This window comes from Lissotriton helveticus, chromosome 8 (assembly GCF_964261635.1).
Source record: "Lissotriton helveticus chromosome 8, aLisHel1.1, whole genome shotgun sequence".
Lineage (NCBI taxonomy): Eukaryota > Metazoa > Chordata > Amphibia > Caudata > Salamandridae > Lissotriton > Lissotriton helveticus.
The window spans coordinates 909,253,003-910,324,281 of record NC_136069.1 but is presented as its reverse complement, the minus strand read 5'-3'; the positions used below and the strand labels follow the sequence as shown (position 1 = coordinate 910,324,281).

Sequence of the window (1,071,279 nt, the reverse complement as noted above, 5' to 3'; positions counted from 1 at the left end):
CAGCAGATTTGAGCACCTCTGCACCTGCTTCACAATTTCTACACACCTCGCACTTTAAATCAAGAGAAGTTTCAGCAATTAAAATACACAGACCAGTCAGCTGATGAGTTTTAAAACTAACAGCATCCAAAACTGATGGCTCTCATTTAGTTATGAAGTTTCCACCTTTGGGAGGCTACTGGTGGTTGACAAATGAATGGTGAATGTGTGCCCCAACTTCCGGAATTTGTTAATGTCTGACAACTTCCAAATTCCGAAAGTATGCCTCAGCTGACTCTTGGGCTGTAGTGAAAGTTTGTGACTGCTCCTTGGACGGCCCTTCACTGCAGGTGTTCAAACTTTTTTGATTAGCATTTTTAAAGACAAAAACACGTCTCTAAAAATGCATTCAACAGCGCAGTTTCATCACTACGTATTTCAAAGGCCCCATTTAAGCTCTTCACAAGTGCAGAGGAATCCTTTGTAGCGTGCACTGTTTGTAGGTCTCTGCGAGGAGAGAAATCTACGTTTCCGTGACCATTCAAGTGCCCAGTTTAGAGGGAACTATGGTCTTGGGCCCATCAATTGAATTAACCCCTAGAGTGGCCATTTAAGGGCTGGTGGAGGAACTGGGGGGCCACCGCGTTGAGCGATTGCTCATGGGCCTGGCATGCCTGGTGGTAAAATGAGATATAGCGTGCCTGTGGAAGTCATTTGCGACACCCTCATTATCAGTTTGGCATACAGGGATGGACTTGTGTGAGCAAAAGGAAAAACCTATATATGAGGTTTGTGGATGTCTTCAAAAACATGAGAGTGAGGGGGAAATGGTGGGTTTGCCATGGCTTACCTGTAAAAGGGACTGGCCCCTGCGTGGGCTGATGCTGATGCTGATGTTATGACTGGTCGGTCATAATCCCACCCTTCTTCTTTTTCTTTCATGAACTGTGATGTGCTGAATTGCTCCCTGTCTCTACAAATGCAATAAATATGGTTATAAAATAAAAAATGACAACTTCATAATGACCAGTTTCAAATGGCCACATTACGGGATGCTGTGAAGTAGCAGTTGTCAGATAAACAAAGGACACTCCAAAAGGTATTTACAACACCATTAGCAGGAGACAGCAACTAATAAAGCTAGAATGTGCCCTGTGCTGAACATATTGTAGATCTGGTAGAAAGCAGACTACTATAACATCAGACTCTAAACACAAATGCCATACCAAAGTAATAAAGTAAAAACGGAAACACTGACACTGAAGGGAACAACTTTGTGTGTAGACTTGCTCCTCGTACAAGAGCAAAATGCAATCACTCAAAGTGAAGTTAACCAGAGGCTGCAGTGGGCTGACCCCCTTCCCCATGCTGTAGTTGGTGGATGCAAAATGTACCCAACAGCAGACTAATGGATTATCGACAGCTGGGCTGAAAGCCTGTGTAAGTAAATATGTTTATATTAATATATATATATATATATATATATATATATATATATATATATATATATATATATATATATATATATATATATATATATATATATATATATATATATATATATATATATATATATATATATATTTTTTTTTTATTTTTTTTTTTTTATCTAAAGGTCTTAGCAAATGCCAGACCTAAAAATAAAAAACTGGAAAGTTCTTTTGTGGAATGCTCAAAAGTAGTATTATTGGTTTGCAACAACACAGCATAGGAGTGGCATCAGCGAAGAGACGGCTACCTACTGAAAAATATGCTGGCAGACAGGAACAACCAAGTGCAGTAATTTATCAAAATGCTGTAGAGAGAATCTCAATTTAAATATGGCCATGGGAGTAGGGGAGACATCCTTTGTTGTTTTCTGGTTTGCCCAGAGTAGGGTGGATAGCATTTTCACCCACCTCAGCTAAATCCGGTCTAGGTCTATGAGACGGTAGGGGTTCATGTTCAAGACCTTGGGCAGTGCTTTACTGCTCTACTGTTGACATATCTGTTTGAAGTTTTTTAGGAAAACAAGGGGGACCCAAAAGGTAGCTAAGGACCAAGGGTATATGCTATTTCAAGAGACAAGGGTCCTAAGCACATTAGAAAATATAAACATATATGATATAGAACACAATAGTTACTATATAGTTCTCCTGTCCAGCCGGACCAGGGATTTATCTAGAAGAATAAAATTGAATACAAGACAATAATTACTGGAAGTAGGGCACAGTCCTGTACCGTACTTGTGAGGAAGACAAGAGTAATAGAGAGAATTCTAGAGAGAATTCAAAGAAAGAGTTACAGGCAAAGAAACTGAGCAACCTGGACACTTTTAAATCAGTGTAGGTAGTGTTCTCCAGCGTAGACTATACACAATAATAAACAATAGTTACATGTATGTCCACTTAAAAAAGTCGACGACGTTTCGATCCATTGCTCTAATAAAAACGGATCATCATCAGGACTAGAGATAAATTATTTTGCCTGGTTTAAATAGTACGCCGAGAATTCAAACGATCTGCAGTAAGTCGAGAGATGTGGTAGAATTGCACGTCCTTCCGGGCGGTCTTAAAATAAGAAGATCCGTACGTTCTGAACAATGTCAGGTTGTATAGGCAAGGACAGTGAGAATCCGCCAGGGTACTCTTGCCGCTCGATTTTCGCGAATCGAGCGGCAAGAGTACCCTGGCGGTACGGTACAGGACTGTGCCCTACTTCCAGTAATTATTGTCTTGTATTCAATTTTATTCTTCTAAATAAATCCCTGGTCCGGCTGGACAGGAGAACTATATAGTAACTATTGTGTTCTATATTATATATGTTTATATTTTCTAATTTGCTTAGGACCCTTGTCTCTTGAAATATCTGTTTGAAGTGCCACACATCTTGAGTGATGGATTTCCCCAGACGTGCCGTAGTCACCATGTGTTTTTTGTATCCTACCACTTGTAGTGGGACAATGGCAAATGGGGTGTCAGCCTTCCATCGTTGTTTTTGTCCGACTACCAACCAATCTTCTTTCCCAAGTTTGCTATCTTGTGTCTTTCTCCTGGTGTCAGTGTACATCTTTGTCTTCTCCTTCTTGGCGGCATCTGTGACCTGTAGTTTGTGAGCGTTCAGTTGGCAGTGTGCCATCTATCGGGGAAGTTTTGTTTGAATTGCGTGCACAAACATGACAGTGGCTGGGCTTTCTCCTGTCGTCAAGTTAGGAGTCATTCGATAGGCGCTTAGGACTTGACATATCACCTGGGTAATAGCCATCGCTCAAGGAGGCTCTCTGCACCCTTCTTTTGAGGGTGCCCATGAAGCGCTCAGCCATAGCCTTGCGACGACAGCGGTGGGATCGGTTGATGCTAAACATCAGAATGTGCTAAAAAATCTTTGAATTCTGTCCTAGTGAATGACGGGGCCATTAAAACACTTAAGGACTTTTGGAATTCCCCATTTTGCAAATATGTCATCCAGTATCTTATTACTTTCTCAAGTCCTATGGATGAAAGCCTTGTTACTAGTGGATGTTGAATCATTGTTGTTGATAGGCAATTACAGATGTGACATTCTTTCAATTCATAATATTCAGATTATATGAAGAAAAGACATTTTAAGACTCCCACACTTTAATTTTGTTTCAATTCACATGAATTTGATATTGTTTATAATTTATAAATGTACTATTTTGGTTATATGCTCCTTTTCATTATTTCTTTATTCTAAGAGAAGTTCCTTCTAGTATAGTGTGACTTCTATAGCAGCGGGGGTTACAAAAAGTAGAGAATTAAGATTTAAACACTTTATGAGAACTAATATACTGGTACAGCCATTTAAGCCCACACTGAGGTTTCTTAAAAAAATAGTTCTTTCAATTCATCCTTTACTCTTTCATCTAGTTTTGGAACCCACAGCCTGCCTCGTAGGGGTCTTTTGGTGACAATTATGCCACCATGTCCTTTTTTAATGTAAATGAATTTTATTGGCATTTGTCTTATTTGCATACAATTATAGCATCAAAGCAAGGCAATTATCATATTACGACATGGTGCGCAGGTGATGACATTTCCTGGAGATTAGCACAAAGTGGGCAACAGTATATAACATTACTATCAGTGTCAGCCTATGGTCCATAAGCAGGCCATGAAGTAGGTCCACAAGAGCAACAGCAGTGAAAGTATCAATCGGTAGTCTGAAAATGAGACCAATGCTGAGGGTAACGGAAAAAAAAGGTAAATTATCAACCATTAAACCCAGAGGGGATCAACAGGATTGTATTCGGCTGTGCCAAATAATGGATAATACACAAGCATTCCCACAGCCACACAGCACAGTGGATTGGGGGAGAAGAGAGAGTACATGTCGCATGAGCCGTCAGGTGGGATATGGGGCCACTGTCGCACCTCGCAAAATTAGTTCAAAAGAGCATCCCATGTAGCTGAGATAGGGTATTTGCAGAGCACCCTTCACCTTTTCCCCACGCAGCAGTGTGCTTGCCACATGGGCTCACGCCAGCATAGAAAGAACACACATGGAGGTCATTTATGGGTTATCAGTCTTTTCGCTAAGAGTGAGGTCAGCGAAGCGTGTGGCTGCCCTTCACTTTTTAACCTGGCAGTAAAGATCCAGGATGCACACCTCCCAACTGTAAGTCTAGACTGATCCCGTGCAACAAGTCAGGTTTATAGCTTCATCATTCCAGTAACTTGCCAGTGCCGGACAGGACCAAATCTTATGCACCAACCCAGTGTCATACAACTGCAGGTGGGGAAACACAGAATCATTGCGGTTAATGTAACAGTCAATGTTGTGTGGAGTCAGATTGGCACAACGTAGTATATTAAATTGGATCAACTTAAAACTGGCATTTCAGGACACCAACAGGGGGTAGGCCAAAAGCAGTCGTCACTCACCATCGGTGCATGCATGACCAAGATCCGTGTCCTAGTATCTCCTCAGCTTGGAAAGTGGCACTGCTGTGTGTGCGTGCATGGTGGCCATCAACCACTGGGTCTGATGTCTTCCCCTACCTAAGACATGTAAATACTGGATGAAAAGGTGTTGTGGGGGTTCTTGCTGTATCTCTCCCCAGGACTGCCATAATATCCCAAAGGAAGAAGCATGCAGTAGCAATTGGCCAAGCAGAAGTTCAGAACTAGCCAGTAAGTCCTCCATGGAGAGGAGAGCGCAATCGCATTATAGGTCACCTAAGGTGTGTAAACCAGTTACATGCCACTGTGTTAATTCCCTGTGGGTGTTGGAGAAGTGTCCGTGTGGCATCCCAAGCATGGCAAGGCAAGAGCATATGGTCTGGTTGACCCGGTTATAAATAGGGCCCTGCGGTGACATCGGTAAGCTGTGCGGAGGAGGGGGATGTCAGATAGTGGTGTCCTAGCAAGGGGGGGGACAGGGCAAGTATTCTCTCTAAATCCCAAGGAGGCAAAAGTATTGTAGTGTCTGCCATGTTATCACCTGCAAACCAATGGGGCATCCAGTGGAGTTGGGAGGCTGGCTACTATCGTTTGAGGTTGGGCACATTAAGCCCGCCATGATCAGTTTGAAGGTAAAGCTAATGACACTCAATGGCATGTGTTGTGCCAAATAAACGCTCCCATCATGCGCTCTAAAGAACGGAAGAAGGGACGATGAAGAAACAGAGGGAGATTAGTGAAATAGCAGCCAAGGTAAGACCACCATTTTTGTCAGGGCCACTCTCCCTGCCACTGATAGCGGTAAAGCCTGGTAAAAATATATGTGTGCCCGTAGCGCAGTGACAGCACATACAGGTTGCCCTCTAGAAGATCCTCGGGCTTGTGCTAAACCCGTATCCCTAAACATTGAAAAGTGGATGGTTGCCACGCAAGGGCAACATCGTTCACCACACAACAAGGTTCTGGAGTATTGATATTGAATGGAAAAAGCCATGACTTGGTCCAACTGACTTGAAGAACGGAGATAGTAGCAAATTTGGACAGATAATGAAAGGTGTGCAGCAGACATCCCAGTGGTAAAGCAGCATGTCATCTGTTTAAACGAAGCCTGAGTGTGTCCTGTCTCCCAAAGGGATCTCCCAGTGTTGACCCTAGGTGCGCAGGTGATGTGCCAGTGGTTCCAGCGCAAGAGTGAACAACAGGAGAGGCAGCGGGCTTCCCTGGTGAGTCCCCCATTGCACTGCAATAAGATCCTAATATGACAACCAATTTTGACTCTGGCTGTTGGACCAGAATACAATAATTGGACCAGACGTAGGAAATTGGGCCCAAGGCAATATCCTTAAGGCACTTCAAACAAAAGGGGCCCGTCAAGAGAGTCATCATCAATATCATCATCATAATCTTTATTCGATTTTAGAAATAAAATCATGAACGACAAATAGGTTAAAAAGAACAGAAAATGACATCCACATATTCACACAAGCTATAGAACCCACGATAGATATCATACAAGAAAGAAACAAACTGTGAGTGAATTTAAAAACTGTAAATACAGGAAAGCTGGCATGACCTGAGTAAAATGTATTGATTTTAAAATTGGTTGCAAAAACTTATATCGTAGGGTATTATATTTTGAACAGATCATAACAATGTGTAATGTATCATGACCAAGACATTGTCACTGTCACATAGGGAAATTTCTGTATCCCTAAAACAACCATCATTTAAAAAAAACTAAATGCGGAAATAGATTCAACCTAAAATAAATCAATAAACGTTGCTGATGACACGTCATGTTCAAAGTCAAATAGGGTTCTACATTACTAACAGTTTTCACTAAGATCGCATGTCGGACTGAGAGTTTCAATATTGCAGACTCCTCCTGGTCCGCTGCCATCTTGCCCATAAATGCAGCCGCAACCCATTTGTTATCAGAGCTAACTATGCTGCTGGAATTAGCATATAAATCAGGCCTCCCTAAAGACATAATATTAAGAGAGATATAAGCCAGCCACGGGATCAGAAAGGGCTTGTCCAATTTTAAACAATCCTGTAATATTAATCTATTAAAACCAATATTCTCCTTTGGCCAAATTGATAACCAAAGTTTTAAGGGGCAAAATTGGATCTGGTCGATAATGTAACCTAATCGCAGTTCTTCGTGATCGATTTCATAGGGTACACTTTGGGGGACTCCCAGGAGGCCGCTTAAAAATGTATTTTCTGCTACTCGAATCGGGGAGACCGGGCCATAGCCCCATATTCGACTGCCTTAACTGGCTAATGGGATGCACTTAGCCCTGAAAATTTACAAGACATATTTAATGTGGGTGTGCCAAGCCGAAGTGAGAAATCGCCAATACCAAACGTGACTCTATTGAAGGACATCCCATTCTGAGATATATGTGGGTGCCAGTTTAGACCTGAACCAACTGGACTCCTAAATATCTGAACTTATCTACCTGACTGACGTGGTATCAGTCTACTACAAATTTGATAATTTTCGTGTAGGATGGACCAAACTTCATTACATATGATTTCGAGAAGTTGGTAGAAAGGTCAAGGTTATTCATAAAATCAATAAAAAAAGGTTAAGAAGTTTTTGTAAACTTGACTCTTCGAGCAATGAAAACTGTGTCATCTTCGTAAAGCAGGGTTGGAATAGAATTGCCTCCTACTTTGGGGACATCAACAGCCGGGTCTGACAAAGCTTGTTTTATTTGGTCAATATAAAAAATAAATAAAAACGGTGCTAAAATACAGCCTTGACGAATTCCAAGCAGCAGTTTATAATGCACAGTTAGGACCAAACCTGACACAAGCAGAGAGATCTTTGTGCAAATCATACAGCAAATTAATTAATGCAGAGTCTACTACCATCTGAGCCATCATGGACCAAAGTTTACAAGGATTGACTCTGTCGAAGGCAGAGCTAAGGTCCATGAAGGCCAGATGGATTGCCCCCTTCTTGACCTTAGTATAGTTACAAATCAGTAGGTAAATGATAAGATTTTTGCTCGATAGTACCCCAACCTGACCTAAACCCATACTGAGGGTCAGATAAAAAGCCTCTCTCCTCTGCCCAGTCTGAGAGACGGTCTAGTAGAATCCGACCAATAATTTTCACCTCTGAGTCAATCAAAGAGATGGGCCTGAAACAAGAGGGGTCAGATCTGTTGCCCTTTTTAAAAACAGGGACTATTATTGATTGAGACCAAGTTAGTGGGAAACGCCCATTGACTACTGTACTGAGTTTAAATGCATCGTTAACAAGGGAGCCCACAAGTCTATAACAGTTCTGAAAAGATCCCCAGGCACCCCGGCATGCTCTATTTGATGGTAGTCGAGAAATAGCTGCTACGACCTCAGATAGTTGGGAAACAATTTGCTGATTACTCCTCGTAACCTTCAATTCCCCATCCTCAATCTCAGATTTGTAGATGGCCTTAAAGTGATCAACCCCGGCGTGTGATGTGATAGTACAAGCCTGGTTAGAGATGATTGTTGCTAAAAAGAGGGCAGTTAACCACTCTCCAAAAGGGGGTACTGTCTCGCTGCAACCTAGCGATTAGTAACTTGTGCCATGCCTCCTCTTTGAGCTGGGTTTTACGATCCTTACAGGCCAGTCTATATATAGCCCTAGCTCTTTTTATCTTCTCTTGGCCTCGAAGCATCACATGGAAAAGGTCCTTGTGTGCTTTGGAACAACGTCCGTAAAACCGTCTTGTTTCACAGATCACAGGGAGTGCACCTGCTTTACAGAGCGCTGTTTTAGTGAACATACTAATGTTTAAAAAGGACTTTGGGATACCCTGACTGACTCTTCTTCAGATAAACAGGAATAAAAATCGGCTCGACAAGTGGAAGCCAAATTTTGCACAAAAACGGAGGGAACGATAGAGGCCCACCTCACCCTTCGTCCCTGATCCATCGGAATGATTGGCTCCCTATATAAAGATATTTCTCCTATGGATTTTTTATCCCAGTGAGAAACATCCATCATTGGATTATGATCGCTCAGGGTGTGCCTTCATACTTTGAATTCTGAAAGAACTGAGCATAAGCAGAGACAGACAAAATTATAATCAATTACAGGACTATGTCCTCCCCCCTTAAATGTTGGTGTTCTCTCAGTCGGGTTATCCTGATGAAGATCCATCAAGTTAATCAGGGAAAACTCAGAAATTAAACTCTTAGCAGCATCGCCTTGGTGAGTATGTTTAAAATGCACCAGGTTAACAAATTAGTGCTCAGAGTCTAGGTCATTATACTTTATACATGAATAACAAGGATGCAAATTAAAACCCCCAGCTAGCATGGTCATAGTAAATGGGGATTCAGATTGAAAGAAGTCATTAATAAATACTTTGAGCCTGGTGACAGCATTGGGCTCATTCTTCAGCATGACTGCTTTATAAAAGTTAATTAAAAGCAATCTACACGTGGTAAATAATAAAAGAATACCCAGAATGGTCTTCAACTTTGACTTCAGAACCTCTACTTAAAAACTGAGACCTAGCTTTACTAAGGTGGTAAGGCTGCCACTGGCATGACCACTGGCGGAACGAGTTGCTGGTACTGAGTATGAAGCAAAACCATCCAGGTGTAAACATCCCTTTACGTTCAACATTTCCTACAAACAAATAATGTCAAAATTCATCAGCATGCTCAACCATCCAGCGTCTGAAAGCTTGCTCTGGACCCCAGCTATATTCCAACTGAGAACTCTAAGGGTCCAATGTCTATAGATCTCAAGTGCCATGCTCTGGACATCAGCAATAGGGGCAGGAACCAGTCAATCAGGGTCTTCCAGCTCACTCAAGGGTGAAAAATGGTTACTAAGATGGAGAGTTGTAGTGCTGTTCTAAAAAGGGAGATTGGTCGGGTCACAGCGCGATTTGGTCTGGATCGTGCGCCAACCTCTCCTGAAATGCTTCGGGGTTGGGTGGCAGATAGAAAAAAACCCTGGGGAAGAGCAGATATACGATCCATTGATGCACCATTTCCCCCCAATGCACGTAAATTAAAGCCAGCTCAAAAAGCATTGTTGAAATTGACTACAATGCAGTCACCCAGCGATGTTTTATGAGACTGACCAATACAGCCCAACCTACGGACCACTATGATCTCTTCTGCCAGGATCGGAGATGGAGGGTGGTAGGCATTCATCCTGGTTGTAAGCCAGTGAACTACTTTACTCTTGTGTTAATTTTCCTGAGTGTCCTTCCTTAAAGGGGACACATCCGCCATTATAAGAATATATGGAGTTACCACAGGGGGTAGCTGAATGGTAGTATGACAGGGGTGATCAGCCAAGGAGATTCTTGTGGAAGTACAGGAAGCTGCCATTGCAGGGATGATGTGATTGCTTTGACTATGCAACTGGGCAGAAGCAGGAGCTGGCCGACAAGTAACATCGCCATTGTCTGAAGGTGGAATGATTTGTTGATGTAAGCAGGCATTTGGAAGTTGGGGTAATGAAATTCTACGTGTAGCCTGGGACTGGGGGGATACTCCACTACCCAGATTGCCAGTGAAGTCACTTATAGGGATTCTATCTCCTAGTTTAGGTGTAAATCTCAAGGGTAGATTACTAGGCCGGTTTTTAATAAACAGTTGGAGATTATCCACAGACCTTTCGAGAGTTCCCACTACCAGCCCCAATGCAGTGATGTAGGTGCTAAAGTAATTTAAGCCTGAAGAAATCTTAAGTTGCAGCTTGTCAATAAGTTCCACAAGGAGGCTCTCTGTTATTTCATGCCGTGGGGTTGCATTAATGTCGTGTGCTCATTTAGGTGGGATCTTCCTAGGGCCGGTTGTGGGCTCCCTAGTTGGTTTGGTAGAGTGAAACTGTCCTGGGTTTGTTGTTTTGCGACGGACACTAATTCTTTGGATTTTACCAACAGACTTATTTGTGTTATTACTAGCTTTGGTATGGTGAGCCTTTGTGTTTGGGGGATTAGACATTGGGACTTGAGAAGGGGATGGCGGCGTAAGAGGAACACCGATGGGGGCGCTGACAGAACCAGCAGCCCCCTCAGTTACTGCATTTTCGTCTTGAATAGTAGCATGATGATTGACCGCAAGCTCTATCTCAGCACTAGTGATCTGGAACGAGAGCATCCCAACAGCCTGATTTAAAAAGAACAATATGGTCTTGGCAGCTCTAGGTCTCTGCCCCACAGGAGGTTTCTGCTTTTCTCTTCCCCATGCTCAAATATCTTAGTTCAACAAGAGTATAAGGCCATACAGAGAAATACCACTCCGAAATCAAGAAGGCCACAAAGATATAAAATGAATATAAAATAAGCACCAATTCACCACCTCCAGGATGGCACTGTAATCCAAAAGTAAGAGGGGGGCTCAGCCCAGTCTCTTCCGGGTCATGACGGATGCAGGACGGGCCCGCTCTTAGCCTGGGTGCAACCCTTGCACGTCCCGTGCTACGGGACTTGCACCAGCAAGTAAAGCGCCTCTGGACGCCGCAGTGATGTGCACAGAGGATCGGGGGGTCTGGGGAATGCAGTCCTCTCCCCCAACACAGTCACAGCAGGCTTCCTGAGGAGCAGAACCCGCACCAGCAATTAACCCCTTTGCCGCGGGGGTAATTCCCCCACGGCGTCAGGGGGCCGCAGCGCCGCAGTGCTCCTGACAAGCTCAGTTCATCATGAGTCACAGTAGAGCTGTGCTCATGACGAGCTGGGCTCATCACAGCCCCACCCTCTGATTAATTCTCCCGCACAGGCGGGGAATTAATCGCGAGTGGGCGCGCCGCGGCAGTTATGACGAGCCCAGCTCATCATGAGCACAGCTCCACTGTGCCTCATGACTAGCTGGGCTTGTCATGAGCATGGAAGGGGTTAAAGCACCTCTTGGTGCAGAGGGGACGTGCACAGAGAACCGGGGTGTCTGGGGAAAGCAGTCCACTCCCCCAACACAGTCACAGAGGGCTTCCCAAGGAGTAGAACCCACACCAGCACTTAAAGCACCGCCGGGCATGGTGGTGATGTGTACAGAGGACCAGGGAGTCTGGGGAATGCGATCCGCTTCCCCAACACAGTCACAGTGGGCTTCCCAAGGAGCGGGACCCTCACCAGCAATTAAAGCGCCTCCGGGTGTGGCAGTGATGCGCACAGAGGACCGGGGAGTCTGGGGAATGCAGTCCTCTCCTCCAATACGGTCACGGCAGGCTTCCTGAGGAGCGGGACCCGCACCAGCAATTAAAGCACCTCCTGGAGCAGTGGTGACGTGCACAGAGGACCAGGGATTCTGGGGAATGCAGTCCTCTCCCCAACATGGTCACAGCAGGCTTCCCAAGGGGCAGTACCCGCACCAGCAATCAAAGCTCCTCTGGCACATTGGTGACATGCACAGGGGACCAGGGAGTCTGGGCAATGCAGTCCTATTCACCAACATGGTCACAGCTGGCTTCCGTCAAGAAAGTTGAAGGTTTGTTGGAAATCTAGGGATAAGCGTCCTGAGTAAGGGTAATGTATCAGACGTGTTAATACATAAAATAAAGATGCTAGAGAGTTACGGAGGTGCTCCTGGTTCGTACAAAACCCTTTTGGTCAAAGTAAATGAGATGTGGTACCAGAGGACCCGCCTGTCTGCCAGCAATTTGGCTAATATCCTACAGTCTGTGTTTAATAGTGCATGAGGTATGTAGGATCCTGGCAAAGCACATTGCTATCCATTTTAGGCAAGGAAAAGAGGAGGGCGTCCTTCAAAGTAGGCAACAGCGATGCAGTGGTAAAGGAGGTGTCATATAACTTGTGAGGCGGTCTTGTCTAGCGTTAGAGGTGCAGACCAGCTCTTCGAGATCTAAAAGTCTACCATCTAGCTGTGAGATATCAGTGATAAGGTGGCGGTACAGGTTAAGCTGGTTGCCCACACAGTGTCCCCTAGTATACCACCATGTCCTAAATGAGCCAGTTTAATGGTCCGCGGTTGTAGATTTTTAGGGAGTACAATTTGTGACACTCTCAGTATGGTCCCTTCCTGGGTGACTGCTAGTTCCTTTTGAATGTTGTGGAACTTTTTGAGTTCTTCCAAGTCCCCTCCCCTTTGTGTTTATTTGTCCCCATGTTTGCGTGTCAATTAGACGTTTGACCAAGGTCATATCTCCATCTTCCTGAGTGGCAGCAGCAACCTGAGCAATGGACAATGCTGGGAGAGTGCTTAAACATATTATGAAATGGAGATAGTCTTCCGTTACAGACTGGTTTGACTTTGTCAGTTGCAATAGAACTCTGGAAAGTAGATAGTAGAACTGTGTTCCTTCCCCAGTTTGTATACAATGTCATAGTCATATTCTTGTAACTGCAGCCTCAACTTTCACAGAGGCATCTTTACTTTAGGGTTGCCAAAGAGAGCCTGATGGTCTGTGATACTGTGATTCTTTTACTGTATAGAAAAATGTGAAAATGTTCACATTGCCCAGAAAACTGCCAGATCTTTCCTTTCTGGTTGTGCGTAGGCTCCTTCAACATCGGACAGGCTGCGGCTTAGTTACTCAACAATGTATCTTTGAGCATTGGGATGGCCACTGTGCCTTTTCTAGGACGGCTCCTAACCCTACCGGGCTAGCATCCAGTGAGACTTCCGTGTAGAGTTTGTGTCAAAATATGCAATGACTGACTGTCTTGATGTACACTCCCAAATAAAAGAAATTCTACACTCCCCAACCGAGGCACTCAGTAAAGCAAGGACACACCTGGAAAGGGGGCACTTAACTCATGACATGAGGCACATCAAAAGACAGTTTTCAGAATAAAGTGTGGGTTTTTATTAGTGCAATACTCTCTAACAGAAAGCTTTTCGCAGGTGTCAAACGAATCAGGTAAAATAACATGCACATTCAGAGACATTTTAAGGCATGGGCAAATTGGGCTCTGGCCCAGGGCCTCAGCCTTTTAGGGGGCCTCCTGATAGAGCCAGCTCTGTTCTGCAAAGAGTCTTGCCCCAATGATCGTGGATATTTCTTCAACAAATTATTTTAAATACCATTTTCAATGTGTGTGATATGTGGGACTATATTCCAGACATTTTGCAGAGAAATTTTGTTTTAATGTTTCGAGCAACATCCATAAAACTTTCTTTCAGAAAAAAATCTATAGGATATGAGTTCTAAGTTTGGAGTATTTGGTTTGCTGTTATCGCTTTGGGTTATTTGGTATTTGCTGATGTTTAATTGATGGTCAATAAGTATGTTTCTCCTCTGGGCTCCCCTTTTTTGCTCCTTCCTCTTTAGGATGGATATTTAGACAGGGAGTGACCATGGGCACTCGGGAAGTGGGAGGCATCACATGGGTCTGTGGACCTATTTTGCCTTTTTTTGGGTTGGGGATGGGTCTGGGGTAGGGTGGGGGGAGGGGGGTTCTTGGGTGGGGGCGGAGCTGCGGGAGGGGGCTTGTAAAGGACTTGAAGTTACTTTTGGAAACAAGCGACATGAAGCAGGATTGTTCCAAGGGATTTGATTTGTTTTTTGCTTTCTCCTTTTTCTCTTCTTCCTTTTGTAATTCCTTTGTAGGTATAGCTGCTAAGAAGTATGGCTAATATCCGGATAGCCACCATTAACATTTGCGGGCTTAATGACCCTGTCAAAAGGCGTCGGGTTAGAGAAGATTTGCGCTTCCTGCGGGCAGATATTCTCTGCCTTCAGGAAACGCACATTGAGGCTAGACGCCATAAACTTTTGGATTTTGATGGGTATCAACTGGTGTCTTGGACGAGACTTGAGGCTAAAACTAAAGGAGTGGCAATTTTGGCACGGAGGGGGATGGTGAGCATCACTCGATCCTCGGTAGATAGTCGTGGTCGGTGGGTTATAGTTCATGGGAGGTTTATGGATAAAAATGTCACGTTATGTTCCATCTATGGCTCTATACTTGATCACCCTGAATTATACAAGTGGTTGAGTTTGGAGCTGGTTGGCTGGCCCTCATCGTTTATTATCTGTGGGGATTTTAATATAAATTTAGGCTGTGAATGGTTGAATCAATCCAGGGTGTCTTATTCAGGGAGAAAACCCAAAGTTTATCAGGCCCTGTGATGTCTTATCGAGCTACATGGGTTGATCGATGTTTGGGCAGTATTGAAGCAGAAGGATCCAGGATTTACTTTTTTCTCAGCACCTCATAAGACCAGCTCCAGGCTTGATTATTTTTTTATCTCAGCTGCCCTTATCTCTGGCTCTAGTATCACTAGGTTCCCAAGAGTCATGTCGGATCATAATCCGCTTGTTCTTGAGGTTAATGTGCGAATTTGTCAGAATAAACCTGATGCTTGGACCTTTAATAGAGGATTGTTTATGGATAATAAATATATTGAAGACATGGCTCTCTGGATTTTGACATTTCTAAACGAAAACTTAAATAGCACTGGGATACAGAATGTATGGGATACTCTCAAGGTAGGGGTTAGGGGGAGACTACTCGATATGGGTGGGAAAGGCAGAGAGAAGAGAAGGTGAAAATGCAGAGATTGTATAAAGATTTAGAAGACGCTGAGATTTCACTGACTCAAGCAATACCACAGGGTGGAGACATGGATATTGTAGCCAAGTCAGCTATAATAGAAGTATCACAGGCTAAAGCCGCTGGTAAATTTATGGCATGGCGATCCAGAATGTTTGAAAACAGTGAAAGAGTGGGACAGGTGCTAGCTGCAAGAATTCGAGAAAGAGAGTCTGCCACCCGGATGAATGCTATTCTGGATCCGGAGACCGGCCTGGTGACAGAGGAGCGGGCCATCGCTCTAGCATTTCAAAAATACTACCAAAAACTGTATTATGAGGATATTATCGATGATGAGACTTTGCAGTCCGAGATCCAGGAATATCTAAAAGAAGTTGAGGTTGAGGCTTTGTCCCCTGAGGAACTTGGAATATTGGATGCCGAAATAAGAATAGACGAGCTGTGGCAAGCGATAGACTCTCTGCCGGCGGGCAAAGCGGTAGGCCCGGATTTTATACCGGGCGAATTGTATAAAATTTTCCGATCACAGCTTACTCCTGTTATGCTAGAGTTTTTTCGTGGCGTTCAAAGGGGGAGGTTCCTCCGGAATCATGGCGAAAGGCCAGAATTGTTGCCTTTTTAAAGAAAGGCAAAAATCCAACTGATACGGGGTCTTACCGACCTATAACGCTCATAAACAGCGATATTAAAATTTATGCTAAGATTCTCGCCAATCGGCTCTCCGGGGTGATTAAGAAGTTAGTATCCCCACAACAACACGGCTTTGTGCCTGGCAGAGAAACTATTGACCACATACGTCGCACTATTGCTCTTTTTGATTTTACTAAGGTTTCAGGAGACCCTATGGCCGCAATCCTGCTGGATGCCGAGAAGGCTTTTGATAGGGTCTCCTGGCCGTTTTTATGGGCAGTATTGCGACATTATGGTCTAGGTGATAGATATATTTGTGCTATCCAGAGTATGTATCAACAGCCTACAGCTCAAATATCGGTCATGGGAAATCAATCTGGCACAATTTCTATTCTAAGAGGTACTCGGCAGGGCTGTCCCTGTTCCCCCTAATTATTTGCCATTTATATTGATCCTTTAATTAAAAAATTCCTTTCTAACATTTTGATTCAACCGGTTAGAGCCAAAGGAGGAGACACCAAAATCTTAGGGTATGCGGATGACCTTGCCATATTGACGGATTCCCCGCAGATTGCTTTGCCAGTAATTCAGAGCTTGACGTCAAAATTTGGCAAGATTTCAGGATATCACCTAAATGATCCCAAAACGCAAATAATTTGCAATGAGAAAATTAATCTGATAGATCCACGTGTGATTGACAAGGCAAAATATTTAGGGATTGAGCTAAGATCCAAGCCATACGAGATTGTCGAGATCAATCTTTCCCCTTTATTAAGTAAAATTGATATTGAGGCACGTCGGATAAACAATTTACATTTAACTTTGATGGGGAGATGTAATGTGGTCAAAATTATTTTTTTGCCTAAGATTTTGTATGTGTTTAGAGCTATTCCTTTGTTGGTGGACTTGATTTGGTTTAAGAAGATAGAGCAAATCATCTCGAGGTTTGTTTGGGCCGGCAAAAGACCCAGACGAGCTATGAAATATATGATGCTACCAAGGGAGAGGGGAGGATGGTCGCTACCAAACTTTCAATGCTATTATTGGGCAATCACGCTGCGACATATAGGTTTACTATTGGATGGTTTGGAACCTGTTGGTGCTGACATGTCTATTTATCGTTTAATTTTTGGGGAAGAAGCTAAGGGCCTCCTTTTTAGACATATTGATTTTGCATATTTTAAACGGGTAAGGTTTAAGACTTTGCTGGCTGCCTTCAAGGTTTGGACACCCGTTAGAAAATTATTAAAAATTGGGAGATTACATGTATATACTCCTGTTATAGACAATACTCTCTTACCGGAAATCTTCAGGGATGGCTATTTCAGAGAATGGAATATGCAAGAAGTCCTGGTAATAGGGGATATTGTTATGGAAACAGGGATCATGTCTTTTGAATGTATTAGACAGAAATTTGGTATCAGCAACCGGCATTTCTTTAAATTTTTACAGATACGAGACTTCTTGAGCCGGAAAAGGGTTAGTTGGGATCATATTTCACTTGTAGAGGCGATTCAGGGTGGTCAATCAACTATTTCTACGATGTATAAATTGGTAAATGAAACTAGAAGCGACGACCTGGATAAACATTTTGGTCGCTGGTTGAATGTTGTACAGGCAGGACAAGACACATGTGAAGAGTCTTTAGCCCTTTCTCAATCGGCTACAATGTCAGCAAACCTGCAGGTTCAATGTTTTAAGACATGGCTAAATCTTTATGTTACCCCACATCGTATACAACAATGGGGTGGGGTGGATGGAGTTAATTGCCCTAGATGTGGTGAATTTGCGGTAGATAGTGTCCACATGTCAATCAATCAATCAATCACAGCATTTGTATAGCGCGCTACTCACCCGGAGGGTCTCAAGGCGCTAGGGGAGGGGGGGGGGTCCGCTACTGCTCGAACAGCCAGGTCTTGAGCTGCTTCCTGAAGGTGAGGTGGTCCTGGGTCAGGCGGAGGTGGGTAGGGAGGGAGTTCCAGGTCTTGGCGGCGAGGTAGGAGAAGGATCTTCCCCCTGTGGTGGCTCTTCGGATGCGGGGGACGGCGGCGAGGGCGTGGCCGGTCGATCGAAGCTGGCGTTTGGGAGTGTAGAAGTTGAGGCGGCTGTTGAGGTATCCTGGGCCTTGGTTGTGCAGGGCTTTGTGTGCGTGGGTGAGGAGACGGAAGGTGATTCTCTTGTTGACCGGGAGCCAGTGCAGGTCCCTCAGGTGTCCGGAGATGTGGTTGCGACGGGGGATGTCCAGGATGAGACGTGCTGAGGCGTTCTGGATCCGCTGGAGTCTCTTCTGGAGTTTGGCGGTGGTTCCGGCGTAGAGGGAGTTGCCGTAGTCCAGTCGGCTGGTGACGAGGGCCTGGGTGACCGTCTTCCTGGTCTCGGTGGGGATCCACCGGAAGATCTTGCATAGCATGCGTAGGATGTTGAAGCACGACGAGGAGACGGCGTTGACTTGTCTGGTCATGGAGAGGGAGGAGTCCAGGATGAAGCCCAGGTTGCGTGCGTGGTCTGTTGGTTTGGGTGCACTGCCTAGGGCGGGGGGCCACCAGGAGTCGTCCCAGGCGGAGGGTGAGGATCCCAGAATGAGGACTTCCGTCTTGTCTGCGTTCAGTTTCAGGCGGCTGCTCTCCATCCATTCGGCTACCTCTTTCATCCCTTCGTGTAGGTTGGCTCTGGCGGTGGCGGGGTCGTTGGTGAGGGAGAGGATGAGCTGGGTGTCGTCCACGTAGGAGATGATGTTGAGGTTGTGCTGGCGTGCGATGGCTGCGAGGGGACTCATGTAGATGTTGAAGAGGGTTGGGCTGAGCGAGGAGCCTTGAGGGATGCCGCAGATGACTTCGGTGGCTTCTGATCTGAACGGGGGGAGGCGGACTCTCTGAGTCCTTCCGGCGAGGAAGGAAATGATCCACTCCAGTGCCTTCTCCTGGATTCCGACGTTGCTGAGTCGCTGTACTAGGGTACGGTGGCAGACAGTGTCGAAGGCCGCGGAGAGGTCTAGGAGGATGAGGGCCGCTGTTTCTCCGTTGTCGAGCAGGGCTCGGATGTCATCGGTTGCTGCGATCAGGGCAGTCTCGGTGCTGTGGTTGGCCCGGAAGCCAGACTGCGAGGGGTCGAGGGATCCGTTCGTCTCGAGGAAGGCGGCCAGCTGCTTGTTGACGGTCTTCTCGATGACTTTTGCGGGAAACGGGAGCAGCGAGATGGGTCGGTAGTTCTTGAGGTCGGTGGGGTCGGCTGATGGCTTTTTTAGTAGGGCGCTGAGTTCGGCGTGCTTCCAGCTCTCTGGGAAGGTAGCGGTGTCGAAGGAGGTGTTGATGATGTCCCGCAGGTGGGGTGCGATGACAGCGTCGGCTTTGTTGAAGACGTGGTGAGGGCAAGGGTCGGTCAGAGATCCGGAGTGGATGGAGTTCATCGTGCGGACGGTGTCTTCGATGCTGATCGGGGTCCAGGCGCGGAGGGTGGTGGTGGGGGGCGGTGGTTTGGTCTTTGCGTGCGTCGGTTGAGAGCTGAAGCTGTTGTGTATGTCCGTGATCTTGTTGTGAAAGTAGGAGCGAGGGAGTTGCAGAGGTCTTGCGAAGGGGTGATGTCGTTGTTTCCGGCGTTGGGGTTGGAGAGCTCTTTGACGATGTAGAAGAGTTCCTTGCTGTTGTGTGCGTTGTTGTCCAGTCGTTCCTTGAATGCTGGGACATGTTTGCCTTATGTCCCAGTTTAACCCCATTGCTGGATGCGGTTGAGCAACGGATGAAATGGCTGTTTGGTTATATGGTCAAACTCTCACCGCAGCTAGTAATGCTGGGAATTTCGGATATCTATATGAATGTTCCAGAAAGAAAGCTATTATTTATTGCGATGGCCACACTTAGACTGTGTATAGCCACGGTTTGGCTGGATCCTGTCCCCCCGACCCCCCACGAATGGTTTAGTAAATTGATAAATGTCGGGAAGTGGGAATTGCTGATCTTTAAAAGGAGAGGCCCGAGGGCTCGGAGGGAGGGGGAATGGATCTGGGAGCCCCTTACAAATTGGCTGAATCCTGAGAGTTAAAGTGCGCAATTTATTTATTTATTTATTTTTTGCCCTGTTTTGTATAGTTTATAAGTTCTGTAATGTGATTTTGTTTAGGTACTCCATTTTTCTCTGTTTTGTTATACTCCTGCAGCCCCTGGGGGGAGGCAGACAACATTGGAAAACGTGGGGAATGACAAAGATATAATGTATGATGGTATTTGTTATTGTATTTTTTTTCTTTTGGAGTTTGCTCTTATGTCATTTTCCCAATAAAAATATTTTAAAAAAATAAAAATAAAATCTAGCCTGCTCATAGGAGAAATGGGAGTGGGTCACTGATATTATTTGCAATAATATTAGTAAGCCTCCACTGTGTTACATTTTTAAAAACACGTCACTATCCCTCAATATTAGATGTAGACACGTTTAGAATTTGTAACAATGTGCCTGTGCACTGTCAGTGGCATAGCCAAAGAGGGCATGAAAGAGGTTGAAACTGGACCATAAATCCAAGCTGTTACCAACAGAGGCCCCCAGAAGATGTTTGACCCAGGGCCCCCAAAATCCTTAAGATGTCCCTGTGCACATGTAAATATACTTATATATATATATATATATATGTGTGCAAGCAAATAAGAATTAAACTCTCAAAATAATCAAATGCGTCGGATAAAACACAAGCAGATAATAATGGTAAAATACATGCAAATAATAAACACTTACAAGTCAGATAATAATGAAACGTTCGCAAATAAAATGCAAGGAAGTAAACCACCAGCAAATAATAAATGTATAGGTGAATAACTGTAAGTACATAAATGCATAGCTAAGAACAGAAGTACTTCACAGACTGGTTACTCAGCACACAGACAAAAACAAATGTGGAAACAACTATATACATCTATACACATATCTCAATACCAATGATCAGAGAAAATACCTCACCAGCTGCAATATGTTCATCTTAGCCCTCACAAGACTGGGGAGTCCCAAATTTCAGTCCTGGGGTCAAGAGACTCCTCAAGCCAAGAAATGCAGCACTGACCAGATGCGTCCACCTCTCAGGAGAGAACCTGTCTAAGAGCCAAGAAATCACGGGGGCATATCATCAAGGGGGTTTATCTCCGCTTTTTTGGCTTTAAAAGCCAAGAAAGCGGAGATAAAATTATCTCCCTATTACCTAGCTGTCGCTAACACCAGTTAGCGACAGCTAGTAGGAGATAGCGACCATCTTGGGCCCCACTTTGCATGTCAGTAATATTTATCACTAATGACATGCAAAGTGGGCGTGCCAAGATGTTAGCGACTGGAAACAGTCGCTAACATCGCTATCTCCTATTACCAACTTTTGGAGATATTCGCGCTAAGCGCGAATATCTCCAAAAGCTAACACCTGCCCTGAGCAGTTCTTATGGATGAAGAAGGGTTCTGCACTCGTATGTTTATGCGTTTTTTTATGTATTTGAAACGATAGGTGTGCTGTACTAGATTAGTGCCTGCCCACTGATAAATATGTATAAAGCCCAGTGTAGTGAAACACTGGGACTCTAGTACGCACAACAAAAGCAGTATTCCATTAAACCATTTTAATTATTTTTTCATTTCATGATACCAAAAATTTCTGAATTAGTTCTGATATTCATCAAACATATCATTAATAAACTGATGTAATATTTTTTCACAATAACATAAATTTCATGATACGATATTATGACAACACAGGATTACAAACATAAGATTAAGAAAAAACAACCCAATGCATTTCGGGGCGTAATAGCCCCTTCGTCCGGGGTCTAAATCATAGGGGACAATGTTTATCCTGCGGTCTATTTACTTAGATGTTTTGAACAATTTGTCTGCAAGAGCGTATTCTGGTAGCGGTTCTGTGTGAAATGCGAGTCTTGTTATCACAGGGAAACAACCTGCGAGTCTACCGAACGGGCTTCGATCTCGCTGACGTTTTTCCCACAGCAATACGTCTTTAAGGTATAGGGTTCTTATCTGGTATTTCCTCCGTCGCCTTGCTTACAAGCTAAAAACCTCCACCGCTACCAGAATACGCTCTTGCAGACAAATTGTTCAAAACATCTAAGTAAATAGACCGCAGGATAAACATTGTCCCCTATGATTTAGACCCCTGACGAAGGGGCTATTACGCCCCGAAATGCATTGGGTTGTTTTTTCTTAATCTTATGTTTGTAATCCTGTGTTGTCATAATATCGTATCATGAAATTTATGTTATTGTGAAAAAATATTACATCAGTTTATTAATGATATGTTTGATGAATATCAGAACTAATTCAGAAATTTTTGGTATCATGAAATGAAAAAATAATTAAAATGGTTTAATGGAATACTGCTTTTGTTGTGCGTACTAGAGTCCCAGTGTTTCACTACACTGGGCTTTATACATACTGAGCAGTTCTTAGCCATGTTATCCAATGGGAGGTGGATAACATGGCTAAGAACATTAGCTCGGTAATGCATGAATATCGCTGACTTTTCAGCGATATTCATGCATTGCGGCCGTTTTTTATCGCATTTGCGATAAACCTTGGTAATACCAAGGTTTATCTGCGATAAAAATCGCCTCAGCTCAGCGGTAAAATTTTGTCTCTAACCAAGCAATAGCGATAATTATCGCTATTGCTTGGTAATATGCCCCACAGTTTTTATAATATTCTCAATGCGCGTGAAGGTTTGAAAAGGCACTCTCTACGTCAAGGAAACTTACTGGGGCTGGCCAGGCTCCTGCAAGCATTCCAAGGCAAAGGATTCCTTACACATTCTCTTCGTGCTCCCACAATACATGTTCTTAGTGAAGCTCGAGAAACTAGAAAACATCTCAGAGTATAAAACATTCTCAAAGAAAAAAACCATTTTGCACGCAAATGACCTGAATAACAGTGAGTAACCTGGGTCCTGCTTGTGTGTGCAGACCTAAAGCCACACATAGTCAGAATTCACGATAGAGTTAGAGCAAGCTAAAGTCAATGGTCAAAACTTAAATTCCATTGTACAACATAATGCAATCTGTGCACCACTGCCTCTAGCATTAGACGGTTGCTGTTTCATTTGCAGATTTAATTTTGTGGAAGCTGTTCACACGCTGGCGATCACTAGAATTCTACACAATTATTTGTCAGGTCGCATTGGGGCGCACTTAAGGTGGAATTGTCACGTATGTGGTCAACAAACTTGAGTTTGGCTTTCTTGAATTCACATTTCCAGCATTGAGTGTGAGTCAAATGTCTGTCAGTAGCTGACATACTTTTAGGAGCTCCTTGTCATGCTCTCTTGAGTGCTTCTGAAAATTAATATATCATCACTGTAATCGAGAGAGTTTGGTACTGGTTCCATGACTTAATGAATGACATATTGAAAACCTTCTGCTGCCAAGGAGATGCCAAACCTCAGCTGTTATATCTGAAAAGGCCTACATGTGTAGAAAACATGGTGTTATAGCTGCAATTTTCTTCCGACTCAGGCTGATACCCTTTATTTAGATTGAGCTTGGAGAAAACTTTGGCAGCATTCAGTCGAGTTATCATGTCAGCTATGTTATGCCCAAAATGTCTTTCTCATTCTATTCCTCTGTTTGGTTGATGAATGTCACATGTTCTTTTTTTGGCACCACTATTATAAGCAAGACCAACAGGGTGGGCCCTTTAAAAGGTTAAAACTTTTCAAATTACAGTAAATTTGGTATTTCATTTTCCACAGTGCTTGGGAGATAAAAAGTGACACTTCAGTCCTTTGCGACACTGGTAGAATGTCCTCATTGATATGAAGTTGGTCTCAAATACTTTTTAGTTTTCCTAATCTGCGAAACAGTGTGGGAAATGTTTGTGTAATCCTGGATCAGAGTGTATGTGGTAATTGATTGCTATCAGTCCTATTTCCACTGTCGTTGCAAAACCGAGGAGACAAGCACCAGGTGCGTTCTGATTTTTTATATGATCATTTGTTTGAACAAACCTCATCCTGTGTAGTTTCATCACAGTGAATGAGCTCCATAGTTGCTTGGATGCAGCCCAAATGTACACTCGTATATCCGATGGCGTGAGGTCCTGGTGTCAGCTTGAGTTCTGTAAGTTGGCCAAAAGGCATTGATGCTTCACTGTCAGTGATAAACCGTATAAGATGATTGTTTATGTCTAGTTGAGCAAAACCAAAGGTGGTGATGGACGGAGCGTTGACAATACAAGCACTCACCCCCAGTCAACTGATCTGGGTTTAATCCATCACCGTTCTTTAGCCCACTCTGCCACCCCAGTTCAGACATGGCCATATGCAAATCAGTCTGACCCTGTGCCTCATGGGAACAGTCCAGTCCGAACTGCCAAGCCATGCCTTCCCTGGACCGGAAACAAGCTTCCGAGGACCGGTTTCTGGCATATGGTTATGTCTAGTTGAACCATTGGGAATTTGCTTTCTGCTCTTGCTTGCCTCACTTGCATTGCCTCTTCACCACCTACGTCGATGGTGACTATGCCTAGTTGTTCTGTCATGTCTAGGCACATGATGTTTGGTGCAGTCATTTGTCCACCACAATGTGACCATCTGTTTTTGTTTCTCCCTATTAGCATTGAAACATCATCTTAAAATTCCTGGTGCATCTCATAAGACCAGCTTCCTCTCACATGTAGATTCTCTTTCAGGACTTCTGTATCAGCAGCTCAGGGTGTATGCATCTAGCTCTTGCGGTCCCACCATGTTCACTGATGCCCTACTGACCACTATAAAGTCTACCATCTGGTCCCCCAGTTTTACTTTGACTGGAGCCATGCAAGGTTCAGGCACATATGCTGACATCAGTAGATATCCGTTCTCATCACCCTCACTGAACATTGATAATAAAGATTCACTGGAACATTTCCTGAATGACTTTTGGCCACGGGAAGATTCAACTTGTCGCACATGGTGCTTCCTCTTCCTCTTTGACCGGTGATGTTGCCTTTGCATGTCTTTCCCTATTTCTTTCTTTCCTCGATGGTAGGACTTCACTTTACTATCCTGAGCCGCACGGCTTCTTCATCATTGAAATCACTAAATTTGCTGTGTTTAAGGAGGGTCTCAAGTTGCTCCACAAATTAGCCCATTGTTTCTCCAGGCTGATGTGCTTTGTAGAAAAATATAAATCAGGTAGTCAACATTTGGTGTTGGATCCTTTGTAAAAAATATAAATCTGGTAGTCAAGATTTGGTGTTGGATCAAACTTTTTTGACTTTCTGGTAAGACGCTGCATCCTCCCTCACTAGTTTCTTCAGGATCAGGACTTCTTTGACTCCATCACCCGCCAAGTTATTGAGGTATTTGATGATCTTCACATCGTCCTCCTCTTCCAAGGCATCAGTGAAGTCATCAAAGTTTCAATCCAGGCAGCTCATCTTGCACCAATGTGTTTGCTGTGTTCCCTGGCAATCCTGAGCTTTTCTTGCCTCCCAGCCAGTTCATCCGGCCAAGTGGAGAAAAGCGCAAACACGCGAGAGTCCGCGTGGGGTACATCGGTAACTCGAGGCACCAGTAGGGGGGATGTGCACTGCCTTACATAGCGCTTTCATGGAGTATGCATGTTGTTGTTCCTCCTCGTCATCAGCTGTCTCGGGGTCCTGTGAGTCGGGTTGAAGCAGGTGCCACATGGGCGTCTGCCTTTAGCGCATGTGTGACTATAAGCCACCGCCCCCGCCAGGATCCATGATGTAAGGTCTCCTACATTATATGGTCATGTTGCTTTCAGAAAACCAGAGGGCTTCCTAAACCGCGAGTTGTGCGGAATTTGATGTCACAGGTTAGGATCCACCTTAGCATGTGCACCCGTGACATTGGTCTTGAAGAAACCCTCTCTATTGGCATGAGTAGGCTGCAACATGTAGACCATTTTCTTTACTATCACTTTGTGATGTGACTGGCCAATCTAACCAGTTTTACACATCTACCTCACCATTTTTTAATCTTGCCTTAATTCTCCACAAATACATATTTTTTAGGACAAATGAAGGCAATTTTAACATTTGCACCGGCACGATTTTGCACTTTCCAGAATCAAAAAACCTGCTTCGCTGTAATCAGGCATTGTAGCACACCAGAGGGGCACTCGGCCTCTCTGGTGGGAACCCAATGATGAAGCATCTCACCAACTAGGTTGGTGATTGAGGACTTTTCTTAACACAGTAGTGACCTCTCCTGCCAGCTCTTCTTGCACGAAGGAATCACTCTTTTGTTGTTTAATTGTTTATCTAATACCCAGGGGACCATGAGTGGCTCCAATTATTTTCTCTTGCTCTCCTTGTATTTTGTTGTCACTCTCATCGGTAACCACCAATGAGAGGTGTGAGAAGTTGGCCTGATATGTGATGTCCACTATTTTAGTGGGCACCCTGTATCAGTCCAAACAACCCTTATGGTGATGGTTGTAAAGTCAACCTTATAGACCAGCTATCCTAGTGGTAGCATGGACAAAGCAGTCTTAGGCTAAACTCAAGAGGGCATGTGAAGCCAGCTGTTTTACCATATGTAACCCCTTTAATACCAAATGAAAGGACACCACACAGGTTATATATAAAAATATATATGTATTTAATACTAACACCACCCTCTGAACTCTTTATGAGGTCAGAGGCATAAGCACATAACAAGATACTCAATTATCATACAATAAGTTACACAAAATACAGTAGGGCCCTAGGGGCACGTAAAACCATATACTACAATAGTGGTATAAGGACCACGTCACAAACAAAGGATAGGCCTAGGGCCTAGGGAATCGCTGGGGCTACGCTGTACTACCAAAGGATAGGAGGCAGGAGGCCCATGGGAGGCGTGTGCAGTGTCTTAACACACACGCGAGTTACCATAGAGTTATAATGGGAACCAAAGAAATGGAAACTAGTTCTTTTAGGGCACTTCCGGATGGACTAGGAGAAAGCTACTGAAAACTAGAACACTAGGATAGTCAATACCCACAGGGGCACCGAAGTACTCGCGTTACCTCACCCACAGGAAGCGGGTGCATAGGTGTCAAAGTGTGTCGGGTTTCGACGCTGAATCCTATGGATCCTTGGACAAAGATGCTGCAGGTGACCAGGAGAGAAGTGTCCGGGTGGATCCAAGGGCGGATTGAGGATGAAGAGTACCTGAAAGCAGAGGGGACAGAGTCTGGGTCACTAGCCAGTGACCAGGAAGGAACCAGGCGATGTCGTGAAGCAATCAGGTGATGTCGTGAAGCTTGACTCTGCAGCCACGTGGACCAGGAGGCATCGACGACAACCAGGAGCTGGATACGGTCTGTCCCACAAAGGATCTCGCTGTTGGCAGCATCGGCTTCCGGATTGGAGTCAGCAGGCCTTGGCAAATGCAACCCACGCAGGAATCGAATATTCACTTTGGGTTAGACCAGCAAAGTCTATGGGGCTTCTCCTTTGCAGGGAAGCAGGGGCTCACCTGGAGCAACCAGGCAGGTGGTGTAGATTCAAAAGTTCCTCGTCACAGAGGCCACTAGCCAATGGGCAAGTAACCGGACAGACGCGTCAAGCAGGAAAATGCAGAAGGGCCCCACGCAGAACTCGTGGAGTGTGGAGGGCTGATCTTCGGTGCAGTTGATGCTCGAGGGTGGGGCTTCTCAATCCCCAATGCACAACTTCAAGGGTGCCTCAGAAGCTGCACAAGTAGCAAAGAGCAGGCTTTTCGAGATGGCCGGTCCCACGTCTCTCGTCGCCTCCACGGGTCTCAGCTTTGCAGGGACTGTGGATCGGGGTCAGAGAAGTCTGGAAGTCTGGCTCTCATCGGACTCTGTGCTCGGGATCCCGCAAGAGCGTCGACAAAGTAATCCGCTGATTGCTGGATGGTGCCTGTTTGCACAGGGTGGTCACTTCTTGACCACAAGGGAGATTCTTCAGTCGTCTTCTGTGAAGGAGATCGTCGAAGGTCCAGAGTTTTGTTTCAAGTTTCAGTTCAGGATAAATCTAAAGTCTCTTGACTCAGCTCCTACCTATATACTAATCTGAGGGGCTGGATTACCTGCTAGGTCCCTCCTATGGGTGGGACAAGGGAAGAGGGTGGTTACACTCCTTACCCTTTGTCCAGTTTCGCGCCAGAGCTGGGGCTGGAGTGCCCCAGCAACTGGTTTGAACCGGGCTATGCATGGGACACCTTGTGTGCCCCAGGTAGTGCCTCATTTCATTCAGCCCTCCCTGCCCCAATACACTATGGCCTGTCTGGGGTGGTGCTAGCACCTCCCAAGACAGGAAACCTATTGTCCAAGCCTCCCTCGCTGGAAGGACTCCCAGCAGCAGGAGGTCAGACTTGTGTCTGTGGCAGCAGCATCCATTTTGTGATGCTGAGGCTCTGGTTAACTTTAACCGGGATTAACAGGAACAACATATCTTCTCCCTCTAGAAGGCTGGAATCCTACCCCCGTCACCAGAACTGGCGAGGGGTAGTATTCCAAAGCGTATGACACCTTACACGACATGTTTTGATAAATCCAAACCAGAGTTAGCATTTAACCGCGAGGAATATAATGCACTTAAGAGTATATGGTATGGCTATATCATAGAACAGCTATAAGGACATGGTTCCGAAACTGCAGACAGGCTCAGCTCATGCTAGAGCCTCATCTCACATAAAACCAAGCACTCTGCCTTCAGGATTGTTAAGGCCTGCCATAGGAGTGACTTATAGGTATATATGTGTCTATATATAATAGTACGTATAGGAATACTATACCTAAGCAAGGGGTGATTACACAGCTTTGCCCCAGCTGAGTGATCAGCCAGTTGTGTCAGTTTGGATGGCCAGCCAGGGGTGGCAAAAGATATGCTGAAGCCCCTGGTAGGCCTTGGATGCACCTATGCCCTGGGTAGCTATAGTACATTATACTGGGGCTCTTAAGGTGACCCAATACCCAATTGGAGATGTACCTAAAGTACATGGAGTCCATTTTACAGTAAGAGCTGATAGCCTGGGGCCCCGATTAGCAGGATCCCAGGCCAACTAAGTCAAAAACCAGCTAAACACAAGGCAAAAAATCTGGGGTAACCATAGTCATGTATCCACCTTCCTACAAGAAGGTCAAAGATTCAGTACACAGGTCGGGGGTTACAAATGGTCTTTATTCCTTTCTAATGCGTGGGCTACTTTCACTTGTGATGCCTCGCGTCTCCTCCTCTAACCCCGCTCAGCCATGACAGGCTACCTGTGCCTAACACCACACATGGATAGGAGGCAACAAGTGAGTCAATACATCTTTCACAATAAAACTATACAAATGAGTGGCCTCCTTTTTATATATTCCCTTATTAACGTTTGTATTTTATTTCCGATAACAATAAGCCTTAGACCTAAGTAGCAGTGAAGTGCACAGGAAGGCTGAAGAAGACATTGCTGTGAGGAGCTGGGAGAGCCATTTTAAAGAGTGCGTGCTAGTGATTGTGGGGGTGACAGGACGGAACACTTTCATCTTTAGGCTAATTGACGTGACTGACTTCTGGGACCTGAGAGTGGAATTGTCAAGTAAGCTGTGTGTATACATTTTGTGGGTTTGCAGAACCAGGCATTCTTCTATGATAGTGCCACACCACCGTGCTGCTGGATTATGGATTAAATGAGTCCGCAAAATCTTTTGTAGTATTGAGCAAACAATTAAATATACAGCTGAAATTGACATTTACAGGGGGAAATCCGGTTTATCCAACTACCTCCAGCTCACTACAAAACCTCCCAGGACTTGCTGTAAGGCTGATGGAAAAGAAAAGACTACACAATTGCAGATTGTGCACCATATTGTGCAGACTCCTTTGTACTGTTATCATTTGTTTCTATTTTATCAGACTTCTATAGCTTTGTCTTGAAATTTTATGTCAAGACGGAAGGCTCCTATTATACTTTCTAATCTTGCCTGAAATTTAATAGCAGCCTAGATAAACAACAGAAACTACACCTCCCAAAAGGCCAAGCGGCAAGCTGACCAATGGGAGAACATGGAATCCAGAACTAACACCAATCAATAAGCAGTGCCATGTATAACCCTTATGTTGACTGCGAACAGCCCTCTTTTCTTTTCTTGCTACTCGCAGTCCAGATAAGTACATGTGCTAAATTTTTACTACTGTTTCATGTTATATTGCTCTATTTGTCAGTGTGCTGTTATATTGGTTTTTTATAGTCTGTGCCTCTCGGGCTTAGTGCTCCTTCCCCGCCGCTCCTTCCCTGCCGCTTGCGCGTGTTGTCCGTTCCTCAATGCGGTTCTAGTCGGCCATTTTATTTCGTCTCACCTCAGCTGGTGCATTTGCATATGCAAGAGCTCCTCAGTATTGCTGCTGCGTTTCCCTCACCACAGCTTGTTTTTTTAGGTCTCGCGTGGAAGTGGCAGGGCAGAGCCCTGCTCCGCCTCTGCGAGGAACTTGTGTATACAAAATTTGTAAAAGGGACTCCAAGCCCGCCCCTCTTTTCCATTGGGTAGCGTCAGCGTTTATGGTAAACGCTGGCTTACCATTGGAAAAGAGGGTTTTGGGTTGACACCCTGTCCGATTTTCGGACTGCCCCTCCGGACACGATAGCCTGCTTCATGGCTGTCGGGAAGACTTTTCTTATCTGCTTGTTTATTTTAACAAACAGATAAGAAAAGTCTTCATGACGGCCGTGAAGCATACGAGACTGCGCGCGTGCCCTGTGCATGCATCCCGCGTGCCCTGAACCCACTCCCCATTCCCCCGTCCTCGTGCATTAAATCAGGCACTTAACAGAAAAAAGAAAAGAGATAACCCTTTGTTGTGGACGCGCTTCTGCCCAGCCGCTCGCTTTCGTTTTTTATTTTCATATTTATTTTTCACTTTTCTTTCAGGCGGATTCTATAGCGGCAGCTGCGGAATCATAAACTGGGGCACTGCTTTATTTATGCTAACTGCTGAATTTAACTTGAAATCTGTGTCGCATCGCATCTTGTGGTCCGCACGTTACCACGTGATTGATGGTTGTCAGGCCAGGCAGCCCTGGCAGATTGCGCTGGGTGGAGGAGAACCGTTTTCCTTGTATAAAGAGTTTTTTTCTCTCTAGGTAAATGCTCTGCCTGGACACCCATTGTGAATTTGCCGTTGAACTGCTAATTGTACTGAATTTCACCCTAGCGCCTCCTGCACATTGTGGCACTGACACGGACACTGACCCAGACCTGCCAGAGGGGGAAGGGAGCCAGAGGGGGCTCATTTGTCCTGAGAGACTGAGATTCGGTCCGATGGGTTTCAGGGGAGTTGGCCTAGAGATTTATTTAAGGTGACCTACGTCCGCATCTGGCTACAGGCCTTTGTATCCCCTTTCTCGCATCTCCTACTCAGACTCTCTTCTCCTAGGCCCATCTCTGTCACTCTTTCTCTGTCTTTTTCCTTCACCTGCCTGAAAGAAGCCTCCTCACCCCCCACGTCCTGTGTCTCTTCCCCTCATCCTCCCACCTCTTCTCTTCTCCCCAGTTCCCCTCTGTATCTTGTACCTTTGCTTCCCCTCTGTTCCACGCACCTGTCTCCATTTCCTCTTCCTCTCCCCTCTGTCTCTTTACATTGGCTCACTCTCTCTCTTCTGTTCAGCTCCCTCATCACTGCTCCCCAGCTGCGGGTTGCCCTGCCCCTCCCTCTGCTATTCTTTTCCACCCCCTCAACCTCCCCTTGCTCAGGCTTCTCCGTTCTCCCCCCTCCTTGTCTACCACCCTCTCTGTCCTATCTCTCCTACTTCCTTCTCTCCTCTTTTCCTCTAACCCCTCCCTTCTCTTCTACTCACTTCACATCTCTCCTCAGTTTTCCAGTTTCTCTGCTGCTGGCCGAGGCCCTCGCAGGGGGCAACTAGAGACGTCAGCACTCTGGTGTCACCTGGGCACCCCACACCCTCCGCCCGCTTCTAGGTGAAGTCCCCCTAGCCTGTTTGCGGCACGCAAGGCCCGTCACTTCCTGGGTGCCACGACTTGGCGAGGGTATATATTCCTCCCCCACCATTTTGGTGCCCTCTTTTGCGTGCCTGACACGCCGTCTTGTTGATCGTTGTCGTGACACGTCGTCGTTTGGTTGTTGTTGCTAACGAGGTGTGTCTCAATGACCTCGGGCCCAGCCCACTTGGGTGCGTCAGCCCCTGTGCCTAAGGCGGTCAGCCCGGCGTGGGCTGAGGCTTCACCCGTCTGTTGAGGCTGGCCCTGTCCCGCAAGCATCGAGCGCACAAGGCCTCAAGCGGACTCACCAACCCCGACCCCCTGCCTGCTCCGTCTAGTGTGGCGGCCGACGGAGCAGGGCATCGATAGTCCGACTTAATATTAGGCGAGCCCCGGCGAGCTGGCTCTGAGCATGTGTATGGCCGGCTGCGCGGCTTGGGGGCAAGTTGGGCCCGGGGGCACGTATTTAATGCGTTTGCACTATCGTGCACAAGCATGGGGTGCAACAGGGGAGGTGTGTAGCTCCCTGGTGGCGCAGCTGACTTGTGTCCGGGGGGACCCGGGTTCGAGCCTCGATGTGGGTGTGACGTGGGAGTCTCTTTGGCTTGCCGTCCTGTGTCCCATTAAGCTTCCCACTAGCGCACAACTGGCTCTGGAACGAGGCCCCGGACGAAATGCAATACAAACAAAACATTGCCTCCCTTTAACGGGCGCGTAACCGGGTGATGCCACCAGGGTCTACGATTTAGCTGTGCATGTCCCGCAACCCCCCCGTACATATGGTCTAGGGGCTTCTATGGCCGTCCCGCTGTGCTCGGCAGGCCCCTGCTCCCCACATGGGGAGCGGGCATTTAGTCCAACTTTGTCATACTTATTTTAAATGTTGGCTGAGGAGCAATAGTGTAGAGGTTAGGTCGTTTGACTCCAGTGGCACTGGCTCTCACAAGCCGGAGTCCGGATCCCGCGGTGGGAGCCGCCATCGTGATTCGGGTCTCCACCATGGCATGTGTTTTCTCTAATAATGGTCTGTGATTATCAGATATACATGTGGGCAGGTTCCTCCCCTCTTCCACCTAGCAGATTTGCCGGGGCTTTAGTCAAAAGTGTGAATAACTCAGGAGTGAAGGGAAGCCCTTAACTGCTCATCCAATGCATCATTCGCCAAGTACGAGGTTTCTGCTTCCTTACTGAGGGCAATTTGCTGCAAAGCTTTCTCTCTGGCTCGGTGCCAGCATTATTATTAAGCTTGGTAGCATGCTCTGTGTTAATTACCTTGTGCCCTCTCCGATTGTAGGACTGGGACAGTGCGTTAACCCGGTAATTGCAACGAGGATGTGGAACTTAAGGGCTTGCCCTCTTTCTCCCCGGCCCACCCCTAGAGGGCATTGTCTGTGGGTGGACCCCTCCTCACCAACATAGACCCCCCTCCTGATCTTTACCGGGTGCCCACCGTTTAATATGTCACTTTCACCCGTAAGTGATGAATGTCCCCGCCTTGCTGGCGGCAGAGGGGTGAAGGGCGGAGGGCGGCAGGCTTGGGTTTCACGGGCAGCTCCCAGAAGAATTATGTTACGGTCCCGATTTCCCGCCTCCCCCTCATCATATTTTGCGGTGGTTATCCTTTGTGCCCCGGGTCTATGAGGCGACGGGAGTTGGTTCAGCTCCCCGGTTCCTCGGCCATTGTGCCTGCTATGATTGGAGGATTGGGTTCCAGCCATCATAGGAGTGGCCATGCCCGTCCCCGGTTTTGTTCATCGGTCGTTGTAGTGGGGGCTGGTCAGGCAGGAACGCGGTCCCAGCCCGGCTCTGTTTGCGGAGCAGGGGACTGCGGCCGGCCAAGCAGGTTTGGGCGGGGGGTTTGGGGGGGGGGATATCGTCCGGACGGCGGTGGATGGGCGGGGGAGCCCATAAGCATTAGGTGGCAGAGTTAGCGAGCGGCCGTCCCCTTCCTCAGCGCTGCAGAAACAGGCACCATAAGGGCATGCGGCTGAGAAGGGTGCCGTCAGTTGGTGGAGGGCTTGGTCCCCCCCTCGGTTTTTCCGCCGTCGGGTTGTGGCTCCAACTTCGGGTTGTTTACTCTTGTCCCTTAACATCAACCTGTCCTGTCTCCATTTCAGATGTCGCTAAACTGCTTTAGCGAACTATCCGCCAGTCTGCTGTAGTGCTTGAATTATGGAAGGGAGATTCCGTTTCCTGTGGTAGCTCGTCAAGTCTTAGCACACCCACCCTTCTCAGTTGTCGCGAGGGCGAGCACCACCCGGCCATTGCTTGGGTTGGGGCCTGCATGGAAGGGGGTAATGCTCCAATTATGGCCTCCTGCGGTGGCATGCAGCTTGGCTAGGGGGAAGTTATAGGCAGATCGGGCTTTGGCCGGTCCACCCACCCGGAGGCCGCATGGCCTGGGTTTACCGGCGTGCCGGACGTCGAGGCCCATTTGGGGAGCACAGCAGAGTGGGCAGGCGCATTCGCTGCGGTCGGAGGCACGGGGGCCACTGCCCATGTCTTCCTATGGTGAATCTTGGGCCTGTCGTTTCGCAGTTGCGGGCTGGAGGGCGCTGCCACACACTGATGGACACGAGACACTGCGCATGCCGTTGGAAGGAATGGCAGCGTCGGTGTGTAAGAGGCGAGTCGGGGACTCATGTGGGCTGTGCTTTGGTTTCCTCACATCTACCCTCCCCCCGTTTGAGACCGGAGTCTGCAGACAGGGCCTTATTAAGGTGTGAGTCGGCTTTCTGCAGTGAACGCTGTGGCACGGTTTTACCCCTCCACCTCCTCTCTTGGAGCAGTCTACATTTTGTATCCCTTCTCTCCTCCGGGGACCCACGGCGGGGAATGGGGGTGGTGCTCCCGAAGCCCAGATGGATTGCGTGAGGGTGCGAGTTCACTGGGTTTGCGTGCTCCAGGTGAGCACGAGTCGGGCCATCAGCTTCAACCTGGTGGTCTCTGGGCAACGTGCCGTGGTCGATGGCCATGTGTTGATGGGTTGTCGGGGATAATTTTGTTTGACGCGGTGTCTATGGGCGTCACGCTTTCTGCCTGTGGGTTGCTGCTCCGAAGTGGTGGCAAGGTGCAGTGGCCTGGTGGTGTTGCGTGGTTTCGGTGGCACACATGCTTGCCCGGCACCGGAGGTTGTAAATATGCGCAGGGTGAGTTAGCCTGGTTTTCACGGACGGCGACAGCGGCGTCAAATCATGTGAGCGCAAGCGTGCAGGGGACATGGTTGGGGTCCCCCCTTTTCCCCTAGGCATGTGGCAGAGGAACGGCGGGCGCAGGGGCACCCTGCCAGGGTAATCTTTCGAGCCTTAGTGTAAACTTGTGTGGATGTGGCTCAACTACCAGAAGCGCGCTTTGTGGAGAGGGGAAGCACAGTCTGAGCTTCAGGGTCAGCTAGCCATCCAGTGAGGGTGAATATTGCAGCCATTCTCCGCGTGCCTATCTCCAGAAGATTAAAGGTTGCAGGAGTGTCTGATGAGGTGAACTATGGAATTCTGAGACCAAGGGTGTAACGTATTCCTCATTTAGACTATGATTAGTTGGTATCCTGTAAACCGGCTTATTCGGTGTAGCACATTTATGTGCTAACACGACAACCTCCTCGAGGTTTTGTCTGTTGGGAGAGGTGACTGTTTTGGTTACACTTTTGATGGTACAAGGGCAGGGCCCAAGTCAAGTCAAGTTGGGCATCGTTCTTTATATGGAGTGAATATTGCGAGGCTGATTGATTAAGCAACTGCGTGCTTGGGTGTACGGATGCTCCAAATTTGACCACTCCTTCCTGGTCCCAAGGGTACTATTTAGCCCTGGGACTTTAGGTTGTCGCTCAGATACGCGCAGCAAGGGCCTGGTAATGCACCAGCTTCCCCTAGCATAACAGCGCAAACAGTTTCAGTGTGTTGCCTCTGTAAGGTATGGTCAGTCACAATTCCAATGCTTGGCCCGGTAGTGAGAATTCCACACCTACACCATCCACAGCAATAGAGTACCTTGACTACACCAGGTATAGGTGCACTGCCTGGGGTGCCTTTCCTTTAGTGTTGGGATGTTCGGTGTAATCCTCTGTGTCCTGTTTGGCGCCTGGGTGGCGTGCGCTGTGAGAAGTCTGTTTCGTAATTTTGCATGGAGCGAAGATTTCGCTGCTTGGCCAACATGGTCCTTTGGCCACCAGGAGTTATGCATGTGGCCCTTCTCAGTGTCCAATTGTTGAATGTGCTACTGATGACAAATGGCAAAAGGGTTGCCGGTTCTGGCCGGGGCTCGGCAAGTATGGTTCCATCTTCCTCACCTAATACTTGTGCATTATCGGACATGAAGCCAAGTATACTTCACGGGGCTCTGCTCACACCAAGGTGGGCCAAGATCACACAAAGCACAGGATGAGAGTGCGATGTCCGTCATATATGGCAAATTATGTGAAATATGCCAGAGGCAGCAAATATGACTTCACAGACTAGATCAGTGATAATATCATGGTTCATCTTTTGTCCCGAGATAGACAAAAGTTAAGGACAGGCTCTGTTTTGCAAAGAATAGTATTTTGTCTCCGCATGTGCCTCTTTCATGGTACAACAAGGTACATTTTGTTTCCAACGCGGGGATTGTGCGCCGCTATTCCGTTTCCAAAGGGCTACCTCCTCCTGGTTTTGGCACCTGGCCTACGTGCAGGTGACCTTTCTGTCTCTTGCGGAAGCTGATTAGTGTAATGGTTCCAATTGTGGTTGAGTTTGCCACTCATTGAAGGGAGACACTTAATGCAATGTAAACACGTTAGGGTGACAGTCCCACCAGTTCCAAATGGATGCATTTTCAATATGCTACGCAGCAAAGCCAGAATTGTGGCTTGAGTAATCTTATGCAACTAACTAGCATTGTTAAAGCCTATGGTACTGGCGGGTTGTAGATGTACTGTGGTTTTGTAGTATATATCCAGAAGCAATGTCAGAAGCCACAAAATAACAATCTGCCTTTGCCACCGGTTACCAGCCCAATGGTGGGAAAGTATAATTGTACACTTACTCAGGAAATTTCAATGCAAAGAGAGGTACTGCGAAATGCAGAGACTGCTTTTTGCAATAGGCTACAAAAGCCTTCATGGGGAACACCTGCGGGCACCATATAGAATCAGGTACCATGTACACTAGTTGGGAATTTCTCTGCAGCCAAAGGCAGGTATCAGGTCGCTTCTGTTAAGACATATTCACCCGCGCTTTAACCAGGGCAGCAGGCGGGTGTTGGTATCTAACAAGTGTACTGTGGTGCAGAAAAGGTTGGTAAACACTGCGTTAGAGCCAAATGGCGACAAATAATTTTAGACCTTTAGGCGTCCCAATATTCAGGAAAGGGCAGGTTCTGGCGCAGAATGTTCCCCCTGATTCCCACAGACTTGTCTGCTCCCTGGTTATCCTTCTATGGGCTAGAACCTGAGATTGGAAGGGGCATCTTCTGCGACCGGTGTCCCAAATACGTTGATAGTCAATGCTGGGGTAGATGTACCTTGAAGGGCATGATTACTTCTTGGCCTGTCCCAAACTTGGGGTCAATCTGGGTTGGAGTATTAAGTCCACAGTCCTTAGGAATCATACAGCATTTCTCCAATCCAAATAAGGGCAGTTAGCGAAACAGCAGCTAGTGGGTAATATACGCCAGTTATCAGCGACAACATGCCCCGGGGGCATGCGCGCTTCACACAAACACAGAGCTGCAACAAGTAGGCTACCAAGTGGCAAAAACCAGTAAATAGATTGAATATATATCTTTCTGGCCTTACAACTGTGTGGAGTCGGTCTCATTGAGGGGTACGCCCAGGTGAAAATGTGGTGCTTCTTAAGGTTCTCATGACCAATACACTTTGTGGTAGCACACCAAGCTGATGGTTTAAGGTCATCCTGGGCCGCATTTACACAGCCCAGTAGGAGCGTTACAGCTGGGTGGAGCCAGTTCCACGACCTAGACTGTGGCATCTCCCACATCAAATATTAGGCACCATGTTACAGACAGTGCGCCCTGGATCGTTTCAGACAGATTCTCTAAGCGGGTATGCCTAGGGGGCTTCACCAGAGAGAGCTGAGTGGGCGAAATTCCCATAAGGAAGAAGGGATGCAGGGCAAGTGCTGGAGGGCAGCCTTGCTCATTGTCTCATACACCTAGTTATGGACATTCCTGTGCACCTTGATTTAGCAATAGGGTGAATAGTGCTCGGGCACATCTTCACAGGCCAAAAGGGGTGTTTGTTTAATCAGACACTAGCTGATCCAAGCTAACGTCAAGGGTGCACTGTTTAAATCAGACAGATTATCTAAGCGGTATGCCTTGGGAGTTCCACCACAGAGAGAACGGAACGGGCAAAAGTCCCATAAAGAATAAGGGATATATGGCAATAGTAGGAGGGCCCCTTACCCATTGTCACACACTTCTAGTGATGAACACTCCTGTGCGTCATAACTTAGCAAGCATAGGGACTGTTCAAAGGTATATTCCTTCTCGCCATATTAGCCAAAGTAGGCAGGCGGATGAGGGACTGGTCCCCAGCAAGTGGGCTGCTGTCCCATAGTTGGGGCACACAGGTGTTCAGGCCAACATGGGGCTAGTAGGACGGCAGCTAGGTTAGATCAGCAAATAGATGGGGCAATATGAGCCATGGTGTCTGCATTCGTCCAGCCCAGAGTTCACATGGGGCAGAGGCATGCGATGCAGTGGAACTTTCCTGCTTGAGGGTGAATAGTTCTTGGCACAACTTCACAGGCCAAAAGGGCCTTTTGTTTCATCAGACACTAGCTGACCCAGGCTAACTTCAAGGGCTATTGGGATATAGATGGGGTCATCTATAACCAGTAGGGATGGTGCTCTTTCGTCTAGATTTGCAGGAGGCTCTAGACAGGAGAGGTTGCGGGTAAGACTATAGCTGTTTTGGTGGGGGGCTCTGGCAGCGACGATGGCCAACTCCAGAGCTGTGGCAGAGTTACAGGGCGATCTGGAAGCAGACCGGTACGGAAGGGTACCTCTGCACCATGAGGGGTGCCAGAGCCAAGGCCCAGGAGCCTCATGGGAGATTCCTGGAGAACAGTGTTGGCGCCCCGTTAGTCCTTCAGACGGTTGTGGGCCTGAACAACTGGGGGTTTGCTATGCTACGCTCTGCCCTGAAAGGGGCGTGAGTTAGAAGGAACGGTACATGATCCGGGAAGAGGATCACCACAAGTGGCAGCACAGATGGGGTTCGCCTCAGTGCTGCTTGGCTCATCAGGCGGGCAGGCGGCCCAGATGGCTGCCTACCCTTGGATCGCCCGTATGATAACCCACCTATTACATAACGGTGTATGTAATAAACCTGCAGCAACTTTACCCAAACAAAAATGTGTGTTGTTTGCTTGTTTATTGGCATGTATGTTATGTTGGAGGGGTGGGAAAGGATGCCAATGACGACACTATTTCCCTCCAGAAACTGTCTTTGTTTGTTTCCAGTTTCTCCAGTCTCTCTCGTCCCATCTAGTTCCCTCTGTGAAGCTCCTCAGTTCCCTCTTGCCCTTTCTCCATTTCTTCCCTGCATCTCTCCTCATCCTCAAGTCTCTCCCCTCCAAGTAGCTGTGCGTTCCTCCACACCCCTCTCCCCCTCCTCTTCTACCCCCCATGATTTTCAGCTCTTGCAGACTCTTTCCTCCTCTGTGTCTGCCTGAATGTTCCCTCTTTGAACCACCACGGAATGTTCCCATGCAGCAGTCTGGGAGACAGGCAGCTCCTCCGATGCAAACGGTCCAGCTCCAGGTTTCAAATTACCACTCCAGATGTGGGCTGATTAACTGTGCCTTAGGTTGACTAGCTCGGGAGGCTGCTCGAGACCATTTTGGAAAGCCATAATTCCGACGAGAACAGTTTTTAATGCAGGCTCATTGCCCCACTTTTGGGGGGGTTTCTTTCCTCACTTGTTGAGATTTCTTTGTATTCATCTTCGGAACCTTGATGCCGATGTACATCCTGGGGCAATGCGTAATCATTTGAATGTGGGAGTTGCATGTGGGGGGGTGGGGGACGCAGTGAAAACTAATGGTACCCCTCATTGGCAGTCCCAACCTTCTGTACCTCTTGCCCCAGCCATGTTCCAACACCCCCCTCCCCCCAACACAAGGCTGAAGACAGGGTCGCACAATGTGAGACTAGGGCTTCAGCCCCAAGGCCTACGCTGGTAAACTGAGTGAGCCTCTGCCCGACCAGCATAAATACCTTTCAGAATAAGGATTACTTCCAGTGAACTCAGTGCTGTCCTATTAAAGTAATTGACGGAGAGTACATCTGACATCTGTCCTTGAAATCATTTACTGTTGCATGATGCCACTATCACAGCTGCAGCTTCTGAAATGTAACAATCTCATCAAGTTGCAAGAATAAGGGGCTGAGTGGGTGGAATTTTCACGCAGTTGTATTCTGACGCGATGGCGCTGCGCCTCACTCCGGTCCTGATGTCACTGTGGCCACTCAAAAGTGGGCATTGAGACCGGAAGTGACAGGCACGTCAATAGAATTCCTCCCTCCCGTCATGCGACCTGAGAGACGAGGACAAGGAAGTTGCAGCTGTGCTGCCTCAGGCCAAAGAATCATGGACGCAGGGGAGAGGAAGGGTCTCTGTGGGCTAGCACCACCCCCCCCCCCACATCCCTCCCCACGGGGGTGCAATCTTTTTATTTGTAAAACATCAGGCCAAAGCATCAAAGTTCAGGACAAAGGTTTATGACAAAAGGTCAATGGTACTGAAATCTGTGGAGAAATCTTTCTTGCAAAGAAGCAACAGTGAAGCATTCATTATATTTTAAGACATTTTAAACGGATGGCAAGCAGTTTTGGAAACTTGAGGTAAGTGTCATCTTTGTCTTGTGCTAAGCAAAACAAGTTGAGCAACAACATTTGGCTCGGCTCACCTTCCATTGGAAGTCAAACCCAAAACGTATGAGAAATAGAAACGGAGCAGATACAACAATCAGACAAAATCTAAAACGTACTACTCGAGCATGAGCTTTGCGAGGGTCAACAGGAGTTAAAAGGCATTGTCGTTTACAGCACCATTTACTACGCCAATAGCTCTTTAGAGCGAAGAGTAGAGAAGGTGCTATAGTACAAATGGAATGCAATAGATTTCGCAATTACAACAAAGTGAGCTATTGCCATTTTCAATTACACCATTTGATTAATGTTTCACAAAGGGAAAACCTATAACACTTTCAATGCCAATACCTCAAAACAATGTAATTGTGAGACCTATTGCATTGTAAATGCTTGTCTTTTGTGCCCATAGCGTCCTGTCTCTGGATAGCGGCCAGCCTCCTTGGGTGTGGTTTCTCCTCCTGGTCTCAGTCTCCTTGCCTTACTCACGCCCAGGGGTGGGGCCTTCCTCTGGTTTCCTCTGTTAACCCTTTCACTGCCTTTTTTCCTAACTGAACATATTTTCACTATGGAGAATGATAGTTCTCCATGTTCTGATATGCAAAATGATAAAGGTGAGGCATTCAAAAATTACTTGAATGTTTTAATTAATAATTCTGTTGAACATGCAGTGGAAAATCCCACTAACATTAGTTGCCATTGATGCTGCCAAGGCTTTTGACCAGGTGAGCTGGTCATATCTCTGGGAAACTCTTTATAGTTTTGGATTTCCCAGTAATTTTGTTTCAGCAGTTAGATCTCTCTACTCTGGTCCCCAAGCGAAGATTTTAATCAATGGAGCCCTGACAGATTGGGTCACCATCTCCCGTGGCACTAGGCAGGGGTGCCCTTTGTCACCTCTTTTGTTCAACTTATATATTGAACCTTTTGTGTGCCGGCTCAAGACTGATTTTCAGATTAAACCTTTTAAAATATCGGATCTGGAGTTAAAGTTTGCCTTGTATGCAGATGATCTGCTTATGTATTCAACCAACCGTGTAGAAGCCATTCCTAGATTAGTAGAGCAGGCCGGATTATTCGGGGAAATCTCGGGTTATAGGATAAATAAAGACAAGACCGAGATTATGGAATGGAATCAAGGCATCGGAACACAGGGGACTAAGCCCTGAATGAGGTATCTTGGGATCCAATTAGCACAGAAGATAGATGATATTCCCAAGATCAACTGGAGCAGGGCCTTTAAAGAGGTCTGTAGCCAACTACTCCGGTGGTCAAGCTTCCCTCTGAATATATTTGGGAGAGTAAATCTTATAAAAATGATTATCCTGCCAAAGATAACCTTTCTATTTAATTCAATCCCATTGTCCTTCAACGCCTTGGATATCGCAAAACTGCAGGGAAAAATCGTCTCTCTTATTTGGAATACCAAGTCCAGTCGAATTTCTTGGGAAAAAGCTTAGGAGAAATCTAAATAGGAGTGGTCTAGCTTTACCAGATTTACTTAATTACTGCCATGCGTTCCATTTAAAAAACTTTAGAATCCTGGCTAATAAGACTGTTCCGTCCTCATTGGGCCTACTATTTCAGGCACTACTACAGGATATCCCTCAAGGACAGGAGTTTTTTCTTTTTAAATTCGGGGACCCCAAGTTCTACAAAATAGTCATGCTTAAGGTCCTGGGGGCTGCATTAAAGAACTGGATGTTTGTTAGGAAGAGCCTTAAAATCCCTTATTATACATGTCAGGCTCCAAATTGGGACTCCCGAGGTACCCCGGTCTGTCTTAGAGATCAACTCTCCTAGCCTCTGAAATCGGCAGGTATTCAATCTTGGGGTGATCTCCAGAAGGACTCACAGATGATGAGCTGGGAGTCTCTTTCTGGCATAACAGGTGGCACGCTCACGAGATTTAAATAGTATCAACTGTCGGGGTGGTGGGCAACTCAGTCCTGGGACCATGAAGAGCGAGCCCAAGATTCAATTTGGTTTCTAGAAGGGGAGGCTGGAAACGGATCTCGTTTTGGTATTGGGCCCTTCTAGAAGATGGTGGAGCAGCCGAGACTAAATTTCAAAAACTCTGGGGCATTGTTCTTGGCTCCAATACTCACAATTTAGGAGACGTCTGGGATGACTCTTTTACTATGCTACGGGCAGTAGTTAAACCAGCTGCTCTCAAGAGAAACCATCTTTACATGGCCTATAGGGTTTATTGGACCCCAGCTAAATTAACCAAGGCAATAGGGTCTGAATATCTTTGCCCTAGATGTAGGCACCCACTGCGGATGACCGCTGCGGAGACTGTCCGAAGATCATCAGCTATTGGTTGGAGGTAAAAAAATATTTTAGAAGATGTCCTCCAGCAACAAGTGGAGGTCAATACCAGGACAATTTTCCTCGGCCTGACGACAGACGATTGCTTGAAAGATCTAGCCTCTAAATTCATCTTTTATGTTACAATTCTGGTGAGGAGAGAGATATGTAGGGCCTGTAAATCTGCAAACCCTCCAACGTTTGCGGAATGTCTGAAACATATTATCTTTACTAGTGAATCAGACATAGCCTGTGACAGCACGAGCCTAGATAAGATTTGGGCGCCCCTACTGGCCTGGCGGAATCGGTAAAATCGGTAAAAATAGTCCTATGATTTTGCCTGGGTTCTGTTGGTCCTTCTCTCCTAAGTAACATATGGTTACGAAGTTGGTGTGACCAGGAGTGGAGCAAGGAAACCGTAATGGCTTGAGGGAACCCCATCTCTCTATCGTCGTAGGCCAATCAACTGGGTCGGAACGAGCTGGCCAGATGAGAAGAGCTGGAGGAATCCCATCTAGAATGCCCAACATGGTGTATGAGGACTAAAAAAAAAAAAAAGAACATGCTGTGGAAGCTTCCATGAAAGATTTTTCTAAAAATATGGAAAACTCAAAGCTTTGGCCCATTTGCGGGGGATAGCAGAAAGAGAAAATTGGTACCTTCCAACACTAAAGATAATGTCCCACATAACGAGGTGTCACAAATTTTGAGTGAGGTTTCCTCACATAAGAGTGAGACCACTGACCTTTGGTCTCTGGCCTGCTCTCTCACCAACAGCTCCGCTCTACCTTCCCTGCCGCTGAGCCTTCTGGCCCCTCCTGCAAGGTGTTTTCGGCCACTGTAGGCCTGTGTCTCACTGCCTCCTGCCTCCTACCTCCTGCACATTCTGCCCTTCACCTGTTAATTGTGTTGTGGTGTTCCAGCAATTGTACTGTATTGTGGCATTGTATTCTGTTTTATTCTGTTTCATTTGTCTAGTATTATTGTGCTAATTTTAATGTTTTTGTAGCTCGTGTTTTCATCCCCCATCTCTGCGCCCGTCTCATTCTTCTCCCGCTCCCCGCACCTTCTGCTGCTGCCCCGCTGCCCCTCCCCTCTGTTCCCGCCCATTTTCCTCCTCCCAGCTGATTTTCCCTCCTACCTCCCCTTACTAAAGGTGGCCGCTGCGTGGTGGCACAGCACAGCTGGCACGCTGAAGGCGCTCCAAAGGCAAGCCTGTTTGCGACCCGACCTCGACAAGCGCCAGGGACCCTGGATCTCCGGAACTACACTGATATATCTCTGCCGCCCTCCACGCACTCAACTACAGAAGACACGCCGACTGCCAAAAATCCTCACCTAACACCACCCATGGATCATTCTCCTGCAGGCACTGCCGACAGTCCTTCACCATCAACCCCGCAACCATGACCGCCGAAAGCCCAATGGGCTTCAGCACCACCTAAGCCCTGACATGCATCCTCCTCAACATACGCTCACTACACCAGCACGCCGTACAGATCTGGGACCTGCTTACACCCTCTTGCCTGACATTGCCTTCTTCACGGTAACCTGGACCAACGCAACCTCCTGCCCTGATACAAGCTCCAGAGAAGGGACCACCCCCACCACCCAGGAGGGGGACTCGCCATAGCACACAAGACCTTCCTCCGACTCTCCACTTCCAGCACAAGCGACCCCCCACTCCAATACATAACACCTCCACTTCCAGATCCAGGACAGCCCCAGGATCACCCTAAACGGCACCCTCGCCTACAGACCCTGCACCCAGGCCGCAACCACCATTGCCGACCTCGTCGCACCCACGTCATCACATCTACTGACTACATCCTACTCGGAGACCTTAACTTCCATCTTGACAAGCACAGTGACCCCGACTCCTTCACCCTCCTTGACAACCTCTCCAACCTCGGACTGAATCAGCTTGTCACCACCCCCACTCACTGGGCAGGACAAACCCTTGACCCAGTCTTCACAGGATGGTCAAACATCCACTTCAGCCACACCACGCAGCCCCTCTGGATGGACCACCATTGCGTACACTTCACCTTCAACACCACCACGGCACCTAAACCCGCCCTGCGCCCGCTGCAAAGGAACTGGCACAAGATCACAGAGGACCACCTCAACACTACCCTCCTCCTAGACCCCCCCTGCACCACGACCGATGTCAACTCTGCAGCCAAAGAACTCCACCTCTGGATCTCCAGCTGCGTTGACAAGCTCACATCCCTTCGCCACCCCGGCAAAGAACACCCCTGAAGGCCGCCTGGTTCACCACAGAACTACAAGAAGCCAGGCGCCCCTGCAGACACCTTGAAAAAACCTGGCGGAACCAGAGAACCACGGAAGACCTGAACAACTACAGGAGCGCCCTGAAGGAATACGACCAGCACATAAGAGTCACCAAGAGAACCTTCATCAAGAAAAAGATCCACACCAACGCAACCAACATGAAAGAACTTTTTAACATCTTACAACAACTCACCGAACCCCCAGCGAAGCCACAGACATCACACCATACCCAGGAACTCTGCAACATGCTCAGCTCCTACTTCCACCTGAAAATCAAGGCCCTCTACGACAACTTCAGCGAACAGACACCAGACACCCTCCCTCTCCCCCTCCCCTCCATCAACGACAAGCCAACCATCACAATGTAGCATCCTACAACTGTTGAACAGACCACCGTGACCATGAAACACACAGGAGCCCCCACGGACCCCTGCGCACAGCACATCTACCACAGGGCCTTCACTGCCATCGCACCCAAACTAGGACGGACCATCAATGCCTTCTTCAAATCTGACATCTTCCCAGACGACTGGAAGTGAGCTGAGGTCCAACCCTTCCTCAGGAAACCCACAGCCGACCCGACGGACCTGAAAAACTACCGGTCCATCTCGCTCCTCCCCTTCGCTGTCAAAGTCACAAAGAGAATCGTAAACGATCAGCTGACCGCCTTCATCGAAGAGAACTCCATCCTAGACTCCTCCGAGTCCGGATTCAGCAGCAACCACAGCACCAGGACCGCCCTCTTCGCCGTCACAGACGACATCCGCCTGCTACTAGACCAGGGCCACACCACAGCCCTCATCCTACTAGACCTTTCCGCAGCCTTCAACACCATCGCACTCTCGCAACCAGACTTCACGACGCTGGGATAAGAGAAATCGCCATCAACTGGACCCAAACCTTTCCTCTCCAACCGAACCCTGAGGACCAGACTCCCTCCCTTCCTTTCAGAGCCCACATAGATCAACTGCTGAGTACCCCAAGGATCATCGCTCAGCCCCAAGCTATTCAACATTAGCGAGGGGGCGGAGCTAGCCATGAAGCGAGATGGCCGCTGCCTGAGCGAGCTCCTCGCCTGAGCCCCAACTATTCTCTAAATACCATCCTTTTCTCCCAGCCGACCGCGCACTTCCACAAACCGCGAGCAGTTGAGACTACAGGGCCATCGCAAACGGGACAAGAAGCGACGATTGAAGCCCCAGGACCCCAGATTGCTGGCCGCGGAACCGGGGGCCTGACGACGTCGGAGCGGGCCTGAAGCCACGGCCTCGCGTGAGAGACAACCTGAGATGCGAGTCGCGCACGGCGGCCGCACAGGAAGACGCGTCCCGCCCGGCACACCCACCGACCTGAGCCAAGCTGTTCTGTGTCATGGTGGGCTCCGAGGGCTCCGGAACTGAGACGCTCTACCCCAAAGGCGATCCCGGTGGAGCAGAGCCGCGGAGGTGCTGGTGAGGGCCCGAGCCGCTACTCGAGAGGTAGGCCTATCGACTTGGGAGCCGGCTCTGGGGTTGGGGCCGCCGGGCGCGGTGCTCCCCCTCACCCCCCTACCGCCCAAACCTCCACCGCAGGACCTTGAGGCGGGCTGCATCGGGGGCTGGTTGTGGTCGTGTGGACCCTGAGTGGCGGGCAGCGGCCTGAGGGAACGCCTGGAGAGCTGGTTGCCGGGTGCGAGGAAGAGGGGCCCTGTACCAACGGAGCAGAGGGGCACTAGACACTGGCACATGGGCCCGCTGGCCCCAACACCCCCGCTGACCCTACTGTGGCGAGGGGCAATCTGTGGTGGCTGGGGCGGCACCTCATTGCAAGGCTAACAGTTCCTGGTGCACAGACGACGCCGTTGGGCCGCTGTGCTCGCTGACCGCCAACCAGTGGGACTCTAGATCTGTGGCGGAGCCGTGCCACCAACATAAGCAATCACAAGGTGTGTGGCACATACCCTGGAGCAGGGCAGAGGGCAGGTACTGGCATACAATAGGAGGAAGTGGCGTAGGCACATGTGAGTTGGCGCCGCAACAGAACGAGAAAGGCGCTGCAGGCGTCGGCCGCCCTATCGCTGCATTCACACACTGGAAACATAGCCCTGGCTCACCCCAGACATAGCCTTGGCTGGCGCATTGGCTCCACAGAGATCCTCCTCTACTGAGACCACCTGATCTGATCCACTACAGTACACCGCAGCGGAGTCATGGGGAAACCGGACCGCAACCAGCCGAAGATAACCTTTGACCAGACCAAAAACCATCAGGATACCAACACAGAGGTGCAGGCCCCACCCACGCTCCCATCACCAAAGGCAGGAGCAATCACAAATGATGCAATACAAACCATGTTCCATACTATACAGACCTCGCTCACGAATATAGATGGGAAAATAGACTCTTTAACATACAGGGTTGATAGAATGTCTGAACGCTTAGATAAACACACGGAGCGCCTAGACTTGGCGGAACGACGGATTTCCGAGGCCGAAGACTCCCAAGTACAGATGGACGCGAAACAATCAAGGATAGAGAAACAGCTGGCGGTAATGGCGTCCAAGACGGAGGATTTGGAGGCCAGATCTCGGAGGAGTAACATACGCCTGATGGGTGTTTCCGAGACTACCAACACGGGCCCAATGGAACACTATGTAGAGAAACTACTCATCTCGATGCTAGGCCGGGACAACTTTTCAGAAGTGTTCATTGTAGAAAGAGCGCATAGGACATTGGCGCCAAAACCACCTGCTGGGCCCGGACCGCGGCCCATCATAGCTAAAATACTAAAATATAGAGATCGAGACGCGGCGCTACGGAAAGCCAGGGAATTTGGCACGCTCACCCATGAAGGGATGAAGATCTCTCTATACCCAGACTTCACCTCTGTGGTGCAGGAAGCGCGAAAAAAGTTCATGGATGCAAATTACGTGAGCTCCACATACCCTATGCAATGCTTTATCCAGCAAGGCTCAAATTCACAACTGAGGGCAAAACCTGGATTTTCAACGACACACCAGAGGTGAAGAAATTCCTAAAACAAAAGGAGAAGCAAAGCGTGAGGAGAAGATCACCGAGAAGCGAACAAGGAGAACAACCCGCAATGTCTGATGTCGAATAGCTTGTGTTTCGGTAGAGTGGGGACTGGGGGAGGAGGTTTGTGGACACTGGCACGACACAAGGATCGGTAGAAGCTGGACACTGGTACCTGAATCTTAAGACTGCAGCAGACAGCGTTTCCAGATAAATGGACACTTGCTACATATTTCACATGCTATGACCGCTGCCGGCAAACATGGGGGGATCGATGCTAGAAATGTAATACTGTTCTATATTATTGCCCAACGGCTTCGTATAAGTGGCCGAAAAGAAGTGAGTGCGGGTACGTTGGTAATATGATGCGGTTGGCTCAGACTCATGTAACTTTGGTTGCAGGAAAGAGGTTGGCAGCTCTGACCCCCATGCGTGAATCGCACAGTTCTTTGCATGATGTTTTTTCTTTGTTGTTTTTCATTATGTTGGTTGTGGGACAAGGTGATGAACGTTGTAAGGGATGTCTCCACTAGTTTTGGGGTGGTGGAGTGGGTGGGGGTGGTAGGGGGTAAACCGAAAACTCTGACTAGCAGATCGAAAGCTGACACACCTTAAACCGACACTCTCCGACAACGAACACACAGGGAACTGACGCTAGTCTCAACTACACGAGATGGGAGGTCCCTTTAAAGATTACAGGCCTCTGAATCTCCTCACATGGAATGTGCGGGGCCTCCACAATCCACAGAAAATACGCAGGATGATAGCGTATCTAGACAGACACAAAATAGATGTAGCTTGCCTGCAGGAGACGCATCTCACTGACACTCGGGAACAACATATCGGAAAACGATGGGCCTCATTCATACTGGCATCCTCCTACTCGTCTTATGCCAGGGGACTCTTGATATGGGTAAAACGCACTGTCCCCTTCACTCACCTTAAATCAATAAGGGACGACCAAGGGCGCTTTGTAAAACTACAGGGAAACTATGGGGGCTCTTTCTTGACCATAGTGAATGTATACTGCCCGAACATAGACGACCCCTCTTTCTATGCTAAACTCTGGTCGACACTGAGGGAGATGCAACCAGGCACTATAATTTGGGGAGGAGACTTTAACACCTGCTTAGACCCAACATTGGACAAGTCAACTGGGCTGGATAGGTATGGCAAACGCTCGGCCAAGGTATTGCGGGAAGGGATGTCTGAATGGAATTTGCTGGATATGTGGAAGCAGAGACACCCAGATAAATTGGAGGACACATGTTTTTCGTCCACGTACCTCACATGGTCCAGACTTGACTACTGGCTAGTAACACAAGATGCTTGCACTTGGACTACAGAGGTGGCACACATGCCTAAGACATTGTCAGACCATGCACTGGTCATACTCAAGCTTGAAATACCAACGCACACCCCACGGCAGTTTACTTGGAGATTGAAGCATACAGCACTGCAGGATTAGGTATTCAGAGAGGGATTGAGACAGGCCATAGTTAGCTTTTTTGAGCATAACACGGGCTCAGTCCAGACCACGAAAAATCTATGGGAGGCATTTAAGGTGACCATACGCGGCTACTGCATTAGCACTGTAGGAGAGTAGGGTCTGCTTTCCTATGGTCACCCCAATTTTTGCTTTTTGCTTCACTGGTTTTCGACTTAATGTGGCTGTGGGCCTGCTAATCAGACCCACAGCCTTCGGTTCTATCTCTAAATTCACATACATGTACTATAGGTACATCACCAATTTGGTACTGGACACCTTATCAGCCCCTGTACAGTGTACTATAGGTACCCAGGGCATAGGTGCATCCAAGGCCTACCAGGGGCTGCAGCATATCTTTTGCCACCCCTGGCTAGCCATTCAAACAGACACAACTGGCTGATCACTCAGCTGGGGCAAGGTCGTGTAATCACCTCTTGCTTAGATATAGTATACCTATATCTAAACTTATATCTGGACATATATATACCTATAAGTCACTCCTATGGCAGGCCTTAACAATTCTGAAGACAGAGTGCTTGGTTTTATGTGAGATGGTGCTCTAGCATGAGCTGAGCCTGTCTGCAGCTTTCGTAACCATTTCCTTATAGCTGTTCCAGGGTATTGACATACCATATACTCTTAAATGCATTATAATCCTCGCGGTTATTGCTAACTTTGGTTTGGCTTTATCAAAACATGTCGTGTAAGGTGTCATACACTTTGGAATACTACCCCCTCGCCAGTTCTGGCGACGGGTGTAGCATTCCACCCTTCTAGAGGGAGAAGACATGTAACTTTACTTAAACGCGGTTAATTCTAACCAGAGCCTCAGCATCACAAAATGGATACTGCTGCCACAGACACAAGTCTGGCTTCCTGCTGCTGACTGAAACGTGGCAGGGGAGGCTTGGACAAAAGGGTTCCTGTCACAGGGAGGTGTTACACCACCCCATACAGGAGATAGTGGTTCGGGGCAGGGAGGTTTGAATGAAACTAGACACTGCCTGGGGCACACAAGGTGTCCCATGAAAAATCCAGTCAAACCGGTTCTGGGGCACTTCAGCCCCAGCTCTGGTGCGAAACTGGACAAAGGGAAAGGGGTGTAACCACCCCCTTCCCTGGTCCCACCCATAGGAGGGACCTAGCAGGATATCCAGCCCCTTGATTTGGACTAAAAGTAGGAGCTGTGCCAATACACATCAGATCATCCTGACTGAAACTTTGAAACACAACTCTGGACCCTTCGACATCCTACTCGATGTGGAATACTGAAGAATCTCTCTTGTGGTCAAGGAGTGACCACCCTGTGCAAACAGGCACCATCCAGCGCCCAATGGTTTGCTTTGTTGCAGTTCCCGCTAGAACTCGAGTGACAGAGATCAACAAGACCCAACTTCCCTGACTTCTAACAACCCGATCCACAGTCCCAGTGAATCTGAGACCCGTGGAGGCGACGTGAAGCGTGGAGCCGGCCATCTTGGAAAAACTATGAAGTGCTGACCGTGCAGCTCCCGAGGCTCCCTCGAAGCTGTGCATTGGGGTTTGAGAAGCCCCAGCCCCGAGCAGCTTTTGCACTGAAGATCTCTCCTCCATACTCACCGAGTGCTGTGTGGGGCCCTTTTGCATTTTCCTGCTTGACGCATTGGTCCAGGCACTTGCCCATTGGCTAGTGGCCCCAGTACCAATGAACCTTCAAATTTACACTGCTGGTCTGGTTGCTCCAGACTGGCCCTAGCTCCCCTGAAATGGAGCCCCCGCTCTGACCTTGCTAGTCCGAGTAAGAAGCGATCTTCAAATCCTGTGTGGGTTGCATTTGCCAAGGCCTGTTTACTCTGATCCGGAAGCCGACCCCGCCGACAGTGAGAGACTTTGTGGGACAGCTTGTGATCCACTTCTGGTCATCCTTGATGCCCCCGAATCCACGTGGCAGCCGAGACAAGCTTCATGACAACCACCTGATTGCGCCCAACATTGCCTGGTTCCTTCCTGGTTCCATCCTGGTCACTGCAAAGTGACCCAGACTCTGTCCCCTCTGCTTTCAGGTACTCTACATCTTCAATCCACCCTTGGATCCAACCGGACTCTTCTCTCCTGGCCGCCTGCAGCATCTTCATCTCCAGGCTCCATAGAACTCCATGACGAAACCCGACACACTTTGGCACCTATGCACCCGCTTCCTGTGGGTGAGGTAACGATCTAACACCGGTGCTCCTGTAGTGGTTTACACCTCTAGTGTCCTAGTTCAAAGTGGGTTAATTCTATTCCAGTCGGAAGACTTCCAAAACAGTAACTTTATAACTTTTACGCACCATTGACTTTGCATTGGTGCATGCGTGTGCTTTTAGCGCTGCACCCGATTCCCGCGGGCTACTTCCGTCCTAACTGCTGTTAGTCCAGTGTAGTCCAAGAGATTCCCAAGGCCCTAGGCCTTACCACTGTTCGTAAAGTGATACTTATACCACTTTTTTGATATATGGTTTGAGTGGCCACCGGCCCTATCCATAACTGTGCAACTTTTGTATCTTTAATTGTGCTTTTGTTTAAACGCTTGTGCCTCTGCACTCATAAAGAGTACAGAGGATTATTCTAGTTTAAATACATATATTTGTATAATATATAACTTGTGTGGTGTCCTTTCATTTGTTATTACAGGATTGCATATGGTAAAACAGCTGGCTTCACATGCCCTCTTGAGTTAAGCCTAAGACTGCTTAGTCCATGCTACCCCTAGGATAGCTTGTCTATAAGGTTGACTTTACAACCACCACCATAAGGGATTGTTTGGACTGATACAAGGTGCCCACAGAACTGTGGACATCATACATCAGGCCAACTTCTCACATTGGTGTGCAGCGGTTGGTATTTTGAATCTGCTGTTGTTTTACCTTTGCAATCTTATATCATTTGAAAGATCACATTAAGTACCCTAGGTACATATAAACAAAGCTTAATATACTTAAGTTCTACTGAACTTAGTAGTTGTAGACCAAAGGGCTTAGCACACCCTGACTACAACTCACTAGCAAGGTTCCAGTAGGAAAACACTTAGTGTAGGTAAGTGCACCACTTACACCTCACTAGAGACATGTCTGGCACAGGTGAGCAACCAATTGCTCTGCCTGTGGCAGGTGACCTTACCAAGGCACCTTCCAGCTATGACAAACTCAGCTTCAGGGACTTAAGTGCCTTGTGCCATAACAGGGCGCTGGAAAAGGGTCACAACCCTACTATCTCAATCCTGATAGGAATCTTAGAGACAGATGATCTTGAGAAGGCTAAGGCAGGCCCCTCAGGTCCTTCAGGAGAAACAGCCATCCTCCCAGATGAGACCCTCACCCCAGTGGTGGTGGATTCAGAGGGTGACAATGATCAAGACACAGATCAAGAAACTGGTCAGGTTCAGGTCAGTAGACTTAGCAAGGCTAGTGCCAGCTTACATGGGAATGGAGAAGGGAACCACCTTCCCAGACCTAATGGCAGAATACTCCCAGGTAATAGAAGAGATAGATCCCTTTCCAGGGGCTCTAACCATTCTAATACCTCAAGAGCTTCTCAGAGGGGGATGACTTCACCTCAGAGGAGAGATCATAGGGCTAGAATGAGGGCTGTTGGACTCCAGATAGAGAGAGAGGAGGTGGCCCTGGTCCTAGCTAAACTTGCTTTAGCAAGGGAGAAACAATTGAGTGGACCAGATTCCACTGGTGGCAGCATTATTCCTAAAGAGAAAAACAGGTCCTATGATAATAGAAACCTGACAAAGATTGTGCCCCCTACAAGGAAGGGGATGACATCCACAAATGGATAACTGCTCTGGAGAGAGCCTGCATGGTACAGCAGGTCCCTCAAGACCAGTCGGCAGCAATCTTATGGTACTCCTTTTCTGAGAAAGGGAGAGATAAGCTCCTCACAGTTAGACCTGAGGATGCTAAAAACTACACTGTCCTGAAGAGTGCTCTTATTGATGGGTTTGGCCTAACCACTGAGCAATACATATTGTTGTTCAGAGATACCCAAAAAGCTCAGACTCAGGACTGGACTGATTTTGTTGATTGTGCCACTAAGGCTCTGGAGGGTTGGTTGCTGGGAAGTAAAGTCTCAGACTATACAGGATTGTACAATCTAATAATGAGAGAACAGATCCTTAATAATTGTCAGAACCAGCAGTTGCATCAACACCTTATTGACTCAGATCTGACCTCTCCCCAAGAATTGGGTAAGAAGGCAGACAAATGGGTCAGAACGAGGGTTAAGCAGAAACCCCAGAACCATGGAGGTGATCAGAAAAAGGCAGACCAGAAGGGTGGAGAACAGAAACAAAAAGACCAGAAGTCTTCTCCAGGCCCCCAAAATACTCCTAAGGAGGGTGGGTCCCAAAATGGAAATAAAAAGAAGAAGGTTGAAGGCCCAAAGAAACCTTGGTGCAATAAATGTAAATCAGTTTCACACTGGGGTAGTGAATGCACCAAGAGAGGAACAGTTCCTACCGCTGCAGCCCCTAAGGCACCTGCATCCCCTAGTACAGTTAGCAGTGGTAGTGCACAACCCAAGGGGATAGTGGGGTTGACCCTGGGTACTTAGATGGAGTCTGGCCTAGTCAGAATTCCAACTCAGGCAGTTCTGATCTGTGATGTGGACATGGCTATGTCCACCACCATAAGTCCCAATACTTTGGGCAAGTACAGGCAGACGCCTTTGATAAATGAGAAAATGGCTCAGGCCTACAGGGACACTTGTGCCAGTGTCACCATGGTGACACCTAACTTTGTGGACCCTGAACAGATTGTACTAGGTGAGAACTACCTAGTGACCAATGCTAGCAATGCTACTACTACACATAGTGTGGCTGATGTTAACTTCTCCTGGGGAGGGGTAACTGGCCTAAAAAGAGTTGTTGTGAGTGCAGACCTCCCAGTTGACTGTCTTTTGGGCAATGATCTAGAAAATTCTTTATGGTCAGAAGTGGAGTACAGGCCTCATGCAGAGATGTTAGGTATTTCAGCACATGTCCTTGCTGTAACCAGGTCTCAGGCCAAGAAGTGCCTACCTGAACCTGTGGTGGATCTTGAAACAATAGACCAACCACAACCCAAGAGAAAGAGCAAGAGGGTTAGGGCAGTGCCTTCCACCTTGCCCCAGGTTGAGGATCAGACCTCACAGGAGGATGATTCTATGATCCAAGAGGAAACTGTCCTGGAAGAACTTGAACCTGATCAGGTTGAGTTTCTGGGGACAGGGGGACCCTCAAGGGAAGATCTGGGGCAGGCTCAGTTAACTTGTCCTTCTCTTGAACCCCTCAGACAGCAAGCTGCTGCTGAGGCTGCTGGGAATGCTCAAGGTACCCATATAGTGTATTGGGATGATGGACTCCTTTATTCAGAGGCTAGAGACCCCAAGCCTGGTGCTACCAGGAGGTTGGTTATACCTCTGCAATTTAGGGACTTCCTATTGACCTTGGCCCATGAAATTTCCCTGGCAGGACACTTAGGCCAGACTAAGACTTGGGAAAGACTTGTCCCACACTTTCACTGGCCTCACATGTCAGAGAATACAAAGGAGTTTTGTCGCTCCTGTGACACCTGTCAAGCCAGTGGCAAGACAGGTGGCATCACAAAGGCCCCCCTGATACCACTACCTGTGGTGGGGGTACCCTTTGAGAGAGTTGGAATAGACATTGTTGGACCAATGGTTCCCCAAACAGCATCTGGGCACAGATTCATACTGGTGGTAGTGGATCATGCCACCAGGTATCCAGAGGCAATTCCCCTAAGGACCACAACAGCTCCTGTTGTGGCAAGAGCTCTGCTTGGAGTTTTCTCCAGAGTGGGCATTCCAAAGGAGGTCCTTTCAGACAGAGGTACCAACTTTATGTCTGGATATTTGAAAGCAATGTGGAAAGAGTGTGGAGTGAACTATAAGTTCACCACACCCTACCATCCACAGTGCAATGGGCTTGTTGAAAGGTTCAACAAGACCCTAAAGGGAATGATAAAAGGGTTACCTGAAAAGCTTAGGCGAAGATGGGACATCCTTTTACCCTGCTTACTCTTTGCTTACAGAGAGGTCCCACAGAAGGGGGATGGCTACAGCCCTTTTGAACTTTTGTTTGGCCACCCTGTGAGGGGTCCATTGTGTCTTGTGAAGGAAGGATGGGAGTTACCTCTCAAAAAGCCTAAACTTGATGGTGTGGACTATGTACTTGGTCTCCGCTCCAGGATGGCTGAGTACATGGAGAAAGCAACCAAAAACCAGGAGGCCAGCCAAGAATTGCAGAAAGCTTGGCATGACCAAAAGGCTGTTCTGACTGAGTACCAGCCAGGGCAGAAGGTGTGGGTGTTGGAGCCAGTGGCCCCAGCAGCCCTCCAAGACAAATGGTCTGGACCCCACACCATACTTGAGAAAAAGGGAGAGGTCACCTACTTGGTGGACCTTGGCACCCCTAGGAGCCCCACAGGGTGCTCCATGTCAACAGATTGAAGGCATATGTGGACAGGGCAGACATGGGCTTGCTCATGGCAACAGATGGGGAACAGGAGGAAGAGAGTGACCCTCTCCCAGACTTGTTGTCCCAAGACCCTGATGATGGTTCAGTGGATGGAGTAGCCTTGGCAGGCAGCCTTTCTGACCAGCAACAATGGGACTGCAGACAGGTGTTGCAGGCTCATAGACATATGTTTTCTCTTACATCCAGTCAAACTAACTGGTGCCCCCATGAGGTGGACACTGGTGACAGTCTGCCTGTGAAGAATAAGCTCTACAGGCAACCTGACCATGTCTGGGATTGTAATGTGTGGAAGAAAAGGGGCCCCTGCCTAAAAGGATAAACCCTGGCAAGGTAGCTATATTTTTAGAAGGAAGAAAGGTTAGCACCAGGTTCTGTGCATATTTTAAAGAATCTTACTAGACGTTGTATAAACTGACTGAATACTACTGTGAATAGTATTGATTTTTCCTTTTATTATTATTGCATTCTTATATTGAGAATATTTGTTCAAACTTTTTTCATTTTTTTTACTGTAGCAAATTTACAATAGATAATTTTTCAAACAATCATTATTCTGTACATAAATCTATTCTCAGTGCTCACAGAATACAAAAAGTATATAATACAATTAATTAATCAATGTTCATATACAGAACCAAAATTCCATTCAACGCGTTTCGGCGTATGCCTTCCTCTGGAATTCTGTATTTTTGTCACATAAGTGGTTACTATAAGAAAAAATTATTTCAATCAGTTATTCATATTTTTTTACAAGTTTCAAATATCAACGTCTAATAGATTGCAATATTTGTATTTCTAAGAACTTTATTTCTGTACTGTTTCTACTGGGAACTTCTCTAGCATCGTCAGGTTAAATTCCAACTCTACCACAGTTTATTAACACCATATTTACATTCCATTTCTATACATATTTTCAATACGAATATTTATCTCACTATCTATACAAATTATACACTATTTACATATTAACAAGATTATATACAAATCTTCACCTTTTCATGTATTTGTAGCACTGTAATTCCACCCACCGATCGGTCAATAAGTGTAACAAAATTGTGACAACAATTTGTCATATCAGTTTACTAGATGATTCTGCATAGAATAAAAAGAAGGAAAAAAAGGATGGGAAAACTTTTTCAGATTGGATCTAAGAATTGGTAGACTCATATTGGTAATATCCATAGGCAATAGAGCTGCTAGATCAATTCAATGGTAAGTATAAGATGGCCACTAACTCATAGTCCTAAATTGAATGGTTAGACTAAGTATTTACATCTAATTTAGGGTGTTTGCATTCTATCAATTTGACTGTACCTGTAGGTGACCAAGAGGGATGTCCCTGACGACAGGTAATGGCGAAACAAGAAACAGAGCCGTCCACTCGTAAATATGTCTCCAATTTGGGGACTACAGGATAAGTTTATTTCCTAAATAGAAGAACAGTAGGTGTAACGGATGCTCAGTATGTTTATCCAATATTAAGTTCTAACTGCCCAATAAAAAAGTAAGTATACTGTAGTGTAGTTCCTATATTCCCAATAGGCTCTGCGCATTGGAATAATATAAACAGCAGTGTAGACGTAGGACTGAGGTCGACTAGGTCTCTACTGACTATATTAGACTTAATTAGTTTTGCCAGCTAGCTCAGAGGTCACTAGAAACTTTCTCGAATAAACAAGGAGGAGTTTAACTTCCCTGGATAGACAAGAAGGGATTAGCTTCTGACAACCATATAACATGACAACTTTGCTCCCTCAGAATAAGAGTGTATCTCTAGAGTCGTGTTAAAACCATAGACAGCTATTTCGCTCAGTCAATCGTGCATACTTAGTTTCACCAGAGTGCAGAGAAATAGAGAGACGGGCGTTTTCAATATTAGGTGTTATTTATTGAGCAGTCTTCTTTCTCATGCAAGAGAAATGAATTGCCACAATTGCAATACTTAACATGAAGTAAAGTGCGTACAGTAAAAGGAGTATTATGAAATAATACTGTAAAAGCATTGATATGGTTTCTTAGCCATATGATACTTTAAAATAGATAAAATATATACATAAATAAATACATTGACTAACGTACTCAACTGGTGCTTCTAATCTACGTCTACCCCGGTGTACCTGACCTAAACCTAATACGTGGGAAGGAGTAAGTAAGTAGCAGTTTAAGCTAAGTTGGTTTTGCCAAGAATCTGAATCAAGAATTCTCTTTAAGGGTTTAGTCAGCTCCGTACCTGGGTAATAGAAAGCAGGAGGTCTGGTATCTCCCTCTCAGGACTCGATATCCTAGCAACCCGCAAGGGTGGCTGAAAACACCGGAGCTGGATTTTCTCGGCTGGAGAAAAAGACAGCGTCTCTCTCAGTGCATCAAAGGGGAGGGGCGGCGTCCGTGGGCTCTCGCATCAGCTGGGCTCTCGGGAAAGTAGATAGCCGCTCTGCTCCAAACCACCGTGTGTTTGCTTAAGGCAACGTTGGTATATTTATACCTGAAAGGTGCCGGGTTTGACGTAAGGTTGGACATAAGACGTCAATAAAGATGTCACTAAGAACTGCCCTTTCTTTCAGTGCTCGCAGGAGTTCTAGGACAAATCAAAACAGAAGCATGGGGATTTCCCAGGTTGCTGGAGGTTTGTTTTGTTTAAAGAACTTGTTGTACTCTCTAGGAGTCTGGGGAAGTAGCCTTGCTTAATTTGGGCTGCATGGGCTACGACTAAATATGGATATGATTCTTATGCCTTTATAAGGATATTATTTATTATAACCACATAAGGGCATAAATCAGGAATATCGAATTAGGGTCCTAGATAGAAATACAACACCCACTCCACGATCTACTGTCCCTCATTACTAAAACTAAGCAATAGTAAACATATAATGGTGCATGTGTTTTCCAACCCACCCCAAATACATAATTCGCATTTGAAATGGTATATGGTAAATACACGAAAATGAGTATTGGTACTGTACGCTTTTCAAGCAGTGGTATCATTCAGCTAAAAATGCATATATATCAGCTGAATGAATTGCGAAAATTACACATGAAATGGCTCTTAATACAGAAGAGAAGGTCGAGACCATTCCATCACATAATAATACAAATGCTGTACATGTGCTAGAGGCTGAGGTAAAATATTGTCTCTAGAGTTCCTAAAGTAGAAGCTCTGTTCTCTAAGAATAGTTTTACTTAAAGCAGAGTACTCTGTGCCAGAAAAATGTAAATATTTTGGAAGTGAAAAAAAATAATTTCGCTTTCAGGGGAAAAAATAGTTCCAAATGTTTTCAGTTGCTTTTGTTTATCAAAGCTGAAGGACGAATTCAGAGTTCAGGGAATGCTGTGTGCTCGTTGCTTTAAAGGTTATTCTTTCTGTTCAGGGGAGAACATCATTTCAGACAGACTCGCAACAAATTGGTCCACGACATCAGGTGAAAGTTCGACCAAGTTTGAAAATGCCGAAATAGTGCATGTGTGAGAATGATTGCTATCATCCATGTCAGGATCAGCAATGCTCACAGAAGGTTGTACCTGTGTGATGCTGCTCTCATCTCGTACTCCACTGCCACATACTCGTAGTGGTAAAGTCTCAACGAATGCCGTCATCTGAATGGGTAGCAGCTGGGGACAACACGATGCATGAGCCGTTACAGGACCTAGCAAGGTATCTGTATCCATTGGTACTGCTGATGGTAGTGTAAGACAGACGTCCAACATGCATTCTTCTCCGCATAGCATACATCGAAGCACAGGTAAGATGCAATTTTGCCAGATAGGTCTGAATGAAAGAAACCAGGTCATATTCAGATCTCTTAGCCGAGCTAATCCGAGGACTTTAGTTATGCGGTCCCGATAGCGTATAGCTAGGATCGTTTCTTCCATCGTTGCTGGAGTCTTGTCTGCGACTTGGCTTGCCATATCGGAGCAGAAGGATCAAAAACAAAATTCCTGCCACGAGTCCCAAAAGTAGAGGTAGGCCGCCAAAGACAGGATGGACAAAATTGGGAAAAATACCCAGAACTGTTTCGAAGGGTGTTAACAGTCCCGAAAAAATTGTCTTAAATACATGTGCGATGCCACTGGTATCTGACATGTTTAAGATTTGGCTTAGCATTTCTACGAAATGCACGGGGCAATTTGTTGATAAAAGGGTATGTATCTCTGTATCTCTGCCGTTGTCCTTGCAACTTGCAGATCATACGTTTCTTTGGACGAGGTCAAAGGCACAGTTGTCTGTAAAAGAATAGACTTCATTCTGCTTAAAGTATCAATTCGAATAGAAGAGATATTCAAATAAGGCCATATTGCCTCCTCCAGGTCTGGAGTGCTGTTTGGATACAATACTTGCATACAGCAAGTGACCATGGAACTAACGCTCACGAGATAGGCTTTCCCTGGCACCATGCCACAACAGCTGTGGTCATTTATTAGAATATAGCTACCGTTAGAAAGCTCTCTAAAGAATGGCTCTATCTGTGTTGCAGGAGTGCCGTGCAGGTGACATGAAAGGTTATTCGAAGACCCTTCGCAGGCCCCATGCAAGTTAATACCTTGACACAGAAGTGTTCCGCTTAGTGATCGTTTACAGTTTTTACCACTAAGAAATACATTCTTTTTCTTTTCACTGTAACATGTGTGTGTATAAGGTAATTTCCATGTTGACTTGATGTACCCTTTACCCAACCTTTCATACTGGCCCGCTGGTATATACTCTTGGCAATATTTAAATTGGAAAGTTGTTATCGGGATTGTAATTATTCCGTGTATTATCCATTCAATGACCGGTCTTTCTGACATTGTCAATGGTAATCTCTCAAGTTTTTCAATGCTCAGAATCGTATAGTCTGCTCCTTTTTGTGCCAAACTGATTTGTTTATCAGTAAGGTTAAAGATAGAGAATAATGACGTTGTGTTGATTAAACGCCATGGTACGTAGCCTGAACGCAGATTTTCCAACGTCCAGCCAAGCTGTACAATAGAACGTATTTGGGACTGGCCATGTTGTAACATTAGTAAGTCCTGCTCTATTATATCAATAGCAGATGATACAATACTGTCCAGTGAATATATTCTGGATGACAGAGTCGTTAACCCATTGTCCACAACAGAAAGTGATTTTTCCAAATTAATACGATCAATTTCTCGTATTTTTTCTGCTGTTTCAATTTGCATTACTTTCCAAGCTTCGTTGTACACAGCGTATATACCGGCCGCTATGAAACGTTTTTGACGCGGTTTGCGTGGTCCCAGTATGAAATCATGCAAGTCAGCACCGTCTTTAAGTAAAGTCAATTGTTGCTTAATTTCAGCCAGTGTGGATTTCTGTAGCCATTCGAGGCAGAGTTTCCCTACACTGTATGTTGTAACTATCCCTGGATGTGGTCTCTGGGAGTATCTAGGGTCTGGCCTGTTCAGTTCTAACCCCTGTATTTTGTTCAGGAATCTATCTTGACAGTTATTTGTGTCTGTGGGCCAGATCAACCATTTTTTCCAATCAGGATGTGTTCTGTTTTGGTATAAAATATGGGATAAATCTATCTCCATATCAGTAGGGCTATTACTATCAGGTATGGGCTTTGGAATAGACGTTTTGTTTAAGTCTTTAATTTTGGCTAGGCCAAGACAGGTAGTCTGGTGAATGATGTCATTCAAGAATATTAATTGTTCTGGGATCATGCAGGCTCTAAATAATGCTTCTAAACCTTGAACCTGCCATTCTTTTGTACCCCAGATGGTTTTTGTTTCAATGTTGTTTTTCCAGAAATAAAAAACAAATGTAATAATTTTTTCATAAAATGTTTCAGAATAGATCAATTTAGTATTTGTCAGCATTGTTTTAATTCCTGTCTTATTTAACATTTTAAAATAAAACGTTTCAGCATCACTTGTGTTAAACCCTGAGAAGTATGGGAATTTCTCATAAAACGTTTTTGAGCTGCTTTTAGGTGGTGTTGCACAATGTTCCCATTGGTTATAATTAAAAACATTTCTAGGTTGAGCAGATTTATGCAAATAGTGATGGCCAAAGTGATTATAACAGTACATTTCTTCATAATTTCATGAACCCTGTAAGTAATCATGTTCTGTAAATTTTGCTGACATTACTAAATCTGACATCATATTATTTATATTTTCAAAGTCCCAATCATCAGAGAAAGTACTTGGTGTTACAAAGTCACTTAATGAAACCTTGAACTGATGTAGATATTTCAAGAGCTCAATCGGGCCAAAAATGTCAAATTCAGTTCTGTCCCATGCTATCCCACCGGGTATTTGATTGGCTGTGACATGCACTGATGATAGTTCTCTTTTCTCGATGTGAGATGACTTGTGAGGCTTTAGGACCAAGTTGATGTTCTGACTTGCTGTGTCCATTGTACTGTATTTTCCTTCAATGAATTTTCCCAAACAAAGAACCATGATGAGCCAAAGCAGGAGGAACAGTACACCTAACACAACCAAAATTCAATCCATGGAGAAATCAAATAGGTTTCTTTGAGTTGATGAAAGAGTTCAGTTCCTTTGTCTTTGAAAGTTTTTGTTGCTGGCGTTTCTTCAGGTTCGCTTGGATTTTTCAGAAAAGTCATCGAAATTGATGAAGTAGCCAGATGCAGTTCCGTCAATTGTTGGAATTGCTTCCGGATTTTCATTTGCTTTTGGATTTTTCTTTGTTTCATTAGCATAGTCTGAGGCTACATCGTTGTAAACTGGTGTTTCTTGACGAACTGTTGCAATTTGGGTTTCAAGAGGCATCAGTTCCATGGCTTTGTTGCATAGTCCTTTTTTATTCACTGCATGTTTATCGAATGTGATTAGTCTCTCAGTTTGAACCTCTTGTATTGTAGCAAATTTTGGTACTCTGCTATTTCTTGGGAGTCCACTGGGCCTATTACTTATTATTGGCCACATGATTGTGGTTTTACCAGTTCGATGGATACAACTCAGTTCTCCTTTTTATCAGCAAGGGGCGGTAGTACAACTGATCTTGTTCCGCCGACAACTAGGACAGGTACTGCTTTTCTGTAAGAAGGCCCAAATTCCTTCTTTACCGCGATCTTCTCTCTGACCAGATCCCCAATCTTTGGAATCCAGACAGGTCTTGCTGGGACAGGTGGTTTTTCTTCAGTGGCTGTTGGCTGTTGCTTTAACTTTATGTTGCTCAGGTTTCGTCTTGTTTCATTTAAGTCCTGTAAAACAGCCAAACGGTCTTTGATATCAAAGCATTTTTCTTCTACCACTGAAGTGTGACTATCAAGGTCCTGAATGTGCATTCTAGTACCGAACAATAGTTCGCACGGACTTAGACCTTTTAGAGAATTTTTGGCAGATTATTAAGACTATGTTGGACACTTGTTAAATGTTGGACCCACCCATCACCCGAACCTAATACCCTCGCCGTTATAGATTGCTTTATGTCCCGTTTTTTTCTTTCCACTACCGCATTTCCCTCAGGATGGAAGGGACAAGAGTACCGCAATGCAATGCCCATGCTGGTCATGGCCTCCTTATAAGCCCGAGAGCTAAAAGCAGGACCCTGATCAGAATATAGCATGCCAATTGCGTATGTGCCGATAAAGACTCGCATATATTTTATAACCGTTCTGGCGTCAGCCGAGCGCTGGGGCCACATTTTAAGTGAATCTAGTCTTAAACATATATGGGACGCATTTCTCCTGCTGGATTTTTGTGTATAGATAGCCTTATGCTTTCTAATAGAAGGGTCCTGGCATTACTCAGGTCGGTTCGCGAATGCGATCTCTGTTGCAGTTTGGACAGCCCATTGCAAATTTGTAATGTTGCAGGCTCATCCCCGGCCACCAGTATTCTGATTGTAATTCTTTCTGAGATTCCTTGATCTCTCGGTGCCTTAGACCCAATCCCATGTGTGCGTCTGCTATCAAAAAGACTCTCCTGTTCGTGTTTGGAATTACTCTATCCCCCACTCCAGGGATTTGAGCAAAGGAACGGAGTTTGCATCAATTATGTATGTATTACTGAGTGGATAGTTAAGAGGTAATGCTGCATAGTCGCCTTTTAAAGACGCTTTTACCGCCAGCATGGTTTCTCCGTCTATGTATTTTTCTGAACGCTTTTTTGTGGCTACGGAAGCCGGTTGAGCTGTTTCCGCTGTGGCTCTGTGACCCAATGAATTCCCTGCAACGTGAACGCCATCACGTTGATGACTCAGTGTATGTATCACGTGAGTCTTTTGTAGTTCTTTCTGTAAAAGAACTACCTGTTCCCAAAGCTTTTTATGCTTTATTGTGGCACCTGTGTCATCTTTGTAATCGTTTTGAACCCAGTTCTGCAAGTCATTATTCTAAGACCTGATGCAGTAATGTGAATCGCACACTATTAGTGTGGGGAATTCGCGATCGGCAATATCAAGCGCCATCTTAAATGCTAGTAGTTCAGTTCGTTGAGCCGAACAATCTTTTACAGATTGAGTTATAGAGACAAGTGGTCTCAATTTTCCTTCGTGCCACCGGCATTTAACAACCGCGCACGCAGCACTGTAAGCTTGTTTACCACCCACTGCGGGTTGTGCTGATCTGTCTGTATATATTATACAGGTGTAATGTTCTAGAGGCAGAATTTCGATTGGCATAGGATATTTTTTTTCATATTCTAGATTTTCTAGTTTTTTCATTTTTCGGGTCAAAATAGTATTTCACGTCTTCTGCAGCAAGAGAATTTTCCCATTGTATCCATTTTGGATCTAATGCCACAGCAGTCAAATTGCGTGGGCTTGTTAATGCCTCAAGGGCTGATTCTGCTGTTAAAACAGTTAATCTTCTGCCTTGGGCTTGGGCTCTTTCCTTTGCTACAGTAGTTTGAACCGCTATTAGAATTTTTTCAGTTGAACTGAATTTCATTTCAGCTTGTGTGTACAAGTGTGATTTGTACGCTATTGGTACAGTTTCTCCCTCATTAGAGGTCAGGTACGTGAATCCGCAACTTCCTGGGATGACTCGGATTACAAGGTTGCGTATGTTTTCGCGAGTTTGTAATTTTGTTTTAGCTAACATGTCTGTTTGCAATGATCTTAAAATTTTTGTGTGTTTCTGAGTCCAATTGATTGGATTGAAATCAGGTTTTATTAATTCATAGAGAGGTTTAACCCTCTCCGCCTAATTTAGAATGTATGTTCTTCCAAAATTCAGGAAACCTAGTATTGATTGTAAGTTCTTCAGCGTTTTAGGTGCTTGGAGTACAGCACACTTCTCCAAGAAGTTGTCTGCTAGGCTTTTGCCTTCACTTGATAATTCATATCCTAGAAATAGGACAGTTAGATGGGCAATTCGTGACTTTTTAAAGTTGAATTTGTAACCCTCAGCTGCGAAACCAAGTATTATGGTGTTCACTCTTTTCAAGTGAGTCTCCAGGTCATCATCTGTTAGATAGATGTCATCGACATAAGATAATGCTTCATCATCATATATTTGTAGTAACTATACTCTTGCTGAGAATAATCCTGGGCTATTCTTGAATCCCTGTTGGAGTCGACAGAAGTGTTTTTGCGACCCCATTATTGAGAAAGCGGTCAAATACCTGCTTTCAGATGCCATGTTTTGACAAAAGAATCCATTAGAGATGTCTAATGTCGTTTTGTATTTTTTGCGCACGATGTTATTCATTAGTGCTGCACTGTGTGAGTTTTGTACTGCAAATGTTTTGCAACAGGAGTTTAAGTGTCTGTAGTCCAAAACTAGACGATATGAATCGTCTGGCTTGGAGACAGGAAACAAAGGATTGTTCATTTGTGAGGTACATGTTTCAATCACCCCCTGATATTCAAGTTGATCTTGTTTAACTGGGTACTGCCTTTGTGGAGTGGCTTGACATTTTAACTGGATTTTGTGAGGAGGAGAGTCCTCATTCCATCCTACATGATTTTTATATAATGCAGGAGCTTGGGCTACTGCCCATTTTCTTGCAAGTGTATATTTTTTATGAATTGGAATATGATTTGAGAAGGCAGGCATAATCATTTCTTCGCCATGAAGGCACTCCCTGACAAACTCTGGTGGCCAGTCTTTCTCAGCTAACAGGATGTCATAGCCTTTCGAAAGGTTATCCCAAAAGAGACCCCTTACTTTCCTAGTCTTATCTCCCTCTATACGTAATGTTATTTCGTATATTTTAGGAGGTTTGCTAACTCTGGTATCTGCAGTTTCCACTTGAATGTATTCATTCGTGTCCACTGTCTCCAGAAGATTCATCAGGATCTTGCGAGCTATGGTCACTTCTGCTGCGCTGTCTAGCATTGTCTGGGCCCACTCTCCGTTTTTCAGTTGTGTCCTCAGTATCCTCGGCATGTTTAATTATTTTAATACTGGCTACTTTCTTTCTTAGAAATTGTAATTTTTTACTTTGATGAGCAGGTTCCTTGTCTTTGGACTTGACATGCTCTTCTTTGTGTTCTGACCGTCCTCTTCTTTCCGATTTCTGTGAGGAAGTCTGAAAAGATCGAGAGGGACGAGTATCAATATCTTGATATCTATCAGGTTTTCTCAATTTATCCCCATCTCTAAGGTTGTATCTTTTCTCAGAGGGCTCCCTCTGGGGAGACTTGTTTCCTTGGTCCGGAGATCTTTCTCTCCGTTGAGGAGACCTTCCTCTGGACTGGAATCGTTTTTCTTTGGGAGTGGATTGTTTATTACCATCCCAACTCTTTTTTGGAGTATTTAGATTATTTTTAATCAAAGTTTTTTCACGATTTTCAGTTAGTTGGGGTTATACTGGTTTCCCACCCAAACTATCTCTACCTAGTTCTTCATAGGATTTTTCTATGATTCTGGCAAGTTCAAAAGGTTGTTCTGCTATAACTGTTTCTTTCAATTTCTGGCGGACCACCACAGATGCTGCTTCTCCTTTTATGTTGGCTAATAATATAGCCGAGACCTGCTTGAAGTCTTTCAGTAATTTCATACCCAGAGTTAAAGCAGGTTCTGGACCGTATTCATTTGAATCCGTCTTAGCACATCTGGTATAACCGCCATGGACGGAACACCATGTGTTTTTGTGTAAATGGAAGCAAAGACTGTGCCCCAAGTGTCACAGTCCTCCACATGTGGTGCGATCCCCATTGGAAGACAGATAGTCAGAATTCTGTGTTTCTCAGTAGGTGTAGTATCAGGAAATACTGCCTCTATTTGAGTGATTTTTTGTGCTAACCAGAATGGAATTTGTTCCCGTTTTGCGGGTGTTTTACCAAGACATGATTGTATGTTCTGTGGTGTAATTTTGTTTGTGTTCCCCTGATGAGGGGTCAGCTGTGGAATGTTAATAGCTGGTTGGACTGTTGAAGTCCGCATTACATATTGGACTAATTGTCTATGTATTTTAATCAGTATTTTTAGCTGAGCTAAAAGTTCCTGGTCTGACATTTTATCAATGTCTGGATGTGGTGTGTAGCTGGCTAGAACCGGCCACGTTGCTCCTGGTCTACCTAGTGGACCGAGCCTGGTGATGTGATTTTTATGTTTTAGGGCGCCTTTAAACCAGAGCAGGTGCTCTTGGTAATTTAGTGGGATTTCAACCTCCTCGAAAGGAGTGTGTTCATCCGGAGGTTCCTCTATTTTGTAATAGTGGAATTCTTTTGTTACAGCGTTTGCTGCTGGAAAGTGTATCCATGAATAGAATACCTCTGTCTGCCGATATTCATTGGCCTCTACCACGAATATGACTGTACCACCTCGTGATGATAGTCCATTTTCTATAAGTTTAATAGTTATAGTTCTTCTTATATTTGCCGGAATGTAAATAGCATTCCGGTCATTCTGTTGGACATTCGTGTCATCCAACAACTGTTGAGACGCTGTAGCATCTCTTTCTTCGTCACCTTCCGGCATTTTACTGACAGAAAGTTTTTTGTTGCAGAGCAAGTTTCAAGGAAACAAAGATTAGGTGTACAATATTTTGGAACACTGTATCCTTCAACGTTGACTAAACCAAAAACTATACATAGGAATCTCTTCCTACTAAGTTCTGGCGGATTTTAACCTTTTACCCACTCCAAACGTCTTTTGGAGTTTTTACTGGAAAAGGGTTCTGTGTGAAAAAGCACGACTGAGTTACTCTAGTGTCTTGCGTTAGATTATCGCCTTACCAAACATTGGGCGCCATGTAGTGTAGTTCCTATATTCCCAATAGGCTCGGCGCATTGGAATAAAATAAACAGCAGTGTAGACGTAGGACTGAGGTCGACTAGGTCTCTACTGACTATATTAAACTTAATTAGTTTTGCCAGCTAACTCAGAGGTCACTAGAAACTTTCTCGAATAAACAAAGAGGAGTTTAACTTCCCTGGATAGACAAGAAGGGATTAGCTTCTGACAACCATATAACATGACAACTTTGCTCCCTCAGAATAAGAGTGTATCTCTAGAGTCGTGTGAAAACAATAGACAGCTATTTCGCTCAGTCAATCGTGCATACTTAGTTTCACCAGAGTGCAGAGAAATAGAGAGACGGGCGTTTTCAATAAAAGGTGTTATTTATTGAGCAGTCTTCTTTCTCATGCAAGAGAAATGAATTTCCACAATTGCAATACTTAACATGAAGTAAAGTGCGTACAGAAAAAGGAGTATTATGAAATAATACTGTAAAAGCATTGATATGGTTTCTTAGCCATATGATACTTTAAAATAGATAAAATATATACATACATAAATACATTGACTAACGTACTCAACTGGTGCTTCTAATCTACGCCTACCCCGCTGTACCTGACCTAAGCCTAATACGTGGGAAGGAGTAAGTAAGTAGCAGTTTAGGTTAAGTTGGTTTTGCCAAGAATCTGAGTCAAGAATTCTCTTTAAGGGTTTAGTCAGCTCCGTACCTGGGTAATAGAAAGCAGGAGGTCTGGTATCTCTCTCTCAGGACTCGATATCCCAGCAACCCGCAAGGGCGGCTGAAAACACCGGAGATGGATTTTCTCGGCTGGAGAAAAAGACAGCGTCTCTCCCAGTGCGTCAAAGGGGAGGGGCGGCGTCCGTGGGCTCTCGCATCTGCTGGGCTCTCGGGCAAGTAGATAGCCGCTCTGCTCCAAACCACCGTGTGTTTGCTTAAGGCAACATTGGCATATTTATACCTGAAAGGTGCCGGGTTTGACGTAAGGTTGGACATAAGACGTCAATAAAGATGTCACTAAGAACTGGCCGTTCTTTCAGTGCTCGCAGGAGTTCTAGGACAAATCAAAACAGAAGCATGGGGATTTCCCAGGTTGCTGGAAGTTTGTTTTGTTTAAAGAACTCATTGTACTCTCTAGGAGTCTGGGGAAGTAGCCTTGCTTAATTTGGGCTGCATGGGCTAAGACTAAATATGGATATCATTCTTATGCCTTTATAAGGATATTATTTATTATAACCACATAAGGGCATACATCAGGAATATCGAATTAGGGTCCTAGATAGAAATACAACAATACCTGCAGTAGTAGATTCTACTGTCGATATTCCATGCGCCGGGATATGGTAATTGGTGCCCCTGCTGTAAATACTCTATATTCAATAGTGCCATGATTCACTACATGGGTAAAAAATAGAAAAGTATTGATTCTGTCAATTGCGTCTATACCTATTATGTGCTAATCAAAAAGAAGGCTGAATCTTCACGATCTTTCAACATACCTTAGCGTAAAACTTTTCGTAGATACAGGTGGCATGCTTATTGCTTCCCTTCGTTGTAGGTGTCTTTCACCATCAATTCGGTGGTGTGGCCTGAAAGATGTAAAAGGTTGCTCCATGACAATTGGTAGCTGTTACCAGTCATAAAAAGCTACCTTCTATCAACCCGGTTAGCAAAATAATAAATGCCCAAACCTACTTTAATCACGATAAGAAACCCTATGGCGGCTGCAGACTGATAGGAGTTAATGCTAAAAGTCTAGAAACTGAACTCACATCTACCCCATGTCCCTCGTAACTATTTACGCCGAGTATACAAGCAGTAATGTATGTCACTACCTACGACTAAACCAAAATTCTAGATATGCTAGAATTCGCCACATATCCTAAACAAAAACGAATGTTCCCATCGTCTACGCAATGAATTCGATCTAAATATACTACATGCAACCAGTGGGGATCCTTTATCTAACCCCGGTAACCAAGGAATGCTTCGCTCCGCCATCTCAACTTTAAGTTCAATCTAAATTTACTGTGTGTACCCCGTGGGGATCCTATACCTAATCCTCGATTGCCAATACATACTTCCCACTACCTAAATTACGCAAACACTTACTTGTAAAGAAGGAGTTTCGCAGAAACGATGTGTCTTCTCTCAGGTCTCTTTCGATAAACGCTATACTAATGCTTCCGGTTTAAATTGAGACCCGATCTCGCGCTCATTTCGAAGCAAGTATCGCGATATAATGTAGTCAGGGGCGTTTGCGACATATGGAGTTCCGCTATGTATAAAATTTGATAAATAGACCGCCATCTTGTAGTGGACTGAAACCACGCTTTCAAAATATAGATAAAAGACGATTTATCACTTATATTGAAGATGAAATATCAAAACAAATTCGAAGTTGGGTCCTGTTCTAATTACCAGTGTTAAATGCCGAGTTTATTTTCAGATAGTTTCTAGAACTAGTTGGATGTCTTCAACTACTCAGGTAATACAGTGATAGTGAGCTTGTCTATAAACACATCTCGAGACCACTAAGTATGTGAATAATTAAAATTACATCAGCTATCTACATTAGGGCGGTACAACGACGACTTGTAATCTAACGAGAACCTCCATCTTGAGAAGGGATATCATCTGAATATAAAAAATAAATGTGAAAGATAACTCCAATCTTCAAAAACAAGAACGTATAGAGGGAAACTATACCCAGGGGGGAATTATATGTGTCAAATAACGGGTGTAACATTAATGTAGTAAAAATGACCTGAGTCTTATTTTCACTTCTAATAATATCCTGTAATTCAACTAAAAAAAAGGGGATCACACTGAATTCTGATTCTATCTCTTGGTGTAGAATATGGAAGTTAAAATATACTGAATCATCTGCAAGTATAGACCGATCGGGGGTGGGGGTTATGTACTATATGGGTAATTATATCAGACAAGCAGAACATACCAATACAATACATTTCTATACATTACATAATTGCCTGCTCCCATGGTATTTCCGCGTTTAATCCATGTATCGCTGTCCCCAAAATAAAGATCCAGTACACCTCCCGCATTTTTCTAATTTTATCTAGATCACATCCTATCTTATGGTATATTCTTTCCAAGATATACCAAGTCATATCCTCAGGTGCATGGTTCTGCTCTAAATAATGACCAACCATAGGGGCTATCAGTTTTCTTGTTCTTATCACTGACCGGTGTTCAGTCAATCTGACATTCAGTGCCCGGCTTGTTTCTCCCACATAACCTTTCTGACAGGGACAAATTATCAAATATATGACATTCGAACTTCTACAGTTATTGAGATCTTGAGGTTTAATCATCTGTTTATTAAACTGTAATGTGGGGCCCTGTATAGCAGTATCACAGGATTTACAGTTGGAACATTTGTACGTTCCTTGTACTGGTAGCATACCTGTGAGTGCTAGTTGGCTACCTAATGTTCTGGATGTCATACGTGATCTAACGATATGATCTTTTAAAGATCTGTTTCTTTTGTAGGCAAGCATTGGTTTCGGCACCTGGTTTTCTTTGGGGATGTTCACATTCAGTATGTGCCAATTGGCATATACTACTTGTCTGATTCTGTCATTCAGGACAGAATGTTTGGTAATAAATACCAAGCTAGGAGCTTTTTTGTCTTTACTAGGTTGCAGGAGATGCTGGCGATCATAAAAGCGAGCCCGCTTATATGAATCCCGAACTATTTTTCTTGGATAACCTTGTGCCAGAAATGTAGCTTTCATCATAGCTGACTTATCATCGTAATCGGATAAATTAGTGCAATTGCGTCTCAATCGCAAAAATTCACCGAATGGGACACTGTTTTTCTGTATAGTGGGGTGATAACTATCGTAGTGTAGTAAAGTGCTTCTTGCTGTGGGTTTAACAAATAAATCCACAGCAAGAACCCCATTTTGATGTTTGATGATAACGTCCAAATATTCCACTTGTTTGTTGTCTATGTGGTGGGTGAACTTTATGTTTATATCACACACATTTATCCATTGGATGAACTGGTCAAGGTTATCCTCATTGTCTATCCATATAAAGAACACATCGTCTATGTATTGTGACCAGGAGGTCACAGATTCAAAGAACGGTGTGACTTCATTGAAGATGAACTGATTCTCAAAATGGGACATGTATATATTTGCAATGGTAGGTGCGCATGATGCCCCCATACTGACTCCCTATTGTTGTTTAAACAAATTGCCATTAAATTTAAAGATGTTGTCCATCAAGAAAATTTTTAAACATTCCAAAATAAAAATGGTGGGACATATTATATTGTATTTCTGCATGAACCAGCGAGTCGCTTCTAGAGCTCCCATAATTGGAATGTTGCTGTATAGTGCTTCTATGTCCATTTTTACTAGAAACTGAGAGGTGTTGAACAATTTCAACTACATTTATAATGTGTCTAGTATCCTGGATATATCCTGGAATAAGGGAGATGTGTGGACATAAAATAGCATCTATATACTTAGCTAATGGCTCCATAACCGAGCCAATTGTTGTCACTATGGGTCTCAAGGGCGGATCCTGAATGTTTTTATGCACCTTGGGTATCCCATAAATGCTAGCCAATTTGGGATTGATGACATTTAGATATTCCCATTCTTTTTTTGCAGATTTCCCCTTCCCTTAGGGCTTTGTCTGTTAATTTTCTGTTTTTGGTCTTTATTTGTGCAGCAGGGTCTCTGGCTACAGGGGCATAGAATCGTGTGTCACTCAGCATATCTTCCATTTTTGTAATATAGCTAGATGCATCATACACTACAATCCCCCCACCCTTGTCACATGCCTTCACTACCAAGCTCTTGTCCTCTTTGATTTCATTGAGGGTCTTGTATTGAGCTTGATTAAGATTAAATGGTGTTCTAGGAGTAAAGTTGGTAATATTCGTAAATTTATCGGACACGATTTGTTCAAATATAGCAACCTGGGGTGGTAATTGATCCACCGTGGGTGTAAAGAGGGACTTGGGTCTTAAGCCTGAACGATTTACCTCCTCTGGATGTTCTTCCTGTCCTTGAAAATAGAATTTTAATCTAACCTTGCGAAAAAAGGACTGTAGATCCCTAAATAAGTCAAATTTGTTTAATCCCGAGTGTGGGGCAAATGTGAGGCCTTTGGATAAAACAGAGAGGATGTCTTTTGATAGATCCTTTTTACTGAGGTTAAATATGGGCAGTAGTTCTAATTTCTCCAGTATCGGTTGTTTCTTGTTTCCAAATACTGGTTGTACATCATCAGTTGATTTGCCGGGAACTGGCTGAAATCCTGATGAGATGTGTTCTGGAAGCGTGGTTGGTATTGTGGCCTCCAGTTGCCGCGTCTCATCTGGCGGTGCCCTAAAAAATGCGGCCTATTTTGATATCTAGTATTAGCTCTAGGATTTTGATAACTGCCTTCATAGAAAGTCCCTTCTCCATCAGAACCTGATGACTCTGAAAATGTGTTAATTCTTTTGCCATATTTATTAGCTTTGTTTCCCCAGTTGTCTGTAGGGACCTCAGCATTTGTATAGAAATTGTCAGATAGATAAGGGTATGTAGTTTCTTTCTTAAAGAACTTAATGTCCTTTTGTAGTTTCTCTGTTTTTCTCTTGATTAAATAATCAGAGTAGGAATTCAGGTCCTTTTCTATTTCATCCAACTTTGTCTTAACATCTTCCACCACTCCTGAGTTTTTAATGTTATCCTCTAGCTCTGCTATTTCTTTAGCTAGTTGCTGTAAAATGTCCCTTGAGGTTTCTACTATTAACATCATGTAGTCTCTGGAGCACCGGTTAGAGATCAAAGCCCAGCGCTCCAGAAACTCCCTGATGTGTACAAATAGACCTGGTATGTTTCTAACCCTAAGGCCCTGAGGTATTACTCCCGCCTTTAAGTATTGCAACATGAAATGTCCGTGTCGCTCAATACGTTTCAGTTTTTTTCTTAACCCTAGTAGGGTATTAACATCATCATTCATATCTTGTCCCAGAGTGGAGGATTCACCAAAGGAGACTGAACTTCCTACCATATTGGCATATTGTTCGTCTGAAAACCCAAATGTAGGTAATTTAGCCATGATTAAGGTGAGATATATTGTTAAAAATTAAAACTAAAATGTATGTAACTAGGGGCAAAGTCAAACTAAACCTAACAGGTGCACCAAGAGGTCCCTCTATGATGCTATGATTTCTACGACCCGGTCGGTCAGTTGATATATGTATATCTAGTCCCCTCACGGACCAGCCGCGAATCTGCTATGTGTGGAAGAAAAGGGGCCCCTGCCTAAAAGGATAAACCCTGGCAAGGTAGCTATATTTTTAGAAGGAAGAAAGGTTAGCACCAGGTTCTGTGCATATTTTAAAGCATCTTACTAGACGTTGTATAAACTGACTGAATACTACTGTGAATAGTATTGATTTTTCCTTTTATTATTATTGCATTCTTATTTTGAGAATATTTTTTCAAACTTTTTTCATTTTTTTTACAGTAGCAAATTTACAATAGATAATTTTTCAAACAATCATTATTCTGTACATAAATCAATTCTCAGTGCTCACAGAATACAAAAAGTGTATAATACAATTCATTAATCAATGTTCATATACAGAACCAAAATTCCATTCAACGCGTTTCGGCGTATGCCTTCCTCAGGAATTCTGTATTTTTGTCACATAAGTGGTTACTATAAGAAAAAATTAATTCAATCAGTTATTCATATTTTTTTTTACAAGGTTCAACTATCAACGTCTAATAGATTGCAATATTTGTATTTCTAAGAACTTTATTTCTGTACTGTTTCTACTGGGAACTTCTCTAGCATCGTCAGGTTCAATTCCAACTTTACCACAGTTTATTAACACCATATTTACATTCCATTTCTATACATATTTTCAATACGAATATTTATCTCACTATCTATACAAATTATACACTATTTACATATTAACAACATTATATACAAATCTTCACCTTCTCATGTATTTGTAGCACTGTAATTCCACCCACCGATCGTTCAATAAGTGTAACAAAATTGTGACAACAATTTGTCATATCAGTTTACTAGATGATTCTGCATAGTTTAAAAAGAAAAAAAAAGGATGGGAAAACTTTTTCAGATTGGATCTAAGAATTGGTAGACTCATAATGGTAATATCCATAGGCAATAGAGCTGCTAGATCAATTCAATGGTAAGTATAAGATGGTCACTAACTCATAGTCCTAAATTGAATGGTTAGACTAAGTATTTACATCTAATTTAGGGTATTTGCATTCTATCAATTTGACTGTACCTGTAGGTGACCAAGAGGGATGTCCCTGACAACAGGTAATGGCGAAACAAGAAACAGAGCCGTCCACTCGTAAATATGTCTCCAATTTGGGGACTACAGGATACGTTTATTTCCTAAATAGAAGAACAGTAGGTGAAACGGATGCTCAGTATGTGTATCCAATATTAAGTTCTAACTGCCCAATAAAAAAGTAAGTATACCTGCAGTAGTAGATTCTACTGTTGATATTCCATGCGCCGGGATATGGTAATTGGTGCCCCTGCTGTAAATACTCTATATTCAATAGTGCCATGATTCACTACATGGGTAAAAAATAGAAAAGTATTGATTCTGTCAATTGCGTCTATACCTATTATGTGCTAATCAAAAAGAAGGCTGAATCTTCACGATGTCTCAACATACCTTAGCGTAAAACTTTTCGTAGATACAGGTGGCATGCTTATTGCTTCCCTTCGTTGTAGGTGTCTTTCACCATCAATTCGGTGGTGTGGCCTGAAAGATGTAAAAGGTGGCTCCATGACAATCGGTAGCTGTTACCAGTCATAAAAAGCTACCTTCTATAAACCCGGTTAGCATAATAATAAATGCCCAAACCTACTTTAATCACGATAAGAAACCCTATGGCGGCTGCAGACTGATAGGAGTTAATGCTAAAAGTCTAGAAACTGAACTCACATCTACCCCATGTCCCTCGTAACTATTTACATAGGAAACGCCATGGGCGCCGAGTATACAAGCAGTAATGTATGTCACTGCCTACGACTAAACCAAAATTCTAGATATGCTAGAATTCGACACATATCCTAAACAAAAACGAATGTTCCCATCGTCTACGCAATGAATTCGATCTAAATATACTACACGCAACCAGTGGGGATCCTATATCTAACCTCGGTAACCAATGTATGCATCGCTCCGCCATCTCAACGTTAAGTTCAATCTAAATATACTGTGTGTACCCCATGGGGATCCTATACCTAATCCTCGATTGCCGATACATACGTCCCACTACCTAAATTACGCGAACACTTACTTGTAAAGAAGGAGTTTCGCAGAAACGATGTGTCTTCTCTCAGGTCTCTTTCGATAAACGCTATACTAATGCTTCCGGTTTAAATTGAGACCCGATCTCGCGCTCATTTCGAAGCAAGTATCGCGATATAACGTAGTCAGGGGCATTTGCGACATATGGAGTTCCGCTATGTATAAAGGCTGAGGTGCAGAAAATGCTTGAACTTGGAGTTATTGAGCCATCAGAGAGCCCCTGGGCCAGCCCAGTAGTCCTTGTGCCAAAACCTCATACCAAAGATGGAAGGAGAGAAATGAGATTTTGTGTGGACTATAGAGGTCTCAATGCTGTCACTAGCACAGATGCTCATCCTATTCCAAGGGCAGATGAGCTCATAGATAAGTTGGCTTCTGCCAAATTTCTGAGCACATTTGATCTGACAGCTGGCTATTGGCAAATCAGGTTAGCTGAGGAGTCGAAGTCCAAAACAGCATTCTCAACCCCCGGTGGACATTATCAATTTTTGGTAATGCCCTTTGGTTTGAAGATTTCCAAAAACTCCTGAGGGATCTCTCTTACTCTTAGTTAGGAACCTCCCCCATATGGACTCTGTTGGGCACAGCCAAACCTGGGACCTAGTGGCCCCAAACCTAACCTGTCCCTCCAGTAAGCCAACAAAAGGGACCCAGTCAGAGGTTGACCTTGAGAGCACAGTGCAACTCAGTCACGGAAAGAAAGGCATACATGGTGTAGAGATGTTAGAGGAAGCTGAGCCCTACATTAGTGGAGCCTCACTTCAGTACTCTATCCCAACACCAGCCTCTTACTTTGCCAAAACACACCACAGGTAGAGATTCCCTATTGTGGAGACCCTCTGATACCCCTAGGGCGAGGGATTGCTTAGTGGACCATGAGACAGGGGGTAACCATGCTAGTGCAGGTACTTCCTTATATGGCCACTTAGGCAATATAGGCTTACCTGGTCAAGGATAGCCTCATCTCCTTTCGTTTGGGGGAGGGTTGTGTAGGAAGGTGGATATCTGACTATATGGTTACCCCAACTTTTTGCCTAGTGTTTAGCTGGTTTTCGACTTAGTTGGCCTGGGATCCTGCTATTCAGGGCCCCAGGCTATCTGCTCTCTCTGTAAAATGGACTCCATGTGCTTTAGGTACATATCTAATTGGATATTGGGTCACTTTGTGAGCCCCTGTATAGTGTACCATAGGTACCCAGGGCATAGGTGCATCCAAGGCCTACCAGGGGCTGCAGCATGTATTATGCCACCCCTGGCTGGCCATCCAAAATGACACAACAGGCTGATCACTCAGCTTGGGCAACGTCGTGTAATCACCCCTTGCTTAGATATAATATACCTATATCTACCCTTATATATAGACACATATATACCTATCAGTCACTCCTATGGCAGGCCTTAACAATCCTGGAGGCAGAGTGCTTGGTTTTATGTGAGATGGTGCTCTAGCATGAGCTGAGCCTATCTGCAGCTTTCGGAACCATGGCCTTATAGCTGTTCTATGATATAGCCATACCATATACTCTTACGTGCCTTATAATCCTCGCGGTTATTGCTAACTTTGGTTTGGCTTTATCAAAACATGTCGTGTAAGGTGTCATACGCTTTGGAATACTACTTCCCCCCCGCCAGTTCTGGCGGCGGAGGTAGCATTCCACCCTTCTATAGGGAGAAGACATTCAAGTTCTTCTTTAGTCGGTTAAAGTTAAACAGAGCCTCAGCATCACTAAATGGATGCTGCTGCCACAGACACGAGTCTGAACTCCTGCTGTGGGAGGAACCTCCAGCAGGGGAGGCCTGGACAATAGGTTTCCTGCCTTGGGAGGTGCTGGCACCTCTCCAGACAGACTTTAGTGTATTGGGGCAGGGTGGGTTGAAAGAAATGAGACACTGCCTGGGGCACATAAAGTGCTCCACGCATAGCTCGGTTCAAACCAGTTGCTGAGGCACTCCGGCCCCAGCAATGGCGCGAAACTGGACAAAGCGAAAGGGGTGTAACCACCCCCTTCCCAGGTTCCACCCACAGGCGGGACCTAGCAGGTAATCTAGCCCCTTAATTTGGTATAAAGATAGGAGCTGAGTCTAGAGACTTTAGATTTATCCTGGAAAGAAACTCTGATATGAACTCTTGGACCTTCGACGTTCCATATCGACTGGAAGACTGAAGGCATCTCCCTTGTGGTCAAGGAGTGACCACCCTGTGCAAACAGGCACCAACAGTAACTTGCCGGTTTGCTTTGTTGATGCTCCAGCCGGATCCTGAAGACTTAGGGATGCAGCCTTTGGACTTCAAGACTTCTCTTACTCCGACCCACACCCACAGCAAAGCTGAGACCCGAGTCAGACACGAGAGACATGGGACCGGACATCCTGCAGTACTTGCTTTTTGCTACTTGTGCAGCTTCTGAGGCGTCCTTGAAGTTGTGCATTGGCGATTTAGAAGCCCCATCCCCGAGCAGTAAGTACACCGAAGCTCAGCTCTCCACACTCCACGAGTGCTGCGTGGGGCCTGTGCCTGCATTTCTCCTTGACACGTCTTTGCGGTTGCTAGCCCATTAGCTAGTGGCCCTACTGAAGACATCCTTTTGAAATCACAACACTTGCCTGCTTGCTCCAGTCTTGCTCCTGCTTTTCTGTAAAGGGGAAGCTCCCCAGACCTTGCTGGTCCGAACAGAAGCCATTCTTCCCTTTCTGCGAGGGTTTCCTTTGCCAATGCTTGTTGGGTCCAATCCGGATTCCGACACCGCCAACAGCTAGATCCTTGGTGGGACAGTCCGTATCCAGCTCCTGGTTGCCGGCGACACCTCCTGGTCCACGTGGCTGCAGAGATAAGCTTCACATCCTCACCTGATTGCATCTCAACATCGCCTGGTTCCTTGCTGGTTCCTTCCTGGTCACTGGCTAGTGACCCAGACTCTGTCCCCTCTGCTTTCAGGTTCTTCTCGACTCCGATCCACCCTTGGATCGACCCGGACACTTTCCTCCTGGTTGCCTGCAGCACTTCCTTGCAGCTCTCCATAGGATTTAGCGACAAAACGTGACACGAAAGAACACCTATGCACCCGGCTTCCCTGGGTGAGGTAACTTGAGTACCCTGGTGCTCCTTCAGGTAACAACTATCCAAATGTCCTAGTTTAACAGGGTTTTCCCGTAGTCCACCCGGAAGTGTCCGAAATCAACTACTTTGTAACTTTTACGTTCCCATTAATTCTCTATGGTAACTCGCGTGTGTGTTTAGACACTGCACACACATCCTGTGAGTCTCCTACGTCCAGTCCTTTAGTTGATCAGTGTAGCCCCAGCGATTTCCTAGGCCTACTCACCTTTCCTGAAGTGGTTCTTATACCACTTCTTTAGTATATGGTTTGTGAGGCCCCTAGGGCAGAATTGTATTTGTGCAACTTATAGTATGCTTATTGAGTAACTTGTGCTGTATCTCGAACTCTGACCTCATAAAGAGTGCAGAGGGGTTGTTAGTAATAAATACATATATATTTGACATATACCTTGTGTGGTGTCCTTTCATTTGGTATTCAATGGATTGTAATTGGTAAAACAATTGGCTTCACATGCTCTCTGAAGTATTAGCCTAAGATTGCTTTGTCCATACTACCACTAGGATAGCTGGTCTATAAGGTTGACTTTACAACCATCACCATAAGGGTTATTTGGACTGGTGCAAGGTGCTCACTAGAATAGTGAACTTCATATACCAGGCCAACTTCTCACACCCGCTATGGCCAGTCCGGACCTGCACCCAGCTACTACCGTTGCACTATTTCAATCACGGATCCACTACCCTTGTAGTTATGTAATCACTGAGCCAGTAGTCATGCTGTTAAGAAATCACCCAGGCACTACATTTGCACTCCTGTAATCACTCAGGCACTACCTCATTAGTCCTGCAATCACCTAAAAAAAAAAGTACCCATGGACTTATAAAATGACCCAGTCACTTCCTATTTAGTTATGTAAATCCCCAGGTATTATACCTGTAGTCATGTAATCACCCAGGTGTTACCTATGTGCTCCTTTAATCCCACAGACGTTACCGCTGTACTCATGCAATCACCAATGCATTAGGCATACAGTGCTTCATTCAGCCTGCCACTATCTTTCCACTCTATCAATCACACAGGTACTACTTTTGTACGTATGTAATCACTCAGCCAGTACTCATGCACTTATAAAAATCACCCAGGCACTTCCTTTGCACTTCTGTAATCACTCAGGTATTATCTTAGTACTTCTGTAATCACCCAGGCAGTACTCATGGCCTTATAAAATCACCCATTCACTTTCTAGGTATTCCAGTATTCCTCCAGATATTACTCCTGCAGTCATACATTCACCCAGGCACTAGTTATGTACTATGGGGAATGGTGTTGAGTGTAGCTTCCTCCTTCTCTTATTGTTTGTCGAAAAACACGAGGAGATCTCAATTCCTTGTTGAAGAATTATTTTCTATTATTATTTTTAGTACTTGTTTAGAAAAATGCTTTGTGGAGTTCAGTACAGTCCGTGATAACATCCTTGTTTATCAGAAAATCCTTAACAGCGTTTAACTAGAGCTTCGCCCTCAGTGGTCAATTGGACTTGGGCTTTCTCAAGGCTTCTTAAGTCATCAATACCATACAATCTGGTTTTTATAGTCAGTAACAACATTTGTCATTTTCACTTTTGCATTATTGGTGTCAGAGTTTCTCTCTAGTTGTTAAAGGAGTGTACGTCCAGGGTCAATCCCTCTTCAGGTAGTATGCATGGTATTATGTACTATCCCTGCAATCATGCAGGCTGTACCAATCTTGATAAGAATTGAACCAGGCAGTATGCTTGCACTCCTTTATTAACTCAGGCACTAACTCTGTAGTCCTGCAATCACCCAAGAAGTAGTCATGCACTTATAAAAATCACCCAGGCACTACCTTTGCACTGCTGTAATCCCTCAGGTAGTACTTTAGTACTTCTGTAATCACCCAGGCAGTACTCTTGGACTTATAAAATATTGTATACGTATTTCTTTCAGATATGAGGTTTGTTCGAAAATGTAGAGACATATGTATGCATACTTCTAACAATATGGAGATACTTGTTTTTGAGTGCTGCAATAGTCTTCTGCTTTATATTTTGCTAGGCCCAACACTTATGCAGTTATAAAAACACCCAAGTCCTATCCATGTAGTCTTCTAATGTTCCAAGCACTACATATGCACGTTTGTAATCACTCAGGCATTACTGCTACACTCATGCAATCACCCAGACTCTACCTATGCACTCATGCAATCACTCAGGCATTTCCCATGCACTCTTTCAATTACTTAGACAGTACCCATGGATTCTGTACCTCTGTTCCTTCTTTTTGCACTTCTTTTGAGTCTGTCTTTCTGCACCTGTCGCTTCTTTGTGCATCCCATTTAGGTCTTTCTGCACCCCCGTTTCCTCTTTCTGCATCTCTGTTACCTCTTCATACACCTCCATTCCTTCTTTCTGAACTTCTTTTGTTTCTTTCTGTACCCTTTATGCCTCTTCCTGCACCCCTCTTGCCTCTTTCTGCACCTCTGTTGCTTCTTTCTGCATTCCACTTGCTTTGTACACCTCTGTTGCTTTTTTCTGTACCCTGTGTGTCTTTCACACCCCTCTTCACTGTTTCTGCACCCTTCTTGCCTCCTTCTGCACCTGAGTTCCTTTTTGCTGCACTTCTGTTTTTCTCTGCACCTCTCGTTTGTTTTTGTATCCCTTTTGCGTCTTTCTGCACCCCACTCCCTCTTTTTGCATGTCTGTTATTTTTTTCTGCACTTCTCTTGCTTCTTTCTGCATCTCTTGTTTCTTTTTGCACCCCTCTTCTCTCTATGTTCACCCCTCTCCTCTTTCTGTATTTCTTTTACTTCTTTATACACTTATTTAGCTTCTTTCTGTACCTCACTTGCCTCGTTCTGTAGTTGTCTTGCCTCCTTATGCAGTTTTACTACCTCTTTGAGTATCTCTGTTGTTTCTTTCTGCATTTCTGTTTCTTATTTCTGCACCCCTTGTACCTCTTTCTGCTCCTTTTTTGTTTTCTTGCATGTGTATTTGTTCTTTCTGTAGTTTTCTTCCCTCTTTGTGCACATCTCTTTCCTTCTTCTGTATCTCTGTTGTTCTTACTGCACTGCATTGTTGTTGCAGTCTATTTGCTCATATGTCTTAAATGTCAGTTTTGTCCTGCTGCTTTAGCATTCTAGTAATGCTGAGAGTTTTGGGGCTAGGTAAATATAAAAAAAATATATAAAATGTCTCAGGTATAAGTTTCACCATACGTCAGGATCCATCACTCAGACTCTGCTATAGTACTATTCTAATCACCCAGGCAGTACTCATACAGTTATACAATCACCCAGGCACTTCCTATATTCTTTTGTAATCCCCTAAACATTACCCTTGCATTCATGCAACCACTTATGCTTTAGCTGTACAATGATTGAATCACCCAGAAACTATCCTTCACTCCTCCAATCACCCTGTCAGAACCTATACACTCCTCCAATCACTTAGGTAGTACCCAGGCACCTATAAAATCATTGAGGCACTTCATATGTGTTCTTGTAATCCCTCAAATATTATCCCTCACCTTATGCAATCACACACACATTATGTATGTAGTTCTCAAATCATCCAGATATTATTTATGCAATCACCAATGCATTAGCTGTACAGTAGTTCAATTACCCAAGCACTACCCTTGCAGTCTTGCAATGTGACTGTGTTGTGATCCATGCATTCCTTTAATCACTTTGCTAGTACTCATGCTGTGATAAAATCACTGAACCACTACCTATGCACTTATGCAATCGCCCAGGCAGTACCCTAGTGGTCCTCCAATCATCCAAGCATTACCTTTGTTCTCATGTAATCATCCAGGGACTACAGAGTGCACTTCAAATTAATTTGTATAGCAGAAGAGAAATATTTTAGTTGTGCTCTGTGGTTCTGTTGTGTAGGTTGTGATGTCTTCTAATTGTAGGAATTTTACAGTGTGTGACACCTTTGGAATTCAATTAAAAATATTTTTTTATTTATATATGAGAATATTTGTATATAATTATTTTAATAATATTAAATGATTTAAAGAACGTATTTAAACTTTTCTTTCTTTTCAGATACGTAGCATTATTATTAATAAAGATTGAATATGGCAAGAAAAGATCAAAAAAGAAAAAAGACAATACTATTTAAAGGAAAGAGAAAAGGAGAATTTAGATAAAGTATAACATGTGACATTGAGGAACAAGGCTTCTGGTAAGAGAACTAAAGAATTTGTTAAATGAGTTTTAAAGAAGATAATCAATTTTCAAAATGAAGAAAAGAGAAAGAAAAGTACTACAAGCAATCAGATGCCAAATAAAAAAAGGACAAATCAATGGAAATTCAGGTTATGGGAAAACAATCTATGTTGGAAGAAGGAAAAAAGAATATAAGGACATTAGGAAGCGAATGTATAAAAATCTATTGAAAGATTGCAAAACATAAATAAAATCTGCTTTTTACAAGAAAAACAGCACATTGAAAGTGTAGTTGAAAACGCTTTTGAATGAAAAAGAAGATTGTTTATATTAGTTTTGAAGAGAATGCAAACATTGAATAAACCAAGGCATTCTATGAAGGAGAAAAGTAAAAGGAAACAACTGATTAATAGAATTAACTGTAGTAAAACAAGTTGGGGTGAATGGAAGCACACCTCTAGTTCAGAACCTTTTTTTTAATGAAGAGAGCTATTTTCAACAGAATACATTAGTTCATGTAGTTGATACCTGTGGTCGTTCTTATGAGGTGAAGAACGGTTGCCAATTTGAAACAAGCATTGCCATAGCCAATAGGTCTCTCCTTTGTTTAGTTATCCAGCACAATATCCTTGGTGCAACAACATCAAGCGTTGCATGGCTAAACACTTCTAAGGTCCCAAAGGCGAAACCTATTGGCTATGCCAATGCTTGTTTGCGTAGCAGTCATAATATGTATTACAAAATAGATTTGATAGCCTTCCGTAAAGTCACACTGTCAGTGAGTCAGTGCGAGTATTTCATGCTAACAACTCTTCCTTAATGGAAAGTCAAGCTAACACGTTCTCTGATTAATTACAGCTGGTCTCTATATATTGTGCAATTCCTTTTTAAGAAAGGTTGAAAATGTGGTATAGGTCAGCAAATTGTGCCTCCTTTGAATGAGCCCAAAAAATGATCCAACAACATATTTCTTTGTACAGATGCCTCCACCTGTCCGCAGAGACCAAAAGTCCACAAATCTATTGGGAATAAAGGCACTCGCTCAGTAGGCAATGTGGCAAGTATGAGTCTTTCTTGCCATAAACAAAAGTGGCAGACAACAAGGCTTCAGCATAAAGTAACTCAGTGACGTCAGATATACAATCTATTCAGATTAATGTATAGACATGAGTACTGAACACAACCATTCGACTTGCCAGGCGGGTCTCAGTAACCATGAATCCCTCAAGCAGGACACCGTACATCTGCCTTCTCATTTATTCTTGCAACTATTCACTATCTATTACTCCAAGATGAGGCTTTATATTGAATCAGTTCAGGACTGGAATACTTCTACCCACCATACAGATTACAGGAGGATATTCCTCCCTAGGATGAGCACAAAAAATAGAGGAGAGTAAGGAGTTATGCGATTTGGTGAGCTCGAGTAACTCCCTCCGAAGTCCTTCACAGTCCACTGAAATAAATCTGCATGCTGAACTTCCTGTGTGAGAATCATACCTTGTGGATGTTCACACGTTCTGGGGCATATCTGCAGTCTGGGGTGTGAAAGTGGGGGCTTACCAGTGCATGTTCTGGCCCTGTAAGGTTCCCTCTATTAGTGACCTGCCATCTTTCACCCACTTAATGTTTGAAGGAATTCAGTGGATTCAGGCTTAGGGTGACTTATCCCGATCTCGAGCCTGGTACTTGACTGCAGACTGCGCTGTACAGGACAATGTTCTATCTTACGGGTATGGGAAGACTTGCCAAGTTTGGGTCTTCAAGGACTCATCACCAGACAACCACCACATACGGGACAGGCCTGTAGCCCAGCACTACAGGAATGCAAGTAAACACTCTTACCTCCACATATGTCTGCGATAGTAGACACCAAACTTGTGGCTGACTTCAGCTGGTTTATTCAAAGGGGGTAATTAGAAACCAATAGGAAGCTGGTAGAGATGAAGAGGCTCTCCAGAAAACAAAGCTTTTTATACCGAGTGGGGGGGGGAGGGGGAGGGGGACTGCACTTGGCAACCTTTCCTCAACAGTACATGTGCCAATGAAGCATAATAAGACGCTGACACTATTCTTTTTTACATTTTTAATTAAATCTTAAGCCAGGTCGGACTGGGGCAAAAAGTAGGCAGTGCCACAAAAATAGAAGTGGGCCCCATTAGCAAATCAGTTGCTTAAAACATTTATAAATAGGTCAGTTTTGAACTGTATACATGCTTTATAGGTGTTTTGCAAGCTATGTGAAACTGCATGGATTTGTGCTTGCTACAGACAATGTTTGTTGTAATATCCGGAGAATCAACAGCACAAACCGACAAAGCAGACTATAAAACAGGTCTTTAAATCTCAAAAAACACGACCCACACAACGCCAGCACTAAAAGCATCCGCCATAAGAGCTTCAACGACTTGAGCTGAACTGCATTTAAACGAAGATTTTGTTTTTATAGGTATCGGTATAAACCGCACAGACAAGTGAAGAACAGAAAAACTGTCATGGGCACGTACATCACTGCAGGCCAAACATTAACAATAATTATTAAACTGACATCTCGCTGGCAGCCAGCTGTATACTTGCAGAATCCACAAAAAAAGGTAATCTATGCAAAGAACAAGTGTGTACTCTTCATCGGCAACAAACATGAATAATCCATGAAGAGAAAGAAAACTGCAGTTTCAGGAGAACTCGGTACAACGCCACGGAGAAGCGAGTAGAGGGAGGAAGGAGGGGGCTTGTTGCCAGTGCCTGACCACGCTTGGGGAGTAACATGTGACCCTCAATATGCAAGTTCATCCCCCAAATGTAAATGTAAATGTAAATGTAGTATACTTGTAAAGCGCACAGCTGCCCCAGCAACGGGGCGTCCCGGCGCTGTATAACTCTGGGGAACCCGTCCTGGCTTTCCCTGTGGGATGGTCCCTTGCTGGGAGTCCCCAAGGTGGAGCCAGGCATCCCCGGAATTGGTGGGGCCCTTGTGGAGATTAGGCAAGCTAATGCCCAGAGTTGCCGAGTGGAACCCCTGATTAGAGTAAGCACCGAAGCGAGAATTATCGAGTCCGCGACCAAGGTCCACGACCCTGCCGCATCGGGAATTGAACCCTGGTCCCGGGCCGACTTCTGCTCTCAGGCCTGCCGCCTCTAACCAGTGAGCCACACTACTCCACAATGAAGCACGCATTCAAGTGCTGTCCACTGGTTCTACCGCAACCAAGGATCGTCTGCATGGTTGATTAGACACAATTATATAGTCACTATAATACCCAGTTCTGGGTATGCCAGGGAAAAAGAGGGTTCGAAAACCTCAATAAAAAAAAATTCTTATTCACGTTGCGAATGAGTCACAAATATGTTTATCTGAGTAGGTACGACTAGAAGCAAGTCACACCCATAAGCAGTTCACAAATCGGTATTCCAAGTCTTAACAGCCGACTTTGAAGATGGGGAACCAGGTTCGAGTCTCGGCGTCGGCTCAAACATGCATCCTGTGATTCTGGGCAAATCGCCTAATCTCCTCGAGCCTAAAAATGAATGCGTCTGTCTGCAATGCACCAGGTGCTAATGTAAAGCGCTCCGATACCTTCGGGTCACGCTATATAAAACAGCAACAGAAAATAAAATATATATATTGTAATCGCTGGAGCGAACTCTGTTTACTAAGAGGCATTTTATTGAAATAGGGTGCGAACACCAGGGGTGCCCCAAGGCAATCCCTTGCCAATAGGAAGCGTACCTCGTAACAACTATTCAAGAAAATAAAATAAAAACTTTGTGACCAGGGTGCTTAGCTACGATTTCTATGTTAATCTGAAGTTAATTAGATGAGTTCTGATTTCTTGTCAGACAGTGTCAATGACCTAAATGGGTTAGTGGGCTGGGCAGTTTTTTTATGTTCCTACTTTAGCACAAGAAAGCTGAATTAGCTTGTAAAGCATGTAATGTGACCAGATCTCTTAATGTGACCAGTTTCCTTAACGTGGAAAGGGCCTAAGGCTCAATGGTTACAACTATGAAGCTCCAATGGGGTGCCAATGATGTACCTGATCTGGCATTAAAGTACATATCTTCCAGTGCTAAAATAAAGGAACCAAAACTTCATATGCATTGATGTAGTGTACAATGACATTCTTCTACCTTCCTTTCTAAGTCAAGTCATTGTACAGGAGTCACCTACAAATATAACTGCTTCGATGGGCACTGCCTTAAAAAAATAGGCATAAGAAAGATTTTTAAAAATTGCGTCTCACTCTCGGCATAGCCCGCTGATACTAGGTAAACAAGTGGGAGTGGTGGGGGTAGTGCAGCCGAGAGCAGGGACACGCAGCGTTTACCTTGCGGGAGCGAGCGCACTAACTGGTAACACATGGCGCCGCTCGCTCCCGCAAGCGATTCACCAAACGTGCACGCATTGCCATTGAAGGCAATGCAACTCGTGCACGTTTTTAAGCGGAAAAACCCAACCGATTTCAAGAGGTCTCCTCCCTATGCAGCACAAGCGTGCTGCGTAGGCGAGACCTAAAAAGAAAAGATGGTTGCTAGAAATGTGGAAGAAGTAATTGCTGAAGAAGTTCAAGAGAGACGTTCACAAGCTCCAGTGTATAGGTGGGATTGTAGTAGTATTTGTAGTATACTACAGGAATTTACGAAATTTCTTACAAGACTATAGTAAAGAAAGTATTAAACAGAATATTAAGATGTTGCAAGGACTAGATCTTTGTAAAGTGAGAAAAAATACTGGCTTACAAGGTCATTCTTTAGCTTGTCTTTCTAGAAAAGTGTGTCAAAGTAGCTTTCATTTGAGAATATTGGCAGTACATCACTCAGGAATGCGTAAGTTAGTAAGAAGAATGTACTATGTTAAAAGTCCTGCATTATCTTTAAGTGAAATAACCCCTGCTCTATTGCATGGTTCAGTGTTGGATGTAAAAAAAAAAAGTTTGAGATGATGTAGTTTAATTTCATTGGTACTGAAGAAGAGTGCAGAGAAAGTGAGAGTTTGGTAAGTGTAGGTGTTGAAGAAGAGATGGAAGATAGTACTACTGAGAAGTTTGTAGAAGAAATTACAAAGTTTAAAGTAGTTTGTTGTGAAAAACCAAACTATGTTTGTATTTGCTGTCGACGTAGTCACTATAGAAGTCAAACTAGGAATGTTGATGTGTATTTAAAAAGTGAAAAAGAAAACAATGATAAGTGGCAGTAATTTGGTGCTTATATGTTGGTGGAAGATCGTTTTGAGTTGCGTAGTGATCTACGTATTTGTTAATATTGTTACAGCAAACTAGAAGAGAACAAAATGCCAGCTAGAGCTCTACATAATAACCTAGAGTTGGTAGCTATTCCTTCAGAACTGGTAGATTTAAATACGTATGAGTCTATTCTTATTCAATCTGTATACCCGTTTCAGGCTATATTATGGAGCCTAAAAAATGTAAGCTGCCTCCAACAGATTTACAAAGAGGTTTAAAAGGAAGAGTTGTGTATTTACCTTTACATTTTAAGAAAAATATTGAAACTGTTGGTATAGAGCGAGAGGAAACTGATTCGGACTTATTCTAGTTAATAGTGTACCTGCAAAGAGTCAGAAAATAACGCAAGAGATAGTAGATGTCACCAAAGTTCAAAAGGCTAAGTTCTACCTCATAGAAAACAATATTTATTATACAAATGTATATCTTGAAGAACAAGAAATATCTTTGGAAGATGTTAGAGAAATTTCAACTGGACAAATCGAAAAAGTGGACAACTCCAGGAGTGAAGAAATGTATGAACATTATAGTATACATCCTTCACATGCAAAAGAAGCGATTGGAAATACTATTGAATTATTCCAAATGAAGAAAGCGAAGGGAACTCCCATGAGTGTTTGGGAAAGACGTTTAGAGGCCTATTGTTTACCACAGCTCTTCCCTACTGGAAAAGGTGGACGATATGATGAACAACCAGTATAGATTCCAGCTTCAGAATACCTTTCAACAAGATTGTATTCAGAACATCCAAGATTTTGACAGTGTGTTCCATATTTATTTCACCTTCTGTTCGAAAGTGACTTGTCTGGACTTTCATATGCAGTGAACTACATAATAAAAACAAGAGTTCAACATTACACATCTTTCTGCAAAGCAATTTTTGGTCAAAGTTCAACAACGGGACGATCATTTAGAATCTCAGTTAATTAATTTGATGGTGTGTCAATGTGGTACTAATGAGTATTGGTATAGTCGCCATGGAGAACTAAACTGTATGTTAAGGAATTTAGGAACCCCTACGTGGTTTGTTACGCTTAGCTGTGCTGAGTACGCATGGGACGATTTACTTGAATTTCTACGAGAAGCAAATTCAAATGTAAAAAACACTGAATTGAAAACAACTGGAGAACTATGTTCCTTGGATCCTGTAAATGTGTGCAGATATTTTAATCATAGGTTTCAAGCTATGATGTCTTTCATCTGCAATAAAAATAATCCACCTCTTGGAGAAGTTATTGATTTCTTTTGGAGAAAGGAGTACCAAGCCAGAGGTGCACCTCATATTCACATGCTGTTATGGATCAAGAATGCACAAAAGTTTGGAACTGATGAAAGTGTTTTGTCTTTCATTGAAGAATATCTTACCTGTGCCATACCAAAAGAAGGACAAGAATACAGCTTGAGACAACAAGTTTCACAGTTTCAAAGTCATCAATGTGGAAAATATTGTCTACGAAAATACAAGTCAAAGGGAACATTTTATACAAAATGTCATTTAGGATTCCCAGGTCTAGTAATTTCAAGAGGAACAGTGAACAGTTTCATGTCGGCAGTAAGACATACAATAACTCTGAAATCTCCGAAGAATACTTACAACCTAAAAAGAACTGAAGATTCAAAGTATATTAACTGCTTCAGCGCTACCGCGTTTTCCCGCTGTGCGCTGGAGAAGTAGAAAAAGGCTTGTTCATGACAAAGCCAGCTGGTCATGAGTCCACCATAGGTAAAGCCCATGACGAGCTGGCTTTGTCATTAGCGTGCAAGTGGTTAATGACTACAATCCAGTGATTTTGATGATGAGGAATGCAAATATGGATATACAGTATGTTGCTGATAATTCGATTGCTGTTGCTTGCTATGTTACATCATATATAACCCAATCTGAGAAGACGTAGTTGAAAGAAATGTGGCAAGAAATTTCACAAGAGAAAACTCTTAGTAACAAATTGTACAGCTTTAGTTTGAAGATGCTTTCCCATCAAGAGATTGGATCATACGAATGTTCGGATCGGTTGATCTCTGCAAGTTAAGTCAAGAGGAATCATTTGGGTAAGTCTAGGTCTTGCTGCAAAACAAAATCGAATATTGAAATCTGTACAAAAAATGGAATGCTAGCATTGAATGAACCAGAAAGTACAGATATTGTTAAAACACATATGTAGGATACGTTCTATCCTAAAACAAGTCCACATATGGAAAACATATGTCTCTATGAAGTACTGCAACATTGCAGTTTTAAGAGAAATGTTACAGAAAATATAAATGAAGAAAAATATGCAGTAATTGCATGTGATGGATGTTTGATAAAATATGCCAAAGGAAATCTTATTAATCACAGGAAACTCAGTTGTGATACTCCAGATAAAAGAGAATGCTTCCATTTAGCACTTCTGCCACTCTTTAAGCCTTGGCGTACTGAAATGGAATTACTTGGAGATTTTGAGTGCTATGAAGATTCTTTTAATGCATGTAAAGATAACATTGATGCACAATTTCTCCAAGTTATCTACAAATGTTGAAAGAATAAATTGAACAAGGTACTAGTATTGCAGCTGAGATTGCAGGAGACAGTTCTCAAGATAGTCAAAGTTCAGCTCCACTAAGTCAAGATCCACTAGGACAACCAGTTCTTGAAAATGAAGCAGCAATAGCCATGAATGAGGTAGAAACAGCAATGCAAAAAACGCAAGAGGATAATATTGAGTTGGAAAAGTTAGAACAACTAAACATTGAACAGAAAGAAATATATCAGCAAGTGACACAACAGATACAGCATGGTTTACTGCATGAAGCAAAAGTATTGCCAATGCATGCCATTTAAACCTATTCGAATATATAAGGGGGCAAGCAATAACAGGAAAAAGCTTCTTAATTAAAGTTTTGACGAGTTATCTACATAGAACCACTGAATCACATTTATCTTGTGTTGTAACAGCTCCAACTGGGTTAGCAGCATAAAACATTTAAAGGATTACATTACATCGATTACTCATGCTACCAGTTGAACATGAAAATAGGTTGGAATATCACAAGCTATCTGGAGAAGCTTGTTAAGAAGTTTCAAGGGTACTCAAGAAAATGAAACTTCTGATCATTAATGAGGTGACTATGGTCTCAAACTTAATGCTTGCTTTTGTACATTTAAGAATGCAAAAGATTTAAAAAACAGATTATGAGGTTTTATTTGGAGGAAAACATATAATTGTATTTGGCGATCTATTACAACTTACTCCTGTGAAAGGACAACCAGTTTTTAAAACACTTTTTCATGAAGACACTAAGAAATCTTTGGGAAGTATTGTAAATGTGAACATTTGGTCTCTTTTTGAATATAAAGAACTTAATAAGAATATGCAACAAGCAAGTGATGAACATTACGGAAACATTCTTCAAGATTTTAGAATTGGTGTTTTGACAAAACATGGTAAAGAAGCTTTACGAAGTCGGCTACTAACAAACTTGTTTCCAAATGAAAATATTGCACCTGAAATAATGTACAAAAAAATTGAGAAATGTCTATAGCTTCCCTAATGCCAACACTGCAAGAGTGTTCTACATTCAATCAAGAACTTTTGAAACTGGAGAAACAACCAATTGTGAAAATGGAAGCCATTGATAAAATGGAACATGAAGGAGTTACTATTCTTTTCTCAGAGAAATTACAGTAAAAATTGGATTCTTTAGAAAAGTCTGTATCTAAGACTGCTGGTTTAGAAAAGACTTTATATGTATGTGTAAACTGTCAGGTAATATTACGGCATCATTTGGATGTAGAAAAAGGTTTTGTAAATGGAGCAATGAGAAAAGTTGTTGATTTTGTTAATTATGAGAAGAGAGATGGAATTGAATTTTTGAAGATTAAATTTGATCAGATTGAAGAGGTAAAGCAGATTGGACGTTATGCTGTTCGTTTTTTGGTTGTAAAAGACTTGTATGTTCATAGAAAACAGTGTCGTCTTTCTATAGCATATGCTGCAACCATTCATTAATCTCAAGGTTTAAGTGTAGAACATGATTTGGTAAATGTTGGAAGTACATTGTTTAAAGAGGGCATGGCATACGTTGCATTGTCTCGAGTAAGAACAGTATCTGGTTTGTATTTGATTGATTTCGATGAGAAAAAGGTTAATGCTGATGCAAATTGTGTGAGAGAGTATACTAGGTTAAGAAGACTGTATGCTCCCGATTGCACACTGAGAGGAAAACTCCCAGGAAAATCTTAGTCAACTTTCACCCATATGCAACAAAGGAGTTGATACTGGGGAGAGCACTGACGGACACCACACTTCAGATTGACTCAGCAAAATACCTAATTCGTTCTGATGTAGCTAAAGCCACAGCGCAAAGGCAGTGGGAGTTAGGGAATAGGATTCCTGATCCGAGAAGTATGGGCGCACAGGTCCAAATGAAGTTTCTGGCCTTCTTAAAGGTAGTGTGGAGGAATAAAACGCATAACTTTTTCTCGCCTCAAGAAGTTGATACTTTTCTCATCTTAATGAGAGAAAACTCTCAGTAGAGTGTCCTCCTCTTTTCTCCTCTTCCTGTTCTGTATCTAATTACAAGTTATAGTATAGTATAGTATATCAAGTGGAAAAAAAAAAAGAAATCATAATACACACTTAATGGGGGAAAAATAGATGGAGGAAAAAAAAAGAAATATATATATATATATACACATAAGACGCTACACTTAGTTGCCTACTCTCTACAATGGGGGTAATCCTGACCAGATCCTGTGAGTCCCCAATAGGCGACAGGATCGCCAAAGTAGGTAGGGGGGGGTTCCTCATGGGAGGTGGGCGGTTTGTTGGGTGGCAGGGGTAAAAAAGGAAAAAATAAATCCTCATATACACATGAAGAAAGATAGCTTTTTTGGGCGGGAGTCAGGAGGTGGTTCATCCAAAGAAATGCTGAGATGACCAATATTTCCAGTAAGATTAAGATCATTAGCTGGAATGTTAACGGTCTGAGGGATAGGAGAAAGATGTCCAGGGTGAATGAATATCTGCATAACTCAGGGGTCCATATCTGCCTACTTGAGAAGACCCATCTAGAGATGCCAGAGTGCAAGTCAGCGTTTGGTAAATCTCGGTGGGTTCAAGATATTCTCTGTTCGGACCAAAGCAGCAGTACAAGAGGAGTGGCAATATTGATCAGAATTAATGCTGGGATCAGGGTGGAGAAGTTTGAGACAGATCACTCTGGGAGGTGGTTGGTGGCCTCATTAATAGTGGGTAGCACTCCGTTTGTATGTGCAGTTTACTATGGGCCCAACCAAGATGCCCCGGGGGCTCTCCTGAAGCTAAAAGCCAGCATGGCTGATTTGGCAGGACCTGTCATTTTAGGGGGGGATTTTAACTTGATTTTCGATTGAAAAATTGGATCGTACGTCAAGGGTCAAGTTTACACCCCCTCTCAGATCTCGAACTGAGCTCAAGAATATTATTAAAGATTTCAATTTAATAGACATATGGAGAGCCAAAAATAGCAGTAAAAGGGATTTTTCCTTTTATAGCCAAAGATATGGACATCAATCCAGAATTGATTTTTTTTTTATTAGATCAGTCTTTCTTTTCTGCAGTGGAATCCATTTCCTATATCCCGGTCCTTCTGTCTGATCATTCTGTTGTGGAGCTGCTTATTCATTTTAAACAGAGGGTGCAGCAGAGGAGGTGGACTTTGGATAGATCTTTTTTACTCCAAGACGAGGTTAAGCTAGATATAGTAACACAGACAGAGGAGTATTTTAGGCACAATAATGGCTCTACAAGCGATCAGGTGGTATGGGAGGCATTCAAGGCCTTTCTCAGAGGCCTACTGATCACCCTGATGATTAGAAGAAACAAACTTAGGAGGAGGATGGAGGAAGAGTGTCTTCTAAAGCTTAAATTAAAAGAACAGGAGCTCCAGAGAGCATCAGTAGATCAGCTAAACACTATACCACGCCTACAAAAGGAGTTAGATGGCCAGCGGGCAGAGTTTCAAGCAAGCCTTGTAAGATCTTAAAGGATAGATGGGACGCTAGCAAGCTTCAAAATTTTTCGTATGGAGAAAAATGTGGCCGTCTCCTGGCCTGGAAATCCCGGGTAGATAGGACTAGAAATCAGATTAATAGCTTATCTCTCTGTAGTACAGGAACTGTCACCCATGATGAAGATTTAATCAGGGAATAGGCTAGACTATTCATGCAAGACCTATACAAGGCTGACACTTGCCACACTCCACAGAGAGCTGAAGATTGGCTAAACCAGTTAGAGCTCCCTAATATATCGGATGTGGATAGAGCTTGTCTTAGCTCTGGTATCAGTGAGAGTGAAGTTAGAATCCAGATCAAGAAAATGACTAGGGGAAAAGCAGCCGGCCCGGACGGACTTCCAGTAGAGCTGTACCTGATAGTTTCAATCAAGTTGTATCTGTCCTGACGATACTGTTTAATAAGATATTTTTAGGAGGGGAGATGGCCCCAAAATCATGGTCTGAAGCCACTGTTACCCTATTATTGAAGTCCACAAAGATCCTCTAAGAATCGAGTCTTATAGACCGATTTCTTTATTGAACTCTGACTACAAGATTTTTGCGGGGGTTCTTGCAGCTAGAATGGCTAGAGTGATTAAAACTATTGTTCACCATGATCAGAGGGGCTTTATTCCTGATAGGCAACTAAATGAACTCACATTCCAAGCTATTGCTGCAATTGATGTTGCAATTGATAAGAAGCTTCCCCTGACTTTGGTAGCGATCGATGCCGCTAAGGCTTTTGACCAAGTCAACTGGTCATATTTGTGGAAGGCCCTATCGGGGTTTGGATTCCCAACTAACTTTGTGACAGCAATCAGGTCCCTCTACTGTACCCCGCGTGCAAAGATTTTAGTCAACGGATCTTTAACAGATTGGGTAACTATCACTCGTGGAACTAGGCAAGGGTGCCCCCTATCGCCTCTATTGTTTAATTTGTATATAGAACCTTTTGTTTGTCAGCTTAGGTCCGATCGTGCAATTAAGCCTTTTAAGATCTCAGATCTGGAATTAAAGTTCGCTCTGTACGCTGACGATTTACTTCTGTTCACTTCAAATTCAGCTGAAGCTATCTCAAGATTAATAGATCAGGCCGAAGCCTTTGGAGATATCTCAGGATACACTATAAACAAAGACAAAACAGATTATGGAGTGGCATCAAGATGAAGGGACACCATGAGTTAGGACTCGAATGAGGTATTTGGGGGTACATCTGGCCCAAAAAAATCAAAGATATACCAAAAATAAACCTGGACAGAGTCTCAAAGGATGTCTGTGCCCTGCTCCAGCGGTGGTCAAGCCTCCCATTAAACATCTTTGGTAGGGTTAACCTGATCAAGATGACCATCCTCCCAAAAATAACATTTTTATTTAATACTATTCCTTTATCCTTTCACACACCGGCTATCAAAAAATGAGAAGGAAAAATAGGATCCTTTATCTGGAACACCAAGTCCCCAAGAATCTCCTGTAAAAAGCTAAAGAGAAGTTTAAAAACAGAAGGGCTGGATCTTTCAGACATACTTGTTTACTGTCATTCATTCCATTTTAAAAATTTCAGATTATAAGCAGAATAGACTCCTCTATAGGCATACTTTTCAAAGCATTATTGCAAGACATACCACAGGGACAAGAGTTCTTTCTTTTTAAGTTCAGGGACCCGAAGTTTTTTTTTAAAGTGAGGCTCAAGATTCTAGGGGCAGCATTGAAAAATTGGGTATATGTTAGGTAAAGTCTTAATATTCCCTATTATACATCTCAGGCCCCGATCTGGGACTCTCCCGGTACACCAGCTTGTCTTAATGATCAACTGTCCCTTGAGGATGGCGGGACTGGAATACTGGGGAGATCTCCAGAAAGATTCACAGCTTCTCAGTTGGGAGGCTCTTTCTAGTTTGACCGGGGGGACACTCACCAGATTTAAGTATTATCAGTTGACAGGATGGTGGGCAACCGGATCATGGGACCTCGAGGAATCAAACCTAAAATTTGACTCAGTATCTAGGAGGGGTAGATGGAAGCGTCCAATCTCGTTCTGGTACTGGGCCATATTAGAGGCTGAGAATGTCACATATCTTGAGTTACAAAAAGTTTGGGGTAATCTTCTGAGTCCAAACATCGACAACATCAAAGATCTATGAATTGACTCCTTTACCATCTTACAAGCAGCGGTTAAGCCCGCCGCGTTAAAAAGAAACCATCTATATACCATGTATAGGATCTATATAACCCCTAAAAAACTAGTCAAGTTTACTAACATGGAATATTTCTGCCCAAGATGCAGGCACCCTGCCGCAGATGATCTCCACATGTTTGTTGACTGCCCAGAGATAACAAACTATTGGATTGAGATTCAGGACTTTTTGGAAGATGTTCTCCAACAACATTTGGTAGTCACCTCAAGAGCCATTTTTTCCGGATTGAGGCCGGATTACAATCTTAATGAGCCCTCCATAAAATTCTTCTTTTATGTTATTCTCCTTGCAAGGCGTGAAGTATGTAGAGCCTGGAAAGATGCAAATCCCCCAACCTTCTCAAAATGCCTAAAACATATTATTATCATGAGTGAATCTGATATGGCGTGTGACAGCACAAGTTTCGATAAAATCTGGGCGGCCCTTGTGGCTTGGCGTAATAGGTAAATGGTCTTCCAATGATTCTTCTGGGTACTGTTGGTTCTCCTTTCTCCAAAGTAACACAGGGTCCACATTGCGGTGTGAAATGGAGTGGATTGGGAAAACAGTAGCAACTTGAGGGATCTGGTCACCCCTTCATATGCATTGGTCCATAACATCAGGGTCAGAATAGGATGACCAAGTGTGAAGGGACATGCTATTTCCCGTCAAGATCCCCAATATGGTATATGAGGAAAACCAGAAAAAAAGAAGACTGTATGCTCCTAACTTAGGTGAATATCCTGTATATGAAAAACGTATAGTGTGCCCAAAACGGAAATATGACGAACATTCTACTGAGATTCAAAAAAAGAAAACAATTCAAGAGAATGATGAAGCTGCAAAAAAAATAGGAATGGACACTGTTGATGATATTGTAGTATATCAGTTAGAAAATATTTCAGGAATCAACTGCTATGCTGATGTAATTGTGAATGTCTTATCTAGAAGATCTTCAGCTTAAAATTATGTAAAATTGAGAAAAAAGATTATGTTCTTCACTACATTATATTTTTCAAAAGTTAGTAACTGATAGAACTAAAATCCATACTGCTTCTGGCATTCAGCATCTTTTGGATAAATGTGCTGGTTCTTTGCAATTTACACTTAATTTACAACAAGATGCACAAGAATTTCTTAAGTTTATGCTTGCAGTATTGGAAGATGAAGGAATAGAAACTGAACATTTCTTTGGACTAAGTTACAAATGGGATCATAAATGTGAAGAGTGTTAATTTTCTTATACCACTGAATGATTCATATATATGACAATACCAGATTGCAAATCAGTGTCTTTTAACAAATTAGTAAGAACAGCTAATCAAGATATGACATGCTCTCATTGTAAATGAGAAATGTTGTCAACATTAGATATAGAAAGATTTGGAAAATATGTCATTTTAATGCTACAGCGTTGTAGAGCAGATGGAAGAAAATTGTAAACCAACATTAAAAGTCAACTATCAATTTCAGGAAGAACTTTTAATGCATTGTTATTTTCCATGATGGACCTACTACTACATCTGGACACTATACTGTGCACTTAAAGTGCAATAAGGATGGACACATTGCAATGATGCACATTTGGAATTCAAATGTAGGTTGCCTTTCGAATTATGAGATTCATATCCGATATTTTTGAAGCCAAAGTTTTGAAAACATTCGGCCTTTTGGGAAGATGTGAACACAAATGCACAAGTTTATTTTGGATATTTTCAATACGAATGGTTTTGGAAACATCATACAGCCTATTGGGAATATGTGAACAATTAGTATTTGGATTATTGTTTCTGCTATTTATTATTCCATTTGCAAAATAGTGTTTGAAGGAAGTAGTAGATATAGTTGATCTTTATTTTATATACGATGTATATGAGAGTGTATATTTTAAAAATTGTACTTTAGAGTAATAAATGATTGAATGTAGTTGAATAATATAATATAATGTAGAAACTATAGATAGGTAAACATATAGTTGAATGTGTGTGAATATTTTCAACGTAGATTTGTTGTTTTTTTACAATCATATTGAATGCATTTTTCCCTCACTGTTATATGATCTAAATTGAAATCACTGAGAACAGCAAAAAAGAGAACCTGAATATGTTATCTAATTGTAAAATTTTGTTGTGTTCTTATAACCATAATATTTTATGTAATAACAATTTTTCTTCTTTTTTATTACAGAAAATAATAGTAAATCTTGCAAAGATTTTAAATTCAGTTTACAACAAAACAACTGTAAAATAGTTTCACTGACTTTGGTTTCTACTTTAAAAAAGAAGGTAAGATGAAATAATGTAATAAGCATAATAATATGATGTTATATTTAAAGTCCCTTCAATTGTACTCATCCATTACTACCCATGCATTGATGTATATAATTAGGCACTATTCTTATACTCTTGCCATCACCCAAGCACTATGGAAGCATTTGTTGATTCACCAAGCCTGAATCCATATACTTATATTATCACCCAGATATTATATATGTACTCTTTCAATCACCCAGGTACTACCGATGCACTCCTGAAATCAGTCATATACTATCCATGGAATATTTTAATCAGCTAGTCTTTACCCTTGCAGTCTTTTAATAATCCAGGCACCTACTGCTTTATTCATATAATTACTTTGGCAGTATTCATACACTTATACAAACATGCAGACACTACCTATGCACTCATGCAACCACCCAAGCACTACCTATGCAGTCTTCCAAGCACCCATGTACTACTAATGCAAAAACCCTCCTACTACTTACTTGGGCATTACCCTTGCACTCATTCAATCATCCAGACATTACCCCTGCACTCATACAATCACACAGGCATTGCCCATGCACTCCTTCAATAACTCTCGCAGTGCCCATGCAGTCATATGCTCAGTCACTTCTGTGGCACTCATGCAATCCCTGAAGCACTATCCATGTCGTATTCCAATCATTCAATCACTATTGCTGCACTCATGCAATCACCCTGCTACTACTCAGGCACTCCTCCAATCACCCTGGAACTACACATGCAGTATTACAATCATCCAGGTACTAGTGTTGCACTCAGGCAATCTCTGTGCTACTACTCATGCACTCCTCCAATCATCCAGGAACTACTGATGCAGTCCTACATGCAGACAGGCGCTACGCATGCAGTCTTGCATGCTCTCAGGCATTACCAATGCACTCCTTCAATCTACCAGAAAATATCCCTCCACTCATACAATTACACAGACATTAGCCATGCACTTGTTCAATCACTCAGGGACTAACTCTGCAGTGATGCAATCACCCAGGCACTACTTTTACACTCATGGAATAATCTAGGTACTACACTACCAGTCATCCTGGCACTATCCATGCACTCCTGCAATCACCCAGGCACTATCCATGCACGTGTAAAATCACCAAGGCACTACCTATACAGTTGTCTAATCACTCAGGCACTACCTATGCACTCCTTCAATCATCCAAACATTATCCCTGCACTCATAAAATCACATAGGCATTGCCCATGCAGTCATACAGACACTAAGGCAGTTTTGTGGCACTCATGTGATCACCCACGCACTACCCAAGCAGTATTCCAATCATCCACACAGTGCTACTGCACTCATGGAATCTCCCAACTACTACTCATGCACTCATCCATTTACCAAGGAACTATCCATGCAGTCCTACATGCATCCAGGCACTACCCATGAACTCTTCCATGCACCCAGGCATTACCCATGCACTCTTTCAATCACCCTGACATTACCCCTATGCTCATACAATCACAAAGGCATTGCTCATGTGTTCCTTAAATAACTCACACAGTGCCCATGCAGTCATACATGCACTCAGGCACTTCTGTGTCACTCATGCAATCACCCAATCACTACCCATGCAGTATTCCAATCATTCATACACCACTACTGAACTCATGGATTCACCCTACTACTACTCATGCAATAACCCAGTCACTACCTTTGCACCCCTCCAGTCATCCAGGCAATATCCATGCACTTACCCAATCACCCAGGCACTATCTATGCACTTATAAAATTGCAAAGGCACTACCTACACACTCATCTAATCACCCAGACATTATCCCTGCATTCATACAATCACCCAGACATTACCCATGCACTACTTCAATCACCCAGGCACTGTTCATGCAGTTATACATGTGCTCAGATACTGCTGTGGCACACATGGAATCAACCAAGCACTACCCATGCAGTCTTCCAATCATCCACGTCCTACTCATGTAATAAACCCGCAACTACTTATGCACTCCTCCAATCGCCCAGGAACTACCCAGGCAGTCCTACATGCAGCCAGCCATTACCCATGCGCTCTTTCATTCACCAATGCATTACTCATGCACTCCTTCAATCCCCTAGACATTACTACTGCACTCATACAATCACACAGACATTAGCCATGCACTCCTTCTATCACTCGGGCACTACCCCTGCAGTCATGCAATCACCCAGGCACTACATATGCACTCATGGAATATCCCAGACACTAACTACGCTTGCACTCCTCCAGCCATCCAGGCACTAGCCCTGCACTCATAAAATCACATAGGCATTGCCCATGCAGTCATACAGACACTAAGGCAGTTTTGTGGCACTCATGTGATCACCCACGCACTACCCAAGCAGTATTCCAATCATCCACACAGTGCTACTGCACTCATGGAAGCTCCCAACTACTACTCATGCATTCATCAATTTACCAAGGAACTATCCATGCAGTCCTACATGCACCCAGGCACTACCCATGAACTCTTCCATGCACCCAGGCATTACCCATGCACTCCTTCAATCACCCGGACATTACCCCTGCGCTCATACAATCCCATAGGCAATGCTCATGTGCTCCTTAAATAACTCACGCAGTGCCCATGCAGTCATACATGCACTCAGGCACTTCTGTGGCAATCACCCAAGCGCTACCCATGCAGTATTCAATCATTCATACACTACTACTGCACTCAGGGAATCACCCTACTACTACTCATGCAATAACCCAGTCACTACCTTTGCACCCCTCCAGTCATACAGGCAATATCCATGCACTTCCCCAATCACCCAGGCACTACCCATGCACTTATAAAATTGCAAAGGCACTACCTACACACTCATCTAATCACCCAGGCAGTCCTACATGCAGCCAGTCATTACCCATGCACTCTTTCATGCACCAAGGCATTACTCATGCACTCTTTCAATCCCCCAGACATTACTACTGCACTCATACAATCACACAGACATTAGCCATGCACTCCTTTAATCACTCGGGCACTACCCCTGCAGTCACGCAATCACCCAGGCACTACGTATGCACTCATGGAATATCCCAGACACTAACTACCCTTGCACTCCTCAAGTCATCCAGGCACTAGCCATGCACTCATCCAATCACCTAGGCACTACATATGCACTACTAAAATCACCAAGGCACTACCTATACACTCAACTAATCACTCAGGCACTGATCATGCACTCTTTTATGCACCCAGGCATTACTCCTGCATTCATGCAATCACCCAGGTATTATCCATGCACTACTTCAATCACTCAGGCACTGCCCATGCAGTCATACATATGATCAGGTATTTCTGCCTTTCTCATGGAATCAATCAAGCACTACCCATGCAGTATTCCAATCATTCACACACTACTACTGGACTCATGGAATCACCCTACTACTATTCATGCAATAACCCAGTCACTACCTTTGCACTCCTGCAGTCATCCAGGCAATATCCATGCACTTCTCCAATCACCCAGACACTACCTATGCACTTATAAAATTGCCAAGGCACTACCTACACACTCATCTATACACCCATACATTATCCCTGCATTCATACAATCACCCAGACATTACTCATGCACTACTTCAATCACTCAGGTACTGCCCATGCAGTCATACATGTGCTCAGGCATTTCTGCAACACTCGTGGAATCAACTAAACACTACCCATGTGGTCTTCCAATCATCCATGCACTACTCCTGCACTCATTTAATCAGCCTACAACTACTTATGCTATTCTTCAATCACCCAGAAAATACTCAGGCAGTTCTACATGCAGTCAGGCAGCACTATGCATGCACTCTTCCATGCACCAAGGCATTACCCATGCACTCCTTCAATCACCCAAATATTACTTCTGCACTCATAAAATCACACAGACATTATCCATGCACTCCTTCAATCACTCAGGCACTACCACTTCAGTCATGCAATTACCCAGGCACTAGTTATGTACTACTCCTGCAGTCATGCAGGCACTACTTATGCACTCATGCAATAACACAGGCACTACCCTTGCACTCCTCCAGTCATCCAGGCAATATCCATGCACTTCTCCAATCACCCAGGCAATACATATGTACTTACAAAATCACCAAGGCAGTACCCATACACATCACTTAGTCACTGCCCATGCACTCCTTTAATCATCCAGACATTATCCCTGCATTCATACAATCACCTAGGCATTACATATGCACTAATTGAATTACTCAGCCACAGTTCATGCAGTCATACATGTGCTCAGGCACTTCTGCAGCACTCATGCAATCACCCAAGCACTACCCATGCAGTCTTCCAATTATCCACACAGTATTCCTGCACTCAAGCAATCACCCTGCTACTACTCATGCACTCCTCCAATGACCCAGGCAGTCCTACAAGCAGCCAGGTACTAGCCATACACTCGTCCATGCACCTAGGCATTACCCATGCAGTCCTTCAATCAGCCACACATTACTTCTGCACTCATAATTACACAGACATTAGCCATGCTTCACTCAGGGACTACCGATGTAATGACGCAATCACCCAGGCACTACTTATGCACTCATGGAATAACCGAGACACTACTCTTGCACTCCTCCAGACATCCAGGTACTATATATTCAATCCTGCAATAAGTCAAGCACTACCTATACACACATGCAATCAGGCAGGGACTACTATAGCACTCATTCATTCCCTCAAACACCATCAATGCACTCATTCAATGACTCAGGAAATACTGCTGCACTCATTCATTCACTGGGGCAGTACTTATTCACTTATACAATGACTCAGATATCACCATAACAGTCATTCATAGAACACATACAAGTTTGTGTATTTTTAACCAATTAGGCGGTTTTGAAAAGAACCATTTTTTCTCCTTTTAGATTTTTTTAACCTTTTTTTATTTTTATTTATTTTTTTAAACAGAAAAGAAAAGAACAGAACCAACAGGGAACATGAAGAACAAATTGTGGAATAATAAACTCATTGCATAGCAGAAAAAAACCTAACAGTGGTGATTTCTTATAGCAAACAGGACAGCGTCCAGAGATTGCTCACAATAACACAAATCTTTATTTGCATTTTATGCAACGCTGTCCCACTCGAGCGAGATCAGGGAAGATGTTGGCTGTGGTCGAAGATGTTGAAGCATTTGACGTGCTAGATCCAGCAGCGTTTTTATAATTTCTTTGCCTCTCTTGTTCCCGTCTAAGCTGTTCCTTAGTTAGACGTCGAGGATGCGTTGTTTGGAGATGTTTCAACATAGACGACGTCCTACAGGAATATTGTTTTTCATAACTCATGAGAGGACATTTTGGCAAATAGTGCACATAACTTAACGGGCATTTACTTATTTTTCTCCTGGAGGAATAGAGAAATATGCCCATACAACACATGCTTACCTTTTTTTCTTCACAGGTTCCTCCAGGTCTTCTTCTTTTTCAGGAGGAAGCTGTACAGGTACACCACCAGCTGCCGTTTTCAGTTCTGTTAAAGTAAAAAAAAAAAAGAAAAAAAGGCAAGCAAGAACAGAAGGCAATAGGTGTGTCTCCTAAGGTGCTGTTCAAGGAATGAGAAAAAATGGGTGGGGTCATTCATGTTCTAGAATCAAACTGTTCTTAACCAATTAAATGCTTTTTTTGAAGTCACATGGGATTTGCGTACCCAGCACGCACCAGACGCTATTCCCGAAAAATACATTCAACCATAATATATCTTTATTCCTGTTACAAATATATATTATTTACAATTATCTTAAATAATGTCTTGGTATCATTTATATAATAAAAGTATATACATATACTCTTAAAACGTAAAGATTTGCAATGGATTCGCACACCCGGCGCAACCCCCGGAACTACGTACACATTACGCGGGGCTGAGATCTGCGCACCTGTCACTTATCGAACGCACATCCTACACGACTTAACCAATATGGCGGCACAATACTTGGATTTGTGCACCCACCGGGACAGGTACACGATTGGTTTGCGAATCCACATAAAAAAAATTATATTTACATTTTAAAACAGAGAAAACATTATATTATTTTTATAACTATTAAAAAAACTAAAAAAATATTTTTGGGACATTATACTTAGAAATTAGAATTTGAAAAACCTTTGAAATTCACTGAAAAAAACATAGGATTCAGGGAAGTTACAGCTAGAAATTAGCATTTAAAAAACCCTTGAAATTCACTGAAATAAACATAGGTTTCAGTGATGATATAGTATGAAATTAGCATTTAAAAAACCTTTGAAATTTACTGGACAAAACACAGGTTTCAGGGACGTTATAGTTAGTTGAACATTTCACTTATACAAAACCAGAGACCAGTTACTACATACCCACTCACTGATTCCTAGGTCTACACACACACACATCCACTCATCCATATAGTTACTCATACATGCAGTCACTCATCAATACAGCACTATCATATGCACTCATACTCCTATATAGACACTCACACACTGCCACTCATTCATGGAGTTACTCAAACACCTAGTCAATCAAGCAAAGTATCAATCACCTCACTTAATGATAGATACTAACACATACTTACTCTTATACAATCACTAATACAAGCACACACTCATCCATACAGCCACTCTCACATTCACTCTCACATAGGGATGTATGACATTACAACGCATGCTTTTACCACGCATGCCTTTACAACGCGGTTTTTACAACGCAAACCTTTACAACGCACAGCGCTTTGGGGTGATGGATAGTGAATAGTTTAATTTACTATTCCAACTCCAGTCCCCGTGGACACTAGGGAAGGTGTTGGATAGTAAATTAAACGTATTCCCTATCCTAGAGCACCCCCCAGCGCAATGCGTTGTAATGGTTTGCGTTGTAAAAGTTGCATCGTAAAGGCACTGCATGGTAAAAGTTGCGTTGTAAAGGATGTTTCCCTCACATAGTCATTTATATACTCCAACACTCACATATACTGCCTTTTACAGATGTAGTTACTCACACATGTACCAATGAGACATCCATTCACTAACCAACACACCTATACACACTCACCCACCTATACAGCCCTTCACGGAGGCAGTTATAAATATGCTGCAATCATGCTCATTTTAAATCATTAATATATATCAATGAAAAATGTTTAATGCGATACAAATTTTAGGCAATGTTTTTTACTGAAAACACTTAAGTTTCTAGTTTTTTACCTGTCAGTATTTCTTCACTTTCAGTTGTATTGGTAGTTTGAATGTCACGTGATTCTTTACACATGTGTATTTAATGCAAATTTTTGAGCAACGCGAGTATGTGAGCAAGGCCACGCTGTTGGCCGAAACGCGTCATCCTGTCAGTTGCATTTGCGCTCTTGGCTAAATAAAAAGTCACTGTTTCCTGCAGTGGGAGAAAGTTATTCCAGAGTCCGTGTTTCTCTTTATGGTGGATCTACACACCGGAGCGGTAATTGGATATATATATATATATATATATATATATATATATATATTCACTGAAAAAACCATAGGTTATAGACCATATATAGTTAGGAATTAGCATTTAAAAAACCTTATTTTACTCACACAAAACCATTGAAATTCCATATATAGTTAGTTGCACTAACTATATATCGCGCACCCGCAATCCACTGCTGATCATGTCACATATTACATCATTCATGACATGGTCAGTGACATCACTGATGACATCACTGATGACATCTCACATGACATCACTGATGACATCACTGATGTCATCTCATTTGACATCATTCTTGTGCTAATACGATAAACCTCTTCAGACTCTAATAAAACCTTAGATACACTCAGTGTATACAGACACTCACACACTGTTACTCATCCATGGAGTTACTCACACACCTAGTCAGTCATGCAAAGAATCAATCACACCTCTATTTCCTCAACTATACAGTTATACACACCTTACTTATTCAAACATATACTAACACATATTTACTCTCTTATACAATCCCTGATACAAGTTCACAATGATCCATACAGCCACTCACACATTCAGTGGCTCTCATGCACAGTTATTTATATATGCCAACTCTCACATGTACTGTGTTTTACATATGTACTTACTATGACATGTAGCATTGACATATCCATTCACTCATCAATACACTCATGCACACAGTCAACCGCCCATGTAGCTGTTTCCACATGCACTCTTGAACTCATACACCTAGTGAATCAACTGCTCACACATCTATGCACAGAGTCACACACCTCCCAGCCACCCCCACACAAACTCAATCTCCCATACAAATACTTGGGCAACCAATCAATAACATATGTAGCCTCTCGTATAGCTAATGATCCACACATGCAGCAGTTTACATCACAACAGACATACTGAAGCAAACATTCAGGCAGTTTAGTCACTAACCCATGCATTTAGTACGACACATTTATTCACTCACTCATACAGTCAGTCACGCACCTACTAAATCCTTCATCGAGACACTTATACATCCACTCATTCTTCAATATATTTAACATATTTAAACTTTACAGAAACACACAGTCACTGGATGATGTCATCAGTGATGTCATCAGTGATGTCACTGACCATGTCATGAATGATGTAATATGTGACATGATCAGCAGTGGATTGCGGGTGCGCGATATATAGTTAGTGCAACTAACTATATATGGAATTTCAATGGTTTTGTGTGAGTAAAATAAGGTTTTTTAAATGCTAATTCCTAACTATATATGGTCTATAACCTATGGTTTTTTCAGTGAATTTCAATGGTTTTTTAATAGCAAATATCATAAGCTGTCGAATGTCAAGTACGTGGTAAGTAAAAACATTTTCGTGTTTATGCACACTGATCTGCTTTGAATGCTGCCCCCCACCCCTCATTTCTATTAGGAGTACTCTCTCTTTGCAGATAGTGAAGGGTAGTTAACGCAGGCCTTTGCCCCCGTTGTAATCCGTCGTGCCTACTTCTCTCTCCATTTGATTGATTGTTCTCTTTGGTTCATTCTCTATTTACAAACAAGCACAGAGTCGCAATACTCTGTTTAGTCTTTGCAGATAGCGAAAAATCGTGTAAAAAAAGAAAAGGAATCGAGCAAAATCAGTAGGCCGCTAATGGGATCTCTTTTCGACCTCCCTAAAATAGAAACATTAAGAACAACCTGTTGATAATACCAATGTGTATGTACATAAGCGGCGTTCATTTGTGTTCACAGTACCCCTTCTTGATTGTTTGAATCGAGCATTGAATTGTTCGAAGTTGGTTCTCTTAAGAATCTTCTCTGCCTGCAAACGAGGAAGAATAGGAATATTCTCTCTCCCTTTGCAGATAGTGAAGGGTAGGTAACGCAAACCTTTAACACGTCGTGCCTATTTCGTTCCTCATTGATTGATTGTTTCCCCAAACATTGACTGTTTGGGAATTGGTTCTTTTTGGAGGTATTCCCTGTTTGCAAATATACGTAGGAAAATCTTTGCAAATAGTGAAAGGGTACGTAATGCGGACCTTTCTCCCCCGTTGTAATCTGTCATGCCTATCTACTCCCCACTGATTGATGCACCTGTTTCACCCGGACCATTTACTAGAGATACGTCATCTGGCCCGACCAGAGAGCACCCCTAGTGAAAAGGACATATGCAATAATAACGAAGTGATCACTGTATCCTGTTAACAGAAACTTTAGCATGAAACAACCTGGAAAGAAAAGAATAGGAAAACGAAAATCAGTAGGCCACTGATGAACATAAACTTTTATTAAACAACGAACAAAGAAACGATAACATAACGTAATGATAAAACCTATTAATGTCCTAGAAACAAGAAAACGTTAGAAATATGCCAGTGGTGAGAGACCAGAAAAACAGTAAGAGAAACCAAATCACCCCTCGCTGTCCCACCGCCTGCCACGCCAAAAAAATCGATAGACTAGGGAAAATGCAAGTCAGTAGAACATCCGCCCCCACTCTGGAAACTTCCAAGGTGGGGCAGGGTTGCGGCTACGCCCAGCCGGGAGCAGCCCATATAAGGCGGATCCTGCTGCCACGCCTCGGCCAGGAGATCCTAACGTAGGGTGTAGCCGGAGGAGAGGCCGAGGCCAGCGGGACCCGGCCAGGGGATTGCCTTTACAACGCTGAAGAGTTTCAGGGGGGGGGAATGTCTCCTCGACCCTCCCCTCTCTCTCCCAGTCCGGCCGCGGTGGCCCTTGAGAGTTGCAGGTAGTCCCGCCACATGCTCATCCGGTCCGGCCACCAACGGTCGGGGGGCCGAGGCCGACGAGATCCGGCTGCAGCCGATAAACCAAGAAACCCGTTCATGGGGCCAGAGCCAGGGGCGTCCGGCCGACATCCACCGGAAGCCCGGCCCGAAGACGGACGGGACACTTCTTCTCTCTTGAATAATGGCTGCGACAACACTGGGGGGGGATGTCTTGCACATGCCTCCGACCCCCCCCCCCCTCGTCCTCATCGCCTGGTCCGGCCATAACAAATCTCAAGCGAGACGCCGTGGGGTGCACTGGGAGGGAGAGACGATGCGAACAGGCCTCTCCCGCCTCCCCAGTGGAGGCTTCCCACCTGCACCCTCGGCGCTCCAAGCGCCCGGAAAAGGGTTCTTCCACTGTGGCGATGCTGCAACGTCTCGCCCGGCAGGGTGGAGCCCGTCCGCTCATTTGACCCCGCGATCGCCAGTAGCTACCGAACTCTCAAAATGGCGGTCGACCTGGCAAGAGCGGGCCCAGCATAAAGAAATGGCCCGGTCACTGGTTGACTCCACCACCGTAGTCCTCCACGACCTTGAAGATTCTACAGGAGCCGCGGGAGTCTCCGACCCCCGCAGACACCCCCGATGGGGAATGACTGCCATAATCGCCCGTGGAGTGACGAAACTGTATCCGCGGGACGTCGGCGCTCCCATGCTGGCGCCAGCCTCACTTTGAATTACTAGAATCCTGCAGACCTCAGTTCCGGTGAAAGCACAGTGTGACCCGGTAGGAAAAATTGTTGCACCCCCTCCCCTTTTTGACTGATAGTTCAAACCACCGATCCTTTCCTTTGCCCTTTTAACGGAACTTTGGACTGCCTCCCCCTCTTTTACATTTTCTAGAGAAAACAAAACATTAACCACTACATTAGCATAGCAGTTGACACCAGAACTGTTTTCAAATTGAAAACCAACAACATCTTCAACAGAATCCTTTTTGTTTCTGCTGTGACCCTGCTACAGCACAGGCATTGTCCCCAGCAGTAATTCTGCAATGCCGGTAAGAATAGCTGTGGTGCCTACTGGACTCACTCACCCCCGCGGCGCCCCACGCCGTTATTTGCTGGGCGGCAACTTACTAGACATCACTTTCGTGCCATCTAGATTTCAGCGCGTTCTGCTGCCTTGGAACTATTCGCACAACAGACTGCTACTGACGACCCACCCCCAGGCAACATCTTCTGAATTTTCATAATTTGAAAGAACTAGTAACATGTCCTCATCAGGAATTCAAAAGAAATTGCCACGGTCTCTTCGTTGTTTAAATGTTTTTACTGTTTTTGTTTTGTTGTATATATTTATATGTTATTAAAGTTTTATATTCCTACTACTTTGTTGGAGTGCTATATATTTTTAATGTGACACATAATTGTAAAAACTTTGATGTACAAAGAGTCATTCCTGGAATCTTCCGCTTCAGGCTCGGTCCCCTCCACAATCACAATACAGGATGGTTTTCAGATAGTAGGAACACGTGTGGTGTGACGGATCTCATCGGGTGTGGGCCTTGATCTACTATAACTCCTTTAAAGAGGGGTGATTCTTTACAGCTGGAGCCATAAACTACATCTGCAGGGCTAGCTGATAGCCTGGACAATCGGACACAGAGGAAGAGGAGTGTCAGAGGGTGCGGTAGTGAATAGGGCGAAAGGGAGGTGTCGGGCGGGCACAGAGTGTGATTCTCAGGGAAGAGCAGCGCAGATGGGGGGAGGTTTATTGCCCATGCATAAGACAGAGAGCGGGGGTGACCAGTGCCTGGGGAAGATGCTTGCGAGGTTGGGGAGCCATGCTACGAATCGACAGCGTGCAGAGAGTGGGTCTGGTCAAGGCATCTAAAATGGCTGCCGTGCACGACAAAAGTGTGGCATTTCAAAAAAGGCAAGATGGCGCAAACAATGTTTTTCAACACTTCCTCATTTCCTTCGAATCGAACGTTAACAGACGTTGGTGCATATTACCAAAGTTAAGCGATACTTATCGCTAACGATGCTTACCAACGAATTTTTTACCGCTAAGCATCGTCAGAAATTATCGAAGATAAACCTTGCTATTATCAAGGTTTATCGCAAATGCGATAAAAAACGGCCGCAATGCATGAATATCGCTAAAAAGTCAGCGATATTCATGCATTACCGAGCTAATGCTCTTAGCCATGTTATCCACCTCCCATTGGATAACATGGCTAAGAACTGCTCAGGGCAGGTATAACTTTTTTGAGATATTCGCGCTTAGCGCGAATATCTCCAAAAGTTGGTAATAGGAGATAGATATCTTGCATGTTGTAATGCAAATTATTGTGGTATATGGAACTCATACCATAATCTCTCAGGAAAGCAGAAACTGATCCTTTTGGGACCGCCTGAAAAGGCCTACGGGGTGAGGGGTACTCTACTTTGCCCCCTTTTCACGTTCCGAACTATTTTATTTTACTCTCTTCTGTAATTACACAAAATAGCAGCGATAAGATGCATCGGAGACACACAGTGAGAGAAAGGAGGCCGGAGATGAAGAAGAGATGTCAAATACACATTGGAGATAATATAGTGGCAGAAGGGAAGTAAATATGAGTAAACTTACCATGTAACATAAAAATGTTGCACTCTATACTATAAGTCTCATTTTATACTACAATCACTTCGCTACAACCTCATAAATTAAAAATAAAAATGAATAATGTCTCAAACAATTTTTGATTTCTAAATATAAATTTATTCTTCAGAATTTTCTAAATTTGAAAGAACTAGTAACATGTCCTCATCAGCAATTTCCTCATGAAAAGTCTGCAATGATGATTCTTGTAACTCTATGGTCTCCAAACATTCGATAAATTCGCCATCAACAGATTGATCAAAAAAATCATTCAAGTCATCTCCTCCTTGTGACAATATTTCATTATTGGTGCTCTCAATTTCAATCAATGTAGTGGAATCATTCAAGTCATCTCCTCGTGACAATATTTCATTATTGGTGCTCTCAATTTCAATCAATGTAGTGGAATCATTCAAGTCATCTCCTCCTTGTGACAATATTTCATTATTGGTGCTGTCCATTTCAATCAATCTAATGGAATCATACAAGTCATCTCCTCCTTGTGACAATATTTCATTATTGGTGCTCTCAATTTCAATCAATGTAGTGGAATCATTCAAGTCATCTCCTCCTTGTGACAATATTTCATTATTGGTGCTGTCCATTTCAATCAATCTAATGGAATCATACAAGTCATCTCCTCCATGTAACAATATTTCATTATTGGTGCTCTCAATTTCAATCAATGTAGTGGACAATTCAAAAGAAATTGCCACGGTCTCTTCATTGTGAGCCATTTTATTTTGAAATTGCTTGCTGTAAATTGCAGAAAAAAATAATCACTTTCATTTATCGTTTTTAGTAATACATAATATAAAACTAACTTTATCAAGTATTTAGTATAACAGAAAGGACTGCAAATAAATAACAGAAAACATTTTTCAAATTATCTTCAAGTGTACAACATAGTTCCCCTTACAAATTAACAACTCACCCTTTTAAAAGTAGGAGAAGTGTTAGTACTGTGTAAATCAAAAACCAGAAATTCACCACCAAAAATTCCTCACAAATGTACCTCAGACAGTAGTATCACAAAATGGCTGTGGTTTCCTCTCATTTGACATATATACATAACCAATTAACTTTCATCACACACAAATACAAAACCAAAGTAACATTTTAATTGGTTCTAAATTTCAACACTTTCAAATGTGTTTTCCCCATGCAATTTTCCATAGGACATTTACATACGTCTACAGCCTGAATGGCTGAACGGAATTACACCAAACTTGGCAAAATGGTACATCAAACCTAAGAGGTCAGGAAGGATCTACTATGCCCCCTTATGGTCATTTCCCCCTTCGCTTTGGCCTCCTCTTGTCTCTCGATCCTACCGAGAGACAAGATGGCGGCCGCTACGGACTGTTTGGAATGTTGACAGACGCCGGAGAACCAATCAGCTTCGCAAAGCTCCGTAACGCGAAAAGTACGCGAAGCGGAGCGCTGTTACAGATATATATCTTTTTTTGAACGTTAATTTCTCAAAATCCACTGGAGCACATATATTGAGACCTAGCAAAGGCACATCGGGCTACCAGTCCCTAATATTTTGCCAAGTTTCGTGCAAATCCATTCAGCCGTTCGATTATTGACATTTAGATACGTCTACAGCCTGAATGGCTGAACGAAATTACACCAAACTTGGCAAAATGGTACATCAAACCTAAGAGGTCAGGGAGGATCTACTATGCCCCCTTATCGTCATTTGCCCCTTCCCTTTCGCCTCCTCTTGTCTCTCGATCCTACCGAGAGACAAGATGGCGGCCGCTACGGACTGTTTGGAATGTTGACAGACGCCGGAGAACCAATCAGCTTCGCTTCACAAAGCTCCGTTGCGCGAAAAGTACGCGAACTGGAGCGCTGCCCGGTCCGCTGTTACAGATATATATCTTTTTTTAAACGTTAATTTCTCAAAATCCACTGGAGCACATATATTGAGACCTACAAAAGGCACATCGGGCTACCAGTCCCTACAATTTTGCCAAGTTTCGTGCAAATCCATTCAGCCGTTCGGGCTAAAAGTGAGGCCAACCGCCCTATGGAAAACTCAATGTTAAAAACACGTTTTGGGACCCCCCTTTTTTCTCGACCCCCCCTGGACGAACCCCCCCCCCAATTTTCAGGGGCTGCTCAGAAACAAAATGTGCCATTTTCCTGAAAATTTCAGCCAATTCCGTCCACAAACGCCAAAGTTATTAGACATAGAATTTTCAAAAAACCCATAGAGAAAAAATCCTAACTATATATACCTACTGGCGACCGCCAGTAGGTAATATATATATTACCTACTGACGGTCGCCAGTAGGTATATATATAGTTAGGACCTAGTTTCCATAGGAAATCCTCAACATTCTATTGGGAATAACTTTGGCGCCGCTTGATGAATCTATGTGAATTTCTCAAAGAAGATGGCCTGTTACGCTCCGCGGGGGGGGGATTTGTCAAGTGGGGGCTGAGAAAAAAGGGGGGTCCCAAAACGTGTTTTCCCCATGTTATTTTCCATAGGACGATTAGACACGGCTACAGCCTGAACCGCTGAACGGAATTACAAAATGGTAGGGACTGGTACGCAGTATGCCCTTTTGTTTAAATGGTCTAAATTCCTCCAGTAGTTGTTGAGAAAATTGAATTTGGAAAAATGTATATATCTATAGGCGCGCACCTTGCTCGCACCTTCCCGTGCGCAAGCGGAATTTTGATTTGCTGTTGGACGTCTGTCAACATTCGAATCGGTCGAAATCAGGAAGTGTTGGCCGCCATCTTGTCTTCAAGGCAGAAGGGAGCCTTAAAAATAGTGGGAAACATGAAAAGGGGCCAGGGTGGAGTCGTCCTGACCCCTAGGCCTTCTCAGGGGGTCCCTGAAGGACCCCTGAAAGCCCCAAAAAACTTTTCTTTTTTTTTTTTTTTAAATCGCAAGGTGCGCGCACCCTTCAGACGCCATTTTGTGTATTTTAAGAGAATAGTGCAAAACAAAAGTGGAAAACATGAAAAGGGGACAGGGTAGAGCCTTCCTGACCCCCTAGGCCTTCTCAGGGGGGTCGCTGAAGGCCCCAAAAATCTTTTTTTTTTCAAAAAATATACGAGGTGCGCGCACGGTGCTCGCACCCTTTGGCTGCCATTTTGTTATTCTGAGGTAAAAGAGAACCGAAAACAAAAGTGGATAATGTGAAGAGGGGCAAGGTAGAGACTCCCTGAACCCCTAGGCCTTCTCAGGGGGTCCCTGAAGGACCCCGAAGGCCAAAAAAAATTTATTTTTTTTTAAATCACGAGTGCGCGCATGTTGCGCGCACGGCGGAAAAAAAAGAAAAAAAACACTTAAATTACAAGTTTGAGTGTTTAGATGCTGGTTGTCTCTAAAAGAACAGTTGTGTTTTAAAAATAGGAGTTTAGAAAAAAATGTGGATGAGATTCAGTGCACTTGAAAAAATAAAATGATTGGTGATTTCTAATAATTGAACATTGAAAACTAGGGTGCATAGTACTGTTTTTTAAAAGGAATAATACTATTGGTTTAGAAAAAGTAATTGAAAAGTGTCTAAGATCACAGTGTTCCTTGCTCTCTGTCTCTTTCCCTCTGTGTCCTTTACCCTTGATTTCCTTAACGTCTCCGTTTCTACGACGCCTTCTCTCTCCATCACTCACTTTCCCTCTCTGTTAATTTTTAACCTTTTCTGTCATTCTCCTTCCCTCATCTTTATACCCCTTCCCTAACTGTTATTATCCTTTACTCATGGTCACTCCCCTTTCCCCACTACACTTCTTCCTGTCTGTATGTCACACCCCTTCTCTTTTTCGCATTCTTTCCCTCACTCTCCCTCACTCTCCTTCCCTAACTGAAATCCTTACTCCCCTTCTTTCACTCCAGTTTCCGAACTCCCTTCATCCCTTCACTCCACTTATCTCTCCCTCACTCCCCATCTCTCACTTTACCTTACCCCTCTTTTCTTATCCTCATACCCCTTCTCTCACCATCACTCCAGTTCTCTTACTTCAACCCCCTTTACCCTGCTCTACTTCTTCCTCTCAATCTAACTCCCCTTTCCTGTCTCCGTCACCTGCTCCCCTTCTCTTACTACCCCTCCCTCACTCTCCTTTCCTTACTGCCATTCCCTTACTCTTACAATCCCCTTACCTTTATTCCCTACCCTTAGTCCCTTTTTTTCAGTCACTCTTTGACTCCCCTTTCCTCACTCACCATACTACCCTTTCCACACTCATTCTATTAGTCCCTTCCTCCCCTACACTCAGTCATGTCAGTCATTCATTTATACTCTACTCATTCATTCCAAAAAAGTATGACACAGTGTATAAGAGATATTGCTCTTCATGGAGAAGTGAAGTGAGTTCTGAAAATAACTTTATTTTTGTCTTTTTTGTTTTGTAGTTTTTTTGGAGTTCTTTAACAATTTTATATTGGTTTTTTTAACAAAACTAAAAAACAGTTAACAATAAAGTGCTCAACAGGAACCAAAAAAAATTACATGAAATTAATTATTGCCGGGAGCATTGGTGCTCGGTAATTTTCAGCTCCATTAGATTTCGACTTTGCTCACCATAGCAAAGAATTTTATTGCATTTGTTGCAACGGAGGTGGACCTTGCTGAAAAGTGGCCGGATATTAAGAGCAGAGTCCTTTGACTTCTTGGCAGGTGGCTGGTGTTGCTGCACATCGGAGTCAGAGGAGGAGGAATCCTGCTGTCTGTCTGCCATCTTTTGAAATCACGAACAAAAAACAAAGTCCAAAGGAGGAACACAGCAGTAAAGGTGCTTCTTCCAAAAAAGTGAAAGAGATAGTGAGGAAAGTGGGTGGGGTTTTTGAAGATTCTGGAAAAGAAACTACTAATAACCAATCAAAAGTGTTGTTTTAGAGTCACATGACTTTGTTTTCAAGTCGCATGTCTTGACGTGCGCGCACGCATCGCAAATGAATGACATTTTACCCGATTTTCGTAAAACGTGAAAAGGAGGCAGGGAAGAGACTCCCTGACCCCCTAGGCTTTCTCAGGGGGTCCCTGAAGGCCCTCAAAGGGCAAAACAAAATTATTATTTTTTTAAAAATCGCGAGGTGCTTGCACCCCTTAGCCGCCATTTTGTGTTTCTGGAGCAAAACAGCCAAAAACAAGAGTGCATAACGTGAAAGGGGGGCAGGGTAGAGACTACCTGACCCCCTAGGATTTCTCAGGGGGTCCCTGAAGGACCGACAAGGGCAAAAACCCCATTTTTTTATTTTAAAAAAAACGCGAGGTGCGCGCACCCCGAGACACAAGACTATGAAAAATAATAGTGGAGAATGTGGAAAGGGGGCATGGTAGAGACTCCCTGACCCTCTAGGCTTTCTCCGGGGGTCCCTGAAGAACCTCGAAGGGCAAAAAAAACATTTTTTGTTTTTTAAGGGCGCACGGTGCGCGCACGTCAGGTAAAAAAAGAAAAAAAAATACAGTTAAATAACAAGTGTGATTGTTTAGATGTTGGTTGGCTCTAAAAAGAGCCGTTGTGTTAATTGACTATGTATATATATTAAATGTATATATATTTATATTCACTAAAAAAAACATAGGTTTCACACACGTTATAGTTAGGACTTCGCATTTAAAAAACCTTAGACATTCACTGAAAAAACCATAGGTTTCAGGCCTTATGTAGTTAGGAATTAGCATTTAAAAAACCTTGCAAATTCACTGAAAAAAACCATAGGTTTCAGGCCTTATATAGTTAGGAATTAGCATTTAAAAAACCTTTGAAGTTCACTGAAAAAACCATAGGTTTCAGGCCTTATATAGTTAGGAATTAGCATTTAAAAAACCTTTAAAATTCACTCAAAAAACTATAAGTTTTAGGGGTGTTATAGTTAGCTGGACATTTCACTCATACAAAACCATTGAAATTGCTCCTATATAGTTAGTTGGACTAACTATATTTCGCGCACCCGCAATCCACTGCTGATGATGTCACATATTACATCATTCATGACATGGTCAGTGACATCACTGATGACATCATCCAGTGAATGTGGTTTGCTTCGTTATTTAAATATACATTTTATACATTTATATATATATAGCAATTTGCATTGAAGAATGAGTGGATATATAAAAATAAATATTTGGATGGAGGATTTAGTAGCAGTGTAATTGACTGTTTACTTTAACAATTTCTAGTGTCTCACTAAATATAGTGGATAGTGACTAAACTGTGTGAATATCTGTATCACTTTGCCGCAAGCAGCCAATCAGTGTGCGCCCGGAGGCGCTGATAAGGAAGGACTGCCCTCACAGAAGCGGGAGGTGTCTACAGAAGCGGGAGGTGTTTTCAGCGGACAGAGAGCTGCCATTACCTTGTGCCCTGTGCTCCTGGGTCCGAGCGATCCTCCAGCCCCGCCATTCCCGCCATTGCCGCCGCTGCCAGGACATCGCAGCGCGGCCGTCGGGAGAGGGAACTACATCCCCCAAGATCCCTAGCGGCTGGACGCCGCAAGCAGCCAATCAGTGTGCGCCCGGAGGCGCTGATAAGGAAGGACTGCCCCCCGCTATGCGGGAGCGCGCGGGCAGCGCCGGGCGAAGCCCGGGCAAAGGGCGGGCCCTCTGTGGCCCTCAGAGGCCAGAGGAGGACGGGACGGGCCACTCCCCTTGGCCTACAAGAAGGAGGAGGTAAAGCCACTGAATGACTATTCCACTGACTATTACTTCTGGCTAGAAACAGTTACTTAGACCCCTAAGGGAGTAGTCACACAATATATTTCTTTGGTTGAACCTATGCCTTAAGATACAAGACGGGCACGCTATTGACAATTCGGTACTAACGAACATATTGCACAGTCGTTATACCTATTTTTACTGCTCAGTTTAAATATATCCCTACTAGCATGGAACCCCCTTGTAAAACATCTAATACTGCGCCTAATCTCCCTTGGCTAGATGAATTAAACAGTATGTGTAATATTAAGTATATCTTTGTTACATCACCACATCCGGTAACAAATACTAGCCCGCTAGCCCGCAGCGTTAGTATACAGGGGCCTCTAACTACATCCATAAAAGCAAGTGCCCACAATACAACTCCCGTTAAGGTCACATCTTTTTCAAGGAAACATGACGGGGTTGGAGAAAGTGGGTCCCAAATCAAAACACCAAAATTGCAGAATGCGTCCTCAGATATAAACCCGCCTATTATCACTGCTCTGTTAACTCCAGAGGTGGGCAAAAAACTAGACGATTCAGCAAGCTCTTCCCATTTGGCTCTACTGGCCACGATCGAACAAATGCTTAAAACCATTATCCATCCCCTGATCGAAAAAATAAATACTCTGGGGGATAGACTGACGGGGATTGAGGAAACTGTTAAACTCAATCTAGCACAATCCTCCCACATTGTAACATCTAAGCGTTCACCTCATGCTGGCTCTTTTAATCCGCCCAAACAAACTAAGCAAAACACAGTTCCTCTAACACAAGTAACATTCCCTACTACTGTGTGCCCACCTGTCCCTAAGGCACCACCCATACTTATACCTGCCATAGATCGCAATACCGAGCCTAGATTAAAATGTATTAACAATCCTCGTATCAATCTTCCCCCAGAGGCCGCTCCATTTGTGTCCATCCTCTCGGGGGTTCCCCCACTGAAACATGGAAAACCTGAGAGAACCACCGACCTCCTAAACAAAGTTAAGTTTTGGCTATCGAAAAATAGACCCTTACCCCACAACTTTGATGGTAGGATAGTCAGTGTGAGGAGAGTGGGTTGGTTGGGTCCCCTACGAAAAGATATCTGTGGCGACCTGGTTCTAATTAGATTTAGGAGCAGACAAGTTGTTCCCTATCTCCAGTCCTGGCAGCCCCAAGAAGGTGATGGTCCTATAACAACTTGGGATTTACATGATTTTTACCCAAGTGAATCTTACTTCCCCTTCTGGAAACAAACCGTCGATAACAACATTAAGTTGGGTTACAGATCTCGCTCATCAAATGAGCATAGTATCTCTCCCTTTAGTCGATTCCTTTTATCGCAAAGTACTTTTAAGTATAGGAACTTTCCTCAATCTAACCCTCTCACATTACATAAGAACTGTCAATATTAGGCTGGTGTATACCGTGTAAACTATTCAGATAATTAGAATCATAGGGTTATCTATTTCTGTTAAATCTATTGAGAATAAGTTGCTTTTTAAAAATGCATGTTGTTTGTTAAATTATGATTGTTATTAGATCAGCTCTGGTGATTAGAAATAGATATTGATGGTATCTGGTTTTAAGAAAAACTATGTAAACACGTATTGTGATTGATTAATTTTACTGTCTTTTTAAAATTGTTTATGTACACTTTTATGGTTTCTATATGAAATCGAAATAAAGTTTTTGAAACGAAACGAAACGAGTGAATTTCAAAGGTTTTTTAAATGCTAATTCCTAACTATGTAAGGCCTGAAACCTATGGTTTATTCAGTGAAAATGCTAATTCCTAACTATGTAAGGCCTGAAACCTATGGTTTATTCAGTGAATATATATATATATATATATATATACACACACAAAATATATAAACTTTACAGAAACGCAGTCACTGGATGATGTCATCAGTGATGTCATTTGAGATGTCAGCAGTGATGTCACTGACCATGTCATGAATGATGTAAGATGTGACATCATCAGCAGTGCATTACGGGGGAGTAAGTTATAGTTAGCTCAACTAACTATAACAGCCGAATCTTTCTGGTTTGTATGAGTGAAATGTCCAACTAACTATAACGTCCCCGAAACCTGTGTTTTTTCCAGTGAATATATATATATGTATATATTACCTACTGGCGGTCGCCAGTGGGTATATATAGTTAGGATTTATTCTCTATGGGATTTTTGAAAATTCTATGTCTAATAACTTTGGCGTTTGTGGACGGAATTGGCTGAAATTTTCTGGAAAATGGAACATTTTGTTTCTGAGCAGCCCCTGGAAATTTGGGGGGGGTTCGTCCAGGGGGGGGTCGAGAAAAAAGGGGGGTCCCAAAACGTATTTTTAACATTGAGTTTTCCATAGGGCTGTTGGCCTCACTTTTAGCCCGAACGGCTGAATGGATTTGCATGAAACTTGGCAAAATTGTAGGGACTGGTAGCCCGATGTGCCTTTTGTAGGTCTCAATATATGTGCTCCAGTGGATTTTGAGAAATTAACGTTTAAAAAAAGATATATATCTGTAAGCGCGCTCTGGGCAGCGCTCCGGTCCGCGGACCTTAAGCGTACCGGAACTTCGCGTAGCGAAGCGGATTGGTTCTCCGGTGTCTGTCAACATTCTAAACAGTCCGGAGCGGCCGCCATCTTGTCTCTCGGTAGGATTGAGAGACAAGAGGAGGCCAAAACAAAGGGGGAAATAACCATAAGGGGGCATAGTAGATCCTCCCTGACCCCCTAGGTTTAATGTGGAGGCTTTAAAAGGGCCCCGCGGGGCAAAAAAAAAAAATGAATGATAGACTTTTTAAATGCTGTATGTTAATTGATTGTTGGTTTTGTTGATTATTTTTTATTTTCTTTAATTTTTTAAGCATTTTTTTTTATTGTGATTGTGTTTCATAATTTATTAAACTTTCTAACATTTCATTGTCAGAAATTTCATAATTATCATTGAATATACATTGTAGTCTCTGAGGGTGTAAAATGTCCTCATTTTCAAGGAGGTTATCTACTGCTTGTACACATTGCAGTAGTTCTTTGTCCCAAGTTTCATCGAAAAATTCAATATCATTTTCATCAATGATTTCTTGGCTGCTCTCTTGCAGGACAATTTGAAATTCAACTTTCTGTTCGCCTTCCATTTTGCCTGAAATTTAGATTAAAAATATATATATTAGTAGAGATAGGGCACTGTTGGGATTAATTTTAGATAGGCAGTTTTTATCAGTGAATTTATCTTTGGGCAGTGTATAGTATCAGAGTGGAAGTAGGAATATAAAAAAGTGTATGTGATTTAACGTAAGTAAATTCATAATTATACAAGAGAAGCCTAACTCCATCCATAACTATAACAGAGAAGTCTATCTAAATCTATAACTACTACAGAGGGATAGTATATAACTATCAGAAAAAGTTTACCATATTAACTTATAGTGCACAATATACTTCAGTTTTAAAAATAAAAACTTACCTTTAGAAAGAAGTTGAAGGAATTAGTGAAAATACTATTGAAATGTACACCAAGAAGTAGTAGTCAAAATGGCTGTGTTTTCTTCTCTTCCTTTATATATATATTCAGGTATATAACCAATGAAATGTCAGGTAAAAAAAGTAGAAAATGAAAGTAACATATTAATTGGTTGTCAATTCCAACACTTCAGATGTGTTTTGTGAAGTAATTTACCTCAGGGTATTTAGAGAGGTCTACAGGCTAAATGGCTAAATGGAATTCCAATCAAATTTGTGAAAATGGTAGGGATTGGTATGTAGTATGAGCTAATCTATATTTGGTGAAATTGTCTCCAGTGGCTTTTCTGTGAACTACTTTCCCACCTTTTTTGATGGTGCGCTTCCCAGGGAGCGACCCGGTACGCGAACCGTTGAGCGCCCCGGTTCGCGAACCTTAAGCGTTACGGGAGTCCACCATTTTGTGTTTCGGTCGAATTAAGATACAAAAATGGAGGGCAAATAATGTTCAGAATGGGTAGAAGGGGGCACGGTAGACTTATCTTGACCCCCTAGGTTTTGTGAGGGTGGCTGAGGAGGCTTATATGTGCGAAAAAAAAACATTTTTTTTAAAAATTTCGCGAGGTTAGCTCCCGGTTCGCGTACCGGGTAGCGTCCCAGGGAACGTACTTTGTTGAAAATTAGTGAAAAAAGTTAGAGGAAAAATAACAATTGTGAGTGATCAGATGTAGGGTAGCTCTGAGAAGAGCTTTTGGGTTTATGGTACATTTAGGTACTTATAAGTAGGTACCAATGCACATTCTTAAATTCAGAGTGAACATTCTGTTGCCCTCATCTGAGAAGTGTACTCCATCTCCTCTGTAGATATCTTGCATGTAGTAATGCAAGTTATTGTTGTACAGGGAGCCCATTCCATGGTCTCTCATGTAAGCTGAAACAGATTTGTTTACATGCTTCCTCGACTTCTCAATTTGTGGACAAAATTGGTTTGACCACCTCCATTTCTGTCTTTGGCATATATTTGAATATACCAAGGCAGTCTGAGGAAAAAGTGCCATCAATTGCTCAAAGGTGTCCTTTAAAAGCATTTCCAGACCTACCCCAGTCAAAGTGCCCAAATCATTACCTCCACAGTGCACAATTAACAGGTCAGGTTTGGGCAAATGCATAAAGGTTTTCACCAATGGTATCAATTGGTGACATTTTAATCCTCTATGGCCAAACCACTTAATTTCCACATCTTGTAAATTGAGGTTAGGTAATTTTCTGTTCTCAGCATACCTGTGAGCCCAGTGAATATAACTATGTCCAACAATCCAGACAGAAAACATGGTGAGAGGAGGTTCTCCTGCAGTCAGATGAAGTGTGGCAATGAAATGGCAGTTGAAAAAATGAGAGTTTAAAATGAAAAAAACTGTGGAGTTTCTGTGTTCATGAAGCAGTAACAGTGATTGGTGGATTTTGATTGCTGAAAACAGAAAGTTAGGGTGCATGGGTGAGTTCTTTGAAAGATGTATTTTGAGTGGTCAATAAATAATCATTAAATGAAAGATTGCAGTGGATATGCAGGTGCACTGAGAGTTCAGAGTTCAATTGCAACATTGTTGTGTGAACTTGCAAACACCAGAAGTCTTCCAAGAGGTGGTTGCCATGCAGAAAAGGCATGAAATGGCAGAGGGGGGAAGGGTTTTCATTTGAAAAAAAGTGAGGGAAGAGTTTTGATTGGGTGACATGAGAGATATGTGTGAAGAATTACAGCATTTCTGTGCTTTTGATAGCTGCAGACTCTGGAGTGCATACCTTTTGCTCTGCTGAAGACAAATTGGTGTGTTTCTGAGACTGTTTTCAAACTCAAAGTATTTGCTAAGGTGAGAAAATATTTCTTTAATTTAGATAGAGAATAGTGTGCTTTAAGGAGAAAATTATGAATTATGTGGCGCAAATGCTTGTAAATATGCTCCCACCTGTGCATGGAAAATTTAGATTTTGAATGTTTGTGTTACATAGCCATGTTAAAAGTGATACAAACATGCTGCAAAGGCAATCAAAAACCGCTTTTATGTGTCTTAAGGACATTTTAAGTAATTTTCCCATGTGCAGTGTTTTGAAATTATGATTTGAAAATCGTTTTTGGGGAAAAGGAATTGTTTTTAAATTTATGACAAGGACATAATGGTGTATGCTTCTTTATAAGGCAATTGACTGTCCCTGATGTTATTTTTCCCATTTTAATGTAAGACCTTTCTCTGTGGCGCAAATTGCTTGTAAATATGGTCCCACCTGTGCATGGCAAATTTAGATTTTAAATGTTTGTGTTACATAGCCATGTTAAAAGTGACCCAACCATGCTGGAAAGGCAATCAAAAAACACTTTCATGTGTCTTAAGGACATTTTAAGTCATTTCCTCATGTGCAGTGTTTTCAAATTATGATTTGAAAATCGTTTTTGGGGAAAAGGAATGGTTTGTAAATTTATGACAAGGACATAATGGTGTATGATTCTTTATAAGGCATTTCAGTGTCTCTGATGTCATTTTTCACATATTACATTAAAAGACCTTTCCCTGTGGAGCACATTCCTTGTAAATATGCTCCCACCTGTGCTTGGTAAATTTAGATTTTGACTGTTTGAGTTACATAGCCATGTTAAAAGTGACCCAAAAACTTGCAAAGGCTTTTAAAAAAAACTTTCATGTGTCTTAAGGACATTTTAAGTAATTTCCCTGTGGGCAGTGTTTTCAAATTATGAATTGAAAATCGTTTTTGAGGTAATGGAATGTTGTTAAAATTTATGTGCGCCATATGCCCCCAAATTTATTTTTCAGGGGTGCAGCAGGGTGTTCTTGAGACACCCCTGCACCTTTGGAAAAATTCCTAATTTGCGATGAGCTAATTGCTAATCGCAAATTGCACCTTCATTCATATGGGCATCCTGGCCCATGGAAATGAATGGGTAATTTGCAATTAGCAATTTGCTCATCGCAAATTTGGAATGGTAAAGAATCGCTATTTATTCCTTAAAATTCGCTATTTTGGAAATGCAAAATAGTTATATGATACATATGGCGGTTGATGTCTAACAAGATAAGAAGCTTAGGGATACATTTATGATGACTGGCGCAATGAAGTGGACATCACTTACTTCATTGGTAGAGCTTTACATGTATTATGTCCTCTGTATTCTTCATCAAGCGTAACTTTAATCTGCAATCCTGAGTAGGCCTCACCTTAAACAAACCTCTGGATAGGCCACACCTTATCGTCATCATGAATTAATCATTTAAAATGCTAGGGACAGATTTATGATAGGTGTATGCCTCTTTTGCGCCACTTACAAAACACTGTCCACGGGGAAATGACTTAAAATGTCCTTAAGACACATGAATGTGTTTTTTTAAAGCGTTTGCAATTTTTTTGGGTCACTTTTAACATGGCTATGTGACTCAAACAGTCAAAATCTAAATTCACCATGCACAGGTGGGAGCATATTTACAGGGAATGTGCTCCATGGGGAAAGGTCTTATAATGTAATATGGGAAAAATGACATCAGAGACACTGAAATGCCTTATAGAGAAGCATACACCATTATGTCCTTGTCATAAATTTGCAAACCATTACTTTTCCCCAAAAACGATTTTCAAATCATAATTTGAAAACACTGCACATGTGGAAATGACTTAAAATGTCCTTAATTCAAAATTTGCTATTCCTTATTTTGCGATTGCACTGAAGGATTTGCAAATTTTGCGATTCCTTAAATGTAATGTATCAAACAAAAAATATGTAAAAAATGACATTAAGGATTTGGAAACTACCACCAACTTCTAGTTGGTGGTAATTTGTGAATTCTTTTCAAAAAGCTTTTTTTCCAAAAAACAAAAGGTCCCATATGACGCCAACACATGCCCTTAGGGCATGTATGTGTGCCATATGCCCCCAAATTTCTTTTTCAGGGGTGCAGCAGGGTGTTCTTGAGACACCCCTGCACCCTTGGAAAAATTCCTAATTTGTGATGAGCAAATTGCTAATCGCAAATTAAACCTTCATTCCTATGAGCCTCCTAGCCCATGGAAATGAATGGGTAACTTGCAATTAGCAATTTGCTCATTGCAAATTAGGAATGGTAAAGAATTGCTATTTATTCCTTAAAATTCGCTATTTAGGAAATGCAAAATAGTTTGATGGTACATATGGCGGTTCATCTGTAACAAGATAAGAAGCTTAGGGATAGATTTATGATGACTGGTGCATCACCAGGGATGTGTCAGTCATCCTGCGCCGCTGTTCCGCCACCCATGGTGTGCTGCATTTACAATGCGGGGCATCATGGGGCAAAAATGGCACAGATGCGTGATGTATCTGTGCTGTAAAGGTAGTGATTGCTGGAGTTGTATCGCAAGTGCGATGCAGCTCAAGCAAGGCTCAGGGGTGCCCCATCTCCACAATGTTGCGTCAAGACCTATGCCTGCTTAAAGCAGGCGCAGGGTTTTGACGCAGCTTTCTCCTATCTGATTGTAAATACGGCACACCATGGGTGGCAGAGCAGCGGTGCATGCCTGGGGATGTGCCATTTAACATAAATCTGCCCCTTTACATTTAAGTATGTGCAGGACACACAGAGTCAGTGAGGCTTATCCAAGGTTAAGAAGAGATGAGTCCTGTTCACTGAAAAATTAGACATAGTCTTCACCTGATCAGCATTGCTGGACATGGCTAAATAATAGCTGCAAAATATTACTCTTGTTAAACAATTTTACTATTATAATCTCTGAGATTTGTCTCTTACTCTGCAACATCTCATTGTTGTTATCTTTCTTTAAAGATAAAGACAACATCAACATGAGCGACAATCTGCAATCAGTTGATTTTGACCTCATCATTGAACTTGTAATTGAAACATCAGTGGATGTTGATCCATTGGATGATTTAAATCCTGAGGATGAAGAAGAGCGTGATGAGGATGCAGATTTGTCCGAATTATATGACATAGGGTGGGAAGCTGACCTGCTTGAGCCTATGGAAATATAAACATTTATTTTTAAAATTTATAATTAATAAAAAGTAAAAATGTAAACCGTTTAATTTAAAAATAAAGACACCTTCAAAAACAGGTTATGTGTAGTGTCTTCAATAAAATATTAAAATATGCTCATAAAATTAGATCAGATTCACATATAAAATAGCACAGGTAACATGAATATAAATTCCATTTCTTTTCTGCTATTTCTGTATTGTAAATTTGCCAAGGACTAAAAAATCTTCTATTTAAAATGTCAAGTAGTGTGTTAAGTTTTTGATCACTGTTATTGATTTACTGTTTGGTAATAGTGGTTAATAACATTTTTTAATATATTTTACCACAGATTCAACTGCAGATCATTTCAACATTTCACCATGCCAACGAAAGAAAGAGAGAGAAAGGCTGCAAAACGTCAAAGACAGCAGGTGAATCAAAAGAAGCAGCAGTCCTCTAACAAAAAGATTTGTCAAGTCACGAAGAAAGCACCGGGTAAGAGTACAAAAACAATCATAAGAAATATGTGTAGTAAAAAAAATATTACTACAGAAAATGTTTCAGTCCATAAAAAGAGAAGCAATTCAAATGGAAAGGAAAGGCCAATCAAAAATGTTACTGCTAGAGCAAGAGATAACTCTGTGCATGATAGTAGAAGGAAACAACAGTTTAGGGACATTCGTAAACAAATGTTCCGCAACAGGATAATTGGCAATTTGTTAAAAAATATTAAGAAAGGTCAACAGAAAGTGGTTTTTTATAAGAGAAAAAAAATAGTTGAGAAAGTTATTGACCAGGCATTTGAAATTAAACGTAAGTTATTTATTTTGATAATCAATAGAATTAGGAAGCTAAACAAGGCAATTTATGATTTCAAAAGAAATAGTAGATGGAAGAGAATAGTTAATCGTAGTAATTTTTGTGAAGTTTTTTCTGGAGAATGGATGCATAGTTCAAGCTGTGAGGCATTTTTTAATGAGGAGAGTTATTTCCAGGATAATGATTTGGTGCATGCAGTTGACACCAGTGGTCGTGCTTATGAAGTGAAAGATGGTTGTCCAGTTGAAAAAGAAAAACTTGTGACAACAGAGACAGAAGAGGTGTTAGGTAATGAGGTTTTAGGAAGACGTGCTAAGGGTCCTGTCTACACCTGGAAGTGTAGTAGTATTTGTAGTGTGCGACAGGATTCCATCAATTTGCTTTGTGATTTTGTACGGTCATTTAATAAGAAAAGTTTGAAGCAGAAAATAAGGTTGTTGCAAGAATTAGATCCTTGCAGAGTGAGAGAAGTGACAGGTTTGCATGGTCATTCACTGGCTTGTCTTTCCAGGAGAGTATGCCAGAGTGTTTTTCATCATTTCAGGATGCTAGCAGTGCATCATAATAAAGTGAGGAAATTAGTTAGAATGTTGTATTATGCTAAGAGTCCAGCAATTATGCTTAAACAATTATGCGCTGCTCTTTTGCATGGTTCTGAAATAGATGTGAAGAACATATGTGAAGAAATTGAGTTTTGTTACTTTGGAAGTAAAGAGGAGAATGTTGAAATTGACCCAGAAGAAGAGGGTAATGTGGAAGATAGTGTACAGGTTTCCAGTACAGATAATTTCCAGAGGGAAATTGCGACGTTTCAGGTGAAATCAAGTGAGAGGCCTAATTTCACTTGTGTGTGTTGTCGACGCACTTATTATAAGAATCAGACTAAGTTAGTGGATTTATATGCAAAAAGTGAAAGGGAAAATAATAGTGAATGGAAGGATTTCGCAACATACTTGATGGTAGAAAATTGTTTTGATTTGGGATTGGATCAACGTGTGTGTACTTATTGTTGTTGCAAATTAAATCAAAACCAGATGCCTGCTAGAGCAGTTCATAATAATCTGGAATTGGTTGAGATTCCTTCTGAATTGAAGGATTTAAATACTTATGAATCTATTTTGATTCAAAGTATCCATCCCTTTCAGGCTATTGTAAGAATGGAGCCAAAGACAGGGAAATTGCCTCCATCAGATTTACAGAGAGGATTAAAGGGAAGAGTTGTTTATTTGCCTCTAGATTTGAAGAAAAACATTAACACAATTGGAGTAGAAAAAGTGGAAGAGGAACCTCTTGTTATCTTAGTTAATGGGGTTCCGACAAAGAATAAGAAAATATGGCAAGATTTAGTAGATGTTAGGAAAGTCAAAAGGGCAACATTGTATTTGAAAAAATATAATAAATACTATAAAAATGTATATGTTGCAGAAGAGGAAGTAAGTGAGGAAGAGGATAGCGATTTGTGTGCTGGTCAAATTGAGAAAGTAGAACCCTCTACTAGTGAAGAAATATATGAACATTATAGTGTTCATCCTTTGCATTCCAAGGAAGTCATGGGGAATGCTATTGAGTTGTTTCAAATGAAACAAGCCAAAGGGAGTCCCATTAGTGTTTGGGAGGAAAGTTTGGAAGCTCGGTGTTTCCCACAGCTTTTTCCAACAGGTCAGGGAGGAAGATATGATGAGCGACCTCATCAAATTCCTGCTTCTGAATACCGGACTTTGCGATTGTATGCAGGAGATGCTAGGTTTCGACAATGCATTCCTTATTTGTTTCATCTCCTGTTTGAAAGCGATCTGTCTGGACTGTCATATGCAGTGAACCACATCTTGAAAAGTGGTATACACATGCAAAACATCTCGGCAAGTGACTTTATGGATAAAGTCAATGTCCAAGACAGTATTTTGGATTCTCACCTGATTAATCTCATGGCGTGTCAGCGTGGTACTAATGAGTACTGGTACCGTCGTCATGGTGATTTAAAATGTATGCTGAGGAACTTAGGTACTCCCACATGGTTCCTCACTCTGAGCTGTGCCGAGTATGGCTGGGAAGACTTACTTGAATTTCTACGAGAGGCAAATGCTAACGTAGATAACATCGAATTCAAGACACCCGGAGAACTGTGCTCTTTGGATCCAGTCAATGTATGTAGGTACTTCAATCATAGATTTGAAGCTATGATGTCTTTCATCATGAATAAGAAGAATCCACCTCTTGGAGAGGTGTTGGATTTCTTCTGGAGAAAGGAGTACCAAGCAAGAGGTGCTCCTCATATACATATGTTGCTGTGGATCAAGGATGCACCTAAATTTGGAACGGATCCAGAAGACTCAGTGATGAGTTTCATCCAACAGTATTCTACGTGTGTTGTTCCAAACGCAAAGGAGAAGAAAAGCCTAAGAGAAAAAGTTCTGCGTTTCCAAAGCCATCGATGTGGAAAGTACTGCCGTCGTAAATTCCGAAACAAGGACAAGTTCTACACAAAATGTCGTTTCGGCTTTCCACGACCGGTGATTTCTAAAGGAAGAGTAAACAGTTTGATGTCTTCGCTGCGACACAATGTCATGAAGAAATCACCTAAAAACACATACAATTTGAAGAGGAACGAAGAGTCCAAGTACATCAATGACTACAACCCGGTGATTTTGTCCATGTGGAATGCTAACATGGATATACAGTTTGTGGCTGATAACTGTATGGCTGTGGCTCGGTATGTGACGTCTTACATCACCAAAAAAGAGAAGACAGAATTGAAGGATATGTGGGAGGACATTTCCCATGAAAAGAGCCTCAGCAAGAAGTTGTACAGTTTCAGTCTGAAGATGTTGTCGCATCGAGAAATCGGAGCGTACGAATGTTCTGACCGGTTGTCTTCAGCAAGTCTCTATGCCAAGTCCAGGAGTATCGTTTGGGCGAGTCTTGGTCTTGCTGCAACGCGTAATCGAGTTCTCAAACCTGTCCGGGAAATTGAGTATTTGGCGGAAAAGGAGCCAAACAGTACCGACATTTTGAAGACCAACATGTTGGATACATATTATCCAAATCGAAGCATTCACCTCGACAATGTTTGTCTGTATGAGGTTCTTCAAAATTACATATTCAAGAGGAACATCAAAGAAGATACTGAGAAAGGAGTGTATGCTGTAATAGGAAGTGAGGGATGTCTGGTCAAGCAAAGAAAATGCCACTTGGTAAACCATCGAAAATTGAGTGGCGAATCTCCTGAAAAAAAGGAGTTTTTCTATTTAGCACTTTTGCAACTTTTCAAGCCTTGGCGTGCAGAAGAGGAACTGCTTGGAGATTTCCTCTGTTACGAAGACTCTTTCAATGCCGCCAAGGAGACCATAGAATGTCCTGCTTTTCCCAAATATGTAGAAATGTTGAATGCGGAAATTGAGCAGGAAGCAACGATTGCAGCCGAGATTGCCAGAGACAGTTCTCAGGACAGTCAGAGTTCTGCTTCATTGAGTCAGGATCCACTAGGAGGACCTCTTATCGAAAATGAAGCTGCCACTGCTATGAATGAAGTGGAAAGAGCCATGGCACATGCTCAGGAGGATGTGGTTAACTTAGAAGAGTTGGAAAGACAACTCAACGTTGAGCAGAGGAAAATATATGACGAAGTTACCATGCAAATTGATCATGGATTAAGTCATGACAAGAAAGAGTGCTCATGTACACCGTTGAAGCCTGTCCGACTGTACGTGAGTGGAGAAGCGGGAACTGGAAAAAGTTTCCTCATTAAAGCAATTTCATGCTATTTGCAGGAAAGGACAGAGTCATCGCTGTCTTGTGTTGTCACCGCTCCAACTGGACTGGCAGCACATAACATTAAAGGGATTACTTTACATCGTTTACTGATGCTGCCAGTGGAGCATGACAACAAATTACAATATCACAAGCTATCTGGAGATGCTTGTTTTGAAGTTTCAAGAATCTTGAGGAAAATGAAACTTCTTATCATTGACGAAGTAAGCATGGTTTCCAATGTCATGCTTGCCTTTGTGCATTTGAGAATGCAAGAAGTTCTCAAAACAGAGTATGATGTGTTATTTGGTGGCAAACACATCATTGTTTTCGGAGATCTTCTGCAGCTGACACCAGTGAAAGGGCAACCTGTGTTCAAAATGCTCACGCATGAAGATACCAGGAAGTGCCTAGGCAGCATTGGCAACGTCAATATATGGTTAAACTTCAATTATGCTGAACTGCATGAAAATATGCGTCAGGCGAAGGATGAAGTTTACAAGACTATTCTACAAGATGTTAGAATTGGAAAAGTGACCGAGCATGGGAAAGAAGCTTTACATGCACGATTACTGTCAAATTTATATCCAGAACAAGATGTTGTGCCTGAGAATATTTTTCAGAAAATTACTGAGAAGAAATCTGGAATATGTTTGATGCCAACTCTTGCAGAATGTGCCAAATTTAACAACAAAATGTTGCATTTAGAAAAGCAAGAGATTGTGAAACTGGAAGCTATTGACAGAGTAGAGCATATGGGATCAACAATTATTTTGTCTGAGAATCTGAAAACAAAATTGGATTCATTAGAGAAGAGTATATCTAAAACTGCAGGTTTTGAAAAGACTCTGAATGTGTGCTTGCACTGCCGTATAATTTTAAGAAGGAATTTACATGTTGAAAGAGGTCTGGTAAATGGATCAATGGGTAATGTTGTTGATTTTGTGAAATACAGAAATAGAGATGGAATTGAATTTTTAAAAATTAAATTTGATGGCATTGAGGAAGTACAGCTAATTGGTCGTTGTTCTGCTAGATTTTTGCTTGTAAAAGACTTATATGTTCGCCGTAAGCAGTTTCCTGTTTGCTTGGCATATGCGGTGACAATCCATAAATCGCAAGGTTTAAGTGTAGACTGTGCATTGGTGAATATTGGCAGTTCTGTGTTCAAGGAGGGTATGGCATATGTGGCATTGTCACGAGTTAGAACTTTATCGGGATTGTACTTGATTGAGTGTGATGTCACAAACATTTGTGCGGATCTAGATTGTGTTAAGGAATACAATAGGTTAAGAAGAGAGTATGCGCCACATTTGCTTCAGTATCCTTTGTTTGAGAAACGTGTGGTAGGCCGGAAACGAAGAAATGTGACCAATACTGGGGAGGTTGTAGCAAAAAGACGAAAAGTCGATGAACCTAAAATTACAAGCAGAAACAAAAAGGATTCTGTTGAAGATGTTGTTGGTTTTCAATTAGAAAACAGTTCTGGTGTCAACTGCTATGCTAATGTAGTGGTTAATGTTTTGTTTTCTCTAGAAAATGTAAAAGAAGAGATTGTGGTCAATTCTGATCAAGGATTTTGCAGTTTGTTAAATTCTGTGTTAGAGAAATGTAGCACTGATAGAAGAAACATAGAAAGTGTGTCTGAAATTCGAAATCTGTTAGACAGATGTTCAGGCCAAACACAATTCTCTCAAAATATTCAGCAAGATTGTCAGGAGTTTTTAATGTATATGCTTGATGTATTGCATGCTGAAGGTGTAGATGTAGATCAGCTGTTTGGGCTTTCTTATCAATGGCAGCATGACTGCGAGAACTGTATGGTATCAAGTACTACTAGTGTAGACTCAGAAAGATTTATATATTTAACTTTGCCAGACAGTAAATCAGTCTCCTTTAATAAGCTAGTAAAAGCAGCTGATCACAACATGGAGTGTAGCCAATGTAAATCTGAAATGATGTCCACATTATTTATACGAACATATGGCCAGTATGTCATTTTAATGTTCCAACGATGTAGGCCTGATGGAACAAAATTGACAACTTTAATTAAATATTTTGTAGCTTCGCAGTTGTCAATATCAGGAAGGACTTTTGTAACTGCAGCAATTATATATCATGACGGCCCTTCAATAACATCAGGACATTACACAGCTTATTTAAAGTCTAGAAATGGCTGGTCATTCTGCAACGATTCTGTTTTAATTTTCACAAAAAAATTGCCGTATGACCTTAAAAACTCTTACCTGGTGTTTTTAACCCCTTCAGTGCTAATGACAAGGGTAACTCGTCATGGAGTTTCCATTGATTTCAATGGAAAGTCAATGGACCTACTCACACACCCCTTAGCATCCAAGTGGTTAAAACCAACATTTTAGGGAAATAATCTCGGGATGTGCTCTGTGGAATTTCAAGAAGTTCTAATGGCTCCTACACAATTTGGCCTTGAGGATAAGTGTAGTTCAGAGACATAACTTCTAACCATAAGACTGGACGTCATGGAGAAATAAGTGCACTTTGAATGAGTTCAGAAAAACTATTTCTTTTTATAAGCTAATTGAAGCAGCCAATCAAAACATAGAGTAGAGGGAATGTAAGTCTGCAACGCTGTCTACTGTTTTACATTGCTTTGTGATTGAAAGTGATGTAGAGAATTAAATAATTGTAGTAGTCATAGAGTTAGTGTAAGTCTGCTTCATAGTAAGCAGTATCAGTGTCATAGGAAATGTAGAACATGACTGAGCAAGAAGGGGAAGATATTACTATTCCAGGATTGTGAAAATGATCTTCAACATTTTAATTCTGAAAGTTGCGGAAATGCCAAATGACGGGATTGGCTTACAAGAAATCCAAGAGTTATAAATGGGTCTGACAAGATTTGGCCTTGTGGAAACTTGTGGTAGAGAGCAAGAAGTCATTTATTGCATGTAACATGTTTTTAAAAACAATGGAGATTTTCTTTCAGAAAGTGGCGGGCTGAAAGTAATAACAGCACAAAAGAGTGTAAGCTGTTCATAGGACATCCTTTGACGTCATGGAAAGTAAGTTAACTTTAAGGAGTTCTGAATTCTGATTTCTTATGTTGTATGGGTTTTTTAAACACAATCATTTTGATTGTGGTTTTTTTTCCCCGCTGTTATATGATGAATACCTTCCAGTCACTGTTTTTAGTGAATTTTGATACATTCTGAGAACAGCAAAAATAAACCATTTAACATGTATAATTAATTCTGTACTGTTTGCATTTATGATGTATATGTAGAACTGTGTAGGAGGCATGGAGAAGGTGAGGCTTCTGTAAGTGTCAAAGTTGTTGCATGCAGTGCTGCACTTCTGCGTATTCTTTCATATGCTAGACTACATCTGCACAATGAGATACCTAAGCAAAGGAAACACAAGTGATGTGATTGTGAAATGAGCAAAATAAATTGCACGTATTTCAATTACATCACCTGTGTTTCCTATCATTACGAATCACATTGTGCAGATCAAGTTTAGGTCTGTCCAGGGAAACATAGGAGGTTTGGACTTTGTTCAAGAGTGCAGTGGACATGACTCACTTCATTGGTAGACCTTCACATGTATTATGTCCTCTATTCTCTTCAACAACTCGAAATTTCATCTGCAACCCTGAGTAGGCCTCACCTCAAACAAACCTCTGGATAGGACACATCTTATTGACATCCTGAAGCAATTATTTAAAATTTTAGTGTCTTGCGACACTTTTCTGAGACAACAGCAATGCAAAAGATGCACCATGTTTTAAGATAGGCCTCACTTCATCTGCATCAAGATACTGTTAGTTTAAAATGTATATCTTTAGGACTGTGTAGGGGGCCTGGAGAAGCAGAAGCTTCTGTAAGTGTCAAAGTTGTTGAAAAACTGTTTGTCCTTCAATCTTTTCCCTTGTCTTTTTTAATTTTTAAATACATGTTTTAATATTTTTGAAATGTTTGTTCTCTCTTTCACAGATTGAAAGTATAAAAACAAAAAGTGAGTAATTTAACGACAATTATAAGGTAAATGCTTTGTACTCTTTTCGTTACATTTCTATCACATTCACCTACTATTAGTTCCACTGCTTCATTTCTTTAACCCTCAGTTTCCTGCCTTTGCTACTTCCCTCATTCCTTTCTCTATTACCTACTTACTCAACTCCTTCCACTCTTTTTCTCAGTCCCTCTCTTCTCATAGTTCCTCACTCTTGTTCACTCACTCCGTCTCTATTACTCTTAGTGTCTTTGACTGATCACTCTATCACTACTTGTTCATAATGCTTTCTCTGTGTAGTTGAAGCACACTAAGGGGCATATTATGAACACAGCCAATAAAATTATTGCTCTTTTTATTGGCAGAAAACTGGTGCAAAAGTGGTTTTAGCTCCAGTTTTCTGCCGCAAAAGCAGCTTTAGCGACACATTTCTGCCAATAAAAGCTGCAAAACTTTTATTGCCTATGTTGATGATATGGCTCTATGTTACTTACATTTCTTTGCTGTTTCAATTAATCTTTTTCTGTTATTTTTTGTTTTCTGTTTTCTATTTTTTCTCTCTGTTATTCCTCATGTTTTAATCTTATTTTGAACATTCACTCACATTCTCCAAGAAACTCTTCTTTGTTAATGTTATACTCTCTTTTTTTTTCTTTCACTTCGTTATCTATTTTGTTTTTCACAATTATACCCTCTTCCGTCTTTTCTTCGGTAAATAGATCTATTAAACAGTATCTCTTCTTTACTCCCTATAGCTGTCTTTCTTTTAACATCACTCTCTGTTTACTTTCCTTATACTTACTCTTTTTTTTTTTTTTTTTTTTTTTTTTTGGTTAGCTCCCGGTCCGCGTACCGGGAAGCTAACCGGGGAGCGAACCAAAAGAAATAGAGCTTGCCAGAGTGCTAAACATTCTAGCAATTTTTTTTGAAAGGGAAGGTAGTTCTGAAAAGAACTTTATTTTTTATATTTTTGTTGTTTTATATATTTTTTTTATTTTTTGAACATTTTTTGTTTTTTTTGTATTTTTTGAACGATTTTATATTTTTTTTGGGTTTTTTTGGGGGGGGAAACAACAAAAAACAGGCGTTGAAAAGGGCTCAACAGGAGCAAAAAAAAAATTACTGGGGGCGGTTAGGGCATTTATGCTCATGTTGCCACATGCTAACAACGCACGACAGTGCATACAAGAGTGTATCATGTGGCCAAAATGTTCTTGTATATTTGGCACAGTTTCCCGTGCCTCTTCTGGTGTTAATGAAATTGGTATTCTTGGTCTGGCCACAGGAGTTGATCTTGGATTGTCCTGCAAATCCCTTATTTCCGCCCGGCTGTAATTGAGTGGATGCTTCCTTGTCATGTGCCTGTGCATTGTGTGATTTCCGTAACTATATTTCTTGTCCGTCCCTCTGGATAATTGTTCTTTGCATATGAGGCAGGTGACATACCTCGCATTGACTTTTTTTTGGCCACGAGGGATCGAATAAAACTGCCAGATGAAACTGGCTTTCTTTCTGGAAACCCGGGGCACCTCTTCTAAGAACTGTGGTTCTTCTCCCTCCTCATCCATTTCTTCTTCTTCCTCCTCAGTGTTGGTCATGACCTGGGGAGGTGGTCCTCTCTTCCCATGAGGAGGTGGAGGTGGTGGTGGGGGTGCACCAGCTGAAGCTACCAATGAAGCCATTTCTCATATAGTAGTAAAGGTCTTCCTCTCACAATGATGAAAGTCAGAGTGAGGAAAGAAGGAGGGGTTTTCATCATTTGGGAAAAACAATACTTCTCAACCAATGAAAAGTGTTATTTTTAGGTCACCTGACCTAGCCTTACATCATTATGAAACCAAAAGTGAAATGAACCAATGAAAAGTTTTATTAACAAGTCACATGACCTCTCACGCTCATGTTACGCGCTGCGGAACGCGCCCCGGTTAGCTTCCGGGTCGCTGCGCTTCGCGCCTCGGTCCGCGCCCCGGGACACTTCCGGGTGCGCTAACGCGGTACGTCACAAGACGCATTACGCGGCAACGCGATACGTCGCGCTTTCGCGACGCGCCGCGGATCGCTTCCGGGGAGCTGCGTTTCGCGCCTCGGTCCGCGCCCCGGGGCACTTCCGGGTGCGCTAACGCAGTACGTCATAAGACGCATTACGCGGCAACGCGATACCGTCACTATGTTGATATCTTACCGGTTCGCGGACCGGGTCGCGGCATCAATTTGAGCTAACGGAAAGCTTCCCGGTTCGCGGACCGGGAGCGAAACAAAAAAAATATTTTAAAAAAATTATTAATAAATATATAAAATATATTTTTGGATTTAAAGAAGAATACATTTTACAGCTATAGATATTAGCTTTTAAAAAACCAATGAAATTCACTGAAAAAAACATAGGTTATAGACCATATATAGTTAGGAATTAGCATTTACAAAACCTTGAAAATTCACTGAAAAAACCATAGGTTATACACCATATATAGTTAGGAATTAGCATTTAAAAAACCTTATTTTACTCACACAAAACCAATGAAATTCCATATATAGTTAGTTGTACTAACTATATATCGCGCACCCGCAATCCACTGCTGATCATGTCACATATTACATCATTCATGACATGGTCAGTGACATCACTGATGACATCACTGATGACATCTCAAATGACATCACTGATGACATCTCATTTGACATTACTGATCACATCACTGATGACATCATCCAGTGACTGTATGTTTCTGTAAAGTTAAAATATGTCTTACATATTGAAGAATGAGTGGATGTAGAAGTGTCTGAACAAAGGATTTAGTAGGTGCATGACTGACTGTATGAGTGAGTGATTAAATGTGTCTCACTGAGTGCATGGGTTAGTGACTAAACTGTCTTAATTTGTGCATCATTATGTCTGTTGTTCTGTAAACTGCTGCATGTGTTGATCAGTAGCTATATGATTAACTATATGGGTTATTGATTGGTTGCCCAAGTATTTGTATGGGAGACTGAGAGTGTGTATGGGTGGCTGGGAGGTGTATGACTCTCTGCATAGATGTATGGGTTCAAAAGTGCATGTGGAAACAGCTGTATGGGTGGTTGACTGTGTGCATCAGTGTATTGGTGAGTGAATGGATATCTCAGTGCTACATGTCAAAGTAAGTACATATGTAAAACACAGTACATGTGAGAGTTGGCATATATAAATAACTTTGCATAAGAGCCAGTGAATGTGTGAGTGGCTGTATGGATGATTGTGAACTTGTATCAGGGATTGTAAAAGAGAGTAAATATGTGTTAGTATATGTTTGAATAAGTAAGGTGTGTATAACTGTATAGTTGAGGAAATGGAGGTGTGATTGATTCTTTGCATGACTGACTAGGTGTGTAAGTAACTCCATGGATGAGTGACAGTCTGTGAGTGTCTGTTTACACTAAGTGTATCTAAGGTTATATTAGAGTCTGAAGAGGTTCATCGTATTATCACATGAATGATGTCATCAGTGATGTGATCAGTAATGTCAAATGAGATGTCATCAGTGATGTCATCAGTGATGTCATTTGAGATGTCATCAGTGATGTCATCAGTGATGTCATTTGAGATGTCATCAGTGATGTAACTGACCATGTCATGAATGATGTAATATGTGACATGATCAGCAGTGGATTGCGGGTGCGCGATATATAGTTAGTACAACTAACTATATATGGAATTTCATTGGTTTTGTGTGAGTAAAATAAGGTTTTTTAAATGCTAATTCCTAACTATATATGGTGTATAACCTATGGTTTTTTCAGTGAATTTTCAAGGTTTTGTAAATGCTAATTCCTAACTATATATTGTCTATAACCTATGGTTTTTTCAGTGAATATATATATATATAACTCCAACTCCAGTTTCCTCAATCAGAAACATCGACACAGGTGCTAGATTTTTAATCTGTCCTGTATTTATTCATTTTGCTGTTACATGTTTCAGCATTTCCTGCCTTGCTCAAACAACGAACGTTAGCCATTAAAATGTTTTTGTAACCTTTGTTTTTTTTGTAAATAAAAGATATATATTTATTATATATATTATATACATATATATATGTATATATATATATATATATTATAGATCACCCAGACTGTACCAGTCTACTAGCCTGACTGTAACGATAGTACTATACCAGCACTCTTGAGATTATTGCCCAAGCTGAATTAGTCAAAAAGCAAGTTGCACACAGGAAGGTGCTATACCTTTACATGCGGACCCGTCCTCCCCTTTTAAAGGGGACACAATTTAATACCTCACCCCTGTCACACAGTATGTGAGATGAGCACATCTGGGACACTGCAAAAGCACTGACCCTGGTAAGACCCACCGCACACCATTGATTAACACAACTGCCTCCCTAATTTTGCTGCATTGGTCACACGACGGGGCGCACACATTTAGGTGCTAGACCCTACGTGCAAACCCGCCCTCCCCTTTTCAAGGGGATTCACCACATTAACTCACCCATGTCAGGTAACACGGGAAACTGGCATTCCCAGACAATTGTAAACAAGGCTCACATTTTTCTTTAACCTTGTGGTACACCAGATGTGATTGAACATCCTCTTTAATTTAATTTAACATTGAAGGACTCTGTATTATTTTGATTGATGAAATCCACAATGTTGCAATCTTCACTTATTCTAAATTGACAGATATTTCTTTTGTGTTTAGTGTCACTTGATGTTTGACCATGAGTAAGGTGTACAACCCAGGATGGGGTCATGTGATCAAGACCACGGACGTGGTCGAAACGCGTTCGTTTGTCACGAGAAAATAGACTTCTGCGTACCTGATTGAGTGGGCACGTGGATTTGCTTCCTCGATATCCTGTTTCGTGTGGAATGTGTATATATATATAAAGATCGAAAATATTTACAATGAAAATATTTTTTAAGAGAGGACATTGTTGCACAAGATGATGACGCTATATCATTATGGTTATCAGAAATATCATTTACTGATCAATACCTGCAAATAACTGTATTTACCCTGCAAGGCATTAAGGCTGAGAATGTAGTACTGGTGAAACGTTAACACCGCAATGGCATTGTATTTAATTTAATGTTTAAAATGATGTGTTAAAGAAGTTCATTTCACTTTAATGTTATTTAATTTCCTTTGGATTTTCTCATTTGAGTAACAGCCATGAGTCTGCTTTCTAGCTCCCTTTGAATTGCACTTTATGGGAGTCTGTTTATGTCTACACGGGTTGAAATGTCACATGATGTATATATACCTTTATTGAACCCTATACTCGCACTTGTGAACAAGGAGACTAGATCTCTCAAACGCGTCGAGTGAGCTGCAGTAAATAAACGCACGCTGAAACTAAGGATTGGTGGCCTGGACTTCGGTTTTTCAAACTTTGAAACGAGGATTGTTGGAATATTGGGAGTTGCGACCCCATCCCGGCCCGCCGCTGTGAGTGGCTGTGGGCGTCCTTGCTGAAACTGAGTTGGTATATATATATATATATATATATATATATATATATTTCAAAACACCTCCTTCCTAGTCAATGAAGGAAACCAGACTCTCAGAGTGCTGCAAAGGTGTCCAATTTAATGGCAAACAACGACGCGTTTCGGATTGCTCCTTCTTCACGGTCATAGACTTAATTCACAAAGTGCACTTATAAAATACTTCACATCAAAACGGAAAAGGGACTGTGCTCATCACTGGTGTTATCACAGTGCTTAACTGTGGCGGCCATCTTACAATATCGTGCTTGACAAACAAATCATATATTGAAATGCACTAGTTAATGTATTTACATGCAGACAATGTTGTTGCCAAGATCTTTACCATAATATTTTCAACAGTCAAGTACTTAATATTACATTTCCATTTTCAAATATACTTTGTCAAAAATAAAATGAGCATAACATCAATAGGTACCAGATTCATTTGTTTGTGATACTCCGCAATTCATGCATATGTGGAATTAATGCCCCCATATTGAAACACCACACCAGGCTATTATATGCGTGAGTCATTGCTTTAAAACAGCGGCTACTGATAAAGCATATTCAAAGGTAACACCCAAGTGGGCGGGTGCTATCGCTATTAACCACACAAAGGATCTTTGCTTGGAATCACCGATGTCAATAAAGCAAATGTCCACTTGTGATTGAATTTAAATTGATTTTGCGGTGAATATAGATTGCACTCGCCCACTGAGGCATAATTGTGAATGTGTTTTATTGACATTGGTGATTCCAAGCAAAGATTGTGAATGAAGTCTATGACCGTGAAGGAGCAATCCGAAACACGTCGTTGTTTGCCATTAAATTGGACACCTTTCCAGCTCTCTGAGAGTCTGGTTTCCTTCATTGACTAGGAAGGAGTTATTTTGAAATATTTGGGGTTATGGGGTAACTCGAACCAGACCGCCCGATCTGACAGCTCCAACCAACCGGAACTGATATTACTTGTAATTTTGCATGCTGGAGCTGACCCCCGAGTAGGGCTAGTGGACACGTTGAGGGAACGATTGGTTGTGGATACACCGATCGTCAGACGGATTATAGCTGTGAATGGAACACTGAGACACAGCTTGTCAACCCAGCGAGAGCCGATTTAATTAAACAGCTTGACGGGACTGGCTCACGGAGCGCCCGTGCTGGGAGTGCCCTTGCAGAGTGTTCGCGAGCAGGAAACGTCGGAGGAAGTGGACCGCCGGCGAACTACAGTTAGTGGTATCTCCTTTGCATTTGTGGCGCTTACGCGTATTCATTGCCCGATATTGCTATAAGCCAACTAGGGGACGGGAGCAGCTAATATTGCAAATACAACACTTCTTAGCAGTGCAGAGTGCTTTTGAGTTACAATCTACAACAAAGATCAATCAATCAATCAATCAATGCATTTGTAAAGCGCGCTACATACTCGTGAGGGTCTCAAGGCGCTGGGGGGGCTGCCACTGATCGAAGAGCCAGGTCTTGAGAAGTCTTCTGAAGGCCAGCAGGTCCTGGGTCTGTCGTAGGCTGGTAGGGAGATCGTTCCAGGTCTTGGCGGCGAGGTAGGAGAAGGATCTTCCGCCGGCGGTGGTTTTTCGGATACGAGGAACTGTGGAGAGGGCGAGGATGGCAGAGCGGAGGTTGCGTGTGGGGGTGTGGAAGCTGAGTCGGTTGTTGAGGTATGTTGGTCCGGTGTTGTGTAGCACTTTGTGTGCATGGGTGAAGAGTTTGAAGGTGATTCTCTTGTTGACAGGGAGCCAGTGTAGGCCTCTCAGGTGGGGTGTGATGTGGCTGAGTCGGGGGACGTCAAGGATCAGTCATGCCGAGGCGTTCTGGATTCGTTGTAGTCGTCTCAGGAGCTTGGTTGTTGTTCCTGAGTAGAGGGCGTTCCCGTAGTCGAGTCTGCTGGTGATGAGGGCCTGGGTGACTGTTTTTCTCGTGTCGGGAGGGATCCATTTGAAGATCCTGCGGAGCATTCGGAGGGTGTTGAAGCAGGACGCGGAGACGGCGTTGACTTGCTTGGTCATGGAGAGGGTGGAGTCGAGGATGAACCCCAGGTTGCGTGCGTGGTCGGTGGGTTCCGGGGCTGTGCCTAGCGATGTGGGCCACCAGGAGTCATCCCAGACTGATAGAGTGAGTCCGAGGATGAGGACCTCCGTCTTGTCTGAATTCAGCTTCAGTCTGCTGTCCTTCATTCAGTCGGTGACTGCCTTCATTCCTCTGTGGAGGTTGGCTTTAGCGGTGTGGGGGTCTTTGGTGAGGAATATGATCAGCTGGGTGTCGTCGGCATAGGAGATGAAGTTGAGGTTGTACTGTCGTGCGACGTGGGCGAGAGGTGCCATGTAGATGTTGAACAGCGTCGGACTGAGGGAGGATCCCTGTGGGATGCCGCAGATGATCTAGGTGGTTTTTGTGCGGAAGGGTGGGAGGCGGACTCTCTGGGTTCTGCCGGAGAGGAAGGATGTGGTCGAGGCCAGGGCCTTCTCTTGAATTCCGGCATCATGGTGGCGCGCTGATAGGGGGCGGTGACAGACCGTGTCGAAGGCAGCTGACAGGTCCAGGAGGATGAGGGCGGCTGTTTCTCCTTTGTCCAATAGGATCCTGATGACGTCGGTGACGGCGATGAGGGCGGTCTCTGTGCTGTGGTTGCTGCGGAAGCCGGATTGGGAAGGGTCCAGGATGTTGTTGTCTTCAAGGTATCGGGTTAGCTGTTTGTTGACAATCTTCTCTGTCACTTTTGCCGGGAAGGGGAGCAGGGAGATGGGCCGGACATTCTTGAGGTCCTTGAGGTCCGCCTTGGGTTTCTTCAGAAGGGCGTTGATTTCGGCGTGCTTTCCGGGAAGGCTGCTGTCTCGAAGGAGATGTTGATTGTTTTCCGGAGGTGGGGTGCGATGGTTGTGCTGGCTAAGTTGAAAACGTGGTGAGGGCACGGGTCGGATGGGGATCCGGAGTGGATGGAGTTCATGGTTTTGATGGTGTTTTCGTCGCTGGCGTTGGACCAGGCAGTCAGGCGACTCGTGTGGGTGGAGGTCGTGGGGATGGTGGTCTTGGTGGTGGGTGCGGGGGTGTCGCAGTTGAAGCTGTCGTGGATGTCGGTGATCTTGCTTTGGAAGAAGGTGGCCAAGGAGTCGCACAGGTCTTGTGATGGTGGAATGCCGTTGGTGTTGGAGCTGGGGTTGGAGAGTTCTTCCACGATGCTGAAGAGCTCTTTGGTGTTGTGTGCGTTGTTGTCTAGGCGGTCCTTGAAGGCGGTCCTGATGAGTTGGTGGTGTCTGCGGGTGGCGTTCTTGTGGGCTGTGATCGGTCGCAGAGCCATTTCTTCTCCAGCTTTCGACAGGTGTGCTTGGAGGTCCGGAGGTCTTCGGTGAATCAGGCGGCTTTCTTGTTGGTGTGGTTGGTTGTGGAGATCTTGAGAGGGGCGAGGGTGTTGGTGCAGTCATTGATCCACTGTTTGAGGTTGGTAGCGGCGGTGTCTGGGTCGATGGGGTCAGCAGGTGGTCTCAGTGCAAGCAAGGGTGGTGGTCAGTTGGTCCTTGGTGACCTTGCCCCAGCTGCGGCGTGGCAACTGTTGGGTGCTGTGTTGTGTGGTGGGTTTCCTGAAGGTGAAGTGGACGCATCTGTGGTCGGTCCAGTGGGGTACGGTGGTGTGGTTGAAGGAGACGTTGGGGCTTGCGGAGAAGATGGGGTCCAGCGTGTGTCCAGCGGCGTGGGTGGGTGTTGTCACGAGCTGTTTGAGTCCGAGGTTGGCGAGATTGTCGATCAGGGCAGTGGAGTTGGCATCGTTGTTGTTCTCGAGGTGGAAGTTCAGGTCCCCGAGGAGGATGTAGTCCGTGGAGGCGAGGGCGTGGGTGCTGACGAGGTCGGCGATGGTGTCACTGAACTATGGTCGTGGTCCGGGTGGTCTGTTGACGAGTGTACCTCTGAGGGTCGTGTTGGGGTCGGTATGGATATGAAAGTGCATGTGCTCGGCAGTGGTGAGGGTTTCGTCTGTGTTGGTCGAGACTCTGAGGGTGTCTTTGTGGACGATGGTGATTCCCCCTCCAACTCCGATGGCGCGGTCTCTGCGGGAGATCTTGTAGCCCCGTGGGATGGCTATGGCGATGTCAGGTGCTGAGGTGGCGTTCAGCCAGATCCCCGATGTCGGGGACGGTAGAGTCTAGGAGGTCCCAGAGTTCGATGGTGTGCTTGTGAGCGGAGCAGGTGTTGAGGAGGATGCATCTGAGGTGGTTGGGTTCTCTGGTTGGTGGTTTGGCAGGCTGGATGCTGGTGTATCTGCAGTTCCGGCAGGTGAAAGGCCCTTGGGTGTGCTTCGGGATGGTCTGGCAGCAGGGGTGGTGTCGTCTGGGGTTGAGTGCGTGGAGGGTGCTGGAGTCGTAGTGCAGTCTGGAGTTGCGGGGGGCGCAGGGTACAGGGGTTCTGGCGCTGGGCGTGGTCCAGGCGTGGATGGGCACAGACAGGCTTGCCTTTGGCGCGTCCGCTGCGCTTCCGCATCGCGCCCTCCATAAGAGGCGACGTGGAGGGAGGAGCAGGTGGGAGCGGGGCGGCCAATGGGCGAGGGGACATGACACAGAAGGCAAAAGGGGGCAGGGCCGCAGGGGAGCAGCGGCGGGTAGCGTGGAGCGGGGGGGCACAGAGGGCAAGGGGCGCAAAGGAACGCCAAAACAGAATATAAAAACAGAGTATAAATACAAAAAAACAAATGCCAAGGTTGTTCTTATCTGCTTTTAAAACATTGCAAAACTTACTACAGCCTCTTGCCACACCCGCTGTCCTGTCCACCGGCTCCCCGTTCCACCACGGGTCTTCCCGCTTGATGTGGAGGGAGTGAAGGCGGGACAGTGACATAGTCACGGGTTAGAGGTCGGGGGCGGGAACAACACGGCTGGAGCTCTACTTAGTCGGCTATGTGCACGTGGCGGCACGCCAAAGGCAAGCCCGTCTGCGCCCGGCCGGGCCCAGGGGTCATCCCCCCTGCCCAAATTCCAAAAACACATATATACTCACGTAATGATTTGCGCAGTCTAAGGCCTAAATGCAACTCACACTGCAAGATATTATCCTTCGAGTACCCACCTCTCCATTGCCCCGAGTGTGACTTCTCCCTCTCCCACTTTCAGTTAGGAATAACAGGGGAGAATGGAGGATGCACGTGTGCCACGACTGTGACAAAGACGAAGTTACGCTTTTTAACTTTATAAGTACCAATTGTAGATCGCTCCCCAAACACAAAGAGGACATTTTTAATTTATTAAATGATCAAAAACCAGATGCGCTGTTTTTAACAGAAACCTGGCTCAATGCCAGTTCAGGCCCGCACATTGCCACAGCCCTACCCTCGAATTACACTCTAGTTAGAAAAGACCGATTGAATCAAAGTGGGGGAGGTATAGGAATCATTTTAAAAAAAGATTTTAAATGCACATTGGAAGAACTTACCATGGACAAATGTGAAGCCGGACTTTTTAAATTTACCCTCACTCCTCAAATCACGTTCACCGGAATCTTGATTTATCGACCACCAGGTGCGGCAGGGGAATGGGTGGCGGCTCTTTCTGAGTTTATCATCCCACCCCTGCTGGAGGCCTCCATGTTCTCTATCCTTGGCGACCTTAACTTACATTTAGAGGACTATAACAGCCCTATGATTCTCAATCTTCTATCGATTTAGAAGCGCTTAATCTCCAATTATGTAATAACGGCCCAACACACAAAGCAGGTCACTTATTAGACCCTATCTTTGCTAATTTTAATAATCTAAGATGTGAGCCCGCAGTTCCTATTCCCTGGTCCGACCACTATCTAATTCATTTTTCGATATGGGCACCGACTACATAAGACAAGAACAGAGGTTTGGATCAGAAATTGAAAAAAGTTGAACCTAGACGATCTAAACTCTCAGCTCATACGGTCTAAACCTAATATCACTCCGAATGAGCTCAAAATTATAGATCATAAAGAAATTAATTTCTGGCTAACTAGGGCCGTACAAACTGCTATTCCACTCACGCTGAGTAAACGGAAGTCCTGCAACCCCCCGGTCCCTTGGTTCTCTGAGCAATTGAAGGAAGAAAAAAGTAACTGCAAAAAGATAGAGAGGCAATGGAGACGAAATTATGACGTAACATGCAAAGAAATCTACAAACATGCGCTTAATGTTTATCACCTGTCATGCAAGATAGCAAAGGGGGACCATACTAAAAATATCATCTTAGAGGCACAAAGCAATCCTGGTGCTCTGTTTAAAGCCCTGAAAGACTTAGCCGGAGGTGCCCACCAACCTGAACCCCCCATACTATCCACCACACAAAGTAATCTCATTGCGGACTACTTTAATGACAAAACATCCAATCTTTACTCAAACTTCAATGGAGGATGTGACTCTAAGGCAACCCCGTCGTCTTCTCCAAGTCCCAATGTAATTGACGAGCGGGATATTACCCCTGTGAACATGCTCACTGCCTGGCAGCCTTTAGACCCCATTACGTTTATGGAAGCACTTAATAGTATTAAATCAGGCTCACCTCTGGACCCGATACCAGCCCGCATTTTAAAACAGCTTGACTCTTGCATTCTGGACGTAATCAGAACACTCTTAAATGCATCTCTAAATGAAGCAATAGTACATGAAGACTGGAAGCATGCAATGGTAATGCCTCTGCTTAAAAAGGCGAATGGAGATCCAGAGATCTTCTCCAATTTTCGCCCTATATCGCTCCTATCAATATTTTCCAAAATTCTGGAAAAACATGTAAATAGACAGCTAGCAGACTTTATCAATATAAATAAACTACTACATCCCTCACAATCGGGCTTTAGAGCTGGCCACTCCACGGAGTCCACCCGACTAGGGGTAACGGAAGCTATCTGGCAAGAGCTAGATAGCGGTGGCCCAGTGGCACTCATTCTCTTAGATTTGAGTGCCGCTTTCGACACCATCTCCCATAAAACCTTGATCCAGACCCTAGATGACATAGGGGTGAGAGGGAAAGCGCTAGAGTGGTTAAATCAATTCCTCCTACATCGGACTTTCCAGGTCTTCTCCAAAAAGAATGCCTCCAATATTCTTAACTCCCTTTGCGGAGTTCCCCAGGGCTCCATATTGAGTCCACTACTTTTTAATATTTACATCATCCCTCTGGCAAAAATAGCTGAGGAAATGGGCCTCACAATATACTCCTATGCGGATGACACACAATTAGTGTTCTCCCTATCCACACCCGACAAAACCAACACTTCCTCTCTCCGCTCTGGATTATTGAAAATGGCAAATTGGATGCACACCAAGAAATTAAAACTAAACGGGGAAAAAACTGAGTAAATCATTTTTGGAGAGCACAAGGAACTCTGGGGACCTACCCATTGGCCCACAGAAATGGGCCCTACCCCGGTAGCGGTACCTTCTGCACGCAACCTAGGAGTAATAATCGACGACAAACTGTCCATGCGTGCGCACACAGCTAAAACTGCCTCAACCTGCTTTGTCATTCTTAAATGGCTGAGAAAAATCTTGTGGCAACTTCCGGAAGGGGCTCAGAAAACTGTAATACAGGTCTTGATCGGCTCAAGACTTGATTATGGTAAAATCTTATATCTAGGAGCCAATAAAGAGATCTTACATCGACTCCAGATCGTCCAAAGCACGGCTGCTTCTCCATCTCCCCGGCCGGACGAGTGTTTCTGCACATCTAAAAAAGCTACACTGGCTCAATATAGGCAATAGAGCCAAATTTAAAGCACTATGCTACATGTTCAGGATAAGCACAGGGGAAGCGCCTGCCTATTTATGTAAGCTGGCGCTCAAATACACACCTTCCCGAAACCTTCGATCCCTGCATTAGGCAAAATTTGTCGTCCTCAGGTTTAAACGGGCGCGACTGGGCAGCCGCTCCTTCACCTATCTGGCCCCGGTCCTATGGAACTCACTGCCGGTGAATCTACGTCTGGAACCAAACTACATCAAATACCGGAAAGGCAATAAAACATGGTTATTCAACCAATAAAATTTCATTTTTATAACCCATCTCCTCTGGCAAATCTCGGATCCAAGGTGCCGGGAAACCCTCAGGGTAGCTGTTGCGCCATACAAATTTAATGAATAAATAAATAAATCAACTTAGCAGGACAGTACAGTGGAGAACGCAAAGACAGTCACCAGGGGCACACCAGCGGCGAACTCCCGGCAGCGGCAGCAGAGGGGAGAGTCACGGGCGCACAGGAGGAGCCGTGTGGCCTGGGGAGCGACCTTAGGTCAGGTCACAACTACTGCCGCGCGGCGACCTCCATAAGAGGCCAAGTGGGAGGGAGGAGCAGCTGAGAGGCGGAAGCGGGGCGGCCAATGGGCGAGGGGACGGGAAACAGAAGGCAAAAGGGGGCGGGCCACAGGGGAGCAGCGGCGGGAAGCATGGAGCGGGGGGGCACAGAGGGCAAGGCGCGCAAAGGAACGCCAAAACAGAATATAAAAACAGAATATAAAATACAAAAAAACAAATGCCAAGGCGATAAATCAACTTAGCAGGACAGTACAGTGGAGAACGCAAAGACAGTCACCAGGGGCACACCAGCGGTGAACTCCCGGCAGCGGCAGCAGAGGGGAGAGTCACGGGCGCACAGAAGGAGCCGTGCGGTGTGGGGAGCGACCTGAGGTCAGGTCACAACCCAAAGATGGCAGCAGGTCTAGATGAGAAGTGAAACGAGACTGCCAATTAACTATTTTCTATACAAATGGGTGGTGCAGGCAGAGGCACGATCAGCTCAACAATGAATACCACAGATAAATTCAAGGCACAATGATTGTATGCACTATTGGAAAAACTCCACAAAAAGGAGCTTTCTAAGTGGTGGGAAGCGGAGTCGCTCCAAAGGTACATTGAAGTTGGACAAGTGCCAAGGGGTTTACGGATCTTTACGATCCCAACATACGAAGACCCGGATCCAGAGATGCTGGAGGAGTGGTCAGGCAATTCTAGTTCCTGCTCAATGACTATGATGAGAATATTGGTCAAGTATGCACTAAAAGATAGGAGCAAACTATTAGAAGAAATTGACAAAGTGACTGCAGAATTAACTAAATTGGTATTAAAGGAAGCTATAGAAGAATTCATGAAAAATCTACTTGTGCGGATGACCAAATTGGAAGAAGAAATTACAGCTAAAAACAGCGCAAGTTCCTCCTCGACTTCAAGGATTATCAAGCAGGCCGCACATTAACTTTTCAAAAAAGTTTGATCATCTTTTTGAAAATAAAACATTGGGGCAAGTGGAACAAAATGTGATTGTTAGTCATACCGTGGAAATAAATGAAAGGGACACCTCTGATGGAAGCTTATCGGATACATCAGTTACAGCTTTAAGTCAAAATACAAACTTGGATATACAAAAAAAGAATTTAAGACAATTCCAAGTATTAAATAAGGGAAGGACAGAACAATATCACGACCACAGTGCTCATAGAGGTCGAGGTCACGGAAACAGAGGAAAAACCAGAGGAACAAGCAGGCAAAAGAAAGAAGGAAAAAACGAAGAATCAAAGCCCGTGAGAATGTTGACAAGGAGCAAAACCGGACAACAATGAATGTTGTAAATTTATAAGCAAGAATATTGACCCTGGAGGAAGAGAATTTACTTTCTTTAGGTTTGGCCTTCTTCTAATCCAAACTACACCAAAACTAGGATTGATTTATTTTACTTCTCTAGAAAACTTAAACTTAAAAAATGGTTTGAAACACAAGTTAAGAATAGAATTTCAGACAAAACTGTCAAAATATAAAGTAATTTAAACACTGATGATGCTGAATTGTTGCATTCTATAACATCCATGAATATGTTGAACGATCATCATGAGGATATGATTCTTAATCTTGACGGTTGCGATTTAGAACATGATATCAATCCTGGTAGCAACTTGAAACCTAAATCTACATTTACCCCCAATATACAATGTGATGCTATTGAAATTTTTAAGAAGGGAGTCTTAAAGTATTTAAAGAAAATCAGGTATAAAACTTTACCGGTATATAATAAAAACATCTCGATTGCCCAATCATTAGCACTAGAAGCTCTGAAAAATGATAATAGCATTGTCATCCATCAATCGGATAATGGTGGAAATGTAGTTGTACAAGATAAGACCAAATACTTAGCTGAAGGTTTACGGCAGTTAAGGGATGTCAATTGCTATCGTACCTCAAATCTTAGAGATTACTAGCTCCAACAAGAGTTTTGGTGAGATGTTGGTAGACTGGAAAGAGAAGGGACTTTTGGAGTGGGAAGAATTTAATAATCTCAAATGTACCCACCCAAAGACACCTGTCCTATATCTCTTACCTAAACTTCACAAGGATGCTGAGAATCCACCGGGGAGGCCCATAGTATCATCCATTGGGTCTCTCTTGTTAAACACATCGAGATTTATAGATCATTATCTCAGACCATTTGTGGTGGGACTCCCATCATATCTACGGGATACCACTAATTTTTTTTACAGTAATAGATGGTATTCACTGGGAGGAGGACTATACACTGATAACTACGGACGTGCAAAATTTATACACTTGCATCCAACATGAAAAAGGCATAGAGGAAATACGAAATTTTTTAAAATCACGGTCACTGTCCGTACTTTGTCATTCCAAAATGCTGGTTGATATGATCCATTTCTGTTTGACGAACAACTTTTTTCTCTTCAATGAATCATTTTACAAACTGTCACAGGGCACGGCGACGGGCACCTGCTTCGCCCCCAGCTACGTGAATTTATTCGCGGGCTGGTGGGAGGAGCAGGTGTCCACCCTAATTGAAGAATTTGACAGCTGCGTTGTCCTGTGGCTAAGATTCATTGATGACGTCTTCTGCATTTGGAAAGGGGATATCACCTCCGCTAAGAACTTTATGTTAAAATTGAATAATAACTTGCTTAACTTGGTTTTTACTGAGAATATAAGTAAAACAAGGATTGAATTTCTTCATGTGGTAGTAGAAGTAGAGAATGGGAAACTGCTGACCAAGTTGCATAGAAAAACCACAGCAGGTAACAGTCTTTTAAATGCTAAAAGAGCCCATCCATCCCAAATCGTCTATGGTATTCCGTATGGGGAATTACTACGGGCGAAAAGAAATTGTAGTACAGAGGTTGCTTATATAGCGAAGGAGAATACCATGTGTGAACGCTTTGCAGAAAGAGGGTACAGTAAGAAAATGATCTTACAAGCCAAGGAGAGGGTCAAGCTGAAGACTAGAACAGAATTATTACACCTGCAGAAAGTAAAGGAGGATGACAACAATGTAAGATTCATCACTCAGTTTTAAGCACAAGCGCAGGATGTTAGGAAAATATTCAAGAAACACTGGCATGTGCTGAGAACTGATGATACACTAGCTAAACATCTCAATGATAATACACAAATAACTTTCAAGAAATGTAAACCTCTACAGGATGATCTGAGTAACAACATGATAACAGATTTAGAGACACCTAGAGAAACAGGCTGTAAAGGCTTTTATTGTTGTAGAAATTGTAAAGCATGTAGCAATAGCACGGACTGTGCCTCATTCCAGTTACCTAATTCCAAGAGAACATTTAACATCCAGAAACACCTGAATTGCAACACTACCCATTGCATTTATGTCCTCATATGTCTGTGTGACAAAATGTATATAGGGAGCACAATCCATCGTGCTAAAAAACGTGTGTTGGAACATGTAAGGGCCATCAGAAATCATGATAGGCATTACTCTGTGGCACGCCGCTTCTTTGAGAGTCATTCCCAAAATGAAAAATTGTTACGCATGATGGTTATAGACTCAGTAACTGTGAGTAGCAGAGGTGGAAATCGTGAGCTAGCCCTGCACAAATTGAAATCTAGATATACAATAGATCTTGAGACCATGGGGCCTCTGGGCCTCAATTCCAGTGAAGAATTAGCCATCCATTTGTATACATAATTATGTTGTATACAATTTATGCAGTGGAGTAGTTTTCTTTCGCCAAGCAATTCTTTTAATATCAAGTTTTTTAACCGTTTTTTTCTACAGATGCAGGGACTGTTTCCATCTAGTGATTAGTGAGTACCATTGCTTTCATTCATCAACAATATGGACTTACGCCCACTTGGGCCGGGCTTGGAGTTTTGTTTGGATTTTGATATTTTGTAATGTCCAATTGTGATTGAATTTAAATAGATTTTGCGGTCAATATAGATTGCACTAGCCCACTGGGGCATAATTGTGAATGTGCTTTATTGACATCGGTGATTCCAAGCAAAGATCCTTTGTGTGGTTAATAGCGATCGCACCCGCCCACTTGGGCGCGACCTTTGAATATGCTTGATCAGTAGCCGGTGTTCTAAAGCAATGACTCATGCACATAATAGTCTGGTGTGGTGTTTCAATATAGGTAGCATTACTTCCACATATGTATCATTTTAAGCTAAAAAAAATGAAATTCACCAGTTCTAGTTATCTCAAGTAACTATAACTCAGGTCCTCGCCATGCAGTCTTGTCATCAAAGATGTCATTTCAGATGTTGCAGTCAATTTATCCATCATGTCATAGACCATTTCATGACAGATATAAGATGTGGGTGAATTAGAAGTGCATGACAAGGGTGTGAGATATATTTACTTTAGGAAACGAGTTATAGCTACTTTATAGTAACAGAATGTTTTATTTTTTCACAACATAATTTTATAGTTGTCAGTAAAAGTCTGGTGCCACTAGGAACACCAGTCCTATACAGGTATTGACAATAATGCTGATCTAAACATTTTCAGTATTGCTGTAGCATAGTTTGTGGAATAAACGTCTTTGTATATAACTATTTACAACAAACAAAAGTGCCATACAAATCTTGCAGAGTGACAAGTAGGTCTTAAATACAGGGGTTGAAACCATTAATTTTGAAGACAAATACAGTCAGCATCTAAGTCACAGCATAGTACAATCATCCTGACAATTCCTCAATAACAGAAACGGGCGGGACAGGTTCTAGATAAAGCTCTCTATAGTCCGCCCACCTTTTCCAAATTGAAAATGTTTGAGGGCACCCTCTTGCCTTAAAAACTGGCATTTTCAGACCCATGGAAAAATCTAGGCTTTTCTTCCATATTGCAACCGATGGCAGGGACTCATCCTTCCACGCCCTGGCAATATCTTGTTTAGTCAAAAGGAGGCCAAGGAATAACAGGTGGCACTTGTATCTGTTGCCGCCCAGGGCCTCAGTGATGTGTAGCATAAACAATTGTGGCGAAAGCGGGATATCCCACTCCAGGACTTTCGATAAACATGTGGTCACACCTCTCCAGAACATCGATAGATACGTACACTGCCATACGGTGTGCAAGAAGGTACCCTCTGCAGCACCGCAGCACAGGCAGTGAGGGGAGTTGAACAGGCCAGCACGCCACAGCTGGAGTCTGGTGTAGTAGACCCGGTGTAAATGCTTGCATTGGATAAGTTGTAGGTGGGCCGCAATCGCCGCGTTGCACGGGGACTCCAATGCTTCCACCCAGTCATCTTTATCTAGGGGACCCAGATCCAGCTGCCTCGCATCACAAGTTTTATGCAGTGTTGCAGGGCTATTGTTTAGGAGTGTGCGATATATTTTAATTATTTTATGATCCCCACAGCTCCCCCATGAAGACTTAGCCTCTATGGGATTAAATTTGGGTATATCGGCTTGTTGTGCTAGGTATGGGGAGAATCAAACAACAAAATTGCCTGTACCACTACTATTTTAAGCTCGCATTATTCTCGCTTATTGGTCAAACACAACTGATTCTTGTTTGCACCTGTATTTTATTTATACCTTTTTGATTTGAATTTTTTTTTTATTTGTATTTACCAAACTTTATATAAGAAAAGAAGAAAAAAGATTTATTTTGTGCAACATTTACAAACACATATCCAATTATTTACAACACTAATTCAAGTCCACATTATCAATAAGACATGCTTCACATACTACATTACAAGTACAAAACTTTACACAAGAAAAAAACCTTACACAAGAACACATTTTTACATAAGAAAAGACATTAATTATCTTTGATTATCACTGAATAAATCAAAATCCAAATTGCAACATAAACGTATGTAATCTAACGAAGCAATTTGACTAAAAAGTCTCAAATTTTCTCGAAGCAAGAAATTATTTTCCTTATACTATTATGCTCCTTTGTTGTGCCAACGCGTTTCGAATCTAGGGAACTGAATACCCAGATTCTCATCAGGGCTTCCTTGGTTTTCTGTACAAAAATGTAAAAAACAGAAAGGTATCTACATGTTTCGACAGCTGCCTCTCTTTCAATACATCACACTATCACTTTATTAACCTTAATAATTATACCGGGTGTAGTGCAAACAAATCTTCTTTTATTTGAACTTCAAATGGAAATTCCAGGCTCTACTCAGGTTATCTCTAGCCTCTCTGATTTATTTGCAATGCTAGGTTCGCATCAAGATGTTGGGGGCGCCTTGTATAATCCTACAAGAGATACGAATTCGTATTTATGGGCACCTCTATGGATCTTACATGGTCATACTGACCACATTGTTGGAAGGAACGCCTACCTCAGTTCTGTTATCTTCTTTATTGAGCCGCTTTATTTCTCACGTACAGCTCTCTTCCTTTATCAGTGTATCTACCAACAAATGCGTGCTGTTTTTAGTTAAAAACTTCAGTTCGTACTGATGCAAACTCTGTTATGTTTATACACAGCGTAACACATACCTTACGGGTTGCCGTGCCTCGCATGCTCGACTTTTAGCCCCGTATTTCCAAAACGCATTTGTTTATCTTCATAATGCTTGGTGGTGCCCTGTTCCTTCTAGGAACATCAAGCTAAAAGAAAAACAGCACTTGCAAGGCACTATGGGGAGCTCCTTCGAGAAGTGCCCACCCGGGACACCCATGTGTTTAATTTTAGAGTTGGGGGGAGTCCCAGGACCCCAGTCAGCTGGCACACTTTTTAGGTCTCGCGACCTGTCAATTCGCATGCGCATTGAGCAGAGCGAGACTATAGCGACTTATACAGACTTTACCCAACTGGGCGATTTGGTGCTGTGCCCTTGCGCTTTTAGGTCAATGCGCAAGCGCATTGACCTAAAATGCGCGTGCACATCATCAAATCGCCATCTGTTCCCTCAGCCGCACTCCTCCCACACCTTTGAAGTGAAGCTTAGCTTCACTTCAAAGGCCCCTGCTGCTTCACACCCTCATCGCCGCTCTGCCCCCTCCCCTGCCCGCCGTGTCGCATTTCTCCTCCCCCTCCCCACAGCAATGCCCTCCGCCGGCCGTACTTTCACTTTGACGGCCGCAGGCCGTCTCTCGTGTTTCTCCTCCCCCACCCAGTGTACTTTTTTTTTTTTAAACTTGTTTTCTTTTACAATTATAAAACACAGTCTTTATTTTTCATAATTGGTGCCCCTTGCAGAGCTGATCACTGCTCGTTAACACGCCTTTACTACTGCACGATGTCTTGCAACTCCTCCCTTGTTAACTGCTTTCCATTCCGAGCAGCTGCTCTTCGCTCCCTCTCCTCGGCCACAACTGCCTCCTCCCTATGCTTCTCCTGTGCCATTGGAGCTTCAAAAGGATGTGACGAGAAAGCTGGTAATTATTTTTTTTATCAACTTCATTACTGTTGCCTAAGATCAGCGCAATGCTCGACTAGTTATGTGGCAATTGATTACTTAAAATGTGTCTCCATTGAACGCATGCTCATTTGCTTCCTATTTTCTGCCAGAGTCAAGACATTGTGTTTTCTGTGTGGGATAATGATGGTGAGGCTGTTGCTTTGTATATCCAGTGTTATTGAGGGGTCAGATCCTGGTTTAATGCAGCACGACTACGATGGCACCAGTGTGAGCACTACTCATACCACCACTGCTTTCCACTGTGTTGCTCGCCATCCCCTTTCCTATATATCTAGTGCTTTTAAGCTTGTTACAGCGCCTCCTCCAGGACAAGCAGTGTGGGATTCTGGGGCTTGTTTTCGTTGCTGTTGTTAGGGCTGGGTTAGGGATTTTTGTTCTGGCTGCATGTCTTCACCACTCACTGACCTGTGTTTATTAGGGCGCCATCCTTAAGGTGACATCATATATCCATCCAGACAAAAGGCAACAGATCTCACTCAATCTGCATTACTCTGCACACCACTGTCTACGATCCCGCTGCCGACATACATCTTTAATATATGTGCACATTCCTGAAAGGATTGAACGCACACCCAGCCTGGTAAACATATTAATGCTAATGAATGCATGCAGACCTATGCATATTACGGAGTAATGATACAACAAGCGTGGCATGCCTTGCTATTGAAATATGTGCACATGTTCTGCTATGTGCAGTTGCCTAGCGCCTACTTCTCATGTATAAGGCCTCGAAGGGCATTTGGATTTTTAGCGCTCCTCTGTGTCCTGCTAATCGTTATTGTAAAACATAAGTAACAAGCAGTGGCATAGCCAATAGGTCTCGCCTTTGGGACCTTATAATGTTTAGCCATCCAAAAGGTGATGTTGTTGCACTAAGGATATTGTGCTGCATAACTAAATACTTATAAGGTCCCAAAAGCGAGACCTATTGGCTATGTCAATGCTTGTTTTAAGTTGGTGCCCAAGTGCCTACCCAGGGCACCCACCGCTCCATTTTTTGTTGGGGGTCGCATGGGAGTCCAAAGGCCTTCCCTGCTCATGACGGAACCACGCCGTCATGAGCCATGGGCGGCGTGAGCTCATGACGGCGTGGTTCCGTCATGCTGCGGCTGCTCCGCCCACGCGGCACTGATTCCCCGCCTGACCGGGCGAATTAGTGAGTGGGCGGAGTCGTGACGGAACCACGCCGTCATGAGCACAGCTCGCCCGTGGCTCACGACGGCGTGGTTCTGTCACGAGCATGGCGACGGCGCCACACTTCCCCCTACTCCCCAGCACCGTGGCAGAATTACCCCCTCAGCCAAGGGGCTAAGTGTTGGTGGGTGCCCCAGTGCCTATTTGTGCACCAATAATGCTGGGGCTGTTCGGAGCCATGGGGGGGCGGGGATCCATAAGACCACCCACTCAGCCAGCACAATGCTGGGTGCTGACTGAGCCTGATTATTTTGCAACCGCTCGCACTGGGCAGGAGCAAAGTTGAGTTCTCTTCCCAGGAAAATGCAGGCAGGAAATGCATGCACTCTCCCCTCAAGGGAACCAGTGTCTTAGGAGTGGGCTCCCTGGAACCCTTTAGTGTTCTCCTTTTAAAAATATGTTGGGCCCTGTTGGATGGGGTCCTTGGGGCCGTATTCAGGGAAGGGGGTTCCACGCATTACCCCCTCCACAAATACGAACACAATTTTGACCCCTGGGTCCTGGCCCATCCCAAGGGTAATTTTAAGCAATATAAATAAGCAGCCACCATTTTTTTGCCTCAATTTTACAAGAGTAACATACAATTGCAACTAAAAAAACTATTTGTTTTTTAAATTGGCCCCACCATCTCACAATGGCTATAAGTGAACAATCTCTACCATGCCACCTATATTGTATTTTTTTAAATATATTTTCAGGGTATGTGACTAAGTGCCTGAAGTCCGGTAATGGCCGCTGGAAAATTTTCTTTCATGTTGCAGCCAGACAAGCAGTGTGTTTGCTCCCATGGGCGCAAGCTGGCCAAGGAAAAAAAAACCTAGGCCAATCAGAAGGTCTATTTTTTATTAAGCTGAGCGAGAGAGTCCCTCAAACCCAATAGTCCAGATATACAAATATTTTTGATGTCTAATTTCTCAAAAACTATTGAACGTATTAACTCCAAATCACAACAAGCATTTGCAATGCGTCTTGCATTTACGCAAGTTTGAGCTATTGGCATTGTAAATGACAATGCCTTTCTTATATGTTTTTGTTTTTAAAACAAATAAAAGACATGGTAATTTACAATGACCTATTGTATTGCAAATGCTTGTTTCATCCCAGCAACTTGGTGCTGCCCTGCATGGGAATTCCTACCTGGAGAATGATAATGCTGTCCAGAACTGCCCATTCCTTCCTGACTTCAGAGACCTTGCATGGTCTCCACTTTTACCCTTACCACAGAATCAGTACTTCGAGGTCATTTTTTGCCCAAATATTCTTCCGGGGGACCATTCCATTGATTTACAACACAGTTATTAAATCAAGGCAATTACACTATAAGTCTTTGCTAATAGGCAGGACCACTAGAATAACCCAATATTGTGGCCGCCGCGCTCTCGGAGTATTTACATATTTTCCACACTTGCCGAATGATTCAGATCTTCTGTATCAGTTGAAAACATTGATTCTAGCTCAGATGGATCAAAAGAGGCTTTAAAAAGCATTGGCCGTGGTCCCCCGGGGCGACAGACGCTTTGTAAAGATTAACTGTCACCATTTAGTTGCCGATGGCTGTAGTCGGGTGTTAGAGTGCTGCTAATGAGGAGAAACTTTTGACCAGACAGTACTACTGTGTTGTAAAATGACAAAATTAGCAAAATATTGTGACAGAATGGGCCACATTACGCTGCATCATTGCACCTCTTCTGTGTTTGATTAAGTTTGTACCTCTCCAGTCCCTGCAGCACCTGTTCTGACCTGGGTCTCAAGCTTAACAACAGCTCTGCTGACCTGTTTCTCTGGCTCTACAGCGGCTCTGCCGACCTGGTTCTATGGCTCAACAGCAGCTCTGCTGACCTGGTATTTTGGCTCTATAGCCGCTCTGCTGACCTGGTTCTCTGCCTTTACAGCAGCTCTGCTGACCTGGTTCTCTTGCTCAACAGCAGCTCTGCTGACCTAGTTCTCTGGCTCTATAGCACCTCTGCTTACCTGGTTCTCTGGCTCTACAGCACCTCTGCTGACCTGGTTCTCTGGCTCTACAGCACATCTGCTGACCTGGTTCTCTGGCTCTAGACCAACTCTGCTGACCTGCTTCTCTGGCTCTAGAGCAGCTTTGCTAACCTTGTTTACTGGCTCACCAGCAGCTCTGCTGACCTGGTTATTTGGCTCTAGAGCATATCTGCTGACCTGGTTCTCTGGCTTTACACCAGCTCTGCTGTCCCGGTTCTCTGGCTTTACACCAGCTCTGCTGTCCCGGTTCTCTGGTAATACAATGGCTCGGCTGACCTGGTTCTCTGGCTCTACAGCAGCTTCCCGACCTGCTTCTCTGGCTCTACAGCAGCTCAGCTGACCTGGTTCTCTGGCTCTATAGCAGCTTGCTGACCTGGTTCTCTGGCTCTACAACACCTCTGCTGACCAGGTTCTCTGGCCATAGAGCAGGTCTGTGGACCTGGTTATAAGGCTCTACAGCATCTCTGCTGACCTGATTCTCTGGTTCTACAGCAGCTTGCTGACCTGGTTCTCTTGCACTACAACACCTCTGCTGACCAGGTGCTCTGGCCAAAGAGCAGCTCTGCGGATCTCGTTCTCTGGCTCTAGAGCAGCTCTGCTGACCTAGTTCTCTGGCTCTAGCACAGCTCTGTTGACCTAGTCCTCTGGCTCTACAACGGCTCTGTTGACCCAGATCTCTGGGTCTAGAGCGGTTCTGCTAATCTGGGTCTCAGGCACTACAACGGCTTGGATGACCTGGTTATCTGGCTCTACAGCGGCTCTGCTGACCTGGTTCTCTGGCCCGACAGCAGCTCTGCTGACCTGGTTCTCTGGCTCGACAGCAGCTCTGCTGACCTGGTTCTCTGGCTCGATAGCAGCTCTGCTGACCTGGTTCTCTGGCTCTACAGCAGCTCTGCTGACCTGGTGGTTCTCTGGCTCTAGAGCAGCTCTGCTGACCTGGTTCTCTGGCTCTAGAGAAGCTCTGCTGACCTGGTTCTATGGCTCTAGAGCGGTTCTGCGGACCTGGTTCTCTGGCTCTATAATGGCTCTCTGGTTCTATAATGGCTCTCCTGACCTGGCTCTCCGGCTCTACAGGAGCTGTGCTTACCTGGTTCTATGGCTCTACAACAGCTTCCTGACCTGCTTCTCTGGTTCTACAGCAGCTCTTCTGACCTGGTTCTATGGCTCTACAACAGCTTCCTGACCTGCTTCTCTGGCTCTAAAGCAGCTCTGCTGATCTGGTCCTCTGACTCTACAGCAGCTTTGCTGACCTGGTTCTCTGGCTCCACAGCAGCTCTGTTGACCAGGTTCCCAGCCTCTAGAGCAGCTCTGCAGACCTGGTTCGCTGACTCTAGAGCAGTTCTGTTGACCTGGTTCTCTGGCTCTTCGTCAGCTCTGCTGACCTGGTTCTCTGGTTCTAGAGCAGCTCTACTGACCTGGTTCTCTGGCTCTAGAGCAGCTCTGCTGACCTGGTTCTCTGGCTCTAGAGCAGCTCTGCTGACCTGGTTCTCTGGCTCTTGAGCAGCTCTGCTGGCCTGGTTCTCTTGGTCTACAACGGCTCTGCTGACCTGGTTCTCTGACTCTATAGCAGTTCTGCTGACCTGGTTCTATGGCTCTACAGCAGCTCTGCTGACCTTGTTCTCTGGCACTACAATGGCTCTGCTGACCTGGTCCAAAGGCTCTACAGCAGTTCTGCTGACCCGGTTCTCTGGCTCTACAGCAGCTCTGCTGACCTGGTTCTCTGGCTCTATAATGGCTCACCTGACCTGGCTCTACAGCAGCAGCAGCTCTGCTGACCTGGTTCTATGGCTCTACAGCAGCTTCCTGACCTGCTTCTCTGGCTCTACAGCAGCTCTGCTGACCTGGTTCTCTGGCTTCACAGCAGCTTCGTTTGACCAGGTTCTCAGGCTCTACAGCAGCTCTGCTGACCTTGTTCGCTGGCTCTAGAGCTGCTCTGCTGACCTGGTTCTCTGGCTCTAGAGCTGCTCTGCTAACCTGGTTCCCTGGCTCTAGAGCAGCTCTGCTAACCGGGTTCTCTGGCTCCACAACTGCTCTGCTGACCTGGTTCTAAGTCTCTACAGCGGCTCTGCTGACCTGTGTCTCAGGCTCTACATCGGCTCTGCTGACCTGGTTCTCTGGCTCTTCAGCGGCTCTGCTACCCTGCTTCTCTGGCTCTACAGCAGCTCTGCTGACCTAGTTCTCTGGCTCTGCTGACCTAGTTCTCTGGCTCTGCTGACCTAGTTCTCTGGCTCAACGGCAGCTTTGCTGACCTGGTTCTCTGGCTCTATGACAGCTCTGCTGACCTGGTTCTCTGGCTCAACGGCAGCTCTATTGACCAGGTTCCCAGGCTCTACAGGAGCTCTGCTGACCTGGCTCGCTGGCTTTAGAGCAGCTCTGCTGACCTGGTTCTCTGTTTCTAGAATAGCTCTGCTGACCTGTTTCCCTGGCTCTAGAGCAGCTCTGCTGACCTGGTTTCCTGGCTCTAGAGCAGCTCTGCTGACCTGGTTCTCTGGCTCTACAACTGCTCTGATGACCTGGTTCTAAGGGTTTACAGAAGCTCTGCTGACCTGGTTCGAATGCTCTACAGCAGCTCTGCTGACCTGGTTTGAAGGCTCTACAGCAGTTCTGCTGACCTGGTTCTCTGGCTCTAGAGCATCTCTGCTGACCTGGTTCTCTGGCTCTATAATGGCTCTGCTGACCTGGTTCTCCGGCTCTACAGGAGCTCTGCTTACCTGGTTCTATGGCTCTACAGCAGCTTCCTGACCTGCTTCTCTGGCTCAACAGCAGCCCTGCTGATCTGGTTCTCTGGCTCTACAGCAGCTTTGCTGACCTTGTTCGCTGGCTTTACAGCAGCTCTGCTTACCTAGTTCTCTGGCTCTACAGCACCTCTGCTGACCTGGTTCTCTGGCTCTACAGCCACATCTGCTGACCTGGTTCTCTGGCTCTAGACAAACTCTGCTGACCTGGTTCTCTGGCTCTAGAGCGGCTCTGCTAACCTTGTTTACTGGCTCACCAGCAGCTCTGCTGACCTGGTTCTCTGGCTCGACAGCAGCTCTGCTGACCTGGTTCTCTGGCTCGATAGCAGCTCTGCTGACCTGGTTCTCTGGCTCTACAGCAGCTCTGCTGACCTGGTGGTTCTCTGGCTCTAGAGCAGCTCTGCTGACCTGGTTCTCTGGCTCTAGAGAAGCTCTGCTGACCTGGTTCTATGGCTCTAGAGCGGTTCTGCGGACCTGGTTCTCTGGCTCTATAATGGCTCTCTGGTTCTATAATGGCTCTCCTGACCTGGCTCTCCGGCTCTACAGGAGCTGTGCTTACCTGGTTCTATGGCTCTACAACAGCTTCCTGACCTGCTTCTCTGGTTCTACAGCAGCTCTTCTGACCTGGTTCTATGGCTCTACAACAGCTTCCTGACCTGCTTCTCTGGCTCTAAAGCAGCTCTGCTGATCTGGTCCTCTGACTCTACAGCAGCTTTGCTGACCTGGTTCTCTGGCTCCACAGCAGCTCTGTTGACCAGGTTCCCAGCCTCTAGAGCAGCTCTGCAGACCTGGTTCGCTGACTCTAGAGCAGTTCTGTTGACCCTGTTCTCTGGCTCTTCGTCAGCTCTGCTGACCTGGTTCTCTGGTTCTAGAGCAGCTCTACTGACCTGGTTCTCTGGCTCTAGAGCAGCTCTGCTGACCTGGTTCTCTGGCTCTAGAGCAGCTCTGCTGACCTGGTTCTCTGGCTCTTGAGCAGCTCTGCTGGCCTGGTTCTCTTGGTCTACAACGGCTCTGCTGACCTGGTTCTCTGACTCTATAGCAGTTCTGCTGACCTGGTTCTATGGCTCTACAGCAGCTCTGCTGACCTTGTTCTCTGGCACTACAATGGCTCTGCTGACCTGGTCCAAAGGCTCTACAGCAGTTCTGCTGACCCGGTTCTCTGGCTCTACAGCAGCTCTGCTGACCTGGTTCTCTGGCTCTATAATGGCTCACCTGACCTGGCTCTACAGCAGCAGCAGCTCTGCTGACCTGGTTCTATGGCTCTACAGCAGCTTCCTGACCTGCTTCTCTGGCTCTACAGCAGCTCTGCTGACCTGGTTCTCTGGCTTCACAGCAGCTTCGTTTGACCAGGTTCTCAGGCTCTACAGCAGCTCTGCTGACCTTGTTCGCTGGCTCTAGAGCTGCTCTGCTGACCTGGTTCTCTGGCTCTAGAGCTGCTCTGCTAACCTGGTTCCCTGGCTCTAGAGCAGCTCTGCTAACCGGGTTCTCTGGCTCCACAACTGCTCTGCTGACCTGGTTCTAAGTCTCTACAGCGGCTCTGCTGACCTGTGTCTCAGGCTCTACATCGGCTCTGCTGACCTGGTTCTCTGGCTCTTCAGCGGCTCTGCTACCCTGCTTCTCTGGCTCTACAGCAGCTCTGCTGACCTAGTTCTCTGGCTCTGCTGACCTAGTTCTCTGGCTCTGCTGACCTAGTTCTCTGGCTCAACGGCAGCTTTGCTGACCTGGTTCTCTGGCTCTATGACAGCTCTGCTGACCTGGTTCTCTGGCTCAACGGCAGCTCTATTGACCAGGTTCCCAGGCTCTACAGGAGCTCTGCTGACCTGGCTCGCTGGCTTTAGAGCAGCTCTGCTGACCTGGTTCTCTGTTTCTAGAATAGCTCTGCTGACCTGTTTCCCTGGCTCTAGAGCAGCTCTGCTGACCTGGTTTCCTGGCTCTAGAGCAGCTCTGCTGACCTGGTTCTCTGGCTCTACAACTGCTCTGATGACCTGGTTCTAAGGGTTTACAGAAGCTCTGCTGACCTGGTTCGAATGCTCTACAGCAGCTCTGCTGACCTGGTTTGAAGGCTCTACAGCAGTTCTGCTGACCTGGTTCTCTGGCTCTAGAGCATCTCTGCTGACCTGGTTCTCTGGCTCTATAATGGCTCTGCTGACCTGGTTCTCCGGCTCTACAGGAGCTCTGCTTACCTGGTTCTATGGCTCTACAGCAGCTTCCTGACCTGCTTCTCTGGCTCAACAGCAGCCCTGCTGATCTGGTTCTCTGGCTCTACAGCAGCTTTGCTGACCTTGTTCGCTGGCTTTACAGCAGCTCTGCTTACCTAGTTCTCTGGCTCTACAGCACCTCTGCTGACCTGGTTCTCTGGCTCTACAGCACATCTGCTGACCTGGTTCTCTGGCTCTAGACAAACTCTGCTGACCTGGTTCTCTGGCTCTAGAGCGGCTCTGCTAACCTTGTTTACTGGCTCACCAGCAGCTCTGCTGACCTGGTTCTCTGGCTCTAGAGCGGCTCTGCTGGCCTGGTTCTCTAGCTCTACAACGGCTCTGTGGTCCTGGTTCTATGGTAATACAATGGCTCAGCTGACCTGGTTCTCTGGCTCTACAGCAGCTTCCTGACCTGCTTCTCTGGTTCTACAGCAGCTCAGCTGACATGGTTCTCTGGCTCTATAGCAGCTTGCTGACCTGGTTCTCCGGCCATAGAGCAGGTCTGTGGACCTGGTTATAAGGCTCTACAGCATCTCTGCTGACCTGATTCTCTGGTTCTACAGCAGCTTGCTGACCTGGTTCTATTGCACTACAACACCTCTGCTGACCAGGTTCTCTGGCCATAGAGCAGCTCTGTGGACCTCGTTTTCGGGCGCAGCTCTGCTGACCTAGTTCTCTGGCTCTAGCGCAGCTCTGGTGACCTAGTTCTCTGGCTCTACAACGGCTCTGCTGACCCAGATCTCTGGGTCTAGAGCGGCTCTGCTAAACTGGGTCTCAGGCACTACAGCGGCTCGGATGACCTGGTTATCTGGCTCTACAGCGGCTCTGCTGACCTGGTTCTCTGGATCGACAGCAGCTCTGCTGACCTGGTTCTCAGGCTCATGTGCAGCTCTGCTGACCTGGTTCTAAGGCTCTACAGCAGCTCTGCTGACCTGGTGGTTCTCTGGCTCTACAGCAGCTCTGCTGACCTGGTTCTCTGGCTCTACGGCAGCTCTTCTGACCTGGTTCTAAGGCTCTACAGCAGTTCTGCTGACCTGGTTCTCTGGCTCTATAATGGCACACCTGACCTGGCTCTACAGCAGCAGCAGCTCTGCTGACCTGGTTCTATGGCTCTACAGCAGCTTCCTGACCTGCTTCTCTGGCTCTACAGCAGCTCTGCTGACCTGGTTCTCTGGCTTCACAGCAGCTTCGTTTGACCAGGTTCTCAGGCTCTACAGCAGCTCTGCTGACCTTGTTCGCTGGCTCTAGAGCTGCTCTGCTGACCTGGTTCTCTGGCTCTAGAGCTGCTCTGCTAACCTGGTTCCCTGGCTCTAGAGCAGCTCTGCTAACCGGGTTCTCTGGCTCCACAACTGCTCTGCTGACCTGGTTCTAAGTCTCTACAGCGGCTCTGCTGACCTGTGTCTCAGGCTCTACATCGGCTCTGCTGACCTGGTTCTCTGGCTCTTCAGCGGCTCTGCTACCCTGCTTCTCTGGCTCTACAGCAGCTCTGCTGACCTAGTTCTCTGGCTCTGCTGACCTAGTTCTCTGGCTCTGCTGACCTAGTTCTCTGGCTCAACGGCAGCTTTGCTGACCTGGTTCTCTGGCTCTATGACAGCTCTGCTGACCTGGTTCTCTGGCTCAACGGCAGCTCTATTGACCAGGTTCCCAGGCTCTACAGGAGCTCTGCTGACCTGGCTCGCTGGCTTTAGAGCAGCTCTGCTGACCTGGTTCTCTGTTTCTAGAATAGCTCTGCTGACCTGTTTCCCTGGCTCTAGAGCAGCTCTGCTGACCTGGTTTCCTGGCTCTAGAGCAGCTCTGCTGACCTGGTTCTCTGGCTCTACAACTGCTCTGATGACCTGGTTCTAAGGGTTTACAGAAGCTCTGCTGACCTGGTTCGAATGCTCTACAGCAGCTCTGCTGACCTGGTTTGAAGGCTCTACAGCAGTTCTGCTGACCTGGTTCTCTGGCTCTAGAGCATCTCTGCTGACCTGGTTCTCTGGCTCTATAATGGCTCTGCTGACCTGGTTCTCCGGCTCTACAGGAGCTCTGCTTACCTGGTTCTATGGCTCTACAGCAGCTTCCTGACCTGCTTCTCTGGCTCAACAGCAGCCCTGCTGATCTGGTTCTCTGGCTCTACAGCAGCTTTGCTGACCTTGTTCGCTGGCTTTACAGCAGCTCTGCTTACCTAGTTCTCTGGCTCTACAGCACCTCTGCTGACCTGGTTCTCTGGCTCTACAGCACATCTGCTGACCTGGTTCTCTGGCTCTAGACAAACTCTGCTGACCTGGTTCTCTGGCTCTAGAGCGGCTCTGCTAACCTTGTTTACTGGCTCACCAGCAGCTCTGCTGACCTGGTTCTCTGGCTCTAGAGCGGCTCTGCTGGCCTGGTTCTCTAGCTCTACAACGGCTCTGTGGTCCTGGTTCTATGGTAATACAATGGCTCAGCTGACCTGGTTCTCTGGCTCTACAGCAGCTTCCTGACCTGCTTCTCTGGTTCTACAGCAGCTCAGCTGACATGGTTCTCTGGCTCTATAGCAGCTTGCTGACCTGGTTCTCCGGCCATAGAGCAGGTCTGTGGACCTGGTTATAAGGCTCTACAGCATCTCTGCTGACCTGATTCTCTGGTTCTACAGCAGCTTGCTGACCTGGTTCTATTGCACTACAACACCTCTGCTGACCAGGTTCTCTGGCCATAGAGCAGCTCTGTGGACCTCGTTTTCGGGCGCAGCTCTGCTGACCTAGTTCTCTGGCTCTAGCGCAGCTCTGGTGACCTAGTTCTCTGGCTCTACAACGGCTCTGCTGACCCAGATCTCTGGGTCTAGAGCGGCTCTGCTAAACTGGGTCTCAGGCACTACAGCGGCTCGGATGACCTGGTTATCTGGCTCTACAGCGGCTCTGCTGACCTGGTTCTCTGGATCGACAGCAGCTCTGCTGACCTGGTTCTCAGGCTCATGTGCAGCTCTGCTGACCTGGTTCTAAGGCTCTACAGCAGCTCTGCTGACCTGGTGGTTCTCTGGCTCTACAGCAGCTCTGCTGACCTGGTTCTCTGGCTCTAGAGCGGCTCTTTTGACCTGGTTCTCTGGCTCTATAATGGCTCTCCTGACCTGGCTCTCTGGCTCTATAATGGCTCTCCTGACCTGGCTCTCCGGCTCTACAGGAGGTATGCTTACCTGGTTCTATGGCTCTACAGCAGCTTCCTGACCTGCTTCTCTGGCTCTACAGCAGCTCTGCTGACCTGGTTCTATGGCTCTACAACAGCTTCCTGACCTGCTTCTCTGGCTCTACAGCAGCTCTGCTGATCTGGTCCTCTGACTATGGCAGCTTTGCTGACCTGGTTCTCTGGCTCCACAGCAGCTCTGTTGACCAGAATCCCAGGCTCTAGAGCAGCTCTGCTGACCTGGTTCTCTGGCTCTAGAGCAGTTCTGTTGACCTGGTTCTCAGGCTCTTCGGCAGCTCTGCTGACCTGGTTCTCGAGCAGCTCTGCTGACCTGCTTCTCTGGCTCTAGAGCGGCTCTGCTGGCCTGGTTCTCTGGCTCTAGAGCAGCTCTGCTAACCTTGTTTACTGGCTCACCAGCAGCTCTGCTGGCCTGGTTCTCATGCTCTAGAGCAGCTCTGCTGGCCTGGTTCTCTGGCTCTCGAGCGGCTCTGCTTGGGTGTTTCTCTGGCACTACAATGGCTGTGCTGACCTGGTTCCCTGGCTCTACAGCAGCTTCCTGCCCTGCTTCTCTGGCTCTACAGCAGCTCTCCTGACCTGGTTCTCCGGCAGCTCTTCTGATCAGGTTCTCTGGCTCCACAGCAGCTTCGTTTCACCAGGTTCCCAGGTTCTACAGCAGCTCTGCTGACCTGGTTTGCTGGCTCTAGAGCAGCTTTGCTGACCTGGTTCTCTGGCTCTAGAGCTGCTCTGCTGACCTGATTCTCTGGTTCTAGAGCAGCTCTGCTAACCTGGTTCCCTGGCACTAGAGCGGCTCTGCTGACCTGGGTCTCAGGCTCTATATCGGATCTGCTGACCTGGTTCTCTGGCTCTATATCGGCTCTACTGACCTAGTTCTCTGGCTCTACCGCAGCTCTGCTGACCTAGTTCTCTGGCTCTACCGCAGCTCTGCTGACCTGGTTCTCTGGCTCTACGGCAGCTCTGCTGACCTGGTTCTCTGGCTCAACGGCAGCTCTATTGACCAGGTTCCCAGGCTCAACGGGAGCTCTGCTGACGTGGCTCGCTGGCTCTAGAGCAGCTCTGCTGACCTGGTTCTCTGGTTCTAGAATAGCTCTGCTGATCTGGCTCCCTGGCTCTAGAGCAGCTCTGCTGACCTGGTTCCCTGGCTCTAGAGCAGCTCTGATGACCTGGTTATCTGGCGTCACAACTGCTCTGATGACCTGGTTCTAAGGGTTTAGAGCAGCTCTGCTGACCTGGTTTGAAGGCTCTACAGCAGTTCTGCTGACCAGGTTGTCTGGCTCTACAGCAGCTCTGCTGACCTGGTTCTCTGGCTCTAGAGCGGCTCTGCTGACCTGATTCTCTGGCTCTATAATGGCTCTCATGACCTGGCTTTCTGGCTCTATAATGGCTCTCCTGACCTGGCTCTCCGGCTCTACAGGAGCTTCCTGACCTGGTTCTATGACTCTACAGCAGCTCTGCTGACCTGGTTCTATGGCTCTACAAAAGCTTCCTGACCTGCTTCTCTGACTCTACAGCAGCTTTGCTGATCTGGTCCTCTGACTCCACGGCAGCTTTGCTGACCTGGTTCTCTGGCTTCACAGCAGCTCTGTTGACCAGGTTCCCAGGCTCTGCAACGGCTCTGCTGAGCTGGTTCTACAGCAGCTCTGCTGAGCTGGTTCTACAGCGGCTCTGCTGATCTGGTTCTCTGGCTGTAGAGCAGTTCTGCTGACCTGGTTTTCTGGCTCTCCAGCAGCTCTGCTGACCTGGTTCTCTGGCTCTCCAGCAGCTCTGCTGACCTGGTTCTCTGGCTCTCCAGCAGCTCTGCTGACCTGGTTCTCTGGTTCTAAAGCAGCTCGGCTGACCTGGTTCTCTGGCTCTCCGGCAGCTCTGCTGATCTGGTTCTCTGGCTCTAGAGCAGCTCTGCTTACCTGGTTCTCTGGCTCTAGGGCAGCTCTGCTGACCTGGTTCTCCGGCTCTACAGGAGCTCTGCTTACCTGGTTCTATGGCTCTACAGCAGCTTCCTGCCCTGCTTCTCTGGCTCTACGGCAGCCCTGCTGACCTGGTTCTTTGGTTCTAAAGCAGCTCTGCTGACCTGGTTCTCTGGCTCTAGAGCAGTTCGGCTGACCTGGTTCTCTGGCTCCCCAGCAGCTCTGCTGACCTGGTTCTCTGGCTCTCCAGCAGCTCTGCTGATCTGGTTCTCTGGTTCTAGAGCAGCTCTGCTTACCTGGTTCTCTGGCTCTACAGCAGCTCTGCTGACCTGGTTCTCTGGCTCTAGAGCAGCTCTGCTGACCTGGTTCTCCGGCTCTACAGGAGCTCTGCTTACCTGGTTCTCTGGCTCTACAGCAGCTTTGGTGACCTGGTTCTAATGCTCTACAGCATCTCTGCTGACCTGGTTCTCTGGCTCTACAGCAGCTTGCTGACCTGGTTCACTGGCTCTACAGCGGCTCTGCTGACCTGGTTCTACGGCTCTCTAGCAGCTCTGCTGGCCTGGTTCTCTGGCTCTACAGCGGCTTTGCTGACCTGGTTCTCTGGCTCTAGAGCACCTCTCCTGACCTGGTTCTCTGGCTCTAGAACAGCTCTGCTGCCCTGGTTCTATGGCTCCAGAACAGCTCTGCTGGTCTGGTTCTCTGGCTCTACAACAGCTCTGCTGACCTGGTTCTCTGGCTCTATAGCAGCTCTGCTGACCTTGTTCTACAACAGCTCTGCTGGTTTGGTTCTCTGGCTCTACAACAGCTCTGCTGACCTGGTTCTATGGCTCTACAACTGCTCAACTGACCTGGTTCTCTGGCTCTACCGCAACTCTGCTGACCTGGTTCTCTGGCTCTAGAGCAGCTCTGCTGTACTGGTTCTCTGGCTCTAGAGCAGCTCTGCTGACTTGGTTCTCTGTCTGCACAGCAGCTCCGGTGACCTGGTTCTAAGGCTCTACAGCATCTCTGCTGACCTTGTTCTACAACAGCTCTGCTGGTTTGGTTCTCTGGCTCTACAACAGCTCTGCTGACCTGGTTCTCTGGCTCTACAACTGCTCAACTGACCTGGTTCTCTGGCTCTACCGCAACTCTGCTGACCTGGTTCTCTGGCTCTAGAGCAGCTCTGCTGTACTGGTTCTCTGGCTCTAGAGCAGCTCTGCTGACTTGGTTCTCTGTCTGCACAGCAGCTCCGGTGACCTGGTTCTAAGGCTCTACAGCATCTCTGCTGATCTGGTTCTACAGCAGCTTGCTGACCTGGTTCTCTGGCCCTATGACACATCTGCTGACCTGGTTCTCTGGCTCTAGAGCAGCTCTGCTGCCCTGGTTCTCTGGCTCTAGAACAGCTCTGCTGCCCTGGTTCTCTGGCTCTAGAACAGCTCTGCTGCCCTGGTTCTCTGGCTCTATAGCATCTCTGCTGACCTGGTTCTCCGGCTCTATAGCAGCTCTGCTGGCCTGGTTCTCTGGCTCTACAGTGGCTCTGCTAACCTGGTTCTCTGGCTCTACGACACATCTGCCGACCTGGTTCTCTGGCTCTATAATGGCTCTCATGACCTGGCTCTACAGGAGCTTCCTGACCTGGTTCTATGGCTCTACAAAAGCTTCCTGACCTGCTTCTCTGACTCTACAGCAGCTTTGCTGATCTGGTCCTCTGACTCCACGGCAGCTTTGCTGACCTGGTTCTCTGGCTTCACAGCAGCTCTGTTGACCAGGTTCCCAGGCTCTGCAACGGCTCTGCTGAGCTGGTTCTACAGCAGCTCTGCTGAGCTGGTTCTACAGCGGCTCTGCTGATCTGGTTCTCTGGCTGTAGAGCAGTTCTGCTGCCCTGGTTTTCTGGCTCTCCAGCAGCTCTGCTGACCTGGTTCTCTGGCTCTCCAGCAGCTCTGCTGACCTGGTTCTCTGGCTCTCCAGCAGCTCTGCTGACCTGGTTCTCTGGTTCTAAAGCAGCTCTGCTGACCTGGTTCTCTGGTTCTAAAGCAGCTCTGCTGACCTGGTTCTCTGGCTCTAGAGCAGTTCGGCTGACCTGGTTCTCTGGCTCTCCGGCAGCTCTGCTGATCTGGTTCTCTGGCTCTAGAGCAGCTCTGCTTACCTGGTTCTATGGCTCTACAGCAGCTTCCTGCCCTGCTTCTCTGGCTCTACGGCAGCCCTGCTGACCTGGTTTTTTGGTTCTAAAGCAGCTCTGCTGACCTGGTTCTCTGGCTCTAGAGCAGTTCGGCTGACCTGGTTCTCTGGCTCCCCAGCAGCTCTGCTGACCTGGTTCTCTGGCTCTCCAGCAGCTCTGCTGATCTGGTTCTCTGGCTCTAGAGCAGCTCTGCTTACCTGGTTCTCTGGCTCTACAGCAGCTCTGCTGACCTGGTTCTCTGGCTCTAGAGCAGCTTTGCTGACCTGGTTCTCCGGCTCTACAGGAGCTCTGCTTACCTGGTTCTATGGCTCTACAGCAGCTTCCTGCCCTGCTTGTCTGGCTCTACAGCAGCCCTGCTGACCTGGTTCTCTGGCTCTAGAGCAGCTCTGCTGAACTGGTTCTCTGGCTCTAGAGCAGCTCTGCTGACCTGGTTCTCTGGCTCTACAGCAGCAGCTTTGGTGACCTGGTTCTAATGCTCTACAGCATCTCTGCTGACCTGGTTCTCTGGCTCTACAGCAGCTTGCTGACCTGGTTCACTGGCTCTACAGCGGCTCTGCTGACCTGGTTCTCCGGCTCTCTAGCAGCTCTGCTGGCCTGGTTCTCTGGCTCTACAGCGGCTCTGCTGACCTGGTTCTCTGGCTCTAGAGCACCTCTCCTGACCTGGTTCTCTGGCTCTAGAACAGCTCTGCTGCCCTGGTTCTATGGCTCCAGAACAGCTCTGCTGGTCTGGTTCTCTGGCTCTACAACAGCTCTGCTGACCTGGTTCTCTGGCTCTATAGCAGCTCTGCTGACCTTGTTCTACAACAGCTCTGCTGACCTGGTTCTCTGGTTCTACAGCGGCTCTGCTTACCTGGTTCTCTGGCTCTACAACTGCTCAACTGACCTGGTTCTCTGGCTCTACCGCAACTCTGCTGACTTGGTTCTCTGGCTCTAGAGCAGCTCTGCTGTACTGGTTCTCTGGCTCTAGAGCAGCTCTGCTGACTTGGTTCTCTGTCTGCACAGCAGCTCCGGTGACCTGGTTCTAAGGCTCTACAGCATCTCTGCTGATCTGGTTCTACAGCAGCTTGCTGACCTAGTTCTCTGGCCCTACGACACATCTGCTGACCTGGTTCTCTGGCTCTAGAGCAGCTCTGCTGCCCTGGTTCTCTGGCTCTAGAACAGCTCTGCTGCCCTGGTTCTCTGGCTCTATAGCATCTCTGCTGACCTGGTTCTCCGGCTCTCTAGCAGCTCTGCTGGCCTGGTTCTCTGGCTCTACAGTGGCTCTGCTAACCTGGTTCTCTGGCTCTACGACATCTGCCGACCTGGTTCTCTGGCCATAGAGCAACTCTGCTGACCTTGTTCTCTGGCTCTAGAGCGGCTCTGCTGACCTCCTTCTCTGGCTCTACAGCAGCTCTGCTGAGCAGGTTCCCAGGCTCTACAGCAGCTTGCTGACGTGGTTCTCTGGCTCTAGAGCAGCTCTGTTGACCTGGTTCTCTGGCTCTACAACGGCTCTGCTGACCTGGTTCTCCGACTCTAGAGCGGCTCTACCAACCTTGTTCTCTGGCTATACAGCAGCTCTGCTGAGCTGGTTCTCTGGCTCTACAGCAGCTCTGCTGACCTGGTTCTCCGGCTTTCTAGCAGCTCTGCTGGCCTGGTTCTCTGGCTCTAGAGGGGCTCTGCTGACCTGGTTCTCTGGCTCTACAGCAGCTCTGCTGACCTGGTTCTCCGGTTCTACAGGAGCTCTGCTTACCTGGTTCTATGGCTCTACAGCAGCTTCCTGCCCTGCTTCTCTGGCTCTACAGCGGCTCTGCTGACCTGGTTCTGTGGCTCAAGAGCAGCTCTGCTGACCTGGTCCTCCGGCTCTACAGCAGCTCTGCTGACCTGGTTCTCTGGCTCTAGAGCGGCTCTGCTGACCTGATTCTCTGGCTCTATAATGGCTCTCATGACCTGGCTTTCTGGCTCTATAATGGCTCTCCTGACCTGGCTCTCCGGCTCTACAGGAGCTTCCTGACCTGGTTCTATGACTCTACAGCAGCTCTGCTGACCTGGTTCTATGGCTCTACAAAAGCTTCCTGACCTGCTTCTCTGACTCTACAGCAGCTGTGCTGATCTGGTCCTCTGACTCCACGGCAGCTTTGCTGACCTGGTTCTCTGGCTTCACAGCAGCTCTGTTGACCAGGTTCCCAGGCTCTGCAACGGCTCTGCTGAGCTGGTTCTACAGCAGCTCTGCTGAGCTGGTTCTACAGCGGCTCTGCTGATCTGGTTCTCTGGCTGTAGAGCAGTTCTGCTGACCTGGTTTTCTGGCTCTCCAGCAGCTCTGCTGACCTGGTTCTCTGGCTCTCCAGCAGCTCTGCTGACCTGGTTCTCTGGCTCTCCAGCAGCTCTGCTGACCTGGTTCTCTGGTTCTAAAGCAGCTCGGCTGACCTGGTTCTCTGGCTCTCCGGCAGCTCTGCCGATCTGGTTCTCTGGCTCTAGAGCAGCTCTGCTTACCTGGTTCTCTGGCTCTAGGGCAGCTCTGCTGACCTGGTTCTCCGGCTCTACAGGAGCTCTGCTTACCTGGTTCTATGGCTCTACAGCAGCTTCCTGCCCTGCTTCTCTGGCTCTACGGCAGCCCTGCTGACCTGGTTCTTTGGTTCTAAAGCAGCTCTGCTGACCTGGTTCTCTGGCTCTAGAGCAGTTCGGCTGACCTGGTTCTCTGGCTCCCCAGCAGCTCTGCTGACCTGGTTCTCTGGCTCTCCAGCAGCTCTGCTGATCTGGTTCTCTGGTTCTAGAGCAGCTCTGCTTACCTGGTTCTCTGGCTCTACAGCAGCTCTGCTGACCTGGTTCTCTGGCTCTAGAGCAGCTCTGCTGACCTGGTTCTCCGGCTCTACAGGAGCTCTGCTTACCTGGTTCTCTGGCTCTACAGCAGCTTTGGTGACCTGGTTCTAATGCTCTACAGCATCTCTGCTGACCTGGTTCTCTGGCTCTACAGCAGCTTGCTGACCTGGTTCACTGGCTCTACAGCGGCTCTGCTGACCTGGTTCTACGGCTCTCTAGCAGCTCTGCTGGCCTGGTTCTCTGGCTCTACAGCGGCTTTGCTGACCTGGTTCTCTGGCTCTAGAGCACCTCTCCTGACCTGGTTCTCTGGCTCTAGAACAGCTCTGCTGCCCTGGTTCTATGGCTCCAGAACAGCTCTGCTGGTCTGGTTCTCTGGCTCTACAACAGCTCTGCTGACCTGGTTCTCTGGCTCTATAGCAGCTCTGCTGACCTTGTTCTACAACAGCTCTGCTGGTTTGGTTCTCTGGCTCTACAACAGCTCTGCTGACCTGGTTCTCTGGCTCTACAACTGCTCAACTGACCTGGTTCTCTGGCTCTACCGCAACTCTGCTGACCTGGTTCTCTGGCTCTAGAGCAGCTCTGCTGTACTGGTTCTCTGGCTCTAGAGCAGCTCTGCTGACTTGGTTCTCTGTCTGCACAGCAGCTCCGGTGACCTGGTTCTAAGGCTCTACAGCATCTCTGCTGACCTTGTTCTACAACAGCTCTGCTGGTTTGGTTCTCTGGCTCTACAACAGCTCTGCTGACCTGGTTCTCTGGCTCTACAACTGCTCAACTGACCTGGTTCTCTGGCTCTACCGCAACTCTGCTGACCTGGTTCTCTGGCTCTAGAGCAGCTCTGCTGTACTGGTTCTCTGGCTCTAGAGCAGCTCTGCTGACTTGGTTCTCTGTCTGCACAGCAGCTCCGGTGACCTGGTTCTAAGGCTCTACAGCATCTCTGCTGATCTGGTTCTACAGCAGCTTGCTGACCTGGTTCTCTGGCCCTATGACACATCTGCTGACCTGGTTCTCTGGCTCTAGAGCAGCTCTGCTGCCCTGGTTCTCTGGCTCTAGAACAGCTCTGCTGCCCTGGTTCTCTGGCTCTAGAACAGCTCTGCTGCCCTGGTTCTCTGGCTCTATAGCATCTCTGCTGACCTGGTTCTCCGGCTCTCTAGCAGCTCTGCTGGCCTGGTTCTCTGGCTCTACAGTGGCTCTGCTAACCTGGTTCTCTGGCTCTACGACACATCTGCCGACCTGGTTCTCTGGCTCTATAATGGCTCTCATGACCTGGCTCTACAGGAGCTTCCTGACCTGGTTCTATGGCTCTACAAAAGCTTCCTGACCTGCTTCTCTGACTCTACAGCAGCTTTGCTGATCTGGTCCTCTGACTCCACGGCAGCTTTGCTGACCTGGTTCTCTGGCTTCACAGCAGCTCTGTTGACCAGGTTCCCAGGCTCTGCAACGGCTCTGCTGAGCTGGTTCTACAGCAGCTCTGCTGAGCTGGTTCTACAGCGGCTCTGCTGATCTGGTTCTCTGGCTGTAGAGCAGTTCTGCTGCCCTGGTTTTCTGGCTCTCCAGCAGCTCTGCTGACCTGGTTCTCTGGCTCTCCAGCAGCTCTGCTGACCTGGTTCTCTGGCTCTCCAGCAGCTCTGCTGACCTGGTTCTCTGGTTCTAAAGCAGCTCTGCTGACCTGGTTCTCTGGTTCTAAAGCAGCTCTGCTGACCTGGTTCTCTGGCTCTAGAGCAGTTCGGCTGACCTGGTTCTCTGGCTCTCCGGCAGCTCTGCTGATCTGGTTCTCTGGCTCTAGAGCAGCTCTGCTTACCTGGTTCTCTGGCTCTAGGGCAGCTCTGCTAACCTGGTTCTCCGGCTCTACAGGAGCTCTGCTTACCTGGTTCTATGGCTCTACAGCAGCTTCCTGCCCTGCTTCTCTGGCTCTACGGCAGCCCTGCTGACCTGGTTTTTTGGTTCTAAAGCAGCTCTGCTGACCTGGTTCTCTGGCTCTAGAGCAGTTCGGCTGACCTGGTTCTCTGGCTCCCCAGCAGCTCTGCTGACCTGGTTCTCTGGCTCTCCAGCAGCTCTGCTGATCTGGTTCTCTGGCTCTAGAGCAGCTCTGCTTACCTGGTTCTCTGGCTCTACAGCAGCTCTGCTGACCTGGTTCTCTGGCTCTAGAGCAGCTTTGCTGACCTGGTTCTCCGGCTCTACAGGAGCTCTGCTTACCTGGTTCTATGGCTCTACAGCAGCTTCCTGCCCTGCTTGTCTGGCTCTACAGCAGCCCTGCTGACCTGGTTCTCTGGCTCTAGAGCAGCTCTGCTGAACTGGTTCTCTGGCTCTAGAGCAGCTCTGCTGACCTGGTTCTCTGGCTCTACAGCAGCAGCTTTGGTGACCTGGTTCTAATGCTCTACAGCATCTCTGCTGACCTGGTTCTCTGGCTCTACAGCAGCTTGCTGACCTGGTTCACTGGCTCTACAGCGGCTCTGCTGACCTGGTTCTCCGGCTCTCTAGCAGCTCTGCTGGCCTGGTTCTCTGGCTCTACAGCGGCTCTGCTGACCTGGTTCTCTGGCTCTAGAGCACCTCTCCTGACCTGGTTCTCTGGCTCTAGAACAGCTCTGCTGCCCTGGTTCTATGGCTCCAGAACAGCTCTGCTGGTCTGGTTCTCTGGCTCTACAACAGCTCTGCTGACCTGGTTCTCTGGCTCTATAGCAGCTCTGCTGACCTTGTTCTACAACAGCTCTGCTGACCTGGTTCTCTGGTTCTACAGCGGCTCTGCTTACCTGGTTCTCTGGCTCTACAACTGCTCAACTGACCTGGTTCTCTGGCTCTACCGCAACTCTGCTGACTTGGTTCTCTGGCTCTAGAGCAGCTCTGCTGTACTGGTTCTCTGGCTCTAGAGCAGCTCTGCTGACTTGGTTCTCTGTCTGCACAGCAGCTCCGGTGACCTGGTTCTAAGGCTCTACAGCATCTCTGCTGATCTGGTTCTACAGCAGCTTGCTGACCTAGTTCTCTGGCCCTACGACACATCTGCTGACCTGGTTCTCTGGCTCTAGAGCAGCTCTGCTGCCCTGGTTCTCTGGCTCTAGAACAGCTCTGCTGCCCTGGTTCTCTGGCTCTATAGCATCTCTGCTGACCTGGTTCTCCGGCTCTCTAGCAGCTCTGCTGGCCTGGTTCTCTGGCTCTACAGTGGCTTTGCTAACCTGGTTCTCTGGCTCTACGACATCTGCCGACCTGGTTCTCTGGCCATAGAGCAACTCTGCTGACCTTGTTCTCTGGCTCTAGAGCGGCTCTGCTGACCTCCTTCTCTGGCTCTACAGCAGCTCTGCTGAGCAGGTTCCCAGGCTCTACAGCAGCTTGCTGACGTGGTTCTCTGGCTCTAGAGCAGCTCTGTTGACCTGGTTCTCTGGCTCTACAACGGCTCTGCTGACCTGGTTCTCCGACTCTAGAGCGGCTCTACCAACCTTGTTCTCTGGCTATACAGCAGCTCTGCTGAGCTGGTTCTCTGGCTCTACAGCAGCTCTGTTGACCTGTTTCTCTGGCTCTACAACAGCTCTGATGACCTGGTTCTCCGGCTTTCTAGCAGCTCTGCTGGCCTGGTTCTCTGGCTCTAGAGGGGCTCTGCTGACCTGGTTCTCTGGCTCTACAGCAGCTCTGCTGACCTGGTTCTCCGGTTCTACAGGAGCTCTGCTTACCTGGTTCTATGGCTCTACAGCAGCTTCCTGCCCTGCTTCTCTGGCTCTACAGCGGCTCTGCTGACCTGGTTCTCCAGCTTTCTAGCAGCTCTGCTGGCCTGGTTCTCTGGCTCTAGAGGGGCTCTGCTGACCTGGTTCTCTGGCTCTACAGCAGCTCTGCTGACCTGGTTCTGTGGCTCAAGAGCAGCTCTGCTGACCTGGTCCTCCGGCTCTACAGCAGCTCTGCTGACCTGGTTCTCCGGCTCTAGAGAAGCTCTGCTGACCTGGTTCTCTGGCTCTACAGCAGCTCCGGTGACCTGCTTCTAAGGCTCTACAGCATCTCTGCTGACCTGGTTCTCTGGCTCTACAGCAGCTTGCTTCCCTGGTTCTCTGGCTCTACACCGGCTCTGCTGACCTGGTTCTCCAGCTCTCTAGCAGCTCTGCTGGCCTGGTTCTCTGGCTCTACAGCGGCTCTGCTGACCTGGTTCTCTGGCTCTACAGCGGCTCTGCTGACCTGGTTCTCTGGCTCTAGAGCACCTCTGCTGACCTGGTTCTGTGGCTCTAGAGCAGCTCTGCTGACCTGGTTCTCCGGCTCTACAGCAGCTCTGCTGACCTGGTTCTCTGGCTCTAGAGCAGCTCTGCTGACCTGGTTCTCTGGCTCTACAGCAGCTCTGGTGACCTGGTTCTCTGGCTCTACAGCAGCTTGCTTCCCTGGTTCTCTGGCTCTACACCGGCTCTGCTGACCTGGTTCTCTGGCTCTACAGCAGCTTGCTTCCCTGGTTCTCTGGCTCTACACCGGCTCTGCTGACCTGGTTCTCCGGCTCTCTAGCAGCTCTGCTGGCCTGGTTCTCTGGCTCTACAGCGGCTCTGCTGACCTGGTTCTCTGACTCTACAGCGGCTCTGCTGACCTGGTTCTCTGGCTCTACAGCAGCTCTGCTGACCTGGTTCTCTAGCTCTAGAACAGCTCTGCTGCCCTGGTTCTATGGCTCTAGAACAGCTCTGCTGGTCTGGTTCTCTGGCTCTAAAATGGCTCTGCAGACCTGGTTCTCTGGCTCTAGAACAGCTCTGCTGCCCTGGTTCTATGGCTCTAGAACAGCTCTGCTGGTCTGGTTCTCTGGCTCTAAAACGGCTCTGCAGACCTGGTTCTCTGGCTCTATAGCAGCTCTGCTGACCTGATTCTACAACAGCCCTGCTGACCTGGTTCTCTGGCTCTACAGCAGCCCTGCTGAACTGGTTCTCTGGCTCTAGAGCAGCTCTGCTGACCTGGTTCTCTGGCTCTACAGCAGCTCTGGTGACCTGGTTCTAAGGCTCTACAGCGGCTCTGCTTACCTGGTTCTCTGGCTCTACAACTGCTCAGCTGACCTGGTTCTCTGGCTCTAGAGCAGCTCTGTTGCCCTGGTTCTCAGACTCTAGAGCAGCTCTGCTGGCCTAGTTCTCTGGCTCTAGAGGGGCTCTGCTGACCTGGTTCTCTGGCTCTACAGCAGCTCTGCTGACCTGGTTCTTTGGCTCTGCAACGGCTCTGCTGACCTAGTTCTCTGGTTCTACAGCGGCTCTGCTGACCTGGTTCTCTGGCTCTAGAGAAGCTCTGCTGCCCTGGTTCTCAGGCTCTAGAACACCTCTACTGGCTTGGTTCTCTGGCTCTAGAGGGGCTCTGCTGACCTGGTTCTCTGGCTCTACAGCAGCTCTGCTGGCCTGGTTCTGTGGCTCTGGAGCAGCTTCCTGCCCTGCTTCTCTGGCTCTACAGCAGCCCTGCTGACCTGGTTCTCTGGCTCTAGAGCAGCTCTGCTTAACTGGTTCTCTGGCTCTAGAGCAGCTCTGCTGACCTGGTTCTCTGGCTCTACAGCAGCTCTGGTGACCTGGTTCTAAGGCTCTACAGCATCTCTGCTGACCTGGTTCTCTGGCTCTACAGCAGCTTGCTGACCTGGTTCTCTGGCTCTACGACACATCTGCTGACCCGGTTCTCTGACTCTAGAGCTGCTCTGCTGCCCTGGTTCTCTGGCTCTACAGCGGCTCTGCTGACCTGGTTCTCCGGCTCTCTAGCAGCTCTGCTGGCCTGGTTCTCTGGCTCTACAGCGGCTCTGCTGACCTGGTTCTCTGGCTCTAGAGCACCTCTGCTGACCTGGTTCTCTGGCTCTAGAACAGCTATGCTGCCCTGGTTCTCTGGCTCTAGAACAGCTCTGCTGCCCTGGTTCTCTGCCTCTAGATCAGCTCTGCTGGTCTGGTTCTCTGGCTCTACAACGGCTCTGCTGACCTGGTTCTTTGGTTCTACAGCGGCTCTGCTGACCTGGTTCTCTGGCTCTAGAGAAGCTCTGCTGGCCTGGTTCTATGGCTCTACAGCAGCTTCCTGCCCTGCTTCTCTGGCTCTACAGCAGCCCTGCTGACCTGGTTCTCTGGCTCTAGAGCAGCTCTGCTTAACTTGTTCTCTGGCTCTAGAGCAGCTCTGCTGACCTGGTTCTCTGGCTCTACAGCAGCTCTGGTGACCTGGTTCTAAGGCTCTACAGCATCTCTGCTGACCTGGTTCTCTGGCTCTACAGCAGCTTGCTGACCTGGTTCTCTGGCTCTACGACACATCTGCTGACCCGGTTCTCTGACTCTAGAGCTGCTCTGCTGCCCTGGTTCTCTGGCTCTACAGCGGCTCTGCTGACCTGGTTCTCCGGCTCTCTAGCAGCTCTGCTGGCCTGGTTCTCTGGCTCTACAGCGGCTCTGCTGACCTGGTTCTCTGGCTCTAGAACAGCTATGCTGCCCTGGTTCTCTGGCTCTAGAACAGCTCTGCTGCCCTGGTTCTCTGCCTCTAGATCAGCTCTGCTGGTCTGGTTCTCTGGCTCTACAACGGCTCTGCTGACCTGGTTCTCTGGCTCTATAGCAGCTCTGCTGACCTGATTCTACAACAGCTCTGCTGACCTGGTTCTCTGGCTCTACAGCAGCCCTGCTGACCTGATTCTCTGGTTCTACAGCGGCTCTGCTTACCTGGTTCCCTGGCTCTACAACTGCTCAGCTGACCTGGTTCTCTGGCTCTAGAGCAGCTCTGCTGACCTGGTTCTCTGGCTCTAGAGAAGCTCTGCTTACCTGGTTCTCTGGCTCTACAGCGGCTCTGCTGACCTGGGTCTCCGGCTCTCTAGCAGCTCTGCTGGCCTGGTTCTCTGGCTCTACAGCAGCTCTGCTGATCTGGTTCTCTGGCTCTAGAGCACCTCTGCTGACCTGGTTCTCTGGCTCTACAACGGCTCTGCTGACCTGGTTCTCTGGCAGCTCTGCTGACCTGATTCTACAACAGCTCTGCTGACCTGGTTCTCTGGCTCTACAGCAGCCCTGCTGACCTGTTTCTCTGGCTCTACAGCGGCTCTGCTTACCTGGTTCTCTGGCTCTACAACTGCTCAGCTGACCTGGTTCTCTGGCTCTAGAGCAGCTCTGTTGCCCTGGTTCTCAGGGTCTACAGCAGCTCTGCTGACATGGTTCTCTGGCTCTGCAACGGCTCTGCTGACCTGGTTCTCTGGTTCTACAGCAGCTCTGCTGATCTGGTTCTCTGGCTCTAGAGCAGGTCTTCTGACCTGGTTCTCTGGCTCTAGAACAGCTCTGCTGCCCTGGTTCTCTGGCTCTATAGCATCTCTGCTGACCTGGTTCTCCGGCTCTCTAGCAGCTCTGCTGGCCTGGTTCTCTGGCTCTACAGTGGCTTTGCTAACCTGGTTCTCTGGCTCTACGACATCTGCCGACCTGGTTCTCTGGCCATAGAGCAACTCTGCTGACCTTGTTCTCTGGCTCTAGAGCGGCTCTGCTGACCTCCTTCTCTGGCTCTACAGCAGCTCTGCTGAGCAGGTTCCCAGGCTCTACAGCAGCTTGCTGACGTGGTTCTCTGGCTCTAGAGCAGCTCTGTTGACCTGGTTCTCTGGCTCTACAACGGCTCTGCTGACCTGGTTCTCCGACTCTAGAGCGGCTCTACCAACCTTGTTCTCTGGCTATACAGCAGCTCTGCTGAGCTGGTTCTCTGGCTCTACAGCAGCTCTGTTGACCTGTTTCTCTGGCTCTACAACAGCTCTGATGACCTGGTTCTCCGGCTTTCTAGCAGCTCTGCTGGCCTGGTTCTCTGGCTCTAGAGGGGCTCTGCTGACCTGGTTCTCTGGCTCTACAGCAGCTCTGCTGACCTGGTTCTCCGGTTCTACAGGAGCTCTGCTTACCTGGTTCTATGGCTCTACAGCAGCTTCCTGCCCTGCTTCTCTGGCTCTACAGCGGCTCTGCTGACCTGGTTCTCCAGCTTTCTAGCAGCTCTGCTGGCCTGGTTCTCTGGCTCTAGAGGGGCTCTGCTGACCTGGTTCTCTGGCTCTACAGCAGCTCTGCTGACCTGGTTCTGTGGCTCAAGAGCAGCTCTGCTGACCTGGTCCTCCGGCTCTACAGCAGCTCTGCTGACCTGGTTCTCCGGCTCTAGAGAAGCTCTGCTGACCTGGTTCTCTGGCTCTACAGCAGCTCCGGTGACCTGCTTCTAAGGCTCTACAGCATCTCTGCTGACCTGGTTCTCTGGCTCTACAGCAGCTTGCTTCCCTGGTTCTCTGGCTCTACACCGGCTCTGCTGACCTGGTTCTCCAGCTCTCTAGCAGCTCTGCTGGCCTGGTTCTCTGGCTCTACAGCGGCTCTGCTGACCTGGTTCTCTGGCTCTACAGCGGCTCTGCTGACCTGGTTCTCTGGCTCTAGAGCACCTCTGCTGACCTGGTTCTGTGGCTCTAGAGCAGCTCTGCTGACCTGGTTCTCCGGCTCTACAGCAGCTCTGCTGACCTGGTTCTCTGGCTCTAGAGCAGCTCTGCTGACCTGGTTCTCTGGCTCTACAGCAGCTCTGGTGACCTGGTTCTCTGGCTCTACAGCAGCTTGCTTCCCTGGTTCTCTGGCTCTACACCGGCTCTGCTGACCTGGTTCTCTGGCTCTACAGCAGCTTGCTTCCCTGGTTCTCTGGCTCTACACCGGCTCTGCTGACCTGGTTCTCCGGCTCTCTAGCAGCTCTGCTGGCCTGGTTCTCTGGCTCTACAGCGGCTCTGCTGACCTGGTTCTCTGACTCTACAGCGGCTCTGCTGACCTGGTTCTCTGGCTCTACAGCAGCTCTGCTGACCTGGTTCTCTAGCTCTAGAACAGCTCTGCTGCCCTGGTTCTATGGCTCTAGAACAGCTCTGCTGGTCTGGTTCTCTGGCTCTAAAATGGCTCTGCAGACCTGGTTCTCTGGCTCTAGAACAGCTCTGCTGCCCTGGTTCTATGGCTCTAGAACAGCTCTGCTGGTCTGGTTCTCTGGCTCTAAAACGGCTCTGCAGACCTGGTTCTCTGGCTCTATAGCAGCTCTGCTGACCTGATTCTACAACAGCCCTGCTGACCTGGTTCTCTGGCTCTACAGCAGCCCTGCTGAACTGGTTCTCTGGCTCTAGAGCAGCTCTGCTGACCTGGTTCTCTGGCTCTACAGCAGCTCTGGTGACCTGGTTCTAAGGCTCTACAGCGGCTCTGCTTACCTGGTTCTCTGGCTCTACAACTGCTCAGCTGACCTGGTTCTCTGGCTCTAGAGCAGCTCTGTTGCCCTGGTTCTCAGACTCTAGAGCAGCTCTGCTGGCCTAGTTCTCTGGCTCTAGAGGGGCTCTGCTGACCTGGTTCTCTGGCTCTACAGCAGCTCTGCTGACCTGGTTCTTTGGCTCTGCAACGGCTCTGCTGACCTAGTTCTCTGGTTCTACAGCGGCTCTGCTGACCTGGTTCTCTGGCTCTAGAGAAGCTCTGCTGCCCTGGTTCTCAGGCTCTAGAACACCTCTACTGGCTTGGTTCTCTGGCTCTAGAGGGGCTCTGCTGACCTGGTTCTCTGGCTCTACAGCAGCTCTGCTGGCCTGGTTCTGTGGCTCTGGAGCAGCTTCCTGCCCTGCTTCTCTGGCTCTACAGCAGCCCTGCTGACCTGGTTCTCTGGCTCTAGAGCAGCTCTGCTTAACTGGTTCTCTGGCTCTAGAGCAGCTCTGCTGACCTGGTTCTCTGGCTCTACAGCAGCTCTGGTGACCTGGTTCTAAGGCTCTACAGCATCTCTGCTGACCTGGTTCTCTGGCTCTACAGCAGCTTGCTGACCTGGTTCTCTGGCTCTACGACACATCTGCTGACCCGGTTCTCTGACTCTAGAGCTGCTCTGCTGCCCTGGTTCTCTGGCTCTACAGCGGCTCTGCTGACCTGGTTCTCCGGCTCTCTAGCAGCTCTGCTGGCCTGGTTCTCTGGCTCTACAGCGGCTCTGCTGACCTGGTTCTCTGGCTCTAGAGCACCTCTGCTGACCTGGTTCTCTGGCTCTAGAACAGCTATGCTGCCCTGGTTCTCTGGCTCTAGAACAGCTCTGCTGCCCTGGTTCTCTGCCTCTAGATCAGCTCTGCTGGTCTGGTTCTCTGGCTCTACAACGGCTCTGCTGACCTGGTTCTTTGGTTCTACAGCGGCTCTGCTGACCTGGTTCTCTGGCTCTAGAGAAGCTCTGCTGGCCTGGTTCTATGGCTCTACAGCAGCTTCCTGCCCTGCTTCTCTGGCTCTACAGCAGCCCTGCTGACCTGGTTCTCTGGCTCTAGAGCAGCTCTGCTTAACTTGTTCTCTGGCTCTAGAGCAGCTCTGCTGACCTGGTTCTCTGGCTCTACAGCAGCTCTGGTGACCTGGTTCTAAGGCTCTACAGCATCTCTGCTGACCTGGTTCTCTGGCTCTACAGCAGCTTGCTGACCTGGTTCTCTGGCTCTACGACACATCTGCTGACCCGGTTCTCTGACTCTAGAGCTGCTCTGCTGCCCTGGTTCTCTGGCTCTACAGCGGCTCTGCTGACCTGGTTCTCCGGCTCTCTAGCAGCTCTGCTGGCCTGGTTCTCTGGCTCTACAGCGGCTCTGCTGACCTGGTTCTCTGGCTCTAGAACAGCTATGCTGCCCTGGTTCTCTGGCTCTAGAACAGCTCTGCTGCCCTGGTTCTCTGCCTCTAGATCAGCTCTGCTGGTCTGGTTCTCTGGCTCTACAACGGCTCTGCTGACCTGGTTCTCTGGCTCTATAGCAGCTCTGCTGACCTGATTCTACAACAGCTCTGCTGACCTGGTTCTCTGGCTCTACAGCAGCCCTGCTGACCTGATTCTCTGGTTCTACAGCGGCTCTGCTTACCTGGTTCCCTGGCTCTACAACTGCTCAGCTGACCTGGTTCTCTGGCTCTAGAGCAGCTCTGCTGACCTGGTTCTCTGGCTCTAGAGCAGCTCTGCTTACCTGGTTCTCTGGCTCTACAGCGGCTCTGCTGACCTGGGTCTCCGGCTCTCTAGCAGCTCTGCTGGCCTGGTTCTCTGGCTCTACAGCAGCTCTGCTGATCTGGTTCTCTGGCTCTAGAGCACCTCTGCTGACCTGGTTCTCTGGCTCTACAACGGCTCTGCTGACCTGGTTCTCTGGCAGCTCTGCTGACCTGATTCTACAACAGCTCTGCTGACCTGGTTCTCTGGCTCTACAGCAGCCCTGCTGACCTGTTTCTCTGGCTCTACAGCGGCTCTGCTTACCTGGTTCTCTGGCTCTACAACTGCTCAGCTGACCTGGTTCTCTGGCTCTAGAGCAGCTCTGTTGCCCTGGTTCTCAGGGTCTACAGCAGCTCTGCTGACATGGTTCTCTGGCTCTGCAACGGCTCTGCTGACCTGGTTCTCTGGTTCTACAGCAGCTCTGCTGATCTGGTTCTCTGGCTCTAGAGCAGGTCTTCTGACCTGGTTCTCTGGCTCTAGAGCAGTTCTGCTGACCTGGTTCTCTGGCTCTCCAGCAGCTCTGCTGGCCTGGTTCTCTGACTCTCCAGCAGCTCTGCTGACCTGGTTCTCTGGCTCTACAGCAGCTCTGCTGACCTGGTTCTCTGGCTCTAGAGCAGCGCTGTTGACCTGGTTTTCAGGCTCTACAGCCACGCACAAAAACCTTGAATACAAATACCAGGCAAGCTGTCGCCATTGTGTTTTTTTTTAGTGCTTACCGAATAATGAAGGAGACAGTGTAACGCCACAAGTAAAAGATCCAGTCCTGATGGGCGGTCCCAAAAGGAGACAGGACGGTGACAAGGAGGGACTAAGAAGCCTCATGGACAATGACGCCAGCCAATGAAAAATATGAGCGGGACTTCCACACCACTTTTAAAACATTGCCCTAATACAGCATGCCTCGCTGCAACGCTAGGCTCGACCTAAAATGTACACTTTCTGGACTAAGATCTACCTTCCTGCAAAATATGGTGTAATTGCCTTCACCTGTTTTGGCTGTAGCCATTTCTAAAAACCACTATGGAAAGTGCATGGGGTTCTGTGTTTTGGGACCCCCACATTTTCTCAGACACGCTTGACAGATCACATCAAAACTTTCCATGAAGGAACTTCACAAAAAAAGAGCACTTGGATAGTTTGGTGAAGATTCATTAAACAAACTTAAAGATATTAGCAAACCAGAAAAAGTTATTGTATATGGAAATGCAGACCTGTTAATCCATTCAGTCATTTTCAGGAAATTTGTGTTTAAAAAATTTGCTCAGGTGTACATGAAGTGATTGAAAAATATTGAAAAAATAGGTATATCTGGACGGTTGGTCCCAAGGTACCGAAAATCAAAAGCATAGGGCTCTCTGATTAGCAGAGAAAGCTTTTTCTTCTGTAGGCCTTTATGACACTTGGGATCAGAGGGACTCCCCACCTCCAAGGGGACAAAATGTTTAAAAAATAATTTTCGGTACCATGGGTAGTGTGGACCCAGAACAGCCCTCCCATGAGGTACTGTGGTACTGGCCCCTAAGCTTCCCCTCACGGCACTGCAACACCTAGGATGCATGCATGGTTGTGTGGTACAATGGAAGTGAAAGTTGGACACTGGAGGCTGTGCACAGCTAGGGAAAAGGCTGAATATGATCAAAATGTGTAATATGTGAGGTCATATGGCAGTGCATGGCAGGGGTGCTAGTTATAGTTATCTCAGCAATTTATGACTGGTGATTTTCAGTGATTTTTTCTTTTTCAAACATTAGTATTTATCTCATTTCAATACCCAACTAAAAAGTCACTTTTTTAGTTTAATTTCAGTTTTTCTTAACATCAAGGAAGACCTTATTATCATACCCAACTATAGCATCACCTTAACCTTAGTTTTTTCAGCTAAAAAAAACAGATGGCACAGTTAAAAGAATCAATAATGGATGAAAAAGGTATACTTTCAGTATTTCTCTTCGTACCCTTGCTGAAACAGACTAAAATTTTAAGTTTGGGATTGTCAGTTTGCCTTGATACCCTGTTGAATTTTGCTTAGAGCGGAATTGACTTGTTAACATTTGCAAACTGAAAGTGCGGAAAAATCCCTTGATGGGTGAAAACAAAACTTTATCTGACGTTATCATCCGTTGAAATATGAAATCTATTAATTGTGTATATTAAAACACTACATATGTTGTATAATTTAAATCATGAGAATAACAAAAGTAATATAGAATCCCCTAATCCTTTTGACCTGATTCATAAAACTAAGATGTTCAGTGAATATGGTATCAGAATTTATTTGATGGCACAGACACATGTTTACCCTAAATCTAGATAAGTACCTTAACACCGAGGGTCAATATTGACTAATTTTGTGATTTAGTCATCAAAAATCTTACATATCTATGTAGCAAGGCACACAAAAATAATCACAAACAGCCCCACACAACAAAAAGCACTAATATTGCTAAAAAATGACATGTTAATTGATACAACCATCTTATAAAGGGGACAACACTGCGCTCCTGTCCAGGGAGAAATATGTTGAGAAGGCATACAAACAACTAAATCTTGCTGAATGTTATCAAAGAATAGATAAGAAATATTATATAGCTTTTCAAAACAGTTATCGAGCAGGGGGCGCTAAGGAGCCGACAACGAAGATGGCCGCCTGAATTGTAAGCTCTGGTGGACACAAAGACAGCAGCACCTGCACTGGTCCCGAAGCAGTTGGGAGACGCCGAACTGAGCCCCGGGAACCGAAAGAGCCCTAGAATTGACTGCTGCTCAGGGTCCCTTGGTTTTTGCAGGGGTTGAAGTGGATGTGTTGAGTGGTGAGTGAGCGATGTGCAGCCTTCCCTGACAGTGCGGCAAGCCTGCTTATGGGCTACGCCTGATTGATTCCTCCCCTCTGCCTGAAATTGCTCTTGCTGACCCCGGGTCTGGAGTCTTGCTCTGCACCGGGAGTCCTGCTACAGCCTGCATCCCTGCAAATATCCTGGGGTGTTTTGCCTGCCAGGGGGACTCTGCAGCCATGAGTGCTGAAGGCTGCGCGGTGCTGGTAGTGCGGAGCCTAGGGAGAGCCTGCGCTGCCTGCAGCTGTCCTGACTTGGAACCCCATTGCCAGAGACAGGGGAGAATGGAGGGCTGCACCTGTGCTTGGCTGTGGGATAGTTACTGTGACGACAAAGCTAGTGCCTGTCAGTGTGGTGACGGTCTAGTGTTTCGCGCAAGGGGCGGACCGGAACCGGAAGAGCGGCCATTTTAGATAGCGGCCGAGCCCGATTTGTAAAGCGCGTTTTCCCCGGCGCTCCGAGATTAAAGGAACTTGAAATATACTCCTGGTCCCTGTGTCCTTATTTATTGAGCTAAGGGGCAACTTCCACAGTCGGGGCCTTGTACCGGCGTCAGACGGCTAGCCAATTTCACTTGCAGGTCCTCTGCTGCCGCTATTGCTCCGCTTAAGTGGCCCTTCGCTGGGGGCCCTTCCAAACTCCAGCACGCTCCTCTCCTTTAGAGGCGCAGCCCCCAGCACTACCCTTAATGAGGACATGCACCTGTTCTACATTGTGGCATAGCCATCGGAAGCTAGAGCCTGTCAAGGCCTTGCACCGCTGTCACATGGCAAGCCAGTCGCAACTGTGGGCCCCCTGCTGCCGCTAGTGCTGCGCTTATGCAGCCATTTACCGAGGGCTCTGCGAGGGTTAAGCATGATCCCCTTCAACAGGGCCGTGCCGTGCCATGCCAACTGCGGTCTGAGAGGAATGATGACACCCTAAAGGTCTCTGCACTCTGGGGTCAGACCTGGCGACTGCACATACAACTGTGATCCCTGCTGCCCTGCTGCGTCTGCCCATAGGGTACTTCGGGATTTAGCCCCTACCTCAACAGCTGACCTGCTGTTGTCCTGCTGTGTCCACTGCAGCTGCACATTTAAGCATCTCTTGTACGCTTAACATTACCCGCCAGTAACCATACAAGCCATACCGCCTGATTTCTCGTACATATTCCAAGGCATAACTATACACTGTCAGATTGGGCAGGTTTCAAGAACGATTTGACAAGCATTTACAATGCAATAGGTCTTGCAGTATTAAAGTTTGAGTTATTGGCATTGTGTATGACAATGCGTTGCATTAAATTTTTAGCAAACTTTTAATTAGTGAGCAGTGAGAGTGTGTGCAAGAGTGTGCTGTTCTTGAAAGCAGTGTGGTAGAGCAGAGTTGAGCCCTTTAAAAGTGGGCGACCCCCCACTCCAGTGACCCTCACTATGTCCCGTGATGTGCTGCGGGAGCCGGACTGGGTTCCCTGCGCCCCGATGTTCTGCTTCTCAGCGCTGGACTTCTGGCGATTTGAGCATGGCTTGGTCTTCCATTTATTTCTCGCTGCCACTCAGGACGAATGACAGGCAGCAGAGTAGCCTCGTGCAAGAGCCCTGTGCCACAGTACTAGCTGCACTAGTGGAAGCGGCAGCTCTGGGCTGGGCTCGGCAGGCCACAGGCGGAGATAGTCGAGTCAGTTTTAAGGCAGCCTCCCCAAAACACCCGACTTAATGGAAATTGCATGGGAGAAGTGGCATTGTGGTTGTCGGGAAAACGTCCATCATCCTTTGCGGAATGTTTTTTTAAAATGTTGTTTCAGCTCCTATTTCACCCTATAAGAATAAACAATGGTCCAGAACCTATTTCTTAATAGGCTGATTCAATCAGTACATATTCAAATATTTATATGTTCATGAGCGTTCCTCACAGATGCGCTCCAAACCATAAATGAGCCGAGTTACTCAGAATAAAAAGAATATCACTACAACAACAATATATCAAAGAAGGGGGGAGAAAAACAATGTTTTATTCATTGTCTCTTATCACAAGGTTGATATTCCACAAGGTTTTCAATATTTTTAGAGTAAAAAGGTTGCCCGGAAGAGCGTGCACAAAAGGGAGTGATCAAAGATGTGTATAGTGAATCAAGAAAGAAAGGAAATTCAAAGAAAATAGACAAAATATTCACATTGATTTGCTGTAATTACGGTCTTACAATTTTTCCGTAACAAAACAACCTGGCCCACATAAAAGTCAATAACACCTATGTGGTATTCCATGACATGACATGTTAGAACTTATGATGTCAGTGGAACCTCTGTGTGGAATCAGGGATTCGTTCTGGGCTGCTGTTGGAAGAAGACGTGTTTCTTCCTGTGGGTGTTAAGCTGTTCCGCGATCCAATAAATCAACACCTTGGAACCTAACCAATATCTTGTGTTCATTTATAACACAAATACTGGGGACGATAGGGATCTTCAATTCTGAATCAGTCTTACAGCGGAATTTCACGGCGGAACAGCGTTCACATGATCAACTGCCACCTTCATAGGGAATTAACGGCTTTTCGCCGGTTTGGGTAACGTACTGCCACTCGATTGAGTTTTTTTTTCTCTCACTTGCTTGTTTAGCGGGGTTTCTTTGACAATTCACCCGTAATTTCAACCCGCTCACCTGCTCACCGTTGAACCATTCAAATTGGCTGAGCGTTCCAGCGCGGCTCGAGGGAGACTCTCTTCTCGTCATTGCCTGACGCTCGCCTCTCTCTGCCTCGCAATCAAGACGCTAAGCATTGTGGGTTCCAACCTTCAACCCTAGTGACGCGCTGACGTCACAAGCGTGCCGCCATCTTAAAATTCATCGGGGAAAACAGAAAATCCATCGGAGATCACAAGTTTTTACTTCTTTGTGTGTCTAAATCACAGTTTCTCTTCGAGTGGGCAGTTACTCAACAACGAATTGTAGGTACTTAAAATATACAACTTTTACATACTTTTGGAATCCATATTGATTAATAACAAATTCGAAGAAAAAAAAAGAAATGTCGAACATTGCTGCTCCCCCTCATTTTCTACAAACAGCTGGAGATCCAAACATTGAATGGGACTTGTGGTTCCCTATGTTTATTGCTTATGTAGACGTCCTGGAAAAGGAAGGGTGTTCTGCTAAACGCAAACTAGCCCTTTTACGACATTGTTTGGGAGGGGCAGGAATTAAAGAATTTGACAATCTTCCTCCGATCGAAGATGCTGGTGACATTGATGTTTTTGAAAAAGCAACTAGGCAAATGAAAATCCGTTTTGGCAGGAAAATAAATACTGTCATGGAGAGGTTTAAGTTTTACTCTCGCATTCAAAAACAGGATGAGTCCATAGAAGACTATGTTTCGGCACTACGCTCCTTAGCCTGTTATTGCTCATTCGAAACAATTTCCTATGAACAGGTTCTTAGAGACCAGATTATGATGCGAACTAAGAGCAAGAAAATTCAGGAGAGACTTTGGCTTGGAACAGAAACCACTCTTAATGCTGTTATTAACATAGCCAAGGGTATAGAACAGTCAGAGTTGTTTGTATCAGAAATTAGAGGTTCAAATGTCAAATCCTTAGTTCCTGAGCCTGAAGTCTCCTTGGTTAAAAACCAATCTAACCCTAATTTTTCTTCCAGGAATGTTTTGAAGAAAGATAGTGAGAAAAAATCTGGTGAAGTCAAAAGCTACCCAGATAATAGATTTGGCCAAAGGAAAAATATTTCATGTTACCGTTGTGGTAGTCCCAACCATGTCGGCAATTATAAAGGTTGCCCTGCTTGGGACAGAGTATGCGTCAAGTGTAAACGTAAGGGTCATTTTGGCAATGTTTGTCGTTCAACACAAAGAGTGAATTATATTTCACAAGAGGAAGAGGAAGTTCTCAATAGCTTCAATTGCATTCTTTCTGTAGATGAGGTTGAACTGGATGAATTTCCCTCTTATCCCATTCTAGTGGATGGAATGTCCATTGAGCTAATGATGGATTCGTGTTCACGGTATTCTATCATTGGGTTAGATTTGTTTAAAAGTTTCTGGGACAACAGGGAGCTTTGTGTTCCAGACATTCATCCTGGAGGTTACTCAGGCAAAAAATAGAATTGGAAGGGTACTTCTGGGCCAAACTTCAAGTTAAAGATCGTGTCACCAATGGCAAGGTGTATGTAGCCACTAAAGGGGTAGCTATTTTAGGATGGCCACACCAACGTGAATTAGGCATCAAACTAGATCCTAATGCCAACCCTGCTGTGTGTTTCATAGAGCCAGAGGTGAACTTACTTTCCGATATGAATGATTCTTGTTTTATAGGCAATATTAAAAACAAGTTTCCCAATGTCTTTAAAGATACACTTGGCAAATACACAGACTTCAAGCATAGGATAATACTCAATGAGAATGCTGTGCCAGTTAGACACAGAGTAAGAAATGTCCCTTTAGCTTACAGAGATAAGCTCAAAGAAATTTTAGATGATCTTGTTTTAAAACATATCATCAAACCAATTGAGTCTTCTCCCTGGGTTTCCCCCGTTGTTTTATCACTCAAGAGTTCTGGGGATCTCCGTCTCTGTGTGGACCTTCGTAGCCTAAACCAGGAAATATGGGTTGATAAACATCCCTTACCAAATATCCATGAATTGATTTCCTCCTTGTCTGGTGCCTCTGTTTTCTCTACGATAGACTTGGCGAGTGCATATCACCAAGTGGAGCTCCATGAAGAGTCCAAGAAATTAATAGCATTTGTGACTCCAGAGGGCATGTTTCAATACTTGAGAACGCCCTTTGGACTAGCAGTGATGCTTCGGTCTTTCAAAGACTGATGCGAGATGTACTAAAGAATTGTAGTGGTGCAGTGGCTTTCCAAGATGATATTTTGATTTTTGGTAAAGACTGTGATGAACATGATTTGAACTTGTATTCTGTTCTTAATTGTATCCAAGAGAAAGGTTTAACCTTAAAGTTTTCAAAATGTAAATTTAGACAGTCTAAAGTTGAATACTTAGGCCATGAGATTTCGGAGAATGGTATTAAGCCCAAACTCTGCCATGTTAAAAGTATTCTGTCTGCTCCTTGGAACCTAACCAATATCTTGTGTTCATTTATAACAACCTAATATCTGGATCAACTAAATACAGTCATGTCAAATGCGTGCACTTTTTCATATATGGCAGAAATAGGTCCAAGGTAGAGTTAATATCGTCGACGTATTCGACTGGACTTAAGGTCATCCGGTGAGTTAAACCTGGACCGTGCGAGTCTTCATCAGGACACCCTATAACACCCTAGCTTTTATTTTTTTTAAGTTTTATATAGCGCGTACTAGACCCGTAGGATCAAAGCGCTTTACATGAGCACCAGTTGCGCTACATGAGGACACACATTTATCGATTGTGTTAGGCAGGGGGGGATTAAGTGATTTGCCCATGAGCGCCACTGCCGAGGCTCGAACCCGGTTCCGCCACTCTGATGTCGACGCTCTAGCCATTAGGCCACATCCCCTCGCCTTAGGAGTGGGATGGAGTTTGAAAAAAACAAACCGTTGAGTAGGTGGAAAATATGTTGTTGTTAATAGTAGGTGTCAAGCAATGCCCACGTTTTGCGTAGTGGGTGCTTTTAGAGGTGACATTGTTGTTTTCCTCACGCTGTGGGATTTGCAGCTCCTAGGGGCTGTGCAGTGGAGTGCTGGGGGAGTTGATGGAGCTTCCTCTGTGTTTTAATGCTGCTGTTTAGGTATGGGCCCTGCTCACGTTGGGTCAAGTCTGTTTGTACTGCATTGTTTATGAGAGTGCATGAGCTTTGGCATGGGGGTTGCAGCATAGTTCTGCTTGGTTGACCATGTGATCCTCCTTGCTTTCCTTACTGGGACACCCAGAGGCAGTCTGCTTCTGTCAGCCTCTTTCTTGGGCTCCGAGCCTTGCAGCCGACTTTACAGGCACACTCTGGGTGAGAAACAGGGTTACCTGTGAGATAACTTCAGGCTCCGTGCTGTGATTTACCACTAGGTGGCGCTGCAGTCACCTTCTTAGCCACCTCTCTCTTCTCTGAAATTACAGGCCACTCTCTGATTAGAGCTGTTGCTGCGGGAGTGCCGTGCAGTGCTGGGAGGCGCATTTTGTTGACCCCAGTTGGATGATCGCATGGAATGAGTCCGGTAGCTTTTGACTCTTCACTCAGACTGCTTTTGAATGAGGTACTGGGTTTTCTTCTTACTTTTCCTCGTTGCTTCTGCTGCGGACGAGATCGCGGGGGCGCTGCAGATACTTCTTAATGCAGGGAGCAGGGCCGGCCTGTATTTTGCAGAGAGGGAGGACGCTTCACTGGCAGTCTTTTTTTCGACCCTTTGCGGTGCAGCACCACCTTGACCACACTATTGCCCTCACACATGCGGGCGGGCAGAAGGCGGAGGCAGGCGTCTCTTCGCTCATTCATAGGTGGCAGCGCTGTGGGCTGGAGCCCACTTTACGGATGCGGGTGAGAGGCCCGGGTTCTTTGCTGGAAGCTGGTGACCGCTGGCAGTGCTAGGGGAAGATGCACTTACTGGCAGGTATGGGCACAGCGTCGGTTGCAGAGCGCTTCTCTGGACTTCGGTCGCCAGTACGGCATGGTCATGCGGCTGCTTGGTGGCACTGCCTGCTGGATCACTCTTCATCGGCCCCTCAACCACATGCTGCCTGTTGTGATTTACATGGCTGTGGGGCTGCGGAGGTGGCCGCCTGGGTGCCGCTCCGGGCATATGTCCAGCATTGTAGCAGGGGGGGTATTTTTGGCGCTCTCCCGGGACTCGGGCAATTGCTGGGAGCAGTCTCCCGACCCTTTTCACTCCGTCTCGGATCAGCTGAGATAACCCATTTCTCCTGACTGCAGTGGGGAGGAGGGTCCTCGGTGTGGGGGCCGTGGGTGGGGGGGGCATGTGGGGGGGGGGGGGGTTTGCTGTGTGAAAGGAGCACTCCTGTGCGCGGTGATGGGCAGTGGAGCAGACGGCGGAGGGGGGAGGAAAAGTGAAGGTAAGCAGGAGGCTTGCAGGGGAGACAGGAGATGGGTGTGCGCGCGTGTGTTTCAGGCATGCTGTCTGTGCGCGGCCCGCGCCGATCCGATTCCTGAGGGTGCGCGTGCCCATCTCCTGGGAAGAAGAGCCAGTGACTATAGGTCTCGCAGCGAGACAGCGCTTTTGCGCTGTAATCACAGGCGCGCCCTAATAAACGGGATACCTAATACACGAGGATGTGTGAATTTCAGATTCAGAGGACATGCAAAATGGTATCAGTCACGATCTAACCACCGCAATGCGCGAGTTAAGGGCTGTCAAAGCCAAAAATGAGAACTTGGAACGGCGGTCAAGAAATAACATTGCTAATGGGGATATCTGAGGCAGCTACTGCCACCATATGGAAAACTTTGAGAAAAGCCTACTGGATATTTTGTTATAAAGCAGTAAGTTCTCGAATGTCTTTATTATTGAGAGGGTGCACTGCACTCTGGCACCTAAACCTCTGCCAGGCCAGTACTCACGGCTGATAATTGCGAGGCTGTTTAACTACAAAGACCAGAACATCATTGTAAGATTTAACAGAGAAACCCCAGATCTACAATTTGAAGGATCAAAAATCTCCATTTACCCGGACTTCAGGAGGCTTGAAGGTCCTTCAGGGAGGAGTAAAAGAGCCTCAAATTCAGAGTGGCAAAATATTTTATACTGTTCCCAGCAAAACTTTGCATTGAAAACAGGGGTAAAACCCATGTTTTCTTTCAGCCTGACTCCGCCCCAGGCCCGGCTCCAGGAATTTTTATTTGGGTGGGCCAAGGGTGCATTTGCGTGGGCCACTCACTGCGGGCTCGATTTGTCGCATATATGTCTAGGCAGACCTGCTTCAGGGCCCTCCTTTATCTCTTCTTAGTCTTACACTGCCCAGTAAAACGCACTCTTTTCCAAATCTCTTTCCATATATTATCACTCTCAAAAGTGCTTTTTCCATGTAATGGTCCTTTGATGGGAAGAGGGGATTTCTGAGGTGGGAGTATCAGGCAAGTGACCCTTCACGGGCTTCCTCTGTGGGAGCCTTCAAGGAGAATCCCTCTTCATACCTACTTCCACCTGACCCTGGACTCTGCAACGCACTCCCTTACAGGCTTGATTATACCCACTCCTCCCCAATGCACCTTATCTGACAGCTGACCTTGGGCCCCAGCCCCATATCAGGCACCATTGGGCTCCACTTTCATTTTTCCCCGTAAAAACATTATTAAAATCACCTTCAAACTTAAAACATTGACTATAGCAGTAAATATAATTAGCACGCACTTTAAAGTATGTTCCACAGTAGCCCTTATGACCCCACCTGCTAATTAAATAAATAAAAATAGAAAGGCCATGACAGGCCATGAAGTCTTTTTTGGCGCCCCACCACGGACCTCTTTCTCCGTAAATACCTTTACTACCACCTTCCAACAGTGCCCCTCATCCCTCCATGGCCCCCCTATTGACCTCCTCCTCGGATTTCCTCACTGCCACGCCACAAGTGCCCCTCATCTCCCCATAACCCCTCCCCCTTATGACCTCCTCCTCGGATTCCCTCACTGCCACCCTCCACCAGTACCCCTCATCTCTCTGTAGCCCCTCCCCCTCATGACCTCCTCCTCAGACTCCCTCAGTACCACCCTCCAACAGCGCCCGTCATCTCTCCCTAGCTCCCCCTCCATCCCATGACCTCTTTCTCGCATTCCTTCACTACGGCCCTCCACCAGTGCCCCTCATCTCTCTGTAGCCCCTCCCCTCATGACCTCCTCCTCAGACTCCCTCACTACCACCCTCCACCAGTGCCCTTAATCTTGCCCTAGCTTCCCCCTCTACCCCATGACCTCTTCCTCGGATTCTCTCACTGCCACCCTCCAACAGTGCCCCTCATCGCTCCATAGCTCCTCCCACTACCTCCTACTCGGATTCCCTCACTGCCACCCTCCACCAGCGTCTCTCATCTCTCCGTAGCCCCCCGTGGACCTCCTCCTCAGATTCCCTCGCTGCCACCCTCCTCCAGTGCCCTCATCTCTACGTAGCCACTCTCTCATATGCATTTCATTTATTGTATAGCGCTACTAATATCAGTGTAGTGTGTGTCAGTACTTTAAACCACGCACACATTAAACAGAGACAATGAATCATACAAGTATGTAAATCAGTCTACAGGGAATGTCACATTAGCCAATGAGTATTACAAGGTGTAGGAATCACATGTCATTCATACTGGTGGGCAGGATATCTTAAAAGGGTTTGGTCTGGAGAAACACAACCTTAGGATTTAAAAAGTATTCCATGGGGGTCAGCTTTACTGATAACAATGTATATCTGCCCAAACATACTCAGTTTAGCAACATTAGAATAATGAAAGACTAAGGAAGTTCTAACTATATCACAAAACAAAAAAAGCGAAGTTCTAACGATACCATTCATGTTTGTATGCAGTTCTTTGGTGACAATTCATTGGTCACTGTCCTATGTTAGGATTCTAACTTCTGAACTGCAAGTAACACAAGGATCTCTGTGACAGAGGCAGTAATCCACTGAGCTATCACACAAAATACAGTTCATCTGCATTTAAAAATGAACAGACACATGATTGCTCTCCAGCAGGATAAGTAATCACGAGCGTTATCTGGGCATTTTGTATTGTCGAATTGTTATCCTGCATCAGCCATGATAATGATAAAAACTGTTTAAATGAAGGGCACATGAAGTATGTGTGGTGCTGGGCCTGTGCAGATTTTTAAAAGAAAAACAAATAGTAACACATTCTCTTACCTACTCTATTAGTCAAACTTTATGTCACAGGTAGCCTGATGTGATAAGCAGCTGCAGGGGTCAGGAAAGGTGAATAGGAATAAACAAACGTATTTTCTCCTGCGCTGCAGAGAAAAAGAAATATCCACACAGTAGAACAAGAGGCAAGGGTTACCCATGTCAAAGAAAGGATTTGTCGCCTTTCGCCATGTGGAGATGAAGGGGTGTTAAAATAAACAAAGCCTCGTTCATATGTAAATGGTCTTAAAGACCTGTGAAGTACTCAGGGCAGCTGCGATAATCTCAAAAACTGTGTGTGTGCGCGCCCCGGGAAGCTGTCTCAGCCCGGGCGCACACACACACAGACACCCTTTGAGGTCAATGCCCTTGAACGCCTGCCTTCAAGCCCTCACTGCGAGGGCCAAGGCTCCTATTTGGGTGGGCCAGGCTCATGTTTGGGTGGGCCTGGCCCACCCGCTAGTACCGGGCCTGCTCAGCTCTCCAATTTATTGAAGTAGCCCCCATCTCCATCCCCTCCACACCCACCGGCACAGGTGCTTCAGGCTCTACAAGCTCGGTCTCATCCAAAGAATGGATGGCCTCAGTTTCCCTGCCCGAAACGGTCGAAAACTCTACCTCCAGCAAGCGGGAGCTGTTTGACAGAGTTTGAAGAGTTAGTGTTTGCTCTCGCTTGATGGGAGCTGTCACAGCTCCTGCCAAGCAAAAGCAAACAACTATGTCCCGAGGCTGGGCAACTTGAGAGATTGCAGGCGCTGGTCCCTAGGGCCATTAATGGCTCCAGAAGGGGGGGCTGCGTAGCCCCCATCTTTAGTATGCATGGGCTGACCCTGGGGCCACATGATCCCCCTCCCAGTTGTTAAAGTAGTATTTGGCCCCTGGGGGTCTGCACAGCTCCCCAGCAAGTTTATTAATTGAGCCCAGGGAGGAGGTGGCCCCCGAGGCACATTAAAGCCCCTGAGGTGGCCTGTGCAGCCCCCTCCTTTTCAATCATTTGCACTCTTCTGTGTTGAAATACGCTCAGTGTTGCTTAGTTGGTTGATAGCATGAAACAACCGGCGTCACAGTCAGATCGCCCCAGTGGGCTTCCTCGTGGTTAAAACTATGAATTTCAAAACCACGTTAGTTCGTTAAGGCGCAATATGCCAGCAGCTTGAAAATCAGCCACGTCTTGCCTTGAAATAATTATTCAAAATCGTATTCCGCATGTGTGCAGCCCTTGAGGGCACATTTATCCAACTAATTGAAGTGATTAGTCACTTACCCAGCAATAACATAGTGTGACAAACTAAGGACACTGCTGAATTATACAAATACTGAACTATGGGGTTTACCCACTAGGGCAGTCCGATTGACAATACTGCTAAAAATGTGAGAATGATTTAAATGGCATATGTTATTGAGTGTGACCAGGCTGTGAATAAACAACACGCTGGAAAGGATTAAGTGGCTTAGACATCGTTTTTGGGAAATTGCATTTACGATTTGTTGGAATATTTATATTTTTTTTCTCACCGTCCTTTGATCCCAAAAGACAAACGAGGTCGCACTCTTGCAGATTTTTGTTTTTTCGCACAATTCATTTATTCTTAAATCCATTTTTGAAAAAGGGAACAGGCGATTAACCAATGCGTTTCGGTATAGCCTTAAACTGTGGTTACGGTCGATTTCCCCACAGCTAGTACGTTGTTTTGTAATACAAAAATCATTACATCATTTCCTGTTCAGTTCAAAACTATGCACATAGAATTCTGGGATCTGTAGTCCCTCCTAATATGCCATCTAATTATCGCAATCTTAGATGCAACAGATCGCTTAGTACATCATAAATCTGTACAAACTAATCAATAATTACCCTTTTAAAACAATTTCACCAAACTTTTTGTATAATTATTTACACATATTTTCAAATGGACCCGCTGTTGGGTATCCGTGTTTAGATACAACTTTATTGTCCAGTTTCACTCTTTAGACCCTCCAGTGGGGGGGATTTGGTTATTTTTAAATGTAACGTTTACATTACTTTTAACCCTCCAGTGGGTTGTCCATCTCTTTTTTGACCCTCCAGTGGGCAGTCATATGCATATCACGTTGGGGCCCATGTGATGTTTTCATTCTTTCTGCTTGTATGTTTAGGTCATGATAGTTTATTTGATAAAAAAGCATGAACAGTTTTCATTTCCCGGAGGATCAAAGATGTATGTACAACACTTCCGCTTGATTTAATCCATAAGGGAACAGACTTCTGAAATTAAGAATGTGTTGGGATTCTTTCTGCTGTAATGTTTTTTCTCTATTTCCTCCTCCTTCATTTATGGGAACAGTTTCCATACCACAAAACTTCAAGGTTTTACAATCTCCATTGTGGTGTGACTCCATATGTTTTGCCACAGCATTATTTCAGTCCTTGTTCTCTGTGGCCCATACATGTTCCAGCACTCGTTTTTTAAGTTCACAAAACGTGCTGCCCACGCATTTTAATTTGCATGGGCACTCAATTATATACACTGTGTAATGGCTCTTGCAGGTTATAAGTTCGCGAATCCTCCAAATTTTTCCATCTGCCATTTAGATCTCTGTCATTGGTTTCGCAATCTGACACACTTTACAACAATGGCATTTCACAAGGCCCTTTGTTTTCAACCACAAATCCTTTTTGAGTTTACTTTTCAGGTGACTATGTACAAGTCAGTCCTTGAGATTCTTGGCTCTGCAATAAGTAATGGTGGGGTGATTTCCCATTAATTTTCCCATTGTGCCATCAAGCTTCAAGATTTTCCAGTTTGTTCTTAAAATGTTGGCAATATCTTTGGATTCTTGAGTGTAATCCAAAATTAGGTTTATTGGTTCTTGTTCCACGCGTTCCTGTAGTTTCTTTGGGGTTAAACATTCCTATCGTGACTTCTCATTTGCCTTTGTCCAACACCTTTTCACAATTTTTTGGTTATATTTTCTCCATGAGAATCTTTCCATTGTTGTTGCACTGTGTTGCTTCCATTCTTCCTCCTCACTGTAAATTTGACGCAGGCAGAGGAATTCCCCGAATGGGATGCTAGATATCAGTGCTGGTTGGTGGCAGCTGGTAGCTTCCAGAGTTGAGTTGGTGGCTGTTACTTTTCGATGGAGGGTGGTTTCAATCTTCATGTTTTTGACATACATTTCTCTGTCGAGGAATATTACTCTCTCACTGCTGATATAATACGTGAATGTTAGGTTGGTTACACTGGATTTGCAAAGTAATCCTGAAAATCCTCCACACTCCCATCCCAGATGATTAGCAAGTTATCTATGAAGCGTGTCCAGCTTACTATTTTGTTCACTCCTTTTTTTGGGTTGGGTTCCACACCACTTACTTCTCCCACCAACCCATTACCAAACAGGCGTAACTAGGGCTAAAAGAATACCCCATTGCCGCACCATTACATTGGCGGAAAACTTCATTTCCAAAGACAAAGCAATTTTTTGTTAGACACAGTAAGATCATTTCAATCAGCATCTCATTATGGTTTCTATAATGAATGTTTCTTTCTTGTAGGAAGTAATGTACAGCTTTTGTGCCTAAGGTGTTGTCTATGTTGGTTTACAACCCTATTACATCCATTGTAATCAGTTGGTAGTTGTCGTGCCACAGAATATCCTGTAAGATTCCAAGCAGATCGCTTGCGTCCTTTATGTACGAGCTTAGGTCCATTACATAGGGTATAAGGAAGAAATCAATATAGTTTGCTAGTGGTTCTAGTAAGGAGCCTTTAGCAGACAGAATGGGGTGTCCCGGTGGTATTTTTGAGATTTTATGTAGTTTGGGTAGGAAGTAGATAGTCGCTATGACTGGGAAATCTACTGTCAAATATTTAGATTCTTCTTCATCAATTAGATTTTTCCGTGTCCAGATTTTAATTTTTTCATCAATTTCCTTTTTGATTTGCATTGTTGGATCATTTTTCAGTTTCTTAAAGAATTGATGATCTTCCAATTGTCGGTGTGCTTCTGTCAGATCAGCAGAGCAGTCCCAGATGACAATATTGCCGCCCTTGTCTGCTATTTTTATTACAATTTGTTGGTCATTCATCAGATTTTCTAGGGCTTCTCTCTCCGGTTTTGATAACTTGTCTTTATATTTGGATCTTTTCAGTTTATATAGATCTTGCACCACAGCTTCCTGCAAGATATCTATTTTGTTTCCTGTAGGGAATTGAGGATAGAATATTGATTGCAGATGTTTTTTGCTTAGACCTGCTCCTAATTGGGGACAGGCTGATTGTAAGGACACTTCTTCTCCTTCTTCTGCGTTTAGGTTCAATAATAATAGGAAGTCTTTTGATTCCTTTGCTAATAAAGTGGACACTGGTTTTACTGTCTCTTTAGCTGGTTTTGGTCTATCGTTCTCCAAGAAAAAGTTTTCCAGTTTGATTTTCCGTACATATAGGTAATGATCAATTCTTGCTTGGGCTAAATCTATTCTCTGTGTTGGGCAAAAAATTGATACCTCGTTTTAATAATGAAGTTTCTCCCTCCGAGATTTCTCGTGTTGATAAATTGATGATTTGTAGTTCATCTATTGCTGTGCTTTCCTTGGTCTCATACTCCTCGTTGTCGCACCTGCCCTTTCTGATGACCAGTTTGTATCTCTGTCTTCTTCTTCGTGGTTTCTCTGGTGCCATTATTTTCCCCTTACTCTGCCTCGTTGTTGAAATTGCGACATACGGCTTTATTCCCATTGGTGTTGCTGCAAAACCAGTCGCATACCCCCTAAAAAAGTAAGACTAGCACTTTTGGCAGAATTTTCCAGTTCTCCACAGCTTAAATCCGTGGATGCTAGGGAGGAGAAACTACTTGATGCACTTGCTGTGTTTCCCTGGGGTGCGAATTGTTTGAAGGGGTCGAACTTTCGAGCAAAGGGAAAAATACGGCCTTCGGCATAATCAATGGTATCACTTACAAATTTGTTATGTTTTCGTTGCCTCACCACCCCTTCATGTTTTTCTATTTGCATTTCCAGATCGTCTCTGAACTTTGTTATTTCCACGTTCAGTTTTTGTGCCATTAGATCTTTTTCCACTTCTTGCAATTGTTTATTTTTATTTTTTGTAGTGCTATTTCTATATGCTTGACTAGTATTTTGATTAGGCCCAAAGATGAGTTTAGGGTATATTCACCACATTCCTGTAGTAATTCATTTGTAGCATCCTGTTGACTTGGCATCAACATGATTCTCAATCACCTAGGGACACTGCACTTCCAAATATTTATTTAAAGTGATCATTTCCCATGGTTTGCTTATCTCTTTCAACTTAATTTTTCCCATAATCATTTGTTTTTGATGTCAGTTTTGCCTGTTGTATTTTGTTTTTCTTGTTCCCTTTTTCAAACATTGTTGCCAAATGTTCTTGCCTTTTTGCCTCCAGTTTGTCCATTTTCGCTTGTATTTTCTTATTTTCCCTTTGGTTGTTGTTATCGTTTCATGTAGATTTGACTATCCAAAACCAACAAAATCGGTGCTTTTGTGCTGCAATTGGGATTCGTGTTAACTGGCAAAACTCTGCAGCTATTTCAATTGCTGGTTTTCATATAAAACTTTATTGCAGAGACCTTTAAAGCTGCGTGCCTCACGTTACCCACTAATAACCGACTGGCCGTTAATTCGGCTCCAAACTCTATTCCATGTCTCACTCTTTACAATCTTTTCAGGCACACACGCTTACCTCGGAAGAGGAAAAACCCAAGCGGCGTGTTTCCTTCTCGATCGTTTCTTTGAAACAGGAAAACTCTTCTTTTACGTCGGTGAGCACCGCAATCTAAACTGTTTAAATCCACCCTGTCGGTTCACTATTGTTAGATTGTATGGCGCTCGCTTAGGTGCGGAACCTCCCAGTAGAACCACAACCGTAAATAATTTCTCACCGTCCTTTGATCCCAAAAGACAAACTAGGTCGCACTCTTGCAGATTTTTGTTTCTTCGCACAATTAATTTATTCTTAAATCCATTTTTGAAACAGGGAACAGGCGATTAACCAACGCGTATCGGTATAGCCTTATAGGCTCGGTTAAGAGTGACTACTTTTGCTAGAACATAAATACATATATATATATATATATATATATAGAAGCACGTAAACTCCCTCCCGTCCTGGAAAAGAGGATGAAAGCACTCCAGGTTAAGACAAGGTTGTTTATTCCTCACACGGCAACGAAGAAAACAGACGCGTTTCGGACAAAAGTCCTTCCTCAGTGTCGCCGGCATATAATCAATGACGCTCATTTAAAGCAACTCATAGAAACAAAAGGTGGACTGTAAATATGTGCACCATCGAGTTTAACGTAATTTCAGTGTTTCAAACCGTGATCAAAAAATGGGTTAACTATGGCAGCCATATTGGACTATGCAAAATCAACGAAGATATATATACTGAGACAAAATAATGTATATCTTGATACTCTCAGGACAATATTGCCATATGCATCGTTATCAAATTTACATAAAAAATATATTAGCATAGTACATACTAATTACCATTGCCAGAGACTTTCATGTATATTGCCGTGGATCGGCGTTGCACTGGCATTGTAACCCAAAAGAAATAGTTCTCGTGGCCCCTCTTGCCACAGCAGCTTCCAACAATATGAGAGATTCAAACAATATATATACACATACATACACACACACACATACTTTTCTCCCACAAACTGAAGCATAACTGTTTTTCGAAAAAAAGTATTACACTTGCACGAGGTCAGACAAAACAAACTTGGTGGACTGCTGGGGTTCTTTTGCCAATTGGCATGCAATTCAGTAAAGAGGCAGGAAGCTAATGTCGGTTGAAACAAGGGAAACTTCCTGATTCACTGCTTCCTTAAGAGTACCTCACCAGATATGTGTTCTCTGCTCCATCTTCGTTCTGCCCTGATTAACACTGGATCTTGCCAGCCAATCAGAGACTTGGAGAATAATGAACAAGTTACTTACCTTCAGTAACAATGTAACTGGTAGAAACATGGGCCCTCCGAGTCTGGGCCAAAGCAGACAGTGTCAAACGCCTAGGGCCGTCAACAGACTCTGTGAAAATGAGGTACAGGGCCTCATAGAACTTCTGGGTCTGGGCAGATGGCGTTTCGGCTCCCGGAAAAGCAGGGAGGCGCGGAGTCATCTCCAAAGGAGGCTCCGGGGAAGGAGCTTTCAAGTGACGATGCTCAGAGTCCCGCAGCGCATCAGCTGGCGTGAAGTCAAAGAACGGCTGTGCTTCTTTGACTTTTTTGGGTCCTTACCTGAACTCCCTGAAGACTTGGAATGCGACGAGGAGTGCAGACTCCGTGACAGTCCTCTGGACCTTCCTCTCGAATGAGAGCGTCGCGCAGCCAAGCGCTGGGGCTCCAACAGCTTTCGTACTGCACTCGCAAAGCCTTCGAATTCATGGCCCGCCCCTCTGACCATGACTTCAGGTCGTAGTCGTGCTCCAGAGGGACAAGAGGTAAGCATCCGTCATGGACATCATCCTGTGACAGGAGCAGCAGGGCTTGAAGCCGGGCCTACGCTGGGATATCCTGGGCGCACCAGGAGTCCAAGGCTCAAAAAAGAAGTTGACAAAAGCTGAAAAAAATGGCTAAGGAGTAGCTCTCTCGGGATCCGCACATAGGCTGGTGCAGAAAAAGAAAGAACTGAATTCAGCATGCATGGGCGTTCTATATAGGTACTGCAACATCATTCCGGCGCCTACAACGCCCACAACAGATGAGGAGCCGACCAACGCCACCTACTGATGCACAGGGGTATTGCTGTTGGAAAAATCTCCTGATCCAGACTGAAGCCAGGGGAAAACTCTAAAGGTAAGGAATCTACAACTAGAAGTTTCTATCAGATATTCTTTTTTGTGTTGTAAAATGTGAAAACTGCCCTTTTGCGGTTATATGTGGCTCAATTAGAGGGGTTTCCAAGTTCAAATCTACATTTAACAACTGGCCGAAGTAGTGTCCCTTTCTACCCGACCGGTTGCAGCCCGTACCTCATCAAAGTCTCCATTTTAGTCACTGTTTTTCCAGTCAATCCTAAACAGGCAAAATAAAGCAAGGCTCCACAAATGTCATCAGAGAAACTCTCAAACTGCCCAGGAGGAAAGGGGTCTTCCTACAGGCTTTGCTCTGGACAATACTTGAAGTGGAAGGAACGATGACAACCTCCTGTGCTTAACTAGAAGAGAGAGTGCACCCAGTCACTCTAAAAACCAAGTAGCACCCCCTTAGACTACATAGTGGTGAGTAGACAAAAGTGGAAGGCAGACAAAAACATTTGGTGCCTTCTACCAAAAGTAAGTTACCCTCCTGGATCCTACAGCAGGATAATGTCATGTTGTATGACAAAGGGGGGGATAAACTGTGACTGAACAACACCAGAAAGGAGTACATCCTTTTTTGCATTTTTTTTTACTTTCTCCTACATGTCAATACAATAAAAATGAGCTAACAGTATGCAGCCATGGCCAGCACGTCATGTTTATTTACCTAGCAACACGTTTATTTTAAATAACTCATAGCAAATTTGGTATTTCTCACTCAAAGTTCTACTCTTAATGCTCAAATTCATGTTTACCTCACAAAAAACAAGGCCCTGTGACTGGATACGAAGAAGGTAACTGCATAATGGCAGAAAATGTACATGACGATGAAAGGAAACAACTGTAAAAATTGTTTTGTTGGGTCACATGTTAAAAAAGATAAAACATTTTTGTGAGAAACAGCCAAAATATCAGTATGAAATTCAGCCTAGGATATCAATTGCATGCAATCAAGAGGCGCAGGTAGTCATTAGTTGTCAACTGCAGTGATAGGAATCAGATTTAATTAAAATTATTTAGTGGTGTTAATTCTCCATTCAAACATCAGATTAAGGTTTCATAGGCACGTTGAGAGGGGAAAAATACAAAAAGAAAGACACATGACATCTCCTGAGTCCCTATGCAGCATCTATATAATATGGGCTGCTTTAAAACTCATGGCTTAACATAATAAATAAATAAAGATTCTACGGTGCCATCCATTGCTCAGTGAAGTGCCATTCCCCATTTGTAACACATTTTTAATACTGTTTCTTTATTTAAGTTTGATTCTCACGCAATAATATATCAACTCGCAACAGGGACTATGTGGACTTCAAGGTTGGAGGGTCGTTCTATTTCGTGCACACCATAATTCATATTCGCTTTCTTGTGCTTCATGTAGTTCATGGCAACTGCTTCATAGCCATGTAATGCTCTGGCTGAGTCATAAACACTAAGTAACTTCTTCTTAACACAAAATCCAAGTATTGGAAGGTGAAAGGAAAGAGGATCAAGTAAGAGCAGGGAAATAACTTTTTTTTAAAATTGTTTCTCGACACGGTTCATATCCCCTTCTGAGACATTAGTGGCAGGGCCCATTATCTCAAAGAAAACCTTCGAGATGCCAAAAGTAGGACTGCGACAGGATTTCCAAAGATGACTGGAACAGATGTACAGGATTTAAGGGATGGCACTGTGAAAACTGCAGTCTATAATTTTTTGGAACAAAAATAAACAAAGTTCGGCATTTGAAACTTATTTTCTTGGTTCATTTACCGGATTAAGGAAAAAACAAAAATAAAAAGGTGTTCTTCCTTCCAGACATGGCATTTCGATCACTCTGGATGAAAATGAATCAAATATTGTTGACAACTCGCTGCGAATAACGCCTGTGCCGGGTATTACACTGTGGAGAACAACACATTTTGAAAACTTAACACATCCAAGGTGTCGCTTCAAATCTTTCCTTTTTCATTTTCTCTATGGTTTCGCCAGGACAACAACGATCGTTCAACATTGCTTAACAAGAACTTGCAAAGGTCCCAAACGTTCTTCGCTGTGTCCTTTGCACTTGCCTCAATTTTCATTTCCGTTATTTCTACAGCAGAGAGCACGAGATCGGCGGGAATCTGTCAAACACCCTCATGGATGCATCTTTCTTTCTTCCATGGTTTTGATACCCGTGCATTGCACTTAAAAATGAATGTATAAAAATACAACTCTTTCATATGTTTATGGTAATATCTCAGTATCATAAATTCTCAGGTCAGTGTGGTGTCAAATTTATAACAGTCTTTTTTTCCACCAAGTCCTTCAGAAGCATCTGTTCTGCAGTGATGTTATGATATTCAGTCTAGTGAGAGAGAAGAAAAGTAGGTTAGGACAGGCAAAATATTACAATATTGCTGGCACTCCACAAACATTATACCATTTTTCATAGTTTTCTAGGGGACAGCTGGATAGCTTACCAACTGATTGCACAGTTAGTGATGCACTGTCTAGAGAAGCCATACAGCCAGTAAAATGGTTCACAAGAAAACTACTCGTGTAGAATTAAAATTATTTCTAGTTTGAGCTACATTTGAAATTTTGCATTAAGAAGGATTACCTACCTTGTGACTACTATTACTAATACCATGAAGAGCTAAAAAAGAGGACAACAGAAAAGCAGCATCTTGAAGGAATGCAGTACTAAAAAAAGATAAAACAAATTGCAAAGCTACAACACACTTGTCAAAACAAATGGCAATCAAGACAAACTTCACCTACACAAACTTAATATATAACAAGTTAACAATCAAAAAAGCTAATAAAAAACACTATTCAGACAGTATTCCAAATATGAAATGTGCAAATAAAGAGTTTTATAAAATGATCACTGAATTTCGAAACCTAAATGCACAGAAGGAACTCATCCATTACTCAAAAATGTACTGACAAACTGGCAAATCATTACACAACCACAGCAGACTATTGGACTCCTATTTAAAGCACATGAAAAACACCAGCACCAATCCATTTACAACAGTTCCCTCCAAGGGTAGGCTAACCCAGCTTTTGCATTCCTTTCAACAACTATCAAAAAGCAAATTTATTAATGTCAAAACAAGCAGGCCAGCAGTAGGCTGCCTTTGACCACCAGAAATCTCCAAGAACATTCTTTAACTACCACTGCTGCCACACCACTAAGAAGAATCATTAGCAATTTTTTAACTACAGGAATCTTTCAAGAAGATTTAAAAAAAGGCAAACATACACTCATTATTAAAGACAACAAACCTGGACAAATATGACCCAAACGACTACAGACCTGTTATAAATGGACCTTTCCTGGGCAAACTGATAGAAAGAGCAGCAATCGCCCGGAGGTCACAATTTATTGAAGATAACTCCATACTTCCCGAATTGCAAACAGGATTCAATCCAGGAAGAGGCACATAATCTGCCCTTGTTGCCATCTGGGAACACCTTAAAAAGACTAATCCAGAGAAGGGTCGCTGCACTACTTTTCTTAGACCTCTCAGCTGCCTTCAACACAGTTGGCCTTGACACTCTAATCCAAAGATTCTTCTAAGCCGACATGGAGGAGACTGCTCTCAACTGGATCACATATTACCATCAAAATGGAACAAATGTCAACCATACTCACCTTTCTCTTCCAAACCGCACTTCACAAAGGCTCAAGGCTCTATTATCTCACCTATGGGTTTCAACAACTAAATGCAGCAATTACCAGCAATGATCAATGAATTTCAGCTCACCTCACATGCTATAACTATGCAGATGACCAACAAATGCTTCTTAAACTAGAAAGCCCAAAAGACATTGGAAACTCAAACATCTTCAGTTGATTCAGAGCTGTTGATCAGTGGATGACATGGAGCCATCTCAAATTGAATGTTTCTAAGACTGAAATATTCACATGTGGCGACTGGAAACATTAAGACCCACTCTGCATCTAGCCTGATAATATGGGACCAACTTCTTAAGTATCTAAGGAAGTAAGAAACTGTAAAATTGCGATGGACTCCAAGTTACTAATGAATGCCAAGTGGACAAATTAGCAAGATCAAGATTTATTACTATGAATACTCTGCAATGAATCTTCCCACACCTAGGATTTTCACACAATCTCCAGGCTACTATCTCTGTTGTACTGCCTAAACTTGATTACGCCAAAAGCCCCTACGACAGATCATCTTTATCAACTATGAAAATACTTCAACAATTTCATAACTCAATTGCCATACTACTCCCACATGTAAAGTCACAAGACCACATCTCACCTGACTTGAGGGCCCTACATTGGTTATCTGTTGCTGGAAGATCCACCTTCAAGCTGCTTTGTATCACCCACAAAGCAATACATGGAACAAGATCACTTTTCATCAGGAATAAAATCACCAAATAGATACAACAAAGGAATCTCCGCCTCCAAAAAAACACGCGTGGAACACCTTCTCTGTTCAAGCAGCCAAACTATGGAATCCATTAACTCACACAAGATCCACGGAGAACTATCGTATTTTCTGACGACTACTCAAGAGTTTTCTCTTTCCTACATAACCACCGTACTCAAACACAAATGTACAGCATATGCCTGTGTATGTAAACATGTATACTTTGAATTAAATGTATGTATGTAGATATGTGCATTTCTTTGTACAAATATATAACCTACCTATGGTTTAAAATATATATATTCTTTAGGTCTGCTTAACAAATTTATATACTACTTATGATATATATATATATATATATATATATATATATATATATATATATATAGGAGCGGTCCACGCCAGTCATTCTTCAGGCAGCAGGGAAGGACACACCGCTATTTCCACTCTGGTGTTGGGCGCTGAAGAAGGCAGATAGCCGAAATGCATTCGCCGCCACCGGAGCTATGCTGATGTCAATAAAGCCTTTCCAACTGTTCCTCGCCTGGGCTTCTGCTTCTTTCGTTGGAGGAAGGTACTGTGGAGACATTTTCTGCGCACATCAGAAGCGCAGTTCAGAAGTCCCTGCTAATTTTGGGTCCGGACTAATTCTGGTACGCCTCACGGCTTTTTCTTATTGCTCCAGGTATGGAGACTGTCCGGCCCCCCGCCCCTGACTACGGAGGACTCGAGCAGTTGGGGTATTAACCCCTCTTGTGGCAATTTGCATTGCATTTGTCCCTGCATAAAGGACTCTTGTGATTGAGGGCGGTGGCAGTAACGACGGGGACTCGAGGAGAGACTTGAAAGACTTTGGCGTTTGTTTCCCTACCCTGCTACATCATGGGCCCGACTACTAACATCGTGAATTCCACCCCCATTGTCACCGGCCCGAGGTGCTGTGCATTAAGCATCCTGGGAGTTGTGGTTCAGAGCATATACAATGAACTACAACAGGTGAGCCCAATGGTGAGGGGGAGGAGCGGTCCACGCCAGTCATTCTTCAGGCAGCAGGGAAGGACACACCGCTATTTCCACTCTGGTGTTGGGCGCTGAAGAAGGCGGATAGCCGAAATGCATTCGCCGCCACCGGAGCTATGCTGATGTCAATAAAGCCTTTCCAACTGTTCCTCGCCTGGGCTTCTGCTTCTTTCGTTGGAGGAAGGTACTGTGGAGATATATATATATATATATATATATACACACATATACACACACATAATATTATTCTAAACATTTTTATAGGTTACTGCATAGTTTTCATATACGTTATTTGATTAGATGCCTATGGGTCTCTGTTTTAATTTACCTATCACAATATGTAAATATGATCATAATTTTATTCATAAGAGCTTCACTACTGAAATATCTTGCGGAAAATAAAAAACATTAATAAATAATATTTTTTTTCTAATAAAAATACACAAATAAATTAGCTTCATGAACAGCAAAACATGAAAGTCTGAGTTTCTTACTAGCTATCCAACAATGCACATATGGGACTTGATAAAATAAAGTAAAGCAAGCGAGGGACTAGGAGCTGATGAGCAGGTCCAGCACCAAAGCTCCTTAAATATCATGGTTAAACAAAAGAAGGATGCTGCTACTCCAGAACAGGCAAGAGAAAGAAATGAGAAGCTGCCAGTCGGGAGCAGGAGAGGGGCTGAACAACTGAATCGGGGGCTCCGTGTGATCAGACGTGATGCTCTCACACACTCAGATGGGTGTCATGCATCATCATTGGTCTGCTCCTCGTTTTGCTCGTGCGACAAATTGGAAACTGACTCTTTTTCAGAGATCTTCTGATTTTTGGCCTTATTGATGAATGGAAGCAAGATGTAGTGAGTGGCGGGTGGTGTGTTAGGTCATTTAAAACTGTTTAAGGGGTATAGAGAACCGTTTTTATAAGGTGGTCCCCATGACAGGAGTAAAAACGAAAGAGCGCTGTCACAGGCGCCAATGAACCTTGACAGCTCAAAATATGTGACATAGGGTCAACATGTTTCATGCGTGTTAAATAGAGTTGCCCATCAATATTTGTTAAGTATACCGGCTACAGTATAGGACAGCGAAGTTCTGACCTGTAAGGGAGAAAAGAGACAGCTAATCGGCAGTGCCATCACTGACTGAATGAGTTGATACTTCCTTAATACATTTAGCATGCCTTTGAGCAAAAACAAATGCTGCAGGATCATTGCCGCCCGCAGTGAAGTGTGCACAGTGAAGTAAACAAATAATTGAAAGGTGACCACGTGGAAAACACAGCATAACACAAACACAACACCAATATGTGGTGTGATACATTGTAGGGTAGCATATCCCAAAAGTAAGGAATATGGATCTTACCCTATTTGAGTGGTTACTGTGTAGTATTCTCTAGATGGGTGCTTGGCTATCCCAGCACCCATACTGTGATCCTTAGAAATAGGCAGCAGACCGTGCTTAGCTGAAGGGATAAACTGGTAAAAACAGGTGTACCATTTAGGAGGTCCTCCAAAACACCATACTTCTACAACTTTCCAAACTATATAAAGGGGCGACCCCGCCCGTGAAACCCATTGTGTCAGTTGTCGTACCCCTCATGGAACCATTGAGCAAATTCTGCAATCATTTCCTGCAAAAACCCATTACGAAGTACCCATCCTTCCTCAAGGAAACCAGGGACATCCTGAACTTAACTGAAGAAGCTAGCCAACTGTATGTGACTGACCTCTTGGTCACCCTCGATGTTGAGGCACTATATACCAACATTCCCCTTGACACCACCTTCTTGGTTGTACAGAACAGCCTCCTGTCAGAAACCTGGACCTCAGCAACACCGATGAGCTTCATTACAGAGTGCGCAACCATCTAACAAAAAGAAAATTACTTTCTGTTCATGGATTAACTCAACTACCAGATACAAGGTACCTTGATGGGGAGTACCTTCGCATTCAGCCTAGCCTGCCTGTACATGGCTGATTTTGAGAGGGAGCACATCTATGCCAATACAAACCCCTACAATACCAACATCATATTGTGGCGATGCTGCATAGACATCATCTTTTGGCATGGTAATATTGACTTTTGCCATGAATTCTACATCTGGATTAACTCGCTCAACCCGTACCTCAGGTTCACCAAGACGATCTCAGAAAGAGAACTTCCTTTTTTGGATCTCCTGATCTCCCTCAAGAATGACAAGCTGTCTACCAGCACATTCAACAACAACGAAAAAAGATAATGAAAAAAACAGACTGCAATAGTTTCCTACTTTACAATACCCATCATCCGAAAGCCCTCCAGAAAACCTCCCTTAAGGGCAATTTCTTAGACTGAACTGCAGCAGTGTTGGTGACTATGATGTACAGGCCAATGAAACCAGCACCAAAGTCAGAGCCCACAACTGCACCGAACCCCCCAACCCCCCCCCCCCCCACCCACAGGACCATGTCTCAGGCACGGAAGAGGGCTGGAAAAAAACAAACAGGGGCGCACTGTTAGAAGCCAAAACCAGGTCCAATGACATCATCAATGGTCACCACTTTCACTCCCAACTCGAACTGTATACTAAGGATTATACGAAAACACTGGCCGATACTACACTCTGGTTCCCTCAATAGCTCCCTTCCACGCTTTGCATTTAAATGCACACAGAACCTAAGAGACATGGTGATACTCAAGAAACCCTAGGCAATTCCTACGTCATAACAATGCTCACTTTGGAACCTCTCCCCAGTTACTGGACACTACCCGTGTGGGTCATGTGGAGTATTCCACCTCCCAAAAACAATAAAAGAAATCAGACAAGATCATACACATATATGGACACCGACCGTACCAACTGCAACACAAAGAACTACGTATATCTCATCACCTGTCCTTGAATGCTTAAAGACGCTGGCATGACAAGACCAGCAAAGGCTAGGATCAAAGAGCACCGCAGCAACATATGGTGCAAACAAAGGATGACCAAGATGAGCACACATTTCCTGGCCACCAACCACATCACTGATGACCTCCAGTGGACCATCCGGTAAGCACATAATCAGTGGGACAAACAGACCCTGTTCCGGAGGGAACAACACTGGGTCTTTTGTCTAGCTCCCCATGTTACAGACTTTAACTACGACAATCCCTGTAGTGAATTAAGGCACTTAGACTGCAGTTGCCACTCTTCTGCACATGGCTCTCAGGAGGCAAAGTAATCTTCCCTCCGTAAACAACCTGTGGCACTTTCTGTCAACCCGACTGCTTTTCAAAATCTTCAAGTGGCTCGCCATCATCACCAGAAAGACGGTAACTCATGCCCTTATCACCAGCCCAGTGGACTACTGCAACGCACTCTATGAAGGCACCACCACTGAGCTCATGCAAAGACTCCAAACGATCCAGAACGCAGCCCCCAGACTGATCCTCAATCTGCCCAGGAGAACCCACATCACCCAGCACCTGAAAGACCTCCACTGGCCCTAGGCCCAGAAGAGATGCCATTCAAACTCCTAACTCATGTCTACAAAGCCCTCCATGACTTAGGACCCACATACTTGAACCACCATCTGCATTTCCACGGTCTCCCCAGGAACCTCCAATCCACATACCTCGCCCTTGTGCTGATCCCTTGTATACGCCACTGCCGTGCCGGAGGACGCTCCTTCTCCTTTCTCGCCGCCAAAGCCTAGAACACCCTCCCTCACCACCTCCGCACCGCGCTCTTACTGACCAACTTCAGGAAGAGGCTCAAGACTTGGCTCTTAGTATGAGACCTACAGCACATTCGATACCCTCTTGGTTGACAAGTCGCGCTTTACAAATAATGAGTGATTGATTTTACTACAGTACAACATGAGACACAGCCAGCAAATGTCTACGTGACATTCTCCTGTACCATCACTGACCTGTCCCCTACTTACTATTATTTGATCTTTTAACCAACCATACAAACATATCTGCTGCTCTCTACAACTGCCATTAAAGGGCCACATGATAAACAGCAGAGGGTCACGCGTACTCACTCCGTGTGTACGGTGTTTTGCTGCATTTTCCATGTTTGGCAATTTGCCTATTTGTTTGGCTCACTGTGCACAGTTCACTGCGGGTTGACAATGCGCCCTCAGCAGGCTTTCTTTACTCAAATAAAGGCATACTACATGTACTAAAGGAGTGTCAACCCATTCAGTCAGTGGTGACACCACATAATCTGCCTCTTTTCTCTCTTACAGGTCGGAACTTCGCTATTCTGTATCATAGCAAGTATAGATGACAAATAATAAATAATTGGGCACACTTATTTAACACACCTCCTCTTCCAATAAGGTGTAGGGTAGGCGCCAACAAATTGGCCTTGAAGAAATGCCTATGATCCAGTTGGACCATAAGGCATGAAACAGGTTTACCTTATGTTACATCGAGCTATCAAGGTTCATTGGCTCCTGTGACAGCGCTCTTTTGTTTTTACTCCTGTCAAGGGGACCATAATATTAAAACCGTTCTCGGAACCCCTTAGACAGTTTTAAATCACCTAGCACCCCATCCTACACTCACTACATCCTCATTTGGATTCATCATTATTAAAAATTCTGAAGATCTCTGATAAAGAGACCCCTGAAGGGGACCGTTGGACATTGCAGTGCCAGCCCAATGAGGAGCAGCTAAATGATGGAAGCATGATGCCCCTCTGGGTGTGTGGGGGGAAACAAGTTAGATCACATTTATTCTCATTTATTCACATTTATTATATTCAGAGCCTCTACATCATATGTAGAATTCCGCAAACTCCTCAAAACTTTTCTGTTTCCCAACCCCCCAGCAGTTTAGTTTTGTTCCCTACTTCCTCTGGTTCTCCGCTACCTAGCGCCAGGAAACCGCCCCGGTAACAGTGCGCTTTATAAATTTATTAAAATTCAAATTCAAATTCAAATCACATGGATCTCCCCCCAATCCAGCCCATCAGCCCCAATCCAGGTCCTGACTGACAGCTTCTCATTTCTTTCTCTTGCCTTTTCTGAATGAAGGCATCCTTCTTGTGTTTAACTTTATACAGCACAACTTTATAACTTGACATATATTATTTTCCTTATACATGTATATCCTTTCTATGTAGTTATATATCTGTATTACATTACTCCAGCTGTAGAGAAAAAAACAAAACAAATAACCTTCGACTTTCTTCAATACATCACTCCCAAATAAATCTTACTAGACTAGCTCTAGGACACCCCCGCACCGCACGGCCACCAGCTGCTGCGTGCGCCTCCCTGCCCGTGTGCCTCGATTCCGTCGCGTGACCGCGCCCCCTTCCTTAGAGCGGCGTGGTCCGTGCTCGCTCGAACTGCCCTTGTTGTTTCTGCATTGTATGGTATTTTCTGTATTTATTGTTTAGTAGTTTTGACAGTCTGTATTGCCTGTATTTTTCCCAGTAATTCGTTGTTTCCTTCCTGTGTTGCCTTTCTCTGACCCTCGTCCCCCCTCCCCGCCACCGCCGCTAACCCCGCCCCTTTTTCTTGTGTACCCTCCCCGCTCCCGCCTCCCAGCTGCTCCGCCCCCGCGCACTTGGCCATATATGGCGACTGTGCGAACGCGCAGCGTTGACGCGCAGCGGGCGCGCCGATTGTGCGCCGAAGGCGCGCCAAAGGTAAGCCCGTCTGCGCCCGTCCACGCCTGGACCGCGCCCAGTGCCAGGACCCCTGGCCCCCACCGACGGAAGCCGACCCGACGAACCTACAACGCCGCCGAACTCATCACACTCAACACCGGCGCCATCCCGGGATGTCACCGAGCCACCCCGAAGCACACCCACGGACCCTTCAGCTGCCACGCCTGCAAGTTCACCTGCATCCGGACCAACCCCGCACCAACACCCGCCAAGCCTAACACCAGCAGCAACCACCTCAAGTGCATCCTGCTCAACACCCGCTCCGTCCACAGACACGCCATCGAACTCTGGAACCTCCTCGACACCACAGCCCCTGACATCGCCTTCCTCACGGAGACCTGGATGAACGCCTCCTCAGCGCCCGACATCGCCATCGCCATCCCAGAGGGCTACAAGATCACCCGGAGGGACCGCACCACCAACCAGACGGGAGGAGGCATCGCCATCATCCACAGAGACACCATCCGCATCACGACCAACACCGACGACACCCTAACCACCGCCGAACACCTGCACTTCCAGATCCACACCGACCCGAAGACCACCCTCAGAGGCACCCTGATCTACCGACCCCCGGGACCACGCACACGATTCAGCTAGGACATCGCCGACTTCATCAGCCCGCATGCCCTCCCCTCCGCCGACTACATCCTCCTGGGAGACCTCAACTTCCACCTGGAGAACAACAGCGACCGCAACACCATCACCCTGCTCGACAACCTCGCCAACCTCGGACTCAAGCAGCTGGTGTCCACCCCCACCCACCTCGCCGGACACACACTCGACGCCGTCTTCTCATCCAGCAAAGACATCGCCTTCAGCCACGCAACAGGACTCCACTGGACGGACCACAGCTGCGTCCACTTCACCTTCAAAAGAACGACGATCCACCACCACCAGCAACAGGTTGCCCGAAGAAGCTGGAACAAGATCACAGCCGACCAGCTCACCGCCTCCCTGAGCCAGCACCCTCCTGCCGGCTCAGCGAACCCCAGCCAGGCCGCCGACAACCTCACGAAGTGGATCAGCAACTGCGCGGACGAACTCGCCCCTCTGAGGACCCCGCCCAGCAGACCCGGCAGCAGAAAAACCCCATGGTTCACCGACGAACTCAAGAGCTCCAAGAAGAACTGCCGAGCCCTCGAGAAAGTATGGAGAAGGGAACCAACAACGGACAACATGACCACCCTCAAGCTCGCCACCCGGAAACACCACCAACTGATCCACGCCACCAAGAAAAACACATACAAGGACCGGCTGGACAACAACGCACACAACTGCAAGGAACTCTTCAACATCGTGAAAGAGCTCTCCAACCCCAACGCCGGAAACAACGACATCTCCCCGTCGCAAGACCTCTGCAACTCCCTCGCGTCCTACTTCCACAACAAGATCGCGGACATACACAACAGCTTCAGCATCCAACCAACGCACGCCACAACCGCAGCAACGCCACCCACCACCACCCTCCGCACCTGGACTCCGATCAGCACCGAAGACACCATCCGCACAATGAACTCCGTCCACTCCGGATCTCCGACTGACCCCTGCCCTCACCACATCTTCAACAAGGCCGACGCTGTCATCGCACCCCACCTGCGGGACATTATCAACACCTCCTTCGACACCGCCACCTTCCCGGAGAGCTGGAAGCACGCAGAACTCAGCGCCCTTCTCAAGAAACCTACAGCGGACCCCACCGAACTCAAGAATTACCGTCCCATCTCGCTCCTCCCGTTCCCGGCCAAAGTCATCGAAAAGACCGTCAACAAACAGCTGGCCGCCTTCCTCGAGACGAATGGATCCCTCGACCCCTCACAGTCTGGCTTCCGAGCCAACCACAGCACCGAGACCGCCCTCATCGCTGCCACCGATGACATCCGAACCCTGATGGACAACGGAGAAACAGCGGCCCTCATCCTCCTGGACCTCTCCGCGGCTTTCGACACTGTCTGCCACCGCACCCTAGTGCAGCGCCTCGGCAACATCGGAATCCAGGAGAAGGCACTGGAATGGATCACCTCCTTCTTTGACGGAAGAACACAGAGGGTCCGCCTACCACCGTACAAGTCAGAGGCCACCGAAGTCATCTGCGGCGTCCCTCAAGGATCCTCGTTGAGTCCCACCCTCTTCAACGTCTACATGAGCCCCCTCGCGGCCATCGCACGCCAACACAACCTCAACATAATCTCCTACGCCGACGACACCTAGCTGATCCTCTCCCTGACCAACGACCCCGCCGCCGCCAGAGCCAACCTGCACGAAGGGATGAGAGATGTAGCCGAGTGGATGACGACCAGCCGCCTGAAACTGAACTCAGACAAGACGGAGGTCCTCATCCTGGGCTCCTCGCCCTCCGCCTGGGACGACTCCTGGTGGCCCCCCGCCCTGGGCACCGCACCCAAACCGACGGACCACGCACGCAACCTGGGCTTCATCCTGGACTCCTCCCTCTCCATGACCAGACAAGTCAACGCCGTCTCCTCGTCATGCTTCAACATCCTACGCATGCTACGGAAGATCTTCTGGTGGATCCCCACCGAGACCAGGAAGACTGTCACCCAGGCCCTCGTCACTAGCCGACTGGACTACGGCAACGCCCTCTACGCCGGAACCACCGCCAAGCTCCAGAAGAGACTCCAGCGGATCCAGAACGCCTCAGCCAGACTCATCCTCGACATCCCACGAAACAGCCACATCTCCGGACATCTGAGAGACCTGCACTGGCTCCCCGTCAACAAGAGAATAACCTTCCGTCTCCTCACCCACGCACACAAAGCCCTACACGACCAAGGCCCGAGCTACCTCAACAACCGAATCAACTTCTACGCTCCCAAGCGCCACCTCAGATCAACCAGCCACGCCCTCGCCGCCGTCCCCCGCATCCGAAGAGCGACAACAGGAGGAAGGTCCTTCTCCTACCTGGCCGCCAAGACCTGGAACTCCCTCCCGACCGACCTGCGCCTGACCCAAGACCACCTCGCCTTCAGGAAGCAGCTCAAGACCTGGCTGTTCGAGCAGTAACGGCACCCCCCCCTCCTAGCGCCTTGAGACCCTACGGGTGAGTAGTGCGCTCTATAAATGTCTTGATTGATTGATTGATTGACTCTTCCCTCCTCTATCTCTCCATGACCCACCCCAACTCTCATTTTGCTATTATGATCTTGTGGAAAAGTAAATTTTGCCAAGTTATATGTGCCTACGTGTTCCCCATCTTATGCTATATGTGCATGATCGATATGCATGTATTCCCCTCTAATCGATTAAAGACGCAATTATAGTTGTGTCCATCTTTAGTATGCCAGTTTCCAGTCCTCATGAAAACAACGAATATTAGGCCTATGTAAACCTACGTTGCCACATTTTACAGTGTGCACGTTAATTCATTGAATTGTCCCCGTTTCTAGGCCTCAAAAGGGCCCGGACACCAGATTCAGCTCCAGTCTTCTGAACCCTCTCCGAGGAGCGATACAGCCCCCACCTGTATCCCTGACCCTTCGCTTACTTCATGCCTCGCAGTGCCCGGCCCGGCCTGGCTCTGCCTCCCAATCTGCCAAGAGTATGTTATGCTTCTAGTTATCAGTCCAGCCCTCCTTCTCTGCATTCTTAAGCTACTGAATCGCATCAATAGTTTCAGTCATGGTCTAGCCTTTATGTCTCCATGTAAGAGAAATACTGTATTAATATTCATAGAATATTCCTCGCACACGCAATACATGTAGAATTATGCACGCATCAGTCCCAATGTCTAGTAGCCTTTGCCCTGATAACTTTTGGATTCTATCAATATGTACTCCAAACACCAGATACTAGATATGCTTTGGGTACATGTCGCTCTGACACTCCAGACTTTAGTCTCCTCTTCTAGCGCAGAAGTCATAGGCCCCAGTTCTCCCTGGTAACATTGCCCGTTTGCGCGCACCACTAGGTTAGAGGTCCCAGCTGCTCCGGTAGCCCCCTCCATGTTTCCGCCCCGTTTATGACACTTCTGTTACGTTTACATCACATGTCTATGTTTACGCCCTGTACACGCCTTCTTGTTACATCATTTTGCCCTTATCTTTCGCAACTGCTACGAGTCACGCCTACTGTATTGAATGTAATGCAATTGTTTTGATATATATACTGTGAACTGTTACAAAAAGTTACGACGCCCCCCATTATTCCCAGATCCTGTCCCCGGCAGCTGCCTTCATTTTATTCCCGTGCAGGCTGTCCTGTTCCTGTCCTTTATGCCTGATTAAAGCCTGTCGACTCAAGATACCTCGAATCCTGACTCTTATTTATTGAGCTACCTGTTTTATTGATTGTATTGAAAAATAGTACCGGTAATTAATTATTTATTTACCACATAATGGCGCCAGAACAGGGACTTGCCCTTTCCCCACGCGCCGGAGAAGCCACGCAGGCCCCCTGATCCTCTGCAGCCGTGACGGAACCATACCGTGCACGTGCAGATATTTCTGCTTCAAGTATCCCTCAGGCCAACGGAGGAGACGGAGGTTGCGGTCCAGCATCCAGACGAGGCGGTGAGGAACGCGGCGAGTCCCGACCAGAGCCCAAGCCGAGAGTCCAAGGTCCGAGGTATCCGGAGGCCCACCTGTAACTGAAGTCCGAAGTTCGTTGTCCGTCGTCTTAGCAGTCCAGTCCAGTCCGAGGCCTTCCGTTCTTGCTGCCCGGTGAGTACCGTTGCTGGGGTAGTATCTAGACAGGGTCAATTAATTTGTCTCTGGTCCGTGGGTTTGGGTACACAGATCCAACACGAAGTGTCCACCTAGGTGGATGCGGGTCCTGACGTGTCTCTTTATGGGACCGGTAAGTTTTCGTACTGTTTTAGCAGTGCATCTAGTCATTCTAGTAAGTTCTGTTCTCGAGAAATTCATGTGTTCTGTCCAAACTGTTATTCTAAATGTTATTCCATGTGTTTTCAATGTCGTGGTATGAGTGATTTGTTTTTTCCAGTCATTTTTGTGTTTATCGTGTATTGTATTGTGTTCAGTATTCCAGCCTAGACAATGCCTCTATTCTCTAAGTTACGTCAGTTAAAAACCCGGAAAGGGTTGCTCGAGGAAGCAGTTCCTGTCCCGCCTAGGGATAGTCCAGGTCATTTTATGTATCATAAGCATGGCTTAAGTGCCATATTATATCTAGACTTATGGGTGGATTACACCAAGGAATTAGAAGAAAAATATAGATGGCCCATGTCAGGTACATGGGATGCCGAGTGCATCATGCGGGTAGAAGAAGCATTATGGAAAAAGAAATCCAGACAGTCCCAGAAAGATGCCATCGAGTTATGGCGTAAAGAATCTCACAGAAGAACCGAAAAAGAAATCAGAAAGACAGAATTAAGTAGGGAATCCTCAGAAAAAGCCCAAGAAAGGGAATTAATCGAAGTAGGTGAACGAGTTAAAACCGAACAGTCAGACAGACAGAGAAATGCCCTTATTATGTAATTTTCCGCCGCCATTAGTTCCGATTAAGTTATGTCACAAACCGACCGCAGCTGATATTTTTCTCTCGTCCTATTTGGACGACACAGTCCCAGCATATGCAAATCCTGTTCCGCCAGCTCTCGTAAATAATGTAATTCCTGTTCCTCCAGCCACCGGGGCACCCGTTGCAGCACCTGTTACGGCACCCCCGGTCCAGCTTGCAGTACATGTACCCGCTACATCAGTCACTCTCCCAGCACGTACAGTACCCGTTGACGATTCTAGTCTAGGAGCTACGGGGGGAAGTCCTCCTGGAACCCCGCCTCAACACAGACGTATGACAATACTTGAGCTACATGAACGAGCGTTACAGCGTTCGCCAAAAATTCAGACATTTACAGATATCAAGCGAGCACTCACCGAATCAAGCCAGTCATCCTGCAGCTCCCGTTAAAGAGACCTGCAATTACTGTAAACAGCCAGGTCATTTTATAAACGAGTGTGCAGTTCTGAAACACAACATAGCTACTGGTAAGACTAAAGAAAGACCACGTCCGCCTAGACAAGAACAAGTTTCACAGACTTCTCAGCCACCCCAGAATGCACAACAGACAGTTCCAGCATCGCAGCCTATCGCTGCAACACAGCATGTTACACAGCAGATGTACCAGTATGCCCAGACAGAGTATCCAGAGTATCAACAGTATTCATGAAACAGCCTAGAGAGGGAGGTAGGCTTGCCTCTCATCGAGATACCTGTAGATCAAGAGGGTCCCTATGTACACAGTCAAGTATTAGGGAAAGACAGAAAGTTTTTGATTGATACAGGGGCAAGTAGGACTACTATCAGTCATGACGAGGTTCCAGGGGCTCCGCTCTCAGGCTCTAAAAATGTTTCCCTTGGATTTTCAGGAAAGCCGATTGTTAATGAAATTTCGAAACCAGTTACTCTAGAAGTTGGTCCATTGTCCCGAACAACTGATTTGTTACTCACGAAATCATGTCCAGAAAATTTGTTAGGCATCAAGACATTAAAAGAATTAGGTGCAGTAATTTGCTGCTCTCCAGAAGGGGTCCGATTGTTCCTGAGAGACTTTAAAGGTCATTATGTATTACGTGATTTTGATCCAAGATTATTGAATGTACCACAGCATTTATGGGCGCAAGGTCCAACTGATGTAGGTTGTATGCATATCACACCCCATCGTGTGACTCTCAAGCAAGGTATAGTTTTGCCACGAATAAGACAGTACAGATTGCCACCTGAGGCTGTAGCAGCCTTATCCAGAATTATTGATGAACTTATTGCTCAAGGAGTGGTTGTAGAAACTGACTCCAATGTATGTAATTCTCCTATCATTCCAGTCCTGAAACGTACTGATCCAAATGCTCTGCTCCAGTATGTCGATGATCTACTGATCACAGCCCGTTCTGAACGTGACTGCGAGCGAGCGTCACTTACGGTTCTGTATTTTCTGGCTGAGCAGGGGCACAAGGTGTCCCCTTCCAAATTACAATTCTGTGTCCAGCAAGTGGTATACTTAGGACACTTACTGTCCAAGTGGGGTAGGCAGTTGACACCAGACCGTATCCAGTTAATAGCGAGTCTTCCACAGCCCAAGACACAGAAGGAGGTACGAGCTTTTATCGGCCTCACTTCTTACTGCAGACAATGGATTCCTCAGTATGCATTTCTAGCCAAGCCACTGATACAGTTAACGACACAGGAGGCAGCCGTATCGACTGTCCTCCCTTGGACCCAGGAACATACACTTGTATTCAATGAATTAAAGAAAGCCCTATGTCAAGCACCTGTTCTAGCGACACCAAACTACAGTAAGCCTTTTACACTTTTTGTCACAGAACGCGATGGTACTGCATTATCTGTTCTCACACAAGATCAAGCAGGACAATACAAGCCCTGTGCTTATTTTTCTAGCACATTAGATCCAGTAGCCCAGGCGCTGCCTGCGTGCCTCAAGTCAGTTGCAGCCACAGCTCTAGCGATCAGACAAAGTGATTCCATAGTGTTAGGACATTCCCTGACAGTACAAGTTCCACACTCCGTGGAAGTTCTTTTAAACCGAACCCAGACTCAGCACTTGACAGTTGCACGTTTAACAGGTTATGAACTGACACTGTTCCAGCCACACACAGAAATCAGACGCTGCAACATTCTAAATCCTGCTACACTGTTACCGTCAGTTACTTCAAATCCGGCCACACATGACTGTGTGGAAGTTGTCAACACTATGACAAAGCCAAGACAAGACCTGACAGACATTGCATTACCTAATCCCGACCTGACACTTTATGTGGATGGTTCATGTATGAGAACAAGTACAGGAGAACTAGTAGCCGCGTATGCAGTGACTACTGAAATCGAAGTTATAGAAACACATCGTATTGACACCCTGTCTGCTCAAGCAGCAGAGCTAGTCGCTCTGACCCAAGCCTGCATACGTGCCAAGAACCTGAAAGTAAACATATATACAGATTCACGATACGCATTCGGAGTCGTACACGACTTTGGAGTGCTCTGGCAGGAGAGAGGTTTCATGACTTCTCATGGAACCAAGATTCAGCATGGTCTCCTCATTCAAGCTCTGTTAGATGCAATACATTTACCGACAGCTATCGCTATCATGAAGTGCAAGGCACATACGAAAGTTACTGACATCATTTCCCAAGGTAACGATCTAGCAGATCGAACAGCCAAGCTTACAGCTCAGGCTCCAGACATTCCAGTTAATACGACACAGACACCCACTCCAGATCAGACTACTTGTATGACAGTCAAGGACCCTACACAAGATGTCATAGACATACAGTCACATGCTACCCCAGATGAAATCAAGAAATGGTCCGAACAAGGAGGGGTCCAGACAGATCAAGGATGGTTGACGAAGGGAAAAGCCACATGGTTTCTCCCCGACTCTATGGTTCAAGTCATTATTAATACCGCACATAGTCCAGCACATCTAGGAGAAAAAGCTATGTTAGACAGTATTCAGAACCTTTGGTTCAACAAGCATTTACGAGCTGCAGCCAAGCAGAAAGTCCGTACCTGTATGATATGTTGTCAGTTCAATCCAGGTAAAAGTGTCCCGGTGGAGGAAGGTGGATTCCAACCTCCTGACCACCCTTTTGAAGTCTTCCAGATGGATTATATTCAGATGGAGCGATGTCGAGGTTTCAAGTATGTTCTCGTAGTTGTATGCGCTTTGTCCAGGTGGACAGAAGCATATCCAGTTCCAGATTACACAGCCGTGACCACTGCTAGGCAGTTGGTTCGTGAATTCTTTCCCCGCTATGGACTCCCTAGGGTCGTGTATTCAGACAACGGCCAGCCATTCTCATCTGAGCTTATGAAACATGTTTCCCTTCTGTTAGGGTACCAGTGGAAGTTCCATTGTGTGCGCCATCCTGAAGCGGCCGGTCTCGTAGAGAGACATAATCAGACTCTGAAAATACGCATTGCAAAAGTATGTAAAGAAAAAGGTGTAGACTGGCTAGTTGCCCTGCCAGTTGCTTTATTTTATATGAGGATGGTTGCACATTCCAGATCAGGTCTGTCCCCGTATGAGGTCGTATTCGGCCGCCCCCCAAACATGTGGGGTACACCTAGACCCCGCAGTATTACAGATGTTTCCAGTAATATGCTGACAGATTACCTAGCTTCCTTGATGTCTGCCCTACACTCTTGTCGTTCACAGGTTGCCGCCGCATTTCCAGACAACACCGAGGTGAAACCGCATGAAGTCGTTCCCGGTGACCTGGTATTCATCCGAAATTTTGATCGTTCAAGTCCGCTGGAGCCCCGCTGGAAGGAGCCTCGCATGATCTTGCTAACAACAAGGACCGCCGTAAAACTCGAGGGCAGGAAGGGGTGGGTCCACCTGAGCCATATTAAGAAGTTCCATGGATTACGAGAAAAGACTTTTGCTAAGGACTGCCTAAAAACAGACTCTGAACTCAAGCCTCCCCCGTTAGAGAAAACTCCGCAACAGGAGTATAAAGAGAAACTACGGTCTAGTAAAATAAGTCAGCCAGTTTAATTGTCTAAGTCCCTCTCGGGTGAAACGGTTAGACAGGTTCCTGACATGTATGAGATAGACCCCCATAGTGAGAGAGTTAGTCAAAACTCTAAAAGATGTATTATTGTTCTAAGTTTCTTGTTATTTTTGAGTCTTATGGTTACATGCACAAGTTATGCTTTACATTTATGTTTTCCAGCTTCACATGTAAATATGTTTTCTAATGCTACAGTAGAGCACACATTTAGTGATCTGCCTCCTCACGAGCTATCCTATCGTCTTGCTATGCGAAATAATACATTCATTCGAATGTTGCATTATTCACACCAGACCAGCAATGCCACTAATTGTTGGGTGTGTGGTCGACTCCCCCCTTTCCAGACACCGAAGGGAGTTCTGCCACTCTTTCCTTATCCGTTTTCACATAATGGTTCGTGTGGAGCATGGTCCACGTTAACATCATCCTCCAATGATATGTCCCTTCTGAATAGAACATGTTTTCCAGACAAGCAGGGTCTCTCCCATAGAACAGGGTTAGATCTAGAAAATGAAGTATATAATTTAGGTAATTATTCTTCGAATTTCATGGTCCTGAATGTTCAGTCCGATACTACTCCAGATTTGCCTGCCATTTCAGTACTACCTGTCAAAGGCGAATTATGTATCAGAAAGAATGGTTCCGCACATGTAGGACATAGTGATTGTACTACTACTGTCAAGTATAGTGACAGTGGGAAATCTATTTTCAAAGTCTCACGTCATTCTTATTTTGTTTGTGGTCAGACCGCATATGTTCGTCTGCCCCTCGATTGGGATGGAACATGTTACATTGCCTTCCTACTGCCACCAGTTTTTCTAGCCCCATCTGATTATCACAGAAACACACATCTAGTACACATTAGACATAGAAGGGAGATCGAGTTCCCAATTGTTGATCAAACTGAAACTACTCTAGAACAGTATCAAGACTTCAATAAAGGTTTCTTCTTTTTTATAGGACCTATCCAGAATAGTAAGTTAATACGTAGGTTAACCAGAACCCTTGAAGCAGTAGTGAATGAGACTACTTCTGCTCTAGGTAACTTAACTGAAGAGCAATCTGCTATGAGATTTGTCGTGCTCCAAAATCGTCTCGTTCTTGACGTCATATTGGCCGATAGAGGAGGAGCATGTAGAGTCATCGGATCTAGTTGCTGCATTTTCATTCCTAATAACGCGCCGTCTGTTTATTCAGCTATAACCAGACTTCATAAAATTGCCCATCAGTTACACCAGAATCCAGGCACCTGGACATGGTCCGGTTGGCTCTGGAGTATCATATCTGCTTGGGGATGGAAAGTATTGTCATTCCTAGGTATAGCAGTAATGATCATATTCAGTTGCTGCCTCTGTTTACAATGTGGCCCTGCGATTTGCGGCATGTGTGCTACCTCTTGTATTCCTAGTCCTAAGTCCCGTTCCAAGACAATTCGAGACGAGCAAATGATGCTACATGAAATGATAAACGGTATCATGAATATTGATGTTTCCTGATGGAAACTTAGGGCACAAGGAGGGAATGTGGAAAAGTAAATTTTGCCATGTTATATGTGCCTACGTGTTCCCCATCTTATGCTATATGTGCATGATCGATATGCATGTATTCCCCTCTAATCGATTAAAGACGCAATTATAGTTGTGTCCATCTTTAGTATGCCAGTTTCCAGTCCTCATGAAAACAACGAATATTAGGCCTATGTAAACCTACGTTGCCACATTTTACAGTGTGCACGTTAATTCATTGAATTGTCCCAGTTTCTAGGCCTCAAAAGGGCCCGGACACCAGATTCAGCTCCAGTCTTCTGAACCCTCTCCGAGGAGCGATACAGCCCCCACCTGTATCCCTGACCCTTCGCTTACTTCATGCCTCGCAGTGCCCGGCCCGGCCTGGCTCTGCCTCCCAGTCTGCCAAGAGTATGTTATGCTTCTAGTTATCAGTCCAGCCCTCCTTCTCTGCATTCCTAAGCTACTGAATCGCATCAATAGTTTCAGTCATGGTCTAGCCTTTATGTCTCCATGTAAGAGAAATACTGTATTAATATTCATAGAATATTCCTCGCACACGCAATACATGTAGAATTATGCACGCATCAGTCCCAATGTCTAGTAGCCTTTGCCCTGATAACTTTTGGATTCTATCAATATGTACTCCAAACACCAGATACTAGATATGCTTTGGGTACATGTCGCTCTGACACTCCAGACTTTAGTCTCCTCTTCTAGCGCAGAAGTCATAGCCCCCAGTTCTCCCTGGTAACACGTCATTGCCCGTTTGCGCGCACCACTAGGTTAGAGGTCCCAGCTGCTCCGGTAGCCCCCTCCATGTTTCCGCCCCGTTTATGACACTTCTGTTACGTTTACATCACATGTCTATGTTTACGCCCTGTACACGCCTTCTTGTTACATCATTTTGCCCTTATCTTTCGCGACTGCTACGAGTCACGCCTACTGTATTGAATGTAATGCAATTGTTTTGATATATATACTGTGAACTGTTACAAAAAGTTACGACGCCCCCATTATTCCCAGATCCTGTCCCCGGCAGCTGCCTTCATTTTATTCCCGTGCAGGCTGTCCTGTTCCTGTCCTTTATGCCTGATTAAAGCCTGTCGACTCAAGATACCTCGAATCCTGACTCTTATTTATTGAGCTACCTGTTTTATTGATTGTATTGAAAAATAGTACCGGTAATTAATTATTTATTTACCACAATCTCCCAAATAACACTTTCTAGACTCTTCCCTCATGTATCCTTCCTTGGACTCATCTCAAACCTCATCTTACTACTATGATCTCCCAAATAACTCTTTTTAGACTTTTCCCTCCTCTATACCTCCATTACCCTAGTCAATCAAACAAGCAGACCCATATGTCGCCAATCAAATGAACAACTTGTATTTCCCTATACTAGTCCACCACTTATCCTTTATGGGTTCTACTCACCGAAAATCACTTTAAAACCCGTCACAGGTAGTAATGCAGTGACAATTACTATTCTTTTAGTTTGCAGGTTCATCCACATGACTGTACTAAAGAATGGAAACAAAAAAGCTGGCATGAATCTTGGAAAAAGGGATTTCTCACTGCAAGTCTCTGGAGTACTCTGCCATACAAGGTTCAGTCCAATTCAGACTGTTAGTAATTTTGCTATGTGCTAGGTCTTATGTAGAGAATGATTTAACCGTATCCTTCATCAACGTTCTCGCTAGGATGCTCTCTTTCCTACTCAGCATTGTAACTTCCTCAAATACTGAAGGTATCTTCCCAGAAGCTCACAAGGCAGATCAGATACTTAGACTCAAAGAATCCTACACTAGAACATGATCACCTTGCCACTACTATTCCTCGGCAAGATCATTGAAATAGCAGTCTATATTAAACTCGGTGATGCATTTGGTGCAAACCATCTCCTACCCAGCTACCAGTCTGGCTTCAGATAACATGCAGCATTGAAACTGCTGACTTGCACAGCGTAGGTGATACCCTCCTGGCCACAGATGAAGATGACGGACCTGACCTCATGTTGTACATTGTACTTCTCAGCTAAGTTTGACACAGTCGTCTTGCTCATCCTTGTATGCACCATGGATTTTCAAATGAGGTTCACCAGCAATGTTCTTTGTTCAAACCAACAATATTATGGAGCCACCTAGTGTTCCTCTCACAGTTAACAGCATCGAGATTCCCCACTATGCAGATAATATACCATTACACCTCAAAGTCCTCTCTTTTTTGCCTCAGACATCCAATGCCTCAAACACTGCCTGCAAACCATCCTGATGTGAATGTCTAAAGAGTAACGAAAGCTCAATTCAACCGCAACAGAATTTCAGTTATTTGAGAAGCCTAACAAGCACGGATCCATGCAAACCTGACTCAATGACATGAACATTGGCAACTTCGATCCCCACGTTTTACTAAATGCCAAGTCACTTGGATTCACCACGGGGAACCAACATCACCCTCAAAAAACATATTGCAAAAAACTCAGCCTGATGCAAGCTCTGGCTTCTAGAGAAACTGAAACTGTATACTCTAGAAAACTATTTCGGTCTACTGTTCAAGCACTCGTACTCTTGCATTTGAATGGTTGTAACTCTCTGCTCCAAGGCCCACCAGACTCCACACTGGCACCCCATAAGGGCACCCTACACACTTGCAAGCTTTGCTCTACTACTGGACTGATGCCCCCAGAGGAGCTAATCATCCAAGTAGGTGTACACGAAGTTCCTTCTCTTCCCAGATGGGGTATGACTGGAATCAAAGAATCACAAAACATTGGTATCAGCCTGAGCTAAAACTACTGAAGTGTCTTGAACTTGTTTCTAATCTTGAAGAATAGTTATTTTGTGTGCTTCAGACTACTGAGCATGCAGAAATAGGTGTAATTTAAATCCACTGAGCAAAGGAAATGTATTTGATGTAGAAGAGACATTTTCTTCAGTGTCACTTTATTAAAACATTTTGATTGGAAATTTATTTCAAAGCCAGGATTAGCCTCCATCCTTCATATTTCAACATTAGGTTGTAATTGTAATATACTCCCTTCCATTGGCTCTTGAAGTAGAACCCTCCTCCCTTCTCTGGTCACCTTGGTTAGCACGAGGCTTTACTGAGCAGACAGCAGAAAGAAGGAGAGCATTGCCCGCTCCAATATTTTTTTCATATACTATGCAGGCTCTAGACCTCTATGGTTTTCGGAAACCAATACAGAAGGCTAGCGAAACATGGCAAATTGTAATTTCGGATCATGTTATGTTATGTTATTTTTATTTGTACCGCGCACAGCTGCCCCAGCAAAGGGGCGTCCTGGCGCTTTGCAAAGGTAGACATAACACAGCATTAAGTGCAGATAAAAGGAAAAAAAAGGCACCGCAAGGGACTAGATAAATAGAATCATGAGTACTCCAAGGCATATTTTGCTCCGTATAATAGAATCACGGAGGGAACGGTATGAAAATTAACACAATATAGAAGGGACAAATGCAACTGTGGTTAATTAATTTGGAAAAGACTGCAGATAGTTAGAAGTGAGCCTGTTTTGGAGGAAAACGAATTTACAATATAACATTGAAAAAAGCACTGAAGGAAATTGTAAGATGAGTAAGCCACGCCTTGGATTTAAAACACCTGCAGCAGAAAAAGTATAACAAGTTTAGGGTCTCTCCCTATGAGCAGGTCAATAACCCCTTTACTTAAATTCACACCTTTGTAGTAAAACAGGTCATACATTTACTGGGCTTCGATTCTTTTTGACCTCACTGCCAGATGTTAGAGGATCATGGTGTACAGAACTGTAGGTTGTTCAACTATCTATCATAGGGAGACAATCATTTACATCCTCTGTACATGCCCACTTTTATTGGAAGTAAAAAGAAATATCCAAAGAGAATTTTGATGGAGAGCAAAGCATACACTGAAGAATATTGTAATTTTGGTATTAAGTGTAAAAGAACATTTTTATTGATTGACTGATATCAAGCCCATAGACGCAAAATTGTGATTTTTGTTTTTGTATGCATGGGCTATGGCTTGTGCTTTGGTGTGTTTTAAAAATATATTGTATCTGCTTATTCTTCATTTTAATTTGTTATGATTGTAGTTAACTAATGCAATAAACCTTTGTCCTCAACAGTGGTAATCTGCTGTGAATTGGCAGGCCTAAGTTATTTGATTAATATGTGCATCGGTGTTTCTGCACGACAAATCATGCTTCACAAAGACGACCATCTATCCATTCAGAAGCAGGATGGGCTGCATCACCCACAGAAAGATTCCGTAGGGTGTTCAAACACAGAACACACGCTATTTTCAGTTTTTTTTTTTTAGAGTTGTCAGGATTTGTTTATAGCTTTTTACAGCATTAAAAAAATCTAAATGATAGTGAGGTGAAGCAAATGGGGACCAAAAGCACCGCACACGTTTATACAGACCCAGGTGGTGCACTATCACAGCCTAACAAAGTATGAAGCAAAGAGTCACTGGATAGCTTTGCCATCGATGCTACATCTAGAGCAAATTGGTGTAAATAGTGAAGGAGAGAGTGATCAGACCGGAAGAAGGGAATTACACTGCAAGTTCTGGAGACAGTCAGCTGTGGGTCCCCACTGGGGTTCCCAGAAAACTAACCGAATATTTGTATACTTTTAACTTAATGTATAAAATGGTAACACATGAAAGGGTGTATATGTACTGCTGTACATTAAATAACGCATACCAAAAACCAAGATGAACAAGAAATCCCCAATGGAACGAGGTAATTACAGAGGACTACTTCACCAGCAATGACTTAGGAAATAACCAGCACCTCAGCTCACATGGTCAAGAATATATGATGATACAACGAATTCCGTTGCAACGCATGCCTTTACCACGCATGCGTTACAACGGAATTCGTTTAGCACGCATAAACCTTTCACTGACTATTTGCGTGGTGACGTCATACGTCGTTAAAAGAAAACAGCATTTTTTTACCGATTTCTCTTAATCGACTCTGATGCCGACGTGACTTATGGTGAGTTGTTTTATTTGGGGGGAGACCCCCCCAAACCCCCCCCCTTTTTTTTTTTACTTTTACCACATATGCCTTTACTACAAACATCGTAGTAAAGGCATGCGTGGTAAAGGCATTAGTTGTAACCACGCATGCGTTGTACTGCATACTGCATGCGTGGTTAAAGATTTCGTGGAAACGGCTTCGTTGTAAAAGCCGTTTCCCCATGGTCAACTGTTCAAGCCCAGCCTGGTTCGAGTCAGACTGGTACAGCCCCAGTTGAAATGTTAGTCTTGGCAAAGGAAGAAAAAATGAATGACCTCTATATAACGCTGTGCATAAACTCACTTAAAGGCATGGCAGATCCAGGTATGCTGGGTTTCAGTTAGAAATTAGAATTTGTCTTGCAGCAACAATTGCAAACAATTACTTGAGGGCCCTCTCCATGGAGTGAAACCCTCAAGAATTGGCAAGCAAAATGGCACCACTGCAGCACAAAGTAAGTAACAGTAAGCTGCTGACGGAAACTTCTAAGTACCTAGAGCTGAAGTGCTGGTCAGCTCCTGCCTGCCTCAGAGTCTCGCCGGTGTGATATCACACGCCACACCTCTGCGATGCACGAGAAATGGCACACCAGGGATAGAAATGTACAGTAGACTGACTGCTTCAGCCTGCAGCACATTACTGTTCCACATGTCCTAAGAGGAGTACTAACAACTGCCTAATAGAGTCTGACAACCGGGTTTCAATCAACACTAGACAGAAAATGCATAGAAGACCTACATTTTGGTTAACCTTCTCTTGCCATGGACATGCTGTTGCTCGGGCTTTTTTGGGGGTGGAGGGCTGGTCTTAGTTCAGAAAAATGTGTCAACATTCTGAAAACGGTTATTTTCTAGTAGTATTGTGCTAGTTTGCCTTATTGTGACATCAGCCACTAAATTACAGCAATCCTAAACAGTTATCGCCATCACTTCCTCAACAAGAAATCAATATTAAGAATATTAAGAGAGTGCAGCAAAAAGTCACCAATATTTAATGACTAATCACCAACTACATTTTTAAGCCTTAATGGTCTAAACCATTCTGCCCCATCTATATGTTTAAAGCATGAAGTGCTTTAATGAAGCGCAGGGTATTTGCTTGGTTGCCCTGTGCCCCTGTGCCACAACGTACTACTATCTGCGTTCACGTGCACATACAAAACATAGTTTAAACAGGTTCGGCATTCGAGATGGAACAGCCATAACCAGTTAAGTGGGTCGCTTTATGTTGATTGTTAGCAGTTATGGTATACCACTTTCAACTAAGCCAGTTTCCCTATTTTACGTAAAAGAAAGGAGTACCTAACAATAAGTCAATAACCACAATTACAGGACAACACAGGCAGTGCCAATAAAGCCCACCCTTGCACCACCACCACAATACTCATCCAATGAGCATTAAGCTGAAGCTCTGAAACTAGCACAGAAGCCAGGATATTTACAGCTGCATCTTCATTATCTCTTGGACCTCTTTTGATATCCACCTCAAAGTAGCAGATAAGCCTAATTTTGATATGCTTTTTGTACACTCTCCCATTCACCACTCACTTGCTCGATACTCTAAACTTGTTTCGCATAATTCACCAAACTTGCAACAGCTTATACTTGCTTACTTTCTACCAAATTGGAGATGTACACTATTGTAATTTTGCCTATGAGATTTCATGCAGGTGACAAACGTCGCAATTCGCAAAGACTGCAATGTTGGTCTAATTTGTAAAACTTCACATTTAGCCAAAAATCTCACAAAAAAGTTGTATTTTCAAATGTTCCCACTAAAACTGATTTGCAAAACATTTCTCCAGATAAGTGTTTTCCTCAGCAATGTTTCCCCCCCAAAGCAGACTTTGTTCAGACTTTCTACCTTACCTATAACCTTCATGAATGTTGTGAAGTTTAAAAAAAAATAAACGTCAGTAAGTTTGTTGACCTCAATGTTCATAACTTTCCACACCTTTTACCAGATAAGTATTCTGAACACAGAAAACGTGGGCGGCGAACATGCCAAACTATCCTTCAAGATTAGTGGTGAAATATTTACAATACTTGGCCTGACACCACAAATCACAGTGTGGTCACCTGAAAAACGTAAAGTCTTCTTCAATGAAAACAAGAAAGAAATAACAGCAGTGAATACTCATTTATCTGAAGGTCCTAGTACCTTTGCCATGGACGTCATGGTGTCGCTTCCATAATAGTGTAAGGAACTGTTTTGAGACGTCAGGTTGTACTTGAAGCCCGCAATGTGGACTTCGCTGCAAATATGAAATGCAAATGTGATGCCGATCAAGCCAGTTGTCGGATGCTTGGGTTTCTAGAAAACAAAAGAGCACATTTAATGGTTTACCCAGTATACCAAACATCATATACATAATTCCAGTTCATGTCTGGTCAAACACCTGCTTTTTTGCCATATATCTATGTTTTTATGTGTGGAACCAAGATCAGGGCAATTTCGCATATTCAATAAATGGGGAAGGGAGTTAGAGGGTTATTAGCTAGGCTCGCCCTCCAATAATTTAAGTCAAACAGAAAAGGTTTCTGTTTCCAGATACCTTAGAGCCTTGCTAGAAGAAAACACAGCCAGCACTCACTGGGGTTGACTGTAGGAATTGTGTATAATGTATATAAAAAAGGAAAAGTTGTTCCTTTTTTAGGTGTCCCCTCACTCACCGGGGTTGCCCCACAGTGACATGCTTCATCATTGGGGCCATCCCAGTCCTCTACGGGCTGGGGCGTGCTACGACTTGCGAAGTTACGTAGGAGCACTTTTATGGACTATGTGTGGTGCATGTGTATTTGTGGGGAGTGGACTATGTGATGTGGGTTAAAAATACCTGCCCAGTAGGTTTTCAATAAACTTTATTCTGACCTCTAGGTGGTAATATTAAAAACGGGGTGGGGAGATAGGCTGCCCTAAACTTAATGTGTCCAGATGTACCTATCAACTCCTAAGTCGACATGTTTCGTGCATACCCCAAGCACTTCTTCGGGACTACACAGGGACCAGCCCTGTGTTCGCCACTCCTTAGCTCTTTCACTGAGATATTTATAGAAAAAGACTTTCAACTGCAGCAAACTCTACTAAGTGCATGCATTAATACCTACGTATTTTGTTCCAAAAAACACGTGGTTCCTGAAAGATAAAAAACAACTTGAAAGGTCACGGGGTGATTAGCCCCATATGTTATCACACACAGTGTTTATGCAGAAAATGTGATGGTTTTCTGTGATCCGAAAGCGGACTCATTGGCCGTGGTTGTTTTCATGCACAAAAACGTGATTCATTTCGTGCATTTTTGAACGTGATTTAAAAACACCTCGCTCAGTGACACACCCAAGCATTCATCAGTCATACACACTCATACATACTTTTCACGAGACCTAACTGGGCCCCATGGAGTCGGAGGGGTATCGGTATCCTAGCAACTCTAATGGGAGAGAAATCGAGTTGTTAAATCAACCAGCAATGCGCGTTTCTTGGCGATGTTACGAAAAACCCATTGGCGGTCCTTGGTGCCCTGTTTTCACTTACTTGTGCTCTGGTTACCTCCTACATTCAGGCACCTACTTGTCTCCCTCCGGTCCGGATGTTATCGGACTGGGGGTTTCAGTGATGTTTATAAGGAGATGCCGTTCGCGGTTTGTTAGTGCTGGCGTGGGAACGCCCTTACGCAAACTAGAGCGTGTGGTTCCATTCCTGTTTCACGCCTACGTGGCGGCCATCTTGGGGGTACCGATTTCGTCCTCTGTTATAAAAAAAGGTTCAGTTGGGACTGTTATGGGCATAAACACACCTCAAAAGTAATTTGGGGTGTTGTATATAAAATTCAGCGTATTTTCAGGGTATAAATTGGCCAGGTTATTTTCGAAAAAAAGTTGTTAGAAAATTATTAAGAATTTATCTGACGCACCAGGTTCACCAGAAATGCCCTCTGGGTTACTTATAATTTCTCACATCCATTAATTAATTAGCTATGACTGGCAGAAAAACCTTGATATTTCATCAGGGATCACGCAATCAGTTCGAAAAGATGGTAGTATTTATATTCGTGAAACTCATGAGTTTTATACACTATGGATCTGTTCACGTGTAGTACATGTTTACCATTTAGGTAAACTGTCCCCAGGGAATATCGTCATTCAGTCCCACAATATGCGAGCGGAGTTTGAACACCCAACGTTGCTCTTTTTCCAGTAGTTTCTTTTCCATGTCAGCATGGGGTTGTTGAATTTCCAGCACTACCCAACGCATATCATTGGGTGTGTGTGCCTTTTCCAGGAAGTGTGTTGTCATTTTTGTATTTGAGTGTTTACACCTGAAGTTACTGCGATGTTCAACCATTCTTGTGTTTACCTTTCTGGTTGTCATTCCTATGTAGTGCAAATTGCACACACATGTGATCATGTAAACGACCCCTGATGTGTTACAGTTTGAGAAGTTTTTCAAATCCCATACGAGGCCTGTGTTACAAGTCACCTGTTTGGTGGTTTCAGTAAGGTGGCACACACTACAATTGGAACATGGGTGGTGTCCCACTGGCAAAGGATGTAAAAGTCGGATAGGGCCTTCCGTATTCCTAGGACGTGTATGTACCACTAAATCTTTCAGATTTTTCCCTTTCCGATGACTGAACATCGGTTGGGTGATGTTCAGACCTCCACTGTTCAATGTTCTCCAATGTTTCTTTATGATTTTTGTCACCTGCTGTGAAGCTACGGTGTATGTAGTGATACAAATTGGTCTTCTTTCAGAGGTGTCTGATGGTGGTTCCTTGGGTTTTGACTCCAGCAGTGCATCCCTGTTATTATTGGATGCCCTTTTCTTTGCCTTCTGGACAATCCTTTTGGGATACTGTCTTTGGTATAGTTTATCGCACAGCTCCTTGGCCTGCACTTCGTAGTCACATTTTTCAGAGCAGTTCCTTCTTAGTCTTAGAAACTGTCCAAAAGGCAGATTTTCACGAAGTTGGCGTGGGTGGAAGCTCTCAAAACTCAGTAGACAATTCCTTGATGTTGGTTTAAAATGTGTAGTGGTTGTTAGTGTCCCTCTTTCAGCCTTAATGTTTAGATCCAGGAAGACCAGTTGTTCACGACTCATTGTAGAGGTGAACTTCAGAAAAGGGTCCTGTAGATTTAGCCACTTTAGGAAATCATATGCCTCCTGCTCATTTCCATTCCAGATGAGGATGACGTCATCGATGTAACGTCTCCACATCTGGATTTTGGTGGAGTGGGGATTGTCTGTACTCAGGATCTTCTTTGTCTCTAGCCAGTGCACATACAGTCCCGCCACGCTCGGCGCGAATGTGCTTCCCATGCTAGTTCCATGGGTTTGTTTGTATATGGTTTGCTGGAAGAGAAAGAAATTCTCGGTTAATGCAAGGCGGCAACATTCTAGCACTACATGCCTTGGTGTTTTGTAATCCCACTGGTTCTCAAATAGGATGTCCTCCAGAATTTGTAGTGTCTCTCTGTGTGGCAAGCTTGTATAGAGGCTTTCTACGTCGAGACCAATTAGTATCTGTGTGGAGGGGTCAAAAGTAAGGTCCTTTAAGAGGCACAGTACTGATTTTGTGTCCTTTAGGTATGTCTCTGTTTTCTGTACTAATGGTCTCAAGAAAGCGTCTGCAAACTTGGACAAGGGCTCTAGTATTGATCCTATGCCTGAGACGATTGGTCTCCCGGGTGGTTTTTCCAATCTTTTGTGGATCTTGGGGATCGTATAAAAATACGGAGTCCTTGGGTGTTTATTCTCCAGAAAGTCTGCTTCCTTTTTAGTTAACCAGTCATTGACCAGACATTCTTCCACCATCCCCGCGATCTCAATTCTTAGACGTTCTGTCGGGTCCGCCCTCAGAACCTCATAATTCCTTTGGTCAGCTAGTAATCTCAGACATTCATTCTTATAGTCTGCTGAGTTTTGTATCACAATTGCCCCGCCCTTATCGGCTGGCTTTATTGTGATTGTTGTGTCATTAGCTAGTTCATAGATGGCTTCCTTTTCAGCTCTACTGGTGTTATGAAATGTATTCAAAGACCCAGTGTCCAAATCCATTACATCCTTCAGGATTGCCTTTTCAAAAGCCAGTAGTTCTACTGGTAGGCTATTGGTAGGGGGGGTGAAAGATGATTTTTTCTTTAGTCCTGTGTCACTCACAGTTCCCATTGGTTGTGGTTTATCTTTAAAATAGACCTGTAATTTAATGCTGCGAACGAATTCCTTTAATTCACAGTGCAGCTTGAATTTATCCAAGGTTGTAGTGGGGACAAATCCTAAGCCTTTTTCCAAAACTCTATTTTGAACAGGTGTCAAAGCTTTGTCAGAGAGGTTTACCACTAGGCTTAGATGTTGCTGGTTGATGGTGTTGTTATCGGTCCTTGGCTCCTTGTGTGTGTTCTGTTGGTTTCCAGAGGTTGGGCCCATTGTACTTGCTGTCCTCTGGTTTTGCCTCGGCCTGGCCTTTTGCCCCTCCCTAAAAAAGGCTGTTGTGGTATTCCTGACATCTGGGTATTGTCCCAAAATGGGAAAGGTTGTTGTGGATATGGTTGTTGGAAAGGGGGGTGTCCGTAGAAGAACTGCGGTGGCGGTCCTTGGTAGGGTTGCCAAGGGTTTCCCCTGTTCATTCTCCTTCCCGCTCTGCCTCGTCTATTTCGCGGTTGATTGCGATTGTAACTGCTGTCAGAAGAGTCGGATCCCGTGTCCGAAGCCCCGCTGTCACTGTTGTAGCCTGGGTTCCTTCCAGAAAGTACATACTCGGCTTTGATGTATGGGTACACCTTTTCATGAGAGAAGGTTTTTTTATCTTTATAGAATTTTGCATATTTAGTATCTTTCAATGATACCTCGAATTCGGTCATAGACTTGTTCAGTTCGTCCAGTCTTCTCTTGAGTTCAGCTGGTGATTGGTACGATTTCAATTTAACTTCCAAATCCTGAATCTGCACCTTCAGTGCCTCAGCTGTGCGTGCAGCGGTTTTGACAATAAGGACTATCCAGTCCCTGGTGCAGTGCCAGCTGATCAGTGACCAGTCTTTTTTAAAAATGAGATCGTCTTGGAAGATAAATGGTTCGTTGTTCACTATAAGGCCGCGCGGTGCTGCGTTGGCCCTGTGATACTCACTCATCATTACCCCATGAATTATGGTTTTGACTAGGTTGCGCTTGAGTTCTGTTACTTCATCCCAGCTCTGTTGGGACTCACTAGTATCTTTGTAGGTAGTGCTTGAATGTGGAAGCATGGAGGCTATTATCCTATCTGCCTCATCTTCTGTGAAGGAGAGCCCTGTGATCTCTGCCATTTTGATCTTGTTCAGTTTGTACTCGTGTTTAGACTCGAAAGTGGGTGTGTGTCACTATGTAGGTGTCTTAATAGACTCCCGCAGCTGCGCGCTGCAACGTGTCAATAAATGGGGAAGGGAGTTAGAGGGTTATTAGCTAGGCTCGCCCTCCAATAATTTAAGTCAAACAGAAAAGGTTTCTGTTTCCAGATACCTTAGAGCCTTGCTAGAAGAAAACACAGCCAGCACTCACTGGGGTTGACTGTAGGAATTGTGTATAATGTATATAAAAAAGGAAAAGTTGTTCCTTTTTTAGGTGTCCCCTCACTCACCGGGGTTGCCCCACAGTGACATGCTTCATCATTGGGGCCATCCCAGTCCTCTACGGGCTGGGGCGTGCTACGACTTGCGAAGTTACGTAGGAGCACTTTTATGGACTATGTGTGGTGCATGTGTATTTGTGGGGAGTGGACTATGTGATGTGGGTTAAAAATACCTGCCCAGTAGGTTTTCAATAAACTTTATTCTGACCTCTAGGTGGTAATATTAAAAACGGGGTGGGGAGATAGGCTGCCCTAAACTTAATGTGTCCAGATGTACCTATCAACTCCTAAGTCGACATGTTTCGTGCATACCCCAAGCACTTCTTCGGGACTACACAGGGACCAGCCCTGTGTTCGCCACTCCTTAGCTCTTTCACTGAGATATTTATAGAAAAAGACTTTCAACTGCAGCAAACTCTACTAAGTGCATGCATTAATACCTACGTATTTTGTTCCAAAAAACACGTGGTTCCTGAAAGATAAAAAACAACTTGAAAGGTCACGGGGTGATTAGCCCCATATGTTATCACACACAGTGTTTATGCAGAAAATGTGATGGTTTTCTGTGATCCGAAAGCGGACTCATTGGCCGTGGTTGTTTTCATGCACAAAAACGTGATTCATTTCGTGCATTTTTGAACGTGATTTAAAAACACCTCGCTCAGTGACACACCCAAGCATTCATCAGTCATACACACTCATACATACTTTTCACGAGACCTAACTGGGCCCCATGGAGTCGGAGGGGTATCGGTATCCTAGCAACTCTAATGGGAGAGAAATCGAGTTGTTAAATCAACCAGCAATGCGCGTTTCTTGGCGATGTTACGAAAAACCCATTGGCGGTCCTTGGTGCCCTGTTTTCACTTACTTGTGCTCTGGTTACCTCCTACATTCAGGCACCTACTTGTCTCCCTCCGGTCCGGATGTTATCGGACTGGGGGTTTCAGTGATGTTTATAAGGAGATGCCGTTCGCGGTTTGTTAGTGCTGGCGTGGGAACAGGGCACCAAGGACCGCCAATGGGTTTTTCGTAACATCGCCAAGAAACGCGCATTGCTGGTTGATTTAACAACTCGATTTCTCTCCCATTAGAGTTGCTAGGATACCGATACCCCTCCGACTCCATGGGGCCCAGTTAGGTCTCGTGAAAAGTATGTATGAGTGTGTATGACTGATGAATGCTTGGGTGTGTCACTGAGCGAGGTGTTTTTAAATCACGTTCAAAAATGCACGAAATGAATCACGTTTTTGTGCATGAAAACAACCACGGCCAATGAGTCCGCTTTCGGATCACAGAAAACCATCACATTTTCTGCATAAACACTGTGTGTGATAACATATGGGGCTAATCACCCCGTGACCTTTCAAGTTGTTTTTTATCTTTCAGGAACCACGTGTTTTTTGGAACAAAATACGTAGGTATTAATGCATGCACTTAGTAGAGTTTGCTGCAGTTGAAAGTCTTTTTCTATAAATATCTCAGTGAAAGAGCTAAGGAGTGGCGAACACTGGGCTGGTCCCTGTGTAGTCCCGAAGAAGTGCTTGGGGTATGCACGAAACATGTCGACTTAGGAGTTGATAGGTACATCTGGACACATTAAGTTTAGGGCAGCCTATCTCCCCACCCCGTTTTTAATATTACCACCTAGAGGTCAGAATAAAGTTTATTGAAAACCTACTGGGCAGGTATTTTTAACCCACATCACATAGTCCACTCCCCACAAATACACATGCACCACACATAGTCCATAAAAGTGCTCCTACGTAACTTCGCAAGTCGTAGCACGCCCCAGCCCGTAGAGGACTGGGATGGCCCCAATGATGAAGCATGTCACTGTGGGGCAACCCCGGTGAGTGAGGGGACACCTAAAAAAGGAACAACTTTTCCTTTTTTATATACATTATACACAATTCCTACAGTCAACCCCAGTGAGTGCTGGCTGTGTTTTCTTCAATTTCGCATATTCTCAGAAGGTAAAGGCTCAAACGGAAGGTGATGAGGCGAGAATGCGCGGATTACTTCCTGGTAATTTTTGTTACTCCAGTTCTCCCTCCCCGTTCTCAGTGCACAAGATCATTGCTTCCTCTTCTACTGCTTTCCCTCTCTAATGAAGGTACTGCTGTCGGCATCCAAGGTTGTAATGGCAAGTTACTCTTGAAAACTGGAGTGCGGCACATTAGCTGGTGTCCGGACCAGTGCCATGGGAGAGTGTTGCCTTGCTTTCTCGAACTTCTGTCTTGTAATCAGTTGTAGACACATCTTCAAAATGTACTGAAAAATGTAAAGTAATCAAGTTTACAGGTAAGTAATCTGAGCATCACTAGGATAATGGAAGGAACGCCATCAAGCCAGCAGCAAGTGAAAAAAAGATTGATAAGAGGTTATAGATGGATGCTCTCATTATATAAATAATCGCTGAATTCCACTGGCTCAAGTCAACTTCGGCGAAACAGAAGAGTTGCCACACAGCTCAAAGTGTTGGTAAGTACAATCAATGGAAGGCAGTAACCGTAGGATAAAATACATTGTGTCACATTTTGGGACACTATGCATGCTTGGTTGAAATTTGCAATTCTTGCCATATAAGTAGCATTTCAAGTAAAATCAAGCAGGCCTGAAAAGGCACTAACCAAGTGGTTACCATCTTACCTTGCACTGTAGACTTCGCTACCATCAGCCTATGCAATTGCTCAGGTCGGCATATCAAGCTTCGCTATCCCTCATATCCGCACTTCCAGATTTGGAGGCAGGTCCTTTGCAAATCTTGCCCCATGTCACTGGAACAAGCTTCCTTTGCATATCAAGTTGTGTCAGGATCTGTCTAAGTTCCAAAAACTTCCAAAGACGTGGATGTTCTAACAGCACTTTGCTGACTCTGAGTTGCAAAGCGGCGAGATGTACCTTTGGGTGTGAGGTGCTGCGCAATAGCATATGCCCATAACATAACGTAACAAGCTTCATACTACTAGAGCTTATCTGAAGGACCAAACAATGCTTCTAGTTAATGATCTTTTCAGGCAGGATTTGGGTAAAGCTGGGCTTCCAATAAACACTTTAGGTCACTATATGTAGCTTTGATGGCAAACACCTATTTTTGAGAACTTGTGTTCTTTTCGAATACGTATGTTCATGGGTGTTCCCTTTTTGCCAGTACAGTACATGCCTATTAGGCGAAAAAAATGGAATACCTCTTTTCGAAATGGCAAATTTCCATGCCCTGCAGAGGATCAATATGTATGCATTTTTTCTCTACTCGTGCAGTCTAGTACAGACTGTTCACATAGTTCATCCTAAATGATACCATCACAATAATAGCTACAAGATTTAAATGAAAAAATAAAAAAACAACCTACGGATTTGCTCTATGACTCTAAAGGGAAAATTGCAAAAATGCAGGAATACAACATAGGCATCCTTAATGCCAATAAGGCAGGTAAAACCACCACCTATTTTTATGTAACAAGGCCTGTTATGATAGAAACATGTTGTCACCACACCTTAACTTGTTTGAGTGGCGCAGTCTTTCTAGATAAAGAAAACTTTTTTTTACCATGACTGCTGGTATCTTCTTTAGGACATGGGCCACAGTTCCCTTTGCTACTTCTTTGTGGATAATCCACAAACAAGATCTAGGTTTTGATTTGGTTAATTCATTTTCATCCACTGGCTACTGCTTATTTTGTACTGTTTTCTGGTGTTCGGCACTGGCACCTATTTTTAAAGACTACCAGTTATTTATGAGAGTAGCCCACATGGTGGCACTCTCATCCATTCTTTATTAGCACACACAAATGTTTAGCAATTCAATGTATCACAAAACAATACAAGTCACACTTCCAGACCATCCCTACAGCTTGGAGTGACCTACAATAGTCTAAATGTCACCGTTTTTTTTTTTTTGTAATTGTGATGGTTCCGTAGGTAATGCTGGAATTTCCATGCGGCTGTGGGTGGTGCCTTCTGCATTGGAATACCTTGGGCCCTGGCACTGCTATTTTTACAAATAAAGCACTGACATTAGCTCATCAAAAGCATACTATCTGAGATACTTTGCCAGTCGTTGTACCTTGTTAGTTGCGCAAGTATCGTATGTCTGCATAAAACTAATGAATAAGCATAAAAGATCTGCAATAGAAATGAAACAATAATTCAGATGCATGCGCAATACCTTAAGACATCTTCTACATCGGTGCCTTATGGATGGACTTTGCCTTATTCTTCCCCACTCCAGTAGGAACGATTCAACTCAGGGAAGAGTGCCACCCTATGTGGGCAACTCCTGGCTGTCTATGGAGCCAAAGACAGCTGATGACTGATAAGAACTGTAAACCCTAAACCTGTTGTTGTCCCTATCTTTATTCCAACGCCATTCCATACACCAAGAAGAATGCACACATTCTTTCTGGAAGGAACCCTAAATACACACCACCAAGCATCTATACAGATTTGGAATACTTCTGGATATACTTAGTGACAATCAACTCACTTAGTTTGGAGGGACAGGGCAGTTATGCCTCTGATGTGCAATTACCAGTGTTTATTTAGGGACGTAACCCTTTCAGTCGTGGCCTAATTACACAAAAAAGTTGAGGTGAAATTTGTACGACTATTTGCTGCGGAACACAGAGCTCAGTATCTCCTGATGACCACAGACAGGATAATCTCCTGTTTGTCTGGTAGTTTCAGCATTTGATTTTACTGAACATAGTTAATGAAAATGCCTCCCAATTGTTCTGCCCTTAGAATGATTTACCGATGTCCTTAATAAAATCCAGATTTTCTGTCCAGCAGGCTGTGAAAAATCTAAATTGTTGTGCCAGCCTTGAAGTTATCTTAGCATCCATTTTAAGTCACTTTTGTTTTCACTGACCTTTGCCCTGTCAATGTGGATATAAAGTCGAATGAGCGTTTGTTCCCCCTATCTTCAGAACTGACGTGGCATAACACTGTTGTTTTCAATCCCTGAAGTAGTTTTCAAATGTTGAAGACTTTCTGCTGTTAAATATTACCACTCCCCCAGCTGGATCTCTGTATGCACTGCTACTTAATGCTATTTGAAGGAGCAGGTTCTGAATAACAAGACCTTCAGACAAAATATTTAGAACAAGTGACTGGATCGACAATATTATTTTCAGCATAAATAATGGATTCGGTACTGGGATTCAATTTATGTGTTCAGCAACTGTATTGTCCTAAAATTATCCGGAAACTACACCAAGGACGGCTACGTGTTTCCAGGCGGAGTTTAGACTGGCATCTGGTGTGCTAATAATTTGGGGCGGTCTTGGACATGCGTTTTGCTGTGAAATTTGCATATAGACCGCAATGCCTGCATATCACTCAAAGTGAAATCATATAGTGTACAAATCAATTAAAAGGCACATGAATAAAGGGATGACTTTTCTGGCAGGCGGACATGCACCATAATTATATAAATACCGTATAGGTAGAACTACACTTTCCATCTGGCAAACAAAGAAAATGTAAGCACATCTCACATACTGGCCCTACTTACATATTTAATGGCCCTGTTAGCAAAAGTTCTTGGAAGAAAGAAAATAAAGATTTAGGACAAACGTAAATAGTGCTACCTACAGTGATTAATTTGTTAAAAATAAGTGCAGCAGCTCAACGTTGCTGCTAAATAATAAGGTTTCAGACTACCAAGGACACCCTATCTTAATCCCATTTCATGTCTCTTTCTGCCATCAGTTCACGCCTCCTGTTTTCATCTCTCACGTTCACAGGTTCTTTTAGACCCTCTCTTCTCCTTTTCTCACTCTTTTCTATTTTTTGCTTGCTCAGACTATCGCCCTTTTCTGGCATTCTTTTTTTAATTTCAACATATTTTTATTGATTTTTTAAACATATAATCATCAAAGCTTTGTCGTTACAGGGTGGCAGCCCACACTGGCTGCGCTTTTTAGGAATACAGTTACACTGTATATATGGTTGGTTGCCCCCCTTCCACTGTCCCGTTAAGAGAATAGGAAAGAGTGAAAGATGAAAGGATAGGGAATAAGAAGAGAGAAGAAGCCTTATTGTGCCATAAGTCTGCGTCCCTCGAGTTTGTGTTGTGATCTCGTGGGGGTGTTGTGTGGGGCCCTTTGGTCCCTTTTGCTTGCTCCGTTCAAGGGGGTTCGTATGGGTCCAGGAATTTGTCCAATGATGCCCACATTTCCCTGGAGGTTTGCTTCCATGGTGAGTTCCGCAGGGTAGTGCTATGCGCACCTCTCAGGTACGTCACCCAGTTGAGTATCTGTCAAACTGTGATAATGAAAACATAGATTCCAACTGTCTTGCTTTACTGTATAAAAATAAAATCCGAATTCTGAATTCCACAGGCCAACCCCTTCTTCTACAATTACTCTAGATGTCTCTAAGTCACTCCCCTTTGTAGACTGGGTGACCTCCCTACCGTCTACGACAAAACGAGTTCTCTCTCATGCTAGGGTTAAAGTCAGAGGGTTTAGAAGGGCTCTGGAAATGAAAAGATGGCGATCCTGACAGTCCCCTTACCAACGAGGTAGTTTAAATGCTGCAATTTGTTCAGCAAGATACTCTGCCCCTCCCAGATGGCTAATCACAGTCAAGTGGCTGGTTGTTGACAACAGCCCTATATTCGTCTCCAGATCCTAGGCTTCTGTCCTCTGACGACGAAGGTCACTAAGTCTAGTCAGAAATGTATATTCGGGCTCTGGGGTTGAGATGAGGGGCAAAACAGGGTCTACACAAGTTTTGGCTTAGGCAGTACCAAAATGCATTTTTACAAATATCTTTTCCACTAAAATAATCAAAATCAGATTTTTCACCATTAATTAAGATTTTAAAAACTAAGTGGAAAATAACCTTCTATGATTTTACTTACAATTTTCCAGGTGAAGATAATTCCAATTTTACTAAGGACTACCGACCGCAAAAGTGGACCACAAATAATCCAAGCAGAAAGGGGCTGAAGGTGATCTGCCAGAATTGACCTGTAAACCATCAGATGGCAACACAAAGACCGCAAGCAGCAGCATCCCGGTCATTTCAACTAACTATAGGCATGCATCCCCAGTTTCTACAACAAAAATAATCTCCACCATTAAGGAAGACCATGTAATCCAAGCGACTCTCCAAATTCTCACTCCCAATTTAAAAGCTGCACTATTCTGCTCATTCCTGAATATAAGTCCAGAGGCCGTGGGGACGTCCTCAGGGAACATTCTATTATTACTTCAATCAATCAGTAGCTTGGCGGACATAAGGTCACACGACCCAAAAATAATGGAGTTAAAAATCTTCAAACAACTCTCAGATCATGAGGTAAAAAAGGAAACTTGGTCCTCAGACGAAACATTGAGGATAATTCTGGAAGAAGAGGATCAGCTAAGGGCCTGGGGAATTAAGCTCTCTCAAAAGCCAAGCTCGCCAGATCCCTTGCTACCAATTAGACCTGAGCAAGCAACCCCATGTATTTAATCTCTGGGTAAGAAGACTCAATACGTGCTTAAAGGGGCACGCAGCACAGATGCACTTCTGACAGATTCAAAAGATCGGAGCCTAGCGGCCCGACTGGAAGACTGGACCTAGCTAGCCAGGTCAATAAACCAATATGGCAAGAGCACTAGACACATAACTTCCAGTAGGCGACCACCAACTACGACTATGCTTGAGGAATATAAACTGGCTAGGAAACAAAACAACAGACAGAGAGCTTCTGGTTTACTTCCAAGACTTCAACCTCATTCTATTACAAGAGACCTGGCTAGACAAACCTTTTCATTTACATGGTTTAAAAACACATTATTTGCCAGTAGTAAAAAGTGTCAAATTCGGGCACCTGAAGGGCGGATTAACAATCTACTCGTCAATTAAGAGCATAACAGCGACCAAGGATGTAAATACTAATATAACCTCAACAAATGCAATAAAAGCTCTCAGAGTGGATATAGGTGATGGCAACCACCTTTTAACATGCATCTATTAGGGCCTAGAGAAGGGATGAACTACTGGAGGAACAACTTATGGCATGGAACATCCCCCGCCAGGAAGAGAGCAAATGGAGGAGTCAATCAAGACTAGCTAGAAATTTCGTAAGGGATATGGAACACTGAAGCTTTGTGGCACTCAATGGCATTTTCCGGGAGACCATCCCCCGGCGGCTATATTTCACAATGCTGCTGCCAGTACCCTAATAGATGACACCTTTGTAACCCTAGCGCTTATCAGCAACATTGCAGACTTCCAGATAGGGACACAAGACCAAAGTGACCATCTACCACAGGAAATTACTTTGAACACATTTAGCTCGATACTAGCCCAGCCAGTGGAAGATCCAGACTCCATTTATACAGTGAACTGCAGGAGGATAAAAAGTAAAAACAACCAACCTGGAGGAGGCAGTTACAAATGTGTTAACACGCAGGGAACTTTTTACCAAAAAATTAGGAAAAATGCACTCTGCAAGGGAAAGGCCCCGCTCAACATCTAGGGAAACTCTTCAAAAGTGGATCTCCCCTCAATTACCAGACAAACAACATAATCACCTCTCCATCTCTAAGAACTCAAACTTAAGGGAGCTTAAGAAAGCAATAAACAAAACATTACGTAGGCTCTGACGAACATGATCAGATCCCACCACTGACAAGGAGCAAACGAAATTAAAAGCTAACAAGAAAAAGGAAATCTGGCAAGCTAAAAGGGAAATGGATGATAAACTGTGGGCCAAGCTACTGTAAGACTAACAGCGCAAGATTCTGGCGCACAATAAACAAACGCACAAAGAGTCAATTCACACCTAATGGAGAAGCCTGGGAAACTCACCTTCTGCAACATTTCAAATCAAAACAGGAAGGTTTTAGGATCGGCAAGCCTAGGCCCAGCTACATTCCAGGAGTAACATTTCCCGATCAAGCTAATCCATTAGTAACTGATTCGCTCTCATTTTCAAACAATCAGATCAAGAACAGGATGGCTAAAGGCAAGCAGGAGGGCGCACCAGGTCCTAGCGTGATTCCACCGATCCTATTAAAAAAAGAACCGGACTACTGGGCGGCTGCACTACTACTGCTGTTTGGAGAAACCATATCAGATTCCTGCAGGGGGTCCATCATATCCCCAATATACAAGAGAAGCGATAAGAACGAAGCAAAAAGCTACAGGTTGGTAGCATTGATTGAGAACGATGCCAAATACTAAGCCGGCCTTCTCATGGATGATCTTAGAGAGTGGGCTACCAATCAACCAACCCCATCACTCAGACGGGCTTCTGCAAGTGCATGGGAACTACAAAGAACATATTCACCCTGTCTTTACTAATAGACGCTGTCAAAGCAGCAAAACTATCACTTTTCATGTGCTTTATCGACTACTGATCGGCTTTCGACAACATAGACAGGAATACATTTTGGGCCAAACTTGATAAAAGGAATATACCATCTGCTCTCTTAAACCAGCTGATACTTTTACTCACTGATATGTGGGTTCAAGTGAAGCTAGGAGACGGCAGCTCTGTTCAGGAAAATACCAACCACAAAGGGCTTGACACAGGGGTGTGTGCTGGCCCCGACGCTGTTCAATCTATTTATGGCTGATTTATCGACGGAATTGGACAAATACAAATCACACGCCCTAAGGATGGGAGGGCTTTCACTTTACAATTTACTGTACGCTGACGATCTTGTTCTGCTTAGCCAAACACCGATTGGACTTCAAAATCTGCTAGACGCAACCAACAGCTATTCTGCTAACAAAGGTCTAAGCATCAACCTAGATAGATCCAAGGTAATGCGACTAAATCCAAAAAAGAACGCACTGAGTCACCGTTGGCATTTGGCCGGTCAAACAATAGAAGTAGTTGAGTAATATAAGTACTTGGGGGTGATAATAGATAAAGGCATGTTCAAAGCACAAAAAGAAGCCATCAAGAGAAGAGGCAACTCAATCGCGGTACCTTTAAAAACCATCAAATATAAAACTGACGGTCCAAGCCTCAGGCCACTGCTCCAGGTACTAAAAGCAAAGCTTTTCCCAACTATTACCCATGGAAGTGAGTGCCTGAGGGGAAGAGACGCGGGCATTTTGGACAGCATAGTCTTAAGATCAGTATGAATGATATTTAATCTACCTAAATGCCTGGGCCGCCCAAATCAGGTTGGAATTTGGTCTGCAAATCCAAGAAATCGCTTGCAAAGGTGCCTATGTCAAATGCTAAAAACACAGTTGATGGACAGAATGTAGAACAATGTCATACATTCTCCCCAGTACAAGGATCTGGGCCTTAATCCATCAGTTTTTTTTGCACTCCACACCACCCTGGGTTAGACACTGGCTATATGCAAATCAGCTCTGACCCTGTGCCTCATGGGAACAGTCCAGTCCGAACTACCAAGCCATGTCTTTCCCAGACCGGAATCAAGCATCCAAGGACCGGTTTCTGGCTATCAGCCTTCATCAGCCTGGATAGCTTGACTCCAGTGGTGTGGAGAGCCTGGGACTCACGTCTGAGCATCCCCAGCACACTCAGGGTGAAATTGCAAAAAACACAGTTGATGGACAGAATGTAGAACAATGTCATACATTCTCCCCAGTACAAGGATCTGGGCCTTAATCCATCAGTTTTTTTTGCACTCCACACCACCCTGGGTTAGACACTGGCTATATGCAAATCAGCTCTGACCCTGTGCCTCATGGGAACAGTCCAGTCCGAACTACCAAGCCATGTCTTTCCCAGACCGGAATCAAGCATCCAAGGACCGGTTTCTGGCTATCAGCCTTCATCAGCCTGGATAGCTTGACTCCAGTGGTGTGGAGAGCCTGGGACTCACGTCTGAGCATCCCCAGCACACTCAGGGTGAAATTGCAAAAAACACAGTTGATGGACAGAATGTATTACAATGTCTTACATTCTCCCCAGTACAAGGATCTGGGCCTTAATCCATCAGTTTTTTTTGCACTCCACACCACCCTGGGTTAGACACTGGCTATATGCAAATCAGCTCTGACCCTGTGCCTCATGGGAACAGTCCAGTCCGAACTACCAAGCCATGTCTTTCCCAGACCGGAATCAAGCATCCAAGGACCGGTTTCTGGCTATCAGCCTTCATCAGCCTGGATAGCTTGACTCCAGTGGTGTGGAGAGCCTGGGACTCACGTCTGAGCATCCCCAGCACACTCAGGGTGAAATTGCAAAAAACACAGTTGATGGACAGAATGTATTACAATGTCATACATCCTCCCCAGTACAAGGATCTGGGCCTTAATCCATCAGTTTTTTTTGCACTCCACACCACCCTGGGTTAGACACTGGCTATATGCAAATCAGCTCTGACCCTGTGCCTCATGGGAACAGTCCAGTCCGAAATACCAAGCCATGTCTTTCCCAGACCGGAATCAAGCATCCAAGGACCGGTTTCTGGCTATCAGCCTTCATCAGCCTGGATAGCTTGACTCAAGTGGTGTGGAGAGCCTGGGACTCACGTCTGAGCATCCCCAGCACACTCAGGGTGAAATTGCAAAAAACACAGTTGATGGACAGAATGTAGAACAATGTCATACATTCTCCCCAGTACAAGGATCTGGGCCAAATGAGTCAAATGCTGGCACAGAAATAAAAGGACTGACCCTGGAACACTGAATGCCTACTTATGGAATGATGCAACAAAGAAACAATGTCCTGAGAGGTAAAGATATGTAGACAATTAAACATGCATGCATACAGCATTACTTGTTTCGATCCTCATTGGTTAGGATCGTCATCAGGACTTGGTTGTCTGATTAGGGGCGTGCTTGATAGGTAGTCCGGAGACCCGAAAGGGGGGTGGCTAGTTAGCAAACCATCACGATAATGTGGGGCCGCCTGCGATGCATGGGGTCGGTCCGATCACAGGGTGTCTGGGACCTGCTTGTGGGCACTTGTATGAGTCTGTGCCTGAGTAGGCCGTCTGGGATCTGGCCGTGGTTCAGCACGTAATCTCAATAATTTGGCGTGCCGGTGCAGGAATAAATCTCCGCGTGTGAAAGCCGGACAAAGTTTTCGCGAAGTGGAATGGTATATGGGTTACACTCCTGTAAAGTTTACATACTTATGGAATGAAATACACTCAAAGAAGGAATGGGCAGCCATGTCCTATTTGACAGCTTCGATGAATTGTCTAGGCCTTGCGGATCTTTGGGAGGCCTCAGGGATGCAAAACAGCTTCAAACAACTTGTAAACAAGACAGTGAATAGGCGGTCTATGGTGGAAGACAAGGCAGCGCTCAAAGAAAGGGCCCACGGATAGTTCGTCCTGCAGAGCTACACTAAACCCTCCCCACAATCTTGTTTAGGTTCTGGATTTACCAGGAGAACGAATGAAAAATATCTTCATTTTCAAATGGGCGTTCAACTGCCTCTGGCTGCACCTCCCACAATGGAAACGATCACAGACACTGACTACCTGCCGCCTATGTGGGAAAGCAGAAGAGAATGTCTTACACCTACTGTGCATTTGCGGGAAACTGCAATTTGAACACCAATTGCTACTAAAGCCCATCTTTAAAATCAAGGGGATAAGATATGGTAGGCAAGCAGTGAACGCATGCTTTGGAGGTGGAGATGTGCAGCTGTCCTGCCACTTTGTACGATTCATGGCGGCGGCGGGGGAAAAAATCCTAAGAACAAGTAGCTAGTAATTTCCGTCAATGCAACCAAAAGATGCCCCAGTGTTGGTGCTCTGGTAACAACAAGCAATTAAACGGTAAGCCCTATATAATTCAAATCCATTCCATGAGCGGCACATCTTTTGCCTCGTATCGATCGCACAACCTCTGCAAAGCTGGAAACCTCCCCCTCCATCATTTGGGTCCTCTCAGTTTTATATTTTTTACACTTGTGCTCTGACCGATTCACTTTGAAAATCGGAACGATCTGGACCCGGTACCAAAAGCTTGTGGTACAATGGCCACCAGTAAAACACCATCCCGGCTGTCTAGAGAACAATCATGTATACTGTTGCCTACCCTTTCTTTTAGAATGACCAGTGTTGACCTTTATACCACTGAAATATGTTTCGTTGAACCCTATGCCACTTTTTACACTCTTTTTAAGCAAAAAAACTATTTTAAAATATAACATCTCATTGCAATGGTTTTAATTAACCACACAAATAAAGTTATCAGTCATCTTGCAACGCGCTACGCACTTTATGTGCTAGTAACAGCATGCAATTTAAAAATATCTGAAACTAAGAATGGAGTTTATGTTTACCTCGCTGTTCCTTGCACATTGAATCAGCTCATAGACGATCCATTTGCTATGCTGGAATGTAAGATTAAAATCTGTGTGACAATTCTAGTTAGCAAATGCACCTAGGGTTTTAGTTAACCAGGACAGTGTTTATATTGCTCATTTTGCACATTGAATCAACTGCCTGATTTTGCGCATCTAACTAACTTCAGCCAAAATGTTTATGTTCCATCTTAAGAATGAAGACTGCGCTTTTAAACATTCTAAATAACAATTACTATATGCTGTTCTGACTATCTCGACACAAGGAATTAACGTTTTATGATATGTTAATCAAGTTTCTTTTAATTATGAAACCTGCTGTACCATGTTATTATGCCAAAATTGTTAAGGTTTTTATTAACTAAACAAAAAAAATCTACTACGACTGCTGTTAATTTTAGCAAGAATATTTAGGGGCAACTTTTTCGGACGCGGCAAAGGCATTTTTCGTTTCCATGTATTATGAAAGCGCTTTTAAACTGCAACTCATCCATAGCGCAGTAGTGCTCCTCTTTATGACAAATATGTGGGTGGTGTCAACAGCCCACATGCAACATTAAACTTCCACACCGCTAGTGCACTTTATGTGTTAGCTAACAATGGCTTTACAGGACAAACAGACTAATTGGGTGAAATTAACAGTAGCATTTTAAGGACAGAGCACATGCATTGTGGCACTGATTGGCAGTGTCGCAGCACAGGGAGTCCTAATACCAGCAAAAAAAGGGCTCGGAAAAAGGTAAAAGATGAAAAATATTGCATGATTTTTCAGAAATTATTAATTGTTTACTGTGTGTTGCCCTGGTTAAGCATTAGGACGAACAGTCACTATCAAACCTGACATAAAAGGTACAGGATATGTTTCCCAGAACACTGATTAGGATTCCTCTAGGGCAGTGAAGGAACAACAACACTACACACCATTTAGGCAAATGACCTTAATACCCCAGTTTGCTTCTAAATAGGGCTTTGGAAAAGTAGACCTTACCTCTACTAAGCAGAAGTACTTGGTTGGAGCACTTTAGAAAAGCACAAAGTGACAAAGGAAAATGCTTGAATCTATCTAAAATACGAATATTTACTCTGGGCACATTTCTTTCCATCATGTTAGCCTTTGTCGTTAGCCATTGAAAACTAAAGTGAACGATCCATAGTTTGACTGATACATCTTTATGATTCATCTTTGCTCCAGAGACAGGTGATGAACTTATGCTTCCAGGTGGAGGCAGTAAGGTTTACAGGAATGTAACAAAGGGCTATTACACAACTTATCCACCAAGGACTATCTGAAGAATGCTCTAATATGATTTTCAGGGGATGCTTACTTTGGACCCAACTGCTGGGATACATAACAAGCGCAATCGAGTTGGTCTTATTCCACATATACTGATGGTAAAGAGAGCTTCATGGAATAGAGTCTTGTGTGTTCACTTTAGCATTAAAATGAAAAGTCTTAAAAACAGATATAGACAACAATATTGGCTAGAAATTAAAAACAACAGTTAAATAAGGAACTTACTTCATTTTTAGGAAATAGTTTGGGAAAATTCAGAAGTCCATGGGCTATTTCTCTAAATATAACTGGATTTAGTATCCTGATTTGTTGAGATCCATACATCATCTTCAAGGGAGGTTTTCGCCAAAAACCAAAGGTGCTCTGGAACAGATACAGAAATGTATAATACATTCTTTGAATTCTCTTTACATACCAAAGGAGGAGGATAAAAGAAGTAAAGAATGCTTAATGAAACTTGGATAAAAAATGTATTTCCAAAACACCTTTTTAGAAACTGTTCTTGGGCGCTTTCACATTAGCTATAATGTGGACTAACTAATACAGTCACATTACCAAAATAGAATATAAAAACAAAGTGTTGCAGGGAATGTTGCAATGTGCCGGGGATTTCAGTGAGTACCAATTACTTAACTTCACATGGACCCCAAAAGTTGCAAATCGAGATATGGATCCTACAATTGGTCATACAGTTCAACAGATGTTGAAACGAAATACTCTGGTGACACAGGTTATTAAAAAGAATATGGGTACTCACCTTTGCAATAACATTTGTATTTTAACGCCTGGCATAACCCAAATGAAAACATTAAGGCACAGCAAGACATACTACTCTGTACCACAATTCGTGGCTCACCCAAGTAAAGGGAGGCTACTGGGCAATGTTCATCTCTCACTCACAGCATTGTACTAGTCTCACAATATTTCTAACCATCAACCAACTATTCTGTCCATTTAACTAATGTTTTTGTGTCAAGTAAATGCACAAGACAACCACACAGACCCAAATACATGTATACGTGTGAACAAAACGTATCCTAATAGCTTTACAGCGAATCTGATATTTAAAGAGAATCTACTTCCAACACTTTTCTATATCTATCGTCCACCAAGCTCAATATTAAACTATGGAGCGGAGCAAGACAACATTATCATGCAGTTGCATTCACTTTGGTGTAGTGGCACAGCAAAGCATATTTCCATCACTTCCCAAACATGAATTTCACCAAAATGGACAATTCATTTCTTCTACAGTACACTTCTCCTACATTACGAATGAGAGAAGTGTGCTTAAATATTCTCCAATACTTGCCTATTTTGCTAGAAATGCCACAGCAACAATTTCTCATGGCAGTCTACCAGCTTTCAACAGTGCATGGCACATTTTACAGAGCTTATTTCTGTCCATTTGTACTGCAGGCCTGCCAAATAAAAATCAATTGGTCTTTAAATACAACGCCATGCAGGATATTCTAGACCTACCTGAAAAAAACATACCAGTATGTTCAGGCTATTCAACATTCAAAGGTGTGAGTTAGTTTCTTTCTTATTAAATCTTTTAAGTTATATCTCAGAATATTTCTTGTACGTCCTGGCAAGCGCGTTTGAAGCTTAAGTCTGCAGAGGTTCTAAAAAACCATCATCGATGTACGAATATAGACCCATCAAAAATAATTTCAAAAATATTTGTTCATAGTTCAGGGTCATGCTGCACATTTTTGTTTCAAAGACTATCCTCTTGTCTACCCGTCATTGAGTGCAACACGTTACGAAAATCAGCAAGAGAAACCAGATTTGCTGATCTACCTTCAATCCATTATTTTCCCTTTCATCTCCTTGTAAGGAAAAAAAATAGTTCGCTCCTAACCCCACTACCTCGTCTAAAGTCTCAAAAAGAGACCAAATGGCCAGAGTTGCCAACGTTGGAAACTGGAGAACCAGGTTTAACTCCCAGCATCTGCTCCACATCTATGGTAGACTCAGGCTTCAAGGTATGCCATCTCTATCTCTTGCTCAACCTAGATATTGAGCAGTTACCACTAATGGGCTGATAAGTATGGGGAATTATACTCTCCCTTGTTCACTGACATTCTAACGGTCCTAAGTACAGCCCTTTACTTTTGTCATTTGAAATAAGGTTCATAAGGCAACATTAGGGTCCTTAATTTAGGTTTCAGAAATTGAAATAGGGAGCATTGATAAAAATAGATGGGGAGGGGGTAAGTTCATCCTTATAGATGTTATGCACTGAATTCTGAACATTTTCAAAGTCCTAGACTGGTTTTGCATGATCTTGATGATCTGTACCTTCTATGCCACCCATCCCAGCCTTTCACCCTAATAAGGAATGCCAGAAATATCTAGAGCAAAATATACACTATCTGCAAAATTTACAACTATGGCTGAGTTGAGAATTTCTGGATTCATATATATATATATATCAAAGAAGACAGTATCTGCAAAGAGGCGCAGTACAATGAATTTACTTTAAGAAATCTCTTCTGTTGCTTTAATTTGCCTAAATAGTGCACATTATTCATGGTTATAACACAGGGGAAAGAGGACAGCCTTGTCTCATTTATTTGTTGAACAAGAAAAAGGACATCCTTGTCTCATTTGCCTGTTGAATCATAAAGTCTCAGATTACATTAACTATCACCCTTGTAGGTGGCGCAGGTAGGTAGTAAGGGAGACACAATAACTTTTAGATTAAAAAACAAAGAGGCTCATTCAACATGATTGAAAGCCTTCTCTACATCCAAAGATACTAGCAGCACACGTATTGCTCCTTCGAAACCATCTGCTTTTATCCATTTGCAATATAATCTCCTGTATGATAGAGTGTATCGTCCCTTTGCTCCTGCCTTTACTTAGCAGCAATTACAAAAACATGGATCAACCCTTAAAATATAGCAACATCAAAATAACTGTACAAGAGAAAAATCCATCCTCCGAAACACAGAAGTTGGCTATTTTCATAAATTCCTCATGACTATATAAGGCTTGCCCAACCCCCCCCCCCACTTCAATTCAGTATATTGATACCATTATACTTGCAGCTATCAAACACGTCATGGTTCCATACTGGTGTCCCATTACAACTGGCTCATTTTTTGACCGTACGGATGTAGTCCTTAACCAGGAACATGGCTTGAATCCTGATGTTCTCAAACTTAACCTACAAATCTCACTTTATACCTGCATACTTCACCCAAATGCAACATAATCTGACCCCTTGTGTTGCCACCTTCCATATCTCTTTCTATTACACTTTCCACCCAACCTTTAAATCATTACTCCCACTGTAGCTTTCGACTTGCCACACTTCATTCCCAGCTAGACCAACTGAGACATCCATCAATTACAGATAGGAACATGTACCTCTCTTTAGAGGTTGAGAAATTGCCAATCCATACTCAATGATGACTACAAACTGGTCTTAAATGAGTTTGTATCAGATCTTAACACTGCAAAATCAGCTTACCTCCAACACCTCTTTGCCTCCTTTGAACTTAATCCCCAATGCAGCATCAAGTCTTTATTTGCACCCTCTTGTACTACGAGAACCCATTATAGCATTTATGCCATTGACCTTCTAGTTTTCTACATAAAACATCTGTGGGGGGAGTACAATTATTACTCTTCATACTGCCCTCTACCCTCTTATCTTATACTCTTCAGCCTTCTCATCTGCACGTTACTCAACTAGCTACCTTTTCCACTGCTACACAAATATAACCAATCCTAAGAGTAGTCAGATTACCAGGTTTTGTTACTTTATGAATCAACAAGATGTTCATGTTCCAACTTTCTACTGATATTCTTTTTCTACAGACTCTTGACATTTCTCACAAATGAACTACTGTGATCAGTATCTCCAAAAATAAGAAATCGGAATGAATGACAAATAGTGGTTAATAGAAACCTTAACAATGAGCAATGCAATGAGAAATGCTCATAAAATCACAAAAATAGCCAACCCCAGTCTAAAGCTTCTCAGAGTAAAAGAAGGAATAATCACAGGGGTTGGCATACATGCCAGCAATAAAACGTCTTTAGCAATACTACATTGAGGGGTTTGTTGCTGAAGAATGAAACAATCACAAAACTGATGTTGATATCCAACATTTACAGTAGTTAATAAACTGCAAAATTTTAATATAGGGACTCAGGAAACAAGATGACACAGAAATAAATTAGGTTAAAACTTTGTGCCCAGCACTTTCAGAGAAATGTCAGTAAAAACCACCGTACCAGTTATGATCAAATTGTGCCCTCGTAGGATAGGTTGCATTTTATCCTGGCATGCTCTAAGATTCTGGACTTTCAAAATGTCTTTAAGAAAGAAAATTCTCTCTAATTCCAGGCAGGTAGTAATGCACAATAAATGTACTAAGGTTTCATTAGATTGCAAACAAAAGTGAAGGCCTCAATGCAAACGAAGAAAGTGTAAACCAGCTAACTCTTAGCTCGCAAATAGGGAGCAATAAAAGTGTTAACAGATAAAACGGTGTCTTATACATCTGCTCAAAGAGGAGTACAAACACAAGATCATCAAGAAAATGACATTGTTCTCTTCCAATTATATAGTGACCTTCATGATATGAAAATTCCAAATCATGGGAGCAAGATAAAATGCTCACTATGATTTTATTGCAGCTTTCAAGTCCTGAACTAAAGAAGTGGTTTCTCACAGATCTGCAAATGTCATGTAGTAAGACAACCGTAACAATAAGAAAACAACGCAAAAGCGGACTTATTTGAGAGTATGTCTCCGATAAAATTGCTTTCAATTTGTTGCCAGAAGATTGAGGAAATATAAGATAAATAGCTTATAAGTCAGTAATGTTTATAAATGTTGTACAGTAGTGAACAAATCCCCCAAACACCATTCACCAGGTAGTGTACTTCAATATGCATGTGTAGTGAAAATCCGGTATCACTGGGTTGGTTAGGACCAATTTCAGCTCTAAAAGGGTCCAAATTATTTATCATAATCCCAGATCTCCTACAATTTCTAACTCCTGGTTCTCCCTTCCAAAAGGTTTAGGGTCTTCAAAAACAGGCAGTAATTGGTTATAAGGAAGCGAATTAAGGAAATCCAATCCAACAAGCTTTATTCAACAGATAAATCATAACAGCACAATACATAAAACTATTATTTCGTAAAAAACCAATATATAAGCACAGTTAAGACCATTGTTAAAAGAATCTGTCGTCAAGAATAATAAAACACCAATTATAAGGTGTAAAACGACTGGATATGCTAAAAACATATAAAACAATTGCAATTCAGAACATTAAATGATTCACGAGTAATTAACATGTGTCCAATTATACCGGCCAATTGATACAGTAGCTAATACTTACATAGCCAGCTTCATGTTTACATGTTCAGTAGAAATGGTAAATTAAAACCTTCAATTTTCAATGAGTGACTGTGACCTTATAGCCCACGTCCATCCCAAGAATTTTGCTAATGCAATAACAATGGGGGTTGATGTATCCATGCACAATATTCTTTGCGCATGACCACTCCTTCTGATGCCCAACAGCCTACAAATTGGCCTGAGCCATGCTCAACGAGGGGCAGCATATGCTGGACAAATGAACAATATGTGGGCCGATGACTCCATTGTGCCAAACAGGTGGGGCATGTACTATCTCCTGAGTTGACCATCTTGCTGTGTAAGATCTTATTGGTAGTGAGCCCACCCTAAATTGAAAGTATAACTTCCAATCGTGTGGTTTGGTTATTATGTCCCAATATTGCTCCAGGCTTGGGGATAGTTTAACTTCTAAAAATCCTCCAGTTCGTGAAGACGTATCACTGTTTCTGTATGTGTTTTGAACCACCAAATCCCAATATTTTTCTATAATGATTGCCTTTGAGGGGAACAGGGCACCTGATGGATTTTCCCACAGGGTTATCATGCCAATGTTTACTAAGGAGGCTCTTACCTCCGGGAACCATTTGATTTTGTGAGAGCAGTCTGCTTTGATTAAATCTTTAAGGCCGGCGGCATATGTTGCCAATTCAGGCGTGCACCAGATTCTACACCAGTATAATATAGGGCGCAATCTCGCTATGTCAAGCCAGTGCTTTTCTACCTGGATCATAAAGCAATAGACGCACTGGGGTGTTTTGCGGGAGACTGGTGATCTTACGTTAAGAACCTATTTTCTGCTTCAGTTAGTATGGACAAGTTCTCATACCAACAGAGCTATGCCCTGTACAGGACAGAGCTCACAACTTTCATATCGTATATGTGCAGCATCGGACTAACTGGCTTTGTGAAAGACGTGTTAAACTCAATTTGTAAGGCTCCAGATAGTTGGTGGTGCTTCAATGTGGCCGTATCAAGCAGGCGATTCCACCTCGAATAATTTTGTATGATAACCCCCAGATATGTAAAGGCGCTAACCTGTTCCAGAGGATGGTTATTCATAGTATACCTCCTCTAAATCCTCTATGCAGGTTGACAGACATTAATTTTGGTTTTGAAATGTTAATTTCCAAGCCCCGTAAGAGGCAGAACTCCTCGAAGAGTAGCAAGGCTTGCTGAAGGCCACTCGGAGTTTTTGAGATAATTAACCGGTCATTCGCAAACATTAAAATAGGGATTTTGCACCTGCTAAGACTGGGGGCATCTGTGGGAGTAGACTCCAAGAACTTTGCAATCCTGTTGATGAAAAATGAAAATAGGGTGGGCGTCATAACACCGCCTTGACGCAGGCCTTTCTCTATGGGAAAGGGATTAACTAGCTTTTGCACAATACCTATTGCTGTGCCAAAGTCATCATACTTTTTTGTTTGCTACTGTGTGCGTCAGGAGTATCTACAAGAGAGATTTTTGAATGGCTGATTTAATATAACTCATGCAACCCTTGTTTGTGCATGTGTAGTTTGTGTTGATCATGATCATGATCAATGCCTCACTCCAACAGGGAGTTGTACCCCCGAGCTGGAAGAAGGCCGTCGTAAAAGCCTTACTCAAGAAACCCTCCCTCGACCCCGGAAATTTGGCCAATTACAGGCCTATTTCCCTACTCCCTGGAGTAAGCAAGATCGCCGAAAAGTTGGTCAACAGGAAGCTCTCCCAGTTTTTGGAGAGCAACAACAAATTAAAGAGCTCACAGACGGGCTTTCGTCCAGGACAGGGCACTGACATCGCCCTCCTGGCCGCGGTTGAGGAAGCCAGAACACTGCTTGACGACGGAGGATCAGTGGCAGTGATCCTCCTCGACCTCAGCGCGGCATTCGACACCGTCAACCACCAACTTCTCATTAAAAGACTCAAGAGAGTAGGTGTGGAAGGCTCCGCCCTTTCCTGGATCTCATCCTTCTTAGATCAACGGACCTATCAGATCTGGGGAAAAAACGCCCGCTCCTCCGAAATTCCCCTCCAATGTGGCGTGCCCCAGGGCTCCTCTCTGAGCCCTACTCTATTCAATATCTACATGTCCACATTGGAGGAGGTTATCACCCCTTTCCGAGTGAGCGTCGTCAGCTACGCCGACGACACACAACTAGTGGTGTCTCTATCCCACCCCAGACAACAATCAGCAGATCTATTTAACTGCCTTTCACAGGTCCACCTCTGGATGAACAACTCAGCCTTAAAATTAAATGGGACAAAAACCGAAGTTCTGCTCCTCGGTCCAAAAGGGCTCTCACTCTCCCCGAACATCTGGCCAGCCTGTATGGGCCCCCCCCCTGACCCAAAAGTAGAGGTAAAAAGCCTAGGGGTATGGCTCGACTCGGACCTCTCATTCACTGCGCAGGCAAACAAAGTAGCCGGGACCTGCTTCGGGCTCCTGAAATCACTGAGGAAAGTCCTGCCCCTCTTGCCCTTCAACTCCCAAAAATTGCTTATTCAAGGCTTGATAATCTCAAGGCTTGACTATAGTAATGTGATTTATCTAGGTGCCCCGGAGGCGACCCTCACCAAGCTTCAAAGAATCCAGAATACTGCGGCCCGGATTATCACAAACACCCCTGCTAGAACCTCCGCCAAACCTGCCCTCAAACTCCTCCACTGGCTTCCCATAAGGGAGCGGGTCAAATTTAAGGCCCTGTGTCTAGCTCACAAACTACTTCAAAAGCAAGGCCCCCCCGCTCTCAGTAAACTGATTACACCCTACAGACCCACGAGATCCCTTCGGTCGGACACAGAAAACCTCATCACCACTCCCAGATTTAAGAAAAGCCGCTCAGGCGGAAGACGCTGCTCAGTCCAAACTGCACACCTTTGGAACTCGCTCCCCCGCGACCTGAGACTTGAAACACGGTACCTTCACTTCAGAAAGCGGCTCAAAACTCATCTTTTTCCCCAATGACTCACGCCTACTCTAAACAGTTATCCCCTGCCCCCCCCGTTCCTTCTTTAACCGTCCTGAACCAGCCCAAACCAAAGAGATAGGGTGCCTAGCGCTGGGATACCTTATGGTGACTATGCGCTCTACAAAAATAAATAATAATAATAATAATAATAATCATCTTCTGTAGATAGAAATGCATGTAATTTTTATTAATTTGTTCAATTTCCATTCAGTATAGGAACTTGTTTCATTCACAATAAGGATATTTGAGTGGACATTGATCACATTTTGGTTGGGCTGGGAGCGAGGTCTGGCTCCTTCCTAAATTAGACCTCCAAGTGGAGCTTCAAGTGTTTTTGGTTCTATTTTCTTCTCAGCAGGGCTGCAGACAGACACGTTGTAAACCTGCTAATTAGCTCCTTTAGTAAACAGTTAAGGACATTTAATTAAAGTGTACAATGCTAAAGAGTAGTTAAAGAGTGTTTTAGTTTCTTATGATGTTGTTTCCTAACTGTTCTAGTCTAGCTCCGTCCTACGCCCTCGTTGTAATGTTTTAATATGTTCCTTGCTAAGATTAATACAATGGTGGTGTTATGGTTAAAATGTTTTAGTGTTAACTAAAATTGTGTCTCTTCCACATCTCTGATTAGTATTGAATTACAGCGTCTGAGTTGAAACAGATACTTGGTTATATGAAATGTGTGTTCATATGTAACTCATGAATCATAGGGGACGTTACAGGATGTTCTGCCAGTTTTGGTGTATGGACCAAAACAATATTGGCATTTTGTTATGGAATCACTAGACCTATCTTTAAAATGTACCAGAACTAGTATCTGTAGGATTGTGCTCTTACAAAATGTAATGTCAAGTGAACGTTTATCTGCTTTTATTAAGGATTAAACTAATGCCGAACATTATGTTTTATTAATTTCAATGAGCACCATCTAATAGGCAAACCGGAATGAATGCCTGTTTTTTATAGCGCTTACTAACATCAGTAGTATGAAGCGCTAGAGAAAGTTATAATTACTATTATTGTTAATATTAATATTATGTGTGGCTAATTTGATGATAGTATAGACCACTGCAGTTTATACGTTGAGCCTCCCAGATAGCAGAAGCTGTCTGGTTGCAAACGTCCAATTGCCAGCTTTCCAAGAACTTACAGTCGACTTAAAGCCCATCCATTGCTTACCTCTTGTTTGCTTTATTGTCACTCATTTGTTTGCTTCTCATTTGACGGTTTGACTAGTTCATCTTTTGTTTGTCTTCCCTGTAGCATAGTCTATATCCCTGTGTCCTTCCTCGGCTCACTTTTGAGGAAGTATGTTTTTCTAGTTTGCTACCGCACTCCATGAGCGCATGTGTTTTCCAACGGTCTTCCTTTTGTGTTTCCTTAACCACTCCTGCTCCATGTTGATCTGTCTCATCTGTGTGCTTCTCTCCAAGCACCCCCCAGCTCTGCCATCTCTAATACCACTAAAGTGTTCTCTTCCTGTTATGCTTTCCCTGACCCCGCCGTCTTTGTGAAGCTTTTCACCTCCCTCCCCACCAGCTCCTCCAATGACCCCCTGCCCCATTCTATTTGTTTTTTAATTGGTGCTTTTATGCTAATAGAAAATATATATTTTTTCATTGATCCAAGCAGCATCTGCCATCTTGGATTAGGAACTAAAAAATAAAAGCAAATGGAGCTAGTGTCATTCGGCTGGACGGTGCATGTATTCTGATGCATAAGTCCCAAAAGCGAGACTTATTAAGGTTACCATTCTTGATAGATTTTCTTAATTATTTAGATGTGCTTTTAACAATTAGGGAATTTATGTATGTTTGTTTAAATGTATAATGATATTTCAAATATTGCATACCACCCAGTATGTTTGTTATAACCTTTTACAAATTTCTTGCGGTTTCAGCTCAAATTTATTAAGAGGTTTCCCAGGCACACGATAGTGAATTGACTGAGTTTCAGGGTCAAGCAAAGCTTCGTCTACATTTTTATGCCTTTACCAGAATTATTCAATCAGAGCGTTTTAATGAAAAGAAAATAATGCTGGATTTAAATTGCGTTTTGGTTAGGATAACCAGGCTTCAATTGACACGAGTAGGACGAAGTTAACATGCACGGTCATTTTACAGTAACAGAAAGAAATGTGCTTTTTTTAAATTATACGAAGGAGCTTTCTACAGAGATGTTTCTCTGTAGTACCTGTCCATTCCAGAATATAAACAAAATAGAATTCATTTCATGGTACTGTTTGTCGAGCTAAAATTTATGGATTTGTTGTCCTAGAGTAAGCCATGTGCAGAATGTTCTTGTATCTGCAACAAATTCAAGGGTCTTCGTCAGGGCATTTTTAATAAAAACAGAAAATAATGCTCCATTTAAATTTATTTTAGTTAGCATGACTAGGCTTCAGTTGACAAGACTAGGCTAAAGTCAGCCTATAGTGACATTTATTTTACAGTGACTGAAAGAAATGGCTTTTTAAAATTATTTGAATGATCTTCCTACCACAAGTTTCTCTTCTGTGTTTTTCCCTTTCAGAAAATAAGCGAAACAGAATTCACTTCATGGTACTGATTATTTGTCGAGCTGAAATGTATTCATTGTAGTTCTTTGAAAAGGAAGCCATGTGCAGAATGGTCCTGTATTTGCAACAATTCAAGGCTCTATACCGGATTCTATTCTATGCTGTACTGTCTATTGTTTTAATTTGTTGCACAAATGTGTTATTTCCTTCATTTCCTATCTGCACCTGATTATAAATATGCACAAACATAGGTGTTCCTTAATGGGTCTCATTTGATGTATCATACTTTCGTTTTTTACTACTGGTTATGTGTTCATAACTTGATCAGTACAGCTCATGATGTCAGATCGCTCAAGTCGAGAGTGTAATAGTCATTGCCTACAACCTATAATATGTGCCCTTTTTGGGAGACATACTAAATCTAATTTGCCTTTCTAACTGGGCAGTCTCTATGTCATTATGCTTGCTGATTTATACTTATGCGTTTTGCTTACTTTCATGAAGACAGACTACACATCTGTCTGTTTATCTTTCGATTTGTCTTGCTTTCCGAACTGTGCGGACTCTACGCTAGTCTGTCTTTGACTTGATACATAAACTATTTGAGCAGATTCCATGTTAGTCCTCTTGCTGAGTCAATTTTGGTCTCTGGGTAGCTATTTGGAAGTTACCTTCTGTTGATTCCTATTGCATTTTTAATATATGATGCCTTATTAATATAAATTTCACTAAATACTTTTTGCCTTCTGTAATTATTCTTAAATTCGGAATAAGCCTTTTTGGTTATGACTTTGAGACTCACATGGCCCTGATCACGTTAAAAGAGGTAAAAAAATGTTGTAGTAGTAATGTAGGCAATGTTCTAATTAGTTTGCATAAATATTGCTTGCTTGCTTGATAACTTTATTTCAGTCAATAGACCATAAAAGTGCACATAAAATACATTAGCACAACCAATAAAACAATAAATAATCATAAAATGTTAAAACTGCATTAAACTGTAAGTTATCAGGGTACAAGGATAAAATCAGTGAATATAACAATTGATTTAGTTTAAAAAAGTTTGTCTCCTACGCCACATGCCTAAAAGATAGCGTGAGACCGCAAACACAATCGGGGGCAGGTGTCATAAGTTAATATCCTGCAAGCCTGTGAAAAGTGCAAAAATCCCAAGTTCTTACAAATAGGGGTCAACCAGCATTTCTAATGGCAGAATAGGCAGGGCAAAACAGCAGTACATGGCTTACATTCTCTTTTTTGTAATTACATGCAGGGCAAACTTCGATGTTAGTTTTTGCCCACTTAGATGTAAAGGATCCAATAGGTAGAGTACCATGCCTTAGCTGAAGATATAATTTTCGAGCAAGCGGGGGTTCAATTATGTCCAAGAATTCCTCACGTTTGGATTCAAGTTTCACTTGGAGGAATTCAGAAGTTAACCTACCCAATGATGTAGAGCTCGCTAGCATCTGAGCACTCTGCTTGCTTATATGGAATAAAAGTTCCTTCTTGGATATCCCTGGGCAAAAAGTCTCTGGGTTTTCCCACAGATCCGATAGACCTAGCCCGGTACTAACTGCACGGATGTGCTGAAGCCAAGGCATCTTTTTGTGTATGAGAAGGGACAAAATCTCAGAGAACTCCGCTCTATATGCGGCCAGTTCAGGAACTGACCACAGCCTCTTCAAATACATGATTGGTCTTGCACTAATAATCTCTTCTAAGGGACCATGCCCAGATCGAGCCTAAGAGGAATCAAAGGCGTACTGGGCGGTAACCCAACTAAGTTTCTAAAAAAAAAACTGTTCTGCCTTTTTGAGGTTCAGTACCTGCTTGTGCCCCCAAAGTTCAGCCCCGTAAATTGCAGCCATTCTCGCCTGGCGGCAATATATCTCTAGAGCTGGGGACACTGGCCTAAATGTTGACTCCCTAAAAACTTTACTTATACCCCCAGCAAGCTGGGATAGCTTAAGTGTAGATTTGGCAATCTGGGTGTTCCAATCAAAGTTCTCATTTAGAGTAACACCCAAATAAACAAATGTTTTTACTCTTTCAAGGGGGGTACCATGTAGGACTGGGTTTGGACGTACCCGCTTAGGGGGATTAAAAACCATAAACTTAGTTTTTCCCAGATTGATTTCTAATCCCCGAAGCTCACAGAACTCAACAAATCCATCAAGAGTTTTTGAATGCCCGATGATGTTCTAGACAACAACAATGTGTCGTCTGCGAACATCAGAGCGGGCACTCTGCCCGTGACCAGTTTGGGGGCATCGTTATTAACCACACCATTTAAATGTTCCACAAGGCCATTGATATAAAGGCTAAAAAGTGTGGGTGCCAGCACGCACCCAATGCGAACTCCTTTTTGGACTAAAAACTGGTCTGTGAGATATTTAACTTGTATAATTAACTTACAAAATTGGGGAAAATGTTTGACCCGAAAATTGTCAGACGTTTGAGAATCCTGGAATTGTTTGGATTAATGCCGGTGTACCTGTTGGTGTTGTAAGGAGCTAAATAACATGAACATTAATAGGACCATGAGTAGAGTTGTCTTACTTCGAGTGTGTTGTCTTGTGACATTTGATTTGGAGTAAAATCATTTGTTTTGTAGGAGTGCCACACAGGGTGTATTATTTTGAGCATGTATCGAAAACTGCATTGCATTTTAATGTGTTGCAGAAATAGCTAAAGCTATTAAAATTGTCCTTTTGACAGAGACATTAGGATTTTATGTGGTCTATGTACTAAGGCTTTTGGATATATGTATAAGGGTTACGGATTCATGGAAATCTAAGATCTGCAGATTATATAAGGTAGTCTGCGGAAACAAAAAATGTGTGGCGTCACGCCAGGTTATAAGTTAATGTCTTATGAAATCCTTACTAGTCTAGCTGTGTATGAGAATGAATCCTGGTTAGTTGTGTTCATTCTGTGCAACAGTATAGACTCCAGGCAGTGGTCTGAAAATGCCTCTACAAGAAGGTGCAAGAATGCAACAGACAGCCGAAAACTTGCCTTTTGCTATAGAAGGGAAATATCCAAAGAGCAAAACTTTGTTTTGCCTGAATCTTTAAAAATCCTTGCCTTGACTGGTGTCCAAACGTATTACACAGCTACATATTCCTGAAGAAACAACTGAGGGAACCTGTTGGCAACACATTTTTTAGGTATAGTCTCCATAAAGTGGCTTTGTGTGAGATGGCAAAAAGAAAAATTGTATTTGGAAAATCTCCACAAAACATTAGGAAAGGGCATTTTGTCCTCACGTGTCCCATTACCACTGAAACAAGCATTTGCAATGCAATAGGTCTCGCAGTTGTTAGAGTTCGAGCTATTGGCATTGTAAATGGCAATGCCTTTTATTTATGTGTTGGTTTTTAAAACATTAATAAAAGGCATTGTCATTTACAATGCTAATAGGTTAAACTCTCGTAAATGCGAGACCTATTGCATTGCGAGGATTTCAGAGCTTCCCTGAAAAAGGTTTCTGATTGAATAAAACGTAGGTGATTGGGCAGTTGGTTCCAGGCCTTGGTCCATATCACTGCGATTGATTTCCACCCTTTTGAGGCACACCTGAAAACAGGGGGTTTTAGTAGGTTAGCATTGGATAATCTGAGGGTGCGGCGTGGCACATACCATGCGGACCTAGGCTGAAGATAGTGAGCGCCTGAGGAAAGTGGGTACGGAAGACCAAAGAGTATTTGAGTCCTGTTTTTTTCCACATGAAAATGGGCACAGTAATTTTTCAACCCTGTAGCAAGCCAGGACACATTTAAAGCTTTGAAAGAAAAATCATAACGCCGAGAAATCACAATGAGTATCTTTGTTCGTAATCATCTATACTAAGAAATGACAACCATTAAGGCACATTATTTACATTACATTTGCTAGACTATTACAAGTTATGTTTTTTGTATTTGTATTTTTGTTTAATTTCAGGATTTATTTTATTTAGGAGTGGATGTTGGAGATCAGTTATTAACTTCATAGGTTACTTTATTTCAGTATATCTTATGGGTTTATCACAATAGTAATGCAATGACTGTATCCACGTAGGTCTCTGTAGATGGTACATTCAAGTGGATTGAGGGAGCACTGTTGGATGGCGGTTTGGTGGTGACGGAATTGCCACTGGCCTAAGTAATGATTTTAGGAATAAAAAAGAAAGGCGTCTTTTGTATAGATTGGCTGGAAGTATGTGGACAATACGTGTTTGTGTATGACGACCTAAGAAACTTAAGTTATAGGCAACAGAACACATAAGAAAATATCATAAGCAAGTCCATCGCCACTCAGAAATGCCACAAGGCCAGCAACACAGCACACATGTTAAACTGCAATAGACTTTCAACCAACCTAAAAATAAACCAAATGTTAATAAAAGCCTTCAACCTTCTTTATTCCCCAAAACTAGAATCATACAACATTGTTTAATAATACATCGCCACTCAATCACCATTTATAATTTTGAAGCAAAATGTTCAAACTTTCTAACAAACAATGGCAACACCAAAGTCCCAAGATGAACCAGACTACCAACAGACGGAGTCGTACCAAAAAAGTACTGCTGTATTACAGGGCCATACTACTAGCACACGTGTGTTATACAAATACTCATAACACTTGGAAAAGTTGCTGTATATAACAAATGTAACACAATTCACTTGAAGCATGAGTGGTAAACGTGATCAATGTGACGACATACAGCACTCTGTCTAACGATACACAAGCAAAACAAAAGTACAACACATATTTTAAGTTGGAATAAACAAAGTCTGAACTCAAAATGGTTCAGTAAGTCTCGATTTAGTAATGGTCGTTTATAATGCGCATAAACACGATGTGTATGCTCAATCGTTGAGGACGTCGCATACAAAGGGTGTATACAAGTGGTGCCAATCCAATTCTAAATAATATTAAACTGCCGCTTAGTAAGGCAAGTTAAAACCGAAGGACAGACTAGCACAACATGCGTAATAAGGCTCGGACTTAAAATCACTGTGTAGACGCCATTGGAAGTGGTGGGTGAAATAGGTGGGCATCTTTTACGTCTACCAAAGAGAGAGAAGCCATGTTCTGGCCGGGATCCAGACACAAAGTGGGAAAGAGACTCGCTGGTAAAGGTATAAACACAGAGAAATAAATAGTAGGCGAAACACTTGGACACAGAGCCCCTTGCCATCCTCAAAACAAATCATAACAGAATGAAAACAAATAAACATAGGAGTGAACTAAACAATTACAAATTCCACATTCGATCATTTCGGCCCTATCTTCGCAAAAGTGCACAGTACCTGGAGGCTCTCTGATCGTATCTCGAGAGAAACAGAGACCAGCTATCTCTGAGAAGCTGACAGTTCACATCTCTAGTGTAACACAGATTTCTAGCAATGCCCAGGTTCTGCTGTGTGGACACAGGTGACACTAGCAACACTCACCTGCGACTCCGCCGAGCCATCCTGCAGTGCAGTTGCATGACAGCCTGGTGTGTGGCGTGGGGGTCCCCAGTCCTACAGGGGTCACTCCCGACTCTACTCAGGAGTCGCCCGCTCGCTTTTCATTTCTATCTCGTGCCAACTTGTTCCAGCTGCCCCGGGAGGGTGCGCGCGCAGCAAGGAGGAGGGTCCAAGTGGTAAAGGACTGGGAGACAGGCAGCCTGCTGAAGTTTGCAAGAGAGTTTCAGAAGACGGCCCCCGAACACGTCCCTAAACCGGATGGTCGAGAAGGGGACTAGGGAATTTCTGTGCTAAAAACAAGGCGATAGATACCAGAAATGGGATTTTAAAAGCAGAGAGAGGATGCCTATGGGGAGGGTGAGTTGCGCAGTAAAACACTAGACAGTAAGGATAGCACAAATGGTAAAAGAAAGTTAGTTACCCCTACAGCTCCAACCCAGCTTGCACCTGGAAATGGGCAGCAGCGAAACGGACAGGCTGTGTCACCCAATGGCGCTGATGGATACAACGGGTGAGAGCGGGCTGAGTCGGAGAACGTGGGCTGAAACGCCGGAGGGAGGGAAAGCGAAAGCGGGTGGGGTGTGTGTGTGTGTGTGTGTGTGTGTGCGCACGCACTTACTGCATGCGAGCCTAATTAACGTGCACCAGCAGTACACACTTTCGAAGCAAGCGCGTCAAGGCAAACGCGTCCACAGACCCCAATCGCGCTGCGTCGCCAGGTGCGAGACCTAAAAAGCACTGGTAAATGACAGAAAATGCACCAGCAATTAATAGCAAAGTAATGTTTATACTCTGAAAATATAGGTTTTTGTATTTACATATGGCTCTAAAGATTAGGTTGCTCATTCACAGAGTTCTTCCGCGTCCCATCTTTTTGCAATAGTAAGTTTAAAGATAGCTCCACCTGTGCTGTTTCTGCTTCAGTGCCTTTGGAAATTCGGAAGCTACCCATTCTAGGAAGTCTAGTACTATTTCTAAATATCAACAGGAAAGGGAAATGCATATTAGGGCATCCTTTCCCCACAAACGTACTCCTGCATGTGGAAGGCACAATTTGTATGAAATAAAATTAAAAAAGAAACCGCAAGATCTCTAGCCAGCCAGATATGAGCAGGAGGATTTGGCACCAGCCAACATATTCCACGCCAAGCAGTTAACTCAGCTGTTCCAAAAGGATTTTTTCTAGAAAGTCAAAATTCTAACTATATACAGCTTCAGTTTTGTGGAGTACAAGACAGATAATACATCACAACATTACAAAGATGGCCCTACATGTGAACTCGGTTATTTGGCTGCACTTACCGCTCTTTTATTCAATAACAACTCAGACAGCCACTTTACGTCATGTGGCTTGAAAGCAAGAAGTACAATGGTTGAGTTTGGATCATAATGAAGCGGATCAGACATTACGGACTCTGGATAACAAAACCGGAATGTGGTTTTTCTCCCGACATCCTCTTCATACCCTACAACTGGGGCATCATTCATTCTGTGGGATCAAAATGCAAATTAAAATGGGGTACCTTAGTAAATTATGATAACACAGCAAAGATGACAACTCACTTTTATTAAAATTCATGGAAAGGTGTAAAAAAAACACCAAAAGGTTGGGGAAGAAAGAAGAGCAACTGCATTGCATCCTGATGTTCTGCACTGTGATAAAATGACCAAACAACTGAAACCATAACAATACATGGAAATTCATTTAAAAAAACAAAACTTTTTATGCAATCATATTAAGGCCGCATTCATTTTTATCAGAATAGGAACCAGCCTCATACTCTTGACAAGAGATTACCAGAATGATGAAACGCGGATAAATTCATATAATTGGATGTAATAATAGTTATTCATTAGTTATTTAAAACAAAACATTTACCATACAATAAATTCGCTTAAAACATTATACCTTATTTAAAACAACGTTCACATCAACAAAACATTTAACAGCAGTTGACAAATTATTATGCCCGTCCACGAACTTAATTTGCAGCAAAAACATAGCCGATTCATATGCCAATGAAAGATTGCATGTCAGTGTGTGAGAGAAAATATTGCTCTATTTGTGTTGGTAAATGCATCCTAACTCTGTGGTGCAATAGTGTGTTTTGGTGCAGGAAGGGCGCATTTGGATTGTTAACTAAAACTCGATAATGACAAAGAATGCAAAACAAATCAGAATAAATTATATGGATTCCACCTGAAACACAAAGCCTGGGTGGGTGTGCTCCACCCACTCTACTGCGTCAATGGTCTGTTAAGAGGCCCTTTGTAATGGTGAGTTGGTGCCAGTGTTTTTATATCGATGTACTTTTGTATATAATGTCCGTTTTTGTACTTTCATTAAGATATATTGATTCAGTCATATATGCTAAAAACAATACGCCTGTATAACCATACATGAGTGATTTGCGATGGAAAAAAGAGGGGGATCATTTTTTGACTTATTAATTACTGAGTGATGTATAAAACAATTCCTCCAGGAACATTTCTGCTTGTAGGCTATAGTACCAAGTTCCCTAGGGAAGATTGGGTCGCCCTATTGTAGAACTGCTAGTGGGCCAGCAGCCCTGATCGTCCCACCCACAGAAGTAGCCTTTCAAACCTGTTTCAGGTCTGCCACTGCAGGGCCTGTGTGGGCAGTTTACTGCCAACTCTACTTAGCATTTAAAACCGCTTGCTAACCCTTAAACCCCCCTTTTATTACACATAAGTCACCCCTAAGGTAGCCCTAAGTGCAGAGTGCTGTGTAAGTAAAACTTTGGACATGTACCTTTATGTTTTCCGTGTCCTGGTAGTGACAAACACCTTATTTTGTGTTCACTACTGTGAGGCCTACGCGTTTCATAGGTTAGTATTGGAAATTCCTTACTACACTTATAAGCTATAATTCCTGATCAGAGAAGAATCGTTTTTTCATGTTTCATTTGTTTGGAATGGTAATGACAAATCCTCCTTATTGGTAACGCTGGATTTGGCATTACTATTTTAGAAATGTCACTTTTAGAAAGTGGACATTTCTCTGTGCTCATAACTCTCTGTGCTTTGCGGCTTGTCTCCAATACACGTCTGAACTGGATGACAGCTATAGTTTGTGCATTCCCTCTAGATAGCCACAACACAGGAAGGATACTGGACTCGAAAAATCTACGCACCCACTCGCTAAGGCGAGTCAGATTTCATCAGGTCGAGCTATTTTTAGCACCTACTCGTCCCTTCTGGTGAGTGAACCTAAGCTGGAAGGAACAGGTGTTCTATTTATTTAGACAGTGAATGAGCAATAAAGACACCTTTAAATCTTGACGTAACTGCTGCCTGTTCAAGGACAGGGGTCAAGTGCCAGTATGTCTTTTTACAAATTGTTTCTTATCTTATCCAGAAAAATGTTTTTTTACTTTTCTTTCTTTTATTACAGGTAGAGGTTTTTGACAAGTGAGCTGTCTGACAATCATTGTGAAACAAAAGGCTGTAAGGTGTCAGTTATTTTACTAACACTTAAACAGCTTGTAATTGAATAGTACAAGTATTTCAAAATATATCAGTAATTACTGAAGAACTTGTTTTTGTAATTCAGTAGTGTGATGCAACATTTTACATATGAGCAAAAATATCACAACACTTTATTTGGTGTTCCTCAAATGCAAATATTTGCAGAAACGTGATTTCCAAACATTACACACAATTAGTTTTATCAGCAAAACCACATCAGTGGGAAATGTTGTAGCCATTTCAATGGAAAGTCTGCTGATTGCAAATAAGTGGGCTAACACTTCATGTCTCAGGTATGTATTTAATATAAATGATAGTTTTTAAACGTGATTTGAGAAACATTGCAGTACCCGCCCTGATGACAATTCGGGTAATGAACTAAGAGGTAAGGCAGCGGTCAGGTGTATCCTATATAGATTTCTATTAAATTTGGAGCAAATGTTTAGTCTATTAAATCTAACAATAGTGTTGTACAGCAGACATGCTGAACTCACGTATTTGACGGTGGTCTGACACGTGATACAGAAGAAAATGGTGGCTCAGTGAATTAAAATATTTGCCCAGGACCGGATCATTTGAAGCCAGTGTATGGGTCAAGAGCATTATAATTAAGTGGAGTATAATAATTAAATGAAAAGACCTGCAGGTCTAGAAACATTTTTATAATTATTTGAGTACTGGGATAGGTGTGTCTGAGTACTCCTATACATGGATGGCTGGCCCAGCTGGCTGCAGAGGAAAGAAGAGCTGAGGCTGACAAAGCCCTGGCTGAGGAGAGGATGGCTGAGGGTGAAAGGGCCTTAGCCAGCGATAACCTAGCCACGGAGGAAGCTGAGGCGGAGAAAGTCATGGAAAAGAGAAGGCTTGTGGGCAAATAAAGGGCCTTGCAGATAGGGTCCAGCAGCAACAATATTGGTGGCAACAAAACTACTGTGTCCAGTGCTGAAGACACAGCCCACATACCCAGAGACTGGGTACCTAGCTTTAAGGAGGGGGCATGACATACACCTGTGGTTTCAGGTATATGAGGTAGCTCTAGAGGTGTATAGGATCCATGAGGAGGATTGGGGAGTTGGTATATGGAGTTGAATTCCTGGTGGTGGGAAGGCCGCCCTACTGGCCCTCGAAGAGGGTGACAGGTTGAGGAATACACCTACGAAGGTGGCCCTGTTTAAGAAGTATGAATTCACCTCAGAAGAGTGTAGTTTGAGGTTCATGGGCAGTCCGAAACTGTCCCGCCAGTCCTGGGATGATTTTGTGGGGTACTTTCACAGAGCACTGGATGGTTGGGTTAAGGGTAGCATGGTAAACACTTTTGAAGAGCGGTAAAAGTTGATTGACAGAGAGCACATGTTCAGTTATTGTTTTCCAGGGCTAGGTTGAGTCTAAGTTTTCTGCCCCCAGGGAACTTGCAAAGGATGTAAACCTCTGGGTGAGTACCATTGTGTCTGAAAAGGCATTTGGTAGTTGTTGGACTTGGCCCTTTTTGCAGGGTCATCCCTGAACTTTTTGCCTTCCTCCAGTATTGTTTCTGACCTGTTTATGTTGGTTTTAGGACTCTGGGCACTTTACTACAGCTGATCAGTGCTAAAGTGCATATGCTCTCTATGTAAAGTGTTATGGTAATTGGTTGTCCATAATTGGTATGTTTGCCTTACTAGTAATGTCCCTCGTAAAGTGCACTATGTGTGCCAGGGGAGGTAATGCAAATGCTACTAGTGGGCCTGCAGCACTAATTGTGCCACCCACACAAGTAGCCCTAAAGAGAGAACTCAGGCCTGCCACTGCAGTGCCTGTGTGCAGTTGGGTAACTGTCATGTTGTCCTGACAAGTGCACCCACTTGCCAGGCCTTACCCTTCCCTTTCCATGCACATCAGACACCCCTATGGTAGGTCCAAGGTACCACCCTGGGCAGGGTGCAGTGTCTGTGAAAGGGTAGGACATGTACTGAGGCGTGTACCATGTCATGACAGCGAAATACTCTCAGTTTAGTTTTTCACTGTTGCAAGGCCATCTTCCCCATAGGACAAAATGGGGAAGGCTGTGTAATGTTTCCAGCCTATCTTCTCATAGGCTTAAGATGTTGAGGTGAAGTTTAGTGTGCCTGAACTCACAATTTAATAACACATCTTTTGGTGAAGGTGGTTTTTGCATTGTGTGTTTAGAAACCGTGCTTTTAGAAGTGGCTGGTTTCTTTGTTCTATCAATTCTGTGTGTCTCTGCCTGGTTGTGGATTGACTGTCTGGATTTGAATGTGATAGGATCTGGGAAATGTCTTGACTCAGGGGAGGAGTAGGAAACAGTAACAGGCTGACCTGCGTCTGGAGTGTAGGGGGGAGGAGTAGCCCCTGGAGGTGAAGAGGCCTGGGCTGCTGCCATAAAAGAATGGCTCCACCTCCTGCTGAGTAATTGAGAAACCAGACCCCACTAATCACAGGAAGAAGATGTCACTGGCAGGGAGACACCCAGAGCTGGTTTGGACAGGGGTCAGTGCCCCCACTGAACAGAAAGACTTCAAAGACATTTAAGGGTATAACTATGAGAGCTGAAACCCCTGAACGTTGGACTGAACAAGAATGAAAAGGACTGAAACTACTTCGTGGCCAAGGACAGCTGAAGAGACTGAAGAGAAGGACTGACCCTTGCTGTGTGTTCTGGGGCTGACCTGTAGTTTGCTGATTTAACTGAGGAGAAGCTAAGGGACTTTGCTGTGTCTCCCTGTTTGAAAGGACTTTGCCGTGTGCTGTGTCCCAAAGTAACTTGTCCCCCAGGGCCCGAGGAGAGCTGGCTCCCTGTTGTGGAAACTCAGGAACATCGAAGTTTCCAAGTGTGTCTCAGCGGCGCTGTGTGCGTGTGCTTTTTGCAGCCTGAGACCTTTGTAAGCATTGCCCCGAGACTGCGTGGCCCGAAACCCAACCGAGTGTCAGCGATGCTTAGAGCGTGTGCAGCCAGAGACTGCCGTTGGGGTCCGTGGTGTTGGTTGGAAAGTGCCCTGTGACTGCAGTGCCCCAGCAGTGTGAATCATTGTCCACGCTGCTGTGAAGTTGTTTGTGGAGCCCAGCAGGACGTCCGACGAGCGGGGAGAGAGAGTGAGGCAGCGCATCCCCCAGGTAAAGCTTGGACTCCGGACGGTAGCCGCAAGCCTGTGGCCTGGGGAGGTGCGCAGGAGAAGTACAAGGGTGCTCCCGTCTCTCTCCCGCTGCATCGCGTTAGATGCGCTGAGTCCTCGAGCGGCCCAGACCTACCCACCCTGGGAAGTTCAGGACTGTTGTCTGTGGTTGGGGCCTAGTGGTGCCCGTGCTAATTGCGTTAATTTGCCTGTATTATTCCTGCATTACGAACTGCCTTATTACTTGCATTAGGGATTTATTATCCCTGAATTACGAACTGGCTTATGTGCATGGAAGATTTAATTATTCTCACATTACGAACTGCCGTATTACTTGCATAAAGGAGTGCGTTATACCTGGATCACAAACTGCCTGATTACGTGCATTGAGAATTGCATTATTCTTGCATTACGAACTGCCTGATTACGTGCATTGAGGATTGCATTATTCTTGCATTACGAACTGCTTGATTACTTGCATTGAGGATTGCATTATTCTTGCATTACAAACTACATTAGTCTGACTATAAGAACTGCATTACGAACCGCATAGCATTGCATTAGGACTGCATTTGAACATCGTGAACTGCTCATAAATACCGTAAGAACCTACAAGTGTTTGTTGGCCTAGTAACCGGCAAAATGAAATATTACGAATACGCATATGTTGGATTTTTATCATTTGGTCTTACCGTATTTTTCTTCTTGATAAAGATGCCGCAATTTTCATACATCAGTGTGGTGTCCATTTGTGGTGCTATCACGGTGTCACTGGGAGTGTGGTTGCAAATACTTTACAGATTGCCTTGAAGATAAGCCTGTCTGCTCACGCCAAGCTACCAGGGGGTGAGCAGGGGTTATAAAAGAGGGTGTCCCTCCTTTCCCTGACTAGAAGCAAGGTTCCCTATTTGGCCTAAGGTAACTGCCTCAGCCAACTAGAGACCCCCAAGTTCTAACAGAAGAGATCCTTAAGGGGATTGATTGACTCCGGTTCCCCCCAACCGAGGGCAGGGGAGGTTTACAGTGATCCAGATAGGTCCCAGTATAGGGGGCGTGTTAGAAGGGAGTAAAGGGTCCCATGTCCCTTCTCAGAGTAGAAGGAGAGGTGGGGTGGGCAGAGACCCAGGGTGCCTTATTCCCAGCCCCAGAGTGCCTTATTATCAGCCCCAGGGCTTGGATAGCTCCCAGATGGAGCACCAGTAGAGGAGCCTAGTGTACTGAGGGACCATCCACTAAAGGGAGCCCTACAGTGTCAGGAGAACTTGGGGGTCAGGGTAAGAATTGGCAGCTGCCACAAGCGTTCAACAAGTTCTGGTTTCTGACAGTAACACTCCACAGAGGAAGGTACAGAAGCCCAGATGGAGAGGTAAGAAGGTGACAGTCCCCAGAGGGAGGACTGGATGGTCAGGGGTTGCCAGCTCTGAGATCAGAGCACCCCAAGACTAATACTGATGAGTCCACTTGTGGACTGGGGGAGGGGGGTCTCCATGCTCTGTCACATAGACAAGGGTCGGGATTCCTGCACCAGGCAGACTCTTGTACAACACATGCAAAGTGTGTTTCCCTTGGGAGAAGGTGTACTCCCCTGGAAGTCCTGGCTTGCCAGGCAATTGTGTAGCCTAAGGGTACAGACCCTGGGCTGGAGGACCGGTTTTAGGATATCACGCCTAAACTAGTAGGAGAACTGGGTAGGGGGTTGCCAAAAGAGCCCTGACAGTTCAGCTTTCACGCAGTATCACTCCTAAACAGAGGGTACAGAACCCCAAAGGAAGGAAGGACTCACCCCGACTCCTGTCAAGCCAAAGGATATAAACCCAAATACTTTAAACATAGGGTTGACACAGGTAAGTGTGTATCTAACTTACACTGACTAGAGTGGTAACTCCTGCCTGGCCTGTGTGCCTACCTCAGCTAAGCAGGAATCCAACTCCTAACATTTCCCAAGAATGAGTACCGGTGGCCCCCACCGGCTTAAATCAAGCACTGCTTGTATCATCCGTAATTGTAAGGACATACCCAAGCTATCCGAGCAATTTCAGAACAGTTCAAAGATGTATACACAATGATAAATTGCAGAAAGCCCTATATTTAGCAGCGATCATACACTGATGAGTAGGCCGAACATTCTCACCAATGACCTGAACCAATGAGGTAAGCATCCAATACCCCCACAGCCAATCTGCACAGGGAGGTAAAAGCCCACAATAGAGAGTCCTTCAGCCTTCAGACCTGAAATGGCAAAGTCCTGCCACACAGTGTAGGTCAAGCAAACAGAATCCATTAACCTATAAAACAGAAGAGGATCATTGAGAGTGTTGAGTTGCAAAAAAGATGGACCTCCCTTGAAGTGCAGTGCGGACAGCAAACGTTGACAGCCAGGCACACATCCAGAGAATACAAGGCTGGCTAGTCAAGAGACACCAGAACAGGCTGTAATACAGCGCATGGAAACTTGGCGAGAAGCAAATTAGAACTGCCCTTGATACACAGAGTTTTCTGCTTGTACATCAGGGCCATTTACTTTGCTTGCCTGGATACATGATGTCTCACATGGCGGTTTTGAACGGAAAAACAACTTCTGCCACCACAGTGTTCCACAGCCATGTGGTGAGCAGCCCACCGGTTCAAGCAGTCCCCCTAGTGAAGGCTCCGCCACAGGAAACTCAGTGGTTTCCCCTCTCTAAATAGGGCAGGGACCCACAGGTTTGGATGAGTAGAAATTCTCCCAATTTAAGGAGCATCTTATGCTCTGAATGATCTCCTTTATTCTGAGCAAAATCTCTGAGCCCTGTTCCACATCCAGCTCAATTTAATTAGGGTCAATCTTCCAGATGGCAGAAATATTGCAAGAAAATATTCACTTGCACAAACAGTATTCTGAACAACAATTATAGGGAGTTTGGAACTGGATATATCACCTGACCAAAAGAATGAAAATGACACATGAGCAACTTAATAGGTGTCCTGGGGCCGTATTATGCACCAGGGGCGCACTGTTCATGTCTGTGCAACGGCACAGCTTTAAACAGGCTACTTTAATCATCCGCTCAGTGTTTCACTTTGCAGATGGGACCTGCCTGCACTTTTGAGAGGGAACAGAAATCCCCCTGTAGGCAGTTGTAGAGAGTGAATGCATCCGCATGCAGAGGGATGTCTGGAGGAATGATGGCACTCCTTTCCCCATCCAAAAGGCTGATTTTGGGAGGTGCACTGAGTATGCCTCTTAAGGGCCTGTTTTCGCCTGCATCTTTAATATGGTGCAGGGGCACAGAGATTCCCTCATTTGCATGGGGCCACGTCCCCATTCAAATGAGGGAACACACTGTTATGATAGCGCTGGAGCTACATGTGCGACAAAGCTACCAGTATTACAGAAGGGGCCGCACAAGCTTCTGGGGCCCCTTCTGCAATGCAATTGTACCACAGGGGTGCACAAAGCGGGTGAACATGTCAGTTGCGCCCCCGGGACAACGTAGAATACGACCCCTAGAGTCCATTGTGAAATAAATCCCCAAGACATCAAGATATATGCTCCATAAACTCTGCCCACCATTGATATGAGGTGCTGATTCAGATTGCAGTCAATACCTATAGTTCATTTTCACTCTCTGGGAAGATTCTGAAAAGAACATGAACTACTAACTGTAAACATAAAAGGTTTCTCTGCCCAAAGACATGCAAAATGGGATAAATCTTGACACAACGTATAGTTGTCAATTGTAATTTTTCAAACAAAGAATGAAGTTCAAGCACAGAAAACACACCGATGATCTCTGAAAGTCAACAGAAATTCTGCTGAAAGTAAAAAGCAGGCAGTGTTACTGACAACAATCATCAATAACTGCTTAGGTTTAAAGAGAAAAACTTACCTTATTACAACATCATAGGAGTCAATTTTGCTCCCAAGTGTTTTGTTTCGAAGTACTCCACCACTTCCAACAACAATACACTTTTTACATGAATTGCTAGAAAAAAATTAAGACAATACCAACGTTAGTTTGAAACTATATATAGATCACATTATACATTTATGTGTATCACCTCATTAGCAATTTCAAAATAACTTACAAAAAGACGTTGCGGCATTCTACTGTGGGAACCTTCAAAATTCATAACAAACTATTGCAGTCCTTATTGGTGGCACACATGTATTTAGACTTCTTTACCGTAAGACCTGATTCTTATTCATACAACTCAGGTGGACCATAAATAAGGTTGTTTCTCTATCAGCCCCTGACCGCTTTTTTCCACCCTTAGTTGTCAACGATGAACACCTGCTCTTTACAGATGCCCCCGCACATTCCCATCCTTCCCTTTAATACCCTCCATTATTTATTTCCTCAATATTATATGTACCTAAAATGTTCAATGGTCGTGTTCGAGAAGACAAATATATGGGAAACAAATCAAATAATTGCACATCCGAATTTAACAAAGCAGAACAATGTGATGCAAGTACAATTATTGACAAAGAATTACAGAAAAGTGCGTTGGGGCATTGCCAGAGGTTCTGCGCGCTGCACAAATCCTACAATTCTTCAGGCTTCTAACCAATCTGTGTTCTGATAGCGTGGTAATGCTTCAACCTTACAGCCTATTAAGAAATAGCAGCAGTCTTAAAAATACTCAAACCAAGGAGACATTTTTGCTCCCTTCCTGCTATTGCTCACCTGTGCATTTTCAGAGACAACCGTTGCCATGTCCCTAAGAAGTTGCAGTTGCTAAGAAGGAATTCTAATTGAGACAAAACTTAGTGACGGTCGAATGGGTGGGAAAAAAGGATATCTGGCAGCTGCCGGATTCTGGAAGAACTGCTACAAAGGGGGTGCCTCTATGGGCTCCATCTGATATCTGCAGAAGCCCTGTATATTTTGTCTGCAGTGCCTTTTTAGGTCGGCCTGGGCAGCGCGTGAGCTGCTCTGGCAGCAGCCATGCTGTATTCAAATATGGTCTTGAAGCCCCGCCCACTCTCTGCCCATATTTGTCATTGGCTTGTGTCATTGTCCTTTGTAAATGCTGACTTGTGATTTGTTAATAGGCTTGTTAGTCCCTCCTTAGTATCTCCTTGTCTTCATTGTACCCTTCCATGAGGACTGGCCCTTTTACCTTTCTTGTTACACAGTATATCTTTTTTAGTCAGTAAGCACTATTTTCTTTAACAAGTTTCTCCTACTGCAGGCACAACATGCTTTCCTGCAACATTCAGCACGCCATGCGTGCTTTCACTTTCCAAGCAGCCGAGGATAATGGATGCTGCTTCTTTGAAATGCAATAGGTCTCACAGTTATAAGAGTTTGAGCTATTGGCATTGTAAATGCGAGACCTATTGTATTGCAAATGCTTGTTCATGAAAGTAAGGACTATGGCTTTTGGCAAGGAGAAACCCCGTACAGCATTAATACCCAAGCCTTTTTAAGAAGCCATGTTTTCCAATCAGGCAGTGGAAAATATGGTAAGATGGATGATTCTTAAGGAAACTGCCTCACAAGAAAGTGGAACTGCCTCACAAGAAAGTGGATTCACTTGCCTATAAATGCAAATTCATGTGTGCCTTAACGTGTGCTGATATTTCCACAATGAATTGCAATTGTTTGTGAACCTGCTCGAAGCCCACTCAAGCCTTAGCATTACTGCACATTTACAGAGATTTTAAACGGGTTTTAGGTTAATGATCCCGTGTTGTACACAGCACAACTTAGCTAAACCGTTCTAGTAAGTGTAGCCTCGTTCTGATATTGGCACACCAAAGCCAGGATTTCTGAAATAGCAGTGTCAACTCTTGCTGGTCGTACATGTATCTCCTTTCTTACGGTCTTCTCGCATTCTTCCCCTGAGAAGAGCCGGCATCTGCTCATTACTGCCTCTTTGTTGGTTCCTGTTTTATCACATGTTACTGCTTCAATCACTTGCACTGGGAAAAAGGTATATACGTGTAGCACGAAAATACATGGATTTTAGCATTACATGTTCCAACATATCGGGGGTAAAACTCTGGTCTGGTGATTGGGCATCAGCTTGGCTATTTTTAGGTCTCACCTGAGCCAGTGCATGTGCTGCTCTGCGAGACATTTAGTAAGTGGATTTTTAAAAGTGCTACCACCCGCTTTTGCTGGCCTCAAGCTTGCGGTTACGCACACGCGTGCACACGCGCAGCCGCCCTCTGGCTTTTTGTCATGGCTCATTAAGCCTTACAGCGCGCCAATCACGTTTTAATGCTCCTCCACCCCCTTGCTCTCTGCTTTCACTACCCCCTCCTTCTTCCCCTCTCTCCCTCTCGCTTTCCCCTTCCTCCTTGTTCGTCACCGGGCTGAATTTGTGCATCTGATGTTTCTTAGTGTTGCATTAGGTCCGTTGCCGCTTCCGCTCTCCGACCACCCTCTGCCAGAAGCATAGTATTTGGCCGTCCCGCTTCTTTTCATTTGAATTTATTATTTACATTTCTGCCTTCCGCCAGATTGCGCCGCCTCTCAAACTATTTTGGAGCGGCAGTGATGGTGCATGTGCTCGCTTCTCGGAGGTAGACCTATGGCTGTCCAACTGCCGCTCCCCTGCTGCAATCTGAAGCTCTCTCACCAGGGAAGGGTCCACCACATCACCGCCCAATCTTCAAAGAGGCCTGTGAGCACTAATTTAAATGACTCGCAAACACGTCCCCTCGAAACCATGGTCCCACGTAGTGCCTAGTAGAGGCGCTTTAAACTTTACCAAAAATGACTGCGCACCTCTTCTCTCTGGTGGGAGAAGGTGTTACTATTCCTTTCCCCATCGCTTTCTGCCCTACCTCTCTCTCAATCTAATTTCCGCTCCTGACTCCCTTCCTTTCCCTCTTTTGGAAAAGGGGGGTGGTGATGGACAGAGTTTCTGAATGATGCAGAATACTCTTACCAAGTCAATAGATCATGGTTTTAATCCATCACCGTTTTTTAGCTCACTGCACCATCCCAGCTCAGAACCTGGCTATATGCAAATTAGTCTGTTCCTGTCCCAGTGCATGATGGGAACAGGGCAAACCAAACTACCAAGCCAATTCTTATACTGGGAAGGAAACAAGCTTCCGGGGACCGGTTTCTGGCATCACAGCCTTCTTCGGCCCGGCTTGCTTGAATCCTGATGGTGCAATGAGCAAGGGACTCACGTCTGAGTATACCCTCCCACACATAGTGTGGATAAAACCGATTTTGGAAAAGGGGGGTGGTGATGGACAGAGTTTCTGAATGATGCAGAATACTCTTACCAAGTCAATAGATCATGGTTTTAATCCATCACCGTTTTTTAGCTCACTGCACCATCCCAGCTCAGAACCTGGCTATATGCAAATTAGTCTGTTCCTGTCCCAGTGCATGATGGGAACAGGGCAAACCAAACTACCAAGCCAATTCTTATACTGGGAAGGAAACAAGCTTCCGGGGACCGGTTTCTGGCATCACAGCCTTCTTCGCCCCGGCTTGTTTGAATCCTGATGGTGCAATGAGCAAGGGACTCACGTCTGAGTATACCCTCCAACACGGGACTCCGCCCTGACGTCGTCCGCGCACATGACGTCAGTGAGGTCACAGAAGTACCACCCCAGCGCGCTGACATCAGTTTTCTTTGGAGAACTTTTCTGCGCCGCAACACGGAGCCATCAGAAACAATACTGTGAGAGCATGGGAACAGTGTGCGAAAAAAGCAGTGAAAAAGAAATGTCATGACAGACGACAGAAAGTCTGCAACCACTGTCGACAGTGAAGGAGCCACAGGCCGGGACAGATGAGTAACAACAAGACACCTCACTACAACACCACCAAGGAGTGTTGCACCCCCTGCAAAGGGCTAACGGGGGCTGAAGCACAGCCAAGAGACCCCAACCCAGAGGAGTCCGAAGCCTGAAGCAATGAAAAAAGAGATAAGATTAGGAGTAGGCCCCACACTGAAATAACCAGGATGTAGGGGAGAGGATAGGGGTTGGCCTAACGGCTAAGGCGCTCGACCTCGGAAACTGGGTTCGAGTCTCGGTAACGACGCCAAAAAACCCCCTGTGATTCTGGGAAAATCACTTAATCTCCCCGTGCCTAAAATGAAAGTATCCTCATGTAACGTAACTGGTGCTATGTAAAGCGCTCTGATAACTGATTCGGTTCGGTTCTAGTTTGCGCTATATAAAACTCTGCAAAATAAAAAAAATAAAAAAGTAGGGAAGCAGAAGTACACATGAACCCACCGTCAAAGTACTAGAAAGAAACACAAAAACAGAACGAAGCACCCTATCAGAGAGGAAGTGAAAGAGGGCACTCGCAGAAGGCAAGCCACCTGGAGGGAGGTGAGTGCCGAAGACCAAGCAGAAGATCCTCGCAGAACGGGGAGGAAGGGCGGGTTGTGAAGGAATATGCGGCTAGAATCATCTCTACCAGATACAGCGTTCCCAAAGGTAAGTAACTTGTACATCTGATAGGCTACTAGCCGCAGATGCCTTAACGTAGAATAGATACCCTAGCCATACCCAGAGGGGAGGAGGGTCCGCGAGAGAACCTCACCGGCTTGGAAGAACACAGCGCCCCAACAGGGGATGTGTCATAGGGACAGGGAGGACAGCCCAGCCCCCATCAAGCAGAGATAAGCAAGAACAAGGAGAAGGGAAGGCCAGGATACCCCAAGCCTACCTGGGGGCAGGTCGTGCCCCAGTAACCCTGGAGGGACCAACTTCACCACGAGAGTACCAAGGAAGAAGGAACCACCCGCGAAGCAGAGGTGGAAACGGAGGCAGAGCCCACCGCAGGAAAACACACACACAGCAAAGGGGACAGTGGAACTGGCACCAGCCCCGAGGCAGCAGACAAGGTAGAAACAGCCCCACAGCCGAGAAGCGCAGACGTGAGGAGGACTCCGTCGCCCAAAGCCCCGGCAGAGCACAGGACAGGAGCCCACGTATACTCACGAGGGCCACGGAGGTGGACCAGAACGAGAATACATGCGCAGCAGTCAACAGGTACATACTAAGAAGTAGTGCACCCAGAACAAGCCAAGCGCAATACAAGACAGAGGCAAAAGAACCCCAGAACAAGCTCCAGAAAGGGGCTGTCCCAGTGGCACAACCCGACCCACGAAAAGAGGTGGGACTGCCCAGAAGATAAAAAAGAGAGATATGGAGTTCAAGCCTAACCCCATCAACCAGAACACAGGAGAACACCGGAATAAAAAATAGGTGATGGATTAAAACCATGATCTCTTGACTTGGTAAGAGTATTCTGCATCATTCAGAAACTCTGTCCATCACCACCCCCTTTTTCCAAAATCGATTTTATCCACACTATGTGTGGGAGGGTATACTCAGACGTGAGTCCCTTGCTCATTGCACCATCAGGATTCAAGCAAGCCGGGCCGACGAAGGCTGTGATGCCAGAATCCGGTCCCCGGAAGCTTGTCTCCTTCCCAGTATAAGAATTGGCTTGGTAGTTTGGTTTGCCCTGTTCCCATCATGCACTGGGACAGGAACAGACTAATTTGCATGTAGCCAGGTTCTGAGCTGGGATGGTGCAATGAGCTAAAAAACAGGTGATGGATTAAAACCATGATCTCTTGACTTGGTAAGAGTATTCTGCATCATTCAGAAACTCTGTCCATCACCACCCCCTTTTTCCAAAATCCCTTCCTTTCCCTCACCTCCCCAGGGTCGTCGCCCAGCGCCAAAGGAGATGCCGGACAGGCCCTAGCCACATCACATGGTGCAGGAGACCGGGGCTCGGCCGTAGCCGAGGCGGCTACGGGACAGCGCCAGAACAGCGCCGACTCGACCTCCGACGAGGCAGCCGCCTGCATGGAGGTACGAAAGGCACCCGTGGAGTGACAAAGAGTCCCCCGCCAGCCTCGACCCATGAGGGGACGAGAGGGGCCCGCCGACCCCCATGGCAGCGCCAAGGCCGACTCGACCTCTGACGAGGCAGCGTCCTGCGTGGAGGGATGAGAGGGGCCCGGGGAGGGACGGGGGGGTCCCCCGCCAGCCTCGACCCATGATGGGACGAGGGGGGTCCGTCGACCCCTGTGGTGCCGCCAGGGTCAGCAGCTGCTGGCGCCAAAAAGGCGTCACCTCGGCTTCAGACAAGATCGCCTGTCCATTGGGCAGAGAGGGGCTTGGGGATGCGACCCGAGCCCCAGCGACCTCCCGCGACACCACAGGGACTCCCGCAGGAGTTTGCAGCGAAGCCAGGCCGCTGTGGTCCGAAGGAAGGACCCCCGATGGGCCGCACCCAACGGCACCACATCCTCCGAGCCTTGATCCGAACCAGTCGGCGCCGGCGACGCCACGGAGGGCCCTGCACACTACAAGGGATTCGCTGATGTCCCAGGAGGGGAAGGAGGAGGAGAAGCCAGCGAGGCCTGCACACCCGCTGCATATATCTCCATCTGGGCTCTCGACAGCCCCTCACCGGGAAACGGTGGATAGGGGGACGATACGTGGGGCAGCATCACCCGCGGAGAGCCCTCGGGGACAAACTGCAACACTTACCAACAGGGGAGAGACGCTCTTTTTTTTTTTTTTTTTAAATATATCTTTATTGTTTTCACACAATGAAAAGAGAAATACAAAACTGTGCATCATTCTGTAACTTACATTGAAACAATGTATGGCATCTCCACAGGGTCATTTCATGCATTACAGGGTTACTACACATTTGGTGTAGCACCAGGTTCATGGCGCATGCAATCGTTCTGTAGTGGTGCACGCGTGATCCCCATATTTATGCAACGTGTGAGGTAGTGTGGTCCCTACTCCCTGTGTCCGTCACCGGGTCTCAATTGTTGGGGGGGGGGGGGGGAGCTGTCTGGCACCGCATGCTTTTATGGTGGTGTTGCAGATAGTGCGTTATTGCTGCGACAGTTGCTGGGTCGGGACGTGGGACTATCACGTCATGCTCATGTGTCGGGGCAAGCAGGAGAACCTGTCGTCGCCGCAGTATGATCCTAAACCTGGTTGCCAGTTGTGATCAACACCATGCCAGTTGTGATAGCGTGTATTTCCCCCGTTCCGGTGAGTCAGTGCCTATCCATCTCTGTGTGGGAGCGGTCGGTGGTGTCAGCCGCCTCATAGGTTGTTATAGCCCATGGCAGGGGAGCGACGCTCTTGCGGCTTAGGAGAGGGATTAGGACGGCGGCGACGATGACTGCTGCTTCGAAAACCTTCCGCAGAAGCTGAACCAGGTGATGAAGCCGATCTGGACATGCGAGCCAATAGAAGTTTAATCCGTCGCTCCCGCTGTGACTTCGGCTTCAACTGCTGGCACGCCTTGCAATAAGAGTTGTCGTGATGTTCCCCCAAGTACCACATTCAAATGAGGTGAGGGTCTGTAGCAGACATCAGCCGTCCACAAGACGAGCATGTCTTAAAGCCCGAAGGCATCCGCACACTGTTCCCATAAACACACGCAATAGCGAAAGGGAAATGCCTAAACAGGCCCGGAGTACGAACCGGATCCGAGTTGCATGCAGAAAAGGACGTATGTGACCTCGCTTACGTCACGTAGACGGACAACACCTGGGCAGAGTCGCGTGATGCCATCCCCCCCGGCGCGCAGGGATGCTGTGGCAAAAAATGTTACGGAGCCAGTCTCACGCCTGGGGATAATTCTACGTTAAGGAATCTGCGGCGAGTAGTCTCCATCAGATTCACAGTTTTTGCGTCAACCACATTACTTTCCCACAGGTGGGGTGATGTAGCATATACCTCATCTGAAGAAAAAAAAAACCACATTTCACCTTCATGAAGAGTCATGTAGATTCTACGCTTTTCTACACCACAAGGCAGGATGATGACAATAAGACGCATAGTACATGTCACATTATGAAGAAGCCCCTCAACCGGTCTGTCAAGTACCTGTGAGTGTTTATAAGGTGCGCTTAACGCACAAGTTACTACTTGTGTAACGATATATCTGTAAGAGACATTAGTTAGTGATAGATTCCTTACCTTAGAATATCCAGAAAGTTTTTTGTCAGCAGTACCCCCGCTCGTCGGCAGGCATCGCCATGTGGCTCCGCGTCCGTCGCTGGTGTTGTAAGTGCTGAGATGACTTCACGGAGACTACTTACCATGGGCGCTGACTTCAGTTCTGTACACTACTTTCCGCGCCAGGAACGCAGAGCCATGCAAGAAACTGGCCACTGGTGCCATGAAACTAGGGCCCTGAAAGGGATTACCTTAACCCTAGAAAACAGTTCGCAGAACGGGGAGGTTGGATGGGGCGGTAAGGAATCTATCACTAACTGGGGGGGTACACTCGAAGGGGAGGGAGTAGCCCCTCGGACGATTTGCAGCACCCACCTGTCTGGAGTGACAGAGTGCCAGTGGGGGAGGTGATAATGAATCCTGCCACCCACCGGTGTGGGGTGCACCCCAAAGCTTGGCTAGGAAGGCTTAGAGGCAGATGCTGCGGGAGCGGAGGTGGACTGACCCGCTTGCCGGCCCCCTGTACCGCCACGGCGGCCACCACGCCCGCCGTCGCGCTGAGGTTGGTTCTGTGCAGGCTTCTAGCTGAACGCACATATAGGGGCGCCCCTTCTGTGGCCACGAAAGGTAGACATGGCAGGGCGTGTGGTGGAGAGACCCAAGGACTTGGCCGTAGCCCCAGAGTCCTTGAAACGCTCCAGCGCACTGTCTGCCTTATTGCCAAACAGGCGAGTACCATCAAAAGGCATGTCCATGAAGGAACTCTGGACAACCCCCCGAAAACCATGTGGACCGCAGCCAGGCATGGAGACGCAGGGTCACCGTCGTGGAGATGGCTCTCCCCAAAGTGTCTGCGGTGTCCAGCCCCACTGAATGGCGAACTTCGCGGCATCCTTCCCCTCCTCAACTGCTTGGAAAAGTACAGCCCAAACCTCCTCAGGGCACTGGGGCAGAGTTTGGGCCACTGTGTCCCACACAGCGTGAGAGTAGCGGCCCAAGAGGCATGCAGTGTTGACTGACCGCAGCCCCAGCGTGGCAGAGGAAAAATACTTATTGCCAAACTGCTCCAGCTTTTTCGATTCCTTATCCGACGGGGCGGTAGGGAATGCACTTTGGGAAGTGGAGGCCTGAATGACCAGGTTCTCCGGGGTCGGATGATTCGTTAAAAAGGCTGGGTCACCCGGTGCCGGGCGGTGACGCCTGGACACGTTTTTATCCACAGGAACCCCTGTGGCTGGTCTAGACCAGGTGCCAATCAAAACATCCGTCAAGGCCTCATTGAAAGGAAGCAGAGGTTCCATAGAACGTGCTGCCGGCTGAAGCACTTCAGTAAGGAGGTTCGTCTTGACAGTAACAGCAGGCAGATCAAGGTCAAGAGCCTCAGCTGCTCTACATAGCACCATAGTGTATGTGGCGCCTTCCTCCATGACAGCGGGAGGAGACACAAACCCAGGCTCAGAGGAAAGGTCAAGGCCACCTGCATACTCCGAGTCCTCCCCCCACTCATGTTCAGACTCACACTGCCGTGCAAGAGGGTCCTCCGACTCCTCCCAGTCATCCCCGTCCTCCATGGCTCAAGGCAAAGTCTGCAGCAGCAGGGGAGGCACAGGTGAAAAGAAATGCTCCAACAGTGCCGGGAACGGCGCCAGTCGGTGCAAATCTGGCTCCATTTCCCAATTAGGGTCCCAAGCCGGAGCAAGGGCGGAGGTGAGATGAACGGAAGCCATTGCGGCGCAGGGAACGGAGCCGCAGGGGGCGCCGGGGCCGGAGCCACCGGCTGAGGACCTTGCGGCGCCAGGGCTGGAGCCACCGGCGGCGCAACCGGTGGCAAGTAAGGGCCCTCAATAGGGACCGTGGGGCCCGAAGGCGCGCCGGCGGCAGCCCTTGGCCTGAAAAGGTGGTCCATGGCGGCAAGGAACTCTTGCACCTGGGCCAGAGTCGCAGACGGACCCAGGTAGGGCAAGTAGGCCGCAGGACTATAAGGCTCCAACGGAGCTGCAGGGGAAGGACCCCTGGCCCTCTCGTCCGCACGGGGGGAGGTCAGAGAGCGTACACGCTTCTTCAACTTTTTCTTATGAAGTCTATTACCCGATTCCGAGGGTGAAGACTTGGACCCCGAGAAACGATGATGATGGTTCCGCAGTCGGTCCCTCGAGAGACCCCTGGACCTTGAACGGCGCGGAGACAACTGCCGGGCCTCCAGTAGCTTTCGGGACCACTCCCGCAAAGCCTTCGGAGCCATGGCCAGACAGTCGGAACATGACCTGGGGACATGGTCACACTCCAGACAGTAGAGACAGACGCCATGGGGGTCGGCCACTGACATCGTGCGGCGGCAGGCCCCGCAGGATTTAAACCCAGGCATCCCTGCGTGGCACCAGGAGTGAAAGACTCAAAAGAAGTAGAGGCAAAAATTCCCCAAAACGTTTGTCAAAAGTGATTAGGGTACGTGCTCTAACTGGATCTGCGCTTGCTGTTGCGGAAAAAGAAAGAACTGACATCAGCGGGCATTTGTGGCGCCTAAGTAGTCTCCGTGACGTCATCTCGGCGCTTACGACGCCAGCGAAAGACACTGAGCAGCACAGCATCGCCTGCCGAGGCGCTGGGGTACTGCTGACTAAAAACTTTCCGGATCCAGTCGGACGCCTGGGGATACTCTAAGGTAAGGAATCTATCACTAATGTGTCTCTTTCAGAAAGCAACTCCAGCTGGGCCATGTATCTGGCCCCCCAGTGTTGAACCTCCTTCCCTAGGTGCTCCCCAAAAAGTCACGGAAACAGTTTGCTTTTTTGAGTATAGATGCCTTCCTTTTAAATGTGACTTCATTTTGAGGTGAGTAGAGCAGTGAATCCACACAGGTCAAGACTAACAACTCTTTCGCACCCTGAATTTCCTGTCTTCCATAGGCCTGGGATGATCAACATTTTACAACCTCGAAATTGCACTGCATTGTAAAAAGATTGCCATACTTGTGGTACTGACTTTTTATGTAGTGAGGCCCAGTTCCATCAACAGAGATCCAGCCTCAAGTCACTGGACTTCATGTTTTAAGTCTTAGAATGCTAGGATATTAAATGTCTCCGGGCAGAGTCTCCATAATACCTGTGTAGCAAACTAGAGCATGAGTGATTTTACATCCTCCAATTTGAGAATCGGTGGGGGTGAGGGGTAGTGAATGTGCCAGGGCTAGACCCTAACTAGCAGCCCTTAACCCCTTCCATGCTCATGACGAGCCCAGCTCGTCATGAGGCACAGTTGAGCTGTGCTCATGACGAGCTGGGCTCGTCATAACTGCCGCAGCGCACCCACGTGCAATTGATTCCCAGCCTGTGCAGGAGATCAGTGGGCAGGGCTGTGACGAGCCCAGCTCTTCATGAGCATAGCTTTACTGTGACACATGACAAGCTGGGCTCATCATGAACACCGCGGCCCCACGCCCATTCCTCCCCCCACGCTGTGGGGGAATTACCCCAGCGGCAAAGGTGTTGACACGTTTTGAATCAATCGCACCAATTGCTCAAGTCACACCATAATTTTTATCATCACTATTTTAAAATGTGGCATGACTATCTGTGTTTTGGGACGGTGACCCCAATAATGCTTCCTTCCGGTCCAGCAAAGCAATGTTTTTTTCTAAGCCGTTTGCATTTGAATGTGCACTCCTTTAAACTTACCACATATGTGACCTTTTGATCTAGGTTCTGTGTGGTTTCTCACAAATTATTTACGACATTTATTAGTAGTGACACCAAATGAATGTCATTGAGATTTTCTTTTTAGTATCTTTGGGAGGAATATTGAGATATGGTGACCTTCCACCCCACAGTTAAGAAACTACTTCACCCAGACAAAAATTGCCAGCCTCGAAATGTGATTGGGCTCAGCAGGACCAACAGAAGTCCAATAGGGGGGATTCGTCAGAAAATCCAGTTCATGAACTCCCCAGGCTCTGGTTCCCTAGCACCTCCTTAGCATGCTCCACCTCTCCACCTACTCTGAGCAATGTTCAAAGCAAGGATCTCGGTTTTGTAGTAAGAGGTTCCCTGGCCCTCGTTCACCTCTGGTAGTGCCACACACTCTGATAGCCCTGTGTCTGTGCAATGCGTTTGATCATTTAAACATCTGAGCAAGCTGGTACCCTCTGGAAGGACATTTCCAGTGCGGGGTCGCGCGTCTCCTCTCCGATTTCCCTGGCTTAAACAGCGTCTCAGTTCCCCATGACCAGGCTGCTACACTCACACCGGTTCCTGTACCTTCACCCTGAAATTTCGGAGCACACTTTTGTCGCAGACTGCCAAACCTGCCCCAGAATCTAGTCTTCCCAAAAGACTCCGACAAAGGGTCCCCTGCATGTCCGACAGGGTCCTTTCCCTCTGGCATCAAATGTAAACATGAGACTGCATAATGGGAGTTTGGACTTGTTAATCTCTAGAGGAGAACAGTTCATGATCTAGTTAGTGTCCATGCATGCCAGATGAACTGAATGACTTGAGGTAGCATAATGAAATATTTTCACTGGCTCGTTACAAAACATTGTATTAGCATATGTGCAGAAAGGTCTGTACTCTCTGCTGGACCCCAGAGGGCAAACAAAAGAGAGGGAGGCCAAAGAACACCTGGAGCAGTACTGTGGAAAATCAAATGAAGACTGTGAGCCAAAGCTGGGGCACCATACAGAAACTGCCCATGACAGGCAGACATGCCAGTCAGCACAACAGGCAGTAAATAAGTAAGACAGGTCTGTAAGTGTAGTGAAAGCCGTTTGCAGTGGGCAGCCATATCAGCCACCTGATCAGGTGAGATCAGGCATACAACTTTCAAGTACAGATGCACTGCTTTCATTGACTCAGTAAAAACATCTGGGCTTCACTGAGGCCCCAAACAGTTACTTTTAACTACTAATATTGCATCCCGGTGCTTCGAATTTCCGATGTAACACCTGTTAAATATATATTCACCATGTCTAGAGGTCGGCAGTTTAGCATAGGTCATCATTTTGAATATATGCAACAGAAAATGGTCTGGCTACAAAGAATCTGAGGAATATATGATCTTTATTCAGATGTTTTCATTGCTGGGATAGAGAATTTCACTTTGTTTCTTCTGAGATGGTCTACAAAGCAAATATTTTATGAATTTATGAGCTTTCTGCAAGAGATAAAGCATCCTTATGATTCACAGGGATGTGGAATCACATCTGTGCAATAATATGAAAAAGGTCAATCTTATTCAAACCAGCCCAATGAATGATGTTAAGACAATATTGCCCTTCCCATATAAATATGTGGTTGAAGTATCAATCCACCATCATTTAGTGGTAATGTAATCTCTCAAGCAGAAAGAAAATTGCATAGCATACACTATGTAAGGCTTAATACTTTTTTAAGACTAACATGCATCATTGATTATATATTCTTAGAGTTTCACTGTCAGTATTTGCAGCCAAACTCAATTTTACATTTTAAAGTGTATGGCTGCTTTCTAGCATCTGATTATTTTCTTGATCTCTGAAACATCAGTAGGTGGACAAGAGAAATCTGGACATCCTAAGATGGGTTGTAGAAGTTCTTGCATATCTCCTTCATTAAGTTTACTTAATGAAGGCTGCTGGTCATCCTTAACTAGCCAATAATGTGCGATCCCCTACTTCATAGGACAAAAATTGTTGTAAGAAATCTACTTAGTTATAAAGCACTACCTGTGGACAAACTGTGACAATGCAACTGGAGGAAAGCCCTGATCAGATAACTGTTCTACACAGTCACACAAAGAGTAGTAGAGGTAGCTGTAGTTTGTTGCTCAAGGAGCTTCATCAGAATGCGTCATCCCAGCTATGACGAGGAGGTTAATTCATAAATTAACAAGGCAGAAAAATATTTATAAGTTGTTATGTCTCCTGTATGTATGCAGGACACATTTCTGTATTTCATTATTTTATGGAGTTTTATAAAGTGCCAATGATGTCACCTTACGTGTCAAATAGGTGGCCTTAAGAGAAGTCCAAATCACTCATGACACAACGGAGAAACCTATCTTTGAGTCAACTGGATAAGTCATTAGGCAACAGAGCAACCGCATAACTGATGTGGTAGGAACAAATTCAAGCATACTGAGAGACTCAGCAGCAGATGTATTGAGGATGTTAAGTCAAGATAAACTTTATTCGGCCACAGGCCATAAAAGCACACAAAAGCCAGAGCACATATTTATAAAAATAAGGTAAATAAAAACACATCACTGAGCCAGATAAAATCAAGGATATTCAGTACAATTCATAACATTTCAGGAGATTAAAAAGCGTTGTCAGCAACCGATTCATACAGAAACAGCATATTTTAAGGTTCATAAACCCTCCTAATATGAAATGCTGCTTTTATAAAATTGAGAACTGCGCAGCAAACTTCGAAAGAGCCTAGTGCCTGCATAAACAGTAGCCCTTCCTTGTACTGTCTCGTCTCGTATTGGCCTTCCATGAAATGGATGCCAAGAAATGAATGTAGTGAGGATGTCACCATGGAAGACATTTTAAATCATGAAGTGAATACATCCTTTTAAAGACGTGTGCGATAAATAGACTGCAGAAAAAAGAATACATTGATAAATGCTAACGTGATCTTTCAAGTCTTACTCCCACTATTCAGATGATGCCATTACATAAAAACAAGGATAAAACACTTACTTAATGTTAAAGGGAAGTCCGCAGTTTTTCAGTTTTGAGAATACCATTCTGAGGTATCTTTCTATAAAACAAAATCAAAATAAATCCTATTACAATAAATGGGTATTCGTCACACAGAAACATAACAGCATTTTTAATTCAGTAACGATTATAACCAGCATTGGCAAAGCCTTTGGACCCATAGGCTTTGCCAGTGCTTTCTGCCAATGCTATTCAGCATTGGCAAAAAGAGAAAACAAGCATTGGCATAGCCAACAGGTCTCGCTTTTGGGACCTTATAAATATTTAGTTATGCAGCTCAATATCCTTGGTGCAACAACATCAACTGTTGCATGGCTAAACACTTATAAGGTCCCAAAGGCGAGACCTATTGGCTATGCCAATGCTTGTTAAACAAAGTTGCATGTCATTAGCCCTTTTGTGCATGCCTAATCCTTGGTAGCGCTGCAGATAGAAATATTTATCAATTGCAAACTGATAATTAGGACTATGCAGCTAAAAGTGAGACACATATAAAGAAGCGTTCATTGTGACTGAAATTAGAGAAAGCGCTAGGGTTTGGCGGTTTATACAGGAGGGGCCCAAGTACTAACATAGTTTCAAGACTACTGTAAGCCATGATTGAAGCCTCCCCATTCCTGCACTGCAAGTGTTAAGCAAAGGGTGTGGACAATGACGCCGCTGTTGGAGAATTGGCGCTCACGCTCCTGTCTTGGTGACACACTGAGCCGAGACACGAGCGATGCTTCAATCATCTGAAAGTTTATATAACTGTGGCATGAAAATACACGCCTGCTGCAAAAAAGGAAAATTAGCAACCAGTTTAGGAAAAGAATAAAGTAGTTGTGAGGGAAGGTAATCAGAGAGCGCCCTCCAATCATTCACAGAACGTATTAGTTAATTTGGAATATCTTAACAACTGTGTGTGAATGCAGGCCCTGTTTTAAACCGAGCTTACGTGGAGCCACGCTTGTAACAGCACGAGGAGGTCAGCATGCCCACTGCTGTTAAAATAATAACAATCAATTAAAAAGTATGAAATTACGTCTGCTTGATATAACTTGCCTTTACTGGTTTGCTGCACCAATAGTTAAAATGCTCTGTAGGCAGAAGTTTAACAAGTAACCCAGCAAACACACAACACTGCCTGCTGTCAAAATCTGGTCATGATGACAACAAATTCATTCGAGCTTCCCTCGCTTCTCATTTCATGGCGTGGAGCTCAGCAGGCTGGCAGGTCTAGCGCGAATAGTGTAAAGCAAACTAATGATTTCAGCTCTCCTACGAGCGGCTTGCTGCTGGGTGCAGCTCTGCTCTCAGGACCTGATCATTATTCTTAGAATGGTCTTGAAAACAAGCCGAATACACAAATAATAGACTGAAATTACTCCACTGCTGTCTGCAAGGATAACAAGAACACAAGTACGGTTGTAACATCAGCAACACTGACGGGCTAACACAATGGGCAAAGCCTCGCAAGATGAAAACATTTCTTTTTGCTTTTGTGAGGTTCTCCTTAGTGACTGACGCATGGGACGGGGGAGGGAGTGTCAAATATAGAGTGGATGGAGTGCCGAGAGAAGTGAAAGAAAGAGTAACAAGTACGGGAAATGCAAGCGGCGGGGGGGTGGGTTGGGTTCACAAGGGAGAGAACAACACGAGTGGTGGGGGAAAACCACGAGGGAGACAGCAACACAGCAAGAAGTACACGAAGGAGGCAGCAACGAGAGAAGCACACAAGGGAGACATGGGGGAAGCTGGTAATTAGGGGAGGAGAAGCCGCAGAGCGCACGCTGGGCGAAGCCCTTTGATGTGCTGTGCGGCCGTTAAAAAAAATGCAATTAGGAGGGAGGGAGGCTGATGCGCGTGCTTGTTTGGTCACGTGATTCACGTGAACTCAAACAAAACCGCAGCAAGAAGCCCTTGGTTTGACGAGGATTTCGAGCACTTGAATATGTCCAGAAAAGACTGTCATATTTTGTGTTTTTTAATTTACTGTTCCCAAAAGGCAGCTGCTAATATTGGTGCAGTAAATACAAAACATACTTTAAATATACAATAAACTACATTCTGACGAATGGGCAGCCCGGCAGCACACAACAGCTGTCAGCCCATCACAAAATACAAAAAGAAAAGTATTTACATAAAGGCTGCAAAAACGGTGACAACAGAAACACAAAAAGCAAGGTAGGTGGGAGAAGCAAGCAACAAACGAGTTGGGGAGGGAGGCGAGGAACCAACGTTGAGATCAAAGGAGGCCAGTGTATGATGGGGGATGAGGCAACACAAGGCGGGCCCGATTCACAGAACTAACTTAAGACAAAATCCTAAACTTACTACCATTTTCGTAGTCACAGAAGGCACTTACTCATTTCGGTATTCACAGAAGTTAGGAGTCCTAACGTTAGGACTCCTAAATGCCTTCTGTGAATACCGAAAGTCTTAACATTAGGATTTTTCTCAGTTTAGTAGTAAAGTTGAGAAAAATCCTAATTTTAAGACTTTCGGTATTCACAGAAGGCATTTAGGAGTCCTAACGTTAGGACTCCTAACTTCTGTCCCCGCACTATGGACACATTTAGAATTACAACTATTTTTTCGGTTTGTTTTGAAAGCTTGGTGTTTGCCAGACCTCATGTCAGTCTGCACCTTGCACACAAGAGACAACACAGAAGTTACAGAGGGGGCTTTTAGTCAGCCTCCTGCAGCCAATGGCTTATTTGAGGGGGCGCTTTTAGGCGCTGGTTTGCCTGTCATGTTTTAAACTCCGCACTGGTGACTAGGAGGGAAAGTTATCCGTTTCCAAAATCTCAGGTGGTCCGCCCCCACAGACGACGTCAATGAAGCTCGGAAAGAGAAATCTTCATGAAGGGGAAGATGGGGTGCGCATGCAACTGGGCCTTAAGTTCAAGGATTCAACGGCGGCTTCAGCCAGAGCTCACTCCTTGGCTGCTCCGCTTGAGGCAACAGATTTGTTTCCTCAGGTCCACAGTATCCTCTATCTATCAATTAATCTATTTATAAAGCGCACTACATACCCGTGAGGGTCTCAAGGCATTGAGGGGAAAGGTGTGCCGCTACTGCTCGAAGAGACATGTCTTGAGGAGTCTTCTGAAGGTGAGTAGGTCTGCGGTCTGCCGTAGGTGGGAAGGGAGGGTGTTCCAGGTCTTGGCTGCGAGGAAGGAGAAGGATCTGCCGCCGGAGGTAGTCCGTTGGATGCGTGGGACCGCGGCGAGGGCGAGGCTGGCGGAACAGAGCTGGCGGGTGGGGGTGTAGAAGCTGAGTCGGCCGTTGAGGTAGGCTGGTCCGGTGTTGTGGAGGGCTTTCTGTGCGTGGGTGAGTAGCTTGAAGGTGATCCTCTTTTCGACAGGGAGCCAGTGTAGGTCTCTCAGGTGAGGGGTGATGTGGCTGTGGCGAGGGACGTTGAGGATCAGTCGGGCGGAGGCGGTTTCAATGCGTTGCAGCCGTCATAGGTGCTTGGCAGTGATGCCTGCGTAGAGTACGTTGTCGTAGTCCAGTCTGCTGCTGACGAGGGCCTGGGTCACCTTTCTTGTTGTTTCGGTAGGGATCCACTTGTAAATCATGCGAAGCATGCGGAGGGTGTTGTAGCAGGAGGAGGAGACGGTGTTGACCTGCTTAGACATGGAGAGAGAGGAGTAGAGGATGAATCCCAGGTTGCGTGCGTGGTTGGTGGGTATCGGTGCTGTTCCCAGCGTGGTCGGCTAGAAGGAGTCGTCCCAGGCTGAGGGGATGGTTCCGAGGATGAGGACCTCCGTCTTGTCCGAGTTCAGCTTCAGTCGGCTGTTCCTCATCCATTCTGCGATGGCCTTCATTCCCTCATGGAGGTTGGTTTTGGCGGTGTGTGGGTCTTTGCTGAGGGAGATGATGAGCTGGGTGTCGTTGGCGTAGGAGATAATATTGAGGTCATGCTGGCGGGCGACGTGTGCGAGGGGGGCCATGTAGACGTTGAACAGCCACCTCACAACTATAGGGCTCAGCGCAACTAAGTGCAGGGTTGTTTCAGGGATGTTAGCACATTGCTGCATTTCGGTATTTTCAACAATATTTAAGTTGGTAAGAGACCATTCCGAATATGATAAACAAGCACTGAACATACAGCCGACAGTCTTCATTACAATCACTCATGTTTAAATGCATCTTACAATGCTACATAACTTTTAAAGGGAACAATTGTTTATACTTCCACCATCCGCAACTGTGAAGAATGAGAATGTTCAACTCTGCAGTGTGTGTATGTAATACGTACACCAATGAGCAGTGCACTATCACGTTTACTTTCAATGCTGTGAGACCTGAGGTGCTGAAGCTCATCAGTGGGCTTAGAGACGTGTATACACTCATATCGAATATGGCTTTTTTTGCATGCATGTTTCTCTATCAGTCTCTATGTCAGGCTGTCTGTGTGCCTGTCTCTTTGTCAGTTTAGTTATCAGGGTCTATCTAGACCTACACACAGACACAAACACGTTTAATTGTTGCTGGTCACCTTCGCTCTACCTTCATCACAGAGGTAAAAATAAAGCATTAATATCTGAGGAAAAAACGGAGAGTTAAATGTATACCCATTTAGTGGATTGTCTGTGCAAAGTGGAACCACAAGACCTGGACCAATCACAGCTTCCCTCTTAACCAAATAGTGTGATCGTAGGCACATATTTTATTTTCCTGATCCTTCGTTTTCTTCACTTTAACTTATGAAGGTACCTTCAAATACGTGATTGAGTTCAGTACAAAAACATTTTGTGTTTGGTTTAACGGACTATAATGTTACTCGTTCTATAACAAACTGGACCACATACAGGGTTCACATGACAACCGTCTTGCCTCTTAGTAGGCTAATGGCACTGTCAATGGGGCGGGTGGGGGCAGGATAAAAAGTATCAGTTTAACAAGTACTTCTAGGTGCAGTGCTATAACGTGATGTATTAATGTCAACGCTTCTACATGTTAAAGAAATACACTTTTTTGAATTACGAAGAGACGTAATATTTTATGTGATGTCAGTCTGATTTACATGGCGAACATTTCCAGTGCTTGGTTTGTGTGCACGCTCCAAGAGCCAAGCCAAATCCTTGAATCAGCTCTGGGGTCGGCTCACCCTGTTAACGTGTTGGTTCGCCCACCTCCAGGCTCTCCCCTGAAGCCTATGCAGTGCCCCAGGCCTGGAGGCAAAAGCACTTCAGGTGCAGATTGTGGGATGGACTGTTCGGAAGGTGTAGCCAAAGAACGGAGGGATTTCATTGTATTGTAATTTCTGTTTCTGCCAAAAAGTTTTTCAACATTTCCAGTCAATGGAGAATGAATTGCATGATTAGAATGACCAGTGTGCACTAGTCCCAGAACTGTGTAATACCGCACTGTACCCTGCCAGACAAATTCTTTGTGCTGGAGCCTTGGATGGATTTCCCCCTCATTTTTTGAAAAGTAGACTTTTTTTAATAGCCAGAGATTTCCGGTCTGTCTATATGTATATGTTATTTCATTTACACGACCCTAGCCAAAAGTCAGAAGAGTATTTAACACAGTCAAAGACAAAATGTGTCTGTAAATAGGTCTCCAATTATTGAGGGGCATATTTACTAAAACTTCACGCAACACAGCACAGCAAGTGAAAGGGAAAGAGAGGAATAGCACCATATTTCCAAAGACAGAGCACTGGAATTGGAATTGGAAACTCTAACATGCAAGTTACACAATGAACTCTTACATAATCTCTGTCCACTCTCTATACAACCTCTTCCTCTCTCACTTACCTTTTCTCTACCTGTTCCCGCATCTCTACACCTTGCCATTTGTCCGCCTTTCTCACTCCCCACATGCTTTCTCTCGATCCTCCACCATGCCTTTTATATGCCCCCTACCTTTTTCCTCTTTTCAACCTTTTCTTTGTCATCCTCAGCATCTTTTTATGTCAGTTGTTCTCCTTTCCCTGCCCATATTCCTCTGTGATCCTCTTTTCTCTTTTTTCACTGTCTGTTCTCAGCTGGTAGATCCTCACATGCTTTCAACTTCCTTCACTGTTCTAACTTTCTGTCTCTTCATTTCTGTTTGTAGCCCTCTCTCCTTTCACACTCTCTAGTAGTACTATTGCCTGTGAAGTATAAGTCTACATTCTGCAGCACAGAGCTGGTACAGGGTAGAATTGTGAAAACTGCCCTTTATGTTGGCTGTTAAATTCTGCATGGAGTGTGTATGTTTGCTAGTTTTGGCGTCTTAAAATACGTCCAGCTATGTGTGAAGGTTTCCTTAGTACTCTAACGTGTAAATTAAATAAAATAACAAACCTATTTTGGCTAGTACTTTTGGCAGCTATTTGAAAATCGTGCAACATCCTCAGATTTGTCTGTAAAATTGACAATTTGTCCCAATTTTTTGCCCTGAATTCTGGCCCTTTGCCCTGATTAGGTCGAGCCTAGCGCAGCGCGCATGCGATGCTCTATGGGAGGCTTCTTGTGAGTACTCCAAAACTTTGTCGTGTGGGTCTGGCAACTCCCGCACATTTGATTAGCCTTTGCGTGTGGCTTTCAATAATGAAAGCACGAAATTGCCAAAGGCGGACGCATGTCCCACCTCTTTGTTTACTGGTCACTCCCACAGCGTTTTGCTGTCGGGAGCAAGCAGCGGCACGCAGGGTGGTATATGCATTCCTTCCTCATCGTGGATCATGTTACTAATTAAACACAGCGCAGCGGCAGTCGCTTTCGCGGCCGTGCTTGTTATCTCTAGATTTCTCTTTTACTATCCTCAACTGATATCCGTATTAATGCTCGCCCCGATTTTTCTTCCACACTTGTCTGTGATTCTTCCTCATGTTTATTTATTTATTTTGAAGGTCTTATAGAGCGCGAACAAGATCCTTACGGATATCAGAGCGCTTTACATTAGGTCAGGCTAATTATACAAATGGATACATGCAGGTAAATCACATATACATAACAATTTGTGCAAAGGGGAAGCAGCAGGGTGCAAAAAGCACAACATATCCAGTGAAACAGGTCGCGGTCAGATAAAGTGACTAGAGTGTCTGGATGGACCCTTGTCGTAGTAAGGATTACTAATAAGGGTACGATTGATCTCTGAGTTTCTTTAGTCTATGATCAGATACATTTTGCCAGGAGAATCACTTTTACTTCCTTTTTGCAAGATGCGGAAGAGGCATTCAGTCTAGTTTCTGGGGGAAGTGTGTTCCATATCCTTGGTTCCAAGTTTTTTGGGGCGATTTCTTGCTTGGTCTAGCTGGTGGCTGAAAAAGTCAGCCTTCGTGCGCTTTATCTTTTTATAGTAAGCATTTCTCTTTTTCCTTAGTAGTCTGAGGTGATTAGAAGATGGAACAGATGTCCAAATGCGTTCATGAGATCTGAGAGACAGTCTGTCCTCGTTAAGAAGACCGTTGCACCAGGACTTAGAGTCTTTAGTAGATACTCTCTTTAGTTGCAGTGGGGCTACCTGGTTAATTATCGAGGTCATAGAGTTGAGGTAGTGGTTGGTGAGATCATGGACGTCAGAAGATCCTGCAGAGGGGAGCAGAAGGTTGTAGCTGGATGAGGGAAATGTGTTGGGGTTGAGTTTTTTCAATTCTCTTTCCCAAATCTTTGGTTTAGTCGAGGAACGCTGACCACTGTGTCCCATGGGGCCCAAAGGCGATCCAACGGGGCCGCACGGGCTGAAGATACATGCCATTGCAGAAACGAACTCTTGCAATTCGTCTGGAGTCGCCGATGGACCCGGGAAAGGTGGGTAAGCCAACGGTAACTACTCATGCTCCTTTGGAGCCGCAGGGGAGGTGCCACTTGCCCCCTCAACTGCGTCCCGCGACCGGCGCAGGGATGACGAAGAGTAATGATGCTTCTTCGACTTTTTGTGCTTCGCCTTACCTGACTCGAAGTGCAAAGACTTCGAATAATGGTACTTGCTCCGCGACCGGGTCCTTGACCTCCCATGAGACCGGGAACGACGTGGGGACGACACCCGGGCCTTCAGCCACTTTCTGGACCGCTCCCGCAAAGTTTTCGGGGGCCATGGCTCGGCAGTGGGAACACAACTCGGTGTCGTGGTCACGCCCCAGGCAGAAGAGACACTCACGGTGCGGGTCCGTCAGCGACATCGTGCGTGGACAGGCCTCGCAAAGCTTGAAACCAGGCATCCCTATGCACCAGGAGTAAGTTTTATTTACTATTTAATCAAACAACACTTTAGTCAACAAGTTGACGGGGTACCGCTCTCTCCCGATCTGCGTTTGCTGGCGCGGAAAAAGAAAGAAGTGACGTCAGCACGCATGGGCGCGGCTAAGTAGCTCCTGTGACATCTCGGCGAATACGACACCAATGACGCATGCGGAGCCGTACGACAACGCCTATCGACGCACAGGGGTACAGTGGACGAAAGCTTTCGTGATCCAGTCTGACGCCTGGGGATATTCTAAGGTAAGGAATCTATCACTAACGTGTCTCTTTCAAAGAAACACTTATAAGGCCCCAAAGGCGAGACCTATTGGCTATGCCAATGCTTGATTTTTTACGGTCACTGTCCAGACTTTGTTTTCTTGACAGGTGGTCACCCTACCCCAGGAACAATGCATTACAGTAATCCAGGCAGCTCATAAAAGTATATGAACCACTAACGGATGTGTTATCATTGGAAAATAAGACAAAACATTCCAAAACAATGTCATTAAGCACAATCTCATTAAGCCAAAACAGGCAGAAGAAAGCTTATTCATATGTGCTGAGAAAGATCAGAATCAACTTGAACTTTCATATTACACAGAGATGTTGCAGTTTCAGGCCTCGCACTATCCGCTAGTGGCCAGAAACTTGAAGGTAATGACGGTGCTGGTCTATCAACTGAGCAACATTCACTTTTCATACACATCTAAAAAATGTTTGACACAAGATGATCCCAAAAGACATGAAATGGTAAACAAGATACATGCCTTTGGACATCATTAACAGGGTGAAAAGAAACAACAAATTAAAAATAATTAACAAAAGGAAAAAAAAAAATCTTATTTTGCTTTAAATTATGGCATCGCTTTTGAGAATGGAAGAAAATCTTGTTCTGCTTTGCATTCTCATCACTTATTAGAAAGTTGCAGCTCTATGTATATAAGTAATATATATAATCTATACATATAATATATATAACATCCATAATAACAATTAAATTATGAATAAATTGTATACAATGTCATCTTTTATACATCGATTCTTCCACAGTGTCTGGCTTAAAAAAATATACTGCTCTTTCGCGAAATCAACAGCTTGGATTGAAGAAAAAAATTCTACGTTCTCAAAACAATCCCTTGACTTTATAATTAATTGTGCATGTAATTTTAACTATTGCACTTATTTATGCTTAATTATATGATTTTAAAATTAAGGTAATCGTCGGTTACAGTTTATGTATGTTACAGCTGCAATAGGTTTTGAAGCGTCAGGAAGAAGCGAATTAATTCGAGGCACTGACGTTTTGAAATAAACTCAGACGGACTATGCCCACTCAATTAGGAAGGTAGTAGTTTGGCAGTTTGCATATAAATACATAGCAACAAAGACATTGATTTGAACGGAGTTGATTGTGAAATCACTTGCTGCACAACTGAAGTAACCACGTCAGAACATCCTGTGGGTGGAACATTTGATAAAGAAATCGTTTCCTATGTTAAGTTAAACACTGGTTCCCTTGGTGACTGACGATATATATATTCACTGAAAAAAGACTAAAGGTAAATTAACGTTATAGTTAGGAGAATAGGTCAGCGATAACATTAAAGTTTTGAACTAAACAAAACACAGAAATTGACCAGTTATAGTTAGAAGAGCTAACTACAACTTGCGCCCCCCATTCACTGCTTATGACCTCTTATACAACATTGCTGATTACATGTTCTATGACATCATTAATTACATCAGTGACGACATTCAAGTGACATCATTGATGACATCACTGATGACATTAACAAACTTCGGTTTCCCGCATATTTGTTTATACATTACTGTGTCTTTAGAGGCCCAACAGAAACAACAAAATAGCTTAGGAGGATATCAGCCATCATTACTGCCATCATAGACAAGACTCCCTTAGGTGTAGAAAGCATGCATTATGTGCAACATTGACCGTATACCATACACTGTACAGCTAGCATTGTTCACATTATTGAACCATAGATATATAGGAATACCTCATTGAGTATGGTGTTCAATCTTTATACAGTCAGAGGAAGCTAAGTTCCTAAAAATAGTGAATGTCAGTTCTAAAACGACCTACTGCAGGCAGGTTTTATCTGCATCAAACACATGACACTCACCGAACTGACATTGAGAAATGCAGTTAATATCAGTAGGAAACTGGGTACTGTACTCTAGGGAGAGAGTTTATTTTATAGCACCCTGTTTGCAAACAGTGAAACTTTCATAAGAAATATACCACAGAGTATTACAAATTATCTACTAAGAACAGTGTACACACACTGCAGCAGTTGTAAAAACAAAAAACAAAAAAAAAGATACTATTTGTTAAAAAATAACCACGATCCCAAGGTGCTAAACATGTTACTACCTGCACCCTTTATACTGCCGTGACATTTTTACAGATATTCTACCTTCTCAAGCAGAAGAAGCACATGTATATAGGTTAGTAGCTTGTGCACACAGTTTTCTCAGTTATGTAGAAACTGTCATGCTGACACAATTCTGTCTAATAACTCAAGGCTGCTGACAAAAGTTTGTATCTACTACATAGAATCTTACTCCTGTTGAAAACCTTTTCTGCAGTATCTAAAAATGTGTGACACATAATGGACACAAGCCACCAACTGTCACCTGCACACAGAATACAATACAAAGAATACAAAGATTTATAACATGTTCAATACCTCTACAAACCTGTGGTGCATTAGGAGCAGATGTGTTTTGTAAATACTTACAAAGGATTACGAAGGAGTACCCAGTCACGCAAAGCCCCGGCAGAGCACAGGACAGGAGCACACGAATACTCACCAGGGCCACGGAGGTGGACCAGAACGAGTATACATGCGTAGCAGTCAACAGGTACATACTAAGAAGTAGTGCGCCCAGAACAAGCCAAGCGCAATACAAGACAGAGGCAAAAGAACCCCAGAACAAGCTCCAGAAAGGGGCTGTCCCAGTGGCACAACCCGACCCACGAAAAGAAGTGGGACCGCCCACAAGATAAAAAAGAGAAATATGGAGTACAAGCCTAACCCCATCAACCAGAACACAGGAGAACACCCGGAATATCCCAGCCCCCCTCAAAGACAGGGCAGAGGACCCATCGGAAGCACCGGATAACCAGGTGGAAACACCACGCCACGACCCCGTAGGTTGCCCAACAACCGGTCCGGTGCTCCAGAGGCTGAAGAGGGCCCAGAAGTAGACATCCCGCAGGGCAAGGACAAAATGCACGACAGGGAAGCGCTGTAGATGAAGGATAGAAACACCATCGCATACTAAGCAGGACAAGATCTGGAGCAGCCCAAGCTGCGCTGAGGCGGAAGAAAAAGGACAGCACCAGGCAGCATACAGTGACACCAGGAAAAGCGAGGAACCGAAAGGGCATCCACACCCACCCAGGTTAGTGCAGAGCCATACAATAGCCAACAAGTACCCCACCTAGGGTATGACACGTCCCAACAAAACATGGGAACACCTCTTAGGGAAAAAAAACGGCAGCAGAGAACAAGAACATAAAGAACCTGTGGGTAGCACCACAGACAGCTTACCAATCAGCCAGAAAACACACAGATGGTCCAACCTGAGGACCTATACGGCTCCACCAACAGCCAAAAACACATCCACTACAAAAATCAAAGGGCTGAACCAGCAGCCAACAAGACAGATGGGCTAACTTAAGGACCTTGAGGGACACCAAGCCACACCGAACACACAGACAGGCCAACCGAAACCCTAGGCCCAAAGAGAAGGTGGATAACGCCTCCCATAAGTCACCTGAAGACCGACAAGCCAAAGCTTACGGATGGGGACGGAGCCCCGCAAGGAGTCGTTGAAAAGGGGGGGTCCGCATGGGTGTTAAATAAAAGAATCCCATCAAAAGGCAGGTCAACAAGACGCTCCTTAACATTCTCGGGAAAGATACCATCCCACAACCAAGCATGGCGGCGGAGAGCCACAGAACTCGCCATAGTGTGGCCGCGAGAATCAGAAGCATCCAAGGGCGAAGGGAGAATAAATGCGGCTAACTCCCGTCCATCTAGCACATGGTGCCACAGATCAGCTCAGACACCTCCATGGGAGGGACGAGGCAGAAGGGATTCCGCGGAATCCAACAGGGTGGAGGTATCCCTGGCCAACACACAAAGTGTGTTGAGCGTGCGTAAAGCTGCACTAGTGGAGGCAAAGATGTTACACCCCCAGGAGTCCAACCACTGGCCCTCACGTGACAGAGGGAGCAACATCGAAGGCAAGGAAGAGAAGGCCGACTGCAGGACAGGACCCTGGGCAGAAGGGTGGAAAGAAAGGCAGACTGGATCGTTCGGAGCAGGACGATGGCGATGGAGGAGCGGTTGAGGCACCGGATCTCCCGTAGCAGGACACCCCCAGGCCCCAAAAGAGAGTTGTGGAGCAAACCTTCGAATAGAAGAAGCAGCTCCCCTCCACCAGAGCCCTGATGGAGAACCTCCAAAAATGGTCCTTGGAGTGACCGGGGAGTCCATGCGCAAAATACCAGCGGCTGTAGAAACGGCCCGGACAAAAGCCACAACCCGCCTCCGTAGGGCGTCGCTGGGAAGAGCAACTCGTCTGTGGGCGAAGGCTGCAAACTAAGCCGCCCATCTCAAAGTCCAGCTGGAGGAGGGAACAGCCAGCCCCTGTAGGATGGAAGACCCATGGAAGAATGAGGGGCCTGAAGGGTCTCTGGAGAAGGCGGAGAAGCCTGCGGGGCAACCAGCGAGGTGCGAAAGATAGGGTGCGGGATCTGCGGCCGCGGAGACAGCGTAGAGCCCGCCCTGGAAGATGCAGAGGAAAAAGCAACGACACGGCGTCCAGTCTCCAGTGAAGAGGAGACAAGGAGATGACAAACTTCCGGAGAGGAAGCGACCTCCAGAGACGAGTCAACTACTCGACACCGGGACGGCGCTGTGGAGTCCACAAGGGACACATGTGTGTCCTCGATCGGCGCCGGAGCGGCCCCCAGAGGCACCGAGTCGACCTCCGCCACCACGTGCTGCACAGGAGAAAGGGGCGGTGTCGGAGCCAAAGCGGCCAATGAACGGCACCGAAAAGACGCCGACTCTACCTCCGACGAGGCAGCCGCCTGCGTAGAGGGTCGAGAGGGACTCGGGGATGCGCCCTGGGTCCCGGCCTCCACCCGTGGCGCCGCTAGGACCGGGGAGGAATGCCGCCGGCGCCAGAAAGGCGTCGGCTCGGTCTCCGGTAAGACAGCCGCCTGCCCAGAGGACCAAGAGGGACTCAAGGACGAACCATGAGTTTCGGCGACCTACTGCGATACCACAGGGACCCCCGTGGGGCTTTGCGACGAGGCTGGGGCGCCGTGGGTCGAAGAGGGGAACCCCATAGTGCCTCACTTCGACAACACCACACCTCCAATACCTGAAGCAGAACTCGTCTGCGCCGGGACCGAAGCTGCCGGCGAGACCGCGGAATGCCCCACGCATGGCGAGGGATCTGCTGGCCTAAAGAAGCATGCAGAGCCGCAGCATAAGCTTCCATCTGGGCCCTAGTTGCTCCAATGCCAGGAAACGGTGGATAGGGTGGCGACTGGGGAGGGCGCACGTCCCGGGAGGAACCTGCGCCCTCCGCAGAGCGAAGACAAGGCCTCGGTGACAGACTGAGGGACTTACCGGTGGGCGAGTGACACCCATGAGGCCTTGGTGAGGGACGATGCCGTTACCGGAATCGGTGGCTTCTGGACTATTCCGATGTAGGGGCGGACACAGGGACGATACCCATCTGGACAAGCGTGCCGAAAGCAATTTCATTCGGCGCTCCCGCCGGGACTTCGGCTTAAGATGCTGACAAGCGTCTTAATCCGTGGAATCATGGTGCTCGCCCAAACACCACATGCAAGTAGGGTGAGGGTCCATCGCCGATATCTGATGCGTACAAGAAGTACACGTCTTGAAACACGAAGGCATTCGCAAACTGTTCTCAACGCATGACGTTAAAAGAAGGCCTGAAACAGTCCGAGGCACACAATCCGGATCCGTGTTGCACGGGGAAAAGAAGGAAACTAATGTCAGCGCGCTGGGGTGGGACTTATGTGAACTCGCTGACGTCATGTGCGTGGACAACGTCAGAGCGGAGTCACGTGTTGCTGTTCCCCAGCGCGCAAAGATGCTGTGGCAAAAGGATACATTTTCTGGATCCAGTCTTATGCCTGGGGATAATTCTACGTTAAGGAATCTGCGGCTAGTAGTCTCTATCAGATAATTATGTAATTTGAGATGTCATCAGTGGCATCATAAATGTCATAGAACATGTCATAGTGATATAATATGTGAGGTCATAAGCAGTGCACGGCGGGGGCACAAGTTATAGTTTCTGAAGGCTGTGCGCAGCAGGGGGTTGGTCACAGGGTTTTAGGTTGGAGCGGGGCCACCTGTCCCCATTCCCTGTGCCTGATTAGGCCCTGGGAACCCAATCTTCTAGGGGTCCTTTTTTATGTAAAGTGGCGGCGGTCTAAGTGACCCCCTCGCACCTGAGCCTCATTAGGACCTTGGGACAACATCCTCTAGGGCTTTTTGTGGTTTTAATTTTTTTAAAAGGGGAGCAATGCTGCATGTCTCCCCTCCCCGCACCTCATTGGGTCCTGGGCTGGGAACCTCATCCTCCAGGGCTCTATGTATTTTCAAGGGGAGGGGGCCAAGTGGACCCCCCCCTCCCGGAGCTTTATTAGCCCCTGGGGACCCCATCCACCAGGGCTGTTCTTTTAAATTAAACAAGAGGGGGGCATGTGGCCCCCCTTCCGAGCCATATTAGGCCCTTAGGGCCCCATCCCCAGGGTCTTTCTTTAAGGAAAGGAGAGAGGCTGAGTGCTCCTCTCCCTGAGCCTTGTTAGGCCTTGGGGACCCCATCCCTCAGTGCCACTACTAAAATTAAAGGGGAGGGTGGTCCCTGCTCCCCAGGCCATTTCCAGTCCCAGGAACCCCACTGCCCAGGGTCCACATCATTAAAGGTGAGTGTCCCGGTGCCTACACATGGCACCCACCATACATTCATTGGGGGCCATGGGGGAGTCCTAGGGCCCAGGCGGCCTCTGCCGGTATTGCTCCTACCCATAGGGAGTAGCTACTAATGCTGCTCCTTCCGGGCTGGAGAAATATTTTAAGCTGTTTCCACGCTAGCTTCACTGAGAGCAGAGAAACAGATCAAAAGCCTGCTCCCAGCCAGCAGGAGCAATTTTAAATCTCCCGCCTGCTGGGAGCAGACTTTACGTCTTCTCATGCTTGGCAGGAGATTCAGCGAGCATTTGTAATGCAAAAGGTCTCACATTTGAGAGAGATAAAAGCTATTGGCATTGTAAATGACAATGCCTTTTATTTATCCGTTTTGATAATTAACACATAAATAAAAGGCATTTTCATTTACAATGCCAATAGCTCAAACTCCTGTGATTCTGAGACCTATTTAATTTCAAAGAAGCAGCTGCCATTGTCCCGGGCTGCTTGGAAAGTGAATGCGCCCATGGCACGCTGAATGCATGTCGTGCCTGCAGGAGAAGAAACTCATTGAAGAAAATAGTGCTTACAGACTAAATAAGACATTGTGTAACAACAGAAGTAAAAGGACCATTCCTCATGGGAGAGTACAAATTAAGATAAGGCAGTACTAAAGAGAGACTAACAAGCCTATTAACGAATCAGAAGCCAGCATTTACAAAGCACAATAAAACAAGCCAATGAAAAATATGGGCAGAACTTCATGGCCTACTCTAATACAGCATGCCTCACAGAGCAGCGCATGCGCTGCCCAGGCTTGACCTAAAAATGCTCCTGCCAAGCGGAAGTAGACACAGGATTCCCTGCCCACACCTGTGCGGGCAGCGAAACTGCTATTTACCGGGGGTGGGCTCCCTGGGACATACCTAGTGAGCCGGCCCTATGGGATTGGGTCCCTGTGGCCATTAATGGCTCAGGGAGGATGGCTGCACGGTCCCCCTCCCTTTTACTTAGTTTAGCAGCCCTGGGGATGGGGTTACCGGAGCCCTTATAAATAGGCCCTACCTTTTTCACAAAGTTTGGCCCCATGGGTGGACTTCCCGGGACCGTTGATGGCTCCGGAAGGGGGGCTGCGTGTTCCCCGTCCCCATTTTGAAAGGTTTCGGCTGAGGTGGGTTCCCTGGGCCTCTGATGGCTCAGCAAGGGGATCTGTGCATCCCCACTCCTCCACACATAAATTCATGTTGGCCCAAGGAGGGGGAGGCTTCCAGGGGCCTGTAATGGCTGGGGAGGGCAGCCACACCCCCTCCCAATAATAAAACAAAGTGGTTACAGTCGCCATTTTGTTGTTATTAACGATTTTGTGGGATTGCTGCAATTTTGCTTTTCATGGCCCCAGTTTGGGTTCCTCTGGGTTGCCCCCATTGGCCTTAGAGGTCAGTGTATCCCTACCCTACCTGCCCCCCCCCCCTTATATATATTTTTTTTAACATGTTCAGGACAGGGGAATATGTTCCTCAGTCCTGTGATGGCTGCCAGCAACATTTTTCTCATGTTGTTGGAAGTCAATCGGAACGCTGCTCCCGTGGGAGTCTGACTTCCCCTGGAGCAAATAGGCCCAAAGGGAAACAAGCATTTGCAATCCAATAGGTCTTGCATTACGTAAAGTTTGAGCTATTAGCGTTGCAAATAATAATATTTTGTTAGATTGTTTTTGTGCAGTACCGTATGTGGCTAAGAGGTCCCTTCACAAGTCCACAGGGACATGGCGCGTAACAGCCTGTGGTATTGAACTATTTTCTTGCTTCGTGGATATGATTTTATTACTTATTCTACTGCTGGGCTCTTTTTTATTTCAACATCTTTTTATTAAGTCTCAGTTTGAGACACACATAAGAAAAGGGTCACATTGACACAGCGATAAGCCTACAACCCTCATGGGGCCGGCCGCGTGAAGGAACTCATGGTGCGAACTCTGTGTGGGTCGACATCTCCAATCACCTATGCCGATCTGCACGTCAAAATCATCAAGATCCCCTCCAGTCGTTCAGGAAGGGGGCTAAAAAAGCGCTGTCCAGCACACTCCAGTGATACCCCGCCTTATATATCTTCCCGCGAGGCGGGCAAGCACAAACATACCAAACAGAAACAAATAACCGGCCCAAGGGGCCCAACATTCAACCAAAGGCCTAGTAGAAGGCAGTCAAAAGAGGAGAGCAGAGGTTATAGGGAGCAGAGAGGAAGAGCAGAGGAAGAGCAGAGGGAGTTAGGGGGGATAAGCACAGCAGCGAGGGCGTTACAGGTTGCGAGGGGTAAAGGGGAGCACCGCATCTTCCACCAATTGCAATGCTCGCAGCGCTGGGGGCAAATTCCTAGCAAATTCGCTCTTGCAGAGATAGGCCACTAGTGGCCGCCAAACCTTTTCAAAGCGGGTCGTGCGAGACTGCAGCCTAGCCGAGAGCAATTCCATAGTGATGACTTGCCACAGCCTGCCGAACCACACAGCTAGAGGGGGGGCCTCCACCTTCTTCCAATACAGAGCAATAAGTTGTCTGGCGGCACCCAACATTTGCATCGCTAAGGTCCAGTCACTGCGGGTCAGGGCCAGCAAGTCAACAGGTTTGAGTCCCAGCAGTATTGTGCTAGCAGCATCAGGCAGAGGAAATCCCAGCACCCCCCGAATGTGGCTCAACACCTCCTTCCAAAAGATAGCGATCACAGGGCAGGTCCACCAGATGTGCATGAAGTCGTTCGGCACATGATGGCATCTCCAACAACCGGGCGGTACAGAGGGAAACATCCTGTGTAGGCGTTGAGGCGTATAATACCACTGCGTCATTACTTTGTACGCGTTTTCTTGTTGCGGCACACTGCGATACACCTTAGGAACATCCCTCCAGAGGCGGGTCCACTGCCCATGATCAATATCAGCACCTAGAGTCTCCTGCCAGTGTCGCTGATACGGGTGAGCAGGGGGAGTAAGAGGATGCTGCAGAATCTGATAAATTTTTGAAATAAGGCCCTTCGTGCCCGCACCAGAGCGGGCCAGTCTCTCGAACGGGGTGAAGGCCCGAGTGGCCCCAGGGTATATCGCATCCGACAGGGCCCAGTGACGCAACTGCAGAAACTGCAATTCAGCCTCCGGGGGAAGATGGAACTCCTCCCGACAGTGGGCAAAGGACTTAATGGAGCCTCCGTCAAAGAGATCCGTAAGGACTTTGCAGTCTTCTCGTGTCCACCTGCGAAAGGCGGGAGTGTGGTTAGCCGGTGGGAACCATGGATTATCCTCTATGGGGGTGTGCGGTGAGGGGGAAAGTCGTCAGGCCTTTCCGCACCGCCACCTTGTCCCACACGTCCAGGACCGTCCTTGTGGGGACCGCCAAATAAGCACTAGGGGACCGTCCCGCCCTATGGGTCCAAGCGAGGTTCCAGATCGTGCGACCCGTGACCGCTCGGTCTAGATGCAGCCACCCCTTCTCACTCGTCTAATACCCCACTCGATTACAAACCGCAAGTGAGCGGCCCAATAATAGTTCACCAGATTTGGACATCCCAGCCCTCCACGATCTCGCGGGGCCATAAGGAGTGACTGAGAGAAGCGAGGTCTCTTGCCCCCCCAGATGAATTTAGTACAGTCCCTTTGCAAGGCTCTAATCTTCGGCAGAGGGATAGGTGTAGGAAGGCATTGGAACAGATAGAGTATTTTAGGCAATATAGTCATTTTGATCGCGTTCAGTCTACCCAGCCAAGAGGGGATAAGAGGTTTCCACCGTTGTAGATCAGTGAGAACGGATTTGCGACATTCCGCCCAATTGAGCGCCGACCAGTCCTCCAAAGAGGGAGTCAGGGAGAGGCCGAGGTATCGGATATGTTGGTCCGTCCACCGGTAGGGGCACAGCACTTCCAGGGGAGGAACATCGGCCTGGGGGATCGTGAGATTAAGCACCCACGACTTATCGTGATTAATTTTCAAGCCAGAGGCGCTTTCGAAGGAGCAGAGCACCTCATGAAGCGCCGGCAAGGACTGTCGCGGTTCCGTCAGAGTGAGGATGAGGTCGTCTGCGTACAACGACACTTTATGAGTTTGCCCCCCCATCTGAACACCGCAGATGTCCGGGTTTCGCCTGATCAGGTCCGCCAGTGGTTCAATCGCCAGGGCGAACAGCAATGGCGATAGAGGGCAGCCTTGCCTCGTCCCTCTGCCAATGGCAAACGGTCCCGTCAACCTCCCGTTCACCCTGACCCTCGCCCTCGGCTCTGCATAAGGTGCCATGATCCTGGCAACCATCCTTGGGCCGAGTCCTATCCTACAGAGGACCGCTCGGAGGAACCCCCAATCCACGCGGTCAAACGCTTTCTCAGCGTCTAACGACAGGAGGCACACCGGGATGTGCCAGTGATGCACCTTCCCTACCAAATGTGCCAGTCTCCGCACATTGTCTGCCCCTTGACGGCCCCGGATGAAGCCCGCCTGGTCAGGGTCAACTAGGTCCGGCATGTGGGGATCAAGTCTCTTAGCCAGCACCTTCGTGTAAATTTTAAAATCAGTATTAAGCAGCGCAATCGGGCGGTAGGACGAGCAAAGCGCCGGATCTTTCCCGGGCTTAGGGACTAGAGCTATTTCCGCCATTCCCATGTCCGGAGAGGGGCCCTGGCCACCATCGAAGGAAGCAAAGAGTCTGAGGAGATAAGGACCTAGCTGATCCTGGAATAGGCGGTAAAAGGAGAGCGGTAAGCCGTCAGGGCCCGGCGTCTTCCCCATGTGCAGATCTTTGATGGCCTCAGTCACCTCGGCAAGCGTAAGTGGCTCCTCTAACTTTTCCGCCGCTTCGGAATGCAATCGCGTCCCGCCATAGTGCTCCAGAACCTCCTCTGGCGGGGTAGCGCCAGTCGGTGCCGCCGTGTACAAGGAGGCGTAATAGTCTTGGAACGCCTTCATTTTAGCCTCCATCGCCGTTGCTCGAGACCCGTCTGGGAGCATCACGTTCGCTATGTGGGATCTGGCCGCCTTGACCCTCAGTCGCCTCGCCAGAAGCTTCCCCACCTTGTCCCCCCCGTCGAAATGCATGCGCTTTAGTGCCAAGAGGGATTTCTCCGCCCGGTTCGCACGTAGCATGCGCAATTGCCCCCGCAGGTTCGCTAGGCGTCTCCGCGTCTTCAGAGTGGATTCCACTTGATTCTGCGCCTCTGCCCCCCGCAAGTCAGCTACCAGGCCCTCCTCCACTGCCCTCCGCTCACGCGCTCTCGCAATCTCGAGGGAGGTGATGTGACCCCGGATTGTAGCCTTGAAGGCGTCCCACACCACCGGGAACGGCGTTTCCGGCAGATCGTTGAACTCAAAGTAGGAGGTGATGGCCGCGCGGATGTCATCAACCGACGCTGTATCTCTGAGGAGGTATGGGGGCAGATACCACTTACTTTCCCTAGGGGGTCCACTCCGCAGATCTCTGAGGTTCAACTCCACATGCGCATGGTCCGAGATGGATATGTCCGACATTTCCACATCCAACACATCACAAATCAGGTCATGCGAGAGGAACAAATGATCGATGCGGGAATAAGAGCGATGAGCACTAGAATAAAAAGAGTAGTCCCTTTTGTCGGGGGAGAAGTAGCGCCATGCGTCAAAGAGACCTAAATCGCCTATCTGTTTGCGCAGCGCCGAGGACATCGCCCCCGCCCCATGAAAGGAGCCCGCACTCCGGTCCATCGTAGGGCACCATACCAGGTTAAGGTCGCCCCCTAAAATAATCGAGGGTCCACCCCGAAGGACATGAGCACTCAAAAGATCCCGAAGGAAGCGATCCTGTGCCAGGTTGGGTGCATACACATTGCATAACGTAAGACGGCGGGAGCCCACCTCGACCGAAACCTTGAGGAAGCGACCGTCACCACCCCGGAAGAGCTTGTCAGAACCCCGCCTGATGCCAGCTTTGCACAGAACCGCCACCCCAGCCGTTTTCGTATCTGCTGCAGCCCAGAATTGGAGGGGGTATCTAGGGTGTGCCATGCGCCTTGTATCTGCCTGGAGAAGGTGGGTCTCCTGCATGAAAATGATGTCCGGGTCATGCTGCAGGAAGTAATGCCAGAGCTGTTGGCGCTTATTAGGGGAATTAAGGCCTTTAACATTGAGCGATAAAATCTTAAGGGGTCTGGCTATATCACTCGCCATCTTGGGGGTCTCTAAGGATAGTACGCAAAGCTTCGCGCAGCAGAGCACCCACCAGCTCAGAGTCCCACCCAGAGGGCCCACCCCCGCTCCCCGCAACAACCCCCATCCCCAGCCCCCCATAGCAGACAGAGAGAGGAAGGAAAGATAGAAAAAAGAGGAAAAAGAAAGTCAAATGAGAAAGCCAAATTGTCAGAAGTCTGAAGGGTTGACGGCCTAGGCCGTAAAGACGTGGCCAACTGGGCCAAAGTACACTGTCTCCAGAGTAGGGCATCCTACACCCACGGGTTTGAATGTCCATCGGGATGTCACTCCCCAGGAGACAGTCTCGGTGGGACATGACTGGCCGGGAACACTAGAAGGTATGGAGCCCCCACCTTCCTAGGCCCAGCACAAGGAGATCAGGAGTCTAATCAACCTCCCACCCGCCCCACCGCCATCCCCGCCCTCCGGAGGGGTATAAGAGAACAGTACCTCAAGCAGGGAGACATAGGTATGCTGTCTATCTCACGATGTGGAGGACCGTCCCGTAGGGGAGCGGTCTGCACGGTCCATCTCCGACTCCTCCAGCGCTCTAATGTGGGCGATGACCTCTTGCCTGGCTTGGCTCGTCGTTGGCACGTCAACAGGCGTCGCACGTTGTCTCCTCGGCACCGTGGTCCAGTCCGGGGTAAGCTGTGTCCTCTTGCTCGGAGGACGCCTGGAGGGGCTCCCCGGAGGAGAGCCTGCAATGTTGAGGAGTCGTGCCGCCTCATCGTAGGATCGCAAGGATTTGCGCTTACCCTCCCATTGAAAGATAAGTGCAAAGGGATGGCCCCATTGGTACGAGATATTCAGGGACCGCAGTTTCTCCGTCACTGGGCGGAAAGCGTGTCGCCGCTTCAGGGTGTTGGGCGCCAAATCCTGAAAGAGCTGAATCTTGTGGCCCTTGTATTGCAAGTCTGGCTTGTCCCTAGCACGCTTCCAAATCTCCTCCTTCTCCACAAAGAAATGCACCCGCGTGATGATGTCCGGGAGAAGCCCCGATCTCCCCGCAGGCGCCGCCACTCGATGAGCCCGGTCCAGCGTGGGAGGTGACACATCTTCATCGCCCCGCACCTCGTGGAGGAGTTGCGCCACAAAGTCCATCACGTCCTCCCCTTCTTCTCCGAGCGGCACGCCGCGGATGCGGAGGTTGTTCCGTCGTCCCCGATTCTCCAAATCCTCCTGCTTGATTTGGAGTTCAATGTTCTGTTGTTCCAAGGCCGTTAAGCGCTGCCACAGATGTTCCTGGTCCTCGGTGCGCGTGTCCGCCGTCCTCTCCAGGCTGTCCACACGGTCCCCCAATTCCGTGACTTCCTTCCGGAGTTCCGTGACACACGAGTGGACCTCCGACCTCAGGGATCCGATCTCAGTCTTAAGTTCGGTCATGAAGGCGGCCATGAACGCTTGTGTGACCGGGGGGGGAGTCCGCCATCTCTGCAGATGGGCCACCACTGGCCGCCGGCGCTCCTACCTTGCCCCACATGGCCGTCACCGGGTTTCCCTTGGGGGTCGGCGCTGGTTCCGCCTTGCTGTTTCTGTTCGTGCGCGTCATCCTCCGCGCGGTCCACAGGGTGTCTCCCAGGCCGCGTCAGGGCCCTCGCTCGATGTAGGCCGCCCGGATGAAAGCACAAAACACAAAGGGGGGTGATGGGGAGCACCGGCGCAAAATCACAGCGCACTCCGGGGCCCTGGCCTCGTAACGGTACACCCCGCAGTAGCGAGCACCCAGCACACACCCCACGTAGCGGAGCAGGCAGTCCAGGGATCTCTAGGCCACAGCGCCTCCGCTCTCACTGCGCGGCCAGTCAGGTATAGGAGCAGGTCCGCTCGTCTCCAGTGGGGGCCACTAGTCCCCTAGAGGGGGTCAGCACCAGAGAGTGTCACACACAATTGCCCCAGGACTGCACTCACCCCCAAGGAAGGGCCGCTGTGTTTTCGCGCTGTTACGGCGTTTCCCCGCAGGCTGGCGTCGTCCGCTCTCCAAAGCGCCCCAGGGGCACCGTCTGCCGCAGCTCGCCGCTCCGGCCGTCCTCTCTGCCTCCTGCCGCGGCTCCGCAGGGCCGGTCACTCTTAGCAGCCCGCTGTGAAGGGGAGGCTAGCAGTGCCTCCGACACTCGCTGGGGCCAGATACCGGGTCCAGCAGCCTCCCAGCTATACTCCGCAGCGCGGGAAACGGGGCGCTCCGGACCCAGAAGCCGCTCCGGGGCCCCGCTCCAGCCACCCTGCCACACCGCCGCTGCCACAGGTAAGGGCATCGCTAGGTTTCAATGTGTGAGGGGAGGGGGTCACTCTAGTCAGCGGCCGCCGACTGCCCCAGGGTCCGCCAAGCTCCGCCGCAGACCGCCTCCGCAGCGGACACAAGAAGGCGGGCGGTCCGATCGGGTCTATTCGCAGCAGGCCGGCTGCTCAGTCCTGCCGGCGATCAGGCGGAGCACGGAGATCTCGCGCCCAGATACTCCGCTCAGCTGGTCAGGGGCACCAGGGAGGTGTGTGGCGGGTCCGGACCCCTGAAATCCGCACAAATAGCCTATGATGGGCCCAACGGCGGTGGGAGCTCCGCAGTCACGCGTCTGCTCACATCGCCGGTCAAGCCACGCCCCCCGCTGGGCTCTTTTTTAACAAAAAAAAAAAACATTATTATTTGCAACACCAATAGCTCAAACTTTCAGTAATGCGAGACCACACCAATAGCTCAAACTTTCAGTAATGCGAGACCTATCACACTGCAAATGCTTGCATTTAATCAAGCATGTAGCAAAACATCAATTCCTCTAATGAGGTTCAACAAGTTTGGGTTCATTTAATGGACCCATCAAAAACCAAAATACAAATAAAAGGCAACTGGCTGGTAGATGTCTATTTGTTGGAGACAACGGTGGTAGCAGGAACACTGACCTCCAGGTGGCAGATGTCTTATTTAGTCTGTAATCACTATTTTCTTTATAAGTAGTTTCTCCTACTGCATGCACAACATGCTTTCCTGCAACATTCAGCTCGCCCTGCATGCTTTCACTTTCCAAGCAGCCCAGAACAATGATGGTCCCTTCTTTGAAATGAAAAAGGTCTTGCATTTACAAGGGCTTGAACTATTGGCAATGTAAATGACAATGCATTTTATTTATGTGATAATTATCAAAACAGATCAATGAAAGGCATTGCCATTTACAATGCCAATAGCTTAAACTCTCGCAAATGCGAGACCTAGTGCAGTGCAAATGCTTGTTAAATAAAGTAACACTGTATTGGCATTGCTTGTACATTATTGGTACCAGTTTAACACCCAAATACAGCAATAAGCAGCAGAAAGGTGACTAGTCCTGGTTTGTAAAGAACCTTCCACTGCAGCAACACGTGTAGCTGCTTTCAGTAACTTTGACCCGTTTGAGCTATAAACAATTAAAATCTGCAGATTATGCGTAGACAATGGATTATGTTGCAAATGCGGCAAATGTATAATTATGCGAAAATCTGTGCAGCCAAACAATCACATAATTCTAGTGGCCCTGCTTATAACACAGAAAAAGGATTGGTAATAAATTTCACTATTTACACCCATCTTCTGCAGGTGAGAACCCCTAGCTAAATAAAGCAAACAAAACAAAAGGAATCAAAACTTGCCTATACAGTTCTATTAAACAAATATTATCATGACCTCGCCAATACATTTTCCTCCCACTAGTGGACCGGGTTACTGAACATGCATATAGGGGCAGGGACAGTAAACGTCCTGTTCATAAGTGAAAAATCTAAGAAAGTTTCAAAAGAGCAACCTGTGCCCGACAGGCACTTCAAATTTAGCAGTCCGCCAGGAAGTACGTAGAAGAGCAGAGCCCTCCACACCTGCAAGTAGCTGATCTGAAGGCCCAAAGGAACATTTTGTATGCGTGGTGTACATTTATCTGGAGTTCGCCACCAAACCGGTTACACTGTAATCAAACATTCCTCCGTACATCCAGGCCAAAGACAGTCAGCAGAAAACACGTGTCTTCTGCCTCACAGAAGTCCAAGGAGAGGCCTTAAGGTGGGGCCGACAGAATGAATCCATAGGCACAGATGTGCGCGTGCGAAGCCCCCAAGGATGTGGAGGGCCAACAACTAATAGCGGACAGCACATAGCCTTCAGCGAAACCTATACTAAATTAAAACAGGAAGCTGTGAAAGAAAAACTATGTACATCAAGAAGAGAAGTCTTGGGTCGAAGGAGTTATTGTAGCATAAGAGGCGAGTCACCCAGATATTGTGAGCTCTAGTGCCAAGCTACAACTCACAAACCTTAGAATACCCATCGCCCCACAATACATGATTCTCAACAGAAGGACAGTACCCTCCAACACTCCCTGAGTCCATGAACAACATTATGTGGCCATTACAACCAGGTCTTCCCAAGGAGCACTCTTAAGACAACAAACAGCACACGTCTGCTCTGCGGACCAAAGAGTGGCACAACAAACGAGAACTTTCTGTTAAGCAGGTCCAGCCCAGCCTGATGATTCTCTCTTTTTCTTACACTTGGGTTTGTCCATAAGCGGACTGGGGAATGAGCATGTGACAATGCTGCTCGTAGTGACCAAACACTTTACAGAGCACAGGTCTCACATCTATCATTGTTAAGAGCAGGATATTCATAAACTAGACCATAGTCCATGCTATACATTGTTATATCGAGGCACAGCCTAGGGTAAACTGTATACTCTGATGATAAAGTATTCATTTTTAATCTTACATGCTACCACTTCTAGCTGAAGTGTGCAGCCAGTGGATTACAACGTTTTTTAAATTCTCTATAAAATACTAATGTAGGGTTTTACGAAGAAACTACATCCACTACTTGCAGTGGGCAGTGTGAACACAAGATCATCCCTTAAGCGGAAACACGCTTGTATACGTGGGGTGCGGAAGCGCACAGAGAGGAAGGTGCCTTGAAATATGGGACCATTAAAATAAGCCAAGAGTAAGTTCCTGAGTGTACTTTTAAAAGCGAATGACCTTGAAATGTACACTTTGTCATGTGTCAGTCTTGGTATGCTGCAGCAGCGACGCTGCCTATCCACTTCTTGGCACGTCTTCCCTGCCGTACTTCTCAACATATACCAAAACTGGGTTTGGGCTCCAATCAGTAAGGCTGAGCCTCAATTGAACAAAGAACAGAAGAAATGCCAATACTGATGCCTATTCACTCAAACTTATTGGCAAGAAACCACATTGAAATTAAACATGTTCAAAGACCTCTTTTTCAGTCTGAGTAAATCCAAAATGTCTTTATTTTTTGATTATCGAATCACATTTTTTAGGTTAAATAACACAATTACTCAAAAACCCTTAAAAAATTCAACCACTTTCTTGCACATCACACCACTCCCATCATTCGATTCAAATATACATCTTACTACCATTCCTCATCACTTATAACCCATTACACAAATCCATGTATTCCCATCCACCCACGTTTTTAGTCACCACATCATCCAGAAACCATACTCCCCAACACCACACAATACCAAAAAACAATTCTTAGGAAATCTTAAGTTCATTCAACATAGGCCACAGCAAAACAGTTTGAACAATATATACACAAAATCAAATGTTAACTGAACAATTCACAATTCTTATGGCCCAAATCAGGTCTACGCGTTTCAAACCCCCCTCAAATCTCAGGGTTCTCATCAGGACCTCCTAGCTCATTCGTATTCTAGATCAGCCGATCTAGCAATTTCAAAGGTGACATCTATTTTTTCACAGTGTTGAATGTTCTTCTGAATTCTGTTATACAACTTCAGACGTTGACTTAAAGGATTCCTTCTTGAAAGATCACCACAGTCCGCGGTCCAAGGAGAGTAAGTGAACCACGGAGCATTGAACACCCGTTCCAAGACGTCGCAAGACTAAACCACGAAAAAATCACGAGAAAGGAACAGTGGAAATTTCAGTCCACTCCTTCGATCTTTCAAGAAGGAATCCTTTGGGTTGTCGTCTGAAGTTGTAGAACAGAATTCAGAAGAACATTCAACACCGTGAAAAAATAGATGTCACCTTTGAAATTGCTAGATCGGCTGATCTAGGATACGAATGAGCTAGGAGGTCCTGATGAGAACCCCGAGATTTGAGGGGGGTTCGAAACATGTAGACCTGATTTGGGCCATAAGAATTGTGGTTTGTTCAGTTATTAAGGTTTGATTTTATGTCTATATATTGGTCAAACTGTTTTTCTGTGGCCTATGTTGAACGAACTAAGATTTCATAAGAATTGTTTTTTGGTATCTAGTGGTGTTGGGAGTATGGTTGCTGGATGATGTGGTGACTGAAAACGTGGGTGAATGGGAATACATGGATATGTGTAATGGATTATACGTGATGAGGAATGGTAGTAAGATGTATATTTGAATCGAATGATGGGAGTGGTGTGATGTGCAAGAAAGTGGTTGAATTTTTAAGGGTTTTTGAGTAATTGTGGTATTTAACGTAAAAAATGTGATTCGATAATCAAAATTTCTTTCTTTTTTTGGATTTACTCAGACCGAAAAAGAGGTCTTTGAACATGTTTAATTTCAATGTGGTTTATTGCAAATAAGTATGAGTGAATAGGCATCACTATTGGCATTTCTGCTGTTCCTTGTACTTCTCAACATGGCAGGCTGCAGCACTGGGGACAAGGGGTGGTGGTGGTTTAGCGGCTTCTGATGGTGTGAAATGCTCTCTAGATGCCAAATGAATGAGAAACGTTCAAAGTGATTTACACTGTTCTCCCATTCGACTTGTGAAATTGGGAAAGGGAGGGTATTCAGTATGCGAGAGGAAGCAACAAGTGAACAGTGCAACGCTCTCCACCTACTTTAAAACGTGAGAGCGGAGGCACTGTAAAGACAAAGTGACTCCATGGTACTCACATCCCTAGTTGAGTCCATTTCCGTTTATAGGGACGTTGCGGATCGAATGGCACCTGGTCAGCAGTCAGTGAAAGACCGAACATTGCTAGACTAACTGCCCTTGGGAGGACACCTGACACCGGCACTCCTCGCCGCATAAGCGCTGGTAACTTTTCCAACATTAAGAAGAAGTAGTATCAGTTGCTTGTTTTGCACTTGTAGGGAATGGCGGGCTCCCCGTGGGGTGGTGAGGATGGGAGGGAAGGGGGTGTTGAAGCAAGGAAAGGCACGCAGAGTGGCAATAACGTGCATACAAAGCATCATCGTTTCATGATGCTAGTTTTTTATATCGAATTTTTTCTCAAACATGTTGACGAACGGCCTACCTTTCCGTTCGTGTACTGCCTAAATGTGTGATGTTCAAAATGCTTTTCAGAGTGATACCGCTTGATGGTGGTCAGTGATTTTCTGCAAGAGAAACACAATGGATCCAACCTCTTGCCTCGCCTCCAAAAGTAACATTTGAACAGCAGAGCAAATCTTCCTCAAACTTGAAGAATGCTGCCATCCGTAGAGACAAAAGCAGGTCCTGGAAATGAAAGTATTAACCAGATGGCAACCAGTGGTGCACGCGCACCACAGAGGAGCCGACGCGGGAAACGAAACCAGTGGTGCGCGCGCACCACAGAGGAGCGGGGGCGAGGGAGCCCGTTGTCTGTGCTGTGCTGATGTGCGTGCTAGACACCGGAGGGAATGGGCAGAGCAAAGGCGGGACATGCGCCCGCCTTTGCCCAATTGCGTGATGTATTTATTTAAAAGAAAGCACGCTACAACCAATTGCGGCATGCGAAAGCAAAACCACACGCAAGAGCGTGTGGGGAGCTTTCTGAAGTCCATACAAGAGGTATCGATCTGCGCAAACAATGCTACGCACTGCAACGCTAGGCGCGAGACCTAGAAAAGGTCACTGGAAGTGTAAGGAAAAGGGTAGCAAGTAAATATACATAAATATGGCTACAACTGCATATTTAATTTATGTACAGAGGAATGGTGCTCGCTATTTCCTCTGGTTATTTTCAATAAATTGTATTAGCAAATAGGAGTTTTTGCAATCTGTCAAGTAACCCAACTTACTTGGCAGTTCGTAAGAAATCGGCAGTCCCAGCCAGACATCTCCAACATGGGGGACAATTCCCAGCAAATGTACCATGATTTCGTGCAGGTATAGTACACATGATGCAGATAATTGAATTATATCAACCCATAACTGGTTTATTTCTCCATGTCATCAATATCTCCTGCCATGCGGAATCGTCCATCTGTCCCAGATCTATTTCCCATTGTGTCCATAGGTCTACAAACATGTCTGGGGTATGTATGACCAACGTTTTATTTTATGCAAAACATATCTGGAAGTGAGGCTATGGTGAATTTAGCTTCCAGTGGGCTAAATTCTGGTAAATCCTCCAAAGTGCACACGAATGGTGATGTAGTGTGTCTGGGTTGCAGACAATGAAAGAACTGGGTTTTGAGCAGCTCAAGTCTTCCAGAAAACAAAGAATGTCTTGAACTGAGTGTTGTTCATAGCACTGCCAAGTAAACCAATTCCCAGAGTGTCCCAGTCAGTGAAGCCTTCCGATTAATTTATCTTTGGTAAAAGTGACCCACCCCTCCATGGAGACTGTGATGTTAATCGGGTCCCTCACTGCGAAGGCCCACTGCAGCACTGCTCTGAGTACATCACCCTTTGGCTGAATTACACGGCTATATAGTTTGTGGTAATTTGGACCATCATTATTGATAATCAATTTAGGTGGGTAATTCATCTTGGGCATCCCAATTTTACTGCATAATTTGAAGTGACGATATTTCCACACAAGCAAAACTTTGTTGTAAATTATTTTCACCCACCGGGGAGACTGTTGCATTCTGCACAGTTAAACTGAACAATCAATGACATCGTATACACACAGTGTTTAACTTTTTTCCTAAAGTTTCAATTGAATACATAGGTGGCTTTTCCTGATGAGCAAAAGGCACACTCCACTCTGAACATTGGTTTGCGTCAGTGTTGAAGCACGTCCTATGATGAAGAACGTCACGATCAAGTGTGTGAGGGCAGGTTTAAAACCATGAAGGTTTTCCCATTTGGAAACTAAACTCCTACAAATACATTTGGGTTATTTCCACTTCCTTTCTCTTGTGTGGTACATTCTTATAGTGCATGCATATCTCTTATTTAGAGCGACTGAAAAAAGTCAAAAGCGTGCTTCTCTTAAGTACTTGTGAAGTAATAACAAGCTGGGTGCCTTTGCTTCCCCCTCTGTTGCATCAAAATGTGAGGCTCCAGATAGCTCCCAGCCAGGATACTCCCAACAAAAGGAGGGCTGATAGTCCCTTAAATTCGGACTCTGTTTTGGACCCAGCTACAATATAAAATAACAAAGCCCCCTCGCCTGCACGTTGCTATTCGGGACAAAAGCAGATGATGTGCAGGGGCTGCTAAATGTGTCCCAGTGCCTGAAAATGACACCGGGAAGAGTTTAGCTTATTTCTGTGGAGCTCAACTACATGGCAGGGCCCGAAAAGACTGGGCAGGGTCCGTCGACCTACGTGTACGCTCGACTTGTCCCCTGCTTAGCGCAAATAAATGCAGGGGTCCTATTATTCTATAAAAGGTTCGTCTTTTAAATTTCAGAGTTTGAAGAACTGCAGTGGCCCATTATGTGGAATGTTCTGGAGTGTGTACAATATATGGGGCAGGACGACCATTTAAAAGAGAGTGACTATTCTGATAAGCGATATCTGGAGGGTTGTTTAATGTGCAAGTTATTTCCCAATACTCCCTAAAAGAGAGTGCATACTTCATTCCCGCGTCTGTGTAAGGTGTTCTGATATAAATATACCTAGATATGATATATTTAGTCACTACGGGTATCGAGAAGTGGGAACTCCATTCCCTCCGCCCCCCATCTTATGCAGTGTCCACAACTGGATATATGAAAGACTTGTCCCTGTTCACTCGTAGGTCACTTGACTCTCCAAATTCATTAGGTAGTTGTACTAACTTAGGGCCAGATGAGTCAGGTTGGCCAAAGTATATAAGTGGATCATCAGCACAAAACGAACCTTCATCTACTACAAAAGTGGCCCAACTGAATCCCAGTCACCTGTGTGTCCAATCTGACCGATGTGGCCAGTGCCCCTATGAAAAGGGCAAAGATCAGCGGTGAAAGAGGGCAATCCTGCCTGGTACCAAATAAGAGACAAAGGGTTCCGTACGAAGTTATTAGCCCATACTGGGGCCTTGGGGGTAGCGTAGTGCAGTTTAGACTATAAACACTGGGCAAAGATGCAGCTTTTCTAGCAGATCAAACGGATGTCTAATCTAGCTTCTCAAAGGCCTTTTCTAAAACAATTTGAAATATTACTGCAGCAAGTTTTTAGTATCTACTGAGCGAGAAGGCATTGCGCAAAACGCCATAAGTTATGCATTGATGCATGCCGGGGCTCAGGGATAACTCCATTTTTGTGTATTAAGGCGCCAATTACATCAACGAGGCAGATTCTAAAGATTTTGGCTAAAAGTTTTAGCGTTGATATTAAGGAGCAATATAATTCTATATGATCCACAACAATTGCCAACTTAACCTGGTTTTGGTAACACCACTTTCATCGCTTTTTTGATCGCTCTTGGCAAAAATTTAACAATAGAGATTTGATACCTTTGACAACGTGGTTAAACCCTGTTACTCAGTATATATCCTGTCAGTAAGGCAACCCTGGTATCTAGGGACCTAGGGACCGAGGGCAAGCATTTACATTAGCACATCGTTTTTTTTGTTGTCCAGCAGGGAGCAGTGTCAATTAATCAGCACCTTTCATACTTTTTGAGAACTGGCTATTAAGGTGTTTACCCTAAAGAAATGTCTCGCTTCGTGGAAGAGAGGCAGAAAACATTTTGTGCTTCAAATAATTTTTAAATCTCACATCATAATGCGGTGACAATTTTGATGGCAACTTCTGTTCTGCTTGCTATGAAAGATGTGTTTCAATATGCCCTTCCTCATTGGTGAGCTATATTGTCCATTCTGGCGCCCTGCAGAACTGTGTGGCCTGGTGCAACAAGGTGCAGGTTCAGTCATCAGAGATTGCCTGACCCTGAAATGGCACAGAATTTTATTAAACAAGAATTGCCCGCCACTGGTCGTTTCCATGCCAGCCTTCGAAGCCAGAAGCTTACCTGGGATTTCCCTGCCAGCTGGTACAAAAGCTGCAGCGTCACTGGCTTTTATTATTTATGATCCACTTTCCAGTTGGCTCACATAGGAAGGGGACTTAAAGATGTTTTAATGTGTAATGAAATATTACTTAAATTGAATGCATGCCCTTTGAAGAATGTAGAGAAGGTGGCACAATGTCATATAAATTGTTGAAAGTGCTGCGACTGCATATATAACCACACATACACCGGAGTGGATGGTTAACGATTTTACTACGAGTTTTTTTCTACTGGTGCTTGTCCCTTTTTGATAAAAGGGTCAGTTCGCAAATAAGCCTTCAAAATGTTTATCCTCCAAGTTAAATGAGTGTCCTTTTTTACCCACGATATGGTACTGAGAGTCTGTGGTTCCCACGAGGAATGGGATAAAACTGCTACAATGTTTCAAGCTTTGTACTTTTGGGAAATTCTGAGAGAGTGTCTTTTTTCTAGAAATGGCATCAACAAAACACCTGTCATGCTAAGAGCACCCTCTTCCCAGCATTCAAAAACAGGCAGAGTTGAAAAAAGGCTTGGAATAAAAATAAAAAAAACTTTTCATCACGGTTTTAGCACATTTGTAAGCGGTGGTCAGGATTCCTTGTTTTTGTGGTTTCTGCTTTATTGTAGTTTGTGAAGAAAAGTGGTATGTAATCCATGGGGAAATTCGGAGACCTATAGATTTCTTCAAAGTAAACAAAATTATGAATGCAGAGGGAGGTCATCAGTGCAGACTGGTTTCCCATATAAACTAATATTGTTTTTATGACACGAGTTGTCGAAATAAAGTTTTTTACAAACAAACTAATCGTTGAAATGAAAAAAATAGTCAAAGTAAGTAGGAAAAAATAGAAACGGGTAATGTTTAAATCTGTACATTTCTGCACTTCGAACTATAAAAGTAATATACTGTTATGTCCGTCCGACCCTTCGGATCACAGGGATATATAGTGCTTTCTTTTCAGTTGCCAAAAAATACATGATAACCAAAGCCATCAATCAAGCTCCGTCTCATAATAATTTTTTCATTTTGTATTGACCATGCAAAAACTCATTAGGCAAAATCTAATGAATGAAAAACGGGAATGAAAGAAAGCGAAGTATCTTTAAAATACCACAGTTTAAGAAAAGGGGTTATTTCTACCAATATGAATTTGGGATTACCTATAATATCTGGTGATTTTGAGGCATTTTACTGAACGTGTTTTTGTACATGTAATTCATACTGCTTTTTAACATGTACATCTTTTAACCTGCCAAAATCTGAGCAAATAATCTTGCTGATTTCAATGTTTTATTATCAGTACCAATATATCTGTACATTGAGTACAATGATGCATCAACGGCACTGAGTCCTAACTACTTGCCTGGACCGGACACAACCACCAAACCTGGAGGCAAATGTGCGGAGCGTGGGGCCTGCAGGGTGAGTGACAACTTCAAGTGGCGTCACTAGGGTTGGTGTCACCCGGTGCGAGTAACTCATGGTGTCACCCCCTCACGACTTACCGCATGGACCTCCTCCGCTCCGAGTCCGCCAGTGGACACATCGGCTGGAGGGACACTAGAGGACGGCTGGCTGTAGGGACACAGGAGCACAGTGGCTGTAGGGACACAGGAGCACAGTGGCTGTAGGGACACAGGAGCACAGTGGCTGTAGGGACACAGGAGCACAGTGGTTGTAGGGACACAGGAGCACAGTGGTTGTAGGGACACAGGAGCACAGTGGCTGTAGCGACACAGGAGCACAGTGGCTGTAGCGACACAGGAGCACAGTGGCTGTAGCGACACAGGAGCACAGTGGCTGTAGGGACACAGGGGCACAGTGGCTGTAGGGACACAGGGGCACAGTGGCTGTAGCGACACAGGGGCACAGTGGCAGTAGCGACACAGGGGCACAGTGGCTGTAGCGACACAGGAGCACAGTGACTGTACGGACACAGGAGCGCAGTGGCTGTAGCGACACAGGAGCACAGTGGCTTTAGCGACATAGGAGCACAGTGGCTGTACGGACACAGGAGCACAGTCCACAGTGGCTGTAGGGACACAGGAGTACAATGGCTCTAGGGACAGAGGTGCACAGTGGCTGTAGGGACACAGGAGTACAGTCCACAGTGGCTGTAGGAACACAGGAGCACAGTGGCTGGTTGAAGGCTTCGAGCCCACGAAGGGCGAGGAGCACTGCTGACGTACGGTGCGGAGCCCACATGCGCCCAGGAGCGAGGCTGGTAAAGTGTAGGACCCATCAACGGCCCGACGTGCGGCTGCTGCAGGGTCTGAAGTCCACGTGTGGCCAGGCGCACCACTGGTGGAGGGTTTGGTGCCCACAAAGTCACAGGCCCACACAGAAAAGCTGTCTTTGAGCACTGTGGCCGGAGGACATTGTACCTGTGTGAGGCCAGGGTACGGTGGGGAATTGTGTGGATTCTCAGCATGGTCAGGAGCAGAGGGGACCAAAGCTGCGGATCCTGAGTGTCGCCGGCAGCCAGTGTGGTGGACTGGAAGAGAAGAGTGGGACCTGGATCCTGGAATATTGCTGTCTGTACAGGGCCAGGAGCACAGCTCGTGGAGGCCTTGGAGGCTTCAAGGGCCCGGAGCAGTGCAGGCCCTACAGATTTGGGCCTACACGGCGACGGGGGCAGCAGGTGCGTCCCCACGCTGCCCCCAGGATGTGGTGGAGCCGCATCCCACAGCTGCTGCCCCTGAAGACGCTGAGGAGGCGCTTTCGAACGGTTGTGGCGCTGGGCCTGCTGATCCTAGGGTTTTGGACTGCCTACCTGCACCTGGTGGCATCACCCCATGAACCACAGTGAGTACCGAGGGGTGGGAAGAGGGCCCACATGTATGTATTGTGCCATATAAATAACTTTGTGCCTACTGCTGAAGGTTTTTTCTTCATGTTGTTTAGGTCATCAGGAGGAAGGTCTTACCTTGGGGCACCAAAAAACTCCCAGAGGCAATGTCTGCTCAATAACATGTTGCTTTATTGTGGAGGCACATGCAGACATGCAGCATTATATGCTTGGCATTCGTCATGTTCTAAAGCTGAACGTACCAATGCACACCGACTCATCTTAGAAAATGCTTCCTTGTTGTGGCCTTATGTCACCAAATCACACTGTGCCCACTGCACTCAGTGAGATGTCACAAAACCCCATTCTTATTGTTTGTTTTCTTTGGGTGTCATTTTAGTTTGTCCATTGAAATGGCCACTAAATTTGCACAGACATTCAGTTTTACTGATAAAACTGTATTGGTGACAAATGATGATGTGTGGAGCTTGGGTTTCTGTGACCATCCGTCATTTGTGCATCAATAAGTTGAGTGTTCTGATTTGTTTTAACCCTATTCAAATCTGCGTTTCCATAACTCTTCAGAACTAAATGGGCTTTGTGCTTGTTTCTCTCACAGGTGAATGGGTACATTTAATTTACAGGTATCTACATTTTGTTGTGGGTTACAAAAAATGACAGCCTTCCCTTTTGCACTCCCTGTGCCTGGCAAGATTGTCATATAATTCACTTTACTTTCTCTGACCACAAAGGGAGAGAAGTTTGTAAATACCAATCCTCCACGTTGAAAAAAACATAAGCAGCAATTTGTCAGAAGTCAAATGTCAGGTCCTGTCCTCTATCTTTGAAGCATATGAAATGTGACAAGATAAATACAGAATGTACAAGCATCTTGGTTTATTGCTCGGACTTACTTTCAAGACCCACCAAAAGTAAGCTAGACCCTCCAGTGGGTCCTGAGCCACAGTTTGGGAAATGCTTTGCTGCCAAGGCATGCAACCACAGGTAGGTAAACACAAATGCCAACAGACTATTTGTGCGGTGCCTCTGTGTAACCTTCTGTTTGTGTTTTTGTCTGTGCCCTGGATTTTTTGTCCTAAACATCTGCTGCTGCTTTTGTTTGTTCCTCAGTTTACAGTGCAAGTACCTTGCCACATGATGGCGTTGGGGTGAATACCTAGTGGAACTGAGCTGCTGACCTAGGGAGCAGGGGTTGAATCCTCGTCTAGGCTTAGCAGCCTGTTTTTGTGGGCAAATCACTTAATCTTTCGCTGCTTAAAAAATGAAAAAATGTGCAGGTAGTATGGTTTTGTTGTTAAGTGCACTTATGTCCTTGGGACAGTTTCGCGCTATAAAAAACTGCATAAAAAATGTCCAGTCCGAGGTGACCTAGAAAGAAGCAAGCTCCACTGAGAGACCGTATACATTGTCTGTGTTCGTTTATGCATGCCTCTGTTTACATATGTTAGCTAGTTCTAATCAGACTTGCTGACTTTCTCAACGCTCGTTTTAATAGGCCCAGCAAAAGTAAAGGAACTGACTTGAAAATGAAATTTGCTGGAAACCCCATATATGCATGTGGTTACTCACGCCATAAACCCCTTAGGTATGCGGTGTTTACGTTTAAAAGGCATACGTTTCATGACGTTTTTACAGTGGTAAGTTTAATAACGAGGTGCATGTCACAGTGGTGCAACCGCCCTGACCTTTCTCAGTATCTATCAGCACATGTGATGCAGCGTACTTGTGAGTGGGTGGATGCAGGGGTACTCGTGAGTGGGTGACATTGCCTTTTTCCGACAGCAGCCCTCGTGCTTGCATCTCTTCCCAGGGGCATCCAAGCTGACTCCAGGTGAATCACTGTAATGTTACATGAACTGTAACTGCAGTGTGTGTGGTCTTCCGGGTACTACGAGCAGCCTGATTGGATTATAATAAATATCTTACCTTTTCAGACTCCACTGTGGTGGTGGCTGGGCCCCTACCATACGGGTTCTGCTTCTGCAAATCCCCCAGCCGCACTCCTCCCCTGCCGAGACCGTCTCTGTTTAAGTGCGTGGTGGTGGCGCACGTTAGAGGAGAACAGCGCGGGGGCAGGCCCGGGGCCGTCATTGGTAGCGCTAGTAGATTGACGGCCCTGGGACCCACAAACTGGGGACGCCGTCGCCGTGCATCGCACCATCACCACTATGGTGGTAGGTGGTACGTGCGTGGCGCTGGCGTGCACTGCAGTATTTGTTTCTCCTGATTATAATTAAAGCAGAGCAGAGGCGAGGCTCTAGAGCTGTGCGTGTAAAACAGATTGGTGTCACCCCCATATCATGGTGTCACCCAGTGCGGACCGCACCCCCCCCGCACCCCCCTAGTGACGCCGCTGAGTGACGGCTACTCTCCCCTCCCCTTGTGTACAATGCTTTCACTCTGTGCATGAGGGGGAAAGCATCGCCATCACGCCCCTATTAACGAAACATGACCAATCACTAGGTGACTTTTAAAATAAAACCACAGTGTGAATGTGCTTCAGTCATGCTGCCACGGCGCTGCCTCAGAAGCGAAGGACCGCAGGGACAGGTGACCTGCCCACATGGTCAGCGACTAGCTGCCGCCCCCCCCCCAATCCGGCACCCAACACCAAGGAACGTGGACACGAGACGTGTTTACTCTTTGGAAGGCGGGCGCTAGTCGCCCGGCCGTATTTATTAAAGTATGAAATTAAAAAAGGGTTTTAATTGCATAATCACAATGAAATACAAAAATCAGCAGGACATTCAGTTATACAATCGTTATCAACAAGTTTGAGAGCCTGACCTTAACAAAACTCTAATACAAGTTGTTCCTAGCTTAACTAAACATCCTATCTTGATTTTTGTACATTTCTGGCCATATGGCAGGGTCACTACCGGTGTCAGGTCCTACAAGCGGCGCCTTCCCCTTAGAAGTGCGCATGCGCAGTGTTACCCCGGGAATTGCCCGGTCTACGCCCCAAACTCCATTTACCCACTAAAGGAGGGCCCTTACTCTGCGCCGGTGGCGTCATGAGTCCACGCGCGCGGGGTGGCTACCAGCCTAAGGAAAGCGTGAACTACTCCTACCCGCGCTCCTTTGCATATTACCTTGCCCCTGGAGTACTGGGAGTGGCCCGCAGGCTCCTCCCCCTGGGCGGGAACCTCCATAGGATGATGCCCGCCCCCTCAGACCTCAAATATGTGCTCACCGATAATGACCTTACCGCATGTCCCATACCTAATAAATACGACGACCTATGGAAAAAAGTCTAAAGGACAACTACACTGGCTAATAAAGAACAGTATCCACGCGTAGCTAAAGGGGAAAAAAGGCCTAACGACACATGGCATAAAATTACAATTCGGTTCACGCATGTTGCTCATAATCACAATAACTACGTATATCTACAAAGGGAAAAAAGGCCTAAAGACACACATCTTCAAATATAGTTCACTTCACACATCATTTTCTACAAAGGGAAAAAAGTCCTGACAACAGATCACAAAATACCACAACAACCTACTCTCTCCCGCGGTCTATACCTATGAAACTTACCATTAGACCGGACATAACGCTGCTTAAACTTTGTACCAAGGGATGGTGGGTGGGAAACAAAGAAGCCCCGAACGCGGGGCACAACGTTCAGCGAGGGAGCGTCCAGGGACAAGGGAGTCTCCTGGGCGCTCCCTACCTCTTATTCCCGAGGGGCCGGGTGGCCCCTCCTCACGCCCGCCCCCCCCGACCCGGAACCAGTCCATTGATTCCGGGTCAGGAGGGGCGCCGGCCAATCGGCGGTGGGCCGCGCCCCCAGGGCACGCCCCCACCGTCGAAGGACCCGAGGGGAGAAGGGGTGAGGCGGTCGCCGCGCCGCCATGCGTGCGGGGGGGCCGAGGGCCCCCCCTTTTCACATGGTCAGCGACTAGCTGCCGCCCCCCCCCCAATCCGGCACCCAACACCAAGGAACGTGGACACGAGACGTGTTTACTCTTTGGAAGGCGGGCGCTAGTCGCCCGGCCGTATTTATTAAAGTATGAAATTAAAAAAGGGTTTTAATTGCATAATCACAATGAAATACAAAAATCAGCAGGACATTCAGTTATACAATCGTTATCAACAAGTTTGAGAGCCTGACCTTAACAAAACTCTAATACAAGTTGTTCCTAGCTTAACTAAACATCCTATCTTGATTTTTGTACATTTCTGGCCATATGGCAGGGTCACTACCGGTGTCAGGTCCTACAAGCGGCGCCTTCCCCTTAGAAGTGCGCATGCGCAGTGTTACCCCGGGAATTGCCCGGTCTACGCCCCAAACTCCATTTACCCACTAAAGGAGGGCCCTTACTCTGCGCCGGTGGCGTCATGAGTCCACGCGCGCGGGGTGGCTACCAGCCTAAGGAAAGCGTGAACTACTCCTACCCGCGCTCCTTTGCATATTACCTTGCCCCTGGAGTACTGGGAGTGGCCCGCAGGCTCCTCCCCCTGGGCGGGAACCTCCATAGGATGATGCCCGCCCCCTCAGACCTCAAATATGTGCTCACCGATAATGACCTTACCGCCACAGGCCAGTATTGTTAACCGACGATCTGGCCTCCCCCTCTAGCCCCTATCTAAGGACATATCCTCCTACCCCAGCCCTCCAGCCAAGCCCAGATATTGTCAGCCCATAGGACATTACCCTCTTCTGTCAGATGAACCCCGTCTTTCAAGTAATACTTTTGACCCCAGATGCACCCGTGAGGTATTGACTGTAACACGGGGGTTCGGAACAACCTATCCAGCCGTGTGTTGATCCTCTTTACCGAGTGATTCAACGCCCTGACTGAATCGCCCCCCCGCCACTGAAGTCGAGGTATTAGTTGTGACCATACTAGTGTGCACCCGGGGCAGGTCCTAGCTATCCAACCCGCTGTTGAGATAATCTCCTCAATCAAGGTGCGCCTGCCCAGTGTTGCCAAATCGTTCTCCCCAAGGTGAAGTATCACCACTGACGGTGGAGCCCGCTGGCGTGCTAACAGTCCTTGGAAGAATCCCCTAAACTCGTGAAGACACAACCCTCCTCTGCCAAAGAACGTGATATTCAACCCTAGTTGTGCCGCCCTTTCCTTCTTGTCACCTGACAGGAAAACACATTCCGCTCGCTTAACATATGAATGACCAACAATCCAGACATTGTTCTTTGTTGTTTCCTGGTCGCCGCTCCGTGCCGATGAATATTGGCGGTGCCCGACGACAAATTCCTCCCCTGCGTAACAGGTCTGAGAAACTGTAAGAGAGCGGAAAAGAGACCAAGCGTGAGTGACAGGTAATCATAGCATGTCAATCCGAACATAACGTTTATAGCAGTCTGACGACCACCTCCCAATTGTCTTCACTCTTTCCACTGGGAGGCCCCCCGCCACCGCCTCAGTTGCTGCCCCAATCCTGAAGGAATGAGATCCAAAATCTCTAGGATCAAGACCCGCTTTCGTAATCCCTATTTCGAACACTCTCCTAAATTGATACCTGGTCAAGGGGCTCCCGTCGGCGTGACAGAGCAACGCCCCGCCTACTGAACCGACCAACAATCCCATGAGTGATTCCACGTGCCTCACCGGGCAGCACGGGTTGGCGGGGGCCCGTCGCAGAACTATGGTGTGACCCCTAGCTTCTTGATCGGTCTATGATTTCTGGATAATCACCCACATGGTGTCACCCCTTATCGTCACCCCAGCCTTCTGCAAGCCACCTAGCATGTCAGCCTTAGATCCTGCCACAAGTTCACTAATTCTCAGTGCCCCATAAAATGCCAGGGAGAATGCCGCCCTAAAAAGAAGCACTTCCCACTCTGAGTCACAAACAATCTCCAGTGTGCCCAGTAAGGCTGTTAGCCGGGCCAACCCCATGGGCTTCCTTTTATCCTTCTGGTGTCCTTGAATACGGCGCCATCCCCTTAAAGCCTTGCGTATCATAAAGGTATTGGTGGGATCCCGGAAGCCCCTAGCTTGAGCGAAGAATGACACTGCTGCCCTATGTCTGGTTGCCGCTGCTACTGAGCCCCCCTCTTTGTGCATCCATTCTAAATAGGCTGCAAACCCATCCTCCTTCGCCCAAAGCACTTCCCATTGTGGCCCCAAAAAAGAACAATAAGACAGAAACGCCCCTTCGTAAGCCGTCTTGGTCCTGGGGGCTAGGCTAGCGACCACGAGGTCTTGTAATCTGGGGCACCAATCTGCCAAAGTACTGCTGGGAAGTGTGCTGGCGAGGGGTCTGCTGTGGGGAGATGTTCCCTGAAAACCTGCATTTTGAAGCGAGAAAGGGCGTCAGCAGCATTGTTTAACACACCAGGGACATGTTTGGCTCTAAAATTAGCATTCAGTTTAAGGCAACGCAGAACAATTTCTTTGATCAAACGAAGTATAAAAGGACACCGCGCCCCCTGCTGATTGATACATTCCACCACTGTCATGTTATCCGACCAAAACACCACTGATTGGTTACATAGGTGTTCGGGCCAAACCATCAGTGCCACCCATATCGGAAAAAGTTCCAGGAAGCCAATGTTGCCGAGCAAACCCCATGTGTTCCATTCTTCTGGCCATTGTTGAGCGACCCACCCATTCCCTAGGATGGCACCAAAGCCCACACTACCGGCCGCATCGGTCCATAGTCCTAACTCCGCTGATGTAGTGAGCGGGCCGGGCCAGACCACCCTACCGTTAAAATCCTCCAGGAATGCCATCCAAATAAGCATATCCTGGCGAATTTCAGACGATAGGCGCGTGCGGTGGTGCTTTTCCCTCAGCCCCTGCATCGCGTGCGCGATGGAGCGAGAGAAGGGGCGAGCCATTGGGATGATTCTTAGTGCGAAATTCAGTTGCCCTACCACCTCCTGTAATTGCTGCAAAGTGACCTTCTCCCTCCGGAGGCATAACTGTAGCGACGTCTTGAATTTGCGCACCTTGTCCTTAGGTAGTCTAAAACATTTCTCCATCGAGTCAATCTCTATGCCCAGAAATTCCAAGCAGGTGGTCGGGCCCACCGTCTTCCCAGGCGCAAGCGGGACCCCAAAAGCCCGCATGAGCACGCAAAATTCCTGCAATGCTAGAGCGCACTCCTGAGAACCCGCTGTACCGAGGAAGAGGAAATCATCTAAGTAGTGCATGACCCGTTGGTGGCCTGTCACCTGTCTCATGGCCCATTCAAGAAATGAACTAAACATCTCAAAGTAGGCGCAAGAAATAGAACAACCCATAGGCATGCATTTGTCCATGTAGAAGCTATCCCTAAAGGTGAAACCTAAAAGATGTTGGTCTGCTGGGTGGACTGGGAGGAGGCGGAAGGCGGACTCTATGTCTGATTTCGCCATCAGCGCCCCGGGTCCAGTGGACTGTAATAAGGTCACAGCCTGATCAAAAGAGGCGTACTTAACACTACAGATACCTTCGTCAATGGCATCATTCAGTGAGGCCCCCTTTGGCGCTGACAGGTTATGAATCAATCTGAATTGCCCCTTCTCTTTCTTGGGGACAACTCCCAGTGGGGAACATACAAAGTTGTGTACTGGCACTGCAGAAAAAGGGCCAGATATCCTGCCTAAGGAAAGCTCCTTGTCAATTTTAGCGGCCACAACAGCCGGATTGTGTGTGACTGATAATTGATTTCTACAGTGCGCACTGCCTGTGTATCCCCCGGCCGGGATCCTAAAACCTTTAGAAAAACCTTCCTGGAGTAGGGTGGCCGCTTTGTGGTCAGGGTATCTGTTCAGAATGGAATCATTGCCACCACATCCACTGGAGTGGGGGGGCGTGACGTGTCTGACCTATAGTGGCTTTCCCCTACCTCTCTGTCCCGTGTTACCTTGCTTGGACCTACAGGTAGATTCTGGATGAGAGGGGTGCCCACAGGAGGCACATGTATGCCTAAACTTACACGCGGCCCGTGTGCAGGTACGCTTATTAAAATCCCAGCACACTCCTTTCTTCTCTGGCCCACCTGCCCTAAATTTCCCAGGTACTTCACCCGTTTGGGGGGGCCGAAAGGGCTGCTGCGGTCTAGTGAACACCCTGCCCGCACCGAACTGAGGGGGAGGTGCAGTGTCAGAGAACTGTTTGTGCCAGGCCATGGAATCTACCGAGTCCCATGGTAATGCTCTATTGAATTCCAATGCCTTCCTAAAATTTACATCATAACCCTTCCAAGCTTCCCCAGAATACTGCTGACTCCACCCCACAATCCTGCTCGAGTAGCAAGCCAATGCAGCCTGCAGATCTGGAGGACGCTCAGCCTTAACTGCAGTGAAAACGGCCCATGCTTGCATCCAATTATTGAGATTTTCCTCAACCCTGAATCTAGTACACTGCGCCCTCCATTCACTTGGGAGCATCCACTCTTTCAGTGCTTTCGCCTGCTCCATTTCCCTATTATCCAATAATAAAGAATAAATGTACACGTACTTGTCAGCCCAAATCATTTCTTTAACAGCTAAAGACACATGTTGAGCTAGATTTTCGCTCCTGGAAGGTACTACACCGTCCCCCAAGAGCGGCAATGCCACTTCCTTACCAAGCGCGGGCACCGGGGGCGGCTGCCCTTGTACTCCGTCCAGCTGGGGAACACTTGGACCTGCAAGGGGAGAAGAAATTGGCAATGCAACACTGTCGGCGATCGGTGCCGATCTAATTTTTTCTACGAACCTTGCCGCCTCTGCCGCATGGTCTGCAGAATTCGGGAAGGCTCCTCCTTTTTGGAGCCATGGCATCATGGCCGTTAACTGAGACAACAATTCGGGTGGCATTGAATCTACGTTACCCCCCGGGACAACAGGTACCCCTGGGGTTATGCCCAGTGGTCCTGGCACAGCTGGCAGAGCGGGCGCCGGGTGTGGCCCGCCTGTACCCGGGATTGTGGGCACCGGTGCGGAAGCAGCCCCAGCGTCTACTGGTTGACCTGTCGGCACCGGCACCACAGGGGCAATGGGCGTAGGCACATGCGGCGGTGGGACCACCGCGGGGGGTGGGGCGGGTAATGTATCCCCTGGGCCCGGGATGGGGACCGCCTCCCTGGGTCTTTTGGACCTAGGTTTCCCTTGCGGGGTGACAAATTCCCCTCTTGGCACTGGTGCCACCCTCTTGCGGACCGGTCTCCCGGACGGGCCCGGTGCCTCGCCATCTCTATCCTCCAACCGGGCTTCCCGCTCCTTAATTTGTCCTAGCTGTTGTTTAATGTCGCTCATCTCCCGCATCATAGCCCGCATCATAGCCTCCATGTTGGACCCCCTTTTTCCACCCCTTGGACCTGGCATGATGCTAACCCCCAAAAAAACACCCGCTGCCTACTTAGTTCCCAACAGGTCAGCTGTGTGTACCTTACAGATGGAGGGTCACCAGGGGGCTTTCAGCACCATGCAACGGCGACCGCAACACTAGCGGCTTGTCCGCTTATGTAAGGGGTGAGTAAACCTAATGTAGACCCACCCGGCGGCCACCAGGAGCGATGAGTGCTAGCCCCCCGTACCCCTCTTACCGATCAGTCCTGCGTCCTCGCTGGCGGTAGGTCAGTGGTCCCCGTCCACACCACGTTGCGTGCTGGATGGCCCTAGGTCCTGTCCGCTAGAGAATCGTACCCCAAAATCTCGTTAAATTGCCTGGAATTGAGATATGTATTAGCACCGTGTAATGAAACAAGGGCAAATGTAGGGAAACCCAGTGTGAGTACAAGGAGACAATTGAACCCCCCAGTTCACCTCACTGTTGCTGTGCACCACAAAAATTAATATCAGCACAATCACCCCAAATCACCACAATATCCCTCCTATAAACGAACTTTTGCACCATTAATGTCGTTAAATGTCTGCATAGAGATACGTATCACCAGCACTGGCGGCTTGTAATTAAAAAGCAGTGTGCAAGCATTCAAAGATCTATAAACCTTAATTCACTTTGTGTAAGGATATGCACAATTGATCACTTAAATATTAAAACAATACATTAGTGAAAAACATTCCAGAAATGTCACCTCGTTTTTCAGTAAATTGCACACTTTGTGTTACCTTTAGCACAATGAATTATAAATAAACACTGCAATATAGCGTGAAAAACAGTCACATAAATGCCACTTCGTTTTGTAACCTTGCAAGGGGTCTCCCAACCAGGTGCTACCCTGGTGGACCCTGCTTACTTTGTTTATGCGCTAGTGAGAATGCGCGAGACTGCGCGCCCCAACAATTGTCTAATCCACCTAACACAGCTATCTCTTGCTACACGTACTGCCACTAATGCGCGTGAATGCGCGCCAAAATTAGGTAAGCAAGTTTTCTTTTTGTTTAAGCGCGAGCGTGACTGCGCGCCAAATCGGTAAGGAAGCAAGGTCTTCGTTATCGGCCACAGACTGCGACGGCAATTGCCCGCTCCCGGTCGCTTGTTCAGTCAGCGCCTTGATCCCTGCTACCCCCGTCCCCACACGATACGATACCTTAAAGGCCTCCCCCACGGGCCGCACCACGCTTCGTCAGCCGCTCGCGGCGCCTGCGGCGCGGCACCTGACACGCTTCCGCAATCCGCTTCACCAACCTGCGAAGCGATGAACCTCCTCTCGTCCCCTGCTAAAGGAAAGCGAAAAATAATTAAACCACGCGTTCTCCGCCCGAATGACGCGGCTGGCCCAACACGGCGGCTCCGGCGATCAGGTTCGGGAATCCCGCGCTGCTCCACGCTCTTCACCGCACACCTGGAAAATAAACGAGAGGAATCACTAAACAAAGAAGCCCCGAACGCGGGGCACAACGTTCAGCGAGGGAGCGTCCAGGGACAAGGGAGTCTCCTGGGCGCTCCCTACCTCTTATTCCCGAGGGGCCGGGTGGCCCCTCCTCACGCCCGCCCCCCCGACCCGGAACCAGTCCATTGATTCCGGGTCAGGAGGGGCGCCGGCCAATCGGCGGTGGGCCGCGCCCCCAGGGCACGCCCCCACCGTCGAAGGACCCGAGGGGAGAAGGGGTGAGGCGGTCGCCGCGCCGCCATGCGTGCGGGGGGGCCGAGGGCCCCCCCTTTTCAGAAACAATTTACGCTCCGCTCGCACGAGATGTATACTCAAAACTGCATGAGAACAAAGCAAGGATTGGATGAGGCAGGTGAAACCTGAGCTCCAAAGGGGACCAGTGGGGGTGTGTTGTGTGCCCACGGCTCCCTAACAGATTGGGGGTTTGAGGCCTGAAGTGCGCATACCGAATTTTCCACAGTCCGACACCTGTCCAACCCAACATGCGCACTGGACTTCAGTTGATACTGGCATTGCCAATCATTAGGATTGGCCACACCCAGCAATGCCTTGTAACACTGCTCCGGCAACACTGGCTGCACTGAATAACACATGTAGCAGCAGGCCAGTCCTTGAACACTGGCAGGTCGGGGACTTTAAATTATGAACAGACACCTCTCTGGAGTACAACGCCCTAACGCCCCAGAGGAGAAACTTCCCCTCCATCTGGTTCAGAAAAGGCCTAATCTGCAACACGGAAATAACACGATTTTCTTTCAATTATAACAATTCTTAGGATGTGGGTATGCCGTATTTGGGCCTGGGATCAGCCGGTACACTGGGAAACTTCCCAACTACAGTCGATAATGAAAACTAGAGAAGTCCAGGGAGGAGTGATTTGCATGAATCTGCTACTTTTTAGACGCAGAATGCCCTGCAAATATCAAACTTTAGCTAAAATCACAGATGTTCTCAGATTTATGCGAGGGAAAGTTACAGTAACGGTGGCAATTGACAAAAGTCCTACCACCAGTGTTTTCGCACTTCTCCCAATAAAAATGGTACCACACTGCTGGGGTTAACATTTGCAACATGAAAAACCTAAAATGCAATGTGGAAACCTAAAGACTTTTCCTTTGAATTTTACTTATTCCGGGACGTGGGTAGGGCTGTTATTTTGGCCATGGGCTGGCTGACACCCAAGGAAACCTACCAGTACCAGATGTTTCTGAAAACTAGACACAGGGGAGTCAAAGGTGAAGTTGCGTGTATATATTCCGCTACATTTTCTTAACCAGAATCCCCTGCAAACATCCATCGTTGGCTAAAATGACTCAATTTTCTCACATTTCTAAGAAGGAAAGTTCCATGGTCTGCTTGGACCAACAAATGTCCTACCACCCTGCACTCTCCCATACTTCTCTCGATAAAAACTGTACTAGATAACAGGGGCTGTCCAGAGTGCTGTGACTTGTGTAGATCACAATAACGTTTCATAACTATTCCTAAAATTACACAAACTCTTCCCACTATCCATGAGGAGTGGCAGCAGTATTTGAGCCTAGAGTTGGCTGGTATTCAAGAAACCCTATTACCACTTTTTTTTTTTTAACTTGAGACCCAGGGGAATAAAAGGTGGTATGGCGTTCATGTATACCAGCAAGTTTTCTTACCCAGTGTCATGCAAATTAAAAAAATATGCCTAGAAGAATCCAAAGTCTCACACGTTACCTGGGGAATGGCTGCAGCATTAAGCCAGTAGTAGGGTGGGTACCCATGGAAACCTACGAACCCTACCTCTTTCTTAAAATGATAAATCAAGGAAGTCCGGTATGGTGTGGTGTTTTTGACCAGGAATGCCCTAAAAATGTCAAAATATCAGTGAACAAGCTCAATATCTTAATTTTCAGGAACTCGCAGTCAACTGCAAAAGCCCTACTTCCCGCATTCCCACAGTTCTCCCAAAGAACGGCATTTAACACTTGTAGGTGGACTTATAGTACTGGACAGGAACAGGTCAAAACGCGGGCACTGTGAAGTCAATGTAGAGTCAATGTGATCTTCAATTGACTGTTTTGGCCCATTCTGTTACTTGTGTTAGGCCCACCCAACACATGCGGGCTACCAACTTTCTCACCTGCCTGGAAAAATCCATTATGGGCATGTTCTAGCCCAGTTGCAAAATGTACATAATGTATCTTTATGCTTGTTCATTTCAGTCCCTCTGCAGCACTCCTAGCGACTGGGCTCTGCTCTGAATGTATTCTGAATAAACAGTTATTGGTTTGTATTCTCTACTGTCTGACCGACTCTTCATTTGGTATGGAAGGCAGAGAGGTGGTCATTAGTGACCCGAATTGGGGCACTTCCTTTAATCTTCTACACATTTTTACTCAGAGGAATTTAGGTCGATATTGCACCATTTTGTCATTCTTACGTGACTAAATTTTAGGGGTCAGTACGGTTCCCTGAGTGCAAACCCAAGCTCTTTTTTTATGTTTCTAAGGACTAGGAGTCATGGATAGCACTTTTTAATCAGGGCCGGACTGGCTGTAGCAGGCACTGGGCGTTTCCCCGGTGGGCCGCTAGGGTGGGGCCGAAGTTGGGCCCCTGGGGGCCATTTTTGTTACAGAGCCGTTTTTGCAGCATAGCTGCAAAATCGGCCGAAACTGGCCCTGGCAAACAGCTTGGCCGCTCCCAGTGGGGCAGGCCGAGCTATTTGCCAGGGCCTGTTTTTGTTCCCAGTCCGGCCTTGTTTTTGATCAGACTTTAACAGCGTTCCAGACATGATGAAAAAGTCTCCCTTTCTTTTACCGTTCAAGTCTACACTGAGAAATTGCCGGAGGGCGAATTATCTCACTAGACTCTTTGGGGGAGATCGTAGGAGTGAATTACCCTCTGTTTTGCGATTTGAATGTTCAAGTCAACGTAATTCATTTGTGTTGCACTGTATTAATGAATAAAGGTTATTCTGCCAACTAATGGGAGTTTCAAGAACGAGAATCTTTTCTACAGATTTACCTGCAATCTTTAGTTTTCTTTCAGAGGACAGATCCTCTTGTCCGAAATGGTCAACAATAATGTTATAAACTTTACCAGCAATTTCAGCCTGTATATCTTTCTGGTAAGACTGAATTCTAGAGCCATCAGTTCTGAAGCTGGTGGGCACTTGGCAAGGAGCAGTTCACCACTTCAAGGTACTTCGAATGATAAGGCTGGCCAGATGCTAGGGAATGTGGTTATATAGTGACTGTCAACTGTGGCCAAAATGTCCGAATTTGAGGAGACCTTCCACCAATGTTATGAAATCCTTGCTATCCCTAACAAAAAATCTGGGTTTCAGGTGTATCAGGAAGAAGGCACCATGGCTCAAAAACATATCCACACACTGCCACCAGAGGCTGACAAAGTAGAGTTTGATTATTTGTGTGCATTTGAGGTAGTATGTACATACATGGGATGTGTGTATTTTTATTGGGGAAGTCATGCTCTTTCTGACTCATCCAACACGTATTTCAAGCACAACATGCAAGGTTGATGATAGACGGTAATAGATTAAAGAGTTCTGGTAGTGCTCCACGTTTGACAAATGTTGCTTTGCTTCTGCTTCATAATCAGAAGTGTCCTGTATTACAACTGCCCTAAACGTTGATAATGGGGTTGGTGAATATTTCATGGATATTTTGTAAAACTACCCAACAATCTTTTCCCACCGGCTATAGTATGGTGATATGAAGAGAGCCCTGTTTCATTTAATGTATAAATGGTTACTTATTGCACCTCACAGGCATACTCTGTTTCATGAGACATCCCTCAACTGCACATTGATGTTGTTCTTCTTAATGCTGCACGGATATACATTCTAATTATAGGCTGTTCTTTATTAATTTGTTTATATATTTCTAATTGGAAACTTGCAGCCAATTTTACTTTATACTTTCAGATAATTTAAAATTAATATTTTATTCATTAATATATATAGCCATTCCCAGCATCCAATTTGGTTTTTATTATCTTTCTTCTCACACTGAATTCAAGACCCATTTTGAGACTGGCATTTATTTTAATATGCAACTAGGTTGCTATAATATATCGATGTACTTCATATTCAAGGATCAAATAAACGTTATAATAATAATTTTTTTATTCAGAAGCAGTCTCTGCTCCTTATTTACTGAAACAAAGGGTATCTGTAGGAATTCCCACAAAGTAGCTAATATTGAAAATAAATATTGAAAATCAGTCGCAATTATTTCCATACACGCCACGGTCTTTTCAGTATTGTATCTACCTGTACACCATTCGAAATAAGCATTTCCAATGCAATAGGTCTTGCATTTGCGAGAGTTTGAGACGCGGCTCGCCTAAAGAAAGTGGCGCTGCGCCACTTTCTTTAGGCGAGCCGCGTTAAAGTGAAAGCGCAGCATGGGGTGCTTGTACAAAAAAAAAAGCATTTGTTTGGCAAGTTGACAAATGCTTTTTTTTGGTAGAAGGGCCCCAGTCCGCGCTTTCATTTTAATAGCGACCTCGCACCATTCTTTAGACAAGACGTGTCTAAAAAAAGGGGAGCGGTCATCATTCAAAAGAATGCATGAATGGGGTGCTTTAAAACCAAAAAGTTAAAATTAGGAAGAACATGCCGCAGCGTTCGGCGCCACAAACAAACTAACGGCATGGCCGCCATTATATCAACTGAGCCGTGCTAGTCTAAGGCAATGTAAGTAACAGCATTGGCAATGAAGCAGAAAAGGGCCATTAGGCATCACCATTTCCTGAACTGTCCCTTGACTGAATGGGTTTTCTAGAGGAAACGCTGTAACGAAGGAATGCAAATATTTCTGAAGCAGTAAATCAATGTTTTTTTAAATTCTGGATCGATGTAGAAGATGGAAAGGGTTAACATTTGACACACAGGTGTGCTCCTCAGCATTATTGTTTTTTGTTCAGGCCATACAGGCCACATTTATTTATCTGTAACACAGCGTTAAGCCTACAACCTCTTGTAGAGGCCGGCCGCGTTTGCCATAGTTCTTATGCTTGCGTATCAACTGGAGCCGGCTCAAAGCCTTAACACAGCGCCATGCCTACAACTCTCTCAAGAGAGCCGGCCGCGAGGCTTATGGAGGAGTAAACAAAAGCTCTTTACACGCAGGCATACGCCCGTTATGCATGGGGGGTAGGTGGCAGGCAACTCGCCCAACTGTAGTAAACAGCCCAACAGGGCACATCTGTCTCAGAGCGAGACGAAGGCCAGAGTGGCAAGTAGGAAGAAAGAAAATAGACGGAGCAATAGAATCAGAGGTCAGGGAGTAGAGAGAGGGGAAGGGATAGTGGCTGTGGGTGACGTGTCTGGGGGCAAAGTGGGGGGGGGCATGCGCTGCAGCGCTGGGCACCGTTGTGTGCCTAACACTCAATGACACAGCCTGGCAGGATCCGCAGGGGCAATAGCGTCCTCAAAGAGGCGTAGCGTGCGGAGTCTAGGGGGCATGTATCGTGCATGTTGTACCGAACAGAGGTATCGCACTAGGGGTTTCCAAACTGCTGTAAAGCGTGTGTCTCTCAGCTGTAGCCTAGCCGTGAGCAGTTCCAGCGCGAGTACCTGCCAAAGGCGTACAAACCAGGATGCTATGGGCGGCGCTTCAGTACGTTTCCAATACAGGGCTATGAGTTGCTTAGCCGCACCTAGCATGTGGAGTGCGAGTACCCAGTCGCTGCGGGTAAGTGCCTTAAGTGTGTTAGGGTGAATGCCGAGGAGTATTGTGGACACTTCTTCAGGTAAGGGGAAACCCAGCACCCCTCTGATATGGCTAAGTACCTCCTTCCAAAAGATTGTCAAAGTTGGGCACACCCACCATATATGCACAAAGTCACCAGTCGCAGAGCTACATCTCCAGCACATCGGCGAGACTCTAGGGAACATTTTGCTAAGGCGCAGCGGAGTGTAGTACCATTGGGTGAGCAATTTATAGGCATTTTCCTGCTGCGGGACGCTGCGGTAGATTTTGGGTATATCGCGCCACAGCCTGCTCCACTGGGAGGGCTCAATGTCTGCTCCTGCCGTCAGCTGCCATTGCTTCTGGTACGGGTGCGCAGGGAGTGACTTAGGGTGTTGTAGTATGTGGTATATTTGCGAAATTAGTCTCTTCAGCCCCCCGAGAGAGCGCGCCAGCTTTTCGAAGGGTGTGAAAGCCCTGGTGGCTGCCTGGTATACTACGTCGCCCGCAGTCCAATGACGTAGCTGGGTGTGCTGGAAACCAGCTGACGGGGGGAGTCTGAACTCCTCCTTGCAGTCCTCCCAGGTCTTGGGCAGGCACCAGAGGAACAGGTCCCCAATGACTTTGCAGTCTCCCTGCGTCCACTCATCAAACGCACGGGTTCTGTGGGCTGGAGGAAATTGCGAGTGACCCGCTATCGGCGTGTGCGGAGACGGGAACGTTGTGAGGCCCCTAGGCACGGCAACAGTGTCCCATATGTCCAGGACCGTTTTTGTAGGGACTGCTATGTAGGCACTCCTGGAGCGTGCCGCCCGCGGAAGCCACGGCAGGTCCCATATAGTGCGTCCCGTGACCGCCCGGTCCATGTAGAACCAGTGCTTGTCACTTGCACGTGCACCCCACTCTACTACGAAGCGCAGGTGTGCTGACCAATAGTAATGAACCAAGTTGGGGCATGCCAGGCCGCCCCTGTCCCTCGGCTCCATAAGGATTTTCTGCGAGAACCGGGGGCGTTTCCCGCCCCAAATGAAGGAAGTGATCTCTCGCTGGAGGCTCCGGATGCAGTGAAGCGGAATCGGGGTGGGCAGACACTGAAAAACATACAACATTTTTGGCAGAATCGACATTTTGACCGCGTTTAGGCGCCCCAGCCAGGAAATCATCAGAGGTCTCCACCTCCGGAGGTCCCCCAGAACCGCTTTACGACACTCCGTCCAGTTTACCGAAGACCAGGAGTCCAGGTGGGGGGTCAGTGTGAGGCCCAGGTATTTGATATGGCTCTCCGCCCACTGGTAGGGCACCGTCTCCTTCAGCGGTTGGAGCTCATCCACGGGTATAGTGAGGTTGAGTGCCCAGGACTTGGTATGATTTATTTTGAGGCCCGATGCCTGTTCATATAGACACAGAACCTCGTGAAGCGCCGGCAGGGATTCACTGGGGTGTGTGTGAGTGAGGATCAAGTCGTCGGCAAATAGCGCCACTTTGTTGTCCCTCCCCCCGTGGGCTATTCCATGTATTCTGTGGTCGCGCCGTATCATTGCCGCTAGTGGTTCCACCGCGAGGGCGAACAAGAGCGGCGAGAGCGGGCACCCCTGCCTCGTACCTCTATGTATCTGCAGCGGCGGTGTTAGTTGGCCGTTCACTCTGACCCTGGCTTGCGGCCCAAGGTACGGGGCCATAATGCTAGTTATCATTCTAGGACCTAGACCGAGCCTCTGGAGCACCGCCCTCAAGAAGGTCCAGTCCACCCGGTCGAAGGCCTTCTCCGCGTCAAGCGAGAGAAGGCAAGCCGGAATGTCCCAGTGTCGTGCCTTGCCCACCAGGTGCGCCAGTCGGCGTACATTGTCCGCCCCTTGTCGGTACCTGATGAAACCCACCTGGTCCGGGTCCACAAGCCCCGGCATGTAGGGGTCCAATCGCTTGGCCAGGATCTTGGTATAGATCTTCAGATCTGTATTTAAGAGGGCGATAGGTCTGTAGGAAGTACAGAGCGCAGGATCTTTTCCGGGTTTCAGAATCAACGCAATCTCCGCCATTCCCATGTCGGAGGACGGACCAGACGTGTCGGAGAAGGAGTGATAGAGCCTGAGCAGATAGGGACGGAGCGGGGTTTGGAACACTTGATAAAAGATCAGCGGGAGGCCATCCGGTCCTGGGGTTTTCCCGATGGGGAGTTCCTTAATGGCCGCCGAGACCTCCTCTTCCAGTATGGGCTCCTCCAGTTCCGCAGCACAAGCCGGCGGCAACGGAGTCCCCTCGTAGTCGTCGAGGACAGCTGCTCGCGCCACCCGCGAGGTGGGTGCCCCCGCGTACAGGGAGGTGTAGTAGGCCACAAAGGCGTCCCGTTTTGGCTTCTCCATGACGGCCGTGGAGCCATCTTGACAGTGGAGTTTAGCGATATGGGCTCTGGCTGTTCTCGCTCTCAGCCGTCTGGCCAACATACGCCCCACCTTGTCTCCGCCCTCATAATATTTTTGCTTCAGCGCTAATAAGGAGTACTCTGCCTTGTTAGTGCGTAGAAGACGCAATTGTCCCCTGAGGTTAGCTAGCTCCCTTCTGGACGCTAGGGAAGATCGAGTCCTGTCCTGTGCCTCCGCCTGCTTGATTTCGCCCGTAAGCTTAGACTCCAGCTTGTGGGCCTCCCGTCGTCTTGCGATCGCTAGGGACGTGATGTGTCCCCGTATGGTGGCCTTAAAGGCGTCCCACACTACCGGGAGGGGTGTCTCGGGTAGATCATTGACGGTGAAATACGAGTCTATGGCTTCGCGGATGCTATTCACATCGTCCGGGTCTCGGAGGACACCCGGTGGGAGGGTCCAGCGTCGCTCCCGAGGGCCGCACGCCAGGGGGTCCTGCAACGTAAGCTCCACATGTGCGTGGTCCGACAGCGAGATATCCGAAATGGCAGCTTGTAGCGTGTCCCGGGCAAGGTCTAGGGAGGTGAAAATGTAGTCGATGCGCGAGTATGTTCGGTGGGAGTGGGAGTAAAAGGTGTAGTCTCGGACCCCCGGGTTGTGGTAGCGCCATGCGTCGACCAGTCCCAAGTCCGTGATCTGTGACCTGAGCGTAGAGGACATCGCTCCCGCGCCGCCGCACGCGTTTTCCCCGCGATTTATACCTGGGTCCCACACTAGGTTAAAATCTCCACCCAGGATTGTACGCTGTTCATCAGACTTGAAGTGGGCCCTCAGGAGTGACTGGAGATATTGGTCCTGCGACTGGTTGGGTGCGTATACATTACCTAGGGTGTACTGTATCCCCCCCATCTGCACCGCAGCCCGAATGAAGCGCCCATCACTGCTCTTGTATGGTTTGGTGGGCCCCTGTCTACAGCCCGCTCTACACCGGATTGCCACCCCTGCCGTCTTGGTGTCAGCCGATGCCCAAAATTGTGTGGGGTATCTAGGGTGTGCCATGCGCTTAGTGTCCCCCCCGTAGGAGATGTGTCTCCTGTAAAAATATGATGTCGGGGGAGTGATGGAGAAGGTAGCGCCATTCCTGGTTCCTTTTGATGGGGGAGTTCAGCCCCTTGACATTGAGCGATAGGATCTTCAGGGGCCTGGGAGCAGTCACCGCCATAACACTAGGGGGGATGTTGCCGCTTTATCACCCAGCACCCTCCACCCCGCAGAAGTGGGAATAACCACCTCCCTCCGCCACCCCTGCTGCAGTTCCATGTGTGCATCCGCAAGAGCCTCGGGACTGCCACCCCACCCGAGGGCAAAATGGGGGATAACATAGGGACAGCTCGGGAAAAAAGTAGGAGAAGTAGACAGAGTGGGAAAACAAAGAGAACAGAGAGAGTAAGGAACCACGACGGGCCAACAGGGCCCTAGCACAATGTCCCATGTTCCGGACATCCTCTACCCAAGGGTTTGGATGGTCTCAGGAATGTCACTTCCTACGGGACAGAATGGGGGGGGTTCTGTTGAGAATATAGGTCCCGGTAGTCACGGAGCCCGTCTGCCCCGCTGCCCAGGGCGAATTCGGGGGAAGTGAGTCTAATGTATCTCAAAAACGGGGAAGGCGGAATAACTTCTACAGGAGTACCTGGGTCCAGCGACGGGGGCAAGTTCCTGTAGCAAAAGGCCGCTAGGACGTATCCTCGCGATCACCCCAAGGGGCCCAACAGCTGACCATGGCATCATCAGCCCCTCCGAGCCGCGCCTATCGTTCAGTTGTCCCCCTGTAGAGATTCGGCAGGATGTAGGGCTAAGCATGCGCTTCCCCCTTGTTGCCGGGGTGCGGGAGTTCGTGCAAGCTGCAGGAATGCTGGTGGCGCCATAACGCCCATCAGTGAGCGTACGGTCGCAGAGGTTCCCATTCCCGCACAGGTGTTTGTAGTGGCAGTTCCCTCGGCGATCGGTGGTCATCTAAGCGTGGAGACTAGCCAATCGGGGGTCACGGTGTATGAGGTTTCGCGGGGTGCTCCTCGCGGTCGCTCTCAAGGGAGCGAATGTGGTCTATGATGTCTTGCTTGGCCTGGGATGTGGAGAGGTCGTCCTTCGGGGTCGTCCGGCGACGCCGGGTCACCGTGGTCCAGTCCGGTCGAGCCGGGGGTCTCTCCTGTCGCCTGGGGTGGGATGGGCTATGTTCGGGGGATTCCGAGAGTCCAATCAGTTGCGCCGCCTCATTGTAGGAGCGGAGTGTTCTGCGCTTGTCACCCCAGCGAAAGATCAGGGCGAAGGGGTGCCCCCACTGATAGGGGATGTCGAGAGCCCGTAGTTTTTCTGTCACAGGGCGGAAGACTCTCCTTCTATGCAGCGTGTTAGGTGCCAGATCTTGGTAGATTTGGATCTTATGCCCTCCGAATTGTAGGTCCTGCTTGTCCCTTGCCGCTTTCATTATAGCCTCCTTCTCCGTGAAGTAGTGTACTCGGGTAATTATATCCGGGAGAAGGCCCGTCTTGCCTCCCGCGCTGAAGACTCGATGTGCGCCGTCCAGAATTGGTAGGGAGGCCCCCTCTCGGCCTCGCACCTCGTGCAGGAGCTGAGCCGTGTAGGCCATGATGTCAGTCCCTTCCTTTCCGAGTGGTACGCCACGGATTCGGAGGTTGTTGCGGCGCCCCCTATCCTCAAGGTCCTCCTGTTTGATCTGGAGCTCGATGTTTTGCTCCTCCAGGGCCGCCACCCTCTGCCACAACTGCTCGACATCCTCAGTGCGCGTGTCGACAATTTTTTCAAGTCCATCGACCCGGTCTCCCAGTTCCGTGACATCTTTGCGCATTTCTTTGACGCAGGTATGCACCTCCGCCCGCAGGGACCCTATCTCGGATTTTAAGTCTGCCATGAAAGAGGACATGAAGGCCTGGGTCACCGGGGGAGAGTCGGTGACAGGTGGCGGCGTTTCTTCGTTTAGGGCCGACGCCCCTGCTTTGCCCCACATGGCAACCACCGACGTGCCCTTGGATGCCGTCGCCGGGTCCGCCTTGCCCCCTCCTCTGCCTCGGGTTATCGTCCACCCGGAGCGTAGTGTCCCTCGTCGCGGGCACGGCTCCTCGCTGGCGTCGCCGGGGTGTGGGGATAGTAGCGCCACCAGTCCTCCACTCCCCACCCAAGTACTCCCCCACGTGCAAGCTCGCTCTGTCCGTAAGGTGGGGTGTAGATCTGGGTCCTCCTGTCGCCACCAGCACGCCGCACAGACCAGCCCCCCCCTCAGGCTCCGGGTGTCACTCCTCTCGCCCCTCGGGGAATGGCGTCGCCCTCAGGGAGTGGCGCTGGTCACCCCGGGGCCCCACAGTCAGCGCAGGCGTACTCACGGGTCTGCCGCAGCTCTGTTCCCTCGCTCCAGTCCGGCCGGTCCAGCCCCGGGGGCGCAGATGCCTGTGGCCGCAGCGGCCGGGGGGACCGAGATGCAAGGCAGGGCCCAGTCCAGGAGGCTCAGGACGGCAGGCGGCGCGAGCAGCGGCCCCCGCCGCAGTCCAACAGCGCCAGGCAGCGGTGGCGCTCCAGTCCGCAGGTAGGGGGTGGGGAAGTTCTGGCGCGGGAAAGTTCGCTGGGCTCACCGGCCTCCGCTTCTGCCGGTCCCCTGTCACCCCCAGCTCGGTCGCCTGGGCAGGTCCAATGGGCCTCCCTCCTCGTGCAGGATGGGCCGGAGGGGCGCCTCGAGCGCTGTGTTTGAAGCGCTAGTTGCAACGCTGCAGACCACCGCGGGTCTCGGGGACCGCCGCCATCTTAGAGTCAGGCAAATCCTGGTCAGCTCCGGCCCTCCGCGGCAGCTCACTCCAGGGACTCTCACCCCAGGGACGAGTGGAGGTGTAGGCCGGGCGCTCCGCTCCTCCCCGCAGTCTCGCAGGAGGTTCTCGCTGGTTTGGGGGGTCCAGTGCAGCCCTTGGCGTCAGGCTAGGCTACAACGACGGGGCGGCGCCATCTTTGGCCTCATGCAATGCCGGAGCGCGCTCCGCGAGGAGGCTGCAGGTCGACTCCCAGGCATCCACGGGCTCAAGCCCGGTAACCGGAGGGCACCCCGCGGGGTGAGGCAGCACAGTCCATGATCCCCAGCCGCTGCCAGGGGATAGGGCATCTGCAGAGGCGCAGTCACCCAGGCGCCGGTCCCCCGTCACAGGACCAAGATGGCGGGCGGGCCCCCCGGCGGCAAGACGTCCAAGCCCTCCGGTCTGTGCTCCCCGGTCTCCCTCGCCGGTTCTGCCTCGCCAGTGGCCGCCCCATGCTCCAGACACCAGCAGCTGTGCAGGTACTCCTTTCGGTAGCCCCCGAATGTCGCTTTAATAGGCTAATGCAGGCAACGGGGCGACAGAGCTCGCCCGTGGCACGTCCGATCACATTGCAGTCTTGGCCACGCCCCCCAGCGTGGAGAAGTGTGGCTCACTGGTTAGAGGCGGCAGACCCGTAAGCAGAGAACGGCCCGGGACCAGGGTTCGATTCCCGACGCGGCAGGGCCGTGAACCAGGGTCAGCGGACTCGATAATTCTCGCCTCGGTGCCAACTCTAGTCAGAAACCACACTCGGCAACTCTGGGCATCAGCTTGCCTCATCTTCACAATGGCCCCCCCAGACCGCCGGGGATGCTTGGTCGCACCTTAGAGATACCAATCAGGGACCATCTCTCAGGGTGAGCCAGGACGGGTTCCCCAGCGGTCGAAGCGTGGAGATACTCCTCCGGGAGTCGATTCCTAGCGCTATATAAACCCACAATAATAATAATAATTATTGTTTTAACAACCCCTCTAGGAGTAAGGGCTTTGTTAAACGTATACAACATACATGATAAGTTGATTAATAGGGAATGTTCTTTTAACATTCCTATTGTATACCTTATACAACCTCCTTCCTGAGTCCTTGTTTCTGCTCGCAAGAACGTGTCACTTGAAGCAGCACAAGTTGCCACTACATTGTCACACAAAGGCAATTTAGAAACTTGGCAGCCTGGCGTTGCACTAAAACCAACATTATTTCGCGACTTCCAGATGAGCTTCATTAGAAAGCTTTCGAATTGCATCTTTTGCAGAACAACTTAATTATTTCCACCGGTTTAGGATTAAATTACAGGTTTAATATGCTTATTTTCTGTTATCAGTCACGACCCCTAGTGCTTAATTTAAAAAAAAAAAAAAGGTCAGTGGCCCAAGATCATTATAGAAGCCCACTACCAGCGTTACCAGAGGCTGCCAGGTATGAGTTCCTTCTCATGCCTCTTTCTTTCACCACCACACAGTTCCTGTCGCTTGCAAGTTGTTCATTCTTTCGGAGTTCTGCTCTTATTATTGTTTTCCCGTCTTTTACCTTCCTCACACGTTTGTATTCCTCTCTCTTGCTCAAAGTCAAAGCCTGATAATGTAAAATAAGTCCCGGTCCACAAAACTGAGTGCGGGTGCTCACCATCTGCAACCACTTGCAGAAATTAAGCAACAACTGCACTTTCACAATGCACTGGTGTCATAATATCTGAACACTGTAGAATGTTTGTCCCTCACTCCTGCACCTCAAATGTTAGTCTCTGAAAATGAATCTTTTTTTAATTAATGTGAGAAGAGAGCTATGAGAAATATACACCTCTGGAAATAAGTATTCTAAGTAAAATACAGATTTAAGCCACCCTTTCTGGTTAAAAGGCAGAGGGGAACATACTAACCTCCATTATGGATTCCATACGGTAAATCCATCCGTCTACTGTTTTCTTCAGTAGTCTGTTTCAAATATTCCGGACAGAGGAATGGGTTAATCACTGGCATCCTGAAAGAAACAGACAGCAAGACAATTTGGATGGTAAAGACTACGGTGATACTTTAAAGTTTCAAGGCTGTTGGCTTATCTGTGGCTACAAGAAAGAGTTTTGGAAAACATTGCCTTTTACTTACATCTTCCAAACATCAAAGGGGAATCTTGTAAAAAATGAGCTTCTTAAAATGAAGGCTTAACTCATAGAAAATACTATATGCAGGTATGTTTCATTTATTGACTATATCAGCATAAGAAGCTACAGCTTTAAAGTCTGCCAAATTTGAATAGAGAAAATCTCTATTTTTAAAGCACTGCAGTCACAAGATCCTCCTCAAAAAGTGGTGAAGAACAAGTTACTTAACTTTGGTAACACCTTATCTGGTGGGAACTATCTAGGCGAAGATTCTTCACTTTAGAATTACCTCCAGATGTCAGACTGGATATGTACCTTTTCGAGCAGTACCACTGCACACAGGTGGGGTGTCTTTATAGGCACCACCGAAGCGCTCTGACATCAGTTTCTTTTCGTGACCTTTCCGTGCCATAGGTGCAGAGCCACAAATAATTCTGATGGACTGGTGTGCATCACTACGGACCTCAGTAGGGTGACCCTATGCAGAAATAAGTTTGCAGAGCGGGGAGGATCAGTAAGGAATCTGCAGCTACATAGAATATCTAACAGATTAGGCATTACTGAAGTTAAGTGACTTGTTTATCTGTTAGAGACTTCTAGCTGCAGATTCCTTGGCCTAGAATAGATACCCAGGAAACACCTCCCCAGAGATGGTTCTGCGAACAGACTACACCAAAAAGTCCTGCAGGACTGAACTGGCAAAGGGCTTCTCTCAACGAACCTGACTGTCCAGGCAGTAGGGCATGGTGAACATGTGTAAAGACGCACACGTTCCTGCCTGACAGATGTCCAGGACAGGGACTCAGTGAGCTAACGCAGTGGTTGCAGCCTTGGCTCTGGTGGAATAAGCACACAAGCCCTCAGGGGGTTGCTTCTTAACCAATAAGAAGTACATTTAAATGCGAGCAAATTCCATCGTAAGATTTGGTTTCTGCACAGTCTAGCTTTCTTTTCCCCGACATACCCAACAAAGAGCCGATTGTTCATCAGAACTTTGGTTTGATCAATCAACTCTTTTTTTGTGTGCAGACGATGGAGTCTCTTTTTCTTAAAAATGGTGAGGCAATACAAAGTAAACAGGATTTTTGATATTTTGGCCTGAATGGAAGGGTGACAGCACGTTCAGAAGGAAGGAGGCCTGGGTTCTCAGAACCAGTTTATCTGGGTAGAATGTGATGCAGGGAGAATTCACAGAGAATGCCTGGGTTTGCTGACCATCCTGGCTGATGTTATGGCCACCAGAAAAACAAATTTAATGGTTAATAGTCAAAGTGTTCAATATTGCAGTGGTTCAAAGAATATGCACATAGGGAAAGTTAAAATGTAGGTCCCCTTGAGGCATGATGAAAATATCTTGGGGAAGACAGATGTTGGAGTCCCTTAAGAAATCTAATCACAACAGGTGACTTGAACAAGGAAGGTTGGTCAGGCCACCTCAAGAAAGGCCCCTAGCAGAGCCCTGTTAGGCAAAGGAAGAACAAATAGTAAAACTTGGGATAACGGTGCAGAAAGAGAATCAATGTTCTTAGATGCACACCATGTTACGAACTTGTCCCAACAGCAGAAGTATACCGTCTAGGTGGAGGGACGCCTGGCTACCATATTAACATTACAGATTTCAGGACAAAGGTCAGAGGGTGTCAACTGACAGCTGTGCAACATCCATACATGAATGTGAAGGGAGCACAGGGTAGGGTGTTAGACCAGCAGATCCTCCTGAAGGGGAAGCCTGATCGGAGGTCCGATACACAAACCCAGGAATTTGAGACTACTATACTCTCCGTGCCCAATCCGGAGCTACAAGAATGACATGGTTCCAGTTGTTCCAAATCTTCTGGAGAACTTTGAGGAGGAGCTAAATCCGGTAAAAAGGCATAGCAGAGGCACTTTGAGACAAAAAGCGTCTCCGAACAAGAGTCCACAATCCCAGAAGAGACCTTGCACCACCTTTGGATGGAGACGCCATTCGTGATCTGCTAAGCATTGACAGTGGAGTTCACCCACTCTGGAGTTTGGAGAGCCCGCAAGTTGTTGAACCGTCTGAAAAAAGCCCTGGAGTTCCAGGCATGTCCAGAGACGCAGGGCCTCTTGACACAGGGTCCATGACCCAACACCACTCTGTTTGTTGCAGTACTACACATCAGTGGTGTGGTCAGTGGACACCTAAACCAGCCTTCCCTTGACCGGAGGAAGAATTACGTTTAATGCCAGTCAAATTGCCTGCAGCTCCAGCAGGTTGATGTGGAGCTGGGACTCCACTACAGATCAGAGTCCTCTGATCTCTATCCCTCCCATATGGCGCCCCAATCCATGAGTGACGCATCTGTCACTACAGTCAACTCTGGGTGTAAAAGGACGAGGATTCTTTTGCTGACGCATTTGCAGTTCACCAGGGACAATATCAGCTCTTTTGCAGTTCCCTCCGAGATCTGGATCATGTCGGAGACATTTCCGTGATTCGGTGCTCATTGGAACATCAGTTCCCACTGCAGAGCCTATATACGCCAACACGCCTGTGTTACCAGTATGATGCAGGATGCCAGGAGGCTCAACAGCCTCAGAGTCATTCTCACCAAAATCCAGGCAAGAGGATGAAACATTAGAATCATAGCCTGAATATCCTGGACTCACTGTTCGGGAGGATAGGCACAAAACTGCACTGTGTCCAAAACAGCTCCAATCCAAGGCAGCATCAAAGAGACAGTCAGGTGAGACTTCGAGACATTGATAGCGAACCCCAAAGAGTACAGGAGGTCCACTATAGTCGGGAGGTGGGATACTACAGCCTGGGGTGGGTCTGCCTTCAATAGCCAATCGATGTAGGGAAAGACTAGAACCCCAGAATTCCGCAGATGTGCTGCAATCACTGCCATCACCTTGGTGAACACCAGAGGGACACTGGGAAAGCCAAATGGGAGCACAACAAACAGATAACGCTTGAGGTCCAACACAAACAGCAGATAACGCCTGTGGGCAGGCAGGATGGGGATATGGAAATAGGTGTCCTGGAAGTCCAGCTGTACCATCCAGTCTACTGGATCAAGAGCAGACAGGACCTGAGTTAACATGAGCATCTTGAATTTCTCCTTATTCAGGCAAAAGCTGAGATGTATCTAATATGACAGAGGCTTCCATCCTTTTTGGGCATCAGAAAGTAGTCAGAATGGCAAACATGACTTCATTTTGAAGAGGACACCCTCTCAATGGCTGCCTTTGGACAAAAGAGCCAGTACTTCCTGACTAAGCAAGGAGAGATGGTCCAACATCAATGAGGAGCTCTTCAACTGCATTCAAATCCACAGAAAGAAAGGAACTGATGTTATCGCGGAGGAGTGGCATTTTATGCAGCTATGCTCCATCACATTCGGGGCAGAATTAAGCCAACATACATAAGCATGAGAGTGAGGCGCGAGAAAGCACAGCTGAGAAAATTACCAGATCCAGTCTGGTGCCTGGGGTTATTCTAAAAGAGGGGAATCCGCGATAATAAGTATCCATCGAAAAGTAGAATTACCTTTAGAAAACAGAAACAGAACAAGTAAATTTGAACACTGTTGAGGAACACAATGGGTCAGACTTTTTTTTATCTCAATAGGCATGGCTGGACTATTCTTAATGTGTTTCTTTGAACCTGTACCTGGTTATAGTCAGGTTACAAAAGTTATGGTAAAAGAATTGGTTCTAATTGGTTACATTTATTTGTTTCAAATACACAATCACAGTTAATATACGTTTTAGAAACATATTTTAAGAATATAAATTCAATTGTAATCTGTCTGAATATGAACACTTTCTCTAGTTAATGTGCATTTTAAAGCATTGTGGTTGATTGCACTTAGAGGGACTTATTTATGTAAGGCAGGTTCTTTACTGATTCAGGCAAACACAATAACTACTTTATCTTTATCTACACCATATGAAAAGTCTATTGTCCTAGTATTCTGATAGTGCACCTCTTGGCAATGCTTCCTGAAATCCTCCATAATCTGAATCTGCCTTAGGTCTTGAAACGTAGATGACTGTATTTTAACTCCCTAGGTGGTTTCTGGGTGGTCACATTTTACAGTTTCCATGCACGAACTGTACTGCGTCATCTGGGGCAAATTGTTATTCCCACAGATCTATTTCTGGGGTTACCAATGTCTCCTTCTGTTCTTATTGAGTTTTCAGCTTAGTGGATTAACGCTCCCAGACTTTGTTTGAGATCCCAACATGTGGTGAAAGAATCTTCCCTCAGGGTATTCTTCATTTTAGCGTATTCTTACACCTTTGGAATCCGGGACTGTACTCAGCAAAGGCCATATTTCTTCTTGCCATTTAAGAGATTATTACTACTTTCTCCCACATCCACCTTTTTTCATGTGGTCTTTCTCAATGTCTTTCCTCAACATTTGTCCTGAATCTCTTCATATATCCTATCTATCTGTCTTTTTACTACAACAGAGATTTCACTATTTAGTGTATTGAGTCTCTTTATCTGAGCTCCATGTGCCAGTCTATGCATTCTTTGTCTATCATTCCCCCATGAGTCTGGGTAGTATTACTTCAACATACAGCATGTAATTGGTATTTAGCTCTCAGTAGATAAATATTTCTTGAGCGTTGGCTTTAACTTTGGCGGGAAGCATTTTGTTATTCATAATTAATCATAGATGGTCACTTCCTGGGGAGCATGATAAAAGTGAGTATTATTATGTTGTGAGAGAAGATGGTACTATTAAGTAGTCACCCAGGATTAATATGTTAACTAAAGTGTTTGTTTAATTTATAGGGAAATGTGATTAGCACTAAATTGTGATGTTCTTACAAAAGAGATGACTAACTTACACTTAAATTATGTTTTGTTAGAGTTAAGTGTTGTCACCGTTAGTGAACGCCATTAGGAATGCACAATTAATCTGTTTCGGATATGCTTATTAGGCCAAACCTCTCAGATACTACAAGCTGCTGTCTGGTTGTGTAAGACACATTGGGCGCTTACCAATAATGTAGAGGGACTTACAGACCATCCCACTGCTTACCATTGGTTAGCCTTACCGTCACTCATTTATATACTTCCCAGACGATGGCCTGTCTTGTCAGTCTTGTGTCTGTCTGTGTCTCGCCTGGAGAATTGGCAATTTACTAGTGTCCCTTCGACTGCTCACTTTTAGGAAAGACTTTTTTTCTTTTCAGTCAAGCTCTCTACAAGAGTGCATATGTTATCCAGTTGTCTCCTAGTATGTTTCTCTTCCACCATCCATGCTGTGTTGCTCTCTGTCGTCTGTGTGCTTCTCTCCACCGCCCTCCTCCATGATGCACTCATCCTTCTGTGCTTCTTTCCTACAGCGCCACATTGCTCTCTCTCTCGCCGCTTTGCTTTTCACCCCTGCACTCCATGCAGCTTTCTCTCTCTCCATTTCCTTTTTTCCACTTTCACCGCTCCTTGTGTGTTGATTCCCCCAACCACACCCGCTGTGTTCCATCTCCTCCACCGGCTCCTTCTCTATTGCTTCTTCCCAACCGCTATAACATTTTAAAAAAAAAATCTGTTCTTTATCACATTTTTTTTTATTTACTGATCCAAATCACATTGGTAAAAAAACAAACCCTGCCTCAATTTTAAAGCACACACATGCATAGTGCACATGCATACAAAATTACATGGTCGGTCATGTCATATAGGCTCTTTAGGCCTTGTCTGCAGGCAGCACGCATGTGGTGTTGCTTCATGATATATTGTTTCTTTAAAAAAAGAAAAAAAGAAAAAGGGGCATTTAGCTCACTCATTACTTACCAATGGTTGGCTTCTTTGTCACCTTAATTTCCTTGCTTCAATTCGTCAGTGACTGGCATGTTCACTTCCTGTTCACTTCCTCTTTGTGCCTCTTTCTTCGATGGATCACGGACCAAGTGCTAGATCATTCGTTTGTTGGTATCTTTCTTCGGTTCACACTGTGACTGAGGTACTTCTTTTCATGCACTGTTGTTGTAGCTTGTCATTCTTTTTGTTGTTGTAACTAGTCTCCTCCTGTCGCTGTTGCAGCTTGCCCTGTTTTTTGTTGCTGTAACTTGCCTCCTTCAGTGTCCACTGTTGCTGCCATCTGTCCCAATGCCGTTGACGTAGCTTGCCCCCCATTACCACATCTGTTGTTGCAGCTTGAGCTATTTGCATACGTTTGCATAATATCACGCTACATAGTTTCTATCTGGTAGCCCTTTAAGCAAAAATAGTTTTTACTGCTACCGATGAATACTCATTTTATCACAGATGGAGACAAAGGACGGGTTTAGTCTTTCCAAAATCGCTATGACCTACAGGTACTGCACGGCTCTCAGCAGCAGGCACATTAACAATTTTTCCACAAAATGTCATATTCCCGAGATAGTTTTCGATAAAAGGTCATACTGTGCCTCTTAGGCACCACACTCAACACCTCACATCACTTCAGCAGAGATCAGTGTGACCACTCAGCGCTGCGCCCACACAGTGAAATAGGGTGACATTTATAGTGAATTGTCACTCAGCATCAACTGAATGGAAATGTTCTTTTCTCCTAAGGATGAAAAGGGGAGCCAATACACCACCACTTAAGCACGCGGTCCCAGTGTTGTACACACATTTCATCCACTCATTAAGATACTCCCCTAACTTACTAGCACAACATGTGCAATAAATCAATAAACAGATGGGTGGGGGCAATATCGATCCTAAAAAGGGGTGGAGAGTTGTGCACTTTGACATCTTCACATGTAGGTGTTTTCTGCAAAAGTAAGGTGGAGGCTTCAGTAGAAGTCACTATTTAAATAAAAGGCACATGTTTCTTTTGGATTAAAGAAAGGCAGTCCCACAAAACCGGGGTACATCCATTTATCAAAGTACTAGCCTAACTTACTACTCTGTAGGCTATAAATCGAAGTGTATTTCACGCGCATCGCAGTGGGGACTCACATATTGTGGAAGGGATTGGGGGAGTTACAACTGGGCTAAAAATGAGACGGTAAAATACATTTTTGAAAGAATTGCCTTAGATTAGAGCTTAGATTATGATAAAAATAAATGAATACAGTACTCTGTAAACAATAGTGCATTAAATACGAGATGCAATGATGGAGTTTATTGCTGGGTAATGAAATAGTGTATTATTGTCAATTAAGTACTGTGATTTCTGTTGCATAAATAGATACCCATTAACGATTAAAGACTGGGCTTTTATATAATGTGTTTACAATATGTTATGCTTACATGTTTTCTATAGTTGAGGGACTAAATCAGTGGAAGAGTTGTCAGGAAGATGGTCCCATGAATTTTTTGAGCCGGTGGTAGTCCAAAAGGTCAGAGATATATAGGGGCTCATTAAGAGTATGGCAATCCTGGGACTGCTGTACTCGCGGTGGCGGTCCAACCACCATGACGGGTCTGCTTGCTGTATTAGGAGTGTGGTAGTGGGACCGCTACGAGACCGCCCCCCTCAGCGGGAATCAATGCTCTCACTGCAGTGGTAGCCTGCTTTGGATTCTATCAACTGCCCTTTTCATGGCGGGCACCCTGCCATGAAAAGAGTGGCAGACATGCAGGTAAGGGGGCCCTAACATGGCCTCAGCAGAACTTGGCCTGTGGTGAGTGCAGGGGGGCATGTTTCCCCTCTGGAATCTGTTTCCTGCACGGTGTGGCATGCACTACATGGTGCATGCCACACCGTGCAGGAATGTGCAGTAGGCACTTTCACAGCGGTGGTCTGCTTGTTGGACGCTCCTATGAGCCTAACAGACCACTGCTGTGACACCGCCACACCACCCGAATGTCCTGGATTCAAGTCATAATCCTGCAGGCGGGCTAACCATGGGCTTGGCGGTCCCATTGGAAGACCACCAATCTTGTAATAAGGCTCTTCATGGTGTCTAGGCACTGAGGAGAATATTGCTAAAACTTTGTTGCCTCAAATATTAAGAATGCAGGGTTGAGTAGCTGGTATCAATCCCCACCTATGGTATTCTATTTAAAATATGTTTCAGGGATTTCTGGAAATAAAACCCTATGGGAGTGTCAATAGTCCGATTCCCCATTGCTTAAGTTTAAGAATTCATATTTTTTCCATTCCTTTGTGATAACATTTGATATTAAGATTAAGTTTTTACCATGCTACGCATTTCAAAACTGGATAAAGTAATTAGTATATTTGAGTGGGAAAGTATTTTGGCTAAACACTTTTTTTGATGTAAGGAATGTTAATTGAAAGTAAAAGCATTGGCAAAGCCTATATGTTTCACCTATGCAAGAGCTATTGGCTTTGCCAATTAATTTAAGCCATGCTGTACATCAGCGTTGCTGTTCGGCATGACAAAAAGTTAGTTTTGTAGTGGAGGGTGATGTGGGGGGGTGCAGAGTGGCGTGTTAGAGTGGAATATCGTAGAGTGGAGGAGTCGTCGTCTAGTGGAGTGTAGCGGAGTGATGTGGAGTGGCGTAGATTGGAGTGACGTGTTTTAAGAGAGAGACATGTCATTGAGGGACGTGGAGTGGCGTGGAGTGGAGTAGAGTAGAGTAGAGTGGTATGTCAGAACAGAGGCTTGTAGAGTAGAGTTTAATGGAATGACATGCTGTAAAGAGGAGTTGAGTACTGTAACGTAGAGTAGAGTATTTTAAGTTAAGTGGTGTAGAGAGGAGTGGTGCAGTATGGAGTATGCATGGCGAGGTAGCGCACGGACATTAGAGACATCATATTTTCAACCGAAATTATTATTACATTTGCACAGTCATACAGTTTTACTAATAACACTATACAGCACACAAACAATGTGCGAAATGCCATCACTTAGTATATTGATGTTTTTATCATATAAAAATATTTGCTTCAACAACTTCAGAATTACAAATAAATGTGCTCCATATGTGATTTTCTAAATCTGATATATATGCAGAGTTCATTTATAGACATTTAAATGTTATGTGCTATAAAAAGCCTTTCCTTTGACAAACCCAGTATCCAGTAAAATAGTCACATAAATCCTCGCACTTCGAAATCAGAAAACGAAAATGAGACACCAGGCTCCCAGGAAGACCGAGTCAGCCATCTGTCTTTGAATGCACAGCACATTTTAAAGGCCTGTATATAAAAAGTGAACACTCATGGAAGAATACAAGGAAGGGTGGTGAACAAGTTATGCTCCAGGGAAAGGACTAACTCAGATGGACAGCCTAAAACAAATAAAGTCAGCAAATAGAAAGCAAGAGACTGAGTTACAAAACACAAAGCCAATGGTAAGGAATGGGCAGAATGCATTCCAAGGGAGGCATTCATAATTTCGCCAACAGGTTTTTAGCAAAGAGGAAGCTGTCACTCTCGTGGGCTTCAACCCAAAAAAGGTGAGAGCTCAAAGTTAATTGCTCTGGGGACACTTGCCCCCTTCCTTAACAGAAATGGCTTATACTCAACTGCCTCTCAAGTGCCACCACTCCTTAGCTTCCTCCTGATGTCTAAGTGACTCATGGGTAAAACTGCTGCATACCTGGATTCTTTAGCTACTGAACTCATCATACTGCTAGCTCTTTGGTCCCCCTCAACACTACCTCTAGACCCATCTTGCTGCCTGGCCCCTTCCTAAGGTAAGTATGGACATTAGGCCAGGATTTGACCCCACAAACCACATAAACAAACTCTCATAGGGTTATGCATGAGTTAATTGAAGCAGATTATGAATTCTTGAAGCTGATTATGAATTCAGAGACAGCTTTATCACTGGCTGTACTTAAACACAACTAAGTATTATAAGTTAATGAGCTAATTAAATTAAAAACACATTCCCCCCCATAATATCAGTCATGTGACTTACTGCAGAAGAGATTTGTAATTTAGATTGACGCAAGATTCATTGATATGGACTTCTTTTTGATCTCCCGTGGGAACCCTGTTAGAGCAAACACAAAAAAATAATATAGGTAAATGCATGAAAAACACATGTTTTATAGGTGTAAAGTGACATTTACCCAAACAATGATGAAAATTGATATAATCTGAATAGGAATGGGAAATTGAATTGCCAATCCAGAAATAAAATGCTGTATATTTTCATTTTTTTTGTGAGGCCTGTTTCCATATTACAAAAGCAGTATTCATTTGCATACTTGGTTAGGTTTTATTTTGTACCACAAGTAACACATCCTACCAAACAAATTCCTTTTTAATTGATAATTTAAGCAATACAAGTGGTTTATCATGGAAAGAAACTCCTGGCCATACAATATAATATGCATAGATTTATTTCACAGGCTACTTCACATATAGCTTCAGCTTTTTTCTAGAGCACTTTTCAATACTGAATTACAGAAAAAGTGGTACAATTCGCAGATATCGACTTCTTGCTCATTCATGTACTATCTTCCAATATGTATGCATTCAATAGGTCTGTGGCTATTCAGTCACAGTAGTACAGAATATTTAGTAAGTTTGTACAGCCAAAAATGTACAAAACGGGACTTGCATTTAGCTCCAGTACAACAATTGTCAAAGCCCCAGGCAATGTGACCGTTTACCATGGACGTGAACCTTTTCTCTTTGCATGAAATCTATTTTTAGGCCATTTGTTGGTTTTGTTACTTTTTTACAGCGCTCTGTACTGGCCCAGTGTTGTATTCTACCTGTTGCATATTCCTATGCATGCCTTTACCTACTTCAAGCCTTCTAGTAGAATGCCTCTGCACTGTGATGCACCATGGAATGTTGGGTGCTGATTGAAGATGAGCCACAGTTATGATGGGGCTGAGCTGCCTGCTGGCTGCTCCTGGTGGGGTTTGATCTGGACTACTTGACATCTCTAAATAAATACTTCTTGAATACCTCAACTCGGCTGGACTCACCGTGTCACCGTCATCCTCCTCTATGATGTGAGTCAGCCAGCCTTTCTACCACCTCTGAATCTCCTTGAAGCACGCTGACACCGAGAGCCACCCGGCACCTCTCACGTCGACGTGCAGCCATTTTTGATTGATCATCTCATGTGCAGTCTTCTTTTTTTCATCTCCCTTCGTCATTTCATTATCCTCATTACAGCGATAGGCACGCTTTATTTTGGATTTGCCTATTTCACATCAGCATTATCTACAGCGATAGGCACGCTTTCACTATTTTTCTAGCCAGGTTTTCCACAGATCTCAGGCATGCCTTCCTGTTTATACATCAATTTTTCTCAAGACCATCAGAGATTAGTATTAAATCTTCCACAGGTACTGAAATCGCTCTTCTTGAGCACTTTCCTCATGACATCGATCTGCTGTTTCTTCAAGTACAGTACTTTATGTGTTTCAACACTGCCATCTAGCGGTTACTTTTCACTACCGCATTTTCTCAAGGAAACAATATTCCTTGCAATACATATGTTCATGTGTTCATTCCGTAATTTTAATTGAAGTAATTTTATCAAACTCAGCTTTGTATGAAATTACACACAAGGTTCTCACAATAACAATTGGCATTCACTATTTTTATTACCTTGATTTAATTTTCATCTTGGTTATCATACGTGGTTATCTCTTCAAATCAAATTGTATTACAAATTGTATTTATGTCTGTTTCTCTATTTACATTTGGCTTGGTACTGTTATACATTTTGATGTTACAATTTCTCAATTATTAACTTTTGCAGATTTGCATACGTACCATTTCAATCTATATCAATGATGAACATGTTTGACATTAGTTATACATTCCTCATGTGACTTCTGCTCGATATTGACCAGGGTGCACATTTTCAAAGTTGCACATTTTCAAAAGTTCTATTACTCTATTTTCTCAACATTTTCCATTAGTGCAATATTATTCAATTTCAATTTATGCAGTATTGCCTGGCAAAGATTTCAAAATTTGATTACTCAATTATCTCTTTATGTTCATTATCAATGTACATTCATATGTACAATTATCTAATGCATGCATACAGTATTCCTGTTTTGGGGATGTATATCAATTTCTACTTATCAATGTGCATGCATACCAGTAGTATTCCCAGGTTGGGACTACATCGTGTTGTACTTATCGACGTACTCACGTATTTTCAAATGGTCACTTTCAATCGTTCAATTTCTCAATTTTTCAAGTTTTCAAAGTGTGACCTTTTACGAGGTTGTATTTATATGAGTGTTTCACTCTTAATTACTCAGTACACTTTATATTTTTAATTACTATGTCTTCAGGGTAGTATGAAAGATCTCTTGTTATACTTTCTTCTGCTTCTCTATTTACTATTCTTATTTATTCAATACCTATCTCCTTTCATACTTTTCCTGAAGAAGGATGTGTCTGGAGTAATTCTTGGATGAATCTTTCTATTCTCTTTTTCGTGTGTATGGAGAAGAGAAGAAGAGTACCTATTTATATGTTAGTAACTTTCGGTATTACTCTTCTAATCTTATTGCTTCACTTTATGTATTCTTCATTTTAGGTATTTCTAGAAAAGAAAATTTTCTGATCTTTATTCGTTCTTCCCTTTTCTACATTTTCTACGTCTCATGCTGTGCGGTGCCTTCTGCCACATCTGTCTGGCCAGTGGATGTCTCAGCGGGTATTGATCAGTACGCTTTCTCCTTCTTTTAGTTTCTATACTTCTTTAATCATTGTTTTATTTTGGAAGAAAAAGAGGTATGTTGTATTCTACCTGTTGCATATTCCTATGCATGCCTTTACCTACTTCAAGCCTTCTAGTAGAATGCCTCTGCACTGTGATGCACCATGGAATGTTGGGTGCTGATTGAAGATAAGCCACAGTTATGATGGGGCTGAGCTGCCTGCTGGCTGCTCCTGGTGGGGTTTGATCTGGACTACAGGACATCTCTCAATAAATACTTCTTGAATACCTCAACTCGGCTGGACTTAGTTACTACACCCAGTAAGACAGCTGCCAAAAGAGGCACAGGGGACGCGCTTACCTTATTGCTGGTGCCGTGAGTTGAATGGCTGCATCTTTGCATATCCCGCCGTGAGGTGAATGGCTGACACTGGAGAATCCCGCACCTTGCCATCTTGCTTCCACGTCGTGAGGGGAACGGCAGCCCATATCTGGACTACAACTCCCAGCAGCCCCAGTCTATCAGGCCCTGGGCAACACGGCATAAAAGCCGCGTAGGGTCTCTAGCGCGGGACGCATGCGGGCGGCACCAGGCGAAGCCCGGGCCAAGGGCAGGCTCGTCTGTGCCAGTCAGGGGCCGGAGGAGGCTGGGCCAGCCCTCAGACATCATCATAAGGTACAATCCTTACGTTTGTGTTTTAAGGTAATACGAATTCAATTGTTATACATTGTTTGACAGTGTGCCATCTTGCGGTGTCATAATTGGATCATTTTGAGTTCTTGGAATGATGAGTAAACGCAAAGGAGTAGCCGGGACAATAGGCGCTTTTATCGTGAGGGCAGAGTCCCCGCTGACCCACGAAAGTGAATTGACAGAGCGACGCCTATCCTTGGACCCTGTAACATTACATTCCTGTCTATCAATAGGCGGCTTGATCACCTATAGTGCAACACGTTAAACCCCTCAAAAATCACTGCCAATGGAAGTATGCTCCGTTCCCTTAGATTCATCATCGCCAAGTCTGGGAGCACTTGATACGGACGTCCCGGGTGCACCAGGCATCAACACTAGAGCACGGGCGGCATGTCCACAACAGAACGCTAAAGTGAAAACACAACCTGTAAAAAGAAAGAGAAATGTAGGGATGACTAAGTCTAAAAATCTCAAAGGTTGTGAAACAGCTAATAAAGCAACAAATCAGGTGGCTATTCCCACTGTTTCAGTAGGCACACAGACTGATGCCTCTTCCAACCTTGCACATAATGACAATAATATAGGTATTGCGGGAGATGTTGTTGCCTCCCCCACATCAACACTTATCGAAAATGCCTTGGATGACATTAAGAGTGTAATTGATATTAATTTCAATCTAATGTGGGGAAAATTGGAATGTTTGAACTCTGAAATGGCTAACTTAACGGGCAGGAATGTGAACTTGGTTCAAAACATTGGCGGGTTGGAATACCTTCATCTTCTACGGGTAACACATTTGGGCTAGAGTCATTTCCTAGCTCTGACTTGCATCAAAGATATTACTCCCGTTATTCCGCATACAAATCTCAGTAACACAAATGTATTTTCAGGGTTACATTTTAATAGTGAACAAAGGGAAAGACAGGATGTCCCCCGAGAAAACACAAACAATTCAAACCCAGCTTTAGGAAGAAGTCGTCTTACTCAGTTACGACCTAGTGCCCCTGCAAGTGATATAAGTCTAAGCACGGATATTCTCAGTTGCCCTAGGACGCCTGCTCGAGACCAAATACCTACGTGCTAAGTTTACACCCTGCCTCCTGTCTTATGTGTTTGCATGGGGTTCCCAATTTAGTTGGGGATCAAAGGAAGTCCTGGGCAGATTTGTGTAATAAGTCCGTAGATTGGCTTTGTAAACATAGGGGGTTCCACTCTTCCAATATGAATGATATTCTTATGGTCAGAACAGTAGGGTGGGTTGGTCATTCTGCTAAGAACATAAATGGCGATTGCATTGTCCTCAATTTCCGTAGACCCCATACGGTTCGCCGTTTTTTTGAAGGTCTTCGAGCAACCCTCCACACAAAATACCTGTATCAGTGTGCTCCCCTTGGGTTATTTTTATAAGCCATCTCCTAAACCCTTTAGGAATGCCCACGTCCTGCCTTTGTCAACCAATAGGTTCAATGCACTTTCTAGTTTAGACCAACAGGATTGACCACTACCTTTGATGGTTGTTCAGCAGCATCAGCAGCACTATTTGGAGGATTCTTCTGCAACCATAGTAACAACCGATAATGATAATGACAAGCAATCTCTAACCAGAGTTAACAGTGGAGCAGATTTGAACATTCTTAGCTGGAACGTAGCAGGGTTACAGTCCAAGCTTGATGACCAGGATTGGCTGTGCCTAGTGAAAGAACAAGACATGGTAATGTTTCAGGAGATTTGGGCTACACATGATTTGCATATCGAGGGGTTTCACTGCATCAGTGTAGAGGCATTTTGCCACAAATTGGGCCGACCATGGGGGGTGGGAGGTGGGGGGGGGGGGGGGGAGGGGGGGCTTTTTATCGGCTTAATGTAGCAGCTGGAGGAAGTTTTAAGATACTATCAACCAACAGCTGCAACTTTCAAATTGTACTTTACAAGAGAAGAGTTTCTTTTTATTTGGTAATTTTTTATAACAATTATTTCCTTTCCATCCCCAACAAGAATTGTATTGAGCTTTTCGATTTTATTTCTAATTTAGACTGTCAGCAATGTTCGGGTAATACTATTGGGATCATTTTAGGAGGAGACTTCAATGCAAAAATTAATGATACGCACTTTGGTGCAGAGACATATAATTTAGGTCCTTCCTCCCGTAGGGGTGTAGAGCTGGCTGTTTTTTGAGCTCCCATAACTTGGTTAATGTCATGGATCAGATGGGCACATTACACACGATTAATAATAATCATCCGACATTCAGAGGTAGAGGCCATTTGTCTACAATAGATTTTGTTTTTATCGCCCCTCTGCTCATGGATTACTTAATTACTGCAGAGGTTGTTGCTACTATCCATGGGGATCATAACCCTATTGAAATAACATTGATATTGGCTTCACAACCCACGTTTTTATCTGAAGGAGGGGCCAGAGATCTAACGCCGTCAACTGATAACTTAAGATTAATATGGAGGGGCGTTGATAATGGTGATCTGTTTAAGTCACTAGCGAAGGATAACTTGCACCTCATTAATTCTTGTTTGTCATTTCAAACGCGACATCCAGAGGTAGTCCATGATTTTTCTAAACTTTGTTTGACTATTAAATCTCTTTTGTCGAAGCCTGCCTCTCTGAAAAAGCAGGGCCATAATTGGTTTGACGATGAATTTTCACTGGCTAATAAGAATTTGCGTAGGGTATTTTCAGTTAAACCTAGGTGTAATTCAGATGAGAAACTGGTTAGGCAGAAGTACAATATAGCAGTTAATAACCGGAAAGAAGTACTTTTAAATGATCGTTGGGAAACCCTATCACAGGCTGAAACTAATAAAAATGGTAAAACATTTTGGTCTGCTGTAAGGGATCTACGATCCATGGGACAGCTATTAACCCCCATTAGCTGCACTATTTCTAGTCAATTCTGGGAAACTCACTTCTCTAAAATGTACGCTACTCCCCCATCGGAGACCGACCAGTATGAACATGGTCCATTTACCAGTATTCAGATAACCCTTTTTGACGTAGAAGAAGCTATTCACCAGAGCATTGGGAATAAGGCCCCTGGCCCTAATGGGCTACCAATTGATCTTATATGAATGAAAACAGGATTTTGGGGCCCCGCTCCTTCTGAATGTTTTTAATAATTTAATGTATGCTTTGCTACCTGATACCTGGGCAAAGAGTATTATTGTCCCAATATTTAAAAAGGGGACTAAGTCGCAGCCCAGTAATTATAGACCTATTTCATTGATCGACAACACCCTTAAAATATTGGGCAGATATATAATAAGATCCTGGAATGGTCAGAGGAATGTAGCATTTAAGAGCCCTGACAGCTAGGCTTTCATAGCAAGGTTGGGACTAATGAACAATGTCTCAACCTTAGCCTTGTAATTGGGAAATATACCATCGCACGGAACTCTCCAGGCTATTTGGCCTTCATGGATTTGTCCTCAGCATTTGACTTTGTTAATAGGTCAAAGCTGTGGGCTATCCGGTTGGCCTATGGACTGGATGAGCCTCTAGTCCATTTTCCGGCATATCTTCATAAAGATCTTCAGGCACAGGTGAGGATTGGCAGAGGTGGAGAGGTTTCAGGACCCATTAAGGTTGGAAGGGGGATCAGGCAGGGGTGTGTCTTGGCCCCTTCTTTTCATCATCTATATTAACAGATTGAATAAATGACTAGTATCTATGACCCAGGATGTTCCTATGATTCATGGGAAACCCCTCCCTGTGCTTTTATACGCAGATGATGGGGTTCTTATATGCCGCACCCCAAATTCTCTGCGCATTCTAGTACAGTCTTGTTAAATACATGGAAAGTTTGGACCGAAGTGTTAATTTTAATAAATCATTTCTAATATCCTGTGGCCCTTGGAATCGCCAGCTTAGCTCCATGGTTGTTGGCAGTCAAAAATTGTTAAGCACCTCTAAATTCCCCAATCTTGGGGTGGTTTTTGCTGCAAACAGCTCCTGGACTGAGCATCTCACCCATTTCAGGAGCAAGGTCTCAAAGACCATTAATTCAATTTTTAGTTTTCCCCGCCTAAAGAATACAGGTGCCATTTTAGCTATTTACATTTTTTTTAAACTACAATGTGTTCAAGTGGCCACTTATGGAGCCAAGATTTGGGGTACTGTAAATAGTTCCTGCATTCAGCAGGAAGAAAACAGGTTCTGTAGGAAACTGCCGGGTGTCCCAATCTCCACCCCACAATACATTTGCCACAAAGAATTACATTTGAAAACGTAACTGATTTTATATGTGCCCGACCGGCCCTTTTTTGGTTATCGGTCTGGCAGAATCAGGCAGCGACTCTTAACTAGAGACGTTATTATTGATTGTTTGAAGTGTGTGAAGGGATGGATATTCCTTGGCAATCTAGAGTGTATCAGAGTTTATGCAGCGTCAATAACGGCTGTATTTTCTTGAATTTCAGTGAAGCCGAAACTCTGCACAAAAAAAACCTCAGAAGCGCCCTTTATCCGTCATATAGCACAGAAAGAATCTCGCTGGAATCGAAGAAATTCTCTGTTTCCAGTTATATGTCTCTTGACCTGCACTGCTACCCCTTACCAAATTATCTTACTTTACCTTTGAGCTACTGGGAAAGGAGCCTCCAATTCCGCTTGAGAGCAGGGACAGTAAAATTTGCATTGTGTTTTCCCCTTGGCTACCACCCGAAACTCGATTCAGTACCCTGTCCATGTGATGGGGTGAGTGGCCAATCAACCCTACACTTTTTGTTTTTCTGCAAATATTACATGAAATATATTAAAGGGCTCCTTCACCCTTTCTTTAATAGTAGCAGGCCCATTAGTTTGGATTCTGCCTATTTAGGTATGCTTGCCCTGACCGATGAAGAGCTGGTTTTTCGCACAAGTACATTTCTGAGAATTGCTACTCGGGCACGTAAGACAATGCTCAACCCTTGAGTTTTTAGTCATGTATGGATAAGCTTATAATTGTTGGATAGATTGGTTTTTATATTTTAGCGACATATTTATCGATAATGGATTTTCCATCTAAAACTTGTGATATTGTGTCTTATAAATTGTACATCTTTATTAGCATTTATTGTTACTCTGCTTTTGTCACATTTTATTATGCTGTACTTTTATGGATACAATGTTTATCTGAATAAAGTTTACGAAATGAACTGACCCTTCTTACATGAAGAAAATGTAGCCTAACAATAGTGAATACAGCCCTATTGCTAAGGAGTAAATTCAACTCCAGTTTATTGCGTAATTATTACTCTCCTTAGAAGTAAATGAATTGGTAGTAAACAACTTTTTGTATTAGTGGAGAGTGATCTCTTCACGATGCACTCTCCATGGGCCTCATTAAATACATTTTAGAGTCTTTATGATAGGCTTGCCCTTGGCAGTGGAAGATGAATAAGGATGTGATTTATCAAGGACGTAGAGTTGGAATGCCCACGAAAAGGATTTTATTAAATATGTGAATTGCGTGGTTTTTTCCTTCTGATAGTTATTCCAGTTAAAATGGGACGGCTGTAATGGTTTCTAAACATAGTTATAACTTTAAATACTACTAGAGAATATTGTGAATCAGAGAGCTATACACTACAAAAATGCAGCATTTTGATTGGCTCCTCGTTGGTCAGTATCTACCCAGAAGATTTGTATCTAGTAGCTGCACCAGCCCACATATCACTAGGCCTTCTTCCCATAACTGCTGCCTATCAACAAAGAACAAGAGTATTTACCTAGCTTGCACAATGTGTCTGCACTGGGAGACATCCTGATAGTGGAAACATACCGGATTCATTCATTTTCATGCGCAGAAACCCCCCCTCACCATGCACTGCTAAGTACCCCATATATTACGTCACTCATGACATTTTATTTGATTTATTTAAAAGGTTTTATATAGCGCTGGCTAGACCCGGAGGTATCAGAGCACTTTACATGGGTATCAGACAATACATTGCAGGTTACATCTTTACAAAGGTTACACAGTTATTAGAGCATGGCAATTTTAGTTAGGTTGAGACAAAAAACAAAAAAAAAGGAACATATAGGTAGGGGAAAAAGCAAGGGGAGATATTCCGGGGAGTGGGGGGTAAGAGTAGGGGAAGTAGACAGAGTGGAGGAGGGAAAGAGGAGGGGAGGGTTAGAGACACAGCATGGCAAGAGGAGGGGGAGGGTGACAGGGACACAAACCGGTAGGCAAGTCAAAGCTGCAAGTCCAGAAGCTGTGATCCCAGGGGGAGTGGTATCATTTCCCCATCTCTGTTGTGAGAGGCTCCCTAAGCGCAGTGGACTCTCTCAGAGGGGTCTCTGAGACGCCAAGGCCTACTTTACTGGATCCTTCCCCAAAAAGGGGAGAGGGAGTGCTTTGGCAAGGGGTGCCATACAATACCTCAATTATGAGTGGCTCCCTTGGCGCTGTGGACTCTCTCAGCGGGTATGCTGAGACTCCAGCGTATATATCTTGGATCTTTCCCCAAAAAGGGGAGAAGGAGTGCCTAGTCAAAGGGCACAAAAGGACATGGGGCTAGGCGGTGAAGCGGGCAAGGGGAAAGACTCAGGTGAGAGGGGATAGGAGCAAGGAAGTAGACAAAGAACAAAAGAATGTTGAATAGGGATAGATAGGAGACAAGGAAAAAGCAGAGTCACAGAAATGCGATGGGGTGGGCAAGACAGGGAGATGAGGAGAAAAACTGTGCCCAAAGTACGGCTGGGTAGGTGATGGTCCGGGGATGAACCAAGGCCGATCCCTTCAATAGTTGAACAGAGCAGTTCCACCGGGGGGCGTCAGACATAGTGCTCGGACTCCGCTGTCAGGATGGGGATCAGGAGTATGCTCAGAGATTGTCATTGTGGGTTGATTAGATAGTGGTCACTACCACCCCTCGCTCACCTTAGCTCCATTGCTGCCTCTTTGGTCATTTTACTCTTGTATTCAAAGGCCAAGCCGAAGGGGAACGACCAGCGATAGCAGATGTATTCATCTCTCAGCTTGGAGGTGATGGGCCTCAGGAGTTGTCGTCGTGCGAGGGTGGCAGGCGCCAAATCATTTGAATATGGAGCACTTGACGTTCTGGAAGGAGATGTCCGCCTTCTTCGCTGCACTTGCCATGCTAGATACACTGGATAAGGAGGGGTGTAGAGACTACTCTCAGCCGGCCCACGCCGGTCTCGAGGGATGTAGAGGGTGCAGAGAGTATCTCCCCCTGCTCAGTGGACGCTAGCGAGCAAGCCCCCTCAGGCCAGATCCCATCCACCCTCACCGAGGGTCCCAGGAGGTCGGGGTGTGCAGAGGACCCACCAACGACAGGGGGGTCAGCTACTGGAGGCCCCTCCTCGTCGGGGTCCGTCAAACTCCCAGTCGCACAAGGGGCAGTCTGCTGGGGTAGACCTCAGGATACGGCATGCTGAAAAAACAGAGTCTAACAAATCCAGCGGACCGCGATGGTCCGGGCCCACTAAAATGTCGACAGACTCAAACACAGTACCTTTTCCTTGAGGCGGCCGGCACAGATGTGCGAGCCGGTTCCGGGGGTTGTCACGGGGTACCAAAAGAAAGCGTTGCAGGTCACGGTGTCCCTTCCGTCGCGGTGCAGGCTATGGCTCGTTGACAGCGTCGGTGAGCTCATAGCTGGCGTTGTTCGGGGCGGACGTTGCTCGTTGTGGTGCTTCCAGCTTTACGTTCCGGCGTTCGAGCCGGAGTTCGGGAGCTGGTGTCGGTCAGTCCGGACAGCGGTGCGAGTCGGACGGTGCGTTGCGAAGTGTGCGAGGCCGTGCCCAAGTCTGGTGCGGTCACAGGACTTGAAGTCAGCAGTGGTGACGCGTCGGTCAGACCAGTTCGAGTTGGTGTAGTGAGGCGTTGGACTTTGCGGTGTCCTTCCTGTCACGATGCAGGCTACGGTTCGTTGACACCGTCGAGACGGAGTTTCTGAGCGCAGAGCTTGCGTTGTTCTAGGATGACGTTGCTCAGTGCGGTGCCAACAGGACACCGGGCCGGTCGTGAGAGTCGGTCACAGCTCCCTGCCTCTGTAGCCACTGGAACAGCAGCAATTCACAAAGGCTGATAAAGTCCACTGGTCCTGGGACTTCGGTCAGGGGGCAAGCTCTCTTCCAAGCCCTTGGAGATCTTTTTAGCACAAGTTGAAAGCAAAGGTAAAATCCACAAAGTCCTTTCTCCTCTCTAGGCAGCCAGGCAACCACTGCAGGCCAATCCCCCCCGCAGCACTTCAGCTTGGGAATAGTCTCTCCTCAGTTTCTTCAGGTTCCTTCTCCTCAGCAGAGGTTTCTTCTAGTCAGTTCCAGGAGACATTATTTATCATATCACCCCAACATTTGCAATGAAATGGAAGACAAAACTGTGCATGACGGGGGCTTCAGTTACATTAGGGCACGTGTTATAGTTACTTGAGATAACGATAACTGGTGATTTTCAGTGGATGTGTGCATTTAGGACTGCACGTTTTAACTGACATTTTCAGCTAACTAGAACATCAATTTAACCTTTGTTGTTTTCATTGAGTATGTATTTTGTATATAAATATGTAAATTCACTGAAAAAACAAAGGTTAAAGTAATGTTCTAGCAAGGTGAAAATTTCAGTAACAAAAGCACTGAAATTTACCAGTTATTGCAGGGGTGTTATAGGTCGGAAATGAAATTAAATAAAACCTCAGAAATTCACTGAAAAAACCAAAGGTTACAGAGATGTTATAGTTAGGCTGACATTTCACTCGTACAAAACCAGAGGAATTCAGCACTTCTAGTGCAGTGTTTCTGACCTCACATATTACATCACTCATGACATGCTCAGTGACACCACTGATGACATCATTCATTGACTGACTGTTTTAAACAGTTTATGAATGTTAAAAAAATATATCTATATATAATATACACTGTAATCTACGTTTATTCCGAATCTTTTTTTCCGCGGACTTTGAGTCCGCATACCATTACTCCGCGAGGTCTTTGACCCCCGCATGCCATCACTCCGCATTTTTTCGCAACGCGTGTGCATTTACCGCGCATGCCTTTACAACGAATTACGTTGTAAAGGCATGTATGGTAAATGCACTCGCGTTGTGAAAAAGAAAACAGAATTCATGAAGATGGAACCAGGAGGAGAGTGGAACCACGACGAGAGAGAGGTAAGGGGGTTTGGGTTAATTTTTAGAGGTGGGGGGGGTCGTGCTGGGGTATTGATTTTATTGTGTAGTGTTGTGGTGGTTGTGTAGTGTAGGGTCGTGCTGGGGGTAGTGTTATAGGGTTTAGGGTAGTGTTGTAGTGTCATGCTGGGGGTAGTGTTTTAGGGTAGTTTTGTAGTGTTTGTGTAGGGTAAGGTCATGCTGGGGGTAGTGTTTTAGGGTTCAGGGTAGTATTGTAGTATTTGTGTAGTGTAGGGTCATGCTGGGGGTAGTGTTTTAGGGTTCAGGGTAGTATTGTAGTGTTTGTGTAGTGTAGGGTAGTGATGTGTTTGGTCGTGCAGGGGTAGTGTATTAAGGTAGTGTTGTAGTGTTTGTGTAGGGTTAGAAAAGTGGTTTATGGTAGTGTTGGGGGTCGTGCTGGGTAGTGTAAATATAGGAAAAGGACTGTGTCGAGGGTGGATTGTGCATTGGTTCTACATTAGCGGGTAGTGTAGTGTAGGGTAGGGTACTATCACTTACCTTTTAAACTTTTACAACGAGTATACCTTTAACGTGCATGCCTTTGTGTTGCAGTGGCATGGGTGGTAAAGGCATAGTCGTTGTAAAAGTTTGCGTTGTGATAATTTGCGGGGTGATTGTATTTGCGGTGTAATAATTGCCGAGTGATGATATGCGGGGTAATTGTGTCAGTAGTATATGGGTGTGTAACTGCATATGGGAAAGGCAGTGTAGGTGAGTGCTGGAGTATATGAGTGACTGTATGTGTGAGTGACTGACTGAGAGTGGCTTTATGGGTGAGTGCGTGCCTGTGTCCGTGACTGTATAGGTGAATATGTGTTAGTATTTGTATGAATCATTGAGTGTGCGTGGATGTGATACAGCGTTGTCCCCTGCCTCAGAACCCGACCCTGTAGCATCCCTGACAACCAGGACTCCACCCCTCTGTCCTTTGTTGCAGGACCCAATCGAAACTGGGGTGAGACCGGAAGCACAATCCAATGACCCCGGAAGTCCCTCCCTAATCCAGGAGCCGGAACACGGAAAAGACGGAGCCGAGGAGAGAGGAGTGTTCAACGCGGCAAACTCATGGCAGGAGGCTCGAACGAACACAGAACCAGAGAAGGCGACCCCGGAAGAGGAGGAAGACGTTTGGAGCGAGGACTGGTGGAGTCCACAGGAGGTGGCTGGGGAGCGGCCGCAACTCACGGAAGAGTTGCGGCGGGGCATGTGAGTAACATATCTCCAAGTCTATTGTCTATAGCACTGTAGCAACTTAGGTGCTGTGTATATATCTGTGTACATAAAAAAGCATCACCTTGGGCTTAGAACTGCCCTGTATTAAACCCTGTATAGCATCGCTGGAGCACACGGACACTGTTGTAATTAGACTTTTCACCTACCCCTTACTTCCAACCCCCCCCCGACTTTTTCTCTCTCTCTCTCTGCCTACCTACCCCTATCCAATCCCCCTCCTTCCTCACGGTCTCTTTTCAATCCCTCACACCCCGGTGTCGGTAGAAAGACTCTAGAATTCCGGTCCAGGTGGACTAATAGCCCCTTTGTTTCTTGTTTCCCTCCAACCTCCGAGGACCCCATCCAGAACAACCCAGACCGAAGATCCGACTTCCCGGTTCCATCTCATGGAGAAAACCCAGACACTCCTCGCATCAAGCTCATCTTTGTGTTTCAGTTATTTCACCATACGAACTGTTGTATAAGAATAATAAAACAAGGGAAAACATCGCCCACTACATACGGCCTCCACGCCTGTTATTCCGGTCCACCACAACCCCACGATCACAGTGTATAAGTGTATAGGTGAGTAAGTGGCTGTGTGATTAACTATGGGTGAGTGAGTAGGTGTAGGAGTAGCCCTATGGGTGACTCAGTGTTTGAGTGGCTGTATGAGTGGATATATTAGTGGCTGTATTAGTCAGTAAGTTGGATTAGGAGTGGCTGTTTGGGTGGCTTTAAGGATGGATGAAACAATGAGTGGGTGTGTAAGTACTGGTATGGGTGTGTCATTTGAGAATGGCAGTGTGGAAGTTGGATTGGGTGTATGAAAGGTTGTATAGGGGTGTGAGTGAGTGCATCCGAGATTCTGTGCATGATGTCACCAGTGATATCATTTGAGATGCCATCAGTGATGTCGCTGACCACGCCATGGGTGATGTCATATGAGAGGTAATAAGCAGTGTATTGCGGGGGCACAAGTTATAGTTATACTTATTGGAGATAACAGGAGAGTTAGTTGGCCACCAAAGACGTCCTTGGGGGCAACTACCCCTCCTATTACCTCTAGGAAGTCCCACACAGCAGGAATGTTGAGACCTGGTAGGAGGGACAACCCCTTTCTCCACCACTCTGCAAACGCACCTCTTGTCCCACTACTAGTAGGGGGATTAAGTCCCCTTGGCTCTTGAGGGTCCTTGGGGGCCAACTATCCCTCCAGTAAGACACACAGGTAGATTGCTGAGAGGTGGACAGAGGCCACACCGCCTTTCTCCACCACTCTGAAAACTCGCCTTTTGGGGCACTAGTCATTGAGGGAAGAAGTCCACTTTAGCCCTGAGGCCGTGTTCCCCCACCAGCAGTGCAATGAGAGGTGCATTTGCAGAGTGGTGGGGAAAGAGGGCATGGCCTCCAACCACCTCTCAGCAATCCAACTGTGTGGGGCTTATTGGAGGCAATTGGAGGTCCCCAAGGCCATCTAGGTCCTCCCTCTTTTGTTCAAATTTGCCCCGGAGAAGTGGTGGTCCCCGCGGCCAGGGTCTGTAGCATACCCCCTAATAATTTAATTTGTACACTGGGGAGGTGGCGGTCCTCTGTGCAGCGGAGGAGGCACTACAGCCTCCCCGCATTAATACAAAAAAACTAAAGTGTGCAATGAGGAGGTCGCTGTCCACTGGGTGGGGTGGGGGGGTGGGTGCGCAAGGCCCTTCCCATATTTTTGTAATTAGCCCCAGGAGGTGGCGGTCCCTGAGGCGGGTTCGCGTGAGGCTCCCCTACACATATGGAATTAGCCCCGGGGAAGTGGCAGTCCCGGGCTGCGGGTGGGCCTATTCATATTTAAAAGTGCCCCGGGGAGGTGACGGTCCCCAGTGCTTTGATAAACCTAAGGAAGGGCATATTTCCCCGGGACCTGGCCCACCGGGGGTTATTGTAAAGCAAGTACGGGAGCCCACACTTGCTTAAAAACCAAAAACAAAAACATGAATTTGCAGCAAAAATAAAAACAAATAAATGCTTTTATGCTGTGGCGGAGTTCCAGGGGGACCCCAGCACTACGGTTTTGGGATCAGGGTATTCCTACCCTGCCCTCTTTATTTTTACTTTTTTGGGGGACTCAGTGACGCAAAGCGCCAAGATGGCTGCCAACATTTCCTATTTGAAGTGTTGGCAGCCTATCAGAGCACTGCATTTCCCTGCACAAGCTCCTCTTTTTTTGTGAAGGCTTCGTTACTAGAGATATCACTATAATTTTTAACTTACATGTCCGAAAAACTGAACAGATTTACACCACATAACAAATTGTTAATGTTGGTGTAATTCCGTTCAGTAGTTCAGGCTGTAGGTTCGACAATGAGTTCCTATGGGAATTAGCATTACAAACGCACCCTTATTTCGTGCCTCTATTTCTCGTGCCTCTATTTCTCGGTCTTTACTGCACGGATCGCCCCAAAACTTTGCATGACACACAAAACCTACTTTGACACTTTTTTGGGAACATTTTATTAAGATTGGTCAAACGACACCAAAGTTTTAGGCAAGTCAAAATATGCTCTTCCTATGGAAACTCAGTCCCAATTATAATTACCTACTTGCGACCTACACCAAAGCGTTTATTTTGCTTCTAGTAAGGCTGAAAGAGTCTCTCCTTATGCATTTCGGCTTTCAAACCTTGATCACAGGAATAGAAGTGTTCACTAACAAGACACAGGTGTGTTAAATACATTTCATCACATAACCAAACCGCATCACTCCAAGTCCCAAGATGCATCTGTATTGTCATCACAAAATCAGAACTGTAGCGCTTAATAGCTTTTTGTCACCACTCGCAATTTGTAATTTGTCATTGTACAGTGCATCCTGTTAAATGAAATGGCCGCGTGCAGGTTTAAAAATCAGTCTTGGTAAACCTTGGTGTTAATTTTGCTGCCACAGTGTAAAATATCAGAAAAGTGAGGAGTCAGGAATCGCCAGGGAGAGGAAAACCCCTCCAATCTCCCTTTCTCACCTCCATATCGTATAAGATCTGGATAATCCTGTATTTCTTACGGAGGCAAGCGGACCATGCCCCCCATCCCAAACTGCAAAAAATATCTCCATCGTTGGGGGCCCTCAACCCTGCAGGGCGGTCTCAGCAAACGGGGACACAGCATCCGTAAATTGAATACCAAAGAAAGATTTGCTGAAGCTAATTCATGGATACACCACAGAGTTTATTTTGCTTCTAGCAAGGCTGCAAGAGTCTCTCCTTACGCGTTTCAGCTTTCACGCCTCGGCAAGTTTACTGGGTTTCTTTATGGAACACGTCTTGATTGCTAGTTTCTAATCTTTCCTATTTCGGTCAATTGCTAAACTGAATAAAGATATTTGCGATTCTAACCTTATAGGTAAAAATATAGCCTTTAAAACTCTCCTAACCACTCGTAATTGACTCATCAAAAATTATAAATGTCCATGATGTTTTGATGACTTTTTCCTTAAGGAGCTCAAATTCTCTTTACGGTGGAAAAAGATCCATCGACCTCTTGGGAGATTAAGGATTCCCATGGTGATATTTGCAAGTGAGAGTAGGTCAAGGTTTGAACAATCGTGGAGAGTCCCTTGGGCTCCAGCACAATTTCCATTGGGATTTTTGGAATGCGCTACAGGGGAAACGGCTTATAGATCAAAGGGATGGTATAGTTGGGTGAAAATGTCAGTTAAAACATTGTTTCAAACAAACAAACAAAAATTGACCAGCTCTTGTTATCTGAAGTAACTATAACTTGTGCCCCAACTTAACTACAACTCGCCATCACCATGCACTGCTTATGACCTCATATATTACATCGCTCATGACATGTTCTAGGACATCACTGATAACGACTGCAACATCTAAAATTTCTTAATTGAAGACAACAATGTGCATGGCAAAGACGCGGGTTATAGTTACTAGAGAGTTATAGCTGGTGAATTTTTTTGGGATGGTTTGTTTAAAATTCTATGTTTTACCTGACCTTGTCACCGAACTATAATGTCACTTTACCATTTGGGTGCGTCAGTGAATGATATAATTACCTTTTTTATTTAAAAATATGTTTTTAATTAATTACCTTTACAAGATATTCAGAGTAAACCTTTAATACACAACATATATGAGAAATGGGTTTAACATTTCCTTATATTTAACTCACATTAAAATGATAATGAAGGCAATACACATTCATGCAGGGAGCTACTTTCTAGTGAGACATGGAAGAGAGAGAGCAAAATGAAACATAAAACGTCCAAACAATAAAGCATTAAAATGGCCTCACTACCCAGAGCTTCACAAATGTAGTCCATCTGAATATGAGAAAAGTCTGAACCATTTCCATTGCCTCTAAAAATCTACAGCGATACATTTACGCTTCAATAAGGTTTTTATTCTGAAAAAACGTAATTGGAAGGCCTACACAATAATATGCAATCTAAAACCCGCCCTCACAGCAGTCCCACACTGACGACAATCAATAACGCTTTGCCAGTGTGGATCGCTATGAACATTACTGCGAGTTCTGGAACTAGAGAGCTACTCTATCCTAGTGTTATCACAAAGTTGGTCCTCAGTCAACTCTCCATCTGGATGCCTTCAAGCTTACAGCGTTTCAGAATGCCTAATGCCCTGAGTCACTGCAGGCAATGTAGCTCCTTGAAGCTTCTGGCTGCATAAGAAAAAAGCATGCGTTACAGAATAAGGGTTCACCCAACTGTACTGGGACCTGGGTCGTTGAAGAAAAAAGCATGGGCCATCGTTTTTGGAAAGCGTGCCGGCTATGCCACTTAGTTTTCCCTTTGCCAGAAGCTACCAAATCTTTTGCTACTATGCCTCTTGTGATGGAGCACCACCATGCCCCATCTCACCAATATCATCAATTTAGCTGCCACCAGCATACACAACACAATCGTTCCCCAACTAGACTATTCTGCAGCAAATGGGCAACCCAATAGAATTATACCAGTGCAGGTGAGCAACTCTGAAGGAGTGGCATCTTATTTTTTTTTTTTTTTATTGTTGACCAGAAAATGGCGATACATAACAAGACCACAGAACAGGAGGGAAAGTGCCTGTACCCGCCCTAGCCCCCCACACAACCCCACGCACCACCACACCCAGTTCCACCAACATTCACCACCTCAGTGCTGTCAATGGCATGGAGGGAGTTCAGGTTACCGTACCATCCATATAATATTTTGTATATGGTCTCTGACGTTTAAGTGGAGAAAATGTTAGTTCTCAACAAAGCCTTCTCACTGGTCAGTATTGAAATTAATTATCAATTCCTTTTTCCCCGTTGCATAATATTTACGCTCGTGGTCCCACCCTTTGAGCTACAAAGATGGGATTTAGTTTCAAGAGGGTGGGTGTCCAGTCAGCCAAATGAGTTGGCAATTTTTCAGAGGGTTAAGTCTTCTAGTAGCTTCATTGATAACGAATTGCTGCTGTACCCCATGGTGAAGTTGCATATATTGAAGCCGGTCCTTTTCCTCTAACCCAAAGTTGTCCTTCGTCTGTTCAGAACTTTACAACCCCTGTCTCTACATTTCTCTAAGGCAAGCCTGTCCATAATGGGCTGAAATACAAGTTATCTCAAAGGGGTCTGAAGAGAGTGGGGAAGGAAATGATGCCAAAACATTTGTGTAGTCAGTCCCTCTGTCTCCGTGTTGCCCTCCAGGGATATATACAGCTTTGGGTATCTCTCATTTTTAGGCAGCCACATCACCACCCAGAGAGATCTCCTGGTTAATATGTGATCATAATGAACCACCTCTTATCTGTCTCTTAACAGACTCATTCATATCAGTATTGTAGCAGTGCACCTTGGTGATAGTTGACGACTACATCACGGATGAGGACGCGGAGTATATTGTTGCAAGCAGAGTCTTGCTCTTTTCCCCACCAGAGGAACACACACTAATCGATCTGGAGCTGCATGAGCAACTCCTCCAAGAACCTCAGGACAATTTCCTGCAATGTATACAGGATTGTCAATAGAAAGAAAATGTTAAAGCAACGCTATGAAAACCACTAGAGACAACTGCTGGAGTTTCCAACGCGTTACCTATGACAGGATGATAAACAGAAGTTTCTCATTAGTGTCCCTTGTTCCCATCAGTGTGGGCATCAAAACAATCCACAGATATTGAACGGAGTAATGAGGTCCAGCAGAATGAAGTAGTCTCTGACTGGGAGCGCAGTGCAGCTGTAGTTATCTTTAACCCGTGGCCCAAGGATTTGGTTAGGTTGACTTTGAATACCAATATAGTTCCGACAGGATGACTGTCAAAGAAGTATCCAGTCAGAGACTATCAACAAAATGTCATCAGCAAACATCATTAATTTAAAATTGCTGTACCCAATATCAGTGGAGGCTGGCGATATTTGAAAGTGGTGTGGTGCAGTAATTCGGGATGAGTGCCCTGTGGAGAGCAAGCATCGCGAGTGAGACCGACTGTCATAAGGGGGCTCAGGGGGGTACTCTCACTGGGAAAGAGTGGGCAAATTGTGCATTTTCAGGCAAATTTGAGAAAGCAAGAAGGTTAATAAAGCAATTGTTAAACTGTAGTTATGACATCAATAAAGAGATTAAGACTAAGAAAGTGGGGTAGTGCACAGCGAACTAAATGTAGTTAAGGATGAAGTTCCAAATAAAGTTTGGGGTGCGCCCGTGGGGTTGTGTTCCCGTCTAGAACACAGGCGAATAGGACAAGAGTAGTGTATGCATATTTAAATGCAGATACATCCCCTCACGAGGCACTCAGGAAGAAGTTCATAAAAGTTGTATTCACTTTTAGTGCTTTTATTAATTTAGTGGTATATCATCAGAGATATCACGATATTCAATTCATATCTGCAAAAGGTTTAACGAGGAATAGACGACATGAGTGACTCCAATGCATTTCGGGCGGAGCCCTTTGTCAAGGAGCGCTAGAAAGAGAAAGACGTATAAGGGTGAGGAAGTGCTTGTATGAATACGTGCCATATAAAATCATTAAGTGTAGATCAAAGAGTGCTGTAAATACTAACGTGGGGCGTGTGTGAGGCTCTGATGGAAACCGGACTAAGTCAATGTTAGCTGACGCTAACAGGAGAGTGCTCGTAATATTAACAGGTCGTGAGGTAGTACCTTAAACAAGAATAAAATCAACATGCAATTCGTTAGAAGCTTATAACTTACTGCTATTGCGTTGTAACGCGACACGTTACTTCAAAGGTCAGGGTCTGTTTGAAGACGCTGGCAAGACGGTGACTGTGAGCCGGTAAAGTGAAAACAAGTGAAAATAGTAGTAGGACTAAGCCACAAGGTACAGTGGTGCAGCGGTGGCCATCTTGGAGTGGTACAAAGTGAACGTGGGGAAAATCAGATTGTGAGAAAGGTGAACAAGTACATAGGTGTGAAAAATTAATTAGTTAAATAACGTGAGGTTAAACAATAGAAGAAGCAATGCTAAGTCAATTACAGGTAACAGCTGTATTCGATTCGATCATTTAATCCGTAAGGTTTCTGCGTCTGAAGGCGGAATATCCATTCCAGTTCTCTTTGTAACAGCAGTTTGTTATTGTCAATGCCTTCTCTTTTGGTTACTATCTCCAAAATGATGAACCGCAACTGGGCAATGGTGTGACGAGATTCATGGAAGTGAGTAGCGACGTTTGATTTCTCATTTTTGAGTCTGATGTTTGACTTGTGTTCGTTCAGTCGGGTTTTAATTTTCCTTTCAGTTTTTCCGACGTATAATTTGATTTGGTTAGGTTGACTTTGAATACCAATATAGTTCCGACAGGATGACTGTCAAAGAAGTATCCAGTCAGAGACTATCAACAAAATGTCATCAGCAAACATCATTAATTTAAAATTGCTGTACCCAATATCAGTGGAGGCTGGCGATATTTGAAAGTGGTGTGGTGCAGTAATTCGGGATGAGTGCCCTGTGGAGAGCAAGCATCGCGAGTGAGACCGACTGTCATAAGGGGGCTCAGGGGGGTACTCTCACTGGGAAAGAGTGGGCAAATTGTGCATTTTCAGGCAAATTTGAGAAAGCAAGAAGGTTAATAAAGCAATTGTTAAACTGTAGTTATGACATCAATAAAGAGATTTCATATGACAATGACGTAGATAACTGCTTATTCAGTGTAACACTTTCTTATAGCTGGAAAAATCATCAGAAGTTAGGCATCAGATAGTCTTAAACATGTTATTTGCCGCTGTTCATTATCCTTACATTAGGGGCATAATATTATCTCACGGTTATTATCACATTAAACCTTTGGTCAGCATATTTTCCCATTTTCATGAAATTCAATGAACCGAAAAGAGTAACAGCTATGTGAACTCTCAGTGGATACACTACATTTAGGGTTAATACTCAAATAACAATTACTCCTAAACAGACTATTAGACTAGAACTCGGCTGCACTGAAAAAGACACATTTTTCTGCTATTATCACAGGATTCTCAAAAACTTCTTTCAGAGTACCATAAGAATACCCCGCTAATGTAAAAATAAACGTATCCAGTGCCCTAAAAAATTTGATCATTCAACAAATAATGATAAATTGCCCATAAACCCAATGCAGGATCCCATGCTTTGATCATGTTCCTATCAATGAATATCATTGGTGATACATTAAGACAAACTGAATTTATCTGCAGTATAATGTTCGTAATATAAGTATACAACTCAGTAATGCAACCGCTATTTACCATGGTGATCCTTAGGGTGTTTCCTGCTGTATTTTGCCCTTCTAAGTGGCACATAAAGGGTGCTATGGGCCCTAATTCAAGCAAGGAAAAAGATTCCCAGCAGTTCAGATGTTGGTAGTAAGACACTAATAATTGGGGCCTGTAGTGGCATTACGTATTTTTTCCTTTTTCAGAAGGAATAATCAGAAGAAAAATCAGAAAAATGCATTGTCCGCGGTCTCACGCAGCTCGCAACACTTTCCGGCTGGCCAACAGTTCACTTGTCATGCGCGAGGCTGTCTATTCCTTGATAACCATGGCGAGTTTTATAGCCTTTGCAACACAAATCAAGGAATATTATTATTCAGAGCAAATAGGGTGACAAAGATAACCATGTGCTTCAGAGATAAACTAAAAACCTTGCGAGTTAGCAATTTCATTATTGTCGGGCTGATGCACTTTCAAGTCTAGTAGCAGCACAGTAGTTTAACCAGCATTAGAACATTGGAATGTAGGGAGCTCCATTGAAATAAATGGAGTGCTCCATGCTTTTACGGGCCGGTAAAGGCCCGCAAAGCAACATTCCAATGTTGCTTTCAAAGGCCTCTCGGAGCCAGAGGGAATCTAAACCCCTCAAACACCGAGGCCTTTGTTTTATTTGTTGGAACATTCTGCCCTTTAGTGGCAGAATGTTCTAATAGCCTTATAGCCCTTCGTAGATGGGCTATACCGCTATTAAAGTCCCACTCCCTTGTTAATGTCTCTCGCCTTATGCTTGGGCCTTTAATAGCCGGTATAGCCCGCTACGGCGGGCTATAAGGCTATATTAATACCTATCTGTCCCACTACTTGAAGCGGTCTCGTGGTGGCTTGAAGAGTAATGACTGCGAGATCACAAAATCAGAGAGCTTGCACTCAGTGCAGCAGCACAGATCAGCAGTAGCTAGGAAGCAAGAATGTTCAAATTCCACACACAGTCAAATAGGCTATTTTTTATTCGACAATTTAATTTATTTGTATACACGTAAGTATTTGAGGAGAATTTCTGAGCAACCTACAGAGAAGGAGACGGAGTGCTAAACATATGGTAATATAATGATCAGAATTCTTTTTTCCACTGTATTCATTAAGGAATGGCATTAATAGTGAAACCTTGCAATTAAAATGCCACTAATTAACATGGAATTTACCCGCAGTAATTTCGTTACCACAAATTATTTTACACAATGCTTCTAAATACATTGTCAATACTATGCAAAAAATGCTATGACCGCTGCTGGGAATTACCACTGTATTTAGTGGAATTTTTTAGGTAACTAATTTGTTTGAGTGCCTAAGGTTTGGGATACTGCTAAAAAGTAAATATACATCGTTAATTTACAATAATCACCACTCAAGGCAACCATTTATTTCGGTGCAACTTTAGCTTAGAAGAGATGCTGAATGTTAATTTAATCAGCTATGCTCTGCTTAGCCTCTTAACAGAAGTTTATTTAATTTGTTAATGCATTTAATGAAATGTGACATGGCAGTGTTTTAGCGCACTGTGCTGTGACATCAGTTACCATTTAACTGTCTGAGAAAAAATTAACCTGTAATTGTGGTCTCCAGCGAGTAGCTCGAGAGCTACTGGTAACTTGCCAGTACCTTCAAAGTAGCTCTCTGAGGTGAAGCAAAGCCCATTATCAAATTCAGAGAGTAGGTGCCTATTAAAAAAGGCAGCACCGCACATCTCAAGACCCTTAGAGTGACAGCCAGCCACATTTATGGCAGTAATTCATACTAACACTCAAACACAGACTGTGTCAGCCTATATAACCTGCGACAAGACAGTCTGTATTCAATTTCAAAATAATTAAGCCACAAGGAGATTGACCATATTGCAGTCCCTCAGTCACAACAAAGCACAATCAAAGAGGTATGGCAGTAGCAGCCTGAGCAATAATTAGTGCTGACCCTCCAAAGTGTAGGACTGCAGGAGTTAGAGTGAAAACATGTCAGCTGGATGCATGATCCGCCCAAGAACTGAGGAGAACAGGATATGGTCCAGACCAGAGAAAAGTAAGAGATTCTTCAACATTTATGTGTGTCCATAATAAACACTATTGCTTCCTGAAACTATGCCTGGTACCGAGAACCGCAAAATGTATATGTTAGCCCCCATCATGAGTGTCATCTCTGGCATAATTGATTCCATTCCTGGCATAATGGTGCCAATGGCATAATAATGGTCATCCTCGACTATTGTAGTATTTTTGGTCTAGTTGTGGTATACTGGCAGCCATCATTAACATTCTAAGAGCATGACTGGCACATATGTACCTATTCTTGGCATATTAATGGTCATGACTGATACATGGTCTCATCCCTGATCCTTATGGTTAACAGCCTTGTCACAACTGTGGCCCGAGTACAATGGAGGGCATTACTGGCATAATACAGGCATCTGGGGTGCTATGGTGAGAATCCATGGCATAATGTAATACCTGGGAATTCAAAGTAGTCTGTCGATATGAGGCATTTGTACATGAGAGTACACGATGAAAATGTTTTGGGATTGCGCATTTGCTAAACACTGAAAATGGATATTTTAAAGGCAGTTTTAGTTTTCAAAAATGGGTGTCCTTCTGGAAAATTGAGTTTGTTTGCCCACAGTGGAAAGTGGTATTACATAGAAAAAGTGAATTTTCAGAGACTGGTGAATGTTAATTCAAGCTGAGATGGGGAGACGTACTGCTGTGCTTATGTCCTTTGTGCCACAGGGTATGTCAAGATTTGAATGTTACTTCATAAGTCAAGGGGAGGCATTTAATATTGATTTACTTTTTCCCCGCATTCCTGCTGGTAACCTCACTTGATATACTTGTGTGGTAACTACTGCAAGTCCTGCTTTGGGTGGTCAAATAGTAGTCACTATTTTACGGTTAGATCTCACTTCAGAAAAGGTTGGAGACCCCTTACCTAAGCAATTGACTGGGGCAGCCAACCAATTGCACAATAAAATACTGGCCTTTGTAGATTACTTTGGCCGTGTACTAGATGTGATAGTGGTTTAAGTAAAGAGGCAGTGGGATGTTAACATTAAGAGAGGGATTAGGGAGCCAGAGAACTAGATAGGGAAAGAGAGGGAGTATAAAGAGAGGGAGTGTCACAGTGCTGGGAAATGAGGGCACCAACAAGTGGGTTAGAGAGCTGAAGGGAGGATGGAAATAGCATGCCCACATGAGTGAGGGCTAGAAGGAAGGCTGGGGAGAGTACAAGAGAGTGGAATGGGGAGTGGCCTAGGTGCTTGCTTCAGTACAAGTCCCTTTGCCCCACTTCTTCGAGGGAGCATTTTGCTGTCTTGCAGTGCAGAGGAATCCCTTTGCACGAAACCGATCTGGGAACACAAGGAGGAAGCTGGAGCTGTGCCACAGCCCAGTTCCCTCTTAACAGGAATATTCCCCCACACAGGTAAGCCTGAGCAGGCCCTCCTAAAAAGGGCCCATTCCACAGCAACGTCTAGGGTTTCCATACGAAAACGGGATGGGGACCGACCCTACGGGAAGTGTTTCACAGCACAGTCCCAGGGCTCCACTTTATGTAAATGGAGTAGGAGAGGGCAGATGCAGTGCACTATGGGGCAGAGATATCAATGCAGAGCACTGTCTCAGGTTCTCACAGTATGTGAGTGAGGGTATTCCTGGCTGGGAAGCTTTTCCATCTGTTGAGATCTCACATGAGAAATGCTGTCGTATGGACATTTGAACTGTCAATTTTCGCAAGGAAGTAGGGCGGTTTCCTGGGCTTTGGAGCTAGCTTGTCTGTTGACAAGACTTGAGTTTACTAGTGGTCAAAATGCTGACTCCAGAAAGCAGAGTACTCCCATGAAGTACAAGTTTTATGTAACAACCGCAGCAGCATGAAGTCCCACAAAGACCAGCCACAAATAAAAGTGTTTTTCAGAGTGTTTGTAATGACAGTTCAAATACTAGAGACTAAATGTTAATATTTGTGCGGACTGTTAAATTCTGAATGTACCTGTGGGCAACGACAGTTCTACCTTCTCCGAGGTTGTTACTGTCTGGTCGAGGTCAGACGGAAGAAACTTTCGGTTAACACCAACGTGAACCTAACCAATCCTGCAGCTGCTCTCATGTTATTTTCGGCATGAGAGATGCAGCAGAATTGGACAGAGCAGGCTAACCCAGTGCGTATTAAATAGAAAAGAGTTAACCCTGCCATAAGGATATAGACGGTCCTGTTACAGGATCCAATCGATAACAGATGGGGTGAGCATGAAAACCAGAGCCATAAACTTCACTGTTGCTTTTTTATTTTTTACATGATATTTTTATTTCTTAATACATGTTTTTATCTTTTCACAAAGGGTTCTCAATTAGGCATACTATTGATACATAATACACTTAAAAAGAATTACATCTGGGGAAGAGACATATTCCGTCCAGGATACAGGGGAAATAGATACGAGGCTAACCCAGTGCTCCGTTTGAGACTAGGGGGTCTGCAATCCCTCAGCGGTTTAACAGCTGCTGGATTAGATGCGGGCAGAAATGAGCGTGAAAAGACTGCTGGCAAATCTGACATGCTTACTCTGCAGCAGGGCCGGCTCTAGGCTCATGGTGGCCCTGGGCAAGGAGCGTAGGTAGGGGGTCCGGAAGAGGGGGTCCGGGCGGGGCGGAGCACGCAGGCCAGTAAAGAGGGGAGGGGGTCAGGGTGTTTAGTAGTGGAACAGAGCCGGAGGCCGCCAAATCCCTGCAAGGGGCCACCACGCAAATATGTATCCATCCTCAGAGGATTAATATATTAAGGATATATATTGGCGTGGTGGCCCCTGGGGTTTGGTGGCCCTGTGCAGGTGCACAGCTTGCACATGCCTAGAGCCGGCCCTGTCTGCAGTTTACGGTGTCATCCCTGCTACGCGATTCATACAGTAATCACCACTGCCCCCACCCTTACACTCGTGCATTATGGTCATAAGGAGATGATTATATTTACCCTTGGTTAATGCTGCGCACGCAGCAGGCGGGGGCGAAGCTCCACTGCCCTAAAGGAGGTACCGCCCTTGCCTGATATAATGCTCTCATTAGATCCAGGAAGTGTGGCCAAGGTCCCAAAGACATGGACGAACAAAAGGTTCAAAAGGAGACATTCCTGTCTACTCTTTCTACCAATACTAATTCACTCAAAGAAGCGGTCATTCAGTCTGAACCTGGTTTTTCCGTTCGGATGCACCCCGCCCCATACCAATGATAAGAATCGTACCCCAAACCAATTTCTAACAAGGTGTCGCATAAAATGCCCCAATCAATGAGGGCAAAAGATTTCTAGGCAACCAGAGACAAAAACATTGTTCAGAGCAGATTGTCTGGGTGTCTACCCTCCTTCTTACTTTTAAATGGAAGATTGTTTTTTAAAAAAAACACGTTTATCAAAATGCTCCTATTTTGAAATGAAGGTTACATTAACCTACACAGGGAATACCCTGAGGAAACAGATGTAAAAAATGCGTGAAGGACGTGGGTAAGAATCTCTCCCATAAACTATTGTTAGCTCTTTAAAAATATATTATGCTATAAATGACTAAATATCCATACTTTAACTATCCGGTGTGATATCTACATCAATTCCTTAATGATCATTTACTTCAGCCTGTCACATAGGAAAGGTTTAAAATTCAACATCACCTATTCCACCAAAATGGAATTCAGGAGGGCCTCACATTTGTCTTGCATTTACAATGTCAGTATTCTAGTTGTTCATTGGAAACTTATGCTGATGTTCCAGTAAAATACTGTAGAATCAACTGTCAGAGCACCCATGCTGCTGCTGAAAATCGAGGTTTCACTCGGCATGCCAGTTTTTTTTAGTTTTTTTTAGTTTTTTAACATGAACAAATAATATATTTTAGATGTATTCGAAAATGCGCCCTCGTTTTAGCTTTCGTAAATACTATCCTAAATGTATAAATCTAAAGGAAACCCCTCATATTGGCCATTGCAGGCTACCCATAGCAAAGGATTTCAACTGTATAGCTCCTATTACAGTGACATGGCATTCAGGTGTGCTTCACATTTATCATGAATATACAATTTTGATACTGTAGTTCATTAGAACTCTACGCTGAAGCTGTGCACAACAATGGGGAACCACCTTAAATGCTGCTCATGAAGTACACGTTTTACTCAGCATGACAGGCTTCATGCTTGTATGAAGGAGAAATAAATCGTGAATTTATAGAAGCTGTGTCCTCACAGGTTACCTTCTGCAGCACTTAACATAATTTTCACAGGAACATCATAAAAGAAAATATTTTCTCAAGTATGGTTCATCAAATACAAAGGAAGAATAGAATTTTCTCAGGGTGAAATCACCTTAGAATTCACCATCATTTCTAAAGTAAGTACAGCACCACCAAGAAATTGGTGGAAAAGTATGAAGTTTGCAAGAGCTTCTTGGTAAGAAAACCTGGTGAAAGCCATGTGAGTCACCCCAACCTGGAATATTCCGGGTGTCTTGTTTTAAAAAATGTGCAGGTTTACTAGGTTTCCCTAGGTACTGGCTGAGCTAGGGCCCAAAATCCACAGCTACCCACATTGCATAAAATTGTCAGTTTTCAGTGGAAAAATGTGATATGTCCATGTTGCAGTTTGGGGCCTTTCCTGTTGCAGGCAGTAGGCCGACCCTGACAAGTGGGGTACCATTTCTTCTTGGGGAACACAGAATAGTACAAATGCAAACTAATGTGTAAGAAAGAAGACATTTCGAGAAATGCCCTCTGAATCACGTGGTAGTAAGTGGTCTAACAAATTCAGAGATATACAAATAACCACTGCTCCTGTACTCCGCATCTGGTGTCCATTTCAGAAATGCATAGGTTTCCTTGATATCCATGTTTCACTCTTTATATTTTAACATATCAATTGCTCTATACCTGGTACACAGTGAAAGACCATAGTGCTATGCAGCTCAGTTGTTGGATCTGTGCATCTTAGGTTCTTGGAAACCTTACAAATCATATATATCTCCACAACCAGAAGGGTCTAGGACATAGTGGTATATTGCTTTTGTAAATCAGCCATTGTGACAAGAAGTTACAAATGAAAATGTCACAAATTGACATTTTTGCTACGCAATTTTGATATTTTCTTTATTTTAAGTGTTCGATTCTTTGGGAAAACCTCAAGGGATATACACAAATGATCCCTTGCTAAATTCAGAATTGTGTCTACTTCTAGGCTAAAGTTTTCCAGGATCACCAATAGGTTTCACAGCAGTTTCCACCACAAACAGGAAGTAGCTGAAAGGTAAAATAATTCGGAAATATGGGCTACATCCTTGAAGAACTACGAAACAATAGGCAAGAAATGCTTTTCTTTATCTTTCAGCTCTGCATGTTCATGAAAGCCAGGAAGATGATGACTTAAACAGCAAATATTTAGTTGATGCAATTTTTATGGAAAAACAGACACTTTTTTTTAGAAGCACTTTTTCCCTATTCCCCCCCACCACCAAAAAAAAACAAATTTAGCTATACTTTACTTATTTTCTGAGGCCCATCGAGGGGAATCTGCAAATCCTGGGTATCTTTAGAATTTCCAGGATGTTGGAAAGGAGGACTCAAATTTGGAAACGATACCGTATGTGGAAATAAAGTTATGGAGGCCTAAGCATGATCTACCACAAAAAATAAGTAGGCCTTAGCATTACCAGGGGGAAAATGCATAGCAGCAAAAGGGTAAAAATAATAATAATTTGGAAAATATTATGCAACTCCATAAATTTACTGATATGCAGGTTATTATTAATATCTACTCAAACAAAAAAACGGAACTAGGGACTTACAGGCATCAAGAAACCAAAATTCACCTACAGTTACTTTTGAGGGGAAATAACCTTGCATTTCGGTGGTTTAAGGGCAGAAGTGTTACCAGTAACCATAACTGGCCAATGTCAGTGTTTTTGGAGTTAAAAAAGATCACAACAGAGGTGTGGCTTACGCATCCAACAAGATGGCGGAATCCTGCTGAGCTCCGTCAGTCCACGGAGCAAAGAATTTAAATTTCGCCAACATTGAGACCATGCCCAGCGCACTTAAAGCTGGTCTCCAACGTCTCTTCATTGTGGCAGTCTCTTGAGTGAGCGGAGCTGTAATTATACCAGTTTTTTTGTCGCATTCAGCACAATGCACAACATTCCTTCAGGTACCGAGCGGCCGCCATTTTGTGCATTCCGGCACTCGTGCTCCATTGCTTCCACCTCAAATATTTGACATTTGGTAGTGCATATACTAGACATCTTGAACAGTTTGCAAACCCAATCACAGACTTCATGGAGCTTCAATTTTCATGATATTTTCATGATATAATGCATTTTTCACAAACGTGCAGGGCAAGGAAAGTAAGTTGCGTTATACTTTGAAATTAAAGACAATGTTCTTCAGTGTTAAATGTGAAAGGTCCCAAAATGGTCTTTGTCTGCCCTCTAGTGGAATTATAAAGCATTGCGGTTCTATAAGCATTTAACAATTCGCATTTTCAACAAACCTCAGACTTTTCTTCAACAGCACAACTATTCCTGGATCTATTTGTCACAGAAAGTAAGATTCCATTTCTGTCTCGGTTCACTTTTTGTTTGCGACTGTCAGGTCTGGGATTTCAATGTGAAAATGCGCACGCTAGGCCCCAAGAAATCAGAGGGCACAGAGAAAGCCTTGCGCTACTACGATACCAGAAAGTATCAGTTAAAAAAATGAATTGTGGGTGACGTAGCCTGCGCTTCCGACAAGATGGCGGCATCCGGCTGAGCTCTGTCCATCCACGGAGCGAAGAATTAAAATTTTGCCCACATTGTGACCATGCCCAGCACATTCAAAGCTGGTCTCGAACGTTTCTTCATTGTGCAAGTCTCTTGAGCGAACAGGGCTGAAAGTATTCCAGCTTTTTATCGCATTTCAGCACAATGCGCAACTCTTTGAAGTACCCAGTGGCGGCCATTTTATGCATTTTGGCGCTCGCGCTTCATTTCCTCCACAGAATCCACATGTGACTTTGCCTTTTTTTTTGGGCTCTCTTCAGGATTGCAACTTTCCTTCATCCTACGGATCCCGCATTAATGCAGAAGTTACTACTTGTGTAACAATATATCTGTAAGAGAAAATAGTTTGTGATAGATTCCTTACCTTAGAATATCCCCAGGAGTCAGACTAGATCAGGAAAGTTTTGCATAGTAGTACCCTTTCGCGTCAGTAGGTGGCGTCCTGCGGCTCCGCGTCCGTCACTGGCGTGGTCAGCGCAGAGATCACGTCACGGAGAGTATCTAGGCGCCACCCATGCGTGCTGATGTCAGTTCTGTACATGACTTTCCGCGCCAGGAACGCAGTCATGCAAGATACTGACCACTGGGGCATAGAAACTAGGGCCCTAAAAGGGGATGACCTTAACCCTAGTAATTAGTTCGCAGAAAGAGGAGGATGGGCGGGGCGGTAAGGAATCTATCACTAACTAATGTCTCTTACAGATATATTGTTACACAAGTAGTAAATTGTGCATCTGAAAGAGACACGTTAGTGATAGATTCCTTACCTTAGAATAGATACCACAGCACTATCAACCCCGGTGGTGGGTCTGCGAACAAATAAAACTAGGAAATCACGGAGAACAGAACGGCCAAGGAGCCATCTCTCCGGACTTGACTGTCAAGTCAGTAGTGCTTTGTAAATGTGTGCAACTAGGCCAACGTAGCTGCCTGACAAATGTTCTGCAAGGGAACGCCGTGTCCGAAGGCAGTAGTGGCTGCAGTTGCCCTGGTGGAATGGGCATGCAGCCCCACAGGAGGCCCCTTCTTGGCCAAGGAGTTACATGCTTTGATGCACAGAACGACCCACCGAGAAATGTACAGTTTGTGCACAGCCCAACCTTTTTTGGCGCCCACGTAGCCAACAAAGAGCTGATCATCCACCCGGAACTGTTGTGTATGCTGCAGATAGAAAGCAAGCGCACGTTTTGGGTCCAGACGGTGGAGCCTCTCCTCTTCCCTGGAAGAATGGTGGAGGCGGAAAGAAGGTCGGCAAAGTGATGGTCTGCCCGGTGTAGAAGGGAGTGACAACCTTTGGCAAGAAAGAAGGACTGGTCTTCAAAACCACCTTGTCCTGATGAACAGAACGGAAAGGAGGTTTAGAAGAAAGAGCCTGGAGCTCACTCACTCTTCTGGCAGAGGTGATAGCTACCAGGAAAGTCGTCTTGAGAGTAAGAAGACAAAGGACAGTTATGAAGGGGCTCAAAAGGAGCGCACATCAGAAAAGTTAAGACAAGATTTAAGTCCCATTGAGTCATTATAAAAGGCAAGGGAGGAAAAGTGTGTGTAATGCCTTTGCGGAAACGGTTAAAAACCGGGGACTTAAAGAGAGAAGGCTGATCAGGAAGCCTCAGAAAGGCGGAGATGGCAGAAAAATAACCTTTGATAGTGCCCAGAGCAGAGCCCTGCTGGGCCAAGGACAGAGGAAACAAAAGAACCTTAGAAAGAGGGGCAGAAAGGGGATCCACAGCCTTTGCTGTGCACCATGCCACAAACTTGTTCCATCGGCAGGCGTATACCGTTTTAGTGGAGGGACGCCTGGCTGTCAGAATGACATTACAGACCTCGGGAGGAAGGTCAAAAGCAGTCAACTGTCGCCCCTCAATCTCCATGCTGGAGGTGAGGGCTTGACAGGTTCGGGTGGAGGACGGTCCCCTGCTGCTGTGACAGAAGGTCCTCCCAAGGAGGCAGACGGATCGGGGGATCAATACACATACTGAGTAGCTTCTGATACCATACAGTCCGGAGCCACAAGAATAACTTGGGCCCGGTCGTGCCTGATCTTCTTCAGCACTTTAGGCAGAAGTGGTATAGGCGGAACATAATACAGTAGACGGCAGCTCAACTCGAGACGAAAAGCGTCTCAGAGCGAGTGCGGCCTTGGAAATACGCACAGAACTGATGGCATTGCGCGTTCTCTTCGGTGTAACGTAACTGGTTCTTTGTAAAGCGCTCTGATACCCGACTCTGGTCAAGTTTGCGCTATATAGAAACCCTGCAAAAAAAAAAGACGCCATTCGTGATCCATCAAGCACTGGCGGCTGAGTTTGTCCGCCCTGGCGTTCAGAGAACCTGCCAGGTGATGAACCACCAAGGTAATGCCTTAAAGTTCCAGCCATGTCCAGAGGCGCAGAGCCTCCTGACATAGGGTCGAGGACCCCACCCCGCTCTGTTTGTTGCAATACCACATGGCGGTGGTGTTGTCCGTGAACACCTGCACCTGCACTACACTTCCCCGAACAGAGGGAAGGAATGCCTTCAGTGCAAGTGACAGGATAGGTTGCCCTGATGCTGTGCCCACTGGAACTTCAGGTCCCACTGCAGAGCCCGCATATGCCATCTGGCATGTCGCACTAGCAGGATGCAGGAGGCCTTCATGTCCAGGAGCCGGAGGGTCATCCTGACTGAAACCCGGGATAGAGGCTGAAAGATCGGAATCATTGCCTGAATATCCCGGACTCGCTGCTCGGGAGGATAAACCCGAAACTGAGTTGAATCCAGAACTGCTCCGATGAAGGGGAGCTTCTGAGAGGAACTCCGGTGCGACTTCGGCACGTTGAGGGAGAACCCCAGCAAATGCAGGAGGTCGGCCGTAGTCTGAAGGTGGTTGACGATGGTCTGAGGCGAGCCCGCCTTCAACTAACCAGTCGTCGAGGTAGGGGAAGACTGACACCCCTGACCTGCGCAGATGAGCTGCGACCTCCACCATCATCATCGTGAACACCCGAGGGGCGCTGGTAAGGCCGAAGGGGAGCACGGTAAACTGAAAATGCTCCTGGCCTACAGTGAACCGCAGGTAACGCCGGAGGGCCGGCAGGACGGGGATGTGAAAATATGCGTCCTGCAAGTCCAACGCTACCATCCAGTCTCCAGTGTCGATATCAGTCAAGACCTGAGCCAGGGTTAGCATCTTGAACTTCTCCTTCCGGAGGAAGCAATTCACCTCTCGGAGGTCCAAGATAGGACGCAGATCCCCTTTGTCCTTCTTGGGGACCAGAAAGTAGTGGGAATAGCAACCACTTCCTACTTCTGGTGCAGGAATGCACTCAATGGCCCTCTTGGCCAAGAGGGCCGCAACTTCCTGTTGGAGAAGAGCCAAATGATCCCCAGACATGTGGTGGCACCGAGGTGGCATGGCTGGGGATGGGGACTGAAAGGGAAGGGAGTAACCCTTGCAGAGTAAATGCAGCACCCATTTGTCTGATGTAATCTTGCGCCAGCGGGGGAGGTGGCGGCGGAGCCTGCCACCCACCGGCGTAGGGTGCTCCCTGAAGCTCGGATTAGGAGGTTTTAGAGGTGGAAGCAGCGGTGGTGAAAGTGGATGGACCTGCACGCTGGTTCCCTGTCCCTGCAGAAACCACCACCGGGGCCTCGCTGTCGCTGGTTCTGCACAGGTCTGGTGGAGGGGCGCGGCTGGGCGCCTCGACCCTGGTTATGAAAGGAACGAAAACCAGGAGTGGCCGGGCCTTAGTAGAAAGACTCAGGGACTTCGCCGTAGCCCGCGAGTCTTTAACCACTTGGATGCTAAGGCACTTCTGGATATTTACCTTCATTTCCATTGAAATGAATGGGCACTCCATGACGAGCTGAGCTCGTCATGAGCGTCCAAGGGGTTAAAGCGCTCCAGTGCACGGTCAGCCTTGTCGCCAAACAGGCGGGTGCCATCAAAGGACTTGTGCATGAGCGAACTCTAGACATTGGCCGAGAACCCACTCCAACGCAACTAGGGTGGCGCCACAACCAGGGTTGTAGAGATCGCACTGCCCAAGGAGTTGGCGGTGTCTAACCCGCACTGGATGGCAAACCCTTGCCCTAAGCAATCGCCTGAGAAAGGGTAGCCTGCACCTCCTCAAGACACTGAGGCAACACCTGAGCAACAGCGTACCTCTCCGTGAGGGAGTAGCGGCCCAATAAGCAGGTGGTGTTCATCGACCGCAGCCCGCGGCTGGCCGAAGAGAACAACCGCTTCGCAAACTGGTCCAACCTTTTAGAGTCCTTATCCGGCAGAGCCGTGGGAAAGGCACTCTGTGACGTCGAGGCCTGAATGACCAAGCTCTCAGGTGTAGGGTGAGTGGTCAAGAAAGCAGGGTCACCGTGCGCCGGTCGGTGGCGTCAGGCGACGTTCTTATCCACCGGGGCCCCCGTAGCCGACCTCGACCAAGTGCCCAAGAGGACCTCTGTAAGGGCGTTATTAACTCCTTCCACGCTGATGACGGAACCGCTCCGTCATCAGCCGCGGTAGCGCTGTGCTGATGACTGAGCGGTTCCGTCATGGCCCGCTCGACGCTCCTGCGCGGCGCTGATTTCGCGCCTGCGCGGCGCGTTCTATTGAGCGTGCGGGGCCATGACGGAACCGCTCCGTCATGAGCACAGCTCAACCGAGGCTGGTGAAGGAGCGCCGGGGCTGAAGCAGAGGGTGGCCCCGGAGCCGGCAACGTCGCACCTCGTGGCGCCGGAGTCAGTGGTGCAGGATCCTGTAGCGCCGGGGCTGGAGACTATAGCGGAGCCGCAGGGCCTGCAGGGAGCCAGAGGCCTGTAAAGGTGGTCCAAAGCAGCAAGGAATTCTTGCATCTGTTCGGGAGTCGCCAACGGACCCGGGTATGGCGGGTAGGCCGCGGCACTCTCCAGCTCCAGAGGAGCGGCAGGGGCGAGGCCCCTGTCCCCCTCGTCCGCCTCCGAGGAGCGACGAGGGGACATCGGAGAGCGAACACGCTTCTTCGACTTCTTTTTATGGCGACGCTTACCGGAATCCAAAGGTGAAGACTTGGAGTCCGAGGAGCGACATCTCTGGTCCCGCGCGCAGTCCCGAGAACTGACCATAGACCGGGAGCGGCGACGCGACGAATGCTGGACCTCCAGCAACTTCCGACGCTGCTCCCGCAAGTCATTGGGGGTCATGGCATGGCAGTCCTGGGAGTCGTGGCCAGCCTCCAGGCAGTAGAGGCAAACATCGTGGGAGTCCGCTACCAACATGTTTCGGCGACTGGTCACACAGGACTTAAAGCCGGGCATCCCTACGTGCACCAAGAGAAAGGAGGGGAGACAAAAGTCCCAAAATAGGGGTCAAAAAGAGACCAAGGTACGTGCTCAATCCGGATCTGTGCTTACTGGCGTAAAAAAACAAAAAACAAACTGACGTCAGCGGGCATGGGTGGCGCCTAAGTAATCACTGTGATGTCATCTCGGTGCTGACGAAGCCAGTGACGGACGCGGAGCCGCAGGACGGCACTTACTGACGCGCAAGGGTACTGCTAAGCAAAACTTTCCGGATCCAGTCTGACGCAAGGGGATATTCTAAGGTAAGGAATCTATCACTAACGTGTCTCTTTCAGATGCCACATTATAATGCTCTACTTTATTGTATTAAGCACGTCAATTGAATTTGTATCCTTTTGGTGCTTACTGAGCAAATGATTTCAGAACTAGCTTTTTAGTGACTGCATTTACTGCTACACGCTCTTCATATTTCTCAGTAACATAAAATGTAGTGGGATTATTTATACCTCTAATATCTTCTGTGTACGTTTTTGAGGTATTAGCGTATATACATTTGCAGTGTGCTTCACTCTTACGATTACTTAATTACACCCTTTTTGTAAGAGCAGAATTTCTCCAGCTAAAAAGCATCTTCAACCACAGACATACATATTTAAAATGTCTACTGTATCATTTAGCCTCTCTAAGGCTTCCTCCTCTGGCACCAAACCTAAAACAGTCAAGAATGATCCGCTTTTCTCCGATTCAGTTATCCTCAAATCTGGTCCTGGATACAATTCTGGACAAATTATGTGCACTCAAACCCTTCATGAGTGCTACTAACGAGAAACTATAGTTGATTGAAGATAGATGGATCAGCATGGAAGGTAAAGTCCCCAAAATGTAACAACGTGTGGGCCACATTCCAGACTTGATAACCAAGATTCCTATGTTGGAACAAGAAATGCAAAAGCTTAAGCTTCATACCGAGGACCTTGAAAATCGAAACAGAAGGAACAATTTATGCATTTATGGTCTGCCAGAAAATATTGAGGGCCCGAACCTTTCCTTCCTGAAGAAATTTTTACCTGAACTCTTGAATCTTCAGTCTTCTGCACCTCTAAACATTCAAAAAGCACATCGGCTTGGTCGCCTTCAACATCATTCCACAAGACCGCGAGGTATCATATTGCTCTTCCTAGAATTTACTGACCTAATGCGAGTACTGAAATGTGCAAGAGAGAAACGTAGTCTTGTCTGGTGTGGTCATAACATCTTTATTTCCCAAGATCTTATTAATGCGACCAATGCTCGGCGTAGGGAATTTCTGGCACTACGTCCTCAAATGAGATCTCAGAATACTCGCTATTGTATACTACATCCCTGCCTCAGCAAAGTTACTCATGAGGGTGTTTCCTGCTCTTTTGAAGATCGGACCAAATTAAAATTATTCCTGCAATCTATTACCAGATCATTTATGGACACAAATGTCTAATGTACACTGTTCTCATTTTATTTCAATGCGATTACTACTTTTTAGGTTTCTAATTTTCCGGTAAGCGTCGCAATAAAAATAAGTTGAAGAAGCGTGTTCTCTAATTTTTGGTTACGTGTTTCGAAATGTTCTTAATATATTACCTTCTTTTCTCTCCGATGTTGCTTCTTGTTTATGGATGCTTACTTGCCTTTTTCTCTTCTTACTCTTTTTTTCTCTCAGATCTGACTAATGGTTCTTGATCTGTCTCTTCTTTTTCTTATCTTTCTTATTTTTGTCTCATTCTTTCTTGTTATTTCCTACCCTTCCTATTTCTGTTTTCCCCTTTTTATTTCCTTTTGTCCTTTATCTCCTTTATCTCTTCATACTCTTAACTATTTTGTTGTTTTATCTATTATTGACAAATGGTGTCTTTTTTTCATTGTTATTTTTGCAATGTGTCATCATCTTGTGTCCCCTTTTATCTCATCCTTTTCCCTCCTTTTCCTTTTATCACTCATTCTCTTCTTCCTCTCTTTATAAATGTTTATGGATTTTCTCCTTTTCTCTCCTCATGTTCTTTATAATTCCTATGTATTACCTCGTTATTGACAAATGGTGTCTTTTGACTTTTATTGTTGTCTCTGCAGTGTGTCATTATCGTTCCGGTACCCTTGTCTATATACTGTTAGATGCTTAATGTTGTGTCTGGAATGTCCGTGGTTTGGGTCCTCCTGTCAAGTGTCAGAAGGTACACTCACTTTTTTGCAGGAAACTCACTGCAATGATGTTGAATCTCTTCAGCTTAAACACCAGTGGGTGGGCCAGGTTGTTTTTTTCAACTGCGGTCAACCGCAAGGGTAGGGTTGCAATTCTATGTCATAAATCTTTGCAAATTCAAGTTTTGTCTACTGAAAATGACACAAGTGGACGATGGGCAATACTTCAGGGCAAGATCCATAATAAAACGATCACTATCTTCAACATATATGGACCAGTTAAACCTGACCCTGATTTTTGGAAAATGATTAAATTAAAATTATCTTCCATTACCAACCCCAATATTATCGTTGCTGGAGACTAACGATTGGCTTGATCCTTTTTACGACAGAAAACCAAAATGGCAATTTAAACTTGATAAGTCTCACAAATCATTTCAATCGGCTATTGCCTCTCGTCCACTTTTTGATGTATGGAAAACCTGTAATCCTGATAAATATAAATTTACATTTTTCTCAAATGTTCATCATACATATTGATTATATTTTGGTTTCAAAATCCCGATTACCCTCTTTTCAAGCTTCAGAAATTGGATCCATTTTTATTTGTGATCATGCCCCGGTCTCCTCGTCATTTGATTTATCCCATACCAACTCTAAACATGCCCGGTCGAGATTCAACAACTCACTCCTGTCTGACCAATCCTACATGTCTGAGGCTACCTCTTTCATAAATTAGTTTTTTCTGTTTAATAAAGCCAGTGATACTTCTATCCATAACACCTGGGACACATTTAAGGCTTTCACCATTTCATATATGGCCAAACAGAAGAAATTACTGAACTCCCGATATCTCTCTATTCTTTAACATATTAAATGTTCGAACACTCTTTCTTCACAACTAATTCTCCTTCACATCTCCGAGACCTTATTAAGGCGAAGTCAGATTTAAATAAACTAGCTACAAGTGATGCTTTCAATATTTTACTTAAAATAAAATCCAAATATCACGGGGGTCAAAATAAAGCAGGTAAAATGTCGGTCAACTATTCAAAAATCAAAACGGAAAAGAAAAACATCGGTCCTCTCCGTAACACTACCACTAATAAATTACTTCATTCTGATTCTGACATTGTTAATGCTTTCAAATCCTATTATCATTCTCTATATATTGATGATACACATCCTTCTGAATGTGATACTCAGTCTTTTTTTGACGATCTTTCCTCTCCTCCGTCTGTGCCTGATGCTATGTCTCTCCTTAAAAAAAGATACATCTCTTCAGGAGATCCTTGACGCCATTAAACCTTTGAGGAGGGCCAGGGCCCCAGGTCTGGACGGTTTTTCTATTGAACTAATTTCTTCTTTCTCCTCTACTTTTGCTCCTCATCTACTTGAACTTTTTAATTCCTTCATATCTAAATCAAAAACTGAGGCATCCTTTTGAGATGCTCTTATTATCATCATCCCTAAACCAGATAAAGATCATACCCTATGCCAAAATTTTCGCCCAAACTCAATCAATTCTGAATGTGAAATTTTTGAGAAAGTTCTTGCTTCTAGATTAGATAACGTTATACCCCTGCTAATCAAACCTGACCAATCCCGCTTTATTAGAGGTCGACTTACCTCTGATAACGCTAGGATGTTCTCCAATGTTTTTGCGTTGGGGAAAAGATATCCTGATCCTCAAGCTGCATTAATTATGGATTCAGAAAAAGCAGTTGATTGTGTAAATTGGCAATTCATGTTCAAAACTTTTCATTGGTTTGGTTTCTGTCTCAAATTTTTTTCACTTATTAAATTATTATTTCTTGAACCCTGGGCATCTGTTTCTGTCAATGTTCTTTTGTCCACATATTTTAATTTACATAGAGGTACTAGACAAGGTTCAATCAATCAATCAATCATAGCATTTGTATAGCACGCTACTCACCCGGGAGGGTCTCAAAGCGCTGGGGGAGAGGGGACGTTACTGCGTGAACAGCCAGGTCTTGAGTTGTTTCCTGAAGAGAAGATGGTCCTGGGTCATCCGCAGGTGGATGGGGAGGGAGTTTCAGGTCTTGGCTGCCAGGTAGGAGAAGGATCTGCCTCCGGCGGTGGCTCTGTGGATGCGTGGAACGGCGGCGAGGGCGAGGTTGGTCGATCGTAGCTGGCGGGTGGGCGCGTAGAAGGTCAGGCGGTCGTTGAGGTACTTGGGGCCCAGGTCGTGGAGCGCCTTGTGTGCGTTGGTGAGGAGCCTGAACGTGATCCTCTTGCTGACGGGGAGCCAGTGCAGGTCTCTCAGGTGGCCGGAGATGTGGCTGCGTCGGGGGATGTCCAGGACGAGTCGTGCGGAGGCGTTCTGGATGCGTTGGAGCCTTTTCTGCAGTTTGGCTGTGGTTCCGGTGTAGAGGATGTTCCCGTAGTCCAGTCGGCTGGTTACGAGTGCCTGGGTGACGGTCTGCCTGGTCTCGGTGGGGATCCAGCAGAAGATCTTACGGAGCATACGCAGGGTGTTGAAGCACGATGAGGAGACGGCGTTGACTTGTCTAGTAATCGAGAGGGAAGAGTCCAGGATGAAGCCCAGGTTGCGTGCGTGGTCTGTTGGCTTGGGAGTGGTGCCCAGGGCCGGGGGCCACCAGGAGTCGTCCCAGGCGGAGGGCGATGATCCCAGGATGAGAACTTCCGTCTTGTCTGAGTTCAGTTTCAGGCGGCTGTTCTTCATCCACTCGGTGACGTCTTTCATCCCTTCGTGTAGGCTGGTGGTGGCGGGGTCGTTGGTGAGGGAGAGGATCAGCTGGGTATCGTCAGCGTAGGAGATGATGTTGAGGTTGTGTTGGCGTGCAATGGCTGCGAGGGGGCTCTTGTAGACGTTGAAGAGGGTCGGGCTGAGTGATGATCCTTGTGGTACGCCGCAAATGACTTCAGTGGCCTCGGATCTGAACGGGGGGAGGCGGACTCGCTGGGTTCTTCCGGTGAGGAACGAGATGATCCACTCTAGGTTGTCCACTTTCCCCTCATTTCTTTTATGTCTTGAACCTTTCCTTGAATGTATTCGTCATAACCCTTTAATAACTGGTTTTCAACATAAATCCCAAGAAATCAAATGATCTGCCTATGCAGATGATATCTTGGTATATCCTTCTAACCCGCCTACCTCTCTGCCTCCTTTCTTACAAGAAATTGATTTATACTCTAAAGTTTCCAGCTATAAACTACATTTTTCCAAAACTGAGGTCTTACCTTTAATCTCCACCTGTTATCAATACATGTTTTCTGACACCAACTTCAAGTGGTGTCCCTCTAAAATTAAACACCTGGGTGTATGGTTTTCCTCTAATATCCCCCACACTCTTTCACACAATTTTAATGCACTAAAACTTAAGATTCAAAACTCATTTAATTCTTGGTCTCCTCGGTTTCTATCTTGGCGGGGTACATTGGATACCATCAAAAGGATGATTGTTCCCTCATTCTTTTTTTACTTTCTATGTTAGCATTTAAAATTCCCAATTGCTATTTTAAACGACTTGATTCTCTTTGTATTAAATTCTTGTGGAATAATAAACCATCTCGTAGTGCCTTATCTAAATTAATTAAACCAAAAACTGAAGGAGGAGTACGATTTCCTAATTTTAAATGATATACTGTTTTTTTACTTGGACAATTCGATGCTTTTAATAAGCAGGATCATGACTCACTGATACCCAGATGGATTGCTTTTGAGCACTCCTTACAACACGATTTCTCCTTTTCCGACATCTGCTCTATGTCCAATTGTACCTTCATTTCTCAATAAACCATTTTAAAATACTCCCAGCATTTGATACATTCACTGTTTACAGATGGTGCTACCCTTTAGCAAGCATTTCTTGTTTCTTCCCTTTGGTATAATAAATTAATTAAATTCCGACATAAATCATTCTACTTCAAACATTGGAAAGAAAAGGTTATTTTTAATGTTCATCAATTATATCCCATAACTCTGTCATACCCTTCACTGCATTACAAGAACATTACAATTTAGCTCTATCCTACTTTCCCCAATACTCACAAATATCTAATGCCCTACGCCATTCTTGTCATCCAAACAATTTTCTGATGACACCACTCCATTTACATCCCTGACCCCTTAGAACACAATTCTCCCCGACTCCACTCCCAAAGCTTCTGTTATATATAAGCTTTTGTCTACTCCCATATCTGATATATCAAAACCCACTATAGAATTTGCTTGGGAACAAGACATCTCTATATCCCTTTCCACTAACAGATGGAATAAACAATGGCATAACATTTTCATTACCTCAAAAGCTGCTAATATCACTCAATCTTTGTTTTTTCTCTACAACAGAGCGGTTTGCACTCCGGTTCATATTCATAAGATTAGTCATTCTCCCTCGCCCCTTTGTTGGTCTTGTCTCTTCTCGGGTGGCTCAGTGTTACATTTAATATATTACTGTCCTAATGTTCTTAAATTTTGGAAATCCACTTGGTCTATATCCTCTAGGATAATTAATTGTAACATCCCCATATCAATTCAAAATGTATTTCTTGGGTCCATGTCCGATGATCTTTCTGACTCCTCACCAAAGTGGAAACTGTTTGACCTTTTCATTTAACTTGATTTAAAGATATTTTAACTTGTTGGAAAGATAATTCTAAAGTTTATATGTTAATGTGGTGGAACCTTATTTGCAATGAACACAGAATCTCTACTGTCTCATCATCAACGTTATCTCAGAAAATCAAGTCGGACTTATTCTGGATTCCCTTTACTACTTTCCTATCCTCCCACCCTTCCATACATTAATTACTTTTTTCATCTTTCCCCCTTCCCCTCTTCTCTCCTTTTCTTTTCTTCTCTCTTACCCCATTTATCTTTCTCCCTACTCCTTATTTTTAATTGTTTTTTATTCCATTACCACCTGTTTTAATATGTACCCATAACTTTTCTTACTTATTTTCTCATTCTTAGATGGTTTCTTTACCCCTTTTTCTCGTTATCTCTGTATCAGATTGTTCCTTGCTATAATATCTTTTGATGATGTACGTTTTATCACTCTACTGGTCCATCTCATCCTTTTCTGATAACTTTTGTATTTTATTGCATTACCAATAAAAATTATTTTTAAAAAAATCACAACCATGTGACAGAGTACTGCCATACTCCATGATGTTCCCCGCTAAACTGCGGATAGTGGCGGAGGGAAAGACTTGGTTCTTCGACACACCTGAGGTAGCGCAGGAATGGCTGGAAGGCTGGAGACCTGCGGGGCAGAGACACCGCTCACAGCGTGACCGACCGCGACATCGTCCTGAGAGGTCGCCGCCCAGCCTGTCTTCCCAGCAGCCGCTGCAGAGAGGCGGAGAGGAAATAGAATCGGACCTTGAGAGAGACCCTTTGGACTCTGGACAATCGGCTCCGGTATGACACTGTACTACATGGACTTCGAGACTGTGTGGGCCGCGGATGCCGTGGCTCGGACAAAGCTGAGTAGGGTGGGCACAGGCAGTGCCCGAAGGGGACTCACCAACCCCACGAGCAAGTAAGATGTATGGGGGAGGGCAAAAGCACTCTGCACAGTTGGGGAAGCGGGCGGGGAATTGTCCGTGGAGCAGGGTAGCAGGGAGGGGGGATGGGATCGAAGTTTTCGAGTTGAACTGTTTAATTTTGTTTGTAGTCATCGCTCACCACCTACAATGTGCTATTACCCCGACATCAGTATGTCTCCTCCACAGCACGACACACACCGGCGCATGGGCTCCGCCACAGCACACGTCGTGTGCAACATTCCCTCATCTCCTTAATGGCCGGGCCGCTTAATCACACGCCCGCCGAGGGCTCCTCCACGGCCGGGAAGGTTCCCCCACTACGCATACTGACATGGAATGTCCGGGGCCTGGGGGACAAAATTAAGAGAGGCTTAGTCCTACAGGCCATAAAACGGCAAAACCCAGATATAATACTCCTACAGGAAACCCACCTCACAGGGTCCACCTGCAGGGCCCTAGACAGGAGAGGCTACACGATGGCTGTGCATGCCGACTTCACATCTGGCTCCAGGGGAACGGGCATACTGATGAGAAAGTCGTCCCCCTTTATAGTAACACGCCGGGTGGAAGATGACCAGGGTCGCTTTGCCGCGGTACATGGGCAGTGGGAGGGCAGGGCTCTAAATGTAGTATCAGTATATATTCCCCCAGCCCTACACTCTGTGGCCCTTCCGGCACTGGGCAAATTCCTTCTAGATCTCCCTGATGGTGCAACAATTGTTGGGGGGGACTTCAATGCAGTCATGGACCCGATGGTGGACACCTTTCCCTCTAGAACCCGGCCACGCGGTACGGCTCCACTGTCGGACTTTGCGGAAGCCCTGGGTCTCGTGGACCTCTGGCGACAGCTGAACGCCGAGACCACTACATACACCTATTATTCAGCGGTACACAATAGCCTTTCTCGCATAGACTACTTCATGGCCCTGGGACTGGGACTGGACATGGTGGACAGGGTGGACACACTACCCAGGGGTATCTCAGATCATTCTCCGGTTGTCCTAACACTCGCCGCTGGGGGTACACGGAAGGCCCGAATTTACCCTATCTACCCCAACTTTCTGAAAATCCCCAAGATTAGAAAAAGGCTTCAACTGGTAACCACGCAGTACTTTGCTGAAAACACGGGCTCGGTGGAATCACCCTCAACCCTATGGGAGGCGTACAAAACAGTCCTCAGGGGGGCGGCCATTGCAGCAATTACGGGTCACAAACGAGATTCACGGAAGGTCCTCACAGACCTGGAACTGGCGCTCGAATTGGCCAACCAAGCACATATGTCAGATCCGTCCCCATCCACGACGCACACCCTCATGCTTAGGCAACAACAACACCTGGCGCACCTCAAAACGACCGAAAAGGGTTATATCGCGAACACTAGACATAGAATTTACGACGTAGGCGACAAAGCGGGCCGTATGCTTGCGTGGCTGGACAGGAGAGGGACTGGGGCTAGAGGCATTCAGAAACTCAACACAGAGGAGGGGCGAACACTGATACACCCAGAAGAAATAGTTTGCGAACTAGCACGACACTATCGGGCAGTGTATACACCAGAACGGAGAGTCACTAGACAAATGGCGACGGCGACACTCACTGACCTTGCCATCCCCAGCATTTCTCAGGAAGATAGAGACACCCTAGAACTGGACCCAACGGGAGAGGAAATCCAGCTGGCAATCCAGGCGTTGCAATCCGGGAAAGCTCTGGGCCCTAACGGGATACCGGTGGAATGGTACAAGTCCATGGCTCCGGACCTCAGTGCCCCATTGCTGGCCATGTTCTTGGAAAGCAGGGACAAGCTAGAACTACCGTTAGATCAGCGCACGGCCACGATCGTGACGATACCCAAGCCAGGGAAACCCCCGACAGAATGCAACGCATACCGCCCGATATCGTTACTGAACATCGAAGCCAAGATACTGGCTAAACTGCTGGCTGCCCGATTGCTACCCCACCTCAGTACCCTGATCCACCCTGACCAGTCGGGCTTTATGCCCCACCGGAGCACTGCGATGAATCTTAGAAGGGTCCATGGAGTACTAGCCAGAGCGCACCTCCTTGCGGAGCAGGCGGTGATTCTCTCTCTCGACGCCAAAATGGCATTCGATCTGGTGGAGTGGGAGTATCTCTTCGTGGTACTGGAACGTATGGGGTTTGGGCCGAAATACATACAATGGATACGGCTACTGTATGCGAAACCCGTGGCACAGGTGGTGGCCAACGGCCACATATCACCAAGCTTCCCACTGAGCAGGGGGACTAGACAGGGCTGCCCCCTGTCCCCCCTGCTCTTCGCACTGGTGCTGGAACCTCTGGCCATCCAGATCAGGACCACGTCGTTGTTCGCAGGCATCACGTGGGAGGAAGGATGGGAGGACAAAGTCTCGCTATATGCAGACGACATGCTTATCTACATGTCCGCACCTGATACAGGCATCCCAGCTCTGCTTGCCCTTTGTGACGCGCATGGGCGCGCGTCGGGCTACACTCTCAACTGGTCGAAATCCACGATATTCACGTTGAGGGGCCCGGCTCCGACATTGCAGGCGAACTGTCCATTGCTGACGGTGTCGGCCTCTTTCAAATACTTAGGCATTGTCATAGCAGGTGGAGAAGCGGAGTTTTTTGTCAACAACCTGAAGCCACCCATAGATCGCCTGCGAGCCGATGTTAAATATTGGGCAACCCTGCCCCTGACCCTTCTGGGCAGAGCGGCTCTCTACAAGATGATGGCCCTCCCACGACTCCTCTATGTCCTCGAAAATACTCCGTATTTGGTACCGCCGAGATACTTTAAACAGATCGTGGCGCTGGTCACGGTCCTGCTGTGGAATGCTGGTCCGGCGCGTATAGCATACGACAAACTAGTGAAAAGCTGGTACGAAGGGGGCATAGCGCTCCCCAACATCCAGCTATATTACTGGGCGGCCCAGCTCAAAATTGTGAACTATTGGATCCATGCCCCAAGAAACGACCCGGCCTATCGGGCGGACTGGTCCCAACTTGGGACGGAGGGTATGCTGTCTGTACTTTATAACAAATCCCAACTAAAAACACTGGTTGGCCCGACCAAACATACGGCGACATTGTGGCACGTGGCACAGGCCCGTCTGGGTTGGACAGGTCGGATCACTAAAATGACACCCTTATGGGACACGAAGGCATTGGGAAACCTGAGAGGCTGTAAGGGGTTTGAGCGATGGGACTCCATAGGCATATCTACAGTGGGAGACTTGTGGGATACTGACTCAGTGCTACCTTTCACGCACCTACAACACCAATACAGTCTAGGGCCCACAGAGACGTTTAGATATGTCCAAATTAGACACGCATTGCTGCAAGCAATCCCTGCAGGCACCACCCTGCCGGATTCCTCCCCGCTGGAGGATAGGCTGCTGACAGAATACATGCTCCAGAGCGCCACCTCCCTTACCTATAAAAAACTGCTAAACAATCTCCGAGACCCGACACTAAAACTTAAAGAAAAATGGGAAGGGGAGCTAGGTGGAACTGACGAATTCGAATGGAATGAGGCGCTGGCCTCCCCGAGGGAGGTTGGGATCTCGAGTAAACTCAGGCTAGTACAACTTAAAATCCTACACCGCGTCTACTACACCAGGCCGCTGTTGCACAAAATTGGGAGAGCACTACACCCCTTTTGCTTGAGAGGCTGCGGGGAGGAAGGGACACTGATACACACACTATGGGAATGCCCGCACATTTGTGAGTTCTGGAGGCGGGTACTCCGCTCACTCTCCCAGGCCCTTAAACTGTCCATATTGCCGGAACCACGTAAATGCCTTCTGAACATCTGGGACCCCAATGATCTGGGCAGGTACGAACTAATTTGGGCTTCGTTGGCTATGACAGTGGCTAAACGGGACATAGCGCAGAAGTGGGGGGCGCCGGAAGTTCCCACCGCTAGTAGGTGGGCCAAAAACATGGACATTCTCATGGTGACAGAAAGAGCTGTATACGTGCTCCGAGCGGCGCCCCGGAAATGGAACAAAGTCTGGGCGGCATGGAACAAATACAGAGGGGACATCTGTGAACCCTTGCCGGAAGGGGAAGACTCAGATTCGGAGGGGGAGGAGGAGTAACCGAACGGTCACGGGGTGCTGCCTCGTGACCAAGACAATGCTACTATAGCGGCGCTGGCCCGGCCACGCGCCACGGTGCGTGGAGAGGCACTGACTACTGTACCACGGGGGTGGGTGAACTAGGTTGCGATGACACATGTTTAAGGGGGGTAAGTTGGGAAGTTTGTTCACACTGTTCAATGCACAAATGACTTCGCCATCACTGACACTGGAGGGAGGGAGGGGTTTTCAGGGAACTCACTCCTGCACGGTGCAACTCACAAATGATGTATGTAATGTACCTGAGCAATACAGGCACCGCAGTTCATGTTACGAAAAATCGCTCGTCACTTTAGAAATGTTATATTGAAATGCTATATGGGGATCGCCCACTGGAATGTATGTAAATGATGAACCGCTATTCCTTCCTTCAATAAAGTTTAAAAAAAAAAAAAAAAATCACAACCATAATATTCCCTAAAATAAGTTTTGCTTAGTTATATGTTTCTTGTCAAAGCTCATCAGGGACTCTGTAAAGAGCCACATAATTTTTTAGGTTCAGAAAAGAAGATCTAAACAATGTCAGATTGATAATACTTAAAAATGAACAGTATCTAACATCGCAGTTAGATACTGACTGCAGGTTGAGCAGAAGTTGGTGGCTAGGGCGAAAGATCAACCTGTCCAAATCAAGACATTTCTCCAATGCTTCGAGTGTGGCTACTCCAATTAAATTTGAGAACCTAGGAGATATGCAGAAATCCTTATTTTTAAGTCCACTGGTTACTTAAAATAACACTTGATTCCATACTGCCTGGTGAAAATGGTAAAGTCTGCTGATCATGTTTTTTTTAACATAGCGCAAAAAGTCATAAGAGCAAAGGCGACTGACCACAAGATTCCCTAACATCACTAGCATACACAGGAATCCTCTAACTGACTATCTATGACCTATAACCTTGTTATTTCCTGAAGGGCCTAAAGACCATCCTGTTCGAGTAATTCACTCACAGCAGGTATATATAAACCGTTGACATTGGAAATATGCCTTATTGGCAGAAAATAAGTGTGAGCGTTCGACCTATATTCTACATTGAATGTTTACCACTGTACACATGTTGTGAATGAAATTAATATTCACTTGACCCATGAAACACAACCTCTTCAGGCACATATGTGAACTTTCACTCATAATAGTTTATTATATATGCATCTCTCAATATGTTGTATGCAAGGAGTATGGAATATATCAAATATACTCAAAACAAATCATTATTTAAATTGAGGTAGACGTACCTATGAATAATAATGTCCACATTGATTTCACCCTGAAGCTGACCCTCCTGAAACCTTGCTGAGTTTGGGAGTGTAATTGTATACTTTCACGTTGATTTAGTGAAGGATTGATTGTAAGGTAATCAATATTTCAACATCTAAGGCATCCGTCGCAACTTGGCAAAGCGAATAGTGCGAGTCAAAAGAATATATATCAAGGCATTATTAAGTTTGGCAAAAGATAATGTGTTTTGCAGGGGTGTAATGATATTACGGATTTGGCTGAAAAATGCTTGAAATATATGTGGGCTGTGCTTCCACCATTGGAAGACAGGGTGTAGGTAAAAGGGGAAGAGCTGAACGTATACATAGGACGTAGGACAGCAAGATGAGAGGGGACAGTAGCAGTGGATAGTGAGACAATGTGTTGAATATCAATGAAAGGATCCGTTTTTCATTTAGGTTATGCATTGCTGTTGAGTGTGTGTGTATTCGAGAGTCATCTAGGAGGAACTGTGAGAATGGTAGTGTGTTGTGGTTGACTGATGACGTTCAAACTTAAAAATGAATGTAGAAGTGGATGTAAAGTATTGAAGGACAGTGCTGAAGGAAGAGAGTTTTATAATAATGACACACTTTGCTTTTAGGTGGTTGATGACTTAGGTGGGACAATGTTCAAAAGAGGATGGGAAGCTGTTGAAAAAGGTGTGGTATATAGTGATTTGTTGAGGTGAATGCCTACCTTTCCATCATAGCAGTTTATGCAAGACGTATGAAAGATATGGCACCGTTGGTAAGAAGAGCTTTTAGGCTCTATATTGGGCTCTAAAACTTTAAGTGATCGGTGATGCAGGCATCTTATTACAGACAGAGTGGCCCTTCCAACAACAAATGGATTCCGTGAAGTACATACATAAATAAGAGTTTAAGTTTGTTTAGCAGTTAACCTTAGGTAAAGTGATTTGTGTTTGGTTTGAAAGGGAGCTAAAGCAGTGCTTAATTTGTGCCTGTGTTTTCCGGTGTTCTGCATCAAATTCTTAGCACTGAAACTTGCTTATGTCTGTCTACCACATGGTGGTGCTGTATGGCTATATTCAAACTGGGGACATAAGCTCAGTGATTATCAATTCAATATCAGTGCACACAGGACTACATTATGTGACCTGAAATAGTTCAAATCTTCACGATTGTAGAAACAAGTTGGCATATGAATGTACTGGCAGGTGCAGAAGGTGATGAAATCTGCAGCGGCTTCCTATAAAAACACCTTGGGCCCTGGCACCTATTTTTCTACAAAGTAAGTACTGAGCTGATGTAAGGAAAAACATGGTGAATTTGCGTGTAGGTGAGGTATTATGAACATACACATGGGAGGGTTTTAGGTTTAGGAAAGGGCAAAATAGAGAAGCAGTAGGGATATAGTAGAAGGAACATGATAAGAGAAGTGGTCGACGGGCTAATATTGCCGTAAAAAAATTCCGGGAAACAGCCATTACAATGCTGTCATAACCACATGTGACCATTACCACAAAGCCTTTACCACACATGATTTTACCACAAATATGCCTCTACAATGAATTTCGTTCTAAAGGTATGAATGATAAAGGCATATGAATGGTAAAGGTTTTACAGGCGTATATATATATATATATATATATATATATATATATATATATATATATATTGAAGCTCTGAAAGCACCAAAGCGTCGCACTCACAGGCGGGTGCTCCCGTTGCGAGGGTGCACTCGCAAAACCAGTACCGCTCTGCCTCCCAACGCGGCAATCACCCGCAGGACGTAGGAAGCACTCGCAGGGGTATCAATCAAAAAGTTTATTTTTCCACAGCACACTGACGCGTTTCGGTCGGAACCTTCCTCGAAGTTTACCGAACCGACAGAGGCGTCCACCATATATTGCCAAATCAGGGTCAAAGCCATAGACATAGGACTAGCCTATGATGCGGGGAGGGTAACACAGAAAGTGTAAGCGCCATCTTGGAATGTCTAAATATCACAGTACATCAAGACATGGATACAAAATAAAGCCCTGGATGGGCATGGCTGGCAGTACAAGAAATATATATGTAAAACACAGTTTCTCACTGTTATACCAATGAAAAATTAATAAAATTAAATAAACAGTATTAACTTAAAAATGAAGAAATACAAATGTACTTGTCATTCCAATACATCTGCTATACATACTCCCTCCCCCCGCACAATCTCAAATTCGTGATCATACGCACCAATATATATATATATATATATATATACACATATATACACACACACACATTGGGTTTTTAAGGAGTAAATGTGTAAAATGATCATGCGGAGGCTATTGGGAAAAAAACACTAGATGGAGCTATGGGAGTAGAAAGAAAAAAGAAGCTAAAGATCGATATCAGGCAAATGATAAGGCAGGAAAACCCGCAGTGCTCGGGCTGGAAAGGAAAAAATGCAAACATAATATACGTAAATAATTACTAAATATACATGTATATATATATATATATATATTTTTTTTTTAAAACCTTTATTGTACCTTTGATTTGTACACAGCTGTTGGCCCACAACCCGTAGGGTCGGCCGCTATCACTATCTTACATCCACAGTGCAATAAGGTGAAGTTGTAATCTAAATGCCATTCTCTAGCAGTACTTTTCACCACCTAAATTCCAAAAAAGGTACAGTGCTTGCAATATTCTGCTGATCAATACAGGTTTTTGGTTTTCTATTTTTTAACAAAAACAACAATACAGAAACAAAAGGAATCACATTGCGGTCATTCATTTCAGGTTATTGTCCCGCATTAGCTGAGTCAAGAAGCACTCCTCCAGTGCAACTCATCCTAAGTCCCTCCAGGACTGCGCAAAAATGTGACGATAGGAGTAAGTGAACTGTCCTGGAAGCAGCTCCCTAGGTGTCCCCCCCTTCAGGTCCCTTGATTACGTCATCTAAGTCCTAGGTCTGCCCCGCGACCCGTGGTCACTCTTCCTTTGGAATCAGTGGAAACTGCTAGTCCTCCTCCCCCTCCTCATCTGATGTGTCTTGTTCGTCCTCTGGCAAGGGATCGCAGATCCCCCCTCTATACACATTCCACGGAGTCCAAATTTTATTCCATTTCCCCGGACAGGCCCGGCCAGAGTACACCGCTCTTTCCGTCACCATCACCCTGTCCATGTTTAAACACCATTGTGTTGTCGTTGGCACCTCCGCTGCCCCCCAGCGCTGTGCGATGTCTCGCTTGGCGATCATCATACCTAATGTAGCCCAGAGTTGACCTTGCCTGGACAAATCGTTAGGATCCCAAACATTTAGTAGGCATTTTCGTGGTTCGGGGACTAGGGAGGTCTCTAGTGTCTGTGATATCGTTCGCATTATTTGCCTCCAGTATTCCTGGATATGCGGGCAGTCCCATAATGTGTGGAGGAACGTGCCCTCCTCTCCACACCCGCGAAGGCAGTAAGGATGTTGTGCTCTGTGTATGCGGTGTAATGTGGGCCTTGTGTAATAAACCCTATGTAAAATTTTCAGTTGTACAAGTCTTAATCTTGCGGAGATACCCACTTCTTTGGGCGACGCCAACGCCTCATTCCATTCGTGTTGGTCCATTACATCAACGTCCCCCTCCCATTTCTCTTTCAATGGTGTCATCGGGTCTGGTAAGTTGTTGAGCAGTTTACGGTATGTAAGTGACGTCGCGCGTTCAATCATGAAGTCTGTGAGGAGGCGGTCCTCAAGCTGGGACGACTCCGGCACCTCCGTTTCAGGGGGGATAGCAACGAGCAATGCGTGCCGTATCTGAACATATCTGTACAATTCCCTCTCTCCCAGGTCATACAGTTCCCTCAATCTGACGAATGGAACCACCTCTCCCCTTTCCCATAGGCCACCTACCGTAGATATCCCTATACTGTCCCAGTGTGAAAAGCCTCTACTGTTTCTCAGGTTTCCCAGGGCCTGAGAGTCCCACAGCGGTGTGAGCTTGGTTATTCTCCCCTTCCATCCTTGTGCTGCTGTCGCTGTATGCCACAGCGCCGCCGTGAGTCTGGTGGGTACTTCTAATCTACGCACTCTTCTCTGATCGTACAGCGGGGCCAGCAGGCTATTGACGCCTAATTGTGCCCTATCAGCTTGAAATGCTGGATCATTGTGGGGAGCATGGATCCAGTGATTAATGGGTTTCAACTGATATTTTTTTTTTAAATGGTTAAAGACTAATACATTCAACAAAGGGCACTTATTTTTTAAGAAACAGAAATGTTCTTAACAGATACCAGGATCGAATGATGGACTTTATTTATACATGAGAAACACACTCAGTACCATCGTGTCACAGCCAATACAATCGAAACAGAGAGAGGAAGTTATCAATGTGGGGAATAAGCTTACCAATTTTTAATTTTAACAACGCAAATGCATTTAACAACCATGCCGGTACAACAAAATGTTTGTGGTAAAGGCATGTGCGCTGTAAAACATTACGATGTAAATGTCTGCGCGGTAATGATCCGTGTGTGGCACTGATGACACTGTAAATGCATGCACAGTAATTGCATGCGTAGTTCTGTCATAAAACCAGAATTACCAAATTGTTGTCATACAGTTCCTACGAATTAAGTAGAACTGTGTATCCGGACAACATATCAGAATATGGGGATTGAGTCCATACATCAGAGTATGTTGACCCAATTCTTAGATAGTGCACAGTGCCCCATTCGAACCCCTAACCATACCAGAGTACCAGTTGGTATCTGCAACGTAAAACATAACCACTCTAATTCTCAAAGGAAATTATGTAAACAGATCTACGCTTTCGTTGTTATTCGGGCATGCCCAAAGGAGACACGAGAAAGATACTAATTGGCTTTTCAAACATTTATTGAAGCAACTATTTTCTTGTATAAAAAGCGTGAGCTACAATTATTAGTACAATTAAACAAAGGATTCTAAACAGCATTACAAGAATGGTGAACAGGATAAACAGTTAAGCCATTATGACATTATTGTGTGAATATATGATTATAGAATTGTAGTCATATTTCTACTCCTATCACCTACCTACACTAGCGAGAGCATAGTGGGAGTATCCCCTGCAAGATCTCTTGGGAGAACCCAACATCCCCGATCTGTGCATGATGTATCTGAAAGCTGATTGGTGTAGAACAGGCTATCGCCCTTTGCAGGTATGGTTAAGAGTCAGCAGGGCTGTATCTTACACACAGTGCACAGCGTTCCAGGACAATCCCAGCAAAGAAGCGCTCCTCTGCACAATCTGGCTCAGAGGCAGTTTATACAACAACAACACTGTTCCAATCGCACTGTGTCAGGGGTGCAGTGCTGATGTGATTGTCTTGAGACTCAGAGCTGTCTCCAATCGGGCAACTAAATGCAAGGGCATCACCTTCAATGTTCCTAGCTGTGGACACAGTGTATGGGCAGCACAGTAGTACGGTTATTAAAAAATGTGCTGCATGCTAAACAATTTCAAAGTATGCTATCATGCAAGTTCAAAGCATGTAAAAAGTCAAAGTTAGAAAAATAGGTCAAGTATAACGTGTAGTTCAAAATGGAGACTTTCTGCCCGGGCCCCACTGAACCTTACACCACTTGTAAAATTGTATTCTTGCCATACATTTGCATGGTATTGCCAATAAAAAGGAACGATTATGCCCCCATTCTGAGAGGTCTGCAATTAGCTTATCTATGGCGCAAATTGCGCAACCAGTAAATATTGAACATGCAGAGTTCAATATTTAGTGGATTAACCACTTATACATACCATTATAATGTATGCATCATGGAATAGTGAAAACTGCTAACAGAGCATGTTGACCTACGTTTGGTGCTGTTCAAACTGTGTGTGCACTATTTTCCAAGCATAATTTGCGCCAGATAGTTTATAATTAAGGCTTGCACCTCAACATGGATTCAGGCCCACATTGGATAGAGTGTCTTAGTGCTAAGTAAATAAATCGGATTTAGATTGCTTCCCACAAATGCCCCATGAAACGAGGCCACTTACCAATTAGGCACAATACGTAAAAAGGATTTTTAATTCATGCCCATCAACCTTTTATAATGTCTGAAATAGACCAAACAGCTTGGTGCATTTTTTAAAAGCAAACACATTTCTTATATATATATTTCATATATATATATATAATCATATATATATATATATATATTACCTACTGGCGGTCGCCAGTAGGTATATATAGTTAGGATTTTTTCTCTATGGGTTTTTTGAAAATTCTATGTCTAATAACTTTGGCGTTTGTGGACGGAATTGGCTGAAATTTTCAGGAAAATGGCACATTTTGTTTCTGAGCAGCCCTTAAAAATTTGGGGGGGGTTCGTCCAGTGGGGGCCGAGAAAAAAGGGGGGTCCCAAAACGTGTTTTTAACATTGAGTTTTCCATAGGGCGGTTGGCCTCACTTTTAGCCCGAACGGCTGAATGGATTTGCACGAAACTTGGCAAAATTGTAGGGACTGGTAGCCCGATGTGCCTTTTGTAGGTCTCAATATATGTGCTCCAGTGGATTTTGAGAAATTAACGTTTAAAAAAAGATATATATCTGTAACAGCGGACCGGTTAGCGCTCTGGTTCGCGGACTTTTCGCGCAACGGAGCTTTGTGAAGCGAAGCTGATTGGTTCTCCGGCGTCTGTCAACATTCCAAACAGTCCGTAGCGGCCGCCATCTTGTCTCTCGGTAGGATCGAGAGACAAGAGGAGGTCAAAACAAAGGGGGAAATAACTATAAGGGGGCATAGTAGATCCTCGCTGACCCCCTAGGTTTGATGTGGAGGTTTTAAAAGGGCCCCGCGGGGCAAAAAAAAAACAAAATAATAATAATCGAACGGCTGAATGGATTTGCACGAAACTTGGCAAAATATTAGGGACTGGTAGCCCGATGTGCCTTTGCTAGGTCTCAATATATGTGCTCCAGTGGATTTTGAGAAATTAACGTTGAAAAAAAGATATATATCTGTAACAGCGCTCCGCTTCGCGTACTTTTCGCGTTACGGAGCTTTGCGAAGCTGATTGGTTCTCCGGCGTCTGTCAACATTCCAAACAGTCCGTAGCGGCCGCCATCTTGTCCCTCGGTAGGATTGAGAGACAAGAGGAGGCCAAAGCGAAGGGGGAAATGACCATAAGGGGGCATAGTAGATCCTTCCTGACCTCTTAGGTTTGATGTACCATTTTGCCAAGTTTGGTGTAATTCCGTTCAGCCATTCAGGCTGTAGACGTATGTAAATGTCCTATGGAAAATTGCATGGGGAAAACACATTTGAAAGTGTTGAAATTTAGAACCAATTAAAATGTTACTTTGGTTTTGTATTTGTGTGTGATGAAAGTTAATTGGTTATGTATATATGTCAAATGAGAGGAAACCACAGCCATTTTGTGATACTACTGTCTGAGGTACATTTGTGAGGAATTTTTGGTGGTGAATTTCTGGTGTTTGATTTACACAGTACTAACACTTCTGCTACTTTTAAAAAGGTGAGTTGTTAATTTGTATGGGGAACTATGTTGTACACTTGAAGATAATTTGAAAAATGTTTTCTGTTATTTATTTGCAGTCCTTCTGTTATACTAAATACTTGATAAAGTTAGTTTTATATTATGTATTACTAAAGACGATAAATGAAAGTGATTATTTTTTTCTGCAATTTACAGCAAGCAATTTCAAAATAAAATGGCTCACAATGAAGAGACCGTGGCAATTTCTTTTGAATTGTCCAACACATTGATTGAAATTGAGAGCACCAATAATGAAATATTGTCACAAGGAGGACATGACTTGTATGATTCCATTAGATTGATTGAAATGGACAGCACCAAGAATGAAATATTGTCACAAGGAGATGACTTGAATGATTCCACTACATTGATTGAAATTGAGAGCACCAATAATGAAATATTGTCACAAGGAGGAGATGGCTTGTATGATTCCATTAGATTGATTGAAATGGACAGCACCAATAATGAAATATTGTCACAAGGAGGAGATGACTTGAATGATTCCACTACATTGATTGAAATTGAGAGCACCAATAATGAAATATTGTCACGAGGAGATGACTTGAATGATTTTTTTGATCAATCTCTTGATGGCGAATTTATCGAGTGTTTGGAGACCATAGAGTTACAAGAATCATCATTGGAGACTTTTAATGAGGACATTGCTGATGAGGACATGTTACTAGTTCTTTCAAATTTAGAAAATTCTGAAGAATAAATTTATATTTAGAAATCAAAAATTGTTTGAGACATTATTCATTTTTATTTTTAATTTATGAGGTTGTAGCGAAGTGATTGTAGTATAAAATGAGACTTATAGTATAGAGTGCAACATTTTTATGTTACATGGTAAGTTTACTCATATTTACTTCCCTTCTGCCACTATATTATCTCCAATGTGTATTTGACATGTCTTCTTCATCTCCGGCCTCCTTTCTCTCACTGTGTGTCTCCGATGCATCTTATCGCTGCTATTTTGTGTAATTACAGAAGAGAGTAAAATAAAATAGTTCGGAACGTGAAAAGGGGGCAAAGTAGAGTACTCCTCACCCCCTAGGCCTTTTTAGGCGGTCCCAAAAGGATCAGTTTCTGCTTTCCTGAGAGATTATGGTATGAGTTCCATATACCACAATAACTTGCATTACAACATGCAAGATATCTATCTCCTATTACCAACTTTTGGAGATATTCGCGCTAAGCGCGAATATCTCCAAAAAGTAACACCTGCCCTGAGCAGTTCTTAGCCATGTTATCCAATGGGAGGTGGATAACATGGCTAAGAGTATTAGCTCGGTAATGCATGAATATCGCTGAGTTTTTAGCGATATTCATGCATTGCGGCCGTTTATTATCGCATTTGCGATAAACCTTGATAATAGTAAGGTTTATCTTCGATAATTTCTGACGATGCTTAGTGGTAAAAAATTGGTTGGTAAGCATCGTTAGCGATAAATATCGCTTAACTTTGGTAATATGCCCCAACGTCTGTTAACGTTCGATTCGAAGGAAATGAGGAAGTGTTGAAAAACATTGTCTGCGCCATCTTGCCTTTTTTGAAATGCCACACTTTTGTCGTGCACGGCAGCCATTTTAGATGTCTTGACCAGACCCACTCTCTGCACGCTGTCGATTCGTAGCATGGCTCCTCACCCTCGTAAGCATCTCCCCCAGGCACTGGTCACCACCGCTCTCTGTCTTATGCATGGGCAATAAACCTCCCCCCATCTGCGCTGCTCTTCCCTGAGAATCACACTCTGTGCCCGCCCGACACCTCCCTTTCGCCCTATTCACTACCGCACCCTCTGACACTCCTCTTTCTCTGTGTCCGATTGTCCAGGCTATCAGCTAGCCCTGCAGATGTAGTTTATGGCCCCAGCTGTAAAGAATCACCCCTCTTCAAAGGAGTTATAGTAGATCAAGGCCCACACTCGATGAGATCCGTCACACCACACGTGTTCCTACTATCTGAAAACCATCCTGTATTGTGATTGGGGAGGGGACCGAGCCTGAAGCGGAAGATTCCAGGAATGACTCTTTGTACATCAAAGTTTTTACAATTATGTGTCACATTAAAAATATATAGCACTCCAACAAAGTAGTAGGAATATAAAACTTTAATAACATATAAATATATACAACAAAACAAAAACAGTAAAAACATTTAAACAACGAAGAGACCGTGGCAATTTCTTTTTAATTATCCAATAGATTTATTGAAATTGACAGCACCAATAATGAAATATTCTTGTCAGTAGCGGTCTGTTGTGCGAATAGTTCCAAGGCAGCAGAACGCGCTGAAATCTAGATGGCACGAAAGTGATGTCTAGTAAGTTGCCGCCCAGCAAAAAACGGCGTGGGGCGCCGCGGGGGTGAGTGAGTCCAGTAGGCACCACAGCTATTCTTACCGGCATTGCAGAATTACTGCTGGGGACAATGCCTGTGCTGTAGCAGGGTCACAGCAGAAACAAAAAGGATTCTGTTGAAGATGTTGTTGGTTTTCAATTTGAAAACAGTTCTGGTGTCAACTGCTATGCTAATGTAGTGGTTAATGTTTTGTTTTCTCTAGAAAATGTAAAAGAGGGGGAGGCAGTCCAAAGTTCCGTTAAAAGGGCAAAGGAAAGGATCGGTGGTTTGAACTATCAGTCAAAAAGGGGAGGGGGTGCAATAATTTTTCCTACCGGGTCACACTGTGCTTTCACCGGAAGTGAGGTCTGCAGGATTGTAGTAATTCAAAGTGAGGCTGGCGCCAGCATGGGAGCGCCGACGTCCCGCGGATACAGTTTCGTCACTCCACGGGCGATCATGGCAGTCATTCCCCATCGGGGGTCGGAGACTCCCGCGGCTCCTCTAGAATCTTCAAGGTCGTGGAGGACTTCGGTGGTGGAGTCAACCAGTGACCGGGCCATTTCTTTATGTTGGGCCCGCTCTTGCCAGGTCGACCGCCATTTTGAGAGTTCGGCAGCTACCGGCGATCGCGGGGTCACATGAGCGGACGGGCTCCACCCTGCCGGGCGAGACGTTGCAGCATGGCCACAGTGGAAGAACCGTTATCTAGGTCGTTCCGAAACTGTGCAGCACTGTAGTTGTTAGGATGCCACCGCCTGGAGCGCTGAGGGTGCAGCTGGGAAGTCTCCACCTGGGGAGGCGGGAGAGGCCTGTTCGCACCGTCTCTCCCTCCCAGTGCACCCCACGGCGTCTCGCTTGAGATTTGTTATGGCCGGACCAGGCGATGAGGACGAGGGGGGGGTCGGAGGCATGTGCAAGACATCCCCCCCCAGTGTTGTCGCAGCCATTATAAAAGAAAGAAGTGTCCCGTCCGTCTTCGGGCCGGGCTTCCGGTGGATGTCGGCCGGACGCCCCTGGCTCTGGCCCCATGAACGGGTTTCTTGGTTTATCGGCTGCAGCCGGATCCCGTCGGCCTCGGCCCCCCGACCGTTGGTGGTCGGACCGGAAGAGCATGTGGCGGGACTACCTGCAACTCTCAAGGGCCACCGCGGCCGGACTGGGAGAGAGAGGGGAGGGTCGAGGAGACATTCCCCCCCCCTGCAACTGTTCAGCGTTGTAAAGGCAATCCCCTGGCCGGGTCCCGCTGGTCTCGGCCTCTCCTCCGGCTACACCCTACGTTAGGATCTCCTGGCCGAGGCGTGGCAGCAGGACCTGCCTTATATGGGCTGCTCCCGGCTGGGCGTAGCCGGAACCCTGCCCCACCTTGGAAGTTTCCAGAGTGGGGGTGGATGTTCTACTGACTTGCATTTTCCCTAGTCTATCGATTTTTTTGGCGTGGCAGGCGGTGGGACAGCGAGGGGTGATTTGGTTTCTCTTACTGTTTTTCTGGTCTCTCACCACTGGCATATTTTAACGTTTTCTTGTTTCTAGGACATTAATAGGTTTTATCATTACGTTATGTTATCGTTTCTTTGTTCGTTGTTTAATAAAAGTTCATGTTCATCAGTGGCCTACTGATTTTCGTTTTCCTATTTTTTTCTTTCCAGGTTGTTTCATGGTAAAGTTTCTGTTAACAGGATACAGTGATCACTTCGTTATTATTGCATATGTCCTTTTCACTAGGGGTGCTCTCTGGTCGGGCCAGATGACGTATCTCTAGTAAATGGTCCGGGTGAAAAAGGTGCATCAATCAGTGGGGAGTAGATAGGCATGACAGATTACAACGGGGGAGAACGGTCCGCATTACGTACCCTTTCACTACTTGCAAAGATTTTCCTACGTTTATTTGCAAACAGGGAATACCTCCAAAAAGAACTAATTCCCAAACAGTCAATGTTCGGACAATCAATCAATCAATGAGGAATGAAATAGGTACGACGTGTTAAAGGCTTGCGTTACCTACCCTTCACTATCTGCAAAGGGAGATAGAATATTCCTATTCTTCCTCGTTTGCAGGTAGAGAAGATCGTTAAGAGAATTAACTTCGAACAATTCAATGCTCGATTGAAACAATCAACAAGGGGTACTGTGAACACAAATGAACGCCGCTTATATACATACGCATTGCTATTTTCAACAGGTTGTTCCTAATGTTTCTATTTTAGCGAGGTCAAAAGAGATCCCATTAGTGGCCTACTGATTTTGCTCGATTCCTTTTGTTTTTTTACACGATTTTTCGCTATCTGCAAAGACTAAACAGAGTATTGCGACTCTGTGCTTGTTTGTAAATAGAGAATGAACCAAAGAGAACAATCAATCAAATGGAGAGAGAAGCAGGCACGACGGATTACAAAGGGGGAAAGGGCTGCGTTAACTACCCTTCACTATCTGCAAAGAGAGAGTACTCCTAATAGAAATGAGGGGTGGGGGGCAGCAATCAAAGCAGATCAGTGTGCATAAACACGAAAAAAAAAATTCTTACCACGTACTTGACATTCGACAGCTTATGATATTTGCTATTAAAAAACCATTGAAATTCACTGAAAAAACCATAGGTTATAGACCATATATAGTTAGGAATTAGCATTTACAAAACCTTGAAAATTCACTGAAAAAACCATAGGTTATAGACCATATATAGTTAGGAATTAGCATTTACAAAACCTTGAAAATTCACTGAAAAAACCATAGGTTATAGACCATATATAGTTAGGAATTAGCATTTAAAAAACCTTATTTTACTCACACAAAACCATTGAAATTCCATATATAGTTAGTTGCACTAACTATATATCGCGCACCCGCAATCCACTGCTGATGATGTCACATATTACATCATTCATGACATGGTCAGTGACATCACTGATGACATCACTGATGACATCTCAAATGACATCACTGATGACATCACTGATGACATCTCATTTGACATCAATGACCACATCACTGATGATATCATTCATGTGACAATACAATGCATCTCTTCACACTTTAATATAACCTCTGTTACACCCAGTGTTAAATACAGAGTATAATTTTTGAAACCATTGACACACCAATACTAGTTACTACATACGCACTCAGTGATTCCTATGTTTACACACACATTCACTCATTTACCCATACAATCATTCATACATACAATCACTCATCTTTACAACACTATCATATGCACTCATACACCTATACAGACTCTCACACTCTGTCACTCATCCATGGAGTTACTCACACACCTAGTCAGTCCTGTAAAGAATCAATCACACTTCCATTTTCTAATCTATACAGTTAAACATAGAGCACCTTACATTTTGAAACATATACTAACACATAATTACTCTCTTATACAATCATTGATACAAGTACACATTGATCTGCACAGAGTCACACACCTCCCAGCCAGCCACACACACACTCAGTCAGTCTCCCATACAAATATTTGGGCAATCAATCAATAACCCATATAGTTACTCATATAGCTACTGATCAACACATGCAGCAGTTTACAGAACAACAGACATAATGATGCACAAATTAAGACAGTTTAGTCACTAACCCATGCACTCAGTGAGACACATTTAATCACTCACTCATACAGTCAGTCACGCACCTACTAAATCCTTCATCCAGACACTTCTACATCTACTCATTCTTCAATATGTAAAACATATTTAAACTTTACAGAAACACACAGTCACTGGATGATGTCATCAGTGATGTCATTTGAGATGTCATCAGTGATGTCATCAGTGATGTCACTGACCATGTCATGAATGATGTAATATGTGACATCATCAGCAGTGGATTGCGGGTGCGCGATATATAGTTAGTGCAACTAACTATATATGGAATTTCAATGGTTTTGTGTGAGTAAAATAAGGTTTTTTAAATGCTAATTCCTAACTATATATGGTCTATAACCTATGGTTTTTTCAGTGAATATATATATATATATATATATATATATATATATATATATATATATATATATATATATATAGGCTAATAAATACTAACTACTTAGGTAAGGAAGAGGGTGTAGACTGCCTTCTTTCAGCTGGAGATGCAGGTCCCACCTGTCCACCACTGACACCTGATGCAAGCTGAGCCTGGTGGACCTCAGAACATCTTCAAAGTTGACACTGCCTCAGCAACCAGCATATTTTCTAAATAGCGTCTCAATACATAAATCTCAGACTGCCTTCAGCAGTTGTTTCAGTATGTAGAATGACAACTCTGCTTAATCAGCAGAGCACCACACGTCAACATTCCAGCCCGCGATCCCAGGTGGTTGAATGCTCCAGGCTTTTTTGGAACGTGGCAGCATTATTAAGCATTTTCTTCACCGGTGAGACTTCAATTTTAGAGCATTAAATTGGAGTTAGCAAAACCGGTAACTACCGTGGACTTGCAGCAAATTCTAATGACTCAATATCGCCCCATTTAGAAGTACAGCCAAGAGCAGATCATTTGTATCCTTAGGAGCAGAGAAATGTTCAGGGAATCCAGGGGCGCGCTAAGTTGAGAGAAGGGGCACCAGTAATTACTTAAAGTGCTAAGACCTGGTGTTGTTTGTGATCTCCCAGCCACAGAACTGATGAAAGATGCTTGTACGCCTGAATATTCACATATAGGGTCCTCAGCAGACTTTTTACGGAAAAGAGGATGCCACCAACTGGTATATCCAAAGGTACGTTGGCAGTCTACTGAAGACATCAGCAGATGCGTAGTAATAAGAATACGGAGATACTCAAAGATTATTATTGCATAATGACAATTTTAGATCGATTACGATGTTAATGGTATTAAGTGCTAAATGTAAGTCTCCCTAACCTGAATGGGTGTCCCCATAAACTGCGTATTCTTCTGCTAATGTCCTTTTAACTAATATAGTTAATACGCTTTAAAAAGTCAGAACACTACAATGGTCCTTCTACTGTGCTACCACTCTGGAGATAAAGACAGATTTCCTTGTGCTGTACTCCCACACCACAATTCGGGACTACGCGAGATGGACATCAAAGAGAAGCAATGTTCGGATGATGGAATAAATCAACTGTATCTATGCGTGGCCCTTGAGCATCAGTTTCTGATGCACATCAGTATGTTACAAGGATTCTCCACAGAGCTTGTGCATGACACACAGCTAGCATTACTCTAGGTTCTACAAGGTTATCAGTTATTCTATTCTTCAGCATCAGAGTGATTCAACTGCAGGCCCTGGTTGCTTGTTGTGATGCTATTCCCAAGAATATTGGCGATGTGGCTTTGACTTTATCTTTTCCAAGAACCTTTACAACTCCAAGTCAGATTTCAGTATTCCCAAGCCATAACAGCTCCACACTACATTTTCATGAATGTTAAAATGATGCTGGATTTTACATCACAATAAGACCTACCTGCACTACACAGGTGCAGAGTACATACAATGCAAGGTATAAAATATCCGTAAATACTGTACGTTAATGTACAGCTGTAAACTTACTACTACCTTCACTCGAATTCCAGATTCACTGCCTTGACATGGCACTACGCTAGTGAATATCAAAGGCCCCCTGAATTCTGGGTAAATCAACTCCTAGGACAGGGAAAATACATATGCGTAAACATCTCTCCTAGGCAATACCAACAATATACAAGCAATACTTTGTGGAGGACTCAGGAAGGAACAAAGAACTATAGAAAGATTAAACAAGCATTTGCAATGCAATAGGTCTCGCATTAGGAAAGTTTGAGCTATTGGTATTGTAAATGACACATTTTTTATTTATGTGTTGGTTTTGAAAATAGCGAAAATAGCTTTGTCATTTACAATGCCAAAAGTTTTAACTTTCGCAAATGTGACACCTATAGCATTTGTAATGCAATATGTGTTGTATTTACGTGACTTAGATGTATTGATATTACAAATAAAAAGGGTGCAGTGTGTGTGTGAGGGTGCAGTGTGTGTGTGTGAGGGTGCAGTGTGTGTGTGTGAGGGTGCAGTGTGTGTGTGTGAGGGTGCAGTGTGTGTGTGAGGGTGCAGAGTGTGTGAGGGTGCAGAGTGTGTGAGGGTGCAGAGTGTGTGAGAGTGCAGAGTGTGTGAGAGTGCAGAGTGTGTGAGAGTGCAGAGTGTGTGAGAGTGCAGAGTGTGTGAGGGTGCAGAGTGTGTGAGGGTGCAGAGTGTGAGGGTGCAGAGTGTGTGAGGGTGCAGAGTGTGTTAGGGTGCATAGTGTGTGAGGGTGCAGAGTGTGTGAGGGTGCAGAGTGTGTGAGGGTGAGTCTCCTGGGAACATAAACTATGGGAAAATGAATATTGGGAAACATTACATACGTGCAGGAGTTTGCATGGCAATATACAAAATAAAGAAACATAGAGGTAAATACCAGCTTTAAAAAATCCATTAAGTTGCTAGAGACGCACAGCAGCTGTGATTTCATGTAAATAAAATAAAACAAGTCACTGCGAACACGCTGTGTAGCCAATAAATTATATGTCTGCCCACAAGGCTGTAGTCAGACACCCTTTCATGCACAGGACTTAAGTCTCAAACAATCTCTTGCCAGTGTTGTCAAAGTCAGGACTAGCTCCCCCTGGATGATTTCTAAAGCAGGCCTTTTGAGTGTAAATATTGGCGCTGGGGGGTTAAGTGTCGCTGGAGATCCTTCAAATCTCAGGCAGGAATCCCTGCAGGGCTGGCTCCGCTTTTCATCCTTCAAGCGAGGCTTACATTACACATAGCTCTGAGAGGCTATTAGTTAGTTGGTGCGCGCTGCCTAACTGGTCTAATCAATGGTCAACAGGGGAGAGGCAGATTCTGTATCTAAAGGAAGTGTTCATATAGTCTGTCTGCAGGGAAAAAAGTCGAGGTGCTGCAGCGACATGTTCAAGATCACACAGTGTGCCTCTCTGATAGCAGCCATAGCATTTCCAAAACTGTTTTATGTTTAAAAAAATCTTAATGGGCGTAGGATGATAACATATTCAGAAGTGGGTGCTTGAACAATATATCCAAACTTTTAGCACTGAAAACATCTATGTGTGTTTTTAGGTGTTTTAGTGGAAGAAATAATGGATGGTGCTATGAACAAAGTTTCTGGCAAAGGAGTTAGCTGATTCTTCTAAAGTAAAGGGATTACATTCAATTACTTGCTGACAGTACCAGGCGTGGTAGCATGTCTTCATCCTTTGAAAAAAGTACAGTGATCGAATGCTGCACATAGAGGGCATAGGGTAGACCTGTGTGCCAGCATTTGCGAAATGTACCGTAATTTTACTCTAGCTTTACTGGCTGCCTCTGTGAGAGTTCATCTCCTTAGGTCTTATGAGCCGCGCATGTTTGTCTGGCCATTAGGATGAAAGCTATGCCAGAATGTCTGGGCAAAACATCACACGTTCAGCTCTTGGTACTGCACGCAAAGCCTGGGCGTCGATGGACTGCACCTCTTTGTCAGGGGTGTTAAAAATGTGATAGGTATACTTGAGGCTGTGTGCATTAAACGTATCTTTTTTTGCATTTGGAGGCTAAATAACTACAATACAGTGTGACAGTTCGCAGAAGGAGGGGTAAATGTACCTGTACTGCCAGCCTTTGCCACCGCTACAGCCAGTACCCCCTGGCCCTCGAGGCCCGGGGTCGCTCTTGTTCGGCAGCCCCAGAACCTCCAGCTTGTTCTCGGTGTCGCAGACCCTGACCGGGGTGGTCTCCCCCTGCATGGCGACTCCGTGGACGCTGACCACACTGCAGCCCCCACCCCCGGGAGCTACAGCCTCCCGTGGTCTGCTCCTTGCGGTCTCCTCCTCGTCCTCTTCATTCCCAGGGCCTCTACAGTACAGCAGCTCAGAGAAGGGTCCCGGAGGTAGGATATTGCCTCCTTTCCTAAGTCCGCCCCGGCTTGGCGAACTCTACACCCGCCTCCCAGGGAGACACAGGGAAAGCAGGAGGCGGGACAAGTGATGACACCACAGCCACTACGCTTCCGGGGCCCTGCAGAACAAACGCTGGGATACCCTTCTGAAGTCAACATAGCGCCATTTTGGTTAAGGAGCAATACATGAACAATAGAACCAAACAATACTAGAACGTCAAGGTTCAACGGGAAGATCAGAAACCAAACTTGAAAAACACCTTCTGTAAGAGTAAACTATTGAAAATAGCAGAAAACGCAAACTGTAATGGAAGCTACGAATGAGACAATGTGAGCGTAGGCATTTCTTAATATTCTTATATTATTATATTAAATCAATCTCCTAGATTTGTTAAAAAATATTTACATTTTAAAATTGATATAGTACAAACCTAATACATATGATGACAAACATTATTGTTATTCCTATGTTAAAAGTCCTAGGAACATCGTGCGGTCTCCATTTAAAGATGGCCGCTTTTTCGTATTCACGCAGGAACATTTACAGACAATCTTCCGAAAGAACAGTCAGGAGGCGACCGCCTGCAGTGTGCAAAGGGCCGCTCACTCCGAAAACGGTTTGCTATTCGTAGACTCGCAGACCGAAAACTGCCATCACCTAAACATTTGCTGACATCTTAAACAGGTATAATTTCTCATTCTTTAAACTGCTACTACTACAAAAACAAAGGTGATTGGCCCATGCTGCCGTTTTTGCTGGGGCCACGACGCACCCTGCAGTTAGAAATGATAGCGGACCAGAGAGGGAGCATGTCTAAAAGGAGTACTGCCTCCTGATTGGCTGAGGAGCCGACGCGGGAATCGAAACTAGTGGTGCGCGCGCACCAGAGGAGCGGGGGCAAGGGAGCGCGAAGACGCCGAGACGAGGTAAGGGATGTGTGTGTAAGCGCCGGGGGTTCTCTGTGTATGTGTGTGCGTGCGTGCGTGTGTGTATGCGGGGGGTTCTGTATGTATGTATGTATGTGTGTGTGTATGCGTGGGGGGGCTGTATGTGTGTTGTGCATGTGTTGTGAAGAGCCTGTTGATGCGCGCGACCTGATCCCGGCAGGCTGCTGCTGCTGCGTGCGCGTGACAGTCTGTTGTCCTCTCCGGCTCCCTTTGAGTCCTTGAAAGCCGGAATGATAACAATAGTCTCGCTCTGCGACAGCAGGCCTTTGGCCTGCAATCGCAGGGCGAGACCTAAAAAGGGAAGTTTTATTCGGTGTCACAAATGTATATAATAAAAATTCAGTAAAACTGAACGGTACATCAATACTGCTGGTTTGTTACGAAGGATATTTTTAATTTATTTGTTATGTTTTCTGTCATAAGGACCAACTGATTGTTGTTGATTATTATGAAGTATCGATGTACCGTTCAGTTTTACTGAATTTTTATTATATACATTTGTGACACCGAATAAAACAATACACTTCCCTTTTTTAATCTTTCTATAGTTCTTTGTTCCTTCCCGAGTCCTCCACAAAGTATTGCTTGTATATTGTTGTAGTTGACATGGCACTACTGCACATCTTTATGACCACCTTCTGTATATATCTTTGGTATCGAAGACATTACTGTAGCTTTGCTTTTTTATCTCAAGTCTCCTAAGGACTTTGTGACTTCATTGGCTAAAAAACCTGCCAAGCCTTTCAAGAATGGACACTAAGCTTTTGACCATTTCCGCTTAACGTGGTTGAGGTGCATAAAAACTGGCATATTCTGGATCTAGCTGGTGGCCTATTTAGTGTAGTCTGAGTGTGACTAAACTAGGTAGGACTGTTCTTATGTATATCGCCTTAATCTGAAGGAGTTTCCTATTTTGCCATCTACCACAACCAGAAGAAAAAGAAATGTGGACATTCATAAATCATACATTTTAGCATACTAGGCATTGGTTCACTGGGCCGGCAAAGAGACAACTTCATCAGGCCAGAACAAACGGACCAATAGTTTTAGCCTGCCATGTTGTTACTCATCGCTCATCAACTTGCCCCCTTACAAAGACCCATTTATCCAATGTGGGATCAGAACCTTGAAACTTTAGATCTTTAAGAAATTCGAGGCTCCCTAGACATTACATGTCATCTCCTTGTCCTGGCCGTCATTCTGCACTGTAGTAGTGGAAGGGGAATGCCTCCATCCCAAACAATTATCAGTCAACGAATACCTGCTTTGTGCGGCAAATATCAAAGAAACTGTCCTGAAAAGAGATAGGTAGTGCTCTGAAGTTCGACCACGGTTAGCATTGAAGAAGAGTTAAAAATATTAGACTGCCAAGTATTTCTCTAGACCCTAGGTCGATGAGAAAACCTACCCTTGCTTCTCTAGAGGACATTCAGCTTAATTTTTCTGGTCACGTTTTACTGTTCTGGACAGCGAGGGTAGTACTAATGCAAAAATAATCTGGACAACTGATGTGCGTCACTTGTGCCAGCACTTAGTCTTCAGAGAACCAGCTTATCTCAGAGATCTGAAATTTCGGAGTCAAGTTCGTTGGTCAATAATATAAGTCCAAACCCAGTTCCCAAGATGGTCTGTATGAGTGAAAGTTGGCTACTACCTATTGTGGTCCTCGAGGCCCGGGGTCGCTCTTGTTCGGCAGCCCCAGAACCTCCAGCTTGTTCTCGGTGTCGCAGACCCTGACCGGGGTGGTCTCCCCCTGCATGGCGACTCCGTGGACGCTGACCACACTGCAGCCCCCACCCCCGGGAGCTACAGCCTCCCGTGGTCTGCTCCTTGCGGTCTCCTCCTCGTCCTCTTCATTCCCAGGGCCTCTACAGTACAGCAGCTCAGAGAAGGGTCCCGGAGGTAGGATATTGCCTCCTTTCCTAAGTCCGCCCCGGCTTGGCGAACTCTACACCCGCCTCCCAGGGAGACACAGGGAAAGCAGGAGGCGGGACAAGTGATGACACCACAGCCACTACGCTTCCGGGGCCCTGCAGAACAAACGCTGGGATACCCTTCTGAAGTCAACATAGCGCCATTTTGGTTAAGGAGCAATACATGAACAATAGAACCAAACAATACTAGAACGTCAAGGTTCAACGGGAAGATCAGAAACCAAACTTGAAAAACACCTTCTGTAAGAGTAAACTATTGAAAATAGCAGAAAACGCAAACTGTAATGGAAGCTACGAATGAGACAATGTGAGCGTAGGCATTTCTTAATATTCTTATATTATTATATTAAATCAATCTCCTAGATTTGTTAAAAAATATTTACATTTTAAAATTGATATAGTACAAACCTAATACATATGATGACAAACATTATTGTTATTCCTATGTTAAAAGTCCTAGGAACATCGTGCGGTCTCCATTTAAAGATGGCCGCTTTTTCGTATTCACGCAGGAACATTTACAGACAATCTTCCGAAAGAACAGTCAGGAGGCGACCGCCTGCAGTGTGCAAAGGGCCGCTCACTCCGAAAACGGTTTGCTATTCGTAGACTCGCAGACCGAAAACTGCCATCACCTAAACATTTGCTGACATCTTAAACAGGTATAATTTCTCATTCTTTAAACTGCTACTACTACAAAAACAAAGGTGATTGGCCCATGCTGCCGTTTTTGCTGGGGCCACGACGCACCCTGCAGTTAGAAATGATAGCGGACCAGAGAGGGAGCATGTCTAAAAGGAGTACTGCCTCCTGATTGGCTGAGGAGCCGACGCGGGAATCGAAACTAGTGGTGCGCGCGCACCAGAGGAGCGGGGGCAAGGGAGCGCGAAGACGCCGAGACGAGGTAAGGGATGTGTGTGTAAGCGCCGGGGGTTCTCTGTGTATGTGTGTGCGTGCGTGCGTGTGTGTATGCGGGGGGTTCTGTATGTATGTATGTATGTGTGTGTGTATGCGTGGGGGGGCTGTATGTGTGTTGTGCATGTGTTGTGAAGAGCCTGTTGATGCGCGCGACCTGATCCCGGCAGGCTGCTGCTGCTGCGTGCGCGTGACAGTCTGTTGTCCTCTCCGGCTCCCTTTGAGTCCTTGAAAGCCGGAATGATAACAATAGTCTCGCTCTGCGACAGCAGGCCTTTGGCCTGCAATCGCAGGGCGAGACCTAAAAAGGGAAGTTTTATTCGGTGTCACAAATGTATATAATAAAAATTCAGTAAAACTGAACGGTACATCAATACTGCTGGTTTGTTACGAAGGATATTTTTAATTTATTTGTTATGTTTTCTGTCATAAGGACCAACTGATTGTTGTTGATTATTATGAAGTATCGATGTACCGTTCAGTTTTACTGAATTTTTATTATATACATTTGTGACACCGAATAAAACAATACACTTCCCTTTTTTAATCTTTCTATAGTTCTTTGTTCCTTCCCGAGTCCTCCACAAAGTATTGCTTGTATATTGTTGTAGTTGACATGGCACTACTGCACATCTTTATGACCACCTTCTGTATATATCTTTGGTATCGAAGACATTACTGTAGCTTTGCTTTTTTATCTCAAGTCTCCTAAGGACTTTGTGACTTCATTGGCTAAAAAACCTGCCAAGCCTTTCAAGAATGGACACTAAGCTTTTGACCATTTCCGCTTAACGTGGTTGAGGTGCATAAAAACTGGCATATTCTGGATCTAGCTGGTGGCCTATTTAGTGTAGTCTGAGTGTGACTAAACTAGGTAGGACTGTTCTTATGTATATCGCCTTAATCTGAAGGAGTTTCCTATTTTGCCATCTACCACAACCAGAAGAAAAAGAAATGTGGACATTCATAAATCATACATTTTAGCATACTAGGCATTGGTTCACTGGGCCGGCAAAGAGACAACTTCATCAGGCCAGAACAAACGGACCAATAGTTTTAGCCTGCCATGTTGTTACTCATCGCTCATCAACTTGCCCCCTTACAAAGACCCATTTATCCAATGTGGGATCAGAACCTTGAAACTTTAGATCTTTAAGAAATTCGAGGCTCCCTAGACATTACATGTCATCTCCTTGTCCTGGCCGTCATTCTGCACTGTAGTAGTGGAAGGGGAATGCCTCCATCCCAAACAATTATCAGTCAACGAATACCTGCTTTGTGCGGCAAATATCAAAGAAACTGTCCTGAAAAGAGATAGGTAGTGCTCTGAAGTTCGACCACGGTTAGCATTGAAGAAGAGTTAAAAATATTAGACTGCCAAGTATTTCTCTAGACCCTAGGTCGATGAGAAAACCTACCCTTGCTTCTCTAGAGGACATTCAGCTTAATTTTTCTGGTCACGTTTTACTGTTCTGGACAGCGAGGGTAGTACTAATGCAAAAATAATCTGGACAACTGATGTGCGTCACTTGTGCCAGCACTTAGTCTTCAGAGAACCAGCTTATCTCAGAGATCTGAAATTTCGGAGTCAAGTTCGTTGGTCAATAATATAAGTCCAAACCCAGTTCCCAAGATGGTCTGTATGAGTGAAAGTTGGCTACTACCTATTGTGGTCCTAACGCAAAATGTTATTATTTACCTTTTTTTTTTTAATACAATGTGTAGAATTTACATTTAAGAATGAAGTATGTTTAATGCAAACTTTGTATTAGGCAACCATACTTAAAACCTATGGGCAGGTAACTCACCTATAAGGCCTGGATTCTTAAGCTGAAATTTGTAAAGGTACCAAGTTTTACCATGAAGACCCATTCATTCTGAAATGCTTGTTTTTTACTTTAACCAACAGTTGTGAAACTTGTTTTTCTTCTTTTGCTGCTGATATTGCAATTTCGGAAGCTATTGTTTATTAGGTAATGAATAGACATTTGTTGCAATAGATGACTGATAGTGAGGTTCACACCACAAAAGCTGCAGATGACAGGGAGGATGATTCATGAAAAAACGATTTTGAAACAAGATAGGAAGTGCTGCAACATTCAGGGACACAATGGTTAAAGACAATTTTACTCTGGTGAGATGATGGGGAGTAGACCTGTTCCCAGGAGCATGCTGAAATCGTATTACTCAACAAGAAGAAAGAATATCAATGTTGCATCATAGAAAACGTGTTTTCATGTTCCTAGACTAGTTATGTAGAGATTCTTCCACCCTTTCAATGCAGAGCAGACTGAGTTTTCACTCAGTCTTTTCTTGTGTCACACTCTCTTGGAGGAGATGCTGTACTGAGTTTCTTTGACATCTCTCTATGAGAATTCTGCTATTATTTGAGCTGCGAAAACGTTCCACCTTATACTGCTCAAGCTTTCTGCTTATACTCAATTCTCTCATCAGACCTCTTCATGGGTATCTGAACTGACATCTTAAATCCTACTCACATTTATCTTAGCTGAGAATAGGGATGTTTCTTTATAGAATGCACTTGTTACATTTATTTTTATTTACTGAACTGATTTGCCTTATTACTATAAACGGATTTGATTAAATTAACTTTTAATGATGAGTATGTAACAAGCAGAACGCCGTGCTCCAGCAGTTGTCTGGCTGTGCACTTCACAATATCAACTGCAATGGCACAGTAATCTGCTTTTCCCTCATCACAATAAGCCCAGGGAATCCCTTTCTGTAGCATATAACAGAGAGGAAGGGACGTAGCTAAACGAGAAGCAGAAATCTATGGCTTCGCCATCCAGGATGGAGAATAAATCACTAAATGCCCAATGGGCCAGATGTAATAAACTGCCTTACCTTAAACTGGGACTTGCCCCAACGAGAGACTTAATTGTGTTAGCCTCAATCCTGTTCTGGGTCGGTGTCTGGATTACCCCTGGAGAGCTCTTTTCTGAATGAGTCTTGAGCGGGATGTTAGGCCTGGAGCAAGTGAAAAAATACCCTAGTTTAGCGGCGAAGAATCCAAATTGCAGAGTCTAGGGCAAATATACTTTTGGAATGCAACTACCACTCTTATTAAGCATCCTTAGTAAAATGTAAAAAGGGCATTACAAAATGAGTAACTCTCCTGCAGATTCAGGGGTTGTTGGTGGTGGGAGTGGTGTAATATACTCCATCCGAAAAGCTACTGAACGATTATTAAGATACCTTATCTAGGGCAAACCGCTTCTTTGTTATCGTTGCTCTGTCCTAACCTATTTATTTTCATTTAAACTAGATTCTCCTGGGAGACAGTTTGGCCGAGTGGGAGGACAGAGGTGTTCTAGGGTTGTGCAACAAGAACCTAGAGATCATAACCTGATGTTCAGCCAAGTTTTTCACAGCCTGCTCAAGCATCAAATTGCAGTGGTCCACATACGGTCTACGGTTGGTGCCAAGGGAGTAGGCAGATTCTGCTGTAATGCGCTTTTGTGCCTATGCTTTGGCATGCGCCCACTTTACTTCAAACAGAGACTGTAGCTGTCAGGTATCTCAAATAAAACAGTGGTGTTCATGTCTGAGATTGAAAGCCTGCTAGAGTTATGGCTGGTTCTTGTTCTCTTGTAGGCAAAGGGTGTTGTGTTTCCAAATGGTCTGTTTATTGTTTTGATTTAGCTCCAATTCAAATGCCGCAGCTATAGTTCTAGTACTTGTCTATTTCTATATTTATTTCTCCCTTTGGTGGATGCACTCAAAATATAGTTCAGATCCCACCTTGGGGAGCTGGAGGGGGTTATCTCGAGTAAACACTAAAATACGCAGAGCTCAAGAAATGCAGGTTATATTGTAAATGTAATGGACCAGTGGCCATGCCACTTTGGAATGATCTTGCAGCAGGTCCGAGTGTCTGTATAACAGTACCTACATTGCTTTGTTTTACATCCTTTTTGTGAACATCAGAACTCTCAAGTTTCCCTGGCTCCCGAATGTGTATTGCATCCTCTCCAAGTCTTTGCTTTGCATTCTGGAACTTGTAGTTACATTTATCCCACAATAACATCATAACTGCAATTTCCAAGACAGAAAAAAAGCCTAGACAAGCCACTTGTGCAAAGACATTGAATAATTTAGAGCTCAGGAACATACTAAGGCTGAATATTTTTTTTTAGCTGGAATGTTTTTAAGTAGAGTTTTAAAAAATTGTCTTACAGCGCACTACCTATTTTATGTATCTGAGCTATATTCTATTTTGGTATTGGAAAAGAATGTATACAATGCGGTACATTGATGTTATAAATGAAAAGTTAGAAATAAATGAAATTGACTGCTACATCAGCAATATAGGCATAAACCTAGGCGGAGCCTCTACTCGACACTTTCACGGCGGTTACCTGATGGGCCCATCAAAGTTTACTGGTGAATTAAGGACTGAATGGAAAGGCTTCACATCCTAAAGCTTTTCAGATGAGGCCTGCACCAGTATCCACATAACCATCAGCATTATTATCATGGTTCCACATTTCAACCCACTGCAAACGTCTCATTACATGTAACCGTATATTGGTGTATTTCAAGGCTAACCTTCCTATGGATTCCTCTGGCACATTTGCAACCATGTACAGTCACGATGGTGACGGCTTCGAGGTACAGATTAGTGCACTTAATTTTTACTAACCCTGTACTTAACTAGGAATCTACTTAATTAGAGTGCCCTTCTTCAACATAAGGTGAATCTTCTACATTGCTTACCCATCTGTGGCTGCCCCTAATATGAGCAACAAGCAATGGGAATTTGGTAACCTGATTGAACCTTTCAGAAAATGGGGTGCGACGGCTCAGTTAAGATTCCCTGCTAGTCTGAAGGTGATGCATAATAATAAAATGCAGACCTTTCGGAGAGTAGATGAAGCCGAAGATTTCCTTAGATCTTTATCTTGCACTACTGTGAAGTAGGAAGCTGAGGATGGTTTCTCTCAGGTCTTTTCCTTTCTGATTTCTCCTCTGATTTTTCCTATGAAGTCATTATCCCTATATCTATCTATCTATCTATCTATCTATCTATCTATCTATCTATCTATCTATCTATCTATATCTATCTATCTATATCTATCTATCTATCTATCTATATCTATCTATCTATCTCTATATCTATATCTATCTCTATATCTATCTCTATATCTATATATATATATATATATATATATATATTCACTGAAAAAACCATAGGTTTTAGGTCTTATATAGTTAGGAATTAGCATTTAAAAAACCTTTAAAATTCACTCAAAAAACTATAAGTTGGGGGGCGTGGCCAAGATGGCGTCGGAGTAGGACGCTTCTTCAGGTCTCTCCGGCGCCGATCCGAAAAAGCTACTAACAGCGCGGTCCTGGTGTAGCTGCCCGGGTCCAGAGGGGTGGCGGAAGGGCCCCCAACGCAGCGGAGTGCAGCGGTGCCGTCTGAGGAGCGGAGTGACCCTTGAACGTCCGCAGGGATACCTCGCCTCTGGGGCCTGTGAAGCACCGGCCTCGCGTAGTCGGGGAGCCGACGTGGTGACTTGCTGCGCTCGCGGCACTTGGGGAAGTGCCGCCTGTGTTTATTCAGCGCCTGCCGGAGGTGGGGGCAGGGGTCCTGCCGGCAGGGACACGAGCCTGGGCTTCAGAGCCCTGTTGCGGAGGACGGCGGGGACAGCAAGAAGGTGGAGGTGACTCCGGCGGCCGGACAGTAGAGGTGCGGTGAGCACGCCACGGAGCGTCCAGAACCGGCAGACTACCGGCGGGCTGCGCAGACCAGGGCCACTGGAGGAGCGTGGTATCACGCGGGGCCCAGTGCTGATGTGAACAGGCGGTGTCGAAGTAAGGGCCCGGCTGCGGTGCCGACCCGAGCGAGGGCTGTCGGCAGGGTGAGTGCCTCTCCAGGAGGGGGCGTGAGCGGCCGTGATACCTGGGGCAGCGGGACCTGGAGCTCTCTACAACTGCTGCGACACTGCTTTGGCTTATAGGCGGGGGCTGGCTGGACGATTGCAGTTGCCACGTGGTGCCAAGGCGACCTGCGTCGTGATCCACGGCCTCGAGTGAGCAGTGCAGACCCGTTTGGATTACAGACCCCGTTAGGGGACCGGATTGCTGGGGCCGGACTGCTACACCCTTGCCCCCTGGGTCCGCATCTCATCTGCATCTGACGCAGTTCCAGTTCAGTTACTTCCCGGAGGCCACGGCGTGGACAGCGCTACCCTTGGAGTGGACTGTGACTGCCTTGCCCTGAAGAGCCCTGCCTCCTGCTCGCACCTGGTTGGTGGTAGGGACCCCTGACCCCCAGCATATGGCTCGCCTGCTTCAGATCTGCCTTCCGGTGATCCCTGGATAGTGAGGGGGTTCCATTTGAGCTGCCTGGTAAGAAGCGTTGCGATCCTCGGGCTCCACGAGCTCCCATAGCGCCTGTTTCCTGTCTGACTGGGGGGGTCTGTTCCCCCGGTCTGCGTGTCACCAGCCAAGATGTCCACCGTGTCACGCAAGGGGGGTCGACAGGGTAAGGATGGAGCTTCCAAGTCCTCTCAGCAGCCGGCGTCCCCGGGGGCCAGTGGCTCGCAGAAGGTGTCGGATGACGAGGCGCCTGCTACTAAGGCCTTCATGTCTGAACTATTTGCATCCATTAAGGAGGATATTTCTGAGCTCAAGGCTCAGTTGGCCTCTGACCTGAGGGAAGTGCGCAGAGACGTGGACGGCATTGGCGAGAGAGTGGCGACCCTGGAAGACCATGATTTGAGCATGGCTAACGATGTGCACTTGCTGCAACAAGATATCATCCGCCTCACCGAACAGAATCTGGACCTCCAGTTGCACACGGAGGACCTGGAAAACCGTTCCAGGAGGAACAACATCCGCATTCGGGCGGTGCCGTGGGATGGTGAGGCGGGAGACCTGCGTGGTTACGTCCGGGACTTGTTTTTACAGATCTTGGACGAGGAGGAGGTGAGGGACATCGAGATGGATAGAGTACACAGAGTGGGTCTGCCTAGGCGAGGACGGGGTCCCCCTCCTGACATCCTCGTCTGTGTTCATGATTTCCAAATCAAAGAACGCATTCTTCGCAAGGCCAGGGCCATCACGTCACTGCAATTCAGGGGCCATGCCCCTCAGCTGTTCCAGGACTTGGCAGCCTCCACGCTGCGGAAGAGAAGGGAGTTTCGCCCGGTGACTACCTTCTTGAGAGAACGTAACATCTCCTACTCATGGGGCCACCCCTTCAGGATCATCTTCCGATGGCAGAATCGGCTGGCACAGATTAATTCTCTTCAAGCAGCAAAGGACCTCTTGGGTCTACAGGATGTCCCTTCTTCACAGGAGGCGAATGCTTCGCCATCTAGGAGACGCCACCGCTCGTCCTCATGGCATAGGGTTGGGGCTTCCCCAGACCGGCGGCGGCCGGATCGTGCCTCTGGTTTGCAGGAAAGGGCTGAAGCAGTGGCTTCGGTGGCCTCAGCCACTCTGGCGGATACGCAAGAAAGCTCTGGAGCGGCATGTCCACCACGGATTTGATCTGACCAGGATCGGCGCTGGGGGGGCTTCGTTGCCTTGGTCTGGGTATGGATGTACTTTTTGGGAAGACACCTCAGACCATGGCCGCGGGGGTTGACCAACTGGCACCCCTGCTCCACTTCCAGTTAGGAAGGCCCCTCACGAACTTTGGACTACTGGACCTGATGAGTATTCTCTTTATCCTTTATGATTTCCACTTCTTTTGTTTGTTGTTTCTTTTTCTACGGGTAGGGTTGGGTGTTGGGGAGTTTGGGGGTTCGGGGTTGGGGGGGCGCTGTGGCTTGTGCTATGCTTGGATTGCTTATCTACTGGGGTGGGGTGGGGATGGGGGTTGTTGGGGACGGTGGGGAGGGACCCGTGACGGAGGGCCGAAGGGGATGTTTGTTGTGTGTCTGCTGCTGAGTACGTACTTTACTGCTGGCGCCTTAGTGCCACGTGCGTTTTGGAAGCTACTGGTTGTCTGCTGTCTGATGGCGGGGCTGAATGCGGGGTGGGTGGCACTTGGCATGCTGAGAGCGATTTTTGGGTTTTCTTTCCGCTATGCCACTTAGTGTAGGGACGTGGAATGTTAAGGGCTTGAATTCGCCACAGAAGCGGCAGAGAGTACTGAAGTATGTGATGGATCATCAACTTGATGTGGTTGGATTGCAAGAAACCCACTTGGCACGAAAGGATGAGGCGAGGCTTCGCCATAGGGCATACCCCATTGTTTACAGGTCCTCTGCTGTTACGAAGCATCGGGGGGTGGCGCTTCTGTTCAGGGCTACGTTGCATTTTCAGCCGGTGGAGGTCCGACATGACAAGGAGGGTCGATGGCTGATGGTTAAGGGGCACATTCAGGGCAGGTTGTGTACGTTTGTGGTAGTATATTTGCCCAATGCGGGTCAGAACAAGTATTTGCAAGAATTGCTGGAGAAGATTGGGGACTTTGCGGAGGGGCTCTTGCTCCTGTTGGGAGATTTTAACTTGGTGTGGGACAGGGACTTGGACAGCTCGGGGGGGCGCAGGGCGGACACAGGGGTCTTTTCGGATTCCACGCAGCAAGGGGTGGGGGAGTTGGGTCTAGTAGACGGATGGCGAATTTTCCACCCTGCCATGAAAGACTACACATTCTTTTCACATGTGCACCACTCCTACTCTCGCTTGGATCACATTTTTCTTAGCCAGTCCCTCAGAGGGAACATTTTAGATGCCGCCATTCTTCCGATTTCGGTATCGGACCACAGTCTCTTGGTGCTCACTCTCCGTTGGGCGCCACCCGACACCGCGAGCCGGAAGTGGTACTTCCCGGCGTCAGTGGTCAGGGATGAGGTTTCCAATCAAGCCTTACGCCTGGCCATCCGTGAATTTTTCGAGTGCAATCCACCGTCGGATACTTCTCTGACGACTACATGGGACGCCTTTAAGGCGACGATCAGAGGGACGTGCTTGGGCCTCAACTCGCAACTTAACACCCTGCGTAGAAAGGAGCGGGACGCACTGGAAGCCGAGGTGCTTGAACTCGAGAGGGCTCATAAGCTCAATCCCTCGAGGGTGACCCTGCGTCCGCTTACGGCGGTTAGGGGCAAATTGAAGGCACACTATGCAAATAGAGCCGAGCTTACTCTCTTGCGATTGGGGCGACATTCATACTCTAGTGGCAATAAGATTGGCAGACACTTGGCCCGGCAATTGCGGGACAAGAGGGAACGTGAATACATAGGAGGGATCAGAGACCCCGCAGGAGTTCTCCATCATCGAGACGGGGCGAAGGCGGACATATTTGGCCGCTTTTATGCCGATTTGTATACGGGCGAGGAGTTGGATGCGACGGCGCAGCGGGAGTTCCTGCAGCGCTTACCGCTCCCACAGGTCTCCAAGGCGTGGAACGATCTGTTAGAGGCTCCGATCTCGAGGGAGGAAGTCCTCTCCGCCATTAAAAACTTGAAATTACATAAAGCCCCCGGCCCGGATGGGTACACTGCTGTCTTCTATAAAACCTACGCAACTGAGGTGTGCGACTTTCTAGTTGCCCTCTTTAATGACATGGCTACGTCCGGAGTGAATACCGGGACTCTGGCGGAAGCGGTGATTACGGTCCTGCCGAAGCCGGGGAAGGATCCTGAGCTCTGTCCCTCCTTCCGCCCCATAGCCTTGCTTAATATTGACGCGAAGCTGTATTCGGCGATACTAGCGAGCCGCCTCCAGGACTTGTTACCGGCGATTGTTCATCCGGATCAATCCGGTTTTATCAAAGGCCGCCAAACGCACGACAATACGCGCAGGGTGATTCATCTCATTGAGAAGGCGAATAGGTTCCACATTCCGGCGGTATTGGTAGGCCTAGATGCGGAGAAGGCCTTCGACCGCGTGGACTGGAGCTTTCTATTTCACACGTTGCAGGCGTTTGGGTTCTCCGACCGGTTCATCACCATGGTGAGGGCTAATTTCTGTAGCCCGCGCTCGAGGGTGGCGGTGAACGGCCACCTATCGGCCTTCTTCCAGCACTCGCGAGGTACCAGACAAGGATGCCCCCTCTCTCCCTTATTGTTTGCGCTTAGTATTGAACCCTTGGCGATGGCGGTCCGGGAGCATGAGGGGGTGAAGGGCATTCCATTCACAGGGGAGCAGCACAAAATCTCTCTCTTTGCGGCTGATGTTCTGCTATCAGTGGCTGACCCCGCTAACTCTCTCCCATGCGTGCGGGATCTTTTGCTGGAATTCGAGGGAGTGGCTGGCTTCAAGGTAAACTACGGCAAGTCTTATGTCCTGAATTTAACCTTATCACAAGCCGACGTTGCTCGGGTAGGCACTTCGACGCCGCTACCCTGGGCTTCGGGCTCGATACTTTACTTAGGAGTCCACCTCACTCCCACGGTGGGTGGCTTATTTGCAGCCAACTTCCCGCCCTTGGTGGCTAAGACGCGGGCCGAACTGGAGAAGTGGAAGCCCAAATTCCTGTCATGGTTGGGTAGGGTGCATGCCATTAAAATGGTCCTTCTCCCTAAATACTTGTATCTCTTTCAGGCCCTACCGATTCCACTGAGCACTTCATTTTTTGGACAGCTCAGAACATTGATCTTAAAATTTGTCTGGCAGGGAGGTCGGGCGCGGCTTTCGTTTGCACTCTTGCGACGGTTGCGGGCTGACGGAGGGGTCGGCCTCCCGGACCTACACCTCTATTATAAAGCTGCCCAACTAAGAGTCATGGTGGAATGGTCACAGCAATTTTCCGACAAACATTGGTTGCATATGGACCGGAGCGTGACTGGCCGGTCCATATGGGATTTGGCCTGGAAGCCCAAGCGTGATCGACCGTTGAACGCGTACATTAGTACGCCCACAGGGACTACACTGAAAGTGTGGGACACCCTGGCGGGGGATGAGCGATGGACGACCTTCCCGTCTCCATTCACTCCATTGCATTTCAATCCGGCGTTCCAGCCGGCACTCGCCGAGGGTCCCTTTGATACTTGGAGGGAGGGAGGATGCCGCGCATTGCTCCATCTGTTCCATGGCTCTGATCCCCTGACTTTTGAGAATTGCATGCGGGACTACCATGTGCAGCCAACTGAAAAATACAGGCATATGCAACTGCTCCACTGGGCCACGTCACCAGGAGTTCGGGAGGCTGCCACGAGGCCTCTCTCCGAATTTGAGGCCTTTCTGCTGAAAACATCTGCCATGAAGGGGGCCATCTCCTTTCTATACCAACTGTTGCTTCGTTCTGCCCTTTCTCCTAGACCGCGCTACATGGAACAGTGGGAGGAGATGGTGGGGAGGGACATCGCCGATGGAGAATGGTCGGCGTTGTGGAGGGACATGACGCAATTTAACCACTCAATTCTACTGAGGGAGGCTCATTTGAAGACTCTCACACAATGGTACATGGTCCCCGCCCGACTTCACCGTATTTACCCGGTAGTTTCGGATAGATGTTGGAGGGGCTGTGGCCTGCTGGGGGACTTCCGCCACATCTGGTGGGATTGCCCGGTCATCAAACCCTTCTGGGACGAGATTCTATCCCATATTAAAGATATTTTGCAGTATCCCATTGATAACTCTTTGGCATCCGTGGTCCTGGGCCTGCGGGATCCTGGCCTTGAGCACCAGACGCGCGCGGACAAGAAGATTCTATGGCTCTGCCTCGGCGCTGCCAAGCTCACGCTGGCGGCCGCATGGAAGCGGAAAGAGGCACCGGCGATCTCACTTTGGCACGCTAGGCTGTGGAGGCTTCTGAGTCTTGAGAGAATGGCGGACATCTTCCTAGGCAACTACAAAAACTTTAAGCACACATGGGGCCCCCTGGTGTCCTTTCTCTCTACTGGTTTACCCTCGGCAGTTTGCCCGGCATCGCTGAGGACCCTACATCTGTTTCAGTTCTAAGTGTGTGTGATGGATGAGTGAGGAATGGATGAGGCGCCGTCACGGGAGGGGGGGGGGTTGGGGTGGGGGAAGTTAAGTTTGTGTTCCGCTATTGGGGCATATGTGCCGCTGGGACGAGGCTTAGTTTGATGGCTTTGTGACTCTGAACTTCTACCGGCTGGACTAGACGTATTCCCCAACTGGGGTTACATTCGAGACTACATCTTTTCTGCGGATGTTGGAGCCTGGCATCTACTCGCTTCTCGTGCACTGCATTATTGCCTCGTCTTGCATTATTGCTTTCCCACTGTATGGGACCATCTATGCACCCGATGCGGTAACTTTTGTTTACTGTTTTATCTCTATGTTTTGCAAAATAAAAAATTTTACAAAAAAAAAAAAAAAACTATAAGTTTTAGGGGTGTTCTAGTTAGCTGGACATTTCACTCATACAAAACCATTGAAATTGCTCCTATATAGTTAGTTGTACTAACTATATTTGGCGCACCCGCAATCCACTGCTGATGTCACATATTACATAATTCATGACATGGTCAGTGACATCACTGATGACATCTCAAATGACATCACTGATGACATCATCCAGTGAATGTGGTTTGCTTCGTTATTTAAATATGCATTATATATATAGCAATTTGCATTGAAGAATGAGTGGATATATAAAAATAAATATTTGGATGGAGGATTTAGTAGCAGTGTAATTGACTGTTTACTTGACCAATTTATAGTGTCTCACTAAATATAGTGGATAGTGACTAAACTGTTTGAATATCTGTATCACTTTGTCAGTTGTTGTGTAAACTGGTTCTCCAGTTGGATACTGTGAGAAGTTGGCCTGGTATATGATGCTCACTAGTTCTAGTGATCACCTTGTACCATGCCAAGCAACCCTTATGGTGGAGGTTGTAAAGTCAACCTTATAGACAAGCTATCCTAGGGGTAGCATGGACTAAGCAGTCTTAGGCTAAACTCTGTAAAGGCATGTGAAGCAAGCTGTTTTACCATACACAATCCCCTTGAATACCAAATGAAAGGACACCACACAGATATATATTGAAAATATATATAGATTTATTTCTACAAATATCCCCTATACTCTTTATGAGCACAGAAGCAAATGCGTTAAAACAAAACAGTTTAAATATACAAAAGTTGCACAATATGGATGAGCCCTAGGGGCCACCTAAACCATATACTAAAATAGTGGTATAAGAACCACTATGGGGAAAGGAAAGAGGCCTAGGGCCTGGGGAATCGCTGGAGCTGTTCGGGACTAACAGTGATGAAGTCGGGAAAGGCCCGCGGGACTCGGGTGCAGTGCTTAAAGTGCACGCATGCACCAATGTTAAGTCAATGGTGCGTAAAAGTTACAAAGTTAGTGTTTAAGGAACCTTCCGATGGACCTACAAGGATAAAACTTTAGACACAGGCACTAGAGGTGTACACCAGTGTGGGAACACCGGCGTTGCTGAATTACCTCACCCAGAGGAAGCGGGTGCACAGGTGCGAAGTAGTGTCGGGTTTCGTCACGCAGGTCGATGGTGCTTGGAGCTGAAGATGCTGCAGGCGGGTCGTCGAGGAGAGTTCCGGTGGATCCAAGGGTGGATCTGAAGAGGTGAAGACCTGAAAGCAGAGGGGACAATGTTCAAAGTCACTAGCCAGTGACTACCGTGGAACCAGGATGGAACCAGGCGATGTCGGGTGCAAACAGGTGATGAAGTGAAGATTGTCTCTGCAGCCACGTGGACACGAAGAGGTCAAGGACGTCCAGGAGTCGGTCACGAGCTGTCCCACGTAGGCTCTCGCTGATGGCGGTGTCGGCAACTTGATTGGAGCAAACAGGCCTTGGCTAAAGCAAGCCACGCAGGAATCGATGCAAGCTTCTCACTCGGACCAGCAAGGACAGAGCGGGTGCTCCTTTTTAGGGGAGCAAGGGCCAGTCTGGAGCAACCAGACCAGCGGTGTAAGTCGTAGTTTTCGTCGCCAAGATGGCCACTAGCCACGTGGCAAGTGACCGGGATGGCGCGTCGAGTGGCAAAGTGCAAAAGGGCCCCACGCAGATCGTGGAGATGCTGGGGGGCTGATCTTTGGTGCAAATGCTGCTCGGTGTCGGGGCTTCTCAAACCCCAAAGCACAGCGTCGAGGGTGCCTCGGGTGCGGCGCAGTCAGCTCTTCGGGGGTCTTCCAAGATGTCCAGTCCCACGTCTCTCGGTGCCTCCACGGGTCTCTTCTTTTCAGGGACTGTGGATCGGGCTCTGAGATGTCTGGGAGTCTGGGTCTTGTCAGGCTCTGGGCTCGGGCTGGAGGCGGCGGCAAAGCAGACGTCGAGTTGCTGGTTGGTGCCTGTATTCACAGGGTGGTCACTCCTTGGCCACAAGGGAGATTCTCTTCAGTCTTCTGTGCAGCAGAATGTCGAAGTCCAGTCTTCTTCTTAGTCTCAAGTCGAGTTCAGGATGATCTGAAGTCTTGGGACACAGCTCCTACTCTTATTCGAATTCTAGGGGCCGGATTACCTGCTAGGTCCCTCCTCTGGGTGGGACCAGGAAGGGGGTGGTTACACCCCCTTTCCTTTGTCCAGCTTCGCGCCAAGACTGGGGCTGGAGAGCCCCAGCACCGGTTTGAACTGGCACATGCACAGGGACACCTTGTGTGCCCCAGGCATGTCTGATTCTATTTAGCCCTGTCCTACCCAATACACAAAATCCTGTCTGGGGTGGTGCTAGCACCTCCCAAGGCAGGAAACACTTTGTCCAAGCTGCCCTCGCTGGAAGGACTCCCAGCAGCAGGAGGTCAGACTTGTGTCTGTGGTGGCAGCATCCATTTTGTGATGCTGAGGCTCTGTTTAACTTTAACCGGGGTTCAGGTTAGGTACATGTCGTATCCCTCTAGAAGGGTGCAATGCTACCCCCGTCGCCAGAACTGGCGAGGGGGTAGTATTCCAATTCGTATGACACCTTACTCGACATGTTTTGATAAAGCCAAACCAAAGATAGCATTTAACCGCGAGGTTCATAATGCACTTAAGAGTATATGGTATGGCAGTATCATGAAACAGCTAAAGGACATGGTTCCGAAAGCTGCAGACCGGCTCAGCTCATGCCAGAGCACCATCTCACATATTTCCAAGCACTCTGCCTCCAGGATTGATGAGGCCTTCCATAGGAGTGGCTGATAGGAACACATGTGTCCATTTTGGGTTAGGTATAGGCATACTACACCTAAGTAAGCGGTGGTTACACCGACTTACCCCAGCTGAGTGATCAGCCAGTTGTGTCAAATTTGGAGGCCAGGCCAGGGGGGGCACAATACGTGCTGCAGCCCCTGGTAGGCCTTGGAAGCACCTATGCCCTGGGTACCAGGGTACACTGTTACAGGGGCCAATAAGGTGAACCAGTTCCAATTGGTAATGTACCTAAGGTACATGGAGTCGATTTTAAGGAGAGAGCAATTAGCCTGGGGCCCTGAATAGCAGGATCCCAGGCCAACTAAGTCAAAAACCAGCTAAACACTAGGCAAAAAGTTTGGGGGTAACCATAGTCAGATATCCACCTTCCTACAGTTACTAGCTATGTGAAAGTCTATATTAGTTATTGATTAGTTAACTGAGTATTTGTATGGGAGAGTGAATGTGTGTGTGGTTCGGTGGGGGGTGTGTGACTGCACAAAGATGTGTGAATAGTTGATTCACTAGATATATGAAGTTAAAACTACATGTTCTAAAAGTTGTTTGGGTGAGTGAATATCTTTATGGGTGTGGTGATGAGCAAATATATTTCTCAATGGTACATGTCCAACAAACTAGAAAAATAAAAGGGAGTGTATGTGTCAGTTGTTGTATATAAATAAGTATACATAAGACTCAATGATTGTGTGAGTGACTGTATGGAAAACTTTATACTTGTAATAATGATTTTATAACTCACTAAGTATGACTTACTATCTAAATGAATAATGAAGTTGTGTTTGTATAAGTGTGTAGCTAAGTAAATATGTAAATATGATCCATTGTTTGCATAAGTGAGTAGGATGACTTCATATGTGAATAGGATGTGTGCTGATGTGTAATGTCGATTTAGGTGTATAAGTATTTTTGATAGTGTTCTATTGTTCATTGACAGCATGTATGAGTGAATCTACAGGTAAGTGATTAGATGTATGTATACATCTATGAATCACTGAGTGGGTTTTTAGATACTTGTATTGCTGTAACAATGGATTCAAATATGATACTATATTTTACAAAGAGTGATGAAAGATTTTACTAGTGTATGAAAAGGTGTATGTGATTGTCACCTGGATGTCATCAGTGATGTCATCAGTGATGTCATTTGAGATGTCATCAGTGATGTCACTGACCATGTCATGAATGATGTAATATGTGACATCATCAGCAGTGGATTGCGGGTGCGCGAAATATAGTTAGTACAACTAACTATATAGGAGCAATTTCAATGGTTTTGTATGAGTGAAATGTCCAGTTAACTATAACACCCCTAAAAGTTATAGTTTTTTGAGTGAATTTTAAAGGTTTTTTAAATGCGAATTCCTAACTATATAAGGCCTGAAACCTATGGTTTTTTCAGTGAATTTCAAAGGTTTTTTAAATGCTAATTCCTAACTATATAAGGCCTGAAACCTATGTTTTTTTCAGTGAATTTGCAAGGTTTTTTAAATGCTAATTCCTAACTATATAAGGCCTGTAAGGAATATGCTACTTATCATTATGCATCTGTTCTTGGCATGTAGGACTGCTGACATTCATATCTGTGCATAGCTCGCCGCCTAGTGTTGGGTCCGGATGATTGCACATTGTTGTCCTGGAAGAGTCTTCGAAGTATCACGAGATAGGTGGCTCCTCCCCTGGACTACAGTGCGCATGGGCATCCTCTCAATCCTCAGATTGTTTTTCGCCATTGTGGCAGAGATGGAGTATGATACAGTAAGTGATGTCCATGCTATAGATTAATTCTGAGTGCTACAGCTGCGACAGGCACCGGGGAGGAGGGAGGGCGATATGAATGTCAGCAGCCCTACATGCCAAGAACAGATGCATACTGGTAAGTAGCATATTCCGTTCGAGGCATGTGGGCTGCTGAATTCATATCTGTGCATAGAATGGATAGCAGTCTCCCCCTTAGCGGTGGTTGCCCGTGCCAGCTGCAGCAGTCTGAAAAAGAGTTTTGAGAACAGCCTGTCCTACAGCTGCTTGGAGTGTACATCTACACAGTAGTGTTTGGTAAATGTATGTATGGTAGACCATGTGGCTGCTCTACATATTTCCTCTAGAGGAATGTTTCCTAGGAAAGCCATGGATGCCCCTAACTTGCGTGTGGAATGCGCTCTTGGGGGAACTGTTAATGTGCGTTTAGCTTTTTGATAACAAATCTGTATGCACTTAACAATCCGTCTGGCTATACCGGATTTGGAAATGGGGTTGCCTTTGTGCTGTGGTGAAAAGGCAACAAACCGTTGCTTAGTTTTTCTGAAATATTTTGTCCTGTCTATATAGTACAGGAGAGCCCTCTTAACGTCTAGTGTATGTAGAGCTCTTTCTGGCACTGAATCTGGATTTGGGAAGAACACGGGCAGTTCTATTGTTTGATTGATGTGAAACTGGGACACCACCTTTGGCATGAATTTAGGGTTGGTACGTAGCACTACCCTGTTAGCGTGAATTTGGATGAATGGCTCCTGAATAGTTAGGGCTTGCAGCTCACTAACTCTTCTAAGCGATGTAATCGCCACTAAAAAAGTCACTTTCCACGTCAGAAATTGTATTTCACAGGAGTGCAGAGGTTCAAAAGGTGGTCCCATTAGTCTGGTTAGAACTACGTTTAGGTTCCAGACAGGTGAAGGTGGGTGTCTTGGAGGAATCACTCGTTTGAGTCCCTCCATGAAAGCTTTAATAGCAGGTACTCTGAAGAGTGAAAGGTGCTGCCTGTTTTGAAGATAAGCTGTCACCGCAGCTAAATGTATACGTATGGAACTGTAGGCCAGATTGCATCTGTGTAAATGTAGCAGGTAACATATGATGTTTTGAGTTCATGCATCCAGCGGATTAATGTCATTACTGTTACAATAGATGACAAATCGTTTCCACTTTGCCGCATAGCATGCTCTGGTGGTAGGTCTTCTTGCCTCCTTGATAATATTCATGCAGTCGGGAGGCAAGTTCAGGCAACCAAACTCTATGACTTCAGGAGCCAGATCGCAAGGTTTAACTGTTGTGGATCTGGGTGCTGAATGTCTCCATGGCTCTGCGTTAAAAGACTGGGTGTTAATTTCAGCCTTTGAGGAGGCACCACGGAAAGTTCTAGGAACGTGGTGTACCATGGTTGCCTCGCCCATGTTGGAGCAACTAGGATGAGGGTCATTGAGTGTTGTCGTAGTTTGCGTGCCACTAATGGTATGAGCGGGGCTGGTGGAAAACCGTACGCAAATATGCCTGACCAGTTCATCCATATCGCATTGCCCTGAGACTGCGGGTGTGGAAACCTGGCAGCGAAGCTTTGGCATTTTGCGTTTTCCCTTGTGGCGAACAGGTCTATCTCTGGGTGACCCCACCGCTGGAAGTACGGTTGTAGCACTGAGGGATGTATCTCCCACTCGTGCATCTGGTGGCTGTGTCTGCTGAGCAGATCCGCCATCTGGTTGTCCCTGCCTGGGAGGTGTTCCGCCATGAGGAATATGTTCCTATGAATGGCCCACTTCCACATGCTTTGCGCTAGATGTGACAACTGTGGAGAGTGTGTCCCTCCCTGCTTCTGTATGTAGTTGATGGCAGTCATGTTGTCCGTGCGGATCAACACAACTTTGTTGCACAAATGTACTTTGAACGCCTTCATTGCCATAAAGATTTCCATTAGTTCCAGCAGGTTTATGTGCATCCTTTTTTGCTGTGTCGTCCATAGTCCCTGCACTGTGTAATGGAGGACATGCGCTCCCCATCCCAGGAGAGATGCGTCCGTTGTCAGCACTATTTGTGGCACAGGCTCCTGGAACGGTCGTCCCTTGCAAAGGTTTTGTGGGTTCCACCAATGCAGAGAGTTGTATGCGCGACCGGTCACCAACACTAGGTCTTTTAATTGTCCTTGAGCCTGGTTCCACTGCCGTGCTAAGCACTCCTGAAGCGGACGCATGTGTAGTCTCGCGTGAGGGACTATGAAGATGCGGGAGGCCATCATGCCTATCAACTGCATACACACCCTTGCTGTGAGCGAGTGTTGGGGTCTGAATTTCTGAATCAGTAATTGAATGCTGTTGAATCTTGCTGAGTTTGGCTGCGCATTTGCTGCCAGAGTGTCTATTGTTGCTCCCAGGTACTGTTGTACGTGGGCGGGTTGAAGATGAGACTTTGGGTAGTTTAATGAGAACCCGAGGCTGTGTAGGAGCTGAATAGTGCGGGACACATGGTTGGCACATTGCTGGGCTGACTTTGCTTGGATAAGCCAGTCGTCCAGATAGGGGTAGACGTGAATATGGTTCCTCCGTAGGTGGGCAGCTACTGTCGCTAGGCACTTGGTAAACACCCTGGGGGCTGTTGTCACCCCGAAAGGCAGGACCTTGAACTGGTAGTGCTGGTTCTGTATGGTAAACCTAAGATATTTCCTGTGTGCTGGATGTATCGGTATGTGGAAATATGCGTCTTTTAGGTCTAGTGTTGCGAGGAAATCTCCCTGACTGAGCAATGGTAGAACCTGCTGTAGAGTGAGCATGTGAAAATATTCTGACAAGATGTATTGGTTTAGGGGCCTGAGGTCTAGTATTGGCCTGAGAGACCCGTCCTTTTTGGGGATTAAGAAAGTACAGCGAGTATACCCCTGTACCCTATTCCTGTACAGGAACGAGTTCTATGGCCCCTTTTTGCAGCATGCTGATGACTTCTTGCTGCAATAAGTGTATGTGCTCTGCGGACATAGGACGGTGTCTTGGGGGTATGTTGGGTGGAGTGGAGGTTAGCTCTAGACAATAGCTGAACTGGATAAGTTGTCTCACCCACCTGTCTGTGGTAATGCTATCCCAGACTGGCAGGAACTGTTGTAATCGTCCCCCGACCGCTGTTACATGGTCTGGGGGTAGTGACAAGGCGTCACTGTTTAGTATTGGCAGAGAATCTGGTGTTATTTCCTCGTCCTCTGCCTTTGTTGCTGCTGCCACGGTATCCACCTCTATTGTTTTTATTATAGGTGGTCTGCATGCTTCCTTTATTGTATGGAGTCTGCTGGGATGCCTGGCCCCGTGTAGCTCCTCTGTTACCGGAGCAACGAAAGGAGCCTCCTCTGAACTGGTGTGACTGCAGGGCAGCCATAGACTTGGCTGTCTCTGTGTCCTTTTTAATCTTTTCTAATATTGTGTCCACATCAGGACCAAATAAATAATCAGGGTTCACAGGCTGATTTAATAATGTGGTTTGAATCTCAGGTTTGAACCCAGAGATGCATAACCAAGCATGTCTTCTGAGCATGACACTTGTATTGATGGCCCTGGCTGCGGTGTCTGCAGCGTCTAGCGCACATTTAATGGATGCGTTAGATATGAGTTTCCCCTCCTGTATTAGTGTTTCAGCTCCCTCCTTGTAGGCATCAGGCAAATGCTGTAGCAGTTGCTCTAGTGTGTCATAATGAGCCCTATCATATCTGGCTAATAGCGCTTGTGTATTAGAAATTCTCCATATATTAGCAGCTTGAGCAGCCACTCTTTTTCCAGAAGCTTCCAATATCTTAGACTCCTTGTCTGGAGGAGGAGCATTGCCAATGGTTTGAGAGTTGGCACGCTTACGAGCATTTGATACCATCAAAGAGTCCAATGGCAGCTGTCCCTTAATATATGTAGGGTCCACAGGTGCCGGTCTGTATTTTTTTTCTGATTCTGGGGTTAACAACCCTTGCTCTTGTTGTTTCTTTGAAAATGTCTCCTGCGTGTTTAAGGACACCTTTTAACATTGGCAATGTTTTGACTGATTTCTCTGAAGTGGAAAAAGTGTCAAATAGGAAGTCTTCTTCAATTGGGTCAGCATGCATTTCCACATCATGATTGTGTGCTGCCCTTTCTATCAATGCGTTAAAAGCAGCTGTATCCTCTGTTGGCGAAGTTTTGACAGGGTAAGAAGGAGTGTCAGGAATAGTTTGTGACTCCCCCAGGTCGGCAGGGTCCGTCCAGGCTTGGGTCTGGTCATCCTGATCAGTGTCCGCTGGGTAATTAAATTCCTCATTGTAGTCATACTCCATGTCCTCATCATTGCGTGTGGGTGAGTATGCTGAGGTGTCCTGTTCATGGTAGCTTACAGGCTCAAAACGGACAGGTGATGTGGAAGAATCCCTTTTCTTTTTGAGTGGAATTTTATATGGTTCAAGAGGAGTTTCTGATCTGATCTTCCTCTGATAAATAGATAGTTTGCCCGTGTCGGAGTCGATATATAGCTTCGACTGTTCGTCATAGGAGGGTTCTTGGTACACAACATTCTCCTGTAGAGAATGACTCCTTTTCCCCAGAGACACCTGTTTGGACGCTTCGATCCCTGTCTTCGGATTGATTGCCTTGGGCCGTGCAGTCGGGGCAGTCCGAATTTTATTGGTGCCATAGCCTTTGTAGACTGACTGACCTTCTTTGGGGCTGGCGTCGACATTGGTCCGACTGACTTTGCCTGTTCGCCAATATGTCTTTGGCCTTGCGTGGACTTAGGCGCCTGTTGTGTTGGAGGCGCTTTCTTCTGGCTCGACTCGACGTGGTCTTTCGAGCCGGTCTTGGTCTGCGGCTCGAAGCCTTTGACGAACTGTGGCCTGTCGACTGGTTGCTTCGGATCGAGAACCTTCTGAGACTCGAGTCCCTTATTTGTGTCGCTGTCCGTCGACGTTGACCTCATCGGCTCGACGTGCCTGACTTTAGATATGGACTTCAGCGTACCGGTGTTTGGGTCGACACCCTTTATTTGGGACCCGGCAGGGTCATCAACGCCTTTCTGCTTTGTCGAATCAGATGGATCCGAGCCCTTCGATCCGAAGCCTGTTTTCAGCAGTTTCGGTTTCGACTCCACGACTTTCGGTTTCGACTCAACCCGTGACTGGGAATGTTCGACCGATGGCTTTTGTGATATATTCTTAGCCGGGCCGAGACGCGGGACTATAGAATGTTTGTCATGATCTTGGCTAAGGTCTGTTGGCGATGCCTCGACGTGAGCCTTTGGAAGTCTTTCCATGTCCGTTTCGGGCCCCGTACTCATTGTCGGGCCTGGTTCATCGCTTGAGTCGTCATCGACGGCTCCGATGGCCGATGCGTCGTCCCCTACCTCGACGACGTTTTCATCCTCGACGTTTTCTTCTTTGTCTTCATAGTAGTTGGAGTCATGCTCCGAACCGGGATCCGACTGCTGTTCTGGATCCTCAATCTCGACGACCTCATAGTCTTCTTCATCGAAAATATTCACCGGGTCGGGCGCTGGCCTCGTCATCGTCTGCCTCGCGTCGAACTCGAAGCGTTTTCTTGGACCTGACTTTAGCACAAGCTAGGCAGTTGGCTTCATTGTACTCCGGAGACAGGCACTTGTTGCACACCGGGTGTACATCGATGTGTGGGTACTTAGAGTTACAAAGGGTGCATCGCTTGAACGGGCTCCGTTCCATCGACGATCGGGCCTCTGGTGTCGAAAAGGCCCGCGGCTCTCTTCGACGTTCTGCTCGAGAAGAACTAGAACAAGTACTTGGCACCGATGGAAATAACAATACCGACGACCCCGAAGGCCTTTTGGCCTTTAGAGAAAGTTTCCGAACTTGAGTAAAGAAAAGTACATCCGAACCCAATGGCGGAAAAAAACAATCTGAGGATGGAGAGGATGCCCATGCGCACTGTAGTCCAGGGGAGGAGCCACCTATCTCGTGATACTTCGAAGACTCTTCCAGGACAACAATGTGCAATCATCCGGACCCAACACAAGGCGGCGATCTATGCACAGATATGAATTCAGCAGCCCACATGCCTCGAACCCTATGTTTTTTTCAGTGAATTTCAAAGTTTTTTTTAATGCTTATTTCTAACTATATAAGACCTGAAAGCCCACCAGGAATCTCCAGTATGCGCCAGGGGACTGCATTGCAGAGAGGTGTAATGAAGCCACGCCCCTTCTTACACCTCTCTGCAACGCAGCCCCCGTGCATGTTTGAAGAGGGGGGAACTAATTCCCCTTGCATACCGAGGGCCCCTGGGGGCCAACTAGCCCACCTGGAACCTCCAGTATGCACCAGGGGGCTGCATTGTAGAGGTGTAATTAGGCTATGCCCCTTGTTACACCTCTCTGCAACGCAGCCCCCTGGCGCGTTTGCAGAGGGGGAACTAATTCCCCTTGCATACTGGGGGTCCCTGGGGGCCAACTAGCCCACCAGGAGCCTCCAAAAAGCGCCAGGGGGCTGCATTGCAGAGAGGTGTAATGAGGCCACAGCCTTTTTTTACACCTCTCTGCAACGCAGCCCCCGTGCATGTTTGAAGAGGGGGAACTAATTCCCCTTGCATACTGGGGGTCCCTTGGGGCCAACTAGCCCACCTGGAACCTCCAGTATGCGCCAGGGGGCTGCATTGTACAGAGGTGCAATGAGGTTATGCCTCTTTTTACACCTCTCTGCAACGCAGGCCACTGGCGCGTTTGCAGAGGGGGGACTAATTCCCCTTGCATACTGGGGTCCCTGGGTCATATCTGCCCCAACGCCGAAATTCCATAACGATTGAAAATGACTTTTCTTGAGAAACATTTGGAGGTGGATTATCATGTCCTATACTTTAGAATTTTTGAAAGACTGACTTTGAGGATGCTATAAATTACTCAAGTCTGCCCGAATTGTGTGGGTAAAATTGATACCTAGTCACTTTGAATAAGAATGTACTTGCGTCTCGTCTAACATTTGGAAGAAATATCTAGTTATATGACAACAGGATACCGACATAACTTGAAGGAAATAAGAACGCCCTGAAGAAGTTCTGTTGTACCGAACGAAACGCACAGGCTGGCTGTGGTACATAAACTTAAGGAAAATAATAGCATTTGAATATACACCAAGATTCAGCGCTTCAATAAGGACTCTAAGTGATATGATTTGATTGGACTTATTGTGCAAGTGGTGCTGTGCAAAACTTTGGAATATTCTCCACTACTCTCTACTACTTACTCTCACTCTGCTACTCTCACTCTGCTACTCTCACTCTGCTACTCTCACTCTGCTACTCTCACTCTGCTACTCTCACTCTGCTACTCTCACTCTGCTACTCTCACTCTGCTACTCTCACTCTGCTACTCTCACTCTGCTACTCTCACTCTGCTACTCTCACTCTGCTACTCTCACTCTGCTACTCTCACTCTGCTACTCTCACTCTGCTACTCTCACTCTGCTACTCTCACTCTGCTACTCACTCTCTACTACTCACTCTCTACTACTCACTCTCTACTACTCTACTACTCTCTCTCTACTACTCTCTACTACTCACTCTCTCTACTACTCTCTCTACTACTCTCTACTATTCTCTCTCTCTGCTACTCACTCTCTACTACTCTACTACTCACTCTCTACTACTCTACTACTCACTCTCTACTGCTCTCTACTACTTACTCTCTACTACTCTCTACTACTCACTCTACTACTCACTCTACTATTCACTCTACTATTCACTCTACTATTCACTCTACTACTCTCTGCTACTCACTCTCTGTTACTCTCTACTGCTCTCTACTACTCACTCTCTACTCTATTACTCACTCTCTACTCTCTACCTCTCTACCTCTCTCTACTTCTCTCTCTACTAGTCTCTACCTCTCTACCTCTCTCTACACGCACACATATATATGCATACATATGCATATGCATTTATATATATGTATGTGTATATATATATATATATATATACATACATATATAATCTGCATATCTATATAAATACAAATATAAATGCATGCATACATATACATATATGCATACATATGCATGTTATTTACATGAAAGTTTTAAAAACACTAATAAAAGCAAAGCTAAAAAGCCACCTCATTACAAACAGAATGGCTTTAACTTAAACGAGGGCAACATCTATTGCATTTTCAATGCTTGTTTACTTTGGTTCCATCAAGAATGCATTCAGATGTGTCACACATTTGCCAAGAATTCTGAATGTTAGCACTCTAGTTGCTCATTAGATCACTGTAGTAAAGCTACTGCTCACCAGGGAAGTCTGCTGCTGGTATTCAAAGTGCATGTTTCAGTCTGCATGTCAGAATTTTTTAATGAAATAGAAGAGGATTTGAGAAGTCACTCAAAATGTGCCCTAATTTTTCTTTCTGAAGCACTAATCATACTTTCTATGGCAAAATGAACCCCCTCATTTTGTTCCTTTTTAAATTAAATATTTTCAGACTTACCACTTAATTCCAATCAAGATGGCTTCTGGTGTGCCATACTTTTGTCATTAGTAAGACTGTTCGCGCTCTAGTTGTTCTTTAGAACACTCTGGGACATTCTGTCATTGGGCTAATCATACTTTCTATGGCAAAATGAACCCCCTCATTTTGTTCCTTTTAAAATTAAATGTTTTAAGAGTTACCACTTTATTCTAATCAAGATGGCTTCAGGTGTGCCATACCTTTGTAATAAGTAGGACTGTTAGCGCTCTACTTGTTCTTTAGAACACTCTGGGAAGCTGCAGTAGAACACAAAGGAATCAACTTACAGTCTCTGTCCTTGTTGGATGTCCTTGTTGGATGTACATGTTTTACTGAGAATGTCAGACTTCATTCTCACATGACTGATAAAGATAATGTGAATTTACAGAAAATATGCTTTCAGTTTAGCTTAAAGATCCCCTTCCAAACCACTGTGGGAAAAGCATGAGATAATAGTTTTCTTTCAAACATGACTCATGATATCCCAGCAGAAGGCTTTTTCACATGGTAAAATCACCTTAGAACACACCACAATTCCTAAAATGAGTATGGTACCATCAACAAATGATTTATAATGTAACTAAACTCCTAAAACCTTCTATTAACTGCAATGCTTTTTAATGAGGTGCTATCATGTATATTGGTCCCAAGATGGCTGCCAACACCTCGTGGATGAAGTGCTGACAGCCAATCAGATCTCACGATGAGATGTGTGGTTAGGCTCCGCCCAGATATATAAATTTTTTCACATTTGATTTTCTCAACAACTACTGGAGGGATTTACACCATTTAAGCAAAAGCGTTATCTGCGAATCAGACTCTACCATTTTGCCAAATTTCTTGTAATTCCGTTCAGCCATTCGGGCTGTAGCCATGTCTAATCGTCCTATGGAAATGAACATGGGGAAAACACGTTTTGGGACCCCCCTTTTTTCTCAGCCCCCACTTCACGAATCCCCCCAAAACTTTCATGGAAGGAGCGGAGCGGGCCATCTTCTTTGAGAAATTCACGAAGATTCATCAACCGGCGCCAAAGTTATTTCCAATAGAATGTTGCAGATTTCCTATGGAAACTAGGTCCTAATTATATATACCTACTTGCGACCGCCAGTAGGTAATATATATATATATATATATATATATATATATATATATATATTATATATATATATATAAAAATATATATAGGATGTTATGTACTGTATATCCCTTCTGTCCTACTCTGTCATTTTTTTTGCTCTAATTTTTTGTACTTCATTTCGATTAAGAAATCACTTTTTTTCACTGGTTTTTAGTTATTGTAGCAGTAGCTCTCCAACCTTGGGAAGTCTCCTTAAGGCTTAGGCTAGACTTAGGCTATGAGGGAGAGTAAGGAGGGTTTTCCAAGGGAGAGAGAGGGAAGGGCACGTGTGAAGGCACGGGTGGGGGGAGCATGGGAAAAAAATACCCACAAATATTTGTCCTCTTTTAAGGTCTAGGAACGCTGGTTGCAAGGGTTGGGAGCAAGCTAGGAATAAAAATGAGTATCAGTAGGGAGCCCCAGATGGATTTTTTATCTTGGAATGTTATTGGCCTTAGGGTGAGGCAAAGGAGGGAAAAGATTTTGCAATATATAAGGGATGCCCCTGCCTAAATTATATTCCTCCAAGAGACGCATTCAACGAGTGGAGAAACATTGGAGATTTTTAAGTCTAGAAGATGGATGCAGAAAGTAATATATACGGACCATCAACTCGCTATAAGAGGAGTGGCGATTCTTGTAAAATCTAATCCGCAGATAATCATTGAGGACAGTAGAACAGATAAGCTAGGCAGATGGGTAATAGCGAAAATTAGATGGTATAATCAGAGTTGAAAGTTGGTAAGCTATTACAGTCCAAACTTAGATAATCCTACCTCGTTTAGTAATTTACTCTTGGAACTGCTGGACTTCCCAGACCCTATTATAATGACAGGTGATGGGGGCGTGGCTATGACTGCAATGGAGGCAGACGTGTGTGGGTAGAGCTCTGCAGGAGGCTCCCCTGAACAGGCTGATAACTCTGGATACAGTCGCGAATGGAGACACCAACAAAGCGGAGCACACACAGGACGCCATCCTAGTGCAGCGACATCGATTTGGACTAGCCCAACATCCGACAACATCCGACTGGTGAGGCCGCCTGCTGCATGGCCCCAGGGAGGACGGCTTCTGCTACGCGAGCCTGGGGTCTAGCTCCACCCACAAGGACGCGAGGAATGGCGCAGTTACCATGAACGGCCAGCAAATAACTGACTGCGGCTCTTGTCCAGATGCCTGCTGGTGTGTGATGTGCTGTGGATGTGGCCCTGGCCGCACTGCCCACCCGCCCTTGCGTGTGCAGGCCGGGACTGCTCACTGTGCCACGGGAGGAGAGCTATGAGCGGTAGCGACGATCGGATTCCTGGTATGGCCGTTGCATTAGCGGATGAGCTGCTTTGAGCGACCCCCGGCCCCCGATGTGACATTGTGGGTGCTCGCCCCCCTGCCCAGAGCTGCCGCTGCCCACGCGGTGCGACCAGGGAGAGTGCCCCCTCCCCTCCGGCCGACTGAAGATGGCCGATGCCTGAGCCAGTCTTGATGCCACCGCCATCGAGGCGTGGTCGCGGTGGTTGTGTCCCGCGTTGGCAGATCGGGGCTGAGGCTGGCCGCTTCCTGCCATCCCTGCGTACAACTGAGGGTGGGGAGTATATTGTGGCTGAGGCACCCTAGACATTACTGACAGACTGGGGAGGTCTGTGAAGCCTGCAGCCCACCAGACATCCACTGTGGAGAAGGTGAGGAGACACCGTGGGGCGGCGCCGCTCAGGCCGCCGCGGCTGCCACTACATCTGCGGCACGATCTTCTAACAAGGGGCCCCATCCTCAAGAGTATTGTGGAAAAGTAAATTTTGCCATGTTGTATGTGCCTACGTGTTCCCCATATTATGCTATATGTGCATGATCGATATGCATGTATATCCCCCTATGAGCGATTAAAGACGCAATTACAGTTGTGTCCATTTCTAGTATGCCAGTTTCCAGTTCCCGTGAACGCAACGAATATTAGGCCTATGTAAACCTACGTTGCTACATTTTACAGTGTGCACGTTAACCCATTGAATTGTCCCCGTTTCTAGGCCTCAAAAGGGCCCGGACACCAGATTCAGCTCCTGTCTCCTGAACCCTCTCCGAGGAGCGATACAGCCCCCACCTGCATCCCTGACCCTTCGCTTACTTTCTGCCTCACAGTGCCCGGCTCGGCCTGGCTCTGCCTGCCAGTCTGCCAAGAATATGTTATGCTTCTAGTTATCAGTCCAGCCCTCCTTCTCTGCATTCCTAAGCTACTGAATCGTATCAATAGTTTCCGTCATGGTCTAGCCTTTATGTCTCCATGTAAGGGAAATACTGTATTAATATTCATAGAATATTCCTCGTACACGCAATACATGTAGAATTATGCACACACCAGTCTTAGTGTCTAGTAGCCTTTGCCCTGATAACTTTTGGATTCTATCAATATGTACTCCAAACACCAGATACCAGATATGCCTTAGGTACATGTCGCTCTGACACTCCAGACTTTAGTCTCCTCTTCTAGCGCAGAAGTCATAGCCCCCAGTTCTCCCTGGTAACACGTCATTGCCCGTTTGCGCGCACCACTAGGTTAGAGGTCCCAGCTGCTCAGGTAGCCCCCTCCATGTTTCCGCCCCGTTTATGACACTTCTGTTACGTTTACATCACATGTCTATGTATACGCCCTGTACACGCCTTCTTGTTACATCATTTTGCCCTTATCTTTCGCGACTGCTACGAGTCACGCCTACTGCTACGCCTACTGTAATGAATGTAATGTATTTGTTTAAGTATATATACTGTGCACCCATATTAAAAGTTGCCAATTAGCCATCCTGACTTCCCTTGTCCCTTCCCTGGCAGCTGCCATCCCGTACTAATGCAGGCTGTCCTGTTCCTGTCCTTTATGCCTGATTAAAGCCTGTAGACTCAAGATACCTCGAATCCTGACTCTTATTTATTGAGCTATCTGTTTCATTCACTGTATTAAAAAATAGAACCGGTAATTAATTATTTATTTACCACATAATGGCGCCCGAACAGGTACTTGCCCTTTCCCCACGCGCCGGTGAAGCCACACAGGCCCCCTGATCCTCTGCAGCCGTGACGGAACCATACCGTGCACGTGCAGATATTTCTGCTTCAAGTATCCCTCAGGCCCACGGAGGAGACGGAGGTTGCGGTCCAGCATCCAGACGAGGCGGTGAGGAACGCGGCGAGTCCCGACCAGAGCCCAAGCCGAGAGTCCAAGGTCCGAGGTATCCGGAGGCCCACCTGTAACTGAAGTCCGAAGTTCGTAGTCCGTCGTCGTAGCAGTCCAGTCCAGTCCGAGGCCTTCCGTTCTTGCTGCCCGGTGAGTACCGTTGCTGGGGTAGTATCTAGACAGGGTCAATTAATTTGTCTCTGGTCCGTGGGTTTGGGTACACATATCCAACACGAAGTGTCCACCTAGGTGGATGCGGGTCCTGACGTGTCTCTTTATGGGACCGGTAAGTTTCGTACTGTTTAGCAGTGCATCTAGAAATTCTAGTAAGTTCCGTTCTCGAGAAATTCATGTGTTCTGTTCCCAGTATATCAGGTAATATTCTGTCCGAACTGTTATTTTAAATGTCGTTTAATGTGTTTTCAATGTCGTGGTATGAATGATTTGTTTTTCCAGTCATTATTGTGTTTATCGTGTATTGTATTGTGTCCAGATTCCAGCCTAGACAATGCTCTATTCTCCAAGTTACGTCAGTTAAAAACCAGAAAAGGGTTATTAGAGGAAGCAGTTCCTGTCCCGCCTAGGGACAGTCCAGGTCATTTTATGTATCATAAGCATGGCTTAAGTGCCATATTATATTTAGACTTATGGGTGGACTACACCAAGGAATTAGACGAGAAATATAGATGGCCTGTATCAGGTACGTGGGATGCCGAGTGCATCATGCGAATAGAAGAAGCATTATGGAAAAAGAAATCCAGACAGTCCCAGAAAGATGCCATCGAGTTATGGCCAAAGAATCTCATAGAAGAACCGAAAAAGAAATCAGAAAAACAGAATTAAGTAGGGAATCCTCAGAAAAAGCCCAAGAAAGGGAATTAATCGAAGTAGGTGAACGAGTTAAAACCGAACAGTCAGACAGACAGAGAAATGCCCTTATTAAGGGTATGTATCCTCTTCTTGCAGAGGGCTTGCCAAAAGCAACCCCGGAAGCACCATGTAATTTTCCGCCGCCCTTGGTTTCGATTAAGCTACGTCACAAACCGACCGCAGCTGATATTTTTCTCTCGTCCTATTTGGACGACACAGTCCCAGCGTATGCAAATCCTGTTCCGCCAGCTCCCGTAAATAATGTAATTCCTGTTCCTCCAGCCACCGGGGCACCCGTTGCAGCATCTGTTACGGCACCCCCGGTCCAGCCTACAGTACATGTACCCGCTACATCAGTCACTCTACCAGCACGTACAGTACACACCGACGATTCTAGTCTAGGGGCCACGGGGGGAAGTCCTCCTGGAACCCCGCCTCAACACAGACGTATGACGATACTTGAGCTACATGAACGAGCGTTACAGCGTTCGCCAAAAATTCAGACATTTACAGATATCAAGCGAGCACTTACTGAATGCCGTTATGATCCAGTTTCAGGCGATGGTAATATGGTCATATATTCATTGCGTGTAAGACGGGTGACCGAATATTTGGACACCCTGCCGAATATGAAAGGATATCTAGACAGAATATATCGTTTTATCCGTACAGGAGTAGATCCAGAAAGTGTTCGCGACGCCATGATTCAAAGAAAAGTCGAGATTCAGCTCATGCTTTTAAAATTTCTAATAAATTGTTTAATAAGAGAACAAGATTATCCGGATAAAGATCCGGAAGAAATGAAAGTTCTGACCAGGTGGAGTGACCATATAGCCGAGGGAAGACAAGACACAGAACTGTATAGAGAGTATGTACAAGAAAATCCGTAGGGAAATAATAAAGTTACACGAGAAACGAGAAGCAGCACAAGTAACCGAGAAAGAAGACGACTCTCCTACTGAAGAGGTAGACGACGAGAATCCCTCCAGAATAGCGTATGTAGGTAGAACTAGACTTCCCGACCGACATTCACGCCTAGATCACAAGAAAGTTTTCCCTCCTCCAGCACCAGAACAAGGTTCTCTTGAGCAAGTATTCCAAGCTACCGATCACATTCTGAAATCACGAATAGATTATAGTGAGCTTAGTACCATGCATGAACAAGAATTAGCCCGATCAGCAGTCCGGTGGACTACTGATTCTACCACTTTTCCAGACAAAATAGTGGCACAAATGTTTCTGAAACTGCCCCCAGCCGAGCAGCGACTGGTGGGTATGTATATGATCCAGCACCTCATTACACTGTATGAGGGACAGCATTCTGATCCAGGTCCGTTACATGATGTATTGAACGAGTTACTCCAGTATAGATGGAGAGGTTTAGGTACTGATTTAATTAGTATCATTCTAGAACAGCGCCACAAATATCGAACGTTTTTAAATCCACATTTTGTTCATGTCTCACCTCCAGAAAGTAAATCATTTTGCATAGATAGACAGCATCCGTTACGAGAAGTACACCCAGTTAGGACAGCGGGTGGTGAACTAGAACGAGTATTTGTTTACACCCCTATCACAAAGATGGAACTCTTAGAGATGAAAAAGTTAATTCCCTGTCACGATAAAGACCCAGCAGGGTTCCACCGTGAATTAAAAGACATGCTCCGTATGGGAGAATACACGTATCCTGATATCATTAAAATGTTAAAAGTTCTGTTGCCCGCAGGGGTATATGAAAAACTCAAGGAAAAAGAATGGGAGGTGGGAGAGAAAAAGATAGATTGGACAGCTCTAGAAGCTGATGAAAATTCACGAGTACCAGGTACCGGTCTTGGGGGTAAAGTTAAAGAATTACCAGAGTTATTGATACAAGTTTTGCCAAGATTACTAGCCACGAAAAAGGAAGACTGGGATGCAATCTCAGCCTGTAAACAGAAACAGGATGAAGACACTAGTGATTTTTATTCTAGATTTGAAAAATGTTTTATTATTAACAGTGGTCTGAAAACAAGTAGTGAATCGTACCCTCATCTTTTTGTTACCAAACTAGTCGAGAATTCGAGTCCACAAGTTAAAAATCGAGTATTGAAAGTCGAAAGTACCTGGCAAGCTAATACTCCGTCACAAATGTTACAAATGCTCCAGTATCACCAGAACAGAATCAGGGAAGAGCAAGAACACGAAAGAAGACGTATGAAAGACACGAAAATGAAAGTATTAGTTGCACAATCTGTTCCACAAGACAGTCAGAAGAGGGGTCCGAATCAAGCCAGTCATCCTACAGCTCCCGTTAAAGGGACCTGCAATTACTGTAAACAGCCAGGTTATTTTATAAACGAGTGTGCAGTTCTGAAACACAACATAGCTACTGGTAAGACTAAAGAGAGACCACGTCCGCCTAGACAAGAACAAGTTTCACAGACTTCTCAGTCACCACAGAATGCACAACAGACAGTTACAGCACCGCAGCCTATAGCTGCCACACAGCACGTTACACAGCAGATGTACCAGTATGCTCAGACAGAGTATCCAGATTATCAGCCGTATTCATGAAACAGCCTAGAGAGGGAGGTAGGCTTGCCTCTCATCGAGATACCTGTAGATCAAGAGGGTCCCTATGTACACAGTCAAGTATTAGGGAAAGACAGAAAGTTTTTGATTGATACAGGGGCAAGTAGGACTACTATCAGTCATGACGAGGTTCCAGGGGCTCCGCTCTCAGGCTCTAAAAATGTTTCCCTTGGATTTTCAGGAAAGCCGATTGTTAATGAAATTTCGAAACCAGTTACTCTAGAAGTTGGTCCCTTGTCCCGAACCACTGATTTGTTACTCACGAAATCATGTCCAGAAAATTTGTTAGGCATCAAGACATTAAAAGAATTAGGAGCAGTTATTTGCTGTTCCCCAGAAGGGGTCCGTTTGTTTTTGAGAGACTTTAAAGGTCATTATGTATTGCGTGATTTTGATCCAAGATTATTGAATGTACCACAGCATTTATGGGCGCAAGGTCCAACTGATGTAGGTTGTATGCATATCACACCCCATCGTGTGACTCTCAAGCAAGGTATAGTTTTGCCACGAATCAGACAGTACAGATTGCCACCTGAGGCTGTAGCAGCCTTATCCAGAATTATTGATGAACTTATTGCTCAAGGAGTGGTTGTAGAAACTGACTCCAATGTATGTAATTCTCCTATCATTCCAGTCCTGAAACGTACTGATCCAAATGCACCCCCAGTATATCGATTAGTGATTGACCTTCGAGAGCTTAATAAATGTATCATTCCTCAGTATCCAGTAGTCCCAGATATTTCTTCCCTATTGACAGCCATTGATTCCGAAGCTACATTTTTCACAGTTATCGATCTCAAGAATGCATTTTTCAGTGTCCCCATTCATCCAGACAGCCAGTACCTTTTCGGTTTCTGTTTAAATGGAAGAAGCTATAAATTCACACGAGCTCCTCAAGGTTTTACAGAAAGTCCTAGTATTTACAGTCAAGCACTTAAGAGACAACTAGACAATATCCGCATGCCAACTGACACTGCCCTGCTCCAGTATGTCGATGATCTACTGATCACAGCCCGTTCTGAACGTGACTGCGAGCGTGCGTCACTTACAGTTCTGTATTTTCTAGCCGAGCAGGGGCACAAGGTGTCCCCTTCCAAATTACAATTCTGTGTCCAGCAAGTGGTATACTTGGGACACTTGCTGTCCAAGTGGGGTAGGCAGTTGACACCTGACCGTATCCAGTTAATAGCGAGTCTTCCACAGCCCAAGACACAGAAGGAGGTACGAGCTTTTATCGGCCTTACTTCTTACTGCAGACAATGGATTCCTCAGTATGCATTTCTAGCCAAGCCATTGATACAGTTAACGACACAGGAGGCAGCCGTATCGACTGTCCTCCCTTGGACCCAGGAACATACACTTGTTTTCAATGAATTAAAGAAAGCCTTATGTCAAGCACCTGTTCTAGCAACACCCAACTACAGTAAGCCTTTTACACTTTTTGTTACAGAACGTGATGGTACTGCATTATCTGTTCTCACACAAGATCAAGCAGGACAATACAAGCCCTGTGCTTATTTTTCGAGCACATTAGATCCAGTAGCCCAGGCTCTGTCTGCGTGCCTCAAGTCAGTTGCAGCCACAGCTCTAGCTATCAGACAAAGTGATTCCATAGTGTTAGGACATTCCCTGACAGTACAAGTTCCACACTCCGTGGAAGTTCTTCTAAACCGAACACGGACTCAGCACTTGACAATTGCACGTTTAACAGGTTATGAACTTACACTGTTCCAGCCACACATAGAAATCAGACGCTGCAACATTCTAAATCCTGCTACACTGTTACCGTCAGTTACTTCAAAACCTGCCACACATGACTGTGTGGAAGTTGTTAACACTATGACAAAGCCAAGACAAGACTTGACAGATATTGCATTACCTGATCCTGACCTGACACTTTATGTGGATGGTTCATGTATGAGAACGAGTGCAGGAGAACTAGTAGCCGCGTATGCAGTGACTACTGACACCGCAGTTATAGAAACACATCGTATTGACACCCTGTCTGCTCAAGCAGCAGAGCTGGTAGCTCTGACCCAAGCCTGCATACGTGCCAAGAACCTGAAAGTAAACATATACACAGACTCACGTTATGCATTCGGAGTCGTACACGACTTTGGAGTGCTCTGGCAAGAACGAGGTTTCATGACTTCTCATGGAACCAAGATTCAGCATGGTCTCCTCATTCAAGCTCTGTTAGATGCAATACATTTACCGACAGCTATCGCTATCATGAAGTGCAAGGCACATACGAAAGTCACTGACATCATTTCCCAAGGTAACGATCTAGCAGATCGAACAGCCAAGCTTACAGCTCAGATTCCAGACATTCCAGTTAACACGACACAGACATTCACTCACGATCAGACTACTTGTATGACAGTTAAGGACCCTACACAAGATGTCATAGACATACAGTTACATGCTACTCCTGAAGAAATCAAGAAATGGTCCGAACAAGGAGGGGTCCAGACAGATCAAGGATGGTTGACGAAGGGAAAAGCCACATGGTTTCTCCCCGACTCAATGGTTCAAGTCATTATTAATACCGCACATAGTCCAGCACATCTAGGAGAAAAAGCTATGTTAGACAGTATTCAGAACCTTTGGTTCAACAAGCACTTACGAGCTGCAGCCAAGCAGAAAGTCCGTACCTGCATGATATGTTGTCAGTTCAACCCAGGTAAAAGTGTCCCGGTGGAACAAGGTAGATTCCAACCTCCTGACCACCCTTTTGAAGTCCTCCAGATGGATTATATTCAGATGGAGCGATGTCGAGGTTTCAAGTATGTCCTCGTAGTTGTATGTGCTTTGTCCAGGTGGACAGAAGCATATCCAGTTCCAGATTATACAGCCGCGACCACTGCCAGGCAGTTGGTTCGTGAGTTCTTTCCCCGCTATGGACTCCCTAGGGTCGTGTATTCAGATAACGGCCAGCCATTCTCATCTGAGCTCATGAAACATGTTTCCCTTCTGTTAGGGTACCAGTGGAAGTTCCATTGTGTACGCCATCCTGAAGCAGCCGGTCTCGTAGAGAGACATAATCAAACTTTGAAAATCCGCACAGCAAAAGTATGTAGAGAAAAAGGTGTAGACTGGCTAGTAGCTCTGCCAGTTGCTCTGTTCTATATGAGGATGGTTGCACATTCTAGATCAGGTCTGTCCCCGTATGAGGTCGTATTCGGCCGCCCCCCAAACATGTGGGGTACACCTAGACCCCGCAGTATTACAGATGTTTCCAGTAATATGCTGACAGATTACCTAGCTTCCTTGATGTCTGCCCTACACTCTTGTCGTTCACAGGTTGCCGCCGCATTTCCAGACCACACCGAGGTGAAACCGCATGAGGTCGTTCCCGGTGATCACGTATTCGTCCGAAATTTTGATCGTTCAAGTCCGCTGGAGCCCCGCTGGAAGGAGCCTCGCATGATCTTGCTAACAAGGACCGCGGTCAAACTTGAAGGCAGGAAGGGGTGGGTCCACCTGAGCCATATAAAGAAGTTCCATGGATTACGAGAAAAGACTTTTGCTAAGGACTACCTTATTCCTAAAGACTGCCTAAAAACATACTCTGAACTCAAGCCTCCCCTGTTAGAGAAAACTCCGCAGCAGGAGTATAAAGAGAAACTCCGGTCTAGTAAAATAAGTCAGCCAGTTTAATTGTCTAAGTCCCTCTCGGGTGAAACGGTTAGACAGGTTCCTGACATGTATGAGATAGACCCCCACAGTGAGAGAGTTAGTCGAAACTCTAAAAGATGTTCTATGTTTTCTATTATTTTTGAGTCTTATGGTTACCTGCACAAGTTATGCATTACATTTATGTTTTCCAATTTCAAATGTACATATGTTTTCTAATGCTACAGTAGAGCACACATTTAGTGATTTGCCTCCTCACGAGCTATCCTATCGTCTCGCTATGCGTAATAACACATTCATCCGAATGTTACATTATTCACACCAGACCAGCAATGCCACTAATTGTTGGGTGTGTGGTCGACTCCCCCCTTTCCAGACACCGAAGGGAGTTCTGCCACTCTTTCCTTATCCGTTTTCACATAATGGTTCGTGTGGAGCATGGTCCACGTTAACGTCATCCTCCAATGATATGTCCCTTCTGAATAGAACATGTTTCCCAGACAAGCAAGGTCTTTCCCATAGAACAGGGTTAGATCTAGAATATGAAGTGTATGATTTAGGTAATTATTCTTCGAATTTCATGGTCCTGAATGTTCAGTCCGATACTACTCCAGATTTGCCTGCTATTTCAGTACTACCAGTCAAAGGCGAATTATGTGTCAGAAAGAATGGTTCCGCACATGTAGGACATAGTGATTGTACTATTATTGTCGAGTATAGTGACAGTGGGAAATCTATCTTCAAAGCCTCACGTCATTCTTATTTTGTTTGTGGTCAGACCGCATATGTTCGTCTGCCCCTCGATTGGGATGGAACATGTTATATTGCCTTCCTACTGCCACCAGTTTTTCTAGCCCCATCCGATTATCACAGAAACACACATCTAGTGCACACCAGACATAGAAGGGAGATCGAGTCCCCGATTGTCGATCAAACTGAAACTACTCTAGAACAGTATCAAGACTTCAATAAAGGTTTCTTCTTTTTTATAGGACCTATCCAGAATAGTAAGTTAATACGTAGGTTAACCAGAACCCTTGAAGCTGTAGTAAATGAGACTACTTCTGCTCTAGGTAACTTAACTGAAGAGCAATCTGCTATGAGATTTGTCGTGCTCCAAAATCGTCTCGTTCTTGACGTCATACTGGCCGATAGAGGAGGAGCATGTAGAGTCATCGGATCTAGTTGCTGCATTTTCATTCCTAATAACGCGCCGTCTGTTTATTCAGCTATAACCAGACTTCATAAAATTGCCCATCAGTTACACCAGAATCCAGGCACCTGGATATGGTCCGGTTGGCTTTGGAGTATCATATCTGCCTGGGGATGGAAAGTATTGTCATTCCTAGGTATTGCAGTAATGATCATATTCAGTTGCTGCCTCTGTATACAATGTGGCCCTGCGATTTGCGGCATGTGTGCTACCTCTTGTATTCCTAGTCCTAAATCTCGTTCCAAGACAAATCGAGACGAGCAAATGATGCTATATGAAATGATAGATGGTATCATGAATATTGATGTTTCCTGATGGAAACGTAGGGCACAAGGAGGGAATGTGGAAAAGTAAATTTTGCCATGTTGTACGTGCCTACGTGTTCCCCATATTATGCTATATGTGCATGATCGATATGCATGTATATCCCCCTATGAGCGATTAAAGACGCAATTACAGTTGTGTCCATTTCTAGTATGCCAGTTTCCAGTTCCCGTGAAAGCAACGAATATTAGGCCTATGTAAACCTACGTTGCTACATTTTACAGTGTGCACGTTAACCCATTGAATTGTCCCCGTTTCTAGGCCTCAAAAGGGCCCGGACACCAGATTCAGCTCCTGTCTCCTGAACCCTCTCCGAGGAGCGATACAGCCCCCACCTGCATCCCTGACCCTTCGCTTACTTTCTGCCTCACAGTGCCCGGCTCGGCCTGGCTCTGCCTGCCAGTCTGCCAAGAATATGTTATGCTTCTAGTTATCAGTCCAGCCCTCCTTCTCTGCATTCCTAAGCTACTGAATCGTATCAATAGTTTCCGTCATGGTCTAGCCTTTATGTCTCCATGTAAGGGAAATACTGTATTAATATTCATAGAATATTCCTCGTACACGCAATACATGTAGAATTATGCACACACCAGTCTTAGTGTCTAGTAGCCTTTGCCCTGATAACTTTTGGATTCTATCAATATGTACTCCAAACACCAGATACCAGATATGCCTTAGGTACATGTCGCTCTGACACTCCAGACTTTAGTCTCCTCTTCTAGCGCAGAAGTCATAGCCCCCAGTTCTCCCTGGTAACACGTCATTGCCCGTTTGCGCGCACCACTAGGTTAGAGGTCCCAGCTGCTCAGGTAGCCCCCTCCATGTTTCCGCCCCGTTTATGACACTTCTGTTACGTTTACATCACATGTCTATGTATACGCCCTGTACACGCCTTCTTGTTACATCATTTTGCCCTTATCTTTCGCGACTGCTACGAGTCACGCCTACTGCTACGCCTACTGTAATGAATGTAATGTATTTGTTTAAGTATATATACTGTGCACCCATATTAAAAGTTGCCAATTAGCCATCCTGACTTCCCTTGTCCCTTCCCTGGCAGCTGCCATCCCGTACTATTGCAGGCTGTCCTGTTCCTGTCCTTTATGCCTGATTAAAGCCTGTAGACTCAAGATACCTCGAATCCTGACTCTTATTTATTGAGCTATCTGTTTCATTCACTGTATTAAAAAATAGAACCGGTAATTAATTATTTATTTACCACAGTATGCCCGCTACACGCCATTACTCCGCACCTGCCATGGTGGGCATCACCATGTTGCAACTGTGGGTGGCACTGGCAGGTATGCAGCAGTACTGAGCTCCGGATGGGACACCCTGTTTTCGCCTCCTAAGGAGCTGTGTTCTACCATCTTGGAATTCTCCTAACTTGCTGTGTCTGCTGCAGGGAAACCACGAACCTGATGCCCCTCCGGGGTCATTGTTGTGCAGGACCTGGGACGCAAGCTTGGGGCCCGGACTACCACCAACTGGAGCACCAGTGAGTTTCCTGCCATCATCCTGGCAGCCGCCACGCGGCTGGTATAGGTACGTTGCTGCACAGCCAAGCCACGCCTGACACGTCCCGCACGCTCTACCTGGATGGTCCCCCAATGAGTGAGTTAGTTGTTTCTCACTGCTGGATGCGCCACCAACCTTGGCCTAGCTTGATCTTCTGCTAAAAAGCGCACAGCTGCACCTCTGCCTGCTAGGCCCTGGGCGGCTGAGTGCTGTGGTTGACGACTGAGCTGCAGGTAGGATTTAGGAGAGTGGTAAGCGAGACCCCACTGCCTTGGCCGAGAGCCGTTGAGTGTCTGCTGGTTGAGGCTTGTTGGTGCTGAAGAAGGGACCATAGTGGCGCTCGAATCCTGGTGACACTGCGCTGTGTTCTCCCTGGGAGCGAGAGCAGAATAGGCGAACGGACTCTGCACCTGATGTCGGGCGGTATCCGAGCGCGGACCGGAAGGAGTGGAGCGCACGCCATACCGCCGCCGCCGTCCAAGCCCAAATTGGACAAAATGGCTACGCACGGGTCGGCAGATCAGACTACAAACAAGCTGGATGCAGTACTTGCCACAATGGAGCGCCTGGAGGAAACCATCAATCAAACCCGCACCTCCCTGGAATCCAAAATAGACAAGGTAGCTATCGACCGTACTCATCTACATGCAGATCACCGGAAACTAAGAAACCGCACCACTGCTTTGGAATCTCTGCTTGTTGAAATCAACCTGCAAGCGACACAAACGGATTAACATGTACAAGACTTGCTGAAACGTGTGGAGTTCCTGGAGGATAGAGCCGAAGATGCCAAATGGAGGGCGCGATGCAACAATGTCCGCATAGTGAGTGTACCGGAAAAATGGGAAGGGAAACAGCCTGCCCTGCACATGGAGACCTGGCTTAAAGATCTAGTGCTGGAGGGGTCCCTCTCACCACACTTTGTCATAGAGCGTGCCCACAGGGTCCCGGCGAGGCCCCCCCCCCATGGGATCAAATCCGCAGCCCCGGCTTCTTCGGATTCTAAACTACCGGGACCGAGATACCATCTTGCAGGAGACCAGGAAGCTCCAGCATATCCACATAGACAACCACAAAGTAATGTTCTTTCCGGACTACACCATCCAGGTACAGCGCCAGAGATTTTCGTTCATGGCAGGGAAGAAGTGTCTCCAGCAAAATGACCTGAAATATTCTCTGTTGTTCCCTGCGCAACTGCGTGTGGTTGCCAGCGATTAAACACACTTCTTTAACACAGCGGAGGAGGCGGAAGACTGGCTGTAAACCTTCACCAATGCGGCGCCTCGAGACAAAACTGCAACCGCAACACTACCTAAGCTGAGAGGCCCTTTTGGCCGCCAGCGGAGAGAGCGCACATCTACAGGAATGGGGACACCACCTTCGCCACCGAAGGTCTCACACTTGGAACTGATCCTCAGCCCTACAAGCAGTTGCAGAGATCAGTGGATCACTGAGGACCGAGGAGGCATCTAACTCCAGCCAACAAGACTTGTCCAGTGATGACGAACAGATATATGGCCTGCAGAATTCACAAGACTAGAATGAACAACCGTATGTCCCCCTGCAGACGGCGGACTTGATAGCACGAACACTGCAAGCTTCTGTATTTGTATGGACTACGAATTGAGGTATTGGGGTGTATGTATGGGGGCATGCTGTTGTTGGACAGACATCTGGGCTACAAGTCGTTATGACCCTACACTATTTATTCACTGCTGGGATTGCGTCATGCTTCATGAGGGAGGTGGTGGGACTCAAACGTATATATTGTCGCTGTTTTGTGGATATTTAGGCACGTGACCCACCTGATGAGTGCTCCTGAGTCAATATATGCAGTTTGTCCTATCTATATTGTATTCTGCCTGTGAATGGGGAGCCCCCGAGACGCTAGACACGTAGATTGTACACTAACGTAGAGTAGTTCGCTGTGCATCCCCCCCGGATTGTTTTGACTGTTATCTCCAATTGGAGATTTGGACGATTGCTGGTTGCATTTTCGCCATTTTGGTATTACATATGCTTATGTTTATATTTGGGATTTTTTAACGAGACATCATCTGTTACGAGTGGATTCATGCAATGTCATGTGCTGCGAGTCAGCGTGCTAGGCAGGATGTATAATGCTAAGTTGTGTTTAATGCACATGTCTGCTGGGCTGCTACAGACACACGTTCACTTGATGCGTGTAGGGTCTATGTCTTCGTTTAAGATTGGTACATGGAATGTGAGGGGCATGCATTTGCCGTCGCGTAGGTATCAGATCTATTCGTACCTCAAGCGACATCATATACAAATTGCCTTGCTGCAAGAGGCCCACATAGCCAATTCAGAGATACAACGCTTACACTGTCGCTGACGCAGCGAGCGGTTTGCTACAGGGTATTCGGCTTTTGCGTGAGGTGCGCTAATATGGGTGAGGGCAGGTGTTCCACTTACAATCACACAGTTGCTGGTAGACGCAGAGGGGAGGTACGTCATAGTTGGGGGCGCACTGGATGGCCAACAAATAGTACTTGCATCACTATACGCTCCTAACACAGAACAGGCTGCATTCCTCGACAAGGTATCACACATTCTTGCGCCATGGCACGACATCCCCATGTTACTAGGGGGCGACTACAATTGCATCCTTGATGTGTCACTAGACCGATCCTTTCTGCCCCTTCCAGGTACAAGCACACACCATGCTATGAAGGCATTGACTAATTGGGCTACACAATGGCATTTGAGGGATGCCTGGAGGCACCGTCATCCCCAAGACAGGGTATATTCTTATTATTCAGGGGCCCATGACCTACACGTGCGGCTGGACCGATATATATGCTCTTGGATGCACTGCTCCCCCCATGTATCGGCAGTTTACTATTTGGGCCGGACACACTCTGACCACAACCCGCATGTTTTGGAGGTGTCATGGGAGCGCCCCCGTCCGCCCATCCCGACCTAGCGGCTACAACCAGATCTATTGCTGGATGCGCCCTTCCGGGACCTACTGGCTGCCAATGTCACCCGGTATTTTGAGGAGACTGCTGGCACTGCCACAACGTTTTTGGTAGAGTGGGATGCATTCAAAGTTGTGTTCAGCGGGGTCTGCCTCGGTGCACAAGCAAGCATGCGGCGACAGTTGGAAGCAGACCTCACGCGTCTCGAAACTGACCTGCTTCGAAGGGAGGGAGAGGCGTTGGAAGGTAACACTGGTCCTTTGGAACATCTTAGGGAAGAACAGACTAGATTACTAGACCGTCTCCGTAATTTAAACTATGCAGCATACTCCGCGCGCATCCATTATATGGGAGACAAACCTGGTAGGTTGCTGTCGTGGCTGATACGGCAAGACATGGCTACCGCACCCGTGACAGCAATACAGAATGCTCAAGGAGTCATGGTGCACACCCAAAAAGATATACACCACGCTTTTGAGGAACACTACTCCACAATATACAGATCTTGTCTGATAGCTACGGATAAAGACATACAGAATTTCCTGTCCACACTAACGTTGCCGCAGCTCATGGACTGTCAGCAGGGAGACGTAGGTGCTCCTCTGTTGCCGGAGGAAATAAGGGATAGTATCTACTCTCTATCGAATGGCAAGACGCCGGGTCCGGATGGATTACCGGCTGGAATTTACAATGGCATACTCAGATGTACTTATACCAGAGCTGATGTGAGTGTATGCGGCAGGGCTGGAATATTCAACGCTCACCCTCACACAAAACGTGGCAATGTTGGTTTCTCTTTTGAAGCCTGGCAGGAACCCTGACCTCCTGGGCTCTTACCGTCCATTGGCCCTGTTGAACGCAGACTATAAAATCCTTGCCTCAGCCTTGGCCAAAAGTCTTGCCCGTTTGTGCCAACTATGGTACATACCGACCAGAATGGATTTGTACTCACCAGAAGCACCTCCCTAAATATTCGAAGACTATTTCGAATCCAACAATAAGCTACGGAGAACTGGCCCAGATCTGGCTGTCTAGTATTAGACCTAGAGAAGGTTTTTGATTTGTTGAAGGGGCCTTATCTCGCAGCGGTCTTACGTAAATACGAGCTGGGGGACGATTATTTACAGCTGGTGCAATTGTTGTACCAGCGACTCACAGTGCGGGCTCATATGGGCAAGCTCCTATCAGACGAAATCAGAGTGAGACGAGGGACCAGACAGGGGTGCCCCCTGTCTCTGTTACACTTTTCCCTAGCTATGGAACCATTGGTGGCTCTCCTCTGAGAGGGTGGCGCGGAATGGGGCATCCCCTTGAGCGATGGATTGCATAGTGTCCCTACATGCGGACGACCTGTTATTGTATATACGAGATCTTAATGCTGTGCCGCCGGAGATATCAGCCCTGTTCTGTAGATTTGAGGCGATATCGAGCCTCAGGGTAAACTGGGCTAAGTCAGGCGCCTACTCTTTCCGTGAGCCGATATAATCATTAACGGAACTGCACTTAATTGGTATCCGACCACGTTCAGATACCTAGGAATATACATTTACAGGTCCCCGACAGATATACTGGATGGTAATCTGGATCGCCCCATCTCCTCAATCAGAGTACAGATGCAATTCTGGAAGTCCTTACCGCTAAATGTGATAAGCCGTGTCACCGTAACCAAAATGATAGTACTACCCAGGTTATTATATTATTTTGAGAATCTCCCGGTGCATGTCCCAGTGAAGCTCTTTAGAGAATTGGAGGGGTTACTCCGTGGCTTGATTTGGAATGCGGGGCGGCCCAGGATAGCACTGCAGAAAAATGTATGCACCCCCGGAATGTGGCGGCTTAGCAGTTCCTCATCTGGAACTATATTACTTAGCTGCGCAATTACAGTGGGTCGCAAAGTGGCTAAGCGGCAAGAATCTGGGGGACACGGCGACCGAGAACACAATCTGGACGTAAGCCCAGATATGTGGATTGTTTCACCCGCTAGGAAAAACTCACCCAACACAAATACATGTTGAGCTAGCTCACAGGTGTTTTAGGAGAACCCTTCACCTCACATAAGACACAATCCCATATGCCCTCATACTGCCGCTTCTCAGGACACCCAAAGGCAGAGCCCCTATAACGGACATGACCTTGACGCCCTGGGTTGAAGCGGGAGTGGAGACACTTGGGAGACCTGTACGCAGATGGTGCCTTACTACCTTTTGCGACATTGACAGCAGAAAATGGATTACCAGTGGGCCAGTTTCTTCTACACGCAGCCATTATGCGAACATTTACATTAGCATGGGGTGATATGACCAACGAGCCGCAGACACATCAGTTATTGCAGTACCTGCACGTAATGGGGGAGGGGTCGCATGTGATACATTGGCTGGTACAAGCCTTGCTCATCCATGTATTGAAGCCATTGCAGAGACTCCGCACATACTGGACTGAAGACAGAGGCCGTCCCTGGACTGATAAAGAGTGGGAGCACGTTATAGCTAGTGCCACACAAATACCGCGAAATTCACAATTCAAACTCCTACACACTTACATATTACACAGGGCATATCTTTCACCTAACAAAATCAATAAATATTTTAACATCAACACTTCCGAATGCCCAAGGTGCCGTCTCCTAGGCGCTGATCTATTACATATGCGGTGGTCCTGTCCCCTGCTTTTACACTACTGGGGTGCTCTATTGGAAACACTCGCCAACTGCACTAACACTGAGGTACCTTCCACGTGGGAGGTCTGCATCCTGGGGCTTTACAAAAGAACCAAGGCCAACAAGGTATGCTCCAGGTTTCGTGACCTGGGCCTCATAACAGCGAAATGACTCATAACTAAGAGGTGGAAACACAAAAACCCACCAGAGATATCAGGTTCAGGTTTTAATGTCTTTATTTCGATAGATAAAATCATAAAAGACAGCTTTGCAAAGCATACATATATATAAAAACAACAATGTACATCAAACTTGGGTCTAAAGTTTAAAAAGTTATTAAACCATCAACGACAATAGTCAAGACATTAAATAATCCAGATATAATATCATTTCATAACAGTTAAAAAGCTCTAAAATAGGTTTGACAGGTTTTAGTGGTGGGCACTATACAGCTTACACTCTGTCAAATAGCGGTAAGATTCCATCTTGATCTGATTACCCAAGCCCAACCCAGGTATTTAGCCAAGCATATCACAATAAAATCAGTTGTATTTGTTTTTAAAACCCATATTGCGTCTAAAGATTTATTGCAGTTTATACGTTTAAAAATGGGTTTTAACCACTTTGAACGGGGTTCACTATATCGCGGGCAAGCAAACAAAAAGTGTCCCTCTGATTCCTTGCACCCAGAGCAATGGCTACAAAGATTACTAGTTTTGTTATTCCATGTTGCTGTGAAGGAATTTAGGGGTAAGGTGCCCACCCGGAATTGGTGATACAGTTTTTTTCCCAGGGGCTTTGAAATAAGATCCCAATATGACTCCCGAACTGGATCCAGTTTAAATTTTAAAAATCGCCCTGTCAGATTTTCTGAACCGGATGCCTGGACCAGGGAATGGCGGATGGAAGCCCAGAATAGACTCTTAAATTCCTTTTTAGTGGGAAAATTACTAATGTCTGGCGAGAACCACAGGTGGCTAAGGCCCATGTCAACCAGGGTCTTTTTCACCATCTGTAGCCATGGGATTCTCTCTGAACCACCTATATCCTTTACCTCGGATACTTCCTTTGCAAAAAGTGACAACTCCTCCGTGGTCCACAGACGCCTCCAGGTAGACACTACTCTGTAACGTGCCATATCTGTTATTGGACGGCAACCCATGTCATGACAAAGAGGGATCAGTGGTGTTGATTGGGGGAGTCCCACCAAACTGCGAAGGAATCTGCACTGTATTTTGTACAGACTTGAAAGGTCCATAAAACCCCATAACTCTGCCCCGTACAATGTCGCAGCGTTAATTTTGACATCGTAAATTTGTAAAGCCGGGGCAACCCTTTTAGTGATCGATTTCTTTTGCTCCCGCAAAAGACAACCGGTGAGTTGGGACAGTTTTAGATGCTGAGTCTCAATTTGTGGTTTCCAGGACAATCGGCAATCCAGAGTGACCCCCAGATACGTCATCGTGTTAACCTGTTCTAGGTTTACCCCATTAAGTTGTACACTACTACGTATAGATTTTTTTCTGGAAAAAACCATAAATTTTGTTTTCCCCACATTAATCTGGAGGTCATTGCGATTACAGTATTCCTCGAAGTGATTCAATGCCTTCTGCAGACCCCCCCTCGTTTTAGATAAGAGGAGGGTATCGTCCGCAAAGATCAGCAGTGGGAATTTTGTCCCCGCCAGAGACGGAGCATCAGTGTTAATGGACCCAAAAAATTTCACTACCTGGTCTATAAATAATAGGAATAGGGTGGGTGCGAGAACGCACCCCTGACGGACTCCTCGAGAGACTGGAAAAGAGTCCGTAAATTGGCCTTGTGCCCCCCATCTGACCCTGGCGAAATTGTTTTCATGTAGTCTGATGATGATGTCCACTAATTCCCCTGGCATTCCTAGATCTCTTAAGACCTGCCACAGTTTTCCTCTCGGCACCAAATCAAATGCTGATTTTAAATCTATAAATGCGGCAAAGATAGTCCCGCCACCAAGTATAACAAATTTCCAAAAAATCATACAAAACCTCAAGACCTGGTCTAAAGTACTCGTGCCAGGTCTGAAGCCTGCCTGTAAAGGGGATAGTATACCTTCCATATCCATCCAACCATGGACCCTCACCAAAATCATACGTGAAAAAACCTTTTGAAAACAATCAATAAGGCTGATCGGGCGATAGTTCCCTGGGTTTGTCCTATCGCCCTTTTTGTGTATGGGGAGAATCTCCGCCCCTTTCCAGGTTTTAGGGATATGGGCACCTCGTGCAATGCTGTTAGCTATGTAAGTTAGGTAGGGTACCCACAGACCCATATTCGCTTTGAAGAGGTCGGCCGGGATTTGGTCCAACCCAGGTGCCTTCCCCCTCTTTGTTAGCCTCAATGCATATTCTGTTTCAGCTTCGGTGAATAACAGGGTCGGATTGCCTGATGTTATAATCGGCAGCATTGACACTCTGGACGGGGAATCATGGGCCACTGTACAGAATTGGGTAGAGTAATGTTTGATCCAGTCTTCCGGGCAAACATGGTTTGATGGGGTACAAAACTTGCCATCTTTACCACTTTTGACGATGTCCCAAAATTTGACATGGTCGTTTGATTTACTAGCTTCCAGAAGGTCTGCCCAAAACTCGTCTTCCCATTCCTTTTTTGCCACCCATTGAACTTTTTTATACGCTTTCCTTGCCTCTTTAACAGCACAGATATCTCTATTTTTAACTTTTTCTATGAGGTTGGTGTGTGCATCTCTACATGCTCTATTATACCACTTACTTCTTGGGGGGTTCAAGTGTCCGATGTTATGGTTACATGGTTTTGATAGGATAAATTTAAGTTCAGAAAAACAATTATCATGAATACCCATCAGTTTTTGTAAAGCTTCCTGGTCCTTTTCAACAGCAATAGACTTCATGTTAATTAGAGCACAAGTCACTACCTTTTCAATATTGGTCTGGATCATTACATCGTTTGAGATTAGTGACCACTTCACTCTCCTCCGATCATTTGATACCGTTATCACCCCTTGCCCCCTAGGATCGGGTTCCATTGCTTTTATCTGATCACACATTAAGAATTTCAAGGACAGGGGGTTATGGTCACTCTCAGGTCGTGTTATGATTTCCATGTCATTGATAACATTCCAATGTTCCATTTTTATAAAGATGTAATCTATGCGACTCTTTCTTACGCCATTATCAAAGGTAGGGTTTGCTCCAAAATCTGATTTTGTGCGACCGTTCACAGCCCTTAAACCCCAAGTGAGGCAGAAGGAAGACCAGTTCAAGGCCGCCTCCGTTGCTTTGACTATGGTCTTGTTTGAAAGTTCAGGAATTTTCCATGTGACATCTTCTTCGTGCCCCCAATTATCCTCTGGCTGATACAAAGGCTCAATTGTGCAATTAATATCGCCAGCTAACATAATGAAGGAGGCTTTATCCCAGCCCGTTAACAGCGTATCCAGTTCGCCGATCAAATTGGGGCATCTGCCACCTGGGAGGCCCCTGGAATATATGTTAATGATGAGCATGTCCTGCCCCCCTGTTTTGCTCAGCCTTACAACCAGTATATCAGGGTTGTCCACATACATTTCAGAAGCTGTAAACCCCCAGGACCAGAGATATCACATTGGGTGAAATCCCTTGAAGTCTGGGCACGGGCGGAGGGCACCACCCTACACAGGGAAGAAACAGCAGGGTTGCGTAAGTACCCCATTGCGCAGACCTGGGATGAAATGCTCAGAACTCACACGCTCTAATGCCACGCTGCAGATACCCCCTGTGCAACGAGCAGGACCTGACACCTAATGAGCCACCTAGACGCAGATAACGCGCTGTCTCTACATGCCACCCCAACTGCAATTGTTAGGCTGGGCAAGAACCTCACACTCCTTAAAAACACTACACGGAAGTAGCTCCTACCACGAGTTACCTCAACATTCATTCAATTGCAAAGAAAACAGATGCAGCAGCCCACACACTATACTCGCACGCTAGTCTGGCCGCGCCTGCACTCAGATGACAAACTAGACACTTGATACATACACCCTTGGTTATTTGATGTTTCTTTGGTTTTGATTTGTTATTTGCTGTTGTTGGATGCGGTTGAATTGTTCTAGAAAATAATATCTAGTGAACGGACTCGACATTTGCATGTACATTGATCTATTTGCTTATGAAACGTTATATGATGCAATTCAAGAGTTGAATCCAAATGTGAACATTTATCTGTATGCATTGATGTTCTCATGCATCACTCTTGCTGTCATGGAGAGGCGTACGAAACACCTTCACTATGGCCCTCCATTGGAGATAGCAGAATGTGCGGGCCGCAGGAGCCCAAACTGACTTAAACACGCATGTGCAACCTTACACCCCAGACATGGATGACACTGAAGCAATGTGAAGGAAATATTTTGATTTATATGTATTGTGTTATGGAAAAAGTGATATTGTTGCCACAGCGATATGTATCAATGCTTAACAGTCGAAATTCCCCCAGTACAGCCCCAGTTAACAGACCCTCTACAATTCATAGTGGAAGCTTCCCCCGTTGTCTTAGTACTTGCTAATGTTCCCCCACTAGAAGCTGGTATTGTGGAAACCCCAACCACTCTAATAAGGCTTTGCAATGGCTCACACACAACATGAGATTAGCCCCAGGGGGGACCCAGCAATTGGCTCAAGAGATTAAAAATGCAAAAAGGGTCTCCTGGTTAGGAAATCGTCCTAAAAAATTTAAAGGGGATTGCGTGGCTGTTAGTTTTTCCACACATAGATGTGTTGCCAAACATCCTTACTAACTTACTGCCGCCTCAGCGCAGGAATGGCACTGTTGTTCCTCTAACTTTAAAATTCTTTTATGGAGAACAACAGAATGTCACCTACCCCAGGACCCCAGCGTTTGGGAGGGATAACAATTGGGATTCAAACAATAGATGGGGAGGTGAACAACACCGAAATATTTTAAATCACTCAGCTCTCCCCGCTTATCAAAATCCCTCTGTACAGCCCCTTTTGTTGTCCAATCGATATGCACCTTTATCCTCCTTGGATCATAACGATTGACTTTTGCCTGATCATTCAAGTCGTGAAGAGAACTATGCACCAGCACTTAGCATACTTACCTGGAACATTGCAGGAATCAAGGCCAAAGTAGGTAATGCGGCATGGCTTGATGTGATGAATAAGTTCGACATTATTGCATTGCAGGAAACATGGGATAAAAACAATAGCTTTTCCTTAGATGGCTATAGTCTTTTTTGTATACCTGCAGTGTCTAGCACCGCTGGACGAGCTAAGGGAGGCTTGTTAACCCTCTTTAAATTGAACATTAATGGAAGCTTAAAGAAATGTGACTCTGGGTCCGAGCATTGCTTAATTGTTGAACTTTCTTCCGCTGATTTCCCTAACATTTTATTTATAAATTTTTATAATTCCAATGCATCTGAGGGCACTTTATATAGCCTAGATAGATTGGATTTGTTTTTGTCAGTCTATAGTGAAACCGTTAATTCTTTTGGAATTGTGTTTTTGGGAGATTTTAATATACACCCGTGTTCACTAATGTGTGTTTGTGATGATGTAGATTCCCCCCCAAACTGTTTGCCTATTCATCTTGAACATAATAAACAGGGGGAATGTTTAGAGAACTTTTTAGCAAGATGGAACTTATATGAGTCTGGCTGCGGAGAGGGGGGGGAGAGGGTCCCTACATTTAAGGGAACTGACAATGGCTCTATTATTGATTACATATTTATTTCAGCGTGTTTTTTAGCTAAGGTTTTAATGTATAAAACTGTGGTTTCTGTTTTCAGTGACCACAATCCTGTTTCTTTGGATATCGTGGCCACAGATTTTAAAGGCCTAAAAAACGGCCCTTGTAGTTTCAAACATGTACTTAGGGCGAAAGACCAGGACGGAGACTGAAATGGGATAGTATAATTCCGGAATTTTTCATACAAGAGGTACTTTTTGAGGCTGAGGGTGAAGTTGGAGTGTGCCTATCTAGTGAATCTGAAGATAGGGAAGTAACAACTGCGTTCGCTAGTATATGCAATAAGATTAATTCTAGGTTATCTGTTGCCTCCATACCTAGTAAAACGCCCATCAAAAGATGGTTTGACCGCAGCTGTACTAAAGCACATTCTGCACTGTTAAACGCTCTAAAAATTGTTCCGAAAGATCGTGAACTCATTACTACTTGCAGAGCCCAGTATAAAAAGGCCATAGCAGATAGGAAAAAACAGCTCAAAGATGAGGCCTGGATAAAGCTTTCAGACCCAGCAGTACTGAAAAATAGTGGAGAATTTTGGAAGATTGTCAATCAGCCCCTATTTACAGGGGAGGAAAGTTCTCCCCTTGAATCAAATATTTCTGATGATGGCTGGGTTAAACATTTTAGCGCTATCTATTCCAATCACACTAGCGGAATTCCTGGCCCCCAGGTGGTTGACACTAACGCCATTGGGAACTATTTGCACTTTGAAGTATCGGAAGTTTTATATGCCATTGATTGTACCCTGAAGAAGAAGGCGCCAGGACCCGATGGTGTTCCTGCAGACGCTTTTAAATGCTTTCCTAATTTTTGGTCAAGATTACTTTGCAGGGTCTTTAACGCATTAAACCGTGATAATATTCCTTTGTCATGGAAATCATTCATAATTATTCCTGTATTTAAAAAGGGAAACAGGCAGGACCCTGCTTGTTACAGACCAATTTCGCTGATCGATTCATCAGTTAAGATTTTAGGAAGAGTAATACTAGCAAAATTAAATGATTGGGTTAACGAGAATGGCATTTTGACAAATGTGCAATATGGTTTTAGAACTAAAAGAAGCACCCTTGACCAATGCCTTAATCTCCACCTGCTGATTGAGAAATATACTAGGGCTAAGGAGGGGTCCATGTACCTCGGTTTCATGGACCTCTCCTCAGCCTTTGATCTGGTCAACAGATCTAAGCTATGGTCAAAACTATTGGAAATGGGCCTGGATAGGTCAATAGTCAATTTACTGGCTGATTTACATTCTGGCCTTACCGCAAAAATTAGAGTTTCCTCTAAAGGAAGGTGCACCGATGTCTTCACCTCAGAGAAAGGAGTTAGACAGGGGTGCATTATGGCGCCCCTGTTGTTCACATTATATGTGAACGCCTTGGAGCCCGCCCTTAGGGACGTAACCCTCGACATTCCGCGTGCGGGGGAACAGGGGATCCCTGTCCTCCTTTACGCGGATGACGCGGTTTTGCTCGCTCGTACCGGGGTGGGACTGCAACGACTCCTGGACGCCTTCGAAACGTTTATGTGCTCTCTTGATTTGAAGGTAAACGCGAAAAAAATCTCAAATTATGCTTATGGGCAGGGTAACTAGGAAAAATTATCATAAAACTTTTAAATGTGGACAAGAAAAACTTGCTCGTGTAACTTCCTTTCCTTACTTAGGGATTACCTTTGATGAGAAGGGCAACTGGGGACCCCAGGTAAAGAATAGAGCAACCTCGTTAGCTAGAACATCTGCAGCCCTACAAGGGTTTTCTAGGAAACTCGGGGCTAGGCCAATCGCAGCCATATTGAAAATTTATAAAGCCAAATGTATCGCAGTGGCATCCTATGGTGGCTCAATTTGGGGTCATAAGGGCTTGGCCCCCTTACAGACGATGGAAAATAAATTTCTCAGATCTGTCCTTGGAGTCCCACAGTCAACCTCGTCCCACACTGTTCATATGGAATTAGGGGCAGCCTACATTACAGATTTAATAAAAGTAGCACCGTTAGTTGCTTGGCTGAAGCTGTGGCTTAATAAGGAAATCCCTTTAAACCATATAATTTTAAAAAACTGTCTGTGTTTGGACAAAGTTAACAATATTAGTTGGTTGACTTACATTAAGGAAAATTTCAAAAGGCTGGGGAGGCCTGAGCTCTATCTCGATACAGACTCTATAGTATCTAAAGATATAGAGACCACAAAACTAGCATTGAAAGAGCTCTTATCTTTGGAACGAGAAGAACGAGAGTTGAAAAAACCCAGTGTCAGGGCTAGTTTATTATTGTCTATACCCGCCGGCCCAGAGAATTATTTGAATACAGTGACCCATCCCTACCACAGGTTTATTTTAACTCGCTTTCGTTTTAATTTGATACATTTTAACCTTGGTTTTTATCCTGTATGGAGTACCCCTGACAAGGCGTTACCATGTACCTGCGATCATTTCTCCGAACAAGATACTATGCACTTTGTAATGTTTTGTAGCCATTACATTGAGGCTAGGAGAAAGTTTCTGGTGCCTATTCTCAAGGAAGCTGCATTTATCCAGGTTAAACCTGCTCTTATTTATTTACAGCTTTTACAGACTCCCAAGATTATGTTTTGTGTAGCTAGTTTCTTGGTCAGAGCTATTAGGAGCAGGAATGATAGATTAAAAAATGCGGTTATTCTTCCTATATAGACTCCCTGTATGCATTTACATGTACCCATATGTGTCTATATTTGGACCTTTAATCATGCAAGATTTGTTCTCAGGGACTCTTGTGGCTGTAATGCCTATTTTCCGGGGATTTCCCCTTTTTAGCTTTTTAGTTTTTTTGTACTTTAGCATTTTCTGCACTTTAGCACTTCGCACTTTGTATCATCACATCACTATGAATTGTAAACTGATGTATGATTTTTATAGTATTGTATCATAAATGTTTTTAGATGAATGTATTTGTTATATATATATATATATATGTATGTTTGTATTGCCATTGTCTTTATATGATATTAAGTTATCGCAATAAAGTAATTTGACTGACTGACAATGCTTGTAGACTAATATACCAGAAAAGATAAAATGCAATAAAGATATTTAAAAAAAAAATAATAATGGCAGGTGATTTCAATTTGGTTCTAGATGACAGGTTAGATCGATCCACTAAAAGTAGGGCAACTGCTCATAATAAATCACGCTCTCTAATTGTAAATTCAATAAAGAATTTAGGTTGGTCTGACATCTGGCGGTCAAGGCAGGGGCCCCTAAAAAGCTTTACGTTCAACAATAGAAAATATGGTCACCAATCATGAATAGATTCTTTTTTGATTGATCAAGCTATACAGGGCCATGTTAAGGGTAATAGTCATGTGGGATCTCATCTGTCGGATCACTCCGCCATCTCTCTATGTTTGGCTCCCCAAAACACGGTGCACCAAAGAAGGTCGAGCATTGTCTGAACCTTGTTGGCCGATGAGGCTTCATTGGAAAAATTGGGGGTGGAATGTCAATGATTTTCTGAGCAGAACTTGGATAGTGCCCCATTAGGCATAGTATGGGATTCCTATAAGGCCTTTTTAAGAGGAAGGATAACATCTCTCCAGACCCATAAAAATAAGCAACGGAGGACTGAAATTTTTAACATTGAAGATCAGATCAAGCTGGTAGTACATAGGATTCAGGATAAAGAAATAATACAGGAGTCCAGGTTTGCTGCTATTGAGGTCTTTAAAGTTGAGTTAGCAGGCATTTTGGAAAGAAGGGTGCAGGAGAGATGGCAAGCGAGCAGATTGGCCCACTTTAACTATGGAGAAGGTTGTAGCAAGCTACTCGCTTGGAAGATAAAAAATGATCAACTAAAAAACGTTATTAAAGAACTAAAGTTGGATGGGTCAGCAGATCTAGCTAGGTCAAGGGAAGATATAGAAGAGGCTTTGATCAATCATTTTGGGGAGGTGTACTCGGAAAATCTAGTTACGCAGGGAGAGAAAGTGTCAGAGTGGTTGAGTCAGGAAGTTCCTCATAAGCTGTCTGAATCCCAAAGGGAAGAGGTGAATAAGTCAAAGCCGGTAAAGCGAATAAGGCAGCAGGACCAGATGGTATCCCGGTAGAGATATACAAAAAACTGGAGACGTTTCTTGTCCCCGTATTGGTTAGATAATTTACTGAGATTTTTGAAGGGGGTAAGGAGATCCCTGAATCTTGGAATGACGCAACTGTCACTCTGATCATCAAGGTAGATAAACCACCTAACCGCTGTGACTCTTACAGGCCTATCTCGCTGCTTAACTCAAATTACAAGATGTTTACGAAGTTATTAGCAGATAGGCTGAGTGGAGTACTAGACGAGTTGCTACATGAGGATCAGAAGTGCTTTGTGCGTGGCAATGGCATCAAGGAATTAACCTTTAACTTAATTGGTGCTGCGGACATAGCAACTACATTCAAATTACCACAAGCAGGTATTACAGTTGATGCGACTAAAGCATTTGATCGGGTTAATTGGTCTTATTTGCTGGAAATTTTACAGCTTTCTAATTTGGGGGGAAATTTCTGCAGGGCAATAGCTCTTTTATATAAGAATCCGACTGCCAGGGTTTTGGTGAATGGTAATAGCTCTAATAGTTTTAACATCTACAGGGGAACCAGGCAGGGGTGCCCACTGTCTCCCTACTTTTTAATTTGTACATCGAGCCTCTAGCCGAAAAGATAAGGCCCCATGAGAGTATAGTAAGTCCGAATGAGGTCGCACACTGCTCGTCCCATCAGCGTGAGAGTATACAACCTTTTAGATTTCAGGATTGGGAGAAAAAAATGGGGGCCCTACGCAGATGATCTAGTAGTTTATACCTCAGATCTTAATACAGCACTGCCAATAATGTACGACCTGGCAGCCCAGTTTGGGAGGATTTCCGGGTATGAAATCAATGAAAACAAGACATTTGTGATGAAGTGAAATACGGACTCGCAATTAAGCTGTGTAAAGGAAGAGATGAGAGATCTAGGAATTCAAATTGTGCAGAAAATAGAACAAATCCCCGAAAAGAGCTTTAAAAAGGTGAATAAGGCAGTAGGGAAGCTTTTACTTAGCTGGTCTCACCTTCCTTTAACTATTTACGGCACAGTAAACCTTGTGAAAATGGCCATCCTTGCAAAGTATACATTTTTGTTTCAAAATATTCCATTGGCTTTTAAGGAAGTTTGGCTCAAAAAATCCCAATCCAAAATAACCAGTTTCATCTGGGCGTCGAAAGGTACGAGTATTGCATGGAAAAAGCTTAGACAGCAGATTGATAAAGGAGGGCTAAGACTCCTGGATTTGTGTTATTATGCCTGGGTGTTTTTATTAAAAGGAGGAAAATGCTTATTAAGTAAGCCAGATAGCTCGGATATTGGGAGAATGTTTAACGCCATGTTATCGGATGTACAAGGAGGCAAGCAAGAGTTCATTTACAAGTATGGTGATCCTCGCTATTTCAAAAAAGTAAGGCTCAAGACTTTACAAAGATTTGCATTAACTTGGTATAAAATCAGGAGGGACTCCGATATAAGCTATCAAAGTAGTCTGGCCCCTGTTTGGGACTATCCGGGCTCCCCGGAATGGTCAAAGGACTGCCTGGTTCATCCCTTGAAAGAAGCTGGAATGAGCAGACAGAGTTTTCACTCAGCCTTTTCCTGTGTCACACTCTCTTAGAGGAGATGCTGTACTGAATTTCCTTGACATCTCTCTATGAGAATTCTGCTATTATTTGAGCTGACTCCTTAAATCCTACTCACACTTATCTTAGCTCAAAATAGGGACGTTTCTTTATAGAATACACTTGTTACATTTATTTTGATTTACTGAACTGACTTGCCTTATTACTATAAACTGATTAGATTATATTAACCTTTAAAGATGAGTATGTAACAAGCGGAACCCCGTGCTCCAGCAGTTGTTTGGGTGTGCACTTCACACTATCAACTGCAATGGCACAGTAATCTGCTTTTCCCTCATCACAATAAGTCCAGGGAATCCCTTTCTGTAGCATATAACAGAGAGGAAGGGACGTAGCTAAATGAGAAGCAGAAATCTATGGCTTCGCCATCCAGGATGAAGGAGAATAAATCACTAAATGCCCCATGGGCCAGATTTAATAAACTGCCTTACCTTAAACTGGGACTTGCCCCAGCAAGAGACTTTATTGCTTTAGCCTCAATCCTGTTCTGGGTCGGTGTCTGGATTACCCCTGGAGAGCTCTTTTCTGAATGAGTCTTGAGCGGGATGTTTGGCCTGGAGCAAGTGAAAAAATACCCTAGTTTAGCTGCGAAAAATTCAAATTGCAGAGTCTAGGGCAAATATACTTTTGGAATGCAACTGCCACTCCTATTAAGCATCCTTATTAAAATTTAAAAAAAGGCATTACAAAATGAGTAACTCTCCTGCAGATTCAGGGGTTGTTGGTGGTGGGAGTGGTGAATAATACTTCACCCGAAAAGCTACTGAACGATTATTAAGGTACCTTATCTAGGGCAAACCGCTTCTTTGTTATTGTTGCTCTGTTCTAACCTATTTATTTTCATTCAAACTAGATTCTCCTGGGAGACAGTTTTGGCCAAGTGGGAGGACAGATGTGTTCTAGGGTTGTGGAACAAGAACCTAGAGATCATATCCTGATGTTCAGCCAAGTTGTTCACAGCCTGCTTAAGTATCAAATTGCAGTGGTCCACATACGGTCTACGGTTGGTGCCAAGGAAGTAGGCAGATTCTGCTGTACTGAGCTTTTGAGCCTATGCTTTGGCATGCACCCATTTTAGTTCAAACAGACTGTAGCTGTCAGGTATCTCAAATAAAACAGTGGTGTTCATGTCTGAGATTGAAAGCCTGCTAGAGTTATGGCTAGTTCTTGTAGGCAAAGGGTGTTGTGTTTCCAAATGGTCTGTTTATTGTTTTAATTTGGCTCCAATTCAAATGCTGCAGCTATAGTTCTAGTACTTGTCTATTTCTATATTTATTTCTCCTTTAGTGGATGCACTCAAAATATAGTTCAGATCTTACCTTGGGGAGCTGGAGGGGGTTATCTCGAGTAAACACTAAAATACACAGAGCACAGGAAATGCAGGTTATATTGTAAATGTAATGGACCAGTGGCCATGCCACTTTGGAATGATCTTGCAGCAGGTCCGAGTGTCTGTATAACCGTACCTACATTGCTTTGTTTTACATACTTTTTGTGAACATCAGAGCTCTCAAGTTTCCCTAGCTCCTGAATGTGTATTGCATCCTCTCCAAGTCTTCGCTTTGCATTCTGGAACTTGTAGTTACATTTATCCCACAATAACATCATAAGGAAAATGATACTTACCAGTATGCATCTGTTCTTGGCATTTAGAGCTGCAGAGTTACACACTGTTGCATAGATTGCCATCTAGTGTTGGGCCCGGATGTTTGGATGCACTTGTTTTTGTCCTGAAAAGTTCTTTGGAAGTCACGAGATAGGTGACTTTGGATCACATTGCGCATTTTGGCGGCGACCCCCACCGAGGGAATCCTCCCAGCACCTGCCTGACTCCAAGATGGCGGCCGGCGGCGACCTTCAGATGGCGATCGCCGCTTCCACTGGCTCGCCCTAACCTCTATCCGGCATTCTGTTAATCCAGCGGCCCTCTCTCGGATTTTCTGGCCTGCCTCCCGACCTGCTGCCGGTTTGGGGCCACTGCCATTACCGGAATGCCCTGCGGTCCTGCAGCACGGGCCGGATCTCCGGATCACTCCCCCTCCCCCCGCATGGCACCAGTGTTATGAATGTGCCGTGCAAGGCTGCATTGCTCCTGGAGTCCACACTGCTTGCCCCCCTGCTGGACCGCCGCCGATTCCCACACATCCTCCAGGGCGGATGAATCCACACACAACCCACCGGCTGCCGTGCCAGCGCCACACGACCGAACGCGTGACCGCACCCACAGCATTAACACGGCCTTCACCACCTTGCGCACCCTCACCCCCACCGAGCCGGCTGACCGTAAGCTCTCCAAGATGGTGACGCGCCTGCGGCTGGCCTCCAGCTTCATCTCCCACCTGGGCTCCCACCTTCTCTCCTGGACTTCTTTACTTTTTGTTCTGTCCTGGCCACCATTTTGCTGCTGATTTCGGACAGTTTTCTCTGGACTCTGACCCTCCATCCATTCCCTCATCCTTTAACCCTTTTCCCCGTCGTTGATCCTCAAATGTTTCTTCCCTTTTCTGCTTTGCCTTCTCTCCATACCCTTGCATCCCTCCCACCCTCCCTTTGTGCAGTGACTGCATCCACACTTATGGAAATCTGCTTTTTTGTATATAGAAATAACTCTAATCACTAGTATATGCAGTAGACCTTTGTACCATCTACCATTCCTATGTGACTCTTAGAGTATATCCAGTCATATCCCTTCCCTATGTATATAGAGATAACTCTAACGACTAGTCTCCTATGTGACGGTTAGAGTATATCCATGTGTATCCCTTCCCTATGTATATAGAGATAACTCTAATCACTAGTATATGCACTATATAAAATCGCACAAATAAATAAATAAATAAATAAATGGGCATCAGCTCCATCTTCAGATTGTTTTTTCGCCATTAGTGAAATTATGGAGCTTTGCAAGAAAAAGGAAGGATGTCCATGTAAGCTGTATCTAATTAGGATAATACTGGAACAGATAAAGGTAGCCGGGTGGACGTGTGTAACTCTGCAGCTCTACATGCCAAGAACAGATGCATACTGGGAAGTAGCATTTTCCGTTCGAGGCATATGAGCTGCATATTAAACACTGTTGCATAGATTTTTTAGCAGTACCCCCTCTTAGCGGCGACCACCAGTATCCATTGCAATAGTTTGAAATAGTGTTTTGAGTACAGCCTGGCCCACAGTAGCTTGTTTAGTTTGCACATCTACACAATAGTGTTTTGTGAATGTGTGCGGTGTAGACCATGTAGCTGCTTTGCAGATGTTATCTAAGGGAATGTTCCCTAAAAATGCCATTGAAGCCCCTATCTTTGTTGTAGAGTGGGCTTCAGGAGGAACAGATAACTTACGTTTAGCTTTGTGGTTGCAAACTTGTATACATTTGACAATCCACCTAGCTATACCAGATTTTGATATAGGGTTGCCTTTGTGTGGTGGTGAGAAAGACAGGAAAAGTTGTTTGGTCTTACGAAAGGGTTTTGTTCTCTCAATGTAGTATAGCAATGCTCTTTTGACATCTAAGGTATGAAGAGCTCTTTCTGCGACGGTTTGTGGCTGCGAGAAAAAAACGGGCAGTTCCACAGATTGATTGAGGTGGAAGGGAAAAATGACTTTAGGAAGGAATTTAGGATTCGTTCGGAGAACAACCTTATTATGATGCATCTGCAGGAAAGGTTCCTGAATGGTTAGTGCTTGTAGTTCACCAACTCTTCGTAGAGAAGTAATAGCTACTAGGAAAGCAACTTTCCATGTTAAGAATTGTAGCTCACATTTATGTAAAGGTTCAAAGGGAGGTCCCATTAGCCGTGTGAGAACAATGTTTAAATTCCACACAGGTGATGATGGTGCTCTGGGAGGAATTATTATTTTAAGGCCTTCCATAAAGGCTTTTATAGCAGGTACTCTGAAAAGTAATAGATGCTGTCTATTTTGTAGATATGCTGCCATGGCAGCAAGATGCAGTCTAATAGACGTGTAGGCTGAGTTACATCTTTGGAGGTGTAGTAAGTAGCCTATGATGTGTTGAATAGACACATCTAAGGGATTGATGTTGTTGTTGTGACAATATATTACAAAACATTTCCACTTGGCTGCACAGCATGCCCTAGTGGTTGGACGTCTAGCTTTTTTAATGACGTTCATGCAGTCAGGAGGAAGGTTAAGGTAACCGAATTCTAGGATCTCAGGAGCCAGATCACAAGTTTGAGCTGAGCTGGGTCTGGGTGTCTGATCTCTCCATGGTTGTGGGTTAAGAGGCGTGGAGATAGGTATAGCTTATGGCGCGGTACTACGGAAAGTTCCAGCAATGTGGTGTACCACGGTTGTCTGGCCCAAGTTGGAGCAACTAGAATGAGGGTTGGGGAATGTTGCTGTAGATTGCTCACTACTAGTGGAATGAGTGGGAGAGGTGGAAAAGAGTACGCAAATCTGCCTGAGCAGTTTATCCATATTGCATTGCCTTTGGACAGTGGGCGTGGATATCTGGCGACAAAGCTTGGGCATTTGGCATTTTCGTGGGTGGCAAAGAGGTCTATCTGAGGTTGTCCCTAGCTCTGAAAGAAAGGTTGAAGAACTTGTGAATGAAGTTCCCACTCGTGGATCTGTTGTGTCTGACGGCTCAACAGATCTGCCATGGTGTTTTGTACCCCTGGAACATGTTGGGCTAAGAGGAAAATGTTCTGAGGTATAGCCCACCGCCATATGTTCTGTGCTAGCTGCGAGAGTTGCACAGAGTGTGTCCCACCTTATTTTTGTATGTAGTACATGGCTGTCATGATGTCAGTGCGGACCAATACAATCTTGCCTGATATTTGCTTTTGGAATGCTTTCACGGCTAGGAATATGGCTAGTAACTCCAGGTGGTTGATGTGGAGTAACTTTTGTTGTGGTGTCCACCTGCCCTGCATGGTGTGTTGCAGTAGGTGAGCTCCCCAGCCGGAGAGCGATGCATCCACTGTCAAGACTATCTGAGGAACTGGCTCCAGGAACGGTTGCCCTTTGGAAAGGTTTTTGGTGTTCCACCACTACAGAGAGAAGTGAGTACGACCGTCCACCAACACTAGATCTGTTAACTGACCTTGAGCCTGGTTCCATTGGCGTGCTAAGCACTCTTAAAGGGGACACATCTGGAGTCTTGCATGAGGCTCTATGAATATGCAAGAGGCCATCATCCCAAAGAGTTGCATGAATACTCAAGCTGGAAGGGAGTATTCTGGTTTAAATTTTGTGAGAAGAGCTTGCATGTTTGCTATTCTGACAGGAAAGGGATAAGCTAGCGCTTTTGAGGTATTTATTGTGGCACCAAGGTATTGCTGTATGTGGGACGGTTGCAGATGGGACTTGGTGTGATTTACAGTGAACCCCAGGTCGTGGAGTAGTTAGATAGTGGCATGAGTGTGTTGTACACCCTGGCTGTATGAGCTGGCTTTTATGAGCCAGTCGTCGAGATATGGAAAGACGTGAATGTGCTGTCATCTTAAGTGTGCTGTCACTACTGCTAGGCACTTGGTAAACACTTGTGGTGCTGTTGTGACTCCGAATGGGAGTACTTTGATAGTGCTGACCGTCTATTACAAACCTGAGATACTTCCTGTGAGCGGTGTGAATGGGAATGTGGAAGTAGGCGTCCTTGAGATCTAGGGTAGAAAGGAAGTCGTTTTGTGAAAGAAGAGGAAGGACCTGTTGGAGTGTGACCATGTGGAAATGTATGTATATGTTTAGGGGTCTGAGGTCTAGAATAGGCCTTAGAGAGCCGTCCTTCTATGGGATAAGAAAGTACAGGGAGTAAACTCCCTTGTTTTGTTGATGCAGGGGAACTGGTTCTATTGCACTTTTTTGTAAGAGGGATATTACCTCCTGCTTTAGCAGTAACAGATGCTCTTGGTACATTGGACGCTGTTTGGGTGGTATGTTTGGGGGGTAGATGTTAGTTCGAGACAGTAACCTGAATGAATTATTTGGCGCACCCACCTGTCTAATGTGATTTTGGTTCAGACAGGAAGGAATTGTTGTAGTCTTCCACAACTGGAGTGGAATGGGGTGGGGGAATTGGAGGGAAGTCATTGGGTAGGGGTGGAGGCAGAGCGGGAGTTGTTAGTTTTGCCTCTGCCTCTGTTATTGTTACCCCTGTAACAACCTCTTTGGTGGCCCCTAGTGAAGGTGGCTTGGCTAGGGGTTTTGTAAGAAGTGGAGGGGCTATCTGAGGAGTAGCCTCTGGAGGTGCTTCTGTAGAATGAGCGACAAAAGGAGCGTCTGGGAGATGGGACTGCAAGGCTCCCATAGATTTAGCCGTGTCTGTATCCTTTTTCATGTGCTAATGGGATTCATCAACATTAGGGCCAAATAGGTGTTGCTCATCGAATGGTTGATTTCATTACAAGACCGGAGGCTACATTATGCATTTATCCTTTAATAGCAACTCACACAGCCGCACTACATCACAAAGGATAAAGTTCTAGAGTCATAACAAAGGATGTATCTAGGAGATGATCTGCCTCTTTTAAAAGCGGCTCGCCAGCAGATAAGTCACTACTATTACTTGCTCCTTGTCTTTAAGCCTAGACTTGTACTTTGCTTTACTCTTTATCTCTATATCGCTTTATTTTCATTGTATTGTATGACCTAGGTACCTTTATGCCTATTTGGACCTTCTTTCAGTGTTTTTAAGCCTGTTTTTTCAGCGTTTTCTGGCAACCTCGCCATGCTCTTCCTTCAACTCTGTGTCTCAGCACAGATCTTGAGGGTGGTGGGTGGCGCAGGCTTCCCCCCTCCCACCCCACCTCCCTACTAATGGACTTCCAATTTATGGTTGTCCACCTCCCTTCTCCCTCATAAAACGCGCGACCGCGCTTCCCCTCGTACCGGCTTTCTGACCCTCCTTCTTTCCGCCTTAAACGCGCGTCGGATCTCCCCTTAAACGCGCGTCGGACCTCCGCTTCATGCGGTAGAGGCGCGCTTGAGATTTGGATCCATTTCCTGGCTTGGGCTTAGAGGAAAGCACGCTCGCGACACCCGCGTTGCGTGCCTTCCCTGCCAAGCCACTTTCCTTTCCCCCGGCGGCTGAGCTCGAGCGCGACTGATTTAGCTTGTCAGTTGCTCTGCTTCAGCCGCCGGGGACCTGCGACCACTGCGCTCTCATCTGGGAATATATCTAAACACGCTCTTAAGCGTCCCTTCACCTCAGCAATATTTCCCTGCCCTTCCAATACTCTGCTGTAGCCTTGAAAACTCTTAACTTCCCCATTATTTCACCTTTATTATACTCTTCACCATAATTATACCCCTTCACCTATAAATAATTACCCTAATTAAATAAATAATTACCCTAATTAAATATAATTAAATAAATTAAATATAAAAAAAAAAAAAAAAAAAAGGGGGAATAGCCTGAGGCTTCACCTGCAAAAAAAAAAAAAAAAAAAGACTACCAATTAAAAAAAAAAAAAAAAAGGAGAGGAGTAATAGGGGGATCTAATTATTACCTTACCTGTTAATAATCTTTCTTCACCACACCATGTCTGACGTGGATTCTGATGATGCCACTGCTAGCTCACCTGCCCCCATTAACGATTCGCTTAAAAAATTCCTGCAACAAGAAATTAAGTCTTGCATGATGTCCTCCCTCAGGGATGTCATGCTCTCTAAAAGACCAGGTGACCCCCAGGATCTCCCCTTACACGGTAAGAGACCCAAAAAGACCAAACATTGCGAAAGCACTACAGGCCCTAGCGCCTTTCAAAACATAGGAGGTCCTAGCACCTCGCTTTGGATGGGAGGCCACCGCGCCCCACTTGAACCTGATGTCCCTCGGGACACTCCTTTGACCGGTGCCCATGGCGGCACAAATGTGTACGGTGTCCCTCGCGGCACACTTTGGAATAGTGCTATTCAAACAAATACAAATGTTGGTCTTGACTCCTCTCCCTCCTCCTTGGATGACAACTCCTCCAAAGACCCCTCAGACGAGTTCGTCTTTGACCTGGATGAGGTCCAACATGATCTCAACTCCCATTTCGATCCGGAACCTACTCCAAAGAATATTATTCTAAACCCTATTGGGGAGGAAATGTTTTCCCCCCTAAACATTTCTCACCCCAACAGCTCTAAATGGTTCCCGCAGGATCATGTTTCCAAATTTGTGGCACGCTGGTTGAGAAACCTTCTGGATAGAAACACCAGAAACACAATGAGGTCTGAATCCCCCAGACCTACCATTGATGACAGAGTTTGCCAAACTCCAAACCTAGACCCTAGCCTCATTAAATTCCTTTTTAAATTAGGACGTGACCCCAGAAAAGGCTTGGAGAGGGCCCTCAAGGGCTGCCAAGACCGACTCCTGGACGTCCTGGGACCCTTGGTTAGAATCCTAGATATGGCGGAGCAGTCCCATCTCTCCTCTACCCCCTTGAACGTCGACCTCGTTCGAGGCTGGAGCCAAAGGGCTATCGTCCTCCTTGGCAACGCCAACTCTGGTTTGAACATTGAGAGGAGGAGATCTATTCTGAACAAAATCAACCCCAAATTAGGCGACATGGCGGAGAAAGAACCCTCCCAGAACCCCAAAGGCCTCCTGTTCGGAGAGGACATAATCAAAGAAATTGGCAAATATGTAAACACCTTTACTGCCCTTGATAGAGCCCAGAACAACCTGAGACGGGTCTTCAACACCAACCTTTTTGGCCAGGCCGGCAGAAGGGGTCGCTCTTCCGGCCGAGGCAACCAACGACCCTACTCATCCTTCAGAGGAACAGGAAGGGGCTTCTACCCCCCTAGACAACCCTTCTTCCCCCAAAGAGGAAGAGGCCCGAGAAACCGTGGCTCAAGAGGCCGAGGCGCTCCCAACACCTCCAACTCTACAAGTAAGTACTACTCCTCCTTCTTCTATCCCCATAGTAGGGGGCAGGCTGAAACAGTTTTATCATGTTTGGGATTCAATTACCCAAGATCCATGGGTTTTAGAAACCGTCAGGGGCTTCAAGATAGACTTCTTACAGATTCCCCTCCAGTCACACCTACCCCACCCCTTTGTCCTCTCAGAAGATCAAGAAAAGATCGTGGAGGAAGAAATCGCTTCCATGCTCAAAAAAGACGCAATAGTGGAGGTTCCTTGGTCCGATGCAAGGTTCATAAGCACTCTGTTTCTCGTTCAAAAAAAGGACAAGGGTTGGAGACCCGTAATAAACCTTCGAGAAGTCAACAAATTCCTAGTTTATCGCCATTTCAAAATGGAGGGTATCCACCTCCTGAGGGATCTCCTTCTGGAAGGGGACTGGATGGCCAAGTTAGACCTGAAGGACGCTTACTTCACGATTCCCATGTACAAGGAACATCAACCCTTCCTTCAATTTGCTTGGAAGGAACATCTCTACCAATTCCAAGCTCTTCCCTTCGGCCTCTCTTCTGCCCCTTGGTGCTTTACCAAGATCATGAAGTGTGTCGTTACAATTCTAAGAGAGAGGGGCATCCGCCTCATCATTTACTTGGACGATATTCTTATCATGTCCCAGTCCCGTTCAGATCTCCTAAGAGACCTAGAAACCTCCATGAACCTGATAGAGAGCCTTGGGTTCATCATCAACAGAGACAAGTCCATGCTCTCTCCCTGCAGGACTATAGAATTCCTCGGCTTCACTCTAGACACCACGAAATGTCTCCTCCTTCTTCCGGCCAAGAAGATTGCCAAGATCCGAAAGGAGATCAGATCCGTTCTGAAACAAGAGTCTTTGACTCTCCGCGAACTAGCCAGACTTCTTGGGCTTCTCTCCTCGTCCATCCAGGCCATTTTTCCCGGTCCTCTGAACTACCGCGCACTTCAGAGGATAAAAAGGAAAGCCCTCAATTCAGGCCTGTGGTATGGGGACCTTGTCTCCCTAGATCCGGATGCGAGAACAGAGCTTTTTTGGTGGCTAGAGAACTTAGATGCCTGGAACGGCAAAGCCATCTTTGGCTCATCCCCGGATTTTGTCCTAGAATCAGACGCCAGTCTTCACGGCTGGGGTGCTCGCTTTGGAGACCAGGACACCGGTGGGGTTTGGACCCTATCGGAATCCTCCCAACACATAAATTTTCTGGACTTGATGGCTGGTTTATACGCTCTTATGAGCTTCAGACACTCCATCCAAGGGAGGTCCGTTGTTCTGAAAATGGACAACGTCTCCGCTGTGGCCTATATCAATCGCCTTGGAGGGACGAGATCTGCGGATCTCTCCAACCTTGCCAGGAGACTTTGGATGTTCTGTCTGGAACACAAAATCTCCCTCAGGGCGGAATATCTCCCCGGGAAATCGAACATTTCAGCAGACTGGAATTCGAGATTCCTTATAGACTTCTCAGACTGGAAACTCGACGTGAACGTCTTCAATTCCCTCTCCCTCTTTTGGGGTCCCATAGACGTGGATCTATTCGCCAGCAGGCTCACCTTCCAACTTCCCAACTACTTCAGTTGGATGCCAGACCCGGGCGCTCTTGCTGTGAACGCGTTTCTCCAACCCTGGTCCCACTTCCTGGGTTATGCCTTTCCTCCTTTCGCCATGATTCAGAGGGTCCTTCAGAAGGTCAGATCGGAGCAATGCTCCCTAATCCTGATAACCCCCTTTTGGCCGTCCCAAGCCTGGTTCCCGACAGCCCTGGAACTAGCATGCGACATTCCCTTTCTCATCCCAGCCTCTCCAGGCCTGGTCTCAAACGCAGACGGGGAAGACCACCGCCTTATTCTCGAGGGGAATTTGAACCTTCTTGCCTGGAAAGTGTCAGGCAATCTAACGAGCTGTCTGGACTTTCGTCGACAGCTCTCTCCCTCCTCGGAGAATCCTGGGCACCTGGGACACACCTTAGATACAACAGCATTTGGAAGAAATGGTTTCATTGGTGCCTGGAAAGGAGTCTGGATCCCGTGGAGACTCCTGTCGTGAATATCGTTAATTTCCTGGTCGAACAATTCGACAGAGGCCTTTCCTATCGCTCTATTAACTGCTTCAGATCCGCAATCTCCGCTGGTCACGCTCCTATCAACGGTAAATCGGTAGGTAAAAATCCTATCATTTGTAGGGTCCTCAAGAGTATAAGACTAAGGAGACCCCCTAGGCCTAAATACCAGACCCTTTGGGACGTCAAGTGCATTCTAGACCTTTTTTGTTCCTGGCCAGATAACTCTTCCCTTAATAGAAAGTTTCTCTCCTTTAAGCTTGCTACACTCTTGTGCTTAATTTCCTGTAGGAGGGTTTCTGACATCAGAAGTTTAGACATCTCTAATAGATGTTATGATATGTTTGGTGTCAAGTTCGAACTACTTAGAAGAACCAAAACGATGTCAGATTTTATCTTCTATCCTCGTTTTGACACCTTACCTAAACTTTGTGTGGTTGCTTGCATGAAGGAATATGACGCTAGAATGTCTCTCCTGCGCCCCAATGGCGCAAATCAACTCTTAGTTTCCTTTGTGAAACCTTTCAAACCTGTCTCTTCCACCTCCATTGCTAGATGGGTTAAGTCTACCATGAAGCTCGCTGGTGTTGACCTCTCTAAGTTCCAAGCTCATTCTGTCAGAGGAGCTATGGCCAGTAAGTCCTTCTGGTCAGGTGGTAAGTTGGATGATATTCTGAAAGCTGCCGACTGGTCAAATGCTAATACCTTTGCTCGTCATTACTGTAAGCCTATCGAGCATATGTCTGAGGTGGTCCTTCGGGGCTACGAACATGCATAATGTAGCCTCCGGTCTTGTAATGAAATTGCGATTCTCCTATTAACATGACCAGAGAATCTGGATTTCATTAAAGACACGGAGGCTGACATTATCCCTCCCTCCTCCCTTTCACAACTTGAGGGGTGTCAACTTATTACATCTACATCTTTGATGTACTGTATTTGTGCATGATTTTATGAATTGCTTCAGATGGTTTTAATCTTTGTTATGACCATGTACTGAATTTACTCTTCAGGCTCTTGGTTCTTACTCATTTCTTTCTTTCAGGCAACTCCGTTTAACCGGCTGGCCTTCGTCTTGCTGAAGTTCCTTCCTTGATGTTTCATCTCACGAAGTTGTTTCCCGTTACCGGATCTCTCAGTTCCTTTTGAAGTTCTTCCTGCTGCGATTCTTTTAAAAGAGGCAGATCATCTCCTAGATACATCCTTTGTTATGACTCTAGAACTTTATCCTTTGTGATGTAGTGCGGCTGTGTGAGTTGCTATTAAAGGATAAATGCATAATGTCAGCCTCCGTGTCTTTAATGAAATCCAGATTCTCTGGTCATGTTAATAGGAGAATCGCAATTGAGGTTGGAACTCTGGACTTCATGTTTGAAACCTGAAATACGTAGCCAGGCATGCCTACGCAAAAGGAGACTGGTGTTATTTGCCCTTGAAGCAGTATCTGCCGCATCTGGGGCACAACGGATGGAGGTATTGGTGATAGTTTTACCTTCCTGTATGAGTTCATTGGCCCTATTTTTATAATTGTCCGGAAGATGCTGCCTTATGGATTCCAGATCATCATTATGTGCCCTGTCGTACCTTGCTAACAGCACTTGAGTATTGGCGATGCACCATATATTTGCTACCTGTGACGGCATTCGTTTGCCAGAGGCGTCAAGGAGTTTAGACTCTTTATCTGGTGGGGGGCCTCACCTGATGTTTGGGAATTGGCCCTTTTTCGCGCATTGGAGAAGACAAGAGAGTCTAGTGGTGCGGGCCTCTAATGTAGACTGGATCTGTAGGGGCAGCCTTATACTTTTTCTCGATCCGCGGGTTGAGGACTCTAGCCCTGACTGGATCTTTAAATACCTCTGGTGCATGCTTAATGACCCCCTTAAGCATCGGTAGAATTGAAGTGGACCTTTGTGTGGTGTCAAAAGTGTCCATGAGAAAATCTTCCTCTACGGGGTCTGTGTGTAGGTCAACCCAATGGTATTGGGCAGACCTATGGACAAGTTGGTTAAAGCCCATAGTGTCTTCAGGGGGGGGGGGGGAGAGGAGGCCTGGAGGGGTATATATCATCCTGAAGAACATTAGGGACATCTGGGGTGCTATAATCATCCCAGGGGTTAGGGGAGTCAGGAGGACTAGGGTTCCCTAGTGGTTCATCCGCACCTCCCCCTGTATCATCAGAGGTGTTATGCACATCATCATCATCTTTTACTGGAGATGGGATGGTGTAGGAGAGTGATGTGGCGGGGGAGGAGGTGGAGGAGGAAGAGGAGGTGGACAAGGGATCCTTAATTGAGAGGTTGCAACGTCTCTTTTTAGGATGAGGAGCCGGTGCAGGTGCATCTAGTGGTCGTTTCTTGGAGCTAAGTGACCAGTTTTAGGATCTTTCACAAGAGTTTTTTGGGTAAGATCTGATCGAAATAGTTCTTCTTTATAAGGCAGATCCTTCGGTGTCGAGGTCTTAGGTTCCGGAGGCTTTTTTGGCACTGACTTGGTAGCTGTTCTAGGGTCTTTTGGCTTCGAACTGTTTTGCAGTGTCTTTGGCCGGCAGGAACACATTGTTTTTTCAGTTCCGAGGCCTTTTTCGGCTTCGAGGCATGGGAGTCGGGCCATTTGGTGGCAGTTTTTTGGTCGGCTCCGAGTCTGTTTTCGATGTCGAGGAGCCGGAGCCAGTCTTCGGCGCCGAGTGCTTGGATGTCGAAGCATCGGTCGGCGTGGATAAGGAAGAGGATGGCTTCTTTTTCAGTGCCGGTAGGTGTGTCGGCACCGGGGGTAGGCTGACTCGAGCCCGAGTCGCCTGAAGGCATAGTAGGCTTCTTTACCGAGCCCGAAGGCAGGGCATGGGAAGCAGTCTCTCGGTGTGCACCCGGGCCCGAAGGCATAGGTGTGACCGAAGCCTTTTTCTAGGGTGTCGAGGAAGGGTTGGGGTCGACGTGTGTACTTACGACCCGCTGTGCAGGAATGATGTCCTCGACGTCCGAGTCCTCTGCTTCGGAGTCGCTGATGCCTTCTTCGGCCTGCTCCTGTTCTGGCACTTTGCTGGCCTCTTGAAAGATGTTGTCGGGGATTGAAGATGACGAGCGAGCCATGGTCCTTTGAGCTCGTCGGTCCCGAATTGTCTTTTTGGAGTGGAAGGAGGCGCATGCTGAACAGTCCCTGGCCTTGTGCTCCGGTGAGAGGCACAGTTTGCACACCTCATGGAGATCGGTGTGGGGAAACTTCGACCCACAATGAGGACACTTCTTGAATGTCGTCCTTTACATGAGCCAGAAGATAAGGCCCAGGAAGGCCGAAGGCCTTAGTCGACGACCGGAACGAAGACTTCGAAGTTGTCAAGACTCGCGTCGATAGGAAAACGCGTTCGAGACAATACCGTCAAAACGGGTGAAGGATTGCACGCCGAAAGTAGAATCGGTTTTAAACCGGAGCGCAGGAAACACATCCGAGCCCGATGGCGGAAAAAAACAATCTGAGGATGGAGCCGATGCCCATGTGCACTGTGATCCAAAGGAGGCGTCACCTATCTCGTGACTACCAAAGAACTTTTCAGGACAAAAACAAGTGCAAACATCCGGGCACAACACTAGATGGCGATCTACGCAACAGTGTGTGTGATCAGCAGCTCATATGCCTCGACCTGCAATTTCCGAGACACAAAAAAAAGCCTAGACGAGCCGCTTGTGCAAAGACATTGATTAATTGAGAGCTCAGGAACATACTAAGTCTGTATAATTTTTTTTTGCTGGAATGTTTTTAAGTAGAGTTTAAAAAAATTGTCTTACAGCGCACTAACTATTTTATGTATCTGAGCTTTATTCTATTTTGGTATTGGAAAAGAACGTATCCAATGCGGCACATTCATGTTATAAATGAAAGGTCCGAAATAAATGAAATTGACTGCTACATCAGCAATATAGGCATAAACCTAGGCGGCGCCTTTTCTCGACACTTTCACAGAGGTTACCTGATGGACCCATCAAAGTTCGCTTGTGAATTACGAACTGAATGGAAAGGCTTCACATCATAAAGCTTTTCAGAGGAGGCCTGTACTAGTATCCACATAAGCAACTGCATTAATGCTATGGTTCCACATTTCAAACCACTGCAAACGTCTCATTACATGTAACCGTATATTGGTGTACTTCAAGGCTAACCTTCCTATGGATTCCTCTGGCACATTTGCAACCATGTACAGTCACGATGGTGAGGGCTTTGAGGTACTGATTAGTGCACTTAATTTTTACTCACCTCGTACTTAACTAGGAATCTACTTTATTAGAGTGACCTTCTTGAACATAATGCGAATCCTCTGCATTGCTTACCCCATCTGTGGTTGCCCTTAATATGAGAATACAAAACAAAGGTGTGGTACAGTAATGAAGAATGGTGCACACCCATCTGATCTATAAAGTAAGTAGCCTTCAGAAACATGAATAATAATGGAACGTTATAGTTTAAGAAAATATGACAGCCACAAAACCTCAACTCACTTACCGCATTCACAAGCACACAAATATTGTACTCTTACGCATGCATACAAACCTACCTATTTAAGGCTAGGAGGAAAACATGGCGCCGGCTAGAAAGCACGGTAGGGAGCAACCAAGCACTCTATGGAGAACGCAGGTATAGTTGCACACAACCCCCAAGACAAATGGCCAAATGTTTGATAGACTTAATTTAGGATAGGGGAACTTACCAGTCTGTCCAAATTGAGAGTATGCTGGAGTTTTCCACATGCGGGGTTGGGAGAGGGCGGATCTGCGCTGCAGGAGCCGAGGAAACCTTACAACGTGGCATCGGCTTGTGGATAGAGGCAGCCTCGGAGCTGCATTGGAGTCGACGGGTGGCCTCTTGGGACTCCTTTCGAGGTCCTCCAGCAGGTCGTGGGAGCCACGGGATGGATTCAGGGATTACAGCAGTTAGCCTCCGTGGGGGACAGAGGAGTCATTCACCACATGTATGACACCGGTATGTAACCGGGGATGGGGCAGAAAAATTGTACAGGTCTCCTCTGCTACATCTAGCACCCCCGATGATATTCAAGAGAGAAAAAGGAAACAATATACATCCACAGTGGGGACTGAAAGATTCTACTGAGCAGTGGGGAATTAGCTATTGCTTAAGAAACGGGAAATATGCGGTTAGTAACACTATCTCAGATAACACCAAAAAAAATAACATTATGGTACCTGTAGTAAACCCACAAGTGGGGAGCCAAGGGACTGGCCAGACCCGGGACACATCTACCTTACCCCCAATACCATCTCTGGCAGTAGGAGGCAAACAAGCGGAAAAAAAATAAAAATGACATCTTCCCTGCGTTCCTTTTTTAAAGTACAAGCTAAGCAAGACTACATTAAGTACAGCAACCAGAGAGTTACAGGTAGACTTTAAAGCTCGGTCCAAGGTAGGCGCAGACATGCAGATGAATGACAAAGGCCCAATGGAAGAAGAGCTCAATGTTAGTAAAAGATTTCAAATTCTGGCCCTGGAAGTATCAGAGGAAGAAATATCTCTACAAGCGGTAACCCCTCAGAGATTTGAATGACGAAGCCCAACAACCAATGCTGCAGGTACAAAAACAGAAACTGATGGAAACCTTAATCGCTGAGATGAGAGTACATTTTGCCAAATCAGAGAGGAATTAAGAAAAAAAACAAGAGACATTTGAGGCCCTTGTAGCAAAGGTAAATACCCTCATGGTAGACTACCTCCCTGGACAAACTTGGGAAATAAGTAGAAGCCAATCAGGGTGAAATACAGAGCTTAAAAAACAGCAAGAAAGAATTGAGGGAGTTGGGGTTGGGAGGGAGAAGGCAGGTCACAATGAATTTATGATTCTAACTTCTTCACTAGGTGTGGGAGCATATGGGGAAAAAAGTGTTCTCTGTGCAATTGCTCAAGCAGAACGGGGTCCCTAGGTCTAATGCAAGATAACAATCGGTGTACTCATTAGGGAGAGGGCACATGACTAACCGCACGACTCTTCACGTAATTACGTGGACCATAAATGGCGTAAGAGTCAAAAATAGAAGGCAACATTTTTTTGAATATATCAAATTAGTGAATAGCGAGATTATAATCCTCCAAGAAACACTTACTGAGGGTAGAATGGAAGGAGATCATGAAAAAACAAAAATGGGTGGGCAGTTATGTTTGCACCAACTAGACATGCTGTATTAAAGGTGTGGCTATTTTTTTTTAAAACAGCAAAGGCATTAATTGTGGAGGCCATTACTGACCCGAAGGGAATATAGGTGATAGTTAAGGTGAAATGTGTGGTGAAATGTATGCCCTGGCAGGATTTTATGGTCCAAACCTAGAAGACCCTAAACCACTTCAGGCCCTTTACAATCAGTTATTAGATACCACAGTCCCCATCAACTTGCTAATGGATCTTAAAGAAGACAGGGTTCCCCCTAGCAAAGTTTCCAATGTACCTAAAATGAGGACGTGGTTGAAAAGATAAAGTGGATCTGGGGTTGGTGAATGTTTGGAAAAGCAAAGGGGACAGGGTAATAGGTTTAGCTATAGGAATAAAAATATGGTAACGCTTCCAGAATGGTCTTTTTCCTAGTGGATAAAGGTGTAAGCAAAAACGTTAAAAAAGTGGAACACATACCAGCCCGTTTGTCTGATCGCTCAACAGTCTGGTCTGTATGACGTTACAAGTAGGGAATCTCCATGCAATTCCTAGATGGATATTAGACCATACCCTCCTTCTAGAACAACAAATTATGGACAAACAGACTAGAGACAGAGGAATACTTCTCAATAAATGAAAATGCTGCGCCCATTCAGATAACCTGGGCCGCATCTAAGGCAGTAATTAGGGGGAGTTTGTCTAGCTTGGACTTCTCTAATAATAGGAACACCAGGAACAGAATTAGCCAGCTAGAAGCTACAATTTAGGAGTAGTATAGGATACTGGAGGGTGAAGATTCCAGACCAAAACAAGATAAACTAGATGAAGATATAAAAGAGAAGAATGATCTACTAAACATCTTAGAGGTCAGAATAAGAAAATAAATGGGAATCTAGTAAGCTATTGCACTATGAAGGTAGTGGGAAAATCTTAGCCTGGAAGTTGAAAACTGAACAAAATAGTAACAAGATCTTAGCTAGTCGAAGGGAGGACCAGAACAACGTTACCATGGATGACCGGGAGATTGAGGGAGCTATTACCAATGCCTTCTAAAATATTGATACAGAAGAGGTACAGATATCAGAAGAACAAATTAATCGCTACTTACAGAAATCAGAAATCCCAATGCTAAAAGATGAACATAGAGAGGTTGTTAATTCTGAGATAACCTCAGAAGAACTGTTGGAGGCGATAAGGAAGTTAAAGAAAGGGAAGGCAGTGGGTCCAGACGAGCTCCCAAATAAGTTGTATATGGACCTAAAGGAATTTCTGGCTCCTATATTTGCTAATGTGTTGAATAAAATTTTCTCAGAGGGATAGGTTTAACCAAAATCATGGTATGAGGCTATTTTGAGTATATTATTGAAGCCAGGGAAGGACCCAACAAGCTGTGAATAGTACTAGCCTATATCACTATTAAATAGTGACTATAAAATATGTATAGAGATACTGGCCTGACGACTGGGTAAAGGGATAAGCTTTCTGGTACATAGGGGCAAGAAAGGGTTTATAAGAGGAAGGCAGCTGCATGAATTGACCCAAGAACTCATTGGAACAATAGACTTAGCCATGCAAGGAAAAATTCCCCTCTCAGTACTTACCTTTAATGCAGCTAAAACTTTCGATCGAGTCAACTGGCTTTTTCTGCAAAAAGTTATCAACTACTATGGGTTAGGAGAAAGATTCTCAATGGTGGTGAGCTGTATGTATAAAAGCCCCATTGCAAAGATGTTGGTAGATTCTATAATGCTGAGATGGCGTAATTGTGGTATTAACTGTCTTGGGGATATTTGGCAAGATATGATATCCTTTTTAGATCTCAAATTGAAGTTTAATCTTACAACTTCTGATTATTTTAAATACATCCAGCTACATAGTTTTCTTAATACTTTAACGCCTCTGGAATGCTCTGGGTTACACAAGATTCCTCTGATTGACAGCTTATATAGCAAAAAAAAGATTGTTTTTTTCTATAATTTACTAATATCAATATGTCCTGATGATTTATTAACGGTGCAAAATAGATGGGTTGAGAAGCTGGGGTCTGAGAATATTATGATAGAGGATTCAATCTCTATGGCCAACTCTATTCTCTTGACCGGTAGAACCCGCACACAGCATTATATGGCCCTCTTTGATCTTTATTACACCCCCGCAAAAATCGCAAAGTGGGGAACAGCAGGGGGTACATCATGTAGATGTGGGTTGTTCGCTGCTGATGCCGCTCATATGTTCTTTTGTTGCCCACATCTATCTTCTTTATTGTGTGCAATTGAATCTTTTCTCTTCGTATTGTTTGGGTCCCCAGTAAAATTAACTGCGGAGGTAGTACTGATAGGAACGTCCTCTGCTTTAATGACAGATGAAAAGAGAAATCTGATTTTTATTTCTATGGCAATTTTGCAGGCTTGTATAACTCAAGAATGGATTAGCCCAGATCCACCATCTTTTAGCACCTGGAAGGCTCGTTTACTAGCTACGTAAAACCTAGAATTTGCAATCTTTATTACACCCCCGCAAAAATCGCAAAGTGGGGAACAGCAGGGGGTACATCATGTAGATGTGGGTTGTTCGCTGCTGATGCAGCTCATATGTTCTTTTGTTGCCCACATCTATCTTCTTTATTGTGTGCAATTGAATCTTTTCTCTTCGTATTGTTTGGGTCCCCAGTAAAATTAACTGCGGAGGTAGTACTGATAGGAACGTCCTCTGCTTTAATGACAGATGAAAAGAGAAATCTGATTTTTATTTCTATGGCAATTTTGCAGGCTTGTATAACTCAAGAATGGATTAGCCCAGATCCACCATCTTTTAGCACCTGGAAGGCTCGTTTACTAGCTACGTAAAACCTAGAATTTGCAATCTATAGAACAAAAGGGCGGAAAAAAAAGCCTTACGAGGGAAAATATGGGCGCCAGTTCTGAAGTGGATTCAGGGAGAACTAGGGTAGTCAAGCGCCTGATGGCTGGTGTGTTTTGTGCCTTTTTTTTCTGTATAATCTGGTCCCTCTTGCTTTTGATATTGAATGTTTAATCTATTATTTAATTTATGCTCTTGGATGTTTCAACTTATGTGATAAAATGTATTATTTCTCTTTATTATGGTGTACCAATTGAATGCTGTATGTAATCTGACCTGCTTGCAAAAAAAAAAAAAATTATACAAAAATATATAAAAAAAAGCAAAGATGTTGGTAAACAGAAACTTAAAGGAGATCAGCACTAAAAGAGGTACCCAGAAGGGATGTCCACTCTCACCGTTGTTTTTTATTAATATATAGAACCTTTAGCTAACGTAATCAGAGCCTGTCTAGAGATTATCCCCTTTTAGTTTCAAGGCTGGCAGAAAAAAGTGGCATTATATGCTGATGACCTAATGATCTTCACAAGCGAATTTGCGACATCAATACCAAAGATTAGAGACATTTTGGAAAGATTTAGGGAAGTTTCAGGATATCAAATTAATCACCAAAAAAACCTGAAATTATGGAATGGAACTTTCAAACTCACAATACTCAGTCAAAGGACAGGATAAGATATCTAGCGGTACTGGTGACGAAAAACAGACGAATTAGCTCAAGTAAATGTTAATACAAAGATGGCGGGGATGAGAGAGCTAATAAAAGCACGGGCTGGTCTACCACTATCTTTTATGGGGAGATCTAATGCTATAAAGATGTCAATAATTCCCAAATTCACCTACATCTTTTACACCATACTGCTAGAATTTAAATCGGACTGGATTAAAAAGCTACAAGGGGAACTCAATAGTTTTATCTGGGCAGCCAGGGGGGTAAGAACAGAGTGAAAAAAGTTGAGCAGGAGAAAAGAAAATGGAGGAATTGCAAGTCCGGATCTTCACCTATATAGGCGGGCATACCAATTTAAAATTATTAATTCACAGCATAAGGAACACTCTGCTCATCCATTACACCTGCAGGCAGAGATAGAAGAAAGCTTCTTTCTTTATAAATTTGGGCACCCTAATACTTTTTAAAAAAAACATGCCGAAGACGCTACTATCAGCTTGTAAACTGTGGTATCATATTCAAAGATGACTAAAGATTGCACATTATAGCACCTACGCCCCAATTTATGAATCCCCAGGAACTCCAAAATGCCTTTGAGATAAACTATCCACTCCCTTGAAAGAGGCAGGAATAGTGAAGTGGGACAGTTGGCAGAAGGAGCTAGAATGGGCTGGCAATCCCGGTCAGTAAGCGTTGGAGGTAACCTGTCAAAGTTTAAATACTGTTTTGAATAAGAGGTACCAGGAGCCATATTTAAGCAGGTCCTGCACACGTGCTCCAAGGCAGTAGTAGGGAATACAAGGGGTGTGTAGTTCCTAAGGGTAGGGAAGACCGATCTTTTCCAAAAAAATGCCCTCCCATACTCGAAGGTTGCCATGCTTCATCATTGGGCCTTACTCCTCGTCGGGCCGGCGCTCAAATGCCTGTAGGGTGAGTGAGGGTATGTGGGCTTGGTAGTGCAGTGAGTGAGTGATTGCGCTTAAAATAGGTCTAGGGGCATCCTAACTAAATGTACTTATTCCCAGGGGGCACTAGCCTAATTAACAAATAATCTGCCCCAACTGGATATAATGTTCCTATAATGTTCCTATAGGGCTGGTGTGGTGAATAGGGTCGACATGTTTCATGCCAGATTAGCCGCTAGCGGGTCTGGTGGCACTTCATCAGGACCAAAGAAATGAAAATTGGGTACTTTCATCACTACCGCAAGTCTGGTTCTGTGGTTTGCAAGCTAGTAACCAGAAGCAGTTAGACGCCCCAGGTTGAGTGATTCCGAGGTGAAAGACCCCTGAATGCCGGGGCTTGTGCTGGTGGGGATGGCAGAGCACCTCGTTGCTCTGATGCCAGGGAGGCAGTGCACCTAGTGCTTGTCCTACCATTGCTCCAGGTCCCATGTTTAAATACCAACAATTGACAAGTTGGGTCAAGGACTTGAGGAAAGAAGTGGCAACAGAAAATTAGAGGAGGAACTACAAAGAAGCCCACTAAAGAAAGAAGTGTCTAAGTGGTACTGGTCTATGGCTCAAGCTGGAGAGGAAGACTTCACACTGCCTACGGAGCTTTGGGAGTGAGACCTGCCGACGCGGGACGTACGCCATCTATGGCAAGTATCTATGGCTACATTATGGTATACGACAAAAGCTGCATCGCTCAAAAAAATAATCTCTTCACACTACAGAGAGCATACTGGACTCCGAAAAAGCTAACTAAGATGAATAGTTGGGAGGTGACGTCTGTCCAATATGTGGAGAAGAGAGAGCAAATGACATCCACGTGTTTTGGCAGTGTCCTCAACTCCAGCAGTTCCGGTCCAATATGGGTAAGGTCCTAAATGACATGATGGCCAAGACATTGAGGTAAGCGCAGAATTAATTATCTTTGGGATCACTAGAGAATCTACTGAGGATGCTAGGTTACCACATTTAAACAACAGACACAAAAAAATACTATTTGCATTAGTACTGCTTGCCAGGCAGCAGATATGTATAAAATGGATATGATTGCCCCCCAAAGCTGCATAAATATTTATTATAAGTGCAGAGGATCAATAAGTTGGATTGTAGTAGAGGGCAAAGTAAAAGAACTGGCTTCTGGGATATATGGAACTGGAATAGAATTAAGAAATTACTAAACTAAGTGGAAGTTCTGAGGAGGGTGGGATGTCCAATGATTATGTACCATGGCAATAGGTCATGATCCAGGGGATTTGTTATGGATTTCCCATAAGCAGAACCTCCCACTGGTCTGGGAACAGGAAGGATGGGCCCTACTGAGAAGGTGTGTCCCCACCTCTACTCTAATTTTGTGAGTTGAATGGTAAGATTTTCAAAAGAGGGAACCGAAGATGATCTTACCTGTTTACTGCACTATGAGTACAAAAAAAACTAGCTATTTACACAGACACCCTTTCACATAGGTAAAACACCTGTGGTAAAGGCAGTTAATCACTGTTCCTGCTGAATATTCAAATGGAATATATGCAATAAAATTACATTTTGTTCCATACTGTATTCTAACTGCACAATAGCTCATGCAACTGGCATGACCACATGGAACCTTTTGTAAAGTTATTCCCATATATTAAATCATCATAATTGCACATGTGATATTTATTATCAAACTAATCCATTATCTGGTTCCATAAAGTTGCATTTATGTTAATGTATTCTAATTAATAACAGAGAGTCGAGTTTCAAGGTTTCTTTAACACTGGCACCCCCTTGTTGTTTATGGGTTCAACATTTTCATACAGCTGCATTATGTGCAAGTTGCTCTCACTGGTTATTATGTTGTGCCAGTGGTTACTGCTGGTGGACACCGGCATATACGTTTGGGGATCCATGGTTATTTATCAACCTCAAACTCTTACCTTCAGTAAAAGAGAGAAAGGAAAAAAAAGGTGAGATGAGGAACAGGGAGAGGAAAATGTGTAAAAAAGGGAGAAAGCAGGGACATGGGAAGTGTTGAATGCTAAAAGAAAGAGGTGGAATCAAAACTAGTCTGCAATGGTACGTGGGAACACAGTCAATAGAATAGGCAGCGGTGGCGGCAGGCTCCTAATAAAAACGTATTTAGTAATTTGTATTTATTTTTTTACAAATTATGCACGGTCGCCTTACGTAGTTAGTCCAATGCACCATGATCAGTTTCAAGGCATGGAACTTCTCAAGAGTAAATTTTCTCCAACAGTTGGAAAGTGTGCAATTGGCCATGTTACCACAATCACGCACTCAGGGACATTACTAAAAGGAGAAGTCTAGAATAATTGTTTGAAGCACAGGAGGTTATAAGGCAGGGGTTCTGGAATCATCAGGTTTGTTTTCTCCATAATATTTTCCAACTCGCATTACATTTATTGCAAATTTTAGCACAGGCTCCAAGCACCACAGGAATGTGAACACTAGCAGTGATTGTAGTTACCCAACGCTTCTTTGGCAATAACATGGTGAGGTAGCAAAAAAGAAGGTGGGCATCCGTGATTTAGAAATTTGGGGCGTTCACTAGTGATCTAATATGAGATTAAAGCCCAACATCTTCATTATGGGTCTGAAGTCACAAGCGCATATGCATACATGTATAAATGTTAAGTATTCTAATAATAAACTCCAGCATGTTCATTAATGGTATCTGAATATTGAGGCAGCGCAGTATGACATTTTAATGAGTCCCCAGAGAGTAGTTTAGCAACCGACGTACGGAAAGCTGTGAACCTCCTTCCTTCACAAGATTTAGGGGGAAACAGACTTAACCACGCAGCCTAAACTACGCGTGGCTAAACAATGCAGGTGGAACCACGGATATGCCTTTATCGTGGTAGTTAGCGTTCTAAATACGGAGCGAATGGGCGGAGGCGACTTCCTGCCCGGATGAGGAACGGCTTAGTGAATACGATTTTTTTTATTTGGGAGGTTTGGGGACGAGGAATTTTTTAGTGTTTTAGGGCTCAGGGCGGGTAGGCCGGTTTTAGGGCTCAGGGCGGGGGGCTGGGTAGTGAGCAGGGTCGAGTTTTAAGACTTCAGGATGAGGGATTGGGTACTATTTACAGCTGGGGGGACAGTTTTAGGGCTTAGGACGGGCAGCTGGGGTGTTTTTAGGTCTGGGGTCAAGGTGTTAGGGCTCAGGGCAGGGGTCGGTCGATTTCCAGGCTGGGGGCTGGGTTTTAGAGCTAGGGTGCAGGGGACTAGGGGATTTTTTAGGGCTGCAGTGGGGTTCATTTTTAGGTCTCGCAGACCTAGCACTGGGTCTCACAGACCTAGCACTGGAGCGCTATTGCGCTCCTCGCTCTGCAAGGCTTATTGTCATCGATACACTTTCAGACGGAGGACTTGAAACCCAGCCCCTCATTCCTATTGGCTTGGGTTATAGTTCATGGTAAACGGTGGCTTTTCATTGTAAAGGAGGCTTCTTAGTCCCTCCTTGTTACCATCCCCTCTCCTTTTGGCCACGCCCACCCAGGCTGGATCTTTAACCTGGGCGTTACACAGTGTCTTTTATTTACTAGGTAAGCACTTATTATTTTACCACGGTGTCTGGGCGCTTGGCACAGTCAGAGTAGCTCTCTTTCCTCAGTCTTCTGACTTATCCGCATTCCAGTCCTGAAGGAGCAACTTCAGCTCCTTCAGGACAGGACTAACGCATGGCCGAGGGAGAGGGGGCGTTCTTGTGTGCCGCTTTCAATTTTGTGGCGCGCTTTTTTTTTTTCATACATCGCTAGCTTCCTGGCTGTGGAGGCGTCTGTGACCTAAAGTGAGGTAAGGCCCTATCTGAGAACGTGGGTGACGGGTGGGTGAGAGTGTGCCTCGAATCACGGCTGCGCGTTGGGGGGGGGGGGGGGGGGAGTATTTTAAGAACTCAGTAGTGAGCAGGATTCGAAATCAAGCATGATGCCAGTCCCTTTGGTAGATGGAACCAGGAAGTAAACAGCACAATAGCTCCATAAAGAGATCTCACCCAGAAGCTCTCAACCTCACGGTGCTGTGTGAACACGGAAGCAGAACAAAAAGATCGACAAAGTTTTAGTTCATTTAGAAGGACCGGGCATAGAGGCAAGGTAAATACATGACAGACCTACTGGGTTAGAGAAACCAAGGTAGAATTTCACAGGAAGTAATGAATTTGTGATTAAGATTAGACAATGTCACCAGGGGCAGACAATCACCCCGTGGAGCCCAGTCGGGTAGAATGATGGGGCTATGTCATCCAGCCTTTTAGTGTGAACGGTCAGCAAACATTGCCATTGCATCCAGGTATCTACTCTGCCCAGGGCCGGTTCTAGGATTTGCGAGGCCCTGGGCCAAAAAGAAATGTGCGAGGCACCTCTAATTTACACAAGTGACCCCTTGCAAGGAGACCATTCAGAGACACTGTTGGAGACCCATTGTCCAGCATTTTAGCGCCCTCACAGTATTAACTTTCAGCCCACAAGCAATTCTCACACCTTCAGCCCGAAAGATGTGAGAATCGCTTGTGGGCTAAAAGTTAAAACTGTGGGGGTGCTAAAATGGGCCTCCCGCAGTGTCTCTGAATGGTCTCCTTGCATTTGGGACAAGAGGAAGAGTCTCCCTCCCCTCCAGACACCATCCCTGAGAGGCCCGTGGAGGGGGACCGCTACCATGGACCCTAATTGTAAGGGGACACCTTTCTTTTAGTGTTTCGGCAGGGAAACAACAGGACACGCATTGGTGCGGGCCCCATGCAGGTGGGCTGAGTGTGAGGCCCTGGGCAGCTGCCCACGCTGCCCATGCCTATCGCCGGCCCTGACTCTGCCACTTCACACGCTTTTACACCTGTATAGGGGGTTCTGCTAACGTCTTGTTGCCTTTGTGTATTTGTCTCTTCAAAGATCCTATAGACGGCCTGACCCATGCCAGTGCATTGTCTCTCGAGTTGGTCATTCAACCATTCAAACTGAAGTCACTTTAGCTATGCTTTGTAAATATCTGTAAACACATACATTTTTGTACTTAGTCCGTCATACATTTAAAGTGCCCTCTGGTGGTGGTGGGGTGGAGGTCGTGCCTTATATGAGCTTCCTCTGATATTTGTATCGTACGGTGCAACCTAAATTATCAGTGTGTGTGTTGGAAGGGGTTAATTAACATTGCAAAATCATACTGTACTCACACACTGCTTATGCACGTGCGGCGCATTCAGAGCTGCTAATGTGTCATCAATTATCCGAACGCCCCACTGACTGCTTTTGAAACGAAAAGCAAATAAAACAAGCATTGCATAGCCAATAGGTCTCGCCTTTGGGATCTTATAAGTGTTTAGCCTTGCAACAGTTAATGTTGTTGCAGTAAGGATATTGTGCTACATAACTAAATATTTATAAGGTCCCAAAGGCGAGACCTATTGGCTATGCCAATGCTTGTTGAGGGTGGAAGTGAGGGAAGGTGGGTGGGGCGCCCAAAAAGATTGTTGCGCCACCAGCGCTCAAGCGGGAACTGATTATATGTATATAGAAAGAATATCATCTCTGCTTCTCTCGATATGTGTTGTCTAACGAGATTTGGCTATTTGCATTAGCGCTTTGATTTCAGTGCCTTTTGAAATGTACCATTTTGACAGTAGCTGCTGCTTCACTTTGTTGTGAGGGGCAGGGGTGTGATGGGGCTGTGAAAGGGGCCTGGAAAAAACATTTAATTTTAACCCCCTCTGAGTCCATTGCAACATTCCAGTGCTCTCAATTGTACCTCCGCGAGACGTATGCAAAATCACGGCTAATGATACAAAATGCACATTTCTAATCAATTTAATGATGTAATATGTGTTTAGCTACCCTCTTCATAGCAGGGTTTTTTAAAACAACTTTTATATCATTGGAAAAAAAATAACTTTTAGTCATGCTGCACTCTGACTCGCTGCTCTACAACACGGCAAAGCCAATAGCTCGCACATAGGAGAGAACTATTGACTTTGCTAATGTTTATCCCTGGAAAGTTGTTCAGCGTTTTGAGTATGGTGGTAAAAAAAAAAAAGTAAGGTACCTCGGTTGCTCGCTGCTCAAACCAGCAAGGGCACTTTTCAAGCCCTGTGTGCTGGTTACTTGGCTCACTGCTGTGGAGCCTAAAGGCAGAAATAGTTCAAATTGCGTTCGTAGGACTGTATTTTCAGGGATCTTCTGATTAGTGCTTACAAAATGTAAATGTTATTGCTGTATCGAATTGAATATTTGCAGTGACCGATATTGTCCTGTTGCCTACGAGTAAGTAAAACGGTGATCCTGCCTTGTTTGTATTTCAGCGGTAATTGCAAACACAACAGTGATGGACAGAATGTGGATCAATGTCACACATTCACCCCAGTCCAAAGATCTGGGCCCAAATCCATCGTTTTTCCACTCCACACCACCCTGGGTTAGACAATGGCGATATGCAAATCAGCGCTGACCCTGTGCCCCATGGGAACAGTCCAGTCCGAACTACAAAAGCCATGTCCTTCCCAGAACGGAAACAAGCATCCGAGGACCGGCCCGGTTTCGAGGTAACACCTCATCAGCCCGGCTAGCTTGATTCCAGTGGTGTGGAGTGCCTGGGACTCACGTCTGAGCATCCCCAGTACATGAGTGTGGAAGGGTATGCTCAGACGTGAGTCCCTTGCTCATTGCACCATCAGGATTCAAGCAAGCCGGGCCGAAGACGGCTGTAATGCCAGACACCGGTCCCCGGAAGCTTGTTTCCTTTCCAGTGAAGAATTGGCTTGGTAGTTTGGTCTGCCCTGTTCCCATGATGCACTGGGCCAGGGACAGACTAATTTGCATATAGCCAGGTTCTGAACTGGGATGGTGCAGTGAGCTAAAAAACGGTGATGGATCAAGCCCTGATCTGTTGACTGGGTAGGAGTGTTCTGATTAACTCAGATACTCTGTCCATCACCACCCCCTTTTTGAAATTATTCTGGCCACCATGAGTGTGGAAGGGTATGCTCAGACGTGAGTCCCTTGCTCATTGCACCATCAGGATTCAAGCAAGCCGGGCCGAAGACGGCTGTAATGCCAGAAACCGGTCCCCGGAAGCTTGTTTCCTTTCCAGTGAAGAATTGGCTTGGTAGTTTGGTCTGCCCTGTTCCCATGATGCACTGGGCCAGGGACAGACTAATTTGCATATAGCCAGGTTCTGAACTGGGATGGTGCAGTGAGCTAAAAAACGGTGATGGATCAAGCCCTGATCTGTTGACTGGGTAGGAGTGTTCTGATTAACTCAGATACTCTGTACATCACCACCCCCTTTTTGAAATTGTTTGTATTTCAGAGCAGGATATTTCTCCTGAATGCTGCCTCGGTCACTTCCTTTGGAAGTGGAGCTTGTGTGCTCAGATGGCTCAGTGAGCTAACGATCACTGATGTCTTCTAGTGTGACCTTTAAGCTTCGAGTTTGAGTCCTAGGAAGGCTCGCTCAGCAGAGTCTGGCTTTCCTTCTGTATCCAGCATATAACACATACTTTCAGTGCTTACAAGCAGCAGAAGAGTAGTATGGAGCTATGTATGCATTACAAGTTGCAGAGTTATTATTAAACTCATGGGAGCACCCGGATATACAGAAACCGAAACCCCAGCATAATAAAGCAGTGTATTGGTTGAGGTGGGGCGCTGCTCACAAGTACCTGTCTAATCTGTCTGGAACAGTAAATTAGTATTAAGCCCGAGAATTATGGAACACACTTAGTCTCATTTCAGAAATATAGGGTGATAATAAGCCCCAAGCTGTCCTTTTCTATTTCAGGTTTGCGTGCTTGTTTTTTTGTAATCGGTTTAGGGTTTTTGATGTACAAGTCCCATTGTTCTATTCTTGAAGCGCTAATCATGTTTCCAGCACCAAACAATAGCTGTGTAAACAGTTATTTTAACAAAGTCCTCCAAAAAACAAAAGTGAAAATAAATTGAGGGTCTACCGGCAAAGTCTCAGTAACGTAGGGGTTTGCATTTTGTGCAACATTTGTGAAGTCAGTTTTGGGACATGGTGGAAGAGGGCACTAGTTTCTAAACAAAGTCTCAGTAAAGTACGGGTCACCATGCTAACAGGATCTACATCCAGCACAAAATTAACAAGAGGAGAACCCGCCTCGGAGTAAAGTTAAGGAGTGGGTGGAAAGGAAAGCAGTAGCACAGGCGGAGAGCGCAACCAGTGACTAGAGAGGACAAGGGGAGGAGACCAGAGCAGCAGCTGGACACAGGACTACTGAGGGCGCCGGGAGGAGGGGAAGAGCAGAAGCACCAGCCACCCGCGCCGAGGCTACGGGAGGAGGAAGCAGCCACACTGCAAAAGCGGCTTGAGTAAAATAACATTATATCAAACTAGCATGGATGGCGTGAAGCAGGCGCCGCAACTGGAAATCGAGTTCTAGTTAAAATTAAAATAAAACACAAGCACGGCACCACAGCCGCGAATGTTAACTATTAACTGAGAGGGAGAGCAGGAGGTGAACCTGAGAGTGGTGTGCGCGCTCCTGCAAGAGCAACGATTAAAGGCCCATTTGGTGCCCGCGCTTTAAGGGTGCCCGCGAGCGATGCGCTTAATGAGGAACAGATAGAAAAGCCAGATGGCGACTGTGCGCGTAACCGCGCACTTAACTGCAAGCTTTAGGCCACAAGCAAAAGCGTGTGGTCCGATTTCTAAAGCCCACTCACTAAATGTCTTGCCAAACCAGAGCATGTGCTGGCTCAGGCGAGACCTTAAACACTGCGTGACTGAAAAGATAACCTTGCATTTTTACCACTGAAAGGCTTGTTTGTTGTTCCCGGCGTAATGTTTGCTGTAGTGTTCAGTGACGTGGTCAGTATGTCATAAGCCCTAGTGAAAGAAAGTAACTATCCCTCCCCCTGTAGTTTTAATAACAAAATACATCAAGTACGGGGCGTAACAGTCCCAAGCTGCCCCTTGCGCAAGGGGGCCTCCAACACACCAAGAGGACCCTAACCCTTCAGGAGGCCCATCAGCCAAATGTCAATGCATATGTGTAAGATAAAAGAGTCTCGCAGGCTCCTCCTTCTATTCTGCAAGGAGCCCCATCATTATTCTTCACGCCACTGGTTCAGTGGACCCCTCAGGGCTCTGGTCCCGGATGCACCTGCAGCACCAATGGTTAACCGCAGTGTTATCCGCGGAGTAGTCTGTACTAACTCTGGGCAAAGCACTACGCTACGCTCGCGTAGTTTGCGTAGTTTGCGCTACTTCACACTATGCGAACTGCACGTAGCACAGTTCAAACACGCGTAGCCGTAGCGTAGTGCAGCGGTCATTTTTTGCTTGCTCACGTTCCTCAACGTCAAGTTGTCGACCGTGAGCAAGCAACATTACATCCTGGTGCAACGTTTTCCTCGTTCGCGATCAGCAACATCAAGTTGCCGATCGAGAGCGTGGAAAATAAACCTCCCGGTGAGATTCTCAATGCGGAGAGGTCAGGTTTCTCACTGCGAGTGGTCGCGTATGCTCGTGACCGCTCACGATGAGAAACTACCAGTCCATGTTGAGAAAGCTGCCGCACGAGTAAAAATCTACTCGAGCGCCAGAAAACTACAGCTCGCACTGTGCAAGATGCCGTTTTCAATGATTGCAAAGTGCCGGATGCTTGCCCGCACTGTGCAATCATTGAAAACGGCATCTTGCACAGTGCAAACAGGGTACTACGCAGTTCGTGTAGTGGTACGCGTAGCTCGCGAAGTGCACTTTGCATAGCTTTGCGTAGTGCTACTTCGCAAACTACGCCCAGCCCTAGTCTGTACATATACAGTGTACCCGAAATTGGTCCTGGCGACATCTGTCATAACAAGGGCCTGCTTTAGGGCGTGGGTAAAATAGCTCCACCAATTGTCAATTATTCGTGGAAGACAAGATACAGCAACCTTCAGGTCTGCTGCTCTCTACATACATCCACATCACTGGCAGTGCAGGAAACCAGGAATCTGAGAAGTAAAACGAAGGAAACAAGCGCTATGGGAGCCCGTCTCCTCTGGCCTATCCACGCCCCTCACTTCCATCAGCTACACACTGCACTATGCAAACTATGGCATCTATTAATTCATTCAGACATTTAATCTCGTGATTGCCGTATATATACCATAGATACGCGTCTAAAAGATACACAATAATAAAAGTAATTTATTGTACAACGCATTGTGCAGCTCGGGCTACTAAACGACTTAGTAAACGAGTTTATAGAATGAATTACATTTCTTAAATAGCACAATTTCTTATTTGGTTTTAGGCATTACGACTTTTTGTAAAATATTGAAACCAATGAATAGGGGGAAAATGTGACGTGCCTGGAGCCACACAATGTGGAAAAGTCCAGTGGTTGGGATTCAAAACTTGGACCGGTTTGTTTCCAAGCCTGCAATTCGGCTGCTAAACTAAGCACCTGCCTTTATACTTTTGTTTAAAGCCAAGGGCAGGGGACGAACAATGGGTCCTCCCATGAACCCATGCAACCTGGGCAGCCTGGTTCCCTCTCTGTGTTTTTTCTTTTACAAACAATTACATTTGTGTGATCCTAGTCTTCCTCGCCATGGTCCCTTATTACTTTGAGGTGTGGTGTTGCGCCGAGGAGTAATACATGCCTGTGCCGTGGAAAATTGGCAAAGGAGGATACCGAAGTCCAACCTGCTTCTAAAAGTTCCTATCTTGGGCAGATGATGGAACAAAGGCAGAGGGAAACAAAGTTATTTGTCCAAGATCATATTATCTAGGTGGTGTATAGATGCCGGGATTAGAAACCACGTGGTATCACCACTCCAGGACGGAATCTACATCCAGTAGTCCATTCGCCACATCCCGGGAGCTTCAGCCCGAGTGGAATATATTTCTGCCCATGATTGGAGGGGCTGGCTATGCGGCTCCTGTTACCGGGATATTTAATCAGTGCCTATACCCCCTCATTGCTCTTACTTGCTCAATACCCCTCACGCGGCTTACTCTCTCCTGCACCTACTGTCTTTCTTTGTGATTCTTTTGACAACACTTTTCCTCATTATTTTTCCGCTTTTTCACCTCTCCTTCCTCTTTTCCGCTCCCAATTCGTTTTCTGTGCTGATGCCTTATAGATTTTTCTCCTCACAAACGTCACTGCCCCTTCTAATTTCTTTTCCCAATCTTAATGTATTTCATTTCTTGGTTTAAGCCTGCCTTTCTCCTTTCCTGCCTAATTTAAATTAGTTCTATACCCCTTGTATCTTTGCTATTTTCTTTCCATGTGGTAATTATTTCGCTTGAACATTTTCTACCAGCATTAGCACTGACTTGTGGGTGAACACTTCCCCCCCCCCTTATGTTAACTCTATGCATAGTGTTGTGCCAACCCGTGGCCAGGAACGGACTGGCTTCAGCCCTGTGCGTGGAGGAGCCCCCTAAACCTTTTGGCGAATTATGAGATGTACTCCTACAAGTAAAGGTGGAAATAATTGCCTTACCGTCCAAGCACTCAAGAAGTAAACAAGCACCTGCACTTTACTGCAGTAATGAGACACCATACAATAAAGGGCACTATACCAGCGAGTTAGTATGTGCTAGTAATGCAGTGCTCGTGCTTCTGTTCCCTGCCCAACTAAAGGAGACCTGAGGCCTCTGCACTGTGTAGACTTTGCTTTTTAGAGGTCAACTTCACAAACAAAACTTCACTAGATGTGACAGAGGAAAATAAAGTTCTCCAGGGAGGTCAAAATACCCCTGGATAGTTTTCAAACTGTCCTTGCCTGCCGTTGGCTTTTGAGGTGGCAACTTCACCTCCCTCATGTCTGTATTTTGGGTAGGTGAAGTCTTGAGTGGGATGGAAGGAATGGTTGAAAAACTGGGAGGTCAGACAAAGAATCACCCAATTGTATCCTGTTTTGGCTCCTGCCTTGTTGTGGGGTGGGGGGTGTGTAATAGTGTTCTATGTTATGGTGTCATCCGAGTGTTGCTGCACGCAGCTTGGGGAACACGCTGCATGCATGACCATGCCCCTTGTAAGCACGTGCACACAAAGGTGGAGAGGTTGTTTTAAGGCACAGGGTGGTACATATCCCTGAAAAAGTAGCCGTGTCTCGTTGGCTACTTACCGTACATTCCCATAGTAATAGGTCTCACCTACGACACAGCTCTTGACTTTGTCAATGTTTTCAGTCATGTTGTGCGCAGCGCGGCTGCTGTGCCGTATGATGGAAAGTAAAAAAATCAAGCATTTGCAATGCAATAGGTCTCGCATTTGCGAGAGTTTAAGCTATTGGCATTGCAAATGACAATGCATTTCATTTATGTTTGAAAAACCAAAACATAACATTGTCATTTACAACGCCAATAGCTCTAACATAAGCATATGCGAGACCTATTGCATTTCCAAAGCTGGTTAGGGCTGGGGTCTGCTTTTAGGGGTCCGGGTAGTGGATGGGGTGTTTTTAGGGCTGGGGTAAGAGTCGTACTCAGGGCAAGTGGCGGGGTTTTAGGACTTAGGGAGGGGACTAGGGCAGAATCTTAGTTACGCATATCTTTACCACTCATGCCATTACAACTAAATTTGTGGTAAAGGCATGCGTGGTAGAGGCATGTGTGGGTAAGGCGCAGTTAAGACCGCGTTGTTCATTCATGTATGGTTGAGGTTTGTGTGGTTGCGCATACGACAGCTTCATGGTTATGACAAGCAGGCCTTTTATTTTGAGCTGCTGTTTTCCTTCAAAGCATGTGGATTTGACTGCACAGCCTTACCATTTAATTGCACAATGAATCTATATCTATTTTCCCTGTATTACTTTCATAGGGTATACGACTGCTGACATACACAGGTTATAACACAGCGAGGAAGAAATATTTTCTTACTCATTAACGTGTAAGCATCCTAAATGAAAAAAACGACACCATTACCAAAAGGTAACAAAGCAGACATCACCGTCAACACAATCATAATACAACTGAAAACTTCAATTCAGAAGACTTACCAGTTGCTTTTTGACATTTGAACAATGTAGTGCAGCAAGATATGTAAAATGACAGCACCAAAGAGGAGTGCCAGTAGGAACTTTCTCATGACTTTTCAGACCTGCAACACAAGACACAAAAGGACTTCAAACACACATGTAAATGATTGTGTAAAGTAATTACAATCAAATCCACATCATCGTCAACTGGCGGAGAAGCAAAATTACGCAGAATGCGAGAGCAAGACAAACAGATCTTACACGCTTCAACCCATTGCAAGAGGACAGACACACAACCAAACTACCGCTTTTGAATCAACTTGCAATGACAATCACATGCTGAAACAAATTCAGGAAAATGACGGGAATTAAAGATTAAACGCCTGTACTTCCTCTCTCTGGAGCGCTGATCTAATTGCAACCGTACTACTGTCTGTGCCCTGCCACCCTTTGTCAGTTAAGCCCGAGGCGTTCACAGACATGCCTCAACTGCTGATTGTTTATACGTCTTCCGAGTGATTACCCCCTACGCTGCAATAAAGTGCACACAGGCTGCCAGCAAATTCGCGACACTACTTGCATTTGCTGCTGCTGATCAGCTAGAACGGAGCCAAGTACATTTTAAAATCTGAAATGCAAACATTCTTGGGAGCCATTTCTTCATGTCAGCCCTTCACATAGCTGCGGCATATATTTAATGCAGATCACATTGCTTTGAAAGGTACTGTACACCAGTCGTCTCTGGTGTCTTCTTGCTGCTTAGTAGGAGCTGCGCCTCTGGGGTAACCTGCTGGTGTGTGGGCGTACCAGGGAACCCGACATTGACATTTAAACTAGTTTTGTAGCCGACAATCTAGGCAATACTAAAATGAGTGACACTACAAATAAAAGTAACAATATTCTAAAACCAACCAAGTTTTCCCTACTTCAGGCATCCGCTTGTAAGACATCGATATTTCTACAACAGTTGGCCTACAAAGTACTAGAAACTACCCATCTTTCCCAACCCAGGTTTGTCTGGATGTATTCAAGATGAAATTCGAACCATCAAACCCTTTAGGGAACAATCAACAGACTGATATAGCAAAATAATGCATAGGAATCCTTAAAGAACTGGAATAAAGAACTTTTGGAATAAGGAACATAGAAGAAATAGTGACAGAATGTTGGAAACAAAGTAATCATCACACACACACACACACACTCTGTACACTTTATGCTCTTGGATTAATTTGGAACCCTTTACTCTGATGAAACGATGTCGCTAACATTTGATAAACTTTACTTCAATATAGAACTTTGGAAATCAACAATTTTGAACCTGAAAAAATTGTGAATAACACGATGCTCCTTCAGCTGTAACAGTAATACCCTAAAAATAAGTGTTGTGCATACCACCTGCACAAATTAAGCGCTAGTGAACAGGTTAGTATTCTGCAAGATTGTCATGTCTGCATCTGGTTACCTCACCAGCCAACTCTAGTCAATTCAGTAAATACATGGCAGCCCTTAAATCTTGTGTTTCAGAACCCAGAGTCATATTAGTGGAGCAAAAAAATGCATGCTACATTGATGGATGTGCGTGCGTTTGTTCCTTTACAATGGCTTCTTAACTTCAATAAAAATCATCATAAGCAACCAATTTACATTTTCAGGCCTAAAATATTTCCAAATCAGCCTAGCAACACGATCTGAGTCAAATGTGCTCATTGTAAACTGTATGCCATTTAGCAGTGCTGACTCTTTACCCAATGAGGTGTCATCAGCCTCTCAATTTCTCTGGAAATTCAAGAGCCCGGCACTTTTGGTAGATAGGCTAAATTAACAACATATTGGGTGAATCACATGGTCTGCTAAAATAGAGGCATTTGGACACAGGAAGTGATTTTAATATTGCTTTCAGGCACAGCACTGGACAACTTTGGCATTAACTATAGGCCGCCCTCCTACGAATCCGGTCTGGATGTTTGCCCGCAGAATAGCAACTGGGGAAAAAAAGATTTAACTCTAGCGATGCGGTCACTTTTTCAACCGTCTCAAGTCAATTCAATATAGATTTACTCGGAATATACATAAAATCAAAATTCCATATCTTAATAAAAATAGTACAAATATGACATTTTACAGAATTAAAAAAGATTACCCGTAATACTTACATATGTTTAGTGAAGGTATGTACTCATGTCAAAAGATAAATCAATGAATTCCTTTCTTTAATAGCACTGGTTAAAAGCCGCTTATTTGCGCTAACATCCATTGGAGACGGAGGCAGAAGTAAAAACACTTAGATGCTCATTCCATGTGGTGCGCAAGATATTCCTGCACCCGAATTTACCAATGTCCCAGGTATCGGTAATTTTGAGGCGAAGGAATAACTTTGTATTACACATAAATAATTATACCTACTCAAAACCACATCCAGTAAAATAGGTTTGATATCCTTTGGGTCTTACAGTACGAACAAAAGAAAACCACCATCACAAAATTAATGTTTCATTTCCATACTATGTTACAGCTAGAACATCGCTGCCAATAACACAATATTCATTACACCATAATTTTGTGTACGTTGCACTTACCTGCAAGCACTTTTTTGTTCTTTGGAACCAGTTGTGGGTGGCAGATTTCACCCTTCCCTTCGAATAGCTTGACACAGTACACATCCAGGGAAAATCACCTTGTTCATACTGCATACCTTTTCTCATCAAAAGTGGTGTATCACACATCAAAGCCAAAGTGTAGAAAATAGTTTCTGCTACAAGAAAAAACACAAAATACATTTTTGTATATAAGCACAGCCAACTAACTGTCACAGGTCTGAGACAAAAAACTCTGACTTCTACACTTAATACAAAGAATCAAACGATAGTTTAAACCCACTAAAAGTAAAATCTAATTCTCCAAGTGGTGATCAGTGAACAAACCGATCGTTGCAGGTTACGTTCAGACTTGGATATCAGAGACAGTCAAATGAACATCACAGATCTTCAACAAAAGTTCTCGCAATTGTTAGTTTATCAAGTGAAAATGAAGAGCATGCCTCCGTATAAGTTAAATGAAATCTGCTCATCATTGGCATAGCCAAAAGCACTTGGCAGTAGTACGGCTACCAAAAGTGAGCCTCTGGCGGGTACACAACACCCACAAGAAGGGCATTCCAGAGAGAGAAGGCTCACCTGCTCCTACTCGGAAGCCAACAGAGGAGCAGTCAAAGGGTAATGCTTGGTACTAGAGCCTTGAAATCTAACATGTAAGCATGTCCAGGACCGAACGATTAGGAGTATTTTTAATACCGTTTGCAAAGTATACTTTAAGAGCACTTGAAGACTTTATTTGAGCCTTTTCAGAGTTTTTAACAGGCATGTTCACAAGCTGGGAGAATTTTCACACATTTAATAATCTCCGGATGCGTTTGTAACCAGCATAGCGACAACTGAAACCTTCCGGAGTACATTAGCTTACGTAGGTCGATGTGGAGAAGATAAAGGGAATTTCAGGTGCATTTTAGTAGCATTTTGGAAGCTGTTCAAAGCATTTCAAGACGTGTGAGCGATATCGGGACTTAAAAGCCTGATAAAGTTTCATCGTAACAGAAAATACTGAGATTTCTGAGCAGTGATCAATCTTTAAGTGGAGGATTCTCCGCTCGTGGAGAATTCGCCAAGGGTAGATTTACCACTTCCTTCTAAATGGAAGAATGATAAACACCTCTAAATTAGGCTCTTTGTGATAAAACATTATGCGTGCGCCAGAAACGGCACGGTAGCAACCTGTCCCCTTGAACCACTCTGGTTCCTTCCTGTTATATGCTTTTTAGTGGAATAACATGCAGGCACTGCGTATCAACATCACATCCTGCATGTTTTCCCTCATTTTTGCTCTGTTTCACCTGGACAGTATGCCTGCCTTAAACATCAAAGTTTCTGGTGAGGACCTCCTCATCTGCGGTGGTCCTTTAATTGCTAGCCTGGCCAGTGACTCCTGATGCCCGGGCACTAGTACGGAGGACAAATATAAACACAAGGTTATGATGGACAGGGCACTGAAACTTTTCAGACACTCACCCCCAGTCACAGATCCTGGGTTGTATCCATCATCGTTCTTTATCCAGACCCAGCTATATGCAAATCAGTCTTGACCCTGTGCCTCATGGGAACTGTCCAGCCCGGACTGCCGGAGTACAAATATAACAATGTCATGGACATGTGTCACATGTAAGGGAAGAAGCAGAGCTGGAAACATCCATTAACAAAAAAAAATCCTTAGCTCACCCTTTCGGTTACTCATATATAGTCTCATATGTAGGCGTGCCATTACGTCGAGTCGAACAGTTCCACCAAAAGAGAAGATTTATATAACAAGACAACTGGAGATATTGAGCGAGAGATGGAAAGAATAACACCATGGGGACAAGAACAAGAGTTGAGCAACAGCAGACTTCATAAACGTAAAATGTTTCACAAGTAGAATTAACGTAGAACATGGATGAGGTGGCTATTAAATGTATACATTTTCTAATGGTCTGAATAAAAATGAAACGTTTTGATGTTATGCTAATTTCATCAACAACCATTCAATCAATCAATCAATCAATCCAGATTTGTATATCGGGACAAGTCATCCCTGAGGGTATCCAAGTGCTGAATATTTCTGAATATATAAAGTACAAATCAGCAGTGTTAAGTTCTGGGCTGTTTCTTCTAAATCCCTCGCAAATTGGAAAATGCACAAGAAGTTACTTATCTGGAACATTACCATTAGGAGGAGGATGATAATCTCAGAAAATGTAGGCCAACACACATTTAGTTGATTACCCATTACTAGAACTAGAATAAAACGCATTGGCATAGTCAATAGGTCTCGCTTTTGGGACCTTCTAAGTATTTAGTTATGCAGCACAATATCCTTGGTGCATCAACATCAACTGTTGCATGGCTAAACACTTATAAGGTCCCAAAGGCGAGACCTATTGGCTATGCCATGGCTTGTTTCCTTTTTCTATGCGTTCTGCATTCTGCAGGACACATACAAAAAAGGAAAGAATTCTTGCGATTGTTTTTGTGTAGGAAGGCGTCCCTTACAGCACAAAAACTTTCATTCTCGCAACTCAGGCACCCTTGCACAATGGTGCAAGGGTGCCTGCATCCGCACATGGCAGCCAATTGTGTGCCACCACTGGGGAGAGCAGAGGGATCCATCATATCGTTGTAGATAGGACGCAACCCTGTGCTCTGGAAGTGACTCCGTGAGGCGCAGCAAACTGGCTTGCGAGCTGCGCAGAGTCACTTTCCCATAAATAACACCCTCCTACGTTGCGGGGATGATTGTTTTTGTTCAGGAAGGGACACCTTCCTTCACAAAAGAATCACAAGAGGTGTTTTGTTTTTTCTATATGTGGTGCAGAATGCATAGAAAGAGGGAAAAAAACAAGGAGAAATGAAAACATTTCTCCTTGTTGCACCTCCCTACGCCTCCCCATTCTGATGCATTCCTAGGTTTACGAAAGGTTGTAAATCTGGGAATGTGGAAAAAGCCATAGGTGTTGCTTGGGAACACCCACAGCAACACCCATGGCATTCTCCTTTCACACAAAGTTCTGAGTGAAAAGAAGCCATATTTACAAGGACACAAAAAGCCATGCAGGGTGGTTTTACGTGTTCTTGTAAATCTGGGGCAGCACAATGGGCTGCCGGATCGTCACAAAAAGTGACGTACCTGCGGCGCAAGGGGCTTGTAAATAAGCTCCTAAGTGTCTGCTGAAGAACCGGACATGTTGGATGTCATATTATCAACAAGCTCAATCAAGTATAGACTACTAAAGAGAAGATGTAAACATGTGGCAAGTTTACTTAGCTTTTCCCTTACCTAGACATGTTTTAATTTCAATACGTTATACTACAGGCCACTGGAATTATGCAGTGTGTGGGGACCAAATTACGTGGCAGGGTTGACTACATTTTGAGAGACTGTTAATACATTTTATTTCCTCATTTTCACACTTGTTAACAGTGTCTGGGAGAGGTTGCAACTCATAAGTACCAGTTTAACCCCCAAGTGGCGCAAAAAGCAACAGAAAGGTGGCCTCTCAACCTTTGCAAAGGGCCTTCCACTACGCTGCAACTAGTCACTGCGTTTTAGTAACTTTTGAACCATTAAAACTAGAAACAATTTTGATTTTATCTAGAAGCTACAGATAATGCAGGCGATGACAGATGGATGGAGACAAATCAATAATCATGTGAAAAACGCTGCAGCCACAGATTTGCGTAATTCCAGTGGCCATGATTATACTTCGATTATCATTATTTAAAATGTTCCATTGCCATTTAATCTCCTGTCAAGTTACCTCAAGTTATTTCACGTTACTTTACGTTATGGTATATTTTATGCTATGTTTTATGAGATCAAGTAAGGATTCAATATAGACTACAAACTCCTTGTTGTATTTAAACCACACAAACTAGTTACAACATGTGAAATAACTAAAAAGCCGATAATTTGATTTTGAAATGATCGAATGTGATCTCAGTTACAGCATGCATGCACCTATATTTCGGTATTTGTTAGAATGTGATGTTTTGGCAGAGAATACAAGGCTGTGTGTTGAAAATGCATTAAAAAAGTGTGCAATAAAACACAGAAACCCCGGTCTTTAAAGTTACACTCCCCATTTCCTGAAACATATGATCCTGCCAGAGTAGAGTGTCCCGTGGCCAATGAAATGAACGTCTGCATCGGCAAATCCAGACGTATCTGTGTCTGGAAAGAGTTTCTGCGAAGGAAAATGTGTGGTACCTTTCAACAGAGAGGCGGTTTATGGGGGGGAACACGCCGGAGGCTGAGTGTTAGTGTACGGGGAACAGACAAGAAACACAAGATCCAAGTGGATAGAGCTGACAATGACAAGAGAAACACGGTGACGGTGGCAAGGCAGAGAAAGTTATTACTTTTTGTTCTGTTCACTGGAGAAGGATATATATATATGTATAAACTAAAAAGCCTGGAGACAGGAGAGATTTAACAAGAAAAGAAAAAACGCATGCTGCGCTGCTCAAAAAAGAATTAGAAGAATGAAAAATCCGAGTTAAGTACAGATTATGTGGCGGCAGATGGGCTGGCACACGCAAGGCTTAATGAGCCTTGACAGGAACCCACATTGCGGCTGCGCGCATGCACGCAAGCTTGAGGCCAGCAAAAGCCTCTGGTAGCACTTTGAATACCCCCTTACTAAAAGTCGAGCAAGCAGCGCATGCGCTGCTCTAGGCTCAACCTGAAAACAGGTAAACAGCTCCACAAATGTAGTCCCCATTCTCCATGGCACAATCTACCTACAGCTATTCTAAGGTATGGGGCATTAGGGGACATTTCATTTAAGTAATATACATTGTCCATCCCATGAGTGGCATTGTGCAGAAGCCTGGCTGTTTGTGGTCTAACTTGTTGGTGAGTGAAGTGAACGACCGAAGGGAAGCCTGCAGACTTCTGTAAGGCGCTTCCCTCACTGTCAGCATTTTTCTTTGCCTCATTGATACAGAAGAAGCATGTGTAAGAAACATGTAAGCACATTTTGATCTTCTTTTGCCTATCATCTGCTTATGCATTGTGTGCACCTCATTTTCAACAAGGCAAATGCATTTACTGTTGTAATAAAAGAATTTTGTACAAATTAATCCAGGATAACATTTACCACATTAAGTATATCTTTAGTCCAAATGGTTAGTGTCACACACGGAGAGAAGAGTGAAAAGTAGTTCTCATGACTCGAAGAAAGGGTGGAGACTGTCAGGTTTTACAAAAAGCATATTTGTTCACTCAATCAACGAAACTTTATTCAATCAATTTTAAAATACAGATCATAAAAGTACCAAAAGGAAAAAAAGAACACTTTTTTTGAGTTTATTCACTCATGTCTGTGGTGTTCCATCTTTAAATGTGCTCTTATGCGGGCAGTAAATAGGTAAGTCTGCATCCATATGCAAGACTGGTCTCATTGGCTTCCTATCAATCACTTTCAATCGATGGTTTCAAAAATCTGTTTCAAAGATGGCAGTCGGACATGTGTGCATGTTTCCGGACACGTGTGTGAAAATATTCATTCCTTGGCAGTAAATTTGGTAAATTATATATAATGTACAGTACCATGTACAGAAGGTGTGCCAAGAGGTCATGTTTTTCATTCTGTCTCCAGACATGCAGCTGAATAAAGGTGTCTTAGGAAAAGATTATCCGGGTATGTAATGCACAGTGGAGATTAGCAGGTTGCGGTCATCAGAGGAAGAATACCATATACTACTCGGGGATCATCAGAGGGAGAATGCCATGCAGAATTCAGGGAACATCAGAGGGAGAATGTCATACTACCCAGGGAACAAGAACAGTTTAAAAAATCCGTGACAAACAGGCAGTGGCACATGAAAGCAATAGGGTTTCTCTTCAGTACTGAGGGCTGATAGAAGCCTTAGAGATTGTGCTTTGAGAAGTGGTCGGGACTTTCAATCAGTTTCCTACAAGACGAATATTTAGATAATGGAATAATGTTCAACAGGTCACCTTGATCTGTATGGCAGACTGCATTATCCAACGGATGCCATAAGAAGTAACCGACTATTGCCTACTCTGTATTTTCTAGCTTGAACCGTCCCTAATTTGCTCGGGACTTTGTATTTTAGCATTTCACTGCCAGGATGTTGGGCATGCATTCTTACCTGTTCGTAGGACTCGATTGTTTTGTTTTAGGTTACTGAATGGTATAATGGTCTTTTCAAACTTTTTAATGAGGATACAATTCTCTATGCACCAAATTAATGGAGTACATTTTGATTTTTTCTAAAGATATAAAACTTTTGGCTACTCTTATTGTAATTACTTCTGGCGGGTTTGTTTTTGGTGGTGTGCGCCATTATAATATAGAAGATTAGATCGGAGTTTGACCACAATGTAATATGTTCTTGAGGATTACATTTTATCTTGAATAACTAAGCTTTTATTGCATAAGCAATCAGTGTTTTCTGACTACCTTGCCAGCTTCTTGGTTTTCCAGAGTATATATATTTTTCCTTATTTAATCGGGCTTCATCAAGTTTATTTCCATTAGTTTCTGTCGTCAACCAAGGCCATATTTATTTCACTTAAACAATCGGGTTAAATAAGTTGATATGCTTAATCGAGGTAATTGGATATAGATATTCAGCTGCCCCTATATTACTATTATCCTATCTAAGAGCACTAATATATCGCATAGCAGCACTATTAGACAAGTTTAATAAAAAATCCCACCTACAGCTGGTGTTAATGGGGAGCAGTTTGGAAGTGAGGGGGCTTTGGGCATCCCTGGCCACGTTCTGGGACAAGGAAAGAATTCCCTATGGGTAGGACATTAGGCAGTGATTTATCCAGACTCAACCTCTCTGTCATAAAAGGGAGTTCGATTACTGGTTGTCACGCTAAAAGTACATTTGACAATGGGAAAAGAACTTCCTTGATTATAAAATCATATCCTCTGAATATATATTTCTATGGTAACAGATTTGGCAGTGAGAGAACGAGGAGGGGGGTAGTGACCACAAGCCTCTTCAGTTAAAAAGACACTATGATTTGAGTAACGAGGACACATAGGTCAACAGTAAAGAGATTTGAATTAAGAATAATAGATTATGTGTTAGCCTAAATTGATATGAGAAACTGAAATATCTAGCCTAGTGGCTGAAAAATGGGTTGCATTCTCATAAAGAGATTCCTCAAGACAATGGCAAGTCATAAAAATATAAAAGTATGTTCAAAGGTGCAGCAAGACCGATATATGTCTTTTGTAAGGAAATCAGATTATAGTACAGCTAAAGCTACTTTAAATAAGAGTATAAGGAAGTCCCAAAAACTTGATCCATCAAAAAGGACGAATAAAATTAAGTTACCGACAAGGACTGATAAAAAAGACTAATGGCGAATGAGTGGCTTGAAAAGGAAAAAGATGGACAGAGATTATTGTTGCCCTGCGAGAGAACAATCACACTTTCTGGAACCTTATTTTAAAAAGTATTAGGCTCAACAGATGAGATCATAGCTAGTCCCACTGGGGAAGAAATATGGGCCAAATATATAACAACATTACATAAGCTAAAGTAGCCAGTTGGACGGGGGGTGCCAGGGTGGTGCCAAAAGGTGGGAGGAAAGGGTAAAATTAACACCCTATGTTTAGCCCTGACACCATCTGTTAAAGATGCAGTAAAATTAATTAATAGCTTAAAGAAATCGCGAGCACAAGGCCCACATACGCTTTAGGCGTCGATTTTACAGTCAAGCCCTCCATTATGGGCTAAAGTGTGAACTCCCCTATCCGAGGCTGTAATAACAGAAAAACAAATTCCATAGTCCTGGTGTGGGAGTATTGGAGTATAGCACACAAAGGGCCCAAGAGACCTCCCTCGAAATTATAGAATGATCACACTGCTTGATGCACCAAGCAAGATCTATGCTAAACTGCTGTTAAAACATTTCGAGGATTGGGTGGAGGAAAAAATATGTTTAGAATTATGCAGATTGGCTTTAGAATGTCTCATTCTACGATTGACAATTGTCTCACTTTAAAATTGCTGGCTGAGAAAAATTCTCGATATAAGCATTAGGGTATTATACATCGATTATCCATTGGCCTTTGATACCAGAAATCGGCACAAACCGTGGAAAAAGATGGTAGATGGGGAGATTCCAGATGGCTTACTTGCTTTGATAATGAGGCTGTATGAAAACTTATGAACACAAATCGAGTTGAGTAGTAATGGAGTACTCTCTAAGAAGACACACTCCAAATGGGTTACAGCAGGGCTGCATAATGACTCCTCTGTGGTCTTCTCTTTATATAGCAGATATCCCAGATTATTTGATGAAAGTGAGGTATTTCCCGCCAAAGCTGGATCATGTGGAAAACCCGTATCTGTTTAGTGTGCTGAGAATTACCTGATGCTTAATGTAAACTAAAGCCATGTCCTTCGTGGTGAAACAGCCCCAAAAAAAACAAAGTATAAGCTGTTAAATGGGCAAAGGGTTGAGTTTGTACAAGAAAATAAGAATTTGGATAGGACATTTAGTGGAATCTTAGTTTTGGAAATCATTTGAGAGTGCAAGAACAGATTAGCAAAATTGGTGGCAGATGAATTGGGTAGGATGGGCCAGGAAACTCGGACACAACTCGGTAAAATTGTTGCGAGACATAAAACCTGAAAATTAGAAACATATTGCTCCAAGGGACAGAAACATTGGTAGAGAGTGATATACAATGTTTGGAAGTAATTGAATTGAACATCTAGAAGTGGTGTTTGGGGCTTCAAAGGTGGTCACAACTCTGCACTACGCTTAGAAATTTACAATTTAAATATTGCCAGAATCTCCGAAATTATTGGGATGGAATTGCACACGTAGCAAATGGTTTGGTAAGGCACATTCTTAAGTCCTATTCAGAGGAGTCCTAGGAGGCAAATCTGAGGAAAGTCACATAGGATGTGGATACAAAGGAGAACCTATAGCATGCTTCTTGTCCAAAAGTCGGGAGAAAGAAAGTAAATGATTGATCAAAGCAGCAGCCTTGCTAATTGACTATATAGACTGCAGCCAACCTTCCGAAGTTGCACATATGCTGAACTTGGTGAGTGTAGGGAAAATGCAGCAATATTTAAAGGATATAAAGGCAAGGGGACCCAGGAGATGGATATTGATGCTAAGATTGGGACAGGTGCCACAATCTATAGTTTGGATGAACTCTAAAAAGGCACCAATATATTCAACAGTGTTGGTTAGAAACTGCCCATTCTGTTTAGATGGAACGTGAATATCGAGTCTCTTATTGGGTTTTACGTCAAAACCTGGATTCCTAAGGACATCTTGGGGACATTCAGAAGGCTCACCAAAGAATGCATTCTGCCTATTGCTTACCATTGGCTTTGTGGTTTGCAACTCACATTTTCTGTTTTTTTATGTGCTGGCTTATTTTTTTACTTTAGGCTGTCCAGCTTGAGTTCGTCCTTTCCGTTGTCCAAACCTTGTTTACTATATTCTTCCACTAACCCGCTTTCTCTAAACAGGTCTTTAAATCTTGTTCCCATCTTGTCACACACTTGCTGTGCATTCAAAGACCGAGGTTAAATGTCAAGCTCTCTTCTGAAGAAGCTTAGCATTTACTTTCCTTTCCCTGATTTCAACGTGAGTATTTATGAGACAATCCTGCCAAGTATCCATGTAAGAGGGGAGGGTGTATGATTTTTTTTCTAACACACCCAAAAAAAAGAACTGTGCTGATGTTTCAGAATATATCCGAATTAGTACACATGAAGCAATTTTGTTTTTGTAATTTTGAAATGTTGCGGAAACAAATCTGAATACAATCAAAACATCAATACACTAAGTGATGACACATACACACATTATCCTTTGTGTGCCGTAAACCCGTATTACTGTGCAAATGTAATGGACATTTCAATTGAAAATGTGTTGTCTGTAATGGCAGTGTGCTAACACACCATGCATACTCCACACTCCACACTCCACACTCCACACTCCACACTCCACACTCCACACTCCACACTCCACACTCCACACTCCACACTCCACACTCCACTCTATGCCACACCACGCCACTCCAGTCCAAGACACTTCACTCTGCGCCCTTCCGCTCCAAGACACTATACAACACGGCACTCACTCCACAACACGGCACTCACTCCACAACACGGCACTCACTCCACAACACGGCACTCACTCCACAACACGGCACTCACTCCACAACACGGCACTCACTCCACAACACGGCACTCACTCCACAACACGGCACTCACTCCACAACACGGCACTCACTCCACAACACGGCACTCACTCCACAACACGGCACTCACTCCACAACACTTTCCCCAATGCACTCTACTCTAATCTACCCGACTCCAATGTAACCCCACCCTGCTACAATCTATCCCACTCCACCTAACCCACCCCATCCATTCCATTCTATCTGATTCCAATCTACCCCAAGCCAATCCACTACGATAGTCTACCCCACTCCACTTAACCCAATCTACCCCATTCTGTTCCAATATACCCAAGTCCAATCTACCCCACTTCATTCCAATTTACTAGTTCCCAGTCTAAACGTCACTGCAATCAGTCCAACTCATCTCCACTCCAATCTACGCCACTTCACTATACCCATATCCTGTGCCACTTCGCTATACCCAAATCCTACGCCACTTCACTATACCCAAATCCTACCCCATTCCACTCTAACCCCACTCCACTAACTCCAGCCCCACTCTAACCCCACCCCACCCCAATCTGTGTGTTTTCAAGCAGTCTCTCTCATGTACTTTTTTCTCCCTGTTGCTCTCTGTTAACCACCCCTCTTTATGTTGTGCTCGCTCATGTGCTTCTTCCCATTGCGCCCTTCTCTCCTGAACTCTCCATGTTGTTTCCCTGTCACTCCCACATCTGTTATCCAACTCCAATTGGTATCTAAGGAGGAAAAAAACCAGAAAAAAACAGCATTTTGTTTTTAGGTCGAGCCTGGGCAGTATGAACTCGAAGCCCCGCCCACTCTCTGCCCATATGCATCATTGGCTTGTATCATTGTCCTTCGTAAATGCTGGCTTCCGATTCGTTAATAGGCTTGCTAGTCCCTCCTTAGGACCGCCTTGTCTTCATTTGTAACCTCCCATGACGGCTGTTCCTTTTACTTCTTTTACACGGTGCGTCTTATTTAGACTGTAAGCACTATTTTCTTTAATGAGTTTTTCCTACTGCAGGTACGACATGCTCTCTTGCAACATTCAGCTTGCCATGCGCGCTTTCACTTTCCAAGTAACCCATGACAACGGCGGCCGCTTCGTTGAAATGAGGCTGCGCATTTACAAGAGTTTGAGCTTTTGGCATTGTAAATGAAAATGCCTTTTATTTGTGCGTTAAATATCGAAGCAGATTAATAAAAGGCATTTTCATTTACTATGCAGATAGCCTAAACTCTCGCAAATGCGAGACCTTTTGCATTGCAAATGCTTGTTCTACAAGTTTCTAACTTTTCGTGTAGTCAGTTTTCCTCCTTGCTGCTTATATATCTTACCCACTGCTTTCGCTCTGCAAAAATCAAATTCCCACACAGTATATTCCCCACCACCCTTTAGTCTGTCACGAGAAAAAAGCTTAAAAATAACTACACAGTAGGAAATGTTCGGGTTGAGTGAAGGGGATTGTTCTCCTTCCCATACTGAGTGTTCACCATGTTTACTGGCCTTTCAAAGGGACACTCGAGCCAAAATAAATACAATATGAGTAATCGGAGACTCAAAGATAACATACGCACCCTAAGTGCACATACAGTGTAGAAAACTATGCCTTGAGTGGCTACAGAAATCCACACTTCCAGAAATTTAACACTTAACTTTACTTAAAGAAGGCGTTGACTTACAAGACTTCTTACTTGGACCTCGTAAACAACGTCAAAAACGTTTCATATACGCCGGTATATATTCTGCTTACAATGAAGCATGGAAAATCACGCAAATGGAAACTGCAGAAAGAATACGAGAAATTGATCGTATTCATTTAGAGAAAGCTCTCTCTGTAGTGGACAATGGGCTAACAACTCTGTCCTCCAGAATTTATTCTTTGGACAGCATTGTATCCTCTGCAATTGACATAATAGAGCAGGACTTGCTAATGTTACAACATGGCCAGTCTCAATTACATTCTATAATGCTGCTAAGCTGGACGTTACAAAATCTGCGTTCAGGCTACGTGCCATGGCATCTAATAAATACCACGTCCTTGTTTACTGTATTTACCCTTATAGATAAACAAATCTCAGACTATACGGTGCGGAGCATAGAAAAACTGGAAAGATTACCATTAACCGTTTCTGAGAAACCTGTCTTAGAATGGATAATACATGGCACTATCACAATACCAGTGACTATTTTCCAATTTCAGTATTGTCTACAGCATATACCTGCAGGCCTGCATGAAAGGTTGGGTAAAGGATACATTAAGTCGACCTGGACTTTACCATACACACAAAAATGTTGGAGTGGGGGAAAGGAGGTTTTTCTTAGTGGAAAAAATTGTAAGAACTCACTAAGCGGTACACTTTTGTGTCAAAGTATTAATTTACACGGAGCCTGCGAAGGTTCTTCAAATATCCTCTCTTGCCACCTGCACGGTTAACCAGCAGCAGTGATAGAACCAATTTTCAGGCAGCTTTCCAATGGCAGCTACGTTATGCTCAATGATCACAGCTGTTGTGGCATGGTGCCAGGAAAAGCGTATCTAGTTAGTGTGTCAAGCCAGGGTCACTTGTTGTAAGCAAGTATTGTATCCAAAAGGCAAGACAGACAGGGAGTCGGCGTTATGGCCTTCACTGAATATCTCTTCTATACGAATTGATACTTTAAGCAGAATGAAAGCCATTCTTTTTGCAAAAAACTGTGCCACTGACCTCGTCTAGAGAAACGTATGATCTGCAAGTTGCAAGGACTTCTGCAGAGATACATGCATTATCAACAAACTGCCCAGTACATTTCGCAGAAATGTTAGGTCAAATCTTAAACATGTCTGATACCAGCGGCATCGCACATGTATTTAAGATGATTTTTTCGGGACTGTTAGCACCCTTTGAAGCAGTCCTTGGCATTTTTCCAAATTTCGTGCACTCTGTGTTCGGCGGCTTGCCTCTCATTTTGGGACTCATAGCAGGAATTCTATTTTTGTTTATTCTGCTCCGATATGTCAAGTCTAGTCATCAACGGTACCCAGACTACCATGGAACAAGCTCTCCTAGCCATGCGGTATCATGACCGAATTTTACAGATTATTGGCTTGGCTCATTTAAGAGATCTGAATACCACTTGGTTTCTTTCGTTCAGACCAATCTGGCAAGATTGCATCTTACCTGTTCTACGATGCCTGCTTTGCGGAGAAGAATGCGTGTTAGATGTTTGTCTAACACTACCATCGGTTGCGCCAACGGATGCAGACGCATTACTGGGTCCAGTAACGGCTCACGTTTTGTGTTGCCCCCAATGGCTACCTATCCTGATGACGGCATTCATTGAGATCTCATCAGCAAATTCACTGGAGGTGAGGTACGAGGAACAACTGGCACACAGGTACCATCCGATTTGAACATTGCTAACGCGGCAACTGACGCTGACGGCGATGCTTCGCATCTGTGCACAATTGACCTACTTAAGGAAGTAGTTCCACTTTCACCTACTGTGGGAGACTATTTCTTTGCCAGCTTAGACAATTTGATGTTTTCTCCTGACACCGACAATAACTTTTGAAATCTGCACACAACATTCCATGAACTCTGAATTCGGCCTTCGTGTTTCAAAAACAAAACTAACTTCGGAACTCTATTTTTCTATGATTTGACTCCTTTTTCCAAAAACACATAACTTTTTTTTTTGGCACAAAGTAATCTGCTTAAAGTAGAACTATTCTTAGAGAACAAGAAATTCTTTTTGAACACTTCCTAGAGACAATATTTGAACTTGTCCTCATAACCAAAACAGTATATTATTCTGTTATGGGATGGTCTCGACTTTTTTTGTACATTTAATTATTGATTTAATTAGTATTAATGCTTTCATGCTTTATACTCCATATGAAAACACTGTTCTTAACTACGTAAATGCTAATTTTTTCATGTGCAAACCTTTTCAAATGCATTTCATGTATTTTGGGCGGGACATGCTTTAGATATGTTTTAGATGCTTATAACTTAGCAATGTTGAACATATTAAAGTGGAGTGGGTGTTGTGTGGCGTTATAGGGCCCTAGTGTAATTTTCCCGATTCATGCCCATATATAGGTATAAATCACCCTATCCTTATATAGGCATAGAAATCCTAACCATATTTAGACTTAGCCTATGCAGTCCAAATACGGCATGGCTACTTCCACTAGTTCCGAAAATCCACAACAATTTCTTGGAAAAACCCGCCTTCAGTAGTCAGGGACTTCCCCTTGCTTGAATATTGATTTATCCAAGAACTCATGGAGTTTTCAAAGAACTGAGTCTTTTATGTCCAACCTTACGTCAAAGAAGGCACCTTCAAGGTATAAATATGTCCACACTTGCCCAGGCAAACACACGGTGGTTTGGAGCAGTTCGACTATCTACTTGCCCGACGACCCTGCTGCAGCAAGTGCCGAAGGAAGCTGACCCTCCAGCTAACGCACTGAGAGAGACGCTGTCTTTTCTCTTGCCGAGAAATCCAGCTCCAGTGTTTCCAGGCTACCCTTGCGGGTTGCTGGGAAATCGAGTCCTGAGAGAGAGATAAAAGACCTCCTTCATTCTAAACCAAGGTACGGAGCTGATTGGACCCGTAGAGAATTCTTGGAAAAGATTCTTGGCAAAAGAATACTAAACTTAAGCTACACCTCACTTACTTCTTCCCTTGTACTAACTTAGGCTAGGTACACCGGGATAGGTGTATTTTAGAAGCACCAGTTGTGTACTTTTAGTCTTTATTTATTAGTGTACGTATTTTATGGCTTAGAAACCATATCCTGCTTTTACAGTATTATTTTATAATACTGCTAGTACTGTACGCATTGTACTTTGCAACCAGTATTACGATTGTAGCAGTTCATTTCCTCTGCATGAGAAAGAAGACTGTTCAATAAATACCCTTTTATTGAAAAAGCCTGTCTCCATTTCTCTGCACCTCTGGTGAAACGAAGCATGCACGATTGACTGAGTGAAATAACTATCTATTGTTTCCGCGACTCTAGAGATAGATTTCTTATTCTTGGGAAACAAAGTTGTCATGTTTATGCGGTTATCAGAAACTAATCCCTTCTTGTGTATTCAAGAACGTTTCTAGTGATCTCTGAGCTAGCTGGCACTCACAATTAAGTCTAGTATATTCGATAGAGACCTAGTAGACCTCAGTCCTACGTCAAATCTATAGTATATATTATTCCAATGCGCAGAGCCTATTGGGAATATAGGAACTACAATACACTACCTGCATACTGAAGGCTTCTGTGGTAGAGGAATTAGCTTGATTACTCCAAGTAAATGCATGAGGTGCCACAAGAACCTTCTTCTCAAGTTTCTTCGAGATTGCAACACACTTACCTCAATCTGCTTGTTTAGAAGTAATGAACAAATGTGGACAAACCAACAAATGAAACCGAAGATAGAACTAAGCGAAGTGTCAGCTAGGTCTCGAAGAGTCCGTGCACAAACTGAGCCTTGAAAATGCTTGGCATGACATACATGCAACTAACATGTTAGAATTTGGAATGGGCAAAATATTCTGTTCCACCTGCGGAATCAGCAGAGTTTAGGTCACTCAGCATTACTCTTGAAGTCCGAGTTCTGGCCAAATTCCGCCAATCGGCGCATGGCAGAATTTTTCTCCGGTGAGGCTCCAAAATATGTGAGCGAGCTTTGGCATCCACTAGCGCACTTTTTAACATGGGCGGTTGCCAGTGTTCGCGAGCGTTCAGAGGACTGGTAATCCAGTAGATTTGTTGCCACTCTAAAACATTTTCTACTCGAGCGCCAGCAAAATCAACTCAAATACTTGTACCATCTTGCACAACGCATTGTACCATTCCCATTGTTTTTCAGCAGTGCTTGTAATTCCGCAGAATCTCAGCATTATTCTGTAACTCTGCGAGTTCCACCCACCCTAGTTAGAATAAGACATCCTGAACATTATAAATAGTGTGTTTCTTTCACACAACTGATTAGTTGAGAAATATTTATTAAAAATTAGAATTTTTAGGTCTCACTGAATCACTTTCGCTTTGAGTCATTTTGTTTTCTATCAGTAGGCTTAGAGGCCACCCGTATCTTACCATTGGTTGGCTTCATTGTCACTCATTTGCTTCGTTTTTGTTGGCAGGGACGGCCCCTCCTCCGGAGCGCCTTTCAGCACGGCAAAAAAGGAAAAAATAAAATGATAACACAATGTTACTATCATTTTATTTTTCTGTGCTGGGGCAGTTTGGCGGGGTTGGGCTAGGCTGTGCAGCGGGGTTGCACACTCCTAAATGTGCATGAATGTTCTCCACCCAGGCTGTTTTACAGAGGGGTTCATAACTTTTAAAATCTGGGGGAACTGTGTTGGGTGGATTTGTTCGCCTCTATGCGGAATTGGCAAAGAGCTTGGTTTTACATACAGACCATATCTAGAGTCTGTGGGGAACTAATGCTTTCCTGCAAGAATGGGGTAGGGCATTAAATACGCATTTTGAATGTTTCCGATGATCCAATTGACACTGCCCCAATTTAGGAAGGAGAGAGTCAAATGAATATTGTCATGACACGGTGAAAACACAAGCATGGTATTCAGATCTTGTTGATCTTTCCAGTTTTGCCCGTTCTTTTTCCTCACACCCTGAAGTTCTGACCAAAAAGGATGGAAGCATCCATCCTCTGTTGGAGGAGAATCTTTTACAGCTTGTGGTATGGAGAAATTGGAGTATTGGGGTACCACAGGCCTTTCAGTGCAGGCTGTTGCTGTTACTTTAGTGCCTGTAGTACATACTTGGAATGTTCTTTCAGAAGTGGTGAAAAAACGGAATGCATATTAAATTGTTTGTTGATTTCCGCTGCACATGGTTATGTAAATGGTAATCAAGAAGGAGAGCATTCCCTTGTTTATGTCAGTTGTTTAAAGGGATTTCCATCCAGGCCCTTTCACTCAGATATTCATAATTGTGGGACGATAACACTGATTAAATTTGCTTTCAATTTGGCACAGTTATTTTTGTATAGAAGGAATGATAAGGAAATTGGACATCAGTTTGATTTCTTGTCAGAGGGCACCCAACAGGGAAGCATTTTGCTCCCCAGATGGAGTTATTTTTGTTATTTCTTTGAGAACCAAGATAAATATGAGGACAATTTCTTATGCATAGTTTCAGACAAAACCGAAATTATACGTAATAAGACTTGAGTATGAGAGCTGGATCAAAGGCATGCAAATGATGGAGGTTAGACAATTGCTGACAGTGCAGAACCCTCCTTTTCAAGGAGTCTTCTGCCTCCTTGATGAGATGGGTGACAGATAATGATGCAAGTGGGAGTACATATCTCAATTTTTGTGGCACATTCTAGCAATGGCTTTTGAAATAGGTAAGGGACAAGAGCATATTATGAAACCGGCAGAGTGTCAAAAGATTCAGCACCACACTGAAGGAAGTTAACCTCTATTAAAGACAGGGAGGAGAGTATTAGTCCACCTGACAAAAAACAAGCATTGGCAGAACTAATAGGTCTCACCTATGCAATACCTACTGGCTTTGCCGATGTGTTTTAGCCATGTTTTACACCAGGTGGCAGCTGTTCAGTACGGCTAAAAGTTAGTGGTGTAGAAGAGAGTGGAGTGGAGTGTCGTAGACTGGAGTAGAGTAAAGTAGAGTGTTGTGGAGTGGTTTGGAGTGAAGTGTCATTAAGGGAGTAGCTGAAGGGAGTAGTGTGTCGTAGGGTGTAGAGGAATAGAGTGTCAGAATGGAGTGGCATAGTGCGTCAGAATGTAGTAAAGTTGCAAGAGGGAGCTGCATACAGGGAAGTAGAGTGTTGTGGCGTAAAGTGGAATAGAGTACCATATCACAGAATGGACAGGCGTGTCAGAGTGGTGTAGAGTAAAGGGGCAGGTGTACTGTTCATTCAGAAAGTGAATGGGCAATAAAGAGGTCTTTAAATCTGGTTTTTATTTTGCCTCATTTGACCTCGGTTCAAGGACAGAGGTCAAATTTCAATAAAAAACAGAGCAAGAGAGACAGACTCAGACACAAGACTCAGAGGTGACGGGATTGCTTAAAGACATGAAGGAGAGTGCACTCCAAGGATACAAAAACAGACACCCTGGTAAAGATAACTTCAAGGAGCATTTGGAAATGCAGGATTCCAAGTTAACAGAGGCAGAAACAAGAGTTTCAGAAGTGGAAAATTCAACTCGTAATGTATCTGGTAAACTGGCCACACTCTTGAAATAACAAGCTTGGAAAGCTAGCTTGAAAAGGACGATCTGGAGGGGCTACAGTGATAAAACAACATTAGGATGTCGAGGGTGGCAGAATCTGAACAAAAAGAAAACATGCCAACTTTTGTAGAAACGTTACTGGAATCCATGATTGGAAGGGAGGCTTTTCACCAGGCTTCATCATCAAAAGAACACACAGATCTCTGGCCCTCACACCTCAACCAGAACAGAATCCCTGACCAATTATAGCTTGTATGCTAAACTACAGGGACAGAGATACAATGCTAAGCCTACAAGGTGCAACTGGAGCACCCCTGTGGTGTTCTGTCCAAACATCACACCAGTGGTTCAGGATGCTAGAAAGTCATTCTTGGAGGTTGAGAAGCAGCTGCGTAAACTATCCATCAAATACTACACAGAAAGAACATACTGCCAAAGTCTCTTTTTGCAAGCAGCCAGAGCAAGCATTGGAATTTCAATAAAAACATTTTAAAACAAGAGCTGTAACCAGCTCAAGCAATAGCAGCCCAGAATCTAGACATGGAGGCCAACAGCACATATCTACATTTAGTGACAGTGATCAATTGCTTATATTTTGATTTAGAGGACTATTGCATGATTGGATAAACAGGTTGAGGTATTGGAAATGTAACAAATGAGGCACAATTATGCAATTTGTATGGATAAGACTGATGTTTTTAGTCAATGCTGGTGTAGGTCCCCTCCTAGCCGCAGAGATAAAACTAGACACAATATAAAAACTGGTATGCTAAAATCCTCTTCCACATCATCAGGGTACCCACTATTTGTTGGTAGCAGTAGTACTAGAGGGGCCCTACATATTGTTCCATAGAGTAGTGTGTGAGAAGTAGGCACCGAGGCCTGGTGTGCCCTCTTAGGCACCCCCCCACATGTTGAGTGCAATTACAGTGATTAAACGTATCACTAAGCAGGTTTTCTTTTTTTTCCGAGCAGGGAGAGGATGTTTGTCCTTGACTGGGGTTGGCGTGGATGGAGGGTTATTTTGTCTAGAGTAGGCTAGAACATCTGTTCATTTATTTACATGGCACTGAACAGAAGTGAAGGGAATAAGGATACGCAGCTCAACACGTTTCCACATAGATCCCTGGAACCAACATGGTAACTAAAACTATGACCACCACACTTCTATTAATCAGTTGGAATATAGGCGAGTTTAACAACCCGTGCAAAGAGTGTCAGGCATTGGCTTATCTTGATCGACATGGGCAGAAGTAGCATTTCTCTAGGAAATGCATACATCAGCAGAGGCACAATCTAGCTTTGCCAACTAATAGCTACATCACAATTATTTCTCTTCGTATTCAATGTATTCCAGAAGGGTGATTACTTTGATTAATCAAAAATATGAAGGTTACTTTGATACGTTTCTAAATAAAGGTTTGAAAACCATAACTTTAAAATATGATTTCTAAATGCACTGCTATAATTTTAAAATTGTCTTTTCAAAATTCTAAAAGTGTATCACATTTTTACATGTTTTCTGTCTTTAAAAAGGAAGGTATTCCTAAAGTAGAGGGCCTAGTTACTTCCTTTTGTTTAACTGCAAGTAACCCTAAAGTGCTTGCGGTATACTTAAAAATGTTTTTAATGTTAGTGCTGAGTCGAGTAAATAGCAACCCAGTGCTGCTGCTGCTCCGGGGGCCGCATGTATAGGTCAGGAGGGCCACATGGGGCCCCCGGGACATACTTTGGGTATAATGGGCCTAGAACATTATCAGGCCACTCCCCAGTAATGTTGCTGTTGGACTATCCTAATTTTATGCTGAGGATTAGCTATTGTAAGTTTAGAGGGACAGAGTTATGGGACACAGTGTTCTAATCTGAGATCAAGGTAGGCCTACTAGAGTACTTTCAGCAGAAAAAGGGCTCAGTCGCTGAGGAGGGATCACTTTGGGAGGTGTTCAAAACCTATATCCGAGGTATATGCTTTTCCAGTGGGCAGGGATATTTAAACCGCAGTAATCTAGGTTAGATGTGTAGCAAAGGGAAACTAAACACCTAGAGTATGAGGCACAGAAAGACCCAGCCACATTACTTAATATGGAGGACACCCTAAAGAACATCAGGGAAGTAGCAAATCAGGAAATTTTATACTTAGCACAGCGTGTACAGAGTAGGGCATGTGGGGAGGGTCATCACCCAGGTGAAACCCTTGCATTGGTGCGGAGGTCAGATAGGGGACACTTTCAACAAATTATTATTTAAAAATAAACATAAAAGTCAAATAGTTTCTATGACACCATTGATTGAATGAAGTAATACCAAAATGTAATCAAAATGAAAAGCAGTAAAATGAAACAAAAACAATTAATGTGGGGAGTAAACAAGACACCATGTACGTATCCTTGCCCTCTCTCCAGCCGGGCTCCACTCTGCTAATACGCATGCGTGCTTCAGCCCCTTCCGGGCCATTTATCCTGCACGTTACATTATGGCAATCGCATTAGGCGTTGCCACACCAGTGCGCGATTCATAAATGAGTCAGTACCTACTGTCTCCTTCCCCACGGTGAGCCGATGCTTACGGAGCCCATTCTATCCGACCATCTGCTAGGTAAGCTGTCGCTGGCTGTGTTTTCCCTTCACCCTCTACTCTGGGTTGGCTCAACCTAATTTTACTCCCTTTGATTTTAGTTAACTTGTACCCGGGAACCTATCTACTGCCTCGCTCCCTCAGACACTGCGGCCCCTAGCTATAAATCCAGGCCACGGTTGCCCTTGCTTCTGAAAATCTCAGGAAATTCTGCTCTGCCTTATTGGAACTCGTGATAAGGAATAATTTAAAATTGGTAAGGATAATTGACCAATCTAGTTGGGACCAACACACTGCCCCAACGATCCCCCATTCTTATTTCTTCTTCCCAAACCGCCCCCCCACCCCCCACCCCCGCAGACGGGCCATTGTCCAGCACTCCCAGCTAGTAGCTATTAATAGGGGGCTCCTTTCCCTTCCATCACACTGTGGGCTTCGCTCCGCAGGAGAGACCTCAATTATTCCTATTATACAGAGTGGATGACCCGCATCACTTCACTTCCCCACCAACTACAATTGCATGTCGCACGGATGCTTCACGTGCGCCTGATCAGTTCACTCTAGCCGCAATTGGATGGTTATACATCAGTGCATGGTATGCGAGGCCATCACACTTTAAATACAGCTATTATCAAGTATTAATTCTCCCCTGCTTTTCTCTTCTTTCCCCCCCCCCTTGTTTCCTTCTCATTTCCTTCCTTTTCCATCTAGGCAATTCTTGTCTGAGGCATATACCATTTAGTCTTAATGATGATCACTCGATTGTTTAAAAGGGATCGAAACCTCGTCGACCTTTAGTACCATGACTATTACAATGCCCTATTTTTGTTAAATTAATAGCATTGGTACCTGAATAGATGTGCCAAATTGTTTATTCTAGTCACTTTTTTCAATGTCTGAATTGTGTTACCCAACGAACATGGTGTCTTGTTTTCCCCCACTTTAATTGCTTTTGTTTCATTTTACTACTTTTCAATTTGATTTTATTTTGTTATTACTTCATTCAATCAATGGTGTCATAGAAACTATTTGGCTTCTATGTTTATTTTTAAATAATAATTCATTCGAAGGGACCGCCTGTTCATCTATAATTAACTACACCCATGCTCCTGACATACCTTTGGGTTGCCTGGTCTACGAAAATATGAGGTAGGATATGGAGCACATGCAAGAAGCAGGTATCATAGGGGAGGGAGGCTTCGTAACAATGCCGCTGATGGACATCCCATGCCTTTCAGGGATATGATTTAGAGCTGTATATCTCCGCTCTGACATATGCAACTAATGACCTAGCTGTAGCCCAGGTCTGGAATAAAGGGGAGATGCATGAGCTGCATAACTCCCCACTAACGATTGAAGATGTAAAACTCACAATCACTGCTCTGTCAAACAAAAAAAACTGGAAATGATGGCATCTCAGTTGAATGTAATAAGTAGTTCTCAGACATCTTGGCTTCTAAGCCATTAGAGGTGTATAGCGAAGCTATTACTAAAAAATAACTCTGCCCTCTCAAAGCTTGAAACAACCATTCTACCAAAACCAGGTCGCGACACCAGTCAGTGTGCTTTATATCGGTTACTTTAGGTTTAAAATGTCATCAACAAAGTCCTTGCTAAGATCTAAGCACAGAGGCTACAGGCATTACTGAAGAGACGGGTGCTGCCATAACAAGCCGGGTTTATACCCCAAAGATCAACAGCATCAAATCTTCATAAATTCATGGCTTTTCTGCACAGGGTGAACACAGACTTCCCCGAGGTGGCAGCATTGCTTGATGCAGAGAAAGTATTTGATGTTTTGGAGTGGACATTTACACGAGGTGTATGGACCTAGGGAAGTACTTCCTCAGTTTGATTAATCTAATATGTAAGTATCCATGTGAGCAAGTAAAACTGAATGGGCTACACTTGGCCATTTTCCCCATTGGCAGGGGCACCAGACATGGCTTCTTGTTGTCCTCTTTAATTTCTCCTCATTTTTTCTCCTGGCTATGAAATCTCTAGCCTGCTGGCTACTACATGAGTTCAATTTGTAAAACGGGATCCATGTTAAATCTGTGTCTCTATTAGTGTCCTGATATGCAGAAGATATTGTATTGTACGTTCAAAACCTAGAACTTAATACAGCCCTCATGCATTAGAGACATAACCCGGTATGATGAGTGCATGGGATTGCAAACTAATTGGGATAAATCAGAACTGTTCCCACTAGCAGAGAGTGTTGTTCCCTCCACCAAAGAATACCCAGTTAAGTGTAGGCCAGACAAATTGAATCATTTAGATGTTAAAGCAACCAGAGATATCTGGTAGAGGGGGGAAAACTCATGATGTGAACCTGGAGCAATTTAAACTACTAGTCGAGCCTTGGCTGAAAGCAAATTATGGGGACTTGGGTGAGTAGATTGGGTTACTTTGCAATCCTTTGATTTGTGCTTGGATAGGTTTCCAATGTCACACGTACAACCTCAGTAAATTACTGTTTTTGTATACTTATGTCTACTCCTATATCCTGAAAGCTTTACAAGGAGAGCTTCTGCCTACACACTGCCAAAGACATAAGGCTTGTGTGTTACCTGCCTCAGTGAAATCCTTTTCCAAAAGCTTTTTAGTAAGTCCATGAATTCTACAATTCACCTGGAGTGCTGTACATAGGTTCTGGCTGGGAGATAAACAGTAAACATATACTCAATATCAGAATTTTTGCAGAAGACGTGAGGGGTGGGGGTGGGGGGGGGGTCAGCTTCCTCACGGATATTGAGCAGACAACGTTTTAAGAAGAGAGAAAAGCAAAAGCTGAGCCATTATAAGCCACACCAGAAGTGGCCTTAACTTCTCAGCTGCTGCCAAATTTCTATTGTGAGTAGAACTTTAGTCAGAGTGAAGGTAGCCATAATCTGTGGCCCCTTTCTGACATGTGATCATAGGAAGTGTGCCATACTTACATGGAATTATGACCTGTTTAGGCAAAAGTGCACTTACTAATGGTCCTCACCAGGAGAGACAGAATTTGGTTTGAACTTGAATTAGCTACATGAGCAGTGAACCTAGCTTAGCAAATAACCTCGAGCTTAACCATGCAAAGCATCTGGAACAGTGCACCCTAAGCCCACCTAAAGATCACCACCCCAACTTGTCTCCTCAATCTTAGCAGGCATACTTTGCACAGAGCATGCCACATGGGCCAGAACTTAAACTGCCCACAACAAGGTCCTTTGTAAGATCTTTCTGCTTCCAACAATGCTGCTGCCTTCTACTAGAGCGACTGTTTCCGCAAGAAGTACCCAGACGACTTCCCTCTGGACCTCCATACTTAAATCATCATCATTTCAGCTTGAGACTTGGAAATGGAGGAGAAGGGGAAGGGAAAGGTGACAGCCCTTCTGGTTCAAAAAAGCATGCAATCCTGCAGCTGAGGGCAGGGATGTGATGGACATGGGAAAGTCAGTCCATTTCTATACCATGCCCTCTGCAGAAGAACTGAAAGCCATGTCCATCATTAGTACCAGCTATCGTGACAGCCACCCTAAGTGAGTAGGGGTACACTAGTGTTTGTCACCTCCCCATGAGATCATCACACTGTTGTCTGCACATGTTCTATGCCTGGTCTCCTACATGAGTTATAGCAGATCTGTTCAAGAGTACTGAAAGATGAAGATTTCCCTGTTACTGTGCAATCTACATCATGAGTAAGGCAGTCAGCCAGTTTAGAAGGTTTTACAGACCCTGGTTTAGTGTTGACAAAGATAGGCTATCAAATGTCAATTTAGGGTGTGTTGGGCCTGCTCTCACGACTACTTAACCGTTCAATCTCAGAAAGTTGTCATCTGGTCCTGCTATCACTTAACCCACTGGAGAGGTCTCCAGCAGCCATGGGTCATCTAGTTTGTAAGGATTGCCTCAGTTTTTCATTTGATGTCTGGCGGGATGCTTTCTCTCACTAGGTCTTTTCACTCATGGGTTAGTAAAGAATGCACATATCTTTTTAGAAAAAATGCACATTTTCAAGGCACTGTGGCAGCAGGACTGATCTAGAACAAGAATTAAGTGGTGGGCCGTTTACAGTGCCACACAAGGGTAGGGCTAAGGTGCAGTGCCAGAGGTACACAAGGAGTCCCCAAACAGAGAGCTGGGCAGCTCTGTGTTAGTAAAGAGTACCAAAAGGCAAAGTATCTGGGCACTCTTTAGAAAGCAGTGAATGGAGCAGAGCATAGTGAAAGTAGTGAGTTTTGTGTTGATCAATTGAGGGGCATTCTAAGGTTTGCATGGGTTTGCAATACTGAGATCCACGCTGCTCTTAAAAGACACCTCGCCCCTGCCCTGAAGGAACCTCTGCTCTTGTAGTTCTGGGATGTTCACACAGTTCTGTCAGTACCTGCCAATAATGTCCTAGTGCAACGCTGCCAGTGCAATGTCTAGATCCGAACAGCTCTTAGAACACACATTACATCGCCGGAAACACCCGCTACTCTTGCAGATCTGACATCCACGCACAGCTCTGCTTGTAACCACTAACTCTTTCCTGGAGGCCTCTTTTCGTACCCCAAAGCTCTTAACATACATTTCACCCCTGCCCCTTTCTCTTGCTTTCAAAAAGGGCGAAATACTACTAAAGTAACTGCAATCCGGGAGTCTAGGACACAAAATACCCACAGAAGACTCTTTACTGATTCTCCAGTGCACCGACCAGTTCTGTACTTTCCTTAAACAAGAAATAGATTTTTACGAAAAACAAGTGTCACGGGATTAGAAACGAGGCCACCTGGGACCGGCCAAGAACTCACATGAATGTATCTTGGTCCTCTATACGTTATATAGTGCCAGAACCTGAGCAGACTGGCAGCACAGACCTGTGCGCAGAGCAGTGACATGGAGACATTTGGTCATTTTAGGCACGGTTTACACAGAGATTGAGCTGACGTCAAGACTATTCGCAAGCGATTATGAAACTATAAAATCGACTCGAGTTACACAATAATGACTATCTTAAGAGTCTGAAAGGAACGTTCGTCCTCAGTACTAATAATATGACAAATAGAATCAGAAATGGGAAGCACCATAACGCCTGTTACATTCACCAACAAAAACAATGTAACTCACAAACTGGTATATTTTTACCTCGGTTTCCATTAATCAGCTTGCAGATGGGCCTTCCCGCTGCCAGAGCGCGTGCATGATGTAATGGGGAAAGGCTGATTGAATCCTGCAAGGAAGCACAAACAAACGCCTGAGTCACAAGGCCAGTGGTATCAACGCTTAACGAGAAAAAAACAGGCAGCAGCAAAACAGCTATGCCGAAGGAATCTGCTGAAGGGGTTAATAACCTTTCCTCTCTCAATATGTTATTGGTCACACATTTTTAACCAAAGTATATGGCGTCACGTTCTCGTGATAATTGAAACAGTAATGAACTAGCACAAAGGTCCAAAAAGATGCACTTTCTCATCTGCTTTATAGCAATAGGAAGTTTTTAATAAATACCAAAAGTCGATTTTAAGGCATTTTGGCGCTACGGCATGAACACACGTGTACTGGAATGGAATATTCCAAGACTCTGATTACAACCTATGCAAATATCGCATTTTGGTTGCAAAAACCTGTCTGTGTCCGAAATGGGATTGATTTGAAGTTGGCCGCAAATTGAAGTCGACTCAGGAGTTTGCTCCAATGATTTGGGAAATTCTAAAAATCCTTTAAAAACCTACCTCCAATCATTAGAGTTAAGTAAGCAAAATGACATTTTGAGTACCCACTAATGTATGCAATCATATTAAAATTTCATTTGATTTCGCATTTCAAAATGCACAATTTGTAATAATGTAAATTGTGCAACCGCTAATTCGCGACAGTTTACATTTGCACCCATTTTTGGCAGCCTAGGAATCAGGCCCCGTTGTGAAACAAACACAGGCCTGCAGGGACTTTCTAAAGGCTAGTACTGTCTGCAAGCAGCACAGTACAAAAAAATTGATTGCCATACTGATGGAACTAAAATGATTAAGATTTAGCTCTAGTCTAAAGAGTGGAACGAGCAAGATTAATCTTATTTTGACTGATGAATTTAGGGAAAGCAATGGTGGCTTGTTATATGACAACACAGAATGTCTCAAATGTAAAACACAACTCAATGGAGAACCAATGCGAGTTTTGAAGTGAGGTTCAGCATTCTGAATGATCAGCAACGGGCCACCATTGTAGGGCAGTATTTTACAAAAAAGTATTGCTATAGACCAGGAACGTCAATTTAGGTCCAGGGGACAGGACAGCTTTTTAGCCCTAAGCACGTGCTATATACAGGAATTTGATTCGGATGACCTTCATGGAAATTAGCTGGTTGAGAACTTTTTAATACACAAGCAATATATGTGAAATTTGAGCTTTCAGAAATGTGAACAATTCCAAAAGTGTGTAATGAAGCATTTTTTCCTCAATCAATAATTGTCTTGCAGGTGCTTAGTTGAAGCATAAAAAGTCTGGGAGACATTTTCTTCTCCAGCCAGTTCCCTTCTTGGTACCTCGCGGGACTTTTGCATGCAGGATATATCTTCAAATTCAACTTTCAAGTAAGACACCACAAAATTCTTTTTGCAAAATTTCATGTTATGCATACACTGAAATTCCATTAAATGTTCAGTTACAGACACAAATGATACAAAGTGGCTAACATGAATATTTTGACACTCTGGTATGAATTTGGCAACTCGCGAGCTACAGTACATGCCCTCCTGTTTCAATCCAATCAAGATGAAAAAGTGATTGTCACTACTGTAGTATGAACAGTTGAGACAAGAATAATTGAGTCCTCCCCAGAATCATTTACTTATTACAACATTATTGAGCAAAACCAAAGTCATCTCAGATCCCAGACAATTATGCAGAACCTGGTACAACTTGAGGATCATTACCTTCTCAAGGACAAGGCTACTGTTCATTTTAGTTTTAATAAAGTGAATAAGCACTGGCAAAGTGAATAATTCTGACATTGGCTGCCATCCTTTTGGCTTTGCCAATGATTGTTTTTTCATGAGTTTTGTGAAACTTAATTGCAGAGGAGTTGCTTATTCTTTGCCAAAATAAACCCACTGGCAAATACCAAAAGTATGTTTTGGTCTATGAAAGCATAGATGGCATAGTATAGATCGAGAGTAAATCTCTTTCATCCTCGTCTTCTCTACGATCACCTCTATACTCAATCTCTCTCTATCAGCTGCCCCCTTCCCAGACACCTGGAAAAATACCACCATTCTATCCTTAAATAAATCCTTGATCAGCTCCATGACCATGTCTAACTATGGGCCCATCTCTCATCTACCGTATTATGCTAAAGTCCTGGAAAAACTGGCCTCTGTATCTTCTTAATGGCAGCTGCAGCACGTACATGCAGAGGACGAACAGCTGGCATGCCAAAGACTAGTCTGCTGTGCCCATTAGCTCCCTGTCCATGCCCAGCACTGGAAATCCAGGTTCCTTTACCACCCACCCCAGCCCCACTCACTACTACATGTCCCATGAACTTCTCTCCCTCAACCCTGGCCGACCCCACTGTGTCAAGCCCATTCCCCCGCCGATATGTTATGTTATTTGCACTTATAGAGCGCGCACTTTCCCTTGGGTGTCCTGGCGCCAAGTACTGGTTACCTGAGGAAGCTGAGAGAAATCCTACTGCGAGAAGAGACATGTCTTCAGGCCCTTCCGAAATGAGAGAAGATCCAGAGCAGTCTTAAGGGAGAAGGGCAGCTCATTACAAGCTATCGAAGCACAAAGAGTGAAGCTCCTGCCCCCCAGTTAACTTTTTTCGAAATGGGAACTTACACTCGTTTGGCACTGGTAGATAGTAATGTTCTGCCAGGAACATACCAGCAGAACTTTTGCTTATGAAACTCAGGACCAATTCCATTAATGGCCTTAAAAACAATACAGAGTGCCTTGAAGCAAGCTCTTTGTTTTATCGGAAGCCAGTGTAGTTTCTTAAGCTCTCCTCTCACAGAGACAAATTTGGGTGTTCCGGACAGCTGCCTGGCCGCTGCGTTTTGGACAGTTGAAGCCTATACATATGTTGTTTTTGATTATTCAAATATAGGCTATTACAATAGTCCAAACGCGACCTTATACGGTCTTAAGATTGCTCTCAGTCAGGAAGATCTTGATTTTCCTTATGATTCTAAGATTCATAAAACAAGCTGAGATCACCATGCTTACTTAATCCTCCATGGTGAGTTTGTTGTCCACTAATACCCCCAGGTTTTTGACCTTCCTGGTGGGTACAGGACAGGCGCCCAGGTCTTCCGGCCACCAGTCTGGTGTCCACACCTGTGGGTTATTCCCAAACTTAAGGACCTCAGTCTTTTTAGAGTTGAGCTTTAAGCAATTGGAGGACATCCAACAGGATATTGCGCTCATGCATTCATGAAAGCGGTCCCCAATTTCATTCTCACCTCCCCATGTCAATGACAACACTATTTGTGTGTCGTCGGCGTAGGAGGTGAGCTGGAAGCCAAAGGATCTAATAACTCCTGCCAGTGGTGCCACATATATATTAAAAGGGTTGGGCTAAGGGAAGATCCCTGTGGCACCCCACATGGGAGTGTGAATGGTTTAGATGAATTGCCATCCAGATCCACAGTTTGAGATCTGTCAGCTAGGAAAGATTGTAAGAGTTTCCATGCATGGCCTAAACACCAATCGCAGACAACCGGTCCATCAGTAATTTATGATGGACCGTGTCAAAGGCCGCAGACAGGTCCAATAAAATTAGTACTGCACTACCTCCTCCATCTACGGCCTATCTAATTTCTTCAGTGGATTTTAACAGAGCCAGCTCAGTGCTATGATCTGCTCTGAACCCATATTGCGATGGATCCAGAGAGTTATTACGATGGAGAAAGGCACTGAGCTGGATGTTCAACACCTTTTCCAGGATTTTAGCAGGAAAAGGGAGCCGTGAGATTGGCCTGTAGTTGTTGGGGTCTTTTGGATCCAGATTCTGTTTCTTCAAAAGTGGAACAGAAGCTTGCTTCCAGATTATAGGAAATGTGCCTGATGCAAAAATAGCATTGAACAAAGGGGGCCAAGGCCATTCCCATCACTTTAGGTATTTGTCTAATGACCCAGGCAGGGCAAGGACCACTCGGAGCTCCTGAGCGAATCGAGGTCAGGACCTTGGTTGTCTCAGATACCTCCAATGGTACGTTGATCAAATACCAATGAGGAATCATTACTGCCTGGTCCATTCAAGTTGGACTGTGCAGTTTTATTAGCTTCAGTGAAGGAAGAAAATATAATTTCAACTTTGTGTTTGAAAAAGTCTGCAATTTTTTTCACAAAATAATGGGTTACTATGGCTCCTTGGGGCGGTAGGAGTAGATCATTTTTTATAGTGTTAAAAAGTTCCTTTGAGTTGGACTTAGCCAAGGCTATTTGAATTGAAAGAAACTTTGTTTTTGCTTCCAATAACAGCTGTTTATAAGGTGATGCAGTATTTGTATCATTCCTTATCTGCTTCACTATAATTTTTGCTCCATGCCCTTTCTAACAGTTTACAATCCCGTTTTTTTTAGCTCTGAGTTCTTCCAAATACCAGGGGGCTGACGGTAGAGCTTGTTTGGGAGTCCACTGTTTCCTAGGGGCTAGCTGATTGCAATATGTGGTTAGCCATTGATTACAGGCAGCAGCGGCATTTTAAACTCCCATAAGAGGGGGTTGCATCGAGCTACTTAAGGGAATTTCCATGTTTATTAATATCCAGTTGTCCCCAGGCTCTTGTCACAATCTCCTGGGCGGGTTTAGTATTAGCTAGTTGGTTCCCCTGGCTATTCAATTCAAACTGAATAGCACAGTGGTCCGACCATGGAATAGGAAGAACGGAGGTACAAACAAAGTCCTGGTTATTCGAGTATATACCGTCAAGGGTGTGTCCTTTTTCATGCGTAGAGGACTTCACCAACTGGAGAAGGCCACCAGCCCCATGATTTGCTCCAATCGATTAGTCAGAGTCCAAATGATTTTCTAAATGGAAGTTAAAATTACTGTGTAAGATTCTAGACATAGTCCTTCTTCAAGTAATGTGCCTACTGTCTCCAGAAATCCATTTTTAGGACCCGGTGGGCGGTATAATATTATGCCTTTAAAGGTCCTGTGATTTATAGAGTGAATGTTAAAAGCTAATGCTTTGCAGGTCGTGTTGGAGACCGGAAAGAAGTTAGGTCCCAGGGATTTATGATAAATAACAGCAAGCCCATCCCCTTTTTTATGTGGCCTGTCCAAGGTGTACCAATGAAACCCAGGAGGGGTGCCCTTCACAAGATCTCGTCGTGAAGCATTGTCTAACCAGGATTCCGTGATGAATGCCAGCTTTACCTCTAATTCCTCTAACAGTAAAGCACATTCTATACTGTGCTTAATTAAATATCTAGCATTAAGTAATATACATTTTAAAGCGCCTGGACTGGTTGCATCCATCTTATTATCAATCACAACTCTAGGACCATGTGCTGATAGATTAAGAACACGGGGAAGTTGTTGCCTACAGCTATGACAGGAAAGACTCTCCATGCCTTAATCAATATCAAATAGTGGATCAAAAGGACAGCATAACCTACCCTTCACTGGGTTTAGTCCGTGAAGCTCCTCTCTGGTATACTTTATACATTTTGGGGTAAAATGGCCAGGGGGACTGGCCCTGTTGTGCCCGGCCGGCGTGCGGACGGGCGCAGACGGGCTTGCCTTTGGCGTGCCAGCGGCACGACTGCTGCGCGCATCCGATGTGCGTCTGGGTAAGCATGCGGGCTAAATATCCACACTTCCAACCACTAGACCGCTGACCTGCTGTTCTGGCGGTTCGGCGGGTTGATCTCCCTCCCTCCTCCAAGTCACTAAGGCAGTGCAAAGTTAAAAACAATGTGAGCGAAGTTTAAAACTCTGAGTACAAATAATAGAAAAGTAAGGTCAAGAACTAAGTGGAGGTCTCACCTAGCGAGCATTCAACACAGCTTCGCCAGGGAACCAGCGCTGTGATACAATTGGAGCCTTGATCTGCTCCACCCGCCACTTCTCCTGTATCTCTCCCATTTGTCACCTGTGTCCAGTGCCCGGAACCCTGGTTTCTCAACCACATTTGAACTTTAAGATGAACATTCACAATACCACGACCATAAGCAGCTCCATCACCTATATCTTTGTCAAAGGACTGGACCTCAACTGCTCAATGCTCACCTTAATAGTTAATCTAACGCTCCCAACTGCTACCTTCCCGAACATCTGGAAATACTCCACTATTTTACACCCCCCCACCCCCCAAGAAATCCTTGAACAACCCGATGACCATGTCTTACTACAAGCCCATCTTATCTACCTTATCAAGTCAAAATCCCGGAACAATGACCAACAGTTGCCTCACTCACAACCTTGAGACCAACCTTCTCCTTGACCCCTCTCGTTCCAGATTTAGAGGCAACCACAACAGAGAGACACCACTCATAGCAGCATGGGTGACTATATCATACCACTGTCCAGGGGAAGAAAGCAGGTCTCTTTTTTCTGGACCTGTTGACAGCCTTCAACACCGTACTCCACCCTATCCTCATCCAGAGACTCCACGAGGATCAACTCCAGGATCCCGTCCTACAATAGATTTGCTTCTTCATCACCAATCACTTTCAGACAGTCTGCCTTGCCTACTTACAGTAGAACATCGCCAAACTCATGTGGAGTTCCACAGGGATCTTTGCTGAGCCTTACCCTCTTCATTGTCTACTCTTGCTGGCATTATATGGTGACACAGCATCAGCATAGTTTCATACACAGATGACGCGCAATTCATAATCTCCATCTATGAAGACACACAGGTGACACAATGCAGCTTCCTCACATGCATGCCCGACATATCACACTGGATGAATAGAAGCTGTTTCGAGCTCAACAGCAACAAAACAGAAGTGGTACTGTTCGGCAGTTAGACCCCAGCCTCTTGGTCTGACACCCTTATCCTTGCACCTACCCTAACCAACGCCCACCAGAAACTTGGTTATCATAATCAAGAATCAACTCTCAATGATCAGTCACTTCTATGTCAGGACCACAGGCTCAGATTTAGCTTCTCTCAATCATTTTATTATTCAGCATCTTTAACCAAACATTTTAATCAAAGACTACAAACCCCATGAGTCTTTGTAACAATCAACAGAACAACCATGGAGAAAGTCCCATATAAACAGCATCAAGGAATTGCACTTCCTCTTTCTTCGCTACTCAGCAGCCAGATAAGTGCCTTTCTTGATGCCTGTAAATGCATACTTTTGTGATTTAATGTGATTCATATGTTTTATTCTTCCTTGATACTGTAATGGTTATGGAGCGGTAGAGTGCCTCCCAGCGCACTGTGGTAACCCGCGATTGTCACTGTGCATCGGGTGAGAGATCACCAAAAGCGCTGCTTCACGCGCTTCCTTTGCATTTTTATATGCCGAGCCCTCTAGGGGGCGAGCACTCTGCGGCTGCACAGCCGCAATGCTGGCAACATTCCTCACATTCCGCCCTCCTCAGAGGCAAGGGGGCGGCACAAGCACTTGAGGGCATAGAGCTATCTTGAGTGAGCCCCCCTCCACATTATTGGAGTTGTTCCGCACGCTGACAGGGTCTTCTCCTTCCGTTTGTAAACCAAGGGAAGACATTCCTCGGCACGCACGTGGGAGACTAACAGTCCCTTGCATTTCCCTATTCAAGATAGGCAGTTCACTCTGTGGAGCTCGTTTTCAGACAGTTTCTATTTGAAGGACGAGTAGTAGAGGTTGCAAATAAGCACTGGCCCCAGCAAGTATTGTTTCTACATAGCTCCTATACAGCTCATAGCTGTTCTATACACTTATATTAACTTTGTCAGGACCAGACGCTTCTTCCCATTCACTAAGAATTGGTGAATGCCATTGATGCATCCCTGGAGAGAGAGGTATCCTCAGCTCTAACTCCCCTGAGTCAGAGAATCATCAAATTGATTGTCCAGCGCAGTTGGTTACCCTCATATGCGAAAGCCCTGAGGCTTTTGCTTTTTAGCAACACTCAGGAAGCCCCCAAATGCAGAGGCAAAACTAGGCCTGCTGCCAAGATTAGAGGAACCTCTCCCCTTCGGACGCTTTTGAGAGGCTTCACCAAGACTTTGTAAAGAGGAGTCTGGACACCCTGGGTTTGCAGGAAGATTCCCAACCTGGTTATACCAACATAGACGATTCCTGTTCCATCTGGCAACAGAGGACAATGCCGGGGACAACTCGGACACCCTTGAAGGGAATTCAGGTGACTAACCAGGCCAAAGTAGACCCTGGTGACCGGAAGGCAGCCCCAAGACACCCAGGGTGGAGGATAAGGGCAAACAAGACTCCCAGTGGGTACCAGGTATGCTGAACCCAGAGGACATTTATCACCCCAGATCAGTGGATTAGGTTCATGTCACTAAGGTTGCATGCTACGTGACCAGCCGCATAAGGAAGGCCCATGGACCACAAGGTGAGGGGACGCCCAAAGGCAGAATGTCCTAGACCCTCCTGGGCCAGTAAGGTGGCCTGCACCACTGATATAGACCCCAAAATGGTGACCTGCCTCAAAAAGTTAATTGAGGACCCGAAGAAGGGCCTTGACTAATCCTGGCAATCCTGCCAGGATAAGGTACTTGACAACCCGAGGCCGACTTACAAAAATTTTAGATATGGCCCAAGACGCCAAGAATCTCGGCCATATGATTGACCCCACTATTCTTTCTGGCTGGGCCCAACGAGCCCTATGTTTCATGGGTAATGCTAATGGTGACCTATCAACCGAGTGTCCGCGCTCCCTGTTTATCAAAATAGAACCCAGATTGGAGGAATTGGCCACCACATAGTCTAGGCTGTGGGCGAAATGGGGTGTCTTTAGGGAACCCTTCATAAAGGAGCTCTCACATTTTGTGAGCACGTTCTTGTTGCTGGATAAAGCACAGCAATCCGTTCACAAGGTGTTCAATCAGCAGGCTTTTGGAGAGGCCGGAGGGGTAGGGGGCACTCCTCCAGCCAGGCAAAACCTGCTAACCCCCACAAGCTCCAAACTTGCTGATCCATCCAGTGGCAAGATCTGAATAAGTTTGGAGGGACCTACCCCTCCTGAGTTAGGGGCCGGGGAGGTAAAGGAGCCTTTCACAGAGAAAGCAACGCACCAGGTGGCACCACTGGTAAGCAATTTTCCCCTACACAGGGTGGAGGGCAGAATGCGGCAGTTCAGACACAATTGGGAGGCTATCACAAGGGACGCGTGGGTGCTTCAGACAGTGAAGGGGTTTCATAATGAGTTCTACGGTTCCCCCATCAATGTATCACCCCAGGCCTCTGTTCTCCTCTCAAGAAGGCATGCAGGTAGTTGACAAAGAGGTGTCCAAACTCCTAGAGAACGTGGCAATTACCCATTCTCCCTCTACCCTAGGAAGCTCTTGAGCAACATCTTCCTTTTAGAAAAGAAAGACCATGGCTTCCGACCGGTGATAAATCTAAAAGATTTCTACCAGTGGGTGGTGTATCACCACTTCAAAATGGAGGGGATTCACTTACTCAGGGACATTCTCTTACCAAACAATTGGCTAGTGCGGCTCAACTTTAAGGACGCATACCTTCTCACCCGCAGGCGTTTTCTCCAATTCAAGAGGGGAGGACAGATCTTACAATTTAAGTGCCTTCCGTTCAGTCTGTCCTCCGCACCATGGTGCCTCGCTAAGGTGCTTCAGCCGGTCATGGAATGGTTACGGGCATGGGATTCAGACTGATAATATAACTGAATGACATCCTTTTGATGCACCAGGACAGGTCCACACTAGTCACCCAACTCCAAATAAATCGATCACTTCTTCAAGGTCTGAAATTCAATGTGAATATTCAAAAATCTGAATTTGTTTCGGCCCAACAAATGCCCTTTCTCGGTTTCGAAATTCATAAGGGGACACAATCACTCCAATTCCCCCAAAAGAAGGTGCTCCTCATACGTCTGGAACTACGCAAAACGCTGGTTAAGGAGAAGTTCTCACTTTGAGATCTGGCCAGAATTATAGGACTACTGTCCTCATACATCCAGGTGATTTTTCTAGGCCTTTTACACTACCATGCCCTTCAACGGTTGAAGGCGCAATGTATGCACAGCACATCTCCATCTCTCCAGAGGCCTGTACGGAACTACAATGGTGGCTCTACCATATGCACGTCTGGAATGGCCGAGCCATATTCAGGTCAGCACTGGATCTAGTAATAGAATTCAATGACAGTCGGTAAGGTTAGGGCATGCACTGTGGGGATATTACCACTGGAGGACAGTGGTCAGAACATGAGTAGGCTCTCCACATCAATAAAGTGTATGGAACTCATTGCAGGATCCTTTGCAGTGCGCAGCCTAGCGGCCAACAAAGTGTCCTGCTCCATTCTACTAAACATGGACAACGTGTCAGCGGTGCGGTATATCAACTGCCTGGGGCCACTCGATCTAGGTCCTGGCAGATTTGGCCAGGGACTTCTGGAATCACTTCTTGGAGAGCAACTTGTCAGTGTACGAGTGTCAGGAGAGTACCTAACGGGGGAAACTCAATCTAGTTGTGGACTGGCAGTCCAGACCCTTAAAAGATTACAGCCCATGGAAACTGGAACTCGTGTTGTTTCCGAAGACTAAGGACCAATGGGGCCCATGTCAAGATGACCTACTTGCGGTGAGACTGACCCCTCAACTACTGCGCTTCTTCAGCCGGCACCCGGATCCGATGGCAGAAGCCACAGAGGGTTTCCTGCAAGGCTTGAGTGGTATGAGTTCTCTCCTTTCTTGATGATCCTCCATCTCACTACACTGCGTAGGGGATCCTGGTAATGCCTCTCTGGAAGTGACAGTATGGTATCCATTACTTCTGGAACTTTCCATGGATTTTTCAACCCCGCTTCCCCAGACTCCTCGTTTGCTGATGGATCGGCATGGCAACTTGCACCAACTGGTGCAGGACAGATGTCTCCAACGGATGGCATGGAGGATTACAAGGGACACTGGGAAGTCCCAGGCCTTTTGACAGAGGATTCAGCGCTCATCAGACGAGCATTGGCTGACACTACAGTCAAGAGATAAGACTTGGTTTGGCACAGATGATCACGCTGGTGTCTGCGAAGGGAAGATCCAGTGGGAACAGATGTAGTGCATATGGACAACTACTTGTCCAAGATGGCAGGTAAAAGGTTGGCATATCGAACGATCCATGTATGTCGGGCAGCAATCTCAGAGGGAGACATACCTCTCCATGACAGTCTGGGGTCATCCTCTGGTCTATCATCTTTTGAGGGGCATTCGTCTGTCCGTTCCTCCTGTTCAAAAATACTCTTCTCTAAGGGATGCTAACGTAATACTAAGAAAGCTTGGGTTTTGGCAGGATAACCAATTCCTGTAGCATAAGCAATTGACAGGTAAGTTGGCAATGCTATGACTCATCTCTTGTAAGAGGGTATCAAATGTTTGTGCACTAGATATTACAACACATATGTTTACTCCATATGGGGTATCTTTCACTATTTTCTGACTTACCTAGTCAAAGGTTCAAAAGGTTCAAAATAAGCTTTATTCGATATTCAAACAAATATCATATAAGCATACATTGTTATACAGATTTGTAAAACATTATTAAAAATGAGTAAAAGACGACAGTTAAAAACAAAACTGGTTGTGTTCTCCGATATCAGTCTAAAGTATTCCTGAATTTTATCAATAATTTTAAAAACTGCTCCATTTTTGTTATCACCTCCCTGTCTTCGAGTTCTTGTAAACGCTCAAAGGCAAGTTTACACGACCTGAGATTCCATCTTTTGAGCAGAGGTAATAATAGAGCTTTTCTCAGTAACCCATAGTATTTACAATAAAGAAAGGTATGGATATTCGTTTGTTGAGATATATTGTCACAGGGGCAGGAACAAAGAGTCCTAGACCAGTCATTACATAATGGGATGTTACATAGCGGAAAAAAGAACCCAGTCTAAATCTGGTAAGCAGCATCCTTGAATAACACGAGTAGTCTGTTGAAAGGTAAAGCTGAAGGCCTTTGTGTGGTGTCACCCTTTGATATGCCAGAATAGTATCACAGTGCTTCCATTTGTTCCATCTGGCTGTTTCCAGGTGGGCCATTAGCGTCTTTCTTAGGCCTTTCCGTGAGATATTTTCTAATGAAGAAGGATCTGTAAACCATTCTTGGCGCCCAATTGCCAGAAAAAACTTTTTCACCTAGGCCAACCATTTTGGTAGAGAGTGTTTAGCCCCTTCCAATTTTAAAATGTCTTGTATCACCTCTCTATTAAAATCAGTCTCGGGCGTGGTCCAAATTTTGTGCCAAAGAAGGGGAGGTTCAGATTTTATGACATCTGATATATACGATAGATCCAATTCGATGTGCATCTGATACACCGAAGTTGCCTTTGAGGAGGCCAGGAGATACCTAACGAAATTATTTTCCACAATTTGTATTGGCGAGAGGTTTTTGTCAATTCCCCAGAGACCTGCCCCATATGTAGCAGTGCTAACACATTTTGCTTTATATACCATTAATAATTGTTTCACCGGTCTTCCCCCTATTTTACTTGCGAAATCACGGAGCCCGCCAATTGCACTCACAAAAGTAAGTTTCCTCTTGTGTATAGCCGCCTTCCAGGATAACTTTCTATGAAGGCAGATACCCAAGTAAGTGAATACCTCCACTGTTTCCAATTTTTGGCCCTCGATGTAGATAGGGCAGGGGATTTTTTTGTGGCCTTTATTGCTTAGCATAGAGTAAGATTTACCTATATTCACTTTGAGACCCTTGATCTTCATGAAAACCGTAAACTCTGAGACTGCCTTTTACCTAGTCAAACACCAGAGAGGTTTACTATCTGGCTTTCCCTGGTCATCCCAAATTGTGTGTTGTGCACTGCTTGAGGGCGCATGAGACCATGACCAAAGAATACCATCCTCCGGGGGCAGAACAACTTTTTATGTCTCTCAAGAAATCATTCAAAGCAGTCTCAGCAACCACTATCACCCGTTGGGCGAGATAGGTGTTGCATGAAGCTGGGGTAGACATCAACTTTTGGGCTCAGTCCACCAGGTGAGCAATGGCTTTGCAGGCCTTCTACCCAGTGAGCCATTTGGAAGACATTCTCTGAGTGGCTGATTGGTTGTCTGACTCTACGTTTAAGACTTTCTACTTTAAGCCCATTGCAGGCATGGTTGCACTGGTTGTTAACCAGCTTTACACTATCAGAATCCGAGTCTTCGGTCTCGACAAAGAATATAAAATTTCCTAGCTACTGTGAAGGAAAGTTTCAATTCTATTAAGGATAAGGAGGCGAGGATTAGCCCGCCGAGCAGAGCTATACTATGGCCCTCCCTTAGTAAGCTGAAGATTATGGACTTTGAGAGGAGTATAATTTTCGATTCAGGTCGACAAATTATTGCTGAATAATTCATGTCAATGTTTGCCTACTAATGTTTTAACAGACTTGTTAACAAGTTAACAAGTAGAATACCTACATAAGGCTTTAAATTATGTTATATTAGAGAATTTATTTTCCAAGTTTGTGTTTTCCTAGGATCAGAGTAAAAGCAAGAATTCTGAAAGAAATGCCTGAATCAGAATGTTTCACATGAAGAAAGAGGAAGTGCTGTTCCTGGATGCTGTTTATATGGGACATTCTCCATGGTTGTTCTGGTGATTGTTGCAAAGACTCATGGGATTTGATTGCAATGTTTGGTTAAGGCTGAGTAATAAAATGAAAGAGTAGCATAATCCTAGCCGCAGCGTCCTTTATAGAATTGATACTTTACTTCATGGTAGCTAGGACATTTTATATTCAACACATAAGCAGTTACGTGCTTCCACACTCTCAAGATGCCCAGAAAAATCTTGAAATGGCTCCTACTGGGAACTCACACAAGCACTCATCACCAGCAGACTAGTCTACGAATACACCCTCTATGCAAACATCACCACCAAGTTCACAAACAATTTTCAGGTGGTGCCAAACAACTACCAAATTCTTACTCCACCTCCCTCCATGAAGACATATCACCACACACCTTTACTGGCTATTCATCCAGAAGAGTTCCACCTTCAAATTCCTCAGTTTCACCTGCAAAGCACTCCATAATTTAGGCCTTGCTTGCTTCACTTCCACATCCCTAAGAGGCACCTCAGATCAGTTGGACAACTCCGTGCCCACATTCCCCGCATCCGGCACAGGAAAATGGGAGGCCACACCTTCTCCACAACCACAACCAAGAACAAGCTCCCACACCTCATCGCAGCTGCCTGCTCCCTCCTTGAATTCAGCAGAAGTCTGAAAACCTGAAAGCCTTTCAATTCGACACCTCACAGACAGTGCAGTTCACTCCTTTTATGGCATCTAGATACCCTACATGATGATTAGCGTGCCTTATAAATTGTGATAACATGACACAACACATAGCATAAAGTAAGTCCTTAGCACTTAAGGGAACTACCTGGTGAACAGTTGTGTTCCTTGTGAATAAGCACAATACACACACACAGTCACTCATGGTGAAGTTAACCAGTAGCTGAAGTGGACTGGGCCACTGCCAATGCTGTTGTGGGAGGAAGAAAAATGTGCATGACAATGACAACAGACCAACAGATGTAGAGGGCTGGTTGAACACACCTATAGGTAAGATATATATATATATATATATATATATATATATATATATATATATATACATATACATACATATATATACATATATATATATATATATATATTATTTTAGTAACATCAAAAAGGTCTAGGCTAATGCCAGATCTAGAAATACCTTAACACCACCAAGGATACAGTTGCCGCTCAACCCATACATCCTTTGAGGATAAATTCTAATTTTCACCTACTACAAATGGATACAACCAGGTCTATGCTCCTTTCAACCCCCTCCCCCCCCCAATTAATCCAAAACCGAAGTTTGAATGTGCAAAAAGATATCGGGACGAAGAAGAGGTAAACACTCCAGTGACTAAAGTATGACACTGAAGCACTGAGAAGAACAAACGAACAAACCCAAAACATACTTCGGAAGGATACAGTCGGGTTGATTGGGAATACCTGGATGAAACAAACTGCAAAATAACAATTGATGTTGTTTTGTGTAAACAATAGTTATCCTGTTAATGCACTTAGTTCAATAGCGTGTTCATTAAAATGTGGACTACTTTATAGGTCGTCTATATGTTTCACAACCAAAGTTTCTTGATCAACTTATCAGCCAGTCTAGAAGTGTACCAGAAGATGCTTATTATCTGATCTTGCAGACAAGCACATTGCAAAACATTCAATTGGGTTCTGCGACTTTAAATCTGTGACTGTCACAGTAATCAGTTAATCCCTTTACAAAAAACCTGCTTTCAAGGGTCTTGAGTATCAATGGTGCATTACGTGCAGTCGCATCAGCTCCAAGAGGTCCAATGGGACAAATAGACCCGGATTATTGCAATATTTTTTTTACTATCCAACCAGTGATCAGGGGGAGACTTTTTCCTTGTTTGCACTAGGACATGGGTACTCACAAATATTTTCACTGGGTCCAAAATATTTGGTAGCTGCTGTGACCGGGGGCCGCACAGGTACCAGCAGGGGGTGGTGGGGGTGTAGGGGAAGCAAGCATGTACATCTACTGGCTGAATTGTACTGCACAATGTGGAAATAGGATACCCGGTAACAATCCCGGCTTTCCCGCTTGACCAAATTGTGTGATCCTAGACAGTTGTTATATTTTACTTTCCCTCATTTTATTTTCCACATATATGAAGACCCTTAAAATACATGACTTCAGAAAGTGCGCTTTGCAAATACTTCTCTTGTGAATCATTTAATAAACTATAATGTTGTTCATGTAATATTGCTTCCAGGCGGGCAACTAGAGCCAAATTTCGGGGGGACTGAAAAATATTTGGGGGGGGGGAGGGGGCTAATTCTTCCAACCACAGACAGAGTGGCTGTAAGAATGGGTGAACACAACAGACCTGTTAAGTACTCGGGTGCGGCTGCAATTAGATGCTCGCCAGCCCGCGAAGACGTGTCAGCCCGGGCTGAAACACACGAAAGGGGGGGGGGGAGGGGGGGGGCTGAAGCCCCTTGAGCACAATGGGTGTTGCGCGCCTCATTGCTTCTGACTTGCCTCTTAGTTCACTATTGGCCTTGTTGCCTGGCTGGTGGTGAAGGATAAATGTTTCCAAATTCATGTTTGAAAACGATCCCGTTTGAAAAAAAATACTTTTCAATGAACTGATGGAATCTGATTTACTAAGGTGAAAGGTTCTGCATGTTAATGAAATGCACTTTTTGAATCTTGGAGAGACTTTATCATATTTTTACATGTGTAAGATGTCTTTATAAATTAAAGTTTTCCTAAAGTTAAGCAGTTCAGGACTCTAATTAATTCCCCTCTTTAACTGATATTCCCATTTAAGTAAACTCTTGCCTGTTTATGTAGCATATGTTTTTGGTAACCAGCAGCTCAGTGCTGCTGTTGACCAGAGGGCCACACAAAGGTTTTAACGACTTGCCTTAGGAGGACGCTGGATTTTGGAAAAGTTTCATTTACTATTTCAAATCCAGTCTGGGCAACAGTAGAGAAAGTGTTGGGACTTGAAATTCAACAACATTCCACTCATGCACCCACCTAAAGGAAGGTATTTTAACGACTTGCGTGCTGAATGAATGAGTGCTAAAGTCGTGTTTGTTCTATTGCCGTGGCTGTGAAGGCACAGAGTGATTTCGGCTTCGTCCCAAAGGACGTTTCCCATCTGAAAGTACAAAACAACAGGCCCCGCTCTATGGTTGAACCATGCTATTGAAGAGAGACCTTGCTTTCACTTTGCTTACTTTAAATTTAATGTATTAACTACAGTTGATGCATTTTTAAGATCCACAAGAAAGGGGTCCTAGATTGAGAAGTGGTAAGTAGCACTATACTAAAGTAAATAACTAAATAGTTATCAAGTCTAAGGGGAAAGACTCAATGTACTGTTCTATTTTAGAACTTGGCAACAGATGGCTTAACCAGTCTGTTGGCAGACCTATCATTTCCAATCCATAACATATAGTTAGGATGGGCTTTGGGCCAACACCTGCTCGTGATTGTATGGTCTATCGGAGGTGTCTGTTCTTTGTTTAATGTATTTCCTCATTCTTGTGTTTACCCTGCCCTTGAGCATTTTGGTTTCTATTTCAACTGACTTCTTTCCTTTTTTCCCCCTCACAGCACTCTATGGGAATGTTTGTGCTTTCTTTATCTACCCACGCCCCTTCCTCACTCTGTATTTGCTCTCCTATTCGCTCCCGGTTTTCAATAGTTTGTTTTTAAACGTTATTATAATAAAAAAAAAATTAAAACACTGGGATCAGGTGCTACAGGGACACTGGCTTCTGTTTTATGAAATACTGCAACCTCTTTTGTACTTTTAATTTACTGCTCTAGCTGGATGTACACCAAGTTAGAATGACAAAATAAAAACGGCGGGGCGTGGCCAAGATGGCAGAGTAGTGAGACGTGCCTTTTTGTCTCTCTTTCACCGCTCCCGGCCCGGGCCGCCCAGTGGAGACAACTCAAAGCGGTCCGCAACGAGTCACAGACACCGGAGGCTCTGTTGCCAGTGTGGGTAGGCAGTGCAACCCAGATGAGGCACTGCTGGACGACTGCAACTAGAGGGAGCTGAGAGCAACAATAAGGCACCCACTGGTGCGTCCCAGGAGTGAGCGGCTCAGCCTAGACTACTCTGCTGCTCCAGGCTGCACCAGGAAGCGTGGCCTGCTTGTTAGACTGCTAGGCGGTGCTGGCTGTGTAGTGGGGCGGATTTGCACGGCGTCTGCCGCCTGCAACCTGCCATACTGCTGGTGCGGCCCTCTTGCTGCTCCTGGAGGGTTGAGGACCACTGCTGGGCCAGAGGGCCTCAGTCTGCCAGAGCTACATCCCCACGAGCAGCGAGGCATTTGCAGGGCCTGCTGGCCACCTTTGAGCCCCATTTTGCAAGCCCATGGGACCCAAGCCACTTATACCTGTGCCGCATTGGTAGGGGGCCAGGTTGCACCATATGGGCGCTTTCTCAGCAGCTATCTGGTGACTCATGAGCTGCCTGGTCCTGGCTACCTTATTACTGGGCCCTGGCACTGGCTGGAGAGACTCTTACGGGCCTGAACAGCTGTATTCACCTGCAACGGGCTAAGGGAGGGCGATGCGACAACTTAAACGCCCCTGTGTGACTACCTAAAGGTGAGTTGTGTGCCCCAAACCGCTATAGGAAGGTGGAATCTGACTGCATGGTTACCCCCACTTTTTTCCTGGTGTTTTGCTGGTGTTTGACTTAGTTTGACTGGGCTTCTGCTAATCAGGACCGCAGTCTATCTGCTTTCTCCCTAAATAGGTTGCTCTTGTACTTTAGGTACACTCCAGATTGGATTCTGGGGTACCCTTATAAGTCCCTAGTATATGGTATATTATATATCCAGGGCATAGGAACCCCAGAGGCCTCCCAGGGGCTGCCACATGTATTGTGCCACCTCTGAGAGGCCACTCAAATTGACACCACAGGTCTGCTACTGCAACCTGTGTAAGGTGGTGCATGCACCCCTTACTTAGATATAGGTCCACTATATCTACCTTATCACTGCACATATAAACCTATCAGTTAGTAGAGAGTGTTTAGTAATAAATACATTTATTTGATATATTCCTTGTGTGGTTCTCCTTTCATTTGGTCATTCAGGAGGTTATAGACTGGTAAAACAAGCTGCTTTACATTCCTTCGAGACTTAGCCTGAAGGCTGCTCTCCACAGCTACCACTAGGATAGCTTTCTTTAAACGTTGTCTTTGACCTAATCATCAAAAAGGGTCGTTTGGACTGGTGCAAGGTGCCCACTTTAATTAGTGGACAGCATATACCAGGCCAACTTCTCACACAGCCATCTTTCCTTGCATCAGCAAATACCCTATTTGCCTTTTCTGAAGCTGAGCTCGCACTCTGTGTGCTGTCTGGCCCCATTTACAAAACCCTGCTGAGCACAAGCCAAGGTACGACATACCTGTGTGCCCTCCCAAGACCCACAAAACCAACTTCCTAGTACCCTTTCCAAGGACAGGCCTATTTACCGCAGCCCCCGTTTTAGATTCTGGGGATCGTGGAGGCCCAACAACGCACACGCATTAGCGAATTCTAATTCAATCAGGTACTGAAGGGGCATGAAGACATATTGGACTCACCCCAACCTAGTGAGCACTAGATTGACAAAAGGTTAAGGGGACAAAGCCAGGACAGTCTCTTCGAAACATGTCCCCTGGAAACTAGCTATCAACATTACAATTAACTGCAGCCTCCATAGTGGGTGAAGGCCAAGTAACGAGCGGTCAACCATTCTGACAGAAGCACTATCTCCAACATCTTAGGGTTCCTCAGCTTGTTGCACAGTGACAGATCTAACGCCATCCTCTCGGTACACGCAGCGGGACAGACCGCCGTTGGTGCAGGATTCATGCTACCTTAGAATCCGGACGGATATGGCCTCTGCCCGGGCAAAGAAAAACTGCAACTTGAAAGACATGTTAACTAAGCCTACCAGAACTCCAGATGGGCCATCGACATCGGGCCAGGGCCACACACATGACAACGATGACCCAGAGGGTCCAGTAACCCGCTCTTTTCTAATCCTGGATAGAAAGACTCCTTATGGACGCAATGGATTTCCATACTATGCAGTTACAGTATTATATATACACATATACACACTTTGGTTCTTTTAAGACCTTCAAGTACAGCAAGGTAGTTCCTTTTAACATTCATTATAGAACAATAGGTCTAGGAATGTTTTCATTTTGTTCAGTGCCTTCATAAAGTATATCATGGCACAGATGATCTGTCTTCACTTTTCATTTAAGACAGAATGCCTGGTGACACATACTTTATTGCAAGCACATATAGTCATCCCAAATCAGTAGTCAGGGTAAACAGACAGACCTCTGAACCATTTCTTAAAGGCAGAGGCATGGTGCAAGGATGCCCACTGTCGCCCCTGCTGTTTGCCCTTTTTATGGAGCTGATGGAAGCAGCAGGTTGGGGGCAGCCCGGATGTTACCGGGGTCACCTTTGGTGGGGAGCACCACACTATCAGCCTATATGCGGATGACTTTTAGTAGCATTAGATGCCCCGACCACAGCCCTATTTTTTTTTTAAACATATTTTATTCATTTTCGCAAACAACAAATCATAAAAAAGAAGCATACAAGATATCAGTGCCAGGGTCACTGCCAGGGTCACTGATATGTGCCCAGTGTTATCACAGTTATATTTTGGTAAAAGTCTATAGCAATAGATACATTAACACTTCGGGCCAAAAATCCAGGCAGTTAATTGAGCATAAAATATACATATCTCCATTGTTGTAGTGTTTCAATGCAAACAAAATGACAAATAAAATAAAGTAACCCAACCCCACCTTTAGAATAATAACTATCCTATTGTGAGAAGTTGGCCTGATGTAGGATGTCCACAGTTCTGTGGGCACCTTGTATCAGTCCAAACAATCCCTTATGGTGGTGGTTGTAAGTCAACCTTATAGACAAGCTATCCTAGAGGTAGCATGGACTAAGCAGCCTAAAGGCTTAACTCAAGAGGACATGTGAAGCCAGCTGTTTTACCATATGCAATCCTGTAATATCAAATGAAAGGACACCACACAAGTTATATATTATAAAAATATATGTATTTATTTTCAGACTAATCCCCACTACTCTTTATGAGCAATGGAGCACAAGTGTTTAAACAAAAACACAATATAACATATACAAGTTGCACAGTTATGGATGAGGCCGGTGGCCACTCAAACCATATATCAAAAAAGTGGTATAACAATCACTAATCGATCGGGGGTAAGGCCTAGGGCCTTGGGAATGGCTGGGACTACACTGGACTAACAGCAGTTAGGACGGGAGTAGCCCGCGGGATTCGGGTGCAGTGCAGAAAGCACACGCATGCACCAATGCAAAGTCAATGGTGCGTAACAGTTATCGAGTTACAGTTTTAAGAGTCTTCCGACTGGACTAGAAGGACAAAACTTTAGACTTAGACACTAGAGGTGTAAACCACTACAGGAGCACCGGTGTTCAAGAGTTACCTCACCCACAGGAAGCGGGTGCACAGGTGCAAAGATGTGTCGAGTTTCGTCATGAAGATCTATGGTGCCTGGAGATGAAGATGCTGCAGGTGTCCAGAAGAGAAGTGTCCGGTGTGATCCAAGGGTGGATCGAAGATGTAGAGTACCTGAAAGCAGAGGGGACAGAGTCTGGGTCACTAGCCAGTGACCAGGAAGGAACCAGGCAATGTCGGGCGCAATCAGGTGCCTGTTGTGAAGCTTGTCTCCGCTGCCACGTGGTCTCTGGGGCACCGAAGATGTCCTGGAGTGAATCACGAGCTGTCCCACGAAGGCTCTCGCTGTCGGCGGTGTCGGCTTCAAGATCGGAGTCAACAGGCCTTGGCAAATGCAACCCACGCAGGATTCGAAGATGGCTTCTCACTCGGACCAACAAGGTCTGAGCGGGTGCTCCTTTTCAGGGGAGCGAGGGCCAGTCTGGAGCAACCAGACTAGCAGAGGAAATTCAAAGGTTCGTTGGTACTGGGGCCACTAGCCAACGGGCAAGCGACCGGAGCAACGCGTCGAGCAGGAAAATGCAAAAGGGCCCCACGCAGCACTCGAGGAGTGTGGAGGGGTGAGCTTCGGTGCAAAAGCTGCTCGGGCTGGAGCTTCTCAGACTCCAATGCACAGCTTCGAGGGAACCTCGGATGCTGCACGGTCAGCGCTTCGTAGTTTTTCCAAGATGGCCGGCCCCACGCTTCAGGTCGCATCCACGGGTCTCAGCTCTGCAGAGACTTTGGACCGGGCTGTTAGAAGGCAGGCACGCTGGGTCTTGTCGATCTCTGTCGCTCGAGTTCCGGCAGGAACTGCAACAAAGCAAACGTCGAGGTGCTGGATGGTGCCTGTTTGCACAGGGTGGTCACTCCTTGACCACAAGGGAGATTCTTCAGTCTTCCACGTCGAGTGGGATGTCGAAGGGTCCAGAGTTTCGTTTCATAAGTTTCAGTCAGGATAATCTGATGTGCATTGGCACTGCACCCACCTTTATTCCAAATCTGGGGGCTGGATTACCTGCTAGGTCCCTCCAATGGGTGGGACCCAGGAAGGGGGTGGTTACACCCTTTTCCCTTTGTCCAGTTTCGCGCCAGGACTGGGGCTGGAGTGCCCCAGAACCGGTTTACTGGAATCTGCCCAGGGACACCTTGTGCGCCCCAGGCAGTGTCTAGTTTCTTTCAACCCTCCCTGCTACAATCTACTATCTCCTGTCTGGGGTGGTGTGACACCTCCCTGTGACAGGAAACCCTTTGTCCAGGCGTCCTCTGACAAGTTTCGGTCAGCAGCAGGAGGCCAGACATGTGTCTGTGGCAGCAGCGTCCATTTTGTGATGCTGGGGCTCTGGTTAGGATTAACCGCGTTTTCAGTAAAGTAACATGTCTTCTCCCTCTAGAAGGGTGGGATGCTTTCCCCATCACCAGGACTGGCGAGGGGGTAGTATTACCCCCGCAGGACGACACCATGCTCCTCCGCATCGGCATCCACAGCAGCCAAAAAATTACACGCCCAGCTAATTCCGGTAAAACGTACACCATTTGTGAATATATTTTTTTTCACCTTTCACGCCAGGAGCAGCTTCGGCTTCTTTGCTGCCCACTCCCTCCCCTCAGCCAGTCCGCGCTCGCCTCCTCTTTTGGCACCCTCCCTCCCTCCCTCCCTCGCTTGTTCTTCAGAGCCATGATGTCGCGGCTAAGCCCGCCCACCCCCCTCCCGCATTCACATACTTGTTTAAATAGCCGGCAGACCCCAATCAGGATCCCCCCAACACCACCCCCGCAGGACGACACCATGTGCATCCGCATCGGCATCCACAGCAGCCAAAAAATTACAAGCCCAGCTAATTCCGGTAAAACGTACACCATTTGTGAATATATTTATATACAACGCTATTTATAACAACAATCGTTGTAACTTGACAAATTCCGTGACCTATTGCATTGTACTGCAAATACTTGAAAAGAAAAAATGTGCGCACGTTTAAAATACATCCCGCAACAAGATTGTGCAGGTTTAAAATACATACTGCTAAGAAGCAGAGCAGCTGCGTTTTACTTTACGTTACTCTGCTTCGTTATAGTATGCATTTTACACGTGCACACTTTTTTTTTCTTTTGTTGAGTTTACGATGTTTTCAAATTCACTTTTCATTTGGGTGAGTCCCTTTTCTATTGCCACACGGTTCTACCAGTATAAGCACAGCATGGCGATCTCGCGGCTGAGTTGCGCTATTGTTTGTCTTCATTATTGTAAATTGAGGTTTGTGTATATGTTGTTATTTGAGCCGGTATCAGGGCAGGGAACCAGCAATTATTTACCCATTGTTATGCTCATACTCCAGCAACACCGTTTTGTAGGAGTTAAGATGCAGACTAAGTGCTCCATGCCCCCTGTACTCTCTTCCTACCTGTAAATGTTTTCTGTATGCTTGAGGTGCACATTGTAAAGGTTTTAAACTGGATCACCCCCTCTCAGCTTTGTTATTGTCCGTTTCAGCCCTCCCAGGCAAGTGAGCCAGCCAGCGTCCATCTAGTCTCCAACCAGTGACAATTTTTGGGAAATGCATTTCGATTCTTGTAATATGTGGATTTGAACTGCAATTCGGAGAAAGGCGCATGCAGTTCATACAAAAGTGACAAAAAGGCTGTCGATGTATTTACGTTTCGTTTTGTGAAAGAAAACTGGGTTAACCCACTTGTCTTTCTTCCCGTTGGTCCGCGTCTGCTTCCTGCTTGGCTCCACGTATTCGTCCTTGCTGTGGATCTTGAACCAAGTACTGCTTCCTGCTGCCACTCTCCTTCCATTGAACATGCACGTATAACATACTTTATTTATTTACTTTTCAGAGTCTGCATTCTGTTCATTGCTTGCCTGTCCCTACCACCACCTCACTTCCTTTGCTGCATGTCCTTTCCCTGTTTGTTGCTGGCCTGTCACTCCCACCACCTTGCTGCTGACACTTCATGCCCGTCCTCCACCCCGTCGCTAGTTTCCCTCTCCCACCCTTCCTTTGATGTCCGCCGCGTGTTTCCCCTCCCACCTTTCCTTTGATGTCCGCCGCGCGTGGCCTCTGCCTGTCGCCTCTCTGTCCTTCACAGCCCCTCTCTGTCGTGGAATCTCAAACCCCTCCTTCGTGAGCTACAAAAGACAATTAAAATATCTTCTCAATCAGCACATCAGGCTTTAAAGTCCATTATACAACCTGAATCCCAACTGAAACCTCCTCCTTAAGTTCCACTACATTGTTTATCCCTCTCCAGGAATTGCAGTGATTTGACTTTAAAAATACTCTATTCTATAACTTTTAATCTGTAACTAATGTGACTTCAAAAAAATGCACTCTATAACCAATTTTTATCCAACACTACCTTTGACAATATTTGAAAATCAAATGTTTTTAAAGCGCTCTGATACACTCGGGTCTTGCCAGCGCTATATGAAAAACTCTTTAAATAAAGAAATTAGATACCCATAGGAAGGTCTGTGTTCAACACCAGAGGTAGTTTCAAAGCCTTGGGCACTTCATTCAGGCAGACAAAGTGCTTCTTAGGCTTCAGATAATACAGTCCAAATGAACATCTGACAGTGCTAAGTAACACTACAATGCTACAAAATGGTTAACCACCCCAGCATCACTCAGCACCACCACAGCATCACTCAGCACCCCCACATTATCACTCAGCACCACCCCAGCATCACTCAGCGCCACCCCAGCATCACTCAGCGCCACCCCAGCATCACTCAGCGCCACCCCAGCATCACTCAGCGCCACCCCAGCATCACTCAGCGCCACCCCAGCATCACTCAGCGCCACCCCAGCATCACTCAGCGCCACCCCAGCATCACTCAGCGCCACCCCAGCATCACTCAGCGCCACCCCAGCATCACTCAGCGCCACCCCAGCATCACTCAGCGCCACCCCAGCATCACTCAGCGCCACCCCAGCATCACTCAGCGCCACCCCAGCATCACTCAGCGCCACCCCAGCATCACTCAGCGCCACCCCAGCATCACTCAGCGCCACCCCAGCATCACTCAGCGCCACCCCAGCATCACTCAGCGCCACCCCAGCATCACTCAGCGCCACCCCAGCATCACTCAGCGCCACCCCAGCATCACTCAGCGCCACCCCAGCATCACTCAGCGCCACCCCAGCATCACTCAGCGCCACCCCAGCATCACTCAGCGCCACCCCAGCATCACTCAGCGCCACCACAGCATCACTCAGCGCAACCACTGGTTCAAATATGTTCTTTCAATGTTTCAAGCTGTTTTCAAGCTTTATTACAAATCACAAAAAGATGTTAATATTTCACTTAAGTTCTTGGATTTTCGTCACAATAAAAAACACTGAACATAATCTTCACAAAAGTTATTTACAAAAGTGTAAGCTATTGCCATTACAAATTAAATACATTATTTAAGTATTAATTATTTAAAAAAATTAAAAGCCATTGTTATTTGTAATATCAATACATCCAAGTCACGTAAATACAAAACATGTTGCATTACAAATGCTATAGGTGTCACATTTGAGAAAGTTATAACTATTGGCATTGTAAATGACAAAGCTATTAATTTAGCCATTTCAAAAAACAACACAATAATAAAAAAAAAGTCGTAAGACCAATCGCTCAAACTTTCCTAATGCGAGACCTATTGCATTTCCAATGCTTGTTTTCTCTTTAGGTTCACTTGGGACACACCGTCACTTTGTTATTAATTTATTTTGTATGTATATGATATTGTAGATGCTTTGTAAAGCTTGGCTACGTTTATTTACATAAACTATGTGAATTGATGATCACACTCACCAAGTGTATATACAGCTTCTTTTTTTGACATTCCAGATACCACCTACATTGCCATTGTACTTTGCACTTATCAGAAAAAAAGATATATTTATCCACAGGAGCCGTTGTTGTTCTTATAAAACTTTATGCCCAGGCTCCAAGTGAGTAGGGTTCCCTTTTTTCCTTTCCCAGCTACCTAAAAAGAGCCATGGTGCGTCAATCGCTTGTAGCATCAGATCGCTTTTTTTCATATGGTACGGGGCAACGCACACAACGGGAGGGTAGGGGATGGGCGGGAAGAAGCAACGTAGACAATAGGAAGGTGGGGGTATAGCTCAAGAAAGACATTAACTTTGCACAAAGGCGTGTAAAGAGCAAAGTACTCCATGTTTAAAGCACACGAGTAGGATGCTCCCCAGGCAGTTCATGTACTTTGCTTTCCTGCCTTTCATTGCTTAGTGGCCCCATTCGACGCTATTGAGCTCCTGGAACTGTTCTGGCAGGTTAATAGAGGAAGGGGTGGAGCATAGACCTCCCACGTTTCCTATGTCTCAGCAAGAGTAGTTCATACAGTCAGTTTTTTTTCCCTTTGCATTCTGGAACTTGTATTCATTTCTTTATTCTGTTATCAAATGAGGACAACAAGCATCAGACTGCAAAGAAAAAAAGCTGGCCTGCATTAACTACTGACGCATGGACTCGAATTTTGTGTGTGGCCAGTGAGCCTGGTCACGATCTGTCAACCAGGTGCTCAAATAAATAAAACAGGGAAACAAAGCAAGAAAAGAAGGAACGTGATTGGGAAAGAAACAAGCATTGGCATAGCCAATAGGTCTCGCCTTTGGGACCTTATAAGTGTTTAGCCATGCAACAGTTGATATTGTTGCACCAAGGATATTGTGCTGGATAACTATACACTTATAAGGTCCCAAAGGCGAGACCTATTGGCTATGTCAATGCTTGTTTAATATACTGTGGAAAATGCTCAAAATTTGGCTGGCGTTTAGAAGGTCTTTGATCTTCAAGTCACTTACATGGGTTTGTGAACAGGCACATGATCAAGGCAGCCAGAATCAGTACTTTAAATGTCTAAAGAATTCATATAAAATGCCTCCTGTCAAGTTATTTTTTTTAATCCGGGCGACATTTCATCAAAATATTATTTTCTTTGTGTTTAACCCCTTAATTGCTGCCGTCGGCCAACGGTCGTCACGGCCACTACCTCCCCAGTGCTGCGCACGACCGTTGGACGTCCATTCAGCACTAGTTCCAATGGACAGCGCAGCACTGGGGAGGTCTATTTACAACGCTCTAAAGGGGTTAAGGTGTTCGGTGAAAGACCTGAACGATTCAGTAAATTGACAGCAGGGGGCAGTGTTGAACTGCTTTTGACGGAAACAAATAAAGTGTCAGGAAACAAGCGGTTTTCTTCTCTGCTGGATGGGATGTAATGATGCTTATTATTTACAAGCAATGATGTCAGTCCGTACATAATAGTGGAAACATATAATTGCCTTTACCTAATATGGCTGCAAATTCCATGAGTTTATCAAGAATTTAGCATCTGCCATACCTTACAACGAACTGTATGTACTATTATTATTTGGCTCTCAGAGAGAAATCCCTCCGAATTCATTAACATTCTTTGTAGTGCTCAGGTTCTTGGCCAGTGATACTGGATTCGGGGAAACAAACGCCTATTGCTAGGTTGAGCGCTGGCCCTAGAAAGATGATGAAAACAAAAGACAAGTTTGATAAATAAAAATATGAAACAAAACATGGGCAAAAAAACAATACCCAAAAACAAGTGGGAGGGGTGAGGGAGTGCGTGCGCGCGCCAGCAAGCATGCGAGTGGTTCGCGTGCAGCAGCGCCCAATGTGAAAGAAATTACTCTCCAGATGGCGCCTTGGGCGCAGAAAGCTGGTAGCTGTGCACGTTTCACGCTCACGTGAGCGCAAGCATTAGGCCAGCAAAAGCCAGTGGGAAGCACTTTTAAAACTCACTTACTAAAAGTCGAGCAACAGCGCATGCGCTGCTGTAGGCTCGACCTAAAAAGCAATGATCCAAAAAAGGGGAAGTCAAGGTAAAACAATATGTTTCCAGAGCTATATCTGTTTAGCCTTGTTGTTCCCATGCAGGGTGACTTCTGTATTTACACGTAGATGTCTATGAAAGGCAGAAGTGCAAGCGGCCGCTAGGACCAAGTGTTGGAAGCAGCTCCACCTTCAATCCTCAGCAGCTGGCAGGAGGGGGCTGCTGATTTTAGCATGCGGTCACCACCCTACAGAAATCTGAGAAGCGAGGCTACATTACGAGTCATATAGTCCACGCTCAGATTAATATTAATCAGAGAAGAAGTGCAAAGTACTTTAGGTTTAAACCAAGAATAAGTGCAAAGTACTTTATGTTTAAACCACACAAAAGTGGGACTCCAAGGGAGAAGGCCCTGATTTACTTGCGGATGCGGAGTGGAAGATCAACAAGAAGCAAAAAAGTTAGGAAAAAAGCATTGGCCATATCATAGTTTTTTATGGTGGGTGGTGGAGTTGCAACATGGACAACAGAAGGGAGTGTCATTAGGGTACGAGTCAACATGGACAAGGGGATGGTTGAGGCTGGAGGGAAGGAAACACACAGACAACATGGGAGCAGGAGGGAAGAAGCAACATGGAAAACCGTGGTAGGGGTGCAAGGGAAGAAGAAATAAAGTGCCTCAATCACAACAGCAGCCGCGGAAGGACACTCTTCAAGATGAGGCAATCAGTACTTGTTTTGTGCTAATGTCGAAAGAAAAGCAAGTGTTACCAGCAGCAAATAAGAGTGGCCTTGAAGCCAACAAATGGTAAGCAAAGACGGGGCTCCAAGCCCATTATAGTAAACAGTATCTCTCACATGCGCTAGAGCATGCAGTGTCACAAGCAAGACCTAAAAAGAGTGTGAATCAGAGCGCAATGGAGAGTAAGGTAGAGGCACAAAGCTGTACAGACAACATTGATACTTAAAACGCTACATCATAACAGGACGTTGAGAAGATAAATCTGATTTCTGGTGCAAACCATATTAAAGCCAGGTTAAGAATTTGGGAGATTAAAGGTAGGTTTCACAGCTATAACATAATTGGCATACACGCTGTAGACTTCCAGGCTGATATGCGACTATTGAGTCGCATCATTAAAGTAGAGGTGAACATGCATACACTAAATTTCCATTTCAGCACAAAGGGTCACACCAGCTCATGCTCGCCAAATAATGCTCCTTTTGAGAGGCTGGCGTGCACAGCAGTGAAGCGCTCAACTACTGCTGAGGAAGCCCTTCCCTTTGGATTTAAAGCAGCTTGTTTGAAGTGTGGATTAACCAAAAAGTAATCTCGGAAGTCATAGCTCAGCTCTCCCGTGTGTACTACTTTCACTTTCCCTATGGATGTGGAATACTGAGATGGGAGTGATGCAGAAAGAAATCCAACACAGACTCAAAATCTCCTTGTCGATGGTCTCCTTTCCTACAGTCATTCTCCATATAGGTTAAAAATAATGATTTTATGTCAGGACCGGAGGCATGGATTATGCATTCTTTCTTCACTCTATTTCATAGCAGAACTGTTCAACATTCAATAATAAACCACCTTTCCCATCAAACACAGGGAAATGGAATAAAACACATTAGCCAACAGGAGCACTGATTCCTCGTTTGGCAGGCTCCCTCTAGATTTGCTGCTATCTTGTCTAAACATAAATGTGATATCTGTATTTTAATTAATCACAAGTAACTACTTGTTTTTCCCCTAACCGAGGGCACTGCGGGAGCGCATTTTAGCGCTCCTCACGCAGCGCCGCTACATCTCCCCAGTGAGCAGGCTCATGAAGTTGTGGCTTCTGCCCAGACTTCAATTTCTTTTTTTTGTTTAAGAAATTTTTATTGGTCTTTTAAAAGAAAAACAATACATAAGCCAAATTAATTGAGATGCATTTACAAAATAATATGATGCATATAACAAATGTAATAAGAGAGAAGTAAATATAGAAAAGAAGAAAGGAAAAGGGAGATAAGGGAGGAAGAGGAGAGATAAAAGAAGAGGAAAAAGGAGGAAGAAAAGGAGAAGAAAGAGAGAGGAAAGAAAAGAAAGTGGAGCAAGTGGGAATAAAATCCATGCGATCAACTAGGAGAGTTAGAAGAAAGATAGGTAGTAAAGGGAAGCCAAAGAAGATCAGATTTAATTTTTAGAGAAATAGAGGAGGAGGAGGAAGCGACAGCAATCCTGTGTTCATCACAAATGAAGTTCCACCAAGTATGTACAGAAAGTTTATGATTATCCTTCCAACACGATAAAATTACTTTAAAGGCAAGAGCAATAAACAGGTCTAATAATCAAATCTAGCAGAAGAGGATACAATATCAATATCAGTTGATAAAGAACCTAAAAAAACATTCAATAGTGATAATGAGGTGGAACAAAAAAACATTGGCATACAAATATTCCAAACAGAATTCCAAAAGGATAAAACAGAGGGACATTCGTATAATTGATGTTTAAGCGTGCCTGTTTCTTTAAAGCATGACCAACACAGTGGAGAGGAAGTCTGAGAAAACGTGTGAATACTAACAGGTGTAATAACTCTAGGATATATAAAAAACAAGGATTGAGTAATACGTGCAGCAATAGATACTTTAAACAGTTTGGTCCACAAATGATCCCACAACGTAACAGGTAGGGAAACAGAAAGGTCAGTTTCCCAAGCAGTCTCTATGGTTGATTTAGGACGAGCAACAACATGAGATAATAACATTGTATAAACGAGAGCAGCTTTAGGCTGGTGCGTTGAAAATAAAGGATAAAGTTGAGATGTTGGAATGAAAGAAGGTAAGACATCAGGGATTGAAAAAGTAGACAAATGTGATTGAATGGCAGACGTTATGATGGTGTATTCATTAAGGTAAGACTAAGGCAAACGATATACATTTTGCATCACATGAAAAGGAATGATAGAATTATCAGCAAGAAACTGATGAACGAACAAAATATCCTTTTCTTTCCAATATTTGAAATAAAACGATTTGCCCTTGTATTTGAGGAATTTGTTATACCACACAACAGATGCTAAAAAACATTGAAGAGAGGAGAAGTTTAAAAAGAAAACATTGTGAAGCAGTGTTTGGGAGTATTTTAAAACAGGGTATTTGGGCAAAAAAGAACAGTGTGACATAAAAACAGTATGTTGGAATGAGAAATCTTTTAAGAGGGAGCGTTCTAGAACAACCCATCTAGGCACGGGATTGACTGAAAAATCATAAGCTAGAGAAAAGGATTGCTTAATCAGAAAGGCAGAGTGGTACAATTTAAAGTCAGGGAAGCGAAGGCCACCCTCAGTTTTAGGACGAATCAGTTTGTTTAAGGCAATACGAGGGTGTTTATCATTCCACAAAAATTTGTTACACATAGACTTTATACGAGAGAAGTATGAATTTGGAATTTTTAAAGGGAGCACAGAAACAGTGTAAAGAACATGGGGAGTAATCATCATTTTAACCGTGTCTAGTCTACCCCACCAGGACAGGAATAAGGGAGACCAAAGTTGGAGGAGGGATTGGATTTTCTTCAAAAGGGAGTCAAAAGTAAATTTAAGTGTATCAACTAGATAGATGAAAACCAGATACCAAGGTATTTAATTTTGGAAGGACACCATGCAAATTCGGAATTGTTAAACATGTATTGGTAACATTCCGAATTTAGGGGCAAAACTTCCGTTTTGGATAAATTGAGTTTATAACCCGAAATAGAGGAGTACAACCGCACTTCATCCAAAAAATGTGGAAGGGATAAAACAGGGTCAGCCATATAAACCAATATGTCATCCACATAAGCAGATAATTTAATTTCAGTAGATGAGAGTTTGAAGCCAGCAATCCTGGGGTTGGAGCGAATCCGTTCTAAAAAGGTTCAAGGCATAAAATAAATAATAAAGGGGAAAGAGGACATCCTTGTCGTGTACCCCTAGATAAAGGAAAGAACCTGGAAAATTGATTATTAACAAAAATACTGGCCCGGGGAGAAGAATAAAGGAGTTTGACCAAGGAAATAAAAGAGGGACCAAAACCAAACCATTCGAGGGTATGAAACATAAAATGCCAATTGATACGGTCAAAGGCTTTCTCAGCATCGAAGGACAAAGCCGCTAACGGGACTTTAAAATGTTTACTATGTGCAATGATATTAGAGAACATACGGGCATTATCAGCAGCTAGTCTACCTTTCACAAACCCCACTTGGTCTGTTTTAATTAGAAGGGGGATGATAGAATCAAGCCGAGAAGCCAGAATCCTAGCAAAGATTTTACAGTTGTAATTGATTAATGAAATAGGGCGGTCATTTTTACATTGTGAATGATCTTTGTCAGGTTTGGGAATTATGATAATGCATCCAAAAAGGACCCAGAGGCTTTGGCATCTGCAATAAAGGAATTAAAAAGTTGTAGGAGTTTTGGTGCAAAAAGAGCGTGAAAGGTAGAGTAAAATTCAACAGGTAGTCCATCAGGGCCTGGTGCTTTCGATTTTCTAAGGGAATTGATGGCCCGAATAACTTCCTGAAGAGTAATATCTTTCTCCAATTGTGCCAAATCATCCGGGAGCGACGGGGGTGAAGGGAGACCATCAAAAAAGATGCCAGGTTCTCGTCAGAGGGGTGTGTGTCATCAGTGTAAAGGAATTTGTAACAATTGTGAAACACTTCTGCAATGTCTTCATCAGACGAGACCAGTTTATTGATAGAGTCATTAAGGATAGGGCCCACATTTTTGCGTTCAGATTTAATTTTTAGATAATTTGCCAACATTTTCCCCGCTTTATTTTGACCACCATGGAATTTGGATTTGACCTCAAGTAGGGTGTTTCACGCTTCGTTAGTAATAATTTAATTAAGGTCAGTTTTTGCTAAAATTAAGTCTTGAAGGGCAGAGGTGGATTTAGAGGAAAAATATGAGTGTTCAAGTCCTGTAATTTTCTGGAGTTGTTCTTCATATTTACTTCTATTAAGTTTCTTTTTTTTAGAGACATATGAAATAGTAAAGGCCCGTAAGGTAGCCTTAAAAGCATCCCAGTTATTAGGGATGGAGGTGTCGGATTGGTTGTTAAACGTGAAGAATTCAGTAAAAAACCCTCAATCTCTTTCAAAAAAACATTATCAGACAAAAGGAATGCATTAGATTTCCAACGACTAAAATTAGCAGAGGTAAGGGAGAGGTCAAAAGTAGTGTAAACAAGAGCGTGGTCAGATATAAAATGGAACCAATTACAGATTTCTGAATAGATGGAAGAATAGATTTACTAACCATAATATAATCAATCCTTGAGCGAGTGTGGTGCACATTTGAAAAAAAAGTATATTCAAGCGATTCAGGGTCACATATTTTTCATGAATCATATAATGGACGCGAGGCAATGGCAGATTGGAAACTCTTATGGGATTTGTCGGGTTGGAATTTACTTGAGGAGAGTCTATCCGAGAAAGGGTCTACCCATTGGTTAAAATCACCAGCAATTACAATGTCTGGATAGTCAATGGAAGAAATAAGGATTTTAATATCTTTCCAAAATTTGGGATCTGGCCTTACTGGACCATAAATGTTTAGCAAGACCAAAGTCTTATTCTGAATCACAACCTAAGCCATTGCCCAGCGCCCTTCATCATCATTCTGAGAGGAAAGAATTTGAACATTTAAAACTTTAACAAAATAGCAACCCCCCTTTCTTATTAACAGCATGAGAAAACACAACTTGGCCCACCCACTGTCTTTTCAACTTGACTGATTCAACATCCGAACAATGCGTTTCTTGCAGAAAAACAACTTGTGAATTAAGCTTTGATAAATGGGACAGTACCTTTTGATGCTTGACAGGATGTCCAAGACCTCGAACGTTCCACAATACAAAATTACACATGATGAGAGGAAGGAAGGATGGGCGACAAATGGAGTAGACACATTCAGACTTCAATTTCTAACATGCACCATAGAGACGCATCTCTAGCTTACCTGATGGCACGTGAGCGCCATCTGAAATTGGGGCAGCGCATAAATAATGGTATTGGTACTCCACAGGGGGTGTGAATCGAAGTACTGTCACATGAGCCTGTTTCTATACCACAGGGATAAGACCAGGTGTACAGCCCAAGAAACAATAAAGTGTTCTGTCTAGGGCCATAGATCCACAACTAAGCCCCTGGCTCCCATACCAGCTGTACCCCAGCACCAAATTGCAGTTATTACTGCCAAAAATAATCACACTATGACATCCCTGCAACAAAATGCATCACACAGAAGCAGACTATACGTAGGGAGGGGATCCCCCCTTTCTACCTCCCTTTAGATGATGAATTTTGCGATGCAGCAGATGTGTCTATCCACCGGATGGTCGCACCGCGGCAACACAAATTACTGCAGTTAGCCTACTGCCACCCGGAGACTATGACCTTGATGGCCCCATTGACCCATCCGTGACCTCCCTTGCAGCAGGCAGGGATCACAATCAAACCCCTTCTAAGATGGAGAGCAAGAGTAAACGTGCAGAGCGTTGATGTGGATGCATTCACCAGTTTGAAAAGGGTGTTTTTGTCCCAATCTCTTACCCCCCACAGACAACCATTATGCCCAAATTCCTGTCCCAGCAGGCGGGGGGTCCGGCAGGGGCTGATCCCGACCAACATGCCAGATAACCGCAACCCATTGGATGCTGACGACTCTCAAGGGGATTCTGATAGGACCCGGAGCCCTCTAGGCCATTGTGGACACAGAGAATTCATCTACTTCTCCTTTGACACAAAAGTCGGACATGTCAGACTTGCTGGCTCGGGATGACTTACTGAATCCCCAGCTGACAAAGTAGCATCCAACATTGCAGGAAGACTGAGCAAGCCCCTGGAGGAGAAAGCTTGTGCTCGCCTTAGGGCTGAATGCCCTCGTCCCTCACAGGAGGGAAATGTAGCTATGGCCCCAGAGATAGACACCAGGTTCGCAGAATGGCCACCTTCTTAGGCAAGAAGGTTCGAGATACAAAGAAAGGCAGTGACCGTTCATGGCGGTCCTACAAAGAAAAATTGCTTGATATCTCAGGGCCGCTCACAAAAATTCTGGATAGGGCATAGGAGGCCACGATATCTGGGTCCTTAATCTGCCCAGAAATTCTGTCTGTATGGGATCAACTTGCAATAATCTTCCTAGAGAATGCCAACTGCGTATTATCCACTGAACATAGGAGGCCTCTCCTCATGAAATTTTGTCCCAAGTTGGGAGATCTAGCTTTCTCCGAGGCATTGCCTATTGCTCAATAAGGACTGTTCGGGGACCCTTTCGTCAAGAAGTTAGGTAAGTTTGTGGACATTTTTACTTCCTGGGAAAAAACAGGCTTCAATGAAGCGCATATTCGCCCCCAAAAGTTTTCCCTAAGGCTGGTCATGGTAGAGAGCGCTTGACTGGCTGCTCCTTTTCATCAGACCCAACAAGAGGCCAAGGCTTTAGACGAGGGAAATGGCAGGACCAGTTGAGGTATGGAGGTTTCACTGCATCGAAAGGTCTGCAAAGAAACTGAAGTGTCAGGGGAGCATTCCATGGAAATTTCCATTGCAGTCTCCGGTAAGTGCTCTTCCTTCCTCCCAACCAAGAGTGTCCACACCTAGGAAAATAATACATCAGATGCCTCGGCCCGGCAGACTATCTGAGGCTTTCATAAAGAGTTCTGCAGGACTCCCAGATAGAGACAGTTTCCTCCTCCCCTCTCGTTTTCAGAACGTGATTCCCTCCTGATCATGCAAGAAGTGGAGGATCTACTAAAAAAGGGGCTATATTCCCTCGTGAACTTCACCCAGGGAGCTTTGCAAGGAATTTATTTTTGCTGGAAAAAAGGATGGGGGCCAACTGTCTATCATCATTCTCTGAGATTCAATGAGTGGCTAGTCTCTCGCCACTTCAAAATAGAGAGAATCAACCTCCTGAGGGACATCTTGAGGCCGTCCGACTGAATGGGGTGGCTGGCCTTAAAGAAAATAATTTTAAAAAAAGACCTCGCAATCCCCATTGTACCACCACATTGCAGATTTTGACAATTCATGAGGATAAACCAACCGTACAATTTCACTTCCCTGTGGCCGATCAGCTGCCCCTTGGTGCTTCACCAAGGTTCGATGTCCAGCCATGGGGAATCTGCGAGCCCAGGGGAATCGCTTGATAGTGTACTTGGACAATATCCTCTTACTAGATTAATGTCCAAAGAAACTTCAGGAACATCCCCAAATGACACCATCTCTTGGAAGGACTGGGGTTCGTCATGAACACAATTAAATTGCTGTTCTCCCCGATTCATAGAACGACTTTTCTGGGGTTTGAAATAGGTTTCTGTGAAAACACACTGAGTCTCTGACAAAGAAGATCGCAAAGATCAGACAGGAGCTACACAAATCTCTATCAAAGGAACAGACTTCCTTGAGACATATCGCTCGAGCTTGAGTAGCAGGACTCCTTTCACAGTCCATTCAAGCAATATTTCCAGGTTCGCTCCCTTACAGGGCTCATCACTTATGCAAAGGCTTGACATATATGGAAAGGGTCCCCTTGATGGAGGATGCCAAAGAAAAGATGAGATGGTTGTTAAGGCATATGGAAGTGTGGAATGGGAGAGCAATCTTCGGTTCCAATCCAGACATGGCTATAGAACCGGACGCCAGCAGATGTGGCTAGGGCGCCTGTTGCAGCAACTTATCTACAAGAGGGAAGTGGTCTGCATAGGAACAACAGTTAGAGATCAACTGTCTAGACCTTCTAGTGGACTCATTTGCAGTGCATTACTGGACCAAAGAGAGTGCAGTGCTGCGTGTTTCTGAAGATGTACAACGTCTCACTGGTGAGTTATATCAATCATCTAGGAGGGACACGATCGCAAGCCCCATCAGAATTGTTCAAGAACTTCTGGCATCTCTGCCCGGACAACAACAGCTCTGCATTAGCAGAACTTTTGCCTGGAAAGGCCAACAAAGTGGCAGACTGGAATTCCAGATATCTCCAAGACATGAACCTGGGGAAACTGCAATCTACAATATTCAAGGCAAATGATAAACAATGGGGCCCATTCACAGTGGACTTATTTGCATCGAGAATTGACCATCAATTGGAGAGGGTCTTCAGCTGGAGACCAGATCCTCAAGCTGTAGTTACAGATGCCTTTCTCCAGGACTGGAGTCAAGAAAACAGATATGCCTTTCCTCCCTTCTTCTCAATCACGAGACTATCAGCTCTGGTGGGGAGATATAACGCAGAGTTGGTAGTAGTAATGCCGATTTTGAGGTCGCAAGTCTAGTATCCAGTTTTGATGGAATTTTCTTGGGATTCTCCAACCTTTATTTCCCTAGTTCCAGATCTCCTCCTGGATCTTCAGGAGAACCCACATTACGTAGTGTTGAACGTACAGCTGTATCTCATTGCATGGAAGATTACAGGGAACAAAGGAAAATCCTGATACTTTCACGAGACACTCAAAGTCTCTATCAAAGTCTTTCGCAAATGGAAAAACTAAGAGATATAGGTCCGCCTTGACGAGATGGTTGGGTTGGTGTCTCTAGAAAGACATAGATCCTGTGGGTTGCGAAGTCATGCAGATACTGAACTTGGTCATCTTTGGTTTCTGAGGATTTGGCTATTAGATCAGTGATTTCAGTAAAGCCATATTGGGAGGTCATCTTCCAAATCAATGGGTCTTTAGACGGGGAACACGCATTAAAACGGGAACTGATGAGTCCTATGTTTGCCCCTTCCTCCCGAGCTGAGATACTCTGCCCTTTGGGAAGTGACCGAAGTACTTAACCTCGTTTTGTAATGAAGGAGCAATAAATACCTTTCCAGGAAGAAACATTCAGGTAAGCTGGCCATGTTGTTGTGCCTCATATCCTGCAGGAGGTTTTCCAGTGTTAGAGCACTGGACGTTACAGGTAGAGTGTTCCCGCCAGAAGGTGTTACATCTCACCTATCTAAATGAACCAAATGCCATTCAAGGTTGATCACTTGCCCAGTGTTTGATAACCACCCAAAATTATGCGTGACGATATGAATTAAAGCCTATGAAGACATGACCACTGAATTTCTCTCCCTAGCAAATGACAACTCTTCATTTCCACCCGAAAGCCATCGGTTCAATCCCTCTATAGCAAGAGGAGTCAGATGGGTTACACAAGAAACAGGTATTGGCACCTCCAATTTTGGAGCACATTTCGCTAGGGGCGCTATATCCTCGAAAGCTTTTGCATCAGGGGCCCGGTTGGAGGACATACAAAACATTGTGGATTGGTCCACGGACTCAGCGTTTAAACAATTCTACTTAAAACCGGTGGTAGGCATGGCAATTTTAACGATAAATAAGTTTTGAAAATGCATAATCTTCGCCTCGGGTCCTAACATAGAATGAAAAATGTCTTCGCTTTTGTAACAAAGTTTAAATTCTATTAAGAACTCAGAGGCCAAGATTACCCCTCCCAACGATCAACTGACCAATGTCCACTCGAATCTACGGGGTAGAACACAGGCGTATTGGCAGTAAATAGACAATACTTTGGCTATTATAATGAATTCCTGTGAGGCAATGGCTGTATGGTATCATTGGGATTACATATATGAATTGTTGTACATGTCTGAACTTGCAAAATTGTTGTAAAACTTATTTTACCTCACAAGGCTGTCGTTTTCACCAACTTTGGTCTGTATGTAATTGAAGTATCTACACAGGAATAACACGCAGGAGAGAGATGATCTTTGTCGCATGAAGGAGAGAGCCTGGCAATCAAGGAAGGACTATTTTTGGACTATCAGTGCCCTTATTGGCTACTGTGTTTTTGCTTCCCTTTCCTGGTGTTTGATGGGAAAGGTAGTTTATTATTGAACAAGGCTGCTGTGAAGAAAAAAAAAGAGAAGAATGAATGCATAATTCTCATCTGAGTCATTAATAGAATTTAAACTTTCCGTTACGAAAGTTAGGAATTGTTTCATTCACTCCTACCAATATGTGAACATAATTACTACTTTTACTAGAGACCTAAAGGCTCAGCCGTCCCATACAATAAGTATGACAGTTTCCATTTTTACTATACTTTATAAATTGTAAAGATTTCATGTTTGTTTTTGTTTCCCTTTTGTAGGTATAAGCAGAAAGGCCTGATATAGTGGCATTTCTCTGCAGCCGGTCGAGAGTTTATTTGCTTATGCATCTGGTGTTCGGCATGCCTCTCTCCTACTTGGCAATTGAGAGAGCACAGGGGTTGGGGGTGGAAATGCATTCACTGCAGGCACCATTATTTATTTTTAGAAAGTGATCTTGATGGTTCAGGATTTGAGTCCTGGGGCTCAGTATTCGGTGTTGAATTCAAATGCCTGTCCCAGTCATGGCATTGGGAGTGTTGTGTTTTTGTTGGGTTCCGCAGTAATCAATAAAGCAGGAAGTAAATCGTTTGGAGGGTATTTAAGTCTCCATAGTCCATATTCTCTTCTTTTACCCATAGAGGGAGGTAAAAAAAGAAGGCATACTGAGGAGGGTTCTCCTGGGAATAACTACAATGGGCAACCATCTACTGCTAATAGGAATGTTGACATGCAGTAAATGTCTGTTTCAGGAAATAATACGGATGTGAAAGCAGTGTTTCAGGCACGGGAAGCCCCCCCCCTTCTCCAAAGAAAATGACCTTGCCTCTAGATGTAGACACGGATTGCTATGAGGAAGAAATAGACCAGAGGGGCAGATATAAGTTCCAGGCTCTGATTTTACTGAAATGAATAAACATATTTCAGCCTGCCTTTCCTTAAACAAGTCTACAGCAGAGGGCGATGACAAACATTTCTTTGCACAATGCAGACCTGAAGATCCAGATTCTCCATCAGATCATAAGGCCATTAAAAAGCAGTTATCCACAAAGTGGGAAGATGTGGAGAAGACATCAGTCCCTAGATTCATATGGAGAAGGTACATTCTGGATGGGTTTTAGGACCACATTCCTTAATCAATCAAAGTTGATTCCCTGGCCGCTGGTCTGTCATCAGGGGTATAATCATTTCAGAAGACACATCTACACCTGGTGCAGCAGTTAACAGAGTGAATTCAGTAATTAGGAGAGCGTATTCTGCAACCAGCTTCACTCTGAGTGCAAGAACCTACACCACTTATGTGGTAGAGTCCTTACTCAATGACTTTCAGGCACTAGTGGAAGAGCTCACCCAAGTGATGATTACACCTCAAGATTTTCCATGCTGGCTACGACATCCGGTTTCTCTTAGATGCCTTCTTTAAGGATTTGTGAGCAGTAGCCACCGCCTCTGGAACTCCAATCTCTGCAGTGCTTAATTTGAGCTGGTGGTTTCCGGTGCTTGGGACCAGCACTTAATTGTCAGTACCGGTACCGATGACAGTTTTTTTAAATTCAGAGATGAGCACAACAACTGTTGCCTATTAATGCAATATACACTAAGAATGATTAATGTCCATCTCTGCTGCCAAAGCCAATCTTTTAACTTTGGGGTCCTGAAATTGTCAGAACTGTCACACTTGTAGGAGTGTGACTTAGTTATGCTGTTACTGTAAGTGACAGCGGTACTGGGAACGTCGAGCGGAAGTGGCCTACTCACTAGAGGCTTGGCATCTACATTTTTACAAATTAAGCACTGATTCTCTGCCAGAAGACATCTTCGATTAGTCCCTTCACTGTGAGTGTCGGCCAACGGCCGTCACAAGACTACCTCGGTAGTGCTGCACACATCCGAGGGAACGCCACCCATAGTGTCAGCCACTCCCACACTGGTTACAATGCCGCCACTTTTTTTAAAGCAACATCATCATCATCATTCGATGCCGCTCAAAAAAAAATGGTGGTAACCAATGGACTACTTGGATACAGACATGTGAAGATTCAATTGATGACCTTGTAGACACTGATCACTAAAAAGATTATCAAATATCTCAAAAATCGTGCAGGTGATGGTGTTAAGGAAGTCAAAGAAAATGCTGCAAACAGACGAATACATTACAGACTGTCAGATTAAAGAAACCTTGAATCTCAAATTCAATCCATTGCCAAATGTTGACTATAAAAGATATATTTTCAGTCAAGAATGACAGAAAGTTGGTGACACCATCAATGAATTTGTAAAAGACTTCACACACATATCAAACACTAAGTTCAATTAATTTAATGATGAAGAGGCCATAAGTCTCAGGGTAACTGATGGAGAGAAACTGAGCCTTGAAAGAGTATTGATGGCTGCTAGAGCTGAAGAGCATGCCAATCGACAAGCTGCTGACATGGAGGTAGAAGTTGCACAGAATGAATCAGTCATGAGTGTTGTAGGACTTGCCCCTTCCCCCAGAATATTTCGCTTTTTATTCTTTAATTTAGGATGTCCCCCATTGTAACAAGCATTTGCAATGCTATAGGTCTCGCATTTACGCAAGTTTGAGCTATTGGCATTGTAAATGACAATGCCTTTTATCTATGTTTTGGTTTTTAAAACATGCATACAACGCATTGTCATTTACAATGCCAATAGCTTAAATTCTCATAAATACGAGACCAATTGCATTGCAAATACACCAGCAGTTGCCACACCTTCTGCCATGGGTGGTGCACCTGCGTATTCCTTGGTGACTATGGTGGCAGTCTTGAAAGGAGGGCGAGACCCTTCCTACCCGCACAACTGTTGCTGCCGCCGGTATACCTGGATCCGAGGCTGAGCGCGCTCTCGCCACTCTTCTGAGGGACGGCTCTAAAAACCACAGGCCGCTCTGATTCACGCTCGCCAGGCAGACAGAATACAGAATCCATAGTATCGACATGCCTGTCAGGGCGCAGAGCGCAGTCCTTCCATGATGGGTTCAATGGCGAGGGGAAGGAAATACCATTGCTGTTATGGGGGGGAAGGGGGTTGAAAACATGAATTTGCCCGATCAGATATTGCCCTTACCAATGCTTGCAAAGTAAGCAGTAGTAACATTTAACAGCAGCCGCTTTCGTTTAGGATAAATAAACCCGTTCGTCTCTCGGCATGATACGTGTTTACAAAGGATTCTTCTCACCAGGCTTCGCGTGCTTTCCATGACCCGACTCCAAGCAATAGTAACTTTTTGGGGGAAAACTGCGAGGCGTGGCAGCACTCCATTCACCTAATGTTCGATATTCTCATTAGCTGCATCCCTGACACTCTACCCCCGGAAGGTTCTGCTGGTAGCTTTCTCTGGGGTTTTTTTTCTCGCTTTCTTCCGCACATTCCTGTGACGTGGAGCTCGTTTTACAGGCGCGAGAGAGAGAGGAGGGGAGGGGAACGGCGGGACAGGACGAGAGGAGTATAACAGACCCGGTGAGGGGGGGCGTCGGGGCACATTGACGGTGCCCGCTCCCCCAGTGATGGAAGCCCTGCGTGTGCCCGGTGAGTGGGGTTGGGAGGGTGTTGTGTGCACGTTTGTATGTGTATGTAAGCCCTGCGTGTGCGGGGGGGATAGGGGGGTGAGTGTGTGCGCGTGGGAATGTGTGTGCGCATGCGCGAGTGTGGCTGTGTGTGCGTGCGCGTGAATGAGAGAGGCGAGAGGCTGCTAAATGTTGAACAGGAGATGTGCACGTGCGCGCCCACGAGGTGAAATCTGCCGAGGGAAAGCGCGTGCCCATCCCCTGTCCTACATTCCCGGCAAGCCAGCGACATAAGGTCTTTCGCTGACGCGAGACCTAAAAACGGAAACATTCAACACAACCTGTTACTTTTATGTTTTTACGAGTCACTGCTTTTTATTTCTATTTGGCCCCAAAACATTGGTTAAATTACTTCCGAGTTGCCCTCTGGGGTTCGGCAGTATATTAAGATCCCTTGTTAAATATGTAAACGTGTAATACGCTTGTTGGCTATGGTAATATAGTTCAGTTAACGTACACGGCAATAGCTAGGTGCAGAGATTTCGAAACTCACTTAAAACATCCCACATCTTAAATCGGTCTCAATGTCATTCGAAGCTAGGACAACTTTTTCGCTCATTGTGCCATTTTACAAATCTCGACAGCAGCACACAACCAGTTTAACTTACCATATTTGCTTCAGTGCATGATTTAATGTTCCTATGGCACTTTGCACATGGAAAGTCTACGACATTGCGAGTGTATAAACGCCCTCTTTTAAATGTTATTGATCAATGACAATTCATAACTGTACTTAGCATTTCTTTTGCTCAGGGGGTCATTTCAGAGGCTTGGTAGCCTCTGAAATGATCCACTGGGCAAGAGTCATTACATCCCACTGCTGCACACTTGGATCTTGAGATCCTTGCAAAAGTTGGATGCGAGAGGTGTTTGCAGTACTGAAAGTGTGAAAAGTATTTGGGATGCGTTGAAGGATATTTTAGAAGAGAAAGTTGAAATATAGTTGCGAATAACTAAGTCAGGCGAAAAATGAAGTTTCTTCCGGTTTAACAGAACACTGTGACGTGGAGGTGTGCGCGTGGACTTGGACCAAAGTATTCAAATTGCGATGGTTTAGGGAGCATTTGACGCTTACTCAGACCCCGGTCCCCCTTTGGCCTGAAGAGGAAGTGACTGTGGTGCCGCCACGTCAGCAGCCAATGCCCGAGCAAACTCCGCAGGGGTGCAGCTCCTGGTTTAACGACTAACACTACACCTTGGTTCGCCTATGAGCCCTGCAATCAGGCAGTTATATGCTTTGCAATTAGTTTTCTAGTATACCAAGTAGTTAAAGACAACTCGAAATCAACTTAATTTTGTGATAACAGAGGGGACTCTTGTTCTTACTTCACACATTGCAATTCGGCTGAAATTATGCGAGCGACTTTCAAAGACGTCACGTTAGTTAAGGAATGCATGGACTTTGCAGTCAGCAACCCTGCGTGGGAGATTATTTTTGTTTTTAAAGGAGGTGTGTTATTCTTCGCATCAAAGTATCTGTTCATATTTACCAGGGCGCGAAGAACATGATGAAATGCGGCGCCTCGGTAATGGCGTGAGTGAACATCTCGCCGTTGTAGAGGTGCTTTCCGTGGGGGTCCTCCTCCTCGGCCAGGTCGGAGTCCTCGGGCTCCCCCCGGGCTGGTAGCAGTGCCGGGCAGAGCAGGAGCAGCAGGCACCTGCGGGGGAGAGACATGGCAGCCGGGGGTGAGGGCCGAGGAAGGAGAGACCAGCAGAGGAGGAGAGCGACAGGGAGGCAGTCAGCTGAGCGGGCAAGGGCGGCTGACAGCGGGCCTGTCTGATCTCTCTCCTGGGCCTGGTCGGCAGTGGTGCTCCTGGTGCAGTCAGCGGCGTTTCATTTTACTGCAGCTGCCGCAAAGCGCCGTCCTGGATTGGAGCCAGGGGGAAGCGGGGCCAGCGCTCACGTGTGTCTAGAGTAAGCACACACACAACCCGGGAGCTCACACGCTCTGCTGTCCTCTCCCCAGGTCTTCTACGACCACTCTTGCCTCCCCCACATTTTATGCAATTGAAAAGGGGCATTTTTAAGGTACGCCAGTAATTGCGTACACCTACTGCTGAGAAGGCTAATTTAAGTTTGAAAACGTCAGTGTTCTTTATAAGAGTTTAGTAGTTAGCGAATGCGGCGTACCAAGTAAGGAATGTGGCGTAACAAGTGCTGCCAACTTTGGGACTGGGGAACAGGATTCGAGTCTGTCGTCCGCTCAGCATCATGTGATTCTAAGCAAATCACTTTGTCTCATGCTCATGGGCCTACAAAAATAGAAAAGAAAACAAGTCACGTTTAAAGTACTCGCACGGGTGTCTCTGTACGTGACGCGGACTGCGCATAACCAAAAGCTGCCTACGGAAATAATAAGCAAAGCAAAAACAAAGGTGTTTGGCCCATGCTGCCGTTTTTGCTGGGGTGCACGACGCACCGTGCAGTTAAAATGATAGCGGACCAGAGAGGGAGCATGTCTTAAAGGAGTTCTGCCTCCTGATTGGCTGTTTAAATAAACACGGAATAGAAACCTGTGGTGCGCGCGCACCACAGAGGAGCCGACGCGGGAATCGAAACCAGTGGTGCGCGCGCACCAGAGGAGCGGGGGTAAGGGAGCACGAAGAAGACGCCGAGACGAGGTAGGGGATGTGTGTGTAAGCGCCGGGGGGTTCTCTGTGTATGTGTGTGTGTGTGCGTGCGTGTGTGTATGCTCGGCGGGGGGGTTCTGTATGTGTGTATGCGCGGCGGGGGGGCTGTATGTGTGTTGTGAAGAGCCTGCCGGAATCGGAGCGCTTGTTGACACGAGCGACCTGATCCGATTCCGGCAGGCTGCTGCGTGCGCGTGCCAGTCTCTTGTCCTCTCCTATTTAGTCCTTGAAAGCCGGAATGATTACAATAGTCTCGCTATGCGACTGCAGGCCTAATAAAAGTATATAGGCCTTGTGTAGTGGAGATGCCCTGTGTAATGTTAAACTAATGTTAAGGTGCAGGTGCCCTCTTCCCCTAACATGGCTGCCCCTGACCCCTGCTACTGCAGCGTGGTCCTTTCAGGCGCATTCTAGTAGCCAGGAGCTGGCTGGAACCCTCAAACAATGCATCAATACTAGCCTGCCAGCCTGCCCATAGCCAGAATGGTGGAACCTCCTAGAACCTCCTGGAACCTTCTGGAACAGGTGAGGTGGCACCAACTGCCACTGCCAACTGTCAACTGGCACTATATAAAGAAAGGGAGGGAAACTTTCCTGTCAGATTGAGGGAGCACAGACCTGGGGAAGAACCTACGCAGGAGTTTTAGGCAGTGGGGCCTAGTCAGGGACTTATGATACTGGGAGTGACAGGGCTTAGGTGTTGCCTTCCAAGTGTTGAGGAATCCTGAACTTACCCCCTGATCTAGCCCGGCGGGAGGGGAACCCTGAGTCCACCTGAAGGGAACTGGCTGAGGAGATTTGATACCAGCCATCAACTTCAACACCCCCCCCTTCAAGGAACCCAGAGACTGCTATTTACAAGGGCGCAAGAAACATAAAGCGCCGAGAAGAAACCATATCACCACAGGATTATTGAGAAGACAACCAGGTATTGGCGCTGTGTCGCTCCCCGCGCTGCCTGACGCCACCTGGGACCCCTTTTGCTGGTTTGCCACTGTTGTGTGGCCTGTCCTGTTGGTCCTGCTGATCTAATTCCAACTTAAATAAACAACCCAGCGCTCTCCTGCTGTCCCTGTGAGGAGCGCTGAGGTACTGGAGGAGGTTGCTGCCTCGAGACGTGCTGTGCCTGCAGAGTGCTGGGATTGCCCCTGTGCCTCCCTTGAGAAGCGCTGTTATGGTAGTCTGTCCCCAAGCGCTATATCTACCCAGCGCTGTAATTGTGCCTCAAGCGCTTATCTACTGTGCCCCTGAGTAGTGCTGGAGGCTGCCGAAAAAGCGCTGTAGTAAACGCCCCCAGAGAAGCGCTGCCATTCGTGTCCTGCTGACTGAACCCAGCGCCGTGAAACCCCTGGCGCTAGGCCCCTTTGAAGAGCGCTGTGTTGCCCCTTCAAGCGCTCACCTGCCACGTCCTGTGAAGCGCTGTGGTGTAGTGGACTGCGGCCGTCCCGCCAGCGTGAAGCGTTTGCAGCGGCCCCCGGAGCCTTGGGAGGCCGTCGCGATCACCTGGGAAGCCTCGCGGCCGCTGCGTGTCCCGTTGCGGCGGCCCTCGGTGTCAGGAGAGGGCCGCCAGAATTCTAGTCAGGCCGCACTAGGCCTCGTTAGGCCTGAAGCCAGCCTCTGCCTCACGTGACGGGGGCGCGTTCTCTGCCCCGCCCCCGTTGAGCGCCACGCAGCCATTGGTCCTGGCTGCCGCGCCCCCAGGAGTTGCACCGTCCTTGGCCGCTGTGGCCAGGCCCCTCAGAAGCCGCCTTTTGATTGGTTCCCGGGCCGTGGGCACTACGGAAGACCCAGGAACAGCCTGCTGTCGCCGGAGGGCTCAGGAGAAGTGCGAGAGCCCCCACCAGCCAGCGCAAGCCCCGAAGGGGCCGAGGGAGAATCCCCAGGCCGCATGAGGCCTACCAGAGGGCCAGAGCCCTACACACCGGCTGCACACCACCGCAAGAGGCCCGAAGAGAGGTAAACCCCCGGGGAGGAGGGCGGGAGGCCGCGGAAGGCTCCAAGTTCGCCCCACCCCCGGGGAAAGTTGAAGTTGGGCCCCGTTGGCCCCCCATCGGCTCATGTAAGTGCAGGAACTGGGTCAAGCCCCCAAAAGACACGCTTGGGGGTCTGGCTGGCCTTACCTGCCCTTAGGCAGGTCCTAAAAGAGTACTGTTGCGGGGCCAAAGTGTTTTATGCCCAAGGAAAGGTTGTACCGGATGAGTGGGACGTTTCACCCCTGCCTAAGGGAATGGTGGTCCTAGCCCTAATGAAATGGTCGCCTTCCGCCATGTTAATGCCTTTTTGACTGTTAATTCAACCTGCTTAGTGAAGAGGGTGTCCTCAAGAAATTAAATGTTTTACCTAGCTTAGGGAATGGTTGTCCTATTCTGAATTAACAGTCCTTTCTGCACCAATGTTCTTACTCCAAAACGGGGCTAGTAGAATGCACCCCTGGCTGGGGGTCTGTTACTGTGGTTTGAAATGTTACTAAAACCTGCTTCATAAGAGTAATTGCCCCTGGGATCTGGGTTTATGAACTGTTAGCACTTCCTCCTTAGGAACTGTGGCCCCATCTTTTATGAATGGTGATGCATACCTAATGAACGGTTTTACTTGTGCCAATTAAATGTTTTACATTTAAGGGAATGGGTAGCCCTGATCAATGAAACGTCATTCCTGATTACTGAGGTGTTTACCCTGGTATTGGACTGTTTTAGAGGTCCCAAGGCCCACAGTTTATAGGCCTCAATTCATAAAAAGGTTAACCCCTGATTAGGGGCTTTAATGGAAAGCTTACCAAATGACAGTGATAAACTGGCTGAGAAATGGAGCACTCAATTAAATCTAAACATTACTTCCAAGCAGATAGAGAATTCTCTTGTTAATATCAACAATCTTGTACGCTCATCCAGCCTCAGGCTACAACAATATAGAACGACCTGTATGCTCTACTACACACCTGAAAGAATAGCCAGATGGCCCCCGAACCCCACCTTTAGCAGTCGCACCAAATGTCCTAAATGTTCGATCGAAGCAGCCAATTTAGTTCATATTATGTACTCTTGTCCCAAACTTAAGATCTTTTGGGACGATATACTGAGTGTCCTTAGACTAAAAAACATCTCGCTCCCCACCATCACGGCTGCTTCGGTCTTGCTAGATCTCAATCTCTCCACATCCCCACAACCAACCCTAACGACTATACTTCTCTCATGTGCTAAATTAACCCTGGCCAGGGCTTGGATAGACCCAGAACCACCGACTGTTTGGAAGTGGTGGACCCTAGTAACAGAGGTACACGCTATGGAGCTAGCCTTAGCTAATCTCAGGGGAACACGCTCACTGATTAAATTCGATAGAATTTGGGGTATTTTCCTAGACTAAAAACATCACTTTACTATATTCTAATGCTGTATAACTGTTAAACCTCCATGTTTTAAATCTGTAATAGGAATTCGCTTTACTGTGTTTACATACCAAAATTAACTTGTCTACAACATATTTAATTTAGATGTCTCTTAGTATATACATGTGTATGAAATTATCTATGAATTTTTGTTGCTATCTTTCTGTCATCCTGCTAACATCAATAAAAAATTTAAAAAAAAAAAAAAAAAGCTTACCGTTCCATGATGAAGAGTATTAGTGAGAGTTAGGCCCAAACCCAGGGATTATCTGTATTTCGCCTAGTGTTCTGTTCAGCCTAGGCCTTATGTATGGTTTACCCGTTATTAAATGTTTACTCCTGCTCAGTGAAGTGGTTACTTCCTGGATGAAATGTTGGTGCATAACTAATGAAAAGTTTTCCCTTATTTAGGGTTGTTATTTTCTAACTCAGGCTCATGGCAGCAACATGCTGTCCATGCGAGTAACAAAATTGGCAAGTCAATTAATTCGATCTTATCTCTTCGTCAACCTAAATTGGCTGATGTTGTTACCCCCCTTCTTACCATCTACCGCACCCAATGCCGACCAACTGGGACTTATGGGGCTGAAGTATGGGGCTATTGTAACAGCTCGGCCCTCCAGGTGGAGGAAAATAGATTTTGTAGGAGGGTACTGGGGGGAGTTCCTTGTGCTCCCACTTTGATCTGTCACAATGAACTAAGGCTGCCATATATTGTCGATTTTATTAAGTCAAGGCCTGCGCTTTTTTGGATTAAAATATGGCTAAATCCAGCAGCAACATTAACGCGCAGTATTATATCTGACTGCTTGTCTAGTGATAGATCTCATCATATACCCTGGCTAAATGCAGTCAAAAACAGTCTGCAGTGTGTGGGACAAGGATCTCTATTTACCTCCCCTGACTCTATTGTACCCGCTCACAAGAATAGTATTAAACGGGCACTCCTGGATCTATATAATGAGGAAAGGATGAGATCAGAATCCATTAAACCAGTGGTCAGTAGATATTTGCGCACTATCGATTCAGGTGTTGATAATCTAAATAATACTATAAGATACCTGTCAATGCCTATAGGAAGATGGAATCGGAGCCTTTTATTCAGGTTTCGGGAGGGAAGCATAGTTTATTTGCTTAGCTTTCCTACCGGCTACAATAAAAAATTAGAAGAGCTGGATTGCCCTTGTTTTCAAGGTGTAAAACAAAGTTTATTACATTACTTCTTCTTTTGTGGCCATTATAAATTGTATACCTGCCAATATTTAAGACCAATTCTCCGCAAATATAATTTACGAGACTCCATTCTTGCACTGCAATTTTTGCAAATGTTGCATACTGATGAAGTCATTTATTCTGTTAGTTGTTTCATAAAAGCCTGTGTGAAATCGAGGGCAAGTATGGAACACGGCTAATGTACAGTAGTATTAAGCCATCCTATGTATTTGTGTACTTCATCATTGTACCAGTTACTAAATAGTGATTCCATTGTATATGTGCTTTGTTTTAATCAATCCTTGAGGAGAATATAACTATATTTTGCAACTATGGACATCAATGGACTAATGCCTCTCCTGTATTATGCATTTTGCACTTTATATATTATGCACTTTAAGTCAAATATGCTGCTTTAACCTAATTGGACAATTTGTTTTTAACCTTTTATGCGTGTTTTTACAATGCTTTTAAATGTATTTTCCTTCTGTATGTACTTTTATGGATGTACTAAATCCGAATAAAGATCATTTGAACTTGAACTTGAAAAGTTCTACTTCTGCTATGGAACTGCTTAATGCTCATTCCTGCTGGGAGTGGTTCTTAAAATGGTTAATCCTGCACAAGGGGTTGTTTATCCTTAACGAAATCTTTTCTCCCCTTTAGTGCCGCATTTACGGGAAGCCTACAGTTATTTATTTACATGTTTACTGCTGTAAAACGCTCACCCTTGCTTGGTGAGAAGTGGGTAAAATGCCTACAGAACTAATATGATGCAATGTCATTTGGTTGCCTTTGTGATGTATTCCTTACAGGTGCTGATGAGGAGCAAGGCTGAGGCCAGGCCTGTGTTTATCTATTATATAGTATTATCCAATATTTAATATTTATTCCTCTAAGTATTTATTACAAGTGTTGAAACCTATGTATTCCGGAGGAAAACTAATGAGATATTGATACTGTAATTTTTGATTACCCCGACACTGCTCTATATAAAAATTATCTAATTTTTATACAAACTAACTGGAGTGGCGTCACTCACTGCGTGCCCAGTTTTCTGTCTCAGTGGATGCGTGTGCTGTGTGGTCGCTTTACACGTAAGCTTTCGGATGCCTACCCGCTCGTGCCATGCTACCCTCGTGGATCTGGTGACCCCAGTTCCAACAAGTGTGAAAAGCAAGTCAAAGCAAAAGATTGAAAGACAGAAGGGGATGTTTTTATTGGGCTATTTATGTAGTGATATCTGTCGGAGATCTTGCTGTGGAAGAAATCAACCAGGGTTTTAAGGAGTTCCTGGGAAGAGGCGATATTTTCAGAGGCTGAGGAGTTGGAGAATAGTTCTTTGCTGAGGTTAGCACTGGCCTTGATGTGGTTGGCGAGGGTGCTCCTTTTCGTCCTTTCCAGGAGTTGGTGGTATTGCTTGAGCGTTTTTTTTGTAGGATGTTCGGTGTGGTGTCTTTGCTGGTACGCCATCCTCTTTCAAGTTGCTTGCAGTAACATTTTGTAGTTTTTAGTTCCGTGGTGAACCAACTGGCCTATTAAGAGGGTCTCTTGGGTTTTGTGGTCTTGATGGGGAGACTCAGTCGGCGCAGTCGGGGAATCAGGTGGAGTAGTTCTGGACAGCCTGGTCTAGGTTGCTGGAGGTGTCCGGTTGAGAGGAGTTGAGGGTGTCAGTTCACTGGCTTTCTGATACTTTGTTGCAACTTCGTTGAGAGGTGTTGGGTGGTTTGATGGCGGTGTCGTGCGGACCTATGAAGTTGAAGTGGATAATGGAGTGGTCTGTAATAGGTAAGTTTGGTGACGTGTCTGTAATTGAATCTGCTGCTTGTCGTGAAAATAGGGTTGAGTATGTCCTATGATGTGCGTAGGGTTGTAGACTAGTTGAGTGAGGCAGAGGGTGTTCATGCTTTCCAGGAAAATGGCAGTGTTGGTCTCTTTTGGATCGTCAGGGTGGAAATTGAGGTCTTTGAGAAAGATGTATTGCTTGGATTCGTTGGCAAGGGAGGCGATGAAGGGGATTGCATTGCAGAAGCTGTGGGAGGGGTCCTGGAGGTCTGCAGCCTAGCTTGCCTCTGATGGTTGCTTATTTGGTTCATTTGTCAAGAATGATCTGCTTATTTCATGTCTACAACCATTTCCTGTAAGCCTGATCTAGTTTTTCCAGTGCGGATTAGTCAGGATATCTGAGAGTTGCACTGTGCACTACGCCGTGGGAATAGGAAATGGCTGCAGGGCATAGGGAGAGGCTGAAAGCATGAGCGTGATACACCAAAATGCTAGAGGCAGAGGAGATGTGAAATCACATGCCCTTTGACCCCCAGATGTTGTAACATAGTGATAATTCTCTGGGAAGGGTAGCCTTTGGTGTGCCACATCATCCATGATCCAGTGGGTTAGTTGGAAAACTGTAGTCTGGAAATTAGTTTTTTTAGGGTTTAATCCCAGTCTCCCTATTTAGCTAATTGTGTGCGCTTGGGCAATCAATTATTTTATTTACTTCTCTGCTTGCAACATTGGAAGCATTTAGAATAAACCTAAAGGTAGGTAATGCGTGCATACAACTAAACTCCATATTACCTCGGAGAGAGGCAGTGCCCTGTCTCATGGGTCTATCACTAAAATGTAATGTGGTGATAATGTGATATCCTCTGAAGCAAGTAGTATTGTATCTCCTACTTTAACTGTTTGAACTTTAGCAAATCATACACTCTAAGTGCATCTGTCCAATAACCTGATAATTTGCAATATGTAGGCAGATGTGACAGAGAAGAGATGCAGTGTCTACAGAAAGATAGGGCAGTTAAGAGACGCGAAGTCTGTGGATACACAAGACATTGAATGGATGCTTAGATGGAAGAATTAGAGATGCAGAGAGATATGACCGTGATGATGCAAAGACTGGGGAGAAATGGCCATTTTGAGTGATACGGAGGCTATTAGGAGAAAGAGCAGTGCAGGAATGCAGGGGTGTGGAGAGAATGTGTAGAGATTCAGAGTTGCTGAGATAGCAGAGATGTGACAGTCAAGAGGAAGTTGAGAAGAGATGCTGGGTTTGTAGAGTGACGGTGAAGACCAGAGATCCAGGGGCTGCAGTATGAAAAATAACAGCAGCACTTTACCTCAAAGTTGCTGTGGGGTTTTGTATTACGATTTGGCACTTTGTGGTGCTTTCATGTTTGACTTCAAGCACTTAAGTGCTAGCTACAATGTCACTTCTACCACAACCAAAAATGTAATTGCTTATATTATAAGATTACCAGAGGACTCAATGCCATTAAAGACAGAATGGACCAGTCTTGAGATTCAATTCACAGTTGTAATTTTGTGCTGTAGTACAACTGTGAAAAACCAAAGGTGATGATGGACGGAGCGTTGACAATACAAACACTCACCCCCAGTCAACTGAGAATCAACACTAGAACTACCATAGAGGATCAGATGTGAAAAAGAGTCTAGGACCGGATCACTGTATCATTGGTGGCCTGGGTCATCTGCACCTTATGAGAGGTGTGACCGTGTTGCTCGGTTAGTTAAAAAAATATGTATTTTTGGGGCTAGTGAAGGTCCAATTTTTTGACTTGAGGCACCTAAGTATTCAGTACGTTTTGCTCAGATCTAGAATATGATAAATGCCTGGCTGTCAGCAGGCCCTCCCCCAGGGTCACACGGCAGGACTGGTGTTTGCATGCTGATACTGTATGCCCCCTAATTGTTACGCTAACAGTAAAGTGCATCCCCCAGCAGGCAGAGGCAGGGGGTTGTGTCTGTACAACAATTAAAAGAAAGTATATCTAGAGACACTCCTGTTCATAAGACACTTTAGTATAATTATTTCACAACACAACACACGCGAACACAAATAGAAAAGAGGCAGTAATATGTGGCAACACGTAGCTCCCTCTGTAGCAATGCAAGAACGGGAAAAATGAGAAATAAAGCTTCCCACACCCCCCACAACCAACCAAGATTCAGGACCTCTTCCCTATCAAAAGGCATAATTTCCCGCAAATAATTCCGTTCTCACTTCACAGCTCCTGTTTTCATTTTAAAGGATTTCACCTGGGGGTCTACAAAAGATGAGTCACCCAAGAGATAAGCAATGTGGCTAAAAACAATATCAAGAAACCATATTTTTTTTCTTTAACATTCTTTTTTTTAGAAGCAACGAAAGGACCCCGTTCCTCCTGGAAATATTTCTGAGTGACATAGGTATGCACATTAGGTTTGAAAGAAACTCCAAATACCTCAGATAATACAGCCTTGTAGCTCATTAAAAGGCAAGCTTCGACTTGAATGTTTTTCCCCTCAGCAAATCCACTGGGATAGTGACAAAACGCGCAATGCCTCTCAAGTTGTTTTCAGACTTTCCCTGTAGGGTTTCTAGGTTTGGTGAGTTGGCAATGGTGAGTTGACTCCCTAAGTGTGATACACGCATTGGACGGGCATGTTTAGCAGACTCTGCGCCTGTCTAAAGTTGCCGAGTACCCTACATGTTCCGGTGAAGGAAGAAGTCTCTGCAAATCAACAGCTGAGTGTGGGCAGGCGGAAAAGAACGTTTCTCTGTTCAGTTCACTGCATAAGAACGGACATTGAAATAAAAATTGACAAAGATAATAGGTCTCGCCTATGGGCGAGCTATTGGCATATCCAATCGTGTAGAGGTGGCCAACAGTCAACGGGATGTAAAAAAAAAATACAACAAGCATTGACAAACGCAACAGGTCTGGCGTTGGACGCCAAGATTTTGGCAATTGCTTTGTCATTGTTTTTGCAAAACAATTACACAAAAAGCTTTTAGGCCATTCTTAAATCTAAAGAAAAAACAATGTTAAAGGCAAAGAAAAGTCTTTCTCTGGTCTAAAAAAATTGTGCATTACCATGTTATGTGTGATGTGCTCCTTGTGAAAGGGAAGCATGCCGCAACTCATAGTGAAGTCAGTCCAATGGCTGCAGTGGGCTAACATTTCGCCTTGATCCATGCTGGAGTGGGTGGATGAATGTAAATGACAATTACATACTAACGGACGAAGTCTGGCTGAAAATCCCAACAAGTAACTATGTTATACATACTTTTAGTAAAATCAAGGTCTTGGCTAACACTGACCTAAAAAAGACACTGATTTGGAATTGCCGGCTAGCCTCGCCTTTAAGAAAGAAGTGGAGAAAGTAAGGAAGAGAAAAGGGAAGGAAAGAAGGCAAAAGGGAACGGAGGGAGAAGGGCAAAAGGGAAGGAAGGGAGAAGGGAGGGAAACAGAACGGAGAGAAAGAACGAAAGAGAGAGAGAAAGAAAGCTTAGAAGGCAAAAAGGAAGAATGAAAGAAAGAAGCCAAGACGGAAAGAAAAATGGAATGAAGCCAAAAAGAAAACGGATGAAAGAAGGCAAAAGAGATGAAAGGAAGTAATCATGAAAAAGAGGGAATGAATTGACTGTAAAGATGTGCCTATCGTGACTCGTATTATTTTGTATTCACGAATAAAAATAAACAGTTTTTTTTAAAAAATGAAAAAGAGGGAATGAAGAAAAAATAGGAAATAAGCCAAAACAGAAGAAGAAATTAAGAAATAAGTAAAGTAGGTAAAAAAGAAAAAAGGAAAAAGAAGGAATAGACAAAAAAGAAAGAAAGGAGGAACAAAAGGGACAAAAAGAGCAAAAAATAAAGGAAAGAAAAAATGAAGACCGAAAGAAAGAGGGTTTACAGTATAAAATATTGGATATTAAAACTCAAATTACACCCCATCCATGTTTAAATAAAAGTGTTGCAAGTGTTCTGCAAATTTAACACCATAAAGTTTGATTTTGCTCCTGAGCAAAATTTATCAAAGAACCATTGTTGAAACTTAGGCTAGGAACACAACATAGTATGCTGTGAAATGGTAGCAGTCCACCTCAAAGTAATTTACAACAGCACTGGAAGGAGACTGGAGCTGATAAAGATGGAATGTTCACTGTGTTCACTTCAAATGCGTCCTGCTAGCACATCAGACAACAAAGGTACTAAAGGGAACTTGATGTGTGCGGATATGCCGCTTGTGAAAGAACAAAATGTGGGCTCTTAAAGTGACGATAATCAGAGGCTTAAGTAGGCTGACCCAGCCCCATGCAGTATGTTGTAGTGGGCAGAAGCAAAATGGGCAATGGCACAACAGACCAATGGGTGAAGAGAGGTGGCTGAAAGCCCTACGTATATTAAATATATTATTTTAGTAAAACAAAAGTTTTCGGTTAACGGTAGACCTAATAAGCACTATGAAGCGGAAGGCACTGGCCATATCATAGCGCTTCTTTTTCCTCATGGCAGTTGGGACATAAGCAACAGGGTAACGAGGGGGTGGGAGAGGAAGAAGTAACACGGACAGGGTGAGGGAAAGAAGCAACATGGAGGGGTACGAAGTGAAAAAACAAAATGGAAGGGGCTGTGAGAGGAAGTAGCAACTTTGAGGGCGTGGCAGAAGAAGCAGCCAAATGGAGGGGATGAGAGAGGAAGAAGCAATTCGGGGTGGGAGAGGAAGAAGCAGTAGGGGGTGGGAGAGGAAGAAGCAATAGGGGGTGGGAGAGGAAGAAGCAATAGGGGGTGGAAGAGGAAGAAGCAATAGGGGGTGGGAGAGGAAGAAGCAACAAGGGTGTGAAGTGAAAAGCTACATGGGGATGGAGGGAAGGGGAAAACAGGGGGAGGGAGGGTAAGGGAAAACATGGGGAGGGAGGGGAGTGGAAGAAGCAACACAGGATGTGGGAGGGGGAAAGCAAAGCAGGGGTGGGAGGGTGAAAAGCAAAACAGGGGTGGGAGGGTGAAAAGCAAAACAGGATGAGAGGGGAAGACGTCAAAAACTGATGAGGGGTGGGAGGGGGAAGAAAGAAACAGGGATGAGGGGAAGAAGCAACAGATCGAAGAAGCAACAGTGAGGGAAGGGAAGAAGCAACATGGACAGGGGTGGGGGAAAAAGCAAAACAGACAGGGTGGGCGGGGAAAGAAGCAAAATGAATAGGAGGGGAAGAAGCAAAATGTTCAGGGAGGGAGGAAGAAGCAAAACAGTCAGGGGGTGGGAAGGGAAGAAGCAAAACAGACCAGGGGTGGGAAGGGAAGAAGCAAAACAGATGTGTGGGTGCGAGGGGAAATGGCCACACAAATGGGAGGATGTAAGGGGAAGAAACAACAAGGACAAGGGTGAGAAGAGAAGAAGCTTCTAAATGGAATAAAATAGTATTATAATCACAGTGCCAGTAGCTGAAAGGACTCCAATCCACACAAAGCAATCAATACTGGGTACGTACTCAAGCCAAAAGAAGTGGAAGTGAAGCTTCCAACTGAAAGGCATCAAATCAGGCAGACAATTAAGCCCAAGAATCGTAAGTAATAAGCAGTCTTCAAGCCCCTTGAACACAAAATGTCTTGCAAGCAAGAGCGCATGCGCTGACACAGGGGGGACCTTAAATGGATAGCTTCAATGGTTATCCAGGAAGGTAACCGAACCGGTCTTTATTCACAAAGTCATTTTTGTGGTTTGCCTAAAAAGGACATCTATTAAGAGTGAAGGTTTAGTACTGTGTAACTATGTCACAACTGCAAAATCAAACAGCAGTTATCCTCATCAAAAAGTTAAGGAATGGAGGCGGGATTCAGGCCTGAATTACCAAAAGTGCTTGTGAAAACCCACAAGTGCCTCACCTCCCCCCCCCCCCCCTTGCAGGGGGTCCAAGATTCATTTTCGTAAAAGGCAGGAGTAATTGACCTTCTCCTATTTTCCCATTTTGTGTAACCGTTTTTTTTAAGTGGGGTTACTCCACAGGAACAAATATTTTCCACTTGGAGAACAAGAAACGTTTGGGTGGAAAAATTGTATTTGCACTCAGACTGCATTTCTCCAACGCAGTTATATCCTGCTTATAAATGCAGACTGGAGAAATAACAGCTGTTAGATTGCATTTCTGGTATTACATAGGAAGGCTACAACTGGTGCAGTTTTCCAGGTGCTCTACTGGGAATATTGGAATTTTCTAAACGTCTGAAATGTACACTCTTGCGTAAAGAATGCCTCTACGGATAGATATGTATGATGTGTCTTTGTGCTTTGGAACCACTAATTATTTTATTTATTTTGATCTGGCCAAAAGTTATGACTGTAATGGTGACTAGTAGCAACTTAGTATGTAGCGCACACAACAGAAATGCCACTACACATCAAAACAGCTGAGCAACAGCAAGGTAACGCCTCGTATTGACATTGACATTTATCTTGGAGAAGGAGTGAGGGATATCGGGCTCTACTGATTTGGAGTTGGTAAGTGGTGGCGCATTAAGTGGCTGAGAAGAAAGGGGACCTCAAGGGAATTGGCAGAGTCAAGGGGAATATACTGTACACCACAGGAACCGGCATCTTTATAAGCGCCAGAAAACAGGCACACACAGACAAATAGTTGAGCCATTCTTGAATATATGGAGGAAGAAGAATAGTGGGTGTTAGGTCAGGATGTACCAAGATATGGTATGGAATTTTGAGAGCAAAGGTGAGATAGAGACCAATGGTGGAGCTTTGACTTATAGCGACAGGAAGGGGCCACAAACATAAATAGAACTTCAGTCACAGTGAGAGGTGGGCGGGTACATGGTGTTAACTGGGCTAAACCGAGGCATTAAACAGGGACCCCCCTGAATGAAATCCGATTCCTGGATCAGGGCAAAGCAATCGATAGCAAAATAAAATATCCAGGCAAAAGCAATGTAGATAACTGGCAAAAACTTAGTATAACGGTATGCAAACACAGGTAAAAGAAAATAATGTAAACAATAATTATGATCACATATAAAATGTAATAACATTGATAAAAGTTGATAAACATGTTCAATCAAATGCGAAAATTATATAGAAAAAGAATAAAAAAAGAGAGTACAGTAAACAATTATTGTAGACTCTAATATTTAGGGAAAAGTTAAAAAGATTATGATGGTTCCCAAAGCTGAATGTTGGAGTTGATGTCTGCCTGTCAACGCGTTTCGGCACAAACAATGTGCCTTCATCAGGACTTTATCAGCATATTTCGTAATCTCTTATCGTGTGTATTTCCAATGTTTGATGATTCAGAGGGTATACTGTGCAAAGCTTTATATTTTCAATACCTTGTAATCTGTATTCTTCTTTACAGACGATTATTTAGGATTGCACACGATTTCGTCGTTTGTTAGGTACTCATCTTGGTACTCACCATTATCCATGCTGGATCCCGACCCTGCCACAGCGTCTCTTAACGGAGACTGTCAGTAACAACTCGATATACCGCTCCAGCTTCAACTATTATACGCTTTACAACTAAATTAGGAAATCGCAACACGAACGAGCAAGACCTTATATTCTTAGAGAAGAATACAAAATATTGAGTCGGTCGGATACATGTTGCGACATCTGTGTTTTGAAGTTTGGATACCAGCATCAATGAGCTCGTTTTTATCTTCTAAAAGTTTATTTTAAAGCGGTCATTACCAAGATGAGTACCTAACAAACGACTAAATCGTGTGCAATCCTAAATCGGCTGTAAAGAAGAATACAGATTACAAGGTATTGAAAATATAAAGCTTTGCACAGTATACCCTCTGAATCATCAAACATTGGAAATACACACGATAAGTGATTACGAAATATGCTGATAAAGTCCTGATGAAGGCACATTGTTTGTGCCGAAACGCGTTGACAGGCAGACATCAACTCCAACATTCAGCTTTGGGAACCATCATAATCTTTTTAACTTTTCCCTAAATATTAGAGACTACAATAATTGTTTACTGTACTCTCTTTTTTTTAAAAATTCTTTCTATATAATTTTCGCATTTGATTGAACATGTTTATCAACTTTTATCAATGTTATTAAATTTTATATGTGATCATAATTATTGTTTACATTATTTTCTTTTACCTGTGTTTGCATACCGTTATACTAAGTTTTTGCCAGTTATCTACATTGCTTTTGCCTGGATATTTTATTTTGCTATCGTTAACTGGGCTAAAACCATGCAATAGCAAGTCAGGAACCAAGTTCACTTTGACTTGCATTTTGAGTCTTAATATATTAAAAAACTACGAAAAAGCAATACAAAAAATATATATTGCTTTCCATATGCATTGCATCTTTGTGAAAAATAATTCGACATGTGATGATTTAGTGTGCTAGTCTCTCATGCATTGCAATGTAAGCACTTCACAGGAAGATGAATGATACATCAGACAGCCAATAGCATGAGGCGAGAGAATAATCCTCTTCAGGGTGGAGCTAAAGCTTACGATAAATTTTAAATCCTAGGTAATAATAAATAACAAACAGCTGCGCAGTCAAGCCAGACCTAAAAACATGTTGCTATAATGTTTTCGGATTTGAGCTTTGTTGTATTTTCCAGTTGAACATTTTGTGTATGGCATTAACAAGCAGCCTTCTTAAATTGGTTTCTTCACTCTAACATCAGGAACGATGCACCACTGATCACCTGTACAAATAAACGACATTATAAGCTAAAGATGTACCATGAAGTAACGCAAAGCACATCCTATAGGAGGGCTGCACTACTTGCATTATCAGTATTTTCTTTTTTTCTTCAAGCGACTGTCCTATTATCTCATTCACTGATCTTGTGAGAAGTGTCATTTAGGATGAACCTAGCTGTGATGTTCAAACACTGAAGGACATTGCAATCTTAAATTGGCAGCACCTCAAATGAACGCAGGTGCTGCTTTGGTTGATTTTAATAGTGAGTGAATGTGCTACAGGCCTACGATGCTCTTAACCGATGACAAAGAACCAAGTATTTCTGCTCTCCTAAGTTATGCAGACCCTTTACGATCTGTTTGTTCCACCACTTTTGGGGGCGCTTATTTCCACCCATGCAGTCCCTGCGCTATCATACATAAGGCTGCTCTTCTCCTCTCCTCACCTCCTTTCCAGTCCTTGTTACAGGAACTTACATCCTTTTGTTACTGTGGACCTGGAAAGATTTCTAGCAGAAGAGGCCTACCTTTCCCCTTCAAACTTGACATCTACCCCCTGCTTAAGGAATGATGGCAACTTCTGTCCCCAACTTCAACAGGAAACTCTTCTGTGCCAATGCAGACATCTGATCTATTGGGAACTGCGTTCCAAAAGTCGATCAAGATATGCCAGTTTCTGGGGATGGCATGATGTTTAGGTTTTTTTGAAACTAGGTGAGGAAGTATGTTGAAAAGAGTGACTGGTGAATCAGCTGATCCAAAAGAAGATGATGAGATGGCCTCTGGATGGAAGAGACTGTTTGTATCCAAAGTAAGCAGGTTTCTATTTTGGTTTTGTTTTTCTTCAGGCCACTGTGACTGGTGATTTCTTTAATCCAAAGGACATTTTGGAAAATGCTCCGTAGATCCGAGGAATCTTTAGATAATGTTCAATATGGGGATTTCGCTAACTATGTGTCTGTGGGATTTGTATTTTTTTTTTAGTTTGCCTCAGCCTTCACAGATCACCCTTTGGTTATTTGTAAATACTCAAAGCGAAACGGTGGTCACCATTTCTTTTTAGTTCGGTCGGACTTTTGTCATTACAGGGTAGAGAGAAGGTGGCGCTTACGCCAGATGATAAAACTCTTTCAAGATCCAGCCCATTTAAAAGTAATTAAGGGCGGCAAAACTCGATCTTTTACATTAGAGGTTAAGGCAGAGGAGTACCTGGAGTGATGGTGCTCGAATCCTTAGATACACCAACGTAATATTGGGGGAGAATATGAGCTATGAAACTTTAGGGGAAAGAAATGTTAATTATTCACCTCATATAGGAAGATAACATCCCGTTAGCTCTCCTTTATTTTTTTAGATCTCGCCTGAGCCAGCGCATGCGCTGCTCTGGCGAGACATTTAGTAAGCGGTTTCAAAGTGCTACCCACCACAGGCTTTTGCAGGCCACCAGCTGTCTGTTACGGGCAAAAGCGCGCGACGTGCACAGCTAGCATCTAGCTTTCGCGCGTGAATCCCCTCCCCTACCCCCTCACTTCTCCCACGCCAGCTTCATGCCAAAGAAATAGATTTTTTTTCTGTTTCTTTACTTTTGCTATAATCGCGGCACCCGCGCTTTACTGTTAACATTAAAGGTAAAGCGCGGGTGCCGCAATCATAGCAAAAGTAAAGAAATAGAAAAGAAATCTGTTTCTTTACTTTTGCTCAGCCAAGGCATTGCGCGCTTCTTGGACACAGAAATCACTTTCTGGGGTTCTGGCACTTTATAGACCTCTCCTCGTCTGACTCTCGAGGTCGTAAGTTCCAGGCCACATTGGTTCTTTGGGATCTTCACCAGTGGAATACAGGTTGTTTTAACAAAATGCACATTTCACTAAATGGTTTTATAGCTCGGCTCACTGTTAGATTTTTAAATTTGGGCTGTTATAAGGCTTCCTTGAAAATGCTCCAGTACAACCTTTTGTCCCTCCCCATATATAGGAAGGGTTCTATGCACTGGTCTGCTCCAACAGTGGTCCAATGCAGAATCTCATACCCCATTTGTGAGCCTTTAGCCCTCATATACCAGAGAGGTTTACAAAGTACATTTCCAAGCATTCACCCCTTTATTAAAAACCCTGTTTTAGGAAACATTGGTACGTGTTATAAAGGGACATGCTGTTCCAGACTCGGCCCCTCCTTGGGTCAACTAATGTAATCGGCCAATCTCTTCAGATTTCATGCTTCTAGATTCCTATGTGCTTGTCTGTTGCCAAATCTACTGCCAGACCCATGATAACTGCCACACAGTCCATCCACACATTGTCCGTGCCATGTAATCTGTGGGAACCCACTAACATGAACACTTTACTTTCAATCTGTTTACTGACATTTAAGATATGCTAAAAGTACAACAAGCATTGGCATAGTCAATAGGTCTCACCTTTGGGATCTTATAAGTGTTTAGCCATGCAACAATTGATGTGGTTGCACCAAGGATATTGTGATGCATAACTAAATACAAGGTCCCAAAAGCAAGACCTATTGGCTATGCCAATGCTTGTTCTATCTTGGAGTTTCTCGCTCTCTTTTTTGGGGTGTTGTAATGGGCTGGGCTGGAGTCTCTACTGCCTAATGCTGTCATGAAATCGATTAGAGGATATATTGATCAGGGAGCAGCAACCATCACTACAGACTGAGATCAGTCTGGATGCCTTTCAACATGGGATAGGGTGGAGGGAGTGCAGCAGGGGCACGGTGGGGAGGAGGGGGGAGCAGATTGGGAGCGGCGAAGTGTGGTGGGGAGCAGGGTCTACAGGGGTGTTGGGCACAGGGGGAAGGGAGGGTGAAAATTGGAGAGTACAAATCAAGGATTAGAGGAACAGATTTGATCAAGAAAGAGGGGGGGGGAAAAGAGGACGATCAAGGTGGAGTGAATTGTACTATGTAAATGGGTAAAATAAGTAGTTGTTCAATCAATGTAGTGGGCCTAAATGACAAAATGAAACTTATTAGGGTTGCAGAGGCCTTAAGAATGCAGAAGGGTGATACAATATGACAGCAAGAAACGCATATTCCCTGGGGGATGTGGGACACTATTTATTAAAGGATATACCCTAGTAGCATGTTCTATGCAAACTTCCACTATAAGGGGGGTAGCGATCCATGTAAGGAAGGGTATCGGCCCAGCTAAACGTGTGTAGGAGGATAAATGGGGGAGATGGGCTATTGTAATGCTGCCCGTAGGATTGACAGTCTGAGCGATACCCAAATTTAATCAGGACGATCCGAAAATATTTAATGATCTGGAAATTGAGCTAGCGTCATGCCAGGCCCACTAATAGTATATGGAGATATGAACATCCATTTTGAGGCAAGTAGAGACCGAACACAAAGATATCTGGGAAGAAAGCCACATGTTCATAGGGCTTTATCCGCCTTAATGACCAGTCATGATTTGACAGATGTATGGGCAGCAAAACATCTTACTGACCCAGGATATACACATTTATCATGCCCTCATAAAAAGTATGTTAGACTAGACTACTTTCTGGCTTCTTCCTCCTTGCTTATGGCGGTGGGAATCAGGACACTACCAAAATCACTATCCGATCACAGCCCACTAAATATGGATCTAGCACTTCAAAGGGGGGGGATCATGCTCAAAGCAAATGAACATTCAATAGAACACTACTGATTAATGAGCGGTATGTGAAATATATTAGACAGTGGGTGATACAATATTTTGAGATGAATCGCTATAGCTCATTACGGTGCATGTCCGGTATAGTTTTAAAGCGGGCTTGCGGGAGGAAACAATTAATGGTGTTGGCAAGGCCAAGAAACCAGAAAAGGTGAAATGAATGGCTTGGCTGAAGGGCTGGGAGTATTACAAAAAGAGCACACCCTCGCCATTAGGCAAAAGCAGGAAGCTACTGAGGTGACATTACAGCAGAAGATAGTGGTAGCGAAAGCTGAGATTAATAGATATTACAGTAGGAGGGGTGCAGCAGGCTTCCAAGTACATAAAAACAAGAGTTATGAATACAGTGAATTGGTGGGCAAGTTGCTGGCTCTGTGTACTAAGCAGAGGGCCGCTAGGAATAACATAGCTGAAGTTAAAGGACATGACGGTGGGCAAGTTACAGACAAAGAATATTATTACAGTCTTTGAGAGGTTCTATCAAGACCTATACTGGCAAGATAATCTAGACACTATTCTATCCCGCGAGAATGAAACAGTTATGGGGAATCAATGTAGGGTAAACGAAGAAATTAAGCAAGAGGTGGAAAGAGAACAATCGAAGAGGTCTTACAGGCCCTACAGTCTATGGCCTCAGCAAAAGCGGCAGGCCCGACAGAATTCCTCTGGAGTTCTATAAAGCCATTCAGAAGGAGATTACTCCTTTACCTCTGGGCCTGTTTCTCCCTGCCAGCATTCCCCCGGAATCCTGGCAGGGAGCAGATATTGTGAATTTTTTTTTAAAAATGGGAAGCCCTCAGACAACCTCCCATCCTTTCGGCCAATATCCCGCATGAATGTGGATGCCAAACTCTATACTAAAATTCTCGCGACTCGGTTAGGGAGGATCATAGCACATCTAGTCTCACCATGGCAGCATGGGTTTATACCGGGAAGAGGCACTACAGACCATATTGAGGTAACAGGAGAGAGGATGGCAATGATCCTCCTGGACGCAGAGAAGGCGACCGACTGAGTCTCATGGCATTGTTTAAGGGGTATTATGGCACAGAAAGGGTTTGGCCCAGGCTTTATAACGGCTATACGGGCAATGCATTTTAGACCTTATGCGAGACTACAAATAATGGGCCAAGAGTCAAGCAAATTCTTCAAGATCAGCCAAATAAACCAGTCTGCTGCAACGGTTTTGAAACTAAGATAATGGCCGACGATATCGCTGTAGTGACCACGGATCCAGAAACAGCGATAAGTCAAATACAAAAACTGGCCAGCGAATATGGCCGGAAATCAGGCTAGCTATTGAACGCAAGGAAAACGCAGATCATATGTAACTCCAAAACTCTTTGTAATGTAGTAGTTCACCTTGGGATAAAGATCAGTAGCAGTGTAAACTCCATTTGGAAGATAAATCTGTCGTTCACGATAAACAAGATCAGCACGGATCTAAGATACATGGATAGACTTCATCTTTCAGTTATAAGAAGTTGTAACATACTTTGAATGGGTAACTTTCCCAAGATCTTACATATGTTCACATCTATCCCACTAGAAATTCAAGACAAACTTTTAAAGAAATTGGACTCATTTTTAGTAACTTTATCTGGAGATACAAGAAAATTCGGAGATCCCTCACATTTTTAACACTACCACAAGAACGCGGAGGCTGGTCAGCCCCTAATCGAAGATTTTACTGTTATGCCACGTTCTTGCAACAGATGACGTTAGTAGTCTTTTTAGGATATAGAAATATGACAACTAGGAACCAAGAGATTAACATAGACATCCCTTCCATATAGGAGTTGGTCATAGGGAAGGCAGTGCAGGGAGTACTCCTTCGACAAGTAGAGGCTAGTTATTACAAGAAGAGGCAGTTCAAGGTGATAATAGCAATCTGGAACAAAATGGCCGGAATTATGAAAATACAGAAGTATAATAGATAAACACCCTTGTGGCGATCTTCTATATTTCCTGAAATAATGTATGATAATCTGGGTAGGCAATGGGAGGAAAAGGGTATAACAAAGGTTGGGGATCTTTTTTCAACCAATCAGAGGCTTTCGTTTATAGATCTGCAGCAAAGATATGGAATAATGGCAGGGACTCTTTTAAGTATAAGCAGGTCACCAGCTTCTTAAACCAAATAAGCAGGGAAACTATCTCTACAAATAGAATCCCCCTAATGGAGGCTATTTCTCATTCCCAGATAAGAATTAGGTATATATATATATATATATATATATATATATATATATATATATATATATATATATATATATATATATATATATATATATATATATATATATATATATATATATATATAAAATATTAATGGATAACCTTCCAGATGATCTGGAAAAACTAGAAAATAAATTGGGAAACCCTGACGTTGATCTTTACCAGTCAGTTGCATTAGGTAAGGGAACTTTTCTCTCAGCCAATTTAAAAGCCCAACATTACTACACCATCTTTGAACTATATTTTACTCCTGCAAAGCTCTTTTGCTGGGGTAAAAGAGGGGCTGACAAATGTCCTTGATGCGAACAAGGACCGGCGGACATAATACATTTTGTGGGGGGGTGTGAGAAACTAGGGCTCCTAAAAGAAGGAATAGAGAAATTTCTTCTAGTAGCACTAGGGGGTATAGTCTGCATAACGCCTACATTGATGCTACTGGAATATGATAAGGAACAACACGATGTAAGGATGAGACGACATTGGCGTATGTGCAGGAGATTTTTAAGTCCCGGGGACGAAAGCAATGTCGAGATTGGAATTTTGATAACCGAAAAGAATAAGGAAGACTGTAGGCTTCGTCATAGTGCCTAAAGATTTGTATACTACAAGAAATGAGGTCTGTGACAATACAGAACATTAAACGAACAGGCCCTGTCTGTCATCAGAATTTTGGATGTTTTAAAAATTGGAGGTGTGTCCCCTCTTTAAATGTAACCCGCAGTGGCCTTTTATTTATATCACATCGGTTATTGGAAGAAGAGATTCTTTATCAAGAGATTCCTTATCGTGAATATCGACCTGGTCATATCTTAATAACCGTGTCGGAACAAATTAGTAGCAAGCCTGAAGGAGGAGGTTGGACCTGTTTATTCCTCCAAAACGCGTCACTTTTTGGCCTACTCATAGAAAAACAAGTTCCTATGACATTCAATGTGTGATGTACTACACATGTACAAGATGATGTGATGAAATATTAAGTGATGCTAATGTGATTATATTGTTTTTAACATTGATTTATTTACATTGTATATATGATTTTTACACTTGTGGATTTTTAATGTGTATAATTATAAATTGTGTTTTTAATGATAAATGACAATGACCAACCAAATAAATAAAAAATAAGTTTTTAATGTAGAACTTACATTTGAATTCCTGGTAACTGAAGAATTGTCCTGGTATGATTTGAGAGGAGTTTGTGGTACGAGTGTCCAATTGGAATGCTGAGATTCTCTCACCACAAAGGGAGTTTATTCTAGACTTAACAACACTATGTAAGGCAGAATAAGTTTGTTTATCAAAGTCGCTATAGCTCGGCTTCTTATTGCTACACAATGGAAGGATGCTGACCCTCCTATGTATCATGCCTGGTTGGGTCGTTTTCTGGCCATATATAACCTTGAAAGATCACTGTATAATTGTAAAGGCCCGTGTGCTAGCAAGAGAGGCAGGAAAATCTGGGCTCCAATGAACAAATGGCTTACAAGCCAGAATGCAGGGAGCGATTGGTTGGCCTAGGTAGGAGAAGTTACTGTATTGGGTATTACCCTTCCCTCTTCCTTGTCTCTTATTTTTTATTCCTCTTATTATTGTTTTATTTGTCTCATATTGTGTGTTCTGACTGACTGTAGATTTGATGTGCTGTATATACATGAAATAGTACGAAATTTTGAAAACAGATATTTGAAATGGCTATCAGTATTTATGAAAAATTCTTCTTATTTTGTATTCTCTCGCCAAATAAAATAATTTTTAAAAAATGTAAACAAAAAGGTAAATACTCTTTCTCCCTGGGTGGTGTCTGAAGCTAGCAAGCCTTGCACAGGCTTAGCAGATTGATACGTTTTAGTTCATTCTAAAGACCTCCATTTAGACCGGTCAGCCTTAGGGCGGTCTTCCCCCTAAACCTTTTTCTTATTTGCCTCACTTTTTACTGAATTATTTTTGTTAGTTTTAAGACGCTGGGCACTTTACCACTGCTAACTAGTGCTAAAGTTCATGTGCTCACTACCCTAAACATGGTGACATTAGTTTGTCCACAACTGCCATATTTAATTTACTTATAAGCTCCTAGTAGAGTGCACTATATGCTCCCAGAGCCTGTAAATTAAATGCTACTATGGACCTGAAGCACTGATTGTGCCACCCACTTAAGAAGCCCTTTAAAAGTCTCGGATCTGTCACTGCAGAGCCTGTGTGCACATTTTACTGCCATAACAACTTGGCATCTAAACCCCTTGCCAAGCCTTTAACTTCCCTTTTTTTAAAACATAGGCCTCAAGTATACCATAGGGCAGAGTGCTGGGTAACTAAAAGGTAGGACATGCACTTTTACATTTGTTTTTCACTTCTGTGAGGCCTACCTCTCTTATGGGTTAACATTGGGGATTTCTTATTACACTTAAGTTATAATTCCCGATTGAGAGGGAGAAGATCTCTATGTTTTGTACCTATGGACTTGTAATATTAAATCCTCTTTAATGGCAAAGGTGGATTTATGATTACTACTTTAAAAATGGCACTTTTAGAAAGTTGGCATTTTTCTGCTCTTAAGCCCTGTGTGCCTGCTGCCCGTCTCCAATACACGTCTGGGATGGGTGACAGCTGGGCCTTGTGCATTCCCTCTAGACAGCCATACAAAAAGGGAGCTTATGTGGGACTGATGGGCCATGCAAATCCTGATGGGCCATCCAGGCAAGGATGGGTGGGAGGAGCTGGATACAGCCTCATACTTACACCTGAATAGGCTGTTTCCTGTCCCCACGCATAGGACTGCTTAATCCCCTGTAGTGATTCTGGAGCCAGGGAAGGAAAGGGAAGACCTCTGTGCACTTCAAAGCCCCTCTCTGAAGTCTCTCCCACTTCAAAGGCACAACTGGGTATAGACACTGGGCCTATGCCACAACCAACTGAGTACACTACTGGACCGGTGGATACTCTGCCAGGAAGGACTGCTGTGCTGCTGAAGGACGGCTTCTCTGCTGCTATGGAAGAACTGCTTTTCTTCTGTGCTGACCTGCCTGCTACCCTTCTGACCATGGTGAGAAGGACTACACCACCTGAACCTAGTTTGACTCCAAGAGCTTGTCTGCTTGCCTCCTGTTCTGAAGTCTCAGGGGCATCAAAGACTTTCAACAACCCTGCTGGACTCTGCCATCTGTGAGCCTTGCCCTGCCAAGTGGTGCCAATCCAGTCCGGAGCCCTTGGAGGTGGGTGCAAAGTGCTTCTCCAGCAGAAATCCACACATAGACTCAATTGTGCCCCTCGGAACCAGTGCAGCTCCATTGACGCATCACTGCTGCTGCAAGGATCGAGTGCATCCCATTGTGGACTGTGCTGCACATTGCCGCCATTCCTGAAGCATCTTCAACTTTGCAGGGTTTAGAGCTGAGGCATCGCCAACGTCCCAAGGATCTATGACGCTGCATGGCCTCCTTTGCTCCTCGCAAACCTTCCTAGATGTCGACAAGTGCAAACCAAGGTTCTGTTTTCAGCAGGGCCAAGGCTGTTTCCGATATCCAACCTGCGCTTCATCGCGGTCAGCCTGAACTTTTGTATTTGAACTAGTGTAGCGCAACCAGATAGCCTTGGTTTGTGCTTTAAGCACTACATTTCAAAATATTCTTTAGAAATTCATAACTCTGGTTCTATGTATTGGAGTTTTGTCATTTTGGTCTTGTTTTGTTCAATACATTAAGCTCTGTTTTTCTAGCCAGATATGGTATCGGTTTGTTTGGTGTTTTCACTGTTATGAGTGTTGCACAAATACTTTACACATTACCTCTTAAGTTAAGCTTGCCAGCTCAGTGCCAAGCTACCAGAGGGTGAGCACAGGCTAATTTATGGTGTGTATTTGACTTACCCTGACTAGGATTGTGGTTCCTGGATGGACAGGTTGCATACCTGTCAACCAGAAATGAATTTCTAACACCTGCACTAACGGGGGTGGGTAGGGGAAGTTTATAAGTGTCTATTGTTCCCCCACATTGCTGTTTTTGATTGCCACGAGTTTGGAATGTGTTCGGTTCTTGTGAAGTTAATCACTGGTTGCAGGTCACCTCTCGGTTTCCATGGTTTGTCTGATGTCTCAATTTTTCAGACTTTGAGTAGCAGCTGTATTTGTTGTGTTAGCCCACATGTGCTGATCATCTGCTGTCTCTAGTAAGGGCACCGCTTTTTTCCTATTTCATGCCATTCGGCCATTAGTAACGGTAACACCTTTGGTGGTCTTTGATGGTGCATCTGTGATGTATTTGTCCTAGCTTGTTTCTCCCATCTCCATTTGTACTTTCCAGCCCATTTCACTATTAACTGCCGACCTACCCTAATCTAGATGTCCTGCTGCAAATTGGTGCTCCAGAGAACATGCTGCTGTCACAAGCAGGCCGGTTTCCATGAAACTATTACTTTGGTTCATTCTCCTCTTCTCATGCACTAGTTGAATTGTAATGACTTTACATCTGGCATGGTCTACCTTGTTCTACTGGTCATACAAGAACAGCCTGTTCTGTCGTCTTGTAGACTTTGCTGGTTGGCTTTTGGCGCCATCATTAGCGCTCACTTTCTAAATATTCTCATAAATAGATAGGGCTTTTTGAGGAGGCTGTATTGCATTGACAGCCTTTAATCACCCACAGTTAAACTACATCTTCATTTGTGAAAGAGTACAATGAAAAATGTGAACTAGTACCACCAACTTGGCCACAAATTCTTCCATGGATTCACCTAGCTCTTGATGTGCAGAGGTAAACATGTGACGTTTACAATCTACTTTTATGGAGTTTAACTATGCATGCATTGTGTGTCTTTGAGTCTCTTGTATGGTTTTATCAGACACTTCCCTTCGTGACCTACCCAATCCTTGAGAAGCTGCAGTTTTTATTTGCCTTGTGACTCCCAGGCCGTCCCAAGAACGTTGTCCAATGACTTCACGTACTCCCCATCTCAGTCTTCAGTCACCTTGACTTGAGTGGTATTTTGAGTTAGGAGGTAGACTGTTGTAAGCAGCTTTCCATATGGACAGTAAAGTAAGATTGCCGTATCTGGCTACTTAAGAGTACCTTAGTACTATTAGGACCAGGGTGGCAGTCAAGCAACCATCTGTTAAGATACTTTTTTATGAAACATTCCAACTTTTTAGTGTGCTGCCTTCGCAGACATTGCCTTTTTGGGCTATGTATTCCCTTTCAGCAAGTCCAACCGTGGCCGGCACGGATCAGAGGTAGGAGGGTGGGTCGGTGGAGGACGAGGGGGAAGCGTGTATAAGAAAATAAAATTAAAATGTACCTTCTTGCCGCTTCCTCAAACGTCTCTCCTCCGTAGTCCTTCCTCGCTCGGCCACAGGAAGCACACCGAGGCTCCCTGTCAGCCAATCACAACGCTGCCTTAGCAGCATTGCGATTGGTCTGAGCGCTGCGTTTCAGCGCTCAGACGCTGACTGGAGGCCTTGGCATGTTCTCTACGTAGGCTGAAATGCAGCCAGCATGCAGCCAGCATGGAAAACATGTGAATTACCCAAGACTCTTTGGGGCAGCTCGAAAGGGCCGGCTAAACAGTCATTGCACACTTAGGGGCATGCTGCCTACCACTCCTCCCATGCCCCCACCTCCTCACGCAAAGCTGTGTAAGTAGAACATAAAATGATAACACGAGTTATTAATGTGTTACCCAGAAAGCAGAGGTGGAGTTGACATTTAGTTTCCAGCAGGACGATTCTTTGGGGAGAGAACTTCTTTGAAAGCTCGTTAGTGTCACACGGATCCATAATCAAGTGCGTTTCAAGTGTGTCTGCCACACGTCCCTAAGTGGTTTTCAGTCTTGCCAGCATTCCAGAGGACAGTGGTCTCTTTAAGGTCATTCCTGCGCCCTGGTGTCGTCTCTTCCTCTGTGTTGTGTTAAAGCATGGTTGATATGTGCTTCCGTGGACTTTCGCAGGGCTTTTTTTTTTTTTTTTTTTAAGTTGAAAGATGCTGCACGAGCCAGCAGCCATTTCCAGACGCTCACTGTGCTACTCAGATTCACATGCTTTTGCCATTCATGACAGAGAGAGTAGCAACTTTACAAGTGCTGCCTGCACATTCACCTATGCTGAGACCTCCTCCTGGTTTCTACAAGTTCTGCTTCGCAATGGAGAAGTTCACCGCACCTATAGTTTGGCACAAATTGTGTAATTTTCAATTGGTTTGTGTGCGTGTAAGTGGAAGCCGGATTCAAAAGGACTGCTGCTTGCATCACTTGTTCATGGTCTTGGACTGCCGGCCACCTCCCCCCTTGAACACCGACTGAATTACCCAATTCAACCAGTCAACACATGGGGGTCTTTGGAAGTCAAGGGGGGGTACGGGGCCCCCCCCCTGGCCGTATTTATTAAAATATAAAAACAAATCAAAAATTTTAATCAAATAAACATTTCTGACAATTATTAAAATGCACACTTTTCAGAATATTAGATTGACATCCGTTTCGACATGGTATGATGGGCTAACCTTAACAAATAGCTAATACAGCGTGTCTCCTAACGTAATCTAATCATCCTGAAAATTAAACTGCATTCTAATATTTTAATACCTTTAATAAAGTCCTACGGCAAGGTCGCCAACCGGTGTCAGATCCTTTTACAGCTGCGCTCTCACGTTGAAGATGCGCATGCGCAACCCAGGGCACGTTACACCCACGTGCGCTCCCCGAACTCCATTTAACCATAACAGGAGGGCCCAGACACTCGCGCACCTTAGTGACGTCATAGTGTTGTGAGGGGTGGCTACCAGCCTGAGGAAAGCGTAGACTCCCTCCCCCGCACCCTTTAAATTAATGGAGATCATATCCTGCCCCTGAAGTTCTGAGAGAGACCAAATGGCCCCTCCCGCGTGCGGCCCCTTTCGTGAATGGGTCCGCCCCCCCCGTAAGGACCTTAAAATGCTGCTCACCGATTAATGACCTTACCGCCAGACACACATAATAAATACGACATTGCTATTCTAAAAGGAAAAAAGGCCTAAGGATAAAATTGTTAACACACAGCAAAGCACAAACATCTACATATATAGTTACTCCTGTAAGCGGGAAAAAGGGCCTAAGGAAAAAGAATTAGTTAAATATCACGACACTGCACCAAAAGTGTAAATTCTGTTCTTCCTTCCAGTAAACAGGAAATTCAAGGCCTACTGGATCAAGCCCCCCTTAAATCTATGTTCCGGCACATTGACAAACCTGATACTCACCATTTGCCAAGCCCCAAGGTCTGCTAAAAAGGGATGGAGGGTGGGGAAAATTAAACGGCCCCACGGTGGGGCGAGGAGCGAGCCTGGGAGCGCGGGCACAAAGAGGCCGCTTCCCGCGCTCCCCAGGCTTTTAACCCTTTCGCCGCCGCGGCCCCCGCCCCCTCGCCCCGGAAGCACACCAGTACTTCCGGGGCGAGGGGGCGGGGAAAGCGGCCCCGAAAGGGACGGGGTGTGGGAGGGACCGGGCCCCGCCATGCTTGCGTGGGGGCCTAAGGGCCCCCCCTTGTATCATGGTCTTGGACTGCCGGCCACCTCCCCCCTTGAACACCGACTGAATTACCCAATTCAACCAGTCAACACATGGGGGTCTTTGGAAGTCAAGGGGGGGTACGGGGCCCCCCCCCTGGCCGTATTTATTAAAATATAAAAACAAATCAAAAATTTTAATCAAATAAACATTTCTGACAATTATTAAAATGCACACTTTTCAGAATATTAGATTGACATCCGTTTCGACATGGTATGATGGGCTAACCTTAACAAATAGCTAATACAGCGTGTCTCCTAACGTAATCTAATCATCCTGAAAATTAAACTGCATTCTAATATTTTAATACTTTTAATACCTTTAATAAAGTCCTACGGCAAGGTCGCCAACCGGTGTCAGATCCTTTTACAGCTGCGCTCTCACGTTGAAGATGCGCATGCGCAACCCAGGGCACGTTACACCCACGTGCGCTCCCCGAACTCCATTTAACCATAACAGGAGGGCCCAGACACTCGCGCACCTTAGTGACGTCATAGTGTTGTGAGGGGTGGCTACCAGCCTGAGGAAAGCGTAGACTCCCTCCCCCGCACCCTTTAAATTAATGGAGATCATATCCTGCCCCTGAAGTTCTGAGAGAGACCAAATGGCCCCTCCCGCGGGCGGCCCCTTTCGTGAATGGGTCCGCCCCCCCCGTAAGGACCTTAAAATGCTGCTCACCGATTAATGACCTTACCGCCACAGGCCAGGTAGTTAACCGACTATCTGGCCCCCCCCCAGAACACCCCCCTTCTAGAAAGGTCATACTCTTCCTGCAAAAACTTCCACCCATGCCAGGATGTTTCTTATAAAAAGGGCATTCCCCTCCTCTGTTAAGTGAACCCCGTCCCGCAGGTAGAAGTGTTCCCCCCAAATGTAACCGTGAGGGATGGTCTGTAAGACCGAAGTCCTAAATAACCTGTCCAGCTTGTTGTTGACCCTCTTTAACGAGCTGTTCAACGCGCTGACTGAGTTTCCCCCCCTCCATTGCATCCTTGGTATCAGTTGTGACCATACTACAACACTACCTGGTAACCGCTTTGCTAGCCAACCCGCTGCAGATATAATTTCTTCAAGGAGGACCCTTCTGCCCAGACCTGCCAGATCATTCCCCCCTAAATGAAGTATTACCGCCGAGGGTGGTGTAGTATGTCGCGCTAGTAAGTCCGACATATACTCCCTGAACTGATTGAGGCGGAGCCCCCCCCTGCCATGGAAGGAGACCCTGCACCCCCTACTTTCCACCCTTTGTTTGCCTGAACCTGCAAGAAAAATTTGGTTAGCACGTTTGACATATGAATGCCCCACTACCCAAATGACTACGGTCTTCTGTCTGTCCTCCTGGTTCCTCCATGCTGTAGTAAAGTTGCCTTGATGATCCATGGGTAGTTTCCGTCCTGCGTCACAGGCCCGTGAAACTGTAAATAACCAGAAAAACAGCAGGTATTAGCAATACTCCACATGGCGGCAGCTCTCACAACATGTGCAACCGCACGTAGCGTTTATAAGCGCTTGAGGACCATCTCCCAATTCTTTGCACACTATTCGTGGTCAAACCCCTGGCTGTTGCTTCTGTGGCTGCCCCTATCCGGAAGGAGTGTGTCCCAAACTCTTTGTGGTTATAACCAGCTTTTGCCATGCTCATGGCTAGTACCCTCTGGAACTGAAATCTGGTAAGAGGAGTCCCATCCCCATGCATTAGCAGTGACCCCACACACTCCTGTGCCCGCTGTCTTATCAGTTCCTCCACATGTGTCACCGGGCAGCAGGGATTGTTCCTTGCCCGATGTAACGCCAAACTTTGGCCCCTAGCGTCCTGATCAGTTTTAGATTTCCTGATGCTGATCCACATAGTGTCGCCCCTTATGCTGATATCCCGCAGCTGAAGGCCCCCTATCTTATCACCTTTGTTGGCCGCCACGAGTTCACCTACCCTGAATGCCCCATAGAAGGCTAAAGAGAAAGCAGCTTTAAATAGGCCCACCTCAGATGTAGAGCTACATGTGTCCGGCAGCGCGAGGAGAACAGCTGATAGACGTTCAAAACCTATGGGTTTCCTAGAATCTATGGAGGGGGGCTGCATGCGCCGCCATCCTTTTAATGCCCTCTGGGCCTGGAAGCTGTGTGTAGGGTCCCTGCCCCCTCGTGCCCGTGCGAAAAAGGAGATAGCGGCCTTGTGCCTGTTGGCTGTTGCCACCGTGCGCCCTTCCTTGTGTAGGCTGCCTAAATACCCATTGAAGCTAGCCTCCATAGTCCAACTACTCTCCCAGCCCTGTCCCAGAAAGTGACAGTAAGACCTGAACGCCCCTTCGTATGCCGTCCTCGTCTTGGGTGCTAGGCTGGCTGCCACGAGGTCATGTAGTTGGGGGCACCAATTTGCCAAAGAATCGCCGGGAATTGAGCTGGCGCTGTCTCTGCCTCCGGCAAGTGATCCCTGAACACCTGCATCTTAAAGCGAGAAAGGGCATCAGCTGCATTGTTTAACACCCCTGGGACATGTTTTGCTCTGAAAAGTACATTCCTCGTCATGCAACACAGCACAATCTCTTTGATCAAGCGTAAAATGAGTGGACACCTTGCAGCTTGTTGGTTGATGCATTCAACCACTGACATATTGTCTGACCAGAATATTACCGATCTGTTGGCCAACTCCTCGGGCCAGACTTTCAGTGCCACCCAGATTGGGAAGAGCTCGAGGAAACCAAAGTTCACCGTCAGCCCGCTCTCCTCCCACCAGGCGGGCCACTTCTGCGCCACCCATTTCTTGCCAAGGATGGCACCAAACCCAACACTGCCCGCCGCATCGGTCCATAAACCAATGTCCTCCGAAGACACCGTGGGTGCACCCCACAGCACTCTTCCATTGAAATCCGCCAGGAATGCCATCCATATCCGCATGTCCTGGCGCACCTCAGCAGACAGCCGTGTCCGGTGATGTTTTTCACGAAGACCCCTCATGGCCTGTGCAATTGAGCGTGAAAATGGGCGAGCCATAGGAATTACTCTCAACGCAAAATTCAACTGTCCCACTGTCTGCTGCAACAGCCCTAAATTCACCTTCTTCGCTTGTAAGCACAGTCCTAGAGTCTGTTTGAATTTTTGGATCTTTTCTGCTGGTAATCTAAAACAACCCTCAACAGAATCCAGTTCAATGCCTAAAAATTCCAGGCATGTCACTGGTCCAACTGTCTTCCCCTGTGCCAACGGGACCCCGAAAGAGCGCATGAGCACGCAAAATTCCTGCAATGCTGACGCACACTCCCGTGAACCCGCCGGGCCCAGAAAAAGAAAGTCATCCAGGTAGTGCATCACCCACTGGTGACCCGTACGTTGTCTTAATGCCCATTCCAAAAAGGAGCTAAACTGTTCAAAATAAGCACATGAAATTGAGCAACCCATGGGCATACACTTATCCATGTAGTACTTCCCCTTAAAGGAGAAACCCAGCAGGTGCTGGTCCTCCGGGTGAACCGGGAGTAGTCTAAAGGCTGACTCAATGTCTGACTTAGCCATCAGTGTTCCCGCGCCCAAACTCCTCAGCATGCCCGCTGCCTGATCGAAGGACGCATACTTCACAGAGCAAATTGTATCATCAATAGCATCATTCAATGATGTCCCCCTCGGTGCGGACAAGTTGTGGATGAGCCTAAATTCCCCTTGTTCTTTCTTAGGCACCACCCCCAGAGGAGAGCACACAAAATTCTGCGTGGGAATGACGTGAAATGGTCCCGCTACCCTCCCCAAACGCACTTCTTTAGCTATTTTTGTTGACACCACTGTTGGATTGGCAAGGACTGATAGCTGATTCCTACACTGTGGTCTCCCGACATACCCCCCAGCAGGAATTCGAAAACCATGTGTGAAACCCTCTTGTAATAACCTAGCAGACGTGTGATTAGGGTACCTGTTCAACCAGGGGATCAACGCTGACAACTGAATGGGTGAATGTGCTATTAGAGGGTGGATCTTACTATTCAGGTTTCCTCCTACCCCTGTTTCCTGCACCACTATTTTTATTTCGGCATGTTGTTTCGGGGTGGGAAGGGTGGCCACATACGCTGCATGCGTGCCTGAACTTACAGGTACCTGGTGCCCTGTTGCATGTCCGCCTATTGAAGTCCCAACATACCCCCTTCGCCCCTCCATTTGTTCTCTGCTTTTGGGCCGTCTCCCCTCCCGGTGCTGATCGAAAGGGCTGTTGAAACGGCTGCTGCGGCCTGGGGAAATAACCTCTACCCGCATTTGTGCTTGTGCTTGCCCCCTGACCCTTCTCGAATTGATTGTGCCATGAGATAGAATCTACCTTGTCCCATGATAAAGTTTTATCAAATTCTTTGGACTTTCTGAAAGCGACATCATATTCCTTCCATACATCCCCTGCATGATTCTCATGGAACATTGTTATCCTACTTTGATAGCAGTTCATGGCTGGTTGCATTCCCTTAAAACGTTCGCCCATTACTGCGCCGAACACTGCAAAAGCCCTCAGCCAGTTGATGAGGTTTTCTTCTACCCTAAACTTGTACAACTTCGCTCTCCATTCACTGGGCAACAACATTTCCTTCTGTGATTTTGCATATTCCCATTCCCTGTTATCTATCAGCAATGAAAACATGTTCACATACTTGTCAGCCCATATCATTTCCTTTACACTCTGTGACACATGCTGTGCTAAGCACTCACCCCTAGAGGGCAATGTTCCTTCGCCCAGCAAAGGAAGGGCAATCTCCTTACCATTCCCATTGTCGTTGGGTAACGTTGCCTCCACGGTCTTGGCACTGCCTCCATCATTCGCTGGACCTGTTTGGGGAGAAACCGGTGCAGGCGGCGTTGCGCCCCTACCACTAGCCAACAATATCTGAGTCAGCAATGTTTGTTGCTCCGTTGTCAGGGCAGTATTGACTGGCAACGCACCCCCCCCTAACCAAGGGAGAATAGCCGCCACCTGAGCTGCCAGGTCTATTGGCACTGGCCCTGGCGCGGGAATGGGAGCAGGGCCCGCACCTAGGGGCACCGGAGCCTGTGGTGGCGCGACGGGTGGCACTGGTGCCGCTGCCGGTATTACTGGCACAATTGGTACTGCCACTGGCAACTGGGGCACCGGGGCTGGAACGGGCACCGGGACCTGAGGTGGCGGGAGTGGGGCAGCAGGGGGTACCTGTGGTGGCAGAATTGGTGCAGCAGGAGGTAGGATGGGAGTAATACTCTGTGGCTGCCCCCCCCACCCTCTTATTTCTTGCCCGCCTGGGTGGTGTCACAAAGACGCCCCTTGGCTTGGGCGGTACTATCGTCCGCTTGGGTCTTCCAGATGGACCGGCCTGGGCATCTACTTTGGCCCCCAGGTCCGCTAAAGCCTTATCCATTTTATCAACCTTCCCCAGTCTCTTATCCATTGCAGACATTCTGCGCATCATTTTTTGTAACATTACACCCACATTTGGATTGACACGCCCCCTTCTTTGAGACATATTTATGAGCACACCGTGCTCCGTACCTGACCCAGTTGAAGGTGCCCGAGCTGGATCACACAGACCTAGGTCCCAAGCTTGTCCCCCTGAAATTAGAAAGTACGTTATTTCTTATTCAAACAAGCAAATACAGGCAATCAGTCCCTATCACAGTTAAATAACACCCAAGGGTGCCTTGAGGCTAGACCTACCACCACCGTCAGACACGCAATCAGATCATAAACCTTCAGATCACATATATACCCATGCAACTTGTAGCTTGTAGCTAAGTCACGTCCTTGTATGATAACAGCAAAATTAAAATTGTTTGCCCTGAGTGCCTTGAAAAAGAAATCAAACTTTGATCATACCCTGCCTAACCTATTTAAATTGTAAATACAATACACACATCAGAGCATTTACCTCATTAGCTTGTAAATAAGCGACTAGCTAATAAATACTTAAGTTGTCACCAGTTGCATGCTATGGAGAACCTTTACTGCATAGTCAGCCCCAACAACGTTTACCTCCAAGGCAAGCCTCCTTGCTCTCTCGTGCACCCTCCGCCTTAGCAGTCCCTGTTGTCAAATACACATTTCACCCCTGGCCGTATTTATTAAAATAGCAGAATATGCACCGCCAATTTCGAGCACAGTAAGCACTATTATCGTTAATCGTAAATGCTGTTAGCAAAAAGGCAGGAAAACAGGCAAAGAGAAAAGAATGTAATCGCTAAGGTCGCTAAGCCTTTGGTAATAGTTAAATACCGTGAGCAAAACAGGCAGGAAAAACGGCAAACAGACAAGAATGCACTCAATAAGGTCGCTAAGCCTTCCTTAATTATTTACTTCAAACGCAGCCCAATTACTTCTACAGAACTTGCACCGCTGTGATGGGTCGTTTAAAACCGGCTTTTCCCCGACGTGCGCTAAGCCTTCCTGCCGCTGCCCCCGCCCCGCAAAATACCTCGTGTTCTGCCTCTCCTTAAACGGTATCCACCGCACGGCTGTGTGACGCCTCTCACTCTTTGTCCCGGCCGCGTTCTCCCGCCTTCCAGCAGCAACCGCTCGGCAACAGCAACGGCTCCACGACCACCCGACAAGGTCTCCCGCTCCGAATCGAAAGGCGCCGGTCTGTGCTCCCCGAAACCGAGTCCTCCTCAGCGACCAGTTCGCAACGCTCCGATCCAACGCGGCGGTCTGCTGGGCTCCTGGGAAAATTCCGAGTCCTCCGGCGACACAGGAACCTGCAATACCTGCAATAAAGAAAAAGAAAATTAAACGGCCCCACGGTGGGGCGAGGAGCGAGCCTGGGAGCGCGGGCACAAAGAGGCCGCTTCCCGCGCTCCCCAGGCTTTTAACCCTTTCGCCGCCGCGGCCCCCGCCCCCTCGCCCCGGAAGCACACCAGTACTTCCGGGGCGAGGGGGCGGGGAAAGCGGCCCCGAAAGGGACGGGGTGTGGGAGGGACCGGGCCCCGCCATGCTTGCGTGGGGGCCTATTGGCCCCCCCTTGTATTTCTCCTTCCTCCACTGCTTGTTATTGTCATGTACTGATTTAAGATACTGCATGGGTTGGCATTTCTCTCTTCTTGTGCGCTTTAGTTGAAGCCACTCTTTGAAATACTCTTCAGTTTCCCTTTCTTTGTTCCAATGAACAGCTTCTCAGTTGCCTCAGGCACCCACATGCATAGGGCCTGTGATAGGACAACTCACACCACGTCCCCTTTCACCTTCTGAAATGATGGGATCACTCCCGCTCGCAGAGAGGAGGCTCCACCTGTGTTGACTTTCCCCACCAGTGTGGCAGTAAACGGGCTTTATCAGAAACTTCATCACCAGTTAATGCGGCTCCGGCCAGATGATGCAGAACAAGGCATTTGTGCTACACTACGCTTTACTATAAAGGACTGCTCTGATACGTTTGTTGCACTCCTGCTAGAGAGATTGACTCCCCCACGCTGCCCCTGTGCTAAACTGCAACTCTGCTCCCCCCACTTCCTGTCTAGTCCCCAGAGAGGAAGTGCTGTCCAATGCGCCTGCTGTACAGCTGAAAAAGTTCTAACTATAGGGTTCCAGTGTATTCCTCTCAACCTGCTAGACCGGTCAAGAGTAAATAGTCTAGCTCTTTCACAGTGGTGCCTGTCTGAATTCAAGAACACATTGTATTCTTGCTTTTTCAAGTCTGGCCTTAGCCAAGACCTTTTGATTTTCCAATAATTATTTGTATAAAATGTTACCTATAAGGTCACTCAGTCAGCTCTCTTCACCTCCTGGTCTGGTATTGTGTCAGTCACATTTCTCTTCCACCCGCCCTGGCATACAGCATGAGGCAGCTCATGTCAGCCACTGGCTAACTACACTCCGAGTGAAGGCCTTCTGCCCTTTCACAAGGAGCTCATCCACACAAAAAAGTAATTGCCTTCAGTGCCAGGGACTATGATGGCAATCAGTGCCTTTTAAGACCAAAAACTTTTTGCTGATTTTTGATTTTAGACTAACAAGGGTCCAGCAGTTTCCCCAACGATAACGTTTTCTAAAACCATGACCAAACAAAAGTACAGCAAACCCAAAAGGTTTCCAGCCAATGCCAGTCCAGCTGGCTTTGCCAAAGCTTGTTAAGAATGATAGCCCTTCTAAGAAACGTTTTGTATATAGTATTGGGGATACATGTAAGCTCTTTTAGTGATGTACATTAGTAGTGTAAAACAGGTGAATAAGATGTCGAAGTACAAAATCTCAGACACAAAATATCTATTTTATATACATAGTTAAATATTTAATTTCATTATACAGGATGGTGGAGAAGAGGGGACATTAGGGTTCATGTCAGGTTGTTTTTCTGGCTAAGCTCGTGGGACTGAAGGTCACAATTAAAGTCTGTAAGAGTAGCTCAAAATTCAAAAGAGGGGAGCATTTTAGAAGTCAGGACCAAGCAGCTTGAATCATCCCAATCTTGAAGGGTTAGATGAGGCCAGGTAACAGTGAAGAGGTAAAGGGTGGTTCAGAGCATGCTATGGTAGATGTTGTGTAAGCAGTTGGAAGATTTATGGAGATGAACTGCTTTGCATGGCTTTAAAAAGATAATACTAGCAGTGTGTCCTTCGCACTGCTTATGGCTAGCACCCAAGCTGTTTGATGTTGTTGAAATCAGGCTGTTGATGATCTGGAGAGGTTAAATAGTGTCTGTTTGACAAAACTGATTTTTTTATAATATGGTGAGAAAGATTGCCTTGCTATGAGTAAACTGAAACCTTGCTTCCCTTTACCTGTCACTGAACCCTAAAACCGCCCTTCCCTCCCTTTACCTCCACCCACCCCTAAACTCTAAACGCACCCTTTCCTTCACTTACCTCTACCCCTGTGCAAACTAAAATCACCTTTACCTTCCTAGATCTCTACCCACCAGGAACCCAAGGTTTAACCTTACTTCATTTTGCTCCATCCAAGCACTGAACCCTACGTTCCCCTTTAACTCTACCCATCCCTAGACAGTAGAATCACCATTGACTTCCTTTACCTCGACCCACCTCTGGACCCTAAAATCACTAACTTTCCTTTATCTCCACCCACTCCCAACCCCTAAAAATGCTCTTACCTCCCTGTATCCCTACCTGACTTTTTAGGTGTGTAGAGATAAAGGGAGGTAAAGGGAGGTAAAGGTCTTGAATTTGTAGTCTGTTAAATTTCACCCAGGCCTTCTTGGAACTTGGGGACTCCGGTTTGAATCCCAGCCTCGGCACTAGGCTCGGCATAATTTTGTTAAATGTATTTGTGTACAATCAAAGATCATCTCCCAACGTTACACATGTGTGGCGGTTCAGAAGGAGGGACACTGACAACTGGGTGAGGTAAACGGGGTTTTATTTTTATGAATGTCTTTTTCTTTCGCTGGGACCTCCTCTCTCTTGCTAGGGTGGCTGGATCCAATGTTGCAGCTAGGTCTCGGGCTCTACGGGGACTGGCTCTTCCGTCTTCCTCCTCCGAGTCACGGTCTCGGGCCGGGTTCCACCGCCACATAGAAGACAAGAAAGAGAGAGGCTCTCAGGGTTACTGGTCTTGACTCTGGCGTTCCCTTGGGGTACCAGGGTATGTGAGGTCACCGGTGAGAGAGTGCTAGTCCTATATACAGTGCAGGGGGAAAGTGAGGGGGCTTCGTGAGGGAGGAAGGTCACGGGGCTTTTACATAAGAAGGGGGGGGTTTTGGAAGAGGGTCGTTGGACCTGTACTCTATTTACACTGCGGCTCCCCGCCTTCCCCACCAGCCTGCTACCCGGTCACGCACCTGTGAGAGCCACACTCCTCCTCCTCCTCTTCTCGGAGTGTGGCTGGGCGCAGAGCGGTATCGCGGGCCTCCTGGCGCCGCTCCTCCGAGACTCTCCGCGTCGTCTTCCTCCGTCCTTGCTTCTCGTTCGTTCTCTCCGTTCTGGGCGTTCTCTCCAGTCGTCTCCGTCCTCGCGGTGTCGGGGAACACCGGTACACCTACTTCCGGGTATATGTTCACACCGCCTCGCCACACGTCATAAGGGGGCGTGACCGCCTCACCCCTGCCGCATTCGCCGACATTTACAAGGACGTCATAGGGGGGCGCGTCTTCCCTCTCTTCATCGGCGTGGTTAAAGACACAGTCCTCCTGCTGGGTCCACCATTCGTCTGACTCCGGTCCCCATGCAGGCAGAGAAGGGGCGTGAGTAACATTAGGTTTCCACCAGTCCACCGGGCAACCCTCCACCCTGCTACAACATGTAATGTACAACGTTCAGTTGCTTCCTAGTGAGGTTTGCACTATATAAAATGCCAATATATAAATACATTAAGGCATTTAGCTAATCTGACAAATGTTATGGTTGTAGGCGCCTCTCACCACAGCCCATACCCCAACCACTTTGCGACAATAACAATGTTTCTATCCTTGTTTTTTTGTCATGCGAGTTTGGTTCAGTTTAACAATAAAATAATGCAAGACTTTGTGCTGAATGGTAAGTGTGTAGTTCCTTTGTTGCTGATAGCAGGACTTCAGGTAAAGACGCAGACAATGAGACTATTGAAAACAGTTATATATCCAGTTACAAATGGTCAGAGGTGCAGACCTGTGCCACTAGCGTAGCAAGGATGCTATAGGCCCGTAGGGTGGCGGGCAGTGTGAGAGTGTGCCTGGGAGTGTGTCCCCTCCGGATGTTCTAGAAAGAAGAACACATAATTAAGAAACATCTTACGCTAAAACAAAATGGAAGCTAGGAATAAGACTCTTGCTGAAAAGACTGCAGTAGCAGAGGTAAGCTGCTGGCTCAAACACAAGTGTTACGCAAAGAAGATGACGTTTGAAGTGTAAGTGGTGAGCTTAAAACACATGCACAGCAAATTATTTAATAGTAGATAATTCTGACAAAGAGCCAGTATTTTTGTTGCATCTTTAAGAAACGTTATGTGCTGGCAATTCTTTACTTTCAGAACAAAAAAAGTTCTAAATCCACTATAAGTTATAAAAGTGAAGTAAAACATATATATATATACATATATATATACATATATATATATACATATATATATATACATATATATATATATATATATAAAAAGAAGGAACTTCCAAGGGTGGTTAGTGGTTAGCACTGTGTCTTTACAGGAAGCTAAAGAATCCAAAGAGCAAACACTTCCTAAACACACAAAATTAATTGAAATGTTGTCATATCAGCAAAGTACATACGTCAAACAACACACACCGGGTCTAAATTATAACACACCTCATGTTTTATGCCCATCGCCAAAACCTAAAGCAAAAACATGTGCCATGGCCGTGGACAGCTTGTCCAAGCCATATCAAACAACGAAAAACAAAAGTCAATAGCTAAAAGGGACAGACCCAATGCCCACTGTCTCTCTGTACCTTTTTCTTACTGTTTTTCACTTTTTTAAGAAATACATAAGGCATTCCAAAACCAAAATCGGTCTACAGCTAGACATATAACAGTGAACCTTAAAAGCAAAAACATAATTTTTTGATACATCTTTATTTATTAACAAATGATAACACAGATAACACCTAGTGGACAGCATAAGAAGATGATGCACAACAGTCAACGTTGCACAGTATTCATTCTATCATAAGCATGCAAGATAAGTCTACACAGGACTCTATACCGCTCTGTCATTGTACCAGCATTCAATGCAAGGCGTGCTTCATGGTTTAACAAGTATAAATGTGTACTTTGTTTCAACTGTCAATATATAATTTTATTGGGACACCATTGCTGCAATGATTTTTACCTTCGGTGTGCCCCCTTTAGTAAGATGTGAAAAGTCAAAAACTAATTACATACCGTCACTTAGAAAAAAGCGCGCAATGGTGTTCATACTAATGTACCTCAAGTAGCACAGGCACTACACTATGTCACTGTATTATTAAGATTAAATTTTTGGGAGAAAAAAACATACACCCCAATACAAACTATGTTGTATTTAAATGTATGGATTATGTTGCATATGCAAATGCCACATTTTATTAGTAATAAAGATTCTTTCACATGATGGGTAAGCAGCTTGTACAACAGAAAAATGTGTTCAAGTTAACATTATTGTACTTTTGATACCTCGAAAATATGGCGAGCTCCCTTCCCCATATTTCTTAGTGTGGTCACCGCTCTGGTCTGACTCCAGCCCAAAACCTCAAAGGAAGCGCAGTAATGGGGTGAGTTCCATCATCCTGCAGGTCGGGGAGGAGGATGCAGCAGTTACTGTTGGAGTGTACTTTGCATCTTCCCTGGTACTCTGGTCTTGCTGCTCAGTCAGTATGAATGTGCTTAGTGGAATGTTGGAGTGCATGGTGATGCAATGGAATGTTAGGGTGCCTGTGAGGTGGACCGTGTCAGTTGGAGTATAGGCTGAGCAACAGGGAGGATGCTCCTGGTGGGGCTATCCTAAGATGTAAGCTAAGGACCTATAAATATATGTACCTGCAACTAAGATCAATACATCTTCATTATATAACCTAAACCTCGACTAATGGACTTCATTATTACATTTTGGCGACGAATTAGGGAACAGAAACTACGTGCGAGGATCAACATAAAGTAACTATTCAAAAAAACTACACTGCAGAAACTACTGAAGAAATCAATCAAAAGCTTGAAAGAAACAGAACGCCCTGTCCCAGTGCCCTCTTCATCCGGACAGCCCGGTGCGTGTATCTGTTATTTATGTGTATTGCAGTTTTCAAGTGGAGCCAACATTCAGCACTCTGTGGTTATTGACCGACAGAGTCTATGTTGGAGGAACAGTCATTGTTAGTTGCCAGGAACTGTCAGCGTTGAGTTGGAGTGAACTTGGAGGTGCCATGAGGCTGGCAGAAACAGGAACTGCCATCAACACGGACATCAATGGTGTAATTGAGACGGTACAATTTCATCATATGGAGTGTGTGCCGATTGGTATTGAAGCTGGCTGTGATGAGGGAAAGAACGATGGTCGCAGTGGGTAGTGCTGGCAAATCGGAAGTGGTGCATTCAACTTTGCATGCATTTTGAAGTGGGAGATTTTCACCATGCTGAATGGGTTATTCGTGAGGACATGGCCAGTAGCTGTAGCGAGGCAGTGTGAGTTTGTTTTGGCATTACCCAGTGTTGCTTGCTGCATTTGAAGTGCCCATGAGGACATCCTCAGTCATAGAGCAAGCATCTATAGAACTTTATTGGGTCAGCTGTGCTCGAGCACAGTGGAAGCTGTGAGCAAAATGAAGAGCACATGCTCATGCGTTAGTTTCCTGTGAATCTATGGGATTATTTTGGAAGAAGGCGCCGTCCGGCATTATTAAATACTAATGGGGTTCTCCCAGAGAAAGTCTAAGGATGTGGGAATCTATATAGTATTAGCAACACTTGCTCCTGGTGTATCTTTCCAGCCCACCTCAAGTGCACAGAATTGGAGAATTCAATTCAAACAGTCATATAAAGAGTTATTCTATACATAGATTATTGTCACAGAGAGAAGACCAAAGACAATAATGTTTGTATAAAAAAAATCTTTCTTGACATATGATTAATTAAAATTGCTTTTCATGAAGACTTATGACAATAGGCGGTTGTCGGAAGAAAAGTGAACAGGAAGTGCTCATCTACAATGTGAACGTGAAAAGAAAAGGGAGAACAACCTCTTGCCATATTGGTCATATTGGTCCAGCAGCTTAGATTCCTTATCCGGCGGAGCCATGGGAAAGGCACTCTGCGACGTCGAGGCCTGAATGACCAGGCTCTCAGGCGTGGGGTGAGTGATCAAGAAGGCAGGATCACCAGGCGCCGGGCGAAAATGGTGCGAGAACCGGGGCAGGATAAACGGCACCCAGTGTGGCGCCTGTGGCGGAGCCAAGGGCGGCGCTGGGGCCGGAGTCAAGGGCGGCGCTGGGGCCGGAGTCAAGGGCAGCGCCGGGGCCGGAGCCGAGGGCACTGGATCCAGTGGCTCCGGGGCTGGCGCCGGAGGTGGTACCGCCGGGTCAACAGGCTCTGGACACGGGACCGGGGGGCCCGCAGGCGCGCCGGCGGGAGCCCGAGGCCTAAAAAGGCAGTCCATGGCAGCAAGAAACTCTTGCATCTGTTCGGCAGTCGCCAACGGACCCAGGTATGGCGGGCAGGCCATGGGACTCCCAGGCCCCTGTCCCCCTCGTCCGCCTCCGAGGAGCAACAGGGGGACGTCGGAGAGCGTACACGCTTCTTCGACTTCTTATGGCGCAGCTTACCGGAATCTGAAGGTGAAAACTTGGAGCCAGAGCACTGACACCTCCGGTCCCACGAGCGCGAACAGCCCCTAGACCCGGAGCGGCGGAGAGAGGAGTGCCGGACCTCCAGCAACTTCCGGCCCCGCTCCCGCAAGGCCTTCAGAGCCATGGCTCGGCAGTCTCGACAGTCATGGTCGGTCTCCAGGCAGTAGAGGTAGACATCGTGGGGGTCTGCCACCGACATATTACGGTGGCACGACCCACAAGACTTAAAGCCGGGCATCCCTACGTGCACCAGGAGACAAGAAAAGGAGACAAAAATTTCCTAAAAAGTGGGGGGAAAAAATTACCGAGGTACGTGCTCAATCCGGATCTGCGCTTTCGGCGCAGAAAAAGAACGGACGTCAGCACGCATGGTGGAGCCTAAGTAGTCTCCGTGACGTCATCCCGGCGCTTACGATGCCAGTGACGGACGCGGAGCCGCACGACGCCACCTACCGGTGCGCAGGGGCACTGCTAAACGAAAACTTTCCGGACTCAGTCTGACGCCTGGGGAATATTCTACGGTAAGGAATCTATCACTAATGTGTCTCTTTCAGATACAACTGTGCCTATTGCCAATATTTGATTTTATTCATGGATCAGCCTTTTAATGGTGTCATTCGGTCTCATCTGGAGTTGGGTTCCTGATGTTGTGTTTGGTGACGTGATGATCTGTTCTGGAACCCTCTCCAAGTTCAGAGGTGATTTCTCATTCTGGCTTTCCGATGTTTTTGGCAGTGGACTCAGTTGAGCGGTCACTTACCAGGAACTTTGGATAGTGTGTTCTAGAAATTGGGATGTGTTCATCTTTAAGCTTGTTCTACCATGGGTTTTGGTTATTGGGGTTGTTGCTTAGGCCCTAGTATATGGTGAGTGTTGCAACCCTATTTGGTGCAGGTGTTGTGTGCAGCATGAAATGTGCATTTGTTGCACTGTGATGATGTTCTCTATTAAGCCGAATGAGCTGGGATTTCAGTTAGAGTATGTGGGGAGACTAGGTGTGCTGTTGAGACAATTCTAGGCGTGTGGTTGAAATTAAAAAAAATATATATGTTTCCTGAGTTTCCAGTGTGAAAGAATTGTTCTGAAGCTTGGTTGTGATATATTAATTTCCAGTGTAAGAGTGATTAGGTCCAGGCGCGCAAGTTTCTGGATATATTGATTTCCTGTTTAGAGTAAATTCCTACTGATGCACAAGTTTCCTGTGTGGGGGAATCGGCACAGACACTACTAAGATGTCCTTGCTTGAGGAATGACTGTGAGGGATTAAGTCACCCATTACTTGCTGTACATTAGATGCTTTGTTTGAGGGATAACTGTGACAAAGTATGTCACATATTGCTTTCGGTACACTAGATGCTTTGTTGGAGGGTTGACTGCGAGGACGTAATTCACCCGTTCCGCATGTGTGAGTATGAGAGATTTTTGTTGTGTAATTGAGTTTGTGAGTGCTTTGATAGTGCGTGTGTTGTTCTGTGGGTTGGTGTGTCGTGCTGATTACTTGCTGGTTTTATGTGTTATACCATCTATCATGCTAGTCTGGCCAGCTGGTGTGGTTCGGTGTGGTAACAAGAGCAGCATGTTACTCCTTGAATGAGTCTCTACGAGATGCGGGTGTGTTATGTTCCTTTATGTAGATGCGTTGTTTCCATCTTGCTTATGCATTACATCTTGTTTTTCATTCGCAATATTTGTATGTATTCTGTAAAGGGGAAAGATGTGTAGTACTGTTCTTTGCATCTTCCCTGGTACTCTGGTCCTTGCTAATCAGTCAGTATGAATGTGCTGTGTGGAATGTTGGAGTGCATGGTGATGCAATCAGTGGAATGTTAGGCTACCTGTGAGGTGGAGGGTGTCAAATGGAGTATGGGCGGAATAGCAGGCAGGCTGCTCCTGGTGGTGCTAATCTAAGCTAAGGACCTATAAATATACTTACCTGGGACCAAGATCAATAAATCATCATTATATAACCTGCACCTTGCTAATGGACTTCATTACCACACTTACTTTGAATCATAGCCTGCTTAATCATGAGGAATTAATGTCAATGTGGACAGCTCCAGAACAAGCATTTAAGCGGCCCCAGACAAAATCATAATGTGCCAGGGCATGCTCTTGCCTTAGACAACCCACTAGGCGCCAGTAAACCAATGGGACAAAAAAGGGTGTGGGTGTAGCCCACCCTGTCATCGTGCTGTGCTCCCATACCAGGAAAAGTTGCCCTGCTTGGACTGGTCGGTGAATTTAAATAATATTTGCTCTTGGTAAAGAGCGCATGTTCTTCTGTATGCTTGAGTTACCCGGGCAGTGCTTAAAATGGAAAAATAGATCAGAGCACTTGCTTGTTTCGGAGGAGATCGGTAATCCCCAATTAAAAGTATTGCATTTCTGCCGAGAAGTGAAGGTACTCTTCCTCTCAAAATAAAAATAAAGGGCAGGTACTCAGTACCGAACAACACCGACCTATTTAAAGCCCTGGTTACCCCACCTACCTTACCCTACAACTACATGCTCATACCTTTTCAAATACCATTAAACACAAAACAAACTGCCTCACCAAACCCTACTCGCTAACTCGTCTTTATTGGTAATGCAGTGCCTTGACATGTCAACAAAAGAGGCAAGCTTGGCGCTACAACTCACATGAAGCAAACACGTCTAGCATAAAATCGCTGTTCAGGACAACGAGCCTTCCTTCACACAATGACTATTTTCGGAGACAAGCAGCACTGGGGCTGTTTAAGTGATGGAAAAAGACATACTGCTGCTATACACAGCACGATCTACGCTCTTGTGACTGGCGCTGGCCGCTGTGCTATCAGTTTCTCTTTGGGGTTGTCACCCGCGGCGGCCCCAGCTCCCCTTCTTAGACCTCTGAGCGAGAAGCCGTGCGTCTGCTGTACTTGCTGTTACACAACTAATAAAACTACATGAGTGGCCTCCCCTCAGTGGGCGAGCACTGAGGATCACTGTGGGAAATTCGCCTCACACGCGACGGGGGAGCGCAAATGGTTAGAACACCAGCAAAGGTCACTCACACATCAGCATATCATACGCTTATGCAAAGCGCCAATGTGTGAAACAACCCTTAGAATGCCCCTACTCGGCGAGCAGCAAGTACCAGGTTCGGGATTATATCACATCTCTGTGAGCTCACACACAAGATGTTCTTGGAAGTGGTTTTAAACGTAATCCCTTGAGCTCAATTTACTGTAAAAGCTGTTTAGAGCCACCAACGTGGCTCAAGTCACCGAAGGGCGGTAGTGGTTTCATTTTGCGAGTGATTTTATAACTTTTGACTTTGATCAATCCCTGTATATAAGAATAGGTATGCACTGAAGAATGGTAGCTTTATCATTCTGTACGAGTATTTACACTAAAAACTATTTAAATAGCACTTACTATTTTTTTAATTTAATTATTTTATAACGCTACTCATCCCAATGTAGGGTGTTGGAGCGCTTTACATCGCATGAACACATGAGACTAAATCATACAAGTGTGCAAATCAGTGTTCAGGATGTTACAAAAGACAAGGAGGGTTTCAAGGTATAGGAGTCACACATCAGCTTTACTGATATATAGATATATATATATATATATATCACTTAGCACAGTGCTCGTCTGAACTAATGAGTTTATTACTATCCAAAGAAACCCTTTTTGCAGCATTATTACAACAGCTTGAAAAAAACAATAACGTTCTAAACTCATGCCTTGCAGCTAGCATGCAGTGAATTGATGCTGGTTCATAGCTCACTGTGCTATATTAGGCAATTTATGAACTGAAAGTAACAAAAGGATTTCAGTGTCAAAAAGTAGTTCTCTTACATATCTACATAAAATATACATCTGTCATCTACATGTTACACAATAATCTCTCCAGCAAGTGCCTGAACCAACAGATTTACCTCATCAATAATTATTCCCAGTGATTTTCTGGGCACACAGAGCCCTCGGCATCAGGTGCCTTAACACCATAAGACATTGCAGACTATGTCACCAATTAAGCCAGAACATATTAACTGTCACAATTCTTGTTGCCATTTTCTTTATTGCAGACATTTTGAAAAATAACTGTATAAACTGATTGTCAAACTACGCCCCTCCCGACTCCTTCAACTTTTTGTTGGCACACCTTGACTCCAAGTTATGGATTCCCGGAGTGAAGGTCTTCCACTTTCAGTCCTGGTTAAGACAGAGAGCGCGTAACAGAGGAAGAGGTACAACTCGACACTGATTAAGGGAGTTGCCTCTGTTGCCACTCTTGTTGCCTCTGGTGACAAATCCACTACGGGTAAGTCTCTTAAAAGAGAATCATTCTGAGAGCCTCCATTTCCTGTGAGAGCCAATGAGTAAACACATTTCGAAATGCGGGTGTGCCTTAATGCAGCGACTGCTTTATCTACAGAGGATGCTAGGAAGATTGTTAGTATGGTAAAATGTATCAAAATAAATGAGAGGCCCGGAGATTCAAGCCAAGATAAACATTGGGGGTTACTCGTAGTTTATAGTTGGCCTTGGAAAGAAAATAATCAGATTCAAGTAGGGCTGCATAAACTGCCTGTTACACATGGACATTTTGCATCAGGAGATCCATGCAGCTTGAAGCACGAACACCGACATGGATTTCCATTGATGTGCTTGCATCCTTTTACTTTAAAACCACACTTGCTAGCTTCTAACATGTTTAGGTTTTACCTACACGGCACTTGCAGAGTGCTTGTGAATTATTTTGTAGCGAGAAAAAAAATCTTTAAAAGGATTTTAAAGTCCACCCATAACTTAACTTACCATTTGTGGTCTCTCACGTCAGTCTTGTTTGCTTTCTTCCTGCTATTCAGAGTCTCCTGCCTCCAGCTTCCTGCTCGACTTCATATCTTTGTCCAAGCTGTGGAGCTTGGGCCAAGTACTGCTTCCGGTGGCCAGTGGCCCTTTACTGGCCGCACACTTGTAAAATACTTTATTTTTACTTTCCAGCATCCACATTGTTTGCTATATGTCCATAGCTACCACCACCTCACTTCCGTCGCTGCATGCCCGTTCCCCGCATGCCTGTTCCCCGCATGCCTCTTCCCAGTTAGTTGCTAGCCTGTCCCTCCCACCACCCCGCTACTGTCAGTGCATGCCCCTTCCCCCACCCCGTCGCTAGTCATAGCTTGTTTTATGTAGCTCAAAGTCGAATGGAAAGACTTGGAGCGCTTTACATGAGTGCTAGTTACATTGCACATTCATTTTACAGGCACAGGGAGTTTAGGTGATTTGCCCAGAATCACAGGATGTTTAGTCAGCGTCGACACTCAAACTTGTTTCCCAGCTCCAAAGTCTTCAGCTCTGGCCGTAACGCCACAGCCTCAACATGCTGCTACACGTTTATAAGCTGGTAACTGCAATAGGCATTTCTTCAAGAATATAAACTGCATATTGAGTTTAGAGAAAGTAACTATTTTAACTTGTTTGTAAATGCATAGCGTAAAGTAAATAAAACGCTATGGCACGGTCTGGCAACTTCATCTCGCTTTTTGATACTTTAAGCTTTGTAGCAAAGCAGCTCGCACTGCTTTGCAACATTAAAAAAACTTTTACAAAGCCAATAGATCTCGCTTAGGCGAAACCTATTGGCTTTGCCAATGCTCGTTTTTAAAGTCTGCCTACAAATAGCTTTGTGCTTAGCCTCATTTAAAAACATCCCAACTTTTCACTTTTCCGCGAAATCATCAGTCTAGCTAGTTTAAGACCCAGTAATGGAGGCAAAATGAATTGTGGGTCCTCGCAGTGAAAGCTTATGGGACTCGGAGGGGAAATGGCCATGATGCCCACTGTTAGAACTGGGGGTCTCTAGTTGGCAGAGGTAGGTACCACTGTCCAAATAGGGACCCTTGCTTCTAGTCAGGGTAAGGAGGAAACACACTTTAGATAACCTTTGCTCACCCCCTTGGTAGCTTGGCACAAGCAGTCAGGCTTATCCAAAAGCAACGTCTAAAGTATTTGTACCAACACTCACAGTAACACAGTGAAAACACCACAAACTGACTCCACAGCAGTTTAGAAAAATAAAGGTATTTAACTAAACTACACAAGACCAAAATGACAAAACTCCAACATACACAGTTCAAGAATATGGTTGCAAAAGAGTTCTTAAGGTTGCGATAAAAATAATCCACAGTTACGTGAAAAGTTCACAGTTGCATCACGTTTAGCCAACAGTACCTTTTAAATGCGACAAAGTTCCAAAGCAGAAGCTGGTGCAGTGGCAAACAAGCCATGCGTTGCTCCCGAGACCCTGGGGAGGCGATGCGACAACCCCGCTGCAGCAGCGGGCGTGTTGCGACGAATCCGGTCTGTATGGGGAGGAAGGCGGACTTGTATGGATTCCGGTGCGTAGGTTCCGTAGGAAGTTCTCTCTCGCAAATGCACAATGCAATGATCTTTGGAGTTGCGATGATCTCCGGGGCAACGATGCGGGCACCAGCGGTGATCTCTCTCTCTCGCAGCTCCTCGATGCAATGGCTTCTGCGATGACACTCGCAGTGATGTGATGCGGTCCGCAAGCAAGCGGTGCGGCGATCTCACCCAGCGACGACAGGCTCTGCGACGACACACGCAGCAATGGTAGTCTTCCCGCACCAGTCTGGTGCGTCCCGCAAACGAAGGATGCGACTGCCCTGGCAGCGGCAATAGTGCTGCGATGATCTGGGTCTTCGTAACGGCGGTAATTTCCTCGCACTGTCGGGGATGCGCTTCGCAAGCGACCGATGCGACAAAACTTGCAGAAAGTCTTTAAAAGCTTGGTTTCCAGCTTCCCAACACAGGTACAACTTCCAGAGGCACCACACATGGGCCACGCACTCAACTGATCGCGCAGAGTGCACAAGTTACTACTTGTGTAACGATATATCTGTAAGAGACATTAGTTAGTATTAGATTCCTTACCTTAGAATATCCCCAGGCGTCAGACTGGATCCGGAAATTTTTGCGTAGCAGTACCCTTGCGCGTCGGTAGGCGTCGTCTGCAGCTCCGCGTCCGTCGTCGGCGTCGCGGGCGCCGTGATGACGTCGTCGGAGTACTTAGACGCTGCCTCCGCGTGCTGACGTCAGTTCTTAGACACAGCTTTTCCGTGCCAGAAACGCAGAGCCATGTTAAAAACCAACACTGGTGCCTTTGAAACTAGGGCCCTGAAAGGGGACAACCCTAACCCTAGATATTGGTTCGCAGAACGGGGAGGATGGGTGGGTCGGTAAGGAATCTAATACTAACTAATGTCTCTTACAGATATATCGTTACACAAGTAGTAACTTGGGCATCTGAAAGAGACACGTTAGTATTAGATTCCTTACCTTAGAATAGATACCCCAGCAATACCAACCTCGGTGGTGGGTCTGCGAACCAATAATCACACCAGAAAGTCCCGGAGGACGGAACGGCCAAAGAAGCCATCCCTCCGGACTTGGCTGTCCAGGCAGTAGTGTCTTGCAAACGTGTGCAGCGATGCCCACGTAGCCGCCTGACAGATGTCTTGTAAGGGCACTCCCCTGCCCAGGGCAGTGGTAGTCGCCGTGGCTCGGGTAGAATGAGCCCGCAATCCAGCAGGAGGCTCCTTCCTAGCCAAGGAGTAGCATGCCTGGATACACAGGATGATCCACCGGGAGATGGTCCTCTTGTGCACCGCTTTCCCCTTCTTCGCGCCCACGTAACCAACAAAGAGTTGGTCATCCACCCGGAACTGGCGTGTGCGATCCAAGTAGAATGAGAGCGCACGTTTTGGGTCCAGACGGTGGAGCCGCTCTTCCTCTTTAGAGGGATGCGGTGGCGGGAAGAAGGTTGGCAAGGTGATAGACTGCCCGATGTGGAAGGCCGTGACAACCTTGGGCAGGAAAGAAGGTTTGGTACGCAGCACCACTTTGTCCGGATGGACAGAAAGGAAAGGGAGTACAAGAAAGGGCCTGGAGCTCACTCACTCTCCTGGCAGAGGTGATGGCAACCAGGAAAGCAGTCTTCAAAGTCAGAAGGCGAAGAGGACAGTTGTGAAGTGGCTCAAAGGGAGCGCACATCAGAAATGTAAGAACCAGGTTCAAGTCCCACTGAGGCATCACAAACGGAACAGGAGGAAACGTGTGTGTGATGCCCTTAAGAAATCTATTAACAATAGGGGACTTGAACAAAGAAGGTTGATCAGGCAGCCTGAGAAAGGCTGAAAGGGCAGAAAGGTAGCCCTTGATAGTGCCCAGAGCGGAGCCCTGCTGGGCAAGAGAAAGAAGGAAGAGAAGGACCTCAGAAAGAGGGGCATTGAGGGGATCCACAGACTTTGCTGTGCACCATACCAAAAATCTGTTCCACCTGCAGGGGTATACCGACTTTGTGGAGGGACGCCTGGCTGCCAGAATGATGTTACAAACTTCAGGAGGCAAGTCAAAAGGCCTCAACTGTCGCCGCTCAATCTCCAAGCATGGAGGTGGAGACTGGACAGGTTCGGGTGGAGGACCGTCCCCTGCTGCTGCGACAGAAGGTCCTCCTGAAGAGGCAGACGAACCGGGGGATCGACTGACATACTGAGTAGCTTGGATACCAGTACCTTCTCGCCCAGTCCGGAGCCACAAGGATGACTTGGGCCCGGTCGCGCTTGATCTTCTTCAGCACTCTGGGCAGAAGTGGTATAGGCGGAAAGGCGTACAACAGACCGCAACTTCACTCGCGACGAAAAGCGTCTCCGAGCGAGTGCCGCCTTGGAAATTCCAACGCGCAGAACTGATGACATTGCGCGTTCTCTTCGGTGGCGAATAGATCTAACCAAGGCTCTCCCCATCGCTGAAAGAGGCCTTGCGCCACGTCAGAGTTCAGACGCCATTCGTGATCCATCATGCACCGACGGCTGAGCTCGTCCGCCCTGGCGTTCAGAGAACCTGCCAGGTGTTGAGCCACCAGGGTCACGCCCTGGCGTTCCAGCCATTGCCAAAGCGAAGAGCCTCTTGACAAAGGATCCACGACCCCACCCCGCCTTGTTTGTTGCAGTACCACATGGCAGTGGTGTTGTCCGTGAATACCTGCAATACACTCCCCCGGACAGAGGGGAGGAATGCCTGCAGTGCCAGACGAATCGCCCGGAGCTCCAACAGGTTGATGTGGAACCGGGTCTCCGCCGGAGATCAGAGGCCTCTGATCTCCGCCTCTCCCATGTGGCCTCCCCAGCCCTGGAGGGACGCGTCCGTCACAACTACGTGCTCCGGTTGGGGAAGGGAGAGGGATCTGCCGCTGACCCAATCGCGGACCGTAAGCCACCACTGCAGCGGTCTCGCAGTGCCCTCCGAGATCAGGACGTGGCCGGATAGGTTGCCCTGATGCTGGGCCCACTGAAACTTCAGGTCCCCCTGCAGAGCCCGCATCCGCCACCTGGCGTGATGCACCAGTAGGATGCAGGAGGCCATCAGCCCCAGAAGCCGCAGCGTGAACCTGACCGAAACCCGGGATAACGGCTGAAAGATGGGAATCAGAGCCTGAATATCCCGGACCCGCTGTTTGGGCGGATAAACCCGAAACCGTGCCGAGTCCAGAACCACTCCGATGAAGAGGAGCTTCTGAGAGGGGCACAGGTGTGACTTCGGCACATTGATGGAGAACCCCAGCTGGTGCAGGAGGTCCGCCGTCGTCTGGAGGTGGCTGACTACTATTTGGGGCAAGCCCGCCTTCAACAACCAGTCGTCGAGGTAGGGGAAGACTGAAACCCCTAACCTGCGCAGATGAGCTGCGACCATCGCCATCACCTTTGTGAACACCCGTGGGGTGCTGGTAAGGCCGAAGGGGAGCACGGTAAACTGAAAGTGCTCGTGGCCAACCATGAACCGCAGGTAGCGCCGGTGGGCAGGCAGGACGGGGATATGAAAGTAAGCGTCCTGCAAGTCCAACGCTACCATCCAGTCTCCTGGGTCCAGGGCAGCCAGGACCTGAGCCAGTGTCAGCATCTTGAACTTCTCCTTCCGGAGGAAGCCGTTGACGTTCCTGAGGTCCAAGATAGGACGCAGGCCCCCTTTGCCCTTCTTGGGTACCAGAAAGTAGTGGGAGTAGCAACCACACCCTACTTCTGGCCCAGGAACGCGCTTGATGGCCCCCTTGGCCAAGAGGGCCGTAACTTCCTCCTGCAGAAGTCGCAAATGGTCCCCCGATACACGGTGGTTCTGCGGTGGCATGGCTGGAGGAGTCGCCTCGAAGGGGAGGGAGTAGCCCCTTCGGACGATTTGCAGCACCCACCTGTCCGATGTGACAGTGCGCCAGTGGAGGTGGTGATGGCGAACCCTGCCCCCCACTGGCGTCACATGGGCCTGAAAGCACGGACTAGGAGGGTTTTGAGGCGGATGCTGCGGGGGAAGGTGCGGACTGACCTCGCCGTTGCCCCCAACCGCCCGGACGGCGGTTCCCACGGCCGCCACCGCGTTGGGTATTGCCCTACGGAGCGTGGCTGGCGGCGCGTGTGGGCGCACCCCTTCCGTGGCCACGAAAGGAGTGAAAGGCAGCCGATTGCTGGCGCTGGCCCGAGAGGCCCAAGGACTTGGCCGTAGCCCTGGAGTCCTTAAAGCGCTCAAGCGCATGGTCTGCCTTGTCGCCAAAGAGGCGACGGCCATCGAACGGCATGTCCATGAGTGTGTTCTGGACATCTGCCGAGAAGTTGGCGGACCTCAGCCAGGCGTGGCGCCTGACCGCCACCGTCGGCCATCGCTCTACCTAGCGAGTCGGTGGTATCCAGCCCACACCTGATGGAATACTTGGCTGCATCCCGGCCCTCCACAAGGGCTTGGCCGAGTTTGGCCCGCACCTCCAACGGACACTCTGGCAGCACCTCCGCGACCTTATCCCACACAGAGTGGGTGTAACGTCCCAAGAGGCAGGCGGTGTTGGAAGACCGCAGGCCCAGACTAAGGGATGAGAAGATCTTCTTCCCATACTGGTCATACCTCTTGGATTCCCTGTCCGGCGGGGTCGACGGGAATGTGGTCTGGGAATTTGAGGCCTGGATGACCAGGCTCTCGGGGGTAGGGTGGGAGGACAGGAAACATGGGTCGCCCGGGGCTGGGCGGTGGCTTCTGGCCACGTTCCTATCTACGGGCGAACCCGTAGCGGGCTTGGACCAAGTGCCCAGAAGAACGTCGGTCAATGCCTCATTAAAGGGCAGCAGAGGCTCGGCCGAGCTTGACTGCGGTTTAAAGACCTCAGTGAGGAGGTTAGTCCTCACGGCCGCAACGGGGAGCTCAAGGCCCAAGGCCTTGGCAGCCCTCATCAGCACCACACTATACGTTGCCCCCTTCTCCGAAGCCACGGTAGGAGGGGAGACAAAACCAGTGTCTGGAGAGGTGTCCAGGCCACTGGCCTCCCCAAGGTCTCCTGTCCAGTCCTCATGAGACTGACACTCTCTGGTCAGAGGGTCCTCAGACCCCTCCCAGTCCTCTTCATCACCCATCTCCTGAAACTCAGGGTTCTCAACTAATGGGGCCTGTTCATAGAAGTGAAACTCTCCAAACGACATCTGGAGCGGCGCCCATCGGGGCCGTCCCGGCGCCGGAACAGGAACGAAGGTGGAACCGGGGACGGCGCCGCCCGAAGACGGCGCCGGAGGCGACACCTGAGGGTCCGACGCCGGGGAGGTCGTAAAGTCCACCGGAGACGAACCAGATCCCGAAGGAGGTCCAGCGGCATCTTGCGGCGCCGGGCCCGAAGGCGTCGGCGGCGCCGAAGCACCCGACGGCGTCGGGGCAGATCCCCCCGACCCGCTAGGGGTCCCAGACGGGTCCGCTGGGCCCGAAGGCGCCGCGGAGCCCGTCGGAGGAGAGAGTTCCCTCATGGCCATAGGGAAGCGCTCGACCTCCTCCGGCGTCGCGTTGAGCCCAGGGACCGTAGGGTATGGGGCTGGACACGGCGCCTGCGACTCCGTCGGAGCCGCGTGGGTGGTGTCACCCGAACCCACGGCCGCATCGCACGAGCGTCGGGAGGAGTCCGAAGAGCGATGACGCCGCTTGGACTTCTTGTGCCGCTTACCAGACGACGACTTCGACCCGGAGGAGTGCGGCCTACTCTCTGAACTGTGGTGGCTCCGAGCCCGCGACCTGTCCCTCGAGCTCCCATGGGATCGGGACCTCTCGCGGCGCGGGACCGACTGCCGGAGGTCGAGCCGCCTGCGGGACCGCTCCCGTCTGGCTTTCGAAGAGATGGCCCGGCAGTCGGAGCAGGCCTTGTCGTCGTGGTCGACGCCGAGACAAGATAAACACACGCGGTGAGGATCCGTGACCGACATTAGGCGGTCGCAATCATCGCAGTGCTTAAAGCCGGGCATCCCTACGGCACCGTCGGAGTCGAAAGACTTCGAGAACAATCAAAAGTGATCAAAAAGTTAGTCAAAAAATGACTAGGGTTACTGCTTGTTCCAGATCTGCGCTTGCTGGCGCGGAAAAAAGAAGAACTGACGTCAGCACGCGGAGGCGGCATCTAAGTACTCCGACAACGTCATCACGGCGCCCACGACGCCGACGACTGACGCGGAGCCGCAGACGACGCCTACCGACGCGCAAGGGTACTGCTACGCAAAAAATTTCCGGATCCAGTCTGACGCCTGGGGATATTCTAAGGTAAGGAATCTAATACTAACGTGTCTCTTTCAGATCCTATTGCCAACAGCCACAGGTCAGGAAAAATAAGGGCGGAAGAAGCAAAAAGTTTGGGGATAACCCTGCAAAAAGGGCCAGTTCCAACACCCACCAAAATGGATTTGCATGGGGAAGACAGCTCAAAGATGGTCCAGGTACATGGTCAGAAGATGGGTAAAATGTAGGGTGAGACTGTCTTGTAGGCTGCCGGACGGAAAACATAACCGGGATTAGCACTTATTTTTGTGTTTTTAAAAAAAACTATTTTATCATTTTTTTCTCCAGTTTTGCTGCATGGTAAAATAAACAGGAAAAACATCAAACCTAAAGTGACTAAGAAGTCTGATCTTTATCCTCACTAAAAAGGATTACTTCAACATGGTGGTGCGGTTAAAGCACTGTGCAAATCTCATATAATATAGGTTATTTGACACCTAGATCAAAGTGTAAAATGCATTATATTGAGTTTATGACACCCCTAAAAACCGTGCACAAGTTCATGGTCATCTCTACAGGACAGCTTCCGCCCCCTCTGATTTTATTTCTAACCATATCAATACTTAAAGCAAGCTTTGTGTCAGCCCACTGCTGATTAACGATTGGCTTTCTTGTCAATCTTATTTGTTTGCTTTTTATTCAATGGCTTGCCTTCCTCTTCTTGTGTTTGTCCCTCCACCAAAGCATGACTACTTGACCACCCGTTTAATTAAATGACTTGTATATTACCACTGTTTACATTCAAGGAATTACTTTTTACATTTTCTTTCAGCATTTAGAGAAATGTATAATATTTCTTTCTCTATTCCCCATATACAGTCATGATGCATATATGCGCATGGGTGGTGATGCATGCACATGTATACAACACTGTAGTGGGGTCGGCTATTTACTCTTTTTTTTTTTGTTGTTAATGCTGTTCAGTCGCAGCAGCAATCTTTCATTGTCCTTTTGATGATGCTGTTCAGAATCTGCAAAAAAAGCATACACAAAGCCAAAAGTTCAGCCAACGCCTTTAAAGAACAATCCCTACTGACTTTGCCAAATCTGGTTCGGCCTGGGTTTTGACAGCACAGCAGTTAAACAGCCGAATTGCTAGCAATATACACAGAGAGGGCTCTGGGGCCGCTCCTTACAAAGAGTGACTTACTTTACGCAGCCTCTTCCAGTCTTCAGCTTTAGACTTTGTCAATCATGGCTTGGCCCAGTCCAGTGGAGTATTCATATCTCACATTGTGCTATTGATGGTTTGAGTGTACCATTCAATCTCCACTGAAGTATTTCCACTGAATGGATTGAGGGACTACACTGCAGCTGTAGCCCTTTCACTCCACTTCCACTGGTTCCCTTCAATGTGTCTCCCTAAAGTACTGATGCTGCATGTGTTAGCACAATTAAACCCAGACCTACCCGTTTCCCTAATGCCTGAGTTGTTATGACATGACTCTTCAGCTATTGAGCATTGAGGAGTATGCTCACAGGAAGGAAGAAATAGAACCAATCATACTTTCTTCTGTCTTCTCTCCAAATACTGGGCTACCTCTTTAATCACTCAAGCATTCATGACATCTTTCCCTCAAGTGTAAGGGTTTCCACATGTTAGGTTCATGGCACTGACCACATTCTTTAACAGTGGTGACACTTGGTACACCAAAGAAGAAGAAAAGTATAATCTACCTTACCTCACATCAGTAGGTTCAACAATTCACCCTGTAAAAGATCCACCTTTTCCTCGTCCTCGGATTCTGCCACCTCATGTGCCTTGGGTATACTCCGTAGCCCTACTGTGAAGGCTGCTTGATCTGAGAAAGAATCATAAGACTCACATCAGCAACAAGGGCTAGGAAAAGTTAAAACACAAGCTTTCAACTGAATAGATTAGATTCAGCAGGTTGCATATTTCCCACAAAGCACAGATATGTCATTCAACTAGCGATGATGGCACTCGGAGCTTGTCACTTAAAGGAACCAGTCACAGATCTCTATATGCCAGGCAGTGAGTACAGCCATCAACCTCAAAAGGAGGTATAAGTTTTGGTGCAGAACTCACAGACCTTCATTCTGCAGATTTCCACTGAGGTACATTAAAACTCCGTGAGATACCTCGGACCTCCATGAACAGGCAGAATTAGGCACTTTGCACCGATTTGTAGCACCAGGAGCTCGTTCTACGGGGAAAAATCAGTGCGAACGGCACCACGCAGCATCATAGGGAGCTGTTTCGCTAGTTGATTTTGAAGCTGCTTGAGTAGACTTTCTACTTAAGCTGCAGTTTTCTGACCACAAATGGCCACGACTCCCCCCCCGTACTGTGGAAATCTTACCAGGTGCCATGCTAGCAACTGAAAATCCTGCTAGAGGACGCCAAATCTCAGTCACCAACTTACAGCAGGCTGGTTGGGTGCGAGAAAACTCCACTACGCCACATTTGGTAGAATTTGAGCGGAACTCTGGCTAAAACTCCGCAGGAGGAGCAAAATGTATCACCCACCCCTAGTTATAACAAGCGTTGGCATAGCCAATAGGTCTCGTCTTTGGGACCTTATAAGTGTTTAGTTATCCAGCACAATATCCTTGGTGCAACAACATCAAGTGTTGCATGGCTAAACACTTATAAGGTCCCAAAGGCGATACCTATTGGATATGCCAATGTTTTTTTTGAGTAAGTGGCTCATGCAGGTATGCCACTGTGAGATAGAGATGATGCGAGTGCTTTTACAGGAGCCCCTGTGTTACTGCGCCTCTTCAAAATGTTTCTTGGGTCTGGTGTAATACTTCTAGCCCTAATTCCCGTCTTCTCGCACCCAATGCATCCTTAAATGTCCCATTTACAGCTGGGGTTGACACTCCTATTACCCCTGCCCTCCAGTAACACTCTACCAGTCACGGGTGGTGGTGAATGTGGTGGTGATGGTGGACGTGGTGATGGTGGACGTGGTGATGGTGGACGTGGTGGTGGTGGACGTGGTGGTGGCGGCGGACGTGGTGGTGGCGGCGGACGTGGTGGTGGCGGCGGACGTGGTGGTGGCGGCGGACGTGGTGGTGGCGGCGGACGTGGTGGTGGCGGACATGATGGCGGTGGTGGAGGATGTGTTGGTGGTGGCCTTTGTGGTGGTGGACATAGTGGTGGTGGACATAGGGGTGGTGGACATAGGGGTGGTGGACATGGTGGTGGTGGACATGGTGGTGGTGGACATGGTGGTGGTGGACATGGTGGTGGTGGTGGAGGTGGACGTGGAGGGGGTGGACGTGGAGGGGGTGGACGTGGAGGGGGTGGACGTGGAGGGGGTGGACGTGGAGGGGGTGGAAGTGGAGGGGGTGGAAGTGGAGGGGGTGGAAGTGGACGTGGTGGTGGACGTGGTGGTGGACATGGACGTGGTGGTGGACGTGGTGGTGGTGGACGTGGTGGTGGTGGTGGTGGACATGGTCGTGGTGGTGGACGTGGACATAGTGGACGTGGTGGTGGTGGACATGGTGGTGGTGGATGTAGTGGTGGACGTGGTGGTGGACATAGTAGTGGTGGTGGTGGACATAGTAGTGGTGGTAGTGGACATGGGAGTGGTGGTGGTGGAAATTGTGGTGGTGGACATTGTGGTGGTGGACGTCGTGGTGGACAGTGGTGGAAATTGTGGTGGTGGTGGACGTGGTGGTCATGGTGGTGGACGTAGTAGTGGACGTGGTGGTGGTGGACGTGGTGGTGGACGTGGTGGTGGATGTGGTGCTGGTGGATGTGGTGGTTGTGGTGGTGGTGGTTGTGGTGGTGGTGGAGGTGGTGGTGGTGGAGGTGGTGGTGGTGGTGGTGGTGGTGGAGGTGGTGGTGGTGGAGGTGGACGTGGTGGTGGACGTGGTGGCGATGGAAATGGTGGAGGTGGAAATGGTGGAAATGGTGGACATGGTGGTGGTGGACGTAGTTGTGGATGTGGTGGTGGTGGATGTGGTGGACGTGGTGGTGGTGGACGTGGTGGTGGTGGACACGGTGGTGGTGGACACGGTGGTGGTGGACACGGTGGTGGTGGACACGGTGGTGGTGGACACGGTGGTGGTGGTGGTGGACATGGTGGTGGTGGACATGGTGGTGGTGGACATGGTGGTGGTGGACGTGGTGGTGGTGGATGTGGAGGTGGTGGATGTGGAGGTGGTGGACGTGGAGGTGGTGGACGTGGAGGTGGTGGACGTGGAGGTGGTGGACGTGGAGGTGGTGAGGGTGGACGTGGTGGTGGTGAGGGTGGACGTGGTGGGGGAGGTGGTGGTGGAGGTGGACACGGTGGTGGAGGTGGACACGGTGGAGGTGGACATGGTGGACGTTGTGGAGGTGGATGTAGTTGTGGTGGTGGACGTGGTGGTGGACGACTAATGGGTAGGAGGGTGCTGGCAGAAGGAGGAATATCTCAAAGGGGCACATGGGAGAGCAGAAAGAGGCCGAATATTAGAAACAACAAGCAGTCTCTGCATGGTAACAGGGACCAGACATGCACAGTGATTGCTTAAACGCGTGCATGTTTTGCATTGGGTTGTTTTGCCACTCGTGCATGTTTGGCGTTTCCCTTGCAGGAGCGAGCAGCTGCACCATCTGTTTTGAAAGCGCGATCAAGATAATTCAAAACAGATGGCGCCGCTGCTCACTCCCACAAGGGAAACGCCAAACATGCACGAGTTGCAATACAAACGAATGGAAAACATGCACACTTTTAGGCAAAAGTCCTGAGCGATGGCTAAAGGTCCCCCCAAGCAGCGCTTGCGCGCTGCATAGGCGAGATCTAAAAAGCTCTCAGCCCTAACCTAGAAACCAAAAAATCATACAACTCAATGAATGAAATAAAGCAGCCTAAACAAGAATTGTCAGCAATGGTAACCCAGGGACCCTATGGACAGTTCCTAGATTGTCATCTGTGCCCCTGGGATCTGGAAAGACATCCCTGTATCACGCAGGATCTTCCAACACCGCTCCAATTTAGGAAAAAGCTAAAGACACTCCTCTTCTACCCTCTACTGTTTCCTTTTCACCACTTCCAGACTTGACGTCCCCTTTATCTGCACACTAACATGCAACTGCTTTCTGCTGCAAACTGCGTAACTTGTCCCCGGATCTGTTAGCAGCTTCAGTCTGAGATAGTTTGCCCTCAGTCCATGAATTTTCATTCCTCTTCTGGATTGAACTACTTTCTCTTTACTTCCTGTTTTTTCTAACTATTTCAAAACTCAAGACCCTTTTAAACCTTTCAAACCTACTGGTAAACCTCTTCAACCTTGGCTTTCTGATGAAAGCTCTTCCCTTCCTAAAATTGCTTGACATTTTCAACACCTAGGGTGTAAACATTCTTATCTCCGGCCATCAGTTACTGAGCAATCCTACGAGTTATCATTTATTTGGTACAGTTAACAATTTACTTTTACCTCAGCCTTCAATCTCCTTCTCTTGCTCTTCACACATTGCTAATCAAATGGCTTTCTCCTTCACAAATAAAAACTCTAATATCCAAGCTATTTTTCCTTCTTCTTCTATAGCTACCATTTTTCAACCTTCTGATTTGTTTTTTTTGTTTTTTGAAGACCTTTATTTGCATCATTAGGATAAACATGCGTGGGCCTACAACCAGTCCGGCCGGCCACAAGTCAAAGACGATCAAGAATCAAAATAAGCGACACAAGGCCAGTTGGCAAGCAAGCAGACATAGTTGAACAATACTAAAAATGGGATAAGCGGCAATAACGGCCCAATATCAGGATCAATGAGGTCTATTTTATGATAAGGGGACAAGGCTCATGGCTGACTCACAAAGACGGGAAATTACAGAAACAGGATACACCCATGCCAAAACGAGAGGAGGGGGGGGGAGGAGGATATAAGGGCACGAGTCGATCGTAGCACAAAACAAACGCAAAATATAGTGGAGAAGCATACAAGTGCTACCAAGATCTCATGTCCCCCACCCAATAATACGCTAACAGAGGCAAGGGGAGCGGAGAAACTGTACGAACCGAACCCAGTTCTCTCAATACGAGCCTGGGAAAAAGGGGGAGGGGAGGGGAAAAAGGGGGAGGGGAAAGGGGGGGGGGGAAGGGGAAGGGAAGGGGGGAAAAATAGGGGGGGAGACAAAGGGGAGGAAACCAAAAAGGGACAGAAAAGGGAGGAAAGGAGAGGAGACGAACGAAATAAAAGAAATATAAAAGGAGAAGCACAATCGTGCAAGATGGGCGCCACCCCGGGCCAGGCAACCCGCGGCTAATAGTACAGAAGCGAGTGGAAGCTGGCGAAGAGAAGGGTATGGCAGTCGCAACGAAGCATTGAAATCGATAAAAGTGGCACAGTAACAGACCCCAACCCACTCATGCCTGAGAAGCGAGGACATAAGCGGCACCGCTATAAAGGGATAGAAAAGGGCCATAGAACCAAAAGAAAACATCTGAAAGACCCCGCCCACCCGTCCCACCCCGCACCCCTGCAGAAGGCTACGGCCTACCCTCCAAACAGCGTGCCTGTCGCCCTAATCCGAAACCCGAAATATAGTGAAATAAGAAAGTAGAGGAAGAAGACAAAAGGAGGAGGAGAGGAAATACGAAACAAAAAATTAAATTGAAAATGTGAGGGAGGAGCCAGAGGATATGTGCAAACACATTCGGCTACGACCCTCCCGACCAACGAATGAATAAGTATCAAATCAATACTACACCTTCACATACAGCAAAAACCACAGGGAGGGGGAGGAGGAAGAGATTGTAACATTTCACTGTGTCGGGATTACAAACATCAGTACAACGGGCAGGTAAACCAGCAAACTATCATGTCGTACAACTCACCCCCAGCCCTTCCTAACCACGAAACCAACCCAATAAAGGATAATGTGGAGCGGACCACCCAGCACAAAATAATCGTAATGTTGTCCAGAGTCAAAGCAGTGATAGAAATCAGGGAGAGCCTTCGTACGGAGGGAATACAAAAAATCAATAAAGCAAGTCAATTGTAGCAGTAACGACAGGGCAAGCAAAGGCGAGCCGGAGTCCAGGTGCGCAATTTGACAATACAAAGGTTCCCCTCCAGAACAAAAGTTCGAATCCAACGAAGCGGGAGCAAACAGCGGCTCACCACAAGTCCCAGGTACTCGGGAAGGAGCAGATCTCCGCGTCGTGTGGAAGTCCCCGAAATCCAGGCGGCGAGTAAGCAGAGGGTCAAAAGTCACCGGCCCATCAAGCGGCCGAAGAACAACAACAGCAACTCCTGGCGCAGCCGAAGGGGGCGAAGCAATGGCGGCATCAGGACGACAGGGGTGCATGGAAGAGCGGCGGCCCAAAATGGCGTCGAGCCGCACGGGGTCGGTAGAGGCACCGGGGGCCAAGACAGCGCACAATGACATCAAGGCGTCCAGGATATCTCCGGGCGTGGGCGCACGAGCACACACCCAGGCCTCCGCACAATCCGGCCGGCAAGGAGCATCAATGCAGAGCGGAGCACCCCCCGCATTATCGGCAGCCATCTTGTGAGTGTCACCGCCCCACACTCCACCGTGGGCCTCCAAACAGTTCCCAAGTGTAGGACCCCACAGATCTCCGGAGGCTCCCAACAACGGCCTCACCGGCACAGGATGGGCGAGTGCCCGACGGGGGCGGGGGGGGGGTCTCCTCCAAACAGTGGCAGGCCCCACAGGCGGAAGCCAGGCGCGGGGTTCAAGACCGCCGGACAGGACAAAGGCGAAGGGACCCCTTCACACGGTCAGCCCCCAACACATCTCGTCCCCCTCCAGCCGCACGACCCAGTCATCGGGGCCGGTTAAGGATCGCCGGGGCACACGCACAACGGTTCCCACCAGTGGTTCACTCCCGCGGCCGGGGCCGGCAATCTCCTCTCCGCCGGTTGGGTCCCGCAGGCGAGGTCCCTGTCTCGAGCGCCCGGAGGCCCAGTCTCACCGAGGGCACAGCTGCGGATCCACAGCACACCGGAACCTCCGGACCAGACGGTGAGTAAGAGTGGGTCTTTAAATTTCAAATTCTGTATTGAAGGAGCATCGCAGTGCAGGATATAATGCAGGATAGTCGAGGTTAGCCGGAGGGCCGACGGAGCCGAGCTAAAAGGCGGCCATTACGTCCTCGAGCTAGGCTCCTCCCCAACCTTCTGATTTTTTTGTTTCTCCTTTTTGAATCCTTTCTGTCTCCCTGCCAGTCCATGGTAAGACCTACAGCATCTACTCTGCTTATGACTGTTCAACCTGCTCTCTTATTTCTGGGCTCATCCCTTCATCTTTCAAATCTGCCATTGTTCTACTTCTATGTAAAAAAAAAAAAAACTTCTCTTGATATTCACGATCTCTCTGGTTTCTGGTCCATTTTTCTTTCTCCATTTCTTTCTAAGCTCTTGGAAAGTACTATTTTTTCTCAACTCTCTTCCGTTCTTCAAGATACTGATCTTCACTCTCCTGTTCAATTTATTTTTTATCCTGATCACCCCATTGACTCAGAAAGCTTCTCAGTTTCTAACACTCACTCATCTTTTGTTTCCTGTAAAGAGTTTCCATTTTCTTGCAATTCTGTTCTTTATGGTGTTCCTCCACACTCAGTCCTTAGTCCTCTAGTGATTTCTTTGCGCACTATTCCTACTGATTTCATTATTTATTCTTTTGGCTAATTAAAATTTCTCCGCTAATGAGTCTGTAATCCATTTCTCATTTTCCTCTTTTACAGTCTCTTAGTAAACAGATCACCAAGTGTCTATCTGCCTCTGAAAACTGGGTGTTGTTGCATTTCCTAAAATTGAATTCTAAGAAACCAGAGACAGTTTTTTTTCCCCCCATCCAATTCATTTTTCTTCAATTACCATTCCATTTTCTTCCTTAGCAGGGAGTCTTGGAACCATCTTTGATTAATCACCGAGTTTTCTACCGAACAACTTGTTAGTTGTCAAAAATTGTCACTTGCATATGCATAATATATGTAAATCAAAAAAATCTTTTCTATCCTTGTCTTTGCTCTAATTGATGAGTCAGTGGTTGCTTTTTTCTCATCTCAAGTATTGTTCCTTCCTACATGTGCACCTCCCAAAATATCGCACTTTCTCCTACAATCTAATCAGAATTCCTGCATTTGTCCTATTTTCTCTCTAGACCATATTTCTCCCTAAAAGTTTCATCTTCAAAGGTTACCGCTAACATCTCAGTTCAGATTCCAGTATCTCTGTATCATCTATAAGAGCCTACCCTTACTTGGGCCACATTATGTATGCTCTTAAATTTCTACCTATACCCAAACTCATTCTATTCATTTGGTTCTCAATTTCTTTTCATTTTTAGACCTCCATGTACCCCCTCATGCTGTCATTTCTTCACAACCTCGCTCCTGATTTGTGTAATAATCTTACTATTTCAGTCCTCAGCCTCTTCTTTTTGTGTTTTTAGGAAACTACTGAAGGAATATCTACTGACTACAGTAGAGTAAGTTTATATTTGGGTACCCTTATAGGCACCCTGATTTCCATGGTGTACTGTACCATCTGAAATTTCATTTTGAAAAGCAAAACGGATAAAGGCGCAATTATAAATGACACCACATCACTGTGTAGGTACAGTCCACTTCCACTCTCAGAACCCAGCTACACCTACAATGGCTTATCAGCAGTATCTTTGCTTTTGATACTGTACAACTTTTTGCTGTTTGTCAATCAGGCTTGCACTATACAAACACCACATACATACATACATACATACATACAAGGGCATACTAAAGGCAGAGTGTGCACTAATCAAACTGCAAACATATAAAATGAAAGACATTAAAATGCAGGCAGCACTTCATTATGACCATTAAGCTTGGCAAACCACTTCACATTCCTCCTTTTGGCTTACTTAGGGTTACCTGCCTGCTTCATTTACTAAAAATAACGTTCATCCTTGCATCACACTCAGAGAGACTGAGATAAAAATTGGACTGTGATGGGATGATGTATGTGATACTCAAACGCTCCAGTGTTTGAGAACTCCAGTCAAAACGTCAGATCGATTTTCTAGAATAGCTGAGGTTTATGTCTAAAAGAAATTGTTTATAGGTGATATGCAAGTAGGCTTCGTGTCATAAAGAGTGTACTTTTTTTTACAATCATTTTCTCGCTTTTTGCCAGGGTTTGATTCCTCTTTGGTGCATTGGTCTTCAGGGCTCTCCTTGCCCAAAATAATGCACAATATTGCAACAGCCTTTGAACTTTCATACTCTCCAGACATTCCTACTCCCCAAGTCCCTCCGCGTTTCCCACAGTGGAGGGTAGGGTGCCGCTTGTTGCCACTGTAACCAAGCTGCATCCAACTGATGAGACAAAGTCAGCGTGAAATTGGTCTTCGGTTGTTCGTGTTCGAAGAGGACCTTGGCTGTTCAGGCTGGACCGTTCCTACTGGAGCAGGACCAAACATGATTTGCACATGACTAGGTCTAATGTAAGAGGCATAGTAAACAAAAGAACAGTGGGTTTAAATGCTACCCTGAGCGATTGCCAGTAGACAAATTGTAAGCATTCCTCCCATCACCTTGTGTGTGTTTGATGTTAACATCCTAAGGGGTCAGATGTATGCAGAGAGGAGGTCCTGGGCTCATTGTATCACTAGAACAAAGCTAAAGACTGCCCACTAGAATTTGGGACAATTGCCTTCTATTGCCTGGCACCACACTTGGATCCATACTGCAAAACCTGTACTGTGCGCCTAGGCAGAGCAACAGCCCTGACACCGGAGCCTTATATGTGACCCTGAACTACAGCTGCTGACTTTCCCTCATGCCACAAGTGGTATGGCATTGGCACTCAAAACCTTGGGCCAAAGGAGCACCCAGCAGAGAGTCCAGCACTGGCGTCTCGAAAGAGACCCAAAACTGTATCTCGTCATTGAGCTACAGAAGGTCCCTGTGTCCAGTTTGTTTCATGGCATGTTACATTGACTGAAGGCAGGAGCCACCAGGCCCTACACACATGATTTGCATCACACTTGATCCAACAACTTTTGTGGGGTCATTTTCTTTAAAAAAAAATGATGTTGCATGTGAAACTTTTTTAAATGGGAGCGTGTTTAATTAGGGGCTAGTTATTTTTGAATGCTAAGAGCTCATTCACAATCCCAACGAAGATAATGTTTGACACTTTAATAATATAACAAATGCCATGCAAAAATATGATCGAGTGAAAGTATCTTCAAAATGCAAAAAGATTTTAAAAAAATTAACAGGCAGAAGCATTTCCTCTCAGTAGATCCGGTTATATAATTGCATTGAGATGCAGTGATTTGAAGTGACAGCTTTGAAACATGTCTGCAGTGCCTCCACCCAAACGATAACGCCAATAATGAACCAAGAGGCAAGTGAATTGTCATGTGCAGCTTAAATGTGGCCTGTGTTGTTAATAATACATGGACCAACTCTATAGTTCAAGCCTGTTGTAGTCTGCTTTCATGTGTGATAACGTTTAGATTTTCTTTAATGATAGGCAGCAACCCTATTTTGCCCCTATTGCAAATCTATAAAACTAAATGCCTCCCTGTACTGACATATGGTGCAGCAATTTGGGGATATAGAAATTGCAAGGTTATTCAGCAGGAGGAAGATCGATTTATCAGGAAACTTTTGGATTTGGTCATGAATACTGCATCTTTTTTTTTATCCATGGGGAACTGGTAGCGGACTATGTGGAGGATCATGTCAAATTAGCCCCACTATTACTATGGATTTTAGTATGGTGTGGTGAGAAAACAGATTTTAATAGGGCTGACACAGAGGATAGCCTAGAGTGTATGTATGCCCTTAAGGATACCGCACTAAATTATATTAAGGTTGTTGCTCAGTCCCTAGATTGTATGGACCTTTTCTATAGGCCACAGATCAAACTGAAGGATGAAAGGGAAGCCAGGGACCTTGAGAAATACACCAATAGATCCCTTTTGCTTTTAAAAACTGTTGAAAGCATTGAACCTTATCTTTCAGCAGTTAGACATCCTTGGGACAGATCACTTCACGAAATTCCGTTTGGGCTCTATTCGTACACGTATCTGTTTTCCCCTGGTCAGTTTGATCTCCTTAGAATCGAAATTTGCCTAGGTTACTGACGGTAAGTTTCAATTCTATTAAGGACACGGAGGCAAGGATTATGCCAATTCCTTCTTCGCTTTAATAACAATATTTCTTCACAGCAGCCTTCAGAAAAGTCAAACACCTTTATCCCAAACCAGGCAAAAATGATCATCCAGCAAATTTAATAACAGATTTGCATTAAACTAACTCCCAGGAGTCAGTTGATTCCCTTCTGATAATAGTCCTTCTTTAGTGTCCGTCCATCATAGAAAGGCCCTTCAAAGCAGTTGTCCCTCATCTTTCTTCGCGCATACCCCTCGGAAATCACTGGTCTTGTTTGGAACCATCATTCCCTGAAACAAAACATATCCGCTCAGAATTCCGCGCCACCCATCAAGCACGTACAAACAGAAGATACCTGAAAGCAGCAATACACATGTCATGCAAAAAATCAAGAACTTTACTTACTGCCATACGGGTGGGTTCGCACCAGCTGTGCAAGGGTTGGGATAATCCTCGCCTCCGTGTCCTTAATAGAATTGAAACTTACAGTCAGTAACCTAGGCAAATTTTGATTCTATGTCAGGACCGGAGGCTCGGATTATGCTAGTTCAAAGCTTACTTACCACCAAATGCGCCACATCCACCACTGGTTTGAAATAGTACTGCTAAGTCCTCGTAAGCCTTCAGGCGATGCACGACACAGTTTGGGTACATCCACAAAAGCTGGGTAGGAAATTGTTGTCGCAGCCGATTTTGTTCGGTGGCCAATCGTAAACGTCACTCAGTCCAGGAAAAAACATCCGCGCAGTAATGTCCAGTGCACGCACATCTGAGACCCTGCGACAAGAAACTAGACATAGCAACATGGCCAACTTGGCCGAGAGTTCCTTCAAGGAAAGATATTTATTCGGTTGCCAGGACAAGAACAAATTGAGAACTACATTAACGTCCAATAAGACCGAATATCACGGCTCCTTGGACAAGGATAAACGAATACTCCTCAAGAGCCGACAAACGAAAGGGCGTTCGCCCACGGGGGAACCATCCTCCGGACAGGGAGCAGCTGAACGCATAGCGGTAATGGTTCGATACACCAGTCTGTCCGATGGCAGTTCCGCCCAAAAAATGTGTATGGAAACGACGCCTGCGACCACGGGATCCAAGCCCCGTGGAAGACACCAACGTAAATAACCAGAAAAAGACTAGGAGGTCTGTACAATGAAGGAAAGAGACCACAATTCGTTGACCAACACTCCTATCACAACTAACGGTGAGGGTCCATCAGTAATGAAAGAATCCTATCAGCCCACCCATTTGGCGGAACCTCGTCATCTAGGACCTTATCAGCAGGTGTTCATATGGCCAAGCTCAGTTGTATTTGCTCGGTGCCAACAGTTCCCATGCTGAAAGAAGATGAGTCCTCACTGTGAGTGGTACTGATAGGGTGCAGTGCTCAAGAAAAAAATGTGCATAATTAAAATGGCGGTCAAGGTAGAAAAAATTATTTATTAGTATCTCCCGGACGCCAGATTAAAAAGATGTAGCAACAGTGTGACAATATCACTGTCAAAGAAGCATCTAGAGATAGGCCAACATGTTTCTGCCGTTAATGTAACGTTTTACAGGCATTCGTCAGGGCCAAGCTGTAAAAAATAGGCTACTGCAACATCTAATAAATTCTCATAGTGAAAAACTTATTTAGACTACAAAACAAACTGTTAAGCATGGTTGGGATGGTAAGTTTAGTCGTGTGGCTAAGTCAGCCACCCTACCGTCTCTGGTTAAGCAACCATGTGGGGTACCATCCTTTCCTGAAATAATAAAGAAAGAAGAAACACACTGATATCGCATCCATTTTGCAATTGTGAATATCAACACGTGGTGAAGGTCAAAACACCAACGTAGCCACTTCGCACATGGTGATCGATAGCGTTTGGAGGTCCTTGAGGCCCAGGCCTTAGATAAGAGGGACTTAGATAAAAGCCGCCAAGCCATGAGATGGAGAGAGCCCTGGGCGATCAGGCTGCTCCCCGTCCGGATTCAGAAGATGAGGAAACCGGGGGAGTGGGATTGGAAAATCCCAAGAAAGTTCCAGAAGAACTGGAAACCACACTTGGAGGGAACACATAATTCCGTTCTTTCCTCCACACATGCAAAAAAGACTCCGTCGCCTGCGCCAGAGGGTCCGGCCTCCAACTGAAATACCTCGGGAGCTGATGGTCCAGCTGGGACGCAACAGATCCACCAAGAATGGACCCCAAAGGGTGTCCAACCACTGGAAAACCTGAACATTAAGCTTCCATTGACTGGAATCCCGTAAGTGACGGGAATGCCAATCTGCTACCTGATTGGCCTGGCCCGGAGGGTACTTCGCCATCACGGATATGTGATGCTCCAGGCAAAAACCCCAAAACTCCTTCGCCAAGTTCGCTCGAGTCTGACACCGACGGCCTCCCAGGCGGTTGATGTAATGTACCGCCGAGATATTGTCCATCTTCAGAAGGAAACCGGAGCAATCTCTGTCCCTGGTCCAGCACCGGACTGCAAAGGACCCTGCAAGAAACTCCAAACAATTGATGTGAAGTGCTTGTTCGTCTAACGACCAAGGGCCGCCGATGGAGAAAGCGCTGCAGCGGGCACCCCACCCCAACCTGCTGGCGTCAAACTCTATCACAATGTCAGGAGCGGTCCTGAAAATGGCCCTGCCAATCCAGGCGTCCATATGGGAGAGCCACCAGGACATTTCCTCCTTGACCTCTTCCGAGAGAGAGACAATCTGGTCGTAGGACAAACCTCTGCAGAAATGGTGCGCCTTTAGGCATAGCAGCACGCGATAGTGCAGGGATCCCGGAAAGATCGCCTGGATAGAAGAGGAGAGAAGGCCTACTACCCGGGCAATCGGACGGAGGGAAGTGTGCGACTTGGACATGGTCTGCTGGAGCAAGTGTCGGATCTTGGCAATTTTCCGGGAGGGAAGGCTGAAAGAAGCGTGAACCAAGTCCACCACAAAAAAGACTATCCTCTGCGACGGAAGTAGAATTGACTTGTCGCCGTTGATTATGAACCCTAAGCCCTGTAACAGGGAGACTGTCTGCTGCAATTGAAAGGTCAACATGCGAGGACATTGGGCCATGAGGAGGATATTGTTCAACTAGACCATCATCCGAACACCTTGGCTTCGCAGGAACTCTACCGCTGGGTGGAGGACCTTTGTGAAGCACCATGGAGCAGAGGATAACACGAACAGAAGGATGGTAAACTCGTACACCTGTTGCTTCCACTGGAACTGCAAAAAACGGCGATGGGGAGGGTGGATCGGGACCACTAAATACGCGTCCTTGAGATCCAACCCCACCATCCAGTCGTTCGGAAGGAGAACATCCCGAAGGAGATGGATCCCCTCCATTTTGAAATGATAGTACATCAACCAACCGTTGAACTCCTTCAAGTTCATGACCGGCCGCCGTCCCCAGTCTGTTTTCTACACCAGAAAGATTGCTCAGAAAACCCTGGGGATGTAGGGTCGACCGACATACTGCCCCATGGCGGAGGAGCTCGGAAATCTCGTCGATGATACGCGCATCGGCCTCGGAGAAACTGATAGGATGAGGGTAACCTGCTTGACGGGGTAAATCATAAACTCGATGTGGAAACCCAGAATGGTTTGCAGGACCCAAGCATCGTTTGTGATGACTCGCCAGGCCTAGAGGAAGCCTGCCAACCAACTCCAAATCCGGACTCGAGAGGGGGAAATTAGACTTACCTTTGGAAGCGGGACCTCCTGCGTTGTTCTTGTAACCTCCTCGGCCCCGGAATCTGACCTCTGGTTGGATAAAAGTTGGTATAATTGGCCGTAGAGTTCTCCTGCCCTCGTCCGGAGCCTTGTCCCCTGCCGGGGTTTTGCGGTCTGCCACGCCCGGTCGTGCGGCCCCTGTCACGACCGGCCGCACCAGAAAAACGAGACTGAAAACCTGCAAACTTGTCAAAGTGGCCACAAACTTTACTAATTCTTTCACAAAGGGGTCCCTGAAGAGGCCTCCCTGTGCCACAGCCTCTGTTCCAGGTCACCCAGCTTTGGGTCTAACTTAATTAACAGCGATCATCGCCGCTCCGGCGAGAGGGCACAGTTGGCGTTACCTAAAAATATTATCGCCCGCTGTGCCCAGTTCAAAAGAACGTCGGGCGAAATGGAGGACCCTGTGACTTTGGTTTCCTCAGCCATGTCCAAGATTTTTGTTAATGGCCCGACCGCATCCAGCAGTTTATCCTGGCAGGAACGCCAGGAGCGGTCTATGCCCTTACGGGGATCTTTTACGTATTTGGCCAAGAAGGTGGCCATCTTGGAGTCTAGCTTCGGGGTGTGGGCCACCTTCCCGCCCAAAGTTGGACGGGGACACTCTGCTTGTAGACACCCCCTCGCCTCCTTCTCCAACGGCTTCCAGAGGTGACCCGCCACAAACTTCGCCATCTTGGCTCCAAGGGTCCAGGCCGCCAACTGCAGATGAATAATTTTATCCGGGTCCAGCATGCCCGAGGAATCCTGGGGCAACTCAGTGGCAGAGCTGGTTGGGCGCCAAGACCGAGAAGACCCCTCACCATCGTCATCGGTATCCTCCGGCGGAGCAGCATCCAGCGACAAGGGGTCCGGAGCAACGGATCCCGCCGGAGCTGGGGAAGGTGCAGGCGGTGGCACAGATGTCTTAGCAAAGAACGTGCTCTTTAGGCGATCAAAAGCGTCCATGTCCACCCCCTTCGACTCCCCCAAGCCCCCCTCCGTGCGACCCTTCTCAGGCAGTGGAGGTCCTTCCTGGGTTGGGGCGGAGGGGGGCATAAGCCAACTTAGTGCATTCAACGATGATGCAGTTCAACAGGCGCTCTTCCATAGGCCCCACAATATCATTCAGACACCTAAAGATTGACATCTACCGCCTCAAAAAACTGATCATCCAAAGGCAGGCACTGACCCTGCTCCTCCTCACAGTACTCTGTATGGCTCATTTCGGCGTGGGGAAGTAGACCCCCTATAGAAATAACCAGTAAGGTGATAAGCCCAAGACAGGCCCCAAAGGTCGCTGATAGGCAATTAATACAGAGCCACCAAAAGGCTTTCCCAATTAAAACCTGCCTCTGGGGTGGAACCCGCAAGCAAGGTTGTGGGTGGCCCACAAGACCGCAAACAGTTTTAACTCGGCGCAAAACTGCAATTAGAGGCTGCCGAAAACACCTCGCCGGCGAAGGCCCTCAGCTGGTTGACGGGGCCCACCCAGCGCGTACGAACAGCTCTTAAAACGCTGTCTCTGCGTCAAATGCCCGCAGGCACTCACCGCGGCAGCGCCGCTAGTACGGACCCCCACCGGGGCGTAAAGCTCATAAAACGTGGGGAAATACGTACCCCCGAGGGGGCGTTCAGGTGTGACAGTGTGGGGACAAGGCTCACAGGACCATTCGTCTCGCTGCGCGTCTCCTCATCTGAAGAGACGCGCCGCGAGACGAACGAGGCGCTGCAGCTCCCCCTAGCGGCCAAAATAGAAGAGCACAAGTACTGGAATCTAAAAGCAAACCCTGCAACGATTCCCTAAGAGCGAGTCCGGGTTCCGCTTTAAACCGCACTGATCCAAGAGACAAACAAACAAACCAAATAAGAACAAGTCTGGCACAAAACACAGCAAGAAGAAAAAGGTGACTTATCTGGGATGCGAAGCAGCGAAGAAAGAGGAGGGACAACTGCTGTGAAGGGCCTTTCTATGATGGACGGACACTAAAGAAGGACTATTATTTGAAGGAACTCACGGACTCATGGGAGTTATAGTTTAATGCAAATCTGTTCTTAAATTTGCTAGATGCTCGTTTTTCCCTGGTTTGGGATAAAGGTGTTTGACTTTTCTGAAGGCTGCTGTGAAAAAATATTGTTATTAAAGCAAGAAAGGAATTAGCATAATCGGAGCCTACGGTCCTGACATGAATTCTGGTACATCCCAGTGATGGCTGTTCCCCCCCTGACTTTGATGCATTTTATTTTGCAGATTTTATGATTTTCTGCGAAAACGGTATCTAATGCTACTTTTAAAAATTATGGGTTTTCAGAAGTTCCGGCCAGCCTTTTTACATCTTCAATTATTAACAGATCATGCAGTGAAGTTGGCAGTTTCTTTTAACTTAAAAGGTCCTCTATTCTGGAACAAAATCATGAACTTTAAATTGCTATACTTTGTATCAAATTTCCAACAGATTGCATTCTCTTAATTATAAGGTGTTCTGCTTTCTCTTTTTTTCTCCCCATGATAATTTTAGAAATTGTGATCCGAGGACATGATGGTGGCTTATATGTTTCAATGTGTTTAATGTATTTATGTAGATTTATACGTTTTTTTTTATATTTTTTGATTATGATGTACAATTGAATAAAGATTCTTTCATTCGTGTGTCATAATGAAGAAAAAGGAGGCACGATGAAATTTACTGCAGAGATCAGGTTCACACAGTTTGTTCAAGAGGAAAAGTTGGTATAGATTCCAGGTTTTCTAGTCTCATGTGGTCATTTCATATCTTTCATCCTATGAAGCAACTGTAGTGCTTTCTAGGGTGCGATGTGGCGTGGCCAATGCCATACTATAACACTGCATTATGGAGTGTTGCAGTGAAGCAACGGCTACACCTCACCCTAAGGAAATGCAAAGTTTTCAGTTTGCATATGTAGAACATTTCCTAATATGCAAAAACATTTTCAGGAAGTACACCATGTTACTGTAAGGTAAGGATCCACTGTGGAAGGGATCCTATAATCACATCAAAATTACGGAACTTCTGTTGCTAGGTATAAAATTGACCGTGCTCAGATGCGGCAAGGGTGCAGTATTCATTGTATTTTTAAAAGGGGAAATAGTGTATATTGAACATTAATAATTTATCAGAATGTTTTGTATATGTGGCACACACCCAAATTCTTGAGTCAAAAATACAGGTGAAAGTATGCACTTAAGAGGTGATCTTTAATGAACTTGAAAGCTTTAAAGTATGTTATAGTAGGTTAGGAATGTGGAATGCTTGTCAGGTGAGTGAATATGAGTAAAAAGAGGATGACACTGGCAAATGTGGTGAGTTGACTGTTATGGCTTTTGGCATGAACAAGCTGTTCCAGCTGGCGTTGGTACAGAAATGGTCAGGTGTAACCCTATATACCTGCCTTTTTTCCAAGATAAAAAAGGTTCCAGCACATGACCAGGCTTCCCTCTGCTGGCACACTTTTGAATGTATTTTATTGAGGTTACCACTTGAAGAGGCAAGATGTCATTATGCTGGGTCGGGGGTTCTCCAAGAGCAATGGGTGAGTTGCTTGTCCTTTAGGAGATCACACAGTATTACTGCTAGAGTTGCCGACTTTGAAACTGGAGAAACAAATTTGAGCCCTGGAGTCGGCTCAACATTCTGCGATTCTTGGCTAATCACTAAATGATGCACTGCCTAAGAAAAACCACAATGTTATCATGTGCTATGTAACTGGTGCTCATGTAAAGCTCTCCAATTCCCTTGGGGTCAGAAGTAGCTCCCACTAAAGAAACGGTTGAAAACCCCTGATATAGACCAGTCTCACTCAGGGGATACAGGACCGAAATAGGTACGGAAAGAATCCTATGTAAAAAAAATGGTTTTAAATACAGAAGATACCTTGATGAGATATGCTACTTATTTCTTTTTACTTGAACAAAATGAGGGTAGCATGTGTGCATATTATATATACACACGCGCATCCCCCCCCCCCCCCAATAATCAAACAGCAGGTGAAATGTGCAAACCGCATTTGAAATAAAGTGCATGTGAGGGTTTTACTCTTACTGATTGATGCTGATGCAAAATGCATGCATACGGCCATTCTGAATTCATAATCCACATGGTAGGTGTTACTCCTCCTGGGACATAAAAAACATAAATTCACCGTAATAGGCAATACCAGCAAAACAATTATCAGCATGTGCCCTACGCCTGCAACCAGAGTAAAGAAAATTGTTACGTATTGAGGAATTCACTCACTTTGCTATTAATGCATAACATATGCATGTAGCTATTCTGAAATCACAGTCCACATAGAGGGTATCATACCTCTTGAAACAAAAAAAAAGCATCAATTCATCACAATAGGCAATGCTACACAAAAAATTCTGGTCAAATGTCAAGAGCCTATGACAGGGAGAAAGAAAATGATCGCAAAATAACAGAAAATAAACTGTTAATGAACTATTAATTCATCCTACAGGTGCATGACTAACAACAAAGGTATCAAAACAATTAAAGGCCAGTGCCCACTGTCATAAAGTAATATCCCTAATAGCTAAATTGAATAGTTTCAGGGGCATCAAAGCAATCAAGGGCCGGTGCTCAACATCATATGGTGATATCCGTACTAAATGAAGGGAATAAGTACAATAGTGATAATAGTGTTAAAAGGGTAAGAGAAAAATACATGTGTGATATCTATTGTCAATAAAATATAGAACCCGATCATAAATCAGAGTACTGGGAAATGGGAAAACATGGGATTACAACGTTCATGTTGGCCTACTGAGTTCAAGACAAGGGGCCTAAAGGGAAAAAGGAACCATACCAAAAGAAGTATGTACAGAAAAATATGAAAAGTGAAGAAGATATTAGTAAATGGCCAGATCTATTCTAGAACAGTTAAACCCATTAGTCTCATATGGAGACGCGGATAGTACATCTGCTAATAAATGCTGGAACAATAAGGGATATTAAATTCAAATACGAATCGCCAGGTCTTCATCGCTATTCAATCTATACGGATATTTAGAGTTGAGCTGAAGGATATAGTGTGTTTCCAGGAGTTTTTGACAACTCTATCAATACCGTATTTTAATGATTCACTGTTGCTGTCATGTTTGAGGTAAAAATGCCTCTCCACTAGGTAGTTGGAGTCGTTATTTTTGATTTCACGTAAGTGCTCCAAAATTCTCTTCTTGATTGGTAATTTAGTACCACCTATATAATTCAGACTACATAGACAATTCAGAACATATTACGTGGTCAGAGGAACATTTGATACATTTTGTGATCTTTTTAGTCTATCCTGTAGGCAGTTTATACTGGTATTGATGAATGCTGAATGTACATGCTTTACATGAGCCACACTTGGTTAGCCCCTCTATCTGGATTCCCCAAGTAATGTTTTATTTACTACTTGGATTAACAGGAATATGCACTACCCTATTTCTGATGGATCTGAGTTTTCTGAAAGGGATAGCGGCGAAGTCTCCCACCTCTTAAGATCCCTTACTGTATAAGATATTTTATTACAGGTGGTGATAAACCTCGGTGTTTCAGATTGGTTTTGGAGGTCTTCTAACTAAAAAGGACTTCATACAGTTTTATTTTTTCTAATCTTTTGTTGTGCTTGACTCAATATTTTTTCAGGATACCCTGTCTTTTTAAATCTCCCCATGATGTTGTCCTTCTCTTTCATGAAATCATTGCAGTCACTACAATTGCAGAGAGCCCTTAGGTGCTCCCCAAATGGGATAATCCGCTTAAGGGGGTCAGGGTGGCCCCATCCCGGCATTCAATTCACTATTGCCAGCTGTTTCTTCCTGTGTAAGGATGTAACCAGATTGTTTTCTGTTACCTGGATGGCAAAGTCCAATTATTCACTATGGGTGTTGCTCATCTTATGTGTAAAGGTCAAGCTACGATCATTTTGTCCCGGTAAATGGATGAATTCTGATGCTAAAGTAGTGTTGCTATCCCAAATCAGCAACAGGTCATCTATATACCAGATCCAGGTATATGTTGAGTGTACCATTCATTGTTATCGACCCATACTACTTGCTCCTCCCACCAGCCAAAAAATACATTCGCGAGAATGGTCCCCATCGCTGCCCCCGTGAATTTTTAATACAGTGTCTGGTCAAATAAAAAAAATATTTTGCCAAACAATAGGTCATAATTTGTTTGAGCATCATAGTGTGTTCGAAGAGAGTAATGGGGCAACTTTGAAAATAATATACAAACGCTTCCAATGCATGTGTAAAAGGAGCAGATGTCTAATGCAATCATGGTATATGTGTCTTCCCATGAGAAGTTATTTATCCTCCTCAGAAAATCTGTGCTGTCTCGGCAAAACAATCCAAGACTCATCACATATGGTGATAAAAAATGGTCTAGGAATATAGCAGTGTTTTCTAATTCACCACAATTAGAGGAAACTATAGACCTCTCGGGGGTGGGGGGTTGGTTCTTGTGTATTTCTAGCCGTAGGTATAAACAGGTTACTTTGGGGGTTTCCACCTTCAGGAACTAGTATTCATAAGAGTCCAATAGTTCTTCCTGATGCCAATCCTTTTACATTTCATGGTACATGTGTATGGATTGTTTATACGACTCCACACAACAATGTGTGTCCCAAATACTCCACCTCCTGTACACAGAACTTGCATCTTTCATTGTTCATGGTCAATCCTGCCCTCTCTAGCTTCTTCAGATAAGGAGTTAACACACAATCGTGCCACGATTTATCATCAGGGCCCCATACCAGGATGTCGTCCGGAAAGAACAAAACGTTAGCCATACCCGTCAGGATACTTTTCATTACATGCTGAAACACCGCACTCGCTAACCAGATGGGTATGCGCACAAATTGGAAACCCACTTATGGGTAATGAAAGACATAAGGTATTTCAAGTCAGGGTGCAATCGCACCTGATGGTATGCACTAGACAATTCCAAAGGCATGAAGTTCTTAGCTTTCCTAATGCTCATGAACATCTCATTGATACACGGAAAAGAATGCTGATAAACCCAAAGAATAATCATTAAGGTCCCGAAGATAAACACACATCTTCAGGGTCCTGTTGGATTTGAACACCAAAACAAATGGGCTAAGCCCTTCAGATGACTATAGAGGTTCAATAACCCCTGCGGCACACAATCGAAGCAAACTCTTCCTTCATCTGACTTCTCAATGCTAATGGCACGTTCCTCGCCTTATGTAGCTTGGGCATACATCCCTCGAATTTTTTTAAACACCCCGACCAATTGGTAAATAAACTGGGATACTTCTTGCCCTAAAACGCACTGCTACAAAGGTCACTGCTTTCAGCGAGGAGCACTTGATCGGGGTGGTTGGGCTTTAAAGACATACCAAGGCCCTTCCATCCGATCAACACTTTCCCTTTCTCAACCGCATACACCTTTTCAGAAGCAACATGTCCCTTGTACTCCAACATGCCCATGAAGTACCTCAACAAAGGAATTTTAACACTGCAGTAACTTTTCAGCTCAACATCTGCAGTAAGCAACTCTGAAATATATGTCCCTCTCCACATAATCTGGTCTATAAGGGTATATGGAGAGCATGAATCAGCCCACATACACATTCCTTTGCCATTTACCTTCACCTCACATTTCGGTGGATGATAACCCTACCTAATATCACCAATAATAAACTCCTGCTTTCACGTTGCTTTGTTGCCATGAGTTTCCTCTTAGCCAAGCATGAGATAGCTCTCCACTGGGGCGGCACTAAAGCTCCTTCTCCCGCTCCCTCTGTTTGGGTTAAAAGCATGTCATATTGCGAAAAAGCAAGCCAAGATTATGCCCTCCTACAACCCCCCCTTGTGCCGCCCCAGAGATATCTGGGAGTCATAGCATGACTATATCCGCATGCTAGACCCCGGTACTACACATCAACACTTTTTCCTTCTCAGTATGGCCTTATCCTGGTCTTTCTACACTCGAGCTCTTTCACAATTTGATTCACTGATTTGGTTGGTCCACTTTCTTCATTTAATTTTTTTATCGTATGTTGATTATGTTTCTGTGCTATTATACAGTTATCATCTTGGAGATGTGATTTGCAGCAGAACACTACTGTTGATTTGTTTTGTCGTCATTTGAAAAATCAATAAAGACATTTAATGAAAAATAAATTTAAAAAAAACTCCTGCTGGTTGCTGTCGTTCACCACTAAAATCTCCAGTTCTCCTTCATCCGAAGAATTCTCATTTGCACCTGAACCACACGCTATATCTTGCACCACATTGACATTCTTATTTCCACCATTCACTTTCAATTTGCACATTCTAGAAAAGTGACCAATTTTCTTGCACTTGAAACACTTAGCTTGGATGGCTGGACAAGAGTCAGCCTCTGCCAAGTTGGTAAAAGAGCTCCGCTATTATCCTTTGCGAGCTTAATGTTTTCATAGTTTCCTGTACTATATGAACATTTTCAGCACTGTTTTTTCCTTTCCTTGACCATCATTCAGCTCCTTAACATATCTCAATGTGTTCTCCATTCGTCGTGCTCTAGTGAAAGTTTTATCAAGTGAGGGATTCTTTCATTCTAACAGCTTTTCTTTCATCTTTGTGCTATTAATCCGATTTATAAACTTGTCACTTATAAAATCCTTGTGCGCAAATGATGCTCTCCAGTCATCATCATCATCATAAATACTTCGCAGCATATTTGCAATAAACATTTACACATCCAAAATATACTAACATTAATAATCGCCCAATCATTACGACACAATCACTTATGACAATTAAAAACCAGCAGCTAAAAATGAATAGTTAAAATTCTGAATAAATTCATTTTGATGCATGAACCAGGAACAAGTAAAAAAACTAATCAACAAAGATGATTTGTAATACATGCAACTAAGGGAAAGTTTCAAAAAGTAGGTTTATTCTTATATTATAATTAAGCATATGATTTCCCTCCCAGGACACCTACTTTTTACTACAGCCGGAGTACCAGCTTGGATCCAGGAACAAAGAACTCATAGGTCAGGACCATGCCAGAGCTCGGATACTCACGTAATAAGCTAGGTACTTAAAAGTACAACAGAAGAGTGCAATTAGCCTACTCCTACACATTGAATTCTTTTCCTAATGTCCCATATGTGGCCAAGAAAATGGGCAACCGCACAAGCAAACAATGGTCTTGCATCTGATTTTAGAATTTGCATGGCTTCTAAGTGATTATGAGATCCCAGTTGTTTGCAAATGGGACTTAGCCAATTAGCCCAAGGAAGAGCATATAAAGGACAGGAAAAAGACATGCACCAAAGATTCCATAGGAGCTTTACAGGCTGGGCACCGCCGAGAAGTCGGTGTGTCGCAATGCCATCTTCCCAATAGATCATTCAAAGGAAGAGTGCCAAACCTGACTGGATATATCATTTCCTACCATTTGGTGTCTATCGTATTCCAAAATAATACTCCGGGGGTCTGACCTGTTTGTGAGCCGCAAATTCTAGTGTAAGTTTTCCCCAGGATGTACTACTTAGCTCTAGTTGGGCTTTCCAATCCTAGTGTCGTGGTTTTACTAAGCTTTTTTGGGGAAGTATAGATGGATCGTTGTGACCAAGATCCCTGGAGGCCAATGTCAGTTAAGAGCCTCTTTACATTACCCAGTCAACTGATTTTGATTTGTCCAGCCGAGTAACTTCTGCCAAAGCATTGGCATATGAAGACAATTCGAGAATGGACATAATTTGAATCCAAAATAATTGTGGACAAAGCTTTACTATATCGACAATGGATCTCCTACCCATGTCATAACGTAGGGGGTGGAGTGGGGTGCTCTGGGACAGCAACACCAAACTCCTTAAGAATTTATACTTTGATTTGATCAGTTCCTTTCAAATCCCCACAACTCATACCAATATAGTGCTGAGCTGACTGCTTTATGATCGTAAACATGCAGAGCAGCTGCAACTGGTTTGCTGGAGGAAGTGCGATATCATTTCCGCAGGGCCCTTACGATCTGATCTGTCTCTGCTTTATGGTCATCTTGGCCACATGAGTTTTCATGACATATTTTCAGAGAATTGTATGCCTAAATAATCAAACGTGCTAACCTTCTCGAACAATGTCCATCCCAGGATTGAACTTTACCCTATAAGTGAGGATTAAATGCCATGTACTTGGTTTTTGGGTGTTTATTTCTAGGCCTGCATGTCCCAGAAGTCTTTAAAGCGATTTAAGAGCCACTGAAGTCCCCTGGTGTTTTTTACACCAACAAGGTGTCGTTAACAAACAGCAGAGTCACTACTTTCTCCCCTTCTATGGTGGAAGCATCGGCTGGTTCCTGAGAGAGAAATGGACTACACTACTTATAGAGGGGAACAAAATGTAAGTGCCAGCATGCACCCTTGCCGTACTCCCTGTTGGCATGAATATGGTCAGTGAGCTGACACTGTGAGCCCCATCTAACCCTAGCATAGTTGGCTTTGTGCAGGCAAATAACCAGGGTAAGTATTTCACTAGGAAGACCAATATTTTTAAGAACTTGCCACAGGTGCTTCCTAGGGACAAGATCGGAGGCGGTCTTTAAAATCAATAAAGGTGACAAAAGCACTACCCTGCCCTATAACTACGGTTTTCCAATAGAGAAGAAAGAATCTAAATGCCTTATCTATTGTTCCCGTCTTTTCGCTGAATCCTGCTTGATAAGATGTTAAGATACCATTGTCTTCGATCCAATCCAGACTCTATTGCAGGAGTGTAAGGCAGAAAACATTTTGAATTGAATCGATTAAGCCGATAGGCCTGTAGTTACAGGATTGGTTTCCGTCACCTCTTTTGAAAAGGGGAATGACCTATGCTCCCTTTCATGACCTTGGAAGCGGAGTGCCTCCTGCTATGTCATTAGATAGTAGTAGTATTGTTAAATGAAAAAAAAATATTTTGTTAAGTTAGCTTCTACTTCTCTTCCATTTGGTTTACCAGCCCCCATTTTGTGTTTCTACGAGGACTTTTTGCAAAGTTAGAAGTTACATGTTCACTGAAAGCTGGTTGTGCTGATAATACTTATGTGCCAGAGTAAAGGCCCTGTTCTGCCCTGCCGAAAGGCCACGAGCACGCAGATGTTCCTATCTACAAGCCCACCAACACCTGTAACCTCCCTTGCCTATTTACAAAGATGACGTGGGAGGGGGTTGATCATGATTCAACAGTTCAGCATGTAAGCATTATACAAAGGTGTTGTGTAAGGGGTTGTGTAAGCTTAATGTAAAAATGACAAAGGGGTTTTAGTGCTTGACTTACTGTACCAAAATGTATAAATACTGCATTTTAACCTGAACTTGTCAGCCCTCTCCATTGGGCACCTGCAGTGTCTGAATGATGGGACTCCTCTCAAGAGTGAAATAAACTTGTATTTTGTTTCCACTCCAGTGCTGACCCTCATTTTGTGAACCCGTAGACAAAGGGCGTCCCTGCACCAGTGAGACTGATAGAAATCTCACTTCTACAGTATATATTGAGACCAGCTGGAACTAATCATATAGACTCACTTCAGTCTTCCCTTGGCATCACAGGACTACCCGGGCTTTGCAAAAACTTTGGAGGAAGCGTAATTGGTAATTGATTGCATATTCATTATAAAAGTTCAATGTCACTACAGATGCACCCACCAAATTAACAAACTAAAATAATGAAATTTGTCACTGTTGTCCTGGATTTAAACCACCACAGTTGAGACTGCCATCAAAGCCACAGAGTTTCCATCCGGAGCGTGGCAAAGGGTGGGAATCAACATATGTGGCCCTATCCATTGCAGGGGGTTGGATGGTAAGTATGCTGTCTTGCTAGTTGATTATCACTCATAGTGGACGGAGGTGGGGTTCACAAAGGAGATAAGGGTTTCTGACATTGTAATGTTCTGTGATGAAGTATTCAGGGGGGAAGGGTGTTCAGAGTGGCTGATGTTGGACAAATATCCACAGCTTCTGGCAGACATTTTCAGAATTCCTACAGTCTTATGAGATAAATTCTCACTGAACGGCGGTATACCATTCCCAAGAAAATGGTATTGGGGAGTTTTTTAAATGAAGCACTGAAAGAATGTGTGCAGTGATCTCTGGGGTCTGGATATGACTGCAAAAATAAGATCAAGGTATGCTTTGGAGCTATTGGAACACTCTTCACGCAGTTATAAGTGAAACACCATTCCACCTTTTGAGAGGAAGAGTTGTGTTTACCAAGGTAACGCCTGCTTGGATGGAAAAGTGTGAATCTTGATGGTGTGGATAATCATAAACTTAATGAGAAAGTGGTGGTATATATTAAGTATTTGAGTTGGCACAACAACGGGTTGAAGAAAATCTCGGGTGACATGAAAAAGGAGATTGGGTGAGAATTAGTGGTGAGGGGCAGTCTTCTAGGTGGTAAAATCCTCAGAAAGTGGACAGAGTAAATGGGAATACTATTTGGTTGGAGGCCGGGGAAAAAATGGAATGCAAGGAAGGTCTTGAGGTGCAATGATATGGAACGTGCAGAGTCCGGTACAGCAACTGGAGGTGGAAGATGTGCTAATGATGGTGCTCAGATAAGTATGAGCAGTGTGGGTAAACCAGAAATGAAAAGGCCCACCCAGTCGGAGGATTATATGTTATTAATTCTGTAATGCTGTCTTGAACATCATTTTCCTGAGGGCAATCCTGAGCACTGATACCATTTTCCCATAGTTGCTCAGTTATGGGTTGCACATTTGTGAATGATGTGCTGTAATGATGCAGTAGCAATCTCATGCAATTGTCAGAATATGTTTTCAGTTACCCTTAGTAAGGTGTTGTAAGTTTGTGAGCAACATACTGTGAGTTTAGAACATTGTCATTTTGGGGGGGGGGGTTATTGCATATATTTCTTTTTCATGCTATTTTAATTCTTATGTAGAAAGGGGGACATGTTATGTATCTAGTATACAGGCTGCCTCTGTGTGTTCAGGAGTTTCCGTGTTGGGATCCCAGAACACGGGGGGGGGGGAGACATAACTAATGTCATTCTGCCAGGGATTGGTCGATGTGCAACATGAAGACGAATAAATCTACTTTTAATCCCATATGCCATGCGATCTCACTTTAATACAACATCCTTGTAACCTCTGGTCTTTTCTGTCAATTTCTAGGTTTTTAAAATGAAAAGTAATTTTCAATTACTGTAAGTTAACCCAACCTCCATCGCGTACGGCCATAGGCCCCCACATGCAGACAACCCAACACATGCGGCCAGGCCCTGTGGCCAACCCTTCCATGAAGCCAACCCCATGCCGTGCACAGCCTCTAGGAGGTTTGGCCATGGGGAGTTGAGTTATAAGAGCTAGCTTTCGGCCAAATTTGTTGTAATGCCGTTCAGGAGTTTAGGCTATAGTCATGTCTAAATTCCCTATGGGAAATTGCATAGGGAAAACGTGTTTTGGGGCTCCCCCTCCTTTTTGATGAATCACTCCAAAACTTTCTAGGCAGCAGCTGAAATAAATGTCGTACTAATTCTGGAAATTTCATGAATGTTAGTCAAAAGGTGCCAACATTATTAACAAAACAGAAAACACTTTTCCTATGGAAAATAGGTCCTAACTATAAATACCTACTGGAGATAGATAGATAGATTAGATAGGATAGATTAGATAGATAGATAGATTAGATAAATAAATAGATAGATGGATAGATAGATATAGTTGTTACCAGCAATGTTGCATTTGTGGAAGTAGTTGGTCCCTATGTAAGCCACATATACAGAGTGATGTATATATAATATACACATGCTACTAGTGCAAAACTCATGAAGTAGTTTCACACTGGATTGAATATTGATTTTTGTAAACATATAATGGATGAATCAAAGTTGCCCATTATGAAATTATGGAGATATTTTAGATCTACAGAGGAAGATGTAAATGACAGTATACATATACCAACTAGTAGAACTCAACTTTCCTGTGAAAATACACACACACTAAGATATATATATACAGTTTCGCTTAAGGGAGTAACAATTGGTTATGCATATTCAGATATGGAAACATTTAGCAAATTGTCTTGAACATGAAATATTCACCTTACATACTGTATACTTCCTTTTTATATGAGAATATAATGCAGGGCGGATAACCAGCACCAAATTAATGTTTTTTCAAATAATGAAGAATGGAGGATAACACCAATCCAACAAGCTAGTGGGTATGACCAGTAATTCGTCTCATCCAGGATGGGCACCACATGAGCACAATAAAGCAACCATGCTGTATGTCGGCCAACTTAGATACAAAAAGGCAGAATAAAGGCACAAAATCTACTCATGCAGCAGGGTTTTGTCGGATGACCGCAAAAGGTTTTAGTTTTTATCCACCATACAGTAAGAATCAGAGATAAGGAACACCCACTTGGATAAAGATTGATATATGATCTTCAAAAGATTGGTAGAATAATTGATTGTTGATGCGTTTTAAAGTAAACCTTTGGAGGTCCCTCATTAATGTGAATTCTGAGAACGTTCTAATGAGCCCTCATCCATGGAAGGAGTATAAAATTAAACTAATACAAAGTGTTACTCTGAATTTGTAGAAGGTATGAACTTCTTAACTGTCTTCATCAGCATAATATAGGATAATAAACTATCCCTAAAAATAATTTGGGGGTATTTCTCTAGATATAAATTTTACACAAACAAAAAATTATTTCATGCAGAGAATTGGCACTGAGATATAAGTACATATTATGAGTGAGAACTATTTATGATGTATAAAATCAAATAATGTAAGTATTCTGCATTCTCAACAATAGCTCCAAATCTAGGATTCCTTGGAGGAGTAAATAATTATTCGGACTAAGTAGAAGTCAAAATAGTTAACATTCAACTCAGATCAAATTGGGTTATGCTAGGCTAGAGTAAAACAGGGAACGAAGAAGGGTAATCTAATGAAGGATACATAAACTCCCTAACAAAGTTTTTCTGACATGAAGACAATACAAGATAAGAAATAATGCTCTTGGATGCATATTAACTATTATTAAGTTCAGAGTAAATTTATATACGAGTAAAGTATCTGGTTTTCGACTCAAGTTTATATAATAATTTTTATAAACAATTGTATTAATGTTTTTAATAACATACATCACAATCAACATGTAGGACAAAAGTACCCACCCACACAAACTCATACAGCCATCAGCAGCTTATAGATCAGTTTTGATGGAAATAAGGGCTGAGAACGTAGTAGTCTATCCATTTGTCCCATATTCAGGAATGTTTCTTTGGACAGTCCCTGGCCAGGCCCTGGCTTCTCCAGCTGTGAGCACCAGGCCATTCCCTTGCGCCCTTTAAGAATGGTAGGTGGTGCTTCCAATCTCCACTTCTGTGCTATGTCCCGTTTGGCCACTACAGTTGCCAGGCCAATCAATGCTCTATCCCCCGCTTATTCCCAACCTCATCCCAACACCCCAAGAGTGCCGCCATGGGTGTAAAAGTGGTGGGGGTTGCAAACATTGAATTTAGGGTAGCCAACATATGTTGCCAGCAGGAATTAATTGGGAGGGGTTGGGGGGTGGGGGAGGGGTACTGACGTTTCTGTAAAATGTTAGGCTTTAATATGTGTTCCTGTAATGCTGTCCTGAGGAGGCCCGCGACTCAATTGAAAGGCTGAAATGCATCTTAATTTTCATAAGACACTCTTGAAAGGAAACAACTCCTTGTTATTGACATCATGCATACGGACAAGTTTAATGTGGGCTCAGAGGAAGCAAAGATGGCTGCACAGTAGTGGAGCTCCTTGCATGCTAAGCTTGGAACAATCAACATCCTGAAACATCGTCACTGAGGCGATGGGGGAGCTGTAAGAACTGATCAAAAATGAACAGAGGAACTATGTAGGCTCCTAAACAATATTGGTGTGGTTTTGGGCCTTTACAGGGCAGAGGGCTGCAGCTTAAGCAGAATGGCCCGAAATCAGAGGGAGGCCATGTAGGCAGAGGACATGCTTCTCCTTCCATATGTGTCATTTGTTATTTTGTTTATTAAACTGGGATAGAGGAATGGCACAAGGTGCATGGGTTAGTAACTCCGAAAGCAAGGCCCAGAGAGCTTTTGGGCAGAAAAGTAAGATGCATAAATATATATATATATTTTTTTAAAGAGTTGAACCTACAGAGGGCAGCAGTGGAGAGAACGTTGAAACGCCAAGTGTTGAGGAGAAGAGAAGTGTTAAAAATAAGACAAGCTTTTATGGCAATATGAAGGTTAACCCAATGGGGCCTGACTTATTCCCAGTAGTAAGTCTTGAGGGTATACTGTAGAGTCTGCAGGCCTCATGGACCCAGGTTTAGTGGGAGCCATGTGCAGCTGTTCTAATTCACGGTGCTTGAGTGGACACACTGAACTCAGACGTTTCCAAAAACCAGAATTGTCGCTCAAGGGACTGTGTGCAAGGTAAGAGGGGGAAAACTAGGTTTCTCCTTCAGCAACAAATTAATGACTGCAGGAGAGATCACTCCTCCAATCGAAGCAAGCCAAATTGACTTAGCCTCACAGTTAGGGTTAGATTGTAAGCTTTACAAGTCTGAGAAGCGGCAGATCTATGGGACTTCAGTAGATAAGGGCAGTAATACCTGCTCCAATCGGATTTGTACTCAAATCTTCTCGCTCCTACGAAATGCCACAGCCCCTTCGAGCTCAAAAAGGAGTACAAAATGGAGTGATGGGGCCCATGGTCTCCGGCTCAAAGTCGCATTGAAAAACATGCTTTTTGAGGCGTTTTGCTACTCCACAAAAGTAGGTGGGCTGAAAAAGATGCCACTTGTTTCTTGCAGCAGCATGGGAATATAGAAATGCCTTAGAACAGGAAATTGATGCACTCACTTCCATGTCAATTCACATCAAGTTGACTTTCATAAAATATATTTGAGTGTTATGGAAAAAATGTCATACAAAGTGACAGTTTGTCAACAAGGCGAATAGCTTCCCGTCTATCGCTTTATATCGGTTTCACCAGGATGTAGGGTAGAGGCAAGCAGAGTGGAGTTTGTATGTTAAGATATAATCATGATGCATGGCCAAGACATGATCTAAAAGTTGGGATTATACATGTTGCAATGAATATAAAAACACAAATGGCCTGATTTAGATATCAGAACATGGGTTACTCCATCACAACTTTGACGAATATCCATCCGCCGAAATCTAAATCCTATAGGATATTATGGGAGGTCTATTTCGGCAGGCAGGATATCCGTCCCCGTTGTGACAGAGTAACCCATCTACCAATATCTAAATCAGGCCCAAAGTTAGGTTTGTGAAAATATGGTATAAGATTGCTGAACCCAGCACAGTGGATCTTAAAATCCTGGCATGAAATGTGAACAGGCTAGGGAGTAAAATTAAAAGGAGTATAATAATTCAGGCACTCCAGAGACACAGGCCAACAGGAGGTGTTGCTCCAGGAGACTCATTTGTTTGGTAACAGGAGCACATTTATATGATAGAACAAATGTATATTGCTGCCCATGGGGTGGTTGCAATACTCAAAGAATTCAGTGCATTTTGTAATGGAAGATAGGTCGAAAGGCCCCCGTCTGGATCCTTTACGGCAGCCATGGAAACTGGGATGTTAAGAAAAAAATGTTTGTATCTATTTATTTTCCACCTACAATGCAAATCAAGATAATAGCATTATTTAATAAGCGGCTTTGAAAGGCTCCTAATTTAATGTAATATTAGTTATTGGGGGAAGATGTAAACACAATATGGAAAGATCCAGGGTTCATGCTAAAATAAGGGGTAAAGTGACAAAACAGATGGATTTCGTCACAGCAATTGGGAATGAGACTTGTGGGCTGACTTTCACCACGAAGTCCGTTATTGCTCTTTTATCCCGGGGCTCGTGCTACATTCTCCAGATTCGTCTATATACTTAACCCAAATGTATATGTGTATAGATTTCAAGACATCGAGTATAAGGCCATTAGCTTTTCTGATTGTTCATCTTTGGGGACATCTCCTAGTCCCACATTTTGAGTTGGAGAGGACTGGAGACTGGACCCATGGAACTTAGGGAACAGAGAAACTATGATGACATTGATTGATAGAATGAAACCTTATTTTAGAGAAAATACAGGGTCAGCATGAAATCTTATTTTGGCGAAAATACAGGGTCAGATGTTATATCACAGGAATACGTCAAAACGGCTAGGGCGATCGACCTCGAAACTGGTGGACCTGGGTTTGAGTCTCTGCCACGACGCTGAACATCCTGTGATTGTGGGCAAATCACTTAATCTCCCTGTTAAAAAAAAGAGAATATCTACAATGGCGAGGAAGATGTAGAAAAAAAAGAGACCTGGTGGAAGGAGGACCCTGTTCGAGAAAGACTTCAAGAGGCAATTTTTTGGCCACCCTGCAAAGATTATATTAAGTTAGAAATAGGGCAGACCAATTACAGATATGGCTCCAAAGAAGAAACTAGGAAGAAATCATAGCAGCAATGACTTCGCTGCAAAGTGAAATAACTAACAGACCTAATGGGATTCTGATATGATTCTTCTAAAAAGTTTGAAATAACAGAGTTTACATGGCGCATGCTTTTAGCGACTAAAGGAGAGGAACACTGCTGCTTGATTCATGTCCATAACATGTCAAACATTTAGATTGTTCATCGTAGAGGGCAATCTCACTACTTGATGTGGAAAAGAACACACTGGCCAAGTATTTGGCAAGCAGATTGTGTGGGATCAAATTGAGCCTTATAGTTCCAGATCAATCGAACTTCATGTCTACAAGATCAGAGTACATGACTGTATTGAATTTGTACAACATGTGAGGGGTCCCTCAGTAGTGGTTTCGGACAATGTCAAAATTGCTTTGATTACACTTTTTTATTTTTATTTTTGATTTTACATAAAACTAGCTTTGGGTTGAACTTCTGTATATAAGAAAGATTATTGTATACTGGCCCAATGGCAATAGTAATGGTTAACTAGAACATATTGAAACCATTGTCATTGCAGCAGGGCATGAGAGGGATAGCACCCTCTTCTCAATTCTGTGTGCACTCGTATTAAAACCACTAGCCTGCTCAGTAAGGGAGGAACCATAAGGGCCCCGGGAAGACTGGATATCAATGTGTGCAGAAGATTTACTTCTCTACCTTGCTGACCTGGAATCCTCCTTGGACAGGCTTCAAGTTTTTTAATAAACTGGTGAAAAACAATTACGTTTACCGTTCAAAACAAGACACCTCCGGCATTATCCTCCTGTCCACTAAGGATTTCACTCTGAGATTCAAATATCTAGGTATATATGTTACCCAGAGTGAAGAGGGACTCGTAGAGAAAAAATGTCCTTTATGGTCAGAACAAGCTTTGGATTAATGTGGCCCACTAGAGAGACTTTACCTGGTCTCTGTTGAGCAGCACTGCCCTGTTCAAGATGGTCTGCTTGATCAGGATATTTATACATGATTAATATTATGCAATTTATGACCCCAAGTGATTTCTTAATTGGATTGGATGCAATATTCTGCCCCTCTACTCTGGAATGATGGGACACCCACAATAGGATTAGAAACTATGTAGGTGTCTGTGAGGGTGGAATTGCTTTACCAAGCATATGCAAGTAGCACTGGGCTTCCCAATTAAGATATATAGGCAGGTCTTGGTTCCTGGTGGTGAACCACTATTTCCCACAAGTTATCTGGAATTGGCAGAATTCATGAAGTGGGATATGATCAGACTCTGAAGAGTAGAGTAGAGTATGTCTTCGGATGCGAGGACATAAAAGCCTTTGAGGTCCTTCAGGAGGAATTTGAACAGGAACTTAGATGTGATCGGGCTGCAGTTATCAGACCAACAACAGTCATTTAGATAGGATTGCTCTCCTTTGGAAAAGAGGTTACTGTCTACCCCATTCTCAAAGGGGTAGGAGGATGAGGGTGGTAATTCTTACCTACAAAACACTGATAAATAACTCAAGGGGTACTAAGACTCGCAACCTGGAGACGGTGTATATACACCAAGAATTACCAACTATATTCAACTGCCGACATGGGCTAAAATTATACACTTGCTGAACTTGAATATTTCGGTTTTAAAACGAAGACCTCTATTTCATTAATTAAAGACCCTCTGGACAATATAATGTGAACAGATGATTGAGAAATATATATCTTAAAAAGAACAAAGCCCTGAAGAAGTCGCGAGAAAAGGGACGAAACGCATTGGCTAAGTTGGTGTGAATATCTTGCATATTGTCAATAAAGAATTTTTCAACATGCCTCATGTCTGAACGATTTTGAATGAATGAACTTGGGAACTCTGGCCGTAAACTACTTCAAATTAATAATGCTCAAATCAAAAGTTGCAATTGATTAATCTTGTTAAGACCAGAAAAGATAATATTTGGAAAAATAAGAAATAGTGAGTGCTGATCTATTTGGTGTACAATTCCCGGGGAACTGTAGATAAACAATTTAAGAAGGGGAGAAGAATCTGGATGAAACATTCGGACAGTGCAAGTGGTTACACTCCGACTGTGGCAATTATAGCAAGATTCAAACATTGATCCAACAGAATTGTTTCAACACCTATATCGCTCTAGAACCCAGACACATATTTCAGGGAGCTAAAGGCTGCCGGGGAGATGGAATGGATGGATACATTTTCCATGTAATTTGGCACTATTTCTTATAGGACAGTTCCCTAGAGGGGCTACACAACACCTGGCCGCGGTATGGGGTGGTTCACTAGAGCGTTCTCCCTGGATTGCTCCATTTGGGAATTTGGGGTGAGTCCATGCCTCCTAACTATGAAAGACTATTTTACAGTACAGAATTAATGGTGGCAAGAAGAGAAGTGGCTTGGATACAGAGCAGCAGAGTGGTTCCATAGGACCGAAGGTCGCAAAGTGGCAGAAAAAGTGGTCTGGTGAATGTTGGCTTAAAGGACTGTCTATAATAGCAGATGATGCCCACAGACGTATGAGAAAATAGGGAATGGTGTGAATGTCAAACCCTGCAATGACTGAATACTTTTTAGATAATACTATAGATGTTGCCCACATGCACATTGGGCAAGGTTCATTAGCACTCCCAACCGAAAACCATCAATATACTTTGTGTGCAATAAGATAAAGTATGCAATGCTGCACTTCGTCCACTTTGAAAATCGAACAGTGTGTATCTGGACTTGTGCTTTATTGTGCTTTAATTTTGAAAAAAAGATTAAAGTTGAGTAAGGATTGACTCGTTCATTGCTGAGAAATAGCCTCCTATTCCAAGAATAACAAAAAAATCAACTATTCAAGAGAAACAATGAATCTTTGTACAATTTTTAAATAGATGTTTTGCCTATGTATGTGGGCGAATGTTCATAAGCAATGCACAACGCACACGATTGTCTCTGATGGTATCAAAAATAATTTATAGTTCAGCAGGCTTCCAGAAATTTTTGATCTCTAAAATAAAATGTATGTACTAAATGGAATTTGAAAGTGTGTAAAACAGCAGGCATGTTTTAATTCGGTGCTAGTGATGAAAGTTCGTAAATGTTTGAGATAAGGTAAATAGGGAGTTTCAACACATCAGAGATGCCTTTCTAGCCTGGAGCTTTAGTATAAGGTGTACCTGATAGAGTGTGTCCTTTTTGGCTCAAAAAGGCAGCAAAGTAATATTCCACTTCAGAAAAAGTAGCCCACAGTAAACCGTGGACCTTCGTGCTGGTACCAGATTTCAACAATTGGTACTTAGGAGTCGGGCATATTTGCATAAAAGGTCAGCAATACTATTTCTACGAATGATAGTTAAATTAGGTTAAGACGTTTCGTCCTAGACCACATTCAGACAAATAATAAAGACTATACTTGCCATAAAATCCCCCTGAGAATATATTAATGTTATACTGTGGTTTCCAACAAGTATTAATTAAAACAGTTTCATCTGTATTTACTCTTTTTTTTGCTCATCCAAGCAGTGATCTTATTTATTGTGCATTGCCTAAAGAAAGTAAAATTGTAACTAGTATATTTGCACATTTAATTAACTGATTATTGTACAGTCACAGTTGGATGCCTGTGAGCACAAACGCCAAAAATAAAATGGATTCACGTCTGGGCATACCCATCCCACTCGGGGTTACAAATGCAAAAAGAACAATTGATTTGGTTTTTTTTGCATTTGTCACCGAGTGGGATGGATATGCCCAGACGTGGGTCCCGTGCTCTCCTTGCCACTGGAGTCCAGCTATCCTGGCTGATGAGGAGTGAAACCCCAAAACCGGTCCTAAGATGCTGGTTTCCAGTCCAGGGAGGACCTGGCCTGGCAGTTCGGGCTGGACTCATCCCATTGGGTGCAGGGTCAAGACTGATTTGCATATGGCTGGGTTCAGATTGGAATGGCATGAGGAGAAAAAAAAGTATGGATTTAGGCCCAGATCTCTGCACGGGGGTGAATGCATGACATTGTTCTGCATTCTGTCTATCAATTGTTCTTTCTGTAAGCACAAACAGCCACGGTCAATACAATACACTTACTTGGCAACATGGGAATTGCAGTATTAACACATATGCAACTATGTTAAGAACTCTCATACATTGGTATACCGCTCCATGCCGTCATTCTGCACAGTTAGTGGCATAGTACTTATAACTAGCATGCTGAAACTAAAAAGAACAAACGAATTTCTGAGGTCTGCAGTTTAACAAAAACACAGAATAAAACATTTCCATAGCTATCTATAATAAAGAAAAATCTGAAAAAAGTTAAACTGGTAGCCTTTACTATAAGCAATGACCAGCATGTTTTAGGGGAGGGAGAACTTCTCACAATCAGGGTTGCTCCTTGACTGAAAGCAGATTTTCGAAATAATGTGTATGAAAGGTCTATGGAAACATACAATGACCAACCAGGTACTCCCAAGAGATTTCTAACCGATGACTTAGTATACTGGCAACTATGAAACAGGTTTTTCCCTAATGAATTAAAAAACAAGGAAGCTAAATCGTATAATAAAGGAACCAAAGTTCAAAGCCAACTGCATAACACATTAACATTTTCGCAAAAAAATCTGCAAACCTTCTTAGGACAACTAAAGATTTTTAACAGGCCACACCACAAGGTAGTTCCATTTTGTATTCCTCCACAAACCCCAACTACTGAGAAATGCAAACCACTATTCTTCTTGAACAACAAAGGCAAATGACAGGGACAGATTAAGGCAGCAACTAACCGAGATTTTACTCCAGGAGAACAAGCTCAGGTCTTGGATGACCTCCTTAGGTACTACCTTCAGCACACTCAAGTAACTGCCTCAATAAACCAATTAAAATATGCTAATCTGTGATGTCTTTCAGTTGATCTCCGCAAAAACACCTTTCATAGGCATGAAACTCGCTTGAGAAAATCCCGTGTAACAGACGTGGAATAGCAACAGTTTAAAAGTTTACCATATTTAAATATTCACCAGTTAATGCAGTGAAAAGGCTAAAGAAAATGTTCCTGTTCATCCTAAAAAAAATGTAAACAACCAAACTACCGAAGTACTGTAGTGAATGAACCCTTCACGAGACCTCTGTGGCAAGAGAGACACTTTATTTTGAACACAAACATATTTGAACGACATATTTGCAGCAAGAGGTCCCAAAACTCTACCATATATCTAACTCCTATCCATACATCTATATTTAGAGTGAATAGTACCCTAAGCTTCATAATATTAATGTAATGTTCAAAATATTCAAAGAAGGTCCTGTTTAGTTTTCTTAATCTCATCTTCTGACACATCCAACAATCGTGTAAATTCTATAGCCAACAAGTGTTTCGTCATATAGGTACATCAACCAATAACTTCCTCAGGGCTAACAAATTCAAATGCAGTACTATAAAAACCGAAAACAGTTTGCAGTCAAGATGGAATCCAACATCTACTATATCTGTATACCAGACAAATCCTCAATGAAGCTGGCACTCTTATACGGATCGAGTATCAAATCAGGGAGAGTACTCCACTCATATCTTTACTGGCATGTTTATATTAAGAGCACCACCATTTGAAGTTGTGTATTTTCGATTATTTTGTATAATGCACTGTTTGCCAATTCCTTTTTTTATTTTTTATAATATTGTTATTTTATAAAGAAAAACTTAACACCAGACACAAACAAAAGCAAAAAACAGCTTAGCAGGGAACATATTCATAAAAAAGAGAAACATTATTAAACAAATTACCTCTCCTGAATTAATCCTTTAGCCCAATCTTTTCATGGACTCCAAATCTTCAGCCCTTTGCTTCAACCTTTTCTACCTTTTTGTTCATAGAGTGCTTTTTCCAGATTAAATATGTGTAGCAGCCGGGCTGAAAAATTGGGGGGGGGGAGAAATCTAGCCACGCTGAAGCGATACATGGTCTAAAAACTGATATTGATATAAATAAAAGCTCACTGCCAGGGCCATCTTGTGATATTACCCCTAGTAGCATAAGCGGAGGAGAGAGCAATACTTCTTGTTTAAGAACATATTGCAAAAAGCCAGAAATGTCTCTCCTTATTAAATCTAAACTGGGACATGGGGAAAAGATGTGGGTCACATCCGCAACGTATACCTTACACCTAAAGCATTGGGTCCCCTCCATACCATCCCACTCGCCAATTTTTGCAGGCGTAATACATAAGTCAAAAAGAATCTTAAAATGTTGTGCCCGCAAATTTGCATAACATTACAAGTTTGTCCATTTCTATTGACTTCAAAAAGCAGGAATCAGCGACATATACCCTAGCCTGCCATTTCAGTGCATGCTTTTCAAGGTCATCAGTAACACCCCTCCAACAGCAAACTATACAAAGACGAGATTGAGAAGCTGGATGTCCGAATTAAAACTTTCATCAATAGTATCAATGAAAAACCAGCTACCCCACCAGCTTTTCTGAAAAGGAAATCCCTTATTTGTAAAAACTTTAAAAATTCTCTATGTCTAATATTATATCTGGCCCGAACTACTTCAAAAGAGGCAATATGATCCCCAGTCAAAAGGTCGTCTATCCTGTAGACCCCTACTTTCGCTCACCTTTGCAAACACTCATCTGACAAAGCCTCAGGTAGCTGATCATTATCAATCAATGGTGTATATCTGCTGCCTAGCACTAATTTTTTTCTGATCACTGACCAATTTCAAAATGCTGCTATTAGAGTCTTAAAACGAGCCTTTTTAAAATAATTAGGTTCATATATTTTTAATAAACAGACATTGGCCCGTGAGCAAATCAGATTCTCAAATATTGCTGGAACATAATTAGAGTTGGTTATTTCCTTTTTCCTAATACCAAAAAGAGGCCAATAATATTGTAAAGCAGCTGCTAGATAATATAATTTAAAATTAGGTAAACCAAGGGAACCCTTTCCCTCTGGAGAGATAAAAATTTATTCGATCTGCGAGTCCGCATATATGACCATATAAATCTAGCAACCTCCCTCTCGATCTGCCTAAACCAATCATTGTGTATTTCAAGTGGAATTGTGTTAAATATGTATAGTAGTTATGCAGAACCGTCATTTTAATCAGGTTGCATCTGCCGATTATGGACAATTTTAGCTTGTCCCATCGCCACATATCATTCTTGATTTTACTGATTATGGGGGTAAGTTTTATACCTATAATATCTTCAACCTTTGCCCTTACACATATGCCTAAATATATAGCTTCTTCCACAATCCTACTGTCAGTGGCAGAGGTATACTTATTTACTAGTATCTGGGTTTTAGCTCTATTCAACCGATACCCTGAACATATGCCAAAGTGTTCAGCCAATATTTCGACTTCGGCCATCGCTCTATCAGGATCAGAGGTAATGATCGCCACATCATCGGCATATGCAAACAATTTTGTGTCCCAGCCTTGCAGCCTAATTGGAGAAATATTGGGGGAAGCCTCAAGACGCCGAAGAAAGGGATCTATATATAATGCGAACAACAGGGGGGAAGATGGACACCCCTGTCTAGTTCCCCTACCTATTGAAAACGCCTCAGACTCCCCTCCCATGATCTGTAAGCGAGCTATAGGTTTAACATATAGAACCTGAAAGGCTCTAATAAACCCTGCTCCTAGACCATTAGCTACCAAACACCTCAATAAATAACTCCATGACACGAGGTCGAAAATCTTCTCGGCATCTAAAAAGGCCGCAGCTATAGGTTTACTTAGGACTTCTAACGCATCAAATAACGAAATAAGCCGTCTGACATGGTCATCCGTCCCCTTCCCCTGAATAAAACCATGTTGCCAAACTGTTACTAACTGCTGCATAACCTTGTTAAAACGAGATGCAAATATCTTCGAATATAATTTTGAATCACTATTTAACAGTGTTAATGGTCTATTGGAGCCCGTAATCATAGAATTCTTCCCTTTCTTTAGAAAAATAATAATGTTAGCGGTCTCCCATGATGCTGGTGATATGGCCTCATTTCTAACCTCCTTAAATAAACCCAAGATTTCCTGGCCATTCTCATTAACAAAAGTTGTATAAAATTCTAATGGTATGCAATCCGTACCAGTGGCCTTACCTGATGGAAGGGCTTCAAGAGCCGAATAGAGCTCCTCCTGAGAAATTGCAGCCCACCCCCCAAAAAAAGCCTCCTCCTGTGACAACCTCACTTTTGGTACATATTCATGCTCATGCGTTCTCATTTCCTTCAGGTAGGGCTACAGCCGTATATAATTTAATAGATCGATAAGTGGTATATTTCTATAGGTCAATCGGTGCCGCTAAGGAGAATATCACTAAATAATATACTATAGAGATTATCTGAGTGACGGTGCTAACAGGGTGGGAAGCACCACCAGCCTCCTCAAAATATTTGTGGCCTAGACCAGAAAAACATGCAACATTCAACAATCCTCAGCACACGTCCAAAGGTGTCGCAAAATTATAATGAAAGCAGAGTGTAGGCAAAAGTGTCTTCAAAATACATATAGATTCTCTTGTTTTATTCCTGAATGTCTTCAGACAGTAGCAGCAGACACGTGTTGCGTCGCTCTGTGGGCAATATCCCGTGACTATTTCAAGGCTGCAATGTACAAACATCAGGAAATGTAACTCCTTACATCAACAGGAGTACTCTGCCATATAATTTACTGACATTAGAAATTTCTAAGTATGACATGCTAGCATGCAGATATAAAGATGTGCATTTGACATCTGAAGTGACAATTTCTCACAGTAGTGCTGAATCTCTTAGTAGGCCTGTTCTAACCCACCTTCTTTGACAATTTCTATTTTGCATCTCAGAACCATAAATGTCTCCTACCCACATGGAATCCCTTGTTCCAAACTGATATGCGACTATCCAGGGCATTACTGTGACTAATTCGATGTTCTCTTTCTGTCTTGTGGGGTGCCTTAGGGCTCATCTTTGGGCCCAGCACTCTTTAACTTGTACGGGTCCCCAGTTGCTGCCATCATCTGTGCCGATGAGATGTATGCAATATCATACACGGATGACACCTACATTATTGCGTCAATTCCCATCCAGAAACAACTGCTACCGCAGATAACTTCTCTCAATGTATGTCAGCAATCGCAAACTGGATGGAAGAGAGCTTCCTCAAACTGAACATAGAGAAATCTAAGGTGCTGTCGTTTGGGACACAAACCTTAATCTGGAATAGTAGTTGGTGGCCGGATCCCCTAATCAGCCACCCGAATTCAGCTCATAAGGCTAAAATACTTGGGGTAATCCTAGGCACGGAGTTGTCTTTGAATGGACAGGCCAATCGCAGAGTTGCCACATGCTTCTGGCTTAATGGAAAGTCAAAGAAGAAAATTGCTTTTATCCCCCTTTCTGGCCGGAAGCAGGTGGCACTAGCCATGGTCATGTAGATACTAGATTATTGTAATTCCCTATACCTGCACTCGAACATTAGCACCCACGCAAAACTTCAAGTGGTACAAAATGCACTAGTCGGAGACATTCTTGGCATTCCCAAGTGCCAGTGGGCGGCTGCAGGGTTGTGTGAGCTGGATTGGCTCCCCATCAGGAAGCGCATTCTGTTTAAATCCATCTGTATTGTTCATAAGGCTAATCACCATCCGAGCCTTAAAAACATATTCTATCGTTATATTCCAGGTAGAAACCTCCACTCTGTCAACTGTAACCGGTTTATTGTACCCAGGGTCTGGAGGAAGAGATGGGAAGACAGAGCCTTCTCAGTCGCCGCCAGACTTTGGAATTCGCTTCCTCCGTCTCCGATATCGATTATCGAACATATGCCTTTTAGAAAGGCTCTTAAAACCGGACTATACACTATTTAGGCAGTTTCCTCTGAACGAAGTTGGATCTGAGTAAGTCTGCTCAATATTGGATAGTCGTGACTACGGCTCCTTGATGCCTTCGGGTAATATTTGCGCTTTACAAATTAAAAATCAAAACTTTAAAGTCATGTTACAAAAAAAACATTGTCACCTTACATGATTTCTGTGATTTGTGTGCATCTCCCAAAGCGCTGGGCATGTGGTTCACTTTGCAGTATATCACTAGTGTGACTCCTCAAGTAAGATAATTGAGTCTGACCATAATCATTCAAACAACTGCTCCTAACGTACTAGACCATTTTGATTCTAATAAATATTATTTCAGCGTGGAAAAAGATCCCGCCTCATTAGCTATTTAGGGAGAGAAAGATGTTGGCAGAGTAGTTTGTAAAAAAGCTCAATAATACGCTCTCAATAAACTACATAGAATGAAACTAGGATCAAACTACACATCAGACATGTTAATAAAGACAAATTAAATAAATATATTTGTGAATCATCATTTTCCTTGGAAAGTATTGTAAACTCGTCAGTATTATAGATGGACTAAAAATACGTGATGTATCTTACTAGGGTGGGGGTACTTCACACACTCATTTCCTAAATTATACTTTATCCCTCACAGATTTCTGGCCCTACCCGAGCACCTTAACCGCATGCGCGCTAGCGGTTTTCCCGCTGCGCGCTGCGATTTTAAAAAAGCCGCGTTACATGACGAACTCAGCTCAGCATCAGCGTGCGAGCGGCGCAACTCATGACGAGCTCAGCTCGTCATCAGCGCCGAAGTGGTTAAGCATGATAGGTACCACACGAATATATAATACTTTTAAGTGCACTATGCAATTAAATGGATTCCTAGTTTTTTGGGGCCGGTAACCATTTACCTCCCCTTGGCCAGAGTTAATTGTGGGTGATGTAGTTTGTGAAGTAGGAATGTTCCCTAAGGCTGTATTCTGTGGTGTTGGGGTGAGACCAGGGGTCCACCAACCTAAGCAGAACAAGTAACAAGTGTGTGCGGCTTATCCATGCTGTGCAGGATGGGCAGGGTGTTGGAGCTTACAGAGCCCAAAACCCCTGCGTGAACAATGGCAGTGCTTGCCATCGGTTCGTTTGAGAGTCCTAACAATTCTGTAGGTGTGATGGTTTACTGCCCCTTTAACATGTACTTGGTTGTGTATTTGTAAGGCAAAGTTTGGGACTTCAATTACTTGCAGGGATGGATTGTTTCCGATATGGCTTTCGATGGGCCTGAAGCCACCCTGCCTTCTTATTTCCTGGTCTCCCTGTAATTGAGGCCTCTTGACACGTTTCTGTGGTTCTCTACTACGATGTGCCCGAGTCATTGTTTTCCAGTGTTTCCTAACCTGTTGTTACATTATCTCAAGAGTATCTCAAACTGAGAGACGTCTGTATCCACTTCTGTCCAAGTTTTGATGAAGCAAAGCTTCGCATATTTTGCGGCTTGCCGAAATCAAGAACCTCGTTTATGTGTAATAAGGTAACAAAAATGTATGTTTTACTAACCTTTATTTTGTTTAGGCAAAGTTCCCGAAGCTTGCCTATGTGTATTTCTAATGAATTAATCCGTGTCCCTAAAAATGGCCGCCGCTTGTATTTTAGTTACTGCGCATGCGTCAGCCACACTCACGTGTCCTGACGCGTCTGCAGAAGTGGAGGGAAAGTTATGCGCATGCGTAATTCATAGCTGTGCTTATCATGTGGTACTGCTCGTGCCACTGCTCTTGTGTCCGTGTCAATGTAGCTAACATTTAGATGCAATAAGTTTATTTCTTGATGATGAGTTAAAAGTACAAACCCTGTGATGTGTTTTCATAATGACATTATTATGTATTAATTTGTTTTCGCTTACTTTTCATGTACCGCGGGAAATGGGGGTCTGAGTGAGAGGAGAGCCATATTGGAGGTCCCTTCTGCGCCTGTGCGACATTCGGCAGCACGAGGGACCTTGACAGATGGAACACCGCCAGTTGGCAGTGATGGGCAAGATGCTCCTGAGAAAGTCACCTCTGCCCTGCGAGAACAGCGAATGTGGCTCCTTATATGATACATTGTAATGTTGCGCTACTGTTTGCCGTGTAACTTCTCATGGGAACCCCAAACCTGCTAGGCGGTACCCAAATATGTTAATGAAGGCTTCAATTCGTGTATTGTGATTGGTGTGTTACCCAAACCCTACCTTAGGACCAATCGAAATTGAGGGATTCTGACACTTTGCAACATTGGGGGGTGGTACACTGTCCCCAAACTGTATATCTACCCTGGGTTCACCCAGTGAACCGTCCGACTTGTCTGGTTTAGCTGACCTGTCACTGACCCAACGCACTCAATAGGTGACTGAAGATACAGAGCGCTGCGGAGCACTCTGTCCGAATTTGACCGTAGACTAAGGTTCTACTGAACCTTAAAGTGCTGGCAAGGCACTTAGCTGGGAGTTCGCTAACCCAATCGGGGTCTTGATCGATAGCTGCAGAGCGGGTGGAGCGCAGGCGTTGCTTCCGAACTGTGGGTTCCGGTCCTGTCCTGAAGAGGGTCCTGTCCTGAGGGTTTGCTGTCCTGTCCTGAGGGTCCTGTCCTGATTCGTTTTCCGAGGGTATCCTGTCCTGTCCTGGGTGTCCATTCTGCACCTGCTGTCCTTTGAGGGGTATCCTTCCTTGAGGGTTTCCTGTCCTTAACTGACCCGTGGCCAGGGTTTGGTTTCCACACCTTTCTAGGTAAATATTGCTCTGAACCTCTTGAAATTCTTGCACCTTCTGAATTTCTAACTTTTGCTTTAATAAAGTTCAACATTGCCTATGTGATATTTTCCATGCCTTTCTGCAACTATTGAAAGTCATTTATATTTTCCCTAAAGTTTATTCCTATGTCTTCTCATTTGTTAGAAATTATATTTTGCATAGCAGTGTGTCATTTCCTGATATGGTCTAGAACTTCGTTGCCTAGATTGTTCAAAGGCCCATTCACCTTAAGTGAAGCGTGGTATTCATTATAAACTCTCCTATAGTCACCCACACTTAGGCTATCCCTGTTTAGATAATACTGACTTGCATAGTATCTTTTTTCGTTACATTTTATTAGTACCTTGATGATTACTCTGTCATTATTTCTTTATGCTTATGTGATTTACGTTATCTTGGTTATTGATTGCCTTGTTTTATTGTACCTCATGCAAGAAAATATTGAACTTTAGATAAACATTTTAAACTTCCAGTTGTCCGTGGTCATTTAAACAGTATTTGAATGTTATTGGTTGGGTTTGTATTTTGCTGCCTTTCTTTTACAGCTAGCTCCCTGATTCATTGTGGTCATTAGGCACTCGCATCGGTGGATGGTAAGTCGGGTGCACCGAAAATTGGTAGCAGGGAACACACACACACTCAACCTGGTAGAGCTCGTGAAGTCACCCGATCGATGTATATGGTGATTTGGAAAGTATATGGGCCCTGAAGCCGGAAACGGCGAAAACTATTGGCCGGGTGGCCTCGCGGGCTCTATCAGTTTTCTGGTAGCTAGAGGATGGTTAGGGACTAGCTAAAGGTTAGGCAGGATTAGTTGGACTAGTTAAGTCGGAAGCTGCTATTATATTAATGCTGCTATAAGAGCGGCTGTTCTAAAGAGACCTGATCAATCTCTTGTGAATACGCACGAATAATATCTTGAAAAAAAAAAAATAATTCATGAATTTTTGTATTGTCATTTTTCTTGTTCTTATATTGTTATATGTACTAATCCATGCATTTGTAAATCGATTCGTTAAGTGTTGTCCGAACTCCCCGGGGAATTGAAAGGGCAAGTGGTGAATAGAATCCATTGTCCTGAGGTCACAGGTTCGAGGAAAGTTAGGTGCAGGTTAGGATAACCGGGAAGCACTAACTAGGGTTTTCTGAATACATGTGTGAATAAATGACAGTAACGGGGTTCATTGGCAAAATTCCCATAGTGGCGTAACCTAGTAAGGGTCACATCGGAAAAGTAGCAGGTTCCTCGGAGCTAGCGTGAAAGCAGAGGGGTCCGCTGAGAAACCTTAAACTCGGAATATATCCCGGAAAGAAGTGGATGAGTTTAGGGGAATAACAGGTTCACCGATGCTAGAGTGAAGGGTAGGCGGAAGAGATCTGCCCGCAGCGAGTGAAAAGTAAATGGAAGTAGTTTACTTGCAGTAAAAGAATTCTTTCTCTGTCTAGACACTTGAGCACTGTGGCGAATGTGTATTTGTTGTAAAATAACCAAGCACTGAGCACTTTAAAAGAAAGAAAGTTTCCGTTACCTTGTGAAGGGAGGGAGTCAGTCGCGAAGCGCCTCTGACGTCACTCTGTGCCGCGCTGGGATTGGTAGAAGCAGCGGGCGGGTAGCGGAGCTGAAATTGTAAAGGAGGGGTGAGCGCCGGAGCGTGGGAACTGTCTCACGAAGGGGCCGCGCACCCATTGGCGGAGCTTATTTTGTGTCGCGCACCCATTGGTTGCACGAATTTTCTGAAGCGCGTTTTGATTGGAGGTAGTTTGTAAACAAAGTTAGCGCAGAAGTCGTATGTGGCACTCGCAGACTACAGAGACTCGACCTGATCCAAGGCATCTAGGGTTTGAAAGGGATCAGTGGAAGGCTAATAGATACGATATTATGTACGGAACCAAGAGAAAAATGTCCCTTGTAAGTAAGGTGAAAAATTATTTTAAAACGGACAAACCGATTAAATCTAGAGAAGGTGTTCTTGTCCCAGCACCCAATACTCCCGCCTCATTCATGATGTTTGACCGAGGGTACAATACCTGTGTGTGGTTGGAGAATTGGGTGAAGTACACAAAAGATGACGGAGTATTGGCTTTTCCGTTAGATGGTACTTTCAATGGTAGGATCTTATTTAATTTAAGAACCCGAATGAATGAACTGCATCCCAGACCAAGACTAACGCAGTATGAGGCATTAGAGGAATGGGAGATTGAGGCTTTTGAAAGAGAAAGACCCCGAATGGACAAGGGTTTGACCAAGTGGTACCCCAGGCAGAAACAGGAGTCCAGGGATAAAAGGATGAAACAGTGGAGACAGAGCATGATTGTTGAGGGTCTGTTTCCCATGATGCCGGCATGTCATAACATTGGAGCGGGTGAGAAAAGTACTGAGAAATGTAAGCATTGGGGGGCCCTGGGGGATTCAGATGATGACCTAATAGATGACATCTGTACCAGAAGTCCGCCACCTTACAATGAGGGAACCCGACCTTCCAGTGTAGGAGATGTTCCCCGACGCCACTTCCTAAAAGAAGAAGACAGGTCCCTGGGACTGGGAGGGGGTGGTCAAGTATTGCCCTATCCTGAAAAACCCGAACCGACGGAAACAAGGGATATATATCCCAAAATGCCCGCAAGCCAGGAAGAAAAATATTCACGTACGAAAACCTTTTTCCCCCGACCCTTGTATGAAAGCGAAGAGAAACCATCGAATTCAGGACTGCCTTTTGTTCAACCTCCATATGGGGAAGAGCGCAGGTCCTTTAATACTGGAACTTTATTCCCGAAACCAAATTATGGGGGAGGACCAAGTGAAACGCATCCTACTGCCCCGAGTTTTACTCCTCCATTGATCCCCCAGATATTACATGACACAACTTTAAGAAGGGTACTAGTGGAAAAGGAGCAAGAGGCTCTAGCTAGACAAAGAACAGAAATAATTCAGAAAATTTCTCAGTTAAATACCAGTCCTGAGGCATTGACTATTCCCGTAACTATTGGACCAGTGGTCCCGTTATACGGAAATGGTCAGGGAAATCCGATTACTCCAGTTATGACCCCAGTCATGGCAACCCCGAGACAGGAACCGATCATCATAGATGATCAGTCCAGTGAGTGCGAGTCTGAAGTTGCGTTTTTGGAATTGCCAAACAAACAGACTGGAAAGGGAATACAGCAGAGGTATAACCCTTTTAATACAAAAGAAATTAAATTAGAGACAGCAACAGGTACTAAGAATGTCTCTCTGGTAACTCCGGATGAAATTGAGAGTTGGAGTCGTGAATTAGAGAAGCAGACTCCGCAAACAAAACCTTTAGACCTCTACAAGCTGAGGGTCGAAATAGAAGAATTAATGGCAGGAAATGTGGGGTTGGATCGATTGAATACCTACTCTGAGGAAGAATTGTCGTTCATATGTAAAAGCTTTACTAGGAACACCAGAGTGCTCCATGAAAAACTGACCGAAACAGCAGTTAGTATGGGGGTAGATATCTCAAAATCCAAGCCCTTACAGAAACCGTACAGAGCAGACTTCTCAGACAAAGATATAGAACACCTGAATGTGGCAGGGAAGAAGTTGCAGATTAAAGAATTAATGGGGGTACTGCAGAAATGGGGAGATGTGGAAAGATGGAGAAGCAGGTGGGCGAAAAAGAGGGAAGAGGTTCGCTCCCGACAAGTGACTCCCGAGTTTGCTTTAAGAGAGGTAGAAAAACCTGAGCAGTTATGCCCCATGCGCGAAGTTCCAGGAGGTAAATATGTGCATGTCCCCTGGTCTAGGCAGGATATTGTGTCCTTCACGAACGATTTTCCAAAATTACGAGAGAAACCAGTTGACTGGTACAGGCAGGTGGAGAGGTTCGTGAAGGTACAGAAATGTCTGTGGAAAGACCTGGATGGGTTTTTCGACATTGTGGTTCCAGTAGATTTATGGACCCAGTGTAAAATAAACATAGACTGGCCGAGTGAGGAGTACCCCAGAAACAAGGAAACTGGAGAGCCATCAAAGGATGTCATGCGAAAATATGAGCAGGTAATTCAGCATTTGAAAGAAAAGGTGCCCGCAAAGGAAACTGATTGGACAAAAATAGATAGAACAACACAGGAAAGGGACGAGACAGTGCACTCCTTCTATGAGAGGTTATTGCAGGTATTTAAAACATACAGTGGTATTGACAACATCGACCTGAAAGATATGACGCACTTTATTTACAGGTTTGTAAATGGTTTAAGACCTGAAATTTGTCAGTGGATAAAAGACAATAAAATCTGTTGGCATACTAAGAAAATGGATGAGGTCCTGCGGTACGCTAAGTACTGCGAGGACGAGATGGCAGAAAAGAAAAAGGCCCTTAAGGAGAAGGTTATGTGGGCTCAGGTGAAGCTCGCAGAACAACAGGAAAAACAATTGAGTAACATGGTTAAAAATGCTGAGAACAAAGGTCCTGGGGGAGGGGGTGGAGGAAAGCCCCGGCCCAAATTTAGCAGGGAAGAGGCTATGAAAAAATTTCCCTGCCATCAGTGCGGCGAAATTGGACACTGGCGAAACGAGTGTCCCCAATTAGTCGATGTTAATGAGAAAACTCCTGATTTAACTCCACAGACGCAGAAAGAAAGACCAAGAAAGACTCAACCCCAGGTAAAAACAGTTCAGGTGCCTCGAGCACCCAAGCAGGTATACAGGGGAAGACAGGCAGAAAATGAAGAGATAGAGGTTTGGGAAAGCGGGGAGAACAGAAATACAGCAACTTCGCAGTATCTGCTAAATGATACCTTCCTTTGTAACGATCAGGACTGACGGGGCCTGAGAGGGGAGGACGAGGAGTGCGTACTTGGCGCTTCCTTGCCGGTAGACCAGTCTGGACCATATATTGAAGGAAAGGTTGACGGAAATGATGTCACCTTCCTGTTGGACACTGGCGCTACCCGTTCTACTGTAAGAACAGTGGACGTTCCAAACCTACCCCTCTCGGGAGAAAATATCCAAGTAGTAGGTGTATCTAATCAATTGATTAGTACTCCTGTTACCGAACCAATGGAGATTTCAATTGGAAATTTTAAACAGATGCATAGATTTGTCGTCTGTGACACCAGTCCAGTGAATCTACTGGGACGTGATTTGCTGTGCAAAATGAACTGTACCATCTTTTGCACACCAAAAGGTGTTGAAATACAGACCCCAGATGAAGACGGCATTTATAAATTATTGTTGCTTAGACCTGACTCAGAAATTAAAAGATTGACCCTGCAGGACTTGCCCCAAGAACTACAGGAAGCTGTAAAGCCAGAGGTGTGGGATTTCACTGGAAAGGATGTGGGGTTGATGAAAGATGTGGACCCCATACAAATAGCCATCAAGGACAATGCAGTATATCCTAACACTAGGCCCTACCGAATGAATGCTGAAGTGAAAGCAGGTGTCACTCTGGAAATACAAAAATTATTGGAAGGAAACATCATACAGGAAGTGATGAGCAGCCCCTGCAACTCACCGATTATGGGCATCAAAAAGCCTAGTGGCAAGTATAGGGTAGTGCAGGACCTAAGAAAGGTTAACAAAATTGTAGTTCCTTGCTGCCCTATTGTCCCAAACCCTGCAGTGATATTGTACCAGATTCCTTGGGATGCTGAATGGTTCACTGTGATTGATTTGTGTCATGCATTCTTTTCGATACCCCTGCACCCCGACAGCAAATTTCTTTTCTCATTTGCTTTCGAGGGTCACGTGTATTGTTGGAACAGGGTCCCTCAGGGGTATACAGAGAGCCCCTCTATCTTTAATCAGATCTTGAAGAAATGTCTAGAGACTTTGATCTTACCTGGGAACTCTGTGTTAGTGCAGTACATAGACGACCTTCTACTGGCGTCTAAAAGTCACCGGGACTGTGTAGTTGACACCATTGCCCTCCTAAATCATCTGTGTGAGAAAGGGCATAAAGTAGCCCCTGACAAACTACAGTTCTGTGCGAAATCTGTAAAATATCTGGGACACCAAATAGAAAAAGGTGTCAGAAAAGTCACATCAGAAAGAGTGAGAATAATTCAAAAAATGCAGTTGCCCCGTACTCAAAAAGATGTCAGAATGTTCCTGGGTGTATTAGGGTACTGCAGGCAGTGGATTCTGGGATTTGCAGCCTTAGCCAGGCCCTTGATAAAAATGACCACGAGAGGAATGCCAGATGTTGTACAGTGGGACGATGAAAGTCTAATGGCTTTCACAAGACTGAAAAACTGTCTGTGTACAGCCCCTGCGTTGGGAATGCCAGATTATTCCAAAGAGTTTGCCCTTTTCTGTGACACTCGCGATAATTGCGCATTGTCTGTCCTGACTCAAGAACATGGCACGACCAGAAGGCCTGTGGCTTATTTCTCTGCCACATTGGACCCAGTAGCTGCTGGGTTACCAGGCTGTCTGAAAGCAGTAGCTGCTACCTGTGCAAGTTTGGAACAGAGTGAGTCCATTGTCATGGGACATCCTGTGACCGTATATGTTTCACATGGAGTGGTAATTCTATTGACCAGAACTAAAACACAGTATCTCACCCCTAGTCGGCTGACTAAATACGAGAGGATTCTTGTGGGTGCAGCAAATGTAAGCATTGTTAGGTGCGGTATTCTGAACCCTGCCACCTTACTCCCCGACCCCTTGGAAATGGAAGGTGGGGATGATGATGAACATGATTGTATTGACCTGACAGAGTTCAGTACTAAGCCACGCCCAGACATAAAAGAAGTACCATTGCCTGAGCATGATAAAGAACTATTTGTGGATGGTTCCTGTCTAAGACATGAATTAGGAGGCTTGAGTGCTGCTTATGCAGTAGTGTCTTTCACAAAAATTGAACAAGCAGGTTACCTATATAACATCAAGTCTGCACAAGTAGCCGAATTGATAGCCATGATAAAGGCTTGCAAAATTGGGAAGGACTTACGCATAACAGTGTATACTGACAGTCAGTACTGTTATGGCGTTGTGCATGACTTTGGCCAATTATGGCTACAGAGGGAATTCATGACTTCCTCAGGTACTCCCATTCGGAATGCAAAAGTTGTTCATGACCTTTTAGAGGCCATCCAGTTGACCAAAGAACTGGCAGTGGTAAAATGTACCGCTCATCAAAGGAGCATGGACAGAGTATCACTGGGAAACGATTATGCTGATCGAGTGGCTCAATGGTGTGCCAAAGATCGGTATATTGTAAATCCAAAACGAGGGGGGCCAGGAACCAGCTGCCAGCTTCAGGTGTTTGAGGAAGTGCCTACATGGGATGAGGTGAGAGAGTGGCAGGAGTCGGCTCCTTGGCAAGAAAGAGAGAAATGGAAGGAGGATGGATGTAGACCGAGACGTGTGGATGGTGTCATCTTGGGCCCAACTGGTATGCCTGTATTACCCCGACACTTGCTTGGCACAATGGCTAGATTAATACATGAAGGATCACACATTGGTAGGGATGCCATGATTCTGGTATTTCAACAGACTTGGTACAGTAAAAAGTTCAGGAAGGTAGCAGAGTCCCTCTGCCAGAGGTGCCTGTCATGTCAACAGATGAACCCAGGCAAGAGGACAATGGTTGAACTGAGCAAGATTGGGAGATCAGGGGGTCCCTTTATAAGGATACAGGTTGATTTCATCACCATGCCCCGTTGTGAAGGGAAACGATATGTCCTTGTCATTGTTTGCGTATTTTCAAAATGGGTAGAAGCTTACCCTACTCCTCAAAGTGACGCACTGACAGTAGCGAAGTGTTTACTAAAAGAACTGATACCTAGGTTCGGAATACCATGCATTATTGAATCAGATAAGGGTGGACATTTCCAGAATGACATACTGGCTGAACTCTGTAAGGCCTTTGGAATAAGGCAGAAACTCCATTGTGCATACCACCCAGAGGCTTCTGGAATAGTGGAACAAGTAAATGGAACTATCAAAAACAGACTAGCAAAGCTGACAGATGCTACTGGCATGACCTGGGTGAAGGCCCTGCCCCTGGTCCTGATGGGACTGAGAAGTGTTCCAGACCGCAAGACAGGCCTAAGTCCCCATGAAATCATTATGGGAAGAGTGATGAGACAAGCATGGGTGCCAGGAAGCAAACTGTTGAGTATTACTGATGATTTGGTGCTTGAATACTGCAGAAGATTGGGTGACCAAGTGCGTTCTATCTCTCGCCAGATTGGAGACGACGGCATCCTCAATCCAACGACTCCTCTCCACAGCTTGGTTCCAGGAGATTGGGTCAAAATAAAGAAGCACACTCGATCAAGCTGTCTGGCACCAAGGTGGGGAAAGAAACGCCAAGTAATCCTGGTGACAACCACTGCAGTGAAGGTCGCAGGTGTTCCTCAGTGGATCCACGCTGGACACACCCAGAAGGTATTGCCAGACAAAGGATTTGAAGAAGAAGGGCAACCAGCAGAGGACCCTGAAGGAGCCAGACCAGAAGCAACTGACAACGAGCAGCCCAGCACCAGTCAGGTTGCAGGAACAGCAGACGTTGGCCCAGGAGTAGTTGACTACGAACTGCCAAGAATCCAGCCTGCTGAAGAGGTCCAGGAAGCTGAGCCAGGAGTAGCTGAAGACGAGCTGCCAAGCATATGGCCAGAAGAATGGATACCGATGATTGATCTGACTGAAGATCCTATCAGAACAAGAGAACGACTTAGTGAAGGTAGAGAGTGGATTAGTCAGGAAAAGCAAGGCACAGGCGAAGAACCTCAGCCGCTTGAGATTCAAATCAAAACTGAGGAAGGAGAAGGTCAGACAGGGACAGAGCAGGTATTCGATACACCACCGCGCACACCTGATGCAGATAAGGGAGAGACTAGAAAAAGAGTGATAGTTCGAGCAGAAGAAAATCAAGAGATCGAAGTGCTTGAACAGGATCAGAGAGGGTTAGAAGAACGGGTTCAGGAAACAGAAACAGAAATAAAGACAATCGAAAGCCAAAAACAAAATATTCCTGAACAAGGCCAGATTAACAACCAGGCAGAAGAATTTGATGCTAGCCCTGGAACTAGCCAGATAAGGGAAGTAGGAGAAGAAAGTGGAGAAGAATTACCACAAGATAGAGAGAACAAAAAGATAAGAAAAGAAAGTGAAGTCCAAGTACCGACTAAGAGACTAAAGAAAAGAAACAACCTTGAGCCTAGGTTTGTAAAAAGATTGAGACTTAGGATAAAGACAGTGGAAGAAAAACGTGCAGAAGCAAGAAGAAGTGCTCGGATAGCAGAGCAAGAAGAAGACTCTTCCAAAAGAAGGAGTGAGCGAATAAAAAGACAAAACAAAAAGTACAAGTCTCCTGAATGGACACTGGTTTTGGAAGAACTTGAAGATCTTGATATAACTGACGTGAGCGACGGGGAGCCTGTCCCAGAGTACTCAGCTGAAGAGGAAGACGAACCACCGTGAATTTGCACAAAGTAAGCTAGTTGTGTAAAAAGCCAAAAAGAGGGGTGAGAACACTCCTTCTGAGCCAAAATGTCTGATTCAACAGTGAATGGTAGACCTAGTTGCAGCCGTTTTAAGACGTGTTGCAAGGTGTGTATATGTAGTGTAGTAGTACTGATAGTTATCTGGATAGGATTAACAATTTTCATTCCCTTTGCTGTAAGTAAAGATACTAACATTGTCCCTGCTGAAACTGTAAATACTGACAGTGAGGAGTTGACAACACAGAGTGTAGAAAGACATGAAAGAGCTTTGAGACAAACCAAACAGAACTTAGAAGCATCAGATGAGGGAGGACTACATTATCATGGAGTTAAGAACAAGACACACTTAAATGTTTTCGCAAACTTGTTAATACACTATGTAGAGACTATGGAAATTGAAGATTGCTATGTCTGCATGAAGCTACCTACTTCTGTGGCTGAAGGCGTGACATACCATCATCTGCCATTGACATATGGAATTTCCTGTAGCATTTTAGCTAGTTTATTTTACAAAAGGGGACCGTTACAGTATTATTACTCTAACAATGTCGTGATTTTTTCTGAACTTCCTATACGTGGGAACTTGAATCCTGTACATACCAAAACTGACACCATAAGATATATGGGAGACTACTTTCTGACTATAGGGAACATTGACATAGCAGACGCACACAGAGATAACTTGACTTGTTCTTTGCGTGAGCAGGAAAAGATGTTCCTGAACATGGCAGAGAAAAGGAGAATTAAAATTCAGAAGAAGGCTAATGACGAAAGTCAGAAAAAGCCAAAGTGGGCAGAAAACATGGAAGGCACCTCATCTGGTGGAGCGGGTCCTGCTCTGTTGCTGGATTTTGAAAAGAAAGGCAAGCTATGTCTTCACCGCGAGAAGACTAGCTATTATAATAATGTTTTCATTGGTTCCAGTGAATGCGAACATAATTACAAGGTAATTGGAGGTTGGGGTTTCAAAAATGGGTCAGAGCCTGTGTTTCCTGGAATTTATTACATTTGTGGGGACAAGGCTTATTTCAAATTGCTGGATCACTGGTATGGAAGCTGCTACTTTGGCATTGTTTTCCCGAAAATATACCATGTGAATGGAAAAGCTGGAAGCAATGAAGATACTAATGGCTTAGTGCGTAGTAAAAGAGAAAGTATAGGTGAAATTATGGGTAGTATTTTCAGTGCACTGATACCTGGAGTGGGAGTGGTTCTGAATACTCACAGAATTTGCAAGTTATCTACAATAGTAGATGTGCTGTCTACTGAAACAGCTCATGGATTTCTGCTGGTCAATACCGAAATGGTTGCGATCAGATCAATGGTTTTACAAAATCGACTTGCTCTTGACACCTTATTAGCGAAAGAGGGCGGAGTCTGCCGGATGTTGAAGGCGCAACATTGTTGCACTTATATTCCGGATAAAAGTGTGCAGATCAAAAGATATGTGAAAAACATTACTAATTTGGCAAAGGAACTCAAACCACTCGAGGTTGATAGTGCCTGGAAGAGACTGGTAGATGGTCTCTCAAATGTAGGTCATTGGCTTGCTAGCATAGGTAAAAGCTTATTATTCAAAATTCTGATGCCAATTGGTATTATAGGTCTTATTATACTTTCCATTTTCTTATGCTGTAAATACCGCAAGCGCACCAAAAAGCACGAGATAAATGCAAGAGGAGTGAAACGAAGTGTGGATGAGATTGAATTAGAGGAAGTGAATGATCAGATATACAAAAAGGTGAAGACTTCTCACCCTGCTAAAACTGAAAGAGAAAAGTTAGAACGGTTGCTGGAAGAAATAGAACTTTATAAAGTGTGAAAGAAAGTTGGCATCTGGTTCCATTATAATTTGTGATGATAGTAGATATCATCAAAGAGGGGATTGATGAAGCAAAGCTTCGCATATTTTGCGGCTTGCCGAAATCAAGAACCTCGTTTATGTGTAATAAGGTAACAAAAATGTATGTTTTACTAACCTTTATTTTGTTTAGGCAAAGTTCCCGAAGCTTGCCTATGTGTATTTCTAATGAATTAATCCGTGTCCCTAAAAATGGCCGCCGCTTGTATTTTAGTTACTGCGCATGCGTCAGCCACACTCACGTGTCCTGACGCGTCTGCAGAAGTGGAGGGAAAGTTATGCGCATGCGTAATTCATAGCTGTGCTTATCATGTGGTACTGCTCGTGCCACTGCTCTTGTGTCCGTGTCAATGTAGCTAACATTTAGATGCAATAAGTTTATTTCTTGATGATGAGTTAAAAGTACAAACCCTGTGATGTGTTTTCATAATGACATTATTATGTATTAATTTGTTTTCGCTTACTTTTCATGTACCGCGGGAAATGGGGGTCTGAGTGAGAGGAGAGCCATATTGGAGGTCCCTTCTGCGCCTGTGCGACATTCGGCAGCACGAGGGACCTTGACAGATGGAACACCGCCAGTTGGCAGTGATGGGCAAGATGCTCCTGAGAAAGTCACCTCTGCCCTGCGAGAACAGCGAATGTGGCTCCTTATATGATACATTGTAATGTTGCGCTACTGTTTGCCGTGTAACTTCTCATGGGAACCCCAAACCTGCTAGGCGGTACCCAAATATGTTAATGAAGGCTTCAATTCGTGTATTGTGATTGGTGTGTTACCCAAACCCTACCTTAGGACCAATCGAAATTGAGGGATTCTGACACTTTGCAACATTGGGGGGTGGTACACTGTCCCCAAACTGTATATCTACCCTGGGTTCACCCAGTGAACCGTCCGACTTGTCTGGTTTAGCTGACCTGTCACTGACCCAACGCACTCAATAGGTGACTGAAGATACAGAGCGCTGCGGAGCACTCTGTCCGAATTTGACCGTAGACTAAGGTTCTACTGAACCTTAAAGTGCTGGCAAGGCACTTAGCTGGGAGTTCGCTAACCCAATCGGGGTCTTGATCGATAGCTGCAGAGCGGGTGGAGCGCAGGCGTTGCTTCCGAACTGTGGGTTCCGGTCCTGTCCTGAAGAGGGTCCTGTCCTGAGGGTTTGCTGTCCTGTCCTGAGGGTCCTGTCCTGATTCGTTTTCCGAGGGTATCCTGTCCTGTCCTGGGTGTCCATTCTGCACCTGCTGTCCTTTGAGGGGTATCCTTCCTTGAGGGTTTCCTGTCCTTAACTGACCCGTGGCCAGGGTTTGGTTTCCACACCTTTCTAGGTAAATATTGCTCTGAACCTCTTGAAATTCTTGCACCTTCTGAATTTCTAACTTTTGCTTTAATAAAGTTCAACATTGCCTATGTGATATTTTCCATGCCTTTCTGCAACTATTGAAAGTCATTTATATTTTCCCTAAAGTTTATTCCTATGTCTTCTCATTTGTTAGAAATTATATTTTGCATAGCAGTGTGTCATTTCCTGATATGGTCTAGAACTTCGTTGCCTAGATTGTTCAAAGGCCCATTCACCTTAAGTGAAGCGTGGTATTCATTATAAACTCTCCTATAGTCACCCACACTTAGGCTATCCCTGTTTAGATAATACTGACTTGCATAGTATCTTTTTTCGTTACATTTTATTAGTACCTTGATGATTACTCTGTCATTATTTCTTTATGCTTATGTGATTTACGTTATCTTGGTTATTGATTGCCTTGTTTTATTGTACCTCATGCAAGAAAATATTGAACTTTAGATAAACATTTTAAACTTCCAGTTGTCCGTGGTCATTTAAACAGTATTTGAATGTTATTGGTTGGGTTTGTATTTTGCTGCCTTTCTTTTACAGCTAGCTCCCTGATTCATTGTGGTCATTAGGCACTCGCATCGGTGGATGGTAAGTCGGGTGCACCGAAAATTGGTAGCAGGGAACACACACACACTCAACCTGGTAGAGCTCGTGAAGTCACCCGATCGATGTATATGGTGATTTGGAAAGTATATGGGCCCTGAAGCCGGAAACGGCGAAAACTATTGGCCGGGTGGCCTCGCGCGCTCTATCAGTTTCACCTAACGTACTTCTGTCACTTGCACCGGGGTCTGTGTTCCAAGTCTTGTTGGGCCCTTCCTTTCTCGTTCCCACCAGCATCATTATCCCCGAGACACTCTTTTTTCTTAAAAACGTTCCCTCTCCTCGAGGCTATAGGTAAAATCGCTCCCTGAGGCAGATGAATATTAATGGCGGCACTTCACACATGAGAAAAGTTAAAATAAACAAATGAAAAAAAGTCATCTGCGGTAAACCATGGTCTGTGTTCCTTGGCTGTTTTACTTGGCAAGTTGTGAGGAAGCGCTCACAAAGCTTCGTTCTGGATGAAGAGTCACCTCGATACAAGACGCACAACTCCACCTGAAATCACCTTCTCTAACAGAAAACGGCGTGATGGATTGAATCCCAAGGAACAGCTTGAAAAGACCACAAACAACGCATCATATGACTGAATAAGTCCAACGCAGACGCATTCTCATGCTGTAAAGAGATCTCATTTTTCCAACAAAACAGTTCTGCTCTGGCAACACCGACCCAAATCAACCCATTCCTTTAGAAGCCATAAACAACCTCTTGATGAAGGCTTCATGGAAAACTATTACACCACTGCTTGGATGAATATGTCCATTTCGGATTAGGCAAACAATTATACATCCTCAACGGTCCACTAAACTTTACAAGTAAGATCCCACGTCATAGACACCGAGTGGATTCCTATCTGGGGAAGCCTGCCGAGGGATTCCGAAAGTATACAGATGCATCTATAAAACTGATCACTGGGCCAAAAAAACAAAAGTGGTGTCACAACGTAATCAGTGTCTTTTACATAACGACTCGATTGCTACCCCACTCTTGTAATTATTACATCAGTCGCAATTTGAAACATCATGAATTGACCATTAACATGGAACTGAAAAAATCCTGACTCGTTGTTCCCTATGAAAGGCTATGCAGGGATGGAGGCTTGTGAGAGATGTAATCTGTGCACTCGCGATGACTGTGTGCAGACTTTATGGGCCATAATGTGCCGGTCAGATAGACCTTTCTGATTTGCAATGTACTTATTGTACCTTATGACACACTGTTGCTGTGGTCATAAGGTCTGTGACTTTGTGAAACAGGTTTTGAGGCTGCAAGACAGTTTCAAGCACCAGGCCTTCTATTACTTAGGTTGCGTCAGTGGAAGCGATTGCTTGGAAAGCTGCTGCAGTCGCAGGTGCCCTGGTTGTCCTACTTTCGCCTCTGTGGTTTGCTTTCCACTGGCATAATTGTACTTGTTATACAATTACACCTGCTGAACTGCCACTGCCTTTGACCAATGCCACATTTTTCTCCACAAATAATACATATTGCATATAGAGAATCTCTTTCCCTTAGGCCAGCAACAATTGTAGGAGTCTTACCTTCCCCCTTTCTCACTCTGGGAAGGGTTTAAGTAAATCTCTAGCCATTTCCAGGGTGGGACAGGGTGGACAGGAGTTTGAGCTTGTGGGTGTTCTCAAACTTTAAATTCTAATGTGTCGTGGGAAAGCCTACTCGCCATACCTTGAGGGGAAACTACTCACACATATTGCACCTCTGAGGGGACATACAAGTAAAACATTTCACCTGCGCATGGTATCATTTGCACTTGTGAATCCAGCCAGTTGCATGTACAAGTCAGATTTACAAAAGCAAATGGATTTGTGAAGCAAGTCGTATGTATGCGGAGACCTGGGGAGACCTGGGGCACAAAGGTTACCTCTTCTGGCAACCAGCGTTATGCTTCTCAAGCAATAATGATTTGATATTGAGAAAATGTGATGAGATGTGCAGTTGCCCACTATGACCATCAAATGAGTTCACTGGAAATTATAACCTTCATGCACTTGCCGTGACGAAGTACTCTAAACAGGTGTTTAGATGGAGTTACCATAACCGTACAACTTCGAGTGAATTCTGCACTGAAGAACCGGTGATAACAAGCAACAGCCATTTAAAGAGAAACATTGTAGAAATCAATACAGGAAGACCAAAGCAAGCAGCCAATTCAGGCTCCTTAAATAACAAGCATTTGCAATGCAATAGGTCTCGCATTTACGCAAGACCTGTTGCATTGCAAATGGTAGGCATCACAGACAACGGGAGGGAGAGAGAGGGGGTGGGGGGCAGAGAAGGAACAGACAATGGGAGGGAGGTTGTGCGGGGGGAGTTGGTGAAGGCACAGTCAACGGGAGGGAGGGGGGGTGAAGGCACAGACAACGGGAGGGAGGGGGGAGAAGGCACAGACAACGGGAGGGAGGGGGGAGAAGGCACAGACAACGGGAGGGAGGGGGGAGAAGGCACAGACAAGGGAAGGGAGGGGGGAGAAGGCACAGACAATGGGAGGGAGTGGGGGAGGCACAGACAACAGGAGGGAGTAAAGAAGGCACCAAAGCATGTTGTGCTTGCAGTAGGAGAACCTCATTAAAGAAAATAGTGCTCACAGTCTAAATAACACGTACCGTATAAAAACCGAAGTAAAGGGGCCAGTCGCCAAGGGAGGTGACAAATGAAGAGGAGGCGGTACTAAGGAGGGACGAACAAACCTGCTGACGAATCAGAAGCCGGTATTTAGGACAGACAATGACACAAGGCAATGGCAAATATGAGTGGAGAGTGGTCGGGGCTTCTATTCCCTACTCCTCTACAATACCTCTCGCAGAGCAGCGCACGTGCGCTGGCTCTAAGCTCGACTTAAAAATAGGTCTACGTAAGCTTCTAAAGTAGTGAAGTTCTTTTTAATCAGTAAATAGGAGACAACAGTGTTTAATAATTTAGTTCAAACAATTGGACAGTGATGATAGTTTATAAATTTTTTTAATGGACAGTGCAATGAGGGGAACATTTTAGCTGCATACAACTTATCTTGTGTGCTACTACAAGTTCACCAGCAGCTCGTGGAGATTGAGAAAGACATTACTGGGTCCCACTCAAGCCGAAAATGTCCTACAGCTGCTGGTACCATTTGCTCTGAAATACTCACTGCAGATGTTGCTGGGCTGAATGCAACCGTTGTCACCGCCAAGTTATGCTCCACATAAACCAGGCAGGGGACATACCCAGTCTAGGGGTTGGCGAAACTGCAATAGGTTCTCTCACCATAACTTCCAAAAGATTATTCAAAATTATACCTATTACGGAAAATACTCTTGGCTGTTATCTTGCATGAAAACTGAATGCAGTGGCATATTTCACACAGAAATGTCAGGCAACATACCGGCAGTAGACTTGTTCGAGCAGTAAATGCCATTCGACCGCAGCATACATCAGTCTCACAGTCCCCACCAAGGCATTTTCTACTAAACGCCGGGAGAAAAAGTACCCCAACAAAACACAACTGCCTTTAAAATCAAAAAATATGGAAAACACGTGAAAAAACATATATATTAACAAATTAAGCAGGACAATGCTTGCATACTAAAAGTTTATCCAAAGCCTAACCCGGTCAGTTTTTGCTTCTCAACGTCCAGACTGTTAGAAATGAGAAAAAGTGTTGGAGGAATAAAGGAGATAGCCTGTGAATGAAAAGTGGCAGAAGAACGATCTGCACTGGAGGGGAAAAGGGTTTGAATGAAAATATCCCAAAGAGGAGTACTTTGGCTTTTTTTTTTTAGATTGGATCACGCTATATAAAAAACTAATCACTTTGCAGAAAAAAATATATATATTATTGCACAGGCACCAACACAAGATAAACCTTATGTAGAAAAGCACTGCATTTGTGATGTCAGAATTTAATCCAGGTAACAGAAATCAAGATTTGATGGGGAGCTGGGTGAGAACATGTAATTTGTCACAATAATACACACCATACTGTACAGTAAAATCCTACACTGCAACTATTTACTCATTACACCGATTTACGAATTTAACAATAATTTCCCAGAATCACTCGATTACATGATCAAGTGACAAAGCAAGGATCTGAACCTTGGCCTCCGATCTCCATGGCCAACAATTCGGCCACTGGGCGACATATCCTTTCATTCATGGGTAGGGAACAAATGATTGCTGCTGAAGGAGCAAAGCGAGAGGAAGGAAGGGCACACCAAAGGAGGATGAAGAACGAAAAAGCTTTCCCCGCAAAAGGTGCTAAATGGTAGATGTGCGAGCAGTGGGAAATGTAAAGGGAAACAGATAAGGCAGGGAAAATAATATTCCAAGAAGGAAAAGAGAAGAAAAGAACGCAATGGACGGTACAGAATGGCAGTGAGACAAAATGAAGCAAGGGAGGGACAGAGAAGGAACCAAGTGCAGAAGGAGACAAAAGGAACCAAGTGTAGAAGTAGAGGAAAGGAACCAAGTGCAGAAGGAGAGGAAATGTCATAACTGCTGGGCCGGGAGGTGAAGGAGCATTGAAAAGTGGCAGTAATATTATTGCTAAAACAGTCAAATGTACCACAGAAGGGTCAATGAAGAAAGACCAACTGATGAATTTTGTCCGTATTGAGTTTCTACGGAAGATTGATAATCCTCTGACAATTTTCTAGCAGGTGTGATTGCTCAGGAAGATGTTGTAGCCTGCAGGTACAGGTGGACAGAGGATGGGCCTGTAATTATTGTTACGCTAGGTTTGAATCCCAAAATCACATCAATATTCGAGAGTTATAAAAGGTTGCATATGTTCAAGTGGGGACGGAACAGCAGATTGGAGACGGGAGTAAGTGAGAAAGATTATGTCTAATAGACAGAGGAGGTAGATACATTAACAATGCCTTGGATTAGGTGTTCCTCGAGGGCAAAGATGGGGGTAGGGAAAACAGTAAATCAATAATGTTAAGATGAAGTTGATCTGGTAGAGAAAGAGCCAGTAGATAGGTGAGAGTTAGTTGGATAGGAGATGGGAGATGAAGGTGAGGGAAAGGAGTTGCAAAGGTGGGAGAATGAATAGACATAAGAGAGTGGGGTGCAAGAACCTTGGCAGAGGTAAGGATGGGCTCTGGAAGTGTGTACCAAATGGTGTGCCATTCACTTAGCTTAGTAGGTAGGCGTGCTGTATTTGGTTAGCATAAGTTTGGTTGTATGTTGGCATTTTTAGTGTATTATCCATAACTGAGAGGTCAGATTTAAGCACCAGGTGTGAATGTCCTCACTTTAAAGAGGCAAAGAGGTTAGATTTGGAGGGCACTCAGGGTTGGTGGTTTCCCACACACAAACCAATTTTTCTAAAATGACTGACGAGGAAGAGTAGTAATCCATGATCAGATCAGCAGCAAGAAATTAAAGGGTGTCAATTTCCATCAGTTCAACTTTGTTTTATGCAAAGAAAATTAAGAGGATGGAGTAGAAGGAATAAGAGGCAGGATTAGCATTTTCAAAGTGGGAGCATACTGGACATTGCAGATATTTTTAATTGAGAACAAGTTTACCTTTTGAGTTGTCTAGAAGATCTTAAAGAGTCTCCTTTACTCACAATGATCATGATATGAACGCTGTGCTGTTTTGTTTTTCTTGATAATACGCAGTTCTGAGAACACTAGCTGGTGATTGTTCACTGTACTGAAAGATGGTCCAAGGAATACAAGTAGAACTGGCCAGAAAGATAAGGGGGTAGGTGGGTGGCTGCCATCTGCATTCATGGGAACACCGGCTGCATAAATATTTTGGCATTGCTACATTACATTATAGCAACAACTTGTTTTAGGGCTAAACTACCATTTGAAAAAAAGCTGCCATTTGAGGCTGAACTTGATGCAAAGGCTGGGGCGTTCACAGAAACAAATTAAAACAAGGTGACAGCGTGGAATGGCGGAAACAGAAAACATTTGTGCTTGAAAAAAAAGAAGCAAATCCTGTAACTATCTGCTTAAGCACAACCAAGGCAGGAAAGAGATCGAGAGGAAGCGTAAATTGTAGCACCGATAATAGTTTACGTTGTGGTGTACCAGATCATTCTATGTAATCATCCACAGATACTAAGGATAAATATGGTTAGAACGATAATAGATGCTGATTAGTTAGTGATTTTCAGCTTTTTAATTAAAAAAAGAGGCGGACCAAGCGAAGATTAAGAAAACATAAGTCATGTCTCAGAAGATATTAAAATGTGAGATCTCCAAGCCCCTGAAATATGAACCTACAGTATTTAGGAAAGACAAAATGTTGACAGTACGTGAAGGAATATAAAGTGTTCAACTAGGGGATTCCAGAGACATATTGAAGATGGTACAGACTCAAGAGCTAAACAAGTGCTTCTTAACCTGTGGTCCACAGACCACAGAGTATCCACAAACCCTACTCATGGGGTCCGGGACTAGTTAAGATATTACAAAATATTAGCAGATTAAGGAAGTATGTATATATATATATATATATATATATATATATACACACATACAAAAACAAAAAAGAACATTTTAAATGTGTGTGAAGGAATTTGAAATTGGAGGCTAAAAATTAGGCTGGTATCCATATCTTGATTTATGGGAGTAGCACAAGTAGAGCAAAAGAAATCTAGTATGGACGATTGGTAGCCCCAGTTGAAGCACTGGTAAACGCGGACATAGAAAACATGGATTTGGAGCAAAACAGATAAAAAATTATGCTATATATGCATACATTGCTCAAAATATACGGAATGGATGTACACCAAATTACAAAAATCGCTCTTTCTGAACCAAATCGAGCTTTCTGCCAAATCTGTTCAATGGTTTGGGCTGTATTTCTATAGCAAAATGAATGAGGAAAATGCATTTTGAGATGCATTTCTTTTGAAGGCTTTCCCAGGTACTGCTAATGTATAACCTCTAATGGAAAAACATTGTTTAATTTGCTACTTATATGGCAACATTTTCCTTCTGTGTACATGAGAAGCAATTAAGAGTGGATCTAGAACTTCCCATTAACCAGGTTTTTAAGTGAGTTTCATTTTCTAATCCGATACTGTGGCCTTCTATGTGCTGCCTTTATCCAGGTTTTACTCCCAGCAGGGTAAGGTGCAGCGTTCGGACAGCCCCTATAGAGTCTTCTGTTTGCTAGCCAGTTACACACTAACTTTGGCTTTGCATACGCACGTTGGTGCGATCTATAAATACATTCAGTTGGGTAGGGTGGCTTGTGGACCAAGTTCAATGAACTTTCAGCACATTTCCTGAAGCTAATGGACAGGGTTCCAGGTGATAAGTGGTGACAAATATCTCATTGTAATGAGTGACTAAGTCATCCAAACATCACCCCAATAAGTAGAACCATCCACTTCAGCAATACCCACACTTTATTAGCCCAGTTAACTGAAAGCAGCTTAAGAAACATACCTTCCTGGTTGTGTTCAAAATTAATCTCCAGAATCAACGACTTTCTAAAGATTTCTTATCTCGACATTTGATTTCTTTATTTTTCTCAGATGGCACGGAAATACATTTGGTCAATTACTCAGAATCCACATGCATCGATTGAAAATACTGCTCACAGCATGTCCCTCACAGTGTAGTGAAGTCAGGCGGGGGACGTGCATCTATCGATAGGATCTGACAATCCCTGCCTCATATTAAGCTAGAGTGGGCTCATTCTGCACCCCAAAGCAATGGGGGCTCTTTGGCTCTACCCAGTACTGGGCGCTACTTTGTCTGCTCACAACATTCCCCCATATACCCTTCGACTACGAGTCAGGCAAAAGATTAGCAGGAAGTCATACTCTATGCTGTCTTCTGTCTTTCAAGGCAGGTACTACAACCTTCCTTAGCCATGCCTTTACTAATACATGCTGCAGGTAGACATTACTGTCAGAAAGCATTTTTAAGCAAATCAGCTCCTTTGGTATTCTCTCATTTTCACTAGCATTCATGCTGCTCTTATCCACTCAAGTATACAGGGGTTATGTACAGGCATAGTGTGACACTCTTGCAAAAAGTAGGTCTCCCTCTTTGCACCCTGGACAAGTGGGGAGTAAAGTACCCCTCATAAAGCTTAAAGCTCCATTTGTCAATTTTGCTGTTGCAACTCATCTCCATGCAGGACTTTGCACAAAAAAGAGTTTTCAGAGTTTGATTGCCAGCCTGCTCTGCTACTTGGAGATGTCTTTTGCCTGAAGCGAGGATGGAAAGAGGGGGCTAGAGGTTACACTGTTGGTCAATATTTGCTCACATAATTTGAGAGCTATAAGACTTTTTCTAGTTTTCAAAGTGCAGCCATGATGAAGATAATTCCAGCTTCAGGATATTAAGTGTGCCCATCAATCTTGAGTGTGCCTTTGCCCATCAATCACCACCAACAGACCAGCCGATAGGCAAGGTATAAAAGTCTGCAGTCATTTGGCATCTGGCTTCATGTCTGGTATTATATGGGAGAAAGTGCGCTGCTGAAACGGAGGCAAGCACAGGAGATACTCTGCAACTGTATCCGCATCCATTTCATCAATCCCTTGGGGCCTTAACTTTTCTCAGATGCACATCTTAAGTCTTGGACATGGGGGCGTTATTGCTGTCAAGCACCGCAAGCTGTTGTCATTCAGATGCAGTCAGTTTTCTTTTCACACTCATGCAGGCCTGAATTGACCGAAGTGATTTCAGGGTGCAGTGTTTCACCATTTAGGACATTTTTCACATTTCTTTAGCTCTGGACCCCGGACCTGGCCATCTCAGCTATCAAGCAAGCCTACTTTTAATTTTACTCTGGATCTCTTCTGACTTTCATGGTAGTGTGTCTTATTCCTGTACAAGTAATTCCGAGTCTTATCTATCCCTGGGGGAGCTCCATGTCAAAAAGATCTCATTGGAGATTGAGGAGCAACCTTTCTGCACTTGTGCAAGAGGCAAAGACCTGTTGAACAATAGGATCAAAGAACTGCAGTCTGCGACACCCTTGAATATGCCCACAGACTTAGAAGTGAAAATGTCAGCACACCCAACGAATCTGTTCCCTAGTTTCTTTTGGGATATCTCTGCTGTGAAGGGGGAAGGCAGGAGGGGGTGATGTCTCTTCTGACACAGAATCATCCTACATCTCCATTCTCTATTAACGAGCTCATTGCTCTTATTAGCTAGTGTCTACAGAAGGATATTCCTGTGTTGATCAGCAGAACGTCACTTGGCTTTGGAACACATCTGATCTTCTTGGTGGGTCGTACACTTAAAGACCATTTCTGCTCCAGTGTCTTAACCCCTTAAGTGCGGGTGTCGGCAAATGGGTGACACCCGCACTACCTCCGCACTGCGCCTGTCGGCCATTGGCAGACACTGGTGCGGCATATACAGGTCCCTCTGGTGCTTTGAAACAGAGGGAGTCTTTATTTTAACATTGGGCTGCTCAGGAAGAGGTTTCCAAGCAGCCTGATTTTTTTTTCCACTGAAATTACCATGAGTGCGCAGGGCGTGCTTACTTCATTGCAGTTAAAAGTGAAAGTAAAACGAGCCGATGGGGTATATTAAATTTCACTGAATCAGTGCTCAGGGCATTATCTCAGCCCAAGCACTAATTCCCTTGAGGGAGGTATCATTGGAAAGAGAAGATTGTCCCCCTTCTAATGGTATCTCAGCCCAGTGGATCACGGCTTTGGGATTGCCACAGGAGCACGATCTCCAAGCAGAGATCCACCTACTGGGCACCAGTAAATAGGGGGAGCGACCCCTTAGGCAAGGGCTTGTGCTCCCCCAAGCCCTCATTCAGTCTTTCCGTCCTACGGAGGGGCAGATGGAGGTAATTATCCCAGATCTGTCCCCCTGCAGAAAGCCTACTAGACACCAGTGTGTGTGAGTGTGTGTGTGTATGTGTGAGTGAGAAAGTGCGAGTGTGTGTGAGTGAGAAAGTGTGAGTGGGTGGGTGAGTGGGTGAGTGAGAGAGTGAGAGAGTGAGAGAGTGAGAGAGTGAGAGAGTGAGAGAGTGAGAGAGTGAGAGAGTGAGAGAGTGAGAGAGTGAGAGAGTGAGAGAGTGAGAGAGTGAGAGAGTGAGAGAGTGAGAGAGTGAGAGAGTGAGAGAGTGAGAGAGTGAGAGAGTGAGAGAGTGAGAGAGTGAGAGAGTGAGAGAGTGAGAGAGTGAGAGAGAGTGAGAGAGAGTGAGAGAGAGTGAGAGAGAGAGAGAGAGAGAGAGAGAGAGAGAGAGAGAGAAGACCCACCCACTGGTGGTCGTCAGTATGTAGTTATAGTTGGGATGTAATTTCCATAGGAAGAGAGTTTTTTCATTTGCCAATAACTGGCGTGGTTTGACAGATCCTTGCGAAATTTTCAAAACGCTCAATCCAGCTGCTGTCTTGAAAGTTTCCGGGTGATCCGTTAAGAGAGGGCGGTCCCAAAACCTATTTCCCCCCATGTTCAGTTTCATTGGAACTTTGACACGGCTACAGCCCGAACTGTTGAATTTAGTAGAAGGCAGATGTTGATCCAGGGAAGTGCCTTTTTGTGATTTGGTGTAAAGTTGTTCAGTAGTTGCGGAGTCATTCCAAGAAATTTCCGGTTGTGTAGATCCGCAACCCCTTACGATCTTGTGCGGAGATGTGTTTTGAAGTGTTGGCAGCCAATCAGAAGTGTTGGCAGCCATCTTGGGAGTCCCAGAAAAAAAAAAAATTAAAAAGGGGGCAGGGTGGAAATACCCTGACCCCCCTAGGCCTCCTGAGGGTAGGTGTGGGTCCCATAGGGCCTTCACAGAGCAAAAAAATTGTTGAGTTATTTTTACATTTTCGGCGGGATTTGCAGGTCACACTGAAAATGTAAAAGAAAAAAAAAAACGGGTGCGGACACTCGCACTTTGTTTACTTTGTTAATTATCAACCCCCATGAGGTCCAGGTGGCATATATATCTTTTTTTTTAAAGAATAGAGGGGGCGCACAGGGCCCCCCTCCTGTAGCTTAATATTCCCTCTGGGGACCACAACCTCACTATCCCCAGGGACCGCCATCTTCCTGGGGGCTTTACCTGAAAACAATGCAGTGGTGCGTGCCACCCCCCGCCCCAACTCCGCGAGCCTCAGCCTCTCCTGGGATTTGTTAACTTCAATGTGGGGGCCAGGGGCCCCCACCTCTCTGGGACAAAATGTATTAAAGGGGGCGCGGCGCACGCAGCCCCCCTCCTGGAGCAATAGATGGCCATGGGGACCGCCACCCCCGAAAGCAGACTCCTACTTTGTCCCAGCGTGCTGTTTACTATGGCTTAGCCGGAGATTTACTGCTCCCGTCAAGCCATAACGAACGCTTCGCTTATAGCAAGCGAAAGCAAAGAAATGCTCTTGCTTCTAGAAGCAGAGCAAAATTGCTTTTACACAGAGGGAGCTACATGTTTAGCAGCTCCCTCTCTGTAAAAGCAATGCCTGCGGACCACGTGGGCCTTCAAGCTCCCCCGCAGTCCCTACTAGTGTTGAATGGGTGACCTGGGTGGGATCAGGGCATTCACAATTGAGGCCAGGCCCCAGGGATGGGGTCCACAGGGCCGATATCGGACCTGGAGGGGGGTTGTTTAAAAATAAATAAAAAGGCAAGGCCCCAGGGGATGGGGTCATGGAGGCTGAAATCGGCACCTAATAAAAAAACAAAGCCAAGCGGCAAGTCACTGAGGCCCACCCACTTTCCCCCCACTCTGCAAACACGCCTCCTGGTGCACAACTAGTTGGGAGATTAAGTCCCCTTGGTTCCAGAGGGTCCTTTGAGGCCACCTACAACTCCTGTTACCTCCAGTAAGTTCCACACAGCAGGATTGCAGAGAGGTCTTTGAAGGCCATGCTCCCTTTCTCCACCGCTCTGCAAACACGCCTCCTGGCGCACTACTGGTTGGGGGATGAAGTTGTCTTGGATGCTGAGGGACTTTGGAGGACAAGAAGCCCTCCTGTTACCTCCAGTAAGTCCCTTACAGCGGGAATCCTGAGAGCTGGTCAGAGGGCCTGCCCCCTTTCTCCACTACTCTGCAAACAAGACTACTAGTTAAAAAAACATAGAAATGCACTTAAAAAAACAAAGGTTACAGAGACATAATATTTAGGAAATAGAATTGGCAAAAACTTGAAAATTCTCTAAAAAAAAAAAAACAAAGGTTACAGGGATGTTATAGTTAGGCTCAGATTTCACCCGTACAAAACCAGTGAAATTCAGCAGTTATACTTAAACGAGCTAACTATAACTTACGCCAACCGCAATGCACCCACTCACTCTTTCATAAATGCACCCACCCACTCACTCATACAGCCACTAACACAACCACTCTTCTAAACCACTCATGCAACCAGTCACTCATCTGTACAGCCACTCGCATAGCCACACACTCACCCATACAAGCACTCACACGTATTCACACAACCACTTACATACCCATTCACACATGGTTACAAACACTCATACATCCACTTATTTATCTACATTCTCACAAACCCACCCACTCACCAATACAGCCACTCAACACAGCCACTAACTCACCCATACAAGCATTCACACAATCATACAACCACTTACATACCCATTCACACACCCACACAAAAATTCAAACATCCACTCACTCACCCACACAGCCATTTACACAAATACTTACTCTCTCCAATACAGCCACTCACACACCAACGGACTTAACCAAACACCCACTCAAACAGCAACTCACTTACCCATACAGACACTTGCACACAAGTCACTCACACAGCCAGACACCCACTCACACCCATAGTCATTACACACTCACTTATCCATGCATACAGACACTCACACCCCCACTCACTCACCAATGAAGCCACTGATAAACCTTTTCACTCACTAATACCGCCATTCACACAGCATCTCACTCGTCAGCACAGCTACTCACACACCCACGTATACACCCATACAGCCATTTACACACCCATACATACAAGGATACATACAGGCACATAGCCACTCAATGTATTTTAGAAGTAGTATCATTCAGTCGTAGTACACCTTAACTTTTGTAGTAGGTTAGCATATATGTTTAACACCTGTAAACTGTTAAAAACACTTACACTCACTGGATGATATCATCAGTGATGTCACTGACCAAGTCATGAGTGATGTAATATGTGCGATCATAAAGAGTCCATTTCCGGGGTGTAAATTATAGTTAGCTCAGGTAACTATAATTGCTGAATTTCACTGGTTTAGTATGCGAGGAATTTGAGCCCAACAGTGGCGTCCCTGCAACCTTTGGAGATATACATTATACACACACACACCAAGTTGTATTGAAGAATGAGTGGGTGATAAGAGTGTCTGATTAGATGATTTAGTGGGTGCGTGATTGACTGTATGAGAGTGATTAAATGATTCTCAGTGAATGCATGGATGAGTGACTAATCTGTATGAATGTCTGTATCAGTCTTTCAGTTGGTGTGTAAGTGGATGCATGGGTTGGTGAGTAGCTACATGAAGGTCTATATGGGTTATTTATTGGTTGTCTGAGTACCTGTATGTGTGACTAAGTGTCGGTGTGGGTGGATGAGGGTGTGTGTAACTCCCTGCATGGATATATGAGTGGGTGAATCACTGGGTGTATGGGTTCAAGAGTGTGTGTGTGTGTGTGTGTGTGTGTGTATGGCTGTGTTGGTGAGTGATTGATATCTCAGTGGTATAGGTGTGAGTAACTACATATGTGAAAGGCAGTATATGCAAGTGCTGGAGTATATAAGTGACTATGTGAAAGTGAGGATTGTGAGAGTGACTGTATGGATGAGAGTGTGCTTGTGTCAGTGATTCTATAAAATGGTAAGACTCTGTTGGTATCTGAATGAATAAGTGAGGGGGTGTTTGTTTATCTGTATAGGTGAGTAAATGAAAGTGTGATTGATTCTTTGCGTGACTGACAAGATGTGAGAGTACCTCTATGGGTGAGTGGCGGTGTGCAAGTGCCTGTATGGGTATATGATTGCATATATCAGTGGCTGTATTCTTGAGTGACTGCATGAATGAGTGACTGTATGGTTGAGTGAGTGGATGTGTGTATACCTATTAATAAGTGAATGGGTATGTACTAACGTATTGGTGTGTCCATGGTTTTTAGAATGGTAGTCTATTTTAGAGTGGGTGTATCAATGGTTATATTAGGGTGCATCGGATACTAAGTGGATGATGTCATCAGTGATGTCATTTGAGATGCCATCAGTGATGTCATAAGTGATGACCATGTAATGAGTGATGTAATATGTGACATCATCAGCAGTGCATTGCGGGGGCGCGAGTTATAGTTAGCTCAGCTAACGACAATGGTTTTAGGCCCCGATCTCTGTACTGGGGTGAATGTATGACATAGTTCTGAATTCTGTCCATTAATTGTTCTTTTTGCATTTCTCACCCAGAGTGGGACGGGTGTGCCCAGACGTGGGTCCCGTGCTCTCCATACCACTGGAATCAGGCTATCCTGGCTGAAGAGGGGTGAAGCCCCGAAACCAGTCGATGCTTGTTTCCAGTCCAGGGAGAACCTGGCCTGGCAGTTCGGGCTGGCCTGTTCCCATTGGGCGCAGGGTCAAGACTGATTTGCATATGGCTAGGTCCAAACTAGAATGGCATTGTGAGGAAAAAAACGATGGATTTAGGCCCAGGCCTCTACACTGGGGTGAATGTATGACATTGTTCGGCATTCTGTCCATCACTCGTTCTTTTTGCAGCTAACTACAATGGCTGAATTTTTCTGGTTTTGTATGACTGAAATGACAGCCAAAGTATAATGTTCCTGAAACGTGTTTTTGTCAGTGAATTTCTCATGTTTTTTTAAAATGCTAATACTAACTATAACGCCCCTGAAACCTCTGTTTTTTCAGTGAATTTCTAAGGTTTTTTAAATGTTAATTTCTAACAATGCCTACATAGGTAGGACATGAACAGAAAGAGGAAGAAATGCGCAGAAAGAAGCAAAATAACTGTAGAAAGATACAAGAGAGCTGCACAAAGAGGAAGAAAGGTACAGAAAGAAGGAGGAAAAATGCAGAAAGAGGCAACAGAAGTCCAGAAAGAGGAAGAGAGGTGCAAAAAAGAAGCAAGAGAAGCGCAAAAAAGAAGCAACAGGGGCAAACAGAGGCCCCCTTCAACTGTTCCTTATACAGACTCATACAAAGTAGCCTAATCACTAATCCATCTCCCAAGAAGTCTTAAGCCTCATTTTTCTCATGAAGGTTCACTATTCATCAACTTCAGAATGTTAGGCCTACCAAATGTAAAACAGCAATCCTAACCATATCACTGTTGTAAGTCTGACCAAGTTTGTGAAGGTATGCATGCGTGTCTCTCTGCTTTTACCTAGTCACATGTTACATAACAATAAACATATAAATACTTGAATACCTGTGTTTCAAACAACATACTCTGTAATTTGTGTACAAAAAGGTGTATTTATTTTATTCTGCTCATAATACAGGGCACATGGGTATTCTATAGTATATTTGAGGGGCTCTTTAACACCTATATACATAAGATATGTCTGCCTGTGCACACGGATGACAGAGAAGAACTGAGAACATTCAACTACCTATAGGAGAAGCTACCTACTTTTTAAGCTACCATCTTCAGATGCATAACGCATGTGAGAAAACATATACAAGTAGACATTTATCTCAGTCACAAGAGCACGCAGACCTTTAATTTGGACTGCTTGCACGGCCCATTTGAGTACAGAATAAGGCGAGAGAAGTAAAGAAAGAAGCAGGAGAAGTGCAGAAAAAAACAAGAAAGAGTAATAAATGTGCAGAAAGAGGAAAGAGGGGTGCAGAAAGAGGCAAGAGGGATGCAGGAAGAATGAAGACTAGTGCGAAAAGAGGCAAGAGAGGTGCAGAAAAAAGCAACAGAGGTGCAGAAGGAGGCAAGAGAAATACAGAAAGCAGCAAGAGAAGTCCGGAAAAAAGCAATAGAAGTACAGAAAGAGGCAAGAGGGATGCAGAAAGAGGCAAGGGAAGTCCAGAAAGAGGCAAGGGAAGTCCAGAAAGAGGCAAGGGAAGTCCAGAAAGAGGTTAGAGGGGTGCAGAATGAGGCAAGAGAGGTGCACAAAGAGGCAAGAGAGGTGCACAAAGAGGCAAGAGAGGTGCACAAAGAGGCAAGAGAGGTGCACAAAGAGGGAAGAGAGGTGCACAAAGAGGGAAGAGAGGTGCACAAAGAGGGAAGAGAGGTGCACAAAGAGGGAAGAGAGGTGCACAAAGAGGGAAGAGAGGTGCACAAAGAGGGAAGAGAGGTGCACAAAGAGGGAAGAGCGGTGCACAAAGAGGGAAGAGCGGTGCACAAAGAGGGAAGAGCGGTGCACAAAGAGGGAAGAGCGGTGCACAAAGAGGGAAGAGCGGTGCACAAAGAGGGAAGAGCGGTGCACAAAGAGGGAAGAGCGGTGCACAAAGAGGGAAGAGCGGTGCACAAAGAGGGAAGAGCGGTGCACAAAGAGGGAAGAGCGGTGCACAAAGAGGGAAGAGCTGTGCACAAAGAGGGAAGAGCTGTGCACAAAGAGGGAAGAGCTGTGCAGAAAAAGGCGCGAGGTGCAGAAAAAGGCGTGAGGTGCAGAAAAAGGCGCGAGGTGCAGAAAAAGGCGCGAGGTGCAGAAAAAGGCGCGAGGTACAGAAAAAGGCGCGAGGTACAGAAAAAGGCGCGAGGTACAGAAAAAGGCGCGAGGTACAGAAAAAGGCGCGAGGTACAGAAAAAGGCGCGAGGTACAGAAAAAGGCGCGAGGTACAGAAAAAGGCGCGAGGTACAGAAAAAGGCGCGAGGTACAGAAACAGGCACGAGGTACAGAAAAAGGCGCGAGGTACAGAAAAAGGCGCGAGGTACAGAAAAAGGCAAGAGGAGTGCAGAAAAAGGGAAGAGGAGTGCAGAAAAAGGGAAGAGGTGCAAAAAGAGACAAGTACACACTGGTATACCTGGTTAAAGTTACAGGTGAAGAGACAGGCAGGAGACGTGAAGAGACAGGCAAGAGGGGTGCAGAAAGTGGCAAGAGGGGTGCAGAAAGTGGCAAGAGGGGTGAAGAGACAAGCAGGAGAGGTGAAGAGACAGACAGGAGAGGTGAAGAGACAGACAGGAGAGGTGAAGAGACAGACAGGAGAGGAGAAGAGACAGACAGGAGAGGTGAAGAGACAGACAGGAGAGGAGAAGAGACAGACAGGAGAGGAGAAGAGACAGACAGGAGAGGAGAAGAGACAGACAGGAGAGGAGAAGAGACAGGCAAGAGAGGTGCAGAAAGAAGCAAGGGGTACAGAATGAGGCAAGAGGGGTGCGGAAAGAGGGCAGAGGGGTGCAGAAAGAGGGAAGAGGGGTACAGAAAGAGGGCAGAGGGGTACAGAAAGAGGGCAGAGGGGTGCAGAGGTGCAGAAAGAGGGCAGAGGTGCAGAAAGAGGGCAGAGAGGTGCAGAAAGAAGAGGAGTGCAGAAAAAGGGAAGAGAAGTGCAGAAAAAGGGAAGAGAAGTGCAGAAAAAGGGAAGAGAAGTGCAGAAAAAGGGAAGAGAAGTGCAGAAAGAAGCAAGAGAAGTGCAGAAAGAGTAATAAATGTGCAGAAAGAGTAATAAATGTGCAGAAAAAGGAAAGGGGTGCAGAAAGAGGCAAGAGGGGTGCAGGAAGAAGGAAGACTAGTGCAAAAAGAGGCAAGAGGGGTGCAGAAAAAAAAGCAACAGAGGTGCTGAAGGAGGCAACAGAAATGCAGAAAGCAGCAAGAGAAGTCCAGAAAGAAGCAAGGGGAGTCTGGAAAAAAGCAAGAGAAGTACAGAAAGACGCTAGAGGGGTGTAGAAAGAGGCAAGAGGGATGCAGAACGAGGCAAGAGGGATGCAGAACGAGGCAAGAGGGATACAGAAAGGAGGCAAGGGAAGTCCATAAAGAGACAAGGGAAGTCCAGAAAGAAGCAAGAGAAGTCCAGAAAGAAGCAAGAGAAGTCCAGAAAGAAGCAAGAGAAGTGCAGAAAGAAGCAAGAGAAGTGCAGAAAGAAGCAAGAGAAGTGCAGACATAGGCTAGAGGGGTATAGAAAGAGGCTAGAGGGTTGTAGAAAGAGGCTAGAGGGTTGTAGAAAGAGGCTAGAGGGTTGTAGAAAGAGGCTAGAATACTGCAGAATGAGGCAAGAGCGGTGCACAAAGAGGCAAGACCAGTGCACAAAGAGGGAAGGAGGGTGCAGAAATAAGCAACAGAGGTGAAGAAAGAGGCTAGAGGTACAGAAAAGGCTAGAGGTACAGAAAAGGCGAGGGGTGCAGAAAAAGGCAACAGGGGTGCAGAAAAAGGCAACAGGGGTGCAGAAAAAGGCAACAGGGTGCAGAAAAAGGCAACAGGGTGCAGAAAAAGGCAACAGGGTGCAGAAAAAGGCAACAGGGGTGCAGAAAAAGGCAACAGGGGTGCAGAAAAAGGCACCAGGGGTGCAGAAAAAGGCACCAGGGGTGCAGAAAAAGGCACCAGGGTGCAGAAAAAGGCAACAGGGGTGCAGAAAAAGGAAACAGGGGTGCAGTAAAAGGAAACAGGGGTGCAGTAAAAGGAAACAGGGGTGCAGTAAAAGGAAACAGGGGTGCAGTAAAAGGAAACAGGGGTGCAGTAAAAGGAAACAGGGGTGCAGTAAAAGGAAACAGGGGTGCAGAAAAAAGGAAACGGGTGCAGAAAAAGGCAACAGGGGTGCAGAAAAAGGCAACAGGGGTGCAGAAAAAGGCAACAGGGGTGCAGAAAAAGGCAACAGGGGTGCAGAAAAAGGCAAGAGAGGTGCAGAAAAAGGCAAGAGAGGTGCAGAAAGAGGCAAGAGAGGTGCAGAAAGAGGCAAGAGGTGCAGAAAGAGGCAAGAGGTGCAGAAAGAGGCAAGAGGTGCAGAAAGGGGCAAGAGGTGCAGAAAGAGGCAAGAGGTGCAGAAAGAGGCAAGAGGTGCAGAAAGAGGCAAGAGGTGCAGCAAGAGGTGCAGAAAGAGGCAAGTACACACTGATATACCCGGTTAAAGTTAAAGAGGTGAAGAGACAGGCAGGAGAGATGAAGAGACAGGCAAAAGGGGTGCAGAAAGAGGCAAGAGGGGTGAAGAGACAGGCAGGAGAGATGAAGAGACAGGCAGGAGAGATGAAGAGACAGGCAAGAGGGGTGCAGAAAGAGGCAAGAGGGGTGTAGAGACAGGCAGGAGAGGTGAAGAGACAGGAGATGAAGAGACAGGCAGGAGAGGTGAAGAGAGGGGCAGGAGAGGTGAAGAGAGGCAGGAGAGGTGAAGAGAAAGGCAAGAGGGGCGCAGAAAGAGGGAAGAGGGGCACAGAAAGAGGGAAGAGGGGCACAGAAAGAAGCAAGAGAAGTGCTGAAAGAAGCAAGAGAAGTGCTGAAAGAAGCTAGAGAAGTGCTGAAAGAAGCTAGAGAAGTGCTGAAAGAGGCAAAAGGGGTGTGGAAAGAAGCAAGAGAGGAGCAGAAGGAGGCAAGAGAAGTGCAGACGGAGGCAAAAGAGGGCAGAAAAAAGGCTAAACAGGTGCAAAAAAAGGCAAGAGGTTCAGAAAGAAAGAGGTAGGAGAAGTGCAGAAAGAAGCAACTGAGGTGCAGAAAGAAGCAACAGAGGTGCAGAAAGAGGCAAGAGGTGCAGAAAGAGGCAAGAGGTGCAGAAAGAGGCAAGAGGTGCAGAAAGAGGCATGAGGTGCAGAAAGAGGCAAGAGAGGTGCAGAAAGAGGCAAGAGAGGTGCAGAAAGAGGCAAGAGAGGTGCAGAAAGAGGCAAGAGAGGTGCAGAAAGAGGCAAGAGAGGTGCAGAAAGAGGCAAGAGAGGTGCAGAAAGAGGCAAGAGAGGTGCAGCAGAAAAAAGCAAGAGGTGCAGCAGAAAAAAGCAAGAGGTGCAGAAAAAAGGGAGGTGTAGAAAACAGTAGAGATGTGCCGAAAGAGGCAAGAGAAGTGCAGAAAAGGGAAGAAAAATGTACAAAGAAGCAAGAGAAATGCAGAAAGAGGCAGGAGAGGAGCAGAAAGAAGCAAGAGTGGTTTGAGCATCATTAGTACCAACTTAACAACCACATTTAGCAAGAAGTAACAGGTGACCATTCCAGGTTTGCAAAGGGCCTACCACCACGTTGTACCACTTGTCGCTGCATTTTTGGTAACGTTTGAGCCGTTTGAGCTAGAAACAAGGTTTTTTGTTGAAATCTGCAGATTATGCTGCAGATGATAGATTATGTGGCAAATGCGGAAAATGTCTAATTATGCGAAAATCGGTGCAGCCTCACAGTCACATAATTCCCAGTGGCCCTGCTCATACCTCGGACTCGGTCCAGAAGTGCTCCTCAGTGGTTCCTTCTTTTTTTTCGTCTCACTGAGTTTATATAGTTTAGCTTCTATGGAAACGAGTAAGACAAAACCGGAGGTTACCACTCCACAGCACAGACTACCATACCACATAATTACTCTCTATAATACATAATCCTACTCTACATAATTCTTAGACACTAAATACCACATACTTTCTATCCACACAATTCCACTGCACAACATACCACATAATTCCACTAAACACAACGTTCACCCACTCCACTCCAAAAAACATTAGTAAAAAACATTTACATTTACAACGCCAATAGACATAACTTTAGCAAATGTGAGACACATTACATTGCAAATGCTTCTTTAACTAGTAGTAGCGTTTGCAGAGTGGTGGACAAAGGGTGCTGGGTCTCGGACTAGCGCTCAGGAATTACATTTTTGGTAACGTTTGAGCCATTTGAAAGAGGCAAGATGGTTGGAGAAAGAGACAAGATGGGTGCAGCAAATAGGCAAGAGGGATGCAGAAAAAAAGGCAAGAGGGATGAAGAAAGAAGCAAAGAGGTGCAGAAAGAAGCAAAGAGGTGCAGAAAGGGTAAAGAGATGTAGAAAGAGGCAAGAGGGGTGCAGAAAGAGAGAAGAGGGGTGCAGAAAGAGAGAAGAGGGGTGCAGAAAGAGAGAAGAGGGGTGCAGAAAGAGAGAAGAGGGGTGCAGAAAGAGAAGAGGGGTGCAGAGAGAAGAGGGGTGCAGAGAGAAGAGGGGTGCAGCGAGAAGAGGGGTGCAGCGAGAAGAGGGGTGCAGCGAGAAGAGGGGTGCAGCGAGAAGAGGGGTGCAGCGAGAAGAGGGGTGCAGCGAGAAGAGGGGTGCAGCGAGAAGAGGGGTGCAGCGAGAAGAGGGGTGCAGCGAGAAGAGGGGTGCAGCGAGAAGAGGGGTGCAGCGAGAAGAGGGGTGCAGCGAGAAGAGGGGTGCAGCGAGAAGAGGGGTGCAGCGAGAAGAGGGGTGCAGCGAGAAGAGGGGTGCCGCGAGAAGAGGGGTGCCGCGAGAAGAGGGGTGCCGCGAGAAGAGGGGTGCCGCGAGAAGAGGGGTGCCGCGAGAAGAGGGGTGCCGCGAGAAGAGGGGTGCCGCGAGAAGAGGGGTGCCGCGAGAAGAGGGGTGCCGCGAGAAGAGGGGTGCCGCGAGAAGAGGGGTGCCGCGAGAAGAGGGGTGCCGCGAGAAGAGGGGTGCCGCGAGAAGAGGGGTGCCGCGAGAAGAGGGGTGACGCGAGAAGAGGGGTGACGCGAGAAGAGGGGTGACGCGAGAAGAGGGGTGACGCGAGAAGAGGGGTGACGCGAGAAGAGGGGTGACGCGAGAAGAGGGGTGACGAGAGAAGAGGGGTGACGAGAGAAGAGGGGTGACGAGAGAAGAGGGGTGACGAGAGAAGAGGGGTGACGAGAGAAGAGGGGTGACGAGAGAAGAGGGGTGACGAGAGAAGAGGGGTGACGAGAGAAGAGGGGTGACGAGAGAAGAGGGGTGACGAGAGAAGAGGGGTGCCGAGAGAAGAGGGGTGCCGAGAGAAGAGGGGTGCCGAGAGAAGAGGGGTGCCGAGAGAAGAGGGGTGCCGAGAGAAGAGGGGTGACGAGACCGGCAGGAGAGGTGACGAGACAGGCAGGAGAGGTGACGAGACCGGCAGGAGAGGTGACGAGACCGGCAGGAGAGGTGACGAGACCGGCAGGAGAGGTGAAGAGACCGGCAGGAGAGGTGACGAGACCGGCAGGAGAGGTGACGAGACCGGCAGGAGAGGTGACGAGACCGGCAGGAGAGGTGACGAGACCGGCAGGAGAGGTGAAGAGACTGGCAAGATAGGTCAGAAAGAGGTAAGAGGGGTACAGAAAGAGGCAAGGGGGTGCAGAAAGAGGGAGGTAAGGGGTACAGAAAGAGGCAAGGGGGTGCAGAAAGAGAAAAGAGGGGTGCAGAAAGAGGCAAGAGGGGTGCAGAAAGAGGGTAAAGAGATGTAGAAAGAGGCAAGAGGTACAGAAAGAGGGAAGAGGGGTACAGAAAGAGGCAAGGGGGTGCAGAAAGAGAAAAGAGGGGTGCAGAAAGAGGCAAGAGGGGTGCAGAAAGAGGGTAAAGAGATGTAGAAAGAGGCAAGAGGTACAGAAAGAGGGAAGAGGGGTACAGAAAGAGGGAAGAGAAGTGCAGAAAGAAGCAAGAGAAGTGCTGAAAGATGCAAAAGGTGTGCAGAAAGAAGCAAAAGGTCTGCAGAAGGAGGCAAGAGAGGTGCAGGAGGCAAGAGAGGTGCAGGAGGCAAGAGAGGTGCAGAGGTGCCCAGGTAGGCAAGAGAGGTGCAGATGGAGGCAAGAGAGGTGCAGAAAAAAGGCTAGATAGGTGCAAAAAATGGCAAGAAAGGTTCAGAAAGAAAGGCAGGAGAAGTGCAGAAAGAGGCAAGAGAGGTGCAGAAAGAGGCAAGAGAGGTGCAAAAAAAGCAAAAGGTGCAGAAAAAAGCAAGAGAAGTGCTGAAAGATGCAAAAGGTGTGCAGAAAGAAGCAAAAGGTCTGCAGAAGGAGGCAAGAGAGGTGCAGGAGGCAAGAGAGGTGCAGGAGGCAAGAGAGGTGCAGAGGTGCCCAGGTAGGCAAGAGAGGTGCAGATGGAGGCAAGAGAGGTGCAGAAAAAAGGCTAGATAGGTGCAAAAAATGGCAAGAAAGGTTCAGAAAGAAAGGCAGGAGAAGTGCAGAAAGAGGCAAGAGAGGTGCAGAAAGAGGCAAGAGAGGTGCAAAAAAAGCAAAAGGTGCAGAAAAAAGCAAGAGGTGCAGAAAAAAGCAAAAGGTGCAGAAAAAAAGGAAGGTGCAGAAAACAGTAGAAATGTGCAGAAAGAGTCAAGAGAAGTGCAGAAAAGGGAAGAAAGATGCATAAAGAAACAAGAGAAATGCAGAAAGAGGCAAGAGTTGCAGAAAGAAGCAAGAGTGGTTGGAGCATCATTAGTACCAATTTAACACCCACATTTAGCAATGAGTAACAGGTGACCATTCCAGGTTTGCAAAGGGCCTACCACCAAGTTGTAACACTTGTTGCTGCATTTTTGGTAATGTTTGACCTAGAAACAAGGTTTTTTGCTGAAATCTGCAGATTATGCTGCAGATGATGGATTATGTGGCAAATGCGGAAAATGTCTAATTATGCGAAAATCGGTGCAGCCTAACAGTCACATAATTCCCAGTGGCCCTGCTCATACCTCGGACTCGGTCCAGAAGTGCTCCTCAGTGGTTCCTTCTTTTTTTTCGTCTCACTGAGTTTATATAGTTTAGCTTCTATGGAAACTAGGAAGACAAAACCGGAGGTTACCACTCCACAACACAGACTACCATACCACATAATTACCCTCTATAACACACAATCCCACGTTACATAATTCTTATACACTAAATACCACCTGCTTTCTATCAACACTATTTCACTGCACAACATACCACATAATTCCACTACACACAACGTACATCCACTCCACTACAAAAAACATTAGTTAAAAACTTTTACATTTACGACAATAGCCATAACTTTAGCAAATGTGAGACCTATTAAATTGCAAAAACTTCTTTAACTAGTAGTCGCGTTTGCAGAGTGGTGGACAAAGGGGGCCGGGCCTCTTACTAGTGCTCAGGAATTACATTTTTGTTAACGTTTGAGCCATTTGAAAGAGGCAAGAGGGTGCAGAAAGAGGCAAGAAGGGTGCAGAAAGAGGCAAGATAGGTGCACAAAGAAGCAAGAGATCTGCAGAAAGAAGCGACAGAGGTGCAGAAATAGGCAATAGAGGGTAAGTAACCCTCATAGGATCAACTGAAGGCACACCACACGGGAATCTCCTGGTTGTCTAGTTTTCAAAAATGTCTGGTTCGTAGCTTTGAATGGGTTGCACCACAGAACACCCCTAAATACTGCAGCTACTCCCATTGCTTATCTCTCAATATAGCGCTTTAGGGCCTTTTTGTGTTGTGGTCTCCTGGCCCACCCACACAAGTAGAGTATAATTCTTGTCAGGGGGCAAGTGAGAACGCAGGGTGGTAGAAAACATGCTGTTCCCCACAGATTCCAGAACTTTGTCACAGAAATGTGAGGAAAATGTGTGGGAGGTTTGGACCAAAATTTGACATTTGCAAAGGCTTCTGAGCAAAATTACTTAGTAAGAGGCATGCAAGTCACACATCCCTATACTCCCATAGCGGTGTAGTTTTTACAAACGAGGTTTGCTATGTTTCCCTAGGTGTCGGCTGACGTAGGGCCCAAAATCCACAGCTACCACAAATAAAGGGTCCGGTTTTAGTGGGAAAAATGTGATGCATCTAGGATATGTTTTGGGCCATTTCTTGCCACAGACACTAGGCATAACCACACAAGTGAAGTACCATTTTTAGGTCTCGTCTATCCCATCCCGATATAGTAAGCGGTCCGAAAAGTCTCCCCAAACAGCAGATTCAATACAGCTCATGTGAGCCAGGCGCGTGCACATCACATCACACACCATTTGTTATCAGCTTGTGAGCCTTGGCATCAGACTTCAAAGGATCCACTCCCCCGCTCCCCCCCCATCAGACTTCAAAGGAATCCGCTCCGCTCCCCCCCCACGCAATGCCGAGAGCTTGTTTTTCACTGCTCCGAGAGGCTTCTTTGTATCAGCCTGACTGCATGCTTGTTTAATGTGGTGGATACTCACTGCCATCTAGTGGCCATGTTTTATTGTGAAAAGCTTCAGCCTCCTGCCCGTCCCCGAGCCTCGTCCTCCCCGCGCGGCCTCAAGCGCCATCGCTCCAGGGCTTTCATCCAAAGTACATCAACAGATTTTTCGAGGATGCAGTCATTCTTCGTCCGGTTCTTTTTTTTTTTTTTTTTTTACCCAAGGTTCATTCTTCCTTTCATGTTCCCCGAAAGGCTATTCTCCCTTTTTTCTTTCCCTCCCCTTTCTCGGAGGAGGAAAAGGCTCTTTACTCTTCGGATGTTAAACATGGTCTCTGTAGGAAGGTGGCTACCTGACTATGGTTACCCCAGATTTATTTCCTTGTGTTTAGCTGGTTTTCGACTTAGTTGACCTGGTTCCCTGCCAATCAGGGCCCCAGGCCATCTGCTCTCTTTGTAAAATGGATTCCATGTACCCTAGGTACATACCACAATTGGAAATGGACTCCTTGTCAGCCCCTGTACCATGCACTATAGGTGCTCAGGGCATAGGTGCCACCAAGGCCTACTAGGGGCTGCAGCATATCTTTTGCCACCCCTGGCTGGTCCCTAAATTGACACAACTGGCTGATCACTCAGCTGGGGCAAGTTGGTGTAATCACCTCTTGCTTAGGTATAGTATACCTATATCTAAACCTATATCTGGACACATATGAACCTGTGAGCCACTCCTATGGAAGGCCTCATCAATCCTGGAGGCAGAGTGCGTGGTTTAATGTGAAATGGAGCTCTAGCATGAGCTGAGCCTGTCTGCAGCTGTCGGGAACAACTCCCTAAGCTGTTTCAGGATAATGCCATACCATATACTATTAAGTGCATTATAATCCTCGCGGTTATATAGCAACTTTGGTTTGGCTTTATCAAAACATGTCGTGTAAGGTGTCATACGAATTGGAATACTATCCCCTCGCCAGTTCTGGCGACGGGGATAGCATTCCACCCCTCTAGAGGGAGAAGACATGTTACTTTACTGAAATGCGGTTAATTTTAAAAGAGCCTCAGATCCACAAAATGGATGCTTCTGCCACAGACACAGGTCTGACCCCCTGCAGCTGACCGAAACTCAGCCAAGGGGGCCATGACAAAGGGTTTCCTGTCGCAGGGCGGAGTTACACCCCCCCAGACAGGAGATAGTGGATTGTAGCAGGGAGGTTTGAAAGAAACCAGACACTGCATGGGGAGCACAAGGCTGCCCCTTGCATAATCCGGCCAAACCGGTTCTGGGGCACTCCAGCCCTCGTGCCAGCGCGGCCTGGATCAAAGGAAGGGGGTGTATCCACCCACTTCCTGGGTCCCACCCATAGGAGGGGACCTAGCAGGTAATCCAGCCCCCCAGATTCGAATAAGAGTGGGAGCAGTGCCAATGCACTTCAGATTATCCTGATGAAACATAAGAAACGAAACTCTGGACCCTTCGACATCCTACTCGACGTAGAAGACTGAAGAATCTCCCTTGTGGTCAAGGAGTGACCACCCTGTGCAAACAGGCACCATCCAGCCATCGACTTCTGCTTTGTTGCAGTTCCCGCCGGAACTCGAGCGACAGAGATCGACGAGATCAAGCTTACCTGCCTTCCAACAGCCCGATCCACAGTCCCTGCAGAGCTGAGACCCGTGGAGGCGACCGGAAGCGTGGGGCACGCCATCTTGAAAAGACCACGAGACGCTGACCGTGCAGCCCACGAGTGACCCTCGAAGCTGTACACTGGGGTTTGAGAAGCCCCAACCCTGAGCCACTTTTGCACTGAAGTTCAGCCCTCCACACTCGACGAGTGCTGCGTGGGGCCCTTCTGCTTCTTTTGGCTCAATGCGTTGGCCTGGTCACTTGCCAGCTGGCTTGTGGCCCCTGTCCCGACGAAACTTGAAATACGACTTGCGATTCTGGTTGCTCAAGATTTGCACCCGCTCCCCTGAAAAGGAGCCCCCACTCTGACCCTCCTGGTTCGAGTGAGAAGCAATCTCCCGGTTTCGCGTGGATTGCTTTTGCCAAGTGTTGTTTGCTCCAATCTTGAAGCCGACAGCGCCGACGGCGAGAGCCTGCGTGGGACAGATCGTGACCCGCTCCTGGACGTCGTAGATGCCCCAGAGCCCACGTGACAGCGGAGGGAAGCTCCTCGACAACCACCTGATTGCGCCCGACATTGCCTGGTTCCGTCCTGGTTCCACCCTGGTCACTGCTGAGTGACCCAGACTCTGTCCCCTCTGCTTTCAGGTACTTTTCGACTTGAGTCCACCCTTGGCTTCCACCGGACACTTCTCCTTCACCTCGCCTGCAGCCCTTTCAGCTCCAAGCACCAAGAACCTGCGTGACGAAACCCGACTCAACTTCGACCCTATGCACCCGCTTCCTGTGGGTGAGGTAACATTGCAACGCCGGTGTTCCCACACTGGTACACACCTCTAGGGTCTGTGTCTAAAGTTTTGTCTTCCTAGGTTCAGCGGGAGTGTCCTTAAACTCTATTTGCGTAATTTTTACGCACCATTGGTTAACATTGGTACATGCTTGTGCTTTCAGCACTGCACCCGAATCCCGCAGGCTTTTCCCGACATCAGCATTGCTTGTCCCGACTGCTCCCAGCGATTCCCTAGGCCCTAGGCCTAACCACTGATCGATTGGTATCTCTTATACCATTTTTTTAGTGCATGGTTTGAATGGCCCCTAGGCCTCATCCAAAATTGTGCAACTTTGTATGTTATACTGTGCTTTTGATTTAACGCTTGTGCCCCTTTGTTCATAAAGAATACTGGGGATTGTTTTTAGTAATAAATGCATATATTTTTATAATATATACTTGTGTGGTGTCCTTTCATTTGATATTACAGGATTGTATTTGGTAAAACAGCTCGCTTAACACGACCTCTTAAGTTAAGCCTTTAGGCTGCTTAGTCCATGCTACCCCTAGGATAGCTTGTCTAATAAGGTTGACTTACAACCAGACACCATAAGGGTTGTTTGGACTGATACAAGGTGATTCCAGAATTGGAAACATCATATATCAGGCCAACTTCTCACAGTCTCCATTTATCTGGACAGCTCTCAAGCATTCTGGAAGACAGAACGACCTTTTTGTGACTTCAGGCAAGAAAGTCAAGGCAGGTCTGCCACTAGAGCCACATTGAGTAGATGGTTGAAAGATATTATCCTGCAGGCTCAACAGAGCTCTTCCGGGGTGGCCCGATTAGGTGCTAGTCTACCAGGGGCATGGCTGCCTTCTGGACACAGTTGCAGGTATTTAGAGATTTGTGGAGCAGCCACTTGATCTCATCTCACTGAAGAGGTTTATGTCGCCGTAGTAGGAGACACTTCTACGTTGACTACATCAGAAATGACTTTGTATCAGTCTGAATTCTAATGTGGAACTGCAAGTTAGTCTTTTTTTAAACTTTAATTGCAGATTCAGCAGAACAAGTAAATGATGCACGTTAGAAATCAGGCAAGTACTGCTTTACAAGGGGCAAGTAATGTTACATAATAGCGATCGCCTGAACCACATAATGCAAAAGTAGAGTCTTACTGAAAATTGATCAATAAGAATGCGTATAGGGTATGAAATAAAATAGGAGAGGAAAAAAAGGAAACCTCGTGCCCAGAAAAAAAACAAGCATTGGCATAGCCAATAGGTCTCGCTTTTGGGACCTTATAAGTATTTAGTTATGCAGCACAATATCTGTGGTGCAATAACATCAACTGTTGCAAGGCTAAACACTTATATGGTCCCAAAGGCGAGACCTATTGGCTATGTCAATGCTTGTTTTCTTATTCTTATTTGTGGCTCCAAAGTTCTCCCGAGCGTGTTTATGTTTTTTTTTTTTTTACCAGCGCGGCAAGTCTAGGCCCTGCTTCACTGACAGCCGCAATTGCCCTGCCTTACAGAAGGCACCTAGTGTGTACATGTGATAGGTCTGAGAAAGACTAAAACACGGGGCACCACGTCCAACTTCCAGCTCAAATGAGTCTCTCAAGGCACCCTGGGATAAGAATCCTTCCACGCACGCAGCAGGTTAGAAAAGGTAGGAAGAAAAACATACACATCGCAACTTTCAGTGTTCATTACAAGTGGCTCCAAAAATCCCAAAAGCCTGGACTGTTTTTTAAAACACATTGTACAGTATCACTCTTCACACTACCCTGAAACCCCATGACACAGCTCCCAGAAAGGGCAAGTACAGTGCTCGCAGCGCTGTTTTGGCACAGTGAGGAGTAATGTTAATCTGATACCGTCAACACTAGAAATTGTTGTTTTCTGTAAGAGGCACTAGTTAGTGTTCTCCGTATCGGTGCCCTCTGGGCCATTTAATAAAGATTGTACATTAAGGAGTGTGTGATAAAGAGGCGCCGGGGTAGAGCGCTTCCTATGAAGAGCACAGGCACAGGACATTACTGGGTCCGGGTCGCGGAACCTCCAATCCCAGCCTCAGACACAAGAGAGAGGGCCACCCAGGGTGTACCGGCATGGTACGGAATTATTGACCTCGGGTCGGAGAATGTCTAAGTAGGCCTTATATGGGTTTGAAGTAGTAATATGCGCCACACCCAAACAGGTATCAGCAGCAGGTTCTGAAGCCGCACAGTCAGTCTGCCGGCTGAAAAATAAAGGCCGTTAAAGCTTACACCATAAAATCTTGCATCTTCAATGGAATCTAATCAGATGGGCATTCTCTGTCATTTTTAAAGATGTACATAAAATAATTAGGTTTACATTTGCACTCACCCAATGAGGTTACACGGAGAATGCACACAACTATTCCATGCCCAAACCTTATAAAACAAGCATTAGCAAACCAACCAATCAAGCGGAAAACGAAAGCCGTGGAAAACTAGATGTGCGGGCCGGCCAGCAGTGAATAATTAGGGGAGAGAGAGTGGAGGTGCTAGGGAACAGATGGCCGTGAAGCAGGGGGCACCCTTTGAAGTCACGGCCTGCGGTCGTGAATAAGTGAGGGCGGGGGGCGGGGCAGCTTTGATGAGGCAAATGCTGCTGGCAAAGCTGGCTATGGAGGGGGAAAGTTTATGGCCCAAAAGCGCGTGCCTGTGGCCACGTGAACTCGAAAACCGCACGAAAAAAGCGGTGGTTTCACGAGAATTTCGAGCACTTGAATTCTCGCCATTTCCCATTCCTTCGGAATGGAAAAGGCGTGACCTAAAAACTGCATTCTATAACGTCAAGACACCTCGAAACCAGAAAGAGTGATGAGAAGACAAGAAAATTAATCAGGCTCTCCCCCAACCGGGTCCACAGGGTCATCCAATGCACTACGAAGCAGATAATACCTAATGGGTTCACAAATAACATGTGGTTTAGATGTATGTGGTTTCAGCAAGGTGTATGTTTCTACAAAGTCATTACAAATCGCCATGCCAGGCAACCAATCGGCCCGAGTGGGCAAGCTAGTAGTGTTAATGATTTGGTGGGTGACAGAGCACTGTTCCCAATGTTTTTTCAGATAAAGCTGGGTGCCGTAGAAGGTATCCCAACTGCATCAAGTTGAAAGACCATGCACCTCCTATGGTTCGTAAAGTAAGGATTGTTATTCCTACGAAAGAGGTAAAGGCAGAGATTCAGAAAATATACACAAGGGGAATCATCAGCCCAGAGGAATCAACTGGAGTATGTGCGATGCATATGGTCCTAGCAACACTAAAATCCATTTAAAATATTTTATATGCAAGAGATACCCAAGTTGAAGGGTGTGAGAGAGCCTAGGCTTCTGGAGTGAAGCAAAGAGTGCTTCTTTGGAACTTAGCACGGTTTTCCTTGATCTTTCATGGGCCACTGGAAGGGTTACTACAAGCAGGTTAACCTTTCTGTTTTTGATATCTCCTGCCAAGAGACTCCCAGCTCCACTCCACATTCTTGCTGGCACTTCATACGAAGACCTATGCAGGACTAGTGTGTGTGGAATAAGCAAAAGAATTGCTCAGAACAGACTACTGGAATGCACTAATGCCTGCAACGTTAGTATAAAGATGGGACAGAAACTTTCAGCCAGGGTGCCATGACGTTTCTGAAAAACTTTGGGTTCTCCACTCCAGTGGCAATTGATAAACCCTTTGTGCTCCAGGGTTGCTAACCGCCAACTCCTCTGGTCCGCTAAGGTACCAGACACCTTCAAATTTTGGTCTAAACTGTCAGATGGTAATCTGTGACCATGGTTCGAGAGAGAGGTGAGATAGACCATCTCTCCTTTCTCTCGAAACACGGTCCATGGCTTTCATTGGCATAATTTGAGCCCAGTAAAGCCTGTCTGCCCTTGGACTCCTGAAAATACTGCCACAATTACGGCCTTCATCCCAGAGAGAGAAAGAACTCACAGCACATTTTAACACCATCATAAGCTCTCTTTCAGGAAAACTCCATCTTGACAGATGAAACTCAATTACGGAAGAGGTGGCCTGCAGGTAGTTTTGAAGTCACAACTCAGTTTCCCTTTACTTGCGTAGCAGACCCAACAAATATGTGTAGAACACTTCATAGATCAACCAAAGCTATTACAAAAAGAGAGTAAATCAAAACTACTACTACTTAAGCACTCTGACTATATAAGGTGGCACTTGGTACAACAGTGAGATTAAGCCATCTTTATGCCAGCAAGAAAAATGATGGATTTGGGCCCAGATCTTTTGACTGGGGTGAATGTGCGACATTGATCCACATTCTGTCCATCATTGTTGTGTTTGCAGTTACCGCAGCAAGAAATACATGGCAGATTTTTAAGAGATACTTTCATATTATGGAAGCAACATAAGACTATTGTGAGGATATCATTTTGTTGCTCTTGGACGTGAGAAGGTTTTATCTCCACTGGTGATATTTTGTTTTCTGGCTTCTCAAAGATGAGCTTCGCTTAGTCCTGGTGAGAAGGATTACAAGACAATTAAACTGTATAGGCAATATCAAGTAGTTGGCAAGCACAAAGGATACCAGATTGGGTCTCCTTGCTATTGATGACCTGATTTTCAGATGTCAAGTAAACTGTTAGCATGCATACTTAGAACAATTTATGAAGGTATGGAAATAGCGGTGGAGTTGAAATCTCAGTGTATAACATACATGGACGTTTTGCAGCCAAAACACCACTGTTACTCAAAAAGATCGACGGATTTGGCCTGGTGGTGAAATATTTAATCAACACATTTCCTCTGGGACTGCAAGAGATATGCTATAGAGTGCTTAACAGATCTACTTTTGTATGAAGAATTGATTGCACTTGGAGTCTACGGCAGAGGTTCTGATTCAGGGGGCAGGTTTTAATCGAAGATCAGATTTCCCAAAACAAGATAAGAAGAAAAAAATGGCTTCGGATTAGACTAGTAGATTGCTTTCAAGCATGGATTGACAGTTCTTAATTGCTCAAACCTCTAGTTCGAATTTCCCAGTGGCAACATGACAGCATACAATACCCTAGTTATCTACAAAGCTACTCATCTCATCTTAAAAACAAGGGAAAAACATGGCTTCAAAATTCCTGAGCAACATATACACACTGCACCCACTGGACGCTGCCAGCACAATCTGACAACAAGCATTTGCAATGCAATAGGTCTCGCATTAATTAAGTTTGAGCTATTGGCATTGCTAAATATTGCATGCTGTGCTTTAGATGAATATGTTTAAAAGTAAAGTGGGCCATACTGCGATTGCTACAATAGTTAATTGTGGATGCGTTAACAATGGATGTGTGCACTGATGGCTGGTGAATTGTGCACTGATGGCTGGTGGTGTGTGTGCCTGGTGAAAGCGTGCACTAACGGCTCGTGGTGTGTGCCTGGTGAAAGCATGCAGCGACGGCTGGTAGTGTGCGGGTGCCTGGTGAAAGCATGCAATGACGGTGTGGTTGTGTGTGGTGTTTGTGCCCGGTGAAAGCGTGCACTGACGACTGATGGTGTTTGTGCCTGGTGAAAGCAAGTACTGACGGCTGGTGGTGTGTGCCTGGTGAAAGCGTGCACTGACGGCTGGTGGTTTGTGTGTGTGCCTGGTGAAAGCGTGCACTGATGGCTGGTGGTGTGTGTGTGCCTGGTGAAAGCGTGCACTGACGGCTGGTGGTGTGTGCCTGGTGGAAGCATGCACTGACGGCTGGTGGTGTGTGCCTGGTGGAAGCATGCACTGACGGCTGGTGGTGTTTGTGCCTGGTGAAAGCATGCACTGTCGGCTGGTGGTGTTTGTGCCTGGTGAAAGCATGCACGGACGGCTGATGTTGTGTGCCTGTTGAATGCGTGCACTGACGGCTGGTGTTGTGTGCCTGGTGAAAGCGTGCACTGACGGCTGGTGGTGTGTGTGCCTGGTGAAAGCGTGCACTGACGGCTGGTGGTGTGTGACTGATGGAAGCGTGCACTGACGGCTGGTGGTGTGTGACTGGAGGAAGCGTGCACTGACTGCTAGTAGTGTTTGTGCTCGGTGAAAGCGTGCACTGACTACTGATGGTGTCTGTGCCTGGTGAAAGTGTGCACTGACGGCTGATGGTGGGTGTGTGTGTATGCTTGGTGAAAGCGTGCACTGACAGCTGTTGCTGTTCGTGCCTGGTGAAAGCGTGCACTGACGGCTGGTGGTGATTGTGCTTGGTGAAAGCATTCATTGACTGATGGTGTCTGTGCCTGGTGAAAGTGTGCACCCGGTGAAAGCGTACACTGACGGCTGGTGGTGTGTGTGTGTGTGTGCCTGGTGAAAGCGTACACTGACGTCTGCAGAAGATACACTTGAAAATCATTGCTGTGCAGAACAGCTCCATCCAGTCATGAAAAGTTGCGCTCTTCACGGCCATACCTGCAGCAGTCCACACCCCAACATCAGTTAGCTGTTTCAGCAACAAGTCACCGCAGATGCCTGAACTCCTCCCACTGAGCTGCAAAAACATGCTCCCGGCCTAGGTTTAGTTTATTGCAAGCTTTGGCTAAAGTGATTCGCAAACAAATGACTCCTTGTATGTTTGTTAAAGAAAATGTCATATGTCTAGCCGCGCAGGTCTTGTGCCGTCCGTCCCCAAGTGTGCAGAACCTGTGATGCCAGGTGGTATGGCGCGAGCTCTACATTGGCACTGCGGCGGTGAGCGAGAGGGGCGCATGCGCACTACAGCTGTCACTGAAGGAGCGAACTGAACTGTTCTGAGACTTGTTGCACGCGGGGAAGAACGGCTGGGCTCTCTGTGCCTATCGTGGCATACTGAGAAACACGAAGTATCCGTGCAGGGATCGACCAGGTGGCGCTAGCTGGAGCACCGCATGGTTCTGGGTCATTATAGCGTCTCCACTGTGGGGCCACCTGAGGGCTGTGCCCCATCTGCATCCCCCTGAGCACCCAATCACAATACCTATTAAGGAAAGCAAATAGCAATTTAAAAGAAAAACAGAGAAAGAGCTTCATCTCCAGAGCTTCATGTAAGCCTGCAAGAGGAGCTCCCGACTCCTCCATCCGGCTGCTGACACAGAGGGCGGGATCCTCCTGGCTCACAACTTGCTGCCTCCTCCGGGATAGGGCAGGCACAGGCAGGAGGAGGAGGAGGAGGAGGAGCTTGGGAGGAGCAGCCTCGTCACAGGCGGGGGAAGGAAAGCAGGCGCACTCCTCGAGGTCGGTCAATCCGGAGACGCTGGCTTGCCACATGCAGAGTGCTGAGAAAAGAGCTTAGGCATTGAGGTAATTATAAACCGTTGCCAAGTCCGAATTGGGGGGGTTGCTCGGGGAGGGAGGGAGAGAAAGCGCGCAATGCATATCTCCTGTCCTGCGTGCACGTAGACGGGGAGGGGGGGGGAGAGAGGGAGCGAGCTCAGCCCTCACAAAAGCGTGGCGGAGCGCGAGAGGAGACGGGCGCGTTCACCGCTCATGTCTGCTAAACTTCGTGTTCACACCCATTGTCTGCAATGGGTTTTGATGCTCGTGCACATCTACTGTCCCACTTCGCAGCCTACACAGCAACAATAAGTCTCGCTTCGCGAGCAGCGCATAGCGCTGCATCGCTAGGCGAGACAATAAGTCTCGCTTCACGAGGAGCGCATAGCCCTGCATCGCTAGGTGAGACCTAAAAATTAACTGGAAAGCATTGCAGCTCTAAATGAGTTAAATGATGTGCACACTGATTAAGGAACAACCTCTCTATGACCACCCATCTACATTTTAATTTGTTTTTTAAAACACCTTTGTTGATTTTCTTCACATACTCCCGGCTATGAAAAGCAACCTAATGGAGGATAGTTCACAATAAAATAATTTACTATGGTAGAGAAGACATACGAAGAAAAGAGGTTTGTTAAGGGTTGCAATGCCTCGAGCCAAACTAATTATGATCCAGGATCTGTGTGTTTGTGTAATATTTACATCTAATGCTTCCTTTACTGTATCCTGTTAACCCATCACGGATATCTGGCAGTAACACCATACCCGTATGGCACAGTTCAGCCCCAATTAAAATCATTGAGCCACGTAGAACAATTATTTGTCTGCAATTACTCGGCTCCGCTTGAGTTCCACATACACTTCTGTGATGTAGCACAGGCCTTTATTGCAGCAGCACCAGTATCCCAGACCAATATATGCAAGCTTACCAACTAAAGTGCAAGGCCCTTGCTCCGTGTGGTGTGGAAAGTTGCAGTTTTCTCTTATAATTGTAACGTACTGCTTGAGGAGCGCAATATACTGTGGCTGTTACTTTTGTAATAAATTATATAGATTCACACATTTTTACTGAAGAAAAAAAATCAGATGCTTATTAAGTTGAGTAAGAAGCTTACATTAAAAAACTTTAAACAATGAATAAACACACTTCAATAAACATGTTACGATTACGATCTAAGAGCCACATGCGCTATTTGTGACCTCACAAATTACACCCAAAACATTAGTGATTAACTCACAGGATGAACAGACAGCACTGTACTTTTTCACACCCATTTCCTAAAAGTGGAAATTCAGCTTATATTATCTTAATATCCGCAGGAAACTCTAGTTGAGCACAGTGATACCACAGTCGTTCCAATGCAGCAATTCTTTACATTTTGACTGCTGTGGACACCAACTCATTTATTACTAGAATCGGAGACCCTCCATTGAGTCATTTTTGGAAGCTGGAGACCCGCACGGAGTCATTAATGGAAACCGGGGACCGATGGCCTAAGCAATTTTTAGTTGAACCTCAAAACAATACACAAAAATATGAAAACAAGTATACACCAAACACATCCATGAATATTGAAATATTTTGTTTAATTCATGATAGAGAAGTTTTCAAACTTGCTTCTTTATTTGGATACACTTTATTAACTTTAATGTATTCTTTTTAAAATAATTTAATTCTGTAAACCATACGCGGAACCCCCCCCCAAACAAGTTAAGAACCACTGTTCCAATGCATTTATTACCAGTGCAGATATCTAGATATCCTAGACACCCAGGTGCATTTGTTGTCATCTGTGTACCCATTCATAAGATGAGCAGTGCGAAAAGGGGTGAGGAATTAACTATAGCAATTACCTGTGATCTGTTAATAGTCTTTTTATAACTAGGGCTCCAGCTTTAATGTTTTTTTTTTGTTTTTACATTTCTATCTAGATTTCCTTTTTTTTTGCACATTTTATTATATTTATCCATTCATATTTTACGCTTGGTGTGAGAAAATTAACTGCAATGGGTATCTTTTCATATTTTTTTAAGAACCAATAATTTTTTAGGTCTCGTCTATTCAATCCCGTAGGGATGGTAGGCGAGATTATAGTAAGCGGTCTGAAAAGTCTCCCCAAACAGCAGATTCAATACAGTTCATGTGAGCCAGGCGCGTGCACATCACACACCATTTGTTATCAGCTTGTGAGCCTTGGCATCAGACTTCAAAGGATCTGCTCCCCCACCCTTCCCCCATCAGACTTCAAAGGAATCCGCTCCGCTCCCCCCACCCCCAACACAATGCAGAGAGCTTGTTTTTCACTGCTCCGAGAGGCTTCTTTGTATCAGCCTGACTGCATGCATGTTTAATGTGGTGGATACTCACTGCCATCCAGTGGCCGAGTTTTATTGTGAAAAGCTTCAGCCTCCTGCCCATCCCCGAGCGGCCTCAAGCGCCATCGCTCCAGGGCTTCCATCCAAAGTACGTCAACAAAAAAAGGGGCATATGTTTGTTTAATCACAGTGGGAAGGAGCCGCTCTCTACCGATGCCCTTAGAGCTTAGCAGAAAGGAACCCACGGTCTCCAATTGGGCGATCACCATCAAAACAGGTTTTAACAAGAAACGAATCTCCGCATCAACCACAACTGGACCACAAGTTTTAAAAACGCATGTCTGCATCCGCCTTCGAGGAGTGTACATAAAACTAAACAAAGCCGGGCAAAAAAGACGCCGACCCGTCTTTTTTACAGCACACATTGATCACAACTGCAAACGACTGCAAAACGCTCCAGCAACATCGAGGATGACTTACGCTCTTAACGCCCCCCAAAACACAGCCATGCACAAAGGCACCATCTTCTCCGACCGCCCACTTAACTAGAAACGATGGCTTGAAAGGCTACCACCCACTGACCTTGTAAGGTCCTCAGGGAGTACTTATGTCGATGGCACAAAGAACGGCCACGCAAACACGTGCACCCAGGGAAAGAGTCTACAACTCCGCAAAACACGGGCATTTCATTAGACAGCACAGAAAAAACACCCTCACATCCCCATTCACCTTCACCCACCCCCCCTCTCACCCTCACCCACCCCCCCTCTCACCCTCACCCACCCCTCTCACCCTCACACACCCAACCCTCTCACCCTCACACACCCAACCCTCTCACCCTCACACACCCACTCATACACCCACCCTCACACACCCACCCTCACACCCCCTCTCACCCTCACACACGCTCACCCACCCTCACACCCCCTCACCCTCACACCCCCTCACCCTCACACACCCTCACCAGCATAGCATAACAAAACATAGTATAACAAAACATAGCAAAAAAAATAAGCATAGGATGGCAAAACATAGCATAACAAAACAAAGCATAGGATAGCAAAACATAGCATAGGATAGCAAACCAAAACATAGCAAAACAAAACATAGCATAGCATAACAAAACATAGCATAACAAAACATAGCAAAACAACATAGCATAGCTAAATATAGCATAACAAAGCATAGCATAACAAAATATAGCATAACAAAACATAGCATAACAAAACATAGCATAACAAAACATAGCATAACAAAACATAGCATAACAAAACATAGCATAACAAAACATAGCATAACAAAGCATAGCATAACAAAACATAGCATAACAAAACATAGCATAACAAAACATAGCATAACAAAACATAGCATAACAAAACATAGCATAACAAAACATAGCATAACAAAACATAGCAAAACAAAACATAGCAAAACAAAACATAGCAAAACAAAACATAGCAAAACAACAAAACATAGCATAGCAAAATATAGCATAACAAAGCATAGCATAACAAAGCATAGCATAACAAAGCATAGCATAACAAAGCATAGCATAACAAAACATAGCATAACAAAACATAGCATAACAAAACATAGCATAACAAAACATAGCATAACAAAACATAGCATAAGATAACAAAACATAGCATATAACAACAAAACACAACAAAACATAGCATAGTACAACAAAACATAGCATAGTATAACAAAACACAACAAAACATAGCATAGCAAAACACAACATAGCATAGCAAAACACAACATAGCATAGCATAACAAAACAAAGCATAGCAAAGCATAACAAAGCATAACAAAGCATAGCATAACAAAACATAGTATAGCAGAATAAAACACAACAAAACATAGCAAAGCATAACAAAGCATAGCATAGCAAAACGCAACAAAACATAGCATAGCAAAACACAACAAAACATAGCATAGCAAAACACAACAAAACATACCATAGCATAACAAAACACAACAAAACAGCATAGCATAACACAACAAAGCATAGGATAGCAAAACGAAACATTGTATAAAAAAACATAGCATAACAAAACATAGCATAACAAAACATAGCATAACAAAACATAGCATAACAAAACATAGCATAACAAAACATAGCATAACAAAACATAGCATAACAAAACATAGCATAACAAAACATAGCATAACAAAACATAGCATAACAAAACATAGCATAACAAAACATAGCATAACAAAACATAGCATAACAAAACATAGCATAACAAAACATAGCATAGTATAACAAAACACAACAAAACAGCATAACATAACAAAGCATAGGATAGCAAAACAAAACATAGCATAACAAAACATAGCATAACAAAACATAGCATAACAAAACATAGCATAACAAAGCATAGCATAACAAAGCATAGCATAACAAAGCATAGCATAACAAAGCATAGCATAACAAAGCATAGCATAACAAAGCATAGCATAACAAAGCATAGCATAACAAAACATAGCATAGTATAACAAAACACAACAAAACCTAGCATACATAACAAAACATAGCATAGCATAACAAAACACAACAAAACATAGCAAAACAAAACATAGCATAGCATAAAAATACAAAGCTTAGCATAGCATAGCAAAACACAACGCATAGCAAAACACAACACATAGCATAACAAAACATAGCAAAACACAGCAAAACATAGCATAGCAAACACAACTAAACATAGCATATCATGAAAAAACATAGCATAACAAAGCATAGCATACCAAAGCATAGCATAACAAAACACAGCACAGCACAGCATAACAAATCAAAGAATAGGATAGCAAAACATAGCATAGCATAACAAAACAAAACATAGGATAGCAAAACAAAACATAGCATAGCATACAGCATCACTCAGCACTACCACAGCATCCCTCAGGGGCACCACAACATCACTATGAGCTACTACAGCATCACTGAACGCCACAGCATCACTCGTTCGCCATCACATCACTCAGCGCCACCACAGCATCAATCTGTGCAACCATTCAACAACAACTGGTACAAATATGTTCTCTTAATGTTTCAAGCTTTATTACAAATGTAACAAAAAGATGTTAATATTTCACTTCTGTTCTTGGATTTTCGTCACAATAAAATACACTGAACATAATCTTCACAAAAGTTATTTACAAAAGTTGAAGCTATTGCCATTATAAATTACCATAACTTTTATGTAAGTATTAATTATTAAAAGCCATTGTTATTTGTAATACCAATACATGTAAGTCACGTAAATACAACATATTGCATTACAAATGCTATAGGTGTCACATTTGCGAAAGTTATAACTATTGGCATTGTAAATGACAAAGCTATTTTGCTATTTTCAAAAACAAAACATAAATAAAAAACTTGTCATTTACAATACCAATAGCTCAAACTTTCCTAATGCGAGACCTATTGCATTGCAAATGCTTGTTATTGGTAGACATGTGGGAGCACAGAATAGTAGAATATTTATTACAATTGAATTTTGCAGTATTTGTGCCTTCCAAATTTATGCAAGTATGTAAGAAAAAAAGACATTTTGAAAAATACCCACTAAATTGAATGCTAGTACGGGTACCCGCACATTCAAATGTATTCAAATAACCACTGTCCCTAAACTCAATATCTTGTGCCCATTTCAGAAGTATATAGTTTCCTTGATCCACATGTTTTACTCTATGTATTTCACCATAGGAATGAGAATTTGCCTTGCCTTGGTGCTGGTAAGTTCCAATTCTATTAAGGACTCGGAGGCGAGGATTATGCCTTCTTCCTTCACTTTATTTTTCACAGCAGCAAGAAAAAGACAGAAAAAACAACTTTTCCCATGAACACTTGGGAAACAGAAGAAATCAAACATCAGTCCTTTGTCCGTCTTTGCACTCCGGCAGCACCCATCATGCTCTGCTGCTTCCTCTTCCTCTTCCTCTTTCTTCGCGCAAAGCCCATGTTCCGGCCATATTACGCATCTTGCTTGGGACCATCATTCCCTGCAAAAAAAACATACGGTCAAAATCCTGTCGACTCTGCAGTATATCTCGCAGTGCATGGAAGTACAAGCCAGAGCAGAGCAACAGTAAAACATGGCAATAAACATCATGAACGAATTACTTACATTCCGTACGGAAAGGGTCCACTTCTCGGAAGCTCATTGGGGGGGATAATCCTCGCCTCCGAGTCCTTAATAGAATTGGAACTTATCAGCACTAAGGCTAGGCAAATTCTCATTCTATGTCAGGACCGGAGGCTTCGGATTATGCCAGTTCAAAGCTTGTCGACAACCAGCCGAGCTACTTCTAACACTGGCTTAAAGTAAAACCTCTTGAAAGTGGAATCTGAGGACCAATCGGCCGCCCTCATCAGATCCTCTAAGCGAGCCCAGAGGGCAAAAGCTTTGGAAGCCATAGCACCTCTTGCCGAATGAGCTCCAAATTGTTTAGAGTCAATCCCCCGCCTCCTGCATCACCCAACGCACCCATCTGGCTATGGCTGGGGACGAAACAGCCTTGTACGGTTTCCGTAGGGCAATGAGTAGTTGTCGTTCGCCCGGAGGGCGAGAATCATCAGTCATATCTTCACAAGCACGGAGGCACTGCACAATACACAGTTTTTGGGAATCCGGAAAAGCAAGGTATGAGATGACCGCGTGAGGGTGTTGGTCCGTCTGCCCACGGTGAAAGGCACCCCATCCGGGGAGAACACTCTGGCCGTGATGTCAAGGGCTCGAACATCAGATACTCTCCTGCAAGACACCAGGCACAACAACATCGCCAACTTGGCAGAAAGTTCCTTACGAGAAAGAAATCTGTTCGGTTGCCACAATAAAAACAAATTCAGTACCCTATTCACGTCCCAGAGGACAGAGTAACGTGGCTCAGGGGGCAGCGAGAGGCGAATCCCCCTCAAAAGCCTGCACACCAAAGGGTGCTCACCGACCGGTGAACCCTGCACCAGGTCGTGACCGGCCGAGATCGCCGATTGGAAGGTATTGATTGAGCGATAAGCCAAGCCTTCTTCCGCCACATCTGCCAGGAAGTTAAGGACATGGACTACATCAGCCCCCACCGGATCGAAACCCCGTCGCACACACCAGCAACGCCACCTAAGCCATTCTGATCTATATCGTTTGGTCGTGCCAACTGCCCAGGTCTTAGAGAGCAGAGACTCTGCCTGTCCCGAAAGGCCTGGGAGCGTCCAGCGACGCCGGAGATACGCCAAGCCATCAGTCTCAGAGAACCTTCCTGGACTAGACGGTGGGGAAGTCCATCCGGGCGGAGAAGAATATGAGGATATTGGGGGAGTAGGATTGGAGAATCCCAAGAAAGTTCCAGAAGAACTGGAAACCACACTTGAGACCTCCACCATGGTATAATCAGTACCACTTGCGCCGACTGGCGACGCAGCAACGCATACACTCGCGTTATCATCGAAAACGGGGGAAAAGCATACCCCTGCTCGCCAGACCAGTCCTGAAGGAATGCATCCATCCGTTGCCTCCGCCGACGGGTCCGGGTGCCAGCTGAAATACCTCGGAAGCTGATGCTCCAGACGGGACTGAAACAGGTCCACAGAGAAGGGACTCCACCGGTCCATAAGCCGAGAGAACACAAGGGGATCCAGTTTCCATACGCTGGCATCCAAGAGGTGTCTGGAGTGCCAATCGGCCACCTCGTTCTGCCTACCCGGCAGGTACTCCGCCGTGACGGACACCTGATGGTCCAGGCAAAAATTCCAAAAATCTCTCGCAAGATCTGCTAACATTTTGGATCTGGTACCACCTAGATGGTTGATGTACCGGACCTCCGAAACATTGTTTATCCGAAGGAGGACACAGGATTTGACCCTGTCCTTGGTCCAACATTGGACCACAAAGGATCCCGCAAGCAACTCCAAGCAGTTTATATGCAATGATTGCTCGAGAGCGGTCCAAGCGCCCCCCGTGGAGAAATCTCCGCAGCTGGCTCCCCACCCCGAACGACTGGCGTGCGATTCTATCACTATGTCCAGGGCCGAGCCGAAAATCGCACGGCCATTACAGGCCTCCATGCGCGACAGCCACCATTGCATTTCGCCCCTCACCTCGTCTGACAATGGAATCAGCTGCGAGTAAGTGAGGCCTCTCCCGAGATGGTACGCCTTCAGGCGCTGCATAGCCAGATAGTGTAAGGGGCCCGGAAAAATGGCCTGAATCGACGACGACAGGCCCACCAGACGTGCCAGATGACGCAAAGATATCAGTGATTTCGACAGAGTCTGGCGCAACTCGTGCCTGATCTTCGCCATCTTCCTGGCGGGGAGACTCAAGGTGGAAGACTCCGAGTCTATGCTGAACCCGAGAAAGGTGGTACAAAAGGGGGTGGTGATGGACGGAGCATCTGAACCAATCAAACACTCACACCCAGTCAAAAGATCTGGGTTTAATCCATCACCGTTCTTTAGCCCACTCTGCCACCCCAGTTCAGACATGGCCATATGCAAATCAGTCTGACCCTGTGCCTCATGGGAACAGTCCAGCCCGAACTGCCAAGCCATGCCTTCCCTGGACCGGAAACAAGCTTCCGAGGACCGGTTTCTGGCATTACAGCCGTCTTCAGCCCGGCTTGCTTGAATCCAGTGGCAAAGTGAGCAAGGGACTCACGTCTGAGCACACCCTGCCACACTTGTGGCGGCCAAAGTGGTACAAAAGGGGGAACCCGAGAAAGGTGGCACACTGGGAAGGACTCAGAAGGGACTTCTTCTCGTTGATGACAAAACCCAAACCTTGAAGCAGGTTGACCGCAAACTGCAGTTGGGATGCCAAATGTACTGGGCTCTGGTCCATGAACAACATGTCGTCTAGATACACTATCATCCTGATACCTCGAGCCCGCAAAGCCTCTACCGCCGGGCGTAACACCTTTGTGAAGCACCATGGTGCCGAGGATAGCCCGAAAGGTAGCGTGGTGAACTCGTAGACCTGTCCGTCCCACCTGAACTGCAGGAAACGACGGTGCGGAGGGAAAATCGGGACCACCAAGTAGGCGTCTTAAGTCGAGCCTGGCCATCCAATCTGACGGGCACAACACATCCCTCAGGAGGTGGATGCCCTCCATTTTGAAATGGCGGTACACCAGCCGCTCAATGAACTCCTTCAAATTTATAACCAGGCGGCGGCCTCCATCTACCTTGTCTACCAAAAAGAGGTTGCTGAGGAAACCGCCCGGGTGCTCGCATGCGCAACAAATAGCCCCTTTGGAAAGGAGGGCGGCAACCTCTTCGCGCACCAAGTCTGCATCTCGCTGAGAGAAAGTAATGGAATGGGGCGCTGGGGCTGACACGGACGGCCATGGAACTCCAACCGGAAGCCCAGAACCGTCTGCATCACCCAAGCATCGCTCGTAAGGGAAACCCATGCTGGGAGAAACTGTGGAAGGCGCCCCCCTACCCACAGACTCGCAGAGGGCAGCACACTCACCTCTTCCACCTTGTTGCCGGCCTCTCTGGCCTCCGCGACCACGGAACTTCTGTCCTCTCGTGGGGTAGAAATTATTGAACATTCCAATATCCTGGAACTGTCCTCGTCCGGAGCCTTGCCCCCTGTCGAAGCTGTTGCCTCGACCGAACGAGCGGCCCCTACCACGTCCGGCCTGGTCAAAAACCCGTGGGACGAAAACCTTCTTAATATTGGACTGCGCCCGGTCCAAAGAAGTATAGGTGGCCACGATGAACGGGTCACCAAACAGACCACCCTGAGCCACTGCGCCAGCCTCCGAGGAGGCGAGGTCACCTAACTTCAGATCTATTTTTATCAATAGAGACCTCCTTCTCTCAGTAGAGAGGGCACAATTGCCGTTGCCTAGAAAAATAATGGCGCGCTGCGCCCAGTTGGAAAGAACCTCCGGGGAGATGAGGTCCCCCGACACCTTGGCCTCCTCGGCCATGTCAAGAATTTTGGTTAAGGGACCCACTGCGTCAAGCAGTTTGTCCTGGCATGTGCGCTAGGACCTATCAATACCCTCTACGAGGGTCCTTGACAAACTTAGCCAGGAAAGTTGCCATCTTCTGGTCGATGTCTGGGGTCAGCGCCACCTTCCCCTCCAAGGTAAGATGGGGACACTCTGCCCTAAGGGGACTGCGGGCATCTTTATCCACTGGTTTCCGAAGGCGGTTAGCCACATACTGGGCCACTTTCTCTCCAGGGACCCACTCAGAGGACCGGGGATGGACAATATCGTCCGGATCCAACATGTCCGAAGGGCCCGCGGACGTGGAGGGCTGTGACGGGAGCCATGACTTGGAAGAGAAGGCCTCCCCATACGTATCCGGAGAATCATCATCTTGTTGGGGGTCCGGGGACATAGTACGCGGGGTAGGAGGTGGAACCACCGCCGGAAGAACTGGAGCTGGTTGAGGCTCCTCGTGTGCCATAAACTCGCTCTAGACCCTAGCGAAAGCCTCGGGGTCCACGCCCTCCGTACAGGGTTTCTTATTAGGGGGAGGGGAAGGAGACTGTCCAGAACCCGGGGCCGGAGCCGACGGAGGGATTAGGGACGCCAACTTAGAGTTGGCCTCGTCCAAGCGAGCCGAAAGGCGCTGCTCCAGGGGAACCATAGCCTGGTCTACAGCCCTGTAAATGGAATCGTCCACTGCCTGATAAAAGTCGTCGTCCCAAGGAACGTAATTTAGAGGGTCCTCCTCAGAGTACTGGCCTGGCTCCCCCTGCATGACGAGGTAAATTGGGCTCTGCAGGCCAAGGAAGCAACAGCACAGCGAATTGCCAGAATCCTCACGGGTGCAAAATGTAGTCCGGGAGCGAGCCCAGAAAATATGGGGGCACAAGGCACAGAATTAAGGGACTAGCCCAAGGGAACGCTGCAGCCCACAAGCTCACAGGGCGCCACCCGGTAAAGCATTCCCACGCGCCAACTCACCGGCGCAATTACGACCCCTCCGCGTGTCAAGTAAAAGAATACAACCCACACAGGTCATCAAAGACAACGGGAAAAACTAATTGCGACCCCGCAGGGTGCCAAACCGGGTGGACAGGGACAGGTTCACAACTTGCAGCCAACGCGCCAAAACGCTTCTAGAAGGTTCTGCAGTGCGTCACCTGCCCCCTAGCAGTGAAAGGACACACCGCACTCTACTGGGACAAAATTGCGTGAGGAGCGCAAAAAGCGTCCCGCGATTACCAGGGAAGCTGTAAAAGGTTGAAAAACCCAACATCGCTTGACAATACCAAAACGCCAAACTCACAGATCCCAAAACCCAAGAGAGATAAGAAAACACACTTAACTTGCTGCTGAGCAGCGAAGAAAGAGGAAGAGGAAGCAGCAGTGGAGCATGATGGGTGCTGCCAGAGTGCAAAAACTGACGAAGGACTGATGTTTGATTTCTTCTGTTTCCCAAGTGTTCATGTGAAAAGTAGTTTTTTTCTGCGTTTTTTCTTGCTGCTGTGAAAAATAAAGTGGAGGAAGAAGGCATAATCCGAAGCCTCCGGTCCGGACATAGAATTGGTACACAATGAAAAACCAGTGTAGGGTGCAGCTCAGTTGTTAGATCTGGGTACCTTGGGTGCATAAACCAACCTACAAACCTTATACACTCCTACAACCAGAAGGGTCTAGCGGACGTAATGGTATATTGCTTTTATAAATGGGACAGTGTGACAAAAAGTTACAGATGAAAATGTTGTCACAATTGGCCATTTCTTCCCACTCATTTTCAATTTCTTTTTTTATTTCAACAGTTTGGTACTTTGGGAAACCCATGCGGGGCCTACACAAATGAATGACCCCTTGCTGAATTTGGAATGGTGTACCTTTTTTTTAGAAATATATTGCTTTCCTGTATCACCCATGGGTTCAACACTGGTTTCCACCACAAACTGGAACTAGGTTGAAAGCACAAAACAAATCGGAAAAAAATGGGCTACCTCTTTGAAAAATGCCAAAACCGTGGTCAAATTATTTCTTTTTTTATTTAGATTTCTATGTTACTGAACACTGGGAAGTCTGTACAGCAAACTGTTTGTTGGTGCCATTTTAGGGGGGGGGAAAGCAGATTACTTATCCAAAACACGCTTTTCTTATTTTTTCATAAAAACTCAAAATGTTGCTATATTATGCCTATTTTCTTAGTTTCCTCCATGGGAATCCACAACCATGAGCACCTGTAAAATCCACAGAATGTCGGGAATAAAAAGGACACAAATTTAATGTGGATAACTTATGCAAAGAAGATGTTATGGAGCCCTAAACGCAAATAGCCAAAAAAGGCTCAGCCTGCGATGGGGGTCGGGGGCAGCAGTTAAGGGGTTAAGGACACTTCCACATGCAGGAAAGGCAAGAGTGTCCAAAGTGCTTGAAACAAAAACAAACTTCTTGGTTTCTTGTAATCTAGCTCAATCCGGCTTAATTTCCCAGCTGATCGGTCCAGAGATGGTTGCCAAGTTTGGGTTTAATCATACACAGTAGTTCATCATCTATCTATCCTCTGGTCGATATTTTGCAGTCAAATGCACGGACTGACTGTAAATTCGCCCTAATGACTCTAGCTAATGATTTAGTGGACACAATGTGTCCATAATTTTAGCCTTTCAGCTAAAACACAAAAGTTAATTCCGATAAATGAGAATTCTCTAGCTGAAGTGGGAGTGAGGGAGTCTGCCCTCCCTCAGAATTCCTTAGGGAGGGGCGGACACATAAACGAGAAACAATTCTTGCCAGGTGCCTGCTTCACAAAAGAAATGCAAATGTATGTAATTGGTTACATCTGCAATTGTAAAAGCTGCTTTGGAGCCAGCATAGGAGTTAATTGATGGAGTCACTTAAACCTTCCTGTGACAATTATATTTTCTTTTTGAGAGGTACTGTAAGGGTGTACCAAGCGGAGTGTGCTTTAAAGGACAGTTAAAAAAATGTTTGCACTAGGTATAAGCTGTATATTACTGAAATCTATAGAAGCACTTTTATCTTTAACCTAAATGTATATGCGCATTTTGTGGCAGCCTATATTTACGGCGTGTAATGCACATTTAAAATAATGGCTTACAGATACATTCACAGTGCTTTCACTGACCTCGTAGCACTAAGAATAACCAAGCCACTTTCCCTGCTGCACCCAACAGGTTTCAATTATATGGGCCTTTGATTGCACACATAGGCATCAATAGTGATCACATTAACCAAAAGGGATTTTGTAACATCAAATGCTGCATCTTCCCACTGATCATTTTAACTTGTGCATTTTTTATTTAAGTTGAGCTTAAGTTTATATGTAGTTACTTGATGGTGAAAGATCAACAAAAAAGTTACAGAATATTTGGGTTTTTTTAACCTTAGATTCCACCTCAGTGTTCACTAATTCCCGTCCCCATTGTACTATTCCTACTTTTCTAATGCACTCCATTTGCTGCTTTAAATAGTTATATAGGCCCAGATTAAAAAAAATGTACACAGCAAGACAACTTCCTGCACTGTGTGAAAGGGTGATGGCAGGAATGTGCCACATCTATCAAGATACGGCGCATTCCAGTCCTCTACCTGGCTGGCGCACAATCTGCAGCCTAGCACCAACACATGCACTCTTGCGCAAAGGTCCCTATGTTACCAGCAGGATTGTTTTGGGGCAGAAAGACACCTTCAGGCACAAAAACAATACTATGGGACATTTTCATTTTTCTACGTGTACTGCAGAATGCAGCACAATCCTATAAAGAGGAAACTAAGAAATAAAGATATTTCTCCTTGCTGCACCTACCCTGGGAAGGTGCACAATTATGACATATTCCCAGGTCTATCTAATAATATTAAGTGCCAGGGCTCTGACCAGGAGGCCACTGCAGCATGCACCACCCATTGACCTTGTCATTACTGCCAAAACAATTACTAACCATCTCTCTTGCATTGATATGCAACAGCTCAGATTATTCCAGGTCCCCAAAGCTAAAGGAATGGCGGGGGAGGCAGGTATTAGCAATTTTAATCTATATTGTAGTCCTAAACTACCATGGTTCCACTCATCTCTAAATTAGATGAGCAGCGCCACCATGTGGTGGACTGTTCTATGTATGGTGTTGACAATTTGGTGCCGGTGCTGAGCACCGGAAAGCACCAGCTCAAATTTAGCAGGGAATGTGTGTGACTGGGAAGCCCGGGTTTAAATTCCGGATTCCCTGCAAGAATAAATTGTGTAATCAAAGTTAAATCAAATGACTACATATGTCCAATTTACTTAATAGTGACATTTGAGAGCACTTTCAAGTATTCCAATTTAGGATGTATCGCGTATCAAACACTCACTTGTGCGTTTTATTAGCCTGCAATGTTTCACCATCTATAGCAATAATATTGGCCATGACATAAGGGATGCCAGATAATTGGTTCACTTTGTTCACTCCTGGTGTTGTCAAGAGAGAAGGTTAAGAATGATTTAAAGTTCAAGCTTAGAAACATTCATTTAAAAAATAAATGTCAATACAATGTTGGGATCTAATGTACTAAACTGAAACACTGGGTTTTAAGATTTTATTGTATGCCAAAAGAGGTTACATAGCAAGGTAGTAGCCAGGTATGTACACACAGAAGAACAGTGCTGCAATACATACATTTATGAAGAGTTGGCACACGTTTTTTTTTTCTGTCACAAACTGACCCATAATAAATTGTCCCTCCCCATCCTCCTGCCAAGTCACCACTGCCTTAACTATCGGCGTAGGTAGGCAGAGCAATAAATACTATGGTGTTTAGAAAAAGTGTTTTGGTGGGGAAATTGTGACAGTGTTTTGTAGATAGGTGCCCTTAGACCACTGCCTTGTGTAGTTACCCAGATTGGCAAGAAACACTAGTTCATAGAAACCGAGAGTGCATGTTTCGGGGTGCATTATGGAGGAAGAGTACCATCCTTTGTGCAGTTTTTAAAGTCGTTCACCAAAATATCCCAGTTTATGCAATAAAATATTTTCTACGGCCAGCTCGTTTCTCCCGGTTTAACAAGGTGCTCTCAGATCCAAACCAAGAGAGAAAGACCTTAGTCCAACCTACGACAGTCAGAGGAAGTGAATCCTTGCAGTGCAGTGTAATATTGTGCTTTGCTAGAATGAGAGCGAGGTTGAGGAACTTGGTGTAGTGTTTATCGAACTTGGGCAGTGGAATGCGCCCAAAAGGACCACCCACTTCTGGGGAATGCATGGCCCATCATGGTCAACAGCACCTCAAGAATTCTCTGCTAGTATGAAAGGAGTGTTGGACAAGGCCAATGCTTATAAAGCAAATCGGCATCTAATTGCATAAAGCAAGGACCTGCAGCTGCAGCTCTCTGGTATATTTTGTTCATTCAGGCAGATGTAAGGTAGGCTCAGTCCAGAATATTAAATTGAATATACTTAAAACCGGAGCCGTAGGATATTTTGAAATAAATTCCAATATTTTGGCCCAGTCCTCATCATGCAAAGGCTTGGTCAGGTTAGTCTCCCAGTTAGTATGGATAGAAACCTTGGAGTGGTTCCTGTGTTGCAGGAAAGCTCTTTACACCCATCTTATCAGTTTGCCGCCAGTGCCTACCGTGTAGAACATCTGGCACACCATGTGGGGTTGGTGCTAGGTGATGAACATGAAATTGGGCATTTAATGATTATTTAAGGTGTTTGCAAGTAAGGAATTGACTAGGTTGAAGATTGAAATCAGCCATAAGGGTTTGAAAACCAAGTAGTAAACAAATTTCCCAATTTTGAGAGGCCTGCAGCATGCCACTGACCGAGTTGCCCAGAGCAAACTCATCCTGTGCAAGTGGGGAGGTCTAGCAAAGTTTGTGTAGGAGCGTAATGTTTCTTTGTGTTAGTCAGTTTACAGGTTCTAGTAAGGCAAGAGAAAGCAATGTATAATAACTCCGGTGGCGTTGGGCAGAATGGTCTGTAGGAAACAATAAGTAGTGCAGTAAGCCCTCCTTAAAGTCTTTATGGGTAAACCTTGTCTCCTGCAGGGGGTGGCCAGAAAGCTAGAGAGCCACTCACTGGAGCTGTGCAGATATATAATAGCATTCCAGGTCCGGAAGGGCTAATCTACCCGCAGTCACAAGTAGCTTTAGAGTGGAAAGAGCCAACCGGGGCGCCCAGTCCTCCAAATCAGACATAGGACATGCCTGAAGGAGGAAAGAGGGATGAACAGGGAAAGGTTTGCAAAATAATACAATAACTGGGATAGCACTACCATCTTCACTAGTGCCAGGCCACCCATTGCTGAAAACAGAAGAGAAGACCAAAAATCTATTGGGCTCGGAGGGACCGTGTTGCTCTGCTCAGATTTCCATCCTGCACATCAGTGGGGGAATAGTATATATTAATCCCTAGGTATCAAAAAGGTAGCTGTTTCTCAGTTCCATCTGGGATCTACGAAATAATAAATACATATATACACATACATCTATACACGCCTACACACTACCGTATATATTAGAAATAATTATTACATTTAAAATCCTTATCAAGTTCTTTCATTTTGCTTGTGTAATTTAAAACCCAAATATTTTGAAGATTCTACATGTACTGTGACACTTAGGGACAAGCTAGATCCCTGGTTCAGCCTTGGCTGTACTGAGAACCATTTTAAGACCTAAACAGAGTGGGCAACTGGCCAGAGCACAACCTTCCAAAGCATCTGGCCCCTGCTCACCCTTCACAAGTGCGGCCAGTGGACCAGTGCACCAGCAAAGTTTGCTAGGGTGGGTCGGTGCTACTTGTTCAGCCCCTTGACAATCAATCAATCAAGGTTTTATAAAGCACGCTACTCACTCGTGAGGGTCTCAAGGCGCTGGGGCGTGGCAGCTCCTGTCAGTTGAAGAGCCAGGTCTTGAGGCTTTTCCTGAAGGTGTGCAGGGTAAGGGAGCGTGTGATGTTGACAAAAAGCTTGTTCCGGGCCTTGGCTGCGATGTAGGAGAAAGCTCTTCCACCTGCCATATTTCTGCGGATGTGGGGGGTTTCTGCCAGGGCGAAGTCGGCAGAGCGGAGGTCCCTTTTGGGTACGTGAAAGGAGACTCTCTCGTTGAGGTATTTGGGTCCGATGTTTTGGAGAGATTTGTAGGCGTGGGTGAGCAGTTTGAACGTTACTCTCCTCAACAGGGAGCCAGTGGAGGTCTCGCAGGTGTTGGGTCATGTGTTTGTGTCGGTGGGTTCCCGAGAACAAGTCTGGCTGCGGCGTTCTGGATCGTTTGGAGCTTGTGTAGGAGGGTTCTGTTTATTCCGGCATAGAGGGTGTTGCCGTAGTCCAGCCTGCTGGTTATGAGTGCGTGGGTGACTGTTTTCCTGCATTTCATTTGAAGGTCTTGCGGAGGATGCGAAGGCAGTTGAAACTGGTGGCGGCAACGGAGTTGATCTGGCAGGTCATGGTGAGGGAGGAGTCAAGGATGATGCCAAGGTTCTGTGCATGGTCTTTAGGGGTGGGAGGATTCCCGAGGGCGGAGGACCACCAGGTGTTGTCCCAGGCGGAGGTGGAGAGTCCGAGGATGTGGAGCTCAGTCTTCTCAGAGTTGAGCTTCAGGCAGCTATCTTTCATCCAGGCTGCAACGTCCTTCATTCCTTCCTGGAAGCAGAGTCTGGTGTCTTCGGGATTCTTCGTGAGCGAGAGGATGAGCTGGGTGTCGCCGGCATATGATATTATACTGAGCCCATGTTGTCGGATGATGTTGGCGAGGGGGGCCATGTAGAGGTTGTAGAGTGTGGGGCTTAGCGATGACAGTGCCTCTTCTGTTCCTCTCTCTGCTGAGACAACTCCCCAGGTATGCAATACTTTCCGATACTCATGATGGACCTATCTTGTCTGATTTTTAGGAATTGTCCCACCTGGTTCTTCTCCTTCTTATTTGTCAGTTTCTTAGCAACAACCCTTTGAATCAGTTGCTGTGTATCTCCCATCTGATCTGGATATCATCCTGCTCTTTAATTATTTTTGATTGGTAGAGCCGGCTTCCAGTTCTGAGGTAAACTTACCGTGCTGGACACTCACTCTAGTGCTGGAAGTCTTCGGACAAGTTGTGGTTACTTCACATTCTGACATTAAGTGGGAGACTGTCACCCACACCATCTTCTCTGCCTCATTCATTTTTTAAAGTTTAAAATCCACTGAAGACTGAGGTGAGCCACATGTTTTTGTTCAACTCTGCCTAAGCTAGCAGAAGGTCACTTACTTTTATGTTTCCCATAGGTTTTAAAATGTTTAGAAACATCAAAATGTTGCTGTTGCTTTCTCTCCAAGAAAGATTGGGTAAATTTGGCCTTGACATCATGCTCCATGACAATAATTTACTCTTGAAGGACATAACGTTCCACCTGAATGTAGTATCCCTAGAGACAGTCACATAAACATCATAGTGATTAAAGAGCACTATGTAGAAAATAATAAATAAATGCACTGATAAAGTAGTGGAGTGTGGTCTCTCCCTTAGATGTATCTGTAAAATTGACCTTGCATCCTGAATTTTGAACCTTTGTCCTGAATTTTTATCCTGAATTTTGCCACTTTGTCCCGAATTTTTTTACAGTACTTTCCAGAATATGCTTCCTTGCCAGGTGGTCACCCTAGCGTCAGCAGATATATTGGTGCACCGGACAACACCACGCAATATATACACAATGAGGACGACTGGACATTTTGGAATGGTACATACATCTTTTGTTCAATTTATTTTTACATAGCACTTCCAACGATAAAAAGCTTCTTCTGATCACTTGTGTTTAATTATTTAGTGCACAGAACGACAAGGGGGAAGATACGTATGAGCGTTCCACAAATTAAAACAAAAACATGCATAGGCACTACACATATATAAAATCATAAGAACCACAGCACGAGAACTGTGAATTCAAAATAAAATACAGGATTATTTAAAAGGTATTAAAAGCAAGGGTACACAGAAAAGCATATCTGACAAAAAGCTCTTGGGTAGACGGCTTTGCTTGCACACTGGTGACCTCTCGTGAAGCAGCCTTCAAACCACAACCAAGCTCTCCAACCAGATCAATTCGGACTGTGAATATTTAACCACTGCTCAGAGCCTATGGTTCAAAAGGTAGTGGTTTGTGACAACGTTCATAGTGGCAAACAGTAGCTCTTACTCCTCACTGTGCAAGTTCTGGGGTAGGGGGCGCTGTCGGGCCTTCATGTCCGCGTGAATCTGATACTGCATCACATATGTTTACACCTGCTCAACCATATTGGCACAAAAGCGAACATAGCCAGGAGTATGTGCGACCAGACAGCCATGGCCTCAGATTTACTCTATCAGTAAAGGCAAACTGGCATCTGGGTGAAAAGGTAAACTGGCTTATTTTTAGCTCAATTTTAAATGACTGGTTTAACTGACTTAATCAGACAGTTAAATGGAAAACAATTGTCAAGCACCAAAATAAAAAAAAACAAGCATTTGCAATGCAATAGGTCTCGCATTAGGAAAGTTTGAGCTATTGGTCTTGTAAATGACAAATATTTTATTTATACGTTGGTTTTGAAAATAGCTAAATTAATAGCTTTGTCATTTACAATGCCAATACTTTTAACTTTCGCAAATGTGACACCTATAGCATTTGTAATGCAACATGTTTTGTATTTACGTGACTTAAATGTACTGATATTACAAATAACAATAGCTTTTCATTTTTTTAAATACTTAAATAAAAGTTATTGTAATTTATAATGGCAATAGCTTAAACTTTAGTAAATAACTTTTGTGAAGATTATGTTCAGTGTATTTTATTGTGACGAAAATCCAAGAACAGAAGTGAAATATTAACATCTTTTTGTGACATTTGTAATAAAGCTTGAAACATTGAGAGAACATATTTGAACCAGTTGTTGAAACGATGCACAGATTGATGCTGTGGTGGCGACGAGTGATGTTGTGGTGGCGACGAGTGATGCTGTGGTAGTGCATAGTGATGTTATGGTGCCCCTGAGTGATGCTGTGGTGGTGCGATAGATAGATAGACTGAGGGAGATAGATAGCTAGAGGGAGTGAGGGCGATAGCTAGAGGGAGTGAGGGCGATAGCTAGAGGGAGTGAGGGCGATAGCTAGAGGGAGGGAGTGAGGGCGATAGCTAGAGGGAGGGAGGGAGGGCGATAGCTAGAGGGAGGGAGGGAGGGCGATAGCTAGAGGGAGGGAGTGAGGGCGATAGCTAGAGGGAGGGAGTGAGGGCGATAGCTAGAGGGAGGGAGTGAGGGCGATAGCTAGAGGGAGGGAGTGAGGGCGATAGCTAGAGGGAGGGAGTGAGGGCGATAGCTAGAGGGAGGGAGTGAGGGCGATAGACAGAGTGAGGGCGATAGCTAGAGTGAGGGCGATAGCTAGAGTGAGGGCGATAGCTAGAGTGAGGGCGATAGCTAGAGTGAGGGCGATAGCTAGAGTGAGGGCGATAGACAGAGTGAGGGCGATAGACAGAGTGAGGGCGATAGACAGAGTGAGGGCGATAGACAGAGTGAGGGCGATAGACAGAGTGAGGGCGATAGACAGAGTGAGGGCGATAGACAGAGTGAGGGCGATAGACAGAGTGAGGGCGATAGACAGAGTGAGGGCGATAGACAGAGTGAGGGCGATAGACAGAGTGAGGGCGATAGACAGATAGATGGAGTGAGGGCGATAGATAGATAGATAGATGGAGTGAGGGCGATAGATAGAGTGAGGGCGATAGATAGAGGGCAATGGATAGAGTGAGGGCGATAGACAGATAGAGTGAGGGCGATAGATAGAGTGACGGCGATAGAATTCGTCATATCAATGTTCTTTATGAGGTTTTGCTTACCTAGGAAACGATCATTAATGTGCAAAAGGGTAGAATGTAAAACTGACAGGATGGCCCAGCACCCGTTGCAGGTAAATGCAATAAAGCAAAGCGAAAGTGCTCAAAAATCAAGAAAATTGGTTAACGTCATTCAGCAAAGTAGGATAATGCATTGAAAGCCAAAGATTCCTGAAATATTGTTTTGCTTTTAAAAGCAGAGACCTGGTGAGTATTTCTCGCACTGTGCCCCTTTAGAATGATGCTAAGGTATAACAAGCCCTCCTGGGGTTTGGGTGAACAGAGAGCTCTGTGGAAGGTAATGGGCACAGGCGACGGAAATATTGTATTATTCTCAGTCTGAGTACTAAGAATGCCAGACTCACTGTGAGAACAGCCAAGGCAGCATCTGTGATTCATTGGACAGTGGCTGTCATGAAGCCCTGCAAATGGCTGGGGGAGTCTTATCAGCAGGCCTTGGGATACCTGTTAGAGACACAGACACCCTCACGTGACACACCGAGTCCAACACACACACACACACACACACTATTCCACGCACACACACACACACACACTATTGCACACACACACACACACACACACACACACTATTGAACGCACACACCATTTCACGAACACACACATAATGCACGCAAGCAAATAGAACTGCTTACATCAAAGTATAACAATCACAAACTCTGCCTGACAAGGGGGTACAAAAAGCCTGTGTTTACTATCTCGTTTTTTTTAATTTTTGGCAAAATGTCGCACTATTATAGACCAGTGCATGTCATTTGGGTGTATTACCAGGGAGTATTTTCTATCGTCCAAACATTAGGGAATGTTCTATGAGCATTCGTTATTGACGTGCCTGTCTTTTTCTATGTTTTTCTTATCCACACAATCGTGGGAGCCCATAAGAAAAGTAAGAGTGAGTGAGTGTGTGTGTGTGTGTGTGTGTACACATTGTGAGCTCAGCGAAAGATGGCATTGCCAGGATCAGTGTGGTATTTACAAAGACACTAGGGAGATTGGCAGCCATGTGAGTTACACTGTGACAACCCACGCACACGCATCAGCAATGGTGAGGTATGTGGCCGGCAGCAGCGTCGCTACAATTTCCAGGGGAGTCTTACATTTATTTTAACAGGAACAGCTAGCTTAAACTGGAAGCCTCCAAACTATGCATGTAGTTCAATGAGTCCTGATACCAATATTAATAATAAAAGCCTATCATTACAACTGTCACAGATTGAGAGGCATTAGAAACGAGGGGTGACAGAAAATATTTATACCTGCGAACCTAAATGTAGATACAGTATTTACTCACAGATCCTGAAGAGGCAGGGCGGCACTATACAAAAATCCGGGGAGTATCTTTGTTTGCACAGCAGCGTGGTCTGGGAACAACATGAATTTGATTGGTCAAAGCTTAAGACTGAACCTTTCAGGTGATGAAGTAAAGCACAAGTGACAAGGTGCAATGTTGACTTGGATTTAATGTTTGTCGTGTGGTAAGTCTAATTTCGAGTGAAGAAAATAAAAGCTTGAGAAATTATTCACTCTGTATCTGGTGATTGGATCACGTGGTGTGGGTTGTCACAACAGTAATTGTGTCTGTTCCTGCGTTGTTCATTTTCCTATTCTGCAGCCTTCTGAGCTTGTGGGACTGGGTGTCTGCCTATGACAGACTCCTGTGACAGTGAATACATTTCCTGCAAGACAAAGTTCTTTGGGATTGAAACTTATGAGCGGGTCTATCACTGTGCTGCCTGTGGCGAGTGCAAACTACAATCAATTGGCACAGATTAAAATAATATTTTTAAAACATGATTTTATTATGCCAGTTTCAAAACAACTAGTAGTTTCATTTAACCTGCATTAACAGTAGCACTTGGAATATAGGTATTTAAACTCTTTGGTGTCGCACATACGGCCTTGAGTTGGGAGATCAACAGCTGAGCTGTACATTTTCAGTTTTGCATGTAATCGTGTTATATCTAGGGAGACGGACGGACGTGAAAGTGATCGGGGGAGGAGGGGGTGGGGAGCACGTGAGTGGTATATGTATGTGCCTAAGCGAGGCGCTTGGGAGAGCGAGGCTGTCCAGGAGGGAGGGGGAAAAGGGAGGGGTTATGGCAAGCAGGGGGGCCTGATTATGGCCACAGCTTGAAGTCTTTGATGTCTCCGCATGCTGGCAAATGGTGACCTACAGAGCGCGTGAATGGGAAGAGCGACTGGCCGTGGGAGGTAAGTAGGAGAGTGCTGTTGTGCGCACGCGGGGGGCGGAGCCTTTGAAGTAAGATGTGAGGCACTGACAGACAAATGGTGGTTTGTGATGTGGCTGGTTTGTGCACGAGATGGTGCAGGTTTCACCATTACACACCACAACAACGCCTTTATTACAAAGAAGTTAGAAGTCTGATGTTCTGGAATAAAGCACTATCCTCAGAATATGCAGATCGATGCTGCAGGCAGATGCGTTTTAGAACAAAGCTATCCCTCATTTTATAGGCATGTCACAGGTTCATTCACTAAATTATAAACTGCCTCAGAAAAACACAGCTTGTTCGGGTTGTGACCTCAGCCAGCAGAGCTATCCCCGGATCGAGCAGCTGTTTGCACCCGAGGTGGACACTTTCCCTTGTTGCTTGCCTACACGTATCCAGTAAACAGCTCTGCTTTTGGCGTATGAAGGTTGTTATTATTCTTTTATGTAGGCGTCTGTTTTATGAATGAGGTTATTATTCTTGCTGTTTTACCCATCTGTCCTGCCTCACCTTTTTTTGATCTAGCGGAATTAAAGTGACGTGCACCAGAAAGCTAATAATTCCCACCCAACATCTGTATACCACTACAAAGTGGTACTTTTTAAAAAGCAAGCATGCGTACTGAGAGCCAAGTGAAAATCCAACGGGCTGCAGGAAAGTAAAACGTGTGGCATCGTCAAGGGGAAATCGATCAAAACAAAAACAAACAAGACGTGAAGCAAGAGACTGCTAGAGAGGCAAAAAAACGAGAGATGGACGATTGTGAGAGGTCGGAGAGGAGTGAGGGGGGTAGGGGCAGGTGAACGGGAAGAAAAGAAAAATAAGATAGAAGCTGGGAGCAGATAACAAGAAGGGGACGGGGTTGGAAGATTTTGATGAAAGAGAGGCATGTTGGGAAACAGAAAATGTGAACATGTTTGGAAAATTGCACCGTGATAAACCACAGAATTTTGGAAATGGAATTTCTCAACAGACCACTCTCTTATGTCGAAGTTCGCAAAGTGTATACAGTTGAAGTATGCACAGAAAGAGGGAAGTAACATAAAGCTTCAAGTAGGAAATTATTTTGAGGGGATTGAAAGTGTTATTAGGGCAGCCGGCAAAACTGAAAGTAACGCACAAGCAGTACTGTCATTTTTTTGGGCAGACTGAAGCAGCAGAGTCGTTTTTGAGGGAGGTGAAACACAAAAGGGAGAGAAGAAAGATTACCAGCAGTAGAAGACATGGTGGATAGGAGAGAAGATAGAAGGCGAGAGAAAAATACATCAGGCTGGAATGAAATAAGAGACAGAGCAAGAAAAAAAACAAGTTAAAAGAAAGAGACACGGCCGGCCGGCCGGCCGTGAAAGCCTTTGATGCCGCAGGGGGTGGAGCGGCACCAAGCTGGGCAACAGATGGCTGACTATTTGAAGCTGTGCACGCGCATTTTAGGTCAATGCGCTTGCGCATTGACCTAAAAGCGCACGGGCACAGCATCAAATCGCCAGTTAGTTAAAGTCTGTTTAAACCCCTATAGTCTCGCTCCGCTCAATGCGCATGCGCATAGAGAGGCGAGACCTAAAAAAAGGAGTACAAGCAAACAGGGCAATGGATGATGGGAAAATTAAGAGTTCACCCGTCATCATTTTATTGTCATTGGCTTTATATCGCTAACGACCGCCGACAGGCCAGACACGCTTTCATTTTGTACCCGATTAAAAAAGTCAATACCCTTCAACCTAGCAAGATAGAAACCTACAAGTCCTCGACTTTATAGAGCCGGGTATTAGCAGGGGATCACGCCCCGTGAAGCAGGTAGGTGGGTGATTAGGTGGGGTGTACGTCTCCGAGACCTTTCTGGGGAAAAACAACAATCTCAACAAGGCCAATTTAGACACCTGTCAATTATGAAACTAAAGGGTGGAACAGGACTACATGTGTAAAAGGTTATTTGGCGGTACTGGACACACCTTCAATACCCAGTCGTTCGTTTTATTAATAGCTTGAGTGCTCCTCTTCAAACAAATGCTCACAATTGGCATGACGCGGCTTGTGGCAGTGGAAAAAGGCAAAGGCAATAGATGTGGCTTAGGTAAGCTGCTGAGATGGTTACCTGTTTCTATTACTTTTATTTTTTTTGTGGAAGGGTATGCCACATAAATAAGAGTAAAGTAGAAGTCCACTGCCCAAACATTGCCATATCCTTGAATATAAATATTTATAGACACAAGGATGACCAAAATATATTTATTTTTTAATGGATCACCCTGGCCTACCATCCCTGGCACTGAAGTGTACGGTTTAGAGCGATGTTCATATGTGATCACACACAATTCTGTCACTCATAGAACAAGAGAGTCAAAGGCTAAAGTGGACTCAACCACTGCCCCATTCGAAATGCTGTGGAGAGTGGAAGGAACGTGTAGGTGACAGCTGAACTGAGGAATGAATAGAGGGATGATCCGGGGGCGCGGGGGCAGAGAACTAGAAATAATATATACAAATACATTTTTTTTAAAACACTGAAAAAAACAAAGGTTAAAGTAATGTTAGTTAGGTGAAATGACCAGTAACAACTACACATTTTAAACTCTAAAAACCACAGAAATTCACCAGTTACAGTTACTTCAAGTAACTATAACTCGTGTCTCAAGAGAACTATACCTCACGCCCCCGCCATGCAGTTTTCATTACAAATGTTGCAGTGATATTATCAATGGTATGATAGAAGAGGTCAAGAGTGATGTAATATCTGGGGTAATTAGCTGTGCATGGCGAGGGCGCGAGTTACAGTTACCTTAGGGCACAAGTTATAGTTACTTGGGATAACTGTAAATGGTGAATTTCTGTGGTTTTATTGTTTAAAACATTACATTGTAACTGAATACTCCACGTAACTATAATGTTCCTTTAACCTTTTTCTTCAGTGAATCCCCTGCAGCCAACCCCACGCTACGCACTGCCAAAGGCAGTGCACAGCAGGCACCACCAAGTACCCAATCAACCCCCTCACTGAGCACGGCCTTTGGCCATGCGCATGGGGGAGTTGAGTGGCCAACCCACTCAAAGGCAGACAATCCCTGCAGGCTGCCAACTCCACCATGAGCACAGCCTTAGGCGTGCACAGTGTAGGGTTGGCCTTTGGTCCTTGGGGACACCATCCCCGGGGCCAAAACATAAATATTAAGGTGAGGGGGCATGCACCCCCTCCCTGGGGCTAAATTAAAACAAAAAAACGGGGAAAGGGCACAGCGGCCATCCTCCGCGAACCTCATTAGACCTGGGGTGCCCATCCACCAGGGCCAAATTCAAGTAGTAAAGGGGAGGGGGCTGTGGGTGTCCCCCTTGATGTGCTTCATTGGGCCAGAGGACCGCATTACATAAACAAGCATTGGGATAGTCAATAGGTTTCGACTTTGGGACCTTAAAAGTGTTTAAGCAGGCAGCACAATTACAGCCAACAACTGCCCTGCAAGCATCCAATGTGGATCGAGAGATAAGGAGCCCGCTGCAGCCTGCTTGCAAACTCCGGTGCAGGGCAAGCAACCAACAACAGGGGAGGAGTTGCACAGCGCCGGCGTCCTGCAGTAACAAAAGTATTTGTTAAAGCACTACGCTCACCTCGGCTTCTTCTTCAATTTAAAGTGAAAGAGGCGCCGTGAATAAATAATTAAAAGGTCCTCGCTTGAGGGCCTAAGGCTTAGTTAGGCGGGAAGTTGGTGCTGGCTAATTCATGCTGCCGCAACGGCCGCAGGTAAGAACGGGGATTGGGGGCCGGCCGTCACCCCCAAAGCTCGTGTCGCCTGGGGCGGTCCACCTCCACCTAGCTATGCCACTGCCATCATTTGTGAACTCTAGCCTGCGTTCTCAAACAAGGAGTAACTGTGGAAAACCAGTGGGAAAAGAATCATGTATAAGACACAGGTCTACCTACTCGCAGGTTACTAACAGATCAGCAGACGCAGCGCTAGACACCCTGAGCTGCCGTATTTGAATTGGAAGACGTAACCTACAGGTGACACCCTTGTCTATGGCACGTGCTCAGCTCACTGATCTACCGCCATTTACAGAGCTCTGGGGTTTGGCTAGATGTGTAGCACCTCTTTGTACCCAGTCTATAGTGGGGTACACCGGTGAAGTATGTACAGTTTGTATTGAGTATCTAAAAAACAAACTATGATTACTACAGCACATCGTTCACAGCTCATCAACCACAGAAGGATGAAATGTCAAGTCACTTTTTGAATTTATTTCCATACTGTAGGGATTGCTCCACCTCCCTCACGGAGTGGGTTACGTCACATTCCTCACGTTGGCTGTATCAACCCAAGGGTATACCAGTAGGTTCTCCAAAGAGTCCCGGATAGAGGTGATTGGTTAGTCCTCAGTCGGATGTTTCAGGATTGATGCTCAGGGTAAGATGCAAGCATGTTTACTATGAACACATGAGATCCCTGCACAAGAACAACCCCATCCAAGAGTGTGAAAGAAGGTGGCCACCGCTATTCGGTAGCTCCACCACTAGATGGCGCCAATTTAAATCCATTTACCTGATTAGCACAGCTCTGGGGGTCTATTTTACAGCACTGGGCGCCGAGAAACCGGCCTGGACTCAGTCACAGCTCTACTAATGCACCTTAACCTCTTGACATGCTTTTCACCCGGGAGCCACAGGAGTTTGTGACAGGCTTGACCCAATCGCTTCTTTCTGGCACTTACTGGAGGAAAAAAAAAAAATGGTACACGTTCGAAATATTACTCTTTATTGAACCACAACTGGTGTAATAAATATTGCAGTTTAATGTCTGGACCAGCGGTCCTCGAGCCTGCGCCGCACATGGTCTGGGTTTACACACAGACCATCGTGAACGGGCCTGAGGGAGCTGCAGCCGAGAACATGTGTTCACTCACTCACACATTCATCCAATCATACAAGGAGCACATCCACCCATTCTGCACATGTCTCGGCGCTGCTCTAGTTGGGAAAAGTTACCCTTGTGAAACACACTAGAGATCTGGGCAGAAAGGAGGGGTCACCTCGGGCCTTCTCCATGGCAGGAGCTCACTGGCTTCCAAACACATCTGCAGAGGAAAACACATGAATGTGCAGGGATGCCGAAATGTCAGCCTATATTTAGCAGCAAGCAAAGGGCTGTGTTTGCGCCAAACCCACCAGTACCTATCAATAGAGGTCCCCGCAGTCTGGACGGGTTGTGAAGGTATAGAACAAGGGTGTTTCACACAAACGCCGGAAAGCAGGGTGGAATAAACTCGCTAGGCGCTACGTTTGATAAGGGCCTAGCGGTGCTGGCACACATTGCAAAACAGATGGAACAGTTTGCACCGGAGGCGTGTGCATGGACCGAAGGCCGTGTTAATGTGTCATGTCAACTACGTGCTGATGCAGCCGGGCAGCGGACATGTGTGCATGTCTGGAAGGGCTGGGACAGGGTCCATGGAAAGAAGTGACCTGACCTCACCTCATGAGGAACCCCCAACAGCCACGGGCCCCCCTGTGAAAATGGGCTGAATGGTGTGCTGATCTGGGGTTGGGAGGCGGTAGGGTGGAGCCTACAGAATTCACAGGGCAACAACCAGTCAACCACTAGCCTCGGTGAGAGTAGGTGCCCTGGGCAGCAGGGAGCCAATGGGTGCTGCGGGCCTCGCCGGCATGTGTGATCTTCACGGGCCCCAAAGCATTACAAAGGTGCTGAGGAGAGCGGCCTGGATAACCGAGGGGGCTATTTCAAGACTGTTCTTTTCTGAGGCGGACAATAGTTACATGTTTCACTTGAAGGTATAACAAGCTGGGTGCGCGCGCACTGCAAGGAATGAGAGGTATTCAGCTGGCACCCGGCCTCGCTGCTGCTCACTCCTGAGCTCCCTAGGCCAGAGGAGAGAGAAGGCAGGACACACAACCACCTTTAGCCAATTGCGTGCTGTCTTTCTTAGAAAGACGCACGCACAGGCCAATAGCCTGTAAGCAAAAAAAAAAAAAAGGAACACGCACAAGCGTGTGCTCAGAGTTGAAAGTGCTCGCTAGAAGCCTCGCAGTGCCGCGCATGCGTGCTGGCTCAGGCGGGACCTAAAAAGGGGAAGGAGGACTCTGCAAAGCCCCGAACCTCATTAGGCTCCAGGGACCCTATCCTCTGTAGCTGTATTTTATTAAAAAGGGGAGGAGGCCGCTAGGCCCCTTCCCGAGCCTATTATGGACCCCAGGAACCCCATCCTGCAGGACCTGCCTTCAATATAAGAGGGTGCCCCTGAGACCACCCGGGGCACCCACAAACAAGTTGGAGGCAGCAGGGTAACCAGGAACTGAACAGGCTCCCACGCATGGCATAGGAGCTGGCAGTGCTGTTGCCCGGAGGGAGCAGCTGCTTTTTGCATGCTCCCTCTGGGTGAGAGCAATATGTGTTTTCTTTCCCTGCCTGCAGGAATGTGGGCAGGGAAAGAGAACAGAAGTGTGCTCCCAGCTGGTGGTAGCAAGTTTAAAGCACCCATCGTCTGGGAGCAGACTTTTATGCTCCTGCCACATGGAAGCAAATGTGTGTACCTGCCGTTGCTAAGGCAGGCTGGGATATGGTGATTATCCTTTTGGGCACTCTTTGCTTCTACCATAATAGCACAAATTAGCCATTTTAGACTGCCTCTATTTTGCAAAGCCACACGTTTGTTTTTGTGACATTATATTATATATTATTTTAGAAATACGTTGCACATATTTGTTATCCAGGGACTTTTCTTGGGATCCAGTCTTAACATTTTGTACAAGGTCAAACAACAAGGTGTACTGTTTTCTTGTGCCCGGTCAGCAACATCTTCCAACGTTTTTTGGACATAACATAGTAGCACAGCTTAAGCTTTTTAACACAGTGGTTCTTAGCAAATCAACTGTCTCTAGCCCCCTCGCAGGGCAGAGAGGAGAATTCCAGCAGGGAGACCAATCCTGGAATGGAGGCAGTAGCCTTGCGTAAACGAAGTTTACTTCTTTTTTTTTTTTCTTCGAAAAACAAGGACCCCCTGATGTGGTAGAAATAAAATTCCTAGGACAGGGCAATACACAGTGAAAAATAACTTCCTAGGCAATGATTATATATAAGACATTTCTTAGTTTATGTCTAGTTAGAGTAACTAAATGTAACACGGTAATTACAAAAATGTAAAATGCTATTCTTTACATATCAAATTTCACAGAGTATAAAAACCGGCTTATTCTGTACAAACATACAGTAATATGGTCATATTCTACAAAGATCTCATTAAGAAACACTTTAAAAAGGGACATTCCTGAGGCAAAATACTTAATCTTCGACGCAAGTTTCGGCGTAAAGTACGCAGCCGTCGGGAAAAGCCACAAATCTTTATATATTATGGCCAGGAAATGGTAGTTTTAAAATTGTCCGATGTAACTGAGAACGTTTTATCTTATTGAGCAGTCCAAACAGGATACAATAACGCTGATCAGTTCTGGAGAACAGATGAGGATTCTTAAAGGTATGGAATAACGCTCTGGGTCATGATAAGGATCTGGTTTACGATATATAGATCACACAGGTATAGGCTCATAATACCATTCCGCATGGATGGCGGATGTACGAAAAAGCGGATATTTTCCCTTAGTTTCTGTATTCCATGAATGGATTGCCTCAGTCTGATATATGACTAGCGTGGAGGGTGATGCCGGAGGATGAAACGGAGTTTACACATGTGATGTTGTGAGAAGTTGGCCTGATATATGATGTCCACAGTTCTGTGGGCACCTTGTATCAGTCCAAACAATCCCTTATGGTGGTGGTTGTAAGTCAACCTTATAGACAAGCTATCCTAGGGGTAGCATGGAATAAGCAGCCTTAAAGGCTTAACTCAAGAGGGCATGTGAAGCCAGCTGTTTTACCATATGCAATCCTGTAATATCAAATGAAAGGACACCACACAAGTTATATATTATAAAAATATATGTATTTATTCTCAGAATAATCCCCAATACTCTTTATGAGTAAAGAAGCACAAGCGTTTAAACAAAAGCACAATATAACATATGAAAGTTGCACAATTATGGATGAGGCCGGTGGCCACTCAAACCATATATCAAAAAAGTGCTATAAGTATCACTAATCAATCAGTGGTAAGGCCTAGGGCATCGCTGGGACTACACTGGACTAACAGCAGTTAGGACGGGAGTAGCCCGCGGGATTCGGGTGCAGCGCTAAAAGTACACGCATGCACCAATGCAAAGTCAATGGTGCGTAAAAGTTATCGAGTTACAGTTTTAAGAGTCTTCCGACTGGACTAGAAGGACAAAACTTTAGACTTAGACACTAGAGGTGTAAACCACTACAGGAGCACCGGCGTTCAAGAGTTACACAGGAAGCGGGTGCACAGGTGCAAAGATGTGTCTGGTTTCGTCACGAAGATCTAGGGTGCCTGGAAATGAAGATGCTGCAGGCATCCAGAAGAGAAGTGTACGGTGCGATCCAAGGGTGGATCGAAGATGTAGAGTACCTGAAAGCAGAGGGGACAGAGTCTGGGTCACTAGCCAGTGACCAGGAAGGAACCAGGCGATGTCGGGCGCAATCAGGTGGTTGTCGTGAAGCTTGTCTCCGCTGCCACGTGGACTCTGGGGCACCGAGGATGTCCAGTAGTGGATCACGAGCTGTCCCACGAAGGCTCTCGCGGTCGGCGGTGTTGGCTTCCGGATCGGAGTTAACAAGCCTTGGCAAGTGCAACCCACGCAGGATTCGAAGATCGCTTCTTGACCGGACCAGGAAGGTCAGATTGGGTGCTCCTTTTCAGGGGAGCGAGGGCCAGTCTGGAGCAACCAGACTAGCAGAGCAAATTCAAAGGTTCGTCGGTACTGGGGCCGCTAGCCAACGGGCAAGCGACCGGACCAACGCGTCGAGCAGGAAAATGCAAAAGGGCCCCACGCAGCACTTGGTGAGTGTGGAAGGGTGAGCTTCGGTGCAAAAGCTGCTCGGGGCTGGAGCTTCTCAAACTCCAATGCACAGCTTCGAGGGAGCCTCGGGAGCTGCACGGTCAGCGCTTTGTAGTTTTTCCAAGATGGAAAAAGATGGCCCCACGCTTCAGGTCGCCTCCACGGGTCTTAGCTTTGCATAGACTCTGGATCGGGCTGTTGGAAGGCAGGAACGCTGGCTCTTGTCGATCTCTGTCGCTCGAGTTCCGGCGGGAACTTCAACAAAGCAAAGCAAACGTCGAGGTGCTGGAAGGTGCCTGTTTGCACAGGGTGGTCACTCCTTGACCACAAGGGAGATTCTTCAGTCTTCCACGTCGAGTGGGATGTCGAAGGGTCCAGAGTTTCGTTTCATAAGTTTCAGTCAGGATAATCTGATGAGCATCTGCACAGCTCCTACCTTTATTCCAAATCAAGGGGCTGGATTACCTGCTAGGTCCCTCCTATGGGTGGGACCCAGGAAGGGGGTGGTTACACCCCTTTTCCTTTGTCCAGTTTCGCGCCAGGACTGGTGCTGGAGTGCCCAAGAACCGGTTTGACTGGATTTTGTCTGGGACACCTTGTGCGCCCCAGGCAGTGTCTAGTTTCTTTCAGCCCTCCCTGCTCCAATTCACTATCTCCTGTCTGGGGTGGTGTAGCACCTCCCTGTGACAGGATACCCTTTGCCCAGGGCTCCCCTGCCAAGTTTCGGTCAGCAGCAGGAGGTCAGACTTGTGTCGGGGCAGCAGCATCCATTTTGTGATGCTGAGGCTCTGGTTAGGATTAACCGTGTTTTAAGTAAAGTAACATGTCTTCTCCCTCTAGAAGGGTGGAATGCTACCCCCGTCGCCAGAACTGGCGAGGGGGTAGTATTCCAAAGCGTATGATACCAAACACAACATGTTTTGATAAAGCCAAACCAAAGTTAGCAATAACCGCGAGGATTATAATGCACTTAAGAGTATATGGTATGGCAGTATCACTGGAACAGCAGTACGGAAATGGTTCCGACCACTGCAGACAGGCTCGGCTCATGCTAGAGCACCATCTCACATAAAACCAAGCACTCTGCCTCCAGGATTGTTAAGGCCTGCCATAGGAGTGATTGATAGGTATATATGTGTCCAGATATAGGTTTAGATATAGGTATACTATATCTAAGCAAGGGGTGATTACACCACCTTGCCCCAGCTGGGTGATCAGCCAGTTGTGTCGATTTAAGTACCAGCCAGGGGTGGCAAAAGATATGCTGCAGCCCCTGGTAGGCCTTGGATGCACCTATGCCCTGGGCACCTATAGTGCACTGTACAGGGGCTGACAAGGTGTCCAGTACCAAATTGGTGATGTACCTAAAGTACATGTATGTGAATTTAGAGAGAACAGCAGGCTGTGGGTCTGATTAGCAGGCCCACAGCCACATTAAGTCGAAAACCAGTGAAGCAAAAAGCAAAAATTAGGGTGACCATAGGATAGCAGACCCTACTCTCCTACAGATGTGGACCACCTAACTATGCTGCTCAGATGCTAGACTCAGTCCCTACTTTCTGACGTCCTGTTCTCCCAAGGCACAGTTCTGCTTAAAAGCAGAATCCCTGCAACAGGGACACTATGGTGTCCCAGGGGTGGGCTCCGCGACACAGTCACTGAGCAGACTCCAGGAGATTGGGTCCCTGGGGCCTTTAAAGAGCCTCACGGAGGGGAGCCGTGCAACCTCTCCTCTTATCTTATTTTTAGGGAAGCCCTGGCTTGGCAGTTCATGCTGGACTGTTCCCATGAGGAACAGGGGCAAGACTGATTTGCATATGGCTGGGTCCAAATTGGGGTGGCGTGGTGAGAAAAGAACGATGGATTAAACCCATATTTTTGTGACTGGGGGAGAATGTTTGAATTGTTCAGCTTTCCGTCCATCAATTATTCCTTTTGCATTTTTTGTTTAAGTGGGAAGGGTATGCCCGGACGTGGGACCCGTGCTCACTGCGCCACTGGATTCAAGCTAGCATGGCTGGTATGGGGTGATGCCCCGAAACTAGTCCCAGGATGCTTGTTTCCGGTCTAAGGAGGATCTCGCTTGGCAGGTCAGTCTGGACTGTTCCCATGAGTAACAGGGTCAAGACTGATTTGCATATGGCTGGGTCCAAACTGGGGTGGCGTGGTGAGCAAAAGAACAATGGATTAAACCCAGATCATTGTGACTGGGGGTGAATGTTTGTATTGTTCAGCATTCCGTTTTTCAATTATTCCTTTTGCATCCAACGCCCTGCAGAAAGACAACCCCAAGCTGCTCACAGCCTTTGGCAGTGCGCAGCACAGGGTTGGCATTTGGGGCTGTGGGATCCCATCCCCTGAGACCAAAACATACTTATTAAGGCGAGTGGGATGCAGCCCCCCCCCCCGGTGACCATTAATTGGCCCCAGGAGACCCCATCCCCCGGGACCAGTTCCAATAAAAAGGGGAGGGAACCGTGTGCCCCCCTCCCCCCCTTCCCAAGCCTGAACAGGCCCCGGGGACCCCATCCCCTTGGTCAAAATACAATTAAAGAGAGAAGGGCCTACAGCTTGCTTCCCCAAGGCTTCTTAGGCCTCAGGATTCCATTCCCCAGGGCCAAATATAATAAGCAGTTTAAGGGGGCCGCTGAGCCCCCCTCCCAAGCCTCATTTGGCCCTGAGGACACCATCGCCAGGGCTGTATATTTTTTAAAAGGTGGAAGAGGCCATGCATTCCCCCCCCACCCCGGCCCTTCTCAAGCCCCTGGAACCCCATCCCCTTGGGCTGTGCTTTTGTTTTGGAAAGGGGAGTGAGCCAGCACAGCCCCACTCTTTAAGCCTGCGTTGGTCCCGGGCCTTCATTATTTATAGGTGGGTGCCCCAGTGCCCACCCGGGGGACCCACCATGCACAGCAGTGGGGGCAGTGGGGGCGCCCAAGGGCCGCAGTCAGCTACCCGCATGGTGCTAGAGCCGGCATTGCTCCCGCTGGGAGAGAGCAGCATAGCTCCCACTGGGCGGAAGCAGTGTGTTGTTCTGTTTCTCTGCCCCCAATAGTGGAGGCAGGGAAGTAGATCACAAGTCTGCTTCCAGCCTGCGGGAGCATATTTAAAGCTTCCACCAGCAGGAAGCAGACTGTGTGTTTGCTCCCATTTGGCGGGAGTTTAGAAAATGCTCCCACTAGATGGGAGCAAACATTTCCCTGACCTCGTCAGTGCAGGCAGGGAAACTACTGATTCCCTGGGGTGCGCTCAACAGGACACAGCAAGTGAGCCGGTCCTGAGGAATAGGTCCTCCGGCCCATTAAAGGCTCAGGAAGGGGGCTGCGTAACCACCCTCCCTTTGGATTGAAATGACGGCCCTGGGGTATGGGGTCCCCAGGGTCTTTTAAACTTCACTCCTTATGAAATACAACGCACCCTGGGGGATGGAGTACCAATACCCCAGGGCCGTCATGTGGATGAAATAAGACTTGAGTGGGGCTATGCACTCCCTCCCCTAGATAATTAAATTAGGCCCTGGGGATCGCCCTCCCTGTACAACACAATAGCATCTTTTTTCTTTTGTTCTTGCCAAATTTAGTCTAATTCCCATAAGCAATTTGTGCTGTAGCGCGGTCCAAAAAAAAAGTCTGTTGAAAATGCATGGGGATTTTGCATTTTGGGGCCCCCCTTTTTTTGGCCACTGCTTGACGGATTATCCCTAAATTTTCCATGCACAAACTGGGCAAAAAGAGCATTTTTTGGGAAAGTTTTGTGAAGATTTGTCAAATGGCGCCAAAGTTTTTAGCGAATCTAAAAAGGTATTTCCTATAGAAAAGCTGACCTAACTAAATACATATAAATAAAACTATGCCTAGGACAGATCTAAAAACTAAATGCGTCTACTCAGAAGTAACCATGTTCCCAAAAATCATTGCTTAACCCCTTCCACCACCAGCATATATTAAGTTCCTATGTGGATTTTGAAAACCTTAAATCGGTGAAAGTTGGAGTTCAAAGTTGTCAAGGTTCACCTAATTAAGCATGAATGTACTGTTTCTTTGTTGTTTTTGGCAAATACCAGGAATTCTATCTTGGTTGCGTGGAGTTTCAGGTAGGCACTGAACATCAAATTCTAAATGATGTGCAAGTAGTGTTTGAGGCACTGGATGTCTGAAGCAGAGGAGACTTTCAGAGAGATTGTGCATCATCAGCATATTGGTGAATCTTGATACTATTTTGCAGGGAGCACCGCTGCGGCTCCATGGAGAGGTTGAAGATGACAGGGGACAGTATGAAACCCGGGTGGCTCGACTGGTGATTAGATCTTTTGGGACCTGGAGGTGCCCATGAGAACAATCTCATGCTGGTTGGAAACGTAGGAGGAGATCCACGGAAGGACATTGCCAGTGAATCCCATTAAAGGCTGCAGGGTATGTATGAGGGTGGGAAGGTCAACTGTGTCAAAGGCAGATGAAAGGTGGAACAATTCCAGGAGACAGGGGGTCATCTTCATCTGTTGTCAAGAGGGCATGGTCTATGATGTGAGAGTTAGCAGTCTCTGAGCTGTAGTGTGATCTGAAGTTAAAAGTCTCTGTGCTGCAGTTTGATCTGAAGTCAGACTGGAAGCCATGCAGGAGATAGTTTGCATTAATGTGATCCTGGATTTGAACTCAGACTACAATTACAACAATCTTGCCGGAGCATTGTGTACAGCTCAACTTGTGAGTCTTACCTGCTTTTCTTCCCATAGAAGGCAGAATATATTTTTGTGACACGCTACTGTACGTCTTTACCTTAACATGGTTTACTATATGGTCTTGGATAACTCTGGTTATTGTGCTTGGATTCCGATAGACTCCTCCTTTGGCAGAGCTCTGTCCTGAGCTGCTGTCTTCCTACTTCGAATCTACCTAATGTTGGGGATCCTAAGTCATATAAACTCCAAAAGAGCCTTTGTTACAGCTAAACAGCAAAGGAAAAAGCTTGGGGGCATGCAGACCTCCATATTCAAAACCCCACCAAGGGCATAGACACCAATGACAGGAGCTACTGACTTGCCCTTTGCTACCCCTTGCAATACCTGCACCAAGGGGTATTAAAGCAGTGGCAGAAACAAAATAGACATGTCTCTTATATCCCCATTTTCTTCTACAAAGTGCATGCTTTGGCAAATCTATCTCAAAGGAGCACAGATGAGCATACTGAATGGTAAGGGCATAAACCACAACAGTGATGTCGCCGAAGACTCAAGTGTGTGGAATGTCACTTCTGCTACTCTAAGCATTTTTTTTGTGAATCGAGGTTCATGACAAGGCCAAGGCCATTCCCTGGTGGCTCTGTTGTCCCCTCACAATGAGAATTATCTGTACACCATAACATAAAGGGAGAATATACTTCTATAAAAGAGAGCAATACAAAGATTGCTAACCATGTCGTCTAGAATCCAACAGTGCTTGTACAGGCTGCTGCACAAAATCTGCACTAGCATATTAGCTGGAGGCTTCAATCCAGATTTAACAGCAGCATGCTCTTCAATTTTATGCGCAGACTGGGAATTATTTAAGCAATTTTATCAAAAGGGGAGAGCAATCCAAGGTGGTTACTGACTCGAATTTAACTCTATAATATGTGCATGTTTTCTGTGAATGACACATCCACACACAAAGTAGTTCACCTTCAGTGGCATTGGCTACTACGGCAATGTGTATTTTTCGAGAGCACGAACACTGTCCTGCCAAGTATCACGCATCTGGCGTGATACTAACGCATTTCAATGTGGTAATCCGCATTACCGCATTGAAATGCTTTGTCACGCATATGCATAGCATCTCAAGATGTTACTGCAAACTTTTAAGTGGGGCAGGAATCAGCGCGGAAAGCACCCACGCAGCTCGCCCAGGCTTGGGGCTCCGTTCGCAGTGATCTAAGGCAGCAGACAGGCTCACACTCCCTGCTCTAATATTTTATAATTGCAATTTCCCCTGGTGCGCTCTGGCTGTCAGCCTGACGTCACAGGGCCCGTCAGGTTGTGTGCTAGTATGTGCCGGCGCCGAGAGGGGGGAACGGTCATCACATCCTGCTTTCAGAGCGGGCGAGTTCAGTTTCTTGAGGGAGGGAGACGGCTGGTGGCAATGCTGAATTTGCCGCGCCGCCCGCATTCTCAAACATTCATGGCGCTAGCAACTTCCTGCTGCAGTTCGCACCGTCCCGAGCTGGGCCGCAATGTCCTCTCAGCTGCTGGCACCCTGCCAAATTCAAGTCTTGCCGGCCGTAGCTGAGAGGAGGAGTCACTCACCTGCGATACAGCAGCCGTCGGGACAGTAACTGACTGGACCATCCCGCTCGGGAGTCACAGGACATCCCGGACGACTCACAGCTCCTTTAGGAAACGAGAGTGATAAATCAATTTTAGCATTTAGTCTTTCATTTGTGCTAAGTGTTGCACCACGTATCGGCCCTGTGTTTTCAGAGTGCTAAATGTCAATATCAGCTTCATGTGTAATTAAAGATGTACGCTATGTGCACAGTCGGAGTAGACAGTTAAACCAAGAAACAATAATACAATGGACCATCCCCACCTCATCTGTCTGATTATGAACTGCTGAAAATCATATCGCTCCGCATTTTTTGGGCCGACAATATGCACAGTGGTACAGGGCCGTTTTTCAATGGGAGTGTATTTTACACATGGAATCAACGAAGGGGCACGAGGCCGCAATGTTGGTGCTATGAATGTGTCCCACAGAGCTACAAATACCTAGGGCCTTATTTATGAAGGCCTTGCGCCACCGGTGCGTCACTTTTAAAATGGGAAAAAGTGACGCATCGGCGGCGCAAGGCCTTCATAAATAAGGCCCCTAGAGTTTCTGATTCAAAGTGTCGTAATGTTTCTGCATCATTGACCATGTATAATAAATACAATTGTTTGTGGCGTGGTTTCTTCATTAGTTATCCGATAAAATAACATGTCTGCTGAAGCTTGTCTATAAAACTGAGAAAAGACTGGCTGTGCAATTTGTATTTCTTTGCACTACCACGTGTGTAGAGCGAAACACCAACAGGTTTTGCGCTCGTGCTTCCCAACATTCTTTTTCACCTTATTGCATTAGCAATCAATTACGCCTGTCATTGCGTGATGGTATAATCTCCAAGTTGCACTTGCTATGCTATACAATTTGCTTTTTAGGCTAGCACACAGGTCATGAATGATCAGATCAATGAGATCATCTTCTGAGCAGAAGTGCCTGCCCGCCTCTGTTACTAAGAACTACAGTCATGCAGTCTGTCATACTACCTTCTGTTTCTTGTGCTTCGCAGTACTTTTAAGATCTTCCTTGAGTTTCCCGTTGCTCAAATGGGTGTCATGACTGATATTTATATGTTTTGCCTCGTCTTCATTGCCTGATTTAGCTCCCGAGAAAGTGTCACTCATAGTCGTTGAAATGTCACTCATAATTACTCTGAAATTATGGAACTGTCACACATAGCATTCTGACACCTTGGCAGCTATGCGAACATTTTTTTTAGTTGCCCGTGCTATGCAACTTCCAAACTAAAGTTCTGAAAAAATCATAATACAAAAATAAGCACTGCCGAAGCCAGCAGGCTGACGACCAGCGCCGTTGGCTCTGCTAAAGCTTGTTTAAAGTTGTTTCAAATCTACTTTTACAAAACTGTACAATTAAACACCAAATGTTGCCATTTTCTTACAAACTTTTTTTGAGAATTCCGCTGGATTGTTTCCTGAAAGCTGGTGTACAGATTTGCTCACTACGATCAACACAGACTTGTAGCATTTTAATTCTGAATTAGTAGCCCAAGGGTCGAGCTACAGTAGTACACTGTGGAACTGGCGCACACAATGCTTTTTATGAAGTATTTGAACAATTCACTCAGCTTGTCAAAAATTGTACAAGGAATATATTTGAGAATTTGCGGAGTATTTACATTCCTTTTAGCTTTGTGGTCATGTTCTCAAAGATGGCTCATCAATTCTGAGAAGGTTTTCAAGATGCTTGACCTGGTCAAAATGCCTTACAATAGGAATAATGTTTTTTTTACATGCTCGTTTTCCCTCGGTAATCTCGCTGTAACCTTTGTAGCATAAGCCTATTGTAATAATGAAAAATGTTTTATCTGTAGAATACTTTTTATGCCATCATTGTGTAGGCGAAATAAAGTTATTTATGACTGACTGACTAGCCTTACAAGTCACTGAGATTCCTAGAAGTCAGTAAGGCCACCAATAAATATTATAATTCTGACCAAAACCCTCTCATTACTTCTGCCTACCAACAATTGGACATCAAACATGATCCTCTCGAGTGCATTTGTATAGGACTGAAGCAAAGAAGCTAAACGCCGAGAAAGGCATCCGATGGGTAATTTAAGGAATAAATAAAATCTATAAGATAATAGTTTAAAACAGATCCCTAAAAGGCATCAATATCTGGGCGCTGCTGATAGTGCATTTCCTTGCGTACAAGCAATAGCTGGGAATTAACAAGCGGCAACGTAAGGCGTGAATTGCTTCGGAAGGCAAAGTGCTCCTTTCCTTCTACAACTTTATGAGATGGAAATTTTAATTCTTGCTACGCCCGGTGTTTTATGAGACTTCTTTGCGAGATCGAATATAGCTCAAACTGCTGCATTTACAATACCAATAAATCCGTAGAAGAGGTACCAGTCAACACTGCATTGCCATAATCCAGTGTGGTTGGTACTGTAGCCATGGCCACAGAGGCTCTCCTCCTCGCACAGCAGGTGTCGTGTCTATGTTTGTGGTCTTTCTATAGCGTGAACCTAGCCAATAACGAGCAGAGTGCGTGCATTCACTTCCCCTTCTTTTAGGCGTCGAGGTGACGTCAGTTGTCCTTTCAGTTTAAACAAACAAGGGTACTGGGGGTACTTAACAGTGTATGATTTCATGTTTGACCGTTAAGAGCCTGGCGTGTGGTCTGCCCTCTTCCCAGTGCGCATGCGTCAATGCACTGTAAACAGTGTGGACGGGACATCCGTTTTTTTGGGCGGTTGTTCTACATCAGTCCAATTCTAAATTAGACCTATAAAACCAAACTAACAGTCCCTTCACCTTATCTAAAGAGAACCCTGTTTCAGGGTCATGAGCGAAAGGGGAATGTATTTAGTAAATACATAAAGGTTGGGGACCCATAATCTAAACGTCCTACATATCCGATAAACAAAGATTTTAAAAAGTGGACAACTTTGAAGTGATGAAAAATATAAAAAATTGCAAACCGAAAATAAGTAAAGAAGCGTTTGGGTCTTCTTTTCATCCATACACAGTGGATAAACGGGGGTTGCAGATTTTAGTACTGCGAGGAATAAAGGAGTAAGTAAAAAGACATTCCAACAATTTTAACACGATAAAAGACTACACATTGGGTTCGCTGTTATATACTATAAACTATCAACTTTACAAAACTTTAGCCACAACGCTATCAGAACACTTACAATAGTGTTTTGAAAACCTTTTACAGCTGGCGTTTTATAACTACCACAAATGCATGAAGTGGCTATTTTTGCACACAGCATTCATTTTAATAATACAGTTGGACATCAGGCCTACCCGCCCCCGCCCTGTGGTTACTCCCACATGGAATCTCCCACTTCAAACTAAAATGGGTATCAACTGACAACGTTTGGCAGGAGGCGGGGCCTGATGTCAGCCTCTCCCATACCTCCGTCCCCAGCACAGAACTATATTCAGTGCTTGAAATGAAAAAAATGTAAGTGCAGGTACTCTGTACCAGAGTACCAGAGTACCTGCTTGTTTCTGAGAAGTGCCAGACCTCTCCAATTAAAAGTAAAGCATTTCTCTTGAGAAGTGCCGGTACTCTCCCTCTCAAAATAAAAAAGTGCTGGTACTAAGTGCAGGACAGTACCGGCCCATTTAAAGCACTGACTATATTAAGGAAACAAAACCCCTCCTCTGTGTGGGAACAAACCCAGGCCCTCATGAGGAGCAGCAGCCTGAGTTTTTAAGTTGCACATTGCACACCCAGTGGAAAGTGGTGCGCAGTGCAGATGCCACTTCCACCATGGTCGTCCGTGGATGAGGGGTGGCTGCTTGATTGAAATGGGAAGCTACTGGCCCTTTTATTGTGCTTCTCTCCTTTGCCCTGGAACTACCCCTGTGCGCCAGAAGAGTCTCGTGCCCACGAGACGCACCAGAATTCTTGACAGAAGATGGGGAAGGCCTACTATTATGATGCCTGTATGAGGGCCGAGATGCCCTGCTTAAGGAATGTCCCACCCAGTCAACACAGCGAAATGCATAATTAACTGCACCAGTCGCAGAAGATATTTTGCGTCGCATTTGTTCTTCAATCGCACCCCCACAATGATTCCTTTTTGGAGCATGGTGAAAGTTCCTACCATGCAATACTAGTACACAAGAGCGACTAAGCCAATACAGCAATATTTGTATGGCCTTAAAGCCGCTTTTAATCCATAGGCACCAACATCTGGCAGCAGTGGAGAAGTGTGGCTCACTGGTTAGAGGAGGCAGACCTGGAAGCAGAGGTCAGCCCGGGACCAGGGTTCAATTCCCGGCTCGGCAGGGTCTTGAGTCCTAAAATGTCCATGGACTGGACAATTCTCCCTCCGGTGCCTACTCAATTCACAGGTTCACACTCTGCAACTCTGGGCAATAGCTTGCTTAATCTCCACAACGGCCCCTCGCGGCGGGATGCCTGGCTTTCACCTTGTGGATACCCTGCCGGGGTTATCTCACAGGGGAATACCAGGACGGGTTCCCTAAGCAAGCGCTTAGAAACCGCTCGGTGATTTGCGCTATATAAATTCCTGTACATTTACATTTACATCTATGGATGATCTGATTTGCAGACCAGAACAATATTTCATGTTTAGGGATCTGTGGTGCAGGTCAGGATTGACAAAGTGGCAGCAGCCTATCCCTTTATTATCTATCCCGGACCGGTCTGAAACATCAGAGAGCAACAGTGGCAAAGACCGGTCTGTGTACATTTAAAAAAAAAAAAATTCATTCAAAGATGAACAGCTCTGCACCAAGTTAATGCCAATGGATTATTTAGCGTGTCAGCATCGCGAGAGCGGCAATGATAAGAACGAAATTAGGCAACAGCCGCACTAGGAACAGCCAAAGTCAAGAGAGAATGCATAATAGAATAATCAGCGGAGTAAATAGCAGCAGAAAATTATGGAAGAATAAGAACAGAATACTTACTGTTTATTAGGCAGGGCACACAACAAAGAATTCGGCCCAGAAAGCAGTAGATTAACCTGCCAGCAAGCCATACTGTACAAAAGAGAAAAGACTATTAACTAGGTGAAAAGAAGAGGTGAGAAAAGACAATAGTTTCAAGGACTTGAGTAAAAATCCGAGAAACAAGATGGGTCGCTAGTTCGAAAAATCATCAGAGTACAGCAAGAACAGCGCTGTCTGTAGTGTGCTCTTGCAGGTGGTCCAGAGTCCCGATTCTGTGCCTGGTAATGCCTTCCTTGGGGCCTTTTGGCTGTTGGGGCATACAGCGGGGTGCAAGGCCGTTGGCACCCCGGACGGTGTTAGCGGACCGGCAGCTCCGACTAACAGAAAGAGACCTCCTGGCTCACTGTGCCTGGCTTAATTACACCGGCGCAGGTCGCTGCCACTTACATAAGCACCGCAGACTCACACAAGGGGCACAACACAGGCCCCTGAGGCGCAGCACGGCCCCTCTCAGCCGAAGGTCAATGAATATCTGTGGGATATGTCCGCCTCTGGCCCATCATATTCTATCCCCCCCCAATCTGAGTCTGAACTCGGGTGGTGAAGTGAGCTAATGAATGATGATGGATTCAACCCAGATCTGTGACTGGTTGATGAGTGTCTGAAAAGTTTCAGCGCTGCGTCCATCATCTCCTTGTGTCAGAAATTCATCAGGAGCAGTCTCTAGTGGACTACCTAAAGAGTGCTGCTAGGGCTGTGCAATGAGAAGACAACGTGGTTTTCCTGGACTTCGTTTTGCTTCCCGACTCCACACACTTCCAGAGCCATGCTTGAAAGAATACAGAGTACAGAAGACCTTGTCAACCCCAGGATTGCATGACTTGGTAAAAAGTGGGAGTTTCATGTGAAGCACGGCGAAGATGCGGAGCTTACACCATGAGAAAGCACGTTTTTGCAATCCATCAACCATATATACTATGAAATGGTGGAAAAATTGGTCGAGGTTGAACGAGCAGTGCTAGCAGTGGAGGAACAAGCATTTACAATGCAACGGTTTCGCCTTTGCAAAAGTTTGAGCTATTGGCATTGTAAATGACAAACTTTTTATTTATGTGTTGGTTTTGAAAACATAAATAAATGGCATTGTCATTTACAATGGCAATAGCTTAATCTCTCGCAAATGCGAGACCTGGCACATGGAGACACATACCGACTGTCATACAAATAAAAGAACAGGCACACTGACACTGCCACAGAGACACATACAGAAGCAAATACACAAAGATGGACTAAGACTTGAGCACAGCGGCAAGAACACACTCAGGCCATCGAAAGTCCCAGTGCACAAACACAGAAACTCAAATGGACGCAAACTGATATTCCCAGTGAAAAGAAAATAACACATTTATCCACCACACATAACGTTACCAGCCTACGCATTCCAGGACCAGCATACATGAACTTTTATGTGAAGTTCCACCAACCATCCACAAACCTTCGCTCTGTCTCCCTCATCCTTGCACAGACACCTTGCGTCCCCCACAGCGGAGGCTCCTCTATCTCCCACCTCACCAATAAGTCCTGGAATGCCCTCCCTCTCCAACTCCAAACATCACCCTCTCTGATGGACTTCAGGAAGAGACTCAAGAACTGGCTTTTCTACTAAGCCCTGCAACCCAGCACTTGTATACCCTCACGGGTGAGAAGCCATGCTCTCAAAAGTACTGATTGACTGACTGTGGAATTGAGAGTGATGCTACAGGGCAGATGAGTGAAGGGGTAGGTGCAGATCCTGAGGAGTAAATAGAGTGGTCAGCTTCTCAAGTGCTGTGTGAGGAGCAGCAGTGGGTGGGAGTAGCAAAACCACACAAGACAGAATGGGGTACATTTGATCAGCACAACCACAATGAACATGGGGAGCTTCTGGACGTGGCGAGGACAAAATGGTGTGGGGCGATCCTCGTCACGCAGCGGAATGTGTTGAGTACAAGGGGGTGGCAGCAGTCGGGATCGCGCACAATAAATGCGTAAAGGAGCACAGGATCAGCCCAGCCCGAACAGGGCACGGGGGTCACCTGCAAGAACAGGGCACAGGGGCTCCTGCAGAAACAGGGCACAGGGGCTCCTGCAGAAACAGGGCACAGGGGCTCCTGCAGAAACAGGGCACAGGGGCTCCTGCAGAAACAGGGCACAGGGGCTCCTGCAGAAACAGGGCACAGGGGCTCCTGCAGAAACAGGGCACAGGGGCTCCTGCAGAAACAGGGCACAGGGGCTCCTGCAGAAACAGGGCACAGGGGCTCCTGCAGAAACAGGGCACAGGGGCTCCTGCAGAAACAGGGCACAGGGGCTCCTGCAGAAACAGGGCACAGGGGCTCCTGCAGAAACAGGGCACAGGGGCTCCAGCAGGAACAGGGCACAGGGGCTCCTGCAGGAACAGGGCACAGGGGCTCCTGCAGGAACAGGGCACAGGGGCTCCTGCAGAAACAGGGCACAGGGGCTCCTGCAGAAACAGGGCACAGGGGCTCCTGCAGAAACAGGGCACAGGGGCTCCTGCAGAAACAGGGCACAGGGGCTCCTGCAGAAACAGGGCACAGGGGCTCCTGCAGAAACAGGGCACAGGGGCTCCTGCAGAAACAGGGCACAGGGGCTCCTGCAGAAACAGGGCACAGGGGCTCCTGCAGAAACAGGGCACAGGGGCTCCTGCAGAAACAGGGCACAGGGGCTCCTGCAGGAACAGGGCACAGGGGCTCCTGCAGGAACAGGGCACGGGGCTCCAGCAGGAACAGGGCACAGGGGCTCCAGCAGGAACAGGGCACAGGGGCTCCAGCAGGAACAGGGCACAGGGGCTCCTGCAGGAACAGGGCACAGGGGCTCCTGCAGGAACAGGGCACAGGGGCTCCTGCAGGAACAGGGCACAGGGGCTCCTGCAGGAACAGGGCACAGGGGCTCCTGCAGGAACAGGGCACAGGGGCTCCTGCAGGAACAGGGCACAGGGGCTCCTGCAGGAACAGGGCACAGGGGCTCCTGCAAGAACAGGGCACAGGGGCTCCTGCAAGAACAGGGCACAGGGGCTCCTGCAAGAACAGGGCACAGGGGCTCCTGCAAGAACAGGGCACAGGGGCTCCTGCAAGAACAGGGCACAGGGGCTCCTGCAAGAACAGGGCACAGGGGCTCCTGCAAGAACAGGGCACAGGGGCTCCTGCAAGAACAGGGCACAGGGGCTCCTGCAAGAACAGGGCACAGGGGCTCCTGCAAGAACAGGGCACAGGGGCTCCTGCAAGAACAGGGCATAGGGGCTCCTGCAAGAACAGGGCATAGGGGCTCCTGCAAGAACAGGGCACGGAGGCACCTGATGAAACCGCGGGGGGAGGCGGGGCGGATGGATCAGCAGGAACTACGGAGTTAGGGCAGCGGCAGCTGCAGGAACTCCAGAGGATGCCTTAATGAATCATAAGCAGTCTCCTGGAGGGGGCATGGGGAGACGCATGCAGGAAGCACAGGGAAGTAGTTCGAGAAATCATTGGGGCACATATAGGAAGTCGGGAACCTTAAAGGACACCAACAGGAACCGCTGGGGGCACCTTCAGGAACCACCAGGGATGGAGGGGGAGCCTGCAGGAGCCGAAAGAAATCACTGGAATGTACCTGAAGCCGCCATATGGAGTCACCTAAAAGAACCACCTGTGAGTTATCCGCACTATTCGTCGGATGGGTATGTCAGGGGCTGTAAACTCTGAAATCTACCGAACGATCTGTGTGTCGACACCATCTGCACCTCCTCTGAATGATTTGCAGTGACAGCACTGCGCAGCAGGCACACTATCCCACTCGGCTATCTCACCGTGACTCCAACTTCCTCTGCCAGTCGTGCTGCTCACAGATGGATCCGGCGGCGGGGGTTATGTAATGTTATGAGGCAGATGCGGAGCCCGACGTCTTCGGATGTTCTGTGCTATCCAGGGCGGACCGATTATGTAAGTGTGCTAAGTATATTAACCCAATGTGGACTGTATCCTGTCGGCAATAGACAGGTAACCAGGGGCGTAGCTTGGTCAGTAAGATTAGGGAGGTGTGAGCGATTTTCAACAGCCATGCTGGCATTGCATGCTGCAATACGTTATAAGGGAAGCAGTGCAGAAGGGGGGGTTTAAGAGGCGGTGGAAAGGAGCGGAGGGCAGATTTTAAGGGGGTACATTAAATATAATATCTTGCAAAATAACAAAACAAATAGAGACATTTAAAACATAGACGTGCGTGTGCGTCTGGTTTTGTCTGTGTTTCTAAGTAATAATTCCAGACATACTCCTCATCACACCCGACTGAAAAACCCTGTACCCGACTATTGCCTAGAGAATTGACAGCCCCCGACACCCCTAAAGCTACGCCCCCGCGGATCACCGCTGCAGGTGCGCTAAGCCACTGACATACTACGAGGGTTGGAAGCTGTCACTTGCAGATTACACACACTCCGAACAGGTGCATGGACTCACTAGGTCGTATCATCAAGTTTGGAGCCTGTCATATACAGGTTACCAGAGCCCCCAACAGATGCAGGAAGCCGCTGAGGTCTCTCAACCAGAACCAGACGCCCCCCCCTCGGGTTACATATAATGGATCCCCGCGTCAGACCATATAATGGATCCCCGCGTCAGACCCCAGGATCCCTCGATCTGTCCCGCACTCTGAATATACAGATCAGCAGCTCTTACCACAGGCTCTCTCGCAGCTTGGTGCCGCCGACCCGCGGGGGCCGAGGCCGGCTCAGTAGGTGGGGTCGGGTAGCTTGTCCCCACGGTCTGTGCTCCTGATCGATCCTGGCCCTCCTCCAGTTCCAGATGGGATGCGCAGGTTCTGGGTCAGGCTGTGGGCCCCTGCCGCATAGGCGCGCACCGTTCCGGCCGAGATGGTTCCCGCATCCCCGGGGGTCGGATCCACCGCGCCGGGTCACCCGGGCGTCAGCCGCTCGGTGCCGATGGTTGTGGATGGGCCTGGGTCGTACAGCGCATGGGGCGCCGTTCTATTCTCGATGCCCTGAAATACAGCCCGCGCCTCGCGCTCCTCCAGCCTGCTCTCCTCCCAGGGATGCTCTGAGCTCCCAGCCTGCTCCTCTGCTCTGTCAGCCTCTCCCCCACCCCTGAGATCCGCCCCGCGCCCCCTCTACTTCCCCAGTCCCTCACTCTTTACCAGGGTCATCTCAGAATTCCTGCAGACCATCTTTGTAATAACGATTGCATTTTTACTCCTCTTCCTGCTTGTGAAGATAAGCGTTCGTCGCTTTGTTGTGGAGCATGTACCGAGGTAGCTTCCCATGACACGGTGGGCACCAAGTGATGGACGGATAGGTCCACTCCAAGGTTTCAGTCTGCCTTTATCCACTCACAATGCTAAACACCGAGCCAAACACTCACCAAATTTAGTCTGGGTGACCACAGGCTGGAAATAGGGATTGGTCAACACAGGTTAAAGCGTGCACTCGCGGGAACCCCGCAGCCAATAAACAGCTGACAAGAGCTTTGCTAGCCAATCCTATCACACCAGAGCATTATCCAATCCCATTCCACTCTCTAGCACTCCGTTTCCTCACACCAGGTTGGTTTGCGTGGCTGCGAGCACCCGTTGACCGCAAGATGTTGTCCCTGAATTAAAGGGAGGGCATTGTTTCGAGATTAAATGTGCGACGGAGAAGAGCGGGGGGCGTGTTTTTCGTGCGCTCCCCTTCCCATTGGCTGGAAGGTAAAATTCCAGCCAATGGGAAGAGGAGAGGGCGGGACTTAAAAAAAGAGTCAGAAACGCCCACGATTCGCGTTCTGACGGGGAAAGAGTGATGGACAACCATGTCTACCAATGGCTAGCCTCCATTTATGGAGCTAGCCAATGGAAGAAGGGGCGGTTTCAAGTCCCCACTACTGAGATAACATTCGATTTCGCCCTGGGCGGAGCACTGCTTCGTAGTGCTACGGCCAGGGCGAAACCTAAAAATTGAAGGGATTGACCAGGCGCACCAGGACACACTGAAAGGTGGCGGACTGCAAACCTGGGAGCGCAAGACACAGGGGTATACTAAGGGACAGTATACTGAGTGAGCTGGTAGCTTTCGTGAATAACGTGTCTCACATTACAACTTTGCTGTACAATAAGAATGATCATGTGGATAATATCTGTAGAGGAACCCAACTGAGAGTGCGGGATGTCCCGGGGATGGTCCAAGCTGAGACAATCTGTACAAGGAAAGACAGGTCAGGTGAGAGAAGAGCAGCCTGCAGGATTTTCATGGGCCCAGCAATTCTCAGGGGGGAATAATAATGGCAAGATAGCTCTGGTGGTTAATGGACTTGCTGGAGAAATGTGTGTTTTGTCTAGTCACAGTTTAGACTCCTCAAGTAGCACAGAAGGTTAATTTGCCTGCTGCAAATCACAACGTGTAACATAGATACAGTACAGAAATCTGAATAGAGGTACAGTAATGTAAAAAAATAATCGGGATCATACAAGCCATTTACACATGGACTGGGGAACTCAAAGAGCTCGGATGTTTTCTTCCAGAGCATTACAATGTTGAAATCTCAACCATTAAGCATTTTCATTTCCTCTAGGTCAGAAATAGCACATAGTCCTTACTCGGCAGTTAGTAGGCATCTCTTCATGGGTGTGTGCTACTCTCCTGCCCAGCCTTAGCGATTCTTTACATGGGTCTCAAAGCGGTGGGCCGCTGTACTGTCTATAGCCATCAGCAGTGGTGCATTCTCACACACACTTAGCCCCCTCTCAAACCTCCCCACCCAGATTTGATTAGATGTCAATTTAAGACATCAAGTTAACTCGCATCTCATATCAGCACCACACTCAATCCTATATCTCGGTGCTTGAAGTCCTGTATTTATAAAAAATAAGGGCAACATTCCAGGTTTCAGAATGGAAAGTGACATGACCAAGACAAACAGGGCGGGGTGTACTAATCACACCTAACAGGATGTCTAGGTGAGAGACATGCATACTTCTTGTTTTGTTTGATAAATAGCATTCTGGCACTTGTATATCAACCTTTCCCACAAGATGAACACAGTATATCAAGTTCAGTCTTCCAGTTTGACTTCTTTTCCAAAGAATGTTATAGAGCTAGGTTCCAGATTTACTTCATTAATCCATTTTGCGCATTTCTTTTTAAGAATGTAGCACAGTCAACAATACTGTTGTCCTATCTTTCATGGCTTATCAAGCAGTGCACTCATATGAAGGGGCATTGTTTGTGCATTTCATCGATTACCCTGCCATATTTGATGGGATGCATCACCCCTCCCTATTGAAGAAGATTGTCGAGCCTTCGAGAAAACTTTTAAAGAGGCATTATTTCTCGTCACTCAGACACTTCGGTCAGACTAAAGATTGGCATAGGGTCCTGCGCCTCAAGATGCATATCTACCAAGATGTCTCAAGCAAAGGTGTGTCCTAGCTCCTGGCTCCATTATTGTTCAATCTCTACAGACCAGGCATTGCTTCTGCCCTCCATAAGGCCAGGTATTCCACCCCGCAAATGGGTCAACAACTGTTACAAATTTAGCACCAGTCAGAGGACCTACAGTTATACTAGATCGCTATAACCGACTTCAGAGAGCCCTAAAACAAACTGTTTGCTTATAATTTATGAAATAAGCTAGTCAATCAGCCCAAAAAGTGGGTAACATTATTGGCAGAATAGAAAACAAGGCGAAAAATATTTGGCTCCTGGGTGCTTCCACTTTGAATCGACTCTACCAATAAATACCTAAGAGTTTGGTTAACTGAAATAGGTTCATCAAGGTGACATTTGTCTTCTTTAAAGAAGAAAGGTGCCACCATAACCTTTGCATTGTGTAGACAATGCAGAAATTTACTGTTCCTCTGCTGAATCAATTTTGAAAGTTGTTAAGGTTAAATTATTCCACGCTCTTGTTTACGGCCAACAGGACTATGTGACAAGACAGTCCCACCTCCTCGTATGTTACAATGTACGGACGTTATGAAACATATAGTTACCTCAAAACACTCATAGGTCATGAATCTACCTGGAATTTGGGCTGCATAGGAAAGATACTAGCCTGTACAGACGTTTTCATAAAGGTGTTTTTCGCAGATGCTTTAAAGTGCTGTTGAAATACAGTTAATATAACAGGGCTGCTGCCAAATTTTAATTCCTTGTTTTTTAAAAATTGTTTTCAATCACGCCTTCGGTATAACTTGTCTCATTCTCTTTTAGAAGAAATATATTAAGTATGCTTGAATTACTCGGAAAATATAGATCAGTATTTTGGTGAAAACATTAGCTAATGGTTTCAAAAAATTCTAGTCACCTTCAGCTGGATTCATGTTTTTTAATTTCTGTAACACCAGGACAACAATAACAAGGCAAAATGACACTGAAAAGCATTTCATTGGCTTCATTATATTTTATCACATTTTTGTATGGAATTATTTTAAATTATCTTATACTATAAAATAATGTGTTAGTCTAATCAGGTGGATGAAAACAAATCAAGACTACAGCACCCAGAATTAACTATTATTCCAGGGGAGGGAACATGGATGACGGCAAGTGTAAGTGGGAGTACCTGAGAGGCGGGTGGGGGGGGGGGTTCCAAGCAGAGGTGCCGCCGGTTTGGAAGAAGACAATACAATAGGTCTCGCAATTACATTATTTTGAGCTACTGACATTGTAAATGGCAATGTCAAAAATAACGGCATTGTTATTTACAATACCAAAAGCAAAACCTATTGCATTGCATAGCGCGGTGTCAGTGAAGACACGTGCCACACTTATTAAAGTTTTTTTTTTTTTAAATGACAAGGGGGCGTGGCTTGGACGGCAGGGGAAATGGCCGCCTGATCCAGGAGCTCCGTGGATCGGGAGAGCGACGCCGTTAGTTATCCCTATTTCCCCGCTGTAACACGGCCAAACTCAAGGTCCCAGCGCCTGAACTCAGGAGGAGTCCTCCGACGGGTTGACAGCCGCCTGATGCTGCCGCTTCCAGTATTTCTCGGACTTTGGTGACGAGCGCGCTCAGACCCGAGCTGTATCTAAAATGGCGGCGCCCGGTCGCTTCTCCACTGCCTGACGCCGAGCATTAAAAAGACTCTTCCACAACCTTCAGCCGCCCATCACACGCTGGGCAAGTGAAACGGTCAATGGACAGCGCCCCTTAAAGTCACCAAGGGGGAAAAGATGCCCTGCAGACGACTCGGCAGCTGAAAATCGGCACATCTTGCCTGACCCCAAAATGGCGATGCCGATTCCAGCATAAACACACTGATTGCCCAGAAGGTGTGCTCCTGCTGCATTCTCAATGCTAATCCTTCCGTTCTAGAGGGTCTCTACTGCACCAGAACGACTCCACCTTGCCCTGGCATGCATGGAAAGAACTGATCTTGTCCAGTGTTGCCTACCACGTGGCCTTCCATGTTTCCACCTCACCACTGAGTGTCTCCACATGGTCGATGACACACAGACCACTGCCTAGTGTATCACGGAGTCCGCCCTTCGATGTAACTTTCGCAGGCTATACGGACCACTCTCGAAGCCAAACTCAGCAGACGGTCAGCATCCCTGCCCTACTGGCGTAGGTGACCAGCATCAGCACTTCACGGGGTCTTCTAACCGACTTTACAGGAGCACACCCTGCTTCCTACAGCAGTTAAACTACTATAAACTGCGATGGCTAACAGACAGGACAGAAACACCATCAAAAAGGTGAAGCCAGACCCACGTATCTCGGACTCCCCCATTAAGAGCAAATCAGACATGGCTGCCACGATGGAAATGATCCTCAGGAAACTGGCTGACCTCCACGAACTTTCTAAATCCACCAAATCTAATACCGACTCTATGCAGCTGGAACTCACAGCGATCAGAGCCGATTAGAATACAATAAACACAGGTTTGGGGGCATCCAAACAACGTATAAGCGACGTGGAGGACCTGGCTCGACAATCAGCTTCCAAAATCCAACGCCTAGTAAACGCCACGGACGGACTCAAACGCCACAACGCGGAGTTGGAAGATAGGAACAGGAGAGGTAACATCAGAATTTTTGGCGTTCCGGAGAACTCCGAAAAGGACGCGGATTCCTGCGTGGCCTTCCTCGAATCATGGATTCCTATGATCACCAACATAGAATTCCCACACAGCCTTGAACTAGATAGGGCACACAGGATCCCTACCTTCCCTACCAGGAACCCTGAAGGCCCCAGACCGTTGATATGCAAACCACTCAGATTTCAACATGTAGAGATGATCCTCCAATTCGCAAGGAAAAATCACTCCGTCACATGGGAAGGTCATAGAATCATCTTTACGCAGGACTTCTCTAAAGATACGGTGGCGACCCGTAAAGGTTTCCTGGAACTCAGAGACAAACTTAGATCCAAAAACATTGCATTCTCCTTTGCCGGCCCGGCGAAATTCAGAATTGTAATGAACGGTCACCCAAGATTCTTCACGGACCCCAGAGCCCTTTCAGACCTACTAGAAGATCGCCGCGAACAAGAAATGGATCTATCGTCCGGCCTCTAGAACAAAAGGAAAACATGAACTCATCCACCTTATAAGTCACCAAATTGTTTGCTGTTACGCAATGCCAACAAGCCCTGCCTGGTCCTTAATAGGCTTGTTATGGTGCTAGCCCCATGCTTTGTATTCGGATAACATCCGCTTCAACACTGCAGTCCTTCATCTCACATATTCACTCTCCTGTATCGTGAGTTACTGTTCTTATAGTTGTGTCATTTGTTTCCTATACAGTTTGCAACTCTGCGATTGCAGGTCTATACCACTTTTCTACATGCAGGCCTTGTGCTCCAACACAATGTCACGCTATTGTTATTCACCAATGTTATTCAATATTGTTAGTCATTAATGCTATCCGTTAACTCAGTTTCGCCTTAGCATGAACTGTTTATGCTCTCACGCCACTACCAATGTTTACTGCTATATTTAATGGTACTTTTTTTCAGCCTCAAAATCGGCTTGACGGGTAAGACAAGTTTCAGATTGATTGATAATATGCTATTTTCGATGTTTAGGGATTTTACAACCAACCAGCTTAGTACTCCTGCTTCCACCTAGCACGGTACTGTCGTCGTACTCCCTATGTACGTATTTGGGGGGAGGGGAGGGAGGGAGGGTTGGGGGGGATTGGAGGGTAGTTCTGACAAGGGGGGGAAAAAAATGGAGCTAAAAGAGTTCAAAGAATTTCAGTTTTTCTTTCTGTATTGTACGGTCTCTTGCTTATGTTCATTTGTTACAGGTATAACACACGTCTCTCACTGCATTCCACAATCCTATTTCAATGCTGTATCTTATGCCCTGTCCTTAGAGTTGTATCTCCACACACTGACCCACACTGTTTCCAGCACACGGCACTACACACAGGTATCTTTCGTCTACCACGCAGCCTCTCAGCGATGATACCTCAATCCAATGTCTAATACTAAATCATTTGTCGATGATCTCACGATAATCTCTCTTAATGTTAAGGGCCTCAACCATCCGGTAAAGAGGAGGAAAGTCTTTGAATATCCCACCAAATCGAAGGGGGACATTATATTACTCCAGGAAACCAAATTATCTGAAGAGGACCTACGGTTCCTGAACATTCATTGGGCGTCACACATATTGAACTCACCAGCGACTCATAAAAAAGGAGGGGTAATCACCCTACTGGCGAAAAAAGCTAATCTAACACTAGTCTCGCACTCTTATGACGAAGATGGTAGACTTTCCGTTACACACTTACTAAGGGAGGATGACCCCATTCATGTAATAAATATCTACGGCCCAAATGCTGACGACCCGGAATTCTGGGACTCGGTTTCCCGCTCATTAGAACCCATCCCTCCAGACGACTTGATGATAGTGGGTGGCGCCTTCAACCTCCCCCTTGACCCGATTCTAGACAGAAAATCCAAATGTTCCTTCCACCCATCCCGCTCGCACGACGCCCTCCTTCGCCTCTGTGATAGATTTTGTCTGAAAGATTCCTGGCGCCTCCAAAATCCAGACGGTAGGGACTATACTTTTTACTCCGCCCCACACAAATCATATTCACGCATCGACTTCATTCTGATCTCAAGCCCCTTCACACACCCGATAGAGGAAACTGAAATAGCCCCTAAATTGGTCTCTTACCACGCCTGTATTCGCACCAAGCTGGCTGGCTCCAAATCGATTCTCCCACCCAAGAGATGGCGCTTCAATGATGAAACCCTATCAGACCCCGCAAACAAATTAAGAATAGCTAATGCCATTGATGAATACCTAACCTTAAATGACACCCGCGACACTACACCTAACACCTTGTGGGATGCTCTGAAAGCCACAATCCGAGGGGTCATCATCAACATCAGAGCCAAGACGAACAAGACGCTATATAAAGAGCTAGAATCCTTAGAACGACAGATTGGAGCACTAGAATCCCAACATAAGTCCAACCCTTTGGACACTAAAACACTAGAAACACTAACCAAAAAAAAGTACGAATACAACACCATCACCAGCAAACGAGCGGGGGTATGGATCAACCGTTTCAAGGCCCTAAAACTCTGCGAGGGCAACAAAGCACGGAAACTGCTGGCCTCCTATCTCAAACAAACAGAAATTGTCCACCATAACGTCCATTAAAGACACTAGGAACAACACTCATACCAAACAATCTAGCATCTTCGACACGTTCAAATCATTTTACGAAGACTTATACAAAAATGACAAACCACTAGATGTATCAGCTTGCACTGACTACCTTGAATCGCTTCACCTCCCCAAACTCTCAGAAACAGATATGTCTCACCTAGGTTCCCCAGTCACTAGCGCAGAGATCAGGGCAGCAATTACCACACTAAAGAATAATAAGGACCCCGGACCGGACGGCTTCATTCTACAAGGCCTTCACAGATCAACTTAGCCCTCCGCTCCTTAACCTTTTTAACTCCACAGCGTCCAGCGGCAATGTTTCCCCATCAATGAGTGAAGCGACGATCATAGTAATACGCAAAGAAGGGAAAGACCCCCCTCCTCACAAAAAATTACCGTCCCATCTCTCTGATAAACCTTGATTGTAAAATGTATGCAAAAATATTAGCGACCAGACTAAATTCCGTCCTCCACAAACTAATTAGCCCCTCGCAGATTGGCTTCCTAAAAAAACGGATGTCCAACGACAACACTAGACTGCTGTGCCACCTTCTGGAGAAAGCAAAGGCCTCTTCCGCCCCAACTGTAGCGATAACCTTGGACGCGGAAAAGGCCTTTGACAAGGTCTCATGGTCCTTCCTCCGGCATTGCATGCACTCATTCAACCTCGGCGACTCCTTTGCCAAAATGGTGATGGCCCTATACTCTGCCCCATCTGCCAGGATAGCTATAAACGGCACCCTATCCAACCCGTTCCGACTCCACCAGGGGACCAGACAAGGCTGCCCTCTCTCCCCAGCTATTTTCCTCCTAGCCCTTGAACCCCTCCTTACAGACATCAAAAATAATAAAGACATTGCGGGTGTTTCCTTCGGGGACACACAAGTTAAGTTAGCAGCGTATGCAGATGACATCCTATTTACAACGGAAGACCCTACTAACTCCATCGAGGGGCTTATGTCCTCGATTGATAAATACTCCTCCCTATCCGGCTACAAATTAAATAGAGATAAATCCGAGGTAAAACCTCTAAATGTCCACACATCTAGGGAAGTGTTAGGCGACTCTGGACTGACTTGGCAAACTAGCGAGATTAAATACTTGGGGATAGAATTTACCGATGACCTTCTAAGTACCCTTAAACATAATGAGACCACTACCCTGGCCAAAATCAAACGACTGCTTGACTGTTGGTCCCCCCGGTTCATCACTTGGTGGGGTCGTATAGAAACCATAAAAATGATGATATCCCCCTTAGTCAACTACCTTATCACTATGCTTCCACTTATGCTTTCCAAAGAATTCCACAGTAAATTAGACAAACTGATTGCTTCCTTTCTATGGCAGGGCAAGAAAGCAGAATTAGCTTAAAGAAATTAGGATTAGATAAAAGTTTAGGGGGAGTCAACCTTTTCTGGCAAAACAAGGATCATACTGGCTAACCTCACAGACGGAGTATACCCCAGTGTGGCTCTCTGTAGAAAGGTCCATATTACAAGGTCTCAACCCCTGCGCCTTGCTCACCATTAAACTCAGTCCCAACTTAGGCTCGGGCCCTATCTTCAAAAAGACCAAAATGGCTCTTCTCCAAGTTAGCAAACACTTACCACATCAATTCCGGCATTCAAATTGGGAGTAGCTCTGGCACAATACCGCCTTAACATACAAAGGAAAACTCCTAAATTACTCTTCCTGGATAGAAAGAGGTATAATCTTCCCCCACCAACTCGCCGAAAACTCACTACCACTCACCTTCAGTGACCTGCAGAACAGATTCCTCCTACACCATATAGAATTCTATAACTTTTTACATATCAAAGTAGCGCTAGCGAAAGCGGACCTGAAGGACGTCACCCCTTCCCTCCCTGGATTCCTCACTTCACTTAACAAACTTGGCCACCAAGTCTCTAGAATGTATAAACGTATTCGCCCACAAACGTCCTCCCTCACCAAACCACTCCAGCTTTATTGGGACCCGTTCTCAACCACACCTACCTCAGAGGCAGAATGGGCCAGAACCTGGGAGTCCACCACTCGCCACAAAATAAGCCCTACACTCTCACAAACCAAGTTCTGGCTACTTCATAAGGCCTTCTGGACACCTAGGAGGCTATTTCTGCACAAAATCAGGGATGAGGACACATGCTGGAACTGCAATGGTGAAGGAGGGGACCTTGAACACTTGATTTTCAGGTGCCCATGCGTCACCTCCTATTGGGACAGAATCTTTGATCTCATTTCAAAAGCCCTACATATCACCCTCCCAAGGGAATTCTCAACACTCGTCTTCGGATTTGCCAAAGCCGCCACACTCAATGATAATGACAAAGCCCTACTCGACCTACTGCTGACGGCCAAGGTTAAAATCATACTCAATAACTGGGAAAGCACAAGCAAAGCTTCTTTCCCCCATTGGCTTAACTGGGTCTCCAACTTAAGAGGAGCTGACAACATAACCCTCACCTCAACCCCGTGGCGCCCGCCACTCAGAAAACTTTGGGCCTCGCTAGATGAATACTTTGATCTACACAAGCCCCCTTGATACATGTCAGTCTCGTGACCATCCCGTACTTCCACCTTCCTAATTAACATGCTGTAGTGGTAATCTTATCACTCTATGACTATGTATGCCTACCGTCATGTAACAATAGATGCAACTCTCCCTATGCATACCTGTACGTTCAATGTAATGTATACCTTATGATTTACTTAATTTACTGTAAAATACGGACACGACTCAGGTGTATTATCCATATACCAGCTTTTATTGTTTTGTTTACCCTATATGTGTATATCCTTTATTCTGTTAATATATTTTGTTCAGCTGTATATCTTATATGCTCCGAATAAAAACTTTTGAACACAAAAAAAATGACAATGCCTTTTATTTATGTTTTAAAAACCAAAACATTAAAAAAAGGCATTGCCATTTACAATGCCAATAGCTCAAACTCACGTAAATGTGAGACCTATTGCATTGCAAATGCTTGTTGTAGGACTGGTTTTAGGGATCAGTCAGTGTCGGAAATGCCTTAGTTTACACACAATGTTAACGTTGTTTGTAATACAAATGGCTTGTGTCCTGGCTTTTGTTTATAAAGTTTTTGTTGCTGAGGTGTGGGTGGGGCATGTGCCGCTTTAAAAGGATACACTCTAGACAATATCTCTATGGCCCTGTTGAAGGCTACGGCTGAAACGAGTAGGCCATTTTCACCTTGGTGTTTGGTAATGAATTAAATAAATACATTTACGACTTGAAGAATTGCATCCTTGGTAGTGCTGTGTCCTTCTGTGCGCCAGTCGAGGCTGTGTGAAAGCGCCCCGACCGCTGCGGAAAGGATTTATTCCACATTGACTGGTTTGAGAGCGTTTTGACGGACAGATCTACCTCTGTTGCAGTGGACACCATAACTTCAGGTAGTCATCCTGTGACTGTAGAGGTCCCACAGGGTTCTATCCTAAGCCCTATGTTGTTCAATCTCGATCTAACCCCTTTGGCGGCGATCATTAGATCTTACAGCTTCGAGACCGTGTCTTACGCAGACGACACCCAATTACTTGTCACTTGCGACTCTGACTATGTCGGCACCAGAGCTCGCTTTAAGTGCTGTATGACCCGGATAAATGAATGGATGATTACAAAAAAGTTGCAGCTAAACAGCAATAAGTCTGAAATAATCTTGTTTGGAAGAGCGAAGGACTTCTGGTCAAACGACTTGTGGCCTTCCGTAATTAGGAACATGTCCTTCCCCTAAGTCAGCTGTACGAAATCTGGGCATCAAGCTCTCGGTCTATGAAACTCCATATCGATCAGGTTTTAGGGGTTTGCTTCGTGATCATGCGCAATCTTCGTAAGATTTTTAAGTGGCTACCCATCGAGGCAAGGTAACCGTTGGTGCAGGGCCTTATTATCAGTCGCATAGACTATGGAAAAGCCCTGTTTACCGCCCTGAACGATGATCTGCTCTCCAAACTCCAGATTCTGCAGAATACTGCTGCTAGGCTTGTCCTTAATCTTCCCCGCAGATCTCCATCTACTCCCAATTCACGGACCCTTAACTGGCTCCCGATCAGACAGAGATGCCACTTTAAGCTCTTGAGCTTAGCCCATAGGACAATGTATGATGCCGTCCCTTACTATTTAAATAACAAACTGAAATGGTATGTACCAGGAAGATCATTAAGGTCAAGCTCAAAATCTTACCTTGCTCAGCCTTGGATCCGAACTTTGCGTAATGGAGGCCGTTCCTTCTCCTATCTTGCCCACATGTTGTGGAATAAATTGCCTGTACATATCTCATCTATAACTGATCACAAAGGTTTCGGTAAAAAACTCAAAACCTGGCTCTTCCCCCCCAACTAACTAGTCTCGGACTGTTGACTGTTCTATTCGTCTTTTTGCTGCTAGCACCATGAGGCCTCACGGTGATTTGTGCGCTATAAAAGAACATTTGACATTTGTTATTCGAACACCGGATCGCACAAACGAGCACCCGGCAGCAAGGCCGAGATTTTTTTCCGGCTTGCACTAACCTGACTGGTGTTTGTCTCGGGCCTCCACCCTGCAATCGACTGGACTGTCATTGCCGTTTGGGATACAGGACATCGGAGTTCAGTATGAGCGTAGGAGAATGCAGGACACTAACACGGTGGAGAACGGATCGCGGTCAGTGTCTCGGAGGGGGGTCCTCGAATCCATCCCGGGTTTTCCTGCCTACGGCCACTGAGTGTTGTGGGAGCGTATCATTGAGGCACACAGGCAAACAAAGTGTGTTTTCCGACACAGGGAATTTCACATTTTCACTGTGGGCTGGATGTGGCTGCAACTTTTGTCCGGCATCAATATTAATGAAAATTCCCGTACCAAAAGAGGCAATTGTATCGAGTGGGTCATTATAAATGTCAACGTTTTTCTGGGACAATACAAGCCTTATAAATGGATTATATAGGAGTGAAAAAGCCAAAGAAAGAAGAAAATAACTAATACAACAATAACATTGGTGTGCAATTTTTACAAGTTTGGAGGCATAGAACTCTGGGGTTGACTACAGCTACTCGGGGTTTTATCATTGCTACTAAATGCCCAATTGCCAGAGACGGCGCAGGCGGCAAGTTTCATTTAAACATGGCTCCAAATAGCTGTTCACTTATATAAACTAGTATCGCGTAAAGGGGGAGCCCTCCCCAGGAAAAAGATCACCCCACCACGCTCGAGACGGTAGAGGGAGGGAGTAAAGTGAAGGGTGGGGATATCACAAAGGGAATGGGGGTGCAAATGGGAGGAGGGGAAGAGCCTGCGCAAGTTCCTGAGACGCATTCCAGCAGACAAAGGGAGCTGGGATAGTAGGGGCAGCCGGCGCCAGGCACGTTGTGCCTGCCTGCAACCCTGCCTCCTTTTGGGACGGCCCATCCGGACTGGTTCACGTCTTTATATAACAAGCCTCGTGAAGATAAGAAAAATCTTCACGACAGACATAACCAAGCCATCCAGTCCAGAGGGGCCATCCCAAAATGCGAAAGGGCGGCAACCAAAGGAGCTCATTTCCAATGGCAGGCCACCGTTTAGAATAACAGTGACGCCAACCAATGGAAATGAGAGCCGGGGCTTCAAGCCCCTTTCTGAAAGTCCTCATTCACAATATCTCTCGCCGGCGAGCATCGCTGCGTGCTGCAACACCAGGCGAGACCTAAAAAAATTGAGTGCCTTACATTGCATGGAAGAGGGGGGCGCACCAAGTGCGTTGGTTGGCGAGAAGGAGGGGGGTCACCTGGTGGTCATGGGCGCTCTTCGGGAGAGGTGTGTATTTCCCGCCATTGTAATCTCAGCAGCAGCCTCCCTCTCCTTTGTTAGAAAGGCTAGAACGGAGAGCTCAGTTTTTCACCAGAGTTATACCGTACAACAGTGTGCCTACGACCCAATTTCCGCTTAGAGTTGGGAACACTTTCCCTTTTCTTTCATAAAATTGCTTTTTAATTCTGTAACAAAGAGTCTCCTAAAACAGTCTTAACGTGGAAGCAACCTTGTAAACCTCTAGTAATTACTTCCAATCAAGCACACATTCCTTTGGTAGATCTTAGTCACCTACTAGTTCAGGTAATGACACTGCTGATACCCGTAAAATGATTGTGACATAGTTTAAAAGTAGACCCGTTATTTTAAAAGAGTCGGATCTACACTTACTGCTCACCAGCTCCCAAGTGCAATTAAATCCACAGCATCTGTGTGGTCAAACCACTGCCCAAAAAAACTAAATGATCCACCTTTTGTAATCTTAAAATTGTTGTTGAGTTTATAAAAGAGAACTCCTTGTTTAAAAGTGTCTCGCTATAGAGATCAAGCTTGTGTATGAATAACGGGAGGGGGTACTGGGGTAGTGCAGAATTCTTCTAGCTTTTAGAACAATAATGGATAGATCTTTCTCACAGGTAGGACTTTTGTCGTTCGTTACCTTACCTCTCTTTCCATACCTGAATCAGACACTTCTGCAAAGGAGGGAGAGTCACAACAGGCACCAAGGACACAACAGAGTATCCACCCCTGAGGCAGACATCTCCCATCCCCTGGAAATATCCAGGGAAAAAGGGCATGGCAATAGCACGCAAAGAGAACCACCTGAGGGCGACTCACCACTGACACACCCCGACAACACCTGGCAAGAAAGACAGAAGTCTTGAGAGAATGGAAACTGACATTTCATAACTCCCTGAAGAAAGATGGCCCTGAGAGACCCCATAGAAAAATAAGCCCACCGGAATATCCGATCCGCAACAGCAAATACAGAGCTCCTGTCGACTAACAGAGGACAAAAAAGTTGTGTGTTCCATCTAAAAGAAGAATACCTAGCCCCTCAGCCGAGGGAAAAAGTGAAGGAGGGTCAGCCGAAAACCCTCCAGTTGACACCACTTGGAGCATTGAGCACTCCAAAAAATATCCCACAGGTTTCTGCTACTGAGAGCCCCCAACCAGGCCCACAACCACACTTGCTGGTATCGGCAGTGAGTCACACCGGGTCTGGAGGGAACAAGAAAGACCCGCACAGTATGAAAGAAGGCGATACAAAAGGGGATGATGGACGGAGCTCTTGAGCAAATCAAACACTCACCCCCAGTCAACTGATCTGGGTTTAATCCATCACCATTCTTTAGCCCACTCAGCCACCCCATTTCAGACATGGCTATATGCAAATCAGTCTGACCCTGTGCCTCATGGGAACTGGGGTGGCTGAGTGAACTAAAGAACGGTGATGGATTAAACCCAGATCAGTTGACTGGGGGTGAGTGTTTGATTTGTTCAAACGCTCCGTCCATCATCCCCTTTTGTATCGCTTTGTTCGCCCTAAGTGTGGCAGGGTATGCTCAGACGTGAGTCCCTTGTTCACTTGGCCACTGGATTCAAGATAGCCTGGCTGATGAGGATTATGAATCCGAAACCGGTCCCAGGATGCTTGTTTCCGGTCCAGGGAAGACATGGCTTGGCAGTTCGGGCTGGACTGTTCCCCTAAGGCACAAGGTCAGACTGATTTGCATATAGCCATGTCTGAACTGAGGTGGCTGAGTGAACAAAAGAATGGTGATGGATTAAACCCAGATCAGTTGACTGGGGGTGAGCGTTTGATTTGTTCAAACGCTCCGTCCATCATCCCCTTTTGTATCGCTCAGTATGAAAGAAGGCAGCAGCTACCAGCCCAGTTCTCACCAGATCCTCTATGACAGACAGAAGGCATGGCAAATCATATACATGTGGAAACCAAAGCCTCAGAATTAACCTCATGAGGACATTGAGATGCCACCGAGCACCAAGAACACTGTGGCAGCGAGATCGCCGGCACCTTCATCCAGAGAGACACCGCACGAACACGTTCCAACAACAGATAACAGATGAGACTGGCAATGACAAAGTCCAGATCTGGCCATACATAACCTGACCCCCAAAGAAGACAAAAACCTGAGTGGGATCCAACTGTGAATCCTATGTATACACTCAGGAGCCATGGGAAAACAGAAGAGCCAGCACTGTCTCTACCAGACAACAGGCCCAGGGAAGAGGCTTCCGAACCAAATAGACTAGAGAAGGGAAAATGAAAATTCCCTGCAGATGAAAAACAGCCATCAGGGGTATCAAGACATAGGCAAACACTCAGGGAGAAGACCTCAGACGGAATGGAAGATCCTGAAATTGGAAATGCAGCAACCTCACAGCAAACCTCATAAACCCCTGGTGGCTGGGATGAACAGGAATGAGGAGACACGCATGCTGAAGACCGATCGTTGCCATGAGACCTCCTGACAACACCAGTGGAATGAGCTAGCTGTGACTAAGTTGCAGTACAAAGAAGCCCTGATACTACAGAAGAGCCAGCACCGACTACACATGAAGACAAGCCCAAGAGAGAAACGCCCCGTTGACCAAACAGTCGTTAAGATCATGGAAGAGAGAAATCACCTATAGACGAAAAGCAGCTATCGAGAGTGCCAATACAATGGTGGTCTTCAGAGTAAGGCACCAGAGAATGTTAGGGTGGATAGCGCAGCACTGCTCGACACCAAAGCCCTCACTCCGGCAGGACATGGGAGCAAGGTGCCAAAGACAAATAGGTAGGACAAGGCAGCGCAGCAGGCCACCAGAACCCTCATCAAACGCCTCCTGGCAACACCAGCGGAATGAGCTGCAAGAACAGCAACCTGAAAGGCATGGAACCCACTGATTAGTGCTGGAGATTCAACATCGGCCGACATGGATTCATTTCAAACAGAACCGTAGTAGGGCTTGAAACAAATCAATCAATCAGTCAGTGAATTTGTAAAGCACGCTACTTACCCGTGAGGGTCTCAAGGCATTGAGCGTGGGGGGGGGGGGGGCTTTGCTGCTACTGCTCGAAGAGCCAGGTCTTGAGGAGCTTCCTGAAAGTGAGCAGGGCCCGGGTCTGCCGCAGGTGGGTGGGGAGGGTGTTCCAGGTCTTAGCGGCGAGAAAGGAGAAGGATCTGCCGCCGGAGGTTGTTCGTTGGATGTGCGGGACGGCGGCGAGGGCAAGGCTGGCGGAGCGGAGCTGGCGGGCGTGTAGAAGTTGAGTCTGTTGTTCAGGTAGGCTGGTCCGGTGTTGTGGAGTGCCTTGTGTGCGTGGGTGAGGAGCAGCGTCGGATTGGTAACGTGGGCACTCGGGCAATGCCCGAGGGGCCGGTATCCGCATTCCAGGTGTGGGCTGCTTTTTTGAGCAGCCTGGGGGCGAATTGGGCGGTTTCGACTTTGTTCAATGCCGCCAGCAGCCTACTGCATGCCTGAGTGGCCTTCCTAGAATTAGATGGATGTCCATTACCTCCCTTTTGTTAACAGGCAGAGGTGTCACTCCATTTCTCTCCTGGGCCGGCCCATTCATGTGTGCATATTGAGAGGGGGCCTGAGCAGAAGTGGCCTCACTTGATTTCAGGTGTGTTTCACCAGTGTAAACTAATCTGTGCATTAACAACCCCCAAATTGCTCTGAAGTAGTGCTTTGCGGAAAGTCAATATGCAAATGTGGGCCACTTTTTTTTTTTAAGCGCACCCGGGCCGATTTTTAATCCCAATCCAACCCTGGTGAGGATCTTGAAGGTGATCCTCTTGTTGACGGGGAGCCAGTGCAGGTCTCTTATGTGGGAGGTGATGTGGCTGCGTCGGGGGATGTTGAGGATCAGGCGGGCGGAGGCGTTCTGGATGCGTTGCAGCCGTTGTAGGTGTTTGGCCGGGATTCCTGCGTACAAATAGACAACCGCAAAATAGGAGGGCATAACTGGAGCCCATTAATAATACAGGACACAATTAGCCAACAGCGCATGTCGGCACTAACCTTCAACCACATTTTTAAACTCAAATTCTTAATCTTCAGAGATAGAGTCTAGAACCTTAATGACAAGGTCACACATGACAACTCTAATCCTCAGATAGAGAGCGCAAAATCAAAATCACTAGGCCCCAAGTAACAATTTAACTCCCAACACATTAAGCACGTAGAAGGGTGTCACCTGGCCAGTTTCTCACAGGCATGACCACTATCTCAATGTGTCTGCGGGCACAAACAGCTTATTTTCCACTTCCAGGAGAATAGCCACAGAAAAGGCATTGGTCCCCCTTTGCACATACACTTGTTTCACAAAACCCAAAGCCAGCCTTCGAGAACAAAATCCGGAAATAGAAACACACAAAACGAAGACGCATGACGCCATATGAAATGTTAGGGAAGTCTTAAACTCTAGCTGCAAAGGAACAAACGTCCCGCATATCTGTTTTAGAAACCAGAGATCATAAAATACCATAGGCACAAGGATTCGTGTGAATACCAATCAAGAAGCAAAAATACAAATGCTGGCATTTGTTAAGTCCGCCTTAATTTTTTAGGCAGGACTTGAACCCTTGTCCTGAAGGAGATGCCAAAACTACAGAAAAGCATTGGCACCGGAGTCAAAGCTCTTGGCAGCTAGCTGGCCTTCCCTTTTCACACACGTGCACTGAATATAGTATTCCACAATAGCGCATCCGGCACACAGTGTCCGTCAATGGCACTTAAAACAGTGTCCCCCTGCAGGCGCTTAACTGCCCTGGGGACACCAACACCCTCCCCCCGTCCCCCCACGCCCCTTGCCTCATTCCTCCACCACCGCACTCGCCTGGCAGAAAACGAGGAAGCGGGGCAACCCAGGGCAGGCCAGACACCTTTTCCTTCATTTACGTGCTCCATATGTGCACGGCAGCCCGAGGATGCTAAAATCTCGCCCCCATATCCCGCCGGCCACAAGCAGGAACAGAAATGCAGGGCAACATCTCTAGGCCACCGAGTAAGCCGCCCCCGGGCTGCATGCACTGCTATGCAGATGTCGAGCCATTTTAGCAAAAAAATAATCAAACTGGTTAAAAAGAAACAAATAAAGCTGGATTTCAAATCATCTAATCGTTTTATTATAGTCTGAGATCATCAACTGTTCTCCAATACGTGATATATTTTCTATTTATGAGACAAAAATAGTTCATGCTGCACAACTACAAAAAAAATGTTGTGTACACTCTCTGGACCGGGGCTGGGTGGTTTTTCAAAGTTGTATTGGCTTGAAACCGTACCTTCCGCCCAACAGGCTGCTGAGATACTGTTGGCAGAACTTTTGACAAGTCAGTAGTAAGGAAACTGTTGTTCACCTGGGTCTCCATGTTCACGTGATGTGGAAAAGGGATGTCTGTCTACTGGTTTTCCCAGATCAATCATGGCTTTTGATTTTGTTGACCCAGGGACACGGTTATCTATCTTAAGATAACAAAGGTTCTAGGGCAAATTTCTGGATCGATTACAATTGCTTCTGAAAAAGTTACAATAACATCTGTGAAATGTAACCCGCACACTTGGTCATAGATGTGCTAGATAGAGTAACTGAGGGCCAGTGTAATTCCACAAACTACATAACTTGCCGATGTAACATTCCCGTCATAAAAAATCCTCGTTGGGAGGACAGGGAGCAAGTGGAAAAAGTCAGAGTGAAACTCTAAGTCTACACCGCCCGAAGGATATTTCCACGTGTAGACAAGAAACAGGTTCTATTCTTTCCGTTATTACACTTTAGTAATTAAGCATTGCCCTCAGCAACTTAAAGTATAGGCGTCAACCTCAATTGTTTCTGCACCAGTCCCCAGGCCATGTGAACAAAGCATTACATTTGTCCATTACAGAACGTACTGGCCTCCCACAGAAAATGGATTATAACATCCATAAAAAAAAACAACAACAACATCGGAAAATTCAAATATTTTATTTGATATGGAACTCCTACAGAGGTTCACAAAAATACACAAACATTTTTTTAAAAAAAGAAATACTTCACATACAATGCAAAATGTTTCCATATTCAAACATCAAATATTACACTATACAAAAATATCAATAAAAATGAATAAATTACCAGAAATGATTAAAAAAATTGATAAATCTTAAAACATACCATTTCATTTGGAGAGGATAAAACGAATGAACGGGCCTCCTGGGCAGAATAAATCTTATATTTAATAAATACAGGTGTTAAATACATATGCCTGGTCTTTTGTAACTTCGTGCAAACAAACACATGATTGAAATCTTGAATCTGCGAACGGCACATTTCGCAGATTCTCTCCTCACTAGGAATTTTGTCCCGTATACCATCTCTTAAGGGCAACAAATTAGTTCTTAATAAAAGAATTAGCCTTCTGATTCCGTGGGTAAGGTTCCAGGTTAAAGAAGACTGGTCTATTCCCCAAAGCACTCCCTCGGACCACCTCATTGCGGGGCTTGGTCTGACTTCAGTCAGAGTCTCTAGCCAAGCTGATACAAGATACAGACTTCTTTATGAACAGCCTAAGTGCAGTTTTTGACATAGGGGAATCAGTATTCAAGGTATGCCCAAATGAATTATTTGCTTGCACAAAGTACCTAAAAAATGTTGAATGTTCTCTCAATTTATAAAAAAAATTCTGTTCTCAAAGCAGCCCTAAGAGTACCCTCCTCCCCCCAACACAGAGAATTACCCCATCTCAAAACCGCAGCCCAAGATAAAATATATGAGGAGACTAAACCAAAATTCCAAACGTAAGACATGTACGGCAGCTTGAGAAATGAAATTACAAATTTGGCGAAGGATTCGACCTTCAGCCTTATCAAAGGAAAGCCAGTATTTCTTATCCAATACCTCAGCCGGGTGTATATTAATGAGGGGGGGAGGGAGGGGGGGTTTATAACGTAGACCACACACAGAACAAGCTTTACTAACAAAATGTTTTCTTCTTTGCAACCTTAGACCTATTTTGCTGTAATATTACTTGTTCAAAAACCTAGCTGAGTAGCAAGCCAAGAAGGTTTCTTCTTGAAACGATAGCAAGACAGGGAGCAAGTTAGGTGTGGTGATTACTGGTAGGACTTGGCCCTTACCACAGGATAAAGAGGAAGATTAGACAGATGTTGATGGTGGTAGCAACATGCCCTAGCAGTACAGTCCATTTTCACCTGTGAAAGGGAACAGAAAGGCAAACAAGCATTTGCAATGCAATAGGTCTCGCATTAGGAAAGTTTGAGCTATTGGTCTTGTAAATGACACATTTTTATTTATGTATTGGTTTTGAAAATAGCAAAATTAATAGCTTTGTCATTTACAATGCCAATACTTTCAACTTTTGCAAGTGTGACACCTATAGCATTTGTAATGCAACATGTGTTGTATTTACGTGACCTATATGTATTGATATTACAAATAACAATGGCTTTTGATTTTTTTAATACTTAAATAAAAGTTATTGTAATTTATAATGGCAATAGCTTAAACTTTTGTAAATACATTTTGTGAAGATTATGTTCAATGTATTTTATTGTGACGAAAATCCAAGAACAGAAGTGAAATATTAACATCTTTTTGTGACATTTGTAATAAAGCTTGAAGCATTGAGAGAACATATTTGAACCAGTTGTTGTTGAATGGTTTCACAGATTGATGCTGTGGTGGCGTTCAGTGATGTTGTGGTGCCCCTGAGTGATGCTGTGGTGGTGCGATAGATAGATAGAGTGAGGGCGATAGATAGATAGGCGATAGATAGATAGAGTGAGGGCGATAGATAGATAGGCGATAGATAGATAGATAGAGTGAGGGCGATAGATAGATAGGCGATAGATAGATAGATAGAGTGAGGGCGATAGATAGATAGGCGATAGATAGATAGATAGAGTGAGGGTGATAGATGGATAGATACAGTGAGGGCGACAGATACAGTGAGGGCGACAGATACAGTGAGGGCGACAGATACAGTGAGGGCGATAGATAGAGTGAGGGCGATAGATAGATAGATATAGAGTGAGGGCGATAGATAGAGTGAGGGCGATAGATAGATAGAGTGAGGGCGATAGATAGATAGAGTGAGGGCGATAGATAGATAGAGTGAGGGCGATAGATAGATAGAGTGAGGGCGATAGATAGATAGAGTGAGGGCGATAGATAGATGTGTGTGGTTGTGTGTGAATGAATGAATACTTTATTGTATGATTACCTAAAACCATTTACAAAAGCGAAGCATATTACGATCATGGTAAAAAACAGTAGATTGATAAAAAAAAATGTTTTAAGAAAAACATTTAAAGTGCAAAGAGATTTAAAAGAAAAAGAGAAAGTTAAAAAACATGTACATATGCATCAAGTTGGACAGTCAGTGCCCTAATGTCAGATCATCTTAGCTTATCAAGCTTGGTACCGAGTCACCGGTGGCCATGAAATACTTTGTTTAATTGTCTGTTCAATTAAGGTGGCAATGTTCATGACCATAGGAATTAGTGAAGCACCACTATTGGTACTATAGATGCTCTTCGACGTGCCAATTGTAGTTAAGCTGTTATTTTTCTGGACTTTGCGTTTGACACAAGATCTATCCAGCAGTGACAAAGAACTTGCCGGCACGTGCCAACTCCATTGGCACTGTTGTGGTATAAATGTGACACCTATAGCATTTGTAATGTAATATGTGTTTTATTTACGCGACTTACATGTATTGATATTACAAATAACAATGGCTTTGATTTTTTTTAATAATGAATACTTAAATAAAAGTTATTGTAATTTATAATGGTAATAGCTTAAACTTGTAAATAACTTTTGTGAAGATTATGTTCAGTGTATTTTATTGTGACGAAAATCCAAGAACAGAAGTGAAATATTAACATCTTTTTGTTACATTTGTAATAAAGGTTGAAACATTAAGAGAACAGATTTGAACCAGTTGTTGTTGAATGGTTGCACAGATTAATGCTGTGGTGGCGCTGAGTGATGTTGTGATGGCGAACGAGTGATGCTGTGGCGTTCAGTGATGCTGTGGTAGCGCATAGTGATGTTGTGGTGCCCCTGAGTGATGCTGTGGTGGTGCTGAGTGATGCTGTATGCTATGCTATGTTTTGTTTTGCTATCCTATGTTTTGTTTTACTATGCTATGTTTTGCTATCCTCTCCTATTTTTGTCCTGCCTGCAGCCTCACCTGAATCTCTCGCCTCCTCTGCATCACGGCCGGGCTTGGCTCCGCCATTCTTTTCTGGGAACCGACAGGCCGGGCTTGGCTCCGCCGGCCGGACCACAACCCCCAGCAGCCTTTGGGGCCAGTGACGACGACGACGGCAGCAACGAGCGCGCCAGGAGGCGTTTAAAGCACAGTCAGGAGCCGAGTCCCCTGTCTCTCTTATTTTTGTCCTGCCTGCAGCCTCACCTGAATCTGTCGCCTCCTCTGCATCACGGCCGGGCTTGGCTCCGCCATTCTTTTCTGGGAACCGACCGGCCGGGCTTGGCTCCGCCGGCCGGACCACAACCCCCAGCAGCCTTTGGGGCCAGTGACGACGACGACGGCAGCAACGAGCGCGCCAGGAGGCGTTTAAAGCACAGTCAGAGCCTTCGTCCCGCGAGGACGCGCGCGGGATGCGCGCGGGACGCGCCGGACGAAGCCCGGGCTAAGGGCGGGCCGTCTGTGGCCGTCCGGGGACGGAGGAGGACGGGACGGGACATCCCTCATTCACCTTCGATAGCCATCCAGGCCGACGGGAAGGTAGGACTTTAAACCATGACTTCTGCAGGTGATAAATCGTGTTCAGCGGGGAGTAGCTGTAAAGGAACTCTAGAGGGCTATTTCTTGAGATCATCCACGGATATGGACAAGGATATAGAGTTGGCTGATCGTAGATCTGAGCGACGTCGCTCCATCGAAAATATGAAAACTAGACCCCTGTTGGAACTGATGCCTGATTCTACTTTGCAGGATTCTGCTTCAGTCCCCGCTAGTGAGGACCCACTGTCCCTGGACACATTTCCCCTACTCTTAAGAGATATTTCTCTCAACCCAGACGTTGTTAACGCAACACCTATACCTATTGTGGGGCTCCGTTGTATCTCCAAACCAGGCTCAAATGTATCTAACATGTCCTCTCTTTCAGCCAGGGAGTCATCTAAAAAAAAAGACCAAGTTGCCTAATGTATCTAAAGCTCATGGGCCCCCTCCGGCTAAACGGAGAAGAGGGGGGGGGGGTCCACAGAGAAGCAAGCTTAGCCATTCAGAGTTTGGCAAATCATTAAAATCGAATGTTACAGCTGGATCCAAGTATAAGGCTAAAGATAGCCCTGTGGTAGCTTCTCCTACCTCCGTGGTGTCGGCATCACCAACCATAGAGGTCCTGGCCAAATCAGTATCAAGGCCTGCCATTGATCCATTATGTGAATTAAGGTCATCCCTCCCCTCTCAAGAGAAAGATTTAATGCCCAACATCTCCTGTGAATCACTTGAGCATCTCCTTAGATCATTCATGCAACCAATTCTGGACATCCTGAAGAGGGTGGAACAAAGGCTGGGGAACCTTGAGTCTTTGTTTGCTGACAAAGCTGAGCCAGGGCCTTCGCAGATCAATGCTAAGCCAGCATTTCCATCGAAGGTCCCAGTTCAGGCCCAAAAAGCACGAGCCCAGCCCCCGGTTGTCACCAAGGGCACTGTCAAGGGCGCAACTGGAGTTAACAATCTTCCAGATTCCACTCATTTGAGGGTACCAGCTCCCCAGCAAGTTGTCCAGCAGGTCCCGTTGGTGACAGCAGATAAATCCGCTGTATTGGTGGCCAGAGATTCTGTGAGGGGTGGGGATAGTTTGTTACCCCCTATCCGACATGCGGGGCAGGGCAGGCCGAATCGACCTACTAAAGATAAAATGCAGGGCCCCAATGTTGAGTTGCCCCCTGATTCTGTCCCCTTTGTGGTCGTGCTTACTGGCGTCCCGACCCTAGAGGATGGAAAAAGGGAGGGATATTCCCAACTAAAAAATAAAACACTGCATTGGCTGGGACTAAATAGACCACTCCCATATTACCTTAATGGAGAGATCGTACACGTTAGGCGTATCTCTTGGTTGGGCAGGAGGAAAAAAACCTAAAGGGCGACCTCAGTCATAAACTTTAGAGACCCTGAGGCAGTTAGACTCATATTGAATGGGAACCTGGGTAATTCGAGTAGTGCCATAGTTCCCCATGACTTGACCTTATTCTATCCAAGATCTCTTGTGTGCCCTCCTTTCTTTTCAGGAGGCTTAGTTGATACACAACACAATATGTATATGCCACCCAATAACAGATACACGGGTCAGGCCATCAGATCCTTGCCCACTAGGTTAGACCTAGGGTGGAATACAGTGCCTGTAAGAAACTATGGTATGCCACCTGGGAGGTTGGAACAGGTGCATGGGGATGGGAGAATGGACCATCTGATCCCTTTCACCCCGCTAGAAACATCCAACAGATTTAATATCTCATCCTGTTTTGATGGGTGCGATTGACAGTCGGGGGAATGTGCTGATAGTCCACAGGGTATGTTCACCCCCAGATCATTCCCACATTCAGAATTAGTATATGATTGGCCTTTATCTTGCTTTCCTACAGACCCTATATCAGTTCCCCCTTCTGTTGATTGTTGTTTATCTGCTGAGGGAGCCGATCAGGGGCTAATTGTTGATTTAAATGTTGATAAAGCCATCCCAGGTGATTTACTTCCCCCAGTCCCACCTGCAAGTTCTTTACTCCCACGCCCTGACGCTAGCCTCACTCCTTGCACACCACACTCTCCCACTCTTGGCTTGGCAGGAGTGGGACTGGAGGTATCCAACATGTGTCTGTCTAAACTACGGATAAGTTCTTGGAATATTGCAGGTCTCGAATCAAAGCTAGACTTGCCGGATTGGGGGACTTTTATTGATCTCTCTGACATTTGGTCCTTCCAGGAAACATGGGCTCTTGGGCCAATCTTTCGTGCTGGGTACTTAAATTTCTCTAGACCAGTTACGAAGGGTGCAAGGGGTAGGCCTGTGGGTGGCCTAACAACCTGGGTGCGCCAACACGCGGGTGTAATGGTGGTGGAGCTCCCATTGGATAACCCCGATATGTTGGCAATACGGATAACCTCGTCTTCAGGACTAAATATGGTAATTGTGAATATTTATATGCGGGGTGTCCAAGGGGGAAAATGTTCCCCTGTTGCATTGGTGTTGGATGGATTCCTAGGTTTACTACCGGTGAACACAAATAGGGTGGTACTGGGTGATTTCAATACCTGTTTTGAACCCATGGGGTTGGACGATGGTTTGCTTACTGAGGATGAGGACTCCCAGTGGGGTATTCCTGGTCTGGAATTGCAACCAATCAAGAAATGGACTCAATCAGCCATTTTTTTAAAGGGTCTATGTTTGAACCAGGGAATGCGTGCAGTCAATGGGCGTCTGAAGTCAGACAGGTTGGGGGCAATGACTTTTGATAATGGCAGATCCGGCTCGCGCATTGATTACATCCTGGTGAACGTGGAAATGTGGCCCAGTTTGCTGGATATGGTGGTTGCTAAAAGAGCTGAAAGTGATCACAACCCACTGGTTCTATCAATTGAAGAAGGTGCCTTTGCAGCCCCTATGGTGGCAGAGGCGTCCTTGCCACAGGTTTCAATATCCAACAATAGAAGAAGGGTTAGTTGGCCCAAAATAGCCCTGGATGAGGAGGTCTTGCTAAGGATTAGAAGCATGCTGAGGGATGCATTGACCCAAATCAGCGGGCTCATCCAGGAGTCGGCCCTTCTGGATAATATTATACTACTTCACAGGGATCTCTTTTTAAATCTTAAAACTTTTTTTATTAAACCCATGGGCCCTAGTAAGAATAAGCAAAAGCCCCTAACCTGGTTTGATAGCGCCTGTAGGGATTCACAAAAGGCGCTACATGCGGCTTTAAGGTCAAGAGACCAGACCCTAATTCGTTGTTGCAGGGCAACCTATAAAGTTGTGCAGGCCGTTGCTAAGAAGAATTGGGATGAGACCCGCTGGAAGGAATTGCTGGAGGCATGTCAGAGCAATAATATGATCAAATTCTGGCGGCAGCTTAAATGGGGAAATTGCCCACAAGATAGATCCCCCGCTAATAGTGTTGAGCCAAGGAAATGGGTTGAGTACTATGGGAACCAATTCAAAGCAAATGGCTCCAACCCCGCATATCCGATTCACATCAATACCAAAGATGCCCTGGTCTTCACGCCTACCGAAGTGAGGGCGGTGCTAAGGGTTATCCCGGGAGGTAAAGCACCAGGTCCTGACTGCATACCAGCTGACATGTTTAAGCAGGAACAGGACCTCTGGGTCCCATATATTGTCTTCTTGGCGAATGCACTGGCAAGGGGTGTGAAAGTCCCAGAATCATGGCTCGGGCGGAGATTCTCCCCATTCATAAGGGGGACCGCTCAGTAACGGCCAATTACCGTCCCATAAGCCTCATCGATGCAGTACAAAAAAATTGTGGCCCGCCTTCTCCTGGGCAGGATCCAGACGGCTCGGGGCGGAGATTCTCCCCATTCATAAGAAGGGGGACCGCTCAGTAACGGCCAATTACCGTCCCATAAGCCTCATCGATGCAGTACAAAAAATTGTGGCCCGCCTTCTCCTGGGCAGGATCCAGACTTGGATTTCCGATTATGATATTTTAAGCCCTTTGCAGGCGGGTTTTCGGCAACACATGGGGACCCTGGAGCAAGTTTTTAGGTTTATGTTAGTATATTGGAAGGTGGTCCTTCTTGGGGAGGCCTGTTGTTTGCGGCATTTGTGGACCTCAGGTCAGCTTTCGACCTTGTACCTAGGTCTAAGCTATGGGAAGTTCTGCTGGATCTTGGAATGCCCAATGAGCTGGTGGTGTTGTTGATTAATTTGCATACAAATACCTATGCCAAAGTAAGATGGGGTGGCCCAGGTGAAGTTACCGACAGCTTTAAAGTTGCTAAGGGGGTCAGACAAGGGTGTGTGTTGGCCCCGACCCGGTTCTCCTTGTTTATTAATGGGGTGACTAAGTATTTCACAAATTTTCCAACGGACGCGCCCACACTTGCAGGAAGGAAAATCCCTCTACTCATGTTCGCGGACGATACTCTGATTATTTCGAAAACGAGGCAGGGACTGCAGTCCGCCCTGGCTCGGTTTGAGTGTTTTTGCAGCGACCATGAGTTAGAGGTGAACGTTAATAAGACCAAGTTTATGGTTCTGCGTGGCCCCAAGCCTGTGAAGGCCAAGGTATCAATGTGTGGTGCCACCCTGGACCAAACTGAGGTCTTCACATACCTGGGTGTCACACTAAGTGAGAATCTGAGCTGGAAACCACAGATGGATCTTATGACCCTGAAACATGGGCAACTTGGGGGAGCCTTACTGAAGGAGTATGCTAAATCCCTCACTAAACCCATGGCACCGCTTATTAAAATTTATGGTTCAAAGGTAATTCCTGCAACCACCTATGGGGCCGAGTTGTGGGGGTATAGTGATGAAGGTGGCTCAGAATAGGTTTCTGAGAATGGCAAGTGGTCTCCCTCAATCGACACCTTGTTTACCCCTGCAGTTAGACCTAGGTGTCAAGCCTATTGAAGACGTGGTACGGTTTAGACCACTGGCGTTTTGGCGGCGCCTGTGGACTACACCGGAATTATCCTGGTTTGCTGAAGCCATCGAAGATGTGAGGGGTCTTGATGGGTCCCATAGGGTGCCTTGGTTTTGCCACCTCAGGTTACTCCTGAAAAACTTAAACCTAGAGGCACTATGGGTAGATCCAGCAAGTGCGACTTTTCCTTCAAAAAAGGCACTTAAGGATATTTACTGGCACTGGATCACTGAGAGGAGGAGATCTGCTATGTCCATTGGTCCGACCATGACACTGGAATTTTTGGTTGCAAAAGATGTTCCCAAATACGAAGCCTATTGGGACTTAATCACCAAGCCACATGATCGTAAACTGTATTAACGCACTCTTGGTCAGCTGGTGGCAGCGATAAATGTCCCTTCTGTGTAACAGCAGTAGAGAATATCGAATATCTCCTTTTCTGTTGCCCTATGTATTCGTTACCCAGGAAAGTTTGGCTTATACCAGTTTGTCGGTTATTAGGGACCAGATCTGCTGTGGAAGCGTTTAGAATTCTCAAAAATGATACCTCCCCTTCCATTGTTATCGGCGTAGCAAAATTTGTGAGTTGGGCATGGTCAATCCGAACCCGCAACCTTGGCAAATGAATTTTATGCTGTACTGTGTTTTTTAAAGCAAGATGTTCTATGTAGCAAGGGGTCTTTTCGTCTATTATTGACTTTAAATTTAATACTTTCTTATCATGATTTTAAATTGTAAAGTATTTATTATCTTATATGCAAAATGCTATTTTTATGTATATGTGAATGTCTTTTATGATGTAAATCGAATAAAGACCTCTTGACTGACTGCTATCCTATGCTTTTGACTTATGCTATGCTATGCTGTGTTATGCTGTGCTATGTTTTGCTATGCTATGCTATGTTTTGTTGTGTTTTATTATGCTATGCTTTGTTTTGCTATGCTATGTTTTGTTATGCTATGCTGTGTTGTTATGCTATGCTATGGTATGCTCTGCTTTGTTATGCTATGTTTTGTTATCTTATGCTATGTTTTGTTTTGCTATGCTTTGTTTTGTTATGCTATGCTATGCTGTTTTGTTATGCTATGCTGGTGAGGTTGTGAGGGTTGTGAGGGTGGTGAGGGGATGTGAGGGTGAGTGAGTGGGTGTGAGGGGGTGTGGGGGCGAGGGAGGGGGAGGGGGTGGGAGGGCTGTGAGGGCGAGGAGTTTGAGGGGGTGTGAGGGTGAGGCGGGGTGAGGGGGGAGTGGGGTGTGAGGGGGAGTGGGGTGTGAGGGGGAGTGGGGTGTGAGGGGGAGTGGGGTGTGAGGGGGAGTGGGGTGTGAGGGTGGGTGAGGGGGCGTGAGGGTGGGTGAGGGGGCGTGAGGGTGGGCGAGGGTGGGCGAGGGTGGGCGAGGGTGGGCGAGCGGGTGTGAGGGGGCGTGACGGGGTGTGAGGGTGACAGGGTTGTGAGGGTGAAGGGGTTGTGAGGGTGACGGGGTTGTGAGGGTGAGCGGGTGAGCAACAATGTATGGTCTGAAAGGTGCTTGTGAATTTCTGAAAGGTAAACACAAGAAAACAGAAACCTTGCCCAAATACAAATACATTGCACCTATCACTATACACTCGTTTGTGGAGGACGAGAACGGTTTATACTTGACTTTTGTAGAACTGAAAATTAAGGAGCACTGTAAACATCCTATTAGCAGTATACATACAAGCTGGAAACCGAATACCTTGTACACAGAATTCATTAAACAGGCCTCAAAAACTGATAACGGATATTTTAGAAACAGAAACAGGTCTCCATGAATGTGGGGAAACAACAAGGGGTGAAAATATTTGCCTGAAAGTGAGACACTGTAATTTAAAATAAGTAGGGTGTATGAATATTGAGGTGGAGCAGTGTAAAAAAAGGGTACAGAGTGCAGCGAAACAGTGGGTGGAGTTTGTATCGGAAAAAAAAGACACATGGGGCACGGTGGGGATGCTGAGGAAGGGTCCAGTCGTGCAGATGTGACTGAGTGATGGTTGCGCTGCATAGGGAGTGAAAAGGGGTGCGGTGTGTAGAGCGAACGATGGGGAGCAGTGCACAGGCGCCGGTTGAAGTTGAGCAGAGGAAAGGCAGCGCTGGGAGGGGGGCTGGGCAACCATGCCAGCATTACGATTCATTAGAAGATGGTCCTGTTTATGACCTGCGGAGCGCGTGAAGTGGCTGCTGGCAAATGGAATCATAGCGGCAGCGGTAGCTTTGATGTTCTGGTCTTGTCTTGATTTGTGGGACGGGTAAGAGGAGCAAATTCCTGTGCACGCGCCTGGCTCACATGAGCTGTATGCGATCCACAGTGGGTAGACTTTTGAAAGCAGCTTATTAGAATCTCGCCGAAAACAATGCGTACGCATTGCTTCAGCGAGACCTAAAAAACAAGGTACAGAACTCCTTGCTTCATTAACCTTAATCCTGAGCTCTCCCTCTTACACCACACTGTGCCATGGTGACCGCAGGCCAGCAAGCAGAAACGTGTCAACTCCAAGGCATGGGATTTCAGGAAGATGTAGGCAAGCCAGCAGAGTTGATTCAGGAATGAAAGGGTTAGCCTCAGGATTCAAGCGCATTTCTTTACATCTACATTGCAGTTTAAAAACAAACAAAAAAACCACAAATACCACTAAACGTATACTCAATATGTCGTGCTATAACTCAAAAACTGCAGCGGATCCAAATGAACTACTGCACAATGTACAAACACATGTCATTATAAAGCTTTGACAAAACACAAACCAGATGATATATGGGATAAAGTACACACTGCTGTACATTATAAAAATATTTCAAGCAAAAGGTCGCGCTGCAGAAGGTGCTTTATTCACTACGATATCTACTGTCATCACCCTTCACACAAAACACTGAAATGCTTGGTGTCTAGCCCTTTCATATTTATTGAGAACAAGAATAAAAAGCAGAATCTGTACTTTGAACTTAAACATCTAAAAGCAGTTTATAATATAGATATTTCAAAAATGACTATCAGTTTAATGAAAGTCATGTAAACAAAAAAAGTGTGGCTCAGACCGTGTAGAAATATGCAGAGATTCTATCTTTACTGCAATGACCTACAGCACGGAAAAAAACGTTTCCATACATGTGTACCTTCTGCTGATCATTTTTTCTTTTTGAAAAAAGATATCACTAGAGGAAAACCCAGCTCCCGTTTTCCTTGTTGCTATTGGCCTTGCCTTTCACCTTGGCTGCTGGCTCTGGCAGCAGGCATTGTGAAGTCACAAGTCAATGGTATTAAGTTATTACAGTTGACCAGCTACCTCATTTCAGGTGACAGGAGTGCTAAAGTAGTTAGAGATGGGTTTTCATACAGGGATTGCAAGCTCTCATGTATTATATATGGGGTAAAGTACTCCCTGCCGTACACTGTAAGTATATTTCAAGTCACTGAAGAGTTCCTTGACCATATAGGGGAATGTGGCGGAAGGCAGAGTTCCTTTAAAAGGTCATAGAACTCCAAGGTGATTTGCATGTGTCCTCGTAATGTATACCAGGGGGTACTTTATTCCTTATAGTACATGGTCATAACATCAATCTTCCAACAAACAACTTAAATCCTATATGACGTTCTTCCATATGCAAAGAGATGATGTTTGCAGATATGATGAATAAAAGTTGAATCTTTAATGAAAAATTAAGCATGCCAATGAGCAGTTAAATTTGTTGCGAAAAGATATCAGTCAGTTTAATAGAAGTCAGATTATAAAAATGCAGAAGCTCAGACTGTGTAGAAAGACCGATTCCATCTTTCATCTAATTACCTAAAGCATGCATAAAATAATTGCGGTGCCACAAATATCCCTTTCCTGTAGATCACTGTTCATCAAAAAAAAACAAAAAAACAGAGCAGAATAAGAACAAGCCAGGCTTCATTCATTTTTGTGGTTTAAACTGCAGCTTTAATTATGCTCCATGACCTGCCTTTCCCCTTGGCTCCTGGCCCTTGCAGTGGGCATTACTACGCCAGAACTCAACTGTAATTAGTTACTAAAGTTGATCAGGTACGTCATTTCTTTATTACAGGCGACTAGAGACATCACTAGTCACATGTAATAAGGAAACTAGAGAAGGGCTTTTATGCAGGGATCGCAGGCTCCCGTGTATTATATGTGGTGTAACAGCCTGCTTAATGGATTCTGGGTAATACAAGACAAATATAATAATGTGTAAGCAGCTTCCCCATTGCATCATTCTACTTCCTTTCCAGACCTCTCTACACACTGTTGCTCCACATCAGCCATTCACTGCTCCTTTCATAAAACTGTGTACTATAGGAACTATGCAGTCAAGTGCTACCTGCCATCTGCATACGGTAGGCTCTGTACCACCATCAACATTAACATCTCTTCCAACTTACAACTTGTGCACCATCTCTCTCCATGCATTAAACATCCACACCTCCACTTCACTTGTACCCTTTTCCCAAACAGCCCATCCCATTATTTCATTACTCTCACCATGCCCCCAACATCCACATATACTTGCCTACCAAGCCAAACTCCACCACTTAACTCCTCTCGCACTTTACAAGTCCCATATTCTCTCTCTTTACACACATTATGACCCTCAGCCTTCACAGACTCCTTGGCACACCCAAACTCGTTCAGCAACCCATGGGAGCCGAAGGAAAGCAACTTCAACTGGTAAAAATTATCAAAAACCGCACACAGATCATAACGGCCAACACCAGAAGGGGTACAGGGTCAGGATAGGTGAAGTATACAACCTACACTTGGGTAAGATGTCACACACAATAGGTAGATCGTTAAGGCACTCAAATAACTCCATGTCACCGGGCTACAGCATTGGAGCTCTGACATTTTCAAAATTCATTGTTTGCATCTGTATTAAGTCGATGTAATTAATTCATCTGAAACAACACTACCAACTACCATATTACAAGAATTTGTTAAATGAAAGCCAACGGCTGAATATAAGCTGTCGCGTGTCCATTTGTTTACAGTCCTTGACATCTGGCAATCCTAGAGATGGTCTACAATGCCAATGACAACCACTGCCAAAGCATACAAGCACATGGCTCCGCGTCGCACGACCCAATGCCCCTTTTAACACATCACTGGGACTACATGTGCCCACAAACCGTAAAAAAACTGACAAAGACTGAGAGATGGATAATGACAACGGAGCCCTCTCCAGCGATCGTCTGCTACTGGTGGGAAAAAAAATTCAAGCAACAGAGCGAAGGAGCTGAGCAACTGGCAATTACAGAGCTATTTACAAATCTATGAGACAGAACATTACAAAAAACTGATTAGTGAGGTCTACCTCCCAGTACCAGAGTTTCCTTTACGAGTGATAATGCGGTACAGTGAGATTATGGAGAAAAACATAATTAAGAAATTATTTTCAGGGCATACTTTCTCAAAAAAACGTTTCCCTGTTTTTTTCCCCCCCTCATAAATGGCATTCCCAGGATGTCGACTCTATCCTGGTTTATGTCCGTCACGTCGGAAACAGTTATTTTCTTTGTTCCAGGATCACAAAGCTCATGTATCTCCCCACCCCGTGTCTCTATCTTCCCCTTATGTTCGAACCTCCCTTCTGCTACTCTTACCCATGGATGTCTACCTACAGTTTAGGAACTTCATGCCTTGCTTATTACCTTTACCCCATGCACTCTCTACCCCATCTACTCTTACCACAATCCTAGCACCACCAACCTTGCCGGAATCCTATTTCCTCTACTCATATATATACTCAACTAAGAAAATCAGCCGATGCCCTAATACCTCTACCCCACCTACAACAACCAAGTACCTCCATGCCTATCTATACTTAAGCACCTCCATCTTTACCAAGGTACTTCTACTCGAACTATGCCCAGTATCTCTGTTCATACCTTAGTGCATCCAGCACTGCTTATAGCCTAGTGCATCTAACCTTGGCTAAACCATATTATCTTTACCCCTACATTTACCCTATAGCTCAATCCAATGCACATTCTAGTACTTCTCTCGCTGCTCATAAACAGGGCAACTGGAATTATGCGACTGTGCAGCCACTGCAAATTTCCCATATTTATAGATTGCTGCATAATCCATCATCTGCCACATAATCTGCAGATTAACAAAACAAACTTGGTTTCTAGCTCAGTTAAAAAGTTATTGAAAATGAAGCGACATGTTGCGGTGCAGTGGAACCCTTTGCAAAGCTGGACCATCACCTTTCTGTTGCTTATTAGTACATTTAGGTGTTAAATGCGCGCTAATGAGGGGAACCAATACCCAGACAGTGTTCACAAGTTAACAAATGATTAAATAAAGAAGTAATACTATTACAAAATGTGCGCAGTTTTGTAACATATTGTTTGCCCTTTAGTGCCGCATAATTTACTCGACCATGCTGCATAATTTGGCACTCTCATGCTGCATAATTCCAGTGTCCAGGTTTATAACCAATACCTCTTCCACTGTCTGTATCCAACCATCATCCTGTAGCATCTCTAGACATAATTAAAGTTATACTTTCTTCCCCTTCCTATGTGCCTCTGCAAAATGCCCTAGTACCCTCCCCCCAGGGCCGGTCCTAGGACTTGTGGGGCCCTGGGCGAAAGGGAAGATGTGAGGCCCCTCTAATTTGCTTGTGACATCACAAGACGTGACATCATAGAAAACTGACATCACAAAACTATTGATCTTTGTCATTGCTGAAGAGACATTCTGTTGATATAAGTAACATGAACTAAAAGATAAATATCCAAATGGAACAAGTCTATTTTAAACCTGTATTAAGTGGATTACATTAGTCACATTGGATGCTTGACGCAGATCTCACAAAGATGGCTATTCTACCTCCTAGTTAAATATGCAACAGGGTATAGCGAGATGAAGTTGAATTCAGATACAAATAAATTTTTTATTTTTTTTGAGTGCAGCGTCATAGAGTGGAGTGCCGTAGATTGGAGTAGGGTGGAATCGGGTTGAGTAGGTTGGCTGGACTGAGGTAGTGAGTGGATTGGAGTAGATTGGGGTGGATTGGGATAGAGCGAGTTGGAGTGAGTGGAGTGAGTTAGACTGGGTAGGTGGGGTGGATTGGAGTGGTATGGATTGAAATGGAGTAGGGTGTGTTAAATTGGTTTGTGGTGGGGTGGATTAGAGTGTGGTGGGCTGGAGGGATTGGACTGAGTGGGGTGGTCTGAACTAGGGCGGGTGGATTGGATTGGGGTAGAGTTGGGTGGATTGGATTAAAGTGAGGTGGATTGAACTGCAGTGGAGTGGGGTGGAATGAATGTGGTAGATTAGACTGGAGTGGGGTGGATTAAAATGGGGAGGTAGGACTGGATTGGGGTGAGGTGGATTGGAGTGAAGAAGAGTGAACAGGAGTGGGGTGGACTGGAGGGGTGTGGGGTGGAGGACTAGAGTGGGGTAGAATGTAGTGAGGTGGGGTGGAATGGGTTGTGGTGAATTGGGGTGGGGTGGGTGGATTTGAGTGGAGTAGATTGAATTGCAGTGGGGTGGATTTGATTGAGTGGGGTGGCTTGGATTGAGGTGAATTGGATTGGGGTGGGGTGAAATGGATTGGGGTGAGGTGGATTGGGTTAGAGTGTGGTGGGTCAGATTGGAGTGGGATACATTGGATTTGGGTGGATTGAATTGGATTTGGGTGGATTAGATTGAAGTTGGGTGGATTGGATTGGAGTGGGTTGGATTGGATAAGGGTGAGGTGGATTGGATTGGAGTGGGATGGACCTGAGTGGGGAAGATTGTTTTGGATTGGAGTGGGGCAGACAGGAGTGGGGCAGATTGTTTTGGATTGGAGTGGCGCTGATTGAGTTGGAGCACATGGTTTTGGATTGGAGTGGGGCAGATTGTTTCGGGTTGGAGTGGGGCAGATTGTTTCGGGTTGGAGTGGGCCAGATTGGCGTGCGGAGATTGGAGTGGGGCAGCTTGGAGTGGGGTAGATTGGAGTGCGGAGATTGGGGTGGGGTAGATTGTTTTGGGTTGGAGTGGGCCAGATTGTTTTGGATTGGGCCAGATTTTTGTGTGGAGATTGGAGTGGGGCAGATTGATTTGGATTGGAGTGGGGCAGATTGTTTTGGATTGAAGTGGGGCAGATTGTTTTGGATTGAAGTGGGGCAGATTGTTTTGGATTGAAGTGGGGCAGATTGTTTTGGATTGAAGTGGGGCAGATTGTTTTGGATTGAAGTGGGGCAGATTGTTTTGGATTGAAGTGGGGCAGATTGGTGTGGGGTGAGAGGATTGGAGTGTGTTGGAGTGGGGTGGTTTGGATTGGTCTATGGTGGATTGGATTAAATGTAAATGTTTTGGACTTGTAAAGCGCACAGCTGCCCGTAAGCGTCCCGGATTAAGTGGAGTGGATTGGTGTGGGGTGGATTGGCATGCATTAGAGTGGGCCCGATTGGAGGTGTACGGAACTATTATGTGTTAAAGCCTTTTTCAGAAAAAACACATAAGAAAGAAACATTGTCAATTTGCAATAATATTCGAGAGAAGCGTACACAGGCAAAAACAAAAGAAAATATTAGTGAACAGTAAGAAAAGAAGACTTGGCAAAATAAAAGAAACTTAACTATAGAAAATAAATCTTTGCAACTTTTTTTGTCCTGCTAGGCTCGTTTTTACCAGTCTCACGTCTTCTGTTTGCAGGACACTAAAAGTTGAACAGAATAAAATAGTACCTCAATCACATCGGGAGTAGCAAATGTGCACTGATTAAGTTGAATCAATCAGTGCCTGGTCCCTGCTCGACAGTGAGGAACGGAAGTGATGTTAGATCTGCCTTGACCAATTATCAGGCTGTAAAGAAGAGTACCACGCAAAGCAACATGTGGTAAGCAACGGGCTGGCTCCAAGCTCTTTTATGCATACAACAGTGTCTCGCAAACAAGACGCATGCAGTAGTGCATGCTCTTGCAGGCACTACCCTAAAAAGGGTCAGAGTAGCACTAAAAGATTTTCAACAATCACGTGCGCAGCCGCATTTTGCTATCTTCAGAGATCAAAAGGAGGAGCTAGAAAAGAGGGATGTGTAAGGACCCTTAAGGGCTTTTCTGAGGAACTAATTGGGGACAAGGGCCCACGGATAAAGGGTGGCTCTGCCGGGAGTAGTTCATCGGAATGCATTTATTCCTTTGCTCATTAGACTGAATAGGTTTTTCAATGTCTTTCAACTCATAATATCAATGAAGTTGCTTGTCATTTCTACATCTGAAAAGGGCAGACAACATGTTTTCATGGTTAGTAGCTGACAGTGTGTCGCACTCTTTCACAACGAGAAACCTTGTCTAGCTACAGTACTTCCCTTCTGCCTTCCACCACACCCCACCTTCCCTGCCCTGTTAAACAAGACACAGGTGCAGCACAAACATGGGCTGTCAAAACAGTATCTATGAAATCCCCTACAAGTAATTAAAAGGACAAGAATTTCACAGCCCCTCGAACATAAGTGAGGGGCTCAAAGTGTGTCACAAAGCAGTCAATCTGCATGGGCGTCTGCAGGGGGCAGGGCCAGCTTTAGCGCTGGTGGCACCCAGTGCGACAATGTTAGTTGGCGCCCCCAATGACCACCTCCACCACGGATTCTCTCACAAGCACCCTTTAACAGTGACCAAGAGTCCATAACCACTCTCTCTCAGATGCATTGAATTCGTTATATAGCGCTACTCATACCATTAAAGTATGTCAGAGCACTTTGCATCACACACACATTACACAGACAATCAATCATACTTGTGTAAATCAGTGTATAGGAAATGTTACATAAGTCAAAGGACAAAGGGGCATATTATCAAGGCCTAGCGATATTTTTATCGCAACGCTTGCGTCCGTTTTCGGATGAAATATGACAATAAAAATATTGCTTTATTTACAAGAGCACGCTAAAGCGTGTTCAATGGGATTAGCGCTGGTTTCAACATCGCATCGCCTTGCATCGCTAATGAGATACAAGGGAGGTATGTCCGGTGAAACAACATGGGATATCATCACTAACACTGGTTCTCTCTATTTTCAGGTGTATCGCTAACATACATAGCGATATCATAATCAGCGCTAACCGGGTTTTTCGCCGCTTTGTAAGGCCTGCTATTTTCCTTACTAAGCCATATCTATAATGGGAGATGGATTGTAATACTGAGTCCACGTCTCCCATTATAGATTAGGTTTTCCTTAACGCGGTTTTATATCGCTGGAATTTCGGCGATTTCGACTCTTTCCGCCGCGGTAGCCTGAATTTCTATCGCCTGGGCGATGTGCCTTGCTGATAGTGCGTCACCAGGCGATAGAATCCGGCGATATGCGGCGTTAATTTTTTGAGCGCTACACACAGCCAGCGATAATTATCGCTGGTCGTTGATGATATGCCCCTAAAAGTGTAGGAGTCACATGTCATCCATAATTGGTAGGCAGTATAGTTTAGGAGTGCTTGGTGTGGACAAGCACAAACTCAGAGTCGAAAAAGAAACAGCATAGTTGGGAGTTTTCTTTAATAGTAAGACTCCATTTCTACCCAAATTACCCCTTTTTGCTAAATTAATCAATGTTCTATACTTAGCAGAGTGTATGCACTTCTATGATGAAAGTTAATACCTCACTATTCTATATTAGGACTTTAAGTTATTAATTGCAAGTAAGAAAAGGATGTCTCTTTTAAAAGCAGTAACCTGCTGATCTATTTACATTAAATGCACTCTTTAATCTACTTGGCACACGTTCTTTGCAGCAGGCATATTAACCCTCTGTACTACCTTCACATACGTCAAAAACCTCAACTACACAAAACTCTGATCTCTGGCCAGGAAGAACATTCATCACAGGAGTTATCTTGACATTTTTGTGAGGCCCCGTAATTGCAGGAGGAAAGGAACGTGCAGCAGGTGCTTTTAAAATCATAATTAAATTGTAAACACGGCGCCCCAAGGTGGCACCGGTCACACCACCCTAGAGCCGGCTCTGGCAGGGGGGCAAGGAGGGGTGCTCCAGGGGGGGGGGGCAAGCGCCCCTCCTTGCCCCCCCTGCGGACGCCCATGTCAATCTGCTTAATTCGCGATAAGAGGGGCCACGGAGCTTCCTGCTCGGGAAATTGGGTGGTAATCCATTTGTACGCACTTAGCTGTATTTACTAGACAACCCTCTAAGTTTATCACTGGTGGCCTAGACTGGGAAGAAAACATGCTAGTCTCTCTGGAAAATAGAAATTAATGATCTAACAGTAGCACTGTGAGGCCAAGGACAGGGCCCTCTGTCCTGGGCCTCCCAGCACAAAATAATGGCTACAAAGCCCTGCAAAGGGGGCCCCACATCTGCACCTTGCAGCCTGGTCGAGAGCTGTGAGGGCCCCCTGCCCTGGACTTCGAAGCATTAGATAATAGCCACGTCCCAGTGAAAGGGGCCCCACGCCTAACCTTGCAGCATGATTTAGTGCTTTGAGGCCCAGGGGATAAGGACCACCTCTCCTGTGCCTCAAAGCAGTAGTGAGACACTTTGCTGAGCACAAGTTCCACCGTTGCCTATGTAACGTTTGTTCTTGTGTTTGAGTGTCTGCCATTTATTGCAGTACTATACCTCTTCTTGTACTCTGTACGCTTTTGTAATGTGCACCCATGTCACTTTTTTCTCCTGTAATGTACCGTTTGCTACCTCTTGTATTTTGTTGGCTCACAATTGTCACTTTTGCCTTACGTAACTTAACGTTTGCTTTTGTAATTTGTTCGCTTGGAATTTTCTCCTCGTGTATCAGTACAGTTCCTATTGTGAAGCGCTCTGACACCTTTGGGTAAAGTCAGCGCTATATAAACACGCATAAAATAAATAAACACTGCCCTACTGTGGCAGTCTGAGCTAGATGCTCCCCCCTCCCCTCATCAACCTCTCCTTATCTCCTGATGTCTGGTTAATCGTGGAAACAAAAGGGCCATCTATCGCCTGGAGAGGAAATAGACAAAGGCAGACAAGTTCTTCACCGCAGGATGTTAACAGAGGTGCTGCCCCGTCCTTGTTCTGGAGAGCTGCCGTAATTATTGGCTTTGTTGCTCTCACATCCTGTACCCCTTGTTTACCCTCCCCCCTCCTTTCACACCCAGGAATGCCGCCCTGAACCGCGAGGTCAAGACACCTCGCTCTGCTCACAAATACTTTAGCAATGTGATCGGGTTGGGGAGGGGGGCCTCGGGGAGTAGGTGATCTGCCTGTGAGAGTGTGAAAGCGGGGCCCCCTGTTATTGTGCTGAGCGCGAGGCCCTGGGCAGCTGCCCACACTGCCCATGCCTAGCGCCGGCCCTGCCTCCCCCATTAGTCCAGCCCCTTTTCCTCCATACTTGCTTTTTAATCGCCAACAACGACCCTGGCACACACTCTTTGCAATTAATTTCCCCACGACAGGATGGCAAAATATCTCTGAAAAACTTCCTGCACGAGTTCAATGCAAATAGTACATTTTGATAAACCGGAGCATATGTCCAACGTACAGTTGAAAGACAGTGAAGAAAAGTTTCCTTAAGCACAAAAACCAGAAGAAGACGGGACGACCAGGGAAACAACGCAGGACATGGGACCGGATATACTGAAGGGGCTCAGGAAGCCACAGGCTGCGCTTTAAGCGCCAGTCGGCTTTTAGCTACAATATTTATCTATTGTTGGAGGAAGCGCCAGCGAGCGGTTGTAAGTGAGAGCGCCCCCCGCCACAACAAGTTCATACTAGTGTGACCGCAGGGCACACAGGGGAGAAAGGCGGCGTTCACAATAAAGGAACGAAGAACCGATCCTAACAACGTCCCCCACATTCACATCTGGCCGAGCAGCGCGCGTGAGCCGGCGCGAGGGCACCAGAGCGGGCCACAGCAAAGCAACTTCCACGCACAGCAGAGAGGCGAGGGAACACGGACCCAGAACACACAGCATTGGTTTAAACTCGCAGTGTCGGAGGGGGTCCAGGTCGCTAAGCCTCACCCAGCAGTCTCTGGCCAGCTCAGACCCCGGGTGGCTGCGCTCTCCTCTCTGGTCCCGGCGGGGGGTCGGCTCCTTGTTCTGGCCTCCTCCGCCCCAGGCTGGAGGCGGGCTCCGAGGCGCCGGCGGGTGTGGTGAAGCAGCTGTCAGCCTGCGGGTGTCCCCAGCCCTCGTGGTCCGCTATTTGCTGGTCCGCCTGCTCCGGAGTCTGTTGTTCGTCCTCTTCTCCGGGCGGGCGCTGCACCGGGGGCGGGGCCTGGCGGCGGCATCCCGCCCTCACGAACTCCGAGGAAAGCCGGTCCTAAAGCTGCTGCCGCTGCGGCCCCGACGATGGGAGAGCCCTAAACCTCAACTCCCCAGCTCCCCTCCCCTCGGATAATTAGAAAAAACCCAAACCGCGGGTTCGGATCTCCCCTCGGTCTGATCTCATCACATGTTTGGGCGTAGTGATCTTCAACGAGTCATCTCGGTTTCACTCGTTCTGACTTTCCCTTGAAGTGGCGTGCAGTATGCATTTAGGGAGAACGAAGGCGGGGAACCTCGGTTTAAAAGCGCCCACTTCTGTAAGGCTGAGGAACCCACTTTCTAGGGGGAGATAATTAAGGGCGTGGCTTTAAAACACATAAGCTAAAAATCTGTACTTAGCATAATAATAGTGTGCCTCACAACTATAATCATAGTGTACCTCACAACTGCTACTGAGCTGCTTCTGTCATTGCATCCAGATATATAATGCATGCAACATTATACCAACAACAAGCCAGGGCTATTGGCTTTGACTTTGGTTGTTAGTTGTGTAAGATAAATAAGCACCAACTATGGCTTAGTTGTGTATAATATTGAAAATTCTTCACTTTTGAAATGATGAGACTGTGAAAGAACTAAAACGAGTCTCTAGAAGTTACCTCAAAGGCAGTGAAGGGTGGTACTGCTGCGGAGTTTAAACGTTTTTTCACTCAAAAGATAAGGGCAAAAATGGACAGCCCGATAGGGACCCATCTCAGCACCTGCTTTTTAGAACTGCCAGTGCTGAGCACCGGCAGGACTGGGGCCACTTAAGGCCCTGATTGTACTCTCAGGGCTTTAAGTTGTCTGGGTCCCTCCGAGACTCCTCCGACCGGGTAGAAATTAAAAGCGGACATTGATGAGGGTTCATTTTGGCTCTATATTCCTGTCTCTCACTGTACTGGAAAAAAACACTGACCAGTTTCTGAACAATGTATGTAAAAAACTTTAAGGTAATCTTTGTTAGTAATGTGCTTTCTTTTTTTTATATTTCACGTTTTACTTAATCTTCCATATTGTTAAGGGTGCTAGCTATTTTCAGAATTTTTATCATAGTTATTTGTTTGGTGTTGCGCATTACTCTTTTGTAACAGAAAACTTAGAACAGAGTCGCCGCCGCGTGTTTACAACGGGGCCACCATTGAGAGCTCTGCAGTAGAGGCACAGTGCAGCGAGAGTTTCTCACAGTGCCTGTCAGTGATTCAGAAAGATATTCAGAATACATGGTTATCCAGTCCTTGGCCTCTCTGCAGAGCTCACAGGGCAATAGTCACATATTCCATTTGCAAATGTGTTGGAAGGAAAAACACAGTTGGCAAAATATTGACACAGTGAAAATAAAAGCTAATGCAGGGCTATATTTACATAGGGCTTAAGTGGAATTTACTAAGCCACACAACCCACCTTACATGGCTCTGGGTGGTTTGGTAAATACAGGGTAACGCAAGACAGCACACAGCGTTGCCTTACATCTTCCTGTAGGGAGGTGTTCCATGGGCAGAACATGGGCCTTTATGCAAAAAAAGGGGAACCCCCTCTCTGTAGATAATTTGAGGTCAGGGAGAAGAGGGGAAAGCAAACTATACTGTCTGAAAAAGCTCCCTCATGACCTATATTACTTTCACAAATCGAACATCAATTCAACATGAGCTAACCAACTATTACATAGCAATGACACAGTTTGAGCAAAACGTAACCCTCCTACTATCTTGGGGTCGAGCACTGTTCAAATTGATGAATCTTGTTGGTTCGTATTATGCTGAGCGGCTTTGTGAATGTCCCGTAGTATGTGCTGAGTATGTCAAAGTCGGTGCCGCATAAACTCGGGGCTTGTGGCCTCGCATATGTTAATCTATTGTGGTTACAGGGTCCAAAGAGTAACCCGGCGTGTTTGACTGTGCAATCTTTTATCTCCCATTCCCTAGATCTATGCATTTGTGAATATAGTATGAGGTTGGATGTTAGTATGAATGAAACTTTTTTCTTTCTTTCATTCAGGGGTTATCAAGTCAATTATGTTTTGTATTTCATATTGTATGTAAAAATTCTATTTATTTGTATGTATATATCTATATTGATATTTTTATATTTAAGAAAATAAGGAAAAAAGTATAAGGATTTTGATACAGAAAAAAGAAATGAAATAAATAATGATGAAACTATAAAGCTTTCTCTTTAAACTGTGTCATTGCTATGAAATAGTTGGTTAGCCCATGCTGAATTGATGTTCAATTTGTGAAAGTAATATAGGTCATGAGGGAGCTTTTTCAGACGGAGCATGGGCGTTCCCATGCATGCATCCATGGATTTTGGCGCATTCCCAGATTTACCAAGAGTTGTAACCCTGGGAATGAGTAAAAATGGTATGGCTCCCAGGCGCAACAAGAATACATATCTTTCTTTTTTTCTTGTTACTTCCATTGTCTATGTGTGATGTATTCCGTTTCACAGAGAGAACAAGCATTTGCAATGCAATAGGTCTCGCATTAGGAAAGTTTGAGCTATTAGTATTGTAAATGGCAAAGTTTTTATTTATGTTTTATTTTTTAAATAGCTAAATTAATAGCTTTGTCATTTACAATGCTAATAGTTATAACTTTCGCAAATGTGATACCTATAGCATTTGTAATGCAATATGTTTTGTATTTACATGACTTAGATGTATTGATATTACAAATAACAATGGCGTTTAATTTTTTAAAATAACTAATACCTAAATAAAAGTTATTGTAATTTATAATGGCAATAGCTTAAACTTTTCTAAAGAACTTTTGTGAAATTATGTTCAGTGTATTTTATTGTGACGAAAATCCAAGAACAGAAGTGAAATATTAACTTTTTTTGTGACATTTGCAATAAAGCTTGAAACATTGATAGCGTATATTTGAACCAGTTGTTGTTGAATGGTTGCACAGATTGATTCTGTGAGGAAAGACAACGTCCTTCCAGACAATGTATTTCACAAAAACAGAACAGTGCTTAGAAGCATTAGGGAGCCAAGTGAAGCATTCGTTGCAGTTTTCTCTTACCTTACAACAACTGCGAGGGCAGGGAAATCTTCGCGAGAGCGCGTGCTGCAGTCCGTCCAAAGCTCACGCCGCCGGCCTGCGACCAGGAAGTCTGGCAGGCCGGCCGGGACAACCGGAAACAGGAAGTAGGAGGGCGGGAGCCTACCCCGCCTCCCACGGAAGAGCCGCGATTGTTTGGAGCACCGGAGCAGGCAGGAGCCTACCCTGCGCCCCGGTGCCGAAGAAGGGAGGAAGAGTCCTGCTGCTGGTGAGAGCCGCTGCACCAAGGAAGCCGGTGAGTGGGGCTTCGCCTTGTTAGGTTGGGCTGCGAGGGCGGGGGGCATGTGTGTGTGCGTGCGTGTGTGTATGTGTCATGGAGTCTCTGTGTATGCGTGTGTGTGTGTGACTGTGGGGGTGGGGGGGGGTTGCCTGTCTGTGTGCCTGCGTGTCTGTGTAAGTGTAAGTGCGTGTGCGCGCGTGTGTGTGTGTCTGTGTGCAGCTGACTTGCTAGGAGTATGGGAGGGAAGTGCACGGCGCGGCGCAGGATGGAACGTGCGCGTTCGCGCACACAAATCCAGGGAAAAAGCTCGTAACACCCTCTTGTCCTCCTTCCCTCGTGACAGGCAACATTAGGTCTCCAGCTGGGCACCTGCATCCTTTGGATGCAGTTTACCAGCTCGACCTAAAAAGGAGAATGCTTTAAGGATTATTTTTGTGTAGGAAGGTGTCCATTCCTGCACAAAACCAAACCTGCTCGTAATGCAAGAACCCTTGCATTACCCTTGGTTCAAAGGTGCGTGCTTTGGCACTAGGCAGCACACAGTGCACCAGTGCAAGCAGGCAGCAGAAATGCGCCATGTCTTTGTAAGTATGGCACATTTCTGATATCTTCCTTTCACGCAGCCCCACAAGTTGCTGCATTGCGGGAAATGTTAGTAAATTTGCCCTCCATTGCTCACAGGTGAGTACTTGTGTTGTGTGTTTGGGAGTGGTGTAGTGAAGGAGATGTGAGGAAGTGCATTCAGGAGAGAGTGAAAAGAGGGTGCAGAAGAGGAAAGAAATGAGGTGTGAGATATGCAGATTGAGGCATGAGAGAAAAAGGGCGTACCATTCTAACACAGTCAACATAACACGAGTGATTGAAACACCATAACAAGCATTATACTTTCCACAGACCTCAGTAATGTATAATTCACAGTCTCACAATTTCAGAATTGAAACATATTCCATATGAATTATTTAGGGGGCGTGGCTTCAGCGCTGACGGGGGTAGCAGCAGGCTGATCTCGCTCCGGACCGCGATCAAGTAACTTGAGAAGGGTGGCCGATGGAGTGGCTTTCTGGCGACTTTTGGTGGTAGATTCTGCCATCGGAGTATCCGCTGAATCTAAGGACGCCTTTTTTGTGTGGCAGTGATCACTCAATATTTTGGTATTCGTCTCAGATATGTGGCGCGCTCCCTGAGCGGATCGCAGCCGCCATCTTGTGTGTATCGCGGCTTCGCCTCAGCTCGACAGTCGGCACCCTGCAGGTACGCCGCTTTTCCTGCAAATATGTGAAGAAGACAGTTGCCCCTCAACTTCTATGACTTCACTTTCAATTTTCCTGAAATTCAACCAAATTATGCGGCACGCTTCATGCATAAATTCTGACCGCCATCTTGTGTCCCCACAAAATGCCTGAACTCCAGTGACAGTTCTCTCCTCACCGTGTTTCTCTTCTTTCTCAGAGAAGATTGTGTGCTTTAGTTGAAGCTTCCCATTTCTTTACAATGCTGACACCCAGGCTATTGTTATATACTTGGTTTTATCTCTGCAATACTTTTTCTGACTGACTTATGTATATACTGTAAATGGCCTCCCAAAGGTCTGCTCTACGCCAACATTTTGTGTCGGGAAATACAGCTCTCAATAGGAACGCCTTATGTGCAAAATCCTGCTATTACAGCTATATTTTTTTAAATAGCCTCTATGTTATGATGACTTATAACATGCTATGCCTCATTGAAATATGCCAGTACTGACAGAGTTAGTTGTCACGTTACAGCTGTGTTGATGCAAGGAACTGAAGTTTGACGGCTGCTGTACGATTCACAATCTGTTTCTTATACGCTTCACATTTTTGAAAGTCTAAATTGTTCAATATTCTCATCTATATGGAGCCTTCTCCTTTTCCTGGTCAGAAAATCACTTCAACAAATATGTCTTCCTCTCGTAAGGAATCCAATCTGGCCGCTCCTCCTAAACGGCATAAAAAGCAACCTAATTCGCCTACCAAGTCGCCACTACCCATTACAATGGAAGACCTTATGGAAGAGATAAAGTTGATTAAACCTTTTGTCATTGATACTAATGATACCCTTCAGAGGTTATATGAGAAATGGTCTGACCTGGACTCAAAAATGTCTGTGGTGGAACATAGGATCAGTGATACTCAGGATTTGATACCTCAAGTTGCGGCTGTGTCCAAAGAGATTGCTCTCCTCAAGATGCAAACCGAGGACTTAGAAAACCGCAATAGACACAATAACCTTAAAATTTATGGTATTCCTGAGGGAGAGGAGGGGTCCGACATGCTGGCCCTCTTAAAAATACACATTCCCAAGATTGTTGGTGTCAAAGACGGCACAACTCTCAATTTACAGCGTGCCCATCGCATCAGCCCTAAATCTGCAGGTTCATCTCCTTCATCGTCAGAAAATCGCCGCAGAGGGATAATTGTTTTGTTTTAGGAATACACTGAACTGTTAATTGGTCTTTTCAGCAGCAAAGTCAAGGAAGCAGATGTTGTGGTCTGGTCAAAAAGTTTTCTTCTCTCAAGCTGTGGCCCGCGCCACTGCAGCTCGTCGCATAGAAGTCCTTTCTCTTCGATCCATGAACGCCAGATACGGTTTAGTTCATCGTTGCTTTTTTAAGGTTACCTATAAAGAGAGGTCTTACTCCTTTGATCATCCTGAAGACCTGAGACAATTTATCTCTCGCCATAACGGGGACGCTATGGACTTTGGAGAGCCTTGAGTTGCACTTTTAGATCTGTTATGTGTTTGTTTTCTTAGATTACTATCTCTATTCAAAGTTCTGAAGATTTTTATCTTCTATGTTGGTGTGGTTTATGATCTGTTGTTGTTGTTTTCCCTTGTCTTTTACGGCTTGTTGACCTTTTTCAACAGATACTTCTTATTGTGATTTTTCCTTGTTTTTCTTCATAGCTGTTCTTCCTCTTCTACTGATCCATCCCCCAGATGTCTCCCACCTCCCTGCCCTTTCATCCTGACCCTAAGGTTCACCGTTGTCCCTTATGCCTGGTAAGTGTTGAGTATTTCATTGCTATTTTGGTCGTTGTTGTCCGCCTATTTTGTTTTATATTGTGCAGTTGGTCTCCCTTCATTTGTTATTCTGTTAAATTCCCTCTTTCCAATTTAATTAGTCTGTCTAATGGTCTTGATTGATCTTGTTTGCCCGTATCGGTTCTGTCGTCTGTCTTCTCTTGCAGTGCCCCGCCTCCCCATCTTATTTCCTTCACGATGGATAACTATTCCGTCTCTCTTGACTGAAGTCTCTCGGCTTCTAGTAAACTTTTCTTTTTCTATCACCTGCTTCTTATTCTTTCTCTCTCTTTCATCTTCTCTATCTGTGTTTTTTTCTTTTTTCATCCTCTCTCTCTTACTTTCTGGATTATTTCTCTATTTTCACATGTATTTCCTTTATGTCCCTTTTTTCTCCTCTTTTTTTATCTTGATTTTTCTCCTCCTTTTTCATTTTCTTTTTCATGTTTATTCTTTTTTATTCAATTGCATTAATCTTTATTTTTATGTTCAATCGCACACTTCTCAATGCATTCATGGTTTTGTTTTTGGTTTCCTTCATATTGACTGTACAATTTTGTTGAATTGTTTATTACTATTAATACTATTACTGCTTTTTTGACCTGTAATGACTGATGACGTTCGGATCATCTCATGGAAGGATTGCTTAATCCTGTCAAAAAGCAACAGGTCCCTACCCATCTCTCTAAACTCCAATGTAAAATTGCTATGCTACAAGAAACTCATCTTAATGAGAGTGATGTTAATTCCCTTAAAAAGCAATGGGTGGGTCTTGTTTATTATTCCCCTTCCAAAGACAGGAAAAATTGTGTTGTAGTACTCTTTCACAAATCCTTATCCCTCACGATAGAAAAAGAAGAGAAGGATGAAGATAGTTGTTGGCTCCTTCTTCACACTATTATCAATGGTTCCCATGTTTCTTTACTTAACATCTATGACCCCACAGGCATTGACTCACAGTTTTGGCAATCCATGTCCCACACTCTTCATGCATGTTCTAGTTCTAATCTCATAGTGGGTGGTGACTGTAATCCGGTTATGGACCCCTTCACAGATTGGAAATCCTCATCTAAGTACATTCCCAATAAAATGCAAAAAACCTTTGCTAGAACCATTTCTGTGAGAGGCCTAGTGGATTCATGGACACTATTCAATCCTGATAGTTTAGAGTATACATTTTATTCCCCTACTCCTAATTTTACCTCTAGAAATGATTATATATGTTTAAGCCCGCACATCCTTTCCAAGGTCATACATGCAGAGATTGGGCCCATTCTTATTTCCGATCACGCTCCTTTTCTGATTGGTTTAGATCTTCCTTCTTTGTGCTCTAAATCTCGTTGTTGGCGTTTTAACAATTATCTTCTCAAAGATCCCACCTTTCTAAGTCGCCTTGAAGATTTTGTCTCTGAATTCTTTCTTCTTAACTCTACTCCTGATATGTCCTTCCATATTGTCTGGGATTTCTTTAAAGCTACAGCTAGAGGTTTCATTATCGATTATGTAGCTAGCAAAAGGAAAAAGTATCAGAAAGTATCAGTTTTTCTGCTCTCTCCTAGTAAAAAATTGGAACATGCATATTTTTCATCTAAAAATATCGACTCCCTTAAGACTTTTGTTCAAGCAAAACTCGACTATAATAGGAAATCCACAGAAGAGGCCTCGGGGACGTTGCTGAAAATAAAGTCTACATTTTATGGTGGTCGCAACCGAGCTGGTAAGCTGTTGGCAAACTATTTGAAGGTGAAATCTAAAGATCTAGAGTTGTTAAGATTATTGATGATAATGATACTCCCGCTTTAAAGATGAAGAAATATTAACATGTTTTACAGATTTCTATAAGACTGTTTACACTCCTGAATCTTCCCCTTCTGGCGCCAATTTAGATTCCTTTTTTGATTCATTACCTCCCGCTCTTCCCCTCTTCCTGACTGTTCTATTTTGGAAGGGGATATCTCTCTTTCAGAGATTAAATCCGCTTTATCCATGCTATCTAAGGATAAGGCTCCCAGTCCTGATGGTCTTACTGCTGAGTTCTATTTTTGTTTTTCGTCTGTTCTTCTGCCCCATCTTTTATCTCTTTTTCAATATTTTGTTCTTAATGGAGAGGCTCGAGGCTCTTTTCTTGAAGCTATGAATTGTCTCAGTCCCAAAAAAAGATAAAGACCCCCCCGTTGCGCCAACTACCGGCCTATATCTTTGATTAACCTTGATTGTAAGATATTTGCCAAGATATTAGCCCTTCGTATCAATCAGGTCCTTCCAGATTTAATTGGTTTTGAACAAACAGGGGTGTTAAAGGAAGGACTATTTCTGATAATTCCAGAACTTTCCTCAATATTATTCATCTGGCTTCTAAGAGTTCTTCCCCCATAGCCGCCATAATCTTGGATGCTGAAAAAGATTTTGACTGCGTTCATTGGCCCTTCATGATGCGCGCTCTTAAATGGCATGGTTTTGGTCCTTCTAATTTGTCCCTTATTAAATTGTTATATTCCTCTCCGACTACTTCAGTTTTCGTTAACGGCTCTCAATCTTCTTATTTCCCTTAACAAAGAGGTACTCGTCAGCGATGTCCTCTCTCCCCGTTACTTTATATCCTATCTCTTGGGCCTTTTCTTCACTCTTTACGCCACTCCCCCACTGTTTGAGGCTTTACGCACAAATCTGTTGAAATTAAATTTACTGCTTATGCAGATGATATGTTATATGTTTCCGATCCTTCTACTTCTATGTCTACTTTTACCAAACTACTCTCTTCTTATGCGGCCTTGTCAGGCTATAAATTGAATTTTTCCAAATCTGAAGTGCTCCCTTTAAATAAATATTGTTTAAGAAATATCGACTTTAAATGGAATACTAATAATATTACTTTCATAGGGATTAAATATTCTTCTACCCTTGCAAAAATGATTCAGTTCAATTTGGATGAGTGTAGCGCAGTGGAGAAGCAGACCAAGACAAATGAGGTGCCTTAAATTTGTCAGGATTTATTAACAGTCAAAAGAGTATATAATCCAAACGAAACAGGGGAATTCTGGGAGATGTAGTTTAAATCCAAAGTAAACAGGGATTCGGGAACACAACTTTGTCCCGCTCTGTTCTCCTTCTCGGGTTTCCAAACACAACGATCTTCCCTGGCTTGCAGACTTGACATGCTTGCGCAGGCACCGTGAAAGAAAACAGAAACAAGAATGGCCTTCAGGTAGGGGGTTTGAATGCGGTAATGGCACAGGAAGCAAGGGAAGTGAGGGGAAGCTATCACCAGACCCTTCACCAGTGTGCGTGCAGCTTTTCAAAGCGGTCCTTGTTGCCCCGTTATAGTTGCACCGTTATAGCCACAAGCTACTGGTTTCCACCCGCTCTCCCCCCTCCTTTTCCGTCCTCCGGTCCCCGACCCCAAGAGAGTTGAAATCTGTCTCGTACCTTGTGCAGCCACGACCCCCGGTGGCCGTGGCTGGCGTGCTCGCATTGCCAGGTAGGGTCTGGCTGCCCTTCTGTTCCGGACCTCGGCTCCTCAGCGTCGTAGGTTTCTTCGGGCGACGTCGTCCTCTTCAGGTCGTCAGGCTCCATCCCTCTGTTCTCCCACGGCGATACAAGGAAGGTCCTCACCGGCGTCTCCTCCTGGTTCGCGATGTGTGGTCCCAGTGAACGACGGTCTCCTTCGGCGTCTTCCTTTTCCAGAACGCTTAAACCACGTGACTCCACCAGCTGACCGGCCCAGGCACAGGAATTAAAGGGGCCGTATTCTCCAGTGACGTTCTGTGAACATAGAATGGGAGAGCAATGAGGGGAAAAGTGCCCAGAGTGGGCATCCATAGAGTCGGTGTCCTCACACACCCCAACCCCAGTTTGTTCACGTTCGGGGAACAAAGGAAGGCGGGAAAGAAAGTCAGCGTTTCCATTGTCAATTCCCTTCCGAGGGACCACCTAGAAGGAAAAGGGCTGGAGGGACAGGAACCACCTCAAGATTTGTGGATTGTTGCCCTTGTTACGGCTCATCCACTGTAAGGGAGCATGATCGGTGTAAAGAAGGAAATGGGCCCCCTCCAGATAGTATCGTAATTTCTCAATTGCCCACTTAATGGCCAAGCACTCCTTCTCTATGATAGGATATTTATGCTCCCGAGGAAAGAGTTTTCTGCTGATGAAAAGGACGGGATGTTCAATGCCATCTAATGACATTTGGGACAATACCGCCCCTAACCCATGTTCGGAAGCGTCTGTGTGCAACAAGAAAGGTTTCGAGAAATTAGGAGACCTCAAAATGGGGGCAGAAGTTATGGCCTTTTTTAGATTCACAAATGCTGTTATGGCGTTCTCGCCGGGGTGTTGGAAGTCTTTGGTTTTAACGTTTTTCTGTAGTAGGTCGGTCAGGGGAGCAGCCAGTTCGGAATATTGTGGAATGAACCGTCTGTAATATCCCAGGAGCCCCAGGAAAGCCCTAACCTCTTTCTTGGTTGATGGAAAAGGGGCCTCTGCTATTGCCTTCACCTTTTCAGACTGTGGTTCGATAACACCGTTTCCCAAAAGGAACCCAAGATATTTCACCTTCCTAAAGGCTGCTCTGGATTTTTTTGCATTTATGTGTAATCCCGCTGCTTGTAGGGACCTAAGAACCTGAGTACAATGCTGTAAATGGGTTTCCCAGTCTGGGCTAAATATGACGATGTCATCAAGGTATGCGGAGGAGTACTCCTGATGCTGATGTAACACCTTGTTCATAAGGCGTTGGAAGGTGGCAGGTGTCCCGTGCAACCCAAAGGGTAAGACAGTAAACTCATACAGGCCCGTTGGTGTAACAAAGGCAGTCTTTTCCTGATCTTCTGGTTTGAGTGGTACCTGCCAATAGCCTTTAGTGAGGTCAAGGGTTGTAATGTATTGAGCCTCCCCCAATTTCTCTATTAACTCGTCCACTCTAGGGATAGGATATGAGTCACACTTTGAAATAGAGTTGACCGCGCGGAAGTCAATGCAAAAGCGAACTGAGCCATCCGGTTTTGACACGAGCACTATAGGAGAGGACCAGTCCGTTTTGGAGGGTTTTATGACTCCTAAGTCTAGCATGTTCTTAACCTCTTCCTCAATGGCCTGTCTTCTGGCAGCTGGAATGCGGTATGGTTTCTGTTTTACTATTTTTCCAACCTGTGTGTCTATGGTATGCTCAGCTAACATTGTTTTTCCAGGTAGGTTAGAAAAAAGATGGGAAAAGGGGTTCAGGGTTTCCTGAAGGGTTCTGCCTTGTTCTTCAGTTAAATCAGAATTGACAACTAACGCCTTCAGGGTGGTTTCACCCTGGGGCAAGGTACCTACGTGTTGTACATTTTGAGGGGTGGGGGGGCCCTAACCATTTTTTAAACAGATTTATATGATACAGTTGGGTCTTTCTAGGTTTGATCTGTACCTTATACGAAGTTAAACCCACTTTCTCTGTGATTTTATACGGGCCCTGCCACCCTGACCGTGGTTTCCCTAGGTTGGACAGTAACAGGACCAGCACCCAATCTCCTACGTTGAGGTGGCGTCACTTCTTTCCATTGTCATATAGGGTTTGTTGTTGTCTCTGAGCTTTCTCTAGGTTGGAATCAGCGAATTCCCTTAATTTGTGGAGTCGGGCGTGGAGATTCTGGGTATACTCAAGAAAATTATTAGTATCTTCTTCTTTCTCTTGTTCCCACACTTCCTTCGTAATCTCCAAAAGACTCCTGGGCTCCCTCCCGTAGAGGAGCTGAAACGGGGAGCATCCTAGACTGGCTTGCACCTGGCTCCGGATTACATACAAAGCTAGAGGAAGTAGCTGATCCCATTCTTTGCCCTCAGCAGTTAGGAGTTTCTTCAATGTCAACTTCAAAGTGGCGTTGTAACGCTCACAGAGTCCATCCGTCTGAGGATGATATACTGATGTTTTGATGTGGGAAATGTCTAGAGACTTACAGATTTGTCCCATCAACTTAGAGACAAAGGGAGTGCCCTGATCGGTCAGTATTTCCCAAGGGAAACCAACCAGTGAAAAGAGCTCCAAGAGCTTCTCAGAAATGTTTCGGGTTGTGGGAGAGCGTAGAGGAAAGGCTTCTGGATATCTTGTGGCATAGTCAACCACAACCAAAGCGTAGAGTTGTCCCTTCTGGGTACATGGTAACGGACCAATAAGATCCATACCGATTCTTTCAAATGGATTACCCACAATCGGTAATGGTTGTAACGGGACTGCTGGTGGCCTGTAAGGATTATTTTTTTGGCAAACCTCCCATTCTTGGCAGAATCTAGTAACTTGGGAAAATATGCCAGGCCAATAAAAATGTTGCAACAACATCTGCATCGTCTTTTGGGCCCCTGTGTGCCCTGCGAGCAGATGCGAATGAGCAAAAAAAAGAACCTGTTCCCGAAATGCTTGAGGCACTAACAATTGGGGAGTATCCCCTTGTTTCCCTATGCGATATAAAAATTCGTTTTTTATGTGAAAAGAAGGGTAGCTGTTGGGTGTTTGTTGAACTTGAGTCCATGCTGCTTGTAAGGTTGGGTCGTTTTTCTGAGCGTATCTGAAGCTTCGGTCAGTGACCCATGGAGCTTGGGTTAGAAGAGTAGGCCGTGCTCTGGATGTGGAAGGGATGTTCTGTAGCTCGTTTCGTAGCATGTCAAGAAATGAGGGATTGTGTTGCCCTATTATCATTTGCTCAGGCAGACTAGGAACAAGCCGAGCCTGATCTCTATAGTCTGACCTTGGGGAAGAGTGACAGGGACTTTGATGACGGGATAAACCTTCACATCCCCGTGAACACACCTAATTGGTACAGAGCCTTCCACCTCTTCAGGGAGTGTTAATACAATGGACCGGAGAATGACTGACTGTTTGCACCCCGAGTCTAGCAATGCCCTCACCTGCACGCCCTTGACTTGGACACTTACGTGAAAACTGGGTCCGAGTTCCGCAGAATATAGGATGGAACGGGGTATGCATCCGATGTCCATCGGCTCTTCGGGTGGTTTCTTCCTGGGACAATTACGTGCTATATGACCCCATTCTCCGCATTCAAAGCACTGGGGATTGCGTAGGGGAGGTGGTTTTAAACGGGGTGTTCTTGGCTTTACTATGTCTAGCGGAGGTTTCAGTGGTTTCTTTTCAGGTTTTACCGGACCACTCACTGGTTTTGTGGACCTGTCAGAGTCCCAAGGTAAGGCCCTAGGTTGTGCCCTATAAAACGTAGTAGCCATTTCTACAGCCTGTTCAGGACTCAGGTGTTTGTGTTGTTTCAACCATCTTTGAATGGGGTATGGCAGGGCCTCTAAGAACTGCTCTAAATAAATCATATCCATGATTTCATCCTTTGTTTGGGAACCGGGTCTTAGCCATTTGTCCGCTGCTGCTTTTAGCTTAAAATACAGAGTTTTGGGATTATTTGATGTGGTGCCGCGTTCTTTCCTGAACCGTACCCTATATGCCTCCGCATCCAGGCCAATATGGTCCAATATCAAGTCTTTTATTTCTGTATATGAAGTATTGCCATTAGGGTTAGCTACTTGGTAGGCAGCTTGTGCTTCTCCAGTAAGAAGTGGGGCTAGGAAGAAAGGCCACTTAGCTTCAGGCCACCCAGACGCCCTTGCCGCCCTTTCGAAGTTAAGAAGGAAGTCATCGGGGTCTTCTCCTGTGGCATACTTCTGGAGAGACACGTTTGGCCCAGTTCCTGCCCTTATTTGGAGTTGTGTTGTTAACTCCCTTCTGTCATCTGCTACTTTTTGCATTTGGTCTGCATGGTTAGCCAGACTATCTCTCATGAGTTCCCGGTCTGCTTGAGCAGAAGTCATCTGCTTTTCTACTGCGCATTCTAGCTTCTCCTGACCCCGTATTAATTGTTGGATGAGGTTTTCCATGGTGAGGCGACTGAAATCCCACTTCTGACACCATGTGTAGCGCAGTGGAGAAGCAGACCACGACAAATGAGGTGCCTTATATTTGTCAGGATTTATTAACAGTCAAAAGAGTATATAATCCAAACGAAACAGGGGAATTCTGGGAGATATAGTTTAAATCCAAAGTAAACAGGGATTCGGGAACACAACTTTGTCCCACTCTGTTCTCCTTCTCGGGTTTCCAAACACAACGATCTTCCCTGGCTTGCAGACTTGACAGGCTTGCGCAGACACCGTGAAAGAAAACAGAAACAAGAATGGCCGTCAGGTAGGGGGTTTGAATGCGGTAATGGCGCAGGAAGCAAGGGAAGTGAGGGGAAGCTATCACCAGAACCTTCACCAGTGTGCGTGCAGCTTTTCAAAGCGGTCCTTGTTGCCCCGTTAAAGTTGCACCGTTATAGCCACAAGCTACTGGGTTCCACCCGCTCTCCCCCCTCCTTTTCCGTCCTCCGGTCCCCGACCCCAAGAGAGTTTAAATCTGTCTCGTACCTTGTGCAGCCACGACCCCCGGTGGCCGTGGCTGGCGTGCTCGTGTTGCCAGGTAGGGTCTGGCTGCCCTTCTGTTCCGGACCTCGGCTCCTCAGCGTCGTAGGTTTCTTCGGGCGACGTCGTCCTCTTCAGGTCGTCAGGCTCCGTCCCTCTGTTCTCCCACGGCGATACAAGGAAGGTCCTCACCGGCGTCTCCTCCTGGTTCGCGATGTGTGGTCCCAGTGAACGACGGTCTCCCTCGGCGTCTTCCTTTTCCAGAACGCTTAAACCACGTGACTCCACCAGCTGACCGGCCCAGGCACAGGAATTAAAGGGGCCGTATTCTCCAGTGACGTTCTGTGAACATAGAATGGGAGAGCAATGAGGGGAAAAGTGCCCCAAGTGGGCATCCATAGAGTCCGTGTCCTCACAATGAGGTTTTATCAAAAGTAAAAAATATGGCTGACAGATGGTCTCCCCTTTTTTTGTCTTGGTGGGGTAGATTAGACACTATTAAAATTATGTTGCTTCCCGTTATTAACTTCTATTTATCCATGTTACCTGTTAAAATACCATTGAAATTTTTTAAAACCCGTAATGGAATTTTGAGTAAATTTCTTTCGCATGGTCGGAAACTCGTATTTCTTTGGCCCTTCGCTCTGCCCCTAAAGATCGGGGTGGTGTCCCTTTTCCCAATTTTCAACAGTATCATTCCTCTTTCTCAATTCGTCAAATGTTACCATATCTATCTAACTTGTAAGGAACTTTCCCCTCTGTATGGCACAGGTTGGAGAAATCTCTGATCTCTCCTGTCCCTCTTTCTCTTTTAGCAAGTTTTACCCATCCTCCTCGTTCTTTTAACTACCCAACGATTTCAACATTTGTTTCAACTTTTCATCCTATTAAATGTAAATCTCAAAGTCCTTTACAGATATTTTTGGATTCACCTCTTTGGCATAACAAAAATATCAAATTGTCCAATCGCTCTATTTTTTGGAAATCATGGGCAGCCAAAGGGATTTTTCAAGTTAAACAATTAATACAGGATTCTCGTTGTCTGTCCTTACAAGAGGTTCAATCAGCTTTAGACTTACCAGTATCCTTGTTACTAGGGTATGAATCTCTACTTTTGCTTTTAACGGAACACCTTTCTCGACTGTCTGGATCTCTTCCCTTTCAAGATCCTCTGTTAGAACTTTTATCGACTTCCCTTTCCATAAGAGCTACCCAAGTTTACAAGTACCTACGTTTTTTCTCTCTCAATCGTCCTAAAAGTAAGGTTGAGCTCTTATGGGAATCTGATTTACAACGTACCCTTTTAGTTCATACATGGAACTCCATCTGGATATGCATACATTACACCTCTTGTAACTCTAGCACCACTCAGACCCTTTATTATTTTTCCATGGACTATTTTTAACTCCATTATCACTCTCCAAGTATAGTTCACAGTTATCCCCGAATTGTTGGGTATGTCCTTCCACTCCCGGCTCCTTTCTGCATTCCTTTTTTCTTTGCCCTAATATTGCACGTTTTTGGACTAAGGTATGTGAGTCAATATCCTCTATTTGCACTATTAAATTTCCTTTCGACATATACTCCATATTTTTGGGAAGTAACTCTGCAAACTGGTTTGTGGACTTGTGAATTGCTATTGCCTTTCAGGTAATTACCCCTAACTGGTAAGATGCCTCTAAGGTTTCCTTCTCCACCTGGTGGAAACCTTCTTTGTTATCACCACAGACTGGACATAGCTTCTTCCAAAACTTCTCAACAACTTATTCGAAAAGAAGCCCTATGGTCCCCACTTACTAATTACTTATCTGCATTACGCCTTCACGTTGGTTCTTTTGTTTATCAGCCACCATGAGTGCTTTACTATTTTCTTCTTCTAGTTTACTTTCTTTCATATGTCACATATACAGGTATTATATTGTTTTTGGAAACCACTGCGATTATTATAAAATCAAGGTTTCAATATAATATTAGATGAGGATAATACTATATCTCCTGTTTCTTTTCTCCTTTCTTTTTCTTTTCCTTTCCTTTTCTTTTCCTTTCCTTTTTTTTATTTCTTCTATTTCTTCTACTTTTTCTTTTTCCTTTCTTTCTTCTTAGACTTTCTTTTCTTCTGGAAAAAAACAACATAAAATGCTATTTACTCTTTAGGTACACATTTTTATTATTGCTTTTCCTCTTTGGCTTATCTTTAGATTTATGTTAGATTTCTTATATCACTTATTCCGTCAAATTATTTGTTCAGTTTTCTTTCTAGTGCTTTTTGTTTTATATGCATTGTTATATATTGTACCTATGATTCTATTTACTTTAATAAAGCTTGTTAACCTAAACAAATAAACATTAATTATTTACAACAAAATAATAGTTGTTACTCATTTATCCTAAAGTACTAAGAACCACTGTCAAAGCTAATAGTCCTGGCGGGTCTTACTTGTACATCAGTTGTGTAACAGAAAGCTTAGAGAGGACCCGAATACCATTCGGGTGGTACACTATGGGAATTACAAAACATGAATTTACATGTTAAAGCCATGTCCTTATTTACATAGGCCATGCCCCTTTTAGAAGCCCCTATATTTCAATCCACTTAAAGCCCTGTGTACACATAGTTGTAGTGTGAACAGTTTCTTTTTTTTGTTTGTTTTTATGAAAATGTTATTGCTAGTGAAAATGATAGTGGGTTATTAATGCATAGAAAATGGAACATTTATTTTTCCTTAGTTTGACTTTATAGAACAAAAAGTATTCCAGTTACATTTGTGTGGTCACACAAATGAACTTGAATTGTGCCCAAACCAGCGCCACTGCAATTAAGCAAACCTGAGGTGCAGCATTTTTCACATATTTATGGATTTGGTACATTTGACAGATAATCTTTCAACTGTTGATTTTGTGCAGATTTAAAACAAATGTGTTTCTAGCTAAAACAGATCAAAAGGTTCTAAAAAAGCAGCAACACATGCTGCCACGCAGTGGAAAGTCCTTGGCAGAGATTGGCTGGTCACTTTTCAGCGGCTTATTGCTTTATTTGGGTGTTAAAGTGGTACTAATGAGATATAATCTTTACTAAAACAGTACCAACACAAGTAAAAATGTCAGAATAATGACTTAATGCTGTCCCAAAATGTGTTGCTTTATCCCGCTCAATTCCGCTCAATTTGTCTTTTCTTGCCCCATAGTTAAGTTAACTATGTCTCATAAATTGGCACTCTCCTGTTGCATAAATTCCGTGGCACTGGCCCAAACCAATACAGTCCAATAAAGCAATGGATTTTTACAAATCCATAAGAACTCCTTTGACTATGGTGCATTTAGAAAAGAGGCCATCAACATCCAGTGCAAATGAACAACGCTCAATGATTCAACTGGTCTCCTCCTCCAGTGCCTTTCGATTCCTATTTTGGCAACACATTGATATTTTTGTTTAATTAAATGATAAGATAAAACAGTGCATCATCCGGTAAGTAAATATTTGATTGGCCAGAAAGCTATTTCAATGGAGGAGAACCAACGTCAATATGCTTTCCTGGATTTCTGATTTTACTTTATGAAGTCATATTTTGTACAGTGATCTTGAACTGAAATGGCACTCTTTTTATGAAGAACTCGGATGCTTTAGGTTATTATAGGGCATCCTGGTCTGGCAAGAGCGGATCTCTCACAGGAAACCATACCGAGTCCCCAGCTTGCTTCAACATCGTTTCCAGGGCACTGGTCACATCAAAATGTTCAGCAACTCTTTAACACTCAAGCCAACTTTGCCATTTTCGTTCAATTGTTTTAAACGAGGATGTATAAATGAACAAAACAGTGAGCTCTGCCAAAGTGGTAACAAAACCGAAATCCCTGTCTTGGACCCTGTCATTCCTAACCCCTTCCTTCTGCTATTGTAGTAGGAGCTGGGTTCTTTTCTCTGTCCTGTTGGGAAAAGCACATTATTTTGGGATTGCTCTTTGACTGTGACCTATCATTTATCCCCTCCCTTCTCTAATAAATGCAGCTTCCAAAACTGCTTTCCACCACTTATGCCTGCTAAGGGGGGTATTACAGATGACACATTGCTCTGGCAGAAAAGCGGGATAACCAGACCCATAGAGGCATCCAGGCGCTATGGGGCTTCCTACTAAAGGGATTGCAGGTCCTGTTCATGGGCAGGAAGAGCAGCTGCATCTCTGCAGTACCTTTGTGGTGAATTTGCATGGGCAGGAGTTATGTTATCGGATCTGACATCTTGGCTCTGCGGTCAGCTGACAGTGCCTTGCTCCAGGCGAGCAGTCATTTGCACTAGATAGCGGTGTTAGGGATGAGCAGGGCTTGTAACAGGTCTCTCAACTGGGGTCGAAGTGCTAACTTCCGCTGGTGGGCCTTGATGTGAGTTCAGTCGCTGGGCTGTAGATCGTGCGAGCCTTAAGTCGAGCTGGTGGGCAGTACAGGTTGAGAACATATGTTGAGGCAGTGAATCAGTTGTGTGCAGTATTCTAAAGTTACATCATCAGACAAGTGCAAATCAAGTACAGCTGGAGACACTGGAATTGTGTAGGAGAGAATCATTGGTATATTCATAACAATCTCATGCAAGCTCGATTTAGTCTTTTCACTAGGGTCATTGACTTTATTGCTAAGGTTAGGGGCAACTGGCCTTTTAAGCCCTCTCTTTTCACATACTTTGAACGTTTTATTTATTAATGTTCTGCTAAAACCTCTCAACCTTCCTCGGGAGTTCAGGTGACATGCACATTAGAAATGCTGTTGTATCCATAAAGCTTTGCACAGTTCCTGAACTACAAGCCGCAAAAAATGAGTTACTTCTATCTTTGTGCAGGATTCGAAACCTGTGGACAACGTTTAGAATCAGCCCCATGGCAACAGTGATAGCATCATCTCAGGCACATGAATAGGCTTCTGCCCAACCAGTAAACATACAAACCAGCACAAGGAAAGAAGTAGAACTGTATTGGGACATTTGGGTGACATCTTTCTGGATATGAACAAATGGTCCCCAAGAAGCAGGATGGGCAGCAATGGTAGTTTTGGTGCCCTATCCAGAATTGTACGTTTGACAAATGGCACATATATGACAGTACTGCTAAGCAATTGAGGACAAATTAGGTGTAGACTAGTGCATGCCTGTGGCACGGATGATGCCACCTTGATTGACGTGCAATACCATGGTACAAGCAGGCCACATTCAGTAACAGCATTTTGGGAACGACTATTTAACCATTTCAGGAGCAACTATTTTACCATTCTAATCAACCCATTTAAATGTCTCTGATACTCTAACTTGTCCAAGTCAGCTTTTCACTTTCTGATGCTTACTCCTTTAAGTCAGCAATAGCCTGTAGAGTGGGCACGAGGACATGAACAGGAAAGGCAAAATGTTTAGCATTGGCTGCAAAAGCATTCTCTTTAGAGAATTCATCTTGGGCAGACTGGTGGGCCAGTATAGATAACAATTGCTATTTTTTTGGGGGTTGGAGTGCATCAAGTAACCTTTTACATAGGATCTGTTTTGAATGAGGGTGCCTCCATATGTGAGGAAGACTGACCTCACCCATAGAAGCCAGCAATTGTGGGTAACCCCAAATGCATTTTTTGAATTGGTAAAGATATACTTTTCTAAATTACCAGAATTCAAGCATGTGTAAAGAGCGATGAATGTAGCACCTTAACAAACTGCGTGTATAGTAAATAAGCGTTGACTCATCAATTTCATGCAGGCTGTAAACTGCACAACCAATGTCCTTTTACCATTTCTGAGTCAAGAAACATCATGACAGTATAGCTGCTCACAATTAGGCAGGGGAGCCCAGTGAGATTAACATTGGACCACCATTCGGAGCTGGAGCCTCAGCGTCTGTACGCAAGTGAACCAGTGCAGCATGAGAGCATCTGCATGGGGCAGATGCTAAACGAAGGGGAGCTGGAGGGGAACCAGTACGATGTGTGGCGCTGCAAAGCTTTGGGGTAGCTGGGGCCTAACGTGGCAATAATACACATGCACACTCCGTATTAGTGGTGTGGCGGGAAAGACCCAGAGTGGTTTCCCGTAGTTTATTTATCCCCTCGGGACAAGACCGCCTGAGGAGTGTGTGCTTGCATCAATGTTGAGGAGAGCCGGGATGGCTCTCTACATCCCTCCTTTTCTTTAGCAAATATCAATCATACAGTTTACAAGCTTAAGGAGATGTGCACACAAAGTCTTTGAATCGCTGGCTCGGCACAGGGTTTGGCCAGAGACCATACTTCTGACTCCCGGAGCTGCAACTGATCCCTGCTTCGGCCTGTCTGCATGGTGTCAGTGTAGTCTGGGTGTTCTGGTTGGAAGGCTCTGCGGCATGCGTAGCCGCGCTAGCCCTGGACTCTTCAGAGTCTCGATAAGGAGTTGGTGATCCCAGTGGATTGCTACTGATGTAGCTTCTGGCTCCCTCTGGTACAGAGGGCTCTTCTTGGTCCGTGTGACATCTGTGCACTTTCTTGAACCATGCCATGTTCCTGGTGACCACCTGCGGACTCTTTTGCATCAAGATCATCGTCCCCTCAACTCGTTTTTCAATACCTCCGACTTATTTCTTATTTGCGGTTTTTGTAGAGCGCAACACTCATCCCAGGGGATATCACGGCGCTTATACCAAGCAGAAACTACTGATGACTGATACTGAAGGGTTTAGAAATTGGGGAAGAGGTGGGTTTTCAGCTTTTTTCGGAACAGGAGATAATTTGTGGTATGTCTTAAGTCGATGGGAAGCTCATTCCACCTCTTTGCTGCCAAGTAAGAAAAGGAACGGCCACTTGTTCTAACTTTATAAATACGTTTAGTCCTAACCAATGCCGATTGAAGTGATCGTAGGTTCCTAGTGGCGACATAAAATTCGATCTTCCCTTGAAGAATAGTGGGACCAGTCTTATGCAGAGCCCTATGGGCATGGCTGAGCAATTTAAAGGCAGCCCTCTGGCGCATCGGAAGCCAATAAAGTTTCTTCAAACATTCCGATGCCGAGTCTAGCTTGCCTTTTCTGCAAATAAGTTTGGCCGCCGAATTCTGCAGTACCTGTAGGCGAGAGAACAGATGTTCATTCATCCCTACAAACAGCGCATTGCCATAGTCTAAACGACTAACCAATAGGGCCTGTGTGACCGAACGTCTGCAGTCCATAGGTATCCAGGGAAATAACCTAGTGAGAAGTTTTAGGATGGCGAAACCCTTGCCACAGAGGGATCGCACATGATCCTTCATGGACAAGGCGTCATCCATGATGATCCCCAGGTTCCTGGCATGTTGTTTTGGAGTGGGGGCTAAACCCAATGAGGGTGGCCACCACAAGGCATCCCACACACGTTTGGCGCCACCAAACAGAAGAATCTCAGATTTTCCTGCATTCAACTTTAGGCAGTGTGAATGCATCCACTGGGCCATTTCTGAGAGGCAGTCGTGTAATTTGGTTTTAGTGATATCAAGCTTCTCATCTAAGGCCACCATCAGCTGCGTGTCATCCGCATAAGAGCAGATGCCAATGCCCCACTTCCTTCCAATGTCGGCGAGAGAAGAAATATAGACATTGAAAAGGGTGGGGCTCAGCGAGGCACCCTGGGGGACCCTGCAGCCGATGGAGTTGGGCCTGGTATTTAACTGACCCATATGTACTGCCTGAGTGCGATTGCTCAAAAAAGAGTGCAGCCAGCTCAATGCAGTGGATTGAACTCCTTTGCTCCGAAGTATGTTCAACAGGCAATTGTGGGATACCGTGTCAAACGCCGCTGACAGGTCAAGCAGTATCAGTGCCACTGCCCCACCTTGATCGGTGGAGGATCTGATACTGTCCGACACTGCCAGCAACATTGCCTCGGTGCTGTTGTTATCTCTGAAGCCCGTCTGGGAGGGACCCAGGAGGAGGTTGGTTTCCAGGTACATTGTCAGTTGTACATTGACCAGTTTCTCCAAAATTTTGGACAGATAGGGAAGCTGGGAGATGGGTCTATAGTTCTCTGGGTTGAGAATGTCAGATCCAGCTTTCTTCAAGAGGGGGATCACCGAAGCATGCGTCCAAGCATCAGGGAAAATGGCAGTTCTTAGTGATTTATTAAAGAGTTGTGTGATCAAGGGACAGAGCGTGGACGCAATCTTTGAGAACAGAAAATGGGGGCAGGGGTCCAAGGGGGAACCGGATTTGACTGTGTTCATGGCTGCTAGGACCTCGTCCACTGAGAGTGGTTCAAAGCCAGCTAAAAGGGGTGTAGTTCCCGAGTCTGGCGGGACTGTTGATGCTTCTGTTAGGATCATAGTATTGGGGGGTTTATCTGTGTTACTGTGAGCATGTTGGGGGGTGAAGGTAGAGTAGATTTTCTTAATTTTCTCAGCAAAGAAGGTGCTTATACGGTCACAGGCATCAACCGAGGGGGTGAGTGTTTGAGAGATGCTAGATGGTTTGCTAAGCTCCTTCACTATTTTGAACAGTTCCTTAGCTGAGTTACTGTTTTCTTGGATGCGCTGGGTAAAATAATCTTTCTTTGCATTTTTTATGGCAAGGGTATACAGTTTCCGATTAAGGACATAATTTAGTCTGGCTACACTGTCCTTGGACTGTCTCCAAAGATGTTCAAGTTTTTGACATTCCCTTTTAAGACTTTTTAAATGGGGGGTGTACCATTTCTCCGTTATAGCTTTTTTCCTAGATTCCCGCATCAGGGCTAGTTTGTTTAATATTTGCAGTATTCCAGCGTCTAGTAAGGTGACATCTGTACAGACAGAGGAATCATCCGGGAATTTAAAATTGGCCTCTTGAAAATGATTATCAAAATTAGATTCATTAACTAACCTCCAGGCTCGTTTGGAGATCTGGGGAACTGCCTTGGGTTTCAGAGACTTGCAGGGAAGGTCGAGTGAGAAAGATATAAGGGAATGGTCCGACCAAGATAGGGGCTGGACCTCACGTATGTTAGTGGATTCAATGTTGGTAAAAAGTAAATCCAGTGTGTGGCCAGCTGTGTGAGTGGGGCCCACTACCCACTTCTTAAGGTTAAGGATCTCCATGTCATATTCCAATTGGGAAGCTCCCAGAGCATCTATTTTCTCATAGTGAATATTGAAATCGCCAACAATTAGGTAATTTTTATATTTTAAACAGAGTGGTAGGAGTTGGTTGAGTAATTTGGCGCCAAGATTGGCTTGTTGTCCAGGGGGGTTGTATATTACTGCTCCAGCTAAGATGGTGAGACCCTCATGGAGTACTCTGAAAGGTAAGGTCTGATGTTCGTTGTGGGCAGTTATTGGTTCCACAAAGCATGCTAAATGTTCCCTGAATATCACAGCGACCCCCCCATCTCTTTTAACAGATCTATCTTGCGTAATAATTTTATAATTAAAGGGGAGGGCGTTTGCTAGATCCGGGGCATTAGTATCGGATAGCCAGGTTTCGGTAATGAAAACCAGGTCCGGGGTCTTGGACGTAAGTAAGTCCCAAATATCCAGAGCATGTCTAGGTAGGGATCTGGCGTTGAGGTATAAACAGTTAAGGTTCATGTGATTGTTAACATGGATTGTGTGATGGCCTAATGGAGATTGACCCATGCTGGACCAACGACAAGCGAGGCAGGAAATAGGTCCATAGGATGATCCTGGGCCCGTTTGAATACATAGCCTTTCATTATTGCCCTTTTTATCAGCATAGGCTAGCAACTCGCTACGGGAGTTGTGGATGGGCGTGGACGAGTTTAGAATAAAACCAGCAGGGGGTATGGCCCCTGGTCCCGGCTGGTCGCGGACGGGCGCAGATGGGCTTACCTTAGGCGCACCTTCGGCGCGCCATTGACGCGCCCGCTGCGCCCGTCCGCTGCGCCTCGGCCAGCACATTGGAGTAAATAGGGAGTAGGAAGCGCGGGCTCCTGGCTTCCCCCTCCGGCTCGCAGGGGCTGACCCTTGATTGGTCTGCCGGTCTGCCTAACTCCCCTTTGGCTCTCCACGCAATCGGCACTCAGCCGTGGTGGAACGGAGCCCGGGGATTGGCAGCCAGAATTATTAGGGGAAGAGGAGCAGCCTAACTCGCTGTCGTCCTCAGAGTATTCGTGCAAATCACAATTTAAAATGCGGGCAGGTTCGAAATGCGGGCAGTGCAATAAACAATTTTAAAAGCAACCAGAATCGGTGCAGGTAATCAATTTTAAAAATACGAGCAAGGTCAGTGCAAATATGCAATTATAAACAAACACAGCGCTGCAGCTACAGTAGCGATTCCACAGAGGTATGCTGCGCGACTGCTGAGGCCTAAAGTTAAATAGGAGGAAGCGCGGGCTCCTGGCTCCGCCCTCCGGCTCGCAGGGGCTGACCCCTGATTGGTCTGCCAGTCTGCCTAACTCCCCTTTGGCTCTCCACGCAATCGGCACTCAGCCGTGGTGGAACGGAGCCCGGGGATTGGCAGCCAGAATTATTAGGGGAAGAGGCGCAGCCTAACTCGCTGTCGTCCTCACAGTATTCGTGCAAATCACAATTTAAAATGCGGGCAGGTTCGAAATGCGGGCAGTGCAATAAACAATTTTAAAAGCAACCAGAATCGGTGCAGGTAATCAATTTTAAAAATACGAGCAAGGTCCGTGCAAATATACAATTATAAACAAACACAGCGCTGCAGCTACAGTAGCGATTCCACAGAGGTATCCGGAGTTCAAAACTTCCAGCCGGGGTGTCTGTCTTTGACCACGACGTAGTCTCCCACCTTCACCAATGGAATCTTGGCACACCTGGCGAGACTTGCCTTTTGATTCATCACCTCCCTCCCGGCTTGTACTGCCATGTCAACTCTTTCTGGGGGCCTCCAGGCAGGATGAGTCGGGATGCTGTCTTGCGGGGTGTGGTCGTGGTACTCTTAACCCTCTAACTGTTTGTCAACTCTCTGTTCTAAATTATTCAGTCCCAAACTAAGGGGCCCATTAGGATGGCGGGCGGATTGCCTCCGCAAGGCTGGCGGTAGCCACCGCCGGCCTGGCGGGGGCAATCCGCCCGCCATCCTCACCTAAATGACCCCCGCCATATTAGGATGGCGGTGAGACCGCGGCGGACGGAAAGACCGTCCGCCTTGCAACAGGGGCGGAAAAGGTCCAATATGGTGGCGGTAGCATGGGCTTGCAGAGATGCCTTTCGGCATGCGGTCTTCACTTTGCGGGCCCCCTGTGGGCCCCCAGAGTGAAGTAGAGATGGGGTGCACACGGGGGGTACCTGTGGTACCCCCCTGCATTTGCTTAAACAAAGCGGCAGGCACCGCGCGGTGCCTGCCGCTTTGTTTATGCAAATGCTTACGTGCATTTTTGGCATTGTGGCGGGCGGTGCTGAGAGCACCACCCGCCACAATGCTAGAAATCCAGGATGCGCCCGCCACAATGGCGGGTGCATCCTAATACCCCCCACGGGACCCCCGCCCTTATGGAGGGCGGTCCCAAACACCGATAGGATGGCGGGCAGACTAAGTCCGCCCGCCATCCTAATGACCCCCCAAATGTTTATCTTTTACACTATTCTGTTTGAGTGTTGTGTCTTTAGGCAGTCTCTTAAGTCCAAAACAAACAAAACACGCTGTATAATCTAGAGCTCTTCCAGTGCGAGCTTCCAGGGGCCTCTCTTTTCGCCGCCCTTCTCTCGGCCAGTGTATGGATGGACCCAACAAAAAATACAGAAAAGGAAACAAGACTCAGGCTATTTGTCCTTTTGGTTACACATATAAAAATAGGGAGGTGTTGTGCACCGTCACCAAATTTCTAATGTGATGTGCCTACGTGGGGGAAACATTTGGTGTAATTAGTGACCTGTGACTCGTGCCCACAACCCCCGTAGTAGCCCCGGAGATGCAGGTTGCACTTGCCTGCTCCCATGACCCTCCTGGGCCGTGGTGAAGGGAGACCCCGCCCCCTCGCCGTCGGGGAGAATCGTGGTCCCAGGCACAGTGCTCCTAGAGTGGTTTTCCCTCGTTGCGCCAGGTCCGGTGTCGCGTTTCTCCCGCGCTGGTTCCTCCCTGGGGTGAAGCTCCACTCCTTGAGGCTCCACCAGCTCTCGATGGTCTGTGTCCTCCTCTTGCGTCTCCCCAGCCGAACGGCGAGTTCCCGGCTTTCTGCCCTTTTCACCCGTCTCCGCACCTGGGTGTTGCTCAGCTACTCGACCGCCAACCCCACTTCCGGTTCCTACCTCCGTGGCGGCCATATTGGGTAGGTCGGTGAGGGCTCGGAGGGTCCGAAACCCTCACATTGCCTCCCCCTTGGGAATGGATGGTCGGGCCATTCCAGAACTGGAACTCTGGATAGATAGTCCAAATTTGTCTGCAGCTTTCCTGGAACATGTATGGCTTCAACGGTGAAAGGCTGTAATGCAAGGAACCATCGTAAAACTTTCGGGTTAGAGTCTTTATGTAGAGACAGCCAAGTCAGGGGAGCATGGTCAGTTAATACTAAAAAGGAACATCCCAAAAGATAATACTGAAGTGCTTCCATGGCCCATTTTAGTGCTAAGCACTCTTTTTCAATGGTTGCTTATCTGGTTTCCCTGGGGAACAATTTTATACTAAGATACAGAATGGGACGCAAGTCCACCTGAGTCATCTGGCTGGGACAGTACAGCCCCAAGACCTCTCCCGGATGCATCGGTTTGAAGGACAAATGTTCTCCTAAAATCAGGGCAGGTAAGTACCGTGGATGTACAGAGAATCGTTTTCAACTTTTGAAAGCTCTCTTCTTGTGATACTAGCCATGGGAGGTGTTTCCCTGTAAGGGGTTTTGTGAGCAAATCAGTGAGGGGACTAGCTAGTTCAGAAAAGTGTGGTATAAACCTTCTATAATACCCCACTAACCCCAGGAAGGAACGTACGTCTTACTTACAGGAGGGACGGGGGATTCTGAAGATGGCTTCTATTTTTGTCAACTGTGGTTTTATACACCCTCCACTGATAGTGTATCCTAAATACTCTATGCAGTCTGTTCCAAAGGTGGTTTTCTTAGGATTTAAGGTGAGTCCTGGTTGTCTTAACAACTGTAGTACTGCTTCGAGCTGTTCTAGGTGTGTCTCCCAATCAGATCCCCCCCCCCCCAGGATATAGCGACATAGATTTGCAAATTTAGCGGCACAAAAATTGAATTTTAGCGGCACAAAAGTGGAAATTTAGCAGCATTATTGCGGCACCTTATTTTTTTCGTAATCATTCCTTTTCAGCCCTAAATCAATGTAAACTGATTTAACAGGGTATTCCACTGTGAAACTGGCATGGTTAAAGTGTCTGTAGCTCTACTGAAGCACAGCTCCAATCTGCACCTCGTGAGAGGGGGCCCCATTTCTCCCTGGGATGTTCTAGCACCCATGTATGCACCCCTGCCGGGGCACCACTGCCTCCTAGACCCGTCCATTTTAAAAAACAGTAATTTCTATCACCCTTTTTAACATTGAAAATATATTGTGTATACAAATATGACCCATAGAGGAAGTCTTGCTTTGCTGCTAGAGCGCCTTACTAAAAAGTAATGCAGCGAATTAAGTGTGGCAATTTAAGTGCCACTTTGTGAGTGGACAAAGACAAGGCAGTGCATTTAAAAAACTATCCTCTTTTCTGAAGCCCAATCATCTAAAAGGGGCCTTAAAATATCCCCAACAGTTCAGAAGCGCTGCTGCAGGGTACATAACTGCCAGGGTTTCAGCTTGCTTATGTGTGCCATTTTCATAAATTCACTGTAAATATGAGTGACTTTCAATGACTATGAGTGACACTTTCTCCTGAACAAAATCAAGCAATGAAGTTAGGGAAACAGATAAATATCAGAAATGACCCCAATTTGAGCAATTAAAAACTCTAAGAATGTCTTGAAACTGCAGCAAAGTACCAGAAATGGAAGGACACTAGCCTAGTGCCTTTGTAACCTGATTCACGTACTTTGTAGCAGGCATAATAATCCTCTGCCCTATTTTATTATATATCACTGAGCTTGAAGTCTGTTGAACAGTCTGGCGAAGTTAGTTACAACGAAGCATGGCTGCGTTGTTAGCATATATGACGTGTGGTTGCTAGTATCAACCAATGTCCTTGGTTAAAAAGATTCAGACACTTTACATGCAATGGGTCTTTACGGTTGGTAACCCCAACAGCACCCAAAAAAAGAATTGCCTCCTCATGTGGGATGTTGTGATTGGCTCAATGAGTGTGGTGCCAGTGGAACAGAGACCGAGGATTTGGCAAAGCGTGATGTTTACCTATCCGGGTCCTCTGGAAAGAATTATGAATAACTGACGCAGCACTGGTAAATCTGGAAAAACATAACTGAAGGTATTATATATATAAGGTATTATATTTATGTAGTATAACTGACAACTATAGTCAGTGGCAGGTGTCTCGTCCTAGGTGGAAGGGGAAACAAGTGTATTCTTGAAAGGTTTTAAATATATTGTATTTTGATCCAGGACAAAAAGAATGAAGACTTTTTCCTTCTCTCGCCTACCTCTGAGCCGACTGTGGTTTCACAATCCATGAAAGTAAACTCAGTGACATGATGAGCTAGGAAGTTTGTTTTACGTGTTAATAACATAACTTATTTTAACAGGAGAGGAGAGACGCTGCTGCACACCAACTCTTACTACAACAGATAAAACGGCCAAGTACATGTTTTAGTGCTCCCATGTCATTTCGATTTAGTGCCCGGAGCCACAGCTGGAAACGTAATCCTATAAAAACTTCATTCATTCATAGAATGAGGTGTCTTGCATTCCTCTGGGACCACCGGTAAGAAAGCGCTCCCCCCAAAAGCAGGTGAGATGAAGAATTTGACCTTGCTGCGGACGCTGAACTTTTACAGTCTCCCCCGATACGTCATTCTACAGACCCCCGCCTACGAATGAGGAATGGAAGCTCCGCCAAACGCCGGGCCTATATCCGGTGATTAATGACCCTGCGCTTCCACAGAGCACCTGGGAGGCTGGAGAAGGCCTGTTCAATGGCAGAAGAGACATGTGGACCCAGCTGGTCTGGGCGCTCGTGCCTTCTGCTTGGGTGTCAAAGCCAGTCATGCAGAGGTGTTTCCGGATGTTTCCAGTATTTCAGTAATAAAGCCTGGCCTGAGCATGCTAATATGGACATACAGGCCTGCCTGCAGAGGATCAGGGATACAAATGCTGGGACTCTAGAGCAGAGAGTATGTGACAACATAGAAGCGGTGGCTTTGCCAAAGCGGGGGTTGTGAAAAAGTTTATTAGCCTCAACAAACAGGAGAAATTGGTCAGGAGGAAGCACGTATTGGATGGCTGGACTGGGGCAAGTAGTGACGTGTATGCGCACAGCCAATTAATGGGCTTTGTTTGTTTTGCAGACACTTTTAAGCAAATATCTCGGTGGTAATTGTAACTATTGCGGCCATCGTGCTAGTCGGCCGATTTCGCAATTTTTTCGTAAATCGCGAAATTCTGGAGGGTCTGCCCAATCTGGTCTGTATACCACAATGTCGTCCAAATAGGCGACTGCAAATTTGTGGTGTGGTGTTAGTATTGTGTCCATTAACCGCCGAAAAGTAGCCGGGGCCCCATGGAGTCCAAAGGGCAAGACTTTGAATTGGTACAGGCCTGTTGGTGTAGAAAAGGCTGTCTTTTCTCTAGCAGTAGTGGTTAAGGGGATCTACCAATAGCCTTTAGTTAAGTCTATGGTTGTCATTACCCTGGCTTCCCCTAGACGCTCAACTAATTCGTCCACCCTAGGCATTGGGTAGGCATCAAACTTTGATACTGCATTTACCTGACGAAAGTCAATGCAAAACCTGATACTTCCATCAGGTTTCGGGTCGAGAACCATTGGAGAGAACCAGGCACTATTAGAAGGTTCAATTATGTCGGCTTTTAACATGGACTGTATCTCTTGGTTAACTGCCTCCCTCCTTGCTTCTGTTATATGGTACTGTTTAAGTTTAACTGGTTGGTCTGTTTTTGTAACAATGTCGTGTTCGACTAACGTGGTTCTTCCAGGATTCCCAGACACTGCATCGGCATATTTGTCACATAAAGAGAGCATTTGTTTTTGTTCGGTTGTCACTCGAGGTCCTAGTGGAACTTGGCTCCCCTCCTTACTCTTCTTTGGGATATAGGATACTTCTACGGGTTTGTCCGCAGTAATGTGGTTGATGGAAGTGCCTACATTTGAGGTACTTGGAAGGGGCTCTTCCCATGCTTTCAATAGGTTTACGTGATATGTCTGCCCTTCGTTCTTTTTGTGGGGTACATCTACTCTGTATGTTACAGGGGTTACTTTGTCCAAAATTTTGTATGGACCTTGCCATGTGGCTAAGAGTTTTTTTTATCAGAGCTAGGTAACAGTATAAGTACTCTGTCTCCTGCCTTAAACTCTCTAAGCCTAGATTGACGGTCATACAGGTGTTTTTGCCTGTTTTGAGCTCCTTCCATATTTACACGCACCTCTTCCCATAAAGAAGATAAGGTCTCCTTAAGGTTGGCTGAATATTGCAATAGACGTTGGCCCTCCTCTTCCTCCTCTGTCCATTTTTTCGCCACCATGTCCAGAAGCCTTCTGGGCTGTCTCCCAAACAGGAGCTCAAAGGGGGAGAAGCCTGTTGACTTCTGTTCATGGGTCCTGATAGCAAACAAGACAAGAGGTAGCTTCCTAAATTTACTAAAGCTGCAGGATTGGGGCCTGAGAGAGAGAAGTAGGAAGAAAGAAAAGAACAAAGGATGGCACCAGGCAAAGCAAAGGTCCGTAAAGGCACAAAAAATGTTAAAAAGAATGAGATTAATGGCAGATGAAGCGGGTGAAAATCGCATTATAAAAGGAGCCCTAAGTGATCCTGCCGGAAGGAAAAAACTAGCATTGAGAAATGCCCAATACTTGACCTTAACACAGCAGTCATCGAAATCAAGGGTAACAAAAGGAGGCTCATCAGTGTCAAACTCTATTAAAGATTTTTTGGGGAGACATTTTAAAGGGAAGGACATGACTGATAAGGAGATGAGCGCTGTGGCTCACCCAACATCAGGGGATCTGGTAGACTTGGACTTAGACCCCCCAAATCAAATCATTTTCAACATCTCAGGGATATCCCTGGACCCACGGCTGTCTTCTTTGCAAAAACCCTTCCAGCCGTCATTGGAACAAGAAAACAAGGAAGGAGGCGAAGACGAACTCCCAAGTAGCAAGGATCAGAGTAAAGGGGTCAATATTGGAACTAATGATCAATTTAACGAGAAAGATAGAGTAGAGAGTTTTTTTGGTACAGGGAATGACTTATTGCACTCCTCAATGCACAGTCTAGAGGTTACTGGAACCCTTGAGTACCTCCATGCTGGAGGTTATGTGGATCCTCCAAAAAACCTTGCAAGGCTTGTTAGAGGTATCAGTACTGAATAACGAACTTTTAAAAACACATGGGGGACAGTTTAAAGTAATGCTTGGAGAGCTGACACAAATTAAAGGGTTAATGCCTGCTATAGTCAGGCCAGTTGGAGAAGACCAGGAAAGGGCAAGCAGATGTGAGGAAGTAGCAATAAGGGTTTCCCTATTACAGAAAGAGGAACCAAGTGTATATATATCTCGATACCCTATGATTGTAAGAAGACGGGGGGAAAGGAGGAATTACAAGAAGTGCTTCCCATGGTCAAGGTGGGTGGAGATTGCCCCTAGTAAAAGACGAACTTCAAGGAGGGCGAGAAAGGGGAAGGGAGTTGGGCATGAAGATGGGTGTCTAGGAAGGAAAGAGACCATAAGTCCTAAGAAGAATAAGGAAAAGTCCCTGGAAAAAGAAATAGATGCCAGTACCCTAGTTGGACAGGGGAGGCATGGGAAACAGCTAGGCAATTCAAAGAATATTAAAACTAATCTTAGAAAAGCCCCGGGGGAGAAAGAGGGGGAAGATACGGAAAGGAGGAATGGAAAGAAGCTACAATCGGGACTTAAAAGCCCTAGGAGCTGTAATATCCTTATGAAGAATGATAAAGTGGGGGAACCAAACGGTAGAAGGGAGGTTGCACCGCTGGAGGGATCTCACGGTCTAAGGTCAGAACGTACCCCGGACTTATGGGTTCTTCTAGAGCCATCGGGTCAGGGTAAAGGTGGGGAAAAAGCTAGGAAATGAAAACCTCTAAACCGATCACAACACCTCTTTTCTTTATCAAAATGTGCAAGCCTCCGGAATATTGGCACAGAGGATCTTAATGAAGTAGGGTTCCTTTTTTTTTAGTTCAATAAAGGTTTATTAATTGTACTAAGAAGCATAAATACAAATACAATAAAATAAGAACAATTGTGGGGGGAGAAAGGGGGAAAAAAGAAGGGAAAACATAAAAGAAAAAGCAATGTACATTATGAGGATATGGAAATAACAATAAACTTTCATGAGCAATAAGGGTAAAAAGAAGAAATACAGCAATAATACAATAAAAATAAATGCAATTGAGGATATTTAAATAATTATGTTAACAAAGAAAGTGGGATGAAAAAAGGGTATCAAGGCGGTTTAGAAACTTCTTTTTGAGCAGGACATAAACGAAAAGAGCGAGTCGTACAAGTATCTGAATACATAGTAACAGGAAGCCATAAGTCTGTGCGTTTAGCTGCCATCTGGGCAGGGAAAACAAAAGCAGTATCAAGCCTATGATTATGACAGACATTATACCACCAAGCTTGAAAAGTAATGGTAGAGGAGGATTTCCAATTAATAGTAATTTGCTGAAATGCTACAGCCAGTAATAGATCAACAATACGAACATAAAGATCAGTAACCTCCCAACAAGGAGAGAGACTTCCCAAAAAGATGTGGGTGGGAGAAAAGGGGATACATGTGTGAAAGATAACAATAATTTGTGCCCAGACCTGTAACCAAAAGGCATGTACATTGTTACATAGGAATAACATATGAAATAAAGTGGCGTTAGGTGAGGAACAAGACCAACATACATCTGGGGTGGTAGGGAATCGCTTGTGGAGGGTAGAGGGAGTTTGAAGTAGTCGGTTATATATGAAAAACATAGATTGCGTCAATGATGCCGTCCTAGAGGTTTTGCGAACTTTTGTCCAAATCTTGTCCCACAGAGATATAGGCCATGATGTGGAGAAATCAGTTTCCCAATGCTCCTCCACCGTAGATTTAGGTCTAGGGAGTATATGTGAATGAAGGTGCTTGTAAATAACAGAAGCTTTGGGAAGAGCTTGTAGGATAGAATGAAGTGAGAGAGCGGGGTTAGGTGAAACAAAAGGAGGAGTGGTTTGCAAGAGTCTTGTATGAACCTCCATGACCGCTTCTCTAAGGAGAAGATATTTGGGAGCAAAGGAGGAGGGTAAATCAAAGGTGGAAGAAAGGGTGCGGAAAGACAGGAAAGTGGATTGTGAGAAAAGCTGCGAAACCCAAAGCAACCCCTTGGATCTCCAAGATTTCCAGTAAAAGGGTTTACCTCGGATTCAAGAGGTATTTATTGTGCCAAATAGTGGATGAAAGGAAATCGACAATGGTCGCAGGCGAGGGGGGATTAGAGGACAAAAGAAGTTTTTCAGTGAATTTATGAATGAGAGTAGGAATCAAAGAGGGTTTGCGTGAAAAGGAAATATATTCAGCAAAGGAAAAAGGGGAGAGGAAGAGGCGTTCAATCTTGGCCCATAAAGGGCAAGGGGAATCAGGATCCTGTAACCAAAAGGACGCTTGTCGTAACAGAAAAGCTTTATGATAGGTCATGAAGTCCGGAAAATTAACTCCGCCTTCAGAGGTAGGGCGAATGAGCCTAGCAAGGGACATTCTGGGCTTTTTATTATGCCATAAAAAGGAGGACAAGACCGAGTTAATTTTCTTGAAAAATTTGACTGGGATAGAAAAAGGAATTATTGGAGAGTGTATATAAAACAATGGGTGAAAGCATCATCTTAATGGTGTCTAAACGACCCCACCAAGAGAGGTAAAGAGGATGCCATCTAGCAGTGAGGTCAGATATTTTCTGAGTGCATTTAGTAAGGCACAGGGAAACAGTGTCGGAGATGGAAGGAGTAATATATAAACCTAAATACTTAATGTGGGAAGAGCTCCAAGTAAAAGTGGAGGCGCTAAAGTCAGGTTTAAAAGTGAATTTCGTCAGGGGAAGGATCTCACATTTATCATTATTGAGTTTATAGCCAGAGATGAAGGAATAATGCTGTACTTCCTCCAAGAAAGCAGGGATGGAGACTGTGGGATTCGAAATAAAGAGCAAAATATCATCTGCATAAGCAGCTAGCTTAATGAAGGAATCTGCTGTCTGGAATCCATGGATGTCGGGGTTCTGGCGTAATCTGGACAGGAAAGGTTCTAAAGCAAGATTGAAAAGAAAGGGTGAGAGAGGGCAACCTTGGCGAACTCCTCTACCAAGGTCAAAGTAAGGAGAGATTTGACTATTAGCATAAACTGCAGCCCTCGGGTGAGTATATAACAGTGAGATTAGGGAAATAAATTTAGGGCCAAACCCAAACCATCCAAGAGTGTGGAAGAGGTAAGGCCATTCTACCCTGTCGAAAGCCTTTTCGGCATCTAGGGCAATAGCCGCGAGGGACTGCTGGAGATGGGATGATTTTGACAGTATGTTAAATAAAAGCCTTGTGTTGTCAGTGATGTACCAGCCTTTAACAAAGCCTGATTGTTCTTCACCTAATAAATCAGGAAGTAGATGATCCAGCCTCAACGCTAATGTTTTGGCGTACATTTTATAATCAATATTAACAAGGGATATGGGTCTATAATTCTTACAACATTGCACGTCTTTTCCAGTTTTGGGTATAAGACAGATGTGTGCATCCGAAAAGGTCCCCGAGGAGGCACCTAAATCAGCAAAAGAGTGGAGAAGAGAGTGTAGCTTTGGAAGCAATAATTTGGAGAAGTGAAGGTAAAACTCAACAGTGAAACCATCTGGACCAGGGGTTTTATTAAGTTTAAGACGCTGAAGTGCGGTAAGCAGCTCTTTCTGGGAGATGTCAGTCTCCAAAGAGGAGAGGTCAAGAGGGAAATGAGCAGGAGGTTGAATAGTAGAGAAGAATTGTGAAAGAGAATGGGGAGATGGTTGGGTGCCAGATGTGTATAGGGACTCGTAGAAGCTGGAGAATGTAGCAAGAATGTCGGCATCTTTGTGTTGTAAGTGTGCATCGGCATCATATACAGATTCAATAGACATCTTGTTGTGTTTAACCTTCAGGTAATTTGCAAGGATTTTCCCGGCTTTGTTCTTACCACCATAAAACTTAGCACTTGACTTGAGTAAATATAAGGAGGCATCTTCAGTAAACTTTACATTAAATTTAAGCTTGGCAGCGATCAAAGTTGTCAGACTATCATTAGAATGTGAGGTGAAATAGGCGTGTTCCAATCGCTTAATGTCAAGAAGAAGGGTTTTAGTGAATTGGCGAGCAGTCTTACGTTTCTGTGCGACATAAGTAATAATGAAGTCGCGTGCGGCCGCTTTGAAAGCGTCCCAAACTGTGTGTTTTGAAATGGGCGTAATATCGTTAATCTGAAAAAATTCATTGAAAAAGGCAGTAAATGATGTGGAGAATTTGGGATCTAAGAGGAGAGCATTGTTAAAACGCCATCTCCTGGGTCCATCAACTTTAGGAAGCACATCAAGGCTGACTATGACAGGGGCATGATCTGAGAGCAAAATCGGACTAATTTCCGCTGAATGAAGTGATTGGGCAAGATCATGGGAAACAAAAATGTAATCGATCCGTGATTGTGAGCGATGGCAAGGGGAATAAAAGGTATATTCCTTCAAGGTCGGGTTGCAGAGACGCCAAGAGTCAACAAGCTTATGTTGGGAGATAGCTTGAGTAAAAAGTTTGTGCGGTTTATTAGGGATATAGGTGGCATCAGATTTCCTATCTATAAATGGATCAAAAGGTTGATTGCAATCTCCCGCAAGGATGAAATTGTCATCCATAAAATGGGTGATTTGTGGAGAGAATTCTGCCCAAAATAGGGGTTCACCAGTAGTGGGGCCATAGACATTAAGGAGAGAGATTGGAACACCTCTAAGTGATAGTCTGACATGTATCCATCGGCCAATAGTTTCAGAATCTTGGGAAATAACAGTGAAAGGGAGAGACCTGCGACATAAAATTGCAACACCGTTACGTTTACCATCACCTTGAGAGTAGAAAACATCACCTACCCATCCCCTCTTAAGCTTAGCAGACTCCGTGTCAGAGAGGTGAGTCTCCTGAAGAAACGCAATGTCAACATTCAATTTGGCTAGATGAGATAAAATGCGTTGACGCTTAATTGGGGAATTGATACCCTTAACATTCCAAGTAAAGTAAAGTCCACATTTGTAAAGCGCACAATCACCCGTAAGGGTCTCTAGGCGCTGGGGGCCGTCGGAAAGATTAAGCGAGCTATTGCCCAGAGTCACATGGTGCTGGGCTAACCTGCCGCCGGAGCCGGGGATCGAACCGTGGTCCCCAGATTCCAGCGTCAGTCGCCCTGGCCGCGGCGCCACACCTCTCGGTCACCTCAAGGACATAGCATATACATTAAGGTAGTGAAATCGTGATAAATGCAAAGATAATGTAGAAAGAATATGCAATAGAATATAACGTATACAAAAGTAAGAAAAAGACTCATGAAGAAGAAAGAGTAAAAAGAAAATAAAGAAAAGGTAGTAACAGAGAAAGGAAAAAGAGAGAAAAAACTGGTAAGATCATAAGAATGTACAAAAAGAGGGAGCAAAGTAAAAACAAGAAAAAAGTTCAGGTGTAATAGGAAAAAAGGAAAGAGAAAGCAGAAATGTCCACAACCTGAGAATAAAGAGGTTACGACTTGTATATAAATATGAAAGTGAAAAGGAAGGAAAACTGTCAAGCAATACGGAAGAGCGGTAATGAAAAGAGAAGAAGAAGGTGTATGTCCTAAGAGAAATATATAGAAAAGGCAAAAATAACACCAAAGGAGGGGGGAGTACAATTAAGAGATTCAGGGTATTGAAATAAGAAAAAGTATGAGAAAAGGAGAGCAGGTGAGCAGAAACCCAAAAAGAGAACAAGAAGCAAATGGTAAAAAACACTAGGAAGAAGGGAAAGACAGGAAACTTACATAACATCTGGAACAAGACAAGGCAGAGGGTGGGAATGGCGACGCAGCCACAGCTCAAACGGGGAGACGAAGGAAGGGAGAGACCCAGCGGACCTCATGAACACAGGGAAGGAACCAGAAGAGCCGGAAAAACAAAAACATCTGTGTAAAAAAAGAGAACAAGAGATTTAACATATCAAGAAACAACGTTCATATAAGATATATTGTGTAACATGAATAACCATCAAACATTAACTACAGAGCAGAGAAGCAACACCAATGCAGTGGCAGAAGATTACTTAGAGGTTGAGGCTGAAGCAGTATCCATGTTCTCAGCAGAATACGAATAAAGAAAACTTTTCAGCTTCAAAGGGTCATCATAAGTGGTAGTCTTGTTATTAATGGTGACCTTAAAAAGGCAGGGGTGAAACAATCCATACTGTGCTCCCAAAGAACGCAACTGGGGACGAAGAGACAAGAACTCCTTACGTCGATCAGCTGTTGATTTAGCATAATCCTGTGAAAAGAATAATGGGTGACCAGACCATGTGATGCGATTCATAGCTCTTGCTGCAGATAAAACTGTGAGTAGGTCAGTATACTCGAGAAAGTACATAATCACACCTCGTGGTTTCCTCATTGAAGCAACAGAAGAAGATGCACCTCTAATTGAGCCTAAACGGTGCGCCCTTTGTATGTTAAGATTAGTACCCTCTGGCAAATGGAGGAGCTTAGGTAGAAAGGATTTGAAGTAAGTAATGGGGTGAGACCCTTCCTGTCCTTCCTCAAGGCCATAAAGGCGTAGGTTGTTCCGCCTACTTTTATTTTCCAAAATTTCGATCTGCTTGTGTAGAATTGAAACTTGCGCACATATTGGATCTACCTTGGAAACAGAGGATTGCATTGATGCAACGTTTTGCTCAAGTGTAGTAATCCGTTCATCTACAGAAAGCCATTTGTCGGAAAGTTGCTGCATTGTAGTTTTGGTCTCTTCAATAAAGGGACGCAGGGCCAGTGGCGGTTTTACCGTGGGGGCGTTTGGGCGCCGCCCCCCCTGTTTTCTCGCCGTGCGAGAAGAAGGCAGAAACAAATGGTAGTTATTTATTTATAACTACCATTTGTTTCTGCCTGCCCTTCTCGCACGGCGAGAAATCAGTCAGCATTCAGCAAACTTCCTCGAGCTCGAGCCTCAGGGCAGGGGGGAGTGGCTTGCCCACTGTTGTGAATACGGACTGTTTGGACAGCCTGAGAGGCTGTCCAAACAGACAGTATTAGCAACAGTGGGCAAGCCGCTCCCCCAAGCCTCCTCCCACTCTCCTTCTGCAGCATGCAGACCAAGAGGAATGACGTTTTTAGGGCAGCCGGCCGAACCAATCAGCGCCGGCTGCCATGGAGGGGAGGGAGGCTGCCTGCAGTGACGACGAGACTGAGCCCACACAACCACGTCAGACGCATTCAAAATGCAGGATGGCGGGAGTCTGCAGTCTCGGTCGGACGGGAAGCCAAGCCAAGGTGGGGTAAGTTTTTTATATTTATTTTTGCCAATGCCAAACATGTGTTTTGCTTAGCTTGCGCGGTGAGGGTGTGCAGTGAAGCTGGCATGTTGTCTCCTGGCGCTGGCGCACCTTAATGGCAGTTTGGCAATCGCCGCAGCTGGTGGAGGAGTCGGAGTAATTACAGGGCCATTCCAGCTGATTGGGGTTCAGGAGGAGAAAAAAAGCAATAAATAACTAGAGAAGCGGGAATACGAGCAGTGCCAATCGGCGTGAGGAAAGATTTCACGGCTGCTGGTGGTGATAAATGAGAGCTGGTGGCCCGGCTTCTAATCAATACATGTAAATGGCTCTCATTACAGCCTTTATACACACTTCTCAATTAGCCTTTCCTCCCGCTGGTAACAAGGAATGTCACGCTTTCTGGGCTGTAGAAGTGGTTCGGCGCTCGATTCACCTGCCTCATGCACGGGGTCAAGTACAAAGGCTTGTAGTGCTAAGTGTCGGCTTAAAAAGAATTCAGCAGAGGAGATATTTGTAAAAGATTGCCTGAGTAATGCGTCTGCCTGGACTCAGAGGTTGGCTTTTCTAGCGGGTATTGCAAGACCCATTACACAGTTTACAAACAACATACAGACCCTTAGACCAGTAAAATGTGTGTAAAATACGAGGATTGTGCTACGAACGGCAGCGTGTGGGGTTTCTCATAGAATGGCCACATTTTCACAGTTCTGAATTTGATGCCGGTCATTGTGCACGATTTGCAGTGAGTGATGTGTCAGCAGAAAGTGTAGCTTCAAAGCAGCATTTCTTTTGTATATAGGCAAACTGGATCTCGTCACGAAGCTGATCACTAATTGAAACATTGGGAATTGACTGAATATTGTACTTTGTTGTAATTGCTCATGATGCATAAAGTTTGTTATATGTACAACCGCTCAAGTGTCTGTGCCTTGCTTATGCACACTTCGTGCACATCAGCACGCATTCGAAAAGCGATCCATGTGCAGACACTATCAGGCTATGAAAGAGTACAATAGATGTGTGTCGCCCTACCACTTTTAAATGTCACCAGCCGCCACTGCGCAGGGCCCTTATTTCATCCAAGAGTAAGTCAATAGTAGTAGTAGAAGCTGTCTGAGAAGGAGGTGAAGGAGGAGTTTGTTTCAGTCGTTTGATTGTACCTGTTTTGGTGACAGGCAGTAATGAAGTGGAAGGTAACGAAGTCTTTGTAGAAACAGCGTCAGGTGAGTCCTCCATCGCTAAACACTGATAGCGGGATCCCGTAGGACCCAAGACCTTCTTAACAGTGGCGGAGGGTTTGCGCAGGTCTTTATGTAATCTTCCCATATAGAAAAGATATAGGTTAAACGTATGAAGATTATAAAGACAAATTGACGTAAACTAGCCAAAGTAAGCAAGAGTAGAGCACAACAAATAAGTTAGGGAAACAGTTTAAACATATTTGAGTAATGCGTCATCAAGCCTAAAAGTACATAATATCAGCATGCATCCTATGAACAGGCATATAATAGTAATGGCAAATGAATTTACACAAATAGACTATTCATGAGAAAGAAATGCAGCACAGAGTATGAGTGACTAATAGTAGGAAGCTGCAGACTTCGATGAGGGAAAAGCATTCATGTCACTGAGTATTTGAACAAAAGTGTAGGACCACCTGTGAGCATTAGGTGGCACATGAGTTCCAATATGCAAAAAAATGTCAAGAAAGGAATTAGTCAGAGAGTATGAAGAGGATACGAGGGAGCTAAATGACGTTGCTCTAAAAGAAAGGCCAGATATATATAGCGCTATTATTCAGGAAGCGCTAAATCACGATGAAGCATGAGCCGAGATGAAAATAGCGCTGAGGAGAAAGTCGTCGTAGTGCTGTGTGGAGAAAGCATCCAGAGCGCTAAACTTGACAATGCTCAAAATTGGAGGCAGAGATAGCGTGTATGGTGAGGCGCATTTCCGAGGGCAAGCGAGAGAAAGCACAGTCACGCCATAAATCAAAAGCCGCTAGGAGAAAGGTTCCGTCAGCGGTAATACAAAATGGCGGGCGCAATCTTCCTGAGGAGCGCTGCACTCACTTAAGCTGAAAGAGCCTCTTAGACGACAGCAGCAGGGTAAACGAGGGTCCCTACTATCGCCCCTCACATTCCGACGTCTTCTCTCCAAGTTTAATGCAGCTACTGCGTGCAGGAATCACGCCGGGACTCCCGTCATCCGCGCCTCCCCGAGAGAGCTACGGAGAAGCCGCCATCATCGTCGGGCGCTAGCCACGCCCCCCATGAAGTAGGGTTCCTCATAAACAGCAAAGGGGGTGAAGTAACTAAGGTCCTTTTTTAACAGCCTTAGTAAAGACTACCGTAGAAAAAGCTAGAAATGAGTGGCTGGGGATTAGATTGGTAAGAACGGAGAAAATGCAGGAAGAAAAGCAGGGGCTGCATTTCCTTACGAACTATGCTGGATTAGGAGTACGACAGATAAGATTAATTAACTTAAGCTGGGATAAGAATGATGATCTTGAAATAACCATAACTGATAAAGAAACAGCAAGATACGAAAGAGATATGTTTGCTGGGAATAGGTTCAGAGTCCTAGCACCCCCAGAGTATGAGGAGGATGTGTATCTGAGTGAGATCGACTAGGAGTATGGGTCGCCGCACAGCCTGTCTATACTATCGCGAAATATAAATGGATATAAGAAAATATGGAACCAGGACAGTTTTAACAAGCTTGTTAGGAGTAACGATATTGTGTGTCTACAGGAGACTTGGCTATGCGACGATACCCTAGCTACCCTAGTTACCAAAGGATTTGCCCAACACTCTAAAGCAGCATGGAAAAATCCCTTGGCAGACCTTCGGGAGGACAATTAACATTGATCTCTATAAAAGTTTCCAGGTATGTTGAAACCGTAAAACTACAGTGCAAATGGGCATTAAGTTGTAGGGTTTTGTTACAGAAGTCTGAACCATGTTACGAAGGAATATGTATCATAAATGTGTATATACAGAAGGGAAATGAAAGTGAATATAACAAGAATCTGGGAAAACTAAAAGAGGATATAGTGTTTGTGAGTGAAAACTATCAGAAGGATGTATTATTGGTGTTGGGTGATTTTAGCCATAGATTGGACCCCCGTAGGATAGATAGTTGTTGTAAGGAAATGTTAATATCCTATAATATTGAAGTGGCCAACTTCCCTAGAGGAGAGATATCGCCTCAAGATGTGGCTTTTACACAGTTGATGGGCTCATTAGTTATGGTATGTGTAAATGGGAGAATGCAGACGGATTGGCCAGCCAGGTGTACTTTTGTGAATGGCCAGCAACTCTGCCCGATAGATTATGTGTTCACTCATGCCTGGAATTTTGGCCTAATTAAACACTTCAAGGTAGTAACAATTGGAGGCAGTGATCATTACCCACTGAGGTCAGAGCTACATATAACAAGGGGCAAACTTAGAGAGATGGCACTACAGGTACATGTGGACTACCCAAAACGGCTTACAACCCGTATATCAGAAGAACATATAGAAAAGTTAAGGGTTATCCAGCAGACTATTCCCTCATCTAAATCTCAACTAAAAATGGCAGTGCCTGGTTTGAAAACACAATAATTAAGTTGGCGGAAAGCCTACGGGTAAAATTTAAAGGAAGTAAACTGGGGTCAGGAAGTAAACGATCCTACAAAAATGAGTGTCCATTGTTCGACGAAGAATGTCGTGTAGCCAAGGCACTTGTCAGGCAAAGCGAGAGAAGGTTGAGGGCAAGGTATAATGTGGAAGGATCACTGACTCTCCAGAAACTAAGGATAAAATATAAATCGTTAAGTAGGAATAAAAAAAGAACCTCTGAAGATAATTGCTGGGCAAATATGTTGGCTGTAATTGAATCCAGAGATGTGAAAGGGTTTTGGAAGTTGGTCCAAGATAGTGCCAATTGGATCCCTAGATTGTATGGTCCCTGAAGACGATTGGGTTGGCACCTGGGAGAAATATATTGGAAATGGCCAACACAAGAGAAGGCAAGCACAATAGCATGGATACGAGTGAGGGATGATATAAAAGAATACTTTAGCTCCAGCTACATTATGAAAATAATAACAAGTCTGAACCTTACTTGTGCCGCAGGCCCAGATAATCTGCCGGCAGTGATAATAAAAACAAGACCTGAGTGGGGGGCAGAGTTTTTCGCAAAGATGTTTCAGGGGATCCTAGAGTCAGGGATTGTACCAAAGAACTGGAGAGGAGCCATTATAAGACCAATCCATAAGAAGGGTGATTTAAAAGCTCCAAAGAACTACAGGTTAATAAATCTCCTGGATATAGGGGAAAAAGCATTTGTGAAAGTAATTTTGGGATTCCTCGGGGACTGGGCTGAAGAGAATCAGATTGTACCCCCTGAACAGGGGGGGTTTAAAGCGGGACATTCTACGGTCGACCACTGCTTCGCTCTCTGGTCCATTGCGCGGAAGTTGTTTGAGCAGAGGGGAAGTTTGTTCGGCTGCTTCGTGGACTTCCGCACCACTTTTGATTTGGTGGACCGGGAGCTGCTGCGGGAGACTTTAACCGGATATGGTATCCCAAAGGATTTGTTAGGATTGATAGAAACTCTCCATACAAACAACTGGTCCCAGATAATTTTAGATACAGAGGGAAGCCTATCTGAAAAAATTGAAATTGGAAATGGGCTACAGCAGGGGTGCGTATTGGCCCCTCTGCTGTTCTCCCTGTTCTTAGCAGATTTGCTGTCAATTTTAGGAAATGTAAATGGGGCAAGCCCGAAACAAGATGGAAAGCATATTGCATGCCTATTATATGAGGACGACTTACTAATTATGGATCAAACTGAAATTGACCAGCAAAGGAAGTTAAGTAGGTTCAATGATTACTGTCGCTTGAAAAAAAATTGTTGTCAACATGGACAAGACTAAGATCCTAGGATATGGGCGAAAGAAAATTGGGTTTACTTGGTTTTTGGGTGCTGAGAAGCTGGAAAAGGTTGTAGAATATATGTATCTGGGAATGTGGTTTGAAAGAAGATTGCAAAGGCATACCCACCTAGATGCACTAAAGCTGAGATAATCAGCATTGGTCAGCAAATTGAAAAAATGTAATACAGCTTATGGCACAATGTCCGATAGACCCGTTTTAATAGCTTACTCAGCTATGGTACCTCCTCAGTTTTTGTATGGTGCAGAATTACTTTACCTGAGTTGCAAATATGGTTGGGATGCTGAGGAGGGCAAAACTTTGAAAAATACATTCTCATTGCCTAAGCCGGCAATGGTCCAGGCAGTGAGACTTGAATTTGGAATTACCTCATGGGACACTTTAGCTTGTACGGCCCTACTTCGTTTCTGGCAGCGTTTAGGAACAGGAGAGGATTTTAAAATATCACAATGGTGCAAAAATGATATTGAGAAGAGCAAATTAATTTGGGCAAAAGCGATTAGAGCGACTATCACAAAGGCGTGTAGTCCAATTAAGGTATAATTATGCCCCAACACTTACCTGATTAAAATGGACAAGAGGGAAATTAGGGTGCTGGGGAAAGAAATTTCGCGGGCACATGATCAAGACTACCTCTTGAATAATATCTCAGTATATTTTATGTTCTACTGCGTGGAAAAATGAACAATGCTTCCCTTATGTCGATAGGTTACCAGACTGGCAATTACGAAGAGAATTATTAAGGTTAAGAATTGGGGTGAATCCCTGCTACGCAAACAATGGGGTGAAAGGCTCTATGATAGACAATAAGGGAAAATGCACCTGCACTTTGGGCACTTCATGTGACATTTTACATATATTAATGGACTGTCAGAAACTTTTAGATATTCGAATACAGTTTTTACGGCCGATTTTTTAAAAGTATGATATTAAAAAGAGGGCCAGGCAGTCCTTGTAACAAAATTGAGCCATTTAGACATAGCCATTGCCATCGGGAAATTTGTGCAAAGGGTTAAAGTATTTTTAAATGGTTTTAGAAATGAAATGTAATACAATCTGATGCATACGGTTATGGATTAAGCTGAAAGGGAAGCTGAGTGTATAATATGATTTTTTTATGTTTTTACAATGATGTGAGATTTTAGGATCTTCGGTCCAAATAAACATGAATAAAACTAAAGAATGGGTATTTTAAATTGTGCGCAAAAGGTAGCATCAATGAAATTACCGTTGGCACCGGATTCTACCATAACTTCCAGTTGTTCTGTTATGTATGCCACTTGAAATATGAAGTGTAGGGATACATGAGGAACAGATGTTTGGAACGTATTGGCTGCAGATTGCTCAGGTGTTACAAGAGATACTCAAGAAAGTCTCCTGTTTATTCCTCGAGTCTACTCGTTTTCCTGTCTTTTGCTTGGCTCTGATGTATTTGAAATTTCAAAAGCTTTTGGTCGTACTGCACATTCTTTCACAAAGTGACCTTTCTTGCCATAGTAAAGACAAAGGCCATTTTTCTGTTGTTCTTATCTTCTTCAGAAGTGAGAGGTTTTCGCCAACCTCCTATGTCCATTGGTTCAGACTGATCTTGATTTATGGATGACATTCAGTCCCTTGGTTTAGTGAACGTGCGAAATTCAAGTCTTTTCTTATCTCCCTTTCTATCTGCAAGACGGTGATCTAACCTTAATGTAAGGGCAATTAGTTTGTCACAACTCCCCGGTTGGGGGTCTATGGATGCTAATGAATCTTTCAATTTGTCCTTAACCCCTGATAATATAGCGCATCCCTTTTATCCTCTGGCCAGTTAGTTTCAGCAACTAGTCTATTAAATTGGGTTAGGTAATGAACCAGGTCTATATTACCTTGACGAAGTTCAAACATTTTGCGGTCTGCTGATCCAGTAATAGTCCTTCGATCAAAGACATGTTTAAATTCAGCCTTGAAGTCCTGCCAATTACACAACAAAGGGCCATCGACGTTTACTAACAGGACAGACCACATGGCAGCGTCTCCACTTAAATATGATATTAGAAAGGCTATGCGGGATTGGGCATCCAGAAATGCATTGGGTCTAACCATAAAATGAAGTTGTAACTGCGTTAAAAAGGTCTAACATTTCCCAGGATCCCCCGCAAACCATTCTGGGGTGGCCAAAGGTACAGTAGGAGGCATGGTAACAGACATTGTAGGTATTGTTGCGTGAGAAGCTATAGGTGCCGGAGTAGTGGTATGGATTGCGTAGGTATTTGTCTCTGTAATTGTTCTACCTGATTGGATAAAGCTGCATTTTCGACAGGGGCAACAGATAAATCTTTCTGAATATCACTAATCATTTTACACAAATCATCCATGGTTACCATCTCGGTGGTACTGCTCGGGAGGAACGCAATTCGTAGGCGGATTATTCTCTGTCACGGTCCACTATGTTGCTCAGGAGCAGTACCCTCAAGAGGCCCACCTTCTGGCAGCTCTGACTCTGATTGTGTAGACACAGAGTATCATAATGGCCAGATGAGGAGAAGGGTAATTAGGAGGATACTGCGGGGAGGGAGACCTTGAATAAATATTCACAATGTTGAGTTTTATAGTATATGGGTACTTGTAATGGAAACGTATAATTCAGTCATCAATATCCGTCCAAAGTTAAATTTAAAGTATTAATTAGGATCAAGAATTACCTCTAAGGAAAAAGAAAAATACGTGATTCCAAACATAAGAGATGCTACACCTTTCGTAAATATCTTGATACTCCGTTTAAATCCTTCTTACGTTCTCCAAAGATTCAACAAATGAGTTTAATCCACCCAGTTCTCGAGTTTTCAATGGTAAAAGTGATGGCAAATATTCAAAGGCAAAAGTGAAAGCAAATGTTCAAACTATAACTCAGAGTCCTGCGAGGTAAACACAGGGAAAAGCTGTGTCAAATGATTAACAATCCGAGTTCAGCAGCGAGACTTCCATTGTACTAGATTCTGCTTGTTGACTAAGAAGGGTCGAAGACTCTCTTCTGCTCTCTATGAACACAACAAGACTCTGGCATCCCATCCAGAAACCAGTGTCGGTACTCCCACGATATTGGGAATGTCATCAGTGATGTCATTTGAGATGTCATCAGTGATGTCACTGACCATGTCATGAATGATCTAATATGTGACATCATCAGCAGTGGATTGCGGGTGCGCGAAATATAGTTAGTACAACTAACTATATAGGAGAAATTTCAATGGTTTTGTATGAGTAAAATGTCCAGCTAACTATAACACCACTAAAACTTATAGTTTTTTGAGTGAATTTCAAAGGTTTTTTAAATGCTAATTCCTAACTATATAAGGCCTGAAACCTATGGTTTTTTCAGTGAATTTGCAAGGTTTTTTAAATGCTAATTCCTAACTATATAAGGCCTGAAACCTATGTTTTTTTCAGTGAATTTCAAAGGTTTTTTAAATGCTAATTCCTAACTATATAAGGCCTGAAACCTATGTTTTTTTCAGTGAATATATATATTTTCGATTTTTTATCATTTTTGATTTTTGATCATCTTTGATGTTTCAGTTGTGGTATACATGTTCTGTTTGGTTTTTTATTGTTCTAGTCCTTAGGTAAATGTGTTGAAATCACAATTGGTTTTGATTCTGTATTATTATTTGCTACACTGATGTATACCAATTCTAGTTACAATTTTTTGCGCACTATGCAGTGATTTTGTATTCCCCTGTCTCCATTCATGTAAAACACATTTCGAGTGATATGACCACTTTAATGGTGAATTGTATGTCTATTTGCTTTCTTGCTACCCTTGCGTCCTGTTTCTTTAGGCGCTTGGGCTTTTAATTTCAATTTAATGCACGTCCTACTCCTGACGCGTCATGTGATCAAGCTCCGTTCGCGGAGCGAAACGCGTCAGGGAGGGCACTGGCTCTTACACTTTAAACTGCAATTAAAAATGGATTGCTGGCATTGATTTCGCATTGTGGCTTTTGTTCGTGTTAAAAACTTCTGGATTGCAAAAGAGGTCCGCGCCTGTTGTTTCCGCCACGTTTGGCGGTCAGGATTCAGCATTGAATTTCTTCACCGGAGTTGGTTTGCTTCCGGCTTCGTGGACCCGCTCAGTATTTGTGGCACGGCATTTTGTCAAACTCTGAACGCTTGCGTTCCAACGATTGGACTCGAAAAAGTACCTTGACCGTGCCCCCTGCTTATTCGATTATTCGACTGGCCGGCGCTGTGCAGCCCCTGATCTGGAGGAGTGTCGGAAAGCTGAGGGAGTCGCTCGGCTTCACTCGGCGTTCTGGACCATTTCCGGTAAGGAGTTGTCTGCGCGTACCAGCAAGTCTAACTTAATGAGGCAGGTTCTGGGCAAAATCAGCACTTACAGAGCGAACATTAACTCTATATATATATTGTTTAGCCACAACAGCCATTCACTATAATCCAGCGGCATTTTGGGCCGTTACATCAACAATTGCAATCATGCTATCCACCGACGCTCTCAGGAGTAGGGAAATGGCGGCGGAGGCGCTATATGAGAACTTACCCACTGTAAATTCCACAAATACCCAAGCAAGTCGTACTACAAATGCAAGTAATAGTACTAAAGATCTACTTAAAACTCTGGAAAAATTGCTTCGTAGTGAACTTTCTAAGTGGTGGGACAAAAAATCACTGGACAAATATCTGGAAGTTAACCGTGTGCCCAGGGGGTTAAGAGTAATGATAGTCCCCACTTATGAAAACCCGGATCCTAAAATGCTTCAGAGGTGGGCTGAGAACAGTCTTCAGTCATCAAGGAACATGTTACTAATTCTGACTGAATTTGCCCACTCTGACAGAGAATCACTGTTAATTGAAATAGAAAAAACTAATGCATTATTGGAGTCATCAGGCGACACTGACCTAATTGCAAATGCCCGGAAGGAAATCGATTTGAGGCTTAGAAAGCTGGGGCAAACAATTCAAGAACGGAAAATCAATAAGTTTGCCAGGGACAAAGAGGACTACGAGACAGGTCGCATATTCACGTTTTCACGGAAATATGATTCATATAAACGTAAGGCTATGTCCACGTGGCAGCAAACAACCACCACTGCCGATGCTGGGTCAAATATAGACCCTACCTCAACTAATCAAGACAATCTATCAGTAGCGTCCTTCAGTGGCTCTGAAGACAGTCTACCACGCTCAGTGGCAAGTTCAATTGACTTAACTAAATTCTCCATGGTTGATGAATTAAATTTTGTCAGCGAGGACCGGAGGTACTCTCTGCGCTCACGGAACATTCCTCCCCAAGCAGACAAAGTGGCAGCCAAAAGCGACGCTGCAGGAAACGCAGCGCCAAAAAGAGGTGGCAGGCGAGGCAAAACTCGCAAGAATTGGAACAACTAACGAGTGAGCATGACAACACTGTAATTAACTTGACTGATTTGACTTTGTCTAAGGCAGAGGAACAACTCCTCTCTCTAGGACTGTCGTATTGTCCATCCAATGACTTTTCCTATGTCCAAGCACGGATTGATGTTTTTACATTTATTAGGAAAATCAAATTGCAAAAGTATTTTTTGTTACATCCTGATAATGCAACACCACGTGCTGTTTCTGATGTGGTGACATCCAATGTCGAGTCTTTTCAAGTGAAACATCTACAGGGCTTACAGTCACTATTGTCTCTTGATCATGAGAACAACACACAAACTGATTTGACAGTAAGCCAAGTCATCAATGTAAATTGTTCCCCGCCCACTACTTTCCGTGGGAAATCCACCTTCTTACCCTTGATGCCTAAGGACGCTGTAGACGTCTTCAGTGACAGGATTATAACAGAACTTAAGTTTCTAAACAAAAAGGTGCTGAAAAAGAAAAGACAGGCTGATTTTAACAACACGCAATACACTAAACTTGTAAAGAGAATTCAGGGCAATGATCAAGTTATCGTAAAAAGTTCCGACAAGGGAGGAAATACAGTGTTATGGGCTAAATCAGATTATATTGTTGAAGCAAACAGGCAACTTGGTGATCTTTTGTGCTACACTAAGTGTACTGAATTTATGATGTTAAAAAGTCATGAGAATACGAGAAAGAACATCAATCTCTGGTTTAGAAACGGTTTACTCACTAAAGAGGAAACCAAGTTCCTAAATGTTTCACATCCCATCACTCCTTTGTTTTATCTGTTGCCCAAAATTCATAAATGCACCGTTCCTGTCCCAGGTCGTCCTATTATTTCAGCCCAAGGCAGCATGAATGAGAACATCTCCAAATATGTTGATTTTTTTCTGCAATCTCATATGTTTTCTCTCCCCTCATTTTTGAAAGACACTACAGATTTTTTGGTCAAGGTCAGTCATATCACTTGGTGTCCTGATTTTTGTTTTCTGGTGATGGATATAGAGGCACTTTATACCAGTATCAACCACGAGCAGGGCCTTGAGGTAGTCAAATATTTTTTGGATAGCAGAGAGGCAGGTTTCAGAAATCACAACCTTATGCTTGTGGAAATGATACGGCTATGTCTGTTCAACAACTATTTCCAATTCGGTAAGGAATTCTTTCATCAGGAACGCGGAGTGGCCATGGGTTCATGCTTCTCCCCCAGCTACTCCTGCCTTCACGTTGGCTGGTGGGAGAGGCATGTTCTCGGGGTCACTCACGCACATTGGCTCCCTCATTTGGTGCATTACTGGCGCTTTATTGATGACATTTTCATCATATGGCGAGGTACCAAAGACCAGGCTGCGTCATTTGTCAGGGATATCAATGCCAATGATAGGAATCTTAAGTTTACGGCCAGTATTACATCTGATACGGCTGAATTCTTGGATGTCCAGCTGTACATTGACCAGGACACCATACAGACCAAACTTCATAGAAAAAGCACTGCGGGCAATTCCATCTTGCATGCCCGCAGTGCTCACCCACTCCATACCATCAACAGCATACCGTTGGGTGAATTCATCAGAATCAAAAGAATTTGCAGTAGCCCTGACAGTTTAGAACATTGTTTAACGGAATCTAGGATTAGATTTCTTAGCCGGGGTTACAGTAGAGCCATTCTCGATCAGGCATTGGCCAAAGTGCGTACTCGTTCACGAGAGGACCTCCTTACTCCTAAAATCAAGGAGATGAGGGATCCTACTGAACAGGGCTCTGTTCGGTTTATTACCACTTTTTGTTCTCAGATATCCAAGATCAGTAACATCATTCGTTCTGAGTGGCCCATTGTATTAACCGACGTCATTCTAGCACCATTTCTTCCTAAATTACCAGCCATCACTTTTAGGAGGGCCCCGTCTATAAAAGACGCACTAGATAGAACCCAACCAGAATTGCCCCCCAAAACTAATTGGCTAAAGAAATTTGTTTTTTTCAGATGCACGTCGTGTCGTGCTTGTACATTTGCGGTGAATGGAACCCATTATACATCGGCTTTCAATGACAGGTTGGTCCCCATAAAAGAACATCTGACATGTCGCAGTGAATACGTAGTATACCAACTTACCTGCACATGTTCTTTATCATATATTGGGAGCACTAAACTCCCTGCACATCAGCTCATTCTGCAACACATCCGAGCTATTGTTAACTCGGATATGAATTACCCGGTGGCTCGCCATTTTAAAGCAGTACACGACAAAAAATTAAAAGATTTAAAGTATACTTTGTTGTGTTCCGTGGGCAACCCAGGCAGAGGTGGGGATCGGGAAAAATTACTGCGTCAAAAAGAGGCATTTTTCATTTTGTTATTCGACACCCGAGCCCCTAATGGGCTTAATGCTTTTGATGAATTACACCATTTTCTATGAGTTTTACATATCCTTCATCTGACCTTACATTGAACAGTTAAAATTCTGTTTTCTTCAGGCATTGTTTCATGAGTTCTAATGAATTTGTTGACTGTATTTTGCATGTTATTACGGGTAGTTTTCATATCAGCTCTTCCGCAGTCAGTACCAAATATTTCATTGTATCACGCAATGAATTTTAAAGCATTTGCACTTTAGCACGAAGGCACTTTTCATCATCAGTCTATTGATGTGGCATGTAAGACAAGGGAATTCTATGAATTGGGTCTAGCAAGAATATAATCAACACCTTTGGGACTGAAGTAAAATAGACCATTATGAATGCACTTGCAATGAACTGTTCCCACAGATTGATTTTTTATCATTTTTGATTTTTGATCATCTTTGATGTTTCAGTTGTGGTATACATGTTCTGTTTGGTTTTTTATTGTTCTAGTCCTTAGGTAAATGTGTTGAAATCACAATTGGTTTTGATTCTGTATTATTATTTGCTACACTGATGTATACCAATTCTAGTTACAATTTTTTGCGCACTATGCAGTGATTTTGTATTCCCCTGTCTCCATTCATGTAAAACACATTTCGAGTGATATGACCACTTTAATGGTGAATTGTATGTCTATTTGCTTTCTTGCTACCCTTGCGTCCTGTTTCTTTAGGCGCTTGGGCTTTTAATTTCAATTTAATGCACGTCCTACTCCTGACGCGTCATGTGATCAAGCTCCGTTCGCGGAGCGAAACGCGTCAGGGAGGGCACTGGCTCTTACACTTTAAACTGCAATTAAAAATGGATTGCTGGCATTGATTTCGCATTGTGGCTTTTGTTCGTGTTAAAAACTTCTGGATTGCAAAAGAGGTCCGCGCCTGTTGTTTCCGCCACGTTTGGCGGTCAGGATTCAGCATTGAATATATATATATATATATACACATCAAAAGATGCACAGTGTCAGCGAAGGCAATCCTGTCCCCACCGCAGCAACGTAGACACGGACCAGAGATTGGTGCAGAGTATTTTATTTGTTGCAAACTGCCACCATAACGTTTCACCTCCTCAGAGGCTTGTTCACATGACAATGTGTTACAGGTACGTTACAGTTTTTAAAGTGACAGTGCCAAACTTGAGAGGGCATCATGTGAGAGTACTGATCATGGACATAAATAAAATACTTTTTGTTAAACATACTCCGTTTTGTATTGGTGGCCTCCATTGATTGTTATATCATTTTTTGTTTGCAAGCAATAATAACATACTTGGTAAATGCATCTATTAAATGCATGGATAATAATATGAAATACAAGCTGCAAATAATATGAGATAAAACTCAAGCAAATAATAGGCGACGTCCTGCAAGAGATCAGAAAGATATATATATATATATATATATATATATATATATATATATATTACCTACTGGCGATAGCCAGTAGGTATATATAGTTAGGATTTTTTTCCTATGGGATTTTTGAAAATTCTGAGTCGAATAACTTTGGCGTTTGAGGACAGAATTGGCTGAAATTTTCAGAAAAATGGAACATTTTGTTTCTGAGCAGCCCCTGAAAATTTGGGGGGGTTTCGTCAAGGGGGGGCCGAGAAAAAAGGGGGGTCCCAAAACGTGTTTTTCCCATGCAATTTTCCATAGGGCGGTTGGCCTCACTTTTAGCCTGAACGGCTGAATGGATTTACACCAAACTTGGCAAAATTGTAGGGACTGGTAGCCCGATGTGCCTTTGCTATGTCTCAAGATATAGGCTCCAGTGGTTTTTACGAAAATTAACTTTGAAAAATATATATTGGGCTACATTGGGCTATATATATGTTGGAGCCCAAATGTAGCCCAATGTAGCCCAATGTAGCCCAATGTAGCCCAAAGATGGCCACCAGAGACAAAAAAAACAAATGTAGCCCAAATATCAGCCAGATGTAGCCCAACTATAGCCCAATGACAGAATGTCCCAGAGTGTTCTAAAGAACAACTAGAGTGCTAACAGTCCTACTTATTACAAAGGTATGGCACACCTGAAGCCATCTTGATTGGAATAAAGTGGTAACTCTTAAAACATTTAATTTAAAAAGGAACAAAATGAGGGGGTTCATTTTGCCATAGAAAGTATGATTAGCGAATATATGACGAAATCCCGCATACCATCAGTCCGCAAAAAAAATCCCGCATGTACTATTAGGCCGCAAATTAAAATAACGAAAACTTTTAGAACGAATATGCCTTTAGCATACACTAAACAACTAAACTACCCTAAACCCTAAAACACTACCCCCAGCATGACCCTACACTACACAAACAGTACAACACTACCCTAAACCCTAAAACACTACCCCCAGCATAACCCTACACTACACAAACACTACAACACTACCCTAAACCCTAAAACACTACCCCCAGCATGACCCTACACTACGCAAACACTACAACACTACCCAAAACCCTAAAACACTACACCCCAGCATGACCCTACACTACGCAAACACTACAACACTACCCTAAACCCTAAAACACTACCCCCAGCATGACCCTACACTACACAAACACTACAACACAACCCTAAACCCTAAAACACTACCCCCAGCATGACCCTACACTACGCAAACACTACAACACAACCCTAAACCCTAAAACACTACCCCCAGCATGACCCTACACTACGCAAACACTACAACACTACCCTAAACCCTAAAACACTACCCCCAGCATGACCCTACACTACGCAAACACTACAACACTACCCCAAACCCTAAAACACTACACCCCAGCATGACCCTACACTACGCAAACACTACAACACTACCCTAAACCCTAAAACACTACCCCCAGCATGACCCTACACTACGCAAACACTACAACACTACCCAAAACCTTAAAACACTACACCCCAGCATGACCCTACACTACGCAAACACTACAACACTACCCTAAACCCTAAAACACTACCCCCAGCATGACCCTACACTACGCAAATACTACAACACTACCCTAAACCCTAAAACACTACCCCCAGCATGACCCTACACTACGCAAACACTACAACACTACCCTAAACCCTAAAACACTACCCCCAGCATGACCCTACACTACGCAAACACTACAACACTACCCTAAACCCTAAAACACTACCCCCAGCATGACCCTACACTACGCAAACACTACAACACTACCCTAAACCCTAAAACACTACCCCCAGCATGACCCTACACTACGCAAACACTACAACACTACCCAAAACCCTAAAACACTACCCCCCAGCATGACCCTACACTACGCAAACACTACAACACTACCCAAAACCCTAAAACACTACCCCCAGCATGACCCTACACTACGCAAACACTACAACACTACCCAAAACCCTAAAACACTACCCCCAGCATGACCCTACACTACGCAAACACTACAACACTACCCAAAACCCTAAAACACTACACCCCAGCATGACCCTACACTACGCAAACACTACAACACTATCCAAAACCCTAAAACACTACACCCCAGCATGACCCTACACTACGCAAACACTACAACACTACCCAAAACCCTAAAACACTACCCCCAGCATGACCCTACACTACGCAAACACTACAACACTACCCAAAACCCTAAAACACTACCCCCAGCATGACCCTACACTACGCAAACACTACAACACTACCCTAAACCCTAAAATACTACACCCCAGCATGACCCTACACTACGCAAACACTACAACACTACCCAAAACCCTAAAACACTACCCCCAGCATGACCCTACACTACGCAAACACTACAACACTATCCTAAACCCTAAAACACTACGCCCAGCATGACCCTACACTACGCAAACACTACAACACTACCCTAAACCCTAAAACACTAGCCCCAGCATGACCCTACACTACGCAAACACTACAACACAACCCTAAACCCTAAAACACTACCCCCAGCATGACCCTACACTACGCAAACACTACAACACTACCCTAAACCCTAAAACACTACCCCCAGCATGACCCTACACTACGCAAACACTACAACACAACCCTAAACCCTAAAACACTACCCCCAGCATGACCCTACACTAAACAACCACCACAACTCTACACTACACTAACACAACACTACACTACACAACACTACACTACACTACACAATCACTAACCCACGAAAAAATTAACACAAACCCACTTACCTCTCTCGTCATCGTGGTTTTCACAACGCAAATGCATTTACCATACATGCCTTTAAAACGTAATTCTTTGTAAAGGCATGCGCGATAAATGCACATGCGTTTTGAAAAAATGAGGGATAATGGTATGCGAGGTCAATGACCTTGCGGGATAATGGTATGCGGACTGAAAGTCTGCGGGATAAAAAATGCGGGAAAATGGCTGCAAACCATGATTAGCAGCAGACTTCCCTGGTGAGCACTAGCTTTACTACAGTGATCTAATGAGCAACTAGAGTGCTAACATTCAGAATTTATGGCAAATGTGTGACACATCTGAATGCCTTCTTGATAGAACCAAAGTAAACAAGCATTGAAAATGCAATAGATCTCGCCCTCGTTTAAGTTAAAGCCATTCTGTTTGTAATGAGGTGGCTTTTTAGCTTTGCTTTTATTAGTGTTTTTAAAACTTTCATGTAAATAACATGCATATGTATGCATATATGTATATGTATGCATGCATTTATATTTATATTCACTGAAAAAACCATAGGTTATAGACCATATATAGTTAGGAATTTGCATTTACAAAACCTTGAAAATTCACTGAAAAAACCATAGGTTAGAGACCATATATAGTTAGCTGGACATTTTATTGACATAAAACCAATGAAATTCCATATATAGTTAGTTGCACTAACTATATATCGCGCACCCGCAATCCACTGCTGATGATGTCACATATTACATCATTCATGACATGGTCAGTGACATCACTGATGACATCACTGATGACATCTCAAATGACATCACTGATGACATCACTGATGACATCTCAAATGACATTGAACGTTTGAACTGTTTGCTCGGTTAAGTGTTCCATGAACGTTTTCTATGGTAATCTGCAGAAAGCAGATTGGGGGTAGAGTTTAAATTTATGTAATTTGGAAAGGGTTGAAATGTGTAACCAATAGAAATGTGTGTTTGCCTTTGAATTAATGTGGGAAGCAATGTGATTTGATGTTTAGCTGTATATGTGTTCCAAATGAGAGGGAACCTTTGCCATTCTTTGGTTCTGGTGAGAGGTTTAGAAAACAGAGATTCAGTATAAGAAAATCTGGTGTGTGACTGACATACTTCTTATTCTACAAAACAATTTGAAAGGTGAGTTATTAATTTGTGAGGGGATGTATGTGGTGCATTCTGATTTTAATCAGACTAATGTGTTTTTTTCTCTAGAATGTTATTGTGAGTGTGCGTGCATTTAGAAACCATTCTGAGATAAGCATTTGTGTATTTTATGTGTTTGCAGACAGATAACTATGCTGTCCTTATGTTTTGGTAGAATTAGAAACCAGTTATTTGTTATGTATTTGCAAAATGACTTACGTTTCTGCATTAAAATGCAGTACTCCTTCTAGACTATGAAATGTGTTTTGGTAAAATGCAAGGGATAGTGTTGTTTGTCTAGAATCACACAGTGCATCTTGTGTGCATTTAGGAATCATTCTGATAGAAACACTCTATACTAATGTGTAGTAGAAAATTTTGTGCAATGTGTAGAGTCACCTAAAGTCTTGTAAATGTGTTTTGGTAAAATGCAAGGGATAGAGTTGCTTGTGTATAATCACACAGTGAGTCTGTGTGAATTTAGGAATTAATCTGAGAGAAGCATTTTGGTATTTCATGTGTTTCCTGACATGTAATTGATTAAGAACATATTGTTTTCTCACATTGTGGTAGAATTACAAAATAGTCATTGGTTATGTGTTTCCAAAATGAGTTTAGCTTTAATAGTAAAATGCAGTTATGAAATATATGGAATGGATGCTTGATGTGTTTGCAGACAAATAAGTACATGTACTCTTGCAGTGACACTACCCCCAGCCCGATTCCCTACACTACACAAACAGAACTGCACTACCCTAAACCCTTAATCTACCTCCAGCACGACCACCTACACTACCCATTCACCACTACACTACCCTAAACCCTAAAACACTACCCCAGCACGATCCTCTACACTACTCAAACAACATTGCACTACCCTAAACCTTAAATCTACCCCAGCACGACCTTCTACACTACCCAAACACCACTGTACGTTCCTAGAACACTACATCAGCACGACCCCCTACACTACACAAACACCTCTGCACTACCTTAAACTCTAAAACACTATCCCTAGCATAACCCTGTATACTACATAAACACCCCTGCACTATGCTAGAACACTACCCAGCATGATCCCCTACACTACCCAAACACCATTGCACTACTCTAAACCTTAAATCTACCACAGCACAACCTCTTACACTACCCAAACAGCACTGTACTATCCTACTACTCCATTTATAAGAAATATTGTTATTTGTCTAGAATCACACTGTGAGTCAGTGTTCATTTGGGAAAATAGAGAGCGAATGATTTGGTTGGTTGATGTGTTTGCAGACATATAAGTACATGTACTCTTGCAGTGACACTACTCCCAGCACGATTCCCTACACTACACAAACACCACTGCACTACCCTAAACCCTTAATCTACCCCCAGCATGACCCCGTACACTACCCATTTACCACTGCACTACCCTAAACTCTAAAACACTATACCAGCACTACCCCCTACACTACCCAAACACCATTGCACTACTCTAAACCTTAAATCTACCCCACCATGACCCCCTACACTTCCCAAAGACTACTGCACTACCCTAAAACACTACCATAGCTCGACTCTCTACATTACACAAGCACCAGTGTACTACACTAAAGTCTACATCTATCCCTGGTACTACCTCCTACACTTCATAAACACCACTGTACTACCCTAAACACTAAAACACTGCCCAGCACGACCCCCTACAGTACACAAACACCATTTCACTACCTACACCTTACATTTACCCCAGCACGACCTCCTACACTACCCAAATACCACTGCACTATCCTAGAACACTACACCAGCAGGACCCCCTACACTACACAAAGATCACTGCATTACTCTAAACTCTGAATCTACCCCCAGTACGAACACCTACCCTACCCATTCACCAGTGCAGTACCCTAAACTCTAAAACACTACCCCAGCACGACCCCCTACACTACTCAAACACCATTACACTACCCTAAACCTTGAATCTACCCCAGCATGACCTCCTACACTACCCAAACACTACTGCACTACCCTAGAATACTACCCTAGCACGACCCCCAACACTAGACAAACAACACTGCACTACTCTAAATTCTAAATCTGTACTGTTGCAAAACCATAGTGACTATTTATGTACCATGTAGTAATCTATTTACTAAAGTAAAAGTGAACCAATTTTGAATTCACTCAGTGTCTTTCCTTATAGTATTGTGATCATTTAGTAAATATGTATGTACTCATACAGTGCTTCAGGTTTTAGTGTTATGGAGTGCTTCAAACTGCTATGCACTATATATGTAGTGCTATTACCACGTTCACAGTTGTGCTTTAGGCCCACTGTTATGAGATGAGTACAATTGAAATCACTGTTTCTAAGGAAATTCAATACATTCTGTGAACAGCAAAAAAGGCAAAGAAATTACTTTGTAAAATGTTAAAATTATGTTGTGCTGTTAAAAATGTTCTATTTTTTCTTTTCTTTTACAGATCCTACTTATAAAATATGGAATTTACTATATTTTACATTATAAAAAACAAGTGAATAAAATGTTGAGTGTTTTTTAAATGTATTACTGCTGAGGTAAGTTTAAGTAAGTCTTAAAATGCACAATGCACTGTGTTTCCACACATTTGAAAAAAAGGAAGATGGATGGACTAGATTTGTGCAGAGAAATCCATTGCAGACAGGTATCAAATAGGACACAGCTTCAGAGCACCTGTCTGCAAGATACATGGTATAGTACACATATGGTGGTCTTGTAGGTCCTGTTAATTTTAGAATTGTAAGAAATAAAACTATTTAACTTAAAGCACATCTCTAAGTGTTTTTGTACATGTCACAGTAGGCCCCATCCTTTCTCTTCAGGGATATATAAATATGTGCTATAAGTTTCCTAAAACATAAGTACTTATCCATTTATTTTGCTCTCTGTTAGCAGTACAGAAATATACTCCTATAATAAGAATTGGCTTAGCCATTAACTCTCTTTCTTATTTACAAGGTGAGGAAAAGGCATTCTGTATACCTTTTGTTTTCCATGTAAATATAATCTCATCATATACACCACTTTGCGTGCAAGGGTGCCTGTGTCACCACATGGCTGCTGTTTAAGCAGCTGTGCAGAGGGAAGCACAGACCTGCAACATACTTATATACATACTTCCTTATAGTTCTGCACTTATGCATTCACCACACATCACAAATGCATTCTTTCAGTCAATTATGCACTACACATACATTCATCTAAACTTTCACACACTAGCATACAAGTTTAGCTCATTTTTACCTAGAGTAGGTAGTTCTGAAAATAACTTTTTTTTTGTTTTGTAGTTTAGTATTTTTTTTAATAGGGAAAAAAAGAACTGCAGGAAGAAAACAATGAACTTCAGGAAAAAAAAAACCTAGCACTGATGATTCTCTAGTGCACGACAAACCAAATCAACAGACTGCTCTCCATAGCAGAGCAATCTATTACACTTAATACAGTGTATTTTTGCGTTGGCAATTGAGGACAAATGTCCAGATTTACAGAAGACGTAGCAGCAGCAGAGGTGCAGGGAACTGCAGACGGAGGGGTTTGAGCCAATCTTCTACATTCCTTCCTTGCCAAGTTCACAGGCAGGATGCTGTGTTTTAAGATGTTTAATCATACTTGCGGTCCCTCAAGAGTATTTGACTTTCTTCTGTCCCTCCAGGGAAGAAAAAAACCACATGAGATGTCATCAGTGATGTCATCAGTGATGTCACTGACCATGACCATGATGTAATATGTGACATCATCAGCAGTGGATTGCGGGCCTGCGAGTTACAGTTGTGAATTTCTAAGGTGTTTTAAATACTAATTCCTAACTATAACATAATTGAAACCTATGTTTTTTTTCAATGAAATATATATATATATATTTTCCGATGATGCCAGTCATCTATTTTATCCCCAAGGTACACAAAAATTTGCATCAACCCCCTGGCAGGCCTATCATATCTGCTCGCAATAGCCTGTTAGAGAACATGAGTAGATACATCGATTTTTTCCTACAGGACTTTGTGAGAGGCCTACCCTCTTTTATCTTGGACACGAGTGATCTGTTGAGAAAATTACATGACTTTGCATGGAGCCCTAGTTATGTTATGGTATCCATGGATGTGACCTCACTTTATACTAGTATCATCCACACTGATGGTTTAAAGGCCACACAACATTTTCTCGACAAGAGAGACATTGGTTTCCAAGAACACTCTAAAATGGTTTATGATATGATCACAATTTGTCTTGAGAATAATATATTTTTATTCGCTAATCAACTTTTCTTGCAGACCCGAGGTGTGGCAATGGGGGCCTGCTTTTCTCCCAGTTACGCCTGTCTCCACATGGGGTATTGGGAGGAGCAGGTCTTGATGAAACAACATGCTGCCACTATGAATACTAAGGTCAAGCTTTGGTTAAGGTATATAGATGACCTACTTATAATATGGGACGGTACTGAAGATGAGGCTGCTCAGTTCATACAGATACTGAATACCAACAACTTTAGTATCCAATTTACCAGTACTCTCAGCAGGTCATCTATTGTGTTCTTAGATGTTGAGGTATATGTACAGGCAGGAAAACTTCATACCAAACTACATCGTAAACCTACAGCAGGGAACACACTGCTGCACGCAGAGAGTCAACATCCTGCACATTTGATTCGTAGCATCCCATATGGGGAAATGCTTCGAATTCGAAGAATTTGCAGCAATGAATTTGATTGCCGGATGGCACAATCCCTCTGTAAAGAACGTTTTTTGCAAAGAGGCTATAAACCAGCAATTATTGACAGTGCTATGGTTAGGGCCAACAAGTTAGACAGAACCACACTCCTGGGCTCAGGAAGTGTTCGACCCATAATTCCAATAGATAGGTCGGGGGAGGAGACAAGGCTAATAATGACTTACAACAGTCAACATAAAAGTATTTACAAAATAGTCAAGGACAATTGGTTCCTGGTCTCCAGTGACCCAATTATTGGTTCTCAATTATGCCCTCAGCCCAGCATTACCTACCGGAAGGCTCGGGCTATGCAGGACAGTCTTGTGTCTAGCAGCCCTGAGGTAGTTCAAGCCTCATGGCTCAGTGGCAGCAAAGGTTTTTTGAGATGCTCGAGTTGTAAAGCATGCAAACATGGCATTAGTAAAACAGAGGTGACGACTCCTCTTTCTCCCTTTCCAATTAAAATTAAACAGAAACTAAATTGTAAATCAGAGTTTGCTGTTTACGTCCTGGAATGCCCATGCGGGTTGAGGTATGTGGGAAGTACCCGACCGCAAGTACACAAGCGGATATTACAACATCTGCGAGCAATCACTCACGCAGACGCTACGTACCCGGTAGCCAGGCACTTTGAAAGCAAACATGGAAAGGATGCTTCCCTATTGAAATATTTTGTGATAGATTGTGTTCCTCCCCAAAGGAGGGGTGGTGATCGGGAGTCTCTGTTGCGAAAATTGGAGACCCGGTATATAATCCTATTAGACACCAAGGCACCACAGGGTCTCAACATTGGGGAGGACTGCCACACCTATCTCTAGGTTCTAATGTCCATTTGATGCCATTGACATAGGGTTCGTGCATCTCTTTTATGTCCACTGAGTCAGTTTGTATATATGAAGTTTTAACCTGTATTACTGTAATGTGACTAATTATATGAAATTGCTTTGATGTTTATTAACTGTTTCCCTGTTCATCTCCATGACCATCATTTTAATTCACCAACCAAATATAGCACCAACAGTGGGAGCACTTTATTCCATCACTGTGTTTTAGTAAATTGCGTATTTTGCACATGTGTAATTTCTAATATAGGCCTGCAGGATTACTAGCCCACTTGGGCACTATTGCATTGCTTTACATTAGGAGTCCATGACAAACGGAATCTTAATTTTCATTTTGTTTTGTACAGAGTTTTGGTGATTTTAATGGTTATATTTTTAACATATATATGACTATTTATTGGCTTTAACTTTTATCTCATTTTAAAAGTTACTTATAGCCGTTGCCATGTAGACTCTTGTAAATAGATACCAGAAGTATAAAGATGGTAGTGTAGATGATTGATAACTATGCTTACCATATATTGCTTATTACTTGCAGTAACTTTTTTTGGTACACACATGTGTTAATTTGGACATTTATGTCGTTATGCAACATTCTAAACGTTTTGGAAACTATGATAGTATTTTGTTTGTTTCCATAAACACGTGATGGCACTTTGCACTTTAAATAGGTGATCAGCCCTTTTGACGCTTGTCATGTGATCAAGGCTATCTTTAGCCGAAACGCGTCATGGCGGACTGGTGCTGGGCTAGCACTCAATAAAGATATTTGCACTTTCTGTGGGTCTCGCTGCTCTTGTTTTGCTCGACGGTGACTGCTGCTGCTGTTGCTGATTATTTCGACTTGGGAGCACCACGTACCTTATATATATATATATATATATATATATATATATATATATATATATATATATATATATATAATTGCTCCACTTACTCCAAATTCTCCCAGCCGGGATTGAAGACAAAGTAAGGCACTCACGGGGTTTCTTTTAGCTCAGCAGCAGTATTTATTTTTCAGACGCGTTTCGGGAGAACGCTCCCTTCGTCAGTGTTTTACAAAAAACGCGCGCAGTGGCAGCATATTATATCATTTCCGGTTTACAGGCATTGACATAAACATAGGACAAGCTTCGAGTCTAATCATGCGTTCCATCTTGTAGTGTCTAATGCCATCTATTTGTCGTAATGGGTGTACGATTACATCAAACCAATTTGCCTAAATGAAAGTTATTCATATTATTCAATGTGTATGGCCATGATGCTTACTGGTAATCCACAAGTCAAAACTGTGGACACTATAAGGACGCCAAGATGCGTGTTGTGTGACCATCTAATTTAATAAATGATCAAATGTAGCCGTGGATCGGCTATAGCAGCATTAAAGCTGCCAGTATTTAAAAGCACCAAAATAGTGCAATGCGACTGAAGACCAAACGGTCTACCTGTCGTAATCTCGCCGTGGATCGGCATTGCAGCCACTAAGGCTGCTCAATACCTAAGTATGCTTCATGACCATAATTCCACATCGTAAATTCTAAGGCTGGTTATTCTATCACACCCAAACAAATGATTTTCCATCCAAAGCTTCAATCATCAGAACAGGACCAAATAAATTTCCAAATGTCCAAACGTAAAAAACATGTTACATAATTCAGAAAGCTCGTCTGTACATCAATTAGATCCAATTAATGTCAACATGTTCTACAGAACTGTAATCAAGAGCACATAACAACAGGTAAGAATTTGTGCTTTAGCCCAGATGAGTTGCCAATTCTTCCCCCATATTAAGCCCCCCCGGGGCCTTCGTTTCCATGTCTATTATATAGCGGGATTCCAACCTTCTGAGCATCTGTAACCTGTTTCCTCCTCTAGGATTGTCCACTACATAATCCACACAGAAGAACCTCAACAGATCCCTCAAGTATTCGAAGTTTTACCGAATTAATAGTGCTACCAACATATCTAAGTTGGCAGGGACATATCAAACAGTAAACTGCGTGATCTGTGTGACAGGACATAAACTTCTGTATCCTCTTTCCCCCTTTACAACCTTTCACCTCATATGACAATGTACGCCTGCTGTAGGCGCAAGCCTTGCATTTTCCACACGGAAAGAAGCCCTTAGTTTCATTTGGGGTCCCGGGGCTTTTTCTGGTGGAACTCAGATGACTTTGGACCAAATGGTCTCGTACACTTCTGGCCTTACCAAAGGTGATCAAAGGGACAGCTGGCAAATCCGATCCAATGATCTGATCAGTTTTTAGAATGTGCCAGTGTTTTTGCATGATTGCTCTCAATTGCCAGGAGTTTGCTGAATAGGGGGTAATCATCCGAAATTGATTTTCTGGATTTGGACGTAGTTTAGTCTTTTGTTCAAAAAGAGAGTGTCTGGAAAGTCCTCTAACTCGGTTGAGTGCATTGTTTAAGAGGTTGTGTTTATACCCTCTTTCCGAAAATCTGTCAATACTCTCTCGAGCAGCCTGTTCAAAATCACTATCTAAAGTGCAGTTACGTCTTAATCTGAGTAATTCTCCGTAAGGGATACTCTTCACTAATTTATTAGGGTGGCTGCTTGTAGCGTGCAAAACGCTATTACCCGCTGTTGGCTTGCGGTACAATGAAGTACAGATTTTATCATCCCTTATAGTGACTAGTAGGTCTAGATAGCTGACCTGCCCTTTACTGATCTCCCCCGTGAATATCAGATTACAATCATTGGTATTTAGTGATTGGACGAACTGTTTAGCCTCTTCTATGGACCCATCCCAAATAAGAAACAGGTCATCGATATACCTGTACCAGGCAATCACCTTCCTGTTAGATGTCTCATGTTGTGGGGCCCAGGCTACCTGCTCCTCCCACCAGCCCACGAACAAGTTCGCGTAACTGGGGGCGAAGCAGGAACCCATTGCTGTGCTGTGCTGTGTTACGACAGGTAGACCGTTTGGTCTTCAGTCGCATTGCACTATTTTGGTGCTTTTAAATACTGGCAGCTTTAATGCTGCTATAGCCGATCCACGGCTACATTTGATCATTCATTAAATTAGATGGTCACACAACACGCATCTTGGCGTCCTTATAGTGTCCACAGTTTTGACTTGTGGATTACCAGTAAGCATCATGGCCATACACATTGAATAATATGAATAACTTTCATTTAGGCAAATTGGTTTGATGTAATCGTACACCCATTACGACAAATAGATGGCATTAGACACTACAAGATGGAACGCATGATTAGACTCGAAGCTTGTCCTATGTTTATGTCAATGCCTGTAAACCGGAAATGATATAATATGCTGCCACTGCGCGCGTTTTTTGTAAAACACTGACGAAGGGAGCGTTCTCCCGAAACGCGTCTGAAAAATAAATACTGCTGCTGAGCTAAAAGAAACCCCGTGAGTGCCTTACTTTGTCTTCAATCCCGGCTGGGAGAATTTGGAGTAAGTGGAGCAATCATTTTGGATCGCGGTAGCACCACCGCGAAAAACGGCACCCGCTGCTGGAGTGACTCGTAACTGGTGTGTAGGAGCGTGGATACATTGCACGAGTGCACCGTCGCCGAGGGTGAGGAGAGGACTGTAGAAAAGACCCGTCTTCCTTACCCGATGACACTCTGAACTGAGGCTGGACAACGCTGAACGGAGGGGGCGGAGAAACCGCGAGGAGACAGCGGTAAGCCAACCTTTCCGATTGATACAGTTAAAAGGAGTCCAGGGTAAACAGACAGTGTGGGACAGACGGCGCAGCGAGGGGTTCTGAAGTATTCTCAGCGGAGCAGAATAGTGATACTTCCGGGATCGGATTATCACGCGGAAATTTAAAATGTTTAACATGTCGGAACGCAAAGGAGCGGCAGTAGACATATTTAAAAACAAAAATCCAGACATTTCTAAACCTCCGAATAAAAAGATCACGGAAACAACCAATGCTTTGACAACCCAGTACAGGAAACTGGAAAAACTTTATGAGAGAGAGTTGCGGAAGTGGTGGGAGGGCACATCACTGCAGGGATACATAGAGGTCCAGAGGGTACCAAGAGGATTGCGTATCTTTACTGTCCCTGCCTACGAGAATCCTGATCCCCTCCTACTAGAGACATGGGCCGCACATATCGCATCCTCATGTAAAGGAATGCTTGAAATTTTGGTCCAATTTGCTTGGAGTGACCGAGACAAGGTGATAAAAGAGATCGAGGAACTGGAAGAAGAACTTTCCAAGAATCCAGATAAAACTGAACAAGAGCAACTAAGGGCTGCTATGAAAATAAGACTGGGAAAATATGAGACCAAGATTAAAATGAGGAAACAAGAGAAATTTGACCGGGACGAACGTGACTACATGATGGGAAGAGTCCTCACCTTTTCCAAAAAGTATGACCAACCGCGCAAAGACCTGGCAAAGAAGAAACAATCACCAGGCAGATCCACAGAGGGAAGAGTGGAAACCTCTGATTCTGACCTCACCGTCAGTGAGGCATCAGGTGATGAAGCGGCAGGCACCTCAACTATGACATCGGAGACTCCTTTTCAACAGGAGTTTGGAGTAATAAGAGAGAGCTGGCTGAGGGGCGGCAAAAACAAACCCCCGGAACACACAGACAAACCAGACGAGGTGGATGGAAAGGGAAGAGGCAGAGGAAAAACCAACTCAGCTACGAGGGTGACAAGAAGTCAACGCAGAGGAAGATGGTAACAGAATCCAACCATCTCACCATCGTGAACTTGTCCGAAAGAATACTGACATCAGCCGAAGAGTCTGTTCTTAAATTGGGTCTGACATTCTGTCCCAATGTGAACTTTGAATACACACAGACTAGAATAGACCTCTATAAATTCATTCGGAAGGTCAAACTTTACAAATTCTTCAAAGTAAAACCAACGGCCCTAGAAACGAAACATCTGAGACTCAATAAGAAAAATACCGATCTCCTTACGGTGAACGACTTGACCGCATGTGAAATGCTGCAAAACCTCCGTTCAGAAGGGAGCATAGAAGTTAATGAAACAACACACACATTAACACAAAGATTGATGAATGTGGATATTGAACAAGAGGTTCCAAAGAGTGGGCTGAAACTACCCTCGAAATTCGTACCACAGACGGCTGTAGACGCGATTGACATTTTTTCGGACACAGTCGTCAAGGACCTGATGAAATCGAGAACAAAACATACCCACCAAACGAATTCTTTCAACATTTCCAAAGAACAGAGGATGGCAATAACAACTCTATCTAAGGATAAATCCATCATATGTAAACCCTCAGACAAGGGAGGTAACATCGTCATTATGACAAAGGAACAGTATACAACTGAAGCAATGCGGCAATTACAGGATGGGAATTGTTATGCCAAAATAACAAGAAAGGAATATGCCGAAAGCATAGATAAATTATATGACATCTTGAAGAACTGGCATGGAAAACAAATGATAGACCTGGAGGAATATTTGTTTTTAAAACCTATACATCCCATCTTACCAACGTTTTACCACCTTCCCAAGGTCCACAAAAGCATAAGTAATCCACCGGGTAGACCCATCATTTCGTCTATTGGTGGCTTAACTGAAAATCTGTCCAAATACCTTGATCATTACCTGTTCGAATTTGTGATTTCACTAAAGTCATACATAAGAGACACGTCTGACTTTATTGAAAAAATTGAGAAGATCCATTGGCACCCAACCTATACACTCGTGACTCTTGACATCACGAGTCTCTACACGAGCATTGAACATGAGAAAGGTCTGCTTGCTGTGAAATACTTTCTGGATAAGAAACCATTGAAATTTGCTATGCACAACAAAATGTTGTTGGAACTTATCCAATTTTGTTTGTATTTTAACATCTTTACATTTCAGGATCAGATATACAAACAATTGTCTGGCACAGCAATGGGTTCCTGCTTCGCCCCCAGTTACGCGAACTTGTTCGTGGGCTGGTGGGAGGAGCAGGTAGCCTGGGCCCCACAACATGAGACATCTAACAGGAAGGTGATTGCCTGGTACAGGTATATCGATGACCTGTTTCTTATTTGGGATGGGTCCATAGAAGAGGCTAAACAGTTCGTCCAATCACTAAATACCAATGATTGTAATCTGATATTCACGGGGGAGATCAGTAAAGGGCAGGTCAGCTATCTAGACCTACTAGTCACTATAAGGGATGATAAAATCTGTACTTCATTGTACCGCAAGCCAACAGCGGGTAATAGCGTTTTGCACGCTACAAGCAGCCACCCTAATAAATTAGTGAAGAGTATCCCTTACGGAGAATTACTCAGATTAAGACGTAACTGCACTTTAGATAGTGATTTTGAACAGGCTGCTCAAGAGAGTATTGACAGATTTTCGGAAAGAGGGTATAAACACAACCTCTTAAACAATGCACTCAACCGAGTTAGAGGACTTTCCAGACACTCTCTTTTTGAACAAAAGACTAAACTACGTCCAAATCCAGAAAATCAATTTCGGATGATTACCCCCTATTCAGCAAACTCCTGGCAATTGAGAGCAATCATGCAAAAACACTGGCACATTCTAAAAACTGATCAGATCATTGGATCGGATTTGCCAGCTGTCCCTTTGATCACCTTTGGTAAGGCCAGAAGTGTACGAGACCATTTGGTCCAAAGTCATCTGAGTTCCACCAGAAAAAGCCCCGGGACCCTAAATGAAACTACGGGCTTCTTTCCGTGTGGAAAATGCAAGGCTTGCGCCTACAGCAGGCGTACATTGTCATATGAGGTGAAAGGTTGTAAAGGGGGAAAGAGGATACAGAAGTTTATGTCCTGTCACACAGATCACGCAGTTTACTGTTTGATATGTCCCTGCCAACTTAGATATGTTGGTAGCACTATTAATTCGGTAAAACTTCGAATACTTGAGCATATGCGAGCGATCGCGAATAAGCATTTTTCCTATCCGGTCGCTCGTCACTTTGCTATCAAGCACAATAGCAACAGGGATCTGTTGAGGTTCTTCTGTGTGGATTATGTAGTGGACAATCCTAGAGGAGGAAACAGGTTACAGATGCTCAGAAGGTTGGAATCCCGCTATATAATAGACATGGAAACGAAGGCCCCGGGGGGGCTTAATATGGGGGAAGAATTGGCAACTCATCTGGGCTAAAGCACAAATTCTTACCTGTTGTTATGTGCTCTTGATTACAGTTCTGTAGAACATGTTGACATTAATTGGATCTAATTGATGTACAGACGAGCTTTCTGAATTATGTAACATGTTTTTTACGTTTGGACATTTGGAAATTTATTTGGTCCTGTTCTGATGATTGAAGCTTTGGATGGAAAATCATTTGTTTGGGTGTGATAGAATAACCAGCCTTAGAATTTACGATGTGGAATTATGGTCATGAAGCATACTTAGGTATTGAGCAGCCTTAGTGGCTGCAATGCCGATCCACGGCGAGATTACGACAGGTAGACCGTTTGGTCTTCAGTCGCATTGCACTATTTTGGTGCTTTTAAATACTGGCAGCTTTAATGCTGCTATAGCCGATCCACGGCTACATTTGATCATTTATTAAATTAGATGGTCACACAACACGCATCTTGGCGTCCTTATAGTGTCCACAGTTTTGACTTGTGGATTACCAGTAAGCATCATGGCCATACACATTGAATAATATGAATAACTTTCATTTAGGCAAATTGGTTTGATGTAATCGTACACCCATTACGACAAATAGATGGCATTAGACACTACAAGATGGAACGCATGATTAGACTCGAAGCTTGTCCTATGTTTATGTCAATGCCTGTAAACCGGAAATGATATAATATGCTGCCACTGCGCGCGTTTTTTGTAAAACACTGACGAAGGGAGCGTTCTCCCGAAACGCGTCTGAAAAATAAATACTGCTGCTGAGCTAAAAGAAACCCCGTGAGTGCCTTACTTTGTCTTCAATCCCGGCTGGGAGAATTTGGAGTAAGTGGAGCAATCATTTTGGATCGCGGTAGCACCACCGCGAAAAACGGCACCCGCTGCTGGAGTGACTCGTAACTGGTGTGTAGGAGCGTGGATATATATATATATATATATATACATATATATATATATATATATATTACCTACTGGCAGTCGCCAGTAGGTATATATAGTTAGGATTTTTTTGAATAGGGATTTCTGAAAATTCTATGTTGAATCACTTTGGCGTTGATGGACGGAATTGGCTGAAAGTTTCAGGAAAATGGCACATTGTGTTCCTGAGCGTCCCCTAAAAGTTTGGGGGGGTTTTGTCAAGCGGGGGCCGAGAAAAAAGGGGGGTCCCAAAACGTGTTTTTAACATTGAGTTTTCCATAGGGCGGTTGGACTCACTTTTAGCTCGAACGGCTGAATGGATTTCCACAAAACTTGGCAAAATTGTAGGGAGTGGTAGCCTGATGTGCCTTTGCTATGTCTCAAGATATATGCTCCAGTGGTTTTTACGAAAATTTACTTTGAAAAATATATATTGGGCTACATTGGGCTATATATATGTTAGAGCCCAAATGTAGCCCAATGTAGCCCAATGTAGCCCAAAGATGGCCACCAGAGACAAAAAAAAACAAATGTAGCCCAAATATCAGCCAGATGTAGCCCAACTATAGCCCAGTGACAGAATGTCCCAGAGTGTTCTAAAGAACAACTAGAGCGCTAACAGTCTTACTTATGACAAAAGTATGGCACACCTGAAGTCATCTTGATTGGAATAAAGTGTTAACACTTACAACATTTAATTTGGAAAGGAACAAAATGAGGGGGTTCATTTTGCCATAGAAATTATGATTAGTGCTGAAAAAAGAAAAATTAGGGCATATTTTGAGTGACTTCTCAAATCCTCTTATATTTCATTAAAAAAATTCTGATATGCAGTCTCCCAAGATGGCCACCAGAGACAAAAGAGCCCAAATGTAGCCCAAATATCAGCCAGATGTAGCCCAACTATATAGCCCAATGACAGAATGTCCCAGAGTGTTCTAAAGAACAACTAGAACGCTAACAGTCTTACTTATGACAAAAGTATGGCACACCTGAAGTAATCTTGATTGGAATAAAGTGGTAACACTTAATACATTTAATTTGAAAAGGAACAAAATGAGGGGTTTCATTTTGCCATAGAAATGTTATATATATATATATATATATATATATTACCTACTGGCGGTCGCCAGTAGGTATATATAGTTAGGATTTTTTCTCTATGGGATTTTTGAAAATTCTATGTCTAATAACTTTGGCGTTTGTGGACGGAATTGGCTGACATTTTCAGGAAAATGGAACATTTTGTTTCTGAGCAGCCCCTGAAAATTTGGGGGGGTTTCGTCAAGGGGGGGCCGAGAAAAAAGGGGGGGTCCCAAAACGCGTTTTTCCCATGTTAATTACCATAGGGCGGTTGGCCTCACTTTTAGCCCGAACGGCTGAATGGATTTGCACGAAACTTGGCAAAATTGTAGGGACTGGTAGCCCGATGGGCCTTTGCTAGGTCTCAATATATGTGCTCCAGTGGATTTTGAGAAATTAACGTTCAAAAAAAGATATATATCTGTAACAGCGCTCCGGGCAGCGATCCGGTTCGCGTACTTTTCGCTTTACGGAGCATTGCGATGCGAAGCTGATTGGCTCTCCGGTGTCTGTAAACATTCCAAACAGTCCGTAGCGGCCGCCATCTTGTCTCTCGGTAGGATCGAGAGACAAGAGGAGGCCAAAGCGAAGGGGCAAATGACCATAAGAGGGCATAGTAGATCCTCCCTGACCCCCTAGGTTTGATGTGGAGGCTTTAAAAGGGCCCCGCGGGGCAAAAAATAAAAAATAAAAAAAATCGGTTTTTTTTGTGGGGTGCGCCCGGTACGCGTAACGGAAAGCGGACTGGGGAGGGTACTACAAGGAAACAAGAATGATTGACTTTTAACTTATTGTATGTTTATAGACTTTTTTTTTTTTTTTTTTGCTGAGTGACGTCTCGGCCTATCTCCACGGGATGCAGTCCCTACCATCTCGGCGTTTAAGCCCAGGGGGACCGGTAGTGTGGGAGAGATAACGTCTGTTAACGTTCGATTCGAAGGAAATCAGGAAGTGTTGATAGCCATTGTCTGCGCCATCTTGCCTTTTTTCAAATGCCACACTTTTGTCGTGCACGGCAGCCATTTTAGATGCCTTGACCAGACCCACTCTCTGCACGCTGTCGATCCTTAGCATGGCTCCCCACCCTCGCAAGCATCTCCCCCAGGCACTGGTCACCCCCGCTCTCTGTCTTATGCATGGGCAATAAACCTCCCCCCATCTGCGCTGCTCTTCCTTGAGAATCACACCCTGTGCCCGCCCGACACCTCCCTTTCGCCCTATTCACTACCGCACCCTCTGACACTCCTCTTCCTCTGTGTCCGATTGTCCAGGCCGGTCCCAGGCTATCACCTAGCCATGCAGATGTAGTTTATGGCCCCAGCTGTAAAGAATCACCCCTCTTCAAAGGAGTTACAGTAGATCAAGGCCCCCACCCGATGAGATCCGTCACACCACACGCGTTCCTACTATCTGAAAACCATCCTGTATTGTGATTGGGGAGGGGACCGAGCCTGAAGCGGAAGATTCCAGGGATGCCTCTTTGTACATCAAAGTTTTTACAATTATGTGTCACATTAAAAATATATAGCACTCCAACAAAGTAGTAGGATTATAAAACTTTAATAACTTATAAATATATACAACGCAACAAAAACAGTAAATACATTTAAACATTTTTTAGAAAAAAGAAGCAACAATGGTCAGTAGCTGAGTTTTGTGTGAATAGTCCCAAGGCAGCACAACGTGCTGAGTTCTGGACGGCACCCAGGTGATGTTACCTGGGTGCCGCACTGGTTTTTGGTATCCTACAATGCAGCTCCGAAAAACGGCGTGGGGCGTCCCGGGGGGAGACCTCGTCAGTAGCGGTCTGTTGTGCGAATAGTCCCAAGGCAGCAGAACGCGCTGAGATGTGGATGGCACCCAGGTGATGTCCAGTAAGTTGCCGCACTGGTTTTGGTATCCTACAATGCTGCTCCGAATAACGGCGTGGGGCGCCCTGGGGGGGGGGGTGAGGCGGCGTGAACGGGCCTCCCCAGGTGGAGGCTCGTCTGCTGTAGTGGGGCGCCCCTATACCGTTTCAGTTGCCATTCCGTCCGCTTTTGGTACACTGTGCCAAAATCCGCCATTCAGCTGAGTTGCGCCCACTCTTGCGGTGCAGCGATAGGCGGCTGCCACAGGACTCTCAAAATGGCGGCAGGCTCTTTCCTTTTTGGGCCTGGTCCACTGAAATGGCCCTGGGACACCTTGGAACTCGGACGCTTGTCTGCTAGGTCTTGGACCCCATTCTCGAAAGCGTCCCCTCAGCCTTGAAGATTCTACAAAAGTCATGGGGGCCACCGACTCCTGCAGGCTTCCGGTGGGGAGCGGCTGCCATGATTGCTCGCGGAATGACCACGACGGAGCTACGAGATGGTGGTGCTTTCATGCTGACGCCAGCTTCAGTCTGAAACATCCAGAAACAAGGTGGGGCTTTCATCGTTTGGGAAAAAAAAATGTTTTAATCCAATGAAAAGTGTATTTTTAGGTCATATGATCAAGCCTTCCATCATTAGGAAACCAAAAGTAAAATGAACCAATGAAAAGTTTTATAAACAAGTCACATGACCTGTTATGCGGCATAGGGCTATAAAAAGCGTAGAAAATCCGTTGGCACGTGAGGCGGCGTCAGTAGTGGACCGATGTGCGAATAGGCCAAAGGCAGCACAACGCGCCAAGATCCGGATGGCACCGAGGTGGTGTCCAGCAAGTTGCCGCACTGGTGTGGCCATCCTACAATGCTGCGCCGAAAGTCGGCGTGGGGCGCCCCGTTGGCCTGTGAGTTCGCGTCAGTCAGTGGGGGCTGTTTGAGGATCTGACTGCTTTGGAAAGCAATGTGATGCTGTGCGTCGCCCCCAAGATGAGGCGGCGTCAGTAGCGGACCGATGTGCGAATAGGCCGAAGGCAGCACAGCGCGCCAAGATCCGGATGGCACCGAGGTGGTGTCCAGCAAGTTGCCGCACTGGTGTGGCCATCCTACAATGCTGCGCCGAAAGTCGGCGTGGGGTGCCCCGTTGGCCTGTGAGGTGGCGTCAGTAGCGGACCGATGTGTGAATAGGCCGGAACCAGCACAAGGCGCCAAGATCCGGATGGCACCGAGGTGGTGTCATAGTTGAGAGTTCTGAGCAGCGCTTGTAACACTGTCTGAAGCTTATTTGTACCTGCTGCAGCTTCACTATTGCCCTGGTGTGGCCTAAGATCGCCCATGACATAGGCGTCCGCCTCCCGGGGTCCGGCGGAACTTTTTTCCTTTTCCTTTGTGCATCTTGTCCCACAATCCGTTTGACCTGAAGACACGACCAGGTCCCTGAATGTGTGCAGGGGGACGCTATTGATTGAATCAAAATGGCGGCTTCACACAAAGCAAACTCAAGCGTTGCTGCTGATGCTATACAGACAAAAACTGGTTTTCAGTTTGTACATTCTTCAGGATTTTTCCATCCAAGGCTGGTTGAGAGTTTGTAGAACAATGGCTTCAGATTTTCAACATACTACTCTTCAACATTCTTCCTAAATGTAACAATGTGAGACTCACTAGGAGAACGGTGTAGTGAGGGCCACAAACGGCTGTTTATCTTTCCTTTCAAAATGCTGCCAACAATATTTTCGGAATGGAAGACACCACAAGGCGCTGAGATTCGGTTGGCACCGAGGTGGTGTCCAGCAAGTTGCCGCACTGGTGTGGCCATCCTACAATGCTGCGCCGAAAGTCGGCGTGGGGTGCCCGAAGGGGGGGGGGGAGGCGGCGAAAACGAGCCTCTCCCGCCTCTCCAGGTTGAGGCACTTCATCTGCAGTGGAGCGCCGTCTAGCTGAGTTTCGCCCGCTCTTGCTGCTACAGCGACAGGCGGCTGCAACAGGACTCTCAAAATGGCGGCCTGTTCTTTGGATTTGGGCCTGGTCCACTAAAATGGCCCTGGGACACCTTAGAACTCGGACGCTCGAATTTTTTTTCCTTTCCTCTACGTGCAAAAAAGGTAAATGCCCGGTACATTACCTGCCTCATCTGCCACGATGTACTCTCCAGAGGAACCGAAAAAAAATATAGTTATGGTAATTATACCATGCATCGTCACATGGAGAGGTGGCACCGATTAATTAAAGTGCTGCACAAAAGAGAGTTGGAGGACAACCCCCGACCTGCCAGTACATTCACCAAAGATATGGCACTGACAGCATCAGAGGCAAGGGAAACGGTCCCAAATATTTAGAAGAACTTTGGAAAGATTAAAATGACATGTTTAGATTGTGGCAAATTAATTTCATGTGGACAGATGAGTGTTACTCTAATAAATACAGCATATGAACATCATCATAGTCGATGGTTGGTGGAGACATTTTGACTATATCCTGGACCTGCCCGTCCTCGCCCAAAATGGCGCTGGAATAAATGGGACTCGTAACTCCTTGTTGTGTACTGGTTGCACAACCTTGATATCACGAGATACGTATGCAGTTTTGAAGCACATGGCGGGCGGGGACGAAAATTGATTGAATATTTCGACATCCCTATTGATATTAAGTTCTGATGTGTTATTGATTACTGTACTGTCGTACATTCATGTTGGTTATTGTTGGGGATCATTAAATATAGTATGTTTTCATTCTCCATGATCTGACAACACGGTGACAGATCATGGAATGTTCAGGAGGTATTTATGTGACGTCATTGTAACTGTCATTCAGATGACAGCTGTCTCCCGACGTATCAGTCATATGTAGTTTCCGCTCCTTGCGGGCCCTTATATCTAAATAAATTAATACTTGTGACATCATTATCGTTAACGCCTGTTTTGTCACACTACAATTGGCGACGAGGACTACGGAACGGAGAAGGGCCTGTGAGTGAAAGTTAATTGGAAACAGTGTGAAGTGCAGGTTTGATTGAAGAAACCAGCAAACAGATAACGGGAAGAAGAAAATGTTAAAGAAGATTTTCGAAGTGAGTACATGAGGCTGAATATGACAATGCTGTTCGCGTGATTATCAACGTGGATTGTATGGAAAAGCCAGCCGCTAAGCGAAGATTTGACTGAAATTGTTTAAGCGCAGCGGATAAAGATAAAGTGTGACGGTTATCTGAGAGCGCATGAAATGAACTTGGCAGCGGATAAAGATTTAAACTGAGCGCTGTAGCAAATATCGTTACTTGTGAAGTCAGCTGTGAAGTTCTTCCGTTTTTGGCGCGCATTCCTGTCAGCGAGTGGAAAGGGCTGAAGAAGGTGAATCTCCACAGCTGTGACGCGTGAAGCACGCTGGGTAAAAACGCATTGGCGGATGATTGGCCTGCTATTTGACACGTCATCGTGCGTGAGCAGCGTGCGGCCATTTTGTGAAATTGACTATTATATGTAAACAAATACCGCGCTGAGTGGAATTTACAGAATAAACAACGGGCATTACGTGGAATGGATATATTTAAGCAAATAAATGTAAAAGGAAATATTTAAACACCTAGAAGGTGATATCGCAGCAAGATATATATGAGGAATAAAATAAAAGGAACATATAATAAAAGGAAACAGGAAAGGAATAAAATATTGCAAGTGGTTGTGTGGTAAAGCAAAATAACCCTACTGAGTGTAAAAGGTATATTTAAATACAATAACAAATTAACCAGGTGAAACATGGCTGAATGTAACAATATATGTGCACCTCCACGTTTCTTGGATGAGCCAGGAAAACCCACGATGAAGTGGAAGAAATGGATAAGAGCTTTTGAAAATTACATAATATCAATAGATGGGAAAGCATTTGATGCAGAAAGGAAGTGTTCATTGTTATTTGGTTTATTAGGAAAAGCTGGGCAAGACGTTTTTGACAGCCTGCCTGAGTATGAGAATCCACCTGGTACATTCATACCTCTAAATGAATATGAGGAAGCCTTGAAAAGACTAGAGAGACAATTTGATGAGGAGAACAATATTATGGCCGCAAGGCATAAGTTTGCTCTAAGGAAACAACAAGAAGGGGAAACAGTTGATGAATATATTGCTTGCTTAAGAATACTTGCTGTGGAATGTGAATATGAAGAAATGACGGATGTGTACATAAGAGATCAAATTGTATTCTATTGTTATTCAAAAAAAGTACAGGAGAGATTGCTGGCATGCAAAAGGCCTACTTTGCAAGAGGTCATAGATATTGCCAGGGGAATCGAGAGATCGCTTGTATCTACTAAAGAGTTATCACATGCAGGAAATAACACTAGTGTATTTTATTTACAGGATAAAAAGAAGGGTGATGGTAAGGCTTATGAGAAAAATGTGGGGGATAGGAGAACAGGAGGTAAGCAATTGTGTTGTTTCAGGTGTGGTTCAAATGAACACTTAGACGATTACAAAAATTGTCCTGCAGTAGGAAAGAAATGTATTAAATGTAAAAAATACGGTCATTATTCCCCATTGTGTAAAACCAAAAGAATGGGTAACAACATGAGCATAAACACTGTAGGAAATTTCGATGAAGAAATGTGTGCAAACATTGTCCTTTATGTTGAAATGGAAGATGGTAAAATTAAAGGTCCTGTAGGGGATGTAAAAATAGGTGAAGTTGAGCTTAAATTCACTGCAGATTCTGGTGCACCTATAACAACGATTTCAGATGTACTTTTTGATGAAAAATGGCAGAATGTGACGCTTACAGAATCAGATGTAAATCCAAAAGCCTTTGGCGAGAAGGAGATAAATATGTTAGGATATTTCAATGATACGTCACTTTTAGGGGAAGAGTTATCAACACTAAAGTATATGTGGCGGAAAAAGGGAGGATATTAGTGGGGTGGAGAGATCTAGCCCAATTGGGAGTTATTTTGGTGCCTGGAGCTAAAGACCCAGTTATCTTGAGAGAGGAATGGGTGAACAGTATGAGCATTGAGGAATGTAAAGATGATCTCACAGCCACTCTTGAGAAACATAAAGAGGTGTTTAAAAATGTTATTGGTTGTGTCAAAGGTTTCAGCCATGATATCAAAATGAAAGAGGGGGCCATTCTGTGTAAACATAAAGTAAGAACTGTACCATTGTCAATAAAAAAAGAGTTGAAGGAGGCACTAGAAAAATTGATGAAGGAAGGGGTAATTGAAGAGGCAGATGAATCCGAATGGATTTCAGCAATCGTAGTGTCTAAGAAAAAGAAAACTGAGGACATCAGGTTGTGTGTAGACCTGAGATCATTGAACAGAAACATAATTGTAAACTGCCATCCACTACCTAAAATTCAAGACATACTCCAGTCAGTGTCAGGTTCTAAGTTCTTTTCATTGATTGATTTAAGAGCTGCATACCATCAGGTTTGCCTGTCTGAAAGATCAAAAAAACTAACCACGTTCATAACACCATACGGGGCGTTCAGGTATGTGAGACTGCCTTTTGGGTTGGCATCCTCTTCTGGTGTCTTTCAAAAACTTATGGACATACTGTTTGGGGGAATCAAGTGAGTGGAAGCCTTCCAAGATGACATTCTTTTACATTCTGAGACAGAGCGAGACCATTTAAAACTAATTGACAAGGTATTAGAAGTCATTGAAAATAAAGGTATGACTGTCTCAAAGGATAAATGCAGATTCATGACAAATGAGGTGGAATATCTGGGGCATGTATTAACAGCGGAAGGTATTTTGCCAAAAAATGATCTTGTACAAGCAATAAGAGAGGCTCCGGAACCCAAAGACAAAGAAACTCTTAAGTCATTTCTTGGCCTCAGTGAATACTATGCAAAGTTCATGCAAAAGTATGCAGAGAAAGTAGAACCTCTCAGAAAACTTTTAAGGAAAAATGTCGTGTTTAAATGGACAAATGAGCAGGAACAAGCCTTCAAAGTCGTCAAAGAAGAAATTGCAAATGCGCCTGCACTAAAACCTTACGATCCGCAGTTAGAAAACATAGTGACTGTGGATGCCAGCAATGAAGGGATTGGTGCAGTGTTTTGTCAGAGGAAGGGAAATGAGGAAAATACAATTGCATTCATCTCCAGAAGACTTAATGAGACAGAGGTCAATTATAGTACCATTGAGCGTGAAACTTTAGCCTGTGTATGGGCTGTGCATAAACTGAAGGACTATTTATGGGGGAAAAGTTTCACATTGGTTACTGATCATAAACCTTTAATATACATGTTGGATGGTCAAGGAAGAGGCAACGGAAATGCAAGCTCAAGACTGTTAAGATTGATGTCAAAGTTGCAGGAATTTAATTTCAAGATAGAGCACATTAAGGGGGGCAAAAACAGCAGAGCAGACTGTTTATCTCGTTTGCCCATGCAAAATCAGCAAGAGGAAGCTCATGATGACACAGAATGTGTAGTAGCGCTGATTGATGCCACAATCATGTGTGAAGGATCTATATCAGAGAAGGAATGGCAGGAGGGGATGGCAAAGGATGCTGTGTTAGCTAAAGTAACAGCGTATGTGAGAAGTAATTGGCCACCTGTGAGGAACCTGCCAAGTGAACTGAGAAATTATCAACAAGTAAGCGACGAATTGACAATGGAAAGTGGTTTCCTAAAAAGAAGCGAAGTCTTTGTGCCGCCATATGATCTCAGACAAAAATTTTTGAAAATGGCCCATAGTGGACATCCTGGTATCACAGCCACAAGGAACATTCTAAGAATGTATTATTGGTGGCCAGGCGTAGACAGTGAAATAAGAAACTATGTGGATCAATGTGAGCAGGGCTTGAAATCGGATAAGCACTGGAGAGTTGAAAAAAATGAGTTGCAAAGCGTAGAAATTCCAGATGGACCATGGGCGAAAATCGCAATTGATTTTGCTGGTCCATATAATTTATTACCCAATGAAAGTAAATACTTGATAGTATTAACGGACTACTATTCGAAGTGGGTATGCTACAAATTTGTGAGTGTGGTTACAACAGAAGTTGTCATAAAATGTTTGAGGAAAGTATTTGACAGGGAAGGACAGCCCAAGGTCCTGGTGTCAGATAATGGATCACAATTAATTTCCAAAATGATGAACGAATTTTTAAAGAGTTCAGGCGTTGTTCAAGAAGAAACTCCTTTGTATAGCCCCAAGAGCAACGGTCAAGTTGAGAGACTGAACAGGTTCTTTAAAGAAGGAATACAAATGGCAATTGCAAACAAAATGGATGTGAAGGAATTCATGAGAATAAAAATAAATGCATACAACAATACACCAAAAGTGGCCACCAAACACACTCCGTTTTTCTTGATGAGAGGAAGAACCTGTAACAGCTTCATAACATCTAAAATTGGTGGTTGGAGCAATGCGGCAACTGAGTCAAAAGAAATAAATGATGAGGAACTTAGAGTGAAGGAAAGCATTGAAAATAAACAGAAAACAGCAAAGACATATTCTGATATGGTAAACAGAGTAAAAGACAAATGTGTGATACAAGGAGATTGGGTTTTGGTGAAGAAGCCTGGTTTGGTGAATAAGAGTGAATCGAAGTTCAGTAAACCCCTGAGAGTTGGTAAGGCCACAAGTGGTGCTGTATTCATAGAGGGTGAAGGATGGCGAAGTAAAGACGATGTAGTAAAACTTAAGCCAGGACAGGAGAAAATAATTATGAAAGATGAGGAAGAGGGGGAAGAGAGCCTAAATGACAGTGTGTTGGAATGGGAAGACATACCAAGTAATAGATATCAATCGCATGCAAATGACAACCACAGGTTCTCTTCGCAGTTAGTTGAAAGTTCAAGGAATACACTGGTTAGAAAAGGTGACTGTGTTATAGCACAAGACAACTCTGAGGTGAACCTTGGCAATGAAGGGACTGATGCCCCCGCTATGCGCTTGGAAGGAATCATTCCCGAGCAAAAACGGGGAATGACCACAAGAGGGGGAAGAGCCATCAATATGCCAGAGAGATTCAAAGACTATGTGATGGAATAGAAAACTGTATCTGTTTTGTTCTTCTTTTGGGAAAAAGGGAGATGTTGTACATTTATGTTGGTTATTGTTGGGGATCATTAAATATAGTATGTTTTCATTCTCCATGATCTGACATCACGGTGACAGATCATGGAATGTTCAGGAGGTATTTATGTGACGTCATTGTAACTGTCATTCAGATGACAGCTGTCTCCCGACGTATCAGTCATATGTAGTTTCCGCTCCTTGCGGGCCCTTATATCTAAATAAATTAATACTTGTGACATCATTATCGTTAACGCCTGTTTTGTCACACTACATGTACTATTGAAAGTTCGAATTAACGTCACCCATGGTACTTGCCCGCAAATATATATCTAGATAATTTTATTGTAACTGGCCCTGTTGTTTTTTAATTATAAAATGTACGTCCACCGATTCCGCAACTGTTAGACACCTTAGTTCTTGCAACCTAATGGCCCGCCCGTTACGTTCCTCTACAGTGTAAATGTCTCCTCATCATATACGATTACAGTTTGCTCCGTGGCCGGCCCACGTGGTTATAGGCCCGTATTTGTATACTGACATTTTCACAATAAAGGTTTTTAAAAGAAAACATGGTAGTAGTATTTACATTGGTAAAGTTTTTAATAATAGTCACTGTTTTCGAATCAGTAAAAGGCAAGTGAAAAAAAGCAGTCCAATTACATGAAGGGTAAAAGGTATAATACGCAGGAACGCAGTAAAGATAAATGGTCAAGGGCTGTTGTGTTTTCTACTCCTGCAACATAAAGTGATCGATAAGAATCTGATATTCAGGCGTATCGGCGACTAAGACAGCAGGCCGAGCCTCTTTTGATCAACGGCTCCGTCATGGGACGAAGAAACGCCCTTTTTTTCGAAAAAGGAATATATTTTACTTGCAGGACAGTTGTAAATTTTCCGGGAAAGTACATTAGCCTGGAACATTATAACATATATGTTTAAGAAAAAATAATGTTCGAAAGTAATAAAAAGTGTAATTTTTAGGTCATATGACCAAGCCTTTCATCATTAGAATAAGAAAAGTAAAATGAACCAATGAAAAGTTTTATTAACAAGTCACATGACCTGTTATGCTTACGTTACGCGCTGCGCGCCGCGCCCCGGATCGCTTCCGGGAAGCTGCGCTTCGCGCATCGGAGCACTTCCGGATGCGCTAACGCGGCGCGTCATATGACGCATTACGCGACAACGCAGGTCCAGAATATAGTCAAAATGTCTCCACCAACCAGCGGTCGGAACACAACCCCTTTCAGCAGGCTAAATAGTTCTGTTAAATGACAACAGAAGGGACAGGCCACAAGAACCATCAGTCAAAGAGGGGAGGGCAAGTTCTTCTCTACCGGGTCACGTTGGGGCGCTACCGGAACTGATCAAATTGGTAGTCTACAGTGTTTCTGGATGTTTCAGACTGAAGCTGGCGTCAGCATGAGAGCACCACCATCTCGTAGCTCCGTCGTGGCCATTCCACGAGCAATCATGGCAGCCGCTCCCCACCAGAAGCCCCCTCTGAGTCCGCGCCATCACACCGTCCCTCGGGGGCCAACGTCAAGCAGTTCAGGGAGGCACCGCATCACATTGTTTTCAAATGCAGTCACGTCCTCAAACAGCCCCCACTTACATTGAGAATAGTGAAGCTGTAGCAGGTGCAAATAAGCTTCAGACAGTCTAACAAGCACTCCTCAAAACTTTGAACTATCAGAGTGCATGAGTTTCATGCTCGATCGATTGAGCTAGCCGGATCGGGCAACAAAAAGTATAAAATAGTTATGTAAATAGTTATTTAATAAAATGTTTTACCCTGTTACTTTGCTGGTGTGTTGTGTATATTTGTAATATTTGCATAGAGTTTATCGTTATTTTGGGCGGGGTGGGTGGCGGAGCCGAGCTGTCTTGCAGCCATCATGGTGTGGAGTTTAGTTCATCTCACTAGTTTCGTATTTCTCATGAGGGGTTGTTCCTAATGTTTCTATTTTAGCGAGGTCAAAAAGAGATCCCATTAGTGGCCTACTGATTTTGCTCGATCCCTTTTGTTTTTTTACACGATTTTTCACTATCTGCAAAGACTAAACAGAGTATTGCGACTCTGTGCTTGTTTGTAAATAGAGAATGAACCAAAGAGAACCAATTCTAAAACAGTAAATGCTTGGATTACAATCAATCAAATGGAGAGGGAAGCAGGCACGACGGATTACAATGGGGGCAAAGGCTTGCGTTAACTACCCTTCACTATCTGCAAAGAGAGAGTACTCGTAATAGAAATGAGGGGGAGCAGCATTCAAAGCAGATCAGTGTGCATAAACACGAAAATGTTTTTACTTACCACGTACTCGACATTCGACAGCTTATGATATTTGCTATTAAAAAACCATTGAAATTCACTGAAAAAACCATAGGTTAGAGACCATATATAGTTAGGAATTAGCATTTACAAAACCTTGAAAATTCACTGAAAAAACCATGGGTTATAGACCATATATAGTTAGGAATTAGCATTTAAAAAACCTTATTTTACTCACACAAAACCATTGAAATTCCATATATAGTTAGTTGCACTAACTATATATCGCGCACCCGCAATCCACTGCTGATGATGTCACATATTACATCATTCATGACATGGTCAGTGACATCACTGATGACATCACTGATGATTTAAATGATGATTAAATGTAAATGTGTGGAAAAGCACTTCATGCTTTAAAGCAATTGTATTTTTGAACTGATTGTTCTTTCCTCTTAGTCCTCCTCTTTGTTTTTTTTCCCCACACTCTTCTTCAGCATGATAGTTGATAAATTCGTTCCCTCAAAAAATTTATATACATAAAAAAATTATATTAAATACATATAAAATATATTTTTCCTTTAAAAGAAGAATACATTTTACAGCTTTTGATATTTGCTATTAAAAAACCATTGAAATTCACTGAAAAAACCATAGGTTATAGACCATATATAGTTAGGAATTAGCATTTACAAAACCTTGAAAATTCACTGAAAAAACCATAGGTTATAGACCATATATAGTTAGGAATTAGCATTTACAAAACCTTATTTTACTCACACAAAACCATTGAAATTCGCATATATAGTTAGTTGCACTAACTATATATCGCGCACCCGCAATCCACTGCTGATCATGGCACATATTACATCATTCATGACATGGTCAGTGACATCACTGATGACATCACTGATGCCATCTCAAATGACATCACTGATGACAACATCCAGTGACTGTATGTTTCTGTAAAGTTAAAATATGTCTTACATATTGAAGAATGAGTGGATGTATAAGTGTCTGGATGAAGGATTTAGTAGGTGCATGACTGACTGTATGAGTGAGTGATTAAATGTGTCTCACTGAGTGCATGGGTTAGTGACTAAACTGTCTTAATTTGTGCATCATTATGTCTGTTGTTCTGTTAACTGCTGCATGTGTTGATCAGTAGCTATATGAGTAACTATATGGGTTATTGATTGGTTGCCCAAGTATTTGTATGGGAGACTGAGTGTGTGTGTGGGTGGCTGGGAGGTGTATGACTCTGTGCATAGATGTGTGAGCAGTTGATTCACTAGATGTATGGGTTCAAAAGTGCATGTGGAAACAGCTGTATGGGCGGTTGACTGTGTGCATGAGTGTATTGGTGAGTGAATGGATATCTCAGTGCTACATGTCAAAGTACGTACATATGTAAAACACAGTACATGTGAGAGTTGAGATATATAAATAACTGTGCATAAGAGCCAGTGAATGTGTGAGTGGCTGTATGGATCATTGTGAACTTGTATCAGGGATTGTATAAGAGAGTAAATATGTGTTAGTATATGTTTGAATAAGTAAGGTGTGTATAACTGTATAGTTGAGGAAATGGAGGTGTGATTGATTCTTTGCACGACTGACTAGGTGTGTGAGTAACTCCATGGATGAGTGACAGTCTGTGAGTGTCTGTTTACACTGAGTGTATTTAAGGTTATATTAGAGTCTGAAGAGGTTCATCGTATTATCACATGAATGATGTCATCAGTGATGTGATCAGTAATGTCAAATGAGATGTCATCAGTGATGTCATTTGAGATGTCATCAGTGATGTCATCAGGGATGTCATTTGAGATGTCATCAGTGATGTCATCAGTGATGTCATCAGTGATGTCATTTGAGATGTCATCAGTGATGTCATTTGAGATGTCATCAGTGATGTCATCAGTGATGTCACTGACCATGTCATGAATGATGTAATATGTGACATGATCAGCAGTGGATTGCGGGTGCGCGATATATAGTTAGTGCAACTAACTATATATGCGAATTTCAATGGTTTTGTGTGAGTAAAATAAGGTTTTGTAAATGCTAATTCCTAACTATATATGGTCTATAACCTATGGTTTTTTCAGTGAATATATATATATATATATATATATATTCACCAAAAGAGTTGCCACCGTTGAGAACGCGCACAAGGAAAACGGCAGGATTCCGCTTTATTTTTCACGTGGTCCTTTATTATGGCAATCAGCAGGCAATGTCTTGTTTTATTTCAAAAGCCCAACGCGTTTCAGAGCATTCTTGCTCCTTCATCACGGGCGCTGTATGTGTTGCGGCAGGGTCCAATGAAGGCAAGCGTCTTAATCTTGAGATCAGCCTCCGGTAGAAGCCCTCAAGTGGGTGTGTCTGATCACTAGGCTTTGTGGGTCTTGTAGTACCTTCATCGTATCTGCCGCTATTACAGTAAATTAGTTCAGGTTTAGGCTCTCCAGTGAGCTACAGGATTTATGTCGCTGAATAATTGTGGCCAAAACCGTTCCTTCTGCCAATTGTGCTGTTGGTTTGGTCCAGTTGCACATGGCAGCCCACACTCCGTGTATTATTAGTGGTGTTGCAGTTCTCCCGACCTGACCGGCCGGTAAATATTCACCAAAATAGTTGCCACCGTTGAGAACGCGCACAAGGAAAACGGCAGGATTCCGCTTTATTTTTCACGTGGTCCTTCATTACGGCAATCAGCAGGCAATGTCTTGTTTTATTTCAAAAGCCCAACGCGTTTCAGAGCATTCTTGCTCCTTGATCACGGGCGCTGTATGTGTTGCGGCAGAGTCCAATGAAAGTAAGCGTCTTAATCTTGTGATCAGCCTCCGGTGGAAGCCCTCAAGTGGGTGTGTCTGATCGCTAGGCTTTGTGGGTCTTGTAGTACCTTCATCGTATCTGTCGCTATTACAGTAAATTAGTTCAGGTTTAGGCTCTCCAGTGAGCTACAGGATTTATGTTGCTGATTAATTGTGGCCAAAATCGTTCCTTCTGCCAATTGTGCTGTTGGTTTGGTCCAGTTGCACATGGCAGCCCACACTCCATGTATTATTAGTGGTGTCGCAGTTCTCCTGACCTGACCGGCCGGTAAATATTCACCAAAAGAGTTGCCACCGTTGAGAACGCGCACAAGGAAAACGGCAGGATTCGCTTTATTTTTCACGTGGTCCTTCATTACGGCAATCAGCAGGCAATGTCTTGTTTTATTTCAAAAGCGCAACGCGTTTCAGAGCAATCTTGCTCCTTGATCACCGGCGCTGTATGTGTTGCGGCAGGGTCCAATGAAGGTAAGCGTCTTAATCTTTTGATCAGCCTCCAGTGGAAGCCCTCAAGTGGGTGTGTCTGATTGCTAGGCTTTGTGGGACTTGTAGTACCTTCATCGTATCTGTCGCTATTACAGTAAATTACTTCAGGTTTAGGCTCTCCAGTGAGCTACAGGATTTATGTCGCTGATTAATTGTGCACACCAATACGGAGCTAAGAGGGAATTACAGACCTAGGTCGCCCTCCACTCAAGAAGTCACAACTACAATAGTGACCTAGGTCCAGGGCATTCAATTTCAGTCGAGCTGGGGTATCAACATGTCGTAATCCTTTACGAACAACCTCCCAATCCTTAAAAATGTAGGGTAGGGTGTACACCAGTCAATAACCCACCTTTAAAAAGCTTGTCCCCTTATCTAGACAGAGAGAAACCCACACCAACATGTGGTTTAGAAAAAATGTGTGCAGAAGCAAGATAGCACCTCACGGGCGCACCACCAATGGGACCCCTGGTAGGTACTCACCAGGACGGCCCTATTATCATCATTGGTGCCATCGAGCTTGAAGAAAAGTGTCCAAGTGAAAACAACTGTGTTATCAGTGATAAGTGCAGTGGAGACGAAACAAGTAACATATAAAGTGATGTCACACAACATACAACATAAAACCACGCAAAAAGCAAGAACAGATAACTTTATTCTTGTTCTTTTATGCTGGTTGCGTATATTAAAAAAGTGAAAATGGCTACTACCTATAGCGCCATGTTCTACTTGCCAACATGTTTCATTGCCATGGTATTTGTCAGGCAATTTCTTTAGGGCATATACTTTTTACGCCACTGCATTGGACACCAGGGTTTCAAACACCTCTAACGGCCCATATCTCTCATACCGGCCGAGAGGTCGTAAAAACAGGTTAACTCCTTATGTGAGTCCCGTGACACCTCCTTCCGTTATTCTTAACGATATTTGGAGTGTTGCCGGCCTTCTCTCGTACCTCCGAGGGGGCCAGTCCTTACGTGACCTTGTTGACTGGAGTTCCAGGGCTAAGAGATGACCAGTTTGAGTCCGATCTTGAACTGGGTAACAAGTGCCTAAATTGGCTGGGAAAGAATAATAACTTTCCTACTACGATGTTCAGTAGCATTCTGTTAACACGGCGAGTAGGGCAGACTGGGAGGGTGCAGGAAGATCGACATGGGGATTATGTGATTATGAATTTTAGAGAGCCAGCAGTTGTAAGCAAATTAAAGTTTTAGGTTCTTTCCCATCAAGTGAGGGGTTCAGAGTTGACTCTACTCCCGTTGGTGTATTTTTATAAACCTCCTGTAGGTATTGGTCCGAGGCACCATCGAATCCTGATCCACAATAATAATTTGTATGCCCTGCCATTTTGCACAAAGCAGCCACAGCCGGGAGGGCCTTTTAATGTGGCAGTATAAAACAGGTTTGGGCCCCTGGACCATGTAGATTGACTCAATGATTCAAGCACCCTTTTTTACCGTAGCAGACTCACAATGGGACTTAGTAGGAAGGGCAGGCATTGGAGGGCTTCTGAACATCCCAATGTTTTTTATACCCAGAATGCTAATTTGATCCATCTTCACCATGAAGGGAATTTAGTAGCTGGCTTTGCGGTGCCCCCTTAGTGTGATGCATCCAATGAACAACAGAGATCCTTTACTGATAAAGTAATTGGGAAGAAGGAGAGCACTGTTCTAATTAAGGTGGGTGCATGCACTATCTTCCAGTGATATTTCTGGAAGTTTCCATTTGGATGATCCTTCAATAGTAGCCCATGGAATAGACATAGTGAGTGAGGATCGTACAGAGCCACCTAATTCAATGGAGCCATCAAGCGATGATACCGACCCTGTTACCAAATTAACAATATTGGTGGTGTCATGGAACATTGAAGGTCTAGGTTCCAAGCTTGAAAACCAAGATTGGGTAACATATGCAAATCTTTTTTACATTTGTGTCGATCAAGAAACTTAGCTCAGTCATAAAATCAACTGTACTGGATTTGCCTCTTAGTGCCGAGGTGGGGTCTCACAGCAGGAGAAGACCCTCCGGGAGACTGACGACTTGGGTAGGGACTCATGTGGTCTGTACTGTGGCAGGGTCAGAAATATTATCAGATGATATCCTATGTGTAATTATTAAACTACCGCAAAAACAACAATTGATGGACAGAATGCAGAACAATGTCATACATTCACCCCAGTACAGAGATTTGGGCCTAAATCCATAGTTTTTTTGCTCACCAGACCATCCAGTTTGAGCCCAGCCAAATGCAAATCAGTCTTGACCCTGTGCCCAATGGGAACAGTCCAACCCGAACTGCTAGGCCAGGTCCTCCCTAGACTGGAAACAAGCATCTTAGGACCAGTTTCGGGGTTTCACTCCTCATCAGCCAGGATAGCTTAACTCCAGTGCCATGGAGAGCACGGGACCCACGTCTGGTCATACCCGTCCCACTAGGGGTGACAAATGCAAAAACAACAATTGATGGGCAGAATGCGGAACAATGTCATACATTCACCCCAGCACAGAGATCTGGGCCTAAATCCATCGTTTTTTTGCTCATCATGCTGTTCCAGTTTGAACCCAGCCATATGCAAATCAGTCTTGACCCTCTGCCCAATGGGAACAGTCCAGCCCGAACTGCCAGGCCAGGTCCACCCTGAACTGGAAACAAGCATCCAAGGACCGGTTTTTGGGTTTCACCCCTCATCAGCCAGGATAGCTTGACTCCAGTGGCATGGAGAAGTGGGTCCCTTGCTCACTTTGACACTAGTAAGTAAGTAATAAAACTTTATTCGGTTTCGATATTCAGCAAACTGTAGAAGTACATATATAAAAAAGTCATACATTGATCAGAAAAAGCAAACATTAATGTTCAAATATAAAATACCAGTTTAGTAAAACGCACCAATACGAATTAAAAAATGTAACAGGAATGCAGTTAGAGATTCTTTCTATGTCTGATACAGAATTAAAAAAACCTAACAATGGGGAGGGCAAAAGATTCAAGCTCTAAATATTGAAGGGCCAAAAGGGCGGGGTGACAAAGGCGTATGCCGAGAGTTTTTAATTAGGTACTAGGTAGCACTTTATCAGCTCGAGATTAAATTTACATAAAAGAGTCATGTGTAATGTGGATTGAGGGGAAATACCATCGCAAGGGCACGGGATGAGGATCTGCGACCAATCATTTGTTTGAGGGAATGAGGTTAGCCTAAAGATTATATCTAACCTGAATCTGGTCAACAAGAATCTGTCACAATTTGTTAGGGACCAGATTAAATATGAGTGGATCAGCAGTGTAGTTTGGATCGATAAAGAGTGTTGAGTTGAGGGTTTATGGGCTACATCAGACAAGCGGAGCTCTGCTAAATGGATAAACATTTTGTTTTCAACACTTTCCTGCTGATGTTACCCATTTCTTGGCGGTTCAGGTAGAATTGCTCCAGGCCCATATCGATCAGAAGGTTTTCTACGTAATGGAGCCATCCAATCTTAGAAACATTTTCTAGCGCAAGACAATCCCTCACTATGCTTTGAGAAAAATACTACTTTTCCGATGTCCAAATGCGATGCCACAGGAGAATGGGCTCTGCCTTAATAAGATCGGTAATATAAGGCAGGCCCAGTTCAAGGTGGGAGCTAAACGTGGATGTTCCTGGGGGACCGCAAGAAGGAACCTCATTAAGCTGTTCTCCACTATTTGGGGGGATTCAGCCTTAACATGTTGCCACACCCCGCCCCATAGGTGGCCGTGCTGATACATTTGGCCTGGTATACTCGTATCAGTTCCTCGGGTGCTCTTTTACCCAGTCTCTGGGTGAACTTTACCAGAGCCATGGTAGATTTTAGGAACTGAAGTTTTCTGGCTTCAATGGCTTGTTTCCAGGTGCCTTTTTCATCAATCAGCATTCCCAAGGATGGATATGTGGGGGTGTTCTCTACTCTGGAGTTATTAATATAAATCTTCATCCCTTTGCCTCCTCTTTAACCACAGTTCATGATAAAGGTTTTTGTGACATTGATTTTTAAATCGAGGTTTGCCATGAACAAGTGGTAGCGGGACAAAGAACGCTGGAGTTCTATGGTACGAGCTATTACCACAGCGTCGTCCGCGTAAAGGAGGGCGCGAATCAGACGTTGCTGCATTAAGGGTAGATCCTTTGCCCCCTCCAACATGGCTGTTTCTAGGCCGTTGGTGTATACAATAAAAAGGAAGGGGGCCAGGACACAGCCCTGTCTGACCCCCCTCGCTACTCTGAACGATTCGGTCAATTCACCCCCAGTGCCGAATCTCACTCTGGCTGTGGCGTTAGAGTACATTTCCCGAAGGAATTTTACTGACAGATCGTCAACTCCCAAGTCAGTTAGTATGGCCCATAACTTTGAATGGCCAACGCAGTCGAACGCGGCTGTAAGATCTACGTAGGCCAGTCAAAGACTCCCTCCTTTTGCGTCCATGTATTTCCCTTTTATTAATGACAAGTTTAACACCTGCTCGACAGTGCCCAAACCTTCTCTAAAACCGTACTGGATGTCGGATATGATTGGTTTTCTATGGACCAGGACTTTAGTCTCTCTAAAATAATGCGGCCCACCGTTTTTCCGAAAGAATCCAGTCAGGAGATAGGACGGTAACAAGTAGGGTTTGAGCGGTCACCCTTTTTAAATATTGGAATAAGAAAGGATTGTGACCATGAATCTAAGAGGCCAATTTTGCAGGTGGCGTTTAATAGTCTTAATAAAATGGGGGCCCAGAGATCTGGCATGAATTTATAGAGATCCAGGGGACCCCGTCCGGGGGCTTTTTCGCCTTTACTGGCTGTTAGTGCTTTCTCCGCTTCGTTTAAGGTGAAGTCCAGGTCCAGTGGAGTGAATGGAAGGGTGGAACTAGCCAGATTCAACGTTCCGAGGGGCTGATCAGAGTTTTGATTTTCTGCTATTCCAAATATTTTTGAAAAATGGGCAATCCAGGACGATTCATCTATGCTGACCTCTACCTTGTTTGTATCTCTGCGTCCTGTCAAAAAGGGAGAATTTATCACTTGCCAAAAAGCAACGCTATCGTTAAAGTGGCAGCTTTTATGCAGGTCTGCCCATAATTCCTCTTTTAATTCTAATTTTCTTGTCCTTATTGCGTGATTAAAATTTTTTCTTAAACGAGCAATCTCTTTTCTATCTTTATCTGGCGCTTTTAAGGCTTTTTTCAAGCTTGAGTGGGCTTTAGTACAAGTAGAATTAAATCAACCGGGCTGTTTGTTTGTTATTCTTTTGACTTTCATAGTTAAGGCTTTTTGGACAGAAGTGGTAACTAACAGAAAATTATCAACAATCTCCTGTGGTGAGGATAAATCAGCCAAACAAATATTAATTTCAGTCTGGGAATTCTTTACAACCTTTTCTGCTGTTAGCAGTGGGTCAAGTTTTGTCCACTTTACGGCGTAACCGTTCGTTCTACCCAGGGATAAAGCTTCTTCACGGTAGATATCCCTCTGTTTGTTCCTTTTTCCTAATGTAGGAAGGGAGAGAGATATTGAAATCGGAAAGTGATCACTAAAATCAGAATTATGCGTTTGAAAATTTACAATAGTGGAAGAAGCAGTGCTTTTTAAAAATATGAAGTCAATACAAATAGATGCCCCATTTCCCTGGCAGGTAGGTTTCAAGGGGACCATAGGAGAGACAGTTTCATTAGCCAGAGTTAATTGGAGGCTCAAAGTCAACTCGTTTAAACAGGCCCCGCTTTGGGAATGGGTAAAATGAGTAATGTTTATGCCATTTTCATCTGTTAGGCCACATATATTATTTTCATTATGGGAACAAAGAGTCAAATTAAAATCGCCTTTGACACTAGATTTAAGCTATCCTGGCTGATGAGGGCTGTTAGCCCAAAACCGGTCCCAGGATGCTTGTTTCTGACCAGGGAAGATATGGCTTGGCAGTTCGGGCTGGACTGTTCCCATGAGGCACAGGGTCAAGACTGAATTGCATATAGCTGTGTCTGAACTGGGGTGGCGAAGCGAGCTAAAGAACGGTGATGGATTCAACCCAGATCTGTGACTTGGGGTGAGTGTCTGAAAAGTTTCAGCTCTCCCTCCATCATCTCCTTGTGTTTGCTTTGTTCACCCTAAGTTGGCAGGGTATGTCCAGACGCGGGTCCCTTGCTCACTTTGCCACTGGATTTAAGCTAGCCTTGCTGATGAGGGCTGTTAGCCGAAACCGGTCCCAGAATGCTTGTATCCGGTCCAGGGAAGACATGGCTTGGCAATTCGGGCTAGACTGTGTGAGGCACAGAGTCAAGACTAATTTGCATATAGGTATGTCTGACCTGGGGCAGCAAAGTGAGCTAAAGAATGATGATGGATTCAACCCACATCTGTGATTGCGGGTGAGTGTCTGAAAAGTTTCAGCGCCCCGTCCATCATCTCCTTGTGTTTAATCATTAAATTACTGATGGGATGGACAGTTAGTATTTACAATATCTATCTAAGACTCTCAGCCAACGGAGAGGAATCTCATTCCCAGCCTAACTATTTGCCCCATTAGGAAGTGGTACCAACTGGAGTTCCAGTTAAACACCCTATCATCGTATTCATGCCTGTAATGGGTGGACTAGTCAGATTGGGTTGGGAAACACACCTTTAATGGACCACACAGCACAAGTTTAATTGATATATTTTAGTGAATGTTAAACTGTGAGCTTTTGTGATGTCCAGGCATGACAGTGACCACAATGTGCTAGAGATGGTTTTGGTCTTCCCATGGCTCTAAGTCCGATAGTACATGCTCAACTGTTGGATGACAGGTGTGTTAGTCCACAATAAGTGTAGTATCCACTGGCGTGCTGTGGCTCGTCTGAGGAGTCAATGAGATCCATATATTATAATGTGGAACAGCGTGTGGAGGAGTTTGCAATCTTGACCCGGCACGAGCTAGAAAATTGTTCTACTGAAGATCGGGGAAGTGTATCACTCCTTATTTTGGATTATAAACATTTTTTTTTAAAGATGTGAGGAGCCAAGCACCAAGGAGTAGTGTACTAGACTGGGTAAACTTGCATTTATAAGTTCCATTAAGAATAATGTGAGTGGTGAAATCCAAGTTAGTAGAGCTACCTACAAATCTTCACTCAATAAGGCCAAAAGGGATTGGGACCATAAGAACTTCGGGTTCTTGCTTGAGGCCTCAAGGGACAATCATCAAGCTCTCTTTTAGAATCTAATAGCAACTGGGAAAAGGGAGGGAATCACCAAGATAGATAATGTTGTAGCCGAGGCTTGGATTTCGCTTTTTTCCAATCTTGACATAATAATGCCCATTGGGGAAACATTAATAGAAATGTCTGCTATCCCATCTTTTCTTACTCTGAATGGGAGCACTGGGAATTTCCCACCAATAACATGCTCTGTGGTGGAAGAGGCTATCAGAAAGATGGCACCCCATAAAGCTCCTGGCATCAACAAAATCAGAAATTGACATCTGGAGTCCCTATTTGACCGTGGTGTTCAATGCAATTAAAATGGTCTAAGTATTCCAAAATCCTGGGCAGGAGCAGAAATCTTCCCAGGATATATGAACGGGTGTCCTTTGGACCTTGTCAATTAGAGGCTCATCAGCCTGATAGACACCACCCAAAAGCTTTTTAGTAGGATCATCTTTATATGGCTCCAGCAATGGCTTGATGAGAACGCTGTACTTTGTCCCCTGCAAGCGGGTTTCCACTCTAAAAACCTCCACAGTAGATCAGGTTTACGGGCTCCAGATGATATACTGGAAAACTGTTATTATTGAAAAAGGAAGGCTATATGCTGGCTTTGTAGTCCTCAGAGCAGCGGTTGGTTTAGTCCCAAGAACCTTATTGTGGAAAGTGCTTGTAGAGATGGGTGTTCCAGCATATTTGTGTAGTATCTTTGAGAGACAACATGAAAACAAGTTTGCACAAGTCTGTGGTGGGAAGTTGGGAGAAGTAACAGAACCTTTCCCTGTAAGTAGGGGTGTAAGAAAGGGCTTTGTCTTAGCCCCCACCCTTTGTACCTTATACTTTAGTGAACTAGTTGCTTATTTTGATGGTTGTGGTATTGATTCCCCAAACTAGCAGACATGAGGGTTCCAGCCCTCATGTTTGGCGATTATACCCTTCTTTTAGCAAAAACACTGATGGGGATTCAGAAAATAACGGACATATTTAGCAGGTTATGTGCGCTTAAAGGGTTCAAAAATGTATGTAAATAAAACCAAGGACATGGTTTTTAACCTGTGCCACACCACACACCCAAATTCCATTTTGGAGGGAAACCCACATGACCAAGTTCATTCATTTGATTACTTGACGAGAAGCTGGACTGGGTCCACCACATAGCAAAACAGAGACTCAAATTAGAAAAGCATGTTGCGGGGCTTCAGAAGCGACAAAGGGGGTCTCAATGCAAACTTGTCTCTCCAGTCCCTCAGCTAAATTCCTTCCAGGTACTGGCAGAAGCTGTCGTTGGTGCTGAGATTTGGAGGGATAAAAACTCAAAATCCCTGGTATTTGCTGAGAATAGGTTTCTCAGACAACTACTGTGCCTCCGTGTTAGCACGCTCTTGATTCCGCTGAGGTTGTACAGGGCTTAGACCAATTTTGGCAAAAATCGATCTTCGACCCCTGGTTTTTCTGTGACAACTGTGGGTTACACCTGAACTACTGCTTTATCGCAGTGGTTTGGAGGAAATACTTAGACCCTCATCACTGCTAACCTCCCCTGGATCAAATTTGTACCAGAATCACTTGTGGGAATGTCGTACCCAACCTATGGTATGATCCATTGGGTTATGTTCAGGTAGAAGTGTGAAGGGTCTAAAAAAATCTGAACAAGCCTACAATTTAAATATTTTTTTAACAACCTATGCACAAGGCACTTTAACAACATTCTTTTTAACGGTCAAGGATACTTATCATCCTGAATCCTTCTTTGATGAAATTAAACCTAATTTTGCAAAAAAAACTGTATGTCCAGTTTAGACACGGATCAGTGCCACACCTTGCATTTACTTCAGGATGGGCAGGAGCCCCTTACCAAAATGAGCTGGATAAGATAAGGAAACAGTACGCCAATTGCTGTTTTTTTTTGCCCAGTCTATAGATGGGCAGGATCATAATGGTTGATTCCGATATGCAGGAACATTGGTACCACTACAAATGAAGTGGCATGTAGGATTTTACTAACAGATCTGGCACGCCATTTGGTTATTGCTGTTTCAAGATTTCTAATGTTTGCATGGCTAATTACGAAACAACAGGCTGCAACTCTAATTGTAATGGACAAAAATAGCTAAGACCTTTTAGGACACAAAATTCATGATTTACATTTTTATCAAGTGGTAGTTTATTGTTCTTGAACCAAGAAGTGGCACTCTTTTTAACTGTGAATTATGTATATTTTTAAAAAATGTTTTAGACTGTGCATGGTTTTCTTTCAAGATTGTACCGTTATATGTTGTATTACTATGTTCTACCTCTTTTATTGTAATTTACAGAAATCAAGATTATGATGATGATGAAGACGGCATGGACCCTTATGAGGATGCCAGGATTAAGGAGACAATCATGCCTCAAGAGAGGTGGAAAATAATGTAGCTGGATTCAACACAGTACATCATCCTGTCTGAGTTATATAGGAAGCAGAAAGTAACAAGATTTCATATTTTGACCATCTGGACATTGAAAGGTGCTGAGACATATTCATTAGCAGCACTGCCACATGAGATACATTAACAATGAAGAGTGACCCAAGAACAATGTTTTCAGACATTTCAACAAGGTGGGTGGCTGCTGTAACAGCACACAAACAAAGAGGCAGACTGCAGCCACAGCATGAGGAGCAATTTATGTCTATCACATGACCTTGTAAACCCATAGCAGGACTATAAGACATTTCATGCTTCAAAGTTTTGCTCGTCTTCCTTGGACCAGGGCAAAGGTCCTGGGATGTCCTTTTTTTTAAACAAAGTCTTGTAATGGTTTCACCATACTGGCACAACTCAAAATCCACTGACAACAATACCCAGCCATTCCCAGAAGAATGCATACCTAATAGACAGCAAGAGGTTGGGATGGCTGATTGACAGCCTCAATGTGATCAGCAGACAGGTCTCTCTCTTGAGATGTGGCCTAGCTATTGTTTCCAAGGTTTTCATAGAATTGCACAATGACGAATCAAGAACATGATTTGCATATCAAAATAAACAGGAGGAATTCCCCCAAAATATAAAAGATACCAACAGTAAGATTGACAAATAAACCAAAGAAAAGAAAGATCGGAAAATAAAGAAATTTTGTCCTGACACATACGACTATAAAAACAATGATATGTTTACATGGGTGGAGACCTATGCCAAAAGAAGAGTTTTGAACAAAATCTTTACATCATCTAGTGAGGAGAGCAGTGAGTCAGATAGCAGTATATTAAACAAAAGAGAAAATAACCACCATAAGACGAAGCCATATGCACAAGAAAATATCAATCAAACAACAGTAATCAGTCTGGATACTCCAACAAATCACAAACCAAAAGACATTGAGGGTCCTTTGACATCCCCTGCAGTATATACTGCATCTCAAGCTTTTTTTAGATCTATGACACACAGATATAAGAGATCCAGAAGGGGGCGTAGAAGAAAGATTGATCCAGAGCAAAATGAGAGTCTTATGATTAACATAACAAGCTACCAAATAATCAAAGATGATAGGAGAGCGTTGGAGAAAGGCACATACAGCTAGATTCATGAAGCCAAATTGCGATCGCAATAGCTGCGAATTCGCAATTGCGATCGCAATTTGACGGAAAGGAATTCATGATACAGAAAAGTTCAAAAATGCGAAATCGCCCCAAAAAAATTGCGACTTCGCAAATAAATTCGCAGAATCCTGGAGGATGGGCATTAGCGAATCTGAAATTGCGAGAAACCATGGAATCTGCTAATTAAATTGCGAAGTCGCAAAACATTCGCGATCGACATTCATGAAAAATCGCTAAATGCGAAATACCTGGAAATCGCAATTTGCGACGCGCAAAATAAGAACACAAATCAGGTGGTAACCAGTAAGGAATTTTTTTTTCTTCAAAAAACAGTTAACAAACTACCAACAGGTGCAGGGCTGACCAAACACATTTAAGGACATGCAGCTGGAGCGTGAGGATTCTCACAATGCCTGGACTCTACATGTTGGTGAGGCGGCGAAGGCTACAGCGAGCAGCACAGAACAGACGGAGGATCCAGGAGCGGCTATTCCGCCAGCGGGTCACCCTTCTGGGCCAAACCAGGGAGCAAATTTATGCAAAGTACCCCCTGAGTGGGGCTGTGATCATCAAGCTTATCCAGGACCTGGACCCCCTGATGCAGCACCCAACAAGGAGGACCAATGCCGTGCCCACACATGTGCAGGTATTGTACAGCCTGCACCTACTGGCCTCCGGAAGCTTCCAGGGGATAGTTGCTGTTGCAGGGGGGATATCCCAGCCCACCATGTACCGCTGCCTAAGGAGTTTCCTGGATGCAATGCTGATCCGGCTACACCACTACATATCATTCCCCACCACCCAACAGGACTTGAATGACACCAAGCTGCAAATCTACAACAATGCACATTTCCCGCATGTCATTGGATGCATTGACTGTACCCACATCCACATCTGCCCACCAGCACAAACGGAATACTTCTACCGCAACCGCAAGTCCTACCACTCCCTCAATATCCAGATGGTGTGCAACGCCAAGAATGACATAATGGACATAGTGGCACAATATCCGGGCAGCACACATGACTCCTTCATCTTCCGGCACAGCGGCATTCACACACGACTGGCCAGGGGAGACTTTGGCGAAGGACACCTACTGGGTAAGTACACATGCCCCCAAATAGTACTCTGTGATCATGTATCTGCGCAGAACAGGCACTCACCCTGTGCTTCTTACCCTCAGGTGACAGCGCCTACGGTCTACGGGAGTACCTCCTCACCCCATACCTCAACCCTGCCACACCACAGCAACGACGTTACAATGCAGCACACATAAGAACAAGAAATTGCATTGAGAGGACATTTGGCCTATTGAAGAGCCGTTTCCGCATACTGCACAAGACTGGTGGGGCCATCAAATACACACCTGAGGTCTGCTGCCGCATCGTGGTCGTGTGTGCAATACTCCACTACATTGCAACCAAGCGCAGGATACCAGTGGAGATATCTGGCAGTGAGTCGGAAGGGGACAACCGCCCGCCTCCACATGTACGTCATGCACGCGGGGAAAATCCTGCTGAAGGACACAGGCGCCGCAACCACATCACTATTAACTGTTTCTAGTGCACCCATTCCCCTCACAAAACACTGCACTCATGCATGACTAATGTAATAATGACATGAGTGTGAATCAAGTCAGACCATTAATCTTTATTGTTCATGCACAATAAATTGGCCTTTACTAATACTGGTGTCTCATGAAGAGAGTATTACTCCATACCTCCCCATGCTGGGGTAGTGGGCTTGTAGGGGTGTACTGCATGGCCTCCCTGAGAGAGTCTGAGTTTTCACTGTCGGTTACGACGAGACGCCCCAAGTCGTCTATCTTTGTCCTGAGGGACGGTGTTGGCCCTAGTTGGTGCTGTTGGCCTGCTGCTGCGGCGACGTACAGGCATCGGTGGCAAGGATGCGCTGCTGTTAGTTGACGCTACCTCGCTCACGTCGTCAGGCCCCTCTGCTTCTCCATGGGCAGTGGACTGGCTGCCAAGCACTGCTGCTGTAAGCAGATCCAGTGACCTGGCCACATCCTGGCACCACTGCACCATCTGGCCCTGCATGGCAAGTGACCTGCGTGCCAGCTGTGATGTTGCATTCCCAACTACATGGTTTGATCTGGTGTAGGCCGATAGGCGGGCCAGTAGTTGGCGGTGGCGGCGGTGGGTCATGTCCTGCTGGGCTACCAGCAGCTGGCTGTTCTCTCTGACAGCAGCGGTCATCTGGGCAATATTTTGGCTTGTCGCCTGCACCTGGGTGTGAATTGCTGCCAGGTGACGCGCCTGTGTACTGTGCACCGCCAGCATGCAGCGTTCAATGGGCAGCCCAGGATCAGGTAGTAGGAGTGCCCTGCCCGTGCCTGCTGAGCCCTGACGCTGCTGGCGCCTCAGTGCGCTGGTGTGTGATCTGGCTCCAGCTGTGCGCCTCGTCTGCCTCCTAGGCGCTGGTGGTGGGGCCTGTACCACTGCTGTGGCTGTTTGTTGGGGTGTGGGCTGCACACCTGTGGCTGCAGGGGTGGCCCTGTCCACACGGTGTGGTGGTGGTGGAAGTACTGCTGGTGGCTGTGATGGGCCGGGTCGTTGGTTTGACTGGCCCTCACCCTCACTGTCGTCCTGGGTCTCGGCAATGTGCAGGGCCTCGCTATCTGTGCTGGGCTGCTCAACTGCACCTGTAATGTGAAAGGGTGCATGAATAATGTTATGTATCTTGCACAAGCAATGTTGATACATGCATGCAGGCTTGCTTTCCCTGACTGGCTTTTGGATTTACTTTGAATTTACAGCTCTGGCTGTGTTCAGCTAACTGGGGGTATATGATTTCACTACGACTACCACAATGCATTGGGGTATTTCAGGTGTGCATGGGCTGCATTGTTGGGGATGTCATATTGCTAGCTCAGGAGTCATGGGCATTGTTGGGGGACAGGGTCGCAGTCGCTTGGCACTTACCTTCAGATTGTTGGCTGGGTCGAGACGAGTCCAGCTGCATGACACCCACGCAGGCTGCTGGTGCAATAGTGTCCTCTATCAGGTCCTCCAATGGGGTGTTCGCTGTGGCTACAGGTTCCCCTCCACCGGTGGCCAGTCGCTCCCCAAGCCTCTCGGCAATACGCTCCTTAGACCGACCTCTCAGGTCGTATCAGCGCTTTTTAAGGTCATCAATTGACCGCTGGGTCACCCCAACTGAATTAACTTTAGCGCGGATGCGCTGCCAGATCCTGAGCTTGTCTGCCTCTGGCACCCTCCGGGAGTCTTTGCCAAAGAGCCGTGCATAGTCCTTGGTGACCCCCTCAATCAGATGCTCCAGTTCAGCTTCTGAAAACTTTAGTTTTCGCTTCCTCTCCTGCCCACTGCTCCCTGCTGCATCCTGGGACATCTTGGTGAATTTTGTCCTGCTGGGGTGCAGCACAGTCTAAGGTTTGCAGCTCTTCAGTATCCTGCTCCCACTCTCTGGCTCTGAGTTCTGTTTGTGGGTGGGGTAAGCCTACTTCCTGGTTGTGATGTCATCAGTGGGCTCGAAATGCGACTTCCCGTTTGTGCGATCTCGCAGTTAGCGAGATCGCAAAATGCGATATCGCTAATTGCAAGGTCGCAATTTCTACATGGAAAAATGCCGATTCTGCGATTAATTAGCGATTGTGGCAAGATCGCAATCGGCAATTGCGATCGATTGCGATTCGCATATTTGCATCGCATTTCTACATGAATGCCATTCTGAGATTTTCAAATTGCGATTCGCAATTTTTCGCAATTTGCTAATCGCAGAATGGCACCTTCATGAATCTGGCTGTTTATTTGTACCTACATTTAACATCACTAAATTAGAGACAAAGTCAGTTTTTAGAAGTTCTTGCAACTATTAAGATTGAAAGACTTCTTTGCCACCCTTGAAACATCCCAGATAGTGTCAGAAAGCCAACCTATCAACTTTAAGTAGAAATCTAATTGTATGCCACCCACTAGCAGTAAACTGTGGGATGGGTTTGAGAGCTTTGAACTGGGCAATCTGAGTTCCATAAATGTTACTGAAAAGAAGAAAGACACTGGGTAGGGTTGCCTCCTTTTTATTTCATCTGCCGACATCCAGCTCCCAGCAGCAACTGCCATTCACCACATCCCCAGAGTTCCATGCAGGGAACACCCACGAGCAGAACCCAACACTCAACTTCCCAACACATACCCCTTCCTTCACAAGGCAACATAAAGTATAAAAGTGATTAACAAAACAGATGTAACCAAAAGAATCAACAAAGTCTTCTTCAATGGTTCTAACAGTGTGCGTAGTGCTCTTGTGCTACCGGGTAGCTCTGCATACAGGTGCAAAATGCCCTTTCTTACCAAATTTAGAACAAGTTTGATTTAAGGCAAAGCAAAACTTGGCATTCCCTAAATGTGACTTGCTCCCACAATGGAAACACGAAGGTTCTTCTTTCTCTGTTTTATTTTTGGATATACCAGCTGCAGGTGCTGGATTTCACGGGGAACTAACATTAATCACCTTAACAGGTTTGGCATTGTGTTTCGCATTAAGCTGCTTGACATCGCCAGATTGTACAATTCCACTCATTTCCTTCATGCAGAACGGAGAATGTCCAATGCTTCTAGTTAGGATGAGGGCAGTATCCAGATCAGGGTCCTCAGATGATAATAGTTTTTCCTGTTGCATGTACGTTCTCTCATCTGATCGCGGATAATTTCATCTCTAAACTCCCTGTAATTTAAAGTGGCAGCAAGGGTTCTGAGTGCAGCAACAAGGTCATCAATGGACTCACCAGGAATCTGTGTGTGTTGAAAAACATTTGTGGTGTTCCAGCGCTACATTCTTCCTAGGGTTAAATCTTTTGTCCAGAGTTTTGATGACATCTGCATAGTCATCTATTATCAAGGAATCACCATCATTTCCACCACTTACACCGGTACTTACTAGCTCCAGGGGTAACGTTTTCAAGATGTTCCTACCATCGGAACCCAAATTATAAATTAACAACACTTTTTTTTCCTTAGAAGTAAATGTGTCACTATCAATAGCTTCTAGGTAGGCATCAAATGTGTCTTTCCATTGTTGCCAAGGGCTAGATGTAGGTGGCTAAATACCGGTCCGTAAAGCCGAAATTCGGTAAATTTCAGTGTTACCGACAGGTATTTAGCCCTGTGCAATGTAGGTATTACCGAATGCCATTGGTAATAACGAATCTGTAAATTAAAGGGAAACAGTTACCGATTCCTTATTTACCGATCGCTCAACACCGAAACCTCAAAATACCGATTCGGTCAATAACGAATTGGTAAAAATTCGGTAATGCAATGTACCTAAATTCGGTAATATCGAATTTGTCCAAATTCGGTATTTAAGAATCGATAATTACCACTGACCCAGAGCAGGTAGTAATCAGGTGCAGTGCATAAAAACAGCCCCAAAATGCAACAGTGTGAACACAATGGCTGCCCTCTACGTCATAGCAAGGCGGTTACATTTGCGAGCAGCAGGACAGAGGGTTTGGAGACGGGAAGAGCGTGTGTACAGACTGCGTGTCACACTGTTCCAAATGACTGAGCCAGAAATCCATGAAAGGTACAGGCTATACCCACATACCATCCTTGACCTGATACGGGACCTGCAACCATACCTGGAGCATCAGACACCAAGGGCGCACACAATACCTACCCATGTACAGGTACTCTGTTGCCTGCACCTCCTGGCATCAGGAAGTTACCAGAGTGTGATAGCCGCAGCAGGTGGTGTGTCACAGAGCTGCCTGTCCCGTTTCTTCAACTGCTTTCTGGACGCCATGATGCAGAGAATGCATCACTACATACGCTTCCCCAGCACACAGGCGGAGCTGCAGAAGACCAAGCTGGATTTCTACCAAAAGGCACAGTTCCCACATGTAATAGGCTGCATCGATGGGACACACATACCAATTTGCCCACCTGCAGTTACAGAATGCAACCGTAAATCCACTGACTCCATCAACGTGCAGGTGATATGTGATGCAAACTTCATCATTACTGACATTGTGGCCAAATTCCCAGGGAGTACCCACAACTCCTACATATTCCGGAACAGTGGGATCTATACACGTCTGGCTGCTGGTGAATTCGGAGAAGGATACCTACTAGGTAAAGCAATGTGACACACCCTGATGTACACCTTGGATTAAAGTATTGGTGACCCAAATTAATGCCACTTTCTTTCCCATTTAGGTGACCGGCCATATTCCATCCGGAGATTCATACTAACTCCATACCTCAACCCATCCACCCCAAGGGAGAGGAGATACAATGTGGCACATAAAAGCACGTACAACATTGTGGAGCGCACCTTTGGACTACTAAAAAGCAGATTCCGTTGCCTCCACAAAAGTGGAGGTGCACGTCAGTACCGCCCCATCTTCTGCTTCAAAATAATAGCAACATGTGCAATGCTGCTTAACCTTGCCACAGAGAAAGGAACAGCAGTGGAACTAACTGACTCTGAGGACGAGGGTGAGGACAATCCACAGTCAGACCACGGCGCAGCTGGTGCGGCAGCAGCACCGGAAGGGAGACACAGACATGCTGAGATAACACGCAACTATTTCTGAGTGAGTAAGGAGACATAGCCAGTTAATGTATTTGAGTGATGGTGTTTAATGAACAGTGCACACCACCAAGATCAGAACCAGTGTCCATACACCCATGGGTTACATCACCCATTTCAATGCAACCATATAATGCTTGGCTCTATTTCTTGCGCCCACGCACTGCACTGCCAAGTTCCTTTGCCCCACTGTCTGCACTGCCAGTTTGTCCAGGCCCAGCGCTGTGGCGTTCGCTGCGCCTCCTGGTCTCGGTGGGAGAGGGCGTAATGCTACTATGGCTAGTAACCTCCTCACTTTCCTCCCATCTGCTGTAGTGGCCACCTTGTCTGTTTGCAGCAGTTCAAGTGCTGAGGTCACTGTGACCATCCCCCTAGCCACATCCCGACTACAGTGTGCCATCTCCTCCTGCATGACTATTGAGCGTCTGCACATGAGAGAGGTAGCAGTGACCTAATCGCTCTCCCTTGCAGGCGCGGGACCTTCAGCATGTTGCCTTCAAGCCCAGCGAACACACTGCCATCTTTGCCCTGGATGTGAGGACTGGCTGCCCTTGCCCTGCGGCGTCTGGAGGATGTGTGGGCGCGCTCTGATGGGGACTGGGATCTTGCTCTGTTGCCATCCTCAGCCACTGTTGACTGTTGGCCCCCTGTGCTGTCCTCCTTGGACACCTCCTTCTGCTGGAGGGTGGCCACGGCATGCCTCCTGCCTGACGATGGTGGTGGCGTTGATTGTGGCAGTGGTGATGGTGATGGTGGTGATGGCGGCGTTGTCTGGAGCTGTGGTGATGGTGGTGGGGTTGTGTGCCCTGCAGGCGACTGGTCCTCCTCCTCTTGTCTCCCCTCTGGCCTGGGTGCCTTCCCCCTGCTCCCCTCTGCTGCACTGTGAGATGTCTCGCCTGTAAAGACAGAATGTGGATATGTTCACTTATCTGGCAGCATTTGCATTGTAATAAACATTATGCCTGCCAATCACACTAACTGTCCTCTGCTTGCTAATTGCTGTCACATGCCTTTGGGTTTGCTAGACTGACTGTTCTGAACAGGTGTTACTTCTGACTACATCTCCCATAATGCATTGCAGGTTATGAGTAAACGCTGGACTGGAGTGGGAGTCCCTATGCCTCTCTGGGGATTGGGGGTGGGGTGGGGGTGCACAGCATGCTGTGCATGCATCTTACCTTGTTTTGTGGCTGCTCTGGCAGAGCTGTCTGCATCGCCAATGCCACTCACACTCTCCGGCTGGAGGGTGGACTCAACCATGAGCTCCAGGGCTGTTGGTGCAGGTGCTCTGCTCCTCCCTCCACCCGTTTTGCTGGCCTGCTTCTGCTTCTCCGCCATCCTCGCCTTCGCAGTCTTCCTCAGGTCGTACCATCTTTTTTTAATATCCTCAATGGAGTGCTGGGTGACTCCGATGGCATTTATCTTGCTCTGAATAGCAGGCCAGATATTTTTTCTGCGATTCGGGCAAATTCAGGGACTGCTTGCCAAACAACTTCTCATGATCCTTGGTGACTTCTTCGATGAGGACCTACAGCCCCCTCTCGCTAAACTTATGTTTACTTTTCCTTTCTGCTCCCTCCTTCTATCTCTCCTGGTTTGCCATTTTGCTAGGTTTTGTTTGGAAAAGAGACTGTGTTGCTCCTGGCTCCTCTGCTCAGCTACCTGCCTCACAGTCAGCTCCAGGTTCAGTGCAGCTACCTGGGTGTGGCTACTTCCTGTTAGGGAGGTAATTGGGATGCAAAGGATTGGCTGATTCCACATTTTCCAATTTTTTAAATTACCGAATCGGTATTGGGAATAGGTGTTTACGAATCAGTTTTGGGGTTTCGGTATTTTTTTTTTACCGATCCATTCCGAATCGGTATTTTTTACCGATTATTACCGATTCGGTAATTTTTACTGATTCATTACGTACATCGAAGATACCGATTCCTTTATACCGAATCAGTAAAATTCGGTATTAAGGATTCGGTATTTCACGATTACCTACATCTAGCCCTAAGTGGAGGAGTGTCAGGTGACTGCAGGAAAGGTGATGGTGCTCATACCCGATCCATTGGGTGGGAGTTGCTGCCACACACAGACACAGATTAAGTAGATTAGACTAATAATAATGTCATATGCCGCAGTACTTAGTGAGTTTGGTACTGAAAATAGTAAGTATCTAATGGAACTCACATGTGATTACACTCACTGCATGAGACTTGAATGGAATATGCGTGCCACAGAAATATACACACTGAGAAGCAATAGATTTGCACATCAGTGATATGCAAGGATGTCCCCAAAAATCACCAACACTTAAGCCAAAACAAGACAAAGGGTGTGCACGTCACTGACGTGTAAAACTTTCAATAAGATGCACACGTATTGGGAAGAAATCGATGTGCACATCACCAGTGTAACACTTGTGACAAATCAAGATAAGGGTGTGCACATTACTGATGTGCAAAACCGCCACAAAGAAAACACACTGCTTGCAATTTAAAATTGAAGTTTACAGTGGAAGGTGTGCACATCACTGGGTGTGCGTAGCTGTATGGTTGTGTGGCCTTCCTAAATCGAAATAGAGTTCCAGCAAAGCTTTACTTGAGAAAGGTGTGCACATCACCGTGAGCGCATAGCTGCAGTTCTTGTAGATCCAGCACGTAAAAGTGTTGGCGCTTGGATGTTGCCAAGGTCACAGTATGCTAAGAATGGCTGGCTGGAATTTGACGTCCACGATGCAGGAGGTGTGGTGTACGTGTGAACGCTTGAGGCAGTCACAGTAACAAGAACTTTGATGACGGCTGAAGAGGAGAAGTGACGGTGGTTACTGGGCAAGGCGGCAACTTGATTGGGGCTACACCGTCCCCAACAGTACATGATGATGTGGCAGGGTCATCGGCAACACCACATAGATCACGGCAATTTAGGGAAAACCGTGACGAAGATCCGGACGAGCTTCGTGAGACTTCCTCAGTCACCGGATCAAATCGGAAAGTGCTGGCATCAATACAGCAGAAACAGTACTCCGAAGGAGAGTGCAACTCACAACGGGTGTCCTCAAAGGATGCCGGGGTCGACGGACAACCTGTCACCAGTGAAAAGAAGAAAGACATTTGGTAAGGTTGTCTACTCTTAATTTCATCTGACGACATCGAGCTTCCAGCAGCAACTGCCGTTCACCACATCCCCAAAGTTCCATGCAGAGAACACCCACGAGCAGGACCCAACACTCTAGACCCGAACAGTTACTCTAACAGGAAAGAAGAGCAATTTAACCAATAAAGAAAAATTTGCTGTCAAAGCTGGCTCCATATACTAGACCAAAGCTACGTATGGTGTGCACAGAGTCCAGTGGATCCCCAGATGAATAGCATAGGCTAAAGTAGATAATAATGACAGTTCTATTTGTGGTAGTGTGGTCAAGCAGTTAGGCTTATCAGAGTGCAGTGTTAAGCAATTATTGTCCACACTCAGGCAAGGAATGGTATCACACACTCAAAGACTGAGCCCAGACAAATTGGTAAATATAAAGAGTTATGCTTTGTATTTAATTTAAGAACCAAGGGTTACTTAATACATGCAGGTTGTGATACTTTCAAAGTATCAAAGCTTTTCGGGAAGAAAGGTTTGTAGAGTTTTAAGCAATACTTTTCAGTCGAAAAGAAAATACTTGGGATTCAGGTTGTACAGTTAGTGCAATACAGAGAGAACACTATGCAATCCTGTGGAGAGAAAGACAGGTGATGGACTTACAAGTAAATACCTGGTATACAGTTCCAGTCTTCGGATGGTCTTAGGCCAACACTGCGGGCAATGTTGGTCATGGGGGACTGGGAGCACCAAAAGGTGTAGGATTCAGTACCTACGCCTGTGGCGGTCGTTACCAGCAATGAACATTACCTTCACAGTCCGCAGAGAGTAATGTGGTAGGTTGGTTTTCAGCAGACCGCCAACACAGTTACAGATGCCGTCCCCGGCGTTTGGCTGCTGTTATTTTGCTTGCGGAGTTCCGCTGTCAAAGGACCATCACAGGGAGGTCGCAGCAGGGCCAGAGGAGGCCAACAGGTCCACGGGCAGAGTCACGTCGTCACACGTATCTGTCCTCTAACACTGCAGTCAGGGAGGTTTTTTGTAGCAGTGAGTCACGTCGATACCAGTGTCGGTCCTCAATGAGATGGTTCTTGTACCGGCGGACGCCAGGGACTAGAGCCTCTAGACCGAAGAGAGATTCTTGGTGCTTTGGTGAAGGTTGCAGGCTTCCAGGGCTTCTTCAAGGTCAGGCAGGGTTTCTGGAAGAAGAGCAGGTCCAGTGGTCAACGGGGGTACAGGTGGTGGGGTTCTTGCCAAGTGTAGTCTGCATGATATACAAACATATAATATCCCAACTGGTATTATTTAGAGGCAATTAGAAATGATATGTATACAACATTATCAGAAAGGAAATAAGGAGACTCATATTTGGTTATTACATGTGCTCAAGGCATCATTTTATGTAGGATTATAACGAAAGGAAGAAAAACAAGGCAATTGGCAGTTGTAACAGCACTGCACTAAAGTAATTAAAACAATTTATTTTATTTATTTATTTATTTTGGACATTTTTAAAGTGCACTGTTACCCGGAGGTGTCCTGGCGCTGAATGATCACTAGCGGGCGTGGAAATGAGAGTTAGTGTGAGAAAAGCCAGGTTTTAAGGGCTCTTCTGAATGTGAGCAAGTCAGGGATCTGTCTGAGGTTCGGAGGCAGCGATTTCCATGCCTTGGCGGCTCCCAGGGAAAGACTTCTGCCTCCCCAACGAGCTTTTCTTACTCTGGGGACTACTGCCAGGCCCTGCTCGGCTGATCTTAAAGCTCGGACTGGTTTGCACCACTGGAAGAGAGGGGTCATACATTGGGGGCCCAGGCCGTGCAGAGCCTTAAAAATCACACAGAGTGACTTAAAAGCGATTCTTTTCCGAACAGGCAACCAGTGTAATTTTGCAAGGTCCCGAGCTACTGAGGTGAACTTGGGGGTGCCTGTGATCAGGCGTGCTGCTGCATTCTGCAGGATTTGAAGTTTGTTTAAAAGTCCCTGCTGGGCATTCAGCAGCAGACCATTGCAGTAGTCTAACCGGGACATCACCAGTCCGGTCACTACTGTCTTCTTGTGTTCCACCAGGAGAAATGGCAGGACTTTCCGAATAGTTTTAAGAACGTAATGGGTGGCTGAGGAAAGTGCGTTGATATGTGGCCTGAAGGACAAAGAATCATCCATCAGGACCCCCACATTTTTTACTTTCGAGACTGGAGAAGGGGGAGCCCCCATTTTTTCTGGCCACCAACGAGGGGACCAGAAGTTCTCACATGAACCAAACAGCAGCACTTCAGTTTTTGCAGAATTATGCTTCAGGCAGTTTCCAGCCATCCACTTGCTCACCTCCCCATGCAGCTTCTGAACCGGTCTGCTGTGCTATCCAATTCTCCCTGACGCAGTGACACCACAATCTGTGTGTCGTCAGCATAGGATTTGAGATTGAATCCGAAGGATCTAATCACTGGCGCCAAGGTGGAGACATAAGCATTAAAAAGAGTCGGGCTCAGGGAAGACCCCTGAGGTACTCCGCAGGGGAGCACAAATGGCTCGGATTCGAAGTCCCCCAAGGCCACCGACTGAGTCCTGCCGGATAGGAAGGCTTGCAGGATGTCGAGAGCCTTTCCCTGAATCCCACTGCGCCTCAAACGGTCCACCAATATTTTATGGTGGACCGTATCGAAGGCCGCGGATAAGTCCAGAAGAATCAGGGCGGCTCTAACCCCCATATCCAGCACCCTTCTTATAGCTTCGGCTGATTTGATCAGTGCCGATTCTGTGCTATGTCCCGCCCTGAATACATGTTGTGAGGAGTCCAGTCTCTCTCCTGATCTCAGGAAGGAACTAAGCTGACTAGCTGTCTGTTTAGTATGCCCTCCATGATTTTGGCTGGGAGGGTCAGTCTGGCGATGGGACGAAAGTTATTTAAGTCTGTTGGGTCCAAATTGTTTTTTTTAGGAGGGGTAGGATGGAGGCCTGTTTCCAACATAGGGGAAATTCCCCCTTGTCCAGCATGATATTGAACAGGGGGGTAAGACCCGAGGCGATGGTAGAGGGAGCTAGTTTGGCAATTGCGGTTGGGCAGGGGTCATGCGGGGAGCCTGATTTTATCCTCATAAGTCCTTTGGATACCTCTTCCTCACTGATGGGTGAGAAGTTCTCTAATATGTCAGATTTCATGTTGAACTCCTGATGCGTATCAGGAGTAAGTGAGTTTGAGGCATTAATCATAATTTGATTGTTAAAGGGATGAAAGATCTTCTCTACTTTATTCAGAAAGAATTTGGCTAGGTCTTCGCATAACTGGCGACTAGTGGTATATCTACTGATTTGGGGGCTGCCAAGGAGGAAATTGTGTTAAATAGTTCCTGAGGGGAATTATTTGCTTCCTTAATCCGTTTGGAAAAAAACTCACATTTAGCCAAGCGGATCGTCTCCTTGTATGCTCTCAGCTCTGCGTTGAGCAGTTTTTTATCCTCTTCCTTATAGTTTTTCCGCCATAGTCTTTCTAATTTTTTACAACGAGTTTTATGGTTTCTGATTTGTTTTGAGAACCAAGGGGCAGAAGGGCTTGTCCGAGTGGAATGTTGGATAGTCGGGGGGGGGGCAAGTTGCATACAGGCAGCCTCCAGCCAGCTAGTGTAGTCTGTAGCTGCTTCCTCCACATTTTTGGTGGGGGTCGTGTAGAGGATTTCAAAAGACCCTCCAGTGTCTTGCCTTCTATGTTTTTCCATTTCCTCATCTTTTTAGGGGCAGATTTAGCCTTGCTTGATCTGGGGGGGGGGGTTAAGCTGATGTTAAAATGAACTGTGGCATGATCCGACCAGGAGACCGGCTGAACTGCCTTGACCTCTAGGTTAGGATGATTGGAAAAAATACCGTCAAGAGTGTGCCCTGCCTTATGAGTCGGGCCACGGACCATTTGCTTTAACTCTACTCCCTGTAGCAGTTCTAGGAGATCCTGAGTGTCCGGGTCCATGCTATTCTCAAGATGAAAATTAAAATCTCCAAGTAGCGTGAAGGAGTTGGCACAGATAGCTTCTTCTAGCAGGCTACTCAAGGCTGAAAGGAAAGGTGCTTTAGCCCCGGGCGGCCTATAAAGTAGACAGCCTCTAAGGGTCTGGTGGTCAGAGAGGATGAAGTTAAAGATAAGCGCTTCGTCTAGGTCGGTTACACCTGGCTGTACTATCCCTCTGAGGGATTTATGATAGATAATAGCCAAGCCACCACCTTTCTTCTTTTCTCTGTTCTGTGTAAGACAGACATAGTCCGGAGGAGTAGCAATGACAATATCTGGGCCTGATGCTGCATCTGGTCCAGGACTCAGTTATAAAAGCAATCATGACCTTAGAGTCCAGAATGAGCTCCGCCAGTTCGGTGCTGTGTTTTACCAGAGATCTGGCATTAAGTAGCATGCATTTCATAGTGGGCAGTTTTTTTGTCACTATGGTATTGTGTGGATCCTTGGAGATTGGCAAGGATTGCCAGAGTGCCTTGGGGAGGGTCTGCTTACAGTTAATACATTGATGGGGGAAGAGCGGGAGGTCATCCCCCATGGCCATTATAGGGCAGCATTTTGTGTCGGTGTTGCGGCCAATCGTCAGTAAGGTATTGCGGTTGTAGACCAGCCGTAAAGTGGATTTTTTAACCAGCTGGCCAGGGGTTCCGGCCCTAGGCGCGGGTCCGGCGCGGACGGGCGCAGACGGGCTTGCCTTTGGCGCGCCTTCGGCGGGCCCGCTGCGCTCGTCCGCTGCGCTTCCTGGGCCAGGGAGTCATTTTATGCAGGCAGGGGCGGGCGGGGCGGAGCACTAGACTGCTCGCCCAGCTCGTTTTCCTCACTAAAAATGGTGGGACCGGAGGGGCGATATCGCAGGGTTTGAGCCCTGCGTGTGCAAATGCGCGGTTCAAAATCACAATGAAACACACACACTAAATTAAAATATCTTAGCAGCAAAATGAGGAAAGTAAGTATATCGAGTCCCGGCTTCCGCCTCAGGACTAGTAACACACCCTCACTAGCAAACAATGGATAACAACCCAAATTGTACTTGGTGCTAGGTGTGCGTGAGTGAAGAACACGGTAGCAGCGCAAGTGACAATGTGATCAGCAAGGGCGGCGCAAAGTGACTGGTGCAGAATTATATACAGTGATTAAATGATGACAAGCGATTTCAAGTGGCTTGAAGAGTGCAGTTCTATTTGTTTGGTTCATAAGTCACTTTATATGAAGCGCCTATGATCGCGCTGAATGGTCGACGGCATTTCAATCCACTTGAATCGGGATCTTCTTCAGAACTGGGTTGGTTGCAGTGCGGGAGAGCTGAGTCAATCAGGGGAGTCTGGGGCGGCAATCACGGGAGAGCCGGAGGGCTCGAGGTAGGACTCCAGGATACCAAGGATTGCTTAGGAGAAGCAACTCGTCTGCATCCTGAGATTGATTCTCGAAAGGACTGATCGCGACACCGCCAGATCGGCACAATCACTATACCGGACCCATGCCGGTTTCGCAATTAATCCCCCCTAATTTCCTGAGTCCCCTCATCTTCAATATGGAGGGGACTGAGATGTGGCCTTCACCTCTCCTCCCCATTTGAGTGGTGGGGTTGGCAAAGGTGAGCACACCTCCCTTCCTGTCTAGGTTTTGCTGCCAGTTCCTGTGCCAAAATAGGGGCCAGAACCAGTGGGAGCCAGTTGCGTATAGCTGCAAAAGGCTAGTGGTAGCTAACAAAGGCAGCAGGCCTTGAAGCTCTCTCTTCGTGGACCCTGCTCATCCTGGGGGAGGAAGCATGACACCTCTGCCCAGGATGTGCTTTGTTTCCAGACCCAGAGAGCATAGGCAAGGGGTCCAGAAACATGTCTGGTGGCGGCAAATAGCTGGTAGCCAGTCAGAAACCACACCAGGTCTGGTTGTGTTTAAGGGGGCATCTCCAAGATGCCCTCTGAGTGCATTTTACATTAAATCTGACACTGGCATCAGTGCGGTTTAATGTGTTGAGAAGTTTGATACCAAACTTCTCAGTCATCAGTAAAGCCATCATGGAGCAGGAGAGTCTGTGATGACAACCTCCCAGCCCATGTACTCAAAATTGCTTCACTGCACTTACAATGTCTGTGAATTGGACAGACACTGTAAGGGCACAGGGCCTGTGCCACTGTGCCCCCATCTGTGATATACTGCACCCTGCTAGAGGGGTACTTGTCTATGCCACAGGCAGTGTTGGTTAGGCACGGCACCCAGGAACGGGTGCCATGCCGACCTTTGAGTTTGGGTCCCACTCTGACACTCAGGCTGCAGTGACAGAGTGCATGTGTCAGGGGAGGAAGCTCTGTATGTGGCATAATACATGCCCTATGGTACCAATGTTACCTTTTACAAGGGACTTACATGTGGGCCAGAAGTTGTGAAAATTGTAGCTGAAAAAGTACAGTTTTGGGAAAGAACACAAGTGCTGGGGCCTAGTTAGCAGGATCCCAGCACATAATCCGGTCAGGTTGGTAGCAGTTCTAGGCAAAAAGTTAGGGTGTAACCATGCAAAAAGCGGAACTTTCCTACCCATGGCCTACATAATCTCTCCAAAATCAGAACACAGGACTTGATTTATATTTAGGCAGGTGGCCCGTTTCTCCACTAGAGCTGTGCAGTAAATTACTCCATCACCCTGACAGACATGCCGCTGTCTAATTTAGAAATGACCACCAAGCTGGCAGTAATTTCGAAAGCATTGGCAGGGACGGTTGTCACTGTGTTTCTTGTCAGGGCTTTTTGCAGTATGATGCAGGGCTCTGTCAAAATGACAGAGCCTTGCACCAAACAGTTTTCTTTTTTTATTTTCAAAAAGAATATCCTGAAGCAAGATTTTGTTTTTGGAAATGTAAAAAAGGTCCCATTGCCATGGGAGTCCTCTCCGTTGGGGAGAGTTGAGCATTTGGCAGTTTCACTGTCCCCTACTGCCAGGGTTTTCCTGGCAGTGACAGGCAGTGAAAACTGACCTTTTAATTCTGCCCTATTACATCAGGTGGACGGAATTAGTGGCCCTCCTCCGTGGGCCCTTACTCCGCAGGGTCATTGGAGGGGGGTGATCACTGCAGAGACAGAGTAGTATCCACCAACAAATAAATTAGGCCCATGTTCACTGCCAATGGATGACAAAGAAGGAACAGTTTTTATTATAGACAGTACTCTTTATGCAGCTAAAGTAGAAAAGCATTTGAATGATACATCTACATATCTCAAATACAGATACTGGAGATTTCCGATTTCCTAAGGAAATGATAACACATAGAGGAGTACATTACATGCTCTTTAGAAAGATATGTCTCCATACCACATGGAGAAAGTTTAGAAGTCTTGTAATGGGCTTTATTAAACCAACCACCGTGTGATACAAAAAAATATTATTTCTGCTGGAATTACATAATTTCACCCTGCAAAATAATATTCTTCATGATGAAAGTGCAGTGGCGGCTCCTCTGCTATGGCGGAGGAGCGTTGACCCACTGCTTTTGAGCAGTGTAAAGTAAAGAAAACATAAAATGATAATAACTTTGAGTTCTTTTTTTTAAGTTTGAGTTTATTAAAGAACAAAAGAGATAGAACATAAAAGGAAGAAACAGATCAAATAATAAGCCATCAGGTTATACAATAATAAAGAGCATTATGATATTACAAAGTATATAAGAAAAAATAAGAAATGCATTCAAAATTGTGTGCATAGCAAAAGCAACGTAAGCATAACAATATTAAAAGAACTGTAAAAAATACGTAATATGTTTAAAACAGTAATAAAGAACATGCAATAATTGATATTAAGAAAAGGCAATGGGAGAGTCATGGTGGTTTTCGTACTTCAACAGATCTAGCATTGGAAGTACGGACTGAAGGAGCAGATGAGGAAAAATAATTCACTAAAGGAAGCCATAGGAGATCCCTTTTATTTGCTAGGGAGATGGGGGAAACATAATTAGTATCAAGTCGATGATGAAAGCAAGCCGCATTCCACCAAGCACGAAAAGTAACGCTAGTAGCTTGTCTCCGAATAGAGGTAATAAGGTGAAAAGCAATAGCTATCAAAAGATCTATGAGTAAATAGTGTTGACGGGATGGGTGAAGAGTAGCGGAAAGAGAACCTAAAAAGATGTGGGTGAATGAGAAGGGGTCTTGCAAGTGAAAAAGCTTTTGGATTTGAAGCCAAACTAGTTTCCAAAACTGGAACATGGGAGGACAATGAAATAACACATGTTTCAAATCTGCAGAGGGGAAAGGACATGACCAGCAAGTAGAGAGAGTACCAGGGGAGAAAGTTGACAAAATTAATGGTGTAAACAAAGTTCGATATATAAGGAATAAAGAGTTTGGGTGGTATTAGCAGCACTAGAGGTTTTATGGATTTTAGACCAAATCTTATCCCAGAAAGGGACCGGCCAATCTTGTGAAAGGTCTTGTTCCCAGGCTAGTTCAGTCTTAGTCTTGGACCTGTCCAAGGAGAGATGAAAAGATTTATAAAGAAATGATGCGGGGGGAGAGGGATCTAATGCAGACGAAATAGATTGATGGATGCTAGGGATATCATTAGTATTTGCTAGGGACTGAATGTATTGAGTAAGAATGGGTAGTAGCACGTTATATTGTGAACGAGCATTCGAAGGTAAAGAGAAATGAGATTGTAGATCTGAAAAGGATATAGGATGGTTATGGGAGAGGAGTTGAGAAATCCATTCGAGGCCTCGGGAATGCCAAGTTTTCCAGAAAAAAGAGCGGTTGCGAAGTTTAAGGTGTTTATTATACCAAATAGGTTGAGCATGAATCGAAGAAAGAGATGGATAAGAAGAGGACAAGAAAGGGAAAAGGAGCTTATGAGAATGAAAAATAATAGGGTTACGGAAGCAAGACAAAGAGGATGTAAAAGATAGGATTTCATGGAAATCAAAAGGGGAAATAAAAAAGGATTCTTTGTTCAAACAAAGAGGAGGATAAAAGGGGAGATCGGTTGAAATCCTGTTTCAAGGAAAAAGCACGATGGTAAGCTCTGAAATCAGGGAAACAGACACCAGCATGGGCTTAGTCCTTCTTTAAGGAAGCAAGAGCAATACGGGAACGCTTACCATTCCATAAGAATTTTAGTAAAGTAGAGTCAATCTTCTTAAAATAATAGTCAGAAATATGAATAGGAATCATGGATATATAAGTAAAGCACCCCCCTCCCTCAAGCGCCTTGAGACCCTCTGGGTGAGTAGTGCGCTATACAAATTTCTGAACTTGAACTTGAACTTATATGGTATATAGTATAAGGGGTGATAACATCATTTTTATAGAGCTTAGGCGCCCTCACCAGGATAAAAAGAGAGGGTTCCATCGGGTAATGGCAGAATCTAATTTCTTAGATATACAATCAAAATGTATTTTAAGAGTATCAGACAAGAGGGGAGAAAACCAAACACCTAAATATTTAATCTTGGATGGTTGCCACAAAAAACCAGAGTGATCAAAGAGGTGTTTTTGACAGAGAGGGTTTATTGGCAGAATCTCACATTTGTCGGCGTTAAGACGATACCCGGATACAGCGGAGAAGGAAGAGACCTGTTGAAGAAAAGAGGGAAGAGACGATAGCGGGTCCGAACAATAGAAAAGAATGTCATCAGCATTAACCAAGAGTTTAGCTTGTTGAGAGCCAAAATGGAAACCAGAAATGGAATTATCCTGTCGAATCTTGGTAAGAAAGGGTTCTAGAGCCAAGACAAATAATAGAGGAGATAACGGACAGCCTTGTCGAACTCCTCTTTGAAGATCAAAATAGTCTGAAAGTGTACCATTAACAAAGATCGACACTTGGGGACCAGAGTACAATAGAGAGATAATAGAAATAAATTAGGGTGGGAATCCTGCCCATTTAAGAGCTTGAAACATGAAATCCCAACTAATCCTGTCAAAAGCTTTTTCAGCGTCTAAATAAATAGCAGCGGGGGCTGGAGAGGCAAGATGGCGGTCTAGCGTTAGACCGGCGTGCAGCACCTCGCTGAGCTCCGTTCCTTTGTGACGATCAAGACGACTTTTAACTAAAGACGGATGGCTGGTTACCGATTACTGAGAAGGAAAATAGTGGAAACCGAGCGAAATGTCCACTGAAGCCTGAATTACACTTTTTTTGCATTCCTGCCTTTTTGCCACTTTGTACGGGACGCTATGCTGCAAGGGTTGCTACATTGTTGCAGATTTAGCGGAAGCCTCGATACATATCCAAAACTTCCTGGGTCTACACGGGGATTCGCGGCTCTCCCGCACAGCGTATCCAGTAGATTCCAACCCGCCGTACAGACCGTGCTTCGGTGGGCGTGTCGGGCGGGGCAGCCACCGCCGCAGAGATTCGTGGTTGTGGTCTGCGGCTTCGCCTGCCGGGTGCAGCCGCGTTTACGGAGGAAGATGCCGAGAGTATCGAGAACGGCAATGCCACCGCCGAAAAATGCCAGAGCACGGGTTGCGAAGGCAGCCAAAGTCCTTCGTAAAGAAGCGGAGAGGCAACCACGTGAGGGCTCATTTGATGGGGAAGAGTCCAACAGTACGTCAGCCATGGCGGTGAGATCCAAAACGAAGAAACAACAAGCAACACTGCCTGCGACCAACACCCCAAGACAAGAAGTCCTCGCTTCAAGAAGAAAGCTAAGTACTACTGGGGGGAGGTCGGTACTCGATTTATTGTTACACAAACAACCGGTTCATGCTAATTTACAGACTGAGACCGAGTTACTAATATCTACATCTTTAAATGATGAACAGAACCTTATACAGGATGAGAGCCCCGCAGCTTTTGCCATGCCTCAGATAGTCGACGGTTCGAGTTTAAAAAATGGAGTACCTGACCCCCAAAATGCCCCCTCCATTATCCGGCCCACAACCGAGGTTACACCTATTAACCTGCCTGTTAGTGAGACCTCCGGGACAAAATCCATACAAAACAATAAGCTGGTAGAAGGGCTAACTAATGTGAATCAAGCAGAGGAGGGGCGCGCTATGTCATTCACAGGCCCAGGTGGAAATATTTTTAGGAGTACAATCCGAACTGGCAAATTTGACTTTGGAGACAGCATTAGCCATAAACCAGTCTATATCTACAACACTGCACATAGCCACCACTGAAGAACTATTGCCTAGATCACCTCACATCTATCCTGAGCAGATTGTAGTAAATGAAGCTATCACTGAGTTAATACCGAATGCAACCCTGCTACCAAATGCTCAGACCCTGGAGGGTGAAAAAGATCTTAGCGAGTTCTATTCCTTCTCTGATGAGATGGGAGAGGTTGGAGCTGATGCTGTAGGAGAATGGTCAGAGAGCTATGAATCTACGGAGGATGAGGAGGAGAAAGACGAGGAATCGGAACCTCACCCTTATTCTTCAGAAGATAGCTATAGGGAAGGAAGACAGAATGTTAATACCATTAAAGCTAAGTCTAAAGCAGGGCCTAGAGTCAGGCAAAGTAATCCAGGACATTCTGATATCTGTCACGGTGCCAACCCCGGTATTTCGGAGTTACCATCCACTGCGGTTGAGACTATTTTACAAGCGATAGCAGCTCATAGAGAGGAGACTGCGCTAGACAGTAAAAGATCTCGGGCCGCTTTGCGCAAAATGCAAGGGGTTGTCAAGAAACTTTCTAAGACTTGTAACCATATAAGGGAAAGAGTCACAGAAATGGAAGTAAGGGTGATGTCGGCGGAAAAAGACTCTTCTGAAAACTCTGAGAAAATCAAGCTTCAAGAGGCAGAACTGATGGATATCAAGTGGAAACTTGAGGATTTCGAAAATAGGCAACGGCGCAATAATTTGCGCATCCTAGGTGTGCCGGAGAAAATGGAGGGGGAGAACGTACGAGCTTTCATTGTCAAACTTCTTAGTGACTCTTTGCCTGAAATTCAAAACTGGAACTGGGACATGGAAATTCAGCGAGCCCATCGAGTCCCGTTCAATCTGCCATCTAAGCCAGGGGTGTACCCCCGCACTATCCTAGTATACTTCGGAAATTTCTTGCTACGACAGGCTGTGGCAGAGAAAGCGAGACCTGATCATAAATTATCTTTCAGTGACTTTTCGTTCTTTTCAAGGCCCGATTTTTGCCACGCAACCGTGGAAAGACGGTGGCGGCTGCGCCTATTGATCAAACCATTTCAAGATAAGGGGGCCTTGGCATTTCTAAACAATCCCGCTAAACTAAAAATCGTTCATGCTGGTCAGACAACGTTTTTTCAGTCTGAAATTAAAGCAAAATCCTATCTTGATGAAATATCCGAGATAAATAGATAAATTCACAGACACTTGTAGTAACAATTTGTATATGTTCAAGAAAAAATAATAGTTATTATGATTGGTCTCCACTATATAACATATACGTTGATACTTTTGTAATAATTGGCTGGTTAGTTAAGAACTGTATTGATGCTTGATATTCTCGTAGCCACTTAGCCAATGGACATGGACATGATCTACGAATTCTTTCTTTTTTTCCTTCTTCTTATTTTATTTATTTTGCTTATCATTGCCTTGAGTTTTTGTCGGGAGCGGTAGCTCAGTAGAGGTGTGGCAACTTCATCATACAGACTCTGGGAGAGTCTGAATGCCTACACAAGGGGGAGACGGGTAAAGGGGGAAGTTCAGGGGTAGGGTCCTCGGAGGGATTTTTGGGGTCATGGGAAGGGGGGAGTGTGGGGAAGGAGGGGTAAAAATGAAAAATAAACCAGGTTTATTAGCAAGAGTAAGTCTAATTTTTGAAACAATGGGAAAGGAGATACAGCAAGAAAAGGATTATTATTGGAGCAAAATCATCAGGCAATCTTTTTATATTAACAATGGGTAAACTTACTGTCCAATCCTGGAATGTAGGAGGGCTTTTATCTAGAGACAAGCGTCTTAGATTGGGGGAATTAATGAAGTTAAATCCTGTTGATATTTTGTGTGTTCAAGAGACACACATTCCTTGGAGTAAAAGAACCCTATTAAACCTCAAGGGTTATAACCTATTGATAACAACATCCCAATCTTCAACTATAAGAGGTGTCGCAATCTTTCCAAAATCCAGCTTCGGCCAGGGAATACGTTATTTATCCGACGTACATGGAAGGTGGGCAATTGTTAAATTGGCCAATGGAATTACTATATGCTCCGTTTACGGATCAAATCATGATGACCCCGCAATATTTCAAACTTTGGAAATAGAATTAGCTACGTGGCAAGGCCCGCTAATTCTTTGTGGCGATTTCAACATTTCACTTTTGCCTTCTCTCACTGCTCAAATGCCAAAACAGAAATATTTGGGTAGGAAACCAAGGGTATATCGTGCTGTTAAAAGTCTGATATATAGCTTGGGCTTAACCGATATATGGCTACAGAACAATCCTAATGACCATGGCTATACATACTTCTCCCACCCCCATCAAAAGCATGTCCGGATAGATTATATCTTTACTTCCAGGGACCTCGCATCTGATTCACACATAAACAAACCACCTAAAATAATTTCGGATCACAATTCTTTAATACTGTTAACTACCTATGATATTGATCCTGTTCAAAAGAGCTCTTGGTCTTTTGATAGGAAATTGTTATCCAACAATGAATACATCAATTACATTAAAACCTGGACTGATGAATTCTTTAGTATGAATCGCTTTAGTGCATCAAGAAATATCGTATGGGATACCTATAAATCCGCACTAAGAGGCGAGACTATCAGCTTCCAAAATAAAAATCGAAAAATCATCAAAAAAGAATATGACTTAAAAATTGTAGCCCTAGCAGTGCTGAAATCCGAATTAAATACTAAACTCAGTCAGAAAGCTGCCCAGATATATCAAACACATAGGAAACATGTTTATGAAAGCGGGGAGAAAGTGGGTAGACAATTGGCACTTTCTACACGTCAGAAAAATGTTAGGAATAATATCTCTTCAATAGTAGACAATGGACAGACTTATACCCACGCGATAGATATCAACCACCAATTTCAAAGGTATTATCAAAATCTATATTCAGTAGAAACTCCAGCTACTGAAAAGGATATAATAGATTATCTGGATAGCTTTCTCACTAACTCTGAGGCTATGAAGTTATTAGATGATGCTACCAAGGAAGAACTTGAAAAAGAAATCACACTAGCAGAGGTCGGTGCTGCTTTGTCATTGTTATCATCTGGCAAAGCAGCAGGCCCTTACAAATTACCGATTGACCTGTTTAAGATCCTTAGCCATCAACTATGTCCTATTTTACATGACTTATTCCTTGGGATTCAATATAATGGAGTTCCACCAGCTTCCTGGGATGAGGCTACCATAATCGTTTTTCCAAAAAAGGGAAAATCCCCCGAACAGCTAACTTCTTATCGTCCTATATCCCTGATCAATTCGGATTCCAAATTGTATGCAAAGGTACTAGCGCTCAGACTCAGCGGGGTCATTGAACATCTTGTCTCCCCGTGGCAGCATGGCTTTATACCTGTCAAAGGAACCACAGAACACACCCGTAGGGCAATTGCCTTATTTGATGCCATAGTTGCCACGGGGAGACAGATGTCGATGATCCTGCTCGACGCTGAGAAAGCCTTTGACCGCGTTTCATGGGACTTTCTTTGGGAAGTTATGAAACGCAATAATTTTGGCCTCAAATTTATCCAATCTATTAAATCATTGTACTTCCGCCCCAAAGCAAAAATTCTAGCAGCAGGGTCATTATCGGGACATATTAACATTGCTAGGGGCACTAGGCAGGGATGTCCTTGCTCACCCCTACTTTTCGCTCTATATATTAATCCCCTTATTTTGAAATTATTAGAAAGTAACATTATAAAACCTATTATTAGCCATCACTTTGAAACTAAAGTATTGGCCTATGCCGATGATATCGCGGTCACTACATCTAACCCGATGGAGGCTATTTGTGAAATAGAGAAAGTGACCTCTGAATTCGGACGCTGCTCGGGCTATTCTCTCAACAAAGGAAAAACGATTATTTTATGTACTGATAATACCATCTGTCTGGATCAACGAAGAGCTGAAAAGGCCACGTATTTGGGTGTTATTCTTTGTACAAATATTAAGCTATTACCAAAAGTTAATTTTGACCCACTAGTGGCTAAGATTAAGAGTGATTTCGAAAGGGTTAACAGCCTTCAGCTCTCTATTATAGGAAGAGCCAACTATGTAAAAATTAACACACTACCCAGATGCCTCTATTTATTCCGGGCGATCCCGTTAGCCATTGATCAGGAAACGTTAGTGCTGATTAATTCACTTATATCGAAATTCATATGGCAAAATGGGAAGACTCGGAGATCACTCGCATTTTTATCACTCCCATTTGATAGAGGCGGCCTTACTATACCAAATATAATATTATATCATTGGGCAGCATTTTTAAAACAGCTTACTCCCATGATTAGTGACTATAGCTTAGAGAGCCCAGAAGGCTTTGAAGAAATACCTTCAATATATGAGCTCCTTTTAGGTCAGGAAGCTAAGGGCTTACTCCTACGTAAGACCGAGGCAAGAAACTATAAGGACTTTAAGGGAGAAGTAATGGCTAGTGCACAGAGAATCTGGAATAAAGTGGCTAAATATATTCATATTGGGAAGATTAACCGATATACGCCGCTCTGGCGCTCTAACTCTATTCAAGGTCAGGATTTTGCTTCCGTTGCAAAGAAATGGGACAAGTTAGGAATCAGAACAATTGGTGAGTTTTTAGTAAATGATTTTGATACTACTTTTTTTGATTTGAAAGCTAAATTTAATTTACCAAATGGAGATTTTTTTAAATTTGCACAGATATTTGCTACACTAAAAGCCAAAGAGTTCCTAATTTCTCTTCATAAAATTGAAATTTTGGATGCAATACCTAGAATAAACACTAGGATTGGAACCTTGTATAATATTCTTCTGAGCAAGCAAAATGATGATCTTGATAAAACCGAAAATAAATGGGCTATGAAATTAAATAACCCTAATGTAGACATCGTTAGAGTGCTTGAGATGAGCCGGTAGCTACTTATGGCTAGTAATCTTAAAGCGCAACTGTATAAAACTGTATTTGATCTTTATTTTACTCCCGCTAAATTATTTTCGTGGGGTAAACGTGAGAATGATTTATGCCCTAGATGTACCCAAGGACCGGCAACCCTTATTCATATGTTTTATAGCTGCCCTGAATTGATGCTGGTCAAAAATATGATATTATCCTTCTGGGAAGAAATATTTAGTCATAAAATATCAGAATCAGAAACTTTGTTTCTACTAGGTCATGACTACTCCTTAAATGTAACTAAGTCTGAAGAAAGATTAATCTTTATAGGCACAGCAGTATTAAGGCTAATTCTGTCCGCCCGCTGGAAAGAAGCAGATCCACCTAGTTTTCAGATGTGGGTAGCGCGTTTCCTAGCGGTCTATAGATTTGAAGCCACTATATTTGAAACAAGAGGAATCAGGTCTAGGGCACGCGGGGAGGCTCTTTGGTCTCCAATTGCTAATTGGAAAGCGGGCATTATTCCTAGTGGTATTGGTTGATTCAAATTTATCACTTCTATTTCATGTTTTAAGTGCTTAATGTCGTATCCAGGTTTTACTTTGTCTAAATCAATGTTTATTTCTTTGTTTGATTAACTGCTCAGCTTGTATCACCTCTTGTACGACTTATTCATGCTATGTTATTTTCTGTTATCTATGTAAAATGACTCTTGCTTTTCCTGGTAAATTTTTTTTTTTTAAAAATGAACAAATAAATAAATAAATAAATAGCAGCTATGGGGAGGTCTAAAGAGGAAGCCTTACTGAGAATGTTGAAAAAGACTCGAGAGTTGTCCGAAGAGAGACGGCCTTTAACAAAACCGGATTGCTCAGGTCCTATTAAGTCAGGTAAAAAAGGATCCATTCTAAGAGCCAAAATCTTGGCCAGAATTTTGCAATCAGTGTTGACCAGGGAAATGGGACGGTAGTTCTTACATAAAGAGTGATCTTTAGCATCCTTAGGAAATAAACAGATTAATGCCTGTTGAAACGTGCCACACGACAAGCCCGTATCAAGAAAGGATTGAAATAAAAGTAAAAGCTTTGGCAAAAGAAGAGAAGCAAAATGGCTATAGAATTCAATAGTGAATCCGTCAGGACCAGGTGCTTTCCCATGACGTAATTTTGAGACAGCATGGGAGATTTCCACAAGTGAGATATCATGTTCCAAAGCCCCAAAATCCACATGGTCAGAAGGAGGTGGAGGGATAGATTGAAAATAGGAAAGAAGATCAGTTGAAGTAGGAATAGTTTCTGGAGTATAGAGGGTTTTGATAAAATTTGACAAATTCATTTAGAATATCTTTGTCCTTGAATAGAGAATCACCAGAAGAAGTCCGGATCAATTCAATTTTCGTACGTTCTTTTCGTATTTTCAAGTAATTGGCAAGCAATTTCCCCATTTTATTCTGACCGCCGTAGTAACGTAAATTACATTTTAATAAGAGATTGGAGGCAGCATTTGTGGTAAATTTATTAAATGAGATTTTGGCTTCAATGAGGTCCTTGAGAGAGGATTCAGCATTGGAGGAGTGGTAAGCGAGTTCGAGCTGTTTGATTTTAGTAAGAAATTGGGCAGATTTAGCTTCCATTAGTTTTTTCTTATGGGATACAAAGTTTATAATAAAACCTCTATAAGCTGTTTTGAAGGAATCCCACACCATAACATAGGGGGCGTCGGGAGTCTGATTTATTAGAAAAAATTCAGTGGCAAAAGAAGTAAATTGTGTACAAAAAGTGGGGTCAAGGAGTAAAGCATTATTGAATCTCCATCTGCCAGAATGAGGTGAAAAGGGGATGATGTCAATATCAACAAGAACAGGGGCATGATCGGAAATTAAAATAGAACCAATGTCAGAGTGTATGGCATGTTGAGCTAAAGACTTGCTGAGAAAAATAGAATAAATTCTGGATTGTGAGTGATGGGATGGGGAATAAAAACTATATTCCCTAAGGTCAGGATTACATCATCTCCAGATATCTACTAATGCACGATGATGGACAGTATTGGTGAATTGGGAATGCATTTTAGACGGCGAAAATGTAACCTTGAAATGTCTGTCGAGGATAGGGTCATAGATTTGATTGCAGTCACCACCAAAAATAATGTAGTCATCAGTAAGTGTACTAAATTTATCAGAAATGGAAGGCCAAAAAGATTTGTCAACACCAGTGGTAGCATAAACATTAAATATAACAAGAGGAATTTTATCTATAAGTAATTTAACAATGATCCAACGACCATTAGCATCATATTCATGAGAAACTGTAGAAACATTCAACTTTTTATGAAACAAAATCACAACTCCGTTTTCTTACCCGTAGCTGGAGAAAGAAAGACGTGCCCCACCCAACAGAGTTTAAGTTTCAAAGCTTCTGACTCTGAGTGATGGGATTCTTGAAGGAGGGAAACATCAGTTTTAAGTCTGGCGAGGTGGGAAAACACCTGTTGCCTTTTAATCGGGTTATTTAAACCTTTAACATTCCAAGTAGTAACCCGGAAGATTAATCAAAGAAAAAGTAAATAGAACAATAGTATGTTTACTTAGTAAGGAAAAAAGAGAGTATAAAGGACAATGCAAGAATAAAGAAAAAGGAGTAAGGTGAGAGAAGGAAGAGGAAAAGCAAGGAAAGAGATGGTAGAAAAACAAAGAAGAGGATAAAGGAGTGAAGGAGAAAGAATTGTTGATAAAATAGATAAAGAAAAGAAAAGTATAAAGAACAAGAAGACAGTACAAGTCCAAAACAGACGACTGAGAAACATACTTACGAGAACAAACGAGAAACGGGGATGACGGCGCCAAAAGACGATGGCGACAACAACGAGAACGGGCGTCGGACCTCCGCCATGATAATTCCAGAATAAAAAGCACGAAAACAATGTGACACATCGGGAAGGAAAAGGGGGAAGCACGTCTGCAAAAAGGGAGAAAAGGCATAATATAAAACAGAGGAAACATGAAATCAGGACATTTCTGAACAGGAATGAAATATAAAGGATATAAAGAAATAACAACAATCAGAACAAGAAGAACAACATGATCTAACTATTATGTGATGTAGGGTAAAATAAAATAAGAAAGAACAGAATGACTCATGAGGAAGGAACCCAAGAAAAGGAAAGAAATGAAACATATATAAAGCAATATGTTGAAGAACAACTTGACAAGAAAAACAACACTATGGGACTGTCTCCACGAGGAACCAATGAGACATTCAAAGGAACCAATCAAACATTTCCCGAGGTGTCCATAACATCAGCTCCATGATGACGAAGGAATTCTTGCAAGGCCACTGGATCATCAAACGTGGTAGTCTTGTATTTATAGGTAACCTTGAAGAGACAAGGGTGAAGCAGGCCATATCTAGCATTAAGGGCTCGTATTTGAGGACGCATATCCAAGAACTTTTTCCGGCGATCAGCTGTTGTTTTAGCTACATCCTGTGAAAGAAATAGTCTATGACCTTCCCACATTATTTTCTTTTTAGTTTTAGCCGCTGATAGAACCTGTAGAAGATCGTGTATTGTAGAAACAACATGATAACACCTCGGGGTTTGCCGAACATTCTGGGACCAAGTCTGTGAGCTCTTTGAATGTTGATAGTAACTGAGACAGGTAAGTCCAGAATTTTTGGGAGAAAAGTTTGGAAAAAAGTAGTAGGATTTGACCCTTCTGAAAGTTCCGGAAGGCCATAAAGACGAAGGTTGTTCCTACGATTACGATTCTCCAAATCCTCTGCTTGACGTTTGAGTTGAAGTATATCAGCTTCCATTGAAGGGATACGAGAATAAGAGGTTTGAAGAGATTCCGTTGACAGCTCTACAATCAAAACTCGAGAGTCTAAGGAAGATCATTTGTCATGTAAAGATTGTAGAGTTTTGGTGGTCACTTCCATGAAAGGCTTAAGAGCACGTATTTCCTCGAGAATGAGATCCATAGAAGATGAGGCTGAGGAAGAGTTCGGAGAAGGGGAATCTTTCTTTAAGCGTTTAATAGAGGCAGTCGTTGTCGGAAGTTTACTTGTAGTTTGCATTTTAGAAGACGTATCAGGATGCAAATCTGGTCTGGAAGTGGTACTTTCTTCCATATCCTGTATTGTGGAGTCAGAGTCTGAATGGGTGGGTAATTTGTGAGCCGCAGAGAGCTTAAGGTTGCGCAATTTCCCCATAAGAATCAAGTAAATGATGTGAGTGAGGCTTAAAGCAGTTACGTTATGCCATAAGCCACAAAAGTGAGATTAATGAGTTGCAATGACTCAAAAATGAGGAACAACATGCAAAGATAAACAAAATGGCAGCAAGGTCAGGACATAGAGCATGTTGAGGAAGTTATATGCACTCCAAACAGTAAAAGCGGCTTTAAAAATGTTGTATAGCCCAAAACTAGAGAGTTAAATTCAGGAAGAGCTGAAATATGAGGGAATCTGAGCAGAAAAACGCTTCAGAAAACAGCGAATTCCTGAGAGGAATCACGCGAAAAAATAAATAAAGAAAAACAAAATGGCGACCGAAATCGGTAATACCGAGTCGCGCCAGATTGAATGGTGAAGAGTCATCCAAATGCGGCCAAAGTTAGAGCGCTATGCTCACATCACGTTCAAACATTGAAATGGTCGCTCGTGTTACAAAGCAAATAAATTTGCCTGCAATCATAGTTGTGAGAAGAGGAGATATACGTTGTCAAGCCTATATTCGTAAGGACAAAGCAGGCACCACAAACGGTGATATATGATGGAAGCTTAAAATAGGGAGAAATTGCCAAAAATTGATAGTATGTTCAATGGTCTGATAGAAATGAAAGTGCTTGCATGAATAGGAAAGATCCCAAAAGAGTCTGCTGCTTCTAAGGAAAATGAGCGCAAAAACAACCCAAAACAGCGTTCACAATGACCAAAGAAGAGACAACAGTCGCACTTCAGCCGAGACTTAGAAATAGAGTAGATAGTCTCCGGGGTTGTTATGAAGTGGGAAGGCGGAATGCAGCAAATAATATTAGAGGAGGCATACCGGCGTTACTGGAGCAGTTGAGGAACAGTTGTGAGAAACGCGGGCTCAGCGGCCATAAAATGGCGGCCGCCCGCGCTTCAATCCAGACGAGAACTCCGGCAAACCAAAAGTCACTGAGTTAGGGCACGAACTCCGTCAAAGATCTGTTGGATGGTGCAGCACATATTCTAAAGGTTGTGCAGATGGTTTCCAGCTTCGTAGATGTTGGAAAAAGCTCGGAAATAGGTAAAGAGGTCTGCGGTACTGCGCAGCTCACGCAGGGTCCGCCATCGCTCGTCGGCGCGTAAGCCACCATAACTTTGAGTTATTATCATTTTATTTTTCGTTTGCGGGTGGGTGGGGCTGCTTTGCTATCGGAGCATAGTTACAGAACAATGGGGGAACCCAAATAACCATTGGACCTGGGTCATATGCAGAACAAAATGGGGTGGTCACCGTAACCACCTCATTTTGTACTGATCGGAGCAGGGCAGAATAGGAGTGGTTTGCCCACTCCTGGGTGTGCAATTAAGGTTTGGGCTGCCCTCTCAGGTCACCCAAGCCAGTCATGCACACTTTCCCCATTCTCCATGCAGGCTGCATTACAGCCTGTGTGGAGAATAAGCCCAGGCCCCCATTACCTGGTTGACCGTCATGCCAGGGTGCCCAAAACCAATCACAATACTGCATTGCAACTTTGTGATTGGTATGGTGAGCCTGGGTGCTTAACAATCACAACGCTGCATTGCAGCGGCATGATTGGTAAGGGGAGCCTGGCTGTTCTTCCTGGCTTCCTGTTCCTCAAGTTCTACAAGGAGCAGAGACGCAGGACCCGACGCCAAGGTAAGTATGTGTGTATATATATATATATATATATATATATATATATATATATATATATATATATATATATATTACCTACTGGCGGTCGCCAGTAGGTATATATAGTTAGGATTTTTTCTCTATGGGTTTTTTGAAAATTCTATGTCTAATAACTTTGGCGTTTGTGGACGGAATTGGCTGAAATTTTCAGGAATATGGCACATTTTGTTTCTGAGCAGCCCTTGAAAATTTGGGGGGGTTCGTCCAGTGGGGGCCGAGAAAAAAGGGGGGTCCCAAAACGTGTTTTTAACATTGAGTTTTCCATAGGGCGGTTGGCCTCACTTTTAGCCCGAACGGCTGAATGGATTTGCACGAAACTTGGCAAAATTGTAGGGACTGGTAGCCCGATGTGCCTTTTGTAGGTCTCAATATATGTGCTCCAGTGGATTTTGAGAAATTAACGTTTAAAAAAAGATATATATCTGTAACAGCGGACCGGGCAGCGCACTGGTTCGCGGACTTTTCGCGCAACGGAGCTTTGTGAAGCGAAGCTGATTGGTTCTCCGGCGTCTGTCAACATTCCAAACAGTCCGTAGCGGCCGCCATCTTGTCTCTCGGTAGGATCGATAGACAAGAGGAGGTCAAAACAAAGGGGGAAATAACTATAAGGGGGCATAGTAGATCCTCGCTGACCCCCTAGGTTTGATGTGGAGGTTTTGAAAGGGCCCCGCGGGGCAAAAAAAAATAATAATAATAATAATTGAACGGCTGAATGGATTTGCACGAAACTTGGCAAAATATTAGGGACTGGTAGCCCGATGTGCCTTTGCTAGGTCTCAATATATGTGCTCCAGTGGATTTTGAGAAATTAACGTTCAAAAAAAGATATATATCTGTAACAGCGCTCCGCTTCGCGTAACGGAGGTTTGCGAAGCTGATTGGTCATTCTGTCACTGGGCTATAGTTGGGCTACATCTGGCTGATATTTGGGCTACATTTGTTTTTTTGTGTGTCTGGCGGCCATCTTTGGGCTACATTGGGCTACATTGGGCTTCATTGGGCTACATTCGGCTAATTAGCAAATAGCTCATCGCAAACTAGGAATGGTAAAGAATCGCTATTTATTCCTTAAAGTTCGCTATTTAGGAAATGCAAATAACTTTGATGATACATATGGCGGTTCATCTCTAACAAGATAAGAAGCATAGGGATACATTTATGATGACTGGCGCATCACCAGGGATGTGTTAGTCATTCTGTGCCGCTGTTCCGTCACCTATGGTGTGCTGCATTTACAATGCGGCGCATCATGGGGCAAAAACAGCACAGATGCGTGATGTATCTGTGCCGTAAAGGTGGCGCATTGCTGGAGTTGTATCGCAAGTGTGATGAAGCTCCAGCAAGGGTCGGGGGTGCCCCTGTCGCAGGGTTTCTGTTCTCACACAGAACTGTGGACAGAGGATTGGAACCTCGGCGAATTAGGGTGTCCCAAAACTCACGTTAGTAATCAAAAACTCCTTAGCAAGCTAGGTACAGTGTCACATTGGATATAACAAACTCTCAATGTTTAGACAATCCAGAATATGAACTTATAGTACCTCAGGATACGTGGAACTCATGAACAGTCGGTCGTTATAGATTTCTTAGAAACCAGAACATGGAGTTAAGAAGAACAGATGTGTATTTGAAATGTTTATTTACTAATGCCGTCTTCTCAGGCGTAGTACCTTAGATAATAAAAGTACACATATTATCAGTAGCAAAATTACCAGCATAGTTACTAGTACATAAAAAGTGAATGGTGATAGTATGTTAACATGCTGTAAATGAATAAGAGTTAGCAACACTTATAAGCAGCCGCGGGCCGTGGAGGGAGTTACGGTGAGGCAGGGAGGCGGGGAGGGGGAGAAGCAGGGTGGAGAATACAAGTACACATATTATCAGTAGCAAAATTACCAGCATAGTTACTAGTACATAAAAAGCGAATGGTGACAGTATGTTAACATGCTGTAAATGAATAAGAGTTAGCAACACTTATAAGCAGCCGCGGGCCGTGGAGGGAGTTACGGTGGGGCAGGGAGGCGGGGAGGGGGAGGGGCAAGGTAGAGAGGGCTCCACCCTGCTTCTCCCCCTCCCCGCCTCCCTGCCCCATCGTAACTCCCTCCACGGCCCGCGGCTGCTTATATCTCACCCTCCCTAATACACATATTATATTATTTGCTAAGAAGGTCTCTTTGTGTTGGTTTAGGGCGTGCCCATACTTTAGTGTCTTAGATTTGAAGGAATCACATCAGCATACACCAGCTCTCTCTTCATGTGAACCGCATCAACTGTTGTGTATGTGTGTTCGGCAAAGCAATATAAAACCCGCCTCATGCCCAGAATTGGCAGAAGTTGCACTTATGTTATGAGTATGAAGTCGTGGAGATCAGACCTCATAACAATTCTGTATCGTGTTGTTCTTGAAACTTTAGCACTCGCTGTACAGATATAGTTTAACAAGTAAAGCAGATAGTAGACCAATAACATATTATTCTCATGTAAACCACGATGAACTACTAGGTGGAAAGCTAAAGCAACAACTAAGTGTCGTGTGCAGAAGTTGCAAAAAAGGAAAAATGGCGTTTAAACCGGTAATGAGCCCATGCTAACTTAACACGGTGTAAAGATATCCAGGACCTAGATGACACCTCCTCATGATCCGGAAACGAACTGAATAAGATAATAGAAGTGCCATCTCATGAGAGCAGATTGCAAGTTTATATGTGGACGGTCCGCAAGGTAAAGCATTAAAAACTAGGAACATTTAATGCTAAAGAAAAATAAAACAGCCAAGTACTTTATCGAGTCTTAAGCCAATAGGCAAGGTAAATAATAAAAACTTGACAAATAAGTCAATGAATTGTCAATGAAATGCTAGTACTCAGCATATCAAACATGAAAAAGGTCTATGACATAACTGTGTATGCAAAATAAGCTGCAACAGCCTCCAATAGGAAGTCACCGTCTTCATCCGAAAACAGTTCAGCCATCCAATTTAAAAGCGGAAAAGAACATACGTGCTCTCCCAGCACCGGATCCTCTATCACCATCAGAGGACAGCTCGGTGGGTTTTCAAGAAAGCTCTGTTCCAAGAAAGACTGTGCTGCCGCCAGTAAATTCCAGGGACCAAGTAGTCCATGCATCAATGCCACAGCCATAATCCTTTCGCCAGGACAAACCAACTCGTGAGTAATGATAGGAGTCATCAGCTGATTAAAGTCGACGTCAGGAGAAACCGGTCCGCAGAGACACAAATCAATGGCCCAATCGAAATCACAGGTCAGGCAGTGAAATACAGGCTGGACACAGGTGAAGTAGGAGAACCGAAAAGATAATCCATATGCCGTGCTTAATATCGCCAACGGCATTGTGCCATAATATTCTAGCATGCGATTGCGGAACAGTGTCAGCAGCTGCAGGGTCGGAGGTTGCATAGGAGGGACATCCATATTTAAAAATGTAAAAAAGCACAAGAGCGTCCGCTGGTAATGCAAGTAAAAATGCCAATCCACGAACCAGAGTGCAGAAAATACAATGAAAGGAAGCAGGGATGACTCCAAAGATTTTCTCAAATGAAGTCACGAGACCACTGGTAACAACTTTAAAAAAGTGCACCAGGGACTTTGTGGAGGATGCGTTAAAGATAGTCGGAAACATGTTGCTGAAATTGAAAGGCAAATGTTAATTGAAAAAGGTTTTGCACCTCTGTATGGGTGTTCGCTATGTGAAGTACGAAAGTTTCACGGGCCGAACTCAAGGCCACCTCTCTCTGAGACAAAAGAGCTCTTATTCTTGCCATGCCGTTGAAACGTGTCTCAAGGTTGGTATTTGTGGCCAGATTGAAAACTCCCTATGTTCATGTGTGGGAGGAAATAGAACATTTCTGCAGCAAATAACCCGTTCACTTACTGTTACGATAAAAGGAATACTTTTAATTAACTCAGAACAATCTTCATTATTGAGCATCAAATAACTACCATTTTCCAACAACTTGAACGTGGGGATGATAGCAGGAACTGGCGTGCCTTGCAACACGCAAGCCATATTTGGTCGGTGTTTGTTGCATGAACCGTGTAACTGTATGTGCCTACACATTAGTGAATGATCTGGCGTCTCAGTGCATTCCTCTCCATTCAGATAAACTTCTTGATCATCTTTGAAACATCTGTATGTGTATGGAAGCGACCAGACCTCATGAAGAAAAGCACTACCTAAAGGTTCATAACGACCTATTGGTATATATTTCATACAATTTGAAAACTTATATAAAGCAAAAGGCAGCGTTATTAAACCGTGGATAAGGCATGTTGCCAAAAAACCCGCAATCCTCTGCTGATGATGTCACTGAGCATGTCATGAATGATGTAATATGTGACATCATCAGCAGTGGATTACGGGTAATGGTATCTCTAGTTTACTCCCTTATAGCTGTCTTTCTTTTAACATAAGTGTCTGTTTCCTTCCCTTATACTTACTGTTTTTGGGTCGCTTCCGGTTCGCGTACCCGCGAGCGAACTGGGAAGCGAACTAAGAGAAATAGAGGTTGGCACAGTTCCAAATATTGTACCAATTTTTTAATAACGGGGAGGTAGTTCTGAAAAGAACTTTTTTTTTTATTTTTCTGAACATTTTTTTACTGTTTTTGAATTTTTCGGAACAGTTTTATATTTTTTTGGGTTTTTCTTGGAGGGGGCAATGAAAACGATTCATTGTAAAGGGCTCAACAGGAGCAACAAAACAAAAATAAGAAGTATTTATTATTTTGGGCGTTTCGGACAAACTTGCATATGATAGTCAATAGCTCTGTTGATCAGAGTGATGCTTTTTTCTCCGTAGGAAATGAATCCATCGCAAAATGCGCAGATGTGTTTTACATCACCAAATCTCATTTGTATATTTGGCACCATCTCCCTGCCCTCTGGTCCCGTTACTTCCGGTACAACAGAACTTCTGGCCATAATAGGGAGATTATCTAGGTCGTTCCGAAACTGTGCAGCACTGTAGTTGTTAGGATGCCACCTAGTCATATGGCGATGCATTGTGTAGTTTCCGAAACTGTATTTTTTGTCGGTCCCTCTGGACAGTCTATCTTGACATATAAGGCAAGTTACGTATCTTGCATTTACTTTTTTCTGACCTTTGGGAATTTTAAAAAATTGCCAAATGAAGTTTTCTTTCCGGTGAGACGTCCTGGGCTGCTCAGGCAAAAACTGCCTCTCTTCGTGCTCGTCCTCCTGTTCCTCTTCTTCTTCTTCTTGTTGAATTACAACTTGAGCAGGTGGTCCACTCTTCCTTGGATGTGGTGGAGGTGGTGGGGAAGCACCAGCTGAAGCTACTAAAGAAGCCATTGCTCAGTGATCACAAAGGGTCTTTCTCTCACAATGATGAAAGTCAGAGTGAGGAAAGAAGGAGGGATTTTCATCATTTGGGAAAAACAAGAGTTCTCAACCAATCAAAAGTGTTCATTTTAGATTATATGACCTAGTCTTACATCATTAGGAAACCAAAAGTGAAATGAACCAATGAAAAGTGTTATTACCAAGTCACATGACTTGCTGTGTTTACGTTAAGCGCTTTGCAGGGCCTCCCGGTTTGCTTCCAGAAACCTGCGCTTTGCGACTCGCTTCGCGTACCAGTTCGCTAACGTAGCACGTCATATGACGTATCACGCGACAACGTGAAACGTCATGCGGACGGGAGGCGTCACGATGTTGTTTTCTAACGCGGCACTTGCGGTAAAGAAACGTTTACCGGCTCGCGGTCTATTTCGCGGCATCAAGGTCAGCTAACGGGAAGCTTCCCGATTCGCGAAGCGGGAACGAAGAAAAAAAAATATTTTAAAAAAAAATTATTCATAAACATATAAAATATATTTTTGGATTTAAAGAAGAATACATTTTACAGCTACAGATATTAGCTGTTAAAAAACCAATGAAATTCACAGAAAAAACCATAGGTTATAGACCATATATAGTTAGGAATTAGCATTTACAAAACCTTGAAAATTCACTGAAAAAACCATAGGTTATAGACCATATATAGTTAGGAATTAGCATTTAGAAAACCTTATTTTACTCACACAAAACCATTGAAATTCCATATATAGTTAGTTGCACTAACTATATATCGCGCACCCGCAATCCACTGCTGATGATGTCACATATTACATCATTCATGACATGGTCAGTGACATCACTGATGACATCACTGATGACATCTCAAATGACATCACTGATGACATCACTGATGACGTCTCATTTGGCATCATTCTTGGGCTAATACGATAAACCTCTTCAGACTCTAATATAACCTTAGATACACTCAGTGTATACAGACACTCACACACTGCCACTCATCCATGGAGTTACTCACACACCCAGTCAGTCATGCAAAGAAACAATCTCACCTCCATTTCTTCAACTATACAGTTATACACACCTTACTTATTGAAACATATACTAACACATATTTACTCTCTTATACAATCCCTGATACAAGTTCACAATGATCGATACAACCACTCACTCAGTGGCTCTCATGCACAGTTATTTATATATGCCAACTCTCACATGTACTGTGTTTTACATATGTACTTACTATGACATGTAGCATTGAGATATCCATTCACTCATCAATACACTCATGCACACAGTCAACTGCCCATGTAGCTGTTTCCACATGCACTCTTGAACTCATACACCTAGTGAATAAACTGCTCACACATCTATGCACAGAGTCACACACCTTCCAGCCACCCCCACACAAACTCAATCTCCCATAGAAATACTTGGGCAACCAATTAATAACACATATAGCCTCTCGTATAGCTAATGATCAACACATGCAGCAGTTTACATCACAACAGACATAATGATGCACAAATTAAGACAGTTTAGTCACTAACCCATGCATTCAGTGAGACACATTTAATCACTCACTCATACAGTCAGTCACGCACCTACTAAATCCTTCATCCAGACACTTATACATCCACTCATTCTTCAATATCTAAGACATATTTTAACTTTACAGAAACATACAGTCACTGGATGTTGTCATCAGTGATGTCATTTGAGATGTCATCAGTAATGTCATCAGTGATGTCACTGACCATGTCATGAATGATGTAATATGTGACATCATCAGCAGTGGATTGCGGGTGCGCGATATATAGTTAGTGCAACTAACTATATATGGAATTTCAATGGTTTTGTGTGAGTAAAATAAGGTTTTCTAAATGCTAATTCCTAACTATATATGGTCTATAACCTATGGTTTTTTCAGTGAATTTTCAAGGTTTTGTAAATGCTAATTCCTAACTATATATGGTCTATAACCTATGGTTTTTTCTGTGAATATATATATATAAATGTAAATATATTTAATATCCTGTTTTTTCTAATAAGATCTCTTTTAGCACTTTTTTATTCACAGGGTGTTTTTAATCATTTTTAATGATAAACTCCGTAATTAATATGAAACGTTTTTATAATGCTTTATTATCTGACAAAATGTGGTTTTATCCTAAATTGTTTAGAAAGCATTGATTCATCATATTTATTCAGGTTGTTTTATCATTCACTTTAGCACCTTATTCCCAAATTTCTGCACGTGTTAGTCAGCTTCTTTGAACTTTAGACATGAACTGTTTTGCACTGTCAATATCACTTTGAAATGTACCCACCTAGACATATTATGTAGGAATCAGTTATTTTATCCTGCATATTTATGGATTTATCCGGTAATAGTTGGAAATTGTAAATACTTATTTTCTTTTGAACAGCTATTTATACTCTCAACCTTGCGTATTTGCACAACTAGAACTACAATGTTTGATATGTTGTCTATGTTCATGGTCACATGACCTGGTTAGAGGGCTGGGATAGGCGGGCCACCTAGCAGTATAAAATCAAAAAAGTTACAAACAGTAATTGCATGTGAGCAAGGGCTTGCTTAGCCCTAAACGCGTTGTGCACTTTTACCAGCTGAACTGCTAAATAAAGAACCTGTAACCTGATCCAGTGGTCCATCTCCTGGTTATCGCTTCGCCGATCCGAGTGGGGAATGGAAGTGGCGTAGTGGAGTTTCGTGTATATATATATATATATATATGAAACCAACAGTCCTGTTCCGACACTGGAAGTCGGAGTTCCTTCAGGTGCGGACCTCGCACAAACCTCTGTATTACGATACAGCTATTCCAAAGAAAGTTCAAATCCTCAAGAGTGTAGAAGAATAATGATTTATTTTTCAAGAAAATAAAGGACAAATGTCCATCCGATGACGCGTTTCACTCCTCAAGGGAGCTTGTTCACATAACGCTCTCAAAGGGAACAGACAATTTATAGTAAACATAATAGTGGGACTAATCAAGGAAGTGCACAATCACACAGTGAAAATAGCAAACATAAAAGACAGACCAATGCAAAACGTACGTTTGTAAAATACAAACAGACTCCATTGTTACATCACTATAAAAACCAAAAATTCAATTGATGTTTTTCCAAAAACTAAATATGGAATTATAAGAGGCAACATATTTTAGGAAAAATTAGATTAGAGGCAAAACAGTTAATAAATGAATAATATGAAGTGTTATGTAAACATGCTTGCACTGAAAGAAAAATAATTATAATGATGACATAGTGTCCTAATAAAATTCATAACTGCAAACACAAATACAATCCTTTGACAAATGTCACTCAATAATATATGTATATTAATAAGTTCATTATAACTGTCCTGCAATCTATAAATCTCCAGAGTTGCCTATTATATATGTTAAGGTCATATTGATAGTACATTTTTATGGACATAATTCATTCGTATGGTATGTCAGTATTAGTGCTCATAAAGTGCTTATTCAAAAAGAAAAAAATCTTTTTGAATGTTGAAGTTAACACCCATAAGTGAAATTAAAATGATGCTCACAGCCGAGTGAACAGTAAGGACAGTTATATAAAGCTTACAGTTTTTTTGAAGAGAAGAAATGATATATCAAACTATAAAAATATGATTATGTCAAAATAATGATCATCAGCCGATGACCCCAAATTGTACAGATTCATTCCACAGAAAGAATGTGCAGATATTTTCGACAGTAACTAAGACACTATTAAATCAGACAACTAACATGGCAGGATTTACAAAAAGTTATTTAGGTCTTCCGTTAAATTTAACCCATTAGGGGCCTTAGTATCCAATGCTAATATAAAGTGCGTTTCCTTTTGTCGTAACAGTTTTTCCCTATCCCCACCCCGTGTGGGCTGGGGCACTGAACACAAGACAGTATATTCCAGATCTTTTAGCAATTTGTTGTGAACAGATCGAAAATGTCTTGCCACAGGGTAATTTTCGTCACTGTTGACAATTGCTCGTATGTGCTGCAGAATGCGTTTATGCACCGGAAGTTTCGTGCTGCCAATATATTCGAGATTACAGGTACATCTTAGTTTATAGATCACATATTCAGACCTGCAAGTTAGATGTTCACGAATTGGCACAGGGACCTCACTAAGTGCAGTCGTGTAGTGGGTAGTGTTTTTTGCAAACGTGCAAGCACGACAGGAAGTGCACTTAAAAAATCCTGTTTTATGGAACCAAGGTTTTTTTTTAATAATCTCAGGCGATGGTTTGTCCAATGCATCACGCATGGAAGGAGCCCTCCTGAAAGTAATATCAGGGATGGCAGGTAGAATGGGACCCAGAATGATATCGGTCAAGACAATAGGCCATTCCTTGCAAATGATGCGCCTTATCTTGCGTTCCTGTATACAGAAGGTTGTAATTAATCTTACTGAGCATTCTGGAATGACATTATCAGAATTGCTCGGAGCAAGTAGGGATTTACGATCTAGTGACCTAGCTCTAATTAATGCTTGGTCCAAGATTTGTTCAGTGTAACCCCTATTCAAAAATCTGCGTTTGGACTCCATTAAACACTCATCAAGTGATGTGGCATCACTGCAGATTCTACAGATGCGAATGAATTCCCCATAGGGGATACTTTTGATGGTGTGTCGGGGATGAGCGCTTCGGGCATGCAAGATCGAATTACCCGCTGTAGATTTGCGATGCAATCGAGTCTCTAATTTGGAATTTTTTATATACAGCTGTACATCTAAAAATTCTGCTGAGTCTGAGGTGATAGAAGCAGTAAATCTGAGATTTAAAGTGTTTGCATTGATATCAGATACAAAAGATAACGCCTCATCAGCTGTCCCCCTCCAGATTATTCAAACATCATCTATATAGCGCCAATAATTGACAATGTTACTTGACCAGTGCCTGTGCGTGGTTTTGAGCTTGTGCTCCTCCCACCAACCCACATGTAAACATGAGTAGCTGGGGGAAAAGCACGAGCCCATTGCCACACCACGCAGCTGTTGGTAGATGTCACCATGGAAGCGGAAAAAATTGGCAGTGAGGCATATTCTGATCATTTCCATCAACATTACATTATGATCACGGAAACATATATCACGCTTACTTAGATAGAAATTGCAAGCATTGATACCCTGCTGGTGATTAATAGATGTATATAAAGACTCAATGTCCATTACAAGAAATAGATAATTGTCACACCATTTTACATTTGCAATTTTTGCCAAGAAGTCTGTAGTGTCCTTTAGGTAAGATGTTAGATTGATCATGTGAGGTTGCAAAAAAAAAAGTCTACATATTTGGACATGTTTTCGTTCATACTCCCAATCGCGGATATAATAGGGCGACCGGGAGTAGGCATCACCTGTTTATGGATTTTAGGGAGGAAATATAAATTCGGAGTAATAGGATGGTCATTTATTAAGAATTTACTCTCATCTTTGGACAGCAAACCAAGTCTTTTCCAGTTGGAAATTTGTTTCCGGTTTTTTTCATGACTTTGAACCATGATGGACTGTGTAGATTTTGAATAACACGAAGATTCAGATAAATGTCTCTCGGCCTCAGTCATGTAATCTTTTAGCTGCCATAAGACTGTATTTCCTCCCTTGTCCGCATTTTTTATTATCACATCCTTATTGTTTTGGAGTTTTTTTACAAGCAGATGGTATTGGTTATTATTTTAATCTCGTTGTTTACTTTGAATCATGACCTGTCTGTTTAAACTTTTCAGTTCTATGATGACTTTATCACTGAACACATCTACCGCGTCTCTTGGCATCAGTGGTAGAAATGTGGATTTAGGACGAAAAGGACTAGTAACTGGACAATTCACAGTGATAGTTTGACTTACTCTCGGTGGAAGCTGTGAATCGTCATTGAATGCCAAATCATAGAGGTTTTGTAAGCCTGTGATATCTTGTACTTGAAGAACAGGTGTCGAGTCTTTACAAGTAGGCACATTGACTGTTTTTATTCGCTTGGATTCCAATTGGAAATGTTTAATCAATTTTATCTTGCGAATAAATTTAAAAACATCAATTCTCGTTTGATTGTATGAAAACCTATTTGGCGGACAGTAAGATAGTCCTAATGAAAGTAATTGTTCCTCAGCTTTAGACAGGACAAGATCAGTGAGATTAATTACGGTGTTTTCCACTGTACTTGTTACTTTTTCCAATTCTTTTTTGCATTTTGGGAAAAGTATTTTTGTTTACAGATTCGCTTCCTTGCGCGCCTGCGTTGACTGATTGATTTCCTTGCTTTAATTGAGGATTCCGGGAGCGCAGGGAATAACGTCGGTCCTCGCTTACAAAATGTAGTTCCTCCACTAGAGAGTAATTATCCCGCATACTTGGGCCTGGTAGTGATGTTGTAGAACCACCCTCATCGCTGTTAGAAGTCAGTGAATTCATGGATAAGACATCGGAATTATCGGCAGGAATGGAGGAGGTATCATTGCTGTCTATAGTTTGGCCCATTGCTGAACTGTTGTTTTTCAAGAGGGCTTTGCGTTTTAAATTATCATATTTGCGAGAAAAGGTAAAAATTCTACCCTTAGCGTAGTCATTCTTATCTCGAGCAAATTTTGTAATTTTTCTTTCAATGATGCTTTCCTCCAGTTTTTTAACACAGATGTAAATTTCCATTTTGCTTTTGGTGATAAAGTCGGTTTCGCCCGTGGCCTCAAGGAGACTGTTGATACGATCGATTTCCACCAAAAGTTTGTCTCTATCTGATTCAGCGTATTTAATTAATATGTGGATCATGTTCATAGAGCTTTTTAAATTGTTTTCTGCCCATTCCTGAAGCATCTGAGGATCAGGGTCATCATATGTTGGTACAATTAACACCCAAAGACCACGTGGAACCCTGTTTGCGTCTCTGTATTTTTCTAAAGATTTTTTCTCCCACCATTTTGAGATCTCACCACGGAGCAATTTTTCCAATGTCTTTAGTAATGTCTTTGCATCATTAGCGATGTTAGCCGACGTAACTTTAGTTTGATTGACAGTAGGAGCTGGAAGACTGTCAAAACGTGCCTCGGCTGTGGCTTCTCTGTTCCTGAGCGCGTCACTGGATATCATGGTAATATTGTATCTCTTCGGTATTGTAAATAAAACTTGTTTGGTATTGTTGCCGAAGCTTCTTCTACACAAACTTTTTTGCTAACGTAATTTGAACTTTGAGGTTAATCCCACAACCCGCTGTTCCTGACTAATAGAACAACCAAGTACACGAAGAAAAGGAGGAGTGTCCCGCCGGAATCGGTGCCGGGTTGCCTGCCAGTCAGCCGACCGGTTAGCTCCGCAGCATCCACGCCGTCTTTAGACACAGCCTACCTTTAAAGACGTGCAACGTAGGTTTGTAGTAGTCTTTGTTTCTTCAGCGGGGGGCTCGGCAACAAAGCAGATTTCTTAGATCAAAGTCTTGATGCGTGAACGCAAGCAGCTGCGCCAACGCCGAGCCTCTTGAGCGCGGGAGGGTCCACAAGCCGAGAGCAGCAAAACCCGGCAAACAAATGAAACCAACAGTCCTGTTCCGACACTGGAAGTCGGAGTTCCTTCAGGTGCGGACCTCGCACAAACCTCTGTATTACGATACAGCTATTCCAAAGAAAGTTCAAATCCTCAAGAGTGTAGAAGAATAATGATTTAATAGTGGTGGTCACCGAGATGCACTTACCAAACTCCGAGTTATTAGATCTGAAACTGTAGTGGTCTGTGTTGCTAAATTTTTGGGATGGGCCTGGCTGATTCGAACCAAGAAACTGGGCCTCCCTTTGCGTTGAGCGTTTTACCCAGATGTATATATTGTTCTGTAGCTGAATATGGTTATTAGTAGTACTAATTCATGTGCATGTTGTTTGTGTCCTATTTGTCCCAAGATACAACTAGTGTATTGTATCCTATTGTTTTAAGGAATAACTTGTGTACTTTATTTTTATTGATTGATCCTTTTATACATTGTGTATGGTTGTATATTGTCTTTTATGAATCTTTTATTCGAAATAAAGACTTATCGACTAGTAGATTTATATTTCAAGAAAATAAAGGCAAATGTCCATCCGATGACACGTTTCACTCCTCAAGGGAGCTTGTTCACATAACGCGCTCAAAGGGAACAGACAATTTATAGTAAACATAATAGTGGGACTAATCAAGGAAGTGCACAATCACACAGTGAAAATAGCAAACATAAAAGACAGACCAATGCAAAACGTACGTTTGTAAAATACAAACAGACTCCATTGTTACATCACTATAAAAAACAAAAATTCAATTGATGTTTTTCCAAAAACTAAATATGGAATTATAAGAGGCAACATATTTTAGGAAAAATTAGATTAGAGGCAAAACAGTTAATAAATGAATATTATGAAGTGTTATGTAAACATGCTTGCAATGAAAGAAAAATAATTATAATGATGACATAGTGTCCTAATAAAATTCATAACTGCAAACACAAATACAATCCTTTCTTCTCACCCCAAGTACATAGGCTGAAGTCACGGCACAGCAAAAGGTAGGTTTGTAAAAAGTTTTTGCTTTATTCACACACCATGTGCAAAGTTTTAGCGTGCATCAAAAAACGGACGGCCTACGCGTTTCGGCTACCCCTAGCCTTCCACTGGACCATATATATATATTCACTGAAAAAACCATAGGTTTCACACCAGTTATAGTTAGCTGGACATTTTACTCATACGAAACCATTGAAATTCCCCCGTTATAGTTAGTTGTACTCACTATAACTCACGTGCCCGCAATCCACTGCTGATGATGTCACATATTACATCACTCATGACATGGTCAGTGACATCACTCATGACATCACTGATGACATCTCAAATGACATCACTGATGACATCATCCTGTGAATGTGTGTCGTTCTGAAAAAAATATATTTTTTATATGTGTATATCTTAACGTCGATGGAAGAATAAATGGGTATATAAGTGTCTAAATGGATATTTTTTTGTAAAAATGATTGGTTAACTGACTTATTAAGTGTATCTTAGTAAATACATGTATTAGCGAGTAATGTTAAAATGTTTAAATATATGTATCTGTGTCTCACTTTGTGTATAAGTGGCTGCATGGGTTGGTGAGCAGCTACATGAGTGTGTATATGGGTTATAAGTTGTTTTTTTGAGTATCAGTAAGTGTCTGTATGGTTCGGTGGGCGATATTACTTAGCGCACAGATGCATGAATGACTGACTCACTGTTTGTATGTGTTTTGAAGACAGCATGTGTGCAAGACTGTATGGGTGGATGATTGTATGTATGGGTGGGTTAGTGAGGAATGATTGTCTCAATAGTATATTCATGTGTAACTACATATGTTTTAAACTAGTATATGTTAGTATTGATGTATATAATTGAGTATATGTGAGAGTGAGAATTTGGAAGAGTACCTGTATAAATAAGTATGTGTTTTTATAATTGATTGTTCAAGAGAGTAAATATGTGTACGTTTCTGTAGTAGTATGTTTAGTGGTGTGTATACAGCAGTATAATCAAGTAAATTGATTTTGTATAGTTTATTTGCATGTGTGAATATGTGTGTGAGTAACTATATGGATGAGTATTAGTGTGTAACAGGATGTATAGGTGTATGAGTACATATGATGAGTGAGTACATGTATGAGTGACTATATAGGACTGTTGTTGAATGAGTGGATGTGTATGTACATGTTGGAATTACCTAATAGGTTCTTGTAACTGGTATTGGTATCTCCATTTTTTTGTAAATTGTAGTTTCCATTTTTGAATGTGTGTATCAAAGATAATATTAGGGTGAGAGGAGGTCTGCTACTCTTTCAGAAGGATGATGTCATCAGTGATGTCATCAGTGATGTCATTTGAGATGTCATCAGTGATGTCATCAGTGATGTCACTGACCATGACATCATCAGCATTGGATTGCGGGCGCGCGAGTTATAGCGAGTACAACTAACTATAACAGGGGAATTTCAATGGTTTTGTATGAGTAAAATGTCCAGCTAACTATAACTGGTGGGAAACCTATGGTTTTTTCAGTGAATTTCAAAGGTTTTTTCAAAGCTAATTCCTAACTATAACGTGTGTCAAACCTATGGTTTTTTCAGTGAATTTCAAAGGTTTTTTCAGAGCTAATTCCTAACTATAACGTGTGTTAAACCTATGGTTTTTTCAGTGAATGTCAAAGGTTTTTAAATGCTAATTCCTATCTATAACGTGTGTCAAACCTATGGTTCTTTCAGTGAATTTCTAAGGTTTTTTCAATGTTAATTTGTAACTATAACGTATGTTATACTTATGGTTTTTTCAGTGAATTTGCAAGGTTTTTTAAATACTCTTTTCTAACTATATCAGGTCTGAAACATATGGTTTTTTCAGTGAATTTCCAAAGTTTTTAACATGCTAATTTCTTTATCAATTTTTATATTTTTTATATATTTATTTTTCACAAACTGCCTTTGTATATTATAATAGATTGACTGTATCCAGTAATATGCAATGGCACAGCTAATTTTTAGGATTTGGTTAAAGTTGAATAGTATAGTCTACATCTTTAATCAACAATAAACACTCAAATTTGTTATTTTCCTTTTTTTGTGTGATTTTTTTCAACGTGCGCGCACCGTGCGCGCACCTAGCAAATAAAAAAAAAGGTTTTTTTGCCCTTTGGCGTCCTTCAGGGACCCCATGAGAAGGCCTAGTGGGTGAGGGAGTCTCTACCCTGCCTCCTTTTCACGTTCTCCACTATTGTTTTTGAGTGACTTCTGCCTCGAGGGTGCGCGCAACGTGATTTTATTTTTAATTGTTTTTTTTGCCCATCGGGGTCCTTCAGGGACCCCCTGAGAAGGCCTAGGGGGTCAGGGAGTCTCTTCCCTGCCTCCTGTTCACGTTTTTAAACTTTTACAAAAATCGAGCAAAACGCCATTTTTATGCTACGGTCGCGCACCGTGCGTGCACCCTTGCGCGCACGTAAAGTCATGTGACATAAAAACAACACTTTTGATTGGTTAATAGTAGTTTCTGTTCCAGAATCTTCAAAAACTCCACCCACTACCCTCACTATCTCTTTTGGTTTTCAGAGAGAAGGACCTCTGCTTTGCTACAGGTATTTGAAAATGGCCGCACAGCACCCTGAGAGCTCATCTGACTCAGACACAGTTGTGGTGGAAGAGGACCACGTTCCAGGAAGCAGAAGGACTCCTTCATTTGGCAGTTTTTTACTTTTCTGGAGGGTGAAAAGAAAGCAAATGCTCCAAAGGTTATGTGTACCATCTGTGGGACTGTATTATCAAGAGGAAACCCTAACAAGAAATACTCCTTTAGTATTTATACTATGATACGGCACATGAAGAACATGCAGCCGCATAATTATGCACGTGCGAGTACTAGAGCCCTGGCCAGGGATCTTCCAGCTGCTGTGCCCTCCACCTCTTTGGCAGCACAATCAGCCACTTCAAGAGTGCTGGACATCCGTCCATACTTTTCTAAAGTACACATTTGTTGCAATGTTTGCAAAGAAATTTTATGCTGTGGTGAGCAGAGTGTGGACTTGATAGATATTAGGATCTCACAGCACGTATGCCGCCGTAGTTCATTTTTTTCATTAATTATTTTTGTTCCAGTTGAACAGTTTTTTGTTACCTGTTTACTTTTTTTTAAACAAAAAAAATATAAAATTTTTAAAAAACAAAAGAAAATACAAAACAAAAAAGAAAAAAAAAGTTCTTGTCAGAACTAACCTCACTTCTCAAAGAAGAGCTATATCTTTTAAAAACTGTGTCATACTTTTTTTTCAATGAATGTGTAGTGTATAAATGAATGACTGAAATGACTGAGTGAAAAAGAGGAAAGGATTGATGGAATGAGTGAGGAATGGGTAGTATGGTGAGTGAGGAAAGGAGAGTCAAAGAGTGACTGAAACAAGGGGACTAAGGGTAGGGGAGTGAGGTAAGTGGAGAGAAAGAGTAAGGGAAGGGCAGTAAGAAAAGAAAATTGAGAGAGGAGTGAGAAAAGGGGAGCACGGAACAGAGACAGAGAAGGGGAGTAAGAGATGAAAAGGGAGAAGTAGAGCAGAGTGAAGGGAGTGAAGGTAAGAGAAGTGGACTGACGGTGAGGGAAGGGGTATGAGGGTGAGGGAAGGGGGGTAATAGAAAGTGAGAGATGGGAAGTGAGGAAGAGAGAAATGGAGTGAGGGGATGGAGGAACTTAGAAAAGGGGAGTAAAAAAAGGAGAGTAAAGAATGGAGTGAGAGAAAGAGAGCAAGGGGGAGTGAGGAAAAGGGAACGGGAAAGTGGAAGGGTGAAAAATACAGACAGGAGAAAGTGAAGTGGGGAAGGGTAGTAACGGTGAGTCAAGGGCAGTGACACTTAGGGAAGGTGTATGAGGGTGAGGGAAGGGAATGAGAGAGAAGGAAGGAGATTAAGAGAGAGGAAAGGGGACTGAGGGATAAAGTAGGAGTGAAGGAAACAGAAAGAAAGACAGGAACGGTGAGAGTGAGAAAGAGAGTGAGAGAGAAAGAGAAAGAGAGGGAGAGCAAGTTACTGAGAGAGAGTAAGGCAGTTAGACTGAGTGAGATAGAGGGAGAGAGGGAGAGAGAAATGGAGTGAAGGGGAGTGTGGGACTAAAGGAATGGGAGTTAGCAAAAGTGAATGAGGAAAGAGGAGTAAGGGAAAGGGACTGACGGATGGAGTGAGGGAAAGAAAGTGAGAGGGAGTGAGAGAAGTAGAGTGAGTGAAAGAGAGTGAGGGATGAAATGAAGGAAAAAGAGTAAGGGGAAAGTAAGAAGAGACTGAGCAATACAGCAATACAGCAAGACGCGGGTAGTGATGGAGGAAGATAGGAAAGAGAAGTGAGGGATAGAGAGGGAAAAGACAAAGTTGGACAAGGTGAGTGAGGATGAAGGAAGAGTACTGATAGTGAGAAAAGGAGTGTAAAGGTGAATGAAGAGGAGTAAGGATAACGAGGAAAGGAGACTAAGATGAAGAAAAAGAAGGTGAGTAAAAGAGAGAGTGAAGAAAGGGAATGAGAGATAGAGAAATAATAGAGTGATGAAAAGGTATTTTTTGTTTGTCATACTTACCTTATAAATAATGACAAGTTATTAGTACTTTTTATTATAAATATAGTATCTGTGGAAGACAAGAAAAAATTGAGGTATAATATATAATTCACAATACAAAAGAAAGTAGAAGTGAAAGAAACAGAAAGGGAAAGAAAGGAAGGGTGAGGGAGAGAGAGAAAGGGAAAGAGTGAGACAGAAAGATAGGGAGAGCAAGTGAGTGACAGGGAGTAAAGTGGTTAGACTGAGTGAGACAGAAGGAGAGAGAAAAGGAGTGAAGGGGAGTGAGAGACTAAAGGAATGAGAGTTAGCAAAAGGGAATGAGGAAAGGGAATAAGGGAAGGGTATTGTCGGATGGAGTAAGTGAAAGAGAGTGAAGGTGAGTGAGGGAATACAAGCAAGAGAAAGGGAATAGGACTGATGCACAGTGAGGAGAACATGAAGTGGGGGAAGAGGACTCAGAATGAATGAAGGGCAGGGACAGTGAGGGAAGGGATATAAGATTTAGGGAAAGGGAGTGATTGAAAAAGAAGCATCTTTATAGAAAGAGAGAGGAAATAAAAGGAAGAGTAGTGAAGAGAGAGGGAAACAGTGAAAGAGACAAACAGAAGGAGAGTGAGGGAGTGTGAAGGAATAAATCAGTTATAGTGACTGAGACAGAGGAAGATATTTAGAGACAGATGGAGGAAAGGAGAGTGAGGGAGGGAATAAAGGAAGGGAACTGAGTGAAACAGAGTGAGGGGGTGAGAGAAGTGGAGTGAGTGAAGGTGAATGAGAGATGAAGTTATGGAAAGAGAGAAAGGGGGGAGTGAGAAGAGACTAAGCGATACAGCAACACAAGGGTAGTGATGGAGGAAGATAGGAAAGAGAAGTGAGAGACAGACAGGGGAAAGAGGAAGTTGGACAAGGTGAGTGAGGGTGAAGAGAGAGTACTGATAGTGACAGAAAGATTGTAAAAGTGAATGAAGGGCAGTAATAAGAATGAGAAAAGGAGACTAAGATGAGTAGAGGAAGGAGAGAAGAGAGAGATTAAAGAATGGGAAAGAGAGAAAGAGAGTGAAGTAAAAGTATTTTCTGTTTGTCATACTTACCTTATAAATAATGACAACTTAATAGAATATTTTTATATAGATATAATATCTGTGGAAGACAAGAAAAAATTGAGTTATAATATATATTTCATAATACAAAAGAAAGTAGAAGTGAAAAAAACAGAAAGGGAAAAAAGAAAGGGTGAGGGAGAAACACAGAGGGAGAGAGTGAGAAAGAAAGAGAGAGAGAGAGAGAGGAAGTGACTGACACGAAATGAAGTGGTTAGACTGAGTGAGACAAAGGGAGAGAGTTAGAGAGAAATGGAGTGAACGGAGTGAGAGACTAAAGGAATGAGAGTTACCAAAAGGGATTGAGGTACGGGGAATAAGGGAAGGGGATTGACGGATGGAGTAAGTGAAAGAATATGAGGGAGAGTGAGGGAATGGGTGCCGGAGAAATAGAATGAGAGTGATGCAGAGAGAAGAGAACATGAAGTGGAGGAAGAGGACTCAGATAGAATGAAGGACAGTGACAGTGAGGGAAGGGATATAAAGGTGAGGGAAGGGGAGTGATGGAAAAAGAAGCATATTAAGAGAAAGGAAAAAGAAGTAAGTGAGAGAGAAGGATTTATGGAAAGAGAGAGAAAAGAAAAGGAAGACTGGTGGAGAGTAAGGGAGACAGTAAAAGAGAGAAACAGAGGGACAGTGATGGACTGTGAGGGAGTAAATCAGTTATAGTGACTGACTGTAATCCCCTGGTTCCTCAGGATCAGGTAACTAAAGAACCCCACCCTGACAACCTTGTCAGCGCAATGAAACAGTACAGACTTGTTGGGTTGCGTAAACCAGCTTTAATAAATCAAAGTACTGCCAGAGCAGGACAGTACAGCTACGGTTCGTTACAGGGTTGAATACACCCCGTGTAGCTCCGAAACCTCTCCGTCAAACCGTCCTCCGCACGAATGCCGGTCCCGGCATTCACGAACAGAGGGTACCGTGCTAAGCAGTGGCCAACAATGCCACTCGAGTACTCGTGTAGGGCGTCTACAAAACATTAGGTCTCTACACCTTATATCGTCCTCCGCATTAGTGTCGGTCCCGACACTCTCCAACGGAGGGCAAAATGCATAAATGAAGGGCTTGCTCTGGTCCTGCTCGATTACCCTCGAGCGGGGACTGGTGCAACCAACGCAAAACGGTTATGGTGTCCAGCACGCTCGATAACCCTCGAGTGGGGACTGTGTAATAAATGCAGTACTGTTCTGGTGTCCTGCACGCTCGATAACCCTCGAGCGGGGACTGGTGCAAAATATGCAGTACTGTTCTGGTGTCCTGCACGCTCGATAACCCTCGAGCGGGGACTGAGCCGGCCGGGAGGCAAGGAGCGTGTTGCTCGCTCGATCACCCTCGAGCGGGGACTGTGCTCCGAAGTGCTGGGATTAAACAACGAATAGCGGGACCCGTAGCTAGTAGGTAGCGGCCGCTTCTCTTACTCAGCTAACTCCGGGTAACAAAGAAGAAAGTCCAGGAATCAAGGTCTCACCTTGTCAGAAGGCTCAGGTGCGGTGATCCAAAACCACGAACACGGAATATCCAACGCCGTCCTTAGCGTCCATGGTACGTTTATGTCGGCGCGAACTGCGCATGCTCCGTGCATTGCCCTCTGGGTAGCGTAGTTCTTGGCGAGACGATCTTGGGAGCTGTAGTTCGGAGAACGGAACGCTCACACAGGATCCTGAAAGCGTAATGTGGACGAACCGGTTTGTGTCCTAACACTGACACAGAGGAACAGACTTAGAGACGGATGGAGGAAAGGGGAGTGAGCGAAAGGGAGTGACGAAGTGAAAGAAGTGAAGTGAGTGAAGGTCACTGAGGGATGATGTGAAGAAAAGAGAGTAAGGGAGCAGTGAGAAGAGACTGATCAATACAGCAAGACAAGGGTAGTGAAGGAGGAAGATAGGAAAGACAAGTGAGGGATAGACAGGGGAAAGAGGGAGTTGGACAAGATGAGTGAGGGTGAAGGAAGAGTACTGATGGTGAGAGAAGGAGTGTAAAGGTGAATGAAGGGGAGTAAGTAGAATGAGGGAAGAGGAGTAAGATGAGGAAAGGGAAAGGAGTAAGAGAGAGATTAAAGAATAGGAAAGAGAAAAAGAGAAGTAAGAGAGTGAAGTAAAAGTATTTTCTGTTTGCCGTACTTACCTTATAAATATAATATCTGAGGAAGAGAATAAACAATTGAGTTATAATATATATTTTACAATACAAAATAATTTGTACAATATGTTATATGTTTTATTTTGCTGTTCTCAGAATATATTGAATTTCACTAAAAACAGTGAGTTCAATACTACTCATCATATGACAGCGGGCAAAAAAACCCACAATAAAAAAGATTGTGTTTTAAAAAACCCATTGAACGCTTCAATAAATAATGTAAAAATTTGAAAAAAACATATCTTAAATGTTTTTTCCAAACACCAATTTCTTACGTAAATATCAACAATCACAAAGTAATAAAACATTATTACTTAAAGTAATAAAACATTATTACTTCTTTTTTATACTCTCAAAGTAAACTTATGTACAAACATATATTAACAACATTTACCCGAAATACTCATTTTTGATTGATATACTTTTCCACATGGCCAAATAGTTTATGGAAAGTCCTTTGTTTGGAAGTCATGTGGCATGCTGATGACACTCTGCTCATCCTTTATCTTAGCAAGGAGCTGTATACCATTAAAAGAAACTTATTTAAGAGAATCAAAAATGTCAACAACATCTACAACAACTATAACTAGTCTATAACACCTCTGACTCACTCATGATCAACATTACCTGTAATACTCATATCACTCACTATGTGATACACTTAAACTACCCCTATGACAAGTACAAGTTTTTTTTTATCTTGATCACCCTCACTCACAAAGTAATTTTCAACAGCAGACTAACCTTTTTTAACAGCTCTAATATTCCTAGGCCAATTATTTTCCCTAAAATTTGGGTTGTAAAAACACTAGGTAATAATTTGGTAAGTCAAAAGGCAAACGTTGTTTAAAAGTCAATTGAGTATCATTACAATGAGTGCAGCCTTTTGGACATTTTAAATAAGCTGTGTAATGTCCTGGTGTTGTAGAAGGACCATCATGGAAAATAATTGCTACAGTTACAAAAGTTCTTCCTGAAATTGATCAATGAGAAGCCACAACATTTTTAATTAAAGTTGTCAATTTTGTTCCATCAGGTCTACATCGTTGGAGCATTAAAATTACATACTGTCCATATCTTTGTATAAATAATGTTGATAACATTTGAGAGTTACATTGGGTACAGACCATGTTTTGATTAGCTTCTCTAACTAGATTATTAAAAGACACTGATTTGCAGTCTGGTAATTTCAAATATATAAATCTTTCAGTGTCTATTTCAGTACTACTTGAAAACAAACAATTGTCACAGTCATGTTGCCATTTATAAGAAAGGCCAAAAAGATTTTCAATATCTATACCTTCATCTTGCAATACAACAAGCATATACATTAGAAATTCCTGACAATCTTGCTGAATATTCTGTGAAAATTGATTTAGACCAGAACATATGTCTAAAACATTTCGAATATCAGAAACACTTTCTATTTTTGTTTTATCACTGCTACATTTCTCAAAGACAGAATTCAACAAAGAACAAAATATTTGATCCCGATTTTCAACAATCTGTTGTTGTAAAGTTTGAAGAAAAAAAACAACATTAACCACTACAGTAGCATAGCAGTTGACACCAAAACTGTTTTGAAACTGAAATCCAACAACCTCTTCAATACTATCCTTTTTCTTTTTGCTTACACTTACTGGTTCATCCAGTTTTTTCTTTTCTCTACAACCTCGCTACAAATTTTCTCATATCTTCTTTTTCGACCTACCACAAGCTTTTCAAATAAAGGATATTGAGGTAAATTTGGAGAATATTCTCTTCTTAACCTATTATACTCTTTCACACAATTTAGATCTGCACTAATCTTTGTCTCATCAAAATCAATCAAGTACAATCCAGATAAAGTTCTGACTCGAGATAAAGCAACCTATGCCATACCCTCCTTGAACACAGTACTTCCAATATTCACCAAAGCATTATCTACACTTAAACCTTGAGATTTATGAATAGTCACCGCATATACCAAACAAACAGGAAACTGTTTTCGGCGGACATATAAATCTTTTACAAGCAAAAATCGAGTCGAACAACGACTCAATTGTTGTACTTCTTCAATTTCATCAAATTTCATCTCTATTTGGATTTTTCACAAAATCAACAACATGACCCATTGCTCCATTTACTAAACCTCTTTTCACATGTAAATTACGTCGTAAAATTATCCGACAATTTAAACATGCATATAGATTCTTTTCTAAACCAGCCGTTTTAGATATTGATTTGTCTAAAGAATCCAATTTAGACTTCAACTTTTCTGACAAAATAATAGTAGCTCCTTCATGCTCTATTCTATCAATAGCTTCCAGTTTTATAATTTCTTGATTTTCTAACTTTAGCATTTTTTCATTGAAGATTGAACATTCTTGCAGAGTTGGCATCAAGCATATCACTGATTTATTTTCTGCAATTTTTCTATATATATTCTCTGCACCAACATTTTCATTTGGAAACAAATTTGAAAGTAATCGTGCCTGTAAAGCTTCTTTGCCATGTTCACTCACTTTTCCAATTCTTATATCTTGAAGAATACTTTTATAATCAGCATCCTTTGCTTGTCGCATATTTTGAATGAAGTCTGAATATTCGAAATATGACCAAATATTAACATTTCCAATGCTTCCCAGGCACTTTCTGGTATCTTCATGTGTAACGGTTTTAAACACTGGTTGTCCTTTCACAGGAGGTAGCTGTAGTAGATCTCCAAAAAGGATGACTTGTTTGCCTCCAAATAACACATCATACTCTGTTTTAAGAATTTGTTGCATTCTTAAATGCACAAAGGCAAGCATTACATTTGATACCATGCTTACCTCATCAATAATGAGAAGTTTCATTTTTTTCAGGACTCTGGAAACTTCACAACAAGCTCCTCCAGATAGCTTATGGTATTCTAATTTATTTTCATGCTCTACTGGCAGCAACAATAAACAATGTAAAGGAATCCCTTTAATATTATGTGCAGTTGGAGCGGTAACAACACAAGAGAGTGACGACTCAGTTCTTTTCTGTAGATACGTTGCAATTTCTTTAATTAGAAAACTTTTTCCAGTTCCTGCTTCTCCACTCACGTACAGTCGGACAGGTTTAAATGACGAACATGAGCATTCTTTTTTCTCATGACATAAACCATGCTCAATTTGCTCTGTCACTTCATCGTATATTTGTTTTTGCTCAACATTTAGTTGTTTTTCCAATTCTTCTAAGTTTATTACATCCTCCTGAGCTTGTTCCATTGCTCTTTCCACCTCATCCATGGCAGTGGCTGCTTCATTTTGGATAATTGGTCCTCCTAGTGGATCCTGACTCAACGAAGCAGAACTTTGACTGTCTTGAGAACTGTCTATAGCTATCTCTGCTGCAATTGTAGCTTCTTGCTGTATTTCCTCATTCAACATTTGTAGATAATTAGTCAAAACAGGACATTCTATAGTATTTTTGGTTGCGTTGAATGAATCTTCATAACTGAGAAAATCTCCAAGTAGTTCCTCTTCTGTACGCCATGGCTTAAAGAGTTGCTAAAGAGCTAAATAGTAAAATTCCCTTTATCAGGAGTTTTGCAATTCAGTTTTCGATGATTAATCAAATGTCCTTTTCTTTGTTTCACCAGACATCCTTCAGATCCAATCACAGCATATACACCTTTATTGATATCTTCTGTAATATTCCTTTTAAAAGTATAGGTTTGCAGTACTTCATAGAGTCAAACATTCTCAAGATGATTACTTCTATTTGGATAGTATGTATCCAACATATTTGTCTTCAAAATATCTGTACTGTTTGGTTTTTCTCTGCTAAATACTCAATTTCTTGTACAGATTTCAAAACTCGGTTTCGTGTTCTTGCAAGACCTAAACTCACCCAAATAATTTTTCTAGATTTGGCATAAAGACTTGCAGATGATAAGCGATCTGAACATTCATATGCTCCAATTTCTCGATGAGACCACATCTTCAAACTGTAGCTGTACAATTTCTTACTTAGGTTCTTTTCATGAGAAATTTCCTCCCACATTTCCTTTAGTTCTGTCTTTTCAGATTTCGTAATGTAAGATGTTACATATCGAGCCACAGCAATGGAGTTGTCTGCAACATATTGAATATCCATGTTTGCATTCCACATGGACAAAATGACTGGGTTATAGTCATTTATGTATTTTGACTCTTCATTTCTTCTTAAGTTGTTAGTATTTTTCGGTGATTTTCTTGTGACAGTATGTCGCAAAGATGACATAAAATTGTTCACTCTTCCTTTTGATATTACTGGTCGTGGAAATCCAAAATGACATTTTGTGTAGAACTTGTCCTTTGATTTGTATTTTCGACTACAGTATTTTCCACAACGATGGGTTTGAAACCGGAAGACTTTATGTTTTAAATTCTTTTGTTCTGTACTTTTAGGAACAGTACATGTAGAATACTATTCAATAAAACTCATCACTGTGTCATCCGAATCTGTTCCAAATTTGGGGGCATCTTTGATCCATAGCAGCATATGTATGTGAGGAGAACCTCTTGCTTGATACTCCTTTCTCCAAAAGAAATCCAGAACCTTTCCAAGAGGAGGATTTTTTTTGTTTGTGATAAAAGACATCATAGCTTCAAATCTATAATTGAAATACCTGCATACATTAACTGGATCCAAAGAGTACAGTTCTCCAGGTGTCTTGTATTCTATATTTTCTATGTTTGCATTTGCTTCTCGAAGAAATTGAAGTAAGTCTTCCCAAGCATACTCAGCACAGCTAAGAGTAAGGAACCATGTAGGAGTTCCTAAGTTTCTTAGCATACATTTCAATTCCCCATGACGACGGTACCAATACTCGTTAGTACCACGCTGACATGCCATGAGATTAATTAGCTGAGATTCCAAAACAGTGTCTTTCTGTTGGACTTTACCCATAAAGTCCCTTGCCGAAACATTTTGCAGATGTACTCCACTTTTTAGTATATGGTTCACAGCATAAGAAAGTCCAGACAAGTCACTCTCAAACAGAAGATGAAACAAATATGGAATACATTGGCGAAACCTTGGATCTTCTGCATATAATCTTGATGTCCGGTATTCAGATGCAGGAATCTGCACAGGTCGGTCATCATATCGTCCACCTTGTCCTGTTAGAAATAACTGAGGAAAACAACGAGCTTCCAAGCTTTCTTCATATACACTAATGGGACTTCCTTTTACTTCTTTCATTTGGAATAACTCAATAGCATTCCCCATTACTTCTTTGGAATGCAGTGGATGAAGACTATAATGTTCATAAATTTGTTCACTTCTGGACACATCCACTTTTTCGATTTGCCCAGCTGATAAATCAATGTCCTCTTCTACAGTTGTTTCCTCTTCTCCTACATATACATTTTTGTAGTATTGATTGTTTTTTACCAAATACAACGTTGCCTTTTTTCATTTTCCTAACATCCACTAATTCTTGCCAGATTTTCTTACTCTTTGTAAGAACGCCATTTACTAGAATAACTAGAGGTTCCTCTTCCACTTTTTCTACACCAATTGTTTCAATATTTTTCTTTAAATATAGAGGCAAATAGACAACTCTTCCCTTTAATCCTCTCTGTAAATCTGAAGGAGGCAATTTCCCTGTCTTAGGCTCCATGCGAACAATAGCCTGAAATGGATGCACACATTGAATAAGAATAGACTCATAGGTATTTAAATCCATCAGTTCAGAAGGAATATTTACCAACTCAAGATTATTATGTACAGCTCTAGCAGGCATTTTGTTATCATTTAGCTTATTATAACAATATTTACAAATACGTTGATCAGAAGCCAAATCAAAACAATTCTCTACCAACAAATACGTTGCAAAATCCTTCCACTCATTATTATTTTCCTTCTCACTTTTTACATATAAATCAACTAACCTAGTCTGATTCTTATAATGAGTTCGTCGACAGCACACACAAGAAAAGTTTGGCCTTTCACCTGAAATGACCTTAAACCTTGTAATTTCTTGGTCAAAATTTTCTGTACTAAAATTCGGTACATTTTCTTCCACATTTCCTTCTATTACTGTATCAGTTTCTGCACTGTCCTCTTTTTCACCTAAGTAACTAACCTCAATTTCTTCACAAATGTTCTTTACATCTACTACAGATCCATGCAAAAGAGCACTGTTTAACTGTTTTAGCTTAAGTGCTGGACTTTTTGCATAATACAACCTTCTCACTAATTTCCTCACTTCAGTATGATGCACTGCTAACATCCTAAAATGGTGAAAAACACTCTGGCATACTTTTCTAGAAAGACAAGCCAGTGAATGCCCTTGCAAACCTGTTTCTTCTCTCAGTCTGCAAGGATCTAATTCTTGCAACATCTTCATCTTTTGTTTAAGACTTTTCTTAGTATACTTACGTAAGACTTTGCGAAACAAATCAATTGAATCCTGTCGTACACTACAAATACTACTACAATTCCAAGTGTACACTGGAGCCTTAGGACGTCTCCCTAAAATTTCATCAGCTAACACTTCTTCTGCATTTCTAGGCACAATTTTCTCTTTTTCAATCGGACAACCGTCCTTCACCTCATATGCTCGACCACTGGTGTCAACTGCATGCAACAAAGTAAGTCTCTTCATTAAAAAATGGCTCACAACTTGAACTATGCTTCCATTTCCAGAAAAAACATTACAAAAATTAGTTCTATTAATTAGTCTTTTCCACTTACTTTTCACTTTCAAAACATTGATTGCCTTGTCTAGTGTACGAATTCTATTGATTACTAAAATATACAACTTCTTTTTCATTTCAAAAGCCTGATCAACTATACTCTCAATATGTTTCTTTTTCTCATAAAAAGTTGTTTTCCTTTTACAATTCTTTACATTTTTTTATAAATTTAAAACTACTCTGTTATAAAACATTCTCTTGCGAATTTAAACAAACTGTCTTTTTCGTCTATTACTATAGAGAATATGACCGCCACATGCTTTTCCAACATTTTTTTGAGGGGTCTGCTTTTTCTTTGTAGTTACAGATGACATTTTTTTTTTGCACATTATCCACACTTTTTTGACATTGGGTTAATTTCCTTATAAAATCCTTTGTTGTCTTACCAGGAGCATTCTTCTTTTTCTCCGTACATTGTTGTTTAGATAAATCTTGGAATTGTGTTTTCTTGGAAAAGTAAGCCTGTTTATATTTTTTTCTTTTCGCGTTTTTAGTAGGCATATTGTTTTTTCTTTTTGTAGATAATTACAATCTGTTGTGAAGGAAAAAGAACATGTTATAGACCACTACTAACATACTACATAGCAATTACAACCACTAAATGATCAAAACACAGGTTTACTTCATAAGTAAGTTTAAGGCACAGCAACTGTGTCTGAGCAGAGTAGGAAATCATGCAGTGAGTGCTGTTTCTGAGTTTATGGCACTGCAGTGGTGTTTCAACATTATAGTGTAATTTGCTGAGAATGATGTTTCAGGGTTCAGAACAGTGCAGTGCTGTTCAGACTGTGTAAGGGGTCGTGGTAAGATTGATATTTCTGAGTTTAAAGCAATACAGTTGTGTGTAGGCAGTGTATGGTATCATGCAAGGGCTACGAGTAAAAAGCACTGGATGTCCTAAAGCCTAACTCACTCCATGAGTACATGTATTCCCATGTCTTAAAACAGATACACCGAGCAAGTGATTCTGTCACAATTTTTAGAAAAAGACACTGTCTCGCATTGTGAATGAAAACAGATAGAAATATGCCTTGCAATTCACTTAAATGATTACTACATGTTACAGAGAGAGTTAGGATGGCATTTCTACTGCACAGCCAGGATCCTCAGTACACAGCATGGAGACTATTTGCAAATTAAGAAGCCTGACAGACGTACTGCATAGCAGTTTCTAGCACTACATATCCTAAAGCCTGACTCACTTCATCAGAATATGTATTCCCATATTTTTAAACACATCAAGTAAGCAAATTATTACAATTGTACAAAAAGACTCTCTCGAATCATTTTTAATTCAAAATCATAAATGTATTCTTCAAACATTTCATAATGTAACAAAACATCCAGCATGATTTCATCTGGAATTTCGTTTGCATTGTCCTCAACTTAAAAATGTGCAACTTGAAACTCAATCTCTTCTACTGCTTCCATCAAGTCAATGTCCAAATTTTGATCAAAAAAATCACTGCTTAAATCTCCTTCTCCATTATCTTGTTGATCAATGTCATCCTCAAAAGGTACATTTAAGTCTTCTATGACATCGATAGAAATTTCAAAATTGACTTGAATGTTGTCCTGATTTTGATCCATTATATATAGTATAATGTTGCTGGACCTTGCAAAAAATTATAAACACTAAATTATATCATTTTCACTAATAGATAATACAAAACTAGCTTTATCAGCTTCATAACTACATATATTCCCATATTTTTAAACACATCAACTAAGCAAATTATTCTGCCACATTCTTCTGAAATGAAAGCTGACTCACACTGTGATCTTGGACAAATAACACTATCCCTTCAAATTCTGTAAAAATGATTACTACAGTAAAAGAGGGTCTTGCTGGGAGTATTCTTTCAGAGTTTACAGCACTGCAGTAGTGTTGAAAGAGTTTAGAATATTTTTCTAGGGATGGAGTTTCAGGGTTTAGGACAAGGAAGTGGTGTTCAAGCACTGTAGAGAGTCAAGGTGGGACTGAGAATGTACTAATGAAAATTCACTGAAATGATTACTACATGCTACAGAGACAGTTGCTTTTGAATTTCAACAGCACACCCAGTATCTAAATTGCACTTCATAAACACAATTTGGGAATTAAGAGGCCTGACACACATACTGCGTAGGACTTTTTACAACTGCATCTCCTAATTCATGATCACTTCATGATTTAGGTGATTTAGCACACAGAGGGAGAGAAAGTACAAACAGAGACAAAATGATACAGGCAGAGGGTGCAAGACTACAGACAGAGAGAGGAAAGATTTAACATGGTAGCGCTGTCTAATACACACCAGCAGCCATATCATAATAGGCCTCTGCAGATGTACATGAGAGAGCTCAGGCAGAGGGTGCAGGCAAAGGGAGAGGGTTGGTGCAGACAGAAAATGAAATAATGCAGGCAGAGACTAAACTGGTACAAGCAGAAGATAGATGGTGGAGGGCTGCAGGTAGAGGGACAGATGGTGCAGTCAGAGAAAAGATGGTGCAGAGAGAGGGTGAGATGGTTCAAGCAGAGACACAGATAGTGCAAGCAGACACAGACATGGTGCACACAGAGGATAAATGGTACAACAGAAAAGAAGTGCTGGAAACAGTGAGACAAATGCTACATGCAGAGGCAAATTAGAGTACACAAAGGGGGAGATAGTGAAGACAGAGATAAAATGGTACAAGTACAGGGTGCGAGACTACAATCAGAGAAGGAAAAGATTTACCATGGTAGCGGTGTCTAATAGAGACCAGCAGCTATATCATAATAGGCCTCTGCAGATGTACATGAAAGGGTACTGGCAGAGGGAGAGGGATAGTGCAGACAGAAAATGAGATAATGCAGGCAGAGACTAAACTGGTACAGGCAGAGGATAGATGGGGCAGGGCGGCATGCAGAAGGACAGATGATGCAGTCAGAGAAAAGATGATGCAGAGAGAGGGTGAAATGGTTGAACTAGAGACACAGATAGTGGAAGCAGACACAGACATGGTACACACAGAGAATAAAATGGTACAACAGAAAAGAAATGCTGGAAACAGTTAGAGAAATGTTACATGCAGAGTCTAATTGGAGCACACAGAGAGGGAGATAGTGAAGACAGAGATAAAATGGTACACACAGAGGGTGTGAGACTACAGTCAGAGAAGGAAAAGATTTAACATGATAGCGCTCTGTAATAGACACCAGCAACCATATCATAATAGCCCTCTGCAGATACACATGAGAGGGTGCAGGCAGAGGGTACAGGCAGAGGGAGAGGGATGGTGCAGACAGAAAATGAGATAATGCAGGCAGAGACAAATGCTACATGCAGAGGCAAATTAGAGTACACAAAGGGGGAGATAGTGAAGACAGAGATAAAATGGTACAAGTACAGGGTGCGAGACTACAATCAGAGAAGGAAAAGATTTACCATGGTAGCGGTGTCTAATAGAGACCAGCAGCTATATCATAATAGGCCTCTGCAGATGTACATGAAAGGGTACTGGCAGAGGGAGAGGGATAGTGCAGACAGAAAATGAGATAATGCAGACAGAGACTAAACTGGTACAGGCAAAGGATAGATGGTGCAGGGCTGCATGCAGAGAAACATATGCTGCAGTCAGAGAAACGATGGTGCGCACAGAGAGTGAGATGGTTCAAGCAGAGACACAGATAGTGGAAGCAGACACAGACATGGTACACACAGAGGATAAAATGGTACAACAGAGAAGAAATGCTGGAAACAGTGAGACAAATGCTACATGCAGAGGCAAATTGGAGCACACAGAGGGGGAGATAGTGAAGACAAAGATAAAATGATATACACAGAGGGTGCGAGACTACAGGCAGAGAAGGGAAAAATTTAAAATGGTAGCGCTGTCTAATACACACCAGCAGCTATATCATAATAGGCCTCTGCAGATGCACATGCGAGGGTGCAGACAGAGGGAGAGGGTTGGTGCAGACAGAAAATGAGATAATGCAGGCAGAGACTAAACTGGTACAGGCAGAGGAAAGATGGTGCAGGGCTGCATGCAGAGAAACATATGGTGCAGTCAGAGAAAAGATGGTGCACACAGAGAGAGATGGTTCAAGCAGAGACACAGATAGTGGAAGCAGACACAGACATGGTACACACAGAGGATTAAATGGTACAACAAAGAAGAAATACTGGAAACAGTGAGATAAATGCTACATGCAGAGGCAAATTAGAGTACACAGAGGGGGAGATAGTGAAGACAGAGATAAAATGGTACAAGTAGAGGGTGCGAGACTACAATCAGAGAAGGAAAAGATTTAACATGGTAGCGCTGTCTAATATACACCAGCAGCCATATCATAATAGGCCTCTGCAGATGTACATGAGAGAGTGCAGGCAGATGGTGCAGGCAAAGGGAGAGGGTTGGTGCAGACAGAAAATGAGATAATGCAGGCAGAGACTAAACTGGTACAAGCAGAGGATAGATGGTGCAGGGCTGCAGGCAGAGGGACAGATGATGCAGTCAGAGAAAATATGATGCAGAGAAGGGTACTGGCAGAGGGAGAGGGATAGTGCAGACAGAAAATGAGATAATGCAGGCAGAGACTAAACTGGTACAGGCAGAGGATAGATGGGGCAGGGCGGCATGCAGAGGGACAGATGATGCAGTCAGAGAAAAGATGGTGCACACAGAGAGTGAGATGGTTCAAGCAGAGACACAGATAGTGGAAGCTGACACAGACATGGTACACACAGAGGATAAAACGGTAGAACAGAGAAGACATGCTGGAAACAGTGAGAGAAATGTTACATGCAGAGGCAAATTGGAGCACACAGAGGGGTAGATAGTAAAGACAGAGATAAAATGGTACACCAGAAGGTACGAGACTACAGGCAGAGAATGAAAAGATTTATCATGGTAGCGCTGTCTAATACACACCAGCAGCCATATCATAATAGGCCTCTGCAGATGTACATGAGAGGGTGCAGGCAGAGGGTGCAGGCAGAGGGAGAGGGATAGTGCAGACAGAAAATACATTTCCAAATTACAGCACTATCTCTATACCAGCATTTAATCAAAACATGATACACAATATCAAAATAAAGAGCACCCTATAAACAGAGAGATGCAAACTGTGAGGAGACACTGGTGACATTATAGAAAAAGGTGCAAATATAATTCTTTAATTTACACAGACACTCAGTGTGATCCTAGTAAAAAATGTTAAAACCATATATTTTACCAAAACACATATACCACAGTAAATCGTTTAAGAGACAGAACACAGCCCATGTAAATGAGCACTACATTACAGTGCAGAAACCTGACTCATTTCCAAAATACATTTCCAATATGCACCATTAGTTTTTACCAGCATTACATCCAAACATGTGACACAATGCAAAAAGAAAGAGGCTCAATATGCTTGTTAATCTGCCCAAGAGTGTATACAGCACTCTATCTATATTAAGTGGGTCATTGCTAGGAGGAGGTCTAATAAAACAGAGAGTATTATGAAGAAAGCAGAGGAGGGAGTACAAAAAGAAAGGAAAACATTAGCGGACAGTAAAGACAACCACAACAGAGAGAACATAAGAAACAGTTCAAAAAGAAATAGCACTCTCAAGAAAGACAAGAAAAAATAAGGAAAGAGTGCAAATTTCAGAAAACAAAGGACAGTATAAGCAGAGAGATGTAGACTGTGAGGACAGACAGGGGAAATTGTAGAAAAAGATCAAAATGTAATTCTTTCATGTAGACAGACACTCAGTTTGATCCTGGACCAAAAACTTGAAAACCATACATTACAACCAGAAACAATACATGATGCAGGGCTGCAGGCAGTTTCTGCAGACAGAGGGCAGATAAAACAGAGACACGGTAATATGGTTCACACAGAGAGACAAATGGTGCACACAGACACAGAGATAATGCACACAAATGGATAACATGGTACAGCAAGAATGAAATGCTGCAAACAGAGAAAGAAATGTTACATGCAGAGGGGAGATGAAACACACAGAGAGGGAGATAATACATACAGAAAGAAAATGGTACAGAAAGAGGGTGAAAAGCTACAGGCAGAAAGAAAAAAATAAATTATTATGCCAGAATCTTCTAAAATGAATACTGACTCACACTGTGATCTTAGACACATAGCAGAAATCCTTGCAATTCAGTCAAATGATTACTACAGTGAAGGGGTCTTCCTAGTAGTGTTGTATAAAGAGAGCAAGGGCGAGGGAGAGAGAAAGAGGGAATAAATCAGATGTAGAGAGGGAGTTAGAAAAGAGGAGTAAAGGAAAGGGATAATGACAGTGAGAAAAGAGATATGAGGGTAAGGAAAGGAGAGTGAGAGAAAAAAAGAATATTAAGAAAAAGGATAAAGGAGTAAGTGAAACAGAAGGATTTATAGAAAAAGAGAGGAAGGAAAAAGAACAGTGGTGGAGAGAAAGGAAGACACTGAGAGAGAGTGAAAGAGAGGGAAAGTGAGTAACTTCCACATTAGAACACATTTTTATTATTAATTTACCGTTCACAACATATATCCCCTTACAAATTAATAACTCACCTTTAAAAATGTGTGAATCACACACCAGATTTTCTTAAGCAGAATCTCTGAAATGTACCTCAGACACTGCAACCACAAAATGGCCCTGATTCCCTCTCATTTTTCACACATATCCCTGTACATAACCAATTAAATTTCTTCCCACACAAATTCAAAACCACACTAACATTTTAATTGGTTGCACATTTCAACACTATCAACCTTCCCCCACTGCTCTCTCTGCCTGTTACCATGGTAACTCTCCATAGAACACCTAACTGAATTGAAAAGGGGAAAAGTTAATCTCTCAATGTTGCAAACCAAAGAAGCAAGTGTGTTTGACTTCTAAATATTCCAGCTTATCCTGTGCAATGTTCTTTTCAATTACTTTTTCTAAACCAATAGTATTATTCCTTTTAAAAACCAGTAGTATGCACCCTAATTTTCAATGTTAAATTATCAGAAACCACCAATCATTTCTTTGTTTTTCAAGTGCACTGAATCTCATCCACATTTTTTTCTAAACTCCAAGTTTTCAAACTGCCATTTCATTTCCAGAGCCCATCTGAGTACTACCAGATCTGCCTTCAATATGCTTAGAGTGTGGATTGTAGGACGCAGTTTTATATTCTGGAGTGAAAGGTATGCAGCAAATAGATGTTTTCTCAGCCTTGATTTAACAAATGTGGATATTATGTGGATTGGCCAGAGAGGATTGAGATGTCACCAATTGATGCCATTGGTAAAATCCTTTTTGCATCTCCCACACCCTGACCTCATAATTGTGCACTGTGGTGGAAATGACCTGTGCACTTTGACTGGGGTAGGTCTGGAAATGCTTTTAAAAGACACCTTTGGGCAATTGATGTCACTTTTCCCACAAACTGCCTTTGTATATTCTAATATAACCAAAGGCAAAAATGGAACTGGTCCAACCAATATTGTCCGCAGATTGAGAAAGCAAGGAAACATGTGAATAAGTCTGTTTCTGCTTTCCTCAGAGACTATGGTATGGGTTCTATATACCACAACAACTTACGTTACAACATGCAAGGCATCTATAGGAGATATGGTGTACATTTCACAGATGAGGGGAACAGAGTCTTCCTTTTAAACTTTAGACTCTGCATCGGTACTTACTTGTAGGTACAAAAAACACTCAATGAACACAACGGCTCTTTTTAGAGCCAACCAACATCTAAACACTCAAACTTATTATTTAACTGTCTTTTTTTGTTGTTTTTTTCCACCGTGCACGCACCTCGCGATTTTTAAAATACAAAAAGTTTATTTTACCCTTGGGGTCCATCGGGGACCCCCTGAGAAGGCCTAGGGGATCAGGGAGACTCTATCCTGCCCCCTTTTCTACTTTCATTTTTCACTCTCTTCTGAAACTACACAAAATGGCGGCTGAAGGGTGCGCGCAACAAACGCGCACCTCGCAATTTAAAAAAAAAAACAAACAATTTTTTTGTTGCCCTTTGGGGTCCTTCAGGGACCCCCTGAGAAGGCCTAGGGGTCAGGGAGACTCTACCCTGCCCCCTTTTCACATTTTCCACTTTCGTTTTTCACTCTCTTCTGAAACTACACAAAATGGCGGCTGAAGGGCGCGCGCAACGTGCGCGCACCTCACAAATTTAAAAAAAAAAGATTTGTTTGCCCTTTGGGGTCCTTCAGGGACCCCCTGAGAAGGCCTAGGGGGTCAGAGAGTCTCTATAATAACCCCTTTTCACATTATCCACTTTTGTTTTTCACTCTCTTGAGCCTCGAGGGTGCGTGCACCATGCGCGCACCTTGCAATAAAAAAAAAATAATAGATTTCTTTTGGCCTTCGGGGTCCTTCAGGGACCCCCTGAGAAAGCCTAGGGGTCAGGGACTCTCTACCCTGCCCCCATTTCATGTTCTTCACTTTTATTTTGCCTTCTTTTCAGCCTCACAGTGACAAAATGGCGGCCAACACTTCCTGGTTACCACCGAATCGAATGTTCACAGACGTCTAACAGAAAATCAGAATTCCGCTCGCGCACGCCCGGTGCACGCATATAGATATATAAATTATTTCACATTTGATTTTCTCAACAACTACTGAAGGGATTTACACCATTTAAACAAAAGGGCGATCTGCGAATCAGACTCTACCATTTTGATAAATTTCTTGTAATTCCGTTCAGCCGTTCGGGCTGTAGCCGTGTCCAATAGTCCTATGGAAAATAACATGGGGAAAACACGTTTTGGGACCCCCTTTTTTCTCAGCCCCCACTTCACGAATCCCCCCAAAACGTTCAGGGAAGGAGCGGAGGAGAGCGGGCCATCTTCTTTGTGAAATTCACAAAGATTCATCAACCGGCACCAAAGTTATTCCCAAAAGAATGTTGCGGATTTCCAATGGAAACTAGGTCCTAACTATAACTACCTACTGGCGACCGCCAGTAGGATATATATATATATATATATATATTACCTACTGGCGGTCGCCAGTAGGTATATATAGTTAGGATTTTTTCCCTATGGGATTTTTTAAAATTCTATGTCTAATAACTTTGGCGTTTGTGGACGGAATTGGCTGAAATTTTCAGGAAAATGGAACATTTTGTTTCTGAGCAGCCCCTGAAAATTTGGGGGGGTTTGTCAAGGGGGGGCTGAGAAAAAAGGGGGGTCCCAAAACGTGTTTTTCCAATGTTAATTTCCATAGGGCGGTTGGCCTCACTTTTAGCCCGAATGGCTGAATGGATTTGCACGAAACTTGGCAAAATTGTAGGGACTGTTAGCCTGATGTGCCTTTGCTAGGTCTCAATATATGTGCTCCAGTGGATTTTGAGAAATTAACGTTTAAAAAAAGATATATATCTGTAAGCGCGCTCTGGGCAGCGCTCCGGTTCGCGTACTTTACGCGTAACGGAACTTCGCGAAGCGAAGCTGATTGGCTCTCCGGTGTCTGTCAACATTCTAAACAGTCCGGAGCGGCCGCCATCTTGTCTCTCGGTAGGATCGAGAGACAAGAGGAGGCCAAAACAAAGGGGGAAATGACCATAAGGGGGCATAGTAGATCCTCCCTGACCGCCTAGGTTTGATGTGGAGGCTTTAAAAGGGTCCCGCAGCGTACTGGGGAGTGTACTATAAGGAAGAAAGAATGATAGACTTTTCAAATACTGTATGTTAATTGATTGTTGGTTTTGTTGATTATTTTTTAATTTCTTTATTTTTTAAGCAATTATTTATTATTGTGATTGTGTTTCAAAATTTAATAACATTTCTAACATTTCACTGTCTGAAATGTCGTCATTTTCCATGAACATAGTTTGTAATCTCTGAGGGTGTAAAATGTCCTCATTTTGAAGGAGGTCATCTACTGCTTGCACACATTGCAGTAGTTCTTGGTCCCAAGTTTCATCCATAAATTCTATATCATTTGGATCAATTAATTCTTGGCTGCTCTCTTGCAGGACAATTTGAAATGAAACTCTCTGTTCGCCTTCCATGTTGCCTGAAATTTGGATAAAAAAAAATATATATTAGTAGAGATAGGGCACTGTTGGGATTAATTTTAGATAGGCAGTTTTTATCAGTGAATTTATCTTTGGGCAGTGTATAGTATCAGAGTGGAAGTAGGAATATAAAAAAGTGTATGTGATTTAACGTAAGTAATTTCATAATTATACAAGAGAAACCTAACTCCATCCATAACTATAACAGAGAAGTCTATCTAAATCTATAACTACTACAGAGGGATAGTATATAACTATCAGAAAAAGTTTACCATATTAACTTTTGGTGCACAATTTACTTCAGTTTTAAAAATAACAACTTACCTTTACAAAGAAGTTGAAGTGATTAGTGAAAATCCAATTGAAATGTACAACAAGAAGTAGTAGTCAAAATGGCTGTGTTTCCTTCTCTTCCTTTATATATATTCAGGTATATAACCAATCAAATGTCAGGTAATAAAAGTAGAAAATGAAAGTAACATTTTCATTGGTTGTCAATTCCAACACTTCAGATATGTTTTGAGAAGTAATTTACCTCACGGTATTTAGAGAGGTCTACAGGCTAAATGGCTAAATGGAATTTCAATCAAATTTGTGAAAATGATAGGGATTGGTATGTAGTATGAGCTAATCTATATTTGGTGAGAGTGTCTCCAGTCTTTTTTCTGTAAATTACTTTCCCACCTTTTTTGATGGTGCGCTTCCCGGGGAGCGCCCCGGTACGCGAACTGGCGAGCGCCCCGGTACGCGAACCTTAAGCGTTACGGGAGTCCACCATTTTGTGTTTCGGTCGACTTAAGATACAAGATGGAGGGCAAATAATGTTCAGAATGGGTAGAAGGGGGCACGGTAGACTTATCTTGACCCCCTAGGTTTTCTGAGGGTGGCTGAGGAGGCTTATATGTGCGAAAAAAACATTTTTTTAAAAAAATTCGCGAGGTTAGCTTCCGGTTCGCGTACCGGGTAGCGCCCCGGGGAGCGTACTTTGTTGAAAATTAGTGAAAAAAGTTAGAGAAAAATAATAATTGTGAGTGATCAGATGTAGGGTTGCTCTGAGAAGAGCTTTTGGGTTTATGGTACATTTAGGTACTTATAAGTAGGTACCAATGCACAGTCTTAAATTCAGAATGAAAACTCTGTTGCCCTCATCTGAGAAGTGAACTCCATCTCCTCTGTAGATATCTTGCATGTAGTAACGCAAGTTATTGTTGTACACGGAGCCCATTCCATGGTCTCTCATGTAAGCTGAAACAGATTTGTTTACATGCTTCCTCGACTTCTCAATTTGTGGACAAAATTGGTTTGACCACCTCCATTTCTATCTTTGGCATATATTTGAATATACCAAGGCAGTCTGAGGAAAAAGTGCCATTAATTGCTCAAAGGTGTCCTTTAAAAGCATTTCCAGACCTACCCCAGTCAAAGTGCCCAAATCATTACCTCCACAGTGCACAATTAACAGGTCAGGTTTTGGCAAATGCATAAAGGTTTTCACCAATGGTATCAATTGGTGACATTTTAATCCTCTGTGGCCAAACCACTTAATTTCCACATCTTGTACATTGAGGTTAGGTAAATTTCTGTTCTCAGCATACCTCTGAGCCCAATAGATGTAACTATGTCCAACAATCCAGACAGAAAACATGGTGAGAGAAGGTTCTCCTGCAGTCAGATGAAGTGTGGCAATGAAATGGCAGTTGAAAAAATAAGAGTTTAAAATGAAAAAAACTGTGGAGTTTCTGTGTTAATGAAGCAGTAACAGTGATTGGTGGATTTTGATTGCTGAAAACAGAAAGTTAGGGTGCATGGATGAGTTCTTTGAAAGATGTATTTTGAGTGGTCAAGAAAAAATCATTAAATGAAAGAATGCACTGGATATGCAGGTGCACTGAGAGTTCAGAGTTCAATTGCAACATTGTTGTGTGAACTTGCAAACACCAGAGGTCTTCCAAGAGGTGGTTGCTATGCAAAAAAAGCAGAGAGGGCAGAGGGGGGAAGGGTTTTGATTTGAAAAAAAGTGAGGGAAGAGTTTTGATTGGGTGACATGAGAGATATGTGTGAAGAATTACAGCATTTCTGTGCTTTTGATAGCTGCAGACTCTGGAGTGCATACCTTTTGCTCTGCTGAAGACAAATTGGTGTGTTTCTGAGACTGTTTTGAAACTCAAAGTATTTGCTAAGGTGAGAAAAGATTTCTTTAATTTAGATAGAGAATAGTGTGCTTTAAGGAGAAAATTATGAAGAAAGTTGTGTTTTTCAAATGTTGCTTTGTCTCAAGTGTTTTATAAATAGATTTTGTTTCTTTGAGAAATTGTAATTGGAGAAAATGTGAAGTATTAGTACTGACAGGGTTTTCATGTGCATAGGAGCTGTGGAGTGTTTTCAAATTATGACTTGAAAATCGTTTTTGAGGAAAAGGAATGGTTTTAAAATTTATGACAAGGACATAATGGTGTATGCTTCTTTATAAGGCAATTGAGTGTCTCTGATGTTATTTTTCCCATTTTAATGTAAGACCTTTCCCTGTGGAGCAAATTGCTTGTAAATATGCTCCCACCTGTGCATGGCAAATTTAGATTTTGAATGTTTGCGTTACATAGCCATGTTAAAAGTGACCCAAACATGCTGCAAAGGCAATCAAAAAACGCTTTCATGTGTCTTAAGGACATTTTAAGTCATTTCCCCATGTGGAGTGTTTTCAAATTATGATTTGAAAATCGTTTTTGGGGAAAAGGAATGGTTTTAAAATTTATGACAAGGACATAATGGTGTATGCTTCTTTATAAGGCAATTGAGTGTCTCTGATGTTATTTTTCCCATTTTAATGTAAGAACTTTCCCTGTGGAGCAAATTGCTTGTAAATATGCTCCCACCTGTGCATGGCAAATTTAGATTTTGAATGTTTGCGTTACATAGCCATGTTAAAAGTGACCCAAACATGCTGCAAAGGCAATCAAAAAACGCTTTCATGTGTCTTAAGGACATTTTAAGTCATTTCCCCATGTGGAGTGTTTTCAAATTATGATTTGAAAATCGTTTTTGGGGAAAAGGAATGGTTTTAAAATTTATGACAAGGACATAATGGTGTATGCTTCTTTATAAGGCAATTGAGTGTCTCTGATGTTATTTTTCCCATTTTAATGTAAGACCTTTCCCTGTGGAGCAAATTGCTTGTAAATATGCTCCCACCTGTGCATGGAAAATTTAGATTTTGAATGTTTGCGTTACATAGCCATGTTAAAAGTGACCCAAACATGCTGCAAAGGCAATCAAAAAACGCTTTCATGTGTCTTAAGGACATTTTAAGTCATTTCCCCATGTGGAGTGTTTTCAAATTATGATTTGAAAATCGTTTTTGGGGAAAAGGAATGGTTTTAAAATTTATGACAAGGACATAATGGTGTATGCTTCTTTATAAGGCATTTCAGTGTCTCTGATGTTATTTTTCCCATATTAAATTAAAAGACCTTTCCCCGTGGAGCAAATTCCTTGTAAATATGCTCCCACCTGTGCATGGTAAATTTAGATTTTGACTGTTTGAGTTACATAGCCATGTTAAAAGTGACCCAAAAAAGTTGCAAAGGCTTTAAAAAAACACTTTCATGTGTCTTAAGGACATTTTAAGTCATTTCCCTGTGGGCAGTGTTTTCAAATTATGACTTGAAAATCGTTTTTGAGGTAAAGGAATGTTTTTAAAATTTATGTGCGCCATATGCCCCCAAATTTCTTTTTCAGGGGTGCAGCAGGGTGTTCTTGAGACACCCCTGCACTTTTGGAAAAATTCCTAATTTGCGATGAGCTAATTGCTAATCGCAAATTGCACCTTCATTCCTATGGGCCTCCTGGCCCATGGAAATGAATGGGTAATTTGCAATTAGCAATTTGCTCATCGCAAATTAGGAATGGTAAAGAATCGCTATTTATTCCTTAAAATTCGCTATTTAGGAAATGCAAAATAGTTTGATGATACATATGGCGGTTCATCTCTAACAAGATAAGAAGCTTAGGGATACATTTATGATGACTGGCGCAATGAAGTGGACATCACTTACTTCATTGGTAGACCTTTACATGTATTATCTCCTCTGTATTCTTCATCAAGCGTAACTTTGATCTGCAATCCTGAGTAGGCCTCACCTTAAACAAACCTCTGGATAGGCCACACCTTATCGTCATCCTGAATTAATCATTTAAAATGCTAGGGACAGATTTATGATAGGTGTATGCCTCTTTTGCGCCACTGTGCGTCACTTTTGTGATGCAGTGGCGGTGCAAAAGATTTGCTATGAGGCGACAAAATTACAAATTGATGCATTTAGGCAGATGTGTCATGGTGTAAAAAACACCGTGCCACATGAAACCGATGCAGCAGTGATGCAAAAGATGCACCATGTTGCAAGACAGGCCTCACTTGGGGCCATATGTATCAAGCTAATTAGCATTCGCAAAGGCAGAAATTCTGTGAATTTCGGCCTTTTCGAATGCTAATTAGACAAATGGTATGTATCAAACAAGTTTGATGCAAAATAAGGAATAGCAAAATTTGCTATTCCTTATTTTGCGATTGCACTGAAGGATTTGCAAATTTTGCGATTTCTTAAATGCAATGTATCAAACAAAAAATATGCAAAAAATGCCATTAAGGATTTGCAAATTACCACCAACTTCTAGTTGGTGGTAATTTGCGAATTCTTTTCAAAAAGCTTTTTTTCCAAAAAACAAAAGGTGCCATATGACGCCCATACATGCCCTTAGGGCATGTATGTGTGCCATATGCCCCCAAATTTCTTTTTCAGGGGTGCAGCAGGGTGTTCTTGAGACACCCCTGCACCCTTGGAAAAATTCCTAATTTGCGATGAGCTAATTGCTAATCGCAAATTGCACCTTCATTCCTATGGGCCTCCTGGCCCATGGAAATGAATGGGTAATTTGCAATTAGCAATTTGCTCATCGCAAATTAGGAATGGTAAAGAATCGCTATTTATTCCTTAAAATTCGCTATTTAGGAAATGCAAAATAGTTTGATGATACATATGGCGGTTCATCTCTAACAAGATAAGAAGCTTAGGGATACATTTATGATGACTGGCGCAATGAAGTGGACATCACTTACTTCATTGGTAGGCCTTTACATGTATTATCTCCTCTGTATTCTTCATCAAGCGTAACTTTGATCTGCAATCCTGAGTAGGCCTCACCTTAAACAAACCTCTGGATAGGCCACACCTTATCGTCATCCTGAATTAATCATTTAAAATGCTAGGGACAGATTTATGATAGGTGTATGCCTCTTTTGCGCCACTGTGCGTCACTTTTGTGATGCAGTGGCGGTGCAAAAGATTTGCTATGAGGCGACAAAATTACAAATTGATGCATTTAGGCAGATGTGTCATGGTGTAAAAAAACCGTGCCACATGAAACCGATGCAGCAGTGATGCAAAAGATGCACCATGTTGCAAGACAGGCCTCACTTGGGGCCATATGTATCAAGCTAATTAGCATTCGCAAAGGCCGAAATTCTGCGAATTTCGGCCTTTGCGAATGCTAATTAGACAAATGGTATGTATCAAACAAGTTTGATGCAAAATAAGGAATAGCAAAATTTGCTATTCCTTATTTTGCGATTGCACTGAAGGATTTGCAAATTTTGCGATTTTTTAAATGCAATGTATCAAACAAAAAATATGCAAAAAATGCCATTAAGGATTTGCAAATTACCACCAACTTCTAGTTGGTGGTAATTTGCGAATTCTTTTCAAAAAGCTTTTTTTCCAAAAAACAAAAGGTGCCATATGACGCCCATACATGCCCTTAGGGCATGTATGTGCGCCATATGCCCCCAAATTTCTTTTTCAGGGGTGCAGCAGGGTGTTCTTGAGACACCCCTGCACCCTTGGAAAAATTCCTAATTTGCGATGAGCTAATTGCTAATCGCAAATTGCACCTTCATTCCTATGGGCCTCCTGGCCCATGGAAATGAATGGGTAATTTGCAATTAGCAATTTGCTCATCGCAAATTAGGAATGGTAAAGAATCGCTATTTATTCCTTAAAATTCGCTATTTAGGAAATGCAAAATAGTTTGATGATACATATGGTAGTTCATCTCTAACAAGATAAGAAGCTTAGGGATAGATTTATGATGACTGGCGCATCACCAGGGATGTGCCAGTCATCCTGCGCCGCTGTTCCGCCACCCATGGTGTGCTGCATTTACAATGCGGCGCACCATGGGGCAAAAACGGCACAGATGCGTGACGCATCTGTGCCGTAAAAGTGGCGCATTGCTGGAGTTGTATTGCAAGTGCGATGCAGCTCCAGCAAGGCTCAGGGGTGCTCCATCTCCACAATGCTGCGTCAAGACCTATGCCTGCTTCAAGCAGGCGCAGGGTTTTGACGCAGCTTTGTCCTATCTGATTGTAAATGTGGCACACCATGGGTGGCAGAGCAGCGGTGCACGTTAACTGGTGCATCCCTGGGGATGTGCCAGTTAACATAAATCTGCCCCTTTACATTTAAGTATGTGCAGGGGACACAGAGTCGGTGAGGCTTATCCAAGGTTAAGAAGAGATGAGTCCTGTTCACTGAAAAATTGGACATAGGCTTCACCTCCTCAGCATCGCTGGACATGGCTAAATAATAGGTGCAAAATGTTACTCTTGTTAAACAATTTTACTATTATAATCTCTGAGATTTGTCTCTTACTCTGCAACATCTCATTGTTGTTATCTTTCTTTAAAGATAAAGACAACATCAACATGAGCGACAATCAGCAATCAGTTGATTTCGACCTCATCATTGAACTCGTAATTGAAACATCAGTGGATGTTGATCCCTTGGATGATTTAAATCCTGAGGATGAAGAAGAACGTGATGAGGATGCAGATTTGTCAGAATTGTATGACATAGGATGGGAAGCTGACGTGCTTGAGCCTATGGAACTATAAACATTTATTTTAAAAATGTATAATAAATAAAAAGTAAAAATGTAAACCGTTTAATTTAAAAATAAAGACACCTTCAAAAACAGGTTATGTGTAGTGTCTTCAATAAAATATTAAAATATGCTCATAAAATTAGATCAGATTCACATATAAAACAGCACAGGTAAAATGAATATAAATTCCATTTCTTTTCTGCTATTTCTGTATTCTAAATTTGCCAAGCACTAAAAAATCTTCTATGTAAAAATGTCAAGTAGTGTTTTAAGTTTGTGATTACTGTTATTGATTTACTGTTGGGTAATAGTGGTTAATAACATTTTTTAATATATTTTACCACAGATTCAACTGCAGATCATTTCAAGATTTCAGCATGCCAACCAAAGAAAGACTGAGAAAGGCTGCAAAACGTCAAAGACAGCAGGTCAATGAAAAAAAGCAGCAGTCCTCTAACAAAAAGATTTGTCAAGTCACCAAGAAAGCACCGGGTAAGAGTACAAAAACATTCATAAGAAATATCTGTAGTAAAAAAAATATTACTACAGAAAATGTTTCAGTCCAGAAAAAGAGAAGCAATTCAAACGGAAAGGAAAATGAAAAATGTTACTGCTAGAGCAAGAGATAACTCTGTGCATGATAGTAGAAGGAAACAACAGTTTAGGGACATTCGTAAACGAATGTTCCGCAACAGGATAATTGGCAATTTGTTAAAAAATATTAAGAAAGGTCAACAGAAAGTGGTTTTTTATAAGAGAAAAAAAATAGTTGAGAAAGTTATTGATCAGGCATTTGAAATTAAACGTAAGTTATTTATTTTGATAATCAATAGAATTAGGAAGCTAAACAAGGCAATTTATGATTTCAAAAGAAATAGTAGATGGAAGAGAATAGTTAATCGTAGTAATTTTTGTGAAGTTTTTTCTGGAGAATGGATGCATAGTTCAAGCTGTGAGGCATTTTTTAATGAGGAGAGTTATTTCCAGGATAATGATTTGGTGCATGCAGTTGACACCAGTGGTCGAGCTTATGAAGTGAAAGATGGTTGTCCAGTTGAAAAAGAAAAACTTGTGACAACAGAGGCAGAAGAGGTGTTAGGTAATGAGGTTTTAGGAAGACGTCCTAAGGGTCCTGTGTATACCTGGAAGTGTAGTAGTATTTGCAGTGTGCGACAGGATTCCATCAATTTGCTTTGTGATTTTGTACGGTCATTTAATAAGAAAAGTTTGAAGCAGAAAATGAAGTTGTTGCAAGAATTAGATCCTTGCAGAGTGAGAGAAGTGACAGGTTTGCATGGTCATTCACTGGCTTGTCTTTCCAGGAGAGTATGCCAGAGTGTTTTTCATCATTTCAGGATGCTAGCAGTGCATCATAATAAAGTGAGGAAATTAGTTAGAATGTTGTATTATGCTAAGAGTCCAGCAATTATGCTTAAACAATTATGCGCTGCTCTTTTGCATGGTTCTGAAATAGATGTGAAGAATATATGTGAAGAAATTGAGTTTTGTTACTTTGGAAGTAAAGAGGAGAATGTTGAAATTGACCAAGAAGAAGCGGGTAATGTGGAAGATAGTGTACAGGTTTCCAGTACAGATAATTTCCAGAGGGAAATTGCGACGTTTCAGGTGAAATCAAGTGAGAGGCCAAATTTCACTTGTGTGTGTTGTCGACGCACTTATTATAAGAATCAGACTATGTTAGTGGATTTATATGCAAAAAGTGAAAGGGAAAATAATAGTGAATGGAAGGATTTCACAACATACTTGATGGTAGAAAATTGTTTTGATTTGGGATTGGATCAACGTGTGTGTACTTATTGTTGTAACAAATTAAATCAAAACCAGATGCCTGCTAGAGCAGTTCATAATAATCTGGAATTGGTTGAGATTCCTTCTGAATTGAAGGATTTAAATACTTATGAATCTATTTTGATTCAAAGTATCCATCCCTTTCAGGCTATTGTAAGAATGGAGCCAAAGACAGGGACATTGCCTCCATCAGATTTACAGAGAGGATTAAAGGGAAGAGTTGTTTATTTGCCTCTAGATTTGAAGAAAAACGTTAACACAATTGGAGTAGAAAAAGTGGAAGAGGAACCTCTGGTTATCTTAGTTAATGGGGTTCCGACAAAGAATAAGAAAATATGGCAAGATTTAGTGGATGTTAGGAAAGTTAAAAAGGCAACATTGTATTTGAAAAAAAATAATAAATACTATAAGAATGTATATGTTGCAGAAGAGGAAGTAAGTGAGGAAGAGGATAGCGATTTGTGTGCTGGTCAAATTGAGAAAGTAGAACCCTCTACTAGTGAAGAAATATATGAACATTATAGTGTTCATCCTTTGCATTCCAAGGAAGTCATGGGGAATGCTATTGAGTTGTTTCAAATGAAACAAGCCAAAGGGAGTCCCATTAGTGTTTGGGAGGAAAGTTTGGAAGCTCGGTGTTTCCCACAGCTTTTTCCAACAGGTCAGGGAGGAAGATATGATGAGCGACCTCATCAAATTCCTGCTTCTGAATACCGGACTTTGCGATTGTATGCAGGAGATGCTAGGTTTCGACAATGCATTCCCTATTTGTTTCATCTCCTGTTTGAAAGCGATCTGTCTGGACTGTCATATGCAGTGAACCACATCTTGAAAAGTGGTATACACATGCAAAACATCTCGGCAAGTGACTTTATGGATAAAGTCAATGTCCAAGACAGTATTTTGGATTCTCACCTGATTAATCTCATGGCGTGTCAGCGTGGTACTAATGAGTACTGGTACCGTCGTCATGGTGATTTAAAATGTATGCTGAGGAACTTAGGAACTCCCACATGGTTCCTCACTCTGAGCTGTGCCGAGTATGGCTGGGAAGACTTACTTGAATTTCTACGAGAGGCAAATGGAAACATCGAAAACATCGAATTCAAGACACCCGGAGAACTGTGCTCTTTGGATCCAGTCAATGTATGTAGGTACTTCAATCATAGATTTGAAGCTATGATGTCTTTCATCATGAATAAGAAGAATCCACCTCTTGGAGAGGTGTTGGATTTCTTCTGGAGAAAGGAGTACCAAGCAAGAGGTGCTCCTCATATACATATGTTGCTGTGGATCAAGGATGCACCTAAATTTGGAACGGATCTAGAAGACTCAGTGATGAGTTTCATACAACAGTATTCTACGTGTGCTGTTCCAAACGCAAAGGAGAAGAAAAGCCTAAGAGAAAAAGTTCTACGTTTCCAAAGCCATCGATGTGGAAAGTACTGTCGTCGTAAATTCCGAAACAAGGACAAGTTCTACACCAAATGTCGTTTCGGCTTTCCACGACCGGTGATTTCTAAAGGAAGAGTAAACAGTTTGATGTCTTCGCTGCGACATAATGTGATGAAGAAATCACCTAAAAACACATACAATTTGAAGAGGAACGAAGAGTCTAAGTACATCAACGACTACAACCCGGTGATTTTGTCCATGTGGAATGCTAACATGGATATACAGTTTGTGGCTGATAACTGTATGGCTGTGGCTCAGTATGTGACATCTTACATCACCAAAAAAGAGAAGACAGAATTGAAGGATATGTGGGAGGACATTTCCCATGAAAAGAGCCTCAGCAAGAAGTTGTACAGTTTCAGTCTGAAGATGTTGTCGCATCGAGAAATCGGAGCTTACGAATGTTCTGACCGGTTGTCTTCAGCAAGTCTCTATGCCAAGTCCAGGAGTATCGTTTGGGCGAGTCTTGGTCTTGCTGCAACGCGTAATCGAGTTCTCAAACCTGTGCGGGAAATTGAGTATTTGGCGGAAAAGGAGCCAAACAGTACCGACATTTTGAAGACCAACATGTTGGATACATATTATCCAAATCGAAGCAGTCACCTCGAGAATGTTTGTCTGTATGAGGTTCTTCAAAATTACATATTCAAGAGGAACATCAAAGAAGATACTGAGAAAGGAGTGTATGCTGTAATAGGAAGTGAGGGATGTCTGGTCAAGCAAAGAAAATGCCACTTGGTAAACCATCGAAAATTGAGTGGCGAATCTCCTGAAAAAAAGGAGTTTTTCTATTTAACACTTTTGCAACTTTTCAAGCCTTGGCGTGCAGAAGAGGAACTGCTTGGAGATTTCCTCTGTTACGAAGACTCTTTCAATGCTGCCAAGGAGACCATAGAATGTCCTGCTTTTCCCAAATATGTAGAAATGTTGAATGCGGAAATTGAGCAGGAAGCAACGATTGCAGCCGAGATTGCCAGAGACAGTTCTCAGGACAGTCAGAGTTCTGCTTCATTGAGTCAGGATCCACTAGGAGGACCTGTTATCGAAAATGAAGCTGCCACTGCTATGAATGAAGTTGAAAGAGCCATGGCACATGCTCAGGAGGATGCGGTTAACTTAGAAGAGTTGGAAAGACAACTCAACGTTGAGCAGAGGAAAATATATGACGAAGTTACCATGCAAATTGACCATGGATTAAGTCATGACAAGAAAGAGTGCTCATGTACGTCGTTGAAGCCTGTCCGACTGTACGTGAGTGGAGAAGCGGGAACTGGAAAAAGTTTCCTTATTAAAGCAATTTCATGTTATTTGTAGGAAAGGACAGAGTCATCGCTGTCTTGTGTTGTCACTGCTCCAACTGGACTGGCAGCACATAACATTAAAGGGATTACTTTACATCGTTTACTGATGCTGCCAGTGGAGCATGACAACAAATTACAATATCACAAGCTATCTGGAGATGCTTGTTGTGAAGTTTCAAGAATCTTGAGGAAAATGAAACTTCTTATCATTGACGAAGTAAGCATGGTTTCCAATGTCATGCTTGCCTTTGTGCATTTGAGAATGCAAGAAGTTCTCAAAACAGAGTATGATGTGTTATTTGGTGGCAAACACATCATTGTTTTTGGAGATCTTCTGCAGCTGACACCAGTGAAAGGGCAACCTGTGTTCAAAATGCTCACGCATGAAGATACCAGGAAGTGCCTAGGGAGCATTGGCAACGTCAATATATGGTTAAACTTCAATTATGCTGAACTGCATGAAAATATGCGTCAGGCGAAGGATGAAGTTTACAAGACTATTCTACAAGATGTTAGAATTGGAAAAGTGACCGAGCATGGGAAAGAAGCTTTACATGCACGATTACTGTCAAATATATATCCAGAACAAGATGTTGTGCCTGAGAATATTTTTCAGAAAATTACTGAGAAGAAATCTGGAATATGTTTGATGCCAACTCTTGCAGAATGTGCCAAATTCAACAACAAAATGTTGCATTTAGAAAAGCAAGAGATTGTGAAACTGGAAGCTATTGACAGAGTAGAGCATATGGGATCAACAATTATTTTGTCTGAGAATTTGAAAACAAAATTGGATTAATTAGAGAAGACTATATCTAAAACTGCAGGTTTTGAAAAGACTCTGAATGTGTGCTTGAACTGCCGTATAATTTTAAGAAGGAATTTACATGTTGAAAGAGGTCTGGTAAATGGATCAATGGGTAATGTTGTTGATTTTGTAAAATACAGAAATAGAGATGGAATTGAATTTTTAAAAATTAAATTTGATGGCATTGAGGAAGTACAGCTAATTGGTCGTTGTTCTGCTAGATTTTTGCTTGTAAAAGACTTATATGTTCGCCGTAAGCAGTTTCCTGTTTGCTTGGCATATGCGGTGACAATCCATAAATCGCAAGGTTTAAGTGTAGACAGTGCATTGGTGAATATTGGCAGTTCTGTGTTCAAGGAGGGTATGGCATATGTGGCATTGTCACGAGTTAGAACTTTATCGGGATTGTACTTGATTGAGTGTGATGTCACAAACATTTGTGCGGATCTAGATTGTGTTAAGGAATACAATAGGTTAAGAAGAGAGTATGCGCCACATTTGCCTCAATATCCTTTGTTTGAGAAACGTGTGGTAGGCCGGAAACGAAGAAATGTGACCAATACTGGGGAGGTTGTAGCAAAAAGACGAAAAGTCGATGAACCTGAAATTATAAGCAGAAACAAAAAGGATTCTGTTGAAGATGTTGTTGGTTTTCAATTTGAAAACAGTTCTGGTGTCAACTGCTATGCTAATGTAGTGGTTAATGTTTTGTTTTCTCTAGAAAATGTAAAAGAAGAGATTGTGGTCAATTCTGATCAAAGATTTTGCAGTTTGTTAAATTCTGTGTTAGAGAAATGCAGCACTGATAGAACAAAAATAGAAAGTGTGTCTGAAATTCGAAATCTGTTAGACAGATGTTCAGGCCAAACACAATTCTCTCAAAATATTCAGCAAGATTGTCAGGAGTTTTTAATGTATATGCTTGATGTATTGCATGCTGAAGGTGTAGATGTAGATCACCTGTTTGGGCTTTCTTATCAATGGCAGCATGACTGCGAGAACTGTAGGGTATCAAGTACTACTAGTGTAGACTCAGAAAGATTTATATATTTAACTTTGCCAGACAGTAAATCAGTCTCTTTTAATAAACTAGTAAAAGCAGCTGATCACAACATGGAGTGTAGCCAATGTAAATCTGAAATGATGTCCACATTATTTATACGAACATATGGCCAGTATGTTATTTTAATGTTCCAACGATGTAGGCCTGATGGAACAAAATTGACAACTTTAATTAAAAATGTTGTGGCTTCACAGTTGTCAATATCAGGAAGGACTTTTGTAACTGCAGCAATTATATATCATGACGGTCCTTCAATAACATCTGGACATTACACAGCTTATTTAAAGTCTAGAAATGGCTGGTCATTCTGCAATGATTCTGTTTTAATTTTCAAAAAAAATTTGCCGTATGACCTTAAAAACTCTTACCTGGTGTTTTTAAAACCAAAGTTTAGGGAAAGAATCTCGGGATGTGCTCTGAGGAATTTCAAGAAGTTCTAATGGCTCCTACACGATTTGGCCTTGAGGATAAGTGTAGTACAGAGACATAACTTCTTACCATAACACTGGACGTCATTGAGAAATAAGTGCACTTTGAATGAGTTCAGAAAAACTGTTTCTTTTTATAAGCTAATTGAAGCAGCCAATCAAAACATGGAGTAGAGGGAATGTAAGTCTGCAATGCTGTCTACTGTTTTACATTGCTTTGTGATTAAAAGTGATGTAGAGAATTAAATAATTGTAGTAGTCATAGAGGTAGTGTAAGTCTGCTTCATAGTAAGCAGTATCAGTGTCATAGGAAATGTAGAACATGACTGAGCAAGAAGGGGAAGATATTACTAGTCCAGGATTGTGAAAATGATCTTCAATATTTTAATTGTGAAAGTTGCGGAAATACAACATGACGGGATTGGCTTACAAGAATTCTAAGAGTTATAAATGGCTCAGACATGATTTGGCCTTGTGGAAACGTGTGGTAGAGAGCAAGAAGTCATTTATTGTATGTAACATGTTTTTCAAAACGATGGAGGTTTTCTTTCAGAAAGTGGCGGTCTGAAAGTAATAACAGCACAACAGAGTGTAAGCTGTTCATAGGACATCCTTCAACGTCATGGAAAGTAAGTTAACTTTAAGGAGTTCTGAATTCTGATTTGTTATGTTGTATGGGTTTTTTAAACACAATCATTTTGATTGTGTTTTTTTTCCCCCGCTGTTATATGATGAATACCTTCAAGTCACTGTTTTTAGTGAAATTTGATACATTCTGAGAACAGCAAAAATAAACCATTTAACATGTATAATTAATTCTGTACTGTTTGCATTTATGATGTACATTTAGAACTGTGTAGGAGGCATGGAGAAGGAGAGGCTTCTGTAAGTGTCAAAGTTGTTGCATACAGTGCTCATATTCTACGTAGTCTTTCATATGATAGTGACAGCGGATATGTTATCCGATGCTCTCAGTCAATATCCTTGTAAGTTGACGGGGTCTTTAGAAACGGATCTAACCCTGGTTCAGGAATGGCTGCGACTGAGATTTATGGAGTTGGCTCCTGTGAAGTTCACGAGAACTGCTCCCCGTCACGACTCTGCGCCTTGGTTTACGGCTACATTACACTCCATGCGTCAAGACTGTAAAAAGGCGGAACGTCTTTGGCGCCGTAAATATGATCCATTGGAGAAATCTAAATATCATGTGGCCATTAAAGGCTACCATAAAAAGATTGCGGAAGCCAAAAAGGAATACCTTGAGCGGAGGATTGATCGTGCGGATAATACAAGCAGGGAACTCTTTAGAATTGTTAAGGAGTTTGCAGAGCCTGCTGTAGGAGCTCCCCCTCACTCTCATACCGAAGGGTGGATACGACAGCTTGCTGACTTTTTTGTCACTAAGATTCTAGCCATTCAGGATTCCTTTCCCCCTGTGGATGTATCTGGGGTAGCTGATGCTTTCGCCCAGAATGGACCGGTATCAGCCTCAGAAGCCGAAAGTCAACCCACACTATCGGTCTTTCCGCAAATGACTTGCACAACCTCCCTGGAGCTACTGACACGGCTTCAATCGGGCTCACCGTTGGACGCGTGTCCAGCGAGATGTTTGGGCAGGGTGGCTCCGGCACTTAACAACTTGCTGAACCCCCTGCTCAACTTATCTTTGAGTTCCGGAGCGGTGCCGCGGGAGTGGAAACATGCACTCATTCTGCCGCTTATCAAAAAGCCTCAGTTAGATCCGCTGCAATGGGCTAACTATAGACCGATCTCCCTCCTCCCTGCTCTGGCGAAGGTAGTTGAGAAGCATGTTCAACTCACTCTTACCACCTTTATTGAGAAGAATAACATTCTGCATGATTCTCAATCTGGTTTCCGTGCGAATTACAGCACGGAGACGGCCCTCGTGGAGGTGACCGACGCCATCAGGGAGACGCTCGATCGGGGGGGGAAGGCTATGTTAGTCCTGCTGGACTTGTCGGCGGCCTTTGACACCGTCCCTCATGCGGGTCTCCTTTTAAGACTCAGGGAGATCGGCCTGCGGGGGACGGTGTTGGACTGGTTCAAGTCTTTCCTATCGGACCGCCGGCAGGTGATCTGGGCTCCCCCGTTCTCCGCTGAAATGCAAGCGCTAGAGGTTGGGGTTCCTCAAGGGTCCATTCTGAGCCCCACCATATTTAATATCTATATGGCCCCTCTGGCGCTTGTAGCGGAGACTTATGGGGCCCGGGTCATCTCATATGCTGATGACACCCAGCTTTTGTTCACTTGCAGCAAAGGTGAGGCTTTTGACGGCGACAGGATAAGGGGCTGTTTGAGTGCAGTATTTGCGTGGTTTCTGAGGCACAGCCTGAAGTGCAACTCAGATAAATCTGAGCTGCTTTTCTTCGGCTGTGCTCCTGATCCGGACTGGAAGTCCTGGTGGCCCCAGGACATGTTTCCCCCTGAGCAATCATCTTCCCAAGTAAAAAATCTGGGAATGCTGCTTGATGATGCTCTCTCGTTTAGCCCCCATGTTATGGGGATATCCGGGAAATGTTTTGGCATCCTCAAGATGTTGAGGAAGTTTCTTCCTCTGCTGTCCCTACAATATCGGAAGACAGTAGTGCAGGCGTTGATGGGATCTAGATTAGATTACGCCAATGCACTCTTTGCAGGTCTGCCCAAGTATCTTCTGGCCAGACTGCAAGTTGTGCAAAATTCGGCGGCCAGAGCTATTTTCGGCTTGCCAAGGAGAGCCAGCGCACATCTGCTTTTGAATAGGCTGCACTGGCTGCCGATTTCGAAAAGAATTAGATTTAAAATTCTTACGCTGGCCTTTAAAGCCCTTCATTCCATCGGTCCTAATTATATTAGGAAGCGGATTGCTTTCTATGTGCCACGGAGGGTGCTACGATCTGCCGATCTGGCTAAATTGGAGGTGCCTCCGGCTAAGCGTGTTCGGATGGGAGAACGAGCCTTTCAATTTGTGGCAGCCCGATGTTGGAATGAGCTCCCTCTCCCTCTACGCAAAGCTACGAACCTCCTGGCGTTTAGGAAAGAGTTGAAGACTCTCCTCTTTTCTGTGTAACTCTTTTGACAACTGTGCTGCTCCTCTATGTGTTTGTAGATCTTAGGCCTCTTTGCAAAAGCGCCGGGACGCCCCCTTGGGCAGCCGTGCGCTCAAAAAATATGGCCTTAACATAACATAACATAACATAACTACATTTCCACAATGAGATACCTAAGCAAAGGAAACACAGGTGATATGATTGTGGAATGAGCAAAATAAATTGCACGTTTTCAATTATATTACCTGTGTTTCCTAACATTACACATCACATTGTGTAGATGAGGTTTAGGCCTGTTCCTGGAGACAGAGGAGGTCTGACATTTGTTCAAGAGTGCAGTGGACATGACTCACTTCGTTGGTAGGCCTCCACATGTATTATCTCCTCTGTATTCTTCAACAAACCTAAATTCCATCTGCAACCCTGAGTAGGACTTACCTAAAACAAATCTGTGCATAGGATACACCTTATTGGCATCTTGAAACAATCATTTAAAATGTTAGGGTCAGATTTATGGTGGCCGTGCGCCTCTTTTGCTCCATTGTGGGTCACTTTTGTGTAAAAGATGCACCATGTTGCAAGATAGGTTTCAGTTCATCTCCAGCAAGATAGCATCAGTTTAAAATGTATATAATTAGCACTGTGTAGGGGGCATGCAGAAGCTGAAGCTTTTGTAAGTGTCAAAGTTGTTGCATGCACTGCTGCACTTCTGGGTACTGTTTAATATGCTGCACTACATCTGCACTATGAGATACCTAAGCCTAGGCAACACAGGTGATGTGATTGTGAAATGAGGAAAAGAAACTCCACATTTTTCAATTACATCACCTGTGTTTCCTAAGTTTACGAATGACATTGTGCAGATGAAGTTTAGGTCTGTCCACGGACACAGAAGAGGTCTGGCCTTTGTTCAAGAGTGAAGTGGACATGACTTACTTCATTGGTAGGCCTTCACATGTATTATCTCCTCTGTATTCTTCAACAAGCATAAATTTGATATGCAATCCTGAGTAGGCCTCACCTAAACAAACCTCTAGAGAGGCCACACCTTATCGTCATCCTGAATCAATCATTTGAAATGTTAGGGACAGATTTATGATAGGTGTATGCCTCTTTTGCGTCACTGTGCGTCACTTTTGTGAGACAACAGCAGTGCAAAAGATGCACCATTTTTTAAGATAGGCCTCACTTCATCTGCATCAAGATACTGTTAGTTTAAAATGTATATCTTTAGCACTGTGTAGGGGGCCTGGAGAAGCAGAAGCTTCTGTAAGTGTCAAAGTTGTTGAAAAACTGTTTGTCCTTCAATCTTTTCCCTTGTCTTTTCTAATTTTTAAATACATGTTTTAATATTTTTCAAATGTTTGTTCTCTCTTTCACAGATTGAAAGTATAAAAACAAAAAGTGAGTAAGTTAATGACAATTATAAGGTAAATGTTTTGTACTCTTTTCGTTACATTTCTATCACATTCACCTACTAGTAGTTCGACAGCTTCATTTCTTTAACCCTCAGTTTCCTGCCTTTGCTACTTCCCTCATTCCTTTCTCTATTACCTACTTACTCTACTCCTTCCACTCCTTTTCTCAGTCCCTCTCTTCTCATAGTTCCTCACTCTTGTTCACTCACTCCGTCTCTATTACTCTTAGTGTCTTTGACTGATCACTCTTTCACTACTTGTTCATTATGCTTCTTCTGTGTAGTTGAAGCACACTAAGAGGCATATTATGAACACAGCCAATAAAATTATTGCTGTTTTTATTGGCAGAAAAGTGTTGCAAAAGTGGTTTTAGCGGCAGTTTTCCGCCACAAAAGCGGCTTTAGCGACACATTTCTGCCGATAAAAGCTGCAAAACTTTTATTGCCTATGTTGATGATATGGCTCTATGTTATTTACATTTCTTTGCTGTTTCAATTAATCTTTTTCTGTTATTTTTTCTTTTTTGTTTTCTGTTTTTTCTCTCTGTTATTCCACATGTTTTACTCTGATTTTCAACATTCACTCACATTCTTCAAGAAACTCTTCTTTGTTATTGTTCTACTCTCTTTTTTTCTTTCACTTCCTTATCTATTTTGTTTTTCACAATTATACCCTCTTCCATCTTTTCTTCGGTAAATAGATCTATTAAACAGTATCTCTGGTTTACTCCCTATAGCTGTCTTTCTTTTAACATTACTCTCTGTTTACTTCCCTTATACTTACTCTTCTTTTTAAAAAAAAATAAAAAAATTTTGGTTCGCTCCCGGTTCGCGAACCGGGAAGCGAACGGGGAAGCGAACTAAAAGAAATAGAGCTTGCCAGAGTGCTAAACATTCTAGCAATTTTTTTTTGAAAGGGGAGGTAGTTCTGAAAAGAACTTTTTTTTAATGTTTTTGTTGTTTTATATATTTTTTTTATTTTTTGAACATTTTTTGTTTTTTTGTATTTTTTGAACAGTTTTATGTTTTTTTTTGTTTTTGATGGAGGGGAAACAACAAAAAACAGGCATTGAAAAGGGCTCAACAGGAGCAAAAAAAAAATTACTGTCTGGGGCGGTTAGGGCAATTGTGATTGTTATAAGCTAGGTTAATTAAATTAATGCTCATGTTACCACAAGACAGCAATGCACCGCAGTACATACAAGTAAATTTCATATGTACAAAATTCTCCTGAATGTTTGGCACGGTTTCCCGTGCCTCTGCTCCTGTCAACGATATTAGTGATGTTGACCTGGCCACAGGAGTTGTTGTTGGGTTATCTTGCATGTCACGTATCTCCGCCTGGCTGTAGTTCAATGGATGCCACCTGGTCATGTGACGATGCATTGTATAGTTTCCGTAGCTATATTTTTTATCAGTGCCTCTAGATAACCGGTCTTTACAAATCAGGCAGGTGACATACCTAGCATTTACTTTTTTTTGCCCTCGAGGGAGTGAAAAAAACTGCCAAATAAAGCTGGCTTTCCGACGGGAAACCCGGGGCACCTCCTGTAAGAACTGTGGTCCTTCGGTCTCCTCTTCCTCTAGTACAGTCTATGAGTGTCTGTTTACACTGAGTGTATCTAAGGTTATATTAGAGTCTGAAGAGGTTCATCGTATTATCACATGAATGATGTCATCAGTGATGTGATCAGTAATGTCAAATGAGATGTCATCAGTGATGTCATCAGTGATGTCATTTGAGATGTCATCAGTGATGTCATCAGTGATGTCATTTGAGATGTCATCAGTGATGTCATCAGTGATGTCATTTGAGATGTCATCAGTGATGTCATCAGTGATGTCACTGACCATGTCATGAATGATGTAATATGTGACATCATCAGCAGTGGATTGCGGGTGCGCGATATATAGTTAGTACAACTAACTATATATGGAATTTCAATGGTTTTGTGTCAGTAAAATAAGGTTTTTTAAATGCTAATTCCTAACTATATATGGTCTATAACCTATGGTTTTTTCAGTGAATTTTCAAGGTTTTGTAAATGCTAATTCCTAACTATATATGGTCTATAACCTATGGTTTTTTCAGTGAATATATATATATATATATATATATATATATATATATATATATATATATATATATATATATATATATATATATATATATATATATATATATATATATATTACCTACTGGCGGTCGCCAGTAGGTATATATAGTTAGGATTTTTTCTCTATGGGATTTTTGAAAATTCTATGTCTAATAACTTTGCCGTTTGTGGACGGAATTGGCTGAAATTTTCAGGAAAATGGCACATTTTGTTTCTGAGCAGCCTTTGAAAATTTGGGGGGGGTTCGTCAAGGGGGGGCCGAGAAAAAAGGGGGGTCCCAAAACGCGTTTTTCCCATGTTAATTTCCATAGGGCGGTTGGCCTCACTTTTAGCCCGAACGGCTGAATGGATTTGCACGAAACTTGGCAAAATTGTAGGGACTGGTAGCCCGATGTGCCTTTTGTAGGTCTCAATATATGTGCTCCAGTGGATTTTGAGAAATTAACGTTTAAAAAAAGATATATATCTGTAAGCGCGGACCGGGCAGCGGCCTAGGACGCGTACTTTTCGCGCAACGGAGCTTTGTGAAGCGAAGCTGATTGGTTCTCCGGCGTCTGTCAACATTCCAAACAGTCCGTAGTGGCCGCAAACAGTCCGTAGTGGCCGCCATCTTGTCTCTCGGTAGGATCGAGAGACAAGAGGAGGCCAAAGCGAAGGGGCAAATGACCATAAGGGGGAATAGTAGATCCTCGCTGACCCCCTAGGTTTGATGTGGAGGTTTTAAAAGGGCCCCGCGGGGCAAAAAAAAAAAATTATAATAATAATCTTACGGCTGAATGGATTTGCACGAAACTTGCCAAAATTGTAGGGACTGGTAGCCCGATGTGCCTTTGCTAGGTCTCAATATATGTGCTTCAGTGGATTTTGAGAAATTAACGTTCAAAAAAAGATATATATCTGTAACAGCGCACCGCTTCGCGTACTTTACGCGTTACGGAGCTTTGCGAAGCGAAGCTGATTGGCTCTCCGGTGTCTGTAAACATTCCAAACAGTCCGTAGCGGCCGCCATCTTGTCTCTCGGTAGGATCGAGAGACAAGAGGAGGCCAAAGCGAAGGGGCAAATGACCATAAGGGGGCATAGTAGATCCTCGCTGATCCCCTAGGTTTGATGTGGAGGTTTTAAAAGGGCCCCGCGGGGCAAAAAAAATAAATAATAATAATAATCGAACGGCTGAATGGATTTGCACGAAACTTGGTAAAATATTAGGGACTGGTAGCCCGATGTGCCTTTGCTAGGTCTCAATATATGTGCTTCAGTGCATTTTGAGAAATTAACGTTCAAAAACAAGATATATATCTGTAACAGCGCTCCGCTTCGCGGAGATAAAATTATATCTGTATTACCTAGCTGTTGCTAACACCAGTTAGCGACGGCTAGTAGGAGATAGCGACCATCTTGGGCCCCACTTTGCATGTGAGTGATATTTATCACTAATGACATGCAAAGTGGGCATGCCAAGATGTTAGCGACTGGAAACAGTCGCTAACATCGCTATCTCCTATTATCAACTTTTGGAAATATTCGAGATAAGCGCGAATATCTCCAAAAAGTAACAGCTGCCCTGAGCAGTTCTTAGCCATGTTATCCTATGGGAGGTGGATAACATGGCTAAGAGGATTAGCTCGGTAATGCATGAATATCGCTGAGTTTTCAGCGATATTAATGCATTGCGGTCGGTTTTTATCGTATTTGCGATAAACTTTGATAATAGCAAGGTTTATCTGCGATAATTTCTGACGGTAAAAAAATCTTTGCAATGCATCGTTAGGGATAAATATCGCTTAACTTTGGTAATATGCCCCAACGTCTGTTAACGTTCGATTCGAAGGAAATCAGGAAGTGTTGAAAAACATTGTCTGCGCCATCTTGTCTTTTTTCAAATGCCACACTTTTGTCGTGCACGGCAGCCATTTTAGATGCCTTGACCAGACCCACTCTGTGCACGCTGTCGATCCTTAGCATGGCTCCCCACCCTCGCAAGCATCTCCCCCAGGCAGTGGTCACCCCCGCTCTCTGTCTTATGCATGGGTAATAAACCTCCCCCCATCTGCGCTGCTCTTTCCTGAGAATCACACCCTGTGCCCGCCCGACACCTCCCTTTCGCCCTATTCACTACTGCACCCTCTGACACTCCTTTTCCTCTGTGTCCGATTGTCCAGGCTGGTCCTAGGGTATCAGCTAGCCCTGCAGATGTAGTTTATGGCCACAGCTGTAAAGATTCACCCCTCTTCAAAGGAGTTATAGTAGATCAAGGCCCACACTCGATGAGATCCGTCACAGCAGAAGCGTTGCTATTATCTGAAAACCATCCTGTATTGTGATTGGGGAGGGGACCGAGCGTGAAGCGGAAGATTCCAGGGATGACTCTTTGTACATGAAAGTTTTTACAATTATGTGTCACATTAAAAATATATAGCACTCCGACAAAGTAGTAAGATTATAAAACTTTAATAATTTATAAATATATACAAGAAAACAAAAATAGTAATAACATATAAACATTTTTAGGGAAAAACAACGAAGTAGCGGTCGGCTGTGCGAATAGTCCCAACGCAGCACAACGTCCAGATTTCCGGCGTGGGGCGGGTCATCAGTAGCAAACTGTTGTGCGAATAGTTCCAAGGCAGCAGAACGCGCTGAAATCTAGATGACACGAAAGTGATGTCTAGTAAGTTGCCACCCAGCAAATAACGGCGTGGGGCGTCGCGGGGGGTGGGTCTTCAGTAGCAAACTGTTGTGCGAATAGTTCCAAGGCAGCAGAACGATGGCACCAAGGTGATGTCCAGTAAGTTGCCGCACTGGTTTTGGTATCCTACAATGCTGCTCCGAATAACGGCGTGGGGCGCCCCGGGGGAGGCGGCGTGAACGGGCCTCTCCAGGTGGAGTGTCATCTGTTGTAGTGGGGCGCCCCTTTACCGTTTCAGTTGCCATTCCGTCCGTTTTTGGTCCACTGTGTCAAAAGCCGCAATTCAGCTGAGTTGCGCCCACTCTTGCGGTGCAGCGATAGGCGGCTGTCACAGGACTCTCAAAATGGCGGCAGGCTCTTTCCTTTTTGGGCCTGGTCCACTGAAATGGCCCTGGGACACCTTGGAAATCGGACGCTTGTCTGCTAGGTCTTGGACCCCATTCTCGAAAGCGTCCCCTCCACCTTGAGAATTCATCAAAAGTTTTGGGGGCCCCGACTCCTGCAGGCTTCTGGTGGGGAGCGGCTGCCATGATTGCTCGCGGAATGACTACGACGGAGCTACGAGATGGTGGTGCTCTCATGCTGACGCCAGCTTCAGTCTGAAACATCCAGAAACAAGGTGGGGCTTTCATCGTTTGGAAAAAAAAAAAGTTTTCATCCAATGAAAAGTGTTGTTTTTAGGTCATATGATCAAGCCTTCCATCATTAGGAAACCAAAAGTAAAATGAACCAATGAAAAGTTTTATAAACAAGTCACATGACCTGTTATGCGGCATAGGGTATAAAATGCGGAGAAAATACGTTGGCACGTGAGGCGGCGTCAGTAGCGGACCGATGTGCGAATAGGCCGAAGGCAACACAGCGCGCCAAGATCCGGATGGCACCGAGGTGGTGTCCAGCAAGTTGCAGCACTGGTGTGGCCATCCTACAATGTTGAAAGTCGGCGTGGGGCGCCCCGTTGGCCTGTGAGTTTGCGTCAGTAGCGGACCGATGTGCGAATAGGCCGAAGGCAGCACAACGCGCCAAGATCCGGATGGCACCGAGGTGGTGTCTAGTAAGTTGCCGCACTGGTGTGGCCATCCTACAATGCTGAAAGTCGGCGTGGGGCGCCCTGTTGGCCTGTGAGATGGTGTCAGTAGCGGACTGATGTGCGAATGGGGCCAAAGGCAGCGCAACAATATTTTCTGACTGACACCACAAGGCGCTGAGATGCCAAGATCCGGATGGCACCGAGGTGATGTCTAAGTTGCGGACTGATGTGCGAATGGGGCCAAAGGTAGCGTAACAATATTTTCTGTATGGAAGATACCACTAGGCGTTGAGATGCCAAGATTCGGATGGCACCGAGGTGATGTCTAGCAAGTTGCTGCACTGGTGTGGTCATCCTACAATGCTGAAACTTGGCGTGGGTCGCCCCATTAGCCTGTGAGATGGCGTCAGTAGCGGACCGATGTGCGAATAGGCCGAAGGCAGCACAACGCGCCAAGATCCGGATGTCACAGTGGTGGTTTCATAGTTGAGAGGCACTTCATCTGCAGTGGGGCGCCGAGATCCGGATGGCACCGAGGTGATGTCTAGCAAGTTGCTGTACTGGTGTGGTCATCCTACAATGCTGAAAGTCGGCGTGGGGCGCCCCATTAGCCTGTGAGATGGCGTCAGTAGCGGACTGATGTGCGAATGGGGCCAAAGGCAGCACAACGCGCCAAGATCCGGATGGCACCGAGGTGGTGTCCAGCAACTTGCCGCACTGGTGTGGCCATCCTACAATGCTGCGCCGAAAGTCGGCGTGGGGCGCCCCGTTGGCCTGTGAGTTCGCGTCAGTCAGTGGGGGCTGTTTGAGGATCTGACTGCATTGGAAAGCAATGTGATGCTGTGCGTCGCCCCCAAGATGGAGGTTCCTCGGCTGCAGTGGGGCGCCCCTTGGTGTTTCACTCGCTATGCAGCTGAGTTGCGTGCGCACTTGTGGCGAATAGGCCGAAGGCAGCACAACGCGCCGAGATCTGGATGGCACCGAGGTGGTGTCCAGCAATTTGCCGCACTGGTGTGGCCATCCTACAATGCTGCGCCGAAAGTCGGCGTGGGGTGCCCCGTTGGCCTGTGAGGTGGCGTCAGTAGCGGACCGATGTGTGAATAGGCCGGAACCAGCACAAGGCGCCAAGATCCGGATGGCACCGAGGTGGTGTCATAGTTGAGAGTTCTGAGCAGCGCTTGTAACACTGTCTGAAGCTTATTTGCACCTGCTGCAGCTTCACTATTGCCCTGGTGTGGCCTAAGATCGCCCATGACATAGGCGGCCACCTCCCGGGGTCCGGCGGAACTTTTTTCCTTTTCCTTTGTGCATCTTGTCCCACAATCCGTTTGACCTGAAGACACGACCAGGTCCCTGAATGTGTGCAGGGGGACGCTATTGATTGAATCAAAATGGCGGCTTCACACAAAGCTGACTCAAGCGTTGCTGCTGATGCTATACAGAGAAAAACTGGTTTTCAGTTTGTACATTCTTCAGGATTTTTCCATCCAAGGCTGGTTGAGAGTTTGTATAACAATGGCTTCAGATTTTCAACATACTACTCTTCAACATTCTTCCTAAATGTAACAATGTGAGACTCACTAGGAGAACGGTGTAGTGAGGGCCACAAACGGCTGTTTGTCTTTCCTTTCAAAATGCTGCCAACAATATTTTCGGAATGGAAGACAACACAAGGCGCTGAGATTCGGTTGGCACCGAGGTGGTGTCCAGCAAGTTGCCGCACTGGTGTGGCCATCCTACAATGCTGCGCCGAAAGTCGGCGTGGGGTGCCCGAAGGGGGGGGGGGAGGCGGCGCAAACGAGCCTCTCCCGCTTCTCCATGTGGAGGTAGTTCATCTGCAGTGGGGCGCCGAGATCCGGATGGCACAGAGGTGGTGTCTAGCAAGTTGCCGCACTGGTGTGGCCATCCTACAATGCTGCGCCGAAAGACGGCGTGGGGTGCCCGAAGGAAGTGTCCTTATCCAGGGCATTATCGCTGTATCATGTCCTCCACTAAAATGGCCCTGGGACACCTTAGAACTCGGACGCTCGATTTTTTTTTCCTTTCCTGTACATGCAAAAAAAGGTAAATGCCCGGTACGTTACACGCTTCATCTGCCACGATGAACTCTCCAGAGGAACCGAAAAAAAATATAGTTGTGGTAACTATACCATGCATCGTCATATGGAGAGGTGGCACCAATTAATTATAGTGCTGCATAAAAGAGAGATTTGGAGGAGAACCCCTGACCTGCTAGTACATTCATCAAAGAAGTGGCACTGAGAGCTTCAGAGGCAAGGGAAACGGTCCCAAATTTTTAGAAGAACTTTGGAAAGATTAAAATGACATGTTTAGATTGTGGCAAATTAATTTCATGTGGACAGATGAGTGTTACTCTAATAAATACAGCATATGAACATCATCATAGTCGATGGTTGGTAGAGACATTTTGACTATATCCTGGACCTGCCCGTCCTCGCCCAAAATGGCGCCGGAATAAATGGGACTCGTAACTCCTTGTTGTGTACTGGTTGCAGAACCTTGAAATCACGAGATACGTATGCAGTTTTGAAGCACATGGCGGGCGGGGACGAGAATTGATTGAATATTTCGACATCCCTATTGATATTAAGTTCTGATGTGTTATTGATTACTGTACTGTTGAAAGTTCGAATTAACGTCACCCATGGTACTTGCCCGCAAATGTATATCTAGATAATTTTATTGTAACTGGCCCTGTCGTATTTTAATTATAAAATGTACGTCCACCGATTCCGTAACTGTTAGACACCTTAGTTCTTGCAACCTAATGGCCCGCCCGTTACGTTCCTCTACAGTGTAAATGTCTACTCATCACATACGATTACAGTTTGCTCCGTGGCCGGCCCACGTGGTTATAGGCTCGTATTTGTATAATGAAATTTTCACAATAAAGGTTTTTAAAAGAAAACATGGTAGTAGTATATACATTGGTAAAGTTTGTAATAATAGTCACTGTTTTAGAATCATTAAAAGGCAAGTGAAATAAAGCAGACCAATTACATGAAGGGTAAAAGGTATAATACGAAGGAACGCAGTAAAGATAAATGGTCAAGGGCTGTTGTGTTTTCTATTCCTGCAACATAAAGTGATCGATAAGAATCTCATATTCAGGCGTATCGGCGACTAAGACAGCAGGTCGACCCTCTTTTGCTCAACGGCTCCATCATGGGACGAAGAAACGCTCTTTTTCTCGAAAAAAGAATATATTTTACTTGCAGGACAGTTGTAAAATTTCCGGGAAAGTACATTAGTCTGGAACATTATAACATATATTTAAGAAAAAATAATGTTCGGAAGTAATGAAAAGCGTAATTTTTAGGTCATATGACCAAGCCTTTCATCATTACAATAAGAAAAGTAAAATGAACCAATGAAAAGTTTTATTAACAAGTCACATGACTTGTTATGCTTACGTTACGCGCTGCGCGCCCCGGATGACTTCCGGATGCGCTAACGCGGCGCGTCATATGACGCATTACGCGACAACGCAGGTCCAGAATATAGTCAAAATGTCTCCACCAACCAGCGGTCGGAACACAACCCCTTTCAGCAGGCTAAATAGTTCTGTTAAATGACAACAGAAGGGACAGGCAACAAGAACCATCAGTCAAAGAGGGGAGGGCTAGTTCTTCTCTACCGGGTTACATTGGGGCGCTACCGGAACTGATCGAATTGGTAGTCTACAGTGTTTCTGGATGTTTCAGACTGAAGCTGGGGTTAGCATGAGAGCAGCATCATTTCGTAGCTCCGTCGTGGCCATTCCGCAACCAATCATGGCAGCCGCTCTTTATCGTTATTTTGGGCGGGGTGGGTGGCGGAGCCGAGCTGTTTTGCAGCCATCATTGTGTGGAGTTCAGTTCATCTCACTAGTTTTGTATTTGTCATGAGGGGTTGTTCCTAATGTTTCTATTTTAGCGAGGTCAAAAAGAGATCCCATTAGTGGCCTACTGATTTTGCTCGATTCCTTTTCTTTTTTTTACACGATTTTTCGTTATCTGCAAAGACTAAACAGAGTATTGCGACTCTGTGTTTGTTTGTAAATAGAGAATGAACCAAAGAGAACTAATTCTAAAACAGTAAATACTTGGATAACAATCAATCAAATGGAGAGAGAAGCAGGCACGACGGATTACAACGGGGGCAAAGGCCTGCGTTAACTACCTTTCACTATCTGCAAAGAGAGAGTACTCCTAATAGAAATGAGGGGGGGGGGCACCATTCAAAGCAGATCAGTGTGCATAAACACGAAAATGTTTTCACTTACCACGTACTTGACATTCGACACCTTATGATATTTGCTATTAAAAAACCATTGAAATTCACTGAAAAAACCATAGGTTATAGACCATATATAGTTAGGAATTAGCATTTACAAAACCTTGAAAATTCACTGAAAAAACCATAGGTTATAGACCATATATAGTTAGGAATTAGCATTTAAAAAACCTTATTTTACTCACACAAAACCATTGAAATCCCATATATAGTTAGTTGCACTAACTATATATTGCGCACCCGCAATCCACTGCTGATCATGTCACATATTACATCATTCATGACATGGTCAGTGACATCACTGATGACATCACTGATGACATCTCAAATGACATCACTGATGACATCACTGATGACATCTCATTTGACATCAATGACCACATCACTGATGATATTATTCATGTGACAATACAATGCATCTCTTCACATTTTAATATAACCTCTGTTTCACCCAGTGTTAAAAACAGAGTATAAATTTTGAAACCATTGACACACCAATACTAGTTACTACATACGTACTCACTGATTCCTACGTCTACACACACATTCACTCATTCACCCATACAATCATTCATACATACAATCACTCATGTTTACAACACAATCATATGCACTCATACACCTATACAGACACTCACACTCTGCCACTCATCCATGGAGTTACTCACACACCTAGTCAGTCCTGTAAAGAATCAATCACACTTCCATTTTCTACTCTATACAGTTAAACATAGAGCACCTTACGTTTTCAACCATATACTAACACATACTTACTCTCTTATACAATCATTGATACAAGTACACATTGATCTGTACAGAGTCACACACCTCCCATCCAGCCACACACACACTCAGTCTCCCATGCAAATACTTGGGCAATCAATCAATAACCCATATAGTTACTCATATAGCTACTGATCAACACATGCAGCAGTTTACAGAACAACAGACATAATGATGCACAAATTAAGACAGTTTAGTCACTAACCCATGCACTCAGTGAGACACATTTAATCACTCACTCATACATTCAGTCATGCACCTACTAAATCCTTCGTCCAGACACTTATACATCCACTCATTCTTCAATATGTAAGACATATTTTAACTTTACAGAAACATAGTCACTGGATGTTGTCATCAGTGATGTCATCAGTGATGTCATTTGAGATGTCATCAGTGATGTCATCAGTGATGTCACTGACCATGTCATGAATGATGTAATATGTGACATGATCAGCAGTGGATTGCGGGTGCGCAATATATAGTTAGTGCAACTAACTATATATGGAATTTCAATGGTTTTGTGTGAGTAAAATAAGGTTTTTTAAATGCTAATTCCTAACTATATATGGTCTATAACCTATGGTTTTTTCAGTGAATTTTCAAGGTTTTGTAAATGCTAATTCCTAACTATATATGGTCTATAACCTATGGTTTTTTCAGTGAATATATATATATATATATTACCTACTGGCGGTCGCCAGTAGGTATATATAGTTAGGATTTTTTCTCTATGGGATTTTTTAAAATTCTATGTCTAATAACTTTGGCGTTTGTGGACGGAATTGGCAGAAATTTTCAGGAAAATGGAACATTTTGTTTCTGAGCAGCCCCTGGAAATTTGGGGGGGGGTTCGTCAAGGGGGGGCCGAGAAAAAAGGGGGGTCCCAAAACGCGTTTTTCCAATGTTAATTTCCATAGGGCGGTTGGCCTCACTTTTAGCCCGAACGGCTGAATGGATTTGCACGAAACTTGGCAAAATTGTAGGGACTGGTAGCCCGATGTGCCTTTGCTAGGTCTCAATATATGTGCTCCAGTGGATTTTGAGAAATTAACGTTCAAAAAAAGATATATATCTGTAACAGCGGACCGGGCAGCGCTCCGGTTCGCGTACTTTTCGCGTTACGGAGCTTTGTGAAGCGAAGCTGATTGGTTCTCCGGCGTCTGTAAACATTCCAAACAGTCCGTAGCGGCCGCCATCTTGTCTCTCGGTAGGATCGAGAGACAAGAGGAGGCCAAAGCGAAGGGGCAAATGACCATAAGGGGGCATAGTAGATCCTCCCTGACCCCCTAGGTTTGATGTGGAGGTTTTAAAAGGGCCCCGCGGGGCAAAAACAAAAAAAAAAGAATAATAATCGAACGGCTGAATGGATTTGCACGAAACTTGGCAAAATTGTAGGTACTGGTAGCCCGATGTGCCTTTGCTATGTCTCAATATATGTGCTCCAGTGGATTTTGAGAAATTAACGTTCAACAAAAGATATATATCTGTGACAGCGGACCGGGCAGCGCTCCGCTTTGCGTACTTTTCGCGTTACGGAGCTTTGTGAAGCGAAGCTGATTGGTTCTCCGGCGTCTGTAAACATTCCAAACAGTCCGTAGCGGCCGCCATCTTGTCTCTCGGTAGGATCGAGAGACAAGAGGAGGCCAAAGCGAAGGGGCAAATGACCATAAGGGGGCATAGTAGATCCTCCCTGACCCCCTAGGTTTGATGTACCATTTTGCCAAGTTTGGTGTAATTCCGTTCAGCCATTCAGGCTGTAGACGTATCTAAATGTTCTATGGAAAATTGCATGGGGAAAACACATTTGAAAGTGTTGAAATTTAGAACCAATTAAAATGTTACTTTGGTTTTGTATTTGTGTGTGATGAAAGTTAATTGGTTATGTATATATCTAAAATGAGAGGAAACCACAGCCATTTTGTGATACTACTGTCTGAGGTACATTTGTGAGGAATTTTTGGTGCTCAATTTCTGGTGTTTGATTTACACAGTACTAACGCTTCTCCTACTTTCAAAAAGGTGAGTTGTTAATTTGTAAGGGGAACTATGTTGTACACTTTAAGATAATTTGAAAAATGTTTTCTGTTATTTATTTACAGTCCTTCTGTTATACTAAATACTTGATAAAGTTAGTTTTATATTATGTATTACTAAAAACGATAAATGAAAGTGATTATTTTTTTCTGCAATTTACAGCAAGAAATTTCAAAATAAAATGGATCACAATGAAGAGACCGTGGCAATTTCTTTTGAATTATCCACTACATTTATTGAAATTGACAGCACCAATAATGAAATATTCTCACAAGGAGGAGATGACTTGAATGATTTTTTTGATCAATCTCTTGACGGCGAATTTATCGAATGTTTGGAGACCATAGAGTTACAAGAATCATCATTGCAGACTTTTCATGAGGAGATTCCTGATGAGATGATTGAAGAGGAAATTCCTGATGAGGACATGTTACTAGTTCTTTCAAATTATGAAAATTCAGAAGAATAAATTTATATTTAGAAATCAAAAATTGTTTGAGACATTATTCATTTTTATTTTTAATTTATGAGGTTGTAGCGAAGTGATTGTAGTATAAAATGAGACTTGGTTCTCCGGCGTCTGTAAACATTCCAAACAGTCCGTAGCGGCCGCCATCTTGTCTCTCGGTAGGATCGAGAGACAAGAGGAGGCCAAAGCGAAGGGGCAAATGACCATAAGGGGGCATAGTAGATCCTCCCTGACCCCCTAGGTTTGATGTGGAGGTTTTAAAAGGGCCCCGCGGGGCAAAAAAAAAAAAAATAATAATAATCGAACGGCTGAATGGATTTGCACGAAACTTGGCAAAATTGTAGGTACTGGTAGCCCGATGTGCCTTTGCTATGTCTCAATATATGTGCTCCAGTGGATTTTGAGAAATTAACGTTCAAAAAAAGATATATATCTGTGACAGCGGACCGGGCAGCGCTCCGCTTCGCGTACTTTTCGCGTTACGGAGCTTTGTGAAGCGAAGCTGATTGGTTCTCCGGCATCTGTAAACATTCCAAACAGTCCGTAGCGGCCGCCATCTTGTCTCTCGGTAGGATCGAGAGACAAGAGGAGGCCAAAGCGAAGGGGCAAATGACCATAAGGGGGCATAGTAGATCCTCCCTGACCCCCTAGGTTTGATGTGGAGGTTTTAAAAGGGCCCCGCGGGCCTGGGGAGCGTACTACAAGGAAACAAGAATGATTGACTTTTAACTTATTGTATGTTTATAGACTTTTTTTTTCTTTTTTTTCTGCTGAGTGACGTCTCGGCCTATCTCCACGGGATGCAGTCCCTACCATCTCGGCGTTTAAGCCAAGGGGGACCGGTAGTGTGGTAGAGATAACGTCTGTTAACGTTCAATTCGAAGGAAATCAGGAAGTGTTGATAAACATTGTCTGCGCCATCTTGCCTTTTTTCAAATGCCACACTTTTGTCGTGCACGGCAGCCATTTTAGATGCCTTGACCAGACCCACTCTCTGCACGCTGTCGATCCTTAGCATGGCTCCCCACCCTCGCAAGCATCTCCCCCAGGCACTGGTCACCCCCGCTCTCTGTCTTACGCATGGGCAATAAACCTCCCCCCATCTGCGCTGCTCTTCCCTGAGAATCACACCCTGTGCCTGTCCGACACCTCCCTTTCGCCCTATTCACTACCGCACCCTCTGACACTCCTCTTCCTCTGTGTCTGATTGTCCAGGCCGGTCCCAGGCTATCAGCTAGCCCTGCAGATGTAGTTTATGGCCCCAGATGTAAAGAATCACCCCTTTTCAAAGGAGTTATAGTAGATCAAGGCCCACACCCGATGAGATCCGTCACACCACACGCGTTCCTACTATCTGAAAACCATTCTGTATTGTGATTGGGGAGGGGACCGAGCCTGAAGCGGAAGATTCCAGGGATGCCTCTTTGTACATCAAAGTTTTTACAATTATGTGTCACATTAAAAATATATAGCACTCCAACAAAGTAGTAGGATTATAAAACTTTAATAACTTATAAATATATACAACAAAACAAAAACAGTAAAAACATTTAAACATTTTTAGGGAAAAAGAAGGAAGTAGCGGTCGGTTGTGCGAATAGTCCCAACGCAGCACAACGTCCAGATTTCTGGACGGCACCCAGGTGATGTTGCCTGGGTGCCGCACTGATTTCGGTATCCGGCGTGGGGCGTCGCGGGGGGTGGGTCATCAGTAGCGGTCTGTTGTGGGAATAGTTCCAAGGCAGCAGAACGATGGCACCAAGGTGATGTCCAGTAAGTTGCCGCCCTCCGAATAACGGAAGCCTGCGGGAGTCGGGGGCCCCCAAGACTTTTGTAGAATCTTCAAGGCTGAGGGGACGCTTTCGAGAATGGAGCCCAAGCTCTAGCAGACAAGCGTCCGAGTTCCAAGGTGTCGCAGGGCCATTTTAGTGGACCACGCCCAAATCTGAAGAGCCGGCCGCCATTTTGAGAGTCCTGTGGCAGCCGCCTATCGCTGCACCGCAAGAGCGGGAGCAACTCAACTACATGGTGAGCGAGACGTTGTAGTCGAAAGAGCGGGCGGTAAACAGCTGAATAGCGGAAGAGGCACAGTGTAGCAAAAGCGGGCGGAATGGCAACTGAAATGGTAAAGGGGCGCCCCACTACAGCGTGTCTTTAGGTGAAACGGATTGTGGGACAAGGTCAAGAATGGAAGAGTTACCAAAAGGCAAAAAGTTCCGCTTGATCCCGGGAGCCGGCCACCTATGTCGGGGGCGATCTCAGGCCACACCAGGAGAATACGACTTGGGGAGGGGGCCGGAGCCAAGCGCCCCCTCCGAGTCCGCGCCATCACACCGTCCCTCGGGGGCCTCCGTTAAGCGGTTCAGGGTGGCACCGCATCACATTGTTTACAAATGCAGTAACGTACTCAAACAGCCCCCACTTACTTTTAGAATAGTGAAGATGAAGCAAGTGCAAATAGGCTTCAGACAGTGTTACAAGCACTCTTCAAAACTTTGAATCATCAGAGTGCATGAGTTTCATGTTTGATCGATTGAGCTAGCCGGATCGGGCAACAAAAAGTTTAAAATAGTTATGTAAATAGTTGTTTAATAAAATGTTTTACCCTGTTACTTTGCTGGTGTGTTGTATATATTTGCATAGAGTTTATCGTTATTTTGGGCGGGGTGGGAGGCGGAGCCGAGCTGTCTTGCAGCCATCATGGTGTGGAGTTCAGTTCATCTCACTAGTTTCGTATTTGTCATGAGGGGTTGTTCCTAATGTTTCTATTTTAGCGAGGTCAAAAAGAGATCCCATTAGTGGCCTACTGATTTTGCTCGATTCCTTTTGTTTTTTTACACGATTTTTCGCTATCTGCAAAGACTAAACAGAGTATTGCGACTCTGTGCTTGTTTGTAAATAGAGAATGAACCAAAGAGAACCAATTCTAAAACAGTAAATGCTTGGATAACAATCAATCAAATGGAGAGAGAAGCAGGCACGACGGATTACAACGGGGGCAAAGGCCTGCGTTAACTACCCTTCACTATCTGCAAAGAGAGAGTACTCCTAATAGAAATGAGGGGGGGGGGGCAGCATTCAAAGCAGATCAGTGTGCATAAACACGAAAATGTTTTTTCTTACCACGTACTTGACATTCGACAGCTTATGATATTTGCTATTAAAAAACCATTGAAATTCACTGAAAAAACCATAGGTTATAGACCATATATAGTTAGGAATTAGCATTTAAAAAACCTTTTTTTACTCACACAAAACCATTGAAATTCCATATATAGTTAGTAGTACTAACTATATATCGCGCACCCGCAATCCACTGCTGATCATGTCACATATTACATCATTCATGACATGGTCAGTGACATCACTGATGACATCACTGATGACATCTCAAATGACATCACTGATGACATCACTGATGACATCTCAAATGACATCACTGATGACATCACTGATGACATCTCAAATGACATCACTGATGACATCACTGATGACATCTCATTTGACATTACTGATCACATCACTGATGACATCATTCATGTGATAATACGATGAACCTCTTCAGACTCTAATATAACCTTAGATACACTCAGTGTAAACAGACACTCACAGACTGTCACTCATCCATGGAGTTACTTACACACCTAGTCAGTCATGCAAAGAATCAATCACACCTCCATTTCCTCAACTATACAGTTATACACACCTTACTTATTCAAACATATACTAACACATATTTACTCTCTTTTACAATCCCTGATACAAGTTCACAATCATCCATACAGCCACTCACACATTCACTGGCTCTTATGCACAGTTATTTATATATGCCAACTCTCACATGTACTGTGTTTTACATATGTACTTACTTTGACATGTAGCACTGAGATATCCATTCACTCACCAATGCACAGAGTCATACACCTCCCAGCCACCCACACACACACTCAGTCTCCCATACAAATACTTGAGCAACCAATCAATAACCCATATACTTACTCATATAGCTACTGATCAACACATGCAGCAGTTTACAGAACAACAAACATAATGATGCACAAATTAACACAGTTCAGTCACTAACCCATGCACTCAGTGAGACACATTTAACCACTCACTCATACAGTCAGTCATGCACCTACTAAATCCTTCATCCAGACACTTCTACATCCACTCATTCTTCAATATGTAAGACATATTTTAACTTTACAGAAATACACAGTCACTGGATGTTGTCATCAGTGATGTCATTTGAGATGTCATCAGTGATGTCATCAGTGATGTCACTGACCATGTCATGAATGATGTAATATGTGACATGATCAGCAGTGGATTGCGGGTGCGCGATATATAGTTAGTACTACTAACTATATATGGAATTTCAATGGTTTTGTGTGAGTAAAAAAAGGTTTTTTAAATGCTAATTCCTAACTATATATGGTCTATAACCTATGGTTTTTTCAGTGAATTTTCAAGGTTTTGTAAATGCTAATTCCTAACTATATATGGTCTATAACCTATGGTTTTTTCAGTGAATATATATATATATATATATATATATTACCTACTGGCGGTCGCCAGTAGGTATATATAGTTAGGATTTTTTCTCTATGGGTTTTTTGAAAATTCTATGTCTAATAACTTTGGCGTTTGTGGACGGAATTGGCTGAAATTTTCAGGAAAATGGCACATTTTGTTTCTGAGCAGCCCTTGAAAATTTGGGGGGGGTTCGTCCAGTGGGGGCCGAGAAAAAAGGGGGGTCCCAAAACATGTTTTTAACATTGAGTTTTCCATAGGGCGGTTGGCCTCACTTTTAGCCCGAACGGCTGAATGGATTTGCACGAAACTTGGCAAAATTGTAGGGACTGGTAGCCCGATGTGCCTTTTGTAGGTCTCAATATATGTGCTCCAGTGGATTTTGAGAAATTAACGTTTAAAAAAAGATATATATCTGTAACAGCGGACCGGGCAGCGGCCCAGGACGCGTACTTTTCGCGCAACGGAGCTTTGTGAAGCGAAGCTGATTGGTTCTCTGGCGTCTGTCAACATTCCAAACAGTCCGTAGCGGCCGCCATCTTGTCTCTCGGTAGGATCGAGAGACAAGAGGAGGCCAAAGCGAAGGGGCAAATGACCATAAGGGGGAATAGTAGATCCTCGCTGACCCCCTAGGTTTGATGTGGAGGTTTTAAAAGGGCCCCGCGGGGCAAAAAAAAATATAATAATAATAATCGAACGGCTGAATGGATTTGCACGAAACTTGGCAAAATTGTAGGGACTGGTAGCCCGATGTGCCTTTGCTAGGTCTCAATATATGTGCTCCAGTGGATTTTGAGAAATTAACGTTCAAAAAAAGATATATATCTGTAACAGCGCTCCGCCTCGCGTAACGGAGGTTTGCGAAGCGGATTGGTCATTCTGTCACTGGGCTATAGTTGGGCTACATCTGGCTGATATTTGGGCTACATTTGTTTTTTTGTGTGTCTGGCGGCCATCTTTGGGCTACATTGGGCTACATTGGGCTTCATTGGGCTACATTGGGCTACATTTGGGCTCCAACATATATATAGGCCAATGTAGCCCAATATATATTTTTCAAAGTTAATTTTCGTAAAAACCACTGGAGCATATATCTTGAGACATAGCAAAGGCACATCGGGCTACCAGTCCCTACAATTTTGCCAAGTTTCGTGCAAATCCATTCAGCCGTTCGAGCTAAAAGTGAGTCCAACCGCCCTATGGAAATGAATGGGTAATTTGTAATTAGCAAATAGCTAATCGCAAACTAGGAATGGTAAAGAATCGCTATTTATTCCTTAAAGTTCGCTATTTAGGAAATGCAAAAAACTTTGATGATACATATGGCGGTTCATCTCTAACAAGATAAGAAGCATAGGGATACATTTATGATGACTGGCGCATCACCAGGGATGTGTTAGTCATTCTGTGCCGCTGTTCCGTCACCTATGGTGTGCTGCATTACAATGAGTTCGGACTGGACTGTTCCCATGGGGCAACAGGGTCAGAGCTGATTTGCATATCGCCATTGTCTAACCCAGGGTGGTGTGGAGTGCAAAAAAACGATGGATTTGGGCCCAGATCTTTTGACTGGGGGAGTGTGTGACATTGATCCACATTCAGTCCATCACTTGTTGTTTTTGCAATTGCCGCCCTAAGTGCGCTGGGGATGCCCAGACGTGGGTCCCAGGCACTCCACACCACTTGGAGTCAAGCTAGCCGGGCTGAAGAGAGGTGTTACCTCGAAACCGGTCCGGTCCTCGGATGCTTGATTCCGTTCTGGGAAGGACATGGCTTTTGTAGTTCGGACTGGACTGTTCCCATGGGGCAACAGGGTCAGAGCTGATTTGCATATCGCCATTGTCTAACCCAGGGTGGTGTGGAGTGCAAAAAAACGATGGATTTGGGCCCAGATCTTTTGACTGGGGGAGTGTGTGACATTGATCCACATTCAGTCCATCACTTGTTGTTTTTGCAATTGCCGCCCTAAGTGCGCTGGGGATGCCCAGACGTGGGTCCCAGGCACTCCACACCACTTGGAGTCAAGCTAGCCGGGCTGAAGAGAGGTGTTACCTCGAAACCGGTCCGGTCCTCGGATGCTTGATTCCGTTCTGGGAAGGACATGGCTTTTGTAGTTCGGACTGGACTGTTCCCATGGGGCAACAGGGTCAGAGCTGATTTGCATATCGCCATTGTCTAACCCAGGGTGGTGTGGAGTGCAAAAAAACGATGGATTTGGGCCCAGATCTTTTGACTGGGGGAGTGTGTGACATTGATCCACATTCAGTCCATCACTTGTTGTTTTTGCATTTACAATGCGGCGCATCATGGGGCAAAAACAGCACAGATGCGTGATGTATCTGTGCCGTAAAGGTGGCGCATTGCTGGAGTTGTATCGCAAGTGTGATGAAGCTCCAGCAAGGGTCGGGGGTGCCCCTGTCGCAGGGTTTCTGTTCTCACACAGAACTGTGGACAGAGGATTGGAACCTCGGCGAATTAGGGTGTCCCAAAACTCACGTTAGTAATCAAAAACTCCTTAGCAAGCTAGGTACAGTGTCACATTGGATATAACAAACTCTCAATGTTTAGACAATCCAGAATATGAACTTATAGTACCTCAGGATACGTGGAACTCATGAACAGTCGGTCGTTATATATTTCTTAGAAACCAGAACATGGAGTTAAGAAGAACACATGTGTATTTGAAATGTTTATTTACTAATGCCGTCTTCTGAGGCGTAGTATCTTAGATTATACAAGTACACATATTATCAGTAGCAAAATTACCAGCATAGTCAGTAGTACATAAAAAGCGAATGGTGACAGTATGTTAACATGCTGTAAATGAATAAGAGTTAGCAACACTTATAAGCAGCCGCGGGCCGTGGAGGGAGTTACGGTGAGGCAGGGAGGCGGGGAGGGGGAGAAGCAGGGTGGAGAATACAAGTACACATATTATCAGTAGCAAAATTACCAGCATAGTTACTAGTACATAAAAAGCGAATGGTGACAGTATGTTAACATGCTGTAAATGAATAAGAGTTAGCAACACTTATAAGCAGCCGCGGGCCGTGGAGGGAGTTACGGTGGGGCAGGGAGGCGGGGAGGGGGAGGGGCAAGGTAGAGAGGGCTCCACCCTGCTTCTCCCCCTCCCCGCCTCCCTGCCTCACCGTAACTCCCTCCACGGCCCGCGGCTGCTTATATCTCACCCTCCCTAATACACATATTATATTATTTGCTAAGAAGGTCTCTTTGTGTTGGTTTAGGGCGTGCCCATACTTTAGTGTCTTAGATTTGAAGGAATCACATCAGCATACACCAGCTCTCTCTTCATGTGAACCGCATCAACTGTTGTGTATGTGTGTTCGGCAAAGCAATATAAAACCCGCCTCATGCCCAGAATTGGCAGAAGTTGCACTTATGTTATGAGTATGAAGTCGTGGAGATCAGACCTCATAACAATTCTGTATCGTGTTGTTCTTGAAACTTTAGCACTCGCTGTACAGATATAGTTTAACAAGCAAAGCAGATAGTAGAGCAATAACATATTATTCTCATGTAAACCACGATGAACTACTAGGTGGAAAGCTAAAGCAACAACTAAGTGTCGTGTGCAGAAGTTGCAAAAAAGGAAAAATGGCGTTTAAACCGGTAATGAGCCCATGCTAACTTAACACGGTGTAAAGATATCCAGGACCTAGATGACACCTCCCCATGATCCGGAAACGAACTGAATAAGATAATAGAAGTGCCATCTCATGAGAGTAGATTGCAAGTTTATATGTGGACGGTCCGCAAGGTAAAGCATTAAAAACTAGGAAAATTTAATGCTAAAGAAAAATAAAACAGCCAAGTACTTTATCGAGTCTTAAGCCAATAGGCAAGGTAAATAATAAAAACTTGACAAATAAGTCAATGAATTGTCAATGAAATGCTAGTACTCAGCATATCAAACATGAAAAAGGTCTATGACATAACTGTGTATGCAAAATAAGCTGCAACAGCCTCCAATAGGAAGTCACCGTCTTCATCCGAAAACAGTTCAGCCATCCAATTTAAAAGCGGAAAAGAACATACGTGCTCTCCCAGCACCGGATCCTCTATCACCATCAGAGGACAGCTCGGTGGGTTTTCAAGAAAGCTCTGTTCCAAGAAAGACTGTGCTGCCGCCAGTAAATTCCAGGGACCAAGTAGTCCATGCATCAATGCCACAGCCATAATCCTTTCGCCAGGACAAACCAACTCGTGAGTAATGATAGGAGTCATCAGCTGATTAAAGTCGACGTCAGGAGAAACCGGTCCGCAGAGACACAAATCAATGGCCCAATCGAAATCACAGGTCAGGCAGTGAAATACAGGCTGGACACAGGTGAAGTAGGAGAATCGAAAAGATAATCCATATGCCGTGCTTAATATCGCCAACGGCATTGTGCCATAATATTCTAGCATGCGATTGCGGAACAGTGTCAGCAGCTGCAGGGTGGGAGGTTGCATAGGAGGGACATCCATATTTAAAAATGTAAAAAAGCACAAGAGCGTCCGCTGGTAATGCAAGTAAAAATGCCAATCCACGAACCAGAGTGGAGAAAATAGAATGAAAGGAAGCAGGGATGACTCCAAAGATTTTCTCAAATGAAGTCACGAGACCACTGGTAACAACTTTAAAAAAGTGCGCCAGGGTCTTTGTGGAGGATGCGTTAAAGATAGTCGGAACCATCTTGCTGAAATTGAAAGGCAAATCTGAATTAAAAGTATTCCTTTTATCGTAACAGTAAGTGAACGGGTTATTTGCTGCAGAAATGTTCTATTTCCTCCCACACATGAACATAGGGAGTTTTCAATCTGGCCACAAATACCAACCTTGGGACAGATTTCAACGGCATGGCAAGAATAAGAGCTCTTTTGTCTCAGAGAGAGGTGGCCTTGAGTTCGGCCCGTGAAACTTTCGTGCTTCACATAGCGAACACCCGTACAGAGGTGCAGACCCTTTTCAATTAACTCAGAACAATCTTCATTATTGAGCATCAAATAACTACCATTTTCCAACAACTTGAACGTGGGTATGATAGCAGGAACTGGCGTGCCTTGCAACACGCAAGCCATATTTGGTCGGTGTTTGTTGCATGAACCGTGTAACTGTATGTGCCTACACATTAGTGAATGATCTCAGTGCATTCCTCTCCATTCAGATAAACTTCTTGATCATCTTTGAAACATCTGTATGTGTATGGAAGCGACCAGACCTCATGAAGAAAAGCACTACCTAAAGGTTCATAACGACCTATTGGTATATATTTCATACAATTTGAAAACTTATATAAAGCAAAAGGCAGCGTTATTAAACCGTGGATAAGGCACGTTGCCAAAAAACCCGCAATCCTCTGCTGATGATGTCACTGAGCATGTCATGAATGATGTAATATGTGACATCATCAGCAGTGGATTACGGGTAATAGTATCTCTAGTTTACTCCCCTATAGCTGTCTTTCTTTTAACATAAGTGTCTGTTTCCTTCCCTTATACTTACTGTTTTTGGTTCGCTTCTAGTTCGCGTACCGGCGAGCGAACTGGGAAGCGAACTAAGAGAAATAGAGGTTGGCACAGTTCCAAATATTGTACCAATTTTTTAATAACGGGGAGGTAGTTCTGAAAAGAACTTTTTTTTTTATTGTTTTTGTTGTTTTATATTTTTTTTATTATTTTTCGGAACATTTTTTTACTTTTTTTGAATTTTTCTGAGGTTTTATATTTTTTTGGGTTTTTCTTGGAGGGGGCAATGAAAACGATTCATTGTAAAGGGCTCAACAGGAGCAACAAAACAAAAAAAGAAGTATTTATTATTTTGGGCGTTTCGTACAAACTTGCATATGATAGTCAATAGCTCTGTTGATCAGAGTGATGCTTTTTTCTCCGTAGGAAATGAATCCATCGCAAAATACGCAGGTGTGTTTTACTTCACCAAATTTCATTTGTATATTTGGCACCATCTCCCTGCCCTCTGGTCCCGTTACTTCCGGTACAACAGATCTTCTGGCCATAATAGGGAGATTATCTAGGTCGTTCCGAAACTGTGCAGCACTGTAGTTGTTAGGATGCCACCTAGTCATATGGCGATGCATTGTGTAGTTTTCGAAACTGTATTTTTTCTCGGTTCCTCTGGACAGTCTATCTTGACATATAAGGCAAGTTACGTATCTTGCATTTACTTTTTTCTGACCTTTGGGAATTTTAAAAAATTGCCAAATGAAGTTTTCTTTCCGGTGAGACGTCTTGGGCTGCTCAGGCAAAAACTGCCTCTCTTCGTGCTCGTCGTCCTGTTCCTCTTCTTCCTCTTCTTGTTGAATTATAACTTGAGCAGGTGGTCCACTCTTCCTTGGATGTGGTGGAGGTGGTGGGGAAGCACCAGCTGACGCTACTAAAGAAGCCATTGCTCAAAGTGTTCATTTTAGATTATATGACCTAGTCTTACATCATTAGGAAACCAAAAGTGAAATGAACCAATGAAAAGTGTTATTACCAAGTCACATGACTTGCTGTGTTTACGTTAAGCGCTTTGCAGGGCCTCACGGTTTGCTTCCAGAAACCTGCGCTTTGCGACTCGCTTCGCGTACCAGTTCGCTAACGTAGCACGTCATATGACGTATCACGCGACAACGTGGAACGTCATGCGGACGGGAGGCGTCACGATGTTGTTTTCTAACGCGGCACTTGCGGTAAAGAAACGTTTACCGGCTCGCGGTCTATTTCGCGGCATCAAGGTCAGCTAACGGGAAGCTTCCCGATTCGCGAAGCGGGAACATAGAAAAAAAAATATTAAAAAAAAAAATTATTCATAAACATATAAAATATATTTTTGGATTTAAAGAAGAATACATTTTACAGCTACAGATATTAGCTGTTAAAAAACCAATGAAATTCACAGAAAAAACCATAGGTTATAGACCATATATAGTTAGGAATTAGCATTTACAAAACCTTGAAAATTCACTGAAAAAACCATAGGTTATAGACCATATATAGTTAGGAATTAGCATTTAGAAAACCTTATTTTACTCACACAAAACCATTGAAATTCCATATATAGTTAGTTGCACTAACTATATATCGCGCACCCGCAATCCACTGCTGATGATGTCACATATTACATCATTCATGACATGGTCAGTGACATCACTGATGACATCACTGATGACATCTCAAATGACATCACTGATGATATCTCATTTGACATCAATGGTCACATCAATGATGATATCATTAATGTGACAATACAATGCATCTCCTCACACTTTAATATAACCTCTGTTACACCCAGTGTTAAATACAGAGTATAATTTTTGAAACCATTGACACACCAATACTAGTTACTACATACGCACTCACTGATTCCTACGTCTACACACACATTCACTCATTCACCCATACAATCATTCATACATACAATCACTCATCTTTACAACACTATCATATGCACTCATACACCTATACAGACACTCACACTCTGCCACTCATCCATGGAGTTACTCACACACCTAGTCAGTCCTGTAAAGAATCAATCACAGTTCCATTTTCTAATCTACACAGTTAAACATAGAGTACCTTACATTTTCAAACATATACTAACACATACTTACTCTCTTATAGAATCACTGATACAAGTACACATTGATCTGCACAGAGTCACACACCTCCCAGCCAGCCATACACACACTCAGTCTCACATACAAATACTTGTGCAACCAATCAATAACCCATATAGCTACTTATATAGCTACTGATCAACACATGCAGCAGCTTGCACAACAACAGACATGCTGATGCACACTTTCAGACAGTTTAGTCACTAACCCGTGCATTTAGTAAGACGCATTTAATCACTCACTCATACAGTCAATCACGCACCTACTAAAACCTTCATTCAGACACTTATACATCCACTCATTCTTCAATATGTAAAACATATTTAAACTTTACAGAAACACATAATCACTGGATGTTGTCATCAGTGATGTCATTTGAGATGTCATCAGTGATGTCATCAGTGATGTCATCAGTGATGTCACTGACCATGTCATGAATGATGTAATATGTGACATCATCAGCAGTGGATTGCGGGTGCGCGATATATAGTTAGTGCAACTAACTATATATGGAATTTCAATGGTTTTGTGTGAGTAAAATAAGGTTTTCTAAATGCTAATTCCTAACTATATATGGTCTATAACCTATGGTTTTTTCAGTGAATTTTCAAGGTTTTGTAAATGCTAATTCCTAACTATATATGGTCTATAACCTATGGTTTTTTCTGTGAATATATATATATATATATATATATATATATATTACCTACTGGCAGTCGCCAGTAGGTATATATAGTTAGGATTGATTTCCATAGGGAAATCGCAACATTCTATTGGGAATAACTTTGGTGCCGGTTGAGGAATTTTCCAGCAACTTTGCCTCGCGGCGCTCCGGTCCTTCCCTGAAAGTTTGGGGGGGATTCGTCAAGCGGGGGCCGAGATAAAAGGGGGGTCCCAAAACGTGTTTTCCCCATGTTAATTTCCATAGGGCGGTCGGTCGCACTTTTAGCTCGAACGGCTGAATGGATTTTCACCACACTTGGCAAAATTGTAGGGACTGGTAGCCCGATGTGCCTTTGCTATGTCTCAAGATATGTGCTCCAGAGGATTTAGAGTAATTTAGGTTAAAAAAAATGTATATATCTATGACAGCTTACCCGTGAGCTTACCCGTGCGCTTACGGTACGCACACGTACGCCTACCGTACGCGTACCTCTAGTGCGCGAGCTGCATTCTGATTGGCTGCCAATGTCTGTCAACACTCCAAAACAGAAACTGTTGGCAGCCATCTTGTGCCTCGGTAGACTGAGGTACAGGAAAGCAGAAAAACAAACATGTAGAACTCAAAAAGGAGGCAGGGTAAAAGCATCCTGTCCCCCTAGGCCTGCTCAGGGGGTCCCACAAGGACCCCCAAGGCCCAAAAAAAAATAAAAATAAATAAAATCGGAAAATCGCGTGGTACGCTTACGGTACGCGTACCGGTGCGCGTGCCTCATTTTTTTACAAGAAAAAAAAAAAGATTTGGGGGCCTTGTAGAAACACTCTGACCCCCCTAGGGCTGTTCAGGTGGTCCCATACGGATATTAACATATATAAATGTTATCCGCTAATAGAATTAGCATTTAAAAAACCTTTCGAGTTCACTGAAAAAAACAAAGGTTTCAGGCCTTATATAGTTAGGAATTAGCATTTAAAAAACCTTTGAAATTCACTGAAAAAACCATAGGTTTCACACCAGTTATAGTTAGGAATTAGCATTTAAAAAACCTATGAAATTCTCTGAAAAAACCATAGGTTTCACACCAGTTATAGTTAGGAATTAGCATTTAAAAAACCTATTAAATTCACTGAGAAAACCATAGGTTTGACACCAGTTATAGTTAGCTGAACATTTTACTCATACACACACACACCCCACACACATACCCCCACATACACACACCCCACACCCACCCCTCCCACACACACCTCCCACACATACCTCACACACCCACACCTCCACCGACACCCAAACACCCCACACACCCACACACACACACCTTACACACCCACACCCCCACCTACACCCACATACCCCACACACCCCTACCCACACACACCTCACTCCCCCCCACACACACACACACCTCACAGACACACCCCACACATCCCCCACACACACCTCACCCCTCCCCCCACACACACCTCTGACACACACCCCATACACACACACACACCTCTCACACACACACACACACACACCCACACACTCCTCACACACACACACACCCACACACACACCTACACACACACACCACACACACCCCACACACACACCCACACATCCTACACACACACACCCCACACACATACCCCCCCACACACACACACCACACACACACACCACACACACACACTTATTATTATTTTTTCTTTTTTTTGAGGGGGTGCCCCACACACATACCCCCGCACACACACACCCCACACCCACCCCTCGCACACACACCCCCACACATACCTCACACATCCACACCTCCACCCACACCCAAACACCCCACACACCCACACCCACACACACACCTTACACACCCACACCCCCACCTACACCCACACACCCCACACACCCCTACCCACACACACCTCACTCCCCCCACACACACACACACCTCACAGACACACCCCACACATCCCCCACACATACCTCATCCCTCCCCCACGCACACACACCTCTGACACACCCCCCCCCACACACACACACACACACACACACACCACACACACACCTCTCACACACACACACACATACCCACACACACACTCCTCACACACACACACACACCCACACACACCCCTACACACACACCCACACACACCCCACACACCACCCCACACATCCTACACACACACACACCCCACACACATACCCCACACACATACCCCCCACCCACACACACACACACTTATTATTTTTTTTCTTTTTTGAGGGGGTGCCCCACACACATACCCCCACACACACACACCCCACACCTACCCCCCCACATACACCCCCCACACATACCTCATACACCCACACCTCCACCCACACCCAAACACCCCACACACCCACACCCACACACACACCTTACACACCCACACCCCCACCTACACCCACACACCCCACAAACCCCCACCCATACACACCTCACTCCCCCCACACACAAACACACACACCTCACAGACACACCCCACACATTCCCCACACACACCTCACCCCCCACACACACACGTCTGACACACACCCCACACACACACACACACCCCACACACACACCTCACACACACACCCACACACACCCACATACACATTCCTCACCCCCACACACACCCACACACACCCCCACACACACACACCCACACACACACCCCACACACACACACACATCCTATACAAACACACCCCACACACATACCCCCCCACACACACACCCCACCCCCACCCCCCCACACACACACCACACACACACACACTCATTATTATTTTTTTTTGAGGGGGTGCGCGCCCCGGTACACGTATCGGTACACGTACCGGTACGCGTACCCTGGAGAAAAAAAGAAAGACAGAGTTTTTTAAAAATGTAGCATTTTTATATAAATTGGAGGTAGTTCTGAAAAGAACAGTTTTTTATTCTTATTGTTGTTTTATATTTTTTTTATTGTTTTTTTGTACCCCGCGACTTTAAAAAAAATATATATTATTTTTTTGCCTTGGGGGTCCGTGTGGGACCCCCTGAGCAGGCCTAGGGGGTCAGGGTGTTTCTACTCTGGCCCCTTTGCGAGTTTCACACCTTTGTTTCACTGCTTTCTTGTGCCTTGGTTCTAACAAGGCACAAGATGGCTGCCAGGGACACCCAGTATGCAAGGGGAATTAGTTCCCCCTCTTCAAACATGCACGGGGGCTGCGTTGCAGAGAGGTGTAAAAAAGGGTATGGCTTCATTACACCTCTATGCAATGCAGCCATCTGGCGCATACTGGAGGCTCCTGGTGGGCTAGTTGGACCCCAGGGACCCCCATTATGCAAGGGGGATTAGTTCCCCCTCTGCAAACGCGCCAGGCGGCTGCGTTGCAGAGAGGTGTAACAAGGGGCATAGCCTCATTACACTTCTGCAATGCAGCCCCCTGGCGCATACTGGAGGTTCCAGGTGGGCTAGTTGGCCCCCAGGGGCCCCCAGTATGAAGGGGGAATTAGTTCCCCCTCTTCAAACATGCACGGGGGCTGCGTTGCAGAGAGGTGTAAAAAGGGCCGTGGCTTAATTACACCTCTCTGCAATGCAGTCCCCTGGTGAATACTGGAGATTCCTGGTGGGCTTTCAGGTCTTATATAGCTAGGAATTAGCATTTAAAAAACCTTTGAAATTCACTGAAAAAACCATAGGTTTCAGGCCTTATATAGTTAGGAATTAGCATTTAAAAAACCTTTGAAATTCACTGAAAAAACCTAGGCCTTATATAGTTAGGAATTAGCATTTAAAAAAACCTTTGAAATTCACTGAAAAAACCATAGGTTTCAGGCCTTATATAGTTAGGAATTAGCATTTAAAAAAACCTTTGAAATTCACTGAAAAAACCATAGGTTTCAGGAGTTATATAGTTAGGAATTAGCTTTTACAAAACCTTTGAAATTCACTCAAAAAACTATAAGTTTTAGTGGTGTTATAGTTAGCTGGACATTTTACTCATACAAAACCATTGAAATTGCTCCTATATAGTTAGTTGTACTAAGTATATATCGTGCACCCGCAATCCACTGCTGATGATGTCACATATTAGATCATTCATGACATGGTCAGTGACATCACTGATGACATCTCAAATGACATCACTGATGACATCACTGATGACATCATCCACGTGACAATCACATACACCTTTTCATACACTATTACAATGTTTCATCACTCTTTGTAAAATACAGAGTATCATATTTAAACCAATTGTCACAGCAATACAAGTATCTAAAAATCCACTCAGTGATTCATACATGTATACACACATCTAATCCTTACCTATGGATTCACTTATACATGCTGTCAATGAACAATAGAACACTATCAAAAATACTTATATATCTATATCGACATTAAACAACAGCACGCATCCTATTCACATATGTAGTCAACCTACTCACTTATGCAAACAATGGATCATACTTACATATTTACTTAGCAAAACACTTATACAAACAACACTTCTTCTATTCATTTAGATAGTAAGTCATACTTAGTGAATTATAAAATCATTATTACAAGTATACAGTTATCCATACAGTCACTCACACAATCATTGTGTCTTATGTATACTTATTTATATACAACAACAGACACATACACTGCCTTTTATTTTTCTAGTTTGTTGGAACTGTACCTTTGAGAAATATATTTGCTCGTCACCACACCCATAAATAGATTCCCTCACCCAAACTGTTAGAACATGTAGTTTTAACTTCATATATCTACTGAATAAACTATTCACACATCTTTGGACAGTCACACACCCTCCACCGAACCACACACACTTTCACACTCCCATACAAATAATAACTAATATAGACTTTCACATAGCTAGTAACCAACTGTAGAATCAGTTTACACAACAACTGACAAAGTGATACAGATATTCACACAGTTTAGTCACTATCCACTATATTTAGTGAGACATTATAAATTGGTCAAGTAAACAGTCAATTACACTGCTACTAAATCCTCCATCCAAATATTTATTTATATATATCCACTCATTCTGCAATGCAAATTGCTATATATATAATGCATATTTAAATAACGAAGCAAACCACATTCACTGGATGATGTAATCAGTGATGTCATCAGTGATGTCATTTGAGATGTCATCAGTGATGTCACTGACCATGTCATGAATGATCTAATATGTGACATCATCAGCAGTGGATTGCGGGTGCGCGATATATACTTAGTACAACTAACTATATAGGAGCAATTTCAATGGTTTTGTATGAGTAAAATGTCCAGCTAACTATAACACCACTAAAACTTATAGTTTTTTGAGTGAATTTCAAAGGGTTTGTAAAAGCTAATTCCTAACTATATAACTCTTGAAACCTATGGTTTTTTCAGTGAATATATATATATATATATATATATATATATATATATATATATATATATATATCCACAAACGATCACCTCCAAAAGGAAAAGACCAGAGGACACTGCAGGGGAAACTTCGGCAGCCATTTATTCACGAAGTGCAGGCATAATGCATTTAGGCAAGTGTGCCTTCCTCAGATGCCTGTTGCACTGAGACTCGCTCTATCACTCCTTTAAATTGACTCGGCCCTCCCATGGGCGGGAGTTCAGCTTACTCCGCTGCTGATGGTAGACAGCTGCAATCCCGATGTCAAAGACTCCAGTAACTAGCATGCTCTCCTTCAATGCGTGTCAGTAGCGGAGTCATATATACTGTGGTCAGCGCTGTAATGCCTTGAGTAAAGGAGTGAGGGGCTTAATAACAACCAAGTGAGTCCCAAAATAAACGTGTTAGTGGTTGCCTTGAATCCCCAACGCCTATTCCACAATTCAAGGTCCAAGTGCGGTCGTGACGCAAAAGTACAGTTACCGTGCGTCTCCATGCAGTGACAGACTGCCGATAGCAGCGGCCACAGTCCCAGACCCTTGCATGTGGCAGGCCTGCAATCTTCCAATACCTTGGATGCCACAAAAATGTGCCAGTATTCTTGCAGGCCACTTGATGAGGCGAGGTCCTCTTACAAGTGCTACTGGCCAGCACGCGAAAATATCCACAAACGATCACCTCCAAAAGGAAAAGACCAGAGGACACTGCAGGGGAAATTTCGGCAGCCATTTATTCACTAAGTGCAGGCATAATGCATTTCGGCAAGTGTGCCTTCCTCAGATGCGTGTTGCACTGAGACTCGCTCTATCACTCCTTTAAATTGACTCGGCCCTCCCATGGGCGGGAGTTCAGCTTACTCCGCTGCTGATGGTAGACAGCTGCAATCCCGATGTCAAAGACTCCAGTAACCAGCATGCTCTCCTTCAATGCGTGTCAGTAGCGGAGTCATATATACTGTGGTCAGCGCTGTAATGCCTTGAGTAAAGGAGTGAGGGGCTTAATAACAACCAAGTGAGTCCCAAAATAAACGTCTTAGTGGTTGCCTTGAATCCCCAACGCCTATTCCACAATTCAAGGTCCAAGTGCGGTCGTGACACAAAAGTACAGTTACCGTGCGTCTCCATGCAGTGACAGACTGCCGATAGCAGCGGCCACAATCCCAGACCCTTGCATGTGGCAGGTCTGCAATCTTCCAATACCTTGGATGCCACAAAAATTTGCCAGTTTTCTTGCAGACCACTTGATGAGGCGAGGTCCTCTTACACTTGCTACTGGCCAGCACGCGAAAATATCCACAAACGATCACCTCCAAAAGGAAAAGACCAGAGGACACTGCAGGGGAAACTTCGGCAGCCATTTATTCACGAAGTACAGGCATAATGCATTTCGGCAAGTGTGCCTTCCTCAGATGCCTGTTGCACTGAGACTCGCTCTATCACTCCTTTAAATTGACTCGGCCCTCCCATGGGCGGGAGTTCAGCTTACTCCGCTGCTGATGGTAGACAGCTGCAATCCCGATGTCAAAGACTCCAGTAACCAGCATGCTCTCCTTCAATGCGTGTCAGTAGCGGAGTCATATATACTGTGGTCAGCGCTGTAATGCCTTGAGTAAAGGAGTGAGGGGCTTAATAACAACCAAGTGAGTCTCAAAATAAACGTGTTAGTGGTTGCCTTGAATGCCTATTCCACAATTCAAGGTCCAAGTGCGGTCGTGACCTACTGGCAGTTGCCAGTAGGTAGTTATAGTTAGGACCTATTTTCCATAGGAAATTCACAACATTCTATTTCCAATAACTTTGGCGCCGTTTGATGAATCTTCGCGAATTTTTCAAAACTCGTGGGGCACTACGGTCTGCTTCTATACTGAATGTTTCAGGGTAATTCAGCAAGTGGGGCCGAAAAAAAGGGGTCCCAAAACGTGTTTTCCCCCATGCAATTTTCTATAGGAAACTTTAGACACGGCTGCTGCCCGAACTCCTGAACTGAATTACACCAAATTTGGCAAAGCGGTAGTTCTTGGTTCAGAAAGCACCCTTTTTGTTAAATGGTGTTAATCCGTTTAGTAGTTGCTGAGAAAATCAAAAGTAAAAACATATATATATCTATGGCCGTGGAGGATCCATGCACCCTACAGATTAGGATCCGCGCACCCTGCAGATTAGGATCCGCGCACCCTGCTGATCACGAGCTGCATTGTCATTGGACACTCTAAACCAGGAACTGTTGGAAGCCATCTTGTGCCTCGGTAGAAGCAAGGCACAAGATGGCAGTAAAACGAAGGTGGAAAAGAAGAAGAGGGGGCATGGTTGAAACACCCTGACCCGTAGGTCTGTTTAGGGGGTCCTAGAAGGACTTCTAGGGCTAAAAAAAGCATTAAACAAAAAAAATGCTGCTCATGCGCGCAAGGTGAGTGAGTGGATCCAGCCGCGAAAATGGAAAAAAACGAAGGGCCGGCTTCCTCTCTTTGTTTAATTAAAGCCCCCGGGTGGGTCAAGTCTCGGGGGCATGTGAAAAATAAAAGTGTGGGGGGGCCCAATCACCCCCCACACTGCCCCGGGGACCGCAACCCACCGGGGCAAAATATGAATATTTGCGGGGGGAACACGGCCCCCCGCAGCCCTGGGGACCGCTACCCCTGGGGCTTGGTAGTTTAAAGTTGGGGGCTCTAAGGCCCCCCAAAACCCAGGGACCGCCACCCCCGGGGCTCTAATTAATTATTATTGTGGGGGCACACTGCCCCCCACAGCCCGGGAGACCGCCATCCCCGGGGGCTTTTTAAAAGAATAAAAAGTTAACCTGTGTGCAGGGCTCGAGCCCCCCCACTCGGCCCGGGGACTGCCACCTCCCCAGGGCACTAAATATTCAAAATAGGGGGTCCATTATCGACCCTCAAGCCCCGGGGACCACCACCCCCCCGGGGCTTTGCATTAATTGGGAGGGGGGCCGCACGGCCTCCCTCCTGGAGCCAATGATGGCCCTGGGGACCGCCATCCCCCAGGGCTGGCTCCTGCAGTGTCTCAGGGTGCCCACCCCCGGGACACTGGTGTTTGCTATGGCAGGGCCATAGCAAACTTGGTTTGGATTTTGAAAGAGAGAGCAGGGAAACCTGCTCTCTCTTTCAAAATGCAAACCAGATTGCTTTTCCACACGGGAGCTGCATGTTAGCATCTCCCCATGTGGAAAAGCAATGCCGGCTCCTGAAAGGCTCCCCCCACGCTCCCTAACGTTGTATATAGGCCCCGGGGATGGGGTCTCCAGGAGAATATAAATTAGTGTTAGGAGCTAAAAAAAAATGTATGGTAAAATTTGGAGTCGCGACTCCAGAGCGGCGCTCAGCGCGGCCCCCTGGTGTGAACATGTTTGGTGCGCGACTCCCAGTGCGACCCCTGGTGAGAACATGTTGGGTGCGCGACTCCAAGCGCGGCCCTCTGGTGTGAACACGTTGGGTGCGTGACTCCAAAAGGCGCTGGGTGTGCGACTCCAAACAAAAAAAAGTAATATTTTTTAAATATACATCAAGCTTATGTGTTTAGATCTTGGGTGGCTCTAAAAAGAGCCCTTCTATTTATTGGGAGATTTTGGTACCTACAAGTAAATGCCTATGCAGAGTCTAAAGTTGTTGAGAAAGACTCTGTTACCCTCATCTGTAAAATGTACACCATATCTCCTATAGATGCCATCCATATTAAAACGCAGATTGTTGTTGTAAATGGACCCCATCCTATAATCCCTGAGATAAGCAGAAACTTATTTATTTACATGTTTCCTAGCTTTCTCAATCTGTGGACAGAATTGATTGGACCAGTCCATTTCTGTCTTTGGCATATGTTAGAATAGACAAAGGCAGTTTGGGGGAAAGTGACATCAATACTCCAAAGGTGTCCTTCATAAGCATTTCCAGTCCTACCCCAGTCAAAGTGCCTAGGTCATTGCCACCACAGTGCACAATTATGAGATCAGGGTGGTGGAGATGCAAAAAGGATTTAACCAATGGCATAAATTGGTGCCACTTTAATCCTCTCTGGCCAATCCATTGAATGTCTACATTTGGCAAAGCTAAATCTTTGTCAATACCTCTGCTTTCAGCATACCTTTTGCTCTAGAAAATATAGCTGTGTCCCACAATCCACACTCTAAGCATCTTGAAGGGAGGTCTGGATGCACTCAGAAGATGTCCGTATGTGAAATGGGCAGTTTGAAAACTAAGATTTTCCTAAAATGGTGGATAAGATGCAGTTTAAAAAAAGAAGAGAAATGATTGGCTGTTTGAGAATATTGTAGACTGAGAAATAGGGTGCATGTCTCTGTGTTTTAAAAACATGTTTCTTATTAGTTAGTAAAAGCTGTTTGAAATGAACATTAGATAGGGTAAGCTGATATTTTGAAAAGTCAAGCACACTTGCTGTTTGGATTTGCAACGTTGTGTGCTGAACTTGTGACCTGTGTGTTCAGTTGAGTGTTCCATGAACTGTTACTATGGTAACAGGTACTAAGCAGAATGGGGGTATAGTTGAAAGTTATGTCAATTGGAAAAGGTTGATATGTGTAACCAATAGAAATGTGTGTTAGCTTTTTAATTAATGTGGGAAGCAATGTGATTTGATATTTATGTGTATATGTTTGCTGAATGAGAGGGAAAGTTTGCCATTTTTTGGTTTTGCTAAGAGAAGTGCACTACAGACATTGTGTGCATAAGAAAATCTGGAGTGTGATTCAGATACTTCTTAATCTACAAATCAATTTGAAAGGTGGGTTATTAATTTGTGAGGTGTTGTATTTGGTGCCTTTGTTTTTAATTACATTACTATGTTTCCCCTGCTGAAGTCCAGGGAATACTCTTGCTTGTCTAGAATCACACTGTGAGTCTGTGTGCATTAGTGCAACCATTGTGACAGAAGCATGTGGTTACACTTCATGTCTTTGCTGACACATAAGTGCTGACAAACCTTTCCTGTTGTCAAGTTTCAGTAGTATTAGAACCCAGTCACTGCTTATGGATTCGCAGAATGATTCAGCAATCGACACTAGCAGTGCTGTTGTGAAATATGTAGAATGTATGCAGTCACCTAACCCCTGTCACCCTGTCAGTCTAGTGATAGGGGTCTCTTCTGCTAAAGTTCAGGGAATAGTCTTGCTTGTCTAGAATCACACTGAGTCTGTGTGCACTTGTGCAACCATTGTGACAGAAGCATGTGGTTAATTCATGTCTTTTCTGACACATTACTGCTTAAAGATCTATCCTGTTGTCAAGTTTCAGTAGTATTTGAACTCAGTCACTGCTTATGGATTTGCCGAATGATTCAGGCATTGACACTAGCAGTGCTGTAGTGAAATCTGTAGAATATATGCAGTCACCTAACCATTTCCAGACTAGTGAGTTTCTTCTTCTAAAGTCCAGGTAGTAGTCTTGCTTGTCTAGAATCACACTGTGGGTGTGTGTGCATTTGTACAACCATTGTGACAGAAGCATGTGGTTACTTCAAGTCTTTGCTGACACATAAGTGCTTAAAAACCTATCCTGGTGGTAAGTTTCAGTAGTATTAGAACCCAGTCACTGCTTATGGATTCACAGAATGATTCAGGCATTGACTCTAGCAGTGCTGTAGTGAAATGTGTAGAATGTATGCAGTCACCTAACCGCTTCCAGACTAGTGAGTCTCTTCTGCTAAAGTTCAGGGAATAGTCTTACTTGTCTAGAATCACACTGTGAGTCTGTGTGCACTTGTGCAACCATTGTGACAGAAGCATGTGGTTAATTCATGTCTTTGCTGACACATAACTGCTTAAAAATCTATCCTGTTGTCAAGTTTCATCAGTATTAGAACTCAGTCACTGCTTATGGATTTGCAGAATGATTCAGGCATTGACACTAGCATTGCTGTAGTGAAATCTGTAGAATGTATGTAGTCACCTAACCATTTCCAGACTAGTGAGTTTCTTCTGCTAAAGTCCAGGGGATAGTCTTGCTTGTCTAGAATCACAGTGGGAGTCTGTGTGCATTTGTGCAACCATTGTGACAGAAGCATGTAGTTACTTCATGTCTTTGCTGACACATGAGTGCTTAAATACCTATCCTGTTGTTAAGTTTCAGTAGTATTAGAACCCAGTCACTGCTTATGGATTCGCAGAATGATTCAGGCATTGACACTAGCAGTGCTGTTGTGAAATATGTAGAATAGATGCGGTCACCTAACCCCTTCCAGACTAGTGCGTCTCTTCTGCTAAAGTACAGGGAATAGTCGTGCTTGTCTAGAATTACAGTGTGAGTCTGTGTGCATTTGTGCAACCATTGTGACAGAAGCATGTAGTTACTTCATGTCTTTGCTGACACAAGTGCTTAAAAACCTATCCTGTTGTTAAGTTTCAGTAGTATTAGAACTCAGTCACTGCTTATGGATTCGCAGAATGATTCAAGCATTGACACTAGCAGTGCTGTAGTGAAATGTGTAGAATGTATGCAGTCACCTAACTGCTTCTAGACTAGTGAATCTCTTCTGCTAAAGTACAGGGAATGTGTCTTGCTTGTCTAGAATCACACTGTGAGTCTGTGTGCATTTGTGCAACCATTGTGACAGAAGCATGTGGTTACTTCATGTCTTTGCTGACACATAAGTGCTTAAAAACCTATCCTGTTGTTAAGTTTCAGTAGTATTAGAACCCAGTCACTGCTTATGGATTCGCAGAGTGATTCAGGCATTGACACTAGCAGTGCTGTTGTGAAATGTGTAGAATAGATGCAGTCACCTAACCCCTTCCAGACTAGTATGTCTCTTCTGCTAAAGTCCAGGGAATAGTCTTGCTTGTCTAGAATCACACTGTGAGTCTGTGCGCATTTGTTCAACCATTGTCACAGAAGCATGTGGTTAATTCATGTCTTTTCTGACACATACCTGCTTAAAAATCGTTCCTGTTGTCACGTTTCAGTAGTATTGGAACCCAGTCACTGCTTATGGATTCGCAGAATGATTCAGGCATTTACACTAGCAGTGCTGTTGTGAAATGTGTAGAATAGATGCAGTCACCTAACCCCTTCCAGATTAGTGCGTCTCTTCTGCTAAAGTCAAGGGAATAGTCTTGCTTGTCTAGAATCACACTGTGAGTCTGTGTGCATTTGTTCAACCATTGTCACAGAAGCATGTGGTTAATTCATGTCTTTGCTGACACATACCTGCTTAAAAATCTTTCCTGTTGTCACGTTTCAGTAGTATTGGAACCGTGTCACTGCTTATGGAATCGCAGAATGATTCAGGCATTTACACTAGCAGTGCTGTTGTGAAATGTGTAGAATGTATGCAGTCACCTAACCCCTTCCAGACTAGTGTGTTTCTTCTTCTAAAGTCCAGGGAATATTCTTGCTTGTCTAGAATCAATCTGTGAGTTTGTGTGCATTTGTGTAACCATTGTGACAGAAGCATGTGGTTACTTCATATCTTTCCTGACACATAACTGCTTAAAAACCTACTCCCCTTGCACTCCACTAGTGACCCATTCAGCACCATGTACAAATCCATTCACTGCGCCAAAACCCAACCACTTATAAATTCACCCAGGCACTCTTCTTGCAGTAGTCTAATCATTCAGTCAGTACCCAAGTACTCGTGCAGTGACCCAGCCTTAACACATGGACTGCTATAAACCCCTCTCCAATATGCATGCAGTCCACTAACCACCTACACACTTGTCCTTCACACCAACAATTCCCCAGTCAGTATCTATACACTCTAGCAAACACATTGTTACTCCCCTTGTACTCCTCCAGTGACCCATTCAGCACCATGTACTAATCCATTCACTGCGCCAAAACCCAAACACTTATAAATTCACCCAGGCACTCTCCTTGCAGTACTCTAATCATTCAGTCAGTACCCAAGTACCCATGCAGTGACCCAGGCCTCAACACATGGACTGCTTCTAAACCCCTATCCAATACATATGCAGTCCTCTACTCAACTACGCACTTGTCTTTCACATCTTCAATTCCCCAGTCAGTATATATACACTACAGCAAACACCCTGTCACTCCCCTTGCACTCCTCTAGTGATCCATTCAGCACCATGCAGTATTCCATTCACTGTGCTAAAACCCAACCACTTATAAATTCACCCAGGCACTTTCCTTGCAGTACTCTAATCATTCAGTCAGTACTCAAGTACTCATGCAGTGACCCAGGCCTTAGCACATAGACTGCTTCATTCCCCTATCCACTATGCATGCAGTCCTCTATCCACCTACACACTTGTCTTTTACACCTTCAATTCCTCAGTCAGTATCCATACACTTCAGCAAACATCCTGTAACTCCCATTGCACTCCTCTAGTGACCCTTTCAGCACCATGTACTAATCCATTCACTGCGCCAAAACCCAACCACTGATAAATGTTCCCAGGCACTTTCCTTGCAGTACTCTAATCATTCAGTCAGTATCCAAGTACTCATGCAGTGATGCAGGCCTTAACACATGGACTGCTACAAACCACTCTCCAATACGCATGCAGTCCTCTAACCACCTATACACTTGTCTTTCATATCTTCAATTCCCTAGTCAGTATCTATACAGTCCAGCAAACACCCTGTCACTCCCCTTGCACTCCTCTAGTGACCCATTCACAGCGCCAAAACCCAACCACTTATAAATGTACCCAGGCACTCTCCTTGCAGTACTCTAATCATTCAGTCAGTACCCAAGTACTCACGCAGTGACCCAGGCCTTAGCACATAGAATGCTTCAAAACCCTATCCACTATGCATGCAGCCCTCTAATCACCTACATACTTGTCTTTCACATTTTCAATTCCCCAGTCAGTATCCATACACTCCAGCAAACACCCTGTCACTCCCCTTGCACTCCTCTAGTGACCCATTCAGCACCATGTACTAATCCATTCACTGTGCCAGAACCCAACCACTTCTAAATTCACCCAGGCACTCTCCTTTCTGTACTCTAATCATTCAGTCAGTACCCAAGTACTCATGCAGTGACCCAGGCCTTAGCACATAGACTGCTTCTTTCCCCTATCCACTATGCATGCAGTCCTCCAACCACCTTCACACTTGTCTTTCACATCTTCAATTCCCCAGTCAGTATCTATACAGTCCAGCAAAAACCCTGTCACTCCCTTTGCACTTCTCTAGTGACCCACTCATAGCACCAAAACCCAACTACTTATAAATTTACCCAGGCACTCTCCTTGCAGTACTCTAATCATTCAGTCAGTACCCAAGTACTCATGCAGTGACCCAGGCCTTAGCACATAGAATGCTTCAACACCCTATCCACTATGCATACAGTCCTCTAATCACCTACATACTTGTCTTTCACATTTTCAATTCCCCAGTCAGTATCCATACACTCCAGCAAACACCCTGTCACTCCCCTTGCACTCCTCCAGTGACCCATTCAGCACCATGTACTAATCCATTCACTGTGCCAAAACCCAAGCAGTTATAAATTCACCAGGCACTCTCCTTGCAGTACTCTAATCATTCAGTCAATACCCAAGTACTCATGCAGTGATGCAGGCCTTAACACATGGACTTCAACAAACCCCTCTCCAATACACACGCAGTCCTCTAACCACCTACACACTTGTCTTTCACACCTTCAATTCCCCAGTCAGTATATATACAGTCCAGCAAACACCCTGTCACTCCACTTGCACTCCTCCAGTGACCCATTCAGCACCATGTACAAATCCATTCATTGCACCAAAAGCCAACCACTTATAAATTCACCCAGGCACTCTCCTTCAGTAGTCTAATCATTCAGTCAGTACCCAAGTACTCATGCAGTGA

At 44.8% G+C, this 1,071,279-nt stretch overlaps 1 protein-coding gene across 7 annotated transcripts; it reads right to left on the bottom strand.

Annotated features, from left to right (window-relative positions):
* Positions 1 to 207,927: 207,927 nt before the first annotated feature.
* Positions 207,928 to 843,343, bottom strand: ST3GAL6 (ST3 beta-galactoside alpha-2,3-sialyltransferase 6). Of its 7 annotated transcripts, XM_078657723.1 has the most exons (17): positions 843,109 to 843,281; positions 742,484 to 742,568; positions 739,277 to 739,352; positions 660,640 to 660,759; positions 558,674 to 558,758; positions 532,586 to 532,761; positions 530,028 to 530,128; positions 495,968 to 496,090; positions 441,640 to 441,762; positions 367,590 to 367,664; positions 357,558 to 357,658; positions 297,732 to 297,792; positions 283,002 to 283,097; positions 273,836 to 274,022; positions 256,435 to 256,572; positions 236,218 to 236,370; positions 207,928 to 209,288 (listed from the first exon to the last, which is right to left on the bottom strand). In XM_078657723.1, the coding sequence occupies exons 7-17, from the start codon at positions 530,114 to 530,116 to the stop codon at positions 209,202 to 209,204; spliced, it is 1,233 nt and encodes a 410-aa protein (XP_078513849.1). In that variant the 5' UTR covers positions 530,117 to 530,128; positions 532,586 to 532,761; positions 558,674 to 558,758; positions 660,640 to 660,759; positions 739,277 to 739,352; positions 742,484 to 742,568; positions 843,109 to 843,281; the 3' UTR covers positions 207,928 to 209,201. The 7 variants fall into 7 exon arrangements, with proteins under 7 accessions (XP_078513849.1, XP_078513848.1, XP_078513850.1 ...); XM_078657722.1 differs by lacking the exons at positions 739,277 to 739,352; positions 742,484 to 742,568 and having other exon boundaries at positions 843,109 to 843,321; XM_078657724.1 differs by lacking the exons at positions 739,277 to 739,352; positions 742,484 to 742,568 and having other exon boundaries at positions 532,586 to 532,758; positions 843,109 to 843,321.
* Between the last annotated feature and the right edge of the window lie 227,936 nt (positions 843,344 to 1,071,279).

Bases quoted from the DNA above. Each gene is read 5' to 3' on its own strand.
- ST3GAL6 (XM_078657722.1), bottom strand. From the start codon at position 530,116: ATGAGAAAGTTCCTACTGGCACTCCTCTTTGGTGCTGTCATTTTACAT. The intron at 496,091-530,027 runs GTAAGTCTTCTG...CACTTGCTCCAG, and splicing joins CAAATGTCAAAAAGCAACTG to GCCAAACATCCCGCTCAAGA. The intron at 256,573-273,835 runs GTAAGTGCAGCC...TATCTGTTCCAG, and splicing joins TGTTATTGAATAAAAGAGCG to AGCACCTTTGGTTTTTGGCG.